The sequence below is a fragment of the Bos javanicus genome, chromosome 1, assembly GCF_032452875.1.
Source record: "Bos javanicus breed banteng chromosome 1, ARS-OSU_banteng_1.0, whole genome shotgun sequence".
Lineage (NCBI taxonomy): Eukaryota > Metazoa > Chordata > Mammalia > Artiodactyla > Bovidae > Bos > Bos javanicus.
Genome location: NC_083868.1, coordinates 93,133,873 through 94,287,305, shown reverse-complemented (window position 1 = coordinate 94,287,305; position 1,153,433 = coordinate 93,133,873). Strand labels below are relative to the sequence as shown.

At 37.1% G+C, this 1,153,433-nt stretch overlaps 1 protein-coding gene and 1 pseudogene across 6 annotated transcripts; one reads left to right on the top strand and one right to left on the bottom strand.

The window, feature by feature from the left end:
* The first annotated feature begins 179,207 nt into the window (after positions 1–179,207).
* Positions 179,208–1,135,922, top strand: NLGN1 (neuroligin 1). 6 transcript variants are annotated; one of them, XM_061415492.1, is made up of 7 exons: positions 179,208–179,725; positions 385,365–386,176; positions 609,991–610,050; positions 615,986–616,138; positions 1,128,120–1,128,332; positions 1,131,697–1,132,486; positions 1,133,302–1,135,922. In XM_061415492.1, the coding sequence occupies exons 2-7, from the start codon at positions 385,684–385,686 to the stop codon at positions 1,134,122–1,134,124; spliced, it is 2,532 nt and encodes an 843-aa protein (XP_061271476.1). In that variant the 5' UTR covers positions 179,208–179,725; positions 385,365–385,683; the 3' UTR covers positions 1,134,125–1,135,922. The 6 variants fall into 6 exon arrangements, with proteins under 6 accessions (XP_061271476.1, XP_061271479.1, XP_061271472.1 ...); XM_061415488.1 differs by lacking the exon at positions 179,208–179,725 and adding an exon at positions 179,994–181,089; XM_061415493.1 differs by lacking the exon at positions 179,208–179,725 and adding an exon at positions 315,124–315,322.
* Positions 596,738–597,179, bottom strand: LOC133247107 (peptidyl-prolyl cis-trans isomerase A-like; annotated as a pseudogene).
* Positions 1,135,923–1,153,433: the final 17,511 nt, after the last annotated feature.

Sequence of the window (1,153,433 nt, the reverse complement as noted above, 5' to 3'; positions counted from 1 at the left end):
CCACAGGAGTCTTAACTGAAAAATAAAGACTGATGTAAAAAATAAAAAACTACTTGGGGGTGAAGAAAGGTGGGATAACTAGTGTGGCTGAAGTGATATGGAATTTAATCCTTTCTGGAGAAAATTGAAGTCAGCAGGTTCTTGGAAGATGGATACATTTTGAGTATTTAGAGAAGAAAGAAGAGAATATTTCCATTCAAGGAAGATAAAATGGAGTGAGGTCTGTTCAAGTAACTAGTTTTTAAAGAAATATAAAGGACTAGAAATAAGGATTCTAGATCACTTTTTTGACCAAATAAAGGGGCCAGGTGCACTGACTTAAGTTGAGGTTTCTCAGGGTTGAGCCCTGAAGGAGGTACAGATATGATCTATGACTTAGAAGCATGGAATCAAGGGGCATCTGAAAAATTAACACCAAAAACAAAAATAAATGAAAATCAAAGTGGTCAGCCCAGAAAATCATGTATGAATTAAAGGGACTGCCTTTAAGGAGATCCGGATGAAAGGAACAAATTTAGGTGGGCACACAGTAGATGTTGGGGAATTCTCCCAAAAGTACTCCTCTATAGGGTCAGGGATGCAAGACCTGTGGTCTCATCTAAGATTGGTGATGGAGCTGTGAAGGACACCATGCAGGTTCCAATGTAAGTTGGAATGCTAGTTTGGGACCAGGTAATCGGAAATCATGAATTTTAGGGCAGGCATGAATTTTACTCTGAAGGCAATGATGATCTGCTGGAGGTTTGGGTAGAACTAAGATAAGGAAATAATAAATCTAGGAAGACCACTTAAGAGGTTATTCGTGTACCCCCAAGGTGATAGATATGAACCAGAAAATTAGAAATGGGGATGGAAAGAATGAAAATGATATGAGACACTGAGGAAGACAAATTGTTAAGATTCAACAGTTATTTTGCTTCCAAGAGTGAGGTTAAGAAAAAGAAGTCAAATGTAATTTTCAGAAGTTGAGAACAAGTGACTGGGAGAATCATCTGAGGGAGCTGCTGAAGGAAAGGAAGGTGAAGATTACATTGCTTTCCATTGGCTGGTGTTGAAAATAAACTGTAGAGGTAAAGTTATTTAGTGAATTTAATTAATGAGGAATTCATAGCCAATTATATTTCATAAGCTTTGCTATCTTAAAAAGGTAAAAATTCCGTATTAATAGCTGTTAACTCATAATTAATTCTGATTAGCCTACGCTATTTTTCTTGTAAGCTAATAGACAATATTTGGTGTTTGACTCAGCATTAATTTGTTAAGTTTAACTCTCATGGTTTTGATTTGGTTTCTTGGGAATAGATGTTATTTCACTTTTTGCCATATTCTTAGAGCTAGCTCCTAGGAAGAAAATGATCTCATTGAAGCCACAGTTCATTCCACCATTGAAATTTCTTCAAGTTACAAGTCAGTCATAGTCCAGCACAGCTGTGAAAATGTTGTCGAGCTGGAAGAAGGGGTACTAGGAAAGAATACAGCAAGGCGGTAGCCAATGAGGTAGGAGGCAGGAGAAGAACAAAAATAATGAAGTTTGAGAATGATGGTTTTGAAACTTTGATGTGCATATGAGTTACCTGAGGAGAGATTCAGTAGTTCTTTGGAGAAACCCAATACTGTGCATATCTAACATGCTCCTAGAAGCTGCTGAAGCTGCTAATCCCAGGACCGCATTTTTAGTAGTAAGGCACTAGAAATCAAAAGAGGATTTTCAAATGAAAGAAAGTTTCTGTGCTGTATGCTTTCAATTTGCCTTTTCAGATCCAGTCTTCAGGCTTCTCCACCTGGCATTGTGCCCCAGGGGTCTGTACTTTAGGGATTATAACGGGGCCTCTTTGCTTTGGTTTTCTGTTGGTTTTGGTTAGTAAGAAGAATTGGCTGAAAATGGAAGGAGGCATATGAATGAGATCTGGGTATGTAGAATTAGTATTGCTGTAACAGGATATTTATAGTCCTAAAAGGAGAAGGCAATGGCACCCCACTCCAGTACTCTTGCCTGGAAAATCCCATGGATGGAGGAGCCTGGTAGGCTGCAGTCCATGGGGTCGCTAGGAGTCAGACAAGACTGAGCGACTTCACTTTGACTTTTCACTTTCATGCATCGGAGGAGGAAATGGCAACCCATTCCAGTATTCTTGCCTGGAGAATCCCATGGACAGAGGAGCCTGGTGGGCTGCCGTCTATGGGGTCACACAGAGTCGGACACGACTGAAGTGACTTAGCATGGTCCTAAAAATCACTACACTGTGAAAAATCATGCAATTAAAACCACAGGGCTATGGGAAAATGGGATTGGAGCAGAGTACTCAAAATCTTTGTCAGTAACACACACGCACACGCACACACACACACACAGATGGAAGCCTAATAAAAACTGTAGCACAGTTTTACACTTGTTAAATGGTAATAAAGCATATTACAATAAATATGGTACTTTACCTTGGAAAGGACCTGCAGTTTGATTGAAGAAGTGACATTGGAAAAGTTGCAGAATATGAGTTATCATAAAGTGGTAAAAGGTGGGGTATGTGAAATTGGAAGGAAAGTTGTAACACCAGCTGTAGATGGACATGGCTCTTAACACATACAGTGTAGCAGGTAGATTTTGAGGTGTATATGTATGTGTGCCTTTTTGTGTATTTCTGCTCCGAATTGTTCAGCTATGCAATTTTCTCTGTTCACTCAGTATTTCTCATGGATGAAATTGTGCATAAACATCAAATTCATTTAGACTTAAATTTTTCCTTACTATATCAATATATTGAAACAAATGTGCTTTTTCAAAAGAAGAGTTTTGCTGTAGGTTGCTGCATATCGTCTGCATTTCTATTTTGATGCATGGCTTTTGTAGGTATCCCCTCCTACAGCAACAGAAATTGCTTCTGGTAACCACCAGTCTCCTTTCTTCTCCTTACTTCAGAGAAGGCATGGTAACAATTCCCTGTAATAACAGGGTGGTTTCACCATTGACTGTTAGTTTTCCTTAACTTGCCTACACCTTTGTAAATAGTCCTTTTAATGCATGCCCATCAATTACCTTCAGTGCTTGAGTTTGCCAAATGTGTCCTTCCAGTCCTGGACAGTGTTCAAATGTGATTAGTGATGTGAGGAGGTAAAGGAGAATGAGGGCTTGCTGGGTGAATTTGGGTTTAACTTTTATTGGGGTCCACTCAGTGGCACCCTACTCCAGTACTCTTACCTGGAAAATCCCATAGATGGAGGAGCCTGGAAGGCTGCAGTCCATGGGGTCACTGAGGGTCGGATACAACTGAGCGTCTTCACTTTCACTTTTCACTTGCATACATTGGAGAAGGAAATGGCAACCCACTCCAGTGTTCTTGCCTGGAGAATCCCAGGGACAGGCGAGCCTGGTGGGCTGCCATCTGTGGGGTCACACAGAGTTGGACACGACTGAAGTGACTTAGCAGCAGCAGCAGATATTTTAATTAATTGGTTCTGCACACAGCAGCCAGGGAAATACTTTAAAAAGTAAGTCAGATCAGATCATTCTCCTTCTCAAGAACTTAGAATGACTTTCCTTTGCTCTTAGGGTAAAGGGAGTGGTACTTTCAATGACTTTCAAGACTCTGCATGGCCTGGTTTCTTCCTCCTTCTCTGAAATCTTTTTTTTTTTTAATATAAATTTATTTATTTTAATTGGAGGCTAATTACTTTACAATATTGTATTGGTTTTGCCATACATCAACATGAATCCACCACAAGTGTACATGTGTTCCCCATCCTGAACCCCCCTCCCACCTCCCTCCCCATACCATCCCTCTGGGTCATCCCAGTGCACCAGCCCCGAGCATCCTGTATCATGCATCAAACCTGGACTGGTGATTCATTTTATATTTGAAATTATACATGTTTCAATGCCATTCTCCCAAATCATCCCACCCTCTCCCTCTCCCACAGAATCCAGAAGACTGTTCTACACATCTGTGTCTCTTTTGCTGTTTCTCATACAGGGTTATCATTACCATCTTTCTAAATTCCATATATATGCGTTAGTATACTGTATTGGTGTTTTTCTTTTTGGCTTACTTCACTCTGTATAATAGGCTCCAGTTTTATCTGCCTCATTAGAACTGATTCAAATGTATTCTTTTTAATGGCTGAGTAATACTCCATTGTGTATATGGACCACAGCTTTCTTATCCATTCATCTGTTGGTGGACATCTAGGTTGCTCTCCAGTGTTAAGTGTTTGATCTAGATACACTGACCTCCTTGTGTTTCTGGGACACACAAGGCAGGCTTTTCAATAACATAGGCAGGAGTTTTTGGAGGCATCTTAACTGAAGACATTTGAAGGCTGTTTTCTGAATTAGTGTTATTTGTAACAAGGATAAGATTTTCTAAGCATGAAAGCCTCTGATTTTTCTGGCTGGGTCAGACAGTTCATTCATCTGCTGAAAAACTGAGCAATGTTGTTCAAATTAAAATGTTTTCAAATTATGCAAATATGACACTAGTGAAAAGGGAGGCTACAAAACTACCACAGGCTGTTGGAACTCATTCAAGAAGCCCACTGCCTGACCCATATGAAAATCTTATCATCTTAAAGCTGGGGGTCTTGTCATGGCCTAGAAACAATTCATGTTCTGTTTTACGTTTCATTAAGATTCATTTATAAATAATTTTTGAATAAAAACATGTGTCTTTTTGCCCAATAGCTTCAGCCAAGCTCTATGGCAATAATATATGACTTTGTTTCATTAAAATCAAAGTTTCCATTTGTGTTTAAAGTTGATGCCTAAAAGGTTCTGAAACCTAGCCATTCTCCCTCAGACTCTAACAACTCCATCCAACTTTGTCCCAGGACACAGCTAGAATTTTGCCCACTCTTCAAGGCTCATTTATATTTTGCCAGAAAATGTTCTATTTTACATTTGTATAACCATCACCAGCATCATAAGCTCTCAAATGACTTAAAGCAGACAAATGAGGGAACCTTTTCTAATGATACAACTAAATTACAGTTCATATTTTGAAAGATTAAAGAATGTGCCTATTTTCCTCCCAACATTCTCAGCTTTAGTTGGAATAGATGAATTCCCCAGGATCGGGGTTTCCATACGTTTACACATAGGAAGACCAGGGTATCTGTTTTCTTATCTTTCTATCTGAGAATAATTTTTATTGATCTTTCAAGACTAGTTTCAGATGAGTGTTATTAAATTGAGGTCACTGAATTGGCTATGACAAAGCTGTCATTTGGTTATAATGCCTCTATTATAAGAAATATTTACAGTAGGAATCTATTTCATTGTTCTTCATTAAATGGTTCAAAGCAAAGAGGAAAGCAAAACTTCAATTCATATACCTAAAACAGTTTTTGTGAATGGCAGTTATATAAATTCTTATAGGGTAGAAGGTGTGCATGCATACTAAGTCACTTCAGTCATGTCCAACTCTTTGTGACCCTAGGGACTGTAGCCCACCTGGCTTCTCTGTCCACAGGATTCTCCAGGCGAGAATACTGGCGTGGGTTGCCATGCCCCTCTCCAGGGGATCTTCCCAATACAGGGATCGAACCTGTGTCCCTTATGTCTACTGCATTGGCAGGTGGGTTCTTTACCACTAGTGCCGCCTAAGAAGCCCGTGAATAGAATAATGGCACCTAAATAATCACAATATTCATTCAATTTCATATATTTTTTGCTAATAGAATGCTGAATATGTGGAGATATTACACTAAAATAGCAAAAAAAAAAAGAGTAGTGTTTTATACTGTTTCATGTTTTTATATTGAAGGACACATTAGCCTTAAAACTGATAAATGATAGACTCTTTGGGCAACTAAATTACAGTTTTTGCTTCCTTGTGATGAAAATCTTGCTGACATAGATGTTAGAAGATGAATGCTATTCTCCAGCTGTGTCCTGTGAATTCATTTACGTCTCGCTGACTAGCAGCCAGACACAAAGAGCGGGAATCTCACATTTCTCTGTTCTTGAGGTGCCTAACTGAAGTGTAAGGCAAACAGTGAGTGGGAACTGAATGTGTTGAGTGATGTAAAATAATTCACGGCATCATGTGGATGTTTAGTGACCTGAAATGATGTAACATCTGCAAAATTGAATTTGTGTTTATGTAATTTGTTTAGTTACTCTTTACACATTCTGTCAAATTGAAAGCCTTTATTATAATCATACAAGTACTAAGTATGAAATGGATAGTAATTACTGTTATCAAGTTTTTGCAAAAATTTGATGTGGGGAAATCTTAATCAGGAATTATTTCTCCACAGGTACTTTGTTTTCACTTTCATAAAAGTCAGATGCCCAGAAAAGACCCTAAGGGAAATTACTACAAAATATAGAAGACAAAGAATGATGTTAAAAAAAATTTCCTTGACAATGTTTTTAGATAGTTACACTAGAATAACAGAGCAGCCATTGTAAGTTTGACCAGATAGGAGATGCTATAAAAGCGATAGGCAATGACATAGTTTAGTATGTTCATGACAGCTGGCTTACAGTGCAGCTGATGAACAGGAAGGTGAGTTCTGAGGAAGGCATTGATGGTACTGGCCTTAAGTGAAGATCAACAGAGACTCACTTTCCAGCCAATTTTCTGTTCTTGTGTAGAAACAGAAAATGTACAGTGACGACTGCAACATCTGTCGAATTGTTTTCAATGTGCCAAGCTAGAACGGGCTTTTCAGTTTGAGAAACAGGATTTAAAAAAAGAAACAAGGAGGAAAATGTGGCACGAAATTAGGAAAGAAAATATTTATGTAAAGAAAGCTTCACAAGAAATACTGTAAATTCCTGACTAAAAATAGGTTGACAAGCAGCTTGATGGCATGGCTGAGGGAGACAGACAAGAGATTCTAGGTTTTAATTTTTCACACAGGGACAACTGAATGCGACAGCAATTTGGTACCGTTGAGCGTTAGGGAAGACAGGATTTTTGTCACACATGTTCCTTCTGCTTGCTGATTTATAAGGAGACAGTGGCTTTGAAGGAAAGGAGGGGAATGGCTATCTGTCTATGATGGGGAAGAGTCCAAATAATGTGGCAAATGTAGAGAGGTGGCAGGAAGCTGGCAGAGGGTAGTGACTCCTCATTCTAGAAAGTCAAAAAGGATTTAACATCAAACACGAAGGCTTACCATAGAAACAGGAGCACAGAACAGGATGATGTGATTATAGGAAGCCTAGTGAGGATGCCGAATGACATTTGGGCCAAGCTGAGTATAAATAAATGTATCATTGTAGAAATTACATCTATTTATGTTCAATATTGAATATGGATTATTACCAACAGATAACTCCTTGCTTTCCTATCTAATTCTGTTGGTTAAGATTGACATGTTATTAGTTGAGTGGATATTCCATTTAACAATCAATACTCATCAACTAAGGTCTTATTACTCAGTTATGTTATTGCTGACTGAATCTGATCCTGTTACAGGGCTGAGTCATTAAGGAGAACTAGAGTGAGTGTGAAGAAAGAGCCACTTGTCAAACCAGTAACCTATATTCATAGGAAGTAAGGCTATAAAAACAATAACTTTATTTTCAGTTTTTAGGATTCCTTCTTTCCCTTTGGAATAATCCACTACATTCATGACAGGTCCTTAAAAATATCACTTATTAAACAATTATAAAACAATGATTTCTCTACAATCTGCATCCTGATGTAGCATTTTTCAGGAATTCCAGAGGTTTTAAAAGAAATTTGTCTTATTCCTATGAATACTACAGTTGCAACAGTCCCAATAATTCCACATTACAAATGAAAGAGTCTCTGGAAAAAAATTTAAAAACATTTTATGGAGAAAAGAACAATAATTTTTTTTTAATGCTAGAAATAGAAAAATATAAATGCATTGGTAATGAAAGGCTTTATTTCACAAGTTACTGTCCATGTGTGCATGCTAAGTCACTTCAGTTGTGTCCAACTCTTTGTGGCCCTATGGACCATAGTCCACCAGGCTCCTCTGTCCATGGTATTCTCCAAGCAAGAATACTGGAGTGGGTTGCCATGTCCTCTTCCAGGGGATCTTCCCAACCCAGGGATCAAACTCGTGTCTCTTCCATCTACCTGCACTGGCAGGCAGGTTCTTTACCACTAGCACCACCTGGGAAGCCTGTCCATGCATAAGCTAAATAACATAAAAAGATACACGTAGAAATCTGTTTTCTGGAAGCACTACCTTTTCAACATGCATGTGGATTATTTATAAAAATTACAAAACTAACCCAAGTAAAAATCCATAACCCAAACAGATTAGTTGTCATGGTAAAGCAAAGGAAGTTTCAAAGAGTAAATAATATATATTCATCCACCCTCCATAGCTCCCAGTTCTTAAGACAAGCTAGTGTTAAAAGGATATTCTGCCAAATCTTTAAAATTAATGTCTCAAAAGAGAAAAATAATGGTGATTATCTCTGTAGATTCTGAAAGGTATTAGACATTTAATATGTAAAATCTAAAGTAAGAATCAATGCATACTTCTACAATATGATGAAATATGAATAAACGTCACATTATGATAAAATAGTAATGGATAATTCAACAATATAAAATTTAAATAGATGAGACTTTCATTGTCATGGCATAACTGATTAACCCAGAGCCAGCATCGTGCTTTAACATTAAAAGCTGAAACAAGATAGAGACATCAGGTATCGTCTTTATTATTTAACATTATTATAGGGGTAGTGAAAGGTGAAAGTGAAGTCGCTCAGTCGTGTCCAACTCTTTGCAACCCCATAGACTGTAGCCTACCAGGCTCCTCTGTCCATGAGATTTTCCAGGCAATAGTACTAGAGTGGGTTGCCATTTCCTCCTCCAGGGGATATTCCCAACCCAGGGCTTGAACCCGGGTCTCCCGCATTGTAGCCAGACGCTTTACCGTCTGAGCCACCAGGGAAGTAGGAAATGCAATTAGATAAGAGATCAAAGTAGGAGGTATAAAAGTAGACTGTAAAGGGATCACTGCTTTAGACAAAATGAGTGTTTACCTAGAAAACCTAAATCAGTTAAAAAACTATGACAAATAAAAATTTAGTAGATGGCTATATACAAATTTCTTATACAGAAATTAATAAAATTCAATTATAGACCTAAGGCTGGTTAGAATTAGTTAGAAATTAGTTAGGGAATCTAATAGAAGAAATATTCCATTAACTAAACCAACACAATGATAACATACATACAGTTAAATAAACCTACACACACATTGGACAGAAGAAGGTAAATGGACAGATTCCAATCTTAATGTTTACTTTTGACACACTTTTTCTGATGAGTGATCAAGCAGAGCAAAACAATTATTGAGGATATTAAAAAATTAAATAATATATTTATTACGCTGATTTGATGAATAGAATCTTCTGTTCATAGAAAATGCTAACTCATTTCCAGCACACATGGAGCATTTAACAAATCTAAGCAAAGAACAGAACCCAAAGTAAGGATCTGCAAAATCATTATTATATGTTTTTTGGAGAAATAATAATAATTGGAGAAAAAGCATGCAATCCCTATGTTTTTGGAATATTAAAATCAGGAAGCTTGATTGGTACATTAATAATCATTTTTATAAAATTCAATATACACACATTTTATTGTATGTTCAATTGTTTCTTGTGTCTTTCTGTTTTAAATTTCTTATTTCTGGTCTTCAGGAGTAGCATTTAGCATCATATATTATTGAGTAGGATAACCTGAGGGAGACATAAAAGCTTTTTGATCTTAGGCAACCTGTTAGTTTATTTTTATATACAATTTTTTCCTAAAGATATTTATCATCAATGATACATTTGAAAACATATTTTATAGTGCTTAAATTAATATTTAAAAAGAAGCAGTGGTACTTGTAAATCTGTGTCATTAAGTTTTTTCACAAATTCAAAATAAATATTTTCCTTTCAGTTTAGATTTTCATTTCTATTTTAAAAGGAGAGGATAAATTTTACTGTATCATTACATGATGAATGGCAGAGAGTGCCCCTAATACATTAGCCTGGGAATGGGGTCAAGTGCATAACTACACAAAGGACCGGGGTAAGCACCAGACTGCTCCAAAATGAAACTTATATTGATAAAACTGTTCCTAGAATACACAAAACTTAAAGAATATGAGATAAATCTTCTGTTTATTTATAATATATTATTTTTCCCGGTAACGTGAATAAAATGAATTCTCAAAATTTTGGAGGTTTAAAGAAAAAAGTTGGTCATTGGTCTAAATTAAGGATAATCTTTTTCAGTGTTAGGTATTGAAGAAAAGTATTTTTGAGAGAAAAATTGAAAGTGGATGAAAAATGGATTGGATAATACAAGTTATAATGAAAAGATTTCATTCACTACCCTTAGCTTTTCTTCAGGACAGGTTTTCAAAATACAAAGAAAAAAGAATGTATTTTTCATTTTGTATGTAGAATTAATCATTCACATCCTCAAAAGATTTATTTTTTTCTGTAATATTTTAAGTAAATCATATTGATTCTATGGATCACTATGAATTCTCAACTGTCATTTAGACTTCTTGTACCTGAGTGGATTTTTTTTATTCAAGGAATGCTTTTTAAGTGACTTACATCCATAACTTTAAATCCTTTTCCCTCAATTCTCTTTGAAGTTCAATTTTTATTATATTCTTCTTCTACCTCCAAGGAAATGCTTTAGTTTTATGTTCTCTTTGTATTCCCACATTTCTATGTTTACTTGGAGTTCTTTTTGATATCTTTTGAATTTCTGCATCACATCAGTTTTATTCTGACAGATGCAGCCTCTAAAATAAGCTTGTGTGAGGCACTAAAACCTAAAATAAACCATTATTTGAGGGTTAGGTGCGTCATACCTGCAAATAACCCCATTTATCTAGAGAAATGTATTTAATGCTTATTGTATAAATACCAGTGTTTCCATGTGCTCTATAATGCCATCTGTCCCTTCTCATACAATACATAATTCAATGTATCCCTTATTCCATTTTTTGAGATGCAGAATTCTTGTATACAGCTCCATATACTGTGATATGAATCCAGGTGTATTATGAAAATTGTATCAAATATTATCCAATATGAAATTTGACTGTATGTTGAATCAAGTACTTTCTCTGTTGCTAAAATACACATCAAGGTAAGCTTGTATCATGGTATCTTTCACCAACTTCATTTAATGTATATTTTAAACATGATGTTCTGGAAAGTAGAAACTGCTGTTTCTATTAAGGGAATCAGTTTGTTTCTAGTTATGTCACAGAGGACTCTTCTACTAGAGCAGCAAAAGAGAGAAAAATGAAAACATAAAGCGGCAACATGTTATTGATTAATGGACATTCTTTTTCTCATCCTTTGCTTGAAATATAAGAATAATATCTTAATTAGATTTATATTCACAGGAATGTTGATCCAGAATATACAACATAAAGAGATTAACAAACAAACATTTGAGTCTAAGTGGCAAGCCTGAGGCTAGGTTGAGGACCCTGAAATTGATCACATCCAAGGTGCTCAGGCACTGATGGAGAGACACACGCAGAAGACGATTACAGAGCACCAGTGCTTCCATGGAGGAGAGCCTGGGGACACTGGAGCTGCTGCAAGTGTCTAACTCAGCTGCTGCAAAGAAAGGTGCCAGGGAGAGCTTTCCAAGGGAGCTTTAGCCTGAGCTTCAATTTGAAGAATGAGTAGGAGTTAATTGTTTAGATTGTTTTTAGATCATGTATCATCTAAGCAGCTTTAGGATATAGAAATTCTGAAATTATCTTGTCATGATCAATTCAGTAGGTTGGATCAAAAGCAGACAGTTTATGCATCTTCTCTTTTCTACTTTCTTACATACACACGTGCACAGACTATCAGATATACTGCATTATAGTTAGAACTGTATGATGTATGCGTGAGAATGGATGATAGGAATTACATATTAATATTAGATCATCACTTTAATGTGGCTAAAAATTACCTTTTAAAGCATATACTGTCTGACTCTTTTCGACCCCAAGGACTGTAGCCTACCAGGCTCTTCTGTCCATGGAATTCTCCAGGCAAGAATACTGGACTGGGTAGCTGTTCCCTTCTCCAGGGGATCTCCCCAACCTAGGGATCAAATCCAGGTCTCCTGCATTGCAGGCAGATTCTCTACTATCTGACCCACCAGGGAAGCCCAAGAATACTGGAGTGGGTAACCTATCCCTTCTCCAGGGGATCTTCCCCACCCAGGAATCAATCTAGGATCTCCTGCATTGCCAGTGGATTTTTTACCAGCTGAACTATCAAGGAAGCCCTTTTAAAGCATAGTTGCATATTTCTCTTGACACTGACTTTCTCTCTAAACATGCATTCTTTATACACATGCTCTTAAAACATGACGCAGAAACAGAAAGTTCTATTGGGTGTGGTCTGCATTTCTTTTGGACATGTTTTCCCATTACTGTGGCAGATTCCTCCTCACTTCAAAATTCCCAAAGGTGAAATTAAGGGAATGAATGCATGCTTGCGTCATGGGGTCCCCTCAAGGGGAGTAATAACTTTACATTCTAGTTTTGACACTTTCCATTTCACAACCTTGGATAGAGGATAGTAGATAACCTGACACACATATCTTTTTGTCAACATATTTACAAAATCTGTGTATTACCAGAAACCAGTTTGGTCTTTTTTTAATATAATTTATTTATTTTAATTGGAGGCTAATTACTTTACAATATTGTGGTGGTTTTTGCCATACAATGACATGAATCAGCCATGGGCGCACATGTGTTCCCCATCCAGAATCCCCCTCCCACCTCCCTCCCCATCCCATCCCCCAGGGTCATCCCAGCGCACCAGTCCTGAGCACCCTGTCTCATGCATGGAACGTGGACTGGTGATCCGCTTCACATATGATGATATACACGTTTCAACACTACCCTCTCAAATCATCCCACCCTCGCCTTCTCCCACAGAGTCCAAAAGACTTCTTTACATCTGTGTCTCTTTTGCTGTCTCACATATAGAGTCACCATTACCATCTTTCTAAATTCCATATATATGCGTTAGTATACTGTATTGGTGTTTTTATTTCTGAATTACTTCACTCTGTATAATAGGCTCCAGCTTCATCCATCTCATTAGAACTGATTCAAATGCATTCTTTTTAATGGCTGAGTAATATTCCATTGTGAATATGTACCACAGCTTTCTTATCCATTCGTCTGCCAATGGACATCTAGGTTGCTTCCATGTCCTGGCTATTGCAAACATTTGTGCATGATGAACATTTGGGTACACATGTCTCTTTCAATTCTAGTTTCCTCAGTGTGTATGCCCAGCAGTGGGACTGCTGGATCGTATGGCAGTTTTATCTCCAGTTTCTTATGTGGAGCAGGGATTGCTTTGGCTACGAGCTCAGTTTTATCAATGGATAGAGGAAAGTGCCTTAGATGATTTTAATGAATGTAGTACAAAAACCTAGAGAACATCCTCTTTTGATAAGCCATTTAGTTGTCTTCTTCAGAGAAGAACCTCTGGCAGGTCAGTAAGAACAGGCAAAGATTCATGAATAGTGTATAGCGTTTTCCTATTTGACTTTTTATTGATTCTTCTAAGATCTAGCATTCTAACAAGGTCAACATAATTGCTTTAGGTCCTAATGTGCAGTATATTTGTTTCCTTATCAGGCTAGATAGTTTCATGGTATTTTATTCATTTTGCTTAACAGTTTACATCATTATATACTTCACTTACCAAAAAAAATGCAAAAATAATATCTTGTATCTGCTATGCCGCTTAACAAAGAAAGCATTACAAATACAGATGAAGCCCTTTTATGTATGACTCCATGATTTCCTTGTGTGAGATCAAGCCTAGAAGTAATCACAATCTTAAATTCATAGTTTTACCATCTGTATGTTTATACCTTTACCAATTAAGTGTGTACTGTTAAATAGTATATGGTGTCATTTTGCTTATTTTAATATCATATTCTGTATATATCTTAGGAATTTATTTCTTTTACTCAACATTATGTTTTTGATATTTTTCCCATATATCACTCTTGTACATTCTATGTACATTCTATTTCACTTCTATATAATATTCCATTGTGTGACCTCACCACAATTTGTCCATTCATGTGTTGCTAGATTGAGATGATATTCAAGTATTTGCTATTGCAAGCAAAACTACTATGAACATTTTTGTACTTGTCTCCTTGTGTGTATGTGTAAGATTTTCCTAGGTCATATGATAACTTTTAAAACTAAAATATTGGCAAATTGACTTCCAAACTCTCTTGTACCAATTTGCTCTTCCACCAGCAGTTTGCAAGAATTCTGTATGTAAAGGAACTCTCTTCCCTTCCCGTAAAAAAAAAAAAAAAAAAATACATGCTTTTTCCTTCATTGTTGAATAAAGTGATAAGAACTGATGTCCTTGTTTCTGAGCTTGAAGGAAGCATTCTGTTTTTCAGCCTAAACTGAATGTTGTAGAATTTCATAGATGTTAGTTATCCAGTTGATGAAATTGCTTTCTAACCTTAGTTTCTGAGAATTTATACAACTGTTTATTTTGCTTATGGGTCACAATTTATCATTTTTTGGTCTTTCTTGTTTTTGTTTATTTGTTTGTCCAATGAGTGGCCATTGGACTTTGTGATTTTATGTTGCTAAGTGCTTAGGTTGTTATATTCTTTTAAAAATTGTTGTCCTTTATGGATCTTCTGCCTTTCCATAGAAACTTAAGAATAAATTTGTCAGTATCTGCAGAATAACCACTGGTGTTTGATTGGAATTGCATTGAATCTATAGATCAAGCTGAGAAAAATTGCTATCTTTACAATATTGACTTTCCTATATATGAACATGGGATATCACTCTATTCATTTTTTCTTTGATCTTTTTCTTCATAGCTTTGTAATTTTCCTCATACATGTTATATACCTATTTTGTTGAATTTATAGCTAAGTATTTCATTTGGGGAGATGCTGATGTTCATGTCATTGTGTTTTTAATTTTAAATTCTGGTTGTTCACTACCGGTATATAGGCAAATGGTTGACTTCTGTGTTTTCACGTTATAGCTTGCAAACTTGCTACAATTGATTAATTCCAGGAGTTTTTTCTTGTTTTTGATTCTTTTTGGATTTTCTACATACAGAATCATGTCATCTGCAAAAACATGAGTATTTTTTTCTTCTTAATTTATATTCCTTTTATTTTCCGTTCTTATTGCATTAGCTATATTTTCCATAATGATGTTCAAAATTAATGGTGAGAAGAGACATACTTCCTTGCCTTGTTCTTAATCTTAATGGAAATTTTTCAAGTTTCTCACCATTAAATATGATGACCCAGAGGGATGGGATGGGGAGGGAGGTAGGAGGGGGTTCAGGATGGGGAGCACATGTACACCTGTGGCTGATTCATTTCAATGTATGGCAAAACCACTACAATATTGTAAAGTAATTAGCTTCCAATTAAAATGAATAAATTTATTAAAAAAATATGATGTTAAATGTATATTTTTTAGGTTTTATTTATCAATTTTAGGAAGTTCCCCTCTATTCCTGGATTAGTAAGAGTTATTTTTACATTTAGAAACCACATTTTACTATTGCTGGAGTATAGAAATTTTATTGTTTTGAATATCGATCGCCTATTCAGTATTCTTGCTTAATTATTCTAATTAATTGTAATAATTTGCCTGTATATATCTTTAGTGTTTCTCTATAATAATTACAGTTTTCATTTTTCTCTCCCAAATCTCATAGATTTTAGCTCTTGTTCTTGTCATCCTGGACTGACAAGAGCAGTCAGTATGCAGCTAAACAGAAGCAGTAATGGCAGGCATCTTTGTCTTGCTCTTGATTTTTAAAGGTAATGTTTCTAGAATTTCAACATTAATTATGGAAATCATTGCAGGTTTTTGTCAGATAATCTGGATCTCTCATGGATGTGTTCATTCATGAGGTGACAGAAAATGTGACAAGACTCTAATATATAAAATACAAGAAGTTATCTTTTCTCATGCAAAAATAAGCCTTGATGCAGACATTTTCCTCATGCTTCCAAAATACCTGCTACAAGTTCAGCTACCCAGACCACAGCTCTTTTAAAGCAGTCTTGGAAAGTAAGCATTAAGCTTTCTAGCTTATATAATGAAAGGCAGCACTGGTAAAGAAGTTAGTAGATTATATTAACCCAAATGATAATGTCTGCATAATTCATTTTATTTGGGCTAATAAAATTCTCTTTTATTTATGATATGATAAGTTTTTTATATTAAATCACAAATTGGAGTTGATTTAACAGAATATGTTTTTTTGCATGTGCAAAATTAATGCATTTTGCTCTTTATTAATGTGTTGAATTTCATCATGAGAGTTCATAATATTATATCATCCCTATACTTCTATGATATACCTAACCTGGTCATTATTTGTTTTTTAAAAAACATTGCAAAAATAAATTTTTAGGAGTTTGTGTATATTTGTAGTAGGCTACAGTCAAGCCTACTACAGAGCCAGTAATGCAATAAAAATGCAATGCATTAATAACACAAAATTGTGGTCATTATAGTGTAAAAAGGAATTGCTTTATATAGTGGTAGCTGCTGCTGCTGTTGCTAAGTCACTTCAGTCGTGTCCAACTCTGTGCGACCCCATAAACGGCAGCCCACCAGGCTCCCCTGTCCCTGGAATTCTCCAGGCAAGAACACTGGAGTGGGTTGCCATGTCCTTCTCCAATGCATGAAAGTGAAAAGTGAAAGTGAAGTCTCTCAGTCGTGTCCAACTCCTAGCGACCGCATGGACTGCAGCCTACCAGGCTCCTCCGTCAATGGGATTTGTCAGGCAAGAGTACTGGAGTGGGTTGTCATTGCCTTCTCCATATAGTGGTAGATAGACCCTTGAATGATATGACCTCTCTCTTTTTTCTTAAGTGCAAATGGAAGAAACCTGGTGACTTGGGCTCCTTCTGTGTGATGGGTTTCTCATTCTTCCCTCTCTTCACTGAAAACAAAACAGGAAACATATCCCTGAGAAACCAGGCGAGAATGGGGAAACTATATCTACTTTCTCACTTGTGTTTTTATCTCATATGCCTTGTGTTTTACTTGTTTTCTGATTCAATAGGAAACTGAAATAAAGGTGGTCAGGTATTAGATTTCAGTCATCATTCTTGGTAGTCTTTAAACTGAATTCAAGCCTTTTTATTCTAGCCTTATTCTATCTTAATAGTGAAATTGGCTTATAATTATTGTTTCTCATACTGTTCTTTTCTGATTTTGACTCAAACTTACATTAATCTTATAAAATTACTTGAGTATTTTTCTTTTCTTTCTCTTTTCTGGAAGTCTGGTATACATTACTGATAGAATTAGTTGGCCTTGGCCTTTTGGTATTATTCTTTGTGTTTGTGTGGGTTGGAAGGTAGATCTTCATCTACTGATTCCATTTCTTTAATAATCACAAGTATTTTAAGAATGTTTTTCTTTCTTCTTCAGTTAATTTTGATGTTATGTCTTCCTAGAAGATTTTCTTTAGTCTAAGTTTTCAACTTTATTGGCTTAAATTTAATTATAGTGTTATTTTGTTTGTATGCCTCCACCACAGTTCTCCCTACATATTCCTTATCAATCCAAACATTCTTTAATGAGAATCACAAAATCTTTTTCTTGATCAGTCCTGATAGAGATTTGTCTCCTTTGTCCTTTCAAGAGTTTGTGTGTGGTGGGTGGTTGTAGGGGGTGAGGAATGGGGAGATGGGGAGGTAGGTCATTTTTTTAAAAATTTGTTTATTCTTTTATTGTATCCTTTATCTTTGTAAATTCATCTTCTTCTTTCATTATTTTTTTCTATATTCTTTGGATTTATATTTTTCTAGCTTTAACAAATGGAGAAGGCAATGGCACCCTAATCCAGTACTCTTGCCTGGAAAATCCCATGGACAGAGGAGCCTAGTAGGCTGCAGACCATGGGGTCACAAAGAGTCGGACACGACTGAGCGACTTCACTTTCACTTTTCCCTTTCATGCATTGGAGAAGGACATGGCAACCCACTCCAGTGTTCTTGCCTGGAAAATCCCATGGACGGAGGAGCCTGGTAGGCTGCAGTCCATGGGGTCGAGAAGAGTTGGACAACGACTAAGTGACTTCACTTTCACTTTTCACTTTCATGCACTAGAGAAGGAAATGGCAACCCACTCCAGTGTTCTTGCCTGGAGAATCCCAGGGATGGGGGAGCCTGGTGGGCTGCCGTCTATGGGGTCGCACAGAGTTGGACATGATCGAAGCGACTTAGCAGCATGGTATATACCTAGGAGTAGGATTACTGGGTCATATGGTGGTTTTATTCCTAGTTTTTAAAGGAATCTCCACACAGTCTTCCATAGTGACTGTATCAATTTATATTTCCATCAACAGTGTAACAGCATTCCCTTTTCTCCACACCCTCTCCAGCATTTATTGTTTGTAGACTTTTTGATGATGGCCATTCTGACTAGTGTGAGGCGGCCTCTCATTGTAGTTTTGATTTGCTTTGCTCTAATAATGAGTGATATTGAGCATCTTTTTATAGTCTGTTAGCCTTCTGTATGTCTTTGGAAAAATGTCTGTTTAGGTCTTTTCCCCACTTTTTGATTGGGTTGTTTGTTTTTCTGGCATTGAGTTGTATGAGCTGCTTGTATATTTTGGAAATTAATTCTTTGTCAGCTGTTTCATTCACTATTATTTTCTCCCATTCTGAAAGTTGTCTTTTCACCTTGCTTAGAGTTTCCTTTGCTGTGCAAAAGCTTTTAAGTTTAATCAGGTCCTATTTGTTTACTTTTGTTTTTATTTCCATTACTCTAGGAGGTGGGTCATAGAGGATCTCGCTTTGATTTATGTCGTTGAGTGTTCTGCATTTATTTTCCTCTAAGAGTTTTATAGTTTCTGGTCCTACATTTAGATCTTTAATCCATTTTGAGTTTATCTCTATGTATGGTGTTAGGAAGTGTTCTAATTTCATTGTTTTACATGTAGCTGTCCAGTTTTCCCAGCACCATTTATTGAAGAAGCTGTCTTTGTCCCATTGTATATTCTTGCCTCCTTTGTCAAAAATAATGTACCCATAGGTGCATGGGTTTATTTCTGGGCTTTCTATCTTGTTCCATTGGTCTATATTTCTGTTTTTGTGCCAGTACCAAACTTTGATGACTGTAGCTTTGTAGTATAATCTGAAGTCAGGAACGTTGATTCCTCCAGCTCCATTCTTCTTTCTCATGACTGCTTTGGCTATTCAGGATCTCTTGTGTTTCCATATGAATCGTGAAAGTTTTTGTTCTAGTTCTGTAAAAAATGTCCTGATAATCTGATAGGGATTGCATTGAATCTGTAGATTGTGTTTGGTAGTATAGTCATTTTCACAATTGATTCTTCCTACCCAGAACATGGAATATCTCTCCATCTGTTTATGTCATCTTTGATTTCTTTCATCACTGTCTTATAATTTTCTGTGTACAGTTCTCCTGTCTCCTTAGGTAAGTTTATTCCTAGATATTTAATTCTTTTTGTTGCAATGGTGAATGGTATTGATTCCTTAATTTCTCTTTCTGATTTTTCATTGTTAGTATATAGAAATGCAAGTGATTTCTGTGTATTGTTTTTGTATCCTACAACTTTGCTAAATTCACTGATTAGCTCTAGTAATTTTCTGATATTATCTTTAGGGCTTTCTATGTACAGTATCATGTCACCTACAAGCAATGAGAGCTTTACTTCTTCTTTTCAGATCTGGATTCCATTTTTTTTCTTTTTCTTCTCTGATTGCTGTAGCTAGGACTTCCAGAACTATGTTGAATAATAGTGATGAAAGTGGACACCCTTGTCTTGTTCCTGATCTTAGGGGGAATGCTTTCAGTTTTTTACCATTGAGAATAATGTTTTCTGTAGGCTTATCATATATGGTCTTTACTATGTTGAGGTAGGCTCCTTCTATGCCCATTTTTTGAACAGTTTTAATCATAAATGGGTGCTGAATTTTGTCAAAGGCTTTTTCTGCATCTCTTGAAATGATCATATGATTTTTATCTTTCAATTTGTTAATATGGTGTATTACATTGATTTATTTGTGTATATTAAAGAATCCATGCATTCCTGGAATAAACCCAAGTTGATCATGGTGTGTGAGCTTTTTGATGTGTTGCTGAAATCTGTTTGCTAAAATTTTGTTGAGGATTTTTGCATCTATGTTCATTAGTGATGTTGGCCTGTAGTTTTATTTCTTTGTGTTGTCTTTGTCTGGTTTTGGTATCAGGGTGATGGTAACCTTGTAGAATGAGTTTGGAAGTGTTCCTTCCTCTGCAATTTTTTGAAAGAGTTTTAGAAAAATAGGCATAAGCTCACCTGTAAATATTTGATAGAATTTTCCTATGAAGCCATCTGGTCCTGGGCTTTTGTTTTTTGGGAGATTTTTGATCACAGCTTCAATTTCAGTGCTTGTAATTGGGCTTTTTGTAATTTCTAATTCTTCCTGGTTCAGTCTTGGAAGACTGAGCTTTTCTATGAATCTGTCCATTTCTTCCAGGTTTTTTATTGCATATAGTTGTTCCTAATAGTCTCTTATAATCTTTGGTGTTTCTCCATTGTCTGTTGTAACCTCTCCCTTTTCATTCTAATTTTGTTGATTTGATTCTTCTTTCTTTTTTTCTTGATGAGTCTGGCTAAAAGTTTGTCAATTTTGTTTATCTTCTCAAAGAACCAGCTGTTAGTTTTATTAATCTTTATTATTGTTTGTTTCATTTCTTTTTCATTTATTTCTGCTCGGATCTTTATGATTTCTTTCCTTCTACTAATTTTTTGTTGTTGTTGTTGTTCTTCTTCTTTTTCCAGTTGTTTTAGTTATAAAGTTAGATTGTCTATTCGATGTTTTTCTTGTTTTTTAAAGCAGGATGGTATTGCTATAAACTTTCCTCTTAGGACCGCTTTTGTTGCATCCTGTAGGTTTTGAGTTGTCATGTTTTCATTGTCATTTGTTTCTAGAAATTTTTTGATTTCCCTTTTGATTTCTTCAGTAAACTTGTTGGTTATTTAGAAACATGTTGTTTAATCTGCGTGTGTTTGTGTTTCATACAGTTTTTTTCTTGTAATTGATATCTAGTATCATAGTGTTGTGTTTCAATTTTATTAAATTTACTGAGGTTTAATATGTGACCCAAGATGTGATCTATCCTGGAGAATGTTCCATGTGCACTTGAGAAAGAGGTGTATTCTTCTGCATTTGGATGGAATGCCCTGAAGATATCAATGAGATCATCTCATCTAATGTATCATTTAAGACTTGTGTTTCCTTATTAATTTTCTGTTTTGATGATCTGTCCATTGGCGTGAGTGGGGTGTTAAAGTCTCCTACTATTATTGTGTTACTGTCAATTTTTCTTTTCATGTCTATCACTGTCTTATGTATTGAGGTGCTCCTATGTTGGGTGCATAGATATTTACAACTGTTATATCTTCCTCTTGGATTGATCCCTTGCTCATTATGTAGTGTCTTTCTTTATCTCTTATAATCTTCTTTATTTTAAGATCTATTTTGTGTGATATGAGGATTGCTACTCCAGCTTTCTTTTGCTTCCTATTTCCATGGAAGATATTTTTCCATTCTCTCACTTTTGGTCTGTATGTGTCTTTAGGTCTGAAGTGTGTTTCTTGTAGACAGCATATATGGGTCTTGTTTTTGTATTCATTCAGCCAGTCTGTGTCTTTTGGTTGGAATACATTAACATTTAAAGGAATTATTAATATATATGGTGACTGCAGCCATGAAATTGAAAGATGCTTACTCCTTGGAAGGAAAGTTATGACCAATCTAGATAGCATGTTCAAAAGCAGAGACTTTACTTTGCCAACAAAGGTTCATCTAGTCAAGGCTATGGTTTTTCCTGGAGTCATGTATGGATGTGAGAGTTGGACTGTGAAGAAGGCTGAGCGCCAAAGAATTGATGCTTTTGAACTGTGGTGTTGGAGAAGACTCTTGAGATCCCTTGGACTGCAAGGAGATCCAAGCAGTCCATTCTGAAGGAGATCAGCCCTGGGATTTCTTTGGAAGTAATGATGCTAAAGCTGAAACTCCAGTATTTTGGATACCTCGTGTGAAGAGTTGACTCATTGGAAAAGACTCTGATGCTGGGAGGGATTGGGGGCAAGAGGAGAAGGGGACGACAGAGGATGAGATGGCTGGATGGCATCATTGACTCGATGGACGTGAGTCTGAGTGAACTCCGGGAGTTGGTGATGGACAGGGAGGCCTGGTGTGCTGTGATTCATGGGGTCGCAAAGAGTCGGACATGACTGAGCGACTGATCTGATCTGATCTGATGTTCCTATTGCCATCTTCTTAATTGTTTGGGGTTGATTTTGTAGATCTTTTTTCTTCTATTTCTTGACTATGTAAGTCCCTTTAACGTTTGTTGTAAAGCTGGTTTGGTGGCACTGAATTCTCTTTTGCCTGTCTGAAAATCTTTTTATTTCTCCATCAATTCTGAATGTGATCCTTGCCAGGTTGTCTTTCAGTACTTTAAATATATCCTGCCATTCCCTTCTGGCCTGCAGAGTTTCTGCTGAAAGATCAGCTGTTAAGCATATGAGGTTTCCCTTGTATGTTACTTGTTGCTTCTCCCTTGCTGCTTTTAATATTCTTTCTTTGTGTTTAGTCTTTGTTAGTTTAATTAGTATGTGTCTTGGCGTGTTTCTCTTTGGATTTACCTTGTGGGGGACTCTGTGCCTCTTGGACTTGATTGACTATTACCTTTTCCATGTTGGGGAAATTTTCAACTATAATCTCTTCAAAAATTTTCTCATATCCTTTCTTTTTCTCTTCTGGGACCCCTATAATTTGAATGTTGGTGTGTTTGATATTGTCAGAGGTCTCTGAGACTATCCTCGGTTCTTTTCATTCTTTTCTCTTTATTCTGCTCTTCAGAAGTTATTTCCACCATTTTGTCTTCCAGCTCACTGATTCATTCTTCTACTTCAGATATTCTGCTATTGATTCCTTCTAGAGTATTTTTAATTTCAGTAATTGTATTGTTTATCTCTGCGTGTTTACTCTTTAGTTCTTCTAGGTCTTTGTTAATTGATTCTTGCATTTTCTCCATTTTGTTTTCAAGGTTTTTGATCATCTTTACTATCATTATTCTGAATTCTTTTTCAGGCAGTTTGCTTATTTCCTCTTCATTTATTTGGACTTCTGTGTTTCTAGTTTGTTCCTTCATTTGTGTATTATTTCTCTGCCTTTTCATTTTTTTTTTTTTTAACTTATTGTGTTTGAGGTCTCCTTTTCTCAAGCTTCAAGGTTGAATTCTTTCTTCCTTTTGGTTTCTGCCCTCATAAGGTTGATCCAGTGGTTTGTGTAAGGTTTGTGTAGGGTGAGATTTGGGTTGAGTTTTTATTTGTTTTTTTTCCTCTGATGGGCAAGGCTGAGTGAGGTGGTAATCCTGTCTGCTGATGACTGGGTTTTTTTGTTGTTGTTTTTCAGATGTTTAGCACCCTGCACAGGGTGCTACTGGTGGTTGGGTGATGATGGGTCTTGTATTCAAGTGGTTTCATTAATGTAAGTTCTCACTATTTGATAATCCCTAGGATTAGTTCTCTTGTAGTCTAGGGTCTTGGAGTCAGTGCTCCCACTCCAAAGGTTCAGGGCTTGATCTTCAAAGTGTGGTCTTGGGAAGGTTAATTAATCTTTCTAATCTTCGGGTTTCTCATCTCAGCATTTATCTGCATAAATGCTGTCTATCTTGATCCAAAAAGCAAGTCTTCAGTTATTTCTAAGTCCCGTGGCCCACATGGAAAGAGATGTTGACCCTAGACAGTGGGGTTTATTTCAATCAGGCAGTTGATTCACAAAGCATTCAGGATTCAGGATCCGCTTCCTTTGGCAGAACCAACTTCCTTGGTGAGAAGTAAATACAGGCCAGTGGGCAGGGCTGACACAGGAGCCAGCACAGGTCCCAGTCACAGGCATGAGTGGCAGTGGGCCAATACTAACAGCCTGAGCAGGAAGACGTCCACCAGTTTTCTGTCTTTTAAAAACAGCTAATAAGATTTCTTTCTCTTTGGTATCCTGAAGCTTATAAGAATATGTCTAGGTTTATATTTAGTTTTATTTATGCTAGTGATATATTTTCTGAATAATTTTTATCATTTCTGGAATTTCAAACTCATATTTCTTCTAGTTTTGCATCTTATCCATTCTCTTTATTCTTTTACTTTAATTAGATATATATTGGATCTATTTATTCTATTTTCCAAATCCCTTTCTTTTGCTCATATTTTTAATCTCTTTCTTTTTCCTACTACATTTAACCTCTTCCAAGCTTATTATTTCTCTGCTCTCTTGTGTCTGTTCTTCTGTTTAACTTCCTGATTGCGTTTTATGTTCAGTGGTAATGTTTTTCATTTTTGAAAATTTTATTTTGTTGTTTTCTTTAAATATGCTACATATTTTAATGGTATTGTGCCCTCTTGTAATCTCTCCACAACAGTTTTAACTCTTTACATACTTTAAACATACCTACAGTATATTCTAAAGCTGAGAATTTCATTGACTGTTATTCTTAGAGGCCTATTTCAGCTGTTCTTAGTTCATGAAGTGGCTTGTTTGCTCATGAATTGTCTAATTTTAAAGGGTGTGTGCATTTAATGAAATGTTTTCTATGATAACCCTCTGAATCTTGTTCTAAAGTGTATCTCTTCAGAAAGAATGTGTATTTTTTCAGTTGCAATTGATTTTTATCCATCAGAAACTTCTTTATATTATGAGGTAATCTGGACCACATAAACAGTCAAATTCAGACCTACGTAACAGAAAAAAATTTCTTTAACCTCATGAAGATCCTAGATATAGATGGAAAGTTTCCTTTTTGGATACTGTTGTTGACGATTTATTTTTCCTAGCTCACACATTTTGAGGATAGAGCCTTTAGGGATTTAAGCTCTGTGAGAGGGCATTAGATCTAATAACCCAAACTGTTTGCATCCCATGTGATTTCTCCTATCTCTGTGAGGCCATTAAACCCAACCCTGTTGGTTATTAAAATCAGTTAATGTCAAACCCCTCTGGTTTTCAGTTTCATAATCTCACCAACTCCCAGTTTCTTGACTCTGACTTCATTGCTTTATTTACTCAGTTATGAATTTTAAAATGCTTGTTATATTAAATCCAACATTTCTAGAAATTTTTTATTATATGGTCTTTCAAGTTATTTAGTCCACTATATTTTTTAATGTCCACTATTATTTTTTAAAGCCTTCTACAATAAATTTTCATGGATTGTTTTATCACATTTGATGGGAAGAAGATAAAAAGAACTAATATTTGTCGAGTAATTAAATGTGGCAGGCATAGAAATGGTGCTTCAAATGATATTATTTTCTAAGTTTAGGTAATTAACATCTTGTGTCTTTAGGAATTAATTGTTGTCAATAAATTTAAGAGAACAAAAAGGATCCATAATTCAGGAAAAATTTCTGGAAAATAAAGAGTGATCTTGCTCTATATTTCAGGGACTCTATAAAATAGGTAGTGAGAGGACAGGAGAATATTGAAGACAGAATTAATTTATTTCTCACTTAGTTTTATGATAACCTTATTTATCACTGGGGTTTGAGTCTCTTCATTTCTTGGTACAGCTTAACTCTGTTATTGTTCTTGTGTCAACTTAATTCTCTAACATGCTTTTTCATTATTGCTTCAGAATGATCACTGTACTGCCATTACTTATGTTGTTTTCTTTCATCACTTCACGCCTAGTGGGGGGAAAAAAAAAGCAAATCTCTTGAAGTAGCTTTCACCAAAGTCCTGCAATTCATTCTGATTGACCTTACTAGGTTATGTGTGCATGCATGCTAGGTCACTTCAGTTATGTCCAACTCTTTGCAACCCTATGAACTGTTGCCCACCAGGCTCCTTTCTCCATGGGATTCTCCAGGCAAAAATACTGGAGTATGTTGTCATTCCCTCTTCCATGGGATCTTCAAGGGATTGAACCCGAGTCTCTTACATCTCCTGCGTTGGCAAACGGGTTCTTTACCACTAACGCCGCCTCAGAAGCCCCACTAGGTCATATTGTCACCTAATTATACTGCTACTGCTGCTGCTAAGTCGCTTCAGTCGTGTCCGACTCTGTGCGACCACATAGATGGAAGCCCACCAGGCTCCCCTGTCCCTGGGATTCTCCAGGCAAGAACACTGGAGTGGGGTGCCATTGCCTTCTCTGCACCTAATTATAAGGATTAGGCAAATGTAACTCCCTGATTGAATTAGAACTAAGTCAACTGATCCAACTAATAAGTGAATACAGGCTTAACTCCAACAAGAGAACAAAGATTACAAAAAGGTTTTTGGTATCTGAACATGTTGTATTACCACTGCTATTTGATGAATTGCTTATTCTATATTTACTAGACATATCCATCTATCTTAGTCTATGCTCTCAAAGTGTTCATATCTATACTAAATATTCTCACCCTGCCACAAAAAGATGACTACAGAAGTCTTATCTAGTGATAGGTTCAGAATCTCTGGATAATATGTAAGCCTTCCATGTCAACTCTAATTTTAGATTCTCATGATTTTCTGCTATGGATAATTGGTACCTGTATTTATTCTCCAAATACTCAAAATAAAATAAAGGAAAAATGAATGTAATTCCTGCAGTAATAGTGAGAATGGGAAACCAAACACAGAGTCATTTTAGATTGTTAGATATCAGCCTCCTAGGAAGAATAACAAGGAATCACTACCCTGGAAAAGGATTGAGTTGTTGTATCTGCTAATTTGGTTTATTCTTGGAAGGACCTTTCCCATCCAGGGTCTTCTAATGTCAACATTTGGGGCATTCATTGGAAAGTGTGCTCTAAGTGGAGAGAGACTTTAAACTGTAACTTTGAGAACCATCTTAAAAAGTGTCTTGTGCTTCATCTTAGTAGTTCACATCGTTCTGTCCCTCTATTAGACTCACAACTCTCTGAGGGCACAGATATATTTTATTCGCATTTTATCTGCAACATAAAGCAATGTAATGGGTATATAAAAAGCAATTAATATATATTTGCTGACAGAATCACTGAATGAATGGATGGATTAATAAAGTGATCAAATAACTGAGTTGGAGGGGCCCCTAGCAGATGACCCGCTCCTTTTGCTGTATTTTTAGGCATATAAACATCTAAATTCAGAAATAAGATGCCAAAACCATTATTTACTTTATGAATATAAAGTTTGACATGTTTTGTTCCACACAAAATTAAATTTTCTTTTAGGATCAGTTCAGTCACTCAGTCGTGTCTGACTCTGCGAGCCCATGAATCACAGCATGCCAGTCCTTCTCTGTCCATCACCAACTCCTGGAGTTTACCTAAACTCATGTCCATTGAGTCGGTGATTCCATCCAGCCATCTCATCCTCTGTCGTTCCCTTCTCCTTCTGCCCCAATCCCTCCCAGCATCAGGGTCATTTCCAATGAGTCAACTCTTCACATGAGGTGGCCAAAGTATTGGAGTTTCAGCTTCAGCATCAGTCCTTCCAATGAACACCCAGGACTGGTCTCCTTTAGGATAGACTGGTTGGATCTCCTTGCAGTCCAAGGGGCTCTCAAGGGTCTTCTCCAACACCACAGTTCAAAAGCATCAATTCTTTGGCACTCAGCCTTCTTCACAGTCCAACTCTCACATCCATACATGACCACTGGAAAAACCATAGCTTTGACTAGACAGATCATGGTTGGCAAAGTAATGTCTCTGCTTTTCAATATGCTATCTAGGTTGGTCATAACTTTTCTTCCAAGGAGTAAGTGTCTTTTAATTTCATGGCTGCAGTCACCACCTGCAGTGATTTTGGAGCCACCCAAAATAAAGTCTGTCACTGTTTCCCCATCTATTTCCCATGAAGTTATGGGACCAGATGCCATGGTTTTCGCTTTCTGAATGTTGAGCTTTAAGCCAACTTTTTCACTCTCCTCTTTCACTTTCATCAAGAGGCTTTTTAGTTCCTCTTCATTGTCTGCCCTAAGGGTGGTGTCATCTGCATATCTGAGGTTATTGATATTTCTCCCTGCAATCTTGATTCCAGCTTGTGCTTCTTCCAGCCCAGCGATTCTCATGATGTACTGTGCATATAAGTTAAATAAGCAGGGTGACAATATACAGCCTTGACACACTCCCTTTCCTATTTGGAACCAGTCTGTTGTTCCACGTCCAGTTCTAACTGTTGCTTCCTGACCTGCATATAGGTTTCTCAAGAGGCAGGTCAGGTGGTCTGGTATTCCCATCTCTTTCAGAATTTTCCACAGTTTATTGTGATCCACACAGCCAAAGGCTTTGACAAAGTCAATAAAGCAGAAATAGATGTTTTTCTGGAACTCTTTTGCTTTTTCAATGATCCAGTGGATGTTGGTAATTTGATCTCTGATTCCTCTGCCTTTTCTAAAACCAGCTTGAACATCTGAAAGTTCACGGTTCACGTATTGCTGAAGCCTGGCTTGGAGAATTTTAAGCATTACTTTCCTAGCGTGTGAGATGAGTGCAATTGTGTGGTAGTTTGAGCCTTCTTTGGCATTGCCTTTCTTTGGGATTGGAATGAAAACTGACCTTTTCCACTCCTGTGGCCACTTCTGAGTTGTATGTGAGGCCTTACAGAAAAGTCCAAGTAAAATTTGTCTTGTGTAATAATCTTGAAAATTTTAAATTACTTTAGGAAATACATTACTTTTTGTTCGAAGTCAATCAAATATTTGGTATCATATAAAGATTTAATCATTCATCCCTCAATGGGGCTACTAGATTTAGTTGGTGGTTTCAAAATTGCTTTTTCGTTGGTTGTAAAAAAAGATCTGCAAAGCAATTACCCATTTATAATATATATGTAACATATTATATATACATATGTGTGTATGTATATATTGCTTGTTTATTCAAATATTTTGGCCACCTGATGCAAAGAACTGACTCATTGGAAAAGACCCTGATGCTGGGAAAGATTGAAAGTGGGAGGAGAAGGGGATAACAGAGGATAAGATGGTTGGATGGCATCACCAACTCCATGGACATGAGTTTGAGTAAACACCGGGAATTGGTGATGGACAAGGAGGCCTGGCGTGCTGCAGTCCATGGGGTTGCAAAGAGTCAGATGCAACTGAGAGACTGAACTGAACTGAACTGATTCCTTATTCATTTAACAAAGGTCTTAGCAAATTGAATTTGTTATGCTCTTCATTCTTTTAATAAGTCCTTGTCTGAAAGAGGAAGCTGGATGTTGACTTGTATGGCCTTTGGACAATTGCCACTTTAATCTGATTCTCACTGGGCTTGTTAACAATTACAAGACCTGCTTAGATGTCCTTAATGTTCTGGTAACTTTTTTTAGTCTTCTGTATACATGCTTTTATAATTTTCATTACTTTTTGAGTTATTCCTTGTCTTTGAAACAAACTTTATTTTGAAGCAGTGTTTCCCGATCTTTAGTCATTTGTTGACTACTTTTATGATTTTTATAAACTGTTGTATACCACTAAATCTTTAGTATTTTTCTTAAAATCAATTCATTTTTTACTTAAATACTGTATTTAAGGAATTTTTTTTTTTTCTGTTGTATTTGTGGTTTAGTTGCTAAGTTGTGTCCGATTCTTCTGTGAGTCTGCCAGGCTCCTCTGTCCAAGGGATTTCCCAGGCAAGAATACTGGAGCGGGTTACCATTTTCTTCTCCAGGGGACCTTCCTGACCCAGGGAGTGAACCCAAGTCTTGTCTCCTGCATTAGCAGGCAAATTCTTTGCCGGTGAACCACCAGGAAGACTTTATCCTATTACCAAAATATGAAAGAAATATATCTTTTCATAGCTACCTTAGTATAACAATACATCCAACAGAAGCAAACAAAAATCATTAACTAAATTAATTTTAGTTTAGCATCAATGTCTGCTTAAGTATGAGAGCTTGATTTTTATTATGGAAAAAACAGAGATTAGATCATGTCAGAGAGGTATTAAATAAATCTTAGTTTAAACTGAGACTTCTTTGACAGCATTTGAAAGAAATGCTTGAAAGAAAAGGACATAATGTTCTTTCTATCTGAATTAATACATATATATACATATTTTACTATGTCCTGATATCAAATGTCATTTCCAATGTTGCCTAAAACCATGTTTCTGTCACCAGTATAGTTTCTGTTCTCTAATTTTGGGAAGTATCATTCTAAAGAGATATCCTCAGACATACATTGTGTGCTGTTTTGAATTATGTGTGTGTGTGTGTGTGTAAGGTGGAAATGTACATGGGGTATGAGATATCAAAAGCTTATAGCTTCTATATGCTTATAGAGCTAGACCACCACCCTCATTTATGTATGCTGTATTTTGCATAAACATTTTCTTCAACTTTCTGATTTAACTCATTGTTTTTTGAATTTAAATAGCTATTCAGTTTTATATCAGAAAAATTAATCTTTTGCCATTTTTAATAGAAAGATCAAACTTAAAGTTCATTCTGGTTTTTGATCAATTTTTGTTATTGGGCCAATTTTTTGCCTTCCTCTCTTCTGTCCAAGCCCTAATACATTCTCTATTTAACAGCCAGAATGATCTTTTATGAAATTAGATAAAAATCTCAACTCTGCTTTAAAACCTTTTGTGAATTCCCCATGCTCCATCCCCTGCTCATCTCCTGCAGTGCCTCTCACTTCTAGATCACCAAGTGGAGCCACTGTGGTCTTATTTCTGTTTTCATTCATCCAAGTGTCAACTACAAATTGGCACTTTCCACAGGCATTTGCCATCTACCTCTACAAGGATTAAATCATGGACTACTGCAGCTGCTGATTTTCAGCACCCTTTGAAAAGAGTTCAGGGTAAAGAGCAGAAGTAAGGAATTCTGTGCTTGCAGGAAAAACTGTCAAGACAGGTCTGCAGATAGATATTTTCAGGAGCCAATTTTATGAGCCCAATTCTTGTAATCTCCTCATATCTAGAAAAGCACTAAAATCCTTCATGGTGATTGTTCCTCATGATGAGCAAAAGCTTCATGAGATTAGTGGAAACCTTCTGGAAAAGTATGTGCTTGATTGCATGTATTCTCCCTTCACCAAAAATCACATAGATACTGAGCTTTCCCCTCTGCCTCTTTGGAGCTATTTTTCAGAGCTTCCTGAGGTGCTGTCTCCTGGGCTGTAGTCCTCATTTTGCCCCAAATAAAACTGTACTTGCAACTCTCACATTGTGGTTGTTTTTTGTTTGTTTGTTTGTTTTTCTAAGTCAACACCAGACTTTTCCTTGTTTAAATATTTTTTACATGCAATTAGGTTTTTTTTTTTTTCTTAATACAATTGTTTTCCTCTGAGGCTTCACTTGGTTGATTCTTTCTCTTCCTTGGGTCTCAGGTTAAATGTCTTATAGGCTGCTGCTCTATACCCTGTATAAGTGGATTGTTCCTTCATATAGTATTTTCTTCCTGTTTCCTTCTTTTGCTTAGTTGTTGTTGTTGTTTATTTTTTTGTCTTTTTCCTCATTTATTTTTTGCATCTTCACTGGATGCTAAGCTCTGTGAGAGGACAGGGCTTATGGTTAGTGGTTTCAGTGCTACTGCATATAATGTTTCAGGACCATTCAGGGTATTGAGAAGCCCTCAGTGCAGATTGAGTGAATTAATTCTCTTCAAAGAGTTTTTTATTTGTTTGGTAGGTGACCCCCAAAATAATCTCCCTCTTAAATAATTACTTTGTTAAGAAAGAAGTGTGTGCCGTGCTCAGCATTCAGAAAAAGTGAACAGTTGAATAAACAGCTTCCCTTAGTTTGTAATGGTGCTTAAAACTAATTGTAGAAACTGAACATAAGGGGCAGCATAAGCATCAAAGATATATGGTTTTGCAGCATCAAAGGCAAGGCAGCAATACCGTTTTAAATCTTCTTCTAATGATCTCTTTATAATTATGAATCCCTAAGAAGAAATTCAACTGCTTTCTATGTTTGAAAATCTGCTTAACTATGCTTAATTCTTTTGCTTTGGCTTATCTCCAGACTCTGAAACTTTCTCTGCCTAACTAGAATTGCATTTGAACTTGAGAGGAAACAGTTATTGTTATACATTTGTAGGTGTGAGTACCAGCTGCTTATAGAAATTTGAATATATTAAACATGTGAATTCATAAAAAAAATAATAATCAAAGAGAACTTTTGAATTCATGTATTTAGCCCAAAGACCTGAACCTGAATTTTACTACTAATGTACTGTGGAAAATTTAAGCCACTGGTCAAGTTTTTGATGTGTCTGTTACTTCAATAATAAACATCTTTTTTCATTTTTATCCAATTATGATGAACCAACTACTCTCTCTTAACTACTGTTGGGAAATAAGTGGATCCAGCTTCTCTTCTTGCTTCTGATATGATCTGAGATAAACTTCAAGGAAGCAGGATTTCAGAGTAAAGTGGTGAAATAATAAGATTTGCTTTTCCATTTCCTCTCCATCCCCACTCTAGTGCAGAGCCTGGACACTTGCCAATTAGTGCATTCCTTCAGATTCGATCTCAAGTTCAAATGCCCAAGAAAGCAAGGGACTTGGTATTTCTATTAGATTCTTTCTGTCTATAAAGATTCTGTAACCAAGCAGGACCCAATGGGGCCTTCCAGGGATTGACCCCTCCCCCATATCTTCTGCTTTAGGTCCTCTCTGAAATACCTACAGAAGAATATCTGATGCACATTTCCAGAGTTGTTTTACAGATGTGAAAACCCTCCACCAAATGGAAGACATCAACTGCTTGATGACCAAGGGCATATAGCCTCAGGCCTCCTGGAACCTAAGCATTGATAATGTTAACCCCTGTGACACTGTCCTGATACCTCACATTCAACCAATCAGAGGCTTGTGCCAGGAACTAGTTACACATCCTGCAACCTCCCTCCTTCACCTGGCCTGTAAAAATGCTTTCCTGAAATCCATTTGTGAGTTCAGGTTTTTTTTCAGCACCAGCTCTCCTGGACTCTTTGGTACACTTCCATCACTGCAACCTGCACTTTCCTTCAACACAACCCGGTGTCAGTAGATTGGCTTTACTGTGAGCAGGAAGGTAGACCTGATTGGTTTGGTAACAATTTCATATACACTCCAGTATTCTTGCCTGGAAAATCCCACGGACAGAGGAGCCTGGTAGGCTACAGTCCATGGGGTCGCAAAGAGTCTAACAAGACTAAGAAACTTCACTTTCCTTTTCTTTCCTTTCACAGAGGTCTTTCCTAACATTTCTCACACATTTTCACTCAGGGCCTGTGACCCGTTTTCATAGGTAATTTACATTGTAGGCACTTTTCAGTTTCTAACTTTATGTATGTAATCCTGTTTACTCTTTCCCTCACTTTACAAAAATACATCAGAATGCAAAAATAGACATTTATTAGAGGACTGGAAGAAGCACAAGCTGGAATCAAGATTGCCAGGAGAAATATCAATAACCTTAGATATGCAGATGACACCACCCTTATGGCAGAAAGTGAAGAGGAACTAAAAAGCCTCTTGATGAAAGTGAAAGTGGAGAGTGAAAAAGTTGGCTTAAAGCTCAACATTCAGAAAATGAAGATCATGGCATCCGGTCCCATCGCTTCATGGGAAGTAGATGGGGAAACAGTGGAAACAGTGTCAGACTTTATTTTTCTGGGCTCCAAAATCACTGCAGACGGTGACTGCAGCCATGAAATTAAAAGACACTTGCTCCTTGGAAGGAAAGTTATGACCAGATAGCATATTCAAAAGTAGAGACATTACTTTGCCAACAAAGGTCCGTCTAGTCAAGGCTATGGTTTTTCCTGTGGTCATGTATGGATGTGAGAGTTGGACTGTGAAGAAGGCTGAGCGCCAAAGAATTGATGCTTTTGAACTGTGGTGTTGGAGAAGACTCTTGAGAGTCCCTTGGACTGCAAGGAGATCCAACCAGTCCATTCTGAAGGAGATCAGCCATGGGATTTCTTTAAAAGGAATGATGCTGAAGCTGAAACTCCAGTACTTTGGCCACTTCATGCAAAGAGTTGACTCATTGGAAAAGATTCTGATGCTGGGAGGGATTGGGGGCAGGAGGAGAAGGGGACGACAGAGGATGAGATGGCTGGATGGCATCACTGACTCGATGGACGTGAGTCTGGGTGAACTCCGGGAGTTGGTGATGGACAGGGAGGCCTGGCATGCTGCGATTCATGGGGTCGCAAAGAGTCGGACACGACTGAGCAACTGAACTGAACTGACTGAACCTTAAATTCATTATAATTTATTCTTTAAAACGATACTGGTTTCACAAGCTTGCTATAACACCATGTATGATAATAACTGAGTCTACATGAAAAAGGAAAATCTGAGTGGCTTATAATAGGACATTCTGTTTGTTTTCATGTTGCAAGTTGTGATAAATATTGATTTAGGCACACAAAGTTCAAAGAATGAAACACCTTGGAAAGTCCTTTTGAGCTTGTTTTAGGAACAGTGAATAGGAGAAAAGATACAAAACTGTGGTGCTCTGTTTCTAAGAGTCCCTGAGAGGGAACAAATTGGAATAGACTGCAAAGGTAATGTTATCAGAAATCTTACAGCCTAACCCAGTATTGTGGCTGGTAAGAAAAAACAAAGAATATTTGTGGCAAATGACAAGTTGAAGTGTTTACAAGATATCGTCGTCAATGGGCCTCCATTCTTAGCAATCATCCCTTCCAACTTTTCTTTCTCGACTCCAGCTTCCATAATTCCTGCATCAACTTGAAGCTGATGATTCTCTTTTCCAACTGCCAGATAAGCAGGGATGGGCTCAAATAAAAACTTCCTGCTGCAACAAACATGAGATCCATTCTTGGCATTTCTTGAAAAACCAGTAACTGTAGTTTCCAAAGAATTCTTATTATACATACTTCCTATAATTTGGTTGCCACCCCATGGACTGTAGCCTACCAGGCTTCTCCGTCCATGGGATTCTCCAGGCAAGAATACTGGAGTGGGTTACCATTTCCTTCTCCAGGGGGTCTTCTCGACCCAGGGATCGAACCCGGGTCTCCCGCATTGGAGGCAGATGCTTTAACCTCTGAGCCACCAGGGAAACCCATCAATTCTGGCATATTATGGGTTAAATTTAGTTCTTTCATTGAGCTGACAATATATTTCCTTGAAAACCAGTGAGTCTGACAAAATGCATTCAAATAGCCACCTGCAAAAAGATGTTTTAGAATACTTCTCAGTGACAAGTTAAAGACTGCATGCACATTTTGCTTTCATAATTAAAAGTTTGGTTTACAGAGTCATTAACACTGGCTGGGTCAGTCTTGGATGCTACCCAAGCTGTGTTTCTTTAGTGACATAATGACAGCTGTGATAACAGAAACCTTATATAAGTAGTTTTTATCTATAATTCAATTAGATGGTATTAAGTTATGGCATAAGTAAGGAAAGCAGTCTTTGTTTATCAATTTTAATATGAATATGAAAATTTAGAAAATACCTGCCTCAAAGCAAATGCTCATAATTATAATGTTGGTTGCCTCTGCAATACTTTTTTTTAATTTTCAGAATGTTTTTCTTAGGTTCATCAAAAATAGCTAACATTATATTCTATTATTTAGTGTAATATTGACATTAAATCATTCTTTACTTAAGTTTTTATCTTTATTTTTATAATTAGCTTAAAGTGTTGGCCAAGTGATGACTTTCGAAGTTCAAGTGAATCAGACACTCTGAGCTTATTTCTCTTGACAAACATATGGCTAAAATGTTAATTGCTTTTTCAGATAGTTGAAAGTTGAAATAAATAAAATTGCATGTTATAAAAAAATTCCTATGTGAGTAGTGACACAGGAAGGCAGTTTTAGAGACCTTTAAAGTGTGACGTGGTGACTAAAATATTATTTTCTGGCTTCAGCCAATGTGTGTCATTTTTTTAAATACTAAATTCATTATTTTTCTAAAATACCAGAAGTCAAACTTTGGGTGAATAATATTGTCCTTTCTCTTAATGTATAATTGTATTTCCTCCAATAATACAACTTAGTGGAATGCATAGTAAAGAGAGTCAAAGAACTTTTAAAATTAATACAAATATTCTCTATTTCTTCTTCCTTGCTTTTATTATCTGGAAAGACTCTTCCTCTTTTTCTGTTTTTTAAAATGTGCTTCAAAAGAATGAATGTTTCTTTAGTTTTTCAAGTCCAGTCTCACGATATTTACCTTTTTGCTTTTTGAGCAAGGACATAACTTTAAAATTTCATTAAAATTTAGAGTAACATTTGAGCAAGCAGTTTTATGGATGATGAAAAACTTAATTTTGCTGATTCAGAGTAATACAGTCATTTCTAGAATAAAACTTATCCTTTCCCAAGTGATAAGAAATAAATCTGACTTAATATTTACATAAAGAGCTGTTTGTCTTGTGCATTACTTCTCTGTTGACATGACCTTATAATTAATTTACTGTCTGTTTTCTTGTGCTTTCCCTGTCTACTTTACCCCTGACCTCCCCCTGCCACCCGCCCTCTCTGCCCCGGCCAGCTCCTCTGCTGCTGAGACAGGGTAACACAAGCCTGAGAAAATCCGATTAGCCTGGCCTCTCATTTCTCAGGCCTGTTTAGGCTTTTGGAGTCCTAGTAATACATTTCTGTAAAGTTTAGAAAAATAGGATAGTTTAACTGTACTTACTTAAGGCCACTATTTCTTTCCACATTGACCTTTCCTCTATCAGGTCATTCTGGTGTCTGGGTGGCACTGGGGTAGCCAATGGCATTTTAGAATCAATTAAGAAGTTTAATTGGGGATGCATTTAGTCTGGGTTTAGTTGGATTTGTTTCTGTGCTTTCTGTCATTTTGAAGCATTGTTACTTCTACCCATGCTGGTAAGGAATTACTTCAGATAGTACTACCACTAAACATTTATCACTGTGACAATGTACTGCAGAACAGACTTTGTATCAGGATCTGAATGTGCCCTCCCAGAAATACACAGGAGAGAGAGAGGAAATAAGTTTGAGTAATTTGATTATAATGTATCAGTATGATTTTTCTGGGTTTCCCTGGTGGCTCAAATGGTAAAGAATCTGCCTGCAATATAGGAGACCCGTGTTCAGTCCCTGGGTTGGAAGATGCCCTGGAGAAGGGAATGGCAACCCACTCCAGTATTCTTGTCTAGAGAGTTCCATGGACAGAGGAGCCTGGTGGACTACAGTCTAAGGGGTCTCAAAGAGTCAGACACAAATTAGTGACTACACTTTCACTTTCTTTCATCCTGTTTGTGCTTCACTGAACTTCTTTAATCTTAATTTGGCATTTTTCATTAAATATGGACATGTTTAAACAATTATTTCTTTAAACACTTTTTTCTGCCTTGTTCTCTTTATTGCATGTGTGTTAGATTATCTGATATTGTCCCACAGACTACTGAGGCTCTGTTTAGTTTTTAGCCCTTTTTTCCTCTTCAACTTCTACTTAAATTTGAATAATCTTATTACCCTAACATCAATTTAACTGATATTTGCTTTTGTGTTACATAACCAATCCAGTTGCCTGTTATACCAATCCAGTACATTTTTCATTTGAAATAATGTATTTTCAGCTTTTGTTTTTCTTTTATAACCTGTTTCTTTTACAATTATGTCTGCTTTCCTTTTCATCTTTGGCAATATTTATAATAATTGCCTTTACAGTCATCACTTGTTAATTCCATCATTTGTAATTTCTAGGTCTTTATCTATTGATTCCTTTTCCTCCTCATTTTGGATCATTATCTGGCTTCTTCACATGTCTAGTAGTTTTGTACTGGATACTGGATATTGTGAATGTTTGATTATTGGGTGTCTGGATTTGAGGGGTTTTTTTCCTTTAAAGAGTTGAAAAGGTTTTGAAAGATTGAAATATTTGTAAGTGGGAGGGCAAACTGAACTGCCATATATTATAAAAAGATTACTCGGGTACAGATGAGAAATGGGAAGCTGAGAGAATAGTGACAAGCTGTTGTTACAGTTCAATTGAGAGTTCTGACACTTAATAAAGGCAGTGGCAGTGGGAGTGGAGGGAAGAGGCAGCACTGACACACCTGAGAGATAGACTGATGTCTCTATTCTCTTTCCCATGACCTATCTGGAACTAACTTCAGCTTATTATTTCCCAGGCATAATTTAGGTATCCTCACCTCTGTGCTTTAGTATTTATTTTTTCTCCTAGCCTGGTATCTTACTCATTCCCTGAGGTTCTTTTCAAATGCCAGCTCCTCTTTGAAGTTCTCTCTATTCTTTCCACTTTCCTGAATGGTATCCTTTTAATGCCAAACACCTAGTAATCTCACTGTGTATAGTGTTGGTGGTGAAAATGATCTTGAACATCAGTCTCTTGTATAATTTTCTATGAGCCTAACAACATGGCTTTTGGGTGAGGAGGGAAGAATGTAACCTTAGCCATAAACTTTTTTTCACACTTGGTAAAGATTTTATTTGACATTAATTAATGAGGGAACCAGTAGAATGTTACAGCTCTTACAAAGAAGGCTTTGACTTACAGAAGGCTTTGATTTAAACAGTGCTTCTCTATTATGTTTTTGACTTTTTGACCACAAGGCATATGAGATCTTAGCTCTCTGATCAGGGATTGAACATGCAATCCCCTCCACTAGGAGGTAAAATTTTAACCACTGGATGACCAGGGAATTCCCTGCATCATAGCCATAAACATATCTTAAACAAGGAAAGCACACCAAAAAGAGACATAGTACCATCCCCTGATTCTTACAGAGCCCAGTTCCTGTGCTTAGCCCTGTTCATTGTTTTGGAACCAGAACAAGTTCTGGTGTGATTATCAATAGAGGACAAAGTATTCTCATAACATTTGGCCTTTGCTGCATAGAGATAGAGACAGAGAACTTGAACATAGAGTTGGATTCAAATTCTATTTTTTCACTCACTGTTATACCATGGGAAAAATAATTAAATTGTCCCATCTCAATTTTGTCATTTGCAGAATTGTGATAGCATTTTCCAACTTTTAAAAAAATTATTAAATAAGAATTTGTTGTTGTTATTTAGTTGCTAAGTCATGTCTGACCCTTTACAACTCCATGGACTGTAGCCCACCTGGTTCCTCTGTTCATGGAGTTTCCCAGGCAAGAATAGTGAAGTGGGTTGCCATTTTGTTTTCCAGGAGATCATCCTGACCAGGCATAAAACCCACATTTCCTGCATTGGCAGGCAGATCTTTACCACTAAAGCACCAGGGAAGCCCACTGAATGGGAATATAGATATCTAAATACCTAGATTCAAGCCGTGTTTTGTAGAAATGCAGCAAAAGTTAATTTTCTTTTTCCCTGTTATTCCACTTTTTACCTTTAGTATTCTTCTCAATCAACACATAATGAGGTGAGCTGAGGAGTTCAAGAACATATCAGTCAAAATAGACAGTACACATACACAAACATACTCATGCATAGGTTTAGACATATTAGTATATGCTGGCTGAATATTATCCAACTCTGATGGCTAGAGGAGCTAGGATCCCCCAAATTCAACTTAGTTACTGACTTGAATGTTCAATGTAACTGTATGTTCCTCTTTGACACCTTTTCTTCTCTCATTTCAACATGGAACAACAGACTGGTTTCAAATCAGGAAAGGTGTACATCAATGCTGTGTATTGTCACCCTCTTATTTAACTTATATGCAGAGCACATCATGAGAAATGCTGGACTGGATGAAGCACAAGCTGGAATCAAGATTGCCAGGAAAAATATCAATAACCTCAGATATGCAAATGATACCACACTTATGGCAGAAAGTGAAGAACTAAAGAGCCTCTTGATGAAAGTGAAAGAGGAGAGTGAAAAAGTTGGCTTAAAATTCAACATTCAGAAAACTAGGATCATGGCATCTGGTCCCATCACTTCATGGCAAATAGATGGGGAAATAGTGGAAACAGTGACAGACTTTATTTTTGGGGGCTCCAAAATCACTGCAGATGGTGACTGCAGCCATGAGATTAAAAGACACTTACTCCTTGGAAGAAAAGCTACGACCAACCTAGACAGCATATTAAAAAGCAGAGACATTACTTTGTCAACAAAGGTCCATCTAGTCAAAGCTATGGTTTTTCCTGTGGTCATGTATGGATGTGAGAGTTGGACTATAAAGAGAGCTGAGTGCCAAAGAATTGATGGTTTTGAACTGTGGTGTTGGAGAAGACTCTTGAGGGTCCCTTGGACTGCAAGGAGATCCAACCAGTCCATTCTAAAGGAAATCAGTCCTGAGTATTCATTGGAAGGACTAATGTTGAAGCTGAAACTCCAATACTTTGCCACCTGATGTGAAGAACTGACTCATTGGAAAAGACCCTGATGCTGGGAAAGATTGAGGGCAGGAGGAGAAGGGGCCGAGAGAGGATGAGATGGTTGGATGGCATCACTGACTCAATGGACATGAGTTTGAGTAAACTCCAGGAGTTGGTGATGGACAAGGAGGCCTGGCGTGCTGCAGTCCATGGGGTCGCAAAGAGTCGGACATGACTGAGTGACTGAATTGAACTAAATGAACTTCTTTCATTTGCCTGGCTAGCACCAGTCAGCATCGTTTTTGTAAAGCAATTGCAGAGAAAAAGAGAGCGAGCTGGGGAATCAGACAAGAAAAGGGAAATTTATTAGAGGGAAAAGAGAGGGTGACTGGCCCTTAAGGAGAACCAGCATCCTCCCTTTCTGACAGGATCTTTCTTATACCGCACCAATGAAAAATTCTCTGAAGGGATGGTAGTTGATTCCTGTGGTCATGTAGCTGGAGGTCTGGAATCTGGTGGTCTCATAGCTTTGAGAAGGTAGGCACCAGTGAGAAAAGAGAATGTCATTTGGGCAGTTTGGTCAGCCTCAAATCACTGTGATTTTATTCCTTGTTTGTGATGTCAACATAATGAGCCATCTTAAAAATGAGACCCCATGTGGGCTATCATTTTCCTTCCCTGTTACCTCTACCCTTGCCCATCTGGGCTAGGAGTCTCTCTTCTGTGCTCCATTGCTTCCTGTACATCTCTTTTATATCTCTGATCACACTGTTATAATTATCTGTATGTTTGTCCTCTACCACACTATACACAGGGCTTCCCTGGTGGCCCTGTAAAGAATCAGCCTGCAATGCAGGAGATCCCGGTTCAATCCCTGGGTTGGCAGACCTCCTGGAGAAGGGAATGGCAACCCACTCCAGTATTCTTGCCTGGAGAATCTCATGGACAGAGGAGCCTAGCGGACTACAGTCCATGGTATCACAAAAAGTTGGCCACGACTGAGCAACTAACACATACTATACACTCTTTAAGGACAAAGAGCATTACTTATTCATGATCTTATTGCACAGTGGATGTGTTTTTTTTTTTTTTTTTTTGCAATATGTTAAAAGTTGTCTGTGGGATAAAAGAACAAAAGTTAATAGTGACTATAAAACTGAGAGGATTTTTCAGGAGCATATCTGAAAAAATCTAGGGATTACTTAAATTAGAATCAGGGTCCATTGATTTTGTTTGTGGAGCAAGGGCGATAAAGACAAAGACTACTATTTTATGATTGGTACTGGGGACAATGTCAATTTTTTACCATACACCTAGGCTGCTTTGTTTGTTTATTTATGCAATCACCTGCTTGTTTACTTACTGGTTGATTGATTGTAGCCCTATGCTAGTATAATCATGATATACAAAGTATATCATGTTGCAGAAGGTATTGTGAGCCTTAGAGAAGACTAGAAGTCACAAAAGGACAGAGTAGAAATTATATCTGATCGGGGGAAGAGTCATGTTCATGCTTTTGCTTTATGATGGTGTTTGACAAGAGTGAATCATAGTGACAGTAAGATTGACTTATTCTTCCCAATCCAATATGAGGGAGATATCTTGCCTCCTTTCCCCCAAGAAACTCTGCTTCAGAAAGGATTTCTTTTGTAAGGATATAGATGACTTTGATAACCTAATTTGAATCTAAGTGGGAAGAAGGAAGAAAGGCAGAGAAAGCTTAAGTTCAAATCCAAAGATTCTTTTTTTTCTTGATTCCCTAAAGGCTCTTCTATAGAGAGCTGTACACTTTGTGACAGAGTGTACAGAGTGTACTAAATGACCCAGAGTCCCTACTGTGGTGTCAGGGTTATGTTGGTGAGAATCACTGAGGGCTACATTTGCATCCCTCCAGGAGGCTGCCCTCAGCACCCACCCTAGGGACAGCTTTGAATTCACCCACACTTTTTAATAAATAGAACATTTGCCTACGGATTTTACTTTGCTCTAGTGTCTTAATGATCATCCCCCAGTGCCTCTGATATACTTAAACATAATAGAAACCAATTTTGACTCTAATTCAATGTTCTCTGTAGGAGAGGATGACTGAAGTTTAATTACAATTCTTTTATACCAAATGTGTGTGCATTCTCCAGCATTTGATGTGATTCCTCCAAAATGTCCATCTCAAAATCAACCCATCAGTAGAAAAGTCACATGCAGCCCAGTTAATTATAATGGAATGTGATGATTTGGGGCTGTATTCCAAACAGAACACCATAGTATCTACAAACACAAGCTTCTAAAAAGCTAATAAGCCAAGGACTTTGTGCTATTTAAGATATTATTGTTTTATTTTAGGTGTTTTTCCTCCTCATGTAAATATATTGAAAAGGGACCCATAAAAATTGTCTTTTTTCATCTATGCAGGGCATTTCATTGCCACTAATCTTCTCTGTCACCTATGTATAGCTAGGGATAAAACTCATAGTTCCTCTGAGACACAAAAGTTGTAAGCATATTCTAAAACAGGGTGAATTTAAAGCATGTCCACTGTTACTTTTGAAGAATAATTCTCCCCAATATAATTTACTTTTGGAAGAGCACATATGACGGACTGTATATTGAAGGCAGTCACCAAATTTTATATTTATTTTGTGTCTCCCAAATCAAAGGCCTGAAAGAGAGATGCTAAAAAATAAATTATGTATTTTGTAAGTTAAATTGATATTTTTGAATTATTGTGTATGCTTCATATACATGTCTGTGACATGAGAAGGCTTGGATCTGTATTCTCCATAAACGCAGCACAGAGAAATCAATAGAAATGGTAGAGGAGGTACTTATCTGAATGGGCATTATAAAAAACGTCCCTGGGCAACTTGCAGAGGGGCTACAAGTATGGAAAAATCTCTGATGGAAAACTTATGAAATGAACAAAACTTTATTTGCTAAAACTGGTCTGGTACAGGAGAATATAAACGTGAAAATACCATGATGAGCATCTTAGAGCTGAAGGTCAGATCCCAAGAAGTGTGCTTGAATGATGGTAGAGATATGTGCTCAGTCATGTCCAATCCTTTGCAACTCCATGAACTATAGCTTGCCAGGCTCCTCTGTCCATGGAATTCTCCAGGCAAGAATACTGGAGTGGGTTGTCATTTTCTTCTCCAGGGGACCTTCCTGACCCAGAGATCAGACCTACATCTTTTATGTCTCCTGCATTGTCAGGTAGATTCTTTACCGATAGCGCCACCTCGGAAGCCCAAATGAATGACAAATGAATGGCAGTAGTAATCAATACTGCCTCTGAGGAAGACAGATCTATTAACCAAAAAGCTTTTATTTTTATTTTATAGTATGAGAACTTGTCACCAAAACTGAATCCTTTAGGAAAATTGAGGAGAGGTTACACCACAGTTCAAAAGCATCAATTCTTCGGCACTCAGCCTTCTTCACAGTCCAACTCTCACATCCATACATGACCACAGGAAAAACTATAGGGTTGACTAGATGGACCTTTGTTGGCAAAGTAATGTCTCTGCTTTTCAATATGCTATCTGGGTTGGACATAACTTTCCTTCCAAGAGTAAGTGTCTTTTAATTTCATGGCTGCAGTCACCATCTGCAGTGATTTTGGAGCCCCCCAAAATTAAGTGTGACACTGTTTCCACTGTTTCCCCATCTATTTCCCATGAAGAGGTGGGACCGGATGCCATGATCTTCGTTTTCTGAATGTTGAGCTTTAAGCCAACTTATTCACTCTCCTCTTTCACTTTCATCAAGAGGCTTTTGAGTTCCTCTTCACTTTCTGCCATAAGGGTGGTGTCATCTGCATATCTGAGGTTATTGATATTTCTCCCAGCAATCTTGATTCCAGCTTGTGTTTCTTCCAGTCCAGCGTGTCTCATGATGTACTCTGCATATAAGTTAAATAAACAGGGTGACAATATACAGCCTTGATGTACTCCTCTTCCTATTTGGAACCAGTCTGTTGTTCCATGTCCAGTTCTAACTGTTGCTTCCTGACCTGCATACAGATTTTTCAAGAGGCAGGTCAGGTGGTCTGGTATTCCATCTCTTTCAGAATTTCCCACAGTTTATTGTGATCCACACAGTCAAAGGCTTTGGCATAGTCAATAAAGCAGAAATAGATGTTTTTCTGGAACTCTTGCTTTTTCCATGACCCAGCAGATTTAGGAATTTGATCTCTGGTTCCTCTGCCTTTTCTAAAACCAGCTTGAACATCAGGAAGTTCACGGTTCACATATTGCTGAAGCCTGGCTTGGAGAATTTTGAGTAGTACTTTACTAGCGTGTGAGATGAGTGAAATTGTGCGGTAGTTTGAGCATTCTTTAGCATTGCCTTTCTTTGGGATTGGAATGAAAACTGACCTTTTCCAGTCCTGTGGCCACTGCTGAGTTTTCCAAATTTGCTGGCATATTGAGTGCAGTACTTTCACAGCATCATCTTTCAGGATTTGAAATAGCTCAACTGGAATTCCATCACCTCCACTAGCTTTGTTTGTAGTGATGCTTTCTAAGGCCCACTTGCCTTCACATTCCAGGATGTCTGGCTCTAGGTCAGTGATCACACCATCGTAATTATCTGGGATGTGAAGATCTTTTTTGTACAGTTCTTCTGTGTATTCTTGCCACCTCTTCTTGATATCTTCTGCTTCTGTTAGGTCCATACATTTCTGTCCTTGATCGAGCTCATCTTTGCATGAAATATTCCCTTGGTATCTCTGATTTTCTTGAAGAGATCTCTAGTCTTTCCCATTCTGTTGTTTTCCTCTATTTCTTTGCATTGATCATTGAGGAAGGCTTTCTTATCTCTTCTTGCTATTCTTTGGAACTCTGCATTCAGATGCTTATATCTTTCCTTTTCTCCTTTGCTTTTCACTTCTCTTTTCACAGCTATTTGTAAGGCCTCCCCAGACAGACATTTTGCTTTTTTGCATTTCTTTTCCATGGGGATGGTCTTGATCCCTGTCTCCTGTACAATGTCATGAACCTCAGTCCATAGTTCATCAGGCACTCTATCTATCAGATCTAGGCCCTTAAATCTATTTCTCACTTCCACTGTATAATCATAAGGGATTTGATTTAGGTCATACCTGAATGGTCTAGTGGTTTTCCATACTTTCTTCAATTTAAGTCTGAATTTGGCAATAAGGAGTTCATGATCTGAGCCACAGTCAGCTCCAGGTCTTGTTTTTGTTGACTGTATAGAGCTTCTCCATCTTTGGCTGCAAAGAATATAATCAATCGGATTTCGGTGTTGACCATCTGATGATGTCCATGTGTAGAGTCTTCTCTTGTGTTGTTGGAAGTGGGTATTTGCTATGACCAGTGCATTTTCTTGGCAAAACTCTATTAGTCTTTGCCCTGCTTCATTCCGTATTCCAAGGCCAAATTTGCCTGTTACTCCAGGTGTTTCTTGACTTCCTACTTTGCATTCCAGTCCCCTATAATGAAAAGGACATCTTTTTTTGGTGTTAGTTCTAAAAGGTCTTGTAGGTCTTCATAGAACTGTTCAACTTCAGCTTCTACAGCATTACTGGTTGGGGCATAGACTTGGATTACTGTGATATTGAATGATTTGCCTTGGAAACGAACAGAGATCATTCTCTCTTGAGAGTCCCTTGGACTGCAAGGAGATCCAACCAGTCCATTCTGAAGGAGATCAGCCCTGGGATTTCTCTGGAAGGAATGATTCTAAAGCTGAAACTCCAGACTTTGGACACTTCATGCGAAGAGTTGGCTCATTGGAAAAGACTCCGATGCTGGGAGGGATTGGGGGCAGGAGGAGAAGGGGACGACAGAGGATGAGATGGCTGGATGGCATCACTGACTCAATGGACGTGAGTCTGAGTGAACTCCGGGAGTTGGTGATGGACAGGGAGGCCTGGCGTGCTGCGATTCATGGGGTCTCAAAGAATCGGATACGACTGAGTGACTGAACTGAACTGAACTAAGTACTAAGAAGACACTCTTTCTTCTTCATCCTTTTCTCTCATTGTGCTCTCTTTTCTCGAACTGAAGATCAAATGAACACTTAAAGAATCCCAGTTTGATGGTTGTTGCAGTTTGGATAGCCTCCTGCCTAGGAGTCTCCCATGGCACTGTGTGCCTAATCTAGCAAGAGTTTAGCCTGACTTTGGTTCTAGTTGCAGAAGAGGACACAGAAGCGGACTATTTTTCCTTAAATGAGTGTGCTTCTAAAAAGATCCATAATCAGAAGTGTGCATAAGCCCAAGTAAACAGTAATGCCCCCTTCTTTTCAGTATAGATCAAAAGAAAGGGTAGAGTCCCTAGGTCCAAAGTAGCACCTAAAGATATCACTCTAAATACAACTCAGTAAAAGAAGTCCTGTGGGGGTAGAACATGAGGATGAGCATGGGAACAATAAAGTCTAGTTACACAAGATGGAGGATCACTGATATGAATGACTCAGATGTTGGAGAGGTGGCTTTACGTACTGTAAATGAGTAGGTCAAATTATAGTTTATAAATAGGCTCAGGCCCTTGAACTCATAGAGTAAAACCCTACGTTTGCAGTTGTTGTTGTTGTTTAGTTGCTAAGTCATGTCTGACTCATGCAGCTTCACAGACTATAGACTTGTATGTGGTTCCCCATACAAGGATACTAGAGTGGGTTGCCGTTTCCTTCTCCAGGAAATCTTTCCAACCCAGAGATCAAACCTGTGTCTCCTGCATTGGCAGGTAGCTTCTTTATCACTAACCCATCATGGAAACCCAAAATTTACAGTCAAGTTAAAGTTTTTTCAAGATTTTATTTTGTGAATTTTTATGCCTTTATTAACCTCATAAAGTAAAATTATGATAAAATCTCAACTGCAATAAAGATACTCCAGTGTATATATATATATAATATATACAGACAGATTCATTTATTACATGGAATTTAAAATGATATGAATATATGATTTTTAAAAATGTAATACATTCTAGCAGAAGTATATATCTAATTTTGGCCCTAGTTTTATAAGATACTATAATTTTTTCATTAAAAGGACCATAATTAGATTTAATCTTCCAATCACTGTATCAGAAAATAATATAATGTACTCACATTAAATAGAATCAGTTGATTATATTAATGTTATTATTATGTTCTATTACATGTGGATAGAAATACATAGATGCATTCTATTATAATTTGAATATTTTTTGAGAATGTTCAGACTTCGTTTACATTTTAAACTGTTGCAGCTAGAGTTATATGAAGCAATAAAAATTATATGCTAATTGTTTCACCTTTTCCCCTACTTACAGGGAAGTAAAATTATTTGAGCAATAGCTTTCAAGAAGAATATCAAGGAACATCTTATGTAACTAATATTTAGCTTTGCATTTCTCTTAATTTGTCTCCTTCATTCCCATGTGAGAGGAATGAAAGGATTTCCATAAAAGAGCACATACACATGATAGCCTGGAGGGCTTATGAGGCTGAACTGTGTCCCCAAAGGCTTTACCTTTTGACCTGTCATTTCCATTATTAGAGATTTACTCCTTTGGGTCTTGAAGATTTAACTTGTAAGAAAAGCTTATCGAAATATTCCTAGGAGAAATTGCTTCTTAAAATGTAGTCTGCTAATGTTTTCTTAGCAATCAATTAGCTATCAGCTGAGAGTGCTCTAATGCTAAAAGAAAGAGGGGACAGTTCACATTAGGAGACAAAAGTCTCAGTCAAAATCCTTTTCTGATTCTTTTATGTGAAAGAATCCTGATTGCTATAGGAGGGAATGTGTAAAATCTCAGAAAAGAATGGTTGAATCTACATAGATTGCCAAGACCAAGGGTTCACAGATGTTTCTGTATCCAAGCATGGCAAGGAAGCATTAGAGATAAAGGATATCAGTGCACTGGCCTGGTTGGACTATGAGCATTTATTTACCAGCAAATAGTATGGAGGAAGTATGGAGGGCTCTGAGTATAAGACCTTGAAACACTAAGACTGAGATGGGAGAAAATGCTTCAAATGACTGAATCTGAAACCAAGCTTGGGTGATACAATCAAATTTAGGTTGATATAAAGAAAATGCAAAGAAAAAGCAAAGAGTCGGACACGACTGAGTGACTGAACTGAACTGAACTGAACTGATAAAGAAAATGAACAATGACAAATTCTCCTTCAATCCAGACTTTTACTTGCAACTCAGTTGCAAGTACATACTCACTATAATGGTCAAGATCTTTTCTGGGAAGTTGATTATGTTGAGCAAATGCTTGCATTTGAACTTGATATTCTTGTTGAACATGATGTATCCTCTGCAAGTAAATGTGATTGTAAAGTTGATTTTGGGACTAACTTTTCTCTGAATGCTAAAAGAAAAAATATGTTTAAAAAAGAAAGAAATATCTTCCCTTCGACTGCTAAAAAATGCTGCCCCTCAAGAGAACTGTTGCAAGTTCTGCCAAAATTTTTGCCAAAAGTTTTGCTCAGTTATCTACTATTGTTATCCTGAATATTAAATACATACATTTATAATACTATCTCTTACTCTATTGCTGTGCTGTGCTCAACAGCTCAGTCATGTTCAAGTTCTTTGCAACACACTGGACTGTAGTCCACCAGGCTCCTTTGTCCATGGGGTTTTTCAGGCAAGAATACTGGAGTGGTTTGCCATTTCCTCCTCCAGGAGATCTTACTGATCCTGGGATCAAACCTGTGTCTCCTGCCTTGTCAGGTGGATTCTTTACCACTGCACCATCTGGAAAACCCCTGTAGGATATAGTAGCCCCTAGTAAATATTTGCTGACTATATAATGGTAGCTACATACATATATATGAGACTGATGGACATTTATTTTACATTTCAGACTTTAATAATTGCTAACTGAAGGCTTTCTGATACAAGTTGTCATTCTGTCAGTAAGTATTTTACATACCTTAATTTTTTTAACCTTTAAAACAATCAAATGAAGTTGGTCTTATCACTTTACCCCATGTTCCTAAAAGAGTTCAGTTCAGTTCAGTCACTCAGTCGTGTCCAACTCTTTGCGACCCCATGAACGATAGCATGCCAGGCCTCCCTATCCATCACCAACTCCCGGAGTCCACCCAAACCCATGTCCATTGAGTCAGTGATGCCATCCAACCATCTTATACTCTGTCGTCCCCTTCTCCTCCTGCCCTCAATCTTTCCCAGCATCAGGGTCTTTTCTAATGAGTCAGCTCTTCGCATCAGGTGGCCAAAGTATTGGAGTTTCAGCTTCAACATCAGTTCTACCAATGAACACCCAGGACTGATCTCCTTTAGGATGGACTGCTTGGATCTCCTTGCAGTCCAAGAGACTCTCAAGAGTCTTCTCCAACACCACAGTTCAAAAGCATCAATTCTTCAGCCCTCAGCTTTCTTTATAGTCCAACTCTCACATCCATGCATGACCACTGGAAAAACCGTAGCCTTGACTAGACAGACTTTTGTTGACAAAGTAATATCTCTGTTTTTTAATGTCTCCTAAAGGAGTAGTGAAATTAAATAATTAACTTTAGGTCACAAGTGGCAGAGCTGGGATTTAATCTAAGTAGTCTAACCCCAGACCTCAAATATTTAACTGTGAATTCACGCAAGAAACACTAAAAACATAAGAAAAAATGAATTGTTATAATGTATTATTATCCAGTGCATTCTCCCATGTCAGTCAAATATTTCAAGATATATTCTGTAGCATGGCTTTTGTTAAATAACCAGTCTCACCCTAGACTGTTCAGTGTATGCATTTGTATTAAGGGATATTTGAGGAACTGACCTCTGTAGGGAATCTTTAATCCCTTTGGAGAATCTTTTGTTAACAGGCCTCTATTTAAGTGATTGATTTTGTAATTTACATAAAACAGATTTGCAATACAAATTGGTTTAATTTTCAGGTGTGAAAACTCTCTAGGAATTGGTAGCTTTTCCTTGATGTAGCAAATATCTTGATCACAGAGACTAACATTTCAAATAACATCTTTGCTTTCACAATCAGGGGGCTTTATCTTATAAAACCAATAAGAGGTAATTACATCAGAGATTTTATTGGAAAAAAAAAAACAAAATTTATGTTGCAGAGGGCTGTGGAGAATTTTACACTCATGTGTATCAACACAGAACTTTAAGCAGAAATATGAAGCACTGAAGTTACATAAAACCAAAACCTTATAGTATGATGATGAGCAAACATTTCATCACATATTTTAAGAAAGCAACAGAGAAAGCATTTCACTTTTGACTTTATCACATAGCTTTGCAGCTTATTTCTTGAAATTGTATTGGCCTTTGGGGAAAGAATTTAAAATTCCACATTATTTCCTATTGCTGCTGTAATTACCATAAACTTAGTGGCAATGACAATTATGGAGGTCAGAAGTCTCATTGGACTACAGTCAAGGTGTCAGCAGGGCTCGTTCTTACTGGAGCTTCTGGATGGGAATCCATTCTTTTCTTTTTCCAGCTTCTGGAAGCCACTGGCATTCTTTAACTTGTGTGTTTGTGTGTGTGTGTGTGTGTGTGTGTTCAGTTGCTCAATCACGTCCAATTTTTTCTGACCCTATGGAATGTAGCCTGCCAGGCTCCTTTTGTCCATGGAATTTTTCAGGCAAGAATATTGGAGTGGGTTGCCATTTCCTCCTCTACGGGATCTTTTTGACCCAGGGATCGAACCTGTGTCTCTCATTGACAGGTGGATTCTTCACACTGCTGCCACCTGGGAAGCCCGTTCTTTGATTTACGGCCCCTAACTTCCAATCTCTACTTCAGTCATAATGTGCAAGGGAAAGTATTGGTTTCTCAGATCAGATCAGATCAGTCACTCAGTCGTGTCCGACTCTTTGAGACCCCATGAATCGCAGCACGCCAGGCCTCCCTGTCCATCACCAACTCCCGGAGTTCACTCAGACTCATGTCCATTGAGTCAGTGATGCCATCCTGCCATCTCATCCTCTGTCTTCCCCTTCTCCTCCTGCCCCCAATCCCTCCCAGCATCAGAGTCTTTTCCAATGAGTCAACTCTTCTCATGAGGTGGCCAAAGTACTGGAGTTTCAGCTTTAGCATCATTCCTTCCAAAGAAATCCCAGGGCTGATCTCCTTCAGAACGGGCTGGTTGGATCTCCTTGCAGTCCAAGGGATCTCAAGAGTCTTCTCCAACACCACAGTTCAAAAGCATCAATTCTTTGGCGCTCAGCCTTCTTCACAGTCCAACTCTCACATCCATACATGACCACAGGAAAAACCGTAGCCTTGACTAGACGAACTTTTGTTGGCAAAGTAATGTCTCTGCTTTTGAATGTGCTATCTAGGTTGGTCATAACTTTCCTTCCAAGGAGTAAGCGTCTTTTAATTTCATGGCTGCAGTCACCATCTGCAGTGATTTTGGAGCCCCCCAAAATAAAGTCTGACACTGTTTCCCCATTGATTTCCCATGAACTGATGGGACTGGATGCCATGATCTTCGTTTTCTGAATGTTGAGCTTTAAGCCAACTTTTTCACTCTCCACTTTCACTTTCATCAAGAGGCTTTTGAGTTCCTCTTCACTTTCTGCCATAAGGGTGGTGTCATCTGCATATCTGAGGTTATTGATATTTCTCCCGGCAATCTTGATTCTAGCTTGTGTTTCTTCCAGTCCAGCGTTTCTCATGATGTACTCTGCAGGTCTCTCAGTTGTGTCCAACTCTTTGCAACCCCATGGACTGTAGCCCAGCAGGCTCCTTTGTCCACAGGATTTCCCAGCCAAGAATACTGGAGCCGGTTGCCATTCCCTTTCCATAGTACCTTCCTGATCCAGGAATCAAACTTAGGTCTTCTGCATTGCAGGCAGATTCTTTATCATCTAAGCCACCAGCTCAATCACATTACCGTCTTTCATTTTGAGACTCTTGCCTCCCTCTAAAAGAACCTTGTGATGATATTAGGCATGTCAACATAATCCAGAATAATCTCATCTCATGATCTATAATTTAATCCTGCCTGCAGAATTCATTCTAATGTATGAGGTAACATTTTTATAGATTCAGGGGTTTAGAATGTTGATATCTTTGCAGGCCTTCATTCAGCTTAACACAAATCCTAACTTATTTTTTATATTTTATTTCACTCCATCCAAACCTTTTCAGTCCTATTAAACAGTGTTATTGCCAGCAAGATAAAAGATTATTTTCTTGAAATGTAAATTAATTAATCAGTTAAATCAGTCAATTTATTGACATATGTGCATAATTATTTTGGCCCAATAGGTTTAATAGGCTTCCTCTACTGTCTTGTCCTTGGAGCTATTTTCTGTAGCCAAGAATTAGATGAATAGACCCTTTATAAGTTCTAAAATAGTATAAAATACTTATCTTTAATTGTTTGGCATTCATTTCTCCTTTCTTAGAAACCTCATGTTTATGCATTTATTAAATTTCAACAAGACTCCCTCGTTAAAAGATTTTGAATGCATGTAAGCAAGTGACATCTTTAAAAGCTACCAAAGAGTTTCAAAGCTGGATAAAAGTAAACAGACAAAAAAATAAAAATAAAAACTCAACAAATAGCCAAATGGTAGGAGGGCATCGGATGATTGCAGACCTGGGGAGCCAGTCTAAGAAGGACCAATTGCCAAGGCATTGGGAGACGCTCATGTTGGAACGAGTATGCTTCTAGGCCCACACTGTCTACATGTCCCTTAAATGAAACCTTAAGACCAACTCTTTACCCCCTCATAAAACTACACTGGAAAAGAACAAGCAGTTTTGTTTATTCACATTGGAACATCCTATGACAATGAGTAATACTACACAAAGGGATGCTGTGGTACAGCCTGGGAGCAGAATGCCTGTTTTTTTTACCTTGTCAGAAAAGAAATTTTTACAAAAATAAAGGGCTTGGCTGTTTTTACATAAACTTCAGTTACTGAAGGTGTTTTGATTTGTTTTGGGAGGTGGTGATTGTACTGTGAATTCTAAGGCAACTTTCTAGGAAGAACAAAAAAATGTGCCTGTGATTACCAGAAAAGTGGGGAAAAAATGATGCTTGGTAAATTAGTGAGCCTTTGAGTCCTACTTTCTATCCTTTGGCCTGAGAAGTGAATAGTTGGGGAGAGGTTGGGAAAGAGTAAGATTTTACTGATATTCATACAATGTTGAGATGGTGTCAGAAATAACCACATAACGCAAACAATTTTGTACTCTATATGTGATGGGCAAACACACGATAGACACCTTGAAGGAAGAGTCCAAATTTTTATTAAATGAATAACATTCTGGTGCTCCCCCATATGTTTTCTCATTATATTTTTTAAAAAATTAATAAAAAATATTTATTGAATGCTTGGCATGTGTCAGACACCTTGCTATACCCTGAGTCAATGAAAATAAATACCTGACCTTGTGGCACTTATAGTCCATCAGAGAAAAACAGACATATGAATAAATAAGTGCTGTATTATGTTAAGAGAATGGGTTGGAATTGTGCCAAAAAATCCCCTCCCTTCCTCAATACCTTAAATATGAGAGATAAACTACAGCAACAACAACAACAACAACAAAATAATAATGAAAAGTAGCCAAATAAGGAAAGAGCAGAAACTAATGCAGTAGCTCCAAGAATTGGCACCCAAGAAAAGAAATAAGAGTCTAGAGTGGAGCAGAGAGACTTACTCAAGTCCTGAATAATACATGTAGATTAACAAAGTACTGAATTATAGACTCTCACCTGTATACCCAAAGCTGGGGAGAAGAAAATAAGTGAGTGCTTGTATCTTTTGATTCTTCTTCCTGGGGAATAATAAAGGCAGAGTCGTTGGGGAGAAATAAATAGAAGTGAGAGACTGGGCTAGGTTGGATATTTCTTGAGAAACGAAGATTCTAGAGCTGGACACATAGTTAGAGGAAAAATCCAAAGAATAAGGATCTTTCTGATAAGGGTAAATGGACTGAGCTATATTATAGTGAATGCTGTAGGTTCTTAGAGAAGAATCAGCCCAGGTATTTCAGGACTCCCCCTCTTGTCAGGCTACAAAATTGTGGATGGATGAGAAATCCCTGATCATGAAAGCTACCTAGGTGATACCAGTGTGCAGCTAGGATTGAGAATCACTAGTCTAAGAGGTAGAAAATATAACCCCCCAAACCAAACACAACAGAGAACTCAGGCAAATCCAGCATTCCTGAATCAAAAGACAGAAACCAGGAAGGTGAGGCTTTGGACTCTCTTGCATGTACCCATTGGCATGCAAAACCACTGCAGGGCAGTTTGCAAGATAACTGACTTGTGAGCTTAAAAATGTCATGATCATGAAAGACAAGGACTAAGGCTCTGTTAAAGATTAAAAGAGAGAAAAATGACATAACAACTAAATGTAGTGAATAATCCTGGATTTATACACAGTGAATCAAAAAGAGCAGTAGTGGGAGAATTGGTGACATCTGAATGTAGTCTGGAGATTAGATAATACTCTTACATCCATGTTAAATTTCTTGCTTTGATAGTTGTACTGTGTTTATATAAGAGGATGCCATTGCTTTTAAGAAATGCATACTGAAGAATTTATAGGTAAAGAGAAATTATGTTTGCAATTTTCTCTTAAGCTTTTCAGGTAAAGCAAGTGTGGTAGAACGTAATATTTGAGTAATCCAGGCAGAAGTTAACAGGAATACCTTGTCCTGCTTTTGCTGCTTTTCTGTAGGTTTAGGTGTTCATTGTTTCTTTCTCTCTTGTTAAAAGTCACAGAATTAATATCTGTAATATGGCTCCTTTCCATGCCAGCAATCTTGGCTTTTACATTCTGTCTGTATATATCTTTTGTATGATGATTTAAACAGTAAGTACATAATAATAGTAAAGTTTACTTCTGAGTGATAAACTTTTGAGTGTTCTTAAACTTAAATCTTCCTGATTTTCAACACTATCTGAATTATATACTATGAACAGAATGTAGTTTTAAACAAAACATACTTTATTTTTTAAAGAAGACAAAAGGTAAAAAGATGAAAATCAGAACAGCAAAGAGAAGATGGCAGAGGAGTAGGACGGGAAGAACACTTTCTCCCCCACAAATTCATCAAAAGAGCATTTAAACGTCGAGTAAATTCCACAAAACAACTTCTGAATGCCGGCAGAGGACATCAGGCACCCAGAAAAGCAATCCAACTCTTCAAAAGGAGGTAGGAAAAAATATAAAAGACAAAAAAAGAGACAAAAGAGGGAGGGACGGAGTTCTGTCCCGGGAAGGGAGTCTTAAAAAGAGAGAAGTTTCCAAACACCAGGAAACCTTCTCACTGCCGAATCTGTGCCGAGCTTTGGAAGCACAGAGGGTAACATAACAGGGAGAAAAAATAAATAAACAATTAAAACTCACAGATTGTGAGCCCTACGGTAACTCCTCCAGCGGAGAAGCAGCGCAGACGCCTGCATCCGCCATTAGCAAGCGGGGGCTGGGCAGGGAGGCGCAGCTGCATCGCTTAGAGTAAGAATCTGGCCTGAATACCCTGAGCACTATCTGAACGAAATAATTTGGGCTAGCAAACCAGACTGTGGGATATCTACCACGCGAAAAGCCAGCCCCAACCTAAGACACCGCCAGGCCTGCGCACGGAACAAAGAATTGAACAGAGATAGCCGGCTGCAGACCTTCCCCCTCCGGTGACAGGCAGCCAGAGCCGGAAGGGGGCAATCGCAGCCCCAGAGAGACATTATCTATAAAACCGTAAGCAGGCTTCTTTGCTAACTAAAACTTTTTGGGGGTCTGCACGGTTAACATCTGCCTGAGAAGGTGCGCCGGTTTTACACCCAGATAACCGAGTGGTGGGGAGGCGATAAGTCGCAGCATTGGCGCTTGCCAAACACCTCATCACTTGAGCTGCTCGGACCTGGGAAGAGCACAAAACTCAGGCCCAACTGAGTCTGCGCCTCTGAGGACTACCCGAGTGCCTGAACCTGAGCGGCTTGGACCTGGGAGGTACATGCAACCCAGGGCCAGCCTCGGATTGTTCCCGGCGGAACAACCTAGAGCCTGAGCAGTGTGGGCAGGGAGGCTATACGCGCCGTGAGCGGGGGCAGACCCAGTGTGGTTGAGGCACTGCGAGCGCACGCCAGTGTTATTTGTTTGCAGCATCCCTCCCTCCCTCCCCACAGCGCGACTGAACAAAGAGAAGAAATACAGCTCCACCCATCAGAACACCGACACAAGCTTCCCTAACCAGGAAACCTTGACAAGCCACCTGTACAAACCCACACACAGCAAGGAAAAGCCACAATAAAGAGAACTCCACAAACTGCCAGAATACAGAAAGGACACCCCAAACTCAGCAATTTAAACAAGATGAAGAAACAGAGGAATAGCCAGCAGATAAAGGAACAGGATAAATGCCCACCAAACCAAACAAAAGAGGAAGAGATAGGGAATCTACCTGATAAAGAATTCCAAATAATGATAGTGAAATTGATCCAAAATCTTGAAATTAAAATGGAATCACAGATAAATAGCTTGGAGACAAGGATTGAGAAGATGCAAGAAAGGTTTAACAAGGACCTAGAAGAAATAAAAAAGAGTCAATATATAATGAATAATGCAATAAATGAAATTAAAAACACTCTGGAGGCAACAAATAGTAGAATAACAGAGGCAGAAGATAGGATTAGTGAATTAGAAGATAGAATGGTAGAAATAAATGAATCAGAGAGAATAAAAGAAAAACGAATTAAAAGAAATGAGGACAATCTCAGAGACCTCCAGGACAATATTAAACGCTACAACATTCGAATCATAGGGGTTCCAGAAGAAGAAGACAAAAAGAAAGACCATGAGAAAATACTTGAGGAGATAATAGTTGAAAACTTCCCTAAACTGGGGAAGGAAATAATCACTCAAGTCCAAGAAACCCAGAGAATCCCAAACAGGATAAACCCAAGGCGAAACACCCCAAGACACATATTAATCAAATTAACAAAGATCAAACACAAAGAACAAATATTAAAAGCAGCAAGGGAAAAACAACAAATAACACACAAGGGAATTCCCATAAGGATAACAGCTGATCTTTCAATAGAAACTCTTCAAGCCAGGAGGGAATGGCAAGACATACTTAAAATGATGAAAGAAAATAACCTACAGCCCAGATTATTGTACCCAGCAAGGATTTCATTCAAGTATGAAGGAGAAATCAAAAGCTTCTCAGACAAGCAAAAGCTGAGAGAATTCTGCACCACCAAACCAGCTCTCCAACAAATACTAAAGGATATTCTCTAGACAGGAAACACAAAAAGGGTGTATAAATTCGAACCCCAAACAATAAAGTAAATGGCAACGGGATCATACTTATCAGTAATTACCTTAAACGTAAATGGGTTGAATGCCCCAACCAAAAGACAAAGACTGGCTGAATGGATACAAAAACAAGACCCCTACATATGTTGTCTACAGGAGACCCACCTCAAAACAGGGGACACATACAGACTGAAAGTGAAGGGCTGGAAAAAGATTTTCCATGCAAATAGGGACCAAAAGAAAGCAGGAGTAGCAATACTCATATCAGATAAAATAGACTTTAAAACAAAGGCTGTGAAAAGAGACAAAGAAGGTCACTATATAATGATCAAAGGATCAATCCAAGAAGAAGATATAACAATTATAAATATATATGCACCCAACACGGGAGCACCACAGTATGTAAGACAAATGCTAACAAGTATGAAAGGAGAAATTAACAATAACAGAATAATAGTGGGAGATTTTAATACCCCACTTACACCTATGGATAGATCAACTAAACAGAAAATTAACAAGGAAACACAAACTTTAAACGATACAATAGACCAGTTAGACCTAATTGATATCTATAGGACATTTCATCCCAAAACAATGAATTTCACCTTTTTCTCAAGCGCACATGGAACCTTCTCCAGGATAGATCACATCCTGGGCCATAAAGCTAGCCTTGGTAAATTCAAAAAAATAGAAATCATTCCAAGCATCTTTTCTGACCACAATGCAGTAAGATTAGATCTCAATTACAGGAGAAAAACTATTAAAAATTCCAACATATGGAGGATGAACAACACCCTGCTGAATAACCAACAAATCACAGAAGAAATCAAAATTTGCATAGAAACGAATGAAAATGAAAACACAACAACCCAAAACCTGTGGGACACAGTAAAAGCAGTCCTAAGGGGAAAGTTCATAGCAATACAGGCACACCTCAAGAAACAAGAAAAAAGTCAAATAAATAACCTAACTCTACACCTAAAGCAACTAGAAAAGGAAGAAATGAAGAACCCCAGGGTTAGTAGAAGGAAAGAAATCTTAAAAATTAGAGCAGAAATAAATGCAAAAGAAACAAAAGAGACCATAGCAAAAATCAACAAAGCCAAAAGCTGGTTCTTTGAAAGGATAAATAAAATTGATAAACCATTAGCCAGACTCATCAAGAAACAAAGGGAGAAAAATCAAATCAATAAAATTAGAAACGAAAATGGAGAGATCACAACAGACAACACAGAAATACAAAGGATTATAAGAGACTATTATCAACAATTATATGCCAATAAAATGGACAACAAGGAAGAAATGGACAAATTCTTAGAAAAGTACAACTTTCCAAAACTCGACCAGGAAGAAATAGAAAACCTTAACAGACCCATCACAAGCACGGAAATTGAAACTGTAATCAAAAATCTTCCAGCAAACAAAAGCCCAGGTCCAGACGGCTTCACAGCTGAATTCTACCAAAAATTTAGAGAAGAGCTAACACCTATCCTGCTCAAACTCTTCCAGAAATTTGCAGAGGAAGGTAAACTTCCAAACTCATTCTATGAGGCCACCATCACCCTAATACCAAAACCTGACAAAGATGCCACAAAAAAAGAAAACTACAGGCCAATATCACTGATGAACATAGATGCAAAAATCCTAAACAAAATTCTAGCAATCAGAATCCAACAACACATTAAAAAGATCAAACACCATGACCAAGTGGGCTTTATCCCAGGGATGCAAGGATTCTTCAATATCCTCAAATCAATCAATGTAATACACCACATTAACAAATTGAAAAACAAAAACCATATGATTATCTCAATAGATGCAGAGAAAGCCTTTGACAAAATTCAACACCCATTTATGATAAAAACTCTCCAGAAAGCAGGAATAGAAGGAACATACCTCAACATAATAAAAGCTATATATGACAAACCCACAGCAAACATTATCCTCAATGGTGAAAAATTGAAAGCATTTCCTCTAAAGTCAGGAACAAAACAAGGGTGCCCACTTTCACCATTACTATTCAACATAGTTTTGGAAGTTTTGGCCACAGCAATCAGAGCAGAAAAAGAAATAAAAGGAATCCAAATTGGAAAAGAAGAAGTAAAACTTTCACTATTTGCAGATGACATGATCCTCTACATAGAAAACCCTAAAGACTCCATCAGAAAATTACTAGAACTAATCAATGATTATAGTAAAGTTGCAGGATATAAAATCAACACAGAGAAATCCCTTGCATTCCTATACACTAATAATGAGAAAACAGAAAGAGAAATTAAGGAAACAATTCCATTCACCATTGCAACGGAAAGAATAAAATACTTAGGAATATATCTACCTAAAGAAACTAAAGACCTATATATAGAAAACTATAAAACACTGGTGAAAGAAATCAAAGAGGACACTAATAGATGGAGAAATATACCATGTTCATGGATTGGAAGAATCAATATAGTGAAAATGAGTATACTACCCAAAGCAATTTATAGATTCAATGCAATCCCTATCAAGCTACCAACAGTATTCTTCACAGAGCTAGAACAAATAATTTCACAATTTGTATGGAAATACAAAAAACCTCGAATAGCCAAAGCGATCTTGAGAAAGAAAAATGGAACTGGAGGAATCAACCTACCTGACTTCAGGCTCTACTACAAAGCCACAGTTATCAAGACAGTATGGTACTGGCACAAAGACAGAAATATAGACCAATGGAACAAAATAGAAAGCCCAGAGATAAACCCACGCACATATGGACACCTTATCTTTGACAAAGGAGGCAAGAATATACAATGGATTAAAGACAATCTCTTTAACAAGTGGTGCTGGGAAATCTGGTCAACCACTTGTAAAAGAATGAAACTAGAACACTTTCTAACACCATATACAAAAATAAACTCAAAATGGATTAAAGATCTCAACGTAAGACCAGAAACTATAAAACTCCTAGAGGAGAACATAGGCAAAACACTCTCTGACATACATCACAGCAGGATCCTCTATGACCCACCTCCCAGAATATTGGAAATAAAAGCAAAAATAAATAAATGGGACCTAATTAAACTTAAAAGCTTCTGCACATCAAAGGAAACTATTAGCAAAGTGAAAAGACAGCCTTCAGAATGGGAGAAAATAATAGCAAATGAAGCAACCGACAAACAACTAATCTCAAAAATATACAAGCAACTCCTGCAGCTCAACTCCAGAAAAATAAATGACCCAATCAAAAAATGGGCCAAAGATCTAAATAGACATTTCTCCAAAGAAGACATACAGATGGCTAACAAACACATGAAAAGATGCTCAACATCACTCATTATCAGAGAAATGCAAATCAAAACCATTATGAGATATCATTTCACACCAGTCAGAATGGCTGCGACCCAAAAGTCTACAAATAATAAATGCTGGAGAGGGTGTGGAGAAAAGGGAACCCTCTTACACTGTTGGTGGGAATGCAAACTAGTACAGCCACTATGGAGAACAGTGTGGAGATTCCTTAAAAAACTGGAAATAGAACTGCCTTATGATCCAGCAATCCCACTGCTGGGCATACACACTGAGGAAACCAGAAGGGAAAGAGACACGTGTACCCCAATGTTCATCGCAGCACTGTTTATAATAGCCAGGACATGGAAGCAACCTAGATGTCCATCAGCAGATGAATGGATAAGAAAGCAGTGGTACATATACACAATGGAGTACTACTCAGCCATTAAAAAGAATACATTTGAATCAGTTCTAATGAGGTGGATGAAACTGGAGCCTATTATACAGAGTGAAGTAAGCCAGAAGGAAAAACACCAATACAGTATACTAACGCATACATATGGAATTTAGAAAGATGGTAATGATAACCCTGTATACGAGACAGCAAAAGAGACACTGATGTATAGAACAGGCTTATGGACTCTGTGGGAGAGGGAGAGGGTGGGAAGATTTGGGAGAATGGCATTGAAACATGTGAAATGTCATGTATGAAATGAGATGCCAGTCCAGGTTCAATGCACGATGCTGGATGCTTGGGGCTGGTGCACTGGGACGACCCAGAGGGATGGTATGGGGAGGGAGGAGGGAGGAGGGTTCAGGATGGGGAACACATGTTTTAAAATTATAAAAAAAAAAAAAAAGATGAAAATCAAAACCTCAAAAATTTTATAATGATAAATTGTGGATGAAAGGAATTTAGATGTTTGTTACTTTCTGTTTTGTACTTTTCTGTATTTTAAAAATTTACCATATTTAAAAGAAATGATGATGTTATGAAACTGAATTATGGTCCCCTTACTTAACATGCAGCAAAGCCAATCTACTGATACCAAGTTATGGTGAAGGAAAGCACAGAATTTATTTCCCCAAGGCTTCAAGCAAGTAGTATGGGCAGCTAATGCTCAAAAGACTCCCTGATGGCATTCAGGGAAGTATTTTTAAAGACAGTGTGAGAGAAAGGATTGCAGGGTGTGTGATAAACTAATGCACAATTCTCTGATTGGTTGTTCCTGAGATACCAGCGTGATGTTTTGGGAATCTCAGTCATCAACCTTCCAGTTCCAACTAGTCTTGGGTCTGCATGCTGGTTGTCAACATGCAGTTAACTTCTTGCACCTGATGTGGGTGTTGCTGCTGCTGCTGCTGCTGCTGCTAAGTCACTTCAGTCATGTCTGACTCTGTGCGACCCCATAGACAGCAGCCCACCAGGCTCCCCCATCCCTGGGATTCTCCAGGCAAGAACACTGGAGTGGGTTGCCATTTCCTTCTCCAATGCACGAAAGTGAAAAGTGAAAGTGAAGTCGCTTAGTCATGTCTGACTCTTCGCGACCCCGTGGATTGCAGCCTACCAGGCTCCTGCGTCCATGGGATTTTCCAGGCAAGAGTACTGGAGTGGGGTGCCATTGCCTTCTCCAATGTGGGTGTTAGTATCTGCAAAACAACTCTAGGACATGGCTCAGGATATTATCCATAGCCTTGAGAAGGAAATAAAGGTCCCTGAACTTTGTTTTATGGCTAAACTATTATTATTTTGTCTTGCTTGACTGTTTTCCCTTGTTTCTGTATTTTCTCATTTCTCTGATTAAATTTGTTCTTTGGAACTCCAGGAAGGCCCAGAAAGTAAAAGCTTTTCTACAAACAAGAGGCAGGGGACATGGTGGAGGGAGGTATGTTCCTGGAAAGGCACCACAGAGTCCTGCTCAGTTTCAATAATGAACATAATGAAACTTTATAGACCCTGCATTGGGAGTGTATATAGTGTGCAATTGGAAAGATGTAGGAAGTGGTCATTTCTAACTGAGGGGCCAGGAAATGTTTCCTATGGATGGTGACCTTCTAGCTGAGCTCTATGAGATAAGATGTGGTGGATAGATGGAGATTGGAGGGAGTGGAGAAGGTCAGAAAGTCTGAAGGTGAGAAGGTCATGAGAAATGACCATTCTCTTGAAGTAACCAGGTGAATAACCAGTGGGCTGGTGCAGAGAGTGTGTGCAGTGACAGCTTGGGGAAAGTAGTGGTAGCAGGGGTAAGCTGGTGGCTGGGAGGGTGGTGCAAAGAAAGATTGGAATAAAAAATTAGGAATGGGCCTTTGGAAGTCTTAGTAGCCATATTAAATGTTTACATGTTTTATCTTATAGGCTAGTGGGTTTAAGATCATGCTCTCCAAGACTAAACTAGCAGCTGGAGGGGCCTCCAGGTGGTGGAGGATGAAGGACAAGTGATGAGGGGTCAGACAGAGAAGTAAGTGGAGTTCCAAATCTCAAAAGATCTTCAACAGAAACAACTCCCACTTTATCTGCTTGGCATGTTGAGCTTCTATTTTTAAAAGGGTTTCATGGCAAACTGTTCAAGAATCCATAGCTCCATGGCCTCTGAGCTCTTGGGGCAATTAAGACATACAGCATTTGGCTTGAAGTCTTTAGAATATCTAATAGGTCAGATTTTATTCCTTGGACCATGTTATGTTATCAGGATGAAACCTGATAGAGGCTTTTTTTGTATACACTTCACAAACATGTTGAAGTATACCATTATCATATTATTCCATGCCAATTAAGTCTTTCTTCTTACCACACCATTTCAACTACTCATATCAACAGAAGAGAAGGAATATCCACTGGGAACTGGAGAGAATCTCAGAAGGGTAGGATGATGGGGGTATTCTGTGATTCAGCTAACGTTGCTTTCTGTCCTGAGGAGTTTGATATCCAACATAGGCTATCACCAGACTCCTCACTGTCCCTTTGTCAAGATAAGAAAGAAGAGCCTTAAGTATGTATACCAGATATGGGAAAACATGTTCTTCATCTTTCCTTAGTTAGTGGAGGAGGAAAGGAAAGGCTATTCTTTTTTAGATTTTCTATTCTATTGAAGTATATTTGATTCACAATGTTGTATTAATTTCTACTCTATGGAAAAGTGATTCATACATCCTTTTTCATACATACATTCTCTTTAATGTTCTTCAGTTCAGTTCAGTTCAGTCCCTCAGTCATGTCCGACTCTTTGCAACCCCATGAATTGCAACACGCCAGGCCTCCCTGTCATCACCAACTCCTGGAGTTCACTCAAATTCATGTCCATTGAGTCAGTGATGCCATCCAGACATCTCATCCTCTGTCGTCCCCTTCTCCTCCTGCCCCCAATCCCTCCCAGCATCAGAGACTTTTGCAATGAGTCAACTCTTCACATGAGGTGGCCAAAGTATTGGAGTTTCAGCCTCAGCACCAGTCCTTCCAAAGAACACCCAGGACCCATCTCCTTTAGAATGGACTGGTTGGATCTCTTTGCAGTCCAAGGGACTCTCAAGAGTCTTCTCCAACATGACAGCTCAAAAGCATCAATTCTTCAGCGCTCAGCTTTCTTCACAGTCCAACTCTCACATCCATACATGACCACTGGAAAAACCATAGCCTTGATTAGATGGACCTTTGTTGGCAAAGTAATGTCTCTGCTTTTCAAGATGCTATCTAGATTGTCATAACTTTCCTTCCAAGGAGTAAGCGTCTTTTAATTTATGGCTGCAATCACCATCTGCAGTGATTTTGGAGCCCCAAAAAATGAAGTCTGACACTGTTTCCACTGTTTCCCCATCTATCTGCCATGAAGTGATGGGACCAGATGCCATGATCTTCGTTTTCTGAACGTTGAGCTTTAAGCCAACTTTTTCACTCTCCTCTTTCACTTTCATCAAGAGGCTTTTTAACTCCTCTTCACTTTCTGCCATAAGGGTGGTGTCATCTGCATATCTGAGGTTATTGATATTTCTCCCGGCAATCTTGATTCCAGCTTGTGTTTCTTCCAGCCCAGCGTGTCTCATGATGTACTCTGCATAGAAGTTAAATAAGCAGGGTGACAATATACAGCCTTGAGTTAGGAAATGCTATTCTGATTTGAGGCTCTGGTAGAGTATGGTAAAAGGATAGCAGATTTGACATTTTCTGTCTGATTTTATATCAATTCTACTCTAGAATTAGATGCTAAACTATTATTAATATTTTGACAATTTCCTGATGCCTCCTTACCCTACACCCCAGTATGTGAAAGCTATGTTTTAGGACCATGAAAAACTAAAAGAGATATTTCAGTGGAGAAGTAACAGAACCAGATTCACATTTCAGAATCATTACTCTGGTAGAAATGCAGTTTCTATATCTTATGAAAATGATATTGGGACACCAAACAGGTGATTTGGAGAAGGCAATGGCACCCCACTCCAACACTCTTACTTGGAAAATCCCATGGACGGAGAAGCCTGGTGGGCTGCAGTCCATGGGGTCGAGAGGAGTAGGACACGACCGAGCGACTTGCCTTTCACTTTTCACTTTCCTGCATTGGAGAAGGAAATGGCAACCCACTCCAGTGTTCTTGCCTGGAGAATCCCAGGGTCAGGGGAGCCTAGTGGGCTGCTGTCTATGGGGTCCCACAGAGTCGGACATGACTAAAGTGACTTAGCAGCAGCAAACAGATGATTACTGCCAAAAGAAGATGAGAAATTGAAAGGGAGGGAAGACTTTCCAGAAATATTTGCTGAATAATGAATGTATGGGTGGATGAATGAAAGAGATCCTGAACTGAGGCAACAAGATAGGGGTATATTCAGCTGGAAGTCTGTGAGTTATATCAAAGAGGTAGGCTTCAGGGCACACAGAGTGGATGCTGAAAGACAAAGAGAATCTGGGAATGGCTAGTGCCTAGGTTTCTGGCTAGAACCACAGAGTATCGTGGTATCTTTTTCTTTTTTTTTTAAGGTAGATAAATAGAGAAGGAAGAAAAGGAAAGGTGATACATTTTGTCCTGGGTAAATTGCTTTTGAGATGAGCATGAGATACCTGTGTAGAGATGTTCAGTAGGTTTATGGAGAGAATGGAAGGAGCCATCAGACTGAATAGAAATATCTAGACTCACCAGCATAGGGAGGTAATTGAAGCAATTACAGGGAAGAAAATTGCTCAGGGATAATGTGTAGTGCTAGAAGGAGGATGAATGCCAGGGAACATCAATTGTTTGGAAAATCAGAGGGTGAGGAACCAACAAAAGAGATTGAGAAGTACTGATCAGCCAAGCAGCATATTCTCCTCAACCCTTATCACAGTGTGTATTTTGCATATGTCTGTCATCCTTTCAGGACTAACTCTGTTAAGGAAGGGAACCATTTCATATTTTACTCCAGAAACCTGAAATAGAGCAAATAGTAGATAAATAAATTTTGCCTAAGGACATACACATGTTTTCATTATAATACATATTTTTGATAACTATATGTGTCCTTTCCCTATGCATTTGGTGGACATTCCTGTTCATAACTTAAGTGAAAGTAAAAGTAAAGTGAAAGTGAAAAGTAAAGTGAAAGTAAAGTCGCTCAGTTGTGTCCGGCTCTTTGCGACCCCATGGACTGTAGCCTACCAGGCTCTTCCCTCTATGGGATTCTCCAGGCAACAGTACTGGAGTGGGTTGCCATTTCCTTCTCCAGGGGATCTTCCTGACCCAGGTATCTAACCCGGGTCTCCTGCATTCCAGGCAGACGCTTTAACCTCTGAGCCACCAGTAAAGTTATCCTTTTGTGTGTGTGTGTAGCCTTTCCTTAATTTTAATCATTACCCTTATACAGCTTCGGTCAGAGATACATTAGCCCATCACGGCTGAATTTTAGAAACACTGGTCCAAACAATTGGAGCAAATAACTTGAGACAGCATGCAGGCAATCCCAATAATTCTAAGATTTTTGCCTATTTTTATAAAGCACCAAGAAGCCAAGGTATCTGAACAACAAAAACTTGACTAAAGATGTAAAATACTCCCTCAGAGAATAGGAAAAATGACTTTCCTTCTGTAAAGTTATTTAACATTCTGTACCACTCTTATAAATTAATTTATAGTTGAAGTAATAGCATTTCTACATATGTATTTTGCATTAATGCAAATTTAGGTCTAATATTCAGGAAAATCATTTTACATTGTTAATATTATTTCTGGCTCTAGCCTGCCTGACTGACATGATGTGCCTACAGGGGTGATTTCAAAAGCACTTGAAGAACCCTCTGCCCCTCAAATATAGTCCTTATCTGCTCTCTGACTTTTCTGACTTCCCTATCCTGTAAGATGGTTGTGAGATTTAAGGATTACCACCCAAACACCCAGGACAGAGAGGACATAGTGACTTAATTCTTCAATAACAAGTTATGAGCATATGTGAAATTTGGGAAATAGAACAATCTTACATTTGAGTATTGTTTGTGGAGGAAATTGTTAACTTTCATAGCATAATTAACCCTTCTGAATTATAGGAAAATATGTTCATTTGATCAATTATTATAGCCCTTTGCTATGGATTATCTTAAATTAAAAAAAAAAAAATCAGTGGCCATTAAATTATAAGCTCTTTGAGGGTAGAAACTGCCTCTTAATCACCTTTATATCCTGCTCTTGTCACAAGCATCTAACAGGGACTGGCATAGGGAAGAGAAAGAGGGAAGTGGATGAATATTATATGTCACTACCATGAAGTGTAGGAAATGGCTAAGACAAAGCAATCAAGAAACATCAAGAATACATGACACATAAAAACTTGGTGAAATTGTTGGGGGAGTATGCAATTTCCTTGTTTCTGTCTCACTGCAGCAAAAATTTGAAATGGCAGACCAGTGTTACAGCTTGGTTACAGCTGTTTTATTTGGCCAAGCAAAGGAAAATACATCCTTGAGGCATGAGGGCAGGCCAACCCAAAATAAGAAAGGGGCTCAATTTTGGCTTCTCTTTTTGTATGTTTTTTCTATTCCTCTGAGCCTATGTAAATTGGGCTAGCCAGAAAGGCTGTTTGTTTCACTTGAGGTTCTCACTCCAGTCCTTGGATTTTCTTTTGTTTCATTTTTGCCAGATTTTCCTTTCTTTGTCTTTTAGCCACCCCATTTTGGACTCCTTTTTCCTATTCTAACTATCTAAAAACGTGAACCAATATGGTGAATCAAAAAAGAAAGTTGTTGGGGGCCAGAGTGAGGTACTCCGCCCATGGCAAAGGTCATGAGGAAGGAGGCTCAACATACGCAAAGGCGGGATTGAGCTTCAGGAGTCCCCCTGGAAATCCTCGAGCATCTACCCCCATAACCAGAGCCTGCCTACTTTACTACTTTGTGCTCTCCCCTACACCTCTGACTTTATGGGGGGCTGTCCCCCACCACCTCTTTCGGAGAAGGAGTTAACCTAGAGCTCCAGTTAATAATAATTCCTGGGTGTGATAGGAGTGTTTCAACCTACAAACTCCTCTGAAGGTTCTCTAGCCTGCCTGACAGGCTTGTCCGGCCACATGTGATTGCTCACAGCCTCCCAACTGTGAGAGGCACGAGATGCTTTAAACCTTCTAAAAAACAGATTCTTTAGAGAAGTTAGAAAACTATAAGTATAATGGGCTGATTAGAAATTGTATTGGTGAAGGGTTTTTCATTTGTTGAGCCAATGTTTGTTGCTAAAGACTCCACATCCCCTGCCCTTACACACATTAATGAATATATAGAAGAAATAAGTATTAACCTTTGATATTAATCACGTTAGACCTTAGGCTAAGTAAATTCTTTCCTTAACTAAAACCCACTACACCCTCACCCTATAGGAATGTAACTTTATTTGGGTGGCATCTGTTTTAAGAATAATCACCCCTGGAGAAAAAAGTGTTCTGGTTGACTGACCACTGTCACAAGGAGAGGGTCATAAATTGTCAGCAGGCCCCCCTGGCCAGAAGATGATGTAACACCCCTAAGACCTCTGTATACATTTGTATGAAGCACCTGACTTTAATAAAAGTCAGGACTGCTGTCCCCACGTGACTTTTGTATAACATCTCAGTGTATAAAAACAGACTCTGGAAAATAAAGAATTGGGATCAGTTCCTCGAAAGACTGGTCTCCCCATGTCTCTCTCTCTCTCACTCTGGCTGAGTCTCCATCTGGAGCACGGAACCCGCCATGCTTACTAATTATGTCTGGGCTTCTAAGATCCAACCGGGGAGGCCTCAGTGTCTCCTCTCCTTCGGGAGAACGGAAGGACGCCTGCGGCCTATGTAAGTGGTGCAAGCTTCTTGTCTTGAAGTTTTATTGGTCTCCCGCGTAAACCAAGCTACTCAGCCTCTTTTCTCCACTGAATTTTCCTACTGAGCTATCCTCATTCTATTACTCTTTATATCTTTGATGAATATTTAAATAGTCGCCTAAGCCGTCTCCCCTTCGAATACCCTGGATCAGCCGGGGCAGGACCCCGGCAGAAAGTGTCCTTCCTTTGAGAGACTGTGTCTAGGATTCTTCTTGAGGAAGGAGTTTTTGTTACAGGGAGAATGTTTCTTCCACAAGGAAAAGCAGAGCTGTGGACAATGAAAGGAGATGCTCCAGGGAACCCTCAACCTGATGCTGAATTTCTTCATGTTGTTTTAGGTCAAAATAACATCTCTTTGGAATCTTGGCTTTAGAGGAAATTGATAGAACTGAAAGCACATTTGACATGTTCATTACTCAAGGAAATTAATCCATTATGGCAATTACTGTACTCTTTTGCAAACTAAAGTCTAAATACCAACCGATGGAAATTATAAAGATAAGTAATTTTAGGGAGCATTGCAAGGTTGTCTGTTCACAGAGAAAACTGAGCACATTTGATTTAATACAAATAAAAAAATATTTCATTACTATTAAAAAAACAAACAACTTTCCCAAAGGTAGAAAGAGAATATTTGAACAGGCAGGGTTTGATCTCATCAAAAATAATTGCATCAATAAACAGCCAAGTTTCACTAACCCTTTTAAAAACACTATCATTTTTAACACAGCAGACAAGAATAACAGAAGGGTATACTTTCTAAAATGAGAAATAAGTTGTCTCAAAAAATAGAAACCATATACAATGTATAAAGTAATGTTTCAAATACATAAAGTAGAATTAATACATATACTTCTATGTATGTAAAGTAGCACTTCATTTAAAGAAAAATCCAAGACTATTATTAAGATGTGAATGTGATTTTATATATCAAGGTACATGAGTTGTAAAGTAATGTGTATTACATCATTTATCTTCTTTGAATTTCATATAGCATGCACCTACCATTGAATTCATCAGTAGGTAGCAATATATTTGTTTACTATGTCCAGAAATGAGCTGAAGGGGCAGATGACAATATTGCATATAAATGTGCAATGCAGATATAAAAGGCTTTTCTTATACTAATTCACCTTTTTATAAGCAAAATATTAGGATATAGTTATGTAAATTTTGAATTTGCATATTGGAAACAAATAACAAATAGAACACTTTTCCCCTAGCATAAGGTTATGCTTAAAACATTAACATTTAAATTGCATGAATTTTAATAATGTCTCTAAACAATGTGTGTTCTGGCATTTATTCAGGGACTGAGGAACATACTAAAACTTGTTTTGGTCAAAACCGTTCTGGGAACTCTCTTGCCTGGTGTGCTTATGCTTTCTGAGGGCCATGGGATAAATGATCAAAGAATACATTGAAATTAAGCACTGAATATTAGCACAGATTAATTTATTATTTTTTATTTGAATACGGTACATATATAGAAATGTACACATGTAAGTCTAGAATTTGCTGAGCATTCATAAATTTAATAAACTATGCAACTATATACAGATTAAACAACAGAAACTTATCAACATTATATTTGTGAGAATCATCCATATTATTATCTAATGTATACAATTTATTCTTGTTGTTAAGCAGTACTCCATTGTATGAATGTATCACAGTTTAGTCAACTGTTGATCTTTTACAAAGTTTACAGTTTGAAGCTGTTTTGAATAGTGTTGTTATGAACATTCTAGCACACATCTTCTGGTGAACATGTGAATAATATATAATTCAGTATATATTAATATATGGAGTGGAATTGCTAAGTCATAGGTTATGTCTCTAGCTTTAGTATTATAGATACCATCTAACCATTTTCCACAGTGGTTGTTCACTAGCTTGATTTTTAAATAAGCACTAATATACATGAGCTCTTTCTATTGACAACATTCCTGATTCAACCTGGAACCAGAGGTGAACCCACAATTCACCAGATTCCTTGTGATGATTCTTTCAGATCAAAGTAAAGCTCTATAGAATAAAGAACTTATTTAATCTGCTTTTTGCATCTATGACCCTCACTTGCTTATTTGGTGATGTTGCTTGTCCAAACAATTAGAATGACTATAACATGTCCTGCTTATTTAACTTATACGCAGAGTACATCATGAGAAACGCTGGGATGGAAGAAGCACAAGCTGGAATCAAGATTGCTGGGAGAAATATCAATAACCTCAGATATGCAGATGATACCACCCTTAAGGCAGAAAGTGAAGAGGAGTTAAAAAGCCTCTTGATGAAAGTGAAAGAGGAGAGTGAAAAAGTTGGCTTAAAGCTCAACATTCAGGAAACGAAGGTCATGGCATCTGGTCCCATCACTTCATGGCAGATATATGGGGAAACAGTGGAAACAGTGTCAGATTTCATTTTTGGGGGCTCCAAAATCACTGCAGATGGTGATTGCAGCCATGAAATTAAAAGATGCTTACTCCTTGGAAGGAAAGTTATGACAAACCTAGATAGCATATTGAAAAGCAGAGACATTACTTTGCCAACAAAGGTCCGTCTAGTCAAGGCTATGGTTTTTCCCAGTAGTCATGTATGGATGTGAGAGTTGGACTGTGAAGAAGGCTGAGCACCGAAGAATTGATGCTTTTGAACTATGGTGTTGGAGAAGACTCTTGAGAGTCTCTTGGACTGCAAGGAGATCCAACCAGTCCATTCTCAAGGAGATGGGTCCTGGGTGTTCATTGGAAGGACTGATGCTAAAGCTGAAACTCCAGTACTTTGGCCACCTCATGCGAAGAGTTGACTCATTGCAAAAGACTCTGATGCTGGGAGGGATTGGGGGCAGGAGGAGAAGGGGAAGATAGAGGATGAGATGGCTGGATGGCATCACCGACTCAATGGACATGAGTTTGAGTGAACTCCGGGAGTTGGTGATGGACAGGGAGGCCTGGTGTGCTGCGATTCATGGGGTCGCAAAGAGTAGGACATGACTGAGTGACTGGACTGAACTGATAAATGTATCTGGGGAAATGATGATTGCTGCTATCATTACTCTTAATGTATGTTACATTTTCTTAGTATTTTTCACATGAATCCCAGATATTATTATCCTCATTGTATATGTAGGAAACAGAGCCTCAGAGAGATAAAGTGACTGCCCAAGGTAGAAGAACTAGTGAGGGACAGTGCAGCATTCCAATCTAAGTCTCTTTCTTTCTTTAATTTTATTTTAAATTGAAATATGGTTGATTAACAATGTTGTGTTAGTTTCAGTATACAGCAAATTGAATCAGTTATACACATTCATATATCTATTCTTTTAAAACTAAAGTCTTTTTTTTCATTTCAAAGCCCAAATCTTCCATTCTACTAGCGTGTCCCCTAGTACTATACCACGTGGTGATTCCTATTCAGGCTACCTGTTTAATACTGGCCCCTCCAGCAGAGAGAGGGGATCAAATGTGAACCTCATTGTGGGTAAACTCTGCCATGTTAATTTAGAGTGTTTGCCCATTTACTTTCATAATTAAAACAAAGGCAATATGAAAAATAATTTGAAATGTTACATGACCTTTCTTCCATATTAATACATATATGCTGCTAAGTCACTTCAGTCGTGTCCAACTCTGTGCGACCCCATAGACGGCAGCCCACCAAGCTCCCCCATCCCTGGGATTCTCCAGGCAATAACACTGGAGTGGGTTGCCATTTCCTTCTCCAATGCATGAAAGTGAAAAGTGAAAGTGAAGTCGCTCAGTCGTGTCTGACCCTCAGCGACCCCATGGACTGCAGCCTTCCAGGCTCCTCCATCCATGGGATTTTCCAGGCAAGAGTACCGGAGTGGGATGCCATTGCCTTCTCCAAATACATATATAGGGATGTGGTATTCCAGACATAGACAGCAAAACAAGGTTGTTTTGTCCTTTGAGTTTTCAGTAGGGGATATAATTTCATTTTTGCAAATATTACAAGTAGAAATGCTAATCCTATGTCTTCAAGAGCTTTTCCTCTTTGGAGATATAAGCAAAGGAAGTTGCTATCTGTGACCATGACTCAAAAGGTTATTTTTTCTTCCCTAATTCATTGAGGCTGCATAATGGTTTACAACTGGAGTCACTACTCATTCTATTTTTCCCCTTTGCATTTGCATCATTTTGGATGAAAAGTACATGTTATAGGTACTTGCCATATTCCAAGCTGCCTGTGTGTTTTAAATGTGCCTGCTGCATATTGGCTCCACTTCATCACATGGCTACTGCATGAATGTCCAACCTTTGCACCCATCAAACTTATCAGCTTTGTTGAAGCAAATAGCATTAGTAGGCTCCAATGTCAATACTTTGGCTTCATTCCATGACCTCCAAGATGGTGATCCTCTTGCTATTTAGTGCTAACTATGACTTTAAATGATGTTGGTGAGATATTCAAAGAATTAGATGTGATTAATATAAAAGATCCAAATCTCTCATGGACATAAAGTAGGTTACACAGTATCTTCTTTCTATATGCCTTTACTTCAGTCAGAAATAATTTCTTTTACATTTTCATTTGGATCATAATTAAGAAATTATGCTGAATGAGCTACATTTGCTCTAAGAATGAATAAAATTACATCACTGTGCTGTCATTCTCCCCAAAGAACAAATCTTTGCCCTTGAAAATTTATCCATTGAATGTCATAGTGTTTTGTCCTTGGCCCTGTATAAGTCACTGTTGTCAGCAGTGTTTGGTTGAAAGGATAAGAGAGATGCTTATGAAATTTTCAGGACTCTAGGAAGTATTGTGAATTCAGTAAATTAGTATTAAGATTTAAAATTATTTCAGGAAGTTAGAATACTTCAGCAAAACAAGTGGAATAAAATTTAAAATAGAAACTTGGAAAATTATGAATTTAAACATAAAAGGCTAACTTTATATGTAAAAGATGTAGACACCTGCAAAACAAATTTTTATAAAAGGTGGAGGATTTAGTTCATAGGAAACAACTTTTAACCAACAGTATTACAATGGTACAACACCAGCAAAGTACAACCCATCTGAATTTTATTTACTGTTATCATGTATTATTATGTATCTGCCATTTTACTGCATAGTTTTGCATATTATCTGGGAAGATAAATAAAAGCACTTCCAGTGGTAAATCCTTATCTCTTGCTTAAAATTATGAGCATACCACATAGAAGTAATTAGCTGAAGGTATTTATTTAGGAAGTTAAAATGATGTATTCTAGGGGCATTTGTTTCTGGGTATCTAATGAATGTAAGAATAAAATAAAGAATCATGCTGCTGCTAAGTCACTTCTGTCGTGTCTGACTCTGTGCGACCCCATTGACGGCAGCCCACCAGGCTCCCCCGTCCCTGGGATTCTCCAGGCAAGAACACTGAAGTGGGTTACCATTTCCTTCTCCAATGCACAAAAGTGAAAAGTCAAAGTGAAGTTGCTCAGTCGTGTCCGACTCTTAGTGACCCCATGGACCACAGCCCACCAGGCTCCTCCAGGAACCTCTTACTCTTTCCAAGCAAGAGTACTGGAGTGGGGTGCCATTGCCTTCTCCATTTCTTCGACTATGACCTCTTAAATTCTGTTTGTTCCAGCCATGATTTTAGCACTCTTAGTCAGTTGATGTCAGCATTTTCTGACACATCTGATTTGCCAATTGTTTATATTGTTGAATAAATAGTCCTACCTAATGTCAAGTACACTATGGAAGAAACATTCCTGGGAATGTATACCTCTAGGTTGCTACAGATATTCAAGGATCATTTCTTTCCTCAAAAAAAATAGTTTTCTTTTTAAATCCATAAGTTCTTTGTCAAGTGTTCGATAGAAACTCTGGGATTATGTACTGAAAAGGATAAAAGAGATGACTTCTATCAGGAAGTGTTGTTGACAGTCATTACTCATCAGCTCCCTCACCTATGAAAGGAGCTTACTGTCGTCTCTGTCAGGCTGTAAGTGTGAGTAGAGCTGCACCTGATGAGTATGTCAGCATGAGTTTGCTTCAAAATATACTTCCGAGGTAGGTAAGTAAATTTATCCATGGCGCCTTGGAGAGACTCTTTTGCCCTTAGCTGGGACCACCCTTGATCATAAGTGTTGTAGAGGTGACTCTTAGTCTTGGGTCTCAGTTTATACCTGGAGCTCTTTAGTCTCAGAAAGAACAAACCTTGATGTTCCTGGACCATTTCTGAACACGATTAAATGTTAATTGCTTAAGCTCCACATAACAGTAGTAATACTGTTTTGATTTCCATTCACATATGTTGATCCAACAAAACATCAATCGAGTCTATTAACAGATTCAGTGGCGTATTTGAGCACTGGAGTGAAAATGGTTTTGTGATGATTATTAAATGTGAAAAAAAATGAATTCCTAGTGTGATAAACTTAATATTCAGTAAATGCTCCAAGTCATATCTTGCACTCTTATACAAGGAAATGGGGTTTTGTATGTACCTTGCGAACAGTATAAGGATAGCCCTTAGGGTCTAGGAAGTGTGAACCATTGTTGGACAATTTTTAAGAAACTGCCACAAAGCAATCAAAAGTATTCAAAATTTATTTTCTGCAGTTTAACATCTATGAGAATTAAGGCTGCAAATTAATTTTTATTGTATTACATCTGTCTTACATATTTTAAAATTGAACATATTAACTGTATCCTCCTTCTGGGATGTATAGATAACAAGAGTCACAGTTCCCACCTCTGGAGTCTAGAATGGGTTACCATAAAGGAGTAATGAGGGAAAGTTAGAGACAATGTAGCCTAAGAAGCTACAAGTCAGAGATTAAACCCACCTTTAGTACAGGAAATGAGGATAGACAATAGCTAGGTACTGAGGGAACTATGAGAACAGAAGCCGCTCATAAAATGTATGAGCTCCTAGGCACACATGGGTATAGAACATTTAGTAAGACTGAGATCAGCAACTTCCTCCGCAGTCCAGTGTTCGACTCCGTGCTTCCATTGCAGGGAGCGCCAGTTCAGTCTCTGGTCTAGGAACTAAGTCCAACATGCCATGCAGTAAGGCAAATTAATTAATTAAAAAAAAAATAGATCTCAGCATCCTTGAGTGGGACACAAGCAGTGAACCTGGCTCCTCAGTCAGGTGATCAGTACTTCTGGCTGTCCTGGGACCAGGAGGTTCAGAGATGTGTAGGCTGCCTGCATGGACTTGTGTTTGGGGATTATATCCAGCTTCTGTCGGACTCTGTCAGGATGCCCTAAATGTCCTGTTTATAAAAAAGAAGAAGAAGAAAAAGGAAAGCGTAGCATTCTTCTATGAGCAGTTTTATTTCTCTTACCAAAAACGTCATGCATTTCTTTTTCTCCTATATGAGTTACACATTAAAAAAATTAGTATTTCTAGGAAATATCACCTTATGCTCATTTTGGGCTTCCCTGGTGGCTCAGCTGGTAAAAATCCACCTGCAATGCAGGAGACCTGGGTTCCCTGGAAGATCCTCTGGAGAAGGGAGTAGCTACACACCCCAGTATTCTGGCCTGGAGAATTCCAAGGACTGTATCATTCATGGGGTGCAAACAGTCTGACATGACTGAGAGACTTTCACTTCACTTCACTTCACTTCATGATCATTTTAAATATTATTTGCTGTTACTTTTTCTTATTTTAAATTCAAAGCATTACCCTCCTCTTTAAATAAATCTCAGCTAGGAAAACAATGGCATTTTTAGTCAGGTAACTTTATACCTACCTTTTTTTACCGCTTTCACTTTGAGAAATAAAATTGCCTACAAAATTTATGATATTGCAATTTTTGAGGTTATGTGTTGAATGGCTCCTTTTTTCATGGCTACTCACACTCATTATAAAAACAAATAGTTTTTATTTTCTCTTAGCTAATTGTCTACTTGAGTATCCCGCTATCAAACCCCTTAGGCTTCAAAGGAACATTAAACATTATATAGCTCATCTACTCTTATATTACTGAATCTACAGCATTTCTCCTAAATATCTATGTGGTCTGAATTGATACTTCAGGGAATGAGAACACATTACCTTTTGAGGTGGTCTAGTCTTTGTTTAGAGAATCTGACCTGTTAGGCAGTTATTATTGAACAAAATCTCTCTCCGACAAAATTGGGGACCCATAATAAAGCAAGTGTGATTTCTAGTCCTTTCTCTTCAATTATTTTCATGTTACTATCATGGACCCTATGTCTCACCTATCAAGTCTTTTCTTTGTATCTTTCTCACATCTACACGTCTTTCAACTAAATATTGTTTTCAGTTCTTTCACCATTTCGTCACTCTCTTCTGGTCACTCTTATGGATGGATATTATGTTAAGTGTAGCATCTGTACCTGATCACATTGTCCAGAACAAAATAGAAGGAATTGCTACTTTGCTGATTCTGTTAGAATATCCTAAAATGCTATCAGACTTTTTGGTGGTTGTATTCACTGCCTCCATTCACTGTGCTCATTGTTTATTAAAACTCTTCAACCTTTATGTTTCTTACAGTTCTTAAGGAATAGCTCTTTTTCTCAACTTAGGTGCTCAAGGAAACATCTGCCAAAAATTGCTACTCAATAGGCAGTTTGTGACTATCAAAGAATCTTTCTACTTTCCTATAGTTACTCTCATAAGTTCTTGTGTCCATATATAAGGTTGGAGGCTCCAAAAAAAATTCACTTTGCATTTGTTATTTTTACAGTTTTTAACCCTTAATTTTGATTCTTTGTGATGGGTTAGCAAAAATCCTTTTAAAGTAAAACTAAAATGAGGTCTCTGAAATACAAGTGCTATGCCTTTGAAAGAGTACTTTAAGCTAGGTATATATTCCTAGTTTGCCTAAAATTATAGCTTCTTTGACATTTCTATCAAGTGCAAATCGTGAGGACCCTTCATTTCTTTTACTTTTTGTGCTTTACTTTGATACTCATATAAAGGCAGCCCTAAAACTAGTGACTATTATAGTACAAATGTAACTTTTATTACTAGCTCTCTCTTGTTCTGGGTCCTAACTGGATGAGGATATGTGGAATTTTTTGTTTGTTTTTGCTCTTTTTATAATTACAGTGGTTGTATTCAAAGCCAATACACTTTCTTTTTATTTGTGTTATTAATTTTGTAAGCCCCAAACTAAGGATAATTCTATCATGTTCATATATGCTGATTTGGTCTCAATATGCACAACCAAAATAGAATTGATATTTTTAAAATCAGTGGAACAATCAAGTGAAACAAATTACTTTTGGCAATTATGATCATTCTAAGATTTGTCAGGTAGCTTTAGCAACTGAATTTGTCTAAAATGTTTCCTACCATGGTTCAGAAATACAGGAGTCATTAAACATAAAGCACAATTCAAATCGTGTTCTTGCTCTGGTCCATTGGTATCAATAGCAGCAGAAAAAAATATAGCACATACCAGTTATTAGTATGAAGGACAGATCTGAGAACAGGCCTGGTAAGAAGCATGTATTTACAGAGACAAAGTTTAAAATTATAGATAACAGCCACGTATAAGGAAAGTTTTCTATTATACTTGACCCTTGAACAACACCAGTTTAAACTGTCTGAGTCCACTTATACACAGAATTTTTTTCAGTAGTATCGCTAAACATTATAGTACTCTGCAGTCTTGGTTGGTTGAATCTGCAGATGTGGAAGTTTGGATGGAAAGAAACCATGGATATGCAGAAACCCTAGATATGGAGGGTTGACTATAAGTTACATACAGATTTTCAACAGCAGGGAGGGTTGATACTCAAAGGGGTCATCTGTATATGTAGTATGCACGTATTATTCCTGGAAGTCATTTCTAGATAATAAAGAGCAATGTTATCAATAGCAAAGTACATATCTATATTTCTGTGTGTAATACATCTGGAGATCTGAGATATCCAATTATGTCCTCTACTGACACATTTTCTCTTAAACTAGTATTTTATACTTGGTTAACCATTAAGAATTATTTCAGTTCTAAACAAGTTCTTTGGCAACTCAAAACACAAATTAGTTTGGGAAACAAAAGAATAAGTATAATTATAAAATATTAGCATTCTAACCTTAATGTATATCATTCTAATCAGTTTATAGCAGCTAATTACAACATCCATCATTTGAATGAACAAAATATTGCTTTGTTTTGACAGTACAGGTACAAATATTACATCATACATGAATTAAATTTAGACAGAATCAACTAAGGTGACTCAGAAAAGGGGAGATATTTAAGTATGTCAGAGTCTGATATTTCACTCAGTGAGTATTGTCTCCAAGGTCTGACTCTATTGTAGTTCAGAGGTATTTCATATTTAAGTTGTATAGCATATAAATACATACATTTCAAGTTTCTATTAATGCATTTTTCTTTTTGTAGGAAAAAAGTAAAGCACTTCTACTATTTTCCTTATAATAAATCTCATACTTAAGTAACACTAGTGCTAAATACTGTTGTGTGTGTGTGGATATATATATGTATGTATATAGTTCCAAAAATATGGTGAATTCAATGTTGTTACTATTATCCCATTCTCAAGGTTGAAAACCTGAGCTAAAAAAGGGAGGTGTCTAGTCAAAGGTCACAGTATTCATGTGAATGTTGACCACAAGCAAATTGGCTCTAAAATCTTCCCTATTAACTACTGTACTCACTCAATATACAAGTAAGTTCACGTGTATATGTTCACTATGCAAGTTACTTCATACACCTGGGGTGTTTGACTTTCTACAGTTTATATATTTTAGAGGAATTGTATGGTCATTAGTTTGGGCTGCTATAATACAATACATAGAGTGGCAGTAGTCTTAAAGAGAAATTAATTTTCTCACAGTCATGGAGCCTAGGAAGTCAGAGATCAAGGTGCTAGCATGGCTTCTCTTTTATAAGAGTATTCTTCCTGGTTTATAGATGACCGCCTGCTTCCTGTGTCCTCTTGTGGAGGAAAGAGCAAGAATAAGCTCTGTGGTGTCTCTTCTTCTAATAATACTATCCCATTATGAGATCTCCACCCTCCTGTCTTATACCCGCTGCTGCTGCTGCTGCTAAGTCACTTCAGTCGTGTCCGACTCTGTGCGACCCCATAGACGGCAGCCCACCAGGCTCCCCCGTCCCTGGGATTCTCCAGGCAAGGACATTGGAGTGGGTTGCCATTTCCTTCTCCAATGCATGAAACCGAAAAGGGAAAGTGAAGTCACTCAGTCATGTCCGACTCTTCGCAACCCCATGGACTGCAGCCTACCAGGCTCCTCCATCCATGGGATTTTCCAGGCAAGAGTACTGGAGTGGGGTGCCATCGCCTTCTCCGCCTGTCTATACCTAATTATGTCCAAAAGGCCTCCTTTCTAACTACCATTGTGTTGAGGATTAGGGCTTCAACATAATGGGTTTGGGGAGGACATAACACCATTCAGAGCAATGGTGGATTGTCAATGTCTGTGTTCATGCACCGTATTTTGTCCATCTTTGTATCTCCATGACTCCTACAGTAGGGTTTTGCATATTCTATACTCAGTAAAGATATAGATTGCTTATCAAAAACTAATCATAATAATCAAAATTATTTTAAGCTCATTATTCCTAATTCCAAATGTAGAAAATATATTTTAAGATCACATATTGACTTTACTGAAACTCTTTTGAAGAGGGCCCTATTAAGAATTACATTAGGATGACAGTGGATACTGGGATTATCTCTGGCGAATCGGGATGCACGGTCAGCCTATGTGCATGAAAGTAGACCTCTGAGGTGCAAAAATTGGTCCAGATGGAAACTTGAACAGGTTCTCTGTCTGCAAAGATTGTGCTTTTGTAATTTTGTATCATAGCAATAGAATCAAGAATCATTAATGTTTTAATCGTTAACATTAACATAAAGACTTTCAGTCAGTTCAGTTCAGTTCAGTTGCTCAGTCGTGTCCGACTCTTTGCAACCCCACGAATTGCAGCACACCAGGCCTCCCTGTCCATCACCAACTCACGGAGTTCACTCAAACTCATGTCCATCGAGTTGGTGATGCCATCCAGCCATCTCATCCTCTGTCGTCCCCTTCTCCTCCTGACCCCAATCCCTCCCAGAAGCAGAGTCTTTTCCAATGAGTCAACTCTTTGCATGAGGTGGCCAAAGTACTGAAGTTTCAGCTTTAGCATCATTCCTTCCAAAGAAATCCCAGGGCTGATCTCCTTCAGAATGGACTGGTTGGATCTCCTTGCAGTCCAAGGGACTCTCAAGAGTCTTCTCCAACACCACAGTTCAAAAGCATCAATTCTTCGGCGCTCAGCTTTCTTCACTGTCCAACTCTTACATCCATACATGACTACTGGAAAAACCATAGCCTTGACTAGATGGACCTTTGTTGGCAAAGTAATGTCTCTGCTTTTGAATATGCTATCTAGGTTGGTCAAGCTATTATTTTCTGTTAGTGTTACAAACCACTGGTAACTGTGACTTCACAACATCCACTAGTTTAACTTAAGAACCTGATGGGAAGTTCTTCTAGTTTGAACTGGAATTGGCTATTTCATTTGGGATCACACGTGTCTTCAGAGTTAGCAAGTTGGAATGGCATACTGTTGGTCCTGCATGATCTGACCAAAGCCAGATAATCTGGTGGTGGGTTGGCTGTTGGCCAAAACCCTCAGTGTCAGAGTGACAGCCTGGCATGTTTCTGATTCTCTGGCAGACTGGTTTGGACTTGCTCACATGTCAGGGTTTGAAGTGCAGCAAGTGGGGATAATCCCACATGTGAAAGCAGTGTTCAGATCTGCTTGAGTCACATCAGCTATTGTCCCACTAGTCAAAGCCAAACACATGATTGAACCCAAAATGGATGTGGAAAGAGATAGCCAAGAGCATGGGTACAAGCAGCTTGGAAGAAATTGGAGGCCATTTCTGTACCGGTCCTCCATAGAAACCCTCTGGTCATTGTTTTCACATTTGAGGAACTGTAAGACCCTAGGAGGTCAAGGAACTCCAGCAAAACCACACAGCTAATTGGTATATTGCCCTGAGTCAAAAATAGTATGATGCTTTAGACCCACTTAAGTACCAAGGGAATTTGAAAAATGTTTCTTCCAAGTACAAAAATTTATTTTGTATAATTTTTATTCTACTCTGCTCATCAAAATTATTTATTTAAAGTGGACATCTAAACCCCTAAAACTGTTATGAGTCAAGGTTGTTATCTTTTTCTAACATAGTTCTGTGAATATACAAAATATTTTAAATGATATAAAAGAGAGATTTCTCTTAAAATATTGAATTTGATGTTTCTTTTATGATATTTTGCTCCCCTAAAATCATTTTAAATGATTTTTCCTTTAAATTTCCTGGGCAATGAAAGACATGCAAGGAAAATATAAGTTGATTCATTAGGAAATACAACTATCAAACAGTAATTTAATTTAAGCTGTACTTTTGGTCTGTTGGTGAATGAGTTTGCCATCTTTGTTGACACTAAACTTTAAGAATGTACGGTGTATGTTGGCATTTTTAGTATTAATGTCAGTGCTTACATTTTCCTAAACCATTGTAATAATTGCTAATAAGCTTGTTTGTAGTCAAGGGCCTGAGACCTGTCACAGAAAGCATTACTACATACTTTTTGCTTGTCAGTAATGGAATAGGAGATTCAGGGAAAGACAGAGAGACATCAAACACCAGCAAAGACAGTTTGACTATTTTGAGGACCATCTCAAGACAGAATTTAGCCTGAATAAATCTAGAATTAGGGTTAAAGCACATAGTAGCTTCTCATTAATCAATTTATTTTATTGCTTTCTTGACCACATTGCAAGATTGTATTAGTCAACTAGGCTACCATAGTAAATACCCCAGACTGAGTGGCTTCCTCTCCTTGGATTTCTTCTCTCTCCCTCTTCTCAGTGTTTACATGGTCTTTTCTCTATGTCCACACACTTCTGGTTCTCTTCCTCTTCTTATAATCCGGTTGAATTATAGACTTTTCTCTCATGATCTCTTTTAATCTTAATTACCTTTTTTAGGTCTATCTCCAAGTATAATCACTGGGAGTTAGGGCTTCAATCTGTGAATTTTTAGGGCGAGGGAAGACACATTTAGTCCGTAATACACATTATAACAAAAATTTGGGCCCTGGTTAAAAAAGATGAATTTTATGATTTTCCTCAATAGTATATTATCTTCCCCTTATGTAGTTATTTATTAATATGCAAACTTTCCATCATTTTTAACTATCCATATTTATATACTGATATTTTTCTTTCATATTCAACTCTTGGAGTTCTTTTCTTAAAGTGTCTGTATTTTGAATTTTCTCCAGTTTTTTCTTACTTTTAACTAATGTTAACTGAATTTTGGTTCAGCTAAAATATGAGCTATATTTCAAAAATTGACCTTATTAACATTTTTTAATAACCCCCATCAAACTTTGATGCATCTACAATTATTTCATATTTTTATCTATTTGTGTACATTTAGGAAGCATTAGGAAGAGAAATTTTTGCTTAACTGTCTCTTGTGATGGTTTGTGTGTTTTGTATTATTTTGAAGTGTCAATGTTTTCACATTAATGAGACAGCAAAGGGGAATCGGGAAAGCTCCTTCAGTCCCATGCCTCTTCCACTAACTTTATCTTTGGCACAGGAAAATGAATCAGACCCACTCACATGCATTTTATAAATTTATATACCATCTTTGAAATATTTGAATGTTCATATGAGAGACATACTTTATAGCCAACTTTCTGTCATCCATACTAACACATAGAATAGCTCTTGTCTGGATATTTCACAATAACCCCAAATCCCCACATTGTAAATAATAATTTTGTAGAAGGATGTAGTCAAGTAAAAAGGTAAATCATGTGTTAAATATAAAAGATTTAACACATGATTTACCTTTTAACTAAAGATTTAAATCTAAAGATTTAAAACATAACTTATCTTTTAACTTGTTAACTACTTCTTGCTATAAAATTATTATTTACAAATTATCTGGTCAAAGGACATTATGAACAACAGAGGGGATTAGGTACTTCGCTGGTAGTCTAGTGGTTAATTAAGACTTTGCCCTCCAGTGCTTGGGGTGTGGGTTTGATCTTTGGTCAGGGAGCCAAGATCTCACTTGCCTCATGGCTGAAAAACCAGAACATAAAACAACAGAAGCAATATAGTAACAAATTCAATTAAAAACTTTAAAAGTGGTCCACATCAAAAAAAAATATTTTAAAAACTTACAAATTGTCAAAAGGACATTATGAACAACAGAGGGTAATCACAGTTATAGCTGAGTAGTTTATCTGTAAATGGTTAAAAATGATAGAATTACTTAAACAAAGAATATATTATATTTAAGGCCAATTGTGATTTAAAAAAAAAACAGCTTGAGCAATGTAAAATATACCTTTCTTTCAAGTAAGAAATGATCAAGTAAATATTGCAGATCTAGCATGGGATGCCTGCCACAAGTGTCAGAGACTAAGGCAGCTGTCTTTTTATTCCATTGCACACGTCCTTGCTCTCTAGTTCAAGAGACCTACAGTCCTTGAAAAATGATGGTGGATGGAACTGAGAAATGGATAAAGGGGTCATGTGCACTATTTCCTAAAAGAGGTTCTTGAAAGCCTCTACATACTTCTCCTTCCAGCTCAGTTGTCAAACTGACGAATGAGCTGCTATCAGCGATGCATGATTGCTATCAGCTGGAAAATAAACTCTATTCTGGGCAGCCATGTATCCAGTTAAGAACTATATTCTGAAAGAAAGAAAGGACAGATACAGCGGACAACTGGCAATCACTACCACTGTGCATCCCTTTTGCACTCAAATATCTGTGTACAGTTGATCCTTCAACAGCTTGTGTTGTAGGTCACCTTTACATGGATTTTTCCCAATAGTGAATATTACAAGTGTCTCAGTAGTAAAGAATCCATCTGCAATGCAGGAGATGCAGGTTCAGTCTCTGGGTCAGAAAGATCCCCTGAGAAGGAAATAGCAACCCTCTCCAGTATTCTTGCCTGGGAAATCCCACGGACAGAGGAGGCTGATGGACTACAGTCCATAGGGTTGCAAAAGAGTCAGACTAAACAACAACAAATGAGCGACTAAACAACAACAAATATGATCTGCAGTTGATTGACTCCACATATGCAAAACCTTGGATTTGAAGGGGTGGTCTATATGGAGGGCTGACTGTAAGTTATACATAGATATTCTATTGCACTAATGTCTGTGCCGCTAATCCTGATGTTGTTCAAGGATCAACTATAGATATTTTTCCCCACACACATAAAACGATAGTAACTCCCTCCACAAGAAAAATGACCCAGAAGCTCATCAAGTTACTACATCCAGTTTTTGTTGTTCAGTCGCTCACTCATGTCTGACTCTGTGCAACCCCATGGCTATAGCACGCCAGGCTTCCCTGTCCTTCACCATCTCCTGGAGCTTGCTTAAACTCATGTACATTAAGTCAGTGATGCCATCCAAACGTCTCATCCTCTATCGTCCACTTTTCCTCCTGCCTTCAATCTTTCCCAGTATCAGGGTCTTTTGCAATGAGCTGGCTCTTTGCATCTGGAGGCCAGAGTACTGGAGCTTCAGCTTTAGCATTAGTCCTTACAATGAATATTCAGAGTTGGTTTCCTTTAGGATGGACTGGTTTGATCTCCTTGCAATCCAAGGGACTCTCAAATGTCTTCTCCAACATCACAGTTCAAAAGCATCACTTCTTTGGTGCTCAGCCTTCTTTATGGTCCACTTCTCACATCCATACATAACTACTGGAAAAACCAAAGCTTTGACTAGATGGACCTTTGTCGGCAAAGTAATGTCTCTGCTTTTAATAAGCTGTTTAGGTTTGTCATAGCTTTTCTTCCAAGAAACAAGTGTCTTTTAATTTCATGGCTGCAGTCACCATCTGCAGTCATTCTGGAGCCCAAGAAAATAAAGTCTGTCACTGTTTTGCCATCTATTTGACATGAAGTGATAGGACCAAATGCCATGATCTTCATGTTTGAATGCTGAGTTTTAAGCCTGCTTTTTCACTCTTCTCTTTCACCTTCATGAAGAGTCTGTTTAGTTCCTCTTTGCTTTCTTCCATAAGGGTAGTGTCATCTGCCTATCTGAGGTTATTGCTATTTCTCCTGGCAATCTTGATTCCAGCTTATCATTCATCCATCTAGCATTTCACACGATATACTCTGCATATAAGGTAAATAAGCAGAGTATCAATATACAGCCTTGATGTACTCCTTTCCCAATTTTGAACTAGTCTGTTGTTTCACATCCAATTCAGAGTCGATATTTTTTGATCATATGTAGTTTTCTCTATGTGGTTGTGGTTTGTCATAGTCCAGTGAAGCAAACTTAAAAGGTAGGTACTTCCCTGGTGGTCCAGTGGTTAAGAATCCATCTGCCAGTTCAGGGGACATGCGTTTGATCCCTGCTCCAGGAGATTCCACATTCTGGGGTGCAGCTAAACCTGTGTACTACAGCTACTGTGCTACAACTACTTGCTGTAAAGGCCAGGAGCTACAACTAGCGAATAGCCCCTGCTCACCACAACTAGGGAAAGCATGTAAGCAGCAATGAAGATGCAGTACTGCCATAAATAAATAAATAATAAATTAATGTTAACAATTAAAAGGTAGATTATTTGCTTCCACATATAAAATATACAAGGTCTTTCCTGGTGGCTCGGGCTTCCTGGATAGCTCAGTTGGTAAAGAATCCATCTGCAATGCAGAAGACCCTGGTTCAAGTCCTGGGTCGGGAAGATCCACTGGAGAGGGATAGGCTACACACTCCAGTATTCTTGAGCTTGTCTTGTGACTCAGCTGGTAAAAAATCCACCTGCAATGTGGGAAGTCTGGGTTTGATCCCTGGATTGGGAAGATCCCCTGGAGATGGGAAAGGCTACCCACTCCAGTGTTCTGGCCTGGAGAATTCCATGGACTGTATGATCCATGGGGTCGCAAAGAGTCGGACACAACTGAGCGACTTTCACTTTCCCTGGTGGTTCAGATGGTAAATAATCCACCTGCAATGCAGGATACCTGGATTTGAAATGTAGGATACCTGGATTTGATCCCTAGGTCTGAAAGATCCCTGGAGGAGGGCATGACAACCCACTCAAGTATTCTTGCCTAGAGAATCCCATGGATAGAGAAGCCTTGTGGGCTACAGTTCATAGGGTCACAAAGAGTCGAACATGACTGAACATGCATATAGGCTGAGCCCTAGTGTGCCCAATCTGCTATCCAGTGAGTCCCACCATGTCCCATCCACCAAGGTCAGGCTCTCAACCCTGTGTGTGGGAGTAGGGGTTCTTTCTTGGGTACTCTGTCACAGTCCCAGGGGTAGTGACTGCTCTTTATATCTGCTACTCTTAGACTCTTTAGAATTGTCTTTATTCTTACTACCTGATTTCTCATTATTTTAACCCTTATGGTTGGCAATTCTTTATATTAAACTTTACTTGTTCAAATAATGGTGTGGTTCCTATCTCTTAAATTAGGCTTGGGCTGATACAGTGGGTCATGAAGAAGATAATCACAATAAAAGCTCCTATTTAGAGAAAAGAGACAATCAGGCTTACTATTCTAGTGTGCTGTGCTGTGCTTAGTCACTCAGTTGTGTCTGACTCTTTGGGACCCCATGGGCTGCAGCCCACCAGGCTCCTCTGTCCATGGGGATTCTCCAGACAAGAATACTGGAGTGGGTTGCCATGCCCTCCTCCAGGGGATCTTCCTGACCCAGGAATCGAACCAGGGTCTCCTGCATCGCAGGAGAATTCTTTAGCAGCTGAGCCATCAGGGAAACCTGGAGGATTTATCAAATCACAATGGTCAGGAAGAGCAAGAACTGTCTTCTCTATCAATAAAAGGATTTCCTTGATTAGACCACATAGTAGCTATTGCTGTCTCACTGGAAACTGTCTTGTTCATTGGCCTTTGTGCATCCTGGTAATGGTTTCTGTTCTCCTTATCTACTGTCCATCCTAGACTGATCTAAGCTGGGCATTGGAGAGTGTGCAGCATGACTTTTAGGTGTAGCATGACTTTCTTTGTAAACCACTTCCTCTTAGTGCACATTTGCGGTCTGAAGGTTACTATAACAATGTAAAAATTATTTCAGACAGAGCTATTATGTCTGTCCCAGGAACCTGCAGCACTCTGAGACGCCGAGGACTCAAAATTAGCTTGAGTGGCATTACATTGTGAGGTCTTGACCTCACAGTTCAGGATGTCAGCATTGGTTCCGAGCAATGAATAGAAAAAGAAGCAAAGGAAGTCAAATGGTGCAGTTGCATTGTCTCTTAAAGAATATCCCAAAGCTCTCACAAGCTACTTCTCTTTACATTCTCATCTCATCACATCAGCCAAATATAGTCGCAGTGCCACAACTAATTTAATTGCAAAGGAGACTGGGAAATGTTATCTTTATTCAGAGTGGCCTTGTGTCCACTTAATAATTCTATTCATATGGAAGAAGGGATGAAATGGTCATTGGGGGACAAGTGAGAGACTGCCACATTTGGCTCCTGTGATTGGAAACACATATGGACCAATATAAGAAAAGTATGTGGCTATACACATGCTTTTAATTATAAAGTAATACTTTTTTTTCTCATTGAGCATTACAAAGCTTATCCCTCTTTAAAAAACAAAAGAGGCTGGTTAAAATATTCTAAGCACTTTATGGCAATATTTGAAGAGATAATAATCATATTTAGAAGCAAACCCTTTCCTTGGTTTAGTTTTAGAAACTGGGTTCCAATTTCTGTTTTCGGTTTCAAGAATTCTAGATAGCATCTGTGTGGCAATGGCTGAGGCTATTCTTTGAGATTTTAACAACATTTAGGCCCCCAGAACACCATGCATATTGTAAACTTCAAGTGGAGAGAGAGTGAGCGAGAGAATCAGAGAAAGAGATTTCCTTCAAGTTAGGAATAAATAAGAAACTGGAAATTTAATTCACTTATTCATTCATTCAAGGTCATCTTGCTAAGAGTGACTATCTCTTGTTCTCTAGTTTGAAACCATTTATGTCTGTGGTGTAGGTCATAAAAGCAGGGAATCTAACATGAGTCACTTCAACATTTGAATACGTACAGTGCCTGATATAACTGAGTTTTACAGAAACTGGCAACACTTTGACAGTGTGTATTTTTAAAAGCATCTTTTTTACAAAAGTCTCAAAGCACTTTACATTTTGAAAGCTCAAAAGAAAAACGTTAGAAATCTGAAGCAGTGGGAAGCATAGATCAATTTGGGAGTGTAATTACTTCAATTATTTCTAATAAAATCATTTTGAATTAAGTGAAAATAGTCTTAAGTTTTAAACATTCACTAAGGATTAAGAGTGGCAGGCTCAAGCCTTTATCTTCCCATTAAAAAAAATGAGGCCTATTATTCTATATTGAGTTAATAGACTTTTGTGGGATTTTTTTTTTTTTGAGATAAAGGAAAGTATATAATTGCTTAGACTAATCAAGAGGGACAGCCAAATCCATTTTTCTTTAGTGCAGTTACATTGCAATAATCGAAAACTGAAAATATGAATGACAAATTCCTTTCAGTGGTCGTAAATTTTACATATGACTCCAACCCAATATTTCTATCCTCATTGTGAGGGTAAAACTGTCTACCCTCACTTATTTAGAAATGATTCTTAGACTTGCACTGCTTAAGAACACAAATTCTGGAGCCAATTTCAAATTCTAGTTCAAAAATTATTCAGCCACATCACCTTGGGTAATTCACTAAACTTTCTGTCTGTGCTTCAGTTTCCATCTGCAGATAACAGCAATGGTACTAGAACCTATCCTGTTGTGCTCAGGATCAAGTATGCTAATATTTCTCAGGTGTATATAACAGTGCCTGTCACATAATTAGTGTTATTTGTGTTTAGCTATCTATGGGGTCTCACAGAGTTGGACACGACTGAAGTGACTTAGCAGCAGCAGAAGCATCGTTATTAGGTTCCTTCCAGCTCTAAAATTTTATGATTCTATTATCTTTTCTATGAGTGCATGCCCAGTCATATCTGACTCTTTGTGACCCTGTGGACTGTAGCCTGTGAGGTTTCTCTGTCCATGGGATTTTCCAGACCAGAATACTGGAGTGTGTTGCCATTTCCTACTCCAGGGGATCTTCCCGACCCAGGGGTTGAACCCATGTCTCCTGAATTGGCAGGTGGATTCTTTACTACTGCACCACATGGGAAGCCCAATATCTTCTTTATAATCTTCTTTATATAGAAACATAAATTATTGATAGATTCTTGTGTTTTAGTGCATTTATAAGCATTGACATCTTGCTACAAATAATGTGACAGCTTATGATTTCTGATATGTGATGCATACAGTAAGAAATTTGTCTTTAGAGAGCACATTCTGGAAAGGGTGCTGCTTAACTAGAAAGCCTATTTTGAGTTTGAAACGGTCAGGTAGGATCCACAAGTCTAAGTATCTGTAATGAATAAGTAATTGTTTCCAAAACTTTAAATACATATGCATGTGTGTAGGTAAGTGTATATGTAGATACATATACATATATGCTGTTTAGTGATGTGTAGATAGAAACTTCTAATTTCTCCTAAGGAAATGGCGAAAAACTTTAGCCTGGAAGGAGGACAGAAGTCTGTCTCTTTTGGAACAATCCTAGTATATCTATCTGCTGGACATCTCTCCTCTTTGTGGGCAGTTCAGTTTTTCATTATGATTTTGTATTCAGCCACTCAGCCTGACATTGTTCAGTGTTAAAAATTCAAGGTAGAGCTTTTGTTATTTTTTTTGTCATTCTGTATATGTCTGTATTTACAAAGGGTACATATGTGCCCTGATAATGCCCTTTAAAATATTGGATAAAACCTGTTTTCTCCTTGGCTAGAAAACCTGATTACAGAATATGGTGATTCTCAGTTTTGATTTTGAACCATGCAAATGCATCACCTATTCATAAATTTAATCAATAATTTAAAAATACAAAAAGAAATTAAAAGATATTTTTAAAATTAAGGATTTTTGCTTAATGTGTGAAGCAGTATTAATGAAATATAAATATTAATGAAGTTTTAATAAGTCTTTCCACTCACAGTTTTCAACTATTTTACTTTTACTCTCCCATAGTCTGGACTATTATCAGTATGTTTCCAAATCTAAAAATTTTCAAGTCCATTCTGCATGATAAACTTCTCTTCACTTTCATATAAATGCTGTTACAAATCAACAGGGTGCTTAAGGTACAGGGTGGAAGCTTAACTTGATCTTCCATTCAGTGGTAGTAAAACTTGAAGGATGCCAAATTCCCTCACAGTGAAAAATGGATCCCTGTGAGGCTGACACAATGTCTGAAAATCTCACCATTAACATTGCTCCTTGAAGGCTTTGTGGAGACAAGCATTTTAATTAGGTTAAAGCATCATATTTCCGGGGTAAATCATTCACTACCCAAACACAATAGCATGCATTTTTCCATCTTATTAAAACTTATTAACACACAGCAGAACCCGGAGGAAATGACATGAGATAGAAAACAAGTGTATGTCTCAGAGGGATGAAGAGGGAGAGAAAGGTCAGATTCATGAGAGTTAGCAGGTCCCCAGTGGGCATTTCTAGATCAAAAGGGAGCATCAAGAATTCTCTTGTAGTTTCTCTGAAACTCTTCACTATATTATTTGGGGTAGAACTTTTTTGTATGTGTCCATTTTAATTTTTTGTTTTGTTGGTTTTACTAACCAGCTTCTTAAGTCAAGAGCTACCCACATTTGATATGACCTTGTATTGTCTCTGTACTGGTTAGTGATGATCTTAAGTTGCCATTCTATCTTGGTACTGCTGCAATAACTTGCTTTTGCCACACATATCTGAAAGTTTCTGTGGACTATTTATTTCAAAATAATAAATGAAAACAAAAATATAGTCAGGCAGTATGGTAATGACAGAGCAGTGCATGGAACCCTGAACATGAATAATAATCAAATCAATTTTTTAATCAGTTAAAATTTTATATGTGAAAAATAATTAGAAATCAATTAAATAGACTCCCACTTTGACTAGCTATAGCCATTAAATATCCTAAAAATCTGCCAATTTAAAACAAATAAAATAAAGTAAAACTATCAAAAATCTAAGAACTCAAAAAAAATAAAAAACAATCAAAACAAAACACACAAAACCCCCAAAATGGCTGAACTCCAGAGGACTAAGTTGATCCTGGGACTGCAAAACTCCTACGGGAATGTTGAAACCTCTAAAATAAAAGATTTGCATTTTATTAGTTACACCGAAATAGGTAACAAGTCCTTGATTCCATGTAATGTGAGAAATGGGACTGAGGTCTGTATTAAAATGAAATTATTACTGAGTTTCATCCATAGTAAAAGGTAGACTAGTAAAGTTGAACTCATCAAGAAAATAAGACAAGGAAATTTCTCAATCTCGCTTTAGCGTCTAAGTAAAAACAAAAGTTTATCTTTAGAAACGGTAACTGAAGGCTAAGTCTCATGCAACATGTTTCCATTTGAACATTATACTATTGCATAATATGTGTACATAATCTGGCACAGTAAACCCCATGCTGATAAATTAACAGGAAAGATGTCAAGCCATGGCATTTTGGGTCATTGAGCTGAGTGCTAAATCACTCAGTCATGTTCTACTCTTTTCAACCATATGGACTGTAGCCCACCAGGCTCCTCTGTCATGGGATTCTCCAGGCAAGAATACTGGAGTGGGTTGCCATGCCCTCCTCCAGGGGTCTTCCTGAACCAGGGATTGAACCTGCATCTCTTACATCTCCTGCATTGGCAATTGGTTCTTCACCACTAGCACCACCAAATTCTCTCTGGAGGAATCTCATCAGGTTCAATGGGTTTTTATCTCATGAATGTAAGAATGGTTCAGTGTTGAAAAACCAATCAAGATAACTCACTATGTTGAGAAAATTCATCATCATATAAATTGATGGAGAAAACTCATTTAACAAAGTCCAGCATCTCTTCTTGATGAACATTCTTGGAAAGCTAGGAAAGGAGAAACACTTTATAAGTCTCACAAAAGTCATGTACAAAAAAATTAAAGCCAACAAAATACTCAATGATGTAACACCAAATTATTTTCTCCTAAGATCTCTTAATACATTTTCCCTTGAGGAGCAAGGCAAGGATTATCCACCCTCACCACTTCTACTCAACATTATACAAAGAACTCCCAACCAGTGTAGTAAGGAAAGGAAAAGAAATAAATGGCATAGGAATTGGAAAGAAGAAATAAAAGTCTCCATATTCACAAATAACATGCTTGTCTATGTATAGAATTCCAAGGATTCTGCAAAACACAACTCCTAGTTTCCAATGTCACAAGATAGAAGGTTAACACACAAAAAACAGTTATAATTCTGTTTCCTTTTTGTTTAAAATAAAATCAGTTTTTAAAATATTATTTACATTAGTTCCCCCAAATGATCAACTTAGGTGTGTATATAACAAATTATCTAAAAGGATATCTATATGCTAAAAAACACAAAATTTTGATGAAGTAATCAAGGGCCTAAATTAATGGAGAAACATATAGTGTTCATAAATTGGAAGTCTCAATATAGTAAAGGTGACAATTTTATTTGAAGTAATAAGGAGCTGATTAGATGCTGCAAATGAAGATAATCAGTGAACTTAAAGACAAAACGATAGAATCATAGAATCAATCCAAAACAAACAGAATTGAAAAGAAAGACTGCAAAAGAAATGATAAGAACCTCAGTGATCTGTGGGGGAAACATCAAGTGATATGACATGTATTTAATTAGAAACCCAGAAGAAAGAAAGGTGTGAAGGAAAAAAAATATTTAAGGAAATTAGGTCTGAAAAAAAGATGAAAATTGTAAACCATGGTTCCAGGATACTCAAAGAATCCACACACAGTAATTCCATGCCAGAGCAGTTGATTATCAAATTGATTATTACTAACAATAAGAAAGTATTTCCCTGGTCGCACAATGGTAAAGCATCTGCCTGCCAGTGCAGGAGATTCAGTAGACATGGGTTCAATTCCTGGGTTGGGAAGATCCCCCAGAGAAGGTAATGGCAACCCACTCAAGTATTCTTGCCTGGGAAATCTCACGGACAGAGGAGCCATGGTGGGCATCAGTCCATGAAGTCACAAAAGAGTAAGATATAACTTAGTGACTAAATAACAACAACATGAATATTTAAACCATCCATGTGTGCACTTAAATGGGTTTATTATATTGGTTATAAACCATACCTCCATATGTTTATTAGAGATGAATGAATTAATGAATATAGGAATAAGTAAAAAAAATCTGAAGCAATATTTTCCTGAAGGTATATAATTGAAAACAATATCTAAAAATTATAATAAACAGGGCAAACTCATTATTACATAATACTTTAAAAAATTAAATAAAAATTAAAGTGCTTTGGGAGATACAGAGTTGATCATTTTATACAGAAGAGCAAGAATAGATGTACATGGAAGTCATAATTGTGGTTAGTTTGTACAGGTGGGATAAGCAGGGTAGGTAGGAAGTTTTGATTGCAGAGATATGCTCAGGCTTCCAGCTTAGGTTCTATTTCTTAACCTGTACAGAGTTAATCTGATGATTTAATAATAATTAAGCTCTTAGTTTTATGTATTCTTCTCTATGTGTATTATTTTTCACAGTATAATGAGAAAAATCAACTCTGGTCACCTTCACACTAGGCTCCAATCATACATACAATTCATGATAACATTGGTTTCCTCAGAGTTAACTCATATTTTTAACAATTTATGAATGTGCCATTCTCTCACACTTTTATAGTATGCCCAGAGGTGATCTGGAGAGAGGGAGCCAGCATTCTGTACTAATTTGCCATCTTAGCAAGAAACAAAAGCTTTATGACTTTTCTTTGAAATAGGCACTTTAGCTTTTTTTGTTAACATATATACAAAACACATAATACACCAGCTTCCTTGGTGGCTCAGGTGATAAAAGCATCTGCTTGCAATGCAGGAGACACGGGTTCGATCCCTGGGTCAGGAAGTTCTCCTGGAGAAGGAAATGGCAACCCACTCTAGTTCTCTTGCCTGAAAAATTCCATGGATGGAGGAGTCTCGTAGGCTACAGTCCATGGGATTGCAAAGAGTTGGACACGACAGGGATTTTACTTTCACTTTCAATACATGTATATTTCTATGTATGTAGAAGGTATTATGTATTTAGTTAATGTATAATATATAAACATATAAAGTATCCAAACATAAAATATATATAAGATACTTTGTGTATGTTTAAATATGTAATGTATATATTTGAGGACTTCTGTTCAAACCATACTTTCATAGAATAAATTTTAATGGTTTCCTGTTTTTCTTAAATATTATTACAAATATTTTATCATACTATTAACTATTTAAACATCTCTAATTTTTGGTGACCATGTAAGATTTGAGATAATGGATGTATGTGCTGTATTTTACTTTTCCCCATTTATTATTTGATAATTTTATAGTCTCTAAATTTTCATTGTATATACTATGTCTAAATTAATCTTTTCACATGAAATTATAATTGTAGTTGTAGCATGGAATTTTAAATAGGGAATTATTGGATTAAAATTAAATTAACATCTACTGGGTTAAGGATCAGTTCAGTTCAGTTGTTCAGTCATGTCCGACTCTTTGTGATCCCACGAATTGCAGCATGCCAGGCCTCCCTGTCAATCACCAACTCCTGAGTTTACCCAAATTCATGTACATTGAGTTGGTGATGAAATCCAGCCATCTCATCCTCTGTCATCCCCTTCTCCTCCTGCCCACAATCCCTCCCAGCATAAGGGTCTTTTCCAATGAATCAACTCATTGCATGAGGTGGCCAAATTATTGGAGTTTCAGCTTCAGCATCAGTCCTTCCAATGAACACCCAGGACTGATCTCCTTTAGGATGGACTGGCTGGATCTCCTTGTAGTCCAAGGGACTCTCAAGAGTCTTCTCCAACACCACAGTTCAAAAGCATCAATTCTTCGGCACACAGCTTTCTTCACAGTCCAACTCTCACATCCATACATGACCACTGGAAAAACCATAGAGCTGACTAGATGGAGCTTTGCTGGCAAATGTCTCTGCTGTTTAATACGCTATCTAGGTTGGTCATAACTTTCCCTCCAAGGAGTAAGCGTCTTTTAATTTCATGGCTGCAATCACCGTATGCAGTGATTTTGGAGCCCCCCAAAATAAAGTCTGACACTGTTTCCACTGTTTCCCCACCTATTTCCCATGAAGTGATGGGACCAGATTCCATGATTTTAGTTTTCTGAACGTTGAGCTTTAAGCCAACTTTTTCACTCTCCTCTCTCACTTTCATCAAGAGGTTGTTTTAGTTCCTCTTTACTTTCTGCCATAAGGATGGTGTCATCTGCATATCTGAGCTTATTGATATTTCTTCTGGCAATCTTGATTCCAGCCTGTGTTTCTTCCAGTCCAGCGTTTCTCATGATGTACTCTGCATATAAGTTAAATAAGCAGGGTGACAATATACAGCCTTGACATACTCCTTTTCCTATTTGGAACCAGTCTGTTGTTCCATGTCCAGTTCTAACTGTTGCTTCCTGACCTGCATATAGGTTTCTCAAGAGGCAGTTCAGGTGGTCTAGTATTCCCATCTCTTTCAGAATTTTCTAGATTCTTGTGAGCCACACAGTCAAAGGCTTTGGCATAGTCAATAAAGCAGAAATATATGTTTTTCTGGAACTCTCTTGCTTTCTCCATGATGCAGCGGATGTTGGGAATTTGATCTCTGGTTCCTCTGCCTTTTCTAAAACCAGCTTGAACATCAGGAAGTTCACGGTTCATGTATTGCTGAAGCCTGGCTTGGAGAATTTTGAGCATTACTTTACTAGTGTGTGAAATGAGTGCGATTGTGCAGTAGTTTGAGCATTCTTTGGCATTGCCTTTCTTTGGGATTGGAATGAAAACTGACCTTTTCCAGTCCTGTGGCCACTGCTGAGTTTTCCAAATTTGCTGGCATATTGAGTGCAGCACTTTCACAGCATCATCTTTCAGGATTTGAAATAGCTCAATTGGAATTCCATCACATCCACTAGCTTTGTAATGATGCTTCCTAAGGCCCACTTGCCTTCACATTCCAGGATGTCTGGCTCTAGGTGAGTGATCACATGATTGTGATTATCTGGGTCATGAAGATCTTTTTGGTACAGTTCTTCTGTGTTTCTTTCCACCTCTTCTTAATATCTTCTGCTTTTGTTAGGTCCATACCATTTCTGTCCTTGATCGAGCCCATCTTTGCATGAAATGTTTCCTTGGTATCTTTAATTTTCTTGAGGAGATCTCTAGTCTTTCCCATTCTGTTGTTTTCCTCTGTTTCTTTGCATTGATCATTGAGGAATGCAGCATGTGGTCCACTGGAGAAGGGAATGACAAACCACTTCAGTATTCTTGCCTCAAGAACCCCATGAATGGTATGAAAAGGCAAAATGATAGGATACTGAAAGAGGAACTCCCCAGGTTGGGAAGTACCCAATATGCTACTGGGGATAGTGGAGAAATAACTCCAGAAAGAATGAAGGGATGGAGCCAAAGCAAAACAACACCCAGTTGTGGATGTGACTGGTGATACAAGCAAGGTCCAATGCTGTAAAGAGCAATATTGCATAGGAACCTGGAATGTCAGGTCCATGAATCAAGGCAAATTGGTAGTGGTCAAACAGGAGATGGCAAGAGTGAACGTCGACATTTTAGGAATCAGCAAACTAAAATGGACTGGAATGGGTGAATTTAACTCAGAGGACTCTTATATCTACTACTGTGGGCAGGAATCCCTCAGAAGAAATGGAGTAGTCATCATGGTCAACATAAGAGTCTGAATAGCAGTATTTGGATGCAATCTCAAAAATGACAGAATGATCTCTGTTTGTTTCCAAGGCAAACCATTCAATATCATGGTAATCCAAGCCTACGCCCCAACCAGTAATGCTGAAGAAGCTGAAGTTGAATGGTTCTATGAAGACCTACAAGACCTTTTAGAACTAACACCCAAAAAAGATGTCCTTTTTATTATAGGAAACTGGAATGCAAAAGTAGGAAGTCAAGAAATACCTGGAGTAACAGGCAAATTTGGCCTTGGAGTATGGAATGAAGCAGGGCAAAGGCTAGTAGAGTTTTGCCAAGAGAACACACTGGTCATAGCAAACACCCTCTTCCAACAACACAAGAGAAGACTCTACACATGGACATCACCAGATGGTTAACACCAAAATCAGATTGATTGTATTCTTTGCAGCTAAAGATGGAGAAGCTCTATACAGACAGCAAAAACAAGACCCAGAGCTGACTGTGGCTCAGATCATGAACTCCTTATTGCCAAATTCAGACTTAAATTGAAGAAAGTAGGGAAAACCACTAGACCATTCAGGTATGACCTAAATCAAATCCCTTATGATTGATTATACAGTAGAAGTGAGAAATAGATTTAAGGGACTAGATCTGATAGACAGAGTGCCTGATGAACTATGGACGGAGGTTCATGACATTGTACAGGAGACAGGGATCAAGACCATCCCCATGGAAAAGAAATGCAAAAAAGCAAAATGGCTGCCTGGGGAGGCCTTACAAATAGCTGTGAAAAGAAGAGAAGCGAAAATCAAAGGAGAAAAGAAACGATATAAGCATCTGAATGCAGAGTTCCAAAGAATAGCAAGGGTTAAAGATAGGATATTAAAAATTGTTGATACTTTGTAATGGATTTCCTTCCAGATAAATTTTAACAATTTAAACTTTTAGCAATAATATGTAAGGATATCTATTTTAGCGTACGTAACAAATGTAAACAGTTGTAAAACTTTCTCAATTTGACAGTTTAAAAAGTATATCTCTGGTTTGCATATTTTACTGCCATTGAAATTGACATTTTAAATTTTTTATGTATTTGTTTCATTTTAATTGAAGTATATTTGACATAATTAAGGTACATACCATGTTTATTTGATATATTTATATCTTGTAATATGATTGCTGTTGTAGTTATAGTTAGCACCTTCATCACATCACATAATTATCATTTCTTTTTTGTGGTGGGGATAATTAATATCTAGTCTCAAGTTTTATGGTTATGATACAATATTGTTATCTGTATTCACTATGTGGCACACTAGATCTCTAGGACTTGTCTCTTAGCTGCAAGTTTGTACCCTTAAATAATTTCTTCCTTACGCCCCTACCACCCAGCCCCTGGTAGCCACCATTTTACTCTTGGGTTTATGTTTTTTTTTTTTTTTTTAGATTTACTTTTTGTTTTATTTAGATTCTGCATATAAGGGCTATCATATAGTATTTATCTTTCTTTGTGTGATTTGCCTCACCCATCATATGTTCCACCCACTCAAGTTCCATCTGTGTTGTGGCAATTGGCAGGACTTCCTTCTTCCTCACGCCTGAATACTATTTCACTGTATGCACATACCATATCATCTTTATCCACTCGTCTGTTGACAGGCAATTAGGTTGTTTACATATCTTGTATATTGTGAATAATGCAGCAGTAAACATGGGAGTGCATATATCTCTTCAATATTTTGTTTTCATTTCCTTTCAATGTATACTTAGGTGTAGAATTGCTGGATCATGTGGTAGTTCTATTTTTAATTTTTTGAGAAACCTCTGTCTTGTTTCCATAGTGACTAAAGCAATTTAAATCCTACCAGAAGTGTACAATGGTTCCCTTTTATCCACATCTTCACCGATACTTACTCGGTATTATCTTCTTGATGATAACCAAAGGAATTAAATAGACCTTTTCCAAAAATGACATCCAAATGGCTTCCCTAGTGGCTTCAATGGTAAAGAATCTGCCTGCCAATGCAGGAGTTGCAGGAGACATGGGTTCAGTCTCTGGGTTGGGAAGATCCCCTGGAGTAGGAAATGGCAACCCATGCCAGTATTCTTGTCTGGAAAATCCCATAGACAGAGGAGCCTGGCAGACTACTGAGCATGCACACACACACACACATACATATATACAAACACACACACACATGCATACCTACAGGTATATATATGCACATACACACAAGTAAGAATCTAATATTATTTTGCTTTGAACATCATTTATTTATGGATAAAACAGTTTTTCATTTATTTGAGATGCTCTTTATTATTTTATTTTCTCTATAAAATAAAATCTCTGTGTGTGTTTTCTGTTCTTTAGATATTTATACACACATGTATCTAAAAAACTTTTAAGGCATCAATCATATTGAACAGGTTTAGAAAGACATATATAAATGAAGCATCATTGAAAAAACTTTGAAGAAAGAATGAGAAAAATTATTGTACCAGATAACCTGGGCAATGTTATAGTGGCGATTTAATATAAAAGTAGATTAAGGTAGGAAAGAAAAAGTGTAGCATTATATATTTCACATACTAAACATAAAGATGCTGTTAACTGAGTGTTTACTACATACAAGATATTGTAAAGTATATTACATGTATTATCTCACTGATTCTAATAAAATCCAGGATCTCCTTTTTACAAATTGGAAAACCAAAACTGAAAAACTTTATTTCCCTTGTCAGAAAAAGTTCGGAATAGGCCTCAAATCCAAATCTATCTGACTCCAAAGCCATCATATTAACCGCTGTGCTATACTACTTTTGTGAGATTATAGAAAACATAAAAGTTTATCTACTGAGACAAATATTCTCCTGTCCCTGTATTCTAGATGAAATTTATTATGTGGATGTTGAGTAACAATGATGGATAATGTCTTCAACACACATTTTACAGAAAATGGAGCAACATTTTAAAAATGGTCATTTCTTGTATCAGCTTTTGATAACAGCTTAGTTCGTAACATTGAGTTATAACTTAGTGCAGGCATTTCTATGGACAACAAGGCTGAGAAAGCGCAGATACGTTGCTATCTGGGATCAACTTGGCTCAGGAATGTGTATATCATATGCCCATCCTAGGAAGAGCCATAGAGAATCAGAAAGTAGGGCTTAATTTTTAAAAATTATCAGATAAATAGCAGGTTCTGTTAGTGAGGAAAACAAGTCACACAGAAAAGTCAATGTAAGTTAGCAGTTATCTATCTTCAAAATAACCAAGATAGTTTCCTAATGAAAGAGCACAACTGAGAACTGAAGCTGGGTTGATTACTTGTTCTCTGTATGTGAGACTTTGAGTCATGTGGAATTACACTTAGTGCCAAGTTAAAAAGTGCCAGGATTAGAGGGCTTCAGAAGCCTGATTCACCACTATAGCCCAACACTCAGGAAGTGCTGGGCATAGAACATATGTTAGGTAAATATTTCTGCAATAATTAATTAATAATAGCATGAAAGAATGAATGGAGGGTTTCCCAAGGACGTCATTTTTTTAAAAGAGCTATGTGTATATCTTTCCGCTCAGTTTTGAGATCACATTAAGATCTTTGACAATATCTGAAGATTTGATTGTGTTTTCATTTTTGTTAATAACTTGCACTAATGGGAGTTTTTCCTTTAACTAATAATGTAACAGTTATATACATACACTGTAGTAAATTGTTCTTTGTACTTAACATCAATAAATCTTCATCAAAACCATTATAGAATTTATTTTTTCACAGTTAGAAAAACATAAAGGCTCAGAAGGGTTAAGCATCTTGTTCTATGTTGTACAGCTGTGAGTAGCTAGAGTTTTGTCTGTCTTCCCAAGCCCAAACCCTTTATGATTCTACAAACCAATTCTGGAACCACATTTTCTCTCTTTTGTGTCTTTGAGAAATGTTAATTATAAATGTTTCAAATCATACTAAAATTTAAAGTAAATCCTCTTTTGTCATTTAAGGGGATATATTTACGTGAGAGAGAGATACCAAATGAAAGGAGAGAACAAGAAATTTCCTTTTTTGTCTTTTCTTCTCTTTCCTTGATTGGCAACTGACTAGCACACCACAGGGACTACCTGAATGTAGCTTATTTTTTTAGGGGTAAATCGCACAGCCTAGCAAGAATGGCATCACTGTTTATATGCATGATCTCTGATTTCAAATGAGTACCCAACCCTATTCAACATTCTATATTTCCCTTTTATACTCACTATTTTCAGAAATGTCTACTGTAAATATTTTCTTACTTTTCTGATTCATTCAATCTCTCCTAAGGTACCAAGGCATTTCCACCTCCAGATAAGCTCATATTATAGAGAGAATATAAAAGTGATCATATGAGTGTTTTCTCTTATTCCACCACTAAATCTGCCAACAATCCTGCAATTGCTTCCATACTCATTTTCTTGGGATTCAATGAAGGAAGAGAAAGACATTATGACTTTCTTTTTTTTTTTTAATTTTATTTTATTTTTAAACTTTACATAATTGTATTAGCTTTGCCAAATATCAAAATGAATCCATCACAGGTATACATTATGACTTTCTGACTTTAAAATTCATGAAAATATTTCTGTGGACCCTTAAAATCATTTGTCCCTTGAGAAGGAAATAACAACCTTCTCCAGTATTCTTGCTTGGGAAACCCCATGGTCAGGGGAGCCTGGCCAGCTCTACAGTTCTTGGGGTTGCAAAAAGTTGGACACAATTTAGTGACTAAATCACCACCACCATAAAACCATTTGTAAGCCACTAAAACTCTTCCTACTCTGTTAAAGAGTAAGTCGCACTATCAAATACTAATTCTTCTTAATCACTGGATTGCATCTCCTCCCATATGCTCAAAGAACTTTCTATTTTAGTTTCTCCTTCTCATTATACTAACCACTTTTTAAAATATTGCATTTTTATCACCAGTATGAAAACAAGCTTTAGTGTCTTCTCATTTTAAAACAAAGAACAACAGAACAGAACATTTGCTTATTATCTTACCCCTGTTGCTAACCTCTGTTTCTACTCCCATTTAGAGACAAGCTTCTCTTAGTTCTGCCTTTCTTTGAGATCAAGCAAACATTTTTAATAATAATTATTTTCTTCTATTTGCTTATAGTAATGCATTATTCTTTTAATTGCTATCCAAGGGACTTTCTAGTATCCTCTAGAATAAGTTGAATACAAATGATGAAGACAGCCATCCTTCTTTTTCACAATCTTAGACAGAAAGCATGCATTTTTTCACCATTACAAGTGATGTTAGCTGTAGGATTTTTGGTATATGCCCTTTAACCAAAATCAAAGAAGCTATTTCTGTTCCTAGTCTGCTAAGGGTTTTAAACACATTGCTTTTTCCACATTTGTTGAGATGATCATATGATTTTCTTCTCTAGACTGTTAATATGGTGAATTGCACTGACTGATTTTCCTACCATTTTTTATTGTGGTAAAATACATATAAAATTTACTATTTTAATCACTTTAGGTGTACACTTCGGTGGCATCAATTACATTCATATTGTTATGAAACCATCATCACCATCCATTTCCAGAAACATTGTAATCTTCTAAGACTAAAATTCTGTATCCATCCAACAATAACTCCATTTCCCTGTATCCCCAGCCCCTGAAAATCACTATCCTATTTTCTGTATCTATGATATGACTTCTGTAAGTACCTCCCAAAAGGAAATACTACAATACTCATCTTTTTGAACTGGCTTATTTCACTTAGTGTAAGGTTCATCCCTGTTGTAGCATCCTAAAGTTTTTTTAAGGCTGAATAAGATTTCATTGGTGCTTCCTGGGTGATGCAGTTGTAAAGAATCTGTCTGCCAATGCAGGAAGTGTGGGTTCCATCCCTGGGTCAAGAAGATTCCCTGGAGGAGGGCATGGGGACCCACTCTAGTTATTCTTTCCTGGGAAATCCCATGGACAGACAAGCCTAGCGGGCTATAGTCCATGGAGTTGCAAGAGTCAGACATTACTTAGTGACTAAACAACAAGATTTCATTGAATATATATGCCACATTTTCCTTATCTATTCATCCATGGATATTTGGGTTGTTTCTACACTTTAGCTATTGTGACTAATGATACTGTGAATACAAATACAAATACAAATACCTCTTTTAGACCCAGTTTTCAATTCTTTCAAATATATACTCCAAAGTGGAATTGATGGATCATATGGCAACCGACTCCAGTATTCTTGTCTGGAGAATCCCCATAGACAGAGGGGCCTGGCAGGCTAAGTCAATGGAATTGCAAAGCACAGCACAGCACATGATAATGTTACTTTTTTGAAACAACGCCATATTATTTTTCACGATGGCTGTGTATTTTGCATCTCACAAGAATTCCAATTTCTCCACATCTTCTTGTTCTTGTCATTCTTTTTTGATAGTAGCTGTTATAATGGGTGTAAGATGGTATCTAATTATAGTTTTGATTTGCATTTCCCTAATGATTAGGCGGTAGTGTGAGCATTCTTCGGCATTGCCTTTCTTTGGGATTGGAATGAAAACTGACCTTTTCCAGGCCTGTGGCCACTGCTGAGTTTTCCAAATTTGCTGGCGTATTGAGTGCAGCACTTTCACAGCATCATCTTTCAGAATTTGAAATAGGTCAACTGGAATTCCATCACCTCCACTAGCTTTGTTCGTAGTGATGCTTTCTAAGGCCCACTTGACTTCACATTTCAGGATGTCTGGCTCTAGGTCAGTGATCACATCATCATGATTATCTGGGTCATGAAGATCTTTTTTGTACAGTTCTTCTGTGTATTCTTGCCATCTCTCCTTAATATCTTCTGCTTCTGTTAGGTCCACACCATTTCTGTCCTTGATCGAGCCCATCTTTGCATGAAATGTTGTATCTCTAATTTTCTTGAAGAGATCTCTAGTCTTCCCCATTCTGTTGTTTTCCTCTATTTCTTTGCATTGATCGTTGAAGAAGGCTTTCTTATCTCTTCTTGCTATTCTTTGGAACTCTGCATTCAGATGCTTATATCTTTCCTTTTCTGCTTTGCTTTTTGCTTCTCTTCTTTTCACAGCTATTTGTAAGGCCTCCCCAGACAGCCATTTTGCTTTTTTGCATTTCTTCTCCATGGGGATGGTCTTGATCCCTGTCTCCTGTACAATGTGACAAACCTCATTTCATAGTTCATCAGGCACTCTATTAGATCAAGGCCCTTATATCTATTTCTCACTTCCACTGTATAATCAATCATAAGGGATTTGATTTAGATCATACCTGAATGGTCTAGTGGTTTTCCCTACTTTCTTCAATTTAAGTCTGAATTTGGCAATAAGGAGTTCATGATCTGAGCCACAGTCAGCTCCCGGTCTTGTTTTTGCTGACTGTATAGAGCTTCTCCATCTTTGGCTGCAAAGAATACAATCAATCTGATTTCGGTGTTGACCATCTGGTGATGTTCATGTGTAGAGTCTTCTCTTGTGTTGTTGGAAGAGAGTGTTTGTTATGACCAGTGCATTTTCTTGGCAAAACTCTATTAGTCTTTGCCCTGCTTCATTCTGTATTCCAAGGCCAAATTTGCCTGTTATTCCAGGTGTTTCTTGACTTCCTACTTTTGCATTCCAGTCCGCTATAATGAAAAGGACATCTTTTTGGGGTGTTAGTTCTAAAAGGTCTTGTAGGTCTTCATAGAACCATTCAACTTCAGCTTCTACAGCGTTACTGGTTGGGGCATAGACTTGGATTACTGTGATATTGAATGGTTGCCTTGGAAACGAACAGAGATCATTCTGTAATTTTTGAGACTACATCCAAATACTGCATTTTGGACTCTCTTGTTGACCATGATGGCTACTCCATTTCTTCTGAGGGATTCCTGCCCGCAGTAGTAGATATAATGGTCATCTGAGTTAAATTCACTACCAGACCACTTGATCTGCCTCTTGAGAAATTTGTATGCAGGTCAGGAAGCAACAGTTAGAACTCACATGGAACAACAGACTGGTTCCAAATAGGAAAAGGAGTACGTCAAGGCTATATATTGTCACCCTGCTTATTTAACTTATATGCAGAGTACATCATGAGAAACGCTGGGCTGGAAGAAGCCCAAGCTGGAATCAAGATTGCTGGGAGAAATATCAATAACCTCAGATATGCAGATGACACCACCCTTATGGCAGAAAGTGAAGAGGAACTAAAAAGCCTCTTGATGAAAGTGAAAAGGAGAGTGAAAAAGTTGGCTTAAAGCTCAACATTCAGAAAATGAAGATCATGGCATCCGGTCCCACCACTTCATGGGAAATAGATGGGGAAACAGTGGAAACAGAGTCAGACTTTATTTTTTTGGGCTCCAAAATCACAGCAGATGGTGATTGCAGCCATAAAATTAAAAGATGCTTACTCCTTGGAAGGAAAGTTATGACCAACCTAAATAGCATATTGAAAAGCAGAGACATTACTTTGCCAACAAAGTTTCATCTAGTCAAGGCTATGGTTTTTCCTTTGGTCATGTATGGATGTGAGAGTTGGACTGTGAAGAAGGCTGAGCACTAAAGAATTGATGCTTTTGAACTGTGGTGTTGGAGAAGACTCTTGAGAGTTCCTTGGATTGCAAGGAGATCCAACCAGTCCATTCTGAAGGAGATCAGCCCTGGGATTTCTTTGGAAGAAATGATGCTAAAGCTGAAACTTCAGTACCTTCGTCACCTCATGCGAAGAGTTGACTCACTGGAAAAGACTCTGATGCTGGGAGGGATTGGGGGCAGGAAGAGAAGGGGTGACAGAGGATGAGATGGCTGGATGGCATCACTGACTCGATGGACGTGAGTCTGAGTGAACTCCGGGAGTTGGTGACGGACAGGGAGGCCTGGCATGCTGTGATTCATGGGGTTGCAAAGAGTCGGACATGACTGAGCGACTGAACTGAACTGAATGATTAGGCTGTGCAGTGCTGGAGCAGTGAGCATCTGAGAGGAGAAGTACAAGGGCAAAGGAGAAGCCCCAGCAACATGGTAGGAGGGGCGAATTCTCATTTAGAATCAAACCCTATTTCTGCCAGAGACACTAAGAGGACTCAAACAAACCTCGTGTGCACCAGGACCCAGGCACCCCACAGAAACTGAGACAGAACTGTGTTTGAGCATCTGCTGTGGAGGTATGGGTCAGCAGTGGACTGCCACAGGGACAAGGGCTCTGGTGCAGCAGACTTGGTTATGGCATAAGCCCTCTTGGAGGAGATCTCCATTAACCCCACCACAGAGCTGCCAGAACTTACACAGGACTTGGAAATAGACTCTTGGAGGGCACAAACAGAACCTTGTGCACAAGGACCCAGGAGAAAGGAGCAGTGACCCCACAAGAGACTAACACAGAGTTGCCTGTGAGTGTCCAGGAGTCTCCAGAGGAGACATGGGTTGGTGGTGGCCTGCTGCAGGGTTAGGGGCACTGAGTTTGCAGTACATGCATGGGATCTTTTGAAGGATGTTGCCATTATCTTCATTACTGCCACCATAGTTTGGCCCCAGGTAAATAGCAGGGATTAGAATGAAAACTGACCTTTTCAGTCCTGTGGCCACTGCTGAGTTTTCCAAATTTGCTGGCATATGGAGTGCAGTACTTTCACAGCATCATTTTTCAGGATTTGAAATAGCTCAACTGGAATTCCATCACTGCCATTAGCTTTGTTTGTAGTGATGCTTCCTAAGGCCCACTTGACTTCACATTCCAGAATGTCTAACTCTAGGTGAGTGATCACACCGTCGTGATTATCTGGGTCGTGAAGCTCTTTTTTGTACAGTTCTTCTGTGTATTCTTGCCACCTCTTCTTAATACTTTCTGCTTCTGTTAGGTCCATACCATTTCTGTCCTTGATTGAGCCCATCTCTGCATGAAATGTTCCCTTGAATCCTAATTTTCTTGAAGAGATCTCTAGTCTTTCCCATTCTGTTTTTTTCCTCTATTTCTTTGCATTGATCACTGAGGAAGGCTTTCTTATCTCTCCTTGCTATTCTTTGGAACTCTTCATTCAAATGGGATATATCTTTCCTTTTCTCCTTTGCTTTTTGCTTCTCTTCTTTTCACAGCTATGTGTAAGGCCTCCCCAGACAGACATTTTGTTTTTTTGCATTTCTTTTCCATGGGGATGGTCTTGATCCCTGTCTCCTGTACAATGTCACGAACCTCTGTCCATAGTTCATCAGGCACTCTGTCTATCAGATCTAGTCCCTTAAATCTATTTCTTACTTCCACTGTATAGTCATAAGTGATTTGATTTAGGTCATACCTGATTGGTCTAATGGTTTTCTCCACTTTCTTCGGTTTCAGTCTGAATTTGGCAATAAGGAGTTCATGATCTGAGCCAGTCAGCTCCTGGTCTTGTTTTTGCTGGCTGTATAGAGCTTCTCCATCTTTGGCTGCAAAGACTATAATCAATCTGATTTTGTGGTTGGCCATCTGGTGCTGTCCATGTGTAGAGTCTTCTCTTGTGTTGTTGGAAGAGGGTGTTTGCTATGACCAGTGTGTTCTATTGGCAAAACTCTATTAACCTTTGTCCTGCTTCATTCCATATTTCACAGCCAAATTTGCCTGTTACTCCAGGTTTTTCTTCACTTCTTACTTCTACATTCCAGTCCCCTACAATGAAAAGGACATCTTTTTTGGTGTATTAGTTCTAAAAGGTTTTGTAGGTCTTCACAGAACAATTCAACTTCAGCTTCTTCAGTATTACTGGTTGGGGCATAAACTGGGATTACCGTGATATTGAATGGTTTGCCTTGGAAACAAATGGAGATCATTCTGTAATTTTTAAGACTACATCCAAGTACTGCATTTTGGACTCTTTTCTTGCCTGTTACTTTGCCAACAAAGGTCTGTCTAGTCAAGGCTATGGTTTTTTCAGTGGTCATGGATGGATGTGGGAGTTGGAATGTGAAGAAAGTGCTCAGCTTTCAAAGAATTGATGCTTTTGAACTGTGGTGCTGGAGAAGACTCTTGAGAGTCCTTTGGACTGCAAGGAGATCCAACCAGTCCATCCTAAAGGAGACTGGTCCTGGGTTTTTATTGGAAGGACTGATGCTGAGGCTGAAACTCCAATACTTTGGCCACCTCATGCGAAGAGTTGACTCATTGGAAAAGACTCTGATGCTGGGAGGGATTGTGGGCAGGAGGAGAAGGGGATGACAGAGGATGAGATGGCTGGATAGCATCACTGACTAGATGCACATGAGTTTGTGTGAACTCTGGGAGTTAGTGATATACAGGGAGGCCTGGCGTGCTGTGATTCATGGGATCCCAAAGAGTTGGACACAACTGAACTGAAACAGCAGGGAGGGAACGCAGCTCCACCCATCAACTGAAAATTGGATTAAACATTTACTGTGCATGGCCCTGTGGATAAGAACAAGACCCAGTTTCCCCCTCAGTCAGTCCCTCCCATCAGGAAGCTTCCATAAGCCTCTTATCCTTATCCATTAGAGGGCAGACACAATGAAAACCACAATCACAGAAAACTAACCAATCTGATCACATGGACCGCAGCCTTGTCCAACTCAATGAAACTATGAGCCATGCCATGTAGGGTCATGGTGGAGAGTTCTGACAAAATGTGGTTACTGGAGCGGGGAATGGCAAACCACTTCAGTATTCTTGCCTTGAGAACCCCATGAACAGTATGAAAAGGCAAAAAGATAGGACACTGAAAGATGAACTCTCCAGGTTGGTAGGTGCCCAATATGCTACTGGAAAACAGTGGAGAAACAACTCCAGAAAGAATGAAGAGACAAAGCCAAAGCAAAAACAACACCCAGTTGTGGATGTGACTGGTGATGGAAGCAAGGTCTGATGCTGTAAAGAGAGGTAATGCATAGGAACCTGGAATGTTAGGTCCATGAATCAAGGCAAATTGGAACTGGTCAAATAGATGACAAGAGTGAATGTCAACATTTTAGGAATCAGCAAACTAAAATGGACTGAAATGGGTGAATTTAATTCAAATGACCGTATATCTACTACTGTGGGCAAGAATACCTTAGAAGTAATGGAATAGCCATCATAGTCAACAGAAGAGTCCAAAATGCAGTACTTGGATGTAATCTCAAAAATGACAAAATGATCTCTGTTTGTTTCCAAGGCAAACCATTCAATATCACGGTAATCCAAGTCTATGCCCCAACCAGTAATACTGAAGAAGCTGAAGTTGAACAGTTCTATGAAGACCTACAAGACCTTTTAGAACTAACACAGCAAAAAAGATGTCCTTTTCATTATAGGGTTTGGAATGCAGAAGTAAGAAGTGAAGAAAAACTGGGAATAACAGGCAAATTTGGCATTGGAGTACAGAATGAAGCAGGACAAAGGCTAATAGAGTTTTGCCTAGAGAACACACTAGTCATAGCAAACACCCTCTTCCAACAACACAAGAGAAGACTCTACACATGGACATCACCAGATGGTCAACACCGAAATCAGATTGATTGTATTCTTTGCAGCTAAAGATGGAGAAGCTCTATATAGTCAGCAAAAGCAAGACCTGGAGCTGACTGTGGCTCAGATCATGAACTCCTTATTCCCAAATTCAGACTTAAATTGAAGAAAGTAGGGGAAACCACTAGACCAATCAGGTATGACCTAAATCAAATCCTTTATGAATATACAGTGGAAGTGAGAAATAGATTTAAGGGACTAGATCTAATAGAGTGCCTGATGAACTACAGATGGAGGTTCATGACATTGTGCAGGAGACAGGGATCAAGACCATCCCCAAGAAAAAGAAATGCAAAAAAGCAAAATGGCTGTCTGAGGAGGCCTTCAAAAAGGAGAAAAGGAAAGACATATTCATTTGAATGAAGAGTTCCAAAGAATAGCAAGGAGAGATAAGAAAGCCTTCCTCGGTGATCAATGCAAAGAGATAGAGGAAAACAACAGAATCGGAAAGACTAAAGATCTCTTCAAGAATTAGAGATATCAAGGGAACATGTCATGCAAAGATGGGCTCAATAAAGGACAGAAATTGTATGGACCTAACAGAAGCAGAAGATATTAAGAAGAGGTGGCAAGAATACACAGAAGAATTGTACAAAAAAGATCATCATGACCCAGATAATCACGATGGTGTGATCACTGACCTAGAGCCAGGCATCCTGGAATGTGAAGTCAAGTGGGCCTTAGAAAGAATCACTACAAACAAAGCTAGTGGAGGTGATGGAATTCCAGTTGAGCTATTTCAAATCCTAAAAGATGGTGTTGTGAAAGTTCTTCATTCATTATGCCAGCAAACTTGGAAAACTCAGCAGTGGCCACAGGCCTGGAAAAGGTCAGTTTTCATTCCAATCCCAAAGAAAGGCAATGCCAAAGAATGCTCACACTACTGCACAATTGCATTCATCTCACACGCCAGTAAAGTAATGCTCAAAATTCTCCAAGCAGATTTCAACAATGCATGAACCGTGAAATTCCAGGTGTTCAAGCTGGTTTTAGAAAAGGCAGAGAAACCAGAGATCTAATTGCCAACATCTGCTGGATTATCAAAAAAGCAAGAGAGTTCCAGAAAAACATATATTTCTGCTTTATTGACTATGCCAAAGCCTTTGACTGTGTGGATCACAATAAACTGTGGAAAATTCTTAAAGAGATGGGAATACCAGACCACCTGACCTGCCTCCTGAGAAATCTGTATGCAGGTCAGGAAGCAACAGTTAGAACTGGACATGGAACAACAGACTGGTTCCAAATAGGAAAAGGAGTATGTCAAGGTTGTATATTGTCACCCTTATTTAACTTATATGCAGAGTACATCATTAGAAACTCTGGACTGGATAAGCACAAGCTGGAATCAAGATTGCTGGGAGAAATATCAAGAACCTCAGATATGCAGATGACACCACCCTTATGGCAGAAAGTGATGAAGAACTAAAGAGCCTCTTGATGAACGTGAAAGAGCAGAGTGAAAATGTTGGCTTAAAGCTCAACATTCAGAAAACTAAGATCATGGCATCACTTCATGGCATCACTGGTCCCATCACTTCATGGCAAATAGATGGGGAAACAGTGGAAACAGTGTCAGACTTTATTTTGGGGGGCTCCAGATTCACTGCTGATGGTGACTGCAGCCATGAAATTAAAAGACGCTTACTCATTGGAAGAAAATTATGACCAACCTAGACAGCATATTAAAAAGCAGACATTAGTTTGCCAACAAAGGTCCGTATAGTCAAGGCTGTGGTTTTTCCAGTGGTCATGTGTGGATGTAAGAGTTGGACTGTGAAGAAAGCTGAGCGCTGAAGAATTGATGCTTTTGAAATGCAGTGTTGGAGAAGACTCTTGAGAGTCCCTTGGACTGCAAGGAGATCCAGCCAGTCCATCCTAGAGGAGATCAGTCCTGAGTGTTCATTGGAAGGACTGATGTTGAAGCTGAAACTCCAATACTTTGGCCACCAATTAAAGAACTGACTCATTTGAAAAGACCCTGATGCTGGAAAGGATTGAGGGCAGGAGGAGAAGGGGATGACAGAGGATGAGATGGTCGAATGGCGTCAGTGACTCAATGTACATGAGTGTGGGTAGACTCCGGGAGCGGTGATGGACAGGGAGACCTGGCGTGCTGCAGTTTATGCGGTCACAAAAAGTCGGACATGACTGAGTGACTGAACTGAACTGAACTGAATGACTAGTTATGTTGAGCATCTTTTATGTGTTTACTGGCCACTAATATATCTTCTTTGGAGAAATGTCCACGCAAGTTCTTTGCTACTTCAAAGTTTTTCTTTGATTTTTTTATTCAAAATTGTTTGACCTATTCTATGTCATAGGTACTTTTTAAATATTAACCTTTTGATGTTTAGGGGAAAAAACTGAGATTTCATTGGAATTGCTTTGGATGTGTAGATCAATTTGGAGAGAATCAACGTTAACATCGAGACTGTTAATTTATGAAAAGTATTGTATTTCATTACTTATTTAGGTCTTCTTTTATTTATCTCAGGAATTTAGTGCACATGTCTTATTAAATGTAATCCATATACTCATTTATGTGTTATCTTTCACCAGAGTTTTGGCTCAGAAGTTTACAAGTGTATGAATGGAGAAGGACTGCAATGCTAGATTTCCTCTTTTTCCCTTGCCTCATTTTATACTATTATTTATATATCAAATACTTTAATTTGCTATATTTCTTGAGCTGATATTAAATTATCAAGTATATGCTGTTGCTACTGCTGCTAAGTCGCTTCAGTCGTGTCCGACTCTGTGTGACCCCATGGACTGCAGCCTACCAGGCTTCTCCGTCCATGGGATTCTCCAGGCAAGAACACTTGAGTGGGTTGCCATTTCCTTCTCCAATCAAGTATATAGGGCATGTTATAAATATTGTTGTTTTATTTAGAAATTGGAAATTCAGATAGTGAAGAGGTATTCTGCAATTTATATAGAAACAGCCTATTGATAAAAGACTTTTATATCTGTTTTGTTATATTGATCCCCTTTTGGAATTAGATCTACTTCATCAACACAGATTTACTTTTCAAATCATTAAAACAAAAAAAAACATTGTCAAGTGCTCATTGAAAATTTCATTTAAAATCTCAATGTACAGCATTCTGTTTATGTATACCAAGTCATCACATGCCATTGCATGTAAATTAAAATACATAAATAAATAAAAATAAACTTTGAGTCCCTCTATTTTGAATAAAACCTCCCCAAATTATATTGCATTACACACCAACATATGAAAATGAAACTATATTGTACTAACAGAAGGATCTGCAGTTTGAGGGGGTTTTTTATTTTAAAAAACTTTTATAAATAAAAGTAAACTTTTTATGAATCACATACACATTCTCTTCTAGTGCCACTAATTGTCATTCTAACATAGTAGACAAACGAAATAACTAGATTATTTCATCTATTGAATACATAGCATATGTAAAAATTTTATTTTCCATATTAATGGATGTCAGGATAGTACAATTTATTTACCACAAAAGTTAAGAAAATGTGAAGCATGATGATTATAATAATAGTTAAAACTGTATTACATATTTCAACGTCACTAAAAGAGTAGATCTTAAACGTTCTCACCAGAAAAGAGAAATGGAAATCATGTGAGGTGATGGAGTGTTAACTAACGACATTATGGTAATAATTTTGCAATATATGTTGTCGTTGCTGTTGTTCAGTCACTAAGTCATGTCCGACTCTTTGAGACCCCATGGACTACAGCATGCCAGGCTTCCCTGTCTTTCACTATCTCCGGGAGTTTGCTCAAACTCATGTCCATTGAATTGGTGATGCCATGCAACTATCTCACCCTCTGTCTTCCCTTCTCCTCCTGCCCACATTCCTTCCCATGCAATATATCATCTTTCCCATGTAATATCATATCAACACATTGTACATCTTAAATTTATAGAATATCTTATGCTAATTATGGGAGAAGGCAATGGCACCCCACTCCAGTACTCTTGCCTGGAGGCTCCCATGGATGGAAGAGCCTGGTGAGCTGCTGTCTGTGGGGTCGCACAGAGTCAGACACGACTGAAGTGACTTAGCAGCATGCTAATTATATCTCAATAAACATGAAAAAAGTCAGCCAAATTAATTAATGTCATTTTTGTCATCCTTTCTTTGCTTTATACTTATACATGTTTCAGGACAAAAGCTGTAATAAGAACATTTATAATTTATATAAGTCTTGGCTAACTTCCAATGACAAGTACTTTCAGTGGTTGAAAATTATTAATATAAAAAGTGAGTTATGGGGTTAAAAACACCTAATTGAATTGATAAGAAATATTATTGAAACAGATATAAAAATACTTTATAATTGACCTATTAGCTGAAAGTAAAGTGGCTTTTTAAAATCAGTTAGACATTGTGTTTCATCACAAACAGTTTAAAATCACTGTGATCTAGTGTCATAATTTTTTACACTAAGAAATTTCAAGGAGCAGTTTCCTGTGACAAATATATGAAATTTGGTATATTTAATCTTTGTTTCTAATGCATTTTAATGAATATGAATTTGTTTATGTTACTTTCTTTGTTAATGGCAATTTGGTTTCCAAACATATATTAATTTGTTATCATTAATTTTAAATGTCAAAAAAGAAAACATTCCCAATCTTACATTCTCTATCTGCTACTTGAAAAAAGCTATTTAAATTTTGTGAATGAGGTATGTTTACTAGAATTCTTGAAGTGGAATTAGATACATTCATTTGGACTGTTGTTTTTTTCCTAGCCATAGCTTTCTTATTGTGTGTTTTATGTTTTTTAATTCAGGCATTAATTTGATTACTTGCCTTATGGGGTCATATTAATCTTTTATACCATTTTAACTGCTTAAGTATTTGTAGCCACAAATGTTTCAATATAAAAATCTTGTTTCTACATAGTCACTCATCTTAACTTTTGTGGTATTGTTGTCATGGTATCTTCTATGTAACACATACTTTAGTTCCCTTTGTTTTCCATTTTTGGTTTCTTGCATTAAAATACCACCTCAGCAGGGCAGCCTCTTGGTGCTAGTTCAAGTTAGTAATAATCTTTCTAACCTGACAGACCAATGCTATTTTTTGTTAAGAAAACTTCTTTGTTGGCTGATCTGTAAGCCTTAATCAACCACAGAAATTCACACATATTGGTTGCTGCAAAGATAATAATCTTCTGGCATCTGAAGTTGTAGATGGTTATAAAATTTTGTTCATTAGTTAATGCTGGGAAGCAATTTGATAAGCTGCTTATGTTTTCTCTGTTGACTAAAACTAAGCATTTCAACTTTTTTATATATATATAAAAAAACACCCTCCTTTGAACAAGATCTTACATGAAACTGTAATATTTGAAAGAGATAAAATTTAAAATTGTTCTGGCTAAAACAGGGATGGTTGTTCCTCTTTCAGTCTCTTCACCTTTCTCTTAAAGAAATCCAGAGAGAGAGAGTGCAAGAGCACACACACGTGTGAGAAAGGATCAGTATGTATGTTGATATTTTTCACTCTGCTGTACTGTAATTTTTGGTATTTCTGCATTACGTGTATAACTTATATGATGAAAAATTATTAAAAAAAAAAGAAATGCTGAGGGAGCATGTAAAGTAAATAAAAATACTTCCTAAAAAGGTGAAAGTTCCTGCATTTTTACTAAACTTTAGATGCTAAGATGTTGTGGTTACCATGATATCTTTACAAAAGACTGAAAATAGGAGTTGTGTCTAGGGCTGTGTGCTTTAGATGAGCTATCCGATTGATGTTAGGTGTTCCGCTGAGGTGCCTCTGGGGTGAGAGCAGGAAATGAAGGGAGGATGGGTGAGTGGGGTCCAATACATTCAACTGTCCAACTTCATTTTGATCAGTTTATATAGTAGATGTCTAGAAAAATACTTGAAAAAAGGTGTAATGAATCAAGTAGGACATGTCCTACAAAGTCTTGAAGCCCATCAAGCCTATAAAGATGACTCATCTGAACAAAAAGAAATACATGTGCCATGAGCAGAAGAAGCAGTCTTGAAATAAATACTGCTTATCAATTTTATAAGACTAATTAATGAGACAATTCTTTAATAAGATCAGATACTATAATGACCCAAGATCCACTAATTATTATAGAAAACGTCTCAATTGCACAGAGTCTCATCAATTTCCTGAGTCTATAAACAAAAATGATCAGATCACCTCACATGTTCTTGGAATTTAAGTCCAAAAAAACCCTGAAGTATGTCAATGCCAGTTTTCACAAAGCAACTTAATTTTCAAAAGACCTGTAGAATATATTGTCCCCAAAGGAGAGGCTTTTCCAGACACAACTCTTTGAAACTTATTTGCCAGCTCATGTTGGAGTCTCAGAGCCTCTTTGTGATGCTGAGATTATAAACCAGATGCCTCCAATCAAGATCAATTCCAGGAAATGCTAGCCCAGTATACACTCAAAAAAATGTTCAGAACTTTTTGGATTACACCCATCTATTCATGGTGAGTTAAATTTAGAAGGAAAGAGGTCTTTCTTTAGAAATCATTCTGTGTTTCTCAAAAATCTTCTTGTGAAATCACATGTTTATTTACCCAGGAAAGTATGAAGAATTGAAAGTGGATTTATAGACGTTGGTGATTTTTCAGAGGCTCTGATTTCAGCTGGAGGCCTTGATAAGTGGCAGGTGCTTTATCATGACGACTAACTGGCATGTTGCACAAACAGTGTTTCCTCTCTTGTACCAAGTATCTTTCTGATGATACAGCCAGAGAGCTTTTCTCTTCAAATCACAATGATGGGATTTTCTAAGTGGCAGATAAATAGCTCCTTCTGTCTTTCAAATAATCAAGGCAAAACAAACCATCGAGAGAAAGACTCAGATGGAAGTTTTAGGGCCAAGAACAGTATAAGTAAGTACTGGTGTTAAAGGAAACAACAGTAGCATGAACAGAGCATTCAGAAGAATCAAATGAGAATAGAACAGTACAATACCACAGAAACCGAAAAGGAAGAAAAGTGGAAAAAGAAAGAAATCTAATATGAAATAACATATTCACTAGAAATTCTTTCCTACCTAAAGATTAAGTAACTTGTAGAAGTCTCCCTCTGCAAGTTTGCTGCAAATATAATGCTGTAAAAGGAGACATGTAATTTAGTTGGCAAGATCTGTAATAATGGTAGACTGAAGGCAAGAGTATTGGGCCATGAAGTCAAGGAATAGAATAAAGACAAAGACCTTACTGTCTTTAGACCAGAAAACTGTTTTCATCTCTCTAGGGTAGATGGAATGATGGTTAAAATGGACTCAAAGTTGTACAATTGTCTTATCCATATCAGTAATGAAATTGAGTACATTTGATTTAACTGCTTTATTTGACTATAATTTATCTACACTTCAGCAACTAAAGAACTCTTAAATCATTTATCTAAGCCCTTGTTTAAGAATACTAAAATACGTCTTGGTTTTTAAGGGTGCTGTGCTGTCACATTGATGATAATAGCATTTCTGTTTGTAATAGAAATGCATAAATACAGTTGGATTCAAGAGCTTTCATATGCCCTAGAATATTGACTGTTTACATTTTCTAGAAGCTAGTTCTACCTCATTCTATAGAAGTAGCTAGGATATTTTACGTAGACTTTCTTTATCAGTGCCAAGTTCACACTAGACACTCAATAAATGTTTGTTGGTGGAATGAAGGATTGATTCTTTCTCATACATCTGAAACTTTTCCATACTAAATGTTAGAAACTGTCACTTAAGGAAATTATTACTAAATTTAACTAAATATAGTGCTTGTGTTTTCCTTCTTGATTGAGGTTTTCTTACCCAGAAATTTAAACTGGTTAACTGCTGCATGAATTAAATAAGCTTAGAAAAAAATTCTTCTTGTATTTTTATAATTTCAACCTATTTCCAAAATGCATTTTGGTTGAACTGACTAGCCAAAAGCCAGTCAATGCCTGGCCTAAGTTAACATAGTATGCTTGATTTTAAAAAAGCAAAATAAAATGAAGTCAAAATAGCACTATTGATTTTAACAGTTGGCATAGCTGATATGATACAGGGTTTAAGGTCTAAACTCAAATTTGCAAATGGTTCAGGAAAAAAAAGTGGAAAAGCTACTAGTTATGTTTTTAAAAGTACTGTAGTTCATGGAATACTGCTTTACCTATCAATTTAGATAATTAGGGAATAGTGATTCCCTCACTGTATTAGCTGTCCAGATAACCTATTTTGGTAAGTATAGCTTCCTATGGTATGGGGGCAGTGTAACAAGCTGACATAGTCTTTTCAAAATGTCAATAAAATTGTATTTCTTAAAGGTAAACCTAAGCAAGACTTAGTAAGCCAGGCAGTGCCCCCAAGCCAGCCAAGTCAGAGAGGGAATCTTGCATGTCACTCCACTACACCCACGGCAGGTAATTTGCAATCAACGTCCTGCCACTTTTTCACCAACAGCACAGAGCTCTTACCTTTCACCTCACATATTATTATGGGGGCTTCCCTCATAGTTCAGTTGGTAAATCATCTGCCTGCAATGCAGAAGACCCAGGTTCAATTCCTGGGTCGGTAAGATCCTCTGGAGAAGGAAATGGCAATCCACTCCACTATTTTTGCTTGGAGAATCCCATGGACAGAGGAGCTTGACAGGTTACAATCCATGGGATGGCAAGTGTCAGACACAACTTAGCAACTAAACCACCACCAGAATATCTATAGCTGTTGGCTCCTCTACCCTTGGGCAAAGAACCTACCTCAAACACGTATTATCACATGAGAGCTGGTATCAGCAGCCATATTGTCAAACTTCCCCACATTTCCCTACTATGACCCTATTATAACTCATCTTCCTCAAATACCATTAGAAGTTAAAAGTGTTAAGTGCTCAGTCGTGTCTGACTCTTTGTGACCCTGTGGACTGTTAGAAGTGTTAGTCACTTACTCGTGTCCAACTCTCTGTGACCGGATGGACTGTAGTCCATCAATCTCCTTTGTCCATAGGAGTCTCCAGACATGAATTCTGAAGTGAGTTGCCATTCCCTTCTCCAGGGGATCTTCCCAACTCAGGAATCAAACCTGGGTCTCCCACATTGCAGTCAGAATCTTTACCATCTGAGCCCCCAGGGAAGCCCCTTTCTTGTGGTTAAAATTGTCTACACTTTGAATGAAGTCAGAGTCCGGCACTGGCTTTTCCCAGCTTTCAAGACTCACAGCTATTTTAATTAGGGGCACAAATTTAGGTATAGAAAGCATAATGTAAAATTGAAACTGTATGGTAGTATTGCAGTTTCTCCTGCCTAGTGTAATTTTCTGCACAGCTCTAAACTGATCTTGAGGCTTCCATATACTAACATACTGATGTTTTATCATTGCCTAACATATTGGCATTTTTATGATGATGTTAATTCAAAGATAATTAAAATTACATTGTTGTGTTTAATTATGACCAGAGGCTCATGAACACACTCATGACTTTGTATTAAAGAACAAATTAATTCCAGCATGGAATATAAACATTCCAGGTTATACAAATACTATTGTGTCTGTAATATTAAATAAGTTGTCAGTGCCTATTTGCCATGATTTCTATCAAAGTCAGTTGTGGATCATTCCACTAGTAGATCTTATTTTTGAGTAAGTGATGAATATCATAGGAAATAGAAAAGATGATTAATATATGGACTCTCTTCAGGAAACTTACTTATCTAGTGGGCAAATGTATCTAATAAACTAATGAAATACAAATACTTCATACAGAAACCAAAAAAAATGGGCACAAGAAGAAGAAATTATGTCTGCTTTAAACTTTCAAGTATCAGTGACTCAGAGAATTAAGTACTAATAAAAACAGATAGGTTAGTAGAAGGAACTGATTTCATGGGCGAGGAGGAGAGGATGAATTTGGTATTGACCATGCAAGCATGTGAATGACACATCAAAATGGAAATATTCAATTTAAAGACCAGTTATGTTTTTATGAATCAAAGAGTGGCAATGTTTGACTTGTGTTTTGAAGCTATAGTTATCACATTTTTTGGTCTCATGATCCTTTTGTAGTTTTAAAAGTTATTGAAATCTCCAAAGAGAATCTTTCTTCATATGAGCTATACCTATCATTTTTTACAATGTTAGAAATTAAAACAGGAATTTTAGAAATTAGTATAAATAATTTAAAATAATAATGAACAAGTCTTATATATCACCATATTCAGTGTATTTTATGAAAAAAATAAGCCTTATCCAAAAAAAAAAAAAATCAGTGAGTAGAGTGGTACTATTTTAATTTTTTGAAAATAGCTTTAATGTGTAGCTTAATAAAAGACAGTTGGATTCTCATGTCAGCTTCTGCATTCAATATGTTGTGATATCACACATTATATAGATTCTGGAAAACTCCCCTCTAAATTCATGAGAGAATGAGAGTGAGAAAAAAGGCAAATATGCCAAATGAGCATGAAAATAGTTTGATCTTGGTCAGAGACATGCTTTGTATGACTTGAGCCCTTCCAATATATTTATACCTATTTTATTTCTCTGAATATGGTATATTTTTGTAACCTTTCCATATACTTTTGAAAATAATGTATATTCTGCTGTGTTTGTAATGAAATTCTGTATAAATGCCAATTAGGTCAAGATGGTTAATAGTATCACTCAAATCTTCTATATCCTTACTGACTTTCTGTAAAATTATTCTGTTATTGTGAGAGCATTGTTGAAATATCTAACTATAATCATGAATTTGTCTACTTCTCTTTGTAGTTTTATCTGTTTTTGTCTTGTGCATTTTTAAGGTCTATGATGAAGTATGTCCGTATCCGGATTTGTTAAATCCTCTTGAAGAATTTAACCCTTCATCACTATGACATGACCTTTATTTTCTCCTGCTGTTCTTTGCTTTGAAATAAGCTTTGCTATTAATATAACCACTCCAAACCTTTTAAAATATTAGTATTTGTGTGTATCTTATAAACATTTACAAATTTTTCACCTATTTTTCTCATATTTAAAGTGTGTTTCTTATTGACAACATGTAGTAAGGAGTTGCTTTCTATTCAATCTGACGATTTCTGTCTTTTAATTGGAATAGGAGGAGCCTGGTAGGCTGCAGTCCATGGGGCCACTAGGAGTCGGACATGACTGAACGACTTCACTTTCACTTTTCACTTTCATGCATTGGAGAACGAAATGGCAACCCACTCTAGTATTCTTGGCTGGAGAATCCCAGGGACGGGGGACCCTGGTGGGCTGCCGTCTATGGGGTCGCACAGAGTCGGACACGACTGAAGCATCTTAGCAGCAGCAGCAGACTACTTACTTTAATGCCATTAGGTTTGTCACTATTAGGTTTAAATTTGCTATTTGTTTTCTGTTTGTCACATCTATTCTTTGTCTCCTTTGTCTTCATGTTCTGTCTTTCTTGTAGATAAATTGTATACTTTTATTCTATTTTATCTCCTTTGGATTATTAACTATAATTTTGTGTGTGTGTTAGTGGTTGTTTTAAGGTTTACAGTATAAATCTATAACAATATACCTTAAAGTGATATTATATCACTTAATATATAGTATTAAAGTCTTCAGTAATAAACTTCCATTTCTTCTCTCCTGACCTTTCTGCAGTTATCTTATATTTTAGTTTTTGTTGTTTAGTCACTAAGTTGTGGCCCACTCTTTGTGATCCCATGGACTATAGCACTCCAGATTCCTCTACCTCCCGGTAACACCATCTCCCAGTGTTTGCACAAATTCATGTCCACTGATTTGGTGATACTACTAACCATCTCATCCTCTGCTGCCCTCTTCTCCTCCTGCCTTCAATCTTTCCCAGCATCAGGATCTTTTCCAGTGAGTCAGTTCTTCGCATCAGGTGGCCAAAGTATTGGAGCTTCAGCATCAGTCTTTCCAGTGAATATTTGAGTCATTGATTCCTTTGATTCATTCATTTGCTTCATTGATGCATTGACTCCTTCCAATGATTTCCTTTAGGATTGATTTGTTTGATCTCCTTGCAGTGTAAAATTTTAGTTTTACATATATTACAAAACATTCACTACATTGTTATTTTGTGGAAAATTCTGAAAGAGATGGGAATACCAGACCACCTGAGCTGCCTCTTGAGAAATCTGTATGCAGGTCAGGAAGCAACAGTGAGAACTGGACATGGAACAACAGACTGGTTCCGATTAGGAAAAGGAGTACATCAAGGCTGTATATTGTCACCCTGCTTATTTAACTTACATGCAGAGTACATTATGAGAAACGCTGGACTGGAAGAAGCACAAGCTGGAATCAAGATTGCTGGGAGAAATATCAAGAACCTCAGATATGCAGATGACACCACCCTTATGGCAGAAAGTGAAGAAGAACTAAAAAGCCTCTTGATGAAAGTGAAAGAGGAGAGTGAAAAAGTTGGCTTAAACCTCAACATTCAGAAAGCTAAGATCATGGCATCTGGTCCCATCACTTCATGGGAAATAGATGGGGAAACAGTGGAAACAGTGTCAGACTTTATTTTGGGGGGCTACAAAATCACTACAGATGGTGACTGCAGCCATGAAATTAAAAGACGCTTACTCCTTGGAAGGAAAGTTATGACCAACCTGGATGGCATATTCAAAAGCACAGACATTACTTTGCCAACAAAGGTCCATCTAGTCAAGGCTATGGTTTTTCCAGTGGTCGTGTATGGATGTGAGAGTTGGACTGTGAAGAAGGCTGAGCGCTGAAGAATTGATGCTTTTGAACTGTGGTGCTGGAGAAGACTCTTGAGAGTCCCTTGGACTGCAAGGAGATCCAACCAATCCATTCTGAAGGAGATCAGCCCTGGGATTTCTTTGGAAGGAATGATGCTAAAGCTGAAACTCCAGTCCTTTGGCCACCTCATATGAAGAGTTGACTCATTGGAAAAGACTCTGATGCTGGGAGGGATTGGGGGCAAGAGGAGAAGGGGATGACAGAGGATGAGATGGCTGGATGGCATCACTGACTCGATGGACGTGAGTCTGAGTGAACTCTGGGAGTTGGTGATGGACAGGGAGGCCAGGTGTGCTGTGATTCATGGGGTCGCAAAGAGTCGGACACGACTGAGAGACTGAAATGAACTGAACTGAACTGAATTTGATTTTAAAGAAATTTACACAAAGTAACAAGTATTTTATGTATTTATCCATGTAGTTACCACTTTCAGTGCTTCTCACCTTTTATGTTGATCCAAATTTCCACCCAATGTCATTTTCCTTTTATCTGAAGACAGTCCTTAAAATTTCTTGTATATGAGTCTGCTGCTGATGAAAACCTCAGTTTTAGTAGATCTGAAAAAGTTATTATTCTTCCTTTATTTTTGAAAGTTATTTTTATTGGTTATACAATTCGAGGTTAATAGTTTATTTCTTTCCTCTCTTGTTTTCTAGCTTGCACTGATTCCAACCCAAAATCTGTTGTCTTACCATTTGTTTCCCTTACACATAATGTGTCATTTTTCCCTGACTACTTTAAAAAATCTCTTTTATCACTGATTTTGATTATGTTATACTTTGGTGTAGTTTTCTTTGTATTACTTGTGTTTACATTTGTAGAGATTTCTATATCTCTACAAATCTGAGTTTTTTGTTTTCATTAAATTTGGAAAAAATTGTGTCATTAAAAAAATAGTTGTTCTGTCCTTTTCCTCTACTTTCCTTCAGGGACTCCAAGTACACATTTAGTAAGTGATTTGAAGTTGTTCTGCCAATTAGTCATGATCCAGTAATTTCTTAAATGTTCTTTTCTTTGTTTTATCTTGGATAGTTTCTATTACTTTATTTTCAAGTCCATTTATTTTTTCTTCTGCAGTGTCTAATCTACCATTGATCCTACAGAATGTGTTTTTATCTTTAGACAGTGCAGTTTTCACTTTTTAGAAGTTCATTTAAATCTTTCTATCTCTTCCATATCTCTACTTAGCATGTTCAATTTTCCCAATAGATTTTCCAGCTTATGGGACACAGTGATAATAACTGTTTAAATATTTTGATCTGCTAATTGTTATAACTGTGCCAGATGTGACTTGGTTTTGATTACTTTTTCTTCCTCTTATGGATTATATTTTTCTTCTATTTTGTATGACTAATACTTTTTTATTGAATGTCAGACACAATACAGTTTGCCATGTCAGCTCCTGGATAATTTTATATTACTCTGAATGGAGAAATACTTTTTCTCCATTTATTGAGATGCAATTGACATATGTGTGTATGTGCTCAAACATGTCCAACTCTTTGTGACCCCATGGACTGTATAGTCTTCCAGGCTCCTCTGTTCATGAGACTTCTTAGGCAGAAATATTGAAGTGGGTTGCCATTTCTTACTCCAGAGGATCTTCCCAACCCAGGGATTGAACCTGCATCTCATGTGTCTCTGACACCGGCAGGCAGATTCGTTACCACTGCACCACCTGGGAAGCAGTTGACTTGTAACACTGTATAAATTTATGGCATGCTGTGTAATGGTTTGAAGTGTTTATCACACAGTGGTTTGTTAACCCAACCTTAACTTCACATTTTATTGTTTTTGTTATGGTGAAAATATTAAAGCTTTATTCACATAGCAACTTTCTATATATCAGCTCAGATCAGAACAGATAAGTCACTCAGTCGTGTCCGACTCTTTGTGACCCCATGAATCACAGCACACCAGGCCTCCCTGTCCATCACCAACTCCCGGAGTTCACTCAGACTCACGTCCATCGAGTCAGTGATGCCATCCAGCCATCTCATCCTCTGGTGTCCCCTTCTTCTCCTGACCCCAATCCCTCCCAGCATCAGAGTCTTTTCCAATGAGTCAACTCTTCTCATGAGGTGGCCAAAGGACTGGAGTTTCAGCTTTAGCATCAGTCCTTCCAAAGAAATCCCAGGGCTGATCTCCTTCAGAATGGACTGGTTGGATCTCCTTGCAGTCCAAGGGACTCTCAAGAGTCTTCTCCAACACCACAGTTCAAAAGCATCAATTCTTCAGCGCTCAGCCTTCTTCACAGTCCAACTCTCACATCCATTCATGACCACTGGAAAAACCATAGCCTTGACTAGACGAACCTTTGTTAACAAAGTAACGTCTCTGCTTTTGAATATGCTATCTAGGTTGGTCATAACTTTCCTTCCAAGGAGTAAGCGTCTTTTAATTTCATGGCTGCAGTCACCATCTGTAGTAGTGAGTACCTTTAACTATAGCCAGCATATTGTATATTAGATCCCCAGAAGTTATTCATCACATAACTGAAAGTTTGTGCCCTTTGGCCAATATCTTCCCAATCCCCATTATACTGTCTCTTTCTATGTATTTGACTTATTTTTTTTTTAAGTTTCTACATATTGGTGATTGCTCTCTCTAGCTTATTTCACTTAGCATAATGCCCTCCAAGTTCCATTTATGACATATATCACATTTTATTTTTATTCATTCAACTGTCAGTGGACACATAGGTTGATTCCATGTCTTGCCTATTACAAATAATGCTATAATAAATGAAGGAGTGCAGATGTCTAAGGATAGTGATTTCATTTCCTTTAGGTATATACTCAGAAGTAGAACTATTGGGTCATATGGTAATTCTATTTTTAATTTTTTGAAAAACCCCCATACTGAAATCATCAATTCACCATATTTTTTCTTGTCTCTGTATCCTGGTTGGTAGTTGTCATCTCTTGCCTTTTTAATAGTAGCCATTCTAACAGGTGTGAAGTGATATCCCATTATGGTTTTGATGTGCATTTCCCTGATAGTTAAGGATGTTGAACACTTTTTCACATACTTTTGGTCATTTGTATGTTTTTTTGGGGGGGGGAAATGTCTATTCAAGTTTCTGTCATTTTTAAACCAGATTTTTTTCTTGCTATTGAGCTGTATGGTTTCTTATTTTAGATATTAACTCTTTATCAGATATATGGTCTGCAAACATCTTCTCTCACTCCATAGATTGCCTTTTATTTTGTTGATTGTTTCTTTAGTTTGATGTGATCCCACTTGTTGACTTTTACCTTTGTTGCTTTTGTTATTGATGTTATTATATCAAAACATCATTGACAAGATTGATGTAAAGGAGCTTTTCCCTTAAGTTTTCTTCTAAGAGTTTTATAGTTTCAGGTTTTACATTTATGTCTTTAATCCATTTCAAGTTAATTTTTATAAATGGCATAAGGGTCAGAGTTCAATTTCATTTTTCTGCATGAAAATATCCAGTTTTCCCAGCAGCATTTATTAAAGAGACTATCTTTCCCCATTATGACTCTTGGCTTCCTTGTCAAATATTAATTGATCACATACATATGGTTTTATTTCTGGGCTTTTGATTTTGTTCCTTTTGTCTATGTGCCACTTTTATGCTAGTACTGTATGGTTTTTATTAAATTAGCTTTAAATAGAGTTCAAAATCAGGAAGTATGATGTGCCAGCTTTGTTCCTTCTCAAGATTGCTTTGGCTATTTGAGATCTTTCATAGTTCAATTTGAATTTTAGGTTATTTTTTCTATTTCTGTGAAAAAAAAATGCCACTGGAATTTTGATAGGGATTGTATTGAATCCATAGATGACTTCGAGTGGTATAAAATTTTAACAATATTAATTTTTTAGATCATGAACGTAAGAAATCTCATTTACTTGTGTCTTCTTCAGTTTTTAAAATCCCTTGGGTTTTTCTGAGATGCAGTTATTTGGAAATAGTTTGATCTTGGAATTTGCTTTTAAGATTTGTTACGCAGGACTGAGACAGGGCTCAGGCTAAAGCTATTTTCTATTATTGAGGCAAGAGTGTTCTGAGTACTCCGTGAATTGTTCTGTGAATCATGAGTTCAATCTGTTTATTGGAACAAACACCATCTCCAGCCCTGTGTGACAGTTGGGCACTATTTATTTTTCAGCCTTTTGAGTGTTTTTTCTCAGTCTCTGATAGTTTCCTCATTCATACACTGATTAATACTCAGCTAAATGCTTGCTGGGGATCCTCTGAAGATCTCTGGAGTTCTCTATTTGGGCAGCTCTTTCCTCTCTGATAGTTTTCCCTGGTTACAGTAGCTGTGTAATATCTCCCCAGACTCTTAAGTTTATCTTCTCAACTCAGGGAGTCCCACAGGCTCTGACTCAGTTCATTTTCCCAAGGCAACAGCCTGGATATTGCAGGAGCAATTAAGGAGCTCATTTTTTTTCACCTTTTCAATCATTGTTGTCCTTTATTCCAGACATCCATTGTCTTGAAAATTATTGTTTCATATAATGTTTCCACTTTTTTTGGTACAAAAATTTTGGCAAGAAAGTTGCATCTTTAATCCCATTTTTGCTAACAGTACCATCAAACTTTCTGTAAAAAGATACCTATCTTGTTTTCTTTTGTTGTCCCTTTCAATTGCTGTTCTCATTTCCTGTACCAATTATTGTATTGATTAGAGACCAGGAGCTTCAACAGACACTGTTTTAGTTTAAGGAAAAATTGTTTTATTACCGGTTGTTTATCAATATAGTTGAGAGGGTTAGAAAAGCAGACTCCATTGAGTGTCTGGCAGCAACTCTTTAAGTCATAGTTACATCATTTCTATATGAATAGTAAAGCAACTTTTACTACTGCAGAGAAATATCAAATCTGTAAGTGCTAACTACTAAACTAAATTGCCTTTGCCATAATCTGCATTCTGCAAAATGGTTTCCTCATGTCCTCTGTCTCCTTCTGCTTTCATTGCTGAGTCCAATTCATGAGGTAAGTATATTTAATGGAGAGGTATTTTGGACATAGCGATTAAGAACACGCAACTTAAAGCCAAACCATCTGGTTTTAAATTCTGCCTTCAGTCTGAATTTACAGTATCTGTAAAATAGAGAAAAATATTAATACCTAAACAGCAGATTGTTATGAGAACTAAATGTTAAATGCTTAGAATCACTTCTGGCACACACACACACAAGGTTAGATAAGAGTTGATTTTTTATTATTGTTGTTAGCAGCAGCAGTAGTAAGGGAATCTAGCTTTACAGCATTTTTAGTATAAACAGATCCACTGATAAAATGTCAGAATATCTATCCAGTCCAAAGTATTGGGCCCCACAGTTCTTGGTATAAGAACAATTATATTCATTGATGTAAACCTAGATTTGGTGTAGATATAGATATTAATTTGAATACATTTGTCTTATGAAACTCAAACAGATAAATCTCTTAAAACTAAAGCATCATGGCCCAGTGTCAACTCTATAGTGAATTAACCAGAACAATATCACCATTTGGGAACCAATTCCCTAGATGGTATTTTGCATATTTTATTTTGTCCCTCCCTTTAACCATAATTGTGTCTAGGTTTGGTAGTAGTAATAAAATAGAATATGACTGAGAAGAATAGGGAGATGAGAAGGACTGTGACTCTGAGTGAAAAAGGCAAAGTTAGAAGGAATGAGAAATGGCGAAAAAGGACAATACGTCTGTATGGGTTTTTTTTTTTTTTTCAACTTCTTTATAATTTTTTTCAAATTGGAAGATAATTGCTTTATAATGTTGTATTGGTTTCTGTATGATTTTGAGAGGGTAACAGGCAGGAAGGCCAAGGGTCTCCAAACGGAGGGGAAATAGGCTGCAAGTGTCTCTTAAAATTCTGTGTTGCCATGACAACACCTGGTTCCACTTTAACTTTTCTCAAACCTTGAGCTAACCAACGCATTTTTCTTATGGAAATGTTGTTCTTAAGCTATGTTAATGAAACTATGATTTTGCTTTGGAATTTGCCTTTCTTCAAAATGGTTCCACCTAAGACTAACTTTTTTTCCTTTTCCCAAACCTTGGGCTGATAATAGCTCAACAAACCAATATTCATATCAATTGTTTCATGGCTGGAAGATGACACACCTCATGTCATCCTATCTCAAAAATGCATATTCTGGGAGAGGGGCCTGGTGAAACTCCATCTTCCTTGAGGTTTCTCTCTTATCTGATTAATAGTTTTCTAACAGACATAAAACAGCTTGCTAAAGACTTTCAGGGGGACACTCTCCATGCCCCTTCTGATGTCTATGTCAGAAGCTTTCTCTGTCCCTTTTTCATTTTAATAAAAGTCTGCTACACAAAAGCTCTCAAGTGATCAAGCCTGGTCCCCGGTCCCGAAGCTAAATCTTCTTCTTCGGAGATCACGAATCTGACACCGTTCACCATAAGCTATCAGTTTTAAGAGTTTTATAAACTAAGTAGTTCCAATTGGTGACAGTTTAACAGTGGAAATTAATGTAGTGTGATGATTGCTATTGTACTATACGAGATGCAGTGGAAACAGAGAAGAATTGTATTTAATCTTCTTGAGGAAGTTGGAGCTAAGCAAACACCAAAGTGACTCTTTAGCAAGAAAGGATTTTGAGGAGATTAAAGATCTGTAGGGTTAAGGTATCAGAAGATACATCATTATTAATAGTGAATTTACTGAAGAAAATATCAGACAAAAGTGACTATTTTTTAAGCAAGAAAAATAAATACATCAATCAAAGAATGTTTTAATGGACAATACAAGAAATGTATTCTTTTTTCTACAAGAAATGTAGCAGGCAGTGCGAAAATCATTGTTAATGTAAACAGTTATGGTAGCTCAAAGAGCATACCTGTGTAAATGTCATAAATGGTTTTGATTTCTTTTGAATCTTTACAATGATGTGACAGGCAAGATGAAATCTAAATAATTAAAAGTAAAACCAAGCTAAAGCAATGATCTAGCTTTATAGCAGAAAAATTTACTTTATTTCAGATGGATTTGTACATACCTGTCAGTTGACCCAGACACACTTTATGACAATATAAACCTGTCCTTCATACCAGCTGCTGAGTAACTTCTTTGCTTTTTATCATACAAGAGGTCAGGAGCAGTAGACCTGATTTAAAAAAAAAAGAAAATACCAAGATGAAGAATAAGCTTAAAGATTGCTTTTAAATCACACAAGGTGTGTTTATTCAAACATAAATGTGTTTTTCTGGGAAAAGCCTCATAAATGATGCAATTGAGTAAATTAACATATCCATTCTAGCATAGATAACTGTATAATGACTTATTGTAGTAAGGAACTGACAGAAAAAAGAAAAATATTTTTTACAATAATTATGAACACCAAAAATATATATTTGAAGATTTATAACATGAAAAAGTAAGAGTAAGAAAAATGGTTCTTTCTCTCTTTCCTTTTACCAGAATTGAAAGAATTTTCTCCTAAGCAGCACAGAATTTCAAAGCTCAAGGAGTGTTAACACTGGAGTTAGAATTGGTCAGGAAAGTAACTGTAGACAACTTCATTATGCCTCCATATACCACAAACCTTCTTATAATACTTATTTCATAGTTCTATATCTCCATGTTCAATTTACCTTTTCCCTTATTTCTTCTAATTCTTACTAAAGTGTTAGTTGCTCAATCGTGTCTGACTCTTTGCAAGTCCATGGACTGTAACCTGCCAGATTCCTCTACCCATGGAATTCCCCAGGCAAGAATACTGGAGTGCCATTTCCTCCTCCATGAGATCTTTCCAACCTAGGGATCAAACCCAGGTCTCCCACATTGCAGGCAGAATCTTTACCACTTAAGCCACCAGGGAAGACCCTAATTCTTACTAATTGTACATAATGACAAGATTTCTTTGTCTTTCCAGTTTTTCTTTCTAATCTGGTGAGCAATTTTATTCACAGTGGTGGGTTTTCTCATGCTCACTGTTCTTTCTCGATGTCTTCCTTTCCTCTAACACAAATATTTGACTTTGTCCGTGGTTCCCTGTCTCAAGTCTCTTCCATCTCCTTGATTTCTGGCATCATCTCGCTTTTCTCAAATTTACCTGAGTCATCAACAAGTTGTCATTTTTGAGGTATGATTTATGCTTAGATTGATGAGTTTTGATAATTGTATAAACTTGTGCACTACAACTTCAGGAAAGATAATTAACCCTAGGAACTTTCTTCAGGCCCCTTCCTAGCCAGTTTACCACCTTCAAGAGATAGTTCAGAAGCATTTTTCTAATACTGAGCATTAGTTATGCCTATTCTCAGCTTTCCTGTAAATAAGATCAAATAGTGTGTACTCTTTTGTGTTTGAATTCTTTCACTAAGTATTTTTTATTTTGTCTCTGTTGTTAAAATTACCAGTACTTTGTTCATATTCATCTCAGATGAATATTCTGTATTGTGAATATATCACAATTTGTCTATCCATTTAATTCTTGATAGATATTTGGGTGTTTTAGCAATTATCAATGAAACTGCTGTCAATATTCTTAGTATAAACAGTTCAGTTCAGTTCAGTTCAGTCGCTCAGTTGTGTCCGACTCTTTGCAACCCCATGAATCGCAGCATGCCAAGCCTCCCTGTCTGTCACCAATTCCCGAAATTCACTCAAATTCACATCCATCGAGTCGGTGATGCCATCCAGCCATCTCATCCTCAGCTGTCCTCTTTTCCTCTTGCCCCCAATCGCTCCTAGCATCAGAGTCTTTTCCAATGAGTCAACTCTTCGCATGAGGTGGCCAAAGTACTGGATGGAGTTTCAGCTTTAGCATCATTCTTTCCAAAGAAATCCCAGGGCTGATCTCCTTTAGAATGGGCTGGTTGGATCTCCTTGCAGTCCAGGGGACTCTCAAGACTCTTCTCCAACACCACAGTTCAAAAGCATCAATTCTTCAGCGCTCAGCTTTCTTCATAGTCCAACTCTCACATCCATACATGACCACTGGAAAAACCACAGCCTTGACTAGATGGACCTTTGTTGGCAAAGTAATGTCTCTGCTTTTGAATATGCTATCTAGGTTGGTCATAACTTTCCTTCCAAGGAGTAAGCGTCTTTTAATTTCATGGCTGCAGTCACCATCTGCAGTGATTTTGGAGCCCAAAAACATAAAGTCTGACACTGTTTCCACTGTTTCCCCATCTATTTCCCATGAAGTGATGGGACCAGAAGCCATGATTTTCGTTTTCTGAATGTTGAGCTTTAAGCCAACTTTTTCACTCTCCACTTTCACTTTCATCAAGAGGCTTTTGAGTTCCTCTTCACTTTCTGCCCTAAGGGTGGTGTCATCTGCATATCTAAGGTTATTGATATTTCTCCCGGCAATCTTGATTTCAGCTTGTGTTTCTTCCAGCCCAGCATTTCTCATGATGTCTTCTGCATATAAGTTAAATAAGCAGGGTAACAATATACAGCCTTGACGAACTCCTTTTCCTAATTGGAACCAGTCTGTTGTTCCATGTCCAGTTCTCACTGTTGCTTCCTGACCTGCATATAGGTTTCTCAAGAGGCAGGTCAGGTGGTCTGGTATTCCCATCTCTTTCAGAATTTCCCACAGTTTATTGTGATCCACACAGTCAAAGGCTTTGGCATAGTCCATAAAGCAGAAATAGATGTTTTTCTGGAACTCTCTTGCTTTTTTGATGATCCAGCAGATGTTGGCAATTTGATCTCTGGTTCCTCTGCCTTTTCTAAAACCAGCTTGAACATCTGGTTCACATATTGCTGAAGCCTGGCTTGGAGAATTTTGAGTATTACTTTAGTAGCGTGTGAGATGAGTGCAATTGTGCGGTAGTTTGAGCATTCTTTGGCATTGCCTTTCTTTGGGATTGGAATGAAAACTGACCTTTTCCAGTCTTGTGGCCACTGCTGAGTTTTCCAAATTTGCTGGCATATTGAGTGCAACACTTTCACAGCATCATCTTTCAGGATTTGAAATAGCTCAACTGGAATTCTATCACCTCCACTAGCTTTGTTCATAGTGATGCTTTCTAAGGCGCACTTGACTTCACTTTCCAGGTTGTCTGGCTCTAGGTGAGTGATTATACCATCGTGATTATCTGGGTCATGAAGATCTTTTTTGTACAGTTCTTCTGTGTATTCTTGCCACCTCTTCTTAATATCTTCTGCTTCTGTTAGGTCCATATCATTTTTGTCCTTTATCGAGCCCATCTTTACATGAAATGTTCCCTTGGTATCTCTAATTTTCTTGAAGAGATCTCTAGTCTTCCCCATTCTGTCGTTTTCCTCTATTTCTTTGCATTGATCAGATTAAGTTATATAAGTCTTAGTATAAGCATATTTATTTTATCTTGGGTAAATATTTAATGGTAGGATTGCTGAATCATAGGGTAGATTTATGTTTAACTTTATGAGAAAATTCCAAACAGTTCTCAAAAGCAGTTGTACCGTTTTACACCTGCACCATTAAAAAACAGTAGATCCAGTTGCTCCACAAACGTCCCAACATTTATATTATCATTCTTTTTTTTAAATCTTAGTCATCCTACTAGATGTAATATGACATTTCATTATGATTTTGACTTATGTTTTCCTGAAGATCAATGATTCTCAAAAACATTTGCTGATCAGTATTCAGCTGAAGACTCCATAGGAACCCTCTGTAGATACCTAAAGCTCTCTTTCTCTGTGCAGCCCTCTTCTCTAGCTTCCTTGGCCCTCCTTGTTTCCTACTTCCATCTCCTCAACACAGAAAGTTCTCAGCTTCCTGAACTGCAAGCTGGAAACTCTCTCCTGGCAGTACACTGGGAAATTTCAGATTTCAGCTTGTTTTCTCTCTCTCAGGGATCACTACCCTATATCACCTGATGTTCAATAACTGATACCGCATTCTTAAATATATTTGTATAATTCCATAGTTTATTTAGGCGGGAGTTAAATGTGATTTCTGTTACTTCATCTCGGCAAGAAGGATAATTTCTCCTGTTTTTCTGTTTTTGATCTCCTGATGGTGCTTTCCACTGGCTGAACTCAAGCCAAAGACAAGGAGCAAAAGAGCCAGTTAATATAGACATGTGAGGTTAGTCTTATGCAATGTAAAGCTGGGCAGAGAAGGTCAGAGAGAGGATACGAAGGGCAAATAGAGGATATACAGGATAAATTACCAGGATGATTTTCATCATAGCCACTTAAGGAAAGTTATTCTCAGAAATAAACTAAACTAAGCCTTTTGGCCTCATTCTCTGCTTGAGGCATTCCAAGACTGTGCAAAATATGATAATCTCAGTCATTCTACAACTTCCAGTTTTGAAAATACATATGAATTTCCATTTACATGTTTTATTCCAATACATAATTTTGAATAGGTAGTCACTTTGGTTATTTGTTCATGCATATTATTTAAAACAGAGGGGGAAGTTTTATAAATTTAAAAGTTAAAAAGTGAGTCTCTTTTTATTTAGTGGTTCCTCATTATATATGGAGAAGGCAATGGCAACCCACTCCAGTACTCTTGCCTGGAAAATCCCATGGATGGAGGAGCCTGGTAGGCTATAGTCCATGGGGTCACTAAGAGTTGGATATGACTGAGTGACTTCACTTTGACTTTTCATTTTCATGCATCGGAGAAGGAAATGGCAACCCACTCCAGTGTTCTTGCCTCAAGAATGCCAGGGATGGGGGAGCCTGGTAAGCTGCTGTCTATGGGGTCGCACAGGCTCAGACATGACTGAAGTGACTTAGCAGCAGCAATATATGCAACCAAATTTAGTATATGTATTCAATATATCCAAATAACAATAATGGATATGATTTAACAAGGATGTCTTTGTGCAAAATACATAGTATACTATTTACAGGTAATTTAAAATTCTTATAATGCTATAAAGTCATTATTATTTTCATGCCAATATCTATATGAGAAAACTGAAATTAAACTGATCAAGACTATTCACAAGGATCATATAACAAGTAAGTTGTGGTGCTTAGATTTAAGCTCTGGGCTTTCTGATCGAAAGCCTGTTCTCTTGTTGCCTCTTTCTGCTTCACAAAAGAACAAGAAAAAAGTAACACAAGTTCAAAGACTGTCTTCATTGTTAGAATCCATGGAAAAAATGAAGAGAAAATTATTCATATTTTCAATTCCAGTATGAAGGTTGACCCAAGTGTCCCTTTAGGCAAGCTGCCCAGACTCTACTGTTTCTTCTCTATGACTGCTTCTTTCACTCATTTGGCATCTCTTTCATATCAAATGATGGGTCCACTTTCAACATTTTCTTGCTAGTGAAAGAGGGAAAAAGAGAGTATTGAGCTTCAAGTCTTTTATTTAGTTACAGTTATTGAAATATTTTCAGGAATAAAGCCTGCAGAACTGTACTCCAAAAAGGGTTGCTTGGCATTACAAAATAGTATCATCTATGTAAAGATGAGAGCATGCTATTTACAAATGTTCCTTAAGACAAATGCATATGATGTTTCAAGGATTCTTTTCATCTTCAAACTGAAATGCTTCTATTTTCTATCTACTACAGCATTAAAAGTAACAAAAATAAAAAGCATGAATCCAGCTCTGATTTCCCATGCATTGTTATGCACAAGTCAATAGAAGCCAGCTCCATCCATATTAGCATTATATGGCCTCACAGACCTATTTACAGGTGCACAATATTTTCTATCCGTCTGCTGGAAAGAATCTGGAGAGGGGTGTGTGTGTGTGTGTGTGTGTGTGTGTGTGTAAATCTGAAATGAAAGAGAAATAACTGAGTAGCTGGTCAATTGTAGAAAAAAGAGAAAAAACCTTTTTTGGACCTGTTTTTACAGGGCAAGGAGAAGGAGAGGGACCTTTCATCATCTTTACCATAAAGGCCCTAACAATTATCATCACCTGCTACTGACACCAAAATAAATGTCTCAAACAAGTCATAGAACCTGACACCAGCAAATAGGCACATAGATGTCATATATTAAAAAAGTGTCTCTCATGGGAGATGTTCTAGAAGTGAGACCATTTGGGGGATATATTGATCATATTGTACTGAAGTAGAGATTTGATAGAATACTCAGAAATCCCTTACAACTTTCTTATTTTATGCTCTTTAGAGTTATATGGATTAATAAATAATTCCGTCTGTATTACTATGCATTTGTAATGCTGATGGAAATTTCTGTCACTAAGGCAACAGTGTAAGTACATGGCATATTTCTGGCCTTCCCATTGCTATTCATAAAAGAAACAAGATTTTAGAATTGTGATATTTAAAAATAGTTACATTCAACAATTCATCTTACAGATGAGAAAACATAGACTTAGAGAAGTAAATTAGCTTATTAAATGTCCCAGAGCTATCTAGTCATAGACGTGGTAATTAAACCATGGGAATTTAATCTAGTGCTCTATCTTCTGCGTACTAAAATTTGTAGTTGTAGTGTGCGAGATGGGGTTATGAAGTTTACTACTTCTTAGAACATCACTACGTTACATTAGCTATTAATATTGTATATATTTCATTGCTCCATCAATATAATGAATAAACTAATATCTTTTTTCCAGAAGTTGTATGAATATTGCTTCATATTATTAATTTTGAAATGATTATATGAAAGGTACTCCATATATTTCTATCTTATACTTTTATGCCTCAAGAAAGAGATGAAACATAATTTTCAAAAGCAGAGCATGAGTTTACAGGAAACTTCAGTTTATTTGGACATTTATTAGGTTGTTCTACTACTAGTAAAGTATGAATAATATACAGTCATAATTTAGTTGCATTACTGATTATCTCTAAGCACTTGGCTTCAATAGATTGTTTCAAACCTTCTTAATTGTAGACTTGATTATCTGAAACAAGGCCTTCTGATAATTCATGATGATCCTACGACAGTCAGCTGAGTTCTATATATCATCTAAAAGAGCTCAACTCAACTCCATGGCCAACATAAATCAAGGTTTCTCCCAAGTTTTCTTCAGATTTGCAGAGGGTTCATATTTGCATGATCTCCTCTGTCACCCAACCTTCTGCTCCCACATGTTAATTTCTTACAAATGCAACACCACTGCCAATTTCCACCCAAAAATATAACAATTATCTACAACACCCACTTCTTACAAATCCTTCATGAAATTGATGTGATACAATAGTTTCTGAAGTATTAAAGAACTTGGTAATGGGAAAGGGTGAAGTGGTCTCTGCCTGCTGCTGCTGCTGCTAAGTCGCTTCAGTCGTGTCCGACTGTGTGTGACCCCATAGGCGGCAGCCCACCAAGCTCCTCATTTCTGGGATTCTCCAGGCAAGAACACTGGAGTGGGTTGTCATTTCCTTCTCCAATGCATGAAAATGAAAAGTGAAAGCGAAGTCTTTAGTTGTGTCCGACCATCAGAGACCCCATGGACTGCAGCCTTCCAGGCTTCTCTGTCCGTGGGATTTTCCAGGCAAGAGTACTGGAGTGGGGTGCCATTGCCTTCTCCGGGTCTCTGCCTAGCAGGTGGTAAACACTTTTAAGATTGAAATGAGACTTTTCTGTAATCCTATGGTTTCTTCTTCTGGCTTCCTCTCCATGTGCACTTCTGTCCTTCCCAGGGTTCTTTTTTCATTGTTCCCATTTCCTTCTCATTCTCCTTTCTTGTTATCTCTCTGAAAGGAAAAATCATCTTTCCTAGTCCCAAAGACATTCCAACTTCTTTTCTGAAGTCTTTGAAACACTCAAGATCTATACCAAGCAGTTATTTATTTATTTTTTTATAACCTACCAAAGGCAGTTTTCTCCCTAACAATTCTGGAGTATGGATTTTTTTTTTTGGAGTATGTTTTAAAATAATCATTTGCTTGTCACTTTTACAGTTCCAAAGTAAGTATAGGGAAGTTACAAGGGAGCTAGTAATCTAGAGTCAGCTAATGAAAGACCCCCAGATTATCAAGAGTCAAGCCTGGAGCAACCCCCAATAACCAGGAGCCTCCAGATCTAGGAGAAAAGAGATAAAGTTGGGTTTGCAGATGTCCATGTGCCTTTTCGAATGTTATTCAAACTATAATTTTATCAAGACTACTGTGTTTAATAATTTTAATGTGCATAACCTAATAATGGAAGGTGTTACTCTTATAAGAAAACACAGTATTTATTTTTTTAGAGTTGCTAAGTTATTTTATATATGTCATTTCACTTGTGCTTCACAAGAACCTTCTATGACAGATAGGTGAAGAAATAGCAGTTTTTTGAAATAATTGTATTTATTTATTTGTTTATGACTATGCTGGGTCTTCATCGCTGCACAGGCTTTTCTCTAGTTGCAGTGGATGGTGGCTACTCTGTAGTTGCAGTGTGCAGGCTTCTCACTGCAATGACTTCTCTTGTTGTGGAGCATGGGTTTTAGGGTGCTCGGGCTTTAGCAGTTGCAGCTCCTGGGCTCTAGAGCTCAGGCCGAGTAGTTGTGGTGCACATGCTTAGTTGCTTTGCAGCATATGGGATCTTCCTGGATCAGGGATCAAACCTGTGTTTCCTGCATTGGCAGGTGGATTCTTTGCCACTGAGCCATCAGGGATGCCCAGTAGTTCAGTTTTGTAGATGCCAGGAGAGTAAGCGATTTTTATACATAAATGAGATTTCAATTTAGTCCTTCCACATTTAGCTACTGTTATTTAGTAACTGTTCTGTATCTAAGGCCATTACTTTCTAAATGGTGACCTCCCTCCTGTCTTGAATTTCTCCAATTCGATCTCCTTTTGCAACCAAAGAAATATTTTAAAAATCAAAATTTGTTCACTGCATATTCTTTTTAAAATTAAGTAATTTATTTTTCATTGAAGTATAGTTAATTTACAATATTGTGTTAGTTTTAGGTGGATAGTAAAGTAATTCATATATATATTCTTTTTCAGATTCTTTTCCCAATAATGTATTACAAAGTATCGAGTACAGTTCCCTGTGCTATGCTGTTCAGTTCAGTTCAGTTCAGTTGCTCAGTCATGTCTAATTTTTTGCAACCCCATGAATCACAGCACGCCAGCCCTCCCTGTCCATCACCAACTCCCAGAATTCACTCAAACTCATGTCCATCTAGTTGGTGATGCCATCCAGCCATCTCATCCTCTGTCTTCGCCTTCTCCTCCTGCCCTCAATCCCTCCCAGCATCAGAGTCTTTTCCAGTGAGTCAACTCTTCCCATGAGGTGGCCAAAGTATTGGAGTTTCAGCTTCAGCATCAGTCCCTCCAATGAACACCCAGGACTGATCTCCTTTAGGATGGACTGGTTGGATCTCCTTGCAGTCCTATCTATTTTACATATCAGATCAGATCAGATCAGTCGCTCAGTCTTGTACTACTCTTTGCGACCCCATGAATCACAGCACACCAGGCCTCCCTGTCCTTCACTAACTCCTGGAGTTCACACAGACTCACGTCCATCGAGACAGTGATGCCATCCAGCCATCTCCTCCTCTGTCGTCCCCTTCTCCTCCTGCCCCCAATCCCTCCCAGCATCAGAGTCTTTTCCAATGAGTCAACTCTTCACATGAGGTGGCCAAAGGACTGGAGTTTCAGCTTTAGCATCATTCCTTCCAAAGAAATCCCAGGGCTGATCTCCTTCAGAATGGACTGGTTGGATCTCCTTGCAGTCCAAGGGACTCTCAAGAGTCTTCTCCAACACCACAGTTCAAAAGCTTCAATTCTTTGGCACTCAGCCTTCTTCACAGTCCAACTCTCACATCCATACATGACCACAGGAAAAACCATAGCCTTGACTAGACGGACCTTTGTTGGCAAAGTAATGTCTCTGCTTTTGAATATGCTATCTAGGTTGGCCGTAACTTTTCTTCCAAGGAGTAAGCGTCTTTTAATTTCATAGCTGCAGTCACCATCTGTAGTGATTTTGGAACCCAGAAAAATAAAGCCTGACACTGTTTCCACTGTTTCCCCATCTATTTCCCATGAAGTGATGGGACCTGATGCCATGATCTTCGCTTTCTGAATGTTGAGCTCTAAGCCAACTTTTTCACTCTCCACTTTCACTTTCATCAAGAGGCTTTTTAGTTCCTCTTCACTTTCTGCCATAAGGGTGGTGTCATCTGCATATCTGAGGTTATTGATATTTCTCTCGGCAATCTTGATACCAGCTTGTGCTTCTTCCAGCCCAGCGTTTCTCATGATGTACTCTGCATATAAGTTAAATAAACAGGGTGACAATATACAGCCTTGACGAACTCCTTTTCCTATTTGGAACCAGTCTGTTGTTCCATGTCCAGTTCTAACTGTTGCTTCCTGACCTGCATACAGATTTCTCAAGAGGCAGATCAGGTGGTCTGGTATTCCCATGTCTTTCAGAATTTTCCACAGTAGTAGTGTATACATGTTATTCCCAAATTCCTAATTTATTCCTCCCCATACCTCTCCCCTTTGGTAACAGTAAGTTTGTTTCCTATGTCTGTGAGTCTGTTTCTGTTTTGTAAATAAGTTCACTTGTATCTTTTTTTTAAGATTCCACATGCAAGTGATATCATATGATCTTTATCTGACCTACTTCACTTAGTATGATAATCTCTAGTTGCATCCATGTTGCTGAAAATGGTATCATTTCATTCTTTTATATGGCTGAGTAATATTCCATTGTATATACCACATCTTCTTTATCCATTCATCTCTCAGTGGACATTCAGGTTTCTTCCATGTCTTGGTTATTGTAAATAGTGATGTTATGAACATTGGGGTACATGTATACTTTATATTCTTTATTGAATGGCTTTAATGCCCTCTCATTGCCTGTAAGATTAAACTCTTTAATACGGCTTATCAAACCTTGCATGTTCTGCCTCTGATTTGCTGTTCATTTTCCTACCCACTTTTTCTGCATTGTAAGCCATGTAAAATTTTTGTGATTCCTCAGTTATACCAAACTCTCCTTTAAGAGCCTTTTAACATGCTTTTGTCTCTGCCTGCCAAGTGTTTACCTCTAATCTTCTACCTCCTTCTACTAATCATTTTGTCACAAATTACCTCACCTTTGCAGCTGGGTTAGGTATAGCAAACTACACTTCATTATGGCACCAGACACACCGTAGTACAACTGCTTTTATATTCATTTACCCCTGTGAGTAGACTAGTTATATGAGAACTGTGCCCATATTGCTTAAAAACACTTGAATGAAATCAGTTGTCAGTAAATAATACCTGTGGGCCAGACCCAGTCCACAAGCTAATAAGATTTTAAATTTTAAAGGTTGGGGTTGGGGGCTGGAGGGGAGAAGGAAGAGGAGGAAGTTATACATGGGCCTTGAAGCTAAAAAATTTATCTCTTTGTATAAAAGGTTGTCATGCTCTGAATTAATAAATGAGACTAGGAACATGTTTTAATTTCAAATCCCTGACCCTTTCAACAAACCAGGGTCTTCCCCAAATATCTTCCAAATATCTTTAAATCTTCTGATTATAGAAAGAAAGTTGCCATGCCTGTTTTATGCACATTCTAAATGTCAGTTCACCTCATTGATTAATAGCAATAATAAAAGCCTATGATGTGTATTGCCAGGTTATAGTGGCTGCTAGTGGCATTAACCAGCTTCATGAGACTGATTCAAAAGAGGTGCCTTATATCTGCCAAAAATATGATGAGCTTGGCAGTCTACACAAAAAGTAGAAGCAAAAACTGTTTTTGAGAGCAAAATCAACCTGGTAATTTTGACTCGCTTATGCTTTGTTTCCCAAAATATGTTATACGTCAATTGAGAGCCCATATGTGAAAGAGAAACAAAGCTTTCATTTTAGTTGGCGGCACATCCTCAACAGTTTTTACAAGGAAAGTGTGGTCTAGGTAGTTTTCAAGGGAAGAAAACAGGGTGTTTTTTTTTTTTTCTTCTGCTTTTTAATATGTTTCCAGAATTGTTATTTTAAATAGCTGGCATTGTTAAGGTCTGTTATGCATTCAGCCATGTGTAACTTTATGTATTTTGTCCTTAGCAACCATAGTTTCTTTCTTGTCTGCATCAAAGTGAATATATTTTCCCCAAAATCTTTCACCTTCCCATTTTTCTACTTATTAGATAAGTTTGCTGCATGATTGCTGATTCTTGAAAACATCAATTTATAGATAGGGTGATTAAATAAAATAGACTCTTATTGGTAATTGATAACTCTCTTTTGAAAAAATATTGGCCCAAGTGCTTTTTGTAAAATCATGAAGAGATAAATCAGTGTGTTTAGCCATTTCATAGCAAAGTGTTTAATAGGCATTGGACAATAAATTATGAAAGTTTAAAAATTTTCTTCATACTATTTGTAGATTTGCTTACATGAGTAATGTCATTGGAAAACCATAGCTTGACAATTTTATAGTGCAGTTACTTAAAATGTATCTTTTTGTTCACTGGATTGCTTATAGGAAGTCTATAAACTTTAGGGCGTGATTTACTCTCTGCCAAGCAAGAGTATAACCATTCAAACTGAAAGCCAGAAACCTAGTCAAACCTACGCTCTCAGGATGAGAGGAGGAGTGAGGTATTTGAAAACAATGATGAAATAGATTCTCTGCTGAAAACCCTATTTTTTTTCAAACTTAAAAATTTTTATTTTGTATTGGAGTAGAGCCAATTAAAAATGTTGTAGTTTCAGGTGAACATCAACAGGACTCAGCCATAAATATACATGTATCCATTCTCCCCCAAACCCCTCTCCTGTCTAGGCTGGCACATAACATTGAGCAGACTTTCTTGTTGGTTATCTATTTTACATATAGCAGTATGTACATGACTTGCCCAAACTCCCTAACTGTCCTTTATGTTAAACTTTCTACTGAGTATTTTCTGTCTATTTTTCCCCCAGTAAATCCTTTAAACAACACGATGAGTGGTATACTATTATTCTCACTGGTTTATAGACGATGAAACTAAAGCATTGAGATGTTAAGTAACTTCAAGCACAGACAAGCCAAGTATTGGTAGACAGAAGAGCTGAGATGTTAACCCAAGGTTGACTGACTCAAAGATGTACTTTTATTCACTGTATTTTACACAAGTAAAGGCGAAATAAAGCTCAACATGATCATATTTAAAAAGTTAATAACAAAAGACGTAGACTCAGGTTAACATACTATCATTTTATTTGAAATAGAGTTTGAAATCTTTTGTGGTGTTTTCTGTGAGGTTTTTGACAGTCTGAATCCCAATTGTAAAGTTTTGCTCTATTTACTTACTCATTCTGAACTTGTGTGGAATCAAGAAGTTGAAATTTTAAGACACGGTGAGAATGCATTGTTTAAGACAAACCAAAAATTGAAATGGATGAATAATCAAGTGTTAAATATAAACTATTTGTTTGTGGATTAGATTACATGACATGAAATCAAAATGCTAACTGGTGATTAATCTTTTTTCCCCTGATTCTCAGAAAAATTTATATATGCCTTGCCAAGAGGCACTAAACTTGGGTCAATTTTGAACTTTAACATTCTCTTTTGTTTTCGCACGTGCCCCTTAACTACTTTGTAGGAACATGTATCCTTAGCACCTTGCCTATTCCCTTATAAACTCTGATTTTAGGATTGCCCTGCGTGGCTCATTATATCAGAGTGATCACTTCAGTATTCCCATGTTTCCTGGACTGTCTAGGGCCTCTCAGGACTCAGAAACCTAGTTTCACATTTTTACTAAACCAAAATTTATTAGGTTGGTGCAAACATAATTGCAATTTCGGACCATGAATTTTAAGTCTTTATAACTAGGCTTAACCACATCTTTATTAATCAAAATAGGAATGAATATAATCAACACATTTTTTTGCCAGTGAGAAATGTATTTCTGTACATAAAATACATAAAATTTCTGTAGCATAAAATTCTGTGCTTTGGAATTTGACAAACTCTTGTGAAGCATTTTATGCCTCCTGCTGATTGTAGAAGCATTTTCCCTGCAAAAAAGTTGTGGAGATGCTTGATGAAGTGGTAGTTGGTTGGCAGGTTCAGTTCAGTTCAGTTGATCATTCACATCTGACTCTGTGATCCCATGGACTGCATCTCGCCAAACTTTGCTGTCCATCACCAACTCCTGGAGCCTAGTCAAACTCATGTCCATCAAGTTAACCATCTCATACTCTGTCGTCCCCTTCTCCTCCTTGTCAACTTCCAACGGCCGGACACTATGCTCCTCATCTTCAAGGCTCTTGCCTCCCTTGCAAAACTTCTTGAACCACCACTGCACTGCATATTCATTAGCAGTTCCTAGATGGCACTCCACTCCAGTACTTTTGCCTAGAAAATCCCATGGACGGAGGAGCCTGGTAGGCTGCAGTCCATGGGGTTGCTAGAGTCGGACACGACTAAGCGACTTCACTTTGACTTTTCACTTTCATGCATTGGAGAAGGAAATGGTAACCCACTCCAGTGTTCTTGCCTGGAGAATCCTAGGGACGGGGAAGCCTGGTGGGCTGCCGTCTATGGGGTCACACAGAGTCGGACACGACTGAAGTGACGGCCAAATGCATTATTGATGTTTCAAGTTGTCTTTGCTGCTTTGTAACTCATTTTGAACTCAAATAAGAAAATCACTCATTTGCTTTTTGTATAACATCATTTCCTTAGTCTAAATAAATATAAAGATAAATAGGAAGTAATAAGTCACTAGCAGAAAAACATAAAGTGATAAATGTGCCTTAAAATGATCTATAATATAACCACATTTATTAACAGCGTATTCCACTATCAAAATGGCAAATTGCAACAATTCAAAAACTGCAATTACTTTTGCACCAACCTAATAATTATAGTATCTTTGTTAGTTTCCTATTGCTGGTAGTAACAAATTACCACAAATCTGGTTGCTTAAAAAATACAAATTTATTATCTTATACTTCTGAAGATCAAAAAACTGAAATGGGTCTTATGTGGGCCAAAATCAAGATGTCAGAATAGCTGCATTCCTTCTGCAGGCACTCAAGAAGAATCTTATCTTTGCCAACTCCAAGAGGTGCCTGTATTCCTTGGCTCATGGCTGCAACATTCAGACCTCTGTTCTCATTGTCACACCTGCTTCTCTGACTCCTGCTTGCTTCTTTCCTATATAAGGACATTGGTAATTACACTGGACTCACCTGTATAATCCAGGATAATCTCTCCATTTCAAGATCCTTAACTTAGACACATCTACATAGTCTCACCTTCCATAGTCTCTCCACACCCACATAGTCTCTCCTCCTTCCTTGTTTCAAAAGTTGGGAATAAAGTGACCAATGATGAGGATACAAGTGACTTTACATACTAAATTAGTTTCTTCCCCCTGTCTTTAGTGATTTTATTGCTCACCAGTGAATACTGCTTTACACCCATCATAGTCCAAAGGATATATACCATGATACGGGTCCAAATAACATGTCCTTATTACATGTGTCTCAGAAATTACTCTGGTATCACAGTCCAGTAAATGGCACTCTGCAAACATAGGACTGAAGTTTGATCTTGCTTTCTTCAAACTTTTAAAACCTAGTAAAATTTTGAGGAAGTCCATCTGTTCTTGAGCATGACCCTTAAATAGTAATTTGGGCCTCCTAAATGTCCATCTCAGAGGTTTGTTTTGAAGCTGAGGTTTACTGAAATTCTTGGAACTCTAGTTCCTGACCAGAGGTAACTTTGGTCTTCACCAGATGGTGCATAAAAGAAGATTAATGGGCTCCATACCCTTGATAAATTCTGCATTTTGAAGCAGAACTTGAGCTGGAAGATTTTGAGGGTAGGCGTTATCAGAGTCATAAAATCTATGGTGTGGAAAACTGTGCAACTTAAGAAATGAACTGTCCCCTCTTTCTAAGCTTCGTGCCTCTTCAAAAATGCACTTCTGTGCAGAAAATGTGAAACGAGGGGAGACTGCTTTGGGTTCCTTAGTGCTCTAGCATTTGTTTCACTTAAAGTTTGTACAGTGTCACTTCATTAATCCCTATTTTCATTTTGTTAGGGAATCATTAACATTAAAAAGCCATTTTATTATTATGGAAACAAGAGAAACAGTGAGAAATGTTTTATTCTTAAGAAAGATTACAGAAATATATATTATTTCCAACTTTTTGGTTTTTAAAATGAAATAACAGACCTCTATGAATAATGTTTTTCATTTCCTTTAAAAAGAGATTAACCTAGATTCTTTCTGGGAGCTATTGTGCCAGTGAGCCCTTATCAACTGAGCACTATGGAACCCTGATACTTATACCTTGGAGTCTGTCTAGACTTATCATAAAAGAACCTCAACATTTTTAACATGTTCAGTCAACAACCACTTAGTGCCTGCTGTCAGCTGGGCATTCCACTGCAGTCTAGCACGCAAATACAAGTAAGATACAGACCCTAACTGCAAGATGTTTACATTCCAGCATAGCTTTCAAATTCTATTCAAATAAAAGAATAACACTCTTGCCCAATGGTGACACCAACTTAAATAAGTTTGATTTCTCTCTTGGGAAGCTCCAAGTCTAACATAGAAGGAAAATAAAATGAAAAATACAGCACAGAGTGTGTGTGTATGTGTGTGAAGTGGAAAAGTCTTAGCAAGGACAGGGTCAGCAGGCAAGTGGCCTCGTGGGATTGTATGGCTTGGACAACTTACAATAGTTTAGAAAGTGTTTCTCATCCTTGTAGGTCCATGACTAAACACTGAAGAAAGATGATTAATGCACTAAGGGAAAATGATTAATCTCTCAAACAGGAAATAGTAACTGAATTCTGGCTATTTGAGTAAATCATTGAAGATGTTCTTTGCTGTGGTCAGAATGTTCCTAATCCCTTTCTATGTTACTCCCCTTTCCTGTTATGGATAACAATTCCAGTGTACAAGCAATAAACACTGGAGAGGGTGTGGAGAAAAGGGAACCCTCCTACACTGTTGGTGAGAATGTAAATGTGCACAATCACTATGAAGAACAGTAGAGTAGTTCCTTAAAAAACTAAAAATAGAGCTAGCATATGATTTACCAATCCCATTCCTGGGCATATATCCAGGGAAAACCATAATCCAGAAAGATACATGCACCCCAGTTGTCATTGCAGCACTATTTACAATAGTCAAGACAAGAAAGCAGACTAAATGTCCATCAACAGAGGAATGGATTAAGATGTGTTACACATATACAATGGGATATTATTCACTCATAAAAAAGAATAAAATAATAGCAATTGCAACAACATGGATGGACCTAGAGATTGTCGAACTGAGTGAAGCCAGTCAGACAGAGAAAGGCAAATATATGTTATCACTCAGGTGGAATCTGATTTAAAAGTGATAAAATTAATGTATTTATTAATACAAAACGGAAGAAGACTTACAGATATTGAAAAAAAATTTATAGTTACCCAAAGGGAAACATGTGGGGGCTGGATAAATTAGGAGCTTGGGATGGGCATGCACACATTACTATATGTAAGACTGATAACCAGAAAGGACGCACCGTATGGCACAGGGAGCTCTACTCAACCTTCTGTGAAAACCTGTAAGAGGAAAGAATTTAAGAAAGAATGAACACATGTATATGTGTGACCCAACCACTTTGCTGTACACCTGAAACTAAGACAACATTGTAAATCAACTCTAATCCCATAAAATTAAAATTAAAAAAGAACAATTTCCAGACTTTTATAGAACTTACTATGGGTTACATATTTACTCATTTAACCTTCAGTACAAACTTTTGAGGCAGGAAATATTATGCCCACTTTATAGGTAGGGAAAATGAGACACAGGAAGGTAAGTAAGTTGCTTAATTTAAGGCTAGGAAATGGAAAAACCAGAATTTGAACTCAGTTTGGTTCTGAAGTTGGCGCTCATAACTTCTACGCTATATTGCCAAGTCTTTGCAAGAAACTGATTAAAAAGTGCTTTCTTAGAATAGGTTATTATTGATTAAACTGAAACTAACTATTTCAGGAAGACATGTATCTTCAAATTACATGTTATTTAAATAGCATTAATTTTCAGAGGGAAACCTTATTTCCCTGCGTCTTATTTATTGCATCTCTAGATATGCATTAAATAAGAAGTAGAATAATAGAACTCTGAACCAAGTGTTGTGGAAATAAAACAGAGATATGTGTGGTTTCAAAGCCTTATCAATAGACACATGCAAATTAATGCATATCTCATTTCTCTTACTCCAGTATGTGCTGTGCTGTGCTTAGTCACTCAACTGTGTCCGACTCTTTGCAACCCCGTGGACTGTAGCCCACCAGGCTCCTCTGTCCATGGGGATTCTCCAGGCAAGAATACTGGAGTGGGTACAGCTTGCAGTAAAATGCATCCAAGTGATGGAGGTGATAGCATATATTGATAAGAACATATTTAATTTTTCTCATCTCCTGATTTGTCTGAAAGATCTCTCAGTGCCATCCAGCTCAAAAAATGGTTATAATCCTTAAAAAACACTTGTATTTCCTTGTGTATATGAACTTTTTGTCTTGATTGTAAAGTTAATGTTATTTCCCATTGTAGCTATTAGCATTAATCTCTGTGTACAATTTGCTTATTATAGTAAAGCTTGCCTATCTGGAGACCAGACATCCTAAAACCTCAGGCTTTTGTCCAGATCTGAAGACAACTGGAGAAAACATGCACACATGATATCACTTTGGCCCATTTCTTTTTTGTCATGGAGACCTATTTCCTGTAGACACTTGAAATAAACAAATGAACAAGCCTGGATGAAATAAAAAGCCAATTTTAAACCCCATGTTGTTAAGAACCCCATTATTTCTTCAAGAGGAAAAAAAAAAAAAAGATAGACTAAATTCTAGATAAGATGACACTTTCTGTGTGTGTATATGAGAAAGAGTAGCATGCAAAGGAAACAAAGAAGAAGCCAGGGAAGAGAGAAATGGAAATTAGTAGCATCTTTTGTCTTACTGATGCTGGGGAAAATGACTGTGAGGGGAGGAGGGGTCATTCATTGTTTCAGGGAATCTTAATTAAAAATAGCATAATGAGGCCATAGGGGCAAGATAACCCTAAAAAAATCTGTAGTAGAAATGATGTAGATACTGAAGATGAGTGGAAGATTAGAAAAAATTCTTTACCTTCAAGCTAGAGATTAAGATCAAAATCCATATGAATATCAGTATTTGAACTAGAAAGCAAGGTGAAACAGAACTAAACCAAGATATAAGATAAAGGAAAGAGGAGTTCTGTGGGATAGTTTATAACTCAGCAGCATTTGGAGTTTGCTTTTAGGTCAGCAGGAAGTTTTTGCAATGGTGGATGAATGAATTTTAAAGAATCAGTAATGGGTTTACCGGCAGCCACAGTGGTGATTACATATTAATGAAGTGTAACGTTGGCAGATACTCAAACAGTGATGAGCAGAGCTACTATCAAAAGGCAACATGATGGAATACGTCCTAAATCTCAAATTTTCATTTCCTAACAGTATAGCCCCTTGGACTGCAAGGAGATCCAACCAGTCCATCCTAAAGGAGACCAGTCCTGGGTGTTCATTGGAAGGACTGATGCTGAGGCTGAAACTGCAATACTTTGGCCACCTCATGTGAAGAGCTGACTCATTGGAAAAGATCCTGATGCTGGGAGGGTTTGGGGGCAGGAGGAGAAGGGGACAACAGAGGATGAGATGGCTGGATGGCATCACGGACTCAATGCACATGAGTCTGGGTGAACTCCGAGAGTTGGTGATGGACAGGGAGGCCTGGTGTTCTGTGATTCATGGGGTCGCAAAGGGTCAGACACGACTGAGTGACTGAACTGAACTGAACTGAATTGAACATTATAGCATATTTTTACTTCTTAACAAACAAACAAACAAATCTGTTGCTTAGTCGTGTCTGACTCTTGGCGACCCCATGGACTGTAGCCTGCCAGGCTCCTCCGTCCATGGGATTTTCCAGGCAAGAGTACTGGAGTGCGTTGCTATTTCCTTCTCCAAGGGATCTTCCCCACTCAGGAATCGAACCCAGGTCTCCCACATTGCAGGCAGATGCTTTACCCTTTAAGCCACTTCCTAACAGTATAGCATATTTTCATTTTCTGTGCTTATTTGCTCAGTCATGTCCTACACTTTGTGACCCCACGGACTTCAGCCCACCAGGCTCCTCTGTCCATGGGGATTCTCCAGTCAAGAATACTGGAGTGGACTGCCATGCCCTCTTCTAGGATTTTCATTTCCTAACTATATATTTTGGCTACCTGATGCAAAGAGCTGATTCATTTGAAAAGACCCTGATGTTGGGAAAGATTGAAGGCAGGAGAAGAAGGGGATGGCAGAGGATGAGGTGGTTAGATGGCATCACTGCCTCAATGGACATGAGTTTGGGTGAACTCTCGGAGTTGGTAATGGATGGGGAGCCCTGGCATGCTGCAGTTCATGGGGTCGCAAAGAGTCAGACATGACTGAGCAACTGAACTGAACTGAACAGTATAGAATATTATTGTGTGTTTTTGTGTGTCACTGTGTGTATTAATAACATCCATGCATCAACATTGCAAACCTAAAGGTATCACTGACACTTCAATGCAAGTTGCCTTGGAAATGTTATTTTTTCATTAAAATGTTGAAACCACCTATTGCATGTACCATCAACCCCACGAAGGGTGAGATCATATGTTCAGTAACTATTGCTTAAGATCACTGCCCTGTTAGGTGTGAAGGCCACAAGACCTTGTTTGACTTTCCACCAGCTGCTGCTGCTAAGTCGCTTCAGTCGTGTCCGACTCTGTGTGACCCCATAGATGGCTGCCTGCCCAGCTCCCCTGTCCCTGGGATTCTCCAGGCAAGAAGACTGGAGTGGGTTGCCATTTCCCTCTCCAATGAATGAAAGTGAAAAGTGAGAGTGAAGTCACTCAGTCGTGTCCGACTCTTAGCGACCCCATGGACTGTAGCCCACTAGGCTCCCTGGTCCCTGGGATTCTCCAGGCAAGAACACTGGAGTGGGGTGCCATTGCCTTCTCCAATGCATGAAAGTGAAAGTGAAAGTGGAAGTGAAATCGCTCAGTCATGTCCAACTCTTCTCGACCCCATGGACTGCAGCCCACCAGGCTCCTCCTTCCAAGGTGAAAGCCATCTAAATCTTCACTTACTCAAAGCATGAACCATGCACCTGCAGCATCTTCAGCACCTGGAAGGACATTAGAAATGCAGAATCTCAGGCCTCCAGCAGAACTTGTTGAATCTGATTCTGCATTTTTATAAGATCTCCAGGTAACTCATATGCACATGCATGAAAGTTTGAGAAGCATTGATCTTCTGACCTCTGTCTTACTCACTCTAACTTCCCTGGCTTCCAACTATTCCTAAAATATAACCAGGGACACAGGTATCCCACATGATGCTAACAGTAAAGAACCTGCAGGCCAATGCAGGAGATGTAAGAGACATGGGTTCAATCCCTGGATCAGAAAGATCCCCTGGAAAAGGGTGTGACAACCCATTCCAGTATTCTTGCCTGGAGAATCCCATGAACTGAGGAGCCTGGTGGGCTACAGTCCACGGGGTCACAAAGAATCGAACATGACTGAACCAACATAGCGCTCGTGCACAATCAGGTACACTCCTGCTTTAGTGTCTTTGCACTGGCTATTCCCTCTGCTTGAAATCTTCTTCTCCTTAGGTATCTACATGGCTAATTCCATCATCTCCTTCAAGCTTTGTTCAAACATCAGTATCTCATTGAGTCCTAATCCAACCACCCTACATTATTTGAACTCATTCTTCTTGTCATGTGTAACTACCCGTTATATGTGCTACATTATTTATTTTGGTTGCACTCATCATTTTTTTCTCTTTCTTTTTTAAATTATGAAAGTATAATAGCACATTTACAAGAAACTTGGAAAATACAGAACAAAATTACATGTAGTTCCACTATTTGGTACAATTATTTCTTAAATAGGTAAATTAGGATTTTTAGTTGGAGCTTCAATATCAAAAACTCAAAAAATAATAGAATGAATATAAAGAAAAGTAGAAGGGTATAGTATACCTGAAAAATACCGTGAACCAATTCAACAAGATTAAGATTTATGCAATTTTAACACAAAAGTAGGATACAATACTATTCAAAGTTCCCATAGACTATAAACTAGGAGACACTCCAGGGACATAAAAAAGGTGCAAAAATTTCGTGGTCTAAAGGTACTGAAATCATAAAGAGTCTGTTCTCTAATTGATGTGGAATTATGTTAGAAATCAATATCAAAAGATAGTTGAAAATAACCCACATATTTTCAAGTACAATGTGACATTTACCAAGAGAGATCTTTGACTTAGCCATTGAAAGCTTCAATAAAATTAGAAGACTGAAAAAACACAGTGTGATTGCAGAGAAGAAACCATTTAAATGTGAAGCTAATATCAAATGAGAAATTAATATCAAAGGTACTTTAAAAACTCCATGTATTTGGAAATTAAATGTCTATTTTTAAACGATGGGTGTATCCAAGAAGCCATAACAAGGAAAATTAGAAAATATTTGTAACAGAATAAAAATGAATAGAGAATTTATCAGAATGTGTTGCATGCTGCTAAAGCTCCTCAATGCAACTAAATACAATGTGGAATCATGAATAAGGTATGAAACCAAATAATTTACACTAGCATAAAATTTTGTGAAATTTGAACAAAATCTGTGCTTTAATTAATAATACTGTATCACATGTTAATTTCCTGTTTCTTTTTTTTAATGACATAGTATTTCTTTATATTCTCAGAATTGGATTATAAGTTCATTCAAATTTTTTTAATCACTAAGATAATAAATTTTCTAGTCTTTTAGCAGAAATATTAGATGCCAAAATACATGGAACTATATCAAAGTTTTGAGTGAATATAAATTAGAAATCTAGCATTCTATTCATACTAAGGGGTTTCCCAGGTGGTTCTAGTGGTAAAGAATCTACCTGCCAATGTAGGAGACATAAAGGACATAGGTTCAGTCCCTGGTTTGGGAAGATCCCCTGGAGGAGGGCATGGCAACCTTCTCCAGCATTCTTGCCTGGAAAATCCCATGGACAGAAGAGCCTGGCAGGCTACAGTCCACAGGATCTCAGAGAATCTGACAAGACTGAAGTGACTTTGCACGCACACATTCATAGGAAGTCAAACAAATGGAATCAAACTTTTTAACATACTGTGCTATGTTCTCATTTGTTGTGTAAATCTACTGATCACTTATTTTCTGTCTTATCTCTTGAACATAAAACAGCATAAGAACACAGTTCTTTGACGGTTTAGTTCACCAACACATTCCAATCATTTAGACTGAAATAAATATTTGTTGAATAAAAAAAGGAAGACAATGTGAAAAGGAAATGCCTGGACCTAAGCCCCAGTCTTTAAGTCTTTGGTTGGGGCTATCCTTGAGTGTGGTTAGGTTGAAGTATCCTTAATTGTGGGCTTCCCTGTTGGCTCAGATGGTAAAGAATTTACCTGCAGGACAGGAAACCAGGGTTCAGTCCCTGGATAGGGAAGATCCTCTGGAGAAGAGAATGGTTCTACTCCAGTATTCTTGCCTGGAGAATCCCATGGAAGAGGAATCTGGCAGGATACAGTCCATGGGGTTGCAAAGAATCAGACCTGACTGACCGACCACATATACATACACACCCTCAATTGTACAAGCAACTAATAGAATTAAATCCCCATTCTCAATTTTGCTGTTTTTACCTAGTCTGTTTCACCTACTTTTCTTCATACAGGAAGCTACATTCTGACTTAATTTTTCTTTCGCTTTCTCCTTTTCCTGAACCCGTAGGACTCTGTGATCAAAACATTCCTTTATATTCTGAACTTTTTCAGAATATTCTCTCAACTTTCTTTTCTTACCTGAAAATTGGCTATCCCCTGAGGACACATATTCTGCAGAACTCTCACTTGGAAGAAGTTTCTACTTTCCTAACCTGCTAACCTCATATGGTGTTGGTATCTTCTTTGCTCCCATTAGTGGCTTTCAGACCATTGTTCCTTCTCCATACTGGCAACCTCCCTGCTTCTGTGCAGTCTCACCTTCTCTCCCCTGCCTTGTTGTTAACCTCCCGATCACTCCACCTCATGATTTAATGACTGTGGCAAGGTTCACTGTGCAAGTCTAGATGCAGACTTCAGTACTCTGGTCTCCACGACTTCCATAGCCTCAGGGATATCCTCCATCTCTCCACCGCAGACACCCAGCTTCTGAGGTCACAATCTTGATTTGTTATTTTCTCAAATTGCTCCATTTGTGACATCACTAATCCAAACGTCTTACTCTTGGATGACAACTTCCTAAATTTAAATCATCTGCTCATCTACTTCTATTACAAGCTTCCTAGCATTATCAGAATTTTCAGGTAATAGTTCTCTCCATATTCTTCCTGTTAGTAATTTTTTACTGCCAATTCCATCTGTATCTAGTGTAAAGTCCATGGCCCATAACCTTAATCACTCTTTTGTCAAGACCCTGAATCCATTTGCCAGCTACCCAGTCAATGCAAACCTGCATGAACTCAACTAAACAGCTTCTTCTTTTCTAATTTCTTGAATCCTGCTTGAAGAAACCATGCAATTAAGATTTTTTTTCTCATTCTGAATTCATATTCATTAAGAACTGATTCCTCAGTACTGCCTGGGAATTCTATTATGTTTTATAGTCAGATCACTTTCCATTCCTTGCAACTATTATTTCTGATGCTCATTTGCTTGCAACTTGATGTTACTGCCTAATTAATTAAGAAAAAAGAAGGAACAAGTTTGGTTTTCTCAGTTAGGCTTATGTGACTCTCTGAGCAGCATTCTCTTTCCCCCTAACCTGCTTCAGATGAGGTTATCTACTGTTATTTTTTATTTTAATTGATTAACGACATTGTGTTAGTTTAGGTGTACAACAAGGTAATTCAGTTATGTGTATACATGGATCTATTCTTTTTCAAGTTCTTTCCCCATTCAGGTTATTACAGAATATTCAGCAGAGTTCCCTGTGCTATACCGTAGGTCCTTGTTGGTTATCTATTTTAAATACAGCAGTGTGTATATATCAGTCCTAACCTCCCAACCTATCCTTTTCCCCCCATCCTTCCCCCTGGTAACTGTAAGTCCATGTGACTGTTTCTGTTTTGAAAATAAGTTCATTTACATAATTTTTAAGATTCTGCATGTAAACAATATATGTCTTTTTATGTCTGGCTTCGATATTTCATTTCACCTTTCTCTTTTTCCATACATGATTTTTTTAATTGTATAATTTTTCTTATATTGGTGTCCTATACTAAGTCCTATGAGCTCTAGAATCTAGAACAGTATTTGACACATAGGGTGGACACTCAGTAAGTAAAGTAATGAGTGACCAGTCTACTGTTTCCTGTAATTACAATAATAGTCATTCTTTTGTGACTGTAACAGTCACAATGTAATAATGTGACCTAATGTGTCATAATGTAACAACATGGTTTGTGTACATTACTTCTCTGCAAGCCTAACAGATACATTACTATCCCTGTGTTACAAAAGAGTTAAGTTGCATGTACCCACATGCAGGGTGGAGGTATGGCATAGGCGGTGCACAGAGCCATTTGCTTCTAAGACATTGTCTTGATGGTCTTCAGTCTGCCAGCCTCGGGCATATGGAAATAAGAGATGCCACATCCTTCCTTGAGAAGCCTATAGTCTGGTAGAACAGTCCCTGTACCCTGTATATATATATCATTACAATAAAGTGGATCATTGGAAAGACACAGTTAATAAAAAGCTTACTAAGGTAGCACACTCATGGCACACACTTCCCAATGTACTGAATAAGGAGTAATAATCAAGGAAGGATCCTATTGTGGGTGAAGACTCTATCTCTCTGGTAACATGCTAAGCCATGAGACGTAGAAAGCCTCCCTCCCTCATTAAATCCTCTGTGCATTTGGAATATATGTTAGGTATCTCTGATAATTAGATCTACAGTAACAATTACAAAAACAAAAAGAGCAGAAACAAAAAGATTGTAATAATTTTGAAATCCAAAAAGGAGAAAAACAAGTGAGGAAAATCTGTACACACTTTTATTTGTTCTTAATTTAATTTCTTTTTCTTTTTTTTCTGGCCCTGTCATAAGGTCATAAGGTATGCGGGATCTTAGCTCCTAGTTCCCCTACCAGGGATTGAACCCACACCCCCTGCAGTGAAAGTGTGGAGTCTTAACCACTGAACCATCAGGGAAGTCACTGTACGACAGGAAGGCAATGACCATGTGTGACAGAGCAAATGAGCAGACCGGCGCTTAGAATCAGTTTCGGTCCCAGTCCTATAACTTCTTCATCGTGTGACTTCTTTAGGATTTCTAAGCTATCTGTTGAAAACTGGCAATGATAACAAATGCTTAATAATAGTACCAACCTCATAGGGTTGTTGGGGGGATGAAGTGATATGTTACCAGGTATGTTGCTTGGCAAACAGTTAATAAAGGGAGCTGTTATTATTAATTGATAAAAATATATATCTGACTAATGCAGGTATATATTTTCATTAATATTTTCACTCAACTCCATCATAGGCATTCAGAAAGCTTTAGCTCTGAAGATTCTAAGGCAGTGTGGCTCTGGGGTGGGGAACAGGCATCCGTATTTTTTAAAAGCTCTGCAGATGGTGCTGGTGCACAGCCAAGGCAGAGCAGCCTTCATGGGCTCAGGGACTGGTGACTTTCAACTCTGTGCAGAAGGACCTCTGTTTAGCACCTTGGAATACAGATTTCCAGGCCCCCGTTCCACAACAGTTGTGATCTGTGGATCTGGAGTAAGATCCACGAATGATATGATGAAGAGGGAACCAGACCATATATTGAAATACACTGGATGTTACTGGCTCCCTGTGAATGAATGTGAAGATGTAACTCAAACTCACTGGGAGGGTAAAATATTTTTGTGAACACATATCAACTAAATCATGTGAGTTTTGAAAGTTCACTTCACTGATTCATACAGACCCCACTCAGAAAATCAGATTTTGCTCTTCCCAATCATCTAGAAGAATAAGACTTGGAGGTCCCCTCAGCCCCCTGGATTTATTTTTGTCTATAACCTAGAGAAAGTGAATGCAAACAGCTAAGCAGTACCACCTGGCTAGGGCAGGCTGGAAGAAGTGTCAGACCCTGCAATCAAGTCATGTAAATCTCGTGTTTTCAGTCCAGAGACGGAGCCTTTGTGAGGTAGGACTCAACTCAGAAGCTCCAATAAGCTTCTGTTGAACAGAAATGGATCGGACTGCCATCATCCTGCCAAAACATTTAATATCCTGTCCTACTACAGCTGCAGCACGGTTCAGAGGGGCCCAGAAATAGCCAGCAGGCATAAAGCAGGACATACAGAGCGGAAAGGCCATTCTCAGGCAATAAATGGCTGTGGCCAGCACTTTTCAGAGCTTTTGGAAGAAGTGCAAATCTTAAATCCCAGAATGGTACAGACAATGACGTAGATACAGGTTACAGGAATACCACTGATAAAGGCTCCAAAGAGCCTGAGTGTAAGGCAGCTCCATGCAGGGAGTTTGATAATTTTCAGCTACACATTAAAATTAATAACATCTGTTCCCATCTAATGTGCGTGCATGCTCAGTTGCTCAGTTGTGTCTGACTCTGCGACCCTATGGACTGTAGTCACCAGGTTCCTCTGTCCATGGGATTCTCCAGACAGGAATACTAGAGTGAGTTGCTACGCCCTCCTGCCGGGGATCTTCCCAACTCAGCGACTGAACTCTTGTTTCCTGCAGCTCCTGCTCTGGCAGGCGGATTCTTTACCACTGAGGCACCTGGGAAGCCAGTTCTGATCTAACACAGGACATAAAAAGTGTGGGATACCAAAGAGGTCAGCAGGTGGCAGCACTAGATGATGAAGAGAATCCACGCGGCCTGAGAGAACTGTTTCCCTTGGCCCTCCTGGCAGAGGTTTCAAGAAGAGTGTGTATTCACAGTGTAATTATCTGTGGTTTTTAATAAACATTCATACAGTTTAAAAAAATTGTAAGTAGAAAATGATAGTTTTATTCCTTTGCTAGGAAAAGGGAGGAACAGTGGGCTCTTGCCCTTGAAAACTGTGAAAACAAACACAAATAGTTTTTGAATACTAGGGCTCTTGCCCCCGCCTCCTTTTTTTTAAATGCAAGGTTTTTATTTTTTAATACAAAGTTTTTTGAATACAAAGGCTCTTGCCCTTGAAAACTATGAAAACAAACACTAATAGTTTTTTGAATAGTAGGTATGGCTATTTTTTAGTTCATTTGTTCCATTATCCTATACTCATCCTTGTGTTTCTTCATGTTTCCATATAGATCATTACCTTAAAAAATTTATTTCTTGCTAAGTGTGCTGAACTTTGCATAAGCACAGTCCAACTGCTGAGCAGTTTCATGGGATTGCTGACTAAAGCAGATTGCTTGGATGTATTTGAAGAGAAAAAGGAAATTAACTATCTTTGTATAGAATAGTTGCTTCAAAAATTCATGTATATTATAATTGTTAGAAAATATCATTTTCCTAGAACCTTATGGCAAGCATTTTTAAGAATCTTGGAGGTTGTTCATGCAACAGTTGAAGTTCCCTATGATGATGGCAAGATGTGATGAAAGAGAAAATCATGAGTCATTTTATCTTAAGTTCAACAGAGGGACATGACCAGAAGGTCAGTGAGTGACAACAGCAGAGTGGAGTGCTACCGAATATTACATATCAAATGAGGAAATATTTTTCACTCAAAAAAAGAAAGTAATATATCTAGAGGCAACAATGGTGAGCTAAGAGATTGCCAAAGTCCCTCCTGCTCTCTGAGGTAACAGAACCAGGATGTATAAGATATGAACAGGTGGTCCTTGAGAGATTTTCAAGGGAAGTTATTCCTTGACTTGGTTGTGGTTAGTGTAGGAGCTTTGAAAAAACATTGAGTGAGAAAGATGTAGATAAATATTTTTACCACAGAACTAGGATTCTAGAGAGCACTAAGATGGATTCAAAATAAATCCATTTGGGGAAAAAAAGGGACTTAAAAGGAAGGAATCACAGAGTTGTATGTGGATAGCAGGATTGATAAAGGGTCTCACATTTGCCCAGTGACCAAGCATAAACAAGGAACATAGTTAAACTGCTAGTCTTATTGATAGGCTGCCATCTTGGAATGACAGTTAAAGCTATTAGATTCAGCGTACATATAGCGTGTGTGTGCATGCGCGCAAGCACAAACGCTCAGTTGTGTCTGGCTATTTGTGACCTTATGTACTGTAGCCTGCCAGGCTCCTCTATCCATGGAATTTTCCAGGGAAGAATACTGGAGCGGTTTGCCATTTCCTACTCTAGAGGATCTTCCTGACCCAGGGATTGAACCCATGTCCCCTGCGTCTCCTGCATTGGCAGGCAGATTTGTAACCACTGTGCCACCTGATGTATTGCTGATTTTTTCTGTTGTTTTGGTTTAGCGTGGTTTGGTTTGGGTTCAGAAGGTGTTTTTGTTTCTTTCTTTGTTTTTGTTTTCAGGGTGAATTTTCCCTGAGCAATAGAGGAAAATATTTAGCTCTTGAGGTTTTTACCTCCAGGTATAATCCCAGTTGCTCAATACTCTGAACAAGCTATGAAAAGTGAAAGTGAAGTCGCTCAGTCATGTCGGACTCTTTGCGACCCATGGACTGTAGCCCACCAAGCTCCTCTGTCCATGGGATTCTCCAGGCAAGAATACTGGAGTGGGTTGCCATTTCCTTCTCCAGGGGATCTTCCTGACCCAGGGATCGAACCCAGGTCTCCCACATTGCAGGCAGATGCTTTAACCTCTGCGCCACCAGGGAAGCCCCAACGAACTCTAGAGGACACTGAACTTGGATAAAAACAGTCTTTAATTACAGTTCTTTATGAATGGTTGTGAGGTATTAGTTTGATTTTGAATTCTTATCTCATTATCTCATTCAAATCCTAAACAATCTAGGAATTTAGATATCGTAACCTATTTGAATGATGAAACTATAATAACAGTTTCAGCAGGAGAGACATGCAAGAATTTTGAACCTGTTCTTAAGACAAGGAAGGAAGTAGGGAGATAATCGTGCCTGGATTTCTGCTCAAAGTCAGATTTGGGGAGAGTCTGGTGAAAAGTGTGGCCTAGGGTCATGTCTGGAGAAGTCGATGGCACCCCACTCCAGTACTCTTGCCTGGAAAATCCCATGGATGGAGGAGCCTGGTAGGCTGCTGTCCATGGGGTCTCGAAGAGTCGGACACGACTGAGCGACTTCACTTTCACTTTTCACTTTCAGACATTGGAGAAGGAAATGGCAACCCACTCCAGTGTTCTTGCCTGGAGAATTCCAGGGATGGGGGAGCCTGGTGGGCTGCCATCTATGGGGTCGCACAGAGTCGGACACGACTGAAGCGACTTAGCAGCAGCAGCAGCAGCAGCAGGGTCATGTCAGCAGTAATTCAGCGTCCTCTTCAGAGAGGGATCAAGGCTTTGAGGGCTCAAGAATACACTTTTCTCAAAACTTTCCAGCAAAATATTTGAAACAACGAAGAGTATTTTAGTTTCATATTCATCAAAGAGCACATAAACTTGGATAATATGTTGGCTGATAAAACTATTGATATATATTTTTAAATAATGGTGTTAAAAGTCCAAGGGATTATATAGCAACTGTGAAGAACATAGTTGAAGAATTAGAACAACATCACTTGCCAAAACCTGTAAGCTAAATTTAAGTTACACTGCCCAGGAAATCACTCAGCTTTATGCATTGTTGTATCTTTCTTTTAAAAAAAAAGAGCAAAAGGTCTCAGATATTTTAGAGGGAGAAAAAAGCCAGTATGCTATCAGACTTATATTTGACATCATCTGCAATGTACAGTAGAAGTTATTTATTTTTCTATGCATCTCCCAGCTGCAGTGGGTCTTTTACAACTATGCCTGGGGTAGAGGTATGGGTGACAGTTTTCAGCCCTTCCTCTAGCAAACGAAAGCTTTTGTTCCATAGGATCTAGGGTCTGGGTGGGGCTTCCTGGTTTTCCTGCAGAAAGGACGTTTTTCCCCTCTCCAGCCCTGCACTGATGAGTTTTCCCCAGCCGCCAGTCCTTCTAGTAAGCTTTCATTAGCACCCATTGGAAGCCTTTAGAGAAGAGACTGTCAGTGGGTATGGGTTGCCCTTGTGTCTATGGCTCCCAGGAGTTCTATTATCTAAAAATTGCCTTTAGCAGTTTGTGAATATGTTTAGCTGAATTCTCCTTACCTGCTTGTGTGCACTTGACATCAATCTCTTCCTCTCCTCACTTGAGGCCACAGGTAAAGGGTGCTCACGTCGTCTCTGCTTGCAGGACCTGCCATCTCTTGGACTTCAGGTTACTTAGTTGCCCTACAGACTTAGCTCTCTGATAGTTTCAAGAGAATTTAGGATTTTGCAGTTTATCAGGCTTTTGTCATTGTTGTTCTTAGTGCAGGAGCAACACTCTTTCCATATTTCTACATCCTAAATATAAACATAACATAAACACCAGGCTCTGTAACTTTTCTGAGTATTTAATATTTACTACCCTCTTCTTTTCCTGCTATGTTTGGGTGAGGGTCTAAATACTTTAACTGAATTTATACAGTCTGGTGTTTTTTATTTCTTAGTTATTTTTAGTAATTAAGTAGTAACAAAGAGTTACTAAGTCCTGGAAGTAACTAAGTACTCTTAGAAGAAAGTTACAATTATTTACTATTACTAAATAGTAAATAATAGTAATATTTACTAAATATTAAACATTACTAAATATTATGTATAGAAATATATCTATGTTTTTGAATTTTAGCTCTTATTTTTTGAGTGTCATTTCCTCCTCTGTCTCTTGACAATATTAAATATATTTATGTTAAAGTGATTTTTATTTATTTATTTAATTTATTTATCTGTTGGCTATGCAGCATATAGGATCTTAGTTCCCCAGCCAGGGGTTGAACCTGTGCCCCTTGCATTAGAAGTGTGGAGTCTTAAGCACTAGATTATCAGGGAAGTCCCTAATGTGATTTCTAGATTGCTCTGTTATTTTCAATTCACCAGCACCAGCAGTGAAATTGCCTCTTGGATTTTAATTTTTGTTAACTACCTTTCTCAGGAATAATTTTTCACTTCAAGTACGAATTTACAACCTTTTTTTGAGTAGTTCATTTCTCTCTGTGTGTGCCCATCAGCTGTCTCCAGAAACTGTATTGATGTCTCTATCCCTGGGTTCAGGATCCAGAACAAGATCTTATTTTTGTAACACGGAGGTCTTACTGCACATGTGTGGCATTGCATATGGCATCTCCAAGTTGGTGGGGGGTCTGGTGCATGTCCAAGTTGCACAGTAGCTCTTACCCTACCCACTGGAGCAGACCTGGGTAGGGGTCACCACTTTTATCAGTCATTATCCCTTGATGTCTGATCATGTACAAATAGACACACACACATACATATGCATGTATCCATTTGCTGTTTTAAATATTGATTGTTTCGTCATTTCAAACCTTAAGTACCCCTTTACATTACATACTTAAGCACACATTTTATAGATATCTTTGGATCTCATGTCACCAAACAAAAGAAGCTATTAGGCAGAATCTCCTTCAACTTCCCATGTCTACCAGTAAAACTATACGGCACTTATCTCCCTGTTAGAAGGGCAATATCTTTTCTCTTGGCTTTAGTGTGTAGGCGCTTTTACATTCTCAAGAACCCATCAATCTTCCTGCTCTTTGTTATCATTAATTTGACCTTTGCTACTATCTTCTTTCCGTCAATATTTCAAAATTAATCTCTCCAATAATAAAAACTAAAAAAGAAAATAAAAAATACCTCCTCTGACAACAGTTTCTCTCTTCAGCCACAAATCTCCATCTTCTCTTGGCAGTCAGACTCCTGAGTGAATTTTCCATAGCTGCTGTTTGCATCAACTCTCCTCTCCTCTCCCTACTGAATACACTTCTATCTGGCTTTTCTTCTGAACGCTCCACAGGACCTGTTTTCACCGAGGCCACCCGCCTCTCTGCTGGACACTTAAGTTCTCATCCTGATCTTTCTCACTGGTATCGGATACTTTTTACTCAGTCCCCACCAATTTCCTTTTTGCCTAAACCCTAACATTCTGTTGTTCCTTTGATGCTAAGTCCTTTCTAGTCCTTGTTTACACCGTGTCCCTCATAATCTCTCCCAGACACTCATATAGCTTCAATTACTACACATGTACCGACAGTTTCCCTATGTATATATCCACACCACTCTCACTCTAGATTCATAATCAATCGCCGAGTTGTTGTTTTTTTTAACTTGGATCTCACAGGCACTTAAAATTCAGCATGTGCAAATAAAATGAATTATTTTTCTCCCCCAAGCTGCTATTTCTTCAGAGTTCTCTATCTTTGTAAATGGTACAATCAGCTGCTCATTTCCTAAAGCCGGAAATCTGGAAATAATCTTGAATGCTCCCTCTTCCTCACTTTCTTTGCCATGCCTTGCTAATTCTATCTCCTGAATAGCTTTCATAATTTTCTTACTTCATTTCCACAGCTACCAGTCTAGTGAATATCACCATCATACTGGTATGAAGGTTAACATCACGGAGTGATTAATAACCTCTTAAATATTCTTCTTTCTAACGTATTTATCTTCACTCATTTATTCAGAAATGTTCTGTTTACATGTGCAAGATAACGCATGTGCCAGGCACTCTGACAAATATTAAAAAAAAAAAAAAAGCTTTATAAACCATTTTTCAAATAGAGTAAGTGAGAAATGCATAAAAAGTCAATGAGTCAAACAGTGATGCCTGCATCCAGGGTACTACAGAAAAGTGCCAGACAAGTTGAGAAGAAAAAGTGCTACTCCCTTCTTGAGGGGAAGGGGTAGGAGGTTTCATAGAAAAGGGATTTTTGAGCTGAACTCTGTTGCTTTGGTCTTGAGAGTACTGAGCTGAAAAAAGATAAAAGGAAGGGAGTTGTGGAAAGGAAGGAAGGAAGGAAAAAAGGGGGAGAATACAGTGAAGTAAGACCTGGAGAGAGCAAGGATGCACTTACTGAATCTAGCAACTGGTGAGTGGCTGGAGGATATGTGGTATAAGTCAGCTGAGACATAACACTGAACATAATTCATGGGAATGCATTGTTTCCACGTTTCCTACCACTCTATACATTGCATTTTGTTACAAATGTATAGAGATAGAGAGGGCCATGTATGAAGTTCTTAACAGATTGAAAGAGGAAGGAGATCCCCCCGGCCTCTGGAAAAATTAGATATAGCCCAGGATGATGAAATGACCTTTCAGAGCACATTACTCATCACGTCTAACAACCTCAGAGTCACATTTTGTCTAGTTCCTTCCTCCACCTGTGATATTTACAAGAAAAAATTACTTTTAGGGAATCCTTGTTACGATAGGAGGCTTCATTACCTCTCAGTACCTGTAGGAACAAATATCTACCACCTTCAAGTGATCAAAATGTTTTAGTTATAGCTCTAAGTGGCTGCTACATAAATTAAAAAAAAAAATCCATAGCATCACCGACTCAATGGATATAAATCTGAGCAAACTCAGGGAGATAGTGAAGGACAGGGAAGCCTGGTGTGCTGCAGTCCATGGGGTCACAAAGAGTTGGATGTGACTTAGAGACTGAACAACTAAGTGACTGCTACATAAAAAAAAAAAAAAAACTTAGCATATAAGAATATGAGATTGAGGTAAAACCTCTTCCTCTGCATAATTACAGCCCAAATATCGAGTTATTCTAATACATCTTCCATTGTGAGAGCATTGGAATGAATATGAAACTGCTGCTTTAGGTTTGCAATCTGGTGCATGAATTTAAAATTTTTTATTATTATTTTAGGTATCAAATATAGTACATTTATTTCTATGAAACAAAGTAAACAAGAAAGAAATGTGAGAGGGCAATTATCTCTAACTTGAATCCTAGGATACTTAAATCATCTCTTGTTTCCTTTGCACTAAATATTGATTTCCTAATTCTGTAAGGGACACTTAACACCTCTATTTATATATTAATGACAGGAAGAACAGTTTTATACTTTCAGCTAAAGATTATTAAGAAAAAGGCACTCGATATTGTATGAGGAAGTATTCTTTTACTTTAATGTAGTCCATAAATTATAATTGAGCATATCTAAAACAATTATAAACAGAGAAATCCACTCTGAACTAATCTTTGCTATTTATTTTTAAGTCAATTATTTAAAGAAAGGCATTTTCCCATAGAACTTTATGTTTCCCCCCTCCCCAAATCTATGTAAGTTTTTTCCTCAGAAGACTAGCTTTAACATACTCCATTTATTTTTTGAATTTATTCTCATGTTTTTTGGACCTAAAATTTATATCTATCTAATTTTTTCTTAATGCTAAGATAATGTATCCTGTTTTGTATTTTTCTTCTTCAAACAGGCTCAGTTATCCAAATTAAAAAAAAGAAAACTCATCTTTTCCTGACTCTGCTACCTTTTAGAGTTAAAAACCTAATCTTTCTTCCTTTATGGAAGATCTAAATCTTATAAGCTTTTGTTTTTTCATTTATATTATTTCATTCATTTGTTCATCTATGCATTCAAAACAAATATGCACTGAATTTCAACTACTTTTAAGAGCCAAATCAACTACTTCCTTCTTAATAAACCCTTTTTGAAGTCCATTTTCCCCTCTCCTAAGACGCCCTTGATCCTTTCCTTCTGTGAATTCCCATTACTCTCTTTAATTTACTTGCACTGTTTTGTTTCATACTTTGGTTATTTGTATGTGTTTTTTCTAACTTTCTAATTAAAAGCTCTTTGAGGGTATAATCTTGTCTCCTGAATGTCTAATGAATTACTTAGACAATTCCCTTCAATGAAGTTCATTAAGTACTTAAAATATTCAATGCATTAGTTTCTAAAATTTATATTTCATCAGACAGGTTTAAAGAAGGAACTCAAAGTAGCATAAACAGATTGAACAAAGACTCAGAGATGGGAAAGCATGAAATGTGGTTTTACAATATCTAATCCACTTCTGGGCTTCCCAGACATCTTAGAGGTGAAGAACCCGCCTGCCAATGCAGGAGACAAGATGCAAGAGAGGTGGGTTCGATCCCTGCATCAGAAAGATCCCCTGGAGGAGGAAATGGCAACCCACTCCAGTACAATCCCATGGACAGAGGAGCCTGGTGGGCTGCATTCCATTGGGTTGCAGACAGTTGAATGTGACTAAGCACACATACACACACACACAGCCAGTCCACTTCTATTAGATAGAAGGACCTGGAAAGGAGCTAATGGGAGGAAATTGGGAGCAGCATATGGAAAACTATATTCCTGTGGCTTTTCACCAGAAAGTCTTTTCACCTTTCTTCTGGTAACCATCCCAGGCCTTTCCTACATCAGCCTTCACTGTATGTGTAAGTCCCCTTAGCTGGTGTATATGTATACCATGTGTCATGGGCTTGGTATAGCAAATTAACTCTATTTCTGGTTGCAGAAAAATGTCCTTCATATGATTTGTTTTTTCCTAGAGTTAACAAGATACTTTTCCCTAGGGATGCTGAGCTGAAAGGGCTTCTCTGGAGTTGCTGATAGGAATTCACTTCCCAGAGTCTGCCTGCTAATAAAGCTGAGGCAAGCCAAGGAATGAAAAAAAGGGAAAGAAAGATAGTGACTTCAGTCAAGTCTCTGAATAGTCATGTGAGAGTTCAATGCATCCTTAACATCCTTACATAACCCAACAAATTGTGGTTTTGTTTTATAGGAGTTTGCTTCTTGTACTTAATTGGACTTAAGGAGTTTCTGTCAGTTACATGATAAGGGGAGTGGATGATGCTGAAAGGTGGTTTGTGTTTTTACTCTAAAGATGGAAGATCACTGAGGACTTTTAGAATCAGGAAATCAGAATTATATTAGCTTTTTATTTATCCATTCTCTGATTATTCTTCTTAACACCAGTGGTCTTCACCTGTTTGTTCTACTCAGCCTTTTCCACAGAATTGTTACTAGATTCAATCCAGTTTTACTGTGTTTCAATTGCATAACCTTAAATGATTCATTTTAACATGGGACTTCAGCTTCCTCATCTATAAAGTGGGGTTAGTAAATTTACCTTGTAGGGCTTCTTGGGTGGCTCAGTGGTAAAGTATCCATCTGCAGTGCAGGAGATGCCAGAGATGTGGGTTCAGTCCCTGGATGGGGAAGATCCATTGAAGGAGGAAATGGCAACCCAATCTAGTAATCTTGCCCAGAAAATCCTGTAGTCAGAGGAGCCTGGTGGGCTTCAGTCCATGGTTCCTTAGCAGAGTCAGACATGACTGAGTGACTAAACAACAAACAAGAAACCTACCTCAGAGTTTAGTTGTGAAGATTAGAATAATAATAATAATAAATGGGGAGTGATTGAAATAGAGTAAAGGCTCAATGTGAAGTAGCTGTATGGTATAGAAAGTAAAGTGTAAATTCTCTTTCCCAGTGGGTAAGCACTGATAAAGTATTTGCAATGAATACTTTCATGTCTTATTTTTACATTTATGTGCAGTATTTTAAATTTTTATTAATGAATCTTGGAGTGCAAGGAGATCCAGCCAGTCAATTCTAAAGGAAATCAGTCCTGAATATTTATTGGAAGGATTGATGCTGAAGCTGAAACTCCAATACTTTGGCCACCTGATGCGAAGAACGGACTCATTTGAAAAGACCCTGATGCTGGGAAAGATTGAAGGTAGGAGAAGGGGACAACAGAGGATGAGATGATTGAATGGTATTATTGATTCAATGGACATGTGTTTTAGTAAGCTCTGGGAGTTGGTGATGGACAGGGAAGCCTGGCATGCTGCAATTCATGGGGTTGCAAAGAGTCAGACACGACTGAGCAACTGATCTGAACTGAATTGATTAATGAATCATATACCTAATAAATAGGTTCTTCCTTTGAAATGTTTCATATGCACCATTTCCTTTCCATTCCAATTGCTATAATGAAATTTTTGACTTGAATATCTGGACAGATTCATTAGCCCATATTGCTTCTCTTTTAGCCTATCATGTATTCTGCTATTAGATTAATCTTTCGAAAGCACGGGGTTTTATTCATAAATAAGAACTTACACTTTTTTTTTACTGCCAACTACCAACTTCACTAGGTATAAGTTTTCTTTGTTTCAACTGCAAAATGTTTCATAAAATTTAACATTAGCTGCATACCATTTCTTTACTTTTATTCAGCTCTATTAGTGTATAATTTACATAAAATAAATTTCATTTATTTTAAGTATAGAGTTTGATGAATATTGGCTATTGTATACAGGCTTAGAAACATGACTATGATTAAGGTACAGAACACATTCATTAGTCTTAAAAGCTCCCTCATGACCCTTTGCCATTGAGAGACTCCCCAATAGATCATGCTATTATCATAGTTTTGCACTTTCTAGAATTTCATATCAATAAATCCATGAAGCAAACAGTCTTTTAAAAAAAATAATTTATTTTAATTGGAGGATAATTTCTTTACAATATTGTGGTGGTTTTTGCCATACATCAAGATGACTCATCCATGTGTGCACATGTGTCCCCCAATCCTGAACCCCCCTCTGACCTCCGTCCCTACCCCGTCCCTTTGCATTGTCTCAGAGCACTGACTTTGAGTGTCCCGCTTCATGCACTGAACTTGCACTGGTCATCTATTTTACATATGATAATATATGTTTCAATGCTGTTTTCTCAAGTCATCCCACCCTCACCTTCTCCCACGTAGTCCAAAAGTCTGTTCTTTATGTCTGTGTCTGTTTTGCTGCCTTGCATTTGGGATCATCATTACCATCTTTCTAAATTCCATATATATGCGTTAGTATACTGTATTGGTGTTTATCTTTCTGACTTACATCACTCTGTATAATAGCCTCCAGTTTCATCCACCTCATTAGAACTGATTCAGATGTGTTCTTTTTTATAGCTGAGTAATATTCCATCATGTATATGTACCACAACTTCCTTATCCATTCATCTGCCAATGGACATCAGGTTGCTTCCATGTCCTAGCTGTTGTAAACAGTACTGCAATGAACATTGGGCTACACATGTCTGTTTCAATTCTTGTTTCCTCAGTGTGTATGCCCAGCAGTGGGACTGATGGGTCATATGGCAGTTCTATTTCCAGTTTTTTAAGGAATCTCCTCATGTTCTCCATAGTGGCTGTACCAGTTGAAGCAAACAGTGTTTTTTGAATCAAACAGTGTTAGACTTCTTTCAGTTAGCATGATGTTTTTTGATTTGTTATGTTCTTTTTTTGTTGCTAACTAGTACCCCCTAAATATGCACGTAATATAATTTGTTTATCCATTTACCAATTAATGAACATTTAATAACATGTTTCCAGATTGGGCTATTATTAAAAAAAACAAACAACAAACTGTTACTATGAAAATTTGCCTACATACATTTGTGTAAACTTATATGTTCATTTTCTGTGGTAAATACTTATAAGTAAAACTGTTGGTTCCTAAAACAGATCCTGGCATGTATAGTTTTATTGTCATAAAGTAGTACTAAACTATTTTCCAAAGTAGATGCACCATTTTGCATACTACCAGCAACATAGGAAAGTTCCAGCTAATATTTAGCCTTTAAATATGTTTACCCCCTTACTGTTCTTCTCTTTCTGAGACTACATTATATATGCTTTCTTTCTATTTTCTCTGTTCTTTACATAGGATAGTAGATCCCTGACTCTACTAGACAACAATTCTCTCTTTCCTCAGTCTCCTCCATCATTTCACCTTTAAGCTCATCTGGAGAATTTTTAATTTCATATATAGTATTTTTCAGTTCTTGAATATCCTTTGGTTCTTTTTATTATTTATATTTCTCTGTTTAAATAGTCCCTTTTTTTAATGTACACCAAACAGATTCTTTTACTTCATTGAGGATTGTTATATCAGCAGTTTTAAAATCCTAGTTGCCTTATTTCAACATACAAGATAATCTAGAGCTTGGTCTCAACTATTTTCTTTTTTCTTGACAATCTATTATATTTTCCTAAATTTTTATACATCAGATAATTTTGGATTCTATCTTGAACATTATGAATGTTAAGATATGGAGACTCTGAATTCTATTTTTTTCCTCCAAAGAGTATTATTTCTTTTATTTTAGCAGGAAATTATCTTGGTTAGATTCCAGCTACAAACTGGGCAATGGCTCCCAAATTAACTCTGATCTTTTTTCTTTAAGTGAACTGTTATGCACCTATCGCACCAACTGTTGTTTGGGAGTCTACCAAAGACATAGGCAGACAGAATTTAAGCATTCCCTTTATGTCTATATTCTCTTCCTTCAGATTCCCCCTCTTTAACAGTTTCCCCTGGATTCAGTCTTCTGATTCCCCAAGCCAAGATATCACTGGTTTTCCTGCCACACTGACTGCTCCTGGCTCTAGGTTAACAGATGCAAAAATGAGAACTTATTCTGCAGAACTCTCTGTGTGAAGATTCCTTACAAGAATCTTCTTGGTTCTGTTTACTGTGAAGTTCCTTTACATGACTGCTTTTTTGTGTTATGTCCAAGAGTTTATGGCTGTTATCTTCAGGAAGGTCAATCTAATAAGATCTTTCACAGCCATTACCAGAAGCCAGTACTTCATATTTCTTAAAAATAGTAGTGTCAATCTGGAAAATAAATTTATTCAGGCCATTAATTCTTTATCCTTCCATCCACATGTTTAACGCAAATTGATCTTATAAGATGCACTAGAAACTCAGTTCTCAATTGATTTTTTTCTAGCTGCAGCTTGGATTGCTTCTCTCTTAATCTTTCTTTTTCTTTCTCCTTCCCTTCCTTTCTTCCCTCCCTCCCATCCTTCCTTCTTTTTCTTTCTGTCTTTATTTCTCTTATTCTCTCTGTCTCTTCTATGTTTGTTGAAGTTTTGGACAATTCTTGACATCAAGCATACTAACTTATTTTAACTAACGACACAGAATATCTAAACTTTGCACATTTTCAGTGAACTCCAGCTCAAGCAGTTTTTTCCTGAACTCATACTTAATACAGACTTGACCAACTTGTATTTGAAAGCCATATTCTCATACCTGTTCATTCCTTTTCTGTTCAGGAGGGTAGTGTGATGGTGGTAGTTACCTGAACTTACAATCAGAAGATGTAGTACCAAATTTAAACTTTTATGCCTTGGATCTAGTATCTCCATCTATGAAATAGGTATATTATGTGAAATGCCAGGGTGAATGAATCACAGGCTGAAATCAAGATTGCTGGGAGAAATATCAACAACTTCAGATATGCAAATAACTGATAATGGCAGAAAGTGAAGAGGAAGAAAAGAGCCTCTTGACGAGGGTGAAAGAGTAGAGTGGAAAAGCTTGCTTAAAACTCAGCATTCAGAAAACTAAGATCTGGTCCCACCACTTTATGGTAAATAGAAGGGGAAAAAGTGGAACCAGTGACGGATTTTATTTTCTCAGGCTCCAAAATCACTGTGGATGATGACTGCAGCCATGAAATTAAAAGATGCTTGCTCCTTGGAAGGAAAGCTATGACAAACCTAGGCAGTGTATTAAAAAGCAGAGACATCACTTTGCCAACAAAGGTCTGCATAGTCAAAACTATGGTTTTTTCAGTGGTCATGTATGGATGTGAGAGCTGGACCATAAAGAAGGCTGAGTGCTGAAGAACTTATGCTTTCAAATTGTGGTGCTGGAAAAGACTCTTTAGAGTTCCTTGGACAGCAAGGAGATCAAACCAGTCAACCCTAAAGGAAATCAACCCTGAATATGCACTGGAAGGACTGATACTGAAGTTCTAATACTTTGGCCACCTGATGTGAAGAGCTGACTCATTGGAAAAGACCCTAATGCTAGGCAAGACTGAAGACAAAAGGAGAAGGGGGCAACAGAGGATGAAATGGATGGCATCACTGACACAATGGACATGAATTTGAGTAAACTCTGAGAGATAGTGAAGGACAGGGAGGCCTAGCATGCTGCACTCCATGGGGTTACCAAGTCAGACATAACTTGGAGACTGAACAACACTCTTGAGTTGATTTAAGAGTTAACTACACAGTGTATTATAAAAGTGATTTTAGGTTTTTATAATTGCTTCTATAAATTTCAAGTTCTTTAGGGATCAAACCCTCTGGGGTGGAAGTGTGGAGTCTTAACCACTAGACTGCCAGGGAAATCCCATATAAATTCAAGTTTTTAAGTAATAACAACAAAAGAATTTTAGAACTTAAGAAAAAGAATATTACCTAGATACCCTATTTAAATCATAAAACTCAGGAAATGAGCAAATGTGAAATTTATTTCATGTGTAATAAAATACCATTGACTTTTAAAGAAGCAGATTATCTTTGGAAGTAGGGTATCTCTGCTTTAGGAACACATTTGGGGCTAATAATGCCCATTCTAAATATTATCTCAGAAAAATGGGGGCCTGTGTCCTTTTATTATGACTTTAATATATTTTAAGTAAGACATTTATTTTGAAAATATAACTTTCAAGAATATCTGAGCAAATTCCTATGCCTTTGTATTCCCATACCTTTATATTTGATTGCTAGCTGAGATCATGATATTCTATAATCGTGCCCCCTAAACTGCTACAATATTAACAAATCAAATTGATTGCAACCATTCATTCATTCATCCAATGATTACAGACCACAAAGAGTCAGGCATACATCTTGGTGCTTATCATACAGTAGTACAAACGGACTAAATACCTGATTTTGTGGTGCTGCTGTGCTTAGTTGCTCAGTCGTGTCTGACTCTGTGACCCCATGGACTGCAGCCCTCCAGGCTCCTCTGTCCATGGGGATTCTCCAGCAAAGAATACTGGAGTGGGTTGCTATGCCCTCCTCCAGGGGATCTTCCCAGTCCAGGGATCGAACCCAGGTCTCCTGCATTGCCAGCAGATTCTTTACTGTCTGAGCCACCAGGGAAGCCCAGTTTTGCGGTACTTACTTTCTGGTGCATGCGTGCTTAGTGGCTCAGTACTGTGCAACTCTTTGCAACCCCAGGGACTGTAGTCCGCCAGGGTCCTCCATCCATGGAATTTTCCAGGCAAGAATACTGGCATGGGTTTCCATTCCCTACTCCAGGGGATCTTCCTGAATCAGTGGTTGAACCTGTCTCTTGCTTCTCCTGCATTGGTAGGTGGATTCTTTACCACTGTGTCACCTGAGAAGCCCTACCTTTTAGTAAGGAAAAACAAATATAGTCAGGTTATAATATGTATTCTGAAGCAAATGTAGGAAGTTGAGAAGACAGGCTAAATGAAGAGGAAAATGCTCTTTTTACATAGTTGAGTTGGTGAAGATATCTTTTGAAAATGACACCTCAGCAAAGACCTCATATGAATGTGGGACGGAGTCATAGAGCCAATTAGGAGGAAGAGAGATGTTGGAAGAGGGGATAGTAAATGGAAAGGTCTTGGAGTAAGAGATTGTTTAGTATCCTATAAACAAGCTAAGAGAGATGAAAGATTCAGAAATAATGGTAACACAAGAGAGACTGTGCAATTGCATTATGGGAGGTGGACATTAGTTATATTCAGAGTAAATAAGGGAAAATAATTTTTGATGGAATGGATCTTTGAGGTAGTATTTTTGGAAGTGTTTAGTAGGTGGCGATGGTGATGGACAGCCCAAGAAAAGAAATCATTAGAATTTTCCTTGGAGACCAACAGATTTTATCTTTTGGGAGAAATGTAGAAATTAGCAAGAGAAGTAATGAGAGAAGCTGAATAAAGATGTATGGGATTGAGAGTATGTTAGATACGGATTTTAGGATAAGGAGCTTGCATTTCACATGATAGGAGATACAGTTTCATTAAGCATTTTCAAGAACGGTTTGATTTGGTAAAGTGAAAGTGAAAGTTACTCAGTCATATCCAGCTCTTCGCAACCCCATGGAATATACAGTCCATGGAATTCTCCAGGCCAGAATACTGGAGTGGGTAGCCATTCCCTTCTCCAGGGGATCCTTTGAACCCAGGGATGGAACCCAGGTCTCCCGCATTGCAGGTAGATTCTTTGCCAGCTGAACCACAAGGGAAGCCCAAGAATACTGGAGTGGGTAGCCTATCCCTTTTCCAGGGGATCTTTCTGACCCAGGAGTCGAACTGGGGTCTCCTACATCGCAGGCGGATTCTTTACTAACTGAGCTATCAGGCTTACTGAGCTATCAGGGAAGCCTCTTGATTTAGTAAGGACTAGATAAAAAGATGAATTTGACCTTGCTGTACAGACTGTATGGAATGAAGAAGGGGTTTGTGGATGCACTAGCTTTAGAGACCAGGTGGATTGTGGCCAAATGGATACTAAACACTATCAGACTATGCTGGTAATTCTAAAAGTTGGGATCTGTCTTTTCTGTACTAATAGCATTGATCTTTTGTCCAGGTTATAATAATTGCCAGGAAGCTGAGCAGGTGGTCTACCTTGCATTGCTACAGTTTGACAAATTATGAAAGTTTAGTTTTTATTTCTTTCAGAGCTGAAATACTAATTCTCATTGCCCCTATGAACTCTTCCTCAGTATATTATTTATATTTAACCTATTTTAACTAAAATACATATGTTTATGAGAAATGTTGTAGTAAAATTTCATCTAAGCATAACATTTTATTAATACTTTTTCTTCTGAAGCCCCTTGAAAGAAATAAAAAAATGCTAATCTTCTGCTGTGAGTCTTTGGTATTTTCAAAGAATGGAGTAATAGTCTTGCTTTTTCTTTGCTTTAGGAGAACTTGTTTAATTTTCTTTATATATATAATTACCAGGGGAAAAAAATCTTCCCACTTAATGACTTTCTAGACAGAAAGCAAACTGAGTCTACATACCACTGTATTGAAGTATCTGAAAATACAATATAATATTCACCCTCAAGCCCACATTCCTTTTCTGATATTTTCATTTTTGTTTCTGAGAAAGGAAATTTTACCATCACAACAATTAACTTGTATACACACATTTTCAAAGTCGGTTTCACTACTCCCCTGGTAATTATTTTCCCCCACTTCCACTCAATAGATTGTCTCTTCTGAACCTTTTTTTCCCCAGAAAATGCTAATACTTTACATTTGTGTTATATTAACATCTTCTTGCACATCTATGGATCAACAGATAGGTTTGGAAAATTTTCACAAGGTTTTTATTTGTAATTGACTTTGCAGAGAGTTCCAGTATTTATTCCAAATAGTATGTAACATGGTACAAGTCCATGAAATTCAGTGTGGTTAATGTCACAAACTGGAGGATCACATGATCTGCAATGTAAACTGAATCCAATTTCTTATATTTTATTGATGCCTTCCTCACCTATTCATATGTTTAGTGTTTTATTTTCTGTCTCATCTATATTTAATATGCTCCCTTACACTAAAATTGGCTAGTAGAAGACAGATACAGCCCCATAAAGAAAAGAGAAAAGAGGGAGGGCCTAGGAATTCACTAACCATTAATTATTTTCATGTTATGGGTACCATAAATGCAACCAAATTTCATGATCAGCTTTTAACACTAAGCCCAAATGTCACTACATATACTGAAGTTTGAATCTGTGGAGGAAGCATATCACAGACACACTAAAAATAGAATGAACCCTGAAAAATTAGTTACTCATGTGTCATGAGCTTTACATGTATTATTTTGGATAATCCTCACAACATTCCTACAAAGTAGATACTATTATTATCTGTATTTTGCAGCAGTGGAATATGAGTTTAGAGAGATTATTGCACCAGGCAATAACATATTAAGTGTAGATCCAGGATTCAAACTAAGCAATCTGATCCCAGCTCTTAACTGCATATCCACAAATGAAGAGAAAAATAAAAAGCAAAATTTCTTGTTTTTTTAATTGCTTGTGGGATTCAGTGGTATGGTATGGGTTTATCTCCCTCAGGGGGTTTGACTGAGAAAGTGGAGAAAAAATAGGCAAGAGAATTTGGTTCATTTGCTTGTATTTACAGACAGTGATAAATGCTGTTTGTATGACAATTCTATTGTGTTAAAATTCTTGAGTTTTTGCTAGATTAACATAAAAATGAGATAATAGTGCCCAGCTGATAAAGTATAGCTGTGAAAAGAATAATGAAAAAACACAATAGAACCTATTTAGAATTAATGTATACTATAAATACCAAATATTAAAAATGAAAAACGTTCGGTCATTACCTTTAGGATTCTGATATTAACTTCAACGGATGCATTTAGAATACGGTACCCATAGCCTTGGGAAAAAAGAAAGTATACAAAACTTTATATTCTTTAATTGGGTTGGCCAAAAGTTCACTGGGGTTTTTTCCCATAAGATGTTATGGACAATATATCAAATCATCCTTATTTCTTTTTTAAAAAGAAAGAAATGAGGTTCTGTGGTTGTCATAATGATAACCTCTATCAGGTTACCTTAATTGTGTAATCCCATGAAAGATGAAAGTATTCAGTCAGTACTTTCATTGATTTTGGAATAGATACTTATTTCTCATCTTTTTAAGGAAATTCTAGAGAACTCTCCATAGTCCAGAGAGCTTTCATAGGATTTAGATAAACTGGGCAGGGTAGATCTGTCACCAAGAATCAGATATATGTTTTACTTGAATGAAATTTCACTTTCCTGGGAGCAATATCAAAATCTACTATTTGTCAACACATCACCTAAATGTTACTTCAAAAGAAAAGGGCAGGGGGAGGGCGGGGAGGAAAAGTTGACAAGATACACTGAATTCTAAAACTATGTCAGGAAAAATGTGGTACTAAATTCCTTTTAAGCAGGAGGAATATGTCATATTTAAGACTTTCTATTTTCACTCGTGTGTGTGTGTGTGTTTAGTTGCTCAGTTGTGTTCAACTCTTCACAGCCCTATGGATTGTAGCCCGCCAGGCTCCTCTGTCCTGGAGATTTTTCAGGCAAGAATATAGTTACTTTATAATGTTGTGTTAGCTTATTCTGTTCAGCAAAGTGAATCAACTACACATATACATAATGAAGTGAAGTCGTTCAGTCGTGTCCAACTCTTTGCGACCCCATGGACACCAGGCTCCTCCGTCTATGGGATTTTCTAGGCAAGAGAGTGGAGTGGGTTGCCATTTCCTTCTCCAGAGAACGTCCCGACCCAGGGATCGAACCCAGGTCTCCCACATTGCAGACAGATGCTTTACCGTCTAAGCCACCAGGGAAGTCTATACATATACATATACATATAGCCCCTCTTTTTTGAATTTCCTTCCCATTTAGGTCACCACAGAGCATTGAGTTCCCTATACTATACAGTAGGTTCTCATTAGTTACCTATTTTATAAACAGTATCAGTAGGTATATGTATCAATTCCAATTTCCCAATCCTTCCTACCCCTCCTCCCTTCTTCCCCCTTAGTATTCATGTTTGTTCTTTACATGTATCTCTATTTCTGCTTTGCAAATAAGATCATCTATATCATTTTTTCTAGATTCCACATATATACATTAATATATGATATTGGTTTTTCTCTTTCTGACTTACTTCACTCTGTAGGACAGTCTCTAGGTCTATCTGCGTATATGCTGCGTCCTTAGTTGCTTCAGTTGTTCTGGACTCTGTCACCCTATCGACCATCCCCAGGCTCCTCTGTTAATGGGATTATAAAGACAAGAATACTGGGGTAGGTTGCCAAGCCCTCCTCCAGGGGATCCTCCCAACCCAGGGACTGAACCTGAGTCCCTTATGTCTCTTGCATAGGCAGGGAGGTTCCTCACAACTAGCGCCACCTGGGAAGCCCTAGATCCATCCACATGTCTGCAAACGACCCAATTTTGTTCTTTTTTATGACTGAGTAATATGTCATATTTAAAGATTATTTTTCAAAATCAGATCACATATTCTGGTTATTTATTTTTATTAATTAATGAGTAATACATTAGAGCAACTGCATTCTACATGTTGGTTAAAGTTCCTTTCTTTGACCTGAATTTTACAGATTACAGCATGCATGCAAATGAGAAATATGAAGCAAGCACTTAAACAAGCAAAAACACTTTTCAAGACTATATGTCACGGATCTCTCCTAGGGATTTCCTACTTGTGAATTTCATTCTTATTAATATTATTACAAGTTGCAGTCAGTTAATTCAATGGTTCCCTTGGCAGGCCCCTGTCCCCCACCCAACTCGCTTGCATCTAAAATTCACACAGAGAAGCTGCTAGGAGGTGTGTAGGTGTAAACAATGTGGTATAGTGAGTCACACCCGTCACAAAAGCCAACACTGATTAGCTATGATGAATTCTTAAAAATCACCAATCCAGGGGCAGAAGACGTGGGTGCAACCAGCAGGAAGAGGCCAGAGGCAGTGGCTTTGCATTTACACTACTCCCACAGACGAGACTACAACCAACACTTTAATTCGGAGCTTACTCTGCCTCTGGCTGGTGGAAACAGAAATCAGGGGCGAGTTCTGTGGCAAGGGATTTACCAAGGGGGAAGGGGAAAAAAAAAGAAAAAAACTGAAGCAGCACAGTAGAAGGCTGTTGCCTTCAACTCCTCACTCGCAGTCACCAAGACGAAAACGCCTGGAAGGGAAGCATAATGACGCCTAGAACCGAGAAAGTCATCGCATCTGAGGCCTCGCAGCTTGCCTGCCGCGCGGTTCACTCGCACGCTCTGGCGAGGGGTTTGGTGAACGTCACACGTGACGCCGGGGGCCCTTAACCCCTCCTGCCGCCGCGGGCGCTGCGGGTGCTGAGGGCGGAGGATGCTCGGTCGCTGCTGGAGGAGGGAGGGAGGAGGGCGGAACTTGTAAAAGGGAAGGACCACGACCCACATCACGTCTGCCACCGCTGGACACATGCCCCTGAAGACCACCCCCAAAGCGATTGTGGCTCCGGCCCGGGGGAGGGGGCTTGCAGGGAAGGGACTGTTGTGCAATAAACGGGGCGCAGAGAGAGTGGCGGGGGAGGCAATCGTGGCTCTGCGGGGGCGGGACGGGGTCGGGAGGATGGGTCTAGCTTGATTCAGACTCCTGCACCCAGCAACGCCACAGAGAGGGGGAGAGAGGGAGAGGAGGTTGTGCTGTGTGTGTGCCCGCGTGGGTGCGCGCGGGTGTGTGTGTGTGTGCGCGTGTCTACAGGTAGCAGCGGCGGCGGCGGCGGGGACCAGAGCAGGGGACGCGTCTGCAGCCACCTCCTCGACTGTGATTTTCGGAGGCGACTGCTCACTTAGCTGACGGATCTGTACCCTCGGGAGATCTTCTCATCCTCTCCATTTCCACGCGTCTTAGTCGTCTTCCAGTTTCAAGTGTGTGCTTGGGGTATTTTATTTTTAATTTTTTTCCCCTTCTCCTTCTAAATCTTCCCGGGAATTCTGCATATTGAAGCAGGTGGCTCCTGGTACGAAATCTTTGGATACATTTGGCTTGCCAAGTTTTTTCTTTCCCCGTCCCCTCCCGCTTTCAGAGGCATCTGTGGTGCTTTTCTTTTTGGATTTATACGCAGAAAACGTATATATGTTTATATACCGACCGCATAATATATAAATACATAAACGCGTGCCCAAACGCTGGGTTTTCGTCTCTCTTAGCGACAAAGCGGAATGTTTTGGAGCGGATGGATAACGAGAACAGTATAACATTCTTTTGAGCCTGTTTTTTCAAAAGGGGAGGGAGAGTGAAGAATTGTTTAACATTCGGCCATCGTTTGGCTGCACTCTAAGCATCACGAAGTATTTATGGTTGCAGATCAGGTGCAAACGGGGCTTAGAGAGAAAGGTAAGGGAGCTTCCTGCGTCCACCGAGCTCCGGCGTTTTTCTTAATCTCGGGGATTGCCGAGAACTTCCTACTCCTCGCCTCTCCCTCTTTTACCCCACCTCCACCCACCCTGCCCTGCTCTCTCCGTACGCTTAACCCTTTTTCAATTCCGTCGGGTTGGGGCGGGGGCGGGAGAAGAGGGTTGCTGGAGGTGTTAACGTCTGTTAGAGTTTAAATGCTTCTCTCTCCCTGCACCCCCCCCCCCACCGCCTCTCTCTCCCCCCCTCTTCCTCCCTCCCTTCTCCCAGCCGAGTAACTGAGTTTCCCAATCCCCTTTTAGGAAGTCATTTCATCGTTTTGGAAAAGAATGCTACCTAGATAGCTGTTTTAAACGTTTCTTGGTGCCAACCCCTCACCTCTATCCTCTGACGAAAATAAAAGCAATAAAAAATGATGAACTTTAACGAACTGGGTGGTTTCTTTAGCAGTGGGGGTCGTGGAACCTCCCAAATTGTTATTTTCCTGTAACGAACAGCCAGTACCTCTAGACGACTCCGCCGCGGAGGCAGCTTCCATTTCTTTCTGTCAGTTCATTTACTTGGAGGGTCATTTACCAGAGTTGAGCAAGATGGAGCGGAGTCTAGTATAGGCAAAACTACACGACACTTAATTCCTTTTTAAATCCACCCTTCACAACACGATCAGTCCCTGTTTAACTCTGTTCAGTGGAAGCGTTTTCAGACTCGACCTTCTGGGGAGAGGTGGGAACTTACCCTTATTTTCCCTTTCCTCCTTCCAGCCTCCTTCCTCCTCCGTGCACAGCTCGCGCCCCGGCACTTTGTAAATTGCCCCTTTTGCCCACACCTCCTGGTGGGTGTTCTCGGCTCTTCTCCGCTCCTGCCCGCTCCGTCCTCTCCTTACTGGCGTTTTCAAAGCAAATGCATCTCCTCTTTTCCTGGGCTCCCTCTTCCCCCGCCCCGCGCCGCCCCCCGCCCTCCCCACCTGCCCCGGCTCGCCGCGCCGCTCCTCCCCACCTCCCGCGGCGCCCTGACCCTTCCAAGCCCGAGTCCGGGTCTGCGGGCTGGGGGGCGTCGTGTCGGCGCGCCGACGACTCGGCGGCTACGCGGAGCGCGAGGCGCGGTTGTGAGTACAGACCGCGGGGAAGGCGAGCCGGAGTCGGGCTAAGAGGCCGGGGGAGCCCGTCAGAGCCGGAGAGCCCCGAGAGAAGGCAGGAAGCGAGAGCGATGCGCGCACGTCGCCCGAGCTCCGGCGGACGAGTGCAGTCGCCTCCGACGCCTTAGAGCGGCGCCCCAGTTGCTGCAGCCTTTCACCCTAGAGCGGTGTCCAGGGACCAGAGACCGGGAGCCGAAAAATCGGCAGAGAGGTACCGAAGCATTAGGGAAAAGATTACCAGAGAGCGGGGAGGGTTTCCTGGCGAAACGCGGAGGCTGAGCAGATGGAGGAACAATGCCTCCTCCGCGAGAAAACCCTCGCTTGAGGCCGGGGCGGAGCGCGGAGGAGCTGCCTCCAGCCTCGGGCTCTCCCTCCCGGGCCCTCCGGCTCGTTCTGGGGCCGGTGCAGCCTCGTAGTTTGACAGGGCTAGGAAAGTTGCTCTTCCCCACATTTCCTGCGAAGTGGTTTTCAGTTCTGCGTGGTTCCAGTCAAGATGTCACTCCTTAGATCCCCTGCGATGAGCAGCTAATAGATTATGCATTATGGGGCAGTCGAGTCCCCGGGCAGAACAGAGAGGGAGTCCAAACATTTCCAACCTCCTCCTTCGGCTCCTGACCGGCCAGCCCAATGCTTTGTGAGTAGAAATGAAAAGCCACCTGCAATTATTTAGGTTGAGATTTTCTAGTGGGAATGATTTATTCCAGAAGAGGTTGTTAGGGTGTTATAGAGATGAGGAAAATTCTGTGTCTAATATTTGATTCATTTGTGATCATTCTGAATCATGAGTAGTTGCTCTCCACAAAGGTATTATACTATTTCTTTTTTCATTTCCAGGACCATAGTGATACATATAGGACTTAGGAGACATGAATTCGGATAACTAACCCCGTGTCTGTTACTCTGCCATTTTATAGATACTTCATATACTTTTTCCTTCTTTTCATACTGAAACTAGACTATTTTTGCTTAAATAAATAATCATGCCATCCATGAAGATTCCAATCATAATATATTTCTCAAAAATTAATTGTACTTAATTATAAATAGGATCGTAGATATAAAAATATCACTTGGGGAAAGTGGAGGTACATGTGTAAAAGATATAACATGCCTCAGCATTTCAATCAGCGTAACAGAACACCAGCTTTCAGAAATGAGCTCAGAAGCAAGGGCCATGCACCTACTTAAAATATTAAATGTTAAGTGCAAAAACATTAGGTTTACCGTGCCCTTGGCAGAGAATGAATATAAGTCTACCTGCTCTGCGGAGTGATTGAGTGATTCACAGAGCAAGTGGAAGTTAATCATTACTCAGGCCTTCCGATTACATGGTTTGATGAAAAGAAGTAACTGTTATCTGTAAGCCTGCTATTCTACAGTTAGTCTTTCCAATCCTCTTAACATAAGCAGAAATTGAGGGAGTCAGTCTTTCAGCCTACTGTAATAGACTTCCTGCAGTGTAGGTTTCAGAAAAGCCCTCTGAAGCAACTCTCCTTTCCATAGTCTCCCTCCTTCCAAAGTATTTTCTCTCAGTCTTTTACTCCTTTAGTGGGGCTTCATTTTGTGAAATTTTCCTTTATGTTCAGGTATAACATATTTTCAATTACAAATGTCTGAATTGTTTTGAAATTGAAGATGGAATATACATTCACAGAAGGTAGGCTGAGAACTCCATTTGCCACAGGTAGAGTACTTGAATGTTTGATGGCTCTTTTCATGGTTGGCTGACTTCCCTGAGTCTGAAGTCTCTTCCAACCCTGAAATTCTTATATTTTATTCTATTTTTATTATTTCCACATGGTTATCCAGTGACAGGGTCTATATCATTCTTCACATTTCTTTAATTAATTACAATTTTTATAGGATAGTGAATAAGCTATAGCTAGAGAATACAGATATAAACACATGCCCCAATGTTATTGGCAACTTTCTGAGGGACAGTATTGATTAGTGGGTATAATTGATAAATACCTCTCTGGGTTTCCATGTGCTGAAACAGACCCTTCTAACATTCTTTAAAGCAAAGCATAATAATCATTTATTTCTAGAATTCTTTTTTAAAATTTTTATACAAAGGAATTTTATGAATTATCTAACAAATATTAATTTATAGTTTTTGAAAGCAAAACACAATTGGAATTAACAGTAACATTGGAAACTGCAACAGTTCAACAATACACTTTTGCCACAAAATACTTTTAAGTATTTTGAAGTGAAGTTTGGAATCTATCTTATTAGAATGTAAATAGAAAGTTATGATTCCTCAATTATATTTAATTATTTGTAAATGAAATCATCCGAGACCAGTTCACCTAAGTTACCTATTTTTCTAAAACACAGGTATGGTCTTACAGATCTTTTATCAGCCATGGCCAGTGGCTCTTTATATTTTGGATACTAATATCCATAATTCTGAGGGCACTCAATTCTTTTCACAATTTACTCCCCAGTCTCCCTTTTTAGATTAAAATACCTTCCACCTGGAATTCCTCCCCAATTTGCTCTTCATTCCATTCACTTGACTCCTCCTTACCATTTTCCCCAATACTACTTGACATTTTAGGCTTCTGTGCTTTCCTTATACTAATCTTCTGTTATGGATTACTTTCTACTCTCCTCTACGCCCCCCTGCCAGATATATCCTAACTCTAGGATGGGAAAACATTTGTTTCTTTAGAGTGTTCTTTTCTCTGTCACCCTGCTATCCTTACTCTGAGCTCCCACAACATGTTATCCATACTAGAAGTAGCCCACCTTTCACACTTGTTGATGGTTGGCTCCCTCACTGGAGAGTAAGTTCCCAGAGGTTAAAAAATATACCTAATTTATCATTTCATTCAGAATGCTTAGCTCCATGTCTGAATGTAAAGTAGACCATAAGTGAATGATAAATGTATTGCTTATAAATACATTTGGCTATGAGGCAACAGAAAATCTGGCTAATAATGGATTAAGTAAATAAGGATTTATTTATCTCTTCTAATGATAAAAGTCAGGAGAAGAGAGTTGATTAAGCATTTGAACAAGGAGTCAGGCTTCATCTTTCGTGTTGGTGGTTTCCTATGGTCCTAAGATCACTGCTGTACCCCAGGCATCATGTCTGCTTTCTAGGCCCAAAGCAGGAGTGGGTGGGGGAAGCTAACAGGGTTTTCTAGCTCAGGATTTCTCAACTTTGGCGCTGTTGTCATTTGGGGCTCATAAGTGTTTGTTGTGTGTGTGTGAGGTGTCTGGTACATTGTATTAGTAGGATGTTTAGCAGTATCCTTGGCCTCTACCCACTAGATGCCGGCAGCACACCCCACCCAGTCACCCACCCAGTTATGACAACCAGGACTTTCTCCACAAGTTGCCAAATGTCCCTTAGAGGTAAAATCATCCTGAGTTGAGAACTTGAGAATGATTGGAGTCTGGAGGAAGGAAATTCCTCATTTCCTACTTCCCCCTTTTCTTTGCACTGCAGTGGTGGTAAGGATCTGTTTGATTTTTGGTTAATAAATGGCAGAGGGCTCTTGATGAGATTAAAAAAAGAAAAATGGGAGATGAAGGACCAAACAGGCCTTCTCTTTGAGCATTTTGTCTTTCTTGTCATGTGGACATTCTCCCCATAGATTTCCATACCTACCAGAACTGTATCAAATGGCTACTTCCAGGTACCCAACACGTTGGGAAATGTGTCTTTCCTTTGGCATACCACTACCTTGGAGAAAGTCAGAATCTATGAAAAAAGAAGGGGAAACAGATTTGGGGCTGGAAACTTAAAAGTTTTTGCCACTGTGAAAGAATAAATGAATATGTAAAAGTTCACCTAAATACTTTAGAATTTAGAAAGGAGAAAAAGTAAAGAAAAAAAGTAAATAGTCACAGAAGAGGATAGATGTAATTTTTTCACATGCTAAATATTCATAAAATAACTATGATAAAACTGTGATTTTATTTTTCTTCTGGATGATAGTTTAATTGGAAACATAATGAGCAGAATGGAGGCATCTTACTCTTCCTAACTTTGTTTTTTTGGGGGTGTCAGAGAGCACCTTGTCTCCTTCAATCTGTTGAATAAAGCAGTAAAGTTTGATATTCATAATTATAAATTAGATAGTCATCAATTATGTGAGAAATGTTGTCAAGGAAAGAAAATACGGATCTTTTGTTTTAATACTCCTTCCTAAGGCTTGTATAAAGACAGCACATCCCAGTGATGGCATTTGATTAATAACATTTTCTTGTACATGTGTGTTAACATGGACTATGGTAACTTTAAATTAGGTTGCTTAATTATTTATCTCAGTGTAGGGTTTTGTTTTTTTTAAGTTCTATCGGATACAATAAGTATGGCTTCCCTGGTAGCTTAGCTGGTAAAGACTCCACCTGCAAAGAGGAGGCCTCAGTTCAATTCCTAGGGTGGGAAGATCCCTGGAGAAGGGATAGGCTACCCACTCCAGTACTCTTGGGCTTCTTTGGTGGCTCAGTTGGTAAAGAATTCACCTGTAATATGGGAGACCTGGATTCTATCCCTGGGTTGGGAAGATTCCCTGGAGAAGGGAATGGCTATCCACTTCAGTATTCTGGACTGGAGAATTCCATGGACTATACAGTCCATAGAGTTGCAAAGAGTCGGACATGACTGAGCAACTTTTATTTTTATTGGATACACTTATAGGGAAGAACTACACCTTACAAAGATGTATCAGTGTTGCTGTCATGACCCATGATCTTATCTGATTGATTACAATTTTTTTCCATGAATTTGTTGAATGCCAGGTTTTGCTTAGTTCTGTGTACAATATAGCAATATAAAATATGATGTTTATTATAAAACTTTTGCATGTATGCAACAAAATACCCAATTAAAAGTCCAAACAGTAAAGACTTATCTCTCAGAACAAGAATTCTAGAGTATGCTGCTGCTGCTGCTAAGTTGCTTCAGTCGTGACCCACACTGGGCGACCCCGTAGACGGCAGCCCACCAGGCTCCTCTATCCCTGGGACTCTCCAGGCAAGAAGACTGGAGTGGGTTGTCATTTCCTTCTCCAATGCATGAAAGTGAAAAGTGAAAGTGAAGTCGCTCAGTCGTGTCAGACTCTTAGTGACCCCATGGACTGTAGCCTACCAGGCTCCTCCGTCCATGGGATTTTCCAGGCAAGAGTACTGGAATTCTAGAGTATACTGGTCCATGATTGGCTACCTCTGGCAGCCCTTGAACTGTCAGTGCTCTGGGACAGTTTTGCTATATTCTCTTGGCTCACAATTTTCGAAACAAACAATATGGCTACCACAGAGCCAAACATCACCTCTTCATACAGTCTTACCCAAAGTAAAAAGAGAGGAAGTCTTCTCAGGGAAATCTCTCTTTTTATCAGAAAGGATTTTTTTTTTCCCAGAAGCTATCAGCAGACTTCCTTTTATGTCTGATTGATTAAAACTATGACCCATCCAAAGAGATACATTGCATGACTGGTTTTGATCAACCATGGTCCTTTCCCAAGGCCTGGAGGAGAGGTCTGCTTTTCCCATGGACATGGCAGTGTTACACTTAAACAAATCCAGAGCTCTTGTTAACTGACAGGAAGGAAGCAATAGTTGTAACCTACGGCACCTAATATGGTGTGCCATAAATATCACACCCTGGCCTCCTTGAAGTTCTTATATTAATAATATGGAATGTCTACACTGGAATTAAGTCCTCACACACACACACAAGAATTAAGCAGTACTTGGATCTGTGGATACAAAGTGTATACATGTCAGGCTTCATGCTTCTGATACAGAATGATTTGCTTTCATACTGTTCAGAGATTTTTTTTAATATTTTCTGAAGAATCAGAAAATGTAGGAATGGGCCTTATAGAGGAATTACAAACACCAAATAATACTACATTCCATGTATAAATCCCAAACCCTACATTTCAACATATACCTATATATCACATAACAGAAACCATAGTTAAACCAGAGCATGTTCTTCTTACATGATCTGTAAGTAGCATGTAAGATCTTATAATTTGTTATGTGTCTATCATATGATCTTATAATTGTAAATTAGAAATAATATGAGAAATGACTGAAACTTTTTGCCAGTTATTCTCATGCAGAAGGACTTGATATCAGTTATGCCCAAATCGAAATCACTCCCTGCTTTTGGTACCTGTTCACTTGGAGAGTCTAGAAGAGGGAACTAATTTTTAGCTCACATGCCAGTATCTTGTTGAACATGATGAGTCTTTAAAAAAAAAAAAAAACATAGAAAGCCTTATTTTCATTTTTTTGGGTCTAACTCCATGGAATCTCAGAGCCAATTTTGTGTTCAGTTGAAACAGGGGTCCTGAATTGTCTCCCTTTATCCTGTTTCATTATTTGAATCCATTCTTGAACTTAAACTTTGATTCAATCAAGATTTGATTGTATTTGGGCTTTTTATCATCAGTTCAGTTCAGTTGCTCAGTTGTGTCCAACTCTTTGCAACCCCATGGACTGCAGCACACCAGGCCTCTCTGTCCATCACCAGCTCCCAGAGTTTACTCAAACTCATGTCCATTGAGTCAGTGATGCCATCCAACCATCTCATCCTGTGTGGTCCCCTTCTCCTCCCGCCTTCAATCTTTCCCAGCATCAGGGTGTTTTCAAGAGTCAGTTGTTTGCATCAGGTGGCCAAAGTATTGGAGTTTCAGCTTCAGTATCAGTCCTTCCAATGAACATTCAGGACTGATTTCCTTTAGGATGGACTGGTTGTATCTCCTTGCAGATCTCCTTTTTATCATAAGCTGCTTCAAATTACTTTTGGAAGGAGAAAGTCTATGTATGTACATGTATAAATACATGTACAAGAGTGAATGGTGTCATACATCACTCAATAAGTGTCTTTTTCCTGAATGAAGATATGTTCAGAAACTAGACAATATTGTGTGCAATAAACTCTGAATTATACTCCCATCAATATGTGCAGTAGGGTTTCAGGGAAAGAAGATGCTGGTGATGTCTGAGTCATTTTGACAGAGATGCATGTAGTAATTTGCAGACAGGTGGAAAAGTAAGGCAGGGTAGATGGAGGGTGGATAGCTGAAGTCATTTTGCTAAAGTATTTTGCTTTGTGACCAATATAAAGGGTCAATGAAGCTTTAACACCAAAGCCACACGGTAAAAGAGCTGTGAACTAAGAAGGAATGGATCTGATTTCTCTTTGTTTCAAAGCAAATTTTGTGATGGACATTGACAATCCTCTCCGTTACCTCCGGCGTTTTAGAATGTGTTCAGAGTCATATCTTTGCGTCGTCAGTGCTCTATTTTCAGGCTCCAGGTCTGAAGCAGTTTGCCCCACAGCGACCACCTCTGACCTGGGCTCCTCGCCTCCAGGGAAACTGATTTTTGAATTAAACTTAAAATGATAATTAGCAGCTCCATCTGTGTTTGGGGTCAGAAACAGATGTTTCTACTTTTTGTTTTAAGAAGGCATATTTGAAAGTGAAAACAGTGATATTGAGTTTTGAATACAGTAGTTCACATTTTAGGGGGCACGTTTGTATCAAGTAAAGATCATAAGAGGAATGGGTATTCCAGGTGTTTATCTGACCACCTTTCCACTGGACGTGGCAGTGTCTCGTACCATACTCCACTGTGACATAATTATGGTTCACAGTATTGGCCCCAAGGTACTGCAAGTTCTTGAAGCTTCTCTTAGGGGATAAAATGTTTAGTTACATTTAATACTTTACAAATATTTCATTTAAACAAAGGAACCACTGATTACAGAACACATCATTATTTTACGTATGCTCTAGAAAGAAGAAGCACCACAATTAAATCGTTATACAGTATTTTTCTATCACTTAGAACATTATACTTTAATAAAGAGCAATTTAGACTTAAATGGATGTAGATTTTCCTAATATATTAATTTTGTGTATGTGTGAAAAGTATATTAATTAACACATTGGTTTAAGAATTCAAAAATTTTTGTTCTTTTCAGCTTCTCATTCTTTTGAAGAATTTTTTTGACTGAGTCATATCCATACCCATGTTCTTGCTGACAGCAGTCTCTGTGTGTGTTACTGATGCACCCTTTCTTAAGAGTACTTCATGATGGTCTTCAGGATTTCATTCCAAGCAGCTGATAGCTTCTGAAAGGTTTGATGCTGGTGTTATGTTGATCTTGCTAGAATGTGACAGTGGAAGATTTTCAGACAATAACCAGCTCTCATATTTCTTCTTTCAGTTGTCCTGAAATGTCAGGACTGATGGTAGTCTGGTCATGGCAAGGGGAATGCAACCAATTTTTGCATACAAAGTCAATGGCCTCTGCTGCTGCTTGGCTGTACCGAATTATAAAATGCGTCCTGATTCTAGAGATGTTAAAGGTTAAAAAACAGTGTGTCAGAGTCAATGAAATATGACAACTTTAATGATATATGCATCCTCACTTTTAAACAACCTAATGGAATAATGATAATTAAGCAAACTGATTAATTTCTAAGCTTTTGGATAAGAGAGACTACCATGTAATTCTTAGTGAGCATGATTAGAATCTGATTTAACCCTTTTTATTCTCTTCTTACCCTCCCAGTTTGCAGTATAGAAAATGTAGCTAGTCTCAAATGGATAATGGTATGATAAAAAAGCATAAGACTAGGAATCAAGAGACCTGTGTTTATGGAACAGACTCTTCTAATAACTATGTGTGTCACTTCCTGTAATTCACTTCCTCTCTCTGGGCCTTGGTTTCAGTGTTTACCATATATTATCAAATTGAAATTAAATGTATCTTTTGGCCCTGAGAACTGTTTTGTGTAAAGATAATCAGTAATAAAGAATGTTCACAATATTTTATATATATATATATATATATGTATATTTAAACTGGTGTTATATAAATATATAGTAATAGAAATATATTACTCTAAAGTGGTAAACTTAAGATATATAATATATGTTATATAGCTTTAAGATTTTACAGCTTTTTTGGGAGGTTTACACGTGCATATCTTATTTAGAACAACTGTGAGCTGTGCAGAAAGTTCAAAAGAACAGAGTTAGTATTGAGGAAACTTCTCCTCAAACATTCTGAAATGGAAAGATTACTGAATAAATCAAAGCCAAATAAAGGGTGTAAAAGTGGGAAGAGGCAAGGAGGTAATGCATTTTCTATCAAGAACAAAGAAAACTTCCACAAGAAATTAACTATCATTATATACAAATGTTCTGCTTAAAAAGACAGTCATCAGTAAAAAGCAGGAGGAAATTGGCAGGTAAAAATGAAGTTTCTTTTTTATTTTTTGTTTTATTGTTACTCAGCCACATACTACTGATTTTAAAAGATATGAATAAAAGGAAAAGGAGTTTCAGCTTAGATCAGTCAGATGCTACTATTTGTGGATATATCTTGACAGTTCTTACTGTGCAATTCCATAGACAACAGTGTTTCTTCTCTGTATTGTATTTGAAAATTGCCACTGCTCTTAAGTGGTCAGAAAGCTGGGTACTTACTTTCTGATGAATAACAAGCTCTCCAAAGGTGTCCCGCTCTCTTTTCTCTCATTGTAGCTGTAGTCATCACAAAGAAAACACGATATTGCCTTTTACCCACCTATTTTGCCATAAAAGTGAGTTGATTTATACAGTATGAAGAAACCCTTTCCTAGTTTTTTCAACTAGATATTCTTGAAACTTTTTTTTTAAAAAAAGTATGGATTATATAAGATAGAGATTCAGTATTGTTGCAAGTAAATTTTTATTGAATGATTAAATTGTTTTAATCCTAATTTAATGTAGATCCATTTGTCCACAAGAAAAATATTCGAGATACGAGTATTTAAGATGGAGAATATTATTAATAGTAGAGTCTTAGACTGTAAAATAGGATGTTGAGATTATATTTTCATTGCAATCACTTTTTTATGGTTAAAAGGGAAAAATCAGTTTTTGACCCCAGATGATCTGTAATGCATATTGTAAAAGAGAGTAATTTATTTTTAAAGCTTTCAGTAAATATTCAGTGGTATTTCCAGCTGAGAAACTGACTGGGCCATACTGGTTTTTTTAGTCAGTTTTAGGGCATCTTTCTTAAATTGCAGGTGGCAAAGCTGAGGTTGAGATAAATGACTTGCTCAATACATACAATGATAGAACTTGCTTATGTACATGCGTTCATAAATCAATCTTTATGTAATATCTTCCTGCATCAGTTTTATATACAGGACAGTAATACATATACCAGCATCATATATGACATATCTGTGATTATAGAGTTATTAGTTTAGAAATATAGGCAATAAGTGCCAGAAGATATAAAGAAAAGAGTTTTATTTTTAGGAAGATTTTGTGAAGAAAGTGTTACTTGACGGAGATTGGGATATGAATAAATGGGTAAGAGGAAGCAAAGCATTGCTTAAAAAAAAAACAATGAAAATTAAGAATAGGACATGTGACAGAAGCAACTGGTCATTCTAGAGTTTTTCTAAGGGAAAAGCAAAAAACCCCACACCAACCCACATTGAGAAATGTTATTGTAGAAAAGAAAGAAGTGTCCTCATTGAGAAAATTCATCTCATTCTGACCTGTGTTCAGTAGTTTGGCTTAGGACCTCTGCAGATCAGAAATATCAATAATATATTTATCCTGAGATAAACAGGTTTTTGGAAAAACTAGTCCATATTGCTTATATAAGAAGAAACTCATTTCTGCCAGAAAATAAATTATATTATTTGAAATGGAAAATACAACTTTCTGAATGTGTGTTTATGCATGTAAGTGATTGATACCAAATCAACTTGAGATCATTTGATTGTCATCAAATTCTTATAAGGAGATTCTTATCATAGCCTGCCTACATAGTGTTTTCTGACCTGGGTTCCCTCTCCCCAGGAAGCACTGGAAACATTCTGTCTCTCCAAACATACCTTCTTTTCCCAAGCTCCCTTTCAATATAATGCTCCAGTCAGTCCTTTCAGATCTGCTGATTATAGCACACTTATTGAAATGTCCTATTTGCTTCAGAGAGAGAGGGTCTAATTGGTGCTAATCTGCCTTTTAATACCCAGCAATCATCCTCATCACCACTTAAAAAATTGTACCATTTCTAAGATCTAAGAGGTGCAATTTCAAGTGAGATATATTCCTTAGTTTCTACTAAATTGCACATGAAATCAACATGTCCCTCCTGACTTTCCTTGAATCCACTCTCTGTAAAAACAGCAGCTCATTTTGGGAATCAGTGGGTAGAATAACCAGCACCCAGGGAACAAGGAAGGAATCAGTCAGAAGAGCATGAGCATGTTTTCTATAGAACTCCATAAACAAGGTCATAATTTCTCATGAATCGGTGCATTACGACTCTGCCTGTCAGAAGTACACTGGGAATAGCCTTGGTATTCAGCTTAGAATGTCATTCCCTCACTGGTGTTCTCTTAAACTCTAAAGGAGTATGAGGCTTCACAGAACCACCTCTCCTCCTGGGGCCCTGTCTGTACCATGCAAACCCATAAAGAACAAGAGAGTGAGGCCTGGAAGATCAGTTTAAATTAGGACCATTGCCAGTGAGATGAAGCTTCTGTTCATGCCAGGTGCTTACCAGAAGAATCCTTTAGGGCTCTAGAGAAAGGCCAAGAGGCAATCCCTGGAAAGGATGGGAGATTGAGGAGCTGAGGCATGGGAAAGGGACTGAAAAATGAACAGTACTTAGGAAAAGGAACTTATTCTGTCCCACTCTTTAGCCTCACTCATGGACAGAGGAGCCTGGTAGGCTACAGTTCATGGGGTCGCAAAGAGTCAGACACGACTGAGCAATTGAGCATGCATAAGCGCTTTAGCCTCAGAGGTGATCCTGTTGCCAAGCAATACAAAATGCATGATTCTGTGTATTCTTCACTCTTTCATTGATTTAGTTTATGTATCTGTCCAAGTACATGTGAGAGTTGGACTATAAAGAAATCTGAGTGCCGAAGAATTGATGCTTTTGGACTACGATGCTGGAGAAGACTCTTGAGAGTCCCTTGGATTGCAAGGAGATCCAACCAGTCCATCCTAAAGGAAATCACTCCTGAATATTCATTGGAAGGACTGATGTTGAAGCTGAAACTCCAGTACTTTGGCCACCTGATGCGAAGAGCTGAATCATTTGAAAAGACCCTGGTGCTGGAAATGATTGAAGGCAGGAGCCGAATGAAACGACAGAGGATGAGATGATTGGATGGCATCACAGACTCAATGGACATGAGTTTGAGTAAACTCCTGGAGTTGGTGATGGACAGGGAGGCCTGGTGTGCTGCAGCCCATGGAGTTGCAAACAGTTGGACATGAGTCAGCGACTGAACTGAACTGATCTGTCCAAAAGGGTTGATATTGTCAACTACATATGGCTTTTGTAGAATTACATGAAATAATGTAATATAGCTTAAAATATGTCCAGAAGTGTTACTACCATGATAACACTCCGCAAATATGTAAAAACACAGTCTCTGCTTGCTCAGTAATAGCCATTTAGTACACATTTTTTTCCAAATAGGAAAAGGAATACGTCAAGGCTATATATTGTCACCCTGCTTATTTAACTTATATGCATCATGAGAAATGCTGGGCTGGAAGAAGCACAAGCTGGAATCCAGATTGCCAGGAGATATATCAATAACCTCAGATATGCAGATGACACCACCCTTATGGCAGAAAGTGAAGAAGAACTAAAAAGCCTCTTGATGAAAGTGAAAGAGGAGAGTGAAAAAGTTGGCTTAAAGTTCAACATTCAGAAAACTAAGATCATGGCATCTGGTCCCATCACTTCATGGCAAATAGATGGGAAAACAGTGGAAACAGTGTCAGACTTTATTTTGGGGGGCTCCAAAATCACGGCAGATGGTGATTGCAGCCATGAAATTAAAAGACACATACTCATTGGAAGGAGGGTTATGACCAACCTAGAGAGCATATTCAAAAGCAGAGACATTACTTTGCCAACAAAGGTCCATCTAGTCAAGGCAATGGTTTTTCCAGTGGTCATGTATGGATGTGAGAATTGGACTGTGAAGAAGGCTGAGCGCTGAAGAATTGATGCTTTTGAATTGTGCTGGAGAAGACTGTTGAGAGTCCCTTGAACTGCAAGGAGATCCAACCAGTCCATTCTAAAGGAGATCAGCTCTGGATGTTCTTTGGAAGAAATGATGCTAAAGCTGAAACTCCAATACTTTGGCCACCTCATGCAAAGAGTTGACTTATTGGAAAAGACTCTGATGCTGGGAGGGATTGGGGGCAGGAGGAAAAAGAGACAACAGAGGATGAGATGGCTGGATGGCATCACCGACTTGATGGACGTGAGTTTGAGTGAACTCCGGGAGATGGTGATGGACAGGGAGGCCTGGTGGGCTGCGATTCATGGGGTCACAAAGAGTCAGACACGACTGAGAGACTGAACTGACTGACTGACTGACACATTTTTTATATAACAGGTCAGACGCAGTGCTCAGCATAGTGGAGAAGGCAAAGGTAAGTCAGATTCTGTCTCAAGACATTAAGGGGATCTTTCTTTGTGCCTCCTGAGCCTTTGAAATTAGACTATAGAGTGTTCTACATCATTGTTTTGGCTAATGCAAGGAGGATAAAGCTGTTTTTATTTTCCAAGCACATGGAAGGAAGGGAAAAGCATTTAGAAATGGTGAAATTGGCAGCTTCAAAAAAATTCAAGGACTCTATCAGCATTAGAATGTGAAAACATTTGAGTCATACGCTTGCTAGGGAGTGAGTGTTTAATAGGCGCCTTTGTAAAATCTCCAAACTAAGCTGTATCATTTTCTATACATGCTTAAATCTCTTAATTACAAAGCAACTTTAATTATACATAAAGTATGCCTCTTCAATCATGTTTTAATCACACATGAAAAAAATGAAATTTATCCCAAAGTTATTTTCTGCATTTCAATTCTGATTTTTAAACTCTGGCATATTCTGTACCAAAAAAATTGCATTAAGCTAATGTTTATGCTTGCACATAATCCCACACTTTCAAGGCAACACTTAAAATATTCAGAAGAGCTTCACAAGAGGGAGTAGTTTAATTCTGTTGTTGACTCAGAGCCATTGTTCTTCACAGTTACAGCTCCGCTGGCATAGGCTACATATGGTCACTTGTTTCTCAGTGTACAGAGTGATAATGCATTAACATTCTGGCTGATGGTGGAAGCTATGCTGTGCTTTAGAGAAGTATATCAAGGAGGATGTACTGCCTCTTGGAAAGAAAGGAGGACAAGATCAACATTGGAGAGCCTGCAGATTGCAGAGGGGCTTTGACTAATCACCGTGGCTTTGCAATGCGGAGACTGACCTAGGAGCCTAGACTTCAAACCTTGGCTGTCTGTGGGTAGAACTTATTTTGAAAGAGCAGTCATTGGAGACAACTGTGGACCGCAGCCATGAAAGGAGATTTTGCCAGCTTCTTCCCCACTGCCATTCAGAGAGGCTGTTCTAGAGCCCTCAGTTGCCTCTTGCAAGACTATTTATGACCCCATGTTTGCTCTAATTACTACTATGTAGGTCACAAGTCAAAGTGGAGTCCAAGGCTGGAGACTTCATGGCTGCATGGAGGTCCATTACAAGTACTTAAATAGTTTCTTGGGGCATTAGCATTTTCAGCAACAACAGCAAGGATGGGGGACTCTGGCCAGGGTTCAGTGAACATGACTTTTCTTTTACCTTTTGTAGTTCTCTTTGGTATATATGAAGTAAAGGAAAAAAGGCCAAGGAAGAAATTGTGTCTCTTCCCATATCATAAAAGATGTCAACCTTTATCTAATTGTATTCCAGGTGGGATTGTGTCCCAAGAAACCTTTCAAGTGATGCAGGCCCTCAGGGCTTCTCCTTACCTTTTCCAGCAACTACTCTGGTTTCCATCCATGGCTGTGAATGAAAAGAAACAAAACAAAACTAATACTATTAGCAGCACCAGAGGGAGCCACTTGCACAGTTTAGTCTGAAGCATCAGCAAAGCTGACACTAAGGCTTGATATGCAGAAATAGTAAGATTTTATTGTTTTTTTCTAAAAAGAATAGCAGAAAAGTTGGTGATATGTAAAATCTGTTAGCAGCAATTCCAAATTACGGGACTAGTAGCAACCACTTCATTTCTCCCACTTGAAATATTTGCCAATGGTAATTGCCTGGCTGCTGTCCAGAAAGTAAATCATATTTCAAAATGTTAAATAATATTTGGAGCAAGAGGTATTCTCTCTGATCCTGCCATTGTCCCTTTGCAGAAAACTTTCAGCAAGTTTGTATGTTTGAAATTTATGCCAGTATACTGTTTTTGTAATGTAAATGATGCTACCAAAAATAAAAATGAAGAATAAAATTCTACATGCATATTACAGTGCTCAAACACATACTCTCTATCTCATACACACACACACACACACACACACACACACTCATAAACATGCAAACAGACACACACAAACATATGCACACACATGTTTGCACTAGTGAATTTGTTGTAAAACAATAGAACCAGGGTTGCTTTAAGGACATCCAGTAAGCTTGTCTTTGAGTCCCATAGTGGGAAAGAGAAAAATCTTTACACCAAAAAGAAAATAGAAGGCACGTAACTTCATTAGCACACTGACCTTTTTTTATGAAGAAACAGTCAAATGCATACAGTTCTGAGGATAGTCTCTTAAATACCATGCTGACAAAATATTTCAGGAAAATGTATTGATTCCAACTGTCTCATCTTGGAGGGGAGGTTTCTAGGTCTTCTGCTGTTTTATCTTTGCCAGTTCTAATCCAAATTATAAAGACATTGGAAAGGGGAAATTGCTTTAGTTCTTTGAACAAAAAAGGCTTTATGCTTAACAGTCCCCGGCACCTCCTAGCCTTGTCCCCATCAGGTAAATCTCATTACACAGAATCACAAGAAAAAATGATTCTATAAAGTAAGATGATCTCTATTGGCTCAAGTAATGGCACTTTCTTGACCTGATTACAATAAAGTCTGCAGTCTATAATGCTGACAATGAATGCTTTCTTAGGGTCCTTTCCAGGTAATAGTCATCTTCTTCAAGACAGTACTTGATTATTTGTGGTTTGTGCTACAGATGGAAAGAAGAAAATGAGAGTGAAGATTAGTTGCACTTGACTCGCTGGCAGTGCTTATTCTTCTTTCTTTACAACCACCTTTCATTCTCTTCCTGCATTGCCATCCCAGCCACACTACTCCGTTGAGGAAGTACTCATATTTAATCAGTGAGGGAAGTGGCTGAGGGATGGGGGCAGTTAATGTGATCTGATCTAATATCCTTCTGCCTGTGGGACTTTAGTCATGCAGAGTTGCCTCCAAGTCAGAGAAACAGGTATTGCTTACTTTTGGGGTGTTTTTTCTTCCTGTCTGTCTATCAGTGCATCCCTGTCTATTTTATATTTCATTTTTAAAATAATACCTCCAAGTCCTGAAAGGAGGACCATACTCAGGAAAGGATCCACAGGAATTTTGCCATCTGTCAGGGGTCTGTCTGGTGTCCAGTAGCATGTCCTCATGGAGCCTTGGCCCCCAGATGTCTAGAGAAGTTGTGTCAAGTGAGAAGGCCTGAATCTGAACATATCAGGTGACCTACCCACCCCATGGGCAAGAAGGGAGAAAGAGACCTCTTCTCCCGGGAAAGAGGATGGGGGGAAGCAGCAGTGGTGGTAGGGTGGAAGGCCGTCATCAAAGGCAGAGGGTTGGTATGAGATTGGACAGAGAAGGTGCCTCAAACTACCTCAGTGGTGTCTCCATTCTTAGGTTTCATGGGGACGTTTGACATATCAGAACAGGAAGCCCAGAGCAGGGGGTATGTAGGACCTGAAATGGTCTTTCTCACACCTTGTTGTCCCTGAGCTATGTCTTACAGCAGCATCTAGCTGTACCACTGGCTTAAGAGAATGAGAGAGGAATGCCTGAACATTGATTTGCATATGAGGAAGCAGGCACTTATTATATAGTACTTGTCTTATTCTATTTGGGCTGCTGTAACAAAGATGCCATGGACTGGGTGGCTTAACAAACAAAACTTTTTTCTCATACTTCCTGGAGGCTGGGGAACCCCAAATCATGGCAGCAACAGATTTAGTGTTTGGTGAGGACTAACTTCCTGGTTCATAGACAGCTGTCTTCTAGGGTCCTTCTTATAAGGGCACTAATCTCATTTGTGAGGACTCCACCCTCATGATCATGTTCGACTCTTTGCGACCCCGTGAATTGCAGCACGCCAGGCCTCCCTGTCCATCACCAACTCCCAGAGTTCACTCAAATTCATATCCATCGAGTCGGTGATGCCATCCAACCATCTCATCCTCTGTTGTCCCCTTCTCCTCCTGCCCCCAATCCCTTCCAGCATCAGAGTCTTTTCCAATGAGTCAACTCTTTACATGAGGTGGCCAAAGTACTGGAGTTTCAGCTTTATCATCATTCCTTCCAAAGAACACCCAGGACTGATCTCCTTCAGAATGGACTGGTTGAATCTCCTTGCAGTCCAAGGGACTCTCAAGAGTCTTCTCCAACACCACAGTTCAAAAGCATCAATTCTTCAGCGCTCAGCTTTCTTCACAGTCCAACTCTCACATCCATACATGACTACTGGAAAAACCATAGCCTTGACTAGACGGACCTTTGTTGACAAAGTAATGTCTCTCCTTTTTAATATGTTATCTAGGTTGGTCATAACCCTCCTTCCAAGGAGTAAGCGTCTTTTAATTTCATGGCTGCAGTCACCATCTGCCGTGATTTTGGAGCCCCCCCCCCAAAAAAAAGTCTGACACTGTTTCCACTGTTTCCCTATCTATTTCCCATGAAGTGATGGGACCAGATGCCATGATCTTAGTTTTCTGAATGTAGAGCTTTAAGGCAACTTTTTCACTCTCCTCTTTCACTTTCATCAAGAGGCTTTTTAGTTCCTCTTCACTTTCTGCCATAAGGGTGGTGGCATCTGCATATCTGAGGTTATTGATATTTCTCCTGGCAATCTTGATTCCAGCTTGTGCGTCCCCTAGCCCAGTGTTTCTCATGATGTACTCTGCATAGAAGTTAAATAAGCAGGGTGACGATATACAGCCTTGACGTACTCCTTTTCCTACTTGGAACCAGTCTGTTGTTCCATGTCCAGTTCTAACTGTTGCTTCCTGACCTGCATGTAGGTTTTTCACGAGGCAGGTCAGGTGGTCTGGTATTCCCATCACTTTCAGAATTTTCCACAGTTTATTGTGATCCACACAGTCAAAGGCTTTGGCATAGTCAATAAAGCAGAAATAGATATTGTTCTGGAACTCTCTTGCTTTTTCCATGATCCAGCGGATGTTGGCAATTTGATCTCTGGTTCCTCTGCCTTTTCTAAAATCATCTTGAACAACTGGAAGTTCACGGTCTTACCACCTCTCAAATCTTCTGCCTCCAAATATCATTACATTGGTGATTAGGTTTCAACCTGTGAATTTGGGAGGAACACAAACATTCAATCTATAATAGTATCTCCTGGAGAAGGGAATAGCTACCAGTATTCTTGCCTGGAGAATCCCATGGACAGAGGGGTCTGGTGGGCTATAGTCCTTGGGGTCACAAAGAGTTAGACATGACTGAGTGACTTTCACTCTTATTAGTAGTATGCAAAAATCTGGGTGAGGGCAGAAGTCAGAATGAGTAGAAGGCCCAGTCTCTGCTCAGGAAAGATTAGAGGGTTATATTTGACTTGGACTGGAGAAGGAAACGGAGAAGGCAGTGGCACCCCACTCCAGTACTCTTGCCTGGAAAATCCCATGGATGGAGGAGCCTGGTGGGCTACAGTCCATGGGGTTGCTAAGAGTCGGATACGACTGAGCGACTTCACTTTCACTTTTCACTTTCATGCATTGGAGAACGAAATGGCAACCCACTCCAGTGTTCTTGCCTGGAGAATCCCAGGGACGGGGGAGCCTGGTGGGCTGCCGTCTCAGGTCATACAGAGTCGGACACGACTGAAGTGACTTAGCAGCAGCAGCAGCAGCAGGAGAAGGAATAATCCTCAGGCAGCTAGGATACCAATGGACTTCAGAGGGAAGTCAGGAGCTTTCAGTTCAGTTCAGTTCAGTTGCTCAGTTATGTCCGACTCTTTGCAACCCCATGGACTGCAGCATGCCAGGCTTCTCTGTCCATCACCAGCTCTCGGAGCTTACTCAAGCTCATGTCCATTGAGTCAGTGATGCCACCTAACCATCTCATCCTCTGTCATCCCCTTCTCTCACCTTCAGTCTTTCCCAGCATCAGGGTCTTTTCAAATGAGTCCGCTCTTCACATCAGGTGGCCAAAGAACGGGAGCTTCAGCTTCAGTGTCATTTCTGCCAGTGTATATTCAAGGCTGATTTCTTTTAGGATTGACTGGTTTGATCTCCCTGCAGTCCAAGGGACTCTCAAGAGTCTTCTCCAACACCACAGTTCAAAAGCATCAATTATTCGGCGCTCAGCTTTCTTCACAGTCCAACTCTCACATCCGTACATGATTACTGGAAAAACCATAGCCTTGACTAGACGGACCTTTGTTGGCAAAGGAATGTCTCTGCTCTTGAATATACTGTCTAGGTTGGTCATAGCTTTTCTCCCCAGGAGTAAGCATCTTTTAATTTCATGGCTGCAGTCACCATCTGCAGTGATTTTGGAGCTCAAGAAAATTAAGCCTCTCACTGTTTCCCCATCTATTTGCCGTGAAGTGATGGGACCGTATGCCATGGTCTTAGTTTTCTGAATGTTGAATTTTAAGCCAACTTTTTCACTCTCCTCTTTCACTTTCTTTAAGAGGCTCTTTAGTTCTTCTTCACTTTCTGCTGTAAGGGTGGTGTCACCTGCGTGTTTGAGGTTATTGATTTTTCTCCTGGAAATCTTGATTCCAGCTTATGCTTCATCCAGCCCGACATTTCGCATGATATACTCTGCACATAAGTTAAATAAGCAGAGTGACAATATACAGTGTTGATGTACTCCTTTCCTGAATTTGAACCAGTCTGTTGTTCCGTGTCCAATTCTAAGTGTTTCTTCTTGACCTGCATAGAGATTTCTCAGGAGGCAGGTCAGGTGGTCTGGTATTTGCATCTCTTTTAAGAATTTTCCACAGTTGTGATCTACACAGTCAAAGGCTTTGGTGTAGTCAATAAAGCAGAAGTAGATGTTTTTCTGGAACTCTCTTGTTTTTTTGATGATCCAGTGGACGTTGTCAATTTGATCTCTGGTTCCTCTGCCTTTTCTAAATCCAGCTTGAACATCTGGAAGTTCATGGTTCATGTACCGTTGAAGCCTGGTTGGAGAATTTTGAGCATTACTTTACTAGCCTGTGAGATGAGTGCAACTGTGCGGTAGTTTGAACTGAGAGGGAAGTCAGGAGCTTTAGATAGGAAATTAGAATGACATTGTGTGTTGTGTTACTCTTTGTTTCCCTCTGTGATTAGCAGTAAAACCCTTGAAAGGAAAATGACCTGCATGTTTATATCTTTGGGGAGAGCAAGGAAGGAGGATTTGGGGAGCAACATCTGAGTTTGAAGTCAGATTTGTTGGAACAGGACCGCAAGGGGTGGAGTGAGTAGTGTTGAGAAGGCTGAAGGTGTAGGACCTAAAAAGATAAACAGTATGAGATATGAAGTCTGACATGGGAAAGGATTCTGGGCATTAACAGGGGAGAGTCCCTAAGACATCTGCATATGAAAAGGTCCATCTTTGAAATCTAAACAAATAATATGAAATAGGAACTTACAATAAGATGCAGAAGGAAACAAGGGGCACTGAAGCAGGAAACTGCAAAATAAAACTTTTCTTTGGTCTTTGGTTCCATGTCGGTCAAGCTAAATCAGAGTACTTGAAGTATCTTGAAAACCACACTTGGTTTTCAAGCTAATTGTGATTAAAGGGTGATTTTAGATATTTAGATTTAACATTCCTTCAAATAATTATAGTAACTCAGTGGTTTATAGTTAAATTCTGGACCTTCAAGTGATGCTTTCAGCAAAACCCTGTTGTCAAGTATAAAATGGGCAAATTTACAGCTCCCCATTATATAGGTATTGCTATTTAAATCTAAGGAGATGGCAGGAGATTGGAGGGGGGCAATAATTTAAGGCAATTGACAGGTATTATATCTCTTTCTCTGATCCTTATTTATTTATTTTTTAGTCCTCGACAAGTAATTTTAACAGTATGAAGACAAACCTTGGCTGTTCCTAGAAGAAGTTAGATGGAAAAGAGCTTGATGCATTGGATAATGCCCTGAACTTAAAGTTGAATGATGTACACATAAGTCCTAAGTTTGCCATGCAGTAATGATTGGTGGAAGCTGCTTAACCTGGTGCAGTTTTTACCCATAAGACGGAAAAGACAACATGTCCTTGTCTGTCTCATGAAGTAGTTGTAAGGATCAAATGAGCCAGAGTCTGAAAAGGCAGTTTATACAGTATTAAGCTCTTTATGAATATAGGATACTCTTGAATATAGCAGAGCAGAATGCAGCATCCTCAAGTAGGGTCAGGAAGTGTGGTGATTGAGAGTATAGGCTTTATGGTTAGAGGGGACCATTTGTGAATGCCAGCTTTTCCATCAATTTGTTTAGCCTTTCTATGCATCAATTTCTTTATTTATAATGAAAGATAAAGCTAATTCTACTTTTGGAGCATTCAGAAGTGTAAGAAATAATGTATATAAAGTGCTTGTCAAAGAGCCTGACACATAAGGGTAAGTAAATAAAATGAATATTAGCTATTACTACGTGTGATTATTGTGCTTAACTCTGTTGAGTTTATTTATCTTGGAAATAATAAACCATTGAACCTCACAGAAAGAGACCTCAAAGCTCAAGCACTATATTTCTGTATAACACCCATTGTCTGTTTATCTGGGTATGTAGCTTGGAAGAGCGAAGGGCTGAAATCGCTATATTTTACAACTAACAATGTACAGGAAGTACATTATTTTTTTCACTTGGGGAACTTGGTGACCTGAAATTTAACACTGTATTATTGGGATCTGTCTATCTCTCTATCTAGTTTTATGGGTTGCTGCATCCTTCAGCATCCTGTGTGCTACATCATTATCAGAAGGCTGAATGAACACACTGATTGTGCAGACCCATTTGGCCACAACGAAGGAATTCTGAGAATTTCCCTTCCCCATTCTGTGGCCCCAACCATGTTTACTTAAGCTGTGAGGCAGCAAAACCCAGATGGTTTACAAAAGAGAAGGGCAGAGGTGTTTCCTTTTACTCTTTGTCCTTGTTTTCCTATTCCCTGCTATCACCCCCTTTTAATTCTTCTCCTATTCTTTTTTACCCTAGACTTGGTCATGTCCACATTCTTCCCATCCTCTCTCCTTTACTTCTTTATCATTAGCATATGTAATTTCCTTTCAAGAAACATTATGAATATTATTTGTATATTTTGAATATTTTATAATCTTTTGCCAAATAAAGAATTTTTTTCTTGCAGTTGCTTATGACTTGTCAGGTTTGCAAACGGATGCTTAGAAGTCAAATGAAAGCAAAAGTTATTTTTTACCCTTATCTCTGTTCACCTTTCCTAATTCCTAGCCTCTGCAGTTCTTTCCCAAAGCTAATGTCAGTGAAGCAATAGCTAGCACTCTAACTGTAGTAAGACACCGCCTTACTGCCTGAGAGCACAATGACATAAACTATGTTCTTCAAAGGCTCTGGAATTTGAGGATGTAACACACTAGTGATCATTGGCCTTCTGCTTGGCTCTGATGTCCCATTCTGATTTTGTTGTTCCTCAGTTGGTAAATGGACACCTGCCTTGTGAAGAGCTACTTTGACAGAGACGGGCCCTTGAGCCTTGCCTGAGGGACTGAGGTTCTGCTACCTGCTCTTAGCACCTGCTCAAGCCAACTCATCATCTGTGTTATGATACATGCTTCTCATTTCCCCATCATCTTGCCTGCCCTAACTTTGGGTATTTTATTGCCTCTGATTCCTGTTCTGCCTTGCTTCATGCCCAAGGCCACATTGTGCTGTTGCAACCCATTTCTGTCTGTCTCCTTCACTCTATCTAAACTCCATGAAAGGGAGATGCTATGGTCCGAATGTTTGTGTCTTTCCAAAATTCCTATGCTGAAATCCCATTCCCCTTTGAGATAATATTAGGAAGTGGGGTATATGGGAGGTGATTGTCATGGAATTGGAGACCTCATGACTGCAATTAGTGCCTTTTTAAAAGACGTTTCAGAGAGTTTCCTTGACCCTTTGCCTTGTGAGGATAAAAGGAGAAATCTGTGACCTAGAAGAGGGCCCTCATAGAACAAATCTGGTGCTCTGATCTCAGATTTCCGGCTTCCAGACTGTGAGAAATTTCTTCTAATAAACCACCCACTCTATGATATTTTGTTATAGCAGCCAGAACGATTAAGACAGGAGGCCATGTGGCATTTAGCTCGATATTCCTAATATCAAGCAGATTGAGAGCTTAGTCTTGTGAGTTCTCAATAAAAGTTTGGAAGGCTGATGAACCACTCTGATACCTCCTCCCTCCTGCCATGGTTTGTTGCCATGCTACAGGAAGACTTCCTCTCCACCTCTGCTGGTAACATTTAGGGTTGTAAATGTTATCTGGTGATGATTGGTGATGCTTTAATAGAGAGGGCACCTGAATTCAGTCTCTAAAGGAGAGTAAGAGATTGCCAGTTATTGAGGTCTTTAAGTAGGTAATTCAAACAAAGGCATGGTGCTTTTTGTACCTATGGTATGACAATCCTATTTTTTAAAAATCCAGTTATTTTTGACTCCAAAATTTTTTGCTGAGACTTATAGTGGGATTCTATAAGGTATATAGAATTGCTTTCTGAATTGCATGAGTGAGCTTTAGAATAAGATAGACATGGTTTCTAATCCATTCTCTCTTTTCTGGTCATTTTATGGTCTCAGTTAAGTTAACTAACCTCTTTGAGCATCAGTTTGTTGCTAAGTGCCCAATATGTTGATGTAGGATGAGCTCAATAAATGTTCATTCCCTTTCATTCTTAACTCAGCTTTTTCTGGACAGATATTGACTTTCTTTCTCAGAAAGTGTGTAATACTTTTCACTAGCAGTTTGATAGACTGAATATTTTAGGTGACTTCAACCTTTATCTTTTATTCTCAATCCTTAAGCTTTTGTAGATTTTTTTTTCATGATTCAGATCTTGACATTAATTTCCATGCATGGGCATGCATCTATCTTGATCATTTGTAAAAAAATCTTTCTGGCATTTGTAATGCTAGGCTCAGTTTTAGGATCTTGGGCTACAACAGTGAACTATACCAAAGAGAATCCCTGAGCCCATGGAGCTAAATCCTACTTTTGGAGAGACAGACTATAAATAAGACAAATAAATTATTTGTATAGTGTGTTCAGAGACAATAAGTATCATGGAGAGAAGGCGTGTGGGGAACTTTGAGGAGAGAAGGTATCATTTCAGTTCCAAATCAGATGATCAGAATACATCTCACTAAGAAGGTGATATTTGGAAAAGACTTGAAAGATCTCTTTAGGTGGAGAGAACAGTAGTGCAAAATTCCTGCAGTTGACAGGAGTATGCCTGGTGTGAACATGAAGGAAGCAACTAAGGCAGGAATTACTAAGGGAGAGGAAGAAAAAAGTCAGAGGTAAAGTCTTTAAGGGAAGTGGTGCAGATCATGTAGGACCTAACAGGCCCTGGTAAGGACATTGGCTTTTACTCTGATTAAGATGAGTTGGTTGAAAGATTGTGACTTTAGAAGAGTGATGTAATCTGACAATTTAAAAGGCTAATTCTGGGACTTCCCTGGTGGTCCAGTGGTTAAGAATCCTACTAACAATGCAGGGAACAGGGATTTGATCTCTGGTCTGGGAAGATTTCATATACTGAGGGGCAACTAAGCCTGTGTGCCACCACTACTGAGCCCACGTGCCCTAGAGCCTGTGCTCCGCAACAAGCCAAGCCACCACGTGAGAAGCCTACACACGTCAACTAGAGAGTAGCCCACGTGCAGCAGCGAAGACCAGTGCAGCCAAAAATTAAATAAAGAAAAAGTAATAAAAAAAGGAGAATTCTGTTTGTGGTATCAGTAATAGAATATAGGGAAAACAAGTTTTTAAGTGGGGAGACCAGTTACAACACTATTTGCAACCATCTAGGTAAATAGTGTCTAGTGATATGGAAGTGTTTTTTTTTTTTTTTAAAGATTGAATTCTGAAAACACTTTGACAATAGAGCCTATAGGGTTTGTTTGTGGATTAAAAGTAGTTTCCAGAAGAAGAATTGAGTACAGGATAACTTTAGTAAGATTTTTGGCATTAGAAATTGGAAGGATGAAGTTGGCATCGCCTGTGACGGAGAAGACTTAGGGTGGAATGGGTTTTGAGAGATGAATTTCAGGAGTTCAGTTTTGGATGTATTGAACTTAGTCTTTTAGGAATTCAAGTAGAGATGTCTTTTGGGCTGTGATACAAAGAATCCAGAGTCCGGGAAGAGATCCAGGCTTACTATATCTGTGTCTCTCTCTCTGTCTCTATATCAGTATATATTTGGGAGTTGTTGACATACAAATGGCACTTAAGCCCTGAGACCTGAATTAGATCACCAAAAGAGTAGGCAAAGATGAAAGCCCAAGATACACATTACATTCCCCAGATATATGAACTATGTAATTTTAGGCAAGCCCCTTTTCCCTCTGGGTTTCATTTTTCATCTGTAAAGTAGAAGTAACAATCTTTTCCTCTTAACATAGGAGATTTAAGCGATAGTGTATAGAGAACACATGGTATAACACCAAATTGATTTTGTTCTGTTCTTTCAGTGATAACCCAACCTATAAAGATGACATTAAGGGTCAAATGAAAAACAGGGCTTAAACAGGGCGTCAGAGAGCAGTATGACTTTTTTCCCCCTTAAATCACATTTGCTTTTGCTTTCTCAATTTCTAAATGACTGATTCAGTTCAGAAAATATTGTCTTTGATTACAAAGCAGACCCCTGTCAAGTATAATCCTGAGACTTTGCCCAGTAAAGCCATGTAAAAATTTACATATTGAGTAATGTGTTTACTTCTTACTTGAATACCATTCCAAAACACGAAGGAATCAAAATTGGAAATAAGAGACAAAGACATAAATGCTTGAAAATAATAATTGAGTTGTTTAGACTCTGTATGATCAAATTGATGCTGGCACAGACACAAAGATTATTATCACTTTAAAGTCTATAGTTGAAGTAAGTCTAATATACTTGGAAAAAGTAAAAGAAAACCCAGGTGTTCATTTTGAAATGTACAAATATGTTTTTAGAATTTTTTTTAGAATAAGTAATTGCGTTTCCATGGATTGAACTGTAACATTTCACTGGTCTGTTTTAATTCAAAGCTTATGTCCAGTAATATCCATACATGCTCTTATAATTGTAAAATTAAAAATGTTTGTGAGTACAATGTAGTGACATTGGAAATCCATTATTTGAAATTAGTACTTTTTGTTATTTGTTTGTGGAGAGTGACCTGCATTTTGTATTATGTATTGTGTTTGGACATATTCTTTCATTTCACAGTGTATTCCCAGTGGCTGCACAAATTACTTCTGTATGTCATTTATGTCACTGAGTTTAAAAATCCTATTTAAATTTTAAGTCTAAGAAAGTTTGTACCATAGAAAATAGATTAAAATAGTTTTTCTGATGATTTTTAGAAAAGTGGTACTTTTCTCCAATTTAAAACTATAGAATTAGACAATCATTTCAAAGTTTACTAATTAAAATCATTTAAAATAGTTCTTGATATGATTAGTTCAGTTTAGTCACTCAGTTTGCGACCCCATGAACCGCAGAACGCCAGGCTTCCCTGTCCGTCACCAACTCCTGAGGTTCACTCAAACTCATGTCCATTGAGTCGGTGATGCCATGCAGACATCTCATCCTCTGTCGTCCCCTTCTCCTCCTACCCCCAATCCCTCCCGGCATCAGGGTCTTTTCCTGTGAGTCAACTCTTTGCATGAGGTGGCCAAAGTACTGGAGTTTCAGCTTTAACATCAGTCCTTCCAATGAATACCCAGGACTGATCTCCTTTAGAATGGACTGGTTGGATCTCCTTGCAGTCCAAGGGACTATCCAGAGTCTTCTCCAACACCACAGTTCAAAAGCATCAATTCTTCAGCACTCAGCTTTCTTCCCAGTCCAACTCTCACATCCATACATGACCACTGGAAAAACCATAGCCTTGACTAGACGGACCTTTGTTGGCAAAGTAATGTCTCTGCTTTTGAATATGCTATGTAGGTTGGTCATAACTTTTCTTCCAAGGAGTAAGTGTCTTTTAATTTCATGGCTGCAGTCACCATCTGCAGTGATTTTGGAGCCTCCCAAAATAAAGTCTGACACTGTTTCCACTGTTTCCCCATCTATTTGCCATGAAGTGATGGGACCAGATGCCATGATCTTCGTTTTCTGAATGTTGAGCTTTAAGCCAACTTTTCACTCTCCTCTTTCACTTTCATCAAGAGGCTTTTTAGTTCCTCTTCACTTCCTGCCATAAGTGTGGTGTCATCTGCATATCTGAGGTTATTGATATTTCTCCTGGCAATCTTGATATGATAGTTCAACTCAATTCTCCAAATAGTCTATTTATATTTAAAAAGGATGTTTTCCTGCTTTGCTTAATTATTTGAATCAAATATAAGCATTTCTAATTTCATGGAAATAGACGTTCTCTTTATAAAATTAGTAATTCATATTTTATCATTGTGCATGCTCAGTTGCTTCAGTCATGTTCGACTCTTTGCAACCCCATGGACCATAGCCTGCCAGTTTCCTCTGTTAATGTGATTCTCCAGGCCAGAATACTGGAGTGGGTCGCCATGCCCTCCTCCAGGGGATCTTCCCTACCCAGGGATTGAACCAGCGTCTCCTGCATCTCCTAAATTATCTCTTGGAAAATATGATTCAAATACCAATGCTAAATCTTTTGGGTTGCTTAGTTTTATATCATACACAGCAAAGAAATGTATAAATTTATAACATTGCTTATAACAATGACTTGTAAATTTATAGATATGATTTTGTATCCTTATCAGCTATACAATTCTTCTGTAAGAATAGCAGATATTTTAAATTTCATAACAGATATTGTCATACAAGGGGCTTCCCTAGTAGCTCAGCTGGTAAAGAATCTGCCTGCAATGCAGGAAATCCTGGTTAAATTCCTGGGTCAGGAAGAACCTCTGGAGAAGGGAATGGCTATCCACTCCAGTATTCTGGCCTGGAGAATTTCCATGGACTATCCAGTCCATGGGGTCACAAAGAGTCAGACACTACAGAGCAACTTTCACTTTCATTTTCAATGTCATACAAAATATGAATAAAATGCAGTTTTAACTACGTTCTTTAGATATTTTGAACTTCCCACATGGCATAGTAGTAAAGAATCCACCTGCCAAGCAGGAGATGCAAGAGAACTGGATACAATCTCTGGGTCGGGAAGATCCTCTAGTGTGGAAAATAGCAACCCTCTCCAGTTTTCTTGCTGGAAGATTCGAGGGGGCAGAGGGGGACAGGAGAGAGGACAAAGAAGCCTGGCCGGCTATAGTCCATGGGTCATAAAGAGCTGGACACGACTGAGAGACTGGCACTGGCACTTAGATATTGTGTTTCTTTATTGACTAAAATTTTTGTACATTTTTTGTCTCTGTATTAATTTTCAGATTGTTTTCCTCACAGCTTTTTAAATAGCTTTTATTATTTGTACTAAATAAGAAACAAAAGCTAACTTTATAATCATTAGAAAATAAATAGTACAGATAGAAAAATCTTACAGTCCTATCATTCTGAGATAACTTTTTTTATCCATTCAATTTGTTTCTGTGGCTTTCTTTTACTCTTTAATTCTCTTCTTCTAAGAAGTGTGTCACAGTTCAGTTCAGTTCAGTTCAGTTGCTCAGTTGTGTCCAACTCTTTGCGACCCCATGAATCGCAGCACGCCAGGCCTCCCTGTCCATCACCAACTCCTGGAGTTCACCCAGACTCACGTCCATTGAGTCAGTGATGCCATCCAGCCATCTCATCCTCTGTCGTCCCCTTCTCCTCCTGCCCCCAGTCCCTCCTAGCATCACAGTCTTTTCCAATGAGTCAACTCTTCGCATGAGGTGGCCAAAGTACTGGAGTTTCCGCTTTAGCATCATTCCTTCCAAAGAAATCCCAGGGCTAATCTCCTTCAGAATGGACTAGTTGGATCTCCTTGCAGTCCAAGGGACTCTCAAGACTCTTCTCCAACACCACAGTTCAAAAGCATCAGTTCTTTGGTGCTCAGCCTTCTTCACAGTCCAACTCTCACATCCATACATGACCACAGGAAAAACCATAGCCTTGACTAGACGGACTTCTGTTGGCAAAGTAATGTCTCTGCTTTTGAATATGCTATCTAGGCTGGTCATAACTTTCCTTCCAAGGAGTAAGCATCTTTTAATTTCATGGCTTCAATTACCATCTGCAGTGATTTTGGAGCCCCCCAAAATAAAGTCTGACACTGTTTCCACTGTTTCCCCATCTATTTCCCATGAAGTGATGGGACCGGATGCCATGATCTTCATCCAACCGGTCCATTCTGAAGGAGATCAGCCCTGGGATTTCTTTGGAAGGAATGATGCTAAAGCTGAAACTCCAGTACTTTGGCCACCTCATGTGAAGAGTTGACTCATTGGAAAAGATCCTGATGCTGGGAGGGATTGGGGTCAGGAGGAAAAGGGGAACGACAGAGGATGAGATGCCTGGATGGCATCACTGACTCGATGGACGTGAGTCTGAGTGAACTCCGGGAGTTGGTGATGGACAGGGAGGCCTGGCGTGCTGTGATTCATGGGGTCGCAAAGAGTCGGACATGACTGAGCGACTGGACTGAACTGAACTGATGCACATTTCCAGTCCTTTTAATATATATTCCCAGTGTGTTCTCTCTCATGGTGGTGGCCATATGTAATCCTTCTGGCAAAGTTTTGGTGTGTGTTCTTTAATACTGGACATTACATTTTTTGCAATATTTGTTAATTCTGGAAATGTGATCTTCTTTCTCATTGCCTAAATTGGAAAAACTTTGACTACTAATAATTTAAACACCTTAACATATATTTATTAGCCAAAATAGATTTACCTACTTTTTCTAATCTATTGTCCCTTTATTCTGTTTATGGGAATATAGATCTCCTTTATGGTTTATTTCTTTGACTTCAAGTTTAACTTCTGTAACACCAAATTATATATATTAATACGTATTAACCTATATTTTCTTTAGATACCTTGAGTTTTGTTTTTTTACATTTTTACTTCACTATTTTGAAGTATGAGATAAGGATCTAAATAGCAGTATTGAAAGCCTATCTTTCCATCCTAATTTGAGGTGTATTCTTTTTTATGTACAAAATACATGTGCATGCAACTTCTAGACATTTTCTTCCGTTTTGTTGATCTGTTTATTTGGAGAAATGCTACATTGTTTTATTTTGTTGTGTATTTTTCATGATGTTTATAATGGCAAGTAATACAAGTCCTGTGTATTACACTTTTTAACATATTTTCCTACTATCTTGTCCAGTCTTCTGGATGCAGTGTAGCATATTTGTTACGTAAAAAATAACATTATTAGAATTTTTATTAACTAGCCAAATGAATTTTTATGCTGTTGAATTTTCTGAAACAGGAACCCAGTCTACCTATCACTTTTTTCAAATCATTATACACTTTTTATTTTGAAACGAACTTATAGAAGATTGCAAGGAGAAAACAAGTACCCATTTTTCTTCTAAGCCATTTGGAAGTAAGTTGCCCATCTCCTCTCTTAAATATGTTCATGTGCATTTCCTAAGAATAAAAAACAAGAATAAAAAAATTAAAAAAAAAAGTTCTGCTTCCTAATCACAATTTAGCCATCAAAATCAGAAAGTTGACACTGATATATTACTGAATCTAGCTCTCAGACTAGTTAGTTTTTGTCAAGTGTTTCAGTAATGCCATTTATAACAAAAGGATCCAGTTTAGAGTCATGTTTTGTATTTAGCAGCCATGTCTTTTTAGCTTTATTCAATCTGATACAGTTTCTCAATCTTTTTTTTTTTATTTCATGACCTTGACACTTTTAATGATTACAGGGCAATATTTTGGTAGTCAGTCCGTTTGTTTGATGTTCCCTCACAATTAGCTTGAGAGCATGAATCTTTGGGAGGAATATCGCAGAAGTGTGCTTCCTGGGACCTAACTGGGAACCACAGCCTTGGGAGGTCAGGAAGGGCAGAGAATACCACAGGAGAGATCCTGTGCTCTTCTTCATTGCATCCTCTCAGATGACACTTGATTAAGCTGATGTCTGCCAGTCTTCTTCTCTGTAAAGTTACTCTTTTACCTTTTGTAATAATTATTTTCTAGGAGATGCTTTAACATTACATAAATGTCTCATTCCTAGCTAACTTTTAATTAATTATCGAACTGATTTTTATCAGGATTTTCCCACAATATTCAGCTTTATTTAATAGGGTACAAGTTACTGTCATGTTTTTCTTTCTTATGCTCATATTTGACCAGTTGGAGCACTTCTGGGTAGATCTTATGATCTTTTGACATGCTGTCATGCTTGGAGAAATAGTACCTTGCTTTCTGGCACAATAAGATGTTCCAGGCTCATCTTATATTTTCCCTTTTCCAGCCTTGAAGCCAGGTATTTCTCCAAGGTACACTATTTCTTTTTTCCTCCTTCTTTGGTCATTTACACTTAAATATTTTCCTTCAGTCTGTAGCTCATTCTCTTTCACAAAATCTTTCAGAGAAGTTTTTAATTTTAATGAAGTCTAAGTTATCAATATTGCTTTCATCTTTGATGTTGTCTCTCAAAAGTCTTTGTTATACCCAAAGTCATTGAGATATTCTCTTATGTCCTATTTTAGGAGTGACTATTTCCTTTCAGAGGAAAATAATATATAAAATGTTATATATTATACTAGTAATATGTAATAGTATAGTAGTAATACGTAGCATCCCAAATCTGCATACTATGTATTACTATTGGAGTGTTACTCCCTCCAGGCTGTCTCTATAGACAGAGCTAGGGAATATATTCACACACATTTACATCAATATTACTATATCTTTCTACCTATTTAAAACAGTGAGTTTACATTAATACTTCAGATTCTAATGAAATACCACAAGATTAATTCTGATCTTGTTCCTTTCCATATTTGTAATTTTCTTATCTGTAAATCAGGTATATGGCTTCCAATATTCTTAAGATATGTACACATTTGATCAGTTTCCCTGTATGAAAAATATCCCACTGCTGCCACTTCTTCCTCTGCATAGATATGCTCTCTTCACCCCACCAGTGCTCTGACATTCCTTACTGGACTGTCCCCTTCTCCTCTCATTTGGTCTCCAATAGCCTGCGTCTGAGCTTGCCCCTCTGTGTAAATTCTCCTCACATAATGCTCTGATTGTTCACACAGGGTTGCCTCCCTATGCAAACCCCTCCTCAATCTGCCAGGGTCTGACACCTTGCTCTGGGCCATCATGGATCTGGCCCTACCTTACTCTGCTTTACCTAGTTACTTTACTGAGGAAAAATAAGGGGGAGAGAAGATAGCCAGATTTTTTACATCCTTCAGTTAAATTTACACTTAGTTGTTATTTTCTTCGGTACATTCCTAGCTGTTGTATGGTTGTTTTTATTGTGAACGCTTTTTTTTTTTTTCTATTTTCATATAATGGTTAGTATATAAGAAAGTTTTGTTTATATGTTGAGTTTAATCTATAACCAATCAAGTTCTTAAGCTCTTCCATTTAGATTTGATCACTTTCAATTTAGAAATCATAATTTCATCTTCAGATAGTGATCTTTTTGCTTCTTCCTCATATATATTTAATTGGGCTTTTTCTGCAACATGAGTTTTCTTATCATTTTATGCATGGAAGTTTTCTTAAATAGATAAAAGTTCTTTACAGTTGGGAAGCTCTAGCTTAGCTTGTATAATTTGTTTTTGGAAAAAAGTTGTTTAAATAAAGATTTCTGTAAAATGTCCTGCTTAGTATTAAGGTTTATTTCTGATTTATATTCTCATTAATATACTGTATTAACATATATAAAAGTATTAAATTTAGAATAGTCAGGATTTTTAAAATATTATTTAAGAATCAGCTAACATCCTCTTTGATCATTAAGATTATTTGCCTTCTAGAATACAGAAGTAGAAATCCATGATTACACAGAATTCTAGAATCTACTAAATTCACAATCCTTAGCCAGAAGGTGGAGGATCAGGAGGGATAAGAAATTTCTGAAGTTAAAACTATTTATTATGATGGGTTCACGTTAGACAATTTTGCTGCTGCTGCTGCTAAGTCGCTTCAGTCATGTCCGACTCTGTGCGACCCCTGAGACGGCAGCCCCACGAGGCTCCCCTGTCCCTGGGATTCTCCAGGCAAGAACACTGGAGTGGGTTGCCATTTCCTTCTCCAATGCATGAAAGTGAAAAGTAAAAGTGAAGTTGCTCAGTTGTGACCGACTCTGAGCGACCCCATGGACTGCAGCCTAGCAGGCTCTTCCATCCATGGGATTTTCCAGGCCAGAGTACTGGACTGGGGTGCCATTGCCTTCTCCGTAGGCAATTTTAGGCCTACTTAAATTACTCAAAATATCCTTTCATCAAGTTTCCATTCATTTCCTAAAATTTTCTAAAAGTATCAAAAGCATAGCAAAGTAGGTTCTAATTTTCATATTCTTAACTTCTGAACTAATACATGAGCTTTTTGTAGCAGTGGTTTTCAAATTTTAACAGGCTTATAATTTACCTGTGTATGGAGGCTGAGAATTGGCATTTTCATCAAACATTCCAGGGACTGTAGAGTCATGATCCTTACCTAAGAAACACTGATTTAGAGTTGGGCAATGTCTAAATAAATGTTTCAGTGAACATGCTTTTGTTCCAAGTGGAACAAACAGAAGTGTTTTTTCCCAGTGAGGGTATTGGAATTCACAGAATAGAGCGTATCATGTAGTTGGAGTCAACTGCACTCTATATATTTTACTTCTTAAAATAGGCTTGATGGTTCTCTGGGACCAAGACCTAAGTTCTTTGAATGTTCTTGTCATTTTTCAGGTTTTTAGGAAAATGGCACTATATAAAATAGTCTAAAAGGAGTTGCAAAACTACTCTAGTCTTTAGTTATTTATCCAATTTTTAGTGTTTCAGAAGCTTTCTTCTAGACAAGAGTAAGTTCAAGATTATCTGTGAATAGCTACAAAGTATTGGCAGTTGCTTGAACTTTCCTAAGTATAGCATATGTTTTGGAGGAAATTATTTGATCATTTAGCTTGATGTAAAACTGAATAGGTAGCCTGAAGTTCGTCCAGCAAATTAAAATATGTTGGTGTTCAGTTCCATGTAACTAATGCTCTACTTTCTCTGCTGGTCTGTTTGCTTTCTGTCACTTCTAAGAGCCAAAACTGTGAAGCTGGAGGCCACTCAGGTTCCAAATTTGTGACAAATTCCCCAGGGCTCATTGGAGTGGCAGTAAGTTCTCACAGTTTGATTTCCTTTCAACCATTGAAGTGTTAGAAAAGTAGCAACAAAGACTCCCACAGAAAACAGCAATTCCATTTCCTGACTGTCCGCCATAGTGATGACTTAACTCTTTTGTTCCATAGCTTTTTGTTGTTGTTGTTGAATAATTTTAATACTTTTCTCCATATAATGTATGGTATGGTTTTCACAAACTGGCATAATCATTTAACTGTGCTTTGAGTGTAGCCAGTGTTTCTCACATTCTTCCTCTGTCTATCCCCATCATCTGCCACAGAAAAGTTGATTTTATTTTTAAAGATTTCTTTACCCTTTTCAGCTGTTACTTTCACTTTAAATATATGATGTTTTACATGTTATAAAGTTAGATCCTCTTTTAATAGTATAGTTACGAATAAAAACCTCATGTTCACTGAAGCATTATTTTGTGATATTTTAGCATTGATTCAGTAAAAGAAAGACATTTTTAGAGAAAAATGCAGTATAGTCTATGTATTAGGTCAAGAAAGAAGGGTAACATTTTTAATGAAGGAGGGTATTTATGAGGGGGAGGTAATGACTTTTTGGTTAGGCAGAAACACCAGTACCAAGCTGCTCTTTTTTATAACTCTGTTCAGAAAACTACTTATCTGTAATGACAAGGACTAAAGCAAACAACACATGATCTCTATTAGTAGCAGTAATGTTTTTCTTTTGAACATGTCTAAAAGTCCCTTTTAAAGTAAACTTATCAAATACTAGGCACTTGATGAACAAAAAGGCAGAAATGATTATTATATACCCTTTGCTAAGAAATTAAGAAATCACTTTTAAGGGACCAGCATTAAAAGCAAAACATTTTTTCATCACCATTCAAATATATTAATGAATAAACATGTAGAATCTATTTCCCAATAATCAAATCATTTCTGAATCTTTAGAAGTAAACACAAACTGCTACTCATCACACATTTTCTGTTTGCTCTGGTTACTGGCTCCCATTCTTTGTCAAATAATGCATGGCACACCTAGGGGTTCTGAAACATAGTTTAATAACTGAATTTCCTACCACTCATGACCCATATCTCAAAATTTGGGGACCCCTTGCTACAGATATTTCAAATGGATAAAACTCTGTACCTGTGCTCCAGAGAATTGATTTCTTGGCATGGTTTAACTGAACGTGAAAGTGAAAGTCTCTCAGTCATGTCCGACTCTATGCGACCCCATGGACTATACAGTCCATGAAATTCTACAGGCCACAGAACTGAAGTAGGTAGCCATTCCCTTCTCCCGGGGATCTTCCCAACTCAGGCATCAAACCAGGATCTCCTGCATTGCAGGTGGATTATTACCAACTGGGTAAGTCTATCAGGGACTATCAGGGAAGTCCCAATGCATGGTTTAACTATGCATCCCATTAATGCTATAATACAGGTACTGGTTGTTTTCTGTTTGTGACCCCACCCCACCCAGATCCATGTTGTGCCCTCTGTCTTCTTCTATGCTCTGAGAGGCTGGCTTTGACCTCTTTCAGCTACATTTTCTCAGGTTTCCTGGACAACTGGCTTCCTGTTTAAATCTAGCAGATGTCAGTCAATAGGAGGAGAATGGAGGGCAGTAGGAGAGAGAGTTTGGGTTATATTTTCCCTGCTCTTTCTCTCTTTGGACCATGATTTCTAGCATCTTTCCATGACTATGCGACTTTTAACAGGTTTTTTCCCCACCCTCCTGCTCTAACTGTATTCCAGTAACACTGTGTATTTGTCTTGTTCTAGGTCAGGAGATGACTTCCTTCTGTTTTTCTTCTCTATAGATGTTGCCGCATTTCCCATTTGATTCCTTTACCCTGTCCACACCTCTATATGTGTCCTCTATTAAATCTTCTGAGTTGGACTCTGACTCCTGCGTGACTGACACAGCATGAAACAGCAGTAAGAGGCACTACCTGATCCATTTGATTGTCAAAATTTCATTCTCGGATATAGAAAAAGAGCGGGAAACCTAAGGAAGAGTCTTGAGACCTAATCTACCTAGCAAATGCTTACATTTGATATAGCTTGACTGTTGCTCCCTACTGCTCCTCAACGCCTGCTTTCTCAGTTACTGCAACCAGCTCCTCAGCTGCTGGCATTAACTACCACCCCTGAAGCTACAGTGCCTACTGTCACAGTAACTGCTGCTTTCACCTTCTCTCCCACTGCTGGGACCACATTGGCTAGAGTGATCAGAAGCCTTTTAGGTGGGATGAAAGAAGATGAGACCTTTTCAGGAACAATAGTGAGAGGCAGGTGAGGCTGCAAGAAAGCATGGGTTGGAACTCATCTAGCACTCTTGTGGGCAGCTGCTGTACCTTTTGCTTTTGAATCTTGATGGATGTGACTTTGCTTCTAATCTGAGTTGTGCTCCTGGTACTTGGCTGATAGTTGGTTTCCCTATTCTGACCTGACTCGTTATTGGACTTACTGGACTTACTCTCTCCTTGTTTGTGCATTATTTTAAAGATTTATTTATTATTGGTTGTGCTAGGGCTTCGTTGCTGCACTTGGGCTTTCTCTAGTTGTGGTGACTGGGGGTTACTCTGTACTTGTAGCACGCGGGTTTCTCATTTACAGTGGTTTCTCTTGTTGCAGAGCACAGGCTCTAGAGCACAGACTCAGTGGTTTGGTGCATGGGCTTAGTTGCTCTGTGGCATGTGGGATCTTCTCAGACTAGGGACTGAACCCATGTCCCCTGCACTATCAGACCAGGCCTCCCTATCCATCACCAACTCCTGGAGCTTGCTCAAACTCAGGTCCATCAAGTCAGTGATGCCATCCAACCACTCAGCCTTTGTCATCCCCTTCTCCTCCTGCCTTCAATCTTTCCCAGCATCAGGGACTTTTCCAGGGAATCAATTCTTTTCATCTGGTTGCCTAAGTATTGGAGCTTCAGCTTCAACATCAGTCCTTCCAATGAATATTCAAGACTGATTTCCTTTAATGGACTGGTTGGATCTCCTTGCAGTCCAAGGGACTCTCAAGAGTCTTCTCCAACACTACAGTTTAAAAGCATCAAATCGTTGGCACTCAACTTTCTTTATGGATGTGCTCACACCTATAAATGACTACTGGCTAAACATAGCTTTGATTAGAAGGACCTTTGTTGGCAAAGTATCTCCTCATGGCCACCCCTTATGACCTTGAACTGGAGTAGCTCCTCTTGGCCCTCCTGTGGCCGTGCAGCCACCGCTGCTTGGACGTGGAGATACCCCTCATCCAAGGTAAGGAGCACTGGCTGTGCTTTGCTGGAGAAGCCATGAAGAGATACCCCACGTCCAAGGTAAGAGAGACCCAAGTAAGATGGTAGGTGTTCCGAGAGGCATCAGAAGGCAGACACACAAACCAATCACAGAAAACTAGTCAATCTAATCACACGGACCACAGCCTTCTCTAACTCAGTGAAACTAAGCCATGCTGTGTGGGGCCACCCAAGATGGCCGGGTCATGGTGGAGAGGTCTGACAGAATGTGGTCCACTGGAGAAGGGAATGGCAAAATTGCCTTGAGAACCCCATGAACGGTATGAAAAGGCAAAATGATAGGATCCTAAAAGAGGAACTCCCCAGGTCGGTAGGTGCCCAATATGCTACTGGAGATCAGTGGAGAAATAACTCCAGAAAGAATGAAGGGATGGAGCCAAAGCAAAAACAGTACCCAGTTGTGGATGTGACTGGTGATAGAAGCAAGGTCTGATGCTGCAAAGAGAGTAATGCATAGGAACCTGGAATGTTAGGTCCATGAATCAAGGCAAATTGGAAGTGGTCAAACAGGAGATGGCAAGAGTGAATGTCAACATTCTAGGAATCAGTGAATTAAAATGGGTGAATTTAACTCAGATGACCATTATATATACTACAGGAATCCCTTAGAAGAAATGGAATAGCCATCATGGTCAACAAAGGAGTCCAAAAAGCAGTACTTGGATGCAATCTCAAAAATGACAGAATGATCTCTGTTCGTTTCCAAGGCAAACCATTCAATATCACAGTAATCCAAGTCTATGCCCCAACCAGTAATGCTGACGAAGCTGAACTTGAACAGTTCTATGAAGACCTACAAGACCTCTTAGACCTAACACCCAAAAAAGATGTCCTTTTCATTATAGGGGACTGAAATGCAAAAGTAGGAAGTCAAGAAACACCTGGAGTAACAGGCAATTTTGGCCTTGGAATACGGAATGAAGCAGGGCAAAGGCTAATAGTTTTGCCAAGAAAACGCACTGGTCATAGCAAACACCCTCTTCCAACAACACAAGAGAAGACTCTACACATGGACATCACCAGATGGTCAACACTGACAGGATTGATTATATTCTTTGCAGCCAAAGATGGAGAAGCTCTATACAGTCAGCAAAAACAAGACCGGGAGCTGACTGTAGCTCAGACCATGAACTCCTTATTGCCAAATTCAGACTTAAATTAAAGAAAGTAGGGAAAACCACTAGACCATTCAGGTATGACCTAAATCAAATTCTTTATGATTGTACAGTGGAAGTGAGAAATAGATTTATGGGACTAGACCTGATAGATAGAGTGCCTGATGAACTATGGAATGAGGTTCGTGACATTGTACAGGAGACAGGGATCAAGACCATCCCCATGGAAAAGAAATGCAAAAAAGCAAAATGGCTGTCTGGGGAAGCCTTACAAATAGATGTGAAAAGAAGAGAAGCAAAAAGCAAAGGATAAAATGAAAGATATAAGCATCTGAATGCAGAGTTCCAAAGAAAAGCAAGGAGAGATAAGAAAGCCTTCCTCAGTGATCAATGCAAAGATAGAGGAAAACAGCAGAATGGGAAAGACTAGAGAACTCTTCAAGAAAATTAGAGATACCAAGGGAACATTTCATGCAAGATGGGCTCGATCAAGGAGAGAAATGGCATGGACCTAACAGAAGCAGAAGATATTAAGAAGAGGTGGCAAGAATACACAGAAGAACTGTACAAAAAAGCTTCATGACCAAGAAAATCACGATGGTGTGATCACTCACCTAGAGCCAGACATCCTAGAATGTGAAGTCAAATGGGCCTTAGAAAGCATCACTACGAACAAAGCTACTGCAGGTGATGGAATTCTAGTTGAGCTATTTCAAATCCTGGAAGATGATGCTGTGAAAGTGCTGCACTCAATATGCCAGCAAATTTAGAAAACCCAGCAGTGGCCACAAGACTGGAAAACGTCAGATTTTATTCCAATCCCAAAGAAAGGCAATGTGAAAGAATGCTCATACTACTGCACAATTGCACTCATCTCACATGCTAGTGAAGTAATGCTCAAAATTTCCAAGCCAGGCTTTAGCAGTATGTGAACCGTGAACTTCCAGATGTTCAAGCTGGTTTTAGAAAAGGCAGAGGAACCAGAGATCAATTGCCAACATCTGCTGGATCATCAAAAAAGCAAAAGAGTTCCAGAAAAACATCTATTTCTTCTTTATTGACTATGCCAAAGCCTTTGACTGTGTGGATCACAATAAACTGTGGAAAATTCTTCAAGAGATGGGTAAACAAGACCACCTGACCTGCTCTTGAGAAACCTATATGCAGGTTAGGAAGCAACAGTTAGAACTGGACATGGAACAACAGACTGGTTCCAAATAGGAAAAGGAGTAAGTCAAGGCTGTATATTGTCACCCTGCTTATTTAACTTATATGCAGAGTACATCATGAGAAATGCTGGGCTGGAGAAGCACAAGCTGGAATTAAGATTGCAGGGGGAAATATCAGTAACCTCAGATATGCATATGACACCACCCTTATGGCAGAAAGTGAAGAGGAACTCAAAAGCCTCTTGATGAAAGTGAAAGAGGAGAGTGAAAAAGTTGGCTTAAAGCTCAACGTTCAAAAAACTAAGATCATGGCATCTGGTTCCATCACTTCTTGGGAAATAGATGGGGAAACAGTGGAAACAGTGTCAGACTTTATTTTTCTAAGCTCCAAAATCACTGCAGGTGGTGATAGCAGCCATGAAATTAAAAGACACTTACTCCTTGAAAGGAAAGTCCTGACCAACCTAGATAGCATATTCAAAAGCAGAGACATTACTTTGCCAATAAAGGTCTGTCTAGTCAAGGCTACTGTTTTTCCAGTGGTCATGTATGGATGTGAGAGTTGGACTGTGAAGAAAGCTGAGCACTGAAAAATTGATGCTTTTGAACTGTGATGTTGGAGAAGACTCTTGAGAGTCCCTTGGACTGCAAGGAGATCCAACCAGTCCATTCTAAAGATCAGTCCTGGATGTTCTTTAGAAGGACTGATGCTAAAGCTGAAACTCCAATACTTTGACCACCTGATGCAAAGAGGTGACTGATTGGAAAGACTCTGATGCTGGGAGGGATTGAGGGCAGGAGGAGAAGGGGACGACAGAGGATGAGATGGCTGGATGGCATCACTGACTCAATGGACGTGAGTCTGAGTGAACTCCGGGAGTTGGTGATGGACAGGGAGGCCTGGCGTGTTGCAATTCATGGGATCAGAAAGAGTCGGACATGACTGAGCAACTGAACTGAACTGAACTCACAAAGTAATGTCTCTGCTTTTTAATATGCAGTCTAGGTTGGTCATAGTTTTTATTCCAAGGAGCAAGCGTCTTTTAATTTCATGGCTGCAGTCCCCATCAGCATTGATTTTGGAGCCCAAGAAAATAAATTCTGTTGCTGTTTCCATTGTTTCCCCATCTATTTGCCACGAAGTGATGGGACCAGATACCATGATCTTTGTTTTTTGAATGGTGAGTATTAAGCCAGCTTTTTCACTCTCCTCTTTCACTTTCTTCAAGAGGCTCTTCAGTTCATCTTTGCTTTCCGCCATAAGGGAGATAACATCTGCATATCTGCAGTTATTGTTGTTTCTCCCGGCAATCTTGATTCCAGCTTGTGCTTCATCCAGCCCAGCAAGAATACATACATTTTGTATGTATTCAATACATACACCATAATACATTTTGTATGGTGTACTCTGCGTATAAGTTAAATAAGCAGGGTGACAGTATATAGCCATGATGTACTCCTTTCCCAATTTGGGACCAGTCTGTTGTTCCATGTCTGGTTCTAACTGCTGCTTCTTGACCTACATACAGACTTGTCAGGAGGCAGGTGAGGTGCCTTGGTATTCCCATCTCTTTAAGAATTTTCCACAGTTTGTTGTGATCTATACAGTCAAAGGCTTTGGCATAGTCAGTAAAGCAGAAGTAGTTGTTTTTCTGGAACTCTTCTTGCTTTTCCTATGATCCAGAAGATGTTGGCAATTTGATCTGGTTCCTCTGCCTTTTCTAAATCCAGCTTGAACATCTGAAGTTCTTGGTTTACGTACTGTTGAAGCCTGGCTTGGAGAATTTTGAGCAATACTTCACTCACATGTGAGATGAGTGTAGTTGTGTGGTAGTTTGAACATTCTTTGTCATTGCTTTTCTTTGGGATTGGACTGAAAACTGACCTTTTCCAGTCCTGTGGCCACTGCTGAGTTTTCCAAATTTGTTGGCATATTGAATGTAGCACTTTAACAGAATCATCTTTTAGGACTTGAAATAACTCAGCTGGAATTTCATCACCTCCACTAGCTTTGTCTATAGTGATGCTTCCTAATGCCAACCTGACTTTGGACTCCAGGATATCTGGCTCTAGGGGAGTGATCACACCATTGTGGTTATCTGTGTCATGAAGATCTTTTTTGTATATTTCCTTCTGTATATTTTTGCTACCTCTTCTTAATATCTTCTGCTTCTGTTAGGTCCATACCACTTCTGTCCTTTATTGTGCCCATCTTTGCATGAAATATTCTCTTGGTATCTCTAATTTTCTTGAAGTGATCTCTAGTCTTTCCCATTCTATTGTTTTCCCCCATTTCTTTGCGTTGATCACTGAGGAAGGCTTTCTTATCCCTTCTTGCTATTCTTTGGAACTCTGCATTCAGATGGGTGTATCTTTCCTTTTTTCCTTTGCCTTTCACTTCTCTTCCTTTCTCAACTATTTGTAAGCCCTCCTCAGACAACCATTTTGCCTTTTTGCATTTCCCTTTCTTGGGGATGGTCTTGATCGCTGCTTCCTGTACAATGTCAAGAATCTCTGTCCATACCCATAGTTCTTCAGACACTCTTCAGATCTATTCCCTTGAATCTGTTTGTTACTTCCACTGTATAATCTTAAGGGATTTGATTTAGGTCATACCTAAATGGTTTTCTAGGTTTTCTAGGACCTGCAACAGTTTTTCCCAACCTGGGGATCCGGCAAAGGGACTGAGAACTCTCAGGGAATTTGACTTTTGGAGGCCAGTGGAAGACTGAGCCAGACTTGCCTGTGAGTGTCCAGGAGTGTCTGGTGAGGTGTGGGTCAACAGTTTGGCCTCATCCAAACAACAGGGCGTGAACTCAGCCCAGCCCATCAACAGAAAATTGGATTAAAGAATTACTGAGCATGGCCCACCCATCAGAACAAGAGGCAGTTTCCCCCAGTCAGTCTCTCCCATCAGGAAGCTTCCATAAGCTACATAACCTTATTCATCAGAGGGCAGACAGAATGAAAACCACAATCACAGAAAGCTCGCCAAACTGATCACATGGACGACAGCCTTGTCTAACTCAATGAAACTATGAGCAATACTGTGTAGGTCCACCCAAGACGAACTGGTCATGGTAGAGAGTTCTGACAAAATGTGGTCCACTGGAGAAGGGAATGACAAGCCACTTCAGTATTCTTGCCTTGAGAACCCCATGAATAGTATGAAAAGGCAAAAAAGATAGGACACTCATGCCTTAGCCTCTGCTAATGGCTTTTTTTTACCACAGCCATCCCCACCCTTTCCACTCCCTTCCTCACTACATGCACATGGTCCTGCTGCTTCCTGGTCTGCCATCCTTGCCTTCCTTGACTCTGCCTTCCCTATGTCAGTCACCCATCAACGACTGCTAACACCATCTCTGCTACCAGCTCTGTATTTTGCACCAGCTATCAATTTAGCAGTCTGTTTCCTTCTGCAGTTCAGCCCTTAAAACTGAACTCCCAAATATCTAGTCCCCATAGATTATAGAGTGTGGTATTTTAAAATTTGCTTTTAATACTGCAGACAATATCAAGAGAGGTTAGTTCTCAAGGATTCATTAGTTTGGGGTTTATAGCAGGTACACATTAATATCGTTTTCTCTTGAGGCAATAGGAATATACCTTTGATCACTTTGTTATTTTGAGGTAAATTTCATTTTTATCTCTTTTCTTCCTTTGGACTCTGTTTTGAAATCCAAACTGTATTCATTTGACAGTGGAGAAAATCTTATGTTCTGGATACATAAATTGTGCAGTAAAGTTTCTCTCATGGAAATCCAATTGTCTGGTTAAGACAAAGTGAAGTGAGTGAAGTCGCTCAGTTGTGTCTGACTCTTTGCGACTCCGTGGACTGTAGCCTACCAGGCTCCTCCCTCCATGGGATTCTCCAGGCAAGAGTACTGAAGTGGATTGCCATTTCCTTCTCCAGGAGATCTTCCTGACCCAGGGATTGAACCCGGATCTCCCGCATTCCAGGCAGACACTTTAACCTCTGAGCCACCAGGGACAAAAGTACAGTTTAAATAGGGTATTGACAAGTGGAATCATATACATATTGTCTTTCCTATTAAAATAATATAATTAAAAATGACAGAAATGAAGGAGATAAGTAAATGAAAGAAATGAAGGAGATGAGCAAATGAAAGAGACCTGCCTACTTTCTTCAGAAAAAATTCTCTAGATTCTGGGCTATATCACTGGTGCTGGGATTATAGACAGACATAGTATGCAGCCTTTCCTAAGCAGTATATAACACTTAAAAAAAAATAACATGATCCTACAAAATGAACATGATCCTGATATCTGTTGCTAATTAGGAATCATTGAGAAAAGCTTTTACTTATTTTTATAGTTTTATTTTCAAAGTTTAGGGTTACCATTTTTAAGAAAGTTATAGACAAACTGTAGAAGATTTAGGAAGTATTAAAAATGACTCAAGAGTTTTAAAATGGGAGCTCTGAAGAAACCTTAAAGGAATTAGAATTATTCAGTAGAGAGATGAAGGTACAATTTGCCTTCAGGGGATTAATGGGGACCGAATGTTCCTTTTTCTTCTTTGAATGTAAGAAGAGGGAACAGTGATGTATGTTAGTGAGAAAAGTTAAAAAAAAAAAAAAAAGACTGTTTCCATGTGGACGTTTTTAGAATTCTATTTTCTGAAGTTCTTCAAAAATAGACTTACCTGGAAACAATGTCCAGCATTTCCCAAATTACATTCAGTAGAGACATGGCTTGGGTTCATTTTTCTTAGATTTTCTTGATCAAAGATGCTCGAGAAATGTTGCATACCCTATCCTCTCCTTGAATGTAAGCAAGGATGTAGGCATTAGCATATTGTAGGCTCTGAGAAGACCTGGAAAGATGAGCTTGCTGAGGTCTGCTTAATGCTTAGGGAACAATGTTTATTTGCAGAAAGGGAAAAAAAAATTTTTCCCCCATAACACACATCTCAGACTCTAGTTTTCTCTTTAATAATTGTTTAGGAAGCACTAGTGTAAAGCTTGGAGAACGAACTTCCAAACCTGTTAAGGCGCACTATTGACTTTGAAGATTATATTAAGAAATGGTTATAAACTCATGGAATTTAATCCTAGCAATGAATGGGAATTAAATAAGAAATATATAGGAAACTATACAGAAGAATTCAGAGAAGGCGATGGCAACCCACTCCAGTACTCTTGCCTGGAAAATCCCATGGATGGAAGAGCCTGGTAGGCTGCAGTCCATGGGGTTGCTGAGGGTGGGACACGACTGAGTGACTTCACTTTCACTTTTCACTTTCACGCATTGGAGAAGGAAATGGCAACCCACTCCAGTGTTCTTGCCTGGAGAATCCCAGGGCTGGCGGAGCCTGGTGGGCTGCTGTCTGTGAGGTCACACAGAGTCGGACATGACTGAACCGACTTGGCAGCAGCAGCAGCAGCATACAGAATTACCTGGAGGTTGCATAATGTCTTATGCTTCTCTTCCTATGAAATATGTATATACCAGGATGGATAATACAAGGGGAAATGTGCTGGTTCCATGCATTTGGAGAAGCTGAAGTTTATTTTATTCTATTAAAAGTGCTCTGTCTGCACCTGCAAGTATGTGGAGTGTATGTTAAATCTTTTAAGCTACCAGGCCCTGATTGTAAATGCCTGGATGCTTTCTGCATTAATCTAATTTTAGTATTTTGAAATAAACCTATTTTTATTATAGAAAGCAGAAGTGCGTATTAGCCCTTTTAACTTCAAAATCATGACACTTGGATTCAGATTATGTAAAAGTATATATAAACAGCAATTACTTTTAAGTTGGAGGAATGAATGTGTCTTTGTAGGCTGGAAAAATGCCAACAGCATTGGAGAACTTAACTTTGTCACCCAGTATTCTTGCAATGACTTATGTTGAGTGCATTGTCACTTCACTCTTGATTTTAAAATCATTAAATATTTAAAATTGCAATGCTATAAAGAACTAGAAAGGATTTTCAATATATGAAGCGTATTGAGTTATTATAATTGTATTTAAAATGTGTTGAGTGGTTACTTTTCCCCTTTGAAATTTAAGCCTTTCTCACTATTTAACCTTTTAAACCTTTTCGCATTTAAACCTTTCTCATTATGTTTACCATTTAAACCTTTCTCATTATTTTCATTATAGGGTTAACTTGATTTAGTCTCTTCCTTTTAATAAAGTAGATCACATTTTCCTTGTATTCATCTAAAAATAATGTGTAACATGAAAAATGTGCAGTGTTCTCCAAGGAAGGAGAGACTCCTACAGAAATCTACAGAAGGAGAGAATAATTTTTGTAACTTTATTGCCACATAAATAACTGTATACAGATGTCCTTGTTAAAGGGTTTAAATTTCACTTCAGTTTTCTTGTATATTTTAAGTAATTAATGAGTCTTAACATTAGATTTCGGAGAAGGCAATGGCAACCCACTCCAGTACTCTTGCCTGGAAAATCCCATGGACGGAGGAGCCTGGTAGGCTGCAGTCCATGGGGTTGCTGAGGGTGGGACACGACTGAGCGACTTCACTTGCACTTTCCACTTTCATGCATTGGAGAAGGAAATGGCAGCCCACTCCGATGTTCTTGCCTGGAGAATCCCAGGGACAGGGGAGCCTGGTGGCCTGCAGTCTATGGGGTTGCACGGAGTTGGACACGACTGAAGCGACTTAGCAGCAGCAGCAGCAGCAACATTAGATTTGAAACAACTATAAAATATATTTTCAGGGTTATATGAAAACAAAAAAAATTTATTCTTTTGAAAGGTACCTGATTTATTCTATAAGTTTTAACAAGATTTTATGATAAGGATTGGAGAGAAAATGAAACCTAGTGTTCTTGAATTGAAGAATATTAATTTTGTCTCTTTTTAGTAATAGTTATAAATCTTCTACAATTTTTACTCTGCCTAATTAATTATAGTATGGCTTGATTGAAAAACTAGGATATACACACTGTGGTTCAATTGCTAAGTCTGACTCTTTGGGACTCCATAGGCTGCAGCATGCCAGGCTTCCCTGTCTTGCACTGTCTCCCAGAGTTTGCTCAAACTCATGTCCCTTGAGTCAGTGATGCCGTCCAACCATCTCTTCTTCTGTTGTTCCCTTCTCCTCCTGCCCTCAATCTTTCCCAGCATCAGTGTCTTTTCTGAGTCAGCTATTCGCATCAGGTGGCCAAAGTATTGGAAATTCAGCTTCAACATCAGTCCTTCCAATGAATATTCAGGGTTGATTTGCTTTAGGATTGATTGGTTTGATCTCCCTGTTTTGGAAATTCGTTATTTTTCAAAAAGAACATGTTATTTATGCTACCACATAAGGGTTCATTATTATTAATGTATGTTTTTAAAATTGGATGAGTACAGTTCAGTTCAGTTTAATTGCTCAGTCGTGTCTAACTCTTTGTGACCCCATGGCCTGCAGCACACTAGGCTTCCCTGTCCATCGCCAACTCCTGGAGCTTCCTCAAGCTCATGTCCATTGAGTTGATGATGCCATCCAACCATCTTGTCCTCTGTTGTCACCTTCTCCTTCTGCCTTCAATCTTTCCCAGCATCAGGGTCTTTTCTAATGAGTTAGCTTTTCACATCAGGTGGCCAAAGTATTCGAGTTTCAGCTTCAGCATCAGTCCTTCCAATGAATATTCAGGGTTGATTTCCTTTAGGATTGACAGGTTTGATCTCCTTGCAGTCCAAGAGACTCTCAAGAGTCTTCTCTAGCACCACAGTTAAAAAGCATCAGTTCTTTGGCACTCAGTCTTCTTTATGGTCCAGTTCTCTTATCCATACATGACTACTGCAAAGAACCTTAGTTTTAACTAGATGGACTTTTGTTGACAAAGTGATGTCTCTGCTTTTTAATACAGTGTCGAGGTTTGTCATAGCTTTTCTTCCAAGGAGCAAACATCTTTTAATCTCGTGGCTTATTGCTTAGGGAGGAAGAAAGTATAAACATTACTGGTAAGCTGGAAATTTTTTCTAGAGAATAATTTTATTGTTTTTCAGTAGAAAGAATGTTATGCAAGTTAAACTCATAACCATTTAGTATTGAACATTGTAATGCTATAAAAAATGAGAAGGAATCAGATTCTTACAAGGTATTTCACTTTTGATGCTGATCATTTGAACCTACTCATAATTATTCATGGATAGCATATCACTCTGTAAATAATGAGTTAACTGACCAGTGCACATACTTTCTTGGCTAATAAGCTATAAATGATTCTATTGACATTTTGGTATTTGTGTGCTCGTAATTATAGAATTTTACCTTGAAAAAATCTTCAAAAAATACAGTTTGAAAAATATAACACATATTGTTCACCTTTTAGCCTATCTTGGAGCTATTATTGGAAAATAATATAAAAATTATTGAAATTCAAAATTACAGTCCTCTTCATAAAACTCTGATTTAAGACATCTTTTCAGAAAGTTCACTATCCTCTTTTTTAAGTTGTTATGAAATTTATTTCATATTTGATATTATGTTATATGTCTAATAAAATGATTGATAGATTTCTGTGGCTACTTGTCTGTGTAGCAGAAGGAGAGCAGGCAGTGCTGCTCATCAGAATGGATAGACTCTAATAGCCATAAAATGGAAGATGAAGCTTAGGCTTCTGCTTGAGTTAAATGAGCCACTGATGTAATTTCATGCAAGTCCAGGATACATTTATTCCACCTTTACTACTGCCATTCTCTTCTAATCTTGACAAGGTAACTTTTGCATAGTTCATTTATGATCCATGTTTTATGACTGTTACTTTAAGTACAAATGTATAGATTTTAGTCTTTAAAAACTTCCTGCCCCTGACTCTTAACATTTTGTAAAAATAAAATCAAAAGCCCCAAAGTCTATCTTGCTTATTTTACCTTCTTCAGTTTGGCTGCCCTGAAGTAAATGGGTAATGATCAAAATGGTTAATATTTGAAAATGCCCTTGTTCTATTATTTTATTTTTTTATTATTCTGCCTGGCTTCAAAAGCTTTATATTCACAACTATAGGCTGTGGAATCAGTTCAGTTCAGTTCAGTCACTCAGTCGTGTCTGAAATCATACTAAGATGATTAATTCATATATATATTATTGTATAGCTTATTTATTTTATTTAAATTATTTAGCTTATTTAATTTAAATTAAACAGCTTACTTAAATTATTAAAATTTTTTTCTTTAGTGTTTTGTTCTGCTTCAGATATGAAAACTATAAGGAAATACATGAAAAAAAAAATTCTGTGAAGAACCATCATGGTTTCCTGTCAGTGACTTTTCTTTCATCTGGTATTATAGTAGAGAGATCTGTTTTATATGTATGACATTCCTAGGTTAGTTAAAATTTAATTCCCAGGCTCAAAATAACTCCTCAAAAAGGCATACATGTTTCAAATTATACAAACAAAACCTGAGACTTGGAGAGATTAGGTATTTTGCCAATGATCACACAGCTAGTATTAACAAATGACTGAGCTGACTCCAGTTCTGAGCTTGTTGCCCTCCCCATGCAGTGAGCTCAGTTGTTACCCTCTGCAGTAATACACTAATTCTTTTAGATCCTCCTAAGGTATGTTGGACAGTTTCTTCCATGCTAAATGGCTTCAGATCGATAAGCCTTCGGAACCATTGTGCTTTTAATAGATCAGCAGCCTTCTTTTACATTCTTGGTTGATTCCACTAGGGTCTGTTTTCTTTGTGTTTGCACCAGGGCACCTGAACACTGTTGAAGGGAATCAGAAAACAGAGAAGTTTGGAACACTTTAAATTCATACTGACCAACCTCAGCTGAGCTCTCAGCATGGCCTAAACAATTCTCCTGCCTTTCTCTAGTGTCCTGCTCCATGCAAAAGATTTAAGAGCCCTCAAAAGATTTCTCCACTTTTAGCAGATATTTGGTCTGTCTGTTCTCCCTATTACTGTCAACAAATGACCCCTCTTTCTGCTTTATGGAGAAAATAAATGCTATCAGGTAAAAATTCTGTCAGCTTTCTTGCCAACATTCATATTCAAATTTCTTAGTGTAGCATTAAAATGAAAGTCATATTTTGTTGAAAACTTAAAATATATAAACTGTATTTTATGCATTGTGTGTATAGATATGAATAAGCCAAACTAGTTTTCTGGTCTCATGGAGTTATCATTCTATAGTAGAGGCCAAGAATAAACTCCCATATAAATTAAATATAAAATATAATTTAAAAAATGATAGTTCCTAGGAAAAGAATAAAACAGGTGTGGGAGAAGGCAGCACTGAATAGGGTGGCAAGGAATGATGCTTCTTGGGCAGTAATACAGTTTGGTGATTAAGAATGTAGAGCGAGATCCAAATTCTACCGCTTATTGACTGGGAAGCCTTGAGAAAGTTAAACTCTGTTGCTGAGTTTCCTTGGTATTTGTAAAGTTGGAGCCTTAATAAAACCTTTATACTAAGGTTAATGTGAAGATTAAATATACGCAGTGTGTTTAGAGCAGTGCCTAGATTGTAGTAATTGTTTGATGGTCATAGCTATTATATTGGTCAAAGATCTATTAGCATACTCAAAAGAGTTCAACTGAAGAGGGTTTAATAAGCCGGGTGTTTGTAGAGGTGTGGACTCAGCTAAGGGAACTCTCAGGACATGGCAGATCACCCAGATAATAGCAACAATAGGAAGGCATTACTGCCTTTAAGCCTAAAGGGACAAAGAGAAGGAATGTTGTTACTTACCAGAGACTATGGGAGGGAGCAGTAACTGTGGTTGAGGATCCCCCCTAACAAGAACTGAGGTGATAGAGAAACTCTGCCACTGTTTGAAGAGTGTCTTGAAAGGGAAGAAACTGGAGATGGGAGTGTGGACAATACCTTGACCTCTCTTGTCCCACCCTTCAGTCTCTCGGCACTGTTCATTATCAGGACACCCAGCCAGAATTCAGGGATAAGAGAGTTTAGGTGGGGCCATCATGGGATGTCATCTTTCCAAAGCACAGAACAAGGAAGAGAAGAGTAGAGAATAATTTGGGGGAAGGCAGTAGATGATCAGCTATCATCATCATTTTACCATGTCTCATTAAATATTAGGGGTGGGATAGATTGGGAGTTTAGGATTGACATGTACTCACTGCTATATTCAAATTTTACTTTTTAAAGAAGTAATTCAGGCTTTACTTTTCAACTTTTTAAGTTAGAGAAGTTGCGAAAGTGATACAGAACATTTCTATATCCTTCATTCAGTTACCATTTTCTACCACTTTCTGCTATTTCAAAATTGTCATATTTCATCTTATTTAGTTTACTTTTTATGATGTAAATTATTGTCATCATTACTAAGTATATTTGGAGCTGAGAAGTCAGGCCATTCAGAGATCAGGGGAAACAGTACCATTAAGAGAGAAAAGTAAGTATCAAAGCTCTGAAGCAGACTGGCTGCAGTGGTTGTGCAGATTTTGTAGGATCTGGTATTCACAGAATCTATATTCCCCAAAAGACCTGGGTTCTATCCCTGGGTTGAGAAAATCCCCTGGAGATGAGGTTTTAAATGAGGAAGTGACTTGAGCTTATCTGTACTGACAACTGTACAAAGACAACTTTGGATGCTACCTGGAGACTGAATTTTGGCCAGGGAAACAGAAGCAGAAAAATATTCATAGTCCTCTTGTGAGAGATGATGGTGGCTTGGACTAGAGTGGAGACTATGGAGAGAGAAGTAGACTGAATCTGGGTATGTGTAAAGTAATGCCAATAAGGCTTTCTGATTGATTGATCGAATATGGGAGGAGTTGGGGATGGTGAAAAAGAGGAATCAGGGATCCTTCCAGGTCTTCGATTTAAACAAGCAGATAGATGAGATTGGTATTTACACAAGAGTGAAAGCCTGGAAATAGAAGAAATCCCTGAATTTTGCATGTGTGTGGGGGAATGGGGGAGTGAAGGTAATTGGTAATTGTGGATCAGGACAGATGTCTGTGAGGCAAAGAAGTAGACATATTTAGGAGATAGTGAAGCAGTCAGTGGTGAATTAAGACCTGAAATACACATTTAAATGTCATTGGTATATTGATGGTAATTAAAGACTGAAGTGACTTAGCAGCAGTAGCAGTAGCAAAGCTATGGAAACTATAAAGAAGAGGATTAAGGATTAAGCCCCCTTTGAGAGATCCTACAAAGATAACATAGGAGACAACATACAGACAACTCTCTTATAGACAACATAGGAGAGTAAGAATAAGCTGATAGTGAAGTAGGAAGGAAACCAGGAGTGTTTGTGACATGAATGTTAAAAAAAAAACAAAACATAAAAACAAACAGCAGAGAAATGAATAAAGAATATGTGGTACATTTATACAATGGAATATTACTTAGCTATTAAAAAGAAGGAAATAATGCCATTTGCAACAACTTGTATGGACCTAGAGAATATCATATTGAGTGAAGTCATACAGAGGAGAAATATTATATGACACCCCTTACATGTGGAATCTAAAAGGAAATGATACAGATGAACTTACAAAACAGAAGCAGACTCACAGACTTGGAGAATAAGTTTATGGTCGCTGGGGGGAAGGGATAGTTAGGGAGTTTGGGATGGACATGTACACACTGCTATGTTTAAAATGGATAACCGACAAGGACCTACTGTGTAGCACGTGGAACTCTGTCCAGTGTTATGTGACAGTCTGGATTGGAGAGGAGTTTGGGGGAGAAAGGATACAGGTAAATGTATGGTTCAGTCTCCTCCCTGTTTACCTGAAAGTATCATAGCATTGCTTGTTAATTCGCTGTATCCTAATACAAAATTAAAAGTTAAAAAAATTAAATATTTTCTGAAATATGATTCTTAAATTTAGCAAAGTGATTTTGTGAGGGGGGGGGAACACCCAGCAAAACCCAGAAAGAAAATGATTTAAGGAAGAGGGAATGGTATCCTGTGTCCTGTGGGGCTGTACATACCCTCTCCTTTCAGTTTCATGAAGCTTATGCTAAAGTTGATTATTTTTTTCTCTGTATCATTTGTCTTCTCTATATCGAGAGATTGTAAGGGAATTAAGATTTTGTTAGCCATATGTCCTTCCAGCCACAGAAGCAAGGACTTCCTACCCCAACAGGATGTCTTCTGGAATCTGAGACTGAGAAGCGTGAGCGAGTTTGTTTTTGCTGTTCTGGTTTCCAGAAGGCTGGGCTTCTTGTCATTTCCATTGCACTGGGTTTTCTTCATGTTCAGCTTCCACCGTGGGAGCTTTCGCTGAATTGGGCTTCTGCTGTGCTCGGCCTCCACCTTGAGGGGCCGAGCCGAGGTTATTTCAGCCAGGTTAAATCCAAGAAATGGAACCATAGATGTTGGGGGAGTTTGTAATTTCCCTGGTCTGTCTTGCTGCATCAAAAATTTGAAGCAACGGATAGACCAGTGTTATAGCTCAGTTTTATTTGGCAAGCAAAGGAAAATGCATCCTTGAAGTGTGAAGGTGGGCCGACTCAAAAGACTCGAAGAGAAGCCAGAGGCTCAATTTTTGCTCCTCTTTTTATGTGTTTTTTCTTCTCTTCCTGAGCCTGCCGTATGTAAATTGAGCTAGCCAGGAGGGCTGTTTGTTTCACCTGAGGTTCTCACTCCGGTCCTCAGACCTTCCTTTGTTCTATTTTCACGGGCTTTTCCCTTCTTTGTCTTTTAGCCACTGCCATTCTGGACTCCTTTTTCCTATTCTAACTTTTCTCTCTTAAAAGCAAAAATTAACCAACCAAACAAATAAAAAACACAAATCTCTCCCTAAACTCCAGATCCAGCAGCTTCCCCACTGTTCCATAATTCAGTCATTTTCAACAGCAGTCTAAACTCTCCACTTCCAGTTATCACCCAGGCAGTTCTTCATCCACTTAACTGAGACGTGATTCTTTTGGTAGCAAGTTATTAAATGCCCAGCTATAAGTGACTTAAAAATGATAATTTATTTTTCTACATCAGGTGATTTCTTTGCATACTTAAATATTTGTGTGTGTGTGGGTGTGCACACATGCACAGTCACTCAGTTGTGTCCAACTCTTTGCCAACCCATGGACTGTAGCCTGCCAGGCCCCTCTGTCTGTGAAAAAATATTTCAAGCAAGAATACTGGAGTGGATTACCATTTTCTACTCCAGGGGATCTTTCTGACCCAGGGATCGAACCTGCGTCTTTGTGTATCATGAATTGGCAGGTGGATTCTTTAGCACTGTACCACCTGGGAAGCCCCTGAAGTATTTTTGAAATTGAAAGTGAAAGTTGCTCAGTCATGTTGGACTCTTAGTGACCCCATTGACTACACAAGTCCAAGGCATTCTCTAGGCCAGAATGCTGGAGTGAGTAGGCATTCCCTTCTTCAGGGTATCTTCCTAACGCAGGGATCAAACCCAGGTCTCCTGCATTGCAGGTGGCTTCTTTACCAGCTGAACCACAATTTTTAGGCATGTTTAATTTAGCAACTCAGTCGTGTTGATATTCTGTGATCTTGGATTTCCCCTCATGGTCACAAGGTAGCTGCAGTGGATCTAAGGATATATTCTCAAATAGGACCTGTTTTTATCTCTCAGTGTTTCTTTCACATTTCTGTAAGGGATGAAAAACCTTTCAAAAAGCCACCAGCAGAGGTCACTTAGATTTCACTGGTCAATACTGGAAAACATTCCCTAGCTATGAGGAAGGCATCTTTAGCCTCAGTGGTGGGAGACAGGATCTGTCAACAAGAAAGAAGAGGGCAATAGCCATTGGGTAGGCAACAATATGCTCTTTGCAACCCACTCCAATGGCTCCCACCTGGTTCCTCCTCCGAAAGAGCTTAGATGTCAATTAGTGAGAGCTGCTTCACTGTGGTTTTTAGTTTTTGTTTACTTGATTGCCTTCCTTTTTCGAAAAAAGCCTCTTCCTTTGCCTTCAGCGACATCAAGCTGTTCTGGAATTTTTCCTCACGTGTCTACTTCTCAGTGGCTTCCCATTGTTCTTAGGATAAAACCAAAGGTATATACTAGCCTACTACCCAAGTTTCATCACTAGCTTACCCTGCCATTGCAACTCTGCCAAATAACTCATTACTCCTGATCTTTTCCCTTCAGCTACATGGATCTGCGTTCAGACACTAGAACTGTGCTCCCCTGCCTAGGAGCTTTCCTACAGGCTATTCAGTCATTTCCCTGGAGTTCTTCTATCCCTTTATCTGGTTTATGCCTATTTTCTAATTTAAGTTCAAGAGTCACTTCATCATTCAGTTCAGTTCAGTCTCTCAGTCGTGTCTGACTCTTTGCAACCCCATGAATGGCAGCACGCCAGGCCTCCCTGTCCATCACAAACTCCCGGAGTTCACTCAGACTCACGTCCATCAAGTCAGTGATGCCATCCAGCCATCTCATCCTCTGTCATCCTCTTCTCCTCCTGCCCCCAATCCCTCCCAGCATCAGAATCTTTTCCAATGAGTCAACTCTTTGCATGAGGTGGCCAAAGTACTGAAGTTTCAGCTTTAGCATCATTCCTTCCAAAGAACACCCAGGACTGATCTCCTTCAGAATGGACTGGTTGGATCTCCTTGCAGTCCAAGGGACTCTCAAGAGTCTTCTCCAATACCACAGTTCAAAAGCATCAATTCTTCGGCGCTCAGCTTTCTTCACAGTCCCAACTTTCACATCCATACATGACCACTGGAAAAACCATAGCCTTGACTAGACAGACCTTTGTTGGCAAAGTAATGTCTCAGCTTTTGAATATGCTATCTAGGTTGGTCATAACTTTTCTTCCAAGGAGTAAGCGTCTTTTAATTTCATGGCTGCCGTCACCATCTGCAGTGATTTTGGAGCCCCCCAAAATAAAGTCTGACACTGTTTCCATCTATTTCCCATGAAGTGATGGGACTATATACCATGATCTTCATTTTCTGAATGTTGAGTTTTAAGCCAACTTTTTCACTTTCCTCTTTCACCTTCATCAAGAGGCTTTTAGTTCTTCTTCACTTTCTGTCATAAGGGTGATGTCATCTGCATATCTGAGGTTATTGATATTTCTCCCGGAAATCTTGATTCCAGCTTGTGCTTCTTCCAGTCCAACGTTTCTCATGATGTACTCTGCATATAAGTTAAATAAGCAGGGTGACAATATACAGCCTTGATGTACTCCTTTTCTTATTTGGAACCAGTCTGTTGTTCCATGTCCAGTTCGAACTGTTGCTTCCTGACCTGCATACAAATTTCTCAAGAGGCAGATCAGGTGGTCTGGTATTCCCATGTCTTTCAGAATTTTCCACAGTTTATTGTGATCCACACAGTCAAAGGCTTTGGCATAGTCAATAAAGCAGAAATAGATGTTTTTCTGGAACTCTCTTGCTTTTTCAATGATCCAGCGGGTGTTGGCACATTGGTCTCTGGTTCCTCTGCCTTTTCTAAAACCAGCTTGAACATCTGGAAGTTCACGGTTCAGGTATTGCTGAGTATTTCCTAATTCTCTCCACCTGCCCTGCCCCATGCTGCCCTCTTCTTTCAATCTTGTAGTTTCCTGCACTTTTGCTGTGTTGTATCCATCAGTTTGTGTGTTTATTACATTACCAAAGAATGCCTACTAGACTAAACTACTTGATCTTTAGCAGTATCTGTTTTGTTCACCATTTTATTCTTTGTGCTCAGCACATCGCTTAGCTCAGTTAAAATACAGTTGTTTAATGGGTGAATGAATGAATTTCAGTGTGTCTTCAGTCAGCTATACTCAGTTTTAATTTTCTATTTCCACTTTGCTGAGGATTAACCAAATCCCCAAGTCCGTTTGTGTGTGTGTATGCATGCACGCACATGCACACACGCATGAATGTGTTATGTGACTATCTTAGCAAATAAGCTTGGCAAGAATGAGTGACACCTCTTAGTAACTAAGGCACAAACTCTGACATATGCTTGGTTACTCAGAAGCCTTATATGCTAATTTTCTGGTTCTTGAGTTTGTTAAGGTAAACAGAGATTAGCATCTAGACCAAAGAGAGGTCTAGGCTTCCCAGGTGGCACCAGTGGGAAAGAATCCTTCTGCCAATGCAGGAGATACAAGTATGATCCCTGGGTCAGGAAGATCTACTGGAGAAGGAAACGGCAACCCACCCAGTATTCTTGCCTGGAAAACTCCTTGAACAGAGGAGCCTGGCAGGAGTCCATGAGGTTGTGAATAGTCAAACACTGTTGAGTGCACACACGCACACACACACACACACACACAGCCCAATGAGATATTACTTAATTTCTTATTGAAAATGAGATTATGAGAGAGTATGACAAACTTCCCTGTGTTCATATTTTTCTCTAATAACTGAAATAATCTGAAGAAATTAATGTCTGATTACGCTTAAAGAAGAGAAGTAAAGCTTTTACCATAACTATATTTATGATATTTTTATGCTATAATCATAAGGCATAAACAAACCCATTTCAAGAGTCTTTATAATAGATTTGAGTAAGAGGCAAGTCTTAAATAATTTGGAGCTAAACACTCTAATAACACTTTTGTAAGAGTGTCACATACACATTTGCATTTTATTTAAAATAAAATTATAATCAGGGACCTAAAGCAGTTATTCTGGGTTACTGGGAATTTTTAAGCTTTTACTTAAAATAAAAATGTTTTATGAGATGCAATTATTTTTTTAGCCTATGTGGATGAAAATTGGCAATGCAGAATTATATTTGGCTATGAGAATTCTTATATACGTACCCTAAATAGTATTTATAAAAATCAATATTTATTACTTAGCATTGCTGCTGCTGCTGTTGCTGCTAAGTCGCTTTAGTCGTGTCCAACTCTGTGCAGCCCCAGAAACGGCAGCCCACCAGGCTCCCCCATCCCTGAGATTCTCCAGGCAAGAACACTGGAGTGGGTTGCCATTTCCTTCTCCAATGCATGAAAGTGAAAAGTGAAAGTGAAGTCGCTCAGTCATGTCCGACTCCTAGCGAACGCATGAACTGCAGCCCACCAGGCTCCGCTGTCCATGGGATTTAACACATATTTAGAGAGCTACTGATGTAGGCTGGGCAGTGTGGTCATGAGTTGATTACAAATTTCTGAGTTGGAATATGTGTTTTTATAAGTCATATAGGAATTTTTATGTGCTGTAATTATCCTTTGGAGTTAAACAGTGTAAAATAGGTATTTTTAGTTATTTGTGAAATACTTCTAAGCTGGTTTTGTGTGTGTGCATGTGCACAGTCACTCAGTCATGTCCAAATCTTTGCAACCCCGTGGACTGTAGCCCACCAGTTTCCTCTGTCCATGGGATTTCCCAGGCAAGAATACCGGAGCGAACTGCCATTTCCTTCTCCAGGGGATCTTTCTGACTCAGGGATCAAGCCTGCATCTCCTGCAAGGCAGGTGGATTCTGTACCACAGATCCACCAGAGAAGCAGGCCCAAAATAAGAAAGAGTAATAAATTTAAAAAGCCTACATGTTTCGTAACTAAGACAACCAACATGTTCTCCAGAAAATTCTAAACCTTGAGTATGTCATTTTTTACACTCTGATATTTCTTCCTCCTGTAATGGTTCAGTCAGCTAAGACTGAACTGTTAGAATGTTGGATGTTGTGACCCAAATATTACCTCAGAGTACAAGAACTCAAGGCGTGTTTTATTGATCTTTCTTGGGAACCAATAAAGATAGAAGTCCTAGTCAGTAGACTTCAGCAATTGATTTTGCATTGATCTTTGCATTGTACTGTTTGCCAAAAGTTAGGTGTGGTCTGTATTGCAGAATTTCTGTTTTCTTGGCCCAGACCAAAGTTGGATCCACAAAGGATAAAGACGTGTTAATTTGGTTGTGATCTGTTTTCTTGGTGTCTACATAACAATAAAAGAGAGGTTTTCAGGGTTAAATCATCTTTGGGGATAGGCATTGGTTACAGGCAACTCTGATGTTCCCACAGTGTAAGGATCTGTCTAGGAATTCTTTTTTCAGACTTAAAGCACAGTTCTGTCTATTCTGTAACTGTCTTACAGAGTTGAGTTTGAAAGGAACTTAGGCTGTTTCCCCAGGGTCATCTAGACAGCATCAAACGTGAGAATGAATCAGAGAGAAAGGAGTATGAAGAGACAGAAATTACTCTAGAAATTATTGAGTGCCAGAGAGGTCCATTACAGGCAAGTCAGGTACATCAACTCCAAGCAATTAACACCTATATAAGCTTTGTTGTAAGAAAATCAATCAAACAGATTGAATTGTCGATGCATGGCTGAAATCCTTGATTCTGATTTAAAAGGATGGTAAAGTACCAAATTCAGTTAGAGCTTTTAGTAGCACTTGGGGAATTTCCCAGTCTAGCTAACCATATGGTTATCTAGTCCTCTTGGGAAAATATAAGGCTCCTGAGTACACTTGTTTCTCCCACCTCATTTATTTCTGTTTTTATTTTTTGAGCCTTTGCATTAGTAAGACATTGCACTGAGTTTTACATGGACTGCCTCATTTAATTCCAACTGGGGAAGATTCTATTCCCATGACCATTACATAGATTTGGAAACTGAGGCTTAGAAAAATTATCAGCTTACTTTGCTCAATTAAAACATCTCCTGCTCCCAAGGCCCAGTTTTCAGCATAGCCCCATGTCATACATGTAGTAGGCATTCAATACATATTTGAGAAAGAGAATAATAACTCACAAGTCAACAGTAATACTTTTAATTTTCAAGTTGGTTTTATCATTGTTCTATACACATTCATGACTTAGCCCACAGATATCGAACCAACCACGTGCTTTGCACTCACAAAGGAGACTAGAAAGAGTCACTCCTTGTGTGATACTTTCTTTATACCTTGAAAGTGTACTGTGGTATTCTATGAAGAATTTCTCTCCTTCTACTACTGCTCAACCCTTCTCTTCATACATTGTTTTAAATGTTCTGAACCTATGTAGGGCTTCCCAGATAGTGCTAGTGGTAAAGAATCTACCTGCCAAGGCAGGAGACTAAGAGATACGGGTTCGATCCATGAATCGGGAAGATCCCCTGGAGGAGGGCATGGCAACGCACTCCACTATTCTTGCCTGGAGAATCCCATGGACAGAGGAGCCTAACAGGCTACAGTCCATAGGGTCTCAAAGACTGGACACGACTAAAGCGACTTAGCCTGCACATGCCTGTGTAGGTTAAATTTCAAACTACTTCACAGTTTGTTCAGTGCCTCTCCACCTCTACAGTGGCCCTAAGAATAATACATCATGGCATAGCTTTGAGAAATAAATTAAATAAAGCTTGTGAAGTTGTACTTTTCAGACTGTCTGTGGTAAAGGACCATTTTTGGAAAGAATGTTTTCCTTAAGGAAAAATTAAATGAAAAATCAAAAGAAATTTTTATGATTAGATTCAGCAGATGAGGTTACTATGTCAAATGGCTATAACATTTTTGCAAAGGTTACTGTCATTTCTGTGCTTGTCTCACGGCAGACTGATAGGGGATAGATCCCTGAATGGTGGTAGTTCCTCAGTGCTGTTTTGAGTAACACTGATGTAAAGCCCATGAGAGTACCCCTGCGCATGTTAAATGCTTGAAAAGTATGTGCATTTCCGTTGAAAATAAGAAAGGTACCAATGGCACTCCTAGTTTCTACCTTTCTTGCCCGTTTAACCCTCTCTCCAAACTACTTGTTTCTTTCCAGATTTTCTCTCTTAGATTTTTAACTACTTCTTTTCTTCCTCTGCACCATTATTGCTCTTGTCAAATCTTCCTTAAAATTTAACCCTTGGACTGGAGGCTCCCTCTTTGTGCATGCGTCTCCTTGGGTTTTCCATTTCATTAGAAGGTCACTTCTAAATCCCTATTACCTAGTCCCTCTTCCCTGCCTCTACCACTTCCACCTGGAAGAGTTTGTCTTTCCATTCAGTTCAGTTCAGTCTCTCAGTCGTGTCTGACTCTTTGCGACCTCATGGACTGCAGCATACCAGGCCTCCCTGTCCAATCACCAACTCCCGGAGCCTACTCAAACTCATGTCCATCACGTTGGTGATGCCATCCAGCCATCTCATCCTCTGTCATCCCCTTCTCCTCTCACCGTCAATCTTTCCCAGCATCACAGTCTTTTCTAATGAGTCAGCTCTTCACATCAGGTGGCCAAAGTATTGGAGTTTCAGTTTCAGCTTCAGCATCAGTCCTTGGAATGAATAATTTCCTTTAGGATGGACTGGTTGGATCTCCTTGCAGTCCAAGGGACTCTCAAGAGTCTTCTCCAACACCGTAGTTCAAAAGCAATCAATTATTCGGCGCTCAGCTTTCTTTGTAGTCCAACTCTCACATCCATACATGACTACTGGAAAATCCATAGCTTTGACTAGATGAACGTTTGTTGGTAAACTAATGTCTCTCCTTTTAGTATGCTGTCTAAGTTGGTATAACTTTACTTCCAAGGAGCAATCGTTTTTAATTTCATGGCTTCAATCACCATCTACAGTGATTTTGGAGCCAAAGAAAAGAAAGTTTCTCACTGTTGCCATTGTTTCCCCATCTATTTGCCAGAAATTGATGGGACTGGATGCCATGATCTTAGTTTTTTGAATGTTGAGTTTTAAGCCAGCTTTTTCATTCTCCTCTTTCACTTTCATCAAGAGGCTCTTTAGTTATTCTTTACTTTCTGCCCTAAGTGTGGTGTCATCTGTGTATCTGAGGTTATTGATATTTCTCCCTGAAGTCTTTATTCCAGCTTGATTCCCTCCTTCATCCAGTCCGGCATTTCTCATAATGTACTCTGCATATAAGTTAAATGAGCAGGGTGACACTATATAGCCTGACGTACTCCTTTCCTTATTTGGAACCAGTCTGTTGTTCCATGTCCAGTTCTAACTGTTGCTTCTTGACCTGCATACAGATTTCTCAGGAGGCAGGTCAGGTGGTCTGATATTTCCATCTCTTTAAGAATTTTCCAGTGTTTTGTGATCTACACTGTCAAAGGCTTTGATGTAGTCAATAAATTCAATAAATTCTGCCTTCACTGTGAATTTACCCTTTAGTTTGTTACTGGACTCCCAGATTAAGGCAATAACCCCCTACTGGTCTCTCTACCATCATTTTCCTTCTGTTTCAAATTATTTCCTATGCAGTAGTTATTATTCACCATTTTCATATCTCCGTCTACTTCAAAATGATTGCCATTTATTTATTTTTCCTTTTAAAATTTCTATTTAGAAGTTGATAACAATATTTCCAAGCAGATTCAGAAATACATGTTTATTTTCTCCTATGTTTTATTTTAACTCCACCAGTGTCTTCTACCCATTCTATTAAAAATCCAGAATCTATCTCTTAGTTTCTTCCATTTATCTATCCACCATTCATCCCTCATCTCTTCTCTGAAGACTCTTTATAATTCTAGTAATGGAGAATTGTTTTATATAAGAAAGGTATAATTTACACCTTGTTCTGATGCCTCTGGGACGTTATCTTTGCTCAAATCTAGCTCTGTGAAGAAACCTATTGTTCTTAAACTATGGACTGAAGATCTTTGGGGAGTGCTAAAATTTCTACTAGTGATCTGTGATTTTATTGGTACACCCAAGCATTGATATTATTAAATGTTCTACATAATTAAAACTCCACTTACACTAGTAAGAATCATCTTGCTCATAAACATCAGTAGAGCATAATTCATTCAAAACTATTTGAAAACAAGTTAATACAAGATATAAATACAAGTATGCTTTCTCTCAATTGCTTTTGGAAATTTCACAACCCATGTTTCTTCCACACCTGAACCCCTCAATTTATCTACATTTTTTTTCTTAGTTCTCTTCAGTACAGATGTATTACTCCTGCTGGCTTGATTCTCTAATGATACTTCACATTGGTCAAATATCTGTCATGATATTTCACATATTTTACATTCTATTCCTCAACTTTCACCACTGATGTTACCATTGCCTTGAATGTTTCTTTGTCATTTTTCTGCCATTTAGTATTTGTTTATTACTGCTTTTATCATTATTATTATCACTGTCATTGTCATCATCTCTGATTTGGCTTAATGACTCACTTCCTCCCTCCAAGAAATTGTCTTGACTAACTTTAGGCAATCTGTTTTCAAAATATGACCTGAGAATCCCTCGAAGTTCCTGATATCCTTTCAACTGCATATCTGTGTGTGGACAGATTTTCTTGTAATATATCAAGCAAAACAACATATCGCAACAGACTGAGTGCCAAAGCAGATATGACAACCCAGCTGTCTTATAATAAGCCCAGCATTAAAGACACAAAAGTGTAAACCAATGCTACTATTCACTTCTCATTGAATCTTTTGGTTTGAAAAGTATTTTATTTTTATAAAATATATATTGTTGATATATATTAGATTTATTATTTTTATTTAAAAATGAAGCAGTAAATACATATTTTAAGTGTTTCAAAATTTAATTTATATTATGATAATCCATAGGTGTACCCTAAATATATTAATAAAAAGAGTCTTTGCCATACTCTGTAATTTTTCAGAGTCTGAAAAAGTCCAAAGACCAAAAATTTGAGAACTGTTGTTTTAGGCATACAAGGGGCATTTTGTTAACTATCTGCTCATATTCTCCAGATGTATAAGTTAAAGTAAATATCATTTACTGAGAGTCTACCAAAGAGATGCATGTTATTTTATCTCTAAGCCACATAATAACTCTGTAAATTAGCTTTCTTATTCTAATTTTACAGATCGTAAACTGGAGTTTAGAGAAATTAAGAAATCCTCCAAGTTCTCCCAGAAATTAAATGGTAGCGTCAGACTACCACTTGACTCCAAATCTTTAGTATTTCTTACTATTTAATACTGTCTTTCATAAATGCACATTATTACTAAAACCACCTCCTATGGCATGAGTTAAAACTCTATACACAAGGAGTTAATGAACAAAATTATTATTGGATAGATATGGACATTTTCCAGAAACCCTTAAAGGCAAGGTTAATCTTCAAATGACCTGTTTATCTTTAGAACTATTTTTCTTTTTTTGAAATTATTTTCAGTTCTGAATTGCCTTCTTTAGACAGTGGGATATTGGTTTCACAAATCAATATGTTTCAAAGAATGAACACAGTTCATTCAGCTTTTCCTAGGATGAGCTTTTGAAGCCTAATTCTATATTAATTCACCTGTAGTTGCTTAACTTGATCTGGAAACACTTCATAATTCCATTTCTTGATAATATGCTTAGTCATTTCACCACAGAGAAATTAGGATTTTTCAAAGTTATCAGTGCACAGTTAAGCTTTGCTCAATTAACTTGCCTACTGTCATGCTTGTAGGGTGCTATGTCCTGCAACTCAGAGAACTAAAACAGCATCACAGAGGACACTGGCTTTTGTAGACTGAGCCCACATTTAAGATACAGTGCTCAGAAAAAAAATAAATCATTGATTTTATTTGTTCCTGAGAATTTTGTTCAGGAAGGATCACTGCAGGACTGACTCATCTTGTAGGAACCTTACATAAATTTGTAATGGAAAGATCCTAGGAGATGAGACCTATCAGGACAGCAGGGAAAAGAGAAATACCCCAGCTTAGTGTACAGAAGCACAGTAGTTACCTGAGGAAGGGAATTGGTAAAACAAGGTAATGCATTTAGTTTTAGTCAAATTTGATGTGAAGACCTGACTTTCAAATGGGAATGTCCAAGGAGGCAGTTGGAAATCTCTGACTGAGCTTAAGGAAAGAACAGGATGGAATTACTATAAGTGAACAGTTTGGATTAGAAGTGAGAGATGCGGCCATATTTCTTTTGAATGGAAATCACAAAGAAATAAGCCTAAAGGAATGACTGCTAAGCATTGTACAAATCCTGTGTCAGACTGAAAGATGAAGAAAAGAACAAGATAAAAATGGCCAAAATAAAATATAGGAGACATGCAATTATAATACACAGGTTCAAGTGAGAAAGAATTTCAGGAAAGGATATTTCATCAACAGTATAAACTGTTTCAGAGGAGGTGGAATTAAAAGAGAAAAAGAACACTGTGCTTGTCAACCAGAAAGTCATCGGTGACCTGTGAATTGTTGGTGTGAAGGCTAGATCCTGTAAGAATGAGAATAGAAATAAGATGGTAGTTTAAGGAACTAATGGAAAGACAACAATTGTAAATAAAGAAATGAAAATAAACAGACAAGGTTTTAAAGTAGACTGATGGATGCAGTTGGAATGATGCATGGTTGACTCAAGAGAAAAATTTCTTTATCCTCAGGTTGTCTGGTCAGCATGTGAAACATATACCCTCTGAGCACCTGTACTCTACGGCACTCTTCTCGGAGCTTGGAATACACCAGTATATTTTAACCCCGCATCCCCACACTGTGAAGCCTAATGTCTTTTTTAACTACTTAATGATCTCCTGGCCCTGGGCTAATTAAGCACCATTTGAAGAATCATATTGTTGTGCACGTGATGTGGTGTTTTAGTAAACTGGCTCCCTGGGGGGGAAAAACCTTTAAAAATGAAAAGCCATAATGTACTATTGGATTATTTTCTTGGTGTAAATATTATACAATGGCCAGTTTCTAGCTACAGCATCATACCACGTACTTGAGTTGGGCATGTGCAGAATGGCCTCCTCGGAGCCAGTACAGCCAGCCTTCAGCATGGTCCTGGCATGTCTTGTTTTGTGTTCTGAGTATATTGATATACTTCTAACTTGACTTCATTCGTCTGTACAGTGGAGAAACTATTTTGCAATTATTATAGAGATGGAGTTTACTGCTGAATAGTTTTGGTGGAATCAAAAGCAGGAGGATGCAAGCTATCAAAAAGATCACCTTAATCATAGATCTTTATATGTGAACATAATTTTAAATTTAGATGTGAAAAACAACAGACAATTAAAAAATAAACTCACAGATGGTATACAACTTTTAGAAATACTGTAATAACACCTCATTTATCTAACACCATCGGGGATGAGCTGTTTCACATAAGTGAATTTTCCTATTAAATAGAACTTACAGATTTAAGTACTAGCACTTTTTAATTTTAAACAAGTTTATGTGGAAACTTCAAAAATGGATTAGACAATTCCTTGCCTTTTTATATTTATAACATATGTTGTGAATTCAAAAATAATGTATGATCATTATATAACATTTTAAAATAGACATATAGAGGATAAAATAAAAATCTGTTTTTAATCTCATCATGTAGAGATAATTAATATTATGATGTTGGTTTATTTCATTTTTATCTTATCTGCATTCATGTTTTTAAAGAGTTGAATTATTTTGTATCTAGCATATGTCACATAAATTTATTTGTAAGCATTTTCTTGCATTATTAACTATTCTTGGAACACATGATTTTTAATGGGTGCATACTATTTCGGCAAATGGATATATTACAATTATTTTAAATATATGCATGCTGTTTTCAGTTCAGTTCAGTTCAGTCGCTCAGTCATGTCTGACTCTTTGAGACACCATGAACAGCAGCACGCCAGGCCTCCCTGTCCATCACCAACTCCCGGAGTCCACCCAAACCCATGTCCATCGAGTCGAAGATGCCATCCAACCATCTCATCCTCTGTCGTCCCCTTCTCCTCCTGCCCTCAATCTTTCCCAGCGTCAGGGTCTTTTCCAATGAGTCAACTCTTTGCATCAGGTGGCCAAAGTATTGGAGTTTCAGCTTCAACATCAGTCCTTCCAATGAACATCCAGGACTAATCTCCTTTAGGATGGACTGGTTGGATCTCCTTGCAGTCCAAGGAACTCTCAAGAGTCTTCTCCAACACCACAGTTCAAAAGCATAAATTCTTCGGCACTCAGCTATCTTCACGGTCCAACTCTCACATCCATACATGACCACAGGAAAAACCATAGACTTGACTAGATGGACCTTTGTTGGCAAAGTAATGTCTCTGCTTTTGAATATGCTATCTAGGTTGGTCAGGACTTTCCTTCCAAGGAATAAGTGTCTACTAATTTCATTGCTGCAGTTGCCATCTACAGTGATTTTGGAGCCCAGAAAAATAAAGTCAGCCACTGTTTCCGCTGTTTCCCCATCTATCTGCCATGAAGGGATGGGACCGGATGCCATGATCTTAGTTTTCTGAATGTTGAGCTTTAAGCCAACTTTTTCTCTCCTCTTTCACTTTCATCAAGAGGCTATTTAGTTCTTCGTCACTTTCTGCCATAAGGGTGGTGTCATCTGCATATCTGAAGTTATTGATATTTTTCCCGGCAATCTTGATTCCAGCTTGTGCTTCCTCCAGCCCAGCATTTCTCATGATGTACTCTGCATATAAGTTAAATAAACAGGGTGACAATATACAGCCTTGACATACTGTTTTTCCTATTTGGAACCAGTCTTTTGTTCCATGTCCAGTTCTAACTGTTGCTTCCTGACCTGCATACAGGTTTCTCAAGAGGCAAGTCAGGTGGTCTGGTATGCCCATCTCTTTCAGAATTTTCTACAGTTTATTGTGATCCACACAGTCAAAGGCTTTGGCATAGTCAATAAAGCAAAATAGATATTTTTCTGGAACTCGCTTGCTTTTTCGATGATCCATCAGATGTTGGCAATTTGATCTCTGGTTCCTCTGCCTTTTCTAAAACCATCTTGAATATCTGGAAGTTCACTGTTCATGTATTGCTGAAGCCTGGCCTGGAGAATTTTGAGCATTACTTTACTAGTGTGTGAGATGAGTGCATTTGTGCAGTAGTTTGAGCATTCTTTAGCATTTCCTTTCTTTGGGATTGGAATGAAAACTGACCTTTTCCAGTCCTTTGGCCATTGCTGCGTTTTCCAAATTTGCTGGCGTATTGAGTGCAACACTTTCACAGTGTCATCTTTAAGGATTTGAAAGAGCTCACCTGTAATTCCATCACCTCCACTAGCTTTGTTTGTAGTGATGCTTTCTAAGGCCCACTTGACTTCACATTCCAGGATGTCTGGCTCTAGGTGAGTGATCACACCATCGTGATTATCTTGGTCATGAAGATCTTTGTTTGTATAGTTCTTCTGTGTATTCTTGCCACCTCTTCTTTATATCTTCTGCTTCTGTTAGGTCCATACCATTTCTGTCCTTTATCGAGCCCATCTTTGCATGAAATGTTCCCTTGGTATCTCTAATTTTCTTGAAGAGATCTCTATTCTTTCCCATTCTATCGTTTTTCTCTATTTCTTTGCATTGATCACTGAGGAAGGCTTTCTTATCTCTGTTTGCTCTTCTTTGGAACCCTGCATCAAATGGGTATATCTTTCCTTTTCTCCTTTTTTTTTCATTTCCCTTCTTTTCACAGCTATTTGTAAGGCCTCCTCAGACAGCCATTTTGCTTTTTTGCATTTCTGTTTCTTGGGGATGGTCTTGATTCCTGTCTCCTGTACAATGTCATGAACTTCCATCCATAGTTCATCAGGCACTCTGTCTATCAGATCTAGTCCCTTAAATCTATTTCTCACTTGCACTGTATAGTCATAAAGGATTTGATTTAGGTCATGCCTGAATGGTCTAGTGGTTTTCCCCACTTTCTTCAGTTTTAGTCTGAATTTGGCAATAAAGAGTTCATATCTGAGCCACAGTCAGCTCCTGGTGTTGTTTTTGCTGACTGTATAGAGCTTCTCCATCTTTGGCTGCAAAGAATATATTCAATCTGATTTCAGTGTTGGCCATCTGGTGATGTCCATATGTAGAGTCTTCTCTTGTGTTGTTGGAAGAGGGTGTTTGCTATGACCAGTGCGTTCTCTTGGCAGAACTCTATTAGCCTTTGCCCTGCTTCATTCTGTATTCCAAGGCCAAATTTGCCTGTTACTCCAGGTGTTTCTTGACTTCCTACTTTTACATTCTAGTCCCCTATAATGAAAGGGGCATCTTTTTGGGTGTACTGTTATTCAGGTTGTTTCAATTTTTTCTTAAATGTAGTGTGCTGTAATGGATACTTTATTTATCTTTATGTACATCTTTGACATTCATGATAATAGAGTCTTGGTAGTGGAATTAGTTGGTCAAAAGATAAGGTGATTGTTTTAAACTTTTAGTGGAACTTGTCAAATTATAGTACAAATTGGTTAAACTTTGATTTCAGAAAGATTATTAAAATTAATACTTCCATAAAAAGTGTATAAGAGTAACCATCTATTTGTGTTTTCACCATGAACAAGTATAGGTATCTTTGCCACTGTTTTTAATCCATGTGCTGCATGTCATAATGACAGTCATCATCATTCACATAAGTGGGATAAATGAGATAAGTGAAAGCACGTAGTCTGTTCCCTGGCACACAGTTATTGTTTAATAATAGCTTCATAGGTCACAGTTATGGGTTCATGCAATAAAGATTTATTTCTCATTCACATTCAGTATGGGTCAGTGAGGGGCCTGCTCTATGCTCTCATACAGGCATCCAGGCTTCTTCCCTCTGTTGGCTCCACCATCACTTTGAGCCTCAGAATCTTCCTATTTCTTTTTCCCAGCTTTGTTGAAGTATAATTGACATAGAAGAAAGTTTAAGATGTACAGCATGATGACTTGATATACATATGTTGCAGAGTGATTGTCATAATAAGGTTGGTTAACACCTTCTTCTTACATAATTGCATGTGTGGTGAGAAACTTTAAAATTTACTGTCTTAGCAACTTTCAGGAGTACAATACAGAATGTTAACTGTAGTTCCTGTGCTGTGTACTGCATCTGTAATAAGTGAGTTCAGTCAGTGCAGTTTCATATTGTGGTTGAAGAAATTGAAAATAAAACTTGTTCTAAATGTTATCCACTGTAGTTCAACTAAAAGTATATAAAGGGAAATTCACTATGAGTTCTGTAATTGAGGAACTGATCTGAATTGGTATATGACTAGGTTACGATAGAGCTACTCTTGATTGCATAGCTACTACATGTGTGGTCCTCATCTGAGATGTTTTATAATATTTGTTCTGTGTCCATCATAAGGTTATTAGTGAGTGAGATATTATTAGTGAGTTATTATTGGGTGAGATCAAGCATTCAAAAGAAATAAAAGTGGTATCAAAAAATACTACTACTATATTAAATAATATACTATTTATATTTCAAAGCTTTAAATTTTAATCATCTGTATTGCTTTCTATGTGTTTCTTGTTTGGATATATTTTACACAAAACTTCAGTAATTTATGCTTGACATTACAATGGATAATGTACCTTTAAAATAGTTACTGAAACATGTCTTTAAAGAGAGCAACTTTGTCAATTTCCAACTGAGCGTTTGGTCACTAAAACATAGCAGTATCCTTCTGTGTTGTTGAAAGTGAAGTTGCTCAGTCATGTCCTACTCTTTGTGACCCCATGGCCTGTAACCTGCACCTGGCTCCTCTGTCCACGGCATTCTGGAGGCAAGAATACTGGAGTGAGTTGCCATTTCCTTCTCCAGGGGATCTTCCCGACCCAGGAATCAAACCCAGATCTCCCACATTGCAGGCAGATGCTTTACCCTCTGAGCCACCAGGGAAGCTATGTGTTGTTAACTGTTAATAGTTCTCCTACTTCCACTTAACAGTGATGGTTGTCTCCTCTTCAATGGTTCCTAGGAAAGCAGTTCTATGACATAGGCTGTGGTATGTTTGCTTGGCTGATTAGTCTCTGTCACTTAAAAATGCTTCTTGACTTGTGGCACTTGTACCCATAATTTTAAAAGATTCTAGAGAATATTCCTAGGGTAGTTGGATTGAAACTGGCATTTGGGGGGTGTCTATAATGCAAAATTAAGTCCTCAAACTGTTGGTATTTATATATATTTGAAAACTTAAAAAGAATCAGTAGCATTTAGTACATCTACAATGTTGTGCAGCCACAGCCTCCATCTTATTCTAGATCGTCCTTATTACTCCAAAGTTAAACCCCTTAAGTGATTTCTCCCTATTCTCCCTACTCTCTGACGCTTCAACCACCATTCTGAATTCTGTGTTTTTAAATGCTTTTTACTTAGAAATAATTTAAAACTTATGAAAAGTTACAAAATAAAAATAGTACAAAAGATACCTATATGCATTTTATCCAGATTCACCTACTGTAAATTTTTTAACCCTTTTGCCTCTTTCTTTAAATATGTAATTATTATAATTACATCTTAATTATAGATATATATTCTTCTATAATTATACCCACGTATATAGATATATTATAAATCAGTTTGAGAGTAGTCATTAGACACCTGTGTGGTTTGGACAGATTCCCCTTTAGAACTGACTTGTCCTGTTCTATAGGCCACCAGGACTGCATCTAAAGCATAGACGTGGCTATATCTCTCATACAATCAAAACCCAATAAAAACTCCTTTTTGCTTACAGAGTAATCTGTTTTGTACGGCATTCAGTCTGCTCTATACTCTGTCTTCGATCTCCTCTCCCACCTCTTCAGTTGCCCCTATTTCCTTGTCTGTCATTAGTTCTATCCGTACTGAACTGCCTCTGATTGCCTATGTTTTGAATTATTTTTCTGGAAATTTTTTCTTGTAGATATATCTATCTCTCTGTCTCCTTGTTAGGTTCATCCATGGCTCAGCTTAAATGCTCTGTCAGATCGAAGATCCCTGACCTGTTCCCCCAACACATAGAACTTGTAGCATAGGGACTAAAATCATGGATTTGTTTGGCTGAATCTGGGTCTGTGTTCTTTAGCCATGTGGTTTTCATAAATTTCCTTGTTTCTTCTGCTGCTTACCTGTAAGCTGTTAGTAATGATAGCACTCATCTCCTGAAGCTGTTCATAGTATTAAATAAGATAACGCCTCTAGCTTCTAAGTGCCTAAAACTGTATGTGTTGTGTGTTAGTTGCTCAGTCTTGTCCAACTGTTTGAGACCCCATGGACTGTAGCCCACCAGGCTCCTCTGTCCATGGGATTTTCCAGGCAGGAATATTGGAGTGGGTTGCCATTCCCTTCTCCAGGAGAACTTCCCGACCCAGGGGTAGAACCCAGGCCTCCTGCATTGTAGGCATATTCTATACCGTCTGAGCCACCTGTTAGACTCTGAAGAAGTGAATTTGCTCAGTCGTGTCCCACTCTTTGCAATCCTATGGACTGTAGCCTACTAGGCTCCTCCATCCATGGAATTTTCAAGGTAAGAATACTGGAGTGGTTTGCCATTTCCTTTTCCCTAAAACAGTATACAAAATAGTAAGGAGTCAGTAACATGTTAATTACAGATTTTTGCAGCACACAACTCAGTATATTCTGATTTGTTGTTGTTTAGTCATTAAGTCGTGTCTGACTCATCTGCAACCCCATGGACTGTAGCCTGCCAGGCTCCTTTGTCCATGGGATTTCCCAGGCAAGGGTACTAGAGTGGGTTGCCATTTCCTTCTCCAGGAAATCTTCCCAATGCAAGGATAGAACCAGCATCTCCTGCATTGGGAGACAGATTCTTTACCACTGAGCCACCTGCGAAGCCGATATTCTGATTAGTTGTTTATGTATCTGTCAGTCTCCCATGGAAGATTATAAACTTCTTAATGGTTAAGACCTTTGTTTATTCATCTTTATACCTCCAGCCCCGGTTTCAGTAGAATTCATTCTTGGATAATAAACACTGCTGATTCTATAGGTAAATGTGCTTCTGACAGAATAGGTTGTAAGAGGCATCTTTGACATAACATAAAGCAAAGGTGCAATCTGCATTGAATCTTTAGCTCATAATTGCTTTTGTAATCTCAGCAAAGAAGAATTCTGATGTTTTTCTAGGGAAAAAATCAAGTGAAAGAGTAAGTTGCTTTCCAGGAAAAAGAATACAATAGAAGTCTTTGTCATTTTAGCAATTTACTGAAGGAAGACATTGCACTTTGGGATACTTCTGTTGGTTCAGATCATCCTCGAGGAAATAAAGGTAATTTCTAGGAAATGACTGTAGTGCAGTGCAGGTAACAGGAATTGTGAAGGAAACAGATGACAAAGAGACAAAAATTCACAATAAGCTAATAGTACTTCAGAATCAGTTACTAAGATTAAAATTTATCACAGATGTACTTGTTAGCTAGGGTGCCGTAACAAGTTATCACAAACTAAATGGCTTAAACAACAGAAGTTTATTGTTTCACCATCCTGAAGCCCTAGAACAAGGTGTCAGCAGGGTTGAATCCCTCTGAGGGCTGTGAGAAAGAATCATGCCTCTTACCCAGCTTTTGGTGTTTTACTGGCAAACTTTGGTGTTCTTTGGCTTACAGGTACATCACTCTGGTCTCTGCCTTCATGTTCAAGGCATTCTCCTTGTATCTGTTTAAAATTCCCTTGTTTATGAGGACTTGTTGTGCTTGTGTTTAGTCACTCAGTCATGTCCAACTCTTTGCAACTCCATGGACTGTAACCCTGCCAGGCTCCTCTGTCCATGGGGATTCTCCATGTGAAAATACTGGAGTGGATTGCCATGTCCTCCTACAGGGGATCTTCCCAACCCAGGGATCAAACCCAAGTCTCCCACATTGCAGGCAGATTCTTGACCATTTAAGCCATAAGGACGCAAGTCCTTATATGGACACAAGTCATATTGGGTTAGGAGCCCAACCTACTATAGTATGACTTCGTCTTAATTACATCTGCAAATACCATGTTGCTTTTGCTGTAGGTCCCATTCTGAGATATCAGGGGTTAGGATTTCAACATATAAATTTTGGAGAGAGGTCATCAACCTTCAGCAAAGACGTTAGAGAATGTGTTTAACGTTTATTAAAGGCAGAATTTCAATGCGTATGATTTTGTCCTTCTACTTGGCTTGTTATGGCATTGTTTTATGCTGCTTTTTGGCACTTAGGTGTTGAGAACAAACACATTTAATGTTTCTCAACTTGTGTCTATGATACTTGCTATTCCTGTGCCCTAGAGAAATTTCCTGTCTAAATAGATAGGTTTATGATTGCTTAGAGATCATGAACCTGAACTTTGCTGAAGCAGGCAGGTTTGCAAATTTTAGCAGTATTGACATTCCAAGAAAGAAGATAATGAATTCCAGCTTTCAGAAAGTCAGATCTGATTATTAATGCAGAAGTTAATGGGGTTAATATAAAATTCACCAGAAGTAAAATATTTAGAACAACTGTAGAGCTATCATAGAATTTAGGGACTTGGGGAACATGCTATCCTTCTCTTAAGAAAAGATAATTAGATCCAAAATAGAGAACCCTGTATTCTCAGTCCCTAAGCAGAGACACAGGATGCTGGTTACATTACACTGTAAGATAAATTTGAAAATGCTTAGCTTCTTAGTGTGCCCAGTGGTAATGTATCTTAAAATTTGACCATAAGCTTTAGAGCTGTCTCTTTCTTTCTTCTTCCTTTTTTTCCAACAAAGAAACAAATCTTCCCTATCTTCTCTGTTATTTCATCCTTTTCATTATGCCTTTATGAATGACTCCATTGTTTTACCTCCTTACATCTTGACCTATATAGAAAGTGTATAGGTGAGCCATGTAGGGAATTGTGTTCTTTATGCAGAAAGAATGTTTCAAGAGTAAAATTTGTAGTTAGGAATTATATTAAATAGTTAAATAGAAAATAGCTTCTTTTAGCAAATTGTATTTGAGTTAACCTTGAGGAACTGCCAGTATCTAGCATTGTGCCTTGGGTAGAAGGAGTTTATTAATATTTCCAACCTCCTTAAACTTATTAAAATTATCCTCTATTTAATATTTTTTACTGAAAATTAATATTTTTCTCTCTTACTATTATTAATAAAGAAATAGTCCTACCTAGAATGTGAACACAAAAAATGTCACAGGGACATAAGTTCTTAGAGAATTTAATTACTATGCCTGCAGTATCTTGTTCTCAGCATTTTTCAATTATCAACTTTAAAAAAATCTGTTATTTATGCTCTGTTAAGTTACTTTTATTTAACTCTTGAGTTTTTGACCAAAATAAGATAGCAAGTTGTTTTTATCTGTCCTCTCAGGAATCTTTTGGGTTGATGTATCTCTCATCATGAATAATTAAACAGTGTTGGATTGTAAATTCCATAAAGCATGCAGTATTTCAGAGATCAGTATTTATTTCACAAAAGACAGATATATTGAGGAAGCAAATCTTCTAATTCTATATAAAGCTTACTTTCAAGTGTACAGTATAAGAAATTATTCATGTAATGAGAAGCCCAAACCTCTGATAATCAAAGAGTCAGTAAGCACACAATAGAAATCTATTTATGGCCCAGTATCCTTCCTAATATTAAGATCTATGAAAAATGTTAATGCTGTCTCTAAGTCTGTGAATTTAAACTATTACAAAATAAAAGAAATACTGAAAAGCTGTATTTACAATTACTGAAAATTGAGAATCTTTATTATCCTGGAAAGCATAGCAGGCCTTCCTAGAATAATGACAGAAAACTTCAAAGAAGACATTGTTTTCTCTGTTCATTTTGAATGTTGGCCATTGGGTTAAAAGGAGGGATGGTTTCCCCACTGTGGAAAATGAGCTTTGAAGTTCTGTAAATTCTAATTTGCAGAAAAGATGTTTATAATGAATTCAACTTTCTCTGCTTTGACCTTCAAATGTACCCCTTGAATACTAGAAAGAAAAGAAAAATTATAAACTTTAGTGAAATAATTGCCACTTAAGGAATTTGAATCTTGAGTATGACTCCTCTCAGATAGTGATCCAACAGGGTCTCTTCCAGAAAACTCTCTCTCACCCCTCCCCTTCAATTTGCCCACTGCCAATGGTCTGTTAATAGGAGTATTATATAATAAAATAATGGATTTCTCTTTGCATTGGGGAATAATTCCTCATCTACTTTAAATGTGTGCATTCACTTTACAGTCCCCAAAGAAATATCCTTAAGTCAGCTTCTCAGCATGTTCTTACTGGTCAGGAGGAGAAACCTGCTGTGTGCTCTGCAGCCGCCAGGATGCCAGCAGGCTAATAACACAGGGCTGCCTTTAACAAGGTGGCGAATCTCCTACCTCTGAAAATTAAGAATGTTGGTCTCTGCAGTAATCTGGCAGAGGGCTGCCTTTCCTTATAAAATTTCTTTCAGGAGCAGCAGAAAGAGTGCCACTATTAGCCTCAAACCTAGAACAAAATAAAGGAAGTAAAAAATATATGGTTAACTAGGCCAGGTCTCTAGTGAAGTTTATAGTCCTGCGTATATTTTTCCTTCTCCTCCTCCTTCTTTCTCACTTTCCCTCCTCCTCCTCCATCGTTTTTTCCTGTTCAAGTTTAGTTTGTTTTCTTTCAGAGTTTTAGAACCACCGTTAGCTAGTATGAGATAGAATCTTTAGTACTTGACAAAAGAAATCATCTTTTACTTGAAAACAAATTAAATAAACCTGAATCAGGAACTGATTGAACAAATTGTTCTGGAAGTCTTGCATGGCAAACATGCCATGTACTCTGTGAAATGCTACATCATCCTAAAAAATTAATTCCAATTTATTTCTTAAAAATACTTATGCATTTATAGATATGTCCAGTTAGGCATACCCATAGATGATACAGATTCAGACACATGCACACACACATATATGTAAATTACCTGCATATACAAATATGCAGCATTTAAATGAAATGTAAGAACAGAACAGAAAAATAAGAAATCATTTTGTTAATGTTTTAAAAGTCATTATGTGTAATTTGAGATATATATATATATATATGTACACACACACATACACAACAATAGCCACAATTTTCCCTGGTTATCTTAAACATAAAAATATATGTATTTTTTATTATATGTTCTCATGAAATGGTAGAAGTTAAGTATAGCAAGTTAATATGGTTTCTGATATTTTGATATTATATGTAAACTAAAAATAGTTTTCAAATTATCTTAAGCGCAGAATGAAATTTACTGAAATAGTTACACCCTGGCTAATCAGTTTTCCAAAAATGAACAAATAATAGTGATACTTAATTTTTTATTAATTAACTTAGAATTTCAGGCCACACCTCTATAATTACTAAAATTTATGAAAAATAGAATTTAGTTGCAAAGTAATGTTACTGCAACAACTTGTGTTAGTGTAGTCAATGTTATCTATATATGTAAAAAGTTACATATAAAGTTACATTACAAATGTTTTAAACATTTTCTTAAATCATTCCATTGTTTCCTGATTAATAAAAGCCTTATGAGATAACTATAATCTGTGTGTATGCAAGTATATATATATACATGCATGAAAACATACATACATACATATATATATTATTACTTAGCATCTGATTACTCAACTCTCTTACCTGCTATTTATATGTGGAGTTATTATTATTTTTATTTCCAACTTTCTAACTTCTAATTCAACTTGTGTATGAATTAGTATCAGCTGATCAAAAGCAAAATATCTCATATAATTTACAAGTCTGACTCATTAGAGCAAACCTTTGGGGAGCAAGTACTATATCTTGTCCAGCACTGAATCCCCAGATCCTTACATGATGTTTGATGTAGTGGGAATCTAATAAATATTTGTAGCATGCATTAATGAATGATTGATTGATTTAGTGAATGATTATCACTAATCCTTCTTCAAGTGTATGTTTTATCTTTTCTGACTAAGCCCATTACTCTTAGCAAGATTTATAAAATTTGAAGGTGATATAAATACTTTAATCTTTGTATCTGGATAAGTTTCTAAAAGAGATCAACTGGTAAATGTGGTTAGAAATCAGTTAATTGGATCCATTTATTAAGTAAACAAGCCTTGTGCTTTAAAAGAATTGGCATCCATTCCAGCTAATGGGATGAAAGGAAGGAAGAGAGTCATTTTCTTCTCTGAGAAATTAGTGAAGTCGGCATGGTGTTATGATAGTTTATGACTGTAGTTCTCTGCCTCCAGTGCCTCATAAATATTGATTACTTGAGAGGAGAGTGAGATAAGCTGGAGAATTACCTAAGGAGAAGGCCAAGAAGAGAACAAAACCCCATGTGGCAGGAAGACATAATTCAACTGAAAGCAAGTGGATGTCTCCCTTTGACCAGCAGAACAGGGACTTTGTCCTCTAGAGGCAGTAGTAATGCTGTAAGTTGAAAATAGGTTTCCAGGCAGGTATTAGCAAAAAGTCCAAATTTTATAATCTACATAAAAATGATTTATCTTCTATAACCTGTATATGAAAGGAAAGTTTGGATATTCTTTAGTGTAACTTTTAGAAGTTAAAACCATTAGGTAAGATAACCACATACATATTGTGAATCTGTTTATCAACTCTGAAAATTACTCTAAAACTGGTGAGTGTGTGTGTGTGTGTGTATTTTGGTGTTTGTGAGCTCTCTTGATACTGGTGTAGGAATTCCAGGAAGAATAAATAAATAGGATGAGTACAGCCCTATAATAAATAAATAGGATGCGAATATAGAGCATTTTATGAAACTCTATAATAAATAGATGTCATAGCTTGTGAAAATGGAGTGAAGAAACAAGAAGGACCCTAAGATGAAGGGTCCGGTGTGCTAACATTAAGAATCTATACCTTATCCATCATTAAACTGGAGTGGAAAATTAAGTTGTATTTTGAAAGGTCATTCTGTTATCTCTATAGAGTATGAATGGATAGGGTTTTATCAATGATAGATAGACCAGTAATAGAATATTTCAGTATACTAGAAGAGATAGAAAATTTATTTACTTGCATGTAGAAGGTAGCATTCCTAAGTATTGATTATAGATTGATTATGAGTTGGAGAAAGAGAGAAGAATCTAAGGTGTTAACTTGAACCAAGGTCATTGTGGGGGCAATTGAATGGATGATAGTGACATTGACCAAGATAAGGAGGGGAGAAGGAAGAACAGAGGAGAGTGTGACTAATTCATGTTTTGATTTGTTGAGGTTGAGGTTGTCTGTAATATCTGAATGAAATGAGCATCGGCAACCATTTGTACATATTGCTCAGAATTCAGAAAGAAGATCTGGATTAGAAATATGGACATGTGTGTTATTTACATATAAGTGGTAGGTGAAGCTGTGAAAAGTGAGATGAAGCCAAGAATTAAAATAATAATATCCCTAAGAATACATTTAAGGGATAAGCATGGAAACAGATGCCCTGTAGGAATCTGAGATTGAATAATGAAAGAAGAAAAGCAAAGAGAATGGACCTTGAAGCCAAAGGAAGAGTAAGTTTCAAGGAGTAGTAATCTATAATGTAATGTGTTGGAGATAGACTACGTAAAACAGAGACAGAAAAATGTAAATTGGATTTGGAAAAGAGTATATCAATTTTAACTCTTGTGTATTGCATTCAACAGAGTCAGTTCAGTTCAGTTGCTCAGTCGTGTCCGACTCTTTGCGACCCCGTGAATCACAGCACGCCAGGCCTCCCTGTCCATCACCAACTCCCAGAGTTCACTCAGAGAAATAGGGCTAAAATCTTTTGCTAAAGTGGATGAAACAAGTATAGACTATTCTTTCAAGAAGCTTAATTATGAAAGAAAGTAGACAGAGATGGAAGTTAATAGAGCAGGATATGCCATGGAATCTGTCTTTGTTATGTGAAAAAATAAAATGAAGGCTGTGATGGAATGAGTTGGTGAAGCAAAGTTTCTGAAATGATGAAAGGAAACCTTTGGTAAGAGTGAAGATGAAGGAGGTAAGAAAATGTAGGAGGGAGGCAGAGAGGAAGTGGAAGAGGGAAGAGATAGAACTGATATATATTTAAAAATACCAACCCAAAATATCACAAGCAAAAAAGCAATTGATTGATTCTCATCCTTGTGGGAATCAGGGCTGGAACTGACTTCCATTAAGTTAGATCCAGAGGATCAAAGTCATTGCAGCTGTGACAATCATGGTCCTTCATGGTGCTGGTTTAATTCTGCACACAGGCTTTTTTGTGTGTCATTAGTTTGGTGGTCTCTGATAGGTGCAGATCTCAGTCCTTCCATTTTAGCAACCTCTAGGGAAAAGATTCTTCTGCTCTCAGTGTTGAAATATCAATCCAGAGAAGTTCTCTGCTTGACTTTTCCTGGCCATGTGCCAGAAAAAAGGTGGGGGCATTACAGACAAAGGTGGGGGTGGGGAACAGGCTTGGCAGCCTAGTCAAGACCATAGGGGATGGAAATTTGATGGGGGAGGAACCATCAAAATTATCTGGGAAAAGGAAGAAAAATCAGCTGTCCTCAAAAAGAAGAAGATTTGATATGATTTGAGAAAGGGCTTATGATTGAGGGTGTAAGCACACAATCATCTTAATTTTTATCTTTTGGGGTGCATGTGTGTGAAGTAGAAAAAGATGGTATAAAAGTGAGAACTGAAGTAGGAAACTTGCAGACAGTGATAGAGATTTGCAACTGTCATTGAAGAAAACTGGAAAGAAATCTGACCTGAATATGTAAAGCAATGGACAATTTGTAGGGTGTTTCTTATATAAGACAGTTGAAAAGTTGCTAGATTTGGTTCAGAGGGATTGGAGTATATTCTAGTGCTGTCACATATTTGTGTGAGTTTAGGCGACTCCTCTTCTCTAACCCTCTATTATTTTCATTTTTTTTCATTTGTGCAAATGAAATGTTCAAAGCACATGAATCCTGGGGCTGACCACAAACTGGATATTGCATTATGGATTTGCAGACTCAGAATCAGATGAATGACATTAAACTGATAGGAGACAATGCATGACTTGCTTCTTGGAAAAGAAATGAATGATGGGTTTCTATTTGAAATTAATATTTAACTTTCACTGAACAGAAAATGTGAAAATAAAGTTCACTTTCCTTTCTCTAGTTTTGAAATATTTTTTAAATGAACATGTTATATTGGTGATGCTCTGCACATATGTGTTCAGATCTGAATAAACCAATGGAAAATATAAGAATAGGTCCAAGATGTTACTCATGGGGTCTGGATAGATACTAAGACAGATTTATAGCAATTACTTTCAATGTCTCGTTACATAATTACCCAATCAAGGACATCAACAGGATTTAGTCTGATTAGATTGGTAGTAAATGTGGTAAATTTTCTAATTTATCAATAGGAAATCTCTGGATAATTTGGCTAGGTGATAGTTCTGGCTTTTTAATTATTCAACTTAATTAGTCAATCACTTATCTAGGTCTCTAAGCTCTTTCAGTAAATGTTACTTGAATTTAGTAACTGCAGAGTCTTTGAAACTAAGCTGCAACAAAATTCTAAAATGTTTAGTTAATTTGTTCATCACTATAAGTAAAATAAAATCAATCGGGTATTAAGTAGTTAGTATTTCATGAGCACAGTGAGTTTGTATATATGCATGGTTACATGTGTAGGTGTGTGTGTACACAAACCCTTATACTCTATGTACTGTGACAGGTACTCTTATAAGTACTTCACATGAATTAACTCAATGAAGTCTTCACCAACATGCCTGGAGGTAGATATTTGTGTTATTATTATTAGTCTGGTGGTAATATTCTGATTTCTCAGGTGAGGAAATTAAGACAGGAAAAGCTGCTGTTCAAACCAAGGCAGTCCAGCTCCCGAATCCATGCTCCCAATGATAAAATGATTATGCTCTAAGTATTTGCTATTTTAGAGACATTTTGTACACAGAATTTTATTTTTTTTCAGAATTATTATTTTCCAGTGATGATTCATAACAGCTACTGAAATATTTGTAGTAAGTACCTACTATTAAAATAGCATTTACTATTTTTCTGACTATAACGTAATGTGAATCGTCATGGAAAATTTTAAAAAAATATTACATATAAACTATCATGCAGAGCTATGAACTGTTATCAATTTAGTCTATTTTCTTCTGACCTTCTTAGTAAGACATTAATTTTTTGTTTTGCAAATTTTAAATAAATTTCACCTTTTTCATTTAACTTAAATATATGGGGAGTGCGTATTTTCCTAAATTTCTACATATTCTTTAAATTAAGTAAGTTTTTGGAAAAAACATTTTTATATAGGTGTATCATGATATATATATATATCATGATATATATATATCACCTATATAAAAATATTTTATCCAAAAACTTAATATATATATATTATATATATAATATATATTATATATTATACTTAATATATAATATATATATCATGATATATAAGGAAAGATATAAACATCTGAATGCAGAGTTCCAAAGACTAGCAAGAAGAGATAAGAAAGCCTTCTTCAGCAATCAGTGCAAAGAAATAGAGGAAAACAACAGAATGGGAAAGACTAGAGATCTCTTCAAGAAAATCAGAAATACCAAAGGAACATTTCATGCAAAGATGAGCTCGATAAAGGATAGAAATGGTATGGACCTAACAGAAGCAGAAGATATTAAGAAGAGGTGGCAAGAATACACAGAAGAACTGTACAAAAAAGATCTTCACGACCCAGGTAATCACAATGGTGTGATCATTGACCTAGAGCCAGACATCCTGGAATGTGAAGTCAAATGGGCCTGAGAAAGCATCACTACAAACAAAGCTAGTGGAGGTGATGGAATTCCAGTTGAGCTATTCCAAATCCTGAAAGATGATGCTGTGAAAGTGCTGCACTCAATATGCAAGCAAATTTGGAAAACTCAGAAGTGGCCACAGGACTGGAAAAGGTCAGTTTTCATTCCAATCCCAAAGAAAGGCAATGCCAAAGAATGCTCAAACTACCGCACAATTGCACTCATCTCACACTCTAGTAAAGTAATGCTCAAAATTCTCCAAGCCAGCCTTCAGCAATACGTGAACCGTGAACTTCCTGACGTTCAAGCTGGTTTTAGAAAAGGCAGAGGAACCAGAGATCAAATTGCCAACATCCGCTGGATCATCGAAAAAGCAGGAGAGTTCCAGAAGAACATCTATTTCTGCTTTATTGACTATGCCAAAGCCTTTGACTATGTGGATCACAGTAAACTGTGGAAAATTCTGAAAGAGATGGGAATACCAGACCACCTGATCTGCCTCTTGAGAAATTTGTATGCAGGTCAGGAAGCAGCAGTTAGAACTGGACATGGAACAACAGACTGGTTCCAAATAAGAAAAGGAGTTCATCAAAGCTGTATATTGTCACCCTGTTTATTTAACTTATATGCAGAGTACATCATGAGAAACGCTGGACTGGAAGAAACACAAGCTGGAATCAAGATTTCCAGGAGAAATATCAATAACCTCAGATATGCAGATGACACCACCCTTATGGCAGAAAGTAAAGAGGAACTCAAAAGCCTCTTGATGAAAGTGAAAGTGGAGAGTGAAAAAGTTGGCTTAAAGCTCAACATTCAGAAAACGAAGATCATGGCATCCGGTCCCACCACTTCATGGGAAATAGATGGGGAAACAGTGGAAACAGTGTCAGACTTTATTTTTCTGGGCTCCAAAATCACTGCAGATGGTGACTGCAGCCATGAAATTAAAAGATGCTTACTCCTTGGAAGGAAAGTCCTGACCAACCTAGATAGCATATTCAAAAGCAGAGACATTACTTTGCCAACAAAGGTCCGTCTAGTCAAGGCTATGGTTTTTCCTGTGGTCATGTATGGATGTGAGAGTTGGCCTGTGAAGAAGGCTGAGCACAGAAGAATTGATGCTTTTGAACTGTGGTGTTGGAGAAGACTCTTGAGAGTCCCTTGGACTGCAAGGAGATCCAAGCAGTCCATTCTGAAGGAGATCAGCCCTGGGATTTCTTTGGAAGGAATGATGCTAAAGCTGAAACTCCAGTCCTTTGGCCATCTCATGTGAAGAGTTGACTCATTGGAAAAGACTCTGATGCTGGGAGGGATTGGGGGCAGGAGGAGAAGGGGATGACATAGGATGAGATGGCTGGATGGCATCACTGACTTGATGGACGTGAGTCTGGCTGAACTCCGGGAGTTGGTGATGGACAGGGAGGCCTGGCATGCTGCGATTCATGGGGTTGCAAAGAGTCGGACATGACTGATTGACTGATCTGATCATGATATGTTACTTTTCTTGTATTGGGTACTTTGTGAATAATCCAGTATTTTATTTACTTAAATATTAATATGATGATAACTGTTACACAAATTAGAAAATTTGTAAAGGTATTCACTTAGATGTTGAATTGCTCACTTAAAGTATATGAAGGTTTTAAGGCTCTTTGAAAGACATTCCCAAATTTCTCTCGAGGAATATTATTATGTCAGTTTACATTCTCACCAGCAGAGTGTGAAAGTACCCATCTCATCACACCCTCATTAGCATGAATATTTTCATATTAAAAAACTTTGGCTGTTTGATAAGTGACAAAATTACATTTCATTGGTACTTTAGTTTTCATTTCTATATTAATAATTAAAGCTTTTTATGTCTCATGAATTGCTGACATCTTTTATTATTTAGCTCTCTCTCATCAATTTACACATAGTGACTTTGTTTTCCAGAACCTCTCCACTATTTCTAAATTGTAATTGGTCTTCCGCTTTTGTTTGTGGTAGTGTTTGTTGTATTTCACATGTGTGTAATCAAATAAAGTGGTCCTTTATGTGTTATTTTCCATTCTGATGTCACATATGGAAACATCTTCACTCACAGATTATACTAATCTGTATATATTATTAGTGCTTTTATATTTTCATTTTTTACAATTAAACTTTAATATTACCCCATTTCTCTTTTATATAAAGTCTGAAGAGGAACTCATTTCTTTCAAAGTAGTTTCAAAGTAGTTTTGAAATTACTAATTTGACATGCAATACAAATGTTTTAATATACTTGATTTTTTTCCCCCAGTGTAGATTTACCTCTGTGTTTGGTTTTGATAATCTAATCATTTGTATTCCTAACACTATCCCCTCCGTCTGAAAGGAAGTGAAAGTGAAGTCGCTGAGTCCTGTCCGACTCTTTGCGACCCCGTGGACTGTAGCCTACCAGGCTCCTCCCTCCATGGGATTCTCCAGCCAAGAGTACTGGAGTGGGTTGCCATTTCCTTCTCCAGGGGATCTTCCTGACCCAGGGATCGAACCCAGGTCTCCCACATTCTAGGCAGATGCTATACCTCTAATGCACTATCAAAATTTTCCTGGATATAGGTTTTTAATTTCTAAGTGAATTATAGGACTATTTTTCTGCTTCTTCACAATATCACGTAGGGATTTCAATTAAAAAAAAATTGTAAATCCCTTGGTATTTTGAATCCCTAGATAGAGTGGTCATGGGATAGTCACTCTTCTCTTCTTCCTCTTTCTTTCTCCATTTCTTTTCCCTTGGGCATGCTGCCTACTCTCTCAGATAATCCTTATGGTGAAGGCTTAGGTGATAGCCCCTGTTAGCCCCAGGGAGCCAGGGAGTGAAGGGGAGTGAGTGAACCATAGGAAGTAGTGTCAGTCGCTAAGTAGTATCCAAGTCTTTGCCACCCCGTGTACTGTAGCCCGCCAGGCTTCTCTGTTCACAGAATTCTCCCGGCAAGCCTACTGGAGTGGGTTGCCATTTCCTGCTCCAGGGAACCTTCCCTACTCAGGGACTGAACCTGAGTCTCCCGCATGGCGGGCAGATTTCCTTACCCTCTGAGCCACGAGGAAAGAAGAGCCCCCTAGGGAGTAGAGTGAGGTCCAAGGAACACAAAATCATAGAAAGTCTATCGTGTACAAGAAGATAAATCCTAGGATCAAAGCCTCTCTCTTTTATCCTGAGGAGAAGCGCATTAGGGGAAAGCATCAGAATATGTGAAACAAAATCTCATTTTTATTTTCAGTCTTAGCTAACTGAATTTTAACATTTCTTTAAATAATTAACATGTTAATAGAGATTATCACAGTACATATCTCAGATGTTTTCAATGACTCTCACAAATGTTTTCATGCCGCTAGTGTTAGAGATATATATCTCAAGTATTATTTCTGCTTACTATTATTTTGAAATTACAGTAAGTTCTAGTCTTGTTGCTATCACAGTTAATGCTTTATTTTTTCAAAAGCACACATAATGCTATACCATAAATACAAAAAAATATTTTGATGGTTGAATTTCAGTTTAATTTCTTTGTAATGCTATGTTAATGGATATTTTGAGATGAGGTTTATAGGTTCCAGCAGACTGTCAAAGTGACTCATGGCATACAAAAACTAAGAACTTTAGATTGTAATTATCACTTAGGGATTTGGAGGGAAAGTTGTGGAGAAAAGACTTCATAAGTCTCTTTAGTACTCCTTCTGTTTTTTTATTCCTTCACATACACAGGTTCTGTCTCACTCAAATGTACTTCTTAGATACTGAAGAAGAGCTGAGTCACTGCAGCTCTCAGAACAGGCATTATGTGGTTCAAGGCAATGGCAGGAAAGAAGCAAGAGTATAATGCTAATTGTTCTGTATTATTTTATCCTTCAGTGTTTATGAATGGCTGTCTCCTGCTTAAGATGCATACCTGGGCAATACAGTCCTCTTCAGTTTTGGAGTTTCTTTTTTCTCAGTTTCTTTTCACATAAATCAACTTTTGCCTGATTTATACCAGTATAACTACCTTGTATATTTCATTAATTTTTGTTCAAATAGAATTTCCTTCTTTTTAATGATATCAATTTTAATTTCTAATGTCTTAAGTTATACTTTTACTTAGATTTAAAATCTTCCTTCCTTTTTAATTATTTCAAATTTTAATTTCCAGTGTCTTAAGTTAGACTTTTGCCTAGTTTTGTTAAATCTTTTTTCTTTTCCAATATATGCATTTCAGCTTATGAATATTCCTCTGAATACTGTTCTAGGTGTATCCTAGAAAACATGTAGTGCTCTTGCTACTATTTGAGATCTCTATATTACCTTTGTGGTATTTTCTTTGACCCATGAATTATATAAAAGTATATTTATAAATTTTTAGTCTATGATATGGAACAGTTCAGTTCAGTTCAGTTGAGTCGCTCAGTCGTGTCCGACTCTTTGCGACCCCATGAATTGCAGCACACCAGGCCTCCCTGCCCTTCACCATCTCCCGGAGTTCACTCAGACTCATGTCCATCGAGTCAGTGATGCCATCCAACCATCTCATAATCTGTCGTCCCCTTCTCCTCCTGCCCCAAATCCCTCCCAGCATCAGAGTCTTTTCTAATGAGTCAACTCTTCGCATCAGGTGGCCAAAGTATTGGAGTTTCAGCTTTAGCATCAGAGCTTCCAAAGAACACCCAGGAGTGATCTCCCTTAGAACGGGCTGATAGGATCTCCTTGCAGTCCAAGGGACTCTCAAGAGTCTTCTCCAACACCACAGTTCAAAAGCATCAATTCCTCGGCGCTCAGCTTTCTTCACAATCCAACTCTCGCATCCATACATGACCCCTGGAAAAACAGTAGCCTTGACTAGACAGACCTTTGTTGGCAAAGTAATATCTCTGCTTTTGAATATGCTATCTAGGTTGGTCATAACTTTCCTTCCAAGGAGTAAGCATCTTTTAATTTCATGGCTGCAGTCACCATCTGCAGTGATTTTGGAGCCCCCATAAATAAAGTCTGACACTGTTTCCCCATCTATTTCCCATGAAGTGATGGGACCAGATGCCATGATCTTCATCTCTGAATGTTGACCTTTAAGCCAACTTTTTCACTCTCCTCTTTCACTTTCATCAAGAGGCTTTTGAGTTCCTCTTCACTTTCTGCCATAAGGGTGGTGTTTTCTGCATATCTGAGGTTATTGATATTTCTCCTGGCAATCTTGATTCCAGCTTGTTTCTTCCAGTCCAGCGTTTCTCATGATGTGCTCTGCATATAAGTTAAATAAACAGGGTGACAATATACAGCCTTGACGAACTCCTTTTCTTATTTGGAACCAGTCTGTTGTTCCATGTCCAGTTCTAACTGTTGCTTCCTGACCTGCATACAGGTTTTTCATGAGGCAGGTCAGGTGGTCTGGTATTCCCATCTCTTTAAGAATTTTCCACAGTTTATTGTGATCCACACAGTCAAAGACTTTGGCGTAGTCAATAAAGCAGAAATAGATTTTTTTTCTGGAACTCTTCTGCTTTTTTGATGGTCCAGCGATGTTGTCAATTTGATTTCTGTTTCATCTGCCTTTTCTAAAACCAGCTTGAACATCTGGAAGTTCACGGTTCACGTATTGCTGAAGGCTGGCTTGGAGAATTTTGAGCATCACTTTACTAGTGTGTGAGATGAGTGCAATTGTGCAGTAGTTTGAACATTCTTTGGCATTGCCTTTCTTTGGGATTGGAATGAAAACTGACCTTTTTCAGTCCTGTGGCCACTGCTGAGTTTTCCAAATTTGCTTGCATATTGAATGCAGCACTTTCACAGCATCATCTTCCACGATTTGAAAGAGCTCACCTGGAATTCCATCACCTCCACTAGCTTTGTTTGTAGTGATGCTTTCTAAGGCCCACTTGACTTCACATTCCAGGATGTCTGGCTCTATGTGAGTGATCACAACATCTTGATTATCCTCGTCATGAAGATCTTTTTTGTACAGTTCTTTTGTGTATTCTTGCCACCTCTTCTTAATATCTTCTGCTTCTGTTGGGTCCATACAATTTCTGTCCTTTATTGAGCTCATCTTTGCATGAAATGTTCCCTTGGTATCTCTAATTTTCTTGAAGAGATCTCTAGTCCTTCCCATTCTGTTGTTTTCCTCTATTTCTTTGCACTGATTGCTTAGGAAGGCTTTCTTATCTCTCCTTCCTACTCTTTGGAACTCTGCATTCAGATGCTTATATCTTTCCTTTTCTCCTTTGCTTTTCGCTTCTCTTCTTTTCACAGCTATTTGTAAGGCTTCCCCAGACAGCCATTTTGCTTTTTTTCATTTCTTTTCCATGGGGGTGGGCTTGATCCTTGTCTCCTGTACAATGTCATGAACCTCATTCTGTAGCTCATCAGGCACTCTATCTATCAGATCTAGTCCTTTAAATCTATTTCTTCCTTCCACTGTATAATCATAAGGGATTTGATATAGGTCCTACCTGAATTGGAGAAGGTAGTGGCACCTCACTCCAGTATTCTTGCCTGGAAAATCCCATGGGCGGAGGAGCCTGGAAGGCTGCAGTCCATGGGGTCGCTGAGGGTGGGACATGACTGAGTGACTTCACTTTCACTTTTCACTTTCATGCATTGGAGAAGGAAATGGCAACCCACTCCAGTGTTCTTGCTTGGAGAATCCCAGGGAAGGGGGAGCCTGGTGGGCTGCCGCCTATGTGGTCGCACAGAATTGGACACGAATGAAGTTACTTAGCAGCAGTAGCAGCAGCATACCTGAATGGTCTAGAGGTTTTCCCTACTTTCTTCAATTTAAGTCTGAATTTGGCTATAAGGAGTTCATGATCTGAGCCACAGTCAGCTCCTAATCTTGTTTTTTCTGACTGTATACAGCTTCTCCATCTTTGGCTGCAAAGAATATAATCAATCTGATTTTGGTGTTGACCATCTGGTGATGTCTATGTGTAGAGTCTTCTCTTGTGTTGTTGGAAGAGGGTGTTTGCTATAACCAGTGTTTCTCTTGGCAAAACTCTATTAGCCTTTGCTAATAATAATAGCCCTATTCCAAGGCCAAATTTACCTGTTACTCCAGGTGTTTCTTGACTTCCTACTTTTGCATTCCAGTCCCCTATAATGAAAAGGACATCTTTTTTGGATGTTAGTTCTAAAAGGTCTTGTAGGTCTTCATAAAACCATTCAACTTCAGCTTCTTCAGTGTTTCTGGTTGGAGCGTAGGCTTGGATTACCATGATACTGAATGGTTTGCCTTGGAAACAAACAGAGATAATTCTGTTGTTTTTGAGATTACATCCAAGTACTGCATTTTGGACTCTTTTATTGACCATGATGGCTACTCCATTTCTTCTAAGGGATTCCTGCCCACAGTAGTAGATATAATGGTCATCTGAGTTAAATTCACCCATTCCAGTCCATTTCAGTTCGCTGATTCCTAAAATGTTGATGTTCACTCTTGCTATCTCCTGTTTGACCACTTCCAATTTGCCTTGATTAATGGACCTAACATTCCAGGTTCCTATGCAATATTGCTCTTTACAGCATCGGACCTTGCTTCTATCACCAGTTACACCCATAGCTGGGTGTTGTTTTTGCTTTGGCTCCATGCCTTCATTCTTTCTGGAGTTATTTTTCCATTAATCTCCAGTAGCATATCGGACATCTACCAATGTGGGGAGTTCATCTTTCAGGATCCTATCATTTTGCCTTTTCATACTCAAGGCAAGAATACTGAAATGGCTTCCCATTCCCTTCTCCAGTGGACCACATTCTGTCAGACCTCTCCACCATGGCCCGCCCGTCTTGGGTGGCCCCACAGGGCATGGCTTAGTTTCATTGAGTTAGACAAGGTTGTGGTCCCTGTGATTAGATTGACCAGTTTTCTGTGATTCTGGTTTCAGCGTGTCTGCCCTCTGATGCCCTCTTGCAACACCTACCGTCTGACTTGGGTTTGTCTTACCTTGGACGTGGTGTATCTCTTCAAGGTTGCTCCAGCAAAGCGCACCAGTCCTGGGTGTTCTTTGGAAGGAATGATGCTAAAGCTGAAACTCCAGTACTTTGGCCACCTGATATGAAGAGTTGACTCATTGGAAAAGACTCTGATGCTGGGAGGGAATGGGGACAGGAAAAGAAGGGGACGGCAGAGGATGAGATGGCTGGATGGCATCACCGACTCAATGGACGTTGAGTTTGGGTGAAATCTGGGAGTTGGTGATGGACAGGGAGGCCTGATGTGCTGTGGTTCATGGGGTCATAAAGAGTTGGACATGACTGAGCAACTGAATTGAACTGAACTGAACAGGATAAAATCTCTGAATGCTGTTTACCTTTAATGATGATTAAAGGTGGCATGAATGCTATGTCACTATTTTTTTTATTATTGTTTTAACTTTTTTTCAATTTCAACCTCTTTTGACACATGTATACTTCAAGAGTGTCTGCAGAAAAGTTGGACATGACTTAGTGACTAAACAACGATATATGTTTGTATGAGTCAATTCACCAATGTTTAAATGCAGAAAGAATTGAAAGTTAAAATAATAGCATTTTGTTGCCTTAAGGATTTCCTATAGATTTGGATGCTTTCCAGCTAAGGTTAAAATTGGTGTGAATATCTATGGTTCATGTTTCTATTAAAATTATTAAATTAAAAAGATATTAGAATATAGTAATTAAGCAGTCAGAATTGCATAATAGGAAATAAGTAGGGTATTGTATTAAAAGTAGGATATTTTATAAGCATTTAAAAATTATTTATTTATGGCTGAGCTGCGTCTTTGATGCTGTGTGCAGACTCTTTTTAGTTGCGGCTGTGGGTGGGGGTGCTACTGTCTAGTTGTGGCATGTGGGCTTCCCCATGGAAACACTTCTCTTGTTGTGGAGCATAGGCTCTAGGGCCCGTGGGCTTCAGTAGTTGTGGGATACGGGATTAGTTGCCCCAGGCATGTGGGATCTTCAGAGACCAAGGATGGATCCAATGTCCCCTCCATTGGGAGGCAAATTCTTAACCACTGGACCACCAGGGAAGTCCATGGGAAAATATTTTTAAACATAGTGGTCTAGAATCTGTTACAAGTGCAATACAGTTGTCCCTTCATATCCATGGATTCTGCATTCTTGGATTCAAGCAACCTCAAATCAAAAATACATGGAAAAAATTCCATAAAGTTCCAAAAAGCAAGACTTGAATTTGCTGTGTGCTGGTAGTTACATAACATTTAAATTGTATTTATAACTATTTACATAGCATTTGTATTGTCTTCTGGGCTCCAAAATCACTGCAGATGGCGACTGCAGCCATGAAATTAAAAGATGCTTACACCTTGGAAGGAAAGTTTATGACCAACCTAGCCACTCCAGTGCTCTTGCCTGGAAAATCCCATGGATGGAGGAGCCTGGTAGGCTGCTGTCCATGGGGTCGCGAAGAGTCAGACACGACTGAGAGACTTCACGTTCACTTTTCACTTTCATGCATTGGAAAAGGAAATGGCAACCCACTCCAGTATTCTTGCCTAGAGAATCCCAGAGAATCCCAGGGACGGGGGAGCCTGGTGGACTGCCGTCTATGGGCTTGCACAGAGTCGGACACGACTGAAGCGACTTAGCAGCAGCAGCAGCAGACAGCATATTAAAAAGCAGAGACATTACTTTGCCAACAAAGGTCCATCTAGTCAAGGCTATGGTTTTTCCAGTGGTCATGTATGGATGTGACAGTTGGACTGTGAAGAGAGCTGAACGCCAAAGAATTGATGCTTTTGAACTGTGGTGTTGAGAAGACTCTTGAGAGTCCCTTGGACTGCAAGGAAATCCAGCCAATCTATCCTAAGGGAGATCAGTCGTGGGTGTTCATTGGAAGGACTGATGTTGAAGCTGAATCTCCAATACTTTGGCTACCTGATGCGAAGTTTGACTCATTGGAAAAGACCCTGATGCTGAGCGGAATTGGGGGGCAGGAGGAGAAGGGGACGACAGAGGATGAGATGGCTGGATGGCATCACTGACTCTATGGACATGAGCTTGGGTAAACTCTGGGAGTTGGTGATGGACAGGGAGGCCTGTTGTGCTGCAGTCCCTGGGGTCACAAAGAGCCGGACATGACTGAGTGACTGAACTGAACTGTATTGTATTGGCATCATAAGTAATCTAGAGATGATTTCAAGTATACCAGAGGTCATATGTAAGTTATATGCAAATACTGTGACTTTTTATATAAGGAACTTAAGCATCCTTGGATCTTGGTATGTGGAGGGTACAAGAGATGATCCTGGAACCAATCCCTTGTGAGTACCACGGGTGATTGTAAGTCATTGCATCAGAGGGCCAATATAAAAGTAGAATAAGTGGAAGAATATAAAAGAATAAATGAATCAGTAATCTTTGATTTATTTGCACTGAATTATTAAAAAAATGATATGTGAATAAATTGGTTTTAAGGCATTGAGCAGCTAGGCAACAAGAATAGTATCTCTTCAAATTTGCTATTGGTGGTAAAATGCAGTTTTTGTTTTTTTTTAATACACTCATGCCTCTCATTTTTAAATTTTGGAGAGATAAATAAACTACCTGAGAAGGCGATATCAGTTCAAATGAAATATTCAAACAATATGAATGTAAACTATAGACTACTATGCATAATCCTTATTTCTTGAGACTTTTTTCAAACTTATTTCTCTCTGGCAGTTACATAGTCTTTTGGTTTGTTTTATAAAAATAATGGAGTAAAATAAACATAATATTCTCCATATTTGAGAATTTAATTTTACTAGTGCAACTCTGTACCTTGGGTTTAAAATTTGAAATACTGATATTATAACATGACAATTACAAATATCTTCCTAAGAGTCCTGGTAGAAAGAACTTTCTGGATTTTTGAGCCTATCATACAGCTGCAGGTCATTGTTAGACATATTCTTATATATCAATAAATATTTCTTAGTAAAAAAAATGTGAGCTCCACTTATTGAGTTTATATTATATGCCATATTCTGTATTAGGGTTTTACATATAGTGAATTTCATTTATTCCTCAATATATGCCTGTAGAGTGTTATCAACCTCATTTTACAAATGAAGAAATTGAAGTTCAGCAACATTAAATATCATGCCCCAGGTTACACAGCTGTTGAGTCACTTGTCTGAGAATTCAATCCAGGCGTGTTTATGAGGTATGAACCACAGTCTCTGCCTTCTGGATATGTGCCATATTTTGCCTGTGTAGTGAAGGAATTCATTCTTACATGCTTCCTGGTTCAAAGAATATAAAATGGCTTCATTTCAGCATTTAATAACAGATTGCAATTTGTGCTTATTAGATGAAACTGCTAATAAAAATGGGGATCAGTTAATCAACAATTTCAGTGTATACTCTTGTCTGTTGCAAATACATATGGACTGGATGATGTATTTGAGTTAATTTGTGTATGTCATATTATAAAGCTGACATTTTTAAGGATTTATATATATATATATATACACACACACACGCAGTGTTTCCTTGGGCTTCATACTCTTATTTTTAAACTTTTTTGGGAAAGTTTCTAAATATTTATAAAACTTGAAAGAAAATGACAATAACGTTCTATATAGTCACTGCCTCATATTCAAAATTACTACATTTCACCCTATCAAATGATTGTTCTCTAGAATGTTCTACAATGTAGACTTGTCTGTTTGGTTCTTTGTGGTTTTCTTTTTTTTTTTTTAACTTGTTTTTCCATTTTTTTTATGTCTTTGCCAATATTTAGTGTTGCTAGATGGGGATGTGTATGTTTTGGTATTTCGTTGTTTAGTTTTAACCATTCTAGTCAGTGTAGACTTACAGTGACATCTTATTTTGTTTTTCCTTTAAATTTAGCTCCTGACTGAAAGTGTTGAGCTGTTTTTCATGTGCTAATTGGCCATTTGTAAATCTTTAATGGAGTGTTTCTTTCAGGTGTTTTGCTCTTTTGTTTTATTGGTCGTCTTTTTATTATTGAGTGTAAATGTTCTGTAATATATCCTTGATTCTAGTCCCATGTCAGGTTTATGTTTTACAGATAATTTTCTGAGTTTATTGCTTTCCTATTAATTTTCTCAATGTTCTTCTTTTTCTTTACTGAGTAGAACTTTTTGATTTAATGAAGTCTAATATGTATATATATATATATATCCCTCTTCCTCTTTTGGTTTGTATTTTCTGTGGCCTACTTAAGAAATTTTGACTACCCTCAAATTATACAGACATTCTGTATGTTTTCCAACAGCTTTTTATTTGCATTTTATGTTTAAATGTATGATCTGAGTTATTTTAGTGTATGATAGAGATAGAAGGTGAGAGTCTTTTTTTTTTTCTTTTTTCTTTTCCTGTTATGGATATCCAGTTATTCCAGCACATTTACTGAAAAGACTTTCCCACTATCATTTAATTGCTTTTGCATGTTTATCAAATATCAGATGACTAAATAAATGGGAATTTGTTTCTGAGCTTGTTATTCTGTATCACCGATCTATTAGCCATTTTTAATCCCTCTATTACTGGTATTATTAGCCTTGATTACTGTAGAATTTTGCTAACTCTTGAAGTCAGATAGTATGAATCCTCTGACATTGCTATTCCTTACTAAATTGCTTTCAATGTTTTAGACATTACCATGTGAGTTTTACGGGGCTTCCCTGGTGGTGCAGAGGTTAAAACATCTGCCTACAATGTGGGAGACCTGGGTTCGATCCCTGGGTCAGGAAGATCCCCTGGAGAAGGAAATGGCAACCCACTCCAGTATTCTTGCCTGGAGAATCCCATGGACGGAGGAGCCTTGTGGGCTACAGTCATCCATGGGTTGCAAAGAGTTGGACACGACTGAGCGACTTTACTTCATACTTCATGTGAGTTTGATAAGCAGCATGACAGTTGTTCTGGCTGTTTAAATTCCTTTGTATATACATGTAATTTTTATAGTCTGCTTGTCAATTTCTACAAAAAAGCTGTAGGGATTTTATTAATGATAATATTGAATCTATGGATTAATTTTGGAGAATAAATATTTTTAATCCACAAAATGGAATATTGCTCCATCATTTAGAACTTCTTTAATTTATGTTGGCAGTGTTTTGTGATTTTCACTCTCTTGCATAGATCTTCTGCAACTTTTGTTAAATTTATCTCTTAATATTTCATATAGTGATGCTATCATAAATGGAATTGCTTTTAATTTTAATATCATGTTAGGTATTGGTCTATATAAATATAATATTTGACATTGGATATTTATCCTGCTACTTTTAAAGAATCACTTTCTAGTCTAATAGATTTTGGATCAGTTCTTTATGGTTTTTTATGCAGATGATCATGTTGTTCACAATTAATGTTTTTACTTTTTCCCTTTCCATATGTCTCATTGCATTATTTTTTTTAACTGTGATTCACTGAGTAATATTTCTAGCACAAACTTGCATGGAAATGGTAAAAGCAGATGTTCTTGATTTGTTTCCAATCTTAAGGAAAGTATTCAGATTTTCATAATTAAGCAGGTTATTTGCCACGGTCGTTGGTTTTTTAAGAGGCTTAATCAAGGAAGAGTTTATTATTATTGTTTAAACATAAGACTGAAGATATGCTTCTAATTGTATTTATTTGGCTAGTTGACTGTACCAGAGATTTCAGAAATATACATTCATTTTTGCACTTATTTCTCAGAAATCTAAAAAAGGATATCAGTACACATATTTTGTCTTGTTTTAAGCCATATACTTTTAAATAAATGTGCTGTATCAGGTTTTGGAAATTCTGTTTGGTTACTAAGTTGTTGAGACTTTTTTCTTTTAACCAAAGAAGAGTATTGAATTTTGAGATTGTTCTTAAAAGTATCTATTGATAACATCATATTGGCCTCTTTTTTAGTCACCACAGTTAGTATGATTGATTACATACTGAATTTCAATTATTAAACCAACCTTGCATTGCTCAGAAAAGTTCCATTTCATCAAGCTGTGTCATCATTTTTATATATTGCTGATTTCAATTAGTTAATATTTTGCTAAGAATTTTTTTTCCATGCAGGTTTATAGGTTTGTAGATTTATTTTCTTAGAATGCCCCTCCCCACTTATTTGTTTTGACATTCTATTAAAGTTGGCTTTATAAGTTGTGAAGTTTTTCCTTCTTTTTTGTTTCCTGAAAGTTCTTTTATGGGCTTGGTATTATTTCTTCTGTAATTGTTTAGTAGAATTCTTGAGTGTTAACCATCTGGGACTGGACTTTTATTTATGGGACTATTTCCCTTTAATTCAATTTCAGTTTATTCTTGTATGGCCCTTAAAGACTGTGCCTTTCATGGAATCTGTCCATTTTATCTAAGTTGTCAATTGTGTTGTTGTAAAGTTGTTTATATTAATCTCTATTACCCTTAATTTCTGTTATAGCTGAGTGATATTCCTTCTGGCATTTCTTGTTATTGTTAATTTGTGTTTTCTTTCCATATTTCCTGATCATACTCATTTTATGTGTTTATTGATTGTTTTGAACTTTTCAAGGAAGAAGTTTTTTTCTTCCACTGATTTTCTGTATTGCTTTATAATCTTCTATTTCAGATTTCTGTTCTTTATGATTATTTTCCTTTTACTTACTTTCAGTTCAATTTGTTTTTTAAAATTTTCTATTTTTCTTAAAATGGACATTTAGATACTTGGTTTTAACTTTTTTTTTTTTTATAATAAAGACATTTGAAACTAGATTTCCTCAAAGCACTGCTTAATGTTTTTTCCCCTATACATTTTGTATGTTGTATCTTTCTTATCATTTAGTTAAAAATATTTTCTACTATCCCCTGTTATTTTGTCTTTGACCTGTACACTTCAGTACTTTTTAAATTACTGTGATTTTGTTTTTAAAGGCCAATCACATGGTCTACCTTTGTGAGTGTACCATGTTCATCTGACGAATGTACTTTCTACAATTGTTGCATGCTCTCTTCTATAAATATCAATTAAAAATGAAAGGGTTAAACTGTCATTCAGCTCATCTATGAGCTTATATAATTTTGGTCTAGTTTTCTAAAAACATCTTGACAAATTCTTAAAAATACATGTTAAAATATTCAGTTGCTATTATGTAAATGTCTTTTTCTCCTCTTTTCTGTTCATTTTTGTTTCATATATTTTAAATATTTCTTATTAGGCCCAAATATCTTTATGGAATATTTGTATTCCTGGTGAATAAATTCATTTATTATTAGCAAGTGCATCCATGGTAATACTGTTTATCTTGAAGTCTATTTAGAATGCTCAAACTACTGCACAATTTCAGTCATCTCACATGCTAGTAATTTTCAAAATTCTCCAAGCCAGGCTTCAGCGATATATGAACCGGGAATGTCCAGATGTTCAAGCTGGTTTTAGAAAAGGCAGAGGAACCACATATCAAATTGCCAGCATCCGTTGGATCATCGAAAAAGCAGGAGAGTTCCAGAAAAACATCTATTTCTGCTTTATTGACTATGCCAAAGCCTTTGACTGTGTGGATCACAATAAACTGTGGAAAATTCTGAAAGAGATGGAATACCAGACCACCTGACCTACCTTGTGAGAAATCTGTATGCAGGTCAGGAAGCAACAGTTAGAACTGGACATGGAACAACAGACTGGTTCCAAATAGGAAAAGGAGTACATCAAGGCTGTATATTGTCACCCTGCTTATTTAACTTCTATGCAGAGTACATCATGAGAAATGCTGGTCTGGAAGAAACACAAGCTGGAATCAAGATTGCCAGGAGAAATATCAATAATCTCAGATATGCAGATGACACCATCCTTATGGCAGAAAGTGAAGAAGAACTAAAGAGCTTCTTGATGAGAGTGAAAGAGGAGAGTGAAAAACTTGGCTTAAAGCTCAACATTCAGAAAACAAAGATCACGGCATCTGATCCCATCACTTCATGAGAAATAGATGGGGAAACAGTGTCAGACTTCATTTTTGGGGGCTCCAAAATCACTGCAGATGGTGATTGCAGCCATGAAATTAAAAGACACTTACTCCTTGGAAGGAAAGTTATGACCAACCTAGATAGCATATTAAAAAGCAGAGACATTACTTTGCCAACAAAGGTCCATCTAGTCAAGGCTATGGTTTTTCCAATAGTCATGTATGGATGTGAGAGTTGGACTGTGAAGAAAGCTGAGTGCCGAAGAATTGATGCCTTTGAACTGTGGTGTTGGAGAAGCCTCTTGAGAGTCCCTTGGACTGCAAGGAGATCCAATCAGTCCATCCTAAAAGAGATCAGTCCTGGGTGTTCATTGGAAGGGATGATGCTGAAGCTGAAACTCCAATACTTTGGCCACCTCATGCAAAGAATTGACTCATTGGAAAAGACCCTGATGCTGAGAGAGATTTGGGGGCAGGAGGAGAAGAGGACAACAGAGGATGAGATGGCTGGATGGCGTCACCAACTTGATGGACATGAGCTTGGGTAAACTCTGGGAGTTTGTGATGGACAGGGAGGCCTGGCGTGCTGCGATTCATGGGGTTGCAGAGTCAGATATGACTGAGTAACTGAACTGAACTGAATATGGATAATCCTATTATTCTCTTGCATTATGTATCTTTTTATAACTTTTCAGTTTGAATTATATCTTTTTAAAAATTTATTTTAATTGGAGGCTAATTACTTTACAATATTGTGGTGATTTTTGCCATACATCAAGTTGAATCAGCCATAGTGCACATGTGTCCTACCATCCTGGATGCCCTTTCCACCTCCCTGCCCACCCCATCTCTCTGGGTCATCCCAAAGCACTGGCTTTGATTGCCCTGATTCATGCACTGAACTTGCGATGGTCATCTGTGGTAGTACACACGTTTCAATGATATTCTCTCAAATCATCCCACTCTTGTCTTCTCTCGCATAGTCCAGAAGTCTGTTCTTTATATCTGTGTCTCTTTTTCTGTTTGCATATAGAGTCATTGTTACTGTGTTTCTAAATTCCATATATATGCATTAATATACTGTATTGGTGTTTTTCTTTGTGGCTTACTTCACTCTGTATAATAGGCTCCAGTTTCATACACCTCATTAAAACTGACTCAAATGTTTTTTTATAGCTGAGTAATATTCCATTGTGTATATGTACCCAACTTACTTATCCATTCATCTAGGTTGATTCCATGTTCTAGCTATTGTAAACAGTGCTGCGATGAACATTGGGGTATATGTGTCTCTTCCACTTCTGGCTTCCTTGGTGTATATGCCCAGCAATGGGATTGCTGTGTCGTTTGGCAGTTCTGTTTCCAGTTTTTTAAGGAATTTCCACATATTCTCCATAGTGGCTGTACTAGTTTGCATTCCCACCAGCAGTGTAAGAGGGTTCCATTTTCTCCACACCCTCTTGAGCATTTATTGTTTGTAGACTTTTTGAAGACAGCTTTTCTGACTGGCGTGAGCTGGTACCTCATTGTGGTTTTGATTTGCATTTCTCTGATAATGACTGATGTTGAGCATCTTTTCGTGTGTTTATTAACCATCTGTATGTCTGCTTTAGAGAAATGGCTGTTTAATTCTTTGGCCCACTTTTTGCTTTAGTCTTTCATTTTTCTGATATTGAGCTGAATGAGCTGCTTATACATTTTGGAGAGTAATTCTTTGTCAGTTGTTTCTCCCATCCTGAAGTCTGCCTTTTCACCTTGCTTATAGTTTCCTTTGTTGTGCAAAAGCTTTTAAGTTTAATTAGGTCCAATTTGTTTATTTTTGTTTTAATTTCCATTACTCTGGGAGGTGGATCCTAGAGGGTCTTGCTGTGATTTATGTCAGAGAGTTGAACTGTATCTTTATATTTAAAATGTATCTTTTTGTGCCTGCCATGTGCTTCAGTTTCTTTTTTAATGCATTTTGAGAAAGTCTGCCTTTTAATTAAAATGTATACTAGTCCATTATCATTTCATGTAATTTTTATCACATGAATCTGTGCATATTATTTTTATTATTTTTCTGTTCATGTCTTCTTTTTTGATTTTCTTTTTCCTTTTTATGGCTTTCTAGATTATTTAAAGTGTTTTTAGAAAAATTTTTTTAAATTAATTTTTTAGTGTACCACTTGTCCTTTTCTTGCAGTTCCTGTAGGGATTCCATGTAACTCTTCAATGCATTGTAGTCTGTGCATGGATGCATGCTAACTCGCTTCAGTTGGGTCTGACTCTTTGAGATGCTATGGACTGTAGCCAGCCAGGCTTCTCTATCTATGGGATTTTTCAGGCAAGAATACTGGAGTGGGAAACCATGCCCTTCTCCAGGGGATTTTCCAGGATCAAATCTTAATCTCTTGTCTCCTGCCTTGGCAGGTAGGTTCTTTACCACTAGCACTACCCGGGAAACCCATATTGTAGTCTAATTATAGTTAATATCACTTCACACAAAAAAAGAATGAAAGAAATCTGGAATCCATAAAGATCAAGCTATCCTTACCCCCACCATAACTTAGTTATCAGTTCAGTTAAGTCGCTCAGTCACATCCAACTCTTTGCGACCCCGTGAACTGCAGCACGCCAGGCTTCCGTGTCCTATTGCCATCTCCCGGAGTTTACTCAAACTCATGTCCATTGAGTTGGTGATGCCATCCAACCATCTCATCCTCTGTCTTCCCCTTCTCCTCCCACCTTCAATCTCTCCCAGCATTAGGGTCGTTTCCAATGAGTCAGTTCTTCGCATCAGTGGCTAAAGTATTGGAGTATCAGCTTCATCAGTCCTTCAGATAAATATTCAGGACTGATTTCCTTTAGGATGAACTGGTTGGACCTCCTTGGGACTCCAAGGGACTCTCAAGAGTCTTCTCCAAAACCACAGTTCAAAAGCATCAATTCTTTGGCACTCAGCTTTCTTCACAGTCCAACTCTCACATCCATACATGACTACTGGAAAAACCATATCTTTGACTAGACAGACCTTTGTTGGCAAAGTAATGTCTCTGCTTTTGAATATGCTGTCTGGATTGGTCATAACTTTTCTTCCAAGGAGCAAGCGTCTTTTAATTTCAAGGCTGCAGTCACCGTCTGCAATGATTTTGGAGCCCAAGAAAATAAAGTCTGTCACTGTTTCCATTGTTTCCCCATCTGTTTGCCATGAAATGATGGGATTGGATGCCATGATCTTAGTTTTTTGAATGTTGAGCTTTAAGCCAGATTTTTCACTTTCTTCTTTCACTCTCCTCTTCATCAAGGGGCTCTTGTTCCTCTTCACTTTCTGCCATAAGGCTAGTGTTATGTGCATATCCGAGGTTATTGATATTTCTCCCTGCAGTCTTGATTCCAGCTTGTGCTTCATCCAGCCTAGCATTTCGCATGATGTACTCTGCATATGTGTCAAATAAGCAGGGTGGCAATATACAGCTTTAATGTACTCCTTTGCCAATTTGGAACCAGTCTGTTGTTTCATGTCTGGTTCTAACTGTTGCTTCCTGACCTGCATACAGATTTCTCAGGAGGCAGGTCAGGTGGTCTGGTATTCCCGTCTCTTTAAGAATTTTCCATAGTTTGTTGTGATCCACACAGTCAGGCTTTTGCATAATCAATGAAGCAGAAGTAGATGCTTTTCTGGAATTCTCTTGCTTTTTCTATGATCCAATGGATGTTGGCAGTTTGATCTCTGGTCCCTCTTCCTTTTCTAAATCCAGCTTGAACATCTGGAGGTTCTTGGTTCATGTACTGTTGAAGCCTAGCTTGAAGAATTTTGATCATTACTTTACTAATGTGAGGTGAGTACAATTGTAAGGTAGTTTGAAGATTCTTTGGCATTGCCTTTCTCTGGGACTGGAATGAAAACTGACTTGAACATAATATGTCCTTTTTCTGTATCTGTTTTCAAGACTTTTTGTTTATCTTTGTAGGTTTGTGTTTATCATTTGTATTGTTATGTGCCTAGTTGTGTTTTTCTTTTGTGTATATATCCTACTTATTGTTTGCTAAACTTCTTTAATAGGTAAATTTATATCTTTTACTAAATTGTGCAGTGTTTGGCCATCAATTCTTGTTATATTTTGTGCCCCTTGTTTGTCCTTCAGTCCTTTCAAGACTCTCATATGTATACTAGACCTTTAGATATCATGGCTGAGATCCTTAAAGCTCTCTGTTTAAAAATATTTTTCTTTCTGTTTTTCAGATTGTATAACTTCTGTTATTTTATCTTCAGATTTTCCTGTTCTTTCCTCTGTTGTCTCTAGTGTACTATGCAATGAATCATTTTATTTTAAATATTTTATTTTCAATTCCATATTTTATTAGTTATCTTCAGTAGTTGCTTTTTTTCTGAGAATTCTTTGATTTTATTTGAATATATTTTCTTTGTGCATGGTGACAAGGACTTCATTAAATTCTGCTGATTTCAGCCTCAAGATCATTGGAGCATTGGCCTTCATTATTTTCTTGAGACTAGTTTGTGTTTCTTGGTCTTTCATAGGCTGAGCCGTTTTAGATATATACTGTACGTTGTGAATGTTACATTGTAGAGTCTTTGAGCTTTATTATAATCCTTTGAAGTTTAATATTTTTGTTTTTATTGACTTACTTGCTTGGATAGAACTAAAACTGTTTTGGGCTCCAGCTCAAATTTCAGTGTTATTTTTTTCTTTGTTCTTTGATGGGCTATTAGTTGTTTTTTTTTTTTTTTAACCAGGGGCTTCAAGCCTAGAGTTAAAAACATAACAGAACTTCTGGGTATTTTTTAAAGTTTCTGCTTTTTAAAAACTTGTGTCTTTTAAAATTTCATAGTACTTTAAATTCTTTTGTACTTAATTTATATAATGTTTATTTATTTTATAGTGTTTTCCATAAGACTTCAATTCTATATTATTAGCCATTTTATTAATATTATAATAATCATTAAAATTTTTCTAATTTGTATTATTGGTTTTATATATTAACTCTTTCTTTTTAAAATTATCTTTTTTTCTTTTTCTGTAATAGGTTTTAAAACTTTTATTTTGCCCTTGGGGGTTTTGTTAATAAACTGTTGTAAATTTTCAACTTTTGTTGTTTAACATATCTTTTAAAAATGTTTTTATGCTATAAATTGGAAGAAATCCATGTGGATTTAGAAGTAGGCTTCCATCTCACTTAGTAAGGAGGATTTGTATACGTTTGTTTTATTTGACTTTCTCCTTAATAAATCTATCCTATATATAACACCCATACCCAGCCATCTTCATCTCATTCTTGCAAATATGAACTCTAAAATTGTAACCAGAGACATCAAGTCTTCACTCATCTTGAGATATATTAATAATAATCATAATAAAAGTAATGTTTAATTTGTGATTTTTATGTGAACTAATGGAAGTCACCATTATGGATTTTATGTGAAGGTTTTCTCTTTGAATGCAGAGAAAATAGTACTTTCTTAATACCCAGGTTCAGTTCAGTTCAGTTCAGTCGCTCAGTCATGTCCACTTTTTGCAACCCCATGAACCTCAGAATGCCAGGCCTCCCTGTCTATCACCAACTCTGGGAATTTACCCAAACTCATGTCCATTTAGTTGGTGATGCAATCTAACCAGGTCATCCTCTGTCGTCCCCTTCTCCTCCTGCTGTCACTCTTTTCCAACATCAGAGTCTTTTCAAATGAGTCAGCTCTTCTCATCAGGTGGTCAAAATACTGGAGTTTCATCTTCAACATCAGTCCTTCCAATGAACACCCAGGACCAATTTCCCTTAGGATGGACTGGTTGGATCTCCTTGCAGTCCAAGGGACTCTCAAGAGTCTTCTCCAACACCACAGTTCAAAAGCATCAATTCTTCTACCCTTTAGCCCTCTTTATAGTCAAACTCTCACATCCATACATGACTACTGGAAAAACCATAGCATTGGCTAGATGGACCTTTGTTGACAAAGTAATGTCTCTGTTTTTTTATGCTGCCTAGGTTGGTCATAACTTTCCTTCCAAGGAGTAAGCGTCTTTTAATTTCATTGCTGCAGTCACCATCTGCAGTGATTTTGGAGCCCAGAAAAATAAAGTCAGCCACCGTTTCCACTGTTTTCCCATCTATTTGCCATGAAGTTATGGGACCAGATGCCGTGATCTTCGTTTTCTGAATGTTGAGCTTTAAGCCAACTTTTTCACTCTCTCTTTCACTTTCATCAAGAGGCTCTTTAGTTCTTCACTTTCTGCCATTAGGGTAGTGTCATCTGCGTATCTGAGGTTATTGATATTTCTCTCAAAGTCTTAATTCCAGCTTGTGCTTCTCCCAGCCCAGCGTTTCTCATGATGTACTCTGCATATAAGTTAAACAAACAGGGTGACAATATACAGCCTTGACGTACTCCTTTCCCTATTTGGAACCAGTCTGTTGTTTCATGTCCAGTTCTAACTGTTGCTTCCTGACCTGGATACAGGTTTCTCAAGAGGCAGGTCAGGTGGTCTGGTATTCCCATCTCTTTCAGAATTTTCCACAGTTTATTGTGATCCACACAGTCAAAGGCTTTGGCATAGTCAATAAAGCAGAAATAGATGTTTTTCTGGAACTCTCTTGCTTTTTCAATGATCCAGTGGATGTTGGCAATTTGATCTCTGGTTCCTCTGCCTTTTCTAAAACCATCTTGAACATCTCGAAGTTCACGGTTGACATATGCTGAAGCCTGGCTTGGAGGCTTTTGAGCATTACTTTTCTAGAGTGTGAGATGAGTGAAATTGTGGAGTAGTTTGAGCATTCTTTGGCATTGCCTTTCTGGCAACTGAACAATGAGGAGAATCATTATCTGGATATATTTATTATCAGTGAAGTGCAGTCATAATTTCTTTTATAGTTACCTAGCCAGAAATGACCCAAGGATTGAGACCCTGCCACAGGCTCTACTTTCTTTTTATCTGATATAGAATCTAAAATTGTGCCTTGCTCTGAGACTGCTGGTAGATCAGTGGGTTGATGATGGATTTTTGTCTACATAGATATTTTATGTCTATGCCATCAGTAGATAATTTAATTATAAAGGTACTACATGATCTTCTGGATAAACAGAATTCTATACTGAACCTAACTCTACTCTATTATTGTTAGAATAGCCATCTTTGGCATAAAGCAGTGATTGAGATTTTAGTTAATTTTACATGCACTCCTTTTTATTTTTACTTGATACAAAAAACCCAGACACATTTTCTTAGTTACAGAGTACATATTTTGCCTGCCATTTAACTTGAGTGTATAAGTAACTTTTCCTGGATCCTATGGCAGGCTTTTATTTGTCTCTGGATAGCAATTAAGAAATATTGTATGCCTTCTTTTTGTAGCACCTACATTATTTATGACAGCTGTACATGTACCCTATCTTTCCTTTTAAATGTCTTTCCTTGTCACAGTTTGATGTTGGTTCAGCCCTACTTATTTTTACTTTTTCTCTTTTGCCCTTTGCTTTTTTCTCCTCACCATACTTTCCCTCCTAATTTACAATGAATTCCAATAAAGTTTATTTTCATTACTTAATTAATTACCTTTCTGCCATTTTGTTATTTCTCCATGTTGTAAAATTAATTGTTTCCCTCCAATTTCAAAGTTCACAATTCTAGACTCTTTTTTTTTTTTTTTAACTAGACAGATCTCTCTATGCTTTTGTTTTCATCTCTTCTCAACTTCCATGGATTTTGTGCTACCAGTTATACTTGGATTTTTATATTTTCATGCCTCTTCTTATGTTTCTTCCTAAAAGGATTCTGTTCTCTCTCTTTGAGAATAGAGACCATATGTTTGTCACTCTATGTTCATTAATTGGTCCTTTATTGATCGCCTGTGGTGTGTCTGTATTGTACTGAGTATCTAGATGCAAAGATGTAGATCCCGTCTTTGCTTGTGTAGGACATGTACTCTTTGATCCCTCATCTTTACCACTGTCCAGTCCTTAACTTAACACTTTGCAATAAAGAGCAAATTACTGAACTGAATTGCCATCAACTATTTAAGTAGTCTATAATTAGGTGTACCTTCACTTAAAATTTTTTGTCATGCTGTGTAGTAAATTTTGATATAACACAAAATTTGAGCTAAACTAAACTTCCTACTTTATTGAAATTGTAGTATTATTTTATTTTTTTAGCCTATAACTGTCACTGCTTGCAGTCCCTCAGTAGTTATCTTAACCTGGCAATTGAGACAGTTGTAAAATGTCTTGGTAATTGCTCATCTGTAACAATACTCACAAAGTTCTTAGAACAGTTTTTCATACATTTTAATATATGTATAATTTACCTGAAAATTCTGTCACAGAAGGTTTTGGTTCAGAAAGTTTTGGGTGGGCCTGGGTTTCTGTATTATGGGCTTTAAAATAATGCCTGCTCGTTCAAGAAGTTTCAATAGCAGACTTCTAGAGTATTCTGGGATACTGGGCACAGATAAAGTTTAGAGCAATAAATACTTTCCCATTTGATACAAATAAAAATGTAATTTTATGTAAGCATACAAAGTATTGAAATGTATACTCATCAAGAATGCAGCATATACTGCAGGTGAACAGTACTAAATTGAAGATGTATACACATGTACTAAATTTTATTTTTCTCTATTTTGCTGAAAATTGGAACCAATTAGGTGATAGATATCAAATAAATGAATACTTTTAACCAAACATTGAAAAATCTGTGATGCATTGAAATTGTGAGCAGTGGCGAGATTAGCTATGTGGATTCTTCAGTCAGGGACAGACTGTTTAGCCATTTGGATGTTATCTCATCGTAATTAACAGAGATGTTTTGATTGTGAGTTTGAAATATGAACATAAATGTGGCTGGCAGAGGAAAGAATAAAAGATTTTTCTTTGTGAGAATAGGTAAAAATAGATTGATATAGCTATTAATATTATTCATGTTTAAACAGAATATATACTTAATTAGAGTAAGAGTTAAAGAAATACGATTTCTTGTTTTAACTAGATGTCTTTTAGTCTTTATTAATTACTAAATCCCTTCCTAATCCAACACTGAGATTTTGAAGTCCTGGGGCTTCTGTTACTCTACCAGCAGTTTTTTGTTTTTTTTTCTTCTTTTTCTCATCTTTTCTTTTTTTGTTTTTTCATCTTTTTTAGTAAAGAGTACCAAGTACTTCCAAAATAGCAGATAAAGAAAGTTATATAGTGCTGTGAGGGCACTGTTCTCTATTAAATACATTTTGTCTGGACAATGGATTTTTGTTTTCTGACTTTGTTATTGTTCCCTCGGAAAGCCTTATTTATGTTCTCTCCTTGTCTCTATTTCTTGCTATACTGTGTGTCATGAAGCTTCTTATTTTCTTGCTGTACTGTGAGTTTCATGGAGGTTCTTGTTTATTCCAACATCAATTACAAAGCTTGATTTGGGGTGGACACCAAAGACAATATCTGTTGCATTTCAGTGATAATCTAATAAGTATGTACCCACCTTCTCAGCTGATATCCTCCAGGTTTAACTCTTCCAATTAGATATTCCAGAGTTGTGAACAGGAAATAAGATGACTTCAGAAGTCTAGTAATAATTATTTTGTAAGAACCTAGAAAATATTAAAATAAGTAAGCAAATACAAACATAACCCAAAGTCCAAAATTGGAGGGGACTTTCCCCACTTACTTCTCTCACTTAGAAGCTTTCCTTTATCATATGATGATAGTTCGGTTTACTATTTGCTATTTATTTTACCACTATAATTAGTGATTTTCAATGTTACATTTTTTCCAGCTTTGAGATATGTGAAAAAAATGTGAATGGAAGACAATTTTTAAAATAGTAGTTTTTTTATGTTAAGTGCATAGAAAAAAATTATCAAATTAGTGTAAAGAATAGATATAGTTATACAATTTTTATCAGAAGAAAGTTGGCTTCCCTCTGGTTCATTAATTAAATGCTGAACAATCCTTAAAGACTATTGATTGGAAGAGTTCCAAATGGCTAGCCTACCCAGGGCACCCTCGTGGCGTAGGAGAGCCTGGCCTGCTGCAGTCCATGGGGTCGCCAAGAGTTGGATATGTCCTCGTGACTAAACAACAACAGCTGCCCAGGGCACCCTCACGCCTTAGTAGAGTCATGGCCCTGTAATAATAAGACAGTGAGTCTGAGTACCCCCAGTTTGCAAGTCCATGACAGATGGCACCATTGTATCCTTTCATTAATTCTTGATTTAATAATACCTGTCATGACCTAGACTTTGAGGTTGCCAGACACTTAATGACTTTATATCTTAACTCATACTGTAATAATTTTTCTACAAATATTTTTGCAAGTTGAAACTTTTCCAGTGATAAGTAGTTCATTTCAACAGGAATCAAACTCTATTATCAAGAGTGGATTTCTATTCTTCAGTGTTCAGAAGTGATTATTAATTTTTTAGCCATAAACATTAAGCTTGTCCTTGGCAATTTTCCTAGAGACTTGGGAGGAGAACATCTTATGTCTCAAAATCTCTTAAAGTATATAAATAAATCTCCAGGTCTAAAGTGGGTAATTTCAATGAGATGTGATACCTTTATTCGTGTGTGAACTCTTAAATGACACAAATTAAGTTGGTTTGAGGTTTGTGCCATGTCAAGTCATATATTTAATAAATGCTTCTAGGGAATATGAACTACTACTCTGATGTTACTACAATTCTTGGTTTTTCACAAGAGGGCTATAAGATTTTCTAGCTAATATTTTTTCATGTGCCCACATATGTTTCAAGTATAGTGTGTGTGTGTTGCCAAATATTTAAGTTTATTCTTTATACTGAAAAATATATGGTGCTTTTGTTTTTTCTATGAAATAAGTCACCTGCAGGAGGGATATTAATAATTTGGTACAGAGTATAAGTACTAAGCGTAGAACAACTGGGAAAGAGAAATAGCAAATGCCACACATCACTGAATTTTAATCTACATCCTCTCCTCTGGCAGTACTTATAAGTTCTTACGTGACCTTCACAGAGAGGTTTCATGTTAAAACATTTAGAGGAAGCAGTGAGCAGGTTAGCAGCAGAAGCTAAAATGCACTTCAAGTCTTAGAGCCTACTTATATTTGAGTTGCTGTTTGTTGTAGTTATATAAACCAAAGCTGAATTATACATTAATTACATTATATTTAGTAATTATATATAATTTTATAGACCTTTTACAATTTATGAAGCTTGTGTATAGTATCTCCTTTTTTCCCACAATTAACATGCAAGAAGATATGGATGTTTGTATATATACATTATGTATATGTATAATTATATGTACATATTATATTTATAAAAATAACCCTATTTACAATGAGAGACTTGACACTTAAGGACCTCAAACGACTAGCCTGAAGCTTCATAGCTACTAAGGCCTTTACACAACAACTTGGATACTTAAAATCTTGGTTAAAGCCTACTTAAGTAAATATAGAAGAATTAAGCAATGTGGCAATGAATAGAACAAATCTAATAGCAAATATTTTCTGAGTGCCTACTGTGTGCAAAGCAGTGAACCTCATTTTCTCTTTGCTTAGTGGCACTTTTTAAACTCCTTGGCTGTTTTATAGTTGCATTTTCCATCATTATAAAGGCATGACCCTCTCCTGGGCTTCAAGCCAAATACTGAACAGCATGAGATAATGTGCAAAGGCTTATTCTTGTCATCTGATAATTTATAAAAGCAAAATTGCCCATGAGAAAGATTTCTATAAATATGCTTTACATAAAAATAATGTGTAAAATATTTTACTTTTTGAATTAAACCATTTGTTTTCACTTATATTTGAAGACTGTTCATCAATTTGGCCTACTTAGTTGTTACAGAAGCAGACATTCCTAGTGCATGCCATTCTCCCTGGGAACGCTTGTCACTTTGTAGGAACCACATTATCTTTTTGAGGCCACCTGGGGATAGTTTATTAATTTGTTGGTTTACCAGTCTCTAATTATCCTGAAATACTTAATGCCATTTCCAAAGGTACTACATAGAACAGCACTGTAAATCTGATACTTGCTAATTTTCACTTTATGATATCTTTCCATGGGAAATTCTGAATGCGTATCTAGAAGGCAGTCTTGGCTGGGGTTCTTTCTCTTTCACTTATTATTCCCCATTGAAGACAATTTGTTTCCTTTGCTCACTGAAGAGAAGAAATAACACACAAGAGTTATTGGCAGCAAAACAGGAAAATAGCAACATCAGAAACGTGATAATTAGGAGGCCTATAATGGTGCATATGTGTTGTAAACTGCCCATTAGTCTTGATTATAAGAAATGTATGACTTCAGTTACTGATAATTCCTCTTCCATAAGATCCTGACAACCATTCAGTGGTCAGTGCAGTTTCTCATTTGGCTTTTCTTTCACTGGAGCACTATGGGCAAACCTTTTAAGTTCAGAATTATCATCTGGAGACTACAGGGAATGTATAATCCATATATTTGTTTCTTCATACATAATCTAGAACATATTTATACAGCACTTATTGAATTCATGAAGAAACAGGCAGAACCTATTCCAGGACTTTTAAACTGATAGCTCATAAGTGTGCTTCTTGTCCAGAAATAGTGTTTTGATTTCCTTTACATCAAATTTATTTCAAACTTTTTTCCATCAGCTTCAATAACTCAAAATATAGACTACAAAGAGAAAAAAATGTAGTTTGTAAAATGCATATCTTGTGGTTCAAATGTTCCGATAGTATGAGGACCCTTGAAATCTCTTGACCTCACATTCATTCTCCACACTAGTCTGCTGCCATTCACAGCCCAATGTTAAAAAAGACCTGTTTACATCCAAGTTCCCTTGTCTTCTTTTCTCACTCACTCTTCAAACCACTCCAGTCTGGCTTCACATCAACTCTGCACCAAAATACATTTTATCAAATAACACCTTTCAGTCCTCTTTATTGTTGATCTCTCAGCAGCATTTGACCTCACTGGCTACTTCCTTTTTTCCTTATCTTTTCTTCCTATCACTCTCATTTCTTCTTTCAGAATTCCCCGCAGGCTTGTCTCCTCAAATATGGCCATTTAATGTCAGAGTTTCTCAAGACCAATAACTCCTGGATGTAAACAGATGAGGCCCCAATTCTAAACAGCAGGCTCAGAGATTCAACAGCCAGCTTGATATTTCCAGATTGGAGACATCTCATACGTGTTTCCAGATTAACATGTCTGTAACTAAATAAAGTATACCTTTCTTCTCCCCTCTCACATACACCACATACACACACACCCCACACATACTACACACACACACACTCCTTCATAGCCAGCCTTCCTCTTGTGTTCTGTCTCAGTAAACGGTACACTTCTTCAACCATTGCTTGAGTCAGAAAATAGGAAAATATGCTGGGCATCTGTCTTTTTTCATCTTCTTTATCTTAGTTATAAATTTTAATTTCCAAATCTTTCTTGATTTGCCTATTTCCAGTTCTCATTGTAACAAGCTCAGTTCAAGTGACTTACATTTCTTGCCTGGGTTAAAATCTGCAGTGGTTGATGCTCACTGAACTCTCTGCATTAATCTAGCCACTGCATTGCAGCCAAAGTGAACTTTTGAAAACAGAGATCTATCATGTCACTGCCTTACTTAAAACTCTATGTTGTTTTAATTTAATGCAATTTAATTATATCTTACAGTTCTTAGGGTAATGATCAAGTGTTTAACATATCCCAAGATGCCCTACGGAACATAATCCCAGCTGCCTCTCCAGCTTTACCATGCGCCACTCCTCTCCTACGTGTCTTTCAGTGTTCCAGGTTTCTTTCTGTCTCAGGACTTTGGGATACTCCATTCCTTCCATTCTGACAACTTTCTGCACCCACTGAACCCTGTCTCATCTTCCTTCACCCAGTGAATAATGACGTACTCTTTAAAGCTCAGTGAAAATGTTGGTTCCTCAGAAGCCTTCCTGACCATTCAGAATCCTCTTGTTTTAAAGTCTTTTTTGGCTCTCTAGTCTTCTCTGTTGTTGAATCTACCACAATTATTAAATAATGGCTTAAGTGACTACTTGTTTTGGCCTTCCCAGGTGGCACCGGGTGGTAAAGAGCCTGCCTGCCCATGCAGGAGACATAAGAGATACGGGTTCGATCCCTGGGTTTGGAAAATCCCCTGGAGGAGAGCATGACAACCCACTTCAGTATTCTTGCCTGGAGAATCCCCAAGGACAGAGGAGCCTGGCGAGCCAAGTCCACAGTCTCAAAGAGTCGGTCATGAATGAAGCGTCTTAGTATGCACACAACTACTTGTCTGAAGTTTTTCTCACCTGCTATAATATATGCTCCATGGGATAACAAATTGTATTTATATTGCTCACTGCTGCACAATACTAAAATAGTACCTTGCCATGAAAGCAGTTTTAAGTGTATGTATGTAATGAATGATCAGATTAACAAGTAATAATTTAAAAGATAACTGGCACAAGTAATATTTTAAAAGATAAAACTACTGACGCATGGTAGGAACTTAATAAATGTTTATAAATAAATCAAAGTATATAATTTTTAAAAGGTACTATTTTTGCTTAAATAAAGAATGCTCCTGGAGGGCAGATAGACAACCAGAAGGACTGAGGGTGGGAGTGAGTAGTTCCTAAAAGATTGTTGGAGTGTCAGAAGAAAGAGGAAAGGATCTGAGCTGACCAAACAAAAAACCCAGAAATTTCCATTATGGGGTATGTGGAAGAAGTCAGAAACCTGACCCTGATTACCTTAGATGCTGCTGTTGCATTCAGCCCCAGGATATTGGCAACCTGCTGGAAAGGAGGTGTCAGAGTCAAATGTAAAAGGAGAACCAAATTAGGAGTGGAAAGGCACAAGAAGGAAGTAACAACAGCTACAAATTACTAAATGCCTGTTGCAGGCTGTAAAGATGATTAAGACTGATGCTGCCTCAAGAATACCAAAGTTTTGACTAAGTATTGCATTGTATTCAAATGCCCACCTGGCCTTGGTACTTAATACAAATGAGTGAAGTGGCCTAAGAGGCAAACTGGGGTGACCCCTCCTGAGTTCCAGCCTACTCGTTTATCTGGACCCAGTATCTCCAAGAGAAGCCAAAAAATTCATGATTTAAATGATCTTGCACACTGGGTTTAGCTCATAGGGTACCAGACTGAGATCTCTGATTTCAACAAAAGACAAATAGGGACAGCAGATGTGTGTGCTCATATATGTCTGATTCTTTGTGAATCCATGGACTGTGACCCGCCAGGCTCCTTTGTCCAAGGGGTTCTCCAAGCAAGAATACTGGAGTGGGATGCCATCTCCTCCTCCAGGGGATCTTCCTGACCCAGGGATTAAACCTGCCTTTCCTGTATCTCCTGCATTGGCAGGCAGATTCTTTACCACTGAGACTAACTCCCTAGGACAATAGGAATTAGACTACAATTACCATATGAAGAGTACATATAAAGTATTTATTTAAACAAGTCAGAGATAATTTCCAGCTGAAGAATTAGAAAAGACTTTGTAGAGGAAATCACCTTTGAGTTTATTTTACCAAAATGCTTCAGCTTTGTAGCCTCTATGATAGAAAGGAATGCTGATTCAGTTGTAGGAAATAGTAAGTGCTAAGACATTCAGAATGTGGAGTAGCTCCTCTCGGCCCTCCTACGCCCGCACAGCTGCTGCTCCTTGGACATGGGGTTGCTCCACGTTCAAGGTCAGGAGGGGCGGTGGTGAGGAGATACACTTCATCCATGGTAAGGAGCAGCGGCTGCGCTTTGCTGGAACAGCCGTGAAGAGATACCCCCCGTCCAAGGTAAGAGAAACCCAAGTAAGACGGTAGGTGTTGCGAGAGGGCATCAGAGGGCAGACACACTGAAACCATAATCACAGAAAACTAATCAATCTAATCACACAGACCACAGCTTTGTCTAACTCCATGAAACTAAGCCACGCCGTGTGGGGCCACCCAAGACGGCTGGGTCATGGTGGAGAGGTCTGACAGAATGTGGTCCACTGGAGAAGGGAATGGCAAACCACTTCAGTATTCTTGCCTTGAGAACCCCATGAACAGCATGAAAAGGCAAAATGATAGGATACTGAAAGAGGAACTCCCCAGGTCAGTAGGTGCCCAATATGCTACTGGAGATCAGTGGAGAAATAACTCCAGAAGAATGAAGGGATGGAGCGAAAGCAAAAACAATACCCAGTTGTGGATGTGACTGGTGATAGAAGCAAGGTCTGATGCTATAAAGAGCAATATTGCATTGGAACCTGGAATGTTAGGTCCATGAATCAAGGCAAATTGGAAGTGGTCAAACAAGAGATGGCAAGAGTGAATGTAGACATTCTAGGAATCAACGAACTAAAATGAACTGGAATGGCTGAATTTAACTCAGATGACCATTAATCTACTACTGTGGGCAGGAATCCCTCAGAAGAAATGGAGTACCCATCATGGTCAACAAAAGAGTCCGAAATGCAGTACTTGGATGCAATCTCAAAAACGACAGAATGATCTCTATTCATTTCCAAGGCAAATCACTCAATATCACAGTAATCCAAGTCTATGCCCCAACCAGTAATGCTGAAGAAGCTGAAGTTGAACGTTTCTATGAAGACCTACAAGACCTTTTAGAAGTAACACCCCCAAAAGATGTCCTTTTCATTATAGGCGACTGGAATGCAAAAGTAGGAAGTCAAGAAACACCTGGAGTAACAGGCAAATTTGGCCTTGGAATATGGAATGAAGCAGGACAAAGGCTAATAGAGTTTTGCCAAGAGAACACACAGGTCATAGCAAACACCGTTTTCCAACAACACAAGAGAAGACTCTACACATGGACATCACCAGATGGTCAACACCAAAATCAGATTGATTATATTCTTTGCAGCCAAAGATGGAGAAGCTCTATACAGTCAGCAAAAACAAGACCGGGAGCTGACTGTGGCTCAGATCATGAACTCCTTATTGCCAAATTCAGACTGAAACTGAAGAAAGTAGGGAAAACCACTAGACCATTCAGGCATGACCTAAATCAAATCCCTTATGATTATACAGTGGAAGTGAGAAATAGATTTAAGGGACTAGATCTGATAGAGTGCCTGATGAACTGTGGAATGAGGTTTGTGACCTTGTACAGGAGACAGGGATCAAGACCACCCCCATGGAAAGAAATGCAAAAGAGCAAAATGGCTGTCTGGGAAGGCCTTACAAACGGATGTGAAAAGAAGAGAAGCAAAAAGCAAAGGAGAAAAGGAACGATATAAGCATCTGAATGCAGAGTTCCCAAGAACAGCAAGGAGAGATAAGAAAGCTTTCCTCAGCGATCAATGCAAGGAAACAAAGGAAAACAACAGAATGGGGAAGACTAGGGATCTCTTCAAGAAAATTAGAGATACGAAGGGAACATTTTATGCAAAGATGAGCTCGATAAAGGACAGAGATGGTATGGACCTAACAGAAGCAGAAGATATTAAGAAGAGGTGGCAAGAATACACAGAAGAACTGTACAGAAAAAGATCTTCATGACCCAGATAATCACGATGGTGTGATCACTGACCTAGAGCCAGGCATCCTGGAATGTGAAGTCAAGTGGGCCTTAGGAAGCATCACTACAAACAAAGCTAGTGGAGGTGAGGGAATTCTAGTTGAGCTATTTCAAATCCTGAAAGATGATGCTGTGAAAGTGCTGCACTCAATATGCCAGCAAATTTGGAAAACTCAGCAGTGGCCAAGGACTGGAAAAGGTCAGTTTTCATTCCAATCCCAAAGAAAGGCAGTGCCAAAGAATGCTCAAACTACCGCACAATTGCACTCATCTCACATGCTAGTAAAGTAACGCTCAAAATTCTCCAAGCCAGGCTTCAGCAATATGTGAACCGTGAACTTCCTGATGTTCAAGCTGGTTTTAGAAAAGGCAGAGGAACCAGAGTTCAAATTGCCAACATCCGCTGATCATGGAAAAAGCAAGAGAGTTCAAGAGAACATCTATTTCTGCTTTATTGACTATGCCAAAGCCTTTGACAGTGTGGATCACAATAAACTGTGGAAAATTCTGAAAGAGATGGGAATACCAGACCACCTGATCTGCCTCTTGAGAAATCTGTATGCAGGTCAGGAAGCAACAGTTAGAACTGAACATGGAACAACATACTGGTTCCAAATAGGAAAAGGAGTTTGTCAAGGCTGTATATTGTCACCCTGCTTATTTAACTTATATGCAGAGTACCTCATGAGAAACGCTGGACTGGAAGAAGCACAAGCTGGAATCAAGATTGCCGGGAGAAATATGAATAACTTAGATATGCAGATGACACCACCCTTATGGCAGAAAGTGAAGAGGAACTAAAAAGCCTCATGATAAAAGTGAAAGAGAAGAATGAAAAGGTTGGCTTAAAGCTCAGCTTTCAGAAAACTAAGATCATGGCATCTGGTCCTATCACTTCATGGGAAATAGATGTCCATCACCAACTTCTGGAGTTTACTCAAACGCATGTCCATTGAGTTGGTGATGCCATCCAACTATCTCATCCTCTGTTGTCCCCTTCTCCTCCTGCCCTCAACCTTTCCCAGCATCTGGGTCTTTTCAAATGAGTCAGTTCTTTGCATCAGGTGCTGGTCCATTGTCCAGGGGATCTTCCCATCCCAGGAATTGAACGACACCTGTCACAATGCAGGCAGAGTTTTTACTGTCTGAGCTACCAGAGAACCCCTGAGTTACACTTACTTTGGTTTTTTTGGTTGTTTGTTTCATTTTGGTTTGCTTTTTAGTTTCTTAACTAAAAGTAAATTTATTGTACCTATAGTCAGCAGGAAAAAAAAAAGAATACTCCAGATAAATATTGAAACCTGGCCAGATTATTAGGTATACATTTTATTATTAAAATGATGTTTGTTATTTTTTGTTTTGGCAAATGAATTTTTCTGTGATTTTAAGGCATACAGTTCAAAGAAGAGAGCATGGAATGCTTGAATGTCAATGTACTAAAGCTGATAGTTACCATTTTATAGCTAGGAAGTTTTTTTTGTTTGTTTGTTTTTTTCCTGTAAGAATCTATACATTTCAGATTTTAACCAAATGGGGTTGAATAAATTTTCTGCAACTCTTATATTTAATTCACTTTGTCAGCATATTATTCCAGATATTTAAAGTAAACTCTCAAGACTTTATTGACAAATTGAGTATCCTCTGCTAAATTATAGCATTTCCTTTAATTATGAATTTAAGCCCTATAAACACTAGAAGTAGCTCTAATTGTGACATCATTACCTATAGAAATTAAAAACTTTTCCTGAGTTGTGGCAGGCATCTCAAATATCATTTTAAGTAATCTCTACTTTGAAATTATTGGTAGTTGCATTTTGTTACTTAATGCTCTAATAGACACATAAAATGTTACCTTAGAAATTTGGTCCATTTAAAATATTGATGACTGTATATTGGTTCCTTTGAAATTCTGTGGGTTTTTAAAATGAATTTTGAAACATTCTTCTGGGAAGAGGAATTTATCTTTTACCAGATTTCCAAGGATTCCTTATTATAAAATACTAAAGGACTACTGCATTATTCTATTTTTTAAGTTTTGTCATTCATTGCATTTGGAGTTCATTCAGAAAAAAAAATTTTTTTCAGAAGGAAACTGCAGTCTTCAAGATCAGATCAGATCAGTCTCTCAGTCGTGTCTGACTCTTTGCGACCCCATGAATCGCAGCACGCCAGGCCTCCTTGTCCATCACCAACTCCCAGAGTTCATTGAGACTCACGTCCATCGAGTCAGTGATGCCATCCAGCCATCTCATCCTCTGTCGTCCCCTTCTCCTCCTGCCTCCAATCCCTCCCAGCATCAGAGTCTTTTCCAATGAGTCAACTCTTCGCATGAGGTGGCCACCAAGTACTGGAGTTTCAGCTTTAGCATCATTCCTTCCAAAGAAATCCCAGGGCTAATCTCCTTCAGGGGACTGGTTGGATCTCCTTGCAGTCCAAGGGACTCTCAAGAGTCTTCTCCAACACCACAGTTCAAAAGCATCAATTCTTTGGCGCTCAGCCTTCTTCACAGTCCAACTCTCACATCCATACATGACCACAGGAAAAACCATAGCCTTAACTAGACGAACCTTTGTTGGCAAAGTAATGTCTCTGCTTTTGAATATGCTATCTAGGTTGGTCATAACTTTCCTTCCAAGGAGTAAGCGTCTTTTAATTTCATGGCTGCAGTCACCATTTGCAGTGATTTTGGAGCCCAGAAAAATAAAGTCTGACACTGTTTCCACTGTTTCCCCATCTATTTCCCATGAAGTGGTGGGACTGGATGCCATGATCTTCATTTTCTGAATGTTGAGCTTTAAGCCAACTTTTTCACTCTCCACTTTCACTTTCATCAAGAGGCTTTTGAGTTCCTCTTCACTTTCTGCCCTAAGGGTGGTGTCATCTGCATATCTGAGGTTATTGATATTTCTCCCGGCAATCTTGATTTTAGCTTGTGTTTCTTCCAGTCCAGCATTTGTCATGATGTACTCTGCATATAAGTTAAATAAACAGGGTGACAATATACAGCCTTGACGAACTCCTTTTCCTATTTGGAACCAGTCTGTTGTTCCATGTCCAGTTCTAACTGTTGTTTCCTGACCTGCATACAAATTTCTCAAGAGGCAGATATTCTCAAGAGGTCTGGTATTCCCATCTCTTGAAGAATTTTCCACAGTTTATTGTGATCCACATAGTCAAAGGCTTTGGCATAGTCAGTAAAGCAGAAATAGATGTTTTTCTGGAACTCTCTTGCTTTTTCTATGATCCAGCAGGTGTTGCCAATTTGATCTCTGTTTCCTCTGCCTTTTCTAAAACCAGCTTGAACATCAGGAAGTTCACGGTTCACATATTGCTGAAGCCTGGCTTGGAGAATTTTGAGCATTACTTTACTAGTGTGTGAGATGAGTGCAATTGTGTGGTAGTTTGAGCATTCTTTGGCATTGCCTTCTTTGGGATTGGAATGAAAACTGACCTTTTCCAGTCCTGTGGCCACTGCTGAGTTTTCCAAGTTTGCTGGCATATGAGGTGCAGCACTTTCACAGCATCATCTTTCAGAATTTGAAATAGCTCAACTGGAATTCCATCACCTCCACTAGCTTTGTTCGTAGTGATGCTTTCTAAAGCCCACTTGACTTCACATTCCAGGATGCCTGGCTCTAGGTGAGTGATCACACCGTCGTGATTATCTGGGTCAGGAAGATCTTTTTTGTACAGTTCTTCTGTGTATTCTTGCCACCTCTTCTTAATATCTTCTGCTTCTGTTAGGTCCATACCATTTCTGTCCTTTATGGAGCTCATCTTTGCATGAAATGTTCCTTGATATCTCTGATTTTCTTGAAGAGATCCCTAGTCTTTCCCATTCTGTTGTTTTCCTCTATTTCTTTGCACTGATCACTGAAGAAAGCTTTCTTATCTCTTCTTGCTCTTCTCTGAAACTCTGCATTCAGATGTTTATATCTTTCCTTTTCTCCTTTGCTTTTTGCTTCTCTTCTTTTCACATCTATTTGTAAGGCCTCCCCAGACAGCCATTTTGCTTTTTTGCATTTCTTTTCTATGGGAATGGTCTTGATCCCTGTCTCCTGTACAGTGTCACGAACCTCATTCCATAGTTCATCAGGCACTCTATCTATCAGATCTAGGCCCTTAAATCTATTTCTCACTTCCACTGTATAATCATAAGGGATTTGATTTAGGTCATACCTGAATGGTCTAGTGGTTTTCCCTACTTTCTTCAGTTTCAGTCTGAATTTGGCAATAAGGAGTTCATGGTCTGAGCCACAGTCAGCTCCCGGTCTTGTTTTTGCTGACTGTATAGAGCTTCTCCATCTTTGGCTGCAAAGAATATAATCAATCTGATTTTGGTATTGACCATCTGGTGATGTCCATGTGTAGAGTCTTCTCTTGTGTTGTTGGAAGAGGGTGTTTGTTAAGGGTCAAAATTAAAAAAGAATGCAGCAGATCTTACATTCACATTTAGTTGTTAAAACTTTGTTTTTTTTCACTGTTTTGTAAATTCCTTGCTTTAACACATAATATGTTCTTTTCCATCCCTATCTTGTTTTGTATCCAAATTCTAATCATTTCAGGTTGTAACAGATTTTGAAGTAGAGCTGAATTCCTGAACACTTGCTACTTCACACTTCTCTGCAGGGAAGTCATTCTTTTGGGCTAAATTTTTCTCTTCCACCATAGGGAATAAATACATGTTTGCTGATGATGAGAAAGAATTAACCTCAGGCTTTCTCTATTCTGGGCTGCTTAAGCCTATGGTTCTGAATGAAAGGAGGCTGCAAGAAGCATTCTTATTATTTTGTCCCACTGAAGGTGGAGGAGTTGGTTGAGGAATCTTTCATGGTTGATAAGGGACCATCAGACACATTCAATTAAAACTCGTAGAAAATGGGGGCACAGCGCCTTTCTGTTTTTAAGTAGGATTTGTAGTTGTTTGAACTGAAATTTTCATCTTATAGTCATTATTATCCCCTAATAAGAGATAATATATTTGAATCCTGTAATTGCTATTGAGAATAGTCATACTCAGTATTTCCACCATGCAATAATGCCTTTAAACAAACTAGCAATAGACTGTTTTACTGAATTTTCTAGGTGATTGTTGACTTGTTTTTGTAAATGTAGACATTTTGTTTCATATTATTTTATTGATGAAATTACTTCTGAATGTATTACATCTTTCCTTACTTAAGGTGTGTTTGTTGATGTGGTATACACATGCACATCCACAGATACATATCTTGCCTGCATTCTAAAAATTATTTTATTGTGACCATAAGTATTGCATTCTGTTAATTATGATCTACTTATCCTGAGATTTTCTGATTACCTATAATGAGAGTAAAGTGTTGGTATCTGGAAGGACACTGGCTTGAAGCAACACATCTAGGCTTGATTTCTAGCTCTTTTGTTCAACAGTTTTGTGACCATGGACAATTTATTTACCCACAGTTCAGCTTACTCAACTGTGAAAAGAGGGTATTAATACTACCTCAGTAATCAAATGAAATAGGAGATGTGCGTTGAGGGGTACATATCTGGTACCTAATAAATGGTAGTGACAGTATTAGTGTGTTGTAAAAATTCTACCTTCAGGACGACTGAATCCTTTGTGCTTTTTTTTCTGTATGAAAGATCTGTTAGAGTGCTCTTCTGTCTACTTTTAGTGGACATAAAGTATATCCCTAGCATATCTCTGCTGAAAGAGTAATTGTTGTACCTTGTAGCTCCTTCCTTATTATTGCCTTGTTTTTTTCCTTCCTTGCTTTGTAATTTTAGTTCATAATTTTTAGTGTTATGATTTGCAGTGCTTTCGTTTCATAGACAGGGTTAGCCAGTGCACATACTTTTTCAGTTTGATCAATGAACTAATGAATTATTCTTTGAAGCATGCGATTTTTTTTTCCTCACAAATCCTATTGTCTTTTTGGGTGATTTTATGTTGTTCAGAGACTTTTCTTCTTCTTTTCTGTTTTATCTCTCTTGACATGATGGGAACTACCATGGATAAACATGTAGTCGGGGGCTGCTTTCCTGTGTGGTCCCCTCAGCTCTGCAAGTCATACATCTGGGGGACGTCACTACTTCTCCTGTCCCTCTCTTCCTATCATGCTAGAGCTTTGGGGCGTTTGTCAGTCTCCTGTGTTGTGTAACCTCCTCTTCTTGTCCTGCTAATTAAGAGACAAGCCCACAGGTATATAGCTCGCTCCCCCAGGTATATAGTTCTCCAATCATATGAAACTGTTTTCTCCAAGGCAGAGAGCAGCCGTAGGGTGACATTGAGGGGGGCAGGTTGGGTCCTGGTGGGGCTGAGCACAACACATTCTGACACCCTGGTCTTGCTCCTCCACGTCAACAAGCCCATCTCCACTGGATGTTTTCTTACTCATTTTCTTACAATTTTCCTTGAGAGTCTTGCCATCTTCCTGGTATTCTGATGTCATAATTCCATCCTCCTAAGTCCATCAGAAAGATTGTGTTTCTGAAATACATTCAAATTTCTTTCCTGCGGGGCCCATATTTAAGAATGTTGGAGACAGGAAGTTAATATTAGCTAATAAAAGGTTTTCTTCCCTTTCCTCCCCACCACCCCAAACAAAGTAAAACTCGAATTCAACCTTCAGCTCTAGCTCAGTTAAAACTTACTGTTACAAAAATAAGTTTGACAAATCTTGATGTTTTCAACATTTAGATATTTTAAAGAAAGATTTAAAAACTCATTTTCATCCCATGGGAAGCTTTTACTGCACATTTTTCCTATTACTCTGTCTTTATGAATTTGCCTTTTTAAGTCAAATTTTTGCAGTCAAAAATGTGCTTAAATTATAAATAGTATTTCTATATTCATGAATTTTTCTTTTCAATAACAAGCAAAATTCAGGCTATCATAGCAGTGTAATAGCAGTTCTAAACATTTTAGGTAAATATATGCACTTGGGAATTGTACCTCGCATGAAAGTATAAGGTTTGTGTGGTAGTACTTTATTGAATTTAAAAAATACTATGAAAAAAATACTGTGGTGTAATTTATTTCTCTCTGAATCATGAATTGATTGTATTGAGGTGTTTTTCATCTCAAGTTACTCTTAGAAGAATGGATTTGCTTTAAAAACACTACTGTAAATCTAACTTCAGTGTTCAAATGATCCATAATGTGAAGGAGATAAGCATATGGAAGATGTTTTAGTACACAGAACAGAGTTTAGTCATAGGGGAAGATTTGATAGGAATCACATTCAGCTGGAATAGGAATTTACATGTGGAACAGCGTAGCAAGGTAAATTCTTCACTTAATGGACCAAAATGTTAAGCAGACATACATAGCTTCTGGGTTTGCCTCATTAGGATTATGGTGGTGTTTCATCACCATCCACTCCTAGGTTCTATTCTGTGCCTCAGTGTGAAAGAGACCTTTTGTTTATTTGTTTTTTTGTGGGTTTTTAAACTGTTTTTTGTTGTAAGCTGTTTATTTCTTCAGTAATGTTTTACAATTTCGTTTAACAAGCATTTATTCCATGACAAAATCTGGCAAAAGCTGTGTTAGTTTATATGGAGCAACAGAAATGAATAAGGTATGAATTTGCACTATCTCCTAACCCCCTAGGGCAAAGAAATGTATAGACAACTAAATCACAGAGTGGAAGGAGATGAGAACTGTGACATGTGTGCAGAGGAACAGCGATAAATTGAGTGTGGAGAGGAATATATCTGTATTTCATGAAGAGATTCTTGAAAAGGAGGTGGGATTTATGGTTGCTAGACCTAGCATTCAATTAATAGCTTATGAATAATATGAATTGTTATTAGATATTTATTTTTGTATTCAATCCTGCTGGATGAAAAATAATAAAAATTTTAAATCTAAAAATTGTGACAGGTAAAAAATGTTTATAAGCATACATGTCATATTTGCATTTCTTTTGGGAGCAATGTAAAGTCAAGTCAGAGGAAAGTGACTATCTAAAGGGCTCTTTTAGGGATAACTAACATTTGAGTTAAATGTAGTTAATTAGAGTCTGTCATACAGTATGAAGTAAGTCAGAAAGAGAAAAACAAATATCACATGTTAATGCATGTGTATGAACTTTTAAGAAATGATACAGATGAACCTATTTGCAGGGCAGGAATAAAATTGCAGATGTCCAGAACACACTTGTAGACGCAGTTGGGGAAAGAGAGGGTGGGATGAAATAAGAGAATAACATTGAAATTTATATACTACTATAGGCTTCCCTGATAGCTCAGTTGGTAGAAAATCCACCTGCAATGCAAGAGACCTCGGTTCGATTCCTAGGTCGGGAAGATCTGCTGGAGAAGGAATAGGCTTCCCACTCCAGTATTCTTGGGCTTCCCTGGTGGCTCAGCTGGTAAAGAATCCCCCTGCAATGCGGGAGACCTGGATTTGATCCCTCAGTTGGGAAGATCCCATGGAGAAAGGAAAGACTATCCACTCCAGTACTCTGGCCTAGAGAATTCCATGGACTGGTATAGTCCATGGGGTTGCAAAGAGTCAGACACAGCTGAGAGACTTTCACTTCACTTCACTTTATGTGTAAAATAGATTGTTAGGGGGAAGCTGCTATATAGCACAGGGGGCTCAGATTGGTATTCTGTGATGTAACCTAAAGGAGTGGGATTGGGGGTGGGAGGGAAGCTAAGGGGGAGGGGATATATGTATACATATGGCAGATTCATGATGTTGTACAGCAGAAACTAACGCAACATTTTACAGCCATTATACTCCAATTAAAAATTATTTTTAAAATTAAAAAATATATACCAGGTGCATAGAAGACTGCCTTTTATGTAGTAGGAACTATAAAAAAATAGATAATTACTTCAAAAGAATATAGTTTAAATATAGTTTTCACTGAAAGACTGTGTTTAAATTTTAGATAATCTATCTAGTCAACAGAAGCATGAGGTTTCAAATTGTTAAACACAGATAAGCATTCCTCAGTTGCCCTTTCTTGCCTATGTTCACAGTTTCAGACAAAATTGATTGATTAAATCTGAATTTTTTTTCTTTCAGAATAAGTCAAATGGATTTTGAATAGCTTAGGAAAGGATACTTATTTTTATTATAGTACTTACTCTTCTGTTAAAGTTCAGCATGTTTTATGGGCTTATCACAGGCATATTTAGAAATCAAACAGAGAAAAGATCTTAACAAAGCCATGTTTCACAGTGTTTGTCTAAAGCTCCCACATAGCTATGAACTCAGCCACTAAAGCTGCTGCCATTTTGTGATGGTGGAACTTTAATAAATTCCTGCCTTTTCTAATTGTTAGGTCTGAGAAATGTAATAATTGTCTTCATACTAAAAATTGTTAATTGCTCAGTCATGTCCAACCCTTTACAACCCCATGGACTGTAGTCTGCGAAGCTCCTTTGTCCATGGGATTCTCCAGGCAAGAATACTGGCATGGGTAGCCATTCCTTTCTCCAACTCAGGAACTGAACCTGGATCTCCTGCTTTGCATGCAGATTCTTTACCATCTGAGCCACCAGGGAAGCCATACTAAAATAAAATATGTACAACATGGTAAATCATGTGGCTAAATCCAGAAAAGAAAGCAATGAAGAATATGAGACTAGAGTCATTCCTCAACATTCTCTCTTTAACTTTCCTCAGTACTGCACAATTTTAGCATATTGTACTTATTTCTGTACAGATTTTATAAATCTCTGTTATCTTTTGGAGGCATAGCTATCTTTGTGTTCCTTGCAATAGATAACATGGTTTTTCCCTATAAAAGACATTTGGTAACTATTAGACTGAATCACATAAATTGCCCTTTGTCTAGAGTCAGAAATAGGCAGACACTAGTAATACCAAAGAGTTCAATCTAAACTTTTTGTATGAATGAAAAAATTATTCTTCCAACTCATAGTCTATAGATTTTTTATCACATAACCTAGAGCTTTCAGTAGATAATGCACCTTACTGAGCCTTGTCTAAAACATTGCTCTCCAAGCTCTTTTGATCACACAGCCTCATTACTAAAACTTGTTTGAGATGATAAATTCAAATACATATTCTTATGATAATCCATCTAGTTATATTTTATTACCATACTAAAGTATTCTTGCAATTCTGTGCATCATCTATCAGTTCCCTAGTATATGCATACTCCTTTTTGTAAACACACTCACAGTTGAGCTTTCTGGTTCTCACGGAGAATTACAACTATATTGTAACTGATCTTCAAAGTAAAATTCTGAATAATTCCAACTAAAAATACAACTTCTATGTAATGATGACTTCTAATCAAAGTGGGGGAAGAGATATTTCTCACATATAGGCACATTAATTAAACAATAAAGGGAACCCTCATGCATCCTAGCAGATTCCCCTTTTTGGAATCTATTTTAATTCAATTAAATATGGCCATTTTAAAATTCCAGATCATGTTGTTTTAAATTTGTATCTATTCAGTCTGTCACAAATTGCAATATATTCTACCTAGGATTTATGATTTATGAAGTTGATACTGTCTCATAAAATAACTGGAATACTTTAGTACTCAAATACTTTGAATACTACATTTACTTCTTCTTAAAGATTCTAATGGCATGCATTGTTTAATTCAAATACCTGCAGTCATAACCATATGCTGTTTTTGATGGGAAATCTAAGGAAGGGACAGAGGCTTGAACTGGATGATCTGCTAAATTTGGTGCTTCTGAGTTTCTGAGAAGGCTTTTAGGACTTGAAGGTCACCTTTCTCAATCTATGCAAGCAATAACCACATAAACAAAAGTATTTTTCTATTTGATTTATTTTTTAAAAAAAGCATGGAAAAGGGATGCTGAAGAAAAGTTAGAAAAATTGAGACTCTGATTCTGCCTTTAAACATGTTTCCTTTATTCAGTGTAAAGACTGATATCACTCACCTGTCATTTAACTTGATACTCTACTCTTGGCAAGGTTTATTCTCCATTAGGCTCAGGGGGTGATATCATCACTGTCCATATGATTAAATGACACTTAGTAATATAGATTTCCCAAATTGTGTAATACCTTCCTACTGTGTCATCACTATCCCCACTTTATAGCCTTAACACAGGCAAATTTGGCTCTACAATGAAGGGTTCAGATAGATAAATACGAGAAGGGGAGGTTTTAATTTGGCACTGGCATTGTTTAACATTCATAAAAAATTGTTTTACTGCCCAGATGTTGGAAATTTATTAATTATCATATTGGCTCTTGGGCCTGGTTCTTGTAAGAACTATACTAGATGCCAGAAGCTAAATAACCTTTTGTCATTCTGCTGAATAAAGGATTGTTTGTGCTCTCCAGTTGATGAATTATCTCTGTGCCTTGTCGTTATAAAAAGAAACTCATCTTGTTCACTGGCCTGGCAGGAGATGAGAAGGCCCTAGAGAGAGCACAGAGGATTTTTCCTTTCACAAATCGTATGTAGCATGTATGCTGTGGGTACTGTCTGGAAATGAATGTTAAAGAACCCAGGACAAAGCATAAAACTTTCACTGTTACTGATACTTGATATATGATAGATCATTCCAAACTTGCAGGATTAAACATCTGCTTTTGCCCTTACTAAATTATTTTAAACTAGAAATCAATTGTAGCATAGACAAATGCACTTTTGTGTGTGCTTTGGAAGTAGAGGGAAAACTTGAAATTCTAGTGAAGCTAAGCTAATACCAATAATTTTATGTTATTGTATCCATTTATGACAGATTTATAGAAACATTTGATATCAAAGAATATCATTGTGTATTAAAAAGAAAAAGCTGTTATTCCTTAAAATCTTTATGTTTCCAGTGAATAAAATGGGTGAAAACCTGCAATTGAATAAATTGCTTTGCTGTTTTTTTTTTTTTTTTTTAATTAGAGAGTAAACTTTATTTTTTTTAGAGCAATTTTAGGTTCTCAGTAAGGAATGATGCTAAAGCTGAAACTCCAGTACTTTGGCCACCTCATGTGAAGAGTTAACTCATTGGAAAAGACCCTGATGCTGGGAGGGATTGGGAGCAGGAGGAGAAGGGGACAACAGAGGATGAGATGGCTGGATGGCATCACTGACTCGATGGACGTGAGTTTGGGTGAACTCCGGGAGTTGGTGATGGACAGGGAGGCGTGGCGTGCTGCGATTCATGGGGTCGCAAAGAGTCAGACACGACTGAGTGACTGAACTGAACTGAAAATTGAACACAAAGTACAGAAAGTTCTGATATAGGCCCTGTCTCCACATTGATAGTGAGTGATAGCCTCACCCACTGTCAATATCTCACACCACATGGTACATTTGCTATTATACATGAACCTACACTAACACACCATTATCACTCAAAGTCCATAGTTTATATTAGGATTCACTCATGGTGTTGTGCATCCTATGAGTTTGAACAAATGTGTAATAGACACTTATCTACCGTTACGGTATTATACAGAAGAAACTGAACTCTCTGTGCTCTGCCTTTTCATTCCTTCGTCTCCACTCCCAACCACTGGTTACCACTAATCTTTTTACTTTCCTCACAGTTTTGCCTTTTCCATGTTATTGAAACCTTACAATATGTAGCCTTTTCAGATTGGAATTTTTTCACTTAGTAATATGCATTTAAGTTTCCTGTGGAAGACTATTTTAAGGCTTTATAGCTCATTGCTCCTTGTCTAGGTGGTGGTGGTAGTAGTATTTTTCAGTTACCCAGTCGGGTCCAGCTCTTTGTGACCTCATGGACTACAGCATGCCAGGCCTCTCTGTCCCTCACCATCTCTTGAAGTTTGCCCAAGTTCATGTCCATTGCATTGGTGATGTCATCCAGCCATCTCATCCTCTGATGCCCTCTTCTCCTTTTGCCCTCAATATTTCCTAGGATCAGGGACTTTTCTAATGAATCAGCTGTTTGCATCAGATGACCAAAATATTGGAGTTTCAACTCCAGCATCAGCCCTTCCAATGAAGGGTTGATTTCTCTTAAGATTGACTGGTTTGGTCTCCTTGCTCTCCGAGGGACTCTCAGGAGTCTTCTCTAGCACCATAGTTCCAAAGCATCAATTCTTCAGCACTCTGCCTTCTTTACAGTCCAGCTCTCACAACCATATGTGACCACTGGGAAGACCATAGCCTTGACCATATGGAACATTGTTGGCAGAGTAATGTCTCTGCTTTTCAATGCACTATCTAGGTTTTTCTGGATGTACATTGGTTTATTTTTCTATTCACCTACTGAAGGACATCTTGGTTGCTTCCAAGTTTTGGCAAGTATGAATAAAGCTGCTATAAGCATCCAAATATGGTTTTTTTTGTGTGTGTGTGGAATAAGGGTTTAGTTTTGGAGGATAAATACTAAGGAGCACAACTGTGGATCACATGGTAAGAGTATGTTTTTTTAATGAGAAACTGCCAACTGTATTGCAAACTGTTGGTACCATATTGCTGGCATTCTTACCAGAAATGAATGAGAGTTCCTGTTGTTCAGCATCCTCCCCAGCATTTGGTATTGTCAGTATTTTTAGTTAGACTGTCTAGAAGTTAATCAGTTTTTTATCTTTATAAATTGGATTTATTGATTTTTCTCTCCTAAGTTTATGTTTACAACTTCTTTCATTCTTTTTCTCTAGTTTTTGTTCTTTTCTTCTACCTACTTGGACTTTATTTGCTTTTTTTTTTTTTTCTAGTTTCTAAGGGGGAAGCTTAGATTATTGATTTTTAGATCTTTCTTGTTTTTAAATATATGTGTTCAATGCTATAAATTTCCCTCTAAGTACTGCTTTTACTTCATCCCACAGATTTTGATAAATCATGTTTTTATTTTAGTTCAAATATTTTAAAATTTCTCAAGATTTTTTTCCTTTTGACCCATGTATTATCTACAAATGTATTGTTTAATCTCTGTTATTCAAGTATTTTAGATTTTTCAGCTTCTTTCTGTTTTTAGTTTTTACCTTAATTTCATGGTGGCCTGGGAGCAGACCTTGTACGATTTCTATTTTTCCAATATTTTAGTGTGTGTTTATGGGACAGAATGTTGTCTGCTTTGGTGATGGTGACAAGTAATCTTGAAAAAAAAAAGTTTAACCTGTTGTTAGATATACCAGTCGTATATGCCAATTTTATTTAATTAAGTGATGATACTGTTGAGTACACTGTCCTTACTGATTATCTACCTTCTGGATATATTTTTAATAGAGGGATATTATAGTCTACAACTATAATAGTGCCTTTATGTCTCCTTGTAGTTCCATCAGTTCTTGCCTTTACTAATTTTGACGCTCTGTTTTTAGGTACATACTCATTAAGAATTGTAAGTCTTCTTGAAGTATTGACCCTTTTATCATATTGCATGTCCCCTCTTTTTCCTTCATCATTTTTCTTGCTCTTCCACTGTTAGCTTGTGGATGTAAATGAAGTAACGAGGACAGAACAGAGGAGTTATGGCTTAAGTTTCAACTTTTATAGTTACGACTCCTACATCTATACCTCTAGCTTGGGTCAATCTCCATAAGCTACAGACCAGCATATTCAAGTGCTTACCAGACAGCTCCACTGGGAAATATTACAGACATCCTGAACTCAATGTATAGCATACTGACTTCAAAGATTTTCTCTAGTTCTTTTTCTGTGTCCCTTAACCTAGTCAATGATATCGGTTCACTCTAGCAGAGAAATTTGGAATAATTCTTAACTCCTCTTTCTCATCTCCCATGTTCAGTCATCAAATTTTGTGTATTTGAACTCCTTAGAATGTCTTGAATATATTCAGTTTCCTCCATCTTTTCAATTTTGTGTTATTTGAATGGAATTGCCATCCTTTTTTGGGCTTCCCTGGTGGCGTCAGTGGTAAAAAACCTGCCTCCCAGTGCAGGAGACATAAGAGACTCAGGTTTGATCCCTGGGTTGGGAAGATCCCCTGGAGGAGGGCATGGCAACCCACTCTAGTATTCTTGCCTGAAGAATCCCATGGACAGAGGAGCCTGGCAGGCTACAGTCCATAAGGCTGCAAAGAGTTGGACATGACTGAAGCGACTTAACACACATGCACGTTCGCCACCATTGTCTTCTAATTGGCTTTCCTCTCTCCAGTCTTTCTACTTATCCATTCTTTATTAAACTCTTTGTAAATATTGTTGAAGTTTCAACCACTTTAAACTTCTTGCATAAAGGGCAATTGATCTCTTGTTTGTGTACACTCAGATTGGTTTCCTTGAATGGAACTCACTCTTATGACCAATTCCTTTCTAGTTATCTTACTTATGTAGCTTAAATGTTGATTTCTCTGGAAATCATTTTATGGACATCCAAAGTGTGTGTCCTGGATGGTCTGTAAGTTCCCATATAGTTCTGTATATTCTGTAGTGCAAAACTTACTGCAGTGTTTCATTATTGCCTGATTGGTTGTCCTCCCTTAGACTGCAAGTTCCATGACACTCCTTGCCATTTTCCCTGTTATGCCTCTGGAATCTAACAAGTGTTTGACATTGAATAGGTAGTTAAAAATATTTTCTTAATGAAGGAATAAAAACTAAGACAGCTGGCAGAAAGCATTATAAATAATAGCAGGGATTTTTGTTTATTTGTTTGCACTTTTGAAGTACTTACCCATGAATATTTCTGTTATTTAAACAGGGAAAGGGGACACATTTGAAAATGCTTGAAAGGAAAGGAAGGGGGACGAACAGCAGGAGGATGCTTCTTAGGAAAGAGGTGGGAAGAAACATGTTGGAGAGAAGGGATATCTCTTACTTTAAATATTTAAAATAGTTATTTGTTTATCTTCAGGAGCTCATTTATACTTGCTATACAAAATTCAAAAGTACAACAGATTATATAGTGAAAAAATTAATTTCCTGTGTCACATGTCATGCAGCCAATCCTTTTCCCCACCCTGGGGATAATCACTGTGATTAGTTTTCTTCTTTTCCTTCTACATACAGTCTATGTAATCCTAAATATCTATATATGTTTATATGTATGATTTTTAAATATATTTTAGAGTCAGTAGCATAATATACACTTTTCTGTGCTTTGTTTCTGCTCTTCATCTATTATCTATCTATCATGTGTTCATCAGCATAACCTTATTCTTTTTAAACTTTCATAGAATTCCATTATATGAAAGTGTCAGATTTTATTTAATGTGTTGCACACTGTGAACAATTAGACGGTGCTCTGTCTTCTAAGATGACAAAGAACGTTACAATGTATACCTTACGTAAGCATCATTTTGCTGACATGACATATAAACACTTAACAGAAATATTTTTAATCTTAAAAAACCTTATAAGGTGCCTTCATTGGAAACTGCATTAGTTATACTCCCACCAACTACATCTTCATTTGCCTTTACAGGCACTGCCACCAAAGCAATTTGCTGCCAGACAAGTTTATTTTTGCCAAACTAATGGGTTAAAAAATATCTCATTTTAGTTTTAATTTAAATTGCCGCTAATATACCTAAAAATACAGTGTTCTTTTCTATGTTTAAAAGCCATATGTAGTTGATTTTTTTTTATGGTAAACAATTCATATGCTTTGCTCATTATTTTCTTAGTGGGCTATGAGTCTTGTGATGATTTATTTCTAAGTCATATATCATTATAAATATATATAACATAATTATATTTGAATATTTATAACAGTAACTATAATAATTATATATGTATGTATTCAGTTCAGTTGCTCAGTCGTGTCTGATTGTTTGTGACCCCATGAACCACAGCACGCCAGGCCTCCTTGTCCATCACCAACTCCCAGAGTTTACCCAAACTCATGTCCATTGAGTTAGTGATGCCATCTAACCATTTCATTCTCTGTCATCCCCTTCTCCTCCTGCCTCACTCTTTCCCAACATCAGAGTCTTTTCAAATAAGTCAGCTCTTTGCATTTGGTAGCCAAAATATTGGAGTTTCAGCTTCAACATCAGTCCTTCCAATGAACACACAGGACTGATTTCCTTTAAGATGGACTGGTTGGATCTCCTTGCAGTCCAAGGGACTCTCAAGAGTCTTCCCCAACACCACAGTTAAAAAGCATCAATTCTTCAGTGCTCAGCTTTCTTTATAGTCCAACTCTCACATCCATACATGACTACTGGAAAAACCATAGCCTTGACTAGATGGACCTTTGTTGACAAAGTAATGTCTCTGCTTTTTAATATGCTATCTAGGTTGGTTGTCATGGTCTTTGTAGACTGGGACATGGGAACTGGAGTCGACAAGAGAGGGACGCAGGGGACCCAAGTCTCGAGTGAAACAAGGGTGCTTTATTTGTAGAAATGCATGCTTTAGCCAGTAAAAAAAATGGGCAAAAACAAAGCCAAGCGAATAACAATCTTCAAAGGGCCAGAAAGCATTCAATATCCTGAGTAAGAGGGGCATAACTGAAAAGGTCACTGAAGGGAGTCACTGAAAGGAATCCAAGCAGGTGCCCTTTTCATGATCTCAGTCCTGAGAAGTGCGTGTAGCTCTGCTCATTCCTGTTTTCCAGGAACTGATAAGGAATAGAGAGTCCTTGAGAAACAGCACACAAAGAAGAACATATTGGATCCCTTAAAGTTGAATGTCCCTTGACAGTTGGTCATAACTTTCCTTCCAAGGAGTAAGTGTCTTTTAATTTCATTGCTGCAATCACCATCTGCAGTGATTTTGGAGCCCAGAAAAATAAAGTCAGCCACTGTTTCCACTGTTTTCCCATCTATTTGCCATGAAGTGATGGGACCAGATGCTATGATCTTAGTTTTCTAAATGTTGAGCTTTAAGCCAACTTTTTCACTCTCTTCTTTCACTGTCATCAAGAGGCTCTTTAGTTCTTCACTTTCTGCCATAAGGGTGGTGTCATCTGCATATCTGAGGTTATTGATATTCCTCCCAGCAATCTTGATTCCAGCTTGTGCTTCATCCAGCCCAGCAATTCTCATGATGTACTCTGCATATAAGTTATCTTTTATCTTCTGACTTTGCTATGAAGTTGTTTTCCCTTTGGAGAATATTTTACCTGTGTATAGTCAGATTTATCAGTTTTTCTTCTATTGCTTCTGAGTTTTTTGTGATTTGGGAAGGCATTCCTCGTTTTAAATTATGTTTTAAAAATTTCTGTTTTCTTTGAGTAATTAACTGATTTAAATTTACATCTAAATTTTAAATTCAACATAATTTCCTTTGGTTTTAAAATATGAGATTACATCCAGTTTTCTTCAGTAGTTTCCCAGATTTTCACGCTTTTTAATGTATTAATATAACACATATTTTCTTCATGGACTTGAAGTCTTATTCTTTTTATGTATGTCAATGATGATTTGCTCAGTTTTCATATGTGATTTATAGGGTTTTGATTTGATTCAATTTGACTCTTCTTTCTACTTGTCCACTAGATCAAATATTGTTTAATTATTAAAGCCTTATAATATATTTTGATATCTAGTAAAGATAGTTCTTTCTCATTAATCTTTTTTAAACTACCTGGCCTTGATTGTTTATTATTCTATCTAGTCTTTAGAATAGTTTGTCTAGCTTTTACAAAACTTCTGTTGAATATTATTATTAAAATATATTAACTTACAGATACTAACAACTTAATAATTTTGTATTCCTTAGCAAGGGCATAGTTTTGTTTTAATCCGTTTTTGGTCCTCAGGGGATTAAAATTTATTTTCATATATAGAATTTAAACTTTTTTCTTATATACTTTTCTTATTATTTCTAGATCTTTGACATTTATTGCTATCTGTTTGTGCTCAGTCACTCAGTCATGTCCGACTCTTTGAAGCCCCATGGATTGTAGCCCATCAGGCTCCTCTGTCCATGGAATTTTCCAGGTGAGAATACTGGAGTGGGTTTCTATTGCCTTCTCCTGGGGGTCTTCCTGATGCAGGGATCAAACCCATGTCTCCTGTGTTGACAGGCAGATTCTTTACCACGAGTGTCAGCTGGGAATCCCCATTCTGTTTGACACTACAGTGATAAACATGTGTCATTACATTTGTCAAAAACCCGTAGAATGTATAGTGCCAAGATTCAACCCTAAAGTAAATGATGGCTTTTCAGGGACAATGATTTGTCAGTGAATGTTCATTAATTTTAACAATTATTGTTGCTATTTAAAGGGAATGTTTTCTTTTATTATTCAGCATGACTGGGTTTTATATGCATGCATGAAAGCTATTGATTTCTACATGTTAATTTTTTACTTAATCATTGATATCTTTTAATTTCCAGATAAAATAATTATAATGGTATGAAATGATGTATTTTCACCTCCCTTCCAATTTGTATTTCTTTTCCCTATTTAATTGTGTTGGATAGCACCTCTTTACTTCTGTCAAAAAAATATTTGTAAGAGAAAACATCATTGTATTGCTTCTGACATTAATGAAGGTTTTTCTATTGTAAATTTATTAAACTCATATTATGAGTTTATGATTTCACATAAATATAGTTATATTTTAGCATAGTAATAAAATAATTCTCTATACCACTCTTCTTATTAACAATTATAGTCATTATCAACAATGAATTTTAATTTACATAAAATCTAATATACTATAAAGTGTAATATTGCTATATATAATAATGATTTTTTAGCTTTAGATCTGTTATTATGGTGAATTATACTAATACATTTCTCAATATTTAGATTTCTTCACATTTCTTGGAAGAAAACATACTTGGTAGTTTAATATGCTGCTGAAATCCATTTGTACTTAGACTGATAGGATGGGAATAGATGGAAAATTATATTGAGATGGGAATGAGCAAATGTGTGTGCTTGATATTAATATCCTTGTTCATTTTACTGAAGTAAGAGGAGTGATACTCTATTTAATTACCAAACATTTAAATCCCATGCTAGGAGCAAGGATTGTGCTTAACACTGGGATTAAAAAGATGGGTAGGAGATTATTCCTATCTTCAAAGACTGGAACATAGATGAGTGAATCGGAAAAACATTCAGCAAATTATAATGCACTGTTAATGCTCTTGCAGTTGTAGCAGCCACAGCAATTCAGGGACCAGGACAGTCTGAAATGTTTGGGATTGTTGGGGAAGGCATCGCAGGTGGTGACACGTCTTCTGGCTTAGAAGGACACATTTAAGGTTTGTAATGGGAAGTGGAAAGAAAGAAACACAGGCTGGCATGTAGGATATCCTCATTTCATGATGATCTGCTGGAGACCGAAGTTTGATGTGAGAGATACTTGCAGCAGCAACAGGGTATGGTTTACTAGGAAACAAGATGGCTTCAGGTAGCCTGTACCTAGAAGGAAGTGCCAACTTGAATTTAAAATATATGTTTTTATAGAACAAAGTTTTAAAGTAGAATTATTTTATAAGGGCTGAAAGGAAACTTGGGACTTATTTCATTTATATGGCTACCGTGGTTGATAGCATTCTTTTCTAACCTGAAAGATGGTACTTAAAGCAACCAGGTGTAACCAGGTGGTCAATATACACAAGAAATCAAAGTGTACAAGAGTCTAGTGAGGTTCTGGGCACAATGAACATTTCTTCCAAAACGGGATAAGAATGATTCCACTATGTAAAGAGAGGCATTGGGAATAAACACATTCTGATACTGTGAGACAAAGAAAGAAATCAGATGAGACTGCGTAGCTAATACTTTACAAATACTTGCTGAATGTATGCCAGACATTCCATGTGTGAGAGAGATCAGTCGCTCAGTCGTGTCCGACTCTTTGCAACCCCATGAATCACAGCACTCCAGGCCTCCCTGTCCATCACCAACTCCCGGAGTTCACTCAGACTCACGTCCATCGAGTCAGTGATGCCATCCAGCCATCTCATCCTCTGTTGTCCCCTTCTCCTCCTGCCCCCAATGCCTCCCAGCATCAGAGTCTTTTCCAATGAGCATTCCATGTGTAATATCCCCTAATCTCCAAGCAATCCTGAGAGAGAATTTCATAAGTGAAGGATCAGACACACTGGGCCTCCCAGGTGGCTCAGTGGTGAAGAATCCGCCTGCCAATGCTGGGCATGTGGGCTAAATCCCTGAATTGGGAAGATCCCCTGGGGAAAGAAATGGCAACCCACTCCAATATTCTTGTCTGGGAAATCCCTTGTACAGAGGAGTCTTGCATGCTATAGTCCATGGGATTGCAAAAGAGTCGGAGACAACTTTGCTGCTAAACAACAGACACAGTACACAATGTGCTTAAGTAACAAGGTTAGTAAGTGACAGAGTCAGGATTAGAACCCATATCTGGCTGGTTTTGGAGTATAGTGAGACACATCACAAACCTGAAGACATGGATGCCTAGAGATACCACACAAGTCCTGGGCATGTCCATACCCTGTGGGGCTTATGTGAAGCGTGAGATCAGCATGGAGACATGAATAAGACCTTCCTGTGGGGCTAACCTTCTGTCTCTACCAACTGCCTTTGTGAGATCCCGGTTCTCCTTGTGGCTACTATACACCTACAAGTATTGAACACCCACATGTAGCAGTGACTCTACAAAAGGGTGATAAAGCCTAGATTTGGCACTGTGCTTAGTCTGATCTCTTGTTCTTCACTAATTTTTAAGATGAATTCTTTACCCCTTTTCTGATCTCTGAGTTATACCTGCTCTCATAGAAAGTTTGACCTCTATATATTACATACAAAATCCCATACATTAGAACTTATTTCCAGAGCTTCCCAGTTCACTTATTATGAGCCTAATAATAATAATAGTGCTTATATAGCACTTATCATTTACTTGACACCATTATAAGACCCTTACATATTTTAACTTATTTAATGCTCCCAGCAGTGCTCTGAGGTAGGAACAGCAGCTTCTCAAGTGCGTGCTACAGCCTCAAGACACAGCTCAGTCTTGGCTTTGAGGTGGGGTCGTCTCTCTGGTTCTGGTGGTAGGTTTCACTAGCCTTGGAGTCCACCAGCGTCACCTGTGGTGGGTGTGTTTTAAATATAAAAGCACTTCCAGGGCTGTAAAGGCTGTGTCAGTCTGTGCTGGTCTTACTTATTGACTTATGATTATCACAAATAAATATTTTCATGATAAAAAACAGAATAAAGCTACAGAGCTTCTCATGGCAGAGCATGATTTGGGCTCAGATCTTAACAATGAAATTAATTTATTAAACACTTCCTGTGTTCTGAGATGCAGTAGGTGCTTTGTTTGCATTGTTAGCTTTAATTCTCACAGTACTCTGTGAGATGGGTATTATTATCCCCATTTGATAAATGAAGAAAGTGCACATCATAGAAGATGCTAGGAGGAAGTTGCTAGGAGGTAGTGAGTGAATCTGGAGTAATTTAAGCATAGGCCTGTTTTGACTCAAAAAGCCAAACTGTTGCCCTCCATCCATGTATGGGGTGTACCCATCATTCTGATCTAGCTCAGTTCATCCACACTGGGTAGTGAGGGGGGAAGGAATAATGGACACTGCTGGGTTTGATGTGCTGTCATACTGGATAATAAAGAGAGACAGTAGGGGGAATGAATGGAACAGAAGCTAAACTCACTTAAGGAAGAAATCTCTTTTGGGCAGTAGTAGATACACAATATCTCATACGCAAAATCTATTTGTGAAGGTAATTTCCAGAAGTGAGCTTAGTTGGACTGCTTTCAGATGTTAGAACAAACTCCGAATTTCATCATCGGTTCTTACTGTTGCACTTTTGACTGAGAGCTGCTGCTGTTGGTCTTTTATCAGCAGAGAAAACATTACTGAGTTAATTGTCACTTGAGATATTAATCTGCTGGTTCTTTAATTTCTCACCTTTCTACTTGTAAATCTGGTTTGATGCTAAGTAAATGCTGTTCTTTTGCTACATTTCTGAAGATAGAGTCTAAATAATTACTTCGTAGACTATTTCTTTACACTTCATCACTTTTCTTTTGTCAGTTGCTTAGTGTATAATTATATTTAAAATATTCTTTGATTTAGTTGAAATTCTTCTCACTGCTTGATGTTCTTTTTTAAAAATTAAGCTTCTTGAAATATTTTTGATTGTCTTGGGCTTTTCTTTAATTGACATAACCTTCCAGTTTTCCAGCTGTTTTGAACCTTTCAAAATCTTTTTTTCTTTTTTTCCTTCCGAAATCCTTGTTATTGTTTTGGTATTGTGACCTATATAGCTCTTCAGTTTTAACATATACTATTAGCCTATTCAAGAAATTATATGCTAATATATTGTGACACTTAATATACTTAAAACTGACACGTATTTCGTACATTTTGTGTTTAAGCATATGAACTAAAGAATTTTTGGATTTTGTCTTCATCATTTTTTGTTGCTATTATTTTTCCAAACACCTTAATATCAGGACATGTGTGGGAAAATGGGTGAAAATATATAGAAGTGCTTGAAGACCTTGTTTTTTCAAGAATTTTGAAACTTGGGATAAACAGAAGAGGATATAGGCAAAATATCATGGTCATGGGTATTGCAAAATCTTTTCTGGAATTTCCTATTGTTGCTTATTCTATAGGATGGTTAAAAGTGCAAGTATTTATAGTATTCAGTTTTATGAAAAAAATCAATTATCATCTTTAAATTTTTCTTCATTCTTAAGTTATTCTAATTTACATGATGGAATTGGTTTGATTCATTTTTATTTTTCCTAAAGTTTTATTCATTTTTACCAGTATGAAAAAAATACATACACATTACTATAAAAATCATGTTATTAGCCAGTCAAGTTCTCATTTTCTTTATCCTAGCTAAATTTCCAGCTACCTATGAATCCCATGCCTCCTTTCATTCAGAATCAAGGTAACCAATTATTTAAACATGTAATTCTCAACAGATCAAAGATCTTACCTTTGATTGGCAGCCAGTCTAAGCTCTACCTTACATTTATTCCTCTAAGCCTCCAAATAGGATATTTGATCCAAATCTAAGTCCACTGCTCTTTTTCGCCCTCATGCCACTCATCTCCTTATAAAATCCTGCATTTCATTATTAGCTTCACACAGATCTGCAAATGGCTGTTTTCTCTTATTAAGTTTCCCTGGGCTCTTCAACTAAAACGGAGCTCTAGTTCATAGAAATGCTTTTCTCCTCTAACTATTACTATATCCTTTCACTTATTGCTTCAATTTCCTCCTCACTAGATTTCTTTTGAGTTTCCTTTAATTTAGTCCCTTAACTCATGAATCCACCAAAGCTACACTTTCAGATGTCACTAATAATCATTTCCTGTTTAAAAACCCAAAGCTTTCACTCTGTTGTTGGATGTCTTTCACTCTTGATTACTTTAGACACATTTAAAAACACTCTTTCTTGCTTATATATTTTTCTCAGCTCTAAAACCCTATGAGCTGTAGATGTTTGATCTTTCAGATAGGTCTTTCAAACTTTTTTTTTTTTAATGTCATTTGTATTATTTGGTCTCTAGAGGACCACCTGTGGATATTTCAAGGTATAACACTTCTATTTTCAGGAATTGGCCAAGTAAAGGATAATTGGAACTGCATTTACATTCCTAATTTTTTTTGCTTTTTTATTCAGTTTTCACACTGTTCAGAGGACATATCCACTGGGATAAACCATTGCAATCTTAAAGCAAACCAGAATTTACCAACTGTTACATTCCTAATTTTTTTTGCTTTTTTATTCAGTTTTCACACTGTTCAGAGGACATATCCACTGGGATAAACCATTGCAATCTTAAAGCAAACCAGAATTTACCAACTGTTTCCTATTTCTAACCCATTTGTCTTCCTGTGTTTCTTGAAGGAATTTTAGTGATTAATTAGATACTATATATTGTCTGTATCATCATAATAAGTTAAATCTGCTCTGATATAGTAGTCACTAGCCATGATTGGCTATTGAGCACTGGAAATGTGACTGGTGATTAATTTCACCTGTTTCTTTTTCATTTTTAGATGCAAATGATATATTTTGTATTTGTAGGACTAAATATTGGAGAACGAAATGGCAACCCATTCCAGTGTTCTTGCCTGGAGAACCCCAGGGACGGGGAGCCTGGTGGGCTGCCGTCTATGGGGTTGCACAGAGTCGGACACGACTGAAGTGACTTAGCATAGCATAGCATAGGACTAAATATTAATGAAATAAAATTCACCTGTTTATTTTGGCATTTATATTACTTATTTGTAAAGATTTTATTTATTTCCTTGACTGCACTGAATCTTCACTGTTGCCTGCAGGCTTTCTCTAGTTGTGGTGAATAGGGGCTACTCCTCACTGGGGTGTGTGGACTTCTTATTGTGGTGGCTTCACTTGTTGCACAGCGTGGGCTCTAGGCATATAGGCTTCAATAGTTGCAGCTCCTGGGATCTAGAGCATGACTCAATAGTTGTGGCATATGGGCTTAGTTGCTGCATGGCATGAGCCATCTTCCTGGTTTAGGGATTGAACCCATGTCCCTTGCACTGGCCAGCAGATTCTTAACCACTAGACCATCAAAGAAGCCCTCTTTTGGCATTTTTAAATGCAGCTACTAGAAAACTTAAAATTACATATGTAGGTTATATTTTATTTTATTAGGTAGTTCTGAGATAGGTTATGTTATGGTTACAACCCCCAAATCTTAATGACTCACAGCTACAAAGGTTTAATTCTCACTCATACTCCATGTCTATTGCAGTTTAACTGAAACTCATTTTCTAAACCCCTCATTTTATAATCTAAATTCATGGAACAGCTACTGTCTCAAATTTGGCCAGTCAGTGGGACAGAAGGAAAGAGAAGTCCATGGGTTTTGAATGAATAATGAAATGCTTTAGCCTGGAAGTGGCTCACTTGACACCTCTATTCCTGATTCATCGATCAGCAAAGTTTGCACAGTCCAACACAGCTATAAGATCAGGAAGTACAGCACTACTATGTCCAGAAGATAGAGAACCCAAGTCATATGACAAATAGCATTAATATACTCTACAGTCTTTTGGAAAATCCTTTGTGATTACTTTTCTCCATTGATTATAGTCTCTTTAATGTAAAAATGGCCTCAGTTGTCTGTTTTCCCTTAGTTGGCTATTTGCAAATGCTGTGTTGGCAATCATTGTTTTTTATAGAATAATGGAAATAGTTATATAATCTTTAGCAGTACTTTGAATTATTTTCAGTTTCTGATTAGAATTTACTCATTATTGGGCAAGTCACACACAACTGTTATAGTTCAAATTAAACATGTATTAGAAAATTTAGAAAAGAAAATATGGTGATTTTTACTTATCCTCTTTGTTTATAGATTATTGTACTCATGATTTTTTTTCCATGTTAAAGGACTATATATACACACACACACATATATTTTTCATAGTTCTGTGTTTCCAGAGATGTGTTTCCAGTTTAGCAGAGGCTTCATAGCAATAAACACATTTTCATGAGTTGTAATCATTAGAATAACAGAAAATATTGGATTATTTGTTACCCTATGAGCATGGGGACAACCATTCTTTCTATGAGACATTACTGGTCTTGGTATTACCTGGTTCTTCTAGAAAATAAAGCCTGTAATTTTATTTATCTAAGTTCACCTTATGCTTTTTTTTCAGAGAGTTGATATGTTTGAAAGTTATAAATAAACTCAGATAAAGGTAAAAAATAAAATAAAATGCTGTATGAGATGCTCACTCTCCATGAAAGTAACTAAACTATATTTTTGGCACAATCACCAAAGAAAAGTCCCATAATATGCAATTATGTAAAAAGGTATAGGATGATAGTTAGAATATCAGGGTCTGTGGAACAGACTTTTAGCCAAGAAGCATCTCCATGTCATCCTTTGCTAACTGACCTTAGTTAAAGTACTTAAGCTTATTAAGCCTCATCTGCTCTGGAAAATGGGGGGTAGTTCTTACCTTGTAGGACTGTTACATGTCTAATCAACTTCTGGCATGTATTAATTCCCCAGTAAATGCTAGTTGTTACGATAAGATCTATAATGTAACGTCATATCCTAATTGGTGACAACATAAAGAGCATATTTTCACAGATAGATTCCTTATATAGAAGTGTTCTCATTAATAGTTTCTTCTTGAGAGCTTTTTCATTTTATTTTGAAATTGTATAATGTGTTCCAATTTGTCTTTTGACCCTGAGTCTTATTGTATCTTTACTATGTGTTCTCAAACACCTTAGGTAACCCTTCATTTAAATCACTGGAGGCATTTCTTCAAGTTGCCACCACAGCTGGGTCTCTGACTTTGATCATTTCTCTCCACATCTTCCCCTACTTTGCTTCTGCCACTCTCATGGCATTTATTACATATGCCCTTTTACTATAGTCTTATGTATAAGAGTTATTGCTCTATAAATTTTAGGCTTTTAAGGGAGGGAACTTTCACACTAAGAATCAATTAAAAGTAAATGGAAAATACATTCTGTACTAAGATCTTCAATGCCTTTATCTCAATTTAAATCTCTGAAGGATGCAAAAAGGCAGATACTATGTTATTCCTGTTTTATAGATAAGGGAAATTGAGGCTAAAACAGTTTGTTGTTGTTGTTGAGTCACTACGTCGTGTCTGACTCTTTGCAACCCCACGGAGAGTAGCACACCAGGCTTCTCTGTCCTGCACTATCTCCTGGAGTTTGCTCAAATTCATGTCCATCAAGTCGATGATGCCATCCAACTGTCTCATCCTCTGCTACTGTTTTCTTTGACTTCAGTCTTTCCCAGCATCAGGATCTTTTCCAGTGAGCTGACTCTTCCATTAGGTGGCCAAAGTATTGGAGCTTTAGCTTCAGCATCAGTTCTTTCTGTGAATATTCAGTATTGATTTCCTTTAGGATTGCCTAGTTTGATCTCCTTGCTGTCCAAGGGACTCGCAAGAATCTTCTCTAGCACCACAATTTGAAAGCATCAATTCTTTGTTGTTCAGCTTTCTTTATGTTCCAACTCTCACATCCATACATGACTACTGGAAAAACCATAGTTTTGACTACATGGACCTTTGTCGGTAAAGTGGTGTCTCTGCTCTTTAATATGCTGTCTAGGTTTGTCATAGCTTTTCTTTCAAGGACCAAGCATCTTTTAATTTCATGGCTGTAGTCATCATCTGCAGTGATTTTGGAGCCCAAGAAATAAAATATGTTACTATTTCTACTTTTTCCCCTTCTGTTTGCCATGAATTGGTGGGACCAGATACCATGATCTTAGTATATCAGACGTTGAGTTTCAAGCCAGCTTTTTCACTCTGCTCTTTCACCTCAATAGTAGTACTACAAGACAGTAAGTACCCATAGCAGTACCAATAGGATGGATTCAAAGCCAAGTGGGCCTCTATCTACAAGTTCTAAACCACTACCCACATGTCCTGTCCTACCTCTGCTCAGCTTCTGCGGACCTCTTCACCCCAGTAACACTCAGCATACTGTCTTGATTCATGCTTTTACTTGATTAATAATTAAATCAAAATGTTCATAACCATTATTACTTTTAATAGTAGTCAACTCATGTTATTCACAAAAACTGAAGGGATCAAAAACATCAGTAACTTAAGAACCACAGAAAATAATACCTTTCTTTCCATTATGTTAGATAAAGAAGAACAATCACAGAACATGCTGAGAGGGCCTGTTTAAACTAGGTAGGAGCTAACTTCTAAGCTTCAGGGCCACAGTTTCAAGCCTCCTTCTTGGTGCATGGCCTGTCTACACTATAGAAAACATTTCCTCTTCTGTCTCTTTATTATCTATATTATCTATATCTATATCTGTATTATTTATATGTGTTTATCCTATGTTTGAGGTAGCGCATAAAAATACATACAACTTAATAGAATAACAATGAAAAGATGGAAAAAGAAAAATGGAATAAAGGAAACTAAGGGTAAAAAAACAGATGCCAGGAATATGGTTTGTTTCACAAGGACACATCAAAAGACCCTGGGCAGTGAGTGGGAAAAGACTGCAAATTTGTTGCTAATCTTCTTTATCCAAAGCCAAGTAGAAATGTAATCAAATGTGAGGTTTAGTGTTCCTAATATGGAAAAAGACTGCTTGCTCAGGGGGAATTTAACATATGCAAGCATGTTTTGGTGTTGTGTAAAGTGTCGTTTATTAAATACAACATTACTTTTTCCATGGCAACTTGCTAAGTTTTGCTTTGTGTCATAGCAGTGAAACATAACTCACTTATTAAATGTGTATTGTGTATTCTGTCTTTTCACTAAATGCCCATCTTACTCTCTGCTACATTTAGACATCAGGCGCTAAGTGACAGGACTGAGGAAAGAACCTGCAGTATTGAAATACCTTGTAAAATGCAGGGGTAAGATGTCAGTAAGATTGTACTTGGTCTACCAAAAAGATCAGACTCCAAAACTGGAGTGAGATGGTCGAACCAGACAAAACAGTGACCACAGATGTTGACTCCCTTTTGATGATGATGATAAGACCTATTTTCAGAATGATTTTATACATTTTTAATACTTGCTCATACTTCAGTGTGGTTTCTTTAGCATCCATTGCTAGCTTTTGGTTTTCTGTTGTCAAAATAAGTAGGAAAAAACAGAAGGTTAACTGAATATGGCACTTTTTATTCCCCAAAAAGGCATGAGATTTGAATATAGCCAAGGAAGTGGACAGATGAGTTTTGACACAACTGAGAATACATTCACAGTCATCAGGTCAGCTGTCCTGATCTGAAACTTATTTGATTTACAGAGTCACGTGGCAAAAGCAAAGCACTGTGACTAGGCAGCAGAAGGGGCTTGGAAAATACAAACCAAGCTGCCTCTTGAAGTGATCTTTTTGAGTGGTGTTGGGGCCTCCAGAAATTTTACTTGGCAAATCCCTTTCTCTCTGGTCCCCCTCTTCCTCTTCTGCATGCATCTGTGGGGATGGGAAGATGGCCATTGGTCCAGCTGATCTCTTAACCAATCACTGAGCTCTTCTGAGAGGTGATCAAGAATGACTCTCTGGTTCCCATTCTCTCTTAATCCCAGTCAATTTTTGAGATGGTTAGTCTTCCCTAATAATGAGGATTTAATAATATTTTACTTGTTATTTTTGCTTCCTTCCAGTTTCCATTCCCATTACTTTTTTCACTGAGAGAGTTAATCACTCATCAACACTTGAAGATAAAGTAGACAATCTTTTGAACTTTAATATGTAAATAATAAAACATTAAGGCAGTATTCTCAAATTGTGTCTAAGGGCTACCAATATCAGAATTTCTTCATGTATTGGTTAAATACAAATTTATGATCCCCACTCCAGACTCATTGAAGTTTAAAAAAACAGTACTTTATGTAAACTAACATAGCAAAAAAGTAGTTCGTTCTTACTTTTCATGGTTTAAATTATTTTAAAGTATAATAATGCTTAGCTTCCCAGGTGGTGCTAGTGGTAAAGAACCTACTTGCCAATGTAGGAGACAAAAGAGATGTGGGTTTCATCCCTGGGTCAGGAAGATCCTCTAGAGGATGGCATGACAGCCCACTCCAGTACTCTTGCCTGGAAACTCCCAGCTGCTGTCCATAGTGTTGCAAAGAATTGAACACGGCTGAAGTGACTTAGCCTGCATGCATTCATAATAATGCTATCTATCTTTCCATTAGTTGCCATACTAACTCTTACAGGTACTGTGTTTGTTAACTGGTCTCCCACAAAGAATTAAACCCTAATGACTTAAGGCATCTACTATATGTAATGACCTTTTCTATTGTGCCTCTAGAATGATACTAGTTATGTACAAACTTCAGAGATGAAGAAAATTCCTTTTCCATATTTTGAGGCTCAGAGGAGGATCCTTATTGAGAAGTAGAATTAAAATCATTTTATTGGGTTTATAAATTTGGCATTCTTATCCATTAACACAGAGATGATATTGTTTGCTGCTGCTAAGTCACTTCAGTCGTGTCCAACTCTGTGCAACCCCATAGACAGCAGCCCACCAGGCTCCCCTGTCCCTGGGATTCTCCAGGCAAGAACACTGGAGTGGGTTGCCATTTCCTTCTCCAATGCATGAAAGTGAAAAGTGAAAGTGAAATCGCTCAGTCGTGTCTGACTCTTAGCGACCCCATGGACTGCAGCCTACCAGGCTCCTCCATCCATGGGATTTTCCAGGCAAGGGCACTGGAGAGGGGTGCCATTGCCTTCTCCAATATTGTTTAGGGCAAATTAAAAATTGAAAGATAAAAATTGTCTTTTGATGTTTCAAAAGACAATTGATATTGATATTATTGATATATATATTGATATATATCAATATATAATTATATTGATATTGATAATTGTTTCAAAAGACAATTGATATTATTTAGGGCAAATTAAAAATTGGAACATAAAAATTGTCTTTTGATGTTTCAAAATGTCTTATTATCAAAGTAGATCGTGCACACGTTGGGAAGAAATTTCAAGTAGCATTCTTCTGTTAATGTTTGCTGCAGTGAAAAGCAACTCCAAAATTACAGTGGTTCATAATAGCAAAGGCTTGCTTCTAGTCCATACTGTGCATCTATTGCAAATTGTCTGGGGGCTAGCTCGGAAATGTGTATTCTCATTCTGGGACTCAGGCTGATGATAAGCCCCTGGAGTTTCTGACTAATGTAACAAAGAAAAGGGGAGAGGGTGGTGGATTATGCCCTGGTTCTTAAGGTTTCTGCCTGGAAGTGACACATGTCACTTTCACTCAGCTCCATTGTCAGAAAGTTCAGTCCTGCCATATTCTCAGGGGGCAGAGACTGGGAATATTTGGTGAATAGCACTAGTGATTACAACTTTATTGAAAAGCAAGTTTATTTTTAAACTCCTTCTTCCTCCCTGGTTCTGTCCCCAAGTGACAACCACTTCTGTTTCTGTGTTTACTTTTTCTAATGTGTATTGATATCTCTTTATTTTTTTAAATCCACCTATACATAGTGTATTGATTTCCTGCAATGAAAGGAGAGTTTAATTTATTTACCCCATCAGCCTTCCTTCTGCTGCCTGCCCTTGACCTGTCCCCCAGCTATCTAGTAAGAAGAGGGTATACAAAGAAAGATGAATATATGATGTCAAGGAAAGAGTGAGCTTAACTTAGAAGCACAATAAAATGCTGTCCTACTATGACATCCATACTGCTGGCTTAGAAAACAGTAGAATAACAGGTTTTGGGCGGAAGACTCTGGGGAATAGGGGGAGTCTATAAAATATAAAGAATGATCAACTACCTGTGCAAAAATAAGAATATGGTAAAGGGATTTGGTAGAGAAATGAAAAAGGTTAATTCATTCTAAATGACACAAAAAAGTATTTTCCTTCTAGAAATATAAGGGCTGCTGCTGTTGCTGCTGCTGCTAAGTTGCTTCAGTTGTGTCCGACTCTGTGCAACCCCACAGATGGCAGCCCACCAGGCTCCCCCGTCCCTGGGATTCTCCAGGCAAGAACACTGGAGTGGGTTGCCATTTCCTTCTCCAATGCATGAAAGTAAAAAGTGAAAGAGAAGTCGCTCAGTCATGTCCGACTCTTCGAAACCCCATGGACTGCAGCCTACCAGGCTCCTCCGTCCATGGGATTTTGCAGGCAAGAATCCTAGAGTTGGTTGCCATTGCCTTCTCCGAATATAAGGGCTAGTGGGTTTATAAGAGATGAAATATAATCCTAGTATATGATTCAAGGTTGCAACCGACTACACTTGGCAGCAGCAACATCACAGTAATAATAATTACTAGGTATGAGAGTTTGGAACTAATCAAACTACATAAATATAGAAGTAAATTTAAGGCTGTCAAAACTTGGGTAGAGCAAGGGAGAGGATGAGGTGTGGGTGGGAGCATTAATATCCTTTCTCATTCTGCATAATTGGGAGTCAGTGCGTTGTTTGTGATTCCTGACATTTGAAGTGAAGGTTTAGCTACACTGTTTGAAATTGCAAAAGTATTAATGAAGGGACTGAGGATAATGATTTAATTATATGTATATTGAAAGATTAACTTCCTGAGAAAGGAAGTAAGAGTGGTAAATTTTCTGATACTTTGCATCTCTAAAAATGGCTTTATTCTACCCTTAGAGTCAACCACTAGTTTCATTTTATATAGAATCGTTTTTTGCATTGATAGTCCATTAAATGTTTTGCTCTATTTGTTTTCATACTTGCAGTATTACTACAATCCACTCTTATTCTTGTTCCTGAATTGGTGACCTATTTTTTTTTCCTTCTTAAAATAATTTGACCCCATCCTTGAACTTGATGTTGTTAACTTTTACAAAGATGAATCTATACATGGATATCTTTTTCATTCTTTTACTCGTTACTTGATGAACCTTTTCAATTGAAAAGTCATGTCCTTCAGCCCTGGGGAATTCTCTTCTACTATGTCTTTGATAATTTTTCCCCTACATTTTTTCTTAATATCTAGTTCTTGAATTCTGGTTAATCAGATACTGGACTTGCTTTTTTTACCTCCTGCATTATATATTGTCTTTTATTTATTTATCTTTTAAATATACTTTTACTCTTTGTAGGTTATTTCCTTTAATGTGACTTTCATTTCTTGTATTCAACTTTTATTTTGGAAATTTTATTTGCCTTTTTTCCAAGAGCTCTTATTCTTTTATTGCTCCATTTTTGTTTAATCCATTTCTTATTTTATACATTCAGTATGTTCCTATATCTTCTTTCCAGATACTAATGAAAGCATCTTTTAAAATCTTATTCTATTCTCTAAATTTTTTCTCTCTTTTTTGGAGTTTACTTTTCCATTTGAATAGTTTGGTGCCTTTTTTCTCACTTTTCTTTCCCCCTTAAATGTTCATTAGTGGTTTGTTACCTTTAATGGTTAGAAATGAGTTATATGAGAGTTTCCTAGAAGCTCTGTAGATGTGCACAGGATTGATCATTAGTTTTATCTTTATGGTGAACAGGAAGGAAGCCAGCTCTTGTACTGGGCTTCTGTAAATGTTAGATACTGAGATCTCGTCCATTTTCTTTAGAGAGGAACGCTCTGATTTCTGTTTTATTTTTGGCCTGGGGTAAGTGATGGCTTTTGGGTGGTTTGCTGGATCTGGAATTCTCTTTAGAGACTTTCATTTAATCTAGCCATTTTTCAGTCCCACCCCTCAACTCTAGTGTTGGTTATATAGAATTGTCATTTTTATCTAAACACGTTGTTGCTGAAGGTGTCAACTGTTACACTGCTGCTAAGTCGCTTCAGTCATGTCCGACTCTGTGCGACCCCAGAGACGGCAGCCCACCAGGCTCCCCCATCCCTGGGATTCTCCAGGCAAGAATACTGGAGTGGGTTGCCATTTCCTTCTCCAACTGTTACACTAAGAGTAATTAAAAATCCGTGCTACATGTCTGTTATCCTTCCATTCTCATAACTATAGAATACTTCTCTTCATCTAAATGGTTGTAGCTGGTGTGATTTGTCTCCACAGTTTTGAATATTTCTTTAACTTTTTTACCTCATCATACTCAATGGCCTGTCTTCTATTTTTGTTTTGCACCAAGTGGTCTAGTAGAATACATTAATGAAAACTCAGTATTTACCTGCATCATTTTATCTAGTTCTAGTTCTTTTGCTTCACTGGCTTTAAACAATTCAGATGAACATATTACCTAGCTTAATTTTGTCTGATTTCTTACTTCAGTTTGAAATATCTATTATTGATTTTCTTTTTTTTTTGCACTAAAATGTCAGAAACTATGTCACTGAAACAAAACTATTCATCTAGAAAAAAAAATTATTGCTTATACAACTTCCAGCTAATTTCACAACATATGTTCAGATTTTCTACTTTGTCTATTAGCATAGCACTTAGCAATGTACTACAAAGATAGCAAAAATGGATACACTAATGAAATACATCACTTGGATGTGGGGCTTCCGTCACACAAGGACCTTCTTCAAAATAATACTTTATTTTTAGCACTAGTGTCCCTTTTTAAAGCAGTTCGTAAACTCCTGGTGTATATACATATGAGCATATCCATCAGGTAAATAAAGCCAGTTCTTGAACAGTACTGAAGTTTTTTGATTTTGACAGTGACTAGTGAGTGGAAAGTTTATCAAAAGATAGCAAGCATATTCTGATATTATCTTGTGTTCTGAAACATGACTAAATGAGTTTAGATAAAGTCACATAAGTTAATTTTTTATGAGTAGCCACAGAATCTTGAATTTCTGAGAATAAGACATCAGTAAGATTGATGATGATTCATTCATTTATATATGCAGTTAACTGTTTATTGAACTCAAAATCTGTGCTAGTCACTATGTTGAAAGCTAGAAATAAAATGTCTCTGTCCATGGGATTTCCCAGGCAAGAATACTGGAGTGGGTTGTCATTTCCTTCTTTAGGGGATCTTCCCAACCCAGAGATCAAACCCAGAACTCCTGCACTGACAGGTGGATTCTTTACCTTAAGCCACCTGGGAAGCCCCATAGAATTTGTACATGCTAGTAATTTATTGGATATAAATAACGAGGAAAAAGGATTCAGGAAGCACCATATTTCTAGCTTGGGCAACTATATGGTTATTATACCATTCCCTGAGATAAAAGGAGTACATGGAAATAATTGGGTTTGGAGAAATCTTGAAACAAGTTTGAGATATATTGAGTTTGAAACACTGTGGAACATCCAAAAAGAGGCATGTAATAGTAAGAAAAATAGATTAAAAAATATGTTTGACCTAGATATATAGATTTGGAAATTTTCAGTATATTGGTGGCAAATTAAGTCATAGAGTTGATGATGCAATCCATAAAGAGACTACAGAATGAAAAGGGAAACAGTCCATAATAGAAAACTGAGAAACCTTAACACTGAAGACATGGGAGACCAAGAAGTCCCTAAGGTTAGGAGAAAAAGGCAGGAAGGAGTATTACAGTAGAATCAGGGAAAGACAGTGCTGTAACACAGAGGGAGAAAGGAATCAAGAGTATGGCATGATACTGACAAGTCAGTATATGGTGAAGAGTATGTTATCTGTTAGATTTAGCTATAAGATGATCATTGATGACTCTGAAAAATTTTATTGTCAGAGATGAAGCCTCAGAGGTAAGGTAAAGGCAGAGAAAGAAACAAATGTGTACCTCAGAAGACTTATAACTCTTAAGAAAGTGTGTGAGGACTAGCTTTCTTTGAAGCCCTGTCATTTAAGAATATAGAGATGTTAGGTAGATAAACAGATTAAATTTAAGTAAAATTTGAAACTTTCTCACAAGAGTAACCATAAAATAAAAATGCATATGAGTTAGAAATCACTGAATCATCTCTCTGGACACATTAATATGATCAACCAGGACAGCTGGGTCATGTTATCAAATCTCTGCATTATTCTTCAACTGACAGTGAAGTTATAATAAATGTTCAATATCATCTGTTTGAAAATACCTGTACTTATACACATAAGTTGAGCAGTACTCACAAATCTGCAAACAAAAAATTGTTCTGCATCCTAAATGAAGAAGAAAATAAATATCTTACCAAATTCCTTAACAAAATGAGTAATGCTCTTTAAAATATTGTTTTAAATTAATACATTGGTATGCTTAAAAAAAAAGATTGCACAACTCAAAAAGTATGAAATAAAAATATAACCCCTTACATCAAGTTCCTGGCTTACTTCCTGGAGGAAACCATCCTTTTTAGAGGAGGTTTATCCACTTTGGTGCACTTGCTAGTTGAATTTGGGGCTAGGCTTGTATTTAAATTGTTCTTGGGTACAATTACTATTTCTCTTGTGACTTTTGCAGTACACACAAGTTTGCGTCTGTCCAAATCTCAGTTTCATACCAGAAACCATCAGACGCTGTCATCTGAGTTCCCGTGCATTCTTAACTACGATCTTGTAAATCTTTTATTCACGCAACAGGGTTATAGCCCATACTTTGAAAGAAGTACTTCATTCTAATTAGTTCCACAGGTACCTTTCTTTTAAAAAGGAAATAGTTTCCACACTGTCTCCAAAAGAATGTTTTGGGTCATTATCCCTTTGGTAAATGAACTCATTGCTGAGCTGGGGTTTCCCAGAAGGGTCTCTGTGATGTACAGAAATGCTGTGTTATACATTTTGATCCATGATTGCCCTAATTTTCTCCATTTATCTAATATTATATCCATATAAGCAGTCCCAGACCTCCAATGAACCACACTGATACTTCCTTGTTAATTTTATGTACTTATTTTTTTCTCAGGTTGCTACTGAATAACAAGTTCTTCCTTCATCCTAGTTGTATTATGTGACAGCTTTCACAGAATCAGGTTGTTTATGGCATTGGTATGAGAATAAAGTATTTATAGACAATGGATTAATGGTTTGAATTCTTCCCATGCTATCAGTAATCAAAAGTTGTTAGGACTCCCTTGGGGTCAGTATAAATTGAAGGTGGTCTGATTACAATTCTAGGCCATTAAGAAGGAGCATGATTTCTGTTACAGAGAGCTAGAACAGAAGACTTGGTAAAGAGACCAGATGTCTCCTTTGAATGGCCTGTTAAAACAAAACCTGAACATATTTGAATTTTTTCCCTAAAAGTTCTATCCCTGGAGTAGTGATAAAATGTTGCATTCTTACTTCCCAGCAATTTGCTCATACTGTAGTAACTCACTCAGTTACTGCTTTCCAAATGTGAAAGCTCAAAAAGATCTCTGATATCGTGTCTATTTCCCTTGTTCAAATTAATGCCTGCCATAAACAAACATCTTTGGCTCCTCACTTAATACCTGCAGTTACCTTGTTACTGATGTTTCTCTGGATCTCATAGCTTATCATCCCATCAAATGATACCTAGAAATCTATGCTGCTCTCTAAAATTAATTGCTGGTCAATATATCAAGGGAGATTTATGTACATATGATCAAGTTGAACTAGGATACAAAAATATGTATTTGATGATTTTTAAATGCATTCTGTTGTATCAGCCAGGCTTGAAAGTTTGCATGCCTTAATATAATAAAAAGATGAAAGAGAAAGCATTGAGGAAATCAAACTGGGAACTGTGCTTGAAAAGTAGAGTTTTTATTTGAGATCAGCACTTGAACTTTTATTTTTAGATCACGTGATGCTTCTGAAGTGGTTACAGAAATAACATCATCTGTCTGGAGAGCAATGATGGTCAGTGAGTTTTAAGACAATTTTCTGAAGGAAAGTATAGCATATGATTTTAGTTTGATAGTAAAGCCTGGACTTTGATATTATTTATTGGAGAATTCTTCAATTATTTTTTACTATGGCCCACAGAACATGTATTATCTTATGTTAAGATCCAGTATGCATAAGCACACTGACACATGTGAATATGTGTAAACATATATGTAAATATATTTAGACTCATATGTGTATGCATGGAAAATGAAATGGAAAGTGTAAATGAAATGATTTTATTAAATGATTCTTACTTTACAATGTGCAATGCCCTCTCATATATTCTATTGTTTTCTGTTTTACTGTGACCATTAAAAATAACTAATCACATCCCATTAGATTTATTTCATGTCCATTATTGGGTTACATATTGAATTTTGCAAAACACTACTCTTTTGGGGCTTTCCTTGTAGCTCAGTTGGTAAAGAATCTGCCTGCAGTGCAGGAGACCCGGGTTCAATCCCTGGGTTGGGAAGATACCCTGGAGAAGGAAATGGCAACCCACTCCAGTCTCCTTGCCTGGAAAATCTCATGGACAGAGGAACCTGGTTGGGTGCAGTCCATGGGTCACAAAGAGTCGGGCACGACTGAGCAACTAACACTTACTTACTTACACTTATTGTGATTCCTTGAGAATTATGAATATATATTTCTGTATTTTGTTCTTCTTACCACAGTTGCTTTAATTTCAGAAAAAGATTTGTCATAAGATATGTTTATGCATTGGGGATTTTTTTAACCACTAACTCTGAATTTCTGTTAGATTAAAGGTACCACATGTTCTGAGTTAAGACTACAAATGTGGTTACTATTACTGTGGGTTAAAATAGTCTTTAACTATCCCTTTTTCACATAACTAGATAATAAATCCGGATAAGCTGTGTGTTTAAAAGGAGTATCAAGATTTTTCATTTTACTCATCCCTATTTGTTTCCTGAATAAATGAAAGATTACATCCAGCACACTTACAAGTGATAAATAGTCCTTAGCAAAAGACACACACACATACACAAACACAAAACTTCAAATTTTGGCTAAGCAGAGTGATTACATAGTATCTTTCATGCTGTATATATTTTTAATATAGTTTCAATAAGCCATATAGGCTTTTTTCTTGTTTACTTGTTTAATCTATATTCCTATGTCAATAAAAAATTTGCCTATCATTTTATACTAAAATTTACTTTCTCCCTGAACGAAAACAAGGCTTCCTCTTCTTAAATTATTTACAGGAGGGATGCTAACTCATGCAATGAATGTTATAAAAGTTTTTGAACCACTTCTTTGTGATACTTACATTACTGGAGAAGATGACCATGCATATTTTTGAACCAGATTTAGCCAGCTGACTACATTAATCCTTAGGATTTGGAGGACAAAGCAATCCTTTACAAATTATGTTCATATTCCCTTTGCCTGCAAGTAATCCAACATTGTTCACTCTATTGCAGAAATCAATCCTATAGTCTCTCCTAAAAACTAACGCTTCCCAATGGGCCATGATTGGTGACATAACCCTATCTTCTACCACAGTGATTAATTCCACAGGTCATTGGTAGGTGATAGTCTTCAAAATGCAGAAGGCGATGAGGAGGTTATGAGGATCTGCGTCACTTGAATTAGACTCTAAAAGTCTGAAAGGAGTCATGAATTCTGTTGGCTTAGTCAAGATTTGCCTTTTCATATCTCAATTGAACTGATTCTTTTTGCGTTTCCCATACAGTATTGTAGTTTGTTATAATTTTTTTTTAGCAACCTTCCAGAATATTTTTACAAGTGACATGTGAATGGTAAGTGTATTTAATCAATTAAGATGGAGAAAATTTTGTTTTCAATAAATACAAATGAGGTTTCCAGCAAATATCAGTGTAATTGGGTGTTGGATCCAATAGATGTCATGTTTTGATAAATACCGTGTTTAGGCACATGCGCCTGGTGTCATGGAAGAAACTTCTGCTTTTATTATGTCCTCCATCAGTCTTCACAAAGGACTAAGTTTGGGGAGAGCAAGAAGAGTAAACTAAAGAACCTAAAGACATTCATCAACAAGAATAATATTAGAAATCTGTCTTATTATTTCCCTTCAACACATTCATCACACAAAATTTTCAAATGACCTGAGAGTCATCATAGTCATCATATGGCCCCTTGATGTTAAGTATATTTCCTAAAACTACTGAAAAACTATAGAAAGTATTGGCTAAATTCTCAAAGTTCACAAACCACATTAGTAACTTGTAAAGTCTTTGTGTGAACATTATGTTACTACTTAGTAAAGTTAATTTTACTAACATAAACATTTCTGGTAGGCCAGTGACTAGAACAGTAGAATGTAAACCAGGGTATTATTATCAAATGTCTTAGACATTGAGAAGTTCTGACTTACTAAAATATATATTACGATTTAGTCACTTGTAGCTATATCCCATAAGAAATATTTTTTAATTTAAATTCCTGACATTCTTCGAAATTTTCTCCCTACACATATTGTCTTTTCTCATTGCAAACATTTCTATAATCAGATTTCTTTACTGTACTATCACTTTATCTGAAAAAACTTTATTCTGGTTCTTTCGTCTAATCACTTCCACTTTTGTCTTACCGTTATCTATAACTCACAGATTGAGTTTGGGCTGGGGTTGTGGACATGAAGTGAGGTGATGACTACAGAAAGTAAAGGAATATCTGTGATAGGAAGTGTCATTTTCAGGTTCTTACCAAAGTTTTTACAAATTAAAAAAAAAAAAAAAGGAATTGAAGTGAAGGATCATTGCATTTGGGAAAATAGCACTAAGTCACCTCAGTGCTAACTTTAAAGCACATGTTAGTTCTGCTACTGTCTGTATTATGGATTGATTAAATTGGCTACATTCTCTTTGCCACTTGGTTAATATGTGAGATTTAAAGAGCTTAAAGCCTGGAATAATTGTTTTGTGTTTTTAAAACTATTTTGCTTGACATAAGTTCTTTTTAATGATCTCTTGTCCTGAGGATCCACACTTAAAAAGATTCTTTTGTCTTTTACATAAAGTTTGGTTTGATATAATCCATCAATTTTAAGGATAGTTATAATTACTTTCTTCAGCAGAAAATCTCTTATGCATTGATATGAAATCCCTTCCAGAGACAGGCAAGGTTTGGATTCTGATCACTGAATCAAAGCCATCCAGCTTCAAACTCCAGCTTAACCATTTACTACTCAGGTGATCCAACCAAACTATTTCACATTTATAAACTTTTGTTTGTCCATTTATATAATGGTACCAATTGTACTTATTCAGATTTCTGTAAGCATGACCAGTGATAATACTTTGCAAGAAATAGGTACTCAATAAATGGTAGTAGTAGCTGTTTTATTATTGCTGTCATTAACAAAAGCTCTGTATATAGTTCCTAGGAACTACAGTAAGTTGGTAGTAATTACAATTTATATAGTTATATAGTTATTTATTATTTGCTGGATAATAAACTCATTTTCATCTTTGTGAAAACACTGAGAAGTCTTTTTGATGGCAAAAGTGAGAGTTGGCCACCTGAGAGGAAAGAAAGTTGACCTATAGAAATCAGATTCTTGTTAACAGATACAGGGTCAGAAAATTTATGGTGATTTTAAATATACCATGATTTTTGAGCAATTATTGGCCTCTAAATAATCCAACATAATTTGAAAGAATATTCATTTCCTAGCTCAAAGCATCCATACTTCATATAATAATTATCAGTGGAGAACTAATATGATAGTCTGTAATTTTTCATATAAATTTGAGGGGCTTGTATGAAATAGCATCATATTTATATATATATGCTATTATTAATGTTTTGCCTTAATCATATGTTTATAAAATACAGTAGTGTAGAGAAGCACACTATATTTTTGAAACGTAATGATTTCTATACAAGAAACTCTAGATCCTGTTATTCAAAGTATAATCTGTGGATTAGCAACAAGGAAGTTTATTAAAAATGCATACTCTTAGATTCTGCCTCAGAACTACTGGATCAGACATTGTGTTTTAGTAAGAATTCAGGTAATTCAGTGTGCATTAAAGTTCGAGAGGCCTTGGGTTAGATCCCAAAGTTATTCCTGACTTTGGAGGTCTTTATTATTTCAAAATTGAAAATAGCTGGAGATTTAGCCTTGCAAATCCAAATTTCCAGAGTGATGGGGATTATCACAGTTAACTAGTTCATTAAGAAAGAAATCCTAATTAAAAAAAAAAAAAACTAAGTGCACATAGATATGTATGAAAAGGAAATTATATTATTTACCAAGGCTGATATCAAATCCAGAGCAACGACAAGAGTCTCTCTATATATGAAGGGCTGTCCATTAGAAGAGGAATTGAAATTACTCCCTATAGACGCAGAGAGAATTACTATGATCGGTGAATAGAATATATCAGGAAAAGAGATTTTGATGACAGATAATTGAACTGTGCATATGTGCATCGCATTCCTTCACAAGTAATATGTTTATGTCCCTTCCCCAAGCATAGGTTATTCAGTTATCTATCAGGAACATTGTTGAAGGAGTTTCTTGGATAGGAGATTTAAACTAAAAGACCTCAGAAGAATGACCTCAGAGGTGACTTTCAACTTGAAAATTCTAGGATTTGTCCACTGAGGTACTAAAAATGCCTGTGAATAATTGGATATATGTGACAAGTGAAAAGAGAACTGTTTGAAATGAACATAAGTAGTGGTTAGGTTTAACAACTAATAAGAATTATCAGCTACACTGCCTGTGCAGATTTAAGAGGCAAATTACATGTTTAACAAAGCCGGCTAACAGAGGTGCTTTTAACTATTTTATGAGGACTTGGAAATTCTCTCACTGAGCCCTCTGCTGGCTGATATGCTAGGCACTAATGCTTTTTTTTATCTGAAAGGAGACAAAACTTACTCTCTGGGTGTAATGTTAGTTGGTGTTTGTACATAAAGAGAGGTACAAAGAGTGGCCATCAGTTGATTAAGATGGCTCCTGAGAGTTGCAAATCGTTTTGCTCTTGGAAATTTCTTATTGATTATCTTCTTAATAGCAGCTGATTCAATTGGTGCCATGTGGTGACATTTGCAAATGACTTATCTATTTTTAAATATTTAAACTGAATCTATTTTCAAAAAATTTGCCAAAATTTATAACTATATAAAGCTTTACAAAGTATAATTGATAACTGGCAGTTTCCTAAACTAAGAATAAAAGAGAATTCAGAATTACTTTAGAAGAGAAGCAAAACTATGTAAAGGTTCCCCTGCTTCAATATGTTTAAAGATAGTTTTGTTTAAGACTGAATCGACAGTGATGGTTAATTTACTGTCATTTTTAGGATGCAGGAGTAATATTGAGGGAGAATCCAACAAATGGGGGGGAAATACCCCATTGTAGAATGTTTCCATCATCCTCCAAAGTTCGTTTTGTGCTTTTTCTCAATCTCTAACACTTGCACACCCCAAGAAACTACTTTTCTGAATTGAATCACGCTTTAATCAGCATGGTTAGTATTGCCCATCCTTCTTGAACTTTAGTATAAAGTGGCTTCTTTGAGTCTGAAAGATTCATTCAGGTTGCTGACTTTATCCGTAGTTTGTTCCTTTTGTTTGTAAATAGTATTCCATAACTTATTAGTTCTCTTGATGGTGAACATTTAGCTTATTTAAAGTTTTTGGTTTCTATAAATTAAGCTGCTATGAATTCTTAAACTTCTCTTTTGTAAATAGGGAGTAGATTTCTAATTCAACAGTAATTGTATAAATATAAAAAACTTACAAACTGCTTTTCATAATAGTTGAATCTTCTACATTCCCATTTGCAATGTCTGAGATTCCAGTTGCTCCATATCTTGTCAACACTTAGTATTTTCAGTATTTTAAATTTAAACCCTTCTGGGAGGGTATGAATACTCGAATAATATTGAACACCTTTTTATGTGCTAATAAACCATTTATGTGTCTTCTTTAGTGAGTGGTTTGTTCAAATGTTTGGCTACTTTTTATTGTGCTATTTATCTATATATTTTTGATTGCTTGTATCTTTTCTAGATATAAGTGCATTATCAGATCAGGAAAAATCCCTTTATTGTTAGTTTGCTGATACATATATTTAAATCACAAAGGAGTATAAAGTTTGATAGTTATTTTTTCTTCATCAATTGAGATGATTATATAATTTTTAACCTTCAATTGAATAAATTATATTTAAAGGTTTTAAAACTTATTTTGTGCCTTAGTACATATTACATCTTGGCAAATGTCCCATGTACCTTTGTAGTTTTTGTTTCAATTAAATAAATAAATAAATATCCATTAGTTCAAGATAGTTGATACCTAATTCAAGTTTTTTATAGACTTACTGACTTTTTAATATATGTTTATTGTTATTGAGAAAATAGGAATAAATTCCATAACCATAATTGTGAATACATTTACTTCTTCCTGAAATAAGTTTTGAAGCTCATTTATTAGGTGCATGCATATTCAGTTACTGTATCTTCCCGATAAATTATTTTTTTTTATCATTATGAAAGGTTATTTTTATCTTTCTTAAAACTCTTTATCTTAAAGCCTAATTTTTATGGTATTATGATAGCCATGTTAGCTCTCTTGTAATAAGGGTTTGCATGGCACATGTGTTTCTGTTTTTTATTTTTAATTTATTTATGACTTTATAATTGAAGTGTGACTCTTGTGTACAACATATAATCCACCTCACCTTTTAACCTAATTCTAGTCTGTCTTTGAATGATTTTGTCCTCTTACATCCTCTTAAGTCCTCTTACATAATTATTATAAGATTGTGTTGAAGTCTCCTGTTTTCTTTTATTATTTTGTTTACCCTATCTAATCCTTTTATTTTGTTCCTGCTTCTCTATATTCTTTGAATTGAGTGTATTTCAGCATTCATTATACATTTTCTGTTAAAATTTTAGTGAACCCTCTTTGTTTTGGTGATTACTTTAGAATTTGTAAATTATTAACCCATCAAAGTCTACCTTAAATTAAGTAATTATTACTTACCTCTTCACAGAGCCCTTTCCCTTGTATTTTATTCTATTGCTACATTTATTTCTATATTACTAAACCCATGACACTTCATTATCAGTTTGCTTTAATTGTCTTTAAGCAAATTGAGAAATATCTGAAACTGCAGTGCACCACCCTTCTATTTCCAAAATTGTAAGATCAAAAAGTCAGAGTCAGCACTGATGGTAGTTGGTACACCTAATGGCAGATGACTTTAATCTAGTTAAATATGAGTGCCATTGCCAGATCAACTCAGTCTACTAGAATGCTCAAAGAGTAATCCCTCATATTAACTGCTAAGGAGAGGAAAGAGCTTGCACTTTTAGATATTTTGGATCAGTCCCTAACAAAACCTCCAAATCTAATGGGAATACTATGGGATCTCTCAACTTTCAGCCGCTCATCTGCAGCTGCTTTCTTGGAAAAAATCAGAGGGAAAATCCGATGGTCCAAACAGGTCTAACATTTGGATCTCTTTCAGATATAATACAATTTACATGCCCTACACTATTATCTAAGGCATGGTTGATTTGACCTCCTTGAAGAGTCTGTCTAAGACAGACTGTTCTATCTCTGCCCAGATAAAGTATTTAACTCAGTGTATAGAAGCTGCTGTACCCATGGTTCACCTATTGAGTGCTTGTTCTTATCTGGAATTTGGTTCATCAAAGCTTCCTAGCATCTACTATGCTTCATTCATCACACAGAATATTATGAACTTTTATTTGTCTAATTTTTTCTTATTATTATGATGGTAGTGAAAGACCCACCAGCAGTAAATACTTTAAATCAATGCATTCTTTCTCTGTAGGAATAACTAGATACAGATATATAGAGAGATAGAGATTTAGATATACTCTTAAAGAAATATTTTAGCTTAATATGTGTTTTATGTTCTATGAATGCTAGAAGGCTTTTTATATATATTTTATGGCTAGTTAAAGGAAAATTATATATTAGTAGATTTTAAAATAGTATATGAAACATTCTCTCTCATGAAGAGAATACATCCGATCACTAATAAAATACATTAAAGTATATTATCAATTGATTTCAGTGATAACATTATTTTGTCTAGGTCAACTTTATAGTTAATATGAGCATTATGATTTTCCTTAGAGCCCTAGAAATGTAGAATTATATGGAGGAAAGAGAGAGGGGCAAAGGAAGAGGGACAGAAGAGGAAGAAAGATAGGGGGGAAAAGCGAGAACTGACTGGTTATTTACGGTTGTAAATTTAAAGCAATCAATAGAATGATTTTTTCCTTGTTCAGACACACTAGTTTTAGGTCAGTGCTAGCTTTTCTGTAGACCTGTACATTTTGGACTAGATTATAACACATTAAAATAGTCGACGTTTATAAAACTTGCAGAAAATTTTAGTTAATTGCATTTACCCACAGATAAAAAGGCAAACACACTAGAAATGGTGAAATGATTCAAAATTAACTGAAATGCCAAAATAACTTGCATATATATATTCATGTATATATACATACATATGTATGTGTATATATGTATATGTGTATGTATGAGAATATATGTTTTGCCAGTAGGTAATGCTGTAAGGGGGCTTAATTCAACCACTAAAAACTGCAGCAACTAAAATTTATTTAGCAATTTACAGTCTAAAAAGTACACTTACATATGTCATCTTATTTAGTCTGCCCATTAGTGGTCCTTACTCGTCACCCCTTAGTCTCCTTTGTTGGTTACTCCACTTCATCTAGACATTTTAACACTGGAGTGTTCTGAGGTTCAGTTCTTGGTTCTCATCCTCTGTGTTTCCATTCACTACCTTTGTTATTTCATTCAGGCTCATGGCTGAAAATAGCACATATATGCTATGGTTTCTCAAAGCTACATCTCTATTTCAGAAAATACCTTTGAATTCCAAATTTGTATATAAAGACACTCAGTACTGCCTACTGAACACTACACAAAGATGTCTCATAAACTTTACCTAATATATCCAGAATTGCAATCCCTATCTTGTTACATCTTCCAAAAAAATTTGTCTGTTCCACCTGTAGCCTTATCTCCTGAGATAATGTTGATTCCACCATTCTAATCACTCAGGTAGTATGATATGTCACAATATTAGAGAAGCGTGTTGCTGGTATGGGTCATCTGAGGATGTGAGCTGGCCACAGGATAAGGCTGCAGCTGTGCATATTGTGTAGTGAGAACTCAGTGTGCCTGCTCAGAGTGAATGGCTGTGCAATGAAAATTTGAAAACACCTTGGGATTATTGATAATGTACATGCATTTGCTAGTTGAAAAGCATCAATAGGGCCTTTTAGAGATGCTCCAACTTCACCTGAAAAAGTATTGAATGAGAAATTCAGAATAAACAGGTATATCTGTAGGAAAAACTAAGGTAAGTTAAATATAGGGTAAATAGACACCGAAAGCCAGGAATGATTTATCTACTATCAGGAGACATTTATTTACATCTAGTGGTAAAATTATATTCCTGAAGAGAAGAAAAGCAACAACTTTATCTAATTAAAAGCCTCTAGCATTAGCAGGACTCCAGCTATTCTCCAATCTGCTTGTATATGTTTGCTCTCAGACAAATTTTTATTTTACTGAGATCTTTGAAAATGTGATAATGTTAGGCAACAAGGTCACAGACCTTAGAGTCATCCTTGAGTCTTTCTTTTTTTCATACCCTTATATATTCAGGAAAACTTCTTGGGTCTAAAATATATGAAATATAAATATATGAAAATCCCACACATTTCTCACCACCTCTATTACTCTCACTCCAGTTAGGGCTACCAGCATATTCCATTTGAATTTCTGCAACTGGCTTCCTCTCACTGGTCTTCCTATTTCCACCATTGTCCTTTTATGTCCATTTTCAGCACAATAGTGGACTGATTTTTTTTTTTTTCACAAAATAAAACTTATTCTTTCCCTCTTATGCTCAACATCCTGCCAGGGGTTCCCATTTCTCATAATAGTAGAAATCCCTACAATAGCAAATAAGATCCTGTCTGATCTGTCCCTTACTACTTGTTTGACCTCATCTTCGGTCTCTTTCCCCTTTCTCTCTGCTCCACCAGCACTGGCCTCACTGCTGCTCCATGGACAGATAACAGGAACACCAGACACTTGCTCTTCCATTTGTGTAGAATTTCTTTCTCCCCAGAAGAAGTTTACCTTTTCAAACACCTCCCACCTGTTGTAGGCACAGGCTTCTAAATACCTCTGCTTTTTCTCTGTACCGTTTATAAATCTGAGTGAAGGGACCACATAGGATATGGGATTAATAATGAAGAATGTAAATTTCTGTTTATCCACCTTGTTCAAGTAGAAAGACATTAAGTTTAATTATGCTGATCCTACTGAGAAATGAATGCTTAAGGATATCATCCTTTTTACTAATCGTGTAAAACATGACAAGTGCTTATCAACATTTTTGGTTCTTGTTTCCATCTGGGGCCATGGGAGGATTAAACTTCCATGCCTTCTTGGAGTTTGATTGTTACTATATAACTTATTTTGGTCATATAAGAAGATGCTAATGGTATGCTGTTTGTCTATCTAAGAGCTTGTATACAGTTATCCATGCTTTCTTCTCCTTCATGAACTCTGAGTTCATGAAAAAATGGAAGTGTCACAAGATGGTTCAGCCTTTATTCTCTGATCACTTCAGTAACTATGAGGACCTGAATCTCTACTGAAACCCATTGAACATGGCATGCACAAGAAGTCAATCTTTATTGTTATAAATAATGGGGATTTTAAAGTTGTACTTATAGCGTAAACTAATCTTTTTTGAATAATATGCTGTTGTTTTAATTCACTTATCATATTTATCAGGGTTACAATAAAGAGTTCAGAAAGGTAACAGGAATTAATGAGGAAAGTCTTTCATCCAGTTACTGTGTATTATCTATCCTTATTGTCTGGGTATTGGTAATATAGTGATAAGCAGGATTTTCTGTCTTCATAGAGTTTATAGTCTAGGAGAAAATGGAGTCAAGTGTTGGGTAGAGGGAATTATGGGGCAAGCATCCTGCCAAATGGGAAACCCAGCCCAGGGTGATGAGGATGAGGGACCTAGGAGTGTGGCACAAAATTGGGAGGAGATGTCTAGCAAGGTTACAACCAATGTTAGGTGAGGAACTCATAAAAGGACCATTACAACTTAGTCTTGAGAAATAGGGAATGTGAACACCATCTGGATGTGGAAAAGGGTAGACAGCCAGGTGAAGAATTCAAGAGAGCAGTCAACTCAAAGTCATCTGAGCTGCCTTACAGAGGGAGGATGAGGTGGATGCAAAGATGAGAGCAGAATTGTGCAGAGGTGCATCGTGGAGTAGGAAAAGTAGCTGAGCAGCAAACTTATATTTTCCAAACTTCCAAATCCCAGGACCTGGGCTGCTGAATTCCCACTTGTTCTGATGCCCTGATGTCAGGAAAAGAGTGAGAGTACATTTAGAAAGCTGGGGCCTTCTTCTAACAATTTTAATGGACCTAGGGAAGGATGGGACTTCCCGGGTGGCACAGTGATAAAGAATCTGCCTACTAATGCAGAAAATGCCAGAGACGTGGGTTTGATCCCTAGGTCAGGAAAATCCTTTAGAGAAGGAAATGGCAAGCCAGTGTAGTATTCTTGCCTGGAAAATTCCATGGACAGAGGAGCCTGATGGGCTACAGTCCATGGGGTCGCAAAGAGTTGGACACAGCTGAGCACGCATGCAGGATAGGGAAGGATAGCTACTAAAACGATGGTGGAATAAACATGGACAGTTCTTCAAAGAGATGACTTTCTTTTTCACATTGTGTGGGGAAAAAGAGGAAAGTTGTATGATATCTGTCACCACAAGAAAAGGAGGAACAGTTCCAGAAACATGATTTCAAGACATGGCTCTTCAGATTCCTAGTTGTATGTTCTGCAACAAAAGATAAAGCGATTCACATCACCACCAAGGTGCCTTGACTGAAAGAAGTGCTCTGACAGACCTGACAGTTTCGAATTTCAGCAGAATTAATTGGAGTGAAGATGGAGCAGATGTTACAATGAGAATTTTGTTAAGAGTATAGGTGTATGTATTGAAGAGCATTTCCTTTGGATGAAAGAAAACAATGCCAATTAAGGCTATTTTAAGCATATTAGAATTCAGTGAATTAAACTGATTTTTTCCATTAATTGTGAATAGAGATTTAATTCATCACTTTGTTAATCTTCAAACTCAAAGCAAATAGAATTATTCATAGAGAAAGAAGAAGGGCTGAGAATAGTGGGATTATGTAAAGAATGGACTATAAGGAGTGAGATATAATAGAGAGATGTAAGCCTAGAATTAATGACACTCAGAGTGGCTGAGGTCAGGCAGCTATTACACAATAGTACTTTATTATTTCAAATTAGTCTAGAGAGAGCTTGAAAGCATCCATCACCATATCTTGTTAGTAAATGGGTTAACTTATCCACATATTTCATGCATCATGATTTCAATGGAAAATAGCTTTAGGATAGAGATTGAAGCTACAGATTATAGCTTTCCCCCCAGGCTTTTACTTGCTAGGCATTGTGCTTGACCTTCCCTCACCTCAACTTCAATAGCATTCAGACAAATTAGTTAATTATATGGATTAGTAGGTCACCCAAACTTGTATAATTGAACAAACCTTATGCAAATCAAGACTAAATTATTTGAGAATTAAATAATGCTTGCAAAATTGGATTCTTTAGTGACACTCATTAGCCGAGTTCTGTGAAATCCTTAAATTCAGAAAAAGAATTTGCTTTCTAAAATAATGTCACCCTCTACCCTATTTTATATCTCAATAGCTGATTTTCTTCTTCCTTATTTAGCCTTTCTCAAGTATTTTCTCCAACATCCTCTATATCCTCATCATACAAGTGATTAAATAGTTTCTGGTCTGTGTGCTACTGATAGCTCTATTTCAGCAGTTATCACTTTTACTCCTACCTTTTAAAATTTATTTGTGTATCTCCCTTCCTAGACTGCAGATCCTTTAAGGATGAACTGTGGCTTGGGCATCTCTTTACCTCCAGGACTTGGCAGACTGCCTGGTACATAGTGTGTCTTCAAATTTTTATTGCTAAAAAAAGAATGAACAAATAAAACTATAAAGAATTAAACTTTCTGCTGCGTTTTGAAGACCAAAAAGAAGCCACTTATCTCTGTAGGTAAATATATAATGAATTATTCTAATATCATATGCTATCATAAGATGATAATTATGTAGAAGGAAGGTTTATGGTGAGTTTCATTCTGTGCCCCATAGTACCTTAAGAAGTTAATTTAACCCTTTTATCTTTAACTGTAAAAAAAGCATGGTAATACCTATTCCTTTTATCTACTTTAATCTTTGCTTTGAAGAGAATTGAGAACTGAATAATTGTGTGTGTATGTGTGTGTAAAAATTCTGAAAACCATAGTACATTAAACATGTAAGTTTTCCTTTGTGACTTTAAAAGTAGTCACCCTCTATCAGTTCAGTTCAGTTCAGTCGCTCAGTAGTGTCCGACTCTTTGCGACCCCATGAACTGCAGCACACCAGGCCTCTCTGTCCATCACCAACTCCCGGAGTTCACCCAAACTCATGTCCATCAAGTCGGTGATGCCATCCAGCCATCTCATCCTCTGTCATCCCCTTCTCCTCCTGCCCGCAATCCCTCCCAGCATCGGAGTCTTTTCCAATGAGTCAACTCTTCGCATGAGGTGGCCAAAGTAGTGGAGTTTCAGCTTCAGCATCAGTCCTTCCAAAGAACACCCAGGACAGATCACCTTTAGAATGGACTGGTTGGATCTCCTTGCAGTCCAAGGGACTCTCCAGAGTCTTCTCCAACACCACAGTTCAAAAGCATCAATTCTTTGGCCCTCAGCTTTCTTCACAGTCCAACTCTCACATCCATACATGACCACTGGAAAAACCGTAGCCTTGACTAGATGGACTTTTGTTGGCAAAGTAATGTCTCTGCTTTTGAATATGCTATCTAGGTTGGTCATAACTTTGCTTCCAAGAAGTAAGCGTCTTTTAATTTCATGGCTGCAATCACCATCTGCAGTGATTTTGGAGCCCCCCAAAATAAAGTCTGACACTTACCACTTTTCCCCATCTATTTCCCATGAAGTGATGGGACCAGGTGCCATGATCTTTGTTTTCTGAATGTTGAGCTTTAAGCCAACTTTTTCAGTCTCCACTTTCACCTTCATCAAGAGGCTTTTGAGTTCCTCTACACTTTCTGCCATAAGGGTGGTGTCATCTGCATATCTGAGGTTATTGATATTTCTCCCGGCAATCTTGATTCCAGCTTGTGTTTCTTCCAGTCCAGCGTTTCTCATGATGTACTCTGCATAGAAGTTAAATAAACAGGGTGACAATATACAGCCTTGACGTACTTCTTTTCCTATTTGGAACCAGTCTGTTGTTCCATGTCCAGTTCTAACTGTTGCTTCCTGACCTGCATACACATTTCTCAAGAGGCAGATCAGGTGGTCTGGTATTCCCATGTGTTTCAGAATTTTCCACAGTTCATTGTGATCCACACAGTCAAAGGCTTTGGCATAGTCAATAAAGCAGAAATAGATGTTTTTCTGGAACTCTCTTGCTTTTTCCATGATCCAGCGGATGTTGGCTATTTGATCTCTGGTTCCTCTGCCTTTTCTAAAACCAGCTTGAACATCAGGAAGTTCACAGTTCACATACTGCTGAAGCCTGGCTTGGAGAATTTTGAGCATTACTTTACTAGCGTGTGAGATGAGTGCAATTGTGCGGTAGTTTGAGCATTCTTTGGCATTGCCTTTCTTTGGGATTGGAATGAAAACTGACCTTTTCCAGTCCTGTGGCCACTGCTGAGTTTTCCAAATTTGCTGGCATATTGAGTGCAGCACTTTCACAGCATCATCTTTCAGGATTTGGAATAGGTCAACTGGAATTCTATCACCTCCACTAGCTTTGTTTGTAGTGATGCTTTCTAAGGCCCACTTGCCTTCACATTCTAGGATGTCTGGCTCTAGGTGAGTGATCACACCATCGTGATTATCTGGGTCATGAAGATCTTTTTTGTACAGTTCTTCTGTGTATTCTTGCCACCTCTTCTTAATATCTTCTGCTTCTGTTAGGTCCATACCATTTCTGTCCTTTATTGAGCCTGTCTTTCCATGAAATGTTCTGTTGGTATCTCTGATTTTCTTGAAGAGATCTCTAGTCTTTCCCATTCTGTTGTTTTCCTCTATTTCTTTGCATTGATCGCTGAAGAAGGCTTTCTTATCTCTTCTTGCTGTTCTCTGGAATTCTGCATTCAGATGTTTATATCTTTCTTTTTCTCCTTCGCTTTTTGCTTCTCTTCTTTTCACAGCTATTTTTAAGGCCTCCCCAAACAGCCATTTTGCTTTTTTGCATTTCTTTTCCATGGGGATGGTATTGATCCCTGTCTCCTGTACAATGTCACGAACCTCATTCCATAGCTCATCAGGCACTCTGTCTATCAGATCTAGGCCCTTAAATCTATTTCTCACTTCCACTGTATAATCATAAGGGATTTGATTTAGGTCATACCTAGTGGTTTTAGGTATAGTGGTTTTCCCTACTTTCTTCAATTTGAGTCTGAATTTGGCAATAAGGAGTTCATGGTCTGAGCCACAGTCAGCTCCTGGTCTTGTTTTTGCTGACTGTATAGAGCTTCTCCATGTTTGGCTGCAAAGAATACAGTCAGTCTGATTTCGGTGTTGACCATCTGGTGATGTCCATGTATAGAGTCTTCTCTTGTGTTGTTGGAAGAGGGTGTTTGTTATGACCAGTGCATTTTCTTGGCAAAACTCTATTTGTCTTTGCCCTGCTTCATTCCGTATTCCAAGGCCAAATTTGCCTGTTACTCCAGGTGTTTCTTGACTTCCTACTTTTGCGTTCCAATCCCCTATAATGAAAAGGACATCTTTTTTGGGTGTTAGTTCCAAATGGTCTTGTAGGTCATCTTACTTAAATATCCCACTAATATTGGGTATTTTGATTGTTGCTGATTTTGCTATTATAAACTATATTGCAAAGAATAGCTTTCCAAACAAGTTTTCCTTCCTCGGGATTATTAATTTGAATTAAACTTCTAGAGAAGGGGAAATTAAATCGCTGGCCTAAGTTTACCTCCAGTAAACAAGTATAGAGGAAAGGAAAAATATTTTCTTTCTTAATAAATAAGTCTTCTGTTGAGCATCAGCATTAAAGCTAAATTAAATGAATGCACATAACAATCTGAGATATGTCAAGAATAATCAAAACCATTAAGTAACATATAAAACTAAAAAAATAAATTTGGGAAATAAAGATAGCTTAGCTTCAGGAAAAAAAGATTCTAGGATTTATTTCTTCAACACTATGTGTTAGTTTCCCAGTACTTTTGCCTGAGGTGAAAAATGTAAAAGTACAATGGAAATGTTATGGTTCTTAAAAAGTGCAGTAAAATTGTTCTCCAAAAGGATTTCACACCACTAATGTACTAGTTTATCCTATCAGCTTTGTGAGTGTTGTGTATACTGAAAATATATTTTATTAGACATAATTTTAATTAAATCATTATATTGTTTACCTTAAAAGCAAAAGAAGTTAAAAAAACCAAGGGCAAACTAAGGATTTTGAGCCTTCATATAGATGTTTCTTCACAATCTATTATGTATTAGATTTTAAAACAGACATTTTCACTTCATTTTCAGTGTATGACTTAATCTGTATCCATGTGCATTTGGTTACTGAGGGCATCTATTAAATTGTTCATTTCAGTGTTCAAATTATATAAAAACTCTTCTTTCTTTTATAGGTATATTTTCAGAGAAACCTATTTTTGTTTTCTTAAAACAGTAGTCCCTTGAGTCTCATAAAGAGTAACAAATAAATGAAGAAAATAACAAACAACAACTTCTCTTTCTTTTTTTCTTAAATATTTATTTCCCCACCATGGTTTTCTTTCTTTTCTTTCCCTATTTTGTTATCTGTTCTTTTCTTTTTAATGCTATGGGTTTTCCTCAAATGCTTGCTGGTTCTGGTTTTCTGTTCAAATTGATGAATAAAAGTTTAGATTGTTTAATATAGGTATCTGGCAAGGTTCTCCTCTTATGGTAATGGAAGGTTTGAGAGCTGTGAATTAGGAGCTGCTGACGTTCATGGCTGCCCTGTTTCCTGGCGGCATGATACAGCACGGGCAGCAAGTTCCCACTTCTACTGAAATGTATACCATGTTCTCCCATGTTCATGCGTTTTGTAAAAACCACTTAGAAAATAGCATTCCTTCATTTTTGCATTTCTTCTTTCAACAATTTGTTGTTGTTGTGACACTGAATCGGTTCAAAGTGCTAGTGAAGGTAAAAGTCCCCCTCAAAAAGCGATTGGTAAAAGTGCAAGCATGATAAGAAAAGGAAAAGTAAAATTTGACTAAAATTCCTCCCTAACTTTGGGAATGGGACCCATGAGAGGTGAGGTGGTGTCATGATCTCTAGAGTCAGTGCTAGGTAAACTTATATTTGGTGGATCTGTACAGGTAAGAAAGTGAGAAAGAGGGCTTTCAAAGAGAACTTTCCAGACAAAAGGAAAGCCATGTGAAGAAGTCAGAGGCTTGGCATGGTGGATTTGGAAAACCACAAGTAGTTGAGCATGCTTAGAGAAGCAGTGTGTGGCAGGTGCGATGGCTGGACATGAGAGCAGGAGACTGACTTAGAGGGGGTAACCAGGGCTGTCAACACCCACATGACTTAGAAGACATTGTAGAGGAAGGGGAAGCACATTTGATTACCAGTCAGGAGATGTGAAGTCACTAATTGAGCTTCTTGGACAAATCACTTGGTTATTTTCTCACGTGTAAAAGGAGCAAGTGGTTTTCCAGTGGTGCTCTAAATTGCCCTCCTGTGGATGGAGGAGCGCTGTGGCCAGGCCTCTTGGTCCCCTGCCTCCTTCACGTCTACTACATCAGTTCTGTTTTTACCTGAAATTGTTTGCCTTATAATTTCATGTATTTTGTTGTTGTTGTTGTTTGTTTTTGAGAGCTTACCGCTACCAAAAATATTCTGAGAACTAAAGGACTAAGTATCTTGGGTCTTTCTGCCAATTTAGGACAAATAGCAACAAGTACTATTAGAAAGACATCAGACTGGGAGTCCAGAATCTGATTTCTACACTTGAAAAACCCTTATGTGGCCATAAGGAATTTATTTTTCCTCCTAATCCTTCTTTTCAATCATGAAAACAAACAGATATTATCTGCTTTCTTGTCTCAAAACTTTTTTTTTTTTTTACAATGGAAATAAAATCAGATAGTCTGAAGTACTTAATACTCAAAATACAACCATGCTTATTGGTATTCTTAAGGAAAATATCACCTATACTGAAAGGTGTTTCTGTGTATGAGTCCCATATCAAAGATGCTCTTGGCATGTAGGATTTGGTTATTTAATGGAATTATCAAACTTCTTATGTCATACCTTCCTTGGTTCAAGTTCCTTTACTTAGAAGTGATATAAAAATCTCTATAGTGGACAATTTTCTCCACAGTTGTTAAGACACGTCAGAATGGGTTTTATTTATTTGAAATTTTTATTTTAATAAAAATTAATAAAAATAAGCATTATGTGGTTCATTGCCCAGTGATGGTAACCCTGTATTCCAGGATATTTCCTTTTTTGTTGTTCTTTTTTCATTCTTTTTTTGACTGTAGTGTCCTGCTTGTGGTATCTTAGTTCCCTGACCTGGGATTGAACCTGAGCCACCAAGGTGAAAACACTGAGTCCTAGCCACTGGGTCAGCAGGGAACTCCCTCCAGGATGTTTCCTTGAATTATTCATTCCCTCTCCAAGTATATATTAAGTTGAGATACTATGTATGCAGCAAAATGTATCTGTTGTTTATAGTGCCTTCCTTACAAAGCTCTGGAGAGTTGGTTTAGATGTTTTGCTTTTTGATTTTGGCAGTTGTTTTAATAGAGCATTTATAAAACCAACAGACATTCCTCTTATTAATACTGATTATTCCTAATAGCAGAACTTAGGCATGGTTAGGAGATTTTTCTCTGTCGAGGGTGAATAGGGGAAAAGACTGAGGAAAATAGATAATTCTGGCTTTCCACAAATAATATGGCCATTTTAATATTGCAGATGAGAGAGAGAAAATCTCAGAGGGAGTAAAGTATCACTAGCATGTGGAGCACTTAGAAACAGAACCTGGATCCATCTGATAGCAAATCCAGTGCACATCACTCTGTGCTAACAAAGTCCAGTTTAATTCAGTTAAATATATTTAATATAATATACATTTATCCCTGGTGGCAGAGCTGGTAAAGAATCTGCCTTCAATGCTCGAGACCTGGGTCTGGTCCCTGGGTATGGTCCCTGGGTTGGGAAGAACCCCTGGAGAAGGGAATGGCTATCCACTTCAGTATTCTGGCCTGGAGAATTCCATGGACTGTACAGTCCATGGGGGTCGCAAAGAGTTGGACATGACTGAGTGACTTTCACTTGCACACCTATACATTATCTATTGTATTAAATGTATGTTAAAAACAACAGAGGTCGAAGGGTAGTGAGAATAAGACAAGGACAGAGGCAGACCATATTGAGACTTTTCTGTCTTTTGTTATTATTGTTATTACTATTACTGTTAATATTTTGTCTTTTACATTGCTTCCTAGTCTATTCAGGGAGAGAGAGGAGAGAGAGTTTTTTTTTTTAATTTTGCAATATTAAGAGTCAAAAAAATGAAACAACATTGACATTCTGTTGTGAAATTTCATTTGAAACATATGCAGCCAAAATTAAGATTGATATTGAGTTGTATTTTGATTAGCTTGTTTTAGATTTAGATTAATTTTGAAGCTTTTGTTAAAAGCACTTTATTTATAACCCAAAGTTTTTTGTAAATCAGTTAAATACTATCAATAAGAAATACTTTTTGATAAAAATATAGTTGATTAATGAAATAGAAATATTCATATGGTATTGGTGAGGAAACCAGAAATAAGGAGACCTTATTGCTGCCTACTAATGCAGGAAACGTGAGTTTGATCCCTGGGTCTGGAAGATCCCCCTGGAGAAGGAAATGGCAACCCTCTCCAGTATTCTTACCTGGGAAATCCCATGGAGAGAGGAGTCTGGCGGATTACCATCCTTGGTTGCAAAAGTGTCAGTCTAACCAACAAATAGGTAAAGGAGTACGTCAAGGCTGTATATTGTCACACCCTGCTTATTTAAATTATATGCAGAGTACATCATGAGAAACGTTGGGCTGGAAGAAGCACAAGATGGAATCAAGATTGCCGAGAGAAATATCAATAACCTCAGATATGCAGATGAGACCACCCTTACGGCAGAAAGTGAAGAAGAACTAAAGAGCCTCTTGATGAGAGTGAAAGAGGAGAATGAAAAAGTTGGCTTAAAGCTCAACATTCAGAAAACGAAGATCATGGCATCCAGTCCCATCACTTCATGGCAAATAGATGGGGAAACAGTGGGAACAGTGTCAGATTTTATTTTTCTGGGCTCCAAAATCACTGCAGATGGTGATTGCAGCCATGAAATTAAAAGATGCTTACTCCTTGGAAGGAAAGTTATGACCAACCTAGATAGCATATTCAAAAGCAGAGACATTACTTTGCCAACAAAGGTCCGTCTAGTCAAGGCCATGGTTTTTCCAGTGGCCACGTATGGATGTGAGAGTTGGACTATAAAGAAAGCTGAGTGCCGAAGAATTGATGCTTTTGAACTGTGGTGTTGGAGAAGACTCTTGAGAGTCCCTTGGACTGCAAGGAGATCCAACCAGTCCATCCTAAGGGAGATCAGTCATGGGTGTTCATTGGAAGGACTGATGTTGAAGCTGAAACTCCAATACTTTGGCCACCTGATGCAAAGAGCTGACTCATTTGAAAAGACCTGATGCTGGGAAAGATTGAGGGCAGGAGGAGAAGAGGACGATGGAGGATGAGATGGTTGGATGGCATCCCTGACTCAATGGACATGAGTTTGAGTAAACTCTGGGAGTTGGTGGTGGACAGGGAGGCTTGGTGTGCTGCATTTCATGGGATCACAAAGAGTCAGACACGACTGAGTGATTGAGCTGAATTGAATTGAAACAACAACAAAACAATTGCACTAGAAGATAGAGCAAGATACTCCATGTTAAATTTGATTAAGTAAACTTAAAATTTAGTTTGAAATTTAATATTTAAATAATTTAAATCAGACTTTTGATAAATAAATTGTTTGAAAAAGCGTTATAAAAAGCATATTTCTAAAAACAGTTGATCATTTTAGATATTCTGTTTTAAAAGTCTATGATCAAGGGCAGGCTCCTACCAGAGCTTCTCATTCATACCCATCATTAGACTAATTTGCTTAATGGACAGTCCTGGTTACAAAACAAATCCCTTATGGAAACTTTAATCCTCAAAAAAAGAGAAAAGAGAATAAGACATCAGAGAACATTCACTGGATGCTACAGAAGAATGATTGTTCAACTTTCAAAGGATCTACTGAACTACTCCATCATTCAGCTCATACTTAATTTTGGGCAGCAAAAAATTATGAGTGGTTCTTATAAGTCTTTGGGTGGAGTCAAGATAAACAAATGAAGCCACATTTTGTATCTGTCATGCCAGTAGCTCTAATAAAAAGTTTTATTGTGATTTGACATACATTTAGTGAGCACATGGGAATGTGGGTTCAAGAATTTCAGTTAATGTAAAGAATAGTAAACTTCAGTTTCTGGAATTCTGTTTGAAAAATAGGACAGTTTACAATTTTCCTGATGTTTTTCCATGGTGACTCAAAGGTAATAGATACTAGTTCTAAGAATACATCTTCAAATATTTTTAGTATCCTATTAGGTAACCAATTTAGATTTGGAATCTTAAAACTAATTTAAATTACCTACAGGGTTTCTTACCATTTCCTCACCATCATATTCTTTTTCTAATTTGAACATCATTCTTCTGTGGAGAAATTGGAAGCTAGAGTTTAATGCTTTGCTTTTCTCTTTGTCATTTGTTCATGTTACCTAGTTGGCCGTAACCAACACCATTCTTTCGTATCCTTGGTTATCTTTTTGCTGTGAAAATATCAGAGAAATTTCTTTTCTGTTATCCTTAGCAGTTTTCAGAAACATCAGATGACTTAGTGTCATTAGGTAATCATATTTTTCTTTCACCTTATTTTGTTGTTCTTCCTTTCCTAGTTTTTCTTTTTAAATACACTTCTCAAGCACAAAGTTATAAGAAAATAAGCCACATAATTATCCTGATTTCTTTAGATTCCATTTTGAGTCTTAATCTAGATTCTTATATAAGAGAATATTAGAATCATCTATAAAATAATATATGAATTGTTTCTTTTGTTTCATACAGTCTGATGCTGCACTATTCAAAATGGCATATATAGTTATTGAGCTCTTGAAATGAAATTGGACACCTCCATGTCCCAGATTAGATTTTGGATACTTTGTATGAAAAATTATAAAATATCTCAAGCATTTTTGGTAGTGTTACATGTTGAAATGATATTGTTTAAAATATATTGAGCTAAACAAAATAAATTATTGAATTTAATTTCACCTGATTCTACCTTTTTAAAAATGTATGTTAGCAAGTGTAAAATAGTATGTTGTACACGTTATGTTTCTATTAGATAGCATTGATTATTCTCAAAATACTTCTAATTTTTTAATTAATTGCATTATGTTTCTATTGCTGCTGTAACAAGTTACCTTAAAATTTGGTGACTTAAACAACGAAATGTATTAATTTTTAGTTCAGGAAATCATCTAAAGTGTCTTGGCAAGGACTGTGCTCTTTGAGAGGCTCTAGAGAGGAATCCACTTCTTTGCCTTTTGTACTTCTAGAGGCCACCTGCATTCCTTGGCTTTTGGCCTTTTCCTCCATTTTTTAAGCCAATGGTGTAACATCTTCAACTCTCTCAGTTTATCTCCTTATGATTGTTATTACATCTCTGACTCTTCTGCCTCCTTCTTATAAGGATCCTTTGAATACATCAGGCCTATCTCAAGATCCTTAATCATACCTGTACTCCCCTATGTCACATAAAGTTAACACATTCACAGATTACAGAGTTTAGGATGTGGGCATCTTTGGAGGACCATTGTTTTACTTACTATGTTAACTACATTTAATGTCATGCTTCCTTGGTTGGTTTGTTGATTACAATTTTTACAGTTTGGTTTAGGAATGATGATACATTAATATAAGCTCCAAATGTAAACAGCAGCAAGTCTGAAGTGGCATAGTGCAATGGATTCTCATCTATCTATGCCATAGACTGCATGCAGTGTGACCTTAGTTATATCAGTCATTTGTCTTCTTGGGTTTTTTCTATTTAGCAAAAGGAGATTTTTGGAGTCTATGCAAGGACTATAAAATTGTAATTCTTTGGGTCACAGTTCAAATGTACTCTACTTCTTTTAATGATTGGTTTGAATCCTGGTAAAATTAATTTCAGCTATATGATGTTTTCTATGTCTTTATCAGACTTGTGAATCCTGAGGATATGAATTATGTATTGGTTTAATGTATTAAAGATAGCCAAGAATAATACTTGCTTCATTGTCCGATATGTAAACTTTCTGTTTTCCAAAACTAACTGTCTTATAGTCTATTAACTTTGTGATTTATAAGAAATTTTGCTTTGAACGTTTGTGACGTTATCTTCTCTGCATAATCTACTTAAGCAACTACTTTTTAAAAGCTATTTTTTCTCTTTCCTTCTCTCCCTCTCTTCTAGTAAACTTCGATATAGAGGCCCAGATTTAATTTTTAAAATAACAAAACATTTATGAGCTTGCTAATTTCTAGGGAGGGTTGGGAAATTTTTAGTGAAAAAGCAAAGAGCTAAAGCTGAAGGTCGTGATTTTTATAATGGATGGTTAAATGGTTGAACAACTTCTTATACATTGGATGTAATGTGGTTTTATCATTCTATTTGATTGCATCATTTTATTGTTTGTTTCCAGGTATCAGAAATGATTTTATTCACATACACTCAAGAAACAAGCTCTGACTCTGAATACATGTGATTTTAGGAAAACTCATCTTTTTGAAACATTCATGACATAATTTCTAATTTGATGTAAGTAATCAAAAATTAATTAAAGAAACAGATTTATGTGCTCACGGATTCTGAGAGGGAGGGACAGATAGACAGAGAGAGAGGGAGAGAAAGAGAGAGAGACACAAACACACAGAAGCACACAGACACACACACCAAGAGACAGAATATCCATTTCCGTATAAGATGTAGCTTAAAGGTCTCTTTTATTTAATGTTTTATTTAATGTTCCCTAAATATTTTGGAACACGTAGATGATGCTCATTAGATCACTAATTGAACAATGATGAAAATCCAGGCTTGTGTTTACTTTTAATTGTGTTATTAGCATAAAATCCTATTTAGAGAAGAAAGAGTAACCAACCCATGTCTTTGAAGTCAATGAGATGGTGATGCCATTGGGATAGAATTGAATTTTTTCTTTTCCAGCTTGAACTATAGAACATTAATTTTCATGTGACTTTTCCATAATTAGGTCAAATTTTACAATACATTTTACAAATACTGGAAACATAGACTCAAATAAGCTAATATTATACAATAAACTTTAATGGATGATTTACAATAGGATGGTTTCCTGGTTTTATTTATTTGGTACTAAGGGCATGCTTAAGGAATACTTTTAATGCTTATTATAAGATACATTCTAGACTACACTGCAGTGTACTAAAATTAATCATGATATGATACAGTCTAATGCAGCTAAACTACTGCTATGATGATTATGAGAAGATCAGCATAAATAATATTCAATCTTACAAATATATAAAAATGTACAATTTTAAATAAATAAGATACTCCATAAAATAATAATGTATTGAGCTAGTGACAGCTGAAATCTTTGAACCTTAAAATGTATTGTTAGGTAAAGAATAATTGTACCAATTAAATGTAAATATCAATTGTTTGTTGTTGTTTGATCACTCAGTCGTGTTCTACTCTTTTGCTACCCAGGCTGCCAGGCTCCTCTGTCTATGGGATTTCCTAGGCAAGAATGCTGGAGTGGGTTGCCATTTCCTTTTCCAGGGGATCTTTCTGACCCAGGGATTGAACCCATGTCTCCTGCATTCCAGGTGGATGCTTTACCACTGAGCCACCAGGGAAGCCTAAATATCAATTATAAAGTTTTTTTTTTTTTTTTTAAGAGCTCTTTCAAAAAGAAACAAATTCTTAATTATTAGCATAACACACGGTTTGGAAATTTTTAGGAATTCAGATGATAAAAATTTGTTTTGAAATTTTGGATGCATTTCTGACTTAAGCCCCTGAGCTTTGAACACGTGTTTCATTATGTCAAACCAGCTTTAATGAAGAAGCCCTATTTCTCTGTGTAACAGTCTCATCCTAAAATATCTAGTCTTGATCATTCCTTCCTTGGTTTCCATTACAGGTCTTCCCACCAAGAAATATAAAGATGCATCTGGTAAATTTAGCATTGGAGCAGATGTGTTCTCCCAATACATACCTGAAATATTCAGTATCAGTCAAGTGTTTTAAGTAGTCTTTTCTAATTAAGCAGGATTGTGTGAACAGACTATTCTCTGTAGAAAGAACCTCTTCGTAAACAGCCACCTTTGCAGTAGTTAGGACTTGAAATATTGCAACACTTTTTATCTTTATGCCTTTCATAATTCCCAATTGCCATTCATTTAGATTCAAGACTTGAGCACTTAAAATGAAGTTACCTCAGGGGAGTTCTAAAGATGGTAAAGGAGTATTTTTTCCCCAAGACTTGCTTTTGAAATCTATTTTACAATATTTTATAAGATTTTTTTCAAACATAGACCAATCTTTCATGACATCCTAAAATGTTTATTAGGACAGAACTTGATGGATTTGACCTCATCATAAAAGTGTGCTCTTATATCAATTATTGAAAAAAATCACAATTCTGTTTTCATAATGACTTGTATTAAAAGCAACAATGCTTTCTCATCTATTATTTAGTAGAACCATGTCATTTCCTTACATGATCCATTTGGTATTAATCATTTTTTGTTTATATTGCAGAAATTGAAATAGGATGTGTAATCATATCTACCCTTGGTTTTAGCACAGCTGAAATTTAGTGACATAATCAAATTGGAATCCCATATTCCAATTGGCACTCAAGTTTGCCATTCTTGGCTCTTCATTTCCCATTATTGTTTTTCATAGTAATTTTTTACTTTTCTATTTCATTCTCTGAAAAGAGAGCCCATCCAAGGTAGAGAATAAATTTGTTTTCTTCATGTACTAGTTGACTTGTTTCACTCTTTGGTCTATTAAGTCATTCATTCACTGACCATTTGTACTGTGAAGAATATAAGATTAAGTAATTTTCTATCATCTGTGTAAAGTAAATCATCAGGGAAAGAAGTGAGTTTTATTCATGTTTTATTCTCATCCTCCTACTTTTCCTTCTTTGTTACCTACATGACTTTCAACCCATCAAAAAGTGTGCACTTAGATGGTTGGATGGTATCACGGACACGATGGACATGGGTTTGGGTGGACTCTGGGAGTTGGTGAAGGATAGGGAGGCCTGGCGTGCTGCGGTTCATGGGGTCACAAAGAGTCGAACACGACTGAGCGACTGAACTGAATTGACTGAAACACACTGAAAATGAAACTTCAGTTTTATATTAATATCTGTATCTCTTCAGTATGCATGATTAATTATCAATTCAGAATAATTGTTAACCATTTACAATCAACACATCAATCATCAGGAGCAAATTCAGGGACTGTGGTAGTTGTTTGTATTAAAGTCAACTCTTGTGTGATATGCTTTGTACTGTGCCCAGTATGCAAGAGGTATTCAATAAGTGGTTACTGAAAGAATATGTCAACCTCTCCAAATTTCAGAAATATAACTACTTCTTCTGCCCTGTGTATTCCGTTCTCAAAGGAAATTAAATTGTCCTTTCACTCTTTCTTTATAACAAAGCTGCTTTGTTTATTGCTCAGGAAAACTGTTCTGAATGGTTGACAGTCTGTTGTTGATTTTTCCAGACTTTTTTTCTGAGTTTAGTATGAGTTAAGAATATTAACTACGGATGTAGTTTATTTTACTTCTAAGATTGGACTCTCCTTGGTATCCTCTCCTATTTTGCATGAATTATGAAAAATAATGACTTGGAAATGAGATTTCCATTTCTCATATTTCTAGTCAACAAAGCCTCCTTATTTGAATTCACATGTGGATTTTTTAAGTTCTGAAAGGATTTTCTTCTGTGCTGTGTTTTGACGTATGGCTACTCCATATTTGGTGGTTTGCAGTTAACTGGTCAGAACTGAACATGATCAATTGATTGCCTGTTTCACAATTTCAGAGGCATTATTGCTATATTTGAGATCAAAGGAAAATACCACTCCCCACAAAAAAGGTAGTTGAACATTACTTTTTCCCCCTATTTCAACCACATTTTTTCTTATTTAGGTGATGATTTTTGCTTGCTACCTGGAAATTTGTATATCCCTTCCAGAAAGAAATAAGAATCTATACATTTCCAGTTCTTAGAAATATGAAGTACTATAGATTTTTAAAAAAATTCTACATATATTAAAAAAATCTGTATAGACTTCTTTTTTTTAAATTTTATTTTATTTTTAAACTTTACATAATTGTATTAGTTTTGCCAAATATCAAAATGAATCCACCACAGGTATACATGTGTTCCCCATCCTGAACCCTCCTCCCTCCTCCCTCCCCATACCATCCCTCTGGGTCGTCCCAGTGCACTAGCCCCAAGCATCCAGTATCGTGCATCGAACCTGGACTGGCATCTCGTTTCATACATGATATTTTACATGTTTCAATGCTATTCTCCCAAATCTTCCCACCCTCTCCCTCTCCCTCAGAGTCCATAAGACTGTTCTATACATCACTGTCTCTTTTGCTGTCTCGTACACGGGGTTATTGTTACCATCTTTCTAAATTCCATATATATGCGTTAGTATACTGTATTGGTGTTTTTCCTTCTGGCTTACTTCACTCTGTATAATAGGCTCCAGTTTCATCCACCTCATTAGAACTGATTCAAATGTATTCTTTTTAATGGCTGAGTAATACTCCATTGTGTATATGTACCACAGCTTTCTTATCCATTCATCTGCTGATGGACATCTAGGTTGCTTCCATGTCCTGGCTATTATAAACAGTGCTGCGATGAACATTGGGGTACACGTGTCTCTTTCCCTTCTGGTTTCCTCAGTGTGTATGCCCAGCAGTGGGATTGCTGGATCATAAGGCAGTTCTATTTCCATCTGTATAGACTTCTGTGCAGACAGTAGATTCTTAAATTCTGAACTCCCATACTATTTTTTTCACTTCTACATATACTTTTCTAAATAGAAATTTTTCTAAAACTATAAGGGTTCATAGAAATCATCTAATTTAAATATTTCATTTTAAGGAAATGGTTCAGACATACAATCAATTTATAATGCAATTCTATAAACATTGTGTACTCCAGATTCAGTTTGAGAAAGAAAGCATGAACACTGGGTTGAAGCTCCCCATGATGTCTTTCCAATTTCATTAACTTTGGTTCTTTCCAAAGATAAAGTATCCCTTGAATTTCAAGCTTATCATTGTCTTGCATGTTTATATACTTTTGCTACATATGCATATGCTCAAAAATAAATATAATCATATACATAATAATGTTTTCAAACTTGATATATAAATGTATCAACCCAGTTTTCTTTCTGCACCCTGCTTTTGTTGTTGCAGCTCCACATTGCATCTGAATGCAGTCATGCTAACTCAAGTAGCTACAGTGCATTCATTTTTCTTTTTTACTGCATGTAAATTACAATATGTGAATATTCTATAAATTCCTTGTTCACTTATATATCCAAAGTTTCTTTTCTGTTTTTTTCTTTTTCATGTAATTCTGTAATGGTTATTTTCTATACATGTGTAGAGACACAGAAAAGAATGCAGGAGTGGAGAAATTGGAATTGGGGATGGAAGAATCTTTATTGCTAAACTTCTCTCTGAAGTTGTACTATTACCTGTCCTTCATGGTTTCTCCATATCCTCATAAGTTTTTCTTATTGCTGGACTTACAAAATTTTGCCAATTTCATAATTGTGAAATGATACTTCATCATTTTAACTGGCATTTCTGTAGTAACTAGGGAAATTCAATACCTTTTTCAGATGTTTATTGAACATTGAGAATCCTCTTCTGTCAATTATTCATTTGTTGGGTCATTTTTTAAATAACATTTTTGTCTTTATAGATTTATGAGAATTCTTTAGGTACTTGGATACTAATCCTTCTTTGATTATGTAACCAAACATTGCATAGCAAATATATCCTCTCAGTCTATGCTTTGACTTTTGTGATGAACATACATTTTTTTTCATATGCCTAATTTACTGTCTGAATAATTCATCTTTCTGTACTGCCCATAATGCCACCTGGTATCAAGTTTCCATAAATGTGGGGATATATTACTAAGTCCTGTATTCTATTTTCTTGGACTAACTTCTATCTCCGAACCAAAGTTACAATGCTTCAGTTACTGCCATTGTATATTAAATGTTAATAGTCAATACAGAAATTCCCCACACCTTGTTCTTCAAAATTGTGTTGACAAATTTTGACCCTTCCCTCTTGCAAACAAACTGTAGAATTAACTTTTCAAGTTCTATGAAAGACTACATGAGCTTTCAATAATAATTACTTTAATTTTATAGATTAAATTACAGTCAAGTCTTCCATCCAGGAACAAGTATACCTGTTAATTTATTTGAGTTTACTCTTTGATTTTTAATAGATAAATTAACCCTGGGTCAAAAATGACTGCTCAAAGTCACATAGCCAATTAATAACAAAACCAGTGGTAGAAGTAAGATCTCTTGACTCCTTAGTAGCTCTTACACTAAAAAAGGTTTAATTATTTAGTCAATTAGGAAAGAAAATCTTGGAGTCCTTGCAGCTACTACACCCACCAGCAGGAAGGTGAATTAAGCTTCCTGAGTTTACTGGGCCCTTGATAAATCAGAGTGTGGTCAGAAGACTTGCTGTGAAGGCAAATTTCATCCGTTGCCTTTTCCTATTAGATCAGAATCCTCATTTTGAAAAGATTGCTAGGTTATTGGTAGGCACAGTAAAGTTTAAGGGAGATTGCTTACCAAATGGAATCCTGAAATTCATTGCATTGTTTTTTTTTCCCCTCTAAAACCTGCCATAAATGCATGTATATACATATATATGTGTGAGTATATGTATACATATATACAAATATATGTATATGCTCCTTAGGTTCCCCCACAAAAAAACCCAGCATATCTCAGGCACACTGAGGCTTCTTTTGATATCTGTAGTTATTCATGAAGCAAATACATTTGCTTTGAAATCACTGGCTGCCCCAAATTGGCCTTTTAGCTACTCTATCCCACTGGGAAAAATTCTGTAGGAAAAAGATGGAATACTGAGGAGACAGAAGCACAGATTCAGTCTTTAAAGTAAAACAAAGAAGAAAGATCAGACGATTTTTTTCAAGTAGTCACATACTATTCATGGTAATCTACGGTCAGCCTTCTTGTTTCACTACCACAGCAGCCAGTTATCTATATGGGGTCGCGGGGGAGGGGGGGGAGGGGGGAAGGTGAAGAGAAGGGATTTCAAAAAAAAGAAAAAAAGAAAATGAGATCCCTGCAATATCACCTTAAGCCACTAGGGGTATCTTTGTACCATTTTTCATCCTGCACTCATTTGGAGTGGAAACCTATATTAGGGGAAAACCAGGGTCCTCGGCATTTTTTTGCTAGCTGTGCACCCAGAATCCAAAAACATTTTAGAAAGAAAGAATCCACAGTTCTTTTGGTCATCCGAACAGGGCTACGAAATCGCTCTACTGGACATCAGCACCAGGGATTCATTTTTGAGGTCAATTTCCAATCGAGATAAATCTATTGGATTAGTAGGATTATCTGATTGCAGCTGGAAGAAGTAACGTTGTTTGGTCATTTGTATTTCTTGCCTGATGCTCGGATTTACATGGAGGTGGCTTGGGGTCCTAAGGATTCTGGATCGTGGTTGCAGCTGGAGAGAAAAAAGGATCAATCGACACGTTTTGGAAGTGTCCGTGGGTGAATAAAAAAAAAAAAAAGGAATGGTGGGGGGGGGGGGCGCAAAACGGGTTGCGGCTGCTTAGAGAAGAAAAAAAACAAATAAAGGAAGCATCTTGGATTGTCAAACAAGAATTACCGAATGCTCAAGATTCCAGAATAAGCGTCTAGGAACTGGTAAATACTTGGAGCAATTCAGCTTGAATTTGACGGCGAAGTGTTGTAGAAACTGTCTCCTTGAATTATTGGAAGGGGACTGGGGAAAGATGAGGGGGCTCCCTCTGTGGATTTATCTTATTGAGGGTAAGTTTGGGGTCTTTTATTGGGAGGGGGCTGCCTGGGTCTGTGTGCCGCTGCGCGGAAGGTGCTGCGGACGCGGTGCTTCTGAAATGGGGAGTGAAGTGGGGGGATGTGAACCACCTCGTACATCTCCGGTAGATCTCTAGGGAGCTACCTAGATCGAGCTTAAAAACCGTGTTTTGTGGCATCAGTGGGAAAGCCGAGCAATCCTCCAAGCTCTGAACTTTGCGTTGAAAATCTCTCAGTTGAGAGATCCCTCTTGGATCTAGTGCTTTCTCCTACTGATACTTTAAAGAGAGGAGGCAGCGATGCATTGGAAAAACCTGCATGTGGAGGGGGAAAGCCCAAGTAGAAATCTCTGCTATCTCTGCCGTTGTTTTGGCAGCTGTCTTGGCTTCTAGGGGAATTTTGCAGGGGGGATTGGCCGTTTTCGTATTGTCTCTTTCTCCCTTCCCCTTCCCGCCTCTCCCTCCTCCCCGCCGAACACTAAAGGGTTACAGGTTCACTGCATCGGATAGATACTGTAAGAGTGGGTGACCGGCCACACGTGTTGTCTTGTAATTCACTTGTACGACTTTGCATAATACAGTCCGAGGTAACTTTTCTTCGAGTTGGACCAGTCCAGGAAGGCGTTGCAGCCTTTCTGCCGAGGGCCCAGGCTGGCAAGTGCGCCAGGCAGCCGGCTGTATTTCCAATGCATGCCTACCCTGGCTGCCTCGCCACTTACTGGCTTTTCTTTCCTACTGAGCGGTGCGCGCGCGTTTCCAGACGTTTTCTTGCTGCTGAATTAAGAGCTTTTTTTTTTCTTTTAAAATATTATTTCATTGCTCTCAACAAAAGCTCATCTTTATTTACGGAAGGGAAATAAATTTCAGCAGATGTAATTAAAAATAATCACTCCAATGAGTGAATATTAATTGACTAAGGAAACTAAAAGTTGCTTTGGAATCCAGAAAAGCATATAATTCTGAACCAATTTTGGAGTCCGCATAGATTCAGAACAATTACGTAGAGAGAACGGATTTAAAATATGTACGTAGATATGTTAAATAAGTTAAGGCACTCCCCTGCCTTCATAGGCTCCTTATACCTTCAGAATGTTAGTTGGCTTTTCCTATTTAAGGCCATTTCGTTAAATTTTAAACCTCATTCAGCTGCACTAGACTACACTGGAAATAGATAATTGTTAAAACATAAAATAATGTATTTTCTACATGTTATTATTTTAAAGAAGAGCATCAAATATTTTTGCAGGGGACTCTGTTTATAGACTATGAAATATATGTAGATACCATATCCCTTTATGGTTTTAGCATTAAAACCTCTTCATCGTGAACTCACTGAAAGGCAACTCTTCAATGTCATCTAAAGCACTCATCATCCAAGTACTTCAAGAATTCCAGATACATCAGACATTCTGGTATTAAAAGAGGAGCCTCACCAAACTTTCTTCTTGGATTTGTATGTATATATGTGTTTCTTAAGGCTAAATTCTGAAGCAAGATCAATGCCATTCCTTTTTCCTTTTTAAGATTAAATAGCAAAAAATGAAACTCTTGTCTCCCAAGGATTCTACAGTGGAAAAGTTACTACTTATTACTGCAGACTTTGAGTTTTTCTAGAGATTAAAAAGATAGCAAGAAATCCTGCAGGCGTGTTAGTTTTAAGAAGGTATCTCAGAGGCTGGGTTTGCCTTTTTTTTTTTTAAACACTAAGTCATGTGGTTTAAGTGCAGCATGAGCTAGAAGAATGGATATTCTGTGTTTTAGTACATTCTAGCCACTGATCATAGCTACACTGTCCACTAATATTAACATCTTTTTAAAAATTTAAGTTAAAACAGACAGCTAACAAATAACAAAATATAATAGTAAATATATCATGAAGGCAAATGGGAGATGGATTAGAATCCCTCTTTATAGGCTAGTAGAGAATATAATGTTGATACTATAAAAGTAGATGGAGAGTATGATACATGAAAAAGGAAGTCCTTGTAAAAGTTAATTTACATCTTTCACAACCACTGACCCAGTGGTAATGGCATGCGCAATGGTGCGAAAGCCAGCAGAGTTAGCTTCAAGTGCCTTTGTCATGACTGAACAGTGTTTTCCTCTGGCGAGAATAATCAATACTTTGTGGCCCCTTGTTCCATTTTCTTTTGGCAGTGAAAATGAAAAGGTGAAAACTTTAACCCACTCTGTGGTTTCTGCAAGCAGTTCCTAATATAAAACTTTGGTAAACTTTGTAGGTGGTAGATCCACTTTGGAAAGTTAATAATATACCCCCAAATAACCAGTAAACGAAGAGCAACTTACCCAGTTAGATAAGTGTTCTCTATTAATAGAGTGAATTATTTTGAGAACTATTAAAAAACCTCAAGAGTTCACTTAGTTAAATTTGCTCTACTTTATTCAAATAACATTTTTTTTTTTTTTTTTGGTCATGACTGTTAAAAAGAACATGGTGGCCTATGATCATTTGTCCCAATTTTGCTACAGAATACACAAAATGTGGTAGTTTGGGATAAAGAAGCAGAAACTCTCAATTAGCCCTGAAGATGACAAGCATGGTTTCTAATGAGTGTGATGAGAAATAGCTTTGGATTCCCCCAGGCTTATCACCATGGAATAACTCTCGTTGCTTCACTGGAGCTTGGCTGCACCTATCCCTAGAACCCTTCCATGTGTTCTAGCTGGCCTAACATTCAGGGGGTGCGAATACATTTGCTACAGATTTGTTTCATGATTTTGAGATATTTAAATAGTTAAATGTTATTCTACACCAATCGATTTTTTTTTTTTAAAGGAAATTGCTCCACTCTTAATTGAAAGCAAAATGAAAAGGGCAATCCTATTTTAATGATTTGTTGGAATTTAACACATGGCATCTCAAAATGCAAATCTTCTGTTTCTTTTGCTTTGTCAAGAAATGCTAAAACAAAACTTAAAACTTAGAGTTAGTTTAAAACTTCAGTTTTTAATATTTCAAATTTGCAAAGCCCAGAAAATCTTTGAAAAATTAACATATAGAAGACTCATGATAAATCTAGGGTGTCCTTTTAAATGCCTTTTGAAAGATAATTTAAAACATTTTGAAGTAGGTAACCTCTTAATCTTGTGGGATAGCAACATTCTCAACTGTTCCTAAGAAGAATATCTTAATACTAACAGGTTTGATTACTTTTCCTTTGTTATTAATGACATCACATTGACAATGTCAACTGTCACTCTCTTACTATAGAAGGATATGAATTATTTCTGTCCCCCGCCCCAACAAAAAACACCTATATTGTAGCAAACGTGTGAAAGAGAGAGAGACTGTCAACTCTAAGCTTAACTGAAGTTAAGGAAAACTAATAAATCACTCCAGGCATTTGAAATTATCAGACGTTAAACTTTTGGAGGATTTTATATGAATTCTTTTTATAACAGTCAATATAATCTCTTCTGTGCCTGTTTCCGTTGCATGTAAGAGAAATTCTAGTCAATGGCAAAACGCTTTACTGCTGCCATTACTGCAGACTTTATAGATGAGAGATGTGTCAGCATGTTAGCTTTAGCAGTAATGCCTCTTTTGTGTGAAACCTTATGGGCCTTGCAGGCACTCTTTCATCTTGACACTCATAAAACGTTCAATCCCCATATTTATTATTTAATTTTCTTCCTATATATAGCAGCCGAACACTTCAATATATGAATGTGTAGCCAAAAACTGACAAGCAAGCGTGAATAGGACTAATGAGTTTTAATAATACACATATTAGGGACTGCTAAAGAAAGTTTAATTAAGAAAAACAAGTTAAGCATGAAATTCATTTTGGAACAAATGCAACTCAAGTTATTACTGCAGGTGTAAAATCAAAAACCACAGGGATACATGACAAGAAAGAAAGTTCCGGGTTGAAACTAGACCTACTAAACGCAGTTGACATCTTAGGACCTGCCTTTAAGTTGATGCACTTGGCTCTGCCTTAAGAAATCAAAGAATGTACACTATTTCAGAGTTTTCACTTTTCTATAACAGTTTTGGTTTAATATGTAAACTGTATCCAGGCATGTTCTGTACCAGTTCCCTTCAGACACAGTAGCCTTTCAGTAGCCACACAGTAGCCTTTCACTTTTCTGTGGTCAATTTTCCTAATACCGTATATGCCTACCTAATCTACCAGTCAGAATCCATGCCGTCCCTTTGGGTGTGCAGTAGGTTTCAGTAAGAGGACTGCTCATGTATCAATTTACCTGCACCTATGGTTCTGCTTGATTTGGGGCATTTAGAAATAAATTTTAGAAATTGTGTATGTTTGCCCATTTATTTATTTGGTGGTGGCATTTTACATCTGGGCAGAAGTTGGAGAGGAGACAGAATACTGGGCAAACATTTCCTTAGAATTTCGTTTGTATTTAATGTATACTTCTTGAAAGAGGGAAGCAGTCAGGCAATAGCATGAAGGTCTTATACATGCTCTTCAACAACTGTCTTTTTGGCAACATCTGTTTGATAGGCTAACTTATTCTAATACACACCTTTGGCATCACCTATGTGTAACAGTGGGTGTTTCCTCTTTGAAATACCCAGTGAATATTGAGTCTTTGAGGAAAAAAAGAGGTTAGTTGTAACACTTCAAAGTGAATTGAAAATGTTCTTGTCTTTTTTTAGATAGTTATGGTGCATACTTTCATATGGAATACTCCACGCTTGGAAATTTAACATGGTCACTCATTAAATCAATGAATACTGACTTGATAAAAACTAACTTGGAATTATTGTTGGTATAAGTTTTTCCCATAGGTCCACCATTCCCCTTATGACACAACTAACCAGAAAAACAGTGATTACCACATATCACACTGACAAACAGTTGTCAATATTAAGACCTGAAAAATCATACTCAGCCATCTAATAGTTGACCATAAGGCTACAAGGAGTAAAGGTTCACTTCAGTAACCATTATGTTTCAAGTTTCAAGTCAGTGCATCTGTCATTTTTAATTTAAATCTATATTACTTAGCTGTCCAAAACTTTACACACATGTGACATTGTTATCTATCCTTTTTCTTATAGGTAAAAAAATAAAGTCACTTAGTGTCTTTACCTCTTTAACTGTGCCCAGTATTCTAATGCATATGTTGCAATGAGATTGTTGCCAAAAGTTTCTGTTATTTAAAGCTGTGGTCTTTAGTAATAAACCTGAGGAATTATTTAATATATGAGTAATACATTTTACATGCTGCAATAATACAGTGGTATAGCTTATATAACCTCTATAATGGCAGGGGGTATTGTCTGGCTTTTCAAAGCTATGTGTTTCTTCCCAACACCCAGAATAGTGCCTAACATATTACTAGCAACTGACAAATATTGCTGAATGATTAAAAAAATCTCATCCTAGTCTTGCATATTAACAACTAAATATGTAACCTCTTGCTTAATACCTGATCTCTTCATTTTTGCTTTTAATTTTTCTTAACCTAAGTCAGTTGTTACTTTTAATTGATATATATTTTAAAACTATGTGCAAATTCCAAAAGTAGAAATATATTGAAAAGATTGAATTTTAATTAAAGACAAATAAGAATTGAAACTTTTTAGTGAAATTTTTATGTAGTTTATTTATTGTGATAAATTATTTTATCAGGACTCACAAGTATAATAGGATTATTCGAGGTTATAATTTACCAAAATGAATATTAGAGTTATTTCTGCTGTGTAGAAAATGTGATATCTCGAGGAACTTTGGAAGCACTAATGCAAACACTTAAAACATGGACAGTAAGACCTAAAATATAATCATGTTTGGCATTTTGGTCATTAATTCTTTTTTCAGTTTTTAAAAAATTTATAGTTACAAGTTTCCTATTGTTCAACTTTATTTAAATGGTGAATTCACTTAAACTTATGTGTATATTAAATTCTTGTGTATTCATTGATGTTTCGTTACACAAATGGCACATGGATAGAGTATTGCTTTGAATTTTGTTATTGTTAGTACTAATAGAACTGTAATATGAAAGGAAATAAAAGATGTGAATATCTGAAGAAGATTGCAAGTATAATCGTCTGTCACTTTGGGGCAAAGCTTGAGCTCTAAGCCAAATCAGGAGTGACAGAACCCTTACTGTTGTCTGGTACCTTACATGAAAGGAGTTGGTGGTCTCAGTCCAGTTCCTAGCAGACAGTTACTCGCTAAACAATAGTAACTATAGTATTTGCCAATTCCTGCAGAAACCTAGGACTGAATGGGGATAAATGTTTAACTACCCCTTCTCTGCTAATCATCCTGCAAGGGGTCAAGATTGACTCACCCTGGCACAGGGCCACACTGAGAAACTTAGCACTGCCTCTGCCAATGTTGTAGCCATTGTCTGCAGCACAGGATTTTTAAAGAGGACTTCAGTTAAGCAGGGCCCCAGGAGTGGCAGTTCTCCGCTCTTCCCAGGCACAATGCACCATAAACAAGAATAGACTTAAACAGTGACTTGAGAAGGTAGCACTGCTCTTAGGTTGTACTGTCTTCACTATAAAGATACTGGCAGGCATACTTAAGTTACTTAAGGCATACTTAAGATACTGGCAGGCATGCTTCTGGACACAATTACTTGCAGCCCCAAAGTAGCCCTTTTCAGACAAAAGCTTCAGTGTAATATCAAGGGAAGTAATCTACTCTACCTGGCTGTCTCTCCTGAGCTCTTGAGTGATTATTCATTTTCTTCTAGGAGAGTCATAGCATCAGCAATTGGTTATAAATATGCGTCCTGTGGTATTTGACGTATGCATTAAAACAGTTGCCTGTGCTTTTATTTTTAAACATTCTGTTTTACAGTTGCTATCCTTCAAATCCTCTTAATGTCCTTCCACATTTGAAAGTTAACCCTCTTCTGTAGATTTTAAAACAGCAATTAATATGTAGAGATTCTGAGAGTAGGTTCAGAGTAAACAGAAATAAAACTTATTTTATATAGTCAAATGTTAAATGGATTGTTTCGCTTGATCCCCAAAATAAAATAAAGGAGAAACTCACTAACGTTTAGCCATTTGTTGTAATGATGGTCTTAGTAGAAATATTCAGTTGTAGAATGCAGAAGGAAATGCTATCACTTTGATCTCTTTTTCTTTCTGCTGTCAGAAAGCTGTTATGGCATCTTCAGATCTCACTTTTTTCCCAAATGGTAACAAAATTAGTCACCAGTCTATAAGAACATGCCTCCACACCTCTGCATGATGAGGAATTTTCATTGTCCTTCTATTTATCTTCACCTCTTTTCTGTTATATCTCCTTTTGCTGCCAAGTGTAATTAAGATAATGCCTTCACAGCGGTCATGTATCACAGTTGAATAAATAAAATCTGAGGGTAGGGTTAATGAAAGAAAAATAATATATAGAATGAATGGGTTAGTCATTCAAGAGATATTTTCTAATGACTTACAATTTAATTAATTGTTCTGGGGATGGTTGCTTTCAAATCAACTGTTCAAAAGCCATAGCCTCTCTTCTCAAATATTAAGGCTAACCTGATTGTTATTTTTGTGACTATAATTATTCTCATCATACTTGGGGTAAGATCTCACATCCTGATTTTTTGGCTTGATGCCTCACCCTTCTCTGAAGTCACACTTAACTCTTTGTTCACAGAGAGCCCCAGGCTTCGCAGTGTTTGGGTCTTCTCTTGCCTCTGACAGGATTTGTCCCCTGTCAACTTCCACTCATCTGTCAGAACCCAGTTTACAGATTACTTCTTCAGGACAGTCATCCTTTTTACTCAAGACTCATTAACTCTCCCCTCCAAGAATTATCCTTTGCAAAGCATTTATAACTAAATGGTGTGATGGATTTACGTAAAGTTTGTCTTCCCCGTTGAACTTTAGTCTCTGTGAGTGTCAGCACCATGACTATCTCCTTCTTGTGGGTCTTCCCAGTGCTTGGCACTAAATGATGTAATAAGGATGAATAGGGAATCTGAGTTTACAAATTACTGTGGTGAAAAGTACTAAAGGTTCCCGAAGGAAAAAGGCAACAAATGCTTTGAGAGTTGCAGAGAGGGAGTGTTTTTGTGGCTGGGAGGATCTGAACTGACATTTGAATCTTGTTAGTTCAAATGGCCTTGAGGGATCCTGGCTGGAGTCTTTCCAGGCAAAATCTAATGGGAAGAGTATTTCCCAGGAAGGAAGAATCTTGGTAAACAAGTTGGATTGAATTCACTGACCAGGACTCTCAGTGATGTTCTTTGTTTGTTTGTTTTTATTAGAATTGTATTTTCATTAAGATAGTTTGTTCAGTTCAGTTCAGTTCAGTCCAGTCGCTCAGTCGTGTCCGACTCTTTGTGACCCCGTGAATCGCAGCACTTCAGGCCTTCCTGTCCATCACCAACTCCCAGAGTTCACTCAGACTCATGTCCATCGAGTCGGTGATGCCATCCAGCCATCTCATCCTTTGTCGTTCCCTTCTCCTCCTGTTACCGGGTATAATATCTGAAATATACTTACAATTTTTCCTTGCTATTCTTTAAAATATTTTGTTGGTAAATTTTTTTCTCTTATTACTGTCAAATTTTAGTTTGCCTTTTCTCCTACCATTCTATTTTCTCTACTGTTGGCTTACATCATTGGAGAAGTTCATTCAGAGTGGAAGTAGCCCAAGGAGAGAGAAAACAAGTAGAACCCTGCTTACATGTTCTGTGACGGGAAGGGAGAGTGGGATGTAAACTGAGAACCCGCAGAGACCTGCCTGCCCTTCCTCCTGGAAGGGGGCTCTGGGCAAAATTGAGGAGGAGGCAGGGTTTATCTTTAAACCCTTTAAATTCTTCTGCCTTATCTCTTTCTATTTGTCGAAACTCCCTACATTCATAAAACTGTGTTCTTTTTTTTTTTAATTGAAAAATGTTTCAGAGGCTTTGTGTTTCTGATTTTCAGTTTAATTATCTGTTCCACAGAGATGATAATTCTAACTCGTGGTAGTTGGTGCTGGCATTGATGAAGTTATTAATTAATTGATGATCATTGCAGAATATACTTTGTCAGGACATTTGTTCTCCATAGCTATATGTTGGTATGGCCACAACATGGGCTATGATAGCACTTGAACTTCCACATGACTACTCTTGAACTTTGATATTCCCATCTATGTGACTTTTGGTTCTAATCCTGTCTGTTTTCTCCTTGTGCCCTTCTGGTACTGCTTGCTTTCTTCCCTAGATTTAGTTAATCTGTTAAATACTAAAATGACCAATTCTTATAACCTTTGCTCCTTGAAATTCCATCATTCTTACCTTGTTTATCCTCAGTCCTAACTTCTGTCATTTACTCTTTGCCTCATGTGATGGAACATTGCTGGGAAAACTTTCATGCCATCTGCTCCAAATTATGCCTGTTAACCTCATATTTCCCTCCTGTTGGTGTCCTGTGTTTTTCTTTCTAAAATCTCTCAAACTGAGCACGCGACTTTATTGAGTTAGTCTCATTCAGGAGCAAAATGTCATGTATCCTACACAGGGCATATTCTTTAAGAGGTAGGGAGTCTTGTCTCTGTCTCTCTCTCTTTTTTTAAGCTCTGTGGTCTTGAGAAAGTTATCTTGCCATATAAAGTCTCATTTTCCTCCTTTCAAATAAGAATAATTGGATTATAAGTATGTTGTGAGGACTAATGTAAAGTGCTTGAGACAGCTTGGCAAGTAGCTGTGATCTCTAATATTAGCTGGTTTTGATGTCATTTTCACGTAAATTTAGATATATTTAACTATACTTCAAACTGATGTATAAAATATGAAAATAAAACTGTTTCTGGTTTCTTCCCCACCAGTTCATTTACTGAGGTAATGGTTTCCACATGTTTGTGGTCATATACTACTCTGTTTTTGATAACAAAATCATAAAAATTATGAAATATATATTTATGGCTTCCCTGGTGGCTCAGACAGTGAAGAATCTGCCTGTGATGCTGAAGACTTGGATTCAATCCCTGGGTTTGGAAGATCCCCTGAAGGAGGAAATGGCAACCCACACTAGTATTCTTGCCTGGAGAATCCCCATGGACAGAGGAGTCTAGCGGTCTATAGTCCATGGGGTTGCAAAGAGTCAGACATGACTGAGCAACTAAGCATAGTACATATATTTATACTCCTTGATAAATCTTTCTATTATCAGATTGCAACACAACACAAAAATAGACATCAAATAATGAGAAAAAGTCAGGGTTTTTTTTTAATATCTTATAAACTTGATAGCTTCTTCCCATTATTTATTAATATCTAAAGTTGTAGAGATTCTTAAGGCACAGGTCAGAGCTACTAAAATGTATCTGTATTTCCATTTCAAAGTTATCTTCTTCATGTTTTCAAATATTTTTTCTGCCTGTTATTATATATGACAAGGTAGTCATTATTTTCAGTCTTGCAGTATAGCTGAGAAAGAGCTTATGCTAGAACCAGGAGAGGTTTCATTTCTGCTCGTTTAACATCCATATTCTATTGTTAGTACTTTCTTTTAATCTGTATTTATCTTGTGGGGGAAACTTAATTTAGTAGTCAATTTTGTGAGGTTTATATTAACTAAAACATGATGAAAAATGTGTAAATGTGCTTATCCAGTGGTATTAGCTCTAATACATCACCAAACATTGAAAAGGAGCAGTAACAACAACAAAATGCCACTCCTGGCAAATCCACTACAGAATAGAACCATCACCTTCCCAAGAACATCTCAAGTGCTGTATGCAACATACAACCGTGTGAGGTCACTGGTATGAAACCATGTATACATATTATCAAGCTTAGTTTTGTTCTCTTTGTGCTTTATAAAAAATTATAATACATAGAAGTTCAACTATTTACTTCCCTTCTCTCATCTGGTCCTCTTGTGGTGGGGTATAAGCCCATTACTTTGGGGATTTCTGCTCCACAGTATTGCCAGTTTAATTTTCTTGTGAATATATTTGATAATACTTTCCCCCTCCTAAGTCTATTTAATGGCTTTTCATCATCCAGTGAATAAAATATCCAAACTCTTTAGCCTTTTAATGGAGAGCTTGCTTGATTTGGCTGTAGCCTGCCTTTCAAGTCTCATCCAGTGCTCAGCCTCACTTACTCTGTGTTCTGGCCAAACCAAACTGTGCCCTTCTCAAATGTGGCTCCTTCTTTTTCCTTTCTTTCAGGTTTCTCAGGGAAAAAAATAAAAGAGACTCTGAGATGAAGATTTGCTTGTTAAAAGTTTATTTGGGCTTGCCATTGGGAAAAGCACCCAGGCGGGGAGAACCAGGGAATCACCACCAACCTCTCCCTTGGCCCCTTTCCATAGGGAGCTTGGGGGCTGGAATGGCCCCTCTGAGTGGGTCTGCATTGAGAAAGGAAGAGCAGACTTTTGTGCACTGGTGTGGACTTCCTGCCTTGGAGTGTGAACTTGCCCTCAGGGAGGTTGAGCGCCACACTATTCACTACATATATTTTCCACTGTTTCTAGAATGTGCCCTCTACCCAGAATTCCTTCTGTGACCATCAATGTTGGTCTAATTCTTTGAGGCCGAGCTCATATTCCTCTTGATTCATGAACTCTCTTGTTCCACTAACTTGAAGTAGACCTGTCTCTTCTTTTAAAGCCTAACATTTTTTTTTCTGATTGCATACATTTGTTTATTCTTTTCATTTTTAATTACTTACTATGTGAATTAATTGCACATTACTTACATTAAGTGGTCAAATAGTTTATACTCATTGGGCAGCTTTATTACAGGCAAATAGAGCAATAGCAGGAGAAGGATATGCACTGAATGGGGCCTGGAAACTCAGACTCAGGCTTCTTTGTTCTCCCACTCCTGGGTCTCATGGGATACCCCTTGTTTCAAGGTCTTGAACCACCACCAGTGTGAATGTGAAGCATCTTGGTATAGGAAGCCCACAGTCTGCTGATGGTCAGGTTCTTTTACAGTGAGCTCCTCCCGAAAGCACATTTCAGTTGCATGGCCAGGCTTGGCTTTTGAAAACTGCTACACTCCACTGAAACCAGATGTTACTAAATGAAATTTTATGACATTATTATTATGAAATGCAACTCTTAAATCCCATTATTATTACTAAGTGCTGTTACAAGGCTAATATGTTCTGACCTCAAAATAACTTATAGATTCATAGATACAAAACATAATTTTTCTTTAGTTAATACAGTCAGTCTTCATTATTCCTGGATCTGTATTACAGTTTTGCCTGTTCACTAAATTTTTTTTAACCCCAAAGTCAATACTCATAGTGCTTTTGCAGTCATTCACAGACATGAGCAAAGCAGCAAAAAATGTGAGTCACCACATGAGCACACTTCCTGCTGAGATTGAGCAAGGTGATGATCTGACTTCTTGCTTCAACTCCCACACAGAGATGATCAGAGCATGGAGACAGTAGAAAGTGCACTGCAGTGCAAGAAGCTCCAGCTCTGGGGTGAGGTAGAGGGGATTTGAATCCCAGCTCTGACATCTGTTAATGAGGTGCGTGCATGCTCAGTTGCTTTAGTTGTGTCCGACTCTGTGCAACTCTATGGACTGTAGCCTGCCAGGCTCCTCTATCCCTGGGATTCTCAAGGCTAGGAGGGTTGCCATGCCCTCTTCCAGGGGATCTTCCTGACCCAGGGATCAAACCCACATCTCCTGCATTATAGGGGGATTCTTTACCCACTCAGCCACCTGGGAAGCCCATTAGTGAAGTGGCTTCAGACAAGTCACTAAACACTTTTGAGTTTTGTTTTCTCTTTTGTAAAATAAAGAAAATAGAATCTACGGGGATGAATTCATTCACAACAATGTGAAATATGTATGTAAGTATATACATGTGTGAAGTGTGAAGTGAAAGTCACTCAGTCGTGTCTGACTCTCTGTGACCCCATGGACTATTCTCCAGGCCAGAGTACTGGAGTGGGTAGCCTTTCTCTTCTCCAGGGGATTTTCCCAACCCAAGGATCAAACCCAGGTCTCCTGCATTGCAGGCAGATTCTTTACCAGCTGAGCCACAAGGGAAGCCCAAGAATACTGGAGTGGATAGCCTATCCTTTCTCCAGTGGATCTTCTCTACCCAGGAATCGAACTGGGGTCTCCTGTATCGCAGGCAGATTCTTTACCAACTAAGCTGTGAGGGAAGCCCATATATACACACATATATATACATATACACACACACACACACACACACACACACACAGATCCATTTCTCTTTGAGCGATGGATCCATATTTCCCAGTTCAGTGTTTGCAGTGACTTTATGGCATATAACTATGGTGAATAACAACTATCGGTTGTGTAGCATTGGTCAAACTTTAAGCAGCTTTGGTAATAAGTGTGTGGTCAGTCCAGATCATTTGCAACCTATGCCTACACTTGGTAAAGGATTTTCACATAGATTTTATGATGGATATAAAAATAACACAAAATTCTTACCCCTGAATAAAAAATTCAGTAGGCGGGGTTGGATTGAACAAATGAAAACAATCAGTAAAAACAAAGTAAAATAGAAAATATATAGGTAATATTAAAAATACAACATAATAGGCTATGTAAAGCTAAAAGTTGCAGACACCTTCCTGGGTTCCAACTCCCTGTAATTATATATTTACTGAAAACATGTCACATTCCAACCTGCAGTAGAGCCATTTTTAATGTGATGTTTCTTTTCAATATTGTAGCTACTTGGAAACAATTAGTAGGCTGTACTTATCATTAAATTCTTGTAAGATTTAGCACAACAGCATGCATATCATGGATACCCAATAAATGTTTGTTGAGTAAAGAAAGAATTGGATGAATGTGTCCACCTACTGTGAATATTTAATGTTCTAGAAATTTCTTTATATTCTTTCTAGCATCATCTCTGATCTGGGTCACTCAGGAACAAACTAGTTAATGGACCAGGTATTATGATAAATTAATGCAGGAGATAATATATTCCCATTTTTGATGTTTTGTTTAAATGTTATTTATTTTGTTTTGTTATTTTTGTCATTTGATTTTGTTTTATTTTTGCAGTCCCTTTGGAATTGCACATGCCTTAAGCAAAGAAGAATGATGGAGGAATTTGTGAGCTAGTTATCTTCACCTACTAAAAAGTCAGAGGAAAGCTAATCCAGTGTGGATTAGTAAATTCATCTACTTGCCTGGACTGCTGAATAAGGATTTTCTGACCTCATTATTTTAATGTATAATCAATATTTATTATGAAATACTTCAAACATTCAGAAAAATGTAGAGAATTCCTCAACAAAGGTGTGTGTGCACACGTGTGTATTCACATGTGTGTATACACATCACCCAACATGATCAAAATCTTAGATTTTTAGAACTTGCTGTAGTTAATTGTGGTCTTTTACGGTCCCATTGTAGGTTATCATTCATAGTTCCAATTAATCAATTAATGGCATTAATTAATTGCTAGAACTAATTTCATATCCTTTTCTTCTTACCCATGGATAATAAATCATGTGTTATTACATATTCATCCATCTGTGAATAATGCGTAGTTTTGTTTCACATATTTTAAGGTTTATTTAAATAACATTTTACTGTATGTAATCTTTGTTCAAAAATTTTAGGATTTACTCATGTTGATATTTAGGTCTATGTTCCTTATTTTCACTGACGTGTAGAATTTTAATTTGTGAATATATCATAGTTCATCTGTCAATATCTGTTAATGGATATTTGTGCTCTTATAAAGTTGGGCTTTTTTTGGTTACTCATCATTATTTTAAAATGACCTTGTGTAAATGCATATGAACACCCATTCAATGTAAAATTAAAAAAGGTGAAAAAAAGGTAACAAAATCTTGCAAACTGATCCAGCCACTATGGAGAACAGTGTTGAGATTCCTTAAAAAACTGGGAATAGAACTGCCATACGACTCAGTAGTCCCACTGCTGGGCATACATCCTGAGGAAACCAGAATTGAGAGAGACACATCTACCCCAATGTTCATTGCAGTGCTATTTACAATAGCTATTTACAATATTTACAATGGAAGCAACTTAGAGGTCCATCGGCAGATGAATGGGTAAGGAAGTTGTGGTTCATATACACAATGGAATATTACTAAGTTATAAAAAGGAAAACATTTGAATCATTTCTAATGAGGTGGATGAAACTGGAGCATATTATACAGAGTGAAGTAAGTCAGAAAGAGAAAGAAAAATACAGTGTATTAGCTCATATATATGGAATTTAGAAAGACGGTAATAACGATACTACATGCAGAGCAGCCAAGGAGACAGATGTAAAGAACAGATTTTTGGACTCAGTGGGAGGAGGGTGGGATGATTTGAGAGACTAGCATTGAAACATGTACATTACCATATGTAAAATAGATGGCCAATACAAGTGAACGCATGAAGCAGGGCACCTACAGCCAGTGCTCTGGGACAACCCAGAGGGATGGGGTGAGGAGGAAAGCGGGAGGGGGTTCAGAGTGGGAGGAACACATGTCTTCATGTGACTGATTCGTGTTGATGAATGGCAAAAACCATCACAATAAAGTGATTATCCTCTGATTAAAATAAATAATTTTTTTAAAAGTCATTAGAAAAAGGTAACAAAATCCAAAGTTCCAATAAGAACAGGGTAAGCATTTAAATTTCTGTTTCTATGAAATTGTCAGAGAATTTACCTAGAGTCTATCTTCTGAAGGAACATAAAACACTTTTACAATTCAATTTTAAAGGCACTAGGATCAATTTTTTTTAAAGTGTTAATTGTGAAGTTAGAGACTGTATCTAGTGTAATGATCAAAAGGATGGCCTTTAAATTAGATGCCAGTGGGCTCCTGGATCTGCTATTGATGAGCTGAGAACCAGGGCCAAGGCACTTAACCTCTTTAAGTCTTGATACCTTGTGAGTAAAAAGGGAATAACTGTTGAACCCAGTTTATAGGGTTGTTGTAAATGAGGTGTAAAGGTTTAAAAGCTAAGGGTTTGGCATATACCAAGGAAACACCAATAAATAGGAAAAATTTCGTAACAACAAATTTGAGAGTCTGTATTTTGGCGTGCGCTCACACACACACACACACCAGCTTCTCTGGTGGCTCAGGCAGTAAAGAATCTGCCTGCAATGCAGAAGGCCCGGGTTCCATCCCTGGGTCAGGAAGATCCCCTGGAAAAGGGAATGGCTACCCATTCCAGTATTCTTGCCTGGAGAATCCCATGGACAGAGGAGCCTGGTGGGCTACACAGTCCATGTGGTTGCAAAGAGTTGGACATGAGTGAGCAACTAATACACACACACACGTTTAAATTTTCGGTTATTTAAACTAGCCATATTTGTACATTGCACTTGGGCAACTGTTGTTATAACAGTGACCTCTGAAAACTATTTAGGGTCCATACTATAATTCCCTGTACAGGTCAGCCCATGTATAATGGGATGTTTTTGTAACCTCGAAAGCTAAACATTAGAATTTGAAAACTTGCCATGGCATGCAAAATTCTCATCCTCTACAATTTGTGTTAAAGTAGCACATTAGTGGGAAACAGCAGCCCTTTTATTTTTAACACAGTTAAGGATTTGTGAGCATGAAAATGAGAGTTATTTTGTTAGGAACCAAACAAGTACTTTTTTATTATTGATGAGCATGTAAGTGTGTAATGAATATTTAGAAATAACTATTGAAGATTAGGCTGTATAAAATATGGTGTTGGAGACTTTTAAATCCTCACCACAGGTTCTCTACTTTAGGTGTCAAAAATGCTGCATTTTAACACCAAAATGTGACCAGGAAAGACCTAGTTGTTTAAGACCAAAATGTGATCAGAAAAGACCTAATTGCGGCCCACCACAATTCTGTGCAAGAATGAGCATTACATACTCAACAGAAATGAGTTTGTGTAGCTAAATCTTCAACAGATGCTGGAGTTCTGGCACAGAAATGGGGTGGTCTAAGCCTGACTTTTGTATGTTAATATGCTTTCACAGCAAAGGTATGCGAATTAACACAGACTGAGATATTCTTGAAGAAAGACATTTATCTCCTTATTGCCATCTGTGATGAATTGTTCAGAGCTAAGGGAACACCAGGCTTGAATCAAATCTCCTGCTGCCCTATATAGTTTTAACACAAAGTCAGGGCAGCCTCACTGCCAGACCAGCACTTCTTCAGGAATCTTCCCATAAAATGACAGGATAGAACCATCTATAATACAAAACAACACTGTTGTTTTCAAACTAAGCACTCTAAAAAGTTGCTTGAACAAGAGAAGACAAATTTGCTGAGTTGTTTGGTATTTTGCAGTTAATGTAAGGTATGCTGTGAAATGCATGGCACTGAATGTTACATTTTATTCTGATGTGTCTTAAGTTGGACTGGGTAGACAGTGTTAGATGTTTGATTAGTGTCAATATGCAGGATGTTATGATTAGGTATGGTTGTTCTTTTAAACTACCACATTCTTTTTTGTACTGTTCCTTTGATTTCTGTCAGATAGTAAGAACATTTCTAATTTAAAATATATTGACTTTGACTCAAAATTCATTTTCCTGTTGCAATTTTACTGATATCTAAAATATATATATTATGTCTCCTGCGTTGGCAGGTGGGTTCTTTATTACTGAGCCACCAGGGAAGGCCTAAAATATATAACTAGATGGTTAAAAAAATCTGCAAATAATGATGCCAACTTCTGTCTCTTTTCCAAGTTGTGTCTAATGGTAATTTGTCTTTTAAATTCTTGAATCTTAATTGAAGGTGAAGGAACTGTAGCCAACGACTTTGTGTATACTTTTGAGAAATAGCAAGGAGACTGACCTTATAAGGTTCAGTTCAGTTCAGTCGCTCAGTCGTGTCCGACTCTTTGTGACCATGAACCGCAGCACGCCAGGCCTCCCTGTCCATCACCAACTCCGGGAGTCTACCCAAACCCATGTCCATTGAGTCAGTGATGCCATCCAACCATCTCATCCTCTGTTGTCCCCTTCTCCTCCTGCCCTTAATGTTTCCCAGCATCAGGGTCTTTTCAAATGAGTCAGCTCTTTGCATGAGGTGGCCAAAGTATTGGAGTTTCAGCTTCAACATCAGTCCTTCCAATGAACACCCAGGATGGATCTCCTTTAGAATGGACTGGTTGGATCTCCTTGCAGTCCAAGGGACCCTCAAGAGTCTTCTACAACGCCACAGTTTAAAGCATCAATTCTTGTGCGCTCACTTTCTTTATAGTCCAACTCTCATATACATACATGGCCACTGGAAAAACCATAGCCTTAACTAGATGGACATTTTTTGGCAAACTAATGTCTCTGCTTTTCAATATGCTATCTAGGTTGGTCAAAACCCTCCTTCCAAGGAGTAAGCATCTTTTAATTTCATGGCTGCAATCACCATCTGCAGTGATTTTGGAGCCCAGAAAAATAAAGTCAACCACTGTTTCCACTGTTTGCCCTGTTTCCCCGTCTATTTGCCATGAAGTGATGGGACTGGATTTCATGATCTTAGTTTTCTGAATGTTGTGCTTTAAGCCAACTTTTTCACTCTCCTCTTTTACTTTCAGCAAGAGGCTCTTTAGTTCTTCTTCACTTTCTGCCATAAGGGTGGTGTCATCTGCATATCTGAGGACATTCATATTTCTCCCGGCAGTCTTGATTCCAGCTTGTGCTTCATCCAGCCCAGCGTTTCTCCTGATGTACTCTGCATATAAGTTAAATAAGCAGGCTGACAATATACAGCCTTGACGTACTCCTTTACCTATTTGGAACCAGTCTGTTGTTCCATGTTCAGTTCTAACTGTTGCTTCCTGACCTGCATACAGATTTGTCAGGAGGCAGGTCAAGTGGTCTGGTATGCCCGTCTCTTTCAGAATTAGTTGCACTTAAATGATTATAGTTGAGCTAGCATTGATGTTCTTGTTCTAAAATTATTTTTGTCTTATCTGTATAACATGGGATTGGGCCCATACTTTGTTTGTTTAATAAACATAGTCATTCTTACAAAGTTTATTTCGATTCCACTAATCCCCTACCAATATTTTTTAAAAAAGGTTTTCTGCTATTGAGTCCTAATTTTTAGTATATTTGATGATTAATACTATGGTTCCATAAAATGATTGAAGATCTTCAATAAAGGAAAAATTTAACATAAGCCTTCAGTATTTAAAAAAAAAAACTGTATTGTGAAATGCTCCTGACACTGTATATTTTGACAAGAACTGATTTCTGTTAAATGTGTATAAAGTCAGGAGGCAAGTTTCTCAATATTCTAATACTCGGTTATTTTACCTGTCATCTTACATCAAAGCATAATTTTCCTGTGGTAGCATTTAACTCACCTGACTCCAGCCACTATTAATGTATTTCTGTAGCTTGTAAAACATCTAGTTATCACTCTATTTTAGCTCGTTTGTACTAATTATTTATTTTCATTTTCTTTAGGATATAGACCTGCAGCCAACTGGATTTGATTTGTAAGCGGGAAATGTACAGTCAGTGGCCACTCTCACCACATTGCTACGATGGAAAACAGAATAGTCAATAGGATATGGTCTGATAAATAGTGATAATTGAAGATGTCACTTCAATACACATGAAATCAGTGGAGATACTGGCTGCACGAAGAGCTTTCTGAGCTTTTCTTGACAAACTCGCCTTTAAGAAATCAGAGGTGTAGTCTACCAATATACGGTTTTTCTCAAGTGGATACAAATACCTTTGACTCACTGTAACCAGACAACTACACAACTAATGTGGGACCATGGCAGTGCCCAGATGCACGTGGCCGGATTATGTTTGGAGAGCAGTCATGACCTGCTTGGTACACAGGGGGTTGGGTGCCTCATTGACTCTTTGTGTGTTAAGCTGTTTGCTTCACGCTGCCCATGTGCTCTCACAAAAACTGGATGATGCAGACCCCCTGGTGACTACCAACTTTGGCAAAATAAGAGGGATCAAGAAAGAACTCAATAATGAAATTCTGGGTCCTGTTATTCAGTTTCTTGGTGTTCCATATGCAGCCCCGCCAACAGGGGAACATCGTTTTCAGCCTCCGGAACCACCGTCTCCTTGGTCCGACATCAGGAATGCTACTCAGTTTGCTCCTGTCTGCCCCCAGAATATCATTGATGGCAGATTGCCGGAAGTCATGCTTCCTGTGTGGTTTACTAATAACTTGGATGTGGTTTCATCGTATGTACAAGACCAGAGTGAAGATTGCCTGTATTTAAACATATACGTCCCAACTGAGGATGGTGAGTTTACTACAGGAAAAACAGGGAGATATATTTCTATTTCTCTCTTTTATTCTAACGATATTAGTCTGTATGCACTGATAGCATGCATGGCTTTTCCTGTTGGCATGTAGACATATTTTACATGCGTGCATGCCTCTCTGTTTATATGTGTTAGTGTATCTGTTCTTATTTTTCCCTGTGCCTACTCCTTTTCTTTCCTCTGCAGCACGTATATTTAGGTAGAAATGGGTTCCTAATTTCCATTTCCTACCGAATGACTTCTGAGAAGATGCATCAACATTTCTCCATTGCATGTGCAGACTCAGCCAAGTCGGGGATCTCGCACTCAGTAAATGCAGGAGCATATTAAGTTAGATAGTGGTGTTGCATGTTCCGGCGGTCTGTGATGGAGCGCCATGTTATTTTCTAGTCTTCTATTCATTTTTCAGTAAAAAGAATATCCAAGGAATGTGCCAGAAAACCCGGCAAGAAAATATGTAGAAAAGGAGGTATGTATAAAAGTGGAAATAAAAAAATGGGGGAAACAGCTTGCAGAGGAGGAACAAGATATTCTCCCTAAGGATGATTTGCTGATGGTGGAAGTGAATGGCTAGGTGACACCTGGAATTTAATGAAGCCTGTCAAAGAAGAGAGAGATGGTTGAGGAGAGCTCTAGCTGACTAGACGTTGACAAAGCTCCTTGGTGGAGCCTTGTGTTGGTGCTGGTAGCATGGGCAGGATTTGAATCTCTGCTTTGAGTTTGGGTATAGAGAAGATACTTAGGTAATTACATTGCCGGCAGGGTAACCAAAGATGTTGCCTTCCCAGCTGGTCAACTTTGATCTCTGAACCTTTTTTTTTAGTAGATAATAGATTCCTGTTTCTTTTATAGGAAACAGATGACAAAAACCTAGGTTTTGTTTGTTTATCCTTAGTTCTCTCTGAAGACCCTATGAACTTTCTCATATTTGCTGTAACTATTGGGCAATCACCATTATTAAGTAATGGTATATTTTCCCAGACAGTCTTCCTATTTTCAGTCATTCCTCCAGAAAAAAAAAAAGGGATTTGCAGCTTTTTATACGAAATATTTACAGTCTTAAAATTGCTTTAACATTTTTATATTTATGTTAAACAATTTAAAACATAGGGAAGAACATGATTCAGAAGCTACAATTAAATCAACCTTCAAATCATCCTCTAGCCAGATTGAGCAAATGTAGACACTGACAGCTGCAAGCTTGCATCTGAATGTAGCTTGTCCACACTCCATTTTTATATAACATCCAGTAAATCACTCATAGGAGAGTATGATTTTCTCTGGCAGTAAATTATCTAAGTGTTATTTTGACCTTATTATAACTTTGCCGAATTTTCAATCTTCATACAGAAGTCATATTAATATTCTAGTGCTGTACATTCTCTCTCTGTATGCACTTCTAATCTCTTGGCTGGACCAAGTCAGATTTCATTACAACAACCGTGTGGGGTGGGGAGTGTCTAAACTGTTCGTTTTTACTGCAATTGCATTATCTGGAAGAAGCTTCATATAACCAAGTCCTCAACTGTATTTGCATTAATTGGAATTTTGCTTTTGTTCTTATTTCTTTGGTTAGACTCATAGAATTGGATTTAACCTTCGTTTTATTATTAACGTCATGATTTGGGCTGAAAGAATAGTATACTTAAGAAGGTGGATATGGAGGCAACAAAGATGTTTTAAGTAACTAAAAAAAAAGTCTCTTGTTTTTTCCCAAATGAGAATAACTGCAGTAATTTACATGCTTTCAACTAATGTACAATGCTGCAGTGGTTATTATTATGCAGCTTATCAAGCATGTGTAATTAGCTAAGTGACTTTCGCCTCCTATCACAAAGATGTTGATTCACAAAGTCATAAATAAAGATGCTATTGAAGAATGCATAAATAGAGCATAATACATAAAAATGTGTACAATCAAAAAATGATTAGGACATCAAAAGGTAAGCTAGTGAGAAAGTGACCTTTCTTTTCATACAACTTCAGAAGAAAACGGATTTGTTAAAAAAGTTATTTTTCATTGTCCTTTAGATTGTTGGTTCCATCTGCTTTATGAGACAGTTGGCAAAGAAGTATGTAAGCTGTGCTATTTACTTTGGCAAACTTTGAACTAATTTATAATTAGCCTGAGGACAAGATCCATAGATACCTACATCAGTCTGTGTAGTTTATAGTCCACATCAATTGTGTTTTTATATTAAGAATTCTAAAAAATTGGTTTACTTTGGTATTTACTATATTATTAATAAATAATAAGTAAGTAGCAAATAAGTAAGTATAACTTAAATAAGTTATACTTACTTATTTGCTACTTTTATATTATCCTAGAATCTAAATAACAAAAATTTTACTGTAATTTTTTATAGATAATAGTTTTTTTAAAAAAGAAAATAAATTTTAGAGCTAGTCTTTTACATAGAGTAGTTGAATTTTTCCCCCCAAACTTTCACCTTTTTTTTTCTTTTTTTTATCATGAAGTGTCTATTTTGGTCATTTTCAGAAATCATGTTTTCCTGGTTGAAAATATTACTCATTTCATGTGTATGTATATACTAATATATATATTGCAAATAGACTGTGAGTTCTTCAACAAAATTCTGTAAGTTTATAAAGGATGATTTAGGAAGTATAGGAGTAGTTGTGTTGCATTTTATCTAGGTACCAATAAAATTCTGACTTATTATTCATCTCTTTTTTTAAAATTGTGTATGGTCATCTGCAGAGGCAGATGGACTCCTACCCTTGTGTCAATCCGTTTATGCTATATTCATTCAAAAATATTCCTTAATTGCCTATTATAGGCACTGTCAGTAATGAATGAAACAAAGTTCTCTCTTCCTATAGAACTTACATTCAAGTAAGTTTACAAAGAACAAATATTTTCTACACTTTTAATTTGTATGAGATGAAGAAATCTTTCTCTAAGAGATGCCTTGCTGTGATTTTTAAATAAAGCCTTTATAAGATTTTTTTCCTGTGCAAGTGAAGAAAAAACCATATTTTTACCAATCGGTTTCCTCTCATTTACAACAGGTCCCAGTTGTACCCTTTAATCCATCTTTTTAAATTTCCCATGATAGTTTTAGCCATATGTTAATTACTCTCTAGATATTTCTTCAGGGTTTTTATCCTTGCAAAATTGAAAGAAAGGATTAATGCTTAAAATGAGATGACTGCCAACACTTGGCCACATGGGCAGACGATATGTGATATAAATTGGAATTTGGATATAGAGGACTGACAACTTATCACCAAAACTTTATGAAGAAAGTATATGACCGTCCTTTAGAAATATGAAAGTAGGTTCTGTGAATACTTTTAAATAGTACACGTGTTTTCTCTCTGTCCCAAGATTCCAGCATAGTCCTCTTGACTGCAATCAGGAGTAGCTTTAATTTGCTTATGTTTCATTTTTGCATTCTCTAGTTTGCGCTCTTGTGAGAGTTGCCAACAAACAGGAATGTGGTCAAATATTAGGCAGTCAACATGAGAAGGAAGAACAAGGGACCCAGAGAATCCACTGGAAATCAATTGGCTTACAGATACCCTAGAGATGTTTAGCTTTGTATTTCTCCAGTACCTTGACTGTTATTTGCACAACTCTTGTAAGGTGAATGCAGAATCAGTTTTCATTTCTGCACAAGTTCTTTACCCCAGTTTTATTGTATAGAAAACTAGAATCTCTGTATATGGCTCTGGTACAGTTCTTGACTCCTTAAGAATTTTATTCCTGATTTTCATAAATATTTTACTGTTGCATACTCTGTTCAGTAGTCTTTACCTGAGATACTATTGAATTCATTCAAGAGTCTTTTCCATAAAGTTAGGGTTTATTTGGTGGTGTATTGAACATAGAAACTGGTATTTTCCTAATGATATATGTAATAAAAGTGACTCATTGCTGTCAGTGTGTTTAAGATTTTAAAGGGGAATTATATTCAAGAATATTCTTTCTTCATGCTTATACAATTTAATCTAATTTCTTTATTCAATTAACAAATGTTTATTGAGTCCTTACTCTGTGCTAGTTAGATTACCACTCTAGGCCCCCAAAATACATCAGTAAAATATAAAAAGCAAAAACATCTTTACCCTCTTGGAGCTTATATCTTAGTGTATGGGACACACTCTAGATGATAAACACAATAAATGACTAAATTTAAAGGGTTTCAAAAGATGAGAAATTAACAGAGTATCTTGTGGAACATGAAAATAATAGTATTGTCCTCTTCGAGTAAAGGCCTGAAGGAAATGAAATAAGTATCTGAGGAAAGAACACAGCAAAGAGCAAGTATAAAGGCATTAAGATCAATTCTTCCTCCTGTATTTAAGGAACAACTGGGAGTATGGTGAATCTGGAAAAAGTACAAAGCGAGGGCAGCAATGATCTTTATATTAAAGAGGTCTTTATATTGACTTTAAATTGACTTCAAATATTGACTAATATATGACTTTATATTAAAGAGGTCATTCTGGCTGACATATTAAGAGTAGATTGTAGAAGAGTATGGAGAAACTGGGAGAGCAAATAAGAGGCTGTTGTAGTTTGGATCAGACATCAGCCTGATCCAGGCACAGACCAGACAAGTAACAATAGAAGTGGAAGTCGTAATACATTACAGATATATTTCTTAATCATTTGGTTATGGATTGTAAAAGAAAATGAACAGTCAGAGAAGATTCCTAGATTTTGATCTGAATACCTAGACGAATAGACCTTTGACTGTGTGGATCACAATAAACTGTGGAAAATTCAGAAAGAGATGGGAATACCAGATCACCTGACCTGCCTCCTAGAAACCTATATGCAGGTCAGGAAGCAACAGTTAGAACTGGACATGGAACAACAAATTCGTTCCAAATAGGAAAAGAAGTACATCAAGGTTGTATATTGTCACCCTGCTTACTTAACTTCTATGCAGAGTACATCATGAGAAGAATGGGCTGGGCTGGAAGAAGCACAGCTGGAATCAAGATTGCTGGGAGAAATATCAATAAATTCAGATATGCAGATGACACCACCCTTATGGCAGAAAGTGAAGAGGAACTAAAAAGCCTCTTGATGAAAGTGGAGAGTGCAAAAGTTGGCTTAAAGCTCAACATTCAGAAAACGAAGATCATGGCATCTGGTCCCATCACTTCATGGCAAATAGATGGGGAAACAGTGGAAACAGTGTCAGACTTTATTTTTGGGGGCTCCAAAATCACTGCAGATGGTGATTGCAGCCATGAAATTAAAAGACACTTACTCCTTGGAAGAAAAGTTATGACCAACCTAGATAGCATATTAAAAAGCAGAGACATTACTTGCCAACAACGGTCCATCTGGTCAAGGCTGTGGTTTTTCCAGTGGTCATGTATGGATGTGAGAGTTGGACTGTGAAGAAGGCTGAGTGCCGAAGAATTGATGCTTTTGAACTGTGGTGTTGGAGAAGACTCTTGAGAGTCCCTTGGACTGCAAGGAGATCCAACCAGTCCATTCTGAAGGAGATCGGCCCTGGGGATTTCTTTAGAAGGAATGATGCTGAAGCTGAAACTCCAGAACTTTGGCCACCTCATGCAAAGAGTTGACTTATTGGAAAAGACTCTGATGCTGCGAGGGATTAGGGACAGGAGGAGAAGGGGACGACAGAGGATGAGATGGCTGGATGGCATCACAGACTTGATGGACGTGAGTTTGAGTGAACTCTGAGAGTTTCTGATGGGCAGGGAGGCCTGGCATGCTGCAATTCATGGGGTCACAAAGAGTCAGACGTGACTGAGCGACTGAACTGAACTGAACTGAAGATGGAAAAACAAGCAACACAGAATAGTTTTTTGGGGGGCACAACAGAAGGATGATGTTTACTTTTGAACATGTTCAATTTGAGGTGACTCTATCCATGTATAGATTTCAAGGGACCAATTTGACATTCAGCAGAGAGATATACATGGAGGTACAAATTTGGACGTCTTTTGGCCACTTGATGTGAAGAACTGACTCATTGGGAAAGACCCTGATGCTGGGAAAGATTGAAAGCAGAAGGAGAAGGGGACAACAGAGGATGAGATGGTTGGATGGCATCACGGAATCAATGGACGTGAGTTTGAGCAAGCTCCATGAGTTGGTGATGGACAGGGAAGCCTAGTGTGCTGCAGTCCATGGGGTCGCAAATAGTCAGACACGACTGATTGCACTGAACTGAATTGTGATACAAAAGGTAAAATTTTAAAGTTGTGAGACTGAGAATAAAAGGAATTGAATGAAAATAGAGGAAAGAAAATGATACCAGAGATTCATCCATGGGCCATTCCAACATGAAGAGGTCTGGAAGAAGAGAAGGAAAGACTATGGAGACTAAGAAAGTATTACGTGTGAGATGAGAAGATGAGAAGTAAACCAAGATATTTTTGTTGTCCTAGAATCTAAGTAAGGAAAATGCATCAAAATAGATAAGAGTGATTAATGCTACCAAATCAACTTTTGTGAGGTTATGTGGATCTGACATACTGAAGTGGGTAAAAGAGAGAATGGGTGAAGATCAAAATCACTAAGCATAAATAATAATTTTAAGAAGTTTTGCTATAAAAGTGCACAGAAAAATGGGTGTATTAGGTACCATAGAGGTTGTTTTGTTGCTGTAGGTTAAGATGGAAGAAATAGAGAAATATTTGTGTATAGTTGGAAGGGAACAATTAAAAATATAGGAGAAGGATGATAGACTTCTAGAATAATATCTTTAGAAAAAGATGGGTTCCAGTACACAGTTGGAGGTTTTGGATTAAAAAAAGCATTCATAGGTAATTTAAATTAGCATGTAGCTGGGTGGAGTCCATGAGTATGAGTACATGGGCAGAAGTCATGGTATGATTCTGTTCTTATTGATCCTGTTTTAATTATTCAATGCATAACATTAAGGCAAGTGGAGATAGAATTAACATTGTTGAACTATTTGTAAGTTCTAGACATTAGCCTTATTAGTTAATGTTACAACAATCCTATGAGATTCTTATTCTCACTTTATAAATGCAGAAATGGAGGACCAAGAAAGTTAAGTATCCTGCCCAATGATATATAATCTGTTTTCTGGCCAACTGTATTTTCTTTAAGGAGGAAACTTTAGAACAGAGGGAATAAAACAAAGCAGTACAACAGCAGCAACAGCAATCTCATTTATCTGGGATCCCAGATCAAATGGAAAATGAAATTAATGGCCAGTTTGGTAGTGGAAAAATCACTGCATTTTGGAATAAGTACAGCATCTGGATTGTTGGGGACTTGAATGGGAAACAAGATTAAACCAGAGATATGGCTTCATATTTGAATTAGTACCTTGGACACTTGTGGTTAAGACTTCTGAAAGCGAAACACTTTAAGCCAAAACTCTGAAATGAAGTAGATCTAAAAGGGTTGTAAAGTTTTAAATGAACAGCATCAGTTGTCCCATTGTTTACTGACAGGCAGAGAATCTACTGAAGCTGATGATTAAAAGACTATTATAGTTGACCAATTCAGTTTTTCTGGAGAATAAATACCTTTTTTTATTATAGAAAATTGGATTGAAATTGAAAACATATGATATGCCACCAGCAAAAAGCTATGCCAGGAAACAAACCCTCTGTAGAAAAGGCTTCCCTTTCTCTTACCCAGTATAATAATACATGTTTTAATATATTGATTTCACAAATAGAACATACTACTAGCTTCATAATTATGATGTAGTCTTTGCTTTAATTTTACTTTCCATTACAGATTTTGTTGATAATCTTTTCACCTTTCATGTTTCTCCTCCTCTTCTTTTTCCTTCCATGGTGGTATTGGGTTGGTGAAAACGTTTGGGTTTTTCTGTACAATTTTATGGGTAAACCTAAATGAACTTTTTGGCCAACACAGTACATACATGCTAAATAGTTTAAGAAATGACCAGCTTCAGAAATCACACCAGTCATACATTTCTTAGTAACAATCACATAATCTCCTTCTGGATTTGATAATTTAAAATTCTGGACTGATGTGGAAGCATAATTTCCAGTCATAAGTCTTCACATAGTCTTTTGTAAGTGGACAGAATACTTTATGTAACACTCCCTGTATTAGATTCCTAGGGCTGCTCTAACAAATTGCCATTAACTGTGTGGCTTTAAGCAACTGAGGTTATTCTCTCACTGTTATGGAGTTGAGAAGTCCAAAATCAAGGAGCTGGCAGATTTGGTTACTTCTGGAATCTCTGGAAATGAATCTTCCTGCTTCTCTCTTAGCTTCTGTTGGTGGCCAAAGTCATTGGTACTCTTTGGCTTGCAGTTGTATTGCTCCAGTCTCTACTTCTGTTGTTGTGTGGTCTTCTCTGGGTGTCTCCCAGTGTCTCTGTGTTTTCACATGGTCTTCTCATAAGGACACCGATCATAAGATTTATGACCCATCCCAATCCAGTGTGACTTCATCCTGATTACATTTTCTAAACCCTATTTCCAGATAAGATAATTTCTTTGCTAGGGTTGCTGTAACAAAACACCACACACTGCATGATTTACAAAACAGAAAATTTTGGTCTCACAGTTTTAAAGCCTGGAAATCTGAGATCAGGACATTGGCATGGTTGGTTCTTTCTGAGGGCTGTGTGGAAGATGCTGTTTTGGGTCTCTTCCCCTGGCTTGTAGATGGCTATCTTATCCCTATATCTTCACATGGCATTCTCCCTTTTTCTACTGAGGCATGGTTGACATGCAATATTATATTAGCTTCAGGTGCACACCATTATAATTTGATATTTGTATATACTTGAAAATAATCAATACAATAAGTCTAGTTAGCAGCCATCCCCATACATAGTTACAAACATTTTTTTTTTCTTATGATGAGGAGTTTTATGATTTACTCTTCAGTTCAGTTCAGTTCAGTCGCTCAGTCGTGTCCAACTCTTTGCGACCCCATGAATCGCAGCACGCCGTGGCTCCCTGTCCATCACCAACTCCGGAGTTCACTCAGACTCAGGTCCATTGAGTCAGTGATGCCATCCAGCCATCTCATCCTCTGTCGTCCCCTTCTCCTCCTGCCCCCAATCCCTCCCAGCATCAGAGTCTTTTCCAATGAGTTAACTCTTAGCAACTTTCAAACATATTATACAATATTATCATCTATAGTCACCTTGCCGTACCTCACATCCCAGTGACTTATTTTGTAACTGGAAGCTTGTACCTTTGACCCCCACTTTCATCCGTTTCACCAATGCCTCACCCCAGCCGCTGTTCTATCTGGAACCTTACTTTTTATTGTTTTGCTTGTTTGATTTTTTAATTCCACATTTATAAGTGAGTGTTTGTCTTCATTGACTTATTTCCCTTAGCATAATGCCCATCCGTGTTGTCTCGAATGGCAAGGTTTCATTTTCTATGGCTTAATAGTATTCTATTGTCGATTTAGCTATCAGTGGGTACTTAGGTTGTTTCCATATCTTGGCTGTTGTAAGTGATGCTGCAATGAACATGTGGGTATATCTTTCTGAATGAATGTTTTCGTTTTCTTCAGATAAATGCCCAGAAGAAGAATTGCTAAATCATAGGGTAGTCCTATTTTTATTTTTTTTGAAAATCCTCCACATTGTTTTCCATAGTGGCTGCACCAATTGACATTCTCACCAACAGAGGGCAAGGGCTCCCTTTTCCCAATATCCTTGCCAACAATTTCTATTAGTTGTCTTTTTGGTAATAGCCATTCTGATAGATGTGAGATGATAGATATGAGATGATGTCTTATTGTAGTTTTAATTTGTATTTCCGTGGTAATTAGTGATGTTGAACATCTTCTTGTAGATGACTTTTTGGTCATCTGTATGTCTTCTTCAGAAAAATATCTATTCAGATCCTCTACCTGTTTTTTAACTGGATTTTGGGATGTATTTTGTTATTGAATTATTAAATTACCCTCTTTTATGAAGATACTAATCATATTGTGTTAGAGCCCATCCTAATGACTTCCTCTTAATTAATTATATCTGTAAGACCCTATTTCTAAATAAGGTCATGTTCTGAGGTATTTAGCATTAGGACTTCAGCACATGAATTTTGGGGTAACAGAGGTTCTAGTTGGACATAAATTCTTTAAGATACCATGAGCTTTTCCATTTTTTTCATCCACACTGAATCCCAGAAAGATCTCAAAATGGTATGATAATTATACCCATTCTGTAGTTGAAAAATTATGGCTTGTAGGGGTTAAATAACTCACTCAAGGTCACATGCTGCTAGTTAGGCATGCTGACACTCCTTTTCAAATAAAAACTCAAATTTAACTTGATATCCCATCTCTTAAGTCAAGTTTAATTTGTCATCCAGATTCTCTCTTCTCTACTTAGAAGTTTCTTTAATTTGTGTTTAAGTAGTTTTCTATCAAGATTGCATACTATGCATTAATTTCGATACTTTTAAGTGTTTAAGTGTTTGACTTTGTGTAGAGAAAATGATTCAGATTTTTTTTTTTAATTCCTTGAGTTTTAAGCATCTTATCCAGATGGTTGCTTACATGCGAACACAGTTTTAGTTAAGATTAAGATCTTACAAATTAAAGCTCCGGTAGCATTGCTTTTCAATAGTGTTTCATTTATCATATTTAGGAAATTGGACCAAGTTCTTTTAAAAATAATTTTTAATTAAAGAGCTATTTCTTTGTTTACTTTAATCCAATGCATCTGATATCTATGTAATGATAGCATTAGAGCAATTTAATTATAGCCCACAAGTTTCATTGACACGTGAAATTTTTTATAAAAATCAGTTATAAACAATGACAAAAAGTGAGACAAAAGCATCTTTCCTCTCTTCTTTTTGGCTCACATTCTGTTTTTCCAAAAAACTTCTGGGCTCCTCTTCTAGAATCTTCCTTCCAGCTTCTCTAAGTGGAAGGAGACAGAGAGGATAGAGGGATAAGTGTGTATAGCACAGTAATGACACAGGACAAATATAACCCTTTCTAGTTGATATGAAGCAAGTGTAAGTATTGCTGCTGCTAGGAAAGGAAGAGGGAGCCCTAGGTAAACTTATTAATAATATTTATACTCCTGATTTGGATTCCTAGGTCTCTCAGGTGTAGATATGTCCCCAGTGAAGGGGGTCTGTGGACAGAGGAATGCCTCTAGCCAGTGATCACTCTGCATTCCTGCTAAGTTCCCACTCAGGATCCTCTTCAAGCTCACCATCCTTTCAGGTAGTCAACAGGTCAGGCCTCAGTTTGCAGCTCTAAGCTTTAACTAGAGAGAATTGATAGGTCCTTTTGGCGCAGTAATTTATAAGCCAGGCAGTTCCTGAGGATTCTGAGCTGCCTCTGAGCTAGGCAGCCACCTAGCCTGCCAGCGCCTCTCTTGACCCACACCCAAGTCCCCACCATTACGTACTGCCATGCTCCTTCACATTCATGGCACCGCACAGCTTGACTTTCATTCCTTACACATATAGGGAGAGACTGCCTACAGTTCCAAGATTTCTTTAAAAAGGAGGAAGGGATTCTGTTGCTTAAAAAATTCTGGAAGTCATTTATTTAGGTAATTAACTTTATTTCAATGAGAACTGAAATATTTATAAATTTGGATTCAGAAGAGGAATTTTTTCTGTAATGACCATTGAAAATGTTTTGTATTCCAACTCACTCCAAAAGAGCAAGGATGAGATTTTTTTTTTTCACGTTTTTAATTTATGGAGATCTTTGGTCATCTGCTGCGCTGTCTAGCAAAGGCTTTTTGAGGGAAACATACATACACACATACGCATACATATGTACATACATGTCAAACCTTGTAGAATATTTCCTGAGGCCTCAGATTGTCATTAATGGAATCTTTGACTATCAAAACAGTGCTTTTCCCTATCTATCTATCTGTCTCTGTATATTAATTTATTATCTCTTTGGTGTTGATCCTGATTTGCTCTGTTTTGTTGTACATCCAGAAGAGCCAGCATCAGATTTCGTACATGGCTGTCTCCTCTCTCTCTGTCTGAGCCCGCCGTGGACAAAGCACTCATGTCCAGAACTCAGCTGGAGGCTCAGTATGGCAGGACCCATCCTTTGCCCTCAGGGAGCTTAAACAGCCACAGCAGCTGGCAAGCAATAAGAAACACAGGACATTTTTTTAGTGACCATGTCAGTATGACCAAGTAAATATAGGCCTAGTCTTTACTTAAATCTCAAAACCAAATCAGGGAACGGTTGTTCCTGTGGAAAAAAATAAAAACGGTAATGATGCTGATATTTGGCACTGTGTTCCCCATAATAAAACATTTAATTAAATCTTTAAATGTGTATGGAACACAAAATATGCACATCAGAATAAAACACATCAGGCATAACCAACACTATAATTATATCAGCCCAGTTGCCTGAGCCTACCTTTGTTGCTCTGCCAACAAGCAGTGGTTTAAAACTTTCTGTCCATCTGTTAAAATAAATAAATAAATAAACAGCCTATGCTGTACCTATACAAATCTCTAAAGCTTGGGAATGCTTTGGCTACTGATACAACAGCTGCTGAGTTTCTGGGCTGCAGGCTGTCTCTCCTAGAGGTAAATTAACAGCTGCTGCTCTGTGGTTCTTTCCACACTTTCGTTGAGCGTCTACTCTCATAGGCCTAGGAGATAACAAAGGTGCATGCATGTGTGCTCAGTCATGTCTGACTCTTTGTGATCCCATGGACTGTAGCCCTCCAGGCTCTTCTGTCCATGGAATTTTCCAGGCAAGAGTACTGGAATGGGTTGCCATTTCCTACTCCAGGGGATCTTCCCAACCCAGGGATTAAACCCGTGTTTCCTACATCTCCTGCTTTGGCAGGTAGATTCTTTACCTGCTAAGCCATCTGGGATGAAAGGGGCATTAAAGAGCTGTCCTCAAGGCATTCCCTATCTTGTGGGGGTAGCAAATACAGAAAGAGAAAACAAGGTAGTAAGCACTCTGAGGAAGGGAAGCAAGAAGCATTATGGGAACACGTGGGAGAGGTGTCCATGGTTTAGAGATGTCTTGTGATAGAAAGTTGTCCTTGATGTGAGCACCCAGGTAAGACTATGGTTGTCCTGCATGCCTTCAAAGGTGACTGTGGCCTGTGGGACCATTTTGCTGAGTAATTCTGGATCAAAATATTTCTGCGTACTCATTTCAAATGTTTGTTTGCTTGTTTATTTGTTGATATGGATATGTAAGTATAAGTACCTGTGTCTCCACCTTGTATGCTCTAATAGCAATTATCTTTTGTTATTTCTATCGCTTTACCAGGCTTTAGAAACACTACCTGCCAGCTTCCGGGGTACTGAATCTGATCTGTCATGGGTTGGGAAACGAAACAATGACAGTTAAGAAAAAGGAAAAATAAACTTGTTCATGAGATAAAAACAAATAGTCTTGAAATGACTGTCTCTATTACAAGTAATATATAACAATTTAAATAAATTTGTTCAAAGATTTTTTTAACAAATTTTATGTTATGAATAACTGAGGCTCTTGAAGATGTAGTCTTTAAGTAAATGAGGTGTTTCCTAATTGTAAAGGTATAGGAGCCAACCCTGTCCTCACGAGGTGACCCCTCAGGAATGTGTGAACATATCACTTCCTCCTCCTACTCAGGACACTGAAGACATTATCCTTCCATGTCCGTGTACTCTTTTCCTCCTTCCTTCTCCAAGTCCCTCACCATAATCTAGAATCTCCATAATTTCTTGCCTGAACCACTACAATAGCCTTATAATGGGTCTTTCTATTCCCATTTCTGCTCCTGCAATACATTCTACACAGAGGGGCCAATGAGATCATTAAAGTCTGAAATCAGTTGCTACGGCCCCTTTCTTGTTCCCTCAGGAGCTTCCTATTTCTTTTAGAATAAATGTAGGACCCCTGACCATAGTCTATGAGATCCTACATGATGATTCCTGCCCACCTCTGTCCATGTCTTCTTCCATATATTTCACCCTTGCTTTCTAGATTCTAGCCTTACTGATCTCTTTTTGGTTACTGGAATAGCCAGTATATATTTATATATATATATATATATATATATTTGCTTTCTTTTTTAAAAATTAATTTATTTTTATTTGAAGGATAATTGATTTACAATATTATGTTGGTTTCTGCCATATATCAACATGAATCAGCCATAGGTATGCATATGTCCCCTCCCTTTTGAACCTCCCTCCCACATCCCACCCCATCACACCCCTCTAGGTTACAGAGCACCAGATTTGAGCTACCTCTTCCCTCATACAGCAAATTCCCACTGGCTATCTATTTTACATACGGTAATCTATATGTTTCAATGCTACGCTCTCAATTCGTCCCACCAATTTCTATCCTGCGTCAGGACCTTTGTACTTACTACTCCTGTTACCTTGAATGTACCATGACTACCTCTTTTTCAAAGTCTTGGCAAAATGCCACCTTATCAAAGTAGACTTTGATGAACACTCTGTTAGTTAACCTCACCTCACACCTTTCCTCTGGTTATTGTCTTACATCCCCTTGGTTATCTCCTGCATTACATTTTTATCTCTATATGAAATTAGCTTGTTCATTTATGAGCTTACATGTATACTGTCAGCCCCAGAAGAACATTTCTCTTCTTCACTGCTCTGTGCTCAGTACTCACAAGGGATTCAATAAACATTATTCTAAAACATAAACAGCCTTGAGAAACAATGCACTTTGTTGGAGAAAGTCTTCGTCTCCCACCATCTGCATTTCTTTGAGTAATGTTATCATTCTTCACCTGACAGAGCAAGTAAGAATTTATGCTGCTCCTCTCTGCTATGAAATCACTACGTGTTTATGGCTCCCAAAATGAAGAAAATTTCAAAGCCAACACCAGAGTCCTTAACTAAGAAATAACAGTGTTCAGTGGCTCAGTCTGTGACAGATATAACCTGGATTCCATTGCAGGGGCCCTTGGGCCCGAGTGGCTGCCAACAGCCAAGGCTCTTGGCTTTCTGCCTGTGCACGTTTCTGCCAGCCTTATTGCCTCTGCACTGAATTTATATTTTAATACAGAACGCCAGCAACGCATTTGTGTAATAGGAGCACAGAGAATGATTTTCCTTTTCCAGGCCAGCAGCTTCATTTTCCCTTCCCACCTTCTAATTTAATTTCCTTTCCCTCTTACCCAACTCCAAGTTCCCTCCTGTGACAAATATATTTTCTTTTGTAATTATTTCACTTTCTTTGTCCTTGTTCTACCATCTACTTCTATGATAGGCCTTCTCACCACTATTTCTATTAAGACATTTCATTTGAGGTTCATTTCATTTGAGGTTATTCAAGAGGCAACGCCTGAGTGCTAGATGAGATAAGAAGAGGTCTAACTGGATTTGCTTAAGGGATTTTGTATATAGTATGAAATAACTCCTCTAGGGACTTGTTCTGGGGAGCTCTTTCCTTAGGATTTAGCCTTCCATTCGGTTAGGTCATGTCACCATTAACATGTTAATGAACCCAGAGGGTTATTTAGCCCTTTTCTTCTTTTATTAGGCATTCACAACTACTGACTTTCCTACAAAAAAACAGATATCTCTTTATAAGATGAGGCAAACCAGAGAATGAGACCTTCCGATATGTACAGAATCATAGGCAGAGTTGTGGGGACAAAGTTTGTACCCTAAAAGGACTGATGGAGACATATTTTGAGCCTGATGGTGCTTAGATTACTGAGATATCTGGAGAGGTCAGTGACTTTTCTAGTGGATGGTGGAGGCTGGATCTTGGGCAGTTCAAGGTGAAGAGGCAGAGTAAGTGCACAGTAGACCTAGAATGTCACAGTTTAGTTGAGAGTGAGAGAAATCTGGCAGTAACATAGACTAAATATGTATTTCAGAACACATTGTGGAGCTGATGAGAAGATGTTAGATTCCTGGTAGGGCTGGCTTCATAGGAGGGTAGTCTGTGCAGTCAAACTGATTCCTGTACTCAGAACAGCTTCACACTTAGTAAAATTCTCTACTGTAGCCATCTTGAAATTTCTAAGACTTTTTGAACAAGCGATTTAGCATTTTCATTTGGCATTGGGCCTCACAAATTATGCAGCTAGTCCTGCTCCCTGGCTTTGCTGGCATTTCCCCCGTTCTGCATACCCATAGATGCTCTTGTAATTCTGAGATATGGTAGAACAGAAGCCCTCTGTGCAAGTTGGAAAGTTTGATTAAAACTGTCAACTATTAAAGCACTATGAACGTTTGTGTGTGTCACCTTACAGTTGCCTTCACATCTAAGGAGAACAATGGAAAAGGGACATGTTGTAATTTGGGAAAATAAAAGATCTGTTTTTCTCTTATTCCTATTTTTATGCATTTGTTCATTCTTTTATGAAATGGTTATTAAGTGTCTAATTTGTCCTAGGGGCTATACTAGAAACTGAGGATAAAAACTGGTATTTACTGTTTTTATTTTTATTTTTTTTAAATTTTACTGGTATTTGCCTGTAAGGGACAGTCAAACAAGGAATAATAATGATAATAATTGTTATAATAGCTACTACTTGTGCAGTACCTATCATGAGCTAGTCATTGTTTTAAGGGTTTTAAATATTAATTTAATTCTCGCAAAAGCCCTACAAAGTTGTTACTGTTAGTTTCCCTGCTTTACTGATGAGAAATGTGAGACATGGGTATGTTATATAAACCGTGTGAGATTCCACACAGCTAGAGAATGGTTGAGCCAGGATTCACAATTAAGCAGCTCAACTCCTTTAACTGTGCCCTTAGTTACTAGTATAACAGATGTCAGAGGTGCTTTGAGGGAAGTAAATATATAGGTTCTGTGTGGCTGGGTGCTGCCCCAAGGAGGGAAGGGCTAGTTTGATCTTGGATGGGAGCTGGAGAGAAAAGGGTTTATCATCATCGTCTTGCTTGAAATGAACTGTGAAACATGAGGAAGCGGCCCATCTCCTGAGCAAAATGATCTACTGGGGTGAGAAAGAGGGAGTTTTGCCAGGTAGAGAGCAACATGTAATCAGAGAGTGCATGAGAGAGAAACCATGATAAGGCAGCTCCCAGATCTTCATGTCTAAGGACTTTGGAGGTTTTATCTAGGTGATGGTGGGTCATTAAACATTTTGAACAAAGGCTTCACCTGATTGGATGAGCACTTTAGAATATTCTCTCTGACAACAGTGTAAATTATAAAATCCCTGGTTGAAACACCCCAGCAGAGATGACCAGAGGGCTCTTGTAATGGGTGTTAGTGACCATGCAGGCCTTACCAAAAGCAATGCCTGGAGTGTAGAAAGGGGGAAATGAAGATTAGGAGATACTTATTGACAACCTGATAGAATTAGCAGGTTGACTGGTATCGGGAGGGCTGAAGAAGGGATGGAGCACAGGATATCTCTAGGATGTCTCACTGCCCAGTGCCTCCCTTTCTGACCCATTGCCCTTACTTCCCGTAACCAGCCACCTTGACCACGCTTTTTCACCAGGACTTAAGAGGGAAAGACAGGATCGAGAATGAGTTAGAATAGAGAAACGAAGTTTGATAAAAGGCAAAGTGTCAATGGCAGAGAGGAAAGATAAAGGAAAAAAAAAAAAGAGTTGCAGATAAAAAACAGAAGAACAGGATAGAACACTGAACAAATTTTTAATCTCCCATGTGCCAAATGTGAGGAAAACTGAAAATAATGTCATAAATATAGTGATTGTTTAGTCACTAAGTCGTGTCCAACTCTTGTGACACCATATACTGTAGCTTGCCAGGCTCCCCTATCCATGGGATTCTCCAGGCAAGAGTACTGGAGTGGGTTGCCATTTCCTTCGCCAGGGGATCTTCCCGACCCAAGGATCAAACCCAGGTCTCCTGCATTGGAGGCAGGTTCTTTACCGACTGAACTACAAGGGATATATACATATATACATACATACATACATATACACACACACACATACACACACATACATACACAACTGAGTTATCTTTTAACAATGGAACTTGAGGGAGAGATAAGTATGTCAGAACAGTACAGAAAGAGATGACAGGAAAATGTAATGAGACAGAAGAAAGAATCCTAAGTTTGTAACCTACCCTTGGTTGGAACAAGTTTGAAAATGATAAGAGAAACATACATAGACAGCAAATCACAAACTGTCAACTAGAAAGAGAGTAAAATCATTTATTTATATGTAATTTACTAAAAAGAACAGACAGGTGCATAATTTATGTAGCTTTGTATTAATGACTAGACAAATGAACTTAAAATTCATTCAGTAATAACTCAGAAAATACATGTTGATTGAATTCAGCATATATTTTTGGAGCATTTATTATGTGGAATGCCTCATGCTAGATGTTGGAATACAAATCTAGACTGTACAAATAATAACACACACAGACATACACATTATATACACTACACGTGGGTATTTAAAATCTAGTAAGAAGGTAAATTATAAATAATCAAGTATATGAACTATAAGACTAGAGAGGTCATTAGGGGAAAGACATGCTATTGATCCTTATAAGAATGTAAGAAATCATCAAGTTGGATGTGAATCAGAAAAGTTCTATAGAAGAGGTAATATTTTAGATCAGCCTTGAATGATGGGTAGTCTGTCAACAGAAAAACATGTAGAACTTCTGTCCAGCAAAAAGAAAGGCATAGCAGTTAACAGAGACTGAGGACTGTAGTGTTCAGTTATTTATGTCGTAGGAAATATTGAATCGTAATGAAAGATCAATACTAGTTCTAGTGAAATGTTAGAAAGCCTAAAGGGCTAAGAAGATGAGTGATTTTACTATCAACTTTGTTGTTCAGTTGCTCAGTCGTGTCTGACTCTTTGCGACCCCATGGACTGCACCACTCCAGGCTTCTCTGTCCTTCACCATCTCCCAGAGCTTGCTCAAGTTCATGTCCATCGAGTCAGTGATGCCATCCAACCATCTCATCCTCTGTCATCCCCTTCTCCTGCCTCAATCTTTCCCAGCATCAGGGTCTTCTTTAATGAGTCAGCTCTTCACATTAAGTGGCCAAAGTATTAGAGCTTCAGCTTCAGCATCAGTCCTTCCAATGAATATTCAGGGCTGGTTTCCTTCAGAATTGACTGGTTTGTTCTCCTTGCAGGCCAAGGGACTCTCAGGAGTCTTCTCCAACTCCACAGTTCAAAAGCATCAATTCTTCAGCACTCAGCTTTCTTTATGGTCCAACTCTCATATCCATACATGACCACTGGGAAACCATAGCTTTGACTATATGGACCTTTGTTGGCAAAGTAGTATCTCTGCTTTTTAATACAGTGTCTAGGTTTGTCATAGCTTTTCTTCCAAGGAGTAAGCATCTTTTAATTTCATGGATGCAGTTACCATCTGCAGTGATTTTGGAGCCCAAGAAAATAAAGTCTGTCACTGTTTCCATTGTTTCCCCATCTATTTGAAGTGATGGGACTGAAGTGATGGGACTGAATGCTATGAAGTGATGGGACTGGATACCATGATCTTAGTTCCCCATTAATGATTTTTTGGGCAAGGGATTATGATAAGAAGTGTGGTTTCAGAAGAAGTAAGCAAGGGACAGGAAGGTGGTATGATTGGTTAGATGACAGGAAAGAAGCCTATATAGGAAAAAATGGTCCTGTAGTTCATAGGAAAAATGGCTGGCAGTAGAAACAAAAAGGATGATGAATTTGAGAGACATTTCAAAGCAGAGTTAGCAGAATTGGAAATTGATTGCAAAAATATGGGGGTGGACAGTGAGCAAGGAAGCCTTGGCAAGGTTGACAGCAGATTGGTGACTGTATGGTCCTGAGGAAGATGAGGCTGTCAATAAATCATATTCCCAGATCTCCTCCATGAATAGATGAGCTTGTGAAATTTTCAGCAAAATTGATCATGGAAACGAATATGCCCTCCTTTTCTTTCTTTTTATCAAAATGAAGGTACAAAAAAAGCTATTTATGCCATTATAGTGTGTTCAAATAAATTATTAACCTCATCAAGGCAGAGAAAGCCTCTGAAAAAAATACTATTTTCTTTTTTTTTTTTTTAACCAAAGAGAAGGCAAAAGATGATTAATATTCTTCAGTGAAATTCCTCTACTACTGTCATTTCAGAGCTGGACATAGCTCTAGATTTCCAAAAGAGAAATGAATAGGGTACATAACACTTCACTCAGGAAAAGGCCACCCACTGCCACAGCCTGTGTGAGTATAATTCTCACTGACAAGCCAAGATTGAGAAAGTATACAAGGCCAATTACACAGACCCATCCTGTTTTTCCAGCTATTTAACTGTTCACATCAAGTGCTGCGTTTATCTGCATGGAAGTGGAATGGACCCAAAGAACCTTGGAGCAGCATAGTCACTTGTCTTGCTGTGAGAAGTACAGATGGGATCGGGGAGGCTCTTCCCTCAGACTCATACACCTCGATCATTAAAATCACATAAACCTCAAAGAAAGACTGAGAATACAGGATGTGGGATCTAGAGCAGTGGCCAGAATATCTGGTAAGATGAGAACATGATAGAATGCCCCAATTGCTTTTTGATGCTGACCTGCTAGAAGAGGAAGAAAAGTAGTCCCAGGAAAAGACAGAGAAAAAAATCAAATTCATTTTGAGATTTTAGGCAAATGAATGTTTGCATTTATAAAGTGATCATGCTACTCACTTTTAAGAATTTGAGTCAAATAGGGAAATTACTTCTTTGGGAGGATTTCTGAAAAATAGAAAGAGGGAACAAAGTAACTAGCCAACCCAATTAGTAAACACAGCAAGCTGCCATATATCCTGCCCAATAACAGATGCAGGCCTTAGGGGAGCTGCATGCCATCTTCCAGATCATTGAACAAATGACTTTCTTCGGTGCACTAATTATATTGAAAGAGTTAAAAAGAAAAAAGCGTCTAAATGTGTTCTATGCCATGAAATTAAAAAACACTTTCTCCTTGGAAGAAAAGCTATGACAGACCTAGACAGCATATTAAAAAGCAGAGATATCACTTTGCTGACAAGGGTCCATATTGTCAAAGCTATGGTTTTTCCAGTAGTCATGTATGGATGTGAGAGTTGAACCATAAAGAAGGCTAAGCACCGAAGAAATGATGCTTTTTAAATATGGTGCTGGAGAAGACTCTTCAGAGTCCCTTGGCCTGCAAGAAAATCAAACCAGTCAATCCTAAAGGAAACCAGCCCTGAATATTCAGTGGAGAGACTGATGCTGAAGCTGAAGTTCCAGTAGTTTAGCCACCTGATTCAAAGAGCCAACTCATTGGAAAAGCCTGATGCTAGGAAGGATTGCGGGCAGGAGAAGAAAGGGACAACAAAGAATGAGATGGTTGGATGGCATCACTGACTCAATGGACATGAGTTTGAGTAAGCTCCAGGAGACAGTAAAGAACAAGGAGGCCTGGTGTGCTACAGTCCATGGGGTCTCAAAGAGTTCAGACACAACTTAGTGACTGAACAGCAACAATGCCCAAGGGAATTTTGAGTCTCAGGGAAGCTCAGTTGTGTGAAGGACTAAACTTGATTATTCCTGAAACCCCAAGTGCTAGCATCCTGTCCCATCATCATTCTACAGCAAGATATGTTTATTCCTCTCTATCCATCTTGTTTACCATGTCCGTGTTGTTGGCCTGTCTCTGACATGGACTTCAACATAAATCTCAGTGAAGGTTAAACTTAGTAAAGTTTAGCTCATTCTTATCTGTTTTGTCCTGAAAACCCTTTGGCATGAAAGCCAGTGATACTGATTGCATGTTGGAATCAGGGGAACCTGTGACTCTGTTATAAAGGCACTCAGTTGGATAAGAAAGGAAATTAGGACAGGTCTGATATTCTGTAAATGTAAGGGAATGTGATCATCTTCACTGAAGAAGAAAAACTGGAGTCCTTGGAGGCTGGGAAGATAGGAGGGATGATATCTAATTGTGAATGTGTTTTAGATCAGGTTAGAGTGGACAGACAGAAAAATGATCATATTTAAGGTGTCCTGGGCTTTGTACAAGTACATCTGAAAAGAGAGCATGTGTGCCAAGAGGACAGAATAGCAGAGTGAGGGGAGGCATGAGAGGTAGGAAAAGAATGACGATTGTTACTGTCTCCTGGTTAACGATGATTGTTACTGTCTCCTGGTTGGAGATGGACTGGGAAACAAGTAAAGAATACCAGGGAAAGAAAGACTGATTGGGATTTTGTGAAGGACTTTGAATGCCAATGTGAGGATTTCACATTTAATTTGGTAGGCCAAGGGGAGCCACCAGATGTTTGTGCTGAAGAGAGTGACATGATTAAAACTGTTTTAGGAAGATTAATTTGGCAATTGTCTTTGGTGAGACTGATGTTACAAGAGGCTGGGGCTTGGAAAAAAAATTAATTAATAGGCTTTTACAATTGTGTCATCTGACAAGAAATCAATCAGTAATTTAAAAAATCTTACCAAATATTTTAAAATTTCCTGTAGTCCTATTGATATCTATTTAAAAGGCTCTAAAAGAGCATGCTGCTGCTGCTGCTAAATCGCTTCAGTCATGTCTGACTCTGTGCGACCCCATAGATGGCAGCCCAGCAGGCTCCCCCGTCCCTGGGATTCTCCAGGCAAGAACACTGGAGTGGGTTGCCATTTCCTTCTCCAATGCATGAAAGTGAAAAGTGAAAGTGAAGTCGCTTAGTCGTGTCCAGCTCTTCGCAACCCCATGGACTACAGCCTGCCAGGCCCCTCTGTCCATGGGAGTTTCCAGGCAAAAGTACTGAAGTGGGTTGCCATTGCCTTCTCCGCTAAAAGAGCATAAAGGATATTATTAGCTTTATCTTTTCTTTTTTCAAACAAAGAAAGGTATGCTAGGAGAATCAGTAGATGCACTTGAAAGGCTGTTTTCTGGGGAAGGGACTGGCCCTCCAGCCTCTTGCCCACACATCAGCTGTGGAAAGAGCTCTGGCTGGATTCATGGCTTCCTATTCTCATTCTGTAACCGTGTTGCTGTGTGACTTTGAACAAGTCATGTTACCTCTTTGGGCCTCAGTTTTCACCTCATCTATGAAATGAGGTTTGGGCTCCATGATCTCTAGAGACGTTTCCATATTTAACTCTTTCAGAATTTGTTTGTTTTATAGGAACAAAGGGAATTGCAATGGAGAAAGGGTTAATGTTTGCTGCATTTTCTTCTGCCTATTTCACTGACTCACCAAGAATTTCAGAGAGGAGGATGAGTGGAACACCTCACTTCATGTGTGGATTTAAGTGAGCTTGTTTCATTTCTTGTAACAGTTTAAATGCCATCTTTAATGTTTTCTTGCCTGCTACTGTTGCTGTTTTTCCCTGTTTCCCAGAAACTAAACCATTGCAGATGTCTGTTCCCATGTCTTACAATGAATTAAGGCTACAACAAGGATATATTTTCTTCTTTATATTTAAAAAGACTAATAATACCAATTTAAATAAATTATCTGTGGTGTAATATTGATATATCTTAGTTTTATCTGAAAGGGAATAATTTAAATCAGCTAGCTCTGAAGTGTAATACTTTAAAGATGTGAATTCAAGATAGCCACCACATGTAGTAAGAACAAATAGAGGCTATTTCCATTTATTAGTTAAATCTTATACAGCCTAGAGGGCATTAGATGACCTGTGGTAGTATTTCTAAGACTAATTTATAGCTCATAGGTTGTCTGATTTTTCTTAACTAAGGAAGTAATAAGGTTTATAATTCTCATGGTTTAAAAAAAATGAGAATTTTTTTTTTCTAGAGACTTCCAGATAGTTTAATAAGCTTCTGAGGATAGCATTATTAATATGTATTTCAGTGAGAATCTTCTTGAATTGTATGTAATTGTCAGAGATTTCATCCATGTCAGTTTGGTCACACAGATGGGTAAATCAAATAGTCTTTACTCATTTGTCACTTTTCTGATTATATTTAGAGAATCATCAACTATTTCTGGATATATTCTATTATGTTTAAAAACTATTCTGCAGACAGAGTTTGAGTCATTGAGGGGCTGGAGATACCACTGTTAGAAGTACCACTCCATTTTTCTTTAATTTTACAGAAAAATGGACAGATAAACTACAATGGTGAAGAATTAGAGTAAGGAATGATATTACATGCATTAGGACAATATCCTTGATATGGATTTTAGAGATAAGCTAATGTGGACTGGCCAAATATTTTTGTTGAAAATGGAAAAACTATTCCTTTTTCCTACTCTCACCTGCTCTCAGACATACATATCACCACTACTTACCACCCTAGTACTTTTGCTCAGATTGCAGTTGAATAAACAAATTTGGATTTCCTTATTGGTTTTAGTATATTTGATTAAGTGGAAACATGTGAACGTTTACTCATGCTTCTACATCTTCTCCCAAGTAGCATTTCCAAATGGGTCTTAGTCTTTCCCTTCTCTCTTTGAGAAGATAGAAAATAAACATTTGTTTCAAGCTACAAATCATGAACTACTTACTAAATAATCTGTTATGCACTATTTATGAATTAACTAATACTTTAATATTTTAGCTTTTGATTCAAAATTAAGAGCAGCTGTTAACTAGTAAAATAATAAAGTATTTAAGAAGTATTCATTCTACTTGCCAGATTTAGTCAACTACATCTGCCTCAAAAATCTTGGAATGTTTAATGTAATAAAAGAAGTTTTTAAGGAGTCTACAGATATAAATCAATTGACATTTAACAGAGTTACCAGTTTGAAAACTCAGTACAAAAGTGAAAAAACCTAGTGTTAAGACTATGGACTTGGATTAATATAATAGATGATAGAAACGTCTTTGAAATTTAGTGAGATTATTTTTCTTGTAGCTAGAAATATAGCTTTAGTAATTGAATTTATATTGGCATCTATATCATAATACATTCAAATGCATGAAGCCTCTTCTCTGTTTATAGCCTATAGATCAATGTTGTCTAACAGAACTTTCTGTAGTCATAGAAATGTTCTGTATCTGCTCTGATTGGTATGCCAGCCCCTAGTTACCTGTGGCTATTAAGAACTCCAAGATATAGTTAATATGACTGAGGAACTATTTAATTTCACTTAACTTTTATTAGTACAAATTAAAATTTAAATAGGCATCTATAATTAACTGCTACCATTTTGGACAATGAAGCTGGAGGATGAATACTAGTATCACCAGAAGAAAGATAAAGTTTATCTTGGATTTTCATACATGAGTAAAAAGTGTCTTTGTTTTCATAAATTTTGAATTTAGAAGATAATAGCTAGAAATTATTACAAAAAATGAACTTATTCAAATGGAATATGTCAAGTATGACTATTTTTAATTTCTGGCACTTTCAGAATAAGATTCTATAAAATTTATTTTAACCAGCTGTTTGCATGATTTTTTCCTTGAAATTGTATCATCAGTGTTTCAAAATTGAAAAGATATTCAGAGCAATCTGTAGCATCAAAGTTTATTATTTTATACAGGGTACTCTTGATAATTTTTTTCCAGAAATATATATACTTAAGAGCATGTTTTTTGTCATTGAAACTAGTGTGTACCAAATTTTCTCTAAAGAGTATATATCGGGGGCGGGGGGGCACATTCTCCCAGGTATTCTAGAATTGTTCTGTAAAACATGATTTAATCATTTCAAATTATTTTTATTAGTTTCTCTTTTGTTGTTGCTCTCAGCTTACAAATTGTCATATGGTTTGTTTTTAGAGATTTTAAATTGACCATTATAACTGTTGACTTTTCAAATCATTTTCTAAGACTGTACTGATGATTCATAATCTTCATTTCAAAAACTAACTGTTGCCAAAATGACAGAACTATCCCAGTGGGAGACAAAAGTAGATTTCCCTTGGGAATCTCTTGAAACTCACTGTCTAGGGAACAAAAACATTTTCATAAAATTGGTTCATGAGTAAGCCAGTGTCATCAAAATTGATATCTTCTTTCTTGCCTTTCTTTCTGTACTTTGGCCTGCCATGGTTTTAAGCTGAATGCATTATATGGAAGAATTTGCAATTTGTGATTTTCTAGCATATTAACTTGAGAGCCAAAATCTTATTTGCCTTATTGCATCATTTTACCTAGCATTATTTTTGTTGTTGTTGTTTGTTTGTGGGAAATGAGTTCATTGGAGCCTTTAGTACAAAAGTTTTTGCTTTAAAGGCTGTTCTTTTACTCATGATTTTCTTAACAGCAGCTTGTGTTTCCGTCCCCCCCCAATTTTTAAGATGAATATGTGTCACTTATTTTACATACTTTTTGTTTTTTCTCTCACAAGGACTCATACTTTAAGTTTTCAACCAGTTGGCTGTACATTTCATCCAGGTGAGACTTTTTGTCTGTTGCCTGTTCAGCAAAATAAATCGTTCCTAAAAATCTGTGCTCATTGTCTGAATTCTTCGGCTGTCTTCCTGTGAGGCTTTTGTTGATGTTGTACCTGAATCCCGTATTTGTCCTTTGAACTCCTCTTTTTTTGTATCTCTGTACCTTTCTCTTCTATGTGAATGCTCTCTTCTCTTCTTGTCAGATACTGCTCTCATCTTCTGTCATTTACATAGCTGGGAGTTTAGGCAGTGAAAATTAGTTCTTACTGACTTGAGTCTGGCTTGCCTGAATAAGCAAATTTCCTGAAGCCCCAGGATCATCTGAACAGGCTTGGATTCCTCACCTCTGAGATAATGTTTCCATATAACATACTCTTCTTAGTGAAGACTATCTTCTATTCTTGTTTACAGACGTGAGGATGTCATTTGGCATTAATCTTAGGGTGAGCTCACTCATCTTTCACGGGGGAATCCCACAAAATCTCTTTCTCATTCTTTCATTATTACTGCTTTGTGCCTACAATTCATATGAATTTCCATGCATTTCATGCATTTTAGGTTTTGCCCTTTAACAGTAGTTAATGTGAGCATCCAAGCTGTGCAGTGCCACCTGCTGACCTTTTGATTGGTTCCAATGAAGAAGTCCTTGTAAATATGCACATAAAGAAAGGAATTAGAGGATATGCCAAATGAAAGTTTTAAATCTATATTTACTCAATATGTAAAACACTGTATAGTTACTGTCTAATAAAATTGAGGAGAATCTTAGAGATACTTTAAGCCATGCCTGCATTTTGTCAGGCAAGTAATTTTTTTAGGACCTGACATGCCTTTAGAATTTAGTCTTAAGAAGCTAAATGTAATATTTTAGTTACTTAATGAGGTCAAGGCACTTTGTGGAACATTATATAATAATTATTACTACTTTGTAAGCAATTTTAGGATTCCTATAATCCTTTCTTTTTATTGTTCATTTTAATCACAGTGGTAAGGGGCATATCTAAGTTGTAGAACTTAACTTATTGCTTTTGTTTTTTTAAAGTCTTTTAGACAGGAGGATCTAATTATTTCCCTGTACATGGACCATATTCCCAGATTGGAGTTGATCCAATGTTAATTAAGTTGGCAAACACCATCTCTGAGTTCTTAAAAATTATACTTCAAGAATAGCAAAGTGATCAATAGGTAATTACCTTTTTAATTAACAAATACTTCTCAAATTAAAAAGAAATATTCCATATTCAGAGACTTAACATCATTAAAAATATATATTTTTGGTTTAAAGGAAGATTCATGTAATAATAGGTTGCAAAATACCCAATGCAAAGTTATTTGAAACTTGAGAATCTTTAGATGAAGAACTCTCTGCAAGTTGTATATATCAAGTTTCTACTAGGCAACTCCCTTTGAATTATATATGCATAACTAATCCATTTATTTCCAACCCTGTTGCATCTTTTTTAATATTGATGGTTTAAACATCTGTACCTTCATTTAAAAAAAAAAGCTTGACTCTGTTAAGACATTGAAGAAATCAATCTTCATTTCAGACTGTATCACACTTGTATAATTATAGTTGAAAAAGCCTTCACAATCCAATAAATTCTTCTTTTAACTTTTATAGAAAAATTTTTGTCTAATAATGTATACCAAAAATTCAAGAGAACTTGAAAAATGCTGAAGGTTAAAGAAGGCAGGAGTTATTTGAGAAGGATTTTCTTTTTTCCAGACAAAGGAAAAGAGAAAAAAATGCATGTCTTTAGAATAAACTATGTTTCTCAGTTGCTTATGAGACATGCCTGGGAAAGTGAACAAAGCAGAGCCAGTCAAGCATAATTAGGAAGCTAAGATGTTTTGGAAGGAATTACCAAGTCTACACAGACGAGGAGAAAAGTATCTTCAGGAAGCGCTTAAATGGCTGACATTCTCGTCGAAGGATGAGGAAGATTTTTAAGGCACAGAGCTAATGTTTTCCCTTATTGGCATCATGGAGAGAGAACAGTAATATTTTTAAAATAATGAATATGAAGTTCTAGAACCCCTAACTGTAATTATTCATACTCTTACCTGCTTTTCTTTATTTTTGGAGTAAGTATGCTATATTTAAGGAGATAGAACCAAAGACCACTTCAAAATAAAGTTGGTTATAATCTATAATAATAATAATAAGAAAACTTTCTTAAAATATGTATGGATGACAGTGTACTGCATTTCCCCCCAAATGAAGTGGTTCAGCATATTCCTTTCAGATAGTTCCTATTGACCTCTGATACTTAGACAATCTTCTCCTGCCACCAGTATTTTGTGCAGTAATCAATATAACAACATTCATATTTAATATTATCATCCTTCAGAATTTCTTCTTTTCCATAGGGAAAAGCTCATTCCTTTGTGAGGTTCATTTTTGCAATGATATATGTTAGGCACTGGTGCTGCTGCTGCTAAGTCACTTCAGTTGTGTCCGACTCTGCGACCCCATAGATGGCAGCCTACCAGGCTCCCCCGTCCCTGGGATTCTCCAGGCAAGAACACTGGAGTGGGTTGCCATTTCCTTCTCCAATGCATGAAAGTGAAAAGTGAAAGTGAAGTCGCTCAGTCATGTCCGACTGTTCTCGACCCCATGGACTGCAGCCTGCCAGGCTCCTCCATCCTTGGGATTTTCCAGGCAAGAGTATTGGAGTGGGGTGCCATTGCCTTCTCCAATGTTAGGCACTAGTATTCTTTAAAATTCCTTTCTTACATGTTTCCCTATTGTTGAACAATATTCTTCTCTTGTTTTGTGCTCACTCAGTCGCAACCGACTCTGCGACTCTATGGACTGTAGTTCACCAGGTTTCTCTGTCTATGGGATTTTTCAGGCAAGAATACTGGAGTGGGTTGTGATTTTGCACTCCAGCCTTACTTAAATTATCTTTCAAATGTCATAAATCTTTGACTTTGTTACCTTAGTTAACATTGTATGCAGATATTAGAGTTGTTAGAGGTTGGATCGGAAGAAACTCAGGAGAGATGGGACTTAAGAGGTGTAGTAAGGAAATGAAAAAGAGAAGAGTTATGATTTGGTGGAAGTTGGTCCAGATGGAGAGCTTTGGAGACAATTCCAAGGTAAGAGCCAGTAACTAAATTGCCTTCCTAGGAGGTGAAGTTGTGGTATGACAACTTGGCCTTGTCACTGATCTTTCCTACTGATAACCTTGTTTATTGTTTTAGATTTCAGTGATTGGAGAGAGACAAGTTCATTCTGAAAGCAGGTTTTTTTTTTTTTTTTAATTGAATGTATGGTTCAAATCATCATTATTAGCAGGTATCTGTTAAATAATCATTCAGTAAGGAGTATTCTATTAAGCAAGCAGGTAGAGGATACTTACATGTGGAGAATACAGAGTCTTTGTTTTGCCAAAGATTGTTTATGATGCTATTTGTTCATCCTAAGTGTAGATTTAAATAAATAAATCTTTAGGGCATAACTTTTCTTGCCTTTTATTTTTTTAAATTATTTTGGAACTTAATTTTCCTTTTACTCCTAAACAGCCAAAAACAGCAAAAGACTTTGTGCTTGGCTCCTGTGTTTCTATGTTTCTGTTTGTGGATGTTTGGTGATGAGTACATATTTGTGTGAAATATGTATAAATGAGTGAAAGTGATGATACCAGGAGCAAGGGCTTCATTTCTGTCTTTGTACTTTGCAAATGTTATTTTTTGTCCCGGGGTTATTTTTGAAGTATAATATCATTTGACAACTCAGTGAGTATAGATATTTGTAGTTACTGATAACCATGGTTACAAGAGTAAATCTAGTCCAACTAGGAGTAAAATCTACTCTGGAATGACAGTTATTTACTTGAGAAATTATTTTCCAGCATGCCTTCAGAATAAGTGAAAATGAGTTTCCATTTTATAAATTTCTGGTCATTATTTTTCTTGCATTGTATATTAAAATTATGTTGTGGAACAAAAGCCTGGAAAATTATGTTTTGGTAATTTATAATTGTAAGATGGAGTTTAAAAATGTTCCTCTTTCATAATGAACTTTAATGTTCTTCTAGTTTCTTAAGCCTACAAAACTTGATCCAGGAGCAGATTTTTTTTACAACTGGGATATAAACTTTTAGAAAATGGTTTTTATAATAGAAATGCTACCATAACTTTAAATCTAGCAGAGCTAGGAGGCAGCCTTCAATCTTCATGATTTGCTGACAACATAGAAGTTTGTTTTCAGATGCATCTGCGATGTCTATCTTGAGCATTCCAGATTGTAGGAAATAAAGTATCTTCTTCTTAGAAAAAAAAAATCATTTTGCTGAGGGCTGCATCAGTGGAAATGGGTTTAGTATGCTGTGCATGTCACTTAGTGCTTCTTGAATTTTGCTGGATATTTTGGTTATAACGTGGGGCTTCCTGAATGGTGGTTGTACAAACATTTGTTCTGCTTTATTTTTCCCCCAGTGTCTGGAAACCATAGCCATGAAATTTCTAGGAATAGAGTGAAGAATTTCATCTTGCTTTCCTTTCAAAAATATTGGTGCATCCTAATCTTGTGGAAAATGCCTGAAGTTACTCTGAGATTATTTTATCTGAAGGGATGCTTTTGATAATGGTCTATATATAAACACTCAAAAAATGGCATAAACTAAGTGCAGCAGCAAAAAAAAAAAAAAAAGAGAAAAGAAGACTGGTTTACTTTTTGTTTTGTCATTTTGTCCTTTATGATCAGATGAAGGCCAGAAAATTCAATCATTATAGATTTGAATACCAGCTGGCTGTTTGATTTTTTAAAAAACTTTATTGAGGTATAGTTGATTTACAGTGTTGGGTTAGTTTCAGTTGTACAGCAAAGTGAATCTTTCATGCCTAGAAAAGCTCCAGGAGGCAGAATTTTCTTAAGGTAACTAGGCTCTCCCCATCCATTCTTTCTCTCTTGAGATTAAGAGCCAAGGAAAACAGCTGCCAGATTTTTGTGTTTCTCTAATGCTGTAGGGTCACTAGTTACACAGATGGGATTTTTGATAACTGCAGAGGATTCACTTTGAAGGAAGGTTTTGTAGTTGATCTTCCAAAGAAAGGTTGGGATGAGATTAGTATCTACTTTCAGAGAACTATGAGTCTAATTGGTAACTAAAGCCTTTCCAGTAGCCAAAAATTTGTAGTTTGCTCTTAAAATATCCTTAACTTTTGATACCATGCAATATTTACCATATAAAAGAGATTTGTGAGAGCTAACATTTGACAAATTGGGGGATGGGAGTCGGAACACAGAAAGCCGTGTCGGCTACATTACGGACTTTAGCTTTTACGCTGTTTGAGATGAGGAGTCTTTGAAGGATCTTGAGCCAAGTATTGTCAAGAGCTAACTTTTGTTGGCTCCTTTCAATCTTAATACTATATCTAGAATTAATATCTTCATAACATGACTGATTATTTTACTGTCCTTTCATAGACTCTAGTTAAAAACCCTTATTTGGTGTTCAATTTCTCTTCATATAGTATCTCTTGTGGTTTGACCTCTGCCAATTTTTTCTAGCCTTATCTCATTCTACACACACCCTTGCTATCCGGATTGTGCAGCTACTTTGTCATTCCTTTAGCATTTCTAATATACTTTCACTAGGGCAGTTTCCCCCCCTGTATGCTCTTAGCCACATATATATGTACTGCTGCTGCTGCTGCTAACTCGCTTCAGTTGTGTCTGACTCTGTGCAACCCCATAGATGGCAGCCCACCAGGCGCCCCCATCCCTGGGATTCTCCAGGGAAGAATGCTGGAGTGGGTTGCCATTTCCTTCTCCAATGCATGAAAGTGAAAAGTGAAAGTCAAGTTGCTCAGTTGTGTCTGACTCTTAGCGACCCCATGGACTGCAGCCTACCAGGCTCCTCCGTCCATGGGATTTGCCAGGCAAGAGTACTAGAGTGGGATGCCATTGCCTTCTCCATATGTGTGTACTATTAAGTGACAAAACGGGTGTTTACAATTGATCTGATAGGAAATGGGAGATTTTGTAAGTTCCTAGCTTAAGAGTTCACACAAGAAGAAACTTTGGCAAAACTTCTAGCCCAGGAGTTCATGCATGGAAGAAACTTTGGGGATATCTGATTCAAATATTTTTTATATCATTCAGAAATGGCGATGTGGGTTCTATGTGGGCATCCCCAGTGACAGGCAAAGGAATTGCAACCTATGAAAGAAGTCCAGTCTTTTTGAGCTATTTGAAACAGCTTCTATGAGACACGAATTTCTGAGACATGAATTTCTGGTGAAATTTATCAGATAAAGAAAATTAGACTTTCTAGGGCTACAACAGAAAGAAACTTCCTGATTTTCCTTTTAGTTCTCATTTAGCAGTATCATATTATAGAAAAACAGAATATATTGGGCTGGATTTTTGTGTTTTTTTTTTTTTTTTACTCTTAACTCTTTCTCATCTCCCATAGCTTGTTAAGCTTCTTACATATAATTCACTTATATTAGCTTATACTAAGACAACACTGCAGGGCATTTTTTCTGTTGCCCAATGTAATAAAATTCTGAGATGGTATGATAAATGACAACTTGTCTAAATAATTCCCCAGTAGAATAAAGACAATCTACTCAAGACTTTATATTGCAATAAATGTAATCTTGCCTAAATCAATATTTTTAATATAAAACATTATAGGCTTTAAAAATTTTCAAATTACTTGTAAAATACATGTTTGTTGTTTTTTCTAAAGCTAAACAATATAGTTTTAGGTAAACCAGTAAATAAATATTTCATTGACCTCTTCCATCTCACCAGATAATTTACAGATAGAATAAGTGAAAAATATGGTTAAAAACGAATATTAAAGTTACACAAAATGCCCATTATGTGCCCCACAAAATAAGTAAATAAATAAGATCTCCTCCCTCATGCTCTTCAATCCTATCCCACAAATATGATTACATGAACAATGTCACAATCCTCTGCATTTACATATATTTTTGTGCCTTATGTTCTTATATATCTATATTTCAAACATTTATCATGCAAATAAGTATATAATTAACTCTTACAAAATAGAATGACATAATAGATGCTACTCAGCAATTTTCTATTTTTCAATTAGCAATAAATTATGAGCATCCAGCCACATCTGTAATGTATACCTTACTTTTTTTTACACTAATTTTTAATGCATATGTAATAGGATTTACCATGATTCATTTAACCATTCCTGTCTTAAAAATACAATATATTTTAAGATACATACTAGCTATTATTTTATTTAGTGCATTTATAATTCAGCGTATTTACTGTTGTTAATGAAAACTGTGCTTTAGGAAGATTGTCCTGCCATCAGTGTGCAGGAGGAACTGGAATTTGAAAAGGAGGTGCACACAAAGAGCAATAAGGTATTTTTTCTCCCTATGATGATCCCAATCTGCGATGGAGAGAGACAGACCCGGATGGAGTGGAGGAAGGGTTGAAGCTAAGAGATGGAGAAAGAAGCAGTCAGGGAAGCGTCCTTGGGATGACAGTAGAACCTTTAAGTGGACGAAAGTGCTTTATTACACGGTACAGGAAGGCTGCCATTGTGACACATATATAGATTTAAATTTTGGATCTCTCCTAAAATATAACTACTTAAAAAATAAAATTGTTAATAGTAAAAATCTGCTTTACTTTGTACAGAGTCCATGAACATTACTTTTGCCTAAAAACAGATAGTTATATAATACTATAAATAATAATGAAAATATTTATAGGTTATTGTATGTTACCATCTGCTATTTGCTTCTTATACACATGCCATCCACACTCCCTCTATGAAGCAGGCATTGTCATGCCTATTTTATTTTATTTATGTGTCTCAGAGATGTTAAGTAATTCAAGTTTATAAAGAGTTATTATCTTTGGAGCAATGCTGATTCTGCAGTTAAGGATGAGGGAGCTTCTGTTTACTATATTAATTCTCATTAGTTCTCTAATAAATGGGAAATAGGCAAGATGGCTATAGTAGTAGAGCCCTCTCTCTACTTTTGAAATAGAGGTATTGTTGTTCCATTTTTCTGCTTTTGAATGTTTTGGGTTTATTTTTTCTGTTTGTTAGAAAAGGAAAAACAAGCACAAAGATTTGTAGTGTCCTGATTGTATTTCTAATAGGAATATAGAAGATTTTTCTGAGGAGAATGATTTCAGACACACTTTTCTGGAATGAATTCTCACCAGGCCATTTAAGAAACTGGTTACAATTCGATTTCTCTTCTTTTGTTTGGTACTTTCTGTGCTCAAAAATAATTTTTCTTTATTATCTTAATTTCTCATTACTGTTATTAATTAGAAGACATTGTATATCAATGAAAAGCTTGAAATATCATTCATTATTTCCTCAAAATTATTAAGAGAATCTGTCCATGGTGAGTTAATTATATTAAGCATTTTTGAAAGGACTTAGTTTTATGTTTAATAAAATGAGACCCACATTTCTATGGAGTTGTTTTACTATTGAGTCTGTTAATAAATAGGTATGGAAAAAGATAGTGATCAAGAACGTCAGGCTCCTGATATGCAATTGCAAGGAAAAGGAAAACCGTAGTTTATTTGTTGGCCATGCAAAGACATCAAGGGGACAGTGTTTTATTCCCAACTTCTAAATTATTTTAATTTGTTATTTGGAAAATTGCATACCCTAGTTTTATATTTCTACTAGAAAGTAAGAAGGGGCCTTAAGAATGGCATTTATCAATTGGTTGTTTAGTAGACTGTAATTAATCGGTGTAAGGGGGAAATGCCATGTGTAAATAATATCTGTGATTCCTCCTAACTCACCCCTCATTCCTCAGTTCCAGGAGAACTCACCCCTATTGATTTCCAGAACTCCACATTTGGTTATTCCCTTTAGAAGCCAGGAGAGTAAAGGAAAGAAAGAGGGAAAAAAAAATCGCTTCTGTCAGCTGTCTTTTCAATATATAATTAATGGAATGGTGAAGTGATCCTAGTACACTTAGAGGTAACATAGATCCCCAAAGAAAAGTAAAACTTAAGGTACCAGAATTATGTGAGGGAGTTAAATCCCTAAAGGAAATTATAACCTGTGTAGATTATGAAACAGGTTCAGAAGTTGCTGACCTTCCATAAGATCATAATCTGTCCATGACATTTCTCTCTCCTTTTGCCTTCCTTCGTTTTATTGTATTGTTTTGTCAAGCAGAAAAACCCTCACTCCTCATCTTTAGTGTATCTTTTTTTTAAACCTCAGACTGGAATATTTTGGGTATGTTATAACTAAAAATTTCTAAGCTGAATAGAACTGAGTTCATGGTCTGGAATTTCAGAACATGATTCTTTTAAACTTTTTATTCATTTTTGGACTAGCTCAAAAATAGTTCCAGGGACATTCATTGTTAACGTCATCAGATTTTAAGGATGGATAGGATATTTGTCTTTCAGATAACACAATGACTCTCATATTTCTCTTGGATTCATACACTATTTGAGTCCTTAATAAATATAATGGAAACGATAATGATAACAAAAATAGAAATCTGAAATAAAGAATTAGGATGGAAATGACTTCCCATGAAGAGAAGTTAAAAAAAAGACATTTGGGTGTCTTCTGACAGTGCTATACCTAAACTAGTGTTAGAAATAAATTCTCAGTTGTTAACTTTATGATTTAAAGTAGAACAGAAGTCAGATAAATTCTGGGAAAAATTTTTGCCTCTTTGTATTAGTCTAAGAGTGAATAAAGTAGTACAGGTTACTTTAATACATTCATAAGAAATGTGTTCCCTTGGCTGAAGGCACATACTGGTGATCTTAAACACTCTTTATTTCTCAAGAAAAGGACTTGGCTCATCCATCTCTAAAATCTATAGGTCAAGGAAAATAATTAAAGAAGCCTATAAGATGTCTTAGTATATTATACATGGAATGATTAGGTGTTGTATCTAGGAGACAGTTTAATATAAAATAGCTTTGGAAATATGCAGTGTAAAATATTAAGAACAATTTTAGTTTCTTCCTACTTTTTCATTTGTTCTGCTGTTATAATACACACAGGAAACAATGGCCATAGTGGTCCATAGTTGGCTTCTGAATAACATTCACATTGAATGATTCATACTTGGTATGAGTCAAATGGAAGACAATTTTTTTTTTTACCACTTTCCCCTTATATGTAAGTTTCTTTATATGTTTTTGCTTTGGTCACTATAAAATGGTGAAAGTAACATTTAAAAAGCTAGTCAAGAAACAGTACTATATACCTATGTAAGGCTACTAATATAATCAGAATTTTATTTTTTATGACCCTTATTGCTTTTACAGGCATTATTTTATAGTCGAGGTGTTGCGATAATGTGATGTTATGAGCCATGTCTGTGTAGGTCAGATGTTTGTTCTCTGGAGGCTGAGCTCAGGGAAATGTCTATTATGCTTTAAAATATAGAACTGAGTTGTAGGTGAGAAGGCCACAGGGAAATTATACTACGAATTGTACTATTGTGCAGAGACATTATACAAATGTATGTCTGTGCTCAGTCATGTGACTCTTTGCAACCCCATGTACTATAGTACACCAGGTTTCTCTGTCCATGGGACTTCCCAGGCAAGAATAGGGAGTGAGTTGCCATTTCCTTCACCAGGGGAGGGCTTCCCTGATAGCTCAGTTGGTAAAGAATCCACCTGCAATGCTGGAGACCACGGTTGGATTCCTGGGTTGGGAAGATTCCTTGGAGAAGGGATAGGCTACCCATTCCATTTTGGGGGGCTTCCCTTGTGGCTCAGCTGGTAAAGAATCTGCCTGCAATGAAGGAGACCTGGGTTGGGAAGTTCCCTGGTGAAGGGAAAGGCTATCCACTCTAGTATTCTGGCCTAGAGAATTCCATGAATTGTATAGTCCATGAGGTCACAAAGAGTCAGACATGACTGAGTGACTTCACTTTCACTTTCTCCAGGGGATCTTCCCCAGCCAGGGCTCAAACCCTCATCTCCTGAGTCTCCTGTATTACAGGCAGATTCTTTACCATTGAGCCACCGGGGAAGCCTAAGGCAGAGCCATAAAGATGGTTTCTTTTGTGCCTACATCTCTGTATTATGCACATAAGATATAAACTTTTCTGGGTGCTTGTGCTTCTCTCTATGATTTGTATTCAGTCCTCTGAACCCAGATAAAAATTCACCAGAGATGCTGTTTCATTCCTTACCTTTCTGCATTTGGAAGTGAAAAGTTCCAAAAAGTTCCAAGTTGTGAAACCTTGATGGTAAACCATTCATTGCAGTTGAAGATGTATGCTGTTAGGTATACTGGTAGATTTTAGTATAGATGTTTTCTTTCCTGCATCCTCGAGGCATCTAAAACTTGAGATAAGACTTTTTTTTTTCCAGCTAGGATAAAACTCTGGTTTTATGCCACTTCATGTTCATCAGTACAGTTCCTTAAAAAAAAATACATATATATACATGGGAAAATGTATATGTTAGAATTTTTTTTTTTATGTAGCCATAAAGGTGAAAAACCCTGGGTGTGCTTCTGTATTGATGTTCCAGGCTGAAGTTACTGTAGTTGTGAAATGAAGTGAGTATAAAATGAGTTTGATGGTTCTGTCAGCTTCAGTAGGAAGATGTTGATTTCATTCTCTAATAGGAAAAGGTAACACAAATTGTTGTAAAAGTAAAGGACAGTAAGTTGCAGATTTGTGAGCATTGTTAAAAGAAATACATAGATTTTAAAAATAAAGTTTTAGGAGGTTATTATCTTATATTTTTGTTTTATTTTTGAATAGTTCCCTCCTATCACTCCCTCAGTAAGTGACATCAGGTCTTTTAATTCCTTTGATATTTGTATTTCTCATTTGTAAAATGAGGCACACTTTACAGGAACGTACATTATGGGCACACAGTACAGGAAGGTATCACCACACACTAAAGGAAATGTTGCATTAATTGAAGTATAGTCATAACATTTAAAAGTCAAAGAAGTGGGAATTTAAGGAAGAGGCCAAACTTAGCTCTGGGTTTGATACCACCGTCATTTATAAATTATTGCATTTTCATATTTGCTGTTACCAAAGGTGAATCATTCATGTAAAAGATGGATTAAGTGAATTTATTTTTAACAAAAATAGAAAAAAAAGAGGAATTGAAACTTTAAAGTGAGGGATTGTCATGCCTTTGTGTTATTTCCAGCCTGTTTTGTGTGGTAAACATGAATGCTGAGACTTTGTGAGGACTGCAGGGATAGGGGAAGTAGTATTGTTGGGCTTGAATCTTTGATATAAGGTACTTCACCCAGTGAAAATGCGATTCCACTGTATTTGCTTTCTGACACTAAATGTGAGTGGGACACACTATTAAGAATAAAATAGCTAAGCAATAAATTTTTTCCTAGCCAGCATGCTCTTTCTGACTCGGTTACATCTAGGGAAATACTACCGATCAAAAATCTCTTACATACCTACCCAACAGAGTGAGATAATTGTTTGGGGTCTTACAGTCCTGAAAGTTCAACCAGGCAGTGGACTCATTTGAGTCAAAAACTGAAGTGAAGGGATAGAGCTTGGTTTGACAGCAAGTGACAAAGCAGAGGTTAAGAGGACATAGCCAGCCTAAATGTTTATGCCCAGTAGTAGTTCTTCAAAATGTATGAATCAAAACTTGATCAAAATTCATAGAGAAATAGATAAATTAGAATAATCTCTCACTAATTGATCGAACCAGTAGGTAGAAAACCAATGAGAATACAGACAAGTTGAACAATATTAAGAACCAGTTTGAAATAGTTGGCGTACATATAGCATTCTGCTTAACCTAGAGTAGAATACACATTCTTTTTCAAGGTACATAGAATATTTACCAAGGGAAACCATATTTTGGGCCATGAATGTCTCAATAAGTTGTAAAAGATTAAAATCAAAGTATGTTTTTTGACCGACCTTAATGGAATTAAACTAGAAATCAGTAAGAGAAATTCTCTAGAAAATTTCCAAATGTTTAGAACCTAAATAATATACTTTTAAATAACATATGGGTCAAAACAAATCAAAATGAATGTTATAAGGTATTTTAAACTGAATGAAAAAAATGCAATTATTAAAATTTATGATCTTACCCGTAAAGCACAATATAGGGGAAGGCAGCAATAAACTCCTGTATCAGAAGGTCTCAAATCCATAGCATCAGCTTCCACTTTATGAATCTAGAAAAACAGAAGTAAATTTCAGTCAAGTTTAACATAAACACACACAAAATACTTAGGGATAAATCTGCCAAAAGATATTCAAAACCTGAAAAATGTTGTTGAAAGTAAAAAAGACTGAATAAACAGATATAACTTGATCATTGATCCAAAAAATCACTGTTGTTAAGGTTTCAGTTCTCTTCCTAATGGTTTGTGGATTCAGTATAATTCCAATAAACATATTAACAGGCTTTTTATTTTTTAAAAAGATTGATACCTGATTCTCAGGCTCATGGAGAAATGCAAAAAATCTGAAATATCTAAAACAATTTTCAAAAATAAGAAAAAAATAGGAGAATTAGTACTACCTGATTTCAAGAAAAAGAATAAATTGAACTTCACCAAAATTTAAAACTTCAGCTCATCAAAGGATCCTGTTAAGAGAATGTAAAGATGTTACACGTTGGGAGAAAGTTTTTGAAAATCATATCTCTATAAAAGACATATCCAGAATATATAATGAAGCCTCAAAAAGCAATAATGAGAAACCAAAACACAGAAAAAAACTGGTCAAAATATATGACCAAATATTTTACCAAAGAAAATTTAGGGATAAGAAACAAGTACATGAAGAGATGCTCAACATAATTACTTACTGAAGAAATGAAAATTAAAACAACAATGGTATACTGCTACACCTGTATTAGAGTAGACCAGTTAAGAAGACTGACCATGCAATGTTAATGGAGGATGTGGAGGAATGGACACATTGCTGGTGGTAGGTAAAATGGTACAGGACTTTGGATAACTGTTTACCAGATACTTAAGAACCTTAACTAAAAGCTATTATATATGATCCTATCATCTATTTGAGTTAGACAAGGCTGTGGTCCTAGTGTGATTAGATTGACTAGTTTTCTGTGAGTATGATTTCAGTGTGTTTGCCCTCTGATGCCCTCTTGCAACACCTACCGTCTTACTTGGGTTTCTCTTACCTTGGGCGTGGGGTATCTCTTCACTGCTGCCCTTCCTGACTTTCAACATGGGATAGCTCCTCTAGGCCCTCCTGCACCCGCGCAGCCACAGCTCCTTGGACGTGGGGTTGGTCCTCCCGGCCACTGCCCCTGGCCTCGGGCATGGGGTTGCTCCTCCTGGCCTCTGCCCCTGGCCTCGGGTGTTGGGGCGGGGTAGCTCCTCCCACCCGCCGCCCCTGGCCTCGGGCTTGGGGCATGCGGTATTCCTCCCGGCCACTGCCCCTGACTTTGGACGCGGGGTAACTCCTCTTGTTGCTGCCCCTGACCTCGGACGTGGGGTAACTCTTCTTGGCCGCCGCCCTTCAGGCATGGGGTCCTCCCGGCTTCTGCCCCGACCTCGGATGTGGGGTGGCTCCTCTTGGCCGTGCTTGGTGCACCCATCGCAGATGGGGGGGTCATGGTGGAGAGATTTGACAGAATGTGGTCCACTGGAGAAGGGAATGGCAAACTACTTCAGTATTCTTGCCTTGAGAACCCCATGAACAGTATGAAAAGGCAAAATGATAGGATACTGAAAGAGAAACTCCCCAGTCAGTAGGTGCCCAATATGCTACTGGAGATCAGTGGAGAAATAACTCCAGAAAGAATGAAGGGATGGAGCCAAAGCAAAAACAATACCCAGTTGTGGATGTGCCTGGTAATAGAAGCAAGGTCCGATGCTGTAAAGAGCAATATTGCATAGGAACCTGGAATGTCAGGTCCATGAATCAAGGCAAATTGGACGTGGTCAAACAAGAGATGGCAAGAGTGAATGTCGACATTCTAGGAACCCAGCAAACTGAAATGGACTGGAATGAGTAAATTTAACTCAGATTACCATTATATCTACTACTGCAGGCAGGAATCCCTCAGAAGAAATGGAGTGGCCATCATGGTTAACAAAAGAGTCCGAAATGCAGTACTTGGATGCAATCTCAAAAGTGACAGAATGATCTCTGTTCATTTCCAAGGCAAACCATTCAATATCACAGTAATCCAAGTCTATGCCCCAACCAGTAATGCTGAAGAAGCTGAAATTGAATGGTTCTATGAAGACCTACAAGACCTTTTAGAACTAACACCCAAAAAAGATGTCCTTTTCATTATAGGGGACTGGAATGCAAAAGTAGGAAGTCAAGAAACACCTGGAGTAACAGGCAAATTTGGCAGGGCAAAGACTGATAGAGTTTTGCCAAGAAAATGCACTGGTCATAGCAAACATCCTCTTCCAACAACACAAGGGAAGACTCTATACATGGACATCACCAGATGGTCAACACCGAAATCAGATTGATTATATTCTTTGCAGCCAAAGATGGAGAAGCTCTATACAGTCAGCAAAAACAAGACCAGGAGCTGACTGTGGCTCAGACCATGAACTCCTTATTGCCAAATTCAGACTTAAATTGAAGAAAGTAGGGAAAACCACTAGACCATTCAGGTATGATCTAAATCAAATCCCTTATGATTATACAGTGGAAGTGAGAAATAGATTTAAGGGCCTAGATCTGATAGATAGAGTGCCTGGTGAACTATGGACAGAGGTTCGTGACATTGTACAGGAGACAGGGATCAAGACCATCCCCATGGAAAAGAAATGCAAAAAAGCAAAATGGCTGTCTGGGGAGGCCTTACAAATAGCTGTGAAAAGAAGAGAAGCGAAAAGCAAAGGAGAAAAGGAAAGATATAAACATCTGAATGCAGAGTTCCAAAGAATAACAAGAAGAGATAAGAAAGCCTTCTTCAGCGATCAATGCAAAGAAATAGAGGAAAACAACAGAATGGGAAAGACTAGGGATCTCTTCAAAAAAATCAGAGATACCAAAGGAACATTTCATGCAAAGATGAGCTCAATAAAGGACAGAAATGGTATGGACCTAAAAGAAGCAGAAGATATTAAGAAGAGATGGCAAGAATACACAGAAGAACTGTACAAAAAAGATCTTCACAACCCAGATAATCACGATGGTGTGATCACTGACCTAGAGCCAGACACCCGGGAATGTGAAGTCAAGTGGGCCTTAGAAAGCATCACTATGAACAAAGCTAGTGGAGGTGATGGAATTCCAGTTGAGCTATTCCAAATCCTGAAAGATGATGTTGTGAAAGTGCTGCACTCAATATGCCAGCAAATTTGGAAAACTCAGCAGTGGCCACAGGACTGGAAAAGGTCAGTTTTCATTCCAATCCCAAAGAAAGGCAATGCCAAAGAATGCTCAAACTACCACACAATTGCACTCATCTCACACGCTAATAAAGTAATGCTCAAAATTCTCCAAGCCAGGCTTCAGCAATATGTGAACTGTGAACTTCCAGATGTTCAAGCTGGTTTTAGAAAAGGCAGAGGATCAAATAGCCAACATCCGCTGGATCATGGAAAAAGCAAGAGAGTTCCAGAAAAACATCTATTTCTGCTTTATTGACTATGCCAAAGCCTTTGACTGTGTGGATCACAAGAAACTGTGGAAAATTCTGAAAGAGATGGGAATACCAACCACCTGATTTGCCTCTTGAGAAATTTGTATGCAGGTCAGGAAGCAACAGTTAGAATTGGACATGGAACAACAGACTGGTTCCAAATAGGAAAAGGAGTTCATCAAGGCTGTATATTGTCACCCTGTTTATTTAACTTCTATGCAGAGTACATCATGAGAAACGCTGGACTGGAAGAAACACAAGCTGGAATCAAGATTGCCGGGAGAAATATCAATAACCTCAGATATGCAGATGACACCACCCTTATGGCAGAAAATGAAGAGGAACTCAAAAGCCTCTTGATGAAGGTGAAAGTGGAGAGTGAAAAAGTTGGCTTAAAGCTCAACATTCAGAAAACGAAAATCATGGCATCCTAGTCACACCACTTCATGGGAAATAGATAGGGAAACAGTGGAAACAGTGTCGGACTTTATTTATGGGGGCTCCAAAATCACTACAGATGGTGACTGCAGCCATGAAATTAAAAGACGCTTACTCCTTGGAAGGAAAGTTATGACCAACCTAGATAGCATATTCAAAAGCAGAGACATTACTTTGCCAACAAAGGTTCATCTAGTGAAGGTTATGGTTTTTCCTGTGGTCATATATGGATGTGAGAGTTGGACTGTGAAGAAGGCTGAGCACCGAAGAATTGATGCTTTTGAACTGTGGTGTTGGAGAAGACTCTTGAGAGTCCCTTGGACTGCAAGGAGATCCAACCAGTCCGTTTTGAAGGAGATCAGCCCTGGGATTTCTTTGGAAGGAATGATGCTAAAGCTGAAACTCCAGTACTTTGGCCACCTCATGTGAAGAGTTGACTCATTGGAAAAGACTCTGATGCAGGGAGGGATTGGGGGCAGGAGGAGAAGGGGATGACAAAGGATGAGATGGCTGGATGGCATCACTGACTCGATGGATGTGAGTCTGAGTGAACTCCGGGAGTTGGTGATGGACAGAGAGGCCTGGCATTCTGTGATTCATGGGGTCGCAAAGAGTTGGACACGACTGAGTGACTGATCTGATCTGATCTGATCATCTGTTTACTAAGGAATAAACCAAACATAAAATGAAATACAACTTCAGTTCAGTTCAGTTGTTCAGTTGTGTCCAACTCTTTGTGACCCCATGAACCGCAGCACGCCAGGCCATCCTGTCCATCACCAACTCCCAGAGTCCAACCAACACATGTCCATTGAGTCGGTGATGCCATCCAGCCATCTCATCCTCTGTCGTCCCCTTCTCCTTCTGGCCTCAATCTTTCCCAGCATCAGGGTCTTTTCCAATGAGTCAGCTCTTCGCATCAGGTGGCCAAAGTACTGAATTTTCAGCTTCAACATCTATCCTTCTAATGAACACCCAGGATTGATCTCCTTTAGGATGGATTGGTTGGATCTCATTGCAGTCCAAGGGACTCTCCAGAGTCTTCAACACCACAGTTCAAAGGCACTGATTCTTTGGCACTCAGCTTTCTTTATAATCCAACTCTCACATCCATACATGACCACTGGAAAAACCACAGCCTTGACTAGATGGACCTTTGTTGGCAAAGTAATGTCTCTGCTTTTGAATATGCTGTCTAGGTTGGTCATAACTTTCCTTCCAAGGAGTAAGCGTCTTTAATACCACTTAGTAATAAAAAACAAGCAAACTATTGATACAAGCAACATGAGTAAATCTCAAAATAATTATGCTAAATGGAAGGAGCCAGACTCTCCCTCTGAAACAGTATGTGTTGGATAATTCAACTTGTATTAAACTTTTAGAAAATGCAAACTAATCTATAGTTATAGAGAGAACATGAAAAGCTGCAGGGAAGGAAAACTGGGGAGAAAGGACAAAGCATAGGAACTACAAACGGATAGGATAAAACTGGGGAGTGATAAACTTGAATGCAGTCTTTATTATAGGGATAGTTACGTGTCCACACATCTGTCAAAACTTATCAAATTGTGCATTTAGCATATGCAATTTATTATGTGTCAATTATACCTCAACAAAGAAATTTTAAAAAATCATTGAGTTCACATCTCTATCTCAAATTCAGATATGCGTTACCATAGGATTCTTTCTCAACTTCCCACATTCCATATTTGCATATTCCTTCTCTCATAGTGAAAACTGGTTCCTAACAAAATCAGAATATGTACTCATTATTCTGTCTTGCAACATATACACACACACGCGCACACACACACACACACACACACTGTTTAGATGACATCTTTCCCGCTATAACCAGAGAAAACCAAAGAAGTAAATTCCAATCCTTATATCTGTTGTGCTTGAGAAGAGAGGGGTGGTCAATAAATATTTAGTAAATTGATTAATGAATATTAATTATGACAATCATAAACCTTCAGCAGTAGTCTTTGTGAGTTTTCAAAATAAAACAAAATTTAACTTAAATAGGTTAAAAAAAAGGATTTCTCGCAGTTCTTTTCACCCTTTATACATTCAGGTACACTGACAGTGTACAACTAGAAAATTGTATTCAGTTCACTTCAATTATTTCTTTTTATTTATGTGGGTCATGTTATGATTTGATATACAAGTGCAGTAAATTTGTTTCTGCTTGCATTGAAATTTATGATATACAGGTATGATTTATTTGTTTATGCTTGGGTTAAATTTTGTGATAGTCCTCTTTAATTTACATTTTGAATATGTAAAGTATTTATATAGTTCAAAAAATAAAACATATGCTCAAATCTTTCTCTCATAAAAATTTCCTTCAACATCTACTTCTACTTAGTTAATGGAAAGAAAATAATTCTCTGAATTTCTTCTTGCAAAAAAAACCAAAATTTTTTTTCTTATAAAAGTATTTTTATTTCTCTTTTTCATTTAAATGAGGCATAAATTCACAGTGTCTCTTTTATCTACTCTCTTGCACTTTGCTTTTTTTACCTAATAATATGCCTTGGAGGTAGCACTCTCTCTTGACATCTTCTTCCTTCATTTTTCACCTAGATAATTCTTTCATCATTCTTTAACCAAATCAGTTTCCTATGGATAGCATTTAAATGGTGTCCACTATTTTGCCATGACAAGCAATGACACAGTGAATAATGTTTTGGATATATTGGTTTTTACCTTTGGAAGATTATCTTAAGGATGCAGTTCTGGAATTGGAATTTCTTTTATTGTGGAGATAGTGCCAGCTTCCCCTCCATCTGTTTGTCCATTTCCACTGCCACCAGTAATCTATAGATTTCATTTCCCTACAGCCTCGTCTTTAAGTGTGCTGTCAAACTTTTGAAGTCTTACCGATTTGACAGATTGGGAATGGTCTCCCCTTTTATGTTAAATTTGGTCTTATTTACTATTTAGGTTATAGATGTTGAGTACTCTTTAATATTTGTTTAGAAACAATTGGTGTCTTTTTCTCTGTACTGTCTTTCCATCTTGGTCAGTCTATGTCTCTGCCTCTCTCTTCTTGATTTTTAGAATCTTTTTTATTTATCAGAGTGATTTTTCTGTGAGATAAACTGCAGATATTTTATTGCAATTTGTAATTTTTTTCTTTTGCTTCTGCTTATGGTATCTTTTAGAACACAGTAGTTTTCTTTTAGTTGTAATTGAAGTTATCAAACTTTTTGTTTTTGGATATTTAGTTATAATTAAGAAATCTTTAGTTATAATTTAGAAACTCAGTTTATAAAGTAATTCATGTACTTATATATCCTTCTAGTGTCAATATAGTTTACTTTCTTTTCACTTAAATGTGTTTCATTTGGAATGTACTCTATATTGAATAATGTTAAGTGCAGAGCCAGTTTGATTGTTTTAAAAATGACTGTCTACTTGTTTCAACATAATTTATAAACTCCATCTTTTTCTTATTGGCTTAGAATACTACTTTTATGATACACTAAATGTTCATATTTTCTTGAGTGTACTTTCAGTGTTATAATTTGTTCCATTAGAGTGGCATCATATAGCTTTAAGATTGTAAAGGCTGTAGAAATGTGTTTTCATATGTGACAGGATACTCACTTATTATCCTTATCTAGAATATCTATTCTTATATATTCTAGCTATTCCTTCATGTTTATTTTCTTATGTAAACTTTAACATTATTTTTTAGCTCAAAAATGCAGTTAACACTTTTATAGACATCATAAATTATATATTGATATGGTTGATTAAAAGATGCTTGCTCCTTGGAAGGAAAGTTATGACCAACCTAGATAGCACATTAAAAAGCAGAGACATTACTTGGCCAGCAAAAGTCCGTCTAGTCAAGGCTATGGTTTTTCCAGTGGTCATGTATAGATATTAGAGTTGGACTGTGAAGAAAGCTGAGCACCGAAGAACTGATGCTTTTGAACTGTGATGTTGGAGAAGAATCTTGAGAGTCCCTTGGACTGCAAGGAGATCCAACCAGTCCATTCTAAGGGAGATCAGTCCTGGGTGTTCTTTGGAAGGACTGATGCTAAAGCTGAAACTCCAGTACTTTGGCCACTTCATGCAAAGAGTTGACTCATTGGAAAAGACTCTGATGCTGGAAGGGATTGGAGGCAGGAGGAGAAGGGGATGACAGAGGATGAGATGGCTGGATGGCATCATCGACTCGATGCACATGAGTTTGAGTGAACTCTGGGAGTTGGTGATGGACTGGGAGGCCTGGCGTACTGCAGTTCTTGGGGTCGCAAAGAGTCAGACACAACTGAGTGACTGAACTGAACTGAACTGATGGTTGATTGAAGATGGTTACATATTCTTGGTTACTCATACATGAACACATGGAGTCTAATCTCCCTTCTTTTGAATCTAGGCTGGTCATAGTGACTTGCTTGTCTAGCAGAATGAAGCAGAAGTGTCATTCTGAGGTATAAAGGCCAGGGCAGAGAAAGTATCACAGAAAGTTTCCAGGTATCAAGATGTCCCGGACACCATGCTGTGAGGAGGTCCAATCAGCTCCATGGGGAGTCCATATGGACAGGAATCAAAGATCCTGGCCAACACCCCTGATTGAGTCAACAGGCCCTGCCAACTAGCCAGTCATGTAAGTGAATTTTCTTAGACATAAATCCTTTAGCCCAACTGAGTTATCCCATATTATACTTATAGAGTAGAGATGAATCTTTTCCAGTGAAGCCTACTCAAATTGCAGATTTTGAAGAAAGAAAATAATTACTAAGGGTTGTTGCTATTTTAGGACTTCCCTGGTGGCTCAAATGGTAAAAGCATCTGCCTACAATGCAGGAGACCTGGGTTTGATCTCTGGGTTGGGAAGATACCCTGGAAAAGGAAATGGCAGCCCACTCCAGTATTGTTGCCTGGAAAATCCCATGGACAGAGGAGCCTGGCAGGCTGCAGTCCATGGGGTCGCAAGGAGTCGGACATGCCTGAGCGACTTCATTTTCACTTTCATTGCTATTTTAAGCCACTAATTCTGCTGTAGTTTATTACATAGTAATATATTGCCAGAGCAGTTACCTTAGAGAGAATTAAAAGCAGATAGCTAAATACTTTAACTTCCTATCTTGTGCTAAGATGCCTTTCATAAATCTTTAACTTTCATTTTCCTACCATATTTTATTTAAAAAAAGAATATTGAAAGAGTTGTAGTTTAGTGCATTTAAACACATGGACAGTACTAGGAACGTTTATCAAGTATTGATCGTGAATAGTATAACATAGGATTTGTCTTAATAGAATAATTTCTAACAATTGGAAGTAATCTGGTTATTACTTTTATCCTATCTAAGTAAGTATTCAAGGCAGTTTAAAAGCTATATATAGGTCAGGTCCTTGTTATAACAAAATATCAACAGAAGGAGGAAACCCATAAAAAGAAGGGATTAAATAATTGCATTATTTTCTTGGTTCTAAGTTTCATCTTTTTACATTTTCACTGTTTCTCAAGTTGAATGCTCTTTGCGATTGGCATGTATGTTTGAAATAGTTGTTTTCCTTCCCCCTAAAGCTATCATTAAATAACAGAAATGTCTCACAATTGAGGAACCACATCATGAAAGATTTTTCTTTTTCTCTTCAAAATAAAGTAAGAATCTATAAATGTCTAATATCTGCAAGAAGATTCTTCTGGTATTTTGTTTGAAATGGCAAATGTAGGTAGATGTATATCTCCATTCTCCCAAGAGGTGAGAAATTAGTGCATGGAACTATTTTTACTTTAAGACATTGCCTTTTCAGTCTCTATGTCTATATAGCATAGAGTCTGTAGAGTATTTAGTGGTCACAGATGCTGAAACCAGACTGCTTGTGTTCACATCCCAGCTCTTCCACAGGAGCTATGAGATTTGGGGAAATTTTGACTGTGTGGATCACAACAAACTGTGGAAAATTCTTAAAGACATGGGAATACCATACCTGACCTGCCTCCTGAGAAATCTGTATGCAGGTCAAGAAGCAACAGGTAGACTGGGCATAGAACAACAGACTGGTTCCAAATCAGGAAAGGAGTATGTCAAGACTGTATATTGTCACCCTGCTTATTTAACTTACATGCAGAGTACCTCATGGGAAATGCTGGGCTGGATGAATCATAAGCTGGAATCAAGATTTCTGGGAGAAATATCAATAACCTCAGATATGCAGATGACACCACACTTGTGGCAGAAAGTGAAGAAGAACTAAAGAGCCTCTTGAAAGTGAAAGAGGAGAGTGAAAAAGTTGGCTTAAAGCTCAACATTCAGAAAACTAAGATCATGGCATCTGGTCCCATCACTTCATGGCAAATAGATGGGGAAACAGTGGAAATAGTGACAGACTTTATTTTTTTGGGCTCCAAAATCACTGCAGATGGTGACTGAAGCCATGAAAATAAAAGATGTTTTTGCTTTGGAAGAAAAGTTATGACCAACCTAGACAGCTTATTAAAAAGCAGAGACATTACTTTGCCAACAAAGTTCCATCTAGTCAAGTTTATGTTTTTTCCAGTAGTCATGTATGGATGTGAGAGGTGGACTATAAAGAAAGCTGAGTGCCAAAAAATTAGTGCTTTTGAACTGTGGTGTTGGAGAAGACTCTTGAAAGTCCCTTGGACTGCAAGAAGATCCAACCAGTCCATCCTAAAGGAAATCAGTCCTGAATATTCATTGGCAGGACTGATGCTGAAGCTGAAACTCCAATACTTTGGCCACCTGATGCGAAGAGCTGACTCATTTGAAAAGACCCTTATGCTGGGAAAGATTGAAGGCAGGAGGAGAAGGGGACGACAGAGGATGAGATGTTTGGGTGACGTGAGTTTGGGTAAACTCCGGGATTTGGTGATGGACAGAAAGGCCTAATGTGTTAAAGTCCATGGGGCTGCAAAGAGTCCGACACGACTGACTGAACTGAACTGCCCACGTCATAGTTTGCTATGAAAATTAAATCAAGTAATATTTGTAACGCATGCAGGAAAACTACCTGCATGTATCAAGCATCATGCAAGTGCTTCTTAATTCAGTAACAGGCAGGGAGGACCTTAGAAGGGGCAGATTGGTGTTTTAAGGGGAAGGTTGGTGTTTTAAGGGGAAAAAAGTGACAAACTGGGCTATGACATTAAAATAGGGTTTATTTAAGCAGCTGCTATTCATTTACATCCACTCCTGTTCACTTATTTGTAACATCTCTGTAGCAAGTATGAGAGGTGCTTTTGGAAAGTTTCCAAGCCTTTAGAAAGTTCCAAGGTCTAAATATATGCGAACCTTTTTGTACTGCAGCAAGTTGTTCTGTTATGTACACATTTTAGTACAGATGGCTATTTTGAGAGAGTGTAAGCAAAACTGGTTATAACAAATGAATTTTGTATTCTCAAGATTTGTTTTTCTCAGTATGTTATCATTTTGAGCTACATTTTTTGGAAGCATATATGACAGGTGTACTTACCAACTGTGCCTGAAAGAATTATGTTTAAAAAAATAAAAAAAGACTACCGCTGCAAATCTCTAGCTCCCTGTCCTTGTTTCATGTTGAAATTATTCCTGCATGAATTTGTTTGCTTCCTATTTCTCAGGTGTGTTTATTTATAATTTATACCCTGACTACTTCCCAAATGATTTTAAGATAGTTTTTAAAATTCATGTATAATAAGACAATTAAAATAAAAATAACTCAAACTCTAAAAACAACAAAATTCTGTAAAGCAGTTATCCTTCAGTTAAAAAATAAAGAAATTAAAAAATAAAAAACTCAAACGCACACGATTATTTGTGAGGGTGAGGCTCTCAGTGGTAAAGTACATATGCCTAAAATCTTAATAATTTATACTACATTCAGGTTTGAACTTCCTGGTAAGCAAGATAAAAAGGAACCATGTGTAAAATAGATAGCTAGTGGGAACTTGCTGCATAGCACAGGGAGCTCATCTCGGTGCTCTGTGATGACCTAAAGAGATGGGATGGAGAGGGTGGGTGGGAGATCAAAGAGGGAAGGATATACGTATAGGCATAGCTGATTCACTTTGTTGTACAGCAGGAACTAGCCCTGTAAATTTTTTTTTTTTTTAAAGAGAGACTAAGCCAAGTTAATTAGAACCGATAATTTTCTTCTTCTTGTCCTGAATTTTGAAAAACATTTTTTTGTGTGTGCGTGTGTATGTGTGTGTATAGTTTCTACCAATCCAGGAAAAATATCCTTTATAGAACTTTTACAAAAACTGCAAAGATGTTCCTTATATCACAGACCACCCTCAATAATAGTCGAGGGTATACCTTGCTAATGTCATTTATTGAAAAGTTTAGTTGGCTTTGGGTTTGGGGTTATTTTATTTGTTTTTAGTGAGACCTGGCTGATGTGGCCCAGATATATTGCCTTCTTCTCTGGTAACAATGAAAATATTTAATGAAGTATTTCTCTAAGGATGGTCTCCCACTACTTGCGTTAGAATCACCTGAATAATTTGTTACTTATTCAGGACCTCACCTCAGTCTTAATCAGAATCTTTAAAACTGTTATTTTAATCAAGCTTCTGAAGGAATTGTTATGAACACCAATAATGGCAAATAGCTTTCTTGGAGAAGTAGACCTATGGGGGGAGATCAAAGGGTAATCTAAGCTACAAGAAATTTGAGATGGGAAGACTTTGTGCACCACTATTCAAGATTTCACAACTAGTAAGTTGATTAATTTTACCTCAGTTTCGTTCTGTAAAAACAGAGGAAATTATTTTGTTTTACATACAAGGAGGCCATTATGATGATTGTGAGTTAAGATGCTTCAGTCATCTCTGACTCTGGGACCCTATGGACTGTAGCTTGCCAGGCTCTTCTGTTCATGGGATTCTCCAGGCAGTAATACTGGAGTGGGTTGCCATGCCCTTTTCCAGGGGATATTCCCAACCCAGGGACATTTATCGTCTAATGTACTGATGATTACATTAAACAGTAAATGTCAAAATTCTTTGAAAACCATGGAATAAAATACAGTGAGAGTCTATTTTCATTATTATCATGGAAAACAAATGGTATCATGATCTAACTGTACTAAGGAATATGTATGCCTTTGCGATCTCATGGTATGTTTGACTCTTGAATTCCACTCACTCTGATATCTCAAGTTAGAGCCTTGAATTCTGGGGATGAGGGAATCTTGGGATCTTTCTGCTTCTTACATATACTTTCAGAGAATCCTGCTGTTTTTAGACTTGATTCACCACCCTTCCAGCTATTTATTTGCCAGTTCTTGGAACATTTGGAGTTCTACAGTGAAATTGGTTGGGTTTTGACCTTCTTACTGTCAGCTTAAGAATTAGCTTTTTTAGCGAAGTACTTTGTTTCTTGTTTTTCTAGATTCTGGCCTCAAAATAATACTGTTGTCTGCTTTTTCCTCTTTTATTATTTTGAGATTTTGCCTGTTTCAAAGGATCTAAATTGTCCTTTTAAGGAGTATCAGGAAGCAGTGAGGACTGCTAATATAAGGTTTTTACTTTATATTACTTTATATTTACTTTATATTACCAAACCACTCTGCTTTGGTTCAGAGCTAAAGGTGCTGCTGTGCAATGCTGAGCTTTATTGCTCAATCTTGTCTGACTCTTTGCGACCCATGGACTGTAGCCCACCAGGCTCCTCTGTCCATGGGGTTTGTTATTTTTTTAAGTATAAGTACTTTATCTTTAAAATCATTAGTTGGAAACCTGATAAAACATTCTTGTTTTAGAATGTTTTACAATATGTGTGTACATTTTGCCATAAATAAATAACAGGGCTTCCTGAGAGACAGAGCCATACACCATGAATCATTTTGAGAAGTACTGGATGATGATTCTTGTTAGAAACATTCTTCCCAAAAGTTTCTTATTGCTTCATGTTTCTTTCTCATAAAAACTGATAAATGTGACAGCAGATGTATGCCCAGATCTGCTGTGGGAGTGATAAACCTAAGTTTGAAAGTGCATAGACACTTTCACCAAAATTTAGGAATAGGGTTTGGGAGAAATTAGTCTGTAGCAACCCTACCAATAAAATGTAGATAAGATGACCCAGAGGGATGGTATGGGGAGGGAGGTGGGAAGGGGTTCAGGATTGGGAACACTTGTACACCCGTGGCGGATTCATGTTGATGTATGGCAAAACCAATACAATATTGTAAAGTAATTAGCCTCCAATTAAAATAAATACATTTAAAAAATAAAAATTAAAAATAAATAAACACACACACACAATAAAGTAACAGAAGAGACAAGATGATTGTGGATATATTAGTAGATGCTGTGACTATACATATTTACACCACAAGTCTAAAACACCACATCCCACAACCGTTAGTATTCAGGAGGGTCTTGGGTCTTCACAGACAAGGTCCCACTCCTGTTGTTTTCCTTGGGAATAACTTAAGTATAATCTCAATTACTCTTTTATTAATTCTATTGGGTACAATTCTAGTATTTGCTTTATAGAAAAGAGAAACCGCTTGGGACAGACAAGTTTGGATGAGAAATAAGAAAAGTAATCTAGGTTCTTAGTGTGGACTCCAGGATAGTGACCTACAAGAATGATAATTTTTTTTTTTTAACATGCTAGTGTAATGCTACTTCTGATTTCTATGTTGAAGCATTTTAGCTACTTTAACCTTAATCTGGAAATGGCACAGAACTCTCCTGTACCTTCAGATAACTTCTCTTGTGTTCACTCTCATTTGTGCGTCATCTTGCAAAGCTGGCAAAAATCCATCAGGGTGAAGAAGGTATCACAGTCTTCTCACCACTCTGCTTTGGTTCAGAGCTAAAGGTGCTGCTGTGCAATGCTGAGCTTTATTGCTCAATCTTGTCTGACTCTTTGCGACCCATGGACTGTAGCCCACCAGGCTCCTCTGTCCATGGGGATTCTCTAGGCAAGAATACTGGAGTGCGTTGCTATACCCTCCTCCAGGGGATCTTCCCTACCCAGGGATTGAACCCCGGTCTCCTGCACTGCAGGTGGATTCTTTACTGTCTGAGCCACCAAGAAAGCCCAGAGGTGCCGCTAACCTAAGACTTTCTTTTGGATTAACCTTGCCTATCTCTCCCCAAGGACCTATTTGAAGTATACGGAGGTGTATTGTTGATTCCAGTTCTAATCATGGCCTTTAAGTGGAGGCCCCAAATTATATGCAGGGCATGATATCTGTGTGTTGTTTATAATTCTTACAGGACTGCATCTATATGATTTATACACATGCAGATAATGGAGGGCCATCCTTAAAACATTTGTAAAACTATCCTGTAAAATAATAAAATTATTCAAAGAGAATACATATCCCAGGTACCCTTATTTGACACTTGTGTGAAGGCAGGCACACAATTATTGCAGCCCTGTGTTTTCCAAGGGAGAAATATAACACCAGGAACGTGAAGCTTAGGTTGTCTTATTAGGCAGATGAATCCCTTAACTTCTGTTGCTTCTATTTTTATATTTTAACCAAAGAGTCCTGGCTTACCATTAGTGTCACTGTGAGCAATAGCCAGTGCAACTGATAATAAAATGTTCAGTGAAAATAAAACACAAATATAGAAGAATTTTAGAGTTCAGAAGGGTGTTGAATTAAGATATATGTATTTTCATATTATATTTAATTGTGATGTATAATATGTTAAAAACAAAGTGGATTAAAGAACAGACATTTGTATTGTAATTTTTTCGAATAAGCAAGCAGTGATTTCTAAGTCTGTTCTATTTGCTGAGTTCTCTTTTTGCCATGTGTCAGCTTTTCGTGACACAGCGAAAATGACAATCACTGCACGATATAACCATCTACCTGGCATATACAAGGGTATGTCAGAAATATTAACCATGTGGGAGTCATTTAAAAAGCAAGTAAATATGACCAGAATCATTTAGCACTTATAACCTTTCAGAGCAGCGGTTTGAAAAATAGCCTTGGGCCACAGAGTTGTCTTCACCAGCTAACATCCTTGGTTTATTATATCAAAGGGACACTGTGATTCTTTGATCCCTGATTCACACATTTTAGAGCAGAGCTAACTTCAGATCTTGATGTGTGTATTGTTGCTGCTTATTTGTGACTCTCTGGGTTTCTTTTGTGTGTCCTTGAGTGTGTTTTCATCACTGCTTGTTTCATTTGCACGCATGTGTTTGTTTTTAGATAGGAGTTATCTGTGTGTGGTTCTATATTTTGCCAAAACTCCCTGTCATAATGGTCTCCTACCTCAATATGCATCTTGTAGACTAAGTGTGCTTCCTGAAACTCATGTGTTTTGTTCTGAATTTACTTAACTTCTTGTATTTAAACGATAGATAAACAGATTTTCTTCTTCTGTTCTCTGTTGGTGTATGTTCTCTGTTGGTCTCCTTTCCTAAGCAGGTAGCAAGAGAAAGTGTGATACATGTTGTAGCAAAATGAATGGTTGTTCTTGCCATTCTGTAGAAGCCTCCAACATAGAAAGAGCGGAGGCAGGTGAATTATGTTCCACTATGTCAGCCCCAAGCTAAATGGGGCTTTATCTTTCCCCACACAGTGAAAGCATCTAGAGAGAATGCAAAGTAGTTTCCATTGTACAATGAATCACTCATTAAAGTCAGTTGACATCCGTGAAACACTTGTTTCAGATATCATAGCCATTGGGGTAAAAGCTTGTTATTAAAGAAAAGCAAAGTAGTCATACTGGACTTGTCATAATTTTATATTCTTTTCAAGTGAAAAACATGCTTGGGGTCACATTAAAGACATTTTCTGTATATGTGCATTGAAATTTATTTATTTAACAGAACTTTCAAATCTTCTGTTACAGGTTTCTGATCATATGTTCATTATTATAACCTCTAAAAAGTTATCAAAACTCTTAAATTACCTGAATGATTAAGAATCAAAACCATTCTAGTTTGAATCTAGTCCATTCAAGATTAATATCAGAATTCCATTTCAGTGAAGATCTTTGGGATCTGATGCTTTATATATTAATTCATCTTTACTTTACCTGACATTAAAAGCAATTTTGTGGGATAAAAACTGCTTTAATATATTCTATCTTATCTGATACCATGAAAATGCTGAATGTTACTACTGTTTTAAAATGAGAAATTAGAATCAAAGATACATGATGTGCTGTACAATAAAGTCCCTTTGGTGACAAACATTCTGGTTCACATTTTGTGAGTCTCCCCAGACTGTTCTCTCCTTACATTGCCTTTGGAGATATCATTATGAACTGGTAGGAAGTTTGGCTCAGTCTCAGACTCAGCCATTTACTCTTTGTGTGGTTTCAGGTTAATGAACTTCTCTGAGCTTTATTTTCTTCAGCTGTAAACCAGGAGACTGTAAGAATGCTTTTAAAACATACTTTGAAGAGTCTGGAGAGTAAGCATGAATGAGTAGTATCCAATTAAAGATCCGTTATGTTAGTTCACTTGAGAATTACTGTGCCTCTCATAGTTGTTGTGGCAGCAGAATTGAAGATAAATGAACTAATTAATGAAATATTTAGATGAACAGGATCAAGAGAAGTAAACGTAGAATGGTAAGTTGAAAAATTTGTAGAGTTCCTCTAGAACTCCAAGACAAGAAATATGGTTGATGACTATGATGGTTATAACACTTAATGTTTATTAAAGGCTTCCTACAATGTGTCTTAATAAAAGTGAGTGATATTATCCACATTTTTCAGATGGAGAAATTGAAATCAGAGAAGGAATATACCTTCCCTAGCATTACATGGCTAAGTCAATGCATATGGGTTTGATCCTATCTATATCTGTCTGACTTCTAAGTTCAAGCTTCCATTATTAGGTACAGAACAAACTATGTGGTAAGGGTATATGGCTTACTATTAAATTACACAGTGGTTGTGATGGATTAGAGCACTAATAATTCCCCTTAGAATACTGAGTCTGCCTTCTACCACTTGAAAACATTTCTTTTTGGATTATATATTTAACATATGAGTTCCTAGAGCAATGTATCACCAGATATGAGTCTTTCTCATAATTAAAGAAATGTATAGTGTTCTTTGTCTTTAGCTGACTCTTAAATGCAGCTGCCATTCATGATTATAAATTATCCAGCATCATTAAGTATTGTAATCCAGCATTTTTGGCCATTTAGTGAAGGTCATAAGAATAGCCATTTTATTGATTAAAAAGAAATGTATACTGATATAGTTAATATAAAAAGTGATCTACTTATGTGATTTGCATGGTAATCAGAACAAGAAGCATGTGTGCAACAGCATTTGGGATCCTAGCTAATCAAACGACAGCAGCAGTTTTTTACTAACTACGTTGCTGTGGGTTTATTGCTGAAGATATTGTTCTGTCAGAACTCAAATGACAAGACCAATGCCAGTGTTTGCACAAGGTAAATTCTTTAATCATTTCACTCTTCATTGTATAGTTTATAATTCTGTTACCCTCCCAATGAAGGAAAAACAAGCTATCGTTTCCTGGCTATTGAAGTCTCCTTTTAGCTCATGCACACTCATGACAAAGGACATTATGGGATCTTAAGAAGAAAATTATTAAGGCTGTTCAAGTCCATTGTCAAACAGGCCCATGCAGGACTAACCTCATAAAGAAGAAATGACAAACTTAAACTCAAATAATTGCCTTCTAAGCAGAGTTCTGCTACTTAAAAATTCAGCTTTGACAAAGTCCCTTTATCTCAGTTTCCTCAAATATGAAATGAGGAGGTTGTACAATTTAAGGTTTCTCTCATCTATGATATCCTAAAACCTGGTCTTCTAAATATGTTTCATTTCATAAACTATATTAAAATTGTTAGAATAATCTATGCAGTTTAAGGCTGATTCAGAAATCCATTTGAAGTATCTTTCAAGATGGTGACAGTCTTATCTATTTTATTCTTTATAAATATTAGATGTTTGTTTTTCTATGAAAAATTGGAGTTTTTTAAATTCATTGTAGTAGAATTTTATTAATCTAATTAGCAGTTCCCAACTGGAGACACATGCCAGTGTTTGCACAAGGTACATTCTTTAATCATTTCAGTCTTCACTGTATAGCTTGTAATTCTGTTACCCTTCCACTGAAAGAAAAATGTCTGGGAATGTCTGGAGACATTTTTGATGGTCAACCATTGAGGATTGCTACTAGCACCTATTGGTAGAGAACAAGTGGTTGCTTTATATCCTGTAATGTACAGTACCAACCCTACTCCCAGTAAAGAATTATCCTGCTCAAAATGTCAACAGTGCTAAGGTTGAGAAACCCTAAACTAGATATGTACTTCAGATTAAACAGAAACTAGTCTGGGGGTCTTGTACCATATTATACAGCATATTACAGGGGAAATATATAAATCAATTCATTAACTATTTTAATTGCACAAAGCAGCATTCAGTTGTAAATTTTTTTTTTCAATTTCTACAAAGAAATATTTGAAAGACAGTGGGATAGATAGTAAGAGATATTCTAGAGTTGTCAGATATGAGTTCATATCCTGACTTAATAATTTGATAGATAGGACTTTGAACAGCTTATTTCTCTTTTTGGAGTCTCAGTTCTCTCATCTGCAAGGTATTTAACTATGCCTTCTTTTTATTATTGTAAGACCTAACATAGAGCATTTAAAGCTTTGTAACTAAAAGCTGTTTGAAACCGACACACCACAATGATTATGCTAGCAATGACTTAAATGAATAGTATGGTTTAGTTAATTGATTTTCTAAAAAAAAAATTGTGAATCAAAAATTTCTTTGCACCGGTTGTTTGAATTATTAAGGTTTTATAGCAGAAAAGAAATACTGATATATGCTTATGTTTCTTACTGAACCTGGAGAACAAAATAGGACAAGAACAACTTTCAAAAAAGTTTCTTCCCCATTTTTAAATAATCTATGGAAAAAATAATTTTATATGCTGTAAAAAAGAAAGTACTTACATATATAGAAACTGGTGCCAAAATAATAAATAGCATTGGAAAGATACTGTAAAGAACTGTGCTGAACAAGAGGAGCTCCTAGAGATATTAAAACCACCCACAAATGAATCAGAAAAAAACTGCACTTGAAAGATGACTAGCAATGTACTGGTAGTTGAGCTGGGAACCATTTTCAACACACTTCTTTTCTAAAGATTCCATCTTTTCTGCACTATTATGTCCTGTCAGTAATCTTGGTCAGAAAATGGTCAAGTGTAGAGCAATGAATTTACATGCTTGAAAGCCAAGCTCCTTCAAAACAATCAGTTTAAAAATCTGTAAATCAGTGCTATTCTTTTCCACTTTGAGCAGCCTTTTTCCCAAAGGAATCCTGGCTGATGAGTAGGAGTGCACTGTTTGAAAGGACTGCAGAAGTATTTCTTAGGTGTTTTTCCCCTTTAGCAAGCTGTTGGGAAGATTGGAGGAGTATTCAGCGTGAGGTATACTGTCATTATATTTATTCTAGGGCTTTTTCAGCACTGTAATTTATTTTTGTGCCAGAACAATATGAATTGTTAAAAAATGTACTTCTTCACAAAATGAAACATTGGACTGGATCCATATTCAATTATGCACATATCATAGCTAAGAGGATGGTATTTTCTGAATAATAAAAATCACATCTTTTTGCAAAAACAAAATACTTAAAATCTTCATCATGACATGTTTAAGGACTACTCTTCTATTTGGATCTAAAATGAACTTCTGAAAAAAAATTAATGATGCCCTGAAAGTTCACCTCATCTTTAATTTAGAACACATGACATTCACTATCTCTTGTCTTTCTATTAAGATGCTTTCTTTTGGAAATGAAAATTTTAGAATCAGTGTCTAATTTTTAGAAATGCAGAGTCAACTTCATTGTACATAGAAACTCTTCTAGAAGGAGTATGACCAAATCATCCCCTTAAGGAGCATAAAAAGTAATGGGCATCTTGGGCTTCCCTGGTGGCTCAGATGGTAGAGTCTGCCTGCAATGCTAGAGACCTGGGTTCCATCCCTGGGTTGGGAAGAACCCCTGACAAAGGAAATGGCTTCCCACTCCAGTATTCTTGCCTGGAGAATCCCATGGACAGAGGAACCTGGAGGGCTACAGTCATAGAGCTAGTAATTCTCTCCTCTGTAATCCTAAGGCAAAGGATAAGGAGGTTTTCTGTCACTGAGCACCTACTGAGAGAAAAACACACTTCTGACGCTTTCACATATGTTCTCATGGACTCCTTTGAGCTGCCATGTAGGGTGAATGGCACTGTAGTGTGTCTATTTCATAGATGAGAATATTGAGGTGCAGAGAGGTTAATCTCATTCAGTTAGTTAGTAAAGGTATGAGTTTGAGTCCAAATGTGAAGATCTCTAAAGCTAATACTCCTTCTTCTAATCACACTGCTTACATTCTTTATTGTTCTTTTATATTTGTTTCTATTAAAAAAAAAAACTTTCTCAACCACCTTAAGTCTCCACTGTTGGATGAATTCTTGAGAGTCACCCAGGGTTTGCACATCTTGCTGCTGCTGCTGCTGCTAAGTCACTTCAGTCGTGTCCGACTCTGTGCAACCCCACAGACAGCAGCCCACTAGGCTCCTCTGTCCCTGGGATTCTCCAGGCAAGAACACTGGAGTGGGTTGCCATTTCCTTCTCCAATGCATGAAAGTGAAAAGTGAAAGTGAAGTCGCTTAGTCGTGCCCGACTCTTAGCGACCCCATGGACTGCAGCCCACCAGGCTCCTCCTTCCATGGGATTTTCCAGGCAAGAGTACTGGAGTGGGGTGCCATTGCCTTCTCCGTTGCACATCTTAGTGCTCATCAAATACAGTCAGTATTCAGTATTACTGACTGCCATATGGTTGGTCTTCACAAATATTTGTTAAATAGATACCAAAATTGAAAACATCATCCTTCATTTGCTTAGCAGAGGTGGTAGAATGGCATACCTGTCAAAGCATTTAGATGTTCTGAAGGTCAGTGTTAAGTAAATGTGTGGTTCTAGTTCTGCTGAAATGACAAGGTTTATGTGAATGACACTGAAGACTTCAACATGTATAAATGCTGCTTAATTTCTGTCTACTTGAATCACTTTACCAAAAACCCCAGTTCTTTTTTAAATATATATTACTGTAAAACCCCAGTTCTTCAGGTATGTGTTCAGACAGTTTGTCTAGAACATAGGAAAAATATTAATACAAAAATATGTATTTCAAAGGAAAGCATTTACATATACCTATGTGGTGTGTGCTTTTCTCAATGTGCAAATGGAATATATCAACTGTAATTAGAAGATCTAAAAGAGTAGTGATCAAATCCTTTAGGTAAATTATTTTTATGTTAGGAAATGTGTTATAATTATTCAAATTTTTTAAATTTTAATTGTTAGTTTCTAGCCCTGATTGATATTAAAATGGGCATTGCCAAAGCATTTTGCCTTATTATTATTATTTATTTTTGACTGTGATAGGTCTTCATTGCTGCCTGGGCTTTTCCTTAGTTTCAGCAAGTGAGGGCTACTTTCTATTTGCAGTGAGAGGGCTTCTCCTTGCAATGACTTCTCTTGTTTCAGAGCATGAACTCCAGAGCATATGGGCTGAAGCTGTGGCTTGTGGGCTCAGTAGTTGTGGCTCCTGGGCTCTGGAGCACAGGCTCAGCAGTTGTGGCAGACAGGTTTACTTGCTCCATTGCATGTGGGATCTTCCCGGATGAGGGATTGAACCCATGTCTCTTCATGGGCAGGTGGATTCTTAATACTGAGCCACAGGGAAGCCCCAAGCATTTTGTTTATGTGCTTGATCTCTTTTCATAAACTCCTGGTGGGCAGGAACTGGCTATTCATCATCATAGGCCTGCAGGTGGTTAATGAATGAATTTCTATTTTACTATACCGTTGCATGGGAATAAGGGTGCAAATTGTGATGTAATTGGAAAAAGCATCATGCCGGGACCGGAAACTCAGATCTTCTCCTAAATGTCTCTTGACTTTGAGTTCCTGATAAAATCATGGCATTTCAGAAGTTATGTAAAGTTTTTTTTTCCCCTTCTTACTGTTATATTCTATTGACATAGATAGACACAAGCCTAAGAATCATCTTCCCTATTAATAGAATACACTGCTGCAATTCTGGACCAAACCATAACCTCTGACCAAAATGTGCATCATTTGAAATGAACTATATTCAGTGAGAGTTAAAAATAATACTGTGAAGAAAGTTGAAAGCATGCCTGATATATTTATTTTTAAAAAATGTATTGTTTTTGAAGGAAAATCGTGTTGTTAGTTTCGTTTTAATCAGAAGATGTCAGAGTTTAAGGATCTTTACTCTTGTATAGAGAAATGACTAACAGATCAGTCATTCCTTAACAGGGACTCTCTTGATGATGCTGTCTCTCTTTGAAAATGATCCCAGTTTTTTCTGAATGTGTCATAGATGCATCGCTATCCTGAGGGTAAAAGCTCTGCTCCCGTCACAAGTTAAAAAACAAGACTACTTTTGTGTGAATATTAATTAAAATGATGATAAAGATGAGCAGTTTATTTATAATGTTACTTTTAAAAATTGTATTCTTTACCAAAACATCTTGATATCCAAGAAGAACAGTTATTCTAAAATTATTAAGAATAGATATTAACAAACAGAACACCCATTTTCTTGACTCTCTTAAAAAGCAAATGTAAAATAAATACTGTATATTGCTTAAGATCAGTTCTTTTGAACATATTCAGAAATAGGAACATTTTGGACTTAAATACAAAAAGTAAAAATAAACAGATGAAATAATAATTAGATTGTGTTTTATATGTATTTTATTCTGCATTTTCACATGACAGTAGATTGCCAATGGGCTTCGCAGGTGCTCAGATGATAAAGAATCTGTCTGCAGTGCAAGAAATGGAGGCTCAATCCCTGGGTCTGAAAGATCCCCTAGAGAAGGGAATAGCAACCCACTCTAGTATCGTTGCCTGGAAAATCCCACGGACAGAGAAGCCTGATGGGCTACAGTCCGTGGGGTTGTAAAGTTGGACACAACTGAGCAAAGGAACACACACACAGATTGCAGATATCTCTTTATGCCAATAAACATCAAGAAATATCTTACTTTTAATGGCTACATATATCTTCGTGTAACAAACATAATTATTTCTTGGACATTTAAGGTTATTTCCATTTTAATTTTTTAAGCAATTCCATAATGGAATATGTATACACCCGTAAGCATTCATGCACGCATACAGCTTTGTGAGCTTTTCACATTATTTCCTTAAGATAAATTCCTACAGGTAAATTTGTGGGATTGATAGGTATGCAATGTGTTTTATATTTTAAAAAATAACTAATTTTAGACTTACAGAAATTTGGCAAAATAATATAGAGATTTCCCCAACACCCTCCAGCAAGCTTCTTTTAATGTAAACATGTAGTGTAACCATAGTACAATGATCAAAACCAGGATTTTGTATTAGTAGGACACTATTATCTAAACTGCAGACCTTAACTGAACCTCCAATTTTCTCTGTTATGTCTTTTTTTTTCCTTCTGTACCAGGATTTATATAGGTTCTCATTTGGATTCAGTTGCTTTTTCTGTTTAGTCTCTGATAGTTCCTCAGAGTTTTCTTTTCTTTCCTGATCTTGACACTTTTGAAGAATACCAGTTAGTTTTTCTGGAGAATGTTCCACAATTTTTGATTCGAAAGAGGTTATGCATTCTGGGCAAGAGCTGCATCTTTCACAACGCCTGGCACTTGGGGCTTTGTGATGTGCACGTGTTCTATCACTGGCAATATTACCAACCTTGAACACATGGATAAGATGGCCTCTGCTGGGTTTCTCTACTGTGAAATTGGTGTGTTTCCCCTGGTAACAAATAAGTACCCTGGAGGAGATACTTTGAGACTATTCAAATATCCTGTTTCTCTTTACCATATCATCGCTAATTTTTGAATCTGTGAGTAAATCTTGCCTGCAACAATCATTACTGTGGCATTTACCTAATGGTGATTTTTCTATTTCCTTTCCCTCTTCATTGATGCTATACTTTTTAAATGACTTGTTTTTAATTATGGAATATTTCAAAAATGAAATATTCAGAAAATAGTAAGTCAGATACCCATGCACTTCCTCAATTTGATGTAATAGGATGGTAACATTTGGCACATTAACATTAGATCTCTTACCTTTGCATATAAATTTTTTGTTTTGATATTTCTTTAGAAATAAAATATAATAGATATACTATAGCTAAATTCACTCAGACTATCCTTTCATTCTCCTTCTCTCTCTAGGAAGTTGGCATTTATTAATCACAGTCATTTTAAATCATATACATGCATATATATTTGACCATAAATACTATAAATATTATACATTTCAATTTTATATCTAAACCCTGTTATACATATAAAACCAAATTTACTTTCCCTACTTTTTATCTTTCAACATTAGCATTTTGACTTTTAGATTTATCAGTGTTAATGCACATAGACCTAGCCCATTCATGTTAACTGAGTTGATAATATTCCACATGTTTAAGGAAATACATTTAAGATTCTTCATTAATTCAACACATTTATTGAGCAACTACTATGGGGACCAAGAAATGTTTTGTTCTCTGACTTTAAAGTGGATTCTTTAAAGAGAAGAGGATTTATATTTTAGTACAGATATTATAGCATTATTTGTAATAGCAAAAACATGGGACCATGAAAAATTAATATTATGCTATATTCTCATAAAAACATATAAAATGTAAGGCGATTGTTATGTTAAGTTGATGGGGGAGTCCTTTCCCAGTGCAAATGTATAGCAAATCATCACATTACACACTTTAAATAACTTACGATTTTTTGTTAATTCACCTCAGTAAAGCAGAAAAATAATGTTACATCTCATTCATTTATTTATGTAATCTATAAATGTGTGTTTATCATATGTTGTAGGTACTAGGGATGCAGTGTGCTTTCCTTAAGTCTAGAAGGAAGATATAGACCTGAATATAATAGAATGTAATTAAGTGAATAGTAATATAATTGTCTAAAAACTGTAATTGGATTTTTTCCAGATTATCTTGAATTCAGATAGTAGGCAGTGATCATCAAATTTTCCTTGTGGAGAACCTAACTAGATTTTATGTAGGTGATAGTTCTCAAATATAGGAAGGCATTTGTCACTTTGGTTGAGATTTCAAAGAAGAAAAAGAAGAAAAAAAAAAAAGATGTTAGCAGAAATAATGAACAGGGAAACATCCAGCTAAATTCAAGGCACATAAAGACACACAGTCAAAGGCTTTTGCATAGCCAATGGAGCAAAAGTAGATGTTTTTTCTGGAATTCCCTTGCTTTTTCTATGATCCAACTAATGTGACAATTTGATCTCTGGTTCATCTGCCTTCTCAAAGCCCAGCTTGTACATTTGGAAGTTCACATATGGGCATGTTGAATGGGAGGTAGGGTAGTGGGAAGGCTGGGATGAAGTGAAGAAATAATCTTGAATTGCAACACAAGTAAAAACGGTACCTGAAAGGGACTTTGAGTTATTGTAGTCTCCACGTGTTCTGTAACTATGTGTCCTATCAAGAAAGACAAGTCTGGGTGAAACCCTGACTTGGACTTCTTTTTGTGGTATTCCTATGAACAATTCACTTTCTTACTTTTTTTTTTTTTAAATCTTTAATATAGACTCTGGGAGTTAGTGATGGACAGGGAGGCCTGGTGTGCTGCAGTTCATGGGGTTGCAAAGAGTTGGACACGACTGAGCGACTGAACTGAACTGATAGACATATTAATGCTTAATTCAGATGAATGCTAGGAGCATATAATAGTTGTGGCTAAACTCCATGCATGGCCTATAGTGTTGTTGTTTTTCAGTCACTAATAGTGTCTGACTCTTTGTGTTCCTGTGGACTGCCACACAAAAGGCACCTGTCCTTTTCTACCCCCCATAGTTTGATTAAATTCATGTGCTTTGAGTCAGTGATTCCATCCTCTTCTGCCCACTTCTTTTGCCTTCAATCTTTCCCAGAATCAGGATCTTTTCTATGGTTCTTCACACCAGGTGGCCAAAGTATTGGAGCTTCAGCTTCAGCATCAGTCCTTCCAATGAATATTCAGGGTTGATTTTCCTTTATGATTAACTGGTTTGATCTCCTTGCAGTCCAAGGGACTCTTAGGTGTATTCTCCAGCACCACAATTCAAAAGCATCAATTCTTTGGCCCTCAGCCTTCTTTATGGTCCAACTCTTACATCTGTACATTACAACAAATAAAACCATAGCTTTGACTATATGAACCATTGTTGTCTAAGTTATGTCTCTGTTTTTCAATATGCTGTTTAGGATCATCATAAACAGCATGCTTTAGGATGCTTCTAAGGGGCAAGCATCTTTTAATTTCATGGCTGCAGTCGCCATCCACAGTGGTTTTGGAGCCCAAGAAAATAGAATCTGTCACTGCTTCTACTTTTTCCCTTTCTACTTGCTGCCATAAAGTGATGAGACCAGATGCCACGATCTTAGTTTTTTGAATGTTGAATTTTTAACCAGCTTTTTCACTCTCCTCTTTTATCCTCATCAGGAGGCTCTTCAGTTCCTCTTCACTTTCTACTATTAGGGTGGTATCATCTGCATATCTAAGGTTGTTGATGTTTCTCCCAGCAATCTCGTCTCTAGCTTGTGATTCACCCAGCCTGATATTTCGCATGATGTACACTGCATATAAGTTACATAAGCAGGGTGATATACAGCCTTGTTGTACTCCTTTCCCAACTTGGAACCAGTCCATTATTCCATGTAAGGTTCTAACTGTTGCTTCTTGACCTGCATGCAGGTTTCTCAGGAAACAGGTAAGGTGGTTGTATCCCTATCTCTGTAAGAATTTTCCAGTTTCTTGAGATTCACACAGTCAAAGGCTTTTGCATAGTCAATGAAGCAGAAGTAGATGTTTTTCTGGAATTCCCTTGCTTTCTGTATGATCCAGTGAATGTTGACAGTTTGATCTCTGGTTCTCTGCCTTTTCTAAACCCAGCTTGTACATCTGGAAGTTCTCAGTTCACATACTGCTGAAGCCTAGGTTAAAGGATTTTGAATACAACCTTACTAGCGTGTGAAATGAGTGCAATGTTTGAACATTCTTTTCATTGCGTTTCTTTGGGATTGGAATGAACACTGATTTTTTTCAGTCCTGTGGCCACTGCTGAGTTTTCCAAATTTGCTGGTATACTGAGTGCAGCACTCTATCAACATCATCTTCTAGGATTTTAAATAGCTCAGCTGGAATTCCTTCACTTCCACTAGCTTTGTTTGTAGTAATGCTTAAGGCCCACTTTACTTCACACTCTAGGATGTCAGGCTCTAGGTGGTTATGTGGGTCATTAATAACTTTTTTCTATAATTCTTCTGTCTATTCTTGCCATTTCTTCTTAATCTCTTCTGATTTTGTTAGGTCCTTAGCAATTCTGTCCTTTATCCTCCTTCAGATCAGTCTTGTCATTGCAAAGGGGTTTGAGTAACTTATGAAGCTATGAGCCATCCCATACAGGGCCACCCAAGACAGATGGGTCATAGTGAAGAGTTCTAACAAAATGTGATCCACTTTAGGAGGAGATGGCACAAATCTATTCTTGCCACAAGAACCCCATGAACAATATGAAAAGGCAAAAAGAGTTGGCACTGAAAGATGAGTCCCCTAGATTGGCAGGGGTCCAGTATGCTACTGGGGAAGATCAGAGGGTGAAAACTAATAGCTCAGAAAGAATGAAGAAGCTGGGCCAAAGCGGAAACAACACTCAGTTATGGATGTGTCTGGGAGTGAAAGTAAGTTCAACACTGTAAAAAACAATATTGCATAGGAATCTGGAATATTAGCTCCATGAATCAAATTGGATGTGGTCAAGCAGGAGATGAAAAGAGTGAACATTGATATCTTAGGAATCAGTAAGCTAAAATGGACAGGAATAGGTAAATTTAATTCAAGTAACCATTGCTTCTACTACCGAGGGCAAGAATCCCTTAGAAGAAATGGAGTAGCCCTCATAGTCAACAAAACAGTCCCAAATGCAGTGCTTGGATGCAGTCTCAAAAATGACAGAATGCTCTCACTTTTGTTCTAAGGCAAACTATTCAAGTCACAATAATCCAAGTCTATGCCCCAACCACTAATGCTGAAAAAGCTGAAGTTGACTGATTTTTATGAAGACCTGCAACACCTTCTAGAATTCATGCCAAAACAAGACAGTATGATGTCTTATACATCTAGTACGATGTCCTTTTCATCATAGAGGGTTGGAATGCAAAAGTAGGAAGTTGAGAGATACCCAGAATAACAGGCAAGTTTGGCCCTGAAGTATAAAGTGAAGCAGGGCAATGGCTAACAGAATTTTGTTAAGAGAACACATTGGCCGTAGAAAACTCTCTTTCCCAGCAACCCAAGAAATGTCTCTACACTTGGACATCACCAGATGGTCAATACCAAAATCAGATTGATTATATTGCTTGTAGCCAAAGATAGAGAAGCTCTGTGCAGTCAGCAAAAGCAAGACCTGGAGCTGTCTGTGGCTCAGATCATCAGCTCCTTGTTGCAAAATTCAGGCTTCAATCGAAGAAAGTAGGAAAAACTGCTAGGCCATTCAGGTATGACCTAAATAAAATCCTTTATGATTATACAGTGGAGATGACAAATAAATTCAAGGGATTAGATCTGATAGACAAGAATGCCTGAAGAAGTATGAATGGAGGTGTATAACATTGTGTAGGAGGCAGTGACCAAAACCATACAAGGAAGAAGAAATGCAAGAAGTCAAAGTGGTTGTCTTACGAGGTTTATAACCTCAGATATGCAGATGACACTACCCTTATGGCAGAAAGTGAAGAGGAACTAAAAAGCCTCTTGATGAAAGTGAAAGAGGAGAGTGAAGAAGTTGGCTTAAAGGTCAACAATCAGACAACGAAGATCATGGCATCTGGTCCCATCACTTCGTGGGAAATAGATGGGGAAACAGTGGAAACAGTGTCAGACTTTATTTTTGTGGGCTCCAAAATCACTGCAGATAGTGACTGCAGCCATGAAATTAAAAGACACTTACTCCTTGGAAGGAAAGTTATGACCAACCTAGATAGCATATTCAAAAGCAGACATTACTTTGCCAACAAAGGTTCGTCTAGTCAAGGCTATGGTTTTTCCTGTGGTCATGTATGGATGTGAGAGTTGGACTGTGAAGAAGGCTGAGTGCCGAAGAATTGATGCTTTTGAACTGTGGTGTTGGAGAAGACTCTTGAGAGTCCCTTGGACTGCAGGGAGATCCAACCAGTCCATTCTGAAGGAGATCAGCCCTGGGATTTCTTTGGAAGGAATGATGCTAAAGCTGAAACTCCAGTACTTTGGCCACTTCATGCGAAGAGTTGACTCATTGGAAAAGACTCTGATGCTGGGAGGGACTGGGGGCAGGAGGAGAAGGGGACGACAGAGGATGAGATGGCTGGATGGCATCACTGACTCAATGGATGTGAGTCTGAGTGAACTCCAGGAGTTGGTAATGGACAGGGAGGCCTGGCGTGCTGTGATTCATGGGGTCGCAAAGAGTCGGACATGACTGAGTGACTGAACTGAACTGAACTGAGGAAAAAAGATAAGCAAAAGGCAAGGAAAAAAGGGTAAGATACTCCCAACTCAATTCAGTGTTGCGGAAAATAGCAAGGAGAGATAAGAGGGCCTTCTTAAATGAACAAAGCAAAGAAATAGAGGAAAACAATAGATTTGGAAAGACTAGAGATCTCTTCAAGAAAACTGGAGATATGAAGAGAATGGCCTAGAGTAGTTTATCATAAATATTAAAGCTACCATTGCTGTATTTTTGTGCTATGTTTATTTTTTCCTTATAAACATTGTTGTTTCCTAGATGTTTCCTAGAAACACTGTTGTCATTTTAAGTAGTAGAGTGAATTATTACATGTCTTTATTAAAAATTGGGATGGGATGATTTCTTCTTCATTTTAGTTTAGTTGAGGAAAATGATTACATTCTCTTTTTTCTGTTCATTAACTTGTGTATTTATCTTTTTTTCTTATACAATACAGTGTTATCAACTCTAGTTACTGTGTTATTCCTTTAAGCTTTAGACCTCATTCATCTTATAGCTGCAAGTTTGTAAGCTTTAATCAACTTTTCCCTAATTCTTTCACCTCCAACCCCAGGCAACTACTTTTCTACTCTCTATGAGTTTGACTAATTTTTTTTTGATTCCACCTAGAAATGATATCATGCAGTATTTCTCTTTCTGTCTGGTTTATTTCACTTAGTATAATGTCCTCAGGACTCATCCACGTTGTCAAAAATACGAAAAATTCCTTCTCTCTTATGGCTGAATAATATCCTGTTATATATATATATATATATGTATTACATTTTCTTTAGCCTTTCATCTGTTGATAGACACAAGTTGTTTCCCTGTCTTGGCTACTATGAGTAATGCTGTAATGAACATTGGAATGCAGATATCTCTTTCATATCCTGTTTTCATTTCTTTTGGATATGTACCCTAAAGTAGGATTGCTGGATCATATGGTAGTTCTATTTTTATTTTTTGAGGAACCTCCTTTCTGATTTCCGTAGTGGCTGCACCAATTTACATTCTCAAAATGATTGTGTTTTTAATTTAAGAAAGAACAGTGTGGTGGCAGTTTGAAGAGTGGCTTGAAGGGTCTTAAGAGGCAGTAAGACTTCTTACAAGGTGTTACATTTGTTGTTGTGTAGAGGGTAATATGGTACAATCTTTTAATATATTGTTTGTATTAGATTCCTAGGGATGTTGTAACAAAGTACCATAGACTGAGTGGTTTAGAACAACAGAAATCAATTTTCTCACAGTTCTAGAGTTCAGAAATCTGAAATCAAGGTGTCAGTAAGGCCATACTCCCTCTGAAGGTGCAAGAATCTGGTAGTTTTGGTTTGTGGCAGTATCACTTAAGTCTTCTTACATCAGTCTCCCTGCATGAATGTCTATCCTTCAAATGACTCCTTTTTATAAAGACACCAGTCGTATTGGATTGGGGCCCATCCTGCTCTAGTACGATTTCCTCTTAAATAAATACATCTGCAACTGTCCTATTTCCAGCTATGATTGCATTTTAAGGTGCTGTAGATGAGAACTGGAACTTGCAAATTTAGGAGGGACACAATTCAACAGATAGTAAGGTTCTTTCTGACTTCAGGGTCACATAGTTCCTTCTAGGTATTTCTCAGCATTGTGGTAATGATTGAGAGAATTCAAAGCTACTTTATAGTTATAATGTCAGTTTTGGAATAGAGCCAATCAAATTTGTTTGCTAATCAAAAACAAACCTCACCATTCAAATACTGGGCAAACGTGGGTTGGTGCCTATAATTATTTCTTATTTATGCTTGCATTCATGGATCAGGCAGTTTAAAATTATTGAGTGATAGGTTTCAACAAAGCAAAGTATAAAATGTTTACAATATAATTAAAACTATGTAAGAAATATTCATGTATGTGCATGTCTCAAATTTAGCATACTAAAAATAAGTGTTAGTTTTGTTATGATGGTAAAATCATGATATTTTCCCCCAAATTTTTCTTAAGTTGATTTCTCCTATAAAGAAAGAGAAAGCAGATGAATCAAAAACATAAGCTGATTTATTAAAACTGATTGCTATTACTCTTAGATCTTGATTTCCATGCAATTTGAAAATGATCATCACTATTCTGAACACACAGAAGAAGCTTAGTAAATGCTTAGTGCCTTGATGTGATTATTAATACCACAGCTCAGACATGACAAGGAAAGCGACTAGAGGTGGTGAATTGTTTTACAGCGGACATTCTATTTTTATTTTAACTATTGACCTACTTCTTGAGGTTGAGAGAGATAATGTATAACTCAGTCTCATTTTAACTTAGAGTAAGGAAGAAAAAGTGATGATCATCTTGTTTATTTACAGAAGGATTATAAAGTATCATGCTAGACTTTTCTTTCTAGAAAATGTAATTTTGGATGCCATATAAAAGTACACTGCTTTCAAGTGTGATGAAATGAGAAATAGAAGTGTGCCACTTTTTAATTATGAGTTAATGGTGGTATTTTCAGAAATTCGGTAAGTAGCTCAGTTTAAAAATGGACAAAGTGTAGGAAGTTATTTTGGGAACAAAATGTCATTACCAAAGGTGTACTTTTTCATATATTGAACTAATAAATAGTTCAGAAAGTCCCTTGCAAATTTATCAAAATGTCATCTTCAGGTACTGGGTTGGAAAATTAGTAACTGCTGGAGTGTGTGACTGCTGAAAGGTGTCATATAGGCAGGGGCCTATCAGTTTTTAGCTTCTGGCATAAAGCAAAGATGTTAATCATCACTGTTGAGATTTAAAATGTCAGAAGTTCTTAGCATAAAAAATAAAGGTTAAAAGTTAAGCATGTATGGTAGTGTATATCCCACTGTGCAAAAAGGAAACAGAATGCTAAAACAGTGCTCAACTAATTATTTGAGTACTTAAAATAATACTCAAATTACAATGGCTAAGAATGACACAGATAGCAATGCCTTTATAGTATATAATGGCATATTCCTTAATTTTGTTCTTATAAGATGATATGCCTTGGCTTTTAATTATATAAGCAGGCAGAGGGATGGTTAGTGCATCCTTCACACATATACCATTTATCCTGAGATACATATGTGGCTATTCATATGTTTGGGAAAATATAATTTTGCTTTCTTAACAAAATTCTTAGCAAATGGAAGAAGTCTAAAACATTTAATTAAATGATATAGGATCAGACTACTTTACTTTAGCATGTTTATTCACTTGGAAGAGAGAAGACCTAGATAGGAAATGACTTCATGCTTTAATATACCTGCAACACTATTTCTCCTGACACTTTATATTAGGCTTTTTGTTCAACTTCCTAACACTTTCACACTGACTTTACTCATTTGGTTCTTCCCAGGATGCAGATGGAGTCAGTACCTCATCCCACTTGACAGATGAGGTAAAGAAACTGACCCTCTGGTATTTCTAGTGTCTGACCCAAGGGCAAACACATGCTAATGCTTGAAAGACCTGGGACAAGAACCTGGGTCTTCTAGAGGTCAGGGGTCCACTACAAAGTATTGTAGATAAGATGATTTATTTAAGTGCAGAATAAGGATTTAAGGCTGAGCAGAGTTAAAGCAGAAAGGAATAGCTTATTTGTATTCATGAAACTATAGTACTCTTTGAGGTTTGAGTGGAGTAACACTTGGGGTTTATATGCTACCTTTCCTTCAAAGAGAATACAAGAATATTTCAAGTGCTGTTAATCTATACCTGTGAGATAGCAGATGGTAACTATTAGAGTAGATAAAGACTGGCCCAAATGCTTAAGAGACCTGTATAAGATCACTGTTTATAGCACAGTCTGTTCTGTCACCTAATGATTTAAAAACCCTTGGATAGTTAAAGATTAAATCCTGGTAGAATTCTCAATGGCTTTGGACATGTTTTTAATATTAAACCTCTGAGAGCCTCTGTGCTCCATCAATACAGTGGGATGCTGGTAATATGTCTTGAAAAGAGTCGACATGAGGATTGAATGGAAGAGCACATGTAAATTGCCTAATAGAGGTCTGACCTGTTCAAGGGAGCTTACTTCTTCCCTCTCTCCTCTACCACCTGAAACACTTCTTTATAATTTCATCCTAGTTTACTTTAATCAAAAGGGAAGTGAAATGAAAGTCGCTCAGTTGTGTCCGACTCTTTGCAACCCCAAGAACTGTAGTCCATGGAATTCTTCAGGCCAGAATACTGGAGTGGGTAGCCTTTTCCAAACCTCTTTATTATTGACCTCGATACCATATTTATAATACTTTGTAGTTTTATCCCAGCTCCCCCTGCCATTTTGCTGTTTTTAAAAAAATTTTAATAGCTGCTTTTCAGTGACTGTTAAGTTTCTGCTGTACAGCAAAGTGAATCAGTTATATGTATACATGAAGTGAGGTGAAATTAAAGTTGCTCAGTTGTATTTAACTCTTTGCAGTTTCATAGACTGTAGCCTGCCAGGCTCCTACGTCTATGGAATTCTCCAGGCAAGAATACTGGATTGGGTAGCCATTCCTTTCTCCAGAGGATCTTCCTGACCCAGGGATCGAACCTGGTGTCCTGCATTGTAGGCAGATTCTTTACCATCTGAGACACCAGGAAAGCCGTTATGTGTATACATATTCTCTATAATTATATCTCCCTTTTTTGGATTTCCTTCCCATGTAGGTCATCACAGAACATTGAGTAGAGTATTATGTGCCATACAGTAGATTCTAATTAGTTATTTACTTTGCATATAGTACTGTGTATATATCAATCCCAATCTCCCAATTCATCCCACCCTCCCCTTTCCTCCCTTGGTATCCATATGTTTGTTCTTTAAGTTTGTCTCTCTGTTTCTGCTTTGCAAATACGTTCATCTGTTTCCTCAAATTTAACTACTTATTATAGTGTGCTTCTTTAAGGTGAATTATTTTGTTATTCTCCTTCCTGAAAAAGAGAGGTCAGTGTCACTTTATAACAACATAAATGATTATGCTCATTATTTGGGGACATTTTGTTTATTTATTTATTTCTTATAAGTAAATGATTTTATTATTCATGGCACAGAAGGAAACATGAGTTCCAATTTTGCATTGACTTTCTTTGTTGGGGGATATTTTAGAAGGAAGTAGACTTTCAGGGACTCACTGGACATTTTTCTGGTTTAGGCCTTGTCAATAAGCAATTGATTGCTCAGAGTAAGGAAATTTGGAATGATTGTTTTATTTTTAAGAAGTGTTATGGTATGATAGGGGAGCTGGTTTGTGGTTCATAAAGGTTGATTTGTTTTAAGGACTAAATTGATATTTTGGGAACTTTTATGGATAATTCAGAGATTTCCATTATCAGTATCAAAATTTTTCCTCATGAATAATATGGAAGAACTATGCAAGACAAATGGCATTTTCTGGCCCTATGAAATATACCCCTGGGTAATTGAGAAAACTAAGTTGCCAAACAACATAGAGAGTCGAATTGTGAAGAATGTCTCCAAATACAGTGATTTTGCTTGAGCATAATTCGTGCTAAGGCATTTCTTTGGCAATAATTAGGTTCCAGTCCTAGTTAACCCCTGATGAAATCTTTAATATATGATGATGTGGTCATGTCATCCACATAGAGGAAGAGAACATCTTCCTATTTACTTCAGTAGAATCCTGTCCATTTACTCTGAAATACTATCCACATTTTAGGATATATGTTAAGAGAGGAAGCTTTAAAATATGGCCGCTTTTTGAAATACTGGTCTGGTTTGTCAAGTTAGATACTTACTGACCATGATTTTTGCAGTAATATTAAAATGTCAATTTTTAAGGAAAAGAAAGGAGTATCAAGCATGATACCAAGTATCTTACCTACATTATTATATTTAGTTCTTAGAATAACCCTGTAAGCTCAGTGATATTATCTCATTTTACACATGAGGAAAACTGGGGCTTGGGAAGTATTATTAATATGCAGTTAATATCACACAACTAGTTAGACATTACAGTGCGATCTCTGAATACAATATCCATTTTTGTTGTTTTTATTTTAATTACATCCAGTCACCCAATAATCATTAGTATCTAGAGATCCATATTAAGATCATGAAGGTTTGTTTCATTTTCTGGAGTAATAAAAAGTAAATGAAAAGTGTACAATATTAAAATTTTCTTTTGGCAGATTTCTATAAAAGACAAAAGAAAACATAAGAACAATCAGTAGTAAAATGGTCTTTTCTGAAATTTACTTATTTCCCACATGAGTTGTTGGTCATTTTATCAAGCATGTTTACCAAGACCTTATTGCATGCCAAACATTAAGCATTCACATTATTATCTCAGTTTTACAGATGAGGAAACTGAGGTTTAGAGAGTTTAGTTTAAATAACTTACCCAGGTCACCAGGCCTTAACTGGAAAAAACTGCTTTGTTAAGTTCATTAACAAATGCATTTAATAGCTTTATCTTATGCTGAAAAGGAAGCCTTGTAGGGAAGAAATGTGGTGTTTTGAACACATGATTCAAAGTTACAGAAAAATTTGTTGAAGATATAAGAGTTTATCCTTTCAAAAATGATGTCTGCATAAGAAACCACTACTGGGGAGTTAATTGGGACAACAATAACTTAAGGACTGAAGCACATTAATTGTTAAGGTAGCTTAAAAATTTTTCAGGACAAAGACCTTTCTAATAATAGTTTTTTTTTCCCCCTAAAATAAAGGTGAATAAGACATGTTAAAGAATTTAAATAGTCTCAGTTGACATAAGACATAAGCTCATAAACTTGGGGGAAATGATCCAAATTAGGCAAAAATTTCTGTCTCCAGGAATCTGTAATGGTAGTGATAGGAATCTGAGATTTATTTTTATTTATTTAAATAAAAAAAATTTATTTTTGTTGTTAAAAAACCTAATTGTTTCCATGTTTGATGAGGTTATTCAAGTTTGCTGTATTTTGTCATTTTTTACTCAAATTCATCAATCAGAATGGTAACATTATTTTTCCCAAGCTGCCCAGAAGTTTTGATTGGCAGCTATATCCTTTTAATTTGTAAAATGCATTGATTATTAAGGATGGTATTTATTAATGTTTAAAAATATGAAGTTTTGGATTTAGTATAAAGGAGAGAAGCAATAAAAATGAAATATTTGTTGGTTAAATATTTGGAAATGATTGCACTGAAGTCTATGTGGATTTTTTAATGAAATATTTTTATTCATAAATGGATGAATATCAATATAATATCCTATTTTTTTCTTTTTTGGTCTTCAAAATAGATGATTTTCAAAATGTCAGAACCCCAGCCTCATTTCATTGCACATACATCTCTCAATTGAGCAGCTAGCTCAGTTTCCAGACCTGATCATTTTAATAGGTTTAGGACTTCAAGTATCAGAAGTAAACTGAGCAATTTATTAGAGCAAATAAACAAGGAAAAAAAGAGAAAAAAACAAAAACAAACTCTGAGAAGTCCTTCCATAGAAGAACTAATCTGAAAGTCAAACTACAGGTAAATGAGAAAAAAGTGGTGGTAGGTAGAGCAAGTATCACTTTACTCCATAGTTTTAACCAATTATTTTATTCTTGGCATCTGCTAATACTTTATTAGCTATCATTTATTGATGCCAGGAATCAAGCTAGATACTTTGTAAATACCTAATATTTCATGTTCTAAAAAACATTTGAGGTTGGTTTGTACATGAAAAATAAGGTTAAGTAACTTGTATAATGTTGCATAGCTTGAGGTTGAACCCATGCTTGCTTGATGCAAAAATCGATGGTCTCTTCTATCATGCCATTTTAAAATGCAGTATAATAAAAGATGTAGCAATGTTTCCATGGTGTACTACTCAGCAATAAAAAATAATGAATTGTTGATACTAAACAAGTTTGATGAACCTCAAAAGAATAATATTGAGTGGAAAAAAAAAAAGCCAATCCTAAAAGAGTACATACTATGTGCTTCTCTTTATATAACATTCTTGAAATGGCAAAGCTATGGAATTGGGGAACAAACTAATAGTTGCTAGGGGTTAGGGAGGGAGTGCATGTGGCAAGGGCCAAGAAAAAAGTGGATATTGTTACAAAACAATAATGCAAAGGATCTTTGTGGTGATAAAATTATTCTGTTTCTTTTATTTACACAATTATTAAATGTATTCATTTATTTAATTTATTTAAATTTTATTTTTCTTGACCTCTGATTTATAATGGTGTGTTTGTGTCAGGTGTGCAGCAAAGTGATTCATGTATCAGTTCAGTTCAGTCCCTCAGTCGTGTCCAACTCTTTGCAACCCCATGGGCTGCTTCGTACATATATTCATTCTTTTTTAGATTCTTTTCTCTTACAGGTTATCACAGAATATTTAGTAGTTTCCTGTGCTATATGCTGTCTTTGTTGGTTGTCTAACTTCTATGTATTGTAGTGTATGTATGTTCATCCCAAGCACCTGATTTATGCTCCCCACATATTTCTCCTTTAGTAACCGTAAGTTTGTTTTGGATATCTGTAAGACTGCTTCTTTTTGTAAATAATTTCAAGTGTCTTGTTTTTTAGAAGTTAGATTTCACATATAAGGGATAACATGATACTGTCTTTGTCTGACTTAATTCACTTAGCATGACGATCTCTAGTCCATCCATGTTGTTGCAAATTGCATTATTTCATTCTTTTCTATGGCCAATAGTCCGTTGTATATATGTACCACATCTTCTTTATCCATTCCTCTGTTGTCAGACATTTAGGTTGCTTCTGTGTCTTAGCTACTGTGAATAGCACTGTGATGAACATTGGGATACATGTATCTTCCTATTTCTTGACTCTGGTGGTGAATACATGGAACTGTACAAGTTATAAAAGTGCACAGAACTACCCACTCACACTGTCAATCCTCACATATACACATGTACACACACATATGCACATATATATACACACAGAAGGACAAGTAAACTGGGGAAATCTAAATAAAGTCAGTGGGTTGTGTTGATGGTGATCCCAGGTTGTGATATTGTAATACAGTATTGTAAGATGTTACCTTACTGGGTAAGAGTACAGAGGACCTTTCTGCAATATTTCTTTCAACTGTGTGTGAATAGACAATAATTTAAAATAAGAAGTTTAATTTTAAAAAGGTAGCAAAGGGAGCATAGAAAGGGAACCTTCAAAAATCTTTAGAGCTTGCTGGTCTTTCCTGCTTTCTAAACAGCCAGGGAGCTGGGGTAGACTTTGGTAGACTGTAAATCTGTAAACTTTCCCAAATGGAAATGGAAAAAAAGACAGCAAGGCCTGGTAATAGAACCAGAGCTCTGATATATTTCAAATGAGTGTAAACCCCATGTAAAAAATTTTAGCCAGTCCTTTCTTCCTGGACCCTGACAGTGGCCATTCAGCCCCTAATAACTGCTCAGATATAGAGAATGCACAGGCTATCTGTTTTAGATAAAATGTGCTTTTTTTTTTTTTTGCTAATAAAGATACTATGTTAAATGTATAACTGATTTTGTGTATGTAACTTGGGTATACTATTCATATACAGTTATTTGTCAGAAAATACATTTAATACAAATGATATTTTTATTGTGAATATGTAGTTGCTGCATACTGGAAATGTTAAGTAAATATCCATCCTTAACTTAAGAATTCTGAAATTTTCACTTGTACATCTTAATATACTCCAAACAAGGCAATTTTTGATACATTCTTCTCATTATTTGTTTTCATGTTTCTTGCCTGTCTAGATGTTGAGTCCTAGGATTGTGGGACAATTCTTCTCCATTTATTAAAATATCTTTAGTATTAAAGAATTAGTAGTGTTAGTATTTGGAGAAGGCAGTGGCAACCCACTCCAGTACTTTTGCCTGGAAAATCCCATGGATGGAGGGGCCTGGTGGGCTGCAGTCCATGGGATCGCTAGGAGTCGGACACGACTGAGCAACTTCACTTTATTTTTTCACTTTCATGCATTGGAGAAGGAAATGGCAACCCACTCCAGTGTTCTTGCCTGGAGGATCCCAGGGACGGGGGAGCCTGGTGGGCTGCCGTCTATGGGGTTGCACAGAGTCGGACATGACTGAAGCGACTTAGCAGCAGCAGCAGCAGCAGTGTTAGTATTGTCTTTTACCTTGGGCATAATACCATGCAAATAGTGATACTTAATTAAGGTGTATTGAAATAATTTAAAAGTGAATGGTGAGGAGAAAAAAAGGGTGAAATAGCATGTAGAACTACTCAGAGCATGTTGTTTCCAGGAAAGGAGAGGCTACAGAATCAGAGCTATAGGACCCAAGACCCAGAGATAGAATATTTCTGAAGCCCTCAGACAGTGCTTTGTTGAGGGACCAGGGCAGGAGATACAGCTGTCCAAACAGTTACGGAGTGAAAGATAGCTATCATCTGGGCCAGAAGGGTGGTCTGGAGACCTGAGATTCATACCTAGGGATACAGTAGGAAGCCAAACAGTTATAGGATTTTGTCTTTCTCCAGACCTAAAAGTAGTTCCATCTTACATCGGCTTGGAGCTAGATGCTAGAATAGATTTCTGTCATCTAGTCTAGTCCAGAAACATGTATGAAATTTAAGCTCTTCTTGCATATAATTCTATGTATTTCATATCTCTTTTGTCGGTATTCATTGCTTCATCTTCATTTCCCAGAACTTATTAATAAATTTATCATTTAAAGTCTTCAAGTGGCTCTTAAATTATTTCAGAGAGAATTTGATTTTGAATTCCTTAGCAACAGTTGTTTTGTTTTGTTTTTAACCAAGATGATTTCTTTACAGATAGATAGAATTATTGTTGTCCAGAGACCACCATATAGACTGGATAGCTTTATAACCAATATATGACACTTACACATTCTGAACATCTAGTCTTAAAAACGTGGATATAGATAGAAATAGAGATGTAAATATCTAAATACTTATATCCATGGGGAAAATACACTACTATAAATGCGCCATCTCACTACCAACCAGACACTGTGTGCTAACTACTCACATAACATTCCTCTCAATCATACCTTTGTTGTGTATTAATGTCCACTTTTGGTAGGTACAGAAACTAAACTTTGGAAACATTAAGTAGTTGATTGAAAGAGATACAAAAATACTTGAGGTGGGATTAAATATAATGGCTGACTAGAGCCCTGTTCCTTCTGTGACATTAAGTGGCTGTTTTCAGAGGAAAAAAGGCCCAATATAATATAATTTAATTTTCAATTGTCTACAATTTCTGGTGTAATGTTTAAAACTTATGTTTGGTCCTGTGAGTGGAATATGTGTCATTTTCTCAGTTTTTCCCTTATCTTGCTATATGTATGTGAAAACAGCTATGATATCAGCTGTTGAAACAGTTTCTAAATTGAAATGCCACACATGCAGTCAACCTGTGTGTCCATGGGCCTTTAATGTGACAAGAGTAGTTCATTCTCATGGCATCTCTGATATAGTCATAAAACAAACATATACTAAATGCCTACTATTTATCAGTACTTTCACCACATACTGGGGACACTAAGATGAATATGACATGAATCCTCCTCTTAAGGAACTTAATTGGTGGAAGGGATATGTAAGACTTATATAAGAACTATGTAATTAGCATTAGAAGTAACAGAAAGGCCATGGGTTGTACAAAGAAGGGAGAGCTTATCTGTGCCTAGTTATTACCAAACCTTGGGGACACTTGGACAGGCTTCAAGAAAGTGATGATGCTTGACTATGAATTAAAGGAATAGTGGAAAATCCCATGGTGGAGGAGCCTGGTGGGCTGCAGTCCATAGGGTCGCTAGGAGTCGGACATGACTGAGCGACTTCACTTTCATTTTTCACCTTCATGTATTGGAGAAGGAAATGGGAACCCACTCCAGTGTTCTTGCCTGGAGAATCCCGGGACGGAGGAGCCTGGTGGGCTGCCGTCTCTGGGGTCGCACAGAGTCGGACACAACTGAAGCGACTTAGCAGCAGCAGCAGCAGCAGCAGTAATTATCAGGTGGACATCCTTGAGTCATTCTAAACAGAAAGATTCATGTCCTGAGAGTTCAGAGGTGTCGCAATAGTTCATTGTTGCAATAGTCACTATGGATTGACTCAAAAAGTTGAGGAAGTGGCTGAAAAAGAGGCTTGGAGAGGTACACTGAGGCCAGATTTATAGGAACTTATACAGTAGCCAAAGGATTTAGTCTTCATGATGGTGGTAATGAAAACCGTTCATGAGCAATTTTTTTTAATCAGGAGAATGACATGATCTGATATGAATTTCAAAATAATCGCTTTTGGCAACAGCATGGAAAAAAAGATTTTAAAAGCATCTGGAAGCAGAAAGCTAGTTGAGGGGCTTAGATGTAATCTTGGGGAAAAATATGGGGGCCTTCAAATAGTTGAGAAATATAGGAGCCAATTCAACAGGAATTGAAAAGAGGGGAAGATTTTAGAGATATTTAGAAGAACATGTTGCTTTGTGACATGTCAGAGTTGAACAGTCTCTAAAGGCTGGGTGGTTTCATGAATAGAGAGAATATAGTAAGTGGAGCAGGGTTTAGTTGGGAATTAAATAAATTTGATTTAGATATGTTGCTGAGTTTGAAAACACTCTGGAGACCACCAGTTAGTTAGTACTGAGCCAGTCTGTCAATACAAAGAATTTCATTCTGCAGTGTTATTCAGTCTAGATGTTAAAAATGTAGAATTAGATTTTAGAAGCAATCTAAGGTTGATAAAAGACAAGTGGATGAGTTAATTGGGATTTTTGGTAAGAGAAAAATGTGGTTGGTAAAAATGACTAGTATAGGGCTAGTAAAAATGACTAAGTATAGGAAGAAACTGATAGATCAGCAGAAAATACACAGATCAAGGACTCAGAGGTTTCAGGATCTCAGAAAGAATAAAGGAATGAAAGAGCTGAAAATAGTTTAAAGAGTTTACAGGTAGAACAATCCTGAGTCATATAGTACTCTGTAGATTAGGGTTAAATGAGTGGGTTGCTGAAACAATTTGGGGATAAATATTTTTATAGAAAAAGAGATTAAAAAAACTGAGAAGCTGGGGAATAGAATGCCTATGTTGAAATCGCTCAAAATTATTACAGGAGTTAGATTGGACAGGGAGATTGTAAGCCAAGTTATTTTTTTCTGTGCATGTAAGGGAATAATTTGAAGATCAGTAGAAGAAATTATTAGAGAGAAGAATAAAAGATAGTGTAGTAGAATACTTTTGGCCTCAAAGAGAAAGGACTTTTTCAAGAATGAATTCATGTTCTTAAAATTGAAGCCAGAAGCCAAGAAAATGCCTGAGGTAACCCTTGGGTCTGATGAGAAACCAGTTGCATGAGTACCATGACCAGAGGCTGACCATGGATGACTGAGTTATGGAAACCAGCTCCATGTTTTAAAGTATATAGCATGTTCTATGATAAAAGTTCTTTGGAAAATACATGCCGAAGAAACATTAATTATGATTGCCAGTAGTCAGGAAACATTCTACTAAAGATATAATATTGGACTAATACTTGGAAGGAGTATAGGATTTTGGGTGGAGGAAAATAAAGGAAGAAGATGGAGGGAAATACTTCAGAATAACAAATATTTTGAGGCTGCAGTGAAAAGAAGATGAGGATGAAAAGACTATCTTGTCTTTAAATTTATATTTTTTTCTTTAGCAGGGGTATTAGTTTTGTGCTAATTTATGTGAATATACTGCAGGTTTCTTAGAAATTTTATTTACGTATTGCATGCTGATAGTCGTTTGTAGAATAGTAACTTAGCATTTATTTGAAAAAGAAGATGCCATTTTAGCAATGATCAGAAATATACTTTTAGTACAAATCACCACTCTCGTAGTTCTAGAAATGCCTAAAAAAATTTTTTTAAAGTAAAGGTTGAAAGTTAATAGTGTAATCTTTTGATTAATTTTAAATATAATCATTAGTTTTTAGAACAGTGTTCTCTGTGTTATGAAGGTGGTGAATTTTAAAAATTCTAAATGAAATTCATTTTAAATTCTAATTCTGTGAATGTCAAGCAGCAAGATGGATCAAGGTCATAGTCCTTGTGTTTTCTCAGTAACACCATTTTATGACCGTGATGATATTCCAGCATGAATTTGAAACGTGTTAAGGGAAAATGATTGAAGGAGAGGAAGTTGGTTGACAGCCCGTCTAGACCTCTGTCATGAGGGGATATGGAAGGAAACTGAAGTAACTTTGGGGGTTGAATTATGTGTGTGTCTGTGTGTATGTATGCATATATAGATATATATTATAATTTGATTCTTGGCCCTAAAATTTTTTGATCTGACTTCATATTTAAATGAATATATATAATACATAATATATACAATACATATATGATGTATAATACACATTAAGTATATCTACTGAATAGAGATATTTTATATTATATATTTTGTATTATGTATACACTATATGTATATATAAATAAAATACAAGGCTAAAGATTATTCTGAACCAAGAACTGAAACAGATGCACTCTTTCTGACCCAAATTAACCAATCTGATGCCTAGGAATGAGAATTTGAGGCATGGGAAACTGGATCAGACTTTCTGTTTCAGGCTACATTAAAAAGAAAGCTAGAATAATTCATCTTAAAGATTGCCTATTTGCTTCATGTTAAAGCATATTTTTCAGGAAAATAATGTTTACCAGTAGGGATTTTAGCTACATTTTTTTCATTTGTAATTTGTTAGGCTATCAAATACATGATGGCAAGATTGACTGTTAACTTTGTATAATTTCAGAGTACTCTCCAAAACATATGTAGCATTTTCCATCCTGTGAGATGAGATAAACAGAGGTTGTTTTATATGCGGAGCACTTTTTTTTGTTTTTTTAACACAACACAGTAAGGAAATAGAAACAAGAAATGTTTGTTTCAAGTCAAGTTGCAAAATGACTTTATGGTCAGTGTTTGGGTATGGAGGAGGAATAGTAGAAGATTGATGTTTTGATGGATAATAATTGACTCTTAGCTGTTCTCCCTCTTCTAAAGGCAAGGATGAATTTGCACTGATGCTTCCTTGCTGTCATTCTAAATAATATATTTCTGTGGCTCAAGCTGTTATCAGTAATTGTAAGTAGGTATTTCAGTGACAGTCAGCCCTCTGGAGCCTGCCTGATGAATCTGTCCTTGGCCCCTTCAGCCCTCCCTGGCTGCTGTACTGGAGGTATGTCTCTGCACCCCCTCCCTCTCAGGATGAGACCTACAGTCTTTTGGAACTGTTTTTATAATGAACTCCCAGAGTAAGAAGCATTTGAATGCTGATTAAGCACTTGTGCTCTGAACTCAAAACTGCCAATAACTACTTATTTGATGTGTGAGGGGGCAAGTTATTTCAGCTCTCTCCACCAGATTCCTGCACTGAGAATGGGAATGTTGACAGCAGCCTACCTCACAGGAATGTGGTCAAGCTGAAGAGCAGGCCTGGGATACCCTTAGCACAGAGCTGGTATGAGCTCAATGAATGTTCAGTACTGTACTTACTGGGGTATTTGGGAATTCATTGAACTATTCCACTCAGCACCCTTATTTTTAAAAATATTTATAAAGGATTCAGAGGTTTGTAAAATGAACTAAGACTGACAGATGATGTAAGCCTTATTTAGTAGGAAACCAAGCTGTGAAGTTTGTGAGACCTGATTTGAACCTGACCTTCGCAACTCTCTTCACTCTGTTTTTCATTTTCAAAATGGTGATAATACACCTTACAGAGTTTTGAAAGAATTAGATGGAGAGTATAAACATACCACTTCACATGGCTGACGTCGTGAATTCAAGAAATGATAACTATTGTTATTATTAATACTATTTTGAAAAATTTTATTAAGTAATTCCTTTTATGAAGTCATCTCGGCTCGTCTATAATAACAATAGCTGTTACTAGATATGCCATGTTTTTCCAAAAGATATTTAAAAAATAGTTGCTTATACATCATTTATAAATAGATGCCAGCTGCATATTAATACTAAATGGAAGAAAGCAACATTTAAATTTATTTTTGTAAAACTAACCACAAAAATGCATGCTGCCTGTATACCTTTTAAATTGCTGCCTGAGATGTCATTGAATTATGTACTAGAAAGTCATATGTATTGAAATCTGAGGGTTATATCAAATTTACGTGTCTCTTCAGTTGAAGAAATCCACCAAAGCTTTTGTAATTTAAGGAGGTTTCTCTAGTATGAGAGAATATTTAGAGATTTTTATTAAGTTGTCATCCCTGTAAGAGTTGCTGTTCTTGGAACTAGTGACAGAGATGAAAGCTGTGCTTTTATTATAGGGCATTCTGTGTACAGCATGCATTTTTGTGGTTAGTTTTACAAAAATAAATTTAAATGTTGCTTTCTTCCATTTAGTATTAATATGCAGCTGGCATGTATTTATAAATGATGTATAAGCAACTATTTTTTACTCCCTTTAAAATACAGAGATTTCACTTGATTCGCATTTCTTTCATTTTTATCCCCTTGTGTTCTCAATGGAAGAAATGATCTTTCCTGCATATTTTAGGTTCTTCTTCCCTGCCCCTTCCTCTGTTCCCATGAATTTAATGCTGCTTCATGCATTGTGTGTTTGAAAAGACCACATTTAGTGAGTGTTGCTATTATCTTTCTGTAAAATAGGGTTGAAATTTTCTCAGATCCCATTAAGCTTTCCTCAGCCTGTCATAAATGAGCGTGTAGAATTGACTCCAAATGGAGGGATCTCCCAGGGACAGAATGATAACCAGTGCTGAGACATGTAAAAGGTAAAGAATTGAGAAAAGACTAGATTTGATAACCTAGAGGTAGGAACACAAAATATAGTTTTCTTGTCCTCTTTTTCTCACTCCCCATTTTCATAGTAATAAAGTAATCCCTTAATTGAAAGTTAACCACTTCCTGTGAGCAAATCATTTATGCTTGACCTCAGATCCATACAATTAAGATGCAAGTCATTCCCTTCACTTGGTTGGAAGGATCAAATAAGATAATGTGTATGGTGGAGGCACAAGATAAACTGTGAAGTTGACAAGGATATGTCAAGTATTATGCTTTGTACTTTGTGAATGTTTGCAAATCTAATCATCCTTTCAACCCTAAGAGGTGCATATTATCACCATTTGGCAGATGAAGAAACAGATACCAAGGATGTATGTTAGTAATGTCTATAATGTTTGATTTTAACCAAGGTCCAGCTGATTCCAAAGCTAGTGGTTACTGTTTTTGATCATGATATGCAAATATAGGATATTATTTTTAACACTTAATTATATGAGTACTTTATTTTATTCAGTGAGTTAAAATTCAAGCTGCTAAACCAGAAAATAATTCAGGGTGATTATTAACTTTTCAAAAGAATTTTTTGCTTTTGATGACACAAGAGTGTATTTTAAATAGAACTTTTTTTCCTAGTGCAATTAAGATACAATTTGATATTTAGAGACTTCATTTATATTCAGATTTCTAGAAATGTGGCTTGGTGAAACTGACAAATCCCTTCAGTGCATTTTCACTTTGAGCTCAGAAAGTAGATGAAACATATTTGACAAGGATAAATTTGGAGGTTAAACATCAGAATCTGCATAGTGTACCTGCCATGTTTTCAGCACAGTGTAAGTCTGAAGTGTCCCTGAGTAATAAGATGTAAGTGATGTTGCTCTCATTTACTTACAGGCCATTAGCTTTCCTCACATCTTGACTTTGAAGACCTAGGCCAAAGGAAAATGTGCTTGTGATGTCCAAAGAACTCAGTTTTTAAAGTGTACTGAAGTGATCCCATTTGATCTGTGAGTTCATGTGATACTCAATTTAAAACATTTTTAAAGTGATGGTCACTGAGTCAGGTTATTGTTTGCTTCTTTGTTAGTTTTAAAATTATATATCGAGAATTTATATGAAAGAAGTTTTTCTGGAAAAGATATTTAAAATTTGAAAGTTGTATGTTGTTTAATGGACTATACATTGATCTCAATGTAGTATTTTTCTGGCCAAAACAGCTGAGACCATTGCTCAGCTATTCTAAAACTTAAAGAAATGAACAATGGAATGGTATTTCAAAACCTTTAAAGGTAAATAATCCTTGTCTTACGTCTATCTAATGATTCACAAGTTATTGTTTTTATTAAAGTTCTTTTACATTGCAGATAATATATTATTTCATACTGATAGAACTTAATTTGTGTCACCATTTTAAGCCTCTATGCCTCAGTATGGTGTCAAATGAGTCTTACCATGATGTTAGCCTTCATTATTAGACTATCTAAGGGCCTTTTTCTTTAATAATGGAAGCTAATTTAATAATATATGGTTTGTGTTTCATAAAAAGATAATTACAGAATACCCAATAGTTGCTTCAGCTGAAAATCAATTTAAATAAGTTACTCCCAATATTGCAATAGACACAAAATGAAACTTATTGGTAATTACTAATTGTAAGACAAAATCATTAGGAACCCTGTGGACAAGAAGAGAACAGATTTGAATCATATTTTATGTATGCTTAAGACATATCCTCAGGTTTTATGAGCTGTGTGGGCTGAGGTTACTAATATCTTAAGAAAATTAAGTGCTAAATGTGTTCTGAATGCACTGATAATTTGAAGTGTTCTAAACACTATGGTAAAATGCCCCTAGGATTCTTACCCAAACAATATTGCTGGGTGGTTTTTGAGGCCTTAAGTTAATAGGTATCACTGTTATTCCTTAGCCCCTGCATGGAACATGGGCTACCAGGCATGAAGCAAGGAGGATATTAAGATCTATCTATAGAGATAGGTTGAGAGTCAGTGATTCAAGAAGGTGAGCTCTGTGTTGATAGAATAGGCTTCCCTGGTAGCTCAGCTGGTAAAGAATCCACCTGCAATGCAGAAGACCCCAGTTAGATTCCTTAGTCAGGAAGATCCGCTGGAGAAGGGATAGGCTACTCACTCCAGAATTCTTGGGCTCTCCTGGTGGCTCCTCTGGTAAAGAATCCATCTGCATTGCCAGAGACCTGGGTTTGATCCCTGGGTTGGGAAGATCCCTGGAGGATGGAACAGCTACCCACTCTAGTATTCTGGCCTGGAGAATTCCTTGGACTGTATAGTCCATGGGGTCGCAAAGAGTCGGACATGACTGAGCGACTTTCCCTTTCTTTCACTATGTTGATAGGAAGGGAAATGAATGTCAGGTAAGAACTGATATCCAGGAAATTCAGTAGTTCAACCTAAATCAAGATGGGATGATTCTGAGTGACTCTGAAGCAGGAACTGGAGTTCTCTGTATATTTTATATCAAAAAGGTAAGCATGATGACAGAGTTTAATGTGGGCATGAACAGATCATTTACTTCTCAGCATCAGATGTCATCACACAATTAAAATCAAAATAATAATCTTCTCATTTGGTTGAGAAAATCAGAATCCAAAACTCATGAGGGGGGTGTGTGTGTAGAGGAGGAAGGAAGTCGATTGTATCAAGCTATAAGAAGAGTAAAGGGAAGAAGGAGAAAAAGAGGCATAGCAGATTCCAGTAATCACTGGACATGCTCACTTGTAAGGTGGCTAATATTTATAAATTTTAAAACATTTTATAAGGAAATGCATTGAGTTAAAATCCAAGGACCTTGTCATTTTGGTCACACTACACATTGATTTTTCATAGCATAACTCTGGAGCAATATTGAGATAACTGAAGCTGGAGAAATTTTAGCTTATTCTTGAGTTGCTGAATTAATATTGTATTGTGATGAAGAGACATGAAGTATTTGGTTAAAAATAATCAAGACAAAATAACCCCAATGATTTAATCAGTGAAAGTGTTTTTTTTTTTTTTACTTCTCTTTTTTTTAATTTTCAAAAAGGAGATTTAAACTTATTTTATTTCACTTCTGTTAAAGTCAGAGTTACTGTATTCTTAAAGCTTTTATATATCTCCAGCAAGGTGTTTGAAAAGTGCATAAGCTGAGATTTCAGATAATTCTCCTGTACAAGATCATTCTTAAAAACAGAGCATCTAGCAAGTAGTGCCAAACAATCAATAAGAGGCTCCCAAATGAGAAACAAACCAACATGATACAGTCTAGAGGACACCAGCCACTCTAATTGCATACTAGTTTTAAAATCTGAGTTAAATTTCAAGAAATAGTTTTCTAAGAAAGGTCTAAAATCAACAGTAGGGAACACAATAGTGAGACGTTGTTTAGTTCCTCAGTCATGTCTAACTCTTTGCGATCCCATGAACTGTAGCCCTTTAGGCTCCCGTCTGTGGGATTTTCCCGGCAAGAATATTGGAGTGGGTTGCCATTTCCTTCTCCAGTAATAATACATTCTAGTATTTAAAATGCCTGATCTTATGCGCGTTCTGCGGTTCATACATAGAAATGTATTTGTTTGAGTTGTGGACCCAAACTGAGTCTGAGTGGGAGTGTGCTTGGACTTTTCAAGGCCCTTTTCTTCAAATATTAAATGACACTGCATGCCATAGTATTTGTTGAACATGTTTTGCAAATCGATAAGTCAAATATGTGTGCTTAGTCACTCAGATGTGTCTAACTCTTTGAGATCCCATGGACTATAGCCTGCCAGGCTTCTCTTTCCATGGGTGTTCTCCAGGTAAGAATTCTGGAATAGATTGCCGTGCCCTCCTCCTGGCGATCTTCCCAACTCAGGGACTGAACCCAGGTCTCCCACATTGCAGGTGGATTCTTTATCAGCTGAGCCACCAGGGAGACCCATAAATGCTTGAAATTTTGTTATGGAAATTTTTAAATACTGATGTAAGGATTTGTTAATGGCTTCTGAAAAGCCAATGGAATCTTCTTAATTTGTTTGTTGTCCTGAGGTAGTAAGTTTCAGTAAGCTTAGACCAAGTTAATGATTCACTGGGATTTGAATTCTGGCCTCGAAAAACGATATTGTTTTCTTAGGACTTTGGATTCCTCTGAGTGCGTCATGGCTGGGAAGCAGAGAACAACTAAAAGGCCATTTGTATTTTCTATTTAATCTTAGTAATACCGTGGAATTAAAGATTCATAGTTACTTAGAGAGCCATTTAATTGTTTAGTCATTAAAATAAGGGTGTTTATTGAATACTAAACATGTGCCAGACACTATGTTATTAAAGATAGTGTAGGCAAATCACATGGTCTAACTCATATTCTAACTGGCTGTGTAGGAAAATCATTCTTGCCTTCCTGTACTGGTTAAATGTAGCTGAACTTCCTATCTGTTTTATATAGTCTTATAGTCAGTAATCAAAATTAGGCTTCAAAATCTCATGGACAAATTGCTACTTTCTGAAATAAAATTTTATTACTGGCTTTTCCTCCCTAAAGTTGTATCAGGGGTATTTGGAACGGTGTTATATGTGAGACTATGGCAAACAGTGAGTTTCTCCATTTCAGTATCCTGTTGTCAGATTTAGTTCCTGCACCTTCCATGTGAGTGTACTAATTATTTGTGATTGATATTTGCAGCTACTACAGTTTATGTCCCATCCTGATAGATCTTGATCTCTGACTGACTGCACTGGCCCCATTCGGCTCCAAGGAAGTTGGACCCTGGTTTCTGCTCTGATTCACTTCCACCCACTTTTCTGGATTCTTCTATATCGTCCTGGTGGATGCATTGCAGGCTTGCTGGTCCTTAACTCAATATCTTGACCATATGAGACAGTGCTTTGCGTGTGTGTATGCTCAGTCATGTCCAACCCTTTGCAACTCCTTGGACTGTAGCCCTCCAGTCTCCTTCTATCCGTGGAATTTTCCAGACAAGAATACTGGAGTGGATTGCCATTTCCTACTCCAGGAGATCTTCCCCACCCAGAGATAGAACTCACATCTTCTGTATTGGCAAGCAAATTGTTTACCACTGGGCCACTTGGGAAGCCTTCAGATAGTGCTTGCAATCTGGCAAAACCAACCCAAGGGCTTTTATTTGTGTGATTACTTCTACGTCTAATGATATGAGATTAAGCTGTGTTCCAAGACCATGTGGGGTATCCCATGAGTTGCCTTCTTCCAAAGCTACAGAGACTAGATTGAATAATGGTAGAGCTTTCAACCATTACAAGCTCCACTCTGCTCTTAAGGTTCCTCCCACTTACCTGATGCTCCTCCCTATCTTTTGGACAATCTGGAAAGTCAGGACACACATCTACTGGAATGGCTCTTCAACTTTAACTTTTTTCCAGTATTCTCTGGGGCCAGAAAGGGGAGAGTGGGATTTGGCTCCATAGCCTTTTCCTGTTGACTCTGCCAAGTCTGATCCTCATTACCCTCAAGAGGAGCCAAATTAATTTTGACATATTTCTCAAGATAAAATAATGCAAAGTTTAGATGTACAGAAAAATCAGATTTTGACTACCAAAAGCTTACTTTTATCTCCATTTCTTTTCCCTTTTTGTATTTCATCTTAAACAAATACTAGTCTTCCTATTCTACCTCGCCCCATTCAATTAGGTGTTTTGGGTGAACTAAAAATAAAAATCCTCTTCACATGATAAAAAAACACTGATAATTTTCAAACTATATCCCCAGTAGATTACGTATTTAGAATACAGTGGTGGAGAGGGTAGAAATGATCCCTACATTCATGGAGTCCACATTCTATTTGTGGAGAATGGACACAGATAAGTAACTATAAATAAATAGAAATGAGTGTAACAAAAAAAGTAAATAGGTTGTTAAAGCAGGGAATATTGGAAATTGGAAGATATTGGGTGGTTCTAATTTTTTGTTTATATTTAAAGAAACTGAGACTTAGAACTTTTAAAATATTAATCAGTTAGTTACTGGCAGAGTCAGGAGTTAAGACAGAACTCCAGAATCCTTCTGGTGAACCCATTTCACAGGTGACACTTAAAGATAATAATTATAGTGATTCTGAAGTGAGTGCAAGTTGGACTTGTTTGTATAAAATCTTATGCAATTAAATACACTCTGCTCCAGTTAAACTAGGCTGCTCACCACCTCCATCATAGCTTAACTATTTCATACCTTTATGTTGGTTTTTTGTTTTGTTTTACATTCCTAAATTGTCATCTCCTCTCATTTCTAGGCATTATAATTCTTGTCCAGCTCAGACACATCCTTATTCATGAGTCTAATTCTGAATACCACATCTAGAAATAAGCTCTCAACTCCTGAAATTACCTCATATAGCATTTTTCACATACTGCCTGAATTACTGTTTGGTTTCCCACTGAGTTGAAATCATTTGGTGGTCCAAATACTATATACTGTAAATGTATATGGTGCTTTGCTCACAGTTATCAGTAAATGTTTGGTGAATAAATGCATGAAGTATGTAATAAAAATCCATTATTCTAGATCTAATAGAAATTCCCTGGTACATAAATGGTTCAGGGGCCTCATAATCTAATCTAGTTAATGAAATATTTAGTTTCTGCTTTTGTTTACAACAACACTGAATGCATGGAAGAATAAAGCACAGTGAAGCGCAAACACAAATTATGCTTTGTATATGAAGAGGAGCTTCCCTGGTGGCTCAGTGATTAAAAAAAAAAAAAAAAAACCAAAACCCTGCAATTCAGGAGATGCAGCAGGAGCTGCGAGTTCATTTCTTTGGTCAGGGAGATCCCTTAGAGAAAGAAATAGCAACTCAATCCAGTATTCTTGCTTGGAAAATCCCATGGACAGAGGAGCCTGGTGGGGTACAACCCCTGGGGTCTCAAAAAGTCGGACACGAGTGAGCACATTTATACACTATCATGCCCACTACATAGTTTGCTAAGACTAGTGTGTCTGTCCTCCAGCAGTGGTTAGTGAAGGGAACCAAAGACAGAAAGTCTTGAGTTTAAGTCATTTTTGAAGTTTTTGAGTTGAACAGGCTGTGGTGCCTTAGAGAAGTACCTTAGGAGAAGTTTTAGAGATTGCAGAAGTGATAACTCTGTAGAGTTAAATTCATAGACCTGAATGGAGTATTAGCTGTAGGATCTAGGTGATGGGGAGGTGGACCTTTTGAAGCTGATGATTAGGAATTGTATATATTCAAAGGATAATTGGGAGCCATTTTTGGCTTCTGGGAAGGAGAACGTGCAATAACATTTAGGGAATATTCCTACTCCTGTCCTTTGCTCACAGTTTTCCCAACTGGAAGTTTCTTTTCCTTTCTTCCTACTTCTCTTTAGCCCATTTTCCTTCAAATACTAGTTCCAGCCTCTCCATCTCTGAAGCTTTTCTTTTCTGATTATTTTAGTCAATGTGCATTCTGCTTCTCTCTATCATTTTCTTTGTCTCACCTGCATCCCATTGCATTTACTACAAAATTAGCACCCTTCCTAATTCTTTAGTCTTAATTGATAATTGACTCTTTAAATATTTTTTGTGTTTTATTATATGGTCATATTCAGTAACCCAGAGTTTCTTTTGTATAGTGATGGAAAATAAGATCTCTTTAGGAAGGTATTGTATATTATATTCTAGAATAGATCTAAGTACATTGATGCTTAATACATATCTTTAAGCTATACTGGGAAAAATATGACCCAGGTATCAACTCAGAAATAAATAAATGTTAAAGTTTAGAAGAGACCTTGCATCCTCTCCGGAGCTTATGTTGAGATCAAATATGGAATCAGTACAAATGGTTTCTATTGCACTTTTGACCATTGGTGGTGTGTTCTAGATTGAGTGTATGCTAGATTCACCAAAGCTGTTCTGAATGATATTGATCTGTCTTAAAAATAAAACAAAATGAAGCAGCAAGAACAAATATTTCCTCTAGGTGAAATGTTTTCACTGTTGGAAGTTTTTGAAGAGTTATTGGCTGCTGGGTGATAATGGACAAATTGGGTTTCTTCTTGCAGAAGGACTTCAGTCATGTGAAAGCCAAGATGGCCTAGCACAATGCATATCTTTATAATTGAAAACAAAATTAATTTCATTGCTCTTGGATGCATATATTTTGCATTCTGTGCATTTCATATATCAGAAATTAGTAGATTTATTTTTCTGGTAGCAATAATTAGTAAAATTCCATGTATAAATAAATTCAGTGTACTGATGATTAAGTCAAAAATTGACATCTTTAAAAAATCTGGCATCATTATAATTTCCTTAATATTTAGTTTCTAGAGATGAGAAAGTCTGATTTAAAACTGACATTTTGTTAAGCCCATTTTCTTATATTAACCTTGTAGGCATCGTTGCATCACTTACTTATGTAGTCCCTGACTTTTCAGGTATAAAATAAGTAAGCTGTAAACCTTGTTTGGCAGTTACCACTTCTCTGTGCATGGCAGATGTGCATTTTTACTCAATTATTTTTTAAAAAGCTATGATATGTTCACATATGTGGCATATAAAGTAACTGATAATTATCTCTGAGACCCAATTACCATGTGACTGCTGTATAATATAGCAAGTGATCTTTGAAAATACAGAATACTATGTAAATATGAACTTTGACTTTTTTCAACCACATTTCTCTGAAGTACAGATCAAACATCTGCAGTGGGTGTCAAAAATCCTTGGTAACCTACCAGTTTAACTTGTATATTATTTTAGAAATGTGTTTGATAGCTGAGATTTACAAGTGCACGGAAAGCTACAGAATCCTGAAGGCAAAGATGAACTACTTGAATTTAATATGAACTAAAATGATAATATAGTACTTTATACGTAAAAGCTAACTTTTTTTTTTTTTTTTTTTTTGGCAAGACACTCTCAACTCTGTAGTTGGATTAGCTCTAATCCTTAGAACACATCTGTGAAGATGGTCTCTATGAACAGGGTTAAATGCAATGGAAAGAAGGCTGATAGAAATAAGGAGTCACTATCCCATTAACAGCTACTGTATAGAGAGAAAAGTAGGTGCCTGATTTCAGAAAGAGCTGATGACACAACTGTCTTTTCCACAGTGGGGGGTGGGGCAAGTCAATTGAATCAAATATCTTTACTGTTTCATGCAATACAAATTTGTGGTCCTGGAGAGTTTGTTACATAATTTCCTCAAGAGGATACTGTGAGAGTGGTTAAGAATTAGAATCATGAGAAGGTAATGTAGGGATCTTTGTAACATAATTTCATGGGAAAATAGTAGTGAGTAATTTTGACATCTTGAAGCAGAATAAGATGAAATACTGAGGATCTTGCTATCTTGGAGGTAGTGTTTCTGGTGACCAGTGGACCATCTGTAAGGTCAGTCTTCTTAAGGACTGGAAGTAGGTTTTAACTATAAATTTCAAGGTGGAACTGAAATAAAATTTACCTATCATCTACAGGCAATGAGCGTTTTTTTCCAAATTCCTACATAGGTAGTAGCAAAAGTCTGTAACTCATCAGAGGTCAAAGCAAAGAATGATGGGGCACATAGGAAAATAAAGAGTAAATAACCCACCCACATGTATTCAAATCCAACTTACATTTTGTCTTTGGGCCAGAAAAGCAAACATCTGCAGGCCCACCTTCATTCAGGTTGCAGGATTTTAGATTGAACTTTCTGATAAAGGTCAAAAGGTTTTCCAGATTTATTAAGACTAATTAGAAAATAGCATTTAGTCTGAGTTTAAACTTTATGAGTACTTCAAACACTACATAAAAAGTTGCTGAAATACTGATACGATATTTATAAGTTAAATGATCTGTTTATTGAAGAGAATTTCTCTAGGCATCACTTTAGCAACCTGCTTTTATTTGTGTTTTATTGGAACTTTTATTCTTATTAGCCTTTACTCTCCTGAATTTAATAACATGAATTGAATTTTTTTTCTCTAATACTTGCTATAGGACAGAATCACAGATCAATATGTGGAGGTGAAAACATGGAAAATAATGAACAAAAGGAAAGTAGGAAATTGTGGTTAGGAAGATGAAAAAAAATAAGTAAATTTACCAAGAAAAAAGATTTCTTTGGCTTTGTTTGGGGTCTCCAGAGCAAATATTTTCAGGGGATGTTGTATTTATTACATTGGATAACAAGATAAAAGTGATTTGAAAATTCTTATTATGGGGACCTTAATTCGTGCATGCTGCAGAATGAAGATATAGGAAAATAGTAGGAAAAAACAATCCTAGAAAAGCATGAGGAGAATCCGGAGGAAACTGAATCCTAAAATATCAACAGGGAGTTGACTGATCCTGTTAGTGATTTTGTGAGACATATATTGGTTATTGCTGGTTAAAAGTGTTATAAAACTGAAGGTTTTTTTTCTCTTGCTTTAAGTTAAGTAAGATCAATTATCAATTATACCTATTTTTCTATATGTTTAAGTCAGATTCGTTGTTAGGATAGGATAGGACAAAATTTGACCAGATGAATCACCAATTAAATTTTATATAACATAGAGGTGCTAAGCAAACTGAAAATGATTTGGACACTTGAGGGGCAAGTGGTGTGCTAAAAGCTTGTGAATGATAATGACGAAGTCCTTCTTGGTGTCTCAGTGTGTTTGGTACATTGGAACAACCCACTCCAGTGTTCTTGCCTGTAGAATCCCAGGGACGAGGGAGCCTGGTGGGCTGCCATCTATGGGGTTGCACAGAGTTTGACACGACTGAAGCAGCTTAGAGCAGAAGCAGCAGCAGCAGAGACATTTAACCATATATGTGGAGTCTTATATGGGCTCTCCAGCAGGCTCACTGGAAAAGAATCTGCCTGTCAGTGCAGGAGACATAAGAGATGGGGGTTCAATCCCTGGTCAGGGAGATCCCCTGGAAGAGAAAATGGCAACCCACTCCAGGATTCCTGCCTGGAGAATCCCATGGACAGAGGAGCCTGATTGGGCTATAGTCCATAGGACTGAGCATATGGAGCCTTATAGTCAAAGACTTCCAATTTTTTTATAAATTAGTCAATTTAAAAAATATTACATATTTTATGGCCAAGTAAAGTTGTCAATAAATAATGTATTTCAAAATAAATTAATTTTTCAGAAGAAAAATAAGGAAGACTATTTACCTTCAGTATCTATAGTTCTTTGAAAATGTACCTCTGTAATTTTCAATATTCTATCAACGTGAGCAGTATTAATACAGTCAGACCCCAAGTTTCAAAGGAGTTGTGTCTTAACATTCACTTGTTAGTCAATAGTTTGGAAGTAAAAAAATACATATATATTTTTATGTAGAAATGGTGATTAGGTTCCCAGACTGCCTCACAAAGTCTTTCTCAAAAACAATGCCACTCATGGGATACATTCAAATCTGGGTTTTATTACCACCCATTTATTGCTTTGAGTTATTGATAAAGTTTTAGTGGCAAAACTCGCCCTCATATTTGAATCTTCTGATCCTGTTGTTTTCCAGTGCTGTTTACACTGGTGTGCTACCTCTGCACGTTTTTGTTTCTTTTGATCGGGTGTCAGTGAGTAGTCCATACACTTTCTGGTTTGGATATAGGAAGCGTATCTGTGAGTCAGTTTTGTCTTTCTCACTCTTGCAGTAAAATCTTGGGCAATTTAATCTCTGACTTGCACTCTGTTTCTCTCTCTACCTGTAAAACGCAGAGAATAATACCTTTATTATAGGATGTCTGAAAACGTTAGAGAGAAAGTTTGTGAAGTGCCTGTCATTGTTGTTTCTCATTCGCAAAGTTGTGTCCTATTGTGACCCCGTGCAAGGTTTCCCTGTTCTTCACTATCTCCAGGAGTTTGCTCAAACTCATGTCCATTGAGTCAGTAATGCCATCCAACTATCTCATTCTATGTTGTCCCCTGCTTCTCTTGCCTTCTGTCTTTCCTAGCATCAGAGGTTTTTTCCCCAATGAGTCGGTTTTTTGCATCAGGTGGCCGAAGTATTGGAGCTTCAGCTTCAGCATCAATACTTCCAATGAATATTCAGGGTTGATTTCCTTTAGGATGGATTGATTTGATCTCCTTGCTGTCCAAGGGACTCTCAAGAGTCTTTTCCAGCACTGTAGTTCAAAAGCATCAATTCTTTATATCAACCTCTCTTGTAGTCCAGCTCTCACATTTGTATATGACTACTGGATAAACGAGGCTTTGACTAGATGGACCTTTGTTGGCAAAGTGATGTCTCTGGTTTTTTAATACGCTGTTTATGACTTGTCATAGTGCCCAGAATGATACTTAATATATGGTGGCCATTTATTTGTGAGTTGTGCCTACGTAGAAATTTAGTTCCAACTAACTTGATAAAAAACTGGAAATCTATTAGATTATATATTTCAATAAAATAGTGAACAATAAAACTGTGTAATGATATAGGGGCAACTGGCCCTCAAGAATAACAACCAAAGATTGAATGCTGACAACATTCTCTCCTGACATTTTGTTTCTGTTTATCTTGGTATCTTGCCTTCAAGTGCCTCCCTGAACACTTTAACTTCTCTGATGACATAGTGGAGGAATGACTGTGTTAGCTCCCAACACTGAACTAATCATCTGTGGCCCAAGAATGGAGTCATTTTGAGTTAAAGTGAACATGCATATGAGGACTATTTATGAGGAGAGAGTAGACTGAAGTTTCTAGAAGGTGGTAGACAAGTGCTGGACAAACAAGCCTGTTTGCTACTCTTCTGAGTCCTTTTCTATCCTTTACTTTCTTTTTCCTTTTCCTTTATCTAAGAATATGCCCCACTGACAATTGAAAGAACACTAATTAGACTTGTTTACTTGTTTCTTATGAGATTGAGCCACAGAGACATGTTGCCCCACATGAACAGAAAATTCTCAATTTCTGAAGACTACTCATATTTCCATGATTATGTTATGATCATTATTCACCTACAAAGAGTTCTACAATATTGTAGCATAAATACCTAACAGAGGAACATGCTGTATAGAAGTGTTTTGCCAGATAACAATAGGTTTGTTGTAAAGAAAAAGATGTACAGATATAACTGCCAAAATTTGATAGTCTACCATAGCCACAGAGGAGGCCCAAGTGCATCATCCTTGTCTATACTTATCAATGCTACTCTTCTCAGATATCTCTAAAAATACCATCAAAAGTAATATTACCACATTGGTTTTGATCATGGGGAAACTTACATGTTTCTCTCCAGTTTTTATGCTGTCTTCTATTGGCTAACATATAGATACATATTTTAACTACATATTTTAATTTTATAGCTGTCTATAGAGAATTGTGATGAGAGTCAGCATGGTGCTGTATGAGAAACATAGGTTTGGGAGTGGACCAGTGATTCTTTTCTTTTTCTTTATTTTTTTTGTGTGTGGAGTTTTTGGAGCTCTGAATTTCCTGTGAAATTCTATGTGACATCAAGAAAGTTACAATATTTTACCCTTTTAACCAAAATTGCTACACATGCAAGTGTTAGTCGCTTAGTCTGACTCTTTGAGACCTCATAGACTGGCGCTTGCCAGGCTCCTCTATCCATGGAATTCTCCAGGCAAGAATACTGGAGTGGATTGACATTCCCTACTTCAGGGGATCTTCCCAACCCAGGTATTGAATCCGAGTCTCCTGCTTTGCAGGCAGATTCTTTACCATCTGAGCCACCGGAGAAGCCCTCAATTTCTACATCTGGTAAAAAAGAAAATGGAATTATAAATAGTGCTTACCTCATAAGATCTTTTGTGAGAAATATAAATAATGCATGCAAATTATCTTGTACACAGTGTTTAAAAATAATTTAGTGATAATAAAGGTTATTATATATGAATTAGTGATGCTTTTTGACTCCTGTTATCTGATTTTATGGAATTTTTAAATAAGATTGAGAGCAATATTCAAGTATCTATGCTATTTGTTAGATAGGGAGAGGGAAAACAATTTTAAATCTAATTTTCATGTCTATTCTTCTGTATAGACTAGAATCTCTCTGTGATTAGTGGGTAAATTACTCACCTTTTAGTGTTATATTTATATATTTTCAGATTACTGGGGCCATTTTGTAAATGTGTGTTGCAATGCAATGAATGGTAACTAGTGGACTAAAAGCATTAAAATAAGGCTTAAGAAGTGAGAAAAACTTCCTTCATGCTTTACTCTAGGTAGTTTACAGACTGTCTGCTTTTTCACATTTTATTGTGTCAGCCCATAAATTATTAGGAGGATCATAGCTTCGTTGCAGGAGATTGTTGATTTGTGGAGATTTGTATTTTTCTGTAGTGATTAGCCAGCCAATAAACACTACTTGGTGATAATGGTGGTGTTTCTTTTTTTTGCTTAAGAATGGAAATTCAGGCAACAAAGGCATTATATTGTAATACTGAATTATCAAATTGAAGATTTTTTTTCCCATATACAAGTGAAAATAAAATCAGGGCTCAGGTGTTCTTTTAAATACTGATTCTTCCAATGATCAGAAATAAGAGACCTTTCAGACCATTCCATTAAATAGATTCTGGTAACCTAATGGATTCATGCACTTTCTAATGGGAGAACAACAAAATATTCCCTTTTGATGTTTAAGACTTCACCCACTGATGGATAAATGCCTTAAAAGGATAGTCGCTTCTCAGATTCAATTGACCACCATATTAATTCAGTTCTTAATCTACACTTTGTTTTTTATCATACCCTGTGGTCCATACAAAATAAATATATCCTCAAAAAGTAGTAGTTTGCTTTATAATTTTTTCTGTATTGTGAAAAAAAATACCTGAAATTCTTAACACCAAAAACTACAACCCTCTACCTCTTAATCATGGCCAAATTATTTCTTAGATTACTATTTGGTCATTATTCATAAGCCATGGTTAAATCCTTACAATAGCCAATCTTAGGGACATCTATTCATTGTGCCTAACTGTCCCAATTTTACACACTATTATGTAAAAAATGAGAAAACTAAGGCAAATATCTATTCTAAATAACATTTTTAGATGAACTAATCATACAATAAGACTGACAAATATATACTTTGACTGGTAATGTAGAATTACCTTATTTGTTCTGCTGCTGCTGCTGCTGCTAAGTTGCTTCAGTTGTGTCTGACTCTGTGCAACTCCACAGTCGGCAGCCCACCAGGCTTCCCCATCCCTGGGATTCTCCAGGCAAGAACACTGGAGTGGGTTGCCATTTCCTTCTACTATTTGTTCTAAATATAGTCAAAATGTTTCTTACAGCCAATTGAAGGAGGTTATTCTAAAATTAATCTAAATTTTCTTTTATTTAAATTACTATCATTACATTAATTGTGAAGCACATATGACCTCATGTCTGTAAGATAATTTTAAGATAACTGTTTATTTTAGCTTTTGTATGTACCTTTCTGGGCTTCCTAGGTGGCGCTACTTGCATTCATAGTTGTAGTCAAAATTGATAATAATATGGATAGTAAGACACATTTCCCTTCCAAAAATAGGGCATGGCCTTAAAAGTATGGGATACCTCATTTAAAACACATCTTACAAAGCCTTACCTCAAAAACAAACTTATGTATGACAGATTTAAAACTTTATGGCTATTAGTCCATTATATAGCTGTGCATACATAGATATTTTCAGCAACTTGATTATTGATTTTTGTAATATGTCATATTTTTATTTTCTTGAATACAAATAAGCATTTTTCTATACTTAAAGAAAGGATATATTTAAAATGTAGGTACTGCCTCATCTTAATTGTATTCTGTGTTCTACCGACTTTATCTGTTTTTCCATTTCAGAACCCAGATTTCATGATGATTTACCAAGCATGAACATAAGATAAAAGAATCCAAACTAAATGTCATGAATAGAGTTAAAAACATACATCTATACGTTTTAGGACCTATCTAAAATCAACCTGACATTAAATATGTCTGTCTGTTCTTATGAAGCCCTTTTCTTCTTGGCTTGCTTTGACCTAAATTTTCAGCCTGATATTCTTATTCAAATGTGTCATGAGGGCAGCCAGATGGCCTGATTTTTCCAGGCCAGAAGTAAAAACTGTTTTGCTTTCTCATGGATTATTTGAAATAAGTTGCCCTTGCAGTGAACATAAGTGTCTCAGTCAGCTAAGCAATAAAATGGGAGGTGTAAAGTCAGAGGTCTGAGTCCTCCTCTCCAAAACTGAGTCATCATAACCTCTGTGACCTTGACTTGTTTTTCTGTCTTGAAAAATGGGAATTATAATATGACCAAGAACATTGTATGCCCTAAGGCTTGTGGGAAAGATTAATGTAGAAAGGTATAAGAGTAGTAGCAAGTTATTTTTTGAGGACTGGCAAATAGAGACATCGTAAAATGCCTCACAAATAATGAGCTTTCCTGTCCCCCCAGGGGGAGAAAATTGCCCACTATTGGAAAGTTAGAGGATGATATGAAAGGAAAAAGGAAGAAGGATTTTGCTGGTCACAGAGGTACCATTTAGGGCACTGGAGCATCATTTATTAAGTGGACCTTCGTGGCTAAAAAGAGCTAATTCACCTACCAAACTGAGGAAATTTACATTCTTCCCATCCAAAGGATGAGACTCTGCATAGCTAGTTATTCATCTTTTGGGAAATAACTTGGTAAGATATGAGCAATGGAGTAAATCAGCAAAATGAAATGTATTCCCAAATGCCAAAAGCCACATGCTCCTGGGAAATATACTAAAATATTATTGTTAATTGTATATCTGCAAAAATTCTTGTAAATGCACTCATGTTAATCACTACTGCAAAAGTGCTCTATTTCCTTATGTTTTATAACGTTCCATTTCTTGGAAAAATACAAGATAATTTTAAAAGCAATCAAAAGAGCCAGATTAGTTCATTTTAATTAAATCTTACAGAAAACTGCCTTGTTATATCTGTGAACCCTAGTTAGTGACTTTCTCAAGGTGAGATAAGATATATTCAGACCTTCATATTACTATAAAGTACTTTGTACTCTGCAGGTAGAAACAAATAAATCCCACCATTATTAAGACTGTATGAAGGAAGCTGAACAGTAGTGGTTTATGTTTTCATAATAACTTTCTGGTGTTGAACGCAGAACTTCTATCATAGTTTCATGGAGTTTTCTTGGTGTATGCACGCAACGAAAGGTCTGTTTTTCCTCTCTAATGCATCAATTTTAGGCAGAAGCTTGTGTTTGTGTTTTTGGTGTTTAGCTACTACTTGACTCTAACCCAGTCTCCGAGGATTTCTGCCATTTCTGCCGAGAGATAAAAGGATTTATCTTTTGCATGCAAAAGACTTTTCTATAAGAGCTATGACTGATATCTGGCAGAGCAATCAATTATAAAGAAACCAGAATAGACTGCTAATGTGTGTATTTGGGAGTGAGTAATAGAAATCTAATAGAAAGCAAGAGACTTCCAGAAAAACATCTATTCCTGCTTTATTGATTATGCCAAAGCCTTTGACTGTGTGGATCACAAGAAACTGGAAAATTCTGAAAGAGATGGGAATACCAGACCACTGGACCTGCCTTTTGAGAAATCTGTATGCAGGTCAGGAAGCAACAGTTCGAACTGGACATGGAACAACAGACTGGTTGCAAATAGGAAAAGGAGTATTCAGTTCAGTTCAGTTCAGTCGCTCAGTCGTGTCTGACTCTTTGCGACCCCATGAATCGCAGCACCCCAGGCCTCCCTGTCCATCACCAACTCCCAGAGTTCACTCAGACTCACGTCCATCGAGTCAGTGATGCCATCCAGCCATCTCATCCTCTGTCGTCCCATTCTCCTCCTGCTTCCAATCCCTCCCAGCATCAGAGTCTTTTCCAATGAGTCAACTCTTCGCATGAGGTGGCCAAAGTACTGGAGTTTCAGCTTTAGCATCATTCCTTCCAAAGAACACCCAGGGCTGATCTACTTCAGAATGGACTGGTTGGAGCTCCTTGCAGTCCAAGGGACTCTCAAGAGTCTTCTCCAACACCACAGTTCAAAAGCATCAATTCTTCGGCGTTCAGCCTTCTTCACAGTCCAACTCTCACATCCATACATGACCACAGGAAAAACCATAGCCTTGACTAGATGCACCTTTGTTGGTAAAGCAATGTCTCTGCTTTTGAATATGCTATCTAGGTTGGTCATAACTTTCCTTCCAAGGAGTAAGCATCTTTTAATTTCATGGCTGCAGTCACCATCTGCAGTGATTTTGGAGCCCCCAAAAAATAAAGTCTGACACTGTTTCCACTGTTTCCCCATCTATTTCCCATGAAGTGATGGGACCAGATGCCATGATCTTCGTTTTCTGAATGTTGAGCTTTAAGCCAACTTTTTCACTCTCCTCTTTCACTTTCATCAAGAGGTTTTTGAGTTCCTCTTCACTTTCTGCCATAAGGGTGGTGTCATCTGCATATCTGAGGTTATTGATATTTCTCCCGGCAATCTTGATTCCAGCTTGTGTTTCTTCCAGTCCAGCGTTTCTCATGATGTACTCTGCATATAAGTTAAATAAGCAGGGTGACAATATACAGCCTTGACGTACTCCTTTTCCTATTGGGAACCAGTCTGTTGTTCCATATCCAGTTTGAACTGTTGCTTCTTGACCTGCATACAGATTTCTCAAGAGGCAGGTCAGGTGGTCTGGTATTCCCATCTCTTTCAGAATTTTCCACAGTTTACTGTGATCCACACAGTCAAAGGCTTTGGCATAGTCAATAAAGCAGAAATAGATGTCAAGGCTGTATATTGTCACCCTGCTTATTTAACTTATATACAGAGTACGTCATGAGAAATGCTGGGTTGGAGGAAGCACAAGCTGGAATCAAGATTGCTGGGAGAAATATCAGTAACCTCAGATTTGCAGATGACACCACCCTTATGGCAGAAAGTGAAGAAGAACTAAAGAGCCTCTTGATGAAAATGAAAGAGGAGAGTCAAAAAGTTGGCTTAAAGCTCAACATTCAGAAAACGAAGATCATGGCATTTGGTCCCATCACTTCATGGCTAATAGATGGAGAAACAGTGAAAACAGTGGCAGACTTGATTTTTGGGGGCTCCAAAATCACTGCAGATGGTGATTGCAGCCATGAAATAAAAAGACGCTTGCTCCTTTGAAGAAAAGTTATCACTAACCTAGACAGCATATTAAAAAGCAGAGACATTGCTTTGTCAACAAAGGTCCTTTTAGTCAAGGCTATGGTTTTTTCAGTGGTCATGTATGGATGTGAGAGTTGGACTATAAAGAAAGCTGATTGCAGAAGAATTGATGCTTTTGAACTGTGGTGTTGGAGAAGACTCTTGAGAGTCCCTTGGACTGTAAGGAGATCCAACCAGTCCATCGTAAAGGAGATCAGTCCTTAGTGTTCATTGGAAGGACTTATGTTGAAGCTAAAACTCCAGAATTTTGGCCACCTGATGCGAAGAGCTGACTCATTTGAAAAGACCCTGATGCTAGGAAAGACTGGGGGCAGGAGGAGAAGGGGACGACAGAGGATGAGATTGTTGGATGGCATCACCGACTCAATGGACATGAGTTTGCGTAAACTCTGGGAGTTGGTGATAGACAGGGAGGCCTGGCGTGCTGCAGTCCATGGGGTCACAAAGAGTCGAACATGACTGAGCAACTGAACTGAACTGAATAGAAATTTTAAAATCTAGACCTTCGCAAAGTTGCCACAAAATCCCATTAACATTTATCTAAAGTTTTTCTAAAGTATGAAGTGAGACAAATGTTTCCCCCCAATGATGTCCATGTTCTAATCTGAGTCTATGAATATGTTACCTTATATGGCAAAAGGAACTTTGTAGATATAATTATTTATTTTTTATTGAAGTATAGTAGATAGAGATTGAGATGGTTAGATAGCAACACTGACTCAAAGGACATTAATTTGAGCAAACTGCAGGAGATAGTAAAGGACAGGGAAGCCTGGCATGCTGTTCATGGGGTCACAAAGAGTTGTAGTCAACTTAGTGACTGAACAACAACAAAACATATACAATGTATGTTAAATACTGCTATACTTCAAAGTGATTCAGTTACACATATCTATCTATCTATATACACGTTTTTTAATAGTATTTTCCATTATGGTTTATATAGAGTATTGAATATAGTTCTTCCTGCTATACAGTTGGACCTTGTTGTTTATTCTATATATAAAAGTTTACATGTAAGTGTAATTAATTTGCATGCATAGAGGTGGGAAGATTATGCTGGATTATCTGGGTGGACTGATGTTGGAGCTAAAACTCCAATACTTTGACCACCTGATGCGAAGAGCTGACTCATTTGAAAAGACCCTGATGCTAGGAAAGACTGGGGTCAGGAGGAGAAGGGGACGACAGAGGATGAGATGGTTGGATGGCATCACCGACTCGATGGACGTGGGTTTGGGTGGACTCTGGGAGCTGGTGATAGACAGGGAGGCCTGGCGTGCTGCGGTTCATGAGGTCGCAAAGAGTCGGACACAGCTGAATGACTGAACTGAATTGACTGATCTGGGTGGACCCAATGTAATTACAAGTGCCCTGATAAAAGGGAGGCAGGAGAATAAGGGTCAGAGGAGATGTGGGGAAGTAAACCGAAGGCAGACTGATGCAACCTTGAGCCAGTGACGAGGGCAGCCTCTCAAAGCTGGAGAGGGCAAAGAAGCAATTCCCCTAGATCCCCCAGAAATAGAGCAGCCCAGCTGACCCCATAAAACTTAGGCTAGTGAATCTGATTTTGGACTTCTGACTTCAGAACTGTCAGATAATAAATTTATGGCATTTAAAAATCCCTCAAATTTGTGAAACTTTGTTAGCAATAAACTAATAGTTGTGGGGTTTTTTGTTGTTGTTGTTTTTACTTTTTAACTTTAAAATATATAATTGAGGTTTCAATTAGAATACAGGGATTCATACAGGACCCAGAGCCATACTCTTGGTTCTTTTCAGATAACAGAGATAGCATATATCTAAGTGATATAAGCCTATTGCACTGGAGTAACTAAAGCTGGAGGAGATAAATGATCTGTTCAAGGTACACAGCTAGTTACAATAAATGTAACTTATTGCACACAGCTAGTGCAAATAAGACTAACTTTGGGGTTAAGTAAAACAGACTACAGATATGTAATTTCTGTTAAACTGCTTCTGTTTCATAATATGAAAATATTTGCCTACAAAAGGCCATTGCTTAAAAAATGTTTTTATATGTTATGATAAGGAATAGGGGTAAAAGTGGATGTGAGGGTAAGGGGATAGAGGTGGGGAGGGGATCACTTCAGAACAAGAATTTCTACATGTCCTGCTGAATTCAAGACAAGGCAAAGAATCATGAACTGATAAACCATGACCCCTGCCCTCTTGGTACCTGTTAGGAAGGCAGACATAAACACATATAATTATAGTTAATAAATAACTTGCAAGAGCAAGATTATGCAGAGAAGTCTTCAATCACAACATCTGAGCAATGTTTCTAATAAGCTATATGGTCTTTGAATAAGATGATGACCAAAAAGAATTTAGTTTCACCAAGAGACCATCATAATTTTGAGCTGTCGTTCTTGCTCTATAGAGATTTATATGCTTTCTCAATGTCTTTAGAAACATACTTGTGTATATTTTAGAAGCCCAGGTTTGTGGATGACTCGTTACGGCAATATCATCAGTTTCTATGGAGACACTAACTATTATGCAGTTAAGGGGGAATAAAAAAGACTCTTCTGCTTCCCTGTGGCTTTAAAACTGTTTGTACTTGTTTTCCTATTGCACACATGCAGAAATAAAATTAAAATGATTTTCTTTTCAAACAATATTATTTGAATGCCAATGGGATTCACATTTATTTCACAAAGATTATAATCATTTACAGATTAAATACAGTCCAACAAAAAATGAGATCATCCCTGACCATCCCATTCGAATGGCAAAGATAGCGTTTCCTCTGTCTGCTTAGTAAATCTAGAATTTTTTTAGATTATATTACTTAAGTTCCTTTTTTAATAACTCATCCATTAAACACTACCAATAACTTTACCTTTGGTCTTTTGCACAGCTGTGGTGTGTAGATAACTTCCATTTATATTAACCGAAGTTACATTTGCATGCTAGTAGGAAAGTACCCTTTATACAACCCAATTAGTATAAAACTATATGAAAGAATAAATAAGTCGTTTCTACTTAAAAAGAGGCATGATGGTTCTATTTAATAAAAAAAATATATCACACTGGATTTCTTCCTGGATTCTGATGGATCCAATCTGTTTTTCTTTTTTTTTTTGTATCATTCATTTAAAATAAGTTTTAAAATCATATTTGGTAAATAGCAGATAGGCTTCTCTGCTCTGAACTCTTTTTGCATTGGCTCTGTGTGGACCCTTTGATGAATTTTCATTACTCCTTAAAATAGGATTCTCTGCCTCCTTTTATTTTAAGTTCTATGAAATGATGAATTACATACATATCAGTAAATATTATAGTTGGCGAAGGCATAAAACCATTCCCAAAATGATTGTAAGAAAAAAATTACTCTTGAATTCATGCATTCAAATATATTTTAATATCAAAGTTAAATGTTAACAGAGAATCCATGGAGATAGTGTCATACTTCTTGGTCTGAGTACTTTTAAGTAGCACAAGGTCTTTCAACATAATTAGCACAGAATATTGAACCCTGCCAGAAGTATGGGGTTCGCCATTAAATTTAGAGGGTTCTTTATCTCTCTGAGTCTAATCATGTGTGCAGAAGACTAATTGTTAATAGCATGGTCTTTATTGCTTCATAGCTTTCTTTTATTTTAAATGGAATGGTCTGCTTTGTGAGAAATAATTAGGTTTTATAGGCCTACCTGCATAGAGCCTTTTGTTGAATGTCTTACTGTTTTGCCAATTCAGATCCTGAGAGCAATTAGAGGCTTTAGCGGAGCTGTTCCTTAAATCACACACATATTGTGTTATTGCCTGCTTTTTTATTTTTTACCTGCAGTAACAGATGCAGAAGCTTCAGTTACTTGTGAGTACACCAAGTAGTTGTTGGCCAGTGCAAAAGCTTGGATTGGGGGGCATAAGCTAGAAACAGGAACATGTTATGGGGTCTGGCACATGGCAGTGTGTCCTGGTGTATGACATTGTCTCCACTGTGCTAATGTTCTCAGTCATAGAAGAACAAAGTCTTCAACCATTCTCTAAAATGACAAGGTGGTTTCACTGTTTAAAATGATGGTCAGAGCTGGTCAAACTGTAGTCTTTGGGGATGTGTGGATTTATTCAGACAAAATAATTTATTTGCTCCCATAGTCAGTTGGGAATTATGCATTGTTTAGTGAGGTAAATAATGGGGACACTTTTCAAAAGTGCTCATAACAGTTGTCACAATCAACATTTCATCTGTGAAATTTCAATTTGTATGATGAGTCAGAAACTCCCCTGTGACATCTAATAGAAACATTGGCAAAAATGTTAGAAAATTCAGTAGTAGTTTGGAGGAGTTTATCATGCTATGGTGGAAAATTTTGCAGAAAAATTTTGGCCACTTGGCCTACTGAATTTCTCCGTGACACAGAAGGATTCAATGAGATTACTGTTAATAATTTAATGATGATGAAAATCACTGTTGTTTCTAAATTAAAATGCCTGTGTAAACTGCAGGTTATTGCACTTAGAGTTGTTAAATTAGTGATGAAGAGTTGGTATTCACTTTCCAAAACTCTTTCATCAAATGACAGAAAATTTTATGTGTGTACTGTTGCGTTTGCCTTGAACTTAACAGTGCATTTTCTTTTCTGTGTTTTCAGTATGTTAGCTACCATTTGCTCAGGCAACTCTACTTCTGCTACCATATAATCAATAACAGTCAGAGTACTTTCAATCTTGACAATTTTCTTTAGTGGAAAATTACTTTGCATAGGCTTTTTACCATCCCAGTCGACAAACCAGCTTCACTCAAATCTCCAGTGTCAGGCATTATCAACCCCAAAAAGGCACTGACAGCTTTAGACATATGCAAGTACAAATCAATATTATTTTTCAACTAATATCCTTTGGAAACATTTTTATTTTAATGAAATAATAGAAACTAGATAAATTTGTGACCTAAATCTAGTGACAAACCTGAAGCTAACTTTGAAAAATGTCATATGAAGTTGCAGGATCCACAATTTTAACATATGGAGTTTCAGGATCCACAATTTCAACAGTGAAATATACCGGTCAGGGGTGGACCTGTCATTTTTGATGTAAAGAAATAGGTTGTTGTGAAAGTGTTTTAATAGCAACCAGTGATACCAATAACTTTCTTTCTTTGTTTCCTTCCTTCCTTTTTTCCTTTTCCCTCTCACCCTTCTTTCCACCTACCCACTGTCCCTCCCTTTCTTCCTTCCTTCCTTCTCTCCTTCTTTTTTCTCCACACTATGTAAAGAAAAGCATGGAAAAATACCTTTATATTACCTGGCAGATTTCATTTTATGTAATGGATTTTAGACAGGTATATATACATACTATTGCTTTGAAGCATACCTGAGATCTTTGAATTCCTAAGAGGGGTTTCAGTCAGTTCAGTTCAGTTGCTCAGCCGTGTCCGACTCTCTGCGACCCCATGAATCACAGCACGCCAGGCCTCCCTGTCCATCACCAACTCCTGGAGTTCACTCAAACTCACGTCTGTCGAGTCGGTGATGCCATCCAGCCATCTTATCCTCTGTCGTCCCCTTCTCCTCCTGCCCCCAATCCCTCCCAGCATCAGAGTCTTTTACAGTGAGTCAACTCTTCTCATGAGGTGGCCAAAGTACTGGAGTTTCAGCTTTAGCATCATTCCTTCCAAGGAACACCCAGGGCTGATCTCCTTCAGAAAGGACTGGTTGGATCTCCTTGCAGTCGAAGGGACTCTCAAGAGTCTTCTCCAACACCACAGTTCAAAAGCATCAGTTCTTCAGCGCTCAGCCTTCTTCACAGTCCAACTCTCACATCCATACATGACCACTGGAAAAACCATAGCCTTGACTAGATGGACCTTTGTTGACAAAGTAATGTCTCTGCTTTTGAATATGCTATCTAGGTTGGTCATAACTTTCCTTCCAAGGAGTAAGCATCTTTTAATTTCATGGCTGCAGTCACCATCTGCAGTGATTTTGGAGCCCCCAAAAATAAAGTCTGACACTGTTTCCACTGTTTCCCCATCTATTTCCCATGAAGTGATGGGACCGGATGCCATGATCTTCGTTTTCTGAAGAGGGGTTTAAAGTTGTATAAATAATCACCTAATTTAAATATTGAGGGAGTGTTTCTTTTTATGGAAAAAATATGAAGAAAATAGAAAATCTAAGAATAACTTTAGTGGGTACAAAGTTTTATTTGAAACAGTCTGACATTTTTTATTATAAATGCAAATGGAATAATTATTCTGTTATCAAACAGAAAATCTAACCATCTGTCCTTTTTTTTTCCCCTTTGGACATTTTGACCACCCAATAAAACCTTGTTTGTATTTATGAAAATTAGTTGTTGTAATGCTGCTTTGTGGTCTTCAGAAATCAAGCATAATTAAGAAAAAATATTCTAAAAAGGTTGAGATTATTTGGGTACAGAAAGGTTGGGGAGAATTATGTGTTATGATAACTTATAATAATTATATATGCTTGTAAATACTCAAACAATGTTAGTGTTAAGTAGAACTTGAAAGTTCCTTTTAGTTCTACTTTTAGAGATAAACATTATTTATGATTTGCTGAAGACCTTTCCATACTTGTTATGCATATGTACATATATTTTATATACTTAAATGTTGGCATACTATATTTTCTGTTCCATCATTTACACCCTGCAATTAATACAGTGATGATTTGTTCATACATGTAGATCTACTAATTTTAGAAAAAGATATTCTGTAATTTATTTTAAAAATTCCATATGATTAAGATTTGGACTGTTCACATTTTATCCATTATAAATAATATTTCTCCCAGAGGGATGGTACGGGGAGGGAGGACGGAAGAGGGTTCAGAATGGGGAACACGTGTATGCCTGTGGCAGATTCATATTGATATATGGCAAAACCAATACAATATTGTAAAGTTAAAAAAAAAATACTTCTCTACTATACTACTATGTTACTATTCTACTATAATAAATGTACTTATATCTTTGAATATATATTCAATTACTTCCTAATTGTGCACCAGTTCAGTTCAGTTCAGTCGCTCAGTTGTGTCCGACTCTTTGCGACCCCATGAACCGCAGCATGCCAGGCCTCCCTGTCCATCACCAACCCCCGGAGTCCACCCAAACCCATGTCCATTGAGTCGGTGATGCTAGCCAACAATCTCATCCTCTGTCATCCCCTTCTCCTCCTGCCCTCAATCTTTCCCAGTGTCAGGGTCTTTTCCAATGAGTCAGCTCTTCGCATCAGATGGCCAAAGTATGGGAGTTTCAGCTTCAACATCAGTCCTTCCAATGAACACCCAGGATTAATCTACTTTAGGATGGACTGGTTGGATCTCCTTGCAGTCCAAGATACTCTCAAGAGTCTTCTCTAATCAGATCAGATCAGTTGCTCAGTCCTGTCCGACTCTTTGCGACTCCATGAATCTCAGCATGCCAGGCCTCCCTGTCCATCACCAACTCCCAGAGCTCACTGAGACTCACATCCATCGAGTCGGTGATGCCATCCAGCCATCTCATCCTTGGCTGTCCCTTTTCCTCTTGCCCCCAATCCCTCCCAGCATCAGAGTCTTTTCCAATGAGTCAACTCTTCGCATGAGGTGGCCAAAGTACTGGAGTTTCAGCTTTAGCATCATTCCTTCCAAAGAAATCCCAGGGCTTCTCTAATACCAAAGTTCAAAAACATCAATTCTTCAGTGCTCAGCTGTCTTTATAGTCCGACTCTCATATCCATACATGACTACTGGAAAAACCATAGCCTTGACTAGATGGACCTTTGTTAATAAAGTAATGTCTCTGCTTTTTAATATGCTGTCTAGACATGCATGCATGCTAATTTGCTTCAGTTGTGTCCGACTCTTTGCAACTCTATGGACTATAGCCTGCCTGGCTCCTCTGTCTTTTGGATTCACCAGTCAGGAATACTGGAGTGAGTTGCCATGTTCTCCTCATCTCCTATGTGTAGGTTCCTGAGGCTCAAATGTGTTCAGGCCGTTTACACCCCCACCATCAATTTAGGAAAATTAGGGTTTTCACAACCTTCATTTATTGTCCCTAAGTTTTTTTTGGCCTGAGTTGCTATGTTAGGTTAAAATATATTTAATTGGCTTTTAAATTTACTGCTCTTTTCAGATGTCAAGTTTAACAGGTATTGCCAAACCTATTGATATGAGTATCTGCCTATAGAGTGTTTATAGATGATATAGACATAGATGGAGATATAGACATAGTTATATACTTTCAGATATAACTATAAACACATAGCTACATGGCTATAAAGACATAGATATAGCACGCAGACATAGACAAAGGCACACATACCCATGCACAAACTTTGATTTCTCCCTATACGCCTTGATTCATCATGGGAAGCTGAGCTCATATTCTGCTATCCCTATTAAATCATGACTGATTTGATTGCTCTTGTCAGAAATCATATCTCCCTCCTTAAATATCTGTGGTGTCTTGGACTCCTATGGAACAACTTAGACTTATCCTATCTTCTTTATTTGATGTAGGCATTTCTCAGCTTCAGTATTAGTAGGTACGCTCTCTGGTTGCAGGAACTACATCTTATCCATCTTTCATCCTCTATGGATAGCTTCCATTCAGTTCAGTTCAGTTGCTCAGTTGTGTCCGACTCTGCAACCCCATGGGCTGCAGCACACTAGGCCTCCCTGTCCATCACCAACTCTCAGAGTTTACTCAACCTCATGTCCATTGAGTCGGTGATTCCATCGAGCCATCTCATAATAATCAAATAGCTTATGATTTGTCAGTATTTATTAATTTAGGGAAGGTAATGTCATTTTTGTCTGCTTATGAATTCCCATTGTTTTCTGCCACAAAAGGTGTGATTTTTGATAAATATGCTGTTTTGGAAAAAACAGGATGTGGAGTCAGAGAATTCGTCACTTTCTTGCTGTGTGATTTTGAGGCTGTTCCACTTCTTCTGTGAATGTTAGCTTAATTCATCTATGAAATGAAGGTAATAACAATATACTTCCCAAATAAATAATAAATGAAGAATAAATAATATTTTGACAAGTGCTTTGCTCATTTTTCTATAATCATAAATATTACAGTTAAGATGTAAATTTTTATGTCAGTAGGAAGTAAACAAGGAGACTGAGTCCCCTTCTCCCCATGTGTTCACAGTGATGTGAATCTTAAGTACATAAATAGATAACAAAATTCCCGTTGTAAATGTTAAGGCCATATGCATCCATCAGAGATTGTTTAGTAAAAGCTGAAAGAAAAATCAACTCACAAATAGGGTTATAGTCTCTTTCCTATATGATAGAATAGTTAAATTAATGGCTAAATCTAATTAAGAAACTGAAAAATTACAGCACTGCCTGCTGCCAATACTAAACCCAATGGACTGTGAGATAGGAACATGGCAACACTTGAAATTACCTCACCATTGTTGAATATTAAGGCAATTTTGCTACCTATCCTTAGAAATAAAACAGCCTTTGCAATTACACTTTGTAATTTGTTATTGGTTCCAAAATTAACGACTTTTACCGTAATAAATGGATTATCACAGATGAAAAAGTACAGTTTTAATTAACAGTGACAGGCAAAATCTCTTATAGTCAGATTAAATTTATATTAGCAATTATATAAGAAATTATATTTTGATCATGACAATTTTATACTGAGGTTAAGAGTATTAATCATATGTAGGCTTACCCCTAACTTTTTGTAGGAAATCGGCAAATTATTAAAGAATTGTAAAATAAGAAACTGTTAAATATGTACTTCTGGATAAATACACTTTCATAATGACTCAGAAGCTCAGGTTTGAATTTAGAATTCTCTAACTTTTGGACTTCTGCCTCAGACCTTTACTGAAGAGGCCTCCCATTTGTTGCCCGAGGCATCACTTTCCCACCCTCCGCTCAGTGTTGCACCACAAGAAATCTTGTGCTCTGATTCTAATGAATTCTTGATGCAACTTCCCAGGCTCCAAAGCTCTGTCTTGGCCAACCTTCTGGTCTGGGGAACACATATTCTATCTTCAGGAGGATGGATCAGGAAAGAATCTTACAAGGTCCGAGATCAAGCTTAGTATTAGGGCAGGAAATGTCAGAGTTTTATCTATCCTGGAAAAAGGTCTAGAAAAGTATCATAAACTGCAAGTGGGCAAATCCATTTGGCCCTGCAGATTCATTGTCACTTAAGGAGTATAGAGTTGTAGGGAGTAAATAGGCCTTGTAAAGTGCAGGGCCCAGGGGCCCACCTCACCTGGGTCAGGGGGCGGTAATGATGATACTTTACACTCTTGAATATATCCCATAGATACCAATGGATAATGCCACAAATATCTCAAAGATAATGATGAGTCTAATATACTAATTTTAAATTTTATACACTTTATATAATTAAAAAAGAAGATATGTGTGCGTGCTCAGTTGTGCCCAACTCTTGCAACCCCATGGACTGTAGCCTGCCAGGCTCCTCTGTCCATGGAATTTTCCAGGCAAATATACTGGAATGTGTTGCTGTTTCTTCCTCCAAGGGATCTTCCTGACCCAGGGATCAAACCCATGTCTCCTATGTCTATTGCATTGGCAGGCAGATGATTTACTACTGAGCCACCCTTTATATTTAAACCAGTGCATTATGTGGTATATTAATTTTGTTTTAGAAACAAGGATTTTCTATAATATGGTGGGGTGTGTTGAGTTGTGGCATTTCTTTTTTTTGTTTGTTTTGTTTAAATTATCTTTAACTTTCTTTTTTTTATTATTCCTTTTTTTTAAATTTAATTTTATTTTTTAACTTTACAATATTGTATTGGTTTTGCCATATATCAAAATGAATCCACCACAGATATACATGTGTTCCCCATCCTGAACCCTCCTCCCTCCTCCCTCCCCATACCATCCCTCTGGGTCGTCCCAGTGCACCAGCCCCAAGCATCCAGTATCATGCATCGAACCTGGGCTGGTGACTCGTTTCATATATGATATTATACATGTTTAAATGCCATTATCCCAAATCACCCCACCCTCTCCCTCTCCCACAGAGTTCAAAAGACTGTTCTATACATCAGTGTCTCTTTTGCTGTCTCGTATACAGGGTTATTGTGGCATTTCTTTTAACACATTTATAGAACATGGATTTTTCAATAAATCTTATATGTCAAAGTCACAGAGTGTACCAAATAATTCATGTGGACATAGCTACAGCTTTGGGTATATGTGCCTGTCAGGAAAGTCTTGGTATTTCTCTAACAGAACTAATAACCAATCCTGTACACAGTATATAAGTATGTCTATAGAAGAACATAAACTATTCGAAGCATATGTATCAAATTGTTAACATTGGTTTACTTGGAGATGGAATCAATATTTTAAAAAGCTTTTGTCCTTTCAATACTTTTGTAGTATATTTAAAACATAAGACCGTTTATAGACTTTAAAGGTATAAATAGCTAATACAGTACTTACATGTTGAAATTTAAGTATTCATCCACCCAACATTACTTTTGCTTCTATACCATGCCCAACTGGTGATGGACTTATCTTTAATTAAATTTGGCATTCAGTAGACACAACTGATCCATGGATTTTCAAATATTTAATGAATGAATATAGATTTAACATGTTATTATAAGAAAATTTAAATTAACATAACAAAAGATAACAATAGAAAATATTCACCTTACATAAAATAGAAAAGGACCAGTACATACCTTGTTGACTTCTTTGGAATCCTATAGATTCAGGAATCTCATTATTGTCATGTTTAACATTTTGTTTAATACATTATTAATGATATTCCTATTCACATTAATCAAGTCAAAACAAAACAAAACCCTCTGCACTGATTTTCCAGGATTCATTCTTTTCTTTCTTGTTTGACTGTCTTAACACAGTCTAACTTTTCAGTATTTAAGTACCAAAACCTAGTTTTAAATGCAGTGTTTCTGAATTACTTCCAGTTGTTATGTACAAAAAGTGAGTCATATTGCTTAAAAACAATTTAATTTTCTAAAACTTGGTATATGCAGAATATTACGTCTATATCTGCAGGGATCATTGCATGCATGCCTCATGGTGCACGAATGCAGAGTGTCAGATAGCAGGGCTTTTGTTAAATTAATGAAAACTTAATAATTAAATTTTAATTGTATCTGTAAATTTTTTACTAACTGAGATTCTTTTCACAATGAAATCCTTTATACCTGAGAGAGTTTGGAAGTAATGCATAGTTTTAGAAGCATCTAATTCAGGCTTTGCAAACTCAAAAGCATATATAACTGTTGCTCTACATCTGAAACTAACACAACATTGTAAATCCAATTATACTCCAACAGAAATTTTAAAAAATAAAATAAAAGTAAATAAATTTCAAAAAAAAAAGAACCAATTAAATACTATGAAAGAATAGATCAGTACTATAAGAGAATAGTAGAGAAGGAAATGGCTACACACTCAGTATTCTTGCCTGGAGAATCCCATGGACTGAGGAGCCTGGTGAGCTACAGTCCATGGGGTCACAAAGAGTCAGACACGACTGAAGTGACTTAGCACAGCATGTAAGAGAATAGATATTATCAGTCTAAAGAAGATAGGGACTCATGGTTCCTGAGGTGACCTGGGAGTCCACATACTTCCTAAAGGCATCTGTTAGAACTCTTGTGAATAAAGTACTGTGCCAGTGAAACTAAACACTGCTATGGGCTATAAGTTTGAAACTTCAGAATTCAGACTCTCACTTTCTATACATATTAAATATTCAGTGTTTACCTATGCAGATTAGAAGGTCCATAGATTGCCTAATTCTAAATTGAGAAAACAGAAAAAACGTACAATCAAGTGATGCTAACATTTGTAGGAGAAATGATAATATTGATTTTATGGTGAGTATCTGGTATTGTTAAGCTCATTTGGGCCATCTGTTTAGATTTAAATGCTTCAGGATACTATTTCACAGATATACCAATTTGGATGTTTTCTGGCTTAAAACAGTAGGGTTATTCATTTGTTTCTGGTGGTAGGGAAGAAAAATTAGTGTGTAACTTGCTTTCCAAGTCAGGGAGATAAAGGACAATCTCTCAAGTCAACACATGAGCATAGCGCTTCCCTGGTGTCTCAGTGGTAAAGAATCCACCTGCCAGTGCAGGAGACCTGGTTTCAATCTTTGATCCAGGAAGATCTCACTTGTCATGGAACAACTTAGCACACCAAGAGAAGCCACCACAATGAGAAGCCTGCGCATGACAACTTGAGAATATCTCCTGCTCTCCATAACTAGATAAAACCCTGCATAGCAACAAACACTCAACACAGCCAAAAATAAATACATAAATAAAATTATTTTTAAAAATGGGGCATAAAGAAAAGAAGTCCCCCAATGAAACAAGACAATGAAAGCTACAACTTACTGCATGTCTCTTTGCTGACATATAAAGGCAGGCTCTTGAGAAATCTGTATGCAGGTCAGGAAGCAACAGTTAGAACAGGACATGGAACAACAGACTGGTTCCCAATAGGAAAAGGAGTACGTCAAGGTTGTATATTGTCACCCTGCTCATTTAACTTATTTGCAGAGTACATCATAAGAAACGCTGGGCCGGAGCAAATGCAAGCTGGAATCAAGATTGCCGGGAAAAATATCAATAACCTCATATATGCAGATGACACCACCCTTATGGGAGAAAGTGAAGAAGAACTAAAGAGCCTCTTGATGAAAGTGAAAGAGGAGAGTGAAAAAGTTGGCTTAAAGCTCAACATTCAGAAAACTAAGATCATGGCATCCAGTTCCATAACTTCATGGCAAAAAGATGGGGAAACAGTGGAAACAGTAGCTGACTTTATTTTTCTGGGCTCCAAAATCACTGCAGATGGTGATTGCAGCCATGAAATTAAAAGATGCTTATTCCTTGGCAGGAAAGTTATGACCAACCTAGACAGCATATTAAAAAGCAGAGACATTACTTTATCAACAAAGGTCCATCTAGTCAAGGCTATGGTTTTTCCAGTAGTCATGTATGGATGTGAGAGTTGGACTATAAAGAAAGCTGAGCGCAGAAGAATTGATGCTTCTGAACTGTGGTGTTGGAGAATACTCTTAAGAGTCTCTTGGACTGCAAGGAGATCCAACCAGTCCATCCTAAAGGAGATTAGTCCTGGGTGTTCATTGGAAGGACTGATGTTGAAGCTGAAACTCCAGTACTTTGGCCACCTGATGCGAAGAGCTGACTCATTGGAAAAGACCCTGACACTGGGAAAGTTTGAGGGCAGGAGGAGAAGGAGACGACGGAGGATGAGATGGTTGGATGGCATCACCAACTCGATGGACATGGGTTTGGGTGGACTCTGGGAGTTGGTGATGGACTGGGACGCCTGCTGTGGTTCATGGGGTCACAAGGAGTTGGACATGACTGAGCACCTGAACTGAACTGAAAGGCAGGAAGGCTCATAATGTTCATATTACTAGGTTCAGATCAACAAAGGGTTAAATAAAAACTGGAGGCTGAAGGGACTTGTCCTTTTGCCAGGGGATGTGTGTCCACCATTCTATCTTTTACCTGCTCTTATGTGTAACTGCTGGGCTTCCTGAGTAGCTGAGCTGGTAAAGAGTCTGCCTGCAATGCAGGAGACCCCGCTTTGATTTTTGGCTTGGTAAGTTCCCCTGGAGAAGGGATAGGCTACCCACTCCAGTATTCCTGGGATTCCCTGGTGGCTCAGATGGTAAAGAATCTTCCTACAGTGTGAGAGACCTGAGTTCTATCCCTGGGTTGGGAAGGTTCCCCTGGAGGAGGGCATGGCAACCCACTCCAGTATTCTTGCCTGGAGAATCCCATGGACAGGAGCCTTGTGGGCCACAGTCCATGGGATCACAAAGAGTCAGACACAACTGAGCAACGAAGCACAATATGGCATCATGAGTACCTGCTGAGTATGCTGAGTATGGCAGCTGCTTATGCTTGTTACAGGAACTGGCCCAACAAGGTGCTGCTGAGTCCCCATGAAATGGAGCCAAGCTACCTAAGGATAAGGTATAGTTAGAGCAAGAACTTAACTGGCAATACGGCGATCTGGATGCCACCCCAAAGACTAAGCAACAGCATTCCCCAGAGCAGCGACAATACTTGTCCAGGTTTGAAGCGATTCTGAGACCATGGCTTCTGAGTGGGTCAGAGAGTGAGCAATAGAAAACTGTGAGGGCACAGAATGATACAGGTCATTTTACTTTTGAATCTGATGTTTGTCAAGAGCCATGGTGTATTATTTGGTTCCTGCTTTTAAGCAGCTTTAGAAAGTGAATGGAATATAGATCAGAAAGTAATGGACATTCTTCTGTGGCTTTGCCAAATAATAATTTATAAGACATGTGGTATATGATAGTGATTTTTTGGTTTTAGTTCACTTCATTTTTATAGTAAGGAAGGTATTATACTTGGATGTGCAAGTATACCTAAGGAAACTGAAATGTAGAGAAGGTGAATTGCTTGCCTAGGAACACATAGCTAGTAAGAAGAGGGAATCACACCCCTGGTTGTTGAATTTCAAGCCTAAGCTACCTACTCTTTATTAGCTGTGATTAAGCTCACTACTCAAGATTCTGAATCAATAAGCTTGTCTAGTCTTTTAGCACAGTGGCTAAGCTGTCTGAGTTCAGAACCTAGCTTGACCACCACATGTGTGACCTCAAGAAAGTTGTTTTACTCTGTTGGACCTTAGATTTCTCAGTATAAAATGAAGATAATAGAATTCAGTTCCTAGGGATCTCATTAATATTAAATGAATTAATATGTGGGATGTGCTTAGAACAAATCATGCCTAGCCCATTGTAGCTGATATTGCTATCATATCATGACTATTACTAATTATCAAATACCACCAACCCTACAAGTAAGAACTAAACAAAACCTTATAAATAAAATTTCTTTTAACTTGAAGTATTAAAATTTAAACTTTTAAGTTAAGATGAGCAAACTTAAGTGTTAGTTGCTCAGTGGTTTCTGACTCTTTGCGACCCCATGGACTGTAGCCTGCCAGGCATCTCTGCCCAAGGGATTCTCCAGGCAAGAATACTGGAGTGGGTTGCTATTCCCTTCTCCAGGGGATCTTCCAGACCAGATACCGAACCTGGGTCTCCTGCATTACAGGTAGATTCTTTATCTGCTGAGCCACCAGCGATTTAAACACTTCAAAACAGATTGGCATGGGTGGAGAGAACTGTAAAACAGCAAGAAAAAATGAAAAGGAGAGAACACACAGACATGAAGAAAGAGACAGTCAGAGAACTATATAGCAGCTGCCGGGTTAGAGACAGTGATAAACCCAAAGACAAAGACAAAAGTACAATTTAAGAGACTGCTCATCAAGCAAGACAATTAACTTGTGATTTCAAGTGAACTGTTACTTTAAACAAGATTGCATTTTCATAATTCTAGGTAGACATCAAAATATTCTCTCTTTGAACTGATTCACATGGAAGCTGATATGAAACTTTACAAAAAACAGCTGTCACCATAGCCCTGGAAATCAGAATTTAAAAAAATGATAGTCCCTAAATGAACAAAACATAAGAAAATGTATACTTTATCAGTGTTTTCTTTACTCAATAAACTATTCCCCTCTTGGGGTTTACAAATTACAGAGACACATGGTTTCATAACATAGTTCTCATTTATTTAAAAATGAACTTTATTTTTTCTTTATCTGTAAAGAGGAAAGTGCTAATGAGTTACTATGTGTAAGAGTAGAATATTTAAGGGAAAGAAAAGGATGACACAGATGTTAGCTTTATTTTCAGATTTGATGCTTAGGACACTGAAAATTGTCCTCCTTTTGGGGAAAATTATAAATTCTTTCCATTTTCAAAATTATAATAATCCTGTAATATATGGCCAGATTGCCTGGCTTTGAATCCCAACTTCACCACTTACTATATGGCTGACTTTGGACAATTTATTTGACTTTTCTGTACTCTTTAATGCTCAAAATTCTCCAAGCCAGGCTTCAACAATACATGAACTATGAACTTCCATATGTTCAAGTTGGTTTTAGAAAAGGCAGAGGAACCAAAGATCAAATTGTCAACATCTGCTGGATCATCGAAAAAGCAAAAGAGTTCCATAAAAACATCTATTTCTGCTTTATTGACTATGCCAAAGCCTTTGACTGTGTGGATCACAAGAAACTGGAAAATTCTGAAAGAGATGGGAATACCAGACCACCTGACCTGCCTCTTGAGAAATCTCTATGCAGGTTAGGAAGCAACAGTTAGAACCTAACACAGAACAACAGACTGGTTCCAAATAGAAAAAGGAGTACGTCAAGGCTGTATATTGTCACCCTGCTTATTTAACTTATATGCAGAGTACATCATGAAAAATGCAGGGCTGGATGAAACACAAGCTGGAATCAAGATTGCTGGGAGAAATATCAATAACCTCAGATATGCAGATGACACCACCCTTATGGCAGAAAGTGAAGAAGAACTAAAGAGCCTCTTGATGAAAGTGAAAGAGGAGAGTGAAAAAGTTGGCTTAAAGCTCAACATTCAGAAAACGAAGATCATGGCACCTGGTCCCATCACTTCATGGGAAATAGATGGGGAAACAGTGAAAACAGTGTCAGACTTTATTTTTGGGGGCTCCAAAATGACTGCAGATGGTGACTGCAGCCATGAAATAAAAAGACGCTTGCTCCTTGGAAGGAAAGTTATGACTAACCTAGACAGCATATTCAAAAGCAGAGACATTACTTTGCCAACAAAGGTCCGTCTAGTCAAGGCTATCATTTTTCCAGCAGTCATATATGGATGTGAGATTTAGACTATAAAGAAAGCTGAGTGCCAAAGAATTGATGCTTTTGAACTGTGGTGTTGGAGAATGCCTTTGAAAGTCCTTTGGACTGCAAGGAGATCCAACTAGTCCATTCTAAAGGAGATCAGTCCTCGGTGTTCTTTGGAAGGAATGATGCTAAAGCTGAAACTCCAGTACTTTGGCCACCTCATGCGAAGAGTTGACTCATTGGAAAAGACTCTGATGCTGGGAGGGATTGGGGGCAGGAGGAGAAGGGGACGACAAAGGATGAGATGGCTGGATGGCATCACTGACTCAATGGACATGAGTTTGGGTGAACTCCAGGAGTTGGTGATGGACTGGGAGGCCTGGCGTGCTGCACTTCATAGGGTCGCAAAGAGTCGGACATGAGTGAGTGACTGAACTGAACTGAAGGAGTATATAAGCTCTATGAAATAAGTCAGATTCATTTTATTTTGATATATGGCAAAACCAATATAATATTGTAAAGTTAAATAAAATTTTAAAAAAATGAAATAAGTCAGAAAGAGAAAGACAAATATTGCTCATGTGTGGGAAAAAAAGATACAAAAGAAGTTATTTGCAAAACAGAAACAGACTCATCGACTCAGAAAACAATTTTATGGTTACTAGCGGGGAAGTATTGGAGAAGGCAATGGCACCCCCTCCAGTACTCTTGACTGGAGAATCCCATGGATGCAGGAGCCTGGAGGGCTGCAGTCCATGGTGTCGCTGAGTGTCGGCCATGGCTGAGGACTTCACTTTCAATTTTCACTTTCATGCATTGGAGAAGGAAATGGCAACCCACTCCAGTGTTCTTGCCTGGAGAATCCCAGGGACGGGGGAGCCTGGTTGTCTGCGGTCTATGGGGTCACATAGAGTTGGACACAATTGAAGTGACTTAGCAGCAACAGCAGCATCAAGGAAGTAGAGGGTGGAGGAATACATTGGAATTTGGGGATTGACATGTACATACTGTCATATTTAAAATAGGTAACCATCTGGGACCTACTGTACAGCACAAGGAACAATGCTCAATACTCTGTAATAACCTATATGAGAAAAGAATTTGAGAAAAATAGATACCACGTATATGTCTAACTGAATCACTTTGCTGTATACCTGAAAGTAACACAAATCAATCAACTATGTGCCAATAGAAAATTAACGCATATACACACACATTAAAGAGGAGAGTGAAAAAACTGGCTTAAAATTCAACATTCAGAAAACGAAGACCATGGCATCTGGTCCCATCACTTCACGGCAAATAGATGGGGAAACAAAGGAAACAGTAACAGACTATTTTTGGGGGCTCCACAATCACTGCAGATGTTGACTGTAGCCTTGAAATTAAAAGACACTTTCACCTTGGAAGAAAAGCTATTGCAAACCTAGACAGCATATTAAGAAGCAGAGACATTGCTTTCCTAACAACGGTCCATACTGTCAAAGCTATGGTTTTTCTAGTATTTATGTGTGGATGTGAGGGTTGGACTAAAAAGAAAGCTGAGCACTGAAGAATTGATGCTTTTGAAGTGTGGTGTTGGAGAACACTCTTGAGAGTCCTTTGGACTGTAAGGAGATCCAACCAGTCCATCCTAAAGAAAATCAGTCCTGAATATTCACTGGAAGGTCTGATGCTGAAGCTCGAATACTTTGGCAATCTGATGAGAAAAGCCAACTCAATAGAGAAGACCTAATGCTGGGAAGGATTGAAGGTGCTAGAAGAAGGGGATGACAGAGGACAAAATAATTGGATGGCATCACTGACTTAGTGGACATGAGTTTGCGCAAACTTTAGGAGATGAAGGACAGGAATCCTGGCTCAGTCCATTGGGTCACAAGAGTCAGACACGACTGAATGGCTGAATGACAAATACATTAAATAGTATATAGGCTCTTGAGTAAACAGGCTCTCACTTCCTAGGTGGCTCAGTGGTAAAGAACCTCCTGCCAAGCAGGAGATACATGTTCAATCACTGGGTTGGGAAGATCCCCTGGAGGAGAAAATGGCAACCCATTCCAGTAGTCTTGCCTGGGAAATCCCATGGACAGAGGAGACTGGCAGGCTATAGTCCATGGGGTCTTAAAAGAGCTGGACATGATTTCACAACCAAACAGGCAGCAGCAAATAGGCTCTTGTCGCATGCTGTGGTAATTGTTCTGCAGCAGATAGAAGTATGTATAGGTTGCTGCTCATAATGAGTAATGAGAACTCATTTACTCTGTGAATGAAAGATGCCTTTCTAGAGAATGGAATCTGTGAACTAGATCCTGAGAAAATGTGGTTTAACCTGAGAAGAGAGTGGGGAGGGTATCAAAATTTGAGGGTACAGCACGTTCCCAGGATGCATGGGTGCTTAGTCACTTCAGTCGTGGCCAACTCTGTGACCCTATGGACCATAGCCTGCCAGGCTCCTCTGTCCAGGGGATTCTCCAGACAAGAATACTGGAGCAGATTGCCATTTCCTTCTCCAGGTAATCTTCCCGACCAAGGGATCGAACCTGTGTCTCTTATGTCTCCTATATTGGTGCACGGATTCTTTACCACTAGAGCCACCTGGGAAGCCCAGGATACTTTGACAAAATTCAAATTGCATAATTTTGCTGGAGAAAAATGTGTCAGTTGGCTGAAGAGAGTGCAACTGTTGGTAGAAGATAAAGAGAAAAGCGAGCAGGGGTAAGATCAGAAATGTCTGTTATAGGTGTTAAGTAGGTTAGACTGCCAGGCATTTTCAGAATAACCACATGGTAAGAATGAAGCTGTGGAAGACTACTCTTTGCTTCCTTTTACAACATAGGAAAGAGATGGAAGGAAGGAAGTTTCTGGCAACCCCTTTGTAAGCACTTCCTAAAATCCAATCAGGAAGTCAGAGTAGCCACCAGAAAACGGCCCATCAGTGGGGAAAGAAAGAAGTGGATGCATTCTACTCAGGTGGAATCTGAGTAGATATTTCCTCACTTCCATAAATATGAGTACAGGCCTTCCTCAAATGATTGTTTCATATCCTTTTTCAATTTATTTCCTAAGTATAAATCTGGATGTTATAATTTGTTTTGCCCAATAAGAACTTAAAATATTCATGCTTGATGGCCTCCACATAAGCATTGTTCATGCCCAATTCCACAACTATTATATAGACTATTTCTGCTCAGAATTTATTGTTAAGTCCGTGGTTCTGGTACCAAGAGAAGAATAGCAAAATAAATATACCATTTCTTTTTACCTTGGTCCACAAGCAACAGACAGTTTTCTTCATGTAATTCATCTCACTTAGTAAAGAGCTTCAACATTTGAGGGTCTGGTATTACACCAAAACAGAATAAAGGTAGCAAAAGGTACTGTTTCTCTATAAAAGGAGAAAGGTTTTGCATTCGTTTTATTACAAACAACCTTGACTTCAGTTTACTTTTCATTTTCTATCCATTGACCATTATATAGAGTTCTTATTATACTTTCTGATACTGCATTGCTAAGAAAAATCAAATTACTTAAGTAGCATGCTTCGATTTTATAGATGAAAAGTTTATTAGTCAAAAATATATAAACTTTTTCACACACTGCATTGGCTGATAGTTTAAATGAAAAAACAAAATCTTGTTCTGTTATGTTGTAACATTAGGAAGACAGGATTTCAGAGTTATTTTTTTCTTTATTTAGAGTTAATGAATTTTTTCAACTTTTGCTGAACAAAAACAATGTAAATAAGACAGCAGAGAGTTGTATTGTAAATTATCTGGAGACTTTTTAAAATGCCTAATAAATAAACATGTTTACAATAGATAGAGATATTCATAAAACAATTCTACCATTAATATAAAAAGCTTTGAGTTATTTTAAAAAACAAAATAAAATTGAGTTTACAGCTTTTTATTGATTTCCTGTCAAAACTGACTACATGCAAGAGCTAGTTGAGAGAATGAGTTTGAAGTTTTAGAAAAGGGATTTAAAGGAATTAATCTTTACTGACATTAAAATTCTGACTTTAACTAAAATATTTCTCATTTACTGGAAAGATGTCACAGATTTTATATATATATATATTCATTTTACCTGAACACATGAGTGTCAATAGGGTTTCTTTTATGTATAATATATACCATATATACAAAATATCTGTATTTCAACTAAGTATCATCTATATAAGGCTTCCAGGTGGTGCTAGTGGTAAACAGTTTGCCTGCCAATGCAGGCAAGAGATGTTGGTTCGATCCCTAGGTTGGGAAGATTCCCTGGGGGAGGGCATGGTAACCCACTCCAATATTCTTACCTAGAAAAACCCATGGACAGATGGGCCTGGTGGGCTATAGTCCATAGGGTTGCAGAATCAGACATGACTGAAGCCATTTAGACTGCACACACATCATCTATACAATCTATAAGAAAGTGACTCATTTAAACTCCTGTCTCTCTCTTAGAGCAGCCTAAGCACTAATGATATATAGGAAGAAAGAGGTAGCAGAATCTCTTTGCCTACAGAAAACCTCAGATGGCACCCCTTTGGAGCTTATCAGAGCCCATTCAGGTTTATCCTGAGGGGTTACTTGATGCACTGCCTGATTCTCCTTCTTTCTAGGGGCTGAATGCACAGCTTCAACAAGATACCCAACTCCTGCTGACTTAAGAAGAGTGTTATTTTAATGATGATTATAATGAGCTTTAGTGTTGCTGGGAGCCAAATGTATCCTTAAGTCCAAGAGAAAATGCTGCAGACAGAGTGAAGTATAATGTGGCTTAGATTATTATTTGATAAGTTGGCCTTTTAATTTTTCCTACTTCTGTACTCATTTATTGCCTACTGTTCCAAGGTGAATAATTGCCATGCATCTTTATGAAGATATCTTAGCAACAGAAGCACAGTGAATGCACTGAAAGGACAGGACTGCCTCAGAATATTTATCCTGACACATTAATCAATGAAACTGTGCCTCTGATCTCAGGACCTGAATTCATTTCTAGTGTTTGATTTTGCCTCCAGCAGCCATTACAAGCTACTTTTTTATTAAGTGACTCCAGCCTCAGCAGATGGTTTGTAACCACTGCTAAGCCCATCTTTGCACTGCATTGTCATGAGAAGTTCATTAAGGGAACATCTAATAAAAGAAACTTAAGTTAGACAATTTGATATGATGATGCCATGACAATCCTTAGAGTTAGTGGACATTGTGAGTGAACTTTGGTTTTAATAGAATTTGATGTGATCTGGTCTGAAATGGTTATGTTTATCTTCTGCTAGACTTTATGGTTGAAAGATTTATGGAAAAGAATAAAGGTTCTAATGAGATGGATGAAACTGGAACCTATTATACAGAGTGAAGTAAGCCAGAAAGAAAAACACCAGTACAGTATACTAACACATATATATGGAATTTAGAAAGATGGAAACAATAACCCTGTGTATGAGACAGCAAAAGAGACACCGATGTATAGATCAGTCTTATGGACTCTGTGGGAGAGGGAGAGGGTGGGGAGATTTGGGAAAATAGCATTGAAACATATATAATATCATGTATGAAATGAGTCGCCAGTCCAGGTTCGATGCACGGTACTGGATGCTTGGGGCTGGTGCCCTGGGACGACCCAGAGGGAGGGGAGGGGAGGGAGGAGGGTGGAGCGTTCAGGATGGGGAATGCGGGTATACCTGTAGTGGATTCATTTCGATATTTGGCAAAACTAATACAATATTGTAAAGTTTAAAAATAAAATAAAATTAAAAAAATAAAATAAAAGATGAAATATATTTAGAAAAAAATAAAAATAAAAAAAATAAAAAATTCAAAATAAATAATTAAATTAAAGTTAAAAAAAAAAAGAATAAAGGTAAATAGTTTTCATTTTTAAGCTGTAAAAATCTATTAAGGGAAGTACATTCACTTGATATTGCTCATCTATTTTCACACAAAAAAAGGTTTTTCCTGCCAGGTAAGACAGGGTGAGGTAGAAAACTAGAGGTCTTGGTCCCCGATTTTGATGTAACAGCTCTTAACCAGTCACTCCCTAAGTGTTTAGGGTATGCTCCATAGTAAGTAGCACATTTTCCATGGCACCACAGTATACACAATACACTAACGCAGTAGGCACAGTATACTAACATACACAGGATGTTAAAAACTGAAAAAAAGTGTTCCACAGAATAATATCTTTTGTAACAGACAGTGGACTCTACTTTCTGCTTTATTTCATTGAAAAGAGATGCTGGTCACAAATCACTAAATTGATTTCACCATCCATGAATGGGTCATAGTTTGTAAAATTCGGCTCTAGACCACATATTACGCAACTTAGAATAGAGGGAGGCATAAAATATATTTCTCAAAGATCCTCCCAACTGTAAAAGTCTATGACTCCCACTAGAAAATGCATTAGATGTGATCCTCATGTGGTAGATTCAAATCAATGAATATCCTAAATAGGTCAATGGATGCATCACGTGCCTGGATGATCCCATTCAGTATGAGGCTCTGTCTGATGAAGATTATTTCTAAAAGAAGTGTTAAAATATATGAATTTTTTTAAAGAAAATAATTACCAAAATATGCTTATAAAAATATCTGAAACTTTACTGTTATGTATAATATGAATTACGATTAGTAAACTGAATGTGAAAAACTTTTCTTGAATCACTGATACAAAATAATTATCTAGTTGCAAAGCTAAGTTGAGGGTAATTTATATAAAGAGATTTACTTTTCATACCGCTGTCATTTTCTGTGTCCCCAGGATAGACCAGACTTGCATGGGAATTTCTGGAGAAGGCAATGGCACCCTACTCCAGTACTCTTGCCTGGAAAATCCCATGGACGGAGTAACCTGGTAGGCTGCAGTCCATGCGGTCGCGAAGAGTCGGACATGACTGAGCGGCTTCACTTTCACTTTTCACTTTCATGCATTGGAGAAGGAAATGGCAACCCACTCCAGGGTTCTTGCCTGGAGAATCCCAGGGACGGGGAGCCTGGTGGGCTGCCGTCTCTGGGGTCGCACAGAGTCGGACACGACTGAAGCGACTTAGCAGCAGCAGCAGCAGCATGGGAATTTCACTGGGACAGAGACCTTCATGTCTTTTAGCCCTGTTGACCACTTTTTTCCCCAAACCAAGGCATACCTCATATTCCAGGCCCAGTTCCATGGCATTCATCAGGTATTTGTTGACTGTATCAATGTAAATGATTAGGTGAATGGATGGATGAATAAGGCTTTTTTTTTTTTTAAGGCTTGCTCTAGATAGTTTGGAAATAACAACATTGTCTTTTTATCTCTGGTTTTACTTTCTTTTAGTCCTTCCTGGACTTAATTCCCTTAGAAAATGCACCCATTCTGATCTCTTGCTTCACCTAGACTACTTCGTTATGAGGGACTTCTTGCCTGATCAAGTTCCTAACTATCTTTTTGTATTTTCCTCACAAAACTAACCTGCCTGTTGTCTTGTTCTTCAGATCATTTAGTTACACACTAACTGCTGCTGCTGCTGCTAAGTCGCTTCAGTCGTGTCTGACTCTGTGCGACCCCATAAACGGCAGCCCATTAGGCTCCCCCGTCCCTGGGATTCTCCAGGCAAGAACACTGGAGTGGGTTGCCCTTTCCTTCTCCAATGCATAAAAGTGAAAAGTGAAAGTTAAGTCACTCAGTCATGTCCGACTCTTCTCGACCCCATGGACTGCAGCCTTCCAGGTTCCTCCGTCCATGGGATTTTCCAGGCAAGAGTATTGGAGTGGGGTGCCATCGTCTTCTCCGACACACTAACTAGTGCTCGCTATTTGGTTCTTCAGTCCCTTTAGTTACACATTAATTAATTCACTTTAAAGAATGAACAAGTCTCACTAAAACCTTCTAGTATAGCTTTCAGAAGAATTTACATCTTACTCATCTCTCTTCTGGGAGAAGGCATCCTATTGGATGGTGTAATTAACACTGTCAGAAAGACACGGGAAAGTTAAGAGATCATATTTTGTCAGTATCTCACAAATAACCTCGTATAGTTTATTTTTAACTTTCCTCAGAAAATACTGACACCATGCTGGGGACAGAGATTAATGAGAAATCCTGAAACTATTGAACTGTTCATATATACACACACACACACACACACATATATACACACATACACATATATATATATACATACATACACACACACACACACACACACACACATATTCCTTTCTATGGTCCAGGGGAGTTTTGTCAAACTGTGGTTGTGGATTTTGGGGTGCTTCTAAAAAGTGTCAGTCTCTGAGTCATAGTCTAGACCTGTTAAATAAGAATTTCTGAATATAGTTATGAGAAATCTTTATTTTAAACTATCTCAAGTGGTACCCATGCATGTTAAATTGAAGACCCAAATTTGAAACTTTTATTTTTCATGTTTAAAAATATCTATGATAACTTGTTTGAAGATAAGTTTCAATGTCCCCTTATCCAGATGATCCAAATGTCATTTATTTTTCTTCTTGCATTATAAATGGGCTTTGGGACCATGTGATATGAAAGTACAGTTTAGTCAATAGGAATGTATGGTGAATTCTAGATTACTTATCAAGGCTTATCAAAAGTCTACCTACATAATAGGACAAGCGAGCTTTCATTTTATCACAAATTATTTGCTTAGGAAAGACAAAAGATGTTAAATGAGAGGATAGAAGTAGGTGATCTTTTAATCTTGTTTCAGCTCTAGAAAAAAAAAATATCTTTCATTATCCCACACATTATTTAAAAGTTAAATCCACTAAAGAATAAACACAACAGAACTAAATATTTTATTTTTATCTCTATGCAAATATATTATGGAAATTCTAGACCTTTAGATTTTCCATTTGAGTTTCTCTTGTAGCAAGGGTAAGGGAATTAAATTTATTCTTTTAAGTGAATAGTGTTGAATGCCTACTAGACAGCAGGAACAATGTTAAGATCTGGAGATGGAGAAGAAACAAAGACTTCATACCTGCCCTCGTGGAGCTTTTGATAATTCTAGGATATAATTAGTTTTGAAGTTAATTTTGAATGATATTGAAGTACAGTTGCAATAAGTATGGGAGTGGTAGACCAGGCCGCCCTTAGGGGTTAAGGAAGGCTGCCTTGAGGAACAACATTTCATCACAGTCCTAAAGAATGAACAAGAGGTAGATGACCAGGAAGAGGGTAAGGTAGAGTATTTCTGGCAGAAAGAGCATCAGTGAAGAGCCTATCCTTTCATTTGTAAATGACTTTTTTTTTTTTTTTTGAGGATTTCTATGAGGCACAACATGTATTTTGTAAGTAAACTTTATAGTTTTAGTTGTACATAATCAATTCCTTACTTTCTACTTCCAAATTTGTCAGTTGACCAAACTCTAAGGTTAAATACAAATATGTAAGAATTTATAATAATAATGATGATGTGTTTAGGGTGCTTGCTGTGTGCTAATTACTGCTCTTAGTATATTTATGAATTACTTTATTCTGTCTTTACAACAAGTCAATGGGATTTTCAAAGGCAAAACACACTATGTGCATTTTATGTAATTATTTATAGAGATTATTAGAGAAGGCCTTGAGATAGTAGAGAATTTTAAAAGCAAGAACATATGTTTATTACTGCTAGGAAAATTATAAAATAATTTTGTATCATCTCTGCAGTATGGTAGTCACTCAACCATGACTTACTCTTCTCTCTGCATATCCATTTAATCATTTTAACAGAATGGAAAAGTGGCCTCTATTTGGCCAGTATTAAGTACCAGGCAGGCATTGGTGCTGAGTAGGAGGCTATGATGGACATCATGAGTATATGCTGGGCAAAAATGAGCCCTTGTGGACCTGAATTAGGTATTTAATTATTAGAGTTTTAGAGTCTTTCATATTTTTCAGGAATCTGTTGTAAAATGTTAAATTTCTCAGAATGAAGAAATACCTGAAGCCATGGCACCTCTAAGGGATTAGTAAAATAACAGAATTGAAAAATTGCTCCAAAGTTAGTATTTACAGACTGGATTGGTAGCCTTTTCGGTCTTAGTAGTAAGCTCTGTGATAGCTTTGTGAATGCCGTCACCCTGTTCAAGCTTTACTTTTTTATCCTTGTAAGTAGCCTTAGACTCAATATTCACATATTGAGCCATGAGAAACAATACTGAGGAAAGTTTCCTTGTTTAGGCACTATGGCCACATCAAATCCAGGGTCTGACAAATCTAGTACCAATGCGGCCTTCACAAGCTTCTCTGCACCTCCCTTTCTTCATCAGTACAATATTATAATATTACCACTATCATTGATAATATTAGTATGTATCATAAGATTTTTGTGAAGATCCATTCCATTCATTCATTCATTCATTCAACACATTTTTAAGAGCACCTACTATGTGTCAGGGACTATGGCTCTTTTCAGTGGAGAAAAGAAACACAGTAAACAAACAAACAAAAAAATAATAGAATATGGAGAAATTTAACTTGAGAGGGACAGGACTATTTTAAATAGTATATGTAGGGAAGATATCACTAATAAAATGGCATTTGGGCAGAGACCTAAAAGAAATTAGTGAATAAGTCTTACAGGGGTGGAGGGAGTGGGATCATAGTGGTGGAAGGAGGAGCAGAGGCAGAGTCCTTGACATGAGCATTTGTGATGTATTCATAGAACTGCAAGGAGGCCATCATGGCTAGAGCTGTGTGAGCAAGGGGGAGAATTTTGCAGAGATAAGTTCAGAAAGATATCAGGATAAGAGCATTTAAGAGCCTTGTAGAACATTATAAGGCTTTTATACCTGTCTTTTACCATATATTATCACATTTAAGACTGTGTTACTTTCATCATTATTCCATATGTGCTGTACTCGGTTCCATGCAACTCTTTGCAGCCCCGTGGACGGTAGCCCACCAGGCTCCTCTGTCCATGGAATTCTCCAGGCAGGAATACTGGAGTGGGTTGCCAGGGGATCTTTCTGACCCAGGGATTGAACCCATGTCTCTTAACATCTCTTTCATTACCAGGCAGATTCTTTACTACTGCCACCTGGGAAGCCATGTATTATTCCATATATGACTAAGAAAAAAACAAACCTTCCATGTAAACAGTAGTATAGTTTTCCAATTAAATATTTTTATTTTCTATTTATTGAAAGAGTTCATTTAGCTTTATTTAGACAAAGATTCATCTTTTTGCCATTCTGGCCTGCCACTGGGTCTTGTTGCAAACACAATAGCTTCCAATTTCAACATTGAATCATAATAGAGACTTATTGAAGATGTAAACTCAAGATATGTACTCCTAATGGTACCTATAATTCAATTGAAGTGATGATGCTGTGAGCAGCTATGACCAGGTTTATTCATGAATAAGCTACAAGTGCTACATCACATGGAGAAGGCAATGGCACCCCACTCCAGTACTTTTGCCTGGAAAATCCCATGGACGGAGGAGCCTGGTAGGGCTGCAGTCCATGGGGTCGCAAAGAGTCTGAAAGGACTGAGCAACTTCACTTTCACTTTTCACTTTCATGCATTGGAGAAGGAAATGGCAACCCACTCCAGTGTTCTTGCCTGGAGAATCCCAGGGACGGGGGAGGCTGGTGGGCTGCCGTCTATGGGGTCGCACAGAGTCGGACACGACTGAAGTGACTTAGCACCAGCAGCAGCAGCAGCTGCATCACAACTGCCAGATGATTGACAGCAAACATCATACAACTTTTGATTTCATAAATAAAAGTGTGTTAGCTGCTCAGTCATGTCCGACTTTTTGTGATTCCATGGACTGTAGCCCGTCAGGCTCATCTGTCCATGGGATTCTCCAGGCAAGAAAACTGGAGTTTTCCATTTCCTTCTCCAGAAGATCTTCTCGACCAAGGGATCAAACCTGGTTCTCCCACATTGCAGACAGATTTTTTTATTATCTGAGCCACCAGGGAAGCCCCTACATATTAAAAAGTAAGTTTTATTATTATCTGTTAAATATTGGTCTAAATGCAATAGAAGTTCAGAGGAAAGATTATTGAGAAAAGGGGTAATAATTTGCTTCCGGAATCATTCTTGCACCCACAAAGAGAACAGACTGACTGAAATGAGCAAAGGTGGAGGCAGAGAGTGGGCAGAAAGTTTAATTACAGGGATTCAGAGAGATGGTAGTGATTTGACTTTACATGGGAGTTCAGAAATAATATGACGTGGTTAGGTTCCTCTGTATTTTGAAGGTTGCATTGACAAAGTTGTTGATAATTGGATATGGGGAATGAGAGAAAGAGAAAGAATGACTCTTGGGTTTTGTCTTGCAATTGGAAATACTGTGGGCAGTCGGTTTAAGGTCCATAGAGAAGGTCAGGAGTCTGATTTTAGACATGATGCATTTGAAAATTATTACTCATTCAAATAGAAATGTTGAGCAGGTAGTTAGAAAATGGGTCTGAATTTTGGAGAAGTATAGTCTAGAGATACAAAATTGACTCCATCCTAGAATAGATGCTGTTTAATACCATGAAACAGGGTAGCATCACCTAGGGCAGTGTTTCTCAATATTTTTGGTACTATCCACACTTAAAATAACATTTTATGTCAGGAAGGTACACAGACCTAAGCACTAGAAAAAGATGTATTGCTCCATGGTAACTATTTTACTATGTGTGATACATTTTGTTTTTCTTGTCTCCTTTTCTATTTTTGTTCAAAAACCACAAGTTACTACATGCCTCTAACTTTGAAAAACAATGGCCTACAATGAGAATGAGAATAGAGAACATGTGAGTTCCAGGGGCTGAACCTTGTAGTTCTTCAGCATTCAGAAGTCTAATTCATATAGTATATGCAAAGATTTTCAACAATGCCTAACTCAATTTTTTTAAGTTTTTAAACAAGTTTTATTATTAAAATTATTCCCTCCTCCAAACATTCTTTGATTTATTTATATCACTCTTACAGTTAGAGGGCTCAGGCTAAGTGTGTGTGTGTGTCAGTCACTCAGTCGTGTCTAACTCTTTGCGACCGTATGGACTCTAGTCCACCAGGCTCCTCTGTCAATGGAATTCTCCAGGCTAAAGTACTGGAGTGGGTGTCATTCCCCTCTCCAGGGGATCTTCCAGACCCAGGGATGGAACTCAGGTCTCCTGCATTACAGGCAGATTCTTTATTGTCTGAGCCAGTAAGGAAGCCCTCAGGCTATAGTATATAGAAAAAGAAATAGGTCATATGTTCCTTTTCTATGGTGTATAAGGTCTAACCACAAATTTGGTAAGTTAAACAGCATACATTTATTATTTCAGTTTTGATGACTTAGAAATCTGAGTACAGTTTAGCTGAGTTTTCTCATTCAGGATCCCCAGCTAAATTCTAGGTGTTTGCCAGGACTGTAGTCTCATCAGAAGCTCATCTGGGGAAATATCCAATTCATAGATTCTCAAGGTGTGGGCAGTATTCATTTCTTTAGAATTGTAGGACTGAAATCCTCAGTTGTGGGCTATCTGATGGGGGTCAGTCTCCACTCCTGGATGCCACTCCTGTTTCTATTCCTTGACCCTCTCCATAGACAGTTCAGAGCATGTGTCTTACTTGTTCAAGCATAGCAGGTGAATTTTTTAAGCTCGAGTCCACTAAGAGGATTTCTTTCGTGGCTCAGATGGTAAAGAATCTGCCCACAATGCAGGAGACCTGGGTTTGATCCCTGGATTGAGAAGATCCCCTGGAGGAGGGCATGGCAACCCATGCCAGTATTCTTGCCTGAAGAATCCCGTGGACAGAGAACTGTGGTAGGCTACAGTCCCTGGGGTTGCAAAGAGCGACTAGGTACACAGTCTGCTAAGATGGACTCCTACAATGTAGCGCAGTCAGGAGAATGACAACACACTACCTTTGCCAAACACCATAATATAATCAGGGAGTGACTATCACTTTTTTCATGCTCTGTTGGTGAAAAGCAAGTTATTTGTTATGCCCTTAAGGGGAAAGGATTATAAAAGGACCTTATTGGAGGTCACCTTAAGTTGTGTCCTCCTGTCCTTGTCCTTTCCATTCAGGTATTCCTCGCAACCTGAAACTTGTAGAAAAGAGTGAAATCACTGGTTCTCACCTTGGTTACAAAACAGGAGAGCACAAACTAAGGGTCAGAAAGACATGAACTCTACTGAATACTTTCACTCTTCTCTGATGAATATGACAATATAATTACCCTATCAAAACCCTTGTTTTCCCATTTTTAAGATGATGATGGTAGTGCCTTTCCTGCATCTTTTCTCACAGGATTCTCATGAGTATGATATGAAATAATTTATGTAAAATTGAATTTTGAGCTATGCAGTGGTGACAGTATAAAAATGATAAGGTGACAGTATTCTATGTGGTGATGATTATACTTTAATTCTCTGAACTCTCATTAGTCACCTGAGCAGATACAGCGATATTATCAATGACCTGTGGCAGTTCACCTTGCTCTAAACCTTATCCATAGCAAGCTCTCAAATACTTATTGAGTGAATAAAGTATGTTTTTCTCTTTTTGGTTTATAACTAGTTTTGTCTATCTTGGGAGCCATAGATAGTTTTACCTCCTTTTATAAAGTATGTTTGATTTTTAAAGCAAACCACAAGTGTTGCACAGTTTGTACTAAAGGACTACTTTATTGCTTTTTTTTATTACCTAAAAAATGCAACAAAAGTTTAAAATTAATAACAGTAACAGGGAATAGGGATAATAAAAGTTATGTTTCCTGCTTCAGAAGCAACTCACTTTCCATTTGCTTATTAAAATATGAGAAAACTTTCTGGTGGTTTATCAGGGGAGTAGAAAAAAGGAGAGAGAATTTTTTTAAACTTGAAGCTTAAATTTGCTACTCAGCATCTTTCAGTAGAGAACAAAATTGGGAATTTGCCTGATTTGGATGGTTCCTCAACTACCAGAAGACCCACAAGTCATTTTTGGGAGGAGAAAGCAACAATGAAACATTAGGGGAGAAACAGATTAAAGCAGAGCAAATCTAGATACCATGACTATTTCATGGGATCGTGTCAGTTGGTCAAAGTGGTAAGCTTAAATGACCATTCTACAAAATCTTATATAATATACAGAGCTGAATCCCCAGGAGAGAAAGATATTTTTCTTTGCAAGACAGTATCCCTTTTGTATTTGTTTAAATTTTTAAAGTTTCATCAAATACATCTTCCAGTGCTCATCACTTAATAGCATCTTGTCAATAATTCCCATTTATGCCTGTCACTGATCTATCTAGTGCTGAGTTTTATGCCCTTTTAGCGTCTCAATCAATCTCCTGAAAATGATATTAACACAATCCAGGCTCGCCTTTCACCATCCACTACTTCCAAATAAATAGTCTTCTTTCAACTGAAATTCATTTCAGTAAAAGCCAATTTCTAACCTTTCAAGCTAGCTCTTGCTCAGTCCGCTTTCCCTTCTTTATCACCACAAGGACAAGAGCATCCACATGTAGCATGTGCTGTGGGCCCACAGTGCACAAACATGTATCTGAACTATTTATCTTTCATTCAGGGAAGAATTCTGGTGCATTTATGAAACTTTTCTGCCTTGGAGCCTCCCCTGGTGGCTGAGTGGTAAAGATTCTGCCTGCCAATGCAGGAGATGCTGGAGATGCAGGTTCAAAACTGGGTCAGGAAGATCCCCTGGAAGAGGGCATGGCAATTCACTCCAGTATTCTTACCTGGAGAATCCCATGGACAGAGGAGCCTGGTAGCCTACAGTCCATAGGGTCGCAAAGAGTTGGACACCACTGAGCATGCACGCAGAGTCCGCCTTGGAACATTGATTTAAAGTGCTTTGTGAAGCCCTACTGAACTGTACACTTCAAAATGGGGAAGATGGTGAGATTTCTGTTTTGTATACTTTGCCACAATTTGAGAAAATGAAAACTATGAATACAAAAAAACAAAAATAAAGTGCCTTGTGAGATGAACGCAGGATTATTTTGATATAATGTATTTGGCACATTTTTTTGATATTGCTGAGAAAGGATTTTTGTAATTCTTCTTGCAAGCAAGAAGTGAAGGAGGGCAACAGATACAACAAACTCGGGCTCAGTGGAGATGAGGTTTCCCATTTAGTGGTAAAAGAAACTATTTTTGAGTAGGTAATTCAGGTCAAAACATTGAAACCTTTGCCACTGATCTGAGGAGCTTAGATTCTACCCCAAAGAAATGGAATCACTGATAGTTTAAGGATTATGAGGAACTGTGAAAAAAAGTAAGCAGATAATCTTTAGTGGTTTATCCTATGATTCAAATATCTTGAGACCAGTGTTACTTTGAAGATAGTTATTCTCATGCTGGTGTGAGGTGCTAAGATTGGGTAGAATTAGAAGTGAGAAAGACAAATGGATGTGAGAAATGTAGCAGAGAAAAATGACCAGAGTTAGTGATAGATGTGACAAATGTATACGATGTGGCTAGACTGTGAGTCCTAAGAAAAACAAAAATACAAAAACTTTTGTAGAAACTGTCTCAAAGGCGAGTTTTGGGAACTGGAAAAAATAATATGTTTTTATTACAGGTCAATGTAAACTTGGCATGTATGTACAAGAAGACAGTTATAACAGAGTTGACTCTTCTTTTTATACTCTGTGGTTTTTGGCTTTTTATTTTGATTAAAGCTATATGAGACTTTGAATTAGTCCAGTATCTAAAGTGGTTTGAATAGTGGTTTGAATAGCATCCCTTCAAAATGCATGTGAGAGTTGGACCATAAAGAAGGCTGAGTGCTGAAGAATTGATGCTTTTGAATTGTGGTGCTGGAGAAGATTTTTGAGAGTCCCTTGGACAGCAAGGAGATCATATCAATTGATCCTAAAGGAAGTTAACCTTGAATATGCATTGGAATAATATTTATGAACTCAACATTCAGAAAAGTAAGATCATGGTATTCGGTCTCTCACTTCATGGCAAATAGATGGGGAAACAATGGAAACAGCGAGAATCTTTATTTTTTGGCACTCTGAAATCACTGCAGATGGTGACTGTAGCCATGAAATTAAAAGACGCTTGCTCCTTGGAAGAAAAGCTATGACCAACCTAGATAGCATATTGAAAAGCAGAGACATTACTTTGCCAACAAAGGTCCGTCTAGTCAAGGCTATGGTTTTTCCAGTAGTCATGTATGGATGTGAGAATTGGACTATAAAGAAAGCTGAGCCTGAGGAATTGATGCCTTTGAACTGTGTTATTGGAGAAGACTCTTAAGAGTCCCTTGGACTGCAAGGAGATCCAACCAGTCAATCCTAAAATAAATCACTCCTGAATATTCATTGGAAGGACTGATGCTGAACCTGAAACTCCAATACTTTGGCTACGTGATGCAAAGAGCCGACTCATTAGAAAAGACCCGATGCTGGGAAAGATTGAAAGCAGCAGGAGAAGGGGGTGACAGAGGATGAGATGGTTGGATGGCATCACTGACTAGATGGACATGAGTTTGAGTTAGCTCCGGAGTTGGTGATGGACAGAGAAGCCTGGTGTGCTGCAGTCCTTGGGGTTGCAAAGAGTCTGACATGACTGAGCAACTGAACTGAGCTCAACTGATTCATTGGAAGGACTGATGCTGAAGATGGAACTCCAATTCTTTGGCCACCTGATATGAAGAGCTGACTCATTAGAAAAGACCCTGATGCTGGGAAAGATTGAAGGCAGAAGGAGAAGGGGGTGACAGAGGATGAGATGGTTGGATGATACCCCCTACGCAATGGACATGAGTTTGAGCAAACTCTGAGAGATAGTGAAGGACAGGGAAGCCTGGCATGCTGCAGTCCATGAGATCACAAAGAGTCGGACATAACTGAGCTTCTGAACAACAACATCAAAATTCATGTCCACCTAAAACCTCAGAATATGACCTTATTTGGAACTAGGATCTCTGCAGATGTAATTAGTTAAGATGAGTCATGCTAGATAAGGGTGGGCTTTATATCCAAGGACTGGCGTCCTTACAGGACAAGGAGAGAATACAGAGATGCACATGTAGAGGAGAACGCCATGTGAAGACAGAGGCAGGCTTTGGTGTGAGGCAGCTGCAAGTCTAGGAACACCATGTACTGCTGAGAACCACCAGACTAGGAAGAGGCAAGGGAAAATTCTTCCCTAGACTTCAGAGGAAGAATGGCCCTGATGACAGCTTGGTTTCAGACTTCAAGCCTCCAGAATTGTGGCAGAATACAGTTCTCTCCTTTCAAGCCACTAAGTCTGTGGTAATTTGTTATAAACACTGTACTTAGTGCTTCGTTTGGATGAGTTTACAGAAATCTGTCATGGAGGGCTTATCATTATATGTTTTTTAAATGAGGAAACCAAGGATTTGAAGAAGTTTTGCCCTATGAACACAGTGGTAGTAACTCATGGAGACGGGATTCTTGTAATTAGAGTTTAACTCAGATCCACCAAGCAAATGCCCTCTCCTCCATTCCTTCAGCTTCAGAGCAACTCCCAGGAAATAAATATATTTCAAGATTTAAGGGTCTCTGAAAAAAGCATTTTGTGTTGAGTGATCAGAGTCAGGAATAGGTCCAGGGTTCCTGTCCCAGGCAAGACATCTTATTCCTGTGCTTCAACTTCTTAGGTTTCTCTGGGCCTCTGAGTCTTTGGGGATTACTTCATTTTGTTTTCACCTTTCCCAATTCTCCAGTCTTTAGTAACTAAAGATTTTTATAATCTCTAATTTTTTTTTTCCCACGGACATAAGTTCTGTGGGTGTTTTAAAATACACACACTTCATAAACTTGGAGTCTCAGTGAAGCAATATGCAAAATATTTAAGCTTTTTTAATGATTTCTTCTTAATTTATCATAATGTCTTTGATGGAATGCAAATCCACACTTTGGATTTTCTCCTGTTTACAGAAGATGTATGCTAGCAAGTGAACTTTTTTCCTTTGGAAGGAGAAATATCACCAAGATTGAATAGAAATCTTTAAAAATGTCTTTCATAGCCATGCTTATAGTATATACTGAAGGTAAATTCAATTTTTAAATTGCCAAGTTTCTCCCATTATATTTAACATATACATTATTGGATTTATAAATGGGTGAATTGATAATCTGAACACTTAAATTTTTATTTATTGCCAATCTCCATATTACTGTAAATGCTTTGAGAGTCTCATTTCTCATTTGCATGTCTCCTTTTTTCAAATACTTCATTTATGGGACTTAACATTTCTGTGTGGGGCTGGAAGGCAAATTCTCTTCTATTTGTTGTCTACTCTGAATTGTTTTAATACTAGAAAAACACATTGGTTCAAAATACAATCAGTGGTTACTGATTAAGGGCCTACTATTGGCCAGACACTATTCTAGATATTGAAGATACATTGAACAGGAGAGTAAAATATGGTTGTATGCTTATGTATATGCATGCATTTGAGATTAATTTGATTAATTCTCAGGGAAATACTAAGATAGAAATAGTAAAACAAAGTTGTTTTAGGGAATATTTTGTACATAATATTAGTGACTTCTGTTTTAAACCGCCATAACTCATGCTTTGATTTTCTGACACAGTGGAATAGAATGTGAGCTACAAATTTCACCATGTGTAATTTAAAATTTTCTAGCAACCATGCTTGAAAAATGTATTAAAAAGAAATGAATATATTAAATATATTAAAACATATAGTAACTATATATTTTATTTAACCCAATATACCCAAATACTATCATTTTAGCAAGTAATTAACATAAAAATTATTCATGAGATCATACCAAGCATTGGAATTCAATGTATATTTCACAAATACAATATCTCTCAATTTGGACTAGCCACTTTTAAGGTGCTCAAAGCTGCATGTGGCTAGTGGTGACTATAGGACACAATACCTATCTAATGCCTTGGATTTTTCCTTGCCTTTTTCATTTAAAATGGGGACATACTATCTTTTCTCCTCCCTCTTGTTCAACAGTCTACAAATGGAAAAGATGGAGGAGAAAAGCAAGGATTTATGCTGTTATTTTTTTCGGTATTCCAATACAAGCACAAATTATAGGATGTATTAAAAGGACATTTAAAAAATATAAAGCTAAAAACGTTTATAACTTCCTTAGAAAAATATTAAGTTTGGATAGTAGAAGTAGTTAATAAAATCTCTTGATATATTATTTTCTGAGAATAACTAGGTGAATGATATTTTTAGGTTTAGAAATTTAAAGGAATTTGGAAAATGTGTCAAAGCCATGATATGAACCTTGACAGATTCTTGGCCAGCAACCAAGGGATTTTTCTCATTGGAGCAGCTCTGAAGAGGAATTTTATCATATAACCTGTAACTGTTTTCTTTCCAATATCTACTGTGTTGAGTCTCAGATGATACATTTTTTCTTTTTCTCTGGCAGAATTCAGTACTATTTTATGTATAATTTAGATTATATTATTACTAGATGGCTTAAAGGGAAAACAGTTTTTTTGCGATTCTTAGTTTCATTTTATTCTTGGGTAGTTAGTAGATTTGATGAGTGTTATACAGTTGTTAAAATTACAATGAAACCTGGCACTGAAATCTGGAGAATGAAAAGAGAAATGGAGTTACTTTGTAATTCTGTCTCTAATACTTTATAAAATCATAATTAAGGATAGATTATTTTCAATCTTAAATTTTTACTTCAGAAGTACTTCAGAAACTTGTATGGACTTTGCATCTTGGGTCCCACTAGGATTATGAGTTTCCTCATTGTGAAATGGGAACCATACCACCTTCCTTGTAGAACTGTTCAGTGAATTAAATGAAATAAATATGTGATATATGGCATTTTGGGCTCCCCCATTGGCTCAACTCTAAAGTATCCACCTTAAGTTCAGGAGACACAGAAGATGCAGATTTGATCTCTGGTTGGGGAAGATCCCCTGGAAGAGGGCATGGCAACCCACTCCAGTGTTCTTGCCTGGGAATCCCATAGACAGAGGAGCCTGGCAGGCTGCAGTCCTTAGGGTTGCAAAGAGTCAGATATGACTGGAGCTGCTGAACAGGCATGAACACATGCAGCATTTAAGATTATCAAAGCATTGTGTGAATATTAGTAAAGGTTAATTACTACTTCTCACCATAACCACAGCTTATTTTTTTCTGTTAAAAACAGCAGGAAAACAAAACCAAGTTCTTTCCTCAATCTGAACAACAGAAGATGAAACATTTCTTTTTTCCTTCTTAAGAAAACTGATTTTAAAAAAAGGACTTGGTTTTAAAATACCCATCAAGAACAAAATCCTGTTCCTATAATTTATGTAGGCATATAAATTTTTAAGTGAAAAGTACAAAATAACATGTATTTAGGTTCTTGGATCATGAATGATTAAGTAATCAAAACATCAAAAATGAAAATTTTAAAGATAAAAATACTGCTCTTTGTCAACATATTAATCAAAAGACAGCCACTGAGGAATTTACTCAATAAAAATCATAAAAGAATAATCATTATAGTCAGAATAGCTGATGTATAATTTTTTCAAGAGAGATACAAACTAAATTATTGTTTGCATTTATTCTATTGCACACCTCCCATTTGTCATTGGTGAGGACAGTATTTTAAGCTAGTTAAGATAAAATATTGTCTGTCATTTAAATTGCTTAAAACCCTCTTCACTAGGACCTTAAATGCCCCAGTAGGACATCTTAACATAACTAGATGTTTTCCGTCTTTTAATTACTATGACTAATTTTTTACAGCTCAGTTACAAACCCTTGAAAATAATGAATATGGTGACACAATCTTAATTATAATGGTGCAAATAGCACCACTCTAATACAGTGTGAGACTTACATTGAAAAGGAATTTCCCCGGAATTGAAGCTCTTCTGATTGCTTTCCACATCACGTTTTAAACAAACACTGTGGTGCTTTAGCCATTACTTGGTTGCCTAGGATACACAGTTAATGTAGCCCTAAGATACTGCTACCAGTTAGGCTTTGAGGCCATGCCTGAAAGTGCTGCACGTAGCTGCTGCTTTAATAGATAAATTTAACAGAGACACTTTGGGAGAGATGCGTGATGATTAATGAAATAACCAACTATTTTTGAGTAGTTACATTGATAATACTTATTTTTATTTTAATTTAGTGTAATCTTCTATGAGAAGCTAAAAGTGACTGTTTTTAAAACAAATGCAAAATTGATTCAGTGACGTAATTCTCAGGCCATTGTCCAAGAATATAATTTTTTTTTTTTTTTGGTTACTGAAATACTGAAAAAGATAACTAGCTATTCACAGGGAGTCATTTCTATAAACTTTTTCTTTTGATAGTTTCTTTTATTGTTACATTTTTATTTAGTCTGTGTGACATATTACAGTTCATTAAGATATTAAAAGGTTCATATATTATCATAAAATTTTATTACAATAAAAATAAACATTAGCCAGATATTTGTAACCAAGTAATTAATGAGAGTATCGATGCACCCACTGAAATGTACATAAATTTTAACATTTGTTATATAGGTTACCATATCTTTCAGATTAACAAGTTATCTTTCAGTTCCTCTAATAGTACATTTTAAATATTTCACCAAATGTGAATTTGGGATTAAATGTAAGATGGAAGTAGAAAGTTGTTTTAAATCAAGGAAAATTTTGGGTTATCTGATTTTTAAAATTGATAATGATCTTGCCTTATTCCTATGGAAAATTGAATTGTCTTCTTGGCTGATTTGAATGCAAATCAAATTGGAATTGTTGAGTGGGAAAATCTAGCACTGAACCAGCAGGTGGTGCTTGAGTTATAAGTGCATTTAAGATAGTGATTTTTTTTTTTTTTTAATAATGTTGCACAGCCTTCAGGAATTGTTGCTCCTGTTTTCATTTATTATATAGGAGTCATTACATTTTAGAGGGAAAGATATTAATATTTAGTGCTTCTAAATTATGTCTGGAATCGATAGGCTTAACTCCTTTCTATTCTTCCCTTACCTCCCTCCCTCTTTTCTCTAATCATTGTTTCCTGCTCCACAGTTGTTTCAGCAATTGTACTGTCTGGTAGGAAGCCTGAAGTCTTTCCTGCAAAGCAGAGCACCTGGGTGGTGGGAGTGTAATACATTGTTTCTACAGTCAGCTGCTCAAGGAGAGAGTCAGGCATGTTGTCTGCAGGTGCCGCCCTTTCTATATGGGAGGGCTTTGAGGAGGTCCCTGGCCCTTCATCTGGAAATCTTGGTGTACTTTATGGCTCCAGTTTCCAAGTTCAATCTGCTGTGGCTTTCAACTCTTTTTGCCTGTGGTTGTTAACATGCAGAGTCCTTTATTGTGATTCCACTTTCTTAAATCCTCAAAACACATATGGTTTGAAAAGTAACAAAGTTATGTCTTTTCACATTTGTTACAAGTACTAGGCAGGGTGTTTATGTACTAAATTTTCCAGAAAAAAAAATTAACCATTTGGCCAAATTGAATAAGAAATCGAAAAGCATTGCTTATTGGTAGACTGTGCATTTTTTAATTGCAATATAGTTAATTTACAATGTTGTGTTTCTTTCAAGTGTACAACAGAGTGATTCAGTTATATATATATATATATATATGTATATATATGCAAATATGGTGCATTTTAAAATTAGATCTACTAATTCTAGTGAATGACCATAGTTCCTAAATAACAAAGGACATTATACTTCAGCTTACTGCTGCTAAGTCGCTTCAGTCGTGTCCAACTCTGTGCGACCCCATAGACAGCAGCCCACCAGGCTCCCCCATCCCTGGGATTCTCCAGGCAAGAACACTGGAGTGGGTTGCCATTTCCTTCTCCAGTGCATGAAAGTGAAAAAATAAAGTGAAGTCGCTCAGTCGTGTCTGAATCCTAGTGACCCCACGGACTGCAGCCCACCAGGCCTTTCCGTCCATGGGATTTTCCAGGCAAGAGTACTGGAGTGGGGTGCCATTGCCTTCTCCTTACTTCAGCTTACTTAGTGTGATTTCTTTCCATGAGCAAATCAAGTATACTTTACTATTATATTTTAATTATTATATATTAAATCTAAAAAAGTTCCAGATGGTCCACTACTTCTACAAAAGTAATCAGAATCCAATTTATAATTGCATTAACTTTAGAGAATCCCTTTATGGTTGTTTTTATTAAGCAATATTTTGTTTTATAGTATGGATGATTTTAAGGTCCTAGAAGCTTATATATACCATCATATTTCTGATGTTTTTGCTTAGGTGATAACTAAGTTATATTCCTAAAGTAATAAGAATGCTGTTTCTCTATTATGAATTAGTTTAGATAATAAACTATGTGGATAGTTAATTCATTTTAATATAAGCAGTCTGAATAGATCACATTTTTTTTTCCTCTCAAGAAAAGCTCACTTTCTCCTATTTTATTTTCTGCAGAAATTTTCCCTCTTAGAGTTAATTCTTCAACCAATTATTGTAATGGTTTCTTCCTGAACTCTGACTTAAAGTGTCAGACCAGTTGTATAAGCAATGGCAAAGTAAAACAAATAAAATAATAGACCTTCTTTCTGTATGATTAATATGGCATCACTTATCCATTTCTTCAATTTTCTTTTCCCTCTTAAAATTAAACTTAATACACTGTCAGTTATAAATCAGGCTACACAAATAAGGGTCTACTAGGTCTGTGATGAAGGGAATGAAATTCATTTTGTTTTTGTGAGCTCCATTGGTGGTATGTCATTTTACTATTCTATTTTCCAGGTTCTTATGATTAGGAGTAGACATAGATGCAAAATGAATACATGTTTCATTCAAACTCCGACTGCTATTGAAAAACATAATAACCGAAATCCAAAGTCCAAATATTCCTGGGTCCAGGGAGTGAATATTTTGTTGTTTTTATTCATGGGAGCTTATTTTCATATCCTTTCTCCCTTCAGATCTTGCATATCAGAATCAGTGAAACAAATGTCTTTCCCGGTTCATCTTTGGCTACTTGAATGTACTGCAGAGCTCAAGAAAAGGAATGTAAAATACTAATGAAACAATTCCAGCTTACATCCCAGAGTGCTGCAAATCAAAGGATTAGGAAAAAGACCCCTCTCACGAATTGATGAGGACTAAAATTTCTTACTAGTTCACAAATTATATTTAACTTTTTATTCTTCCACTGCATATAAAGATTTTCATCAGCTGGTTGATTCTTAGCACACCAGGCCAACTCTTCTGTCTCAAATCTGCATAGAGATAAGTTTTTAGAGGAGCAGAGTCCCTTTGGGGATGAAATTTGCTTTTGCTATTTTTGTTGTTCCTTTTTCATGGGAGACTGTATAATAATTTTCTACTCTAGGGTCTTGAAATAACATTAAAGATTGACAATTCAGTTAGGCTTGTCACTCTCAGGTCTAAAGTTGACTCATACTGCACTGGGGAATGGTGATGTCCACATGACTTTTTAAAGATACCTTTTATATATAAATATTATTTTTCCAATTACGGGTGGCATTTCAAAATTGCTTTTCTTGTTGGTGTCATTCAAATACATTATTAAAATTTTATCTTTGTATAACCATACTCTCCCTTCAAGTGATTTTAGTTTTTGGAGGAGTTCTTAGAAACTTCTTCCGTAGGCAGAAACTAAGAAGATTCGAGCACAGAAAATCTGGAAGACCCCATGTTTGGAAGTTAGTCAAAGACAAAAGGAAATAGATGCCCTAGGTTAGCGATAGTTGTGGGACTAGAGTAAAAATGAACTCAGCTCAATTCACTTTTAAGCTTTATATTCAATACTTCATGCAATATGTGAAAATGAGAACTCTTTCTACCTACCTTCAATTCTTTTGTACCTTTGTTTGTTCTCCAACCTTCTCATCCATAGAAGTGATATTACTCATTGATTTCTTAGTTGAAGAAAGAGGAACTTGGTCCTGTGCCCCATCCTTGTTCCCTACAAAGCCCTGCAAATGTGAACACTGAGCTTAGACAAAGCATATAGGTTCATTATGGACATTTTATGTGTAATGTGTTGGCAAGCATAATGTCCAAGGAACATAATTCACAGACAGGTTTACAGAACCAGCATCAAAGGAGTGGAGAAGAAATGCAAACACAAAAAGGGACCAGAACAGAGTTATGAGATATAATTAAGCCTTCTCTCTTTTGTTTTTATTTCTGAACAAAAACATTTCCCTTTTCACTTCTCATAAAGCTTTCTCCTATGTAGGAGGAAGGCTTGGGGGCTTTGGGAGGATTGCTGTGTGAGAAAGGAGTCATTAGAGTAATCAAAATGAGTTTCACATGAAAATCCACATACCAATACAAGTTTCATTGTCCCATTGTGTGGTTGGTCTTGTCATCTTCTTTATGGTATCCTTTGCAAGTGAGTTTTTAATTTGGATGAAATCTAGTTTATAAATTTTGTCTTTTGCCATTTATGCTTTTGGTGTCATATATAAAAAGACTTTGCCTAACTCCACTCACAAAAGATTTGCTCCTATATATTTTCCCTAAGAGATTTATAGACCCTGTCCTTTAGGTCTATGGCCCATTTGGCTTAATTTTGCTTGTGCTATGATGAAAGGCCGAACTTCATTCTTTTATATGTGGATAGCCAGTTGACCTAGTACCATCTGTTGAAAAAACTGTTCTTTCCCCATGGAACTGACTTGGTATCCTTGTCAAAAATTGGTTACTGCAAACCTGAGGATCTATGTCTGGACTCCTAATTCTATTCCATCAATCTATATGTCTATCCATTTGCTAGTACCACAGTCTACCTTGGTAGTAAGTTTTGAAACTGGAAATTGTGAATTTTGTAACTTTGTTGCTTTTCAAGATTATTTTGGCATGTTAGAGTCCCTCAAACTGCCATTTAAATTTTAGAAACAGCTTACCAGTTTCTGCACACAGCTAAAAGTTTGATAGGGTTTAGGTTAAGTCTATAGGTCAATTTGGAGAAGGCAATGGCACCCCACTCCAGTACTCTTGCCTGGAAAGTCCCATGGATAGAGGAGCCTGGTAGGCTGAAGTCCATGGGGTCACTAAGAGTCGGACACAACTGAGCGACTTCACTTTCCCTTTTCACTTTCATGCATTGGAGAAGGAAATGGCAACCCACTCCAGTGTTGTTGCCTGGAGAATCCCAGGGACGGGGAAGCCTGGTGGGCTGCTGTCTATGGGGTCACACAGAGTCGGACACAACTGAAGCGACTTAGCAGCAGCAGCAGCATAGGTCAGTTTGGAAAGTACTGCCATCTTAACAATAATAAGTATTTTGATTGAGGAACATAAACTGTTCTTCCTTTTATTTAGATTTTAAAAAACTTCTTTCAATAAATAATGTTTTATAGTTTTCAGAATAAAAGTTTTGTACTTTTTATTAAATTTAGTCCTAAATATTTTATGATTATTTTTATGCTTTTGTAAAGGTGTTGGTTTCTAAGTTTATTCTTTGATTATTCATTCAAATGAAAATAGTATAGTATACAAAATAGAATTTAGCTTTTATATTGATCTTGTATAGTATAAAATTGTTGAACTCGATTATAAGTTTTAATCGTTTTTTAATGGAGTCCTTATTTTATAGAACAAGTTATCTTTGAATAGATTTTTTTACTTCTTCTTTTCTAATATGGTGCCTTTTATTTCAATATCTTGCCTAATTACCAAGGCAGAAACCTTTAGTCCAATGTTGAATAGAAGTATCAAGAGCAGACATGCTTGTTTCTGATTTTATGGGGAAAGCATTCAGTATTTAATCATTAAAATAGTAAAATTAGCTCTGGGTGTTTCATGGATGTCCTGTATCCAATTGAAGGCACTCCTTTGTATTTCTAGTTTATTGAGTGCTTTTCTCATGAGGAGCTGTAGAGTTTTTTCAAATGAGTTTTTTGTATATACTGAAGTAATCATGATTTTGTCCTTTATTTTGTTGCTATAGTATTTTACATTAATGAAATCTAAAACCAGCCTCAGATTCTTGGGATAAATTCTACTTGGTCATGGCAGATGATCTTTTTTAATGTGTTCCTGGATATAATAGGATACTCACTTTTATAATGCAAAACACTTGTAAAACCGGGCTGAAAGATAGATACAGACCGTGTTTCACTCTTGCCCTATTTTCTTTCATCAGCAACATCTGACATCAGCAACAAAAATGAGGAGGTACAAATTTAAAGTATTTGGTATGAAATATACATGTCCATTGAGCTTCCCTAGTGGGTCAGTGGTAAAGAATCTACCTCCCAGTGGAGGAAATGTGAGATCAATCTCTGGATCAGGAAGATCCACAGGAAAAGGAAATGATAATCCACTCCAGTATTCTTGCCTGGGAAATCCCATGGACAGGAGAGCCTGGTGGGCTACAGTCCATGGGGTTGTAAAAGAGTCGCACATGACTTACTAACTAAACAACAACAACATGTGTGCACATTAGTGGCGTTGTCAAAGGAATCCATAACATAACCATTGTGCCAATCCTAACAATCAGTTTATAGCCAGAAAAAACATTTTGAATCTGAATCTAGATGTCCCAGAAAGATATCCCTGCCTCCACTGTGAGATAAGGAGAAAAAAAAAAGTTGTAGACCTAGATCTATATATCATCTACCTTATCTATTTATCTGTTTTTCATATATATTTATCTATTTATCATCTGTCTTATCTATCAACTATCTTATCTATTTATATAATATCTATCTTTATCTATGTATGTAATCTTCTTCCCACAAGAATTAAAAGCATTTTTTGAGGAATATAATTTTATATTGATTTAGCCTTTACTTGGTAGGCAATGTAGAAACATCTTTTGATTGAGGGTGTGCTATAATAGATGTGCAAAATCTGGTTAGATGAAAAGCACACATATCTGTAAAGATTTTAAGCTACACAAAAGGCTACATACTAAAGGTCCAGGCTCTGACAACCAACCTAGTAGATCTTCTGAAAAACAAAGGGAAACACTGTTTATCTTGTCAATGGAAAGGACTTGCTTATATTAATTCAGGATTTAATAGCAAGCTAAGCCATAGGGAGCTGCTATCATGATGATAAACGCCACTGGAGTCCTCCGGAAAAGGTACTTCTGATGTAAGAGACCTCAGGGAAAGGTTTCTGGGGAATCCATAATTAAATGTCACATCATGGCAAGGGCAGAGGAAAAAAATGACTCTACTTGGAAAATGATAAAATATGAATGTCGGGTCAAAATATTTTTATGCCTTGTATAAAAGGCTGACTCTTTATCTAGTGGCTCTGGACTTCCAATCAAGCAGCTTCAGTGAATAGACTATTTGCTAACAAAACAAAGATAATGATTATACTTTAGCATTGCTAGTTGCTAGTCCCAATAATGCTGATAAAAATTCCTGGATTCTTAATGGGATGTTTTTCCTTCTGGGTTGATGTCACGTGAAAATTTAATAGAATGATACAACAGGGATTTGTCTCGTAACAGATAGTTTTTAACATATTAGGGATAAAAGAGTTGTCCTTGCTATCCTCACTTTCCCTAATTTAGTTTGTTTATTAAAAAAAAAAAAAAGGATAAAAGAAACCTACCTTAACTTTTGGATGTGTCTTCTAATAAGAGAATATTGTGATTCAAAACCAGTTCATTTCTCCAGATGGGTCCAACTCACTGTGATGAACCCATAAAATATGAAGGTCTATAAATTAATGCAGAGTACTACCCCTGGGGGCTGCCATAGAAGCAAACAATTAAAATTACTGGGCATCAACTAAACTAAGTAGTTGGAATGACTTCAGTGATTTTGAACAATACTAGTTTATTCCTACAGTAAGGCTAAATGAAAATTTCTAATCTTTAAAAAAAGTGGATTCCCACTTTCATGACCTTCTTAGGTGAGTTTTGAACAGTTAAAGAATGGACCATCTTTTTTGCACAAGGTACAGAATGAAAATAGCTCTTTAGATAAATTCATATAAAACTAGATATAAAACCAATGTATTTTGAATAAAACCAGTATCCTGGTCACAGATTCTCCCTAATCCCTTACCCAACCTCCTTTTCCCAAGAAATGGTGACTGGAAAGAGAAGAATTAATACAGAAGAGGAAAGAACAATCTCAGGGACAGAAGTTAAATAACACAGTGAAGTTTAGGAACTAGAGAATACAGAAAATAGAAGTAATGACGACAGGCAACAATGTCTAAAGTAAAAATATGTATTTTTTTCCCCTTATACTGCAGTTTATAGGCAAGGAAGCACACATATGTTTAATTCTTGGATAATGACAGATTTTGGAATTGAAGGAGAAATTAAAGGAATAAATTGTTCTCAATAGTAAAAAAAAGTGGTACGTAGGTGGGAGAGGTAAGGGCTGAGGACGAACACTGACAAAGAGGAACCGAATGAAAGTAGATGAGATGTAAAATCAAGAAGGAATCAGATTATCTTCTGTGACATTTTCAAGGACTAGAGAAAAAGTTTGACCTTATAAAACACACTGAATTATTAGCATCCAAAAAACAGTTAGTAGATTTCAGAATTAGTCATGAGAAAGACTACACAGAAATTTGACATAGTATTTTATAAATTAAAGTGAAAGTTTAGTGTCTCAGTCATGTCCAACTCTTTGCAACACCAAACCAGTAGAGTCTAATTAAGATAGTACTTAAGTATTACACCTTAAATATAATAATCAATGAAATAACAATCTTTGAACTTGCTTCTTTGTTTTCATTAAGTGGCATGTATTGTATTCTTGTGCCTAGCACAATATATGATATATAACTGGCAACTGAGAACTATTTCTTGAGTTAATATAGAAATATATTTTATCCAGTGCCTTCACAAAGCAGGTGATATTGTTGGCCTTCACCAGATATTACTTATATGCACATTATGTGGCAGATCAAAAAACACACTGATATTCTGAAGGGTTGATAATCTTTGAAATGGCATAAATGGGCTCATTGCCATTTATTCTATTTATTGTGGTCTTTTGTAACAATGCTCCAACTCGTGGAAACATAGTCATGTTACAACTAAAAAAGTCTAAGATACAAAGTCTGAGAAAAGTGAGATAGCTTATATCCCTGAGAAAGTTGAGTGTGTATCCATATACCCACCACATCTCTCTATTTCATGCTCCCTTTATGGAAGCTGGCATTCTTGTTCCCTCCAGGCCCTCTGGTGAGCAAGCAGAACTGGGCTCACTTCAATTCTTCTATCAACCAAATCGCAGAGATGCCTTAGTTTATCGTGTGATGCCCTCCATCCTTTCGTGATATAATTTGTTTTGTTCATCTCTCTTCTCTCCAGAACTCCATTTCACTTCCTTTTCTCCAAGGATGACTGTATCATCTTTTTAGAGATGACAGTATATCTGTTTTCCCTTTAAAGGACATTGACATTTTTAGTGAAACTAAAGACTCGAGCAATCATCAACAGAGACCTTGGAGAAGAAGAGGGAGGAACAAAAGAACTGAGATTCTCTTTTAATATTTTGATGAATTGTCACTGTACCAGGTAGTAAATATAGAATTTTTCTATTTGTCCCAATTGATTAAATGTAGTTAATGCTATTTCAAAATGCTTTGGTTTTCTTAATGAAAGAAAGATAGTAAAATATTCTCAAGTTCCAACTACATGCTATACATGACTGGAACATGATATATTAATATATGCAATATCTTATTTAATCTTTACAGTGATATTTTTGAAAAAAAGTAGCTACTGCATTCCCATTTTACCGATGAGGATACTGTGCCAGAAATATTGAGGTTTTTTAAGGGCTCATAACTAGGTATATTATGGCTATAGCTCTAGACCATTATATTTTCTTTCATAAAGCACTACTGACCATATCAGAAAATTAAGTTTTAATTTTTATATGATACGTTGATGCAACAAATTCTGCCTGAGTTTGGCATACATTTCTCTTTCACTTTTGATTTGTGCCAGATTCCTTTGCAAGAAGGAAAGTCTTGATTTTATTTTCATAAAAGTGACTCACTGTTTTAGTGAGGTTTCAGGAACCTGTTCCTATGGGTCCTGTTGTTGCTGTTATTTAGTCGCTAGGTCATGTCTGACTCTTTGTGACCCCATGGACAGTAGTCCACCAGGCTCCTCTGTCCATGGGATTTCCCAAACAAGAATACTGAGGTGGGTTGCCATTTTCTTCTTCAGAGGATCTTCCTATGGGTCTTATTTTGGATAAATTATTTTTTAGATTTGGGTGGTGGATTGTTTGTATTCTACTAGTAAAATTATTTGTACATATTTCAATTTAAATATACTTTCCCAAAAACTTATAGAGATTGCCTGGGTAGACTTATTATTAATAGCAGCAACTTCGCTATAGAAGATCAATTACAGGGCAGTGTTTGATTCCCTCAGAATGCTGTGTCTACCAAAACTTATATTATTATTGAGACCTTTCTCTAGATGGAAGCTTTCTGCTGTTGACCCTTAAAGACTCATAATAAACTCACACTTTAGCAATATCTGCAACATTTGAGTTCTGCAGTCTAAATTTAATTTATTTTATCATTAATATTTGATAGCACTTTTAATATTTAAAATCACACAAATATCTAACAAGGAGTGGTAACATGTGTAGAATCTTGAGGAACTTGTCCTGGAGTGCAGTCTAAATCATGTGCTCTGGGAGAATGATTTTGTAGTGACTAAGTACTCATCAGCTCGAGGGACAAATACACCATTTACTCTACCATGTTATATTTCCTTCCTTGAACAGCTGCTATTTATTATTCATATTACTTCATGTCAGAGCTTTGTACTATCAAATATATCATAGCAAGTATCCATATCTTTGCCTCCTTCACATAGAATTTGGGAGGAAAAGCAGTTTTTTTTTTTTTTCTTTTAGAATTTTCTCATCACTGTTTTTCAGCTTTGAAACAGTATTGCCAACATTCTGTTTTCTGTATCTTAGGGAAAAGTGTTTTATGGGGCTACAGGGATGAGATAACAGAATCAGCATGCTGCTGGCCTCTCATTGGGCTGTTTGATGGAGAGGGAGTGGGAAATGTTCAGGAATAGACTCTGAATTCTCTGGGCAAGTTCTCTGTTTTCTCCTTCAAGGTTAATTCCAGCCTATGCAGTTTCGTTGACAACCTGCAGAGCCTGGTGCTGGCAGATAGACACTCAGATTTCTGTCATTTGTTTAATGTTTAGTATAGTAAAACCTGTCAGAGGAGGCAGTTATCGACTATGTAAGATTTCTGAACACTAGCACATCACCATTTAAAAAAAATTAAGATAAATCAGTTAGGAATTCTGATTTAAATTCAGACAAATTTATGTAAAGAGGCACCATGATATATTTAGTAAGGAGTGGTGAAAATGCGTGGATTTGGGGCCACACTTGTCAAGGTTTATGTCTGTGCTTCACATATTCTAGTTATGGAACCCACGATCATTGACTTCATTCTCTGAGATTCAATGAAATGAAAATAATAGGACTCACCTTGAAGGGCTGACATGAGAAATATATGCCGCATCAGGATAATAGATGCTATATGATATGTATACAAAAAATGTTTTTTTATTTTTTTATTTCCTCCTTCCTTTTCTTCCTCTTCCTTTAAACATTTATTGAGCCCTCCGATGCTATGCTTTGGTCTAAGGACATGGCGATAAGCAAAAGTACGTGTACTATCTGCTCACAGTGGGTATATAATTGGGTGGAGAGAAGTACAGCAAAGAAGCAGTCATACAAATAGAAGCACACTCTTGCTGAGGCAGGTGCTGCAGAAAGGAGGGACAGGTGAAAGCATATTTCAGAAGAATTTGAGAGCTGTGAAGGTCTAGCAGGCCTCTGTAAAGTGGTAACGGTTGATCTAAGGTCTAAAAGAGAACTAGGAATTAACTAAGCGTAGTAGGAAGTGAAAAACCACCATCATCCCCATCATTATCATCATCACCACCACCATCATTATCCCTACCATCACCATTATAAAATACTGGGCTCTTTGAAATGTTTTTCCAGAGAAGGAAAGTCCATCTCAAATTTTGCAGTTCATTTAATTGTGCTGTGTATCAGATCCTTGTTTTTCCATCTGCCTTTCTGTATGCATATCCCTGCCTTCAGTCACTTTTGGAAGCTGCTGATCAGCAGTGGTACTGAGAGGCTGTTATTAATCTTTTGATCTCTTGATTACTCTGTTGGGGTGAGGCTGATACATCTCTATTCACTACTGCGTATACCTTCCAACCACTAAAATCTCTCTATTCTTCAGCACAGTCGTATCAGTCATTTTTGGCTCACGTCATGAACTCCAGATGTTCCTAGCATTGTTAACAGGCCATCTGTGTATCCTAGCACTAAACTGAAACTGGGAGGTCCAGTTGAGTCAGTGGTGTGCATTCCTAATAATTCATTCCTGACCTGGTAGATGAGCCCTATGTACGGGCAAACCATGGCAGACTTGTACAATGGCACTTGTTTTCCTCATTTAGCATGAAATGTCTGCAGAAATAGTGACTTTATAATTCAACTCTTACCATGTTTTCTGAGTTTAGAGATGCCTTGCTTGTGACTAATATCCCTATTACAGTTCGGATGAAGAAAAATGGAAAATGTGGGCAGAACGATAGCTTCCTTTGTCCTTTCTTATTTCCATGTACTCATCTAAATATGTTGCCAAAGATCACTTTTTTAAAGTGGTAAATCCTAGGAGATCCTACCTAGTTTATGCTTAATTGAATTAACATTTAGTAATTGGCTAATTTAGTTAAATAAATGGACAATGATGTTTTCTGCTTAAGTATATCAGAATTTTCTTTTTTTTTTCCACAGGAAAGAGTCAGTTATTTATGTATATATTTATTTATTTTATAAGTTCAGACAAACATAGAATTGGGAGGAAAGTAATATGTGTCATTTGAGGACTAAAATGGAATTTTAAAGATCATAAAATCCGTACCTCTTATCTTATACATGAGATTGTGACTTGCCCAAGGTCACATGACAGGCATTTATGGGACTCTCCAAGTATCAGATGAGACATTTGGATGGAATGTGACATGGATATTGGATGGTTCAGTGCCAGGAAACAGCTTCTCCAGAAAAGGAGTCAGATTTCTATGTATTTATGTATGACAAAAGCATATTTGAGTCATAGTCTGTTCACTCAAAAGAGATTTCAGAGTAAGTATAATCAAATATATTCACATAGATGGGAAAACTGAGATATTGTGGTTACTAATCTAAGGGTGTATAGCTGATTTGCAGTCAGGCCACTGGACTTAAAACTAACTCAACAGTCAATGAATGCCTTCTATAAGTGAGGCATTGTACTGCTTCTGCTGCTAAGTCACTTCAATCGTGTCCGACTCTGTAAGACCCCATAGACGGCAGCCCACCAGGCTCCCCCGTCCCTGGGATTCTCCAGGCAAGAACACTGGAGTGGGTTGCCATTTCCTTCTCCAATGCATGAAAGTGAAAAGTGAAAGTGAAGTCGCTCAGTCATGTCTGACCCTCAGCGACCCCGTGGACTGCAGCCTTCCAGGCTCCTCCATCCATGGGATTTTCCAGGCAAAAGTACTGGAGTGGGGTGCCATGGCTTTTTCCAGAGGCATTGTACTAGATGGGGGGTTGTGAAGATAATGATAGAATTGCTCCCTGAAGATTGATGTCTTATTTTTGTAATTCCCAGCCAGCAGAAAGAATGGAAGCTTCATGCCCATCCTTTAAAAGTTGATCTCAGGTTAAGGGGACCCTATTAAAAACCTTCAATTGTTCTCAATATTCTCAAGATAAAGTTAAAAATCTTTAACCTAGAGCCTACCTGGTCTTCTATAGCTGGCCATTCCCTTTCTGGCAGTTCTAACTCATCTCTCAATACACTCACCTCCACTCACTGGGCTCCAGCCACAAAACCCACACCCCTCTCTAACTCCTGTCAGGTCTTCTACATGCGATTCCTTCTGTACTAGTTGTTTCTGACTCTTTTCAAGTCTAAGTCTAATGCCCCTCAGGAAAACTGTTCCTATCTATCCAAACTGTATGAAATCTCATTTGTCATGTACTCTTATAGAACATTTCAGTGAGTCCTTTCAGTTCAGTTGCTCAGTCATGTCCGATTCTTTGCAACCCATAAATCGCAGCACACCAGGCCTCCCTGTCCATCACCAACTCCCAGAGTTTACTCAAACTCACGTCCATCGAGTCGGTGATGCCATCTAGCCATCTCATCCTCTGTCGTCCCCTTCTCTTCCTGCCCCCAATCCCTCCCAGCATCAGAGTCTTTTCCAATGAGTCAACTCTTCACATGAGGTGGCCAAAGTATTGGAGTTTCAGCTTTAGCATCAGTCCTTCCAATGAACACCCAGGACTGATCTCCTTCAGAATGGACTGGTTGGATCTCCTTGCAGTCCAAGGGACTCTCAAGAGTCTTCTCCAACACCACAGTTCAGAAGCATCAATTCTTATGCGCTCAGCTTTCTTCACAGTCCATATGCATACATGACTACTGGAAAAACCATAGCCTTGACTAGATGGACCTTTGTTGGCAAAGTAATGTCTCTGCTTTTCAATATGCTATCTAGGTTGGTCATAACTTTCCTTCCAAGGAGTAAGCGTCTTTTAATTTCATGGCTGCAGTCATCATCTGCAGTGATTTTGGAGCCCAGAAAAATAAAGTCTGACACTGTTTCCACTGTTTCCCCATCTATTTGCCATGAAGTGATGGGACCGCATGCCATGATCTTTGTTTTCTGAATGTTGAGCTTTAAGCCAACTTTTTCACTCTCCTCTTTCACTTTCCTCAAGAGGCTCTTTAGTTCTTCTTCACTTTCTGCCATAAGGGTGGTGTTATGTGCATATCTGAGGTTATTGATATTTCTCCTGGCAATCTTGATTCCAGCTTGTGTTTCTTCCAGTCCAGCGTGTCTCATGATGTACTCTGCATGTAAGTTAAATAAGCAGGGTGACAATATACAGCCTTGACATACTCCTTTTCCTATTTGGAACCAGTCTGTTGTTCCATGTCCAGTTCTAACTGTTGCTTCCTGACCTGCATACAGATTTCTCAAGAGGCAGGTCAGGTGGTCTGGTACTCCCATCTGTTTCAGAATTTTCCACAGTTTCTTGTGATCCACACAGTCAAAGGCTTTGGCATAGTCAATAAAGAAGAAATAGATGTTTTTCTGGAACTCTCTTGCTTTTTCCATGATCTAGTGGATGTTGGCAATTTGATCTCTGGTTCCTCTTCCTTTTCTAAAACCAGCTTGAACATCTGGAAGTTCACGGTTCACGTATTGCTGACGCCTTGCTTGGAGAATTTTGAGTGTTACTTTACTAGTGTATGAGATGAGTGCAGTTGTGTGGTAGTTTGAACATTCTTTGGCATTGCCTTTCTTTGGGATTGGAATGAAAATTGACCTTTTCCAGTCCTGTGGCCACTGCTGAGTTTTCCAAATTTGCTGGCATATTGAGTCCTTCAGAGTCATATATAATAATAGATATCTACACAAGTATTTACTCAAGATCTGTGTTTATCACCAGAAGATAAGTAATCCCCATAAAACATAGATCATGTTTATTTTTGTTTAATACATCACTTCTAGCATATCAAATGGAGCCTGGTAAATAGTAGGCCATCAATAATTACCTCCTAAGTGTCTGAATAGATGAATGAATCTCTCTTAGAATGACTTGTTACTGCTTTGCTTGATTGGCAAGGGAGAGTCATATTCTAATCTCAACGGCATATTTTCTCATAATCTCTTTCAAATCCTGTAGGAGATATTTCTTCATGCACTCATTCCTTCACTGAAACACATTTCCTTGTATCCAAAATCAAATACTACACTACATCTAAAGCAATTCACAATCTTGTTTGTTTAGGGAATATTCTTCGGATATGTGCAAACATTGAGGTATGATGTGAAGTTTATAAAGCAAAATTTTCTTTCTCCTGAAACATATATTTAAGAGCCTAACAGCGTTTTATTGGTTGATATGCTTACTGATCTGGAAATAACTACATTGTTTTATTTTTGTTGTAAGAGTCAAGAAGCATTCTATCTGGAAAGGTGCAGGTAATAGAAAATTTTAAGCACTGGAGAGAGAAAACAGCTTATCCCTTAGATTTACTCTGGCAGCTGACTTCCCTGTTTTTACAGAAAGAGCATTATATCTGGGCACATCGGGAAAGTGGAAGTTATAATGGAGGAAAAGGTATCCACCTAGTATGTGCAGAGCCATCTTTGATACCTGGTGACAGCTTCTGGGAAGAAAATGTAATGGTGGGATGGTTTCCCTCAAAGTTTACCTCCAATGTGTTAGCGGAAATTGGTTGGACTTTTCATCTCTGTACACATTGACTGGTGTCTTCCCATGTCTAAATGAGGGAGAGAGAATAAGAAAAGGATGAATGTAAAGAATTAGCCTCGTGGTTACTGACTGTATGTACATATTATCACTATATCCAGAAATATATATATGTTTTTTAAATCAACTTTCTCCATAAGTGTTGCATTATCAGTCACTCAGTCTGGTCTGACTCTGCGACCCTATGGATTGTAGCCTGCCAGGCTCCTCTGTCCAAGGCAAGAACTTGGGTATATTTGAATTACCTATTTGTAGGTTATTATATGTGAGTGTTTAGGGATGGAGAGTTAGCTGAGACATGTACTTCTTCCCCATAGGTGAAAAGAAATGTGGCAGTTTCATCATATATGCATGCATGTGTTAGTCGGTCAGTGATGTCCAACTCTGTGACCCCATGGACTGTAGCCCACCAGGCTCATCTGTCCATGGAATTCTCCAGGCAAGAATACTGCTGCTGCTGCTGCTGCTGCTAAGTCACTTCAGTCATGTCTGACTCTGTGTGAACCCGTAGACGGCAGCCCACCAGGCTCCCCCATCCCTGGGATTCTCCAGGCAAGAACACTGGAGGGGGTTACCATTTCCTTCTCCAATGCATGAAAGTGAAAAGTGAAAGTGAAGTCACTCAGTCTTACCCGACTCTTAGCGACCCCATGGACTGCAGCCCACCAGGCTCCTGCTTCCATGGGATTTTCCATGCAAGAGTACTGGAGTGGGGTGCCATTGCTTTGGGTAGCCATTCCCTTCTCCAGGAGATCTTCCTGACACAGAGATCACACCCGGGTCTCCTGCATTGCAGGTAGATTCTTTACCATCTACAGCACCAGGGAAGCCCAGTTTCATCATAACTATCTTTAAAAAGCCTTTGTGGGATAATGTGGAGTATAAGAAAACAGAGATAGATAAAGAAAATCAGATGCATGCAGAGTAGAAGTGGCATTGGAAAATTGTCAGAATTTCAGCCTATTTTGATGCTTCCATATTTTTACAGAGTTTATAGTACATTTACAATATATCATCCTCTGAGAAAATGACATGGGCTCTGAAAAATGATGAACTTTGAACTCAAACCTGTCTCTGACCCCCAGCTTCCCAGTCATCATATGTATGACCTTAAGGAAATTTTTACCACTTCTATAAAATAAGAATGATTGATCTGGAAAGATGGGAGAGATGGAATGATTATGTACATATGCATGCAAACACTGCCCAGTCCTGGACCCACACCCAGGACTTAAAGCATGGGAAAGTACATTCCTTTATCTTCTATTCAAAGTCAAGGAACAAAGTAGCATTCTTACAGCAGTAGCAAATAGAACAATCTCTTCTCAGTATCTGATGTGAACAATAAAACTAAAAGATACAAAAGTTATACTTCAGTTCCTCATATATTGGCTAGTTTATCCATCATATCTCATGTTCCCTAGAAGTAAAGACTGAGGGGGAGGATTCTTGTACAGGCAGTTACTGAGGGAATGCTCATGCAAGAAATGGCAGGATAGGGCAGGAGAAGAAGTTAGTAAGTAAGGTGGTCTTAGGGGGAACTGAACTTTAGTCTGATCATTCCAGGAGCCCTGGAGCATTAACTGCTCCACAAAGCTGTTCCCATCTTGCTCTATGGGGTTGGGGGCCTTTTGTCCAATCTGTGAATCATTGCAATGTGTAATATACTGGACAGAGTGGCTCCTGTTTGCCCAAAGACAGTTTTCCAAATAAAGGGGAAACTGTGCCTGTCAGGAGCTACAGAGGAGAGGTCACTTGCCTGATGATGAGGACTAGGCAAGGCCACCACATTGGTCACAACAGTATCTCTTTATTACACTGTATCACACATACCGACCAAAGGAAGACACACATAGGGTGAACTCTGGTCGAGTTCCAAATGGAAAGCTTCCATCATTTTCACAAATGTGTTACTCTCCTGATATTGATGGATGATGATCCTTATAGATTATTGTCAACCAAGAAGCTCACCTGAGCCCATTGTGTTCAGCATTTTGTTACAGTTTTATCACCTGGTAATTATTGATTTAATTACTATCAGCCATTTTATGGAAACAGTGACAGACTTTATTTTCTTGGGCTCCAAAATCACTGCAGATGGTGACTGCATCCATGAAATTAAAAGACACTTGCTCCTTGGAAACCCACTCCAGTGTTCTTGCCTGGAGAATCCCAGGGACGGGGAGCCTGGTGGGCTGCCATCTGTGGGGTCACACAGAGTCGGGCACGACTGAAGTGACTTAGCAGCAGCTCCTTGGAAGGAAAGCTATGGCAAACCTAGACAGCGTAGTAAAAAGCAGAGACATGACTTTGCCAACAAAGGTCCATATAGTCAAAGCTATGGTTTTTCCAGTAGTTTTGTGTTGTTATGAGAGTTGGGCCATAAAGCAAGCTGAGCACTGAAGAATTGATGCTTTTGAACTGTGGTGTTGGATAAGACTCTTTAGAGTCTCTTGGACTGCAAAGAGATCAAACCAGTCCATCCTAAAGGAAATCAGTCTTGAATATTCATTGAAGGACTGATGCTGAAGCTGAAGCTCCAATACTTTGGCCACCTGATACAAAGAACCGACTCATTAGAAAAGACCCTGATGTTGGGAAGGATTGAAGGCAGGAGGAGAAGGAGATGACAGAGGATGAGATGGTTGGATGGCATCACTGACTCGATGGATATGAGTGTGAGCAAGCTCTGGGAGATGCTGAAGATCAGGGAAACCTGGCATGTTGTAGTCCATATGGTTGCAAAGAGTCAGACATGACTGAGCAACTGAACAACTATCAGTAGAGTTAAGCTCAATTTTCAGCTCCCTTCTCCTCTTTGGAGATATGTGGCTCGAAACGATGTGGTGGTTTTTTTCAGTCTGACCAACCGCTGGACCCTAAATACATTGTTAGCATAAGCTATCAGGTGTGGTCCATGGGGCCCTCCATGAGTCACTGAGTTAGGAATAATGACCAGGTAAGAGGAGAAGGGTACATAGATACATAGACACTCTTGCTGCTGCTGCTGCTAAGTCACTTCAGTCGTGTCCAACTCTGTGCAACTCCATAGACGGCAGCCCATCAGGATTTTCTCTCCCTGCGATTCTCTAGGCAAGAATACTGGAGTGGGTTGCCATTTCCCTCTCCAATGCATGAAAGTGAAAACTGAAAGTGAAGTCGCTCAGTCATGTCGGACTCTTAGCGACCCCATGGACTGTAGTCTACCAGGCTCCGCCATCCATGGGATTTTCCAGGCAAGAGTACTGGAGTAGGTTACCATTTCCTTCTCCAAAAGACACTCTTATCACACAGGGTAAGGGTTTTAAAAGGAGCCAGGACAAAGACTAGACCTCTCTGTAGGTGAAATCAAATTCTTTACTACACATATGTGGTTGTTCTTTTTTTAAAAAAACAGTTTGCATTCTCATAAAGAAAAGATCAGAAGAAACTTGTAGGTTCTGAAAAAGGAGAGGCTGTTGGTAGCAGTACAGTTGAATGAGTGGGAGATTTGTGTCTTTGTAACCTCTGGAAACTACATTTGTAGATCAAGCCTACTGTTTAAGACTTGATTATTTACTTGGGGAAGTTTTGAGTGCAGCTAGGAGAAGTTAATTGGCATAATAAGATAGCTACTCCTTGGTCCTGCCTCTGGGTATAGAGAATTCAGGTTGTTTGTATCTCTGATTGCAAACATGTGAAGTCATGGTATGCATAATAGCATGATTAAGTTGTGAAATTGAATTCAAATGCATGCTTATGTTTTGTTTGCATATATGAGGCATCCTCTCTGTGTTTGATGCCATCATGTATCGGTGAACAGAATACCTGGGTATCACTCAGATGTACTTAGAGGTTCTGGTACATGGATTAAACCCTTCTGACTGCATCCCGTTTTGATGACCACGAAAGAGTGTGGTCATTTTTTTCTGGTCATACCCTTAGGCATGCTTTCTTTACTTTTTCACCTTTTCTTTTATTCATCTACATTCTTTCTGTTTTATTTCTTTTTCTAGGAAGCCAAAAATGCCAGGGCAGAAAAAGAACTATGTATAGGTAGATTGTATTTTATTTTATGCCAAATTTACTCAAGTTAATCAAAGACTAAAAAGTAAAGATGAAAATACATGGTGGAGAACACTACAATTGAATTACATATACAACTTGTCTCCAAAATTGTTTTGCTCATTTTTTTTTTAACTTAAGCATCGTCTTGCTATAATTTAGAAAGCAAGCTTGGTATAAAGTCACAGGACAAAATAAGATAATTTATGGCCTGCTAGATTTACAGTCATTTTTCTGTATGATCTCATGGTTTAATAAAACAAACAAACAAACAAAAAACGTCTATTGAATAGATGTGTTAGGAGCTGTGTTGGCCCTGAATGGATCAATTTGTCTTTCCTAGCCCTCTGTTTCTTCATCTGGAATATAAGGAGATTGTCCCAGCTGAATGGTCTCTAAGGATCCCATCTAATTGTAATATTATACATTTTACATTGGGTTGCACAGCTTGGGAATTTAGCATGTTAATGACATATTCAATTAATTTAGACAAATTTGATGTCAGTAAATCAAATCATAACTAATGATTTCCTTAACAAGAAAGACCTTCCGTCCAAAATAAAAGCTCAACTTCATAGTTTGAAACACCAATGATTCTTATTCCACATGTAAGACACCATTTTCCTAGCTAGTGTTTCTACTCTGGGAATTAATTTTGATAGTAACAGATACATTCCAAACATTTTTCTTGCTGCTGCTGCTGCTGCTAAGTCACTTCAGTCGTGTCCGACTCTGTGCGACCCCATAGATGGTAGCCTACCAGGCTCCCCCATCCATGGGATTTTCCAGGCAAGAGTACTGTAATGGGGTGCCATTGCCTTCTCCGATTTCTCTTGCAACAAAAGGTAATTATGACCCATTAAACATTGCTGTAACTGGGCTATGATGATCAATGCATATTAACTAAAAACAGAATGATATGTCCCTCCATTACTTGGTGTTCTGAGAGCAACTCCCTTTGTAACAGGGTAAAAATTTTATATTACAATAAAATCTTCTAAACTATATGAAGTTAATTGGAGAGTGGAAATGTTCCTGATAAATTTTGTATACCTTCTGTTTATTCATGCTCAGTGGAAGATAACGGTGCCTGAACTAAGTAAACTTAATAAAGTTTGTCTCCAGGCTTCTGCCGTGTGCTTTTCCTCTTCTCTGTCCAGCCTCATCTGAGTTGATCCTGATATCCCATTAAGAGGCTTCTTCCAGTATGTGGATACTGGCCTACCCTGACTTACCCTGTACTGAACCAATCTTCCTTATCCCCTGTCCTTTTTCTCTTCCTACCCCTTGTAACCCTGCTCATTATTTTGGATTTCCTGCTGAAGCCTATTTCATGTTGTTCAGTCCTTGTGACTTTATTTTGCTCCATATTTAATGAAATTTTATTACTACAACAACACTTTTCTCATGTCTTAGACCATAACCTTGTGCTTCCTTTATTTGTTTTAAACTCGAGTAATGAAGTTTCTGGTAACTGTGTGTCCCTGGATTGCATCGCCTCTGCAAATTGGAGGTTACTGAACTAAGATAGAAAACTCATTTCCTTGAGTCAGGGTATTATATTTTGTACTTAACAAAACATCAGCTTACAGACTGAATGGGACTTGCCAATTTTCTAAGAACTAGAATGCAATACAGTACAAGTAGTAGTGGATCTTACCAAAATAATTTTATATCTATTGAGAATTCAGAATGCACTTCAGTGCCTCAAAGGAATCATTATGCACACTAATTATTGTTATACACTGCAGAAATAGTAGTTAGTAGAGGTTTCTTTTGATAGAAAGGCAGATAAATCAACTTCCCTGTAGTTAATTCTTTAGATGGTACATAATCCCTTTATGCAAATACCAGTCTTCCTGCAATTTACATTGAGGTTTAAGCTCCAACAGAGTTATGATGTGTGGTAGAAAATTCAAAAGCAAAAAAGCTCTTTGTAATGTACTTGACCCTGAGATCATTAGAACATTTCAACACAATTTAACTGCCTGAGCAAAGAACAGTTCTGTTGAGGAAGTACTTTAACCATGGTGGTTGGGGTAAAAGATTAAGCATAATAGTTCCAGAGAACATATTTCAAAAAACAATTGGAAGGCCAAGTGTTCAACCATGTAACAAATATATTCCTTGAAACTGAATTCTGGTTGCAAGAAGTATAGCTTTGAATTTTAAAATATAATTTTGGTATGACCAAAGTGGTGGTGGTGGTTTAGTCACTAAGATGTGTCTGACTCTTTGTGACCCCGTGGACTGTAGACCACGAGGCTGCTCTGTCTATGGGATTTTTCAGGGTAGAATATTGGAGTGGGTTGCCATTTCCTTCTCCAGGAGATCTTCCCCACCCAAGGGCTGAACTTGGATCTCCTGCATTGCGGGCAGATTCTTTACTAACTGAGCCATGACCAACGTAGGGGACTACCTGTGATCAGACTATATTAGTTATAATTAAGTTATGTGCAAGGACAGATCATTTGCTTTTTGAAAACAAAAACAGAAATAAATCTGCCATGATCCAATTTCAAATGGCTTAAATATTCCACATTTCTGCTCATTGCTTGCCAAGGAGGATTATAAAAATAACAGGTTTTAATATACATAATAAAGACATGATGATCATAATGAAACCACAGAAGTCAGATTGGGACTTGAACCCACTGTCTTTTAATTGAGATCACAGAGAGTCTCAGGACTTAGTCACATTTTTGTAAATGTAGACATGTTTTAGATACGTTACATCCATTTTTTCAATTCATTCAAATAGGCCTTAACTAAGTTACCTCTGTGAGTGAGAGTCTGCTGTGCTAAGAATCAAACACTGATAAGATAGGCTTCAGTCAAGGCATTAAGAGTCTAGATAAACAAGCCAACACATTTTTTTGTACATAGGAAGGAACTGCATATTCTTAAAAGACAATAAGAGAAACAAAGTCATGGAAATGTGAAAGTTTAAGAGGATTTAGCAATAAAATATAATAGTTACCAAGCACTGTTCTAAGTACTATGCTAAGAATTTCATTATCTAATGTTACAATAATCTATTTATTCTTTAATAATATTAGCATTACCTTTTATGAGTCCCATGATCATCCTTGAAGTTTACTTCCCAATTTTACAGATAAGAAGCTAAGGGTTAACCTTTAGCTTAATCAAACTTTTAGCTGACCAAAATTTACATGTAGTAAATCATGGAACTGTGATTTGATTCTGATTTTGACTCCAAGTCCTATGATGTGAAAACACTGTGTTTTAATGTGAGTGGTTTTTCACAGCCAGAGAAAAGAATTCTGGGAAAAGTGGCTGAAACACGGTCTCTTTTCCAGACAGGTGAAGATCTTATGTTCCATGTGTACTGTAATTGTATTTTTCTAGTCTTCAGAATTCCATTCATGAATGTGAGTTATTTCCAGGATTATGGTAACAAATATCCCTCTTGCCAGACTTCTGAGTTGCAAGTAACATATGTTTTCTGGTTTCTTAAAAATATAGATTTGTATTCTTGATTTTTTTTTTAGCATGGAAAACTTCCCCAGTTTTTTCTGTGAAGACTGTAGACCTCCTGAACTCTCTCCTTCCTTCTTGCCCTCAGCCCTCTGTCAACCACTCACTCCCAAAGGCACATCCTGTATCTTGTCAGAAGTAGAAATTCCTCCATGATCTTGTTTTCAGGATACCTCTCTACAATACCAGCTACTTTATTCCAAGCTTACCCTTGATACCCCCAGATCTTTAAATGCTCAATCCTATTCAGCAGTGCACTTGTTGATTTAACTAACTCTTCCTTGTTCTCATCCTATTCATATCTTCTTCCTGGAGTTTAAACAGCTTACGGTCCATCTTTGTTATCTCTTATCTACAACCATGTTTAATTCTCTACCCTTCTCTTCCTAGACCTTGATTGTCTGCTTCTCTACTCATTCTGCTAAACAGGATAGGAAAGGCCACAACCACATTGTGTAGCTGGCCACTCTAAATATACTGCCGACTTCAAGTGGCTCCCAGGCTGCCTGATAATTATGTTACAGTTCTGTTGTTTATTTTCCTTCCTTCTGTCATTGACCTTTCCTTCCCTCAAATTGTCAATAGTTCTTCTTCAGTCTTTACTCTCAGCTTGTTATCTTGCCTCCTATTTCAGTGAAAAAATAAAAACGAGGAGAGAGTGTTCATGATCTCTCTTTACCTTATCTTAGCTTACCTTACCTCGCCTCACCTCACCTCCTGCCAGCCCCCATCTCCACCCTCATATTGCAAGAAAGGCCAAACCCTTGACTTATATACTAGACATCATCTCCTTTTGCCAACTCCTGGAAATTGTTCCATAACAACCCCTCCTTTTACCACCCTCTGTTTTGTTTTTTTTTTTCCTCTTTACCATCAGCCCGTGATCATTTCCATCAGCATGTGAATATGATAAAAAGGCTCAATCCTTGAACTCTTTTTCAAAGCTATGCTTACTGAAACTCCTGACTTTAAATACTATCTCTGAATTTATAATGGTAAAATTTAAATTTCTACTCCAGGCCTCTACTTCAATTCAGATTTGGATATTTCACGGCCTGTTCTCTATCTACACTTAGAATTCCAGTAGTCATCTCCAGCATGACATGTCCATATGTTTTTTCTTGGCTTCATGGTCTTCCTTAACTTAGCTAAAAGCAGCTCCAAACTTCTAGTGGCTCAGATCAGAAATATTAAAGTCATCCTTGACTTTCATCTTCCTCTCACACCCCACATCTAATAGTCCCTCAAACTGTCTTGGCTGTATCTTCAAAATATGTCTAGAATCTGATCTCTTTTCATCCATTCTGGACCAAAACACCGTCATTCCTCACCTTCATTACACTTTCTCTCCTTCTATCCTTGCGCTTGTAGGCATGTTCTCAACATCCACAGTGATTATGTTCACATGATGTCATATCATGGTATTCCTTGCCTCAGAACACTTCAGTGGCTCCTTTTCTTTCCAGAGTAAAGACCAAAGTTCACACAGTGGCCTACAAAGTCTTACAAAGTCTAGCTCCTATTTGAGTATCTACTTCCTCTCTTACTTGTTTATCATGTTCAGCTATACTGGCTTCCTTGGTCTTCTGTAAAGGAGGCATGCTCTAGCCTTAGGACATTTGTTTACTTGATGTTCTGTCTGTAAAGAATATTTTCCCTCCAATATCTACACGGTGTGGTCTCTCTCTCTCTCTTTTTTTTTTTTTGTCTTCACTAAAGTGTCATAATATTTTAAGGCTTTTTCTAAACTCTGCTATATGAAATTGCAATGCCCCTTTCTCTTAACAGACCCTAGTTTTTCCTCTGTCATGCATTTTTCCAGAGGACTTTTCACCATCTAAAAGACTATTGTTTACTTATTTGTATGGTTTATCATTAGTGTCTTTATTAATGATTTTGTGTAAAAATTTTGAACATTTGTGCACTGATGTATTCCCTAGGCTTATTATAGTGGCCTTACAAGAAATATTGGGTGGATGAATAAATCTATAGGAAATTGTCAATAGTTCTGTCACAACTCTAACCTGTGGAGGAAAATAAAATATAAACATGTGGTCCTCCTCTTAGCCCAAGATGGTGCCAAGCTTTTTTTTTTTTAATTTTATTTTATTTTTAAACTTTACATAATTGTATTAGTTTTGCCAAATATCAAAATGAATCCGCCACAGGTATACATGTGTTCCCCATCCTAAACCCTCCTCCCTCCTCCCTCCCCATACTATCCCTCTGGGTCGTCCCAGTGCACTAGCCCCAAGCATCCAGTATCGTGCATCGAACCTGGACTGGCAACTCGTTTCTTACATGATATTTTACATGTTTCAATGTCATTCTCCCAAATCTTCCCACCCTGTCCCTCTCGCACAGAGTCCATAAGACTGTTCTATACATCAGTGTCTCTTTTGCTATCTCGTACACCGGGTTATTGTTACCATCTTTCTAAATTCCATATATATGCGTTAGTATACTGTATTTATGTTTTTCCTTCTGGCTTACTTCACTCTGTATAATAGGCTCCAGTTTCATCCACCTCATTAGAACTGATTCAAATGTATTCTTTTTAATGGCTGAGTAATACCATTTAAATGTTGATGAGAAAAAAGTTAGTTAAAAAAAATTATGTGTGTAAATTGTAGAAAGTCAACATTTTTGCAATACCCAGTGAAGTCAATGATTTAGGCAAAATCATTAATAGATCAAGCCATCAGATGAAAGGTTAATGGAGAATCAGATGTCATCATCTTGACCCACTGTTTAATCTTAGAATTATTAAAAGTAGGACAAAGCAACATCATGCGACATATTCACCCTGATATTTTGGGAAATAAAATATGCAGCATCACTTATAAAATATCTTTAAAAAATTAAAAGTTGTACCTGAATCTAAAAAAGTCTTTAGAGTTAACTAATATTTTGCAAGAAATGTAGATAATTTGAGGACACTTTAAATGACATCATGATAAGACATATACATTTAGAATATAGGACATTCTAACAAAAATTCTGACTCAGTTTTTAAATTAGACTAATGGTAACAAAAAAATGGGTGAGAGAAGATAGTTATAGTAAACTAAATTTAAGATATTTAGCAACCAGTGGCAATGTGCAGACATTGTTTATATTCTGATTCAAACAAAACAACAGAAAAATGGTGTTTTGGAGACAGTGAAATTTGAAAATGGTGTGGTAGTTAAATTATACCAAGGAATTATTGTTGATTTTATTAGAGGTGGAATGGCCAAGTGTTTATGTAAATAAAAGCTTATAGATTTCAAAATTGCTTACTGCAGTGTATAGGTGTGAAATGATATGATATCTGAAACTTGCTTTAAGATACTTTGTAACTTAAAAGAAGTAGGACATGATATAAGAGTGACAAATCTTTATCAAACTTGGATGATAGTTGCTGTGGACTGAATTGCATCTGTCTCAGACTCACAAGTTGAAGCTCTAGCTACAATGTGGCTTTGGAGATAGGACTCACAGGAGATAATTATCTCCTACAGGAGATAATCAAGATAGAATGAAGTCATAATGGTGGGATTCTAATCTAATAGGATTAGTCACCTTATAAGGAGAGGCAGGCACAGAAGTTTCTCTCTTTTTCTCCCCATGCATTCACATACCAAGGAAAGGTTGTGTGAGGCCACAGAAAGAAGGTAACTTTCTACAATCCAGGAAGAGAGCTCTTACTGAAAACTGAATTGGCTGGCACCTTGATCTTAGATTTACAAGCCTCCAGAGCTGTGAGAAATCAATTTCTGTTGTTTAAGCTACCCTGTCTATGGAATTTTGTCATGTCAGCCCAAGCTGACAAAGACAATGGATAGAGGGGAATTGATGATATCAGACTCTCTAATTTTATATATTTAGAAAACAAAAAAAATTCTTCTGCTGAAAGTTTGACTCATGAGAGTAGAAATAAAATATTATTTAAAATTAAATTCTCATTTTGCTACTCTGTCCCCTAGCCTCCATCCAGTTGATCTTATAGATTTCCTGTTAATATGTTGTTAGCAACCTAGAGCCTACAAGAGCAAGTCCAAGCTGCTTAGCCAGCCAGTCTTTCCCATAATTAAGCTCTAAATGAATATTTCCAGAAATACCTCCCTCTGCTCTCTGTTAACACATCTTTATACTTTAGCAAAATAAACTAACTTTATATTACCAAAACTGCCCACTCTCCATTTATATTTGTAATAATTCTTCAAATTCAACTCAATTTTTAAATTAAAAAAAAAAAAAGGTAACTAAACAGTTACTATTTCCAATTATATGCAGCTAAATAAATGAAGGCTGTGTAGGTTCCAACAGCAGCCCTTGATTTTTCCTTCCTGGGGAACTGGTAATAACCTTCAATCAGTGTGGCTATGAAATTACTTCTGGTAGAACTATAGATCCTCTCCTATGGTTCTCACTCTGGGAGCCCCATTGGTGCAGAGATGTCTCCAGTTTTCCATACCTTTACTGATGAGTTAGTAGTTTTGTACTTACAGACATGCAGGATGTTCAGCCCATATTATTGAGTTGCTTTTATTCTACCTTATACATTTTCTTTCCCTTTCCCATCACATTTTTGTTTCACTTTCTGCCCCCAGGATCTTGATTTTTAACTTGCTACTTCCATATTCTATTAACTCATATAATTATACACACACACACACCCCTTTCATATCTTTGTGTGAATTACAGTATAGAAAGATTTCATCTATACATCTTTGCATCTTGCTTTTTCTTACTTAACAGCTCATTACAGAAATCCCGCCTCATCAGCTGGTGAAGATTATAACTGGTGAAGACTATAACTTCGTAATAGTCCCAGCAGAGATCAACCACAATTCACTCAACCATTTCCCTAGTGATAAGCATTCAGGTTTCCTCTGCTAGTTTTGCCACTAAAACCCTGTGGGAGTAGAATCACTGGTATGTGGGTTTTAATTTGAACGCATGCTTTCAAATTACTTTCTGAAAAGTTTGTGAAAGTTAACATTTCTGTAAGCAATGTATGAGAGTTCTCTACAACATGGGGGAGTGCTGGGCATTATTATGCTTTTGGTCATATTCCGTTTATTGAAAAAAATAGACATATTTCAGAATTGTTTTCATTTGCATTTCTCTCACTTTCCAAGGTGGTTCATCATACTTCCATCTATCTTTGGCCATTTTGATTTGTTCCATAAATTTTCTATGATTATCTTTGGCTCATTTTTCTACTGGAATATCAGATTTTTGTTATCTATTTTTAAAACTTTTAGTATATGAAAAATAAACTTTTAAAATTATCTGTATTACAAGTAATTGTTTTTGAATCTATCATTTATTAATTGCTGAAGATATATTTTGTTCATATATGAATTTTAAATGCGTAGGTAGTAAATATGTTTATCGTCTATGTTTTTTATCTTGTTTTTAACAAACTCTCAAATATCTAGGTTGTATTATATAATATAAATTGTCTTCTAAGATTTTTCTAAGATTTTTATTGTTTTATAATTACATCTTTAATCAATGGGAATTGGGTAAGACAGGGAGGGCTCCAATGTATTTTCTTCTAACAGATAGCCAGTTATAACATCCATTTACTAACTATACCATCCTTTTGAATGAATTGAAAAACTTCCTTAGTGATCCATTATATTCCACAATAATATACTGTGGTCTATTTCTGAGCCACATGTGCTTCTTTGTCAGTGGCTTTAAAATTTTACATTCATATAAAATCTTCTCTTTTACTAGTTGGAAGTTCTGTCATCTTGCTATGGGGTCCCATAACACTTTACTTTTACTTCTCTTAAGGCAATTACCACTTCCCACCTCAAATTATAGTTGCTTATATACATGTCTCCTCAACTTCTCTATAAAATCCTTTAAGAGAAAAATCCCCATTTATCTTTGCACATTTCACAGTTTCTTGAGAAATTTAGAAACTTTGGACATAGTTATTGAATGAATACACTAATTATTAACTATGGGCTTCCCTGATGGCTCAAGGGGTAAAGAACCTGCCTGCAATACAGGAGACACAGAATACATGGTTGGGTTCAGTCCCTGGGTCGGGAAGATCCCCTGGAGTAGGAAATGGCAACCCACCTCAGTATTCTTGCCTGAAAATTTCCATGGACAGAGGAGCCTGGCAGGCTACAGTCCAAAGGGTTGCAAAGTCGGACACGACTGAGTGATTTAACACAAATTGTGAAAACTGAGTTTTGTTGGAGAAGGCGATGGCACCCCACTCCAGTACTCTTGCCTGGAAAATCCCGTGGATGGAGGAGCCTGGTAGGCTGCAGTCCATGGGGTCCCAAAGAGTCAGACACGACTGAGCGACTTCACTTTCACTTTTCACTTTCATGCATTGGAAAAGGAAATGGCAACCCACTCCAGTGTTCTTGCCTGGAGAATCCCAGGGACGGGGAGCCCGGTGGGATGACATGAGTCGGACATGACTGAAGTGACTTAGCAGCAGCAACAGCAGCATGAGTTTTCTACAATTTTAGAAGCCTAAAATGATGATGATTCTAGTCAAGACGTGGCAGGATTTTGTTTTCATTTTACTTCAGAAGTTCTTGCTACAGCAAATGGAATTGAACTAAGGAATTTTACTTATGTAATCTCTTAATGTTTTATTCATTGGTACATAAAACCAGATTACCCTTCTTGCATAGTTCATTCTACTATATGATCATTTAGTAAGTGGTTCAGTTTAGTTTTCCTTAGTATGTTTTCCACTTATTAAAGCCATGCATGACACAAATGAGTTCTTATGTCTGCAAGATTCAGAAACCTTTGATAATACTAAAACAAGCCATGGAAAAAATTTGTGTATTTTTCTTATTCACAGTTTTTGAAATGCCAATTTTGCTGTTACAATAACAAATGACAATCACAGCAACTAAAGTTTCTAATTCGTGAATATGTTGGCATTACACAAATCTTGATATTCAAGTCAGCAAAAAAAAGAGTGATTAGCAAATGTTTTCCAGGAGCTACCTAAAATCATACTGCTTTGACTCTGGGCCGATAACAGTTGTTATAAGAACTATTTTTGGTAGCCTCTGGGTAGAATAAGATAGTAAATTCTGCTTCATTTCCAGCCATTTTGTGAAGTACCCTGGGAACTGCTGAAGGTTGACTCAATTTTACCCATTTTTGACATAATGTTTTCTTTCTTTATATTCAGCATATAAACTGAATATAAGCCAATATGCAAATTTTTAAATACTCAGATTGGCCTGTAAGGATAATACTGAGATGGACTCCTTGTGTTTAAAAGACACCCTAATTTGTTTGTTCTGGTGGGGTGCTCAAAGCCCACTAGAGAACCTATTATCTCTTCTATTGAAAAGAGAGACGATGTCTCCTTAGAGGCAGGCAGAGGTTCCAAACCAGGGAGACAGGTTGATCACTTAAGCTGTATTTATTGGCCCTGACAGCTAGGCAGAGTGTGATGGGTAAGATGTCAGGGAGACAATTTGAATAATTAAGTGTAAATCAGAAGTGCAGTTGCATTGGGGTAAAAGTTAAGGGGTCCTGATGAGGCACTCTGATGGTCAAGATTTATGGAACATTGCCACTTTTAAATATGGTTATTTAGCTCATTTTGGACAGCTCTTTCTGAGATTTTTTATTAAATAGATCATCATGTTTTTGAGATTGGGACCTTCCATTAATGTTTTAATAGACTTCATCTTCTTTAATAACCTTCATTTCCTACAGAAATACTTCTAGCCTGGTAACTCCAAAATTAGTAAAAATGAGCAAATAAGGCCTTGGCCAACATTGTATTAGCTGAGTGATGGTTTTTTTTTTTTTTTTTTGTCCTTGTTACTTTTTTCCTCTGTTTTAAGCTCTCAATTGAAATAACGGACTTTTACCAGGAACAAATCAATGACAGAAGGCCAACCTAATAGCAATGAGCCAAGAAATATCAGCTTAATATCAAAGTCTTTGATTAAATGCTTGGAATGAGCCAGCAAAGACATGTAGTTCTCAGAGTTCAAAGCAAAGAAATAATTCCAGAAAGCAATTGAAAGTTCAGAGAAAGTTTGAGGGACAATAATCTTATAATCTGCTAGTAATTTTTAAATTAAAAAAATTTTTTTTGATCTGCTAATAATGTTAGTAATATTGAGGCATTATTCTGATTTAATCCTGATTATTTTATTTATTTCTCCAGGACAGGAAATAAGCCAAGGGTGGTTGAGGGGGTTCTGAGGTGGTTGAGAGGTGAGAAGTATCCCCCTTGAAAAGAAGGGAAATAACAAAAGAACGGTGTTAAATCAGACCTCAGAGAATGATATTCTCTGACAAGCAAACATGCTGTGTCTAAATTTGACTTTCCTGGTAATGAAGCACATTTGTTTTATAATAAAATGAAAAGCAGTTACTGTAACAGTGGGTTGCTAAACATGGGATCAATCTTGTGATGGTGTAAACAAATATTTGTACCTTTTAAAAATATAATACATAAAAGGTGAACAACAAAACATTTGAGTGATTAAAATCTAAATGAGATAAAATATAACATAGCTACATAAAATATGCAAATGATGTGATCTTTTTCTTCATTTACTATGTCTTAATGGTGGGAGAAATAATGTACTTCCAATTGATACTAAAAAGCAACCATTTTATTATGTTTACTACACAATGAGCCTGCCTAAGGCATTCTCTAGTTATGTTATACATTATTAACTGTTATAAACCATTACTCTAAATAGCACCCAAGAGGCCTGTAAGTTAATGTATCTCTTTAAGTGCTTAGCTCACTGCAAGAGAGTAACTTAGACATTGAAAAGTGACTGCTTGTTCATTGACTCTAGTTCTGCCAAGATTAGGATCAAGTTTGGTGGGGGTCAGAACATGTTAGGAAACATAAAAGGAAGAAGAGGAAGAAAGAGTCAGTTCATTGAAACAGAAGTTCTAAATACTGATTTTATGACAATCTAGGATATCTGTTTCAACAACTGTCACAAAATTCTCCAATCAGAGAATATGGATCTGATATACCCTCCTTTCCCTCCAAGAGGTATGTCTGTAGCCTTTTTCCTGCTGAAGCTAAAAGTTAAGTGTTAGTCACCCAGTCGCATCTGACTCTCTGTGAGCCCATGAATAGTAGCCCACCAGGTTCCTCTCCAGGTCAGAATACTTCAGTGGGTTGTCATTCCCTTCTCCAGGGAATCTTCCTGACCCAGGGATGGAACCCTGGTCTCCTGCATTGCAGGAAGATTCTTTACCAACTGAGCCACCAGGGAAGCCCTTTTCCCTGTTACAACTGCTGATAAGGATATGATTAGAGAGATAGACAGGGTTTGGAGAACTTACTTCCCTCTTTTTCTTCCTCCAATCTGTTAAACTTATTTGGTTAGAAAAAATTTCTGTACTTCCTATACTGCTAAGAACAGAGATAATTAACTGCTAATTATTTCATGAATGTTATCTTAGCACATGATGTAAGGGAAAAGAAAAGTGAAAGTGTTAGTCACTCAGTTGTGTGTGACTCTTTGTGACCCCATGGACCATAGCTGACTAGGTTCCTCTGTCCGTGGAATTCTCCAAGCAAGAATACTGGAGTGGGTAACCATTTCCTTCTCCAGGGGATCTTTACCACCTGGGATCGAACCCAGGTCTCCTGCATTGCGGGCAAATTCCTTACTGTCTGAGCCATGAGGGAAGCCCTGACATAAGGCAGCCCCCCTCTGTTTTTGTTCTAGTATATTCGAAAGTACAAATATGCGTTCACTTGTCTGATTGAATTTTTTTCTTCATTCAGCAAACATTATTTACCTATCTACTATTTGCCAGGTCTTATGCAAGGGGTAGGAAGAAAGTATCTATATACAGATAGATATAGATATAGATGTAGATATATATATATATATGTTCTTTTGAATACAATTGGAAAATACAAGAGAAAATCATAATTTTGGTTGCTTTTATATAACAAGTTTAATTTTGTTTTGCTAGGATACTTGTGTTTTTTCTATTTTTGGTTTACCTTACTTCATATCTCATTCATTGTGAATTTTTCCCAGACCTGTAAAGCATTTTTTTTTTTTGACAGCATGAAGTTTCTTATGATATACAGTGGAGAAAGATATACAGGAAAATGTGTTTTCATAGTCTAAAACAATGTGAAAGGAAAGTTCCATGTTTTTGAAAATAAAAGATAATTTAATCAGATAGGCAAGAGCTGTTTCTACATTGTGGGTTAAGCAGATTGAGAGAAATCAGTGATAATGTCCCTGGAGAGGTGGTAAATAAAATGATATGCAAAGAAACAAAGAGAAAACTTACCAGTATGAACAGAAGGTTGAAAAAGGAACTAGAATTTCTTATGTCCTGTTTTGAAATTGAAATCGTTTTCCTGTAGCCTTCTTCTTTCTCTACAACCCAAAAGAGTCAGCAAGTGTTTAATAGGGATGGCATCCTGTTTTAGAGAATTTTATGTGCTTTTTTAAAACAAGGATTCCATTGGTCCAGTCCACTGTTTGTTTTCCTTCAATTCCAGAGTTTTGGGAATAACCACTGATTCCACAAAGAGACCTATTCTTATATAATATGGTTGGTTACCAAGAAAAGTGGTTTTACACACTTTTACTATCTGCTTCAATGAGAAAAGAAAAGTGAATTGACTTCCATTTCTTTTCAGCACATTTTTCTCCCAGCATATGATTATTTGGTCACAGATCCTTCATCATCTTTGTGTTACATCTGGTATGTCCTTTAGAGGTAGGTCAGACACAGGGTTTTGGTGGCATAGTTCAACTTGGTGGAAGAGAATACCCTCTATTTTCTAAATTACTATTTTTGTATTATTATATACATGTGTATATATATTTGTATATATATATATATATATATATGTATACACGCACATGGACAAATGTGATTTCTTTATTGTGTTTTGTCTTTTCTTCCTCTTTTCCTTATGCTTTTTATCAATCACCTTATTTTTCTTTCTCCTTCTCCTACTTTTATTAGTATTAGCGTTTATTAGTAATAGTACTAGTCGCAGTAGCAACAGTATTATCTTCTATTTATTAAACAATGACTATATATTTGGTGTGTGCTTGTCATCCTATTATATGTATTACGTAGAATACCTAAAATGTATTTGTTTCTCCATTTTGCAAGGGTAGAAACAGAGAGGAAAAAAAGGTTAAGTCACAAAGTTAGTAGAGCATGATCCCTGCATTGAATTATTCTCATAGGAAACTGTTGAAACTAAAATTTCACAATTTGTAACGTGAATTTGTTAGCTCACAATTTGTTAAGAGAGCTAGCCTCAGTGGATATTGAAAGAAACAAAGGGAAACTTATCTTACAGATGTAAAAATAATAAATATTTCCATTTGTATAATTTAGGGACAAGGTTATAAATTAATGCAGGGTGTGAACTTGAGTTATTTCTGGCTATCATTTTATCATAGACAGAGCCATTTAAAAACTCCTGTGTTAAATGAAAATGATTTATTACCAAAGTTTTATCTGGTTAAATAATAATTTTGAAATTTTAGTGAAAAGTTATCTGCTGCCTCTCTCCCTAAAATTATCTCCTTCACTGATGCTCCATTCTTCAGATCAGTAATGGTACAATAAATAGTAATTACAGTTTATCTTGAGAGGGCACTTTAAAACTTCAGCTATAAGTGGCTGTAAATGTTTAATGTGTAATTATAATGTGGAAATAAATTACTAACCTGGAAAAACAAAAGAAGGGGTTGGCATGCTTTCCTTACGTGCTTAACATTTGTCTTTAGACACTGAACTAGTAATGTGAAATTGGTACTTAAAACAATACTGTAAACCTAAAGAAATTTTTTACACTTGATGACCAAGTTATATTTGGCACATAATATACTAAATATGTTGGTGAATGAATGAGTGATGGACAATATAGATTGAAGTTGGCTTGTACTTAACATAAAAATATTTTCTAATATATAGGAAATGATTGACAAAATCTTGGAGTATACAAAGATATTTTCAAGGGAACAGGCGTTTTCACCTGAAAGAAACTAAAACTAATAGTACTGGATAATTTATTCAGATAGTCTCAATACTGACTTTTCAAGATCTCTCCATGAGAAATTTATTATTTGATTTAAACTATCCAGCTAATTCATTAAATCATTCCATATATGAATACATTGTTTACTAAGTAAAGAGAATGGACACAGTGACTCTCAATTTGGAGAAGTAAAAAACATCTTACTTGATATTCTGATTGTATATGTTTTAAAATTTCTTTTTTTTTTTTCAAATTATGATAGTTTCAAAATCAAGAAACTAGCCTAGATAAATCATTTGTCAAAGTCCAGCCATTAAGAGGATCTTCATATTTGATACAATTCCATCCCTAATCATTTTACTTTCTGCTTTTGAATAATATTATTTTGTAGTTTAAATTGTAATTTTTAAGGTTCCTTTAAACATTTAAATTTTCCTTCTGTTTAAGTTTCTCAATTCACCTCAGTATTATCTAAGTACAGTTATTTTTCAGAAATAAATTCCTGCATTGACTTGTAGTTTTTTCCTACCTGAAGTTCTGTCTCAAATTCATATGTATTCATGAAACATTTAGGGAAAAAAAGAGATGGAAATAAGATAGCCCAATTTGATTTTCCAATACCTGAGTTTTACCAAAAACAAAAAAAAAAAAAAAGAGAGAGAAAGATTAGTGTTATTGTTCAGAGTATAGTACTTCACTGATCCTTTAGAAAATATCTAGTTCCTGCTATGTGAGAGCAAAGATGTTCTTTGTGAAGCTCTTCTTATCTGATAAAGAATGAGTTTATTCATGAATTGTCAGTTACTCAAAATGGTTCAATAGGATGTGAAAGAAAAATGGCTGAGACAATTCATGCACCAAGCAGTTTTTTAATGAATGAATAGCCCCTTCCCCCAATCCTAGTAAACAATCCTGTACAGATTTGCTTCTTAGGATCTTGAGAAGATCTTCATCTCAAGCATAAGGTGTTCAAACTTATGTTTTTTCAAAGGTTTATGTTCTTATGTTCTTTCAAAGGTGTTCAAACTCTTGGAACGGTTGCTATTCATCAGCTTACACTTTACACATTACATATGTCAAGTATTTCTTCAAGGCTACCTTTTAATTATCTCTTCCTAGTACTATTAAAAATTCTTTCCATCAAAATACATTTATGTTTTATTTAATTTTCATCCTTTTACTTATCAAATGAATGTAATAGCCAGTCACAAGTACTAAATTATTTTTTTCAGTCAAAAGCAAAACAACAAACTTAAATTTTAATTGACCTAGGTGGGTCTCCATTAATTTGAGACTCATCATGGCCCAAAGAGTCTGAATCAGGAGGCATAGTTTTGGTTATAATGATTAATAGTGATTTTTCAGCGTGAATAATGATCTTTCCCACATTGATCCATCTTTTTCACAGCTATCAGTTTAGTATTTACCATAAAACCCTGCCAATATCTTTCAGTGATATTAGCTATTTCTTCCAGAAGAAAAACTAAGCTAGTTAGCATGATTTACCAGGGGAGCTGTAACCTGACCCGTTCCTCATCTTCTACCTTTACTTCGGTTATAGTACATGTTCAAGTAACTTAACCATTGGGCTTCCTGCTCTGTACTTCACTTCTCAACATTCTCCCCAAACATACATACTAGTGTCTTGTATTCCCTGCCAGTCTAGCTCCTTCCCATAACCCAGCTTTCAGTTCAGAAAACTCTTCTGAACTTTTCAGCATGTGCTCCCTTGGCAACTCGTGTGTGTATGTGTGTTTGTGTGAGTGTGTGTGTGTGTGTGTGTAAGCTGTCTGCCTTTCTAGGTGCTTAGCTCTTTGAAAGGTGAGTCTGTGTTTGAAGAGTCATTTGTGAAGATCTACCTGGTACCTGGCACACAAAATGCAGGTTTAGAGATAAGCATTAGGCTGGTAAAAGAGACCCTGAATGTAAAGAAGAGTAAAAGGTTGAGTTCATGTATTTAACTTTCTTTAGTCAACCGCCAGCGAATAAATGGAAAAGAGCATCTCATTAGAGTTATGATTTGAACTACTCAAGAGTTCAGAGTTAGTTTGCTTCTGTTACATTCTTCCTCACACCTTCCCTGGTAGCTCAGATGGTAAAGGGTCTGTCTACAATGCAGGAGACCCGGGTTTGATCCCTGGGTCAGGAAGATCCCGTGGAGAAGGAAATGGCAATCCACTCCAGTACTATTGCCTGGAAAATCCCACGGACAGAGGAGCCTGGTGGGCTATAGTCCATAGGGTCAAAAAGAGTCAGACACGACTGAGGGACTTCACTTTCACTTTCACACCACTCACCCCATTGATAAAAGGTGGTATTTCCCTTACAGGACATGAGAAAAATACCAGTATTCTTGCTGTTTATAGTTTATGCATGCAAAATCTGTACTTTTCACAGCTCAAGGCAGTTAATGGAAGTACCTAGTTTCTGCTATGTTACAAAAATGCAGCAAAATTTTCAAGTTATGTTCTTTTTCCTGGACTTCAGAAAAATGTCGGAACCTCAAGAGACCTAGAACAAACTTTTGTTTTGCAGATGAAGAAACATTTGCTTATATATCCATCATCCATTTATTAGCTTAAAATGCCAAGAAAATGCCTGATGCTGTGACAAAATTGAAAAAGCTTACTCTTATTCTGGGAGTTCACTGTTTATTTTGAAATAATGAAATTTAATAAGATAATTACACAGATAAAACATTTGCAAAATTAAAGCTTTGGGCATAGATGATTGGTGGTTGATCTAAAGTGTGGGGTACAGATGAATTGTCTTAACTTCTGTCCTTTGCTCTTTCTAAACTTAATAGTTTTTAAAAGTTTTTTAAACTATAGAGTGATATATAAATATTTTCATTACCTCATGCTACCGTCTGATATTTTACATTTCTGTTGGTTCAATATTAAACCAATATTTACTACGGTGTATCTAAAATTCTGGTCTGGTGTTATTTCTCATGGACTCCTAATTCCCTTGAGAGAAGATAAGGTGTAATGATGAAGAAAACACCATTTAGAGTGAGAGACACTTGAATCACAATTCTAGTCCAATTGTAAGACATACAACCTAAGACAAATTAATTGCCCTTTCTAAGTTTCCTCAACTGCAAAATAGGAATGGAATTGTTCCTCCCATATACGACTTTCAGCATATTTAATAAGACACTGAATGTGATGCAACAAACATGGTAAGCACTCCATAAAATTGGTGAAAAAGTTTGCTATTGTTGTTACTTTGCCACTTATATACCATCTTTATAGATGTCTTTAAAGTCGAGTGAACTGGAAAACATGCTGCCAATAACATAACATTTTGGAACTGAACTTGGAGTTCACTCAAGTTACAAAGTAAAAATCATTTCTTCACTGCTTTGCTCAAGCTGATTCCTCAGCTTGCAGTGGTCTTGCTCCTGTCTCTCAGCCCTCAAAAGCCCTCTGTTTCTTCAGTTTTCACCTCAAATGTACTTCCACAAAGAAGCCTTCACTAAGACTGCACAGAAAAATTGATTCTCTTTCCCCTTTTTCCCTACCCATAGTGGTTTGCTGTTATCATTCATTTCAAACATCCTGATTTTAAAATTCTCTACAAGTCTATCTTCCCATAATATGATGGGATCTGTAAGCATATGGGGGAACGTTTAGCACAGTTTTGTGCATAGTAGGTTCTTCTAAACTGAATAGGAAATGAAGAACTTCATTATCCTTGTGACTCATCTTAATTTTGCAATCATATTCCATCATTTAAAAACAAATCTATAAGAGTAAATGCAGATGTGATGATTAGGGTATTTGAGCACACTGAGGAAATCATAATTCTAGAAAAGTGTAGAGGAAGTAATTTTCTGGACTGGAAAGCAATGGTAAACTCACTCATTTTTTTATTTTATTTGTTATTGAGCTATAATTGACATATAATATCATGTTAGTTCAGGTGTATGTACCACTTTTTGATTTTATATTTTACACACTAAAAAATGATCACTGTAAGGGTGGCTCAGATGGTAAAGAATCTGCCTGTAATGCAGGTGCCTGGGTCAGGAAGATCCCATGAAGGAGGAGATGGCAACCTACTCCAGTATTCTTGTATGGAGAATCCTATGGGCAGAGGATCCTGGCAGGCTACAGTCCATGGGGTTGCAAAAAGTTGGACACGACTGAGCAACTTTCACTTCACTTCAAATATAGTTACCATCTGTCACATACACAGTTGTTACAGTATTATTAACTATATCCCTTGTACTGAATGTTATATTCTTGTGGCTTGTTTATCACAGGAATTTTATACCTCTTAATCCCTTTCATCTATTTAACGTATCTCCCGACTCCTCTGCCTTCTGGAAACCACCAATTTATTCTTATCTATGAATCTGTTCTGGTTTTATTTGTTCATTTGGTTTGTTTTTTAGATTCAACATGTAAGTAAAATCCTATAGTATTTCTCTTTGTCTGACTTACTTCACTTAGCATAATACCGTCTAAGTCTTCTTTATCCAATCATCTATTGTTGGACACTTTGGTTGCATACCTATCCTGGCTATTGTAAGTAATGCTACAATGAGAATAGGGGTGCTTTTATTGTTGTTTTTGTGTGTTTGTTTTTTGATTTGGTATTTTCATTTTCTTTGGATAAATACCCAGAAGTAGAATTGCTAGATCATATGGTGGTTCTATTTTTAATTTTTTGAGGGACCTCCACACTGTTTTCCACAGTGAATACACAAGTTACATGCCTATCAACAGTATACCCGGGGTATGTTTTGTCTACAACTCACCAATCCTTTTTATTTTTGTTATTTTGGTAATAGCCATCATAACAGGTATGACATGGTATCCAATTGTGATTTTGATTAGCATTTCCTTGATAATTTGTGTTTGTTCTTCAGTCACTAAGTTGTGTCTGATTCTTTGTGACCCCATGGACTGCAGCACACCAGACTTCCCTGTCCTTTATTGTCTCCTGGAGTTTGCTCAAATTCATGTCCATTGAGTAGGTGATGCTGGTAATTAGGATACTGAGCACTTTTTTCATATACCTGTTGGTCATCTGCATATTTTATTGGAAAAATGTCTGTTCAGGTCCTCTGGTCCATTTTTTTAATAGAGTGTATGCTTTCTTATACTGAGTTGTATATGTTCTTTCTCTATTTTGGATATCAATCTCCTATTAACATATGATTTGCAAGTATCTTTTTCCATTAATGGTTGCCTTTTTGTTTTGTTGATGATTACCTTACCGTGGCTGATTGATGTATTCCTATTTATTTTTTCTGTGGTTGCATTTGCCTGAAAAGACATATCCAAAAATTATTGCTAAGGTTTATGTTAAAAAGCATACTACCTATATTTACTTCTAGGAGTTTTATGGTTTCATGCTTCACATTTAAATATTTAATTCATTTTGAGCTTATTTTTTTATGGTGCAAGAAAGTGGTTCAGCTTCATTCTTTTGCATGTAGCTCTCCAGTTTTCCCAACACCATTTATTGAAGAAACTGTCCTTTCCCCACTGTATATTCTTGGCTTCTTTTGTTGTAGATTCAGTTCAGTTCAGTTCAGTTCAGTTGCTCAATTGTGTCCGACTCTTTGCAACCCCATGAACCGCAGCATGCCAGGCCTCCCTGTCCATCACCAACTCCCAGAGTTCACCCAAACCCATGTCCATCGAGTCAGTGATGCCATCCAACCATCTCATCCTTTGTTGTCCCCTTCTCCTCCTGCCCTCAATCTTTCCCAGCATCAGGGTCTTTTCCAATGAGTCAGCTCTTTGCATCAGGTGTCCAAAGTATTGGAGTTTCAGCCTCAGCATCAGTCCTTCCAATGAACACCCAAGACTGATCTCCTTTAGGATGGACTAGTTGGATCTCCTTGCAGTCCAAGGGACTCTGAAGAGTCTTCTCCAACACCACAGTTCAAAAAATATGTTGTAGATTAATTGACCATTAATGCCTGGATTTATTTTTGGTCTCTTTATTCCATTCCATTTATCAAGGTGTCTGTTTTGCTGTGAGTACCATACTGTTTTGATTGCTATGACTTTGTAGTATAGTTTGAAATCAGGGAGCATGATACCTTTCACTTTGTTCTTTCTTAAGATCGCTTTGACTATATAGGGTCTTTTGTGGTTCCATAAAAATTTTAGAATTTTTTGTTCTATTTCTTTGAGAAGTGCCACTGGAATTTTGATAGGGATATCTTTGAATCTGTAGGTTGTTTCTATTTTAAAAATAAAAGCTAATAAATGGGTAATTTGTGTTTCACTCATGTATCCATTCATCTCTTTCAAATATTTATTGAACCTTTAATAAGACTCTAGAATTTGAAATAATCAGTACTAATTTATTCTCTAGAACTTAATATTGTTAACATATGGTAACATTAGGCTTTATAGTTAGAATGTTTACACTTTAAATTAAAAAATAAAATTTGATACATATTAAACAAACTTATTTTATACATGCTGTATTGTAAGAATGGAAATCCTTTGAGGAAGAAGATGGGGAAACAAATTAAAATGCTATAATTCTAAATAAATATATACATTCAGGTATATTTATATACCCATCTTGAGGCAGCTATGCATTCAAAGTTTAACATGCTATTATTAACTTGTAGTCATTTTAGTCCTGAATTTAACCAAAAAGTAGTAAAGTATAATTTTATTTTTAAAAATTATATCAGATCATTACTATTGACCACATACAGAGCAAAATCCATGGTACATTTTTATTAGAAACATACATATATGTTTCAGTTATTTAAAGGGAGAAGAGATTTAAAAGATTATTAATACATTTGTTTTCCATTTTGTAGATGTTAAAGTTTTGACTAATTTATTCTCACCTTAAATAGTGTACAGTAGAAAGGTTTCTTTTATTTAACTTGAATAAATTCTTTTTATTATAATGAAGGAAAACCCAAAATTTTTCTCAAGCTTGAGTAGAAAAATTATAGAAGATATTCTTTTTAAAAAAGATTATGAAAAAATGAATATAGCAAAATTATAATCATTGTGCTTCTCAGATATTCTTAAAATCAAGTTTTATCATATGTTTAAATTAATTTATTTCTTTACAAGTCAGTACATTCAAAACTATATAATCTCTTTGATTTTAGGTTTTCAAAGTTATAATTAATATAAAAAAACATGATTATACTGTGGTTGTTGGTGTTCAGTCTTTCTGTTGTGTCTGACTCTTTGTGACCCCATGGACTGCAGCACACCAGGCTTCCCTGTCCTTCACCATCTCCTGGAGTTTGTTCAAACTCATGTCCATTGAGTCGGTGATACCATCCAACCATCTCATCCTCTGTGGTCCCCTTATCTTCCTCCCAGCATCAAGGTCTTTTCCAATAAGTCAGCTCTTCATATAAGGTGGCCAAAGTATTGGAGCTTCAGCTTCAGCATCAGCATTTCCAATGAATATTCAGGGTTGATTTCCGTTAGGATTGACTGGTTTTTATCTCCTTGCAGTCCATGGGACTCTCAAGAGTCTTCTCCAACACCACAGTTCGAAAGCCTAAATTCTAGCACTCAGCCTTCTTTACAGTCTAACTCTCACGTTCATACATGACTACTGGAAAAATCATAGCTTTGACTATAGAGACCTTTGTCAGCAAAGTAATGTGTCTGTTTTTTAACATGCTGACTAGGTTTGTCATAGCTTTAAGGAGCAATCATTTTTTAATTTCAGGACTACAGTCAGCATCCAAAGTGATTTTGGAGCCCAAGAAAATGAAGTCTGTCATTGTTTCCATTGTTCATTTGCCATGAAGTGATGGAACCAAATGCCATGGTCTTAGTTTTTTAAATGTTGCATTTTAAGCCATTTTTTTCACTCTCCTCTTTCAGCCTCATCAAGAGGTTCTCTAATTTCTCTTTACTTTTTGCCGTAAGTGTGATGTCATTTGTGTATCTGAGGTTATTGATATTTCTCCCGTCAGTCTTGATTCCAAGTTGTGCTTCATCCAGCCTGACTTTCTCATTATGTACTCTGTATATAAGTTAAATAAGTGGGCTGACAATATACAGCCTTGATGTGTTCCTTTCCCAATATGGAACCAGTCCATTGTTCCATATCTGGTTCTAACTGTTGCTTCTTGACCTGCATACAGGTTTCTCAGGAGATGAGTCAGGTGATCTGGTATTCCCATCTCTTTAAGAATTTTCCAGTTTGTTGTGATCCACACAATCTTATCCAATCTCTTTTCCATTCTCAGAAACAACTGCTGTAATCAGTGTATCTGCCATCATTTCCTATATATTTACATGCCTACTCAAAACTATTGCAAGAATATTTTGCGTGTATTTAATCAAAACATACATATCATTCTACACCTTTTTCCCCCCTTTTTTTGGTCTTTTGTACTCTTTAGTAAGTTAACAATCTATAATGCATTAAAATTTTTTTTAATTTAACATATTTTTGGTTGCTATTATGAATGGACAGTTTTCTCTATAATATTTTCTGATTGCTCTTTATTTTTATATTTGACAGCTTTTGATTTTTGTGTGTTAGACCTATTGGACTTGTTATAGTTTGACATTGATTCTTAAATCATATATGTAAATGTTAGTATTTCTTATAGATGTTGTTTCTTTTCCTATATTTACATCTTTTTTCCCCTATTTTTGGCATAAAATTTCTCTGTGTTGAGTAGAATCAATGATGGAAATAATAACTCATTACATGACAATCATAAAGTAACTTCTTTTTTCCTATTTTGCCTTTTAATCCACTTGGTGGACTATTTTCTTTCCCTCAGAGGAAATTTATGATAGGTCACACTTAGATTACCACCCCCACTCCCAAGAAAAAATCCCAGACCATTGTAATTGTGAACATCCCACATTTTATTCAATGTTAAACTTCTCCCGCAGCTTGAAACTGCATCATGTCAGAAGCCTGAAGCAGACGCTGGCATGTTTTCCTCTTAAGCTCTTCTCATTCCTGTTCCTCTGTGACTCTGATCCTCCTCGCTCACTAAGTGTGTTCTTTTGTTCTTTTGCAGGCTGCCTGACTCTTTCAGCCACTGTTTCCTTCCTTCTGCCAGCAGGTTATAATTCCCCTTAATTTTTCATTCAAGGGCATCACTTTGACCTCCTCCTGAAAAAGCTGTTTTCTCTGGCAAAACTCTGGTTGGTTAAACTTTCTTTCTAATGATCCCAGGTCAGCATTTGTACCATGAATTCCATACTCACTTTCCTGGAAGTCTTCACCTTTGGTCTTCTATCAGTGCAAGGGCAGTTACAGATCCAACGCAGTGTGTTTGTGTTTCCAATCATGTTAGTTTCCATGTCAGGCATGCATTGGCACGTGCATGCATCCCTACAGGTGGTTGTGATTTTGTGTATTTTACTGTCTACTGCTGCATAGAGTAGAGTAGTACAGTGTCTTTATTTCAAGCCCAGGATGTCCAGAAGCAAGTATAAAAGCAGCCATGATGTACTGGTACTGCTAAGTGCCAAGTGATAACGATGGGAACAAAAGTGAATATATTCGAGGGAGTGGAGTGACAAGAGGAAGAAGAAATAAGTAAAGAATGGAAAATATTCACAAAATATGAAAAGGCCAGAAGGTTGTCTTTATTTGAGGAGGTACTGTTAGTTTTTGAGTCACAAAACTCGAATGTAGACCAGAACATGAAGGTTGCAACAGCTGTTCAGAATGCAATAGTGTGCTACCATGTCATCTATGATGAGAAATAAGATCTGCTACCCAGACATCACTAGATCTTTTCTTGAGGGTAGATAGAATTGAATCCAGCAAGGAACCAGAACCTGTGTCATCAGTATCAGGCGTGAGTGAAATTGCAGCTTGCCCTCCATCTCCTACTGCTGACAATCCTTCAACTCTACCTTCTCCCATCTCTTCTCCCTCCTCCAGTCAGTAACTCTTCTTGCCTGTTCACTGGATTCCAGCCCTGTGGTATTATATACTGCTGTACTTTTCAAGGTACTGTACTGTAAGATTAAAATGTTTTCTTTTTTGTGTTTGTTTTTTATGTATTTGTGTGATAAGTATTATAAGTCTATTACAATATAATCTTATATAGCCAATTTTTTTAGTTGGATATCTAGGCTAACTTTGTTGACTTGCAAAAAAAAAAAAAAATGGACTTATGAACACACTCTTGGAATGGAACTCATGCATATACAGGGCACTTACTGTTCTGCTCCCCTGCCATGACTCATTTCAGTCAGTGTTTGCTTGCACCTTTTTTCCTACTCTGCAAGGTGAGCTCCAAGGCATGCCTACCAAGGTCTTCTAGTCTACTCTTTGAAGCTACTCATACCGAATAGGAAGAGAGACAAAGCTTTCATCTTCCCTCCTCCATGGGGAGGGGAAGGAAAATGTGTACATATAAATCATTTTTCCATATAGTCAGTATTGTGTTAGGAATCACAAGCCAGCTATTTTGTCATCTCCTTTCCAAGTTTTTCATGATGCTGTAGAAGCTCACTTTGGAATAATTTTGTTCTTGATCTTGTCTAAGAAAGAAAACATTCAAATGAACATCTTGGGTTTTTTTTTTTTTTTTAAGTCCTGGCCATTCTTGATTTTTTACCCAGTCTGTTACCATGTTACCATTAAATGTGGTTTTTAGCACTTTGAATATATCATACCATTCCTTTATGGCTTGCAAAGTTTCTGGGAAAATTCAGCTGATAGCCTTAAGGGAGTTCCCTTATATATTACTCTTTGTTTTTCTCTTGCTGACTCTAGAATTCTGTCTTCAACTGTAACTTTTGCCATCTTAATTATGAAATGTCTCAATGTGGGTGTGGTTGGATTCATCTTATTTTGGACCCACTGTGTTCCCTTTACCTGGATTTTGTTTTCTTCTTAAGATTTAGAGAATTATTAGCTGTAATTTCATCAAATTTATTTTTAACCACCCTCCCCCCTTTCTACTTCTATGATCCTATGATGCAAATGTTGGTACACTTGAAGGTATTTGGAGATCTCTTAAACTATTTTCATTTTAAAAATTTGTTTTTCTTTTTTTGCTGTTCTAATTGGGTGATTTCCTTTATTCTATCTTCTAGATCGCCTGTGCATTCTTCTGTTTCATTTAGTCTACTGTTCATTCTTTCTACTGTGTCTTTCATTTCATTTATTGTATTCTTCAGTCTGACAAGTTCTTTTTTATATTTTCTAGTTCCATGTTAAAAATTCTCATTTTGTTTATCTATTCCTTTTTCTAATTTAGTTAGCATTTTTATCACTAATGGTTTATGTTCATTATATAGTAAAATATTTCTATAGTATTATGTTTTTGAGGGATTTTTCTCTTTCAATAGAGCCCAGTTCCTCTGTCATTTCATTTTGCTTAACTTTCTCTTTCTCTATGAATTTAGATGAAACAGTTGCCTATTGAGGTTTTTAAGGGGTGTCCTTATGTAGGAGTCTGTGCCCATGCCTATGGTGAGAGAGCTGGATTTGGTGTGAAGAGGCAGTGTTCCCCTCTGCTCAGTGGCCATCATCTCCATGTTGGGGATGGAGTCACACACCAAGCTGATGGAGCAGAAGTTGTGAGGATCAGATCTATGTTGCCTCTCTTCCCTTTGCATCTGTGGTCTTTGCACCACCATCCTTGCCCTAAGGAGAAACAGTATTGGAGCAAAAGGAGTCTGATGTAGGCTCTTACCTCATGACATGGGGTGGGCTGCAGTGGGCCGGCCACAGACAGAGGCAGTGCCTCCAGTGCACTGCCTATGCAGGTGCTGGCATTGACAATGACTTCCATTGAATGAGTCTCCATTATTCTTTACAGCTGATCACTCCCTCTGGCCCCTGCTACCCTCACTCTTTTGTGCAGCAGGCAGGGCCCCCACTGGCTCTTAGTATGTATCAGGGTGCAGACTGTCACAGTCCAGCCACTCCAAACGATTAGGACCACCCATGATGCTACCTGTGTATGTGCCAACAGTGGCCATTCCTACTATGATCAGACACTTTCCAGGGTCCCAAATTGCCTCCATATCCCATGGCCAAGGGCTGACCTCTCTCGCCATTTGTGGTAATCCTCACTCCAACATGAAATTGTGAGGTGAAGTATACAGAGCTGGAACACTTACTTGGTTCAGGCTGGCGTCTCTGCTGTGCTCATTGTGGGAAATTGGTCAGCCCCTGGAGCAGTCCTCACCCTCTCTGCCCTGCCTTGGGAGCATACAAGCATTTACACACTCCTCACAAGTTGAGTACAGGCTTCCCTTTTGTTCTGGTGGCCCTCAAAACAGCCAAGGGGGCTTATCTTCCATGTTACATTCCAGGACTGGGCTGCCCAATTTATAGCTTGAACTGCTGACTCCCCAGGCTAGATCTCTGCCCATGTAATCTTCCTTTTCCTCTGAGCCTCCTCATGGGGCACAGGTCCCACCTGATTTTTTTTTTTTTTTTCACTTGCTACCCTCTTCCATGGGAATCTTTCTTATTGCCTTGGTTGTACAGGAGTCTTTCTGCTAGTTTTCAATAAGGTTTTTTCCACATGTTGATGTATTTTTGATGTGTTCATGGATGGAGGTGAATACCATGTCCTCCTAATTCGCCATCTTAATCAAACTTCAGCACTTTAAATGTAAGAGAAGAAAACTAAATGATTAAAAGAAACTTCCTCATATTTGATCACACTCTGATGATAAATCAAATTCTTGTGGAAGCCATATGAATGAATGACTTGTTATATGCTTATTTTGTTCTATACACAAAAATAATATGTATGACCCTAAAGTGATTGTCCAGCAAGAGTACCTGTTTTTGCCAAGCTAAATGCTAATACCTCTACAACCTTTTCTTATGATTCAATGAAAAAGAATTCATGTAGGGTGGCTTGATACATGGATTTTGGTAGAAATGTGTTTCATAACACAACCAACTGAACACAAATCAAATCTGTGACCCTGACTTTATTTTTGTCATTATCTTTATATCCAAGCCAACAGCATAGACCATACAAAGAGGTGTTGATGAATTCAAATTTTTAAAAATAAAACTCAGTTGAAATAGAACATCTATATAATTAAGTAAGCAGTGTTGTTGTTGTTCAGTCACTCAGTCATGTCTGACTCTTTGTGATCCCATGGACTGCAGCACGCCAGGCTTCCCAGTCCTTCACTGTCTCTGGGAGTTTGCTCAAACTTATGTCCATTAAGTTGATGAGGCCATCCATCCATCTCATCCTCTGTCGCTCCCTTCTCCTCTTGCCCTCAGTCTTTCCCAGAATCAGGGTCTTTTCCAATGAGTTGGCTCTTCACATCAGGTAGCCAAAGTTTTTGTGCTTCAGCTTCAACAAAAGTCTTTTGAATGAGTATTCAGGGTTGATTTCTGTTATGATTGGCTGGTTTGATCTCCTTGCTGTCCAAGGGATTCCCAAGAGTTTTCTCCAGCATCACAGTTCAGAAACATCAATTCTTTGGCACTCAGTCTTCTTTATGGTCCAACTCTCACTTCTGTACTTGACTACTGAAAAAAACTATAGCTTTGACTATATGGACCTTTGTCAGCAAAGTGATGTCTCTTCTTTTTAATACACTGTCTAGTTTTGTCATACCTTCTCTTCCAGGGAGCAAGTGTCTTAATTTCATGACTGCAGTCACATCTGCAGTGATTTTGGAGCCCAAGTGATTGAAACTGCAGGCTCTGTCACACAACTTAAATTCATGTTCTCCACTCATTGTTTTGGACAAGTTACATAATATTTCTAGAAATATCAGTTTATTCATTCATGAAATGGGGATAATAACAGTATCTACCTCATGGAGTTATTGAGTAGAACTAATAAGGTCATTCATGAAAGGGTGTTTTGCCAGTGCCCAGAATATAATAGATAATAAGGGGTAACTTTGTTAGATTTTATTATAACCATAAAAAGTACTTAAAGTATCCAAAGTAGTGTGTTATGTATTCTGTGAGTTAATCTTCATAAATAAGTGGTAGAATCTACCTTTGAACATTCAAATGACTTGTTGAGAAGAGCATTTACCACTCTTTTCCAAATTTCATGCTGGTCTGAAAGAGTTCATGCAACTTTCCTAAGTGTCTATTTCATGAATGAAAAATTGAGCATATGTTTGTGACTAATGAGAATGATCATTTTATTAAACAATCAATGCTCTAGTGGTTATAGTACATTCCTAAGGGGTATAATCCTATGAACATTAATCAAATTTATTTTTCAATTAAGTTTTAAAGTTGATCCTTGGTCCCTGAAAGTCCATTCCTAATTATAGAAGCTGGGATTGTAAAAGTGTATTTCAAAATAGCATACAGTTTCTTTAGTGCCTGCTTTTTTAGGCACCTTTTTTCATGGCCTGTGATCATATATTTATATTTATAAATATGAATATTATTCATTTGGGTCCACTCTATTGTTTTTTAGTTTTATGAATCTCTTATTTATTTTGAAATTAGACTTTAAGTTACCCAAATGAAGTACCTCAGTATCCCTCTGATTGTTGAAAAATAAGAAAAATGGAAAAGACTAGAGCCTTGGAAAATATGCCCCAGATTTTATTAGGCAATGATTTTAGGAAACAGAAGTGAATTTTTTTGTGTGCCAATGTTTCCATCTTTTTACAGATGGCTCTTGCTGGCAGAGATAAGGGCAGAGGGGAGCCAATAAACTTGCCATCTTTTCCCTAAGAAGATATGAATAATATAACATATTGCTCCTAAAAATAATTTTTCCTATCATTCTCTACTAATATATGTTTCCTCTTGTTTATCTGCCTTAAGGTTGTCATACAAAGACAATATTTAACCTCCATATTTCTTGTCAAAGATATTATATCCCTATTGAGTGTATTTTGTCTCTCAGTCTTCTCTTTCTTAATAATGAAGTCAGTGCTCTAAAAATGGATGGCAAGAATAAATTTTAAGTGGCAGGTGATGTTTGTTCAATAAGCAACATCAATTACTTCATGTTCTTTAAGTAGAGGAACAAAGGTAGAATTTAAGATTATACATTATAAGAAGAATTTAGGATAATACAGATAAAAAGTAATAATCAATGTGCTTGAAGATTTTGCTATATTACAGTTTAACTAATAATATTTATAAAAATAAAATTATTCTTATATAGTAAAAATAATCATAAAATTATCTTATTTAATTTGTATACCTAATCTGTCCCTGGTATAACAAATAATTAAAGTAAGTAGGCTAGCATCACATTTAATGTTTTATTTATAAAATATCAAATATTTTAAATAATAATATTCATAACTAAGAGATAGTTTCTTGATGAATTTTACATCAATGATCTGTGGCAATAAATAGGATTGTTGAAACAGTAAGATTTAGATAAGTTAGAAAATTTTGATCTTCTCATTAATTAGACATTAGTTCAGAATTTCATTTTAACACTTTATTTGTTTCTAGAAAATATTATTTGATTGTTCTTAGTTGAGTACATGGTATTGAACACAGACTGAATTAAAAAATTTTTTTCTTCTTGTATAAGGTGTCTGATAAGCCTCAAAATAAACATTGTGAATGCTATAGTTTAACTAATAGCATGTGGTACCTGTAACTATTTAGGTAGAAGAGATTAGTTTGATTCTTTTTTTAGAAGGCATCCAGTTCAGGTGAAATGCTACTTTGATTCAAGTAATTTACCTTAATATTTGTTATTCTTCTTTACTTAACAAACCTTTACTGAGTTCTAAAATGTGTCAAGATTTAGAGAGTGACTTAAGGTATAAAGATGAATTTGACATGACCCCCTTCCTTCAGATGCTCAAAATATATTGCAGAAACCAGAGAAGCACCAGGCCAACTGACAGTAGTATGGCAGGAATGGTTAATGTGGTTTGAACTAATTATTGTAGAACCTAAGATGAATCTGCATATTACAGAAAAAATAAAATTAAACTGATTGCATTTTAGTTAAATAGATTTTGAGAAGAGTTGTCAGCTACAAATCTAACTGTGTGGGTCCCAGGCAATGGGTAACAGACTTTAAGGAAGAGTAGCCAAATATGTTGGAGAAGGCAATGGCACCCCACTCCAGTACTCTTGCCTGGAAAATCCCATGGACAGAGGAGCCTGGTAGGCTGTAGTCCATGGGGTTGCTAAGTTGGGCACGACTGAGCGACTTCACTTTCACGTTTCACTTTCATGCCTTGGAGAGAGAAATGGCAACCCACTCCAGTGTTCTTGCCTGGAGAATCCCAGGGACAGGGGAGCCTGGTGGGCTGCTGTCTATGGGGTCCCACAGAGTTAGACACAACTGAAGTAACTCAGCAGCACCCAAATATGTAGTTAAACAGCGAAAAATATTTTAGTAGCTTTCTCTCATCAACCACTATTTTTACAAGATTATGTGAAAGGTTCACGAACTGATGCTTCTGTTTACAAATTCTTTTAACATTCTTAAAAATCTTCTGTCAGCTATTTTTATTTATTTATTTGTTTGTTTGTTTGCCAAAAAGTGCTATCCATTAACCTGGATGGTCTGTGAGTCAGGGAATTAAAATACATGAACAGACTTTAAAAATAGCATGCATAAAAAGCTACACATTTTCTAGACAGCTGTCCATGGAATATATCATTTGTTCTTTGAAAAGTCCTTATTTAAACTTAAGGTTGACACTTTGTCCTTAATTCACGCTGCAATGCTTCTAACTTCCCTACATAATAATGTGAGTTAAGGAATGTATTAGTCTACAGTTGCTAGTGCTGTCACTTGTTTTAAATATTTAACAGTATAAAAACCACTCTTAGATGTTTCTCTCTGTATGATATAGAAATACATGCATATGTGTGTGTGTGCTTATTGGGATCATCAGTTCAGTTCAGTTCAGTTGCTCAGTTGTGTCTGACTCTTTGCCACCCCATGAATCGCAGCACGCCAGGCCTCCCTTTCCATCACCATCTCCTGGAGTTCACTCAAACTCACGTCCATCAAGTTGGTGATACCATCCAGCCATCTCATCCTCTGTCGTCCCCTTTTCCTCCTGCCCCCAATCCCTCCCAGCATCAGAGTCTTTTCCAATGAGTCAGCTCTTTGCATGAGGTGGCCAAAGTACTGGAGTTTCAGCTTTAGCATCATTCCTTCCAAAGAACACCCAGGGATGATCTCCTTTAGAATGAACTGGTTCGATCTCCTTGCAGTCCAAGGGACTCTCAAGAGTCTTCTCCAACACCACAGTTCAAAAGCATCAATTCTTCAGCGCTCAGCCTTCTTCACAGTCCAACTCTCCTATCCATACATGACCACTGGAAAACCATAGCCTTGACTAGACAGACCTTTGTTGGCAAAGTAATGTCTCTGCTTTTCAATATGCTATCTAGGTTGGTCATAACTTTTCTTCCAAGGAGTAAGCATCTTTTAATTTCCTGGCTGCAGTCACCATCTGCAGTGATTTTGGAGCCCAAAAAAATAAAGTCTGACACTATCATAAATGGGTTCAAATGTTATATTTATGTCCTAAATGTGAGTCTCAAATCAGACTCAGTAGTTTGTCAGCTGAAATAATTGCTATTGTGAGTTCAGATAACTGGAAGACTTTGAAGGTTCAGAGAGTGTTTCTTGAACATACTTTTAAGTTGCCCGTCTGTACCTTCAATGTCATGTGCACTGGTGATCAAGATAATAGTGTGTGTTGTTCATCTAACCAGAATGTCATTCTGAGTGGCCTTTTTATTGATGATCTAAAAATTCAACACATTTATCCCTGTGTAGTTTAAACTCCTCACTAGCATTATAATTAATTGGAAAAATCAAACATTTATTCAGAGTCAATAGAGATTTTGGCACAAATGAAGTCAAAGCATCATAGAGCAAGAAGTAATCTAAGAAAAGCAAACATTTCAGGGTATTTATTTGATTTGTCTCAAGTGTAACAGCAGTTGAAAATTATGACCATATGATATTTTGAATGATAAAAATATATATATTTATGATAAAAATGGAATATTGAGATGAGTGTAAGTGAAAAAGTAAACATTTAACCTATTTCCCCATATTCCATAGTGTACTTACTCCCTGTTCTGTTTTTCTTAGTCGCTCAGTAATGTCCGGTTCTTTGAGACTCCATGGACTGTAGCACACCAGTCTCCTTTCTCCATGGGGATGCTCCAGGCAAGAATACTGAATTGGGTTGCCATCCCCTCCTCCAGGGGATTTTCCCAACCCAGAGACTGAACCTAGCTCTCCCATGTTGTAGGCAGATTTTTTACCCACTGAGCCCCCAGGGAAGCCCAAGAATACTGGAGTGGGTAGCCTGTCTCTTCTCCAGGGGAGCTTCCAGACCCAGGAATCAAACCAGGGTCTCCTGAAGGCAGATTCTTTATCAGCTGAGCTACCAGGGAAGCCCAGTTTCTCCCTAGTGAAAACAATTTAAAACAGTTTCTAGTTATCCTTCAAGGGAATATCTGTGTACATATAAACATGTGTAAGTTTAATTCTTTTTCTGTGCAAATGAGGTGATGCTTTTCATATTGTTCTGAAATGTACCTTTCTTCTTAATCATGTGTGTTACATAATTTTAATGTCCAAACATATAGATCTATCTAATTCATTTTAACAAATGTCTAAGACTGAATTGGTTCACTGCTAATGGATGGATGGATTTGATGGATGTTATAGTTGCCATTTTTTTTTTTATCATTTCATTTTTGGAATGACTTAATGATTATATTGTTATCATGGGCACTTGGTCATTTCTGAATCTGAAGATGGTTTAGATGGATCTCCATGAAAGGTATCAGATCAAACATGGGTAATATAGTTGCCATCACTGCTTAGTGATGAGATTTTGGAAAGGTGGAGTTAACTTACAATGTTTCTGTCATTATATTTATAAGATGGATGTATTTTAAAATAAGAAAATCAGCCCTTGATGTACAAGGTGATTAGGAGAACACAGTGAAGCAATATATGTTTCTAAAAAGATTAAGTCCCTTTTAAATGTAAAGTAGATTTAGCGACCCATGCTCTTAATAGATGGAGAAGGCAATGGCACCCCACTCGAGTACTCTTGCCTAGCAAATCCCATGGACAGAGGAGCCTGGTAGGCTGCAGTCCACGGGGTCGCTAGGAGTCAGACACGACTGAGAGACTTCATTTTCCTTTTCACTTTCATGCATTGGAGAAGGAAATGGCAACCCACTCCAGTATTCTTGCCTGGAGTATCCCAGGGACGGGGGAGCCTGGTGGGCTGCTGTCTATGGGATCGCACAGAGTCAGACACAACTGAAGCGACTTATCAGCAGCAGCAGCTCTTAATAGAGTTATATAGCTCAAACATGGGCTGTGTTATGTGCCTCAGTCATGGAAAAATAACTTCTGGCAATTTTATTTGATTATGCTTCACTTGATCTGAGATTTAAGGGATGTCTGAGATCTCACTGGGCAACACTCAAGACAGTGGATGAATCTGCTTCTACTTCCTCCTTTAGTTACTGTTATTACAACTGGTCCTGTGAGCCCACAAAAGCAATCCTACTGTTGGAGAATTTTCTGAAGCTTTTAGTCATATTTGTCTACTGTAAACTGTGGATGGATAGAGAACAGTAAGTCAAATCAGATATGTATTTAGTTGTGTAACTTTGTGACAATTAGGTCTTTGAAAGTGCTAAGTAGGATAAAGTACACACAACATCTAGCAAAGTTCCTGACAGGCTCATAGTCATTCAAATGTTAATTCCCTCATAATACACAGATAATCAAATTAATTGTAATGCAGTAAAGGTAATGGAATTAAAGAAAAATCTCAGCAACTTTGTTTTACTATAAAATCATTAAAAATTTATTGTACAGAACTGAAAAAACTTTGTGTATGGTTTGGTAAACTGATAACTTACTATTGTATTTGTGAGCACTGTATATTTTCAAAAAGTTCAGTTCCTTCTAACAGCTCCTGTTTTATCAAGGTTCATATTTTATGGACTTTTGCTTTGGGGAATAAATAGTAAAATATCTGTAGGTATTTCTCCACGCCTCAGACGGAGAACAGGAAAGGGAGCAGGTATGGCTTGGCAACTTTTATCCTGTGCTCCAAGCTCAGCTCGTTCCTTTTATTTGTATTGTTCCTTACCACCATGAATGAAAATCGTTACAGGAATTTCTCAAACTATAGCCTTATATCTTGTTACCACACTTCAGTTTCCCCCTTTAAGTATTCACAATTAATTAAACTTTTTTTAAAAAAATGTGAAATCACTATCCAGTATTAAAAAAAAAAAAAAGATGAGGGAGTTTTATATTTACAGATATGGAAAAACTTCCAGATATATCATTAAGTAAAAAAAGCAGGGAGCAAAACAGTTAATTTAAAATATTATCCTTTATGTAAAAAAGAGTAAAAATGCATATAGTTTATAATTGCTCATGGCTGTAGAAATAATTTTCTTGAATTTGCATGGAGAATACAGAAACAACACACACAAAACTGAAAAGTAGTTATCTACAGGATTGGACATAAAAGGAAAGAACAGGCAGTTAGGGGTAGATGAGATGGGACCATGACTTTTCAATGTACTTTGATATTTATTGATTGATTTTTCAACTTTGTGAATGAATATCTATTTACAGGATACACCAAATTAAAAAAAATTTTGAAATTCATAGTAGATATAGAAAAATGCATTATAAATGGCATGGAGTATAAACCTGAAGGAAATCGGTCTTGGTAGCACATTTTTTTACTGTGGCCTGTAACTTAAGACAAGTTACTGAGTCAGTCTTCCTGGCCTCAATGTCCTCACCTGCTCCACGGGAACAGGATGCAATAGGTTATCTCATGCTGTAGATGTCATCTGGGTTATATTTTAATTGAGCTAAGAAACTGCATAATCTAGAGCTACTGGATTAATCCCATGGGTCACTGAAAGTATGGAAATCTGTTTTCTAATATATTTTCCATCCAAAAAGTTGTCATAATATTTCTTTGACAAGGTCCCTTTTATAATGTTCTTCTGTGTCTTTTAAAAAGTAGAGACATTGTGTGACATAATTTCTCTTTAAAGTATTTGATTATGTAGCAGTTTTCCTTAGAGGAATTTAACTTTTCAACAAAAATTTATGCCCTAAAAGTAGTGATAGAATTTATGGAGTACCAACTATGTGGCAGGTCGTGTGCTAAGAAGTTTACATCTGTAATTTTCACACCAATCCTACAAAAAGTTACTTTTATACATGTATTTCTTCTTGAGGAAATAGGGCTTAAAGACATTTAGATGACAGAATAGATATTCTAAGTATAAAACTTCAGTGTCAACAGATGTATTAGAAAAGGTAAGGAAGATGAATATTAACATCTCTCTATGGAATATGTTAGCTGTAGCGCTGTCTAGAGGCAGTAAAAGGCTAAATAATTTCCTTAAGTCTTTTCACTGACAGACTGGGTCTGATAGAGGGTGTGTATCATGGGAGCTTCTCTTGTCTGCCTACTTTCCCACAGGCATGCTGAACAGAGAGACAGACAGAGAGTAGTGGACACAATGAGATAACCACTCAGTGATGCACACATAAATGGGAGCAAGAGAAAGGCACACACACACTCACAAACAAACCATACCCACAGGCACAAAAAGAGAGAGAAAGGGAGAAATGCAGAACGAGATATGCATGCCATCTAAAACAAACTCAGAGACAGCCACGATAGAGATACAGTGAGATGCAGTGGGGAGGCTCACAGAGGAAAATACACACAAAAATACAAACAGAATGGAACACAGAGTGTCAAAGACATTCGGAAGCAGCAAGAGAGACTCATAAATGGAGACACAGAGAAATATATATGAAAGAGAAAAAAAAGCAGGTGCCTGGTCAGATAGATACACAAGGCAGAGTGAAGCATGCAAATAAGCAGCAAGACATAACTGGGCAGAGTCTCATACATTCAGAGCCATTTAGACCAAAGCAAAGTGAGTGACATGTAACTCCACAAGAATGAAACGCATGTTTAACTAGACAGAAAAACTCACAGATGCTCACACACAAAGAAATAACACAGACAGAAGCAGATGTAACATCCATGCACGCAAAGATAGGCACACACATAAACGGGGAGAGAGATATAGATATCCACAGTCTGTAGACAAAGAGAATAAGACTTTAGTTCTTTATATAATAATAGTCCCTTGCTTCCCTGGCTCCTACGCTAGACAGAAGGTCAAGAATTCCTCATTTCCCAGGCCACAGATGGTGCCACTACGCTTGGATCACTGTACTCTGTTCCTGTTGCATTTTTATACTTCTGTTTATTTCATTATGTTCTAGGGAGCAAATGTCTCTCACTTTTTGATGTTTATCCCCTTTGGGTATTTCTTGACAATTTTCACATCTTCCTTATGTTACACTCCTTAATTACTCTAAAACAGAAAGTTCTGAACTGCTTCACGCTGGGTTCATTGTCTAAAAATGACCCTTCCCAATTTAGGATTTCCTGCATAGCCTTTTTTCTTCCATTATGTGCCATAGTAAAGTAGATATCCCTGCTGATAGCTGAACCCCGAAGAATAAAAAATTTTGTTAGAATCAAATAAATTTTATTTATTCACACCAGTATAGTGTGAAGTACTTTGAGATAAAGATTATTTCTTTAGTAGATTTATAAATATGAAAGCAAAGGAATAGAGCTACTTAGTATGTTTAATGTCACATATGTGTTTGCATTGATTTTATTTACATATATGATAGTTTTACCTTCTATTTAAATATTCCCACAAAATACAACTTTATTTGGAGTGGGCAACTTTGTTTCTTCTGGGCATTGTCTTCTCAAAGAGAAGGCATCGTTAGCCTTGAGCTTGCAATCACACAGACATTTACAGCTAATAGGTGTCATAGCCAAGCATGTACGCAATGTGGTCAATTTTAATGTATTTATGGACAACTTTTCATTTACTCCAGTTGAGAGTCAAAACAGAAAAAAAAGAGTCAAGATTCCCCAAATAGAAAAGAATCTAGAACACAAGTTTTTCTCAAATTTTAGTCCATGGACCTCAGTCATCATTAAATTGTTGGATTCTTGGCTGAACCATGACCAGTCTCAGGAGAAAGGGGAGGTAAGAATTGTGATTTTTAATAAGCTCCTTAGGTGTTTTTCGGAGAAGGCAATGGCACCCTACTCCAGTACTCTTGCCTGGAAAATCCCATGGACGGAGGAGCCTGGTGGGCTGCAGTGCATGGGGTCCCGAAGAGTCAGACACGACTGAGCGACTTCACTTTCACTTTTCACTTTCATGCACTGGAGAAGGAAATGGCAACCCCACTCCAGTGTTCTTGCCTGGAGAATCCCAGGGACGGGGGAGCCTGGTGGGCTGCCGTCTATGGGGTCGCACAGAGTCGGACACGACTGAAACGACTTAGCAGCTAGGTGTTCTTATGCACACTTTTGGAGAAGCACTGTCTGGCGAACTAAACTGTATTGATTTTTTATAGGCATTAATTCTGAAAAATAAGTTCAAATGCAGAAAAAGGGCAGTGTGAGAAAGCTTTCCAAGTCTGAGTTTTGTACATTGAAATTGCCCTGAATCTATCTATTCAGTTTCCTTTCTTCCTTTTTTAAGATGATGAACCATTTTAGTCTTTTTATGTTCTTGTTCTCTTGTGAGGTTTTTCATTGTCCATCTGCTTAATCAGAAATGTCTGGAACAATTTAGTTGCCTACAGATTTCTACTCCATTTCAACAAAATTATGTTGAAATTCATTTGCTCTCAATGAAAAGTAATCTTCAGATGAATCACAAAGGATAAATGAACTCTAATTCTATGCAATTTAAACATTAGCTAGTGTTTCTTAACATGGCCAAGAAAAGCCATGTTTTAATACTAAATAAATACAGATGTGTGTGCTCAGTCACTTCAGTCGTGTCTGACTCTTTGAAACCCCATGGACTATAGCCCTCCAGGCTCCTCTGTCCATGGGATTCTCCATGCAAGAATACTGAAGTGGGTAGCCATGTCCTCCTCCAGGGAATCTTCCCAACCCAGGGATCAAACCTGCATCTCCTATGTCTCCTACATTGCAGGCAAATTCTTTACCCACTGAGCCACCTGGGGAGCCCAAATACAGATGCAATCCTATTCAGAGGGGAAATACATAGGGATGGTAACTTAGAAAACACACATTGGAGTGATTATTCTCTTGTAAATGGAATTTATTTATCCAAATAATTCACCACAGGGTTTCAACACTGCAACCTCTCTTAGTGTATCTAAAACTTACAAACATTGATTCATGTGCAAATTTTTGAAACACATCTCTTGCCTGAAGTCAAGTGCATATTTTTTATTGCTTTAAATTTTAATACATTTGTATCCAGTTTTTTTTAATTTTATTTATTTATTTATTTTTGGATCCAGTTTTCTATAGTAAAAAAATTCTGTGATATTCATGACATGGCTGTTTATCTAAATATGAAATATTTCACGAAATCAAATGTGATTTCCATATTTGAAAAAATGTGCTTGCTGTTTTCATTGTAAAAATATTGGAGATTAAATATAAAAGCATTTATATTTATATGGGTACATTTTTTTTTCTTCAAAGGCATTCTTGATTGCCAATAGCAAAATATAAGTATTAAATATGTCATCTTTGATAAGTATTGTTATTTTGGACTATCTTGCAAAAAGTTGCCTGATTTGTGGCATTTTAATGGCTTAAAGGGTAGAATGAAAATATGTGGAAGGAGAAATCAATAAAGCATGGGGCTTCTTATCCTGCATTGATTCTTGTAATCCAGTAACTATTAAATACTTGAGAGATAAGCCTGTTTTAAGATGGCATGTTTGTATTTTGAAGATCAAATGCCTTAATTTTGCTCATGGGTTTCCCCAAAACACAGTTCATGCACAAAATAGAATGCAAGCTTTCACTGGTCATGCTTCCTATTATAGATATTCTTAAACTGAGCGTCTTAAAGGCTCACTGTGAGTGGAGTTAACCCTCAAGCAACTGCTTATTATAGTGTGATTTCACCTTTTAAAACATGTTACACATTATAAAATAAAGCTAGAATGTCTGAGATGATAATAGAATGAACAAGAATATTTTAATGTTCAAATCATTTAAAAGCATAATCTCATACTGAATATCATTCTTAACCTTTCTTCAAAAATTTTTTTGGCGTCTTAACTGAGTAAAGAATGAGAAATGCTAGCTGTCTCAAACCTGTCAACTCTCTTCTTGATGATTATTATTACAATGGAAATAAAGAATTGTTATGACATTTTACTTTTAAATTTTCTGTATTTTTTTATAATGCTACAAATTCAGACCTGACATTTTTCCAAAAATGATAAAAAAGCAAGTTTTTTTTTTTTTAATTTTCATTTGCTGGTAATCATTTTCAAATCTATAATGGCTAGATATCAAAAGGGTAATAGTTTTATTAAATACATTTGGAATGTTTACTTGTGTAAAGACATCATAAAATACCTATTTTATTGTACACTTGCCCTAGTATCAATTAATCTAGTTTTTTAATGTTTCAATTACTATTTAATATTAATTTTTAATATTTAGTGTGTCCTTAAAAATGTTCCAGAGACTGGCTTAAAAGTACCAGATATATTACCACTTTTTAAAAAAAAAATTATTTATTTATTTTTGGCCGATCAGGGTCTTTGTTGCTGTTCACAGGCTTTCTCTAGTTGCAGCGAGCGGGGGCCATTCTCCAGTTGTGCCCGGGCTTCTCACTGTGGCGGCTTCTCTTACTGCAGAACATGGGCTCTAGGGCACATCACGCAGCCGTCAGTGGTTGTGGTCTGTTGGGCTCAGTAGCTGCAGCCTGCGGTCTCTAGAGTGCAGGCTTGTTGCTTGTGGCACATGGGCTCAGTTGCCCTGCGGCATGTGGGATCTTCCTGAACCAGGGATTGAACTGATGTCCCTTGCATTGCAAGGCAGATTTTGACCAGTGGACCACCAGAGAAGCCCTATTACCACGTTTAATATGAGCTTCATAATATTTCTATTCCCAATTAACAGATGGATAAATCAAGGACCAGGGTTTTCAAGTAACTTGCTTAAAGTCTGACAATATGTAGGACAGTGGAACCAGAATTCAGCAACAGGAAATCTGATTCCAAAACTTGTTCTTTATAGACATATAAGGATACAAGTGGATTTTAATTTTAATAATTGTCTTAAGTATATATGGATTTTTTCTTTAAGATAATACAGATACTTTTCTTTTGAGTATGTGATGCAGCCAGTTCTTTGTGTCATAACTGTGACCTTTGTAACTGGTAGTCCCCATGATTTACTCTTCACTTACTAATAATTGCGTAATACAAGGTTCCTATGTTACATGAGAAAAGCCTTTTGCAATATGTTCATAAACATCATCTTATTTGATTCTACAATAATCTCCTGAGATGGATAGAAGGCATTGTCTTTTCCTTTCTACAGCTAAAGCAAGGGAGGTTTAGAGATGTGAAGTAAGTTGAACAGCGTCACACAAATTAAATAAATGGTGGAGTTCAACCTAAAACCTAGTTCTTTTGTTACTAATGTGGGCTCTTTCACTACAGATCCTGGCAGGTGTCATTTTGCGGCGAACCATCTCATGCCTGTAAGGCTTTTGGGTACTGTGAGAGCAATTGTTCATAGCTTCATCTAGGCTCTAATGTACCTGTGGGGTCCATAGCCCTGGGTCAAAGTAACAGATTTGGTTCAAATGTGATATTCTCCATCTATATAGATCATGCTTCCCGACTTCTTCCAGGCTGCCTTGCTTGTATAAAGCTAGTTTCCTGCATACTCAATGTCTCTGTTAGGGACAGGACATCTATGAGACTCCTTCCTTCTGCAGAGCACAGTACTCACACATGTCTTTATTTTTTTTAATCCTGTGTATACAGTCTTGTTTCTCTTTCCTCCTACCATAGAAGAGTTACTCAGCATATCTTATGCTCTACTTTCCCTCAGTTGTAATTGTTTCATTTACTGTTTTCTTCATCATTTCAATGCATCTATGCCCTGTAACAGATTAGAAGGAGAGTGAGTGAGGAGTCTCAGATTTCAGATATAGATATCCATCTCATTGAGATTCTCTTGGATTTTAACTGCTATTCTATTGATATCCCTAAATGCAATTTTTAAAACATTTTTGTGATATTCTGTGAGGGCACAGAATAGTCCTGATGGTATGAGTTTCAGAATAATACAGATCTGGGTCCACATCCTGGCTCCCTGTTTACAGAAAAAGATACTGGACTAATTTGTTATTTTTCTATTCTGTAGACTCCCTCTCCAACTCACCTGTTAACAGAATAATAATAATCCTGGGATTTGAAATAGTTATGAGGAGTCAGTGTGATCAACCATGTGGAGTAGTTAATATAGTGTCAGTTTTCTTGAACAAGTTCATTAGTTTCTATTTCTTAAACTATTAAGTAAAGATAATATCACCTACTTCACTACAATAGCTAGTATTTTGGTTGCCTGTTTACATTGTATCAGATAAGCAATTTGATATTTTTGACTAGTTCTTATAACAACTTCATAGGTAGCTGTCCTTATTAATATCCTTATTTTACAAACCAAGAAATGAAGAAATAGAGAAATTAAGATCACAGAACTTGTAATTAGCCAAGGCAGGATTTGAACTAGATAGCAGAGTTCTAGAACCTCTACTTTAATCAGTATGCTGAACTTCTTGGCTTAGCCTAACTGTTAAAAATATATGAAAATCCATTATTTGTTAGACACAAGATCATCCAGAAAGCTATTTCTGGCATATTGTCATTATAGATAATAGGGAAATTGTTCTTAGGTGCAGAAGTACTTTAACAGTCTTACTGGATTCTATTCTGTTGACATTTTCCAGCTTTATATTTAAAGATGCTTGAGTAATACAGAGCATAAGAACATTGCAAAAGTCACATAGCTGGTAGATGACTGAGTGGGAATGACCTAATTCTAAGTCCTTTTTCTTTAGAACCTGTTATGAAAGGAAGTATATGTGTGAGTGTGTGTGTATGTGTGTGCATGTTAAGAATTTGTTTTGAGTCAATGGATAGGAGAGAGGTGAAAGACAAGCAAAAATTTAACCAAACTTCTCTATGTTAAGCCCTTTCCTAGGTGCCTTAATTATTACAACAATATTTAAGGGGCATTGGCATTGGGCTGCTAAGAAATCTATGAAGTTAAAAAACATGTCCAAAGTTACACAATTGGCACATGAAAGAGTCAGTATTTGAACCTATATATATATATATATATATATATCTGTCTCTAAACCTATATATACAGGCTTCTTGGTGGTTTATGGTAAAGAATCCTCCTGCCAATATAGGAGATGCTAGTTCGATCTCTGGTCCTGGAAGATCCCCCGGTGAAGGAAATAGCAACCCACTACACTATTCTTGTGTATAGAACCCATGGACAGAGGAGCCTGGTGGGCTATAGGCCATGGGATTGCAGAGTTGGACACGATTTAGCATCTGAACAACAGCAAACAACAAACAATGAAACACATACACACACACACACATATCTGTCTCTAAACACATTCACAATACCAAAAAGTATTACTGTATATTTTAGGAAATACATTTTAGAGTCATAGGCTTCTGGGTTTAGAAACGTCTTTCAGATTAGTCCAGAGGTAATATTTAAAATATAAATTTTCTAGTCAGAAAGACTATCAGCCTATATAGCGATGTCTTTTGGTGCTGGGAGCCCCCTGCTGTGCCAGGCATCAATCCTTTAGTTTCGTAAATCTGCTACACTGGAGACATCTGGGGAAGGGGCTAGAGCTAAAGCATCTGAGGTGCTAGAGTAGAGGTTTCTGGACAACAAGTAATTTGCTGACCTGTACAGAGCATTTTCTGGACTACAAAAAAGGCAGAATGCCCAAGAATTGATGTCTTCCAACTGTGGTGCTGGAGAACACTCCTGAAAGTTCCTTGGACAGCAAGGAGATCAAACCAGTTGATCTTAAGGGAGATCAACCCTGAATATTCACTGGAAGGACTGATGCTAAAAGTGAAGCACCAGTATTTTGGTCATCTAATCTGCACGACGACTCATTGCAAAAGTCCCTGATCCTGGGAAAGATCAATGGCAGAAGGAGAAGAGGGCTTCAGAAGATGAGATGGCTGGATGGCATCACCTATGCAATGAACATGAACTTGGGTAAACTCTGGGAGATGGTGAGGGACAGGGAGGCCTGGCATGCTGCAGTCCATGGGGTCACAAAGAGTCAGACACGACTGGGTGACTGAACAACAGAGCATTTCACTATTTCATTGGCCTATAAGGCTGTGCATTAGCCCTAGCTGCTCTTGCTCTTATTATTATTTTTTAATTGTTTAGTTTTTATTTCATAATCATAAATTTAACTTTGCAATCCATCTAAACTTGGAAGGGGATAAGGAAAATATGGAACCCAAAGAACTGTAGTGAGAGCACAAAGATTATAGGATATTTCAAGCAGATGGGGGTGAATGGGTACCCTCCTGGGCTACAGAAGGAATGGTCTGGTGGTTAAGTAAACCACAATTCAAATTTATTAGATTTGTCCACAGTCAGCAATGGTGATCTTCTTGCTGGTCTTGCCATTCCTGGACCCAAAGAGCTCCATGGCTTCCACAATATTCATGCCTTCTTTCACCTTGCCAAAGACCACATGCTTGCCATCCAACCAGTCAGTCTTGGCAGTGCAGATGAAAAACTGGGAACCATTTGTGTTGGGGCCAGCATTTGCCATGGACAAGATTCCAGGACCTGTATGCTTGGATGAAATTCTCATCACATTTCTTGCCATAGATAGACTTACCACCAGTACCATTATGGCATGTGAAGTCACCACTGTGCTGTCTTTGGAACTTGGTCTGCAAACAGCTTGAAAGAGACATGGCCCAAGGGCTCGCTGTTGACAGCGATGTCGAAGAACATGGTGGGGTTGACCATGTCTAGACAGCACAGGAGGCTCTGGGGTGGCTGTGTCTACAAGGCCTCTTGCTCCTCTTTTAAGTCAGGTTGAATACTTCATTTGTCTGCACTTAAATTATTCCATAGCAATTTAGTTTACTAATAATATTCAATGTGAGGAAGTTGTCCCTCTTAAGTTACATTACTTATTTTGTTTAAATTCTGTGATCCTCGTCCTTCCTAGTCTATTGGCTTGTTTTTAATATTTTTTCTGGTTTTTCCATTTAAAGGTGTTTCTGTAAATATTTATTTTTATTTAAAGTTTAATTTCAATGACTTCTAAATAAAATACTGGTTAGGGAAGTCCTAAAGGCTTTTAGTTGTAATATAATTATGATAAGTCTATCAGTTTGTGGTTTATTTAAAAAATATCTATATTATATCTGATACTTCCACACTCAGTTTTTCCATTTTCCTGCTTGTCCTTTATTGCCATGTGGCTTATTTTAAAGGAGCTCATTAGGTAAGAAACCTGAAATCTTGACCTAGCGCTGCTTTTGACCAGCTCTGGGGCCAGGTAAAGTCATTTCACGCTCTACTTTCGTTTTGTTGAGGACCTGTGAAGCGAGGATTTGATAGTCACTCAGTAGGGTCCCTTTCCAGCTCTAGTGTCTGCCCTATGAATCTGGCCATTTGATCACTGGATTCAAAAGTGTTTCTACAGTATCCAGTGTAAACTTGACATTTATTACATCAGGTGAGAAAGCACAGAACTGTGTCCCCAACAGATTCGAGATCACATGGTAAGAGAGAGTCAACCCCTGTGGGCTTGAGTACATGGAGTAGAAAGAGTAAAACTGCTTCATTGGGGATCACAGATGATTAACAAGGACAGGCATGCAGGAGACTGGAAACTCACATAGTCATCTCAGGAACACACATTCAGCCACTAGGCTTACCTAGGACTTCAGCATTAGAGGACTTGCTTCACTGTTTTCTTTCCCAGTGAGACCCACTTGGATAATAGGATCTTAATAATTACTGGCTCAATTTATTTATCTAACTCATGGACCTAAAATAGAGTGATGTCCATGAATCAAGGTATTTTCACAATCAGGTCTTGCTGAGGCATATAGAACTTACCTGTAGTTCATATCCCGAATACAGCAGTTGAGGCAGAAAAATACAGTAGTACTCCTTTTTTCAGGGTAAAAACTTTTTACATATTATTGTTGAGGAGATGCCCTATGATATCCATCTCATCTTCTCCTCTCTGAGTTTATTATAAATAGAACTTTAAAGAATTAATGCTATGGGATAAAACACCCAAGATGTGAGTGCAAGAGTGCGCTTCTGTGAAATAGTGACGAGACTTACAATGGGAAGAGAAGCATTCTATTTTTATTATTTGGTTTTTCCTCACATATGTTTGGTAAGAACATTTAACTTATGCTCTCTTAAAAATTTCAGTTATGCAGTACACTGTTATCACCTAAGGCTGTAGTTATCATGTTGTGCATTAGATCCTCAAACCATCTTCATCTTATAACTGAAAGTTTTTACCCTTCTCTATTTCTCCCACTCCCAGACCTTGCAAACCCTACCACTTATTTTTATATTTTTTCTATACATTTGACTTTTAAGCATTCCATGTGTTAATTGACACCATGTAATATTTGTCTCTCAAGAGTCTTCTCCAACACCACAGTTCAAAAGCATCAATTCTTCGGCGCTCAGCTTTCTTCACAGTCCAACTCTCATATCCATACATGACCACTGGAAAAACCATAGCCTTGATTAGACGGACCTTTGTTGGCAAAGTAATCCAGTACTTTGGCCACCTCATGCGAAAAGTTGACTCATTGGAAAAGACTCTGATGCTGGGAGGGATTGGGGGCAGGAGGAGAAGGGGACGACAGAGGATGAGATGGCTGGTTGGCATCACTGACTCGGTGGATGGGAATCTGAGTGAACTCTGGGAGTTGGTGATGGACAGGGAGGCCTGGCATGCCGCAATTCATGGGGTCGCAAAGAGTCGGACGCGACTGATCGACTGAACTGAACTGAACTGAATATTTGTCTATTTGTCTTTCTGGTTTGTTAACTTAGCATAATGCCCCCCAGGTTCATCCATTTTACTACAAAGCAGACTCTTTCTTTCTTTTCTGAAGCTGAGTAATATTCTATTGTGTGTATATATGGGCTTCCCTGGTGGCTCAGATGGTAAAGAATCTGCCTGCAGTGCAGGAGATCTGGGTTCCATCCTTGGGTCGGGAAGATCCCTTGGAGAAGGAAATGGCAACTCACTCCAGTATTTTTGCCTGGATAACTCCATGGACGGAGGAGCCTGGTGAGCTACAGTCCATGGGATCGCAAAGAGTCAGGCATGACTGAATGACTAACACACTAACTAAAGGGTGGGGTGGTAAATATATACACTCCATTTTCTTTGTCCATTCATGTGCCAATGGGCACTTAGCTTGTTTCCATACCTTGTTATTTGTGGATAATGCTGCTATGAACATGGAAGTACAGACATCTCTTTGAGATAATGATTTCATTTCCTTTGGATGTATACTTAGAAGAGGGATTGCTAAATCATATGGTACTTCAACTTCTAACTTCTTCAGAAACCTCCATACTCTTTCCATAATGGCTGTCCCTATTTACATTCCTGCTGACAGTGTATAGGGGTTCATTGTTCTCTACATTCTCTCCAGCATTTGTTATCTCTTGTCTTTTTGATAAGAGACATCCTAAGAGATGGTGAGGTGATATCTAGTTGTGGTTTTGATTTACATTAACCTGATGATTATTGATGCTGAGAACTTTCTCATGTACCTGTTTATAATTTGTAGGTCTTCTTTGGAAAAATGTGTATTCACGTTCTGAATATTTTTATTGTTGTATGCTACAGAGTTGAATGAGTTCCTTATACATTTTAAGACATTGACTTCTTATTGGATATGGGGTTTACAATTGTTTTTTCCCATTCCATAGGTTGTCTTTCGTTTTATTGATCGTTTCCTTTCCGTGCAGAGTTTTTCAGTTTAATGTAGTCCCACTTGTTTATTTTTGCTTTAGTTGTCTTCTGGTATCAGATTAAAAAAAAATCATTGTTAAGATCAATGACAAAGATGTTTTCTTCTAGGAGTTTAATGTTTCATATTTTTTTTCAAGTCACAATGCATTGTGAGTTTTTATTAATGTATTATTAATTTTTATAATAAATGTATTATTAATGTATTTTTAATAATGTATTATTATGTTTTTGTGTATGATGTAAGATGGGGGTTTATTTCATTCTTTTGCATGTAGTTGTCCAGTTTTCCCAAAATTGTTTATTGAAGAAACTCTCCTTTCTCTATAGTATATTCTAGGTTCCACTGTTGAAAATTAATTGACCATTTATGCATGTTTTTATTTCTGGAGTCTTTATTCTGTTCTACTGATCTGTGTATCTATTTTTTATATGAGTGCATACTGTTTGATTACTGTAGCTTTGTAATACAATTTGAAGTCAGTAAGTGTGACACCTCCAGCTTTGTTATTCTTTCTCAAAAGTGTTTGAGTTATTTGGAATCTTGGAGGTTTCATACAAATTTTAGAATTTTTTTGTTCTATTTCTGTGAAAAATGTCACTAGAATTTTGATAGGTATTGCACTGAATCTGTAGATCCCTTCAATTAGTATGGGCTTTTTAAAAATATTAATTCTTTCAGTTTATGAACATGGAATATCTTTCCATTTATTTGAGTCCTCTTCAATTTCTTCCATCAATGTCTTATAATTTTTACTGTATAAATATTTTGCTTGGTTAAATGTATTACTAAGAATTTTAATTTTTTGATGGTGTTATATATCAGATTGTTTTCATAAATTCTCTTATATTTCATTGCTATAGAAGCACAACTGATTTTTATATATTGATTTTATATTCTGAAACTTTACTGAAATAGTTTATTAATGTTAACAATTTTTTGGCTGGTAACTTTAAAGGTTTATATATATGATATCAGGTCATTTGCAAGTAGATAGTTTTTGCTTATTCTTATATGATGGATATATTTTATTTCTTTTTCTTGGCTAATTATTTTGGATAGAACTTCAAATACTATGTTGAAAAAAGTGGTGAAAATAAGCATCCTTTTCTGGTTTCTGATCTTAGAGGAAAGCTTTCAGTAATTCACTACTGAATATGATTTTACCTATACACTTGTCTGTTATACAGAACGCTTGTTAGGCTGAGATACCTACCCGTTTACAATTTGACAAAAGTTTTTTTTTTTGGTTTCTTTTTTTTTTTTATCATGAAAAGATACTTAATATCTTTCCAAGTACTTTTTCTTTCCAAGATACTTTTCCAAGTACTTTTTCTGTATCTATTTAGATGATCTTTAACTTATATCTTTTACTTTATTAATGTGATATCATCACATTAATTTGTGAATATTGAATCATCCTTGAATGGTTCAATAAATCCTTGAATAAATCCCATTCAATCATGGTACGTGATTCCCTTTAATATATTGTTGAATTTGGTTTGCTAAAATTTTATTGAGGAGTTTTGCATCCACATTTATCAGGGATATTCCTATACTTTTCTTTTTCTGATACTTTTTCTGATATTCCTGTACTGTTCTTTTCTGTAGTCTGTTTGTTTGATCTTGATATCAGAGTAATGCTGGCTTCGCATAATGAATCTTGAAGCATTCTCTTCTCTTATCTTTTTTGGGAGAGTTTATAAAGAATTGGTGTTAGCTCCTCTTTAAATATTTATTAGAATTCAGATGTGATTTATTTTGGAAAGCAGTAGAATGAAAAGATGAAATCTAGAAAGAATAGGAGTGTCTTATGGTTCACTCTTGGGCATTTAGTCTAAGATAATACAGAATAAGGAGATAGTAAATGTTTTTAAACAGAGTAGTGAAACAACGAAAATAGTGTTTAATAAACACTAATCTGAACTGTATTTAAAAAACATATTTTACATGATTTGTTTCCATTTTGAATTTTAAAAAATCGTATTTTTGCTCATGAATTTCTAAAACATCAAAATGAGTGTTAAACTATGTTTAGTTTTCATCTGTCTTTAAAACTATTTTAAAACTCACAGTACAAAATTGCTGTACATGCTTTCACATTCCCATTCCCTTGGAGTGCTTGCAATTTTAGTCTTAGAAAGAGTTGAATGTGTGTACATTTTAGTTGACGATAATTATTAAATCTTCTTTTTTGGTTCACAACTATTGTAATCTACTACTTTGAAGATTTATGGACTACAGGATGACTTGGGAGACAGTCTAGAGTCTGGACAACAGTGGGAGCAACTATAAGACTACTAGAATAATTCAAGCATGCGGCAACGGTGGCCACAGATCAGGCTAGTAATAGTTTGGGGGAAAAGTGACAGGAACAAAATTTCTCTTGAAAAATTAATGAAGTCTGGTTAAGGCAAAAGGGAGGAAGAAGGAATGGTTCAAGACTATTTCTAGATTTATAGTTTAGAAACAAAGAAAAAGCAAAACCTATGATAGGAGTTAAAACTGACTTTGAGGTAGACATGCTGGCCATCCTGATATACTGAGATGGGAATGAAATCTCCAAAAAGGAATAAGCTTGTGGGCTATATTTTTCTATGAATATAAGAATAATTAGGATATATTAATTTTCTGTGTGTTGATTTTCAGGCAAAATAAATCCATGTATGGATTTAATAGAAAGCTTTAAAATATTTATAAAATCTCAGATATGCTAGTATCTTAGATTTCATTTTTTGGTGACATATAGCTACTTTTGTCTGATAAAAAATATAATCCAAAACCTATATAAAGTTTCCTCTGTCACATTTATTAGAATGACTTTGCCTCTTTCTGATTTTCTGTTTAAGATTCAAATAGAGCAGAGTTTATCAGTTTGTGCTTAAATCTTTTAAATGGCTTCATGTTGCTTTTAGGATTAAGAAAAAAATTCCCCAGGCTGAAAGAGCTGCATGCTCGGAATGATGCCTGTCTGTCTCTTCATTGTCATCACTCACTACTCTGTTCTACACCATAGTTGGCAGCCACACTGACCTTCAGTTTCCTTCTCATTTTAAGACTTTGCATGTGCTATATTTTTCTGTCGAACATCTTCCCACACTACTTACCCATTTGCAGCTTTTTCTCCTGCTTAGTACTCACTTATCCTTCAGTAATCAGGCTACACTGCACTTATTCAGTGAAAACTGCCTGGGCTCAACCAGATCCCTTTGTATAACATCTGCTAACATCAAGACTTAATATCCTTAACACAGTTTTTGAATATGCACTTATGTGTGTGATTATTTGTTCAGTGTTTCTTTCTCCACAAAAGGAATTTTCATAAGGGCAAATGTCTTGCTTTTTTGCCCACCGTATATCTAGAGGACGGAACATAATATATTAAACATTTGTTCAATGACTGAATATTGGCAGCCATGAGAGGGAAGTTGGACTATTGATGCCATCCCAATCATCTAGCCAAGTTGAGATATCTCTGAGCATCTGATGGCACTTGTATCCTCATCATACTCCAAGTACATCTCTGGATAATATGTGGAAAGCTAGGGCAGTACAGAATGTATCCTCACAAAGTACTGAAGGGTTTATATAGCAGACAGCCACATTGTCCCAGATGGGAAAGGAACATTATTCTGACATTCTTCAAGCTATGCAATATTGCATGTGCATTTTTTTTTAAATCAAACAAATATAGTGTTAAAAAATAAAATGAGCATGTATAAATTTGGTGATGCTCAGATTAGGGGTTAACCTAGTTTACTTTTTATCTAGTTAAAAATTTTCTCCCAGATCTTATCATTTTTATTTTAGACAGGATTGCTTTTGACTTTAAAGTGTTACAGTCAAAGTAATTTTATGAAGAAAAAACTCACTTTTCATATAAATATAAATAAGTACTTCTTCAGTTCAGTGTTATTTAAAACACTAAGAACACTATTTAGAACACTCTGGGACCAAAATTGTTCTTCCTCTGTTTCTGGATTCTAACAACAGTGTCTCTTTTTTTCCCAAACATCATGTTTTCATCTGTATTCTTCCCTAAAGAACTGTCTGAGGGAATATGTTTTGTGTTCATATTGGCAATTTCTTCAAACACAAGGGTAAATATAGAGAATGCTACTGCTTTCATAACCTTGGAAATCAATTTCCATAGCTTGTGTACATATGAACCACTACCATAAACAGTCAGCTTACCTAAAGGATACTGAAACGTCATGAATGGCATATTAGTGCTATCAAAATTTGCACAATAGATGGATTCTTTGAAAACTATCAGTTGTTCCAAAGTTTGCTTCTAGTATCTCATTACAGCTGTTTGCATTACATTTTAATTTTATCATAATGTGGATTTATGGCATTATTCAAAAATATTTTTTAATTGAAAATTTTTCAGGAAAATATTTTTGGTATAATATTTTGATACATGTTCATATAATCGATTGTTTAAGAAGAGTGATAACTTTAAGTAGTATAGTGTTAGTAAATTAATGAGTATTATTCCAAGTCAATTACTTTCCCGCATTTCTACATTCTTAAGAGATATATATTGCAGTTATATTAAATAGAATAAATTTCAATGGGTAAAATTTAATACCTTTTCAATGACACCAATTGTTGTGATATTTGATTTTTAAAGTCATTGTATTTAAATGTTTATCAATTTGGAAAAAATCAGATATAATAATATACTTGTTTTTATTTAAACTGTATTGAAGTCTAGTGTTGTCCTCCATATATTCTTCAGACATAGTTAGATTTTTACATCCTTGATCTTAGTTTTGTAAATAAATTTGTCCTAACAACATCCCTGAAAAGATTTAGCTAGCTTCCAGTGGCTCCAAAACAACAATGACTATGTTCTTAGATTTTCCCATTCTGTGGAAACTGCCTTAGGAATCTTTTACAGTCAGTGTACCTCAAAGGCTGTTGGGTAAAGAGGGTGGGGAAAGAGTACAGCAGTGTCTTTAGCCAGGGTTCTCCATCTCCATGATGATGGGACTCACTGGAGCCGGGAGCTCTCAATAATTCTAAAATTTCCACACGTATTCTCTTAAGAAGGACACATTTCTCATGGACAGCTTTCTGAATCAGAAGCTAGTGATACCCTCAACCTACTTGCCTTTTTTTGCAGATATGTGTGACACAAAGTATGAATAATTTCTGCTGAATTGAACCTGTAATGAAGGAATTTATAATCAGTTCTAATGTATTTGAGACTTAAAGTATATTAGACCTTCATCAAAGGGAATGATAAAAAGCAGCTTTAATGTGGGTGGATAGTAATTATTTCGGTGCTCATAATTATTCTACAGTTAACTACAGAGAAATGCTGATATTTTTATTCCTTTTTCAAAATATAAAAGGCACTGTGGTCAGATTCTGAAATGTAAGAATGCATCATGCATCTTTTGTAAAGGATGATACTTTGAATTATACTTACGTTAATGGAAAAGGAACTATTTTGGATTTAAATGAGTTCAAAGTTCATGGTTAGAAGTTCCTGTACCTTTCTTAGTCCTATTGTTTCATCGCTGAATCTATTTATTGGCTGTGGGAGATATAAAATATAGTAATTACTCTCACTTCATTTCTAAAAGACATGCGATCTGCTTTCCTATTAACTCTCATAAGAGTTATGAGTGAGTTCCTCAAGGAGGACAGACCCTATGGAGTTTCAATATAGAATAAATCACTTCCACACTCAGGTTTTAGAGGACTCATTTCCTTTATACTTTGGTGATTTAAGATGCCCATTTAAACTGCTGGTTTTGAAGATGCACTATTTGTAGTTTAAAAGAAGCATAAGCTGTGGTTGGAATGTTGATAATGATTGTTATTTATGATGAACAGTAAATATTTTGCCCTTTGAGGAAATCATGGTGATCAACTTGCTGGAATGCATGGTCTCTAAATAGTGGTTGCCTGTTTTTGTTAGAAAATGAATGACAATTACCCCTTAAAATATTTCTACTTAAAATTTTTAAGCATCAGTAATTACATCAACAGTAACAGATTGAAATAAAGGAAAAGTGAGACAGAGTTGCTAATATTCTAGAAAGAAGAGAGATCAAGGAAATGGTTTTCTTTCCAGCTTGGGAATGATGAATCTTGAGATCATGTAGAGATATTTCTATAATCCATAAACATATTTACTCTAGTTTCTCAGTTTGCAACCCAAAACCTCTCAGATATTTGTTCTCAGTGCCTTTAGGCACATAAGATAAAGGAAATCTGTTTTCTTTCTTTTTATAATCCTTTTTTTTTTCTTGCTGGAAAATTATCAGCCCGTCTTCCCAGGTACCCTTCAAAAAATCAGATGTGTAAAAAATTCTTGATGTTAAGAAAACCCAACTGTGCTTGACCCACTAAAATCTAAAATGCTACTGAAATCCGCAATGTGGAAACAATTTAATATCCAACAAGAAAATTTTAAATAAAACCTACTAAAGAGTATTCACCAGGGTTTCCCTGGTGGCTCTGATGGCAAAGCATCTGCTTGCAATGCGGGAGACCCGGCTTTGATCCCTGGGTCAGGCAGATTCCCTGGAGAAGGAAATGGCAACCCACTCCAGTACTCTCGCCTGGGAAATTCCATGGACAGAGGAGCATGGTAGGCTACAGTCCACGGGGTCTCAAAGAGTTGGACACAACTGAGTGAGTTCACTTTCTTTTTTCTCAAATAGTATTCAGTAAATGGAATTCTTTAGTTGAGAAAGTGGCTTAACACTTCCTTTGAATAATGATGCCCTCATCTGTTCATGATGCTGAAGCAGTATCTGTATGTTTCTAACCCTTCAGATTTGCCACAGTAAAAGATGTTCCATGTATGTTTGTAATCATTATCTCACATCAGTTAAGATCATTGCAACTTTCTGAATATGAAAAGCGATTATAAATAATGTAGCACAAAGCTGGTTCAGCCATGCCCTGTGTGGAAAAGTTCTCCCACAGACATAGTATCATTTCCCTGGTATATCTACTAATATAGACCCAGAGGCAGATAGCAACTGAGAACTATGTTCGCCATGCAGACAACTGGGAGATATTGTGTTAATAAAATTTTTTTGCTATCTTATTTCATTTAGACCAAGAGCTAACAATTTTGTGTGTGTGTCAAGTATTAAAACTACTGACTCTTGGCTGTAGAACCTGAATGATTTCCCAAATCATGTAAATTGCCTTGGGCACCCTAAGAAGAGAAAGAAAGATATCTTCCAAGAGAGATATAGAGCCACACACTTCATGTAATTGTGATAGGGTTTACGTTTGTCTCCAAAAATTATTGAAATAACAATTTAGCAAAGAAAAATTTGAGCTCACATTGCTGCTACTGCTAAGTCGCTTCAGTCGTGTCCAACTCTGTGCGACCCCATAGATGGCAGCCCACTAGGCTCCTCTGTCCCTGGGATTTTCCAGGCAAGAATACTGGAGTGGGTTGCCATTTCCTTCTCCAATGCATGAAAGTGAAAAGTGAAAGTGAAGTCTCTCAGTCGTTTCCAACTCTTAGCGACCCCATGGACTGCAGCCTACCAGGCTTCTCCGTCCGTGGAATTTTTCAGGCAAGAGTACTGGAGTGGGGTGCCATTGCCTTCTCAGTTACACTTGACTAGCTGGATTCAAAGGCTGCTTATGAAACCTGTCTTCCATGTAACAAAGTGCTGCTCTAGCACAACCTGAGAACTACCCTGGCCACATTCCACCTCAAAACAAACTTACATTAAGGGTTTCCTAATATAGCCAAGAGTTAAGCAAATTAAGTAATTTAGCTAAAATTGGAAAACAGATGTATTTTGGCATCAATAAGAAACTATCCTGTACTTTAATCTGTGTTGTTAACTGGTAAATAAAACCATAATTTTTATATGGTGTCCTTGAAAATAGAAATGCAAGAAAATATATTTGTTGAGGTTTATTAATTTATTCCTTTAGGTAATTACAGAAGAGTTAAACATTTTTCTAAGTCTAATATTTTACATGGTGTAAGATATTCAATATTTCAAATATAGTTCTGATACAGTAATTTAAAAATTGAAATTAATGTTCTTCTATTTTTCAGAAATGCAGCAACATTGTTGCATGAACATCATATAATACTGAGGACACTTTCTTCATTTAAACAGGGTTATATTCAAGAAATTTTGATTTCTGTGAACTTGCAAAGGAGTGCTAATTGAAAACTATTGCTTTCATCTAGTTTTTCTTCTCAATGGAATGATTACTTGCAGGACTATGAAATTTACCATTTAATCTACTGTGTAGAGCTCCTCTGTATTGGGAATGGCCTTGAAACCATGACATTACAGTTGAGTAATCAATGGGTCCCTTCTGTTACATCATCAATTTCTCTATTTCCAATTTTTGATCTTTGCCAGTTATTCCTATTTTTCAAGGCTGTCCGCTTGAGCTGATGATACTCATATATGTCTCATTTTTTTCCGTTTCCTGGGATGGTGTTTTTTATTCTCTGAAGGCTGTGATATTAAATGTAGTTTTGAATTACAAACAATACATGGTAATCGCTGAAAAGACTTAGAAATCTTTCTCAAAATGTTTAACAGTCCCTTCCTATCAAGTGTGCTTAGAATTAATGCCTGCTTCTTTACTATTTATATTATTAAAATCGACATATGGTGTTCAGTCCTCTTTTTTTCCTTCCTTTTTCTATAGCTGTTATTTTATGCATGACAAAATTCTCTTGCTTATGGTTATGTGGTTGGCTGTCTTTTAACTTGAGTGTTATGTGTTTGTAATGATTGCTTTTTGCATGAGGATTATGAAATGCCATACAAATTAAATGGTTGTGGAAACAAAAAGAAATGTAGGGCTTCACATGCTTTTTTGTGTGCTGAATATGTCAATTATGTGATGCTTAAAATTACTTTCATATGGTCTTTGACTTCCCCTTTGGTGTCCTACTTTATTCTTAGCAAATTAATATTGTTAAGAATAATAAAACATTTATTAAACATTCACAGTATTTTAATACAATTATTATCCTAAAACATGACCCATTATAAATAACTACACTGGGCATGAAATTGCACTAGGGCATAATTCGTTATATTTCTAAACTGATTATGAAATATAAGCCCTGAGTCTGTACCTGCCTTAATTACGAACACTGACTTCTACAGTGGTACCTTTGTTCTACCAAACGATGAGATTATTTATTCATACATTTGTGCAAGTTGCAAAGGTTTTAAATCCACGGCTACTTTTTAATCAAAACACATGGGGAAATATTTGTGTAATGACAAGTAATTTTAAAAAAAATCACAGTTTTGAAAAATGTGTGACATAAAAATGCGTAAAACCTAAGTGTTAATGCTTTTACAATAAAACAGAAGAAAAAGAAAAGAAAAGAAAAAACCCTAAAAATTTTTATATCTCTGTTTTCCCTAATGGTATTATATTGTCCCAAATTAATGAATGAGTTTGGCCTACTTTCTTTATTGTTGTCACCAATTCAAATTAGAAAAGACACTGAATAAATTAAATTCTTTCAGCTAATAAAACTGTTAACATTTTTGTATGCAGTTGGTATTAAAAAAAATCATTTCCTTTGCTTATGATGTGACTTTCAAACCATATGTATTTTTTATGCTGGATATATTCACAAGCCAAATCTGAGATATTTTGGGGAAAGGGAATTTTTTTTTTTTTTTAACAAAATAGATAACCAACTTTGATATAATCACTCCCCCATGCTTTTTGGAAATAGTCCTTGAGAATTTTAGTATTTGCACTTATTTTTTCCCCTCAGTCTTGTTTATTCTTGAATTGTCTTTTTTTTTTTCCCCTCCATTTCTCCGTTCTCAATCCTAGGTCCCCTTACAAAGAAACAGACAGATGATTTAGGTGATAATGACGGTGCTGAAGATGAAGGTATTTTTCTCCACCCAATCTATTTGCATGACAAGGGCCTCAATCACTTTTTCCACCCTTTTCTATTTTTTTGCTTCTTGTCTTTTTTTGAAGAGTTGTTTTTAATTCCCGTTTTTGATGTGTTTTGTCTTCTTGCTTGTTGTTACATATGAATATACATTTTTAATTTTTTAAAAAATGAATGTTAAATTTTGATTTTGATGCCAACCATTACAACGTTTTAAAAAGAGGGGCATTTTTTGTTGTTGTTTTCTTGAACTGACTTTTGATATGTTTCATTCCACATTTTGACTGAAACTTGTCCATATTCTTTGAACTAACAATCTCTTCCCTGTAGTCTCTTTGTACGCCTTTTGCATGTTTTCTAATCTATGTAAATATTTTACCCAATACAAAATGTTTCATTTTGACATTTTATATTTGTTTAAAAAAAAACACACCTAATAACGTGAAGGACAAGCTAAAAGCTGATATAAAGTGTTTCTTGAGCAATATAATTTAGGTTAAAAAAATACTGTTTTGTGTTTATGTGCTTAAATATTACATCAATAATAAAATGATATGGATGTAAAAGGCATACACCTATTTAGATAATTGTAGTACACCTTACTTAACCACTTAAGAACTCTGAGAAGATTAAATGAATATCTTTTAATATCAAAGGCACATAATTTGAAGATGGGCAAGTAAAATATTCTGAATTTCAGATTATTGCTAACTATAAGTAATAATGTCTTCATACTATACTAATATCAAAATTATTTTCTCTTTCCAATTTTCTTATGACTTACAATTCTGATATACTCTGTACATGTAAGTACTCACTAGATTGATTTGAGATCTCTCATTCCATTATGTACCTTTACCTGGTATTAAATGGAGTGTCTAGAGAGGCCCATTGAGTCTTTCAGCTCATTTGCCTCCAATTAGTTTTTTTATTTTAATGCCACCCTAGTTATGATTTTGCCTCCAATTAATTTTTTTAATGCCACCCTATTTATGATTCTTATAGAAATGACTAATATAATCCTAGGTTTAAAAATAATTCCCAGAACCTTGGAAATTAAATCTCATGAAAACAATAATGTGGTAAGAAAGATTTTCCAAAACAAGATAATCCACACACAGGCCAGCAGAAGTGCTAGTTCCATAAGGAACAACTATGAATGTGTTCTTACTAAACAATTGAGATTTTTTCATTAAGATATATACATTTAATAAACTACTTCAGAATAGAAAATTATAGAAACAAATGATTAAATGTTTAAAAAATTTATTAGATGTTAATGTTTTTATAAAATTTAAGAATTATTTTGATTAAATGAAATTTATGACATTTGATTAAATATTCATTTGCCATGAATACTACCAGTGGGTTAAATGTTAAATACAACACAGTCATTATACTTGAAATAAGTCTTTATAGCTGCCCAAGATTGTCATTTTTAATGCTAAATAGCTAAAAATAAATTTATAATATCAAAATACAAATTGTGATTTTTTTAAACCCTGTTGGAAATCTGAAGAATTAAAACATCAAAGATATTTATTCACCTTGAGGACGTGGGTTGTTGTTCCTAGTGCTCTATGAAAACAGCTTACACTTGGGGACCTTGATGTAACTTTGTAATTCCAAATTTTCCCAGAATACTCACAATGTTTGTTTATATCATATCCCATTTAAAAAAATATTTTGATGGCTGATTTTATGTGCTACTTTTGTTTTGCTTTTGGTAAAACAGCATCAAGTAAGATATTTACATGTTTACAAGTGATACCTCTGAACAACCATAGTGAACTAAGCCCTGTAAATGTAAGTATATCTCATAGACATAATTTGAAGCATACTTAACATTTTCAAATAGGCATTAAAAATATCCTAAACCCCAACTTAAATTGGCAGGTAGTATTTAGGTTGAGTATTAAGCCAGTTATCCTAAGAGTTACCAAATCAGTAAATATTTTTAAAGACTCATAAGTGTAGAGTCCAAGAAATCAATCCAAGTTCTTATTCCTCTGTGTTGTTTGGGTAATTGTTTAGCAGATAAGGATAAATTCAAATACCCTCCAGGATAAAAACCTTTGAATAATAATTGAGGTTCATCAAATGAGTAGAGGGCAAAAAATTTCTTGAAATGTCTTTAAATGTATCAGGGAAAGATTTGATTCAGGCAATACCCCCAATGTTAAATTCGTTCAGTTTAGTCGCTCAGTCGTGTCAGACTCTTTGCGTTAGATGCCCCCAAATTCTAAATTATGGGCAATTAAAAACTTCATGAATCCTTTAAGAAAAAAGAAACCAGTAAACATGTTCAAGTACTTATGTGACTAATAATTATTCACCAGGACTGTTAAAGGGAATTATGACTTCAAATATTGGTTGTCAGGCAAGAATAAATCCCAATTGACTGCTCTAGAGCTATTGGCACTTGCTACATTGGCTTAAATTTTTGATTTATCAGAAAGATAAAATAGTTACTAAAATTTAAAATCAAGATACCTACTCAGTTTCCAGTTTATTCGTTTATAACTTGAAAAATTTTTTTTTACTGTAAAAATTTTAGAATAAAAATAATCAGTAGTGTATAGTATTTCTTCTCCCTTAGTTCAAAGACCTAGATGCTTAGCAAAACTTTAAGACATTGTAAATAACAGAAAATATAAGCATACTTTAGGAATATTTGTAGTTTTACTAAACCTGACCTAGTGTTTTAGTCTCTGAGAGTATTCTTTTGATTTTAGTGAGGTCAGTAGCAGCTGTTCAGGCAAAGTCAGATATCTTAGGTGAAATGCATTTAATTTCTAAGGGAACATATGAGACAAAGTAGAGGGACAATATGGCTCTAAGAAATTCATTATTAATTATTACACCTGATATATTTGCACTCAAGACCACGTGGCTATTCCAAATTTTATTATTAAAATGATGGCATTAGTTGATAGTATTCAATAGTAGGTTATCTGGTATATCAATTTCATTTATAGAGTCTAGTTCTTTATAAAATCAAAATTTATATTTATATTAAACTGTCTACCTTTATTGTTATGTTGTTATTTTTATTATAGTTGAACAATTTACTATTTATATTTACATCAGAAAAGACCTGTAGACTATGAAGAAAAGTAAAATCTAAGATGGACCCTATGATAAAATGCTATCAAAAGTAAAGTTTTTAATGAGCCACTAAAGGTGAGCCACTCTGATAAAGCACTATCAAAAGTTAGCAATTGTTCTGTAGTATGGGAATGTAATATGGCATTTCCCAAACTTATTATTAGCACTATTGAGTTTTTATGTACAAGAGTGTTGCCTATGTTGGTGATTAATATACTACCTAGCATTAACTTCAGGGTTACTTCAAGCAAAAATAAATATTGTTTAGAACACAGCATTAGAATTTTATAGAACTTTCTGGAAAAGAGCTGCTGGACACATTCAAGTACTTAAGCAAAGTTGAAATCATTGAGAAGTTTGGAAAGACAAATTGGAAATTAAAATCAGCCCAATCAATCAGTAATCCTTTCAAGTCTAATTTTCAAAGGAAACTAGAGAGATGCCACTTAGAATCCCTCCTAGAATCTATTGTCATATTTTCAGTGTATTCTGGCACTGTCTACTCCATTCTGCTATATTAGGTGTATAAGATGTGGCAGGTCTTCTCAATGTGTGCCTATATTGTTTTCCAGGTGAACAGAATGGTTCTACCAAGATTTCATTACTGTTCACAGTTGGTGCTTTGTAATTCTATGTAATTTTAATTAAAGAAGAATTCTGAAACAGCCTCCCTCTGTGCTACCTCCAAGCATACAATTAGCAAAGTACAGTGTCTGCTGTGAATAGTCAGTTAATGATTTTGATTTAATAATTTATTATTGCTTCTTCGGTGCCAGACATACTAGAAAAATAAGCTAAAACTGTGTGCAGTGAACAGGCATTTAAGGAGGAGAGTTTGACAATTTCAGAATTGTTTCTTTCTATAAGCCTAACATCTCTATGAGCCCCCCAAGTCTTACAAATGAGTGAATATGATTTCCCTCTCATGGATTTAAGGAGAAAATACATTTAGGTTTTTTCACTAAATGTAGGGTGTGTCTAGTAGATGGTTTTTATGTCAGAGTATCCTCCTCTCACCACTTAAAGACACTTCTCAAGTACACATTTGTGGGGAGGAGAGAGTATGGTAAACTCACACTGATACTAGATATTAAGTCAAATTTAAACTAGACATTTAAAAATGTCTCTAAATTCTACAATTAGCTATTTCTCCAACTTGAAAATCTGGACTAAGAAGTTGAGCTACAATTCCTGATTTTACAATGATTTTCATTGAAAAAAATGATTATTATAGTAGAAAAATTGACACATTTCTGCTTGTCACCTTATTTTTTTTAAAACAACAATGTAAAGCAGCCTCTAAATTATCACTAGTTTTTTCAATGAGTTTGTATCATATTAGTCTATTCTGAAAGCTGAAACCTCAATTGTTATGATGTAGGGGATTTGTTTGATAAAATATGTCAAAAGCAAAGAAACAAAGCCATATTAAATGATACTTTATTACTATTAACATTAAAAAAGAAAGATTACACACTTGGTGTAATTTGGTTTCAATTGTGGGTAGAAGAGATCATGGGCTATTATATAATAGTGTTTCAAGTATGTACATATTCATAATCATACAGATATATGTACACATATAATATTTCAATTTATATAACAGTTAAAACCTTGTTAACCAGTATGCAGTCCCTGGTTGATCAGATGGTAAAGAGTCTGCCTACAATGCAGGAGACCCAAGTTTGATCCCTGGGTCAAGAAGATCCCCTGGAGAAGAAAATGGCAACCCACTCCAGTATTCTTGCCTGAAAAATCACATGGACGAAGGAGCTTGGTGGGCTACAGTCCATTGATCAGACACGGTTGAGTGACTTCACTTCCAATGTTAACCAATATACAGTTTAGCATTTTTTGTCTCTAGAAATTAGTACATTTTTTACCATTTAAAATTATCCAGTGTTTCCCTTATATATTATTTCTAGACCCTGTTGAAAGCTACATAATCATGGTAAAGTATCTTAGAAAAGCAAATATATTTGATTAAAATTTAGAACTGTATAAATCACTTCAACATCACTCTAAACTTTAGAATTGTTCACTTGAACTTAGCTCTATTTTCTCTAATGTCTACATGACAAAATCATAGAGTCAAAGTGTCAGTCAGTTTTCTTCTTTCAAAGGATAAGGGTAATTTGAATGAACAGATGACTTGAATGGAACTGAAAAATATCATTTGAATGAAAGTCCCCTAAATGCAACAAAGATAAAAATATAGATTTTTGCACTCTATTGCCTGCAATTCATCTGATAGTACTTGAATAGTTAAATGATACTTCTTTCAAATTCTGTAAAATATAATGTTATAATTATGTTCTCAAATTGGAGCATAAGTTATTCAGTGTGATTATGATGCATTCAATATGAATCTTTACATTAATTAAGATGGGGAAAAGAGTGTTTTATTCATAATAGCAGTGATAGCATTGTCCTTAGTTTTTAGCTCATAAATTCCAAAGGCGGTCTAAACAATTGTTAAAAGAAGTTTTAAGAATCATTATCATTCTATTATTTCAATACTAGTCACATCAGAAATCAATTAAAAATAGCACTGAAATTCACACCTACTTGCAATTATCCCAAATTTTGTAATTCAGTTTTATAATATTTAACAAAATTTTAGAAAGAAAACAACAAATATTCATTGCTTTTTTCAGCAATAGATCTTAATACAAGTTGCTTAAGAAACACTTTAACGAAGACAACAATTTAAAGAATTATTTTAACATCATGCCCTCTTGTTTCTAAATTGGAAAATATATTCTCTGCTTCATTATGCATGTAGAGGATAAGAACAGTTGCCAATCATTTGTTTTTCAGATATTCGGGACAGTGGGGGTCCCAAACCAGTGATGGTATACATCCATGGTGGCTCATATATGGAAGGGACTGGAAATTTATATGATGGGAGTGTCTTGGCAAGTTATGGCAATGTGATCGTCATCACAGTCAACTATCGACTTGGGGTACTCGGTAAGAAGTTTCTGTTTTTTTTTCAGCATCATTCCATGAAGATGTGATAATTTTGTTTTGATTTGTTTTTTTTTTTTTGCTTTGCTTCCTTTCACTCATTGTTCTATGTTTGCTGATTTTGAAGCAAAATGTTTTATATTTTCAATTAATTCTATAAATATTCATAAATTACTTGACAAAAGACAGCTAGGGTTAGTTTTGATATTTAATGATAAAAGGTAATGACATTATTCACATTGTTGAAGAATGCTCTTCTTAGCTTGGCTGTATAGAAATGTGAAAAGCAGCAATGGCAGGGCCTTTCTTAAGAAGAATTAGTTAATGGGCAGATTTTTCTCTCTTCTGCATTTCTTTTTTACAATGCTATAAAATTGGCTGAGGTTTGCCAGGAACGTAGAAACTAGTTTATATTCTCTTCAAGAATATGTGTATGGACTAGCTTTGGGAAATGATTGCCTTTGCTGTGTTGGTTTGTTTTTAGCTTATCACATGTAATTAGAAATATTTTGTTTAGATGTCATTTGTTGAATTATTTGATTTGCAAAACATACATTGATTTCACAAAGTGTCAGTGTGTTCAATAATGTATATGCATGTGAAACAAAATCAAACTCTAGATCTTTTGTTTTTTGAAGAAAAGTATAGAGCAGTGTTATTATTTAAAATAAATTATCAAGTACTCTGAAATAGGTATAAACTTGCTATTCTACTTGTATAAGTTTATTTTTTTACAGTATTATCACAATTTAAGGAGTAAAAAAATCTGTATCATTTAATAAAACTCCTCTATCTGTGGTGTTTTAAAAATACTTGCTAAGAGTACAATTATTACAAGAAGTTGTTTTTTAAATCTTAATTGATCAAAGTCCTATCTCTTACTATGCACTTAGAAGTTATAATTTATGTTACTTGGGCACAAAGAGATACTACACTCATTCTTTACTCTGAAACATTTTGAAAAACAAGTTTGAATTATATTCTCCTTCACAATAATTGTTAATATCATTTATTTTAGCCACATTGAGAATCAGTTTATTTTTCTCATCAGTGTTAGTTATTATTATTCTAATCCCTTCTATGTAATCCTAGTTCTGTGTTTATGCCAATCTTAAAATATAAAAAGGAATAATTTTGTCAATCAAGGTTGTGTGTTTTGGGGAAGGGGATGTGTTAGCAAAGCAAAGTGAGACTTGATCTTTTTCTAGTGTGCAGTTTTGAATTTGGAATGTGGTAGATAATATAATAGATACACTCTAGCAATATAGGTGTAAAATATTTCTGTAGCATTGTTCAAATACACATCAGTTCAAGTACCCATCATGTGTAATCATGCATTGGTTCAGATGTTCTTATAATTTCACTACATAGGGGTGAATGACCTCACACCAATGAAAACTCTCCATGTTAGAAGATATATAAAGAGATGTTAATAATAATCTTCTCAAATTAATCTTAAATATCCTAGTGTTGTCATTGGTTTGTTAGACAAGATTTGAATGTGAGAATCTTCACTATCTTTAATGCATGTAACTTTAATTATGGCACTGTTTATAGCTAAATTGTTTTTAATGTTTATTATTCTCATATTTTTCTAAATTTATTAAATTGAAAATCTTGATGCAGTGACTAGTTTTCCAATTGAAAATTCAAAATTAGATGCCAAATTATGGTAATAGTGTTTTCAAGGATTGAAGATCTGCATAGTTATATACAGTGATTTTATTTTAAAAAGTCTTTTGGCCCTACATCATGTTGCCTATGATTGGTTATACTCACATAAGATCTCATAGAGTAACTTGTGCTGTTATGCTAGTACAAGTTTCGCCCATTTTTAAAAATTTATTTGGAACTGATAAAGACGTGACTTTGATCTTTGTATCCTCTTTAAATGAGTATTCTAAATGATTGGATTTCAGGCCAAAAGATTCACCAGTTAAAAAATGAAGAACTTCATCTGTATAATGGCAGGCAGTGTTGGGGTTGATAATGGATAATTTTTCCAGTGTTAAATATTTGCTCTGGCGCTGCTACATTTAAGATTTAAACTTTAGTGGTCTCCTTTGTTCCTCTAAGAGACATCATACCCTAATGTTTATCTGCCCTTACACCATAAAGTACTAAACTTTGTTAGTGAAACATTTTTAGGGGTGTTTTGGAACCTTACCTCTAGAGCCGATATTTTCTGGTGACTTCCTAAAATATGTGTTGGGCCTTAGAAAAAGTATTTAAGTGAATTAATTCATGAAGAATAAATTATCAAAATATTTGTTTCAGCACGCTTTGTGTGTGTTATACCACAACTAGAACAACAGCTGATCTACCAGGGGGACTGCAAGAGTAAAGACTGTAGGGTTTTAGTTGTAGTTAATACTTTGTCTAACAGTAACAAGGTAAGCCAAGTTTTCTTGGGTGTGGTATCCAAAAGTATTGCTATTTAGTTGGCTCTTGGGAGAATTTTGGACTTTAAGTAGAAAATAAGATTTGATCACATGTCAGAGTATATCCTGAGCTGTGTTTTGATTTGAATGTTTTGGTGTTATGGAAATGAATTTTGGGGCCCAATGTATAAATTGGTTAATTATGAGACTTGATCTCAGGTGATTGACAAAACATATCAAGTTGACTGAAACAGGTAATGTAATTAGTTTTGCTTTGAATTTGCCACCCCAGAGGAAAACTATTACAAGTTTGTTTTAGCAATAAGTAAAATGTGATAATGTCTCAGTCAAAAATTTCATACAGATATCTAGCAGCCAAGTTCACAGTTTAAAGTATTTTATATGAAAAATATATATATATTTTGTTTGTTGCAAAGTAGAATTAGCATAAAAGGAAAAAAAATACCTCCAGTGATAACATTTTTTCCCAACCAAGACCCTGTCCTGGTTTCCTTCAAAATGGTAACGCAGACTATCTCTATCATTGCATTGGAAATGCTATATTGGTGGTGATAAAAAAAACTGTAATAAGGTTGAAGAAAAAAAAATGGCTAGAGTATAGAGGATTCTGCCTGCTAACCTACTTCCTCAGGTTCTCTTAAAGTTCTCCACAACTATATGTTATTCACTGTCACATTCTTTTAGTAAAAATTTAGACTTTAGTTGTATATGTTCTTTGTCCTTATTTTAACTCTTTGTCCTCTGTTATCTAATACATATTATATAAATTACTCTTTAAAATGTTTTTTTTTAAATAATTATTAATAGTTATTTTTAGTGTTCTATCAATAGTATATGGTTAAAAAATCAGAATAAAAATTATAATGTTGGAAACAGTGAGAAATGCTTTGGTTAAGTGGTCTTAAGAGAGGAAAGTAGTATTAAATAATTTTTTATTTTACATAGGATAAGTATATGTACTTATGGACAAGCATTGAAAGGGAATATGAAATAAATTCTTCTGTATTAAGAGGAGATATGCAATAAACATTTTTGAAAATAGAAACCATCCAAATATATTTTCAGATCTTAAAAATGGAAGCATACATTCACTAATTTAGTGTTAAAAATGTGTTTCAACCCTCTCTCTAAATTTAGAATAAATTTATTGTTTTTTAGAGAAAAAGAGTTTAAAAATTATCTCTGTGGAGATCTTAGATAAACATAAAATTTTTATTTGATGGAAATATAATAAGATAGTTTTATTTTGATATGGATATTTTAGAGGCAATTATGCATTCATAATTCAAACACATGTGATTTATTTTAGAAAAAAATTCTCTTAAATATTTCAGAGCTCCTGATAATTCTGGACATTTGGCAACTTCTTAGTAAAGGGTCTAATTAAATATTTTGCTTAGTAATCTAATGTCTCTACTACCCATCTATGGAAAAAATAATTAAGTGCTAGTTCATTTACCAGTTATGTTTGAAGAATTATATTTAGCTAACTTTATAATGTCATGTGGAGAAGGCAATGGCACCCCACTCCAGTACTCTTGCCTGGAAAATCCCATGAATGGAGAAGTCAGGTGGGCTGCAGTCCATGGGGTCGCTAAGAGTCGGATATGACTGAGCGACTTCCCTTTCACATTTCACTTTCAAGCATTGGAGAAGGAAATGGCAACCCACTCCAGTGTTCTTGCCTGGAGAATCCCGGGGACGGGGGAGCTGGTTGGCTGCCGTCTCTGGGGTGGCACAGAGTCGGACACGACTGAAGCGACTTAGCAGCAGCAACAGCATAATGTCATATAAGGCTAAGCCATCTAAAACAAACTTTTATTAACATTACTGAATATAAATTTTAATGAACACCTAAATTGATATTTATTCTATTGTTGTGAGACCTGTTAATTCTTATAAGTATAATGTCTATGCAATAATAATGCTTCAAATATTATGAGACAAATGAAAGAAATAAATTTAAATTTGGAGTTGTCGGTCATCAAATATATAACACTTGTTTCTAATACTGTGTATCTTCTAAGACGTATAAATATAAGAATAGTACAATCCTTATCTTTAAAGAGTTTTCAGTCTAATCGAGGGAAGAAATAGGCAATCAATAAAGAATATTGATATTCTACTTCATATTTTATAATAATATGTATTTATTAATTGATTTGTATGTACATGGTCACTTGATATATAAAAAATCAGAACAACAGAGAAAGAAAACATAGAATATCAGATGGATCAACATGATACAGTGATGAGATTCTTATTTGACTCAGAGAAGTTTATCAGATTTGCTAAAGTTTAGGTAATGATCATGATTTAAAAAGAAAAATATATTCATTTAAGTGACTCAATGTTTTGTCATTATTTTTTGCATTTTTCAAATTTCTTTGGCTCTGAAGCCTGAAAGAAACAAACTCTAAATATGACCTTATATTTGAGAGAGATATATATATAATATAATCAAATATTATATATTATGATACTAATATCACCCTGTCATCCAAATGTGTTATTAGTAGGTGGAAGAGGGAATCAATCTGTCCTTGAAGAGTCAGAGATGTTTTCATGGACTTGGTAGTATTTGAGCAAAACCGTGAAGGATGGGATTAAATGAAGAGAGAAAGACATTCTTTTTATTTGTATTTGTTTATACTCTTTCTGCTTCAAAAAATTGGAAGTGACTTGTGACACACGCATGTACATAGGTTGATAAAACCATATGGAATATGAATGCATAGATTATAGAGAAAGATTCAGAAATTTAGGCTTTGAAAATATACTGGAATTGAACATAAATATGTATCCCAATTTCTTAGAGGCAAAGTAAAAAGGATAATGGATTGAATCTCATAATTGTTATTATGAGATAAAGGAAACGTGTATATCAGAAAAATACACAGATGTTTTTTTCACAGTATACTACAGAGAAATTTATCATGAGTTGTATGTATTTGGAATACTAAAAAAAAAAAAAATAGAAATCCTGTGATAGTCTTTATGCCATTAGAAGATATAGAAATATTCTCAGCACATGTTTATATACTAACCCTCTGTAAAAGCCAAAGACACATTGATGAATGTCCACAACTTTTATAGTGTCATTTTAGCAAAGAACTAACCAAATGCAGTTCAAGTAAGACTTTTGGTGGTTTCACATTTAATAGACTAGAACTAAAAACCAATATAAAGCAATGATAGTTAACTTGGTCCATAGATTTCTTCTCTCAAATACCAGTTGTGTTAACTGAGGTTTAATAGGGGCTGGATGGTAATCAATTTTAGTTTGAGTGCTTAAATGATCTCCTGGAATAGAGATATTGTTTGTCTTTTGGAAAAAAAGAAACTGTAGATAGGAGCTTTTCAGATTGTCAATTCCACTGGTCACTTCTCTGTTCTTACCTTATCTCATCTCTCCATAGCACAGGACACAGTTACTAGTCCCTTGCGTGTATGCTTGTTTGTTTGCTGATGCCAGGATTTCCTCCTGCCTAACTATCTGCTCCTTCTCAGCTCCTTTTGTTCTTTCTTACCCTGATACCTAAATATCGAAGTGCCGCTACGCAGATGTGTTGGCTCCCTTCCTTACCATGTATCCATAGGGGAATTTATTTATGGTTCTCAGTTCAGTTCAGTTCAGTTGCTCAGAGGTGTCCGACTCTTTGTGACCCCATAAATCGCAGCACACCAGGCCTCCCTGTCCATCACCAACTCCCTGAGGCCTCCTCAGACAGCCGTTTTGCTTTTTTGCATTTATCGTTCTTGGGGGTGATCTTGATTCCTGTCTCCTGTACAATGTCACGAACCTCCATCCATAGTTCATCAGGCACTCTGTCTATCAGATCTAGTCCCTTAAATCTATTTCTCCCTTCCACTGTATAGTCATAAGGGATTTGATTTAGGTCATACCTGAATGGTCTAGTGGTTTTCTCCACTTTCTTCAATTTAAGTCTGAATTTGGCAATAAGGTGTTCATGATTTGAGCCACAGTCAGCTCCTGGTCTTGTTTTTGCTGACTGTATATAGCTTCTCCATCTTTGGCTGCAAAGAAATTAATCAATCTGATTTCAATGTTGACCATCTGGTGATGTCCATGTGTAGAGTCTTCTCTTGTGTTGTTGGAAGAGGGTATTTGCTATGACCAGTGCGTTCTCTTGGCAAAATTCTATTAGCCTTTGCCCTGCTTCATTCCATACTCCAAGGCCAAATTTTCCTGTTACTCCAGGTGTTTCTTAGGGTTCTAAATACCATCTATAAATAGTGACTTCCAAACTGCATCTTTAGGACTGACTGTTCCTCAAAGCATCAGATTTATGTACTTCCACCTACTGACATCTCTAACGATTAATGAAAATCTCCAACTTAATAGCTGAAATATGTTGATTTTCTCAGGTCTGCATATTTGTCTTCTGCATCTAGATTATAGTAATTATTGCAGCAACAGTAATAACAATCACAGTCACATTCATTGAGAAATTCCAAAAGCTATTTTGGGCAGTTTGCATAGATCACTTTTTTTTTTTTTTTGGCTCCCCATTGGAGAATCCAAGGATTGGATTATTAAATTCCCATAATAACCTTATGAGGTAGGATTGTTATTTTCCTGATTTTATAAATGAAGAAAAAAATGAGTAGAGAGCTTAAGTAACTAGTTCATACTCATGCAGATCAAAGAGTGTTAAGTGGTAGAACCAGGATTCTAGCCCAGATGGTCTTCTCTTGAGCACAACCCCCACTGATGGCATTGGTAATGCCATCCATCTGGACAAGCAAAGAAAACTTCTGCAGACTTTTTCCAATTTGTCTTTTCTTTAGGCTGAACCTCCAATTCATCAGCTTCTCTCAGTGACTTGTTCCAGCATATATCCTGGATCTGTCTCCTTTCCATTTCTCCCTTTGCCAAACTAAGCCAGTTCTCCTTGAGACTCTTATATTATTTATCTCTTTCACTTTTGCTCCCTACCTATAATCCATTCTCCACACAGCAAAATTATATTATCTTTTTAAGCCATAAATTATACCAGCTCACTTTTCTGCTTAATACCCTCCACTGGCTTCCCCACTGTTCACTGAGAATAGAATCCAAACTCTGTCTCTGCTCTGTCTCACAGAACCCTGTGTGAAGAAGGACTTGTATCACTTAGTATCTGTACTTCTTGTACATGTATCCCTTAATTTGTCTCAAAATGCTCTTCCTCTCTATGCCAGCCACATTTTGTTCTTCCTACACACCAAACTCATTCCCATTTTAGGGATATTATACTTGCTGTTCCCCCTGCATCAGATCTTTATGGGGCCAGTTACTTATTCTTCTGATTTGGTTTAAAATGTCTTCTTCTTGGAGAGACTGTCCACATTTATCCAGTCTACAAAGAGTCACCAAGTTACAAGTCACGTACTTTTGAAAATTCTCTCTATTGCATTGATCAGTCATACCCAACTGAGTGAATGAATGAAACAGTCACTAAGTCATGTCTGACTCTTGTGACCACATGGGCTGTATCCCACCAGGCTCCTCTGTCCGTGGGATTTTCCAGTCAAGAATACTAAAGTGGGTAGCCTTTTCCCTCCCCAGGGGATCTTCCTGACCCAGGGGTCAAATCTGGGTCTCCTGCACTGCAGACAGATTCTTTACTGACTGAGCTAATAGGGAAGCCCATACCCAATTACTTCCTATTTATATTTGAATTTTAAAATTTTATTACTCTCTGGCACTCTGAAATCTCTTTAGGCTACTTTTAGTCCCCATGTGCTGTGTACTCAGTTGTTTCAGTCATGTCCAACCCTTTGCTCCTCTGTCCTTGGGACTTTCCAGGCAAGAATAGTGGAGTGGACTGCCATGACCTCCTTCAGGGGATCTTCCTGATCCATAGATCGAACCTACGTCTCCTGTGTCTCCTGCGTTGCAGGTGGATTTTTTACCCAGTGAGCCACCTGGGGATCCCGTTTTAATCCCTGACACATGGTATTTTCTCAGAAAATATTTATTAAACAAATTTAAAGTGTATCTGAAGAGTCAATAAGTGCTCATCTGATGTGGTCATGAGTGGAGGAGGCCAAGTTTGAGGCCAAGAGAGAAGTCTGAGTGAAAGCCAGAGGAAGAGAGAGGCTTGGCATATTAGAAGATATGAGCAAGGCTAGCAGGAATGCTTTGAGTAAGGGGTGAGCAGTGTCAAAAAAAAGGCTAAAAACAGGCAGCAGGTCACACAGCATCTCATTAAAGATTTAGGACTTCCAATAACAATGAGAAACAATGATAGGGCTTTGAGCAGATGAGTGACTTGATTAGATTTGCATTTAAAAAAATGTGTTGAGTAGGCCTAGACCCTGATCAAAGTTGACATTCTGTTATGGATACCAAAAAAAAAAAAAAAACATGGCTTGTGCTTCATTAAAGAGACATGCTTGGTAAATTCTGTGAATGAGACAGATATTTTGCTCATAAAGGATTGAAGCACAAACTGAGTGCTGCCTGACTCAGGTGAGCATGGGAATCTGTCTTTTATACAAAGAGCATCACAGGGGTTTTGCTGCTTTTGCCTCTGTTTTTTGATAATGGAAAAAATCAAACCATCATTATGGAGAACTCTATTGAATTCCTGCTTAGAGGAATATGAATTAATATGATCAATATTATTCCAGAGACTGGCCTGTACAAGAAACTGCAATAAATTATTGGGTTGGCCAAAATGTTTGTTCAGATTTTTCCTTAAGATGTTTATGGAAAAACCTGAAGGAATTTTTTTCCCAAGCCAATATTGTACTATGATGTCTTATTTAAGTTTCTGTGTTGTTAATATGACCACATTGAATCTCTGGGTTGTCCTAAAAAAGAGATTAAAAAAAAAATTCTGTGACAGGGTTGGAAGTATGTGGTTTATGATTTCATTAAGACCAGTGATTTGGAATAAGACCTCAGAACAGAAGAAACATTTCCTTCATTTCTAGTTACAGTGATCTGTGACTAGAATTGGACCACTATTTTCAGGCACTCAAAAGGATTGCAACTCACTAGTCCATAAACAAAAAGATATTGAGTTTCCTTTTCAGAGCAGAGACCATCATCTTAACTCAGTCATTGACTTATTCCATGAACATTATTCCATGAACATAAGTTACGGGCCCACTATCAGTTCCTGGTAGTTGGGGGTCTGTGTCACATTGTTGGAAAAAGTCAGACCGGAACCTTCCTTTCTGAACCTCACAGTGAGTAAAAAGAATGCCATTAAACAAATAAACGGAGAAGGCAATGGCACCCCACTCCAGTACTCTTGCCTGGAAAATCCCATGGACGGAGGAGCCTGGTGGGCTGCAGTCCATGAGGTCGCTAAGAGTCGGACATGACTGAATGACTTCACTTTCACTTTTCACTTTCATGCATTGGAGAAGGAAATGGCAACCCACTCTAGTGTTCTTGCCTGGAGAATCCCAGGGACAGAGGAGAGTGGTAGGAGGCTGTCTATGGGATCGCCCAGAGTCGGACACGACTGAAGTGACTTAGCAGCAAACAAATAAAACTATTAGCACAAATTTTGTTAAGTTGTATTTCCAAAAAGAATAGACTGTTTAAAAAAAAAAAAAAAAGAATGTTTGTGGTAAAATGTAGACTGAAGGATTCTGGAAAGGCCTCTATGCTAGTACAGTTGTAGCTTTGGTTTGTGTTTTTCTCCATGTATTTACAAAGTTAAATATTGGAAGATAGATAAATATTTTGAAGTAATTTTAAAAGATGTAAGATAATTAGAAGCAAAATAAGTCCTTTGAACAAGCAGCTAGGTTAAAAATACAAAAATCCAAACAAACAAACAGACCACCCACAATTAACCAGGCAAAGTTCTCTATCAGAATTGAATGAGCAAAATTGGTTTGTGAAATGCAAATATACCAGGAAAGAATCCCACTGGAGGGACTAGCCCTTAGCTACTGAATCCTTAGAGAGCAGGACACCGTTCTTTTCAGAGACAATTCAAGTGTCCTCCTTCATCAGCCTTATATCCCTGAGATAGTCTATGCAAAGTAGTAAGGCAGTTCCATTATTGTTTATTATTATTATTATTAAATGGAATATGGTCTCTTTTTCATCCAGTATCAGTTTTTTTTTTTTTTCTCTTTGTTCCAAGCAAATAATTTGGGCTAGGATTTTGCTTTGGGGTTTAGTTTGCTAAGGGATCAAAAATGATCCTTTCCTTGCTCTGATGAGTCCTCAATATGAGACCAAGTCAGGACTCCCTCACCTTCCCATAACCTAGTGCCAGGGTCCTCGAAATCCCATTCACTTGGACTACTTTGCCTTCAACACATACTGCAACTTCCTCTGCCAGAGCATCTCATGAGGTCTTCCTCCTTTTCTTTCTTTTTTCTTTCTAAAGTCTTTTCTTGAACTACTTCATAAACATTCGAATTTTGCTCCTTTTCCTTTGTCTTCCTATTTTTAATTGGTACAATTTAATTTTTCTTTTAAATTCCTTACATTTGTTTCCTTCTTTCTATTTCTATTGCTACTGACTGTTCACCTTGGGTCCCAGGTCTTCCAGCTGACCTTCTAGCCTCTAGATTCAAATTTATATGTAATTTCATTCCACACCACAGGCAGGCAAAATAGCTTATAAGTATCATTTTTTGCTTTTTTTTTCAGTTTTAATTTCTGATTTTTAGTTTTCCTCTGATCATCATCTCCAAATGGTTCTCATTAACTCTAGGATCCATTGTAGATATTTCCTGCCATTCAGGTCTGCTAAGGTCTGCTGTTGCTCTTCTCTTCAGCAAACTGTATCTTTTATTCATTTCTGGAAAGTCCTGTCCACACAATCCAGGCTAACTTCTTGACAGCCTACCAGGATCAGTTCCAATATCTTACTTGCCACATTTTCCCCAATCTCCCAGACTCAACTATCACCGTACCTTCTGCAGAGCTAACCCAGGCCAGATCTGTCTCTTCTTTGTGCTCCCATAGCTTTCACTTGGGCATGCAGAAAGCCAATCCTACTTTTTACTGTTGCATGTAATAACTGTTTAATATAGTAGCTGCCTCGCAACCCAAACGAGAAATACTTTGTGTTATTTGGTTTTCCAATATGCTTCAGACTAGTAAGTACTCAGTATATATAATTCAAAACTCACTAATAAACATGCAAATGAATTCACTGTCTCCTGTTCTTGGGATATACATGTCTTAGGATACAGACGAGGTGGAAAGGATGGCTGATGCTGGATGTGGGTAGTGAAGAGTACTACTATGTGCATGCATGAGCCTTGTGTCTAGTCCCATATAAATGAGGTTAGATCTTGTTAATGGTAGCAAAATGGTATTTTTCCCCCAGGAGAAGTGGCGAGAAAAATATCCTCTGGAGAAGCACACTGTGTACTGGTACTGTAATACATGAAAGCTGTAATTTATTGTAAACTGATAAATGATTTCTGCATTTAGTGGTTGTGGTTTAGTCACTAAGGCATGTCTGACTCTTGTGAACCTATTGACTATACTTGCCAGGCTTCTCTGCCCATGGGATTTCCCAAGCAAGAAAATTGGAGTGGGTTGCCATTTCCTTCTCCAGGGGATCTTACTGACCCAGGGATTGAACCTGTGTGGTATTACAGGCAGATTCTTTACTGGTGAGCCATGGTGGATTCTCAATTTCTGCATTTACCCTGCATTTAATACTTGCTTTATTCTCTTTCCTGCTTAGCTTGGGATAAGTAAAAAGATTGGTGCTCCTGAGCATTAAACATAAAAAACAGTATTAAACACCAGTGTTTGAATTAAAATATATAAAAATGGCAGAAAGGGTAACTATGGATTCTATGTGTGTAATGGGCTATGTAATCTATATAAATTTTTTGAACTCAGATTTGAGTTGCTCTTTTGTAAATGCAAGAGGAAACAAAAGGAAAATATTTTTGTAATTTTTTTTAGACTTTGCCTTTTGATACTTTACCTATCTTGAATTGATTTACAGGTGCTCAACTATTGCCATGAGCAGACAGTGGTGGCTTGAGAGATCATAAACTATTGATTAACCTCATCCTGATCCATTTTTTTCTAAAAGTGCAATTAGGACCATAGATTTAGATATTATTCTTATAAAAAATCTGCATATATGAGGCAAGTTATATTTCTCAACTGATAATAATATCACCATTTAGAAACTCTTTCTAAAGAGCTGAGGCATACCCTGAGATAAGACAGATCCAAGAGAAATATTAATTTCTATACTGGTATGTGCTAGCTTCTTGTACTTGAACTTTGAAAAACATCATCTTTTCCAGAAAAGTTAGTTCTCGTAGAGAATATACAACACACTCAAACAAAAAGAAGTTTTGAAAAGGATTTTTGTGTTAATATCATCATAATTAGGAATAGTTTTTCTGATAGAAAATATGTAACTATTCTTAAGTTATTTAATTGTGCTGGAATTAAGTTTTTTTTTATTTCATATTATAAGCTTTAAGAAATATTTATTATTCCTTTTAAACATAAATAAAAACATTGCTTCATTACATAATGTTTTCTCTTGAAACATGCCATAATTTAAACATGTTTAAAGTCATAAGAAACTTGTTTTTCAGAGTGTATGTTCAACTCTTCTGTTTTAGGGTCAATATATAATATTTATCAAAGCAGATGTATAGTCTACAGTTTATATTTGGATTAATTTTCTAGAAAAACTTCTTTAGAGGGACCATCAGATCAGATCAGATCAGTCACTCAGTCGTGTCCGACTCTTTGCGACCCCATGAATCACAGCACGCCAGGCCTCCCTATCCATCACAAACTCCCGGAGTTCACTCAGACTCACGTCCTTCGAATCAGTGATGCCATCCAGCCATCTCATCCTCTGTCGTCCCCTTCTCCTCCTGCCCCCAATCCCTCCCAGCATCAGAGTCTTTTCCAATGAGTCAACTCTTCGCATGAGGTGGCCAAAGTACTGGAGTTTCAGCTTTAACATCATTCCTTCCAAAGAAATCCCAGGGCTGATCTCCTTCAGAATGGACTGGTTGGATCTCCTTGCAGTCCAAGGGACTCTCAAGAGTCTTCTCCAACACCACAGTTCAAAAGCATCAATTCTTCGGCGCTCAGCTTTCTTCACAGTCCAACTCTCACATCCATACATGACCACAGGAAAAACCATAGCCTTGACTAGACGGACCTTTGTTGGCAAAGTAATGTCTCTGCTTTTCAATATGCTATCTAGGTTGGTCATAACTTTCTTTCCAAGGAGTAAGCATCTTTTAATTTCATGGCTGCAATCACCATCTGCAGTGATTTGGAGCCCCCCAAAATAAAGTCTGACACTGTTTCCACTGTTTCCCCATCTATCTGCCATGAAGTGATGGGACCAGATGCCATGATCTTCATTTTCTGAATGTTGAGCTTTCAGCCAACTTTTTCACTCTCCTCTTTCACTTTCATCAAGAGGCTTTTGAGTTCCTCTTCACTTTCTGCCATAAGGGTGGTGTCATCTGCATATCTGAGGTTATTGATATTTCTCCCAGCAATCTTGATTCCAGCTTGTGTTTCTTCCAGCCCAGTATGTCTCATGATGTACTCTGCATATAAGTTAAATAAACAGGGTGACAATATACAGCCTTGAGGTATTTCTTTTCCTATTTGGAACCAGTCTGTTGTTCCATGTCCAGTTCTAACTGTTGCTTCCTGACCTGCATACAGATTTCTCAAGAGGCAGATCAGGTGGTCTGGTATTCCCATCTCTTTCAGAATTGTCCACAGTTTATTGTGATCCACACAGTCAAAGGCTTTGGCATAGTCAATAAAGCAGAAATAGATGTTTTTCTGGAACTCTCTTGCTTTTTCCATGATCCAGCAGATGTTGGCAATTTGATCTCTGGTTCCTCTGCCTTTTCTAAAACCAGCTTGAACATCAGGAAGTTCACGGTTCACGTATTGTTGAAGCCTGGCTTGGAGAATTTTAAGCATTACTTTACTAGCGTGTGAGATGAGTGCAATTGTGTGGTAGTTTGAGCATTCTTTGGCATTGCCTTTCTTTGCAATTGGAATGAAAACTGACCTTTTCCAGTCCTGTGGCCACTGCTGAGTTTTCCAAGTTTGCTGGCATATTGAGTGCAGCACTTTCACAGCATCATCTTTCAGGATTTGGAATAGCTCAACTGGAATTCCATCACCTCCACTAGCTTTGTTCGTAGTGATGCTTTCTAAGGCCCACTTGACTTCACATTCCAGGATGTCTGGCTCTAGGTCAGTGATCACACCATCGTGATTATCTGGGTCGTGAAGATCTTTTTTGTACAGTTCTTCTGTGTATTCTTGCCATCTCTTCTTAATATCTTCTGCTTCTGTTAGGTCCATACCATTTGTGTCCTTTATTGAGCCCATCTTTGCATGAAATGTTCCTTTGGTATCTCTGATTTTCTTGAAGAGATCCCTAGTCTTTCCCATTCTGTTGTTTTCCTCTATTTCTTTGCATTGATCACTGAACAAGGCTTTCTTATCTCTTCTTGCTATTCTTTGAAACTCTGCATTCAGATGTTTATATCTTTCCCTTTCTCCTTTGCTTTTCACTTCTCTTCTTTTCACAGCTATTTGTAAGGCCTCCCCAGACAGCCATTTTGCTTTTTTGCATTTCTTTTCCATGGGGATGGTCTTGATCCCTGTCTCCTGTACAGTGTCACGAACCTCATTCCATAGTTCATCAGGCACTCTATCTATCAGATCTAGGCCCTTAAATCTATTTCTCACTTCCATTGTATAATCATAAGGGATTTGATTTAGGTCAGCAAATCTATACAACAGTTCCCTAATTCCAGGCTACTCCACATTGAAATGAATAGTAAATGCATACTTCCATAGTAATATTTTACCATGACTTACATAATCTTGATATTTACAAAGGTAATTAACTACATATTAAATAAACACCTATTTTTACCCTTCCATTTTCTAGAAAGTATTTGTGACAGCTTATCAGAGCATATACAATAAAATATGCTTACATATAAATAATGAATTGAGTTTATAAAAAATAGAAGGCATGGAAAAGGGGAAAAGACATAGTCTCAAAACATTTTCAGAGTTGATAATTTGGGCTCTGAGCTGGGACTCTACCAAGTTTTCTTTATTTCTTAATAACAGAAGAGTGGTGAAACATGACTATTCAGAGAAACCAAAGACATTCTAGGCATTAAATTTTTCAAAAAAACCTTTTCATGTGTTGCTTCATTTTCAGAGGACAGTTATATAAATAGAATTCTATTGTAAAAAAACATAAAAATAAACAGGCCAAACCCTGTAGTTTAGGCTTAATCGTGTGGCTTGTTTTCGTGTGCTCTACTAACCTACAGTTATCTGCCCCATGGGTTACTTACCCTCTACCTGTTGCTAGAGCCAGCAAAAAAAGAACTTCCAAACACAGAACAGGTGAGGACAAGGGATGCTGAAAACAAAGCATATAAAGAGATGGGTTTTTAAGGTATGTAGACATTATATAGGTAAATTTTCTAATGGATATTTGTTTTGTATGAGAAAATGACTATTTTCATTATAATATAATCAATATATTTAATTTTAAGTTTTATAGTGGCCACATTAAACTACAGAGAAACAGATAAAATTCATTTAATTTTTTTCATTCAACTTATTATTTTATTCTATCAAAATGCTATGATATCTAGGTGGAATAAACAAAGTCTTAATGGACATTATGTATTTTTTCTGTTTTGCAATAAAGTGTATATTTTACACTTACAGAACATCTCAATTCATATGCTTATTTCTAACACATAAAGTAAAATGTATTCCTACCAGTTGACACTGATTTGTTTTTAAAACTAAATAAAATTGTAAAATGTAGTTCTGTGACACAAACCACATTTTAAGTGCTCATTGGTTACATGTGGTTAGTGGCTACCACATTAGGTACTATTACTCTAGACTGTTTTTTCTTTATGTTTTGAGTATACTCTCTGTTAGGATAAATTTTTGAAGCAAGAATCCTCAGCTCATGGTTATATTTGTAATCTATATGCATATACTATGGTCCTAATATATTACCTATATCATAAAAATACATAAAACTTTAAAACTTTTAAAGTTTTAAAGATGAAATGGCATTTTAAAATAATGGTTATGTTACTCATTTTTAGACACATTTTAAAAGCCATGTGCCTAAAAATCATTGTGTTGTTTAAGATACTAGTTTCATACTTTTGTCATGCAGATATTTGGAAGACTGCAGGATTAGGCTAATGTTTAGTTTTAATGGCTGTTAGGGCTGAAAAATATGATTCACAAAGACACCAAAGTATTTTAAGTAGCAGTTCATTACTAATCATAGTATATTTAAATCCATATAATAGTCTTGATAATTGTAAAGATTGAATTCTAGTTAATTAGCTTTAAACGGTCATGGTTTCTGCCCTGGAATGTACTTGGCTACAGGCTCTCACTTAACAGAAAAAAAAGTGCCGTTTTGTCACTTTTGTGGCTTATTTGTACTTGTAACACCTTAAGTCTGTGGATATTTATTGTAGGAACCCTTTGAAGCCACCTGCCCCCTGTCAGTGCTAGATTTGTTACAATTAGATAATGTAAACAATAAATCCATCTAACTGAGCTGATGTAATGTGCAGTATGCCCTAGAACAACAAAATTAAAAAGGGCATAATAGACTGGTAAGCAGTATCCTTCTAGCCCTCAGGAATCCTCATGCACTGTATAGACAGGTGTACGTGACATGTGCACTTACCTCGTGTGTTTCATCTACAGACCCAGGCAGAAGGCTTCAGTGTCATTCTGTATATCAGAAAAGTTAGATTTCTTTTCCTTTATGAAAGATAAACATAAACATATGTTTTGTTGTTTTCTTCCTCCAATCCTTTGGATTACGCTGTGACTCCCTTAGGCAAGCACTTCCCATTATGAAGACTACTGATAGAAGTTTAAATGTTCCTTATTATAAGGAGTATACTTTAGTGACATTATGTACTGATATTACAGTTTGAGTGTTTTTCTTTTATTGAGCATTTTTAGTAGTTTCAATATATCTAATATAAGTAACTAGAAATATCTTTCATTGTCTAACAGTGAGCACCATGGTATTCTTAAAGCACACTAGAAACTTTATATGGATTCTTTCAGTTTTGTGAGTATATAAAAACTCCATCCAGCAATCTTGCAGCCTTAAAGTGGACCCAAGTAGCCTCTTAAACCTCCTCAAACTGTGCCCAAGAGAAGAGCACAGAAAACTGTGCCAGCCAAAGAACGAATGCAAGAGTGGTAGAATTAGGATCTCTGTTTTAAAAATATTCCTTGTTTCACTCACTTTATAAAAATTCAAATTAGGCTTTATTGCACTTCAGATTATGATACTCTGCTGAAAGGGATTGAGAAAGCTTTTTAGTCAAAAAAGAAAAAAACTTTTTAAGTGATGTTTCAAAATGTTGGAAGTTTGAGTTTCATTTATTTTTAAAAATAAAGTCTACTTCTTTGCAAATGTCATTATGATAATGAACATTTAAAAAGATCTTTTTTTCGTATTTCATGGTGGGAAAAACATAATCATATGACATTTTTTAAAAATTTCAGCTTGATTGTGTTTTTTATATCCTTTGCTTGGCCATGTCATATTTATAGTGGCTAATATCAGTAAAATGTATTCTGTTATTTAATATTTTTCTTTTTATTTTATTTCCTCCTCAATGCAAGGCCTTTTATCAGTCAAAAATAATTGGTGTTTACACCCTTCTCTCCAAATCTCAGGAACTTTGCAGCCACATTTATCTCAGATGCTCATCTCCATTTAGCATGATCTTTTTTTTATATGGTTTTTGATATGTTCTTTTCCACTAATGGGAAATAGATCTATGAAGATTAGATCAAAGAAATGATAAACTTGAAATCACCATTTGCTTCCTTTTGATTATTGAAATTATCAAATTATTTCATTGATCCTGATATTTCAAGCTTCTTAAATACTTGAAGTTTCCCAGGTGAAAGGTTACTAACCTCCCACTCTAAGATAATTTCTCTGTAGATAACTAAGTGAGAGCCTAATGCTAAACTGTGGTTTTCCTTCATTACACAGGTCATGTTGTTGAGCAAAATACAATGCTTTCTGAGTCAAGGCTCTGATGGAAGTAGGCAAAGTTAAGCCATCTCACTGAAAATGTACACTCATCTCCTAAATTTATTATATAATTGCAGCCATGAGACATATTAATTCAAAAAGTTGACAAAGTCATGCGATTTAATTCCAGCGTATTTTATTATTACAAAAAGTACATTGACTATTGACTATGTGTGTGTCTAAATAGAAGAGTGTTTCTCTATTCCTCTAAATAGGCCAAGTTTTGCTCCAGGAATTAAAACAAAGTATCACTTAATATGACATAATATTTTTTTTTCCTGTTCACTCAAATTCTTCTTGAGATACAGGCAGCTCTCTTGATCATCTATCTTCCATGTGACATTTTTATAACTCAGATTATCTCAATTTCGATCTGTGTCTCTGCCATCGCAATACATGGCCTTCTTTTATTCCGAGGCCAGAAAAAGATCATAGAATTGCACGTAGCCTTTTCAGTGCCTCAGGTCAAAGTAACTGATGATGTTAGCCACAACAAGTGCTGTGCCTCCATTCAATGCAAGAGAGTTGGTGCACATCAGGAAGCAAAGAAATATGCCATTACTGTTTCAATCATGATGCTTTTGTCATTTAAGGCAACACTTAAACTTTATGGATCTGATTTCTCAGAGATTCATTCTAAAGTTCAGTCTGAGTATGTTTCTTTAAAAAGCTAGTTTGCAATGTTTTGAAAATAAGGGCTTCTGGAGAAAATACTGATGATGATTCATTCTTTTTGAAAAACAATAATTAGATAGTTAATTTATCCTAAGCTAGATATTGAGGATACAAAGAGGAGTGAAATATAATCTTTCTGCTCTTGAGAAGCTTGCTGATCTGTGAAAAAGATAGTTGAACTTGTAAATTATATTGGTAAAAAATTCCTCTTACCAATTCAACAAGTGTTTCAGTTCAGTTCAGTTCAGTCGCTCAGTCGTGTCTGACTCTTTGCGACCCCATGAATCGCAGTACGCCAGGCCTCCCTGTCCATAACCAACTCCCGGAGTTCACTCAGACTCACATCCATTGAGTCAGTGATGCCATCCAGCCATCTCATCCTCTGTCATCCCCTTCTCCTCCTGCCCCCAGTCCCTCCCAGGATCAGGGTCTTTTCCAATGAGTCAACTCTTTGCATGAGGTGGCCAAAATACTGGAGTTTCAGCTTTAGCATCATTCCTTCCAAAGAAAACCCAGGGCTGATCTCCTTCAGAATGGACTGGTTGGATCTCCTTGCAGTTAGACACCAGGTCCTATAATAGGGATCAGGACAAAGTTTCTGGTTCATAGTGATTATATTCTACATGAGAATAAAGATAGTGTATAGAAAAATTTAAGAGGTTATATCAGAGAGCAATATGTACTGTGAGAAAGATAAAACATTATGATGCTCAGAAATGGAGTTTGACAAGCTACTTTAGATTAGGTGACCAGAAAAGACTGTGCAGATTGGGGCCACTCCTGCTGAGACCTCAGGTGCCATCCATTCCAAGATCCTGGGACACAGCATTGTGCAGAAAGACCAAGAAGGATCAAGTTCCTCAAATTGTGATTAGTTATCCTAAAGGAAATCACCCCTGGATATCCAATGGAAGGACTGATACTGAAGATGAAATTCCAGTATTTTGGCCACCTGATGGGAAGAGCCAACTCATTGGGAAAGACCCTGATGCTGGGAAGGATTGAGGGCAGAAGGAGAAGGGGGTGACAGAGAATGAGATGGTTGGATGGCATCATCGACTCGATGGACTTGAGTTTGAGCAAACTGCAGCAGATAGTGAAGGACAGGGAAGCCTGGTGTGCTGCAGTCCATGGAAAGAAAGTGAAGTTGCTCAGTCATGTCAGGCTCTTTGTGACCCCGTGGATTTTAGCCTGTCAGGCTCCTCCACCTGTGGGATATTCCAGGCAAGAACACTGGAGTCAGTTGCCATTTCCTTCTCCAGAGGATCTTCCATGGAGTCTCAAAGAATCAGAAATGACTTAGGAACAAGACTATAGAAAACAGACCAGTGGCACTGGAGCACAGCATATCAGAGTAGAGTGATAGAAATAGAATTTGGAGATGGATGCAAAATGTAAGTTACATAGCGTCTGCAAGATTAGATGAGTATTCTAGTGAAGAGATGGAAATAAGCTTAGGCTATTTAGGGGCCCACAATTGGTTCTTATCTCATAGCTAGGCAGGGGATCAATGAGAAAAACTGGGGAGAAAGGGTTCCTGAGCTGGATTTTAAAGAATGAATATGAATCAGTTGGTCCAGAAGAGTTGAGGGTCAGCACATGCAGGGAACATTAAGCTGCTCATTATTATTAAAACTGAAAATGAGAGGAGGGGGGTCATAAAAATTTACCTGACTGCTAAGAATTTGGAGGTGTGGACAGCAAAAGGACAGCAACTGAAGACTCCCAGTATTTCTTTATAGATCCTGAAAAAAATATCAAACAAAATTGTACCATTTCTCACATTAACATTTTGGTTATCTAAAGAAAAGAAAATTAAAGGATGTTTTATAGTTTTTAGAATCTTCAATTTCCTAAAATCATTCCTATGATTGAAGCTTCTTCATTATATGAATATATAATGGAATGATTTGAGTCGCTGTCATATTATGTAGACACTTATATAAATGCTTATTAATTTTGACATTGCAGCTTTTTTATTGTGTGAATTCTGCCATGATTTTCAGGACTTAAACTATTTTGTAGGCTTTTCAGAAATTTATGAGATTTAAAAAACTAGGCTGAGAGTTTATGTCCAGAAATAAAAATCCCTTCTATGTGATAAAGACAGGCGATTCTCAGGTACGAGTCCTTCAACATTCATTCAGCTAATATTCACAGACGACTCTACCATGCTAGACGCTGTTCTAGGTACTGAGGACACAGAAGCAAACAAGTAACAAAATTCTCTCCCTTGTTGTGCCTCAGATTCAAGTGAGAAGAGAAAAACAATAAACAAAATGAATAAGTAAAATATGGAATATGTTAGGTTGTGATAGTGCTGAGGAAGAAAAACACATCATAGAACAGATGGGAAATTTGAAAAAGGAGTAGTGAGTCTTAATAGAGTAGCCAGAGAAGGCTGTTAATAAAGATATGATTGAGAGTCTGTATCACTAAATATCTAGAGAAGAGAGGGTTTTAGGCAGAGAAGAAATCAAAAGCAAAGGAACTGAGCTGCAAGAGGGACAGAAGATCAGCCTCCAAATAAGTTAGATGAGCCCTGGGACTGGGATGGGCTGGATGATGCAGAGACGCCATTGGAGGAAATGTGGCTGCTCCCTGCCCACCCTCCCCTGTCCCTACCCTTTGAGTAATATGGAAAGGCTTTGAAGAGTTTTGAGCCATGATGCCATGCCCTGAATTACTTTTTTAACTGTCATACTTTGTCTTCTGTGTTGAGAATAGATTGGAGAGAGGCAAGAGTATATGTAGGGTGAATGGGTGGGAGGCTACTGTGATTATCCAGGTAAAATATGATGGTGGCTCAGACCAAAATAGTAACCGTAGAAGTGGCTGGATTCTGGGTGTTTTGAAGGTAGAGCTAATAGAATTTGAAAGATGGTTTAAAGGAGACAAGAATGTTTCTAAGGTTTTTATTCCTTAGCCACTGAGACAGGGAGCTTCCACGTTCTGAGAAAAATAAGGTAACAGGAGGAACACCTTGGTGGTGGTACAGCAGGTGCTCAGGGCTGGATAGCAAATTGGAAATGCCTGTGTGCACGCGTGCTAAGTCGCTTCAGTCGTGTCTGACTCAGTGTGATGGTATGCACTGTAGCCTGCCAGACTTTTCTGTCCATGGGATTCTCCTGGCAAGAATACTGGAGTGGGTTGCATGCCTTTCTCCAGGGGAATCTTTCCAATCCAGGGATTGAACCCCCATGTCTTTTGTCTCCTGCATTGGCAGGCAGGTTATCACTAGCACCACCTGGAAAGACCTGGAAATGCCTATTAGGTAGCAAAGTGGAGGTCTCTACTTGGTAATTGGATATGCAACTCTGGAGTTTAGGGGAGAGGTCCAGCTAGAAAGAAAAGTGGGTAAAATTAGTGGGTCTTCATAATCTAAATAATCATAATTTCAGGGTTTATATTCCTCTATAAGGTTTTCCTGATTTGTTTTCTCTAATCCACTTCATTCATATTTTAATTTTTTTCTTTTGCCCTCTTGTATTCTAGCAGTTAACGTGCAGCCCATCTTATTTAGTACTTGGCCTTGAGCATAATTATGTATCTAATGGTTTTAAAAATCATCGGTGATGTTTCCTTCTTACCTACAGCAAATAGTTAATTGATCCTAAGCTGCCCCACTGAGTGGCCATAATATTATTTTCAAGATGACTTTTAGTAGGTTATAGAATTACTAGAGTTGGGGTATGTGTGTGTATGTATAGTTATATGTGAATGTGTGCATATGCATAATATATATTTGTATAATATATATGTGTGTACATATGAATATATATATTCAATCAGTTTATCAATATGTTTCCATGTGATGTTTTTATTTGTACTTGGACTTATCTGAGCATGTTAAAGAGATATCTGTTTAATATAGTAACTATGCATATAGTCCCACCTGTCTCCTCAAGGCTTATAATTCTCTAATTTCATAGGTCAGTTAATAGGGTTCCCATTCAGCTCCCAGGCTGTCATAACTTATGACATTCAAGTATATGTTTTGGGATGGTTTTAGCCAAGGGAAGTTATGTAGCCAGTGAAGCAGAGAAAGGAAAGAAGATTGCCATACTTGAATCTGTATCATCAAAATGACAAAATAGGTCTATACTAAACAATGGGTTACTGCTTTGTATGCCTACAGCATCAACTCTAATGCACAACAGGCAAGTTATTTATGAAATGAACCTCTTGAAAATATATAGCTCTTTTAATATGAATCTCATTTCTATGTTCCTTTCAACAAAACAGTGTGGCATTATCCATCTATTTAAAACACATGGTTGCTCTTTTTTTAATATGATGACACCATACTAGGAAGTGTCAAAGAAATTCAATCATGTCACAAATAGAACCCAACTATTTTTAAAAATATCTTTTGTGATATTTGCCTTTTTAAAATTTAGGAAAAAAATAAAATATGACTTTCTAGAACACAAAGCAGTCTATGTTAGTTTTAGGTATATATTATTTGTAAAAAGGAGAGAGACTTCTCAGTAAAAGATGTGTTTTGTTTGCAACTGATAGTCAATAGAATTTTTTTTGTTAAAATTCTCCTAGAATGATAATTTAAATTTGCAATAGTAAAATGTAGGCCCCAAATTTTTTTCTTTGGGAACATATATCATTGTCAATAATCTAAGTCAACAGGTTATTTATTTTAATAGATGTATATTTTGAATAATACACATTATTAGTACATGTAATAATATAGATAGTAATGTATTCATGCAGTCCATGGAGTCACAAAGAGTCAGACACGACTGAGCTATTAAACAACAACAAAATGTATTCAATATTACATGTACACACAGAGATTCTTTCATCAATGCCTTCTCTATCTCCAAGAAGATTTAAAATAACATTTGGCTACCACAGATATGTAGAAAGTTTTTAATCCTGAATTAAGGTCCTGAGACACAATCCAAGTATAGCAGATGCTTCCTTCCTGGTAGGAAAGAAGTGGTCATCTGTCTTTCTCTTACTGAAAATGAAAAACTTAGAACAAAAGAATGAATATAGCTCAATAGACTAAAGGCAGTTAGAAAAATAATAGATATACATAGAACTTAGAAATTTATGAATTGTTTTTACAGTTCTTTTCTCATTTGATCCTCATAAGATCTTTGTAAATTCAGCAGGATATTCAGCAGTCTTGATAATTCCAGTTTGTATGTGGAATATATGGGGCTCAGAGATGTTAGCAGGGACGGCTGTACTGATAGGTTTACAAGCCAGGGCTGGAACTAGCTACCAGGTCCTCGTTTACGATTAAAACATAAATTCAAAATGGTTAAGATAAGTCTGTAACATAAATCTACACCATCATGACTATAGAGGCTATTAAAGACACTAGAATGTTTTGGAATATAGCTCTAACTTTATAATGCATAATATATCAAATCTCAACCATAATGACAATTCTATAATGACTTCAGAGTCTTATAATGTTATTATAAGTAAGAAATATATTGGAATTTTGAAATATTATTCATTATATGAAGTTAATTATTCTTGGAGGTTAGCATCCTATTACTACAACTACTATTCTTATTATTACTACATCTAATACTATAGTAGTAATTATTTGAATACTAGCAACAATATTCAGTTCAGTTCAGTTCAGACACTCAGTCATGTCTGACTCTTTGCAACCCCATGAATCACAACATGCCAGGCCTCCCTGTCCATCACCAACTCCTGGAGTCCACTCAAACTCATGTCCATCGAGTTGGTGATGCCATCCAGCCATCTCATCCTCTGTCGACCCCTTCTCCTCCTGCTCCCAATCCCTCCCAGCATCAGGGTCTTTTCCAGTGAGTCAACTCTTCGCATGAGGTGGCCAAAGCTGCACAAGCTGGAATCAAGATTGCCGGGAGAAATATCAATAACCTCAGATATGCAGATGACACCACCCTTATGGCAGAAAGTGAAGAAGAACTCAAAAGCCTCTTGATGAAAGTGAAAGAGGAGGGTGAAAAAGTTGGCTGAAAGCTCAACATTCAGAAAATGAAAATCATGGCATCTGGTCCCATCACTTCATGGCAGATAGATGGGGAAACAGTGTCAGACTTTATTTTTGGGGCTCCAAATCACTGCAGATGGTGGTTGCAGCCATGAAATTAAAAGATGCTTACTCCTTGGAAGGAAAATTATGACCAACCTAGATAGCATATTGAAAAGCAGAGACATTACTTTGCCAACAAAGGTCCATCTAGTCAAGGCTATGGTTTTTCCTGTGGTCATGTATGGATGTGAGAGTTGGACTGTGAAGAAAGCTGAGCGCCAAAGAATTGATGCTTTTGAACTGTGGTGTTGGAGAAGACTCTTGAGAGTCCCTTGGACTGCAAGGAGATCCAACCAATCCATCGTATAGGAGATCAGTCCTGGGTGTTCATTGGAAGGACTGATGCTGAAGCTGAAACTCCAATACTTTGGCCACCTCACGCAAAGAGTTGACTCATTAGAAAAGACCCTGATGCTGGGAGGGATTGGGGGCAGGAGGAGAAGGGGACGACAGAGGATGAGATGGCTGGATGGCATCACCGATTCAATGGACGTGGGTTTGGTGGACTCCGGGAGCTTGTGATGGACAGGGAGGCCTGGAGTGCTGTGATTCATGGGGTCGCAGAGTCGGACATGACTGAGCGACTGAACTGAACTGAGCTGAGCATAGAAACTATAGAGTAAGGGGAAATCTGCTTTAGGACTGTAGAAATAGACAGGTCTCCTTTCTTTATGACACAACCTGAATTTTAAAAGAAAGTCTGTTATAAAATTATCTGAAGATTCTGAAAAGCCTTTTGTTCCATAATGATATTCATTAATGTACAATATGTTGAGCAAAAGGAATATCTGTTACCTGAGATAGACTCCAGTTATCTGAGTCTTAGAACAGAAAGGCAAACTCAGTGACATGCTGAGCATTCAAATTCAAATGCACTCTAAAAAGTTCTCCTTTGTATCTGTATATTAAAGTGTTTCTCTATATTAAAATGCTAATATATTCCTTCTACTGCAGAGTATTTTCCTACCATGTTTAATAATGTACAATTATTTTTCTTTTTAACTGTGGCAAATCAAAAATAAATAAGTAAACAATTGGTTGTTGTTCAGTCACTAAGTCATGTCCGACTTTTTACAACCCCATGAACTGCAGCATGCCAGGTTTCCCTGTCCTTCACTTTCTCCTGGAGTTTTCTCAAACTCATATCCATTGAGTTGGATGGATGATGCCATCCAACCATCTCGTCCTCTCTCACCCACTTCTTCTCCTGCCTTCAATCTTTCCCAGCATCAGGGTCATTTCCAATGAGTTGGTTCTTCATAACAGGTGGCCAAAGTATTGGAGCTTCAGCTTTAGCATCAGTTTTTCCAATGAATATTCAGGGTTGATTTCCTTTAGGACTGATTGGTTTGATCTCCTTGCTGTCCAAGGGACTCTTAAGAGTCTTCTTCAGCACCACAGTTAGAAGCATCAATTCTTCAGCACTCAGCCTTTTTTATTGTCCAGCTCTCACATCCATACATGACTACTGGAAAAGCCATAATTTTGACTATATGGACCTTTGCACTCTCACATCCATACATGACTACTGGAAAAGTCATAGTTTTGACTATATGGACATTTGCAGGCGAAGTAATGTCTCTGCTTTTTAATAAGCTGTCTAGGTTTGTCATTGAGAATCCCATGGATGGAGGAGCCTGGTGGGCTGCAGTCCATGGGGTCGCTAGGAGTTGGACACGACTGAGCGACTTCACTTTCCCTTTTCACTTTCATGCATTGGAGAAGGAAATGACAACCCACTCCAGTGTTATTGCCTGGAGAATCCTAGGGACGGGGAGCCTGGTGGGCTGCTGTCTATGGGGTTGCACAGAGTCGGACACGACTGAAGCGATTTAGCAGCAGCAGCAGCAGCAGGTTTGTCGTTGCTTTTGTTCTAAGGAGCAAGCGTCTGTTAATTTCATGGCTACAGTCACCATCTTCGGTGATTTTGGAGCCCAAGAAAATAGTCTTTCACTGTTTCCACTGTTTCTCCATTTGACATGGAATGATGGGACAGGATGCCATGATCTTTGTTTTTTGAATGTTGAATTTTAGGCCAGCTTTTTCACTCTCCTGTTTCACATTCATCAAGTCTCTTCACTTTCTGCCATAAGGGTGGTGTCGTCTGCATATCTGAGGTTATTGATACTTCTCCCAGAAATCTTGATTCCAGTTTGTGCTCTATCTAGCCCAGCATTTTGCATGATGTATTTTGCATAGAATTTAAGTAAGCAGAGTGAAAATATAGAGCCTTGACATACTCATTTCCCGATTTGGAACCAGTCTGTTATTCCATGTTTGGTTCTAATTGTTGCTTCTTGACCTGCATACAGGTTTCTCAGGAGGCAGGTCAGGTGGTCTGGTATTCTCATCTCTTTAAGAATTTTCTACCATTTGTTTTGATCCAAACAGTCAAAAGCTTTAGTGTAGTCAATGAAGCAGAAGTAGATGTTTTTCTGGAATTCTCTGGTTTTTCCTATGATTGAACAAATGTTGGCTATTTGATCTCTGGTTTATCTGCCTTTTCTAACTCCCACTTGTACATCTGGAAGTTCTTGGTTCACATACCGTTGAAGCATAGCTTTAAGGATTTTGAGCATTACTTTGCTAGTATATGAAATGAGTGCAGTTGTGTATAATTTGAACATTCTCTGGCGTTGCCCTTCTTTGGGATTGGAATGAAAACTGACCTCTATAACTAGCCAAAGTGTGTATATATGGTATGGTTAGGTTCTGTGCAGAGGAGGAAGGTAAGAAAGGGTGGAGTCTATACACCTCTAGACAATGGGTATTCATGATCTGAAGTTTTTATATAATTTCAAGTCATAAAATAGCCAATTTATATTTTTAAGCAGCTTTATTGAGGTATAATTGATATACTAAAACCTGGGCATATTTAATGGAGATAACTTGATGAGTTTTGGCATATGAATGTATCCAAAAACCATCACAACAACCAAGGTATTGATGAAAGTATCAAGCCATCACCTCCAAAAGTCTCCTTGTGTCTTGTTGTTGTTTGTGGTAAAAACACTTGATATGAGACTGTCCTCTAAAAAGCTTTGCAGTGTGTAATATACTAGTGTTGACTATGGACACTATACTGTACCACAAATATTTAAAAAGAATTCTTAAAAAACTGAAACTTTATACCAATGAAAACAACTCTCCTTCTTCTTTCCCCAGGTCTCTGCTAATACCATAATGATCTCTGCTTTTATGAGTTTGTCTATTTTAGGTACTTTATATAAAGGGAATCATGTAGTAGTTTGTCTGTGTTTGGTTTATTTAATTTGACATAATGTCCTCCAAGTTCATCTGTATTGTGATAAATGATAGGATTTCTTCTTTTTTAAGGTTGAATAATATTCCATTAGGTGCATATATCCCCCTTTTTTTTATTCCATTCATGTGTTGGGGGACATTTAGGTGATTTACATAACTTGGCAGTTGTAAATAGTGCTTCACTGAAAATTTGTATTTTTGAAATTTTATAAATGGCATGCTTGCAGTTGAAAAAAATAGTCTTACTTTGATTGGACAGAATAGGAAACAGTGTTATGCAGGTAAGTGACAGAAAGTAATAAAACTGAGTCTAGAACCAGATTTTTTTGGTGTCTGGGTCAAGGCTTATTCTTTTACATTGTAATCTGGTTAACCTGAGAATTTTGTGTAGTGTGACTTTTTGAAATTACCTACCACCTGGTCAACTTGCTATTTTAAGAAAGAAAGATTGGAAGGTATATGTTGGTAATTGGCTATATAAGAACAACATTTTATTTATATCTGTTTTACCTTCAGATTTAGCCAGATATACAGCCTTGCAAAATAAGTATAACCCCCAAGATTTGGATAATTTACATATATCATATTTTGGATAATTTAAATGTGTCATATTTTGTTTGACCAACTGCATATTTATGACATGTTTTATTTTGAAAGTTAACTTTTAGCTTTTACATTGTGGTTTGTTCAATTACTGGTATAAGTTATCACATTTATCAAGTAAGAACTTGCTTAGTAATTTTGTATTCCTCGAAAAGTAATTTTTTAATATGATAAATAACTTTACCAACCCTAGTCTTAAAGTCATCCCACTAGAATATATGTTTAATATGAACAGGATTTGTCTGCCTGTTTCCGTGCTGGATTCTCAGCCCTAAATCTCTGCCTGTCACAAAGAGACTTTTCAGAACTATTTGTTGAATGAATGTGTGATTCATTGCTGCTTTTCTACAGAACTTGTGAAAAAAAAAGTAGATAATGATGTTGGTGGAGTTTCAGAATATTTCCAAGAACTTCTGAATTGCTTAGAGAGAGAAAAAAAATGGGCTTATGATTGCTGAGGCAATGGATTCTATACTCATAGAGTGAAATTGTCTCTATGTTTGGAATCCTGAGAGTGTGAAGAAAAATATGATGTGCAAGCAGTCGAGGTTGACTGATGCTTCACATGAAAAGTCTCACTGATACTGAGCTATATTTTTCTTCTGTTTATATTCAAGATGTTAGAATGTAGGAATTATATTTTATTCATGAAACTAGTTTTCTTGGTTTAATTTTATATTATCAACAATCAAATATTGAACAGAAAATGAGACCCTCATGTTACTCTTTTCTTAACTCCTTGAATTGCATGACTACTTTTTCTTTAGAGATTAAGACAGGCCAGAAACTTATTTCATCTCTAGTTATTGTGAATGGATATATATATATATCCATCAGCCTTTCTTAATTCATTAAGCTTAAATCATGTAACACAAAGTCATTGCCCTGCCTGTCATTTTGTTACTTTTCTTTTTTTTAGTTTCAAGTAAAACTTGAATTTACCTGTTATATAAAATTGTCATATTCTTAAACAGTGAGTTTTCACCTTGTGTTGATCTAGGTCAGGTCGTCAGCACAGTGAGACCCTGAAGATCCTCTGAGTTTCTCTAAAAACTATTGTGTACTTTTTTTTTTTTTTTTTTTTTTTACTGTGACAAGACCATTTAACATATCTACACTCTTAACAAATGCTTAAGACTAGGTGGATATTACTTAAATCATCCAAACAGTTGTGACAATCAGAAGGGAAATACGTTATTATGGATGTGCCTAACAGCCCTGTCAGTAGTGTTCTCTCTTAAAAAAGCAAATGAGGCCCAGAAAAATATAAGTAACTTGAAATATTTATTCTGCCAGTAAGTGATTGCTGTGTGCATTGGAACCCAGAGACAAACTGAAGCAGGGATTCCAGCCTAACTTCTGTGGTATTTTACAAAGGAAAACTTGAGTGAAGGTATATTTTATCCTTAGTTTGACAGACAAATTAAGATTGGAAATTTAGTGATCATTTTTGAAGTAAAAAGATATGCCTGGACTATGATAAAGAAAATAGTGGTAGATAATAAGTAGGTACATAGTGGTAGGAGAGTATAAATAGAAGGCCATGTACCTACACAGCAAGGAAAATGTGAGGTGCAAATTTGTTCACCAAAAGTATGAGCATGAAAAGAAAGAGGATTTGTTGTTGTTAGTGAGAGATATAGGAGAAGGCAATGGCACTCCACTCCAGTACTCTTGCCTGGAAAATCGCATGGATGGAGGAGCCTGGTGAGCTGCAGTAATGGGGTCCCTAAGAGTCAGACGCAACTGAGCAACTTCACTTTCACTTTTCACTTTCATGCATTGGAGAAGGAAACGGCAACCCACTCCAGTGTTCTTGCCTGGAGAATCCCAGGGACGGGGGAGCCTGGTGGGCTCGCACAGAGTCGGACACGACTGAAGCGACTTAGCAGCAGCAGTGAGAGATATTATAGGACACCTCGTGAATGGATGAAGGGAGGAAGAGTCAAAGATGAAGCTGTGTTTTTTGATATGCCCTGCCCAGTTTTTAATGTTCTCACAAGCTGACTTCAATTTACCTATGCAGCTTCCCTTCCTCCAGCATCTCTGTGAATATCACTGCTGTCACCTCACTCTGAGAATTAGATCGAGGATTATAAACATGCAGAATACTAATAATTACAAACATGCAGATGATTTTGCACTGCAAGCATAGAAGCTACTAGCATTATAGTCATTATTTCCCACTTTTTTCTGTAGTGTCTAAGCAATTCTAAATTTTTTGGAAAAATTTGAAATCTATCAAATTATCCTTTTATCTATATCTGCATCTATATATCCCAAATCAAATACCAAATGTGGCAAAATTGTTTGTTGTGGTATTATAAATGGATCATTATCTCCAGTGTAGCGTTTTCCTCAAATATAGTTCATCTGGTGTGACTTCATCCCATTCCACTGAAATGAGAGTATATTTACCCATTAAAGCAGCTTTAGAAAAATTTTGAACAGAGCACGTAAAATAGAGGATTGTCTATTTTAGGAGGATTGTCTTGGCATTCCAAGGGAATGAGGGAAAATTGTTCAGGGAATGGAAGATGAGTTCAGTCACTTACAATTTTGCTGATTTAAGTTTGTAGTGAGACAGGGAAGTGGAGATGCCAATGAGCAATGGCAAACACTGATTTGTAGTTCTGGAGACACCTGTTGTGGAGACAGACATTTGGATGGTTTCCATAGAGGGCATAGCTGAAGTCTTGGGTGCAAATAAATTGCTAAAGGAGAAATATTGGGGAGCAAAATGTGTTGAAAGTTAAAACTTCGGGAAATTTCTACATAGAAGAAATCACAACAAAGATGAATCAGCATAGGTAAGAAGAGACACTCAAGTGAAAGGAGATCCAAAGAATAAAACATGATGAAAAATATTGCTTGATGCTCCAAGAAGGCAATGGAAAAATACTGGTAACTTTAGTGGTCATGCATTAGGGAACATGGTTTTTAAAGAATGAAAGAGTCATAGTTCAAATGGCATAAGGCTAAGGAACACATACTTACCTGAGGTTGGGAAGAGGGAGAGATCACCCTTGTAGACTGCTGTATGAAGAACTCTCATGATGAAGGCATTGTGAGGGGAAAGTCGAGTGGAGGAAAGTGCTGTATTTGTTTTGTTTTCATGTGTTGATGTAGTGTGTGGGTGTGGTTGCAAGTGGGTAGGTGTGTTTGGAGGGGTCGTCCTGCACATTTCTAAGGAAAATTAAATATGAAAATAAGAACAATGGAGAATGAGTTTTTGATAAAGGACTGAAGATTTGATGCAACAAGTTCTTGAAACATGAGAGACAGGCTGAGGTATTCAGACTGGAATCAGAGTACCTTTTCTGCAAATTTAGCAGCAGAGTAAGAGAAGTTTCCAACTTGTGTCATCTGCTTTTACATTTAAATTTGTTGAATTTGGCTGTAAATACTGGAAGGGAGGAACAGTGAATAATAAAGTATTTCATTGTTTCATTCTAGATATTTCTTTAACAGAGTAAGCATAGTTCTAGACATATTTGGCATAATCATTCAACATTTGAACTCATTTGACAACTTTTATTGAGTGTATGCTGCTGCTGCTAAGTCGCTCAAGTCATGTCTGATTCCGTGTGACCCCATAGATGGCAGCCCACCAGGCTCCCCCATCCCTGGGATTCTCCAGGCAAGAACACTGGAGTGGGTTGCCATTTCCTTCTCCAATGCATGAAAGTGAAAAGTGAAAGTCAAGCTGCTTAGTCGTGCCAACTCTTAGCGACCCCATGGACTAGAGCCTACCAGGCTCCTCTGTCCATGGGATTTTCCAGGCAAGAGTATTGGAGTGGGTTGTCATTGCCTTTTCCCTATTGAGTGTATAGTATTGATTATATACTATATCAGAAAAGACAAGAAACAAAGTTGCTGCCACTTTCAAGGAATTCACTAGTAGTTTAAAATGACCAAGAGTTATAAAGCAAAGGTTATGACATAGGAATAAAAACATTATCTTATGATCTTTGGATATTCTTTGACTTGGCAAAATACCTTGCACTTTAATATGGCATCTCTAGGGAGTAAAAGGGTTTGGGGGGATAAAGAAACTGACATTGGACTATGTGAAAAGGAGTTTCTTGGCGATCATAAAAGATAGTGAATTTCTATAAAATGGTATCTCACTCTTTATTTTGTTTCATGCTCCCACCACCCCTGCTGATATTAGTTGAACAAATTCTATTTTATTAACAGATGTATGGTTATTTATGTTCAGTTCAGTTCAGTTCAGTTCAGTCACTCAGTCGCATCCGACTCTTTGTGACCCCATGAATTGCAGCATGCCAGGCCTCCCTGTCCATCACCAACTCCCGGAGTTCACTCAGACTCACGTCCATCGAGTCAGTGATGCCATCTGGCTATCTCATCCTCTGTTATCCCCTTCTCCTCCTGCCCCCAATCCCTCCCAGCATCAGAGTCTTTTCCAATGAGTCAACTCTTTGCATGAGGTGGCCAAAGTACTGGAGTTTCAGCTTTAGCATCATTCCTTCCAAAGAAATCCCAAGGCTGATCTCCTTTAGAATGGACTGGTTGAATCTCCTTGCAGTCCAAGGGACTCTCAAGAGTCTTCTCCAACACCACAGTTCAAAAGCATCAATTCTTTGGCACTCACCTTTCTTCACAGCCCAACTCTCACATCCATACATGACCACTGGAAAAACCATAGCCTTGACTAGACGGACCTTTGTTGGCAAAGTAATGTCTACTTTTGAATATGCTCTCTAGGTTGGTCATAACTTTTCTTCCAGGGAGTAAGCATCTTTTAATTTCATGGCTGCAGTCACCATATAATTTTGATGTTTTTGTTTAGTCCCTAAATCGTATCTGACTCTTTTATAACTCCATGGACTGTAGCCTACCAGGCTTCTCTTTCCATGGGATTTCCCAGGCAGGAATACTGGAGTGGGTTGCCATTTCCTTCTCCAGGGGATCTTCCCAACCCAGGGACTGAACCTGTGTCTCCTGCATCTCCTGCATTGGCAGGCAGATTCTTTACTACTGAGTTACCAGGGAAGCCCGAGTTTTGATGTAGCAATGTAAAATAAGTCTATGCCCTAATGATCAAACCCTACAATTTCTTTACAGCATCAGTACAAAAGAGGGCTTGCTTTATTGGAACTTAATATATAGCTTGTGTGCTGTAAATCGTATTAATATCTGTGTTGCTGTTCAGTCGCTAAGTCGTGTCTGGCTCTTTGTAATGCATGGACTGTAGCATGCCAGGCTCTTCTGTCCTCCACCACTATCACCTGGAGTTTGCTCAGATTCATGTCCTTGAGTCCAGGATGCTATCTGACCATCTCATCCTCTTCTATTTCCTTCTCCTCTTGCCCTCAATCTTTCCTAGCATTGGGATCTTTCCCAATGAGTCAGCTGTTTGCATCACATGATCAAAGTATTGGCGCTTCAGCTTCAGCATCAGTCCTTCCAATGAATATTCAGGGTTGATTTCCTTTAGGACTGACTAGTTGAATCTCCTTGCAGTCCAAGAGACTCTCAAGAATTTTCATCTATTTACTTTCTAGTATAGAAACTCTAGGCTAATTATCTTCTATTAACAAAAGCAAAGAAACAAAATAAACCGAAACACACACACATAAACTCTGAAGTATCTTAATGTTATTATGATGAGAAATTTATATTGTTATATAGAAAAATACTCTTTTCAAATATATCTTTAAGATCCAGTAATATTCCTGTTAGTTAGATAGTTGATTTAATCCATGAGCAATTTAGTAGGATACAAAGAATCTTAGAACTGAAAGGGACTGAAATAGAAATTATCTAGTCCAACTCTTTATAGGTTAAAAATTGAGGTGAGATATTAGAGGAAAATATATTGCTGGAATCTAGTTCTCTTTACTCTCATTTTGAGTTTTAATTTAAATTGTTTTGATATCACAGTATTCAACACTTTGTCCTTTAACCATCTGTTTAGTCATTTGTTTATCACTCACCTCTAGGATAGTAAGTTTACTGATGGGCAAGAGCTATGCTTTGCTTGCTTGTGACCCTAGTACAAGTACCATGAACATAATTGGTGTTTTGAAAATATTAGGAGAAATGAATGAATGAGCCATCTTTTATAAAATGGATATTTATAAATCCTCCACTCAGAGTTCCATCCAGTGTTGCCAAGTAAAGTCTCACTGAACAGAAAAAACCTCCCCCACTCCATTAGATCCTCTGACCTACAAGGGTACAGTCTCAGCAGGTAACAGGAGACCCGGGGCTCAGTGTTTTCGTATAAGGATATCTGGGCCTCATATTTCAGGGACATTTCCAAGCAGTTTAGAATGAAAGTTAGAAACATATCTGGAGATTACCTTGGTGTCTGGAATCAGAGAAGATGGGAGGATGATAGGAAGGACCCAAGCTGGGGAATCCTTATTCAGATCCCATCAACATTGCACATTTAGTTCTCTGGATACCACAACCCTGACTCTGACCTGGAAAGACAGGAAATCTGATTTCCCTGTGTGTCATCCCCTCCCATTCTGCAAATACACTGAATGGAGAGAACCCTGTTGGGGAGAGAATGATGATATATTACTGAGGAGGAAATTGAAACATGGAAAGATTAACTCATTTGCTCAAGGGTACCATGAATTATGTGTGCTCACAGTACTACACCAAACGGATACCCCCCTTTCCACACATTAGCATCAGTGACCTCAAACTGGTCTCACTTACCTTTAAGATGGCAGTTTTCTTGATGGGCATGAGCTATGCCATTTATGAGTATATGAGTTACTAAATTAAATGGAAGCTTTTCTTTTAATAACCATGTGAACAATGGACATTGTCCTTGTGTCTAAATGAATCAAGGAACCCCTCTAGTAAATATCTCCCTGAAGTATTAATAGTTTAAAACATTTTAAAACCTTCCTTTGTAATTAATAGTTTTTCTTTTCTACTGCTCCATGAGGGCTCCATATGGGGTTTCCCAGGTGGCTCAGTCAGTAAAGAATCCGCAGGCAATACAGGCAACCTCCTGCAATGCAAGAAACATGGGTTCGATCCTTGGGTCTGGAAGACCCATTGGAGAAGGAAATGGCAAACCACTCCAGTATTCTTGCCTGGGAAATCCCATGGAAGGAGGAGCCTCCTGAGCTACAGGCCATATACAGTTCACGGTGTGGCACTTAGTGACTAGACTAGGCCGTCACCACCACCACTGCTTCATGAGCACACAAGAAAGGAGAGGAAAATGTTAAATTGGCCCTGACATTTACTAATATTTCAGAATAGTTGTCTTAAAAATATACTAAAGGTGCCTGTCTTACAGGTCTTCCTTTATCTGATTCAATGTTTAAAGAGCAACTGTTTGAAATGATGAACTCGCAAAAGACAGTTAAATGTGTTCCTATTTTAAAAAAGAAACACTCCAATGAGAAGGTTGTTTAAAAGATATCTTGTGATTGCATTCTGAGATGACAACTGATGAATAGCTTTGTTTTGCTCTTTTTATGCCAGAAAGATTTTTATACATTACTTAGATCTCTCAATGTATTTTTCTCACATCTTGAAGATGGTAGGGTTTTTATATTACTTACAAAATGCAAATTAAACACAAAGGGAAAGCAGATATTTTGATTGAGGCCTCAATTCTGCAAATAAATGTTTTCAACAATGACTGCTACCAGCTATATTAGAAATGTTAGTTTTAAAAACAGTGATTTATTCCAAAGGAAAGTTTTTAAAATACATTAGTGTATTACTTTAGGCACTCCAAAAAAGTATATTCATTATAAAATTAGATTTTAGGAATGTACAGAAAAAGATAAAACTTTTTTATATTATGAAATTCATCCACTTGCACCTTTTCCTACTTATATTTCTCTAAAATACAGCTTTGATTATATGGGAATGTTTTTGAAAAAATAGCAATAAAGTTAACCACACAAATTATTCCCCTTAAGAATAATATTTTCATTTAATCAGTAATATAATAGAATAAAAGCTTACATTCAATGCTGTGAGCTTATATAATGTAAGAAACAATTTATTGAAGATTTGAAACAGGCTAGGTGAATATAATGTCAAAGAGATGAATAAAGTTATTCAGTAAACAAATGTTTTCTGTTCTCAGGAAGCTTACTGTCTAGATTTCCCTGTACTGAACATTTACTCTATGCCATACATCTTGTTAATGGCAAGTCATGGTTTTTAAAGCCTTAATATCTGGAATTAGATTATAGATTGTCCAATTACTATCTGTGAGACCTTGAGCATGATATTTAACCCCTCTATCCTTTTCTAGAAAATAGTGGTAATTGTAAGGTAGTTGTGATAATTTAGTAAATTGATAAGGGTAAAGATTCGGTAAAAGTGCTTGGTGCACAGTAAGCATGAAATCAGTGTTAGCTATTAGTAACCTCAGTCATTATTCCACATTCTGAGGTAGGTATCATAATCTGACAGAGAACTTTGGTGACATCGAGTCTTTCCTGGGCTTCCCTGTTAGCTCAGCAGTAAAGGGAACCCACCTGCAATGCAGGAGATGTGGGTTTGGTCCCTGGGTTAGGAAGATCCCCTGGAGAAGGAAATGACAACCCACTCCTGTATTCTTGCCTGGGAAATCCCATGGACAGAGGAGCCTGACAGGCTACACAGTCCATGGGGTCACAAAGAGTTGGATACAACTTAGCAACTAAACAAGAAAAAACAGCAACCTGAATCCTTATTCCACATTTACAAGGTAGATATCATAATCTCTGACAGAGAATCTTAGTGACATCAAATCTTTTCCAAGTTTGTACCCTAGAGAGGACAAAGCCATGAATTAGTCCTATGTCAGATCACCAGACTCCCAATTCCACTGGTCTTCACACTGGTTTTCAAATTAATTTTAATGAAAAAATCTTCAAGTCATGTTTCTCACAAGATAGTAATAGTATGAAAGTGAAATGAAAGTTGCTCAGTTGTGTCTGACTCTTTGCCACCCCATGGAGTATATAGCCCACCAGGCTCCTCTGTCCATGGAATTTTCCAGGCAAGAATACTGGAGTGGGTTACCATTCTCTTCTTCAGGGTATCTTCCCGACCCAGGGATTGAACCCAGGTCTCCCTCATTGGCAGGCAGATTCTTTACCATCTGAGCTACCTGGAAAGCCCCAATATATTTTATTTTTACTGCAAATGTCATCTTTGTGAATGGTATAGTGTCTTATTTCATTGTTTTTAACATTAAAAATATGTATGTATATGTTTTGTGTCTACTTGTATGTATAAAGTATATGTATACATTTTATATATATTTATAATATATATGATTTTTATATATTTAATTTATATATATAAATGCCATTTTCCCCTGAACTGCTATGCTAAGAGAAGATTTGAAGTAAGCAATAGACCACCTACAATATCAGTCTGCATTTACTGAAGTATAGACAATCACCTTCCAATCTGGAATACTTAGTCAATTTTCTCAGCTAATTTTTCTTCTATTTTTAATAGATATTTAATCTTTATGTGAATTGTTTTACCTCCTATTGGATTTTAATGAGATGTGAAGTATTTTATTTTCTAGCTGTTATAGAATTAAACAGTATCTATTGACATTAACAGTTAGCTATAATTACCTGCAATAGGTGTATTTTTAAACCAGTTATAAAGAATTGAAAAGCTGTTTTCTAGGCATAAAGAAGGTGTGTGTACAGGGTGGGTGGGTGGCAAGTTGCACATGAAATGATAAATGAATTCATAACTTCTTAAAATGCAAGACATACATAAGATATTTCTAATAATTTTTTTGTATAGCATATCACTAATTCTCCTTGGACTATAGATGATTTTTTATAAATTTCATATAAACTTTACAATAACTAGCCTATAATTAAAAGATAATTTTTTCATTGGGAAAAGGGTTATATTGTTTCCTTCCAAAACTTAATATTGTTTTGTTTAAATAGTCTATATGTGGTACCAGATAAATATGTACTTAATTTTAATTCCCATTGGTTAGTCACTTAGGTTTCTACCGAACTTTATAGCTGGTAAGACAGAAAATGACAAATTTGATCTCTAGTTGACTTCATGTGTTGTCACCCAGTCATCTAAAAAACCTTAAGACCAATTAGTCAAAGCAAGAGACTGCAGAGTGACAGTTGCTCCTTCATCTGAATATGATGAGGTGTTCACATGTTATCAGAAGCTTGTTTGAAAATTCTACTTTAGTTTATTTATTAATACTATTTTATTAATAAAAATCTGTAGTGTGCAAAATATTAAATACTTCTTAAGATTTTTAATTCAACATAATTTAGGTATGAGTTTCATGCTGTCCTAAAATTGGCTTTAAAGCCTATGCTAATTATTTGTCCTTAGTCAAGCACTTTGGGGCAATGTTGGGAACATGGAAAGAAAACAGTGTGATATGGTAGAAAGGGTACTGATTAGGAAACCATCCCTACTCTGGCAATAGCCTCAAGTGTGAATTTTAACTCATTTCAACTATCTGAGGCTCCCTCTTTATATATAAAATTATGACTGGTGATTAAACCAGATGATTTCTATGTTCCTCTATGGTGATGTAATTCTCAGATCCCATGACTATGAAAAATTTCCATTCAATAAATAGATGTGTTCTTTTAGAAGTGTGACTCATAGTTCTTTAATATCACCAAGTATATCTGAGCTCAAATGTAAGAGAATGATATATAATAAAGAGAAATATATTGACGTGAGCATAATGCTTTGTCTATATTAATGCATTTGTTTTAATCACACACACACACACACACATACACACCAATACATATTTCTTCATATAAGTGTACTACTTACTGTGGAAAACTCAAATGATACAAAAAATATAAAGGGTGTAAAAAGCCCTAAAGTTTTACTGCTCATGAGCAGTCAGTAAAAATAGTTTGATAATCATCTTTCCAAACATTAATCCTTGTTTTAAGGCATTAATCCTTGCATATTAAGGTAATATACAATTTTATATAAACTGCATGTTTTACACATATACCTATATATGTATGTGTATATTGTTATTTAGTCACTAAGTTGTGTCTGACTCTTGTGACCCCATGGACTGTTACCCCCCAGGCTTCTCTGTCCATGGGATTTCCCAGGCAAGATTACTGGAGTGAGTTGCCATTTCCTTCTCCCTGGGATCTTAGCTTTATACTATGATTTAATATCTGATGGGTCAAGACCACTTCACACACATTCACTACTTTTTGTTCATTTACTTTCCTAAGTATGTTCAGAAGTTTAATTTTTTTCTGACAAATTTTAGAACATTTCATCGGATCTAACCTCCTGAAACACATTATAGAATTGTAATTAATTCTGTAGTGAATATATAAATTAATTTTTAAAAGATAAACACTTTTTACAATGTCAAGTTATTTTTTCCCACCAATAAGGCCTCTTCTATTTTCAAATCTTTGATGATTATTTCAATAATACATATGTCTAGGTTGCATACATTTGTAATTATATATAAATATTACTTGATATTTTAGGATTTTGTGAACATACATTTGAGATTTTTTGAAAATTATATTCTATAAATAATTACTTTACTGAAGTGATTCCTAAACAGTCACCCTAAAGAATGATTTTATACTTTCGACACGACTGAGTGGCTTCACTTTCACTTTTCACTTTCACGCATTGGAGAAGGAAATGGCAACCCATTCCAGCGTTCTTGCCTGGAGAATCCCAGGGATGGCGGAGGCTGGTGGGCTACCGTCTATGCACAGAGTCACACAGAGTCGGACACGACTAAAACAACTTAGCAGCAGCAGCTTTTCATATAACTTAAATTTTCCAAATGAACAATTAAGTATTGAAAATATTAATAATGTTATCCATGTCTTTTCATACTTAGGTTAACTGGATGAGGACTAGATCCAATTATTTACTAACAATACTATCCTTTCATTAACAGTGCTAGGAACCTGGAAGATGCTCAATAAATAACTGAGTGTGTTAAAAGATTTTGATTACATGGTTCTAGCTTAGGATTTAAAGAAGAGAAGGAGTAGCTGTCAACTTTCTTCAAAAACTCTACCATTAAACCAGACTTGGTCTTTTGGTCAGAGTCACAAGATACTCATGTTAAAATCTTAATTACTCATTCATTTCTTACATGCTAATAGTCTTATTAAAATAGAACCTAAATTGTATCAAATGCAGTTTAATATCTGTTGGCATTTTTTTTCTTTTCATGTATTAATGTGGTAAATTAGAGTGTTTCTAGTTGATTTGGAGGCTAAAACTTACACAGTTTAAAGGACTCTCTTTAAGAAGAGGTACAAAATTGTGAATGCCTAGTTGACTGTGAAAGTGAATATTTATTTAGAATGAAAAAGGAAAAGCTGCCATAGAAGAGTTCTCTAGGAGTAAAAGTGTCATCAAATTCATGTTGTTGTGAATTACAGCAAATTTCTAATGTTTAACTAACCTTTTGTTTCTGAGGTGAACCCTAATTGATCATGGCATAATTCATTAGATATCTTGTTTAATTCTATTTGGTATTAATTAAAATTATTAAGATTTATATGAAATTATCTTATAGCATGTTTTTCAGGATTTATTTATAAAGTTTTAAATCAGTGATATGTTTTGTGAAAACAAATGAAAAGCGTCCTTTCCTTTCTCTGTAGTTTTTATATTCCAGTGGGCTTAATGTTGTTGCTTAAACTTGTAAGTCTTTGTATTGAAATGATCAGTAACAACTTGATGAGGTCTAAGAAGAAACATTTATAATAGGAACAATATCATTTTAGTCTGAAAAAAGGTCGTGTTTTTATCCCATCAAACTGATGTGGAAAGAGCAAAAAGGCCAAAGTATTTACAGATAGTCTCAAGTAAGTTTATTATTGCTATTTTAAGATGGCCGGATGGCATCACTGACTTGATGGACGTGAGTCTGAGTGAACTCCGGGAGTTGGTGATGGACAGGGAGGCTTGGTGTGCTGCGATTCATGGGGTCACAAAGAGTCGGACACGACTGAGCGACTGAACTGAACTGAACTGAAAAGTAAATATAACAAATATAGAGTGTCCCCAAAATCTAACACAGGGAAAACTTCATATTTATACTGTAGTTTACTGAGTGGCTGACTTTCACAAATGAATTGAACTATAAACTGGTACATCAAGTATTTCTTGTATGTGTCTACTGAGTGCATTTTGACTAAGAGTCTTTGACTTTGTACTGAATACATGTCTTTTGATAAACTGATACAACCTTAGAAACTTGCATTACTTAACAGACTGTATTTCAGCTTCATATTTTCTTAAGATTTTTTTCTGTGCCAAATGTTATAATTTTAAAAATCAAAATAAATCAACCCAATAGTATGTTAAGAACTCATGGTCAGCAGTAATAGTGACAGTACCTTTTTTTGAGTTTTAAGTAAAATTACTGTGATAGTCATTTTACAAATTAGTTACCAAAATGTATATACTTAGATGGTGATGTACCTTGTTTTAAACAATTGATAGGTTACACCTCAAACATTTTTACTGATTATATGTAACATCTTTAATGTATTTATAAAGATTACTTGTAAAAACTGATCAAACACTTAAATGTGGAAAACAACGTAGGTAACTCTTTACCATTCAGATACCTAAGTTCTGAAAATTAGTGTATTGACCCACCATTCATTTTTTTTAGTGTTTCTTTTCCTACCTTTTACTTCTTTTCTTTTTTAAAAAAAATTATTTTCATTTTACCATTTTTATGCTATAGATTTTTGTGCTAGATATTTTTTGAAAGCAAAATACACCTTTAATATAGGGGAAAAGCTCTGTTCATAATTCAAATGTCCATTTTCCTTAATAAAGTACATCTGTATAGATTTAAAAAAACAATAGTGCCTTGGGAACTCATTTTAATTAAAGTAATCAAATTACGTTTGCTACCTAATTTAAATACCCTATAAACACTCTTCAATTTGAATATGCAAAGAGGGAAGCAGTGCAAATAGGCCAAATGAAAGTTCTACTTCATTATGGCTTTGCCCAGGAAGACCCTTGCCTTTGAAGCATGTATGAAAATAGTAAAAATTGTTAAAGAAAAAAAATGTATAAGTTGTGTGAGTATGAATTTGTGCTAACTCTCTGTGTATATCTAATATTTACTCATATCATAACCAGGATTCGCTTATCTACAAGATAATGAATACCTTTAACTCTTTTCAAATCAATATGTACATTCATTCTTTTATTATAATAACGACAAGCCAAAGAAGAAAGATGTATGGGAAATTCAAAATTATATTGAGTGATAAAAAATATGGAAGTTGCAGGGAATGAAATGCCATTAAAATTTATATTCATTAGGGAAAATATTGTGGAGTAATTGAAACCCAACTGGAGCTCAAAGGACATATAGGCCTGAAATAGAGGGAGACGTGGAGAAAGATGTCACTGCTGTTTTTTCAGGATGAGGTTTTGCAAGATAGTTACCTCCCTGTTTATACTTGGGCTTTCCTGGTGGCTCAGATGCTAAAGAATCTGACTGCAATGCGGGAGACCTGGGTTTGATCCCTGGGTTGGGAAGATCCCAAGGAGGAGGGAATGGCTAGAACTCGGCAGACAGAGGAGCCTGGTGGGCTAAAGTCCATGGGGTAGCAAAATGTTGAACACAACTGAGCAACTTTCACTTTACTTATACCCAGTGGCTCAGGTCTTTGTCAGGCCAGTTTGTTTGTTTCTTTAACAATACTATGAAACCAAAAAATCAGAACAGAAGAGACTAGATATTTTGTTCAAAGTCATGAAGAATTATGCTTCACAGAGCAAAGTGTGTCAATCCTGGTATTTTGTATATTAATGCGCACTATCACATTTTATCACTATTAGAAAGAAGGAATAAAAAGGAAATACAACATAGGCTATCACTTTAGGTTCTTCAATAAACAGTATTTGCCAAGATGTGGATGAATTCTTTTAGAATCATTATAATTAACAAGTGATGACCATGTTCATAAGAGAGGTAATATAAGAAATTTGTATTTTAAAATTAGTTCTATTTGTGTACCAAGTTACTGACTAAAGTTGACTCTTTGAAAGAATAATTGTTCAGTTGCCAAGTCATGTCTGACTCTTTGCAACCTCATGTACTGCAGCACATCCGGCTCCCTGTCCTTCACTATCTCCTAGAGTTTGCTCAAATTCATGTCCAAGGAAGAAGAATTATAGTACAATTAATTTGAAAACATTTTCTTTGCTAAGGTTGTTTCTTCTGGATGTTTGCTTGTTTTCATTCAAGTGTGTATATCTAAATAAAATAAGCTTATCATTTAAAATTCTCATGAAAATATTTATAATTTTTAGGAGTAACTGTACTCTAAACGCTGTCTAGTAAATGTGTATTTTGGTAAGTTAACAAGAAGCTAACTAATGACAAAATACTCTTGATTTTTAAAAATTGAGATGTGCATGTGCCTGGCAAAGGAGTTTTCTACACTAAGCCCTACATATTTGAAACATTAATTTTAGATGTGTCTATGGCAGTATAATGCATTCTTGTAGTCTTCCAATATGTGCCAAATTTTGTAATCTTTCCTAAGAGCCATAGATCAAGAGACCTGCTATATATAAAGAATGACCATGACTATTCAAAGAGAGTTGCCAGTACTAACAATTACCAAATTTCTGTTAATCAACATACATGGCTTGCATGTCAAGAAATCCTGTAACCACATTTAACATGGAATTCTAGAAAATTCTGAGTATTGCCAGTCATCCTCAATATTGGCAAGGCAACATCCCAATTCAACTCTATAAATAAATATGCCAAACATCTTATAATTTATATTATTATGGTCCCAGACTGAAGGATGGGGAGTGTGCACTGGCACAGCACTATGATCCTTAAAAAAGTTAATTTCATGTTTCCTAAATCATGTTTGTTACTTTTGATGAAATAGTGGTGCTGTCCAGAATCTTCTCTCTCCCTGAATCTTCATTACCAGATCTTATTTTTTCCCACAAATAGCAAAAAGAAGGAAAGATGCTATTTCTCTTCTGTTACTCAACTGTGTCCAATATCGGGATCTTGAGGCATTCCTCTTGGGCACTTTGTCAAGTGTACAACCTCTTATTTTAATGTGAATAGGAAAAAAAAAAAAAGCTGCTTTCCTCATGTTGCAGAGACTTCTTCACTTCTATGTAATGTAGTCGCAACATGTTTATGCTGTTGCCATAAGTAGTAATGGTAACATTACCACATATGGGTAGCATTTAGCTCTTTCAGTATACATTATCTACTTGCTAGCCTATCTCATTTAATCCTAAACCACCTGTGTCTTGGAGGTGTTAATCCTGTTTTCCACCTGAGCGTGACTGAATTTTAAAGAGTGCTGTCTTTGTCTAAGTCACGTAGTAGTTGAAATGGAAATACAAGGCAGATCTCTCTCAGATGAAAACTATCTGAATACACATTTTTAAAAAACCCGGCATTTACCAGTTGTATTTGCCAGAGATTGAAAAAGAGAAAGTAGCATACATAACTCCTGTCACAGAAAATGTAGCTTGTAACCAGGAGCTATGGTCTATAGGTGTGACAGTTCCATCTAAATTAGATCCAAAACAAGCTGCGCAAAAACAAAGAGGTTGAAGACCCTTCCAGGAATCTATCTGCATAAATGCATATGCATGCAGACCCTTCCACAGGGAATCAAAAGAAAATGAGAGTTGTCTGTATGTGGAAGACCAGAGAGTAGTAAAAGACTAGAGTGTACGGCAAATGTGGCAAGAGGTCCAATATCACTGGAAAAGCCAGCTTTGGCATATGCAATTTCATGACGAGTTTTGTGAGACTCAGTGTCAGATGAACTTTAGAGCCCACGTTCCCAGGGAAGTACAAAGTACATAGGGTGGAGTCACCATTCTTTAAATCCAACAATGCTGTGGCTTTGAGGACACTGGGAACTTGGGAATCTAGAAGAGATTCTTTTGGCATTTTCTCAGGGCATTAGTAAAAAACTAAGTAAAATAAGAAGAAACAAGATCATTCATGTGGCTCCTGTTTTTATTTAAGACTCACTCTTGATCACTAGAAGAAGTTCATATAAGAATCACTGACTAACATTCTAGAAACATGTAAGAATAACAACTAAAGGCTTTGAAGTGGGTGGCTTTGAGAGGTATTGCCTTAAGTCAAGCAGATGGAAGCAGAGTCATGGTAATTTGAGTTGATCCAAATTTTACTGTTGATCTAGCTTGAACCCATTGACTGCTTGATGCCTGGCACATTCATGATCAAAATCCTAAAACATTACTCAGTATTTCCTCTGTGTTCTAAATATCCCCAGTATCAAGATTTGAAACACATCGTCTTCTCATCCTAGGACTCCCTCCATGTCAGTCTTGCAGATCTTAACATTTGGTTTCCAAATCCAAGTTAACTTCCAACTTTCTTAACTAATTTGACTTATTTTCTTCCTCTCTCACCTCCCAATCCTACAAAGTGGACATGAAATGAATATTGTTGGAATTGGCAGTATTGAACAAGCTTTGAAAATTGACCTAAAATTAGCAAAAAATAGGGGGGGGGCAAAAAATCATGTTACCACCTTGGAAGGAGAAAAATGGGATCAAATTCTTTAAAAACTGTAGCCTTGGAAATTTATTTCATTTATTGGGCTATATTGGGTATCTTTAGGACATTACTTTTTTCTTACTTTACTGCCCAAGAACTCCAGGATCCCCTTGCTTCCTATCTCAAGCATATTTTTTAAAAATTAAATCAATAACAACCAAGTGCTAATAATAGAAAGAATATTTTTTAAAAACTGTTTAAGTCTCAGTATTACCCTAGGTACAAAAACATTTCTCTTTGTAAAGTGTGTGTGTGTGTGTATATATATATATATATATATATATATATATATATATATAAATATATATAAATATACACACACACTACTGTTTCAATGACCTCATTTTGCAGTTACCTCTTTGTTATACTCTTCACTTACACAGTGAGCCTGAAAAGAGATTTCCAGCCTTTTCTTTTCCATTTTGAAATCTCAGAGGACAACATTGTGCTGGATTTAAAACATGCATGAGTGAAGAAAAATGAGCTCTGTCAGATTGCTCTGCTTTGGACTGACTCATATATTTTCCCTCTATCCATACACCAGACAAAATAGAAGGATAGAATGATTTGTCATTTTCTGTTCTGGGATGTTTGATTTCAAACACCTTTTTCAATGTCTGAAAAAAGTGGTTACCTTCTGTTTTAAAGTTATAATCTAGCAGTCAAGCCTATGTAGGGCCTGGGTAAAATGTTAAAGTTTGATATATCTCAGGGAGCACTGCCATTTGGATAGGTTTCCAATTTCTGACTCTCTTGTTTATCCCAGTTGTTGATTAAAATGGGTCATGATTTCTGTCATCGGTTATCCCATTGTAAACATACAACTTTAATATTGAAAGGAGTCGGTACAGATGGCTCCCATGATAATTCCTAACTCGTACATTATTTGATTTAATTTCATTTGGAATGTCAGTTTTAAGCACTGAGCACAAATGAAATTTTTATATGAGACTCCTTATTCATCATTAGGACTAAATAGCATGTATAGTTCATACAGGTAGCTCTGGGTTTTTCATTACTACAACATTTCTGTGAAGTACTCATTCTAGCTCTGAAAGTGATTTTCAGATCATTTATTCATGTCTTCACAACTATAGAAGCCACACTAGTAATGTCAGTGGTTAATTGAAATCATGGATCATGTCTTAGTTTGAAAATGTCTCTACAGCTTTTGTCTATAATAAAACCGACTAAGGTTTTGGATTGGAGAAAATCATAGTATAAATTAAAAGTGTTTCTCTCCTTAATAAAAATATATTTAAGATAGTGTTTCAGTATGGCTTAATTTTACTTTGTTGTTGTTGTCTCACTTTGCACGGCAATGAAGCCTGAAATACTTCAGGGAAAGAAAAAAATAAGAAAGAGAAAGAAAACAAGTGAATCTTTCTAATTCACGTGCTCTGGTAGCATCTTCCTAATAACTAACACCATGAAAATGGTATTATGCTCTCAAAGAGCTTACAATAAAATTGTAGTTAAAAAAATAACAAACACTCTTTTCTTGTTTGTTTTGTCAAAAAATATGCATTTGAGCCTCTCTTTATTTTCTCCACCTCTGAGACACATGTAACTGTAACCTAGCAAAATTATTTTGTTTTTTTTTGTTATGCTATTGCTTTGTATCAGTAGCAGGCCGCATTCAGTATATTCAGAGAGATCTCTATTCATGTAGGTGTCTCAGAAAATATTTGTAAGGGCTGTTATTTTAGTCCTTAGGAAACAATTCTGTCATATGATGTGAATGAGCAAGATAACAATAAAAGAGACATTTGATAATATTCTTTGAATCCATGGATACACTAAATAAAATTAGGTAATTAAAATAGCTCTTTCCCTTCCCTCATTGAAAAACTAAATTTTCTTCTCTAGGCCTCAGTTTCCTATCTGTCTATTTAGGGACTTGCACTGGATAATGTACAAGTGGGGTCTCATTTTACATATTTGAATTTCTGTTTAAGATGTATAGAGCACATATACTAACATTGTCCATTTCGTCCCAATTTTAGAAAATTTGGCATAAAATTGTTTATGCTGTTTTCCTGATATTCCTAAATCTCAAGAGTATCAGCAGTTATGTCACTCCTACTTCCTTTCAGTCTTAATTTTTAAAAATTTGTGCTTCTTTATTATTTTCTCAATCAATCCTACCAGAGTTTTAATTATTTTATACATCTTTCAAAGGGTCAACTTTTGGTATTATTAACCTTCACTATTTTGTTTATTTTTCTTGTTATTAGTTGATTAGTTTTCTGCCTTATTATTTTTGAAGTTTACTTTGTTATATTTTATAATTTTATTAGAACCTTTAAATTTATTACTTTTAGTTTACTTTTTCTTTTACATTAGTAAATATTTTATTAATATTTAACATTAACACTTAGATGTATCTGAAATATTTTTACAAGTAATATTTAACTTCTGTTCTACATATTTAGAAATTTCCATTATGATATTCTTTGACCCATGCATTTTTTATATACATGTTTTTTTGAGTTTCTAAATTTCTGAGAATCGTTGCCTACTTTTTGATTTCTAATTATACTGATTTTTCTGAGTGTGGTTTTTAGCTTATTGATTATTTTGTATTTTTCAAATTTTCCTTTGTGACCCATTGTTATTATAAAAATATTATGTATTTCATTCTAGAGATTCAAAAGTATTTTCTCAAATTAGTAAATCAACGACCAGATACCTTGGAGGGAAAATGAATGCCATCAATAGACTAAACTACATTTAAAAGAGTAAATAAACTGCCCTTGTGACAGTGTGACCAGATTGATTCATTAAATTAAGATTCGCAAAGGCAAGGACATTTGCATTCGAGCTTCTATTCTTTTATAAAGAGAAATGCTCTCTGAAGAGTTGAAATGTAAATAAGTTCAATTCTTCATAAAACTGTTCTTAAATAAGACTTCTCCACAGTGCTTGTCGCCTGCCCTGCTTCAGTAAAAGGGCACATTGAGGGACAGGCCTGTGGGAGAGAGACTTACGACTGTCAAAGAAATGCATGCCAGTTGCCTGTTCTAGTCAACATAAAACATAAATGGGCAGCCAAAGGGTATTTGCCATCTTCTTTGAGTTATAATATAGGTTTGTATATACTTGTCTATAGTTCAGTTACAGTACACAATTTATACTCTTAATGCTATTATCTGTTTTAAGGTTTTCTTAATTAACATATTGTAACATCAGGAAAGACTTTATTATATCTCAAAATTTGAAGTATGTGTTTTAAACCTTGGAAGCATACAAATAATAACTATAAAATAGCATACACTGTATGGTGGAAAAGATATGATTTTGAAAGAACGGTGACTACTTCCTCTTTTATATGATGGACTCTATGGATGATGTGCAATTTTGGCAAATCAAAAGAAAGAAGTAAAAGTCTATATATCTTTTTTTTTTTAGGTATACTGTTTTATTAACATTTAAACCAATGTTATGATCATTGAAATAAAATTATAATAGACAGAGCTTTTAATGTTGAAAGCAAATAATTGTTGAAATAAAATTATAATAGGCAGAGCTTTTAATGGAGCAACATATTGAACACGGCAGATTACATAGACAAACGCCCTGGAATTGGAAGTAAAACCCACCATTGACTAAACAGAAGTCCTTGGTTGCTGACAGAATCTCTGACTTAAGACAAAGCTGAAGGAATCAGTAATGAAGTCCAGGATCCTTAAACATGAGCAGATATCACAGATTCCAAACCTTAGATGGTTTTCCCAAACAGGGAAAGTCTATGTATCTTAAAGTCTATAAATCACGGTAACCACTAGAAGGTTTCTTAAATAATGATAAAATAAAAGAAATAGCGTAATCCAGAATTGGGAGGTGGAGAGAAGAGAGGGATAGCATTTTTGTCTCCTAAATTTCTTATTTTTCATAATGGTAAGTTAATAGATATTGTTGAATTGGCAGTTCCAGTATTTGGCATGCATGTGTTTATATAATTGTTCATATACAGCTGTAATATTTGTAATATTTAAAAATAACAATAAAAGTTAAAGTTACTGCCAACAGAAAAGTTAAAACTTTGGATAGTACAGATTATGTGTATATGTGTGTGTGCTTCTGAACTTTTAATTTTATAGCCTTCTATATGGTTGAAAATATTTAATTATGAACATGACTTAATAATTTTACTATCCCTGTATAAAGGCAAAGAAACCATCCTATATACAGGCAAAGAAACACTGTTCAGATAATTAACTTGCTACATCTGTATATACGGATATCTGTATATACTGATATGGAAAAAGGACTACAATATCTTTATAAGTAAAATAAAAACATACTACATATAATTGTGTATATTGTGCTCAGCTGTGTCTGACTCTTTGTGACCCCATGGACTGTAGCCCACCAGGCTCCTCTTTCCATGGGATTCTCGAGGCAAGAATACTGGAGGGGGTTGCCATGCCCTGCTCCAGTGGATCTTCCTAACCCAGGTACTGAACCCAGGTCTCCCACACTGCAGGTGAATTCTTTACCATCTGAGCCACCAGGGAAGCCCAGTTGTGAATATTACGTATTCTAATTGTTTAAGAATGATGAAGATACATATATGTTTCTTTTTATCAATGCATGGGAAATACTCAGAAAGAAACACACCAAACTAATAACAGAGACTATGTGGGCAATGCTTTTTTTTGTATTCCATCATATTTATTATTTAAATAAATTATTTTCACTGAAACAATTCATTGATTATACGTTAAAATTTTAAGAGTAAAGGAGATTCTAGATAACTTAGTTAACAGTATATCTAACTTAACTTAGTTTACTCTGTGCTTCCAATGTTTAGATTTTCAACTCTGTAGATACAGGAGTGTGCCTTGCTCACTGCTCAGCAGCCAGACCAAGTCAGTCACAAATAATAGAAACTCTTTAAATATTTCTGGAATGAATTCATAAATTTAAACAGATGGCTTAATATAATATGTGATATATAGTAGGCATCCAATCTGGAATGAATTCATAAATGAGGATTGCTTAATATGTGGCATATAAAATGTATGCAATAGATGAAACCTCTTGTTTTGTTAAATAGCCTATATGAACCAATAAAAATAATTAGTTTTCAGGAATTAAAAATCATTCAGATAGCAATGTGAGTGATGGCTGATGGAAAACTGTTTCTTTTCTATTATTTTCCTATGTGCATTTTTAAAATTATCTACTTGTACCCATATTTCATTTTTAAAATAATAGAGCTATTAAAAAGTTAACTTCTGAATCTTTTCACTCAAGATTAAAACAGAACATTCTCATTTGTACCTTTATATTTTTGTCGGTGGCATATACCTGCCTTTCTTTACAGATTATGTTTAATCCAGATTTCTCTAAAATAGATAATACATTACCTAAAGCTTCTTTATTATCATTCTTCATATCAGCAACCAGCAGCAGAAATCTTTGCTTACTTTTAGGTTTTAGAATTCTGATAAGCAGCTTGGTGCTCCTTTCTTGTAAGTTCTATCTACAGTAAAATCCCATTGAGTACAAGAGTATATGATGGCATTTACTTCCTCAATTAATTTCATTGTGACTGTGCTAGAACTTGTGTCAATAAAGTCATTCTGAATGTCTTTAATAGACAAGAAGCCTCAGTCATGATCAGAGTGAGGAAAAGGGAGAATTGCACATGTGCTAATTTGATGGTTATGGCTTCCGATGAGTTTCCATTTCCCTCAGGCTTTGGACTAAAGCTGAAAGCAAAAGTAAAATGTGAGATGCCAGAGGTACTTTGCTGCTCTGATTTAGCTTAAATTAAATCAGTTACTGACAGGACTGGCACTGCACAGTATGGTAGTAGCCATAACCCAGTAACCTAGAAGATGAGGTCTGGAAGTCTTCAGGCAGATGAGAGCTTGGTCACTTATCATGGTATCTTCCTCTTATATTAATAAAGAGAAACTGATCAGTCTCTCTAAACAGGCAAAGTTATGTTTCTCTTCAAACTCAAAGTACAACCTGACATAGCTGTTTCTCATATTCTGATGTTGGTGAGAGGAAAATTGGAAATGTCTCAAATGGTAAAATTATGATCAGAAAGGAAAAATGTAACCATTTTGCTTTAGTATAAATAAAGTTGTCAATCCAGTAATAGACTGTTGAATGGCTTGTTTAAATGCAAGAATTTAGTATAGCATTCAAGAATTACGATATTATTCTCTTTATTTAACAAGCATAATATGATAGGAAAAATAGCCTCTTGTCTCCATTTTAAAAATGAGGTATAAGTAACATATTATAAATTTGTCCCAGTTCATCAATGTGACAGCTAATAGATGCACATATTGGGAATTTGCTTAGTAGATTATCATTTACTGTCACTTTTTTAATTAGAATGTGATCTTCCATTGTCTTTAATCTATTTGCATCATGATGACAAATTTCTTTCCCTTAAGCAAAATCTTTATTTATCATAAGGCAATTTCACCAAAACTGCTATATACAGGAAGAAACTATAATAGAAATCAATTCATTTTGGAATTTTCAGACTACTTGGCATCTTGAAAAAACTAATGAAAAATACTTTATTTTTAGTAAAAATGTGACATTTACCTTCTCAAAAAAACTCATATTTTATCTTAAATATGTAATTATTTTGCCATTAATTTTGTAAGTATGCCATGGAAAATTTGAGTAGACTAAGGCATTGTTGATATATATACAACTGAAACTTAAGTGCGAGTATAATTAAACACTTCCAGTCAGCTCTGATGGCAGGAGTCTTCTGTATGATTTTAACTCTGCATGTGCACCTCTTTTGCACCTATAAAGAGGCTGTAAAAGTAAAGAGTTCTATTGGTGTAAAGGAGTTATTTTTAGAGAAACTCTGGGTAAATGGGTTATGGAGGAGGGAGATGGGAAAAAATAGAGTAAAAAGTCAGAATTGCCTTTTGAGGGGAAAAAAATCCCACAATTTTGACTGGATATGTGGTGACAATCCTTCAGCTTCTTTTGGGAGTATAACAGTAAGTGCATATAGATAATGTTTAACTAATGACACTGTTTAAATTATTTCAGAGTGGGCTGTCCATTACATGGTATAATTAGCTAGTACCAACTCCAGAGTAAGAGAAAAGTAAATGCTACTCCATATTGAGAGACAACTTTACCTTTATTTTAGAGACTTGGTATGAAGTAACTATAATTCCAACTGTATTGATACTTAACTTTTATTCTTTGTATTTATTTCAGTTCATCCATACTTAAAAAATCTCAGTTCTAAAACTCACTTTCATCCCTTTCATCTCGTAAAGTTTTAGCATCATAGTGTACTATATGAGCACTATATACCATTGTCTCAATGTCTTTAGGAAAGATACACTGCCTTACCTCCAAAATGCTCCACCCTCAATGACTGTGTTGTTTTCATACATACATGATTATAGCCAAAATTTATTGGACGTATATTGTACCAACAACCTTTCTAAGTGCTTTGACATACACTAAGTTTATTCCTGACTTCATCCTTGAGAGAGAATCCTATTGTATTTGCCAGCTTACAGATGAAAGCCTGAGACACAGAGAAATGAAGAAACTTGATGAAAGTAACTTTTCTTGGAACTGGAAATTTTGAAGTTTAAATTCAGGTAGCCTGATTCCAGACTTTATCCTGAATCTTAAACATAGAGTTTTGATATTTTGAAATACAAATGCCTCTTGCAAGGATGACCTTTAATGTGGCTTCTAGACATTATTTATGCTTCAGAAAGAATGAAGGAAAGAAAATTTTGATGATTATAAATTTGACATTGAAAGAGAGATGGTTCTTGGGAATGAAATATGACAAAGAACTGAGATGCTAGAATCTGGGAAACACAAGACCCTTAGTTGACAATTTGATTAGAAAAGTATGTGAAAGTTATCTTATGCTCTTTGTCTGAGAAGTAAGGGGTGGTAGACTCCCTCTTCAGGTGACTAGTTTAATAGCACTTGGCCTACACAGCTGAGAGAACCACCCCCAAAAAAACCCAGATACCTATGAATACATCTGCTTCTTTTCTTTAAGCCTGTTCTTTTATGAAGGTAATTTTGTAGTTTGGAAAGATCTGGTTGCAAGAATATTTTTGTGAAAAACTCTGCAAGTAAATAATAAGGCAGCTTGTTACTTTGAGAATTTCTAATAGTGGGGGGCAGGTATTTGAAAACAGTAATGGCAGTAATTAAATAGAGAGTCATTATTTTTCTATAATATATAACTAATAGGAGCTAAGGTCTAGTTCTCTGTATATGAATGAGTGGAAGAATGAATGAATGAATAGATAATGAGAGAGAATGGGAGAATGGTGATGGTTTTTTGGAAAAGCAGTCATGTTTGGTATTATCTATTATGAGTAGAACTATTTTAGAAATTGAATTTTTGAAAATTGACTTACATAGAGTTGATTTTATATTCTCAACTAAGTTTTAGTCAATATCAAATATGAAACCTCAGCAGCATTCAATTGATTTGCTGGGTTTAGACAAAAAAGAATCTCATGGAAGATGTTGTGCCTTTGTTAACTCATAGTCGCTGAAAGGATCACTTTTTCAATAAAGCCACATTTTCTTTAATAATATGTATTAGGTTGGCAGTGGAGATTTATATAGTAGAGATGTTAATTATCTAGCATCCTTTTGGGGCCAGTCTTTCTCCTGTATTTAGATATAATAAGGTTTAAATTATTTCAGAAGGATATGCAATGTTTATAATGTCTTTATGGGGAGAGGAGTAAAAATGAACAAGAGTTAAAACTTAGAAAATTCTATCATTCAGAACTGTAAGTTTCCAACTATAAATATGGAATGTTTATGTTATATGTGCAGTACTATCTTCCAACAATACAGCCTGTCTATACTGCTAGGAAGATCTGAGTAGCACATGAAAGATCACTTGGTGATCAATTAAAACTCTTAAAATTGATTTATATACAAGCTGTCAAATAATGCTTAAAATGCAATGCTCTCCGAATCAAAGTCTGCAGAAATGATATCAGATACCAGGAAAACAGTCAGTTGTGCCTCCTAAATTTAGTTTCAACCTAGGAAAAACATGTTCACTCTATTGAACCAGAAAGTAGAAGCAATTTTGACAAGAAGCTTGAGTTCATACATCTAGTAAACAGGCTGTCTTAGAGGAAAAGAAATATATGCTTTCCAATATTTGCTAATTTATATGTTTTTGCACAAGATTACTGAAACTACCAATTTGTGTCATTTATATTGTGGTTTTGGCTTTTATCTATCTTTGATAGATAAACTGATTTTTATGGTAATTTTTTACCATAACTCTTTGTCCAATATAAGTTACAAATGTGTCTTTCAGATGTTAAACCAAGTATACTAGTTTTCAAGGAAACATACATTCTACATGTATTCTCTTGCCTCATGGCTTGTTAGTAAACTATTAGTTCATATTAATTATCAGGCTGAATTATCAGGCAACTGCTGATAATGGACATTGTGACCAAAGGTGATTTATTAGGTGACGGTGGTTGGGAGGATACTTCAGTTACTCTTTGAATTGTGATAATGTACACACATTTGATTCCTAGAAAATAGTCACCTGAAGAAGCAAGATAATGGGGACATGTGATAGACTGAGAAGTTTCAAATTCAGTTACTAATAATATTTAGAGGTACATACATGTTTTCAAAGTGAAGGAACCATGATTCATTTGTTTGAACTAAGAGTTAGACTTGCTTTAGCTATTCCAACTATGGCCCTGGAGAAGGTTCTTATGTGACTTACTGCCATTTTTAAAAAAGTAACTCACTGTCCAAAACCTTAATCCTGCATGGATAAAAGTCCAGATTTCCTACATATCTTAGCACTTTAACATAATTTTAAAACTGTATCTTTCTAATATTTCCAGTTATGTTCATAAATTCCATGCAATTCATATCTATGTTCTTCTCTTCACATCAGTGATTGAGAAATGGTTGGTAAAACTGCAATAGTTGGACAGTCCTGACCTTTTTATCAGCAGTTACAGAATCCTATGGGTCGGATTAGTGAGAGGAGGGAGAAATAGTTGATGTGGGTGAGTATGGAGAAGGTGAATGTGAAAATCTACAGGTATTGGATACCCAAGAAGTTAAGGGAAGATATCAAAGACAGTAATACTTTAAATGATTTATCCGTGTAAGTTCAATTAATACCTATGTCTATATTGGTATCATTCAGAGGCTGAAAAATATCATGTTTTTGCTGCCCAGAGATTCTGGTATATATGGCATCACATAAAGTTTACTTGGATTGTTGTTTTAAAATAATTAGGATACTGTAAATTACAAAGTTATTTATAAAGTTATATTGATCACTATTCACTGATTAGTGAATAAAACAACATTTGTACATCTGTGTTCCTATAAAGTGTGGTCTACACATCTTTGAGTGAAGAGTAACATGGTTTTGGTTGTGGCAAAAAGAAGGATTCAACCAGAAATCAGTCAGAATCTGACTGTTTAAAGCTTTACAGAAAAGAAAGTCTAGAGCAGTGACTGTCAAGCTTCACCAGGTATATCAAACTTTGGTAAAAATGTGAACTTCCCAGGGTCCTATGGCCATGAAAACTGGTTCCTTAGTTCTGGTGGGAAAAGACCCTTGCATTTTACAAACACCTCAGGTGGTCTAAGGCAGGTTTCCACTGACCATATTCCATATTTTGAGGTAACCTGACTTCCCTGGTGGCTCAGTAAAGCGTCTGCCTACAATGAGGGAGACCAAGGTTCGATCTCTGGGTCAGGAAGATCCGCTGCAGAAGGAAATGGCAACCCACTCCAGTACTCTTGCCTGGAAAATCCCATGGACAGAGGAGCGTGGTAGGCTATACAGTCCATCGGGTCACAAAGAGTCGGACACGACTGAGCGACTTCACGTTCACTTTTCACTTTCAGTCACTAGGTGGACCTAAAGCCGTAATATTTCATGAGGCATTTGAAAAGTGGAAAGAGGAAAAGAAGGAGGGAGGGAGGCAAGAAAGGATAGAGAATTAAGAAAACAGAAAGAAAAGAAAATCCTTGGAATAGTTGGACTAAAAGGCAAAGGTTATCAGTAGAATCTGAAAGAGCACAAGATACTGTCTCTTCTTGACTTAAAATGTCATTTTTCATATTTTTAAGTATATTTTTACTGAGTGGTGTTTCAGACTTTTAAGGAACATAGCAATAGATCAGAAAAAGTTAATTCCAACTGCAGAGGATATCATTTGGCTATACCGTTATTTTTTTAAGTGCAGATAAATGGTGAGTAGCATTAAATCTGAACATTGTAGCTTAAATGACAGAATCATGTACTGCTATTGAAATTGCTCTCAGATTTAGAATGAAATAAAAGCAATTCCTTTCAATTAGTAATTCCTCATATTTGATAAAAATGAGTGATTTCCTCAACATAGAAATGACTATATGCCTTTAAAACCAGTTCCACATATCAAAATGCTACTAGAGTGTCCATAAATTTAATGAAAATGGTAAGTAATCTTGAACATTGCCAGATGATGGTATCTAAGATTGCAGATGTATGCTAATTAATTGCTTAAGGAAAATGTTTGGTTTTACTCCCTGGATACCAGAAACCTATAATCTTTTATTGTAAGGAAAAATGAAGGTTCTCTTTAAATCCCTTCCCAGAGCTTATCTTAAGAAGACACTTTCTGTTTTTGAATAGGAAATAGATGAAAAAATCTGTCTGTAGGAAGCTACATTTATGGGTGGTCAATAACCTAACCTGACCACTTCAGTGGAAACACAGGCTCCTTCATGTGGGAAGAGACCCTCAAACCAGCATGAAATAAGATGCATTTTTCCACTCATGCTTCCCATTTTTGTACTGGCCTCAGTGGAATTATACCTTCATATAATATTAGGCATTATATAATATATATATATGTCAAAAAAGCTCTAATTAATTCTCTTTGACTAGTGTTTTTGTTGCTGTTTGCATCAGATGCCTGACAGAGGACAAATTATAATTTCACTCTGTATCGAGAATTCCAGCAGACAGAGGCATCTGATTCAGATAAATTAAGCACACATTTGAATGAAAGTCTTTTATTCTAGACATGGCTTACTTCATTGCTAGCTGTGATGTTCAGCAATAGATTCAGAGGCCGAGAGAGAGGAAGTGCTGACCAGTACAAATACATTTCAGTTTGTGAAGCATGTTGGATTATCGGAAAGTTTATTCAGAATGCATTTCCTAGGTTTTAGCAGATATCCTTACTTTTCCATCAAAAATATCTGGTATTTACTATACACATTACTATGTGTCTCTTAAGGCCTCTTATTAAGTTATCTAAATGTATATTTGCCATTATATTTATCTCATTTGAAATTCAAAATTTTAAATAAATTTATTTATATATATCAAAACCCCAAAACTATAAATTCCATGAAATTAGGGACTACATCTTTGAAAAAACCTAATAAAGTACATCTCACCTAGTTGTTGCCTGTTGAAATAATGAATACTTAATTAGGTTGAGACAGCTTGGGAAATTAAAAAGAACTAGAAAAACATATAGGCCTAGAGGCTGGTTTTAGATAAAATTCCCTGATGGCACAGATGGCAAAGGATCTGCCTGCGATGTTGGAGAACTGGGTTCAATCCCTGGGTTAGGAAGATCCCCTGGCGAAAGGAATGGCAGCACACTCCAGTGTTCTTGCCTGGAGAATTCCATGGACAGAGGAGCCTGGTTCTCTACAGTGCATGGGGTCGCAAAGAGTCAGAAATGACTGAGCGACTAATACTTTCACTTTAGTGCCTCATTTAGCTCAGTGTTTTCTTTTTAAGACTTTTGTATATATTTTATGAAGTATAATTGATATACAACATTTTATTAGTCTCAGGTATATATTGTTAATGGAGAAGGAAATGGCATCCCACTCTAGTATCCTTGCCTGGGAAATCCCATGCACAGAGGATCCTGGCGGGCTACAGTCCATGGTATTGCAAAAAAGCTGGACACAACCTAGCGACTGAACAACAATAACAAGCACATCATTAAGAATTCAATATCTGTATATATTGCAAAATGTATATGACAATAAGTCTAGTTAACATCCCTCACCAGAGTTATGCTTTTTTTTTTTTTTTATTGTGATGGAGGCTTGGAAGATGTATTCTCTTAGCAACTCAGATGTCAATATAGTATTATTAACTAGAGTCGATATATTGTATCTTACATCCCCATGACGTATTTATTTTTTAACTGGAAGTCTGTGCCTTTTAACTTTTTTGACCCATTTGCCTTACCTCCTCAACTACTTTCCCCACCATGAGCTTTTTTTTTTTTAATTAAAGTATAATTGCTTTACAACGCTGTGTTGATTTCTGCTATCCAACATAAATCAGCCGTAAGAATACATATGTCCCCTCCCTCTTGAACCTCTCTCCTACCTCCTCATCCATGCCTTCAAAGTTGTCACCGAGCACTGGGTTGAGCTCCCTGTTTTATGCAGCAACTTTTCACTGGCTATCTCTTTTACACATGGTAATGTGTATGTTTCAGTGCTACTCTCTCAATTCCTCTGATCCTCTCCTTCCAAGCTTGGAGTTTTTGTTAGCTTATTTGCTTTTAGACTCCACATATAAGTGAGGTCATTGGCTTTTGTCTTCCTTTGTCTTAGCTCAGAGTTTTCTGATAATTCCAGCAAAAAGGGGAACTGTTTAATTTTGCTCTAACAGTCCAATGAAAGGAGTACTCAGGATGAGAGATTTATCTGGTTCTGAATGTAAGAATGTGTCAAGCTGGAAGATAGTTGAAACTATATAGTTTTTTGAAAGGAACAGAAACAATTTTTATGTTTCTTCTTTCTTCTGATAGCCCTCAGTGAAAATGGATAGTATGAAATTAGATGTTTGTGCACTGAGGATATTATACTGAGGAGCCACCAGAGCCAGAAAGATATTGACCATTGTTTTCCTAGGATTTAACAAAATGCCTGGCATATAAGAAGATCTCAGTAAATGCTGCTCGAGTTGAAATATCTCAATCTCAATTAAAAAGCAAGCTGGAGATAGGTCACTGACTTTTGTTCTTCAAAGCCCTACTGCTGCTAAGTCACTTCAGTCGTGTCCGACTCTGTGCGACCCCAGAGATGGCAGCCCACCAGGCTCCGCTGTCCCTGGGATTCTCCAGGCAAGAACACTGGAGTGGGTTGCCATTTCCTTCTCCAATGCATGAAAGTGAAAAGTGAAAGTGAAGTCGCTCAGTTGTGTCAAACTCTTCATGACCCCATGGACTGCAGCCCACCAGGCTCCTCCGCCCATGGAATTTTCCAGGCAAGAGTACTGGAGTGGGGTGCCATTGCCTTCTCTGTCTTCAGAGCCCTACTAGTAGCTAAACATGTATAAGATACCTGAATCCCAGATAACATGGTATGGTGGAGTCATGTCTGGACCACCATCTTGATAATATATTGATACAAGCTCTCAATTGTTTCAAACCTGCATGTTTGCTGTTAATACTTTTCATTTGATACAAGAGTGGTCTTTATAGAGACCGCAAGAGCATACATGTCCTGCTGCTTCAGGTGAGGTGTGAAATACCTAATCATTGTCTTGCTTTGGCTGGAAGTTTGGGGGACATTAACTAGAAAATGAAATTTTGAAACTTGGGTGACATTAAAATAAAACATAAATATTTATTATCCATAGAACTTTTTATTTTCAAACAATCATGGCAGTTAACTGAAATCCATGAGAAATAAATTGCTGAACAGAACCTTTGGCTTCTATTTTAATCAAATGAAGACTGTTTGGAAGATCCACCAGGTGAGGCAGCGCCAGCTGCAGCCAGGGGGGCTGGGTAAGGAAACAGCGGACTGTGATCCTGGGGGCAAGGGCATGGGAAGTTGCCTCCCTCTCATGGAAGGCATTCCTCAAGAAAGTCCCCTGGTCTGCATTAAACAGGATGACAGTTTGATTTGACTGACTGGCTAGCTCTTTAGTCTGAATTGAACACGTGGGCAATAGAAGGGTCTTTACTGTGTCTTCAGTGTGGGCCTGTGCTAACGATTGAGCAAATATGATTTAGAATGGAGTATGCATGAGTGCTCAGTCACTCAGTCGTGTCCAATTCTTTGAGACCCCATGGACTGTAGCCTTCCAGGCTCATCTGTCCATGAAATTCTCCAGGTACGAATACTGGAGTGGGTTGCCATGTCCTTCTCCAGGTGATCTTCCTGACTCAGGGATCCAATCTGCAAGTTCTACATTGATACATTGACAGATGGATTCTTTACCACTGACTCACTGCACTATAGTCTGAACTAAAATGAAGCAAAATTTCTAAAATTACAAATGACTTCTGTACTATCTTGGCTGTGTTCTCTTTATCTCTGTAGGCAGGCAGGATTTCTGGGAAAATGCCTAAGTGATTACTGGATTTGTCCAATGATGTCTTGACTAAACAAAATTTTGTTTCTTTTTTAAGGGGAATTTATTTTTCTGCTACTTTTGCTATAGAAAAATGTTTTCACTTGGAGATTGTGTGTGTGTGTGTTAGCATGCTGCAGCTTCTTAGTCCCCTGAGGCCAACCAGAGGGTCCAGCGTAGGATTCTTCAGTGTTTGGGGTGAGCCCATATGCTTCAGGGGTAGCAGAATGACTGCTCTTTTATTCCCCCACTGAGGCCCTGCAGCTTGCTTTAAGGATTTTATTGTTTGGCTTTTATTTGGCTTCTCTAAAAGTAAAGTTTTGAAGTGGGTTTTAAAGCTTATAATCTCACTAAGTATCTAGTTTATTTCTTTGCACAAAGGGCTTTCGGCTGAATAATGTCTGGAAATTTCCTTTATCCTTTGGAAGCTTTGTCTTTGGTTCTTTATCACACAGGGAGACAGAGAGGATATAGGAAAGTAGGTGAAAGAGGAAGTGAACCAGATCAGAGTGTGAGGACATTATGTCAGTTACATCAAATTACTATGAAATAACCCAAATTCTGAGGTCAACAGAGCCTGGCACATGAAGGAACTCAACTTGTTAACTGCAAAAATGTATACATTATGGATTTAAAAGATTGTAAGCTAAGGAGATGCTTTAAAAAAATTTATCAACATAATGAAAATTAGCATAGTAAAAATAATATTCAAAGGTTTTATTATAAATTATGTAAATGATGGAGTCATGTAATTCTAGCTGTTTGTATTCTCTATTTATATAGAACAAGACATTATTTAACATCTGTGTTTTGTTTTATTGTGGAGTTTTTGTTCTTAGTAAAAGATAAATACTTACAAATATTGTAAATGTTTTTAAAGTAGTCTTTTATGCATATTAGGATGTCCTGGTCATCTGTGAAAGCCTAGTTTTCTTAAACAGTCATGACCTGGTTTCAGATATAATATTTTCTTACTTCAGCTACATATCCTGTCTCTTGGATTGCAGACTTTGGACAGTGACTATCTTACGCTATTGGACAATCAAGAGAACCTCCAGGGTGTATAGACTGTCCGCTTTTTCACTTTTAAAAGAAAATCCTTGACACGTTTTGGTCTGAGACTCGTTTGACAATGTGGTGGCTCTTTTCTCGGAACATTGTCTTTTGTTGTTGTTTAGTCACTAAGCTGTGCCTGACTCTTGCAACCCCATGGACTGTAGCCTGCCAGTATCCTGTGTTCATGGGATTTTCCAGGCAAGAATACTAGAGTGGGTTGACATCTCCTCCTCCAGTGAAACTTCCTGACCCAGAGATTCAACCCACGTTTCCTGTATTGGCAGGCGAGTTCTTTACCACAGAGTCACCAGGAAAGCCAAAATGTCTTTAATGAATAAAATAAAATATTAAAAATTACAAGGAAAACCAATTATATGGAAATACAAAATATCAAAATATTTTTAAATGTAAAGCTTAAGATTATGTGGGCATTCTTATTAACACACAGAATAACAACATCTCAGTTCAGTTCAGTCGCTCAGTCGTGTCTGATTCTTTGCGACCCGATGTATCGCAGCATGCCAGGCCTCCCTGTCCATCATCAACTCCCGGAGTTCACCCAAACTCATGGGTATCAAGTCGGTGATGCCATCCAGCCATCTCATCCTCTGTCGTCCCCTTCTCCTCCTGCCCCCAATCCCTCCCAGCATCAGGGTCTTTTCCAATGAGTCAACTCTTCTCATGAGGTGGCCAAAGTATTAGAGTTTCAGCCTCAGCATCAGTCCTTCCATTGAATATCCAGGACTGGTCTTCTTTAGGATGGACTGGTTGGATTTCCTTGCAGTCCAAGGGACTTGCAAGAGTCTTCTCCAACACCACACTTCAAAAGCATCAATTCTTCGGTGCTCAGCTTTCTTCACAGTCCAACTCTCACATCCATACATGATGACTGGAAAAACCATAGCCTTGACTAGATGGACTTTTGTTGGCAAAGTAATGTCTCTGCTTTTCAATATGCTATCTAGGTTGATCATAACTTTCCTTCCAAGGAGTAAGCGTCTTTTAATTTCATGGCTGCAGTCACCATCTGCAGTGATTTTGGAGCCCCCAAAAATAAAGTCTGACACTGTTTCCACTGTTTCCCCATCTATTTCCCATGAAGTGATGGGACCAGGTGCCATGATCTTCGTTTTCTGAATGTTGAGCTTTAAGCCAACTTTTTTACTCTCCATTTTCACTTTCATCAAGAGGCTTTTTAGTTCCTCTTCACTTCCTGCCATAAGGGTGGTGTCATCTGCATATCTGAGGTTATTGATATTTCTCCTGGCAATCTTGATTCCAGCTTGTGCTTCATCCAGCCCAGCATTTCTCATGATGTACTCTGCATATAAGTTAAATAAGCAGGGTGACAATATACAGCCTTGACGTACTCCTTTTCCTATTTGGAACCAGTCTGTTGTTCCATGTCCAGTTCTAACTGTTGCTTCCTGACCTGCATCTAGGTTTCTCAAGAGGCAGATCAGGTGGTCTGGTATTCCCATCTCTTTTAGAATTTTCCACAGTTTACTGTGATCCACACAGTCAAAGGCTTTGGCATAGTCAAGAAAGCAGAAATAATTTTTTTTTTTTTACTCTCTTGCTTTTTTGATGATCCATCTGATGTTGGCAATTTGATCTCTGGTTCCTCTGCCTTTTCTAAAACCAGCTTGAACATCTGGAAGTTCACAGTTCACGTATTGCTGAAGCCTTGCTTTCATCTACAAGTGGTCTAATAGCAATCATCATTTCAAAGTTCTGAATGAGTATAAATATTAATAATATTTTGGCATATCTGTAATGATTATCATGTGATATGACATTACTGATTCTTTCTATTGATAAAAGAATTACGGTACTTCTAATACTGCTGTGATTTATTGCCTGCATTCAAAATGAAACACAATGCAAAATTGCAATTAGAGGATAGTGATGATAGACATATAATCTTTTTCCTTATTCAAGTTCACAGACTTAAGTTATAAACCCCTGTCATAGAGCAGTAATAACAGCATGATCTCCACTGTGTAAAAAGGTAAAGTTTTATTACTCAAATGTTTCTAATAAGATGTATGTTTTGAGTAATAAATTTGCACAGATCTATCCCCATCTCTTGATTATTCCCTTTGTGACTAGTAGAGTGTTTTTGAAAGATAATGAAAGGGGGGAGCAATCTGATTATAAATAAAGAAAATCTAACCCAAGCCCTAAGACAGTGCCCTTTTTAACTAGTGGATTTTGAAGTGTTTAAGGCATATGTGCTCTAAGGCAATGCTCTACAGTCATGGTTAGTAAGTTTAGCAGATCATTGGGTTTTGGTTTTCAAAGACTAAGGAGTATTGGGGAATAAACCATGTCTTCTCAGGTATTCCTGTAGTAGAGCAAAGAGTTTTCACAAGCTTCCACAGTCCCTGTCAGACTTTGCTATCTAGGACATGAGTGCCACAAGAAAAGTGCAAAAGATGTTTGGATACTGCAGGAATGTGTGATTTGGTTGAGCTGGGTTCTAAACTGAATGTTTGTGTCCCCCCAAAATTCATGTGTTGGAATCTTAACTCCTAAAGGTGGTGTTGTTAGTAGGTGGGGCCTTTGGGAAGTGATTAGATGAGATGGAGCCTTCATGAGTGGGATAAGTGCTGTTAGAAAAGAAACTCCACAGAGCTTCCCAGCTGCTTCTACCATATAAGGATGCAAAGTCTGTGACCTGGGAGAAAAGCCCTCACCAGCCCTATTGGGTCTGACTTCTGGCCTCAAGAACTGTGAGAATTAAATTTCTGTTATTTTTTTATGATCTACAACCTGTGGCACTTTGTTAAAGCCGCCCTAACAATCTGAGACACACCAACAGAAAATCATGAATCCACAATTATTTGTTGCACATATGGCAGTGACTTTCAGCTCCCTCTCACTTCCATTCAAACTTGACTTTCCAGGCAAAATCTATGTCTGAAACCTTCATTCATAAGATCTGTAGTTAAGTCCTGACTCTGCAGTATATGCTGAATTTCCTTCACCTTTGGACTACTCATTTATAAAATCTGGTCAGCCTTCTAAAAAGATTTGTTTAAAGCATCAGATGTAATAATGTACACAAACGCCATTTATTGTAACTTGTGAAACACAATGCAAATATGGGTAATAAGATGATAATAAACATAAACATACTGAACATTGTATTTGCAAATGAAAACTAATGTAGCAAGAGTTTTTATTTATTTAAAACAATTTTTTTTAAATTTTTATTTAATTAGTATACATGTGTTCCCCATCCTGAACCCTCCTCCCTCCTCCCTCCCCATACCATCCCTCTGGGTCGTCCCAGTGCACCAGCCCCAAGCATCCAGCATCGTGCATTGAACCTGGACTGGCATCTCGTTTCATACATGACATTTCACATGTTTCAATGCCATTCTCCCAAATCTTCCCACCCTCTCCCTCTCCCACAGAGTCCATAAGACTGTTTTATACATCAGTGTCTCTTTTGCTGTCTCGTATACAGGGTTATCATTACCATCTTTCTAAATTCCATATATATGCGTTAGTATACTGTATTGGTGTTTTTCCTTCTGGCTTACTTCACTCTGTATAATAGGCTCCAGTTTCATCCACCTCATTAGAACTGATTCAAATGTATTCTTTTTAATGGCTGAGTAATACTCCATTGTGTATATGTACCACAGCTTTCTTATCCATTCATCTGCTGATGGACATCTAGGTTGCTTCCATGTCCTGGCTATTATAAACTGTGCTGCGATGAACATTGGGGTACACGTGTCTCTTTCCCTTCTGGTTTCCTCAGTGTGTATGCCCAGCAGTGGGATTGCTGGATCATAAGGCAGTTCTATTTCCAGTTTTTTAAGGAATCTCCACACTGTTCTCCATAGTGGCTGTACAAAAAACAAGGCATCACTATTTTTTAATGAAAAAACACTTTGGTTTTAACCTTTCATAGTCCAAAAATATTCCTAATAATATCCTACATTTTACAGCATTGTATTTTCCATTGGTTTTAAGATATTAAACAGGCTGGGAATACTAGATGTTAGGAAACTTCTTTCTCAAATTATGACAGGAGTCCAATATTTTAATTGAATGTTTTATCTAATGGAATGACAGACTTATTTTCATATGATTAGCAAGCAAAAACTCAGATGTGACTTTGTAAATCAAATCTTACTACTCAATATGAAATTAGAAGACACTTACAAAGAATTTAGTACAGGTCTGTCTGGGATAGATAAGAGGTTTTAAACTTTAACATGTGCCTGAAAAGCATCTCAAAAAATTCCTGAGAAAAATTTAAAAATGAAGATAGTGATTGATAAAAGTGATAATATTCTAAGTATAGTAACAGTGCTGAGGAGCTGAAAAATCAAATTGATTCCCCTGGAAGGCAGGAACATATTAAGAAATGTCAAGTAGGTAGGGGTTCTTGGAGGAAACAAGATTTTTGAACAGTAGGTTATGATGCTTGTGGAAATGGGTAATTTTGACAACACATTTGTGTTGGTTCTGTATCAGAGCAGGTTAAATCACTTTTACAAAATACTTTTTCCTCTTTGTAACTTAATCACTGACTATTTACATCTCACAGTTGAAATCGTTTGGGGAGCTTCATTTTATTTAAAAATTTAATTCTGATTCATTAAAATAATGTTCAGGTGTTTGCATGTATAAAATTGAAATAGTACCTTTCAATTTAGAACAACTAATGAAAGGACTAAAATTAGACAATAAGTGAAAAATTTTAGTGAGATAGTGTTGATTTAAATTGCCATGAAAGAAATATAGAGCATTGCTAAAAATAGTGTGATGTTAAAAGGTATTATATGATTCCAGAGCTAGGTCAAGAAAACATAAGATAAGCCTAGGGCATCTTGTGTTGCCAGAAAATAAAAAAGTTCTAAAAAAATAGGGTTTATCCAAAAGACATAGAAGCTAACCTGAAATAGATCCCAGTGGCTGAAAGTAGACCAACTTAACCAACAAAATGAATAGCATAAATAAATATATAAAACAAGTGAATAATTTTTAGATTATACCCAAAACCTTAAATAAATATCTATAAATCCATACTGACAAAAATACATAAGTAGGTAAATGCATGAATGGGGTTGAAGTGACACCTTTTTCTAGAGAAGAATTTCAATGAATAAGTGTAGAAAGAATGAATAAGAAAATCACCATTAAACCCCAAAGTAATAATTGCTTTATTCAAGATCCACCAGTGAATGCTAAAATTGGTGAGTAAAAGTTTAAACAGAAACTGGATATTTGTATAGTCTCAAAGTATCCTCTCACCAAATGTGTAATTACAAAGCGAAAAAAATAGCGTTATGATAGAGAATCCTGCCAGATACTGCACTACATTAACCAAGTGATAAGGGTAACAGCATCAGCAGTACAGAATCATATGACATACCTCCACTCCACTCACTGAGAAGGGCAGAAAACCTGTCTAATATCTTTGCTACTAATACAGAAACTGAAACTAATCATGAGAAAACATTAGACAGACCAACTCATGAGTCAGTCATGAGTTTATGAAATAACTGACCATTACTCTTCAAAGGTGTGAAGATCATAAAAGATAAAGAAAGACTGAGAAACCGTCAGAGAAGGGAGGAGGCTAAAGAGACATGACAATTAAATGCAATGTAGGGTTTTGGACTGGATTCTGAAAAAGAAAAATTATGTTAGTGAAACAAATTGGAAAACTTGGATAAATTCTGTACTGTAGGTAATAGTACTCACCCAGATAAATTTTGTACTTTTGACAAATGTTCCATGGTTATATAAGATGTCAACATAAACAGAACTTGAGTGTAGGATATATGGGAACTGCTATTTTTGAAACTCTTCTATTAAGTCTAAAATTATCTCAATATAATTTTTTTAAAAAGCTGTTATAATAAAACTGGCATATACAAGTGTAAGGTAATGACTAACAGTTATGCAGCAATATATGCCACACACTATTTTAAATGCTTTACCTTTACTAGCTGGATAATGCTTAACATTTTAACTGCTATTAACATAACCATTTTAAAAATGGGAAAACTGAGGCAAAGAGGGGATACATTTTTTCCCAGTCATCCGTTTTGATAATGGTGGACTTAGGACTTCAACTCAGGATTGTAACTCTAGAATCTGAACTCTTAAACCACTGTCCAGTGGCCAAGAAAAATGACTTACCTATAAAAAAAAATACAGCTACTTCAGTGGTGTCACTTTTGTTTTAAGCGCCTTTTAGCGTTTATACCACTTTAAAAAGTTAACCTGTGTATGCTAGCTAATGTTTGTACTTTGAAAATGTCTTTGGTATTTAAAAATTATTTAGGGTCACTAAGCTAGGTAGTTTTAAATAAAAAGTAAGGTGTGGTTTCTTAGTAATGACCCCAGCCATCTTTTGTCTTTTTATGGGTATTATTTTTAAATTTTAAAGAGATTTAATTTTGATCACCTTTCTCTAATAAAATGCATGACATGGATACTGAACTGTAACTGGATTTTTCACTAAATTTATAGCATAAATATAATAGCAATAAATACTAATCTGCATCACTTGCAATAAGAGAAGCATTTAAATCTATGAATGTTTTAGATTTCATACAATCAAGTATGTGGGTTTGGATATTTGGTGTTTTTTTAAGAAACAATACTGCTATGAAGACCCTTGTATACATACAGATGACCCTTGAATAATGAGGTTAGGGCTGCTGACACCCCATACAGTCAAAAATCAAGTATAATATATAGTTAGCCCTCTGTGTTGGAGAAGGTGATGGCACCCCTCTCCAGTACTCTTGCCTGGAAAATCCCATACACAGAAAAGCCTGGTGGGCTGCAGTCCATGGTGTCGCGAAGAGTCGGACATGACTGAGCAACTTCACTTTCACTTTTCACTTTCATGCATTGGAGAAGGAAATGGCAACCCACTCCAGTGTTCTTGCTTGGAGAATCCCAGGGACGGTGGAGCCTGCTGGGCTGCTGTCTATGGGGTCGCACAGAGTCGGACACGACTGAAGCAACTTCGCAGCAGAAACAGCAGCAGCCCTCTGTATATGCAGTTTCTCTGGATTCAAAGTTCCAAACCTGTGGATCCAACCAAGCTTAGGTGGTAGAAATGGAAACAAATATGTTTATATGTAGACCATTACAAATTTGTGTTACTCAAGGATCAGCTGTAATTTCTTGGATCATTTTCCATCTATACATTTATTCATTCATCTTTTTTCTCATTCATTCTTTCAAGTATATTTATTTTTACCACTACACTAAAGTCTTTGACTGTGTAGATGATGACAAACTGTGGAAAACTCTTGGAGAGATGGGAATACCAGACCATCTAACCTGTCTCCTGAGAAACCTGTATGCGGGTCAAGGAGCAACAGTTAGAACCCTATATGGAACAACTGATTGGTTCAAGATCGAGAAAGGAGTATGACAAGGCTGTCTGCTGTCATGCTGTTTGTTTAACCTATATGCTGAGCACATCGTGAGAAAAGCCCGGCTGGATGAGTTACAAAACTGAATCAAGAAAGTTGAGTGAGACATCAACAACATTAGATATGTGGATGATACCACTCTAATGGCAGAAAATGAAGAGGAACTAAAGAGTCTCTTGATGAGGGTGAAGGAGGAGAGTGAAAGAGCCAGGGTTAAGACTAAATATTAAAAAGGAAAACAAAACAAAACTAAGATCATGGCATCAGGCCCCATTCAGTTCAGTTCAATTCAGTTCAGTCGCTCAGTCATGTCCGACTCTGCGACCCCATGAATCGCAGCATGCCAGGCCTCCCTGTCCATCACCAACTCACAGAGTTTACCCAAACTCACGTCCATCAAGTCGGGGATGCCATCCAGCCATCTCATCCTCTGTTGTCCCCTTCTCCTCCTGCCCCCAATCCCTCCCAGCATCAGGGTCTTTTCCAATGAGTCAACTCTTCTCATGAGGTGGCCAAAGTATTGGAGTTTCAGCTTCAGCATCAGTCCTTCCAATGAACACCCAGGACTGGTCTCCTTTAGGATGGACTGGTTGGATCTCCTTGCAGTCCAAGGGACTCTCAAGAGTCTTCTCCAACACCACAGTTCAAAAGCATCAATTCTTCAGCACTCAGCTTTCTTCACAGTCCAACTCTCACATCCATACATGGCCACTGGGAAAACCATAGCCTTGACTAGACGGACCTTTGTTGACAAAGTAATATCTCTGCTTTTCAATATGCTATCTAGGTTGGTCACAACTTTCCTTCCAAAGAGTAAGTGTCTTTTAACTTCATGGCTGCCATCACCATCTGCAGTGATTTTGGAGCCCAAAAAAATAAAGTCTGACACTGTTTCCACTGTTTTAGGCCCCATTACTGCATGGCAAATAGAAGGGGAAAAGGTGGAAGTAGTGACAGATTTCCTCTTCTTGGGCTCCAAAATCACTGTGGACGGTGACTGTAGCCATGAAATCAGAAGACAATTGCTTCTTGGCAGGAAAGCAATGACAAACCTAGACAGTGTGTTGAAGAGTGGAGGCATTACTCTGTGGAAAAGGTCCATATAGTCAAAGCTATGGTCTTCCGAGTGGTCATGTACAGTTGTGATAGCTGGACTGTAAAGAAGGCAGAACCCCAAAGAATTGATGCCTTTGAACGGTGTTGCTGGAGAAGACTCCTGAATACCCCTTGGATGGCAAGGAGATCAAACCAGTCAATGTAAAGGGAGATCAACCCTAAATATTCACTGGAAGGACTGATGCTGAAGCTGAAGCTTCAGTATTTTGATCATCTGATGCAAACGGACGACTCATTGGGAAAATCCCGATGCTGTGACAGATAGAGGGCAGAAGGAGAAGAGTGCGTCAGAGGATGAGATGGCCGGACGGCATCCCTGATGCAATGAACACGAATTTCAGCAAACTCCAGGAGATGGGGAGGGACAGGGAGGCCTGGTGTGCTGCAGTCCGTGGGGTCACAAAGAGTCAGGCACAACTGAATGTCTGAACAATAACACTAGTGTCAGACACTATACTTTGTGCTAGAAGTATAGCAGACAAAAAAGAAGTTATCCTCTATACCCTAGCATGTGTGCTAAGTTGCCTCGGTCATGCCTGACTCTGCAACACTATGGACTGTAGCCCGCCAGGCTCCTCTGTCCATGGGATCCTCCAGGCAAGAACACTGGAGTCGGTTGCCATGCCCTCCTCCAGGGACATCTTCCTGACCCAGGGATCTAACCTTCATCTCCCTCAGCTCCTGTGTTGCAGGTAGGTTCTTCACAGCTGAGCCACCCAGGAAGCCTATCCTTTACCTTGAAGGATCTCATATTCTTTAGGATAAATGCCTGCAAGTAGAATTTTGAGTCAAAATTCTATGGATATTCCAAAAATATATGGATATTAACATATTTTGACTGATTTACCACATTATTGTCTAAAGAAGTTGTGGCAATTTACAATCAGAAATATTTTAAACAGTCCTGGGAAATTGATTCTCCAATATTTTCTTCTCTGTTTTTTAGATTGAATGATTTCTGTTGATCAATTTTAAAATTCACTGAATTTTCGTGATATACTAACTTAGAAATTTTATCTTAGATATTATATTTTTCAGTTCAAAAAGTTCATGTTTTGGACAGTGTCTATTTCCCAGCTGATTTACCTTATTATTCAACTAATGCTGAGTATAGTGTCTTTAAATCCTTGAGCAGAGTTATAATAGTTTAAAATCCTCATCTATTCAATTTTACCCTGCAGTACTTCCAAATCAGTCTTCATTAGTTGCCTCTTTATTGAGTATAGATCACATTTTCCTTTTCTTTTAATATAATTTGGATTATATCAATGAACATCATGAATGGCATATTGTAGAGACTCCTGATTCTGTTATGTTCTTCCAAAGATATGCATACGTTTGTAGATGTTGTCCAGTGTCTTCAGATAGTTTTGTGTGGTTTTAATTGCCAGAATTTATAGTTGTCACATTTGAGATAGTTATTCCAATAAGAGCCACTTGGCCATGGCCAGAAGCATCATTTCCATGTCAACTGATTCTTGAGAGCATTTTTCAGATGTATTTTAAAATGCTTTGAACTTTAGAATAGTATTTTGCAGACAGACCATCACTGCATAGATAAATTCTCTAGACTTTGTTTAAATTTAATTACTTTGTACCCATAGTCTATAACTAAATATGATTTTTTTCTTTCTAATTTTTAAACCTATTAATGTGTTTGATAATCCAAAGAGGTTTTCTTTCTCATGAAATTAGATCAACATTAAAAAATGATAATGTTTCATTGCCTTTACAAAGAATTCCTGCTCTGTAATTGACAAGAATTTTCTAGGGGAGATGGAATTATAAATAGATTTTTTAAAAATTAAAAATAAGGCAGAAAAATCAGACAGAAGAAATCAACTTCGATTTATGACTTTTTTTCCTTGCACCCAATTTCTATTTCTGGGCATGCTCAAACCACCTGTCCTAATCTTAAAGTTTTACCCTTGTGTGCTATTTGTAATGCAGCATATTAGAATATAGATTGTTTCAGATTTATGGCCTGCCCTACATCTGTTCATAGTGATCTTCAGGTAAAAAATAGAAATATAGTACTTTCTGTACTGTCTACTAATATATTGTTAACAGTGAACGATAGGAAGTCTGATTTAGGTTATTTAATAAGGAATGACTAACTTTGCCATGAGCTGAAATTTTTATACCCACATATACCCATAATACACGGAGGAAACTGAAAGGAAGTTTCCTGCATATATATATATACACACACACACATAAGACCCTACATTCTATCTGTACACTTCTTTTTATCTCATATAAATTAAAATCAGATCAACACATGTATAATCTACCAGTGCAATAAAAGTCAGCTGAACTGTCACAGTGTTCATGGAATCTGAAGATCAGCCCTATGGAATCTAGCAAATATTAATGTTTTACTGTGAAATTATGTTATGCCTTTTCCCCTGACCTCAATTTTATTCTTAAAACTGGTTTCTAAAATCAACTCCCCACACAATGTAGAACAATATTCATATCCTGTATTCTGTTATTTTTTCATAAATATATATGAATAAATATTTGAATAAATATTAAATATTTAAATAATATTAAATTAAATATTAAATAATAAATATATGAATAAATATTTATATCTATCCAGCTCATTTGAAGCACTTTATTTAAAGGAAAGTAAAAGTATTTGTATTAGGTATAGTATGTGATTGAGAAGTGAAAGAATGCATTTATCTTCACTGCTGTATTATAGTTTGAAAGTAAAGGAAATATTTTAAGGTATATTGCAAAGCTAAAATATTTAACATGATAAATGCTATATGGTCAGCCTAGAAATAGATCCTGCTACATGTAAGAATCTGATATATGTATCATATTAAATACATGATAAATAGGAATTTTAAATCATTAATAAAAAGAAGGTCATTCAATAAGTGATTAAGGGATAATTATCTAAAGGAAATAAAATGTATGTCACCCATTGTCAATTCACTAAATATTCAGTTAAACACTTGAATATTTTTAAAATGTTAAAAATCAAAACTCAGGAAACAGAGAAAACACAGGGAAGAAATAAACTGCAGAGAAAAATTTAATTTTTTGAGATATAACTTTTAGCAAATATTAAAAAAATACATATCTTCATTACCAAAGCATTCAGATATTGAAATATATTAAATTTCAGAAGATAAATGGACAAAGACATTATATAATCACTACTAAAAATGTAATTAATTAATCTATAAGAAAAATTCAACCCTTCTATATTTAAAGACCTGTACATTGAAATAACATTAAAGATCTATTTCCAGTCCCCAAATCAGTCACTGTTAAATAATAATAATAATATCATATAGTAAATGGTATACTGTTATTGGTAAAACATTTTTTAGAGAGTAATTGGAAATTTGTACCAGAAATCATATACATAATAACCTTACTTATTATTATTTCCTTTCAAAGAATGCATTAATAGAAAAGAATCCAAAATATGAAAAAAATATACTGTATGGATTTTTTTTTTCCAATGTTACTTAAGACAGAAGTATTTAATATCACCTAGAGGCCATAGCTCAGACAGTAAAGAATCTGCCAGCAATGTAGGAGACCCAGGTTGGATCCCTAGGTCTGGAAGGTCATCTGGAGAAGGGAATGGCATCCACTCCAGTATTCTTGCCTAGAGAATTCCATGGACAGAGGAACCTGGCAGGGTACAGTCCATGAGGTCATAAAGAGTTGGACACGACTGAGTGACTAACACATTCACTTTCACTAGAAGCCATCAATAGTGAATTATTCAGGTAAGTTATGGTACATCCACATAGGCTCCTATGCAGCCATTACAAATAATGGTCACTAAACCCTGTAAGGTCATGGCCTCTTGTTTATTATATAATGCAAAATGAAATATCAGCATATAAAATGATAAAAACAGAATTATTATATCTATGTAAAAGAAGGACACTTAAAAATAAAATGAAAGTAAATATCTCTAAACTGTGAAATTATGTACATTATGGAGACACCATGAGTAATTTTTTACTCCCGTCTTCTACTGCTCAAATTTACTCTTATTTGAATATTACTCTTTAACTATAAAAACAACAGCTAAGTATACAATTTTAAAAATTTGCATCTTAGTACCAGATATACCCTAATGTGTATTCTACATTTTTAATAGTTTCATCAGTTTTACCAATTATTATTTGTCTTTCCTTATGAGGACAAAGGAGCTTCACTGATAGCTCAGTTGGTAAAGAATCTGTCTGCAGTATGGGAGCCTTGAGTTCAATCACTGGCTTGGGAAGATTGCCCTGGAGAAGGGCAAGGCTACCCACTCCAGTATCCTGGTTTGGGAAATTCCATGGACCGTATAGTCCACGGGGTCGCAGAGAGTCAGACACGATTGAGTGATCTTCACTTTCATGCTTACCTTCACTTTCATGAGGACAAAGAGTATTCAACAGGAGGCAAGTGCAGACAACCCTCTGGTTCTCAAGATTTCCATAGCACATAAATTATAAACAGCCATTCCTTTCTCCAGGGGATCTTCCCAACCCAGGGATCAAACCTGAGTCTCCTGCTAAAGGCAGAGTCTTTACCATCTGAGCCACCAGGGAAGCCTCCTTAAACTGTACATAGAGCAAAAATATTTTAGAAGCAAAAATAATTTTAATAATTCATTTTACCAGTAAAATCTAAAATATGGATGAGTCTAAAGATCAAAATGACAGACAAAATTCTTCAGCTATATAAATATAGACTTGGTGTCTCAACTCAGGAAATTCCTGGATAAAAAGTCGCGTCCTGCCTTCACAGTAAGTGAAGTAATATGTGCATGACCAGAGACAATACAAACTAATAAAAATACCCGTCAACCCCCTGCATGCTTTTGCAATCATGCCATGTTTATGATTCTCCTCATACTGCAAAATAGACTAAACATAGAAGAATTCAAGGAAAACTGTATTTTTAAAAATATGGCTCTCTTATCTGATTAGATTTCACAGTTTTTCAGAGACAAAATGTTTTTACACTTCTTTGTCACCAGAATAAGTCTTGAGGTATTAGCCATCCAGTGTGTTTATCAAAAGTTGAATAGTCAAAATTCACCATTACCATTTCTTTCTTAAGGCATAGATTCTTCATCTCATTTCGGGCAAAATGCATTTCTTCATAATCTTTAAACAATATTGTTTTGGAAAGATTGAAGACACCATCCAAGAGTGGGAATATATACTTTTCTGATTCTCAGGACTTGATCACATTTAAGAAACTTTAATTGGGGGGACTCTAGTTTCGTTTCTTAGATCACAGTAGCTTTGGAAGCCTAAAGAGTTCAAAATTCACATCTCATACATATTTTCTCAATTTTGTTTCCTTATCTTCTTTCACCACTGGAGCTAAATGCTGACTGTAAAGTCAGAATCCAGTCAAAATGTGGACTTAACACGTTTAGTAATCATGATAAAATTATTTGGTAAATTTTGTCTAAAATATCAAATATTGTATATTTAGAGCTGGAACAAGTCATGAAAATTGTCACCTAGTTACCATTCTCCACCTCACTAAAATTTTGAAAGCTTTAAGTGACTTACTGAAGGACCGTAGCTAATTAGAGGCAATGTTCTGACAGAAAACCCATATCTCTCAACTCCTGTTCAGTGCTCTATCCAATACTTTATGTTGCTACTGAGGACAATTTTAATTCTAATTTTCCATGGCTAGATTTAAAGCACAATCATTTTCAAAATATACTAGGGAAACATATTTTTTTTGTATTTCTAAAGATAACCAGCTCCAAAGTAGATTTTCCCATTTTATCTTATTTTAATAACTATTTTTTAATTATTAATCTGCTTTTATAAAAATGTCACTCTGAAGATTCAAAACAAAAATAACATTACAAAAACACTTTGACCACTACTGTCATCACCAAAATATGCATTCTTTTCAATGAAGTAATTTATAAACTTTAGTTAGAACTTTCTAAGTGATTTTTTAACTGATATTCTAAGTATATCTCATTCCTTAAGGTAATGCAGATATTTAGCATCAGCAGAAAATATTTATTGCCAGTGACAGTGGAACATGTTGGTGTATGTGATCTGCATACACGAGGCAGGGAATAAAATCTTTGTGATTCACAATACCCTCTTTATTCTATTCCCAGGACTCTCAATTATCAGCATATCTGAACCTCCCAGTCCGATAATAATTGATTTAATAATAGCTATCCTAAAGCAAAATAAGATACTGAAGTGCTTCTTAATATCACAGATAAACTAAATAGTGTTGAACATATTTTTGTGTTATGCTCATTTCAATATAGGCTAATCTTTTAAATATATAGTGAATGTATATTACACTATGAAATTTTATGAATATGATTCCTCAGAACTTCTAAAATAGTAGATAGCATAAAGTTTTTATGAAGTGTGTTTTTCTCTACATTATATTACTACATGGTTTTTGTTTTCAGGTATTGAAGAGGGCATTGTGATTTTGAGGAGTATTTCAACTCTGCAATGTCCCAATTAAAACCAAGACTCAGAAGTCAGCCCTCCTTTCAATACCTCATTTGTCATTTGTGCATGGATTATTGACAGCAAATCACTTACAAGACATGCACAAAGACAGGGTTGTCATGAGTTAGTTGTTAATCAACTGCTCTGGCTGGAAACTTCCTCTGATTAGGGCAGAATACTACATTTCACAACAGCTATAGAAATATTTTGTTTGTATTCACTATTTGCATGTAGAATCATTTTGAAACTAAAATTGAAGGCTTCTAATTTTGTGCAGAATGACAGCTATGTATTTCCATAAATGTCTGAGCATTTTGATATAAAACTGTTATTTCTCATCTGAAGTCATAATTGTTCAGTGTGAAAGTAGGACATGGTGATGAATAATAATAATACTTTGCCTTTCTGAGATCATGGCAATAATAAGCATAATTTTCAGAGCTGCATATAAGCAAAAGGAGCTTTGACTATAGGCAGCATGACAAGATAGTTATTGAGGGGAGGCTTGTGAATTGCTGACAGGTGAGTTACCCATCTTTGAGGCCATCTTGCTTCTCTGTCCTTTTTTCTATATAACCGCAGTCTCTAGCCAGCTACCTGCCACTGCTTTACTGGAGACTGCGACAAAGAAAGCAAAACAGAGCCAGAGTAGTAATCCAAAGGGTTAATTTAATACGTTTTATTATAAAGCTTGATGGCATGACCATTTAGTTGTGACATGCCAATTTTTCAAGCAATCTGTTTCTGTTTAGAAGGATCCATTTCTCTGGGTTGTCAAGAAGTAAAAAGATTTTTTTTGTTGTTGTTAAATGATGTTTTAAATCCTGCCAATTTTATGTTTAAAAAAGGTAGCTAAGATGGTTGAGACTGAAAGACAGTGAAACATGAAAAGGAATAAAAGACCCCAGCAAACATAAGGTCTGGCAACAGCCATGATAGTTGTTTGGCTGCCAGTAGCAGTAATAAGGACTAGTTGTACTGGTTGAGAAAGCTGTTTAATTCAGAAGCATCCAACAAAATACACACCCTTTGAAAGAGATATGGTGTATAAATTTACACTTTGAAAAGCACCATCACTAACTCCAATTCTGAATGATTCAAAAAAAAAAATTTGAATTCTTCAATCTCATAGAGATAAGAAAGAGCGTGTTGAATTGCAGAAATCAGGAGATTTTGCCAAAAATAAAATGTTCATTGTTTTTGTGTATGTGTGCATGAGCATGTGTCTGTATGTGTTTAAGTAAAATTGTATGAGTTTATTTGGGCTCAGTATCATTTTTCTGGTGACGAAGTAATCATTTTCAGTTACTCCACTTAGCTATAACGTGTATAGAGTAGAAATCTGCAACCAAGCTGTCCCCTTTAGCATTCTGTGTTAACCTGGAGTGTGAGAGGAAATTCCCTTTTAAAAGTGATAGTATTACCATTCACACAGGAAACTGTCTTTCATGTGTTCAGACCCCAAAACTGACCCTCATTCCTAGGATCTAGCCTTTAGATTTTCAGAGAATGGTGAGAGGTTTGTTCAGAACCACCCACACATGCTTGTCTGTTTCTTGAGTGATCAACAGAATGCATTGTGAAAAGGCTGCCTGGATCAGAGATGGAGCCTGTGCCTTGGATACAGAGATGTGAGATGCTCCTCAGTGCAAAATCTCACCGACGTTTATGGGTATTGCATTAGCATCGTGCACAAAATGTTCAACTGTCTTACTCTTGAACCCTTCTCCCTGACCCCAGACAAATGCTTTCTGGAGATATAAATGTGTGAAAGGTGGTCATCTATATAAACCTGAAGAAATACACAGAGATAGCATTGGAGGAAAATTGTTATTGCACTCTGATCTTGAAAGAAAATTGATTTATTACTATGAAATAACAAAGTACTCTTAAGGCTAAAACCTTTTTTGCCCTATTTCAACCTGACGACAAGGTTTACTTTCAAGTTATAAACCCATCCAAAATGTGGCCTCTAATGGAAAATCTGAGAGCTCCTTCACATGGCAGTAGGAACCCCTGCACAAATAAAAGACTTCATTAAAATATGGTCAGATTCTGTGTGCTACGGCAATTTTCAGCTACAGATAGAAAAGGAATTGGTTGCACCTGTAATGAGAGTTGAATTAAATAACCTTGGGAAAAAATTATAAGGAAATTAAATATTGAATCCTTCATCATTGAGTATTTATTTTGAAGTGGATAATGTATAGAGTGAAGAAGAGAAGAGTGGAGATAGGCAGGCATGGCCTCTTTTCTGTTTATTTCTCCTGCTCAGGACCTATTCTCCTACCGGAGCCTCACCTCCAAGTCTAGTTCTGTGAAAAAACAGGGTGATACAGGACCACTTGTTCCACATAACACGTAGATGCTTGAAAAGTTGATAGGTGATGTCAGTAAAGCACTGTAAGCTTTATGGACACAGTAGTAATATTGTACACTATGTGTTCTTTGAGCTGTTGATCAGATGCAATGGCCTAAATAACCAAAAGTAGCAAATGCATTTGTTGATCTCTCGTTTCCCAGTTTGGAGCATTGTAGGCTAATAATATCTCCCAAGATTCTCTTTAACCTGATGTGGTATTTTGTTGGATGTTGAAGTTATCTGAATAATCTGAAAAATCATTTAAAATATTTATAGAGAAAAAGCCTTTCAAATCCCTGCAGAATATTGCATTTGGTCAAAGCACAGCCCTAAAATAATTTCTCTTTTTTTCTTTACATGATATCTTTGCCCAGTACATCCCTCTTCTGCTAATGCCTAGTTTGACTTTACCTTTTCCAACAAAATTCCCAAATCCAATTTTTTCTAGCTGAAAAATCCACAAATGTTTAACAGCAGGAATGATTTACTCCTGGCCAACGTTCAGGGCCATTTTCCAAGCTCCCCAGCACAATCCCAAAATTTACCAGGACAGGGACTGTGAGTGGCCCCCACTGAGGGATCCTGGGGACTCTTCTGAAATCCAATATATTCAAATTTAGAAAGGTTGGTCCTTTCCAATACCCAGTGTTCCACTGAAATCTAATTATACTATCCCTAAATAAACCCTCCAGCTCTGTCCTAATCAAGTCACAATAATGCCCATCATGCAGAAAAGACCAAATTGCTTCTAGCACACTGCCTCACACCTAGCAGTGAGTAATAAATACTTGATGAATGAATATGCAGGAAAGTGCACTAAATAGCAGAATATTCTACAGCCAAGGTCATAGCAATTATGTTTTGGAAGCAGGCTTCATGGGGAAGTAAGTCACCTGTATAAGTGTTCTACTGAATCACATAGAAGAAATAGTTGTTTGTTTTTTTTTTTTAATCACGGAAATGTGAGAGATATCATTTATGTTCACTTTATCAGTATTTACTTATTTTAAATAGGGGTTTTCCTGGTGGCTCAGATGGTAAAGAATCTGCGTGGAATGCAGGAGATTCAGGTATGATCCCTGGGTTGGGAAGATCCCCTGGAGGAGGAAATGGCAACCCACTCCAGTATTCTTGCCTGAAAAATCCCATGGACAGAGGAACCTAGCGAGCTACAGTCCAGGGGTTCACAAAGAGTCAGACACGACTGAGCGATTAACACTACTTTAAATATATTTTACAACAGAGTTTTATACACATATTTAAATATATTTCTTTGCAATTGCCTTATTTTTATGTATTTTCATTTTTAGTTACCATTGTTTCATTGCTTGGACCTGTGAATACAGGCTACTTTATAAGTTTCTATAACATGGTATCCAACAGTTCCTGCCATCTATGTTTTCATTTTATGCAGCTTCTGTTTTCAGATATTATGCATTCTTTCTAAATGTGGGTTGGCCAAATGAAGGTTGAGAGGAACAAAACAGTATTAGAATTTTCCTGTACATGTGTGGTATACATCGTTTTCTTTCTACCTTCAGAAGAGCACTGTTAAATAACTAATTGTAGCCCCAGTTTATAGATGAGAAAAATGAGTTTCAAAAAGTGTATAACTTCCCACTGTCAGCACTGTATTCAGAACTTGGAAAAGACAAAGCAAAAAAAGAAAATGACAGTTAAGAAATGAGAAGTAATAGCATCTATTGATTGGAACACTTCCTATGATTTCCACATTGCTATACTATTGTGGGGTTCCTGCCCAGGTCTGTATCCCAGTTACGGCTCAGGAACCATGGGGCAGGGAAATGTGAGGTGACTCAGTACGGTGACTGCAGCAGCTAGAGGAGGAGGGTAGTGAAGACTGCCAAAAGAGTCACTGCCCTAACAGGCAGGGAGCTCTTAAGCTGCCTCAGAAGAAATATTGTTCTTGACAGCCTTAACAGTAGATGGCGATGTTGTACTGCCTTGTAAATTTGGGGAAGCCCCCCCCCCTTTTTAAATATCTGAACTGAATCTGTATTAAGTCAGTTCAGTTTAGTTCAGTCACTCAGTCGTGTCCGACTCTTTGCGACCCCGTGAATCACAGCACACCAGGCCTCCCTGTCCATCACCAACTCCTGGAGTTCACTCAAACTCATGTCCATCAAGTCGGTGATGCCATCAAGCCATCTCATCCTCTGTCGTCCCCTTCTCCTCCTGCCTCCAATCCCTCCTTACATCAGGGTCTTTTCCAATGAGTCAACTCTTAGCATGAGGTGGCCAAAGTATTGGAGTTTCAGCTTCAGCATCAGTCCTCCCAATTAACACCCAGGACTGATCTCCTTTAGGATGGACTGGTTGGATCTCCTTGCAGTCCAAGGGACTCTGAAGAGTCTTCTCCAATACCACACTTCAAAAGCATCAATTCTTCAACGCTCAGCTTTCTTCATAGTCCAACTCTCACATCCATACATGACCACTGGAAAAACCATAGCCTTGACTAGATGGACCTTAGTTGTCAGGGTAATATCTCTTCTTTTCAATATCCTATCTAGGTTGGTCATAACTTTCCTTCCAAGGAGTAAGTGTCTTTTAATTTCATGGCTGCCATCACCATCTGCAGTGATTTTGGTGCCCCCCAAAATAATGTCTGACATTGTTTCCACTGTTTCCCTATCTATTTGCCATGAAGTGATGGGACCAGATGCCATGATCTTCGTTTTCTGAATGTTGAGCTTTAAGCCAACTTTTTCACTCTCCTCTTTCACTTTTATCAAGAGGCTTTTTAGTTCCTCTTCACTTTCTGCCATAAGGGTGGTGTCATCTGTATATCTGAGGTTATTGAGATTTCTCCCTGCAATCTTAATTCCAGCTTGTGCTTCATCCAGCCCAGCGTTTCTCATAATGTACTCTGCATATAAGTTAAATAAGCAGGGTGACAATATACAGCCTTGAGGTATTTCTTTTCCTATTTGGAACCAGTCTGTTGTTCCATGTCCAGTTCTAACTGTTGCTTCCTGACCTGCATCTAGGTTTCTCAAGAGGCAGATCAGGTGGTCTGGTATTCCCATCTCTTTCAGAATTTTCCACAGTTTACTGTGATCCACACAGTCAAAGGCTTTGGCGTAGTCAATAAAGCAGAAATAGTTGTTTTTCTGGAACTCTCTTGCTTTTTTTATGATCCAGCAGATGTTGGCAATTTGATCTCTGGTTCCTCTGCCTTTTCTAAAACCAGCTTGAATATCTGGAAGTTCATGGTTCACATACTACTGAACTCTGGCTTGGAGAATTTTGAGCATTACTTTACTAGTGTGTGAGATGAGTGCAATTGTGCGGTAGTTTGAGCATTCTTTGGCATTGCCTTTCTTTGGGATTGGAATGAAAACTGACCTTACCAGTCCTGTGGCCACTGCTGAGTTTTCCCAATTTGCTGGCATATTGAGTGCCACACTTTCACAGCATCATCTTTCAGGATTTGAAATAGATCAACTGGAATTCCATCACCTCCAGGAGCTTTTGAATCTATATTGCAGCTGTGTAATTCCTTGTCCCCTGCCTCTTGTATACCTGTTAGTTACATTAATGATTAACCCAGACTGAGATTCAGAACAAAAACAGTTATCTCCCATCCACAACTCTCTGAGAAATCAGACCCCAAAATCCGAGTCCTTTGGTTCTTCACCTAGATGTCTCCCAGCACCTCAAAGTCACATGTCCTAAATGGAATGTATTTCCAACTCAAGCTGTTATCTGTCTGTTCTGACTTTTCTCATTAGAGATACCCCCATCCACCTAGTCTTCCAAGCCATTAACTTGGGTATAAGCCTTATGGGCAATGACATGGTGGTTAACAGCTATAAAGCATATGGGTTCTGAGGTCAATTGTCATGATCTGGAATTTGGCTCTCAAACAAACAGTGTGACTCTTTAAATCTCAGTTTTTCCATCTCCAAAATGGATGTAACAGTCACACCATACTCAGTTTTATTGTGCTAGTCGCGCACAGTCAGACACGACTAAAGAGACTTAGCAGCAGCAGCTTAGCATAGAGGCAGACCTATATAAGCACCAGCAGAAATTAATTTTGATGGTGACCATGATGATTAATGATGATCTTTGACTCTTTCCTCAGTCATCCTCATGAAAGGTTACCAAATCCTGCAAATTCTAAGTATTTTCAGATCCTCACCTTTTGTTTATCACTTTACCTTAGTCCTTGATCTTTTTTGGTGTAAGCATTATTGTATGGGCTCCTAACGTGTTTCTTTACTCTTGATTAAACCAGCTCTGTTTGTCCTTCATGTTGCCCCAGAAGCATAAATATGAGTTTGTTTTCCTCTGCTTAAAATTCTGTAGTAGCTTGCCTATTGTTTATAAATCCCAAACTCCTTCTCATGTCATAGAAGGTCTTTCATGATATGAGCTCTGAATATTTATCCAACAACATCCTTGGCCTCCTGCCGCTTCCATGCTTTATCCTTGTTCATGCAGGGTTTGAATGAAAAGGAACCAAAGTCATTTCCCCTTTTCATGCCCTTACTTGTACCCTTACTCCTGCGTGAAACGTCCTGTCAATGTATCCAACTTTCAAATTCCTATTCACTGTTTAAAATCCCATGAAGCACCTCCATGTCCTCTTTCCTACCATTCCCAAACCGGTTGCTTTCTCTCTTATGACACAATGGATTTGGTATCGAGTTCCATTATATCACTATCACAGGGTTTGCAGTAATAATAATGCAATAGTAAGATGATTATCATTATATAGTTAGTCTGGTCCCACCGGTTGCCTACATCCAGCACACCATTCTACAGGAAACTGGGCAAAAGCCTGGGGAACTTGTGGAGCATGGGGCTTACCAAGAGGTAAAAGGAAAGCATGCAAGTTCGTCGCTAGACACAATTCATCTCAGAGGCTGAAGTTTATAAGAATGGAATAGTCCTTGATAGCTGGCAACTTTTCCAACCACCTGGGGTTAGGGAAGGAATCTCCAAGTCATTGATTGTCCTAAAAGATTCTTTAAATTGACTCTCATTCTTCTTTGATGTTCATTAAAGATACACTCTATAAAAATTTCAAACTCACACAATGTATTAGCTTTTCATTCTGTTCCGTTCAGTCGCTCAGTCGTGTCCGACTCTTTGCGACCCCATGAACCGCAGCATGCCAGGCCTCCCTGTCATTGCTGCCATACAAATTGCCACAGACTCAGTGGCTTAAGACAGCATACACTTTTTATCTTATAATCAAGAAATTAGAAAGTCAGACACAAGTCTCCCTGGGCTAAAATCAGGTGTCAGCAGGACTGTGTTTGTAATTGCAGGCTCTATGGTAAGATCTAATTCCTTGTTTTCCCAGGTTGTTGGCAGATTTCAATTTATTGCAGTGGCGGGGCTGGATTCATTACGAGCTACTGATTTTAGATTAGGTCTGTCTGCATATCACATCTGCAAAGTTCCTTTTGCCATGGAAGGCAGTGTATTCACATGTTCTTAGGATTAGGGCATAGGCATCTTTGGGGAGCATTATTCTGCCCACATACACAGAACAGAACCCAATAATTACTGTCAGGCTGAGAACTAGAAAAGCTGATGGTGGTAGCCTTAAAGTATCTTTGGTTCTGGAAAACAAGATATCTCCTTTAAATCAAGTCTTCTGTATACCCTGTTGTAAAGTATCTGAAAGGACTAGATAGGTTTGCGTCTCCGGTGTAACAGATTTTGGAGGTGGCTTTTGTGAATTCCCCCTGCCCTTGGAAGGCATTTTATTTCACTAGTATTTAGGACCTTAGTTGGCATGTGGATCAAAGCTGGAATATGCGCTGTTGGTAATTCTCTGACATTACCTCTGCTTTCCATTCTTGTTTCCATTCCAACCTCAGAGTGTAGTTCCCATTCACCGAATGGACATTGGTGTATATCATTATAAGTTGCTTCTCAGCCCTGAAGTCTCCAGTTCTTTCAATCTAGCATTCTTATCTAGCATCACTCCCACCTTTTCTCACTTAATCATAATCTTCTTCAGCTAGAGAACTTGACTTCAATTCTCATTTCACTCAAATAAATACTTCATTCCTTGTCACACACCTTTTTACCTTTCCTTGAACTGGACTGTCATCTGGTGTTCCCAGCCTGCCTTGGTCCTACTAGGAAATACAGCCTGTCAAATTTTTGCCATAAACTATTCCTATGTCTTACCAAATGTTGTTTCCAGAGTCCCTGAGGATCTTATTTATTAGAAATAATGTTCTGTTACTCACAAGAAAGTACCTTACTTCCCTTTTCCATCTAGCTACTTTTTGAAAATCTCTATTCTATTGAACCCATGATTTTTTACTTTTCTGTTTTACATATTTTTAAACTCTTATGATCTTTCTGGACTTTTTTGTTTTGCCTCATAGTAAGATTCCCCAAGATTCAGCCCCACTCTTTCCACTTCTGGCAATCCGAATAGAGATCATCACCCATGTAGCACCTTGATGCCTTGTAATAAAATCTTTAAGAACCTACTATTTTCCTAAATAACTACTGTGTTAAATTCAGAGTGTGAGATTTAGTATTTTCTCTCAAAGAGTACTTTTCCATATCATTGCTACTCTTTTCAATTCCTACTAATATAATCATTAAATAAACACACTAGCTGAGGCCCACTGTGGCTCTGTAGAACCTAGAAATTAAGATATAAATATGAAGATCCAAGATTGGATGAATTGTTAAGCTACTAAATATTGTCTAAATACAGTCTCAGTCACCAATAGGCCTGGTTCATCCTTATAAAGAGATTTTACTTTTAGAGTGTCTCCCTTAAATCCAGTGAGAATTTACATTTTGATCTCATTATGTCTAGGTTATGTATACTGTCATACTGATAACCTTATTTGAATGTAAAACGAGTAGAATGTTTTTGTTCTAACTAGTGAAAGGCAAGACAAACAATAAATATCTTAACAAGAGTCTTGTTCACTGAACTGGAAAAAATTTAAGGATTCAGTTCTACAAGGAAGCCATAGATTTCTTCTCTCCATACCGTGAACATCTATCACTCATGTTACAAATCAATATCAATAAAATAGCAGGGTGTTCTCACTCCTTTTAGGCTGCACGAGTCATTTCAATCAATCATATTGTAAATGCCATGGTGTACTGTAAAACGTTAGTATTTGGGAAAAAAGAAGTTAAAAGTCACACATAAGAGAAATGCATATTGAGATTAAAGAGAAAATATATCTAATGAAAGGTTTTGTCTTAAAAATTAGCTTTACTGATATTTTGTTGTTATTGGTTAGTCACCAAGTCATGTCCAACTCTTTACAGCCCCATGGACTGCAGCCATCAAGCTCCTCGGTCCATGAGATTTCCCATGCAAGAATACTGGAGTGGGTTAACAGTTCCTTCTCCAAGGGATCTTCCTAATCCAGGGACTGAACTTGCATCTCCTAGATTGCAGGCAAATTCTTTACCACTGAACCTGAGTAGGGAAGTCCTCTACTGACATAAATGATCATTTTTCTGCTAAATGTCCCCTTATTATATGTAACAATTTTAAATTTTACTAAAAGATATAAAGTATCAAGATCGTTATTTGTAAGTTAGCCTGTATTTTTTAAGTCCAATATTTTTCCATATTTTAATCATTTAGAGGATTTTATTTTTATAGCTGTGCATTTATGCATAAATTTATGCATACACTTATGCATTTTATACATTTATACATTTATGCATAAATTACATTTATGCAATTATATTTCTTTGTACATTTTTTACTTTACATTTTGCTTAAGTAAATATAGGAAGGAATTATGCTTTACAGTTTCTCTTTTAGATATGGGGAGAAAATTACTATAGTTTCTTAGTACAGTAGCAGGCAGTGATGTGCTGAAGCTAGCTCTTACTGGTTTATAAAAGCCAATTGCATCCATCTCTCCCCAAATCTGGACTCAAATATGTTACACTGAGAACTTAAAATGGGCCATGGTGGGAATATTCACATCATAGAAATCATCAAAAGCTACAAACCAGGCCTCTTTTTCCAGACAACTGGTTCTTAAGTATTAACCAGCATACCACTGCTGTTAGGGTATATTGTTGTTGTTGTTCAGTCACTCAATCGTGTCCGACTCTGCAACTCCATGGACTGAAGCACATCAGGCTTCCCTGTCCTTCAGTCTCGCAGAGTTTGCTCAAATTCATGTCCATTGAGCTGGTGATGCTATCTAACCATCTCATCCTCTGTTGCCTTCTTCTCCTGCCCTCAATCCCTCCCTAGGATATCCTCCCTTATATACTAGCTGGTAGATCTGAGGAGCCAGATAATGTGGTTAATTGGTTTGTTTTGTTTTTGTTGTCATCTGTGCAGTGGTTGTGGTTTGTTTTTTAGTTTCCTTTTTTTTTTTTTTTAACAGTTAACTAGGGACTCATCCAATAATGAAGTAAAGCTGTCAGTATGAACTGTGAGTCATTGTCTAGTAGCAGGGATGTGCATTCCTTGACAAGGCACCAACCACAAATAGTTACTATCATAAACAGACTATCAGCCACAGCATCAATACATTTTCAAAGAGATCCAAAGATGTTGAGCAAGCCGAAGTTTAAAGGAAAAAATGAAATTGTTCTGTGGATGATTCAGGTAGAACTTAAAGAGAACATAGAAAATGATAATAGCAATAAAAAAATCAAGTTTGATCAGGGGGTAAAAAATTAGTTGTTTCTAAAGATAACAGAATTATTTGAAAATATTATGTGTTAATTCACTTTAGAGAAAGAACGATAAACATATACTTCTCTGAATCTTTTAGCAAAATAATATAAATAAGAAGCCAATTCCAGTCCTTCTACTTTCCCTCCATCACTCCCATTTCAATCTCCAAGAAACTGTGGGCTTTCTTTACTTTAGTAGGAGCAAAAAGCTTTGAGGTACTGGGGTACATAAGCTTCAAAACTTAAATGATGATCTTAGAAAACAAAATTTTACCAAACTTGATGCAGAGTCTAGAGTACGCATTAATGATTTTTGTGATTAAAATGAACACGTTGACATTTTTCAAGCAAATTGGTAAAAAATAATTGTGACTTGTATGAGTAGACTACATTTGTTTAAGTTTTTCTAAGAACATTTTGAACAAGGCTGAAAGATGTTACCTCTATGAAACTCTTCAGTTGGGAACATGAGTGACCCTAGGTCACTGCTGTACAGCTCTTAGTTAAACTAGAACAGTGAGATTAAACCAGGCTTGGCAAACTCTGCCTGGTAGGCCAAATGTGGCCTACCACCTGATTTACATAGCCACTGAGCTCAGTATGATTTCTCCATTTTTAAACGATTGAGAAAAATCAAAGCAAGTATAACTTTATGACATAAAATTTATATGAAATTTAAATTTCCATAAGTAAAGTTTTATTGGAACATAACCATGCCCATTCTTTTATTATATAGTCTTATGGTCACTTTCAGGCCATAATGGCAGGGTTGAGTGATTGTGACAGAGATTATATGGCCTATAAAACCTAATATATTTACTGTCTGACCCTTTACCTATAGAAATCAGCAGAAGAAATTAACCGAAGACATTTGCTTAAGCTGAGACTAAATTATACTTATTTTTATTTGATGTTTTATTTCCATTCCTTTACTTGAATTAAATTAACAAAATCAACAATTTTCTTAAGGATTTCAAAGACCTATATAAGCAACTATGAAATGTCTAAGCATGGAAATAAAATGATGCATATGCAATCAACTGAGTTCATAACAGATTATGTGTTCAGATTTTTCTCTTCCCTTGAGTTGTCTCCAGCCAATGACTCGAGCAGTTGGCGGCTCTTCCGCTCCTCATGTTCTCACCTCACCAAAACACAGAAATAAAAGGGCAAAGCTTTTTGGAAATATTAAAAAGAGGTCAATAAAGATAATGGTCAAGACAGAAAATAAAGAAATACCTCATAATTATATTGTATTCTTTTTTACTAAATGCTAAAAACATTGATTTCTCAAACATGTACTTTAAAATGTGCCCAAGCTTTGTTAACTCTATTTTGGCTTTATTTCATTTATTTAATAATGAAGAGCCCCTAAATGATGGGAATGGTCCTTCTCAGAGTTTGACCATAGTTCTGGGTGCATCTGTTACATTGTAGATGTGTATACACCTTAATGTCATTGTCCTGCTTATATGCAAATATAGGTAACCAACTAGGAAAAGAAGTCATTATCTCTGGATCAAGGCTGGCCAAATGAAGAAAAAAATGGATTTTAAAAACTCATGGATTTCTCCCCATGAATCCCTTTTTATTACTTTTGTTATAATTAAATATGGTTTTGAATAGCCCTATCTTTATCTCTATGCTATGCAGGTTTTCATAACTATGTAGGGGTTGTGGTGAGCAAAAGAGGGAATCTAACTTCTCATTGTTAAGAGGCAGGGCTTACTTACGATTACCTGTCCCAATCCCAAACCATCTTGAGGTCTTCTGAGTTTCAGAGAAAGGCAGATATGCAAAGTACAAAGATTCAGAGACACAATTGACACTGAGACAGAGCAACATTTATTTTGACCAAGAAAGTCATCCTAGTAAATCAGTAAAACAATTTAAACTTAATTATTTTCTGCTCAGCATTTTATCCTGATAGGAGAGGTGTGATATTTTGTCTATACTGCATCACAGAAAACTAGCTAGCTATGAAGTAATTGTTTTAAAGTCACAAACACAGTAATTAACATAGCCATGTTTTAAAGCCAAGACTTCTGACTCCAACGTCTTCTCTTTTGCAACTGCTCTTCAAGGAAAACAGCATAGAACTTAAGAAAAGCACATAAGAATCCTCTCAGGACATTTTGACCATCTAATTAAAAAATATTCCATTGCTATCATTTAGCCTAGCAAAAGCTAATATATATATATTTTTTTCCCTCACCTTCCAGAAAAACTGTTTTCCAGTTTTTAACATGGCATCATGAAATGCATTAGGAATTCACATGTGTATGCTCTCTGTAAGATGTTCCTGTACATTGTGTGGCCCACCATGATGTGGGGAGGGGAGAAGGAAGAAGCAGGATTACTAACATAGACTTGCTTCTGAAACCAATAACTAAAAAATAGAAATAGAAACAGAATATTTGGAAGCTGGCATGATTTTTTGTTGTTGTTGTTTGTGTGATTTTTTTAAAAAGAATGTGTTTTCTTTTAGCAGCTTGGCATTTTTCTCTATTGCATGTTAGAGTTGAATAATATAAAATTACAGTTAAATCTGTTTGCAATATCATTTTGGAGTTTATTCCATTTGTTAGCTGCCCCCTAAAGAATATTTCTTATTTTGCTTATTCAGTGTTTGCATATTTTGTATATAAAACTTAGGTAAATGAGATTCTTATTTCATAGATTCCCTGCAAAGTAATAAAATATTCTATTTTTTAAAACTCAAGTATAAAATGGTGGTATCTCTCTTCATGGTACTCAAGACATTTTGATTTGATCATTTCACTTTGGAAACTATGTTGGGAAATGATCTGAATTTACACAGGGGGTTTAACTTCTTTTTCAAGAATAGACCCTAAAATTGTGTGGAATTTTATTGATTTACTTTGAAAATCACTGCACTGCCCTTCAAGAACTCTGAACTGAATTGAAAGGACATATTGCAGTTGCTGTATCAGAGATGGAGCCATTTGTCTCACAACATTACACAGTATATATTGAAACTTCAGATACATTTTGCTTGTCTAAAATACAACTTTTATATTTAAGTCATTTTAATGACAAGCTAGTATAAAAACTAATGATCAGATCTTCTGGTGCAGGTTTTTTTCTGATAGGTTTGCACTTGGCTTGGCATCCAAAATCTGGCTGCTTATACAGATAGCCTTTGAATAAAATGTTAATAATTATCCTAATCAATGCTCAGACTTTTTCAAGAAACCCTCCGGTTTCTCCCCTTCTACCATTTCCCCATATCCCAACTACTTTTAGCTTGTATAATTTTTTCTTTAACTTATTCAAAATCCCACAATTTTCCTATTCTTCTTGAGTAGGACCCATGAAACAGTCCACTTAGGGATTGGACACATGACTGGTCTATGTCTTCACCTTCCTCATTAGAAGATTCAGGATTAGAAATACCTGATTCTTGGGACTTCCACTTCTTCAGTGGTTAAGATGCTGTTCTTCCTCTGTAGGGGGTGTGAGTTCCATCCCTGGTCAGGTAACTAAGATACCACATGGCTCATGATGTGGCCAAAAAAAAAAAAAAAGGAGGCTAATTCTTGACACTAAAGATGTGATTTTAAGAGAGTTTCTGTAGGAATAAAGAAAAATGTGATATCTCAGATTTATAGGTCAACTTGATTTATATAGCAATGTTTTCTAATGGTAACATAAACTTACTTTTTACAAAATGGAATAAGTTAAAATTGTGTTTATTCTTACATATCACCTTTAAGTAACCAGGGCTACACAAACTGTTTTTAAACTGGCAAGCTTCTAGCAACTATATTCTATTATTTGATTTTTGGTTCTTTCAACAGGCTACATAGCCTTACTCTTTATTTTGGGCGGGGGTGGGGTGTGGTCATTGAGGAAGCTTGGAAGAGACATGGAATAATGAATTTTGACTTGTTTCTGGGCCAGCTGAGAACATAATTATAATTGTATTAGACTATAACTATTCTGTGAACTCACAGTATCAAGTCTAAATATGATATCAGGAGCATCTATTTACTAAGATTAATCTCCTAACTATTGTGTGCCAGAGAGTTTTCTGGCGTTGGAACCAAACCAATGGTGAGACTCATTACCTTATTAAAGAACTTCCGTGAAATATGAACTTCCAGATGTTCAAGCTGGTTTTAGAAAAGGCAGAGGAACCAGAGATCAAATGGCCAACATCCACTGGATCATGGAAAAAGCAAGAGTTCCAGAAAAACATCTATTTCTGCTTTATTGACTATGCCAAAGCCTTTGACTGTGTGGATCACAATCAACTGTGGAAAATTCTGAAAGAGACGGGAATACCAGACCACCTGACCTGCCTCTTGAGAAACCCATACGCAGGTCAGGAAGAACTGGACATGGAACAACAGACTGGTTCAAAATAGGAAAAGGAGTATGTCAAGGCTGTATATTGTCACCCTGCTTATTTAACTTATATGCAGAGTAAATCATGAGAAATGCTGGGCTGGAGGAAGCACAAGCTGGAATCAAGATTGCCGGGAGAAATATCAATAACTTCAGATATGCAGATGACACCACTCTTATGGCAGAAAGTGAAGAAGAACTAAAGAGCCTCTTGCTGAAAGTGAAAGAGGAGAGTGAAAAAGTTGGCTTAAAGCTCAACATTCAGAAAATGAAGATCTTGGCATCCAGTCCCATCACTTCATGGGAAATAGATGGGGAAACAGTGGAAACAGTGTCAGACTTTATTTTGGGGGGCTCCAAAATCACTGTAGATGGTGATTGCAGCCATGAAATTAAAATATGCTGACTCCTTGGGAGGAAAGTTATGACCAACCTAGACAGCATATTAAAAAGCAGAGATATTACTTTGCTAACAAAGGTCCATCTAGTCAAGGCTATGGTTTTTCCAGTGGTCGTGTATGGATGTGAGAGTTGGACTATAAAGAGGGCTGAGCACCGAAGAATTGATGCTTTTGAACTGTGGTGTTGGAAAAGATTCTTGAGAGTCCGTTAGACTGCAAGGAGATCCAACCAGTCTATCCTAAAGAAGATCAGTCCTGGGTGTTCATTGGAAGGACTGATTTTGAAGTTGAAGCTGCAGTACTTTGGCCACCTGATGCGAAGAGCTGACTCATTTGAAAAGACCCTGATGCTGGGAAAGATTGAGGGCAGGAGGAGAAGGGGACGACAGAGGATGAGATGGCTGGATGGCATCACCAACTCGATAGACATGGGTTTGGGTGAACTCTGGGAGTTGGTGATGGACAGGGAGGTCTGGCGTGCTGTGATTCATGGGGTCTCAAATAGTCGGACACAACTGGGCGACTTTGCTTTCACTTTTCACTTCCATGCTTTGGAGAAGGAAAAGGCAACCCACTCTAGTATTCTTGCCTGGAGAATCCCAGGGACAGAGAAGCCTAGTGGGCTGCCGTCTATGGGCTCGCACAGAGTCGGACACGACTGAAGCAACTTAGCAGCAGCTGACGATGATGAAAAATCTGCAAGAACTCTTGGGTTTTCCACCTAACTTAGCTTTAGTGGATCAGGACATTCTACCCAAGATGAACAACACATGTAAATGTCTAGAAAAGTTTAGTGTGGAGGAGAGACTTCTGAAGTACAGAATGGCCAGGTCAGGAAGGGCATTGCCTCTTCTATTAAGTTTATCCTGGGAGAAAAGGACCCCACACTGATGGACTTTTAGGAAGACTATGGCCTTATCAGATCGAATCTGTAGCCATCCAGGAAAGTGATGATTAGATCTAAGGAAAAGGGATTTCTATGAAAAGGGTGATTTGGAGAAAGAATAGACCAGGTTGACTTGGCTACCAATTGAATGAGGGAAGGAAATGGACTAGCCAGGATTAATCATGGCCTGGACAGACGATGAAGCTTTTACCTTAGACGTATATGTGTGTGTTCAGTTGCTCAGTCATGTCCGACTCATTGTGACTCCATGAACTGTAGCTCCTCAGACTCCTCTGCCCATGGAATTTTCCAGGTAAGAATATTGGAATAGGTTGTCAGTTTCCTACTTCAGGGCATTTTCCTGGCCCAGGGATTGAACCCACATCTCTTGTGTCTCCTGTTTTGGCAGACAGACTGCCACTGTGCTACCTGGGCTAGAGGTGTATATGTGCTAATGTTAAAAAGCCCTTGTATGATAATGATGATTTAATTTTGTACTTTGAATATTTAAAAATATAAAAAAATATATAAAACATAAAATTGTTTCTTTAAACTCTTTAACAAAGGTCTTTACCACTGCAGTTTCATATTTCCTTTCTAGAAGGGACGGATGGCAGCCGCAGACTGGGAAGAGGTGATTAAAACGTGGAAATTATCAATTGGCGAAGCCAGGGTTACCTCATCAAGGTAGTTGCCTTTGAGGTACGGGATATTGGAGAAAAGGTACGAAACTATACCTGTGGGTATATACCTTCTGAAACAATGAAGCATTTGCTGAAAGCTGGGACAGTTTGTCTTCTATTTTAAAGTCTCAAATCAGAGTCAGTGTCTGTCTTAGCCAAATTCCTTGAAATACTGTCATATATTTCAGGCAGCTGTAAGGGGATCTTTTATTATATCCTTTCAAATCCTGATGTGCCCTCTAGAAGTTAGCTTTAAAATACCTGTAGTCTTTTTTTCTCCCCAGCACAGACTCAGAAGGCTCTCTCTCTTTTTTTTTTTTTTGATTTTCAAGTAGCTACAAAGTTTACTTTTGAAGTAGATTTACTTTTTCAAGAAATTTTGAAGGTCTTCTATATGACAGTACAATTTGAACGTTAAGAACTTCGTAATATATCCATCTTATATGACTTTCAGTTGCCAATTGTATTTTGTTTTTTGAAAAATCAAACTTTCTGAGGTTTTTAGTCCACATATAAATTCTTATTTATTACATGTTATTTCATTAGTGCATGGACTTTTTAAAATAAAACAGGTATTGATGTAAAAATCTTTGATTTTCATTTTTTTTTTTTTCTGTCTCCCTATCTCCCTTTTCTCTATTCACTTTTGTTCCAACAAATATTTATTCTTGGACTAATACTTACGAAACTTTGTGGGAGCCCTGGAAACACAAAAAGAAGTTATTTCTACTGTCAGGTGGTTAGAATCCCTGTTTTTCTTGCTTTTCTCTTTTTAACTTTCACCCCCCTCCTTTTTTTTTCAAATACATCTTGTCTATTTTTTCCTGCCCTGTTTTTCTAAATGGACTACACTTTTGTATGTATGTGAGTAGATAGCATTTTTGCCCCATTCAGTATTTAAGTTGTTTAGTCGCTAAGTTGTGTCCGGTTGTTTTGGGACACCATGGACGGTAGCCTGCCAGGATCCTCTCTCCATGGGATTCTCCAGGCAAGAATACTGGAGTGCGTTGCCATTTCCTTCTCCACAGGCTCTTCCTGAGCCAGGGATTGAACCCCAATCTCCTGCATTGGCAGGCAGATTCTTTACCACTGAACCAGCAGGGAAACCCCTGTTTTCAAGTGGGCAAGCACAAATACATGGCATATAGGTTCATGGAATGTTTCCATCCTCAGCATGGCAGCTGGAAAAAGACATGAATGGTACATCTTTTCATTTCTTCTGGATTACTTCTCCTTCTGGGAGGGAATGCTTGGGCCCAGATCCGACAGTACAAAAATGAATTTGTGTTTGTGGCCTGGCTTGGTAGGCAACAAAGTGATGGCAATAAGATTTGACAGAAAAATGCCAGCAGCTGTAGACTAGAATGAGCTCCACTCATTTAGATGAAGGATAGTCTTACCAATACAGACTGCACAAAGCTGGAGAACCTTCAGTGTTTCCAGTGAGGATAAGGTGCCCTGTCTTTCTTGGCTCCAGAAAAACCCTAATACTGCTGCTTCTGCCATATTCTTGTGGTGAGGATCCTGTAAGAACTTTGAAAATGGGGTTTTGCACCACCTTGGCACCTCCTGACAATAAAGGCAAGTTCAGGTTACCTGCCTGATGCAAGTAACTGGTAACAATTCCAGGATCTCTCTACATGCTTGCTTGAGCTCTCTTTCCCAAATGGACTATCTCCATAGCAGGATGAGGCCTCAGGCCTGCTGAGATCTATTCCTACAGGTTCCAGATTCTATTCATTTTCTACAGATGAATGGCACTGCAAATGCCTTGGTTATTTCTTTATTCTTATTTTGCACAGTTTGAATCTGGAACTTCAGCCCAATTGTAAAATGACTCTAGAGCAGGTAGAGCCAAAAATTTCATGTTAACTTCCAACCCCAATTTGTACTGCCTGCTTAGAGCACCATGTTAAGGAGCATGCCAAGGTTTCGTGCTGGTTCAGTGAGAGAGAGTGCTGGTCTATAAGGGATATGTTCCATCAGCAAGGCAGGGCAATAATGGCATGTGTTCCTGACATTTCCCATTCCTGGCCTAGCACTATCCTAAATCTTTAAGAGAAAGGAAGACAGACCTCTTGAGTGGCCCGCCCTGGGGCACACACTGGCCTGTTGAATTATGGGGCATTCACTGTCTGTGAATTATATTACCAGATCTGCTAGTGACGATGGATGTGATAAGAAATACATCATTTGTGCATTTCAAGCGAATGCAGAAATGTTTGGTAAAAATAACAGAAGGTATGGATCCAAGACCACTTTCTCTAGCACATTTGCCTCTATAATTGCAAGGAAGTCTTACTACATATTCTTTTCTTGAAGCAAAATGGATGTCACTGACTCTGTAGGGCTTGTGAGGTTCTTAGAACTCTTGCCCTAACAGAAATAAAAATCTCTTCCATCAATTTGTGGGTGCTTCTTGAAATTTAATCATAGAGAACATATCTCTATGATATACTATGTGAATGAATTGTAATAAATAAATCCTAAATTGTAATAGGATTAAAGAACTCTTGGAGTAAGAAGGAACACTGGGTCATTGATTCTGGTTCTCCTGTTTTCTCATCGAGGGAACTGAAACAACCTAACCAACTGGTTCTTCTTCATTTCAAGGGGAAAGAAAACTGGTATTTGTTCACTAGCTCCTACCAACTGTCTTATAGATCAGAAGACTTGAAAGCAGAGAGTTTATGTAATATGTTTAAGATTATGCAACTAGGTTAGTAGCACAGTTAGAATTCAAATCTAACTTTTTCTGGCCCATAAGCCCACATGCTCTTTGCATGAGATCACATTGCTTTCTATCTTATTATTCTTCCCATCTATTCTTGTCCTTATCCAATTTACTCACTCTATTATCTAATTCTACTGAAATCTGATCTCTGATACATTTGACTTAGTAAACACCTGATAAACTAATTTGTGACTTGTGTTGGGAAGACTTAATGTCTTATGACACTTATTGTATACCTATTTTGTGATAGTCTCTAGGAATAGAAAAGAGAATTCACCCTGCTCTGAAAAATCCCAGAGCGTTATTGCACTGCCATCTATCTGGGGCTTCCCAGGTGGTTCAGTGGTAAAGATTCTGCCTGCCAATGCAGGAGACTCAGGAGATGCAGGTTCAATCCCTGAGGTGGGAAGATCCCCTAGAGGAGGAAACAGGAACCCACTCTACTATTCTTGCCTGGAAAAATCCCAAGGACAGAGGAGTCTGGAGTGCTACAGTTCTTGAGATTGCAATGAGTTGGGCACATCTGAGTGACTGAGCATGCATGCATGCACACATCTATCTGAACAACCTATTGCTTTTTGTAAACAAATTTGTGGTTAAGTTATTGATATAATTACATTTTCCATCATTCCCAACACAGAGCTAAAGCAGAGGCTGTTTCTTTGTTGTTGTTGTTGTTGTTCAGTGGCTAAGTCCTGTCTGACTCTTTGCAACACCATGGACTGCTGTACCCCAGGCTCCTCTGTCCTTCACTATCTCTTTGGTAGCCCTCTATGGCATGGCTCTTAGCTTCATTGGTTTATGCATGCCCCTTTGCCATGACAGGGCTGTGATCCATGAATGAGGATGCTGCTTTGGACTATTTCAAATCTACTTCTTCTGTAACACTTGATTTCTTTCCCTTTTTTCCCTTCTTTTCATGAAATACTAAGAATGCCTACTTTACTAAGGCTCAATTCTCTTTGATTAATTAATAACTGCTTGGAAAGGTATTTGAAAACCTCAAATAAGAGGCAAATTGTAAACTATTTTCTCCTATAGCTTTTGGCATTTTTCCCCTCTAGAAACAGTTGAAGGTCTTTCCCATCATCTGGACCTAGTCATCGTTAAAACCTAAAGAAGAAGAAATGGTGGCATGAAATATCTAATTATTGCCCCTGGCCAGGCTCAGCAGGCAGGAAAGATTCAAAACCCAGCAAGCCTATAGCTCTGCTTCATTATAAAGAAATGCCACCACCAGCATTTCTCACTTCACTTTCTGAAAGGATATTTAAGTGCAAGAGTTTTTCCCCAGCAAGCCCTTGATATTCAGATTGAAGTGTTACGTCAGATGATACCCTCTGACCCTGAGGGACAATTTAAAGTGTGTTGCCCCTTCACTGGTGTAGAGCAATGCATTCTTAGAATTTACAGAGTCGAATATTCCACAGAGGATTTCTTTGGAGTCAAGGACAAACACTCTCCTTCCCCATGTCCCTATATGTCTGTCCTCCAGCTAAGTCATTTTCTTCCATTATCCTGTATGAAAAGTCGAGACTACTAGGTTGAAATAAGTATCCTAAAGATGGTGTAACTTGCAATTGCTTCAGCTATCTTTCAACACACTATGGAGCTAAAAGAAGCAAACAGCACACTCTATAGATTTAAATATATGTCAGTTAAAACTATAACAATAAGGAATTAAGGGACTATTTACAGCTACTAAATTTTTTAAAAAAATATTTAAATGTTAATACCATGACTAGTTTGAGTGCAGTGAAAACATCACACTTACCTGGTCATTGCAACTCAGAACTGTTCATCTGAGCATCCTGGGGAGTTCTTGCAACTTTCCAGTGCCATCCTCCATCCCCACCCTAAACCTTTAGGGATGGAGCAAAAAAAAAAAAAAGCTTTGTGAAAGTGATTTTCATTATATTTAAAGAGCAACAGAAATGTTTGCATTTCTAAACCTCATAATCTCACTTATGGTAAATTATTCTAAAGAAATAATTAAATATAAGGGAAGAACTACATGAGAGGAATTTGGAGTTATTTATTATACATAAAAATTTAAAGAACTTGAAAATTTAATGAACAATAATAATTTCTATCCCCATCACCCCACACCCACCAGTATAACACCACCTGCCTATGTCGGGTTTAAAGCTTTTCTAGTGCAGAGTTGGCTCTGAAACCAGGCAGAATGCAGCCTACTGGTGGCAGATATCTGATTCTAGTGGGGTTGGCAAAGCCAGGGGCAATTAGTATTGATGTCATTACTAAAATTATATTTTTTAAAAAAGAAACTGCTTGTAAAAGACCAGAAGGAAATAGAGAAAGATGAAAATGATTTGGCTTGTTGAAATAGCGGAACTGTACAATAATTGTTTTTCTTTCATTTGAATTCTCTTAACATAATTTTAATGCCTGTACAAACCTTTTTAATGGAAACTATTGGCAGGCTAAAGATATATTTTAACTTTATTAATTTGTCTAAAGGTTACAAGTAATAACATCAATCGGCCAGACTCAAGTAGCTTAAACCCAGTGTCTTAAGAGTCACCATTTGTCTTAAGAGTCACCATATGTAACGCATCACAAAGTGCCTCTTCCTATCAGTGGAACAGGAAAATGGATCATTCTTCCATTATAGGCACACATTTGGATTAGGACATTTTCTCTCAAAATGAATGTTATTCATTTTTAGGAAACAACTAGCATATGCATCTTATTATATTAGCTAGTTACTGAGTCAAGAAGTCCTTACGGAATGATTCAACACAAGGAATATTTGACTGAAGGGAGTCAGGAAGGCTCAGTTAAGATACAGAAAAGGCCCAGACACTGGCATTTGGTATCTCAAAAAGTAACGCAAACTTCATTTTAACCCTGGGCTTGACTCATTATCAAGGCTAGGAAGCTGTTGATCTTGTGTTTCCTTCTGGATTCTTCTGTGGATAAATTGTCCCTAAGGGATCAAACTTTACCATAGGACTTCCCCAAATAAAAGCATTGCAGATTTTCTTTCCTGTAACAATTTTTTTTCAAAAGAGATTCTGTGTTTATGCGTGTGTGTGTGTGTGTGTGTGTGTGTGTGTGTTCTGTGCCAGGAATAATCCCTGGCATCCTAGACCTTACAATCTCATTTTAAGACTCACCTTGTTCCGGCTCCACTACTGAACAATCAGTTCACCTGAAGATGCAGATTATTTCTGATGGATTATATCGTTTTTCATCTGTCAAGTCAATGGGTGAGCAGTTTATTAACCCAGAGGCCTCCTAGTGTTAAACCCTTAAGTCCCTGGAGTATTAATCTAGGCACTTGAAACCACTGGGGTTGATACTCAGTTTCTTTCTTCTTTTCCCTGATTGTTGGTAACAGTTGCAGTGAATATTAAAGGCCACATCAGTTCAGTTCAGTTGCTGAGTCATGTCCGACTCTTTGCGACCCCATAAACTGCAGCCTCCCTGTCCATCACCAACTCCTGGAGTCCACCCAAACCCATGTCCATTGATCACCACATGGATCACCACATAGTTCACTCAGGACTTTACTAAAACACAGATTCTGGTTGAGTGGAACTGAGGTGGTGCCTTAGATTCTGCAGTTCCAACTCCCTCAGGTAGCGCAGGTTGTGTTGCTTATCCATGGGCTGCCATTAAAAAAACATAGGCTCAAAAATGAGCCAAACCCTGAAAGACAGAGGAGGAGAGAATGCAGTTTTCCTACAACAAACTGAGTTTTAGCCTTCATTCTCCCTTCCAGTAATCCATATGATCATTCTAAGTCTAAAATTTGAAATTTGCTATTATTTTATTGTGCTTTTTTGTGATTTTCCTTTTTCTTTCTTTTTTTCCCAATGCAGGAAAAAAATGGGGAAAAAGTAATGTAGTTAATTCCTTAATATAGGTCATATTTCTTTGGTATCCTTTTATTTAAGTTCTGTGAATGGTATGCAGGGAGCTCCCAGGTGACTTAGTGGGTAAAGAACCTGCCTGCAATTAGGAGACACAGGAGAGATGGGTTCGATTCCTGGGTTGGGAATATCCCCTGGAAGAGGGCTGGGCAGCCCTCCAGTATCTTGCCTGCAGAACCCCATGGACAGAAGAGCCTAGCAGGCTATAGTCCATAGATCACAAACAGTTGGACAGAACTGAAGTGACTGAGCATGAGTGTGGTATGCAGATTTTCATGCAACTTCAGCATATATGTGTTACTATATTTAAGATTTTAAAATTGCTAAATTTTTATAAATAATATAGAAAGCTCTCAATTAATATGTATGTTATGTAAATACTTAGGGGAAAAAACAATCATTTTGATAGTGATGCAGCTTAAAGAATCTATAATTGGTTCAGATACTTGATTATAAATTAGGGCTGTATTCATTTCATTGAAACTGGCAGTTTTCTTACCATCTTAAATTGTTCTTCATCATCTGTAGAATGGGTATCATTACATTATCAGGGAGTATTGAAAACTAGAATAGAAAATTTACATGAAACACCTTGCAAACAAAATATTTTACATTGTTGCTAAATATTGATGATTTATTGTTTTCATATACCTTGTCTGAGATCACAATATGTTTTATTGCATTTCACATGCCAATATCAATGAACCTCATTAAACTTAACTATAAGAGAGATAGTAAATTAAAAAAACAAGCTCTTTAAACTCACCCTAACTCACCTCTAGAAAGAAGCAAATTGTTATAATATACACACAGAATTTATTGAGAGTAATCCTCTAAACAATGAAAATGTGCTAATTTTTGAGAAATAATTATTTAAGCTATTACAAGATCCAGTGCTTTTATGCCTAACATTTTTTCCTCTAGCTTTCCTAGATCTAGTAGTTTATCTCAATTACTTAGTGACGCTAATATGTAAGTATTCAAGAGGTGAAATAAATTCATATTAACCTTGTGTAGAATGGCTTCTAAAACAATGATCAAACCGTGAAAATACTCCTAAAATATGATAATCATTTAGAAACACTGACGCATGTATCTAATGAGTCAAAAATATTAATTTCCTTTTGCTCTACCCCAATATATGTAAATGTTAGCACACCTGCTGAAAAGGTTGAATCAGAGATTAGCTCAAAACTGTCAAGGAGCGTATCAAAACAGCACCTTCTAGGGCATGTAGGCAAACCAAATACTTAGCGGAGACAGGCTAATTTATCATAGTGCAGTTGCGATGGCAACAACAGTTCTTGGTGCCATGTGACCCAAAGCAGTTTCTGTTGACTGGCTCTAATTGACTGTCAGTTTAGCAAAGGTTCCACTGTTTCCAGTGAAAGGGAAGAGAGAGCATTGATACTTGTTGAAAAGGCATAATAATAATAGTGTATCTCAAACCATGAAAGCATCCCTTTGTCTCCTTGACGTTTATTTTTATTCTGGATAAAGGGACCCCTCTAATTTTTGCTATACAAAGGTTCCTTAGTAATTCACAGATTAAATATGCATACCTCTGTTTATGAAGCATTTTGTCTATGCCAGTAGAGTTGCAAACAAATATTTAAATCGTTTATGATATTAATGATATTTTACTTACAGTGTGCTAAATTTCGAGCATCATTTTCTAATATTTTCTATAAAATCAAAATAAATCTGGTTGTATGAAAAATGAGCTAATAATTAAATTTCCCTGCATGTCATTTTCTCAAATATAAAAAATGGAGCCTGGCAGTGTTCCTCTCTGACCAGAAATAACATGAGATCTTTAGGGAAGGTAGACAATAGGTTTGCACATAATTTTTCTTGTCTCTTTTTCACTGTGAATTTTCATTGATGTGTAAGTAACAAGGGCCATAGAGATAGTCACACTCTTTGATTCCACAGTTCCACTCTTGGGATTTTATCTTGAGGAAATTCCAATAAAGAAAGAGCTCTGTGACATAGGGGAGAAGGAATGAAGTTTGGAGTCAGATAGATATGAATTTCAAATCCTGGTTCTGCCACTTGCTCACTGAGTGCCCTTAGGGAAGTATTCTACCTCTGTGAGCCTCAGGTTTCCTCATTTGTGAAACAGGCTAAACAGTGTCCATCCTGAACAGTGATTGGGAGCCTTATAAATCGTATGTATTAAGTGTCTGGTCTATGCCTCATGTATCTATCTGAGCTCTCAGGATGCAATGCAGTCCTTCTCAGTGCAGCAGCATCTGTAAAGCAAAAACTCAGAAACAATCCATATGCTCTGAATTAGAAATATGAGTCAATGAATTCTATACGTGTATCAACAGAATTAAATATGATGTGATCATTTAACATTTTCATACTAAAAAATGGACATATGGGGGAATATTTATGACTTAATATAAAAACATCAATATTACAAATAGCAGAAGTAAAATTATGGGCCTTATAATACACTATCATATGAAACAGACATTTATGAAGAAGGTAGTTTGCCAAATGAAGATAGTATATAGGTCTTATGACTATAAGTGATTACTGTATTAATATAGAACATCTCCTTTAAGGTATTATAATCTCTTTTCAAATAAAATTGCATAATGAAAGAAAAAATGTAGAGGTTGGAGTGGCAGAGTGAGCGCCCTCAATGGCCAAAGAAACTGGGGAGCCCCCTACATATCCCTCTTTCTCTTTCACTTAAGATTCCTTCACCCAAACTCCAATATAAGCACTGAAATGTGGTTCTGCCAACACTTCTGAACATTACCTTTATGTCCCCAGAGCAGTGCTGCTTCAAGTGAGAAATAGAAAAGACTTCACAAGAAAGAAGTCATGTGTGAAAGAATTGCAGTGTATGCACCACGGAGATAGTAGAAGTGAAAGCAATCTGCAAGATTGATAAAAAGATGTGGTTCGCATTTGGAATGCATTTTCTTTCGAATTTAGGACTTTGACCTTAGATATCCTAGCATTTGGAAGGAACAGCTATAAGTCACGTTCTAGTGTTTTCCACAGAACTAAAAGTTCATTATAACCTCACACTAATGACCACAGGAACTGAGAGACACGATTTTCTAGCTGAGTTTTAAAGTAGCAGCTGAGCAGGTCATAGAGAGCCAGGTTCGGTGCTGACAGCCTGGGCAGGAGTGAGGAAGACAGGTAAGAAGGCATTGAAAGAGCCAGCTCAGCTGGGTGGGTCTCTCAGTGAGTGCTGACATGCTTTCCTCTCCCAACATCCCAGCTAAGCTGGTGAGTATCCAGGTACTATTATTTACTCTGGCAAGGACATGCCACATTTCACCTCATGCAAAAAGTATGTCAAGCAGAAGAATGATGCCTTTTTAACAGTATTCTTACCAAGACCGCTCTGATTTTAACCCATAAGGTGATTCCTGAAGAGTCTCTGTTGAATTTTCTGTTGCTGCTTACAGAATATATATTGAAAAAGATGTAAAAATATGGACTGAAATTCTGTCCTGCTGGTATTGGTAACTTTTGTCTCATTCATTGTTAGAGTCTCCTCTGAAGGCCAGAATCACGCCACACTCCAGTGGGCTTATATAGTAGACTCAAAACAAAGAAACTACACTCTTGTCAAGTACTGTGTCACTGTCATTCCCACTGACAAGCCCAGTGGTCTTTTGAAATTTGGTGGCCCTGTGCTTCCTTAGGATGCGAGGGTCATAGTTTTAAGCTGTGATTCTCCCTCCCTAGTTCACCCATCTCTTCCTCGTTCATCTGTCTCTCCCGCATTCATCCGTCTCTCTTTGTGATTTCACCTCTCTCTTGGATATGGCTGAGTTCCCATTGCTCTGTTAGCCACAGATTTCTGCCCTCACTCAAATCCCTGGAAAGATCACTTTTGAATCAGAGGCACCCCTGCTCCACTTCAGCCTGTACATCCCTTTGCCTCTTCAAAAGTTTTAGGTTTTTGGAAAGGAAAAGACAGCAAGGCTTTTACAGGCTCTGCCTAATTTGTGGTTGGCCTCATGCATCCCCAGAGGCCATGACACATACAGTCTACGGGGGCAAAAAAAAAGGTAAAGGATAACATACAGAGAGAGGAAAAACAGTATTCGCCACTAAAATGCATACCTTCATAGTCTAGGACAAAGCATAAAGTCGTGTGTGTGTGGTTTTGTTGCCATATGAAAGTGAAAGCATAGAGGCATGGAGACAGGGAATGCTAAAACAAACATGAATCAGTAATGGTAAGATCCCCAGGCTGAGTGGGGAAATGATTTGAGTTCTCTGACATAGGCCCTTCATGCTAATGTGAGGTCAGCTCCAGAGATCACTGTTTCAGAAATCAATATAACTCTTTAAGTGTATTTGTTTTGACCTAAAGTCAAAAGTGTGCCATACTTTGTGTGGGGGGTTGTTCATTAGATGCTGTGCTTATATTTGAGCTGGTATTTGAATGTGGCATGAGATTTTATCTTGAATGACATATAATATTTTGAGTTTTTTTAATAATCAGTAAAGTTACTCATAGCATTAATTGTGACTTTTTTTTTTAAAATCATTTACACCTTAAGTGTGACTTTGGTCTTTTAGATTAGCTTGTTTGGGCAGCATATTAACAGGGTTGAGATTTCAGGCATGAATGTCTTGGGACCTGGCTAACCTGACTCCATTCCATGGTTATAGATTAGACCTCTAGCCTCAACCTGTCAGTTTTAAATGCATTCTTCTGGTCTCAAGGGATGTTTTGTAAGACTATGTGAACAAATCAGTGGAAATTGATTTCCAATTGGAGAAAGACTCAAATTTTATGACCTACATCTTATGAGTAACCAGTATCTTAGCATATGGAAGGCATAATTAATTCATTTATTTTCAAATGTCTACATACATGTCAAGATAGAACAAATTTACATTGAAAACATTGTTTACCCTTGACAGATCAGTAGACTGAAGTCTGTGTCTGAGGGCATGAAATTTGTTGCTCTTGAATAATATCCATTTAAGCTTTTCAACATTTTGTGAGGAGCATGCAAAAAGGGGGAAAAATTATATATATATATATATATATATGTGTGTGTGTGTGTGTGTGTGTGTGTGTGTGTGTGTGTGTACACTCTCCTGCTCATGATTCTTTATCTTACAACTAATCAGTAACTTCTAGAATTATTTTCACCATAGGTAATAGAGTCATCTTAAATTAATAAAGACCTATTTCATCTGTTAAACCATGCAGATACATAGTAAATGTGTCAGAAATAGTTATGGCGAACTGCAGTTTTATAAGCTCAAGTCATGTAATGTGTCATTTGCTGCTCCCCTATCGGAGAAGGCAATGGCAAGCCACTCCTGTACTCTTGTCTGGAAAATCCCATGGATGGAGGAGCCTGGTGGGCTGAAGTCCATGCGGTCGCTAGGAGTCGGACACGACTGAGTGACTTCCCTTTCGCTTTTCACTTTCATACATTGGAGAAGGAAATGGCAAGCCGCTCCAGTGTTCTTGCCTGGAGAATCCCAGGGACGGGGAAGCCTGGTAGGCTGCCATCTATGGGGTCGCACAGAGTCAGACACGACTGAAGCGACTTAGCAGCAGCAGCATTCAAGCCTGGACTAGCCTTTTAAATTTTTTTAAAGAACCATAATGCTTACGTGTCTCCTTTTATTACCAATGTCCATGCAGCTTTTTTTCCCCCTTTGTCTAATGCTCATATTTAATGCCTATCCTAATTTTTCTTTTTCCTTTCCCGTTCCTTTTTTTTTTTAATTTTTTGGATTAAAGTATCATTTTAGGCTGAATCTAGATTGTGTGGCAATATAGAACATGAATGTCATGAGCATGATTTTAACTTCTCTGAACCTGTTTTCAAATCTATAAAGTTTAAGTAATGATTCACTCTATCTTAGGATTCTTGGGAGAACAAGATCATTGTTATTATTGTAGTTCAGTTGTTAAGTCATGTCCAACTCTTTGTGATCCCATGGACAGCAACACGCCAGGCTTCCCTGTCCTTCACTATCTTCTGGAGTTTGCTCAAACTGACTCATGTCCACTGATTCAGTGATGCATCCAGCCATCTCATCCTCTGTCACTCCCTTCTCCTTTTGCCCTCAATCTTTCCCAGTATCAGGGTCTTTTCCGATTAGTTGACTCTTTGCATCAAGTGGCCACAATATTGGACCTTCAGCTTCAGCATCAGATAGGCACATTATTAAAACTGGTACAGTCCAAGCATATAGTACACAGTAAAAGTTAATTTGATGATCATCAGACACAGGGGATTTGGGGTCCAATTGCCTCACTATGGCTGAGGTTAATGAGTGAGCTGTGAAAAACTATGAAGATATCTAATAACTTAATCCTTTGCAACATATCATGAAACACTCAGTAACTAAAGTTAAGATCTTATATAAGATATATTTTAAAACTTGAAAATTCCAAACTTTGGAAGGTATTAATATTGTACTGAAGGCATAATATCTATTGTATTACAAAGCTCCAAACACAATTGATCAAACACACTTGTAGCATGCTAGAAATAATATATTCATTCACTGACTCATTGATATATTGATCACTATAAGTAGAGTGATATTAGAAACAAATAAATAATAAACTCCAGATTAAAGAAATATATAAGGGAGGCACATAATTACAATGCAGTGTAATTATAATATTTGGCATCAAATTATTGGACACATGTAAGAGTTCTTTTTAAATGTTGTCATAATAGTGACAATAAGGATTGACCACCTTGATCACTGATGACCTTCAAGGTAGAAATTTTAATGGAACATCTCTTTATATGTAATTTTTAACTATTGTACAGCCCAATTTTGTAAAGCCCAACTTTCAGAAAACTAAGATCATGGCATCCAGTCCCATCAATTCATGGCAAATAGATGGGGAAACAATGGAAACAGTGAGACTTTATTTTCTTGGGCTCCAAAATCACTGCAGATGGTGACTGCAGCCATGAAATTAAAAGATGCTTGCTCCTTGGAAGAAAAGCTATGACCAACCTAGACAGCATATTACAAAGCAGAGACTTTACTTTGCCAACAAAGGTACGTCTAGTAAAAGCTATGGTTTTTCCAGTAGTTGTATGGATGTGAGAGTTGGACTATAAAGAAAGCTGAGCACTGAAAAATTGATACTTTTGAACTGTGGTGTTGGAGAAGGCTCTTGAGAGTCCCTTGGACTGCAAAGAGAAAAAAAAAAAACAGTCCATCCTAAAGAAAATCATTCCTGAATATTCATTGGAAGGACTAATGCTGTAGCTGAAACTCCAATACTTTGGCCACCTGATGCAAAGAACTGACTCATTGGAAAAGACCTTGATGCTGGGAAAGACTGAAGGCAGGAGGAAAAGTTGACGACAGAGGGTGAGATGATTGGATGGCATCACCAACTCAATGGACATGAGTTTGAGCAAGCTCCAGGAGTTGCTGATGGACAGGGAAGCCTGGCGTCCTACCGTCCATGGGGTCGCAAAGAGTTGGACATGACTGAGCAACTGAACTGAACTGAAAGCCCAATTAGATGCATAGTTTAGTGAAGATTACATAAAATGTATGGATAACAGAGACGAGGCTACCTTTTCATAAAAGTGCATAAATTTGACCTGATTGTAATATAGAATCAATGTTCTAGTTTGTCCCTAAAGGATATCCTAGTATTATGAGGCTAACAATTCACTGGCTCCTTGAGAATACTAAAAACAGATCTAATGCTTTGATTAAAGTAATGTTTGAAGAGCAAATGAACGTTTTGGATGGTTTCTGAAGATTGGACCAAATTGTCAAAAGAAGCAAAGACCAAAAAACAAAAAACAAACAGAAAAACAGACCTTGTTTTGTGTCAGTTTGGGTGTTGTTTTCTTCTTTTCTCCACAGTTGCAGAATAAGCTGACTTCCAGCAACTACTTAATTGAGTGAGAATGACTTAGAAAGGGAAGGCGGTACACAGTGCTTAAAAACTAGTTCTAGCAAGAAAATCTGAATAAGTGCACTCCAAAGGGATTTGAAGAATTTACAAAAGAGAAACTAGGAATAAATTTAGAGATGAAGGATCTGATTTGCAGAATCTGATATTGCTTTACTGGATGAGGAGGAAGTTCTTGGATTTTACTATAAAAGAAAATTAAAGGAGATAATTATCCTTTGGATTATTTTGTATTTCTCTGTGTTAATATTTTATCATGAGTATTGGAATCAGTCATCCCTGGAATTGAATTGACTGTGTAATTTTAGACAAACTTTGTGAGGCATAGGTACCTCTTTTATAGAAATGCATACATGCATGAGAAGTCACTTTAGTCATGTCCAACTCTTTGGGACCCTATGACTGTAGTTGGTCAGGCTCCTCTGTCTATGAAATTCTCCAGGCAAGGATCCCGGAGTGGGTTGCCATGCCCTCCTCCAGGGGACCTCCCTGACCCAGGGATCGATGCCTTGTCTCTGGCATCTCCCTGCATTGGCAGGAGAGTTTTTTACCACTAGCAGCACCGAATACTAATATTTAGCAGCACCAAATACTAATATATATATTTATATATATAAAGCATAATATATATATATATATATATATATATATATATATATATATATATTAAGGTGACTAGTATAAGACCAGGTACAGAATCAGTATTCATTAAATATTAATTTTGCTTGGATTTCTTATATAGATATTAATGCTTCACCTCTTAAGACAATGGCAATGGCTTTTGAATACAAAAGCAGATTTTCTGTGAAACAAAGTCTGTAAACATGCCTTTCTTTTCTGACCTTTAGATTTGTTTAAGTCATGACCTAAAATGGTCAGCCCTGAGTTCTCTAGTGATGGTCAGACTGTTACTTCCTGTTAGGGAAGATATTCAGACTAAAAGTAAGGCAGAAGCACTGGTCTCCCTGATAACTCCTACCTGTTGGAGAGGCTTCACATAGATGACAAGCTGAAATACTATCATCTGAAGTAGGAAGAAGCTACTCACAAATGTTTCTCACAAAGCGACCTCACAGTCTTCAGCCTTTCATTTTTGGTCCCTATCTCAATTTATTTTTGGTGAATGACATAGAATTTAAAATCAACAGACTGTAGTTCAGATTCATTCACTTTCTTTTTGTTTGTCCTTTTGCAAGTTAAGCATATCAATAGATTTATATAGTTTCTCATCTATAAAACTGATATATGAACACTTCTCTCATTGACACACAGTAAATAGTCACTCGAGTGTAGTAACTTTTAGTATTATTTATTAAGATAAATAATATTTTAATTATTACTTATTAATAGTGTTTGTAACATGCCTATCCCATTGACAGTAAATATTCACTCAAGTGTGGTATGTTTAGTATTATTTATTAAGATAAATAATATATTAGTTATTACTCATTAATATCTTCAAAATGTGTTACCTGTAATCTTTTTGTTGTATTTTTATGGTATCTTTACTGTACTTACGCTTCATCATGTGTTACAACATCAAATAACCTGGTTACCGATATCATCATAGATCTCTGTAGCTTGCCACACATCTCTAGAGGGTATTAGAAAGCAGAATGTTAAAATGTATAGAGTGGCAGCCTCTTCTAAGTCATTTGTTATCTTCACTAATTAAGTTTTCCATTGCTGCTATAACTAACAACCACAAATTTGGAGGCTTAAAACAACCTAAGTTTATTATCTTCAAAAAGTGAAGGTGTTAGTAGCTGTATCATGTCTGACTCTTTGCTACCCCATGGACTGTAGCCCACCAGGCTCCTCTGTCCATGGAATTCTCCAGGCAAGAACCCTGGAGTATTGCCATGCCCTCCTCCAGGTGATCTTCCCAACTCAGGGATCAAACCCGGGTTCCCACATTGCAAACAGACGTTTTACCATCTGAGTCAGCAGGAAGCCCCGATTTTATCTTACAGTTACAGTTCTAGAAATCAGAAGTCTCAAAATCAAGGTTTTGGTAGGATTGCATTTCTTTTGGGAGCTCTAGTGAAGAATATATTTACTTGTCTTCTCCATCTTCTAAAGCTTGCCTTCATTCCTTGGTTTGTAGCACCTTCTTCCATCTTCAAAACCAGTGACCCAGTATATTTTAATTTCATTTTCTCTCTCTGACCTTTGCTTCCATCATCACATATTCTGTGATTCTCAGTCTCATGCCTCCTTCTTTCCACTGCAAAGACTTCTATTATTTTGTTGTATCCACCCTAATAATTCAGGATGATCTCATTTAAATTTCCTAAATTTAGTCACATCTACAAGATCCCATTTCTTATATTAATGTAAAATTTTTATATTCAATATTCTGGATATTAAGGCATGGATATCTTTGGGAAGTAGGAAAGCTACTTTGGGATCATACAGCAGATGTTAAGAGAAATGTTCAAGTTTAATCTTGTTCATATTTAAATTTACAGTATATCCAGGAGGATATAACAGAGGAAGCTTTTATTGGGTTTTTACCATGTAACAGAATCTGTGCCTGTTAATTTACATAATTTAATTAAATTATCTAAGCCACATCCATTTTATTAGGTAGGTTGGTTTACCCTATTTCACAGAAGAGAAAACAGGACTTTTAGGGCAATTTATCCAAAATAGCCCAGCCAGTGGTAGAATCAAGACTTTGAAACAAGCCCTAATAGAAGCAGAAGATATTAAGAAGAGGTGGCAAGAATACACAGAAGAACTATGCAAAAAGATCTTCATGACCCAGATATTCACGATGGTGTGATTACCAATCTAGAGCCAGACATTCTGGAATGTGAAGTTGGGTGGGTCTTAGGAAGCATCACTATGAACAAAGCTAGTGGAGGTGATGGAATTCCAGTTGAGTTATTTCAAATCCTAAAAGATAATGCTGTGAAAGTGCTTCACTCAATATGTCAGGAAATTTGGAAAACTCAGCAGTGGCCACAGGACTGGAAAAGGTCAGTTTTCATTCCAATCCCAAAGAAAGGCAATGCCAAAGAATGCTCAAACTACCACACAATTGCACTCATCTCACATGCTAGTAAAATAATGCTCAAAATTCTCCAGACCAGGCTTCAACAATACATGAACCGTGAACTTGCAGATGTTCAAACTGGATTTAGAAAAGGCAGAGGAACCAGAGATCAAATTGCCAACATCCGCTGGATCATGGAAAAAGCAAGAGAGTTCCAGAAAAACATCTATGTCTGCTTTATTGACTATGCCAAAACCTTTCATTATGTGGACCACAACAAACTCTGGAAAATTCTGAAAGAGACGGGCATACCAGACCACCTGACCTGCCTCCTGAGAAATCTGTATGCAGGTCAGGAAGCAACAGTTAGAACTGTATATGGAACAACAGACTGGTTCCAAATCAGTAAAGAAGTATGTCAAGGCTGTATGTTGTCACGCTGCTTATTTAACTTATATGCAAAGGACATCATGAGAAATGCTTGGCTGGATGAAGCACAAGCTGAAATCAAGATTGTTGGGAGAATACCTCAGACATGCAGATGACACCACCCTTATGGTAGAAAGTAAAGAAGAACTAAAGAGCCTCTTGATGAAAGTGAAGGAGGAAAGTGAAAAAGTTGGCTGAAAACTCAACTTTTAGAAAACTAAGACCATGGCATCTGGTCCCATCACTTCATGGCAAATAGATGGGGAAATAATGGAAACAGTGACAAACTGTAGTTTCTTGGGCTCCAAAATCACTGCAGATGGTGACTGCTGGCATAAATTAAAAGATGCTTGCTCCTTGGAAGAAAAGTTATGGCCAACCTAGACAGCATATTAAAAAGCAGAGATATTATTTTGCCAACAAAGGTCTGTCTAATCAAAGCTATAGTTTTTCCAATAGTCATGTATGGATGTGAGAGTTGGACTATAAAGAAAGCTGAGCACTGAAGAACTGATGCTTTTGAACTGTGGTATTGGAGAAGACTCTTGATAGTCCCTTGGACTGCAAAGAGATCAAACCAGTCCATCCTAAATGAAATCAGTCCTGAATATTCATTGGAAGGACTGATGCTGAAGCTGAAACTCCAATACTTTGGCCACCTGATACGAAGACCTAACTCATTTGAAAAGACTCTGATGCTAGGAAAGATTGATGGCAGGAGGAGAATGGGATGACAGAGGATGAGATGGTTGGATGGCATCACTGACTCAATGGACACGATTTTGAGTGAACTCCGGGAGTTGGTGATGGACAGGGAGGCCTGATGGGCTGCAGTCCCTGAGGTTGCAAAGAATCAGACGTGACTGAGCGACTGAACTGAACTGAACTGACCACTTCCAAAGTTCACACTCTTTACTGAGTTATGCTCTGTCTATAAATCATTGTAATTTAACTAAAAGAGGTTAAAAGTATTCCTATAGTATAAACAAATTTTTTTAAGATTTGTGTATTACTTTATATGGCTAATTGCTTATATATTTACTAGTAATTTTACCTTTTATTGAACTAAACATGGAAAACATTCAAATAGAAAGTATCTTTCTATTACATATGTAGTTATTAAATATGAATGGTTTTGCTAAAAAGATTAATTTTTCTTTGATAATGGATGGTTTTTTTTAAAGATTCACATATATTTTAGAAGAAACAGTATCAAAAAGTTAACATGGATGCTGAAGAGTTTTGTACTTTAATCAAATTAGTGTCCTGAGATACTATTTATCTTTTAAGTTTTATTGGAGGGGCCCTACATTGCAAAGTGCCCTGAGTGGTTAAGATATTTCTCAGTGAGACATTGAGGAAAACAGAGCAAATCTTATATTGTATGAATTCAGCAGTTCAAATATCGATCTTCCAGTCTTACAAGAAAGACTAAACACAATTACTTTAAGGCACTGAAGTGAAATGAAAATAAAATAAGATAATTACTTAGAGTTATCATGTGTTCTATTCTACTTCTGTAGTCATCTAGTCTACTGATATTTCCCCCCAAGTTAATACGAAATGAATGACCTTTTGGATTGAATGATTCTTTAATTACTAAAGCAAGTGTGTTAGAAAGCTAGTAGAAATATAAATGTTATTTCCCCATTGAGAGTACACATATAATAAAGAGACTCCAAATTTGAGTTGAAAGCTAACCTGTTTCCTTAAGATTTTGCCTAAATATTATATCTTATCATATAGAAAAGGCACAGTCTAGCAAAAAGGTTAGCCAGTGTAACAATGCAAAATTGTTCCTGGTTGAAGCAGCCGTGTTACCATTATATCTGCCAACTTGTTTATTTAGCTGTTTTCATCCTCCCAGCCATTTTTGTTATAATTCTCTACCAAATTCAAAATAGGAACCATTAGCTCATCTCATTTTTTATAAAAATTTTGCCATTCCCTAGCCCAACCTATAGGTTTTAAACTGTTTGTCAGATTCATTTAGAAGCCACCTAAATGAAGATGAAAGGATTGCTGAGAAAAGGAAGACTTAAGTGCTCCAGACCTCTCAACCTATGCCACTCAGAGCTTTTCAGTTATTTGTTTTGACTGAAAGACAGAGATGGAACGAGGGAGAAGTGTTTGAAAATCACTGTTCCAGCACCTCATACCTGGTTAACAAATACATTAGCAAGTTTAAAATTAACATTTTGTAGTTTCAAACTGTGAATATAAATTCAAGGACCATAATATAAAAGTGAACTAGAATTTAGCATATGTATTTCAGTTTCTGAATCTAATGACTTATTTTTCAACTAATATATTTAACTTCAAGTTTGAGACTCAAAATGAATTAAATTGAAAAGCACCCTGCAAGCTTGGAACTTAACATGGAGTTCACAGGAACTGATTTCACTACACTTGTTATTTAATGGATATACAGTAGAAACATTGCAGTTGACTTCAGTAATCTACAGTTTTGGTTGCAGTCATTTTTTTTTTTTTTCCTGTGTTCAAATGCAGTTGATACTAGGAATGCATCTAGACATTCAAATGACTTGCTTTCATCCATCTAAAGATTTGATTTATTTTGTGTTGATTGTGATTAAATCTCATCTATTTTACCCTAAGAAAATAATCATTTCTCAGCAACTCAAATTTAATTGAACTTATAAAGATGAATTTTCACTTCACTTAAGAGATTATCAAGGCATTTTCCCAACAGGATTATATTGTCCTCATTGAAGGAAGCAATTAAAGTGTATATGAATTCTATGACTTGTCCCAATTATACAGTAAGTAATTATCAAAATGAGAAAAGAAACTAAAGGCTTACCAACTAGTATTTGTTCTCACCATGATGTTTCATCTCTTATATATAAAAACTTTGATGATACAAATAATTAGAAATTGACATTATAAAGAATTTGGTGCTGTTGATCTTTGATAATTGTAGTAGTTAGGATTATTTGAATTGCTTGATTGAATGAAACAGACCCCTAGGACATGATTGTTCTTGTCACTCATTTTCTGTCGTATGTAGAATATTTTCCTCTGTGCCATTCTGAATATGTTATACCGAAAGCTGTGGCAAGGCCTTAGCAACCAGGGTGCTGCTAGACACTTCCTAAGTCTCATGTAATATTTTGGTGGTAGTGATGCTCCTTGATGATTGCTAAACATATCAATTACAAAATAAGGTCTTAAGGAAACAGCCTCATTGATCCAGGTGAATGCAACTAGAAGTGTTTAAGGATGACTATAGAAACAGATTTTCTTCCTGATTTGGAATAAAAACCAATTTGTATAAAAAACTAAATGTTGTTGTTGTTGTTTAGTCACTCAGTCATGTCTGACTCTTTGTGACCCTATAGACTGTAGCCCACTAGGCTCCTCTGTCCATGGAGTTCTCCAGGCAAGAATACTGGGGTGCATAGCCATTCCCTTCTCCAGGGAATCTTCCTGTCCCCCCCAAAACACTTTAATATTCATGTTTAATATTTTGGATCAATATTTATTAATAAACCTTCCTTGAAATTCAAATGGGTAGGATCAGGCAAACATAAGTTGTTTCCAATCATGATAGAAGAAAGAAAATATAAATATAGTTCAGGAAATCTTCATGTTTACTAAGGTAAATTCAAGGAGAATTATTTAATCATTTGTTTGCATAACACCTCAAATGAAGGGCTTCCCTGATAGCTCAGTTGGTAAAGAATCCACCTGCAATGCAGGAAACCCTGGTTGGATTCCTGGGCTGGAAAGATCTGCTGGAGAAGGGATAGACTACCCATTCCAGTATTCTTGAACTTTCCTTTTGGCTCAGCTGGTAAAGAATCCACCTGCAATGTGGGAGACCTGGGTTCGATCTCTGGATTGGTAAGATCCCCTAGAGAAGGGAAAGGCTACCCACTCCAGTATTCTGGCCTGGAGAATTCCATGGACTGTATAATCCATAGGGGTCGCAAAGAGTCAGACATGACTGAGCGACTTTCACTTTCAAATTAATGATTTAAGGTACATAGCCTAAAGTTTTGGAGGAATTGTCTCCTGGAAGAATGCAATAGTTTTAGATTTTAGGGGGCATTTGGGTACTTGGGAGAGGATTTGATGGCTTATTAGACTTGTGTTTGTGAAAGGTGTCTAGAATGACTCAATAATAAGACAATCGTTGCAATTCAAGTTGTTGTCTTCAGATGGGAACAAAATCAAAAACATTGCATTGGCAGCATGTGCTAATCAAATGTACATAAACTGACCAACAAATTACAGCAACCTTTTCAAATAATTTAAATATTTGTTTTGTCTAATATTGGATTAAATGATAAAACAGCTCAATATGAGAAAAAAGGACAATCTATTGTCTGAAGTCTTCAAACAATGTAATCAAGATTATAAAATCATTTAAAATACCAAGATAAAATAATATGTTGATGAATATTTCTAGATAGCCATCAACCTTGGTGGCTAATGCATGCCACAGGTAATGTACCAAAGATTGTAGAGGCCCATAGGCACATATTTGTATAGCCAACTTAGTGCCTATTCTGATTATCCACTGTCATATAAACCAACCCAAAATGTAGCGACTTAACAATATATTTTAGAGTTGTCTCATAATATTGTTGTTCACTGAGCTCAACTGGGTGTTTCTCATTTGGGTCTTATGGGTTTTCAGTCAGACAGTTTCTTTGGTTTTAGTCATTTGAAGATTTGAATGGGCTGAACATCCAAAACGGTTTCTTCACTCGCACATCAGATGCCTCTGTGTCCCTCTGTGAGGGCCACTCTTTGTAGCAGAGTAGCATGGACTTCTTAACAAGAGCCAGGAAGCAGAGCTGACAAGTCCCGTTCAGGGCTTCACAGATTACATATAATTTGTGAAGCCCAGAGTCAGGTAAGAATTCAGGCTCCCATGTGAAGCACCGGGCCCTGTATGAGGCTGGCCTTGGCTCTATTTAAAGGTATGTCTGCTGCTGACACAGTGTCACTTGAGCTGCTCCCTGTGGAGGAATGTCATGTGCATACAGGGCTTAAAGAATTGATAATGGCCATCTTAGAAGTAAGCTAACTGTAGTAGTTTAAAAAGAAGTGGAGTCAATGGCTGACTTTGAATAACTGCAAGATTCTACATTAAAAAAAAAAAAAAATTCGTGAGACTTCCCTGTAAGTCCAGTTGTTAAGACTCCAAGCTTCCAATGCAGGGGGAATGGATTCAGTTCCTATTTGGGGAACTAAGATCCCATATGCCACACCATGTAGCCAAAAAAAATTTCTGTCTTCGACTGAGCACTGGCAACCATTTTCCATAGCTGACTAATGGCTTCCCTTTTAGACAGAACATGGAACTTCCTTTTCATACATTCTTTACCTAGCCCACTGCGTATTTACATTACCTTCTTGTACACTGCAGGCATTTGTGTTTGAGAATTTTTTGTGCTATTAGCATAAAGTTCTGTTTTTTTTTTTTTTAGTGATATAACTGTTTTATAACTATTGTATAAAATTATGTGTACTAGTCTAAAGTTTTATATATTTTCAAATCTGATTTTATGTATTTCTTATATCCCTCTATGGTTTCTCATTGTTTTCCTTTTAAGATAAACTATGGATTTAATTTAACAAAAAATAGAATTCTTTACTTTGACAAAACATGAATAAAAAACAAAGCTTTGTATTTTCTAACAAGGTCCCCTTCATACTTAATTTCACATAATATGTTTTATTATGGTGGCATAGATTTTTATCTAGTTATTTTAATCATGACTGACTCTTTTCATATTTATATAACAACTTAATAAAAGGAACAGATGAATGAGAAAAAAATTCTGACCAATAAATATCAGATAAACCTTAACATCTCCCACAGATTTTCAAACCTATTCATATAGAAACCAGGATTTGGATATATGAAAATAAATGTTACTATGTTAAATAATCTTTATTAGTACTAAAAGTGATTTACAAAGATTCTATATCATAATTACATAAGCAATTGTACTTACTTTATTTTTTATATACTTAATAGTACTTTTGAAATAAAAATTCTAGTTAAATGCTAAGGAGCTACATTTTTTGACCATTAAAAGACTATGAAATCACAATGCTTTCCTTTTGTAACTTTCACCTAATTGTAATCCCCACATGAATATTAAATGTGAAAATATAGTACAATTTTAAAATTAATAAGAAAATTGAATGTCTTACGAATACCACATCATTCACTTTAAAACTAATCAACTCAATTTAGTGGCTAATTATTTTTCAACAAATTTTCTTATATAATATTAACTTTACTAGGAAATATAGCTCAAATTTTTAAAAAGCCATTTCTCTCCATAAATCCAAACACATTTGTACACATTCTGAAACTGAGAAGTTATTTCTAGAAAATAGGTAAATGCTTTAATATTATGTTTATAAAAGCTATTATACTTTCATAGAATTACTAAATTTATCCCAGTGGGCATTGGCTGAATTTTTCCAAGATAATATTTTTTTAATTAATTGCACAGCCTTCTTTAAGAACTGCAGAGTTTCTTCTCAGAATAGGGAAAATGGCAGATGAGGGGTAAAGGGAATTGGAAAAAAGAAGTTGGAAGTTATTTTTTGAAAATAACTAAGCACTTTGCCCTTTTTTCCTAATGCTGTGTATCTTCCCTGGAAAATAATTTTATTCACTAAGAGTATGACCTTTTTCTGGGATAGCTGTAGGTGTGCAGTCACAGCAGGAGGCTGCTTGGGGGTTAAATATCATTAGCAAGTCATTTTACCTCTTTATTCTTCAGTTTCCTTATCTGTAAAAGGGAAAGACCAATAGTGCCCATCTCCTTTGGCTGTTCTGAGATTTAAATAAGTTCATGTATGAAAATCTTTTGTTACAGTGACTGGAAATACTATACATTCCATGAAGATCTTCCCAAACCAGGGATCAAACCCAGGTCTCCCACACTGCAGGTGGATTCTTTACCAGCTGAGCCACAAGGGAAGCCCTGATAACTGTGATCTTCAAGCTAAAGTAACAAATCCTGGAACTTTTAAGATTTTCCAAAGGTTTCAGAATCAGTACTTCTAAAGGAATCATTGTCCATCCTGAATGATGATACACACTTCACTCTAAGATGGATCGTTCTGAGAATGTGACTGCTTTGGAGATAACACGTGTTCTGTTTCTTCTCCTTTTGTAGAAAAGAAAGAAAGAAAGTCGCTCAGTTGTGTCCGACTCTTTGTGACCCCGTGGACTGTAGCCTACCAGGCTCTGCCATCCATGGGATTTTCCAGGCAAGAATGCTGGAGTGGGTTGCCATTTCCTTCTTCTTTTATAAGTGCACTTCATAAAGAACAATATCCATCTCTTTCTACCCAAAGTTTACTGATTTCTGTGGTTTAAAAGAACAATATCCATCTCTTGCTACCCAAAGTTTACTGACTTCTGTGGTTTAAAAGCCGTCCATGGGATTTTCCAGGCAAGAATACTGGAGTGGGTTGCCATTTCCTTCTTTTATAAGTGCACTTCATAAAGAACAATATCCATCTCTTGCTACCTAAAGTTTACTGATATCTGTGATTTAAAAGTCTCAGGGATGGTTTAAACATCTTCCAAGATGAAGCAATCTTGAGGAAATATTTTTAAAATTTCTGATTGATCTATGATTATGGTATGATTTCCCTCTTCTAGCTCGTGGAATCTTCAGTATATATCTGATAAATGAATTCAAACATCTTCAGAGCCTTAAACAAAGAAAATTTAGAAAATTGTATTGAGAAAGAGAATAGCTGAGTAAAAAAATTCTTTTACAAGTCAGTTAATTTCCAGTTCTTCCCTTTCAACAAAATTGAAGGTGATGTTAATTGAATTGTCAGCTGAGATCATTAACAGTAATTTTTTATTACAGATTACTATGTGATTTCTGGCACATAATTTGGAAGGAGTTCAAAGAATTGAATGACACTTCTGTAACAAAACTCCGTTTATTCTCATTTTTTTATTTAAGGATATTAGTTTTCTCAGGTCTGACATATAAAAATAAAAACTAACAATAAAAATTATCTTGAATACCATCTTATTAGAGCAATAAAAATATTCATCCTTGAGCACAAGAACTGGTTGTATTAATAGAATCAAGAACCATCCATCTCATTAAGAAATGAATTTCCACTTTATTTTGATTTTGCTTAGTAATTATCAAAACTGATGTTTATTTGTCTTAATCAAGTAGATACTAAAAATAATTATACTAAAAGTTAAAGCTGAAAAGAAAATGTTAACACTTAGATTCTCCTGATCGCAGGAAATTTTTGCTTTTTTCTTTTTATATACATAGTTTTGTGGCAGAAAATTTTAAGAGGATGCTCAACAGAGGTTTTTCATATGTAAAAAATTTATTCTATTAAAATACATTTTTGAGGGAGATGTGAAATCAAATAAAATTTCAAGGATAAAAAACTATGTAAAATATTTTAATTGTTTCAGCAAAGCTTGTTAATTTAGTATATTTTGTAATACATCATGGTGCATATTAAACTGATGTGACATTTAGAATCAATCAGATACAAATAAAAGTTACAAACATATTTTAACTTGCCAATACTTACAGTGTATTGGGAATTACATATTTTCAAGTGTTAAATTTATGAAAAAACATTTTAGAAGTGAAATATATGAAAGTACATAGTTTTAAAAATATTTCTTTAGAAGGCATATGAGCAGATATAGCTAAAAACTACAAACTGGTGATTCCTTAAGGGATTATCTGGTTCTAAGATTATATGTTTACTTTGAATAGAAAATAATATTTATGTGCATTTAATAAAATTTTAATTGAAATCTTATCCAGAACTGTTTTAGAATATTTAATGTTACGATCTTTCAAAACCTATTTTCCATTTTTAATGTTTATTTTCATGTGGAAATTCTTTGGCAACTTGATAGTCTCCCTAAAATTTAAAAAAGGATTAAGACACAGGTAGAAATACAAGTAGAAACACACCATGGGCCAGGCCTTTGGGGTTAGTTTGGGGAGAAGAGTAGGAGGGAAGGGGAAGCCAGGAACATTCACTAAAGCACTGTTTATCGTGATAGAAAATGCCCTAAAGAGATGTTAACAATATAATCCACTTTAAGTACTTAATTTAAAAAATGGCACTTTAGACAGCTGTGTGTAGAAAATGAAAGTAAACCATTGAGGTTCTTTGGGGGATGTTGGTATTTTGACAGGGGTTTTGGACTAACAACATTTTGAAGAAAAAATGGTGCATTTACAAAATTCAAACAGTAATAACTCTCTGACTGACAAACCAGCCCATTGCCCTCAGGAATGAGGAGAGAAACTTCTGAGGCAGATGGTAGTTACCAATTCAGAACAATTAAAAAACATTGACCTGGATAAAATGTAGAATTGTAACAGCTATTATTGTCCAGATGTTTTCTTCAGCTGCCCACCTCACAGGACCACTGTGCTAACCTGGGAGCTGGAGAACTGCAGTCCCATTTCTAGATTCAGAGTAAAAGAAAGGGAGAACCTGCTGCCAAAGCATAGCCTATCTATAGAACAAGGAAGATAATGATGACTTTCCCCATAAAGAACAGATCATTTGACAAATATATGTTGGTAAATATATTCTAAAAAGACCAATTTGAAATATTTCTAACATAATTTTTAAATTATGTTAAATTTTAAAATGCACCATAGATTTAAAGTTTGAAAAATATATATTCATAGTTTACATAATAATAAATCAGCACCCAGAGTAAGAAATAGAACATTATTGTTAAAAAAGTTTATTTTTTGAAGTAACATCTATGTCATTCCTCTGATTTCTCCCACTCCAATTAGGATGCAGAGATCTTCAAAAATTATGTGTCATTCAAAACTTCTCTAACTGTCACTCATTCCTATTTTAGTACTGTCATTTTCATTAGAATCCTGGTGTGTTAAAAACTCTAAGATCTTACTATAATCTAGTTAGATTTAAAAATATTTTTAAAGTGATCATACAATGAAATACTTCTAAAAATCCAGGCCTAAAGATAAATTTTTAAAATATAATTTCATTCTTTAAATGGTGTGTTTTTGTTTTTTCTGCTTTCACCTTATCTATGAATAATTAGATCAAAAAAGACTACCTTTCTAACTACAAAAGAGTTATCTCTTATATTCTGGAAAAGATAATTTTGTTTCCCTAACTGTAACTGAATTATACCATGAAACCTCATAAAGATCTAGGTCCCCAACTCTAGTTTCCCTAGATAACACTATTGTCTTCTGTTATTTTCCCTTTCTAATCATGAAACTCAAAAATCAATTTCTAGCTTCCCACAGAGATTAAAATTCATCTGAGCTTGCTTTTGCGCTTCCCAGGTGGCGAGTGATAAAGTATCCGCCTGCAGTACAGGAGATGTGAGCTTAATCCTGGAGCGAGAAGATCCCCTGGAGGAGGAAATGGCAACCCACTCCAGTATACTTGCCTGGGAAATACCATGGACAGAGGAGCCTGGTGGGCTACAGTCCAGGGGGTTGCAAAACAGTTGGACATGACTTAGCAACTGAGCATGCACACATGAGTTTGCCTTGTAGGGATTCCTGTTGTCTGATCCCAACCTTGTTTCTCACTAAATTCTGAGAATAATCCACTTCAAACAAATTCACTTGTTTTGTGTATTCACCATCATCCATCATCCTTTACCACCCATCTAAAATCTATCCATGTTAAAGCAATTCTTTCTCTAGAGTAGTATACAGAGAATTTCATTTCTTTGATCATATGAGGTTTTTGTTACTGGTTCCATCTTTACTACCCATCATATGTTCTTTTACATCCCATATGTATATGTGATTAGATGCTGCATGAAGGCAGGGAACCACACTCATGTTATAAATTTTATAAAACCAAGTTTTGGGGAGCATGGATGAAGGCAGAACCCAATGCATTATCAACAAAGGTCCATCTAGTCAAGGCTATGGTTTTTCCAGTGGTCATGTATGGATGTGAGAGTTGGACTATAAAGAAAGCTGAGCGCAGAAGAATTGATGCTTTTGAACTGTGGTGTTGGAGAAGACTCTGAGAGTCCCTTGGACTGCAAGGAGATCCAATCAGTCCATCCTAAAGGAGATCAGTCCTGGATATTCATTGGAAGGACTGATATTGAAGCTGCAATATTTTGGCCACCTGATGCGAAGAGCTGACTTGTTTGAAAAGACCCTGATGCTGGGAAAGATTGAGGGAAGGAGGAGAAGGGGATGACAGAGGATGAGATGGTTGGATGGCATCACCAACTCAATGGACATGGGTTTGGGTGGACTCCGGGGACAGGGAGGCCTGGCATGCTGCGGTTCGTGGGGTGGCAAAGAGTCGGACACGACTGAGCGACTGAACTGAACTGAATGCATTAACAGTTCTGACTTTAGAATAAACCTTAACCAAGTGTTTCCAAACCTTAGGATAATCCAGTAATACAGTGCCTACATCATTATAATTTTATTGTAGCTTTACTGTCTGTTGATTTTGGTAGACTATATGCAAAAAGCCAATTGAGTCTTTTCTTACCACTTCCCCTTTTAATAAGCTCTGGCAAATCATTTTTTCTCCTGATAATTAAAAATTTCCTTATAGCTTTTCCAGACACTTTGTGAATTATTTAATTTTTAAAATTTTGAATATTGAAAGTCTAGTATACTGGCAAAGCTGAAATATTTCATCAGGTTTGAATTCTCCCCTCTCCCAGCTCAGGCCTAACTGAGGCTCAGAAACTTACAGGAAGAGGTGGAGACACTATCAGTCTTTTCTACAACTTTTTCACCTACTTCACCTCTCTCTCCCTTCACGGTACTGCCATTGACTCTTCCCAGGCTGGAGAAAGAGTATGAATAGAAGAGGGCATGAAATTAGAAAAGCCATTCTTGGAACTGTGAGTATGTGTGTATTTTCCAAGAGTGGGCTCATTTTTGGATTGGGGGAAAAAGTGAGGACCATTGAGGGGAACTTGGCTTCCATTCTCATCTAGTCATTCTGTGTGCCACAGAGAATATTAAAGGTTTCTTTATCCTGGGCAAGGGAGCAGCTACTAAGGGGTCTTACCCCTTGTGTCCCTGTACCCTGACTTTGCAGTGATAGGAAGAGGGACTCTGAGAGTCTCATACTCCTCTGAAGACCTGGTCATGCCCAGCCTAGGGCCTTGTATGTAGGAACTATACAGCCCTTTTCTAAGTCATTGAAATTCCCCAACATTCAGAGTCACACACAGATTTCCTGGAATACACCTGTAGATAGATTTCTGTTATTTGTTCTTATTGCCATGACCAAGGAGTTTTTCTAAACAACTTTAAATATAAAACTTCATTATTTTACATGTGGAGTTTTGAGTTACCTATTGTTAATCTTAGGGAGTGGTTAGTGTTCATATTCTTTTATATGTGGAAACTGAGACTCAGGAATTTAATTTTTTGCCTGGGGTCACACACTTGTGACAGAGCCTTTTGATCCTCTGTTCTTCAGGGTCACCATATAACCTCCTTCAGGGAGCCAGTTAAACTGATGACATTCCAGTTAGCCTTGTGAAGACTGCTATGTATCCCAACTATGTGATACATTACCTTCTGTGATCGCAGACAAACTATTGAATCTCAATGATTTTATCTGTTAAAATTATATTAATTATTCCTATCTCAGATATTTATTGGAATAATTAAAATAGTTTGTGACATGTATAAGGCACTTAATACTGTTCGAATTGAATGAAGTTTCACAGATAATAAGATGGCTTTTGCCTTAATTTTCAACTTGAGATCTGGTTTTCTTTTCCCCTGTCACCAATGGAGTGGCAATTAGAAGTCCTCTCACAATAGATAATGTATAGTTAACTTCTGAAAGGAATAAAGTTTTAAAAGAAAGGTCAGTTATTATTATAGATACCATTCTTATAGAATTCTGTATTACAGAATATCTGAATTTTCTTGTGAAGGTCAGTTTCTATAAACATACCCAATCCAGAGGTTTTATATCAACTTGGCATATGAGATACAATCCCTTTAATCCATGTTTCATGGACAAAAGTTAATGCAGTTCTTACTTTTCCCTGATATGAGAAGAGCAAAGTGCTCCTTGCCTAATTCAATGCTTCACAATGGCTTTAGATGGAGGAAAAACTTGTAACAGTTGCAAGATGATCAGCTATCTTCTTGTCATCAGGGGTTTACAATCTGAGGACCATATGGTTGGTGTCATTTATTTTGCATTCCTGCATAGTCTTTCTTTCTTGTAAATTACCAGCTAAGTTGTACATTCACCTTAAAGGAATTTGAAGTATATGGCAGGTTGTCAGATTTGCCCACACAGTATCAGATGTCAGACCACCCACTGAGAGTTTTAATTGAAGTTACCTTTTCTCTGAGTGGATGAGAATTATGTGATTTTTGATTCTGTAGTTATAATGGAATATTTTATAGATAATCACTGTCACTTACAAAAAGAGAAGAAAAACAGAGCAACTTAATTTCCCCAAGTCTTTTCTGGGAGGATCAGATCTCTTTATTAAAGTGTGTGTGCATGTGTGCTGTCACTCAGTCAGGTCCAACTCTTTGTCACCCCATGGACTCTAGCCCACCAGGCTCCTCTGTCCATGGAATTTCCCAGGCAAGAATACTGGAGTGAATTGCCATGCCCTCCTCCAGAGGATCTTCCTGACCCAGGGATCGAACCCACATCTCCCACATCTCCTGTATTGGCAGGCGGATTCTTTACCACTGAACCTCCTGGGAATTCCTTATTAAAGTATATGTCTATCCAATGAGCTCTTTCAAATTAATTCCTCCCTATAATTCCTCCTGATGACACCTGATAGCGAATGAACTAGTTGACGCTCTTTCAGGTAAGAAGACAATATCAATGCCAGCATCTGCACTTGATGCTTTTAGAAATGATGAATGTTTTAGCTAGGAAACTTTGCGCCTACTGGGAGACTTACTCTTTAATGTCATCTATCAAAAATGTAATTTGCATATTACCCCAGGGTTGGGGCCAATTATTGTAATTATTGTTGTTTATTATTTATCACCATCAATGTTGTACCTAGTGACTCTGGTAGAAATGTTACAGTTAGAAGAGGAACTGTTATTTTCATATTTCCTAAGCAACATCAATTTGTATGGCTAACATTTTAGCAATAAAAAGCAAAATGTAAAACTGCAGCCTGCTGTGAAGGGAAGTCTACACATTGAATGAACACTGCAGGGACATACTCATAAATATTCATTAAATAGGGTTTCATTGAAAATGAAATGTAAGTACCGAAGGTAATGCAACACAAGTAGGTAAAAGGCTATTCCACCTCAGTGAAGGAAACTGGGTAGAATGAGATAATCTAAGAAAATAGGATAGAGTTTTTTTGTTGTTTTGTTTTGTTTTTTAGGATAGAGTTTATAGAGCATGCATTTTGTACTTCAAACTATGAACCAAGAAGATGGAGAGTTAATCTAATTGTCATATTTATCTTGGTGCTTCTGATGCCCAGTTTTCATAATAAATGGGAGCAAGGTTTTTAAACATCCTATCCAACATAATCTGAATTTGGTAGGTGGTTCGATCCCTGGGTTGGGAAGATCCTCTGGAGAAGGAAATGGCAACCCACTCCAGTACTCTTGCCTGAAAAATCCCATGGACAGAGGAGCGTTGTAGGCTACAATCCATAGGGTCGCAAAGAGTTGGACACGACTGAGCGACTTCACTTCACTTTTGAAAGTCTAGGGAATTCTCTTGGAAGAGGTAATGAAGCATAGTTTTTTTGATGGATATAGTATTGTTCAAGCACTCAATGTGGCCTGCTTCTTAAAATCTCTGTGGCCTCTACTAGGTCACTAAGATCTGCAGCTATTTGAAAGAAAGATAAGTGAAAGTGAAGTCGCTCAGTCATGTCCAACTTTGCGATCCATGGACTGTAGCCTACCAGGTTTTTTTCCAGTCCATGGGATTTTCCAGGCAAGAATACTCGAGTAGGTTGCCATTTCCTTCTCCAGGAGATCTTCCAGACCCAGGGACTGAAACCAGGTCTCCCACGTTGTAGGCAGACGCTTTACCATCTGAGCCATCAGGGAAATCTTAGCTGTTTGCTACCTGTAAAATGCATAGCACTACTTCCTCACTCACATGGTTTTGTTGAGGAGTATGTCTGTATGTGAAAGTGTTTTATAAATGATGAAGCAGCATAAATTATTTATTGTTATAGTTTCCTGGTATTTATTTCAGTATACTTGTGGAGCCTAGTTCCAACCTCAGTGATGGCTTACTTTTACTGACCTTTTTATGTTTATTGCCTGTATTCTCTTTAATTGCAATAGATGAATTAATAAGTGAATTCAGATACTCAATCGATAAATATTAAGTGAGACCTTGTTAAATTGCAAGCATCATTCTAGGGGCTCAGGATAAATCAATAAACAAAACAAAATATCCCAACTGTGTGGAGCCTATTTTTATTTAGGGAATGTCAACAAAAATCTAATGTAACTACATAACAAATTATGTTTGTTATAGATGAGAAGCACTTTGGAGGAAAATAAATAATGAAGGTGGAATAAGAAGTATGGAGGGTAGCAGGAGTGTAGAAGAGCTGGGTTCAGTAATTTCAAAAGAGACTGGTCATGGAAGCCTTCAATAGGCAAATATTTAAAGCCAGACTTTGAAGTGCATGAGGAAGCAAGTTCTGTGGATATCCAAGAAAGAGCATTTCAGGCAAAGGAAGCAGAAAGTGCAGAGATCCTGAGGCAGAAGTATGTCCCTGGTATTCAAGGACCATCAATAACTCTTGAGGGACTAGGAAAAAGTGACTGTAAGAAAAAACGGATAGAAATAGTCTCAGAGTTAGGAGGCCAGATATCATAGGGACTTTAAGGTCATTGAAGATTTGACCTTTTATTTGTGCATAAATAGAAAAAAAGGAAAGTTTTGACAAGACTTATGACAAAATTTGACCTATGTGTTAACCGGATTATTCTGACTTTTGCACGGATGAGTTAGGTGGCCAGTCAAGAGAACATTGTGATAATCCAAGTGAAACAAGATGGTAGATTAGGGAAGAACAGTAGCACTAAGAGAGGTGAGAAGTGTGAAGATTCTAGGTGTCTGAAAGCGAAGGGAAAAGTGAAGTTCCTCAGTGTGTCTGAAGTTGCTGCCAACACAATCTGTTCATAGTTTGGATGAGAGGTGTGAGAGGAAAAACAGAGGCAGGATTACCTGAGCAAATGCAAAGGTTTACACCTGAGCATGGAGAAGGAAATGGCAACCCACTCCAGTGTTCTTGCCTGGAGAATCCCATGGACAGAGAATGGACAGGCTGCAGTCCATGGGGTCGCACAGAGTCAGACACGACTGAAGCGACTTGGCAGCAGCAGCAGCACATCTGAGCAAATGGAAGAATTGGGTTTCTGTTAACTGAGGGCAGTTTTTGTTTTGTTTTGTTTGTTTTTAGTGTGTTTGTGTCTGAGTGAGCATATGAGTACTTAAGGTCAATATAAGGTAAGTTACTTGCTTATTTTTCAACCAGTTACCAGTATGAGTTTTCCTGTTCCTACAGTTATTAAACAAGAAATGGTACTGCTTCAAGTTGATTTATGTTATTGTAGCAATAGGTTAGTTCTTAGTTTTGTTTTTTTAAAGGTTGATTCATAAGGAACAAATTAGGCTATAACTCCTTTTTCTGTGTCATTTATGTTGTTATTTATTACTAAGCTACAGAATTATAGAAAAAAAAATATGCCAATGTGTTATGATTAATTCCAGTGTGCTCTTTAGCACAAACTAGGTTTGTGGTGGCAGGGAGTAGAGAGGACTAAATGGTTGGAATTACTAAACTAGTTTTTATTTGTTAATCTTGATTAGAGTGATGGTTTCATCACATGTCTTATGAGCTAAAGAGAATGAATGAGTTAGCAGTTTTAAAGACCAGCTGGTAGATAACTGACTGAAGATCAGGGAATAACTCATGTGCCTGCAGGACGAGTCAGGCAGCTGTGACTCATCCCAGACACTGATTGCCTCAGGCAGTTACTGTGTTACAGCTCAGCTCATGTGTAAATGTGGGAGTATCTGCTAATGTTCTTTTGGTGTAAGCCACCTGAAATCAAGAGAGATTAACATCAGCATAAAAGTGGCAGGTATGATGGGTAGTGGTGCCAGTTATTAGAAGGAAGCTCAAAGAATCACAGATGTCCTAAACAACCATATATTGAGAAGGACAGACAACAGGAAGCCTCAGGAATCTTGGGAATCTTTGAAACAAGTAGGGGAGATACTGGTGATGAGCAAAAATGGGTATCTTGGGAATTATGGAACAATTAGATAGGAAAGAAGGAATCAATCATCAAAGAGATGAGATGGCAAACAAGTTAAATATTCAGAGAAACACTGGAGTTATCCAGGGCAGTTTTAGAATTGGATTACAGAGACCCATGAATCAGATGCCAAAGTCTGTAGTGACTGATGGTACCACAAGGGAGAAACTAGAAGTGCAGTGAATGGCAGGAGAAAAGAACATGGAAAGATAGTGGTTTGAAAGCATTGTGGTACAGAGAAAGGATATGCTTCCCATCACCTGACTTGCAAGTAGGTAAAAATGAGCCTCCATTAAGAATACTTCACAAAAGCCATCTTTCAGTTAAGGCCATGTGTTAGTGGTGGAAAAGTGGCTGTCTTGGGGGTTGAAAGACAGCAGGTGTTGGAGACAGCTTATTTAGTTTGCCACAAAATTACAGGTACCTCAGACCCACTGATGCTTGGGAAGACCCCAAGCACTTTAGGAGGGGTCAGATCTGATGTAATTAGTTATTTTTCCTTCTGGCCTTTTCCATTTCATCTTTCAGAAACGTGTGAGGAGATGATAATGACCATCAGACAAATCAGTGGTGCTTTCTTGTGATATTTTATTTACTTTCCCTTAATGTAGATGCAAATCCCATTAGGCAATGACCAGATTGTTTTTGTGTCTGAATAACATTAAGCAGACTCTTTGTGCATTCCAGAGATGCTAATCTCACCCATTTCGCCTAATCTCAAAATCTCAGCTGGTTTTCATAGATTCTTTTTTTTGGTGGGGTGGTGGGGCGGGCAGCATTGTGCAGCTCGCGTGATCTTAGTTCCCTGAACAGGGATTGAACCAGGTCCCCACGGTGCAAGCACTGAGTCCTATCCACTGGATCTCCAGAGAATTCCCTGATAGATTTCTTTTTCTTAACATATTTTTCAGATCATAGTTCTTTCTTTAAATGTGTATTGTAATTGAATAAGGATCATTTACCAAATAACAATATGATAAGCAAATACTGCCCTCACTGAAGGAGAAATGTTAACACCTGAAGATACACAATGTTATATCAGTATTGAGGAAAGTGAATGTGTTAGTTGCTCAGCCGTGTTCGGTTTTTTGTAACCCCATGGACTGTAAGTCAGCCAGATTGCTCTGTCTGTGAAATTCTCCAGGCAAGAATATTAGAGTGGGTTGCCATGCCCTCCTCCACAGGATCTTCCCAACCCAGGTCTTAGGCATTGCAGGCAGATTCTTTACCATCTGAGCCATCAGGGAAGTCCCCAGTATTGAGGAGGGAGGTGCAAAAGACTTTGGATTGTTTTCTAAGACTAAAATATCATTAGATAAAAAACATACGCACAAGTAAAACGGCTATGAATGAACGGTTTTCAGTGCATCTAACAGTTTACCAGGATCACAAAAATTGGGGGATAGTTTACGTTCTGTGCAGATAAAAAATTATCAGAGCTATTCATTCTACTTTGTCGTTTTATGAAGAGGTTGCAAGAAAAAGTGAATAGTAGAGATTTGCATTTGAATTATAAGGAGATATTGTGATGAAACTCAAATACAGATAGTTTTTAAATGAAGGGTAAGAATTATTGTGAGTAACTATGCACTTATCATAGGGCTGCTTATCTTTCTGGTCCTTTCTGCAATGGAGATCACATTGTATACCTTATCTTTATTCCTAGCAAATAAGATTTTCCCCTTATCTTATATATCCTGAAAAAGCACATTCTGTAAATAAATTACAATTTCCTTGTTTTTGATTAAAAAAAAGGTTTGCATTCTCAAATTGTTTTCTCAGAAAACCTCTTGATGATTTGGTCTCAATCAGAAAATGAACCTTTATTTAGATAAAGACCAAATCACAGAGCAGGTTGAGTCCATAGTTTTGCCACCAGCATGTCCTTATTTAAATATCTGATGAGGTTGAATTTTAAAATCTCAGATTTTTTCTTTGGAGATATAAGAGGTTATGCATGCCTGTGGCATATTCTCCAATAAAAGAGCCAGGATTTAGTGAAGACGTATGGCCAGTCCTTGTTGTAGGTGTTTACTTTTCAGTTCATGAAGAGCTCACAGCAACTTTGTGAGGTAAATATTGTTATCTCTGTTGCAGGAAGGGAGGCCCCTTCCAGGGCCCAAAACTGGGCTCTTGTCTAACACTCAGAAATGAATTGTCCAAGGAGACACATGTGCTGACAAAGCAAGAGATTTTATTGGAAAAGGGCACCTGAGTGGAGAGCAGTAGGATAAGGGAACCCAGGAGAAAGCTCTGTCATATGGCTTGCAGTCTTGGGTTTTATGATGTTGAAATTAGTTTCCAGGTTGTCTTTAGCCAATCATTCTGACTCAGAGTCCTTCCTGGTGGTGCACACCTTGTTTAGCCAAGATGGATTTGAGAGAGGATTCTGGGAAGTGGTCAGACATATGGTGTCTCCTTTTGACCTTTCCCCAACTCTTCCAGTTGGTGGAGGCTTATTAGTTCTATGTTCCTTAGCAGGACCTCCTGTCGTAAAACACCTCATGCAAATGGTTACTATGGTGCCTGGCCGGGGCAGGTGGTTTCAGTCAGTGTGCTTCCCCTAACATCTCCATTATATAAATGAAGAAAGTGAAGTTTAGTAGTTATATGTTCTCTCCTAGACCTCAACATTATTCACAAATAAAGCTAGCTTTTCAGACTAGCCATTGCTCTTAAGTTCTATGCTAAGTTCCTTCTTGCTGAGAAATTTAGAATCTTTTCCTTTTTAATTTGACTGCCTTAGTTCAGGCCATCATTATTTTGCTGAAATCCAAACTAGTTCTTTAGATTGTGAAGCCTTTCTTGATCTTGCTCATATCAGATCATTTATAGTTAAACCATCTGAGGCTTATAAGAAGTTAAGAGACTTACCTAACCTCATACAGCTAAAAAAAAATTTCAGAGATGAAGTTTAGCTGCAACTTAATGAATGAGAGATACAATTCTTAGTTAAAATCTTGGGACAAAAATCAATAATAAAAATCTAACCTAAAACTTATTTTATGTGACATGAAAATATGGAATTTCCTATCTGCCCTGAAGGTCAACAGCTGCTAGTTTCATTGGACCCCAGGATAAATGAAAAATCCAGTAAAGCCACTCCTCCACAAAGTCAACCAATTTCCAGCCTCTTGAAGTTCAAAGTGGCTGGTTCCATCTATTATGAGAATATAAAATCTACATAGGGCATGAGTGTACACACACACACACACACACACTTTCTATAAAAGTGATTCAGGAAAAAAATCTGGTAAAACCAGAAACTAGAATTTGAATACTCTAACTGGTTTGTCTGAGATTTTATTTAATTTTTGTATATGTATTTTTGAATGTTTTTAACCAATTGTTAGTGTTAAAAGCATTCTTTTAGTAACTAGGGTGAAAAAATTATTAGAATTTATAAACTCTAATGAAATATTGAATTATACCATGAGGGAAGGTGGTAACTAATACGATTTTCAGTCTCCAAAGACATATATCAGTCCCCATGGATGGTGTAAAGACTTCAGCAATGTTATTCTGAGCTTGTTAAAAATTCTTAAACATATTTTCAAGGGTAACACCTCATGGAAAATATTGAACTAGTTGCCAAAACTTGTCATAGACATAGATTATGTTGTTCGAAATTATCACTAATTTCCTGAAGATTATTGGATCACTACATTAATATTAACCCTTTAAAGGGAGTAGTTTCCTCTTTTATGTTATTTTTATGTTTTTTTCCAAGCATTTATTATTTTCACTTGCAACTGGCACAAGAATTTCTACAAGCAGGGTCATCTAAGTAAGTGTCAGCAAACTGCAGCCCATAGGTCAAATCCAGCATGCTGCTTATTTTTGTACAGCCCTTGAGCTAAGAATGCTTTTTACATTTTTATGTGGTTGAACAAAATCAAATGAAAGATCCTTCAAGACATATAGAAACTATGAAATTCAAATTTCAGTGTCCATAATTGAACTTCTTTTGGAACACAGACCTGTTGATTCATCTAATTACTGCTTATGACTGTTATCATGCTACAGTGGCAGCATTGATTAGTGGAAACAGAGACCCTGTGGCCCTCAAAACTGAAGCAATTAATATCTGGACCACTGCAGGTAAAAAATGTGCCAAATCCTGATCTAAAGCAATAATTTTTAAGTCTTCCAAAATTATTTTTAATGTGGGAGACATCTGTTTCCTTTTTTCCCCAAAATTGTGAGCCTCCTTTAATTTATCTTTATCAGGTCTCTCTCAAGGCCTAGCATATTCATTGTATCAATAAAATTGGTAATGTCAACCATCAAGATGATTAAAGACTTAATTACAAGAAATATTTTCTTTAAAGAATATTTTATGAACAGAGGCCTGTGTTGAAAGGATGGTCCTGGATATCTCATTTTTTAAAGAAAAAAGTATTTTAATCTTTTTCTGTGTCTACTCAAATGCTAGCTGGGCTCTCTGTTGTCTGAAGGCAAAAATCAGATCTAGAATTCTATGTAACAGCTCTAACAAAATAGCCTGAGTGTTGCATTTTTTAATCTTTCAAATACTTATTCTGGGTTTGTAGTTTATAAATCCAGTCTCTGCATCTGCTTTCTCCTTAAGGGCACCATGTTTCATCCTAAGCATGGCCATATAGGTGTCTACCTCCTACACTTCCTTATAAGTACCGTGCATTTCATGTTTATTACAGTGTGTTTAATTTGCATTATTTCAGGTTCCTACACTATGAGTTTATACATTTCAGGTTAATAAGCACTATAAAAGTACTTCTCTCATTTATTCTAGCATTATAAGGGTAGTGACATCTAAGCAGTGTGACACCATGGTGAGTCTGTTTGGATGACTGGAATTACAATGGTGGATTGGCAGCCTGTGGACATTATTACTGAAGTTTTACTGTTGCATTTTCACATATTTTAAATTAAAATTCTCAGCTGAAAGGGTGCCATAAGATTGAAGAAACTACCTTTAAAATGAAGCAACTTGTGTAACCTTTCATGAATCAGTGTATGGATTCTGTCATTCTTTGAGGTTTACAAGATATATGCCGTTTTTTGCTGTACCACCATTGTTTTAGCATTATAACATGGAAAGGAAGACTCTGTTGCCTTAGTTTTTACCCTAACATTGGTGCTTTTGCTTCAGCATTCACTGTCATATGTTAGAAGGCTTGTGTATTAACAAATTGAAGGACTTTGAAGTGATTCTAATTGTACTCTTTCTTGAATTAGTACATTTCTTTTCATTGTTTAGAAATGTTACAGAAATAAGATTTTTTCCCCCCTAGAGTAGTATGTAAAACCATGTAAAATAAAACTCAGGTGAACACAGAGACATGCAGAGAAATATAAAGCAAGTATTCTGAATTAACATGTACCACAAACTTTCAAATTGTGGAGTTAATAATTTTATTCCTTTACCATCTTCTCTATTTCCATGCTGCAGCTCTCAGACCATTTAATGGGCAAGAAGACCATCAAGACTGTTAGAAAAATGACCAGATTTAAGATACATTGGTTCAAAGTAAGGGCATGAGCTGTTAATTATGAGTACATAACTAACAGATAATGTTAGTTCAATTAATGCCTTTTGTGACTATATTAGCTGCTCAGGTGCCTTTTTGTTTCTTTATTAATGATAAACTTAGTCTCAAAAGTTTATGAAATAATTCACCTATCAGTGAGAGGCGTTCAGGTATTTACAGATGAAACTTGTTTGTCCTGTTAAACCACTGGAACTTTGGAGTTCTTTGAGACTGTGGTCCATCTTGACTGCCCATCTTCATCTGTCTTAACTGATACTGCTAGTACATATAAAATATCAAGGAGGCACAAATTAGAACCTGTATATTGTTCTAGGCTATGACAGTTAAGAACAAATGAGTACTTAATCATTAGCTTGGTTTTTGCAGTGCTATAGCTTGATAGGAGGGCCAGAACACTTTCCAAATTGAGGGAGGCCCTTATCCCTTTTTCTGTACTCTGCATCCCATTCAATCAAATCCTACAGAGAGAGGTACTGAGAAAAGACGTCACGCCAGGAGCTGTCAGCATCAGTAACTGATGAAAGATATCCTTGATGGAGGCTTGCCATGCTCTCCTCCCATGGACAGAGGAGGCTGGTGGGCTGTGGTCCTTAGGATTGCAAAGAGCTGGACACGACTGAAACAATTTAGCACACACGTGTCCTTGATAGTAAAAGCAGAGTTTAGGGATGGTGATCTGTACCCCACACAACTTTCTATCTCTCAGCTGATTCAGGGATGATGTTTGGGGGTGAAATGAGTAAATCAGTATTTTCCTGAATTTAGCTGATCAACACAAAGACCTGATGAACCTATTTTAAAAGTTCAATTTTTTTTTAAGCAATGAAAGTTGAACAAAAAACAAAACACAACCAAAAGGTTATAAGACAATGAACCTAAATCTCTTCCCTTATCTAGACTGTATATCTTATTTCAAGAAGATATTAGTGTAATTAGTTTTGTATGCCTCCAGATATTTGCAGTATATGATATATTTATGTAGCATATGGAAAAATATGTATACAGTAAACACTTCTAATCTTTTTGCTGAAATAGATTTATTTATGAGACCATTTATACATGTCTTTTTCTTCTTGATATATTCCCATCTGAGGATGTTTTAAAAATTCAAATATCCAGGCCTCCATAGGTTCTGCTTGAGTGTACCTGGACAAAAAAACTCAGGAATGTTTATATTTAAAAAGCTGACCAGGTAATTCTAATGGTCAGTCATATTGAAAACTTTGTAATTGATAAGGTAATTGATAAGGTTCCTTTTATCTCCAAGAGTTTTAAATTCATGGTATGTCCACATAAATGATAAAACTGTTATAGTTTCATTGGTTCTTCATATAAATACAGTCTGTTTAGTCTAGACAATTAAATAACTTTGAACTTAGATCTGCTGTGTGCCTTATACTTCACATTTCTGTAGAGAAGCATTGTGTGGGTTATGCAAAATGGGCTTATAGAAATGAGTCATTAGCAGAATATTTTGTAAAAGCATACCACAAAATGCCAAATGTGCAAATACTAGAAAAATTACAGTTCATGATATAGCTTAAAATTTCAACTGGAAATGTTCATCTAACTGTTCTCATGGGCAGAAGAGCTCAACTGTGTTGAACTCAACCAGCAACATTGATTTTCCATGTTCTTCTCCCTTCTGCTGAAAAGAATCAAGTTAAATCCGTAGGGAATGAAAACTAAACAGCTCTTAACCTGAAGGTCCTTGTCCTATTACGTTTATCTTGTAGGTTAAAATCACTCATTGATCGCTAATCACCTGTGGTTGTTTACACACAACAGTTTCCCTGGACAGCACAGAGCCACAAAGAGGATTATACATACTGCAGGAAGCAATCAATAAAAAAGGCTCATAATGATCTTGCTGAGAGGAAACTGAAAGATTTTCCCTTTGTGACAGTCTGTATAAGTGTGATGGGATTGTCAAAACAGACATAAGGGTTTCCAGCTGACAGAAACATTTTTTTTTTAAACATTTGGCTATCATATCCACTTTTCTTGTCTCACTATAATGATATTACAAATGAAAAAAATCATTTAAAATTTATCTTAATAGATGATTAAATTCTTGCTTTACATTTTTGCCCAAATAATTATGAAACATGCCATTTGTCACCTTTAGAGTGTTACTGGGTTATTTTTGGTTTTGGTTTTGGCTTTTGCTGAAGCATCCACTCAAGTCTGCTTTTATCTTTTGAGAAGCTGGATGGTATTTATCTCAGTGTTCTTAGAAAATGGTCCAGTGCCTCTTCAAGTCAAAAAGGATTATTTGGTCTTAAACAAAAAACACATTGTGTATAATCAACTAAAATATATTGCAATTTATGCCTCAAGCACTAATCTGTGAACAGTAAAGTCATGGTTAAATTAAAACTCACCTTTAAAAATTTCTTCTATCTTGTAGATTCTGGTCTACAGTATAGATTATACCTCATTCCCATTGGAGGAAATGATGGAACCTATTAACTCAATCAACCTGAGTTTCTTTCCTGAGCTTTGTCCTAAAACATCTGTAGGAAACTACAGATTTAATATGCTCCATTCTGAAAAGCCAATATGAACAAATTAAATTTCAAAATGAATCTTTTACTCTATCTCCCAACAGTATGATGGAGACTGACCCTTCTGAGAACACTTGTGAATAGGGAGACAATATCTCATCTAAAATTCTTTGAGATCTTCTCATAACCATATCCCTCCTGATTTCATAAAGTATCCTTATAATTTCTCCCCAGATGATATTTGATAGTGACATATTTCTCATAAACAGGTTAAGATTATTGAATTTCTGTGTGCATTGTCAACCAGGTGCTCTTGAAACCAGCCAGCTGCTTATTATTATAATTTATAATAATCAATATTGACTTATACTGTATTATATGAATACTGACTATAGATGCTTTAATGATCATCATTTACCACCATTTATTTTCACTGCTTCTGAAACTTCACAATTCTTACCCCATTTTCTGTAATTATAGAATATTTTATTTAAAAGTTTTAAACATTTCACTTGGTACAGCTTAATAAAAGGGCTTTTGAGGCGCTTTCAGGGGTTAATTACAGGGAGAAAATAGTGGAAGTTGTCTAGCCTATAAATGTGTATAGACTTTGATAGTGAATGTCAATATCCACACACCAGATAGTTTTGCTTGCTGCTTCAATTATATGAAGATCACAGTATGGAATCATAATTTGCTTCCCAAACTACCCAGGCCTTCCAGAACATTGCCTGAAATTAAATCTTCTGCTTGTGCATGGCTTATGAAAAATTGAATGGCAGTTCATTTTCACAGCACATGACAAACATAAAAGAAATTATGAATTAATTTTAAGCCCTGCTTAGTGAAGTCTTATCAAATTGATGGCACCCTTTGTCTCACTGAAGTCAGGCGTCAGTTGATATGCTTAATTAGAATCAGGCATCACTAAATGTTTCAGAGTGACAGCTTGGATCATCCTATTGGACCCCCCACCCCCCATGGTTTGAAGCTTAAAACAAACAGTTGACTTAAAAGGTTGACTAGAGACGCCTTTTCACTTCATGAACTACATTAAACACATCAGAATGTGTTATTATGCTGGATGTTCTAATCAACAAAACCCAAAGGCTTTTGAGAGCTTGTTTAGACAGATGAAAGGATAGATAGAAAGATTTTTTAAAAAATTTATATTGGCTTATGTGTTGTTGACTCTTCAACAGTTTTTCTTCAGTTTCTTTCAAGGGAAAACAAAAAGACGTTAGAATTCACTGTCCTTCTGCCATCGTCTTTGGATTATTCAGAAATCAACTGTGCATTTGATTAATTATTTAGATTTTTTCTCTTCCATCTTAGCCAATTCGGCATTCATTAGACACAATGATCAGCTTCCACTTGACACTATACCATGAATACACACATATTATCATTTTTCACTGTGAAAGTATTCTACTTATGAATAATGTCCACTGATGCTATGGGACACCGGCTCTTTGTTGTTAATTAGATGCCAACACTGATAGAAAAAAGCTGCCCAGTCCTCCACGTTTGTAGAACTTTGATGATCCTTCTTTATCCACTAATAAGTGTGTTCTTAGATTTGGAGTATATTTTTCCAGGGAAAAGCATGGTCAAGAATATTGAGGAAAATATGTATGTATATTTACATTTATATTTATATAAATACACATTATATATATGTATGTATTTATATAAAACATATATTATACATAGACATAGGTGTATATATATATATATATATATATGAAGCACTGTCTGTATTTTGGCCAGCCTGTAATGATTGTATACTGTTTTAAAGCTAAGAACTATATGGTCAGTCAAGTTTCAGTTCAGTTCAGTCTCTCAGTCGTGTCCAACTCTGGGACCCCATGAATTGCAGCACGCCAGGCCTCCCTGCCTATCGCCAACTCCCAGAGTTCACCCAAACTCATGTCCATCGAGTCGGTGATGCCATCCAGCCATCTCATCCTCTGTCGTCCCCTTCTCCTCCTGCCCTCAATCCCTCCCAGCATCAGGGTCTTTTCCAATGAGTCAACTCTTAGCATGAGGTGGCCAAAGTATTGGAGTTTCAGCTTCAGCATCAGTCCTTCCAATGAACACCCAGGACTGATCTCCTTTAGGATGGACTGGTTGGATCTCCTTGCAGTCCAAGGGACTCAAGAGTCTTCTCCAACACCACAGTCAAGTTTACATCTGTTTAATTAACTCAAAAGTAATCCTTGGAAGAGTTTGTGGTATTGGTTTGAAACAATAAAAAAATGTAAAACTGTCCTCTATCATTCACTGCAGACTAGCCTAATAGCCGTTATAGGAGGAAGGTAAGACATCTCAGGTTCAAATGATTATGATATGGTTCAGATTTTACTCTTATTTCCAGCCTATCTCAGTCTCATAATAGCACCAGCAATTACTGACATGTCACATGTTCAGTTCAGCATTATACAGTTCCAGGAATATATTTTTTTTTTTCCAATTTGGAGGGGAAAAAAGTCTCCATCTATTAAGAGCAAAATGCAGTCACAAGAGGTGTGAAACTTTTGTGCCCACGGGAATAGACTTGTATTTGTTTCCCTTTCTTTCATGGTTTATTACAGCTTCAAGTATTTCCTGGCATGATTGATACTTTATTAAAATAGTGGTAGTCATGATAAGGATGAAAGGTACAGATCTGGGAATTAGTGTTAGAACTAAATTTTCATATATTAATTTAATTAAAAGTACAGTTTATTACTCTTAATTCTCTTTGTGGACTGACAGTCTAGCATATTAATAGCCCTGAAAGTAAAAAAGGGCATAACATTTTCTAAAACATTTTTTTCTTTGTAAGTGCTTCCACATTAATTACTTTCATCTCTTTACTCTCTTTACTCACTGTAACCCCAGCAAGATCCTTGCTGAGCCATCCATCCTTTGTTTGCATTTCAGAATCAGTTCTTCATGTTTCAGTGAGGCACCCATCACTCCTACCAGGATACAAGCCAGATCAGGAAAGCATGGAAGGCTTGAAGTTAACTTCAGTGAAAGGTCATTCACAATCAGTTGCATTTCAGCTTTTTTCTTCCTTAGGTACTTGGAGTCTCTGCTCCTCCTTCAGTTGGGTAATATTTTGTGTTATCTGCTTTGTCAGAGAACTCTTAAGAATTGAAAATGAGCCAATAATTGAAGCTTTTGGAGGAATTAAACTTCTTAAGTTTGAAGGGTCTTTGATTTTGTTGTACTTTACAAACAAATTTCTTTCCCAGCCATCTGATTTTCACATCTCCTACTATTATTGCCTATAAAAGTAAGAACAGCATTTAGGGAGCCCAACAAAGCTTCCCAAGTGTGAAGCTGTGACATTTTGTTATTCCAGAACCACTTCAGGAAGCAACGTTGTATTTCTACTTAACATTTAATGTTTTGCAGCTGCTAAAGAATTATTCTCTGAGTAGTAAAACAGAGGAAAATCAATCTCTTCCAAACATCATTAGTAATAAATATGTTTGCTTATATTTTCCAAGAGAAGTGACAAGAAACACAGATAATGAGCAACTATTTGACAGACAAATGTGCCAGCCAATATTAGACAAAGCAAAATGTAAAATAAGAAACTGAAACACTTTATCATTTCTTATAATAAAACCTCATTTTAAATGTCCAGTTAATATTACCAAAAATTTTGGTCCCCGTGGAAGGAGAATTATAAACATGGCAGGAAGAAAGCATTGTACTCCCTTCTTAAGAACAATCATTTCTTGCAAGAAAATGTATTTTTGTATTCTATTTTATGTTAATTTCCAAATTGAGCTCAATTAAAATGAATCATGAATGATCATAAAGGAAAAAATTCTGCATTAAAAAAGACAAAAATAGAATTTCTATCTAAAGCTTTGTTTACACAGAAGTCAGTAGAAATGTTCCCCAGCATTCTGTGGCACTCTATGCTAGTCTGTAGGGAGAGACTGGGAGGAGCAGCTTCTGTTCCTGGAGAAAGTGATTGGATGGAATGCTGTTAGATCCCTCTCAGAAACCAAGGGTATTCATTGCCAAGTGTGGAGTTTAACTAGCAAGTCTAGCTAGGAAGAAAGAGAGATGTGACCTCATTGATCTCTCCTATCATCAGTTTTGATAAAGCTGGAAAATTGTGAGACTCACTTGTAAGGCCATCTTTCACCTTCTCTGTCATCCCCAGAATATTTGACTACTCCTTTGCTCCTTCCCTGTGTTTTCTAGTCTGATGATTGGATGCAATGTATTTTAATTATCTGTTTTGTATTTTTGCTTCCCCTCCTAGATTATTAGCAGATGACAGCTCCTTGAAGGAAGTGACCAAGCCAGATTCACGTTGATTTATTATATAAATAAATATATAATAAAGAAAAGAATTTGTTCTGTCTAAGAATTCTATGGGTGACTTTATATTTGACGTACTTTGATGTGAAGATAAAGTGAGACAGAGGCCACTTGTGAATAATTTAGATCCTTAAGCCCCCTTTACCTGGCCTTAGATGGAAATTTGATTGGATTGCTTTCATCCAATCTGGGCTTCATTTGACCTGATTTGAAAGTCAATAATGTGATCTGATAGCAGGATTCTAATATATGCCTCATGCTTGATTTCAGGAGTTTTTTGAGAAATTCTGAAATAGATGGTGTTTTTCATTACATCTTGGCTTCCTTCAGAAAGGGTGGTGGGACCAGGAACCAGAAATCTCTCCCTGGTGACGTTGGTTGCATCTGTGCAGCTATCAGCATTTCCTCCTACACCTCTATCCTAACAAATACAGTTTTTGATGTGGGTGTAAACCTAATTTCCCTGTGCATAATGTTCGTGCCTCTGGAGTGTGCAGAGCTGGCTGGAATCTGTACTAAGTGGTTTGGGAATCAGGCTTTCCTTGTCATTATTTGCACAGTCTGTAGTATTCAGCTGCCAACCCATGCCACATTATTTGTGTGATGCTTGGTGACAGTCTGTGTTGACTTTTAGCTATGATTCTTGACATAATTTAATGAGCTAGAATGCCATTTTCCCCTGGAAGAAATATGCACATATTTTCAATGCCAATGAAAAGTTGTTTATTTTACACATATATTATTTTTCTGCATCCAGGATTTTGACTCTTGAAATGTATTAACATGATACATTCAGTATGTAAAAATGTACTATTTCCCACTTGCATTTAAAAGAGGTTTGGTCTTCAGCATAATTGAGGGAGGAAAATGTACCCCCTTGCTTGTACTAAGCTTGCTTCTTTTCTCCCCTTCCTCATTAGCTTTTAACAAGCTGTCAATCTTCCACTCTATACGTTGCATTTGTAGGGAAAGGACAGGGATGTGTTGCAAGCTCCCGTGAAAGTAGACTGCATTCCTTAAGGGAGGCAGCTCCAGGCTGTCAGGGTGGGTCTTAACGCCACAACTTTGAGTCAAATACAGTCTGACTTTTCCTGGTGCCATAAACCAATGCTGAGCGCTTATATTTATGTGTCTGTGTCATCTGTCTCCTTCCTTAGACATGGCATCGTCTTCTTCTGCACAGACCCACTTCCATATAACAGGAAAAATCTCACTCAGTGTTTTATTTCCTTCATTAAATTATTTAAAATAACATCTACTGTTTTAGTGGTAGAAAGGTTAGTTGCTCAGTCTTGTCTGCTTCTTTGTGACTCCATGGAATGTAGCCCACCAGGATCCTCTGTCCATGGGATTTCCCAGGCAAGAATACTGGAATGTGTTGCCATTTCATTCTCTAGGGGATAGCCCCAGTGCAAGGATTGAACCCAGGTCTCTTGTACTCCTGGAAGATTCTTTACCATCTGAGCCACCAGGGAAGCCGTGGAACATTTAATAGTAGAAGTAACATGCATTCAGTCTGAAGAAAAGTAAACACTCCCAACTTACGTTGACTAAACCAAAATAGCCTGTTATTCCACCACACTGATAATTAATTTAATATTTTGATGCATTTCTTTTGGGGTTCATGTAGGATTTGTGGGTTCATATCTATATACAAATGTTTAATTTTTTGTTATTCACAGAAAAGGTCACATTTTACATTATTTTGTAACATACATTTTTATTAGCAATAGTTTATGAACATTTCTCATGTCAGTAACTGTTACAGTATGATTTTTAATACACTGTCATGTGGCAGTATAGGAATTTACTTAACCTACTGCCCCATTAATGGATATCTAACTCATTTTTAAGCTTTTGCTATGCATAAATTCTCTCTTTGCATTTCCTGGATCATATCTTTTGGACAGATTTCTAGACATGGAACTACCAAATCAAAGGCTACCCTGGTGACTCAGTGGTAAAAAAAAAAATCTGCCTGCAATGCAGGAGACCCAGGTTGGATCCCTGGATTGGAAAGATCCCCTGGAGAAGGAAATGGCTACCCACTCCAGTATTCTTGCCTGGAAATACCATGGACAGAGGAGCCTGGTGGTCTACAGTACATGGGATCACAAAGAGTTGGACATGACTTATTGACTTAACAGTAACAACCAAATCAAAGGCTAGGTCCATGTTGGATCTTTTATATCTATTGCAAATTACCCTACAGAAAGATGAGATCTTCTCATACTTGCATTGTTAAGAATGAGACTTTTGCTGAACTGACCTTTACTCAATGGGACATCTTGTCTTTAATCATTGCCAATATGCCAACTGAAATATAGAACCTTTTTAAAAATATTCACATTGGTGAGTTTAAACCGTTCTCATATGTTTAATACTCATTTCATTTAGAAAGAAAAACCAACTTAAATAGTAGCTTACTGTCATTTTTGAAAGAGGGGTTCCTTGAATCACATTGCTTGGTTCTCCACAATGTTTCACCCATGTCATATGGCCTGGGTGAAATTAGTTTATGTTTATAATGCAACAGTGGTAAATACTAATTAGCCGTTAGGATTAATATATTCCTACATATAATAATAATAAGGAAAATAATATTATATACATCTCTATGGTACTTTCTACATTATAGGCACTGTCTTTAGTGCTTTACATATGTTAACTCTTTTACTATATTATAAAATTATATATAAGGCATTTAGCACATGCTTGGTACCCTCAATAAACATTAACTGTTGTTTTTGGTAAATATTATACTTTTCTTACAACATGTGCTACACATGGGCTCTTAGGGATGAAAACTGATTTTACTAAAACATTTTCAAATTGTCCACATAAAATTGCTTTAAAATATCCAATGCAGAAGTTTATTGTGAGCAATAATTTAAAATTCATTTTTTGTTTAATGTATGACAAGATTATGAGAAGGATGGATGTTTGAAAAAGTAGGTTAGTAAGTAACATCACTATTATTGACATATCAAGTGCCAGTATTCGGTGTTCTTACTCATTGTTAGAATTGTAATATACAGATTACATGGAATAGAATCAAATAGGCATTTAGTGAATTGGAACAGTGGAGGTAATTTATTTGGATAGTAAAAAAAAAAAAATTATTTCTCCATTTTACTGAATTGTAGAATCTGCTGCTATCAGAGTTCAAAAACTGAAAGATAAAACAGTTAACTACTTGTTCATTTATTCTTCAAAATCCTGATATTTGGCTTCTGGTGGATATAAGTGTGTGTTTTACTTATTTATTATTATATTTGTTTCTAGGATAATATTTATTTAACAAATATCCAGTGGAAAACTCTGATATAGATTTTTTTTAATGTAAAAATATAATTTTGTTCAATGTTATCTTCTGAAGAAGCAATCAACACTCTTGCCTTCACTTCCATTTGAAAAACACATAACTTTAAAATCATTGGTTAGTTCTCTGCTGACATTCTTTTTGTTTTAAATTTATTTTTTATTTTATAGTAGAATTGATTTACAGTATTGTGTTAGTTTCAGGTGTACAGCAAAGTGAATAAATTCTATATATACAAATATCCACTCTTTTTTTAGATTGTTTTCCCATATAGACCATTGTAGAGTGTTGAGGAGAGCTCCCTGTGCTATATACAGTAGGTCCGTATTAGTTATCTATTTTATGTATAGCAGTGTGTATATGTCAGATCCAATCTCCCAGTTGATCCCTCCCTCCCCTTCCTCCTTTGGTAACCATAGGTTTATTTCTTACATCTGTGACTCTGTTTCTGTATATTTGTAACTAAGTTCATTTGTACCATTTTTTAAAATTCCACATATAACATACACGTGATTTTATATGATATTTGTCTTTTCTCTAACTTAACTCCGTGTGACAACCTCTGCAGTGGTGTTATTTCATTCTTTTTTTTTTTTTTTTACTGCTGAGTAGTGTTTCATTGTAGGTAGGTAGCATATCTTCTTTATCCATTGCTCTGTCAGTATACATTTAGATTGCTTCTATGACTGTGTGTTTTAAAATTAGTATCAACATTTAAAGCTCTATGAGGCAATGCGGGAGGAAGCGTAGAGATATGGCTATGAGCACACATTTTGGTGATGGAAAAACCTGTCTTCAAATCTCAAGTCTGCCACTTCAAGCTGGCTGGCACTAGAAATGTTACTTAAGTTCTCCAAGTTCTAATTTCTTTATTTATAAAATGAAGATATTTACCTCAGAAGTTGATGTGAGAAATAAATGAGATAAGGAATGTTAAGTGTATAGCACAGGGCCTGGAACATGAAGCACATTACTAAAGTAAATGTTAGTTGTTGATTTTATAATTATTACTATGTGGACAATGCTGAATTATCCAACATGTATTCTGTTGATGTGTCAAGATTTGATTTTGAGTTATCTGCAGAACATAAATGTGAAGATGATCAGCAGACAAGTAGGTATAGTTGCCTTAAACTCAATGAGAAATGCATTTGTTTGTCATTAGTGAATATATAGACAGAGATAAACAGTTTCAGGAGGAAGATGGTACCTAAAAAACCGGGTTTAAGCAGGCCCCAGGACACAGGAAGAGAATATTTTATACAGAGAGGAAGAGGGAAGTCTATGCCATAGCAACAGGAGGCAGGTGAAAGATGAGTGTGGGTGAATTCATGAATATTTATCTATTTATCACTCCAGTACTTGTGCTTATGAATCTTAAAAGGTAATGTGTTTTGTCTTGATTCTTACTAAAGTTTTATTTTAAAGTGATTATGTGTCTGGAAGCTTTAGTTGATTATAAAAAAACTCAAATTTACTAGCTATCCAGAAAAGCCCTAGCCAGAATAAAAGAGTTTGGAGAAATTGATAAATGATGCATTTTAAAAGTTTTTGTGTTTTTTTTTTAAGAAAATATAAGACAGTTTGTTAAATTTTTAGGAATCATAATTTTGTATCCTGGAAAAGGTTTGCCCAATGGGCAAAGAAAGACATCTTTCTTCACTCTGTTTTTTTATCTATAGCCCTAACCCATGTAAGAAATGGCACTTACATATAGAGAGAAACAGCTAAACAATTAGATAATCAATATAAAAGAGTATTTGGGAAAATAACTCCTTATACATTCTCTCTAGACTTATAGTTCCCTTTATGTAAGGATAGCATGTTTTCAATTCAGTTCAGTTCAGTTCAGTCACTCAGTCATGTCCGACTCTTTGCGACCCCATAGTTGCAAATTCTTAAGGTATAAATATACTTTCTGAATATATTGTTAATTATTTCAATAATTGACTGCCAAAAGGAGAGCTTTATATATGATCCCGCCTTTAGTCATTTTTCTTTCCTAGCAGAAATGATACATTTAAGAAATATAAGACTTCTTAATCTGCAGGGTGGAAAAGAGCAAAACTGTAAATAAAACATAATTAGAAAGATTTATTTTCCTATATGACTTGGGGCATTTTACAAGTTCTACTTCTTCTTATTTTATTTTCAGAAAAACTCCTCTAATAGCCAGTGCTATAAATGTCAATTTATGAACTCTGAGGTAAAAGAAGCATCTGAATTGTGCTTTTGAAATCCTGTCTTTGCTACTTTGAAACTAAATATGATGAATTGTTAAATAATCTTCCATTGGTAAAACTAAGTCCTAAAACTGAAGTCATCCATAAATGTTCAGCTTAAAAAATACTAAAGAGTATCTGTATAATATTGTGTCCGAAAGTGAAGTATGACATTGCAATAAACCTAAAAAAGAAAATTAAATAAAACTAGAATTTATACAAATTTATTACCATAGATTTACCAAAGTGTTGCTAGACTTTAAGATGTCAGAAGGAAATCATTATGTCTTGCATTGCTAGATCAATTACCTTTGCAGAATCTAATAAATTTTGCCTTCTGATTTTGATGGATGTTTAGCCATCTGCTTCTGGAAAGATTTCCGTTTATAGACCTGGAAAATGCTTCAACAGAGTGCTTATTAAGTGTTAGCAATTGAAAGATACAAATAGGTTTTGTGTGGTTACTGTGGCTTAAATAAATGTCGGGATCACATTTTATAACTAAGAATATGAAGGAAATTTAATGAATTATTGTTTTTCTTCATTTGTTAAAATGTTCCAAAGAATATTTCATGCAGTAATCTATGTTAAACTTTTAAACTGCATTAACTCAGTGGAAAAAAATGGTAAATACTTTGAAAATTGGTCTCTGTAAATATTAAGATTTTCATTCAACCAAGTCTGTTTAGCCTCATTTATAATAAGTATTAGTTAAGTATTTGATGACATAAAAAATTAATTATTGAAAAATATAAAATATTTTTTCATAGTTACAAAAGCATTTGGAATTGGAATGTTTAACATGTAATAAATTTAATCATTAAATAAATGTTTATATGAAAAGGAGGGTTTAAATATATGCATTCATATTCCAACTTATTCTTAACAAGTCTTAAAAAGTAAAAACTAATACAATATTGTAAAGTTTAAAAATAAAATAAAATTTAAAAAAAAGTAAAAACAAAAGGTGTTTATAAAACTAGATTTTATAAAGAGCTATTTCTCCATCTAACTAGAGAAAATAAATATTAAAAAATTTTCCTTGGAAATTTTGTGGGAGCTTTTCAATTTATTAAAATTAGTCTGATAAATTCACATAATCTGATAAAATCAGACAATGGCTAAGACTTTTGCTTGGCATTTTTAACAGTATTGATTAGCATATTAATAATAACCGTAGCTACAACATAGTTGATCTGGTCTCTTCCTACTAGATAGAACCTCTTTAAGAACAGGTATCATTCTGATCTTTGTATTTTATATCTTATAACCTTTTTGTGAATTTTAATATATGTCTTTACATACTCACATAATTTCACCATGGTTTAATGTTACATCATCTTATATAATTCTTTCACAGGATAACTGAGGCACATGAAATAGAAAGTATATGTGTCTGTGACCTAGGGCATTCTTTAGTGGACACAGTACCATACTCGATGCCATATCCGGTGTGATTTCCTTTTCTTTTTTGTAAAATAACATTGTAGCAGGAGTAGAATATGAGGGGTGAGCATTCTCAGGGAAAAATACCTCTTTCTCACTATTTAAGTCTATATACTTTAGGCATGAGAACCTCCTTCCTACACAAACGTAGATAAGCATGTGAGCTGGGACAAGCCAATCAATCTATTGTTGTTCAGTCGCTCAGTCACGTCCAACTCTTTATGACCCTATGGACTGCAGCACATCAGGCTTCCCTGTCCTTCACCATCTCCCAGAGTTTGCTCAAACTCATGTCCATGGAGTGGTGATGCCATCCAACCGTCTCATCCTCTGTCGTCCCGTTCTCATCTTGCCTTCTGTCTTTCCCAGGATCAAGGTCTTTTCCAATGAGTCTGCTCTTCACATCAGGTGGCCAAAGTTTATTGGAGCTTTAGCTTCAAGCATCAGTCCTTCCAATGAATATTCAGGGTTGATTTCCTTTAGGATTGACTGGTTTGATCTCCCTGCAGTCCAAGGGACTCTCAAGAGTCTTCTCCAACACCATAGTTCAAAAGCATCAGTTCTTTGGTGCTCAGCCTTCTTTATGGTCCAACTCACACATCCATACCTGACTACTGAAAAAAACCATAGCTTTGACTGTATGGACCTTTGTAGGAAAAGTAATGTCTCTGCTTTTTAATACACTGTTTAGGTTTGTCACAGTTTTTCTTCCAAGGAACAAGTGTCTTTTAATTTCATGGCTGCAGTCACTGTCCACAGTGATTTTGGAGCCCGAGAAAATAAAGCCTATCACTGTTTCCATTTTTTCCCCACATATTTGCCATGAACTGATGGGACAGGATGCCATGATTTTAGTTTTCTGAATGTTGATTTTTAAGCCAGCTTTTTACTTTCATCTTCATTAAAAGGCTCCTTAGTTCCTCTTCACTTTCTGCCATAAGGGTGGTGTCATCTGCATATCTGAGGTTATTGATATTTCTCCTGGCAGTCTTGATTCCAGCTTCTGCTTCATTCAGCCCAGCATTTTGCATGATGTACTCTGCATATAAGTTAAATAAGCAGGGTGACAATATACAGCTTTGACGTACTCCTTTTCCAATTTTGAAGCAGACTGTTGTTCCATATCTGGTTCTGTTTCTTCTTGACCTGTGTACACGCCAATCAGTCTATTCCACCTTCAAGACATAGTTTTAGGGAGCTCCTGCCCCAATGAGATCAATAGTCTCAAGTCCCACACTTTCCTTCAGCTCTTTATGCTGAGCCATAAAGATGGAAAATATAAGCCTCAAGCTTTTGGCAGCCGTATTGCCCACAAAAGGAGATATCCTACAAAGAGTCCTTGTAACATCCTTTGATTCTAGGATCCTGTCTAGTTTTAACCTAATACTACCATGGATTTTTTAACTAATAAAGTTGGCTCAGTGGTAAAGGATCTGCCTGCCAATGCAGGAGGCTGAAGAGCCATGGGTTTGATGCCTAGGTCAGGAAGATCCCCTGGAGGAGGGCATGGCAAGCCACTCCAGTATTCTTGCCTGGTGAATCCCATGGACAGAGGAGCCTGGTGGGTTACAGTCCATTGGGTCGCAAAAAGTCGGATGCAATTAAGCACATAAACACACCCTTATTTTTGCTTAAGCCTTTTTAAGTTGGACTTATGTTACTTGCAACTGAAATATGTTTGATACAGTAATCTGTATTATGGTTGGGAGTTTCCAGTGGCTCAGCAGGTAAAGAACACGCACAGTGCAAGAGATGCAGGAGACTTGGGTTTGATCCCTAAGTCAGGAAGATCCCCTGGAGGAGACCATGGCAACCCACTCCAGTATTCTTGCCTGGAGAATCCTATGGACAGAGGAGCCCTATGGGCTACAGTCCACTGGGTCACAGAGTTGGACATGACTGAAGCGACTGATTCTAGGAATCAGTGTACTAAAATGGACTGGAATTTAATTCAGAGGACCATTATATCTATTACTGTGGGCAGGAATACCTTAGAAGAAATGGAGTAGCCATGATAGTCAACAAAAGAGTCTGAAATATATACTTGGATGCAATCTCAAAAACGACAGAATGATCTCTGTTCATTTCCAAGGCAAACCATTCAATATCATGGTAATCCAAATCTATGCCCCAACCAGTAATGTTGAAGAAGCTGAAGTTGAATGGCTCTGTGAGGACCTAGAAGACCTTTTAGAACTAACACCCCAAAAAGATGTCTTTTTCATTATAGGGGACTGGAATGCAAAAGTAGGAAGTCAAGAAACACCTGGAGTAACAGGCAAATTTGGCCTTGGAATACAGAATGAAGCAGGGCAAAGGCTAATAGAGTTTTGCCAAGAGAACACACTGGTAATAGCAAACACCCTCTTCCAAGAACACAAAAGAAGACTCTACACATGGACATCACCAAATGGCCAACACTGATATCAGATTAATTATATTCTTTGCAGCCAAAGATGGAGAAGCTCTATACAGTCAGCAAAAACAAGACTGGGAGCTGACTGTAGCTCAGATCATGAACTCCTTATTGCCAAATTCAGTCTTAAATTGAAGAAAGTAGGGAAAACCACTAAACCATTCTGGTATGACCTAAATCAAATCTCTTATGATTATACAGTGGAAGTGAGAAATAGATTTAAGGGACTAGATCTGATAGACAGAGTGCCTGATGAACTATGGATGGAGGTTAGTGACATTGTACAGGAGACAGGGATCAAGACCATCCCCAAAAAAAGAAATACAAAATAGCAAAATGGCTGTCTGAGGAGGCCTTACAAATAGCTGTGAAAAGAGAAGTGAAAAGCAAAGAGAAAAGGAAAGATATATCCATTTGAATGCATAGTTCCAAAGAATAGCAGGGAGAGATAAAAAAGCCTTCCTCAGTGATCAATGAAAAGAAAGAGAGGAAAACAATAGAATGGGAAAGACTAGAGATCACTTCAAGAAAATGAGAGATACCAAGGGAAAATTTCATGAAAAGATGCACACAATGAAAAACAGAAATGGTATGGACCTAACAGAAGCAGAGAGGTGGCAAGAATACACAGAAGAACTATACAAAAAACATCTTCACGACCCAGATAATCAGGAGGGTGTGATCACTCACCTGGAGCCAGACATCCTGGGATGTGATGTCAAGTGGGCCTTAGGAAGCATCACAACAAACAAAGCTAGTCGAGGTGATGGAATTCCAGTTGAGCTACTTCATATCCTGAAAGATGATGCTGTGAAAGTGCTGCACTCAATATGCCAGCAAATTTGGAAAACTCAGCAGTGGCCACAGGACTGGAAAAGGTCAGTTTTCATTCCAATCCCAAGGAAAGGCAATGCCAAAGAATGCTCAAACTACTGCAGAACTGCACTCAACTCACACGCTAGTAAAGTAATGCTTAAAACTCTCCAAGCCAGGCTTCAGCAGTATGTGAACCATGAACTTCCAGATGTTCAAGCTGGTTTTAGAAAAGGCAGAGGAATCAGAGATCAAATTGCCAACATCTGATGGATCATCGAAAAAGCAAGAGAGTTCCAGAAAAGCATCTATTTCTGCTCTATTGACTACGCAAAATCCTTTGACTGTGGATCAAACTGTGGAAAATTCTGAAAGAGATAGGCATACCAGACCACCTGACCTGCCTCTTGAGAAACCTATATGCAGGTCAGGAAGCAACAGTTAGAACTGCACATGGAACAACAGACTGGTTCCAAATAGGAAAAGGAGTACGTCAAGGCTGTATATTGTCACCCTGCCTATTTAACTTCCATGCAGAGTACATCATGAGAAATGCTGGGCTAGATGAAACACAAGCTGGAATCAATATTGCCAGGAGAAATATCAATATCCTCACATATGCAAATGACACCACCCTTATGGCAGAAAGAGAAGAAGAACTAAGGTACCTCTTGATGAAAGTGAAAGAGGAGAGTAAAAAAGTTTACTTAAAGCTCAACATACAGAAGACTAAGATCATGGCATCCAGTCCCATCACTCCATGGCAAATAGACGGGGAAACAGTGGAAACAGTGGCTGACTTTATTTTGGGGGGCTCCAATATCACTGCAGATGGTGATTGCAGCCATGAAATTAACAGATACTTACTCCTTGGAAGAAAAGTTATGATCAACCTAGACAGCATATTAAAAGGCAGAGACATTACATTGCCAACAAAGGTTGATCTAGTCAAGGCTATGGTTTTTCCAGTAGTCATGTATGGGTGTGAGAGTTGTACTATAAAGAAAACTGAGCGCTGAAGAATTGATGCTTTTGAACTGTGGTGTTGGAGAAGACTCTTGAGAGTCCCTTTGACTGCAAGGAGATCCAACCAGTCCATCCTAAAGGAGATCACTCCTGGGTGTTCATTGGAAGGACTGATGTTGAAGCTGAAACTTCAGTATTTTGGCCACTTGATGTGAAGAGCTGACTCTTTTGAAAGGACCCTGAGAGTGGGAAAGATTAAAGGCAGGAGGAGAAGGGGACGACAGAGGATGAGATGGTTGGATGGCATCACCAACTCAATGGACATGAGTTTGGGTAAACTCCGGGAGTTGGTGATGGACAGGGAGGCCTGGCGTGCTGCAGTTCATGGGGGTCACAGAGAGTCGGACACGACTGAGCGACTGAACTGAACTCTACTGAACTATTCCATTGTGTATATGTACCATGGCTCTCTTATCCATTCATCTGCCAACGGGCATCTAGGTTGCTTCCGTGTCCTAGCTATTGTAAACAGTGCTGCGATGAACATTGGGGTACATATGTCTTTTTCAATTCTGGTTTCCTCGATGTGTATTCCCAGCAGTGGGATTGCTGGGTCGTATGGCAGTTCTCTTTCCAGTTTTTTAAGGGATCTCCACACTGTTCTTCGTAGTGGGTTTACTGCTTTGCATTCCCACCAACAGTGTAAAAGGTTTCCCTTTTTTCCACACCCTCGCCAGCATTTATTGCTTGTAGACTTTTGGATAGCAGCCATTCTAACTGGCGTGAAATGGTACCTCATTGTGGTTTTGATTTGCGTTTCTCTGATAATGAGTGATGTTGAGCATCTTTTCATGTGCTTGTTAGCCATCTATATATCTTCTTTGGAGAAATGTCTGTTTAGTTCTTTGGCCTATTTTTAAATTGGGTCATTTATTTTTCTGGAATTGAGCTGCAGGAGCTGCTTGTATATTTTTGAGATTAATTCTTTGTCAGAAACTAAGCACTTTTAAAAATTATTGTTAAAGATAAACATAAAGGGAAGGAAAACTCTAGATATGGTATATTCTGATACAAAATATATATGTGCTCTCTGTTACCAAGTTTATGTAGTCATAAAAATAAACTTTGATTTAAGAAGGGGACATCATGGAACATCCTCTCCAGTCTTTTGTTTTATAGACAAAATAACCATAGTATGTGCATGCTAAGACCCTTCAGCTCAGTTCAGTTTCTCAGTTGTGTCTGACTGTTTGCGATCCCATGAATTGTAGCACACCAGGCCTCCCTGTCCATCACCAACTCCTGGAACCTACCCAAACTCAAGTACATTGAGTCGGTGATGCAATCCAACCATCTCATCCTCTGTCGTCCTCTTCTCCTCCTGCCCTCAATATTTACCAGCCTCACAGTCTTTTCAAATGAGTCAGCTCTTCACATCAGGTTGCCAAAGTACTGAAGTTTGAAGTTTCAGCTTCAACATCAGTCCTTCCAATGAACACCCATTGAGTAATGGAATATTACTCAGCCATTAAAAAGAATGTTTTTGAATAAATTCTAATGAGGTGGATGAAACTGGAGCATATTATACAGAGTAAAGTAAGTCAGAAAAAAACCACCAATACGGTATTAGTTCAGTTCAGTTCAGTCGCTCAGTCATGTCCGACTCTTTGCGACCCCATGAATCGCAGCACGCCAGGCCTCCCTGTCCATCACAAACTCCCAGAGTTCACTCAGACTCAAGTCCATCGAGTCAGTGATGCCATCCAGCCATCTCATCCTCTGGCATATATTAATGCATATATATGGAAATTAGAAAAATGGTAATGTTGACCCTATATGCAAGACATCAAAGAGACACAGATGTAAAGAGCAGACTTTTGGACTCTGTGGAAGAAGGCAAGGGTGGGGTGATTCGAGAGAATATCATTGAAACATGTATATTATCATATGTGAAACAGATCTCCAGTCCAGGCGATGCATGAGACAGGGTACTCAGGGCTGGTGCCTTGGGATGACCCTGAGGGATGGGATGGGGAAGGAGGTGGCAGGGGGATTCAGGATGGGGAACACATGTACACCTATGGCTGTTTCATGTCAGTGTATGGCAAAAACCACTGCAATATTATAAAGTAATTAGCCTCCGATTAAAATAAATAAATAATTTTTTTTTAAGTGCTTAGTTTCTTTTTAACCTCTATATCTTTTTTTTTCTCTATATCTTTTAATGATTAATTATCTGTTCTGCTATTTATAAAATTCATAACAGATTTGAGTTGTTAATTTTTAAAGATATTAATAAAAGCAATTAATTGTATTTAACCACATAAATGACAGTGAAAGAAAAAAATTCACGTTTATAAATCAGTTTATTGACTGGATTGTCTTAACTAACACCCAAATCATATTATCTTTACCTAAAGTGATTTACCACAAGACACACTTTGTTTAAACTCCCCTAAAACATTATTAATTGTCCTGCAGAAGAAGTTTCATTAAAAAAAAAAGGCACTGTCACTTTTTGAATAAAGTTATGTTAACTCTTAAAATTGATTGTTATCCAAACGAGTACAGATATCAAGGTGAGATCCTAGTTAATGGTGGACATTAACCTGGATTGCCTTGATCTGTTACAGTTGGCATCTGTTTTCCTGTTGTAATTATTAATCGGGTCTCATTTTAATATTGTAAGTATCCCAGTTTGGAGAAAAATTATATAGTCACCCAGATACAGCCATCAGAGATACTTTATAGCCAAATGGTAAAATAAAAGGCTGATAAATGAAGTATGAGGGGATATAACTACAAATGGTATATATGGAAACAATATATAAAATCTAAAATATTATCATCATTATATTCTGCAATTTGTGGAAGAAAAGCATGAAAGAAATGTAGATGCTTCTTAATGAACTTTGCTATACTCACTAACTTTCAATAAACTATTTCTGAAAAACAGGAATTGAATGTCACCGCCAGCTACTTGTTTTTTCTACATCAGTGCATTGTATAGGAAAACTTGGTGCTAAATGAAGCATTCTTTACTAATCATCTACATCAGTAGTCACCGAAGAAGGTCTTTCTAAACTAAATCTTGAGATAAATGTAAAATGTTATTATTGTTATAAGCATTATCATTAAAGTGCATAGCAGTATAACCCTTTTCATTGGGAACCTTGCATTTAAAATTTATAGAAAATTTGTTTTGCGAGATGAATTTCATTTTGAACTTTCTGGATAAACTGTTAGGTTAAAGTGGAATCAGCATTTTACTAAATCTGCCACCTATTCCAAATGTCACTTTTGTGTCCTAAGTTCTTCATGTATATTCTTTCAGTAAAAATATAATACTTCTGAAGGAACAAAAGAAATTAATCATTAATTGATTGGAATTATTTATAATTTATTATTAACCATATTAAACCACAATAAACTAGGTTCAGACACAGTGGGCAAACTAAAACCAAAGCAGCTTTTCCAGGACTTTCTTTTTAAATACACTTCCATCATTTTATATAGATTACCTTATTCAGCCACATATACATATGCACACAAATATAGGAATGGTGGGCTGGCTCACAAATATGACAACTATCCATTGAATATGGATATTATACTGTGTATTTCAGGATCCATGAAAAACTCTTTAAGGTATCAACAGACCATAGGAAAAGACTGACAAACTTTGTTAGTAAAGGGGCAGATATTAAAGGTTTTAGGTTTCATGAACCATATATATGATCTTGGCTGCAACTGTTTCATTCTGCCATTGTAGCAGACAGACAGCCACAGATAATGTTAAAAATAAATGTGACTGTGTTCCAATAAAACTTATTGACACTGGAATTTGATTTTCATGTAAATGTCACAAGTCATGAAATAAAATTCTTCTTCTGAATTGTTCCAACCATTTAAAATATAAAAGCCATTCTTAATTCATAGGCCATAGAAAAACGGTCAAGAGGCGACATTTAGCCTGTGAGTCATAGTTTGCTGAGCCCTGTCAGAACCGAAAAAATAACAAAGAATTGTGTGTGGCATACAACAAACTTCTCAAGTGTGCTTTAAGATACATATAATGCTTTGAAAAACAGGAGTTGAATTTTTTTCTTTCCTTAGAAAATATAGAATGTTGTAACAGTGGAAAAATTCTATCACAACAGCTTCTAATTGGTTTTTATATAAAGAGTCCATGACAAATACCCTGTCAAAAGAATACTTTATTATGTGGAGATATAATGTCAGTTTCATGTATAACCAGCTTCCTTGCCAATCAAATAATGCTATAGATAGGTGTGACATCATGTCTAGGCATAATCATAGTTTGACTGATAGGTTGGAACATGGTATATAAACAGGAAACTAGAAAATAATTGCTTGACTTAAACTTTAGTTAAAAATAATTGAAGAAGGACAACATTACTAACATGTGAATGTATTAGGAATATCCTAAAATTGTTGCTTCTATAACTGTCAAGATATAATCTAATGGTGAAGAACCTTAAAAGTTGTTGATATCATTTAATTTATTGGTTAATGAAATTGCTCATTTTGAATACATTTCTATTATATAGATCAGTATTAATAATATAATTATAGACCACTCTAAATACTCAAGAATAAATACAGCTTATTATATGAAAGTATAGTTTCAGTTCAGTTCAGTTCAGTTCAGTCGCTCAGTCATGTCCGATTCTTTGCGACCCCATGAATCGCAGCATGCCAGGCCTCCCTGTCCATCACCATCTCCCGGAGTTCACTCAAACTCACATCCATCGAGTCAGTGATGCCATCCAACCATCTCATCCTCTGTTGTCCCCTTTCCCTCCTGCCCCCAATCCCTCCCAGCATCAGAGTCTTTTCCAATGAGTCAACTCTTCGCATGAGATAGCCAAAGTACTGGAGTTTCAGCTTTAGCATCATTCCTTCCAAAGAACACCCAGGGTTAATCTCCTTTAGAATGGATTGGTTGGATCTCCTTGCAGTCCAAGGGACTCTCCAGAGTCTTCTCCAACACCACAGTTCAAAAGCATCAATTCTTTGGCGCTCAGCTTTCTTCACAGTCCAACTCTCACATCCATACATGACCACTGGAAAAACCATAGCCTTGACTAGATGGACCTTTGTTGGCAAAGTAATGTCTCAGCTTTTCAATATGCTATCTAGGTTGGTCATAGTTTAGTGCTAATTATTAGCAAAATAGGGAATTAATGTTATATTTTTACTAAATTGACGTAAATTCTTTTTTAACATGCTGCCGCGCTGCTGCTAAGTCGCTTCAGTCGTGTCCGACTCTGTGCAACCCCATAGATGGCAGCCCACCAGGCTCCCCCGTCCCTGGGATTCTCCAGGCAAGAACACTGGAGTGGGTTGCCATTTCCTTCTCCAATGCATGAAAGTGAGAAGTGAAAGTGAAGTCGCTCAGTCGTGTCTGACTCTTCACGACCCCATGGACTGCAGCCTACAAGGCTTCTCTGTCCATGGGATATTCCAGGCAAGAGTGTACTGGAGTGGGATGCCATTGCCTTCTCTGTATAGAGATCTTAAATGACATTAAAATAAAAACACCTATATATGATGAGACAAGTTTTTTTTTTCCAACATTGTTATAATATTGTTAGTTAATCTACAGATTTTATCAGATTTCATCAATTGTTATCAAGATATATATTTAAATTTTATTTTTTAAATTTATTATCTAATGTTTCATATTTAAGCATGCTTGAAAATTATGAAGCATGATAATAAAATAATCATTTGTCAACCAATCACTCAACTGAAGATCTAGAACGGGGTCCATAAACTATGTGCTATATTTACATAGTAGGCAAAATCCAGCCTGCTGGCCTGTTTTGGTGAATAAGAATTTATCAGAACACAGTCAGTTGGTGAGGCAGAGATTAAATACTTGGGTGATGTGGTCTGGCCAAGTCCTTCATTTTAGAAACAAGGATATTAAGCAGAGAAATATAAAGAGACTTACCTGAGGTTATACAGCATGTTAGTGGTAAATTAAGATAAGGGCCCAGTTTTGTTTTGTTTTGTTTTTCCTCTTAATATTCTGCAATGGAAGGAAACAAGCAAAAGCCAGCTTGTGAGAAAAGATAATTACAGCATTTTAAATTGGCCACATGATCTTTCATTGTCATCATCTTCTCCTCTCCCATCCACTTTCCCCATTCTCTTCCTCATTCCTTAAAAGCTAGTGGTAAGCTTAATGTTGTGATTTTAAAAGCAATTTAATTTAATTTAATGTAATTTAATTTTATTTGTAGGTATTTCTATCCTAAAATGTATTTTATGTGTTCTCAATTAAAATGTACTTTATGAAACATTAATGCCTCAATGGTGGTCCTGGTTGTGTATTTGAATGTTTCTTAAGATTTCCAACATACTAAATACACTTGATGTATTTAACATTGTTATGTGATAACACAATGTTACACTTAATGTATTAAAATTAAGAAATGTTTCTTAATATTTCCAACATACTAAATACACTTCCTATAACATACTGAATACACTTCCTTGGTGGTTCAGATGGTAAAGAATCTACCTGGAATGTGGGAGACCTGGGTTTGAAACCTGGGTGGGGGAGATCCCCTGGAGAAAGAAATGGCAACACACTCCAGTATTCTTGCCAGGAGAATTCCATGGACAGAGGAGCCTGGTGGGCTACAGTCTATGGGGTCACAAAGAGTCGGACACAAATGAATGTGACTAACACACACACACAAATACACTTAAAGAGTGGTATTCAATTGTATTTGTTCTATTCAAAATAAAGCATGATGATACTGTTCATGATGGAAACTTATTGATAAATAACATTAATATAATCTTCTCATCCATGAATCCTAAAGAAGATTTGCAAAACCCTGCATATTAAATAGCCCACGGATTTCTATGGGGATTAGAAAATTTATTTTCTCCACTAATTTAAGCATATGGAGGACTTTCTTAATAGAACTCACTGATTCCTACCAAGCTGGATACTTTTTAGGGAGTTAATAGTATGCTGAGCATGATGAAATGGTGATTTCAGGCATCCATGTGAAAGGCTATCAAAACAAAAAAATATTAGTGATACAGCTGCAGGACTATGACTCATGCTATAAAATTGCAGAAAAAATAACAAATTTGAAGAATACTGTATATGACAAATTTTAAACATCTTAGCATTAAATGTGTATGTCTTTCTGAGAAAAATATGGTATTTATCTGTATGGATAAGTTGTTTGGGTTAAACCAACCCTAATTAATCACAGCCTGCATTAAGTCAAAAAGGGAAATATCAGAAAAATTTTTGCCTCCAAACAGATGCTTAATCCTACAGATCGTAATGCATATATAAACGTCAAAGCTTATTATATTTTAGATAGCTATAGTCTATGGGGAACTTCTGAAATATTATTTTTTGCTCTATTTTATTTTAGATAGATATTCTAAAATTGGATTTTCTTTTATTCTTCAGTGATATTTCTTGGTTTTTTCCCCTGTTTTTCTCAGTATTACATAAGGCAGAAATTTGTCTATTTGATTGCCTTTGCCAAATAGCTTTCACTGTTTTTTTTTTCTGCTTTATAACTCATTAAATTTTTCACTGCAAAACTGAATAAATTGATTTGTCAATTTGCTTTTAGTTTTCATTTCTTAATATTAAAAGCATTTGTAGATAAAATTTTAATTTCTGATTAAACCTTTGACTATGGCTTTGAAATTTAGATATGCAGTATTCTTACTGTCATTTTTATAACTAATACCTGAGTGGAATTTTTCCCTCTGTTTGGCCCCAACAGTTGTTATGTAGAGTCCTTTTCATTTAAATTTCAGGGGATTTTGGAATGTTTGCAATTTTATTTCTAACTTTATTTTTTTATAGTACAGTCATTCCTCTGTATCCATGGGTAATGATTCCAGGACCCTCTTCCTCCTCTGCAGATATCAAAATCTGCAGATGTTCAAGTTCCTTATATAAAACCGTGTGGTATTTACACATAACCTATGCACATCCCCCCACATACTTACATTTTCTCTAGAGTATTTATAATGCCTGCTGCTACTGCTGCTAATACAATGCAAAAAAGTGAAAGTGAAAGTCACTCAATCGTATCTGACTCTTTGCGACCCCATGGACTATACAGTCCATGGAATTCTTCAGGCCAGAATACTGGAGTGGGTAGCCATTCCCGTCTCCAGGGGATCTTCCCAACCTGGGATCAAACGCAGGTCTCCCACACTGCAGGTGGACTCTTTACCAGCTGAGCCACCAGGGAAAATAGTTGTAAATACAATGTAAAATACTATGTAAGTAATTTCTGATGCTCAACAAATTTAACTTTTGCTTGCTGGAACTTTCTGAAAGGTTTTTTCCAAATATTTTCTATCTGCTGTTGGTTAAATTCATGGTTGGTTGAATTCGTGGCTGCAAAACCTGAGAACATAAAGGGCTGATTTTATTTGGATCAGATGGCCTAAGAGCTGTCTACTCTTGGAATTTATTCAGGTTTTTTGGTATTTATACATGATAATTTTAAAATACTTTTGTGGAGTTTTAGAGCAAAGATATAGGATATTGTGCATATGCACGCTCGGTTGTGACTCTTTGGACCCCTGTAGCCCACCAGTCTCCTCTGTCCATGGGATTTCCCAGGTAAGAATACAGGAGTGGGTTGTGATTTCCTCCTCCAAGGAAAATTCCTGACCCAAGGACTTTAATTATAAATATATAAAGAGAAATACATTACTTCTATTGTGTTAATTTTATTTTTAAGATCTTTGTATATACTTGTCAGTTACATATTTAAGTAAAAATAGAAGCAAGTTATTTTTTTTCTGTGTCTAAAGTTTCTGCCCACTATAAACATTTTTTTTTATTTCTGGTTTAAATACAATATTACTCACTTTGTAAAGGCTTATGCCTGGTCTATATGTTGTATAGATTATCAGTGTTACACCATTAATGTTATACCATTAATTATAAATTTATAATTTATAAAGTCACTTAGGTTTATACTGTTGTGATTCCTGTTTTCACATCAAATTTAGATGTCATTTCCTAACCTGTCTGTTTATTTTTAATTGTCCAATAGCACATTCTTTAGGTGTGTTATCATGGGTATCATTTGAACTTGATACTATAAAACAATTTAATAATATGTTTTCTGTTTTTGTGATTCCTTGCTGTTTACTCTGTGTACTTTGCATCCCTTAGCTATATGAACTAGAATATAAATTGTAAGTACCTATCTCTATACTTTTTTTCTGCTCATCTCCTGTCCTCTTCTTTCTTTCTTTCCCCTTCCTTCCTTTCTTTTCTTCTGAGTACTGTTGGCTCTGTGTGAAAACAGAAATACACTACTGTGGAGATAATTGAAAGGAAGTTCAAAAAATTATTACCTTGAATGTATACCACAGACTTGTAGCAGTTCTTGGGTTTGGGATGTCTTTATCTATTCCCAACTTTACTAATCAAAGCTGATTATAATTTGATTCCTCTTCCATTGCAGGGCCAACTTAGGAGTTCTATAAAATAGTGTCTATACTTATGGGCTATTTTAAAAATGTTATGAAGTAGACAAGTCCTTTGTAGTAGTTGAGATATATGCATACCTAGTTCCCTTGCATATACTGCTTAAGTTGAAGACAGACTGGCATTAAATACAGATGTTGAATCTAAGGTGGATGTAGGTTTCTGTAAACCTAAAGAAAAACCATGTGACAAGACAGAGGACTCAGTACCGCGGAGATAACGATGGTGCCTCCTCTGCAGGTGGGGAAGGATAGACTCCATGCTGATGGAGGATCTAAATTCAGCCTTCTGAAAATTAGAAGAATTTCATTAGAGAAGCTTCATTAGTATTGACCTTAAAGCTTAATAAAGGCAGTTCTTACTGTCTACTATCTTGAGCCCCAAAGTGACTTATAGTTGATCTGTCATTCATGAAAGTCTTCATCCTGAAGTCATCCTTCTGTCTTCAGCTCCTTAACTATCTGCTGGTCTGAGTAACATGTGACAGGGAGACAGAAAAGTAGTAAGCTGTTTTTAAAAGTCTTGAGTCTTTGTACTCAGTTCATGAACAGTTTCTACTGAGAAGATGATTTTTAAAAATGAAGTTGGACTTTGAAATTCAAGCACAAGACAGTGAGTTTGCAACAAAATGAAGTTCACAATACAGAATTCTGACCTATATATATATAGTTTTATATATATATATAGTTTTATTTTCTGTGTCTTTGAAGGCACTTCGGAGGTCACTATAAGGAGTCAAATAAGAAGCTTCTTATTCAAGTGCCATCTTAAATTGAAGGCCTGGTGAAGACGGTATTTCATCCTCTCTTTATAATGCAATGTATTAAGTCAAACATCCTTTTCAGGCTGAGCTTACTCATCCAAGTCTATTCTTGGTGAACGTTCTACCATGAACTGTCACAGTTTAGTTAAAACTTTCAACATGGATGTTTTATTTCTCCCTTTATTTGAACACTATTGAAACTACTTTTCAATTCCAAAACAGATGCTAGAAAGTCTCAAATATTTCCTAAATAATCATTTCTTTTTTTAAGTGGGAAATTTAGTCCCAAAGTTTAAAGTTCTGAAAGGATAAAGAATTTACTATTTACTAAACTAGGAAATTCTCTATTAATGCAAAAGCGTGTGTTAGTTCCATTAACTAACAAATACGTTCTTGGATGTGTCTCAGTAACTACGAAGTTATCCTTCTGGTACAGAATAGCCTAAGGGTACTTTCTAATTAAAATTTTGAAAGCTGATGCTCAGTATACCGTATCTGTCTGCAATTCTAAATTAAGTTGGGATCTCTTATATTGTATTAGTCTATAATCTTTCACTGCTGTGTAACAGTTGAAAAAATGCTAATTTAGTAAATCAGATCAAGTTCAACCCTGAACTCTTATTGCTATACTGAATAAAGTTTGTGGTAGTTATGATCAAGTTGCAATTTATGGAACCTCATAATCCTACTAGTAATAAAAATAATAATTCCAACAATAATAATATTCTCTCATTTATTTCACTCCTGCTGTGTTCCAGGCCTTTTAAATATGTCATATCATCTGACTCATGCCACAACTATGTGAGTTATTCCAATTCTATGATTAAAACAGCTGAGGTGAGAAAAGAGGATGGTTTTAATTAAGACAGAGATGGAAGCCATGAAGTTAAGTGGGGGAGAGGGGGTAAAAGGGGCAGTTAGAAAAGGGGTTCATTAAAGAACTTTAAAATCTTATAAATAACATTTTTGTAGTTTTATAAATTGCTTTTCTAATGTCTGTGAACCTTAGATAATGTGGAAAGATAAAGGAAAACACAGAGAAAATAAAAATGGCCAATTCTGTCTCACACGTATCGCACTCCACGTGCTTAGCAGATTTCAGGAGAGATTGTAGATTAGTTAGATGGCATCTGCAGTTCAGGAAAAGAGTCTGAGTTACAGTTTTGAAAGTCATCAGTGTTAATAGAAGTTGAAGTTTCAGGTATGGAGATTTTTTGGGGGGGTGTGCTGTATTGGGTCTTTATTGCTGTGCGAGGGCTTTCTCAAGTTGGCAGGGGCTAGTCTTCATTGCAGTGAGTGGGCCTCATTGTGGTGGCTTCTCTGGTGGCTTCTCTGGTTGCAGAGCATAGGCTTGGTAGTTGTGGCACACGGGATTTGTTGCCCCGCGTCATGTGAAATCTTCTCAGACCAGGGATTGAACCCATGTCCCCTGCATTGGCAGGCTGATTCTTACCACTGGACCACCAGGGAAGTCCTGGAGAAGCTAATTTAAAATAACTGTGTAGAGGAAAAAAAAAAGAGGACAAAGGCTAAAGCATGGGGAAACATTGGTATTCAGAAAGCAATAAAATTAGTATTAGGAGAATTAATCATTCAAACAGGGAGTTAATACCAAAGCTAACAGAAAAGAGATTTTATGATATAGAAATAGTGAAAATGTTGAATTCTGGGATCAAGTAAGATAAAACTTGAAGGTATCTAGTGGGTCTGTCAGTTGGTTAGCAAGTGAGCAAGAGGATGTGGACAGACTTGAGAGCTCCGTGGTCTATTCAGGAGCATGTGGTAGGTGACTAGTGGGGAAATTAGTGGAAACTTTATAGAAGCCAGCATGTGCAGAGAAGTAGAGACAAGGTCAGTAGCTAGAAATTCACAAAAGAGTTTTATTAGAGGGACTTAAACACGTGTATTTGTGGAAAGAGAAAATATGGAGACAGAGAGAGAGGATACCAAAGGAAATCTGGAAGGAAGATCTTGAAGGAAGATCCATACCTCTCAACAGGATGTCCCAAGAGGCCTGCATCAGATACTGACATAGAGCCCTGAGTGAAAGGAACACTAGATCCTGAAACACAGCCCATCCCTGCTTGCCCAGCCATGTCAGCTGGAACAGAGGGTGCTTTTTTGTTAATAGTCCAAATGGGGCTGCTTTTTTCAATTTAGTCTTCTCAGAAAGGACACCTTTTATAATTCATCCTCCCAGAAATGATGACTTCTTTTTTTGACTTCTAATTTGACTTCTAATTTGCACAAGTGTTTACTAGTAGCAGCCCAAAATGTAGCATGAAGCTGGTAGTTTTGTTTTTATTTCAATTCTCCATGTCATGTTATAAAAAAATCTTTCAAGATTCAAGCACAATTTTAACAGTTACTGTCAAATGTCTTATCAAGGCAAGAATTTAGCACACATTTTGAACATCTTTGAACAGCTATATGAAGAAACAAATGATTAGCAACATCATATAGACCTACTGTATAGGTCTTCCCTCGTAATTCAGTCGGTAAAGAATCTGCCTGCAATGCAGGAGACGTGGATTCGTTTCCTGGGTCGGGAAGATCCCCTGGAGAAGGAAATGGCAACCCACTCCAGTGTTCTTGCCTAGAGAATCTCATTGTCAGAGGAGCCTGGTGGGGTCGCAAGAGTCGGACACGACTCAGTGACTAAACCACCACCACCACCATATACTTTTGTATCTAGATGAAATGTGTTTGCTTTTTTAAAAGCACAGTAGCAAAGCAGAATCTATTTGTCATGATTATAATATTTGGTTGGGGTTCCTTGCCCCTTGCAAAGAATTAGTAAATCTGTGTGTTTTCATACATCTTACACACAAAATTTTATTTTCTTTTTTTGTTTTCTTGTTTTTTAAAAGTTTTATGTGGAGCATAATTGATTTACAATGTATTAATTTCAGTTATACAGTTAAAAGATTTAGTTATACATATGCAGGTATACTTCTTTTATGTACTTCTGATTAGTGAGGGACAACATAGAGTCCTATAGTTTAGGGATCCCCAACTCCCAGGCCATGGACCAGTACTGGGCTGAGGCCTGTTTGGAACCAGGCCGCACGTCAGGAAGTGAGTGGTGAGTGAATGAGCAAGCAGAGCTTCATCTGTATTTACAGCTGCTCCCCATCAATGGCGTTACCACCTGAGCTCTGCCTCCTGTCAGATCAGCAGCAGCAAAATAAATATAATTCACTTGTATCATCCTGAAACTGTCTCCTTCCACCACCCACCTGGTCCATGAAAAAACTGTCTTCCAAGAAACCAGTCCCAAGTGACAAAAACTTTGGGGACTGCTGCTGTAGCTCATCCTGTTACCCAACTGATGTGACAGAATGTCAGCACTGGAAAGTACCTCAAAGTCTTCTACAGCAACCTTGGACATGTTACATTTGACCACATTCAGAGGGTGTGGGACTTGCCTGTGGTCACATATCCGGCCAGTAGCCAAGCCATATGACTTCTGATTCCCCATGACGTGTTCTTTCCACTAGATCAGGAAACAAAGACTTAAAGTTATACTTTTTGTGGCAGAACGTTAAAGGACTTCACAGGGCACCATGCGTATCATATTCACCTTGTATGAGGTAGAAGCTTCAAATACAATCAATCCTCTTGCTTTCTAAACTTTACCTGCTTGTAAAAGGTGGAGGAATCAGCTGTAATTCTGACTTTTTTCTTTAAATTTTTAATAATGGTTCTTCCTAAATGGATAGAAAGGGGCATGGTTAAATGTGGCAGTTTGATTTTTCATGACAGTCTTATACATTTATGTCCTTGTGTTCAAATAACATTTTTTTGAAATTTTATGCCAATTTTTTTTTAAAGTAAGAATATTGTTTGCGTTATAGTTAACATTTTGAAATAGTGCATTAGGATGGGATTGGCAATCACATAGATCAAATTTAAAGACCTTGGACTTTGTGGTAGCTATCTAGATATCATATCTGAATAAGAACACACACAGTCATAAAGAACTCTGTTGAATAGTTGTGAAGAGCAGTGTATCTTGGTTTATATTTTTGGTCATTGTTTTCCAAACTGTGTTTCTTTAATTATTTACAGGTATTATTTGAATTAAGAAGTCTGTGGTCTATAAATGATGCTATACTTTATTATAAGCTCTTGCTACCCTTATGTGAAAATGTATATAGAAATATTCCACAGGTGGGAAATATTTTTCTTAGAGTTTTTTTTTTCCTTTTCCTTTAGGATCTTTCATTAAGTAGCTAAGTTTTAAGACATCTTTGGACACAAATGATATCTTTACCTGAAGTAAAAGTCCTCTTGCTGCTCTAAAGAAATTGCTAAACTAGCTGAAAAGAAAACATAACACACTTCGTTACAGTAAATGCAAATGTTATTGATAATACTGTTTAAAAACTTTACAAATATATATATAAGTATACATATTTTTATAGTATGCATATGTATGTTATGTGTTAGGTTTGGGGAAACGGGCTATCAATACAACTATCCATTTTGAGCCAAGCTTATTCATGTCTTAAGGATACTTCAATTTTATACAATTCAGTAGTATTTAGCTTGTACTCTTTTTGAGAATTGAAGATTTTTAACTTTGAGTAGTGTAAACTAATACTTGAGATACATATTATTTTCATCACAATTTGGTTTCTTGTCTCTCTCTGTAACAATAGAGCCAGCGATTTAAAATCCCTTATTCCTATGCTCAATATCTTTCTGTTGTTATTAAGTCACTCAGCCATGTCCAGCTCTTTGCGATCCCATGGACTGTAGCACGCCAGGCTTCCCTGTCCTTCACTATCTCCTGGAACTTGCTCAAACTCATGTCCATCAAATCTATGATGCCATCCAACCATCTCATCCGCTGTCATCCCCTTCTCCTCCTGCCTTCAATCTTTCCTAGCAGCAGGATATTTTCTGAGTAAGCTCTTCACATCAGGTGGCCAAAGTATTGTAGCTTCATCTTCAGCTTCAGTCCTTCCAATGAATATTCAGGAAATACTGATTTCCTTTAGGATTGACTGGTTTTATCTCCTTGCAGTCCAAGGGAATCTCAAGAGTCTTCTCCAACACCATGGTTCAAAATCATCAATTCTTTGGTGCTCAGTCTTCTTTATGGTTCAACACTCATATCCATACATGACTGCTGGAAAAACCATAACCTTGACTAGATGGACCTTTGTTGGCAAAGTAATGTCTCTGCTTTGTAATATTATGTCTAGGTTGGTCATAACTTTTCTCCCAAGGAGCAAGCGACTTTTAATTTATGGCTGCAGTCACCATCTGTAGTGATTTGGGATCCCAAGAAAATAAAGTCTGTCACTGTTTCCATTGTTTCCCCATCTATTTGCTATGAAGTGATGGGACCAGATGCCATGATCTTAGTTTTTTGAATATTGAGCTTTAAGCCAGCTTTTTCACTCTCCTCTTTAACTTTCATCAAGAGACTCTTTGGTTCCAGTCAAAAGTCTACAACTCTGCCTTTCAAAGCACACTCTCATGCAGAATCCGTTATAGGTGATAACTTGTTTTCCTAAATCTCAAAGTGTATGACATGAAGTAATCTGAAGATGCCAAGAGATATATATTTTTTGTTTGTTTTGATTTGAAATACTAATATGAAGTAAAACATCAGTCTTGAAGGAACTGTCATCAGAAGCAAATATTATTGTGTTACCAAACAAATAATATAAAGATAATTAAATAATAAACTAAGAATGTATGTGAATTATTTGTACCACCCGTTTTTTACATTACTTAAAAAATATGGAAACTTATAGATATAATTTAAGAACGTTCAGATGACCCAGGTGGCTGCTGAACGTATATAAACATTCCATACACTAACTCTAGCTGCCTGTATTACCACACTCATTGATAAGCAGACTTTATGAATTGTTATTTGCTTGCCCAGCAGAATCAACAATGACAATCTGGTAGATATTAAAAGACAAAAATTGAACAGAATACTATAGAAATAGATGAAATATTCCCTTAATGTCATGCATAGACCTTGCTAAACTCCCAAATTGAGAGTGGTTTCATTAAGTAGGATACATTTTGCAAGGTAAGTGTACAGAATTGATCTTCCCTGTAGCTCAGATGGTAAAGAATCTGCCTGCAATGCAGGAAACCCGGGTTCAGTCTCTGGGTCGGGAAGATCCTCTGGAGAAGGGAATGGCAATCCACTCCAGTATTTTTGCCTGGAGAATCCCATGGACAGAGGAGCCTGGTGCTCCACAGTCCATGGGGTCGCAAAGAGTCAGGACAACTGAGCAACTAATGCTACTACTATACAGAAATATGACATAAATCAAGCCTTTATGTGCATGCATGCTAAATCACTTCAGTTGTGTCTGACTGCAACGCTATGGACCGTAATCCACCAGGCTCCTCTATCCATGGCATTCTCCAGGCAAGAATACTGGAGTGGGTTGCCATGCCCTCCTGCAGGGCATCTTCCCGACGCAGGGATCGAACCCACATCTCTTGTGACTCCTGCATTGGCAGGCGGGTTCTTTACCACTACTGCCACCTGGGAAGCTGGAACCAAGCTTTACATTTATTCAAAGAGAAAAGTCTAGGACTAAATAATGCCAATGCCAAAACTTCTTTAGTAGATGAATTGGAAATGAATATCTGAAAATTGGAAATGAATATCTGAAGAAAATAATCCCACAGTTTCTGGAACAGTTTTATAAACTTTGCCTGCAAGTCACACTTAACATCTAATAGCAAGACAAGGTCAACAACAGCAGGGTCCTGGGACATCAGCGTGGAAGGGAAGCTCACTGAGATTCAGATTTACTGGACTGGACATGTGTAGAAGATGGATAACAGCAGGGTGGCAAAGCAGCTGATAGACTAGCTTAAATGAAGTGATTGTAAGCACAGTAGGCGAAAGAAGTACTCTAAGGCCTTCAAGCAATGTGGCAGAACTCCTGACTGCTGGACAGTGATCGCAGCAAACAGACCGTACTGGCCTCCAGCAGGCAGAACCTGAGAGCCTCACTTCCTGTAACCCTGCCGGGCACACTCTAGGACTCTTGCCTGAACAGGAATAAGGTGACTCTGATGAGATGTTTTAATAGTATGTTTTCTCTTAAATACTTTAAATACTTTATTGTACTAATTTTAACAACTAATATTTCCACTAAAAAGAAGTTCTTGTCAAAATTTATCCTTTGGCATTTTCATAAGGGCCTTTTTTTTCACTTTTAAGTCACCGTAGAAGGCAATGGCACCCCATTCCAGTACTCTTGCCTGGAAAATCCCATGGATGGAGGAGCCTGGTGGGCTGTAATCCATGGGGTCGCGAAGAGTTGGACACGACTGAGCGACTTCACTTTCACTTTTCACCTTCATGCATTGGAGAAGGAAATGGAAACCCACTCCAGTGTTCTTGCCTGGAGAATCCCAGGGATGGGGGAGCCTGGTGGGCTGCCGTCTATGGGGTTGCACAGAGTCGGACATGACTGAAGCGACTTAGCAGCAGCAGCAAACTTCCCCTATTACCTCTGGTTAAGTTTTTACTTTTTTGACATAAACCTGCTTGGAAGTTTTTAATAAAGTGTGTCAAACAGAAAATAAATACTTTATAGTCAAAACATATTCAATAAATGCTTTACTGAATCCTAGGCTTTCTGGAAGGTTATCACAGAGTGAACTTTGATGTTTTCACTTTCTCTAACACTCTATAATTATTGAGAAATCATCTTTAACTAGACCTAATTGAACCGTCCATGGGATTTTCCAGGCAAGAGTACTGGAGTGGGTTGTCATTGCCTTCTCCGAATTGAATAAGAAAAGAATATATAAGGAGGCTTAAAAAACAAAATTTGCTTGTTACTGTCAATGTGTATATAGGTTTATATGTATTTTTCACTTTATTTTTATTTCCTACTTATTGTGTAAATGAAAATGACTTGAGGATGATTTCAGCATCAAAATGTGACCAAACATAGGGAATAAAAATTAAATTATAAGCAATTTTATTTTTTTGTAATCAAAATCACAGGGACAATATGCCATGTGCTGTGATTTTAATTATTTGATAAAGGAATGCAGACCAGTTCATCTGGAAAAACAAATTATTTCCTAGTATTGAATTTTATATATACTTTATTAAATGAATCCTTACAAAGAGTTTTAAAGTAACATAATTGCAATGTAATTTTGAAGAATAACAGGAAAATTTCTTCAATATTTTTATCACCCATTTATAAAAGCCAAGAACTAAATGCCATTAGTAAATATTTTAGGACTTCCCTGGTAGCTCAGACAGTAAAGAATCTGCCTGCAATGCATGAGATCCAGGTTTGATCCCTGGGTTGGGAAGATCCCTTGAAGAAGGGAATGGCAACCCACTCCAGTATTCTTGCCTGGAGAATTTCAGGGACAAAGGAGCCTGGTGGGCTACAGTCCATGGGGTCACAAAGAGTCAGACGTGACTGGAGTGACATAGCAAGCAAGCAAGTAAATATTTTAGAGATTATCTAAACTTTTGATAATTTATACTCTAAATTAGCCCATGGACAGAATATAAAAAACTAAAGCAAGAGTTAGCCTGTTCCTTTAACAGTCTGTCCCAGATACTATAGATTAACATGAGTTTGTTTTAGAATTAAACTATAGTCAGTACAGGACTAGATTCTGTGATGAATCTGAAGTGCCAGTGTTCTATGCTGTTGATTCAATAGTGATGCATATTGTTTAAACATGATGTAAGTCTATATTAGAGCTAACATTTGTTATGAAAATCTGGGAACTCGATTTGTCTTCTCACCAGTTTTGCACAGAGGGGTGCCTCAAGTAGAATGTAAATTGTTACCGAAAAGGAGTTTTGACTCATCCCAAGTAATTGCACAATAATTTATTTCAAATCTCAGAGTTCTGCTTCATGAAGCATGGAGAGGATGGATATTTGTGCTTAAAAAAATTTCACCATAAAACAGAACCTTTTATGGCCTATTTTTATTATATCACTATAATATTTTTTAAATGAAATATATACAGTTATTTTGGAGAAGGCAATGACACCCCACTCCAGTACTCTTGCCTGGAAAATCCCATGGATGGAGAAGCCTGGTAGGCTGCAGTCCATGGGGTCTCGAAGAGTTGGACACGACTGAAGCGACTTAGCAGCAGCAGCAGCATATACAGTTATTTTAATGCATTCAGTAGGTACAAAATCATGTATTGAATTTCTGACAGTTTCTCTTTTTAAGTCTTTTCATAGATTCTGATACCTAAAATAATAGGAGTAATTTAGATTAGTATTTTGTAAATACATATCAATTAGAAAATATTCTCTAGTTTATTAAGCTCCTAAGATAAAGTAAGCCAAGTCCTTTTTGCTAAAGACCAATAGAGTACATGTGTTTAGTGGTGGGTGATTCAAGTAAACATTAAGAAAGGCTTGTAATAGTCTATGGTAAGTATTATGAGACAAGATATCCAGGATGCTTTGTGAAAACAGAGGAAAGTCACCTCAGCAGCCTGAGTCCTGAAGGTTATTTCATTGTTAGTTATTCTAGCTAGAAGGGACAGCATTTCACTGAAATTTGAATCCAAATGCAAGAAGTTGTATGCTTGCAGTCCAGCTGTTTTATGGGTAGGTAGGAAGAGATTAAGGAGGAAGGACATAGAAGCCAGATAATTAGGTCTTCGCTTGCAATGGAAACAAAGTTGGATTTTATTCAAAATTATAAGTGAACATTAAAGCTGGGACATAGGAGGAGTGGCTCAGATGGTAAAGAATCTGGCTTCACTGCAGGAGACCCAGGTTCAGTCCCTGAGTCAGGAAGATCCTCTGGAGAAGGAACTGGCAACCCACTCCAGTATTTTTGCCTGGAGAATTCCATGGACAGAGGAACCTAATGGTCTACAGTCCACTGGGTTGCAAAGAGTCGGACAAGACTGAGCAACCAAACTTTCACTTCACTTTCAGACTCCGGAGCTACTAGAAGAACAGCATGGAAGACTTGCCTAGATCTGGATTTAAATCCTGGCCTTGTCAGCTAAGAGTTAAATGACTTGGGCAAGTTATTTAACTTCTAAACAGGTGTCCTTATCTATAAATACTTGTGTAGTGTATAGTTACTCTGCAGTAGGTGGTGGTTGCTACTGGTGATGCTAGCTGCTACTTCTTAAAAAGTAGAATTGAAGACCAAATTCTAGAGGTAATAGAAGGATTGAGTGCTACTGAAGAGCTGACTGGAAATAAAGGTAGAAGAGTAGATTTGGAGTTTGGTGTTTCAGATGTTAAATTTGAGACAGAGAGTGCAACTCTAGTGAAAATCAGTTTGTGAGTTATTGGTAGTGGTGTGTTAAATGGTAAAGCTGTGTGAATGGTGATTCACCACTCATTCTATTGCCTAAAAAGGATAATAGATAGGATATAGATAGCAAGATCTTAATGGTGAAAACCTGAATACACTCTCTACTATTTAAGGGATAGTGTGGAAAAAAATAAAAACAATGAAGACTCTGAATGATAGAGGGGACCATAAAGAAAGAAGGGGAAAGCGGTGTCAATAAAGAAAGACTCCAGGAAGGGAACTGTTCATACTAAGAATTGCCAATGAGAAGTCAGCTGTGATAAGAGCTGAAAAATATCCACAGGAGAGAGCAACTAGGAAATCCCTGGCAACTTTCAGAGAGTGAAAAGGGCTAAAATCAAATTTCCATGTGATGGGAAGTAATTGAAACTTGAAGAAATGGAGAAATAATATATAGACGGCTGAAAATAGAGAGAGAAGAGGTTAAGAATATGTTTTTCTAATTTGAGCATATTATCACACCCCATGGAAAGAAAGAGCTGTTTGAGGATAATTATACAAAGTGGTGAATAATTTGGTAATAGAAATTTTATTTGGAAATTTCCCCTGGATGGCAGAGGAATAGTAGATGTGAAATCCAAAAGTGAGGTACCACATCCCTGGTAAAGATATCAGCTTAGATTTCCTAGGCTTCTCTGAGGCCATGGCATGGGTTCCCTTTAGTCACAGGGGCTTCCCTGATAGCTTAGTTGGTAAAAAAAAAAAAAAAAAAAAAAATCCACCTGCAATGCAGGAGACCCCGGTTAGATTCCCAGGTTGGGAAGATCTGCTGGAGAAGGTGTAGGCTACCCACTCTGGTATTCTTGGACTTCCCTTGTGGCTCAGCTGGTAAAGAATTCTCCTGCAGTGTGGGAGACCTGGGTTCAATCCCTGGGTTGGGAAGATCCCCTGGAGAAGGGAAAGGCTACCCTCTCCAGTATTCTGTCCTGGAGAATTCCATGGACTGTGTAGTCCATGGGGTCACAAAGAGCTGGACACGACTGAGTGACTTTCACTTTAGTCACAGGGCACAGGGAGCTAGTGGTGCCCAATGCACACTAAGTGCAAGCCTCCCTATGCACATCTGGTAAGAAAGTCCCTTCTCAGAATTTGCCAGGGCTAAGGATGTGTTAGGATTACCTCTGAACCCGTATGGTTTACAACCAAGAACTGGCATGTAGACATTGGCTCTTACCAAGGGGATTACCTGAAGTGCAAATGAGTAGAGGGGTCTATGGAGAGTGAGTCTCCAGGAAATCAGGAGCCATGAAAGGAGCGATTCATGGCCACATGTGACAGCTACAGTGGAAAGTGCCCACCTGGGGAGCTTCTGAAGAACACACAGCAAACCAATGAAGATACAACAGGGCTAGAAAACATAAAACATCTTACAACAGCATTAACAAAGTAAGAATATTCCACTTTCCCTTTCCTAGTGGGAGAGGAGAGAGTTAAGAAACACAGTCTAGGTACTTCCCTGGCAGTCTAGTGGTTAAGACTTCACCTTCCAATGCAGTAGGTGCATCTTCAATCCTTGGTCAGGCAGCTGAGATCACACATGCCTCTCAGCCAAAAAAAGAAAACATAGACGAGTCAATATTGTAACAAATGCAATAAAGACTTTTAAAATGGTCCATATTTAAAAGAAAGAAAGAAACACAGTCTGCCACATTCCTTTCCTTGGTGGCCTGCCTGCCTGCAATAGAAGTAGCTTCAGCTTAGATAAAAGTTCAGAGTTTTGACTATTATTTAGGACTGAACTAGTATTTAGTAGATATAGGATTTGTGATTTAAAGTGATTAGTTTTCTACAAATAACTGGAAAAGTTATGGATTGTTTGGATTTTTATCACAGTAGTGGTGGAGGAGAGGGACTTTTCCATTCAATAAATGTAAAGATGGGAGACAAAAATAAGTTGTGTCGTAACTGGATGCTCAAGTCTTGCTTATTCAGCTTACTGGTACATGTTATTAAATAAGATCCCAAGAGGGTGACAGTAATGAAGTCCGCATTTGGGAAAACTGAGCTTGAGCAGAAAGCTTTCACATATGTGGAACAGGAGATAATGAGGGACAATAACAGTTAGATGTAGTTGAAGGAGGAGATGAGAGATGAGAAATAAGTTGGAAGAAGTGTCCTATTTTCTTTGGGAATTGAAGAGCCTTCCTGCTGAGAGTTAAGACAGTGGGAAAATGGTGGATAGACTAAAAAAGACTGAGGCAAATGATAGAGGTTTGGAGTTTAATACAATACTGCAGTGGTTCTCAAAGTGTAGTCTCTAGACTTGGAGCATAGCGTCTCCTGGTAACTTAAAAAATGCAAATTATCAGGCCCCAGTGACACCTACTCAGTCTGAAACTCTAGGCGCAGAACCCAACAATCTGTGTTCTAACAAACCCAGCTGGTGATTCTCACACAGGCTGTAGAGTTTGAGAACCACCCTGGTAATATAGAGTGCTTTAAAAAAAAGGTTCTGTGTTTACAGTACAGCAAAGAAAGGAGATCCAACCAGTCCATTCTAAAGGAGATCCGTCCTGGGTGTTCCTTGGAAGGAATGATGCTAAAGCTGAAACTCCAGTACTTTGGCCACCTCATGTGAAGAGTTGACTCATTGGAAAAGACTCTGATGCTGGGAGGGACTGGGGGCAGGAGGAGAAGGGGACGACAGAGGATGAGATGGCTGGATGGCATCACCGACTCAATGGACATTGAGTTTGAGTGAACTCCGGGAGTTGGTGATGGACAGGAAGGCCTGGCGTGCTGCAATTCATGGGGTCGCAAAGAGTTGGACACGACTGAGTGACTGAACTGAACTGAAAGTCATTTGTTAATTCAGTGCCTTTTGCAAATTATTCAGCCTGTCTGTGCCTTAGGTCAGAGAAGGCAATGGCAACCCACTCCAATACTCTTGCCTAGAAAATCCCATGGGCAGAGGAGCCTGGTAGGCTACCGTCTATGGGGTCGCTAAGAGTGGGACACGACTGAGCGACTTCACTTTCACTTTTCACTTTCATGCATTGGAGAAAGAAATGGCAACCCACTCCAGGGTTCTTGCCTGGAGAATCCCAGGGACGGGGGAGCCTGGTGGGCTGCCGTCTATGGGGTCGCACAGAGTCAGACACAACTAAAGTGACTTAGCAGCAGCAATAGCAGCCAACTCATAGTATTCTTACAAGATCTATATGACTCAATGCATCTTCAGTCTTTAAAACAGTCTCTGGTATATTGAAAGCAAATTCTTATTATTGTGGAAAATAAAATGCTCAGTATTCTTGAAACACCTGGTTCTGATTAATCTAATGTGTTATGCTTTGAGATATTTGCTCCCTTAGGGCATGGATTCATTGTTTTAATCCCCAGCCACAAGACTGTGAGCCCAGGAGCTGTATCATCTTTTCCTTTTTTGTGTAATGTCTTTAGCAGCATGAGGCAATGACTCAGGAAATGGGGGAAGAGTGAAATAAAATGTGCAAAGCAATGCATATAGAATTAGTCAAATTCTGCAAGAGTTTTGAACAAAAACATGATAACTAATTATTGAGGAATAAGATTATGTTTTTGAATTTTTTAAAAAACACTTTAACTATTTCTTTGAAGAAATATTGCTAGGAGACCATATCTAATGTAGTGACCTGGTGAAGGACAATTTCTGTGTTAACTAGAGAAGCCTAGTTTCTGGTGCATTTGAAAGAAAATATCAATTTGTGTTGATTATTTTTCCATTTACTTAGATCTATAGAGCTTCATTCTTCAAGTCTTTTTCAAGTTTTCCAAGACCCTTATCCTTTGATCGTAATGTTAGCCACATAGATGATTCCCCAGTAGTTCTGTATTTATTATCAGTGATAAAACTACATTTAAAAATCTCCTATTTGTCTTTTTCTGGTTATACTCTAATAGTTTGGAAATGTGTGATAAAATACCCCAATGACTACACCTTGAGAACTGAATCCCATTCTAATTGTTTTGATGCATGAGCTAGCAGGATAATTGATTGACACTAAGACCACTCAGTAAACAGCCAGCTAACAGAATTAGATTAATCAAAACATATGGTAACTACAACTGTGCAGAACAACTTGGAATCTGCAATGTAGCCTGAGGGTAAATAATCAAAAGTCTGCTCAAAGAGCAATTAGACTTAATAAGTCGTCTTATGCGATTAGGATTAAGGGAGGCTGAGAGATAAAATTGTAAAGTTTTAGGAAGATATTTGATGAAAGATTTACTTCATTCCTAAGAAAACAGTTCTAGTATTTAGAGTAAACATTGAATTTTTAGAGATGTGATTATCATGTATGTTTTTATAACTTTGCTATAAACTTAAGAATTTTCATAGTGCTTTGTGTTTTTTATAAAATACATGTACTTTTGAGACCTCAGATTTTGATTCATTCATTCACCTAACAATAATTCTTAAGCACTTACTATATACAAGGCTCTAGATAAACACTGTTGAGAAGAGGTAAAACAAACCACAAATCCTGACCTTTGAAATTAGATTTTGGCGGAGAATTAAAATTTTTATAATTCCAGCTGAGCTATTTCAAAGACTAAAAGATGATGCTCTTAGAGTGCTTCGCTCAATAAGACAGCAAATTTGGAAAACTCAGCAGTGGCTACAGGACTGGAAAAGGTCAGTTTTCATTCCAATCCCAAAGAAAGGCAATGCCAAAGAATGTTCAAACTACCACACAATTGTACTCATTTCACATGCTAGCAAAGTAATGCTCAAAATTCTTCAAGCTAGGCTTCAACAGTTGGAGAAGGCAATGGCAACTCACTCCAGTACTCTTGCCTGAAATATCCCATGGACGGAGGACCCTGGTAGGCTGCAGTCCATGGGGTTGCAATGGGGTTGCAACAAGTTGGACAGGACTGAGTGACTTCACTTTCACTTTTCACTTTCATGCATTGGAGAAGGAAATGGCAACCCACTCCAGTGTTCTTGCCTGGAGAATCCCAGGGACGGAGGAGCCTGGTGGGCTCATCTATGGGGTCGCACAGATTCAGACACAACTGAAGCGACTTAGCAGCAGCAGCAGCAGGCTTCAACAGTAGGTGAATCAGTAATTTCCAGATGTTCAAGCTGGATTTAGAAAAGGCAGAGGAACCAGACATCAAATTGCCAACATCTGTTGGATCATAGATAAAGCAAGAGAGTTCTAGAAAAACATCTACTTCTGCTTCATTGACTATGCCAAAGCCTTTGACTGTGTGGATCACAACAAGCTGTGGAAAATTCTTAAAGAGATGGAACTACCATACCACCTGAACTGCCCCCTGAGAAACCTGTATGCATGTCAAGAAGCAACAGTTAAAACTGGACTTGGAACAATGGACAGGTTCCAAATTGGGAAAGGAGTACATCAAAGTTGTATATTCTCATCCTGCTTATTAAACTTATATGCAGAGTACATCTTGTGAAATGCCAGGCTGGATGAAGCGCAAGCTGGAATCAAGATTTCAGGGAGAAATATCAATAACCTCAGAAATACAGATGACAGCACCCTTATGGCAGAAAGTGAAGAGGAGCTAAAGAGCCTCTTGATAAAAGTGAAAGAGGAGAGTGAAAAAGTTGTCTTAAAGCTCAACATTCAGAAAATGAAGATCATGGCATCTAGTCCCATCACTTCATGGCAAATAGATGGGGGAACAATGGAAACAGTAAGAGACTTTATTTTCTTGGTCTCCAAAGTCACTGCAGATGGTGACTGCAGCCATGAAATTAAAAGATGCTTGCTCCTTGGAAGAAAAGCTATGACAAACCTAGGTAGCATATTAAAAAGCAGAGATATTACTTTGCCAACAAAGGTCCATATAGTCAAAGCTATGGTTTTTCCAGTATTCATGTGGATATGAGAGTTGGACCATAAAAAAGGCTCAGCATTGAAGAACTGATGCTTTTGAACCATGGTGTTGGAGAAGACTCTTGAGAGTCCCATGAACTGCAAGGAGATCAAACCAGTCCATCCTAAAAAAATCAATCCTGAATATTTGTTGGAAGGACTGTTCTGAAGCTCCAGTACTCTGCCACCTGACTCAGAGAGCCGACTCATTAGAAAAGACCCTGATGCTGGGAAAGATTGAAGGCAGGAGGAGAAGGGGACGACAGAGGATGAGATGGTTGGATGGCATCACCAACTCAATGGACATGAGGTTGAGCAAGCTCCAGGAGATGGTGATGGGAAGCCTGGTGTGCTGCAGTCCGTAGGCTTCCAAAGAATTGGACATGACTCAGTGATTGGACGAAAACAAAGTTCAAGGTGAGGAAAAATAGAAAATCCTTAGGGAAAGGTATAGATAAAATACTAGCAAAGATAAAAAGAAGTGAAAACTTTTGTGGGGACTTCAGAGAAAGCTTTAGGATTGAGTCCCAATTCTTAAAAGTTTGAATAATCTGTAACACATATTGATAAAAAGAGAAATGTCTTATTTTACACTACTGTCTAAGATGGCCCTATTTTATGTTTTACCCTTCCATAATAATTGAAATTATATATTTGATTTTGTAGTCTCATTGTCATTTCCTAGGTACATGAAACTAGAAGTAAAGCCATGAGTCATAAATCATAAATGATCAGTTTTCCACTCTTATTTTGATTCAAGACTCAATAATGTTCTTCTCTCGTGCCACCCTGAATATTTATTATTAGGTTCAATGAGCTCAAACATGGAGGTGACCTATGGTCATATCTTTCTAGAAACAGAACACTGGCTAATGGGATTTATATATTTCCAAGCCTGGGATCTGAAATGGTATCAGCATCATAGAAATGGATTGTACATTCTTCTGAAGATGAGTCTATTTGCACCTTCAACTGTCTTCAGATACATCATTGTTTTTTTGCTAGATACCTCAGTCTGAAAATAATCTAGTTTTTATCTCACCAATTTTAGGATTCAGGGAAAGTAGACAATGAGTTCACATGGAGATTTAATGGAGGAGGCTCAACAATGGGGATCTCCTCCAAACCCCTCCCTTTGATCCCCTCTACTACTATCTACCACTGTCCTTTCTGATAAGTGAGGAATACTTGGCTGGAAAATAGACTATGGGACAGAGAGGATGCCAAGACAAGAATTATTGTGTGATAAGAATGTGACAATCTGGTATTATGTAGACCATGGAATAATATTGGTTCCAGAATGAAAATGTAATTGATTTTCAAGGAGGGAAAATGTACTAATACTAATACTTAGAAGTGTAAAATAGTTCTAAGCATGACAAATATGTGCAGGATATCTTTGAAAATATGAGAAAATGGAGATTCAGACAAGGTGTTTGACTTCCCCAAGGTTGCACAGGCTAGTATGAGCTTTTTTTGGAGACAGTATCTTTTGATTCCTCTTCCAGTGCCCTTTTCTCATGTAACCTGAATGTCCAGGGCTTCTCTAACCTTCTCTAATCTTGTCAACTCCTTCCCACTCTAGTCATCATCTATCATATTACCCTTCATCTTCTTTTTTTGTGGCATTTTTGTGTTCATGTCATTTTGATTGATTTTCTCATGTTTATCTTTATTCCACTATAGACTAAGTCTCCTGAGAACAATAATATATCCTGTTCACTACTGTTTCTGCATCTGGTTATCACTACTGTATCCCAAGCACCTGATACACTATTGGTAAATCCACAGGAAATATTTATCAACTGACTATTTACTATAACAAAGTGGTTGCATGCATGCTTAGTCACTCGGTCATGCCTGACTCTTTGCAACCCCATGGACTGTAGCCTGCCAGTCTCCTCTGTCCATGGGATTAAGTTTTGACAAATGAGGGTAATCACAGCTGAGTGATATATTGATACATTGAGTGCAACAAGAGTTATGGAACTAACATAAATATTGCCAAATTCCCACATTTGGGTTTTTATTTTTCTCTCTTATTTCAGGGCTGCCCAGGTGGCTCAGTGGTAAAGAATCCACTTGCCAAGCAGGAGTCATGGGTTTGACAGGTTATTTTACTGATTCTCTATCATGGATAAATATGCCTTACTACAAGCTAGTCTCTCTAATTTTTTTATTTTCAGTTAGTTTTTCCAAGCTACACTGAAGAGCACAATTCTGCAAGCCAATGATTCTTTCCATGCCATGGGTCCTTAAGGAATCTATGACCTTTCATGTTTCACTATCATTTTCTCAAGTAAACATTGGCATTTCTTTTCATCTTCCCTCATAAATACTGTTTAACTTTTTAATAATTTGATTTTTGACCACTTGCCAATTTGTTAAGTTTATATGTTGTCACTTTACTGATTTGTATCCAGGTTCTATACTCAATATCTGAGCAGAGAAATTCACTCACACATTCATTCCTTCTTGTGTTCTTTCTTTTAACAAGTATGCATTGAGTATTTACCATGTGCTGGGTACTATAGATATAATGTGATCAAATATAGTCAAGGTCCTTTCTTCCTCAAGTTTCCAAACACACACACACACTCACACGAATATGTCTATGACTACAATTGTGACAAGTGCTATGAAAGTGAAAAGTGAAAGTCACTCAGTTGTGTCCAACTCTTTGCGACCCCATGGACTATACATTGGAGAAGGCAATGGCACCCCACTCCAGTACTCTTGCCTGGAAAATCCCATGGATGGAGGAGTAGGCTGCAGTCCATGGGGTCGCAAAGAGTTCGACATGACTGAGCGACTTCACTTTCACTTTTCACTTTCATGCATTGAAGAAGGAAATGGCAACCCACTCCAGTGTTCTTGTCTGGAGAATCCCAGGGATGGGGGAGCCTGTTGGGCTGCTGTCTATGGGGTTGCACAGAGTTGGACACGACTGAAGTGACTTAGCAGCAGCAGCAGGACTATATATTCCATGTAATTCTCCAAGTCAGAGTACTGGAGTTGGTAGCAACACCCTTCTCCAGGGGATCTTCCCTACCAAGTGATCGAACCCAGGTCTTCTGTGTTGCAGGTGGATTCTTTACCAGCTTATCCACCAGGAAAGACAAATGCTCTAATAGATAGATATCCATGCTATGTGAACCTATAATAGGGCTATTGGACATCACCAAGTAGATAAGAGAATGCTTCACAGAGAAAATAACACAAACTAAAATTTGAACCATGACCATTTGGTAATTAGGCAAACAGGGGAAGAAAACATAATTCAAATGGGGATGCAGGTGGGGGTAATTGCCTTGATTTAGTGATGAGAGGGTTTATGGTAAAGATAGGCAAACTAGCAATTTACTAGTGTAACCAAAGTTCAAAGGATAAAGGGGAGCTTTATCTAAGTTTGATAAGGTTGGTAAAGATTGAAGCATGTAAGATCATCTACAGCATATTACAGAGTTTCTTAACCCTAAAAGAATTAGGAAACAACTGAAGTTTTTTAAGCAGAAATTTAAACATTTCATATGAGAAGTTAAAGGTGCCAAAGTTGATTTTTAATGATCAGGTTTAACTGAGACTGAGAATAATGGACAGAGTCCAGACTCTAGGAGCATGAGGGAAGGAAATTCATGCATTCAATTTAGGCCATGTTGAGTTTGAGATGTCTTTGAAATACCCAGGAGTAGATGTAAAGTAGGCAGTTGGTTATACAGATTTGGAACTCAGAAGAGTGTTATGGCCTAGAGATATAATTGTATGAATTGATTTTGACTAGCTGATAATTAAATCTGTGAGCATGGATGAGATCACATAGGGAGAAAATATCAAGTTAGAAAAGGAAAGAGAATTAAGGAGCAGTTTTAGAAGATTGTCAACATCTTGTGGCTTGAAGGAAGATGAACATGCCAAGAAAGTTAGAAAGAAGAAGGAAAGAAATAGGAAGAAGACCAGGAGACAACTGTCTTGAAGCCAAGGGAAGAGAAAGTACCAACAATGTCAATGTCAGGGGATAAAAGGTCATGACTCTTGTGTTTACAAGTAATAAATAAATGGTATTTATTGACCCATAATGGAGAAGGCAATGGCACCCCACTCTAGTACTTTTGCCTAGAAAATCCCACGGATGGAGGAGCCTGGTAGGCTGCAGTCCATGGGGTCGCTAGAGTCGGACACAACTAAGCAACTTTACTTTCACTTTTCACTTTCATGCACTGGAGAAGGAAATGGCAACCCACTCCAGTGTTCTTGCCTGGAGAATCCCAGGGACGGGGAAGCCTGGTGGGCTGCCGTCTATGGGGTCGCACAGAGTTGGACACGACTGAAGCGACTTAGCAGTAGCAGTAGCAGCAGTGACCCATAATGATCATGTCCAGCATTGATCTGGCTTCATATAAGCCTCAGTCAGATACAATGTCACCAAGAATCATATACCTCCTCCTGCTTTCTGTGACATTGACTCTGTCTTCATCCATGATTGACTGGATGGAAGAATGATTGATAAGGGAATATTAAAGATGGCTTCCAAGAACTTCAGCTGAGCTTTTTTGGTTAGCATGCAATACTTATATAGATGGATCCCAAGTTCTAGCTTGTGTATGTGATGACATATTGGCATTTTTCACTAAGATTAATAAAACAGTTTTGGCAGGAAATTTATAATTTAGTTGAGTTTAAGAGATATGTGAGCCATCCAATATGCAGTTAAAAGTAAAAGTAAGTGGTAAGTAAAGTTATGAAAGTGCATGGAATTATTTATAAAGACATAGAGAAACTGAAGAAGGCCTAGGAACTAGCATTGAGAGACCCCAGCATTTAAGGATTAGGTACAAATGAAACAACCAATGAATAAGAACAAAAAGAAATAGTCAGGAAGAAAGAAAATCAAAAGTATGGAATATCACTGAAGCCAAAGAAAAACAGAGTGATCAGCTTTGTCAAATTATCCTGAGAATCAAATAAAAATGAGTAAAATAAGGACCAAAAACATTCATTTTAATTAATTGGTGACATTAGGAGTTGTTTCACTAATAAATTAATGGCAAAGGCAGGTGACAATTAAGTCAGATTGGAGTGAATTAAGGAGTGAGTGGGAAAATAAAGAATGAAGAAGGGATGGCAGACTAAATATATATATAACCCTTCCAGAAGAATGAATTGTAAAGAGGAAGAGGTAAAGGAGTAACTAAAGGAGAAAGTGGGATCAGAGAGGTGATTTTCTTCGTTTAATGAGAGACACTTGGGAATGTTAAATATTGAACGGAATAATCTAAGAGAAAGGAAGAAATCAGAAATACATAAGAGGGAAATCAACAGATGGGAAGGGATGAGATTCCGAGTATGAAATAAAGATTTTATAAGGCAGGTACAAGGTCACAAGATTATTAAACATGAAAGTTTGTTTTAAAAATGACTCAAAGAATCTAGGTTGAATAGGAAAGATGTGAAGATAAGACAGAGTTAATAGGTAAGAAAGGTCTTGTATAAAGACTCCAGTGAGACAAAGGCTCTTAGTGTAATTGAGCACCAATATTTAAAGAATGTTCTGTTGTAACAAAGTTTGGGCTAATCCTGGTACACAATGCAAAACTTTTCAAGATAAGCATGAGACTGGAAGTCTTACCAAGGTTACTATAGGGACATTATCTTCCTATACAACCATGGGACTATTTTTGCCTTCCTGTTCTAGTCTTTTCATCATATCCTTTTATTGATTGTGTATGTATCTTTACAGATAAGTCTAGATTATGAACTCCTAGAATTCTTTCTTTCCTCTTCTTAAGGATACCAAAGATTTTTTGCTTTTTTTTTTTTTGTTATAAAAGAATACTGTATAAATGTGTTCAAATGACTGTATTGATACTTTTGAGGTTAATGTTAAGCTCCCAGGTAGTAGCAATGGCATAAATTTACTTCCATCTCATCTTCTATATTGAAGCATGGTGTCTTAAAGGTAAAAATGTGTAGAAGTAATGTGTTATTGCTCCCGATCCAAACACACCTACTCAGTAAAAATACAGTGGGTTATACCAGCCAGTTGTGCCTCTTGGCCAAATTTAAATCACTGGAAAGTGAATTGGAAAATTGAAAAATTACTTTATAGAATTAACATATAAAAACCTCATTTAAAACATTAACTATTAAATAAGAAATAATGTATACAAAACTACATTGATTAAAAATACATATTATCCTAAAATATATGTTCTTTTAAGTTTCCTTCATGTTATTTTCAACTTTCATTTTTATTTATATTATTTAGTTTATGTTTATCATTTTTAATGACTGCAAAAAATGCCACTGGGTTGATGCATTATAATTTACTAAGATATTCCTATTTTGTTTGACATTTGGTTATTTCTATTTTTTTCCTTATTATAATACTTTAAGGAACATCTTTGGAAATATAGTTCTTTCTTGTTGGATTTTTCCCTTGGATATATACCTATGAGTATAGATTGCTATATCAAAACATAAAGACATTCATATGATTGTTGATATGCTTTCAAAAGAAGATTGTATAATGACACAGTCTTCCAGACTCATCAGGTATAAAAGTTCTTGCTTTAATATATATAAAATAGCTTCTCTGTTTAATTTGGTTGGATGGTAGTGGACATTATTTCAAGTTAGTGTAAATATTCCTCTAATATTTGAACACTGTAATTGGTCTATTTATATTTTGTAGAATATAAATTATTATCAATTTTATTTGAGGAGAAATGACTTTTTTATCATTTAATCCATACATTCTTCTCAGTCCGGACTTCCACAACTATTAATTTCAGTTATGTCTATTATACATAGTTTTACATAAATTATTTTATTAAATTATATCAAGTCTTTACTTGAAGCCTATATTTAAGACTATATTAGTGTCTGACTCTGGATCTCATAGTCACATGAAACTTGATTTGAAGCCCAGATATGAATCTCTAGTTGTCTTGCTGATGACTTAAACTTCCAGTTTTCTCATCTGGGAATAATAATAACTACAGTATAACAATTGTGGGAGAACTAAATATAAAATACTGAAGTATTGTGTTCAACAAAGTTCAGCTATTCACTGATTTAGATTATCAGCCAAGCAAGTCAGGATAACTGATTTTATTTTAGATCATTTGTTTTTTATCACTCTCTTGTAGATTCACCAGGCATTTGAGTTGATAGTGTTTGAATGGTTTCATACCACGAATTGAGCTTCCCTCCTGGTGGCTCAGAGATTAAAGCATCTGCCTGCAATGCAGGAGACCTGGGTTCAATCCCAGGATCGGGAAGATCCCTGGAGAAAGAAATGGCAACCCACTCCAGTATTCTTGCCTGGAGAATCCCATGGACGGAGGAGCCTGGTGGGCTACAGTCCACAGGGTCGCAAAGAGTCAGACACGACTGAACGACTTCACTTCACTTCACTTCAGTGGCTCAAACAGTAAAGAGTCCACCTGCAATGCAAAAGACCTGGGTTCAATTCCTGGATCCTAACGATCCCCTGGAGAAGGGAATGGCAACCCACTCCAGTATTCTTGCCTGGTGAATTCCATGCACAGAGGAGCCTAACAGGCTATAGTAGTCCATGGGGTTATGTAGAGTCAGATACAACTGAGTGACTAACATACACACACACACCAGGAATAAAAGTATAGAATGTTGAATCTTTTTAGTGGGAATATTGACCAAACACATTTCCATATAAAGTTGTTTTAGCTCAAAGTGCTAGAGAATTTTGGTCATTGCTTATAGGCATCACTGACACACTGTATAATTCCAGCTATTTCTATGTTATATTAAAGCTGGGATCTTATTTCATTTGATTCATTATATCTGTTGTTCAATGACATTGGCCAGATATGTCTTCTGTTTTTTATACTGCTAGGTATGTTTTGATGTGCTGTTTATTTTAATGTTGTTACATATGTCCTTTTTTAAGATAGTTAACTTATATCTGTGTTATAGTGTCTGCTCTTTGCATTGTGTACCATGGTACCAGGCATATTTTCTTATATATAATCATATTCTAGCAATAATGCACATATTTATATAGCACTTTATAAATTTTGAAGCAATTTGCAAGCATTCATTTTCTCTTTGATATAATAAATGTTGACAAGTCATACACATATGAATATCATAAATACATAAATCACCTGCCATGATGTTTTCTTTTTATTTCAAGTAAAATGATTTTAATGACACTTTTGTGCCACATTTATGACTTTCAAAACACTCTCACTCTCAGGTTTTTCAAATCTCTTTTGATATTCACCTCAAACATGTCAGGAACAGAGAATATGTATTAGTGTCAATTTACACATGAGAAAGTTAAGATTCCAAGGCATTAAATAACATATCGCATAGTCATGTGTATAAAAAGTGAAATAAATAGGTCTAGAATCCAGGTATCTGACCATTAGCTCTATTCTAACTATTCATGTATGCCATTCTTTAGTTTGGTATAAATGTAAATGCCAAGAATAAGGCACTGTAGTTTCTAAGGACTAAAAGAAAATAGACAATTTCACTGAGAAACATACTAAGAAGGTTTATCTAAAGCAATAAAAAAATAGAAACTACACAATTTCTATTTTTATATTTAATTATTCTATGCATTTTTTTTTCTTGAGAAAGAATAGGACTAATGGGAGTAAAAAGAAAATACTTTTAGGAAAGAAAAAGTAGAATTCCAATAGCCTACTATTTTAACTCTACCACATATCTTTGAATGCTTGGTTCATAGACTTTAAGAACCCACATATAGGGAGCCAGAGGATGTCATGGATTGTAAATTTAGAGTAAGGCCAGTTAACTCTATTAGATGAAGAATGATTATTCTAGAGAATAAAAAAAAAAATAGGAATGTAAAGTAGTAAATGATTGATTAATGGTCATCATCAGACATGCCTTGTATCAGTTTTGAGTCAAAATGCTTCCTGTCATATTGGTGAGGGTGATCCCTATTGGTAAGAGATTGATTTCATCTCTGTCACTACTGTGAGTTTCTGTGAGGGTAGTACTGATAGGTACCTGGAACATACAAATAACTTGTAAATATTAATCTCTCTTTTTTAAGTTAAGTTTTGATTGCAGTTTACTTTGAAAAATACATTCCAAATTCTGGCTCACACATTACATTCTTTTGTCACTACCAGACACTTCTCTGTTGCCTGGCAACATGATACAACTCCATTCCTGGAATGAATCTTGAAGAGGTATTGGTCACTAGTCAGTAGTATGTGGATAGTTGTCTAAAGATAGTGAATAGAGTTAGAATAACAGAGACACTACAGAAATTCTACTTGTTTCTTCATAAAAAATCATTTTTATTTTACCTATTACTTTTATTTTTTCTCTCTGAAGGGAACAAAAAAGGAACAAAATATGAAATAATTAAATTTAAAACTACAAGTTATTGATTTCTTCTGTCTTTTTTTCTTTTGTTATTTTGGATAAGCTCCCTAGCATATTTCTCATAGACATTGTCAATTTTTTTAAAATTTTATCTTCATATTTGAAGAGGAATGCATTACTTGGTTTTACATGTACTTATCAAAATGTATATCAATTGGAATATAATAAAAAATAGTAAGTTACTCTACTTAAATCATGACTGCAGGGCACCTTAAAATTTCCCTCTGGCCTTAAATTTCCCCAGATCAGTTGTTGAACTGTTCCCAATTTGCCCTGGCTGTATGAACAGTGAGTGGAGAGCACTGGTTCCACTCTGCTCAGGAAATGCTATATGGATTTCAGTTTTGAGTTCAGTCTGTGCCCAAAGGATTAGTGCATAAATTCCTTACGCATTTTTCATGAACTTCCTGAATCCGAAACACCTGGCTCTTTGTTTGAAAGGCAGGATCTTTGATCTATCCCAGATCAGAATCCTTGGCGCTGAATTCTAGGAATTTGACCTCAGTGTCCATCTCTCTACCTTCCTCTTGGCTCCTATGCTTCAATTTCTTTTGGTCTCTGACTCAGGCCGAATCTGTCTTCACTAGATCTTGGTGGCTCAAACAGTACAGAATCTGCCTGCAGTGCAAGAGACCTGAGTTCAGTTCCTGGGTTGGGAAGATCCTCTGGAGGAGGAAATGATAATCCACCCCAGTATTCTTGCCTGGGAAATCCAATGGACAGAGGAACCTTGCAGGCTACGGTCCATAGGGTTGCAAAGAGTGGGACATGAATGAGTGACTAACACTTTCACTTTCAGAGTCCACACACAACTCTTCCTTTGCCTGGATCTCTCATTTCCCAACTTTCCCACGAAGGATTCCTTCTCCCCATTCAAGTCTCAGTTCAACTGTTACCTCTAGACAACAGAGTTCGCTGATACCCCAAAGTAATCCCTACTGTCGCCCAGGAGTTCCTGTCTCATTAACATGTTTTATTTGTATCAAAGTAGTTAGCAATGCCAGATTTTATTTATTTCTTTATTTTTGACATTTAATATCTGTCTCTTTTTTGCTAAAGTTGAAACTCTACTAGCACAGGAACTTTTCTATGCTTTGTTCACGGCTATATTTGTAGAAGGTGCTCCAACAAGAACAGGTAGAATAAATGACTGAATCTTTTTAATAAGCTCCTTAGGTTACTGTCACATATCCTCAAAATTGACACCTTGGGGCTAGAGGATGTCTCAGGACTAGTATATATTTCTCAATTAAAACCAAGCAACATGATGGCTGAGGTGATTTCCAATTCTTTGGCATAAGCAGATCTTCTCAGAGGCAAATCAAATCTAACTGAACCCCCTAGGAGTGCTTAGTACATCCAGGAGCCCAGTGGCTGTGAGAAAGTTTACTGGCTGTGACTGAAGATCCTGGCTTTGGGTTCTGGCTCTCTGGTTTATTATATACCTTCATTAAAGCCAAATAACCAAAGATTGTAGACGTTAGGGACCTCATCATGATGCCATATCTCTCATAGTCAAAATTTCTGCATATATCAAATGAGAGAATGAGACCAGATTAGTAATCCATACTAGCTTCTACAAAATGCCAATTCATTAAAACCTAAATATTGGCTTACTCAAAATAATGCAAGAAATTACAAAAGCTTGTATGGTACAAAAATGTAGGAAACTACAGCTCTCTCTCTTGGAGATTCAAAATACACATTTGTAATTTTAAAACAATAAAAAATCCTTTGGAAATAAATCTCTTAATATTATTTAACTGAGCATTCATCAAACTTACCTGATCATAGCACCTTTTCTTATCCTGCAACAGCTTGAACTAATATTCCACAAAATTCAGTTTGAGAAATGTTGGATTAGATTATTTTAAAGCTATCTTCTGGTACATGTGGTCCAGAATTGTCTGGTGCCACGTTATAAGCACACTTGCCATCCACTCCAGAAATTCTGTAATCCCCCTGGGAATGGCTATACATCAACAGTAAGAAAGAGCTATGGTGATTTGAAACTTTCTGCTTTATTTGCTAAAATCACTCCTTAGTATCCACAAGGTTTGAAGTGATCCCAGATAAGATCAACCCCCTTCTATGAGAGCATGTGCAAGCAACCTTCCCACTCCATCCCAATAAATTCTAAATCTCAGAAAGCTGTGCAAAATTAAAAGATTTCAGGCCAAGGAAACCTTTATCCATGTAGCAGAAATTTATTCTTGTGCCAGTTGACAGGTTAAGAGAGAAACTTTGGTCTATTTTTATAGAAAATATACGTTGAAAAATTAAAACAAGGAGTTTTAAAAGTTTCCCTTTAACTGTCACTAACACAATGTTTCCATACTTCAGATGCCTCAAATGAATTTGCTCTTTCATTTGTATGAAAGAGCATACAAATGAAAAGTATGCCTACATATGCCTGAAGTCTTGGTAATACGTACATATGCCTGAAGTCATGCATTTGGTAATAAGGTGATTTTTTAAAACAAATACCATATATTACTTCATGTATGTGGAATCTAGAAAAAATGTTTCAGATGAACATATTTGCAGGGCAGGAATAGCGACACAAACATCGCGAACTGATGTGTAGAAACAGTGGGGTGGGATCAACTGGGATATTGGAATTGATGTATATGCACTACCATGAGTAAAATAGACAGCTAGTAGGAACCTGTTTCATAGCACAAGGAGCTCATCTCCGTGCTCTGTGATGAACTAGAGGAATGGGATGGGGGATGGGGGTGGGAACAAGGTTCAAGAGGGAAGGGGCTGTATGTATATGTATAGCTGATTCACTTCATTGTACAGTAGAAACTAACACAACACTCTAAAGCAGCTATATCCCAATAAAAAATAAAAAGAAACTATTACATTATGGATTGAATTGAGTCCCCCAAAATTCGTACATTGAATTCCTAACACCTGGTACCTTAAAAGGTGATCTTCTTCAGAAATGATCACAGATATAATTAGTTTAAATTAATAACATTAGGATGAGGTCATACATGGGATAGAGAGGGCTTCTAATCCAGTATGAGTGGTGTCCTTACATTAGGACAGCAAGACAAACATGTACAGAAGGAATGTGATGTGAAGAGATACAGGAATAAGATGCCATTTACACTCTAAGGAGAGAATCCTGGTATAGATCCTTCTCTCACAGCCCTTGGAAGTAACTTACCTTGCCAACATTTTGATTTCAGACTTCTGGCCTTCACAAACATGGGACGGTAAATTTCTGTTCTTTAGGTGATCCAATTCTTGGATTTAGTTTCAGCAGACCTAACACACTGATACATAGGATCTAAATGTTGGGATCAAGTCTCTTAGTCCTGTAGGTACATTTGTCCAATTCTCAGATGAATTCCTCCCTTCAGAATATCAAATGCATGAGTGGGCCTAAGGTGTTTCAGAGCAAGTCAGTGAGAGGTCCTCCCCAGACCACTTTCTTTGGTTCTTGTCCCCCTAGAATAGCTGGTTTAACTCAAGTCTTAGAGTAGAGCCCTTAATGACATTTCAATGAACTTTCCTTTAGTCTTCTAGAGAATTTTGCTTCAGCTGAAGTAAAGATTGGAAGAAATTACAAATATTTGGAAAGATAAAAGGCAATGAAATTACTTTGAAACTATACTTTATCCGGCCTCATAAGGTTGACCAAACAACATTTTGGGCAAAACTGCCTAGATTTTTGAAGTGGATGTTAGAAGTGGCTAATATAGAAAATTGGAACAAATCTTCCCTGAAATTACCACTACCATTTCTAGTGTTCTTTGAGGACTGGCATAATGCAGTTCCTTCCTCTTAGCCTACGGCAGAGAGGTCAGAGCTTTAAATGGTACTTGTAACAAAGGGAAGAGTCAAATTGCTCTTGTCATTAATTAGTTCAGATGTTACTTCAAATTGACTTTGGCCCTATTATTGAATTAAGAAATTCAAATCTGAGGGAATCAACTGTGGGAATGCTACTAGCTCAGAAAATTTGAGCTCCATTTTTTTTTTGCAATTAGAAAAGGAATAAGTGCCCATGTTTAAATTCAGTTTAGCACTAATCTTGATATAAGAGGGTTGACAAAATATGGAAATAATTATAATATGAAAAATATTATATCAAGGCTTGAATCCAAAAACTTATAAACATTTCCATGACACTTTCTATATTTTGTTTCTCTGTTTGCAGTTCCTTTCTACATCCATTACCTAGTTTGCCTTAGTGGAGTAGTATCATCTGCAACACCATAATTGTCACCGTTAACTTCATTTTCACCAATAAAACAGTCATTCAGGGCCTCATCCTCTGAACCTGTGCAAAGAGTAATGTGCAGACCCAGCTTTGCCCTGTGGTTACTTATAACTGTATCATTGTATTGAGTATATGCCATACTGTGATTCAGTTGGACTTAGCAAATGACTTAATAATTCTTTTCACTTTCTTACTGTCGGATTCTCACTTGCTTTGAGAATTAATGAGTTTGTCTATTAGTTGTGGCTTCACTGTCAAATGTTCCAAATGCCTTTCTTTATCAATACTGATATTTTACAGTGTATTTTCATTTTTACTAAAGCTCGTAGTCTCTACTTGGATAATGTGCCTAGAGCAATAGGAAGGATGCTCAGATACATTTTGGGAAAGCTCACCATTTTTCTATCACCAAAAGAAAAATTAGATACCTGATTACTGAACATGCCCACTTTTGAAATGTAGTTTCATATGTTCATTTCTTATTTTGTTTCCAAACATATGAGAGATATGGGGACACAAACATTGGAGTAAACAGGAACAAGTATATAAAATAAGATCTGTCTAGTCTGATAACCCCTATCAGGAGGCTGGTACCGAAAGTCATCACAGTTTGCTTCTCTCTGTGGGAAAAGAGTTTCAACAAATGGCAGATCCTATTTGAAATGTTCTTTCCTTGTGGGGAATAAAGTTTCTGTGTGACTAAGGGGCAAGCTCATTCTTAAAAAGAAAAGATGAGATGCTCTTTTATATTCTCTCTTCTACCATGCTTCTGTCAGGCCTTTATAAAAACCTGCTGTTTTCTTAGGGCTTTCCTTAGCCAATTCTAGGATGAATGAAGAAAAATAAAAAGTTGCTCTGACTTTAACTGGAAGAACGAGGGTGAGAGGGCTTTACCTTCTTCACACAAGCTTACCTATCATGACTTCCAAAGGGTACAACTATTTCTTCCAATAATTATTAATAATGCTTCCTGGAAACAGAGTTGTGCACATAGAAATTAACATTCTTTCCTGTATTTTCTTTGTTCCCTGTACAACTTTCCTGAATTCCACATACCAATAGTTTTGTTTTTAAAATGTATTTATTGCCAAATATGTTTTATGTACTGCTTTATTCAACTGAACTGATTGATTCTACTTTAATTTTCCTATTAGATGCACATCTCTCTTTTTCTTTTCCTTCAGTACCACTGCTCTCTGCTCAGCATCTTCATACCCTCCCTGCCATTTCTACCTACCATCGCTGTCATCTCAATCCATCACCTCTCAGCTTTGCTCTCTCTCTCTCTCTCTCTCTCTCTCTCCATCTCTCTTGTGCAATCCACTTTTGTTTTTCCCACTTAGAATGTGGAAGGAAAGATAAGGCAGGAAAGGCAGGAAAGACCAGCTGATCGGCAAGAATGTTCACGAGGTGGCACCTAATTTGGTGAATGCATCAGGCTTTGGCTCAGCTAACTGCCTTCCGTCACATCTCTCACAGGTTGTTACTCATTAACTGAGCCTACAAAGCCCGAGGTATAAGGCAGCTGTTATCATAGAATGAGAAAACCCAACATTCAAATCAACTGCTATAACAGCACCAGCAAGACTTACACATTCCTTACCTTTAGGCAAGTCTGCACCTGAAATCACATGCTGTATTCAAAACAATCTGAGTCAGTTTTTCTTAAGAAATGATCCTTACCTAAGAGAGCTTGAAGAACTCTTTTCCACTGTACAGATAACTTTGACAGCAGTGTCATCATGTTTCAAGTCTGTTGCCAAAACCCCCTCTCCCATGGGCAGGTGTGAATAGACATTCAGGGATGATATTTTTTTTCCTCTGATGTTTTGTTTTCTGCTTACCTCCATATCTGAGCAACCTCTTTTGGACTGACACTTCTTTTTCAATTATGATGACAGATGAGTTGAGTCATAGTCCAACCTAGTAGTCTTCCCCTTTAACTTTAAGAAGACTTTGTGTTGCTTCAACCTTTCCCACTATAAATGTTAGAATGTGTCCAGCCAAAAGTAACCAAAAATCCCATTCACAGTGGATAAAACTATAAAGACATTTAAAAAGACCTCTGAGAGTTTGTAGTCTCAGGGCAAGTATAGAAAGCAGCTCAATTATGTCATGGAAGACTCTTCTCCCAGCCATCCTTTCTCCCATTCTCAGGAATTTGGTTTTGCCTCTCGTGATCCTCACAGCTTCGAGTTGTCATAAAACAACCAACAGATCAAGAAGGGAGGGACAGGGGGAAAAGGCTTTCTGCTCTCTCTTATAGGACCTTCACCCCACCTCATCCAAGCTCTGCCTCCCTCTTTACTTTTCTTTGGGCAGACCTGGATCACCAACTCAGCTCTAGACAAATTACTGGCAGAGAAGAACAGAATTGGCATAACCGGTTTAGAATAATCATGATCCATGCTCAGCAGCTGGGCATATTGCCCAGGATGAGAGTGAGGGATGGCTTCTCTTAACTAGCAAGAAGTAGAAATGGCTGTTAAATAGGCCAAAATGAATGACTGCCACACCACACCCCACTGGGTGATTATATAGTTATTCTCTTAGGAAAAAGTGACTTCATTTATTTTTAAGTCTTTGGGTGCTAGGCAACCTCACAGTTTTCCCCATGTACTGCTTACCTGTCCTTTCTCATCCAGACTCTGCCTGTTAGTTATTTTTCCCTCTCCCTATCTTGGGTGAAGACACTTTATAAAGAGAGCCAATAGTCCCTTTATAAAAATACATTTTGTTTTTTTACAAACACACTTAAGATTGCAATTGTTTGAAATTTTTTACAAACAGCTTGCAAATTTTTATGTGACTTATATAACAATTCCAGTTAACAATGTTCCATTGCCTTAAAGATTTATTTTTCAGAGAGTCTTAATCTATTTTGAATATTATTTGATGCAGCCAGTATCATGAAAATTGTTTACTCTATTGGCAACTTGATGATAATGGTAGTTCAAGCAGTATGTGTCTTCTTGAGATAATGTCATTATAATTTAAAGGGAAAATTAGTAAACAACTCACAGCTGTTTGGTATGAAATGTGTGTGTATAGTTATAAATATTCATAAATATTTTATCCTAATAAAATATATTAATTTTATTTTTTCTTAAGAAAAATAGCAAAGGATATTAGAATATAAAATGTGCTTTTTGAGTGTGTTTTCTTACTTAAAATATTTTTTAAGTATATATTCATTTTTAACAAACTTTATTTTTTAGAGCAATTTTAAGTTTACAGCAAAACTGAGGAGAAATTACAAAGATTTTCCACAGACTCCCAGAACCCACACATATATAGCCTCCCCTAAATGGCAACCCACTCCAGTACTCTTGCCTGGAAAATTCCATGGACTGAGGAGCCTGGTAGGCTACAGTCCATGGAGTTGCAAAGAGTCAGACACGACTGAGCGACTTCACTTCACTTATTATCTACATGCTCCTCCAGAGTGGTACATTTGTGACAACTGATGAACCTATATTGACACATCATTATCACTCAAGTCCAGAGTTTACATTATGGTTCATTCTTGGGTTGTATGTTCTATGGGCTTGAACAAATGTATAAGGGCATGTAACTACCTTTTAGTAGGGCTTACCAGGTGGCACTAGTGGTAAAACACCTGCCTGGTAATGCTGGGGACATAACAGATGTGGGTTCAACTTCTGGGTCAGGAAGATCCCCTGGAGGAGGGCATGGCAACCCACTCCAGTATTCTTGCCTGGAGAATCCCATGGACAGCGGAGCCTGGTGGGCTACAGTCCATAGGGTCTCAAAGAGTCAAGCACGACTGAAGCGACTTAGCATATGTGCATGCACCAGGCTCCTTTGTCCATAGGAATTCTCCAGGCAAGACTACTGGAGTGGGTTGCCATGCCCTTCTCCAGGGAATCTTCCCAACCCAGGGATCAAACCCAGGTCTCCTACAGTGTAGGCAGATTCTTTACCGTGTGAGACAACAGGGAAGCCCAAGAATACTGGAGTGAGTAGCCTGTCCCTTCTCCAGAGGAACTTCCCAACCCAGGAGTCAAGCCAGGGTTTCCTGCATTGCAGGCAGATTCTTTACCAGCTGAGCCACCAGAAATAAAAAATACTTTTAAAATCCAAAAAATATATATATTGTCTGTATGACTTGTGTGCATTTGGTAAGTTGTATGTGGTTCAATATCGTAAATCTATGACTGTATTCAATTTGAAAATGTTGTGCCAAATTCATAATTCATTAAAAACCTCTAGAGCAGAGCTGTCCAAATGAACTTCTGCGATGACAGAAATGCTCTATATCTGCACTATCGAACACAATAGTTACTAGCTTACATATCTCTTGAACACTTGATATGTAGTTAATGTTACTGGGAAATTGATTTCATAATTTTATTAAATTTTAATTAAATTTAAATAGCCACCTTGAAGGTTCTAGTCACCCCTTCTCACAGTGTGGAAATGGTCTCTAGTGCAATGGACCCCCCACATATCAGAACACACAAGAATTACCTGGAGAACCAGTTTTATGTAAGCTCCTCAACATCAGAGATGCTTGATTCAGTAGGTTTTGAGTGGGGTTTAGGTTCAGGTCATTCTGATGCAATTGTCCTAAGAACCAGATTTGAAACATACCAGTATCATTTCCCCTGTCTGTCCATAGGAGCCAGCACCAGAAGCTGCTCTCCATTGCAAAGTGCCTTTCAAACATTTCTGTCTTTTTCCTACAATTCACAGTAAGCAATAAATTATCATTCTCCACAACACACATATAGTCCCATATATATTTATGAATGTATGTTTGTATAATATATATGTATATTAAATATGTATGTATACACACCAAAGGACTTACCTGGCAGCTCAGCAGTAGAGAATCCACTTGGAAATCAGGAGCCACAGGAGACATAGGTTCAATCCCTGGGTTGGTGGTGGGCTACTTCAGGGTTGGGGTCACTGAGTGTAGCAGTGCCTGCATGGGACCTTTTGAAAGAGGTCTCCATAATCTTCATTACCTCCACCATAGTTTGGCCCCAGGTAAATAACAGGGAGGGAACACAACCCCACCCATCAACAGAAAATTGGATTAGAGAGTTACTGACCTAGCCTCACCGGTCAAACAAGACCCAGTTTCCCCCTCAGTCTCTCCCATCGGAAAATTTCCATAAGCCTCTTATCCTTCTCTATCAGAGGGCAGGCAGAATGAAAATCAGAACCACAGAAAACTAACCAATCTGATCCCATGGACCACAGCCTTGTCTAACTCAATGAAACTATGAGTCATACCTTGTAGGGCTACCTAAGACAGATGGGTCATGGTGGAGAGTTCTGACAAAATGTGGTCCACTGGAGAAGGGAATGGCAAACCACTTCAGCATTCTTGCCTTGAGAACCCCATGAACAGTATGAAAAGGCAAAAAGATAGGACACTGAAAGATGAACTCCCCAGGTCAGTAGGTGCCCAATATGATACTGGAGATCAGTGGAGAAATAGCTCAAGAAAGAATGAAGAGATGGAGCCAAAGCAAAAACAACATCCATTTGTGGATATGACTGGTGATGAACATAAAGTCTGATGTTATAAAGAGCAATATTACATAGGAACCTGCAATGTTAACTCCATGAATCAAAGCAAATTGAAAGTGATCAAACAGGTGATGGCAAGAGTGAACATTGACGTTTTAGGAATCAGCAAACTAAAATGGACTAGAATGGGTGAATTTAACTCAGATGACCATTATATCTACTACTGTGGGCAAGAATACCTTAGAAGAAATGGAGTAGCCATCATAGTCAACAAAAGAGTCCGAAATGCAGTACTTGGATGCAATCTCAAAAACGACAGAATGATCTCTTTTTTTCCCAAGGCAAACCATTCAATATCACAGTAATCCAAGTCTATGCCCCAACCAGTAATGCTGAAGAAGCTGAAGTTGAATGGACTTTGAAGACCTACAAGACCATCTAGAACTAATACCCCCAAAAGATATCCTTTTCATTATAGGGGACTGGAATGCAAAAGTAGGAAGTCAAGAAACACCTGGAGTAACAGGCAAATTTGGCCTTAGAGTACAGAATGAAGCAGGGCAAAGGCTAAAACAGTTTTGCCAAGAACACGCACTGGTCATAGCAAACACCATCTTCCAACAACACAAGAGAAGACTCTACACATGAACATCACCAGATGGTCAATACTGAAATCAGATTAATTATATTCTTTCCAGCAAAATTTGGAGAAGCTTTATACAGTCAGCAAAAACAAGACCCGGAGCTGACTGTGGCTCAGATCATGAACTCCTTATTGCCAAATTCAGTCTTAAATTGAAGAAAGTAGGGAAAGCCTCTAGATCATTCAGATTTGACCTAAATCAAATCATTACAATTATATAGTGGAAGTGACAAATAGACTCAAGGGATTAGATCTGATAGACAGTGTGCCTGAAGAACTATGAACAGAGGTTTGTGACATTGTACAGGAGACAGGGATCAAGACCATCCCCAAGAGAAAGAAATGCAAAAAGGCAAAATGGTTGTCTGAGGAGGACTTACAAATTGCTGTGAAAAGAAGAAAAGTGAAAGGCAAAGGAGAAAAGGAAAGTTATACCCATTTGAATGCAGAGTTCCAAAGAATAGCAAGGAGAGATAAGAAAGCCTTTCTCAATGATCAGTGCAAAGAAACAGGGGAAAACAATAGAATGGGAAAGGCTAGAGGTCTCTTCAAGAAAATGAGAGATACCAAGGGAACATTTCATGCAAAAATGGACTCAATAAAGGACAGAAATGGTATGGAGCTAACAGAAGCAGAAGATATTAAGAAGAGGTGACAAGAATACACAAAAGAACTGTACAAAAAAGATCTTCACAACCCAGATAATCATAATGGTGTGATCACTCACCTAGAGCCAGACATCCAGAATCTGAAGTCAAGTGGGCCTTAGGAAGAAGCATCACTACAAACAAAGCTAGTGGAGGTGATGGAATTCCAGTTGAGCTCTTTCAAATCCTGGAAGATGATGCTGTGAAAGTGCTGCACTCAATATGCCAGCAAATTTGGAAAACTCAGCAGTGGCCACAGGACTGGAAAAGATCAGTTTTCATTCCAGTCCCAAAGAAAGGCAATACCAAAGAATGCTCAAACTAGCGCCCAATTGCACTCATCTCACACACTAGTAAAGTAATGCTCAAAATTCTCCAAGCCAGGCTTCAACAATACATGAACCGTGAATTTCCAGATGTTCCTGCTGGATTTAGTAAAGGCAGAGAAACCAGAGATCAAATTGCCAACATCTGCTGGATCATCAAAAAAGCAAGAGACTTCCAGAAAAACATCTACTACTGCTTTATTGACTACACCAAACCCTTTGACTGTGTGGATCAGAACAAACTGTGAAAAATTGGGATACCAAATATGGAAAATGGGAATACCAGACCACCTGACCTGCCTCCTGAGAAATCTGTATGCAGTTCAGGAAGCAACAGTTAGAACTGGCCATGGAATAGCAGACTGGTTCCAAATAGAAAAAGGCGTACGTCAAGGCTGTATAGTGTTACCATGCTTATTTAATTTATATGCAGAGTACATCATGAGAAATGCTGGGCTGGATGAATCACAGGTTGGAATCAAGATTCCCGGGAGAAATATCAGTAACCTCAGATTTGCAGATGTCACCACCCTTATGACAGAAAGCGAAGAACTAAAGAGCCTCTTGATGAAAGTGAAAGAGAAGAGTGAAAAAGTTGGCTTAAAACTAAACAGTCAGAAAACTAAGGTCATGGCATCCGGTCCCATCCCTTCATGGCAAATAGATGGGGAAACAATGGAAACAGTGAGAGGCTTTATTTTTTATCTGGCCTCCAAAATCACTGCAGATGGTGATTGCAGCAATGAAATTATAAGACGCTTGCTCCTGGAAGGAAAGTTATGACCAACCTAGACAGCACACTATAAAATAGACATTACTTTGATAACAAAGGTCTGTCTAGTCAAGGCTATGGTTTTTCCAGTAGTCATGTATGGATGTGAGAGTTGAACTATAAAGAAAGCTGAGCACCGAAGGATTGATTCTTTTGAACTGTGGTATTGGAGAAGACTCTTGAGAGTCCCTTGGACAGCAAGGAAATCCAACCAGTCCATCCTAAAGGAAATCAGTCCTGAATATTCATTGGAAGGACTGATGCTGAAGCTGAAACTCCAATACTTTGGCCACCTGATGCGAAGAACTGACTCATTTCAAAAGACCCTGATGTTGGGAAAGATAGAAGGTGGGAGGAGAAGGGGACAACAGAGGATGAGATGGTTGGATGGCATCACCAACTCAAAGGACATGAGTTTGAGTAAACTCTGGGAGTTGGTGATGGACAGGGAGGCCTGGCGTGTTGCAGTCCATGGGGTTGCAAAGAGTTGGACATGACTGAGCGACTGAAGTGAACTGATATTTACCTTTATTAGTAAAATGAACTTTGACCTTTTAAATTACATTCTGCTTTTTGCAGGTTTTAAGAATCTAGTGGTGACCCATTAAAATGATTTATGCCTCAACAATGTGTTAGGACTCAAGTTTAAAATAAATCATTATCTGGATAGTCGTGATTCAGTTCCTGAATGTTTTACATAGGACCTCAGGGCAGAGACACAGAGACAGCAAATGGAGAAAGATATTTTGTTTCACTCTACATTAACTCATGGGCACCCCCGCATGGCTGTAAACCTGATTCAACAAATGAACCAGTAGCTTTTTGTCTTTTTTAAGTGAATCAGGAATAAACCACATAGTTATGGTCTGATTGCCATAAAAATGAAACATAAATGTCTCATTTAAGAATTATTTTATATGTAAAATACTTAACTTAAAATATGATGATGAAAATCAGTATAATAGTAACTTTTTATGCTGAATGTTAAATGAGTAGTTTTAACACACTCTCAGGTACATTATGTTAGCTTTAATATATATTTTTCATTTTATATAAACCCAGAAAAGGCAAGAATTTATGAATAGCACACATATAGTCTAAAGTTCTGTTTATTGTAAAAATCCAGATATTTATCATAGATGCTTGGTCCAAATAATGCAGCAATGTTTGTGCTTATTTGTTAAAAAAGAAATCTTGGAAGAGATTTCTGTTTACAGCAATCTTAGTCTGTTTTTCTCATGTCGGAATGGCTTTTAATTTTATCCATGTGGGTTACAAATCTGAAGCAATTAAAATTAATGATTGTCTGGTAAAATCAGACAAGAGGCTATTCAATCCCTGGGGGATAAATGGTTCTTCATTATCATTTATTATTCCTCCTGTTTCTTGTTACAATATGTAAATAAATAGAAGAGGGACACCTTATAGGCATTTTCATTATTTTGATGTCACTGGGACACAGTTAAATACTGTCATAATGAGTGGTCTCTGCACAGTTGGATCCCATATTCAGTGATATAACATTTTCATCGAGATGACTTGAATATGCCATGGGAACATTAAACCATCTTACAGATCAATTCCTCATGAGTTCACTTGTATGTGGCCAAGAAAATTCACCCATTTAGTTATTCATGCTGCTACTTGTGGTTTGTAAAAGATATACTCCATGTGCACTAAATGGTCTGTTCTGTGCTAACTGTACTTGTAACATCACATCAGAATTTGGACATAAGATTCATTCTTCTTGTTGCAGAGTAGATCAAGTGTATATACACAAACACATATATACACACACACAAATCAAATTAGAGTAAATGCTTTTTTTTTGTCTGAAGGAGATCAGCCCTGGGGTTTCTTTGGAAGGAATGATGCTAAAGCTGAAACTCCAGTACTTTGGCCACCTCATGCGAAGAGGTGACTCATTGGAAAAGACTCTGATGCTGGGAGGGATTGGGGGCAGGAGGAGAAGGGGACGACAGAGGATGAGATGGCTGGATGGCATCACTGACTCGATAGACGTGAGTCTGAGTGAACTCCGGAAGTTGGTGATGGACAGGGAGGCCTGGCGATTCATGGGGTCACAAAGAGTCGGACACGACTGAGCGACTGATCTGATCTGATCTGATTATATCTAAATATTACACATAAGTCAATAGAAGTGAATTACATAAAGGATTTTACATGTTTAACTCTTATGGAAAAACTAAAATAAATTAGGAAAAATATATATGTATTTCATATTTTACTTTAAAATTGTGAAACATATAGACAATATATTGGTAGATACTAGCTTTGTAAGATTTTCTTTTGTGTGAATATTTCTATATTTAATCTTGATAAAAAGCAAAAAAGCCTTAATTAGTAATACATTAACTCTATTTTAAAACCCATTAGAATTTAGCTTTCTATCTTACATCTGATGGCAAAATTTTAAGCTCTTGCATGATTCATTCTTTTTTTACACTGAAACATTTTGTGTAGAAAAGGATCCGGGCAAAATTAGGTGACAGCATTAATCCTTTCTTTCTCTCTACCAGCATCTAATTCCTTTATTTTAAGTTAGAATTAAGGATATGTCCTTTGCCTGAAGAAGATGGAAATTTTTTGTTTTTAAAATTCTTAACAATTTTTGGAATTCCCTGAGCACTTTACCAATGTCAAATAATTGTAAAAATACAAAGCAGAAGGCTAGACCAACATCATCAGCTTTACAGAGAAAATGTCTGAAGCTTTAACCCTACAAAGAGGAAACAGAAGGAGAAGGATGGAAGCTGGTAGAGTTGGGCAACAAACCTTCAAAAACCATTAGATATAAAAAATGTTGACTTGACGTGACAATGTCTAATGCTTTTTGTCTTTCATTTTTTAAACATGCTCATTTCTGTGGATTTTCTTGGACCAAAGAATTCATTTTTTCTACTCTTAGTTTCCTAAAGATTATCTAGCCTACCAGCCTATGATTTGCAATATTTCGTTACTTATAAGAGAAACTAACTAGGACTGGCTTAAGCTAAAAGGAGATATTGTTTGAAGATTATTTGGGTGTCATGAAACCCAAAGGCCAGAATGCCACAGCTCCCAAGGAAGGTACTGCAGCCAGGGACTTGGAGTCTGATAGAACTTTCTGCTTCTCTCTATGTGCTCACCGCATTCTTTCTGTAGACCAGCATTCTCTCTTTCAAAGGCTTATGGAAGAAAACATGCCACCCCTGACCCCTCACCTCCTTGAACTGTGTGTTTCAAATCCAGCTGCAGAAGGGTAAAGGAATGAATGAATCTCTATGAATCTCAGTCCTAAGTTCCTTAAAGGGAGACCCTGAGCTAGAATTGGTCGTGTGCTTATCCTGGATCAATCATCTGTGTCCGCATGTCATCCTATTGTACAAATGCTGCAGGGGACTTTCTGCCATGAATGAAGTGAGAAATAAGGAAAAATTGTCATTAGTTGGTCCGACACTCCAAAATGCCCCTGTTTAATGGCAGACTATTTTGTGTTTTGTTTTTTTTAATTATAGGAATGACTTCAATTAGTTTCAAAATATCAACAAATATATATCAAATTCTCAAGGGGAATATATCAGTCTAAGCATTGGGGTATCTATGTTGTCATTTTTTTTTAACTGAGAGTAAAGTTTGGAGCAGCAAATGGTGTCAAATAGAAAAATAATTCTTCTGTTCAATGGTTGTGGCTCAGTATCTACAATTCACGTGGTACTTTGTCGCCATTCCACATATATAAAATTATCTCTGTCTCTATTTTAAGATACTTACTGTATATATAACAACAAAGAAATGCTGGGTTTTTTGACTTGGCTCTTCTAAAACTTTAAAGTGCATCAGAATCACCTGGAGGGTTTATTAAAACACAGTTTACTTAGTCTCACAGCCAGAGTTTCTGATTCAGTAAATCTGGAGTGCATCCCAAGAACTTCCTTCAGGAATTTCGTCAGCAAAACTACCCTAAAAATGTAAAATATAAGCTCCAAATCCATGTGTGTGTGTGTGTGTGTGTGTGTATGTTAGTCACTTATTCATGTCCGACTGTTTGCAACCATGGACTGTAGCCCACAGGCTTCTCTGTCCGTGAAATTCTCCAGGCAAGAATACATACAAAGTTTTTCAAATAGTGGGTTGTGATGTGTTAGTGTATGATTAAATCAAATTAGTGGATTCTTTTTTCCCAGATGAAACAGGATGCATTATATGAAGGCATATTATACTTAAGGTAATTATTATACTATGAATAATAGCATAATATAGTTTCACAATACAGGTCATGGTCATAAAAATTTACAGTAAACTGCATCAAATCATTTTTAGAAGTGGATGAGATATATAAATGATAAAATCTTGGAATGGGGCTACAGCGTACTTTTGTACAAAATGATGATGGGAATAGGAATATTCCTATTCAATATTCTGTTCTATAGAGATCAGTTATCCATCAAAGATGGCATGAGAGACTCATATTAATTTATTAGAATTCTGCCTCTATCGATGTTTCCAAATTCATGCACTTCTGATCTGGATAAAATACCCAAAATCACCCATTAAAAGTGAATTTTAAACTGTGTTTCAGAATCCTAAGACTGTATTAAGTTTGCTAAGAATTGCGAAATTGAGGCCTATGTGAGTAGGGTTTTTTGTTCCTAATTCTACTTTAATTAAAGCCCTTTATCAAATGGATTCTAAGGTTAACAGTGGTTCTTGAGTTCTTACTATGTTCACAGCACTATTCTAAGCAACTGTGTTTCTTCATAATTATCCTGTGAGGATTGTAATATTATCATTACCTCCATTTTCAATTAGGGAAACTGAGGCATGGTGAGTTTAAGTAATTTGCCCAAGTTTTCAGATTGTGTTCTTAACTATTATGCTATAGCTACATCTCATAGCACGACTATACCCAAGCACAAAACAAATATATCTATTTTTTAAAGTTCCTGATCTAACCACATAATGTAAGAAGGAGACTTTCAAAGCTCAATGAAGTAAAATAATGGAACCAAGCTTCATAGTAGCAGGAGACCCAGGGCTAGAATTGAGGTTCACAGTTGGTTTAGTACTGGTCCCATTAAACCAAGAGTCATCCAAGATCTTGCCCATTGTCAATAAACTTTGACTACTAATGTCCCATGGGCAACATAATACCATCAGTGCAAATGTCTCTATGGATTGAGCCACACTGGAGATTGGCTGAAGGGTTGGGTATGGCTAGTTTTCATGATCTGCAGAACCTCCTGACAATTATATTCATTTTACAGAGGAGGAAAGTGAAGCCCATCACAGATACATAGCTTTTCCTGTGTTATATTTTAATAAGGAGCATAGGTAGGCTTTACACTTTGGACAGCTAGCCTCTAAAGCATTCATTGCTTTCATCTCATTCACTGATATTTCACTTGCCAGGTCCTCCGCTGTCAAATTAATTTTGAATTTGGAATATGCTTACTTTAGAGTCAGCTTTCCAACTCATGTGTAATTTATCCAAGCTTAAGGCACACCGTTACATCTTTAGAAGAAAAGGTCCATGTGCCTTGCATGTCTCAGTAGAGGAGGTAATTAATAATGTTATGATGTTTTCAGCAGGTGGCTAAAATATTGATATATTAAGAAGAAATGGTAAAGTATAATCTCAAAGTCAAACTTCACTTGATTATGTGTATCAAAAAATATCATTTCTGTTAAAACCCATTTATGAAAAAAAAAAAAAACATTTATGGCAATTTCATCCCTTCCATTCCCAACTAGGTACTCATCACCTACAGTCCATTTATCTCAGAGTCCTCAGAGCGTATGTGGACATATGTTCAGGATTAAATCTATTTACACTTTTATTCTCATCAGGAGTCACTGCCTATCCTACCTCTGCTCCCACAGAGAAACCCAATGGTCCTGCTGATTTCAGTTCTCTCAAAGCTGCCAACCCCTGAAATACTGGTATATTCTAGACTCTAGACAGAGATGAAGGGAAAATCTTTTACCTTTTGCACCCTCCAACGCCATACCAGACATTAGCCCCTGGATCTGAAAGCATTATTACCCATAACAAAGTCTATGAAAGGTTCCATACAAACAATTTTTTCTGCTGCTGGTCTTCAGCTCCTAACTCCAATCAGAAGCTTTACACACCAACAGAGGAAGCATGCTTACTTCTATGATGGCCAGAAACAGTCTTCAGACATAGACCATGGTTTCTTCTATGGAGATAACAGTCTCTCTAGGAGCCAGTATCTCCAGACATGTGGTGCAACTCTGAATGTCCCATAAAATCAACTTGGTTACTTGATAGAACAGTTGAACTCCTTAGAGACACAGTTGATTAGTCATATCCATTGCAGAAAAGTCTGACTCCTTAATGTTCTTATAATAGAACTCTGGTTAGTACTTTTCCCAGAACACGAGAACAATTTGCCCCAAAAGGGGATTTCAAGGAGTTTTAAAGAAAGCTTTTAAATGACATTTTTTTCCCCATATTCTACCCAGCAAAATTTTAAAAGTTCTGAGTGGATTTTATTTGAAGTAGTTGGTCATAGATGACATTCGAGAAGTTCTAGGAAATTATTTTAACTTTGATATCTCTGAATCTATGTCATAAATAACCAGAAATATAATTTCGGCTTATATTATATATAATCTTATATCTTATAATATATCTTATATATCTTATAATATCTTATAATAATGGACAAAAATTACTAAGACTAAGATGATGCAAATAATGAACATTTCAAGAATGTATGTGTGAAAAATTGGTAAAAATCACTGGTTGAAAGAATTAATATAATTTTTTCAAGAATTATAGCTAAAAGGGTAACTTTATTCTCCTGCTGACACTTTGTATTTTAAAATCCTAATAACGTTTTGGGAACTTACCTCTTAATTTTCCTTCAGAGCCAATTTATAAGACAAAGAGATTAATTTTCTTTCTAGTTACACTTCATTTTTGCCCAAAGCTGGTATTAACCAGCATGATCACTATTTTATTCACAAATGGAGCTTCAATTGACATTTAACTAATTCCAAAGAACTGAATCCACCCTTGAATAATGAAAGCATATTACTAGTAAGTACAAAGGGTAACATTTCAAAGTAGAGTGGCATCTTCAAAAGAATAGTGAAAACTTATTTTAAACAATGTGGTAATTGCATGTTTTTCTAAAGTTATCAATTTAAAAAAATAACAATTTTTCTTGTCTAATATAACTAGATTTTTTAAAGTCCATTAAAACAAGGACTTACAATAAAGAGTTGTATGAATACCTTAAACATTTGTCATCCCTAAACATATAAATATACATTACCCACGTTACTGTGCCAGTCTTTTGATGTAAGACCAACAACTTTACTTTGCATCCTAGTCCATTAATGGGAATCCTTCACATTCTTTCTTATCTATAATACCCTGACTACGGACTTCCAGTTTCTAATTATTTGGAGTAAAAATCTAAAGAAAATTGCTCACAAATATGAGAAAAAGATATTCTATATGTTTTCTATCTTTAATTATTATACATATGTACCTAATGTGGCCACTCTTCCCAGGTGGCTCAGTAGTAAAGAATCCACCTGCCAAGCAGGAGACACCAGTTTGATCCCTGGGTCAGGAAGATCCCTTGCAGAAGGAAATAGCAACCCATTTCAGTATTCTTATCTGGAAAATTCCATGGGCACAGGAGCTTGGAAGGCTACAGTCCATGGGGTCACCAAAAAAATCAGACATGGCTTGTAAACAAAAATACCTAATTTACAGCAACATATTAGTTTTCATAATAGTTACTCTATTCACATTCATCTGCACTGTCAAAATAAATGTTTATCCAGAATAAACAATGTTGGAATACCTTTGCCAAGCGGACAGTTCCACTTGCAGAAGCAAAAGTGAGTGGATGAATCAGAGAAAATCCTACCACCTCCCAGATTCTGTAGGTTTTGGAAAGCTGTCAATAGGATTTACAGAGTTCACAGAGATTGATGAATCCACAGAATTAAGTCAAGCTTGTATAAGAAAATTCTAGTACATTGATTGAGAAATTATCTGTGTGTATTATGGTAAAATATATTAAACATATAGTGTGAGAGTCATATAATGAGGGCAAGCATGCAAAGAACTCATTGGGTAGAGATGAATAGAGAAGAAACCATGACTTCAGTGAAACTTAAATGATAGATAGGTAAATTTAAATACTTAAGATGAAGGAGGGAAGGATAAAATTCACCTGAAAGGGGCAGTGTGGTAAAGTGTGCAAGTGCAGAATGTGTCATATGTGTTCAGTGGTAGCCAGAGTTAAATTATTAATACTTGAGTTAGGGGGATGGGATGGTACATGGTCTTCCTTTGGGCTCTTCCAAATCCCAAAAGATCTAACAAGCCCAGTCAGGGACTGCCTCTGTAGTGTTTGTTATGTACTATTTCAGCCTAACACACTCTAATCCCCAATTCCAGACCAACCCAGCCCATCCCTTCTTAGTTCACTCCTGCTTCATCAGGCTTAAAAGCAAGATTTAATTCTACCAAGAATTTATCCGCAAAAGACCTTTGAAAAGCATGCTAATCTAAGTTTCCATGGAAGATAAAGTAGAAAAAATAGATAAGGACAAAATGAAAATGGGCTTTCCAACTGCCCTAAAAGTTTTAATTTTATCCTTCAAGATGATGAGAATGATTTGAACTGGTTATTTAATGAGTTTAAAAAGGCTTATTTTTTTTGAAGTTGTACTAGTTTATACTGGCACCATTATAAAGTGCAAATACTGTACCTGATTTTGGAACACTTCTACTTTTTACATTATTTTAGTTATTTTGAAATTCCATTTATTTAAACAAAAAGCCACAAAAGAATAATTCATCTATTTGTCCCACCCCTAAACCCTTGCCCCTGGGTAAGCACCAATCTCTTCTTTGTATCTGTTAGCTTGGTTTATTATGAGTGTGTGTGTGTGTGTACACATATTATGTAAGATTCATATGTAAGAGAGATGATACAGTATCAGTCTTCTCTGACTTATTTCACCTAGCATAATGCCCTTTAAGTCCATCTATGTTATCTCAAGTGAGTGATAGCTTATGGTGATCAGGTATCTTTTCAAATTAGTGCCTTTATTTTCTTTAGCAAAATGCCTAGCAGTAGAATTGCTGGATCATATGGTAGTTCCATATTAATTTTTTGAGGAACCTTATACTATTTTTCATATTGACTGCACCAAATTACTCTCCCTCTGACAGTGCAATAAGGTTCCATTTCTCTGCAGCCTTGCTAACACCTGTCATTTCTAGTCTCTTTGATAATAATCATTATAACAGTTGTGAGATGATACCTGATTGTTTTTTTTTAAATTGGAGTCAAGGCTATGGTTTTTCCAGTGGTCATGTATGGACGTGAGAGTTGGACTGTGAAGAAAGCTTAGCACCGAAGAATTGATGCTTTTGAACTGTGGTGTTGGAGAAGACTCTTGAGAGTCCCTTGGACTGCAAGGAGATCCAACCAGTCCATTCTGAAGGAGATCAGTCCTGGGTGTTCTTTGGAAGGACTGATGCTGAAGCTGAAACTCCAGTACTTTGGCCACCTCATGTGAAGAGTTGACTCATTGGAAAAGACTCTGATGCTGGGAAGGATTGGGGGCAGGAGGAAAAGGGGACGACAGAGGATGAGATGGCTGGATGGCATCACCGACTAGATAGACGTGAGTCTGAGTGAACTCCGGGAGTTGGTGATGGACAGGGAGGCCTGGCGTGCTGTGATTCATGGGGTCGCAAGGAGTCAGACACGACTGAGCGACTGAACTGAACTGAACAGTTGCTTTACAATATTTTGTTAGTTTCTGCTGCACAACAAAGTTAATCACCTCTCTCTTTCTTTCTCTCTCTCTTTAAACACACACACACACGTGTCCCCTCCCATTTGGGCTTCATTCCAACCATCTCCATCCCACTAATTTTTAGAGAAATACAAATCAAAACTATAATGAGATGTCACTGCACATCAGTCAAAATGACCATCATCAAAAATCTACAAATAATAAATGCTGGAGAGGATGTGGAGAAAAGGGAACTATCCTACACTGTAGGTGATAATGTAAGTTGATCTAGCCACTATGGAGAACAGTATGGTTCCTTAAAAAACCAAAAGTGGGACTACCATATGACCTAATTCCACTACTGGGCATATACTCAGAGAAGACCATAATTGTGGTTTCTATTTGCATCCAGACATCGAACAACGAACTGGTTCCAAATTGGGAAAGGATTACATCAAGGCTGTATATTGTCACCCTGCTTATTTAAATTATATGCAGAGTACATGATGAGAAATGCTGGGCTGGATGAAGCACAAGCTGGAATCAAGATTGCAGAGAGAAATATCAATAACTCAGATATGCAGATGACACCACCCTTATGGCAGAAAGTGAAGAGGAACTAAAAAGCCTCTTGATGAGAGTGAAAGAGGAGAGTGAAAACGCTGACTTAAAACTCAACATTCAAAAAAAGAAGATCATGGCATCCGGTCTCATCACTTCATGGCAAATAGATGGGGAAACAATGAAAACAGTGACAGACTATTTTCTTGGAATCCAAAATCACTACAGATGGCGACTGCAGCTGTTATTAATGAAATAATTAATTTCATTAGTTTAATGAAATTAAAAGATGCTTGCTTCTGGAAGAAAAGCTATGGCAAACCTAAACAGCATATTAAAAAGCAAAGTCATTACTTTGCCAACAAATGTCTGTCTAGTCAAAGCTATGGTCTTTCTAGTAGTCATGTATGGATGTGAGAGTTGGGCCATAAAGAAAGCTGAGCACCAAAGAATTGATGCTTTTGAACTGTAGTTTTGGAGAAGACTCTTGAGAACCCCTTGGACTACAAGGAGATCCAACCAGTCAATCCTAAAAAAAGTCAGTCCTGAATATTCATTGGAAGAACTGATGCTGAAGCTGAAGCCCCAGTACTTTGGCCACCTGATGCAAAGAACTGATCACTGGGAAGGAACCTGATACTGGGAAAGAGTGAAGGCAGGAGGACAAGGGGACAATAAAATATAAGATGGTTGGATGTCATCATGACTAAATGGACATGAGTTTGAGCAAGCATCCCTTGAGTTGGGATGGACAGGGAAGCCTGGCATGCTGCATTCCATGGGGTCGCAAAGAGTTAAATGGATAATTAATGATGCAAAGCATCTTTTTATGTACCTGTTGGCCTTCTGTATGTCTTCTTTGAAACAATGCCTATTCATATCTTCTGCTCATTTTTAATTGGATTGTTTTTGCTATTGATTTGTATGAGTTCTTTAATATTTTGTTGTTTAACCACTTATCACATATATGATTTCAAGTATTTTCTCCCATTCAGTAGGCTGCTTAATTCTTTCTGCTGATGTTTTCCTTTGTTGTGTAGAAGCTTTTTTTAGTTTGTTGTAATCCCACCTTTAAATTTTGCTTTTGTTGCTTTTGCAAAAAGCTTTATCTTTACGCAAAATAGAGGGTATGTTTAAAAAGAAAAATATAGGAATCAGAAAACACTTTGAAAAAGTTATTTGTTATTGGTAGCTTTGTAGTATGCTCTGAAGTCAGGAAGCCTAATTTATCCATCTGTTTTTCTTTCTCAATATTGCTTTGGCTATTCAGAGTCTTTTCTGTTTCCATATAAATTGTAAATTTTTTTTTGTTCTAGTTCTATGAAAAATGTAATTTGATAGGGATTGCATAGAATCTGTAGATTGCTTTGGGCAATATAGTCATTTCACATTAGTGATTCTTCTAATCCAAGAACATGGTATATCTCTCCATCTGTTTGTGTGTGTGTGTGTGTGTGTGTGTGTGTGTGTGTTATTTCTTTAATCAATGTCTTATAGTTTTATGCATACAGGTCTTTTGTCTCCTTAGGTGGATTTATTCCTAGATATTTTATTCATTGTTACAATGATAAATGGGATTGTTTCCTTAATTTCATATTGAGGGATACGGTTTCAGCATATGAATCTGGAGAGGACACCAATATTCAGTCCATAACAACCTGAAAAGCCTGTGGAAAGGGGTACAGCATAAAACCAAAAGGAAGTAACAGGGAATTGAGGAATGGTGAGGCTGAGGTGGCAAGAGACAATTCTGTGAGCCCTTTTGAGGTGAGGAAGATGGGAAGGATTTAGTATTTCACAAGAGTAATAGGGACATTAATCAGATGAACAGCATCATAAATGTTAAGGACTTATAGGAAAGAGAAAATTGCAAAGGTTCTTTTCCTCTTTTGAAAATAATTTATTTTATTTTACGTTATATATTAAGTGAGAATTATTTTAGAATAACTGATAGCACTAATGAAGTAGAGTTCATTAAATCTTTGCGAGTCAGTGAGTGGTCCATATGGACCAGAAGCATTGATATCACCAGGGAGCTTGCTAGAAATGCATAATTGAGGTTCCTCTTCAAATCTGCAGGTGTATTGTATGCACATTAAAATTTCAGAAGCACTACTCTAAATTAGAAAGTCAAGCTTTTGGTGAGTAGATATATATTAAAATAAAATGACTTTAAGAAACCCTTCGTCTCATGTTCTAAATCGTGCTTAGCCTAAAAACAAATTTAAAAGATTTTTTTATCTAATAGATATTTTATCTGCAGGAATACAAAAAGGGATATTTTTAAATTCTAGCATATCTCTTTATGTAAATTTCAGTGTAAAATATGATTTGTTAAAAGATGGATGGGGAATAAGATTTTCAAAGAAAAAACATATTTGTCTATCTTACCTGTAAAGCCTACACAATTAGATACTTTTCCTTGAGTTAATAGGATATGAACTGGTATTGTTTCACAATTGAACTTATCAAGATAATAATAATTTTGATGCAAACTAATATTTATAAGTATTTGTAGTATATAATCAAAGATTATATGTACAGTATTTAATGGAATTTATTTGATATTAGCATGCTCTGTAGTGGTTTATACTTTCCATAGAACCAAAGAATTTTAGTGTTTGAATAGACCTTGTAAAAGACCTAAAATAATTCACATTCAGTTTTGCAATCCCTTCCTCAGTGTCTATGTATGAAGTTTTGAGTATCTGTATCACTTAAAATACGTTTCTCAGAATTTAACCAAGCACCAAATCCACAACAATGATCACTTCTGATGAACTGAAACTTGTAATTCAATTTGTGTAGCTTGAAGCTTCCTGTCAGCTTTATTACAAAGACCATTTGTAATGGTTAAAATTATGTTTAACCAAAATTATCAGAACCCTCCCATGACTTCTTGCCAGTGTTCTCTATCAGACTAGGCTTGTGCAGTTGAATTTATGAAAGTAAAATATATCTGCTGCATTATCAGGTGTTTGGGCATAGGACTGACTTGTTAGTATTTGTCAAGATAAATTTGAATCTTGACTCTCAAGCCTCTATGTTTTTTGCCATCTGCAAATTTTAATACATTTTATATCATTCTTTAAATAATAGACAAAAATGTTCAGACCTAAGGGAGTACACTGCTAAAATCAAGATATTCTTTATTAAAAATTAAATTAGTTTGGAAGAAGGTCCTATGTGAATTTATATTGGCTCTTTCTGTTTGTTAACTTTCTGAATGCAAAGATGCTAATTTTTAAGCAATAAAAAATATTTCTTCTTTGTATTTAACATGGAATGATAGTCATCAAGATTTCAAAATGCAGAAATACTTTCATGTATGTCATCAAAGAACAACTCAGTCCAAATATTAGCATCTGTTGTTTAAACAGAGTAAAAGACCATATCAAGAGAGGGTGTAATATGGCCAGATATGGTTACCATGGGAGTCATAACTGTGTCTTAAATTATGTCCGTGTTAAATCTCAATCATAACATCATTTTACTGTAAGACTTTTTAAATTTAATTAACTTCAGATTTTACAAATTATGTCTTTATTACTTCTGGAGAAAATGATAAAAGCCTCTAAAGATTATTCAGTGTTTTTAAAATAACAAGTCTACCTGGGTCAAATCTAATAATTAATATTTCCCTAATGAAAATAAAATGAAGATTTCTTCTTATTAGATAGTATTATATGCTATTTTCATTTATTAATATTACTTCACTTCTCCAATGTGCCTTTTATTCAAGGATATAATCATCTGTTGTAATTTCATCTCTATTTCATTGATGGACAAACTGGGATATCAGAGGTGTAATGACTTTCCTTAAGTTGTATGTCCCATTAAGGATGAAGGCAGCTTTATTATAATCTATGACCTCTGATATAAAATAGCACCTCCATTCTTCATCAGATTGCTAGTGATCCCTTTAAGTATCACTATTTGGAAAATCCATAAGTTCTTGATTTTTCTTCATCTTGTCTTTAGATTCTAGTGTAAGTGCCAGAAATGTAGTAGATGTTTAGTAAATATTGAATATATTTTGAATATAAATATTCAATAATATTGAATATACTGACAAACTAGAATATATATGACTCTTTCATTTAGAAAATGATTCCAATTGCAAAGAGTAAATAAATCAACTTTACTTATTCCCTCAACTTGCTCCTGTTTTATCCCTTATGAGCACACAGCATAAGCCCATTGCTGCATTTGCCTTATCTCACAATCCCCCATCCCCCACCCACACAAACACATGCTAGTTCATTCTTGCCCATGTGAAATTGTTCATGCTCTTCTTGCCACCTTCAGTGATTTTCTTTTTTACCATCAAACTAAATTTATATATAGAGAAAAAAGAATGACAATTAAATGTATGTGTACTGGAGTGAGATGCCCAAGTCAAATATTTAGCTCTTTGATTAACCAGCTGCTGCTGCTAAGTCGCTTCAGTCGTGTCTGACTCTGTGCAACCCCATAGACGGCAGCCCACCAGGCTCCCCCATCCCTGGGATTCTCCAGGCAAGAACACTGGAGTGGGTTGCCATTTCCTTCTCCAATGCATGAAAGTGAAAAGTGAAAGTGAAGTCACTCAGTTGTGTCCAACTCTTAGCGACCTCATGGACTGCAGCCTACCAGGCTCCTCCATCCATGGGATTTTCCAGGCCAGAGTACTGGAGTGGGGTGCCATTGCCTTCTCCGGATTAACCAGCTATGTAACGTTAAATACTATACTTCACCTGTGTCTCATTTTCCCCATCATATAACAAGGATGATGGTAATTTCTGGCTCCTAGGCTGTTATAAAACTCAAATCATCAAATAGCTAGCAAGGTTGACTTCATCATACTTTCAGCTGTAAGATCTTGTTCTCATACTCCCCTGTGCCATATAATCAAGCTACCCTCCAACTTCCATTTTCATCTCCTCCATAACCTACCCTTGTCTATCATAGACCATTTAATAAGATTATCAGTATTGACCTGGTTGCCAAATCTAATGACCTTTCTCAGAATTGGTTCTTCTTTTCCCCCATAAACAGTTTTAAACACCCCAATGACTTTGTAAATGCTTCCTCTTCTAACTTCACAACTCTTTTGAGGATCTTTTTCTACCTCTTTAGATTATATTTCTAGTTTCAAGACTTCTATTTCTCTTCTAATCAAGAGTTTTACCTGTGTAACCATCAGCATATAGTCATCAGGTCACAAAATTAAATTCAGTTATATTTTCATTTTCATTATTCATTCTGTCTCTCATTTTCTCTCACGAGTATCTCCTCTGCTCCATCCTCACTGACATTCTCTTTTTTATTATTTTTAATTGGAGGATAATTGCTTTACAGTGTTATGTTGGCTTTCTTTAATCAGATCCTTAGTTGCCTATATTTGAAAAGATCTGTCCAATCTCTCTCCTTGTCTTATTTACCTCATGCACAAACATGATCTATGTAAATCACAGATCTAATTGTGTGCCCCTCTCTTGATTACACATTTTCAGTTCTTTCCAGTTTGCAGCCAAACCACACCTTATTTTGTCTGTTCACCTGGTTGTGGACTGAATTGTATCTCCTCGAAATTCATATGTTGAGATAGTCACTCTGAGTATCTCAGAATGTGACTGTATTTGGATATAGGGCTTTAAAGGAGGTAATTAAGTTAAAATGAGGCCAGTAGGGTGGGCCTTTATCTGATAGAACCAGATGCTTTATAAGAAAAGGAAATTAAGATGCACAGAGATACCATGGGTGCCTTTGCACAGAAAAAAGATCACGTGAGAACACAGTGAGAAGGTGGCCATATAAGTCCAGAGGAAAGGCATCAGGAGAAGCCCAACCTGCTGATACCTTGATCTTGAGCTTGCAGCCCGCAGACTGTGAGAAAATACATTTCTGTTGTTTAAGACACCCAGTCTGTTGTATTTTGCTTTGGCAGCTGTAGCAAACTAATACACACCTCCTACATCCTTCACAGTTTCATGCTTTAATCAAATGAGTTGTTATTTCAATTTCTGTACTTTAGATGATGCCATTCTTTGATTTTCAAATGTTTCTATTCTCTTCCCATCAATCAACAATCTTCTCAAAACTGTTTTGTGAAACATCCCCTGAATCTTTCCTGACTGTGACCTCCCGGAGCGCTTTGTTTCACCTTCCCTTATGGCACATATTACTTTATATCTTAGGACGCATTATAGCTTATCATGTGCATGTTTAAGTCTCTAACAAGCAGTCATTTTCTTGATAAGAGAAACTATGTCTCCTAAGATATGTTTGCATCATCCTCTGTTTTCGGCACATTACATGGGACAAAGCAGTGCTGAATGTCATGAAACAAGAACCAGTTTTTCATGTTCTGAGGATTTCATATGTGGAATCTCATACATATCGTAAACTGTAGAAAGCAGGAGTCAGGTCTTCTTATTGTACATATACCTGGAGATGCAGGTAGATTCAAAGATAGAAAATATCTGTGTGGACACACATATACACTTGTTAATATGAACATGCAAGAACAATATGATGCTAGTTAGGTATGCAGTTTTTAGAACTGAGTTCTCCAGAGTGATCAGAGTGAGTATAGTGGTTTTGCTGGCCCAAATTAGTCCTGACTGATTTGGGGTGTGTGTGTGTGTGTGTGTGTGTGTGTGTAGTAGGAGTATGGGGATGCCACTGCAGGGTTTTGTACGAGGATCTTACTTGATGAATGAACCCCAAAAGGGTTCTGTATTAATGTGGTTTTTGCTGGGTTACGTTGTGATTTTTGTTGTTCAGTTTCCCAATTGTGTCCAACTCTTTAAACCCCATATACAGCAGCACACCAGGCTTCCCTCTCCTTCACCATCTCCTGAAGTTTGCCCATCTCCATCCTTGCAGCAATAAACATTTTGGTTTAGTTGTGTCCCCATTCTATCTCCTCTTCATTTCTGCCAGGCACATGTCACTGGAAGGGAAAAGATTAATGAAAGGACCACAGAATATCCCCTAGTGCTGCTCAGATGTAGCATATGTCTCTACTGCTTACATTCATTGGCCAAAGCATGTCACATGTTAAAGCTTGATGTCAGTGGGAAGGGAATTATACACCTCCCCCAACAGAGAGGGACCCTTTATGAATAGGACTATATCATTGTTTGACTTTGAAGAAAATATGTGAATGTAAATGCATATACATAAAAATCCTAAATTCCCCTTGCTTCTCATCCCAACATTTTTCTCCACATGTTCTTTCCTGTTTCCTCCTCACCTTTACCCTTGCCCTAACTCCATTCTTGGCTCTTCCGGCAGACATTCAGGTTTGCTTGTACAGGTATGCCCATCCCTAGAGGAGGAGAACATATCCTGAGTGTGTTCAAAATACTGATCCTCACTCTACTGTACAGATCGGGCTCTGTACAGTTAGGGAGAAACACAGATTAATGTAAGACAACAGGACTAGGGCCATATCTTCCCTGTATAAACACCTACCCAATAAAGAAGCAAATTTCTTTATGAAACTTAGGGTTCTTTCATGTTCTTGGATATATAGACAGTGATTCTTGGGAAAAATTGAAAACCCCCTTTCAAATTAGAGGCTTTTCTTTTTTTTATTGATTTAATTTCATTCATTATTCAGTCCCTCATCTAATGGTATTGAACATCTATTCTGTGTTACATTCTGTGTTCCACTATGAAAGATACTGAATAACTATTAATTATAATATATAACAGCTTGCCTTCTCCGACAGAGTGTTTAGTATATGTCAGATACCATGATAAGTGTCTTTAAAAATGCATTATTTCTTGAAATATTTTCAAAATCTCTATCTAACTCTAAGAAATAGATACTATAGGGTTATAATAGAAGAAACAATACTTAGAAAGGTTACATAACATGGCTACATTTGCTCGCTAGAAATTGGTAGAGTTAGAGCATGAATTTCTTTGACTTCTGAGTCAACACTCTTAAACACTAAGTGTACAGTAGTTTGATTCTTCGGGAACCTTATTATCTAGCTGGTGATGAGGGAAAGTAAATGTCTAGGTTAAATTAAAAATAGAAAATACAATATAGAATTTGTAAGGTGTGTTTCATGGGAGAATAGAGAAAAGTAGGGGTGATTAATTTCTAACAGGCAACAGAAGGGGGACATGGGAATCCTTTATCACAAGGGCAATGAGTTATCTGAGCATAAAGGATGGTTAAGACTTCCATAGGCAGAAGGCATGTATAGGTTGAGCCAGATCAGAGAGGTGTGGCCATGTGGAGAGGACAAGGCACAGAGCTGGGTGATGTTACATGAATAGGACACTTAGGTTAGAGAAGGTGAGGACCCCAAAGGACCTTAGTGACTACACTAGTGGAATTTGGAAACTTTTATGGATATCAATAGGAAGGTGCTTCTCCTCTAAATCAGTATCAACTTTTGATAAGTATTTTAGGGAATGTGAAATGACAACTTTAAAGATGGCTTACAAATAGGACTTCAAAAATTTTTTTTAATTCAAACATAATACCTCTGAAGATTAACTCTGTGATGTTTAAGGACAATTTAGTCTCTGAAGTTCAAATGAGCATGAATGTAATTAGCCATGTGCTCCCTCAAAATGAGGATAGATCTATCTAATGTAGCTTGTAATTTGCCAATTGCATGTAAATCATGTTCTCCTGAAAATCACTGAAGTTATATAAAGGAGCAGTCCTTTTAACAATATTAAACCAAAATACTAACACTTTTCAATTATTAATTGAATTTTTAAATTTACAACATAATAATACAAAGGGATAAAACTCTTTTCAATTGAACTAAATATTATTTAAATACTTCAGGAATAATTCTGTTAAGGCATCTGTATGTATCATAGTATCATCTATTCTATACACTGTGTTTCTTCTGATTTGATTGTTCTTTTCTACAGATAGTCATGATTCTTTTGACAGATTTTACATAATGGCCAAATTGCTTATTAGTTAATATCTTATAGCAGGTAAAAAATTGAATGAGAAACCTGAATTAATGAATTCGAGTTGGGCTTCATCAAAATTTCTTGTTTCTGTATGAAAATTGATGAGTTTGTTGATGATTTATTGCATTTTCCATTTGGAAGCATTTTATTTAGTGCCATTAAGTTATCATATAAAATATAAAAGGCTAGAAAAATTGATACCATGTTTCTCTTAAATCTGATGATAGGATGAGAAGGTAAAATCTAAATCTCAGTCTTCAAGGTCAAAGAGGAATTTCTTGCCTGATTCAATTACTATTCAATTTGATAGCAGTAAAGGAGTTAAGAGCATCTCTCTTATAATTTGGCTAGACTTTCATTATAAAAATAGAACACATTAACAGGAAACCATTAAACACAATTTACGTGTGAATAGCACCCTTGGTAGAAGCTTTGCTTCTGCCATTTACAGGATAAAGTAAAGGTAACGGTTTCACATCAATTACCAGTCACTGCGGACAACATACTTTTATTAACTCTGTGGTCAAAAGCATTCATATTTATATTTTAAGAATGACACAAATCCATTCTTTTCAGTATTAATCTGCGTCTCACACAATTACTGCCCTGACATTTATTGGAGTAATAAATTGGCTTTAGTGTTTGTTGGCTTTTCCCTTCTTTTTGGCCATCCTGCTTTGCTGTATTGTGTAATGTGCCTTCATTTTTTTAACTGACTGGAGGGAAAATGGTTCCAATTTCACATTAGTGAATGTGGCCCATTTATTTTAATTTCCTTGGTACCCCTAAGAGGAAAAAAAAAAAAGTATAATCAGAGTTTCAATTCAGAACAGTAGCTATAAACACAAAATGCAAACTAGCTTGGGGGTTTAAAGATTCTATTTATTATCAAAGTTTTAGTTTATGTTTCTTGGATCCATAACTGTGCTGAGTGGTTGTAGCTGTCTAATGGTAATGAAGGGATCCAGGTTCAAGTCTAGGCTGTGCTTCTCTCTCAGTAACTCTGGGACCCTGGTAGTTCTGTTAATTCGAGTTTTATTCTCTCATCTGTAAACTGGGGATACTAATAGCTCCTTTCAGAGTTATTGTAAAGATATATTTAAATAACAAGTATTCAACAATACTCCTTGAAGCTCCCATTGTACTGAAACACTGAGCTAAGAAAGTTTACATGAGCAAACAAAACCTAGAAAACTCTCTTCTCCTTTGGAACTTTTCTTTTGTCACAGGAGAAAACAAATGGCAATTTTATGGTACAGTGAAAGTGAAAGTCGCTCAGTCCTGTCTGACTCATTGCGACCCCAACGACTATGCAGTCTATGGCATTCTCCAGGCCAGAATACTGGAGTAGGTAGCCCTTCCCTTCTCCAGGGGACCTTCCCAACCTAGGGATCAAACCCAGATCTGTATTACAGGCAGATTGTTTACCAGCTGAGCCATAAGGGAAGCCCAAGAATACTGGAGTGGGTTGTCATGCCCTCCTCCAGCGGATCTTCCTGACCCAGGAATTGAACTGGGGCCTCCTGCATTGCAGGTGAATTCTTTACCAACTGAACTATGAGGGAAGCCTTATGGTATAGAGTAAGTGCTTAATATTTCCAGAACTTTCTATAGCCTGTAACTATAAAATGAGATGGCATTTTTTAAATACCAAATTGATACCAGTATTTCCAGAACTTTCTATAGCCTATAGCTATAAAATGAGATGGCTTTTTTTTTTTTAGTGCCGAATTGATAGATGTAGGGCCAGAGCTTCTCCTGAAAACATCCTTCAGTGCTTCTCAGAGCCCCCAAGGAACCTCTCTGGAGCTCAGAGAACTTGCTAAAGTTCTCACAATTCTCTGCCTCCTCAGCCCACCGTGACAGCAAGTGTGTGCTTCTGGCCTCGTAGTTGATGTAGCCCAGGGCCCCCATGGTGGCCCTGTCCACCTCCCTTAGTACCTATACTCCAGCCTCAGGGAATTCCATGTCCCCTTTACCTACTGCCTGATAGACAAAATTAGAATTTACAACTTCTTTCTTGATGAAATCTATTTTTCTGGTTGCTATTTTTCTATCCTTTGCATGCTAAGTTGCTTCAGTCGTGTCTGACTCTTTGTGACCCTATAGACTGTAGCTTGCCAGGCTCCTCTGTCCATGGGATTTTCCAGGCAAGAATATTACATTGGGTTGCCATGCCCTCCTTCAGGGGCTCTTCCTGACCAGGGATCGAACCTGTGTCTCCTGAAGTTCCTACAGTGCAGGAAAATTCTTTACCGCTGAGCCACCAGGGAAGCCCCTTAATCTGATCTTTTTTTCAGTATGAATGACTAGGAAATCTCACTGGTTTCAAAGGAAATACCATTTCCCACTCAAAGGGCACATGCCCTGACACTCAGCTTCCCAAAGAACAATTAACAGAACAGATCGGTCTTGACTAACACTATGTGTACCTATTGTCTGGTTCATGTCATCTTTATCATTTGGCCTTCAATTGGAGGAGTTCTAGTGTTCCTTCTACAGTCCTTGAATAAGTTTTGTAGTTTTTAAGTCAGCAACTTTAAAATTTGCAATTCTGTTCTCACTGTCATTGTTTCGGAGAAACCAGGGTCAAGTTTTGGTCATTACTCAGTCCTACAGTGAGAGTTGGGGATCGTCTGTTCCCTTTTACTCATCTGGAATTAACTCCTGGAATTAAGACTACATTCTGTTTGTCATGTTGTGTGCAGTATGGTTGAGACTGTGGGTACCACTTTCAAGGGATATATTAATAGTAGAGATGCTAGATTTGAATATAACAATTAATCAAGAGCTCCTCTTCTTTCCTCTGAGGATTTTCAATATGATATTGTAAGAGAAAAAAATAATTGCCCCCTTAATCCTTTTGAGTTCTTAGCTGAGGCTGCTGTAATAAGAGACATATTAACAAGAGAAAAACAAAGAAGTTGATTAACAAGTATATATGTATACCTGGGAGAACCCAGGGAAAAGTGAGTGACTTCCTAAGGTGGCTTAGAATTTTAGTTTATATAGTATCATCAGCAAATAACGATAAATTTTTGAAGAAATGACCAAAAAAAAGCAGTTTTAGGCTTCTAAGAGCTAGTAAGTAGAATATGTTGTATAGATTCCTTTGGTACCTTCTCCAGACTGTTAAGGTCTAAAATTGCCTCTGGGAATTAAACTTTGTCCTTTCTGGTAGAGCAAGAAGGAGAAATACCTTTGTAAATTTGTGTCCTCCTTTTAGGAGGGCAGAGAACTTCCTTTTTATCTATTTCTTCTCACCTGCTTTCAACTCAAAATAATCAGTATGCCAAAGTGCCATGTTTGGGGATAGCACAATCTGCTATACTTCAACATGAAGTTACCAAAGCAGGGCACAAAGTTTAGAGCAATAAAAGTGAATCAGACAGTAAGGAGGAAACACAGGTGCTTTATTGATATTTATACATGGCAATAAATGAATCACAGTTGTCATCTTTAAATATAAAGAGCAGTTTCTGCAAAAATGTGAGGGGATAGTAAATTCAGAAACGAGAATAACTTTAAATTGTAACGCACATGACAGATGAAGTCTTTAAGATTTTGCACAAAGTAGTGCCTCTTGATGAGTCCATTGCTTGGTTAAAGGGTATTTTCTTGGAATGATAATAGACACTTGGGATTTTGAGTGTCCTTGAATGAATTCTTTATTTCTAACAGTCTTCACACTGTTAATACTTTATTATAAAGCATTTGAAAGGCTTTAATGCTGGCATGATTTGCAAATAACTGTTTTTGCCTTCCAAATAACAATATAATTGAGTTTAAGACCAATATGCTCACAGTTGGATGAAATCATTTTTTAGAATGCTGAAATAACAGTATCTTACTAACTCAGAGGCAATTATGTCAGTCAGTGAGTTTATCTTCAGGAAGATCAAACCCAATACAAAGGTGTCAACTTCTAATTAGCTACAAGGTCATCTAGTAGTTATTCAAAATTATTAGCGATTGAATAGACCTTAAAATTTCAGACTAAAGACAGAACCTAAGCATATGTGATGCTTCAAATACATTCTTTAAGCCAGAGAAAACATCAGATAAATCTCCATTTTGCTATCCTCATTTAAAAGCGGTGTTTTCTAAAGGTTAGGGTTAATACTGCTATGTGTTCTAAGTAAATTGAAACTTTGTCAAAGACTGTGCAAGTGTTGAAAAGTTAACAAGATAGTTAACAGAGGATCTCAAAATTGAAAACAAACCAAGACCCATGGAAACTATAAAACAATTAAAAATCACCAAATAGCTCCAAATATCTTAGGATAACCACATTTTTCTATATAAATGACTGTTACATTTATTCTTTTATTTGTCCTGAATAATAAAGAACAAACTTATTGACATATCGTCTTAAACATTTTGCTATATCATCACAAACTTGTCAGATTCACCCATATTTTGCTTAAGTTTAAACCACTCAATTCCTTCCCTGTCTATATTGTTCTCTTTTTTGCCATCTGTGGACATTCTACTTGTGCTTCAAGGCCCTAAATATTATCACTGTTGGAAGAAATAGTCACCTCCCCTCACCTGTTACACTTGATGCACACTTCTATTAAAGGTTATTACTGTCTCCCCATACAATCGCATTTCATTCTTTACTTGTATTTCACCCTTAACTTGTATCCAGAGGAAAGAGATTGCACTTTATCTGTCCCTTAATCTCTAATAGCATGTCATAAAAGATAGAGGCTTTAGAGCCAGGTAAACAAGGTAGGATTTTGAATCTTAGATCACAACTATTATGTCTCAGAGAAAATCATTCAATCTCTCCAACTCTCTGTTTGCTCATCTATAAAATCAGGGTAATAACCTACCTCTCAAACTTGTTATGGGAATTAAGTGAGTTACCATATAAAAGCACCTAGCTCAGTACCTAACCCTGAGTAGAGACTTAATAAATGATGATTACTATTCTCGAGGGGAGAGTAATAGAAAGGAGAGTATTTCCAAGTCTGAGAAGCTGTGAAAGTGGAAATGGTCATTAGAAGAAGGGCCAGCAAACAAACTGAGTACCTGGAGAAAATTTCCAGCAACTCACATATTTGAGTGATTTTCCTATGGACAAAAACAAGTCTTTTTCACTCTGTCTCAAAGTGATCCATTTATACACCATATTTTTGCTCTATTTATTTACAGTTTAAAGTTTGCCCTACCTATAGTTTTAAAGATAAAATTATGTCAAATTACTTTAATTTTATGGCCATCAGTCAAGAAACAGCACATTATATTCTTACAGAACCTGATTTCAAATTTTATGCTATATAAAAAATATTTGAATATTTAACCATAGACTCAATATAACTCTAGATTTTTAAAGAGACTTAGTTTTTATTTATCCAGGTCCCTCATTATGCAGAAGTCTATGGTTGCTTCACAAACATTTTAATCAAATTTAGGTCTTTGATGTATACCTGTGTACCTTAATCTCTGGGTCTTTGATGCATACCTGTGTACCTTAATCTCTGGGTTGTATAGATATAAAAAATCATTTCTTTGGCAACTTGTCAAATACCCTATTTAGCTGAATTCAATTCACATGACTGTGTCTTTAGAGGAATCAGAGATTGGTACAGTCTGTGGCCATTTCACAATGGATTTTTTGAGAAGGCCCTACCTAATTTCTCAGGTGAGAAATATTGAAGGTGGGAGGAGAAGGGGACAACAAAGGATGAGATGGTTGGATGGCATCACTGATTCACGGACATGCGTTTGAGTAAACTCCGGGAGTTGGTGATGGGCAGGGAAGCCCGGTGTGCTGCAATCCATGGGGTCGCAAAGAGTCAGACACGACTGAGCTACTGAACTGAACTGAACTACCTCATTTCTCAAGCAGTGAGATTCCATAGATTCATTTGGAAACACCCTTAAGACAAAATTTAAATTGCATTTAGAGGACATTATACACAAGGTTCTCCTTTCAAGACTATGAAACACTCAAGGATGTTAATTGGTTTCCCTACTTTTCTTTTACCTCTGCAAACTCATTTGTAGGTTAGAAAGTACAGGAGTGCGTATTGCCTTTGATTAAAGTAGCCAAATACGCCTGTGTATAAATCTGATCCCATACAAAGTGGATTGTGTTGTATAACTTTAGTGTGGATTGTGTGTATAAAGTGTGTATAACTTTAATACCATATTTTTTTAAAATAGGACCAAACCTATAACAATACATATGTATTTATTTTAAAGTGTGAGAAAGACAAATAACCCTAAATGTAAACAAATATTATTTAAGATGATATCACCACAGCAATGTTTTTGTATCAAAAATGGAAACTTCCCAATGTCACAAAAATGGGATAATATTTAAATCACTTATTTAATAACACCAAATACTAGCAGTAATAATAAATATATATATGTAGTTGAATTTAAGCAAGGAAATGTGTTCCCAAATATATCTATATATTATGTGAGTAGATTATAAAATTATATGAACATTTTGATGCTATTTTGTTGCAAGTAAACACTTTCAAGAATGCAAATAGAACTAGAGATAGGTACATAGAAAGGCACCAGTATCTTCATAGTGAATATCTCTGGATGATAGACTTATTGGTGATTTTTGTTTTTCTTCTTACTCATTCAGGTTTTCTGTTCTGAATATGAATCATTTCATACTAGGAGAAAGGGAGAAGTTAGTTTTCACAAAGGAAATAATGCTCCAAAGTTTTAAGCATTTAATTCCAAACATTTAGTATTTGGTTTAAACACTTTAAAATGTTTGCATAGGTATATACTAGAATGAATGACTGACTTTACCAGAATATTAAATAGCAAGCGTGATAAAAACCATTCTAGCAGTATACCTTGACTCTTACTGTAACTCAGTCCTCAAGGTCTCAAGTCACAAGATTGTATGATGAGTTTAACAATGTTCAATGACCTGCTTATAAAACTTGAATTAATAGTTTCTAAGTTGGAGATGTCCTATTACTGAATTCTGTGCTCTAATGCATCATGTTATGGTAGCTTCTGTTGCTCTTACATTTTAACTCACGGGTCATTTTGAAATTTTTGTTAAAAAAGACAAATATCTTATATAACATGTATCTGTAGGTCACACATCCATCTGAACCTGTCATTTACCCAAATCACAAAGCCATCATGTGTAATTTGTCTCAATTAACAATTTTATGGTTAGTAATTAACTTTACTGTTAATTGATTCTCTCTGCAATAAATGCTTGAGGAAGTGAAATGAATATGATGTGATTTTTTTTGTCAAAGAGAAAAATTTTAACTTGAGATTTGTGCAAAAGCTGCATTGCCTTAGAAGGACAAATTTTTTTTCTTGCCAAAATTGACACCACAAGATTGATGGGATTTCTATCAGCTCTTTTTGAAAATTGAAAATTATGTCTATAATTTTGGTATTATTTTAATTTTTACTTTTTAATTTTTTTCTCAATAGAAATGTAATTTTACCTAATTTTTTAAACATTGATGTCTAGGTCTTGATGTAATACTCTCCCTAAAAGGTGTGATTAAATGTGCTTTCATAAGGAAATCTATTACACTAACAGTTTGAGGAAGCCTGTATAAATTTGTAAAGAATTAATTTTATATTATATCTGAGTCATTCACTAATGCAAATGCTAATTTGAAAGCTTGGCTTGTTGTTGAATGACTGAATATATTCCAGTGTAGCAGTTTGAGTTTTGCTCTTAAACATTGCAGAAAAATTTTCCATTTAAAGACCTCATTATGCTTATGAAGGTATGGGAGGGACACATATAATGCAGTTAGAAAACAATACCAGCAAATTAGGCTTCATATTCTTACATGAATATTTGGAATTTGGAAGTAATCTTGTGTCCTTTAGTTGGTGCTAAAGGAAAGATCTAGGATTGTGGTCTGTGTTTTTATATTGTGTAGGCAGATTCAAAGAGAGGAAAGGAAAGTACATAGTCCGGAAAGTGATGAGATGCGTTTAAGAGGAGGAAACCCTTTTACTCTTAAGGTCTCTGGGCCTGAAAATTAGACTTAGGAAGGCAGATTAACAGGAGAAAAGCAGGCGCATTCATTTAACGTAAGTTTTATGAGACATGCAAGCCCTCTGAAGGAAATGACAACCCAAAGAAATGGTTAAGCCTGAGCATTTTTACTCTAGGTTTGATGAAGAGTGGAGAATCATGGAAACCCACGATAAGACAAAGGGTGTGCAGGAAGGGAGGTAAACTGAGGGGAAGAGCAAGGCCTGCCTGTTTGGAGTCCTCTGGGTGTCCCTCAATCTTTGCAAATAGGATGCTCCTTTCTGACTCACACAGGAAGGGCATCTCTCCCGTGAGGGTCTTCTGACCCATTCCAGGGAAGATGAGGGAGGTCAGAGAGTCCTTCCAGCTCCTGCTGTTTCTGTGACCTGCTTCAAGGGAGGGGATTTATGACAACTGAGTTCTTTGGCGAGGCCCTGCTTTTAGGCAGTTGATGATTTCAGGAACTCACATGCCTTTAGCTCAAAATAAATCTGATGTCAAAGTGGCTTATTTCTGAGTGTCATATCCTAATTCCCTTCAAGCTTCACATCTTTCCCATGAATGATTTAACCACTGAGTATATCTCTTTATCCTTTTTTTTTTTCTCTTGCTGGCTTTTTCTCCTTGGTTTCTTCTTTTTAATAAACCTGTCCTGACTCTGGTTTCTAGTAAATGAGTGGATGGAGAAGGGTGGGCAGTGGTGAAGACAAATTTAAAACAAGATTGTGTGGAGAGAGAAATACACCCATACTGCTTGCGAGTCCCCACAGCACCTTTCTCATATCTCTTGGTGTCACTGAATGATGATTTACGAAGACTGTCACTGGTCAGTTATGATGCATTCATGGGTGAAATGGAAAAAAAATAAAGTAATAACATTTCCTAAAGCTAAATATATTCACAATTTAAAGAACTGTCCTTTATGTTGAGATTATAAAAAATTCTCTCAAGTTAAAACTATCCCTTTGTTTAATGAAATGGTAGTATTTGTAGAAGAAAGGTTGTTTGTTTTGTTTTTTAAATCTCCTTTGGGGAAAGCAATTAGATGGAAATTCTGTTTTGGTTTCCCAGATACATTTTTTATTCTAATTTAACTATTTTATGAAACACAACCATATCGGAAGCCAGCTAATAGAAAGTAAAAGAAATAAAAGTAAGGCAGTTTCTCTCAACATTCAAGTTAAGATGCACACCTGGGAACTGCCACTGTGTTTCTAAGTGTGTAGAGAAAACAGATTTAAGACTATAAATCTTTATGCAGAAAGCCTGAAAAAAGTGATGAGAGAGACATGGGGAGAAAAAGAAAGAGATCCAGAGGTCAGCACATTTCTGATTTGTTGTCTCTAAGTCTAGCTCTTCTCTTGATTTTCCTTACATGAAGTAATGCATTCCTTTTTTATTTCAATGAGATAGTTTGTGGTGGCTTCAGTCACTTGCAAGCAAGAGTGTTTCCAGGTAAAGGAGTTTCTGGAAAGGGAAATCTCCAGTTTCTTTGGAAGGGCCCTTGAACATTTTCTTTCAAGAACAATGCCCAAGAGCTTGACTTGGAGGAGGCTTCCATCATGATGCCTCTCCAGCTCTGGGCTCTGTTGCTTGCTGTTCTACAGATGGTCAGTAGGTGGCAGAGATCTCTACCTCCTTTGTCTTATTTCTGGTGTCTCTCGGTTTCTTCGGAGAATGCAATGGCGCCTCACTCGAGTACTCTTGCCTGGAAAATCCTATGGATGGAGGAGCCTGGTAGGCTGCACTCCATGGGGTCTCTGGGAGTCGGACACGACTGAGCGACTTCACTTTCACTTTTCACTTTCATGCATTGGAGAAGAAAATGGCAGCCCACTCCAGTGTTCTTGCCTGGAGAATCCCAGGGATGGGGGAGCCTGGTGGGCTGCCGTCCATGGGGTCGCACACAGAGTCGGACACGACTGAAGCGACTTAGCAGCAGCAGCAGCAGCTCGGTTTCTTTGGTGCATGTTTCTTGTTAGGATAAACCTTTTATGTCTAGCACTCCCCCAGTCAGACGGGCAGCACTGGGGTCTCTCTTCAGCCCCAGTGAAGCAGCTCCCTCTGTTTATTCTGTTTGCTTTACACAGCCTTCTGCTGTGGGGCTGAGTTAAAATTCAACGTGTGTTTGTTACTGTGATATAAAACAATCTAGGAAATCCTAGAACTGCAAAGTGAAAAGGAATGTATGAGCATTTAATTTTCAAAAGCTGTAGGTACAGAAACAAGGTGGTTGGGGGCTTGTATGACTATATTTTCAACACATTATTTTCATATACTTCATATCTTGGGAACTCTTTATTAAAATATGCATAGTATTTATTTCCATTTTTTTGCCTTGCCTTTCTCTTCTACTGATGTATATTTTTCATATTTCTATTGTTTTAAGGGCAATTAAATAATAAATCTTCCTTAAGTCAGATTAGGAAATTTATTGTACATTCATGTATCTTTATCTTCATAAAGAGAACAATGTTTTTTTGCAGAGAAAATTAATAATATTAGCATAGTTATTATCCACAGTTTAATAACTAATTTTTAAAGCACTTTAAATCTGTATATACATGCAGATAATTGATATGCTAATTTTAGAACAATTCAAACTTATCTTCTGAAGTAGTCACTTGACAACAAACTGGTAATTATGTATGCACTGTAGTAATAATTAAAATTTAAAATTTTCAGTTACTCTCATTGACTATACCTCAAGTTGAATAATTAGTTATACCAATATGAGTTTACACAACATAAAAATCTTAAGAGTTTTCTTCACAAGTAAATCCTAATTATTAGAGATTTTTTTTCTGAATTATTTAACAATGTCACAACAGAATCCATGCCCAATGAATACCATCAAGCCAACAGTTATGGCTAGTGGTGAGTTATCTTGTCTTTGGAAAGATGAATTCTCCATTGCTAAGACTAGCTTGCAGGAAGATGCAACAGAGAATGTAATCTTTAAATACAGCCTAGAATATTAGCTCTGAAAAGTCAGGAAAGAAATCTTTCGAGTGAAAGTCCTGGGGTGAACTGCTGAAACACCACTGTCCCTGAATACTGAGGCAGAACTAGATGCAAGTCGGGGAAATCATAGTTTAGCTTCCTCTTCTAGAAGAACATTCATTTGATATACAACATAGTTTTTGTCCCTGATGCAAAGTTTCTTGAGATTCTTTGAATCTTCTGGGTACATTCCAGCTTACTATTATCTTTCACAACTTTACAGGACCTTGAAGGAGACAAATGGAGACTATGGAAAGTGCTTGTAATGATCTCTTATAATAGATCAAAGTGTTGGTTACAGGACTGTTCACTTTGCAAAAGTTCATTAGGCTATAAACTTAGGATTGGGATGCTTATCTCTGCATACAGTGGGCTTCCCAGGTGGAACAGTAGTAAAGAATCTCCATGCCAGTGCAGGGGACGCAAGAGACATGGATTTGATCCCTGGGTCAGGAAGATCCCCTGGAAAAGGAAATGGCAACCCATTCTAATATTCTTGTCTGGAAAAATTCCATGAACAGAGGAGCCTGGTGGGCTACCGTCAGTCCATGAGGTTGCAAAGAGTTGGACATGATGGAGCACACATCCACAGTCTGCATACTGTATGTTTAAATACACTTTTACTTAAAAATGAAAAAAAAATCTAAAAGGATACATTTAATTTACTCCCATAAATTACTAGAAGGGGGAGTAATTGAGAAATAAAAAGGAAAAGGCAAAAATAAAAAATAAAAACCAGGAAGTAAGAGAGGCACTATTATGCCAAATTACCACATGGCATATGACTACCTGCAACAGTTCGTATTCTTCCAACAGCTATGGCGTGCCAGGAAGATGCTCTGTGCTCCGCATACAGCACCTCATTTAGTTCTCCCCAAAACTTGATGAGTTAAGCATTATCATCTCCATCTTACTGATGAAAAAAATGTAAAGTTCAGCAAAGATATATGATTCTAGGGTCCCAAACCTGGTCACTGCAGGAGGTAGGATTCTGTTTGGAGATAGGCTCCTTCTCCCTACATACAAGGCTTTTTGGTAATCATAGGAGGTCCCTCTTCTCAGGCATCAGAAATGCTGGCATCTGCCTGCTGTTTGCAAGGGTGAGGAATGAGGTATGGGTAGAAAGGCATAGAATGAATATCATGAAATCTCAAGGGGATTAATGCCCATTACTTCCTTTGAGGTGGAAATCCATCATCTCAGTGTGGAGAGGCACTGCTGTTAAATTCTCTGCAAACAGCCATCTGTCTGAGATCTCCCTGGAGTGGCTGCCATCCAGGACAACTGTGTTGCTGCAGTCTTTGAGTGGTTGGAGTGCTGTAATGTCTATGTTAATATCTGGGAAATAGCAGCAGCAGCCAGACCACTCCAATGGAACAATTCAAATTGGGGTAAGTTTGATTGAGCAAAAACAGTCGTGCTGACTGTGTGATGAAGAGGAAGAATTGGTATCAGTGACAAGCCCTGCAGTCAGCAGCTGCAGATTTTATGTGAAGGGCAGACTGATCTGGAAAATGGGAAGGGTTGACTGCCAACAACAGTTTGGGGAGTTTTGTTTTGTATACCCCACCCCTCCTTTTATACCACTCATCATATGTAAACACTTAGGAAATAAAACGTACTTACCATATCACAAATTGCAGATGAGCATATGTAGATACTAGTGCTGAGAGAAGACAGAAGATAGAACTAGTGTTCATTGCAAAAATCTAAACAGGGCTTTGTCTACTACATCCAGAAGGTCATAACTCCCTGGTGTTCGTAGTAGTGAAGTCGCTCAGTTGTGTCCGACTCTTTGCATCCCCATGGACTGTAGCCTATCAGGCTTCTCCATCCATGGGATTTTCCAAACAAGGGTACTGGAGTGGGTTGCTATTTCCTTTTCTAGGGGATCTTCCCACCCAGGAATCGAACCCGGGTTTCCCACATTGCAGGCAGATGCTTTACCCTCTGAGCCACCAGGGAAGCTCTGGTGTTCCTAGTAGCCCTTTAAGAATAACATGGACTTGACCACAGTTAGACTTCCATAGTAGAACATGTTGTAGTTGTTGTTTATTTGCTAAGTCATGTGTGACTCTTTTGCGAACTGTAGCCTGCCAGGCTCCTCTCATCATGGGATTTCCCAGGCAAGACTAGTGAAGTGGGTTGTCAGTTCCTTTTCTGGGGAATCTTCCCAACCTAGAGATCAAACCCATGTCTCCTCTTGGCAGGTGGATTCTTTATCACTGAGTCACCTGGGAAGCCCCATGGTAAAACATAAATCATCTGTTAAGTCAGAAAATACTTGAGTATCTGTTGGGTATAAAGCTTGGAGTGATAGGTATTTAGGGGAATAGAAAGAGAGAGGTCCTAAGACTTGTGCCAGTAAATGAGTACTACGTGCAATGAGGCCCACAGGAGTACATGGTCTCTCTTTTGGAAAACTGTTTATCTTCTGGGTAGGATCAACTATATTTTCAAGAATGTGAAAGAGGCTAGGATTGGGAATACTTTAGGTTTATGACCCTTATATAACTTCTCAGAGTTACACTTTCTGTATCCCACTGAGAAAAATTTTCTCCTTGTATACAAGATAGTCATTTGTAGGCGGTCCTCTGTAGATCTCCCCAGGGCATTCTGGCAAAAATAGAACGATTTTTTTTTTAAGTCATCATTCAGAGCCATGAGAGATTCTGATGTCCTCTATCAGAAGCACAGGAAAGGCTGGTAAAAGTCAGATTTCCCATGAAAGGGCACTATGAATCAAGTCTTTCATAAACACCGATGACTCCTTGAATCATTTGTCTGCTGATTTGCAATATGAAATCATCACCATCCTGTCAATCTAGCTGTAGTTAAACACTTGGCTCTGCAGGAGTGCCATTTGGAGTTTGTGGCATCTTTCGTATAAAACTCTTTAGAAGAGAAAATAAACACATTCCATTTTATTAGCATTTAATTGCACATGATAAACAAATAAAAATTAAATGCATACCTCTAAATCACACCCGTCATTTTTCATGAACCCACAAGGTTCTTTCTTTAGCTCTTTCTGGCTAATAATCTCTTCTGATAGTAATAATAATAACTACTATTTAGTACATGCTTCCTGTGTGCCAAGAATTATACTTTATTACATGTTATTTAACTACATTCTCAGTTCCTATTAATCATAGTATTATGAAGATTTTTCTAGAAATCCATTTTCTATGGATTTCTGTGGATTTTTCTAGAAAACTATTTTGAAAAAATGGTTAATGAATACATAGGCCAAACTTAGATTTCCAAATGAGGGTATCAGTTGCTAAGAATCATTGAGTAACTAGCCTGTAATCTTTCTGATTTACAGTTACAGAGTATGACTTAAACATGATTCAAAAAGCACAGACAAGAAATACAAAGCATAAAGAAGAAAATTATGATAGTCTGTTTTGGAAAATGTTATACACAAAACTGAAAGGAAGGTCACAGCTTAAAAGGAGATATATTCAGCATTTAAAATTGATAACAGGGATTGTTATCTAGAATACACTAGGAATTCCTTTAAATCAATGACAATGCCACAGATTCCAAGAGAAGTCATAGAAGTATGACTTAGTTGGCAAAATATTTAGGAAAGGAAAAGTGCAGAAAGGGAAGCCCAATGGATAATAAACATATAAAATGATGTTTAAACTTATTAGTAAGGAGGGAAACGCAAATTAAAACAATGAGATGCCATTTTGTATCAATCCAATTGGCAAAAACTTGAAAGGAATAACTATCAGGATTGCTGAGGATGTGGGAACACTGGTGCACTGTTGATAGGAGTGTAAACTGGGTTAGTTTTTCTGAAAAAGTTATTGCTGCAGAGAAACAGTTATAAGACTGCTCTGTGACTTTGGTTACACAGCAGAACTTAACTATGTGAAACTCCTTTATTTAAAAAGTCACAGAGAGACAGCTACTTGTATTTTATGGGAAATATTTTCTTACAAGAGGGAAATAGAGTATTTTATCAGTAGCTTTAAACCTTTTATTAGAAATTTAAGTTAGTAAAAAAATTGAAAAAAATTTCAGATATCCTCATTTATTCAGTCTTCTATTCCCAGAAGCCAAACACTAATGTCCACTATTGTGCCTTGAGTGTATGTGATACTAACAGTTTTGGATGAATAGAAAAATTAAGAAAAAATGTTTTTTAAAAAGTCCTAATTAAAGCGCACATATAGCTATATGGCTAATTTTAAAAATCGTAAGTGAAAAGAAAAAACACAACTAAAATATAGACTATACCACAAAGCTTACTCATTTAAAGAACAGATAAACCTAAAACCCTACTACTTATTTTACACGTCAACTATCAAGCATAATAGAGTCTGACGCAGGAGCAGTTTGGGTAAAGGAATTAGTAACAAAATATAATCAAAGCTATGATTTTTTCAGTAGTCAAGTACAGATGTGGGAGTTGGACCATAAAAAATGTTGAGTGCTGAAGAATTGATGGTTTTGAACTGTGGTGCTGGAGAAGACTCTTGAGAATCCCCTGGACAGCAAGGAGATCAAACCAGTCCATCCTAAAGGAAATCAACCTGAGTATTTACTGGAAGGACTGATGCTGAAGCTGAAGCTCCAATAATTTGGCCACCTGATGTGAAGAGCTGACTCACTGGAAAAGTCCCTGATGCTGGGAAAGACTGAAGGCAGTAGGAGAAAGAGGTGATAGAGGATGAGGTGTTTGGATGGCATCATTGACTCAAGGGACATGAGTTTGAGCAAACTCCAGGAGAGAGTGAAGGACAGGGAAGACTGGTGTGCTGCTATTTATGGGGTTACAAAGAATCAGACACAACTGAATGACTGAACAACAACAACAACAAAAGGGGAAATAAATAGCTTTATAATACTTGTCCTGACCATGTGCCACAAAACGTTAAGAATGATTAACCCAGTTCTTTGCACTTGAGATCCAATAAGCAAATAAAACCCCCTCTATTTATAGCCTATTAATAACAAAGGCAGAACTTGGAGTTAAGTTGCAAGACTTTCAGCTCCTAATCTTACCCTCTTTCTGTATTGTGTATTTGTATACTAAATATTTCCAAAATTCATTCATGCTATAAAGATCATTATAACTCAATTTGAAAATGTTTACTATGTAGCAGTTGTGTAGGAAAAATGGATTGTCCTAGGTTTTCATGAAGAATATAGCTAGAAGGGTAAGCCAAATAAAACTTGGTTAAATTAGGTGTAGTTCCATTTGAAAAAATAAATGCTAAAACAATAATGAAGCTTCACCAAGTCTTTTATGCCATGTAAACTTATACTAATATTGTTGAATAGTATAGCACTCAGCAGAATTTCTGAAAAAATATAATTTACCTAGCTGTCTACTCAAAGTCCTGGCAACTACTCCCTCCAAAATGTATCTTCTTGAACTATCTAAACACTCTAGCCCTTTTCTCTCATACCGTCTTCTTTAACTTTGTGTTTGTTTAGTTTTCTTCTTCATAATATAGTTATTTCTATTCTCATTTTGATCTCTGCAGCTCTCAGTTCACTTCAGTTCAGTCACTCAGTCATGTCCGACTCTGCAACCCCATGAACTGCAGCACGCCAGGCCTCCCTGTCCATCACCAACTCCCGGAGTCCGCCCAAACCCATGTCCATTGAGTCAGTGATGCCATCCAACCATCTCATCCTCTGTCGTCTCCTTCTCCTGCCCTCAACCTTTCCCAGCATCAGGGTCTTTTCCAATGAGTCAGCTCTTAGCATCAGGTGGCCAAAGTTTTGGAATTTCAGCTTCAACATCAGTTCTTCCAGTGAATATTCAGGACTGATTGCCTTTAGGATGGACTGGTTGGATCTCTGAGTCCAAGGGACTCTCAAGAGTCTTCTCCAACACCATAGTTCAAAAGCATCAATTCTTCTGCACTCAGCTTTCTTTATAGTCCAACTCTCACATCCATACATGACCACAGGAAAAACCATAGCCTTGACTAGACGGACCTTTTTTGGCAAAGTAACGTCTCTGCTTTTCAACATGCTGTCTAGGTTGGTCATAACTTTTCTTCCAAGGAGTAAGCGTCTTTTAATTTCATGGCTGCAGTCACCATCTGCAGTGATTTTGGAGCCCCAAACAATAAAGTCTGACATTGTTTCCACTGTTTCCCCATCTATTTCCCATGAAGTGATGGGACCAGATGCCATGACCTTAGTTTTCTGAATGTTGAGCTTTAAGCCAACTTTTTCACTCTCCTCTCTCACTTTCCTCAAGAGGCTCTTTAGTTCTTCTTCACTTTCTACCATAAGGGTGGTGTCATCTGCATATCTGAGGTTATTGAGATTTCGCCCAGCAATCTTGATTCCAGCTTGTGCTTCATCCAGCTCAGCGTTTCTCATGATGTACTCTACATATATGTTAAAGAAGCAAGGTGACAATATACAGCCTTGACGTCCTCCTTTTCCTATTTAGAACTAATCTGTTGTTCTATGTCCAGTTCTGTATACAGAAATCTGTATACAGGTTTCTCAAGAGGCCGGTCAGGTGGTCTGGTATTCAGTCTCCTTCAGAATTTTCCACAGTTTGTGGTGATCCACACAGTCAAAGGCTTTGGCATAGTCAATAAAGCAGAAATATATGTTTTTCTGGAACTACTTGCTTTCCCGATGATCCAGCAGATGTTGGCAATTTGATCTCTGGTTCCTCTGCCTTTTTTATATCCAGCTTGAACATCTGGGAGTTCGCAGTTCATGTATTGTTGAAGCCTGGCTTGGAGAATTTTGAGCATCACTTTATTAGCATGTGATATGAGTGCAACTGTACAGTAGTTTGAGCATTCTTTGGCATTGCCTTTCTTTGGGACTGGAATGAAAACTGACTTTTTCCAGTCTTGAAGCCACTGCTGAGTTTTCCCAATTTGTTGGCATATTGAGTGCAGCACTTTCATAGTATCATCTTTTAGGATTTGAAATAACTCAACTGGAATTCCGTCACCTCCACTAGCTTTGTTTGTAGTGATGCTTCCTAAGGCCCGCTTGACTTCCTATTCCAGGATGCCTGGTTCTAGGTGAGTGATCACACCATCACGATTATCTGGGTCATGAAGATCTTTTTTGTACAGTTCTTCTGTGTATTCTTGCCACCTCTCTTAATTCCATCTGCTTCTGTTATTTCCATACCATTTCTGTCCTTTATTGAACCCATCTTTTTGTGAAATATTCCCTTGGTATCTCTCATTTTCTTGAAGAGATCTCTAGTTTTTCCCATTCTGTTGTTTTCCTCCTACACTGTTGGTGGGAATGTAAATTTGTGCATCACAATGGAAAAAAATAGGAAGCTTCCCTAAAAAACTAAAATCAGTGTTGCCATATGATCAAACAATCTCACTTCTGTGCATATATCCAAAGAAAACTCAAAAAAATTCATTAAAAAATGCTTGCACCCCAATGTTCACAGCAGCACTATTTACAATAGGTAAGACATGGAGGACTCTAAATATCTACTGACAGAGGAATGGATGAAGCAGGTGTGGTGCATATGTACAATGTAATATGACTCATCTGTAGTAAAGAATGAAGTAGTGTCATTTGCAATAACATGGATGGACCTAGAGACTGTCATGCTAAGTAAAGTAAACCAGAAGAAAGACAAATACCATGTAATATCACTTATATGTGGACACTAAAATGTGATACAAATAAATGTATTTACAAAACAGAAAGAGACTCACAGACATAGACAAAAAACTTCTGGTTACCAAAGTGACAATGGGGGACAAAAAGAATGCTGGAGTAGCAATGTTAACTTCTCTGAAGTAGATGATTTCAGAACAATAGAGATTATCATTATTAAGGGTATTACAGTTGAAGCACCTGCTGTGTGCCTAAAATCATGACAGTTTTTTTCCTTCACAGTATCCCATTTATTCCTCACAAAAATATAATGGTCGGGAAGCATATACTCTCTGACTAATAGGAAATTAATAAAATGCAAAAATGCATTGAATTGGTTTCATTTTATTAAATTAATTTCATTAAAACAGGTAACAAAGAACTATCACTTGAAAACTGTAAACAGGAACTCACTGCCTCATTATGGACTTTGCTCATCTTATATCATACTGGTTATTGTCTTATAAGCCTATTTAAAACTGCTGCTCTCAGTTAGGCAAGACACCAAGGAAGACGTGTGGTCAGCAGAACCTTTCAGGTCAGCCTGTTGGCTTGTGTGGTCCGTGGTTGGTTATCTTGTCTCATTGGTGCCTGATGCTCTTGTGTCTGTGTCCCGTGTAATCTTGGTGGCAATTTTGACTGCTTCCCAGTGTCTCACAGCTCTGCCACATGGCTTGATGTTGTGTTTGGTATGTGCTTAGCACATTTCATCTGCCTGCCAAGTTTGCATTTGCTCCACTTAATGCAGCTCCTGCCTCGATATCCTGCTACCATTTATCATTCACAAACATCTCACCCTGCAGAGTAGAGCTGGAGCAAGCGTGGCTTCCGTGTTGCTGGGCTGGCTGGAATCCAGGGTCTTGTTGCCAGTGTTATGTGATTCCATTTAATAATAGAAAGGGCTGATGGTGTGGCTGGTGAGACTGCCTGAGAAATCCACATGCTAGCAAATATACATCCCATTATCACTGCCCTGAACTTCAGTGTTTCAGGCCACTGACTTCATTCTTGGTTGCATGGTCCTTTGGAGAGCCAACTGTATACATTCTCCATTTAAAAAGTAGACAATATGTTATTTGGTCTGATGTGAGAAATGACATGATTTTTTAAAAATATCATTAAAGTCAAGATAGTCAGTGTCATTCATTTTTAAGTAAGTGTCAATCCATTAACATAAGCAAGAAATTAAAATATTACTTTTATAGTATAAATATTATTCTTTAACAAATTGTCAATCAACTAAAGAAACTTAAAGCCCAGATTGTACTTAAAAACAAAATAAAAGAAGCATGCAGGTAATTTAGCCAGGATATTCATGCCACAGGCCTCCTCTACACTTCCTGGCTTTGCAGATTTATTTTATGCATATTAGTTGTATTTAACACACTCTTAGGTAGTGATTTTTGTATGTCAGATAATCTTTTAAGCACTTTACAAATATGACAAGATTTAATGCTCATAATATCTGTGTGAATTAGATACTATTATTATCCTCATTTTATTGATTAATAAACTGAGACACAAGAAGCTTAAGTTGCAGAAAGTGGAAGGACTGAGAATCCACTGAGGCAGAGCTACTGCATTATCTCAGTAGATAACCTTGTCTGTGTTTTATCATCTCACCCACAAGAGTATATCCCCAGTGCTAAATTTCAGTATTACTTCTAGCCAAGCTCCTCATTCTATGGAAATGTATTTTATTTTCTCTAACAAGACATGGAAGGACACTGTGGATGTTTACTGATTGCAGAGAAACTTGACATGATACAAACAGTTCAGTTTTGACTCCAAACTAACAGGTAAGTGGGGTGGTGAGGTTTAGCCCATTTTTCACAGAAACTAGGCAGCCTAGTGTGGGCGAAAGATGACAGGCTGGAGACACTAGGTGGAAGTTCTCATCTCTCTGATGTCCTGGAATAATTGAGTTATTTTAAGTGTTAGAAGAATAAGACTCCTCAGAGTCCCTTCAACAGCAAGGAGATCAAACTAGTCAATCCCAAAGGAAATCAACCCTGAATATTCATTGGAAAGACTGATGCTGAAACTGAATCTCCAGTACTTTGGTCACCTGATGAGAAGAGCTGACTCACTGGAAAAGACCCTGATCCTGGGAAGGATTGAAGGGAGGAGGAGAAGGGGGTGACAGAGGATGAGATGGTTGGATGGCCTCACTAATGGACATGAGCTTGAACAAACTCTGGTAGACAGTGAAGGACAGGGAAATGTGGTGTGCTGCAGTCCACAGGGTCTCAAAGAGTCAGACATGACTGAAAGACTGAGCAACAACAACTAAAAGGTGTTAGAATATAAGCATGTAGTTCTGGAGTCAAAGCAAGTCACCAAACCAGCTTTCCCCATTCCTCCCCTTTGAGAAATAGGCGCACAGCTTGTCACTTTATGTGATTGTTTTGACCATCAGCATTGTTCAAGGGTCAACCATGCATCTAGACAGTGCCATCGCACAAAATCCTATTTATAAACAAGCACAGATGAGGAAATAGGAAACAGAACTACTTAGATATTAGCTAAGGTTGATAGTGAAGGGTGAACTTAATTTTGTAGTGTGTTTACTTAGAATAATTAAGTTTTTCAAGGCCAGTATGTCACTAATGCTATTTTGCATGTTTTAGCACATTTTGCTTCCTCTGAAGTAAACATGTGAAAAGAGTAATTAAATAGCCATAGAAGAAGTCTAAAGCAGTGGTTTTGGGCATATTAATCGGGTAGTGATTTCAGCAATAAACAAGTACCCTTGACAGTGTGATGAAACATTACCAAAGAATGGTACTATGAGGACTGGGATTGTAATAGGTTGAAAGAGAAAGTATTAGTGCAAAAAAGTCAGGGCAGAGATGATACCTGATGTTAATGCCTCCGGTAGTAATAAAAATATATTGAATGAATTTTATGACATAAATACATTTGCAAATATGGAAAATTATGTTTCTTTTTCAAAGAATGTTATGAGGCATGAACCTCCTAAAGAATAATAACTAAAATAAGATAATAAAGAGAGAGTGTGGCAGTCAGTGTGAATCTGAAGAATACAATCCTCACTGGGTTTTAACTCTTATTTAATTTCTGTGAACAAGTCATGGAGCTTTATTGCCCCAGTGAATTGTCAGGTTTTGGTCAAAACTGATTTTTTTAAAATCTATTGTCTAGTTGTCCTGTGGCCAGTTGGGCGCATCTTACGCATTGTACCAAGCTGATTCATTGAAGGTCGGCCATTATAACTTCACTTGATTCTCAACTCATTCACCGTATTGAGAAGGAATTTACCTATATACTTTGCCCTTCTTGTGATGTGGGACATGTACTTTACCTCAAATATATTCCCATTAGAAGATTCTCAGTAGTAAACAACTTCTACAACTTATTATAGGAATAGTCTTCTAATCATGTAAGCACATATCAAAAATAAAGTTTAATGCCAACATCTTCCATCTTTCTAATAGAAGTTCTATTCAGAATGCTCCTGCATGTGCTATATAACTATATATAGGGAATATTCTAAGTTTGCCCACTGGTTTATTTAAAAAAAAAAAATTCTTCCCAAAACAGCTACTACAAAGAATTAAATTATTTTGCTTTGGAAAAAAAATTTACTGTTCTGAGTCTAGAGCTGTCTAGAAATTTCTTTTGTTTCCTGAGTGTTCAGGTGACCTTTCATAACCCCTACATATTCTTAAAGTGGTCTCCTTTCTCGTTGTTTAGAAATCTTGAAGAATTAAAGAAACATACTCCAGCTCTCTTAATCCCTTCTGTACCCACAATAGCCAATGATGCTTAATTATTTTGTGTTTTAAATGGTTCTTTAGTTATTTGTTGTGTGTAACCATTGAGGCAAAGATCATGTGGTATTTTTCTTGTATGTGCTCCACACAACCTATCACAGTCTTGAGCATCGAAAATTGCTCATCGGATGTAAACATAATTCACTTAGCGAGCTCTAGTTTCCTTTGAAGTTGTTTCACATAGTATAGGATTCCTAGGGCATGAGAAAACAAGTAGACTCCCTGAAAAGCCAGTTATTTGGGAAGGAGGTACCCAGTCTCCAATGCCAGTAACCTCATAATTTTACCTTCAGTTCCAGGATATAATTTTTTTTTAACCTCAAAAGGAGTTATCTTATGGAAAGGGCTGTCCAAGATTCCTCAGTTACTTTCTGTAATTCCAAAAGCCTTTCATTGGCTCCAAGTGATTTTTCCCCCTTGAGAATGAAGCATTCAAAGGTATCGAGTAAGAAAGATAACATTCAGTAGGTTAGTGCAGCTATTGGAGCTCACTCCTTGCAAAGGACAAAATATGCATACCTAGACAAATGAGAAGAGCAATGGGGTGAGTCGCAGGACCGACAAGCACAGCCAGGGTTTCTGGCCATGAGGGTGCGGTGTGTTTGGAATCATTTGTGTTCACAGAGCCTTTGTAACAGGCCTGTGACTGCCTGTGCTTAGGAAGATAAGGAATATTAAGAGGTAACCATTTTCTGCTTAAGAATGTGAGAAACTCCAGTAAAATAGGCAGGACCTTCATGTCGCCACAACGGTAGCCAAAAAGTTTGTTGAAGTTGAGCTACTGATAAGCTGAGAATAGAAATAAGGCCAATCCTCGGATGTTCCAACCACTTTCCTGAAAATGATGTTTTTGAGGTCAGTATTCACAGTTCTCACAAGTTAAAGGCATTTTTCTCTGTCCTAATTCTCCTTGACTTTCCATAGCAGTTGACTCCAGCTCCCCACTATTCGTGATAGGCTCTAATTTGACATCCAGCCTGCTACATTCCTCTGTCCTCTTTCTTTTTTGCCTACTCTTTTCTTTTCAGAGAAAAGATGCAGGAGGCTAAAAAGGCTGAATGTCCACTGTGGATCTACTGATTAGGTCTGTGTATGGTGAGGGGAAAGATGGGGAGGGAGGTCTATTATTCCTTGGAGAAGTCAAGGACACCCTTCAAAAGAAACTCTGAGCAAGTGACAGCCAACTCTGTCCAGGAGGAGTGAGAAATGGAAGTTAGGTGGGAAAATATAAGCAGATTCTAGCCTCCTCTGAAGGGGCCTCCTGTGACCCTGAAAGAGGATGTTGGTGAAGTAAAGGATAAGAGAACCAACACACATGACACACAGTAGGTCAGCTTTGTGCTGGGCAACACATTCATGCATTATAAAAAGAATAATTGATCAGCTGCATTAAAATGGAAAACTTATGCTCCTTGAAGGACACCTCTGGGGAAAATGGACAGGTAATCCACAGTGCAGCCTTCCCTGGTGGCTTGGTGGGAATTCTCCGCCTGCCAATGTAAGAGAAATGGGTTTGATCCATGAGTCTGGATGATCCCTGGAGCAGGAAATGGGAACCCACTCCAGTATTCTTGCCTGGGAAATCCCATAAACAGAGGAACCTGGTAGGCTATAGTCCATGGGGTCCCAAAGAGTCAGACGCAATTTAGTGACTAAACAAAAACAGAGAATCCACATTGTGGGAAAACAGATTTGCAAAATATGTACCTGAGATGTCACTGTCTCCTTTTATCTCAGAAAAAATTCTTTAGGAAGAAATTATGATTTCCCCTTTACCAGAAGATGAAAAAACATCAGAAAATTTCAACTTTTTTGATAAATTTTATAAAAAATTTCAAACATCAATAAAGTTGAAAGAACTTTACAGCAAGCACTCCTAAATCTACCATTAAATTCAGTCATTAACATTTGTATACTTACTTTACTCCATATTTATCCATGTATTTATCCCTCTATCCATAAATCTATCTTAGTTTTTGATGTAATTCAAAGCAAATTTCAGGTATCAGTACATTTCTGATACTTCAGATGCTTTAATATGCATATATAACCAGAATTCAATATTTTCCTCATAGCTTTTTTTTTTTCCTGTTGATACAAAGCACGGACACAGATGCACAAATCTTAAATGTTTTTTAACAAAGTTTTGACAAATGCAAACAGACTGTGTAACACTGACAGCATGCTTCATCACAGTCATTGCCCAATCCAAAGTACAATCACTGATTTTTTTTTTTCAGAATAATTTTGCTTGTTTAGAAATTCTTGTGAAAAGAAAGTGAAAGTGAAGTCATGTCCAACTCTTTGCCACCCCTTGGACTTGTAGCCCACCAAGCTCCTCCATCCATGGGATTTTCCAGGCAAGAATACTGGAGTGGGTTGCCATTTCCTTCTCCAGGAGATCTTCCCAACCCAGGGACTGAACCTGGGTATCCCGCATTGTAGGCAGACAGATGCTTTACTGTCTGAGCCACTAGGGAAGCCACCAAGAAATTCTTGTAGATGGAGTCAAAGAGGATGCATTTTGCCTATAAGGCTTCTTTTATTCAGCACAGTTATATTGAGAACTGTCCATGTTGTTGGCATATTAGTATTTTTCTTGTGTTGACTAGTGTTTCATTCTATTATTATTATACTGTATTCTGTTTACTTATTCTTCTATTAATGGACACTTAGGTTACTTGCAGTTTGAGGTCATTATCAATAAAGCTTCCATGAATATTGTTGTACAAATCTTTTTATGAATATAAATTCTTATCTTTTTTGTATAAATACTAAGGAATAGAATTTCTGTGAGTTATTTCTCCAAGTGACTACCATTTTCTGTAAAATAATACATGTCAGTTACAACTGTTCCACAATCTTACCAATACTGGTGTGCTCAGACCTTAATATTATTCATTTTTGTAGTGTTTGTAGTAATTTTAATGATTATTTCCTGGATAATAGTGATCTTGACTGCTTTTTGTGTGCTTTTTTTTCCCCCCAAGCTTTGTATGTGCTTATTGGCTGTGTTTTATCTTTTTTAGTGAGAAGTCTGTTCAAATATTTTTCCCACTTATAAATTGTGTTGTTGGACTTTTTATCATTAGAATGTAGAATTAGGTATATTTTGCATAGTTTTTCTTTATCAGGTATACATTTCAAAGATATTTTCTCCCACTTTGCCTATTCATTTTCTTAAAGGTATCTTTTGATAAGCAGAAATTTTAGATTTTTGATGTATTTCAATTTATCAGTTTTTAAATACTCATTTCTATCTTCTAAGAAACTTTTGTTTAGCTCCAAGTCCTATAGATATTTTGGATTTTTCTTTTTGTATTTTCTATTTTTCTTTAAAAACATTAATGTTTGGATGTCACAATTGGGCAAATGTTCAAATTAATTTTTGTATATGATGTGAAGTAGTTTTTGAATTTTCTTTTCTTCCATGTGGGTATCTAACTTTCTAGTACCCTTTGCTGAAAAGACTTTTCTTTCTCTATTGTATTGCTTTGGTTCTTCTCAAAGACTTTTACATAAATTACTCAAGATTTCTCAGGCCAAGGAACAAAAGCCAAAAATCACATTTGACTGAATAAATCAATTTATGTTCTTTCCCAAAACATATATGCCTAATGAAAAATAACACTAATAAAAATAATCAAAAGTTAATAGTCACTGTGCTGTTTCTTAGCATAGGTTGTTCCACTTAATTTTCAAATCCACTCTGTTAAATAAGGAGAAGGAAATGGCAACCCACTCCAGTACTCTTGCCTGGAAAATTCCATAGATGTGGGAGCCTGGTAGGTTACAGTCCATGGGGTTGCAAAGAGTTGGACACGACTGAGCGACTTCACTTTCTTTCTTTCTATAGTTCCTTTTGGAGAAGGAAATAGCAACCCACTCCAGTGTTCTTGCCTGGAGAAGCCCATGGACAGAGGGGCCTGGTGGGCTATAGTCTGTGGGGTTGCAAAGAGTCAGATGAGACTAAGCAACACTAACTAACATACACACTATTAAATAAACATTTTTTATAATGCTTGCTTAAAAGTAAGGAAGCAAACTTTTAGTGGTAGAATAATTTGTTAAAGTCACACAACTCCTAAGTAACAAAACCAAAGCTTAATCCAGGTCCAGTTGAATCTCTAAACTGCATTCCTAAGCAGTGTGCTGTATCATCCTGAAATGAAAATCAATATTGCTAATCATACATTTCATATGTGAGAATTGACTTAACATTAGGTAGGACTGCTTCTGCTACCTAGCAAAAAGTCATCTGTGAACCTGCATAATACCTGGAAAAAAGCTGGAATTTCAAACCAGCATTTTTAAAAATCGTATCATGATGGCTTTAATGACTTACATTTTCATGATTTATATTTTACTTATAGTGTTTAAATAAATCTACTTGCAAATATGATTTTAAAATAGTGTCAGTTCAGTTCAGTCACTCAGTCATGTCCAACTCTTTGCAACCCCATGAATCGCAGCATGGCAGGCCTCCCTGTCCATCACCAACTCCCGGAGTTCACTTAAACTCACGTCCATCGAGTTGGTGATGCCATCCAGCCATTCATCCTCTGTCGTCCCCTTCTCCTCCTGCCCCCAATCCCTCCCAGTATCAGAGTCTTTTCCAATGAGTCAACTCTTCGCATGAAGCCAAAGTATTGGAGTTTCAGCTTCAGCATCAGTCCTTCCAAAGAACACCCAGGACCGATCTCCTTTAGAATGGATCCTTTAGGTTGGATCTCCTTGCAGTCCAACTAAAATAGTGTAACGGAGGGTAAAAATGGAATGTTGAGTTTTTTTTTTTCTTTGTTGAAACAAAGCAAGCCATTCAGTACTCTGAAATAATTTCTGTAACCAGAGTTCTGATCTCAAATCAGACTTTCTTAGTTTCAGGAACTCTGAAGAAAGGCACTATGATTTAGAGTACTGCTAGGGTAAAAACTATTTGTTTGGAGACTATTTGGTGATTATAGTCTTAGTGTTTCAACAATGACCTAAAGAAAAAGGTATTATCTCAATATGTGTGAGATTTATTGCAAGCATATTACTAAGAACTATACCTACTGTTTTGCAAAAACATGAAAAATTGAGGCTCTACACAATATTTTCTTAAATATAATTCAGCAGTGACTTGAAATTGCTTTTATACATATAAAGATGACAATAGTATTTCCTCAGATGGACTCGAATACAGCAGTTTCATTCTTTAAATAATAATGGAAAACTGAACATTGGCAGAATAACATATTTACCCCTGTTTCATTAAGAGCAGGCACCAATGCCTCTAACAGAAGCAAATAGATTAGAAAAAAAAAAAACTCTTTTCCTTTGTTTGTGTGAATGTTTATGCATCTTTAGTGCATGGGAAATGGGGCTGTGCAGTATTTCTGGGCTCTGCTAATGATCTAGCTGCAATCTCCCCAGTGTAACACTTGTTAGACTCTAGTTACCTCCTGTTTCTGTGTTTGAGCCCATAATTTGGATTCAACAGGCTCTTGCTTTTCTATGTTTACATGGAAAAAAGAAAACAATCTCAGTGCAAACTTCTAAGTATCTCTTTCTTCAAAACCGTATCTTGGAAAATACAGATTTATATCTCTCATATCTCCCATGCTGCCTACATTTTAAAATCAAGGTGAGAATTTTTTAAAATGGCTAAATAATTGTATATTTATAATGTATCAGCAGGTGGATTCCACTGCTAAGCCAAAAAACTGCTTTCTTATTCCTTAGTTTTATTTAGTGTTGTGTCACCTATCCAACAAAGTTTATAAGAGCTAATAGTGAATATCTATGAAAATTGTATAGTATACTTAAAATAGTTTTTGAAAGATTTGGGGGACTTCCCTGGCAATCCAGTGATTAAAATTCCATGCTTCCAATGCAGGGGTTGCAGGTTTGATCCCTGGTCAGGAAACTAAGATCCCACATTATGAGCCACGTGGCCAAAAAACAAACGACAATGCACTTTGAGTGTAAACAAAAATTGTTAAGTCAAGTTATTATGATAAATAGGTGGAATTTATAGAGTTTTAAATATTTCTATCTGCATGCTGAAAGAAATATTAGGTAAAATAGAAATGTTAAAAAAACTATAAAATAAATGTCATTAGATGAGAAATTCTTGTATTTTTCTCTGCCTTTACTTACTATATTTCTTATATTTAACTTCTAAGCACAAAATAAGATTACTATATTCTGAATATATATTAAGTGCATTCAGTACATGTATTCAGTGCATTCAGTGCATATATTCCATGTATTCAGTGAATAGATTATATATATTTTAAGTGCATTAGAATGTAATCAAGTTGCCCTAATGTGAAATATTGGCTCTATTATAAATACAAGTATACTTCATTTAATTGCACTTAACAGATATTGCATTTTTTACAAAGTGAAGTTTTGTGCAACCCTGTGTTGAGCAGGTCTATTGGTGACATTTTTCCAGTAACATTTGAATGTATCCTGTTTCAAATGTTGGTAATTTAGTAATACTTTTTTAATATTTCAGACTTTTTATATTATTATATTGGATATGGTGATATGTCATCAGTGATCTCTGTTTGACATTACTTCTGTAATTATTTTGGGGGTGTTGCAAACCATGCCTATATATACAATTGACCAAAAATGTATATGGCCAAACCAATAAGATGGCAAGTGATAGATATTGCTGTCTGATCTGACTGCTCCACCAACCTGCCATCCCCCCAATCTCTCTCCCTCACCTTTGGCCTCCCTAATCCCTGAGACACAACAGTACTGAATTTAGGCCAATTTATAACTCTAAAATGGCCTTTGATGTTCAGGTGAAAGGAAGAGTCACACATCTCTCACTTTAAATCAAAAGCTAAAAATAATCAAGCTTAGCGAGGAAGGCATGTTCAAAAACTTGAGGTGGGAAGAAACCCGAGGCCTCTGGAACCAGAGTTAGTTATGTTGTGAATTCTAAGGAAAAGCTCTTGAAGAAAATTAAAAGTGCTACTCCAATGAGCACAAAAATGATAAGGAAGAGATATATATAGCCTTATTGCTCATGTAGAGAAAGTTTTAAGGGTCTGGATAGAAGATCAAAACAGCCACAGCACTCCCTTAAGCCAAAGCCTAATCCAAAGCAAGGCCCTAACTCTCTTCAGTGCGGTGAAGGCTGAGAGAGGCGAGGAAGCTTCAGAGGAAAAGTTTGACGCTATCAGAACGTTGATTTATGAGGCTTAAGAAAAGACGTCATCTCTGTAACACTAAAGTGCAGGTGAAACAACAAATACTAATATAGAAGCGATGGGAAGTTATCCAGAAAAATCTACCTAAGATATTTAATGAAGAGTTTCAGCGTAGATAAAACAGACTTACATTGAAATAAGATGCTATGTAGATTTTCATAACTAGAGAGGAAAAGTCAATGCCCAGCTTCAAAGCTTCAAAGGGCAGGCTGACTCTCTAGTTAGGGGCTAATGTAGCTGGTGACTTTAAGTTGAAGCCAATGCTCACTTATCACTGGCTATACCTAGGGCTGTTAAGAATTATGCTAAATGGATTCTGTCTGTGCTCTATAAATGGAACAGAGCCTGGATGACAGTACATCTGTTTACAGCACGTTTTCCTGAATATTTTAAGCCTGCTGTTGAGACCTACTGCTCAAAAAAAAAAGAAAAAAAGATTTCTTTCAAAATATCAGTGCTCATTGACAATGTACTTGGTCACTAATGAGCTCTGATAGTGAGATTAGTGTTGCTTTCATGCCTGCTAGCGCTACATCCATCCTGCAGCCCATGGGTCAAGGAGTACTTTCAAATTTCAAGTCATATTACTTAAGAAATAAATTTCACAAGACTACTGCTGCCATAGATAGTGATTCTGCTGATGGATCTAGAGAAAGGAAGTTGAAAACCCTCCAGAAAGTATTCACCATTATAGATGCCTTTAAAAACATTCACAATTCATGGCAAAAGGTCAAAATAAGAACAATAACAGGAGTTTGCAAGAAGCTGATTCAAACTTTCATTAATGACTTTGAAGGGTTCAAGTCCTCAGTGGAGGAAGTACCTGTGTATGTGATGGAAACAGAAAGAAAACTAAAATTAGAAGTGGAGCCTGAAGGTGTGACTGAGTTGTTCCAATCTCATGATAAAACTTGAATGGATAAGGAGTTACTTCTTATGGATGAGCAAATAAAAGTGGTTTCTTGAGATAGAATCTACTTCTAATGAAGATGTTGTGAAGATTGTTAAAATGACAACAAAGGCTTTAGAATATTACTACATAAACTTAATTGATAAAGCAATGGCAGAGTTTAAAAGAATTGACTCCAGTTTTGGAAGAAGTTTTACTGTGGATAAAATGCTATCAAACAGCATTACATGATACAGAGACATTGTTTGTGAAAGGAAAAGTCAATCAACAGAGCAAACTTCATTGTTGTCTTATTTTAAGAAATTGCCATAGCCACTCCAACCTCCAGCAATCACCACCTGATCAGTCAGCAGTTATAAACATCCAGGCAAGACCTTCCATGAGCAAAAGGATTAAAAGCTTGTTGAAGGCTCAGATGATGGTCAGACATTTTAGCAATAAAATATGTATTAATTAAAGCATATATATATATATATATATATTTAGACATAATACTATTGCATCCTTAATAGACTATAATGAAGTATAAACATAATTTTTATATGCAATGAAAAACAAAAAAATTCATATAGCTTGCTTATTTTGATACTGACTTTATTACAGTGGTCTGGAACTGAACCCACAATATCTATGAGGTACACTTGTATATTTTTATGAAGTGCAAATGTTTTTCATTTCCCTCAAGTTAGTGAGAAGTCAAGATTCCATTAACAGAAATTCATTTTACAGTAAACCCCAAGATTACATATCTATTCTATCAAGTAAAGGATTACAGTTTTAGCCAAGGTCAGATAGACAGTTCTATATATAAGTGAGATGGTAACTGAGAATTGAGATATGAGTTAGGATTTAGTGATAGATTGAGAATTGTCCAAATTCAGTTATTGTGTTGATACCATATGCACATACTATTATATTTGCTTGAGAAGATTGTAAAAAAAAATTTATAGACAATTCCCATCCTTTGGGATTTTACAATCTGATAGGAGGGATAAGAGATGAATAAATCTTAAGCATACACATATACCTACACACACAAGTACACAGTATGTATCAAGTAAATATAAAGAACAGCCAGAGAAGACAGAGTGTGCCACTGAGAGTCTGGAGACCTTGTACCAGGTTCTATCCCTATCACTGTGTTGTTGGTACACCTAAATATTTTTATTGAAAAATGTTAATTTTTTCAGTTTTATTCTTCCAAAATATTCAAGATAGTCAAAAATAGATATAATTTACAAGTTATTTCCTTCAGACAAAGATAGTTGATGAAATGTATGTGAAGGAAAAATTTTGGAAGGAAAAATAATTTGAAACCATGCAGCACCCTGGGGTTCTAAATGGGCACTCTGAAGTCTGAAATGTTTGCTAGGTATAGGCAAAAATTGGAGCATGAGCTTTCTAGAAGGCAATAAAAAGAATATTTGATCAAGTTTACCATTTGAAAAATACCAATACAGTATACTAACGCATATATATGGAATTTAGAAAGATGATAACAATAACCCTGTGTACGAGACAGCAAAAGAGACACTGATGTATGGAACAGTCTTATGGACTCTGTGGGAGAGGGAGAGGGTGGGAAGATTTGGGAGAATGGCATTGAAACATGTAAAATATCATGTATGAAACGAGATGCCAGTCCAGGTTCAATGCACGATACTGGATGCTTGGGGCTAGTGCACTGGGACGACCCAGAGGGATGGTATGGGGAGGGAGGAGGGAGGAGGGTTCAGGATGGGGAACACATGTATACCTGTGATGGATTCATTTTGATATTTGGCAAAACTAATACAATTATGTAAAGTTTAAAAATAAAATTTAAAAAAAAAACAAAGGTTAAAAAAGATGCTTATGTTTCTCCAAAATAGAAAATCATCAATTAAAAAAAAAAAAGATCTAAATAAAGCAGTTGCACAAGAAGAAACTCATTTATTCTCAGAACTGGGCAAGAGGAGATGTGTTAAACCTACCCTCAGTAAGAGACGTTGTAGGACGGAGTCAGCAGGCATCCTCAACTCATCATTGCGACCATACAGCAGACTGCCTGGGATTGATGCTATGACACCCCTCTAGATGGGCTGCTGGTTTAATATTAACTGATCTAAAAATCAGTTATGTGGTTTTGGGCTGGCCCCTCACCCTTTCCAAGCTTTAGTTTCCTTAGGTGCACAGTGAGAGAATTAGATTGATTTAGAGGATAAAGTTCAGCTTAATGTGCCAAAGAGAGGTGAAGTCATTGGTGTCAATGATGGTCAAAGAGTGTCTGGGAAAGAGGTGTGAATTTGGTCACATATAAGTTGATATCCTCCCAGAAACATTAAAGAGACTATTGGAAGTGGGGTAACAGAGAATGATCAGGGCTGGAGAAAAACTTGTAGGTAGTCACACATTAGAGCTGTGAGTAAAAGAACTCCTCCTGGAGACAGTATATAGGTAAGAGACAAGAACCAATCTATAAAGGAGTGTCGAGAGTCCACATGGAATGCCAGGATTAAGAGATGAAAGAGGAACCAACAAAAATAATAGAGAAAAACAGAGGTCAAGAATTTTAAAAGAATGTTAAATGATGATCTTGTGAATGATAATGAAAAAAACATGTGAGGATAAGATACATTAATAAGTATGATGCAATACAATTAATGAAATCAAATTAAATACATAAAGAATTTTGTTAGATAAATACTTATAGATGCTAGTTACTACAAAAAGCTTTTAAAAGTACTAGGGAAAGAGTTATTGCTACAATATATGCATATGTTGTATGAATCTGATAAGTAAAAAAGAGAAAGAATACATTAGACTATCATAAACACCAAAAGACAGCAAAATTTTCTGCACCTTTGAAAAAGGTAGATTCCAGCTGACTCACAAATCCAAAATGACCTTCATATAAGTCGAAGCATTGGAAATGATCCCCAAAGAGCAAAAGTGACAGGACTAGTGCATGGGGGGAGAAATGTGATTTTGAGCATCAGAAACAGTGTGGACAAAGACTTGTGAGTGGAAAAGTTTGAGACTTTCAGGAAACAGCTAGTAACTATATTGGTCACGTAGAATATTCTTATATTGATACAAGGCAGCAGTTATTGATATATTTGAAATGTTAGATTGACAAATGCTGGTGTGAGAAAAGTCAGTTCGTTGGATGATAGGAAGCTATTGAAGTTTTTGAGCCAGTAAATGTCATGAGCAGAGGAGTTCTTCAGAAGACACATCCTGGCCATAATAGGATAAAACAGAGCAGATTAGAGTCAAAAGAAGGGGAAGTCTCAGAGGAAGTCCAGTTGTGGCAATAGCGTATGTGGATGGCCTAGGCTGGGGGAGTCACAGCAGGAATGGAAAGAAGGGGATTGAAAGGGCTAGCTAGCACACTTGGCCAGGGATTGAATGTCAATCTGTAACTACTAGAAAATGACTGTGTGAGCGAAGGCTAATTCCCTATCTCCACTGCCATCTTTCTTACTTAGTAAAAATGGATTTCAGTGTTTTGCTTCTACCTGTCTCAGAAATGCTGTCAGAACTGATTACACATATTTTCCCAAAGTAATCTAAAGTGCTTTAATTCCTTGGAACTGGACACTATGTAAATACGATTATTCATTAGGTGTAAAAGAGGAATACAGGATGATGGATGTGCCAAGCCTACACAAGAGGACTGTGTAAGAATATTGAGAGGGAAAGAAGCTGGATAATCAATATGCTGCTTAATGTGGAGGGCTAAAGACATTGATAGAAGGATACTGAGTGAAAGGGAAATAAAAGAGGGTAATGTATTGGGGAGTTAAGACGGATGAAAGACAGGTATGTTACATTAAATAACAGAGAAAATGTCAGTTTTATGGATTCTCTGCTAAATATTAAGCAATAAGGAAAAAGTTTAAAAGTCATTTCATTTAGATCATTGGTATGGTTTATGAAAAGAGATGAAAAGAAATTGGAACAGCTTTACATATAGGTGTGCTACCGCTGCTGCTGAGTCACTTCAGTCGTGTCCGACTCTGTGCGACCCCATAGACGGAAGCCCACCAGGCTCCCCCATCCCTGGGATTCTCCAGGCAAGAACACTGGAGTGGGTTGCCATTTCCTTCTCCAATGCAGGAAAGTGAAAGTGAAAGTGAAGTTGCTCAGTCGTGTCCGACTCTTCACAACCCCATGGACTGCAGCCTACCAGGCTCCTCCATCCATGGGATTTTCCAGGCAAGAGTACTGGAGTGGGGTGCCACTGCCTTCTCTGGATATAGGTGTACATTCTAAATTGTACACCAAAGGTAGTCAGCACTTCTATGTACAGTCACATTAGAGAATAACTCTAGTGATTAGAAACCAACCACTAGAGTTCAAAAGAATGGGTACGGATATAGGCTACCGGCATTGACATTAAGGAGGCAAATGTAAAGTACTCAGAAAAATCACTTTAGGATCAGGTTTTTAGCTGATACTTGTATCAATGACCATGAAAAGAAAGGAATTCAATTCCATGAAACTTGGACTGTGAAATGCCTATTTCTTCAAATTTTCCAGCATGATTGTGGATCGCATTGACCTCATATTTATCACAGGTTAAAAGTCTGCAATCAGCTGTCGGAACTTCTCAGGTGACACTAGTGGTAAAGAACCTGCCTGCCAAGGCAGGGCACATCAGAGACGCAGGTTGGATGCTTGGGTCAGGAAGATCCACTAAGGAAGGCATGGCAAATCACTCCAATATTCCTGCCTGGAGAATCCCCTGGCCAGGCTACAGCTGATAGGGTCACAAAGAGTCAGACATGGCAAAAGAGACTTGGCACACACACACAGTCAACTGTCAGGCAATAATGCATCATTTAGCATCAAATAGGCAAAGTCACTATTAGACAACTAATGTTGTGGCTGCTTACAGAGAAGAGGCTCTGCTTGGGATTAAAAAGGTGAAGTTAATTATGTCGGTCTTTTGGGACTTCTGTCTCTCTAAACGTTACAACCGCAGCCTCTTGGGATCTTTTTCAGCAAGAGTTTCTTTAAATCTTCTCTCAGCTGAAGGTGTCTTTTTAAAGTTAATTTTTATTAGAGTATAGTTGCTTTACAATGTAGTGTTAGTTTCTGCAAAATGAATCAGCTATGAATATACATATAGCCACTTCTTTAGATTCTTTTCCCATAAAGACCATTACAGAGTATTGAGAATAGTTTCCTGTGCTAATAAGTAGGTTCTTATTAGTTATCTATTTTATATATAGTAGTTTGTATGTGTCAATCCCAATCTTCCAATTTATCCCTCTCCCGTCTTACTCCCTGGTAACCATAAGATTGTTTTGTATATCTGTAACACTATTTCTGTTTCATAGATAAGTTCATTTATGCCCTTTTTTCCTTTAAAGTGTACTCAGGAATGTTGAAGAACATTCTAGAATCACAAGAGGGAAGCTATAATGGTGAAATGGGGACTAGTTATTGCTCTGAGGGTGAAAATTGTCACTTCTGTCTGTTTCTCTGACCAGTTGAGCATGATAAGTCTTATTAGAGAAAGAAGAGAGTGCTAGGCTGACAGGTTAGATATTGGGAAAAGGCTTGGCCAACTCTGGCATCCAACAGTCAGAAGCATTGTGAAGATACACCCTTCCCAGTGCTTCTCAGGACATTGTTAGTATAATTATTAGAAACTGAAGGTTTTTCACAGGGGTTTAAATGTGTGTGTGTGACATCACACACTGATCCCACAGTTTCCAAAAGAGTCCTATGAGATGCTAATGTTCCTTATATTTCCCTCACAGCCAAATGCAGGAGGTAAGGAACCCAGGGAGCCCTGTGATTCCCTTCTTCTGGTTCTGCTGCACTAGCTCTGTTTTACATGTTTTGCTTGATGTGGTTCCAGGTATTATTACACTAGGAAATAAGATTCTGTTCTTAAGATAAAGTAACTAGGAGCCGAGAAATAAAGTGATTCACACAAGTTCCCACTGGTTTCCCATTTCAGAGCACAAACTGCAATATTAGACCGATTTGTAAAGGGACCCATGTGGACAGAATTTCATAGCCCCAGTGTAAGAGACAGAGTAAATGAAGAGTTGGTATGTCCCTCCGAAGAGGTACCAAGCCTGGGGTTTTACTGATGAGACCGTTCCATTCTCACCTTTGTTAGCTGGTCAGCCGCCACGTAGACCAAGGAGAGCTCCCTTTTGCTTTGTGTGAATTGGCTTTTGCTGTAGTAGAACTAACTGGCTGCAAGGTAGATTTCTTACAATCAGTTTGGAATGGCTCTGACTTTCTCTTACCCTTATATGTGGCAATCAACTCTACATGGATGCCTGGAAGATGCTTCAGGGATGGAGGATGTGAATGGGACAGAATAGCTTATAAACCAGGGCATGTCACAAAATCTAAAAGAAGAAAGTAATTATAGTACCCAGGGCTATGGGGAGAACTAATGGGATCAGACTAATAGAAGGAGATGTTGCTTGAGAGTAAGTGGCATTAGCCTGTATGAGAAGCTCAAAAAGAATACGCAATTATGCTTTTTTGTGTCATTAAAATATTGATCCCACCTACTCAGAAGTCAAAAGTATATCCCTGGTAGACAGATGAACTTTGTATGTTTTTTTTTTCTTTAATTGAGGTGTAATTGCTTTACATTATTGTGTTAGTTTTTGTTTTACAATGAAGTGAATCAGCTATATGTATACATACATTACCCTCCCTGCTGGATATCCTGCCCACCCCCCTCCATCCTACCCCTTTTGGTCATCACAGAGCACTGAGTTGAGGTCCCTGTGCTATACTCAGGAAGCATATGTGCTTCCCTCATATGCTTTTACTCTATCTAACTTTCTGTTTGTCTGGATAAAGAGGCAGGGCAATACTATTGAAAAGAGATGTAGATTTATGTGCTTGACAGTAATAGCTCTAGCCATGGATTCTCTGCCTTTCTGGTGCCAGTAAAGACCCTCTTCTCCTCTGTGGAGAAATTTAGTTATTCATATAGCATAAACTGTTTCAACACTTAAGGCTCACAAACTCCAAGCAAATCTTCAGCAAGATGTTAATTTCTTTTTTACTTGCAGCCTCACACTCATAATAAGATGTCAGTGGACTCTCTTCCCTATGAACCGCTTTTTGAATGTGCTGAGTTGGAGATGTAAAATGAAGTGTCATTACAATCTGGGGCAAAGAGAACGCACGTATAGGAGAAAAATACTCAGTGCATGAGGCTGTAATCGATGTGTAAGAGAGACTGAGACAATTCTGGCCTCTTTTGATAGCATGTTCTACTTTTCCTTTTCCTTCATAAGTATATAAATTATTTTCTCTGGAGACCTCAGAGTTAACAAGAAAATTGATGATTTTTTTTTTTTTTAATTAAGCAAGGAATATACTTGAGAACAGGACTTCCCAGATGGCACTAGTAATAAAGAACCCACCTGCAATGCAGGGGATGTAAGAGATGCGGGTTCAGTCCCTGGGCTGGGAAGATCCTTTGTAGAAGGAAATGGCCACCCACTCCAGTATCTTTGCCTGGAAAATCCCATGGACAGAGTTACAGGCAGGCTACAGCCTATGGGGGTTGCAAAGAGTCAGACACGATTAAGCAACTTAACAGGTTCATACTTGAGAGTGGACTTCCTTGGTGGTTCAGATGGTAAAAAATGTGCCTGCAATGCAGGAGACCTGGGTTCGATCCTGGGTTGGGAAGATCCCCTGGAGAAGGGAGTGGTATTCCTTTTCACTTCAGTATTCCTGCTTGGGAAATCCCATGGACAGAGGAGCCTGGTAGGGTACAGTCCATGGGGTTGCAAAAGAGTCAAACATAACTGAATGACTAACTTCTACTTTTCATGCTTGAGAATACATAATTTGTAATAAATATCAATACTAAAAAACCCATGATGCAAAGTTCACTGGAACCTGTTCATTTTTTACTTGAAGTGAATAGCCATATTTCTTATTATAGCATATAATTTAATGCGTTAAATAGGGTGTTATACAGATTTTTTTAATATGGTAATAAAAATCAAATGGAACCAACCAAATTTATGTTATGGTGGACCTTGAGGCTAATATTTTACTATATCATTTATTTAAACTCTCATGTTACTAGTCATTAATAAGAGAATGCTGAGATAATTAGGTGCTTCTAGTAGAGGGTGTACAGTTTAAGCATCTGTGTCACTGACACTAATGACTGATATCTGTGAGATTTTCAGTACTGCAAATCTGACAACAAAATTCACAACCAATAGACTTCTAGAGGATTCCCAATTTGGCTTAATCACCAGAGATTATTACATTACAGTACGAACTGCTTTGTGAAAATAGCAGCAATACTCTATCAAAAATGCTTCTAACAAAACAGATGTCACAATAATGTTTTATAGCTAGCTAATCACTACCTTATCCAGGGAGAAACATTACAGAATGAGGTTATTTGTACTCCATGCCTCAGATCAGATCAGATCAGTCACTCAGTCGTGTCCGACTCTTTGCAACCCCATGAATCGCAGCACGCCAGGCCTCCCTGTCCATCACAAACTCCTGGAGTTCACTCAGACTAAAGTCCTTCGAGTCAGTGATGCCATCCAGCCATCTCATCCTCTGTTGTTCCCTTCTCCTATTGCCCCCAATCCCTCCAGCATCAGAGTCTTTTCCAATGAGTCAACTCTTCGCATGAGGTGGCCAAAGTACTGGAGTTTCAGCTTTAGCATCATTCCTTCCAAAGAAATCCCAGGGCTGATCTCCTTCAGAATTGACTGGTTGGATCTCCTTGAAGTCTAAGGGACTCTCAAGAGTCTTCTCCAACACCACAGTTCAAAGGCATCATTTCTTCAGTGCTCAGCCTTCTTCACAGTCCAACTCTCACATCCATACATGACCACAGGAAAAACCATAGCCTTGACTAGACAAACCTTTGTTGGCAAAGTAATGTCTCTGCTTTTGAATATGCTATCTAGGCTGGTCATAACTTTCCTTCCAAGGAGTAAGCATCTTTTAATTTCATGGCTGCAGTCACCATCTGTAGTGATTTTGGAGCCCAGAAAAATAAAGTCTGACACTGTTTCCACTGTTTGCCCATCTATTTCCCATGAAGTGATGGGACCGGATGCCACGATCTTCATTTTCTGAATGTTGAGCTTTAAGCCAACTTTTTCACTCTCCACTTTCACTTTCATCAAGAGCCTTTTGAGTTCCTCTTCACTTTCTGCCATAAGGGTGGTGTCATCTGCATATCTGAGGTTCTTGATATTTCTCCCGGCAATCTTGATTCCAGCTTGTGCTTCTTCCAGTCCAGCGTTTCTCATGATGTACTCTGCATATAAGTTAAATAAACAGGGTGACAATATACAGCTTTGAGGTACTCCTTTTCCTATTTAGAACCAGTCTGTTGTTCCATGTCCATTTCTAACTGTTGCTTCCTGACCTGCATACAGATTTCTCAAGAGGCAGATCAGGTGGTCTGGTATTCCCATCTCTTTCAGAATTTTCCACAGTTTCTTGTGATCCACACAGTCAAAGGCTTTGGCATAGTCAATAAAGCAGAACTAGATGTTTTTCTGGAACTCTCTTGCTTTTTCCATGATCCAGCAGATGTTGGCAATTTGATCTCTGGTTCCTCTGCCTTTTCTAAATTCAGCTTGAATATCTGGAAGTTCACGGTTCACATATTGCTGAAGCCTGGCTTGGAGAATTTTGAGCATTACTTTACTAGCGTGTGAGATGAATGCAATTGTGTGGTAGTTTGAGCATTCTTTGGCATTGCCTTTCTTTGGGATTGGAATGAAAACTGACGTTTTCCAGTCCTGTGGCCACTGCTGGCATATTGAGTGCAGCACTTTCACAGCATCATCTTTCAGGATTTGGAATAGCTCAACTGGAATTCTATCACCTCCACTAGCTTTGTTCGTAGTGATGCTTTCTAAGGCCCACTTGACTTCACATTCCAGGATGTCTGGCTCTAGGTCAGTGATCACACCATTGTGATTATCTTCGTCATGAAGATCTTTTTTGTACAGTTCTTCTGTGTATTCTTGCCACCTCTTTTTAATATCTTCTGCTTCTGTTAGGTCCATACCATTTCTGTCCTTTATCGAGCCCATCTTTGCATGAAATGTTCCTTTGGTATCTCTGATTTTCTTGAAGAGATCCCTAGTCCTTCCCATTCTGTTGTTTTCCTCTATTTCTTTGCATTGATCGCTAAAGAAGGCTTTCTTATCTCTTCTTGCTGTTCTTTGGAACTCTGCATTCAGATGTTTATATCTTTCCTTTTCTCCTTTGCTTTTTGCTTCTCTTCTTTTCACAGCTATTTGTAAGGCCTCACCAGACAGCCATTTTACTTTTCTGCATTTCTTTTCCATGGGGATGGTCTTGATCCCTGTCTCCTATACAATGTCACGAACCTCATTCCATAGTTCATCAGTCACTCTATCTATCAGATCTAGGCCCTTAAATCTATTTCTCACTTCCACTGTATAATCATAAGGGATTTGATTATGATACCATAATCAGATTTGATTACCATACCATACCTGAATGGTCTAGTGGTTTTCCCTACTTTCTTCAATTTAAGTCTGAATTTGACATAAGGAGTTCATGGTCTGAGCCACAGTCAGCTCTTAGTCTTGTTTTTGCTGACTGTATAGAGCTTCTCCATCTTTGGCTGCAAAGAATATAATCAATCTGATTTCGGTATTGACCATCTGGTGATGTCCATGTGTAGAGTCTTCTCTTGTGTTGTTGGAAGAGGGTGTTTGTTATGACCAGTGAATTTTCTTGGCAAAACTCTATTAGTCTTTGCCCTGCTTCATTCCGTATTCCAAGGCCAAATTTGCCTGTTACTCCAGGTGTTTTTTGACTTCCTACTTTTGCCTTCCAGTCCCCTATAATGAAAAGGACATCTTTTTTGGGTGTTAGTTCTAAAAGGTCTTATAGGTCTTCATAGAAGTGTTCAACTTCAGCTTCTTCAGTGTTACTGGTTGGGGCATAGACTTGGATTACTGTGATATTGAATGGTTTGCCTTGGAAACGAACAGAGATCATTCTGTCGTTTTTGAGATTGCATCCAAGTACTGCATTTTGGACTCTTCTGTTGACCATGATGGCCGCTCCATTTCTTCTGAGGGATTCCTACTTGCAGTAGTAGATATAATGGTCATCTGAGTTAAATTCACCCATTCCATACCATTTCAGTTAGCTGATTCCTAGAATATCGACATTCACTCTTGCCATCTCTTGTTTGACCACTTCCAATTTGCCTTGATTCATGGACCTGACATTTCAGGTTCCTATGCAATATTGCTCTTTACAGCATCAGACTTTGCTTCTATCACCATGGAGCCAAAGCAAAAAAAAAAAAAAGAATACTCCATGCCTACTCTTATACTATTCCCAAAGCACACGTGTAAGAATTTTTAGAGTTATAGCATTCTGTCAGAGCAATATTATTTTTAGGGGGATAGTGTAATGTGGAAGAAAGTACCTTGAAATCAACATTAAAAGCCAAAAAAAAAAAAAAGCTTAGGTGTGTCTCCTGCCTTCAAGACTTAATATCATGCAGGGAGGGACAAATTTCTCACTATTCCTGAGTCTCAGTCTGCTCATCAAAAACCGGATTGGAGTTCCTCGTTCCACTCAGTTTCAGGGTCATTATGATGATTAAATATGGTGATGAAATTAAAAGAATTTTGCAAACTGTGAAGCAAAATTATTGTTTTAATTTTTAAAATTTATGCCCTTAGTGGGCTTACAAACACTATTTCACTAATTGCCATACTAATTATAAATGCAGCTTTTGACACTGGCTATATAGTTTTGACTTCATATTTATAGTACTTTTCCCAGTTGCTTTTACTGGACTTTTATTAGTTTGAAATCATTCTAAGTAAACCAGTGATGCAGATGCTTAAACTGTACACCCTCACACTCTATGAGAAAGACTCTATGATTATCCCTTCTTTAAAGATGCAGAATTTAAAGCTTAACAAGGTTAAATAATTTGCCCAAGGAAACCTGAGCAAAGACCTATCCCTAGAAATCAGGCTCTTAACCATGATAACTTACAGCCTGTTTTCCCAGAAATACATTTAGATAATTTACACTGATGTAATAAGTGTATTGGGTGGTTCCTTATGTCTGCTCTTTCCCCTCTTCATGCTACATTCTCTTTCAAATGTATTTTCTTATTAAGAGCAGAATAGTTTTTCTTGCTCTCTTATAGATTCAGGTTTTGGAGGTTCTGAAAGCAAGTCATATGGATGGGAACAAAGATAGACTGGAAGATCTTTTTTAATCTTTCCCATCTGAGAATATTTTTTTCCTTTTATTGAATTATATGTAATACAGAATTATCATTCATATGTCATTTAAACAGTCTACTTCAGCTTTTTCCTACTAATTCAGCATTATAATTTTCTTAAAAGATAAGTAAACCATAAATCTTTCATTGGAGCAGGTTTTACTTTCAATACAAAGGGGAATTCAAAGTTCTCACCATAGAAGTTCTCTGAGACTAGTATATATAATGGGATTTTTATGGTTACTCCTCGAAGATAAATGGCCATTTCTGTTTCTATTTTTCTGTAAGGAACCATTTAATAAAACATTAAATTCCTGTATGTCATTTGCTAATAAGCTCAAGTGCTATATTTTAGACTTAAGAAAACCATTCTCCTTTCAGGCATTTTAATAAATATAGAAACCTTGTCATTTATTATGGTAAACATGAACTTCATCAAATTAATAATAGGGGACTTCTAATTTATCTTTGGTTGCTTTCATTTTCTTGGGGATGCAGTATTTATAATATAACTTTTAAGCCATGTATATATATTTTTTTCATTTTTCTACATTAAGATTAATTATTTGCTGATTGACAGTTTGAGTTGAGTCCTATTTTCCTCCTGCCTAATTACATCTAATCGTTTTGTTATCCTTCTGTAATTTCATGACAACTCTACTGAAAGTATTGTGACTGTAGATTGATGTTACACAGCCTCTTATATTCTTGTGATTTAGGGCCTATTAATGGCAGACTGGGGAAAAAATAACAAGAACTTAATTGGTTTTAAATTGGTCTTAAATTGTAATTAGAGGAGAAGAGAAGTAAGTCATAACTTAGGTGTTTTTTATCACAACAAAATTTAGAGGCATTGATGTGTCAGGGCACTGTTTTTGTGGGGGGAAGGGAAACTTCCTAGTAATTAAACATGTGTTAATGCTGCAGTGCTTAGCAGAAAAAGAAGCCAGCATGTGTAAGATGCTGATGAAGCTTAATTTGCAGGGACTCTGAACATCTCATACTGAGAGTCCAGCTCTAGGTCTGGTGATAGCCAGGCAGAAAGGTGAACATATAATTATATATATATATACACACAAAATCTTTCACCAAGACACAGGACATAAAATTTAGTTGCTTGGCAACTGGATTTGAGGAATGCCCCTCCATGTAGTTTTCTAATCCTTAAATATTTTTGTTATATAATATATATATATATATATCTCCTTATATATTATTATTACCACTGATAGCCAGCTCTGGCTCAAAGTAACCTTGATCCTGCAATGGTCTTGGTTTGGATGTCCATGGGAGGGCAGTCTGGTTGCCACATCTGTCATCTGTTGATTCTCCAGAGTTGTTTCTGGTCATTTAACTTGCTAAGTGGGGATCCGTTTTTTGTTCCCTTCAACTGTCCATCTAAATCTGTTGCAAGCCTCAATCCAAAAAAAAAAAAAAAATGACCTTCTAATATAGAGATGAGTCATCTTCAGTCAAGGGAATTATTGTTATTACATTTGCTGGATATAGTTATAAAATTAGATCCTCTGGGGGTGGTGGTGGTAAATTATTTCCTTTAATTTGCTAAAACCTCTTACCTCTTTTACAATAGAAAGGAGATAGTCTTAGATGATGAAAAGAAGTCCTTGTGAAGTCAAAAATAGAAGAAAAAGTAAAATATTTGGATTAGTATTGGTTGCAAGTATTGGATTAGTATTAGAAGGAGAAGAACAGACTAATCAAGAAAGAGGCAGAGGTGAGAACAGGATCCAAGCCTTTAGCTTATTTATATTCTCAAGCTTATCTTGGAAATGACACTTTATAGCTAAGAAAAGATTGCTTCTGAGAGTGAGATCAGGGCAAAATGGCCAAGTGGACAGTTAGGAAGAGAAGAGCTCATCATTATAAAGTCTACCTGAAGTCATCAGTTTCTTCCCCTTGAGGGGGTTCTCCGGGGAGCAGAATACTGGCAGGGGTGGCAGCAGCTTTTCTCTGACGTGAACCTCCCGATGTTTAATGAGCACAAAACTCTTGCTGAAATGTCTGCCACACTGGCTGTACCTGTAGGGCTTCTCCCCGGTGTGTACTCGCCGGTCCTCGCGAAATCTCCTACAGTTATTGAAACTTTTCTCACAGTCCACACACTTGTAGGGATTCTTGCCAGTGTGGACTCTCTGGTGGGCACTGAAGTGCGAACTGTTGGTGAAGCTCCTCCCGCACTCACCGCACTGGTAGGGCTTCTGTCCAGTGTGGGTTCTCTGGTGTATAATGAGACTGGAGCTCTGGCTGCAGCATTTCCCACACTCTCCACATGTGTAGTTTTTCTCTCCTGTATGAATTCTCTGGCAGGCACCAAAGTTGGAGGAGTCGTAAAGCTTTTCCCGCAGTTGAGACATTTAAAAGGCTTTTCCCCAGTGTGGATTCTTTGGTGTTGGACTAGACTCCTGCTTCTACCGAAGCACTTCCCACAGACACTGCACTTAGAAGGGTTTTCCTTCTGGTGGGTCATGCGGCACATGAGACGCTCACTCCTTCTAAAGCTTTCTCCATATCTGAGGAGCCGGAAGGGCCTCTTCCCCACAAAAGGCCTCTGATGCACTATGGCTTTCCCCAAATCTCGAGGCTGATGCACCAGTTTTCCCTGTCCAATTCCATGAAGGTTTTCCCACTGTCTTCCTGAGATGTAATCCCTTTTATGATATTTACCTGGATCAACATTCTGGAAAACGACCCTTTTAGACTTTTCTACGAATGCCGTATGCTGCTCCATGTCCTTACAGATTACCTGTGTTGTATCCTCTTTGATACTACTTTCAATTTCAAAATCACTCGGGTTTTGCAGTAAACCTGGAGGTCCCTGGAATTCTGGTTCTTGTATGATTTCCTCCTCACTCATTCTCTCGCTGCCAGAATCTTCAACAAGTGCCTCCTGGGAGTCCTCCTCAGGTTCCCAGCCTGTAGATTCCTGAGGTTCAATTTCCATGATGTCTCTTTCTTGAACTGAGGACGATGGGGCTTCTTCTGGGGAAATGGTGGGAGAAACAGATGCCCGAGAGTTAATCAGGGCATCCATCTCCTTGTAGGATCTGCAGGAGTCTAGCACATGACCATTTTTCACTTTGAGGTGACTCTTCTGAAGGCTTTTGAACTTGGTCTGGCACTGTTCCGGAGTTTGGAGGAAGCCACACTCTCGAAGCTGCTCAGCCACGGTCCCATACCACTTGCTCTTCCGATGACAGGCTTGCAGCACTTCATAAGACCAAGTCTTATGGAGGATGTCAAGGAAAGTCTTGGTTTCCTTGTAGCCCCCATGCACAGCACTCAGGTTTTGAAATATGACAGGGCCACCATGAAGCTCAGGCTTCCAGATAAACTCAACGCCCATTTCATCACCATCAGACTCCTCTGCAGCTTCTTCCTCCTCCACCAAATTGATCTGTTCTTCAGCACTGATGCCAGTTCTCTTCAGTTTGGGGAGAGACAGATCTCCCTTGGTTTATCTGTGGATGAAACATGTGCTGCAGGATTCAACAAAGTGCCCATGTCCTCAAAGAAGGCACAGGGTGCTAGCACATGGCCATTTCTCACTTTTCGGTAACTCTTCCGCAGATTTTTGAACTTGGTCTGACACTGTTCTGGTGTTCGAAGGAAGCCACATTCTCTCAACTGTTACTAATCCAATACCATGACACTGACTGTGATTTTGAGGGAAGAGAGTTGTAGCTAAGATTTCTTTGCATCTGTAGTGAAGTGACTGTAGAATTCAGTAACAATACAGATGGCAAATGGTAACAAGGCAGATAAGAATATATTTACCGGTATTTTTTATGCCTCCTTTGTCAGGTGAATGAGCTCAGAATCTTTTATATCATTATTCATGTAAAAGCAGGATGTGCATGGGGAATTAGGCAGAGAGGCAGTTTTTATTTTCACAGTTGACTTTTTAGAATTATGAAAACTTCACTTCTTTAACTCCATTTGCTTGTACATCGTTTTGACACATTCTGTAATGAAATTTTATGGCAAGGTAAAGCATTTATACTGGAAAGTACCTATTTCAGTTAAATTAGATAAAAGCACATGAATTGGACATCATTCCCATTCCACTGCAGATGAATTTCACTTTTACAGAATTTGGAAAAGAGCATTAAGAGTGCTATGTTATAGCACTAATAAAGAGATTTATGTATTTCATCTTGCTTCTTTCATGCCATTTCCCAGAGCCCATGAAATTGCCTGAAACACAATAGGTAAATACTCATAAATATTTGTTGAAGAATTCCTAAATAAGTAGATGAATACTAATCAAAAACCACTTGACTATATGGCTTGCACATATAGTCTTGAACATATATATTTTAAACATTAATAAAATATTATTCTCCCATCACTAATTTTAACTGACCTACTTCTGCCAGAAGGTGTGAGGATAGTTTGGAAATACATATGTGTATTGCATGATTACTGTGGAAAAAATTTATTCCTTACAGTAATCTATGCCATTTTTTGAAGAATTTTAAGCAGCAAATTTCTACGCAGGAATATCTAAAGCACTAAATTTGTCAATACTTCCTTGTCTATAGATAATTTCTGGTACCAAAGGTTCAGCATATCCTTGGGCAAGATATTGAGAACTTTTAAAGCAAATGCCAGGTCTTTCACATTCAACCCTGCAGGCTTGAGGATGAAATGTGAGTAATCTGATCTACAAATATATTCACAAATGTGTATAACAGCTGTATGTAGAGAGAATATGAGCAGTTTCCCATTGCTGTTTAATACTTTTCTGAGCTTCCACAATGTGCCTGGTGCAAACTGGGGCACCTCAATTATTCTCCATCTGTGCTCACTACCAAAGCTGCCAGCCATCATACTGCTCGGGCCCTGACGCCTGTGGCAGAGAGCCTGGCAGGGTAAATGGTGCGATCTAGTATTTCTTCCTGGGTAGCCTTGCTAGTTAATCTAGTAAAGGGATCTCTTTGTGCCCAGTATTGACTTAGACCATGAAATAAAGCCATGGGTTAGCATGGACTCAAAGGCAACTTTGCATACAGGAGATAACTATGTTGGAATTCCACATAACAGTATTTTCAGTGCCAATGGGACAGGATGGCTTAATAGCAAAATTGCTATAAATGAAGGTGTTCTAGGGGAGTGTGGGGCAAGTTTAGTAATCAAACCTGTGGATAGATTATAAAATGCATCAGCCTCTACTCCCAGTTTTGTTGTTGTTGTTTAGTCACTATGTCATGTCAGACTCTGTGACCCCATGGACTGTAGCCTGCCAGGCTCCTCTGTCCATGGGATTTACCAGACAAGCATACTGGAGTGGGTTGCCATTTCCTTCTCCAGGAGATCGTTCCTACCTAGGGATCAAGCCTGCATCTCCTGCTTGGAAGGTAGATTCTTTACCACTGAAGCTCCTGTGAAGCCATTCCCAATGTTCAGTTCAATTCAGTTCAGTTGTTCAGTTGTGTCTGACTCACTTCCTATTAAATAGTGTGCTATATCAAATCAGATAGACTTTTCTGCAAAAACCCTGGGAAAATCATACTTTTTCTTTAACCTAACAGCCATGCTGCAATCTTGAGACTACAGTTGGTGAAAATTAAAACCTATGACTTCTGGCAATATTTGAATCAAGTCATATGCCTTCTGACTTATGATGACCCCAAGTTGTTTCATGAGAATCCATGAAGTGGCAAGCTCTGTGCAGTAAGCTCTACATGGATTATTATTCCTAATTCTTTCAATAACTATGCAAATTAGTTGTTATTCCTAACTGACAGGAAGAAACTAAGGCACAGAGGAGTTAAGTAACTGTGTTAAGTTTGCATGGCTATAAAGCGTCTAAGCTGGAGATTTGAACCTGGCTGTATATGACAGTATAACTCACATTCTTGTACACACTGTGTCTAAGGACTCAAAGCCCTCATGGATTTAGAACTGATTTCTGTGACTTCTGAATTCTCATCTTTGTCCTCTTTAAAACTGCTGATGAGTGTGTGAGTTAGAGAAAAAATTACTTAGCTCTCCTAAGGACATAGAAAGTAGTAATCATGGTACCACCAATGTTGGGCTAGAGGCCTTCAATTCAGAGTCATTTTTATTTTTCATTTCTCTTTCCGCATGGTACTCAGTATATACTCTGTAATAAAAACTTGAGTTGGGGGACTATGGTAGGGGGAGCAGTGAATTGGAATGTTTTCCCTTTTCCAGCTAAACCTGAACAAGCCATTTTATCTCATATGTTAGCAGATCACATAACTTCGACTATGTGATAAATTGGACTTTTTGAGCTGATGTGAAAATAGAGAAAAAGGAAAAAAAGAGGAAGGGCAGGAAAAGAGAAAATGTGAAACAAACCCTGGAAATGATTCAAAAGTACAAAAAGAAGAATCAGAACATGTGTTCTCCTCTACTTCCCTTGAGCAGTAACAAGTAGAAATAAACATTTCCTTGAGGCTTTTTCCCTTTACTCTCGCTCCCCAAGCAAATGTTCATTTTTCTTGAAGGAGATTGCTGATCAGAATCAAATTCTCCCTTCCTCTTTCTTGCCACATCCCATCCTGCCCTACAATTCAACTTGCTTACTCCTACACCTTCAAGATTCCTCCACTTTCAGTCAATCAATCATGAGGAAAGCCATGCTGTAATTTTGTGCTTTTCACATTCTTAACTTACTTTACAATGGGATTTTGAGGTGCTTTTTGCTGGCTCGAGCTGATAAGAAAAAATATATATATAAGAGTGTTGGCTTCTTGAGCTTACATCAATGTTGTGAATTATATAATGAAACCTGTCTGGGTTGGAATTCTAAAGCTATTATCCTCCCAGCACTGAGATAGGACACCAAAAGAACTGTTTAGGATCTCTTAGCCATTTATAGCTTGATAAGTCAGTTTCTTTTCCTCTTAAAAAAAGGTTTGTTGAGAGTTAGTTATTCAACTTACCACATTGTCAATATTTTGCATTACCAGCCCTTGGGGAACACACTAAATCCTAAGGTATGATTTCTCCATAAGGTTATTCTGCCTCTTAAATGAAGTCTCAATATCTATTCTAGTGGTGTTTGAAAAGTTTTCACTTGGGATCTTCTGTGACCTTGGTGTTGTGTGCCATTTGTGCATCATTAAAAGGTTGTAATGAAGTTCTGCCACACACAGATTGTAAAAGGTCAAGCAGAAAGTTAGGAGCCAATGAGGTTGGGAAGAAAAATTGTGCTTGCTGCAGAAGTTGAGGGATTCATTATATTGATGCTATGGGGTTTTCAGCAGAGTAATAACTGGGTTAGCAATAGAATGTAAATCTTCTCAGCCACTTAGTCTGAATCTGCTTCTTCTTGATTTGTGGGGATATATTTTTAACAGAGTACAAGGAAAGTCATTACACTCAGAGGAAAGCCAGTAGAATTGGTAAATGCACTATAGATGGTTCAGCCATAAAGAAGAGTAGAACCGGAGGAATAAAAGCATATCAGCCTTCCTAGTTGCCACTCAAAGAATTATTGTCAACCCCTATGAAATAATTGTCTCAGAAGAACTTTGCATAAGTGATTACTTTTATTCTTAAAAGGATATATACATTATTGTTTTTAGCTTCAGTATTTCAGAAGTACAAATATAGCTAATTAAACTGTTTAAAATAATCAACAAAATTAATTAAATGGATTTGAGATAAAACATATAAAAATAGCAGCAACTTCAAGCCAATTTATTAAGGACCAGTAAGACAAGCTAGTGAGGTCCTGACTACTGTAAAAGGAAAAGAAACTTTAAAGTTACTGGTTCTCTACTAAATATTCTCTGGATGCATTTCTTAAAATGAAATTCTAGAAATTATGTGCAGAAGTGCAGCAGTTGATTGCATGTCTCACAAGCTTACATATGGAGTGAAATAATTTCTTCTTTAAACAAGCCCCAAACCATCTGTTGACTTAAGTCAATTCTCTGAATTTTATTTGGAAATAATTGGAAGTCTAGATATTCTATAAGACTGGCTCAATGTTTTTATTTAATTTATTCATGAGGTTTTATGTATGTGTATATGAGGGGAGAAGGATCAGTTCAGTTCAGTTCAGTCGCTCAGTCATGCCCGACTCTTTGCGACCCTATGAATCACAGCATGCCAGGCCTCCTTGTCCATCACAAACTCCTGGAGATCACTCAGACTCATGTACATTGAGTCAGTGATGCCATCCAGCCATCTCGTCCTCTGTCGTCCCCTTCTCCTGCCACCAATCCCTCCCAGCATCAGAGTCTTTTCCAATGAGTCAACTCTTCGCATGAGGTGGCCAAAGTAGTGGAGTTTCAGCTTCAGCATCATTCCCTCCAAAGAAATCCCAGGGCTGAACTCCTTCAAAATGGACTGGTTGGATCTCCTTGCAGTCCAAGGAGTCTTCTCCAACACCACAGTTCAAAAGCATCAGTTCTTCAGCACTCAGCCTTCTTCACAGTCCAACTCTCACATCCATACATGACCACAGGAAAAACCATAGCCTTGACTAGACGGACCTTTGTTGGCAAAGTAATGTCTCTGCTTTTGAATATGCTATCTAGGTTGGTCATAACGTTCCTTCCAAAGAGTAAGCGTCTTTTAATTTCATGGCTGCAGTCACCATCTGCAGTGATTTTGGAGCCCAAAAAATAAAGTCTGACACTGTTTCCACTGTTTCCCCATCTATTTCCCATGAAGTGATGGGACCAGATGCCATGATCTTCGTTTTCTGAACGTTGAGCTTTAAGCCAACTTTTTCACTCTCCACTTTCACTTTCATCAAGAGGCTTTTGAGTTCCTCTTCACTTTCTGTCATAAGGGTGGTATCATCTGCATATCTGAGGTTATTGGTATTTCTCCCAGCAATCTTGATTCCAGCTTGTGTTTCTTCCAGTCCAGCGTTTCTCATGATGTACTCTGCATATAAGTTAAATAAGCAGGGTGACAATATACAGGCTTGAGGTACTCCTTTTCCTATTTGGAACCAGTCTGTTGTTCCATGTCCAATTCTAACTGTTGCTTCCTGACCTGCATACAGATTTCTCAAGAGGCAGATCAGGTGGTCTGGTATTCCCATCTCTTTCAGAATTTTCCACAGTTTATTGTGATCCACACAGTCAAAGGCTTTGGCATAGTCAATAAAGCAGAAATCGATGTTTTTCTGGAACTCTCTTGCTTTTTCCATGATCCAGCAGATGTTGGCAATTTGATCTCTGGTTCCTCTGCCTTTTCTAAAACCAGCTTGAACATCAGGAAGTTCATGGTTCACATATTGCTGAAGCCTGGTTTGGAGAATTTTGAGCATTACTTTACTAGCGTGTGAGATGAATGCAATTGTGTGGTAGTTTGAGCATTCTTTGGCATTGCCTTTCTTTGGGATTGGAATGAAAACTGACCTTTTCTAGTCCTGTGGCCACTTCTGAGTTTTCCAAATTTGCTGGCATGTTGAGTGTAGCACTTTCACAGCATCATCTTTCAGGATTTGAAAGAGCTCAACTGGAATTCCATCACCTCCACTAGCTTTGTTCGTAGTGATGCTTTCTAAGGCCCACTTGACTTCACATTCCAGGATGTCTGGCTCTAGGTGAGTGATCATACCATCGTGATTATCTGGGTCTTGAAGCTCTTTTTTGTACAGTTCTTCTTTGTATTCTTGCCACCTCTTTTTAATATCTTCTGCTTCTGTTAGGTCCATACCATTTCTGTCCTTATCAAGCCTATCTTTGCATGAAATGTTCCCTTGGTATCTCTAATTTTCTTGAAGAGATCCCTAGTCCTTCCCATTCTGTTGTTTTCCTCTATTTCTTTGCATTGATCGCTGAAGAAGGCTTTCTTATCTCTTCTTGCTATTCTTTGGAACTCTGCATTCAGATGTTTATATCTTTCCTTTTCTCCTTTGCTTTTCACTTCTCTTCTTTTCACAGCTATTTGTAAGGCCTCCCCAGACAGCCATTTTACTTTTCTGCATTTCTTTTCCGTGGAGATGGTCTTGATCCCTGTCTCCTGTACAATGTCACGAACCTCATTCCATAGTTCATCAGGCACTCTATCTATCAGATCTAGGCCCTTAAATCTATTTCTCACTTCTACTGTATAACCATAAGGGATTTGATTTAGGTCATACCTGAATGGTCTAGTGATTTTCCCTACTTCTTCAATTTAAGTCTGAATTTCGTAATAAGGAGTTCATGGTCTGAGCCACAGTCAGCTCCCGGTCTTGTTTTTGTTGACTGTATAGAGCTTCTCCATCTTTGGCTGCAAGGAACATAATCAATCTGATTTTGGTGTTGACCATCTGGTGATGTCCCTGTGTAGAGTCTTCTCTTGTGTTGTTGAAAGAGGGTATTTGCTATGACCAGTGCATTTTCTTGGCAAAACTCTATTAGTCTTTGCCCTGCTTCATTCCGTATTCCAAGGCCAAATTTGCCTGTTACTCCAGGTGTTACTTGATTTCCTACTTTTGCATTCCAGTCCCCTATAATGAAAAGGACATCTTTTTTGGGTGTTAGTTCTAAAAGGTCTTGTAGGTCTTCATAGAACCGTTCAACTTCAGCTTCATCAGCGTTACTGATTGGGGCATAGATTTAGATTACCGTGATACTGAATGGTTTGCCTTGGAAACGAACAGAGATCATTCTGTCGTTTTTGAGATTGCATCCAAGTACTGCATTTCAGACTCTTGTTGATCTTGATGGCTACTCCATTTCTTCTAAGGGATTCCTGTCAGCAGTAGTAGATATAATGGTCATCTGAGTTAAATTCACCCATTCCAGTCCATTTCAGTTCGCTGGTTCCTAGAATGTCGACATTCACTCTTGCCATCTCTTGTTTGACCACTTCCAATTTGCCTTGATTCATGGACCTGACATTCCAGGTTCCTATGCAATATTGCTCTTTACAGCATCGGACCTTGCTTCTATCACCAGTCACATCCACAGCTGGGTACTGTTTTTGCTTTGGCTCCATCCCTTCATTTTTTCTGGAGCTATTTCTCCACTGATCTCTAGTAGCATATTGGGCAACTACTGACCTGGGGAGTTCCTTTTTCAGTATCCTATCATTTTGCCTTTTCATACTGTTCATAGGGTTCTCAAGGCAAGAATACTGAAGTGGTTTGCCATTCCCTTCTCCAGTGGACCACATTCTGTCAGATCTCTTCACCATGACCCACCCTTCTTGGGTTGCCCCACGGACATGGCTTAGTTTCATTGAGTTAGACAAGGCTGTGGTCCTAGTGTGATTAGATTGACTAGTTTTCTGTGAGTATGGTTTCAGTGTGTCTGCCCTCTGATGCCCTCTGCCAACACCTACCATCTTACTTGGGTTTCTCTTACCTTGGACATGGGGTATCTCTTCACGGCTGCTCCAGCAAAGTGCAGCCACTGCTCCTTACCTTGGATGAGGCGTATCTCCTCACCACCTCACTTCCTGACCTTCAACGTGGGATAGCACCTCTAGGCCCTTCTGCACCCACGCAGCCACGGCTCCTTGGACGTGGGGTTGGTCCTCCCGGCCGCCGCCCCTGGCCTCAGGCATGGGGTAGCTCCTCCCAGCTGCCACCCCGGACCTCGGACTTGGGTAGCTCTTCTCTAAGAAACCGTTTTCTTCAGAAGGATAAAGAGTCGGTAAGATATGTCATAATATTAAAACTATTATTAGGCATTTTAACTTGACTCAAATCCATTGATTTAAGTTGAATGGTTTAAAAGTTTTAGAAAAATAAAAATGACTTTTTAGAAAGTTTTGAAATTTGGGAATGAAGGACAATGGGAGTCACAGAAATTTTTTTCAAAAACTTGTTTTGTTGTAATTATCAAGGGACAAAGTATTAGACCAAAACTTACGGTAGAAAAGCTACCTGTAATTTGATTTGCAATAGGTGGCATTCTGTTTTTATAAAAATTGATTTATTTTCTTTATCAAAACTTTATAAATGGCTTCCTCGGACCAGGTAGAGTTTGAGTATCTCTCCAGTTCAGTTCAGTTCAGTTGTCACTCAGTTGTGTCCGACTCTTTGCGACCCCATAAATCGCAGCACATCAGGCCTCCCTGTCCATCACCAACTCCCAGAGTTCACTCAAACTCATGTCCATCGAGTTGGTGATGCCATCCAGCCATCTCATCCTCTGTCGTCCCCTTCTCCTCCTGCCCCCAACCCCTCTCAGCATCAGAGTCTTTTCCAATGAGTCAACTCTTCGCATGAGGTGGCCAAAGTATTGGAGTTTCAGCTTTAGCATCAGTCCTTTAAATGAACACCCAGGACTGATCTCCTTTAAGATGGACTGGTTGGATCTCCTTGCAGTCCAAGGGACTCTCAAGAGTCTTCTCCAACACCACAGTTCAAAAGCATCAATTCTTTGGCGCTCAGCTTTCTTCACAGTCCAACTCTCACATCCATACATGACCACCGGGAAAACCATAGCCTTATCTCTTGCCATCATTCAAATATGGCAATGCCAATATTTAAAAAAAATTTGTATCCAAAAATTCTAACTGATTAAATATCAACTAAGAATTCAATGATTTGAAAGTGTTCCTTGAGAGGAAAGCAATAATTGGATGAATGGGAATATTATATCACAGTCCTTTAGAAGTAGAACTTCTATGCTTCATTCATTAATACAGTCTCATTGTTCAGAGGAGATAGATATCTTTTCTATCTAGATTTTTTTCTCCAAAATATAAATACTATTGAAATTATTGTCTTTGTGATAAGGAAACAGTCATTTATTGATATGTTATTTATTACTTTAAAACTGCTTTTTCTATTAAAATTTGTGTAAGCAAAATACTTTTGTTACTAATTTAACACTGATTTAGTATTATAATTATGTATAATAAATATTGTATTTATTATGTTTGCATCTAAGTATTACATTATATTAAATACTAAAAATAACATCCAGAGTCTTTTCTTGGCAGTGGTACCTACTCATTTGTTTATTCATTTATTCTCTCATCCAACAGTTTGTTAGTAATTTCTCTCTATCAAGCTGTAGTAAGATAAAGTGGAGGAATAAGAAGCAACTTAGATAGATGAATGGGAGTTTGCTGGACAAATAAAGTTGATCCAAGGGGCAAGAATAAAAAATATACCAATAAGATGGTCTGAAAAAGTATGGCAAGGGCGCCTAATATTAAAGTATGAATTTCAGGGAAATGTCCCACAGTGAGTTAAAGAGATAGATAAGGTTGATCACACCGTGAAATTTCTCAACATATGAGCATGCAAGTTCTTCGGAAAGGCATAGATCTTTCTTTTTGATTTATAACGCTGTAGTTTTAAAATGGCATAGCAAAATAAAATTTCAATACAGTTGTCCCTTGAACAGCATGGCCTTGAAATGCATGAGTCCACTTGTATGCTAGATTTTCTTCAATAGTGAACACTAGAGTACTACACAATCGAGACTGTGAATACAGAGGAACCATGAGTATGGAAGAAACTCAGGTACCCTGGACCCAGGGCTACAGAGAGTAGATTTTCAACTCTGCAAAGGGTTGGCACCCCTAACCCTCCTGTTGTTCAAAGTTGAACTGTATATCAATTTCACTCTAAGATATGAGAAAATTAAATACAGTTAAGTCCCCTACATATGAAAGAGTTCCATTCTGAGAGCATGTTCATAGTCCAATTTGTTCATAAGTCCAACAAAGTTAGCCTGGTACCCAATTAACACAGTCAGCTGTATGATAAGTTTAGAATTACTGTACTCTAATAGGTTTATGATAGTTTTCACACAAATAATACATTCAAAAACAAGCACAAAAAATAAAATATCTTTAATCTTATGGTATAGTATCATAAAAGGTACAGTACAACAGCTGGCATATAGGTACTGGCATCAAGTGAACAGGCAAGAAGAGTTATTGATTGGAGGAGGGAGCGGAGGTAGGAGATGGTAGAGTTGAAGGATCACCAGCAATAGGAGATGGAGGGCGAGCTGCAATTTCACTCATGCCTGATATTGGTGGACTACACGTTTGCATCTTTGAAAGTTTGCAACTTGAAGCTATGTATGTAGGGGATTTACTGTAGATGCAGAAGAACTAAATAACATAATTAGTAAGGTTCAGTTCAGTTCAGTTCAGTTGCTTCATGTCTGACTCTGCGACCCCATGAATTGCAGCACACCAGGCCTCCTTGTCCATCACCAACTCCCCTAAGGTAGATACTATAAATGTATATTGAAATACACATCATGAAAATAGAAAATATACATTTTTCTCAGGTACTCTTGAAACATTCATAAAAGTTGACCATTATACTAAGTTATAAAGAAGATCTTAGTATGCTATAAAGTTTTAATAATACTAACATTTTTGTATCAATACATAACAAAGTGAAAGTGAAGTCGCTCAGTCGTGTCCGACTCTTTGCGACCCCGAGGACTGTAGCCCACCAGGCTCCTCCATCCATGGGATTCTCCAGGCAAGAATACTGGAGTGGGTTGCTATTTCCTTCTCCAGGGGATCTTCCCGACCCAGGGATTGAACCCGGGTCTCCCACATCGCAAGCAGACGCTTTAACCTCTGAGCCATCAGGGAAGTCCCAAAAGACTTTCAACCTGGAAATATCAGAATTATCTATTAACCAAATCCTGAGGAAAAAGGAACATACCAATCCTAATTTCAGAATTTCCAAAAATTAATATAAAACTCCATATATTCAAATCTGTGTGATACAAATAAATCGATGATAACAGAAAATATTATAATCTTAAATATCTATATCAAGAGATATGAAAGAATAATATAAATGAGTTAATTTCTCAATCCAGAAACACAGCAAATAAAAATAAAAGCACTACAAAGAAGTAAATAATGAAAAAAGAGACTGAAGTTAATTAAGTATAAACCAGAAAAAAGGAAGAGATAGTAGGCACATCCCATGTTGACATTTTGACACATTAATAAACAAGCCACTGGTTATCCAAATCAAGAAAAAAAGAGGGATAAAAAATAAAAATAATTAAAATATGTGTTACTATATATATGTATTTATATACATAAACATAAATACTGTGAATCAAAGAAAGCAAAGTTCAAAAATTTTTATGTTGACAAATATAATTTAAACTCCCAGCAACATCATCTCTAATGTTTAATATAAAATATTTAAAATATGTTAGACATGTGAGGAATCAGAAAAGTATGACTCATAATTAACAAAATGACAGTTAACAGAAACAGACTTTGAGAGATTCATATTTTGGAACTAGTAGAAAAGGACTTTAAAGCCATTATTATAAATATATTCAGTGATTTAAAAGAAAGGGTGTTCACAATAAATAAATATGTGGAGAAATATCAGCAGAGAAGCAGAAACTATAAAAGTGCACCAATGAAAATTTTAGAGCTAACAATTAGAATATCTTAAATTTTAAAAATCAACCATGGGCTTAAAATGAAACTGTAGAATGCAAAAGAAAAGATTACTGAACTTGAGGATGGACCAATAGAAAGTACCTGATCCAAAGAAAACAGGGCAAATTTGAAAAAAAAAAGTGAAGAATATCAATGTTTTGAGAGACAATGTCAGGTAATCTATGTTACAAGTGATATGAGTCCCAAAAAGAGTAGAAAGAAAAAATGGAGAAAATTTTTTGAAGAAATAATAGTTGAATGCTTACCAAATTTGTTTTAAAATATCATTATGGATTAAAGAATTTTCATCAATATTAGAGTAAATAGAAAGAGAACCTCATTCAGATAGATCCTAGTCAAACTGCTAAAATTCAGTGCCAAAGAGAAAACCCTGAAACCAGCCAAAGGAGATAAAATATCATTACATACATGGAAAAAAAATGATAATGAACCATAGCCAGGTATGAATGAGGTTGGAATGGCATCTCAAACATGTTGAAAGGAAGGAAAAGTTGAACCCTGGATTTTATATCCAATGAAAACATCTCTGAAACAAAGGAGTAAATAAATGTATTTTTGGATGAATGACAACTGATAGAATTCCTCATTGGCAGACTTGTACTACAAGAAATGCTAAAAGATAAAAAAAAAAAATTATGGTGCTAAAGGAAATGACACCAATGGAAACTCTGACCTACAGGAAAGAACAGAGGTCTCTGGAGAGTGATACATTGGTGGGAGGAAGCATAGAAGAGACAATCAGCTTTTTTAAAATTTCTTTTTAAAATGTCTGTCTGTTTAAAATAATAATATAGTTTTATTCCATATGTAAGTGTAAAATATATGACAATTGCACAAAGGATGGGAAAATAAATAAAATTACGTTCTTGTGAGGTTTGCATATTTTAAAAGCACTAAAATTTATTATCAAATAGCATATAAAAATGATGATTTGTGTGTGCACAAGCACATATGTGTGTGTATGTAAGAAAGAGCCAGGGAGAGAAAGAAGGAAACAGAGAGGAAGAAAGAGATGAAGACAGAGGATGTGGTAAAAATATTAATAGATAATTTAATAAAAGGGCTTATAAGTAGTTATTAGTCTTTCAACTTTTTTATAAATCAAAATCTTTAATAATAAAAAGAGAGCAAAGGTAACAGCAAATATAAAGTATCAATAACTGGATATTTTAGGGATAAAGAAGAAACAAACAAGGAAAGAGTCTATGAAAAAGATATTGAAAGCGGCATTAAGACAATACTTTATTCTTAATATAGTGCTGGAATTTAGTAGGTGTAAAATATTTTGGATTAATTCATTGATGAACAGGAACTCGAGACATGGGAGATTAGAAAGAAGAAAAGGAAAGTAATTCTGAGTATTAATCCACCATCCTAATTTAACAAACGTGTGCATACTGTGCGTGCTAAGTCACTTCAGTTGTGTCTGACTCTTTGAGACCCTATGGACTGTAGCCTGCCAGGCTCCTCTCTTCATGGGATACTCCAGGCAAGAATATTGGAGTGGGTTGCCATGCCCTCCTCCAGAGGATCTTCCTCACTCAGGGATCAAACCCCCATCTCTTACATACCTTGCATTGGCAGGCGGGTTTTACCACTAGGGCCACCTGGGAAGCCCTTCACATACAGTGTGTGTAATTAAGAACATGAACTGTGGTGCCAGATTCATAGTTTGAGTCTGAATCTTGATGCAGTTACTTACAAGCTATGTTGTTGTGTTTGGTCACTAAGTTGTGTCCCACCCTTTGGGACCCCATGGACTGCAGGACTCCAGGTTTTCCCTTCCTTCACCGTCTCCTGGAGTTTACTCAAATTCATGTCCCTTGAGTCCAGTGATGCTATCTAACCATCTCATCCTCTGCTGCCCCCCTTCTCCTTTTGCCTTCAATCTTTCCCAGCATCAGAATGTTTTCCAGTGAGTCAGCTCTTCACATCAGGTGGCCAAAGTACTGGAGCTCAGCTTTAGCATCAGTCCTTCCAATGAATATTCAGGGCTGGTTTCCTTTAGGATTGACTGGTTTGATCTCCTTGCAGTCAAAGGGACTCTCAAGTCTTCTCCAGCACCAAAATTTGAAGGCATCAGTTCTTTGGCCCTCAGCCTTCTTTATGGTCCAACTCTTAGATCTACACGTAACTACTAGAAAAATCAAGTGGAAAGCAGAAACACTTTAAGACATTATTTTAACTCCATCTGGGTAATGTGGTACACTACTTCTACAATGACGGGCAGTGATCCCGTGTCCTCATAATCATCCTTTTTTATAATGCCCTCTCCCTGGATTTCCTGATGGCTCAGACAATCTGCCCGCAATGTCGGAGACTGGGGTTTGATCCCTGGGTTGGGAAGATCCCCTGGATGAGGACAACCCACTCCAGCATTCTTGCCTGGAAAATCCCCGTGGACAAGGGAGCCCGGTTGAGCTACAGTCGGTAGGGTCTCGAAGAGTCAGACACAACTGAGTGACTCAGCACAATACAGCATGACCCCTGTGTGTGAGCACAGTCCCTGGTGAATATCTTCTAGTGAAGAGAATATGGCTAATGTGATGAGGTTATAAAAGAAAGTCACTTTTGTCTTATCCTTATTCCCCTCCCCACCCCGACCAGCTCTCCTAACTTACTTGGTCTGAGGAATTCAGTGGCCATGTTGAGATCTTCTCTTTGGAGAGGTTCATGAGATGAGGAACTAGGGTAACCTTTGATAAAGCCCCTTGAGGAACTGAATCCTACCAACAACTACATAAACAAGCTTGGAAGCAGGTCCACCCCCTAGTTGAGCATTAAGATAACTGCAGCCCTACTTCATACATTGAAGGCAGTCCTGAAGAGACTCTGAGTCAAAAGATCCAGCTAAGCAGTGCCAAAGAGATAATAAATATCATTGTTTGAAGCCATGAAGTTTGGGATTATTTTGTTGCATATCATAAAATAACTAATACAGTTGGCTTTGTAAATGTGTATTTTTACAACAAATTTGAATAGCTGGAAAGTTTAATGATATTTTTGAAATCTTAAAAGGGTTATTGCTGCTGCTGCTGCTAAGTCACTTCACTCGTGTCCGACTCTGTGCGACCCCATAGACTGCAGCCCACCAGGCTCCCCTATCCCTGGGGATTCTCCAGGCAAGAATACTGGAGTGGGTTGCCATTTCCTTCTCCAATGCATGAAAGTGAAAAGTGAAAGTGAAGTCACTCAGTCGAGTCCAAGTCTTAGCGACCCCATGGACTGCAGCCTTTCAGGCTCCTCCATCCATAGGATTTTCCAGGCAAGAGTACTAGAGTGGGGTGCCATTGCCTTCTCCAAAAAGGGTTATTACAATAGACTTAATGCCAACTTCACCACTATACAAATGATTGTTAGTCTAATTATTCATGGTCTCACTAATGTAAATTTGCAGAAGCAGTTTATTCTTTATCTTTTTTTTCTTCTGTTCCCCTCATTTATAACAGATGATCTAGTAACTAAAGTAACTTGAAAATGATGGACTTTTAAAAATTAAAATATTCTAGAAGAATCTGCCACAAATAAAAAAAGGAAGTTATGTTAAGACACTGTATTTGACAGGGTATTTGATACTTCAAATCTGTATAAGTAACCTGTCAACTTATTCCAAGGTTGAATATACTTTTAAAAAGTTTGTTTTCTTATTTAGTTTTTTCACTGTTGACCATGATGTCAATTCTATCTAAATATAGTTTTTAGATGGATTATGGAGCAAATCTTTGTGTATCTGCATGTGTATCTCTTAATTTTAGTTGTCTTTAGGTTTTCTACTGTGTAAAGTAAAATCATGTCTCTATGACACCTTCTTTCTTTAAGTACTAACCTTAAGTTGGTTCTTGCTGTGGGAAAAGTGTGTTTTGGCAGGACTTCATATGTGAATGACTTGTTTGTATTGAAAATTATGATCTATATTCAAAAACTCAGAACCAACAATCTTTCAAATGATTTAGTCTGGTATTTGATAGAAGAAAAAGTTGATAGCAAGTAAGTTCTTCAAATATACTCACTGAAGCTAATGTGTTTTTCTCAGATTGTGATGCTCTTGGTGATAAAAATAATAACATAAAGAATATTTGACACAATCTAAAAATCTTTTTCCTTCTCTATATTCCTGAGTTCTCTGCTTAATAAACATTATAAATATTTCACTGTTGCCCTGAAAGTATGGATAGTTGCCAAACATAACTCCTTCAGATAAGGGAAAAAAATTCAAAACCATAATCTCAAAGGAAAATAGGTAAATAATGATACTATGTTTAAAGTCATCAGAGTTGGCAAATCTTGACCTTTTTTATTCTGTTGCGGAGAGAAATAAATTTGATAAATTTACCTTTCTACCTTCAAAGCCCCATTAAATTAATCTTATTACAAGTGGGAATTTAGTAAAACTAGAAGGCAATGGCAACCCACTCCAGTACTCTTGCCTGGCAAATCCCATGGACGGAGGAGCCTAATAGGCTGCAGTCCATGGGGTGGCTAGGAGTCGGACACGACTGAGCAACTTCACTTTCACTTTTCACTTTCATGCACTGGAGAAGGAAATGGCAACCCACTGCAGTGTTCTTGCCTGGAGAATCCCAAGGACGGGGGAACCTGGTGGGCTGCCATCTATGGGGTCGCACAGAGTTGGACACGACTGAAGTGACTTAGCAGCAGCAGCAGAATATATCTAGGAGGCATATTTTTACTGACCATAGAGGCAGTCTGAACTGTACTTTTATTTCCTCTGAGTATTCAGAAACAGTAGATCCATAATTACAAATTCAATATCCAGAATTGAGTTTCTTCCATTTTAAATCAGCGAAGAGATTTTTAACAATGTTTGTTTCAGTTCAGTTCAGTCAGTTCAATCGCTCAGTCCTGTCCGACTCTTTGCGACCCCATGAATTGCAGCACGCCAGGCCTCCCTGTCCATCACCAACTCCTGGAGTTCACCCAGACTCACGTCCATCGAGTCAGTGATGCCATCCAGCCATCTCATCCTCTGTCATCCCCTTCTTCTCCTGCCCCCAGTCTGTCCCAGCATCAGAGTCTTTTCCAATGAGTCAACTTTTCACATGAGGTGGCCAAAGTACTGGAGTTTCAGCTTTAGCATCATTCCCTCCAAAGAAATCCCAGGGCTGATCTCCTTTAGAATGGACTGGTAGGATCTCCTTGCAGTCCAAGGGACTCTCAAGAGTCTTCTCCAACACCACAGTTCAAAAGCATCAATTCTTCGGTGCTCAGCTTTCTTCACAGTCCAACTCTCACATCCATACATGACCACAGGAAAAACCATAGCCTTGACTAGATGGACCTTTGTTGGCAAAGTAATATCTCTGCTTTTCAATATGCTATCTAGGTTGGTCATAACTTTTCTTCCAAGGAGTAAGCGTCTTTTAATTTCATGGCTGCAGTCACCATCTGCAGTGATTTTGGAGCACCCAAAATAAAGTCTGACACTGTTTCCCCTGTTTCCCCATCTATTTCCCATGAAGTGATGGGACCAGATGCCATGATCTTTGTTTTCTGAATGTTGAGCTTTAAGCCAACATTTTGACTCTCCACTTTCACTTTCATCAAGAGGCTTTTGAGTTCCTCTTCACTTTCTGCCATAAGGGTGGTGTCATCTGTATATCTGAGGTTATTGATATTTCTCCCAGCAATCTTGATTCCAGCTTGTGCTTCTTCCATCCCAGCGTTTTTCATGATGTACTCTGCATAGAAGTTAAATAAGCAGGGTGACAATATACAGCCTTGACGTCCTCCTTTTCCTATTTGGAACCAGTCTGCTGTTCCATGTCCAGTTCTAACTGTTGCTTCCTGACCTGCATGTAGGTTTCTCAAGAGGCAGGTCAGGTGGTCTGGTATTCCCATCTCTTTCAGAATTTTCCCCACTTTATTGTGATCCTCACAGTCAAAGGATTTGGCATAGTCAATAAAGCAGAAATAGATGTTTTCTTGGAACTCTCTTGTTTTTTGATGACCCAGCGAATGTTGGCAATTTGATCTCTGGTTCCTCTGCCTTTTCTAAAACCAGCTTGAACATCTGGAAGTTCACGTTTGTTTAGAAATGTGGTTTAAAAGTCCACATGGAAAGTTAGTGTCACTTTTCTTCTCAGTGACTTTACAGAGTTAGATGAAGTCTTCATTGGGTTAAAGTAGGCAGATCTGAGTAGAGTTCTATGAAAACAATTATTCTCAACAATTATTCTGATGGGCACACACTGTCCTACTAGAGGAATTTCATTTGGCAAATTTGTGATGTATCTGTGCAGACCAGGTCTGTTGCCTAGTTTAAGTCATCTATTACATTCTGTGCCAGTGTCTCCAGATATCTAAACTTAGACACCCTTTAAGAAATGGGATAATCAAATTCATCTATTTGAAGAAAATAGTTTGGGGCATTTGAGGAAAAACTCAAAAGGACATAAATATTAAAGAAAGTAAATGTAGACTGTTCAAGTACAGAGAATTGTCAGAACACAAAGCCCTGGAAAAGCTCACCCTAGTTCTTTACTTTGAAGCTCGACAGGATTTCCTCTCAGCAGGCTGGCCTGAGGCAGAACTGGGAAGTAGGTGAAGTTGGCGTACACTTTTTCCCCCTTGAGTCTTTTCTTCTAGCGCTACATGTGAATTTGCATCTTAACTGGGCTTCCTTGCTTTCCCTACTGGAAATTGACATTTTAGGTGCTATAAAAATAGCTGAGAGGGAAAAGAGTTTCTGAGTATGATGACCATTCAGTGCTGCTCCAGATTTGCTAGATAGCAGCTGCTTGCTCTGCCTAAGCACCTAGGGCCCTCTCTTGAGGATAAGCTAGTGATTACAGTGAAAATGAAAACATATGAAATACATAAACATCTATTGAAAAGCTTCAAGTCTGTCCCAGCCACTAACATGAGCCCAGTCTGCTAGATATCCTAATCTCTATGGACCCCCCTTGCTAAACTGTGCATGTTCTTGATTTGAACCTGATATGTCTCTTTTGCACTTAGAATTAGCAAAACATTATTCACTTATCAGAAATGTTCACCTTGGACTGACTTTATTTGCAGGCTTTTAAAGTTTGTTTTAAAATATTAATTTAGAAAATGTTAGTGAACCTGAAGAAGTTATATTTGATAAAGAAATGATCCTAGCCACAAGTTTCCTTTTTTTGAGTGTTTTCTCTTTTTTTAATTGCTTTTGTTGGAATATAGTTGCTTGCCAGATGGCGCAAGTAGTAAAGAACCCGCTTCCCAATGCAGGAGACATAAGAGATGCAGGTCCGATCCCTGAGTGGGGAAGATCCTCTGGAGGAGGGCATTGCAACCCACTCCAGTATTCTTGCCTGGAGAATCCCATGCACAGAGGAGCCTCGTGGGCTCCAATCCATAGTGTCACAGAGAGTCAACACAACTGAAGCGACTTAGCATATTAGTACACATAGGTGCTTTACAATGTTGTGTTAGTTTCCACTGTACAGCAAAATGAGTCACCCATACATATACATGTATCGCCTCCCTTTTGTACTTCCTTCCTATTTGGATCACTACAGGGCATTCCGTAGAATTATCTTTAAAAAACCTTATTTCTGCCTCATTTTAAACTCTTAACATGATGTTTATCTAAAATAATAGATGGGGTAGAAATGCAATTTTTATTTTTAATGTAAAAAAATCAAACAAAGCATTTTGTTGAACAGCGGGTACACACCACATTAAGGTGTGTGGAGAGGGAGTGATACCTGTAGTATGCCAGGTACTGAGAGAAAAGAGTTGGTGAGATGAAAAGAGTTACTGCTGTATATATATGTATATATATATGTATGTGATTCTGTGCTAAACTGTGGGGTAGAGATGAAGAGGATAACTTAGTTTCACAGAAGGGAATCCTCATTCGCAGACAATGGGCATGCATAGGCTTTGGAAATGGATAAAAAATGGGGTTTAATCTTTCTGTAAATCCAGAAGAAGCTGTATGATATTGAAGTCTGAATAAGTGTAATTTGGCATAAGGCATAGAATAAGTCATATGTTACCTGTAGCAGTACCTCACAGGGCAGTAAGGTTAAATACTTAGGAATAACTTGATTACCTTGGATATAGGTGTGTCCTGCAGTTTTTAATCAGAGTGTAATGTGATCAAAATGGCCTTTTGGTAATGTAACTGATAACTGGGCACAGGTTAGATTAGAGAGGAAGAGACAGAATGAGGGAAACAAGTTAAAAAACTATTGCAGTGACCAGATAACTGATGATAGTGGGAATGAAGAGGGAGGGAATACCCTGGGAGATATTTTGAAGATGTAATTAATGAGACTTTCTGTTTATATAAATATAGTACATGAAGGAGGCTATGAGGCCCCTAAGATGCTCAACTGCATGTGTTTCATACACTTTTTTTCTATATAAAATAAAAATAAAATTTATAATATCTAAACATATATTTTCTGGAGCAAATGAGTATTTTAAGGTTAGATGAAGGAGGAATACAACCAAGTGAGTTGATAGTGGACTTCCCAAGTGGTGCAGTGGTAAAGAATCTGCCTGCCAATGCCAGACTGCAAAAGAAATGTGGGTTTGATTCCTGAGTCAGGAAGATCCCCTGGAGTAGGAAATGGCAACTCATTCCAGTATTCCTACCTAGGAAATTAGATGCGCAGAGGAGCCTGGCGGGCTACAGTCCATGGGGTTGGACACGATGGAGGAACTCAGCACACATGCAGAAGTTGATAGAGCTCGTGAAGATGTGAAACTGAACCACATGAGGGACAGTGTGGGCAGCTCATTGCTTATACAACTGTCTAGATAGCTTTTGGCCTAGAAGTCAAGAGATAATAAAGAAACCACCTTGGGTGTGTCAGAAGAGTGACAAGAAAGTAGTATGAACCTCATTTTTGTTATTCTTGAAAGAGTTGTATACTAGTGCGGTTGGCTATTAACACATGTAGCAAAGGAAAACCTTTCCCTTCTTTCTTTTGAGAGAGAGTTAGAGGCAATGTGGAAGGTTGATCATTTCTGCAACTCTAAAGGGGAAACTAAGACAATAATTAAATTGATATAAGACATATTAACCAGAGAAAAACAAATTTAATTTTTTATGTACAGTATCCCCCAAAATATGAGATTCAGAGAAGTAACCAAAGCAGGTAGCTTTTATACCTTTTAGGCAAAGAAGCAATAAATTAGTGTTGGATTGACAAAGGGTTTTGAGCTTAGGGTAGCTAATTAGTGAAGAAGTAACAAGGTTAATTTATATAGGTTTTTGCCCTTGAATTCTGTGTCTCTGGTGATAGAATGTCTTTTTACCTCCTGGTACAGGGAAGGTCTCCCCTAAACATGGAAGATTCATTTCCTGTTTTTAGGAAAACAAAGGAGGATCAGAGTGTCCTTTTGGTAACTGCTGTTTCTTAAGTAACTTTAATTCAATATAATCAATATTTTGGATGGCATATTTTGCTCCTTTTACCACAGGATCTGTAGACAGAAAGAATAGGTTTTGAGTTCCAACTCTTAAACTTCTTATATGACCTAATATAACTAAACCTCAGTATCCTCATTTGTAAAATGGAAACAACAGAGGTTCGCTATAGGGTGATTTTGAGGATTAAATGAGACAGCTAATATGCAATACTAAGTGTTCAGTTCAGTTCAGTTGCTCAGTCGTGTCTGACTCTTTGCGACCCCATGGACTGCAACACACCAAGCTTCCCTGTCCATCACCAACTCCCTGAGTTTACTCAAACTCCTAGTCAGTGATGCCATCCAACCATCTCATCCTCTGTTGTCTCCTTCTCTTCCCTCCTTCAATCTTACCCAACATCAGGATCTTTTCAATGAGATGGTTTTTCACATCAGGTGGCCAAAGTATTGGAGTTTCAGCTTCAGCATCAGTCCTTCCAAAGAATATTCAGGACTGATTTCCTTTAGGATTGACTGGTTGGATCTCCTTGCAGTCCAGTGGACTCTCAAGAGTCTTCTCCAACACCATAATCCAAAAGCATCAATTTGTCGGCACTTAACCTTCTTTATAGTCCAACTCTCACATCCATACGTGACTACTGGAAAAGCCATAGCTTGGACCATCTAGTCCGTATTTCCATATTAAAAAGACATATGGAAAAGCCATAGCTTGGACCATCTAGTCCAAGCTATGGCTTTTCCATATGTCTTTTTAATATGCTGTCTAGGGTGGCATTAATATGCTGTATTAATATGCTGTATTTAGTATGCTGGCATACTAAATGTGGCATTCAGTAATTGATCAGTACATAAATAATAGTTGCTCTTGTTATTACCATGTTGTTATAATATGGACAAATGAACATAGAATGATGATTTGGGACATGGTTAGAGGCAATATGGAAAGCTGATCTTTTCTGCAACTCTAAAGGGTAAACTAAGATTATGAAAGGTGGAATTAAAAAGAACTTAGATAGAAGATTTCTGCCTAAGATTTTTCTATTAACTTGAAAATAAAAGCCTTATAGCTATGCATTATAGTTGGTTATTATTTGCTAAATAATTTATCACATGCACTTCATAATCACTGACATTTTAATATAAAAGTCTGTATATTAAATAATAAAAAGTTTATTATATTAAAATGTCTGAAATAGCTAAATATTTAAACTGATAAATTACTATGAAGTTGGTGTACTCATTTAGAGTAAGGGGCATGGCTAAGATATGATTTTTAAAAAGAGAAATTCTAAACAGGAAAACTTCTGAAATTTTTGGTGATTATGTGAAAGAATAAAAGGAATTTGAGGCAGCTTCCAGTTTTCTGTTATTGTATCATTTGATATGAATTTTTAAAAAGATGACTGATGATTTGATCCTAAAAGAGAAGTGTTGGCAGAATACTGAAGGACATAGGTTTCTATGGAATTAGAGTTAATTTAAAAGGTGGTGTTGAATGCTTAGTTATGTTGTGTGGAATTTGAGGCAAAATTGCCTATCCCACACTAGATGATGTCAAATGGGCAACTGAAAATATGAAGCTGGTGAGAAGGTTAAGAAATGGTCTCAAGTCATTCTGTTCTTTATTAATACAGGCTTTCTGTGAGAATCCATAATAAGAATTTCTTTTAAGCCATTTATATACCGGTTAGATCTGGTTGCAGGATCAAGAAAGCCAATGCCTTCTAGAAAAATTTAGACAAGCAGAGATTAGAAGGCATTCCTTTTAGAAGAGATCCGAATGAATAAATGAGTGGAAGAGGTGCATGGTTGCTAAGAAATGAATACAGTTGTGTTTCTTGGCTACAGAAAAGGACAAATATAGCTGAGAATCTTTGGAAAGTAAGTCTGATGTAGGAAAAAACTTTTGTATTTATTGTATTTAATATAGTTGCACTAAGTAGTAGTTGCTTGCTTCTTTATTCCACAAATGAGAAATTTGAGAGTCAGAGAATTCATTGGCGGGTCTAACATGTTTAACCAGAAAGTATGATATGAGGACTCTGATTCCCAAGGAGAGATTTCATGTCTTTGGGGAAAGGGACAGAAGGAGGTTTTGCTCTTCCATGAGCTGAAAGATGGTGTTGTTATATAGGATCTAGAGCAAAACAGCAGAAAGCTAACTTTGGCGTGATGATGAAGAGTTTGTTCTAAGACTGCCAGGTAACAGGTCATCCAAATCAAGATTGGAAAATGTAGGCTCAGGAGTTAAAGGTTGACAAGTTATAATAATAAAACTATGAAAGTGATGGACATATTAAGGGTACTGATGATAAAAGGATGTGGTTCAGTGATGAGGTCTAAGTTATAACTGGGCAATACAAAATTTGAGACCTGATAGATTGGTAAAGCTATTTAATCGCTTCCCACCATGTTTTCAGTCCACGACAGGAACAGACAGAACAGACACTCAGACGCTGTGGATAACAGAGACAAGTATTGGTGTGGCTGCCGTAGCATAAGGTAACAGGTTATTAACAATTGTGTGGGAAGACCCACTGAAGGAATTGACCATAAGAGTCCAAAATAAGTTCACGGCCAGACCAGCTAGGAAAGAGCTAATGGGTTATGAGTGATTGGGGAATAGATGAGTGAATCATTACCGCTGTTAAGTGTTCATACCTGTACAGGGTATTTGACATAAATGACTCAGATTGAAGACATTAAGACATACTGCTGCTCCCATGTAAAAAGTGTAATATTCCCTTCTTAATAAAGTGAGTGATTCTCAATAAAACGTACCTTCTTATGTGGAATTTCATCTGTATCAAAGGGTTCCATTACCTAAATAATTCCTTAAGTTCTGTTTGTATGGTATTACTATGAACAACATGTAGCTCAACTATTTAATCAGTCTCAAGAGAAAACAAATCAATAAAAAATAATATTTTAGATTTAATGAGTTCAAGGAACATAGATTGTCAGAGATGGAACTAGAAAATATTTAAGTCATGCTTTGTGTTTTTTCTTTTCCTGAATGAAAAACCACATAGAATTATATTAGGGATACAGGGGGGCATTCCTTTAATACCATTTGAATAACAATGTAATCAATCATGAAGTTTATATGCAAAGTTTACATATTTTAGTATTTTATTTCACTAAGATTAAGAGTTTATGCTGCATATATTTTAGTAACTCTTAAGAGATAGAATTCAGAGTTCTTAAGGAGTGGTCACTTTAGAATATCTGAATAGTGTTGGGATGAGTGTTTAATAAGAGGATAGCTATTTGAGCCCAGAACTGACAAGATTTACCTAAAATCATTTCCTTCATTGGAAGAAAATGCTAAACCTTGAAATCACTGCTTTGGACCAAGACACTGATTCTCGGCTTCAGTTCTCTTCCTTCTAGAATTCCACATGGGTAGCAAGCAGTAGAGCCTGAAAGATTTTTTTCCCAATATTTTGGAAATCCTCATGAAAACCTTAATTTACTTCTTCACATTTGGCTAAACATATAGCAATCCTAATTTCATGGTAATCAGAAGCTCAGATTAATTGTTAGTGGCATCACTGAAACTTTTGACATGTGATGGATGGAGCAGACTCACTTACTGAATCACATGTCTGGTCATCACAGTGCCCATTTCAATCACTTATTACCACAAAAAAAAAAAATGCAAAATGAGAGTCAAAGTCTTCAAAAACATAAGATCTACAGGGAAAACAATAAAATGGTCCTTTATGGGTTAAAAAAAAGGCCAAAAAAAATGAGAACCACTATTTAAAAGTACTCATAATATCCCAATTTAAAATGTAAATATTACCAGGAATGACACAATAATCTGTTGGCTCCCATCTAATACAAAAGCAAAGACCAATTATCAGTTGGGGGCTTTCCAGGTGGCATAGTGGTGAAGAATCTACATATCAATGCAGGAGATATGAGAGGCGTGGCTTCGATCCCTAGGTTGAGAAGATCTCCTGGAGTAGGAAATTGCAATCCACTCCAGTATTCTTGCCTGGAAAATGCCATGGGCACAGGATCCTGGCGGGCTCCAGTCCATGGGATTACTAAAAGTTGTACACGACTGAGCAACTAAACACACACACAAACAACAGAGCAAAAGCAGAGACCAATATAATATACAGAAAGAATGTCAATCAAATTGAAGGCAGTGAAAGGGTCAGGAACAGGACTCTTCTGGGACTGTTTGTAACATAAGGTTATTTGGACTTTAGTGTAGAGAGTGTCTTGAAATAAAAGACTTGATTCCAAAAGGAGGATTGAAGTAAGTGAAAACTGCCTCAGACAAGCTCTGTTTAAATCCTGGGGGGGCAGGGAAGAGAAGGAGAATCAAACAGACTTGCTAAATCACAATTATTACCCATTTTCTGTTGACAAAGATGATGACGTGCTAGTACTTATTGTTAAGCTTCTGTGGTTTAGGTGTTGCTTATGATTAATGATTTCACACTAATTTAAATTATGTTTATTTTAGTAGAAACATAGACATGAAAAAGAAAATATTTAATTCAAAACTATTTTTCATAGTTATAACCAATTAAAATGTGAAATGAGTGAACTTACTTTCAGAGGTATTACTTATTTTCTTGCTGAAAACATATTGAAAGTCTCGAACAAAATGCAAGTCACAGTATTCAGGATCAGATATGAATTTAACTTTAACAAATTACACCGAATTTACTTTTCTAAAGAGTAGAAAGCTCAGTCATTGCAGTCCATGTTGACAGCAGAGAATCAGCCACATTATCCATAACAAATGAGGTGTAAGCTGCTGGGCTTCCTCATTGAGGCCTCACTAGTGGATATAGTCATGGATGATCTTAGTGAGTAAGGACTACAGCGGATCTTCTGAAAGCACAACTTCTCCCTTCAACTCAGCCTTAAAAACAAGGTTTAAGGAGGCTGAGACACAGCCTTGTCCAGAAATATGCTGATGGCCACCATACTTGAGCGAGGAGCTTCTGATCAATCTTAGGGTTATTCAATGCACAATTCAAAAGCTAATTAAAATTAAAAGCTTCTGCACAACAAAGGAAACTATAAGCAAGGTGAAAAGACAGCCTCCAGAATGGGAGAAAATAATAGCAAACGAAGCAACTGACAAATAATTAATCTCAAAAATATACAAGCAACTCGTGCAGCTCAAATCCAGAAAAATAAACAACCCAATCAAAAAATGGGCCAAAGAACTAAACAGACATTTCTCCAAAGAAGACATACAGATGGCTAACAAACACATGAAAAGATGCTCAACATCACTCATTATCAGAGAAATGCAAATCAAAACCGCAATGAGGCACCATTTCACGCCAGTCAGAATGGCTGCTATCCAAAAGTCTACAAGCAATAAATGCTGGAGAGGGTGTGGAGAAAAGGGAACCCTCTTACACTGTTGGTGGGAATGCAAACTAATACAGCCACTATGGGGAACAGGGTGGAGATTCCTTAAAAAACTGAAAATAGAACTGCCATATGACCCAGCAATCCCACTGCTGGGCATACACACCGAGGAAACCAGAATTGAAAGAGACACATGTACCCCAATGTTCATTGCAGCACTGTTTATAATAGCCAGGACACGGAAGCAACCTCGGAGAAGGCAATGGCAGCCCACTCCAGTACTCTTACCTGGAAAATCCCATGGACAGAGAAGCCTGGTAGGTTGCAGTCCATGGGGTCGCAAAGTGTCGGACATGACTGAGCGACTTCACTTTCACTTTTCACTTTCATGCATTGGAGAAGGAAATGGCAACCCACTCCAGTGTTCCTGCCTGGAGAATCCCAGGGATGGGGTAGCCTGGTGGGCTGCCGTCTGTGCGGTCGCACAGAGTTGGACACGACTGAAGCGACTTAATAGTAGGAAGCAACCTAGATGTCCATAAGCAGATGAAGGGATAAGAAAGCTGTGGTACATATACACAATGGAGTATTACTCAGCCATTAAAAAGAATACATTTGAATCAGTTCTAATGAGGTGGATGAAACTGGAGCCTATTATACAGAGTAAGTAAGCCAGAAAAACACCAATACAGTATACTAACACATACATATGGAATTTAGAAAGATGGTAACGATAACCCTGTATGCGAGACAGCAAAAGAGACACAGGTGTATAAAACAGTTTTTTGGACTCTGTGGGAGAGGGCGAGGGTGGGATGATTTGGGAGAATGGCATTGAAACATGTATAATATCCTATGTGAAACGAATCGCCAGTCCAGGTTCAATGCATGATACAGGATGCTCGGGGCTGGTGCACTGGGATGACCCAGAGGGATGGTATGGGGAGGGAGGTGGGAGCGGGGCTCAGGATGGGGGACAAGTGTACACCCGTGGCGGATTCATGTTGATGTATGGCAAAACCAATACAATATTGTAAAGTAATTAGCCTCCAATTAAAATAAATAAATTTATATTAAAAAAAAAAGTTAGTGTATACTAGGAACCTTGTTCAGTTCTAAACAAACTTCTCATCCATCACTCTTGCCCTTTCTATGATTACCCCCACTTGAATCAAGTACATTCTTGAGTTTAATGCTATGGAACCAGAGCAAGATTTATTTACCTTGATGTCTCCCGGAGTGATGCTAATGACCCATAGATGAGCTGTAGGAGCTATTTGACAGCAGAGTATAGGATCTGCCATAAAATTTCATCCCAAATATGAGTGATATTCAAAGAGTGTTTTTATAATAGTTTAACTTAATTTTTAATATTTCTGAGAAAAAAAAGCAATTCCATCAATATTTGAAAAATGCATATTTCCATTTTTTAGTTGTTTAGGGAACCTCCATACTTTTCTCCACAGTGGCCGTACAAATTTACATTCCCACCATCAGTGCTGGAGGGTTCCCTTTTCTTTACATCCTCTCCAGTACTTATTGTTTATAGATTTTTTGATGATGGCCATTCTGATCAGTGTAAGATGATACCTCATTGTAGTTAAATCCAGAAAGAAGGGATTATATGTATACAGATAGCTGATTCATTTTGCTGTATAGCAGAAACTAACACAACATTGTAAATCAACTATAGTCCAATAAAAATTAATTTAAAATGTGTATTTTCATGTCCTAAGATCTGGAGAAATTTAGGAAATAATCAATAATTTATTTTACTGACGCATACTATTAAGTTATTCTATGAAGATAAGATTTTAAACAACATAAAACTGGTTGATTGTGTTTCTTAATCAATAAATAGCAAATCAATTAAAATGATAATCAGAGTCTCTAGATTAGAAACAATTTTGATTAAGTGCTCCTTTAAAATAAATGCCAGACATGATTGAAAATGTCACAAAATGAATCAAAATTCTTTTCTGATATTCATTTTGGCAGTGTAACCTGCCCAGGAATTACACATTCTAATTAAGGACAGAATGGAGCCACATAAGAGTAGACATTTCTGCAAATTAATATGACTCTTCCTTCAGTTTTTACCAGTAAACCTCATAAGCGTTTGTGTGTTAAAATATCATAAAATTTACTTTAAGATATTTATATTTTGCAGTTAGAACTAAAAAGAAAAAGAGGACACAGAAGTAATCCATATGTAGATTATTGATTCTTATGTGTATCAGTATTTAGATATGTCTCCATGCAACTGAAAACAAGCCAATAATATCTTAATTTCATTGCTTTAATTAACTTTATCAGTATCAAATCATGCATGGAAATAGCTAATTTAATACTAAGTATATACACTTTGCACTGTTCTATGAAGAATCACTGTGGGTGTAATAACATCTGAGATAGTAATTAAACTAAGCAACAGCATTTTATTTTACATATCTCTGCCCACACTCCATCATTCAATTAGCTTGTAATTACTAACCCAATTAAATTATAATTTATATTATATTATATAACATGTTATTTGTCCAGTATATATCATCCCTTGTCTCCAAAACTGAATCAGTGAAACATACCAAAATGTTTTAAATTTTGAAAACAAATTTTTTCCAAATAAATTTTGTTCTTCTTAGAAGTGATACAGGCATATTGGAATTCTAGATTTTAGAATATTTTAAGATCAGTTCTTTAACCGTTAGACCCAATTTTCCTTTATTGGTTTAGCTACTTTGTAGGTGTACAGAGAGAGAACTTCACTTTCTTCTCATCACTCTATTCAAATTTCACTGAGGTTTCCTGAACACTCACAGTGGGTCTGGATTCCCATCTGATTCCAAGGATTCAGGATGGGTCAGAGAAGATCCAGACAGTGTTCCACTGTGTTCAACCACTCTCAACTTCTCTTGGTCAGAAACCTAGATGTCCATCAGCAGATGAATCTGTGGTACATATACACAATGGAGTATTACTCAGCCATTAAAAAGAATACATTTGAATCAGTTCTAATGAGGTGGATGAAACTGGAGCCTAGAGTGAAGTAAGCCAGGTAGACACTGATGTTTAGAACAGTCTTATGGACTCTGTGTTTTGGGAGAATGGCATTGAAACATGTGAAATGTCATGTATGAAACGAGATGCCAGTCCAGGTTCAGTGCACGATGCTGGAATTCAGGATGGGAAGCAAGCTTTTATCTCGATTAGAAATGCTTCTCTATGTTCTCTCTGCCTAACAAACTACTATACATCTTTCTCAATACAATTAAATGGTCTTATCTCCTATGAAACCTTTCTTGATGCTGCCAGGGAGAGTTAAGAATTAGTTCCTCCCTTCTCTGGGACAATAAAATGAGAGTGCTTGTATATGTGTGTATGTATATGTGTGTGTGCCCACGTGTCTGTTTATGTTCCATGTACATGTATGTGTGCATGTTTCTAAAAGTACTGTGGATTTAAGGTGGATAGCCTAAAGTTTCATTACAAGGATTAACTTGTAATATTACTGAAATACATTTGAATCATCCATACTCACTGTAATTTACATGATGCTAACGGAACTTAATATTCAGGACCTCTTATTTGCATAGGCCCTGTGAGCACTCCCTGGAGTAGGATACAGCAACCCATTCCAGTATTCTTGCCTGGAAATTCCATGGACAGAGGGGCCTGAGGGGGGCTATGGCCCATGGGACCGCATAGTCAAATGCAACTGAGCAGACTCACAATGTAAATACTGATAGTTACTGGAAGGTATATAACGTTACATATTGAAACATTTGCTTGTATTTCTGGTGAAGAGATCCCAAAAGAAGGCATTTGAATCCCTAATGTTTCAATATTTGGTATGTTTTACTTTCTAGTTCTAAATAAATATTTACTTTGTGCCTAAAAGGAAATGGCAACCCACTCCAGTGTTCTTGCCTGGAGAATCCTATGGACAGGGGAGCCTGGTGGGCTGTGGTTTATGGGGTCGCACAGAGTTGGACACAATTGAAGTGACTTAGCAGTAGCAGTAGCAGTAAATTAGTGTTTGGATTTTTTTTTCTTTTTCTTAAAGAAGTTACCCCAGATTGTATAATCCTCAGGCACCACAAAATCTAAATCATCCTCTTTGGAAACAGCAAAGTAGATGCAGGAGAACTATTCACTGAACTCGTGAGTAAGCTTAACATTTGTTCTGCACTCATCACTGCATTCAGTAGGGTCTTGCCAAGGTTCCATATTAGAGCTATAAAATTCTTTGCTTTTTTTGCCCTTGTTTCCTCTTCATATGTCATTTTTGCATGGCAAGTTTCTGGAGACTCAAAAATAAAGACGCTGTAGTAGAGAAAAAAGAAATAAACAGTGAAATCAGAGAGATCAAAATTCAAGGTTCAAGTCCCACACCTACCCTTTATCCACCTAGCCTTTAATCATAACTAATCAATTTAAAATTTATGATTCCTTATTTCTACATGTATGTAATGCAAACAGTAGTCCCTTCCTGGCAAGGTTTGGGATGATTAGAGATGACATATTTAAAATTTTTCATAGATCCAGCTAATCAAAAACTGATGTAACTGCCATTAGAATTACTTTCCTCTGAGTAAAAACTGTTTGGGGAAATCGTTTCTGCCCATTTCTCTTTCATAATTCTAAGGGTAACCATGAAAGAGTCTCAGTTTGGTGCTAATATACCTTTAACAGCTCTCTTTTACAGTGGGTAGTTCTGATCTTACCCAACAAGGAAAGACCTCTGAGTGCCATGAGAGAGACATGGCATTTCTTAGCTCAGGTTATTTACCTTACCCACTAAAAAGAATACCAGAGAGAAGGCTGACAGAGAGCACAGAATATTTTAAATCAAAACAATCAAACATGTAAGACTAGAAGATTTCTTCTTCAGGTGAAAAGACAGCCTTCAAAATGGGAGAAAATAATAGCAAATGAAGTAACTGACAAAGAACTAATCTCAAAAATATACAAGCAACTCCTGCAGCTCAATTCCAGAAAAATAAACGACCCAATCAAAAAATGGGCCAAAGAACTAAACAGACATTTCTCCAAATAAGATATACAGATGGCTAACAAACACATGAAAAGATGCTCAACATCACTCATTATCAGAGAAATGCAAATCAAAACCACAATGAGGCACCATTTCATGCCAGTCAGAATGGCTACGATCCAAAAGTCTACAAGCAATATATGCTGGAGAGGGTGTGGAGAAAAGGGAACCCTCTTACACTGTTGGTGGGAATGCAAACTAGTACAGCCACTATGGAGAACAGGGTGGAGATTCCTTTAAAAACTGGAAATAGAACTGCCTTATGACACAGCAATCCCACTGCTGGGCATACACACCGAGGAAACCAGAATTGAAAGAGACACATGTACCCTAATGTTCATCGTAGCACTGTTTATAATAGCCAGGACATGGAAGCAACCTAGATGTCCATCAGCAGATGAATGGATAAAGAAAGCAGTGGTACATATACACAATGGAGTATTACTCAGCCATTAAAAAGAATACATTTGAATCAGTTCTAATGAGGTGGATGAAACTGGAGCCTATTACACAGAGTGAAGCAAGCTAGAAAGAAAAACACCAATACAGTATAATAATGCATATATATGGAATTTAGAAAGATGGTAACGATAACCCTGTATGCGAGACAGCAAAAGAGACATAGATATATAGAACAGTCTTTTGGACTCTGTGGGAGAGGGCGAGGGTGGGATGATTTGGGAGAATGGCATTGAAACATGTATAATATCATATATGGAATGAATCGCCAGTCCAGTTTCTATGCATGATATAGGATGCTTGGGGCTGGTGCACTGGGATGACCCAGAGGGATGGTACAGGGAAGGAGGTAGGAGGGGGTTCAGGATGGGGAACACGTGTACACCCGTGGCGGATTCATGTTGATGTATGGCAAAACCAATACAATATTGTAAAGTAATTAGCCTCCAATTAAAATAAATAAATTTATATTAAAAAAAAAAAGAAAATTTCTTCTTCAATAACATTTCCTCTTTCTGGATGACTGTACATTTTAGATACAGGAGAAGGCTAATGTATTCTATCTGTATACCCTCCATTCCTTTTCTCTTTTTTTCTTTTTAATGGAGGATCATCGCTTTACAATGTTGTGTTGGTTTCTGTTGTACAACAATGTGAATCAGCCAAAAGTATACATATATACCCTCCTTCTTGAGCCTCCCTCCCACTGGTCCCCTATCCCACACATCCCCATCCCACACCTCTAGTTCATCACAGAGCACCACGCTGATTTCCCTGTGTTCTACAGCTGCTTCAAGAGCATACCATCACTTGGTCCAGGAGGCTGAGATGATTTGGAACTCTTGGAAATCACTGACAATGGTAACAAGATAATTCAAATTTCTCCTGTCCAAAGAAACTCTGGGCAGTCCATCTTGTGAATAATTAACCTACAGAATATTCTGCAGCTGTTCAGTTCAGTTCAGTTCAGTTCAGTCACTCAGTCATGTCCGACTCTTTGGAACCCCATGAATTGCAGCACGCCAGGCCTCCCTGTCCATCACCAACTCCTGGAGTTCACCCAGACTCACATCCATCGAGTCAGTGATGCCATCCAGCCTTCTCATCCTCTGTCGTCCCCTTCTCCTCTTGCCCCCAATCCCTCCCAGCATCAGAGTCTTTTCCAATGAGTCAACTCTTTGCATGAGGTGGCCAAAGTACTGGAGTTTCAGCTTTAGCATCATTCCTTCCAAAGAAATCCCAGGGCTGATCTCCTTCAGAATGGACTGGTTGGTTCTCCTTGCAGTCCAAGGGGCTCTCAAGAGTCTTCTCCAACACCACAGTTCAAAAGCATCAATTCTTCGGTGCTCAGCTTTCTTCACAGTCCAACTCTCACATCCATACATAACTACTGGAAAAACCATAGGCTTGACTAGACGAATCTTTGTTGACAAAGTAATGTCTCTGCTTTTGAATATGCTATCTCGGTTGGACATAACTTTCCTGCAGCTGTTAACAGAAGCTAATTTGTTCAAACAACTGCATATTTTAAACAGATTCCCCCAAAATGTATTTTTTATATATCTTATATGTATATTTGACTGTTAAACCAGCTCTCTGATGGACACATCAAGTGACAAATTACAGTGAAAAATACATTATTTTCTAAGAAAAATTCCCATTTTAAAAATGAGATTATGGAGAATATATTGTGGGGAGGAAATGGAGCATTGCTCTACTTTGAAAGTCCTGCTCGATTACGATCGAAATGCATCAACTTAGATACCCTAATTTTACAGGAGTTTAATGCATTACTACATCACTGAAATCTGTGAAGTAGCTTCACTAACTTGGTTTTTAAGTGAAACTTGTTTTATTTAAAGGAAGCAGTTTACTTTCTAAAGTTGTGATGCTAGAGTAAGTGATATAAAATAACTTTATAGACAGTAGCAAATGCTCAGAAAATAATCGAATAACATGAACAAAGTTGGCATATTTAGACCTTTAGGTTCATTGCTCAAATTTTTGGTTCACAATAATCAGGCAAGGTAGGCACATTTTAATGTAGCTCAAAATATCAAAAATTTGGTCTCTAGTGGGAACAAAAGGCAAAACCATCTCACAGATGTGTAGTTATTCTCTAAATTACAAAGTTAATTCTAAAGTGGATCCATGAGGAGCTCGTGATGGAGGAACAAAATCAAACATCTACATATGTTGTATAGCCTTTTGCCTACAGATGAAAAATACTCAGTACTGCTAAAACCTTAAGTAGAATATTTTAAAAATCTAATTTATGTGATGGATTCATTGCATTGATAGAAAAAAGTTACTACTTAGTAAGCTTTCCAAGGAGAGCAGCAAATGGAAGACTTCGTTTTGCTAATTTATTTATAACGTAACGTTGCAAGAGGGTGACAAGCATACATGTTAGAGTCTCCTTTTTGGAGAAAAGTTTTCAAATATTCCGTTGTGTTATGTTCTGGAGTCAGCAGAGTCTACTCATTGAGGAAAACAGTGGTGTCCAATAGCATATGTTTACAAGCATTAATAGTAAATTGTTGTCCTTCTGAAGGGTTCTGGGCAGAAATTTAGACTATATCATTTCCAAAGGCTCTTACAACACTAAAATTCTATGTGGTTTCAATTTTGTAATCCTAGTCATGTATTAACATATATAGGATTCTTCCTCACAAAAAGCGTATAGACATTTCAAAAACAAAAACAAACAAAAAAATGGTAATCAGCTAATGGAAAGAGCTTACTCTTTTTAAAGTCAGAAGAAAGATCAAAACTTAAATCCTGCCTGCCATTTCCTACCTATGTAACATTAAAGTTATTATCCAGTCTTCAAGATCCTGGTTCTTTTTTCACAATTTAATATTAAGGATAGAAATTACTTTCCCTATTTTGCTTTATAGTCACTGAAAAGGGGGCTTCCCAGGTAGCACAATGGTAAAGAGTCCACCTGCCAATGCAGGAGACACATGAAATGAAGGTTCGGCCCTTAGGTCAGGAAGATTCCCTCGAGAAAGAAATGGCAACCCACTCCAATCTTCTTGCCTGGGAAATTCCATGGACAGAGGAGCCTGTCAGACTACAATCCATGGAGTTGCAAAGAGTCAGACATGACTGAGTCACTGAGCACCAACTGAAAAAGAAATGGACTGGCAATTTATTTACTGCTGTTTTTCATTAGAAGCAACATTGGATATGTTATTTTAAGAGAAATTTTTATTTCAGTCATACTTTGCAACTTCCTACTCTGAGAGTATCTTGCATAATCCTTCCCCACCTCCAAATCTAAGGAACACTTGCTTTAATATTAACTGTATTTCTGTAAATGCAGATTACTTTTCTTTATTATTTTAGTGAAGCAAAACCCATGATATAATTATGTGTGTGCATGTGTAACAGTATAAGTGTAAATGTATTTTTCTCCTCTTTCTTATCTGTCAGATTGCAATACTAATGCACTTGGCTAAAGACTGTGCATGATCTCTGTATATTACATCTGATTCTTTCTACTCTGCTATCATAATTTCTGTTCAAACAACCATTGCACCAATGCCTACATTCAAAACATAGCCAATGGGATGGAGATGCTCAGTCATAAGAGACAGAATGAATTAGCCCTTTTCTATCATTCTGGTAGAGAATATATGTCAGAAATCTGGTTGCTGTCTTGGGCGGTTGGCTGAGTTTGAAGACTGTTTCATCAATGAGTGGGCTGCACCTCTCTGCTGTGTACTCAACCATGAGTTTTCAACTGGACAAGAAAAAGTCTGCATTGCTCCACATTGGTGGCATCAGAGAAAGGCATGCATTGTATATTTATTTATAACTGGGGAAAAGAGAGATACTTAAATTATAGAAGCCTACCTTGAATTATTTAATCAAATTTAAGGACATTTCTGCCACCCAATTTGTTCATATCAGAGAACAATAGAGGGTTCTAATATGAGGTATTTAGGCTATAAGACTGATACTCAATGTACATTGTAAATGTACAATAGCTACAGAGTTATTATTATTTGGTTATGGGTGTTAAAATGAGAGCCTAAGAAATCGATTTCATTATTCAAGTTATACTTTTGTACTTGGCTCTCTATGTAAAGTGAGAACATCAAACAAGTTTAAAAAGAATGTTCAATTAGGAGGTTTTCCAATGAGGCAAAATACACTTTGATATAAGATGTATACATGTATTCTCCATACTTTCTTGATATGACTGCCCATTCTTCCTTTTTTATACACATCCTAATGTTCTTCTACTAAAACTTTATTTAGATCATTGAGCCAAGAGGAAGTTCATTCAAAAGAAAGTAGCAATTAAAAGAGGTAGATTGTAGATACTCTATCTTATTCATACACTTATTCATACTAGCTTTAGCTATCATTCTTTATTACTTTTGGTTGAAAATAAGACCAGTATATAAGCAGTTGATGACATGTTATTCAGTCATTGAAAAATATTACTCAGAAGAACTGCATAATACATTGGAAATGATTTTAAGATGTAATAGTAAATTGAATAAAGGATATATAATAAATCTCAAACATGGTTAGAGCTTTGTTTATAAAACTTTTTAAAATAGGAAAATATACCAAAAGTAGTTTCTTTTCCTGTGTATGGTAAAATTCTGATCCTATTTTATGCTTTTTTCTATATATTTATAGGTTTTGTTTTTGTTTTTGTTTTTTTACTAAACATAGGTTTTGTTCTTAAGGGAACATATATTAGATGAACATACATATGCATGATATAGTGGAGTGGTTAAGCATGTAGATTCTGGATCCAGACTGACAGAGCTTAAGTGGAGAGTCTTCTTCAGCAAGTTGTCTCATCTCTCCCAACCTTCATTTCTTCATCTATGAAATGTGCACACTCATTGGTCTGTTGTGAAAAAACATGTTAATGTATATAAAGCAATTAAAATAGTGCCTGGCCCTTTGGAGGTAATCAATATGTATTAAGTATGATGGTTAAATTTATAATTTAAAGCACATTACAAATTGAGGACAATCTGACATTCAGTGTACTTTGAAAACACATATTTAAAATCTATAATTGTATTTATAATATTCAGTAACATCCGGATTTTGAGGTAGCTTACTTAAAATTTGGAACATATTAGCTATTTGGAACATAGTTAAAATATGGATTTCTTAAGTCTTTGAATATTTAAAAAATAGATTCGGAAAGTTCATATACTAGTGCGGGTGCCTGTGTAATTCATTCTTTAAAAACTCTCAAACCCTTGGAGTACTTTTTCTTATTTTGCAACCAGCTCATACCCTGATCTCAATTTTTTTCCTTTGTAACCACAGCAAATAAAATGAAAAGATACTGGTAACAGGGTTTCTGACAAGAAGAAAGAAAGAGAGTCGGTAGACAGAGTCTTAGGACAGGGACATAACAACAACTATGTATTGTGAAAAACAACAACAAAAAGCTCAAGAACCATTCATTCTGCAGAGGAACAAACAGTTTCTGGGGAAAAAAATACTATTTTTTATTTTGCAGTACAGTGAATACAAAAAGATGATACTTCTGCTAAATTTTTAGTAAGTTACCATTCAATGCACTATTTCACAAAGCAGAAACATTTTTCACACGTTTTAGAAGATTTTTTTTTTTAATTTAGTACTTTTGTGTGGGAAGGGATATGGGAAGAAATAATTACATGAAAAGGCTGATTACTTAATTTCAAACAACTGAGTACTAAAACAAATTCCAAATCACAGTTTTTTAAAGTTCTCTCCTTTTGCATTTTTCATATATTTTTCTAAGATTGTACAGGCACTTACTTTACAGCTATAGTCAATTTATTTAATAATAGTCTTTCCTAAAGAAGAGTTGTTAATAAATAGGTTACAGGAAAATTCCATCTATCTTTTCATAGTCCATTCTCTCTAGGTTTTACTTAAAACAAAAACAACATACTCCTTCTACTCTTGAAGATGGTATGGAGTAAAAAAACAAAGGATAAGGGAGGAAGACTCAAAAGAGACTAAGCACATAAATTATATTCTTATATTCTTTGTTCTCTAAGAATTCAGAATACAGATGAACACAGATAACTGAAGTAAGGTTGAGATGATGGTTGGGTTCATCAATATTCAAAGGAAAAAGTGATTGGAAAGGATTATCTGATCTAAATTAAAAGAGAGTGATGTCAGCCTCTTAATAACTTCTCAGAAAATACTGTTCCTGACATTTAATGCTTCAAATTTTTCCTGTAATCTTTGTTCCACTCATGATATGCCATAAAAGTCTATCTTCTATAATTCAATCATGATTCATGTTTTTATACTAGAATGATGAGCTTCAGTCTTGATATCTTACTTAAAGTCGACTTCAAATATTTAAATAATGTGAACTATCTCTTTTTAAAAAACTTAATAGGGAGACTGAATTGTAATTCATCTTTTTGTCAAAACTATGACTATATTTTCTCAACTATAAAATATCTTTTTGATTGTAGGAGTTATCACCAAGTTAGAAACAATCCTTGAAGGAAAAACAGCACGATCATATTTAAGATATATGTTGGTAGTTGGTTGTGAAATGGGATCCAATTTCATAAAAACTGCCATGGACGGAGGAGCCTGGTAGGCTGTAGTCCATGGGCTCGCTGAGAGTCGGACAGACTGAGCGACTTCACTTTCACTTTTCACTTTCATGCACTGGGGAAGGAAATGGCAACCCACTCCAGTGTTCTTGCCTGGAGAATCCCAGGGACGGGGGAGCCCAGTGGGCTGCTGTCTGTGGGGTCGCACAGAGTCGGACATGACTGAAGTGACTTAGCAGCAGCAGCAGCAATTATAAAAATACAAAAATTATTTCTTGAAATTTGCACCTTAGAAGTGGATAGATGGCACATATGTGATCAAGCAAATGTAATAAATAATAGGTTAGGGGAAGAAGGCTGAGCGCCGAAGAATTGATGCTTTTGAACTGTGGTGTTGGAGAAGACTCTTGAGAGTCCCTTGGACTGCAAGGAGATCCAACCAGTCCATTCTGAAGGAGATCAGCCCTGGGATTTCTTTGGAAGGAATGATGCTAAAGCTGAAACTCCAGTACTTTGGCCACCTCATGAGAAGAGTTGACTCATTGGAAAAGACTCTGATCCTGGGAGGGATTGGGGGCAGGAGGAGAAGGGAACGACAGAGGATGAGATGGCTGGATGGCATCACCAACTCGATGGACATGAGTCTGGGTGAACTCCAGGAGTTGGTGATGGACAGGGAGGCCGGGTGTGCTGCGATTCATGGGGTCGCAAAGAATCGGAAATGACTGAGCGACTGAACTGAACTGAACTGAACTCATAGTTGTTATATGAATGCTTACTGTATTCTTTTTACTTTGCTGTATATTGAAATTCTTCCAAATGAAATGTTAGGGAAATTATGCATCTTAGGATGGAATAATTAAAACCTCCTAATTCAAATTAAGAAAAGTATCATTTATTAGACCTTCAATTACTTCACTGAATTATCTTTCTATTATCACTTGGCTTCCCTGGTGGCATGTGGGAAACTCAGTTTCCATCTCTACTTTTGGAAAATCCCGTGGAAAGGAAATGGCAACCCACTCCAGTATTCTTGTCTGGAGAATTCCATGGACTGAAGGGCATGGCGGGCTACAGTATGTGGGGTTGCAGCTGCTTCTGCTGCTGCTAAGTCGCTTCAGTCATGTCCGCCTCTGTGCGACCCCATAGACGGCAGCCCACGAGGCTCCCCGGTCCCCGGGATTCTCCAGGCAAGAACACTGGAGTGGGTTGCCATTTCCTTCTCCAAAGCAGGAAAGTGAAAAGTGAAAGTGAAGTCGCGGAGTCTTGTCCGACTCTTAGCGACCCCATGGACTGCGGCCCACCAGGCTCCTCCATCCATGGGATTTTCCAGGCAAGAGTGTTGGACACAATTGAGCAGTTACACAGCAACAACAAATCACTCCCTCATGAGTATATCTTCATGAAGTTGTATTCTCATAAATCAAGTGTGAATCAAAAATTTGGCAGTGTATGTCCTGTCAGTAATTTCACTCTTATCCATTGGGTCTTGTTCAAATCCTTCCTTGTTATTTAAAACTTCATGCTGAGGAATTTTCATAACACACAGCTCTTCCTCTTAAGCTATCTCCCACCTTCTAGTTGTATTGTAGTCACTGTGTCTGATTCTTAACATTTTGAGCAAAGATCCTTTGTATTTTGTCCTTCTAAACAAGATTACAAAGTGGGAAAGGAGAGCTTGAGGAAGAGAGGGAAGAAGACATTTTTTAATCTTTGAATTAAAAATACAATTTTTATCTATTTTTTCTATATTTTTATCTATTGTTACCTAGCTTATTGGAAGTAAAATAGATAGTATACTCAGTTTATTGGCAGCAAACAGATTTCAATATATCAGAATCTAAGTTCAACTTTTTAAAATGAATTTATTTATTCTATAGTTTTTAACAAACAGTATTTGAGCTCCTACCATAGTCAAGTGTTTGAATAAAAGTCTCCTAATTACCATTACAGAAAATACTGTCAGTTGATTTTCAAGCATATGAATGCATTTTTGGATTAAATCATTAATATCCATCTGTGTGTGAATTTTTAAAAGTTAAATAGTATATATATATATATGTATGTGTGTGTGTGTGTGTGTGTGTGTGTTCAGTTCAGTTCAGTTCAATCACTCAGTCGTGTCCGACTCTTTGCGACTCCGTGAATCACAGCACGCCAGGCCTCCCTGTCCATCACCAACTCCCAGAGTTTACTCAAACTCATGTCCATCGAGTTGGTGATTCCATCCAGCCATCTCAACCTCTGTCATCCCCTTCTCCTCCTGCCCCCAATCCCTCCCAGCATCAGAGTCTTTTCCAATGAGTCAACTCTTCGCATGAGGTGGCCAAAGTACTGGAGTTTCAGTTTTAGCATCATTCCTTCCACACACCCAGGACTGATCTCCTTTAGGATGGACTGGTTGGATCTCCTTGCTATACATATATATATATATAATGTAAGGTAATTCTCTGACCAAATGTACCAAATATCTCACCAACTTCTTACCTCAACCACAATCACTTGGTCTTTTCATAAATATTTAATGAAGCATGTGTGTGTGTATATATATATATGTGTGTGTGTGTGTATAGTGAATATATATATAATTTTGGATTATAGTAACTGTTAAACAAGTGATGTTAGATAGTTTTTTTCTGATTTTGAATCATTAATTCAGTTATTAATTGCTTTAAAGTGCTGTGCTTAGTCACTCGGTTGAACCCTGCAATCCAATGGACTGTATCCTGCCAGGCTCTTCTGTACATAGAGATTCTCTAAGCAAGAATACTGGAGTGGATTGCCATTTCCTTCTCCAGAGGATCTTCCCAACCCAGGGATCAAACCCAGGTCTCCAGCACTGCAGGAGGATTCTTTACTGTCTGAGCCACCAGGGAAGCTGAATAACTATAATATGTACCCTTAATGAAAACAGTCATATAATAAAATATTCATTATGACCTTTGAAATGATAGGATAAAAAACTCCAGTAGAAATTTAGAGAAGTGAATATGTCATAATGTTAAGTTTAGGAAACAGTACAATTTTTATAACTCAATATAAGCAACTATATATATCATATACTTGCTTAAAATTATTGGAATTGGAAAACTCAAAAATTTAAATAGCCTTTGTATCTTTGTGGTAAAATTCATGAAAGTTTTTCCTCCTATTTCCTAAAACAATCTCAAACTTTTCAAAATATTCAAAGTATTATTTTATTTGAAATAAATATTTGAAAAAGAGCCCTAAATAATATATAATACATGGATCCACTTTTTTTATAAATCAAAAGCTTATAGCAGAATCTCTATAAAGTATATTTTGTATTGTAGTCTTTAATTTTTTCTAGTTGTAAACTTTCAAAGATAAAATTCAGAATCTCTTTTAGCATCCAAAATGCAATTAATCTGGTGACGTGATATAAAATCATTTTTTCTTCATAGACTATTACTTTTTTTCAAACAATAAGGTAGGAGTTTGTTGAAGCACTCATCCTCTTAAAGCCATTTTGTTTTATATTTAGCACAGTAAGAACAAGCTGATCCACCTTTCTATAATGGTTAGAATTACAAAGCTTGCCAGTGCATACATAGATTGCAAAAGGTATAAAATGCCTTTATTATCTTAAGCTACATAGTGTGAAAGACAAAAGAAAATGTGTACTGATGTCAAGTTTTAAGTGATTTAACTAACAAGTACACCCCGCTCTTTTACTCTCACTGCAAGTCCAAGTACAGAGTTTAGATCTTTGCATAGACTCATTCTCTGAGATTTTTTGTGACTCTATATCCTGGCCTTTAAATGTTGTATAAAGTTCTGTGCCACAATTAGACCTGTGGACACTATAAAATTAATTTTAGCATGTTTATGTTTGCCCAAGTTCCTGTAATACTCTCCCTAAGTGATTGTAAGGATCCATTGCCCCATGCTTTTCTCATTTGAATAGTTATGAGAGAAAATTATAGTGATGTATGGAATTCTCTTAATCCCAAGCTACATAACAGAAAAAGAAAGCAAATGAGTTCTCCATCTCAGGAAGGATTTTTTACTGTCATCTTTTGCTTTGTATTCCTGTAGTGTGGTACCATTTGCTACTCAAGGCAGAGACTTTTAAACCATTATGAATGCAAACAAAGTTTTAATAGGTTTTACTAAATGATATATATTTACCATTCATTACATTTTGTGTTTTTCCCTATAATGCCATGATGTAAAATAAAGTAATATCATAGAGTGATGGGGGAAAATCCATTTTGTTTCAAGATTGACTTTGTATTGACCTTAATACCCTAACTTAATAGTTAACTTGAAATAGCTTAAACAGTTCAATCTAGGGGCCAACAGAGGTTCAGATGCCTTCCTCCAGGAGAGAAAGCAGTAAGATTCAAAGACAAGTGAAAATTTAAAAGTGACTAGAAGGGAAAATAGACTACTTAGGAGGAGGCCTCCAGAGAATAAAAAATAAAAACCTTCTGAAAAGTGTCCATTTTGCAACCTTAATTGTCACAGTTGAAGGCCTTGCTTATTAAACTGTCCAAAGAAAGAGAGTGGGGAAAGAAAGTCATCAGTCAAAGCAAAATGATTTTTTATTGTTTAAAATTAAACAAGTATCCAAATTTTTCAAAACGGAATAAAGAAGGTACCTAAAATGCATCAGCAAGTGCTGGACCATCTGTAATGAAGACCCGTTTATGACAGATTTGAAATAGAAGTTGAGGATACCACAGAACAGAACTACAGTCTCTTTTTAAAAAATCAATAGCTTTTAAAATCTCAGATGCTTTCATGGCTGAGATTAATAAAGACCAAGAATCTATCCCGAACACACACAATGACTTCTATTACAAAAGGAAAAATGAAAACGCTGCTATTGCTGACACAGTCAATAGATCCCACCTCAGTGTATACTGTACTTTTCTATATTTTTAATTTAAATGCATATAGTTCCAGGGACTGAAGCATGATCAGCATTCTTTCACTTCAGAGCATAATGGGAGATGTAGAAGTTTGTCCCATAAATAAACATGTAACCTGTCTTGGGTACCATTTGCTTAAAATATTTCCCCTGGAAGCTTATCTAGCCATTCTCAGTATGTGGTTCTTCCTCTAACCTGCTCTTTATTACTGCTTTCCTTCTTTCAACTAGAACTTGAGCAGAATATCACAAAATTGTGCCTTCTGCCTCAGACTTGTGGATGTATAGTCCAGAGTCCACAAAAACAGCAGCTTTGTTAAAAATAAATAAGAGAATATATTAAAATATTTACATTCAGAGTTTCATAAGCTTAAAGAAATACACAATTTATAAGCACATAGTCTTTCCCAGGGACCTGAAAATATTTCTTATTCTTTGTGTTTGTAAGCCCTGGGGGCAAAAGTAACCTATACTTAAAAAATTAAAAAGTAGTTAATCAATACTAATTTATTTTTTATTTTTTGTCAATACATAATTTTTAATTAAAAAGATAAAAATTCCATCACATTTTAATGTTCATTCTCACATTATTTTTTATATAATGTGAAATTATTTTGATTTTTCTTGATGCTCTTACTTGTGTTCAACTTTCATTCCATTCAATATCCAATCTGATGCTAGATTTCTGGTTTTGTTGTTTTCAATATTTGTGTGTATCTATGTGTTTAGATATGTGTCTCCAAAATCCAGTATAATCATGAACTTCAAGTATAATTATAACAAATCAATACTAGTGTATAAAATAAGACCTTAATACATCATACAAGTTCTTGCTAGTACAGAGCATGAACATATTGCAGATTTGAATCAAGTAGTTCTGTGAGCGATGCCATGGGCTTCCATTTATCAAATATAAGTGGCATTGGAAATTGTATTTTCTTTCTTTTTTTTTAATTTTTTAATTTTATTTTATTTTTAAACTTTACAATATTGTATTGGTTTTGCCAAATATCGAAATGAATCCGCCACAGGTATACATGTGTTCCCCATCCTGAACCCTCCTCCCTCAAGAGAGCTCTGCAGTATTCATGTGGAGTGTATCACAGATCCATTTAATCCAGTTATGTTCAAGATGTAATTCTCTTACTGATAGACATCCAGGATTTCTATGACAAATTCACAAAGGCATACAGAAAGCTAAATATGCTGTACAAAATTTACCTTAGAGACTGTATGAACAAACCATTCCTTCTTTCAAGATAGCATATAGAAGACCCAGGTTCTTGTGATGGTATGCTTACTATATCTAATCATTTTGCTTTAACTCATTAACTCTTTGTCAGCCAAAAAGCAGTTCAATAGACAAAAACTTGGTTTTCATTAAGGATCTACCATTTGTCTCATAGCATAGGCATCCATTCAATCATTAACTTTTAAAATGAGGAATAAAGTAAAAACTTCCCATGCATATAAGACAGACAAGCACCATACAAGTAGAGAGAAATCAGCCTGCCTGTTGTAAAGAACATGCATCTTTATGTGTAGTCATTTTGTTTCTGTGTCAGAATCAACAAAATGTTCTATTTATATAATGCAAATTATTTTGACTTAGAATTTTAAATAGGAAAAAGAAATAAAATAGAGAGTGCCTTAAGAAAGATTTTTTTTTTTTTTTTTTTGCTCTAGAAACCCTCACAAAGATATTTCAATGGGAAAGAACATTTGAATCAATTCATTCAGGGTGACTTGGCTATTTGAGAACCAATTAAAAGCAACTTTTTGTAACCAAACCAATAGAAATCAAGTTGCATATAAGGGCTCATAAGGATTAAAAACCTGAGAGGACTGGCAATATTTGTACATGATCTACAGCAAAATTTAAGAAAATAAAAATTTCTTGCAGGAAATCAGAGCAATTTTCCAGAAAGCCCAGGGATTTCTAACCACTTTCCATTTAAAATGTGGTCCTCAGAACAGCAGTGTAGACATCATTGGGAATTTGGATAGAAATGTCAATCCTTGGCCCTTGTCTGACCCATCCAGGTGATCTTTACTACTTTAAAGTAATAATGTCTCACCTTCAAAGTTATTTGCCACCTCCTCCAGATTTTCACAATTGTAAATAATGTTGCAACCTTGATGCATTGCTAGGCCGTAATCTGTGTAGCCTGAGGAAGCATAGTGCTGAAACTATGAGGCAGAATTTCTCTTTTCCAGACAGCTCTGACCTACCCAGAGCAATGATTGATCTGAGATGAACTGGTAACTGAAAGAAATTAACCTGGAGCTATGAAACCAAGATAAAATTTGTGGTGGTCTCTAATCAATCTGGCAAATGGATTATTTAAGGGCTTCAGTGCTGGGCTTCTCTAGTTAAACTTTTTAAAACAGCTATTTATTTTCATAGGAATCTATTTTTATTACCAGTGCTTCATGTGAGTTGTGCATTTATTCAACTACTATAGAATGTATTTCCACTCTGAATTTTTAAAAATTTCTTAAGGTGATTTATAAATTAGACCTAATGATAGGAAATACTTTCCATTTACTTAAAAGGAAAACCCAAATTAATATTAAGTTCACCTTTAACCTTGGCCTGTTGCAGAAATATTTGCTTTAGCTAGTATAGTATTTAGCCAGTGACCATATTAGATCCAAAACTAATCTTTCACAGTGTTTTTTCTTTAAAACTAACAAAGAGATGAATATTATCACTACTATTGTATTATCACTACTGTTGATATTATCACTACTATTATAGGCTCCTCATGCTGTGGTCACTATCATTTTTAATACAGAAATATAATTCTCTTTTATTATTTTTATTTTTGTCTATGTGCTTGGCCTGCAGAATCTTAATTCCCCAATCAGGGATTGAACCTGTGCCCCCTGAAGTGAAAACACAGAATCTTACCATCTGGACTGCCAGGGAAGTCTCTAGAAATATTATTATTTAACATACTTTGATAAATTATTTATTTTTCCTTTCCTTAGATACTGGAAAACATATTTATAACAGTGTTAAACTTTGGTTTTCAAAAAGTAGTAAAATTTGTTTTAGGAGATTTTCCTTGAATTTTAGATATATTATGGAACTTTATAAAGTCCACCTAATTTATAATGTCAGTTAAATTTATGAATATGTTTAAAAGGTAATTTATAATTCATTAATTACTAACCAATGGTTCCCCTGCCTCTATAAATTATCTAAACTCTAATATTATCACTACTATTATAAGGCTCCTCAAATATGGCCAGGTTCCAAAGTAAAGAGCAAAGTAGTTGAATCTACTCTGCAAATACTGTGCCAAAGAAATCCTGAAGTAAGTGAGTTGAAAATAAATCTTTGACTATCTCTGAGGTTTTGGATCTCTCGATTTATGAAAGAACAGACAAATATATTTAAATTATAAATAAAAATACAGTGAATTTTAAAAAGCATGAAGAGAGAAAAATGAAATGGATATGTTGTGTTCAATGCAGTCCTCAAGTACCTAATAGCCCCTTGACTATAGCTATAAAGTGGAATTATTCAGAGAAAAGACCAAAAACAGGTGACTCTTTAGAGCTTTGAGACAGTAGTGGACGGGCAAATGCAAGGAGGCAGCTATGAGCTGAGAAAGACACATAAGGAAAAGCAGAGGGAAGGGTGTATGCGAAGGATTATGTATGAGTGTAATAGGAAAAAGAGAGAATAATCTCATTTTCAAAATGGAGGGCAATTGCCATTGCTATGACAGATAAGATTTGTTTTATTTTTAGTGATTATAAGGCAAAATTTTTCAGATGGGAACATGAGAATTTTGGTTATCAGAAGGTATAATTTATCCATAGGTACTCTGAGCTGTACTTCTAATTAAAAGCTGTTATCAAAATAAGTTGCCATTTGGTAATTTAGGAAAATTAAATGGAAATGATAATTTCAGGATCCTGTGTTTCACATTTTTGAGACAAACCAAAAAGTTATATTATTCATAAAATTTTTCTGTCTCTCTTTTTCACTTCAGGAGGAAAGGGATCTCTGGAGCACTTTGGCACATGTTGGTACATGACAGTTCTGGTCATTTCATAAAGATATAAAGTTAGTCCATAAATTTGACTTTATAAAAAATTGTTCAAACCTCAAATATAATTTTTTTCTGTCAGTTTATGTAACTTTAATATTTAGAAAATCCTTTTAGTCAATGTCAGAATAATTTAGTTAATATATATTTATTACATACATATTTATTAAAATATAAAGATTGAACCTCCTGCCTGCTTCCTCTCATCCCCAACAAATACCCATTCTAATGTGTTTCATAAATCTCCTTTGTTTCTCTCAGATGGTCTTCTCTGTGCTCTCATATATCTAAACAAGAAAATATAATAAAATTTAGTATTATGGTTTTGAAGTATAAGGAAGGAAATTCTATTTTCCATGGAAATTGAGTTAAGGAAATTTGTCTTTATCACATGGATGTACAAATCTGAACATTATCCAAGAAAGTAGTATGAACACTATGTCCTAGTGTTCGATATGTTGTTTTTGTTGTTTAGTTGCTAAGTCTTGTCCAACTCTTCTGTGACCCCATGGACTGTAACCTGCCGTGGGGATTTCCCAGGCAAGAATACTGGAGTGGGTTGGCATTTAGTGTTCTGTGTAGTATTGGTCTCCTACATTGCAGGCAGGTTCTTTACCATCCAAGCCACCAGGGAAGCCCCATATTCTGGTATACTGCATGCTTGCATGTGTGCTAAGTCACTTCACTCATGTCGGATTCATGACCCTGTGGACTGCCAGGCTCTTCTATTCTGGGGTTCTCCAGGCAAGAATACTGGAGTGGATTGTCATGCCCTCCTCCATGTAGTATATAGTAACTCTAATACAAATCTAGGGGGAACAAGATGATTTTGCATAATTTTTTATTTAATTTAAAAAATTTTTATTTTATATTGGAGGATAGTTGATTTACTGGAGAAGGCAATGGCACCCCACTCCAGTACTCTTGCCTGGAAAATCCCATGGACAGAGGAGCCTGGTGGGCTGCCGTCTATGGGGTCGCACAGAGTCGGACACGACTGAAGCAACTTAGCAGCAGCAGCATAGTTGATTTACAATGTAGTGTTAGTTTCAAGTGTGCAGCAGACTGATTCAGTTACACACACACATATATATGCATTTGTTCTTTTTCAGACTTCTTTTCTCATTTAGGTTATTACAGAATACTAACATATTTTCTTAAACTTTTTAGTAACTTTATATTTAATTAATACTCTAGAAAGCAATTTAGTTTGAAACATAAATGGAAAGATGGTTACTACCTTTTGTTTTCCACCTAATATGTTTAAACAATAGTATTTTAAGGACTCAATACCTTTTACAGGAACTGGTAGCTACAGGGTAAAGTCATCATCTTGCAGTTTGATCAAAGCTTATGTGGCTTGTAGCTCAAGTCCTTCCATGTCACTTTGCCTTAGTGTCCCCATATGCAAACTGAGGCTGTTTATTACACCATATGCTATTCAGATTTAATAGGCATCCATTGGGTTTCATTTTGCTTGGACTCATATTTGAAGGTTATAGTTTCTATTAATCTACATTAAATCCTCTGAAAAATTTTACTTGAAACTTTCATTGTGAACATAATTATCTTATGGAGTGAATGTGGGATTTTAGGAAGGTCTAGGCTTTACTCCTTGGAAGAAAAGTTATGACCAACCTAGATAGCATATTCAAAAGCAGAGACATTACTTTGCCAACAAAGGTCCGTCTAGTCAAAGCTATGGTTTTTCCAGTGGTCATGTATGGATGTGAGAGTTAGACTGTGAAGAAAGCTGAGCGCTGAAGAATTGATGCTTTTGAACTGTGGTGTTGGAGAAGACTCTTGAGAGTCCCTTGGACTGCAAGGAGATCCAACCAGTCCATTCTAAAGGAGATCAGTCCTGGGTGTTCTTTGGAAGGAATGATGCTAAAGCTGAAACTCCAGTACTTTGGCCACCTCATGCGAAGAGTTGACTCATTGGAAAAGATCCTGATGCTGAGAGGGATTGGGGGCAGGAGGAAAAGGGGATGACAGAGGATGAGAAGGCTGGATGGCTTCACCGACTCGATGGATGTGAGTGTGAGTGAACTCCGGGAGTTGGTGATGGACAGGGAGGCCTGGCGTGCTGCGATTCATGGGGTTGCAGAGTCGGACACGACTGAGCGACTGAACTGAACTGAACAGAGGCTTTACCTTGGAGAAGGCAATGGCAACCCACTCCAGTACTCTTGCCTGGAAAATCCTATGGACAACGGAGCCTGGTAGGCTGCAGTCCATGGTGTTGCTGAGTCGAACACAACTGAGCAACTTCACTTTCACTTTTCACTGTCATGCATTGGAGAAGGAAATTGCAACCCACTCCAGTGTTCTTGCCAGGAGAATCCCAGGGACGGGAGATCCTGTTGGGCTGCCGTCTATGGAATCTCACAGAGTCGGACACTACTGAAGCGACTTAGCAGCAGCAGCAGCAGGTTTTACCTATCTGCTAGTGTAATGCCCTAGGCAATTTTCTTCTCATTGAGCTTCAGATTCTTCTTTAATAAAAATAAAATAATAATAATATCTATCTCACTAGATAATTCTAAGAAATAAATGTATATATAAAAAACTGTAGTAAATTTTGAAGTCGTACTACATATTGATATTAATGCCAATCAGTAATATCACTCTGAAAGCTGCCATTACGAGGTTTATTTTGTTCGTGGCTCAGTCCATAAAGGATCCTCCTGCAATGCAGGGATCCGCCTGCAATGCAGTAGACCCAGGGTTGAATTCCTGGGTCCGGAAGATCCCCTGGAGAAAGAAATGGCACTCCAATATTCTTGGCTGGAAAATCCCGTGGACAGAGGAGCCTGGAGGGATACAGTCCATGGGATTGCAAGAGTCAGACACGACTTAGCGACTAAACCACCAAAAAGCAAACAAAATTTCACATTTACATTTGAAATAGCAGGATTTAAAAATACGCAGTGTGTTAGATAATATTTCTAAACATATGGCTTTCCTTTTCTTAACCACACAAAATTCACAAGGACTTCACCTTCCCTGTCTCATAGCACAGACCCGCACTGATGAGTGGTCACTGCTGCATTTTCTTCACTGAACTCCTGGTCTACTTAATGAGATGCTTCAAAATGGGGGAAGGCGTGGTGTCAATTAAATGGAAATCAGGAAAATATTTATCTTTTCAAAAGAGTCCTTTGTTCTTAGTAAATCCCCTTCCTCTTTCTGGTTACTGGTAAAACTGGCTTTGTATCTGATACATACTTTACATCTCCACTTAGAAGTCCCTGTAATTGCAAATTTCCTAAAACTGACAAGTTCTTATGGGCTTCAGGATGAATATACATGCTGTTCTTTTTGCCTAAAATAATCTTCGAATGCCCAGCTTCTTATTTTTTGAGTCTCAGGTTATATGTCATCTCATTCAAGAGTATGTCCTTGACTACCAAATTCAAAACACATCCCATCTATAGCACCCTGTTCTTCTCCCTTGTAGCACTGATCTCACTGTGTAGTTATGTACCTGTTTATTTACTTATTTGTTGTTTGCCTGCTCTAGTTTACTTTGAACTCCATAAGAACAGGTTACCATGTCTGTTTTGTTCTGCTACATATATCTAATGTAGTACCTGGTACATAGAAGGCATTCAGCAAATGCTTATTGACTAAATGGATAAAAGGAATGGAGAAAATATAATTTTTAGTGCTTTGTGAAATTAGAATTAGTCCAGAAAAACTGTCTCAGAAGACTGGATTCATTTCACTTCAGTTGCACAGTCGTGTCTGAGTCTTTGCAACCCCAAGGACTGCAGCACACCAGGCCTCCCTCAGTTCAGTTCAGTTCAATCACTCAGTCATGTATGACTCTTTGCAACCCCATGGGCTACAGCATGCCAGGCTTCCCTGTCCATCACTGACTCCCAGAGCTTACGCAAAGTCATGTCCACTGAGTCGGTGATGCCATCCAACCATCTCATCCTCTGTCGTCCCCTTCTTTTCCTGCCTTCAATCTTTCCCAGCATCAGGGTCTTTTCAAATGAGTCAGTTCTTCGCATCAGGTGGCCAAAGTATTGGAGTTTCAGCTTCAGCATCAGTCCTTCCAATGAACACCCAGACTGATTTCCTTTAGAATGGATTGGTTAGATCTCCTTGGTGTCCAAAGGACTCTCAAGAGTCTTCTTCAACACCACAGTTCAAAAGCATCAATTCTTCAGTGCTCAGCTTTCTTTATAGTCCATCTCTCACATTCATACATGACTACTGGAAACCCCATAGCTTTGACTAAGTGAACAAATAATGCCTCTGCTTTTTAATATGCTTTCTTGGTTGGTCATAGGTTTTCTTCCAAGGAGCAAGCATATTTTAATTTCATGGCTGCAGTCATCATCTGCAGTGATTTTCTATTCCAAGAAAATAGTCTCTCACTGTTTCCACTGTTTCCCCATCTATTTGCCATGAAGTGGTAAGACAGATATCATGATCTTAGTTTTTTGAATGTTGAGTTTTAAGCCAGCTTTTTCACTTTCATCAAGAGGCTCTTTAGTTCCTGTTTGCTTTCTGCCATAAGGTTCATGTCATCTGCATATCTGAGGTTATTGATATTTCACCCTGCAGTCTTGATTCCAGCTTGTGCTTCATCCAGTCTGGCATTTCACATGATTTATTCTGCATATAAGTTAAATAAGCAAGATGACAATATACAGCCTTGAAATACACCTTTCCCAATATGGAACCAGTCCATTGTTCCATGTCTGGTTCTAACTGTTGCTTCCTGACCTGCATACAAATTTCTCAGGAGGTGGTAAGGTTGTCTGGTATTCCCATCTCTTTAAGAATTTTCCACTGTTTATTGTGATCCACACAGTCAAAGACTTTAGCATAGTCAATGAAGCAGAAGTATTTATTTTTCTGAAATTCTCTTGCTTTTTCTATGATTCAACAGGTGTTGGCAATTGGGTAGTTGCAATTGTTGGGTAAACATTTCCTTGTGAATCGTTTGCTAACATTTCAGCTCAATATACCTTAAGCTTAAATCATTATTATTTCTCTTATGCCTGTACCCTCCATCACAGGTGCTCATACTTATATACTTACTGACTCTTGTAATGGCTCCATCTACCTTTATAGTAAATTTGGTCTGAAAGTCCCTTCTTCATTCTTATGTATATTTGTCTCTTATCTGAAAATTTTCATTAACTAGTGACTAGATTCCATGACTCCAATTTCTCCATTTTTATATACATGGACAACAAGGAGATCAAACCAGTCAATCCTAAAGGAAATCAACCCTGAATATTCATTGGAAGGACTGATGCTGAAGCTGAAGCTCTAATACTTTGGCCACCTGATGTGAAGAGCTAACTCATTGGAAAAGACCCTAATCCTGGGAAAGATTGAGGGCAGGAGGAGAAAGGGGTGACAGTGGATGAGATGGTTGGATGGCATTACCAACTCAATGGACATGAGTTTGAGCAAACTCCAGGAGATAGTGAAGGACAGGGAAGCCTGGTGTGCTGCAGTCCATGGAGTCACAAAGAGTCAGACATGACTTAGCGACTGAAAACAACAACAACAACAATTTACATGCTGATTTGTTGTTGTTGTTTAGTCACTAAGCTGTGTCGGACTCTTTTACAACCCCATGGGCTGTAGCCCGCCAAGCCCCTCTTTCCATTGTATTTTCCAGGCAAGAATCCTGGAGTGGGTTGCCATTTCCTTTTCCAGGAAATCTTGCCAACCCAAGGATGGAACCTGTGTCTCCTGAATTGGCAGGCAGATTCTTTACCACTGAGCCACCTAGAAAGCTCTTATATGCTGATATCACCCATTTAATTATTAAAACCGTAAGGGCAGGGATTCTCTTCATTATGACAGTTCCTAACATAATGACATATTCATAATCAGTTCCTGCTTAGTGCTTATTTACTTACCTATGACCTAAATCAAATCCCTTTTGATTATACAGTGGAAGTGAGAAATAGATTTAAGGGACTAGATCTGATAGATAGAGTGCCTGATAAACTATGGACTGAGCTTTGTGACATTGTACAGGAGACAGGGATCAAGACCATCCCCATGGAAAAGAAATGCAAAAAAGCAAAATGGCTGTCTGGGGAGGCCTTACAAATAGCTGTGAAAAGAAGAGAAGCGAAAAGCAAAGGAGAAAAGGAAAGATATTTCCATCTGAATGCAGAGTTCCAAAGAATAGCAAGAAGAGATAAGAAAGCCTTCTTCAGTGATCAATGCAAAGAAATAGAGGAAAACAACAGAGATACCAAGGGAACACTTCATGCAAAGATGGACTCGATAAAGGACAAAAATGGTATGGACCTAACAGAAGCAGAAGATATTAAGAAGAGGTGGCAAGAATACACAGAAGAACTATACAAAAAAGATCTTCACGTCCAAGATAATCATGATGGTGTGATCACTGACCAAACCCAGACATCCTGGAATGTGAATCCTGGGCCTTAGAAAGCATCACTACGAACAAAGCTAGTGGAGGTGATGGAATTCCAGTTGAGCTCTTTCAAATCCTGAAAGATGATGCTGTGAAAGTGCTACACTCAATATGTCAGCAAATTTGGAAAACTCAACAGTGGCCACAGGACTGGAAAAGTCAGTTTTAATTCCAATCCCAAAGAAAGGCAATGCCAAAGATTGCTCAAACTACCGCACAATTGCACTTGTCTCACACGCTAATAAAGTAACGCTCAAAATTCTCCAAGCCGGGCTTCAGCAATATGTGAACCGTGAACTTCCTGATGTTCAAGCTGGTTTTAGAAAAGGCAGAGGAACCAAAGATCAAATTGCCAACATCCACTGGATCATGGAAAAAGCAAGAGAGTTCCAGAAAAACATCTATTTCTGCTTTATTGACTATGCCAAAGCCTTTGACTGTGGATCACAATAAAAGGTAGAAAATTCTTCAAGAGATGGGAATACCAGACCACCTGACCTGCCTCTTGAGAAACCTACATGCAGGCCAGGAAGCAACAGTTAGAACTGGACATGGAACAACAGACTGGTTCCAAATAGGAAAAGGAGTACATCAAGTCTGTATATTGTCACCCCGCTTATTTAACTTACATGCAGAGTACATCATGAGAAACGCTGGGCTGGAAGAAGCACAAGCTGAAATCAAGATTGCCGGGAGAAATATCAATAACCTCAGGTATGCCGATGACACCACTCTTATGGCAGAAAGTGAAGAGGAGCTAAAAACCCTCTGACGAAAGTGAAAGAGGAGAGTGAAAAAGTTGGCTTAAAGCTCAACATTCAGAAAACGAAGATCATGGCATCCGGTCCCATCACTTCATGGGAAATAGATGGGGAAACAGTGGAAACAATGTCAGACTGTATTGTTTGGGGCTCCAAAATCACTGCAGATGGTGACTGCAACCATGAAATTAAAAGACGCTTACTCCTTGAAAGAAAAGTTATGACCAACCTAGATAGCATGTTGAAAAGCAGAGACATTACTTTGCCAACAAAGGTCCGTCTAGTCAAGGCTATGGTTTTTCCAGTGGTCATGTATGGATGTGAGAGTTGGACTGTGAAGAAAGCTGAGCACCGAAGAATTGATGCTTTTGAACTGTGGTGTTGGAGAAGACTCTTGAGAGTCCCTTGGACTGCAAGGAGATCCAACCAGTCCATTCTAAAGGAGATCAGCCCTGGGTGTTCTTTGGAAGGAATGATGCAAAAGCTGAAATTCCAGTACTTTGGCCACGTCATAAGAAGAGTTGACTCACTGGAAAAGACTCTGATGCTGGGGGGTATTGGGTGCAGGAAGAAGAGGGGACGACAGAGGATGAGATGGCAGATGGCTGGATGGCATCACCTATTCGATTGACGTGAGTTTGAGTGTACTCCGGGAGTTGGTGATGGACAGGGAGGCCTGGCATGCTGCGATTCATGGGGTCACAAAGAGTCAGACAGGACTGAGCAACTGAACTGAACTGAAGGGACTTCCTTGGTGGCTCAGCTGGTAAAGACTCAATCTGCAATGCAGAAGACCCTAGTTGGATTCCCGGGTTGGGAAGATCCCCTGGAGAAGGGATTGGCTACCCACTGCAGTATTCTTGGGATCCCTTGGTGGCCCAGAGGGTAAAGAATCCATCTGCAATGCAGGAGACCTGGATTCAAATCCTGGGCTGGGGAGATCCCCTGGAGGATGGCATGGCAACCCACTCTAGTATTATTGCTTGGAGAATCCCCATGGACAGAGGAGCCTATCAGGCTACAGTGCACGGGGTCACAAAGAGTCAGACACGACTGAGAGATTAAGCATACACACACACACTTACCCTAAGATCCTGCAGTTGTTATACTCCTTTGTAGAGTCAAACTATAATGTGTAATAATGATGAATTATATTTGTAGAGTTGTTTTCAACATGTCTTCAAATCCTTTGTCTCAAACTTAGCTCTAGTTGGTAATCATTCAAACATCATTTAAAACCTACTGTGCTGATTCTTCTATCTCTTTCAGGCAGTCTGCCCTGAGTATATAAACAATAGTATCTGTTATTTATTTTTTTTAAGATTCCTTGTTATACCCTTTTAACCCTTGATAAATATCTTCCCTGTGTGTTTCCAGGGAAAATAAATTGTGTTTCTGCTCAGCATTCCTTGGCCCTACACACACACACAGAGTAGAGGATGTGTTTTTAAGTAGAAAAGGGAAACAGCAAGCCATTCCCAATGAGTAACATTTTTCATCTCAGCAGCTTTGTGACTTGGTCAGCAGTGGTCCCACCTTTTGCAAAGCAATAGCCTAATCAGAGTGAAAAGAGGCAGAGGGATCAGGCTGATCAGAGGAGACTTGTCTGTAGAATCTAACCGTTTCTCTTTTGCCCCAGCAAGGAGCAAAAAGAGTTCATCAGGCATGCAGCCTCATATCAAATGTTCTGGACACTTTCTTGGGGGCATTTTTGGATGTTTGACTAGACAAGCCTTTTTCTGCCTCAATACTCTTGTCATGTTATTTCTTCATGGTCAACATGACTGAGATAAGATAATGTTTGAGGGTGACTTGACAGGATCTGAAAAATAGACAAATAGACCTTGAATCTACTGAAGAAGCTTCAAAAGTTAGTTATAAAGGTGCTTTGTGAGGGGAAAAAAAAAAGGAACACAGGTATGGAGCTGGATTTAGTTCAAGAAGAAAAATCCAATTTTAGTAGCCAACAGGTAGCCAATGAAAATTAAGTTAAGGGCAGTTGTTACATACATCTTGTAGATTACCTGAAAAGTCACTAACAATTGCTGAGATATATGCTAAATTAGATTGCAAAAACGCAACAGGGGAGTCACTGTCTTGTTTAAGAGCCCCTATATACATACATAGGAGAAGGCAATGGCAGCCCACTCCAGTACTCTTGCCTGGAAAACCCCATGGATGGAGGAGCCTGGTAGGCTGCAGTCCATGGGGTCGCTAAGAGTTGGACATGACGGAGCGACTTCACTTTCACTTTTCACTTTCATGCATTGGAGAAGGAAATGGCAACCCACTCCAGTGTTCTTGCCTGGAGAATCCCAGGGATGGGGGAGCCTGGTGGGCTGCCATCTATGGGGTCGCACAGAGTCGAACACGACTGCAGTGACTTAGCAGCATATACATACATATTATATGTGTAACATTTTACAGATACTACTTATAAGCACCACATTCAGGGAGTAAATTTTAAAACTATTTTGGCAGTAGAATATTTTTATATGATACTTTTAATGGTTATTGAATGTATGATATAAATTAAAATGGAACTACTGAGATTAAAACAATTATGAGAAAGAATTAGAAACTCCATACACTTAGCCTTCACACCTGTCTCCCATGGTAACCCCTGAAAAGTCCTTTACACAACATGGGTTTATTTAATCAAATACCAATAAAATCTATATATTAATACTTAATAGTGTAAAACTTCCTAAAGTCTAGTAAACAATATAATCATGGAAGTGTTATTTAATAGAGCACTAATTACCTGTGTAAGTTATATGTCTTACCTTATTTTTATAGCAACAAATCAGAAAGTCAATAAATATTTCACAAATATTACTGAATGCAGAAAGACTTTGAGACAAATTTGACAAATGATTTTGAAGAAAATGAGGCTCATAGTGGCTTTCTTCTCATAAATTTTCCAAGGAGGAAAATTTGGAAGTTAAAGAACATATGGGCAGTTAAAGAACAAATGGTTTCTCTGCATTTGTCATAACAATTCCATTTCCTGGAACTTGCATAGAAAACATATTCTTCCATGTGTTAATCATCATAAGGGTCATGAAGAATATCAGATGTGATAACAGAGATCAGTACACTCACAATGACCTCAGATCAAAGTAATCTGAAATTAAGAGATCAAAGACCAAATCATACAACTAGACAATGCTCTTTTTTTCAAGCTGCTCATATATTTAACTGTGTTAAAGCAATTTGCAAATACCCAGTGTACAGTTATTTGAAAAAATCTTAACAAAGTAAACTTCTGTTAACATTTAAATGCCTGAATGGCAAATCTGATCATCCGCTTTGGACTTTAGAGGGAGGTCAGAAATCATCCTTATCATTTCCACTCCCAAAGAGAAAGAGTGAAATAGATTCCTTCTTTTCTTCATGCCTCAGGCATAGAAGGAATTCCTGGCCTCAGAAATCAACATGGTACGAGGCAAGAGAAGTCACACACTGAATACTCCAGTCAATCTCCAGTCCAGACTAGTTTTCTACTTAAAGATTTCCAGGAATCATGCTTACTTGGTTTTGGTACAGAGTCAGGATCGATTATATTTAAATTTAGAAAGGAAGTAGGCAACAAATAGAGATTTTCAAGCATTGATTTATTACTAATCTATGAGAGAGGCATTCAGGGTATAAGTAGACTAGAGTATGGCCCCAGAAACCTGGGAGAAGTACGTGGGTCGTTTAAGGTTTGAGCCTCATTTTTTTCTCAGTCACTACTATCAGTAGACTGTTTCAGGTTCCCAATAACACAACTGCTGTATGAAATCCATGTACATTTTTGTAGGCATCATGAAAATAAGTAAATCCTAAAATAAGACTGTGACAGAGTAATTATTAGTATTATCATAATCCTGAATAAAAATAATAAATGTGAGTTTTCAAAATCAATATCAAAGAGGACATGAACATTGATGATTATTTTTTGTTGAGGTAGAGTTGATTTATAATATTAGTTTCAGGTATACAACATAATGATATAATATTTTTATAGATTGTACTCCATTTAAAGTTATTACAATATAATGGTTATATTTCCCTATGCTGTACAATGTATCCTAGTGACTTATTTATTTTATACATGGTAGTTTATGTTTCTTAGTCCCAAACACCTATCTCACCCCTTTCCCTTTCTTTTCTTCACTGGTAAACACTAGCTTATTTTCTTTATCTGTGAGTCTGTTTCTGTTTTATTATATATATTTGTTTGTTTTATCTTTTAGGTTCCTCGTATAAGTGATGACATAGAATAGCTGTCTTTGATTTATTTCACTAAGCATAAAACTCTCTAGGTCCGTCCACATTGTTGCAAATGGCAAATTCTCATTCTGTTGAAGGGTGAATAATATTCCACTGTACTTTTTCTTTATCTCTTTATCTGCTGATGATCACTTAGATGGCTTCCCTATCTTGGCTATTGTAAATAATTCCACTATGAACATTGAGGTGCATGTATCTTTTCAAATTAGTTTCCTGCCCCACTTTGGCTGTATACTCAGGAGTCAAATTCTTAGATCATATAGTAGTCCTATTTTTGATTTTTTGAGGAACCTCAATACTGTTTTCCACAGTGGCTGCACCAATTTACATCCCTACCAACAGATTATGAGGGTTCTGTTTTCTCCACATTCTCACCAACATTTGCTGCTTCTGGTCTTTTTGATGATAGCTATTTTGATAGGTGTCATGTGACATCTCACTGTAATTTTGATTTGCATTTCTCTGATGATTAATGATGTTGAGCATCTTTCCATGTACCTGTTAGCCATCTGTATGTCTTCTTTGGAAAATTTTCTGTTCAGTTCTTCTGTCCATTTTTTAAGTGGGTTGTTTGTTTTTTCTGATATTGAGTTCTATGAGCTGTTTATATATTATGGATATTAATGCCTTATCAGTAACATCATTCGGAGAAGGCAATGGCACCCCACTCCAGTACTCTTGCCTGGAAAATCCCATGGAGGGAGGAGCCTGGTAGACTGTAGTCCATGGGGTCGCTAAGAGTCAGACATGACTGAGTGACTTCCCTTTCACTTTTCACTCTCATGCGTTGGAGAAAGAAATGGCAACCCACTCCAGTGTTCTTGCCTGGAGAATCCCAGGAATGGGGGAGCCTGGTGGGCTGCCATCCTATGGGGTCACACAGAGTCGGACACGACTGAAGTGACTTAGCAGCAGCAGCAGCAGTAACATCATTTGAAAATATTTTCTCCCATTCAGTAGATTGTATTTTTTGTTTCATGGATAGTTTCCTTTGTTGTGCAAAAGTTTTTAAGTTTAATTAGGTCCCATTTGTTTATTTTTGCTTTTCTTTCTTTGTCTTAGGCAGCAGATCCAAAAAATATATTGCTATGATTTATGTCATATAAATATTCTGCCTGTGTTCTACCTATGTTCTTCTCTGAAAGTGTGATACCTTCAACTTCATTCTTTTTTCTCAAGATTACTTTGACAATTCACAGATTTTTGTGGTTCTATATACATTTTTTCTATTTTTTCTAATTCTGTGAAAAGTGTCATGGTTATTTGATAAGGATTGCATTGAATCTCTAGATTGCTTTGTGTAATATAGTCATTTTACAGTATTAATTCTTCCAGTCCACAAACACAGTATACGTTTTCATTTGTTTGTATTATCTTCAGTTTCTTAATCAGTGCCTTATGCATTGCCTCTGTCCTTTTCGAAGTACAGAGCTTTTACCTCCTTTTTGAGATTTATTTTTAGGTATTTTATTGCTTTTGATGTGAAAGTAAATGGGATTGTTTCCTTAATTTTTCTTGTTCCTGATCTTAGAGGAAATGTTTTTAGGCTTTCACTGTTGAGTATGATGTTAGCTATGGGCTTATTATATATGCCCTTTTTAATGCTGAGATATGTATGACCACTCTGGAGAGTTTTTAATCATAAATGGATGTTGAATTTTGTCAAAAGGTTTTTCCTCATTTATTGAGTTGATAGTATGGTTTTTATTCCTCAGTTTGTTAATGTGGTGTATCACATTGATTAATTATGTATATTAAACCATCTTTGCTTCCTTATGATAAATCTCACTTGATCATGGTGTATGATCCTTTTACTGTATTGTTGAATTCTGTTTGATAATATTTTGTTGAAGATTTTTGCACCTATGTTCATCAGTGATCCTGGCCTGGCATTTTCTTTTTTTTCTGTGATATTTTTATCTTGTTTTGTTATCAGGGTAATACTAGCCTCATAGAATACATTCAGAAGCTAAACACCAATGATTCTTTTTGCTTCATAGCACTTGCGGCATTGTATTTGAGTTTGTATTATGTGGAAACTATTCATTTTGGGAAACACAGTTGAAGTAATTTTTTTTAATAGTGAACATAAGCCTCTTCTCAAATTGATAAGCATTTGCTCTATTTTCTCTTGACATATTAATACCTACTGGCATGGTTCCAGTGAGTGGCTGGTTTCAGCTTCATTAGGTTGACTGAAATTCTTGTAACCTGTTCACAGAAGCTTGTCAACAGTCAGTTAGTGTCAATGTTGCCTTCTTCCTTTTTCTGCGTAGAGAATTAAATAAAATTAGGACAGCTGACATAGAACATTAAAGAATCATCTGAAATTTAGGAACTCTTGGTTTCATATCCTTTCTCCTGCTTTGCTGAGCAATGACAAAGAAGTTGAAATCGTATCTGAACACACTTATACAAGGTACCCTTCCCACGATCTCCCTCTTTCAACTGAGTTTAACTCTCTAACTCACCCAGGCTGGGCAGCCTACTTATCTTTTCTATTTATTTATCCCCTAATACTTCACCATAATGCTTTTCACATGGTTCAGGAGCTATGTGAGTGAAAACGGACATCATGTAACTTTGTCATTATAACCTCAGAATCTATCCTCGCCTCTGGTCCGTTGAAGGCTTTCGATTTTATATTAATATAGCAACATTAATTTTATGAGTGGTAAAATCAAACCATGCCAACAGATAGCACTCTTGATAAATAAGAATGTAAATAAATTATTTTTGGAATGAGGTAGCTCCACTTCTTCATGCTTCTGCTTTCAATTAGATAACACCATCAAATATAGACAGGAAATTAGGAACAGATGGCGTAGTTACCCTACTCTGTCCCTGAAAACCACTCTTAAGAAATCCAGTTCTCCTATCACTGAGACTTCCTATCATCACATTCAATTATACATATTCATTTTTTCTTTTACGATCCAGATTTCCGCATGAGAATCAGCTTATCTAGTAAATTACTTCACAGTTAACTTATGATTAATAAGCATGTGTTAATGTCAACCGAATAGCTTGGACTTCTTTACTCTTGCAGAGAAACATGCATTTAAAATGACCTGTAAGGTGTAATCAGAGGGCGTAATCCTGACTGGAGTGTTAGGGACGCAATGGCAAGAGGTTATGACTATAAGTCTACTGCTCCATTACAAAAGTAGATAGGAGTTAAGTTTGAAAATGGATAAAATTTAAATGTGAAAACCCCAAAATAGATATGAAAATCATTATGTTTGACTGAGATGGGATTTCTACTAAATATTTTGTGACTTTTTTGAATAACATAGCTGATAACAATGGAGACCACTAGTCTGTTTTATTAGTATGGTTTTAGGTTTTTGTTAGGGGTGATAATTTTTGAGAAAACTTACTGAATTATGTTATTTTAGTGGAAATTCTCAACATTCTTCTTCTTAATTAAGAATATTTGTTAGAATATTTTTAAATATAATTGAATTTGTAGAACCTATACTAGTGGCATTTAGAAGCTCTCTAACACTTTCATAGGGGACCTTAAAAGACAAGGCAACATCTTTCTGAGAATATCCTGGAGGGAATTAACTAATTAAGTAAACATACAAGCAGACAAGTGTTGTGTGTTTGTGTGTATATGTAATTTTTTAACTGATAACTTGTGGCTTTCACCATCACCAGATATTCGAAGGGCTTCAGTTTTTCCACTCTGAGAATGATTTGATGGTTAATGGGACAACTGGCCCATGAGTACCACTGCAGAAAGATGCTAGCTACACATAAATGATTATAATTATCCAATTTTCTGAATGTTTTCTTAATAAGCAGATGGGAAATTTCTGTCCATGGCAAGGAATTTCAAAGGCTTAATCATTTCATTTTTGTAACTATTCAAAATTTCAAGTATAGCTCCGCTTAGAACTCAAATCACTTTTAGAAATCATTCATATTTATTCTTCAGGGCAAAAATTAGTGAATGAATGTGAATAAGTTTGGACGGTCTACACACCAAACAGAAAAGTAAAATCTTGGCAGTTTATTTGATCAGTGTAGATTGTCAAATGGAATATTAATAGCCAAAGGAAGCCTTTAAAATAATTTGGATTTAGATCTGCAAGGAATTGTTTTTCTGTATTAATATAATGTACGTGAGTCCTTTCTATCAAGCTTCTGTTAAAAACAGATAATTCCTCTAGTCACTCACTCAACCTTTTGAATAGTCAATCATTAAATCCAAAATGATTTCAATTGATATGAGTATAGGGCACAATTATGTAGTGTTTTGGAGTCAGTGTATCCAGCTGTGAATAAAAACACAGTGTATAATGGAAAATCTCTGCTCTAGGTTTACAAAGAAAGCAGTTAAAAGGGTAACTGAAGTAGCTCCTGGGGTTTCATAGAGAGATCAAGTCCTGATGGAAGTGGTCAGAGGTGTGGCACAGCCTCTAATTAGGAACAAGGATACCCACTCATTATCACTCCATAGCAGCTCCCCCTAATAGGGCGGTGATTCATTGTCAGTGGATAAGCGGTACATACGTACAAGCATAACTGCCCACAGTTCAGTTAGTGTAGCTCTAAGCTTATGTCTGGATTAGCTGTTTTATCTGTCTTTTCTCCAAGTATTTTCTCTGCAGCATATCACTGAAGTGGTATTAACATTCATCTGATTAAAATCAAAGCATTTCCCTATAAATGTTGGACCAAAGCAAATGCATTCACAGGAAATATAAAAAGGAAATTTAAATACAAATTGCATGCATAATGCTGCTAATTTGTTACTACTTGCAGTAAAGCTCTTAATGAGATTATCCAGGATTGGGTCTGTTTCCACTGAGAGTTTCATTAACCCCCCTGAATATTCTTCCTTTGTTTATGTGATGTACTGAATATATTTGATTATCTGCATTTCACATCTTGTAATTCAGTGTTTGCAAGTTTGTAAAATTTGTGTTTATCATAAAAGAAGAAAATTCAGATGTGCATGATATAATTGTTCTTTGTATAAAATTTATATACATGTCTATGTCTGTTTGCCGGTATACGTACTTACAAAATTATTTGGTGAAGGTAAAAGATGGAGGATATTTTTCAAATTCAGGGAATTCGGTGCTTCAAATGCTGTTTCAAGTGGGGAGGACAATAAGAAAGTATATAGGAAGTTGGATGTCTGGTAGTCTCCGTTTTCTGTGGTCCTGTTCAGACGAGACACACTAAATAGAGTCTAGAGTACTGTAGTACTTCTCAGACTTTCATGTGCCTCTGAGTCCCCTAGGCTTCTTGTTAAAATTCAGATTTTTGATCAATCAGTTCACTGTGAGGCCTGAGTCTCTGCATTTCTAACCAAATCTCACAAAGGCTGCTGCTCCATAAATTGATAGCATTTTGAGTTGCAAAAGGATTGTCTGTTAAACTAATAGGTAGAATCATTTCCAGTTTAATGAACAGAGCATAAGGCAAATGAGTGGTATAACCAAAATCCAAAAAGTGAATAATGTCTTAAAATACCTACGCCATTCGAAAATGTATTACATAGAAGCCTGGCTATGCATTTATCAGGAATCTTAGCTTTGATAACTTGAATAAGATCTCATTAAATAAATGAAAATGCCACAAAATGAAGATATCAACTAAGTTGGGCTCCCTGCTGGGAAATTCTGATAGTTACTCATATTAAAGATAAACTACTTTATTAAAACTGGACATTTCTATTAAAACCAAAAACAGTCCTTAAAAACAACTGTATAAATCAAAAGGGAAAATCAAGGGAAAACAGTGGGAGTTATGAAGCAGACATTTTAGTTCCAGTTCTGCCATGGAACCAGCTTTCATTATCTATAAATTGAAAATGATAATTATCTGATCCAAATCTCATAAATGTGTGATGAAATCTGAATATGATAATCCACATGTATGCATTTTGAAATCATTTATAATGTATAAGTAAAACATTTTTAGAATTGCAAATGTTATTTGCTGCTGCAGATACCAGGCCGTGATATATGCCTTGTGGTATATGTGCTAATTTGCAGTGTTTAATTTTGTTTATGATCTCCAGATTTTAACACACATGAGGGAGAAACTGGTCAATTTTATTTGGTATTACATTTTCAAAAATGCCCTGGTTTCATCCGAAAATGTGCTTAGAGATTCTCTTGGCACAGATTCCATTTAAATGGCGTTAATGTTACTCATTCTCATTGAAGTCTGTCCCTAGGGTTCTGGGATTAAAGGAGAGAATGTAGTTCCATATCTGGGTAAACAGCTACAGAAAGTGATTAAAACTTATTAGTGTTATCAGTAATTATGTTGACTTGCAATATATGTGCCATCATTTTAACCATTTAGTTAAACATGGTAAGGAAATTGAGAAGGAAGCTTTAATTAATCTCAGAAGTAAAAAGTTCAAAAGAATTTGCTAGCATGACATGGGCACCTTGGGAAAAAAAAAAAAAAAACTTACTGTTTAGTCAAAGAGAGCTAAAATGTGAAAAAAAAAATCTGTGAAATTAATTCTCTCAGGCAATGAACTTGTGTTCCAAAAGTTGCAGTGTTTCTCAGTGTTCACTTCTGGATGCAATGTAGTGCCAGTGTGTTTTGCTGAGTTAGGGATTTCTCATGGCAGCTGTCAAGGTTGACGTATAATCTTTAAAGATGTTCCTTAAAACTTTGCTCTGACCCCTGGCTACTCTTAGACCTTTCTGTGGATCACAGAAGGCATACTTTAGTTTATTCAGGTTTTGCATTAATTGAGTATGGAGTTTGTGTTTGTTGTTGAGAAAAAAAAAAATGATAAGACAAATCTTCCTTGAGTTTTCCAGGATTTCACTTAAAATGAAAACTCACAGCGTAATCTTGTGCTCTCTTTGCTGCTCCCATTTTGCTGTGCCAGACTCTAGACAACTCAGGAATCTTTCAACATGGGCTAAATTTTGCATAAATCAACAAATCCCTAAGTTAAAAGTGTTCAGTTGTATGTACCACATTATAGATTTGTAGTAAATGTTTATCAAATGGATAAATGACTAGAAGAATGACCAACTGACTGAGTGAATGAAGGAATGAATAAAGACATGTTATTACCTGTCCTCAAGGGAAGAAAGGTGCTTTTACTATAAGCCATGCTGTATGCCAGAAGTGCCCTAATAAATAAAAGACAATAGGACCAGTGAAGAAATTGCAGTTGCAATCAGGAAGTACTCACAGAGAAAAGGGTACTTGAATAGAGTTTCAACATGTAGAAAGTTGTGAGAAGAAATGGCATTTCAGACAAAGGGCATGATCACTATATTTTCATTGTACAATGAATATCTTAGTAAATAATATGTTCTGTAATTTTAAAAAATAAAGAATATTTCTAAAATTGAAGGCAGACGTTCAGACATTTACTCTCTGAAGAGGCCTTTGTGGTTGCCATTTTTTCAATGACACAGGTATTGCTGACTGTGATTTCTCCTGTGTTGATCCACACTTAAACAAAATTACAGTCAGGCTTTCTTTTCCCTTTTAGTTTAGCTGTTGAACATTCATATGTGTGTGCAGTGGGGGAGTGAGATGTTCATTTTTTTCCCCTTTGCTTCTTAATATAATCATCTCGTAAAACTACAGTTAAAATTAATAAAGATCTTTTTTCTAAAATTAGAAGGATCTATTTGCTTTGACAAGTTCTAACTGTTTATAGTGTCAGATTATTTTCAAAATATTACAGATGTGGAAAAGGGGTAGAATTAGTTTTGAGTAAAATTATGGCTTGTCGGCAGATAACACAATCAACCTTTCAAAAGCAAACACCTCTTTCCAAGTATAGTTGTTAGGAAATGAAAGCCTTATTCAAATGCTAAATAAGAAAAATGAGGATGGGAATATAAACTCCTCTGGAAAAAAAAATAACAAAGAACAGTATTTTGGGCATGGTTTTCAGAGAGTTCCAACTCCAGGTGCTGCCTAGTTGCTGATTGGTTCATTGGATGGCCTTGATGGTGTTGATATCCCATCAAAGTGGGGAATTCAAGTTAATGACAGCTAATAACATGATTGAATGGTGTCTGATCTATTTGAGGATGGAAAATCCATAGTCTATTAGATTCGTCAGGAGAAGATGGGGAAGGGAAAGCAAGCTGTATTTGCCTTCATCACCACGGCTACACTAATTAAGCACCGCCTTCAGATGGAGAGGAGCCTGGAGAATTGAACTGGTAATGAGATTCAGGCTTGAAGTAAATGAAGCAACTTCACCATAAGGCACGCTGACAGACAATTAAACCTCTTTATCAATGCAGCTTTCATCCAGAAAGATAATCTCATATGGCAGCTATAAAATAAGTGGGGGACCAGGAGGAACTGTAAATCTTTTTCTCAGCTTGCAGTTGTTCTTACAACTTCCACATTGTTTTGACATTTGGGTTTCTTTGCATTAGAAGTTAGTCATAGTAACATTTCATTTTGTTACATGGAGGTTCCTGGTGTGGCACATTTGTTGAAACCTTTCAAGGAAGGTTTTGATTAAGTATAAAACTGATTAGAGATACAAAGCAATTTCCTCCAAAAATGTTGTACTGGAAAGGGGATAATATAAACAGTACCAATAATCGTTGTTAGCATTTCAAAAATCCTTTAAAAAATATTTCAAAGTAGTTAATTTTATAGATCAAGGCTCATTTTTGCTTATCCAAATATCACCTTTTCCTCCAGTTTAAAATTCTCTGTTGGGAAAGACCATCTCAGATAGTCAGAGAATCTTCTCATCTAAATTTCTGGAACTGGAGTAGATTTTATTTTAAACACAGTGGGTTTAAAATGGGTTTTTATTGGCCAATAAGTGTTCTGGAGAATGGGCACATATAAAATATACTATTTAATATTATAAAAATAAAATAATATCAATCCATCAGCATTTTGCAAAAGAGATATGCCTTTTAATCCGAGGTCTTTTTTTATGTTCTGGTGTGTTAGTGTTATGGTGAACTGCTGCATATAACATAAAAATATTGTCACCTATGAGAATCACACCAAAATCCCTCACCAGCTATATTCTTAGTGTAGTTTGTACTGTGTGACATAGCTGTGCATTTACGTATGAAGTTTCTAGACATATGTTTTAAGATTTGGGGGGAAATAGCTAGAAACGTGACTTAGCAGCAACAGCTAGAGCATAACAACATCTTTCCTTTTTCTTCTTTCATTTCTCCATGATACCTAACATTATGAGCTTCACAAAACATTTATCATTTCCTTTTTCTATATATTGGTTATTGGTAATATTTTCTAGCTTAGTTTTGGTGTAAAGGCAGAAAAATAAAAACACCTGGCTGTTTCATCTCATAAATTATGATACTTCACTTTATTTTTTGTTTACTTATATATTTAATACAATTTCCCATTTCTCAGCCCTTCACAATGGCTTCTTATTTCGTCTTTCAGCATTATGAACCATCCTTCCTTAAGCTTTTGTTATTTCCTTATTTCCTCTGCAGTTGTTCATTTGTCCTTCTATCCATGTTGTATGGCTTGGCTGTTTGAGCTTCAGAAATATTATAGTAATGCTTCACTTAAATTGAACGTGTGAGCTTTAGAAATATTATAATAATATTTCACCAGAACTATTTGACTCAAAAGCTTTTACTGAGTACTTGTAGGATATATTGTGCTGGGGTATATTCGTCCAGGGATACGGATATGTGCAGTCGTTCCTTCATTTACTCAGAAAACATCTGTTGAACTCAGTGTTTTACATGTGGTGAATACCAAGGAGCATAGCACATTGGGTATTCAAAGATAGTCTTATTAGGCATAGATTCAGTCTTTGCATATATATATATATATATATAGCATTTATTTTTGCTGTAAAATACATGGATGTTTGCATGGCATCATCAACTCAATGGACATGAGTTTGAGCAGTCTCCAGGAGATGGTGAAGGACAGGGATGCCTGGCATGCTGCAGTCCATGGGGTTGCAAGGAGTCAGACATGACTGAGCAACAACAAAAAATTTATTTTAAAAATTCAAAATACAATATCACATAATCAAAGTTAGATATATTAAAATTAAATATGTTTAAATAAAAATGAAAAATATATATAGAAAAATATTACTATATAATATAGTAAATATATATTTACTAAATAATATAGTAAATATATATTTGATGAGATGTAGTGGTACAGAAAAAGTTGACGTTTTTTGGTTTGTTTGTTTGTTTACTTTGTTCTTGCTCAGGAGTTAAAAGTTTCAGGGAGGAAGTAGGATTTGAGTTCAGTCTTGCAGATGAGTAGGCTTCCCTGGTGGTACAGTGGTAAAGAATCCACCTGTCAACACAGAAGATGCAAGAAACCTGGGTTTGATCCCTGGATCAGAAAGATTCCCTGGAGTAGGAAATGACAACTCACTCCAGTATTCTTGCTAGCCCGAAGGGCTATAGTCTATGGGGTCACAAAGAGTTGAATGAACTGAGCACATATACACTTGCAGAGGTTGTTGTTGTTCAGCCCCTCAGTTGTGTCCAGCTCTTTGCCATCCCAGGGACTGCAGCACGCCAGGCTTCAGATAGTAGGAGTTTTGTAAGTGACAGAGAAGTGAAGAGACGCCCATATTCATGAAGTCCTGCAAATCAGCAGGGTTAGTGTTGGTTTCTTTTGGCAGGGTCATAGATTTTGTTGAGATGGTTGGCATGAAATTGGGGTCAGATTACAGAGGATATAAAGTACCATGACTGAGGAGTTCAAACATTATGCTGCAGCCAAAGATTTCTTTTGATCAGGAAATTATATGACATTGTGAGTTTTCAGGATATGGCTAGTGGTAATTGTTGGAAAGAATGTGTGTGTGTGGGTTCAGTCACTCAGTCGTGTCCAACTCTGCAACCCCATGGACTGTAGCTGGCCAGTCTCCTCTGTCCATAGCATTTTCCAGGCAAGAATACTGGAGTGGGTTGCCATTGCCTCCTCCAGGGGATCTTCCTGACTCAGGGATTGAACCCACCTCTCCTGAACGGGCAGGTGGATTCTTTATCACTGAGCCAACCTGGGAAGACCGTTAGTAAGAATATGCAGCATAATTGTGTTCTCACATTATACCTAGCAGCAAAAAAGTGAGGATTCATTGAGGAGGCTATTGCATAGATACTTGTTGTTCAATTGCTCAGTCGTGTCCAATTCTGTGACGCCATGAACTGCAGCATGCCAGGCTTCCCTGTCCTTCACCATTTCCTGGAGTTTGCTCAAACTCATGTCCATTGAGTCGGTTATGCCATCCAACCATCTCATCCTCTGTCATTCCCTTCTCCTCCTGTCCTCAATCTTTCCCAGGATCTGGGTCTTTTCCAATGAGGTGACTCTTCTCATCAAGCGTCCAAAGTATTGGAGCTTCAGCTTCAGCATCAATCTTTCCAATGAATATTCAGGGTTGATTTCCTTTAGGATTGACTGGTTTGATCCCTTATAGATATAGGTGAAAAATAATATATATTTGTGTCTTGGCAAGTAAGGTGGAGTAAAAGAAGAAGAATCACCAACAGGGAAATTGGAAAGTTTAATTCATAAGAGTTAACATGTCCCTGGATGTGGAAGGTGCTAGAGGGAAAGGAATTGAAACTGACTGAGTTTCCAGACTGACTAGATCAAAGGGTTTTATTGTCAACTGTGTTGCCAGATTGTTTTCATTCTGGGCAAGTATCTTCATATTGAGAGAATTATTTTCTTTATTGGATATGTACAACTCTTAAAAATATATTTCCACCTTTTCAATTTTAGCTAGTGAATTCCTGCCATTTCTCCATTAGAAAATAAGAGTACAGAGGATACTTAGGGACCCTTGGAAATGTATGTCATCAGTGACATTGGTTTTGGAGCTACTGTATGAATGGCTACAATACTCCACAGCCATGAAGTGTGTGCTGGGTCACATGGGTAAACTGCTCAAGAAAGTGCAGGCTCAGTCTTTGCCTGATTTTTGAACCCCTGAAAACAGTGCAGTAACTACCATTGATTGGATATCCATACTGCACCTGAGCGACTGATAAGATCTTTACAAAAGATATCTTACTCAATCCTTGGAAGGAATCATTAGTCCTCTTTCACAGATGAGTAAAATGAAGTTCAACAGATTAAATCACATAACCAAAATCTCACTACCAGAGTCATGGAGAAAGGATTTTAACTGATGTTAGAATCCAGTCCTAATTTAAAGTTTGTAAGACATTGTTTACTTTTTGAACTTAAGGAGTTCTTTGATATATGCCTACTTCTTTGAGAACTTAGCATTATTCTATGTATATAATATTTTCTCAAAAATTCAACGTGGTTACATTTTTATATTATACACTGAAGCTAAAATTTTTCTATCTGATTTCTTCCCTCAATATTCCTGGGTCTAGAAGTAAATTATAAAATTTATCATACATCCATACTCAGGATTCCTCAAAAAATATTCTCTTCTTGTCTTTTATCATCCTTTTTGGAATTATTTTACTTCATTTCACTTATTCAAAGCAACTAATAGCCAAAGCAACTAATAGCCATGAGTTTCTGTAACATCATACTTTTAACAGAATATTTTATTTGAGATAATTGTAGATATAGTTGTAAGAAATAATGCAGAGGCTCCATGTTACCTTTACCTAGTTTCCCACAATGATAATATTTTACAAAACTATAGTAGAGTATCTCAAGCAAGATATTGATATTGGTACAGGCAAGATAAACAATAACTGCATCACCACAAGGACCCCTCCTGTTTCTTTTTAGAGCCACACCTACTTTCCTCCAGCTTCACCCCATCTCTAATCCTTGGCAACCACTAATCTGTTTTTCATTTCTATAATTCTGTCTTTTCCAGAACACTGTATAAGTGTAATTTTGTAAGTAAGATTGGGGATTGGCATTTTCACTCAGTTTAAATCTCTGGAAATTAATACAAGTGATATCATATATATTTATATTTCTGCATACTAAAGTGTAAGCCATATCTTTAATATTGAGTGAATCTATGTATTTTATAAATGTAATGATATGTTTATAGCAAAAAAGTCTCTGTAAATTTTTAATAGACATGTGTGTACAGTTGCATACTGAGTATTTTAAGTAACCTCTACACTGAATTGTCTTATTCTTCCTAAGCATTTAGAATTAATTGACTTATTTGGAAAAAGAAATGAAAAACAATTAAAATGTAAAACAGGTGTCTTCTAATAATTTAAGCTAACATTATTGTACTTTAGGGGTGATTCGTCCTTCTGGGGGAACTTGTAAATGATAAGCTCCTTTATCTAAAGTTTTAAAAGTATTTTTCCCCTATGTATATTTGCAGTCCCCTTTTGAGTAGGCATTATTTCTTGTTCATCACTTTCTATTTTGGATTTAACTAGCTTAGAAGTCATTGTTATGTTCTGTTGAATAGACATATGGCTTTTTTGGAGTTGCTCCTCAATTTTTCTTCTCTATGCCTAACTTACAAGGACTCCTCCCTCTTGTTTGACCATGCATGTTTTAATAAGCCACTTAATTTTCATAAACATTTTATTTGACCCGTACTGTCAAAAGTTCTCTTTCTTTTCCTTTGAGAGTATTTTTCTTTATTGCTGACCTATGACTTTTGAAAGAAACTAACATATTAAAAATGTTTCTTTATCCCTCTTTATTTGGGCTCCGTTGAATTTTTATCCAGCTTGGAAAAGAGTATTAGCCATTAACGTGTTGTACCTTATTGGAATATTTATGATAAGCAAAGACGTGAAGATATTTTAAGCATCTAAAGATTCCTTTCAGGGTTACATTCGATGTTACTCTCTAGGAAAAAAATCTAGGAAATTTAAATGTGGAATCCTGTCTGCTGATGCTGTAGCATTCGTGTCTGAAGTAAAAATCATAAGCTGGCCATAAGTTCCTGAACCATTTCTCACTTGGCCGACTGAAAAGGCAAAGGCCTTTTTGTGAATTAGAGACATGCTAAATAACTGCAAAAACAACTGAAACACTGCCTTCACAGAATTATGTGAAGTGTTCCACATTTTTCAGTTTTCAGAGTGGTATACACTTGGTTTGTCATTTTTAGAAGCATGCATTCCTCCAGTGCGTGCTTCCCCAGACTTGTTAAAGCCTGAAACTACCGATGTTCACTTAGATGGCTTCTTTTCAGCGAACATTTCTCTGATTGGTAGGTATTTAATTCTCTTTTCCATCAGGTACTGTGCTACATTTCCCTATAGATTTGTACATTCTTTTCCATATCTCTACCTTCCTAATGAACTAATCATAGCATTCAGTTTGGCTGTTTGCATTATTACTATAGATGAGTTTTATTTCTGTCTAGATATTTTAAAGGGATATTTATTTCCTTGTAATTATTTTTTTTCAGGTAAGGTTAGATATAATTCTTCTTGTTTGGATCTAACATCCATAAGAAAAGTATAAAAACCTGAATCAATAGAAAACAAATGTTTTTAATTTTTTTACTAATTGACTTTTCAAGTATTTTTTTGAGTTTAAATACATTGTAGCAATGAATGAATATTATCAAAAGAGAGCTGTTATGGCATTAACTTCAAGGACAATGCCTAGCACATAGTAAGTTCTCAAAGAATAGTCCAGTGTATGAACAAATGAATAAGAGAGAATGTTTGCTTGATGTAGACTGCCAAAACATGTCAGTTTGACCAAGGATCCTGCTGCTGCTACTGCTGCTAAGTTGCTTCAGTCGTGTTCGACTCTGTGCGACCCCATAGACGGCAGCCTACCAGGCTTCTCCGTCCCTGGGATTCTCCAGGCAAGAACACTGGAGTGGGTTGCCAATTCCTTCTCCAATGCATGAAAGTGGAAAGTGAAAGTGAAGTCGCTCAGTTGTGTCTGACTCTTAGCGACCCCATGGACTGCAGCCTACCAGGCTCCTCCATCCATGGGATTTTCCAGGCAATAGTACTGGAGTGGGGTGCCATTGCCTTCTCCCCAAGGATCCTAGTCAACGATATTATTTTCCTAATATCATGGCTCTTTGCTTAATCTGGATGAATGCCTCAATTTGTCAATGTATCTTGACTATATAAACATAGAACCTTAGAACATTTTATTTTACTCTTGGGAGATCTAGGGTAAAATGTTGATGGGGTAAACAAATTTAAAGCACTAATCAAAGAAATGTATTATTCCAGAGAATAATCCTTTTCTGACTTTTGGTAAATTGTTACTGCTGCTGCTTAAAGGTCACATTCAGAAAGACTCAAGACAAGTGCTGAGAAATATTTATTGTCAGTCCTTCTTATACATGCTTGGGTACCACCTGACACTGAGCAGCAATAACTATGTCCTCATGAATCATCTGGAGTAGATAATTTTTTAAATTATCATCTTTTTTAAAAAAAGCATTTTAAAAATCTAAGATTCTGTGATTTTCTTAACTATCAACTATTACTTCTGTTAATTACTAAAGGGCAGTCTAAGAGGGGAGGTACAAACTCATATTCCACAATGTGGCCAGGTAAGGTAGTGAAGTGGGCAGGGCTATGTCAGTCCCCAGGGAAAGCAGCAGCTGCTTCTAAGCTCTGATAAGTCACGTATAAAAATGCAGAACAAGTATCTCCAGCTCATAAGATTGCTTCAGAGAAGCTGAAGCTTTGAGTTTTTATGGAAACTCTCACCTCCCAATCCTTAAATATGGGAAATTATTTCATGTGTTTTTAAACCCACTATGATCAAAGCAAATGAACTACAGGAAGATACATAATATAGATGAAGCTTAGCAATATGTTAAATATAAAATAAAATTCCAAAATATTTTATATTGCCTTTTTAACTTTTTGTGGAGTTAAAGTTATAAAAATATACTTTTAATGGATATATACATGTGCAATAAAACTCTAGAAAAAGGAGAATGATGAATATAAGTGATACAGAATGGTAATTATATTTGCTGGAGAAAGGAAAAGAATACATTATTAGATACCTGTAATTAAAATCTTGTCTTATGGATTGAATGGAGGGTTCCCGAGTGCTATTACATTATTAAAAATAAAATATGAATAAATGAACACATGAACTTACTCATAAACTTATAAGGAAAATATGTCATCATACAAAGTTCAAATTCTTTTCATATTTAGTCTAATTAAAAAATGTATTAGACTAAACTAAATACATGTATTGTTAGATATACCAGTGAACCTAGTCCTGGAACTACCAATTTTCAACCTAAGAGAAAAACCAAGCTAGCAAGATGATTATTATGTAGGTGAGAAGTTAATATGTAAGATCAACAGTGGTTTAATAGAATGACTAAAGAAAGGTCACAAAGTAATATCTGAATATTTTCCAAATTAACATATAGGCAGTCGGCACTAGATAATGAATTAGAATAATCTCTAACTATTTGGAAAGATGTATGTATGAGGTATAAGAACTGAGTCTTAATGTATAGGTAGGTGGTTTATATGTAGGAACTTAACAAGATCAAACTGTCCAGTTGAAAAATAAAGCCACCTGGATATTGAAATAGATATATAGACAGATATTAATTTAAACTTTCTCTTACTTCATTGCCATATGTATAATTTTTTTTAACTCCCTATACTTCAGAAAGCTGTTATGAATATAAGAACTAATTCCCAAAATAAGAGTTTGAACTTCATGGATACAGTCATTAAAGTAAATATAGGAATAGTCAGTGTCAATATTGTTATTATATTGAAGTGATCAGTGAAATTCTTATTTGTCTCTTCTTTTTTAACTCAGTGCTATTGGTGGCTCAGGTGGTAAAGAATCCACCTGCAATGCAGGAGACCTGGGTTCGATCTCTGGGTTGGGAAGATTTCCTGGAGGAGGGCATGACAACCCACTCCAGTATTCTTGCCTGGACAGAGGAGCCTGGCAGTTCCCCCAGTCCATGGGGCCACAAGGAGTCAGACACAATTGAGTGACTAGGCCCAAATTTCAATATTTGCTAATATCACTCTGTTCTGCTCACTGTTCAATAGATTTGGGACACAGATTAACTGTCCAGGTTGGATAGAGAATATACAGTATACCTCCAGTTGTATTGAAAAGTCATTCTAAAATGTCACTTACTACTCCTGCTTCTCTATTAAAGGGCTTCCCTGGCGGCTCAGAGGTTAAAGCATCTGCCTGCAATGCAGGAGACCTGGGTTCGATCCCTGGGTTGGGAAGATCCACTGGAGAAGGAAATGGCAACCCACTCAAGTATTCTTGCCTGGAGAATCCCATGGACGGAGGAGCCTGGTGGGCTACAGTCCACGGGGTCGCAAAGAGTCAGACACGACTGAGCAACTTCACTTTCAGACAGTAACCAAATAAATTAATGGCTTAGCTTTTTTTGTTGTTAGTTGAGCCTCAAAACCACTTGATACAAACCACAAATCTTTATGGATAAATATAAGCAAATATGCTGTTCCTATAGAATATGTATATATAAAACTATATGTGTACATGCACAGAGTATTCTCTATAGCTTTTGATTTTTCACTTTCAAGGGATATTAACATTATCATAGAACAGGTACATTAGTATGGAAAGGAAGATGAGAAAAATCAAAATAGAAATTATTCTACCCCTCATACCAGATAACATTTGCTTTTTTATGTTCTATACCATGTGCAAGTGCTTTGAAATTTTTTTCGTTTGAAGGCTGTAATCTTAAGAGCATCTGCTTATCAACTGTCTATAAAGCTCCAAAAGACACATTTTCATATGCAAGTAAATTACGGTATTAATTTCATACACTTTCAAAAAATTGATCTTCAAAAAAATCAAATGATAACATACAGAGATTTCGACTTCCTAAGGTTTCTGAAGACAAATGGTAAAGTTAAAGCAGTGCACAAAAGATATGTTTTATTTCCAGATAACAAAGTTTTATGAGACATATTCTTTATTATTTAATTCAGATATATTCTTGTCTAGTATTTATTAGGGTAAAGTGTCAGTAAAAAGTTATTTAAAACTTTGTGGCACTATTCAGTTCAGTTCAGTTCAGTCGCTCAATCGTGTCCGACTCCTCGCGACCTCATGAATCGCAGCACACCAGGCCTCCCTGTCCATCACCAACTCCCGGAGTTCACTCAGACTCACGTCCATTGAGTTGGTGATGCCATCCAGCCATCTCATCCTCTGTCATCCCCTTCTTCTCCTGCCCCCAATCCCTCCCAGCATCAGAGTCTTTTCCAATGAGTCAACTCTTCACATGAGGTGGCCAAACTACTGGAGTTTCAGCTTTAGCATCATTCCTTCCAAAGAAATCCCAGGGCTGATGTCCTTCAGAATGGACTGGTTGGATCTCCTTGCAGTCCAAGGGACTCTCAAGAGTCTCCTCCAACACCACAGTTCAAAAGCATCAATTCTTCGGCGCTCAGCCTTCTTCACAGTCCAAATCTCACATCCATACATGACCATAGGAAAAACCATAGCCTTGACTAGATTACTTTCTATAATTTGCACATCCCCTACTTTGAAAAGTTGAAAGTGGTAGTTGCTCAGTTGAGTCCGACCAGGCCAGAATACTGGACTGGGTGGCTGTTCCCTTCTCCAGGGAGTCTTTCCAACCCAGGGATCGAACCCAGGTCTCCCACATTGCAGGTGGTTTCTTTACCAGCTGAGCTACCAGGGAAGCCCTCAGTTCAATTCAGTCGTTCAGTCATGTCTAACTCTTTGAGACCCCATGACTACAGCACTCCAGACCTCCCTGTCCATTACCAACTCCCAGAGCTTACTCAAACTCATGTCCATTGAGTCAGTGATGCTATCCAACCATCTCATCCTCTGTTGTCCCCTTGTCTTCCCACCTTCAATCTTTCCCAGCATCAGGGTCTTTTCAAGTGAGTCAGTTCTTTGCATCAGGTGGCCAAAGTATTGGAGTTTCAGCTTCAGCATCAGTCCTTCCAATGAATATTCAGGACTGATTTTCTTTAGGATGGACTGGTTGGATCTCCTTGATGTCCAAGGGACTCTCAAGAGTCTTCTCCAACACCACAGTTCAAAAGCATCAGTTCTTCAGTGCTCAGCTTTCTTTATAGTCCAACTCTCACATCCATACATGACTGCTGGAAACCCCATAGCTTTGACTAGATGGACCTTTATTGGCAAATAATGTCTCTGCTTTTTAATATGTTGTCCCTATTCCCTAGATAAATGAATTTAAATCTTTTTTTTTTTTTTGTCCTGAGAACTTTGCAACAATTATTTCCATAAAAACAGATGAAGATGCTCTGTGTTGTTTTAGATATGGTGATAGGAACTAATGAGCTTAACTTCTACACAATTAAACAATTGGAGCTCAGAATTAACCTCTCTAGGTTTGCATCCTGGCTTTGCCATTTATTAGTTGTGTGACTTTGGAATAATCACTGAACTACTCTGAGACTCAATTTAAATATTGGATGCGGATTTGGATGCAAATAGAAATTATGTCATAGAGCTGTCATATAGATTTATATGGTGCCTAATATTTAGAAATATATCGATACTTTAAATACTTCTGATATTTGATAAGCCCACTGTTAAATTTTTATTTATCAGTCATTGTACATCGATGAATCAACTTAAATCTTAAGGGCTGGACATTTGAAGAGTCTATATCAGCCCTTTTTATAACCACTCTATAAATCTTTGGAAATCAGGATTTACAACACCAGTTCAGACAAAACTTAGCTACAATACAGCTGAAGTAGGTGCCACTCTAATAAAGGTAATTTTTCATTTTGCCAGAAGCTCTCTTCTCTAACTTTATCTCCCTTTCCTTCTCTATTTTTAGATTGAAAGGTGCAAAGAGTAGCTAGAAATTTTCCAATATGTTTAAAGAAACTACTCTGTGCAACAGAAATTTATTTCTACATCATATTTATTTAGACTGGGGTACCAGTTTTAATTCTTCAGTGTTGTACATGCCCAAGCTTTGCTTTTTATGCCAGCTGATCCAAACTGCTTGCATTTCTTTTATTTTTTACCTTTGTGGCTTTTAGAGTATTAGAAGTGTTTAGCATTTAAGTTCCCAGAAATGCAGCTTACAGGAACAAACATATGTCATAAACATTAAGGGAGAGACTTCATGTAACTCATTAAAATACCAATCTATGAATATCAAGTTAAAGCCCCCCATAATATGAGTGAAGTTGTAAAAGTGATCTCTTCTCTCATTTTGCATAATCCTCTGTTTTAAAATGGTATATAAACAGTTTCAAAACTCCCAGGAGTGCTCTAAATATTGTAAAGTGATTGCTTCATACCAGTTTATCTGATGCTTCACTCAATGAGGCTTTCAGTTTCAACTCCATCAAGTCACAAAAATAATTACTGTGTCAAAAACAAGCCACCAAATATAAGTAAGTTTTCTTTCCTTCAAAATCTGTTTCCTCTTAAATTACAAACTTGGTAAACATGATTTTACTCACTTTCTAGTTACGTTTGTCACATTTATATTGTGCTTCATAGTTTACAGGCATTTCTAAATTATCCATAAAGTGCTGTTATCATTGTCTACCTCAGAGATGTACCCAGCAAGCAAATCTTTTTGTCTAATACTCATTTTTACCTTGGCTGGAAGGTTCTAACAATGCTTGTTAGCATTGTTAGACTCTCAGTGAGTAGGATCTTCCAATTCACAATCATCTCTGACTCTCCAGATCTTAATCTCAGAACTATACTACAAATTAGTATGCATCAGTTTTCATCTGTTAAAGGCCAAGAAACTGCAATTCAGAGTGATTTGCTTAAGATTTTGAAGCCAATAAAGAGTAAAAGTTGGAGAGGAACCTAGGTTTTCCAGACCTTAATAGAGACATTTATGCTGCCTAGTTACAAAAGACTGTTGATTTCATTAATATTAAAAGTGGTTTTGTGACTGTAGACTGTCTCTGTCAAAATTTATTATGATTTTTGTTTTTTTTCTATTTGCAAATTAAAAATCAAAGTCAGCAGAGTATGGTCAATGGAGCAGTACACTGAAGTTAGATTTGGGTTCAAATCCTGGATAGCTGTTTGCTAACACTGTGACCTTGAAAATGATATAATTATCCTGAATTTATTTATTTGCCAATGAGAAGATTAAATGACATAACTAACGGACTTAGATAAGACAAGTATTGGCACTTAAACTCAAAGTAATAGCCCTTATTCTCTAAAATAATAAATAAATTAAAATGTGGGAAAAGGGGATTCGCTATCAGAGTATCCTGGCCTGGTTCTTCATACCACTAACTGCTGTGTGACCTTGAACAAATCTTACTGTCTGGATATTGTTTTCCTCATTGGTTAAACAGATATAAAACCATATTACAGAATCCATATAAAGATAAATGATTCATGGAGAGGTCCTTTCAGCAGAGAGCCTGGAGGTCATGGAGATAACTTTTGAATTCCTGAACCAAGAAATTAAAGGTATAAAAAAGTCTAAGAATAGGTGATAAGTGAAAGTGTGGCAAGGTTAACTTAGATACTGGGCAAAGATATAGGAAGCCTGGGGCTAGTCTTCCATCTTAGAAGATGTAATAAAAAGAAAGACCCTAGGGTTTGAAAGCTTGGACTATAATTTCTCTTCTACCTCTAATTTGGTATGGAGCCCTAAAATTGTCAAGTAACTTCTCTGATCTTCAAAGCCCTATCTGCTTAATGAAGATATGGAACTGGATGGCATGTAACTGTGGTCACCTCCAGCACTATGGTTCTATGTGTCCATACATCAGTTGACAGCGTCATAAAATCTATTCCCCTAGATACTTAACATTTTTAATATTCTACTTTTAGAATTTTAGGGTAAGGAATGTTTTAGGGTAAGGGAATTAAATATTCCCATATGAAATTCTGTATATGTCATCTACCTCCTTCAGTTCAGTTCAGTCGCTCAGTCATGTCCGACTTTTTGCAACCCCATGAATCGCAGCACACCAGGCCTCCCTGTCCATCACCAACTCCCAGAGTTCACTCACATTCATGTCCATCGAGTCAGTGATGCCATCCAGCCATCTCATCCTCTGTCATCCCCTTCTCCTCCTGCCCCCAATCCCTCCCAGCATCAGGGTCTTTTCCAATGAGTCAACTCTTCACATGAGGTGGCCAAAGTACTGGAGTTTCAGCTTTAGCATCATTCCTTCCAAAGAAATCCCAGGGCTGATCTCCTTCAGAATGGACTGGTTGGATCTCCTTGCAGTCCAAGGGACTCTCAAGAGTCTTCTCCAACACCACAGTTCAAAAGCATCAATTCTTTGGTGCTCAGCTTTCTTCACAGTCCAACTCTCACATCCATACATGACCACTGGAAAACCATAGCCTTGACTAGATGGACCTTTGTTGGCAAAGTAATGTCTCTGCTTTTCAATATGCTATTTAGGTTGGTCATAACTTTTCTTCCAAGGAGTAAGCGTCTTTTAACTTCATGGCTGCAGTCACCATCTGCAGTGATTTTGGAGCCCAAAAAAATAGTCTGACACTGTTTCCCCATCTATTTCCCACGAAGTGATGGGACCAGATGCCATGATCTTCGTTTTCTGAATGTTGAGTTTTAAGCCAACTTTTTCACTCTCCTCTTTCACTTTCATCAAGAGGCTTTTTAGTTCCTCTTCACTTTCTTCCATAAGGGTGGTGTCATCTGCATATCTGAGCTTATTGATATTTCTCCCGGCAAACTTGATTCCAGCTTGTGCTTCTTCCAGCCCAGCATTTCTAGTGATGTACTCTGCATAGAAGTTAAATAAGCAGGGTGACAATATATAGCCTTGACATACTCCTTTTCCTATTTGGAACCAGTCTGTTCCGTGTCCAGTTCTAACTGTTGCTTCCTGACCTGCATACAGATTTCTCAGGAGGCAGGTCAGGTGGTCTGGTGTTCCCATCTCATTCAGAATTTTCCACAGTTTATTGTGATACACAGTAAAAGTTTACAAAAGAAGAATTTCTTGGAATATTAAACATCTAGAAAATACAGCCCAGAAGAGAAACTACTAACCCCTCAATTCCCAAATTTAGTAGCTTCCATGGAACTTGTATCGGAGAAAGCAATGGCAACTTACTCCAGTACTCTTGACTGGAAAATCCCATGGATGGAGGAGCCTGGTAGGCTGCAGTCCATGGGGTTGCTAAAAGTCGGACACGACTGAGCGGCTTCACTTTCACTTTTCACTTTGATGCATTGGAGAAGGAAATGGCAACCTACTCCAGTGTTCTTGCCTGGAGAATCCCAGGGACGGGGGAGCCTGGTGGGCTGCCATCTATGGGGTCACACAGAGTCGGACACGACTGACGCAACTTAGCAGCAGCAGCAGCATGGAACTTGTATAATCACTTTTATAAGTGTTGCACTGGACAGTATAAGAGTTTTGGAAAATAGTCAAATGTAAGAGATTTTTATCATTATCATCTTTGTCACCAACATCACTCCCACCACCACAACCATCATTATCAACAACATCAACATTCATACTGTCTTGCATTTATGAACATCACTTCTATCTATATACTGCAAAATGAATTGTTGTCGTTGTTGTTTAATGGCTAAGTCATGTATGATTAATTTGTGATTCCATGGACTGTATTCTGCCAGGCTCCCCTGTCCATGGGATTTCCCAAGAAAGAATATTGGAGAGGGTTACCATTTTCCTTCTCCAGGAGCTCTTCCCAACCCAGGGATTGAACTCACATCTCCTACATTGGCAGGCAGAGTCTTTACCACTGAGCCACAAGGGAAGCCCTCAAAATGGATTGTGACATGTAAAATTTTGGGCACTCACAGGCTAAAATAGCATTTGGAAAATATGTCCCCTACATCCCAGAAAGCTGACTGTTGATTTTGGACTTTTATTCACTTGGTTCAAGTGTAGAATTCAAATGTTCTTCAGTTCAGTTGCTCAGTCGTGTCCAACTCTTTGTGACCCCATGAATCACAGCACGCCAGGCCTCCCTGTTTATCACCAACTCCCAGAGTTCACTCAGACTCATGTCCATCCAGTCAGTGATGCCATCCAGCCATCTCATCCTCTGTCGTCCCCTTCTCCTCCTGCCCCCAATCCCTCCCAGCATCAGGGTCTTTTCCAATGAGTCAACTCTTCACATGAGGTGGCCAAAGTACTGGAGTTTCAGCTTTAGCATCATTCCTTCCAAAGAAATCCCAGGGCTGATCTCCTTCAGAATGGACTGGTTGGATCTCCTTGCAGTCCAAGGGACTCTCAAGAGTCTTCTCCAACACCACAGTTCAAAAGCATCAAGTCTTCGGCACTCAGCTTTCTTCACAGTCCAACTCTCACATCCACACATGACCACTGGAGAAACCATAGCCTTGACTAGATGGACCTTTGTTGGCAAAGTAATGTCTCTGCTTTTCAATATGCTATCTAGGTTGGTCATAATTAGGTAATGACAATTGCACTCATCTCAGACACTAGTAAAGTAATGCTCAAAATTATCCAAGCTAGGCTTCAACAATATATGAACTGTGAACTTCAGATGTTTAACCTGGTTTTAGAAAAGGCAGAGGAACCTGAGATCAAATTGCCAGTCATTATTTGACCTGCAGTATATCTGAATCTGTAGGGCAATAGGCCTTGTTGTTAGCCATTCACTTCAGTGACTTAATAGCCTGCAGCTTTCAAGACCCTGTAACTTATACACTAGAAAGTGCCATAGAGCCAGGGAAATTCAAGTTCAACTTGAATGATACTTTTAGAGTCAACTGGGTAGCCTTGCATGTGATCTATAGTTAGTAAAACATGGAGGGTTCAGGCCAAGTACATATGCTCATTATTTCTGCTGTTCTGGAGCAGTGACTCTGACACCATTTGAAAGAACAAAAGCAGTGAGTTCTGTCTGAGAGCCACTTGACCTTTTCAACTCTACTTGGCCTCCACTCTGTTCACAGGGCCTAAGTGGGAAAAGTGTGCCTGAAAGTGCTGTTGTCTACAGCAGCATTTTGTTTTGAGATCACTGACCAGTCACATTTCCACCCAATAGGGTGATCTCTACTTTATGTGAGAAGATTGTCAGTAGGGCACAGGGCAACATTGCCACATCAGTTCCCATCTGTATTCTAGACAAGTTGGCAAGTGTATGAAACTAGCTAATGCAATCAGTGATTGGGGCTTGAGTTTCAAATAGCCCTAGAAACTAGTTCTAAAGTAGGCTTTCAGCACAGGGGAAAAAAAATTAAAGCTTTTGCTCCATAGCTATGGGAATAAAATTTAGTCTTGAATAGATCTTGAATCGGAGAAGGCAATGGCACCCCACTCCAGTACTCTTGCCTGGAAAATCCCATGGACGGAGGAGCCTGGTGGGCTGCAGTCCATGGGGTCGCAAAGAGTCGGACACGACTGAGTGACTTCACTTTCACTTTTCACTTTCATGCATTGGAGAAGGAAATGGCAACCCACTCCAGTGTTCTTGCCTGGAGAATCCCAGGGACGGGGGAGCCTGGTGGGCTGCCATCTGTGGGGTCGCACAGAGTTGGACACGACTGAAGTGACTTAGCAGATCTTGAATAGATTCATTTCTGGATCTTCAAGTCTTCTCAGTCTTCATCACTGAATATATTCATCAAATATAAACAACTAGTTTTCACTTTCAAATTTCAACATCTCTAGGATCTTACAGAATGAGAACTATATGCCCAGCTATTAAGCACTCATCATTTAAGGTACATGGAATTTTATGGAGACAAAAATCATAGCTTAGGATGTACTACAAGAACAGATGTTTATAATTCCTTTACTTTGCAGAACTAAACCTACATGCACATAAAAAATGAGAAACTGAACTCACTTTTCTTGCATTTGTCATTTTCTTCTTTAAATTAAACAGACTTTTCTGCTTCTAGTTTACACCCATGCTCTGCCCCATCTATTCTTTTACCCTATTTCACATATGTGGAAAATGTTCCCATCTTTCACAACTAAAGACTACTCTTTCCTCTCTTGGAAATCCCTTTACCTCTAGACTGGCTCTTGATCATGCTGCCTTGAAATGTCCCACGGAATAAAGGGAATAGATGAAAAATGAGTAAACGTTTTCCCCAAGCCCCGTCATACTGCCCATTTGCAGTCTCCATAGTGAAAGTCACTCAGTCATGTACAACTCTTTGTGACCCCATGGACTATACAGTCCATGGAATTCTCCAGGCCAGAATACTGGAGTGAGTAGGCATTCCCTTCTCCAGGGAATCTTCCCGACCCAGGAATCAAACAGGGATCTCCCACATTGCAGGCAGATTCTTTACCAGCTGAGCCACCAGGGAAGCCCTCAATCTCCATAAAAACATTGCAAAGTGTGTAATGCTGCCTGTGTCTAATTGTTTTTTCTCTTTTCAGAGGTAACCTTATTGAGAGAAGAATTTTTTCTCCTAAGATTTTAACCCATTTTGAAAACTTGTTGTTTTTTTTTTTTTTTTTGCATGTTCTGTAAGAGCTTGAGCATGAAGGAAAGGCTTAATAACCATAAAATAAAAATAGCAGGTTCCTACAAAAGAAATATAACCTTGCTGCATTTTTTCTTGCTTTATCTGAAAGCAAGGTTGTGCCCTCTGTTAGCTGAAAATCCACCAGGATCCCTTAGTCTTTTATTATCTTCTACCTAGAGGGGGAGATTATTTTTTTCCACATCTCTGATGACATTTTCAAAATAATCCTTGTTCTATAATAACCTCTTTGGGGAGAAGGAAAGAATGCAATTTATGACATCCCCATGATTATCATGTGGCAAATTTGCCCTTCAGATTCAACAATGACATTGTTTTTAAGCCAAAACCTAGAGCTAGATCTTCTAAAGCAAAGATTGCCGCTGGTTTCTCCCTCACATGGAAAATCATGCCTAGCCTTGTTTAGTTGATGGTTTCTAAATAACAGAGTGGAGAGAGATTTCTCTTCTTTTTCCTTTATAGCTGGATCTGCCATACTTACACAATGCTGATAGATTCTATATTCACATATGTACCAAATTTTTTGTTTCAGCATCAAGTTATTTAAAAATAAAAATGATAAATAAATACATATCCTAACTTTCAAATGTATAAGCAGAAAGTTTTTAAGATGGTTAAGGATACATTCAAATATCCACTAGTATTTGAGCATAATTTGGAGCTCAAGGATGGGGATGCCAAATGCTACCAGTTATACATTTACATGGTTGAGAAATGTAACCATAGATGTTTAATCTGAGATAAATTCACCGAACATGAGGCTTTCTGGTATTGGCTCCACCTGTAAGGGAAAACTATATCTTTCTTCCCTTTTCTCAAGACTTCTGAGACCAGATGAGCGGGGATTTTCCTACATCAAGCAATTCTTTAGTTCTCAGCAGACAACAACTGGGTGTCCTACAAAGTTAATTCTGATACTGTCTACCTGCAGATAACTTCAAATCCCTCAGATTAAGGGCTCAGTCCTGCAAGAGTGCCCCCACTGCAGATGTCAATTTCAAATTCAGGTTGTCATGGATACTGCAGACCAAACAGCTATAAATTCAAGTTTGCACAATCCCCTCCTCAGGTTTAATAATGTACTAGAATGGCTCACAGAACTCAGGGAAACATTTACTTACATGACCTGATTTATTATAAAAGTGAACTACCTAGGAGCAGCCAGATGGAAGATGTGCATAGGGCAAAGCATGGCAAGGGTGGGAGGTGTGAAGTTTCCTTGCTGTGTCTGGGTATGAAGTGAAAAATGTTAATTGCTCAGTCCTGTCTAGACTGTAGCCTTCCAGGGTCCTCAGTCCATAGAATTCTACAAGCAAAGATGCTGGAGTGGGTAGCCATTCCCTGTTCTACGGGATCTTCCCGACCCAGGGTTCAAGCCCAGGCCTCCTGCATTGCAGGCAGATTCTTTACTGTCTGAGCCACTAAGGATGTCTGCAAGTACATCCTTCCAGAACCTCCACATATTCCCTAACCCAGAAACTCATCAGATCTACTTGCTTTACAGGTTTTCTAGAGCTCAGTCTTCAGCCTTCTCTGCCCTCCTACTTTCCTTGAGACAGTGGGTGGGACTGAGAACCCCTCCAGTCACTTGGTCTTTCCAGGGACCAGCCCCATCCTGGGGCTATCCAGGGACCCCAACTAGTCACCTCATTAGCATGTGCTCCAAAGCTCCTTATGAATTACAGAAGACACTCCTATCACTAAGGAAGTTTCGAAGGCTTCAGATGCTCTGTCCTAGGAATCAGAAACAAAGACCAAATATATTTCTTAATATACCACACCAGCTCACCAGGATTCATAATTTGGGATTCCAAGGCAAAGAGAGAGCCATTTGTACATAGGTTTTGAAGATGAAAACCAGTGGCAAAGGCAGAAAAAATGATGGCCACCTGAACACTGGAATTCATTGATGGTGAGTTACCAGAGATTAGAGAGCTCCTGCAGCTGTTGCAGTGGTCAAAGATTTCTGCCCCTGGGCAAGCAGTGATGAATTTGTTGTCAAGTGGCTGTTTTGTTTGCGGTTATACCTTGAGATCACTACCATATTTTAAAATTTTTTCCTTCACCATCTCATCATTCTTATAGTGCTTTTTTAAACCTTCTTGCCTCATAGTCATAAATATATGTATTTTTCCCCTCCAAGCTATTGTACGTTTGTTTCCTTTTTCCAGAAAATTTTCCCTGAAAATTTCTATTTCCATTGTCATTAGTGAAGCTCTTGCTTCCAGTCCTCATGTATGGGTGAATATCATAGCTGGAACCCACATGACCCATTCTGCCTATAGCTGATGTCTCGAGAATCTGCAGTTACTTCCTAATGACTCCTGCACTAATCAGCACTTCCCCTTGACTTTTAAAATCTGTGAATATATACTATGTACTTCAATGGCCTTCTCCTCCCACATACTTTAGGGGCTTTCCTGGTTGCTCAGTGGTAAAGAATCTGCCTGCCAATGTAGGAGATGTGAGTTCAATCCCTGGGTAGGAAAGATCCCCTGGAAAAGAAAATGGCCACCCACTCCACATACATACTTTGGCCCATCTCAACTCTTATCTCATTTATGAAACATTGTGTTATGAACTGAGTTGTTTTCACCTAAAATTAGTATGTTGAAGTTCTAACCCTCAGTTTGATTGTATCTGGAGATAAAGCCTTTGAAGAGTGAAAAAAAGAAAGTGAAAATGAAGTTGCTCGGTTGTGTTGGACTCTTTGCAACCCCATGGACTTTAGCCTACCAGGTTCCTCCACCCATGGGATTTTTCAGGCAAGAGTACTGGAGTGGGTTGCCATTTCCCTGTCCAGGGGAATCTTCCCAACCCAGGAATCAAACTTGGGTCTCCCGCATTGTAGGCAGAAGCTTTTACCGTCTGAGCCACCAGGGAAGTCAAGATTAAGTAATCAAGATTAAATGAGGACGTAAGAGTGGGCCGTAATCCAATAGGATTGGGACTTTGTAAGGAGAGGAAGAGATCTCTCGTATATATACATATAATGAATGCTGTAAGTTCTAGGAAGGAGAAACACATTATTCTATAATAGCATGTAGCAAAAGAACCAAGTTTAATCTGCATAGCCTGGAGTTCCTGGAGGTTTCTCTGAAAAATTTAAGCTGTAATTTGAAATTTCACAAAGAATTTACCAGGCAAAGAGATAGACAGTAGGTGCAAAACATCTGACTCAGGAAGGAGCTTGGGTATTTGAAGATCTTAACAAAGGATAGTCTATCTGAAGATTATTGAATGTGATGGAGAATGGCATGAAATGAAGCTGGAGAAATCCAAGGCAAATTACAATGTGGCTATGCAGGAAAAGGCAAGATTTTTATTCTAAGAGCAATGAAAATCACTGACGTATTTAGAAGTATGATATGAGTAGGTTTATCAGTTGCATGGGGAAGTTGGTATGATATAGGACGTTCGGGTATGGACATGGTCCTTTTGGGAACTGGTCAAGTAGATAGTCAGTGGAGGTATTGAATAGGGTGTTATATAATCCAGTTTGGGACTCAAAAGACAGTTTGAAGTCTGAAATACCTTTGAAGTTGTCAGAATATACACATGTATATCCATGAGAGTCTATACAAAGAAGGTACAGTGATCAAAGAAGCAGGCTAAGATCCAGCACTGGGTCCTGAAAAAAAATCAAGAAGTATCCACAGAGATAGGAGGAAAACTATAAGACTGAAATCTCAGGTCACAAGGAATGAGGATGTTTCAAGAGAGCTGGCACCAGTATTACTGTCAAAAATTGTGAGGGTTGTTTAACATGAGGCAGAAAATGCCCATTGAATTGAATAACACAGAGGTTCTACTTTGGGGCAAACATGCAAGGTGTTTTACATGTAGCTTTAATTCTCAAGTGCAGTAGATGTTAATGTCATGAGGCAGATGAAGAAACTGAGCATCAGAGTTCAAGGTCACACAGTAAGAAAGGGTGTAGGCTAATCTGGCCTTCATGATGCTGAAGACATGGAGACCTATACTTCTGTTCTGCCACTTAGCCCAAACCAGTTGTATTATTTTTGTTATTGATGCTTGTTTGTTTGTTTTGGTATTAAAATCAAGGCCACAGAACTAAATTCTATTTATTCTCTTATTGCTTTATGTGTATGTAGTAGCCTTGTCTCTCCCACTGGATTTATAACTTTGCTAAGGGCAAGCACCAGAGCGTAGTGTAGAGGAAAGAAAATAGACTTTGCAACCTGAGAGACCTGGGTCACAGTTTAAAAATTATAATGTCCATGAAGTGTCTTGTGGAGTGACAGATACAGATGAGCCAAGTGTTGGATGCGACTTTCATTATTTCTTTGTATCCCTTTCAGCCCACTGTGCTATACCGAGTAAGGTTAAATAAATATCAGATTTAATTCTTAAGGTACTTTAAGTGATAATAAATTCTTTATCAGTTAATTGTACCCATCATAATTGCTAATTTAGTTTAGCAGTCAATCCACTCCCAATAATGAAAACTCGCCTTACCATGGGACCGAGAAGAGAATAGAAAATGAGATTCTCAGCCTTTCCTTAAACCTGTGCAAATGCCACAGTGGAAAACTAGACCCCTGAAAATCATGAACTCCTTCATAACAAGTTCTGTGATTTCTCTAAGATGCCATTTCCACTGTACCTAATCTAGCACTAGGCACATGGTATTTACACAGCACTTACTAAAAGAAAATAAACAAATTGCATGTTGATGAAGAGGAGATTTCTTGGCCCCTAAAGACATCAAAACTTTTCTTTTCTGAACTACAAAATGTCAGGTGCTAGAATGGCATTCTAACTTCCTAACTACTATCCTCACTTCTCTTTGTAATACGTTTATATATAGTTTATATGCATGTACAATTGGGCATCTTATCATCCTTTCCAAAAATGTCATGAAAATAATACGATTTCAAAAGTTATTTTTGACACATGAACAAGTTAAAAATATTTCTTACTGGAGCCAAGGCTTAATAAGTACTTTTATCATCATGACTCATCAAACAACATATTAGAATACTCTGTGAGCATTATCTGAAGTTATCTGAATGGTTCAATCATGCCCAAGGATGTGGAAACTTATGTGGGACCAAATGTAGATGCTTAAAAACTCCTCAATTACCTGTTTTCCACCCTTTCAAAGCTTTACAAATACAGTAACAAACACATGATCCAAGTCTGCGCTCATTTTCTTTTTTTAATTTTTTTATTTTATTTTTTAACTTTACAATATTGTATTGGTTTTGCCATATATCAACATGAATCCACCACAGGTATACATGTGTTCCCCATCCTGAACCCTCCTCCCTCCTCCCTCCCCATACCATCCCTCTGGGTCGTCCCAGTGCACCAGCCCCAAGCATCCAGTATTGTGCATCGAACCTGGACTGGTGATTCGTTTCATATATGATATTATACGTATTTCAATGCCATTCTCCCAAATCATCCCACTCTCTCCCTCTGCCACAGAGTCCAAAAGACTGTTCTATACACCAGTGTCTGTTTTGCTGAACATAATATTTTAAAACCACTTGATTGTTATCCTTCAGAGTTTTTTGGAAGATTTGTTTACCTGTGATTGCTAATTTTCTGGACGGAGTGACAATAATATGTTTTGGATCATGTGAAGAGCTGTGAAAATGTGCTGTTGCCTCCCTGATCCCATGCTCCTGCTAAACTGGTCTCATCGACATCTTCAAACATGCCAGTTCTGCTATCTTCCCCTGAAATGACACATGCCTCCTTTGCATCCTACTGCAGAAAATCCCCTCCTTCCAAAGCTCAATTCCCAGACGTCCCTCTCTAAGAATGTACATGTATCAAAGATGCAATAGAGGCTTGAGTTGAATTTAATAACAGACGGAAATTTTCTTCCTAACTTAATTCCTCATGTACTATTAAGAATGAATAAATTGGGTTCATTAGTATCTCTTTCTAGAACTTGAAGAAGATATGCAAACTGCAGGTGTATTGCAGGCATCTCAAACACATTAAATGTTTACAGGGATCAGGCAGTTACAAGAAATGAATATGGTGTTCCTGATGGTCAGAATGTAAAGTGGGGGTGGTAGAGGCTGTGATAAAACTAAAGAGCATATGCTTGTATGAAGTAGCAGCACCTGCTATTTTTAGCTGATTTTTGCCATACTTTCCATCATTTACTTAATGCCTGGAAATATGCCTGACATGTAGTAGAACCTCTATACATATTTGTTGAATGAATGCATGAATGAGAAACCATTGCTTCCAAATCTCCCACTTTCTCAATAAAGAAGAGAAATCCAAAATTTGTATTGGAACATTAACTTTTTAATTTTGATGACAAGTCCATTAAAATGAAAAGTCTGCTCTGACCAAATCCATCTACCGACCACAGTTGGTCAGCAGTTTACTAGCCATCCTATATTTGATTTTAAAGGGGGAATTCTTTTTTAATAATTTTGTAAAGGGTAATAATTTAGGTAATATTTATAGCTTCTCTCTGGCTGGAATCATCAAAAATAGTTAAATAATAATAGAAAAAGAATGGATAGAATAGATAGGAATTACACTTAACATTTTCTGAAACATTTTCATCTGGATTCTTGCTTGATCCTTAAAAGAGTTCAGTTAAATGGAAAGAAAGTTACTTTCACCTCCATTTAACTGCTTTCGAATACATCCAGTCTCTTCACTGCTGTTCTGATTGAATGGTGATTATTTATTGACCCATTTTAAAAGCAGCCCCAAAGTCAGTGTAGTTCTTGTCTTTGTACATTTAGTCAAACTGACTGACCTTAGAGAACCCCAAGCACAGTGCTTTTATCTGCTCAGTTGGTAGCTTGTCACTTGTCCATTTTGGGACGAGCTATTTCAGTGGCTTCATAAAGGAGCCACCTGCCTGGACATTCAGGAAGGCTGGGTTCTTTAGATATGGTGCTGCATAAAGCAACCTGAAAAGAACATTATAAAGCATGTTCTGATTCCTGCCTTCCTCACTGCCTCATCTAGAAAATGTGTCTACCTGCCAAAGACAGCAGGATCAGAAAATCAAAATAGAAACAGGAAACAAAGGAAATTAGAGAGAAATTTATTTTCAGACTGTGTCCTTTCCCGGGTACATGAAGAGCAAAAGAACAACTGTATCTGTTTGAGTCTATTACCTAGACATTATAGGAAACAATCCTCAGTGCAGACAAGTTCAAACATGTTATGGTTAGCCTGTTGTCAGATCTGGAAATGAGAGACTTAATACAAGCAGATGAGTATCATTTAAAAGTAGATGAGTTTCCACTCTGATTACATCTTCATTTGGTTTCAGAAGTCCTGGTCTGCCCAGGAAATTTTCTATTCTGTACCTTCATGACTTAGAAATGGTGAGGGCCAAACAATCCATATTTTCTTTTAGAACTGAAAAAGGTAAGGTATCCCAGACAGCTGGTATGGAATGGATGAATCAATGTGTTTTAGCATACCACCTGTTCCTCCTGTTCCCCAACCAGGTACATAAAACACACACACACATTCATTCCATTGTAAAGAGGGGGTAAAAATACCCACAGGCCACAACCTACATAAATTCTTAGGAAAAGCTAAGAATTTTCTTAAGTTCACAAAGATGAATTTAGCAGCCAGTCAAAGTGCATATCACACTTGAGTTAAAATAGACATGTTAGGCTCCTTGAGGACTTCAGCATTTTTTCATTAATTTTTTTTGGAGGGTAGTTGCTTTACAATGTTGTGTTACTTTCTGCTGTACATCAAAGTGAACATCAGATATATATATATATATATATATAGTTTTTGGATTTCCTTTCCATTGAGGTCACCACAAATGACAGATATATAAAATGTGTTGCCTAGAAAGGTAGTAAGGACTTCACTGTCCTTTCCTAAACAAGCCATTGGGATATATGGAACTCAACAGGTCAAAACCTGCTGAAATGTGTTCCATATCTGGACACCCATTTGTACCCATTTCTGAAGTACCTTGTTGCCCGACCATCACAAAAATTAGCTGTCTTTGCCTTTGCCGCATTCTGCCTACGATGTGAAAAAAAAGAAAGAATTTCCATTTATAGTCTTTTCCAGAGTTTCTCAGGACAGAGAGTATAAGCTTCTTTGAATTTACAATAAAATGATGTATGATAACATTTATGTCTACTTTCCAATCAACCTTTGTAAAAGGATTTGGTATAAGACTTGCTTTTGTTGTAATATAGCATCCAGTAGCCTGAGGTCTGTAGAAAAATCCTGTGCCTCTGATTACTAGAAGAGATATTTACTAAACAAACAGACTACTGAAGGTGATGTCATAGCTAGCTTTCTGGTAAGTTTGTATATGTAAAGTGTTCTAAAAACTAAACTTAGGAAAAATAAAATTAAATAGTCAGATTTAGACAAAACAGAATTAGATAGCTAAGCATGTAGCAATAAGTAGACTAAACATGTATTTCAAGTAGTTATTTTAAATGTATGTCTTTTCACTTAGCAATTCTACATCTTGGGATTTTGTGTGAAGAAATTACAGGACAGAGCACAAAAACTGAAATATAAGAAAAATCACTTCTATACAGCTCACAGCAGTGAAAACTGGTAGTGCCCCATGCCTTTCAAAAGATTATTATTTAATAAATTATTGTGCATCTATATAATGTAATCATTTCCATAATTAATGATAACATAATACAGAAAGAGGACACAGAATGATGTCCATCATACACATTAGCTGAAAAAGCAGATTAGAAAAACAGTATAATTAATTGCATTTTTTCTTAAACTATATATGTAAAGAAAAATATCTTGAATGATAAACACCAAAGCATTAGAAAAGATTATGTCTGGAGGGTGTAATTAGGAGTTATCCTTATTTTTCTGTGTATAATTTCGGCTAATGGTATACCCAATTTTTATATTCAGACAAAGGAAAGGAAAATAAAAGAAAGCATCGTATTTCTATCTTAAATCATAAAACTAGAAAACAAGCTTGCAAAAAGTCACAGACTGACTATAAACCAGTTGGTAACTCTCAAATTCACAAACTCAGGTTTTCAGATAAGCTATGCTTCACATCTCAAAGACTCCCACCCCTCTGAATTCATTCAATCCTTGATTTTGTTAGTGTTAAAATGGTCTGAACTAGAGGAAATTAAGGAATTCTTTCCATTCTAGAAAATGTTCTTTGTCTTCCTAACTTACGAAGGTACTTTTCAGTTCAGTTCAGTTCAGTCGCTCAGTCGTGTCCGACTCTGTAACCCCATGAATCTCAGCACGCCAGGCCTCCCTGTCCATCAACAACAGTATTTCAGACTTCAAAGATATTTGCTGTGTTTACTCTCCCCTCCTGTATTTCTTGTTTCTGGTAGGCAATTCTAATATGCTTGCTATCTAGTTATTCCAGGTTCCCACAGAATAAGTAACCAACAATTGATGAAGACCACCAGAGTGGTCATAATGACAAACTGGAAAGTTATCCTCTTCAAACTTCCCTGAATCTTTGAACAATTTTTCAAATGTCTGTCCCACAGAAGCAAGTATGTTCCTCTATGTGGTTCCTCTATCTGCTTTCTGTTTGTGTGTGTGTGTTTTGTTTTTTGGTGTTTTTAAAATTGAATTATAGCTGATTTACAATATTGTGCCAAACCCTGGTGTACAGCAAAGTGACTCAGTTTTTCACACACATACGTTCTTTGTTTAATATTCTTTTCCATATGGTTTATCCAGGAGATTGGATATAGTTCCCTGTGCTATAGATATAGAGTAGAACCATATTGTTTATCCATTCTATGCTGTTCCGGAGGAACAACTCTCAAAATGAGTTCAAGACAAAAACATTTTTATTAATGGTCTGGCTTCCTCTTTAGACTTCCTCTAGGATATCACTTGTATCTCTAGTTGCAGTAGAAAGTGCTGAGTAATCTCCAGTGAAACAGTTGATTCAAAGATAGATCACTAGTGAATGCTAAAGCCCTTATACGAAAGTTGAGGGTAGGGAAGTACTAACAGAATAATTGTAAGGTTTCAAGGTATTATTCTACAGACTGCTTGTTAAGTGCAAGTGGGAAAACTTACTTTTACTATGGAGAAATCCTGTGGGAATCACCTTAACCAAGAGATCAAATTTAACTTTATTACTAGTGGGATTAGCTGACATTATATGCTTTCTGATTTGAAGTAATAAAAAGTAACAGTATTGCTTACAGAGTATGCTTGCTTAAGATTGTTTAATTTAAAAATAACCAAAGCTTTAGATCTAACTTCTAGTTCACTGGAATTGCAGAGGACAAATGCACAGATTAACTCAAACCAGGAGGAAACAATCAGAGAAATCCAGACTGTAAGCCATTCTACAAAGCAATTGGCCTGGTCTTTTCTAAAAATCAGTATAATGGAAGAAAAAAATGGTGGGACATAACAAACAAAGGCAATAGGGGACCCTTTATTGGATATTGGTTTTTTAAAAAGAGTTATAACAGACACTTTGATGACAATTGGGAAAATTTGAATTTGAATTGGATATTGGGTGATATTAGAGAATTATATTTTTAAGTGTGATATTTTAAGTATTTTAAGTGTGATAGTGAAATTTATAGCTACATAAGAAAATATGCTTATTCTTAGGAGGTGAAAACTTAATTATTTGAGGGAAAGACTTATGTATGAAATTTACTTTCAGATAATTCCTCCAAGAATGAAAGAGAAAGTAAGAGAGCAAGAGAGAGGACAAACAAATATGGCAAAACATTAATAACTGTTGACTTTAGATGATGGGCATATGAACACTCATTTTATTATTCTCTCAACTTTCTGTTGTTTGAAATTTTTATAACAAAGAGGGGCAAAAGGGAAGGTTAAACAAAAAAAAAAAACAAGCTTTTTATAGTAATACTTGGCATTCTGATTGTATTTGTAAACCTGTATCATAAAGATAGGATATTTAGAATTTTTCTTTCATGGTTCTTTTAAAACTGCTTCAGAGAAAATAGGTTGAATATTCTTGTAAGATTGTCTCTCTCTTGAGGGATTCATGGATTTTTCTTTTCCCAGTCTGTTTGTAACCTCCTATAAAGCTTCTGGAACATTTTGGATTAATTATCAGTAAACATTTACTAAGCACTTCCTAGAGTTCAAGCACTCAACTAGTTACCATAGGCTTCACAGTGTTCAGAGTAGATTCTGTCACAGCCTCAGGTGTCAGAAAAAGGATTCTGTTCTTTATCCAGTAATGAGATTATTTTAAGTGATCTCAACAGGGAAATTTTATCTCATAAATGATTGAGAATCTGCTAGGGTCACTCTGTCCTTTGGCCATAGATAAGTTAGGTTCAAGCTCTAGTCCATGATTTGTGGAAGGTCCAGCACCTCACAAAGTTTGCTGTGAATTCCTGGGTACCATAGATTCTCACTGTCACCTCAGACTCTACTCACCTTCTGCCAGTGAATTCATTCAGTTTTTATTCCATCCATGTCATCTCAGACTCACTCCTTGATTTTTTATATGAAAACAAGGATTTGATGATTTATGGAAATTTTCTGAGATGTCATGTGGTCCATAGCATTTATTGTCTGTTGGAAGGGGAGAAATGTAAAGCTGAAGGGAAAGCAGCCAAGGAATTAAAACCTTCACAGATCATTAAAGAGTCCAGATCTTATCCTGCTTCCTTATCTTTAGGTTGAGCCTTTCTGGAAAAATGTCTTTCTATCCTTTGACATCTAGATTCCAACTGCTTTTTAGGAAACTCCATCATTTTAATTTCTCTTTCAGGAACTATCTCTGCTTTCCCAACAATACAAGTCCCACACCTAAGAAATTCAGGGTGAATTAGTCCCTGGATCACTCGCCAGTTAATGCTTAGAGAATTTTGCCTTTGGAATCAAGCATAATTTTGACTTTTGTTGGGAGGTGGGTAGAAGGTTCAGTGCTGAGGTGATGGAGGATATGGGGACAGGCTTTGGCACTCCCAGCCAGGCAAAATAGTTTATGAAGGACAAGACCTCCATCACAGTCATATCTCCAGTAGAAACCTTCCAAATTACTCCTCCAACTGTATGAACAAATTCACACACTTCTCAAAGATGAACAATAACTTTCTGGAAGCAAATTGTCAATCCCATGAGATAAAACTTTTTCTTACCTGCCTTTTTAATTATCAAGGCATTCTTTCTCACAATGGAATGAATATTTCTTACTACAAAAATAGTGATTTTTAAAATCCTTCCCCTACCAACTGCCCCAAACAATACATGCCCCCTCCAATACCATGAGCATACACAACCTCACACCACAAGCACATACACACCCCCGCTTTCCACCCCCCCCCCCCCCCACACACTGTTTTTATTTGAGCCTTTTTAAGAATTGGAAATAGACCTGGGTAGCTCTTTTGGTTATTCCAGTACCCAGACAAAACTTTGCAGCCATGACCAATAAGAACTTAAACTGTTAATAATTTCTTAGACAAGGCTTTCCTCAGTTTCGATCTTGAAGGTAAAGGAAGAGGACAAATTATTTTATTGAAGCTATAGGAAGGCATGGTTGTGATTCAAGAACAGAAACAGGAGAATAACCTGAAAAGTGGTCAACAGACTGAGAATCAAAAAGACCATATTGGAAAGTAGTGAACGAGAAGGTCAGTTTGCAGAAGCCCTGAAGAATGAATAGATTATAAGGGACTAGTAAAGTAAAAATGAACAGTTTTTACACAGTCTATAAGAGAAACAGGGAGAAATAGGAAAGCAACATGGCCCATCTTGTTTGGTTATCACCTCAATACTTCCATGCACATGAAGCCATATACTTAGCCAAAAATAATTAAATAAATAATTTTGGGCATCTTTATAATTTAAATTACAAATCAGACCTTGAGCATAGAAAAGCTATATTCCTTTTTGAACCTGAATGAGATGTCCTGTCCCCTTCCTGACTTTGTACTGAGAGGCTGAGAAACCGACCCCATGGTGGGTGCCCAGTATGACACTACATAAAGAGACTGAGGTGTGAGAAGTAGTAAGAGAAACCTGATTTATCCTCATTTTTCTGGACAGCCCCAAAGGAGCCTGTAGCTTCTGAGTAAATGACTTGAAGCTAGATAGTGTGGGCCCTGGCAATTCTGAAGAAACTCTTAAGCAGTCCAGGAAGTGAAGATTGGATCAATTTATCAAACACAGTGAAATGCTACCTGACCAGTGAAGGAGGAGCTGGGTGCTCAGGCACAAGCAGAGGCCAGGATTTAATCCTGCCTTCCTAGATATCAAGCAAATTCTCCAAAGGGTTTGAGGGAGATTCAGGGCTATACCTTCTTGTCTGCCTGGAAGGGTTGGTGCTCTCCCCGCAAGAGCTTGCTATTTATACTTTCTTTTCAGAAATAATCATAGCTACTTCTGATATAAAGGCAATTTAATGTTCTGCTAAAGTTCTGAGATTATTAAACCATTTTCCTAATGTCTTTATTATAATAGCTATCATTCTGATCATCCCACTTGTAACATTATTGTTTCTTAAGATTTCTAATGCATCTTAATCAGACATATGGTTTCCTAAGTTAACCACTTTTGAGGCAATTTCATGAAGATTATATTACTCAGAACCCTTATTTTAAATCATATATTAGGTAAATATCTGAAAATACTGAGTAAGTGAACAGGGTTACAATTTTTATTTGTATTTTGTTTTACAAATAAAATTGTGAGTAGTTAGCTAGAACATGCCGGAGAAGGCAATTGCACCCCACTCCAATACTCTTGCCTGGAAAATCCCATGGATGGAGGAGCCTGGTAGGCTGCAGTCCATGGGGTCACAAAGAGTTGGACACAACTGAGCGACTTTACTATCACGCATTGGAGAAGGAAATGGCAGCCCACTCCAGTGTTCTTACCTGGAGAATCCCAGGGACAGTAGAGCCTGGTGGGCTGCCGTCTATGGGGTCACACAGAGTCAGACACGACTGAAGCGACTTAGCAGGAGCAGCAGCAGCTAGAACATGCAGTAGGTTTGTTTTCTGTTATATCCTAATGGCAAGCAGATGACAGGAAGGTGTAACATTTTTTCAGGGTAAATAGCATTGAATATGCTTGGAGAGGGGGTTAGTTGCTTAGAGAGTACATAGTTGAAATCAAATATTTTTCTAACTTCTGAAGGTTTCAGTGATTCCTATTAATAATCCAAATATATTTTTGAAATAGAAAGCTCTATTATTGTTTACTCTAGTTCTAGGTAAATGGGCTTAAAGTTTTAACAGTTTTGACTTTTAAAAGTATATTCTGTCATCTCCAGATCTTTCACAGAAAAAAATGTACACACCTATGGGGTTCAAAATATAGCCTATTAGACGCAAGGGTGTGGCAGGGTCCAGTGCTGAAATAATCACTGAGATGATTGATGTTTTAGCTGAACTTAAAATTAAAATTGAAGTTTATCTGTTGCTAAGTATATAGCATAAAATTTACAGATTAACAAGTATCTTGACTAAGTAATCCTTATTTTTAAACTAGTAGCTTCTGGAAAACCTAGTTTTAAGACTCAGACCTAGATCAAATATGGTGACATAAATAGAACTTACTATTAGTGTTTCATTAGAAAGCAAAATTCAATAAAGTGAAAAGTGAATTATTTGCAGACTACTTTTACATTTTATAATTCTACCTTCCTTTTGTTTTCTCAACAAATATGGCTTATTTCTAGTCTAATATGTTTAAAACTATGCACATATGTAGGGTGCTTTGATCTTTGCTCAATCTGAAAATAACTTCAAAATTGAAAGATTGAAATAGTCCAAAATTGCAAGATTGAAGCAGTCCTCAATTACTGAATATTTTGCAACTCACAGGATATGGCATATATCTGTAAATGTGAAAATATGTGTCTAATGTTATTGATGGAGTGTTTACATTAATATTCAGAACAGGAAAATAGAGCCACATTGCAATACCTACCATGTTATTGGTATTTGTTACCTCCATTTTTTAGATGCTAGCAAAAGGAACCGAGTCCAGTGAATACACAAGACTGTTTTCATGAACCCTAATGCTAAACTTATGTGTCTCAATAGTATCAAATTTGGACTTAGGTCATTGAATTCTGAGGCTACAGAACAAAGTAAAATATAGGGAAAACTTTATACTTACAGGGTAGACAGAGCAACATTGTTCTGAACAGTGGAAATTATTCAATTACAACTTTTTTAGGAAAAGCATACCTGGTATAGACTGCCTGATTATTACTAGAAGAAAGGGAAAAATACTATTTTCTTGACATTTTTCCCTAGGTTCAGGAGAAACAACTCAGTTCACCATGAATAAACTAGCTCTCTTCCATTTGAAAATATGTCTTCTCTAGGCAGGTCAGCTTTTTGTAAGACTTTAGGACAAGAAGTTGGATTCCTGTATTGGGCAGAACACTCTGGGCTTCTTAAATATCTCTAGGGTCAGATAGTATGATAAACAGGCCATCACTCAGAAGTGTAATAGGACCTCAAGGCCATTTTGGCCCCAGCCCAGACTGACCATTAGCAGAGTCTGCAATAATCTAACCCTGAAGTTATCCTACTGGACAGCTCTATGCCTGGGGATTTAACCAGATACATATTACTATGTATGAAGGCACTGTTTTTCATCTCTTAGTTAGAGAGAATTTTAATGAAAAATTATTTAGTAAAAGCAAACTTTGAAAAGAAAATAGTAAGAGTTTTCACTGAAGATACTCTTAGCTCAGTGAGAAAACTTCTCAAAAGATACTGAAAAGAACAGGATTGATGATATGCTCATTTATACATCCGTTCATTCAACAAATAACTACCAGTGTGTCAGCTCTCAGCCAAGTTTCAGGTGCTGTGTGGTGAAGGAAATACAGTCACTGCCCTTATGAGAGTCGAGGTTTAGTCCTAACATTCTGCTAAAGATGTTAAAGTGTTACACTCAATATTTGAAGATGCATACACTATCTTGAAAGTGTTAGGTCAATGCATTGCCTCCCCCATTGCTCCTCCATCACCAATGCTATGCTGTATTACTTTATCTTAAAACAATGTGTGTAAATGTGTATAATTATAGTTTATCTTGTCAGTAATAGAACCAATTTTCCCCTATTCAAGTGAAGATTTTGAAGGAGAAATATGATTTCTGCCTTTTCCTTTGGTCTCTAGCAGAGTAGGATGCATTTTCTCATCAGAAATGCATTCTCATTTCTCATCAGAAAAGAGAAAGATCTCAAGGTTAGAGCTCTCATCTTTTTTCCTTGTCACTTATTGACTCAATTCAAGGAAGATTGTTACAAATAGGTTAAATTTGTTTTTACTTTTAGTGCAGTAGCATACTCATAGTAGGAGAAGGCAATGGCACCCCACTCCAGTTCTCTTGCTTGGAAAATCCCATGGATGGAGGAGCCAGGTGGGCCACAGTCCATGGGGTCTCGAAGAGTCGGACACGACTGAACGACTTCACTTTCACTTTTCACTTTCCTGCATTGGAGAAGGAAATGGCAACCCACTCCAGTATTCTTGCCTGGAGAATCCCAGGGATGGGGGAGCCTGGTGGGCTGCCGTCTATGGGGTCGCACAGAGTCGGACACGACTGAAGCGACTTAGCAGCAGTAGCAGCAGCAGCATACTCATAGTAACTCTATAAATGCCTGATGATTATATTCATATAAAACTTACCATTGTGTGGGCAGCAATTCTTAGTTAGTAGGAAAGAAGAGGATAAGCCACATCTAGTGCTTGCCCTCTAAGTGCTTAAAATGATGAAAATTTAATCATTGTAACTAGAGAAGAATCAAGGCCTTTTTACTAGAAAAAAAAAATAAAGAAAAACTACAAATACTTATTCAAGATATTTTCTGTAAAGAATTATTTCACAAACTGTTCTAAAGTCACTTATGCTCTAATTCAATGCATAAGAAATCAATTTAAGTTATATCATTAGTATACAAGGATATGTAACAAAGTTAAGCAGGTAGCTTTACTTCAGGATTCAGTATATTAATTGTTCAAAGGATACTAATATGCTAGATTTCCCAAACTAATTTGACTGTAGGATATATTTTTTCTGGAATACTTATTAACTTCAGCCTCACAGAACACATGTTCCACTGAATAGTTTGAGAAATGCTGCTATAAATTTTATTTCTTTGAATAGTATCTCCTGGAGTATTATCCTACACAATCTAAAGGAAAATGAAATATATCAGCAAGCACACCACAAAAATCACAAACAAATATGAATTACACAGTTTCTTAAGGCTGTTTAAATATTATACTGCTGCTGCTAAGTCACTGCAGAGTCGCTAAGACTCTGTGCAACCCCATAGACGGCAGCCCACCAGGCTCCCCCATCCCTGGGATTCTCCAGGCAAAAACACTGGAGTGGGTTGCCATTTCCTTCTTCAATGAAGGAAAATGAAAAGTGAAAGTGAAGTCGCTCAGTCGTGTCCGACTTTTAGTGACCCCATGGACTGCAGGCTCCTCCATCCATGGGATTTTCCAGGCAAGAGTACTGGAGTGGGGTGCCATTGCCTTCTCCAAATATTACACTAAGAATGTAAAAAACATCATTTTGCAGCAAAGAGGAATTCTTTAGGAGTCATTTACCTAGGTTTTGATCTGGACTCTACCTAATTTACGTCAGGAGTCACTTACCTAGGCTTTGATATAAACCAAATGACTGTGGTAGAGAATTTGGGCTTCTCTCATAGCTCAGTTGGTAAAGAATCTGCCTGCAGTGCAGGAGACCCAGGTTCGATTCCTGGGTCGGGAAGATCCCCTGGAGAAGGAAATGGCAACATACTCCAGTATTCTCGGCTGGAGAATCCCATGGACAGAGGAGCCTGGCAGGCTACAGTTCATGGGGTCACAAGAGTCAGACACGACTTAGTGAGTAAACCACCACCACCAAATGACTGTGGGAAAGCATGTCAGTTCTCTAAACCTTAGTTTTTTCGTCTGTTCTATAGGGATATTTATATCTACTTTGACAGCCTTGCTGGACGATTGAAAATCTCAAGCAAGTTCATGGGTGTGAAATAACTTTCAAAATTCTCACACAGAAGGACTATTATGTTCCACCAAAAATACTACGTGTCACTGAATGTCCTGGGGTAACAAAAGACTAAATGTGCATAATAAATCAGTACAGACACATTAATTTTGACATTTCTTTGGGTAAAACAAGAGAATAGTCTGTACTATTTCAGCTATTCTACATGTAGGGAAAGTTAAATACTGAAAAGTAAAGTTATTTTCTCTGATTTTATTGGGCAGAATGGGGCAATAACATCTATTTCAGTTCCTGATTTCAAGAAAGAAACAAAAACAGGTTTGCTTGCACATATGGTGCCCAAACTGTTCTGGAAATCATTCATCTGGTAGTATTTGGTCAAGTGTCATTCTGCTTGTTAGCACCATTAGCACAGAAGAAATTGATTACTCCAGTTGGACTGTTAATCCATTTGACTCAAAGTTAGAATTGACATTGTTTTCCAACCATTCTGTTAATCTACAGGCATCATTCCTAACACTAGGAAATCTCAAGTCCCCTAAAATTTAACGTAATACTTAATATAAAACACAAATAACTTGACATTGGGGTAAATAAAATAGTGTTACAGATAACAAGTTTGGTCTCAGTAGAAAATGCCTGTTTGCATGTGTGCATGGTAAGTGGCTTCCCTCGTGTCCAACTCTTTGGACTATAGCCCACCAGGCTCCTCTGTCCATGGGATTCTCCAGGCAAGAATACTGGAGTGGGTTGCCATGCCCTCTTCTAGGAGATCTTCCTGACACAGGGATCCAACCTGGGTCTCCTGTGACTTCTGTATTGCAGGCGGATTCTTTACCACTGAACCACAGGGGAAGCCATGCCTGTGTGGGAAGCCCAGCCCATGAGTGTGTATACATATATATATATATATATATATATATATATATAAAATATTTGTATTTTACCTATATATATACAGATAAATATAGTAAATATATATATGTAACAGTTTAAAAATATATATATATTTAAAGTGCTTGAAATTTGGTATAAAAATTTCGTCACCAATGAATATGAACTCCTGTTAATTCAAGTTACTTGAAATTTTTTTTACCAAACTTATGCAAATTATTTTTAATAAGGTTGTTTTAATTCCTTGAGGCTTAACTCTAAGTTGCAATTCAGAATGATATCATTATTATTTTAATAGACCTATAGTTGGTTTACAAATTCTATTAGTTCCAGATATACAGCATAGTGATTCATTTTGTTCAGACTATATTCCATTATAGGTTGTTGATATCATTATTAAGTTACAATTTATTCTATAGTCACTATTTTTTCTCCCCCTTCCTCCTCACATTCACTCAAATATTTAGTTTATTCTGCATAATGGTATAAATCTAAATGTTTTTATGAGTTTATCAATTCAACTTTCAATCTTTATTTCCTCAACTTTTGGTGTTCACTAAAATATAAAAAAGGAAGGCCAAGTGCTATATAAAAAAATTAAATCACCTAGTTGATTAATTTCAACAGTAAACTTGATACATTTTTATTTGAACTTAATTTTCTAGTTGTTTTATAATCATGGCTAAAGCATGTATAAGCTAAACATATTTTCAATACCCAGTCTCAAATTCTTGTGCTAACATAATTATATTATTGCTTAGTCGATATCTACAAGCCAGATACATTTTTTTTTAATGAATTGACTTTATTTTTTTCAGAACAGCTTTAGGTTCACAATAAAATTTAAAGGAATGTACAGAGTTCCCATGAACCCCTGGTTGACAGATATATACTACCTCCTCTGCTATGGCCATTCCCCACCAGAGTGGTACAACTGACTTGTTTAATGAACTTACACTGACACATCCCAATCTCCCAGAGTCCATAGTTTACATTAGGGTTCACTCTTGGTGGTATCCATTCCATGAGCTTGGACAAACATATGACATGTATCTCCCATTGTAGTATTACACAGAATAGGTTCACTGCCCCCAAAATTCTGTGCTCTGCCCGCCCCCTAAGCCCTGGTGACCACTAAACTCTTTACTGTGACCATAATTTTCTTTTTCAGACTGTCACATAGCTGGAATCATCTGGTATGTAGCTTTTCCAGATTGGATTCTTTCACTTAGTAATATTCATTTAAGTTTCTTCCATGTCTTTTCGTGACTTTGATAGTTCATTTATTTTTAACAGTGGATAATGTTTCTTTATCTGGATGTACCAGAGTTTATCCATTTCCTCTGGAAGGACATTGTGGTTGCCACCAAGTTTTGGCAATTAAGAATAAAGCTGCTATAAACCTTTGTGTGGAAATTTTTGTGTGGATGTAAGTTTTCAGTTTATTTTGGTAATTATCAAGAAGCATAATTATTCAGTTGTATGATATGAATGTTTTAGTTTCATAAGAAACAGCCAAACTGTGTCCCAAAGTGGGTATCATTATTCATCAGCAGTGACAAAAGTTTCTTTTGCTTTAAGTCACTGTTAGCACTTAGGCTTTGGCCATCCTAATAGGCATGTAATGCTATCTCATTGTTTTAATGTGCCATTCCCTAATTTTTTTCATAAACTTTCATAATCTTTTCATAAGCTTTCTTGTCATCTATACACCTTTCTTAGTGAAGCGACTGTGAAAAGATTTTTGCCTATTTTTAATAGTGTTATTTCCTCATTGTAATGTTTTAAGAATTCTTTTTAATGTTTTGAATAACAGTCTTTATCCATTGTGTCCCTTGCAAATAATTTCCCTTTGTTCATGGCTTGTCTTCTCCTTCTATTGACCAGATACTTTTCTTCTGTGGAAATATTAGCTATATTTTTCATGTGATTTGTGATATATTATTTCACCCACCTTAAAAACATCCAGTATTTTAGACATGCAAAAAGTATTTATAAGATTTTAAACATAGAGTTGATCCATTGTTTCTTGCCAGATAATCACTTTATATGCTAACTTGACTATTTCTAATCTATTTTCTTAGTTTATTTTAGACATGTTCATTGTCACGAGTTAGGTTTCAAGAGATATTTTGTAAGATATCCATAATTTCTTTCACATAGAACTTGAGTCAAATAAATAAATCTTTATGTTTAAAGTTTTATATTTCAGATAACCAGTGGTAAAATATATACTGTATGCTAGAGGTATTCCAAGTATTTTATATGTATTATTTCATTCAGCCTTCATAAACAAAACTCTATGAGACAAGAACTGTTATTATTATCCACATTTTATGGATGAGGATATACGACAGAAAGAAAGTAACTTTCTGAAGGTCATATGGGCTGCAAGGTTCCTGGGCTGCAAGGTTCCTGGGCTGCAAAAGTATTGTTCATACTCCAGCAGTATAGTCCAGAAACTTGGGGCTGAACTATTCCATCCCATTAACAGTGAGTCATATTTCTCCTCTCTGCAACATTAAAATGTGTGATTGTTCTTGGTTGGTAGTATCTCCTTTAGTTTTCTGTCTGGTAGGTGATGATCAGTTTTTAATCAGTAATTTTTTTTTACAGAGATTAAATTTTAAAGAAAGAGTTGAGGAGGAAGAACAGGTTACTTCATAAATTGTACAGGCAAAAGTTGAAAGTTTTTTTTTTATTAACTCATTTAGAAAAATATATATATATATTAGTTAATGACTCAATTCTTGGGAATGACAAATTTATTTTTAATCTCTACATTAAAGAATCATCATTTATTATTTCTGAAATAATTAAATAGCCAAAGAGTACAATTTGAGTAAAAGCAAAATCTTAAAATACATATGGTAAATGTTGCTTAATGGCTTCTTAGCTCATTTTATAATTGTTGTTACACTTCAGTTAACATTTTTCTGGTCTTTCTTTGGTAATTAAGTTCTTCTGGCTTTTCCATACCATTTAAGTCATAGTTTTTTACTGTTTTTCATTAAATTAACAAGAAAAAGACGTTTCTTTAATACAAGCAAATTATTTTTCACGGGGTTAACAGGAATAGGATTACATCCTTCAGGAAATTTACGAGTAATTTTCCTATCCAGTGATAGAATAGATGAGAGGAGCATTGCTCAAGTGTCTCCTGATCTTTAATCTTGTCACGTTAATATTCATTAGATGCCAAAATTCAAAAGGCCTCCCATGAAGAAAATAAAATCACATGTGTGGATGGTCAGCTATTCAAGGAGGAGCAATGGGTGGAGGAACAGGAAACTCAGTTTGATGAGAAAATGGTTTGAGTCACTGAAGATATAAATAAATCCGAGTACAATCTAAAGCCCTTATGGGAATGAAACATAGATACCTAAAAATGTCTCCCTCACAATATTCTGTAGTTAATACATCTGTGATACATATCAGCTAGTGATTCATTAAATGAATAGATCACTATGTTTAGCACCTAGTAAGTGTAAGATACTATCTTATTTTTAGCACTGAACTATATAGACCAGGTACCAGTTTAATGAAGCCTGCAGTCTGGTGGGGAAAGGGAGAGACACATAATAAACAGATTATCAATAAATGAATAAGGTGATTTCAGATGGTGATAAGTATAAAAAAATAAAACAACATGAATACATAGTGACTGATGGCCAATTTAATACATAAAATGTCATTATTTATATTATTTATTCCATGTTTATACCACATATATAGAACTAAAATTCACAAATGCTTAACATCTAGCTTTAGAAATAAAACATGGAATCCTCTATGTATGCTGCTGATCTCAGCTTCTCCCTTACCACCGCATCGAGAATTTGCCACCATTTTTAAGTCTGTGTTTGTCATTTGCTTGATTTTCCTAGTGATTTTACCACACACATATATACCTGACAACAGAGTGTCTAGTTTTACATACTTACAATGTTACAAAAATGAAATCATAGCTTTTCCCATTTGTTTGCAACTAGATTTTTTTAGGTCTACATTTTGTTTCTGATATGCATCCATGCTGATGCATATTCATGCATTTTCAATACAATATGTAATATTCCTGTGTGTGAATTCATCACAGTGTATTTATCCATCCTGCTCTCTATAGACATTTGGATTGTTATCAAGTTGTTTGTTCTCTTCTTGTTTCTATTACAGCTACGATAGTGCTGATTATTTTAAAAATCAGACTTTAATGTGATGCATATGTGTTTCTTTATGGGTATGTCCCTATATGTGGAATTCCTGCATCACAGGGTACGTGTATTAAAATTTTCTAGAAACATTTTTGTTCTTTCAGGTAGTACCTATGCACACTAGAAATGTGACTGTTTGAACACAGAATGTTCCACAAAAAGAGAATACAGGCAAAGGCCATACAGTAGGATGAGCTTGGTTGTTCTAAGAAGAGAAAGAAAGGCTAAAAAGCTAAAACATAGCAAGAAGTCTAAAAGCTAGGACAGGGCTAGATCTAATAAAATCTTTGGAACATTTGAAATAGTGATCAGGATGAGAAGCACATGATTGTCTGTACTATACCTAATTGTCAGTAACCTTCAAATATATATATACATTAACTTACATCAATAATATATGTTGATAATAAATATTAATGTATTATAAATGTGTGTATTATATAATGTATAATATATGTCATTATATAGTACAAAGATAAAAAATAATTTATAATTTATAAAATAATAATTATATACATTTTACACTGCCACAGACAGTTGAAGCCACAGTTCAGTTCAGTTCAGTCGCTCAGTCGTGTCCGACTCTTTGTGACCCCATGAATCGCAGCACGCCAGGCCTCCCTGTCCATCACCACCTCCCGTAGTTCACCCAGACTCACGTCCATCGAGTCAGTGATGCCATTCAGCCATCTCATCCTCTGTCGTCCCCTTCTCCTCCTGCCCCCAATCCCTCCCAGCATCAGAGTCTTTTCCAATGAGTCAACTTTTCGCATGAAGTGGCCAAAGTACTGGAGTTTCAGCTTTAGCATCATTCCTTTCAAAGAAATCCCAGGGCTGATCTCCTTCAAAATGGACTAGTTGGATCTCCTTGCAGTCCAAGGGACTCTGAAGAGTCTTCTCCAACACCACAGTTCAAAAGAAGCCACAGTTAGCCACTGGGAAACTTGTATTTTATGAAAACTCCAAGTTATGACACCAGAGTAAGGAAAGCCACAGAAGCAAGAGTGATGCTGTTTGGCCATAACTTAGCAATTATTATTCCTGCAATGTAAGATGCAATTGCTGTCTCCAAAGATGTCACCTCTAATCATCTCTCTGCTCTAAGTGGCTTGGTGGTTGTGTACCCTGGTTAAGAATTAACAAGCAGAGATTTGTTTCAGAATAGAATTTTGCTTTCTTTATTCAGATGAGATGCTGATGGAGATGACTTGGGTTGAAAGCCTCTCCCCACAACACAGCCCTTGGCACATCCTAGAGAAATAGTATGAATTTATGGTCAGTTATTGGTTCCCAGTCTGGCCCCCTTACACAGAGGGTGGGGAGAAAACTGAAGAAAAAGGCAGACCACTTCAGATTGGTAGGTGGCAGATTTAATTAGCAAGGAAACCTCCTCAGGAGGCTGGTCGTGGGCGGCCACAGTAGGAGTAGATTGTTGCACCTGCCTATTAGAATCTTGAAAGGGAATAGAGACCTTACCTGGGTTTGGTCACAAATAACACCCAGATGGTCTCAACAGCATGTTGCTCTCAAGTCTGTGTCCTTGAAAATGGCTCCCACTGTGGGCATAGTGGGCAGGATGTATATTCCAAGGACAGTAAGCAGGTGAGGAGCCTCTGATAGCTCAGGTCCAGTTCTCAGAACAAGGCGGTCATGTCCTCTCAATTACCTCTTCCAACAGCTATTTAAACCTCCAATGTGTTTATTTTTCTCCATCAGACATGAGTTTAGGATGTTTTAACAAACTCTTCATAGCAAAAATTAATTACTGATTAAACAACATCTACAGACTGAATACAGCAATATTGCTTGATTAATTAATGTGTCTACCTTGTATTCATAGAAGAAATAAGGCATTTAAAATAAAATAGAAAAAAATAGGTAAACAAAGAAACACATTGCACTTTAAAGAAAAAATAAATCATCAATCTTAAATCTCTGACATTGCTGCTTGCATTTTGCAGCACATTGGTTGCACCATAATATCTTATGGAAAAACCCAGATAATAACATTCTCTGTTTTGAAGGACTAGAAAATACCCTGAAATTTAAGATACTAGCATTATTCTTAGTTTGTAAAATCATAATACATTTTAGTACTTTTTTGCACCATAATGCCAAAGTACATAGTTACAATATTTTAAAAGATATTAAAATCTAAACTCCATATCTACCTAAAATATTAACACTATATCATTCAGTACAGTTCAGTCGCTCAGTTGCATCTCACTCTTTGTGACCCCATGGACGGCAGCATGCCAGGATTCCCTGTCTTTCATTATTTCCTGGAGTTTGCTCAAACTCATGTCCATTGAATCAGTGATTCCATCCAGCTATCTCATCCTCTGTCGCGCCCTTCACCTCCGGCCTTCAATCTTTCCCAGCATCAGGGTCTTTTTCAGTGAGTCAGCTCTTCACGTTTGGTGGCCAAAATATTGGAGCTTTAGCTTCAGCCTCAGTCCTTCCAATGAATATTCAGGGCTGATTTCCTTTAGGATTGACTGATTTGATCTCCTTGCAGTCCAAGCGGCCCTTTAGAGTCTTCTCCAACATAGTGATTCAAAAGCATCAATTCTTAAGTGCTTAGCCGTCTTTATGGTCCAAATCGCACATCCGCACGTGACTACTAGAAAAGCCATAGGTTTGACCATACGGACCCTTGTTGGCAAAGTAATGTCTCTGATTTTTAATAGTATGCTATCTAGGTTTGTCATAGCTTTTTTTCCAAGGAAGATGTGTCTTTTGATTTCATGGCTCCATAATCTATAGCATACTCTTTTCTTTAGTAGGGTTTACATAAAACAAGTTTAAGAAAGAAAGAAAATTCAGTTCATGGAAACTGAGCTTTAACAACGATGAAAAACACCTTTTTTAGAGACTTGAAAACTTGATTCTTGAAGAAGCAGACATGATTCTTCAAGATGTTTTATAGATGTAGCTTCCCAGTGACCCACCTGATAATTGAAATTGCTTTACCATTCATCCCCAGTTACAGAAATAGCATCCCAGAAGTAGCCAGTATTTTTCATTCATGCCAAACTACAGCTAATGCTATAGACTATGAAATTGAACCAGGCTGTGCGTAAGGATGTGATGAGTAGCATCTACATATTCCCAGTACCTGAAGAAGCCCTCTTTAGACTGAGGGAAGACAAATGATGCCTGATGGGGCCTGCATGAAATCAGAGCATAAGGGTGTCCCCTACAGGCCTACTGAGGTACAGAAAATTGTTGCCATGAAGAAGTGTAGGCTCCCTTTTCCCAGCTCTTTTGATTTTAACAAAAGGGACTGAAAATCTGGATTTGTGTGTAATAGCTTCCTTTTTCTAGATTCTTGCAAATGATCTTTAAGACATTGCACACTATGTGGGCAAAACACATCACTAGCTGGATCTGACCCATGAAGTGCCAGTTTAGAGGCTGTAATATAATTCGGCCTGAAGATTTACACCTGCTGAAATCAGAGAAAGGGAGGATATGGGAATTAATTAGATTATTGAGAATAAGAGTTTCTTAATATATTTGGAAAGACCTCCACTTCAAACACTGCATATGAATAGTGCATGATAATGAGATGAATATTATTGTACTTTAAACATAAATGTACTACCACATTAAAATAGCTTCTAAATCCTCCTCTTGTTCTTAGTTGCAGAACAAATTTGCATGCCCCAATTACCAACATTCTGGTGTGCATTTAGCAGAAGAACACTTCTACAGAAGAATGTGTGTCATTCAGTGAAGAACGTGACATAACAGGCTTTCAAGCTACTAAACTGAACAATGAATTTTTAATTTTGTCAGTGACAAACATCAGCTATTCTCCAATTTGTTTAAGGAGTATGGGTGTCTTCCCACGTTTGCACTGTTTTTCTAATTTTTTAAAAATAGACCTTAGGAAAATGCATCATTTATGAATGCACTGTTTTTCTATTCAGTTTCAGTCATATAGATTCCAATCAAAAGTGACATAATATATCCTGGACAATCTTACAGAAGCCATACATTGCCTATAGAAGTTTCAGGATGAGAGTAATTATTCCTAAATGGTAGGTACTTCCCCATTACTTACAGATGCATAAATAAATAAATACAATCTTACAACACTGACCCCAGCTAATTTGGAAATATATAACAAATTGCCATGATCCAATAGCTACATTTACATTCTTTCCTACTGCCTACTCTTTTGCCTATATTCCTTTAAATTTATTTTCAGTAACATATAATTAATACTCAGCAGCATAACTGGATTTACTAGCAGTTAATTGTGTCCTCCCACTTAAATACATAGATCTTGATTCAGACACCATCTACACATATACATGTATTCTGAGAAATTTTATGTTATAAATCCAAGTAGGATTATTAAAAAGGGGTCAAAGATATAAGAATTATTGATAATGACTCTTTGTGTGGTTTCAACCCTTCATCTATTCATCAAATATTTACTTAGCACCTGCTATGTGCCTGACTGGAGTACAGGTGTGTACAACACAAACAGTAAACCTTTTATTACGTATACTACGCATTTCCACAATTATATTATTCTGCTATTATAGACCTACCAAAGGAAGTACAAATTGCCATATTATACCATTTGAAACCTGGTGCAACAGTACATGAGCCCATTGTGACATTTTCCCCTCCTCTTCTTCTATGTGTACGAATAGAATATTTACATTTGCAAGGACCCAGTGAATAAGGAAGTTCTTAAGGTTTGACTTCATCCAATAGTCATGACCTCATCTAGCTCTCATACTTTTATATTTAATAAAGAGTAAAATCTTTCAAAGTAACGGTGAACCCATCCCTGATTTCTACCAGGGTTCCGTTGGCCAGAATTGGATCACAGATATGTCCTGGCCAGAAATATTGAGCAACCATCAGTAGCATCTGGCACACTTACCTAACATCCTTTAACACTCCAATTTAACATCCTCTCTTAAATGTTCATCTTCCCTCATACTACTCCTTTGAAATATCTTCTTTTTCTGACATCTCCACCTGTTAAAATCCTACATTTCAGTAGTGAACTGAAACTTGTCTTGAAGTCTACATATGCCTCTCCTTCCCAAGAGAAGAATTTCTGTATTTTAAACATTCAGTCTGCCACTACCTTCTTTTCTAATTTTTAGGCTTTAATAGTTATTAGCATGCATCTTTTCTTTTGGTATCAAATTATAGACATCTTTGAATGTAAGGACAGTTGTGTTGTTGTTGTGGTTTTTTTTTTATGGTTTTAAAACCTTTTATCACCTTCCTAAATGATATAGGCACTGAAAAAATATTTCTGAATAAAAATTTAACCCAGAGAATTCTAAAAATATGTTACAAACCTGAACATCATATGATAGATAAAAGGTCATTTGTTTTTAATGACATTTTCCACATTGCAGGTGCTCTCCTCTGCCTTTAAATTCCCTGGGCCATACACGTGTTTTCCCCAGGTCTGTAAAGATCTCTACTGCTCATGTAATTGCCTCTTTCTTTTCTAAGTGTATGTTTAATACAGCGAGATTGTAATATCATGTATTGACAATAGCAGCCTTTACACTTCCCTGGTAGCTCAGCTGGTAAAGAATCTGCCTACAATGCAGGAGACCCCAGTTCAATTCCTGGACTGGGAAGATCTCCTGGAGAAGGAATGGCTACCCACTCCAGTATTCTGGCGTGGAGAATTCCATGGACTATTACATGGGGTCAGGAAGAGTCAGACAACTGAGCGACTTTTTTGTTGTTGTTTATTTTTTATTTATTTATTTTTAATTTAAATTTATTTATTTTCATTGGAGGCTAATTACTTTACAATATTGTATTGGTTTTGCCATACATCAACATGAATCCACCAGGGGTGTACACATGTTTCCCATCCTGAACCCCCCTCCCACCTCCCTTCCTGTACCATCCCTCTGGGTCATCCCAGTGCACCAGCCCCAAAACTGAGCAAATTTTACTTTCACTTTCACTTTCAGAAGCCTTTACACATAGAAATCAACAAAAGTAATCTTCGTTTTGAAATAGTGAGTTATATAAAAGAAGTTCATTCCTCACTTTCACTTACACAATCTTAGAAATTTATATATTATATATGTTATAAAAGTTATATATACATATATAAAACTTAAACTTATATATATATATAAAACAAACTTTTATATGTGTGTGTGTGTATATATATATATATATATAACTTAAAGTTTTAAAGTAGTTATCAGCTTCCCTGGTAGCTCAGCTGGTAAAGAACCCGCCTGCAGTGCAGGAGACCCCCATTTGATTCCTGGGTCGAGAAGATCCACTGGAGAAGGGATAGGCTGCCCCCTCCAGTATTCTTGGACTTCCCTCATGGCTCAGATGGTAAAGAATCTGCCTGCAATGCAGGAGACCTGGGTTTGATCCCTGGATTGGGAAGATCCCCTGGAGGAAAGCATGGCAACCCACTCCAGTATGCTTGCCTGGAATCCCCATTGACAGAGGAGCCTGGCGGGCTACAGTCCATGGGGTCCCAAAGGGTTGGACATGACTGAGTGACTAAGCACAGCACATATAAACTGATCAATTGGTCTCTACTTGTTAATATTTTAAAATTTTACTTTCTACCTTAATTACCTCCTGACAACGTCTACATGCATTTGAAATAGTTGCTCATATTGAACATGCTGATCATGTGCACTATTTTTCAAGTATTCTGATATCTTGGCCATTGTATGTGTGTGTTTGCATTTCTCTGGAATGTTGAATTGTCCTCAGGCCTCTAAGGTAGAACATATTTATGTTCCCAAATAAATTTCTCATAAGAATTTATCTCAAACAGATTAAGTTTTCTTGAATCTCTATAATTAATTCTTTGTAAACCTTTACATAGTCTTCAGAAAACAAGCACAGCTTGGTTCAGACTTATTCAGATCATTGCTATGTTGATGGGTTTTTTTGTGAAATCTAGTTTTTAAAAGTATTTTTGCATCGAGGACTGAGTGGCTGATTTAAATGAAGTATGCTTCCTGAGCCATTGGTGTATTAAATGAAATCCAGATATTCCTAAACTCTTTGGACAGAGTTCCTCCTCTTCTCTTTAATGGATTCCCACACTTGGTTATTGTTGTTCAGTCACTAAATCCCACACTACATATGGACAAAAGATTTGTTTCAAAAACCCATTTCCTAGTTAAAAGTTAGCTGAGGAAAAAAAAAAAATCTCAAACATTCATTAGAATTTTTGGACCTCACAATGTGAAAAGAAAAGAAAATGATTATGAAGGAAAGAATACACATACAAAAACACCTCTGTATATCAGCTCTCCCATCAAAAATTTAAGAAAAGAAAGAAATTTATTATTTATCATACATCAGATGCAAATCAACCGACCAAAATAGGTCTAATTTTTGTATTTTTCTGAATTGCAAAATGTACAATGATGGAAATAAAATTATTAGCTAAAACTCTAAACTATTTAAAGAAAAGTAGAGCTAAACTTTTCATCTCAGTTCAGTTCAGTTCAGTTCAGTCGCTCAGTCGTGTCCAACTCTTTGCGACCCCATGAATCGCAGCACGCCAGGCCTCCCTGTCCATCACCATCTCCCGGAGTTCACTCAGACTCATGTCCATCGAGTCGGTGATGCCATCCAGCCATCTCATCCTCTGTCATCTCCTTTTCATCTAGGCTACCCCAAATGCATCATATACTAATCACTTAGCAAAATATAATATCTACCTACCTACCTATCTGTCTATATACATAAATATATCATCTGAACCATATTTAGCATACTTAGGATTCTTCACCAGAAGGAAAGAAAAGCTGTTCTCAATTTCAATTAAACAACAAGGTAAAGATGAATAGTACTTTGTTTACTAAATATATTATTTTTAAAGGACATATCATTCAGGCCTGGATACATGGTATTCACTGAGAATCCAGAGAGTTCTTTCATATTATGAGACCACTTTTAAAAATTTCATGTTCAACTAAGAAGTCCAGATAATTAATGTAATGATCCTAAACCGTCTACTTCTGTATACCACCTGCTATGAATACTGTCTGTTAAACATACAAAAGCCAGTATGGTCATTTTTAAAAGTTTATCAAATCATTTTACTTATATGCCTATAAGTCTGCAATAGATTTTCATGCATATAGAATAAAATATGAATTCTTTGCCAGTCTCTACTAGATTCTGTATCATCTAGCCCTAGCTTACGTTTCCGACTTTACCTCATTCCTTTCATCCCCCTGTCTGACTACACTCCAGCCAGCCTTAAAACACCAGCTCATGTCTTTGTCTTCCACAGGGCAACTAGGTTCTTCTAGTTGGTGACTTCTCCATCTATCTTCAAGTCTTAGTTTAAGTGGTTCCTCTTTGAAGAGGTTTATTTCTGATGCATCACTCTCTTATGTGTTCCCCAACATGTCATAGGACTTATAACAATTTGTAATTTTGAAAATTATGAAGGCTGCATTTTATGGACAATGGTCATGTACTTAGTATAAGCAAGATAACATTACAAGGACAATTTTATACTCAGTTTCCCTCAGATTAAAAAAAAAATGTAGGAAGACATGGTGATATTCATTCTCCCACACATATTTAAAATACCCATAGGTATAGATATATGCCAGAGAAGGCAATGGCACCCCACTCCAGTACTCTTGCCTGGAAAATCCCATGGACGGAGGAGCCTGTTAGGCTGCAATCCATGGGGTCGCTGGCGTCGGACACGACTGAGCGACTTCACTTTCACTTTTCACTTTCATGCATTGGAGAAGGATATGGCAACCCACTCCAGTGTTCTTGCCTGGAGAATCCCAGGGACGGGGGAGCCTGATGGGCTGCCATCTATGGGGTCGCACAGAGTCGGACACGACTGAAGTGACTTAGCATAGCATAGCATAGATATATGTAGTGTTTTGCTTACAGAGAAAATTACACTGAAGACAACACATAGTCTGGCTGGAGATCTTATCTTTTTTCTTTATTTCTAATGTCAGTTCTACAACTTAATAATTATATTCACCCATCCATCCATGCTTATGCTCAGTCATGTTCAACTCTTTGTGACCGTTTGGACTGTAGCCTGCCAGGCTCCTCTGTCTTTGGGATTTTCTAGGCAAGAATACTTGAGTGGATTGCCATTTCCTCTTCCAGGGGATCTTCCCCACCCAGGGATGGAACCCATGGTCCTGCATTGCAGGTGGATTCTTTACCCCTGAGCCATTAGGGAAGCCTAATTACATTCATATTTATGCTTAATTTTTCATGATTTAACAATAGTAAACATCTTGAAATGCTTATAATTTCATTAAATATAAACTGAGTTGAAGATGGTATATCACATTTACAAAATAAAACTATAATATGTTGTAGAATATATGTTTTTTTAAAAATAAACTGAACTTTGAAACTTAAGGATTTAAATTTTTTGAGTGCTATTTATATTTTTATGTTTATATGTTTTTGTGGAGTAGCATTTTCAATTACCAAATTTCAGTTGCCAAATGGTTATTTTTAAGTTTTTTATTCCTTTAGCAATACTAGATTATAGTAGCTTTAAGTATTTGGACACAGTCAAATTATCAGTATAATTTGGATAAGAAATAATGGATGAATATAAATTTAATCACTTCATTTAAAAATGCAGATAACATGAGTGAATTCATCTAAATTTATTCCCATAAAAGCATCACTATTTTTCCAAATGCCATCTAATTCAACATGGTTATCTTTTGTCATTTACAGAAAAGTGAACTACAACATAGCCAAAATAAAATATAACTGTGATTCATTTCCATATGTGGTTAGTGGCTAATGGCAAAATTTTGAAGGTAACTCATCTTCAATGCATTATATTAGTTATTAGAAAATTAAGAAGGATCTAAAACTATCATTATTCTTTAAGATGGCATATTTTTCTTCTCAAAGCAGAAATTAGCAGAAAGATCCCAGGCAAAACATGGTTCATAGAAGAGAGAGTTTATGCTTCTGAGAAAGTCAATATTAAACTGATTTTAAATAAATTTCTTTAAAGAGTGGTAGTATAATATACTTTAGGATTCTACAATGGAAAAATGAGATTGCATTTCTGTGGAATAAGTGGTGATTTTTCCAACTTAATCTAGGGCTCTCTGTCCTCAAATAAATTGTTCCACGGATGACATAAAGTAAGTCGTTTGGGCCTTTCTACACAGGGTTTTTCAAATCAAGCTTTTGTGAAAGAATATTACTACAAGGAATTTTACCGAACCAGAAAGTGTAAATGAAGGATCATTGATGAAATGTGTTGAGAGGAGGGAAAAATGGGAAATGCTGCCGAACTAAAATGAACTTTGTTTTGTCTCCAGGGCAGTCCTGACTTAATGAAATGCAGCTATGAGTAGAATAAATCAGCCTTTGCATAGAGAGTTGACAGTGAAAGCACTTAAAAAGAAACCACAATGTCCCCAAGATAGAATCTGTATGTGTATATGTTTGTGTATATGTGTTTGTGTGTGTATATAAAAGATTTTCATTTTCCTTCCTAAATACATCTGATATATTTGAAACATTTTTGTTCCTCAGTTATTGAGAGATCAAAAGCCCATCATTTTAACATCAACTGGCATAACTTGAATTTCTTTTTTTATTAAAAACTTGCCCTTACTATGTCTTTTTTCAAAGACAAGACTTTGGTACTCTAGGTGGAGGCTGTTTATGTTTCTTTCTTTCAAGAGATGCTTGACAGCTGCTCCCTGGAGAGGAGCTCGGACTCTTTAAATTTTTATTAGGCTTCGGTATTTGAAATTTGGAGAGTAGACATTAGCCTTTGAGGTGCAGTGTTTGATGGTATGAATCTTTTAAGCTGTAGTACTGTGAGAGAAAATTTTAGAGATTTGCTACAGACCATTTGTCAGGGGACAATGAGGCATTTGTGAACAGTATACAGTGAAAATACGCTTGCAAACTTTTCATTAGACAATATAGGAAAATCTTACTGGTATGTTTTTCAGGTTTCAGTGATATGTCAAATAGCATAGCTACTGAGGATGTAATGGATTTTTTTTTTTTTTTACCATTTAGTTCTCATTTTCACACAAGTCTCCTTGGCTAGAGTTGTTTTATATTGTAGAAGTAGAATATAGCAAAAATTTTAATGAAAATAAGCAGAACATGCAAAGTAAATAACGGTATATCAAAATGAATAAAAAAATAAGGGTGGCAAGAGCTAGAGTGCGTGTGTGTGTTCATATCTGTGTGTGTGTGTGTGTGTGTAATACAAAAGAAGCCTTGTGTGATTTCCAGAAAGCAAAAGAGACCTTAGTGAAATCCATTTTATGCACATACAGAAAGGAATGTTATTCCTTTCATTTTTTTTTGTTTGTTTACAATGTTTCCGTCTTCATTTGTAATCTAGTATTTCCATGATAACATAAACTGGCAGGAGGCCAAATTCAAGTCACATGTTGATTATTTCAAATAGCAGGGTACATAGGCTGTGAGAGGAAAATTCACCAGCTTTAACCAGCCAAGGCATAAAGAACAATGGTAAAGAATTAGATGAAAAAAGGTTTTTCTTGAAAAAATAGCATCATGCTCTGCTTCTCTTCTTCTCGAAAGCCTGTATGGGGTAAAAGCAGCTAAAACATGCTGTATGCTGGATAGTGGCTTTAGGTATGCCATTTAAGGCAGTCAACTGCTGTAATACTATAGTAAGCCTTTTAAACTAACAGCTGTTCCCCAAATAGTTCATTTCTCTGGGAAATATATCCAGGAGATATCACAATCAAGGTCTGCTGGGCTCCAGGAAATGTGTTCACCCTGTTGCGTGGAGTCTTAGCTCAGATTGCCATAAGCAAATACCACGGACTGGGTGGGTTAAACAGAGGACATGTATTTCTCACAGTTCTGGAGGTTGGGAAGTTCAAGTTGCCAGCTGATTTGGTTCCCTGATGAGGGTGCTCTTGCTGGCTAGCAGCCCAGTCTCCTTCTCACTGTGTCACATTGTGGGGATGGGGCTGGGGCAAAGGGGAAGGGAGATAGAGACAAAAGAGAGAAAGAAGAGACAGAAGGCAGAGAGAAAGACTGAGAGAAAGAAAGGAGCTATCCTGTTATCTTCCTTAAAAGATACTACTTCCATTATGAGTGTCCCATCTTCAGGACCTCATCTTAACATAATTATCTCCCAAAGGCTTCCACATGCAAATATCATCACGTTGCGGGTGGCTATGCCTTCAACACATGATTCGGGGGAGCTACACAATTTAATCTATAGCACCTGGTTTTCTTTTTGACCTATTTTGTTCTCTTTTTAAAATTTTTTATTTATGTATTTATTTTTGCTGCACTGGCTCTTCATTGCTGCACAGGCGTTTCTTTAGTTTCGGAGAGTGGGGGCTATTCTCCAGTTGTGATGTGTGGGCTTCTCATGGCAGTGGCATTTCTTGTTGTGGAGCAAGGGTTCTAGGTATGAGAGCTTCAGTAGTTTCGATTCCAGGCTCTAGGGCCCAGGCTTAGTAGTTGTGGCCCATGGGCTTAGTTGCTCAATCGCATATGGGATCTGTCCAATTTAGGATCAAACCCATGTCTCCTGCATTGTCAGGCATACTCTACCAAAAGCCCCCTTATTTTGTTCTTTTAATGCTCCTAGTTTTCTGAATAAAAATAATATGATCAAATTTGAGTGGAATATTTAGAAATCCTTTTCATTCAGTGACTTTATATAATTAGTCATCTGTCAATGAGAAAAGTTAGATTTTCTTATAAAATTATGTTATAGGCTAGAGAATAAGGTTCAATTTACAGAACCTGATTGTATACATTAAAGGTAATAGTTTTGAGAATGATGTTAAGACATAGTCTAACATAAAACATAAGGGGGGCATCTCACTTAAGGAAGTCCTTGTACTTCAGAGGGAAATTTAATCTGTAATGTGCAAGTTTGAAAAAGTATGAAATTTATAATTTTAATAAAGTCAGATTTTTGCACAAAATTTACAATTAATGCCAAAATTTAAAACAAGTTAATGTTTGAGAAACACTTACGGAGAGCAGTATTTTTTATATGGGTGTATATGTATCTCATAAGGTGACAGGCTGGGGAGGTGGGAGGGGGTGAGGGGAGCTAGGACAGAGTATATGTCCTATAGTTTGATAAAGCCATTAATCAAACTATCAAGACTTACTTGGTACAGACATCAGGCTCACTATGTCTGAGCTCCTTGAAAGTGAAAGTGAAGTCGTTCAGTCGTGTCCAACTCTTAGCGACCCCATGGACTGCAGCCTACCAGGCTCCTCCATCCACGGGATTTTCCAGGCAAGAGTACTGGAGTGGGTTGCCATTGCCTTCTCTGACGCTCCTTAACCCACCTTAAAAACCAACCTCCTTCATTCTTCAGGCCTTTCTGGCAACCTTCTGTGTTAATCTAGACTGTGGTAACAGCTGCTCACAATTACTGGATGCCTTCACCTTTTTTTTAGTCTTCCTTTCTAAAATCTTGTTTCTGAAATCTCCACAATGTACATGAAAGACATAAAAATTTCCTTTCTGCAGGGTAGAGAAGAATTCCCTCCTGAGTAACCACTGAGTCAACAGGAACAGCCAGGTTGATACTCATCCAGGATGCAGTGGACATCATTGTATTGGTTATAAAAATAGCTTGAGTAGCTCCCTAGGGAACAGCTGCTACCACGGAAGTAAGACTTCCTATTCTTTATCCGCAGTTCTCCGGATTTATGGCACTCTGAAAACCAAGTGTGAAGTAAGGTACTTGAGAGATTTTCACCCTAGCTGTCTGTACCTGCCTGACTACAGTTAAGTTTTGATCCATATTTAGAACTGATAAGAGTCACTCAACTACCAGCCAACCAACCAACAAACAAACCAGTGAAGGGCCAAATCCAAGGAAATAGTCATTTTAAGGGCAGTTTTTAATTGAGAGAAACATTTTTTTAAAAATTCAGCTCTAAATCTGATAAGACTCACATGTGTATTCACTAAATACACAACTCAATTTTATAAAGCCCAATTTATTCTGATTATGCAGACATGAAAGATAAAAAAAGAGAAACAGAATCTAGTGAAATCTGGGAGTGGAAAAGAGAAAGAAAGCTCAATAGGGAAAATTATTTTGGTGGAGAGAAATATTTATAAAGAGAAGATCACACAGAAAAGCTAAAATTTAGAGAGGCAGGAAGGAACAAGTTCTCTAAGCTATGAGGCTGATGTGTTAATCGAGTTAGGTTGTTGGTCTGACTCCAGTTCATCTGTACTATAACCATCAAAGGAAGTGATCACCTGTTATCCTTCTCCTTTGAAATTGCAATGAGCTTCTCAGCAATTATACACTAGCCATTGCTCTTCAACTATTCCTATTACATTTAGTTTAACCTTGGGTAGGCATTTAACAAGATGCCATGCAGCCTCCATAGGGGATTGATTTCATTCTCGTAGATGCATTGTTAACATCCATAGCAATATTATTTCATAGATACTTTGGATGGACCAGATGAAATCAATTTCTTATGGAATCTTCTTTTTCATGCAAATAAAAGTATTCAGTCTGTTCCCTGATTTTAGCATGGATTCTTTTCCTTTTACCCAACTCCAGAGCCTTCAGATAGGCACACACGCACATAAGCACAGGCTTTACGAACAGAATCCAATACTTGTTTTTTCTTTTTCAGCTTCTATTTGTAAATAACTTCAAACTTACAGAAGATTTATGAAAATTATATGAAAAACTTCAAGATTTTTCAAATGTTAATATTTTACCATACTGGCATTCTCTCTCATTATTTTTTACCTCAGTCATTTGTGAAAACATTGTAGACCTGTAGATCCTAATCGTCTCTTTCTCCAAATGCTTCAGTATTTCCACCTCTCCAAAAAACTAAAGAAGAAAGAGAGAAAAAGAATTTTTTTTACACTTAACTAATCAGTTATTTAAATACTGTTTCTATTAATAAAATTGTTTGGCATCCTTCACCACCAAAATACTTTATTTACAATAAAATTGAAATTAAACATCTGTTTTTTTTTAATCTAGCATTTTTTTCCCATAAGACATTTACTTGAGTTGCTGACATCTCATTTTTTCCTGTTCATTCTTATACTTTTGTGAAGTATTTTGGAAGAGAGGACTGCAAAGCATAATACTTTAACTGAACATTTTTGTTTTTAATCTCTAAATTCCCATTTTCTTCCTAAATTTCATGCTTGACCCTGCAAATAGTGTGATGCTATCTCACTTCCAAACAGATCAATATAAAATACACTTTTAACAATGGCATCTGAAGAAACATGATTTATTTTGGTCAGTCAGTGTCAAATTCCAGAACAACAAGTTTTGTGCTTCTAACATCATTGAAATCATGTCAGCCTGACTGTCTATACATAAAGTTGTTGAATATTAAGTTTGTTAATAAATGTAAAGCACTTAAGAAAAATATTTGGCAGGTTTAAGTTTTATATGAGAGCTGCTATTATTATATTTTAATATAAAATAATTCTTCAAAGCCATCTTTCCTTCCCATTATTTTCCTACTTCTCTCTGTGGTTATGTCATATTCTTAGCCACATAGGTTCAATGTCAGAGTGATCATCAACTTTCTCTCTTGTTTCCCTTCCACTTTATCCCTACTTCTACCTCTAGGCAAACACATCTGATTATTTCTGCTTTTGTAATTGCATTTGTTCCGGATGTTACTGCCATCAGTCTGGGCCAGACCTCACTACATCATGTGTCTGGTAACATTAGTTACACAGTTTTAGTTCTTCTCCCATCCAGTTTTTCTATACAGCATTATCAGATTCCCTTCCCCAGGTGATTTTCTTCCAAGGTATTGGAAACACAGCATCCTGCCTCAGCCTCTTCACACCAAATACTCCTGCTCACTGGAACATATATCTTTTTTTATCTGTCCATTAAATGAGAGTATTTGTGAATACACTTTGTGAAGTATAGAGTCCTCTGTGAGATTTTATTGTTATGCTACATTGTAACTTAAGCTGTGGGTTTTAATCAGTTGTTAGGAGAATATCCTATTAGTGTTATCGATAGTCTGATTCTTGAATAAATGTGACAACACCAGAAAAAAACTCATAAAAACCCCTGAAGATTAGTGTGTCTTTAAAGGGTTAACTTAACTAAATGTCAACTATATTACTTCCTTTAAATATAAATTTTTTCATTTTCATTTTTATGTAGAAAATAGTGACCAATTTTAAGAAAACTTGATACTGTAGATTTGTGTTTTCTTTGTCTTTCCCTTTTTCTACTGAGTTGAGTAAAGCATTGTGAAAGCAATTCCAAATCTGTGATGGAAAATTGTATGAATAATATTCAGGCTCATGGATCATAGCTTAGAAATGCAATAACAACTAAAACAATTCACCTGAAAACTGTTATTCACTGTCAAATTTTCACACGTAGAAGTAAAATATTTACTCAGCAAGGAAAATATTATGTGTGACTTCCACATAGTTTTGAAAGTTATGACCAACCTAGATAGCATATTCAAAAGCAGAGACATTACTTTGCCAACAAAGGTTTGTCTAGTCAAGGCTATGGTTTTTCCTGTGGTCATGTATGGATGTGAGAGTTGGACTGTGAAGAAGGCTGAGCCCTGAAGAAGTGATGCTTTTGAACTGTGGTGTTGGAGAAGACTCTTGAGAGTCCCTTGGACTGCAAGGAGATCCAACCAGTCCATCCTAAAGGAGATCAGTCCTGGGATTTCTTTGGAAGGAATGATGCTGAAGCTGAAACTCCAGTACTTTGACCACCTCATGAGAAAAGTTGACTCATTGGAAAAGACTCTGATGCTGGGAGGGATTCGGGGCAGGAGGAGAAGGGGGCAACAGAGGATGAGATGGCTGGATGGCATCACTGACTCAATGGACGTGAGTCTGAGTGAACTCCGGGAATTGGTGATGGACAGGGAGGCCTGGCGTGCTGCGATTCATGGAGTCGCAAAGAGTCGGACACGACTGAGCGACTGAACTGAACTGAACTGATCATGAAGCTTCTGGAGGAAATCAAGAAAAGGAAATATTTATTGAGTATCTACTATGTGCTCAATAAATATGTGCTTATATAAAATTCATTTCAGAAAAGAGATGTTACAATTGATACCACAGAAATATAAAGCTCATAAGAGACTACTATGAACAATCATACACCAACAAATTGGACAACTTAGAAGTGGATAAATTCCTAGAAACATACAACCTACCAGATTAATTAATGATGAAACAGAAACTCTGAACAGACCAATTACTAGTAAGGAGATTGAATCAATAATCAAAAACTCCCAAAAACAGAAGTCCAGGAACATATGGCTTCACTGGTAATTTCCAGCTAGACATTCAAAGAAGAATTAATACAAATCCTTCTCAAGCTCTTCCAATAAGAAGAGAGCTCTTCCAAGTTCATTTTATGAGACAAGCATTACCCAATACCAAAACCAGACAAGGATACCACAGGAAAAGAAAACTATAGGCCACTGTACTTGATGAGCATAGATGCAAAAATCCTTAATAAAAGATTAACAATGGAATTAAACAATAGTTTAAAAGGATCATAATCATAACCAACTAAGATTTATTTCAGGGATGCAAGAATGTTTCAAGATCCACAAATAAGTCTATATGATATGACATATTAACAAAATGAAGGGTAAAAAGCATATGATTTTCTCAATAGATGCAGAAATAGAATTTGACAAAACTCAACATCTATTTATGACAAAAATTCTCAATAAAACAGGTATAGAGGGAACATGCCTCAACATAATACAAGCCATATATGACAAACGTACCACATGACAGCATGTTCTACAGTGCAAAACTGAATATATTTCCTCTAGGATCAAGAACAAGACAAGAATGCTCACTGTCACTACTTTTACTCAACATAGTATTGGAAATCCTAGCCAGAGAAATTAGGCAAGTAAAAAAAAAAAAAAAAAAAAAGATCATCCAAATTGGAAAGATCATCCAAATTGGAAACTAAGCAATCATCAAAAAAGCAAGAGGGTTCCAGAAAAATATCTATTTCTGCTTTATTGACTATGCCAAAGCCTTTGACTGTGTGGATCACAAGAAACTGTGGAAAATTCTGAAAGAGATGGGAATACCAGACCACCTGACTTGCCTCTTGAGAAACCTATATGCAGGTCAGGAAACAACACTTAGAACTGGATATGGAACAACAGATTGGTTCCAAATCAGTAAAGGAGTACGTCAAGGCTGTATATTGTACCCTACTTATTTAACTTATATGTAGAGTCCATCATGAGAAATGTTGGGCTGGAGGAAGCATAAGCTGGAATCAAGATTGCTGGGAGAAATATCACTAACCTCAGATATGCAGATGACACCACCCTTATGGCAGAAAGTGAAGAAGATCTAAAGAGCCTCTTGAGGAAAGTGAAAGAGGAGAGTGAAAAAGTTGGCTTAAAGCTCAACATTCAGAAAACTAAGGTCATGGCATCTGGTCCCATCACTTCATGGCAAATAGATGGGGAAACAGTGGCTGATTTTATTTTTTGGGCTCCCAAATCACTGCAGATGGTGATTGCAGCCATGAAATTAAAAGACGCTTACTCCTTGAAAGGAAAGTTATGACCAACCTAGACACCATATTAAAAAGCTGAGACATTACTTGTCAACAAAGGTCCATCTAGTCAAGGCTATGGTTTTTCCAGGAGTCATGTATGGATGTGAGAGTTGGACTATAAAGAAAGCTGAGCACCGAAGAATTGATGCTTTTGAACTGTGGTGTTAGAGAGGACTCTTGAAAGTCACTTGGATTCCAAGGAGATCCAACCAGTCCATCCTAAAGGAGATCAGTCCTGGGTGTTCATTGGAAGGACTGATGTTGAAGCTGAAACTCCAATATTTTGGCCACCTGATGTGAAGAGCTGACTCATTTGAAAAGATCCTGATGTTGGGAAAGATTGAGGGCAGGAGGAGAAGGGGACGACAGAGAATGAGATGGTTGCATGGCATCACCAACTCAATGAACATGACTTTGGGTAAACTCTGGGCACTGGTGATGGACAGGGAGGCCTGGTGTGCTGCAATTCATGGGATCCCAGTGAGTTGGACATGACTGAGCGACTGAACTGAACTGATTCACAGATGATATGGTATTATATACAGAAAACACTGAGACCCCCATTAAAAACTGTTAGAACTAACAAAGGAATTCATCATGTTGCAGAATACAAAAGCAAAACCAAAAAAATCTATTGTGTTTCTATATGCTGAAATAAAATGAAATATCAGAAAGAGAAATTAAGAAAATAGTCTCATTTAAACTCATTTAAAAATGCTTAAAAATAATAAAAAATTTCGGAATAAATTTTATCAAGAGGTGAAAGACCTATATATTAAAAACTAATATACATTAATGAAATAAATGGAAGAAAACAAAAATAAATGAAAAGATATTCCATATTCATGGGTTAGGAAATTTTATACTACTAAAATATTCATACTACTCATAGCAATCTACTGATTCCATGCAATTCCTATCAAAATTTAAGTGGCATTTTTCATGGCAAGATAAAAATAATCCTAAAATTTGTAGGAAATCATTAAAGATCTTGAAAAACCAATCTTGAAAAAGCAATTTTGAGAGGAAAAATAAACCTGAAACATTACCCTCCATGATTTCAAACTATATTGCAAAACTATTATAAAGCAGTACTGTATTCGTGTAAAATCAAACACATAGATGACAGATAATAGGGACCCCAGAAATAAACCCACACATATAAAGTCAGTTAATATATGATAAAGGAGGCAAGAATATACAACAGGGAAAGACAGTCTCAAGTAATGGTGTCGGGAAAACTGAACAACCACTTGCAAAGAATGAAGCTTGACCATTACACAAAAACTAACTCAATACGGATTAGAGACTTGTATAGAAATCCAAAACCATGAAACTCCTAGAAGAAAATATAAGTAATAATCTCTTTGATATAGGTCTTGGCGACAATTTTTTAAATAGGACACCAAAAGCAGAAGCCACAAAAGCAAAGCTGTTAGCCAAGTGGACTAAAGCAAACTAAAAAGCTTCTGCAAAACAAAGGAAACCGTTAACAGAAAGAACAAACGACCTACTGAATGAGAGATATATCTACACAATATATACAATATCAGATATCCAAATAGTTGCACAGAGTCAGACACTAATGAAGCGGATTAGCATGCCCAAAATATTATTAAGTCAGTTTTTGTTATTTAATTGACATTATTCAGAATCTAGCAAACTTGTGAAAAAAGAGCTTAGTATCTACTGAAGATACTTTTTCTACCTAGGAAATTTTGTGAAAAAAAGCTATAGAGCTAAGTCATAAAATAATAGAATACTAATTTCAACACTGTGCATGCTGCTTAGAAATTTCAGCTATCTTGATGGTAGTAAGATCTTAAATAAATAGGCCTAGTTTTCTGATGAATAAATTTATAAATTGAGGAAGAGACTGTGCTTCCCAGGTGGTGCTAGTAGTCAAGAACTTGCCTGCCAATGCAGGAGATGTAAGAGACACGGGTTTGATCCCTGGGTTGGGAAGATCCCCTGGAGAAGGGCATGGCAATCTATTCCGATGTCCTTGCCTGGAGAACCTCATGGACAAAGGAGCCTGGTGGGTTACAGTCCATAGGGTCGCACACAGTCAGACACGACTGAAGAGACTTAGCATGCATGAGGAAGAGAAAACCATTTTGAATTTTTTAAAAGTAAGCTTTTAAAGTTTAATTGTGTTTTTCTTTTTATTATAGCATATTTTTCTTTACATTGATTAAGTACATGGCTTTAAAATAACAATCTATTAAGAAAAGCTGATTAACATCAAATGTTTGTACCTTTACATAAAATATTTTTGAGACACATGAGAAATACTTTATGCCAGGCTCAATTTCTCTCCACATGTCATATTTCGTCAATTCAAAGACACTTTTTCCCCTCTATTTTGACTCAGATACCTTACAGTTGATGGCCTCTTACAATCGCTATGAGCTAGACAGCAGTTGTGACGTGATTATCACTGACTCTGCTGTGACTTGGCCATGACTGTTTAGTCTGTTGTCATTTTGGTTGAGTCATGTGTGTTATAGGAGATGCACAAGTGGACTTTCATTATTATTTAAAGAGTCTTCCACAATAAAAAAAAAATATCATTCAGTATTTAAAAATAAATGAAGAAACACCAGAGGCATTAAAAATGGTGAATTCTTATTAAGCTATAATGAAAAACAGTGATCGCTTACAATACCCAAATGTATTCTTAAGGGAAATTAAGGAATGACTGATTTATTGCTTCCCGTCTTGAGTATATCCACAGGATGTCAGGTATTCCCCCTACTGCTGAGAAGTTCAAGATGTTAATAGCCACTGACCAAGATTCATATGTGTTAAGGAGGACTTTGAGCACTAAATATTTCCAAATTTTCTTCATTGCTTTTCTCTGTAAAATCTCTTGAGCCTGTTGATGAATATTTGCACAAATACAAGCCTGAGACATTTTCACTTCTATGAGCTGTCTCTTTTGTGTTATTGTTTCAAGTAAAAGAAAGCAATGCTATAGTACACCAATTTTTACAAGCACTAGAGTTCTAATTGTCATCTTTAATTTTCCTTAAGCCCAATAAACAAGGTGTACAGATTAGATCAGAAATTCTCAATTTTTTCTGCCACAACATAAACCATGGTAAACACACCCATAAATCTCTGACTTTGACAAAACACCAAAACTATTTTGTTAAAAAAGGCTGTTTCAACGTGATCCAAGATTTTCATCATTGTGAGGTTCAGCTTCCATCTGCTACCAAAAAATCAAGAATTCTAGGGATAGAAGGTCTCAGAGGACTAATTCAAATCTGCGTCCAATCCAGGAATCTTCTGGCATGTAGTTCCACAGGAACCTCAGCAGTCATCTAAAAAAGCAGTTAAACCGAAGAACAATACAGTACCTAAACTGAGGAATAAGCTGGCCCTCCAGTATCTTGTCCTGTGTGTCCCAGCTATGACTCTCTGAGAAATATAAACATGATTGCCTTGTACCCCTCACCCACAGATAGAAGCAGGTCTCATATTCTTCTTAGGGCTTTTTTTCCCCTTCCCCTGTGTCTATTTACTCAATGCTTCTGTGCCTTACTAACATGAGATGGCTTCCAGATTCTGACCTTGTTCTTTAGTTTGTCAAAATGAAACATCTAGATCCACATCAAGTAATCCATGTATGGACTGGGTTTGATGGGACTATAAACTCTAATCACAAATCATTCTCACCAGAGCAGTTGCCTCATTCACTAAGAAAGTCATCTATAAAACCATATTTTTGTTCTGCTTTATAAGATCAACTGCTAACAACTGAATCATATCCCATTCTGTATCATGAAATTGGTTTATTGAATTTATTCAAGATTTTGTATTTATTCTTTTAAATTCTGCTTCATTATTTTCCAAAGAAACTATCAGATTGTCCTCAACGATAAAATGCCTATGGAACCTGATTAAGGATTTGCGGTAAGAAATGTGACAAGTTTAAAGCATTCTTAGGGCTCTTCTGCCATCTTGTGAATATGCAAACTCTCCATGGCTTAACATATAGGATGCTATAATAGCCTGTAATTCAGGGCAGAAGCATCTGATTAAATAAGGATGAGGGAAAGCAAAGGAAAAAAATCACTTTAATTCTTCAACTGTTCTCTTGTCAAGCATAGGATTAGGTAAATGATTTATCACTTTTTATTGACACCCAATCCTAAGAGGAAGATATATACAGATCTGTTCTCTTTGTACTCTACCATACTGGATTTAAAATCTGGGCGCTTAGGCTTGCGTCTTTTTCCCAGCATTTGCTAGCCATGTGTTATAAGCAAGTTCCTTGAATCTTCATTTTAAAGTGGAGAACAAATGAGACTAAACCTTACAAAGAGAAGTCTCATTAAGTGCTATTTGTATTAAGATTATTACTAACTACAGGACAGCACTATCTACTGCACTAGAATATTTTCTATTAATGGGTAGGTATGGGGAAAACACCAACCTTCTTCTGAAACTTAAGTTAATTATTTTCTTTTTTTCTCCTTTCATGAGATCATCATTCATTACCCAAGGTTATTTCTAATCTCTCTAATAAAATATACATTTTTTTCTCTAATATATAAGGAGCTTCCCTGGTGGTTCAGTTGGTAAAGAATCTGCCTGCTATGCAGGAGACCAGGGTTCGATCCCTGGGTGGGGAAGATCCCCTGTAGAAGGGAATGGCTACCCACTCCAGTATATAAAGTACATCTCCATATGAATCAGAACCTAGGAAGCTTTACTTTCTTTTTTGTATATCTTTTAAGTTTTTATTCACTTTTCCATCAACATTTCTCACCTCCTACAACCTTTAATAAGATCTTTTGAGACTGAAAAATAAAATCTAAACAGTGCTTTCCTTGGAATTTTTACTTCTTCCAAAACTACTTTGCTTTTGTGCTCTGGTAAAGGCGTGCTACAGTGCAGAGCAGCACATGGATGATCCACTGCTGTAATCTATCAGCAGGGCTCCCTGGCTCCAAGATGGATTGTTGTATTACATCATCAGCCCAGAGGCTGACAGGAAAGAAAGTGCTTCAAACAGACTTCTTTCATAAATTGTTTTAGTTCTAATGAAAGAAAAAATGATTCGAAAGGGTATAGATGAGTAGGAAAACTTACTATACCTTCAGCTCTGTATTGAATTATATGTACATGAGAGCAGCCACCAAATATTTTCAGTTCTCAAGATAGAATTTTGTTTTTGTTTTAACACAGTGAAACCAGCTAATGTGCGTAAGTGACCACCGTATTTGGAAGAATCTCGAAGACATTTGATCATCTTAATTAAAGAACTTTGGTTTTTCATTAACATTTTATACATGTAAGTTAGTTGCTCAGTCATGTCCGACTCTTTGCAACCTACAGACTGTAGCCAACTAGGCTCCTCTGTCCATGGAATTCTCCAGGTTAGAATACTGGGACAGGTTGCCGTTCCTTCCTCAAGGGGATCTTCCCAACGAAGGGATTGAACCCAGGGCTCCTGCATTGCAGGAGGATTCTTTACTGTCTGAGCCACCAGAGAAGCCCTTCCCACCAGGAAAGCCACCGGGGAAGCACAGGCGTGTATACTGTTGCTCTATTAACCCAAATGTTTAATTCACAACTTTCAGCATTCTGTATCCTTACCAGGTAACAGATTTATCACTGAACTTAAATATACCTGTTTTACATTTATACATGAAAAATGTGAAACAAAAATTTGCATTCTTTTTAAGGAAAAGAAGTCATGAGCCATGCTATCTGTGTACTTGATATTTAGTAGGGTTTTCATAAGTTTGTTGAAAGAATTGGTAGACTGCTATATAATTAAATCTCTCATTTCTTTCTTTTTCTAAAGAAATTAGTTTGAAATATATAGTAACATCACATATTTTAGAATAGTGAGTCAAATGTTTTTGCAAACAAATAAAAAAATACAAAACTTTATGAAAAATAATTTAAAATTAGGTGTCTATTATCATCAGAGAGTTGTATGAAAAACATAAATTTTGCAAGATTTAATGTGTATTTTAATTTGCCTACTCTGTTGTTTTTTATCCTAAATTAAATAGCATCATGAACAAAATGAGTTTGAGGACAAAGTCTGTTATATCGATTATCCTGAATATGCTCCCTCTGCATCATTTTTCAATTGTAGAATTTGCCCATTGAAAATAAATAGCTGCACATTATGCTATGATCAAAGAGAACTCTGATCTAGAATGTGCTGTGTGTGCTCATTCATGTATGACTCTTTGCAACCCCATGGACTATAGCCCTCCAGGCTCCTCTGTCCATGGAAAGTTACATGCAAGAATACTGGAGTGGGTTGTCATAATATGTGGTTGTAAACTAGTTTCTACCCTTTTCTATTTAATAACTCATTTAGTGTTTTTTTAAGAGATCTTTCATGTGGAAAAATTAAATATTAAAGTATTTAATTTCCTTCTAAGGCCACTAATAAAATAGGCTGAAATGAATTCATAAGCATTTTTCAGAACTCTTATAATGCCAGCACCTCAAATCATATTTTACTTTATTTTGAATTTTCAGGTATTACATTATTCCCAAATTTGAAACATTTAGTTACATCAATAGACTTCTTTCATAGTCCCAGGACTCTCCTTGCCACCAATTTTCTCACCTTTCACTCCAAGTTTTGTGGCCTTGAAAAGCTCACATTCCGCATGTCAGGGTCTCCAGCTTGGGTGACAAGGTTTCAATTCTGTGATTCTTCTCCCAAATGTTTATTTCTATGCCCAATGAATCATTCTGGTCAATATAATAATGTCTTCCTAATTTACTTGCTGAACCCCACATTTTAATGCAATCTTTATATAGGGTTTATATTCAGATATTTGGATCTTTCGATGCCAAGAGTTTTCCCAAGGCTTTCTATCGCTTTGGAATCTCTAATCTTTAAAATATCCACTCACTACTTAAGTGGCATGGATATTGCACAGAAGATTATCATTAAAATTCCATTCCCAGAATCCTGTGGCATCTATTAACCCCTTCACCTCTCATGTGCAGTAGGCATTAGTATTTATAAAGTGCCTCAGTATTTAATTATTTTAGATTATTTGTGAGGTATCACAATCTTTTTTACCATTTTCAGAGTGAGGAAAATGAGACTCGGAGGTTAAAAGACTTGCCCAAAGTAATATAATCCTAGTACAGTCCATGCTATGCTAGAAATATTTATAATGCCTTCTTAACACCTCTGCCATGCTTGCCATTGGCAAAATTGCCAATAAGAAAATCTTTGAAATATTTCTCTTCTCCTACCTGTGGTGAAAATATTAGTCTTTCCCATTTGCTGCACTCAGTATATGTTTCCTATATTAAATCCACATCCACAGCCACAAACAAGTCAGGGAATACATTATTATGAGGGTTTGTACTTAACACATCCATAAGTTCTGTTTTGGGTTCAGATTTCTGGATGTAAAATCAGTTTTGTTGAATATTGTATTTTACTGTGTAATTTAGAAGTCATGTGGGGAAATAGGAAAATGCAACTGTATATTTTTAAGTGGAAAATACCCTTCACCTTTTACCTTACAGTACCCAAGTAAAGCTTCATTAAATATATTTATATCAATTAAATATAAGAAGCAGTCAAATAAGAATTTCCTTGAATCTGTTACCTACAGAAACATTCAGAATTTTTAGAATAAAATTCTTCATACAATATTTAAAACTGTCTTAGGTTAACTATAGTTGTACACAGATATAAATAAGATAAATCACTAATAGCATTTTAAAAGTTCTAGCCATCCAGGGACTGCCATCGTGGTCCAGTGGTTAAGACTCTGTGCTCCCAATGCAAGGGGCACAGGTTCAATCCCTGACTGGGGAACGAAGATCCCACATGCCATACAGCATGGCCAAAATCAAAATAAAATTCAAATCGTGATGTATGGAAAAACAGAATTCTGCATTTATACTGAGAAGCTTTTCTGCAGGCCATCAGCTGTTAAAAGTCCCTTTCTCTAATGAGCAGACTGCCTCCTTGGGAAGGAGAAAGCCATTACAGCTTAGAATTCTGAATTTTTTTTTTTTTTAAGGAATGTTGTAAATTGTTTTGTCTGCGCAAGTGCAGAATAGTGAAAGAATGGTGAATGATGACTTTGTGATATAGATTGCTGTCCAAAGGGAACAGAACAGAGGCCAGGTACATCATTTTAATTGGACCTAAAAATCAAAAGCATACACTTGAAATGCAAGTTGTGTGTGCAATCATACAGACACTCATGCACACTCACAGTTAATATTGATATCATTTGGCCGTAATTTATATGCATAACGTAGGGACAGGAAAGAGTTCCTAGTGATGTGTATGACTTACCTCAACTGAAAGATGACTCAGGTTTGATGACTCAAAACTAATCCATGCATGCTTTTAACTGTTCAGTGGTAAATTTTATGGAAAACATCAAATAAAGAGTTACCTAGTCAGGCCTGAATAGGAGATTTTTATAATCTGACAAGCTATAAATATTTAATTTGAAATGATGCTATTGTACAACATAGAAATAATTTAGAAAAATATACTGATTTAACTGTGCACTATACTGAACATTTGAAAAGTATTTCAGAATTTGGGGCTATGTAGACACTCTACTTCAACCACAAAAATATTTATGGAAAATATTTGGAAGGAAATATATCAAGTGATTATTTTTCTCTGACAGAAGGTATTTGGAGTAATGTTTCTGCTACCTTTTGCATTTCATTTCTCCCCAGTTACATATTTTATAGCTTTTGATTTTATAAAACTACTTTAAAAATAGCTAACTAGAATACTAAACAACAAGTAGAGTACTAAATTTTAAAATCTACTGAGAAACATTCATCTGTATTATGATTAGAAGCAGTGGCCATACTTGGTGATAAATTCTCTTTGATTCCTTCATTCATAAGCTCCATTACTGGTTTTAGAGATATATCATATGTGATAACTATGAAAAAATAACTAAGTACAAGGCACTGTCTTCAGCAAGGGAGAACACACTACTGAAACTTATGGAACACAATTATTTTCAGTTTTATAGATAAGGAATAATTATTTGGATACCAAGTAAGAAGTGGTTCATATATTAAGTCTAAACATTTTTTAAAATGCAAGATTTTTGATTCAATATACTTCCATACAGTCAAAATATCATTTACTTATGACCTTTCATTGTGCTATATTCTTAAGAAATATGAGTAGTATTGACTATAGAAATAAAAGCATCAGTTCAGTTCAGTTCAGTCACTCAGTCATGTCCGACTCTTTGTGAACCCATGAATTGCAGCACGCCAGGCCTCCCTGTCCATCACCAACTCCCAGAGTTCACTCAAACTCAACGTCCATCGAGTCAGTGATACCATCCAGCCATCTCATCCTCTGTTGTCCCCTTCTCCTCCTGCCCCCAATCCCTCCCAGCATCAGAGTCTTTTCCAGTCCTGTGGCCACTGCTGAGTTTTCCAAATTTGCTGGCATATTGAGTGCAGCACTTTCACAGCATCATCTTTCAGGATTTAAAATAGCTCAACTGGAATTCCATCACCTCCATTAGCTTTGTTTGTAGTGATGCTTTCTAAGGCCCACTTGACTTCACATTCCAGGATGTCTGGCTCTAGGTCAGTGATCACACCATCGTGATTATCTGGGTCGTGAAGATCTTTTTTGTACAGTTCTTCTGTGTATTCTTGCCACCTCTTCTTAATATCTTCTGCTTCTGTTAGGTCCATACCATTTCTGTCCTTTATCGAGCCCATCTTTGCATGAAATGTTCCCTTGGTATCTCTAATAAAAGTGTAGTCACAATTAATAAATTTTTGCTTTATTCTACATGTTGGAATCAGTGTTTAACCATGATGTAGTGACATTTCAGATAAAAATACTGCTTTGTCATGCATTTGACACATCCTGGGAAAGTAGAAGAGTGAAATGAGGAGAACACAGGCTCCAGAATCACACCCAAGATGGATTCTCAACTCTGCCACTCACTAGTTTCATGAATTGGGGCAAGTTTTTTAATCTCCCTTTGCTTCAGTTTTCTCATCTGTAAAATAGGTACAAAAAAGATAAAGGGCTTAATATTTCCTGACACAGTAGGAAACTTATGATGAAAATAAACAATTTTTATAATCACTAGTGATTTCTACAAATTATGGTTGTTGATAAAGGAAGTTCATGTATACTATGCAAAGTATTTGCAAATTATTTATAAAGTAGGCAGTGTACTATTTATTTTATATTTTCCACTTAAAATGCTATCTCTGTATTCACAAGAATAAGCAGAAAGAAGAGCAAAGTATTAAGCTAATCTAGGGGAAAAGTTTTTTCCCTTAATCTATTCAGATAACTGACCCACAAAGCATGCCTTCTTTTTTTACTTGATTTATAGTTATAATTTCCTCCATTCTCCACACAGCGTGTGTAGTCAGTCTAGGTGTTATTCAATAGACCTGTTCCAACATCTACTGTGATTGATTTATTTAGAAATACCTCCAGGCCAAAATGAGAATGAAAATAAATGGAACAGATGAAAGTGCCCTGCTGCAAGCAAGAGCTACAAATTGAGGTTAAGAGTAATTGCTTTGGCATAATTGTTATTTGTAATCTTAGAACAAATGCAAATCTCCTATTAGGAGCAGTAAATCCGGTGCTTAAAGAAGAAGATGAGTATTTCACTGCCTGGCAATGGGAAGCCATAGCTGAATGCTAACTGCAGTGACATTAAAATTTTGTCAGGTCCTTCACTTGAACTAATAATGCAGGGGATACAGTGGATACAGGAGTTCACCTCAGAAAATGAGTATCGAGGTATGATTTATTCCCTTTATGTATTTTTTTTCCAAAACACGTTATAAAAACTTTGTGTTTGCAAACTCTTCATGTGCTCTTTCTCAGAAATACTTTATACTTACACTGAGTCTGGCTTTCATAAAGCCTGATGTGCTTTTTATGATTATGAGTCTTTACACCTTCATCACTGAAGTAGATGATAAGATGAAGTTATTATCTTTATTTTAAAGAGATCAGAATAGAAACATTGAGAGGTTCAGTGACTTTCCCAAGGTTATAAAATCATTCTGATAAATCTGGGGAAAAGCATAAAGTACATGTAATTCAAGCTCATTTCATCTACCATATCATTCTTCTTCAGATCATTTTTTAAAGTCGGTAGGTAATTATTAGTAGTGAAATTATGATAATCACAGTGATAAACTAAAGGTTGTCGTTAGATTCCTCAAATATTCAACAATTGCAGGGCCAGGATTATGATATAAGAAAGGCTGTATTTATTTTTAAATGAATTGCTTGCCTCACAGGAGAATAGTATTTTAAACTATTCAATTAAAGCTTAGATAGGATTAAATTGAGTTCTTGGCTACATAATAGGTTATGAAGAATAAGTGAGATTTCAAGGTCATGTGTACCTACAAGATTATTTAGAAACAAAGAAGTTGCAGAAAAGACTTGAGTAGATAAAACCGATTGTGTGTATTTGAGAGAGTAATGAGTACAGTGGAAGAGAAAATATATTGTAGTGTTGCAACTGAGTAATGAAAAACATCAGTATTCAGACAGTTTCTGGTATATACATAGTCAGGGTCAAATGTCAAGTTGGTTTTTTTAGTCTCCCTAACTGATCACACCATCTTAATACTATTTGCTAGATGTTGGCAAGAAGAAAGGTTAGTGTGATATAATTGTATTTTAAACTTAAAACACTTACTTTGTTGATTTTTAAATCATGCCTTGTCAACCCTTGAGAGGAAGGAGGGCAATGCAGAGTCCATGGCAAAGCCAGAGTAGTTACACTGCTTTAGGCAAATGGGTGTGTTTCAACTCTAGAGAAATGGAACATGTCTGGGAGTTATCTCCCTAAGAGTGCTACCCAAAGGTGATCTCAGCTTTCCCACAAGATCCTTACTGGTTTAAGAATAGAATTTTAATTTGAAATCCATTTCTAAGGGGCAACATTCACAAAGCCACCCTCTGACACCTTCTTTTAACATATGACCTCCTCCCTCCAATAGAACCTACATAGAAAAGCTTTTGATCTGCCCTCACAGTTAATCATTTATGATGCCCTGGATGGGGAGGGACATTTTTGCCAAAACAGTGATAGAATTATAGCAATATAATCCCAAGCTGATTCAGTGAGACCATCTATTTTTCTTTAATAAAATAAAAGAGCTGTCAAGCACTATTTATACCCCCTGCTGCCATTTCTATATGGAAAGAATGCAGCCCCTTCTTTCAATCTAGTAAGAAGGCAAAAAAGTCACAGAAGAGTTAGAGACAAAAGAAAAATTAAACCCAATGCAGAAGTGAGAGAGCCTTTTAGCATGCATTCGGGAGATGAGAGTAAAATGTCAAGGACACCGGTATCACGGGAATCGTTCCCTCCAAAAAGAAACCACCAGTGACTGAGGAAGGTTTGCAGCTTTATCACCTTTTCTTTCTCTTCTTGTAGTCTACAATGTGTTGTCCAATTTTTGTGCAAATCTGACCTAGCTGAATGGTTGCATTTAGCTAACAAAGAAAATTAACAAGTGCAAATTTATTTTTGAACAGTTTGTAGAGAAATGTCATGCAATTATAGCCAAAACAGATGTGGCATTCATTCAGAAATATTTTACAGGATACAAATAGCTTTAATGAAGGGTCAAAGGTGCTAATCTTTACCCTCTTAAAGCCTAGTATTAATCTACTAATGATTTATACATATAAAGCCAATGTGGGAAAATCCTCACTTATAATTTTATTCCTATGAAGATGGTAAATCTCACCTTCATCATCATTTATATGCCTCACCCCATAATTAAGCATCCAGTTAATTTAAGATAGTACATATATTCTCTGAGTGCCTACTCTGTACCAAACATGATGTCAATGACCAAGATGTTTATAAAAATAGATAGTATTCCTTACTGCTTAGAGATCATAAGCAAGTAGAAAACTCAGACTATAAGAAAGAAAAAGGGAAGCCCATGAATTATAAGATACAAAAACCTTGGGAACTGTGGAAAAAGAATATGTGTTTGCTACTTAAAAAAAAAAAAGACCGAGATATTTAAGTGGGTTTTGAAAGATCAGCAAGAGTCTAACAAGTGATTGGAGTGCAGAGAAAACAGATTTACATTTGATTTATTTCTTTGCAGACAAGGAGCAAGATTTCACTAAGTTTTCCTGTTTTCCATGTGAGAGACATGGTTTATAAGAAATTACTGTATACCTTGGTCTGCAATAACTAGATGAGTGACATTCATAATGTTAATCACCTGTATTTTTCAGTATAGCAAACCTCCTCCTGACACAGCATTCTGCTGCCACATGGAATGACATAAATTTACTGAATAAACTGTCTGTGCTCACTCTGCAAGGCATTCTCTGTAAGATTTCCTTTGTATTCTGGAATTCTACTTCCAGCCTCCGATCTTATCCACTGCATGTATGCACATATACCTGGCTATTTATTAGGTCTTGAGAGCTCTTTGCGGGAGTTCCCTCATCTGAGAAGCATTTTCTGAAATCATCCATTCCAAATCTAGATTCAATATTTCTCCTTAGGGCCACCAGCCCATGGCTGTTACCTTTATCATATCACTTACTTCATTCTATTTCAGTTGCCAGTTTGTTTTTCTGTGTCCTCTGTTAGGCTCTAAATTCCTTGAGGGCAAAGACCAAATAATATTGGATAAGCTTTTTTATCTATAGCATCTGGAAAAAAGCCTACCCTCTGGAAGGTACCAACTCAATAAATATTTGTTGGCTGGGAAAAAGAAAAGTAGAAAAATGTAGAAAGAATGACTGAATAAACTTGGGATCTCATCTGATTTTTAGTTGGTCAGAAAATCATAGGTGATTATAGTCACCTCACCCATAGGTCATGTCTTTCTCTCACCTTCACTTGTCATATCTGTAATGAGCATAACATACCAATCTTTCCTTCTAGATATTTCTTTTCCTTTGCCTCTTCTTCTTTTTCAAATCTCTACTAACATTGCCTTAATGCCGTACATCATTTTTCACCTGGACAATATTGCAATAAACTCTTAACTGGTCTCCCAGTTGCAATAAATGTCTATTAAATTGAAATGGTTGAATTGCTTAAAGTCACACTCTTATTTTGAAAATAAATCAGCTAGAAAGTACCTGCTACCCACCAACAATAAGCACTATTATGTGCTTTGGGGGAGTCAGAAGAAACAGAGCATAGAAACTACCATTCTACTCCCAAACCACTACAATGTGGGCCTGGAGAACCATGAGAAAGTGCTTCTTAAAGTGCACCATGCATACAAATCACCTGGGGATCCTACTGAAATACAGATTCAGTAGGTCTTGGTTGACACCTGAGATTTTGGATTTCTGATAAGTTCCTGGGTGATGCTGGTGTCACTGGCCTATGCACCATTCTTTCAGTAGAAAAACATTAAAACCCATTAAGTGACTTAGAGTGGCCTTATATGAAGATTCTAAGGGCAAGTAGAGTTCAGAGGCAGTAGGAGATAAAATGAGAAAGTCTCCAAGTTGAGATAAGAATATATGCTAAGAAAATAGAAGTTCATGCCCTATTCCAAGTCAGTTGTTAAGACTTGGCTCATTTCTCCTATCCTTTCTAAAACCTTCCTGAATCACCCCCGTATAATCACACTGCTGTTCTTTTTCCCAGTTCCTTATCTGTCCTCTGAACTGCACTCGGAAAGATCGTTCTAAAATACAAATCTAATTTCGCCACTTGTATATCTTTCCGTCACCTGCTATATAAATTTCATACTTGAAAATCCATCCCACAACCATGCCCAACTCTCTAGCCACACTTTCCACCACTGCCACCGCATGGAAACTGTGTTGCCAGACTTTACTTTGAGCTGTCTTATCCTTGCTTTTCACAGGCTGCACCCTTTGTTGGAAAGCCCTGTTCCCATTGTCTGTCCTGTTTTTCTTGTCTTGCAAGGCAGAGTTAGATATCTCAATGCCTCTCTTAGTTCCAGAGTACATAATATAATATCACCTTCATATGTTTTATTTCACCCCCATATGAGCCTCTATTTGGAACCATCTGAAATTCCTCTTTCTTTGCAGTTCCTACCTAGAAAACTTTGTTCAAAATATAGACGGTGCTTCAGTAACTATTGGCTAAGAGAATGAATGAATGAATAAATTCCAACTATTCAACCAGTCCATCCTAAGGGAGATCAGTCCTGGGTGTTCTTTGGAAGGACTTATGCTGAAGCTGACACTCCAACACTTTGGCCACCTCATGTGAAGAGTTGATTCATTGGAAAAGACCCTGATGCTGGGAGGGATTTGGGGCAGGAGGAGAAGGAGACGACAGAGGATGAGATGGCTGGATGGCATCACTGACTCGATGGACGTGAGTCTCAGTGAACTCCGGGAGTTGGTGATGGACAGGGAGGCCTGGCGTGCTGCGATTCATGGGGTCGCAAAGAGTCGGACAAGACTGAGCGACTGAACTGAACTGAATTGAACTGAGTTACTACTAAAAGATAATTTATAACAGCACTAATAAACAAAATCAGTGCCTATTGTGATGAGATTTCAGTATGCTGAAGATGTAAATGTTGGGGTGAAAAGGGAGGAGAAAAAGAAGGTAAAGGAGGGAAGTGCTAGGAAACACTACAACAGGAGCAGGAAGACAAATATTTATCACTTCTGCATTGTCTCTGTTCCCTTGTACATGCCCACATATGCACATGCCATTCATAATTTAAGCTGCCCTAAAAATGCTACCAAATTAAAGCTCATCTCCAGAAATCAGTAGAAAAGGCAGGAAAGTGTATGATTACTCCTTTTCCAGGTCACTTAATATTTGACTAAGTCCTGAAAGTTATGTCTCAGATATTGGATTGAACTGAACTGAAAGGTCTCAGGATGAGAACAATCAATGTTCCTCTTATTTACAGAAGACATGACTAGGCTTATGGACAACATATGTGAATTATTATTTTTCAGTTGAAAGTGAAGCTCAACCTTGAATGTCAGGGAACAATTCAAAGATGGTTCCAAATAAAAATAAAGCATACCTCATACCAAGTCCAGAGAAAAGCCACATAAATGATCACATTGTTAAGAGAGAAAATATATTTAGCATCTTTTCTGGACCACCACTCAATAGAAAAATACAAAATCCAAAAAATATTAGACATAATGATAAGCAATCAGACCGATGGAAAGATTACTTGCCATTTACAATCAATAAATTATATTATCAAAATTATTCTTACTCAGAACTTACATCATTAATAGGAACCTGACAATGAGTAAAAGAACTTAAAAGTATTCAGTCTATCTCACCCCAAACAAAAAGCACTAAACCAAAAATTAAAGTAGCAAAATCAATAGAACTTTCCCTAGTGGCTCAGCTGTAAAGAATCCACCTGCTATAAAGGAAACATGGGTTCAGTCCCTGGGTCAGGAAGACCCTCTGGAGGAGGAAATGGCAACCCACTCCGGTATTCTTGCCTGGGAAATCCTACCCACAGAAGAACCTGACGAGCTACAGTTCAGGGAGTCACAAGAGTCAGACATGACTTAGCACTAAAACACCACCACCAGAAACATCAATGGGAAATTATATGGTAAAGTATTGTCACATTACATAAGGATTAACCTCAAGGTTACTTCATATTATTCTTCTATAGCAATTAAATATATGTAATTTTCCCCATCCCCAAAATTATAACATTACTTTTCTATATCATCCTTCATTTTAATCATTTTTATCCCCAGTACTTTAGAGTGCTTAGCAAGTTGTAAGTTCAATATGGATTGAAGTTGAACAAAAATGATTTGTAATAAGTTACCATATCAACTCCGGGAGTTGGTGATGGACAGGGAGGCCTGGCGTGCTGCGAATCATGGGGTTACAAAGAGTCAGACACGACTGAGTGACTGAACTGAACCATATCAGTCAATCAGAGCATCTACCTATATTCCAAGTGCTGCAGTGAAGGACATAAAAGAAATAGGGAACTTGGACACTGCCTTCCTTCCTGGGCATTAAAATGTAGACAAAAGACAATACTAACAGTTGAAATAGTGAGGAACTCTGGAAGCTCGTAAATACACTCTATCATGTAGCTCAGAAGACACGGGCCAGTGGGATTCAGTGTTCAGAAGTTCTACAATTCAGGCTTGGTTTTATGGGATGGGGATAGAAAGATGAAAAAAGACTTTAGGAGGAGCTAGATATAAAGTACAGAGAAGGCAATGGCAACCACTCCGGTACTCTTGCCTGGAAAATCCATGGATGGAGGAGCCTGGTAGGCTGCAGTCCACAGGGTTGCTAAGAGTCGGACACGACTGAGCGACTTCACTTTCACTTTTCACTTTCATGCACTGGAGAAGGAACTGGCAACCCATTCCAGTGTTCTGGAGAATCCCAGGGATAGAGGAGCCTGGTGGGCTGCCATCTATGGGGTCGCACAGAGTCGAACACGGCTGAAGAGACTTAGGAGTAGCAGCAGCAGCAGATATAAAGTGAAGCCCAGAGTGAAGAAATGTAGGGAGGCCTGTAGGAGTAAGGTGCCTGTAGCACAACTAAGACTTAAGGAGGGCCCTTTTCGAATTGTGACATGTACAACCTGCCCAACTGTATTCAGAGGCCCTGCTGTAAAGCTCCTTGAATACACTGTGCTGTTTTAAGTCTCCCTGAACTCACTTGATTCTGTCCTTTGAGACCCAATGTCTCTGCCTCTGTGAAGCCTTTCCAGATCCTCAACCTTCTATCGCACTCTGTACATCTATTAACAATTCTCTCCATAGGCCATGATTGTATATACTCAAGCCTACCAACTTCTCCACTCCCTTCTCCACATAATCTAAAACAGCACTGCTTAGTACAACTTTCTATGATGATGAGAATTTTTCTGTACTTTCCAGTGCAAGAGCCTCTAGCCACATTGGCTATGGAGCACTTGAAAGGTAGTTGTTACAGAGAATATGAACTTCTTATTTCATTTTATTTTAATAGATTAAAATAAAAATTTAACCAGCCACATGTGGCTAGTGGCTACTGTATCACACAGTGAAATTCTAAACTATGTGCTTCTTGTGGGAAAGAATTATTTATTATCATCCATATGTCTCAGTGTGCTCAATTGTGGTATTTATTCAAGAAAGTTTTGCTGAATGAATGCTCAAATCTGGATGGATCTCAGTGTGTTTTTGACAATGTAATGAACACAAATATTAGATACACGAAAAATTTACAAATCTTAATGACACAATAAGCACTGAAACATGAGAATGGAAAGTAATGAGGGATGGAAGTATATTTTTAAATAATTATTGGCAGTAGTGGTCTAGAATAGAAATTAACAAAAAAAAAATCAGCTAAAATATTGGTACTCCATATAATTTATATGTGTAGGACAGTAAAGACTATGCCTCCAATGCAAGACACCCAGGTTCCATTCCTGGGTTGGGATGATCCCTCAGGGAATGGAGTGGCAACCCACTCCAGTATTCTTGCCTGGAGAATTCCATGGACAGAAGAGCCTGGTGGGCTACAGTCCATGGGGTCGCAAAGAGTCAGACGTGACTGAGCAACTACCACACACACATCCTCTTATTTCATACTGTCTTTATTATATCTAAGTCTTCATATACTAAGCTTGACCTCCTTGAGAACAGGGCCTTTTAATCTCACTGTATCTTCAGATCCTAACATAAAGTCTAGAACATAGTAGGTGTTCAACAAATGTTTATTGGATAAATGAAAGTTAATGATCAAACAGGAATTAATAAAACTAGTAGAGCTGATGCTCAGAAAGGAAAGATAGCTATTGCAAAACTCCTAAGTGACTCTCATCAATAAATCATCCTGTGGCATCTATTGTACGTGAGCATTTACACCTTGTGGTTGAGAAACCTGTAAGTTATTTCAAGTAACTTTTCCTAAAACAAAATCACAATTATCTTTTTATCCCTGTCCCCCATCCATTGTTCTATACAGTCCCATTGATTTTAGTTTTACGTTTGGTGTTAGCATCTTTGGCTCTTTCACTATTTTAGTATTTTTGTTGTCTTAAGAGAATAAAGTTGAGTTTCTTTTACTTTCTCGTGGTGGGTGGTTAACCTATGCAAGGAGAAAAATGTCACCATAGACTAATCAGAACAAATTGAAGGAATTTTGCCTAATGCTTGTGCATCAAGCTTGACGTGTTAACTAGCATATCCAATTTATCATTTCTGATAGATTAGAGTCTGCTTTATATTTGCCAGCCAATGCAGCTTCTCAGAGCATAAATTTTTACCATGTTGTCATGTCAGAAGGTATCGTTTTCGCTTCTCTCTCAAGAAGTGCCATCGTTACCTTTTTTCTATCATCTAAGAAGCTCAGAAATCAATATGAAAGCAAGTCTTTAATTGTCATTGCTTAAATAAGACATAGTAATTCCAAAGATATTTACTGAGCACTTACTACCAAAGACCATGTTCTAAGTGCTTTGAGGGATATAGAGGTAAATAGTGCATGAATCTGCACTCAAAGAATATATGGTCTCTTCTGAAACTTAAGATATCTATCTATTTATATACTTTATATATAATATATATATATATATATATTAGTTACAAAGCAGAAATGAATAAATTTAGTACAGTTGTTTAGAGCAGAGCCTTGGATTTGTATCTTGTCTCCTGTATTAGAGGATGTGTGACATCAGGCAAAATGCATTAACTTTGAGTTTTATTTTCCTCATCTGTGACATGGAAAAGACAGATTTTTGTCTCTAAATTCTTGAGCTATAATCTGAATAAAGCCAAACCCTCTGGTGGAGGATGATTAAGGCCAACCATGTGCATACCTTAACATAGTTCTGACCCTGGCACATGGATGAAACACTTAGTATCTGGCACAAAACAAAGTACTTTCCAAGTTTAGACAGATGTTTTCACTGTATGGGTTACCTGAATTTTATCTGAGACAGAAAGACTGATAGAATTGGAATGTAGAAAATGCAAAGGCAAGGTGGAAGGAGAAGGACATTGACTGTACGTAATCATTCCAAAGGCCAGGAGATTGGCATATTATTAATTTTCTTAATAATTATATTTATCTAAGTATTAATGCCTTCAGAGTATGAAGCACCATGCTAGGTGCCTGGGGGAGGGATGGCACAAATTTAAACGCTCTCTACTCTTACAAGGGTAATTAACTAGAAGAGGAAAATGTGTACAAACATAATGGTGGGGTATAAAAAGAAAGGGGCCGCAGAACAAGGACACAGATAGGGCTAAGTGTGAAAGTAGCCAATTTTTTAAAAAGTTTTATTTGAGTATGGTTGCTTTACAATGTATTAATTTATGCTGATAGCAAAGTGAATCAGCTATATGTATACATGTATCCACTCTTTTTCAGATTTCTTCCCATTTAGGTCACCACAGAACATTGAGTGGAGTTCCCTTTGCTATGCAGTAGGTTCTCATTAGTTATCTATTTTATACATAGTAGTGTATATATGCGGAGAAGGCAATGGCACCCCACTCCAGTACTCTTGCCTGGAAAATCCCGTGGACGGAGGAGCCTGGTAGGTTGCAGTCCATGGGGTTGCTAAAAGTCAGACACGACTGAGCGACTTCACTTTCACTTTTCACTTTCATGCATTGGAGAAGGAAATGGCAACCCACTCCAGTATTCTTGCCTAGAGAATCCCAGGGATGGGGGAGCCTGGTGGGCTGCCGTCTATGGGGTCGCACAGAGTCGGACACGACTGAAGCGACTTCGAAGCAGCAGCAGCAGTGTATATATGTCAATCCCAATTTCCCAATTCATCCAACTCCTTCTTTCCCCCTTTGGCATCCATATGTTTGTTCTATACATATGTGTCTCTACGTCTGCTTTGCAAATAAATTCATCTGTAGCATTTTTCTAGATTTCACATTCTTTATATCTCAAATCAGCACAGTCTTAAACACAGATCCAGTCCTGTGGAAATAATGGTTGATTATTTTATCCTTATCTAGTAGGTAGATCAAGGGCCAGAGAGAAGAACAAATTCAAATCCCATCCTAGTGACATGCTTAAAAGCTCATATCCAAAGGCTGGGGATTTGTAAACACAGAGCAACTTAGTGGAAATTTGGCAACCATGACAGGGAGTCAACCAAATCCATCAGAGTTCCAAAAACACCTGCATACTTTAGGAGGTGGGACCTCTATCTGGAGAGCTTCTTAGAAGTCATGAAATGATGGCATTAACTATTTCTAGTTCCACCTTGGCTTGATGGACTCCTGGGAGAGATTTTCCCTAATCCCTAACCTCTACTCATGGTTCTCTCATTGGTAAAACTGTTATTGTGGGTTTACCAGGACGGTGGGCTCCTAGATGCCAAGGATAGTGCTTCAAGTGCCCTTGTATCCTCCACACTAAGCTCAGCTCTTAGAGCCTAGTAGATACGCATTACATATGTATGAATGAGTGAATCAACACACATATTATTGAATGAATGTATTCTAGTGTTTACTCCATCGTAAAATTAAAAGACTTGTAAAATAATTTTAAAAATAACTCTTTGAGTTTAAGGATATAAATACTTAAATGATATTTATCAAAGAAAACAAGGTTTTGAAGGTAGAACTAACAGCTGCCGAATGATTTTAATAACAAAAATGGTATTTGTGATAACATCATGGCATATTTGCATTGTGCTTCATGCTTTTCCAAAGTTCTTTTGGTTTACAGCTTTGTATTTTTATGAAATATGGTGATTTGAAGTTGTATAAATATCTTTCACCAAGAAATGTTTCAAGAAAAGGAAAAGGCACAAAATTATAGCCAATAATAGTAAACATAAAAACAGTAATAATGTCAAAAACACAAGCTATCTTTCACTGAGTAGTTGATATGTTTCAGCTAGTGTAATAAATACCTTTCATGGGCCATCTTCGGAGAAGGCAATGGCACCCCACTCCAGTAGTCTTGCCTGGAAAATCCCATGGACGGAGGAGCCTGGTAGGTTGCAGTCCATGGGGTCGCTAAAAGTCAGACACGACTGAGCGACTTCATTTTCACTTTTCACTTTCATGCATTGGAGAAGGAAATGGCAACCCACTCCAGTGTTCTTGCCTGGAGAATCCCAGGGACAGGGGAGGCTGGTGGGCTGCCCTCTGTGGGGTTGCACAGAGTCGGACACAACTGAAGCGACTTAGCAGCATGGGCCATCTTACTTAATCCTCACAACAATCCTATGAAATAGGAACTGTTGCAAGCTCCTTGCTACCATGGAGGGAACTCAGAGTTAGAAATCAGAAAGAATGTCAAATATCATACAGCAGGAAGTTAGTAAGACCAGGATTGGAATCCACGTGTGTTTATCCCAAAGTCCTTGCTATTAACCAACTCACTAAACTACCTGCATGTGTGCTAAGTCGCTTCAGTCCTGTCTGACTCTCTGTGAGCCTTTGGACTGCAGCCCACCAGGCTCCTCTGTCCATGGGATTCACCAGGCAAGAATACTGGAGTGAGTTGCCATTTCCTTCTCCAGGCGATCTTCCCCACCAAGGGATCAAACCCGCATCTCTTATGTCTCCTGCATTGGCAGGCGAGTTCTTTACCACTAGTTCCACCTTCCCACTCCTAAATAGCAATAACAACAACAACAACAAATACTACTTGTAAACCCATCCATCATGTGTTCTGTGTATAGGGTCTTCATTGTATTATTTATCCTCAAAACATTAGGAAGCTGTAGGTTTGATTATTCTATATTCCAGGTGAGAGAACCAAGGCTTAAGGAATGTTGGCTCCTTGCCTGTGTTTACAAACCTAGTCAGTGGTAGAGAATAGACTCAAGCTCACTTCAGAGAGTCAGCAGGGTTCTTTTCACCAATTGATGTTAATGGAATTTAAGTATCCTAGTAAGCAGGAAATTATTATATTTAGAGTATGTGAATTTTTACTATAGCTAGAATAATATACATACTCTTGACATTAAACTCAGATCAAATACAATTTGCTCTTTACACAATGATTAGAAAGGCACTTCAGAATCTTGAAGTGCCTCATCACCATGCCCATAATTAGCATATAATAATATTTTTTAAGTGCTGGCATTTGAACCTTTGGGCCATTCAGCCTCTGAGTATGTGGGAGTTTGCTTGAAATATTTTCCTTTACTGAAATAGTGCCTGAGTAAATAGTTTTGAAATCAAGTAGTAATGGAAGACACAGAGCAAAGAGTACTTGTAATCCAAGCCCTACACCCTCACATGAGAGAAAAAATATCACCCTTCCCTAGTGAAAGGGGTCTTTCACAATGAATCAGTTCTTCACATCAGGTGGCCAAAGTATTGGAGTTTCAGCTTCAGCATCAGTCCTTCCAATGAATATTCAGGACTGATTTCCTTTAGGATGAACTGGTTGCATCGCCTTACAGTCCAAGCGACTCTCAAGTCTTCTCCAACACCACAGTTCAAAAGCATCAATTCTTCAGCATGCAGCTGTCTTTATAATCCAACTCTCATATCCATACATGACTACTGGAAAAATTATGGCTTTGACTAGATGGACCTTTGTTGGCAAAGTTATGTTTCTGCTTTGTAATATTCTGTCTAGGTTGGTCATAACTTTTCTTCCAAGGAGCAAGCATCTTTTATTTTCATGGTTGCAGTCACCATTGTAGTGATTTTTGAGCCCCCCAAAATAAAGTCTCTCACGGTTTCCATTGTTTCCCCATCTATTTCCCATGAAGTGATGGGACCAGAGCCATGGTCTTAGTTTTCTGAATGTTGAGCTTTAAGCAAGCTTTTTCACTCTCCTCTTTCACTTTTATCAAGAGGCTCTTTAGTTCTTCACTTTCTGCCATAAGGGTGATGTCATCTGCATATCTGAGGTTATTGATATTTCTCCCGGCAATCTTTATTGCAGCTTGTGCTTCATCCAGCCCGGCATTTCTCATGATGTACTCTGCTTATAAGTTAAATAAGCAGGGTGACAATATACAACCTTGATGTATTCCTTTCCCGATTTGGAAAATCGGAAAAGAAAAACTGTTCTATGTACAGTTCTAACTGTTGCTTCCTGACCTGCATACAGATTTCTCAGGAGGCAAGTCATGTGGTCTGGTATTCCCATCTCTTGAAGAATATTCCACAGTTTGTTGTGACCACACAGTCAAAGGCTTTGGCATCATCAAGAAAGCAGAAATAGATGTTTTTCTGGAACTCTCTTGCTTTTTCGATGACCCAACGGATGTTGGCATTTGGATCTCTGGTTCCGCTGCCTTTCTAAATCCAGCTTGAACATCTGGAAGTTCACAGTTCATGTATTGTCAAAGCCTGGCTTGGAGAATTTTGAGTATTATTTTACTAGCATGTGAGATGAGTGCAACTGTGTGGTAGTTTGAGCATTGTTTTGCATTGCCTTTCTTTGGGATTGAAATGAAAACTGACCTTTTCCAGGCCTGTGGCCACTGCTGAGTTTTCCCAATTTGCTGACATATTGAGTGCAGCACTTTCACAGCATCATCTTTTGGGACTGGAAATAGATCAACTGGACTTTCCTAGCTCAACTGGACTTGGAAATAGCTCAATAGTTGGAATAGCTCAACTGGACTCACCTCCACTAGCTTTGTTCATAGTGATGCTTCCTAAGGCCCAGTTCACTTCGCATTCCAGGATGTCTAGCTCTAGGTGAGTGATCACACCATCGTGATTATCTGGGTCATGAAGATTTTTTTTGTATAGTTCTGTGTATTCTTGCCACCTATTCTTAATATCTTCTGCTTCTGTTAGGTCCATACCATTTCTTTCCTTTATTGTGCCCATCTTTGCATGAAATGTTCTCTTGGTATCTCTAATTTTCCTGAAGAGATCTCTAATCTTCTCCATTCTATTGCTTTCCTCTATTTCTTTGCACTGATCACTGAGGAAGGCTTTCTTATTTCTCCTTGCTATATTTTGGAACTGTGCATTCAAATGGGTGTATCTTTCTTTTTTTCCTTTGCCTTTCACTTCTCTTCTTTTCACAGCTATTTGTAAGGGCTTCTCAGACATTTTTGCATTTATTTTTCTTGGGGATGGTCTTGATTCCTGTCTCCTGTAAAATGTCACAAACATCCGTCCATATTTCTTCAGGTACTCTTTCTATCAGAGCTAATCCCTTGAATCTGTTTCTCACTTCCACTGTATAATCGTAAGGGATTTGATTTAGGTCATACCTGAATGGTGTAGTGGTTTTCCCTACTTTCTTCCATTTAAGTCTCAATTTGGCAATAAAGAGTTCATGATCTGCAGTCAGCTTCTGGACTTGTTTTTGCTGACTGTATAGAACTTCTCCGTCTTTATCTTTGGCTGCAAAGAATATAACCAGTCTGATTTTGGTGTTGACCATCTGGTGATGTCCATGTGTAGAGTCTTCTCTTCTGTTGTTGGAAAAGGGTGTTTGCTATGACCAGTGCATTCACTTGGCAAAACTCTATTAACTTTGCCCTGATTCATTCTGTACTCCAAGGCCAAATTTGCTTGTTATTCCAGGTGTTTCTTGACTTCCTACTTTTTAATTCCAGTCCCCTATAATGAAAAGGACATATTTTTGGGGTGTTAGTTCTAGAAGGTCTTGTAGGTCTTCGTAGAACTGTTCAACTTCAGCTTCTTCCACGTTAGTGATTGGGGCACAGACTTGGATTACCGTGATAGTGAATAGTTTGCCTTGGAAATGATCAGAGATCATTCTGTCGTTTTTGAGATTGCATCCAACTACTGCATTTCAGACTCTTTTGTTGACTATGATGGCTACTCCATTTCTTCTAAGGAATTCCTGCCCACAGTAGTATATATAATGGTCATCTAAGTTAAATTCACCCATTCCAGTCTATCTTAGTTCACTGATTCCTAGAATGTCAATGTTCACACTTGCCATCTCCTGTTTGACCACTTTCAATTTGCCTTGATTTATGGAACTAACATTCCAGGTTCCTATACAATATTGCTCTTTATAGCATTGAACCCTGCTTCCATCACCAGTCCTATTCACAGCTAGGTGTTGTTTTTGCTTTGTCTCCATCCCTTCATTCTTTTTGGAGTTATTTCTCCACTGATCTCCAGTAGCATATTGGGCATACAGACCTGGGGAGTTCATATTTCAGTGTCCTATCTTTTTGCCTTTTCATACTGTTCATGGGGTTCTCAAGGCAAGAATACTGAAGTAGTTTGACATTCCCTCCTCCAGTGAACCACATTCTGTCAGCAACAAAAGAAGACTCTACACATGGACATCACCAGATGGTCAACACCGAAATCAGGTTGATTATATTCTTTGCAGCCAAAGATGGAGAAGCTCTATACAGTCAGCAAAAACAAGACCAGGAGCTGACTGTGGCTCAGATCATGAACTCCTTATTGCCAAATTCAGACTGAAATTGAAGAAAGTGGAGAAAATGACTAGACCATTCAGGTATGACCTGAATCAAATCCCTTATGACTATACAGTGGAAGTGAGAAATAGATTTAAGGGACTAGACCTGATAGAGTGCCTGATGAACTATGGATGGAGATTCGTGACATTGTACAGAAGACAGGAATCAAGACCATCCCCAAGAAAAAGAAATGCAAAAAAGCAAAATGGCTGTCTGGGGAGGCCTTACAAATAGCTGTGAAAAGAAGAGAAGCGAAAAGTAAAGGAGAAAAGGAAAGATATACCATTTGAATGCAAAGTTCCAAAGAATAGCAAGGAGAGATAAGAAAGCCTTCTTCAGCGACCAATGCAAAGAAATAGAGGAAAACAACAGAATGGGAAAGACTAGAGATCTCTTCAAGAAAATTAGAGATACCAAGGGAACATTTCATGCCAAGATGGGCACAGTAAAGTCATAAATGGTATGAACCTAACAGAAGAAGAAGGTATTAAGAAGAGGTGGCAAGAATACACAGAAGAACTGAACAAAAAAGATCTTCACGGCCCAGATAATCATGATGATGTCATCACTGACCTAGAGCCAGACATCCTGGAATGTGAAGTCAAGTGGGCCTTAGAAAGCATCACTACGAACAAAGCTAGTAGAGGTGATATAATACCAGTTGAGCTATTTCAAATCCTGAAAGATGACTCTGTGAAAATGCTGTGCTCAATATGCCAGCAAAGAAAGGCAATGCCAAAAATGCTCAAACTACCACACAATTGCACTCATCTCACAAGCTAGTAAAGTAATGCTTAAAATTCTCCAAGCCTAGCTTCAGCAATACATGAGCCATGAATTTCCAGATGTTCAAGCTGGTTTTATAAAAGGCAGAGGAACCAGAGATCCAATTGCCAACCTCTGCTGGATCATGGAAAAAGCAAGAGAATTCCAGAAAAACATCTATTTCTGCTTATTGACTATGCCAAAGCCTTTGACTATGTGGATCACAATATACTGTGGAATATTCTGAAAGAGATGTGAATACCATACCACCTGACCTGCCTCTTGAGAAACCTATATGCAGGTCAGGAAGCAATAGTTAGAACTGGACATGAAACAACAGACTGGTTCCAAATAGGAAAAGGAGTACATCAAGGCTGTATATTGTCACCCTGCTTATTTAACTTATATGCAGAGTATATCATGAGAAACGCTGGGCTGGAAGAAGCACAAGCTGGAATCAAGATTGCCAGGAAAAATATCAGTAACCTCAGCTATGCAGATGACACCACCCTTATGGCAGAAAGTGAAGAGGAACTCAAAAGCCTCTTGATGAAAGTGAAAGAAGAGAGTGAAAAAGTTGTCTTAAAGCTCAACATTCAGAAAACTAAGATCATGGCATCCAGTCCCATCACTTCATGGCAAATAGATGGGGAAACAGTGGAAACAGTGGCTGACTATTTTTCTGGGCTCCAAAATCACTGCAGATGGTGACTGCAGCCATGAAATTTAAAAGACGCTTAGTCCTTGGAAGGAAAGTTATGACCAACCTAAACAGCATATTAAAAAGCATAGACATTACTTTGTCAGCAAAGGTCTGTCTAGTCAAGGCCATGGTTTTTCCAGTGGTCATGTATGGATGTGAGAGTTGGACTATAAAGAAAACTGAACACCGAAGAATTGATGCTTTTGAACTGTGGTGTTGGAGAAGACTCTTGAGAGTCCCTTGGACTGCAAGGAGACCCAACCAGTCCATCCGAAAGGAGATCAGTCCTGGGTGTTCATTGGAAGGACTGATGTTGAAGCTGAAACTCCAGTCTTTTGGCCACCTGATGCGAAGAGCTAACTCATTTGAAAAGACCCTGATGCTGGGAAAGATTGAGGGCAGGAGGAGAAGGGGACAACAGAGGATGAGATGGTTGGATGGCATCACTGACTTGACGGTCATGGGTTGGGTGAACTCCAGGAGCTGGTGATGGAAAGGGAGGCCTGGAGTGCTGCAGTTCATGGGGTCACAAAGAGTCAGACACGACTGAGTGACTGAATTGAACTGAAACTATGGTGGAGGTATGAAGATAGTGGTGACCTCCTTAGAAAGGTCCCGTGCAGGCACTGCTACACTCTGTACCCCCAACCCTGCAGTAGGCCACTGCCAACCCATTCCTGTGTCAGAGACTCCTGGACACTCATGGGCAAGTCTGGGTCAATCTCTTATGGGGTCACTGTTCCTTTCTCTTGGGTCCTGGTGCACACAGGTTCTGTTTGTGCCCTCCAAGGGTCTATTTTCCCAATCCTGTGTAAGTTCCAAGAGTCTATTTCCCCAGTCCTGTGTAAGTTCTAGCAGCTCTCTAGTGGGGTTAATGGCGACCTCCTCCAAGAGGGCTAGAAAAAGCTTCTCCATCCTTCAGATCTGTTTCATTAAAGTAAAATTTTTCTAGCACCATAGCAAAGGAAAGAAATTCAAGTTATGTGAAAGTACTTACCATTTCCTTTAAGGTACTGGGATTTAAAGTATGCATTTGTCCATCATTCTTCAGCAGGTTTCAAAATCTGCTGTGTATTATCTTTTTTACAACTAATAGAACTCATTACACTAATAGTCTAGTTTATGTAAATGTGTTTTATCCAAATATCTAGTATCCATAAGTTGTTTATTCTCTATATCCCTAATGTAATATATCAAACAATAACTCATTTGTCAAAGGGAGACAGTTCATTAAAATTCAACAACCATTTGGCTGGGATAAAACAGCAATAGTATAAAAATTGATGTTGCGAAACTTAACAAATGAGGAATAAGGAAAATACAAATTAGGAAATGGCAGGCCTGCCCTCTAGGACCATTTTTGGGTCACTTGTCTGAATTTTAATATTACAATTGTTTTACAAGAGTTGTCTAAGTTATTAGGCTAGGAGGGAAGCCAGTTTACAGCTAGGTGACTTGACTATCAGGGGCATTCAATAAATGAGAACATGATGCCACCTGGGACTTAATAGTAAAAAAGGTACAACACTTGAGCACTGTGTTACAATTCAATTTTAAAAAGTGAATTATCATGTGACTTAGCATGTTTTCTACTTTGTTGAGTCATATTTAAGTAGCATGGTGAATAAGAGTTCTAGACTTTTTTGTTTATGATTTCAAATGCAATTTTTACTCCATATTTTTAAAAAGAAAGAAAGTATCAAGTGAAAAAATAGCATCTACTAGAATTTTGGTCTGTTTAAAAAGCAAAAAAAGAAAAACCCTCATCCTATTGTGAAATTTACAGTATTATAAAAGGTGGCAAATTTTAGGAACAAAAAAATGGAAGCATGCAACTTTTTAAGGCACTCAGAGAAGTACAGTTTTAATTAATAAAAGTTCATAATTATATATAGCATATACATAATGATAAATATATAATTATATATAAACAATAAAAGATTATAAAAACTATAAAAGATTGTAAAAACATCAAACATTTTTAACATAGGTTATGTTTACCAAGGGGCTTCACTGGTAGTTCAGCTGGTAAAGAATCCACCTGCAATGCAGGAGATACCAGTTCGATTCCTGAGTTGGGAAGTTCCCCTGGAGACAGGATAGACTACCCACTCCAGTATTCTTGGGCTTTCCTGGTAGCTCAGACAGTAAAGAATCTGCCTACAATGCGAAAGACCTGGGTTTGATCCTTGGGTTGGGAAGATCCCCTGGAGGAGGGCATGGACCCACTCCAGTAATCTTGCCTGGAAAAGCCCCATGGACAGAGGAGCCAGGCCAGCTACAGTCAACAGGGTCACAAAGAGTCGGACACAACTGAGTAGTCAGCTAAGTGCAGCACAGCACATGTTTACCAAGATTATGTTTTTCTCATCATTAGTGTATTCATTTGTGCGTGTGTACACATTTAAGAAGAAATTTTAGGTTTATGTACAGGTACTGGTTTATGATTTATTAGTTGACTCTATGTTCTTGATACCTAAATACCTTAAGCTATCATCACTTTAATGGTGTCTGTACATTTCCAAAGTCCTTTCCCTTGTGCCCGAACAGGCTCTGATCTACATACAGTCATCAGGGAATGTCACTTTTGACTCTTCACATGGACAAAGGAATTGATTTTCCAGAAATCTCTTTCCAAAGACAAATATTAAGGGTTTCATTGGAGCAGAGATAATCTGATACTTGAGATGATTTTATTCTGTTCTCTTTCTGTTGACAGTAATATATATTATAATAATATATAATAACTTATTTACATAATAGTTATATACAGCCAACTAATAAATCACATTATAAAACTTTATATTCATATAACTGTACATACTTATATGTTATTTATGTATATCATGTATTATATATATAGTGTGTTCTTAGTCATGTCTGACTGTTTGCAACCCCATGGACTTTAGCCCACAAGGCTCCTCTGTCCATGGGATTTTTCAGGCAAGAATGTTACAATGGGTTGCCATTTCCTACTCCAGTGGATCTTTCCAACCCAAGGATAGAACCCAGGTCTCTTGCATCACCTGCATTAGCATTCGGATTCTTTACCACTGAGCCACCTAGGAATAGTAAATGACACATATTTATATATAAATTTTATACATTATTTTATATAAATTCATTTGCATATTTATAGTTATATATCTTATATAATCCATATTTATATTTAAACAGCAGATAATTTACATAAATATTTATGTGTATTTATAAAACTTTTATTTTCTACATACACCCAATACGTTACACTTGTTTTTTCAGTTAATCGAAGCCTTTTCATGGGTAAAAATGGCATGCATTGTGAAAGGAAGCCAAAGTAATCAGACTTGTTTGGTCCTTCATGGATCAAGTTTTTCTTAGAAATCTGCTTTCAGTTCTCTATGTGTTAATTGTAAGGAGCTTTTCTTATGCAAATAAACAGATCTATACAGTGATCTATACACTGACACTATAGTGTATACATCTATACACTAATCTATACACTAACCTATTTTTGCCCTGTCAGAGTTCCACCTGCTGTTAGGAGACTGCTCTAATATGCATGTGAGAAGAAGTAATCAAAGTGCAGAATGTAGTTGTTTATTAGTATTATACATAGTGAGTTGTACAGCTATGCTTCCTTTTAAGCTGTTAGTCAAATTATGCAACTAGTAAGCAAAAGACAAATGAGAAAAGCCATTTTTGCTTCCCAGTTTTGTTCTTGACAGAGATCAAAAAGGAAGGCTGACTTGCAATTCTATGGCATGCCATTATGTGAAAGTGTGTCCCCAGACAAAAATGAAGCTACAAATCACATGTTGTTTGGTAGTGTTCATGTACTTGTTTGCATGACACCTCACTGAAACTATGAATAAAGTGCTGACAGGCATTGCCTGCTTAGCAAAATGCCATATCAAGAAGTGGAATCATTAAGAATACTGAAATGCTGTATCCCAGGCTTTGAAGCTCAAACCTACACTTTCAGATTTTGGAGTTTTGGAGTTTTTTCTTTTTTAATCAATTTCAAAGGTTTATCTTCAAATAAAATAACTGAGTGTCTGAGCATCTATAAAATTTCCTTCAAGTGGGGTCCTTAATTAATACTGCAAATAAGGTCTACTAGAACTACTTGTTTATACAATATAAAGAGGTTTATTAAAACAAACAAATGTGATTGTGGCTTATTATACTTATACTTTTATACTTATTATGCTGTTGCTGCTAAGTCGCTTCAGTCGTGTCCAACTCTGTGCGACCCCGTGGAGTGCAGCCTACCAGGCTTCTCCATCCATGGGATTCTCCAGTCAAGAACACTGGAGTGGGTTGCCATTTCCTTCTCCAATGCATGCAAGTGGAAAGTGAAAATGAAGTCGCTCAGTCATGTCCAACTCTTAGCGACCCCAAGGACTGCAGCCTACCAGGCTCCCCCTTCCATGGGATTTTCCAGGCAACAGTACTGGAGTGCGGTGCCATTGCCTTCTCCCTATACTTATTATACTTATATTTTAATTTTTCTATTGTTCCTAAACCTCTGAAATTTAACTTTGTGTTGACCATATAACAGGATATCCAGAGAAGATATATGTTTTACTTTTGACAGTGTCAGATGATGAAAAAAACAGACACATTGTTTTATTTGAAGAGATCATAAAAGATATGCTGTAATAGGATTTTTGAAAGACATTACAGAAATTTTATCTTGAAAAATTCAGTCTTGAACAGAACCACTGTTTACTCTCTTAAATTTTTGAAAAATAATTGAGTTCAATCAAATGACCAAAGGTTTTTTTTTTAATTAATTAATTTATTTTAATTGGAGGCTAATTACTTTACAATACTGCAGTGGTTTTTGCCATACATTGACATGAATCAGCTATGGCATGTGTCCCCCATCCTGAACCCCCCTCCTACTTCCCTCCCCATCCCATCCCTCAGGGTTGTCCCAGTGCACCAGCTTGAATGCCCTGTTTCATGCATCGAACTTGGACTGGTGATCTATTTCACATATGATAATATACATGTTTCAATGCTATTCTCTCAAATCATCCCACCCTTGCCTTCTCCCACAGAGTCCAAAGATCTGTTCTTTATATCTGTGTCTCCTTTGCTGTCTCGCATATAGGGTCATCATTACCATCTTTCTAAATTCCATATATATGTGTTAATATACTGTTTTGTTATTTTTCTTTCTGACTTACTTCACTCTGCATTATAGGTTCCAGTTTCATCCACCTCATTAGAACTGATTCAAATGTGTTCTTTTTAATAGCTGAGTGATATTCCATTGTGTATATGTACCACAGCTTTCTTATCCATTCGTCTGCTGATGGACATCTAGGTTGCTTCCATGTCCTAGCTATTGTAAACAGTGCTGCAATGAGCACTAGGGTACACGTGTCTCTTTCAATTCTGGTTTCCTCAGTGTTTATGCCCAGCAGTGGAATTGCTGGGTCGTATGACAGTTCTATTTCCAGTTTTTTAAGGAATCTCCACCCTGTTCTCCATAGTGGCTGTACTAGTTTGCATTCCCACCAACAGTGTAAGAGGGTTCCCTTTCCTGCACATCCTCTCCAGCATTTATTGTTTGTAGACTTTTTGATGGCAGCCATTCTGACCAGCATGAGATGGTACCTCATTGTGGTTTTGATTTATATTTCGCTGATAATGAATGATGTTGAGTATCTTTTCATGTGTTTGTTAGCCATCTGTATGTCTTCTTTGGAGAAATGTCTGTTTAGTTCTTTGGCCTATTTTTTGATTGGGTCATTTATTTTTCTGGAATTGAGCTACAGGAGTTGCTTGTATATTTTTGAGATTAATTCTTTGTCCATTGCTTCGTTTGCTATTATTTTCTCCCATTCTGAAGGCTGTCTTTGCATCTTGCTTATAGTTTTCTTTGTTGTGCAAAAGATTTTAAGTTTAATTAGGTCCCATTTGTTTATTTTTGCTTCTATTTCCATTACTCTGGGAGGTGGGTCATAGAGAATCCTACTGTGATTTATGTTGGAGACTGTTTTGCCTGTGTTCTCCTCTAGGAGTTTTATAGTTTCTGGTCTTATGTTTAGATCTTTAATCCGTTTTGAGTTTATTTTTGTGTATGGTGTTAGAAAGTGTTCTAGTTTCATTCTTTTACAGGTGGTTGACCAGTTTTCCCAGCACCACTTGTTAAAGAGATTGTCTTTTCTCCATTGTGTATTCTTGCCTCCTTTGTCAAAGATAAGGTGTCCATAGGTGTGTGGATTTATCTCTGGGTTTTCTATTTTGTTCCGCTGATCTATATTTCTGTCTTTGTGCCAGTGCCAGCCATACTGTCTTGATGACTGTAGCTTTGTAGTGTAGTCTGAAGTCCGGTGGGTTGATTCCTCCCATTCCATTCTTCTTTCTCAAGGTTGCTTTGGCTATTTGAGGTTTTTTGTATTTCCATACAAATTGTGAAATTATTTGTTCTAGTTCTGTGAAAAATACCATTGGTAGCTTGATAGGCATTGCATTGACTCTATAGATTGCTTTAGGTGGTATACTCATTTTCATCATATTGATTCTTCCAATCCATGAATGTAGTATATTTCTCCATCTATTTGTGTCATCTTTGATTTCATTCATCAGTGTTTTATAGTTTTTTATATATAGATCTTTTGTTTCTTTAGGTAGATTTATTCCTAAGTATTTTATTCTTTTCATTGCAATGGTGAATGAAATTGTTTCCTTAATTTCTCTTTCTGTTTTCTCATTGTTAGTGTATAGGAATGCAAGGGATTTCTGTGTATGAATTTTATATCCTGCAACTTTGCTATATTCATTGATTAGCTCTAGTAATTTTCTGGTGGTGTCTTTATGGTTTTCTATGTAGAGGATCATGTCATCTGCAAACAGTGAGAGTTTTACTTCTTCTTTTCCAATCTGAATTCCTTTTATTTATTTTTCTTCTTTGATTATTGTGGCTAAAACTTCCAAAACTATGTTGAATACTAGTGGTGAGAGTGGGCACCCTTGTCTTGTTCCTGACTTTTGGGGAAAGTCTTTCAATTTTTCACCATTGAAGATAATGTTTGCTGTGGGTTTATCATATATGTCTTTTATTATGTTGAGGTATGTTCCTTCTATGCCTGCTTTCTGGAGGGTTTTTTTATCACAAATGGATGTTGAATTTTGAATGACCACAATTTTTTTGCCTGCTTGATGACTAGTCATTTCTTTGGGGAACATTACTTCTTCAACTAGTTGCTGAAATGGTGCTTCTATTCCCTGGATCATGATTCTCCTCTACTTCTATTGTTTTATTTACTTATAGTAAAGGAACATGATATTTCTTAATCTAATGTCAGATCACTTTCTAAAAGTTCCCCCAATACCAAACATGTACAACCTTAATTTGAGAAACAATCTCTATTGTTCTCTTTCATACATACTCTACCTATCCATTTTCAGTGCTTCCAACTAAATCAATTTATTTAGATTATATCCAGAACTAAAGCTAACTGGGCTGTAAAAAAGCTATTTGTAGAGAAAAAACTATTTTTTTTTGAAAAGAAATTAGATCAATAGGTATAAACAGATGACATATACATAGATATAAACATCAATAGATTTAGCACTACCTTTTAAAACTGAAAAGAATCTTGTAGATAATAAAGTATAACCTCTTCACTCTAAAAATACAGGAAAAAAGTCCCAGAAAGTTTCAGTGACCTACTCAAGGTCTTTTTTTTTTTCCAGTCAGAGCTGGATGCAAACACAGAAGTACTGACATTTAGACTACTTACTTTCCATCATATATGATAATTCTTGGAATTTTATGTTCAAAACAGAGTAAACAAGCAAGTTTATTATCTTGCTTGTCTGGAAAACGGAGCTTTAAAAGATATTGATGGCATTTCAGAGACTCCTTCTTAACATCAATTATTATTTTATCATTAAAATATAAGTTAAAAAGCTGCAGTAAGTATACAAATGAATAATTGAGAGTTTATTATATGAACACTCAAAGAGATAATTAATAAACCAGGGAAAGACACTGCAGATATTAGGAGGCCAATTAATCTATGAGCTTGCACATCCAGCCAATACAGGGTTTGAATTTAGACTTGAACTTAGTGGGGCCTTAGAAATCTCCAGGAGTCAGGTTTGTTGATTATACAAGACAGGTCAAGCATCTGTGTACAACCAGTATCCCTCTCCGATGGACCACATCCTCTTGATTCCACATGATTCATCTAGGTTAGAACAGATGTCACTAAAGAACAGTGAGTACAGAAAACACAACCCAACTCTTGGAAACCATCAGTGAAGCAGGCTACAGTTTAGAAAATAATTCCCTGTATCAGGGGAGATGACGTATAATCAGAGGTCAAAATGGAAATCTACTAATGTAGAATGGCCAAACATTCACATGGTTTGGGGATCAGCTGCTGTTCAGTGAGCTCATTTCAAGTTTACTAAGTGCCAAACCTGGAGAGTGAACCTAAATCCTAGGCCCCGAATATAGAAGTTCACTGGTTTTCTCATCCTCTGCCAAGATGGATGAGGATTCACTAGAAAAGAAGCTCGAAACCTGTGTAAGTTGAATCTTCAGCAGTATATAGATAGACTATTCTAGAAAGCATAGATTGACAATAATAAACTTAAAAACCAGTTCTTAAAATGATTTTCATTAATATAATGCTTTCATTTAAGTAGCATCATTTCCTTCACAAATGCCTATTGTGTACCTAGCAGTAGTTTATAAACTTTTTATAACCTAGGGTTTTGTCATAGTCAGCTTTTATCTCCAGAACCTAACATAAGTTTATAGCTATTGATAAATCAGAGGATTCCAGTAGTTATCCAAAATTATACTTACTTAGGGTTTCATGAATATTCATTTGTTAATTAGAGTTGAAATTCATTTTCAAAAGTTCTCAATTTGAATTTTTCATTTTGGATACACCTCATATGCAATATTAAATGTATATATGTTTTAAAAATTATTATAACCATCTACTGTAACTAATGATCTTAACTTTTCATGCACAGAAGTTGCTATTTCATTAAAGTTTTGGTGTATTTTTATAGAATTGACTCTTTTCTACACATTTTCATCGATCATAGGTCAAAATGTACCCAGACATCTTTTGGGGTTTATTTTCTATAAAAAATACTCATTTGACACTTGAATTATAATTTGAAGAATAAATCAGCTAGATTTTAAATAGTGGCAAATAATCACTATTGTCAAGATCTACAGTGTATAAAAAATTGTTAACACATGTAGAACTTCATATATGTCAAGCTCTATCCTAATGATTTAAATATGTTGACTTTATTAATCTTTATATCAGCTATATGAATAGGAACTGTTGTTATCTCAGTTTTACAGATGAAGAAAACTGAAGGTTAAGTAGCTTTTCCCAAGGTCTTTTAGCTCGCAAGTGGAAAAGAAGGAATAAATTAGACCACTTAGGTGGTCAAGTCCCAGAGTTCATGCTCTTAATGAATGTTTTATTTGGTCTCTCTGGAACAAAATCTTTTATAACATTTTCTTGTTACTGGGAATGCATGAATTACAAAAAAATCATTATCCTTTTCTGCCATCAATTTTGCTGATATGTTGGGCAGGCCGCGACCACAGAAAGTGAGAAAATTTTATGTAAACAGTTTTGACAAATAGAGCATAGGACTGAAAAAAAGGATACTTTTCAAAAATGTAGCGCATGTGTTGTGTTCTAATGATGAGCCAAAATTCTTGTCTGTCTTGAGGCCACTGCTAATAAGCTAATGAGTTTTTCTTTAGCCATTTCCTCAAGACTATAGATTAAATACAGGAGACGTGATCTCTGGTTGCAAGCAACAGAAGACATCTCTGACTACCGTAAGCAAAAGGAAATGTACTGAAACAATAGTAAAAAGCCACATAATGACAGGAAGACTGAAAAACCAACCTTGGAAATGCAAGAACCAAGTCATATTGGTGGAGAAATAAGGCAGAACTAAAGGTCCAGTTTATATCAGGTAAAGAGTGTTTAGGAGAGCCATACCACGATGAATGAATTCCAAATATCTTCAATCTGTGTGCTGCTATACTCAGATTCTAGATTCAAATTATAATAAAGGAGGACTGAATTAGTTTCACTTCAAAAACATGACTCTTCCTTGGCTAGGAGAGGGAAGGGACTAGAATACAATCCTGCTAGACTGTTTAATGAAGACAACATACCTTTCCTAATGACCAGTGAGCTTCCTATTAGACAATGGAAATGGATATGGGCAGTCAAAATCCCACAAAAATTCATGGTTGCAATTTTGAAAATGATTACTATCATCTTGTGTGTGTGTGTATTAATCTTTTGTGAAAACTGTTTTAAAATCATATTTTGTTAAAATATTTTTCTAGCTATAACAGTAACACATATTCTCTATAGAAAACTTGGAAAATACAGAGTTACCTGTCATCTCAAGAATTCTCTAGTATTAACATGCTAATGTTTTCTTTTTTTCTTTCCTACAACCAGTTATACGTACACACATATGTCTATGCTGCTGCTGCTGCTGCTAAGTCACTTCAGTCGTGTCCGAGTCAGTGTGACGCCACCAGGCTCCCCCGTCCCTGGGATTCTCCAGGCAAGAACACTGGAGTGGGTTGCCATTTCCTTCTCCAATGCATGAAAGTGAAAAGTGAAAGTGAAGTCGCTCAGTCGTGTCCGACTCCTAGCGACCCCATGGACTGCAGCCCAGCAGGCTCCTCCATCCATGGGACTTTCCAGGCAAAGTATTACATATATCTACACACTATATAATAAAAGAGCTTCCCTGGTGGCTCAGATGGCAAAGCGTCTGCCTGCATTGTGGGACCTGGGTCAATCCCTGGGTCAGGAAGATCTCCTGGAGAAGGAAATGGCAACCCACTCCAGTATTCTTGCCTGGAAAATTCCATGGACTGAGGAGCCTGTGGGCTACAGTCCATGGGGTCGCAAGAATCGGACACGACTGAGTGACTTCACTTTCTTTTCACTTTCGTATAATAAGAAATTGTGATGATTTCTGTAATTTTGCACTGTGTATTTGTCACTTGCTTAATTATCATTTCTATACATCATTCGGAGAAGGTGATGGCACCCCACTCCAGTACTCTTGCCTGGAAAATCCCATGGATGGAGGAGCCTGGTGGGCTGCAGTCCTTGGGGTCGCTAAGAGTCGGACACGACTGAGCGACTTCACTTTCCCTTTTCACTTTCATGCATTGGAGAAGGAAATGGCAACCCACTCCAGTGTTCTTGTCTGGAGAATCCCAGGGACGGCGGAGTCTAGTGGGCTGCCGTCTATGGGGTCGCACAGAGTCAGACAGGACTGAAGCGACTTGGCAGCGGCAGCAGCAGCAGCCGCATACATCATTAATCTTCAAAAACATGATTCCATTAAATAGATGATTATAAGTAATACAAACATTCCACACTGCTGTACGTTTAGATTAACAAGTAATAATGATAATAGAATAATGAAAATGAGACAACTAATATTTGTTGAGCACATACTGTGTGTCAGGCATTCTGCAGAGTGCTCTACACCAAACTCCATTTACAGTTGTAGAAACTGAGACTTAGCGAGATAAAATTCCTAAAGCTTAAAGAGCTAGTGACTATAGGGTTAAGATTTGAACCCAGATGCTTTTTTGAGCCTGGGTCTTGGGTTTCTATTTGTGCTTTATTAAATAGAATATGATATAATCCTCACATATAAATATTTTGTACAGCTTATTTACTTGAAATAAATTCCTAGATGGGGAAATTATTGAATCAAAGATTATGAAAATTTGCAAAGCCCTTGATATATTTTGCCTCCACAAATAGACTAATTATCACTCTTCCTGGCAGAATATGAAAATGTTCATTTCATAACACTATTCCCAAAACTGGACATTATTGCTTAACTTTCCAAATTTGACAATTTAAAAAAAATGGGATCTTATTTTTATTTTCATTTTAAATAATAACAATATTGGCTATATTTCCATTAATTATTTTTGTCTTTATTGTAATTAAGTGATATTCACTGCACCATATTTATCTAATGCCCACACTTCCCTCCTCTGAGGTATTATTTAATGACAAAGATGATATGGTTGGATTCTTTTTTCTGATTTGGTCTTATGATGAGTTGTGCACCCTCAACACGTGGAGCAGCTTTGTGGGAGTCCATTTACCCTTGCTATCCTGAGAGTACATAATGCTGTGACTGTGGATGTACACTACGTGTTCCTCATCTGTAAAATGACAACAAGAATAGTACGTATGTCATAAGTTTGTTGTGAGGATTAAGTAAGACATAAAGGACTTAGGACAATATGGGACTCATCCTAAGTGTTTGTTGTTGTTCAGTCGCTCAGTCATGTCTGACTCTTTGTGACCCCATGGACTGCAGCACGCCACGCTTCCCTGTCCCTCACTATTTCCGGAATTTGCTCAAATTCATGTCCGTTTTGTCGATGATGCAATCCAGCCATCTCATCTTCTCTCACACCCTTTGCCTCCTGCCTTTCGATCTTTCCCAGCATCAGAGTCTTTTCCAATGAGTTGGCTCTTCCCATCAGGTGACCAAAGTATTGGAGCTAAATGTTTATAAATGTTAGCTACTATCCGGTCCCACCACTTCATGAGAAATAGATGGGGAAACAGTGGAAACAGTGTCAGACTTTATTTTTCTGGGCTCCAAAATCACTACAGATGGTGACTGCAGCCATGAAATTAAAAAACACTTACTCCTTGGAAGGAAAGTTATGACCAACCTAGATAGCATATTCAAAAGCAGAGACATTACTTTGCCAACAAAGGTTCATCTAGTCAAGGCTACGGTTTTTCCTGTGGTCATGTATGGATGTGAGAGTTGGACTGTGAAGAAGGCTGAGCGCCGAAGAATTGATGCTTTTGAACTGTGGTGTTGGAGAAGACTCTTGAGAGTCCCTTGGACTGCAAGGAGATCCAACCAGTCCATTCTGAAGGAGATCAGCCCTGGGATTTCTTTAGAAGGAATGATGCTAAAGCTGGAACTCCAGTACTTTGGCCACCTCATGCGAAGAGTTGACTCACTGGAAAAGACTCTGATGCTGGGAGGGATTGGGGGCAGGAGGAGAAGGGGACGACAGAGGATGAGATGGCTGGATGACATCACTGACTTGATGGACATGAGTCTGAGTGAACTCTTGGAGTTGGTGATGGAAAGGGAGGCCTGGCGTGCTGTGATTCATGGGGTCGCAAAGAGTCGGACACGACTGAGCGACTGATCTGATCTGATCAGTAGTAATAGTACCAAGATTGAGTGTGGATGTATGGTCAGGGCACTATTTTCTAATTCTGGGAGATCTGAACTAACTAGCAGAAGGAAGCAAGTCCACAGTGTGGAACAGTTGTCCTAGAGTTCAGAGTCTAGGAGAGTCCCTCTCAGAGCGGTCTTTTCACTGCGCAGACAACTGTGTCAATGAATGAATACAATACTTGAGATTTGCCATGAACTTATGGCCAGAGATGGAGGGACTGTCAAATATATGCCCTGAATGGCTCATGTAAAGGAAGTGTCCACATTTTTCAAATTCTACCATTTCACTTCTTCAGAAATTCAGATTTAAGTGGCATTCACTGAGGTGACTACTGTGAACCAACACACGTTTCTAGGAGTTTTCCAAGCATCCCAGTTCAACTTAACAAAAATATACCTAACAACTGTGAGGGAGGTCCTGTTATTTACAGAGTAGTGTTACTGACAGAGGAGGAAGCAAATGACATAGAAGTTTAATATCTGCCCAAAGCCCACATTAGAGTCAAGTTAGTCTGGCATTTTGTTCCCTGCCAGTGACCTGTTTCGGGACTTTTAGGCACGGAGACCTCTCTCTGGAGACCAAATTTAATAAAGGAAGTCTTAGAGTTCCTAATCTGGCTTGGGTTCCAATACTAATGCACCAGCAGCCCTGAGTTTGAGCCTTCCTGCCTCTGCCCTTTACTCATTAAGTCCCCTTGGACGAATTACTTAATTACCTGTTTCCTTATCTGTAAAATGGAGATAATAACATTTACCTCGTAGTGTCAATGCTGAGAGGAAAGGTAACTTTTCAAGCTCCTAGCACATAATAGTAATTTATAGTTATATTCAAGACAGTAGCCACTCAGCTTCTAAGGCTTGAATCCTATGCTCCCAACTCAGCTGGCTCAAAATAAGCACAGAACTTAAGTCTTCATATCCTGGCCCAGAAACAGACTTCTTCCACTGCTTCTGTCATTTCTATATCACCTATAAGGCAAGTGCTTACTGTGCACAGGCTCAACTTACATGCCGTGGAAGGCATTAAGATTAATCCAACACGGATTCAGCCTTGAATGTCCTCACAGTCTATCGGTTGCAATGAGGTATGAATTGGTACACAAAGCAGAAAGTGATCGATGCTTCAGTAGAATAAGATTTCAGAGCAAGTGCTACAAATGTTGAGGAAAGATTAATTTCAACTAATAAAGGTCACAAGGTAATAATATTAACAACCCTTTCCTTTTATATGGGCTTTTATCTGGGACTAAAATCTCACTCCAGCCTCCCTCTTAGCCATTAAATTGGGCAACTTTGTCTTACTCAACCTTAAAAAGACCAATTAGCCTTCCTCTCTCTAGCTATTCTTCTCAGCTATCAGGAGAAATATTCCAATTGCGTGGGGTCCAAAGTACTGATAACCTTTTTTTATCTCACCTAGAGAAGGAGCATCCTCAGAATCTGTAAGTGTTTAGTTCCCCAGGGTAGAAATTGCTTCATTTGTTCTTGCATCTGCTAAGGTCTCTTTTCCTTAGTGGCCCTGCTGAAATTGAGTCCAGGTCTCTTGCATTTCACTATTCTCCTTACTACACAGCATCATCTTTCCTCAGCAATGGAGGGCTACTGACAGCTTTCTCACCCCATGGACAGTCAGGTTAAAATTGCAGTCTGGAGATTCAGGGATTGATCATTTGGATGGATAAGGTCTAATGAGTAGGAATCAAGATGTCACAAAATCCTCAAGTTCTTCTCAGAGTTTAAATGCAAAAGGAGAGGACAATCTTGAAAGAGATTTCTCACACATAGATAGCTCCCACCAGGGTTTCCATCCACTCTCAGCTAAAGTTTATGCCTATGACTGAACCAAAAAGGGTCTTCTTGCCTACTCACAGAAAGGCCAATCTACTGACACCAGATTGTGAAGGAAAGTACACCATTCAGTATAAGGTGCCAGAAAAGGAGTCCAGGGCAGCTTATGCTCAAAAAACCCAAATTCCTCAATGGATTTCAGGAAAGCACTTTTAAAGGCCAAGTAGGGAGGCTAGTTATAGGGTTTGTGATCAGCTCCTGCACAATATTCTGACTGGTTGATGGCAAGGCAACAGGCCAGTGTCAGAGGGATTAACATCAATTCTCTGGCTTTAGTAACTGGTCTGGGGGCTGTAAGCTCATGATCATCACATAGTTAATGTCTTCCATTTGGTAGAGGTCTTAACATCTATAATATAATACAAGAAATGTGCTTCAGATATTGTTACCAGTCCTCACGGCCCAACTACTAATTGTGTCACTACCTGTTCACATACTTTCAATCATTCATTCTTGACTCAGGCTTTTGTGACTCAGGGGAGGCCTAGGAATCACAGTTTTTCTACAAATAAGAGTTAGGCAGAGGACGTGGGGGGAGGGGTCTATCCCAGGAAGACCCGATAGTGTCCTGGTAGGTTACATGTCTAGGATGTGAGGGACAGAAACTTCAATAGATGGACAAGATCATGAGACTAATATGATGGTAACATGCCACTGCACTTTCCGTGGTTCTCCTTTACCTAATTTTCCAAGACCTGTTAAGTGAAGTTTTTTGTTGAAGGCAGATTTTTTTTCCCCTGTGTGTTCTCTTTTCCCTTCATATTTCTTCCTACTCATCTTCTCTCTCTGCATATTATTCTTTGATCATCCCTTCTTTTTCTCTTATGCTTCTTTCTTTTCCCATTTCTATTTCTTCATTTCACTTCTTACACTCTCAATTCACTTCTTTTTCTCATATCTCTTGCTATCTCTCTACCTTTTTTCTTATCTCTCTCCCTTGACACATATCTTGTGCACACAATACCTATGGTACCTGAAGAATTTGGGGTCAAATGACCTGGGTCCAACACAAATCTTCTTGCTCCATTAAGCTAAATACAGAGGCTGGTTCCCAGCTCCTGTTAATCATGTCTATTTTCAACATGAAAGGCTACTAATGATCTAGCAGGTTCACTGTGTAGACGGAATCCAATAATCTGCTGTTTGCTGCACAGTGGTCTTGTGCCTGCCAGCCATGCACAGGTGGTGAAAATAGTGTGCCTACTTTATTCCTAAGCATAAGAATGTTTTTCCACTTTTAAAAAAAATGGAAAAACCCCACAAAACCCGAAAAAATAGTTTTGAAACTCAAAGTACTTTATCCAAAAGGTCAGAGATTCAATGAAATTCTATCCTTTTTTCCTTGTTATTCAAGCTGCCATTTTTCTGTAATATTAACTGTGGTGTGTATATGTTTTCAACCTGAGTTCTTTCTGTTCCTTACTATTAGACTTTGCCTTTGACTCATAATCCTGCCTGCTTTTCAGAATGTTCATTTTTCCATGGCAACAGAGATGCAGATGAAATATTCTGGTGTTACTGCAGGGAAGAAGTAGAAGAAAACCTGGATATGACTCATTTAAAAAATCTGTTATTTGAGAATAAATATCTGCAGCAGTAATAATAGAGGCTGGCCCTCATGGAAGTCAGTGAGTTGAACAGAGGTGGCTGAGGGCAGGATTCTAACCCTCAGTGAGTGGTGATACATGCCAGTCAAGTAAATTGCCCTTATTTTTCTGTTAGAACTCCTGGGTGTGTTTTTTTTTTCTTTTAAGAGAGGGAACACTCCCTTAACAATTTTTTTGCAGACAGATTTGAACGTGTCACTGAACAGATATGTGTATGAAGGGCTTACTTACTGAAGCACACAGTTAAGATCTCCTCCCCTATGTTTATTAGTTCTTGGCATGGGGACCACCTTCTCACATCCCGACTAGCAGAAATTGCCTGATGCTGCAGTGACCTAGACAAGAGAAGTAATTTTCTGACCCTGTACAGTCTGGCAAAGGTTATTATTCCAATTGCTGCTGAGGATTTCCTTCACTGAAGGATGTCTAGGATTCTTGTTGGAAGGTCGTGAAGTGGGCAGAGGGTGACTGGAGGATGCAGGCATTCACCCCGCAGGTTAGTTGGTTGCACATTCGTTTTTGGACAGCTCAAGGCGGATGTTTCCTGTGGTGCTTTGTCTCAGGACTTTCTTCTGTTTCCCAGGGCACTGTTATTCCATCAACAGCCATGCTATTTCAGCTGCAGAAGGCAGATACAGATCTGATCCATCCAGAGTAGCCAGATATATGAAGAAAATGGATGAAAGACCACAGAACACCCGTCCGTACCCTCTCCTCCAGCATTACCAACATAGGAAGCCAGGTTACATGAATACAGACTAAGAGTTGCGGAATGCTCATGAAGCAAGTTCTTGAAAGAGGCAGAATTTTTTTTTTATTAAGTCTTTCTCTACAGAATTTCTAGAACTGAATGATAAAGCTGTGTGGCTATTCTGTTGTTATTAGAGAAAAATCCAATCATTCTTTGTGGAAAAAAAAAAAAAACTTCCATAGCAACACAAACACAAAACAGATTTTATGGGTAGATATTATAATTTAATTCAGATAATACCGAACTTCTTATGGAGTCATTATTTTAAAATTATAATGATTGTACAGGTATTTTCCTTAAAGCAATAATATTAAGATTTTTAGGGAAAGTAAGTAAAATATATCTTGCCCAAAATATACTTTTATATTTTTCTATTAAACTTGAGACAACAGAGTTATAGCTACATAAGTTAAATTAAATCAGATACTAATCATTTATTGAATACTTTTTATTTCTTCAAATCTCTAATTTTTTATAGCAGTGGGAGGTTTGTTTTTTAAAAAAAAACTTTTATAAAATTAGCATATTATTAGCTCAAGTCTGTAATGACTTCTAATACCAGAGCAGCTTTGTTGCTGTTGTTCTTTAAGGACAATGAATCAGAGTATATTTTAGGATTTTGCAGCACTCCAGACTTGTTCCCAGAGAGAGAAATAGTCTCCGCATGTCAAAAATATTTTAACTTAAAATATAATGAAGCAAAAGCATGGATTAATTGTGTTTTCGCTGATACAGAGAAATCCTTATTGAAAGTTTCAGCTGATCAGTCACTGGATTAGTTCATAAGATAAACTCATTCATGAATGGTAACAAGTCCTTGTGGTTTCATTGGAGTGTGTTAGATTCTGTTGCTATTTTCTCCACTAAATATATAAATATTTTTTCCTAAATAACAAAATTTGAAGTGAAAGTTCTGAGATAGTAAAAGTTCATGAGGAAGCAAAAACATGTAATCTGATTCACCAGATTTGTATCTATGCATGGTAAATTATAGAAGATTATGGCATTTCTATGACTAACACCCAAGAAAAGCTTCACAGATGAAGACTTTAATTTTTAATGTGGATACTCTTTCATGTCTACAACAGTTTAGGATATCATCTGACCACAATTTCCCAACTTTTGAATTTGTAGGCAGGCAAAACATTAAAATACATATTAACTAAACTTTAAACAGGTTTTTTTTTTTAGATGCCACCTGTAAGTCCTTCTGGATTATTTACCTCCAGATAGCGTATCTTAAAGTCTGAAGAGGTTTATTAAAGAAGGATTTAAATGTGATTACTGGCAATGAATTGGCAAAAATGGAACTTAGAAACTAGTCACATGATCATGTGGCCGCAAAACCTCTTGATCCAGAAATTATGTAATTGTGCTTAACACAGATAGTTAACAAATTGTTGTGGCACTTTTATTAATTTCAATATGATTCAAAATAAGAAACCATTTTTATATGTTCAACAAATATTTCAAGTGACATGAAAATATAATTGTGGTAATTTTACCCTTGCTGCTGCTGCTGCTAAGTCACTTCAGTCGTGTCCAACTCTGTGTGACCCCATGGACGGCAGCCCACCAGGCTCCCCCATCCCTGGGATTCTTCAGGCAAGAACACTGGAGTGGGTTGCCATTTCCTTCTCCAATGCATGAAAGTGAAAAGTAAAGTGAAGTCGCTCAGTCATGTCCAACCCTCAGCGACCCCATGGACTGCAGCCTACCAGGCTCCTCCATCCATGGGATTTTCCAGGCAGGAGTACTGCAGTGGGGTGCCACTGCCTTCTCCGAAGCCACTGAATTCCTCTCTTAAGAAAACTAAGTTATTGAAAATAAAGCCCTTGAAGATTTAACATTGATTCTGTCATATTCTCCTTTCAGAATACAATTAGCCTGAGGTTAAAGCTAAATATTATATCTTTACAATTTTCAAAAAGAAAATGGAGATGTTTAGAATTCTGTTGCTACTACTTCAGCACTTCCTTTATAATTAGTCAGTTGTTGTTGTTGTTCAGTCAACCAGTGGTGTCCAACTCTGCGACCCCATGGACTGCAACGTGCCAGGCCTCCCTGTCCCTAACCATCCCCTGGAGTTTGCCCAAGTTCATGTTCATTATTTTACATGTACACCATGTACAATTAGTCTGCACAACTCTCCAAATATAATAATAAATTAAAATTTTAACTTTCAGTTCAGTTCAGTCGCTCAGTCATGTCTGACTCTTTGCGACCCCATGAATCGCAGCACGCCAGGCCTTTAGTTAACATTAAAAAAGCCAAGTAACTGTATTTTTGTTACTGCAAATAATATTGTAATGTTTATATTATAGTTGCCATTTTTTTCCTCTTCCATTATGGTTTATTTATAGGATACTGAAGATAGTTCCCTGTGCTATGCAGTAGGACCTTGTTGTCTGTTCATCCTATATATAATAGTCTCATCTGCTGATCCTGAACTCCCACTCCATCCCCCCTCCCCAACCCTTGGCAACTACACGTCTGTTCTCTATGTCTATGAGTCTGTTTCTGTTTCATAGATAAATTCATTTATGTCACTTTTAGAGTCCACATTAAGTGATATCATATGATATTTGTCTTTCTTTCTGATTTACTTCACTTAATATAGTAATCTCTAGGTCCATCCATGTAGCCTCAAGTGGCATTATTTCATTCTTTTCTTTATTATAGCAGCCATTTTTAAAGTTTTCCACTCTTCAAGAGTTTTATATATTATTTCAGTCATAGTATCTATATATGTACAGATCTCTTGACTTTTTTTAAGTTATATTACCATAGGCATTTGGAAGGTAAATTTTATAAGAGTTAAATAATGAATTAAACCACCTGAAGGTATGTCCCTCTTTTTAATTTCTATGATTTTCCATTTAAAAAGAAAATACTGAGACAGATGACTATATATTGTATACATAAGTGAAGTCTCTCAGTCGTGTCCGACTCTTCACGACCCCATGGACTGCAGCCCACCAGGCTCCTCCATCCATGGGATTTTCCAGGCAAGAGTACTGGAGTGGGGTGCCATTGCCTTCTCCAAAATAATAAATTTAGTAGCATTTAAATTCTGATTGTAAAATACATACTTTTTTAATTTTAACATGTTTCCACAATATACTGTAGAGAAGAAATCTGTTTGAAAAACTGTGTGGCTTTAAAAGTCCTTAAACTTAAGTCCAACCTTAGAAGGTTCATGTGAAGGTAACTGAGGTTACTACATGTAACGTACTTCAATGTAGTGCCTGGTATCCAGTGCTCAATAGGCAGTGGCCATGATTATTTTTATTAACTATTTTAATCAACATAGATGAAGTAAATATGGAAATCATGTGATTAATTCAGTGTGTCTAGAACATAGGAAAACAAATGGAGGAACCAAGCAAACACCTCTGTTGTTAAAGTCCAAGTGAGTCTACCAGAACTCCCTAGCAAAGATGATCATATTTGTTTCAGGTCAAAAATAAGAAAGTAAAAGTGTTAGTTGCTCAGCTGTGTCTGACTCTTTGCAATCCATGGACTGCAGCCCTCCTCTGTCCTCTGCAATTCTGGTTTCAGAATTTTAGGCTCCTCTGTCCATGAAATTCTCCAGGCAAGAATACTAGAGCAGGTAGCTATTCCCATCTCCAGGGGATCTTTCTGGCCCAGGGATCAAACCCAGGTCTCCTGCACTACAGGCAGACTCTTTACCATCTGAGCCACAAATCTGATTTCAGATCAAGAAATACAGAGAATTCCCTGCAGTCCAGTGTTCAGGACTCTGCATTTTCACTGACAAGGGCACAGGTTCAATCCTTGGTCAGGGATCTAAGATCCTGTAAGCAGCCAAAAATAAAAACACAACAATTGAAAAAAAATTTTAAGGAAAATGCACCGTGCATTCTACAAATAATCACAGTTCATCTCCTGAGCAGATACCTCCAAAGGCCTTGAGGAGACATCGTGATTCTTTTCTCATTGGTCTCCTGTTTGTCTGTGATGAGAGGAAAGAACTCAGACAGTGTGCTCCAGGCTCACATCAGCTTTCAGCCACCAAGCTCAAGGAGGCAGATCCAGATCAAGGAGGCACTATCAGGCATCATGGAAGCAGGGCCAATAACTGGCAAAAGTATGAATTGTGTTTTAGTTAGAACACCCTTTCATCTTTCCAGAGAGAAGCCTTCTTTTACCTCACACCACTTCCCTTGACTCACAGACTTCCTGTCAAATCCTATATTTCCTCAAACTTCTCATCACTGCTCTCCACTGAGGTCACCCACTCTGCAAGAAGATACGAAGGGAGGAACTTGTGTTCAAGCCTCATCCCCTCACTGCTGTTCATTCTGAACTGCTTTGGACATCTGTCAATCTTCTAGAGAACTTACCTCCTGCAGTTTCCCAGGCCTTCTTTTCAGCTCCTGGTGAGATAAATGCAGGCTAAGATCTCTGCTGAGAACTGCTTTCTGGACTTTTCATCTTAACTGGCATTCTGAAGTCCTGTGTAGAAAGGGAGAAAGAGCATTAGAACCCAGGCAGCACCAAATGTTCCTATTCTTGTGAAACGATAGGCTTTAGAGGGAAAAGATAAACCTTTATTTACCCAGCAAGACCTAGTACAGGGCTGGAAACAATATGATACTCAATTGGCCTGAGCCTCCTAGATTATTCCAGAGAACCTATTTATGGTTGGGAGTGTAAAACATGATTTGTGTGTATTTGCCTTATCCTCCCTTTCCCTGGGGGCTTCCCCAGTGCTGTTAGTGGTAAAGAACCCACCTGCCAATGCAGGAGACATCAGAGATGCGGGTTCAATGCCTGGGTCAGGAAAATCCCCTGGAGGAGGGCATGGCAACCCATTCCAGTATTCTTGCCTGGAGAATCACATGGACAGAGGAGCCTGGTGGGCTACAGTCAATGGGGTTGCAGAAAGTCGAACATGACTGAGGGACTTAGCATGCACACACTCTTTTCCTAGACCCTGGACTGCTTTCCAAGTTACAGTGGAAACACACACCAATGACTTACAGTGGACTCCTGATTCAGGAGTGGGAAATGTGGGAAATGTGAAAGGATATTAAAAATTCTTTTTTCTCTTTCCTCTTCTTCTAGCCTGATGATATTTGAAAAATGAATATTGCTTGTTTTGAGTGTTTATACCTCTGGAGAACCAAGTGGGTCTGAAAAAAAGTGAACAGAACAGTGAATAAAAACTACCTGGGTGCTCGGGCCTAGTGAGTTGGCATTTAGACTTGTAGGGATTGCATGAGGACTTTGCATTATTTTATATAGCTCATCCATGATGAAGAGGGCAAGACTGGGAAACAAAGCATGCTCATAATTAACAAAGACAACATACTTGGCCAGTGTAACCTTTAATTCTATCTCCCAGCATAAAGGTCGTGCCCAGATCCTACATAGAATGAGACTCCAAAGGATTCTTACTCTCAGGCGCTAGGCCTGGCATGTAGTAGGCATGTAGTAGTGTAGTGTACTGCCTGTGTGTGTGTGTTTGTATTTGTGATAGTTGCTCAGTTGTGTCTGATTCTCTGCGATCCCATGGACTATAGCCCACCAAGCTCCTCTGTCCATGGAATTTCCCAAGCAAAAATACTGGAGTGGGTTGCCATTGCCTTCTCCAGGGGATCTTCTCAACCCAGGGATCAAACCTGGGTCCCCTGCATTAGAGACAGATTCTTTATCATCTCAGCCACCAACTATGGTACAAATGATCCAGTACAAGGATACAGACAGAATACATGCAATTCTGTTTTCAACTCAATGAGAAATAAAATGAGCATTTTTATTACAAAGAAATTGATTCATATTATCTTGCCAAGCTTAGTGTGTGAACTGAATGACTATTATAATCCACATGCCTATGGCTCCTTTACATGGGTAGCACAAGCTATGAGAAAGTTCTACTAGAGAGAGATTTTGTACACCAGGATAATTTTCTTATCCTATTTTCCAAGTAAGACAGACAAAGAACTGTCCTCAGAGACATTTGCTTATACCTTCTCAAAACTATTCATTCTTTGTGTGTATTGCTGCCTGACCAAACTATAATCTCTTTTTCCTCTTTGAACCCCTCATGGTGCCAGGCATAGAAATTTACACATTCTATGCCTTCAGTAAAAGTTGAATTAATATTCTTGTTAGAGATGTATAAATGAATTTCTCTTAATTCAAATATATGCAAACTAGAAGTGTGTGCCAATTTCTAATTGGTAAATAATGTAAGCACTGCTTGTGTTTGCTTTGCTTTCTTTGAATACTGCCTATATTTTTCAAACCCCTTGACACATAAAACAAAGCTTTAGCAAAAGGCAAATCAATTTATTTTAAAGAGACTTCTTAAGAATGCCTTTTGGGGACATGAATGGATGATATACAAAGGGCATCCACTCGCCATTATTTCCAGATCATGAAAATATCGTACATTTTCAATTCTATGCTTCCGGCCTGACCACCCAAAGGAAAGCAGCAGTGTGACTTTGTATTCTCATTTCAAATTGAGGGTAGTCTGTGGGAAGTGGAAGACATGGTTGAATTTTATCAAGTCAAACTTTATTTCTCTTCACCAAATTTGCAGTAAATCTACAAAGCAAAGAGCAGGGTGAGGGTGATCCAGTTTGCTCCCACAGCATAACAGTGAGTTTATTCAGACCAGAAGAGGAAATAAATGGTAGGTCAAGGCAGATGATTCGCCATTACTGTAGCTGACATGACTTCCATTCCAAACACCTAATTTAAATCTGATCACAAGGACTTCAGAGCTAAGTCTGGGATCAGATATAGTCTAAGCTCTCATGGAAAGTTTGCTAGTCCTCTGTAGTATTGCTGACACAGAGCTTGCCTTAGGTAGCTTGCATTTATAAATCTGATGGCCTATCCATATGTTGTCATCTAATGTGTACTATTATTACAAGATAATGCCCTTAAGGGTGAAAAGGGAATGAAAATTTATCAATCTCGAGAGTCAAGAAAATAAGCACAGTGCCTAAAACCTCAATTCAGTCAGCAAAATCCCAAAGGAAATCATCAACTGCCCTAAAAGAACTGAATACTCTTTGTTCTTGTCTGTGTTTGTGAAGGTCTTTAGTACATGTGCAGCAGGGAGCAATGTGTGCCTTAGCCTAGTGATATAGCAAGTGTGAAAAGTGATGGAAGTGTCAGTCATCACTCAGTCGTGTCCAACTCTTTGCGACCCCGGGGCTGTAGCCCAGCAGACTCCTTTGTCTATGGAATTTTCCAGGCAAGAATACTGGAGCGGGTTGCCATTTCCTTCTCTGGGGCATCTTCCCGACCCAGGGATCGAACCCAAATCTTCTGCTTGGCAGGCAGATTCTTTACCACTGCACCGCCTGGGGAGCCCTATATCACTTAGGGATATAGGCAGGTAGTAATTCTATGTTTTTAACTGAGGTGCTGCTACTTTTGTTTTTGTATTTTGTTAGTCTTCCTCCATCCTTTCCTTGGACAGCACCATTACTCTGCTTCTCTTGCATTACAATGTTTAACCCTGTGCATTATAACACATACTTCAAACCATGGTATGGAAGAACATCACAAAGTTTTGTTGTTACTACATTCTTGTCAACATGAAAATAGTATCCACTGTATTTTCCAGTAGATCTCTGCATCACACAGGGGTAGACATATTCCTACAGGTAAATGCTTAAAGAACTGGTTAGATCAGATGAGATACGTGTTGATTTGAGGAGGCATCTTGTCACTCTGGAGCAGGATGATGTTCATGACACTAGTACATCCCCACTAGCTACTCTGGTGCCTGTCCAGCTTTCTACCCTTCATCTCCTCCTCTGCTCACCCAGACTGCTATGCGTTGAATTGGGAACCCTGGCATTATATCTTTTTCTAGACCCACCAAGGTCATTCCCACCTTTAGGGACTTTGTTCCCTCTTCCTGAAATGCTCTTCCTGCAGACCATCACATGGCAGGCTCCTCCTTAACATTTCCACCTGAACTTATATATCATTTCCATAAATTATATTGCCTAAGAGTCCCCAACCCCTTTCTTATATGCTCACACCAGTTTTTACCTGTCACATCCCCTTCTTTGATAGTCTTCCTTTTACTTTTCACTATCTGAACTTACATTTATGTCCTGATGTATTCCCTGTGTATTTCTCTCTTCCTCATTTTAAAAGATCTTCCCCATTGTAAAAACAGCCTGTCTCTCTTGCCTGCTGTTGTATCTCCAGCTCCTTGAAATACCTGGTTGTTGTTCAGTCACTCAGTCGTTTCTGACTCTTTGCAGCCCCATCAGTTGACTGCAGCACGCCAGTCTTCCCTGCCCTTCACCATCTCCCAGAGGTTGTTTACACTCTTGTCCATTGAGTCAGTGATGCCATCCAAACATCTCATCCTCTGTCAGTACAGAACAGGTCCAAAACAAATATTTCTGGAATACATTAATGTGCCCGTCAAAGAGTACTATAGACAGGTTTAACAAGGTGACTGATGTTAGCAAAGTGGGGAGGGGCTTTGCCTATTTTCCCCGTTGACTAAATTTTCTGTTTCCTGCGATGTCATAGAATTGAGAAGCTGGAAAGAGCTTAAGGTGCAAAGAAAATGAGATTCATAGTCCCTTGACTAATAATTGACAAAGCTGAGACTAAGTTCAAAGTCTTTGTACTGTTTTCCTCTCCCTACCAGTCCCTACCTTAAGAACTGAATTCTAAAACTAGCTTTATTACAAATGACATATTTCATTATAGAGAGAATTGTTTTCCATACCTGCTATAACAGATTACCTAAAATTTAGTGGATTAAAATAGAACAACATTGTTAACTTATAGCTGTATATGTCAGCTGTATATGTCTGACACAGGTCTTCCTGGGCTAAAAATAAAGTGTTGGCAGAACAACATTCTCTTCTCAAGGCTTTTGTGAGGAATCCATTTCTTTGACTTTTTTGGCTTCTAGAAGCCAACCCTGTTCCCTGATTCTAACTTCAAGGCAGCAACAACTGGTCAAGTCCTTCTCACATCAAATCATTCTGACCTTTTCTTTCTGCCTCACTCTTCTACATTTAAGGACCCTTGTGATTACCCTGGACCACCCTGCATAATCTAAGATAATGTCCTAATTTTAAGACTAGCAAATTATTCATCTTAATTACATCTGCAACGTTCCCCTGTCTAACATATTCACACATTCTGCGGAATAGACTGAAAATTTTGAGGGAGGGCACATTATGTGCATCATGCATCCTACAAGAATCAATATGAAAAAAAATTTTGATAAGTCACACCTTTTCAAAATCACTATGGTTTACCTTTTGGAGTATGTGACCCCATTTGAATTGTAGGCAATTTTTGATATTAATAAAATTCTGCTGAAATAGTTGCCTACATACATAGTTAATTTTTCTGTTAAAGTATAATTTTTCAAAAGGTAAAAATAGGAGTCTCATATAAGTTTAAGATAAATATTTTTCTGTTTCTTTTTTTAAATTAATTTATTTTAATTCGAGGGTACAATATTGGAGGGTACTTTACAAAATTGTGATGGTTTTTGCCATACATTGACATGAATCAGTCACAGGTGGACATGTGTCCCCATCTTGAATGCCCCTCCCATCTCCCTCCCCACCGCATCCCTCTGGGTTGTCCCAGAGCACCAGCTTTGAGTGCCTTGCTTCATGCACTGAACCTGCACTCTTTATCAATTTTACATATGGTAATATACCTGTTTCATTGCTATTCTCTCAAATCATCCCACCCTTGCCTTCTCCCACAGAGTCCAAGAGTCTGTTCTTTACATCTTTGTCTCTTTTGCAGCTTTTGCTGCCTTGCATATAGGGTCACTGTTACCATCTTGCTTGATTCAATATATATATGCATCAATATACAGTATTTGTGTTTCTCTTTCTGATTTACTTGGATTTACATTAGCTATTCTGAAATGTTTAGTAAATTGTTATGAAACTAGCTTATAAAAACATAATTATTAGTGAATTCTTAATCTCCTTTGCTGTGTGACAATAGTGGTCCCTAATAAAAGCGTTAGTAAGTACATAACACATTTATGGGACATATTGTAGTGTTATCTCTTGAAATAAGGCTTATTTCTTTAAGAATGGACCCATACTCAAGTCCCTTTGGTGCCCTTTTGGTTATCTGAGATGGCAGATTCCAAAACATTCAGTTACTGAGAAAGCTTTCAGATTTTTTTCAATTGTAGAATAACCTAGTGAGTATTTAGAAATAGTCTTGAATATATATATATATATATATATATATACATAGTTTAGAAAAAACAAAATATAGTGGCTCATTAAAAAGGTGATTATCCATTTCTCAAGTAAAAGAAATTCAGAGATAATCTGTAGGGTAGATCTATGGTTATCAGTAACCCAGGATTCTATAATCTTAGTCTCAGTTCCTTCTAGAAGGTCATTTTACAACCCAAGATGCCAGCTTCTTAGAAATTACACAAAATCCTTACACATAAATGTCATTGTCTCAAATTTCCTGGGAAATATATTGTTTTGATTGGATGTATGGATGCCCAAAATCAAATCAGAACAAGAAGGGAAAAATTAACATTTATTGGCAATGAGGAGTTTCTGCCATGTTTAATTAATTGTTTAAAGTGTTAGAATCTGATGGAATTGACAGGGAGCTCAAATCAAAGCTGCTGCTGCTAAGTCGCTTCAGTTGTGTCCAACTCAACAACCCCATGGACTGCAGCCTACCAGGCTCCACCGTCCATGGGATTTTCCAGGCAAGAGTACTGGAGTGGGGTGCCATTGCCTTCTCCGATTTCAGGTCCAGCTATTATTAATTAGGAGTTTTCCCTGGCTAAATGACCTGAACCCTGAATCTCAAATCATCATTTGACTTAACAGTGAACATATCTTGGATTTCTTCTAGGTAAAAATTCACAGATTTTATACTATCATGTATTTATTTATAATAAAACATAAAATTTATATTTTCCTATTTAAAGAATCTGCCTGCAATGCAGGAGACTGGGATTTGATCCTTGGGTTGGGAAGATCTCCTGGAGGAGGGAATACCAACCCATTCCACTCTTCTTGCCTGGAGAATCCCATGAAAAAAAGAGCCTGGCAGGCCACAGTCCATGGGATCACAAAGAGTCAGACATGACTGAGCAACTAAAGAGATTCTTATAATGTTTCTTTCTTGGCCTAAGAAACAAATTATGGTTGGATTTAACTGTTATCATGTAAGGTTCTGGAATGCTCAAGACATAAACTAAAAGTGGGTTTTTTTGAGATATAGTTAAGTGTATGAACACGCCTTGTTGTCCCACTAATAAAAGTGTGATACTTTCAGAAGCCTGTGCATAAGTCTCAAAGCAAAAACTCCCATTTAAAATGATATCTCCTGCCTATGACTGAACCAACATACTGAATACTTTCTTTACTCTGAAACTTTGAGGACTATTTGCATACCAGGAGTATAAATTTTAGCTAACCTATCAGGAGGGAAAGTATTTATTTTGCACTGAGAAAATTTTGTTTCAGGAGGAGTGAAGCTATTTGACTGATGATTGTCATCTTTTATATGCCTTATAACTGTGATAGATGGCGTGAGCTTCGGTGATTCATAATGGCATTTGGAGGCCTGTAAAAAAGCAGCTAATTCAAATGAAGGAGTCAGTAAAACATCACAGCAAAAGTAGGTCACAGAAAACCATGGAAATCTAACAGAAGGGCAGTGTGTTGCCAATGAATATACTCGAGGACAGTAAAAGAAAAGTATTTCTACGCTCATCACTGGCTCCAAATAAAATGGTGCTTTCATCTTTCCTACTCCAGCTTCCCACTGTGACAACCCTTCTCCTTCCATTCCTTTCACTCTTGCAGACCTTTACCCCACAGAACCTAGTGGTTTTATGCCTTCCTCTTAAATATTCAAATCTTCTTAATTTTCAGAGGAGAAAACTGTGACACAGAGGAGATTCATGAAAATCCCACAGGTGAAGTTTTGGCAGTACAGAGATTAGAAATCCAATTGTACTGGATTTTCAATTCACTTTCAATTGCATTGCAGTGTTCTTTAGTAATTCCTGTTAAATTGTGCCTTGTCCACGTTTGGGGATCTGGTTAGTAGTTGAGCTGAGGGCAGACTCTAGACTCCTCCCTTTGATTCCCTGTACCTCCCTCTACACATCCTGTCATCAGCAAACGGATTTGCATTCTGAGTTTAAAAAGGCTCCATGGAACCAGTGAGAGAGAGAGACCAATTGAAGGACATAGGGCTCCCCCAGCGGTGACAGGTGATAAGCCAGCCCAGGTCTTTCAAACAAGTTTTGAACTCATGCTCTGTAGCATGTACTATGCAAGGTGCTGAGAATTTAAGGGGGGTAAAAAAAATCTCTTTTTCTATCTGCCAATCATGTTGGCCTTGAACAAATGGTAGATGGAAATGAAGAAGACTGTGTAAGGAGGAAAATTGCAGGAGAAGAGCAAAGATCTACGAGAGCACCTAATACTTTAGGCTCTCAACCAGTGATAACTACCTCCATGCCATGTACTCATCTGTATATGCAATATTTAGGAACATCAATATTTAGGATAGTTTAGATCTCAGATTGTGATACTGAGTCAGCTCAAAAAACCCTGATACAGGATTAGGTAGAGTGGGTGGATACCACACATCCCTTTCCATCTCAAAATACCTTTCCATTGACCTGTCAGGTACCTGAGTCACATCCTTAGTAGTATTGCTTCTGCTATATCATTTTCTACTGATATATGTAATAGACATATGTAAGTTATTCAGATATAACATTTTAACAAATTAGGCTCTGTATTGCTGTCCTAGGGCTGCCACAGCAAAGCATCATAAACTTAGTGGTGGTTTTTTGTTACTGCTTTAAGTACTTTATTTTTTAATTTTTATACTATTTTTAAAGGTGACTTTACTTTTCACTTACAGTTATTATAAATTATTGGCTGTATTCATTGTGCTGTACAATACAATCCTAAGCCAATCTTATACCCTGTAATTTGTGCCTCCCCAACACTGGTAACCACTAGTTTGTTCCCTATACCTGTGAGTCTTCTTCTTTTCTGTTTTATTCACTAGTTGGTTGTATGTTTTATATCCCATATATAAGTGATATCATAAAGTATTCTTTATGTATAAAAGTATTCTCTTTTTTCTATCTGACTTATTGCACTTAGCATAATGCCTTCCAAGTCCATCTCTGTTGCTACAGATGGCAAAAATTTGTTCTTTTTCATGACGTAGTAGTATTCCACTGTGGGTGTTTTTTTTTTTTTTTAATAACAGAAATTCATTCTCTCACAGTTCTGTAGGTTAGAACTCTGAAATCATGTTTGACAAGATGTAATTAGTTAATATGAGGTCATATTCTATTAGGAAGGGCTATAAATTCAGTATGACTGGGGTCCTATAAGAAGCAGACACAGGAAAAGAAAACTTCACGAGGCATCAGTGGTGGAGATTGGAATTATGCTGCCACAGCTGAGGAATACCTAAGGCCACCAGAAATTGGAAAAGGCAAGCAAAGACCTCATGTTAACTAACTACACTTGTTATAACCCTATTTCTATATTCTGAGGTAATAAGAGTTAGGACTTCAACATATCTTTTGTGGAGGAGACACAATTCAAACTGTAACAGTTTTCCATTAACACATAAAGTTGTTCATCATGTTAGTGGACCTTACCCACAAGAAGCAAGAACTCTGGAAGAATGATAAAGAAAGCCAGTAAGTTTTTCTGAAGTGAAGGGGAGAGTGAGAAGACAGGGAGGATATGTGAAGAATGGAATTAAGCCAGTATGGCAGTCCCAAGTGAGGTGCAATGACAGACAGTGGGTCAACCAGAAGACCCCAGAACCATGCTGCTGCTGCTAAGTCACTTCAGTCGTGTCTGACTCTGTGTGACCCCATAGACGGCAGCCCACCAGGCTCCCCTGTCCCTGGGATTCTCCAGGCAAGAACACTGGAGTGGGTTGCCATTTCCTTCTCTAATGCATGAGAGTGAAAAGTGGAAGGGAAGTCACTCAGTCATGTCTGACTCTTAGCGACCCCATGGACTGCAGCCTACCAGGCTCCTCCGTCCATGGGATTTTCCAGGCAAGAGTACTGGAGCCATAGCAGGCATCAAAGGGGAAAGGGGCACCACAAGATTTGCCAGCAAAAGAGTGAGGGGGGCTGAGGAAGACAAGCCTCACCTACTTCATAAGTTTGCCTGCACCAGAAAATAAATGAACTTTAGATGCAGAGTTTTGCAATTTAAAGTAAATTAAGTCGATGAATAATTTCCTCAGAAAATTGTCTTTGGCCCTCTCACAGTTCTTTTATGGCTTACTCTATTTTTTTCATGGGAAAAATTAAAGCTTTAGACAAGCTGAATCCATACCACTTAAGTTCCCTTTAAATAATCAAGCAAGGTTAAAATGAGAATATTCATGGTAATAGAATCTGCCACCAGGGGAATATCACTTACCAAGAAAACTATGACTAATATCATTCTTTGACCACTCCTTACCTTCCTGAGAGTAATAAGGTAAAATTGCAGTAGGGAGGATTTAAGACAGATAATAAAAATGCTCCCAGTACAGTTTTTTTTTTTTTTTTTTAAGTATGGCTTCATCATTTTTCCTTGAGGGAGATTAAGGAATAGGAAGGAGATTATCAGAGGTGGTTTAAGTGTGATGCTGCTTTACTTCACTCACTCTTATAAATTTTTTTTAGTATAGCCAGAATATTTCCTAGCACAAATACTCTTTTTCTTTGCCCCTCAGCACAGAGAATTGCTTTTTCAATAAACAGCAGTTATGTCCTTAAGAATCTCACCTCATGTAGTTTTGCAGCCAAGGTCCATGTTGTGGTGTGTGAGTGCATACTAGGTCACTTCAGTTATGTCCAACTCTTTGCGACCCGATGGACTGTAACCCTCCAGGTTCCTCTGTCCATGGGATTTCCCAGGCAAGAATACTAGAGTGGGTTTCCATTTCCTCCTCCAGGGGGTCTTCCCGACCCAGGGATCCAACCCACATCTCCTGCATTAAGAGGTGGGTTCTTTACCACTAACACCACCTAGGAAGTCCCCCACTCTCACGTTGCAGACCTTCTCCAAAAAAGTCAACCTTGGGACTTCGCTGATGGTCCGGGGGTTAGGACTTTGCCTTCCAAGGCAGAAGACGTGGATTCAGTCCCTAGTTGGGGATCTGAGATCCCACATGCCTCATGGCCAAAAATATAAAACTGAAGCAATATTGTTAATAAATTCAGTAAACACCTTGGAAAAAAAAAAAAGGCATCCTTGTCTTTGGAAAACTCTTAGATGGGAGCTAATGTGTCACTTCAAAATTAAGACCACTCTGAAGAGAAGTGGGTCAGAACAGTGTAATTAAGACATTGCTCATTAAGCCTTGTGCTAGATAAGTTACCAACATGTCCCAAGTCTTATTTCCCCCCATAGAATTCATTGTAACTGTAGTTTCTTGGTTCTTGTTATTCTCTAAGTTTCCCACTCTGTGCAGGGATCCAGCTGACAGTAGCCCTTTTTCTATTGTTTGGAAGCATTTCATCAGTTCCCTAAAGTGGGAGGCTTGCCTCTGGCTGTTATTGCCATTTATTGAGATTGGGATGATGCTCGAGTCCTGATAGAATAATTTTGGTTTATGTTCAGCTGGTGACTCATTCTGACCTAGATCATTTTCTGCCATATTTGTTCATACTCAGTCTTCCCTCTTTCAAGTAAGTATGAAATATCCTACTTTATTTCAGGTAACTTGTCATGATACCAAAAGATGATTCCCTATTTTCTAAAATGCTGGCAAATACTTTTGTATTAGTCAGAGTTCCACAGAGGAACAGAACCTATAAAAGAATTTATACATATATGTGTGTATGTGTGTATATATATATATATATATATATATATATATATATATAATTGGTCCATGCAATTATGGAGGCTGAGAAATCCCAAGATCTGCAATCTATCTGATGGAGACCCAGGAAAGCTGACAAAGTTCTAGTCCAAAAGCCAGGAGGCACAAGACCCAAGAAGAACCAGTATTTCAGTCCGAGTCCAAAGACCAAAAAAGACCACCTGCCCAGCTCAACAGCCAAGCTTTCTTACTTAGGACTTTTGTTCTACTCAGGTCTTCAGTTGATTAGATGAGGCCCACCCACATTAGGAAGGGCGTTTCCTAGGTGGCTCAGTGATAAAGAATCTGCCTGCCAATGCAGGAGATGAGGGTTTGATCCTTGGAGAAGGAAATGGCAATCCACCCCAGTATTCTTGCCTGGAGAATCCCATGGCCAGAGGGGCCTGGTGGGCTACAGTCCATGGGGTTGCAAAGAGTCAGATATGACTGAGCGACTATGCACAGGCATATTATGGAAGGTAATATGCTTTACTCAGTGTACTGATTCAAATGTTAATCTCATCTAGAAAGTATTAATTTAAACAATACATCCAGAATAATATTTGGCCAAAATGTCTGGGCACACCATGGCCCAGTCAAATTGACACATAAAAGTAACCATCGCTGCTGTTACTAGGGTCAGCTAGTGCCATAATTAAATAGTTTGTTTAGTAGACCACTCTGGAATAGGAACCAGGACCCATGAAAGACACAGATAAGAGACTATGAAGGAGCAGAGTGAAAATGCCAAGGGTTTTAAAACTATATAGATTGGGTTTGCACCCTGCCTCTTCTACTCTTCAGTTGGGAAGGATATGCAACTCTGTACTCCTCTGTGTCTCTATCTGTAAACGGGATTATTAAAGCTGTTCCATAGACTTGTACTGAGACTTGCACTTGAGTAGTTCTCAAGATAGGGGTCTTAGATCATCTCTTATACAATCACATAATTATAGGGGTTACTTGCTTAGGCAGATTCATAGAACCCGTCCCTGAAGATTCTGATTGAATAAATCTGGAATGCAGCCCATATTGCCGACTTTGTTTTTTGGCTGCATTGGGTCTTTGTTGCTGAAATGTGTGCTTAGTTGCACTGCAGCATACAGGATCTTAGTTTCCCAGCCAGAGATGAAACCCACATCTCCTGCATTGGAAGGTGGATTCTTAACAATTAGAACACCATTGAAAACCCCAGATCTCTGACATTTTAGTGAACATCTCAGATCCTGCTAAGCCTAGAAAACCACAGCTGTGAGATTTAAGGGTAAACCACCTGGTACGTGGAAGGAGTATAACAAAACAGATCCTGGACAAACCATTCGCTCCTTGAAAACAGGAATGATGTCTGTTTACTCTTGTATTCCCATTAGCCCAATGCCCTGGCCCATGAGAGAGGCTCAGTAAATGTTTGTTAATATGGATGGTTAGAAATCACTAGTCAGAGGTGGAAGCAGAGACTGGGAGAGTCAGAGAATCTTTGATGCAAGTGAAACAGCATAAAAGCAAAACATCCCATCAGAAAATAAGCAGGATGGCTGAGTGCAGTTCAGTGTTCCAGATGTCAACACTAGTGGAAAAAACAGCCTTCTGGTATCAGGTAGAAGCCATTAGGAAGACAGTGGAAAGAAGTTAGACATTAGTAGATACTATAGCAGGAAGGAACTAGGCAGAGAGAGGATGAAACACTCATTGGCAGTCAGGATTAAGATGTCTACAAAATCCGAAGGGCAAGACACCCTAAGATGGAGAGCAGAGAGTGTGCTCTGAGAGTTTGAAGCAGAAAATTTGATCACCTAGCAGAGAGTGGGAATTTGAGGGTAGATTCTGGTAAGCAAATCACCAGAGGTAGGTGGTTTCATGGATGGTACTAGCCTAAATCAAAATTTAAAACACACTGAAGGAAAATAGAAGCATCACTAGATGTATGATAAAAGACAAATTGAACAGCCCTATTTAACTCAATCAAAAATTTAGTTGTAAATTTGTATGGTGATCCCCTGAACAAATGGACCTATTGGGACCCTATTTCACACACTCTCCACCTCTGATCTAGACCTAGGAATATATATGATTAATGTTTTATAGCTGGAGCTATCATGGTTGTTATTGGAATCATAACCAAGCAGTGATTTGATCCTTAAGAGCAGAATATCCTGACAAAGGTATTCTTTTCCTACACTCATACACTTGAAGACAAATTTAGAGGAATATAGCATTATTTCAAAAATAATAGTGAATTGACCAAGTGAAAATGATCTTACGGATTTGAGAAATATACCTGACATATGTGTGCATAAAGCTTTATTCCTCTTTCATTTTACATTTGATTACCTCAGACATTATCCGTAATGCTGTATGGATCTATTTTCCTAGTCTTATCATAATACAGTTTTCCAGGGCATCACTTTACACATGATTGTGCTTTCCCAGTACTTGAGTTATAGTCTTATATCTTATTATGCATATGAAATATTTAGACAGCAATTAGCCCAATGATTCAGTGTATTAATTACTTGATTTTTAGGAAGTAACATGCCAGCAATCTACAAAGAAAACTACAAAATAATTCTATGTCAATATAAGCACTTGTGTGTTTTTACAGATAAATCCATTACAGGGAGTCATTCATGGGGAATAAAAGGCAAGCAAAAATAGGATTTACCAGGGTAAAGCCCTAAGGGTTGTAGAAAACACAGGAAAATCCAATTAGAACTGCAGGGAGTTGGTTCAATCTCTTAATCGGCACTGCAGCACAGCAGATTAATATTATTGCCTACTATTTAAACTTTACTACTCCATTTTTCTGTCTGTGGTCCTCTGCTTTGCCAGCCCACCTTGAAAAGATGGCAGGCAGAGCCGTATAATACTTTTTATGGCCTTGGCATCAGCACTGTTTTGTGGCTTGAAAGATAAGTACCATTCCAGAAATGATGAGGTGAGGAAGTAGGGGACACTTTAGCTTGTTTTATAAGCCAGAGTGTGGGGCTTTTGCACTGCATTCTAATCACGAAAGCCATCAACAGGAGCACTTTTCCAGCTCCTACTGACTGACAGTAGCGTTTACAGGAGTCATTTTTCTATAGCATTATCCTCATAAAGTCAGAGGCAGCAAGAGACAGTATCTACAGCAAAGACTCCAAATGTGTGAGGGTCCTGGGTTCCAATTTTAACAGTTACACAGATTTACCAAATGACCTTGGGCAAGTCATTCAACTTTTTGGTGTCATGAACAATCCTTGACGTTTATTTAGAACCAGTTTCCTGCATAAGAAGTACCTACATAAACATACGGGCTTCCCAGGTGGCTCAGTGGTAAAGAATCTGCCTGGATGCAGGAGGTGCAGGAGATGTGGGTTTGATCCCAGGGTTGAGAAGATCCCCTGGAGGAGGAATTCTTGCTTGGGAAATCCCATGGACAGAGGAGCCTGGCGGGCTATAGTCCATGGTGTGCAAAGAGTCGGACACGACTGTGCATGCATGCACAAAAACATACATAAACGTTACTTTTCTGAAAATGTCAAGCTGTCTGTCTGAATTTCATCATCCTCTCTTATGTTTTATAAGGACACTAGTCATTGGATTTAGGGCCTACCCTAATCCAGTATAACTTTATCTTACTATACCTGCAAAGACTACATTTATAAATAAAATCACATTCTGAGTTTCCTGGTGGACATAAGTTTTGGGGAAACACTATTCAACCCTCTTCAGTAGAATTAAATATATAGCCCTAAACCTTTTAATATTTTGATGTGAGTAGACATAAATATTCAAATAATTTAAATCATATGGTTTTTCATTAATGGGTTACTCCATATACATGTTAAATACAGATGCAGTTTGCTTGACTTTATGGTATGTTAACTCATGCAGCAAGTGTTAATTTTGTTTGAAACCTTTTAGTTAGCTATAACAAGAAGATTGTGTAATTCCTTCTTGTGCTTTATTTTGCAAGTACTTCAACTAACAAAAGACTTCCATACTTAAGAGTACATTCTTCTGCTCTGTATAGAAACTTGGTAGCAAACGTCAATCTGATTCAAAGTTTAAAAAACTGATAAATTAAAGCTATCTTCATGCCTCAAGTCAATGCATGCATTATTTCACACAGTAAACAGATGTAGTATGTGGCTTGCAAAGTAAATAATTTACTTCACAATCAGCATGGTTCTGTCTCACTTAATCACTTTTTTTGAATAAAAGGTTACTAGGTTATAGTTGGGGTCCATTTTGCATTGGCACAAAAACTCATTAGATTCAGCTCAGTCAATATAGCTGGCCAAATAAGATTCCTGTTTGGGCAAGCGAAGTTTTCTTTTCTCTGAATTTGCAGTTCTCTTCCATTTTTCAGGTTCACAAGACACATGTAAATGTAATCTCCTTTCTGCACACCACTGATTCATTTCTTTCTTCCATTTCTTCCCAGGTGTTGATTAGACCATCCCAGTTGCTATTTGTATCTATTTTACTGTACAGAGTTGTTGAATTGATGTAAATGCAAGTGTTTATTTGAAAATATCACTTTTTTCCCCTTATCCTTTTTCTATGCTGAGGTCGTACTTTTTAAAGTATACCACTAATATTTTTTTCACCTTTCCGAAATCAATTCTCACATTTCATGGAACTTATGTGCCGAGATTCTTACATAGCTTGTGCCACCAGAGAGAAGAGTAGCCAGTCTTGAATCCTTCGGGGGTTTTATATCTTTTCCATAAATTACTGAGAATATTTTACCTTCTCCTAACAGGGTTCTCACACGGATCAAAGAGAGTTGACAACTTCACCTTGTTCCCACTGACAGAATCTCTCACATCTCCTTCCCTTCCTAACTAAATGTGTGCTTTCTCTCCCTTTGTGCCAAACGGGTGTGCCGCTTCTGCTTTTTGTATTTATCATTAATCTGATCAATGCCTCTTTTGGCCCTTGATGATAAGTTCCTATGGGGAAAGTTCAAATCTGTGTAGTTTTTTGGCATTAAACCTAGAAAAGTATCACAGTAAAGTTCGTAACAAGTCCCTTCACTTTCAGTTTCTTTTCCTACCTTCTTTCCTTCTGTCAGTCTGTTAATACCTCCTTCTCACTTTGCCTGTTCCTAATCTCACCCACTCACCTGCCTCCAACCAACCTGTCCATGGGCATCTCTCAAGTCAGTGTGTGCAGTCAGATGTCTTTGGCCAACTTCTAAATATGTATCCTAGATCCAGAACAACTGCTCGGTTGACAACTGAATAGCTCAGGAATACCTTTCCAAGATGTTTTTCAAACTTTGTTGACTTCTTTCCACAGAAATAAATGCATTTTGCATCTCAAATCACAAAAGTATACCCAGAGACACAAAAGGACTGCATGAGTTGGTGTTCCCATTAACATGACCATAATTAAATCATTACCACTTTCCAAATTGTCTTACTTCTATTTTCTCTTGGTTTGGGGGAACCTAATATAGAAATACAAAAGTTATTTTGGGCTTTTCTCTTCTACATTTCTTACCAAATTGGCCACAAAGTCATTAGCATAAAATTCTTAAATATCTCTCGAGTTTAACCCCCACTCTATCCCACTCCAATACTTTGGCCACCTGATGCAAAGAACTGGCTCATTGGAAAAGACACTGATGCTGGGAAAGATTGAAGGCAGGAGGAGAAGCAGATGACAGAGTATGAGATGGTTGGATGGCATCACCAGCTCGATGGACGTGAGTTTGAGCAAGCTACAGGAGTTGGTGATGGACAGGGAAGCCTGGCGTGCTGCAGTCCATGGGGTCTCAAAAGTCGGACACGACTGAGCAACTGAACTGACTGACTATCCCACCACATAGATCTATTATTGCATGATAATCTCAAAAGTTCTGCTTGTCTTTTATTTGCCTCATGAAATTCTAACCCACCTTTCATATTGCTGCATACATTATTTTTCTTCACTTTTGTTTGCTTATCTTTCTCCTTCCATGTTTCAATCACTGTCTAGGTTCTATAGATAAGCAAGAAATAATGCCTCTCCTGAGATACTTACAATGCAGAGGAGGAAACAGAATTAAACTCATAGGTTCCATGCTTGTGTGCTCAGTCATGTCTGACTCTTTGAGAACCCAGGGACTCTAGCCCTCCTGACTTCTCTGTCCATGCAAGTTTCCAGGCAAGAGTACTGGAATGGGTTGCCATTCACTTTTCCAGGGGTTCTACCTGACCCAGGAATCAAGACTGTGTCTCCTGCATTGGCAGGTGAGTTCTATACCACTGAGCCACCTGGGAAGCCCAATAATGATCACACACGCATGTGTGCTAAGTCACCTCAGTCATGTCCAACTCTTTGCAACCCTGTGGACTATAGCCCACCAGGCTCCTCTGTCCATGGGATTCTTTAGGCAAGAATACTGGAGTGGGTTTCCATGACCTCCTCCAAGGAATCGTCCCAATCCAGGGATTGAAACCAAATCTATTATGTCTCCTGCATTGGCAAGTAGGTTCTTTACCGCTAGTCCACCTGGGAGACCCAATAATTACCATACCAGATATAAAGTATTCTAGAAGTTTGAACAGTTTCAACATCTCAAAAAAGGAATGACATGTAAATCCTAAAGAACCATCTTACACAACTTAAAGTCATTGTCTTGAGGAAGTAAATGTAGACACATACACTCACTTGGCATCTACCACATGTGCCTTTCCCTTTAGGAGGTGTGTGAAGCTAACAACATTTTTGCACTAGTCTTTCATCTTTGGAAAGTCACTCAATTATTTTTCCAAAAACCCCAGGATTTTTCACAGAACAGGCTTTGAACGTCACTGATGTACCTCTGTTTAAAGATAGGGAATCTGAAGCCAAGAGCCAACAATTAATGTGTCTAAATTCAGAGAGCTCAGAGGTTGAATCAAAAGGAAAAAACAAACCTTACAAGTAATAGTCCATGGTTTTATTTTAGGTCTGGGGCAGGTTCTTTACTTGTCTCTGCTGCCCTTTTCCCCTCTCCCAGAACAGAAAATGACAACTGTCTTAAGTATCTCCCTAATACTATACCTGACTTGGGAAGGGCTGTCTATGCAGTGTGAGATGTTAGTTACCATATAATAGTCTCAAAAACATCCTAATACAGATGTTTTGGATCTTGCTTGAATATTAATGGAAAATATAGTCTTTTTCTACAAACAAAAATATGCCTGGGACTTTAAAGGGTTTTTCAGATGCCACTAAACGCTTCCAGGGATCCCATAGACATTCAATTTATGTAATGGAAAAAGGGAGAAGAAATTCAACAACCAGCATCTGGTCAACCAATTTGCAACATAAATAACCAAAGTGATGCATCATGCCTTGTACTGTTGGTCTGTGTGTATGTGCTTAGTTGGTTTAGTCGTGTCTGACTCTTTGCAATCCACTGGACTACAGCCTGCCAGGCTCCTCTATCCATGCAATTCTCCAGGCAAGAATAATGGAGTGGGTTGCCATGCCCTCCTCCAGGGAATCCTCCCAACCCAGGGATCCAACCCATGTCTCCTGTGTCTCCTGCATTACAGGCAGATTCTTTACCACTGAGCCACCGAGGAAGACCATTGGTCTATCCCTGTATTATTAGATTATTCTTGCAAGTCAGAAATATAAGCTTGCAGAAAAACAAGTTTTATAATTTGGACCAAGATAAAATTATCTTCATTTTAGGAAGTATTTTTTTTAATGTTTTGGGGGTTTTTTGTATCACTATAATTAAACTCTAGAGTAACAAGATATATTACCCATATCAAAGAAGAGATTTCTGGGCAGAAATACCAATATGAAATATAGCAAAAGAGCATAACGATCTTATTTTATTAGAAGTTGTATAGACATGATCACAAAATTCCATATAATTTTCTCCTTTATGCTGAATGTCATGTTTCCTATATGAAATAAAATTGAAATTCACTAACAATCGCCAAGACTTAATTATCTCCTGGATCATCAAAATCTGTTCAAAGAGATGATTAAGAGACAGATGGCTGGAATTGTCTCTGTTATGAAGAAAGCATGGAAGTTTTTTATGAGCACAGCTAGGAAATGATCATGGATGCCAAGAAAGTATATGGTTTCTAATTAAAGGTATATACTGCATCTTCAGGAAAGGGATGGAGTATTAGCTATTCCTCCCTAGTTATCTAGGTGTATATGTGACCATCCATTTCTCATACAATGCAGGACCCAGGCCTAGCTGAGTAGGAAGTTAAGCAGGTCATACTGTGAGAGGGATTTTCTCCAGAGTTGTGTTTTGTTTTGTTTTTCCAGGTTCAATTAGCATGACACAGAAGTGGTAATTTTAAATTCTAGTCTGTATGTGACTTTGCAATTGCTGTAACACTGGGATACTATTAAAGAATATATAGGATGCTTTTAGGCTAGTTTTTGTTGAGCTCAGCTTTTACTAAACTCACAACGCATCGAATTTTATTGTTACTTCCTCTACTTTTTAAGTATCTACAACATAAGAACCAGGTGCTATATGTCTGTTACTCAATTAAAAAGAGCTATATACCATCCACTAAAATTTAAAACAACACTAAAATGAAGAAGTGACTTGCTGAAATGTTCCTTTGTGAATATTCCCCCATATCTTGGGCTGCCTGATTGTGGTCATTCTATCCAAATTGGCAGTTCAGGGAATTATTCACGTCTGGGGTAGTATCTTTTTCCATTTATCCCTGATGCAAAGGAGCACGTGTGTTTTAATGAAGTTATATCTTAAAGATCTGGTTATTTATTACTGATATACAATAAATGAAAGCAAGTAGAGCTAGGATCCTTGACTTCAAGTGATTCAAATATTGAAAATAATTCTAGACTAGGTCTAGTAATAATAGGCAAGTCAAGCATAATAAAGCTTTATTTAAATTTATAAGTGGGAACAAGCAATTGTTACACTCACCTGCCAAGTTCACATAGACGTTCTGTGAAAAACATAAAGCAATGTTTATTACCAGTACAATTAACTAATTGAACACAATGGTAATTTTAAACACAATGGATTCATTATATCAACCAAATTCCTGTGCAATTGTAAGGCTAAAGCATGGCCACCCAAGGGAATACTCATTCTTCCTACTTACTGGGGAAAAAATAATAACAATAATATTTCTACTATCAGCTACATTTTAAGGAATATAAAGATTAGGAAAATAAATAGAAGTTCACAAAACTCATGTGAATCATGGCAGAGATGCAAACACAGTTGTTTTCAATTCTATAATCTCTGTTTTTTTTACAAGATTTTTATTTTGTAATGATTTTCAGCAGTTCAGGAGAGCAGATACTGATTTCCATCTGTAGAGATATTATAAAACTCAATGGCATGTAGAACAACTACATAATCTGTAATCTTCTCTTGATTTATCTACAGTACATAGTAGTCATACCACTTAATACATTGGGTTGGCCAAAAAGTTCGTTCGAGTTTTCTGTAAAATGTTACCCAAAGTCCCAATGAACTTTTTGGCCAACCCAATAATTATTTTATTTTTACTGCCAATTATTTTATAATTTAACAATTAGCTAATTGATATCAGTCCTATTTTGTTTTGGAAGATTTTCAAAAATATTTTAAATTATAATTTATTTTTAATTGGAGGATAATTGCTTTACAATATTGTGTTGACTTTATTTTTTAAGAGAGTATAATTTTTATAACAGGAAAAGAGCTTCACAATTCATCTAGCTCAATCTGTTTATTTTTTTTTCTTTTTTAAAATTTTATTTTTTAACTTTACAATATTGTATTGGTTTTGCCATATATCGAAATGAATCCTCCACAGGCATACATGCATTCCCCATCCCGAACCCTCCTCCCTCCCCCCTCCCCATACCATCCCTCTGGGTCGTCCCAGTGCACCAGCCCCAAGCATCCAGTATCGTGCGTCGAACCTGGACTGGCGGCTTGTTTCATATATGATATTATACATATTTCAATGCCATTCTCCCAAATCATCCCACCCTCTCCCTCTCCCACAGAGTCCAAAAGACTGTTCTATACATCAGTGTCTCTTTTGCTGTCTCGCATACAGAGTTTATTGTTACCATCTTTCTAAATTCCATATATATGCGTTAGTATACTGTATTGGTGTTTTTCTTTCTGGCTTGCTTCACTCTGTATAATAGGCTCCAGTTTCATCTACCTCATTAGAACTGATTCAAATGTATTCTTTTTAATGGCTGAGTAATACTCCATTGTGTATATGTACCACTGCTTTCTTATCCATTCATCTGCTGATGGACATCTAGGTTGCTTCCATGTCCTGGCTATTATGAACAGTGCTGCGATGAACACTGGGGTACACGTGTCTCTTTCAATTCTGGTTTCCTCAGTGTGTATGCCCAGCAGTGGGATTGCTGGGTCATAAGGCAGGTCTATTTCCAGGTTTTTAAGGAATCTCCACACTGTTCTCCATAGTGGCTGTACTAGTTTGCATTCCCACCAACAGTGTAAGAGGGTTCCCTTTTCTCCACACCCTCTCCAGCATTTATTGCTTGTAGGTTTCTGGATCGCAGCCATTCTGACTGGCATGAAATGGTGCCTCATAGTGGTTTTGATTTGCATTTCTCTGATAATGAGTGATGATGAGCATCTTTTCATGTGTTTGTTAGCCATCTGTATGTCTTCTTTGGAGAAATGTCTATTTAGTTCTTTGGCCCATTTTTTGTCAATCTGTTTATTTTATAGATGAGAAAACTATGACCAAAAAAAGGCAAAGAAAATTTCTTAAAGACTAATAGATGTCTGGTGATAAATATGTCAAATGCTGGAACCTGGATTTCCAACCATCTTTCAAAAATATTTATTAGTGTTATTTAATTAATGCAAATGAAATAATCTTCAATGTACAGAGATGGAGAAAGAAATTAATGTTATCATAATCTAATATTTATTTGCTATATATACATACCTGATGTATTAAAAATACAATTCTCCTGGTTGCCATTAAATTTGGTCATTGTGTGAGCACAAATAACAATCAGATCTGACATTATTTGTGCATTATATATACTTAAGTGGTTTGTAATATATATTTGTATATATATTTATGAAAGTTTGTACATCACATTTGATAATGGTAAGAAAGTTTTATATTACCTCAGAATTGTTGTTTTTTCCCTCTATTTCCTTATATTGAAATCATTACTCAATTGGCTTTTCCAAAGGGAATTCCTCAGTTAATTATGTAGGTATTTATTAAGATAATTGATTCATGAAATTAAGATTACCTTTGTTCATTTGATTTTGGAGGAGCACTAATGTAACAAATAAACAACCTTGTCATTTGCTACATTTTTCCAGTGAATGCTCAGGGAAGAAATTAAAATGATGCATCATCAGTGTGTCTTCCTGTAAAGTCAGATGGAACAACTTTCGCAAATCAAATGTGATGCAGTTCCACATAACAGAGATTTGGCTCAATTATGAGTTTAATCATGGTTCTATTAGCACAGATCACTTACTTTTATCCCCAGAGTGGATCACTCAGTCGTGTCCAGCTCTTTGCAACCCCATTGACTGCAGCTCTCCAGGCTTCCCTGTCCATCACCAACTCCCAGAGCTTTCTCATGTCCAAGTCATTGATACTATCCAACCATCTCATACTCTATCATCTGCTTCTCTTCCTGCCTTCAATATTTCCCAGCATCAGGGTCTTTTCTAATGAATCAGTTCTTCACATCAGGTGGCCAAAGCTTTCCAATGAATATTTAGGACTGACTTCCTTTAGGGTTGACTAGTTTGATCTCCTTCCAGTCCAAGGGACTCAAGAGTTTTCTCCAACACTACAGTTCAAAAGCATCAATTTTTTGGCCCTCAGCTTTGTTTATGGTCCAACTCTCACACCCATACATGATTACTGGGAAAACCATAGCTTTGACTATATGGACCTTTGTAGGCAAAGTAATGTCTCTGCTTTTTAATATCTCTGCTGCCTTGGTTTGTCATAGCTTTTCTTCCAAAGAGCAAACATCTTTTAATTTCATGGTTTCAGTCACCATCTGCAGTGATTTTGGAGCCCAAGAAAAGAAAATCTGTCACTGTTTCCATTGTTTCCCCATCTATTTGCCATGAAGTGATGGGACTGGATGCCATGATCTTCGTTTTTTGAATGCTTGAGTTTTAAGCCAGCTTTTTCACTCTCCTCTTTCACTTTCATCCAGAGGCTCCTTAGTTCCTTTTTGCTTTCTGTCATAAGGATGGTGTCATCTGAATAGCTGAGGTTATTGATATTTCTCCTGGCAATCTTCGTTCCAGCTTGTGCTTTTATCTCCAGAGGCACATATTTGCAGGATACTTACTATGTGGTAGGGGCTAAGGAAACAAACTAAAAACATCAGTGTATTTTCTTTACCATGTATATATAAGGGGATATAAAATATCTTTTAGAAAATAAGTGTGACATAGATGCTACTCAGCATGGGGTAACTACATGGTTGCCATTTTTGATTCTTCAGTGATAATCTCCTGCAAATAAAATTCCATTTGCCCTTTATCTACATCAGGTGAAAAAAAATTCATTTCAAACTACAGCATGAAATGTGCCCTTCTTTTTCACAGCTCTTCTTCAGAGTATGCCCTGCCCCCAGTAAGCATTTTTTTGCACACCTGTTGATGAGATAATAGTATGATTTTCCTCATCTGCCACATTTCTGTGGGAACCAAGAAATAGCACAAATATTCATTATGTAAGCAGACTATTGTATTATATAGATTGTAAAGCAGACATTGATAATTTCCAGGAGGGTGTTACTGTGTAGAAATTAGGCTGTAGGTTCTGCTCCCACTGATGATCAGCAGTTCCATCTGTTTCCATAGCACAACAAGTAATGCAGTGATGTGGTTCAGGGGATAGGCGCCAACCTCAAACTGGATTTTGATTCCTAGCTCTACCACTTACCAGCTATGTGACCTAGGGTAAATTCTTTACCTCTCTCCATTTAGCTTCACCACAGTAAAGTAGGATTAATTATAGTTCCCACAATATAGAATTACTAAGAAAATTAAATGAGCTACTATTTCTAAAGGACTCATAACAGACTTTGGAGATAGAAAGTGAAGCAGAAGGAAAGTGTGCTTTGGTGCCAGACAGAAGTAGGTTTTAATTATGAGTCTTCCATGCATTAACTGTATGACCTTAGGCAAGTTTCCTAAAAGTTATGTTTCAAATGGAACTAACATGGGACTGAGATCTCCATCAAGCCCAGCTCATAATATATGTATCTCTGTGTTCAGCTGTTCAGTCATGTCCAATTATTTGTGACCCCATGGACTGTAGCCCACCAGGCACCTCTGTCCATGGGATTTCCCAGCCAAGAATAATAATGCCATATCCTATTTTAGGGGATCTTCCTGATCCAGAGATTGAACCCATGTCTGCTCATGATATATACCCACCTAATCCCTTGCCCCTTCTTTTCAAAATTCTCAGTTTATAAATTTGCAACAATATCAAATTATATAATTCCCACACTAATAAAATTGAAATGAGATTTGTTTCAGTAGCTTGATTTGAGGCATAATAAACTTTCCTTCATATCTTTGTCTTAGGCAAAGATCTCCTGCCAATGAATACTAAAAAAATAAAAAACAACTAGTAGATATACATATTTGTATGATTTGCTAATTCATTCAAAGAAGTTATCAATAAGAATGAAGCAAAAGATTACAGTAAATTTTCATTTATTATAATTGTGTTTATGTGATAATGACTTTTAGAAGGATTTCTTTTGGTAGGAAGGTGACTACTGATTCTTAGGCCTGGTTTCCCTAAGGCTGTTACTGTTGTTTCTGTGGCCTGCATACGGGAACCTATCTCTCCTCTCTTGTCTGAGCAGAATATCCTTGAGCCTGCAGTTCTTGTGTGATATTGACTTGACAGGAAACACCCTCTTCCTAAATGGATGAATTAAAAGAAGTTCAGTGACGTCCTTAAATTACTTCTCGTTAACATTTCCTCCCATTTCGCTACAGTCTTCAGATACATTTTTCCAGAAGCTTTTCCTACACTTGAAGGCCTCCCGTGTTCATAGGTGGCAATGTAGCCAGGTGCAAATGAGACACCCTGATGTGTCTTGAACACCCACCCTGTACACAGCGCCTTGCTCTGCACCTTTTGAGCCTTTTGTCATTGGAGAAGTGTAAGACAGAAAAAACTGCATGCACCTCAAAAGCTGACTGAGAATTGAAATGACTATTTTCCTGGAAAATTTCAATCAAGAAAGCTTAAATGTATTTGTGAACAGCATGAGAAAATTTGCATTCTCACTAAAAAATCAAAGAAAGACAAATTAAAAGAAAATGAGATGCCATTTCACCTCATGAAGTTATCAAAGATGATTACAAAAATTATAATACCTGGTGCTAAGAGTAGGAGAGTGATATGGATCTAACATTCACAATTACCGGTATATAAAATGATATGAACTTTTTTGAAAGAAATGCCATAATATATTGTTGTTGTTGTAGTTGTTGCTATTCAGTTGCCAGATCGTGTCCAACTCTCTGTGACCCCATGAACTGCAGCATGCATATATCTACCTTAAAATATGAATAGAGCTCTTCCCAGTGTTTTCACTGTTAAAAATCTAAAGGTGATCAGAATATAGGAAAAAATGATTCTTGTGCAAAGGTGTTTACTTCAGCATTATTTGTTTTGGTGAAATATGGGCATCAATCTAAACATTTAAGTATAGGGATATGACCATGAGATTATAGTATACTTATAAGACAAAATGTTACCCTGTTTCATATTATACTTTGAAATGACTTTAATAGTGTAGGGAATTATTTTTGATACAATTTTAAATGAAAAAGCCAAATGAAAGTTGTACATGTTGTGTATATAGATGTAAGAAATTCTCTTATCATTTAACAGTTGGTACTCAAGTGAAGAAATGTTGAATAATCATTTTCATGATCATAGTTTTCTTTTTCTTGATTCTCCAACAATGGCATGTACTGCTAATACTGTCACTTAAATACCTTTTAAAACTACAAAAATATGATTACAAATGACATTATGAAGCCCAGCAAAGTATTTTAAAATATTAGCATGTGATTGACTTCTGGGAATTATTTTAATCCCTATTCCACATGGCAGGAAGTAGAAAAAAAATTCTATCCATTGGTACATAATGTTTTCTGATACTTTCCCTTTTCAAATCAGTGTCATATCAGTAAAGCTTCAATACTTTGGCCACCTGATGCCAAGAGCCGTCTTACCGAAAAAGACTCTGATTCTAGGAAAGATTGAGGGCGGGAGGAGAAGAGGGCGACAGAGGAAGAGATGGTTGGATGCCATCACTGACTCAATGGACATGAGTCTGAACAAGCTCTGCAAGATGGTGAAGGACAGGGAAGCCTGGTGCACTGCAATTCATGGGGTTGCAAAGAGTCAGACACCACTGAGCAACTGAACAGTAATGATAACAGTGTCAACTTGCTGTCCAGCAGCAGCTCAAAAGCACATCTGACCTGTTGCTAAAGTTTATGCTGCTCCAGCTCTAAGGAGAGCTTTGTGAAAGCTTCTGCTGTATCAGTCACAGCACAGCTGGGTTAATGGAATATTCTGCCTCTTAGCAGAATATTCGTACTTCTTAGGAGCTCAGAGAGAATTGGGGATTACTCCAAGGAAGAGCCAACTAGAGCCACAGGACAGTGCATGGTATTGAGAAATCACCCCAGTGAGAAGTTACTTGTTACAATGTCTGGAAGCTTCTAAATGTTGAGTAGCTTTATATATGACAGTTATAGCTGAAAAAGTATGCAAATCTGCCCTCTGCTTTCCAAAAACACACATTGAATTAGGTGTCAGCAGGGCAGTCCTTCAGAGCTGACCACTTATATCTCAGGCATTCTGAGATGTCTTTCATTTCTACCCCTAAGGGACCTCTTTGCCAGTTTACCACTAGTTTACTTAAATCTAATTTTAACAGGTTACCTGGAATAGTCTTTTTGTTTATACCTCCTCTTTAGATATAATTGTTATTAGTGTCCCATTTCACTCTGAAAAATGTCCTAGTTTAGTGAAGGTATAACCCCTGAAACTATGCAAACATACCTCAAAGAGTAGCAGATTAAATGTTTACTTGAAACAAACCATCTACTATTTTCCCTCCTCATTATTATGATTTTTGTTTTAGGTGACATCATTCCACACTGAGAGTAATCCAATAGCCTTCTAAATAAATGCTCTCTCTCTGGCCTTACATTTCTCCAACATACTTTACATGTTGATGCCAAGTTGATAGAAGAGTCATGTAATCTCCTTTTCCCCCTGCTTGTTAAAACCTTGCCTCAAATCCTCGTGGTGTAAGGTTAGGAGATAAGAAGACCGTACATATGATCCTTCATAATACAGCTTCAACCAACAACATAGAAAATACTCAATGAATATTGGCTTTTGTTTTTATTATCCTGCAAAATCCAGCTTTACCATTTTCTCCAGGAAGCCTTCCCAAGATTTCTTATGCTGCCTCACTGTTTTCTACACCTTGTATTGTTGTACTTTTCATACTATATTTTACTATAGGTTTGGGTTCCTCATTGACTGGCAAAGACTGGATCTTATTTGTCTCTGTATTGCCAGTGATGGTGGTGGTTTAGTTGCTAAGTCGTGTCTACCTCTTTGTGACCCCATGGACTGTAGCACACCAAGCTCCTCTGTCCATGGGATTTCCCAGGCAAGAATACTGGAACAGATTACCATTTGCTTCTCCAGGGAATCTTCCCAATCCAGGGATCCAACCCGGGTCTCCTGAATTGCAGGCAGATTCTTTACCAACTTTGCCACCAGGGAAGCCCAAGTATTCCCAGAGTACCTAGGAATAGGTACATAAGAGTGAATTTTGAGTCAAATGAAATTTAATTTTTGATTGATGTTCATCAGTCTTTCCAATGAGTCAGCTTGCTAAGGGTAGATTTTCAAAAAGGAATGGAGAAAATTAGGGCCTTAGGAGTCTAAATGTGCATGGCTAACTCGTGACAAAAAAGACATACTGATGGTAGAACTGGGGAGAGGGGAGGAGAGGGTGAGATGTATGGAAAGTAACATGGAAACTTACATTACCATATGTAAAATAGATAGCCAATGGGAATTTGCTGTATGTCTCAGGAAACTCAAACAGGGGGCTTTGTATCAACCTAGAGGGGTGGGATGGGGAAGGAGCTGGGAGGGAGGTTCAAAAAGGAGGGGATATATGTATACCTATGGCTGATTCATGTTGAGGTTTGACAGAAAACAACAAAATTCTGTAAACCAATTATCCTACAGTAAAAAAAATATATATCTATATTAATTAATTAAAAAGAAAAAAAAAAGAAATACTGATGGTAGAAGTGATGAGAGATAAGTAGTCTGGACAATAGACTCTTCCACAATTTCCGAAAGAAATGTGCCCTCAGTGTTCAAGACTGCAGGCTGCCAGCAAGACAGCATAGAGGAATGGCATTGTAGGAGAATTCTGGTGGCTCCCATCTCCTCTGCACAGTATCACTTGTCCCTAAATAAAGTGTCCCTAGACTCATGATTCCTGGTCTGCAGGGTTCTCATTCCAGAACCCCAAACTGGGATGCTTCTGCTAACTGAAGCTGGCTCTGCCAGTCTGGCATGCTTCCACATTTGCCTATTTTCTCATCCTGGCTCCACCCCTAAGGTTCTTTTTCCTGGTGATTATATAGAGAAAAGAGTCCACCTTTCTAAGACCGGGTTAATCTTTAAACTATGGAGTTGCACATTCCCTGGCTTTATAGCATAGAGATAGCTAAATATGTAGATGCATATCCTCTTGAGCCAAAGAAACGATTTGCAAGTGTGGGAATTTCAGCCGAGAGGAGTCCTGCACTGAAGTTGACATTTAGTGAATACAAATCTCGGAAGAGTGGCCACCTAGACCACCCCAGCCATGTACTTCTTTAGCAATAATGCAGTTTCAGTATTTATTACATCTGTGTTATATACTAATTTCTAGATTATTTTTTGTTTTGCCTATGACATATTGACATATAGTTTCTCTTTCCTTTTATTCTTTATTTGGGCATTTAAACTTTAATTCTTTATATTTATTTTCAGTAACCTACTTTCAATTTAATGTGAATAAAAGAATATGAAAATTAGTTTTGCCCCACTAAATCACTCAGTTATGCTTTTAGCACCAAATTAATGTAAAATAAAATTGTGCAGTTTACAACTGCAATTTTTAAATATATAAGATAATCTCTTCCCTAAAATTATCTTATATTTTGCATTTTTAAATAATTTCCCTTCACATTTCTTCCTTTGATACATGTTTTATATCCCATCCTTCTCGACTTCAGTAAAAAAAATAAGCAATTGTTCTTATCATTCTAATGACAGCTAGTTTCTTTTTAGTTAACACATCAACAAACCAACATGTAAGAGCATTTGATCTGAATTTTCTCAACCTTGTCACTGACTTGGGCTGGGAACTCAGATTTCATATGCCCTAAAGTTTGATATATCCCCTAAATTCATTTAGAAATCTACTATTGAGAACATTTAACCCAATGAAATTGGGAACTAAACAAGGATTGCATGGACGTGTCCATGTTCATGCTCAGTTGTGTCCAACTCTTTGTCACCTATGAACTGTAGCCAACCAGAATTCTCAGTCTATGGGATTTCCCAGGCAAGAATACTGGAGTGGCTTGCCATTTCCTCCTCCAGGAGATCTTCCCTACCCAGGGATCGAACCTGAGTCTCCTATGTCTCCTGCATTGACAGGCAGATTCTTGGCTGCTGAGTCACCTAGGAAGCCCCTAAATAAGGATTATCCACCTCTTTAACCCTCCTTGTTATATGCAAAGTCTATAACTCCAACTGTTTCCATTCCCATCCCCTGAACATTTCTTCTTGGCTGAGACTTCAGTTCTAGGGACTGCATATGACCCAGCAATTCCATTGCTGGGCATACACACCAAGGAAACCAGAATTGAAAGAGATACATGTACCCCAGTGTTCACCACAGCACTGTTTATAATAGCCAAGACATGGAAGCAGCCTACATGTCCATAGGCAAATGAATGGATAAGAAAGCTGTGGTACATATAAACAATGGAATATTACTCAACCATTAAAAAGAATGCATTTGGATCAGTTCTAATGAGGTGGATAAAACTGGAGTCTATTATATACAGAGTGAAGGAAGTCCAAAAGCAAAACACCAATACAGTATATTAATGCATGTATATGGAATTTAAAAAGATGGTAATGATGACCCTATATACAAGACAGCAAAAGAGACACAGATATAAAGAACAGACTTTTGGACTCTGTGGGAGAAGGGAAGGGTGGGATCATTTGAGAGAATAGCACTGAAACTTGTATATTACCATATGTGAAGTAGACCACCAGTCCAAGTTCAATGTATGAATTACGGCACTCAAAGCTGGTGCACTGGGACAACCCAGAGGGATGGGATGGGGAGGGAGGTGGGAGGAGAATTCGAGATGGGGGACACATGTACACCCATGGAGGATTCATGTCAATGTATGGCAAAAACCACCACAATAATGTAAAGTAATTATCCTCCAGTTGAAATAAATTAATTAATTTTTAAAAATAGGGAATCTGTTTTAATTAAATTGGGAAGTCCTCCTTAACAGACGTGATATTTTATTGATGTATGTGTCCTTTGTGATTAAAAATGAGATTTATGATTGCTACTTGAATATTGAAAGTTTGGATTTGTTAACATCCTTTGAATGATAGTGAGATAGAATATGTAAAATTATAAAAGGCTTTATTACAAATGGAATAGTGTTTTCTTACAGGGCATAAATAAGAGTAGTAGTTAGTCATGTTCAACGCTTTGCAGACCCATGGACCATAGCCCACCAGCCTCTTCTGCCCATGGAATTTTCCAGACAAGAATACTAGAGAGGGTTGCCATTTACTACTTCAATCTAGAGAGAGAATCCTCCCAACCCAAAGACAGAATCCATGTCTCTTGCATCTCCTGCATTGGCAGGGGGATTCTTTACCATTAGCATCATCTGGGGAACCCAACTATGATACAGGTGGGTGAAAAGAACTTGTGTTCTCTGCAGGGTGCTCATGGTTCACTACAAGCAAATTAATTCAACCTATAATCCATAATTCAAATCATATAATTCAAATACTCTATGTCTATATATATTTCCTGCTTAGTCTCTCAAATACCCAGTTACATAAATGTCTTTTAAGTAATTGTTCTTTTACCAATGGATTAATTTTTAAAGTTGTTATTTTTCTAGGAGGATTATTTTTATGTTTTAATGTTATTCTCTTTGTCATGTAAATATTCATGACAACTATTTTCATTGTAAGTTATAACTCTGGTCCAACTCTGAATTTTTTTCTTTAGGAAAAAATGTAAATATATGTTATTTAATATTTTTTGACTTTTCCTTTATCTAAATTTACTACTGCCCTCAAGGCTTGCTTTTAGTTTCTTTACCTTGTAATGCTTTTATATACAATGACTTTTGTATTTTTTACATGTTGCTTGTAATCAGCATGTATTTGGATTTTGTTTCTTAATCAAACAGAAATTCATTTTTTAAAAGTAGAATTTATCCTACTTAGATGTTTTATCATTGCCACTCTGCTTGGCCTTATGTAGCTTAGTTTTAGGGTTTTTTAAATTATTATTATTATTCTTTATCTTGGTTAAAATTCCTAAAGAGTTATCTTTATGTTCTCAGTTTTTGTTGTATGGGTTCTGTGAGTTTATTTTTAATTTTCCAATGAGGACAATTGTTTCTAAATCTATAGAAGTAAATGCACATACACGCTATGCTTTAAAGAGTGAGTTCATTAATTAATTCATTCAACTAATATTTACTGTACACTTACTGTATGCTAGGAAATGTTCTAGGCAGCTGAGATACATCAATAATTAAAAGTCAAGAAAACATGGAACTGGAATCCTAGTGAGTTGTTTTCAAGGAGTTAGTTATAGTTAATTCATGGGTAAACTCCAAAATTAAAGTCTTTTCTGCTTTCCTTTAGTGTGAATAATTTTAAATACTATATCTTCACTTTTATTTGCTTTCCTCCCAATTTAAAGCTCTGAAGGAGGAAATGGAAACCCAGTCCAGTATTCTTGCCTGGAAAATCCCATGGACGGAGGAACCCAGCGAACTGCAGTCCATGGGGTCACAAAAGAGTCAAACATGACTGAGCAACCGAGCACACACACAATTTAAAGCCCTTATTAATGTAATCTACTTGTTTAAATCTAAAAATTTACATTATTTTTATTTATAGCTTAAACAGCTTCTACTCCAGAAATGTTTTACATTTTGTTCGTCTATCTAAAACTATAGTTACTAAAAGTATTAACTATGTTTAACAATTTTACATCATATCCAGTCATTTAACTGGGCTTCCCTAGTGGCTCAAATGGTTAAGAATTTGCCTGCAATACAAGAGACCTGGGTTTGATCCCTGGGTCAGGAAGATCCCCTGGAGGAGGGCATGGCAACACACTTCAGTATTCTTGCCTGGAGAATCCCATGGACAGAGGTGTCTGGTGGGCTAAGTCCATGCGGTCATAAAGAGTTGGACATGACTGATGTCCTTTAATCATACATTATTCCAGTTTTTAAATTCTGAGTTTTAATTTGCCATTCAGTCAGTTGGAATGCATTTTTAAATAATATCTGCAGAATGGACATAATTTCTGAGCCAAGCATATCTGACATTATCATTCTATTGCTTTCATGTGTGAATAAATTATTTATTTAGGAAAAAAAATTTAAGTCATAGGTTGATATTCTGCCCTGAAAACTTAGTAGCACCTTTTCTGTTTTCTAGTTCATGTCTCAAAGTAGTCAGTTGCTTGTCAGGCTTTTATTCCTTTGTGGGCAACTTTTTATCTATACAGTTGATGAAAGGATGTATTAATTATCCTTGTGATTCAAACATTTTGTTCTAGTAGGTGTTTATTTATTTGTATCTTTTTATTCTAAGCTATTATAATATTCATTTTTAAACTCAGGGATATACCATCCTTGTACTTGAAATTTTGCCTTGTTAATTTGTACTTGATAATTGCCTTCTTTGCAGTAACCTTGATGATGTTTTCCTCTAAAATGTATATCTACAACTCTAAGGTTACATAGCCATTGTCTCAAACTCTAATTTCTTTTCTTTCTTTTTCTATCTTTGTCCTTTATTCTCTATTATAGGGGAGTTTAAATTTTTCTTCCTCCTTCAGGGTTGCATTTTCAGTACACACTTATTTTATCTTTATAACTTTCTAATCCAGCTTCACATACTATACATTTTTGTACCCCACAGAGAGTGTAAAATAATATTGTCCATATTTGTTTTCCAATCCCCTTAGTAAATAATTTATGGAGATAAGCACTTTTTCTCAGCCATGCTGATATTATTCTCTATCTCTTTCTCAATGTCTCTTTAATTTTTTATTTTATTTTCAAATGGTATGTCATCTACACTGACTGTATGCTTACTACTCACTAGGGCGAATGAAATGCTTTGGCTCTGATCATCGATAACCTACCTGGGAACTGATTACATTCCCATTTCATACTTATGGCTAAAAAGCAGAGTGAAGTGCTGCCCAAATCTGAGAACTTACATCTTTGCATCTAGTATGTTTGTACTGTGCTAATCTTCTCTTGGCCCCTTGTATCTAGAACTTTTGCAAGAGAGGGTCATGACAGTAGAGGTTAAATCTTTGGATGCACCCAGGCATGATGTCAATGACTTTTTAGCTATTAATATTTTATTATATGACCCAATAAATTCCCTTTATTGTTGCTTTTTGTTGCTTGATTCCATTAAACATTTTTCCTTTTATAAATTAAAAGAATCCTAGCTAATATGATAGTTATTATATCTTTATGTGTTTTAGCATGTTGGAGACAGAGGCAGTCCATAAAATTGTAACTGCTGAAAACTACGTCAAGGACAGTGTCCATAAAACAGGTATTTAGTTTTAGATCTAAGAAGAGAATTTTGCCAGTTGAAAAGTTAACTGAGTAGGACTAAGAACAAGTCATAACTTGTAATTTGACAAATTCTGGGTCTGGATATTATGCTCAAGAAAAAATAAAGGAGAACACATCAAAACTAAAAATATTTTCCCATTTAAAAATACTACCAACCAAAAGAAAGTTATTACCATGATGAAAATAAAAAAAGCAGACCTCTGAAAACGATACAGAAGCCAGAATATAATTATAGAAATTTGACATACTTCCTAGAATGTATAATGTATTACCTCTGAAACAGAGGTATAAATCAACTTGGAGAGAATAGATTGAAATAAAAAACATCAGGCTGATATTTAAAAATGGATGGTGAGATAAGGGAGGATATCAAGAGAATTAAATAATAGTGATAGATTTTAAATCCACAATGATTGATGTTAGCAAAGAGTAGAATCAATACAGTAGAAAACTGATTCATTGGTACAGACTTAGCCATGCCACGCATGGGTGCTCAGTCGTGGCTGATTCTTTGTGACACTACTATAGTCCTCCAGGCTCCTCTGTCCATGTGATTCTCCAGGCAAGAGTACTGGAATGGGTTGCCATGCCCTGCTCCAGGGCATCTTCCTGATCCAGGGACTGAACCCATGTCTCCTGCATCTCTTGCATTGGCAGGTGGATTCTTTACCACTGGGAACAACCTGGGAAGCCCCACTGATACAGAGGTTATACTTTAAAAGCCCACTTATAATATAGGGGGAAAGGAGAATAGAGTTGCAATGCAGAGGGAGAAAATAACAGATATGATATTAAAAATACAGAAAACTAACTTTAAAATAGAGTTTTCTAAGAAAGTTATAAAAATTGGAACAGAAGCATAATAAAATGTATTATGGAACAGTTTCCTTGAGCTGAAAAAATGAATATCCCAAATAAAAGAGCTTTCCCTTATTATAAGCAAAGACTAAAAATAGATACCCACATTCAGACAAGTCCTAAAACTTTTTTTTTAATTACAAAGACTGAAAAAATTCATACTCTCATCTTGTGTCTCCCCCAAATAAAGTATATATATAAAGCAAACAATAAAAACCAACATAAAATAGAATACCTAGAAAGAAACCAAAAAATCACACTGGCCCTAGCCTTGTATCCAACTTCTTTCTGGAAGACAACACAAGTTTTAGGCAAAAACATCATGGCACAAGGATAATATACACAACAAAATTCCTGTTCTCAGACATTCAAGGGCTCAGAATTAATACCACACCTGCATCATCTTGAAACAAAGTAAGAATTCAAGTACATGAAATATGTAAGCGGGTTTATGGTTCCTCTCCTACTTTGTTTGGTCCCAACCCAGGAATCCAAGTAGAAAATGGAAAATTCTGCAAACTGGGGGAGACACTAGGTTCTCCCTTTTTCCTCAGCTGTTTCTCTTCTCTTTCCACACTTCAATTTCCAAAATGTGTTCTTTGTGTGAAATCTTCTACTTTACAACTAAGATGGCCTTGCATGACTTATCTGGTATCTACTTAAAATAACAGGTGCTATCCTGGACTAACAGTTGCTAAAAATGACAAAACCTAGTCTTGAGAGTCACACAATGCTTTGAACACTGCATCTTTTTTTCTCCTTTACTTTTCTCCTAAAAAAGCAAAGGTGAATAACATCCTATTATAATCATTTTAATACTAGAAACTGTAATCATAACCCTCCTTTTCTTTGGAAAATTCTCATTTTATAATGTAAGTCATAGTTTTTCTGTCTTTTTAGTAAGAATTGTTTTCCCTTTTATGTTTTTATTTTCTTCTTCTTCAGCTTTCAAGTTTTCTTTAGTGTATTGCTTTTTTTCATTAAAAAAAGACAAATTTTAAATGTAGTTCTCATGCAGTAGAGATGAGATCGGGAGTGTTCAGGATGGCATGGCCTTAGACTCTCATGCGAGAGAGAGATGAATGCCTAACCAGGTGTTGACCTTGGACTTCTCAGCCAGGAGACCTAGGAAACAGTTTTCTAACCAACATTCAGGGATACATTTATCTGCCAATAAAAAAAAAAAGAACATCTTCCTGGTATTTAATGTACATAAGAGAACAAACACAGCATGGCTCTTGTCCTGAAGGATCTTACGGTCTTTGGGGAAATAGGTTCTAAACCAGTAAGCCCACCTACACCCACATCCTTGCCAATTTGACTGTGTGCTCAGCACAGCAGCTCAGCTCCATGAAGTCATCTTTAGTCTAGTTTTCACAGCAGAATATGTTGGGGTTGAACATGGACTTTGGAGTCAGAGCATCTAAGTTCAAATCCAGACTCTACTACTTATCAACTGTGTGATTTTTGAGTTGAGGTTAGTAATCAGGTTAATCAAGATTCAATAAATCAGCATTTGTAAGTTGCTTACACTGCTTGGGGCTGCTGCTGCTGCTAAGTCGCTTGAGTTGTGTCCGACTCTGTGCGACCCCATAGACGGCAGACCAGCAGGCTTCCCAGTCCCTGGGATTCTCCAGGCAAGAACACTGGAGTGGGTTGCCATTTCCTTCTCCAATGCATGAAAGTGAAAAGTGAAAGTGAAATTGCTCAGTCGTGTCCGACCCTCAGCAACCCCATGGACTGCAGCCTACCAGGCTCCTCCTTCCATGGGATTTTCCAGGCAAGAGTGCTGGAGTGGGTTGCCATTGCCTTCTCTGGCTTATACTGCTTAGCCTATTGTAAATGATCTGTAAGTATGAAATGAATAAAATCCAGTTTGATCAATTTTATGATCAGTTCCATGTTCTCCAAGAGGTTTGTCATAGTCTAACTTCCAGACTTGATTTTTATTTTCATTTAAAACATTAAAGCATTTTGTTTCTCCACATCTTTTTCATTATTTGAGGGAAAATTGAGAGAGGGTATGTTGGGTTTGTTTAATCACCTACCATTTTTAATCACATATCTTGCAAAGCTGAATAGAATGTTTAAACAGGCCCAAGCCATGGGGGTATTTAAATATTCACTTATAGACATTCCTAATTTCTAAAACAAGTATGTCCTTTACATACTGCTTCAATAACCCTTTGCTTCAAGGAAGAGGAAGATTATATTTAAATTCCTCCTTTTAAACATGTTTATCTTCTTGGATCTAATGACTTTACTGGCTTTTTAGGCTTTTAGGTGGGCAGGCTGGAGATATAGTTACTTTGGCAATGACAGGTTTAAATGAACAGAGTCAGAAATATAAATAAGCTGCTGCCACAAAGCAAGATTTCCAAACCAAAGAAAAATGACATTTTCATGACTGAAGTTCAGAAATTATTACCTAACATTAAATTAGCCAGGTCCCTACTCTTGGGCTTCCCAGGTGGCACTTGTGGTAAAGAACCACCTGCCAAAGCAGAAGACATGAGAAACACAGGTTTGATCCCTGGGTTGGGACGATCCCCTGAAGGAGGACATGGCATCCCACTCCAGTATTCTTGCTTGGAGAATCCCATGGTCAGAGGAGCCTGGTGGGATATAGACCATAGAGTTGCAAAGAGTCAGACATGACTAACGCACCTCAGCACACACACATTTCCTCTGGGCCTTTTCCTTCATGAAATCTTCAAATCCCCCTCTGTATCACTTTTTATATCCCAACCACTTTTTAAACTTTTCTAATATGTTCTCTTTTCATACTCTTTGTGGGGTTCTTGTGGCAAGAACACTGGAGTGTTTTGCCATTCTCGCCTCCAATGGACCACATTTTGTCAGAACTCTCCACTATGACCTGTCTTTGGCGGCCCTGCCCAACATGGCTTATAGCTTCACTGAGTTATGCAAGCCCCTTTGCCATGACAAGGCTGTGATTCATGAAGGGGAAGTTCCAGATGTACAAGCTGGATTTAGAAAAGGATCTCTGGCAGAGGAACCAGAGATCAAATTGCCAACGTTCATTGGATCATAGAGAAAGAAAGAGAATTTCAGAAAAACATCTACTCCTGCTTCATTGACTACATGAAAGCCTCTGACAGTGCATCACAACAAACTGTGGAAAATTCCTAAAGAGATGGAAATATCAGACCACCTTACCGGTCTCCTGAGAAACCTGTGTGCAGGTCAAGAAGCAATAATTAGAAACGGACATGGAACAATGGACTAGTTCAAAATTGGGAAAGGACTAGTCAAGGCTGTATATTGTCACCTAGCTTATTTAATTTCTATGCAGAGTACATCATACAAAATGCTGGGCTGGATGAATCACAAAGTGGAATCAAGATTGCCAGAAGAAATGTCAACAAGTTCAGATATGCAGATGATACCATTCTAAGGTATGGAAGAGGAACCAAAGCACCTCTTGATGAAGATGAAAGAGGAGAGTGAAAAAGCTGACTAAAAACTCAACATTCAAAAAACTAAGATCACGGCATCTGGGCCCATCACTTCATGGCAAATAGGGAAAAAGTGCAGATGGTGACCGATTTTATTTTCTTGGGTTCCAAAATCACTACAGATGTTGACTACAGCCATGAAATTCAAAGGTACTTGCTCCTTGGGAAGAAAGCTATGACAAAAATAGATAGCATATTAAAAAGCAAGGATATCACTTTGCTGATAAAGGTCCATCTTGTCAAAGCTATAGGTTTTTCAGTAGTCATGTATGGATGTGAGAGTTGGACCATAAAGATGGCTGAACACCAAAGAATTAATGCCTTTGAACTGTGGTGCTAGAGAAGAGAAGACTCTTGAGAGTCCCTTGGATAGCAAGGAGATCAAACCAGTCAATCCTAAAGGAAATCAACCCTGAATATTCGTTGGAAGAACTGTTGATGAAGCTGAAGCTCCAGTACTTTGGCCACCTGATGTGAAAAGCCAACTCACTGGAAAGGATCCTGATGCAGGGAAAGACTGAAGGCAAAAGGAGAAGAGGGTGGTTATCAGATGTTAGATAGCATCACCCACTGAATGGACATGAATTTGAGCAAACTCTGGGAAGATAGGGAAGGACAGGGAAGCCTGGTGCTGCAGTGCATGGGGTCACAGAGAGTCATACATGACTTAGCAAGTGAAGAACAACAAATATGTCCTCTGACTCCCCAGGTGGCTGGAGCTAGTAGTAAAGAACCCACCTGCCAAATGCAGGAGACTCAGTAGACCCAGATTCGATCCCTGGGTTGGGAAGATCCCCTGGAAGAGGAAATGGCAACCCACTCCAGTATTTTTGCCTGGAAAATCTCAGGGACAGAGAAACTTGGCAGGCTACAGTCCATGGGGTCACAAAGAGTTGGACACAACAGAGCCCCACACACATACACACACACTATGTTCTCTGAAAGTCATATGAGGTTGGTAATGTTTCAGGCTCTCATTAATTACAGTGTAGCCAATTCCTTATTCTTAGGAAGAGAACCACAAAATACTTGTTACAGATAGAAATAAACATTTAAAAGTTCTGGGATCCTATATGAAAAGTGACCTACAAAAATGATAACTGCCCTTAGCTCACAGGGTCAACCCTTGTTAATGCAATTAGTCAGCCCGGCAAGGTAGTTTCATTGTTCCCGTGTTTGGCCTTCAGAAAACAATGTTGCACAGAAGTTAATATGTTCAGTTCATTGAAATTCACGCCCCTAATAAGTGGGACAACTCACCTTAGTACCCAGATTGTCTTTCATGTTAGGCCAAGCTCTCTGACACTTCCATCATCACAGAGAAAGGGGGAAGTCAACTTGCTTCACTTGTGTTTAATTGTGGTTTTTCATCTTTTAGAATAAATTACTAACAACTGAAAGTAGACCATTTTCTTTCTTAATAAAATAAGTGCAGGTTTTCTTTGTTTTCCTTTGTTGTTGTTAGGTTTTTTTTTTTTCAGATAATAACTGAAGAAGAGAAAGAGAGTAATGGTTTCAGTTAAGCTATTTTTAGTTTATTGTCTTCATTTAATGTTTTTTAGCTGTGTCTTTAGACACTTCAAGATTTTGAGAACAAATAATCAAGTAATAATCCTCCTGCTTAATTTGTGGAGAGTTTAAAAAGGTCAAATATTATGCACAAAATTTTCTACATGATAATCATCATTGACTAAGACATAAAATTTTACTTTAGAGAAAACAGTAATTAAGAATCGAGTCCCTCTTTACAAGAAACATCACATTTTCTCATTATTGAAAGTTAGTTATGTGTACTCATTTAGGTGAAAAAATCAATACAGAACATTTGAATAACAATATTATCCCCCTCAAAATGTATTTTTATTGTTACCTTATTGAAGAAAATGCCTTTTAATGCTGAGTAATACTGGAAGAGTTGAAATAAAAGAAAAAAAGTGTGAAGAAAATAAAACAATAAGAGGTGATTAAAATTGATTATTACTGCAAAACAGTTATGGTTTAGAGAATTTTTAAGAGGGGAAGTCATAGATGTGCAAAACAGGTATATTGAATCTTCTAAAAGGCAGATTTAGAGTGTTGCTAGTTTCTGACCAGATACCAGGACAAGAGGTGACAGAGAGACCCCCATTAAAATGCTTGGTGAGCACTCCAGAGGCCGCCTTTGAGTTAATCGGTAATTTTTCACAGACGACATCTAATCTATGAGTATAAATTACTTTGCACTCTTATTATTCCTTAATTGAAGTGCACCAATGTGAAATTGCCATAGATGTCACAGGAATGATTCTAGCCCCAATTAACTTGGGTGGAATTGAAGTCCTTTTTTCCCTGAACTGGGACTATTGTCTGACATCTTGTATTTATTTAAATTGTTGCTAGAAAATTAGATGGAGGATGTGTGTGACTAGGTGTTTTATAAGGATGTTCTGGAGCCAAAAGAGCATCTACACAATCTATTTCTATTTTAATCCATACCCTCTGATGCAGCTGTTTTGTGTAACAGATGTACAGCCAGCAGTAGCTTAATCTCCCTAGATTCCATTTGGGAAGTGTAGATTCATAGCAATCTTTTTTTTTTTTTCCAAAGTGGCATTTAGAGTCTCTGTGATTTTTAATTCAAAAGACAACCACCCTTATTTTTAACTAATTATCCTACATAGCTGTTGTTGTTTAATATATGAAACATGACTTAAGTTTTCTGTTGAGATTGTGGGGAAGGGCAATAAGAGTTAACTCAATATTAGGCATTCCATTCTATCAATTTTGAAAACTCTTGGAAGAACATATTGCCAATAACTGACAAATAATAATAGGCAACTGATTTAAAACTATACTCTCCTATTTCCCTAGCCAGTATTATTTAGGAAAATATTCTTGGTTGAATAGCTTTTCCCTGGAATTAGAAAACATGAGGAAAATAAATCTGATCTCTAAACACAGATAACTGAATGGATAAGAGATACAATTAACCCTGCAAAGGTCATAAATAATGATGGCATTGTTTCCCAGTTCTTGATATCACTAGTAAATATCATTGACATCAAGTGTTACACCTCTAGGTGTTTTCTGAAAGTAAGTTTCAAAAGCTCTCCCTATGAAAAAAGTGATCAGTTTATGTTTTGATTCAAATAATCTGCTCAATTTCTTTTCACATTTTTAAGACATAACCAACTCTGAATGTTGTCTCCAAAAGTCCCCTACTACATGAAAAATGTTACCTAATATGGTAATGGAACCTAACTGGCATTACTTGGAGATTAATATCAAAGGTGGTTCTCACATTAACAAAATTGTGCCCATTCTTAATTCAATTCAATATATATATTTATTGAATACCTATTAGGTGACAAACCTCTAGGGATACACATCAGGTGACTCCTAGACATTCAATAGTCATTCATGAGATTATTTAGCTAGTCCCAAAGCAAGTATTTTAGAATGAGAATAGTGCTAATCCTGGTTCGGGCTGAGATTAGAAGACACCTAAAAAATCTAAAAGAAATGAGAAAATAGCAAGATTCCCACCACACACTTACTTATCTATTTAGCCTAAGCCAAATTTAATGAAAATAAAATCATTGCTCTTTCAATTGTATTGGTTGCTCTGAATGTGATTTTGTCTGTAAATCCAACTAGTTACAATTGTAAAACCAGCTTTCCACACACAGACAAAATTTTATAGGAATTGGTGAGGCTATGCTTCAGTAAAAGTCTCCCTGGGATGACCCTAGTTTCATTTTTAATAAAATCTTTTCCTTGATTCTAGAGGAATTACACTCATGAATGAATGAGTGGATAAGTTCCTTGCAATAGAGAAAAATGGTTCTTGATAATTAGCAGATGGCCACAGCAATGAATGGTTCAGTAGGAACCAGAGAGAACATGGTTAGTCTACCTTAAGAAGATGATGAGTAAATTGAACTAATTCAACTTAAATGCCCATTGATCCTTAACAGTGTTATGTCATGTTGCAGGTAGGCATTCAGAATAGAATAATCCTCAAGAACCAATACCTCAAGAGCCTATTTAATTGGAGAATTTCCAAGTCTGAAAATTGATACATCTTAAATATTCTCTACATTGCTGGGAGTCAGTCATGCATTAAGGAAGATTGTATATGCTTCTTTATAATGCCACTAAAATTTATGAGTCATCCATGTATTTAGGCCAGTTTAGAGACCAGCATTACAGGTGATTCTCTAGTCTTGACAGTATTGTATCCATTTTCAGTTCAAGTCCATGGACATTTATTGAGAGCCTATTATACAGTAAGCCATGTGAATACACAATTTCTAAAAATTGTAAAAATAACCTTGACCTCAACAGCCTCACTACTCACTGAGTTTCTTTTTAACATGAATTCTTCAACTTTATCTGGTATGTTCAATGTCTTTGAGAGAAAAGCCTCCCTCCATTTCTCTCTTAAAAGTCTGTTTCTCAAAACTTATACAAAGGACCTTGTGACAGGTCTCTCTCACAACTTTACCTCTTATTCAGACTTCTCATCTAAATGATTTTATCAATGCAGCTGAGAAGTCTCTCCAATCTTTTAACCTTACTCACAGTTTTCCGTAGTTCCTGGGTAGTAGACAGCTGTCAGCCACACCAACTTGCATTCATCATTCACCAATCAAGCGGCCCAGCTAGGAAATGAGATAGCGAGCTAATGCCAAGGTCCAATCACAGCTATGGCAGGAAGCCACAAACAGCCGTCTCAGCCAGAAACCTTCCAGCTGTTACAGGATAGAATTTCAGGCTCCACAGCAGTGGCTTCTGCTCTGCTTTGTTCCAGTGTCTGAGCTCCTCTGAATGAGTCCTGAGAGTGTCTATAAATGTGCCTGAAAATTTACGGATGTGTGGTGTACGTAAATTTACGTATTCTTGAAAAATAATCATCCACAGGACGTTTTTAGCCTGTGTCTGTACACAAGAAATTAGCAGACCAGGAGTGCCTCAGTCATTCACACTGGCTGCGTTAGAGAGTGAGGTGGCTCACCACACAGACAGTTCTACTTCGGATCTGGTAGGGGCCAGGCTTCCAGCTCTATCTTCAGATTTGCAAGTGGGACTTAGCCAGGTCATTAGCAAGTGAGAGGAGGCGAAGAGAGAATGGCAGAGCCAAGACCCCAACTTAATTTATACATTGTGTCATCCTATGAATTTATGACCTATTGTGTGCTAGAAGCTGGCGGAAGATACAAAGATGAATTTTTTTCACTCCCCTCCATCTCATTCAAATGTTTATAGTCTAATATGAAAAAGAGTCTTGTACATAATTTTTTATAAATATTATCCACAATAAGGGGCTTCCCTGGTGGCTCCTTGGTAAATAATCCACTTGCCAATGCAGGAGACACAGGGTCAATCCCTGATCCGGGAAGATCGTGCATGCCTTGGAGCAACTAAGCCCATGTGCCACAACTGTTGAGTCTGTGCTCTGGAGCCTGGGAGCTGCAGCTGCTGAGCCCACGTGCCACAACTACTGAAGCCTGCGTGCCCAAGAACCTGTGTTCTGCAACAAGAGAGGCCAATGCAAAGAGAAGCCTGTGCCCAGCAACTAGAGAACAGCCCCCCACTCACGACAACTAGAGAAAGCTTGCACACAGCAGTGAAGACCTAACACAATCAAAAATAAATGAAACTTTAAAAACAGATTATCCACAATAAATATGTATAGTCACCAATTTAGCAAACACTTAGTGAGTACTAATGGTTTGTTAGGAAGTGTACTGGGAGATAAATACTGCAAAATAAAGAATTCTAATATAAAGGTTATATCTCCGTATAGAATATGGGAAGTTAGAGCCAAAAATGGACCCTATAATCCCATATACAGCCTTGATTTAGAGCTCTTTATTTTACTTTAATACTATCAAATTCCCCACCCTTGTTTCTCTGCCCTTTACTCTGTGACTTTTCCATGCCCAGAAGATTTGTGATGCCCCTCCATACAATGGAAAGTTTCAGATGAAAGTTGTAAGGAGCCCTCAAGGGAATATAACAATTGTATTAGTGCCCATACATTTGTCTCTCAATGATACAGCCTTAGACTCTGAATAAGATGTTGCACATCTAAAGTCCTATTTTCTAGGTGTTATAAATATACCTGTTGTAGGTAATACCCTACTGTACTCTAGCCTTTAATATTATGTACTACTTCATTTAAGAACAGCAGTAAGTTGAGACAAGCATTTCTTCCTTCATTTTTATTACACTGTGATTGTTCTAATTATGTGTGTTCCTTATTCCCATGCCTCTCTACACTCAGTGTCTGATGCTGTGCCTGTCACTTGCTCCAGCACATTTTTCCCTTGAGCTGAACTGTATGTTCGGAACATAATTAAGGGAGCCCCCTCCCACCAGAACCATATGGTCCTATATAGAAGATATGAAGAATGATGCACCCAGGGCAAAGATCCAATGCCAGTCTATTTAAGGGAACATAGCCCTTCTTTGAAATAAGACTAGACAGTCCTGACCCCGGAGCTCTGACTGACAGCGGTTTTCTTTGAGATGAGTGCTGATATCAGGTGCAGCTAGTTCACATTCCCTTTAAAATTAATGTAGTAATGAATGAGTACTTTATCCACTTACCTACTTTATGAAAAAGGAGTCCTGTTCTACTTATATGAAATCTGAAGAAACCACAAGTCATTATCCTGGAAATACTTTTGATGAAAGACAAATTTTCTATTGAGTTATGTTTAAAACCAGAGGAGTTCCCCTCACTTTCCTTTTTTGCTTAGTTATTTTTCTCTTCTCTGATTGTGCCTTTGTATTATAAGAAGGAGACTGCTGTGTTTCATTGTCACAAATGGATCATGCATTGGTTCCAATGTGTGACCTGTAGAAAGGAGAAGATTATATTATCAAGGAAGAAATGGGGGTTATGTCGGTTGGATGATTTGTTAAGGAGAAAAAAGTTAAGTGTTGAAAAGAGGGATGCTTAGAAGCCCTGGAAAAGTCACCCTTTAGGTTGCTGCAGAAGATGAATATTTGATTTAAAGAAAGATCATACACACAGGCAAACTTCTTTATCAAAATATTAAGTGCATTTTTTTCAAGACAAAACCTTTAAGTCTTACTTTTTCATTAACTCACTAGGTGACCTCACACTCTTATCTACTATTCAGGGTCATTATCCAGTTAAATGAAATGTGATATGTAAAGTACCTAACCAAGAGCCTTGTGTAGTGTAATGTTCTCACCAAATTCTAGTTATGGTACATAAGACAAGAATTATTATTGATTGCTTTGAATAGAATGGGCTTCCCTGGTGGCTCAGACGGTAAAGAATCTGCCAGCAACGAGGGAGACTTGGGTTCGATTCTAAGAAGATCTCTAGTATTCTTGCCTGGAGAATCTCCCCATGGACAGAGAAGCCTGGTGGGCTATACAGTCCATAGGGTCACAAAGATTCAGATATGCCTGAGTGACTAATCTCATGTAATAGAATGGTTTATTTTAGAATAGAATTATTTTAGAATAGAATGTTTTAGTTGCTTACTCGTGTTCGACTCTTTTGCGACCCCATGGACTGTAGCCCATTAAGGCTCCTCTGTCCATGGGATTTTCCAGGCAAGAATACTGGAGTGGGTCGCCATTTCCTTCTCCAGGAGATATACCTGACCCAGGGACTGAACCGGTGTCTCCTGCATTGCAGGTGGATTCTTAACCCCTGAGATACCTGGGAAGCATATAGAATAGATATTACTAAAATCCATGTAATTAGTCCATATTATGGAAAGATCATATGTATGTAATTTATTATATATTAAAATATATTTTAATTTTATTTGGTGTAAATTAAGGTGTTTATTCGTGTGCAGGGTAGAGTTGTAAAAGAAAAAACGGCACCTTGAGGAGTGAGAATCTAATGAAGAGAAAATTTCAGATGTAAAGAAAACACAAGTAGAATGACACTGACATAACTGAAAGCCTGGAGGAAGAGTCTGGGAACCTGGCTGAAACAGAGGCTGAATAAAAGAGGAGAAGGAGGTCATACTAGTTGAGCAGACTAGGTGCTGGGTCTGAAAGCTGAGTTTGAGAAATTAACATTCTTTACTTCTGATCGCAAGTAATTTAAGAGGAGCTGTGGAGAAGGCGATGGCAACCCACTCCAGTACTTTTGCCTGGAGAATCCCAGGGATGGTGGAGCGTGGTGGGCTGCCGTCTATGGGGTCACTAAGAGTAGGACACAACTGAGCGACTTCATTTTCACTTTCACTTTCATGCATTGGAGAAGGAAATGGCAACCCACTCCAATGTTCTTGCCTGGAGAATCCCAGGGACAGTGGAGCCTGATGGGCTGCCTCTGGGCTGCCAGAGTCGGACACGACTGAAGCGTCTTAGCAGCAGCAGCAGCAGTGGCCCAGCTCAGGAAAGGAGCAGCTGTGACCTAGGATCTATGTAATCAAATACCGATCACTCCTTCTTACCCTCCGAGCCCTACTTGTTCCTCTGAGTGAAGTTTCTCTGGGCAGAATCTGACGTGCTGTTTTTAATAAGGAAAGAGATTTTTCTGTTTTACCACTGGGTACAGTATGACCATACCAGCTCAGCTTAGTAGGAAATCCAGGTTTGCTCCATTGGCAAACTTGTGCCTATAACTGGGGCTGACTGCTTTTGTTGAGTCAGCCCCTCACGTGCACTTTGGTGGACTTTTTCCTCTTCGGTGCTAGCAATATTCAAAGTTTCAATGTTAAGAAACAAAAGGCAACCAAGTATAAAATACAAAACTTCTATTTTTATAATTCTAAGATATTTACAGAAATGATTAAGAACTAATGAAAGCTTTACAAATAATGTGTATTTAATTACAGCGTATCATTTATTATTTATTTTCTTTGTAAGAATGGTGAGATGGGGAAAGAGTCTAAGCCTGTTTACACACAAATATAATCCTAAACAATTGGAGGAAGCGTGTTGGTTACCCCTTGGGCCAGCTACCCTGAATTCTGCGAAACACAGAATGCACCGCTGTGTAAATTAGAAAAAGGCTCCCTCTACAGGCCGACTCCTTTGTGCTGCAGCAATTTCCTCACTCAGGTGGCTCTATTAATGAGCATCTTTACCTCATGGAGGTAGAGCTGGTCAAATGCAATATGCAAGCTGCCTTTCCTCTTAGAGAAGATCAAAAAAATTCTTAGCATGCTGCATAATGATTTTCCTCTTGGCATGGATAATAGGTGAAAAGCCTAAAGAGCACGCTATTTTCTGTAGAATAACATTGCTTTTGCTATAATTAACTTTATTTAAATAAATTGCAAATTGAACTACTATAACTTGGCTCTGATCAACAAATATTCATCTATATTATGTATTTATCCATTTATATAAGAGATGGGAAATAGATTCATACAATGGAGGGGGGAAAAAAACTGGATTGTTTTGCCTGAGAGTATAAAGATTTTTCTTGAATATCTTGCCAGAAGCTGCCAGAGGTTTTCTATCTTCTCTGAGTACAGAACAAAAGAAAACTAGCTTGCACTATATAGGTATTTCAACTCTGAAAAGAATTTCCTACCAAAAAGAATAATAAAAAATTAGTTGACAAGAGAATTTTCATTCCAAGCTAGCTAGAGCTTTACAAGTAAGAGTAAAGATTTTATTTCCCTGCATTTAAAATTCAGTTTTCCCTTTCCTTTGGAAACATAAGGATAATTTATAGATAATAATCAGCATTTTTCACTGCAAGAAAAATTAATAAAGGTACATAGAATAGACTTCATATATTCATTTTTTGTTGTGGGAGAATTGATTTTTACATGAGTAAATACCCCTGTTTTTCTAGAAGAGTTAAGGGCAAATATAAGGTAGTCTGGAAAAGAAGTCAACAGGGTAAATAATTTCATATAGCTAATTTTTGCCATCATAATCCTATAACCCAAAACACTATTACATGGGAATAGTTGGTTAGTTGAGCAAAAAGAAGAGTGAATGTGGACAACGTAGCTACCTTTTGCAAGCATAGGGCTTAGAAGATAGGAAAACTGGACTCCTAAACAGCTGTGTGACATCAGGCAATTTATGTTCAGTCTCTGATACTAGTTTCTCATCCATACAATTACATGATGACATTAGTTACTAAAGTTACTTCCAGCCCTAATATTTTGGGTAGGAAATTCTTGCACTCTTTACCTTTAAGACATCAGAATTCTCAAGTTTTAGTGCACGTGGAACTCATCTGGGAACTTGCTGAAAGTGCATATTCCACCCACAGGCATTCTGGACCCCTTGTCCAGACATTCTGATTCAGTAGGTAGATTCCTAAGAATCTTTTTCATATACTTTCTCCGTGGTAAGACTGCAGGAAGACCAAGAAATACGTTCAGGAAACATTTGGATAAAATTAACTTTCTGAATAACAGGAGACATGTCTGACTAGACTTTGTACGTTGCATAACTAGCAGTGCATACATGCTAAGTTGCTTCAGTCATGTCCAATTCTTTGTGACACTACGGACTGTAGCCCACCAGGCTCCTCTGTCCATGGGATTCTCCAGGCAAGAATACTGGAGAGGGTTGCCATTTCCTTCTCCAGGGGATCTTGCAGAGTGCCTGGCAAAAAAGTAGGCTCCCAATGAATGCTGATTCAATGAACTAATTTTCATGAAAAGATTCATATTTGTGATATTAATTCATCTCCACGATTATCTAATTCTCTAAGAGAAAGAAGGTAGTTCTACTGGAAGATATACGATATATTTATGTTCCTCAGAAAACTCCAAATTGATGCAGAAATGCTTTGTAAGTTAGCAACTTTTTTTAAGTCATACATCTCTTCAGTATAGCTCCCTTCCCATCCTCAAAGCAAAAGAAAAAAAAAATTGAGTTCTCCACTTGCATGCCTTTCGCTAAGTGGCATAGTAACAGAATGCTCTTTTTACTCTGAAAAAGGACTAACTCTTTACATTAAAGTGCAAGAAAATCAAGTTGTCACTTCAACTCGCAGCAACTGTCTCTTCCAGCACCTCTGCCAAATGTCACCCTTCCTCTCTGGGATTTGGTTCTCCTACCAGGTCTGGAGGAGTCTGCCTCGCTGCACAGCTTGTAACATCAGCCTCTGTGCCTCCAAGTCTCTGATCCTTTCTCATTTCACTTCATGTATATTAATACAGAGATTAGTTTCACTTTTTTCCTGAATAGCTAATCACTTGGCAGCCTACAGCCTACTGTGGCATGGCAGGTCAAAATCAGCTGCAAAGGACAGTGACTTCAAGTTGGAAAATATAATGCTTCATGAAAACTGCACCCAGGACAGGACCTCGGACTTGTCACCCAGACATGAAAGATTTATTTTCAATTACAAATCCAAGCTTAATGCGAGGCCACCCTGGAGGAGATTCAGATCATTGCTTCTTCTAAATTGACCTTCTATTTGTTTCAATATTTCCTTCGCTATTGAACAGCATCCCATGACCCTCTGAGCTGAAGATCCATATTAGCTACTATAGGAATTGCTGGGCTAGGAAAACTTTTGAAGAATTTCTTTAACTGAAGGCCAAGTTACATATAGAATTTCCTCCACGATGAGCCTTCACTGGTTAACACAGCAATAGATTTGAGGCTTCAGGCAATATTTCTGATGGATTGCAAGAACCAATATCACCATGTCACTTAGGCTTCAGTAGAATCCAAAAGCAAAGAATTATTCCAGTTTTCAGTATTAGGTGGATTTATTGTTAACATCTAATCAAGACTTATCTCATGTCCTTTTGGCGTCAATAAATAAGATCACCTGAGGCTAATTGCTGGTGATGCTACTTTGGACTCTGGAATTGGTGATTTGCCTCAGGATATTCTGGGTCCCTGTTTTAGTGCCTTTATGTACACTTAACAGCCACTCTAAAAAGCATGCCATATGACCCTAATCTAGAGTTCACAAGCTTCTTTTAAGAACCACTAATTGAAACTAAGAAAAGTTAGGTTTAAAAAATATAAAATTTAAAATTTGGGAGAGTGGGAAATTTGGATTATCACTCAAGCTTAATCAGAGGTTATTGGGAAGTAATTTAGTGTGGTTTTCTTTGTATTGTAGCTTTCACTACTTTTAACCTGAGACGTTTCTCTTTCAACATATTTCTAGATCATTTGCTGTAGAATAGTTACCCATGCTTGGTTTCTGCCTTTGAATCTAACTATAATGGCTATGCTGCTGCTACTGCTGCTAAGTCGTTTCAGTCGTGTCCAACTCTGTGCGACCCCATAGACGGCAGCCCACCAGGCTCCCCCATTCCTGGGATTCTCCAGGCAAGAACACTGGAGTGCGTTGCCATTTCCTTCTCCAATGCATGAAAGTGAAAAGTGAAAGTGAAGTCTTTCAGTCGTGTCCGACTCTTCGAGACCCCATGGACTGCAGCCTACCAAGCTCCTTCGTCCATGGGATTTTCCAGGCAAGAGTACTGGAGTGGGTTGCCATTGCCTGGCTAATTGTGTTAGAGGAAAGTTAACATATTACCTTTACAAGGTTTATCTCATGGATGTTTAGTTTTTCCTCAGTGACTGTGTTTACATAGCATCAAGAATGGTGCTAGATTTTTCTGGTATTTGTAAACCAGGATACTCCAACTACGTACCTATTTACTTTTGCATTAAAAAAAATCGTTAATTCTCTTTTCCCATATATATTTTAACTGTTTTTTTCTGGAATTAGAAGTACTGAGAAATAGGCATCTTTAACTTCACAAGCATTTCTTGCATATCCGCTATATGTACGGCACTGTGCCCCATCTGGGGATAGGATCAAACAAATGATTACAGTCCAGTGTTGGGACATACCTACAAAGGAATGTTCAGAGTAAACTGGGCATTTAAAGGAAGATGGGCTAACTGGGTTTGAAGTTCTGGCAACAACAATATTTGAGCTGAGGCTTGGAGATTGAGTACAAGTTGACTATTTAAACAAGCCAAAAAAACAGTGGTCCTCTGCAGAGAAGAATCAGTGGATGAGAGTGATGGAATCAGAGCCAGGATCCCACTAACTACAATGACTGTAATATTTTGGTGAATTTGGAAATTTAAAGGGAATATTCAAGATTATTACAGTTCTTAGGATTTTTCTTTTTAAAAAAAATTATTAATTAGAGGATAATTACCTTACAATGTTGTATCGGTTTCTACTGTGCAACATGAATCAACTGCATGTATACATATATCTTCTCCCTCTTGAGCCTCCCTCCCGCCCCCCTACTCCTATCCCGCCCCTGTAGGTCATCACAGAGCACCAAGCGGAGCTCCCTGTGCTTCCCACTAGCTATATCTTTTACACATGGTAGTGAATATGTGTCAGTGCTGCTCTCCCAATCCATCTCACCCTATAGGCTTTTTCTTAAAAGAAAATTTTTATTCAAAAATGACAAAGGCGGTTCTAAATGTATTAAACATAGTGTAGAGATGCAGGTTCAATCGCTGGGTTGGAAGGATGCCCTGGAGAAGGAAAAGGCAACCCACTCCAATGTTCTTGCCTAGAAAATCCCATGGACAAAGAAGCATGGCGGACTGTAGTCCTGGGGGGCATTGCAAAAACCTTGAACATAACTTAGTGACTGAACAACAACAATATTAATATTATCTGATTCCTGGGATAGTTTGACAATCAACTGAGAGGTACTATACACATTAGCTACATACTCCATCAGGTGAGAGAGCAGAGTGGTAGAAGTTCTACTACAAAGTTCATTCATTATTTATGGATTAATTGTTTCATGGAATGTTTATTCAATGGTAATTAAGTGTTAGAAACACAAAGATGGCCTCTGTTTAATCAGGGAGATAGGCTATACACCAGTGATAATATACTTTGGCAAGAGCTCAGATAGAGGTAAGCCAGAGATTGGTTGCTAAACCATCTTGTCTACATGTTTCCTATCTTATACAGTTTTCAAAGTGCATTTGAAGTGTTCAAAAAAGGAGTTGTTTCCCTGCCCTGCCCATTGCCTTTATTTTGTTCTGTTCGCATCATCTAGGTAGTTGAAAGTGAAAATTTGGTGAAAGTGAAAGTTGCTCAGTCATGTCTGACTCTTTGCGACCCCATGAACTATACAGTCCAGGGAATTCTCTAGGCCAGAATACTGGAGTGGGTAGCCCTTCCCTTCTCCAAACTACCATGAAATTTACATAATCCTCAAACTTTGTCATTAAAATTATTTTTAGCTAAGGAGAATTATGGGCTTCCCTGGTGACTCAGCTGGGAAAGAATCCACCTGCAGTGCAGGAGACCCCGGTTCAATTCCTGGCTCTGGAAGTTGCCCCGGTGAAGGGATAGGCTACCCACTCCAGTATTCTTGGGTTTCCCTGATAGCTCAGATGTTAAGAATCTCCCTACAGTGTGGGAGACCTGGGTTTGATCCCTGGGTTGGGAGATGCTCTGGAGGAGGGCATGGCAACCCACTCCAGTATTCTTGCCTGGAGAATCCCCAAGGACAGAGGTGCCGGGTGGGCTACAGTCCATGGAGTCACAAAGAGTCAGACATGACTGAGTGACTGAGCACACACAAGGAGAGTTATAGATTTATTTTTGCTACCTGTTTTGTTTGATGTGTGCATGTGTGTTTGTGTGTGAGTATAATGGGATGTTGGTACTTCTATATGTGATATTAGTGAGATTATTTAGTGTTGTTCCAGATTAGCAGTTTTATTGTATTCCACTTTTTTACACAGTGAGATATTCCTGTATTCCAAAATTCAGGATGCTTCAGTTTCTATCTTTTGAAAGTGCTAAAGCTTTTTGTAATCTCTGTAATTATTTTATGTAACCTTAATTAACACACTTTACCAAATTTCTTTGTAAATTTACTTAGTTTTGTAATTACTAAAAGTTTTTCATTTCTTTATATATGAAAAGACTAATCAAAAATTTTAACTAAAGGGAAGTCAAAGAATTCAACTATTAGTTAGAGATTTCTTGCAAAAAAATGACAATTTATTGTACCAAAGAGAAATAAGAATGTGCTCAAAGATTATGGGAACATGTCAAAATGACATTGGAAGCAATATAAAGAGGCTTCCATTGGCCAAATGTGGGACCATCTAAGCATCAAAATAAATAATAGTAGTAAAAGATTATAATCCCCAGGATATAATAAGAAGCCATGAGACTATACTGCTAAGAATGAAGGGATGAATTAATCCAAATTGGGGAGAAAGAAAAGCTTTTTCTTACAGCAGCCAATTCCATCTAATAATAAAATGTGATAAATTTAATATTTGTTTCAAATCAACCAGTGCCCCCCATTATGCTACACTGAGATAAAAAAAAAAAAAAAACATTATATCTATGGTTTTTCTGCCCAAAATTCATAACCTGAGGAAGTATAATCATGAGGAAACACAGCATATAAACCTTAGTTGAGGGACATTTTACACCATAACTGACCTATATTTCTCAAAAAATAACGAAGTCAAGGAAAGCAAGTTCAGTTCAGTTCAGTTGCTCAGTTGTGTCTGACTCTTCATGACCCCATGGACCACAGACGCAAGGCCTCCCTGTCCATCACCAACTCCCGGAGTTTACTCAAATTCATCTCCATGTTGTCGGTGATGCCATCCAACCATCTCATCCTCTGTCATCCTCTTCTCCTCCTGCAGTCAATCTTTCCCAGCATCAGAGTCTTTCAAATGAATCAACTCTTCACATCCGGTGGCCAAAGTATTTGAGTTTCAGCTTCAGCATCAGTCCTTCCAGTGAATATTCAGGACTGATTTCCTTTAGGATTGACTGGTTGGATCTCCTTGTAGTCCAAGGGACTCTCAAGAGTCTTCTCCAGCACCGCAGTTCAAAAGCATCAATTCTTTGGTGCTCAGGTTTCTTTATAGTCCAACTCTCACATCCATACATGACTACTGGAAAAACCGTAGCCTTGATGAGATGGACCTTTGTTGGTAAAGTAATGTGTCTGCTTCTTAATATGCTGTCTAGGTTGGTTATAACTTTTCTTGGAAGGAGCAAGGGTCTTTTAATTTCATTGCTGCAGCCACCATCTGCAGTGATTTTGAACCCCCCAAAAATAAAGCCTCTCACTATTTCCATTGTTTCCCCATCTATTTACCATAAAGTGATGGGACCGGATGCCATGACCTTAGTTTTCTGAATGTTTAGTTTTAAGCCAACTTTTTCACTCTCCTCTTTCAGTGTCATCAAGAGGCTCTTTAGTTCTTCTTCACTTTCTGTCCTAAGGTAGTGTCTGCATATCTGAGGTTATTGATATTTCTCCTGGCAATCTTGATTCCAGCTTGTGCTTCATCCAGCCCAGCATTTCTCATGATGTACTCCGCACATATGTTAAATATGCAAAAATAAGAAAAGCAAAGACAGACCAACAAACTGTTTGAAATTGAGGAGATTAAGTGGAAAACTAAATTCCATTTGTGATTCCAGATTTGGTGGGAAAGAGATTGAGAGTGAGGGAAGGAAAGATGGAAGAAGAGAAGGAAGGAAGGAAGAAGAGAGAAAAGAGGGAAGAAGGGAAGCATTGGCTTGTAGGAAATTTGGGTGAAGAAATACACGGTAATTTTTAATTCTGGTTTTTGAAAAGTTTTTGTAATACTGAAAGTATTCAAAAATAAAAAATATAAATCATTAAATCAGTCAGATTACCTTTTAATAAGGAGCAATATAGTAAAAGCAGCACTTAGTAAAGACCAGGTTTTGCTAGTCATACCTTAGAACGATGTGTATCTTCTCAAATATTCTATGATTATAGAAAAATTAAGCTGTGTTATCAGATTTCTTCATTGCCCAGACTTTATTTCCTGTCCTTCTCTTTTTATTATTTGTGTCCTCAGGGATCAGCTAGTGTGGGATTGAGGAACACAGCCTGCCTCCTTCCTCCTCAGATTGCAGCTCTGTGCAGTTGACTACTGCTGCTTGTTTTATAATGGTCAAAGTGACTCAAGTATCACTTGTTTTAAATTGGGTTTTGTTTTGTTTTGTGTTTTGCTATTTCATCCCACAGTCCAAAGTAAATATGTGCAACTAATATGTGTTAGCAGTTTTGGTAACTATGCTAAAATAGTATTTTTCTTTTTTCACATAGGCTTTGCCCAGGATGGTCCTATTTTAATTCCTTTAAAATTACTGCCACCCACTTTACGTCTAAAAGCATTTTCCCCAGAGGTTGTCTGCTGAGAGGGTTTGCTCCTAAATTTTCACTCTTCTGTTGCCATCAAAGAAAGACAGTTTCATTTGGAAAGTTTAGTTGTTGGTCTCCATGTGGTAACAGAATTGTAATATATTAATTCCTGTTCAGCAAACAGGTATAGCATGGCCATTGGGGGTGGATGTAGTGAAACATTCAGTTCAGAAAAAAATTAAGAAGATGAGAAAATTGTAAATATAAATTATAATTATAAAGTACATACACACACACACACACACATACTACATAAGAGAGACCAAAATATATGTTAGACAGTTAGATATTTATAAAAATTTGTATAGTCTTTACTGTTCCTGAAGCAATATAGTATAGTTCTAAACTGTGTAGTAATTCCTAAAAACTTTTCTTTATATGGCAACCGTTGTGGGTCCCTCATTGTAAAGTATGCATTTAAATCACTAGCCACATTTCTGCATAATCAAAACAATTAGAAATGAACAGTGTGATTTCTTGTCTATTGGGCCTTTTAGAAAGGAGATTTCTCTTTTTACACTTCTTTGTGAGAAAGATTACCCAGAAAACACAGAAATTTTGTCAGTTTTGGTAGCAGGTTTCTTTTCCAGATTGAAATAGATAAGCACACAATAGCCTAATTCAGGGAATGTTGGATAAGCTTTTCTTGACACAGAGACCAAGAAGCGTGAATGTTAACAATCTTAGGTTGGGGTGGAGAATGGAGACCATGGCACTGAACCTGGGGTTGAGGATGATGTTTTCCCCAGCATCTTGAACCCTTCTTTAAAAAAAAAAAAAATATATATATATATATTTATTTGTTTGTTTATTTGGCTGTACCAGGTCTTAGTTGAGGCATGCAAGATCTTTTGTTGTGGCACATAAGATCTTTAAGTTGTGGCATGTGGGATCTAATTCCCTGATGAGGGATTGAACCTGGATCCCCTGAATTGGGAGCACAGAGTCTTAGCCACTCAACCTCCAGGGAAGTCCCTTGAGCCATTCTTAATAATGGGAATAGTATACATAATTCAGGGCTAAGCAAATTGTGGTCTTTCCCTCTCCATTACTATCTATATTCAGAAGGAATTGATTAAAATAAATATTTTAGTCCTGTTTGGCCAAAGGAGTGACAAAATATTAAAATTAGATTATAATATAGAAGGATCAGTCTCATCTATTGACGTTGGGCATGTTGAAAATATTGGGAATTTGGGGACAAAAAATAAAATATCAACAGCTGTTTTCTTTCCATACATCTTTTAGCATTCACCTGCTTTCCCATTGTATTCCTTCATGTTCAGCTTCCAGGAACAAGAGCCTTGGTCAGTAACACAGTTTCCTTTTCCCAAACATGGGACATTAAAAAGCAAATTATCTCACAAGAAATAAATAAGACAATGTATCGAAATATAAAAGTTTAGAAATACCACTTAGTAATATGATATTAAGATATGAGCATCATTTCAGAGCAATTTGTTTCTGGAGGATATATACAAAAAAGAAACTATTTTGACTTTATCCTTTGTTATTTTCCAAGAAGAATTTGGACAGTAGCTCTCAAGAGAACACAAAAAAAAAAGGAAGCTAGCTAAAGATGATGTATAATTAAATATACCATGTGTGTTCTTTTTCCCTACTCAGACCCCAAATTATCCAATTTGAAGAATTTTTAAGTCATCATATTTTAAACAATCTTGACTCAAAAAATAAAGAGAAACTAACCAATTATATCTTAACATAAGGGTTTTATTTTGCTATTACTGTCTCCCCTCAAAACAGAGTATTTTTCAAAAGTGAGTTTGGTGACAGAGTATAAGGAAAACTTGTTTGCTCCAAGGCTGAGCAACTAGTCAGAAAGATTGTATGAATCTAAAAAGAAAAGACTGTCTAGAATAAGTCAGTGACATGAGTAGAATACAAAGTAGAATACAGAGACAGAGTGTAAGGGAAGAATTGACCGGACTTAGCAACTAAGAAGATCAGGAGAGTTAGCATCTGGGATTTCTGATTGGATTTTTAGCCAGAGAGTTTGAGGTATTAGTCACACAGTTTTAAATATCTTTATGTTTAAGGTGCCTAGGACACAGTCTTTTACCCAGTGATTTGTTCCATTTTTTATGCTATGACTTAGTGCAATTTGGGAGAATTGATTTTGGTTTTTTTTTAAGATGCTATAAGATTCTTTTAATTGTATATAGAGGTGGTTCTATTTATAAGGAGATAATTGACATGCTTTACAGTATTATACAAACAGAACTATTTGACCAACCTTCCAGAGTGATTTAAATGATGCAACTAAAACTGGAATTATAGAGGAGACATATTTAGTTATTGTAGAGATAATTTATTACTACTTTTTTTTTACATGTTATGTATTGAATGATCATTATCAGTAAGTCAGTTTTTGTGTGAATGTAGAGATTTATTTGACTGTAACTGGACTCATTCAATATTATTTCAAGAGGAATTAAATACAAATCCTGGGTTTTACACCAAGTGTCATAAGTTATATTTAGATATCAATTTTTGATCTGAATATATTTGATCTATACCTATATTTTGATGTAGAATTATAAGCAATAAACTACCTAGAATGTATTCTTATTCTCTCAATCAACTTCTCTTTGTCTCACACACACAAACACAGACACTCTCATATCTCCTTTATCCTTCAAGAGTCCTTTCTATCTAATGCACAGTAATCCTTCCATAATGTTGTTTTCAGGGTTCATGCCATCAACCTATTTTTATAGATCTAAACATTTGTAACAAATTCCTCCAGGAATTTAAACTAATGGTTCTGTATTATACCAAAATTCACTTAATAGCAAGTAAAGTAAAAGAATTCCTTGTCACTGTGTTTTATATTTTAATATGCTTTCATATATATGAATATTACATATTTGCAATATTCTTTTATGTAAGAAGATATCATGAAATTTTCCTTAAATTATTATGTAGATTCAATAAAAGATGACTTAACTAGAAAGATATGTGTCTTTGGAACCTATTTTTAAAAACTTCCATCTCAAGAATGATTTAATATTTCCAGGATTGTACACACATACACTCACTCACCTGATAGACTAGGGATTGTCCTTTTGTTTCTTAGCATGTTGAGTCTCATAGGAAAAAAAAGACTAATCATGTATTTCTTAGTGTTTTTCAAAATTATCCAGGAAGATTTGACTTCATCTATTGTTCCCCACAATGACCCTAAAGAATTTCTGATTCATATATCCATTCTGAGAATGGATTGAGTTATTCAGTCAATAGAGATTATTATCACAGTCTGGTTTTCACAAATGTAATTGACTTCCTGTTTTTTAAAAAAGTAAATTAAAAGTATATTTTAAATTGAATAAAATAATTTTTATCACAAACATGGAACTATTATGTTGTTTCTATAATGGGTCTTCAATAAGAGTAAATCTACTTTTTAAAATTAATTAGTTCCATAAACTTGCAGAGATTGGAAAATACATCCCTTAATATACTTAATCAATCTCTGCTGCTGCTGCTAAGTCACTTCAGTCATGTCCGACTCTATGTGACCCCATAGACGGCAGCCGACCAGGCTCCCCGTCCCTGGGATTCTCCAGGCAGGAGTACTGGAGTGGGGTGCCATTTCCATCTCCAATGCATGAAAGTGAAAAGTGAAAGAAATTGCTCAGTCATGTCCGACCCTCAGCAACCCCATGGACTGCAGCCTACCAGGCTCCTTCATATATCTCTAAATATTTTCTATGTAATAAATTAATAATCTATAAAACAGAACATTTTATAAAATACTTTTTCATTTATATTTCAGGGAAGTAAAATTTGCCACCCCAAAATGTGTCTTTGGAATGAGGATTATTTTAGGCTGTTTATTTTTAAGAAACAGAAGACTCAATAAGTCTTTCTTTTACCTCCCCCTTGGGCTGCCTAAAGAGTTAGATAAAAGGACCCTTAACAGGAAGTGAAGTGTCCCCAGGGATAGCTATGAAGAATATGGGCTCAATGTGGTAGGGAGAGTTTAGCAATTCATATAAATTAAAGTCAGCTCTGTGTCCCATGTCTCTGCCTGGTCTATCTTTTAAAAATTTAATTTTTTAATTGTTTGTTTTTTAGTTTTTACAATGTTGTGTTGTTTTCTGCCACACAACAATACAAATCAGCCATAATTTTACATACATCCTCTTCCTCCTTCCCTCCCTCCCAAGCCTCCCAAGCCATGCCCCTTCCCATCCCTCTAGGTCATCAGAGAGTGCCACACTGGGCTCCATGTGCTCTACAGCAACTTCTCACCAGCTATGCGTCTCATGCCTGATGGTGTAAATACGCTGAGGCTACTTTCTCCCTTCATCCCACTCTCTCTCTCCCCCACTGTGTCCACAAGTCCATTTTCTACATCTGCATCTCCATTCTGCCTGGCCCATTTTCACGTGAATCTCCTTCATCCCCTTTGAATTCCCAAACCAGCATCCTCTTTTGTCTTTAGCTGAAATGGCATTTAAGGTGAAGGCTTCAATCATTTTGGCAAAGTTTTCCTGATTCTTTCTTATGTATACGTGTTATTAAATTTGTTTATTGGTTCCTTTAGAGGTAGCATTTCTTTGTGGAAAGGTCAGCAAGGTGATTTCCCTTAGCTTCAAGAGAGACAAATTTATAATGCCCCAGGATCTTAATACTAAAACAGCAGATAAAAATATTGTATTCAATAGTTCCTGAACATAGGGTTCACTTTTATTTATGCTGAAAGTAAGGAAACCACACAGCTTTCACAATATTCCAAAATTGTGAGGTACTCTGAAACCATGTCTCCTATTAGTATAAATATTAGCAGTTTTGCCCTTGGCTAAAGTACAAGCCACTGTAAGAGAGTATAATTCAGCATGTTGGGCTGAAGTAGCCATAAGTAAAGGTGCTGTCTCAACACTAACAGAAGGAGTTGAAGTAGCAAACCCAGCACAGTATTTCCCATTGTTACCTTTTAAATATGAACCATCAGTGAACCGTGAGAAGTAAATGTTACCCAAAAGAATTTTCTGTAGATCATCGGGAGAGTCAGGAGGTGGTACATCAGCATTAAGCAGTTGTGAGGGACCTCATCAGAGACACAGGGGAGAAGAGTAGCAGGGTTAAGGTTGTTACAACATAGAAGACTTATGTGAGGAGCAGTTAACAACAGAACTTCATAAGACATTAAGTGGCTGACAAAGAAATGTTGAGTGTGATGAGAGTTTAGGAGGGCTTCTACTCTGTGGTATACAAAAATAGTTAACGGGGATAGCAATTTTCTCAGTGGCCTTAATCAGAAGGGCAGGAGTCATAATGGCTCTAAGCCAAGGGGGATATCCCTGTGCCAGGGGGTCCATTTGCTGGCTATTGCATGCATGGGTCAGTGGTGGTTCCCATGTTTATGAGCGAGTACATACAAGGCATTCATTTCCTTTTTATATATATAAAAAAAAAAAAGAAAAAGAGAATCTGGTCATTAGGATATCCAAGGGTCAGGTAAGTTCATCAAACTGTTCTTTAAGGCTTCAAAGGCTATGTCATCATCCAGTTCTTCCCATAAAATTGGGTCAAGGTTGTTACTGTTGAGTAAAACATATAGACATTTCGCCATAAGAGAGAAATTTTGGAATCCAGTTTTGGCAGTAACTGACTAGCTTAACTCCAGGAGTTGGTGATGGACAGGGAGGCCTGGCATGCTGCAGTCCATGGGGTCGCAAAGAATGGGACACGACTGAGCGACTGAACTTAAAACCTCAGAGTCGGTGCTTAGTTTTGGGTTTAAGGAAATTTAAGACACCATGAAATATATTTGGATCTAGGTAAAGCCCTTGTTCTATTAATAACATCAGATGCCCTTATTATCGAGCCCAGGTTTGAACAAACTGCAATTTTCCCTTGGAGACCTCATGTCCCTTTAAGGCTGAAAGTCTTAGTAAGTGGTGGATGCCTTCTTGTAAAAAGGCTTGAAGAAAGCAAGGAAGCAAATCTCCACATATTGCACCAAAGTAGAACCTCTGAGGAACTTTGTGTCATCCAGGTCATCCTTCAGGATTGACAATAATAAAAACTCTCAGCAAAACCATCAGACATTATTTTACTGGCTAGGTGAATTGTTTTTCTTCCTAAGTGAAAGCAAAAAGTTATTGGCTACCTTCAACAACTGGAAACTAAAGAATGTGCCACATAATCAATTACTGTAAAGGATTCCCTTCCAGCAGGAATGGATATCAGTAGAGCATAAAGGTTAAGAATAACAGGGTGTTAAGGGATAACAATTTGTTTATTGCTCAGAGGTCCTGGACAGACTTTCACCTTTGGTTTTTAGGTTTTCTCATCAGTAAAATGGTAGTGTTACAGGGACTAGTACAAGGGACAATGAGCCCTTGAGCCTTGTAACCTTCTATTACGGGCTTCATGCCTTCTTTACTGTAGGGTATTGATTAATTCTGGGAAAAGATTTTGAGGAATCTATTTGAACTTAATTTTTTTTTTTTTTTGGCTGCGCTGGGTCTTAGTTGCTGCACGCTGGCTTTCTCTAGTTGTGGATTGCTGGAGCTTCTCTTGCTGCAGAGCCTGGGCTCTAGAACACCTGGCTCAGTAGTTAGGGCACATGTGCTTAGTTGCTTCACGGCATGTTGGATCTTTCTGGTCCAGGAATGGATCCAACCCATATCCCCTGCATTGGCGGGCAGATTCTTAACCAGCAGAGAAGTTCCCATCTGAATCTCATAAGAGATGTGATGTGGAATTACCAACATCAGTTGATGATTTACCCGTAAGGAAGGTGGTAACAGATGTAATAGGGCCAAAGATCAGTGTTTCCAGGATCAGCCCTAGTGTCATCAGAGACAGAGTGAATAAAACATGTCAAAGGGTAATTTAATTCCACTGGTAGGTTACTTTGATGATTGCTGTAAAGTTCTAGAATTGTCTTCCCCTTTTGGGAGAAAGCAATTCTGGCATGATACTTCTCTAAGAAGTCTTGGCCTCATAGGATGTGTATCTTTCAAAGGGCCTAAACAAAGACAATAGATTCAGAGACAGGAACCTCTTGAGGTTCAACTCCACTAGTTGAACTTTTTAGTATTCCAAAGCAGAGCTGCTTTACAGGAGTGTGTTTGAACATGGAGAGTGTGACTTTAGTGTTATTTAGGACTGGAAGAGATTCATCCCCAATCTGGAGTAATATTTCTCCAAGCCGATCAAGAGGGAGGGTTGGGAAGAGCCCCTGTGGTCCTTTGGAGCCCCATCATTAAGAAGTGAAAGGAACATAGAAAGGCAGGTTGGAAAACTGAAGGTGCCTATAGCACTTAAATTTGTAACAATCTCTTTTTCAATTTCCTGGCTCCTTTCAAAAATAGAAGAAACCAGGGTAGTTTGGGTTTTGTTTGTTGTTGTAAGTCGTATCCAACTCTTTTGCGACCCCATGGACTGTAGTAGCCCTCCAGGCTCCACTGTCCATGGGCCTTCACAGGCAAGAATATTGGAGTGGTTTGCCATTTTCTTCTCCAGAGGATCTTCCTGACCCAGGGATCAAATCCATGTCTTCCGCATTGCAGGCTGATTCTTTACTCTGAGCCATCAGGAAAGACTTAGGTTTTGTTTAGGGAATCTTCATTTGCTGGAGCTCAAGATTAAGAAGGTTAATGTTTTTCCTTTAGGTAACTCATTTAGAGTGAGAGAGAGCTGGCTTGTCAGATTAACTAAATCAGGAGTGGATGTGGTTTCCCATTCCATCCTGATTCTTTACTGGAAGAAAAGGTCTCAGGTTAGCCCATTCATAAATACAGAGTTTAAAGTTACCAGGATAGAATCAACATCTGAAAGAAGAAAAGAATTTTCTCTAAAAATAATCTGAAGTTGATTTTAATAGTTATGACCAGTTTCATCAGATTTTTGTGTGCAAGCCTGAATTTTGTCCAATCAACAAACTTAGGTAAATCCCTAGGAATTGCCTGATGAGTCACCGGTGATTGCTTGAGCCTGATCAGATAGTAAAGTAGCAGGCTGCTCTTTCAGTTGTGATTCTAGACACCTTTCAGGATATTCTCAGCAGTTTTCATCCAGTAGTGGGTCTGGCCTTCACCAACAAACTTATGAACTAGCTGATATAGGTCAGACAAACCAGGTAGATAAGTCTGAATGACTATATTAAATTCCTTAGTAATTCTGTGAGGATTTTTTGTTACTTTGGGAAAATCTTTGACTATGGTTTCAAGGAAAAGGGAAGTTTGGCAAGAGAATTAGTGTGGAGGAATTTAGCTTATAAAGAAGGTGTAGGTGATGTAAGATCTTCCCTGGAGGCTCAGCGGTAAAGAATTTGGCTGCAATGCAGGAGACCCAGGTTCAATCTCTGGGTCAGGAAGATACCCTGGAGGAGGAAATGGCAACCCCCTCTAGTATTCTTGCCTGGGAAATCCCACGGTAGAGGATCCTGTCAGGCTACAGTTCATGGGATTGCAAGAGTCGGACACAACTTAGTGTGACTAAACCACCACCACCACCAGGTGATACAGAGGGAAGAGGAAGATGGCACCAGAGGCAGGTCCTGAGACAAAGAAGGCAGGGAAGGAGCATGAGGTTTTACAAGAATTGGAAGGACTGATGTTGAAGCTGAAACTCCAATACTTTGGCCACCTGATGCGAAGAGCTGACTCATTTGAAAAGACCATGATGCTGGGAAAGATTGAGGGCAGGAGGAGAAGGGGACAACAGAGGATGAGATGGTTGGATGGCATCACAGACTCAGTGGACATGGGTTTGGGTGGACTCTGGGAGTTGGTGATGGACAGGGAGGCCTGGCGTGCTGTGGTTCATGGGGTCGCAAAGAGTTGGACACGACTGAGCGACTGAACTGAACTGAATCTTTCTTTGTTGTTTTCTTTCTTTTGCCTCAACTCATCTTAAACATCTTATTTTGCAGAGAAGCAATTTTAGGCTCCTGATAACATTTGGAAACCTCAGAATACCAATTAAAATAAGTATTGCATTAAGTTTCTGGAAATGTTGGATCATTGTCCAATTTGGTTTTAAGAAAAATGAGTTTGGGGATTTTAAAAATTCCCCATAATGGCCACTGATATTCTAAATCACCTTTAGTTAGGTTGGTCCATTTGGTTAGAAATACGCCTGAGGAAGGACTATAGTTTTTAAACATAAAATTGGCCAGAGTCCCTGTAAATGGGCATGCTCAAAACTCTAGATAGTAGGGATCCCATTTCTCAAAGATTTCTACCTAGAGTAAAAGGATAATTTTCAAATAGCATAAACATCTCAAGCAACGCAAACAGCTCAAATAGCCTGCAGGTCTAATACCAGCCAGTTCAGAAGGAACACTCTAGTTCTGAAGGTCTGCTCAGTACAGCTCTAATGTAACAGCCCAATTCAAAGGGAATCAGGCCAAAGGCTTAATAGCACAGTGCCAATAAAATAGCCCCTCTTCCAAAAGGAATTGAGTCAAAGGCTGAACCCACACAGTTATAATGAAGCAGCCCCTGATCCCAGTGGAATGAACCAAAGGCTAGCCAATTCCAGGAGGAACAGCCCCCACCCCACCTCCCCCTCCCCGTTCCAGAACGAATCCTGCCGAAGATGAGCACAGTTTCAATTCAAAAAGGCCAATTTCAAAAATCAGGCAGATGCCAAATAAGTACTTGCACACATACAGAACAAAGTCTTAGCCAGAAAAGAAGTGAAGTGAAGTGAAGTCGTTCAGTAGTGTCCGACTCTTTGCGACCCCATGGACTGTAGCCTACCAGGCTCCTTTGTCCATGGTATTTTCCAGGCAATAGTACTGGAGTGGATTGTCATTTCCTTCTCCAGGTAGCCAGAAAAGACATAGTCTTAAAACAGAGCCCCAGTGAAGCCTGGAGGACTTCAAAGTGCAGATAGGGCAGAAGCTTAGGTCCAGAAGAAAGACTAACTCTTAAATCCCAGGGCTGACAAGAAAAGCAGTGAGCAGCAATGGGTTCAATGTGAGCATCACACTTGTCTACCATCACTAGCCTGGAAATCATCAGGGGTCTTGTCTGGATCTCCATGCAGGCCACCAAAATGTTGGCTTAAATAGACAGCCAGCAATTTCCCCAGTAGAAATGGGTTTGCTTGGGATCAACAAAGAATTGCAGTTTGGGGTCTACAACTATGGCGAGCCACATGCCAGTCCCCCCACAGCAAGGAAAGAAGGACTTTTTTAAAAAAGGGAAAAGGAAGGTGGGAGCATATAGTAAACAAAGAGTCTGTTGGAGGACTTTGAAGAGTTTGAAGTATAGTGGCTTTTCAGGGACCGAGTTGTGAGAGTCTCTCATTGGCTGAGCTCTTGCCAGGCAAGGAAAGCTTTTCTTCCTTTTGGGCTCTGCCATTGTCACAGTGCATGAGAGCTCCCCTTTCTGACTTCCCAACTCTATTTTAATTGAGGTTTCTCTTTATCAGTTTTGCACTATCCATCTCCTTTTTTTAAATTGCCTTTTCTACTCTGTCAGTTTAGATCTTTGTAACCTCTCCCCACCCTCATTCTATTAATCAACATATATTCCTCTTCATTATTAAATTCACTATGAAATTGAGCTTTGAACATTGGAGAAATATGAATCTCAACTTTTCAAGAATCTTCAAATGTTCTATATTGTTTTCTAACTTCTTATATTATCTCAGTTTAGCATCTTGGGCATTATATTCTAAAATATAATCTCAAATTATATCAGCTACAGTGATTCTTAACCATGGTGCATCATCAATAAATATGTACATATACCTATACATGCAAAGAGTTGCATATAATTTTATGCACAAGTCTTAGAAAAATACCCCTGTTCTGTGTCCTCATATCCTGCCAGTCTGCCACACATACATTAAATTCCAACCATATAAGACCACAAGCAACTTGAGGACTGACAGTTTTTATGCAAAAACACACCCTCATACACCCCATGATACTATCTCAAATATCTCCACCAAGTAAGTCAGCCCCTAGAATGTCTCTCTTGAGGTCTTTCACAATGTTTTCATTCTCTCTTTACCTGCTACCTGTTACCTGTTACCTGGATAGCTTGGGAAACATTTGGGAAAGATAAATATCATTTTCCAGATTTTAGTCTCTGCTATTCTTCCTAAAGTAAATTAGTTTATTCTGGTGGAAAATAATTTTTTCCTAAAGAACTTGGGTTTTACTCATCTTGATGAAAACAGGTTTCAATTTTATTTAAATTTTATATCTGTTTGACTCATGTCAACTCAAAATGGTGTTCTTTGATGTCTTTTGGTTTCTATTTTCCAGGTTTCTTGAGCACAGGGGATCAGGCTGCAAAAGGAAACTATGGACTCCTTGATCTCATACAGGCTTTAAGATGGACTAGTGAGAATATTGGATTCTTTGGTGGTGACCCCTTAAGAATCACTGTTTTTGGATCTGGCGCTGGGGGTTCATGTGTCAATCTGCTGACTTTATCCCATTATTCTGAAGGTAACCGTTGGAGCAATTCAACCAAAGGTATTATGCAGGTTGCAAATTTTGACAATTTTGGTGTCTGCATGCCACCACCATCAGTAGTATGTGATGCTCTGTATATATTTCTGTTTAAACTAAATGTTAGAATGAACTCAATAACTGTTTCAAACTTTGTTTCTTCAGCTTCTCTATGCATGTTTAAATTTTTGTCAAACTCTTTTCTTTGTTTCCTGTGGAGCTTGGTTTGGATGCCCTTACAAGCACACTTCAGAATAATTAACATTACAGTAACTTTTCTCTCCTCCAAAGGGTGATTTTGGGGAAAATCAAAGATGTTCACATTTCTGTTATGTTGATTCAGTAATCAAAATCAAAGACATGGGTTTTTAAAAAAATATCGTTTAATGCAAGGCTTGTATATAATCTATTTCCTAGATGGTAAACTTTTAAACCCTTTACTAGTATGAAGATAATAAGGAAGCGGTTGTTAGCTAGTTCGTCTGGAAACATCATTTTCACTTGTCTGAGTAGAGGACAGACGTTTGATTATTTTGCATGCATGATCCAAAATTGTCAAAGCATTAAGGTCACTAGTAGGGCTTTTGATTAAAAAGAAAAATATGTTTGATTTTGTGCTTTTTCTATTTTCAACTCAAAAATGTTATTTTTTCCCCCTGAAGCCTGGCAAAGCAGCCTGGAACACTGAGGCTGGTTAAATCCATGAGATATTGTTTTTGTCTCCATTTTCTGGCCTTGACATCTTTTTTCCAAAATGCCTGTGCAAGGCTTATCATGCTGGTCTTTATGAACTCCCATTTTACCATGAGTTTAGTCACCCATTCTTATAGCATTATTAACTTGAAATATCCACAAGAACAGAGGTGTTTTGTTAGAGAAATCTGTAAAGTAAATACTTTCTTCCATTATACATACAGAATAGATAGGAAAAGAGAGAATACATATCAACCATCTTATATTTTCTGCTTTTCCATTGTCAGTTTATGGGTATTAAGAAAGTATACACTGTCAGTTTTAAATCATGAAGCTTGTGAGTTTGTAAGACTAAGTTTTAGTATATGAGCATTAGACACAGAATATTTGTTTTTGGCATCAAAGACACATTAATGTCAAATTTCAGAATAACAGTCATTAAATGAGTTTATATATTTGGAGGATCATATATTATTACTGACTTAATTTGTAGACATAGTTTATGTAATATCTCACTTTATCAGTAGAGTTCTGATTCAAGATAACAAAATGACACCTGTATGAGAACTCTCCCAAAGTATAGAGATTTTGGTCTTCAGTGAAATGACTTATTTTGAAATAATAAAGTTTGTTGTTTTTTTCCGTACTTGAACAGATTAGAATGTTCTAGCTTGAAGACTAAACTAACACCAGTACTTATCTAGGATAATGTTAGCCAATCTCTTCAGATTCTTAGGGTCATTTGGTCTCAAAGCCTATTTGCACTGATTTTTTTTTCTAAATGTAAAGTGAACATGGGTATCAAAGCCATTTTCAGCCAATATAAAACTAGCATTTTATAAAGAGATGAATCAATTAGTCCATCAGCTAGTGTTGCTATTCATCAATCAATCAATGTGGTAAACAGTGGCAAATGGCTGTGCAAAGAGGTGAAAACATAACATTCCATCACACACACTCTTCAAGGAAATCTATCCATGCCTGGCTAGATAAATGTACTTATGTGTGATCTAGTTCTAAGCTTATTTCTAGTAACAAAGCTGCCTAAATTGACCAGGAGATGCTCAGAAGGGGTCTTGGAATCATCAGGCTAATTTTATCTCTGTTACAGACTTTAAAGTTTGGGAACTTCCTAGAGCTGCAACAATTCTCAGGCCTGTAACAATCATGCATACGAGCACTCTCACTAATGATAGAATATGTGGATTTTCCCAGTACCATTTAGATGGCATATTTCAGACTATATTAAATGTGATATGTATTTTTTGGGTGTATTTAGTTAATGTCATTAAGTCCCTAAAATGGGAAAGAATCTTATAGAAGTCTTATTTTAGCTATAAAGTTTTTAAGCAGTAAAATATTTCTCTGAGCCAATGTTGACAAACACAGTTTTAAAAAGTTATTCGTTACTATAGGTATTCTCTTTGCTGTAGCAAACTGAAAATATTTTCATAAAGATGTCAGAAATCAAAACAAATATTTATTAGTATTGTTTGACTTTTTGAATATTTTATAATTATCTGGAAACATTATTACAGGCATTTTGAATACATATATGTGTTTGGAGAAAAAAAGTGAAAGCTTTGCTTCTAATTTAGTCATTAATTTAGCACCTTTGTGAAAAAGAATTCTTATATATTAACACATATGAATGATTGAGCATGTGTTTGAATAACTGAAATACAAAGCTGTATTTGGAAATTGACAATAAAGGTAATTTTTAAAATAGAATAGATGAATTATATTTTTAAAATGAGAATTTTATTAGAAAATACCCTAATAAGTAAAGTTCATTTATAAATTTGAATGGTATGCAGCTCTTATCAAGCTGCATATGGTACCATGATTTATAATTTTTAAATGTAATTAAGTGAAAAGCAATGGACCATGTACTTTTCATCTTTTTGATAAAATATAGCAGTGCACATTCAACAGTGGAAAAAGTTAAATCACCCCCTGCCCCCACTAAATCCTTCTGCTGATGGTTTTCTCTTTAACCTAGCAAATACACTGAAAATGTTATATCTTCCTCAGGAAGATGAGTTTTCAACATACTGTGTCTGATATAAAGAGCTGGAAAGAATATGTCTGAAGTGGTATTCTGTTTTGTGTGCCTTTAAGGCCATCCCCAGGGTATTAGCCGATTCCCAGCCCCAGTAATTATGTAAACATATCAACAATTGTTTTCAAATAAATTCTGATGAAAACAAACACAGAGCCATTTTGAAGAAAGATACATGCAGCCAAATTGGAGGAAATAACCTCAAAAGACAAGACAAAGTCTGATGTAAAGTTAAAGGGGAGAGAGCCCCATCTGGTTGGCTGTGACAGTAACATAGGTGTTTACATGCTGAGCAAATGAATACTTGAGACTTCTTTTATCACTACCATTTACACATTCTCCATTTCTCCTTGTTTACTGCCTTTTTGAGACAGTGCACAATTTAGATCTCTTTCTTCTCAAAGTAGTTGCTACTGAAAGCAGAAGACTCTAATCCATCTTTCCAATTCATTGTACCCTGGGGATGAATTTGTGTACCTTCTCTTAAGCAAAAATGTCTCTATCTCCCTGTTTCTTGAGTCATATCTGGGTTTTTATATACACATCTCAAATATCAGATTTGATTGTTTTACCACAACATTATTCAAAGGTCATCTGAAACATTTTGTTGTTTTTTTTTTTTTTTCCCCATAGGACTCTTTCAACGAGCAATAGCTCAAAGTGGAACAGCCCTTTCCAGCTGGGCTGTTAGTTTCCAACCTGCAAAATATGCTAGAATGTTGGCCACAAAAGTTGGTTGCAATGTTTCAGATACAGTAGAGTTAGTGGAATGCCTGCAGAAGAAGCCTTACAAAGAACTTGTTGACCAAGATATTCAACCAGCACGATACCACATAGCCTTTGGACCTGTGATTGATGGTGATGTGATACCGGATGACCCTCAGATACTGATGGAGCAAGGAGAGTTTCTCAACTATGATATAATGTTAGGAGTAAACCAAGGGGAAGGATTAAAATTTGTTGAAAATATAGTAGATAGTGATGATGGTATATCTGCTAGTGACTTTGACTTTGCTGTTTCTAATTTTGTTGATAACTTATATGGATATCCTGAAGGCAAAGATGTTTTGAGAGAAACCATTAAATTCATGTATACTGACTGGGCTGACCGTCATAACCCTGAAACCAGAAGGAAGACATTATTAGCTTTGTTTACGGACCATCAGTGGGTGGCACCAGCTGTAGCTACAGCAGATCTTCACTCAAATTTTGGTTCACCCACCTATTTCTATGCCTTTTACCATCATTGCCAAACAGATCAGGTTCCAGCTTGGGCTGATGCAGCTCATGGAGATGAGGTTCCCTATGTATTAGGAATACCCATGATTGGACCTACAGAGTTATTTCCTTGCAATTTCTCCAAAAATGATGTGATGCTGAGTGCAGTTGTAATGACATACTGGACAAATTTTGCTAAAACTGGGTAGGTACCTAAGGAATGAAATTTGCTATACTTTAGTAAAAATATCCTCTTGAGCACTTAAAATATACATGTTTTGTGTCCAAATGATTTAATTTAATAGGTTAATGCCAACAATATTTAAGTTCCTTTATTCAAAATTTATATTTGTGGTGTTTCAGAAATCACTGCTTTATCCTTACTTTGTAAAGCTTATTAGAAAGTCTTTTATCTTTATTGCATTACTCAATAATTAAATTTATTTTGTTTCTTTTTTAATTACACAGGATTTATTATTATTATTCAATAATGACAAGTTTTATTTTATAGAGATTTTCAGTTTAGTTTAGTTTCAGTACTGTATGCCTTTTGATCCTCCCAAGTACCTTGTGAGGAGAGCAGGTCAAATACGATAATCCCATTTTACAGAAAAGGGGCCTTAGTCTATGAAAGCTTCATATAGATATATTCAAATGTCCAGTATATAGCAGCATTAGGACTCCAATCCTCACCTGCCAATTCCAAATCCCAACTTTTTCCCACTGCTGTCTCTGCTTAGCTTGCCTATGAGAAAACTCACTTGTACTTGAATTTTTTTATCTTTGGATGTGTAGCAGTCCATGGGTAGAGAGAACAAGAAAGTGAGATTTACTCAAATTATGTTATCAAACATTTAACAACCTGCCTGAAATGGAATTGCTATTTCTAAATTAACCCAAGTTATATTAAAACCGTCTAAAGCCTTGCTGAGTTACCTCTTCAATTAAATGTTAAACTAGTGCCATTGTGATTTTTAAAAGAATAAAGCAAATTTCTTTCTCATAATTTCTTTTTTCTAGTGACCCAAATCAACCAGTCCCTCAAGACACAAAATTCATCCATACCAAACCCAACCGCTTTGAAGAAGTAGCATGGACCAGATATTCCCAGAAAGACCAACTTTATCTCCATATTGGATTAAAACCAAGAGTTAAAGAACATTACAGAGCCAATAAGGTAAACCTCTGGTTGGAGCTGGTACCTCATCTGCATAATCTCAATGACATTTCTCAGTATACCTCGACAACAACTAAAGTGCCATCAACTGACATCACTTTCAGACCTACGAGAAAAAATTCCGTACCTGTCACATCAGCCTTTCCCACTGCCAAGCAGGATGATCCCAAACAACAGCCAAGTCCATTTTCAGTGGATCAAAGGGACTACTCAACAGAGCTGAGCGTCACTATTGCCGTTGGAGCATCCCTACTATTTCTGAACATCTTGGCCTTTGCAGCCCTGTACTACAAAAAGGATAAGAGGAGACATGACGTTCACAGGAGATGCAGCCCCCAGCGCACGACTACCAATGATCTGACCCACGCACAAGAAGAGGAGATCATGTCCCTCCAAATGAAGCACACTGATTTGGATCATGAATGTGAGTCCATCCATCCACATGAGGTGGTTCTTCGGACCGCCTGCCCCCCAGATTACACACTAGCTATGAGGAGGTCACCTGATGATGTTCCCTTAATGACACCCAACACCATCACAATGATTCCCAACACTATACCAGGGATTCAACCCTTACACACATTCAATACATTTACTGGAGGACAGAACAATACTCTGCCCCATCCCCACCCCCACCCCCATTCACATTCAACAACCAGGGTATAGCCAGATAAGAGAAACAAACTATTTTTTTGATGGATTGCAGTAAAAGATTACTGAAGATTCCTTGGCTTTCAACCTACAAGACTCTTACTATTTAAATAAGGAGGAATATTATGTGAATATACATATCAAGAACTTTGGGGGTTTTGGAAAAAAAAAAGAATTGTACATATATAACAAATCAACTTTAAAAGCGAATTTCAATTGCTTGAAGCAATTGTTCTGAATGATACTTTTTCATTCACATTCAAGAATTAATTTTTTGAAGATTTATGTTACATAATGGAATTAGGCATGTGGAACACCAAACAGGAAAGAACTATGTCTGAAATATAAAATATAAAAATTTTAAAAATAACCATGAATATGCACAAGGGACACACCAATGGAATGTCAGATAATTTTCACCAGTTTTTATTTGGAGCTGTTTTATTGTGTAGACCATATTTACATATTTGGATAAGTACACAAAGCACCAATGCTGTTAATGGCCTTAGCGGAGGCTCATGCTGAAATTTGCCAGTAAAACAAAGAAGTTTAAAGACTGGCAGGTACAACATTATCACATAAGTGCTGTCAGTATAAAGTTGTGGGGATAAAGGAAACTGGATATTTTTAGCACGATGTGCATGATAATTTATATGCTTGGTGGCTGTGCTGCTGATTAAGCCGTAATTAAAATTCTTCTCATCCCATTGAAGTTTTTAATAGAAGCTTCCTCCATCAATTGGCAGAACCTAAAGAAGAATTTAGGGGGCAAAAGTAATTACAATAAAATAATTCACAGTAGTTTTGATAATAGAAGGAATTAGTTACTAAATGTGTCTGAAGAAACTATAGGTATAGTGGTGAATACTCGCTGATATGAATCCCAGAAAAAAAAAATTTCCTGTGTTTTTAATGTTCTTTTCATTCCCATCTAAATATTTTCTAGAAATATAACCCTAATTGGACATGTGTTACAGGATCTATAATTTGCTGTGGTTTTTGTTATTCTGTATTTTGTTCCTTAGGGTAAGGTGAAGTGTGTCCAAAGAGTAACTTGCAAGTCTTTATGATCTGAGGATGCCCCAAATTACCACTCTGATTACAGTTCTCAGTTCATTGATTTACTCATGTTGCATGACAAAATGTTTACTACTAATAATTCAATATGAAGTTATGTCCCTCCTCACGTCACTTATCTTTCTCACTGAGGTTCATTCACTGGAATTTACTCACACAGTCTCAATAGAGTGCAACGTAGATAAAGAACCTAGAAGGAGCGTCAACACCTGGAGGATTGTAGTCTTACACGTACGTGTGATTTTAAATGAATATTCTAAGACCACAGAAAACTCTTCATCCCCTTGTTGTTTACCAGTAACAGTATATCACAGACCTTTCCAAATGTTTGTATATGTAATCAGATGTACATTTATATTAAAAAAAAATCGAGATGGACTTAAAGAGCACATCCTGATAAATACTTTCTCTCTTACCTGTACTATATTTCTATTAGACTAAAGTTATGTGATTTTTTTTTACATTTTTTCAGATGACTAGCAATTTTGATAGTTTGTAAGATAATGCAAAGAACTTTCTCTGACAAACTAACTGCAGTAACAGAAACCTTTCTTTTCAGTTACTCTTTTTCAAGAATGAAAGCTTATTATACAACAAAAAAATTGTATACTACTTGATGGAAACAACTTTGTACATCTTGGCCATGTCACTGGTCATTGCGTGAAATAAAGATAATAATGACTATTAGTCCAATGCTAAGAGACATGATCTTTGCTCATTAAAGAGCTAAAATGTTTATTGCTGTTTTGTCTTTTTTTAAAAACAAAAAAAGAAGAAAAAAAATGAAACATGACCATCTCAGAGAGTCATTTCTCTAGACCAGTCGGGTTTTTGAAGACATGCAGTTAACTTCTACAGAAGACACACTGTGTATTTAAAGTCAAGTCTCATCTAAAATGAAACTGATGAAACATTAATTTTATTATGAATTTATAAGCCCAGGAACTCATGGAAAGTATTAGCATTGTATTTTTTAATACCTCTTCTTGTGAAAGTGGCGTGGAAATAAAATGTGCCAATTGTTTTCAGTTAGAAACACACGTTCAAATTCTGATCATCAAGAAACAGGTCTATTGGAAATAAATGTGCAACATTTATGAAATACAATATCTAGGTTCCCAATATCAAGGTGATTCAATTCCCATAAAGTAATGGATAGAAAGTTATCATTCTAAGAAAATTTTAAAGTGCTGAGCAAGACTTTAAGCTAACAATAAAGATAAAAATCTTCTATCTTGAGGAATTTATTTACTTATAATTCCCCCTCCCAATTATTAACTATCAGTAAAATGTAGATGTTGCTCCATAGCTTCAAATAAAAATCTGTTGGGAGAAAAACAAAGTCTTCAAAATCCAGAGCGGTCTATGTTCAGTTTTTGCCTGATGTGATGATGCTTTTAGGCTGTGAACTGCCAATGTAAACATAAAGAATTGTTTTGCATCTTAAATATTGTTTAATCAAAAAACTGTCTTTTACTATATTGATTAAACAAAAGATAAAGACAAAAATAGAAATGACAACAAAATAAGATATAAACGAAATCTTTCATATGCATTACTTCAGTTAGCAAAACCGTTCTATTTTAACGATGGCCTTATTTATATCTATCTACTTATCTGTTGCTCTAAACTTATCTGTTACTCAATCTACCTAGCTATCATAACAGACATTTATTTATTCCCTAAATTATACTAATTTAGGGAATTAGTATAAAATAAATGTCTGTTATGATAGCTAGGTAGATTGAGTAACAGATAAGTTAGGGAAATGACCTAGGAAAACAAAGCATAGCCCTATTTTGTTTTTATTAATGTAGCAAAAACTTTGTGGAAGATAAAGCAGCTCTAAGTTTTATTACTGTTTGAGGTCATGATGATGTCATTGTGAACGTTAGTTGCTAGTTTATATTACAGCAGCTAGTTTTCTGAATGTAAAATGATGTCCCACAATAAATAGAATATGAAGAGCTGTTTTTAAAGCTGAAACGAATTTTAAATGCAATAAGTATTTTGAATAATGTTATTAGATTTTACCCAAATGTTTTAAATAAATTTATTTATGATGATTTTCTTTAGAAAACAAATCACAAAATTAAAAGAGTATTTTTGTCATCACATATTAATTCAGATTTCCCTGCCTTTGCTGAAACTGCAAATAGCCAAGGCTGCTTACAATTTATACAAACATTAAGCCAAATTAACTTTATTTCATTGTCTTCAGTTCAGTTCATTTCAGTCACTCAGTCATGTCCAACTCTTTGTGACCCCATGGACTCCTGCACTCCAGGCTTCCCTGTCCATCACCAACTCCCAGAACTTGCTCAAACTCATGTCCATCAAGTGGGTGATGCCATCCAACCATCTCATCCTCTGTCATCCCCTTCTCCTCCCACTTTCAATCTTTCCCAGCATCAGGGTCTTTTTCAGTGAGTCAGTTCTTCGCATCAGGTAGCCAAAGTGTTGGAGTTTCATCTTCAGCATCAGTCCTTCCAATGAATATTCAGGACTGATTTCCTTTAGGATGGACTCGTTGGATCTCCATGCTTTCGAAGGGACTCTCAAGAGTTTTCTCCAACACCACAGTTCATAAACATCTGTTCTTTGGCACTCAGCTTTATTTATAGTCCAACTCTTACATCCATACATGACTACTGGAAAAACCATAGCTTTGACTATATGGACCTTTGTTAGCAAAGTGATGTCTCAGCTTTTGAATATGCTGTCTAGGTTGGTCATAGCTTTTCTTCCAAGGAGCAAGTGTCTTTTATTTCATGGCTGCAGTCACCATCTACAGTGATTTTGGAGCCCAAATAATAAAGTCTCACTGTTTCCACTGTTTCCCCATCTATTTGCCAAGAATTGATGGGACTAGATGCCATGATCTTAGTTTTCTGAATGTTGAGTTTCAAGCCAACTTTTCCACTCTCCTCTTTCACTTTCATCAAGAGACTCTTTAGTTCTTTGCTTTCTGCCATAAGGGTAGTGTCATCTGCATATCTGAGTTTATGGATATTTCTCCCAGCAATCTTGATTCCAGCTTGTGCTTTATCCAGCCTGGCATATTGCATGATGTACTCTGCATATAGGTTAAATAAGCAGGGTGACAATATACAGCCTTGATGTACTCCTTTCCCTATTTGGAACCAGTCTGTTGTTCTATGTCCACGTCTAACTGTTGTTTCTTGACCTGCATACAGATTTCTTGGGAGGCAGGTAAGGTGGTCTGGCATTACCATCTCTTTAAGAATTTTCCACAGTTTGTTGTGATCCACACAGTCAAACGCTTTGGCATAGTCAATAAAGCAGAAGTATATGTTTTTCTGGAACTCTCTTGCTTTTTCGGTGATCCAACGGATGTTGGCAATTTGATCTCTGATTTCTCTGCCTTTTCTAAACCCAGCTTGAACATCTGGAAGTTCATAGTTCACATACTGTTGAAGCCTGGCTTAAAGAATTTTGAGCATTACTTTGCTAGTGTGTGAGATGAGTGCAATTGTGCAGTAGTTTGAGCATTCTTTGTCATTGCCCTTCTTTTGAATTGGAATGAAAACTGACTTTTTCCAGACCTGTGGCCACTGCTGAATTTTCCAAATTTGCTGGCATATTGAGTGCAGCACTTTTGTAGCATCATCCTATAGGATTTGAAATAGCTCAACTGGAATTCCATTACCTCCACTAGCTTTGTTTGTAATCTTGACTTTGCATTCCAGGATGTCTAGCTCTAGGTGAGTGATCACACCATTGTGGTTATCTGGGTCATGAAGATCTTTTTTGTACAGTTCTTCTGTGTATTCTTGTTACCTCTTCTTAATATCTTCTGCTTCTGTTAGGTCCCTACCATTTCTGTCCTATATTGTGCCCATCTTTGCATGAAATGTTTCCCTTGGTATCTCTAATTTTCTTGAAGAGAACTCTGGTCTTTCCTATTCTATTATTTTCCTCTATTTCTTTGCATTGATCACTGAGGAAGGCTTTCTTATCTCTCCTTGCTATTCTTTGGAACTCTGCATTCAAATGAGTATATCTTTCCTTTTCTCCTTTTCCTTTCACTTCTCTTCTTTTCATAGCTATTTGTGATGCCTCCTCAGACAGCCATTTTGCCTTTCTGCATTTCTTTTTCTTGGGGATGGTCTTGATCACTGCCTCTTATACAATGTCATGAACCTCCATCCATAGTTCTTCAGGAACTCTGTCTCTCAGATCTAATTCCTTGAATTATTTGTCTCTTCCACTGTATAATCATAAGGGATATGATTTAGGTTATACATAATGGTCTAGTGGTTTACCCTACTTTCTTCAACTTACTTCTAAATTTGGCAATAAAAAGTTCGTGATCTGATTTCATTGTCTTGCTATTACACAAATTATTGTCAAAAGTTTATCAATGGTTTAATGTTGTTTTAGAGAATGGGATTAGCAATATAAAAGTGACAGTTCTCATAGTTTTAAATTTTTGTTGAATATGTTGACTGTGAACAAAATCTACTTGACTACTACAGATCTCTCATGAGTTCCATTATTAACTATAAGAAATTGGAAAATAATTTACTCTAGCATGAAAAATACCCAGCTTGAATCTGGAGAGATCATGCTAATAGCTCAAAGCAGAAAATTTGAGTAACATATAGATTATTTTATTCTTCATTTCAAATTTGAAAGTTGACCAAATAATGCTTTATTTCTAATTTTTTTGATCTGTACCACATGAAAGCAGCAGCGAAAATTTTCAAAACAATCAACCATACATAATACTAAAGAATATAGCAGGATGACATTAATCTTCTTACAGAAAAGAAATGCCAAAACTCAGTTGTTTTATCTATAACATATTCTCATTTATTTCACCTCTTGACATATTTATAATGACACATGTTAATGTAATGAAAAGATTCAAAGAATGTGGTTTTGTGTTCCAGTTTTAAAGACACTGCTACGTAGAACTTACTGGGATTCTTTTCTTTGGCGAGTTTCACAGAAATACTTTCACAGGGTAAAATGATGAATGGAGTTCTTAGGAAGCTGTCAAATATCCTGGCAATCCTTTGAAGTTTGTTTTCTTCTGTGTTATTGGTTCAAGGTACTGGCCTTCCCCTTCATTTCTAGCAATTAGTTGTTATAGACTATCACTTTTTAATGTGAGTGAAAATTAGATGATTTGGTTATACTTGTGAAAACATGCTCCCAAATAAATTCAATTAATGGGCACTTCCCTGCTGAGATTTTGTTATCATTCATTTAATTATCTTGTCAAGCTTTATTGTTACGACAGTTGTTTTGGTTTTTTAGTCAATAAACTAAGGGAATTTCTCCAACAGCCTTATACCTCTCCTGCACTTGATATAGCATCATGCACTACAAATTTCCATCAGAAGTCGCTAAAGAAATTTCCTACTGAGGTGAAGTATTTAGTAACCAGCTTGATTATTTTTCATAAGCATTCTTATTTGGTTTTATTCTGACACTTTGCTGTATTTGTATGCAAGCCTAAACCAGCTCAATTTGAAAAAGGTTATAGCATCTACAAACTAGAATAACCATGTGCAGGGCATAAGTGCCTTTCTTCCCAGGATTTTATTTATGAATATTGTCTTTTTTTAATTTACAGCTCCTAATAATTCAATTTAAAAGGTATAATTGGATGACCATGTTATAAGTTTTCAATAAGAAAATTGTATTTAGAAAAGTCTTTTCTTACATTTAGTTTGATTTTTGTATGTTACCAAATGGGTCCAAATGACTTCTGGACAGATCTAGGTGAGTTTCTGGATAACAACAATTATTTAGCATTTTATTTAATGGTACATGCAGAAATTTAAATCTATAGCAAACTTTTTTTTTCCAAATAAGTAATTTTAATGTAAAAGAAGTCTAAGTTGTCAGCAACAATAATAAATCAAACAGTTATGTAATTTTTTCTAGTCAATCATTATATATACCATATGGTATATATAGCTTAGGAACTATATGGTTTATAGAATATTTATGATGGCCCTTTCAGACTCATATATTTACAAATGACAAATGACATTGTATTAATATATCTATCTATATATGTATCCATGTGACAGAATTTAGTTCTCTGAAAAGTCAAGCCAAAGTGCTAGCAGTTTTGTGTTGAAATGAATGATAATAATTAGAGCTTTAAAGAAACCTGTACAAATACAGTTACAAAAACTCAGCAGATGAAATTAAAGCAGAGAAACTATTTTTGAATGCCATATCCAGAACTGATATCTGTATTAGATGGTGTGTTTAGAAGGACTTTAGTGTTTTTGATTCATCCCTCTCTGCACTTATCATTTAGCATATTAATGGGACATATGTCATGTATTATGTAATAAAAGGCCATTGGGTTGTCATGTTTCAGTTTGTGTTTGACATCCATGGCTTTCATTAAAACAAATTCATCATCACAAATAAATATTACCATGTTTTCCAAGTTGTGTTGACCATTTTTAAACTCAGAAATAATTTTTTTCTTCACTTGACACACACAAAGACATTTCCAAAATAAATGTTCCCTTGCAACTTCTTTCTATTGCCCACACATATGCTGACAGTTCTGATTTGATGGAAACAATGATATTTTATGATGTGTTCACCTCTTGGTGAAGGCAGGGAAAGAATTTGGAGAGTAAAGTTTGGGAACTTGGATACAGTTGATACACAGCTTGTCAAAAGAGAGAGAGATGAGAAAAAGAAAAAGAGGAGTGGGGAACTGAAGGAGAAAGAAAGAAAGAAAAGCTTCTCAGTTTTTAATTAATGACTTCTTGCCTCCAAATAGTTGCTTTTAAAAGCAGAGTTGTATGGTAGTTACTTTAAAAGAGAAGACAGGGATTTGAACAAAACCCATTAAACCATAATTTATTTTCCTTAGAGAACAATATTAACCATAATTAGAAAGAGGCACCAAGTTTAATCCTTGATCCAAGTCTTGGTTAAATTGTGTCAGTAGATAAAAGTCACAAAATTTTATTTTGTGTCACAAAAATAAAATCTAGAGAGAGATATTTCTAGCCTTGTACAATCTAATCAGTAATGATCTTGGTAGGGAAGACTAAATGAAGTGTGGTATCTCTCATCTGAATATTGCCCATGATGGAAGTACAGTAAACAAATAGGACATCATAGAATTTCCCTATGCATGGTCTAAAGACCAGTATTTTCAGACTGCTAAAAATTGTTGTCATTGCTTTCTTTGCTGGTCTCTGTGGCCACATATGTATCAGTACCAAATAAACAGTTCAAAAACACATTTTCAGAATTTTACTTTCCACGAAAGGATTTTGATGTTTAGTGGGATTTCATGTTGGTATGATTTCATTTTCTCACTATATTTTTACATTTCCTTACAGGTGACAATGTTATTTTTAAGTTCAAAAAAAAAGTCCCAAATATATTCTGTAAATGTTCATATGAAAGCAATATTTTCTAATGGAGTATCATAATCTAAAGACTTTTGTACTGCTCCCATCCTGGAAAGTTGCTTTTTATCTCCCTTTAGACATTTCTATTTCTCTCCTGAAAACACTCGGCTTCCCTCTCAGAGTGGAATTCCTCTGTACTACAGGAAATCGCACCCCCACCCAGTTCCTGCAGCTTCCATTCCCATGCCTTCTCCCATTTTTATTTATGCCTTCTTCTTCAAGGATGTGGAATTTATGGGGAAAGTCTTCAGTTCAGTTCAGTCACTCAGTCGTGTCCAACTCTTTGTGACCCCATGAACTGCAGCACGCCAGGCCTCCCTGTCCATCACCAACACCTGGAGTTCACTCAAACTCACATCCATCAAGTCAATGATGCCATCCAGCCATCTCATCCTCTGTCATCCCCTTCTCCTCCTGCCCCCAATCCCTCCCAGCATCAGGGTCTTTTCCAGTGAGTCAACTCTTTGCATGAGGTGGCCAAAGTATTGGAGTTTCAGCTTTAGCATCAGTCCTTCCAAAGAACACCCAGGACTGATCTCCTTTAGAATGGACTGGTTGGATCTCCTTGCAGTCCAAGGGACTCTCAAGAGTCTTCTCCAACACCACAATTCAAAAGCATCAATTATTTGGTGCTCAGCTTTCTTCACAGTTCAACTCTTATATCCATACATGACCACTGGAAAAACCATAGCCTTGACTAGACGGACCTTTGTTGGCAAAGTAATGTCTCTACTTTTGAATATGCTATCTAGGTTGGTCAATAAGCAATGCTTCAGGCAGGTTGGAAGCTAGTGACCACCAATCAAGCAATGAGAGAAGTTAGACATCTATTCACTCACCAAATGGTATGCAAGGTGTGTCAGACAATGTGCTGAGTGTTAAACACATGAGCCAACTCTGTGATTTACCCAATAACAGATAATAATTGCCACACCAGGAATAGGTTTAAACCCTTAAACTACTCAGATTGCCGTCTATGCTACCAACTATGCCACATTATTATGCAACATCTTATTTTATCTATCTGATAGGTCTCAAAATAGTAAACATAAAACATTTGTTGAGTTCCCAGAAATATTATATGAGTTCTGTTGAGCAAGTCCATCAACAGAGGCAAATGTATAACAATTATTCCTAATAATAAATATGGCCATATCTAAAGTCACCCTGTATTAGGCCAAAATAGATCATGGAATACAAAATACTCAACTTAAAGCTCATCTGATCCAACCACTTAACTGATTTCTTAATACTCTTCTACAGTCCTAACATGTGGTTGTCAACCCTATCTAATACTATGAGTCTGGAATTCTAAAGCAGCCTACTACATATGGGACTGTTAGGAATTTGTTCCTTATTATGGTCTACTGTTCTTTTTTTTTTTTTTGGCCTGAGTCATAAAGTCTCCAACATCTCACTTCCTTTTAAATATTTTAAGTCAGTTATTATATCTTCCATGAATCATTTTCTTCTCCAAGGAAAATTTTCTCTTTTCAATACATCATTCTGAACATTATTTTTTGGATATACTACCAAACTTTTCAGAAAGTTTGATGTCAAGAGTTGAACATAGCAAACGCTTCAAGTACAGGTTGATCTCTACTTCATAGACCACTATAAATATCCTCATTGTAGAAACTATTTTTAAATATAATTTATGACTGTATTACCTTCTTTAATGGTCATAGCACACTAGCAATTCAGACTGAGACATTCTCCCTATTAAGCCTGTTTAAAATCTTACACACATACAGCCATTAAGAAAATTCTACCTTTATCTTGTCCTTGATAATTTGTTTTACCTCATCTTTAGGATATTGAACACTATTAAATGCCGCCTGAAAATCTTTCCATCCAAGAGGAATGAAATCCTTCAAAATGGTAAACTTCCTTCTTTATTGACCCAGACTATTAACAAATGTACTGTCCAGACTCAGGATGAGAATAAAGCTTTGGAGTAATAATTAAAGAAGTAGTATGTATAGTACTGAGAACAGCAGTAGCTACATTTGCCGAGCGCCTATTATCTTCTAGGTTTTGTAATTACATCCCACAGCAAACTGCCACACACCACCCTCAAAGCATCCATCAGTTGTTTTCCATGCACTTATTCATTAAATAATTCTTTAAAAAATATTAAATATATATTACATGTAGGTCATTGAGCTATTCATGATAGAAAAGTGAATAAAATATAGCATGTGTACACCCTATGATGAAGAATGATTTAATTCTTCATTTTGTCTACACATATAGTCAGAGACATTATCAGGTAAATTTCAAGAACTGATTTTCTTGCATTTAAAATATTTGAATGGCATCATAGTCATCTTTTTTTTTTTTTTTCCGACTCCAGCTGGCAGCGCTGGGGACCGCCTAGCGCCGGCGCTTCCTGCCCGGGGTTCGGGCCCTGCCCGCGCCAGTGAGCATGCCCAGCTAGCCCCATAGTCATCTTTAGTAGGAAAATTAGGGTAATTACTCTAGAACTTCTATTTAAAGATTTCTGAGTGGTTAGTGCTTTTATGGTAAATGGTATCATAGAAAAAGAATGTGGTTCTGCCACTTTAATACTTTGCCCAATTCTTACACTAAAAATCTGTCATAGTTTAGATGCTAATTTAGGCCAGGCATGGGATTGTTTCATAGAAAAAATGAATGGGATTATTTCATAGAAAAAAATGACTCATGAACAAGGTAAAAGAATCCAAATAGCATAACATATTTTAAAGTAATCATCTCTCTCACTTCAAATCCCAATTCCTTCCCAGAAACATTGACAGTTACGAATTTATATATATATTTCTACAAATATTACATTCATATATGGATAATGTGCAAATATGTATTGCCTATGTGTGGACATGGAGGAGAAAATGTATATATTCTTTTTTAAGTTATCTGGAAATGCTCCACAGGAGCATGTAATATGTCTGCTTTATTAAATTAAGTAAATAAAACTGTTTCAAATTTATCCATGAATCCAAACTAATCAAAATTGCACCAGAGTATGTTTGTTTGTTTCCAAACCTTAGATGGGTAAAGATCAAAAATGACCAAGATTATTTTGAAGCAAAAGAGTAAGGAGCAACAAATTCACCTACCATAATTCAAGAGTTACTATTAAGCTGTTTTAGTTAAAATAATGTAGTATCGATTCAGAGGTACAAATGGAGAATAAAAGTAAACTCATAAACAGATCAATGAAAAAAGAAGAATTTGGTGTATGCCAGAGCAACATTACAAATCAAGAGGAAAGGAAAACTCTTCAGCTAAAAATGGTTATCTGCATGACAGAAAATTATCTCTATGCCAAACTACACTCAAAAAGGAATCCCAGATAAATTAAAGATATAAATGTGAAAAGCAAACTTCAAATGTTTCAGAAGAACGTATAAGAAAATATTGTCATGCCTTGAAATAGGGAAGAATTTATTAAACAAGAAATAAAAATAGTATAAATAATAAAGGAAAGGATAAGAAATTGGAATTAAAATCTCAATACATCAAATAAGATTTTTTAAACAATTTCAAGCACATACTGAAAGTAAATATTTAGAGCATATATAAGCAATGAAAGATTAATTAACACATTGAATATAAAGCTCCTGTAAATTAATAGGAAAATAACAACTCACAAGTAAAAAAGGGCTGATGAAATACTGTGGATTGAAACTGTGTCTATTTCTTCCCTCTCCCTAATCCTCACAAAAACAAGAGATGAAAAATACATACATCTATCAGAACAAGAATAGAAGAAGAGACTAGGATTTCTATAAAGCTTTTGGAAAATAAAAATTATATAAATGATATTAAGAAAATAATAAAACCTATAAAAATAACATAAATCAGCATTAGAAAAGTTAAAAAGTGCTTTAATAGAACTCAAGAAATAATTATAAATAAAAGAAACAATCAAGGTCAAATTAAACACAAAAGCAAAGACTGCTTTAAGAAACTTTTAAAAATTCTTAAAGGGAAATAGAGGGTAAAAAGGAGGAAAAAAGTTCATAAATAAAGATGAAAAGAAGGAAAAAGGAAAAAGATTCAAGTATAAATGACAAATAAGGAAGTAGACAAACGAGACTCAACATATGTGTATATGGAATCTTCATAAAAGGAAATCAAAACACAGAACAAAATTAATATGATAAAAGTGTAATTTCAGAAAATGTTCTCAATGTAGTAGAAAAAGATTTGAAATTACATTTTGAAAAAATGCACTGAATACTGGAGAAAACTGACAAAAATGATATTAAGACATATTCTTTTCTGGTGAGACTATTGGAAATAAAAGAAACAATTCTTAGGGTATTTATATCCAGGTAATAAGGTCAAATTTTTTATGATGGAGATTGTCATAATGAGGTAATCATCAGACTTTTCCAAAGCAATGTTTTATGCCAGAAGAGAATTGATTATCATATGTAAGATGCTCAAGGAAACAGAATGTGAGCCAATAATTTTTATATTCAGCCATAAACTAACTTTACTTAAGATACAGCTATGAAGGCCATAGACAAACCATTAACAACATTCAAGAACTCTGGGAATATTGTTTCCATGAACATTTCCTGAGAAATTTACCAGAAAATGATCCCAGACAAACAGAAAGAAGACACTGATGTAAAGACTGATGTTGAACACTAAATGTATATTCACTCATATAACTATGACTAAATGAGGGTTATAAAGTAGAGAGTACATTAGACAATAGCTACATGCTTTGACAATGTAGACATAATACAACTATAAAAAATGTGAGGAGAAAGGAAAATCATATGCAAAATTGTCATTACTTTCAGCAATCATGTTGGGTTTGGTAATAGTGCTATTGCTACACAAATTTTTACCTGTGTAGTGAGGGTTACAGCAAACGAACAATATTGTGATATGCTAATTCAATCATCTCCACTGTTTTGAGAACCAGTAATCTTAATGTGGAAGGAATGATATGCTGATGCAAGATAGAATAGGTTAAATTAAAGTGCTGTGGTTTGGATTTTAAAATGGAAGTGTCAGAATAAACATTAAAAAAAAAAAAAAAAGTTATGCAAGGAATCACCAAGTCAGTAGCAATGAGCAGCACCAGAGTTTGAATTGTGGTCTTCAAATAACGTTCACTACTTTAAAAGCAAACAGAGAGATAAAGGAGAAAGAGAGACCTGGGGAACAAACTGTATGAGATGAATCTGGAACATCTTGCCAAAGACTTCTATAAATATATCTGAAGGACTCAGGAGTCAACTTGAAGATCTCACTATCAATGTTAATATTGATAAGGATAATTTCAGTTGATCAAAATTCATAAGTCAATAATAGATTTAAAAGAAAAGCTCTTCTGTCACTTATGGATGCTGACTGGAGTTCAGTTCATTGTTTTGAAAACTGATAAATAAAAAAAAGCATTAAAGAATTTGTCTTATCACTCCTCTATGAATTATATTACTAGGTAGCCAAATTGTAGATGCAAAGAATTTATTCTTTATAGAATCATTTCAGCCAATAAAAGAAGGATGATTGTATTAGAATTTCACATTTTCTCACTTCTGATAAATTAATAGATCTAACTATTGTGCATTAGCATCATTATAAAAATAGAAACAACCAGTCATGATGTGCCTCTGGATGGAAGTCCATCAGCTCTGAAGAAGTTTTGCACCCAAAAGTGAACCTGGATCTGATTAGATCTCTAGGTCCAACTACTGAGAAGTATAAAGGTCAAAAGAGCAGTTAAAATAAACCATATAGGAAATTTTCTCAATTAAAATTTCTGCCTTCTTCAACAAAAAATTGCAGGAAAAACTATGGTGAGATAATATGTAGATTAAAAGAAAACTTACAGAAACTAGAAAAATGCTTAATAAAGTACCCTTGGGTGAAAAAATTATAAAGAAAAGCAAGATGGATCACAAACACGCAAGATGGTGTTAATTTAAAGGAGAGAAAAGAAGTTGTGATTGGGATGGGGCATGTGAAGGACTTTTGAGGAGGTCTGCAAAGTTCTATTTCTCAATCTGGGTGGTTTTTTCCGGAGTATTTTTCTTATAATGACATATTATCAAACCCTTATTTCGTGAGGTTTTTCTGCACCTGTATCATAATTTGCAATGAAATAAAAAGAATTGCAATAAAAGAGGTAATACATGAAAATGTTTCAGCCTTAAAGGATATGATTTTATTAAATGAAAGCGCCTATCCCTGCCTAGCGTAATGGATGGACAGGGCACTCCATCAGGGCATATAGTCATGAAATGTCAGGGCATCAGAAGAAAAGTTTCTAAAGCTTCTAGAGACAAAGAAAAGGGGATCTCAGCATCAGCGCTGGAAAGTGGAAGATATTGAACAAATTAATGATCTACTTAGAATTCTATATATAAATAAAATATTGATCCAGATGTATCAATTCAAGAAGTCATGGGTTCAGGAGACAGAAGGAGAGAATAGACAGAACAACTGCTCAGGAGACCAGAGAACAACCAGTCCAGCTCAGATGTGTCACTGGGGACCATGATAGAGATGGAGTATTTGATATGTTTCAGCAAGTGAAAAAAAAGTCATTTGTATGGATTTAAATTTTTCTTCTGAATTTGAGAAGGATATAGAAAACTAAGCAACAAACAGAATGATCATTGTTATTACAGAAAAAAGCAAAAAGTATTATACAAAATGTATTCCTGAAACATTTATTTGTTCACATGAATGGAAATACACACTTAAGGGATAATTCTTACAAGTAGGTTGTAAGAATAAGGTTGTATCAAAGGATATTTTTTCTTATTTGACTATTTCCTGATTGATTTTCAAAGATGTTATACAAACATACACTCCCACCAACAGTGTATTAGAGTACCCATCTCCCTCCACTATGGCCAAAAATGCAATTATTACTTTTTTATCTTTTCCATTTTAATATGAGTGAAAAGTCATTATTGTATTAATTAATTTTTTTTAATTGAGGTAAAACATCTTTTCTTATGCATATAAACCATTGTATTTCTTTTTATATTAAATGACTTCCTTTCCTTTGTATATTTTTCTATTTATTAATCTCTTCTTATGGAATTATAAGAGCTCTCTACAGATAAATAAAATCAGTACTTTTTGTCATGTGTGTTGTAGATAATTTTGCTCAATTTTTCTTTGAATTTTATGTTATTTTGTGCTGGGAAGAAATGATTGTGTTTTGTTATTTAAATGTGTTAGTGTTTCCTTTGTTTTCTGGATTTTGTGTCTTGCTTAGAAAGACATTTCCCATTCCAAGATTTTTTGTTAATTTGCTCATATTTTCTTCTGTATTTACAGCCTGGTTATTTAAAGTTCAATTTTTTTGATCCATCTAAAAGTTATATTGACTTAACAGGTAAGGAGGAATTTAGCTTTATTTTTTTTTCCAGCTAAGATTTCAGGCCTGAGTAAAATGGATGGTGTTGTAAAACTGAAAACTTTTTAGCTCTAGTTTCTAAAATCTACAAGACTGTAGAAGAGCATGACGCTAGCTAAACCTCATGTGGATTGTTACCACCTCTGTCTATCTTGTGTGCTTATGACTGAAACCTGCTTGTTGCCTTAGTATGTGACATCCAGATGGGAAATTCCCAAGGAGTTTAAAACCATCTGGTCAGTGAAAGGGAGGTCCTCTGGCTTATCATCCCAGTCCACACAAAGGCATCACAGGGCTTTGTGTTATTAAGTATATATGTTTTATATATACTTCACATATACAGACCATATTTTCTAACTACCACTTACTATTAAACTAGCTTAAAAACAACAAGTTTGCAGGGTCCTATAATCAGAAGAAAATCAATAGTAAGAAAACAATCTGTGATGGGTAAGTAGTTTGATCTAGATTGGAGTCAGAAAAGAGCAACAACAAAAGTACGCCTTCACCTGTCCCTGGTTTTACAAACCTAAACCAGTGTCTGATAGATGCTACCACAGGATTGCAAGGAATTTCTACAAAGTAGGGTGGCACCCCACTCCGGTACTCTAGCCTGGAAAATCCCATGGACAGAGGAGCCTGGTAGGCTGCAGTCCATGGTCGCTAAAAGTCAAGACACGACTGAGCAACTTCACTTTCACTTTCATGCATTGGAGAAGGCAATGGCAACCCACTCCAGTGTTCTTGCCTGGAGAATCCCAGGGACGGGGGAGCCTGGTGGGCTGCTATCTATGGGGTCACAGAGTCGGACGTGACTGAAGTGACTTAGCAGCAGCAGGGTATCTTAAAGACAAAGGTGTTTGTCTGAACTTTAAGATACACTATATATACTATCATGTGTAAGATAGCTAGCTAGTGGGAACTTGCTGTATAGTGCAGGGAGCTCAGCTTGGTGCTCTGTGGTGACCCAGAGGGGTTGACTGGATACAGGTGGGAGGAAGGTGCAATAGGAAGGTGATACATGCATGCATACATATATATATATATACACTGCTGCTGCTACTGCTGCTAAGTCGCATCAGTCGTGTCCAACTCTGTGCAACCCTGTAGATGGAAGCCCACCAGGCTCCTCTGTCCCTGGGATTCTCCAGGCAAGAATACTGGAGTGGGTTGCCATTTCCTTCTCTAATATACACAAACACATACATATAACTGATTTACTTCATTGTATAGCAGAAACTAACACAACATTGTACAGCAATTATACTCCAATAAAAATACCCTAGGTGATGGTCTTGAGTTTCTTCCCAAATTATACAGCAACAGTTCTTTAATCACTTTTCCCCCTGCTGCTGATAAAGATCTTATTTGTTTGCTTTATTTCTTTGTCCATTGCCCAAGATGTCTATGTCATCTCTAATTCTCTGGCCGTCTTTATTTGAGGTTGATTCTTGGAACCCACACTATTGCTGTATGACTTATTAGTTTTTTTTTTTTTTTTTTAATCTTAAGTCCTAAAGAGCCTAGGAACAGCAATTGGTTATTTTACAAAAAAGAAGAAAAAACTAAACGAAAGTGATAAAGGAAAGGTTCCACATTAGAGTTGGAGAATATCTAATGAAAACTATTTTTGTTCAGATTTTCACGAGGCTTTTAGCAACATGAGTGAGTTCATGCAATGGAGCTGTGCATGTTTTTAAAAGTGATGAAAGGATAATTGGGTACTGTGTAAGAGTGTATATAGAAGGAACTCTTTAGTTGATGATCTAAGTACACTTAACATTCGTTATATCTTATGTCTACATCAGGTTGCCATTCTACACTGAGCCTATATCATGTTCCGGGAGACAAAATGAAAGAGCTTAGGGATATATGCACAGTTTAGAATAAAACATTTTGGAGAGTTAGGCGAGGAAGAGAAAGGGAAAAAAACTGGCATGCCCAGCAGATGTGAAAAGATGTGTTAAAGAGGGAGGGAGAAGTTTAAGTAATATTTTCCTCTGGCAACCAACAGTTTCTTTGAGCACATGTCTGTTTCAAGGGCTGTAAACCATGGGGAAAGATTGAAGTCCTTAATAATTATAGCTGAAGCTGATGAATCATCATTTGCAGAAAAAAAAAATCTAAAGAGGGAGGAAACAGTCATCAAGATGATATTCATCAATTAGGATTCAAGCTCCTCTAGTTCCTCCTTGAATTCCCCACAGTTCACATTCTATGTTAAGCTACATTTTCTTTCCATGTCCTAAATCAGAAAGTTCTTTTTACCAAAAACTAAGAAATATAAAACTATAGCTATATATACATTTGACATGGAGACAATTATGCTCATCTATCAGAAAATACTTTATCCTGTCTTTGCTATGCTATTGTTCTTGTTAAGTCACTGTCATGTCTGACCCTTTATGACCCCATGGACTGCAGCCCACCAGGCTCCTCAGTCTATGACATTTCCCAGGTAAGAATACTCAAGTGGGTTGCCATTTCCTTCTCCAGGGATCTTCTTGACCTAGGGATAGAACCTGAGTCTCCTGCATTGGCAGGTAGATTCTTTACCACTAAGCCACCAGGGAAGACTTTCTTTGCTATGTAGACCAGCAAAAACAGTAAAATGGAGAGATTAGTTTTCTCTTGTGAGGACTCAGCCTTGAATATATTGGTCAATCATTAAACTACTTACTCTTCTGAATGTTAGATAAAAAGACCCATTAGTTGCATTTACCTAGCTAAGGTCACTCCATTGCCAAGACTGTCTTCAACCTAGTTTTGTCTATACAAGACTGACTAATGAAGACTGTGCTGAGTCTTCATTGCTGTGCAGGATTTTCTTTAGTTGGCAGCAAGTAGGGGCTACTCTCTAGTTGCTTCCCATTGCAGTGGCTTCTCTTGTTGCTGAGCACAGGCTCTAGGTCATGCAGCCTTCAGTAGATGTAGCATGTGGGCTCTGTGATTGTGGTTCCCATGCTCTAGAGCACAGGCTCAATAGTTGTGGCTCATGGGCTTAGGTGCTCTGCGGCATTTGGGATCTTCCCAGATCAAGGACTGAACCCATGTCTCCTGCATTGGCAGGTGAATTCTTAACCACTGAGCCACCAGGGAAGACTCCGATTCCATTTTATAGTTTTCACTCTCAATCACTCTAATCTGGATGCTAAAACAACCTTGTACATAGTCTCCAAAATCCCATATGATCCAACTGCTGTTTATATCAACAAGTTTCTTCATCTTCTTGTCCCAAAGGCCTGGACTTCAATCACAAAGAAATGTTCTCAAGTTCTTCAGATGCATTGTGCTGTTTGTGCTCTGGGTCTTTAAGCAGACAACTTCATCTCCCTGCTCATTGGTTGGCCAGCTCAAGGTCATCCCTTAGGACTCAACTCAAATGGCACTGGGCACCTCCCTTTGCTCTTGGTGACTTCTAACTAGGCAAAACAGTTTT

Bases quoted from the DNA above. Each gene is read 5' to 3' on its own strand.
- NLGN1 (XM_061415492.1), top strand. From the start codon at position 385,684: ATGGCAGTGCCCAGATGCACGTGGCCGGATTATGTTTGGAGAGCAGTC. The intron at 610,051-615,985 runs GTATTTTTCTCC...TTTGTTTTTCAG, and splicing joins TGACGGTGCTGAAGATGAAG to ATATTCGGGACAGTGGGGGT. The intron at 1,132,487-1,133,301 runs GTAGGTACCTAA...TCTTTTTTCTAG, and splicing joins ACAAATTTTGCTAAAACTGG to TGACCCAAATCAACCAGTCC.